The sequence below is a fragment of the Xyrauchen texanus genome, chromosome 15, assembly GCF_025860055.1.
Source record: "Xyrauchen texanus isolate HMW12.3.18 chromosome 15, RBS_HiC_50CHRs, whole genome shotgun sequence".
Classification (NCBI taxonomy): domain Eukaryota; kingdom Metazoa; phylum Chordata; class Actinopteri; order Cypriniformes; family Catostomidae; genus Xyrauchen; species Xyrauchen texanus.
The window spans coordinates 2,828,665-3,878,664 of NC_068290.1; the positions used below are offsets into that span (position 1 = coordinate 2,828,665).

The window sequence follows — 1,050,000 nt, forward strand, 5'->3', positions numbered from 1 at the left end:
TATGCAAGCTCGATTTTGCATGTTGTTGCAATCCAAAATGTGTCAAAATGCAACACATAGCACAATGCAAGTGCGCGTTGAATTCTCAACGTTGCCACAAGGGGTGCTAAAGCGGACATAAGTGTGAACCGATCACTTCTATGGTGAGATTTCTCTTTCAAGTCAGCTACGGTCTGTTATCAGTAATGCCACAACACACGTTTAGCATGGTCAACCAGACCGCGCGTTGGGCAAACGCTCGAATCTGCGTGCACGTACTTGCATAAAGTATATTTCTGGCCTAAGCCTAAAAACTAGTAATAAAGACATATGCACGTTGCCCGGGGCCAAGAAATAAATTCAACAACTTTAATCACTTGTATCCCCTTGTTAAGCAGATTTGTTTTTTTTCTGGGGTAAAAAAGTGATTACGAAAATGAAGTTAAGGTTTAACCTCCTAAATTGCCTGTATTGAATGGACCTTTCTGTCCACCGGCCCTTTTCTATCACTGCAGGCTGAAATATTATATGTAGTTGATTCTTAGAAGGCTGCGTGTAGGTCAGATTACGTCTTCTTTACATGCACAGCATTTATTAAATTAGTATTTCACGTCAGAGGCTTTTTTATTGGAGAGCATTTCCATATGACGAGCATTTGTTACGGCCGCAATAAGAGAGTATAGATTGCACTCCCAATGCAAACTTTATATGCATAGAATAATAAGGCCTTGTGCTTCTGGGTTCTGAAAGTTACAGTATGTTTTCACTGTGCAATGAACTGCTTCATCACAAATGATTCAGGAAAATTGGATTCTTCATGATATGTCAACCTTTAGCTCCAAACTCAATAGCTCTCGATGGATATGCTGGACACAGGAAGCCTTCTGAAGAGGCTCTTTGGTGACTCTCATGAAATCAAAAACATGTCCAGCTCACATTGCACCCAGAAATCTAAAGGAAAAGTAAATAGTTTAATTTAATTCATTAATGTAAAGCATTAAGAAAATGAAGCCTATTTTGAAGCATTAATATGTTTTGCATTGTGACTATTTTCATGACAATTGAGCACATTTCCCCAGTAAAATCTTTGAATCCCTGTATTTTATGCACTATTTACATTAACATTTATGCATTTGGCAGACGCTTTTATCCAAAGCGACTTACAGTGCACTTATTGTTACCATCACCAATCAGTGATCTACAGGATTTTGACGTCACATTTAGTATTGGCTCGGCTCGCTTCAGTCGAGTCGAGTTGTACCGTGCAGTGGAAAAGGCCCAATAGTAACGACTTTCTACTCGAGGATCTTGATAGAAATGTAGTGGAGTGAAAAGTACGATATTTGTCTTTCAAATTTAGTGAAGTTAAAGTCACAAGACACAAAAAATTATATTCAAGTAAAGTACACATACTCAAAAAGTGTACTTAAGTACAGTACTCAAGTAAATTTATTTAGTTACTGTTCACCTCCGAGTGTGACTGACTGAACTGAGTGTAGTTTCTCCATCTGGAACACATGACGGCCGGTACTTCTTTTCTGTGTTTACGGACATGACACAATGACGTAAGGATGGACATCTTAAAGGGGTCATGACATGAGAAACCAAATTTGCCTTGATCTTTTGGTATATAAGAGGTCTTTGTATCATTAAAACGTCCTGCAAGTTTAATATTTTAAGACGTCCTCCCCATTCTAAACGAATCATTTATTTAATCAAGCTCAAAATACAGCTCGTTCTGGATTCATGGTTAGAAGTGACATGACGGTTAGAAGTGACAGACAGCGTTTGCATATGACCGCCTCCAGCACAAGATAACTACGCTTTAAGCGCAAGACAACTACGCTCATTTCGTATCGCCGTGCGCCTCACAAGTGTTCAGTCGATGGACAGCGAGCTCTGACAGAGACTACTTGTGCACAGGAAAATTACGATGCCACACAGATGTGCTGTTCCTGGCTGTGGTCAAACAAAACCTCTGAATAAGCTGCCGAAAGATCCAGACGTCAGGGAAAAATGGATGCAGTTTATTTTTTGCGGACGTCCCAGTCACGGCAGTGTTAACTTAAGCGTTTGTTGTGTACATTTTAAGGATGACTGTTTTGAGAACAAATCTCAATATGATGCTGGCTTTGCCAGAAAACTGTTGCTCAAAGATAAGTCCGTGCCGACTATTCTGGGAACAACGACGACGCAAACTGTAAGTAATCTATTTTAAACTTTAAACTACTTTTTAAAGCGCAATTTCATTCATTATGAATAATCACAGTGTTTTTACTTAGTTTACTTGCATATTGTTCTGGCTGGGGGCGTCAATAATTGATACATAGGCACTGACGTTAGCCAATCATAACAGTGGGCGTTAACACTGAAGTCTTAAATGGAAAACGCCCCCAAAACAGACTGTTTGAATCAGAGGATGAGAAACAGGGTGGGAAAAGGTCATAAATCACTAGATTTTAAAAGTTTTTCTTAAAAAAAAATATATATTAATACTATAATTGCACCTAAGGGAACATAATAATACAATAAAAAAACCCATGTCATGATCCCTTTAAGCTAGCGATTTTGCACCAAATCCGACCCGACACCTCAAAATACACGTTGAATCAGGATAAGGTAAGAACATCGTTTTGAAAACTGATTATTTATGTACTCAATCAATAATGACAATTTGTTAATTTTTAACCAAAAAATATATTTTATATATATGTGGTGAGTTATGCGTGGATGCCACGGAGAATAGCGTGAAGCCTCCACATGTCACAGCGGTAACATGCTCAACGAGCCACGTGATCAGACGCAACTGAGATTCGTCCTCCGCCACCCGGATTGAGTCACTACGCCACCACGAGGACTTAGAGCACATTGGGAATTGGGCATTCCAAATTGGGGAAAAAAAATTCCTAATAAGAAAATGCATTAATACAATTCCATTGTTGTGCTGTTGCCATATGGCAACAAAACCTTTTCCCGCCAATTTTATTTGTTACTGTTCATGTCTGAGTCTAGAGAGTAGGTTGTAACCACTATAGAAAATGTTTAATGCTTTTCAGAGTGACATTGGCATGCTTTAATAATTGGATTTGTATCTAAAAACCTACAGTAAGTGCATGATAACTACTAGGCTACTATTTAATATATTTGGCAACTTCCCAGCTCCATTGTTTGTCATACTCATATTCTGATATTGTCGATAATCTTTGACAAGGCCCATTTATGTGTTAATTATGTGCCTTAGTACAAAACCTCTTAAAGGGTACATATCATGGAAAACAAGACTTCAAAGTACAATCCAGGTGTATTTTAACACTCCCAATGCAAAACTCCATATATTCATAAATTCTGGGTGCAAATAGAGGGAAAATATACCCCCCTATTGATGAGGGTGTGAACTATACTGGTATGATAACAAGGCCTTAACCACCATAGACATTGAAATTTGCCATATTTCATGAGTTTCATCCGATCATTTGCGTATCTGACTACCTCAATGTGTGGTTTTCAATGATCACAAAACATTTGAGCCACCGTTTACACCTGCACTGTCTACTTTTGATTGGATCACCCAACACTGTTGATAATACCAGGTGTAAATGGGGCCAACTAGACTTCACAAAGCCCATTAATGGACACCCAACCCCTCGTCTACAGTTTGACGTTTGTCTAGTTACCCTGCCTCAAAGTCTCCGGCAATCCACTCACTCACATTTATCATGTTTGAATGACAATAGAAGCACACCGAGACAGTTAAGTCTCCACCTCATAATTTGGAGTTGATTTAGGGGTGTTATGGGTAAAAAGTGTCCCTTGTGACCTGCCTGTGCCCCATGTGAATTTTAAACCCCCCCACGCCCATCATACATCAACTGCATAATGGCACTCAAGACTATGGTAAAGAGATATATGCTACCTCTGCCAGTGTGTTTGTCTCTGTTGAATTTTATTGTGGTGACTTTTCTTTCACCCTGTTTTTCTTACTAATGAGCCTCGGCATTCAGTCCTGCCTCTTATCTCTAGAGCCAGAGGGGTCTATTGTCTGGGATGATAAATAATGCAGGAGTTCGTCTGTGATGGACGTCCTGAGCCTTTTGTAGTTCTAAATCGGACCTTTTTTAGTAATTGGGCTGGTCAGACTGGGTGGGACAGACACATTCTTAACTATATGCAGATGCTTTTAATTAACGGCAGAAGTTTTATCAACTACACGCAAAAACGTTCTTTTCACATTTATTGCAGGGTCAATGACATTTTTAGGGATAGTTCACCAAGAAATGCGTTGCCTCCGAGTATCCATACTTCCCTACTATATAGTATGCCAAAAACAGTATGCCAATGGAGTAGTATGACTGAATCCTCAGTATTCATAAAAGGGTAAATGAGAAATACCCGTATGACCTACTATTTTTGGCGAGATTCTGAAGCGTGGATTCGCTGGACACTTTACGATCACCAACATCCCACGTATGAAGTATGTTCAAAAACTATTCATTCTACTCAATCTAGTGCATACTAGATACTAGGGGTCAGGTGGTAGAGCGGGTCGGCCACTAATTGCAGGGTTCGAATCCCGGCCCACACGACTCCACATGCTGAAGTGTCCTTGGGCAAGACACTGAACCCCAAGTTGCTCCCAATGGCAGGCTAGCACCTTACATAGCAGCTCTGCCGCCATTGGTGTGTGTGTGTGTGTGTGTGTGTGTGTGTGTGTGTGTGTGTGTGTGTGTGTGTGTGTGTGTGTGTGTGTGTGTGTGTGTGTGTGTGTGTGTGTGTGTTTGAATGGGTGAATGAGTCACAGTGTAAAGCGCTTTGAATACTGTTAAGGTTAAAAAGGCACTATATAAGTGCAGACCATTTAGATGTCAGCCAATAGTTCATTATACCGATAATGAAGGTGATGGAAAATGCCGATAGTGGATTAATCGGTCGATAGTTTTTCAAATCTATTTATAAAATGTTAAAAAAAAGTTCTTAGTCATTTCTTACTATGAAGGGCACAGACATAGATGCTACAAGAGTCGAGTTGCAGTTTATTGTTCAACCAAAATCCCAATAATATCCAGAAAATATTCAGATTTGCCATATAATGTGGGACTTTTAACCATAAACAAGCTCTTATTTAGAAATGATGAAAAAGTTTTTTTCGAAAATTAAGCTTTTTATAGCCTACATATTCACCAGATGAAGGATTTTGTATATACGTTTCCCCAAGATTAGCTTTTTTTTTCATTGTTATTCGCAAGATATGAAGTTGGAGATACAATGCATTTGCTGACGGGAACATTTTTTGCATTTTACTTTTCATGCCCTCAATTCAATGAAGTACACTTGATTATCTAATAATAACAATAAATAAATAAATATGCATTGAAGTGCGGATAAAAGCAGTTTTTGCGAGAAAGCAGTGTTCTGGTATACATGTACTGTATAAGCGGCGTACTCTTTACTCCCGTATACATGCAGCTCGGTCAAATAAGCAGCTTTCTCCACAGCAACGTAATTTCCCCATGACGCTTGCAAATGGTCTGCACTTATATAGTGCCTCTTTTAACATTAGTGTTTGCCAAAGCTCTTTACACTGCATCCCATTCACCCATTCACACACACACTTATACACCAATGGCAGGAGAGCTGCTATGCAAGGTGCTAGCCTGCCATTGGGAGCAACTTGGGGTTCAGTGTCTTGCCCAAGGACACTTCGGCATGTGGAGTCGTGTGGGCCGGGATTCGACAACCCTGCGATTAGTGGCCGACCCACTCTACCACCTGAGCCACAGCCACCCATTGTGTAAATAACAAACATGGTATCCAAGGAAGATTTCTCTATTTTATTCTCTGTCACTTCGCTTTATTTTGCAGATTCCATTGTTGCCGTGTTTGTTTCCAACCTGCAGCGAAATTGCGCTTCAATAGTCGGATTTCTCTAAGTAAAACTTCAGGATTCCCTTGAGGGACCGTCGATATTTATAAATGAGTATAGCACATAAGCAGCTTTCTCCGGGAGAAACCTAGATGTGTTGAACTGCTTTCACTTAATCCCTTAAACGGTGTAAGAAAATCTGCATTCTCGTTTACTTGGCATTTCAGAACACTGCTTCTTAAGAGCATGTAAACGTGGCAGTGGTGGCTCAGTGGTTGAGGCTCAGGGTTACTGACCAGAAGGTCTGGGGTTCAAGCCCCAGCATCACCAAGATGCCACTGTTGGGCCCTTGAGCAAGGCACTTAACTCCAGGTTGCTCTGGGGGATTGTCCCTGTAATAAGTGCACTGTAAGTCTCTTTGGATAAAAGTGTTGCCAAATGCATAAATGTAAATGTAATTGGTCTGTGATTGTTTTTATTTCACCTCTAGAGGCCGCTGTTATACGGTAGAACCAAGCCTTTCTATCTAGAGTATCCTCGAACGCCGGCCACAGAGGAATAAAACTAACTATCTGCATCGATTTTTGCCGATAACCGATAGTCCCATAAAGCAATCATCAAAATCGTCAAAACCAAAATATATCGGTCTTCCTCTAATGCATACCTAAAGAATGTACAGTTTTACCAGCCGAGAAGTGTGTCCTTCACCAAGTACAGTACATACTCTGACAGTACACAATTTAGGAAGGAGGGTCACTCACCCTCATGCTGTTCCATGTGACCTTCTTTCATTGGGTGAACACTAAAGCAAATGTTAGGCAGAATGTTAGTCTTTAAGTCTCCATTCAATTGAATTCAGCCTGATCTTAAATCAAAAGCAGATTTGTTTTTAAATATTATTAATATGGAAAATGTATAATATTTAATACATATACATTCAAAATGGGTTAAGATTTGTAAACTTCATTACGTGGACGCGTCCCATTTGGGGGGTTTTCTTACATTGCGTGAAGTCTTCAGTAGACAGAGCTTAGATACAGCTAGACAGAAAACATCTGGTTTCTTTTTGACCTTGTTGGACGGCTGGTTTCTGCTCTCCTGCAGGCAAACAGGCTGCTAACCAGCTTCATTGAGGCGCATAGAAATACCAACATGAAAGTCAGTGAGATCAGAGAAGGTGGGATTAGCTGGGGTTAATTACAAGCCACTGAGTTTAGGAAAGTCCGGCTGTTATTTCCAGCACAGTTCTCACAAGAGAGAGAGGGTCAGAGCCAAAGTTGCATGTCACTAATTCGCCTCTTTAGAGAACATTGAGGGTAATTGTAGAGGAGCAAATGGTTTTGGTGATGGTGTGAACGTGTGAAACAACTGTACGTAGAACCATTACAGTTCAACTCTGAGTAGCTGTGGATTGGTGTTTTTGTGTTTTTTGTGGTTTTGATATAATAAATGGTATTTCAATTGAAAATAATTGTAGTAATAAAAATGTTTTTGAGGTAAACTATCATCAGTGTAAACGTTACTGTGCATAGAACTTTCCAGCATTTTAATTTAATTTAATTTCGTTTAATTTAAGCTACGGATGGGAGACCTCCTTGGGAAAACTATGGTTGCTGCTGGAAGTGGTATTAGGGAGGCCAGCAGGGGGTCCTCACCCTGAGGTCAGTGTGGGTCCTAATGCCCCAGTATAGTGATGGGTACACTATACTGTAAAAATCACCTTCTTTCGGATGAGACGTTAAACTGAGGTCCTGACTTAGGGTTAGGGTTACCACTTCTCGTAAAGAGTAGGGGTATAACACTGGTGTACTGGCCAAATTCCCCCCATTGGCCCCTATCTATCATGGCCTCCTTCTAATCTCCATCCCTGTGTAGGAAATTTGGTTGATGTAGATGTATACGGTGAGGGTTAAAGTGCACGCGTACCTCCACCATTACATGTAGGAACAGTATGTGTGAGCTAGGAATTAAATGAAACTGTCCTTTTTAATTTAAGCTACCATTCTGCTATTTATAGCCCTGTTTCCAGCTTACATATGTTGGCCTTGCATTCAAATACTTGTCACACTGGTTTTGGAAAGATCTATATTACTGTGGCAGTGCATCTAGAAACCAATAATTGCCTTCGGTGCAGAGAGATGCATTTAATAATGGGCTATTCCAAAACGTACTACTGTGTGATTCCATGCGCACCATTGTGCGATAACAGAATAGCCTACTGCTTGATGTTTATATATGCAGCTCACACTGTATTAAATATGGTGTGAGCTGTTAGACATTGTATTAGATAGGAGTGCTGTTGGCATAGTGGGCTAAAGCGCAGAACTTGTAAGCAGGAGGTTGCTGGTTCGAGCCCCACAGACACCACCATTGTGTCCTTGAGTAAGACACTTAACTCCAGGTTGCTCTGGGGGGATTGTCTCCATAATAAGGGCTCTGTAAGTCGCTTTGGATAAAAGCGTCTACCAAATGCATAAATGTAAATGTAAAATACGGACTAATGGGCATGTGCAATATACTGTATGTGTAATTTTCCGAAATTATTTGTGATGATTTTGCTGGCCATATAAAATGAAGTGTTGTTGGGAAATGTATATTTGTGAATATTGAGATGATTTTAATGCACTTTTCATTTGGTAATTATGTTTCCAGAAGAAGTTTCCTATTTATTTAATGAAAAACAGCGTATTTTTTACCGTATTTTAGTTCTTGAAACATTTTGAATCTACTTGGCAACATTGGCTGTTTGGTTGAAATGACTGCTCCTCTGATACAAAAACAAAATAACTTTTTAAGCCATTTCAGAGCAAATACATAAATATATATATATTTAATATAGTAATTGCTTTAGCTTTATCACCCAGTCCTACTTGCGTCACAAGGAACGTTCACTGAGTTTGGACACTCCAGACCCCTTGTTGCTCACCTCATTGTGAAAGTCCCTAAATCCACTTCCATCTCAAGCTCATCACCTGTTCAGAATTCTTTCCCAGAACTTTCCCAAACAATGGCTGCTTTCCCGGACTGTCTGACATCTGGAAAATATTGCAGTTCCCCTTTTGAAAGGGATTTATTGCAGAAGGCTTCAGAGGGGGTGGAAGTGCATGCGAGTTGCTGTACTTGTAAGATTCAAAGTCATGTTGAATAAGTGCATGAGGTCCCTCTCTTTTTTATTTTCAAGTATTCGAGTCTAAATGTTAAAGTAGAGATGGCGATATGAACATCTTCTCTTGCCGCCAACCATGCAGTCAAAACTGTTTAAATCTAAAATTCTTGCTTTACAATAATATTCCTTGTGTTTTTATGTTGTCCTCATATTCTGTTAAATGCAGGTATCGATTCAGACTTCTCGCTTTGGTTTTATTCTGATTCACAAGCTCGTAATGTGATTACGATTCCAATAAAATGTTATACAAATTTTGATTCAAGTATATTTCAATTACAATGTCCATTTTGCTAACATAGGAAAGAAATGATCTCTCAGCTAATGCTATAATTGTACAGGGAACATTCTACCTTGGTACATTATGCAAATATTAATACAAATAATTAACAACTGTGCCTAATCAATGCGGTTCAATTGCTATTTATTTAACAGATACAATCATTTACACAACCAGCACTGAAGTTAACTTTAAAGTAAAGGGCTTGATCTTGCATTTTATAAGAATTAGTTCCGGTATATTCAAATGAAGATTGCTAATAATCAGAAAATCAATATATTTTCCCAGTCCTAAACAATGGTTACACCACATTACATACAGTGAATAGTCCTGCAGTTTTATAAGAAATGTGTGTGTTTTTAGAGGCTGATTTCAGGATTTTTTAAATATGGACGCATTATTTATTGAAGCCCTCAAGAAATGCAAATGTGGCGTATGGGTTAAGCTAATGCTTATAGAGCAAGGCCATTACTGTTGCAGTCTGAATGCACATGGACATGTTGCCCTTAATAGACTTTCTAAATATGTAAAATCCCACATGCTTACAGCCTGACATTTTAACTTGAATCCAGAGTTCACAGTATGTGTGGCATGTATTTGACACTAAATGCACAGAATTGGTGCAGGACGGCATCTGTATGAGTAAACCGTTATTTAGGACTTAGTCTATGGGCAAGCTCAGTCCATGCATGAGGTAATGGCACTGAGACGTGAATTTCTGCCAACACATAAAATGCTACAGGGACCTCTATCTTTGCGGCCATATGGCCTACATCTTGGGAGTTGGGCTCTCCCTTGAGAAATGCTAGAAACTTAACTGAGTTTACCTTTTTTGTTTTCACAGGGTTGTAGATATAGAGGAAAAAGGACAGGACAGGACGTCTTTCAAAATCTGAAGTGCCCCGGTGCCAGCAGTATAGGTCAGCCCAACCGGAACACCGCAGAACAATAGAGACCCAACCCATAGAATGTCCTAGAGACGGCTATCAAAAAGCAAATAATCAAGCTCATTAGCTGCCTTCCTCCAAGACAACATCCCTGAAAGGATTAACAGAAAAAGGAAGTTAGAAGGAGTGAAACAAGAGTGGGGAAAAGGAGAAACTTTTTCAGAGTGAATGCTGACTGCCATTTCTGCTGCTTTGTGGTGAGGAGAATATCTCATTTGGGAGTGATTTTGGATTGTGGGAAAAGGATTAACCTATGCCCTGCCCGTTTATTCAAATGCCTCTATAAATGAATAAATATTCCATGGAGATATTGATTTGTCCCTTTTCTAAAAGTGTCTAACAAAGAGACAAATTATAGCAAAGCCCAGCAGCCAACTCTCTCACTGAAACTTCTCAGACTGATACCTCAATCTTGGAATGCCTCAAAAACTATAAATGGATCCCTAAAAGTCCCCAACGTCTATATCCTGCGAGTATTCTGAGATAAATCAGAACTTGAAGCTGTATAAGACTAGTAATTTCCCAAAGGATTGCTTTCACCAAGGCCTCTCTTGTATTTTGTTGTTGGCCAAGGAAACTGCTGCCATTCTGTTTGGATGCATTTTCCCAGAATTCCAAAATGAAGCCATTAACCCCAATTGGTTCACCCTCTCCACTGCGGCTCCTCAACAAGGGGCCAGATTACCTGCGTAGGCAAATGGATGCAGGAAGCAGGGGTCACTCCATCAGTGCAGTGGAGCGTCTTGAAGCCGACAAGGCGAAATATGTCAAGAGTCAACAGGTCATCAATACCAAGCAAGAGCCCGTGTTGGTGCCCTGTGCCACCCCTCCACCCTTGCCCCGTCGTAACTTCACAGTGTCTAGTCCCTCAACTCCCGTTCTACCTCACCGAAGACCCTCTGTCCCTTTCTCTTCACTGGTTTTCTCAAAAGAGGAGAATGAGGATGACTCCAAGAAGGAGAACTGTCAAAACGTGACTGTTGTAGAAACACACAATCGCAATAATGCAACTAAGCCGCCCGCACCGTCCCATAGAACCCCAACCACTACGCCATTAGTCGCCCCACACAGTGCGCCAATAATGCGTAGGAGCAATGGCAAACGCATGCTGCGTCCAGACTCCCTGGTCATATATAGACAGAAAAAAGAATGCAAGAGTCCCAGCAGTTGTGGCAGAAATGTCAACATGGAGGCCAAGGGCTACAGTTTTGTAAGAAGACTCTTCCAAAGTTCTATGCGTGAGAAGAGCAATGGGAGTGACTCAGCTCACAAAATGGTGATAAATGAGGAAAAGGGGTCCTCCTCTCGAGATGGGGACTCTCGAATGTCCTGGTCCAATGACAAAGACACTGTTGATGGGGGAAATGGGACCAGGAGATCGAGTAGGTCTGAACGCGAGGACTCAATGGCGGAGCCTCACAATGACAACACTGGATTTGTGGAGAAGCAATCGAAGAACAGTATGATGAACTGTGTACGAAACAGTGTGGGTAACTGTAATAATAATGATATGGACCCATGGAAGCCTGTTCTACCTCGAATGCGGTCCGATTTGAAACATTCCAAGTCAGACGTACAACTTCGCTGCTCGCTAGCAATGTCCGAGCAAGAGCGGTTCTTCGGCTTCTGTGGATTGGACCTTGATATGGTGGAAAGGCTTGGACCAGAGAAATTTCTAGCAGGTACCAGTTCAGTTGACACACTCTCACTTCTATTGAGGAGCGTTGGAGGTGGAGGAGGCTCGGAGCCCAGTGAGTTTTCTCGACACTCCGGTGAAGGGCTGTTCCAGGAGGAGCTAACAGAGCAGATCCCGACAGGTGTGTCCATTATCGAGAGAAATGCGCGTGTTATTAAGTGGCTCTATGGTTGCAGGAATGCAGCCCAGGAAGGCCCCAAAGAGTCCACTGTTTGATTACCCTGGTAACAAAAACAAAGCAAGACTTTTATTTTGGACTATTGCCTGGAGCAGTGTTCCAATACGACACTCATGACAGATTATGTTGTATTTATTTAATGTGGAAGATTTGTAGTTAAGAGATTTATTCAGCTTTTCACAGCCAGCACAAGCTAATTTTCTCCCGTTTAAGGTGAAGTGTGTAAATCCAAACAGAATTGCAAAAATTATTTCCTAAACACGCCACCTACTACCATTGGCCAAACAGATAGCCAGCCCCAAACTCACTCTATTGGTTGAGCCAATCTTGCGGTGTCGGGCTGGTCAAGATGCTCAAACAAACTTTTGAAAACAAAATGCTTTTTTATAGCGCCATAGAGTCACAGTGTCAACAGTTTTCAGGGGAGTCAACCTACTAGCATACTTAATAGTGTCTTAAAAAATTACACACTTCACAGATCAGTCATAGATAAAGCTTCATTACATACACTGTCTTTGTAGTGATGTAATTTCCTGTTTTCAGTATATAGAAAAACACATATAAGACCGTCCTATTACTTTTGTTCAGAAACATGTGTTATTTACTAAACACAACTTAAGAACATCTCAGTCGATGAATAATTTAAACCTGAAAACCACTAAGCTTTTCTGTGGGGCTGCAAAACTGATGCATAAGTACTAAATGAACCATGTGTACCTCATTTCCCGACTGTCCCAGTTTAGTTTGTGTGTTGGCTTTTTTTCCTTAAACGCGGGCGTTGGAACAAACACACAAAGCACCCCTGTGGGGATATTAATGCACTGAATTGAAAAAAGAAAGAGAGATGGAAAGAGAGAGAGAGAGCGCGCTGTATACTGTACAAAACACTAACACTGAGTGAATGCAAATGAGTATGCATGGGGTTAAGAGCAACCTAAAGGACTTTAATTTGATTTGTCTTAAGCCAAAGATATGACTGTATACTGCTGTACACTGGCTCTGTTCCAAACCTCAGTGAGCTGTCTCACTGTTTACTGTCTATAGACAGCTGTATGCTAAAGCAGCATCCTAACTGAAATGGACCATCAGTAGGATGTCAATTGAAACACTCTACTGTACATAGGCAGCAAGAAACTGTTATTAATCACTCAGGAACGCCACACTAGAGACTAGATACAAAAGAGTCTGACATTAGCTTAGCTTAGCAACATTAGCATGTTGCTAAGCTAACAACTTGAGAGTCTAATAAAAGCAAAGAAATAAGTGACTCACAAATACTGGGTGAAATAGTCTGCTGTTAATTAGATGGGCTTATTTTTCACTAATACTTTCCAGTTCTGAGTAAGCTATATCTTTAAATCTTGGATTGCATTTTGTACCGAGCTAGTCAAAATAATTTGGGATAGCCTTGGGCGTGATATTAGATGCAAAGATGCCTTAGATCTTGGTCCCACATGTGGTGTCTTCGCAACATAACATAACTTCACTGGCAACAGTTTAGAACAACCTTTGCGTCTAAAAATGTCTACATGCACCCTAGGCAGTCGGCTTATTAGCGATTGGAACAGAGCCACTGTTTTGTCCCTCGTGGAAATTCTCAGTTTCATTCCCATATTTAATACCTACATAAATGGCCTTTATCTTAATTATTGTGATGATAAATAATGGTCGTTTGCACGTTTGTCCTGAGGAAACTCCTTTGGCGACACATTCTTCCATATGCACTTGATAATAACACTTCTGTGATTCATTCACCAAATTAATCAGCTTTGCAAATTAGGGGACATAATGGCAGACAGAAACTCCCGATGTAGGAAACGGTGATCTGTTCCCAAACCCAAGGAGACCTTTGAGAGTTCCTCCCAAGTAAACTCATGAATCAGTCACTGATTCCCTTTTGTCGTAATGAATCCTGCCTGATTGGAGGTGTTAATAAGTCTCTATGATCCCACTGATAAGGAGGGAAGCAGAGGTCCAGTGTGGTATGTGCAGGCCAGACTGAGGCTGCAGACAAAGATGTACAAATGCGATACGCAATCTTTCCATTGGAAATTCCTGAACCTGTTTTGTGTGTTGTGTTTTGTGTGTGTGTGGCTCATCCCCAATGTCAAAGAAGCGTCAAGTCTTCCTAAGCACCCGAAATGTCTTTCTTGTATGTTTACAATCCTGTTATAAATGTTTCTATAGAGAAGACATTTAGATTTCAATCCAAAGAGATATTGTACAGAAAATCCAAATAAAGTCACATTTCTGAAAGACTGTAACCTTGTGTGTGTATATGTGTGTGTGTGTGTGTTGTCATTTTAGCTTATTTGGTTCTGTTAGATAACAGCCAGGGTTCCCATAGTCACGAAAAACCTGGAAAAATCAGGGAATTTTAAAATGGTGATTTCCAGGCCTGGAAACGTCATAGAAATGAACAAAAATGTCTACTAGTGGGTTTATATTCAACTGTGTAATATACCAAAACAACCATAATGGTTTCTCATTTCTGTCACACTTTAATAAGTTATGTAAATGTATTGATCCAAAGGTGTAGGAACATTATTGATGGTGTACATGGAAATAAAATGATTGCACTATATCATTCTTCAATGCTGTTCACAATTCTGTAAAGTCAGACATACATGCTAGCACAGATCTTATAATTACACAGGTGTCAGTCCTGCGCACCTTTTCTTGTCGTAAATGTTGTTATAACAACACATACACGGTTGCTAAATAACTTTGGGCTAAAGGGAAACATCTACATAATGTCCAACAGCTCCTCGTGTGCTGGTTGGTAACAGATGAGTCACACGGCAGTAAAATCCTGGGATTTGATTGACTTATTCAAGCACACTTAAGCAGGGTTGAGAAAAAGTCTGAATTTAAAGGGAAAGTTAACACAAAAATGTAAATTGTCATTATTTACCTCCCCTCATGTTTGAGAAAGAATGCAAAAATGCTACCGTAAAAAAGCATTATTTGATTAACAATTTGTTACATTAAGATTTACAAGACGTAATTGTACGGTAAAATATTGTACAAATTATTTGTTTAGATGTAAAAATGTTTCCTTATAATTAACAGTAAAAATGTATATTATGTTTAACAAGAGAATACAGTGATTCACAATAAATCTTAAAGTGACGAGCAGACTTTTATAGTTCCAGAAGGTTTGTATAATTTAATAATATAAACAGTTGTGAACCGTAAAATATACGAGTATCAAAATGACATTTCGTGAAGCCTGAAACACGGTCAACTTATTTATTTATTTGCATACAGTGTTTCTCTGTAAGTTTTACAGGTTTGTTGTGATCAATTATGTCTATTAATTCCCTGAATATTTTTCCACCAAGTCAAGTCAAGTGGTTTGGTCCATTATATAAAATGTATTTATTAAATATGATTAAAAGATATAAATATTTATATAAATAACAATATATATACATATACTGTGTGTGTGTGTGTGTGTGTGTGTGTGTGTGTGTGTGTGTGTGTGTGTGTGTGTGTGTGTGTGTGTGTGTGTGTGTGTGATTTATTATATGTTTATATAGCTAATCAACCATTGATTAACCCTGTAATGTCGTGTGTATCAAATATAAATCACAAAGTTTCACTCTTTGTCCAAGCTGATGAGCCAAACAACCTGTAGTATGTAGGTTTCTCATGTATATGGCACCACCTAGTGGTTATTTTTGGGGGAAAAATTAAATTTTTATATTGATCTATTTAAAATGGTGGCAGACTGACAAGATAAGTTACAACTTATGTTGGGATAAATTATGATTTTTTTAACAAAGTAAAAGTGACTGTAATGATTATATTGTTACTGATATTTTAAAATGAGTATTTGCTGAATAAGCAACTTGTGCTTGGTTAAAACATTGTATATTATTTTATTGAAAACCACCTTTGAAATCCATGTATAAAATATGATACAACAGGATTTTGAGTAATCTCTCTCAAAATAGATATATTTAAAGTGTGAACTAATATTTCTGTGTATTTTCATTTAGGCAGCCTGCTATGTCAAGATCTCATTATTTTACATTACAAGCCATTATGATGTCATCTTACCATACAAGCCATTATGATGTCATCTTACCATAAAAGCCATTATGATGTCATCTTACCATACAAGCTATTATGATGTCATATTACCATACAGGCCATTATGATGTCATCTTACCATACAAGCTATTATGATGTCATCTTACCATACAAGCCATTATGATGTCATCTTACCATACAAGCCATTATGATGTCATCTTACCATACAAGCTATTATGATGTCATATTACCATACAGGCCATTATGATGTCATCTTACATACAAGCCATTATGATGTCATCTTACCATACAAGCCATTATGATGTCATATTACCATAAAAGCTATTATGATGTCATCTTACCATACAAGCTATTATGATGTCATATTACCATACAGGCCATTATGATGTCATCTTACCATACAAGCTATTATGATGTCATCTTACCATACAAGCCATTATGATGTCATCTTACCATACAAGCCATTATGATGTCATCTTACCATACAAGCTATTATGATGTCATATTACCATACAGGCCATTATGATGTCATCTTACATACAAGCTATTATGATGTCATCTTACCATACAAGCCATTATGATGTCATCTTACCATACAAGCCATTATGATGTCATCTTACCATACAAGCTATTATGATGTCATATTACCATACAAGCTATTATGATGTCATATTACCATACAAGCTATTATGATGTCATATTACCATACAGGCCATTATGATGTCATCTTACCATACAAGCTATTATGATGTCATCTTACCATACAAGCCATTATGATGTCATCTTACCATACAAGCCATTATGATGTCATCTTACCATACAAGCTATTATGATGTCATATTACCATAAAAGCTATTATGATGTCATCTTACCATACAAGCTATTATGATGTCATCTTACCATACAAGCTAATATGATGTCATCTTACCATACAGGCCATTATGATGTCATCTTACCATACAAGCTATTATGATGTCATCTTACCATGCAGGCCATTATGATGTCATCTTACCATAAAAGCTATTATGATGTCATCTTACCATACAAGCTATTATGATGTCATCTTACCATGCAGGCCATTATGATGTCATATTGCCATACAAGATATTATGATGTCATCTTATCGTACAAGCCATTATGATGTCATCTTACCATACAAGCTATTATGATGTCATCTTATCGTACAAGCCATTATGATGTCATCTTACCGTACAAGCTATTATGATGTCATCTTATCATACAAGCTATTATGATGTCATCTTACCATACAAGCCATTATGATGTCATCTTACCATACAAGCTATCATGATGTCATCTTACCATACAAGCCATTATGATGTCATCTTACCATACAAGCCATTATGATGTCATCATACCATACCATACAAGCTATTATGATGTCATCTTACCATACAAGCCATTATGATGTCATCTTACCATACAAGCCATTATGATGTCATCATACCATACCATACAAGCTATTATGATGTCATCTTACCATACAAGCTATTATGATGTCATCTTACCATACAAGCTATTATGATGTCATCATACCATACCATACAAGCTATTATGATGTCATCTTACCATACAAGCCATTATGATGTCATCATACCATACCATACAAGCTATTATGATGTCATCTTACCATACAAGCCATTATGATGTCATCTTACCATACAAGCCATTATGATGTCATCATACCATACCATACAAGCTATTATGATGTCATCTTACCATACAAGCTATTATGATGTCATCTTACCATACAAGCTATTATGATGTCATCTTACCATACAAGCCATTATGATGTAATCTTACCATACAAGCCATTATAATGTCATCTTACCAAAGTTTTACAATTTCCCTTTTTTAAATGCCAATAAAGTGTTTGGTGCATAAAATACATATGATTAAAAAAAAAAAACATTTATTGAATAAAGAATATTTTATTCATTTTGTAGTTGATGTGATACATTTCAATACATATTTATAGGCCAAGGAGAGGAAGCTGTCATGGCTAAACTCACAAAGTTGGTATCTCTGAAAAGCAGTAATTTTAATCTATTTGAATTTAATTCCATTTTAAATCTACTTCTTAAATTCTAAATTACAATTCTGCATCAAGAGATTCAGAAATTGGAATTTAGACTCAATTCAATTCTGAATGACAACCGGCCCTTGTTTCAAGTGCCTGTTATTCTTAAAGTATTTACACAACATGTAAGCACTTGAGTCTGATGTATCAGGCCTCATTCGAAACTAACAAAAAGAACTATAAGCCCCTGTTTTGCCTCGGTGGTCAGGTTACCCTCTTCCTCCCCCACTTCACCCTTTCCACTCTTCCTTCACTACATACACATATGTGAATGAAAAAGCAGCCCCTCTTCCTGACTCTCAAACCCTGCGGCTCGGCCTGCTGTGACATCCTGTTTTTGGTTCTATTCGTATTTTTTTCACACGTTTGGTTATCAAACAGCTCCACTCCTCCCTTGGCCTCTCCCACGCAAACAGACAGCACCATCGCGCAGCTGGTCAGGAGGGCACTGAGGGAGTAGACATGTTTGCAGTCTTGATCTCTGTCCTGCCCAACTTTATCTTGAAGGAGTGTATTTGAATACTTGACGCATAACATATCTGTTGACTTTTATTTTTATCAATATTAAAATTTTGGTTAAAGTTGACATGAAGCTTTTGCTTGTTTCTAATGAGAGTCTACGGGGGTAATATGTGTTTGAGTAGTTTAATGCTTGTTTTATTCCTGGTTACAAATGACCGGCCCACTATGATTGATAATAAATCACTCATATTGCATACGTATATTATCCCAAGATATTGCATTAGATCATTTTGTCAACTTCTTTTTTTAGTAATTATGACAGGTTTTGTACCTTTTTTGTTTTACATATTTAAAAAAATATTCGAAAAACACTTAACCCAACATATAAAGAAACACTTAAAAAACTTTAAGTAGGATGTTTGAAAAATATCAATAATGTGTTGCAATGACTGTAAAAACACAACTTCACTGTCTGAGGAGTAACAAAGACCACCACACATCTGAATTCTGTCTGAAAAGGCCTTTTGGGTTTGCAAAGACGGAGTGTGCCAAGATTTCCTCTGTCATAGTGCCACGTTGAAATAAAGACATTCTGTTCATACTTGCCCTCGTGCACTGTGGAGGCATGCGCATCAGGCCCGGCCGGCCTCATCAAGTGTGGCAAATCTGGCCTAATTCTTCTGGGCTAGCAGCTCCAATATGCCAGGCAGTGCCACGCAAGCTTAAGAGATGCGAGTATGAGTCAGGAAGAATAACAGGACAGAACGATCTGATAAACATTACAGGGATGTGAAAACAAGGAGAACTTGTTATGGAGGAGTACTATAATAAAACCAAAGTGGTGATCAATGAATAGTTCTATTGCAGTTTGGAGAAGGAAGCACGGTGAATGAAATAACAATGCTAAAGAGAGTACAGACATAAAACAGGAAGAAATATAGACAAGCAGCTGCATAATGGTACTGCCAAAAAGTAATTTTGCCCTCCTAAGTTCTCAGGTTTATAACCTGAATAAATTATATTGTTGTCTGTCTCTGTGTGTTAGTAAAGAGAACGAAATGTAGAAACTTTAGGATGTAATTTATGATGTACAGACATTAACAGCAAATGGACAGTTGCCATGAATTCTCACAGCTATCCAACATGCGAAACTATTACTATTGCTCAGTGGGTATCACTGTCGCCTCACAGCAAGAAGGTCCTGGGATCAAGTCCTGGCTCAACTGGGCCTTTCTGCGTGGAGTTTGTATGTTCTCCACGTGTTTGGTTGGGTTTCCCCCACTGTCCAAAAAGACATGCAGGGTAAGTGTGGCAGGGTGGAGGGTGGGTCATGATCATACACACCCGGTCCCGTATCAGGCTAATCAAGCCTCCGAGAGGGATAAAGGCCGACTGCGGAGGATTGTGCGATGAGAGAGAGATCGTTTACGGACATGTCCGTCATGTGTGTGTTTGTCTGTTAAGTTTAACATTAAAATATTATTTATATTGTGAAGCCGGTTCTTGCCAGTTCTCCGATACGGCGTAGCTTGTTCCTCGGCCACTCCTCCACCCTCTAACGGACGACAGCCGCGCCTCTCCGGGCGGATCGGAAGCAGACCTCCAGCCCCTGGTTGACGGAACGCCCTGCCGCGTTCTTGGGGAACAGAAGGGGTCTCCCCCGCCCCTGGCAGCGGTTCTCCCGCTCCAGGCGGTCGGCAGCAAGCCCCTCCCCGCTCGCGGTCGGCGGTCTCAGACCCTGCCGCGTTTCAGCGGCTGGTAGGGGACTCCTCCGCCCCTGGCAGCGGCCCTGACCACTCCAGGCTTCCAGGCGGCCGGGCACCTCGTCCCCCGGCAGATGGCCGCGGCTGCTCCATTGGGGTGAACGGTAGTGGCGAGAACTCTACTACGGCGTATCCCTCCTCCTTCCCGGATTTTGGCACCAGTGTAAAGCAGGTCAATGGGAAGGAGGAGGCGAGAACCGACAATATAAATAATAGTTTTAATGATAAACTTAACAGACAAACACACACATGACGGACATGTCCGTAAACTATCTCTCTCTCTCTCTCTCCCGCACAATCCTCCACAGTCGGCCTTTATCCCTCTCGGAGGCTTGATTTGCCTGATAAGGGACCGGGTGTGTATGATCTCGACCCGGCCCCGCCCTCCGCCCTGCCACAGTAACTTAATTGGAGATGTTAAATTGCCTGTAGGTGTGAGTGTGAATGTGTATGGCTAGAGTGTTGCCCTGTGATGGTGTGACCACCTGTCCAGGGTGTTTCTGCCTAGGTAAAAAGTGTTAGGGACTTGTCCTAACCCTCCCACCCGCTTCAATAAATGTGCTTTTCTTGTCGAATTTGCTTTTAAAACACTATTAGTTTGTAATTGGATTACACCTGCAACACTGCTCATCAACCACATAGCAACACCCTAGCATTGTGTTGACATATTTTGCATGCGCTAGCACCACTCACATTTTCTTAAGAAAATGTCAAATCTAGCAATGTCCCAAAAATGTCCCTTTTATCACGCTTTAAAGTGGTCAGAGTTTGCTTAAAGTGTTCATATATAAGCCAAAATTCTAGCTGAACACTCTCGAACTGCATGAAGTGAAACAACAACACCCTTAAACTTACAGAAAATGGAGATTAGCCGTTGCATCATATTCAAATATACACTTCTATACAATCGAGTATAGATTTTGACCTAAAATGTTCAAGTTAATGTGTAAGTAATTTATCAATATGAAAACAAGGTCTTGAAATCATGGAAGCTTCACATTTGCGCTAAAGCTTCAAAGCGTACTTAAGTGTGCTCTGGAAACCTAACACTGTTGGGGTGATGAGGGGGGTTTCTAGGAGGGTCTGTTTCGGTGCTTCACAAAACCCATCCTGGTGCTGGAAAAGATCTGATGGCAGCAGAAGGTCATAAATCAGAGGACAGCTCTTTTCACTTCAGTCTCTCAGGCGTAACCTCCCTTCTGTGGTGTCAGAGAGAGCGAGGGCTCCTTAAACTGATCTGCGGGAACCTGCAATGTGAATTACGACTATTTTTAATGACCTTCTGACATCAGGAGAGACCTGAGAATGAAGGTCAAAATGTGTTTGCAAGACAATGACAGGAAGAACTTGTATTTTACGCCTTTTAGTGTTTACTGGTTCCATTTTAAGACTTGTAGCGTTACTTTTGTAGCATGATTTTTGGACTGAAATTTGATGATAGATAAACAAATTTCCAAAGCTGCCACTGGCGATCTGGATTATTAATTTGACTAAAGGCTCGGTCACATTTACCTTTGCACAGTGAAACTCTGTGGGCGATGAAGGCGTGCATGGGTGGAAGTGACGCACATGTGAAACCAGCCAAAAAACGCAGCATTTACACTTTATACTCTGAGAGAGTGAAGTTATAAAGAAAATTATCGCTAAAATAATTTCCTCATCCATTGTGAATATTCAGAATACCGATGAAGAGGTCACAGAGGTCACAGCCAAACCAAGCAACTTCCTCACTACCATTATTTAACCAATTTGTTTGACTATTTTATCTTTTTTATTGTAATTCCCATTTTTCTCAATGGAGATTCTGATTAGGATCTCATTCTCTTATGGTAAAAAATAATCACTACAATAATGTTTTATTTAGTTTATATCATCATGAATTTGACCCTCCTATTGGGTTCAGAACCTGCATTCACCTTGAAATCAGTTTTGAATTCAAGCTTATAAATCATTCATATCCCGATGAGTTTCATCTAAAGTCAAGTATACAACATTAATACTTCTCTACAATCGGCCGCTATCACACTTCCACGTTACGAGAGCGGAAGCTTAAGCTTAGTAGAGTAAAACAACTTCGCTGCAGTCTGTTTCAATGACAATGCCCACAGCAAAACCCCAAAAGGGAGCAGAGTCGAGTCATACCATGGAAAAGCCCCATATGTGTCCCAGTGAGAGACAAAAAAGTGTGTGAGAGATGGTGATGTCCAGTTCGTAAATGAATCGTTCTTTTGAACTGGTTCTTTTTTAGTGAGCGTGTTGAACCAGTTCACCAAATTGGACTGAATCTTTTGAAACAATTCACTTCTCGAGTCAACACTGATCCACAAGTTATCTCTCGGACGTGCCTGACACTCCGATAACCTGGAGTAACATGATCCTAGAACTAGTCATACCTGCTTTTCCTAAACCTTCTTTGCAATGAACTGCTCAAACTAGTTCACAAATCGGACAGTTCTTGAGTTGACAGTACAACGAGTCGCTTTCACAATGAATTCCTGGATGAGTCGTCGCTGTGCTCTTGGAGGAATTTTGGAAGGTCGGCCACTTCTGGGAAGGTTCACTACTGTGCCAAGTGTTCTCCATTTGGAGATAATGACTCTCACTGTGGTTCTTTGGTGTTCCAGAGACTTTGAAATATCTTTGTAACCCTTCCCATACTGATGTATTTCAATCACCTGTTTCCTCATCATTTCTGGAATTTCTTTCGACCTTGGCATAGTGTGCTACTATGCCACGAGTGGTGGTGTAGTGGTCTAAACCACATAACTGGTAAACTGGTAATCAGAATGTTGCTGGTTCGATCCCCACAGCCACCATCATTGTGTCCTTGAGTAAGGCACGTTGCTCCGGGGGGATTGTCCCTGTAATAAGTGCACTGTAAGTCGCTTTGGATAAAAGCGTCTGCCAAATGCATAAATGTAAATGTAATGTAAATGTTACTGGGTGAGACCTTTTGGCGAACTTCATGCAGCTGAACAAGTTGTATTTAGGTGTTGATGTGATTGAACAGGGCTGTCAGTAACCAGGTCTGGGTGTGTCTAGTCCAGCTGAACCCCATTATGAATGCAGTTTCAAAGATTTGGGGATTTAGTTGCTATGGGGGCAAATACTTTTTCACACAGGCCCAGTTGGTATTGGACTTTTTTTTGCTTCAATAAATAACATTATCATTTAAAAACATAATTATTTTGTGTTTACTCCGATTGTCTTTGTTTTATATTAGATTTTGTTTTAATTTTTGAAACAATTCAGTGTGAGATTCACACGAGCAAACTGTATGTCATCCGAAGACAAAGTCACAAAGTTGGGTTTCCATACTAAAAACTGTGGAATATAACAATTCTAGAACATTCATTATATGAATGCTTAACACATATAATAACATTTTCATGGTTTAGTATTGTTGAAAACGTAAAGTGCACTGAACTCTGTCTAAACACGGCCTCGCTGTTGCCCTGATGTTACTCCTGGTTTGCCACAGTGTAATTTGACCACTTGAGTCTCTAAAACGCACGACCCCCGACCAACAGGTTCATATGCCTGCTTTCATAAATCGCTTATTTTTCACAACCTGGATTATTGATTTACACAAAACATGAAACACGATTATATAATGGATTTATTTGTCATGGAATCAACTTGTCAATAAGTACTTATAAGCAAACTTGGCCTTGTGTTGAGACATGAGGCATCAAATTACTCACAAAATACTTTTACCCCAAGAATGTCAGGGTGGGGCTCATTGCTTTCCTCTACACCAGATTTACACAACTTGAGCAATAACACAAGCAAAACACTCGCTAACCAAATGGTAATGTGGTTATGGCATTTGTTGGTCCTTTTGGTGTTTGTAGCACAAACTTTAGCTTATGTTTATGGTATGGATACTGTATGTGAAGCATGCTACAGCAGTGTTGGTAACACTTGTAGAACTAATCCACAGATTTGACGGGCTTATCCGGCACGGTCATAAATTAACCTGGGCTTCGGGCAAAAATGCAGCAGAAAGTGATAATGTATATCTGTTATCTAACATATGATATATGTAATATTACACAACTCAAAAAACAGCAAGTCAAAAAAGAGCTGAAGAATATATTACATTATACTAGCTGATTATTTAAATTGTGTTCTAGCAGTGCAGTAATTAGTTTGGCTAAACAAAGTCAACTTACTGTTATTCTATAGACAGGGTTTAGTGTTTTCTAAAATCCTCCCAGGAGTAGATACATTCAATCTTTTAATTATAAATGCTGGAGTGGAGAAACCATCCATCCATCCATCCATCCATCGTCAACCGCTTATCCTGTGTACAGGGTCGCGGGGGGCTGGAGCCTATCCCAGCTAACATTGGGCGAAAGGTGGGGACACCCTGGACAGGTCGCCAGTCCATCGCAGGGCCACACATAGACAGACATACACTCACACTCGGAGTGGAGAAACCAATAAAGATAAACATCACAAAATACCTGATTACTGACAGCCCTGTTCAATCACATCAACACATAAATACAACTTGTTCAGCTGCATGAAGTTCGCCAAAAGGTCTCACCCAGTAGCATTTGCATTACATTTACATTTATGCATTTGGCAGATGCTTTTATCCAAAGTGACTTACAGTGCACTTATTACAGGGACAATCCCCCCGGAGCAACCTGGAGTTAAGTGCCTTACTCAAGGACACAATGGTGGTGGCTGTGGGGTTCGAACCAACGACCTTCTGATTACCAGTTTACCAGTTATGTGCTTTAGACCACTACACCACCACTCGTGGCATAGTGCCACACTATGCCAAGGTCAAACAGGTGATTGAAATACATCAGTATGGGAAGGGTTACAAAGATATTTCAAAGTCTCTGGAACACCAAAGAACCACAGTGAGAGTCATTATCTCCAAATGGAGAACACTTGGCACAGTAGTGAACCTTCCCAGAAGTGGCCGACCTTCCAAAATTCCTCCAAGAGCACAGCGACGACTCATCCAGGAATTCATTGTGAAAGCGACTCGTTGTACTGTCAACTCAAGAACTGTCTGATTTGTGAACTAGTTTGAGCAGTTCATTGCAAAGAAGGTTTAGGAAAAGCAGGTATGACTAGTTCTAGGATCATGTTACTCCAGGTTATCGGAGTGTCAGGCACGTCCGAGAGATAACTTGTGGATCAGTGTTGACTCGAGAAGTGAATTGTTTCAAAAGATTCAGTCCAATTTGGTGAACTGGTTCAACACGCTCACTAAAAAAGAACCAGTTCAAAAGAACGATTCATTTACGAACTGGACATCACCATCTCTCACACACTTTTTTGTCTCTCACTGGGACACATATGGGGCTTTTCCATGGTATGACTCGACTCTGCTCCCTTTTGGGGGTTTTGCTGTGGGCATTGTCATTGAAACAGACTGCAGCGGAAGTTGTTTTACTCTACTAAGCGAAGCTTCCGCTCTGCGAACGTGGAAGTGTGATAGCGGCCGATTGTAGAGAAGTATTAATGTTGTATACTTGACTTTAGATGAAACTCATCGGGATATGAATGATTTATAAGCTTGAGTTCAAAACTGATTTCAAGGTGAATGCAGGTTCTGAACCCAATAGGAGGGTCAAATTCATGATGATATAAACTAAATAAAACATTATTGTAGTGATTATTTTTTACCATAAGAGAATGAGATCCTAATCAGAATCTCCATTGAGAAAAATGGGAATTACAATAAAAAAGATAAAATAGTCAAACAAATTGGTTAAATAATGGTAGTGAGAATGTACATTGTACAAATGCAAACAATCTTAATGGCCATAAAAACAAGCCTTATTTTTTACATAAAGGTACTAAATATGACCTAGATATGTTTTCATGGGATTCACCCATGTGCCAGTCAGCAGGCATCTAGATGGAAAAGTGCTCTTAGACACTGACCTCAAAAGAGGGACAGTTTGAAGAGCTTGATTATAAAGTACTAGTTTGTGCAGAGATGGGCAGCCCATCTAATTTACTGTTGCTCACCATTTTCTCTGTAATTGGGGATGCATCAAAAGAGCCGTTCCCACACATCTCTAGAATGGATTTTTCTCCTGGGATCAGGTAAGTCCAAGGGAACTTCTGGAATGGTTAGGGCAGATGGACAGTAGATAGGGGGTATTAGCGCATGTAGATTCAAGAACTGGAAAAAGTCCATATGCTTTCCATGGGAAAAGACCATCTGTGTTTGTGTGTGTGTGCGTGTGTGTGCATGTATGTGTGTGTGCATATGTGCACATGCGTATCCTTGCCTGCACTCAAAACGCTCCAATGAGAGAAGTCCCATCAAAGGCCTATAAGGGGTGTGACCTTGCCACAGTTTTTGGGGCAAGCTGTTCTGTATTTAATCCTGGCCAGCGTGAACCTGAGGGATACGTCCTTCCACCACAGCGCCAAGCTTCAAACAAACCCCCTGATGGCAGTGAAAAAGGCCAACGAAAAACAATCTGGACTCTACAGATACATCATGGATTCCCATTTGAGCCATGACAAATTCCATTTTACCATTCATATGTGACAGCTACAGTAGGATCCAACAGGTGACTGGTGTCTTAAAGGGATAGTTCACCCCAAAATGACATTTTTGTCATCATTTACACACTGTCACGTCACCTGACCTAACACAAAAGAGATGAGCTTCTGTTTTCCATTCAAAAGCACCATAATAGCAGTCCATACGATTGGTCTGTTATATCAGTCTTCTAATATCACTTGCTTTGTGTGAGGAAAAGACTACATTTTAAGTCCCTATTCAATTAAAATCCCTCTGCAGCAGCGCTCAAATCTCATGCATGCTTGCGAAACCTGTCAAGAAAATGTCCTGGTCCTATTTTGCTCCTAAATCAAAATAAATTATTTAGAAATTATATTTTGCATGTAGAAAATGAAGCCTATGTTTTGGGGGACATTGTGATATGACATGAGCAGCAATGTTACTATACAATAGCTCATCATAAAATACATTTGTCACCATTTACTTACCCTCCTTATTCCAAACAAGTACAACATTTGTATATAAGTGAAACACAAGATTGAGGAATGAGAGGATCTTAATTCTTACCTGATCCAAAAGCATATAAAAGCCCCATAAAAGTCAGACTGATCTCACAACTGTAGGTTGACTTCTCTTTAGCTACAATCGGTCTGTGCTTACTGAAATTTAAAACACAGCCCCCAGTGGCCAAAGCTGTAAGTGTTGTTGGGCGTATAGGAATCTGTGAGCTCCATTTTGTGGGTGTAGTGTCCACAGAGGGGCGCCAAAAGAGAGTTCTAAAGTGAGTTGTTTTCAGCTGTACAGGCTGTAACACAGTGAAGAGGAATGAACTCAAACCCCAAACCTAAACCTAACCATCAGTGCCGTAAAAATGTATTGTTAGAGGGGAAAATGCAACTTCCGAATCGCTGATCGTCACCGATTATGCGCATGTGATTACTAACTCAGATCTCCCATGCTGCTGATGCAACGCACTTCCAGTCACGCCACAAGGGAAGGCAAACATGGTAAGCCTATGCCAAATTGTCTGATGGGAGATGCCGCTTGTCAGCGAGTCGGAATAATGTGGCTGATCCTAGGGTGCTGTAACTCTTGGAAACAACATGTTTCCTGCGTGACCAAAATTGAATAACTTGTTGTGGTGATGGGGGCATGGCCAAACGATAGTGGATAGCGAGGCCACGAGAGGAAGAATGGTAAGGATTGACACCTGTGGGAAATTATCTCTAACAGCTGTTTGTGTTTGCATAAGAGCTGAGAGGGATATAAAAGGCCAGTCCAGTCTGCCGGATGGGGGGGGGGAGAGAGACGCACGAAGCTCTGTGTGTGCTAAAAACAAACAGTGATGAAAAGTGTGTAGAAATAAAGACTCGTTTATCCAGCTCCCACTTCCTCCATTTACAAGAGAGCTAAGAACATGTCACAGTTGTCCATATCACTTGTGCGCTATATTTCAAGATTGCGTTCCAAAATGTAAGTGTTAATTAACTAAAATCTTCCTCTTCATCCGTTCAAATCTGGCATTGATGTGAGCACATCTTCGTTTACATTAGCGCAGTGAGCGCACCTGACACCACATAAGGATAAAAAGGCGGAGAAAAAGAAATCACTCAAATTAGTACTTCTTTTCTTCTGTCATTGCAGCAAATTTAAAAGTGAGAAGATTGAGAACCGAGCAGTCTTCCCACACTTTGAGAACCACTGTGTTAGATTAATGAAAATTGTGGTTAAAATCCCATCCCCAGGTAGGGAATGAGGTTTTGCCCCAAGTGAAGGAGTTCAAGTACCTCGTGGTCTTGTTCACGAGTGAGGGGACAATGGAGCGGGAGGTTGGCCGGAGAATCGGGGCAGCGGGGGCGGTATTGCACTCGCTCTATCGCACCGTTGTCACGAAAAGAGAGCTGAGCCGAAAGGCAAAGCTCTCGATCTACCGGTCAATTTTTGTTCCTACCCTCACCTATGGTCATGAAGGTTGGGTCATGACCGAAAGAACTAGGTCGCGAGTACAAGCGGCCGAAATGGGCTTCCTCAGAAGGGTGGCGGGCTTCTCCCTTAGAGATAGGGTGAGGAGCTCAGTCATCCGTGAGGAGCTCGGAGTAGAGCCGCTGCTCCTTTGCGTTGAAAGGAGTCAGCTGAGGTGGTTTGGGCATCTGGTAAGGATGCCCCCTGGCCGCCTCCCTAGGGAGGTGTTTCAGGCACGTCCAGCTGGGAGGAGGCCTCGGGGAAGACCCAGGATTAGGTGGAGAGATTACATCTCCACACTGGCCTGGGAACGCCTCGGGGTCCCCCAGTCAGAGTTGGTTAATGTGGCTCGGGATAGGGAAGTTTGGGGCCCCCTGCTGGAGCAGCTGCCCCCGCGACCCGACTTCGGATAAGCGGTTGAAGATGGATGGATGGATGGATGGTGGTTAAAATGAGCTTGTGAAAATAATGTCACAATGCACAAAAACTCTAAAAACGCAACCACAGATTAGATTTGAGAGGTATGACAAGTTTTTGGGAAAGCTAGAGTTGATATGCTTCTGTGGGAAAGCATTTAGCCTCCTCGTTAGTGCGCCTGCCTCCAATGCTGGAGACCCTGGTTCAAATCCCTCTCGGAGTGGGTCAAGCAGGACTGGTTACAGTGGTGCCGTGACCCGGATGGGAGTGTGGTTTAGGGGGGTGAGTGTAACATGAGCCAGCTGGTACGTGATAGCTGTGTGGTATGTGTAAACCTCACTCCCCTGGCCTCAAGAGGTGCAATAGCAACTGACACTAGAGGCTGTAGCCTTTAGCTTCCTCGTTAGCATGCCCGCCTCTCATGCAAGAGACTCCGGTTCAAATCCCGCTCTGAGCGGGTCAAGCAGGACTGGTTACACATAGACGCAGACAAACTGAGCTGCGCGTGGAAATAAACAGAAGTATGCTATGGGCTTAACAGGTCATCAACATGAGGTTTTCAATGGGCAATATCTATAATTATAGAGTAGGATGCCGATATGTCGATAACACCATTTATTAGTGACAAGTGAAATGTACATAAAGTTGTGATGTCAATCATCTCAAAATGGCCAAATATTGGCTGATTAAGATTATCGGCCTCACTGATATATCACTCTTTCACTAATAAAAGTTAACAAAAAATATTTGAAAACAGGTAATGTGCACTATCCACTGACAAATAAAGGTTGTTCGTAGACATGGTATCTTTGAGTTCATGTCACCCCATTTAAAGACTTTTATAGCATTTTCTACAAACATGCTATAAAATATATAAATGTACATATTTAATGTCTTTAAAAATGACATGTAGTGTAATGTGATGTGATTGTGATTCATGTAGGACTGAAGTTCAACTGGACTTCAGTCTGAACACCAACTGGAGTGGTGGTGACGTAGTAGGCTAAAGCACTGAACTGGTAATCAGAAGGTCGCTGGTTCGATCCCCACAGCCACCACCATTGTGTCCTTGAGCAAGACACTTAACTCCAGGTTGCTCCGGGGGGATTGTCTCTGTAATAAGTGCACTGAAAGTCACTTTGGATAAAAGCATAATCATATTTTAAATAAAATGGTTTCACTTCTTACTTTAAGAAATAATAATATAAGATTATTCAGCACAACTCATGCCAACTTGTCTTTTTTCAAGGGTTACAGCTTTTAATGAGACATGACAGCTACAATGCATCACATTTTTGACTTGAAGCCCCAGGAAAAATGTCAAAACGACTTTGAACTCAGTAATTGAAAACATGTTCATCATAGAAGAGGCGTATTCAAGTAACTGTTTTGTGTGATGTATTTTTCATTAGATGTGAATCGGTGGATCGGTCGATACAGATAAATTCCAAATGGCCAAAAATCTGCCTTTTAATCAGCCTGATGAATTAGACTATAACGACTGAATTTCCACCAGTAGATCCCAAACACACGGCCTGATAGCTCAAACCAGAAATAGAGACAAGGGAGCCTTCATCCAGAGGAATATTATGAGGGAATCAAGATGCAACTCTGTTTTAATGACTTGTTGCTGACAGGCTGGACAGGAGGGGAATGTTTGAGCCTGGGCAGATCAGGGAAGGTGAAGAGAAGCAGATAGCCGAGATCTTCCCACTGTTTAACACAGAACTCAACGAAGTACCAGGCAGCAGCAAGTACAGAGTACATCAACATAAAGACGTCATCTTTAACTCTCGACACCAGCGAGACCAATGTCTACGTTTGAGTTTGAACTGGACCTTCGAGCAGCGAAAAGATATTGAAAGTGTTTTCTCTGCCCTTGTAAAATTCGATAAGCATGCTCATTTTACCATCACAATAACTCATGATTATAAGGTTAGAGCTTTGAGATATTGCTTAAATGTAATGTAAATATTATTTATTAGGACTACATTGATATAATACATTGAATATTATATTTTACGATACAGTTGTAATATATTTCTGTATTCAATTTCAGGTGTCTCATTAAATAGAGCTTTTATTTTGGCATTAAACCGAACAGATGCTCATGCTGTTTGTTTGTTTTTGATGAACAAACAAACCTCCTGCTTCTTACCTCCGGATAAGCAGTTCGCTATATGGCTTAATGTGCTTATTAAACCGCAAACAGCTGCAATTTTATTAAATAAATATATAGTGTGCATGTGTTGCCCACTTTACAGTAAATGAGAGCTCTGTTCGCTGTCATCTGCTATTAGAGATCTGCACGTGCCTTAAAATGAAACCAGTACCAGAGACCATGTGGGCGACTCTATCCCGGGAGTCTCCCATATTTCACACAGATCTCCCGCCCCCTCCCGTTTTGTAATTTCTCCTGGGAAACTCATTTTTGTGGCCAAAACCACATTATATGAATAATCACATCAATATATTATTCCAAGGTGGTCCAGTTGCCAGATCTTGTATGAAACGCATCCTACTCACACAATTGACACATCATACAAATTTCAACCCATTTGTGACCTCAACCTGGCAACCTACAACCCAGTTGCGCTGTTGATATCTGCGCAGGTAGTAGGCGCGGGACGTTTAATCAAGCAGCACTGGTAGATGGGTGGAGAAGACTCAGCTGGTGCTCCGGTGAAAAAAACTAAATATACATGTAAATCTAACAACATCTGGATGGGAGAATTTAACGTCATATCTCTCAAACCTATGTATATCGACAATGGCCACGCCTTTTGTGAAGTGTGTCGCACTGATTTTAATATCGGACACGGTGGGAAAAACGTAGCACATGAAATCACAACGGCACAATTTGTGGAGGATATAAATTGTATTTAGCGACATTTATAACAGTAAACATACACAGTTTTAACAAGGCACAGCAGCCCCTCAGTACACTAGAGCAGAAGGGAAAATCATCGTTTATTTGCTGAAACTTCACTTGGTGCAGAACAATGCGGAATAATATTAAACAATGCAACAGTTCCCTCTATGCAGCCTGAAGTTGTTCAGAGCATTAAATCTTTGTGACAATTGTGCTAAAAACAATCTAGACGCAGTGCAAATAATTACATTTAAAATTTAACGGTGTTAAACTGCGCGAGACGCTGTGCAAATGGCAAAGACATTCTTCCAGCATGTGTTTACATAGGAAAACAGACGCTCGCAAAAGCACTTTCAGTGTGAACAGCCCCTAACTGTGAGTGAGACCGCACGCATAAAACAAGTTCGGTAAGCCTGTTTATTTTTTCATTAATTACAAATGACCCGAACCCGAAGTCCTACTTCAAAAACTGGCCCGATCCCGGCCTGAAACCTGTCAGGTTCTCGTGTCCCGTCGGGCTCGGGTCGGGTTGCAGCTATGCACACAGTGAGCACATGGGGCATGAGCAGCCAACTTCACCCATTCACTTTGAAGCGTACAGCACATGCAGACTCTCCTTAATTAATTCTCATTATTTTGTGCTTCAATCATCACACTAGCACCTATCGTTATTTTTATTTGATTAATTGTGCATTTATAAATTCATTTTATCCCAAATGTCAAAGTTTTGTAGTCAATTCCATTTTATGACTCGATTATGTGATTCCATCCGTGTTTTCTGCATCTCATCTGCCAAGTTGTTCAAAAGTGTTTGATTTGCCCCTTTGGTCATATCTTATCACATCTGAAAGACCTCATACATCAATATTCATATTCATTGGAAATGCACAAATGGCTAAATCAGTATCGATTTGTGAATGAGTGTCATGGGAAAACAGTCCATGTCACGAATCCATTCACTTACCTTTAAGAGTCATCATGAATGTGTTAAATGTGTTACGTTCCACGCCAGTCTAGGGTTGGGGCGGAGTAACAAAATTAAAAAAGGTTTGAGGTTCCCCTTCCCCCATCCCCCATCCCAGCACTCAATGATCACTCGAGTTTAAAATCCCAAACAAAGTATTTAATCAAAACAAGAAAAGGAAGTCAAAAAGGCTTCAGGAGGGGGCAAAGGCCAAAACTTAAATATCCGTTGGGGATTGAAAACTAACTTACCTAACAAAGAAAGTGCAAATAAACAACATTAACTTCCCTACCTCCCTCACTAACCAAAACACAGGAGAAAACATAAAAGGTTGAACAAAAATGGCACCCACCTCCCTACAGCTCCCACACTTAACTAGCATTTCAGAGGGGCAGTGGTGGCTCAGCGGTTACTGACCAGAAAGTTGGGGGTTCAATCCCCACCACCGCCTTTGACCCTTGACCCAATCTGCTCCAGGGGAGCCATAACATGGCTGACCCTGCACTCTGACCCCAGCTGGGATATGTGAAAACAAATACATTTCACTGTATATATGCAAAACTGTATGTATGATGTGTGATTCTGCCTGATTGTATTCAGGTTTCTATACAATACTATATTTCTATACAACATTTACACAATGATTAAGCTTAACTTCAACAACAATTACCTCAATAACTGCTAACATTTGTTCTCCATAGTACTTCTCAGTAAATGCATTTGGGTCTGTCTCAACATGGGAAACCACACCTGGCCTCAGGCCAGAAAGGGAGAAAGGAAATGAATATATACGAGTGTTTGTGTGGCACTTTTCAGATTTTCTTCCAGCTTTACCTCCACCGGTGAGTCGCGGGCCCCTCTCAGACAACCCAAATCACCCACAGATGCTGCCAGGCATGTCTGTCGACAGAGGAGGGTGGCTTTATGTGTGAATGTCTACGGTCTGTGCGCTCTGTGCGTTCAGCGCCGCGTCTATGAAGTGACCGGGTGAAGCACGGCTGATGCACACTCTCGTCGCTCGTCGCTCGTGCGTGTTTGCTGCAGCTAAATTATAACGTGATGGCTCGCGATGTAGTGAATCATAATATATGTGTCACGTTCACTGCGTGTATTTTATCATGAAGAAAATCGGTGATACGCAGCACTATAAAGAACAGAAAGTTTGTTTTGTGTGAGTTAAAGATGGATCGAAGTGAGAGAGTGTACTCATATGAGGCTTTTCCACTGCACGGTACAACTCGACTAAACTCGATTCTGCTCGCTTTTTTGGGGGGTTTTCCACTGTGGATGGTACCTTTTTTAGTACCACCTCGGTCGAGGTTCCAAGCAAGCCGAGCCGATACTAAATGTGACGTCAAAACCCTGCAGATCACTGATTGGTCAGTGAGAATCATCACTACCGGCGTCACTGGATTTCTAACACGCGACATGCTAGTTTTAAAGTTAGCAACAGCGATAGCCGTATCATTTGTTCACGTGACTTTCAAATTGTAAAAAGAAATGGCTGTGCGCAAAACCACGCCGTGGTCAATAATCGAGGTGTAGACGGTCCACTCGTTAGCGATGAGCGAAACGAAAAAGTCTCTCAGGAAGTGTCTCAGCTGTTGGCCGCACACGGACCCACCAACAGTGTCGGGAAAAGTACAAAAAACTTAAGTGACTGCAGAACCATCAAGGAAAAGTGGAAGTGGTTCGACCAAATGGATGCTAACTAAACAATGAGCAACAACTGAGCAATGGGAGAGAGAGTGCCCTGGACTGGCGTTGATCCACAATGGAGGATGGTACGTTTTGTTACGTTAACTCTATATGTTAACTCTATACGCTGCATTAAAGCTTCACTTTATTTAGTTGATCAGCTTCTGGAAGCTTCTAAAACAACCAGACCAATTTAACTGTTACACATGTGTAAAATCACCATGCAACAACTGCTTTATGCAGCACAATGAGCTAGCAGCTAACAGCTAGCGGTCTTGTTATTGTTTTGGTCCGTTTGTGTTATGTTTAAGATGATGTTACGGCAGTAGAGGCGGCGCAACTATGAGGATCAGCCTATAATCACACGCACGTTGAGGCGGCACTAAACTGCAGTGGAAATGCTCCAAAGCTCAGAAAAGTAAAGCGAGTCGAGTCGAGGCGAGTCGAACCGCAACGTGCGGTGGAAAAGTGCCATTAGCACATTATACACTGGAACAAAAATGTTTTGGCTTGTTTTCCAGAATAATATCTAAAACTACTTTTAAACCATGTACGTTTATTATTATTTTAAGAGCTATTCTGCGCAAGAATGTTTGCACATTTATCATTGCTCTACACAATCACAAAAGTGACCGATTATGGTTTCAAAATGGCAAATTTCTCCAAAAGGTGTGGAGTTTGATCATTTTCCATAGCACACCTGACAGTGGTGTTTTAACGTCACATTGTTTACGTATGCAGATATACAGCTGTACGAATGCACATGCTGTCATTAAGTATCCCCTCTCACATCTGTAGTCTTGGAAAATGTGATTCATCCTTGTGAATTGATTCGTTCAGACGGATGATGTAAATATACAGATAAAGATTCAGTGATTCATTCCCTGGGCATTTGTTTAGTCTTCTTTTGCAGCAGATCAAAATAGAATAGAAATTAGGGTATATAGTTTATTGTTGTTATTATTATTATTATTTAATTTAACGTTTTAGTTGTAAGTCTATTTAGTCAATTTAAATGTCATCAGAGCTGTATATTCATTCAAACATCCTCATTGTTTTGTGCCAAATGCTGCTCCAGTTTAATAGCATGTTATTATCATTGGTTATAATTATTGCCCTTTAAATAGCATCAGAGTAGTTAGTCATTCTTTGTTTGTGCCTTGTAGTGTTGCTGCTTGTTTTCAGGAGAGTATCATGACTGTAAAATACACTACGGTTCAAAAGCAGTCAAATATATGGTCTTAAAGCCCTTCCATAAAACATTCTGCTAGCAGCTAGGCATGTTTGATGGTGTTTTCCCGCTTCTTTCTAATGCAATTACGTTTCAAAGTGATTTTGATTGTGTTATGGTGATTTTTTTATTATTATTATGAATTGTGTGTATTTAAAATGGAAGTATTTTGAGCATCATTTTGTCCCTTGACATCAACCTGCCCCAGGTACAGCAGATGAAAATTAGCCATCGGCCAAGTCTGGCACATTTACATCAGTGAGGTGTTTGATTAATGTATATTGTCCCTGACAAATAAATGAAATCAGAATTGTTCTTTATAACATAACTTTATTGTGCCTTAATATAACAGGACAACTCATTCACCAACACAGCAAATCTCTGAACAAAAAGAGCGAGAATGATACAATGTAACAACAGAATCAGACACAAAGCACCTTTCAGTCACTGTGCATATACACTTATATTCACATCAGGTCTTTATGAGTTTAACCAGACACATGGAAAGAAATTAACAAAACAATTTGTAAGGAACCAGACACATATTCTGTAAACTTCCACCCCACAAAATGTGATCAACTGCATTTCTATATTTATAATACATAAAAAGTATTGCATGTGATGTACACTATTAAAAAGCTATTATTCATCTAATTACTTCTCTTAAAGGGATAGCTCACCCAAAAATGCTCTCATCATTTACTCTCCCTCATGCCATCCCAGATGTGTATGACTTTGTTTCTTCTGCTGAACACAAACAAAGTTAGAATTTTTAGAAGAATATCTCAGCTCTTTAGGTCCATACAATGCAAGTGAATGGTGACCAGAACTTTTAAGTTTCAAAAAGCACATAAAATAATCCAAACACCATATATCTCTACTTTCACTTTCACATCCTGAAATTTAAAAAGGAGATTTATAGTTAAAAAGGATTGAAATATGCATCTGTTTCTGTTTAAGCTCCAAAAAGCACATAAAGGCAGTATAAAAGTAATCCTAACACCTCCAGTGGTTCAAGCCATGTCTTCAGAAGCAATATGATAGGTGTGGGTGAGAAACACATTCATATTTAAGTCCTTTTTTACTATAAATCTCTACTTTCACTTTCACATTCTGAAATTTAAAGTGGAGATTTATAGTTAAAAAGGATTGAAATATGCATCTATTTCTGTTTAAGCTACAAAAAGCACATAAAGGCAGTATAAAAGTAATCCTAACATCTCCAGTGGTTCAATCCATGTCTTCAGAAGCAATATGATAGGTGTGGGTGAGAAACACATCCATATTAAAGTCCTTTTTTTACTATAAATCTCTACTTTCACTTTCACATGCTGAAATTTAAAGTGGAAATTTATAGTTAAAAAGGATTGAAATATGCATCTATTTCTGTTTAAGCTCCAAAAAGCACATAAAGGTGGCATAAAATAATCCGTACACCTACAGTGGTACAATCCATGCCTTCAGAAGCAATATGATAGGTGTGGGTGAGAAACACGTCCATATTTAAGTCCTTTTTTACTATAAATCTCTACTTTCACTTTCACATTCTGAAATTTAAAGTGGAGATTTATAGTTAAAAGGGATTTAAATATGCATCTGTTTCTGTTTAAGCTCCAAAAAGCACATAAAGGCAGTATAAAAGTAATCCTAACACCTCCAGTGGTTCAATCCATGCCTTCAGAAGCAATATGATAGGTGTGGGTGAGAAACACATTCATATTTAAGTCCTTTTTTACTATAAATCTCTATTTTCACTTTCACATTCTGAAAGTTAAAGTGGAGATTTATAGTTCAAAATTATTAAAATATGCAGCTTTTTCTCACCCAAAGTGATTGCTTCGCTTCAGAAGACATGGATTAAACCACTGGAGTCATTTGGATTCCTTTTATGCCACTTTTATTAGATTTTTGGAGCTTGAAAGTAATGGTCACCATTCACATGCATTGTATGGACCTACAGAGCTGAAATATTCTTCTAAAAATCTTTGCTTGTGTTCAGCAAAAGAATGAAAGTCTAAACATCTGGGATGGCATGAGGGTGTGTAAATGATTATAAATAATTTTATATAAACTATCCCTTTAAGGGGATCTCTTTCCACTCGTTTTTCTCTGAGGTCAGAACATTCAATTCTTTTCAAGGGATTGATTTATGCCCGTTTCTATTGATGTCATTATTCTGAAAATAACTTGTGCATAAATGGTCGATATTTTAAAAAGAAAGCTACTTTAACACAAGCACTTAACCTTCATAGTGTTGAATGAACCTTTAAATTCATCTTTATGTCTCTTAACATAAGGCTCATATCAAGCACTGTGGCTAACTCTTCTCTAGTTCTCTAGTACCCTTTTGCCCTCCCCTTCTTTACGAGTTGGCTAGTTGCTCTTGGCCATGCTTTTGGTCTTCAGCTCAGCCAGTTTACTAGTGACAAAGTTCCACTTGAAAGTGGGTGCGTCTTCACTGCCTCCTCCCAGTGTTGAATACTTGGAGAAGTTGTTGCCTATGCTGCTTCCTCCACCCTCACTCACATCACCCTCCTGCCCGGTCTGATACTCCACGTCTCCTGCACTCTCTCTGCTCTCGTTCCCCATCTCCTGGTTGCTGTCGCCTTCTCCCTCCATTGTGGAGGTGGCCTCTGCTTCCGCTTGCTTCATCGCGGCAGCTTGGTGCCACTTTGTCGAAAAACTATCCCAGAATCCAGTGTTGTGTTTGTTGAGTCTTGGAGGCTCCTCAGGCTTCACTGCCAATGGACTGTAAACAGACATTAAATCATTCAGATACAACTCTATAATGGACTTTTATTCACTTACACACAAATAAAGAAAAATGTCTCATCTAAAATTGTTTTATCAGGCTACCACGGACGTCTGTAAGGTTTACCGTCGCTTCACATGGGATAAGCGATGTCTGTATGAATCACAGAGATGAGAGTGTCGACTGCATTTACACACTGCTGTCACGCGTAACTGACCCATCAGAAAATGTATGCTATTCAGCTGTGCTGAGTAATTATGAAGTATTAAAGTGGTCGTGACATGAGGATTCTAACTTTCCTTGATCTTTTGACATATAAGAGGTCATTGTACTATAAAAGCATTGAAATATGTTTGGAATTCTTGGAACGTGTGACATCACAAGGAACAAATACATCTGCATATGCAACACCTATTTTTCCATCACTGCACCCTTGGACCCGCTCACTGGTTCTCAGTCAGTCACACAGTTGAAGTGGAGACAGACGAGGCCTGTCACAGACGCATATCTCAGGCTGCTTTTAAAAGATGCGGTGTTAAGTTACAACCCTGAAGAGGAGAAGCGGTGGTGGCGGTGGTCCTAGTGGTGGCGCTGTTACTCGCCTCAATCCGGGTGGCGGAGGACAAGTCTCAGTTGTCTCCGCTTCTGAGACCGTCAATCGGCACATCTTATCACGTGACTCGTTGTGCATGACACCGCGGAGACTCACAGCATGTGGAGGCTCATGCTACTCGCCACGATCCACACACAACTCACCACACGCCCCATTGAGAGAACCACTAATCACCACCACGAGGAGGTTACCCCATGTGACTCTACCCTCCCTAGCAACCGGGCCAATTTGGTTGCTTAGGAGACCTATCTGGAGTCACTCAGCACACCCTGGATACAAACCCATGACTCCAGGTGTGGTAGTCAGCACCAATACTCACTGAGATACTCAGGCCCCCAATATATTGAGTGTTATTATGTGTTGGATGTGGTTTATGTGTAACCCCTGAAATGTAGTTTTCTAATGTTGTTGAGTTGGTTCATTCTCTTCCGATTGAGCTTCCAATATGGCTCTATTTGAGAGGCTGCACAATGTTAACCAATCAGAACAGTGGGCATTGAAGTTTTAAGGAGGCGCTTATACCAAAACCGAGCATTTCAGATAGAGGGCCAGAGACAGGGTGGAAAATGATCATATATGACAAAATTATGATAAAAAAAAAAAACAATTATGTGCTTTTTGGAGCTTCAAAGTTCTGGCCACCATTCACTTGCATTATATGGAAAAACAGAGCTGAGATATTCTTTCAAAAATCTTCATTTGTGTTCTGCAGAAGAAAGAAAGTCATGCACATCTGGGATGGCATGAATGAGTAAATGATGAGGGAATTTTCATTTTTGGGTGAACTGTCCTTTTAAATTGGAAATCTGACTTCAAGTGCCTATTTGTTGCACCTTTGCAAGGATGAAGTTGGACTTTTTCTATGTTGAATGGAACGCAGAATAATACTCACTGATCAGCTGCAGGCTGGTTCTCGGCCTCCAAAAGTTGGTGCTCGTCATCTTTGTTGAAGAGGGTTGAAACGCTCTTCCAGCCTTTCGCCCCGGCTCCCTGCATCTGAGGAGGAATAATATGCACAGAGACGCACTGCTGGATCTGTCTCACACTGACAAATAATCTGTCTGTATATATATATATATATACATCTTTTACAGTGAAAGATGCTTACTCTCCTGGCCAGCTGTGACATTGCACTGGGTTCTTCATCGGACTGGATAGGTGTCAAATCTTCGGCTATTTCACAGACCTTCAGAGACAAACATTAATAGACAAATGATGTTCAACTTTTGGAGGAGACAGATACAACCCCAGACTACATACAACTCCAGCTGACCAACATTAACATTTTGTCTCCCTCTTGGGGTCTTTAGTGATACTACATCAAAATCCTTCCCATGAGAATGTCAACAGGGTATGTGTGTGTATCTGACTCAAGCTCAATTTAATACTATTATATGCATAATATCTTTAATACATTATATACAATTCAAATAATGATGTCACATACATATGTATGTTAAGCGATACTCTTATAGTTCTCAACTGAATGTTTGTAATGTTGTTATTTCCAAGTGGCTTTGGATAAAAGCTGGTCTGTTAAAGGAATATTCCGGGTTCAGTACAACTTAAGCTCAAACGACACCATTTCTGGCATGATTTTGATTCCCACACAAGCTTCTTAAAAAAAAATTAAAAAAGAAAAAAATCTAAGTTACAGGTGCTTACAATGGAAGTCAATGGGGCCAATTTTTGGAGGGTTTAAAAGCAGAAATGTGAAGCTTACTATTTTATAAAAGCACTTGCATTAATTCTTCAGTTAAACTCATGTATTACTTGAGCTGTAATGTTGTTTAAATCATTTTTACAATCATTTTAGGGTTTAGGGTTTGTTGATATTACATCGTCATGGCTCTGAAGTTGTCAAATTGGATATAACATTACACAGATGCGGTTCGTAAGTGATTTTATCACACTAAAATCATGATAACACATACTGTTGTGGTGTTTACATAAGTTTTACAAGGTTTGCGTATTGGCCCCATTCACTTCCAATGTAAGTGTCTCGCTGAAACCCTGATTTTTGCTTTTTTAAAGAAAAGTATGGGCAAGTCCAAATATAATTTGTGGTAATCAGCATTATGGTACACAATCGACTGCTGTCGATTGAGCTCAACTTGTACTGAACCCGGAATATTCCTTCAAGCCGATAAATGTACATGTAATACAATAAATGAAATTTTAATTTAAAAGTATTAAATGAGCTTGGAGCAACTCGAGGAATAGTCACAGTATTCATTCACCACAAAGTCAAACTAAGTGACCCATAGTAGCGGTTCTAGCTTGTTTGGTGCCCTGGGTGAAACCCGCTTCAACATGCCTCCAAAGGGGAGGGGGGGGGACACGCCCCGCAATAAATGCCGCCCCGGGTAGCTGCCCATGTCACCCATGCCCATGCCTACAACCGCCCTTGAAGCTACCACTACCACTCCTTTATTTGCAGTCTTTTGGCAACATATGATGTTATAGCAGGTTGTGGAAACTATGCAAGCTCGCTGGTAAAAGAGAAGCCAAACAAACAGGCGAGAAATGTGGGGAATCTGCCAACAAGCTGAACACACCCTGATGGTAATATCTGCCTCGAATCAATCACTGGAATGTCATCCTACCGTAGAGTCGAGATCCAGTTACAGGGCCATTGAAAATTGGGTCAAATTCCCACTTAAAACAACACTGAAAATATGCATCCTGAAACTCTTTGATAAACATCAGAGTTTATAGTCATAGTCTTTAAAGGAACAGAAGCAACTTTCCTTTGTTTAGAATTGATGTTAATGTGTCTCACTCAATGCACTTAAAACGTTTATTAAAAAAAGTTTTTTATGACATTATTTAATAAGTAAAGTTGTATCTCTTCTGAATAGTACTGAATGCATGTGATCACATGCTCATGGGCCAATGGAATGTCTTCAGGTGTTTCTTTGATAATCCGACCATTTTCACGAGAATCAAATGAGATCTTGCTGCATAAGCTGAAATTCCTACATGCTTTTTAGGTTTTTATTTAATTAAGTTCTTATTGGATAATGAATATTGAGTCATTTTGTATCAGACCCTTACTTATATTGTGTTCAAATAAAGTATTGCTACTGTACAGTAACAGGAAATCCCACAGTGGGAGCTATGAGAGTTTTGAAACACTTAATTGTCATCCTGTTGGTTAACATACTCCTCCTATTGTGAGCTGTAGGACTTCTACAAAGTTCTAGAATTTTCCAATTGTATCATTTTTCAAATTGGTTCCGAATATTGTACTGCATTAAATCTTTGTCTCAACTGATATTTCAATCATAAAATTGTTTATTAGTAGTATTGTGTTTATAATTACAATAAGCTGATTCATGCAGAGTTTTAAAGGTTATTTACTGATGTGTTGGAACAGCTGACATGCAGTATACCTTTCTGCTCATTTTTATTATCATAATTATTATCCATGCAGCTTTCATGAGATTATAAAGGTAAAAGGGTGGTTAAAATGATGAAGAACTTCAAATAAGTGGTGACCAGTTGCACAATATTGACCTTCCTTATTTCCATTTTTAGCTACAATTTTGATGTTGATTTTTAAAAAAGCTCATGAACATGTTATGCACCAACTATACCCCCATGTTGAACCAGTACAGTACAAGATTTGGTAGATTTACCTCTTCCACTGGCTCTTCCTCCATGTCTGGATTGAGAGTCTTCATCACTTTACTCTTATAGACTTTCCACAGCGGATTCATGACTGACACCTTCAAAAATCCTCAGACACGTCAAACAATCATAAAAAAAGACTCTTAAGCCACAAGCAACGATCTCCTGGCGTTAGTTTGGATCGCAAAACCTTCAACAATATTCCTGTTCCATCCGTAAACATGCACAAAATACAGATCATCCAATATGATGAAGATTAAAGTTTCTTCATTGTCTTTTGACTGTCTCTTTGTATACGAGAAAAACTCTGGAAGTCTGCTTGTGTAGTCCTTGATTTCAGAGTCAATGAGATGAAAGAGACAAATGCATAGTGACACGGTTCAGAAGCCCAGCATCGGTTACCTGGAAACAGGTATGAGTTTCCTACTGAATATTTCAGGCTTCGCCAATAGATAGAGACTTCATTGTTAGTTGATTTAAGCAGAGCAGACCGTGTAACATTAACCCCAAACTACATATATACATGGCAGGTTTCAGTGGCCAATAAGTCACTGAAGATTTATGATAGTGCCCATTTTTTTATATATTGTACAATGTATGCTATAATTATTGTAATGATAAAACAACAACAGGTGTCTCGTTCTGACAGTTAAATAAATTGAAGCCCATTTTAGGACCATTAAAGGACTATTCCATGTTCAATAAAAGTTAAGCACATTCGACATCATTTGTGGCATAATGTTGATTACCTCAAAATTAATTTCGACTCATCCCTCCTGTTCTTAAAAAAAAAGCAAAAATCTGGGTTCAACTAGCCACTTTTCCACTATTGGGCCAGTGTGAGCCGGGGCTATCAACAGGTCAGCTGTGGTCAATAGCCCCGGACCTTGAGCAGCATGACCAAAATTGATCTGCGTTCCCACCACCGGGCCAATAACTCTGCAGTGTGCCAACGTCACACACACCGCCTATTTCACAAGCATGAGGGAAGTTCAAGCTGAGGTTTCATGTTATCTAGAGTTCATATAGAATGTAAACAGCAAGATAAGTAAATGTTGGCAACTCACTGACTTCAACTGCTATGATGTCCCGAGTGGTCCCTTGACTAACAGCGGGACAATGTTCCAGCGCACCGTCTATGAAAGTTCACCTATGTGCACCGCTTTGTTCACTGTGCATTTTAACAGATTTGCACTGTGCCGACATTTTTTTCCCAAACCTGTACAGTTGTGCGCTGGATACACAACCTGGGAACTTCAATGAAACTCCGCCTTTGACACTGAACCTGCCTCAATCCATGGCTGGCCTTGTTTGTCCCAAGAGTAATCAGTGGCCTAAAGGCCATTGGCCGTTGGCCCCCAGAAAGCCCCAAGGAAGCTTAATGAAGCCTTGGAAGAGTCATTTGGCACGATATTGGAAACGTGTGGCTAGCTTAAAGGGTTAGTTCACCCAAAAATTAAAATTATCCCATCATTTACTCACCCTCAAGCCATCTTAGCTGTATATGACTTCCTTCGTTCAGCCAAACACAATCAGAGTTATGTTAAAAAATATCCTGCTCTTCTGAGCTTTATAATGGGAGTGAATGGTACCTTAGATTTTGAAGCCCAAAAAGCACATCCATCCATCAAAAAAGTAATCCATACGGCTCAAGGGGGTTAATAAAGGCCTTCTGAAGCAAAGCGATACATTTTTGTAAGAAAAATATCCATATTTATAACTTTATAACCTATAATCCCTGGCTTCGGTAACGGCCGTTTTTTGATGGATGGATGCGCTTTTTTGGGCTTCAAAATGTAAGGTACCATTCACTCCCATTATAAAGCTTGGAAGAGCCAGGATACTTTTTAATATAACTAGGTGAACTAACCCTTTAACTTGCATTGAACCTGGAATATTCCTTAAAGACTTGTTGCAGGATAACATTATTTTCATGACATTTCATTAAAAAACTAAATTCATTCTCTTGACTGTAATGTAAAAACAAATATTATTAAAATTGTAAAGTATTCATGCATCATGGTAGTATTTGTACTGCCTTCAATTTACATTTATAAGTATTTTTTGTATTTCAGCATTGTAGTAATGGGGATCTAATGAGAATCACACATAAAAAACTAGATGGGTACATTTCCTGAAGAAAATGTGAGTGGTGCTTGCCATGGCGAAACTCGTCAAACAGCATGTTGTAACTTGAAAAGAGCAAAAATCACGGTCGTAAATAAATCAACCCAGAAGTCTGTACGATTCTCTGGTGCAGAAATATGCGATTTGTTACTTGGTCGCTAGGGTAAGCCCATGTGGTTGCTATGCAGTTACCATAGGTGATACTAATGACATGGCTCCTTTCCATCCTGATTGAAATAAGTCAACCCGGAAGTCTGTAGTGTTTTCTGGTGCAGAGATATGTGATTTGTTACTCGGTTGCTAGGGTAACCCCATCTGGTTGCTAGGCAGTTACCATAGTGATACTAATCAAGTCTCCTTGCCATCCTGATTGAAATAAATCAACCCAGAAGTCTCTCTGATTTTCTGGTGCAGAGATATAGTTACTTGCTACACGGTTGCTAGGGTACTCTGTTTAGTTGCTAGGGAGTGGCTTGGCAGCTGCCAATCATGAATCTCCAAAGGCTGCTTGTCAGTATGAATGATATAAACCAACTCCCATGCCTCTGTGACATTCAGAATGGAAGATATCCCTCTATGGATTTTGGTTGCTAAGGTGCTCGACAATGGTTGCTAGGGAGGGGCTAGGAAGTGTTGAGGTGATGCATGATTGGCTGTTTGCTGTCCCAGAGTCAAACGAGACCACCCTTGTGTTTCTATGACACTTCTATCCGGAGATATCCCTTTGATCTCTTTCATTAGAAGTCTATGGGACTTGTTGCTAAGGTGCTCTTAAATGGTTGCTAGGGCGTGGCTTGATAGCTTCACAATGATCCTGAGAGACTGATTGGTCGTCTGAGTAAAATGAGCCCACCCCCTTGTCTCTATGACACTGTGATCCAGAGCTATGTTCAATACAAATCCCTATGCCATTTCATTTCATGGGCCGTCCTACACCATTATAAGTCAATTGGGGCATTTTTGGGCAGCTCCTGGCCCCCAGAGGTGCAACATTTACCCCATATTGAGGTATGCTCTTACAGAGCCTGCCAGCCTCTTCAAATGTGGCAAATCACACGTTTCTACGAAATCCTCGCTCGGAGCTGTGACGCGTCAAAGTTTGTCTCAATGTTAAGTCTATGGGATTTTTCGGCCGCTTTTTTGCCCCTGGGGCAAATACCGTACTCCGATCGCTTATAAAAGTCATAGCACACGTGTCCTCAATAGGCCGTTCGATTTGACACCTCATTCGTGGGTCTACGCCAAACGGTGCGGGACGAGTTAGGTGCCGAAGTTTTGTTACGGAGATATAAAATAAAAAATAAAAATAACTAGATAGGTACATTTCCTGAAGAAAATGTGAGTGGTGCTTGCCGTGGCAAAACTCGTGAAATAGCATGCTTGAAAAGAACAAAAATTATGGTCATAAATAAATCAACCCAGAAGTCTCTACGTTTTTCTGATGCAGAGATATGTGATTTGTTACTCGGTTGCTAGGGTAAACCCATCTGGTTGCTAGGCAGTTACCATAGTGATAGTAATGAAGTCTCCTTGCCATCCTTATTGAAATAAGTCAACCCGGAAGTCTGTACTATTTTCTGGTGCAGAGATATGTGATTTGTTACTCGGTTGCTAGGGTAACCCCATGTGGTTGCTAGGCAGTTACCATAGTGATACTTATCAAGTCTCCTTGCTATCCAGAGTAAAATCAGTCAACCAGGAAGTCTCTACGATGTTCTGATCCAGAGATATGTGATTTGTTATTTGGTTGCTAGGGTAACCCCTCCTTGTTGCTAGGAAGTTACCATAGTGATACTTATGAAGTGTCCTTGCCATCCTGAGTGAAATAAACCAACCCAGAAGTCTCTACGCTTTTCTGATGCAGAGATATGTGATTTGTTAATTGGTTGCTAGGGTAACCCCATCTGGTTGCTAGGCAGTTACCATATTGATACTAATGAAGTGTCCTTGCCATCCTGGTTGAAATAAATCAACCCGGAAGTCTGTACTCTTTTCTGGTGCCGAGATCTGTGATTTGTTTCTCGGTTGCTAGGGTAACCCCATCTGGTTGCTAGGCAGTTACCATAGTGATAGTAATCAAGTGTCCTTGCGATCCTGAGTGAAATAAATCAACCCGGAAGTCAGTACTATTTTCTGGTGCAGAGATATGTGATTTGTTACTCGGTTGCTAGGGTAACCCCATCTGGTTGCTAGGCAGTTACCATAGTGATAGTAATCAAGTGTCCTTGCCATCCTGATTGAAATAAGTCAACCCAGAAGTATGTACGTTTTTCTGATGCAGAGATATGTGATTTGTTACTCGGTTGCTAGGGTAACCCCATGTGGTTGCTAGGCAGTTACCATATTGATACTAATGAAGTGTCCTTGCCATCCTGGTTGAAATAAATCAACCTGGAAGTCTGTACTCTTTTCTGGTGCCGAGATATGTGATGTGTTTCTCGGTTGCTAGGGTAACCCCATCTGGTTGCTAGGCAGTTACCATAGTGATAGTAATCAAGTGTCCTTGCCATCCTGAGTGAAATAAATCAACCCGGAAGTCAGTACTATTTTGTGGTGCAGAGATATGTGATTTGTTACTCGGTTGCTAGGGTAACCCCATCTGGTTGCTAGGCAGTAATCATAGTGATAGTAATCAAGTGTCCTTGCCATCCTGATTGAAATAAGTCAACCCGGAAGTCTCTACGTTTTTCTGATGCAGAGATATGTGATTTGTTATTTGGTTGCTAGGGTAACCCCATCTGGTTGCTAGGCAGTTACCATAGTGATAGTAATCAAGTGTCCTTGCCATCCTGATTGAAATAAGTCAACCCAGAAGTATCTACGTTTTTCTGATGCAGAGATATGTGATTTGTTACTCGGTTGCTAGGGTAACCCCATGTGGTTGCTAGGCAGTTACCATATTGATACTAATGAAGTGTCCTTGCCATCCTGGTTGAAATAAATCAACCTGGAAGTCTGTACTCTTTTCTGGTGCCGAGATATGTGATGTGTTTCTCGGTTGCTAGGGTAACCCCATCTGGTTGCTAGGCAGTTACCATAGTGATAGTAATCAAGTGTCCTTGCCATCCTGAGTGAAATAAATCAACCCGGAAGTCAGTACTATTTTCTGGTGCAGAGATATGTGATTTGTTACTCGGTTGCTAGGGTAACCCCATGTGGTTGCTAGGCAGTAATCATAGTGATAGTAATCAAGTGTCCTTGCCATCCTGATTGAAATAAGTCAACCCGGAAGTCTCTACGTTTTTCTGATGCAGAGATATGTGATTTGTTACTCGGTTGCTAGGGTAACCCCATCTGGTTGCTAGGCAGTTACCATAGTGATAGTAATGAAGTGTCCTTGCCATCCTGAGTGAAATAAATCAACCCGGAAGTCAGTACTATTTTCTGGTGCAGAGATATGTGATTTGTTACTCGGTTGCTAGGGTAACCCCATCTGGTTGCTAGGCAGTAATCATAGTGATAGTAATCAAGTGTCCTTGCCATCCTGATTGAAATAAGTCAACCCGGAAGTCTCTACGTTTTTCTGATGCAGAGATATGTGATTTGTTACTCGGTTGCTAGGGTAACCCCATCTGGTTGCTAGGCAGTTACCTTAGTGATACTAATGAAGTGTCCTTGCCATCCTGATTGAAATAAATCAACCCAGAAGTTTCTCTGATTTTCTGGTGCAGAGATATAGTTACTGCTAAAGGGTTGCTAGGGTACTCTGTTTAGTTGCTAGGGAGTGGCTTGGCAGCTGCCAATCATTAATCTCCAACGGCTGCTTGTCAGTATGAATGATATAAACCAACTCCCATGCCTCTGTGACATTCAGAATGGAAGATATCCTCTATGGATTTTGGTTGCTAAGGTGCTCGACAATGGTTGCTAGGGAGGGGCTAGGAAGTGTTGAGGTGATTCATGATTGGCTGTTTGCTGCCCCGAGTGAAACGAGACCACCCTTGTGTTTCTATGAAACTTCTATCCGGAGATATCCCTTTGATGTCTTTCATTAGAAGTGTATGGGACTTGTTGCTAAGGTGCTCTAAATTGTTGCTAGGGCGTGGCTTGATAGATTCAAAATGATCCTGAGATACTGATTGGTCGTCTGAGTAAAATGAGCCCGCCCCATTGTCTCTATGACACTGTGATCCAGAGCTATGTTGAATACAAATCCCAATGCCATTTCATTTCATGGGCCGTCCTACACCATTGTAAGTCAATTGGGGCATTTTTGGGCAGCTCCTGCCCCCAGGGGTGCAACTTTTACCCCATTTTGAGGTATGCTCTTACAGAGCCTGCCAGCCTCTTCAAATGTGGCAAATCACACGTTTCTGCGAAATCCTCGCTCGGAGCTGTGACGCGTCAAAGTTTGTCGCAATGTTAAGTCTATGGGATTTTTCGGCCGCTTTTTTGCCCCTGGGGCAATTACCGTACCCCCGATCGCTTATAAAAGTCATAGCACACGTGTCCTCAATAGGCCGTTCGATTTGACACCTCATTCGTGGGTCTACGCCAAACGGTGCGGGACGAGTTAGGTGCCGAAGTTTTGTACGGAGATAGAATAATAAAAAGTATAAAAATAAAAATAAGTATGTGAGATTACAATAGTGATGCTTTGCAAGCACCACTAACTAGATGGGGACATTTCCTGAAGAAAATGTGAGTGGTGCTTGCCGTGGCGAAACTCGTCAAACAGCATGTTGTAACTTGAAAAGAACAAAAATTACGGTCATAAATAAATCAACCCAGAAGTCTGTACGATTTTCTGGTGCAGAAATATGTGATTTGTTACTCGGTTGCTAGGGTAAGCCCGTGTGGTTGCTATGCAGTTACCAAGGTAATACAATACATGGCTCCTTTCCATCCTGAGTGAAATAAGTCAACCCGGAAGTCTGTAGTGTTTTGTGGTGCAGAGATATGTGATTTGTTACTCGGTTGCTAGGGTAACCCCATCGTGGTTGCTAGGCAGTTTCCATAGTGATACTAATGAAGTCTCCTTGCCATCCTGGTTGAAATAAATCAACCCAGAAGTCTGTACGATTTTGTGGTGCAGAAATATGTGATTTGTTACTCGGTTGCTAGGGTACTATGTGTAGTTGCTAGGGAGTGGCTTGGCAGCTGCCAATCATGAAATCTCCAAAGGCTGCTTGTCAGTATGAATGATATAAACCAACTCCCATGCCTCTGTGACATTCAGAATGGAAGATATCCCTCTATGGATTTTGGTTGCTAAGGTGCTCGACAATGGTTGCTAGGGAGGGGCTAGGAAGTGTTGAGGTGATTCATGATTGGCTGTTTGCTGCCCCGAGTCAAACGAGACCACCCTTGTGTTTCTATGACACTTCTATCCGGAGATATCCCTGTGATCTCTTTCATTAGAAGTCTATGGGACTTGTTGCTAAGGTGCTCTAAATGGTTGCTAGGGCGTGGCTTGATAGCTTCACAATGATCCTGAGAGACTGATTGGTCATCTGAGTAAAATGAGGCCAGGCCCCTTGTCTCTATGACACTGTGATCCAGAGCTATGTTTAATACAAATCCCTATGCCTTTCATTTCATGGGCCGTCCTACACCATTATAAGTCAATTGGGGCATTTTTGGGCAGCTCCTGCCCCCCAGGGGTGCAACTTTTACCCCATATTGAGGTATGCTCTTACAGAGCCTGCCAGCCTCTTCAAATGTGGCAAATCACACGTTTCTACGAAATCCTCGCTTGGAGCTGTGACGCGTCAAAGTTTGTCTCAATGTTAAGTCTATGGGATTTTTCGGCTGCTTTTTTGCCCCTGGGGCAAATACCGTACTCCGATCGCTTATAAAAGTCATAGCACACGTGTCCTCAATAGGCCGTTCGATTTGATACCTCATTCGTGGGTCTACGCCAAACGGTGCGGGACGAGTTAGGTGCCGAAGTTTTGTATAGAGAGATAATGAAATAATAATAAACTAGATAGGTACATTTCCTGAAGAAAATGTGAGTGGTGCTTGCCGTGGCAAAACTCGTGAAATAGCATGCTTGAAAAGAACAAAAATTATGGTCATAAATAAATCAACCCAGAAGTCTCTACGTTTTTCTGATGCAGAGATATGTGATTTGTTACTCGGTTGCTAGGGTAAACCCATCTGGTTGCTAGGCAGTTACCATAGTGATAGTAATGAAGTCTCCTTGCCATCCTTATTGAAATAAGTCAACCCGGAAGTCTGTACTATTTTCTGGTGCAGAGATATGTGATTTGTTACTCGGTTGCTAGGGTAACCCCATGTGGTTGCTAGGCAGTTACCATAGTGATACTTATCAAGTCTCCTTGCTATCCAGAGTAAAATCAGTCAACCAGGAAGTCTCTACGATGTTCTGATCCAGAGATATGTGATTTGTTATTTGGTTGCTAGGGTAACCCCTCCTTGTTGCTAGGAAGTTACCATAGTGATACTTATGAAGTGTCCTTGCCATCCTGAGTGAAATAAACCAACCCAGAAGTCTCTACGTTTTTCTGATGCAGAGATATGTGATTTGTTAATTGGTTGCTAGGGTAACCCCATCTGGTTGCTAGGCAGTTACCATATTGATACTAATGAAGTGTCCTTGCCATCCTGGTTGAAATAAATCAACCCGGAAGTCTGTACTCTTTTCTGGTGCCGAGATCTGTGATTTGTTTCTCGGTTGCTAGGGTAACCCCATCTGGTTGCTAGGCAGTTACCATAGTGATAGTAATCAAGTGTCCTTGCGATCCTGAGTGAAATAAATCAACCCGGAAGTCAGTACTATTTTCTGGTGCAGAGATATGTGATTTGTTACTCGGTTGCTAGGGTAACCCCATCTGGTTGCTAGGCAGTTACCATAGTGATAGTAATCAAGTGTCCTTGCCATCCTGATTGAAATAAGTCAACCCAGAAGTATGTACGTTTTTCTGATGCAGAGATATGTGATTTGTTACTCGGTTGCTAGGGTAACCCCATGTGGTTGCTAGGCAGTTACCATATTGATACTAATGAAGTGTCCTTGCCATCCTGGTTGAAATAAATCAACCTGGAAGTCTGTACTCTTTTCTGGTGCCGAGATATGTGATGTGTTTCTCGGTTGCTAGGGTAACCCCATCTGGTTGCTAGGCAGTTACCATAGTGATAGTAATCAAGTGTCCTTGCCATCCTGAGTGAAATAAATCAACCCGGAAGTCAGTACTATTTTGTGGTGCAGAGATATGTGATTTGTTACTCGGTTGCTAGGGTAACCCCATCTGGTTGCTAGGCAGTAATCATAGTGATAGTAATCAAGTGTCCTTGCCATCCTGATTGAAATAAGTCAACCCGGAAGTCTCTACGTTTTTCTGATGCAGAGATATGTGATTTGTTATTTGGTTGCTAGGGTAACCCCATCTGGTTGCTAGGCAGTTACCATAGTGATAGTAATCAAGTGTCCTTGCCATCCTGATTGAAATAAGTCAACCCAGAAGTATCTACGTTTTTCTGATGCAGAGATATGTGATTTGTTACTCGGTTGCTAGGGTAACCCCATGTGGTTGCTAGGCAGTTACCATATTGATACTAATGAAGTGTCCTTGCCATCCTGGTTGAAATAAATCAACCTGGAAGTCTGTACTCTTTTCTGGTGCCGAGATATGTGATGTGTTTCTCGGTTGCTAGGGTAACCCCATCTGGTTGCTAGGCAGTTACCATAGTGATAGTAATCAAGTGTCCTTGCCATCCTGAGTGAAATAAATCAACCCGGAAGTCAGTACTATTTTCTGGTGCAGAGATATGTGATTTGTTACTCGGTTGCTAGGGTAACCCCATGTGGTTGCTAGGCAGTAATCATAGTGATAGTAATCAAGTGTCCTTGCCATCCTGATTGAAATAAGTCAACCCGGAAGTCTCTACGCTTTTCTGATGCAGAGATATGTGATTTGTTACTCGGTTGCTAGGGTAACCCCATCTGGTTGCTAGGCAGTTACCATAGTGATAGTAATGAAGTGTCCTTGCCATCCTGAGTGAAATAAATCAACCCGGAAGTCAGTACTATTTTCTGGTGCAGAGATATGTGATTTGTTACTCGGTTGCTAGGGTAACCCCATCTGGTTGCTAGGCAGTAATCATAGTGATAGTAATCAAGTGTCCTTGCCATCCTGATTGAAATAAGTCAACCCGGAAGTCTCTACGTTTTTCTGATGCAGAGATATGTGATTTGTTACTCGGTTGCTAGGGTAACCCCATCTGGTTGCTAGGCAGTTACCTTAGTGATACTAATGAAGTGTCCTTGCCATCCTGATTGAAATAAATCAACCCAGAAGTTTCTCTGATTTTCTGGTGCAGAGATATAGTTACTGCTAAAGGGTTGCTAGGGTACTCTGTTTAGTTGCTAGGGAGTGGCTTGGCAGCTGCCAATCATTAATCTCCAACGGCTGCTTGTCAGTATGAATGATATAAACCAACTCCCATGCCTCTGTGACATTCAGAATGGAAGATATCCTCTATGGATTTTGGTTGCTAAGGTGCTCGACAATGGTTGCTAGGGAGGGGCTAGGAAGTGTTGAGGTGATTCATGATTGGCTGTTTGCTGCCCCGAGTGAAACGAGACCACCCTTGTGTTTCTATGAAACTTCTATCCGGAGATATCCCTTTGATGTCTTTCATTAGAAGTGTATGGGACTTGTTGCTAAGGTGCTCTAAATTGTTGCTAGGGCGTGGCTTGATAGATTCAAAATGATCCTGAGATACTGATTGGTCGTCTGAGTAAAATGAGCCCGCCCCATTGTCTCTATGACACTGTGATCCAGAGCTATGTTGAATACAAATCCCAATGCCATTTCATTTCATGGGCCGTCCTACACCATTGTAAGTCAATTGGGGCATTTTTGGGCAGCTCCTGCCCCCAGGGGTGCAACTTTTACCCCATTTTGAGGTATGCTCTTACAGAGCCTGCCAGCCTCTTCAAATGTGGCAAATCACACGTTTCTGCGAAATCCTCGCTCGGAGCTGTGACGCGTCAAAGTTTGTCGCAATGTTAAGTCTATGGGATTTTTCGGCCGCTTTTTTGCCCCTGGGGCAATTACCGTACCCCGATCGCTTATAAAAGTCATAGCACACGTGTCCTCAATAGGCCGTTCGATTTGACACCTCATTCGTGGGTCTACGCCAAACGGTGCGGGACGAGTTAGGTGCCGAAGTTTTGTACGGAGATAGAATAATAAAAAGTATAAAAATAAAAATAAGTATGTGAGATTACAATAGTGATGCTTTGCAAGCACCACTAATAATAAGTATGTGAGATTACAATAGTGATGCTTTGCAAGCACCACTAATAATAAGTATGTGAGATTACAATAGTGATGCTTTGCAAGCACCACTAATTATGGGGAAAAATATATTATAATAATATATTATAAAAAATATATAATAAAAATACGTAAAAAAAATATGGAATTAAAATACATAATATATAATTATAAAAAATATCTGGGCACATTAAAGGAATTTGGGATGCTTCTAATCCTATAAAAACAGGCTTTGTTTTCTTTATGCAAAACTATAATATTTTTGCATTGTTATAATGAGAATCTAATGAGAATTACCATTACAAATAATGGGGGTAAATATATAAATATACTATTAAAAAGTATAATAAAAATATAAATAAAAATGGGAATAAAAATACATAATATATAAACACTACAGGAATTTAGGATGGCTTTTGACGTAAAAAATATATATTTTTATAATGCAAAAAATAAATCTTAGTAATCCAATAAAAACATGCTTTGTTTTCTTTATGCAAAAAAAATATTTCGTATTTTTTTTTATGATTTTGCGATGAACTGTGAACCTGGAGATTGTCTTATTGGCCACAATTGTGGTAAAAATGAGGAGTGTTTAAAGTTGACTCTCAACCTCCATGTGTTTGTAGAGAAAGGGGTCAGTACCCTTGGCTTTCATAATTACCATACGGGCCTGTGCGCTGTCAGTTATAGAATCCAGCTAACCAAATGATAATGTTTGTTGTGTAATTTCACCTGACACATGGGTTTCCTGTAGCTTGTTTCTTGTTAACCTGATCTGCAGTGGGCAGGGCAATAAATGGAGACAGATATCATCAAATATGTATGATTTAGAGGTGTCACTTACCTTTGGAACATCTATGATAGCTCTGCTGATAACTGTACACCGGACGGCTTGATTTATAGATCGGTTTACCATGAATGGATATATGGCCTTTACATTTATTAACACATAATGTCTGTGACATACAGTTGCCCCAAAATGTATTTGGGCACTTAAATGTCAGAATATCATTGCACCAGATAATAAATATCAAAGGAAACGTGATCTGCACTCAAAAACTTTAGGAACGTTTCTAAGAGCGAACTTCATTTTATTATCCATTTTTGCCCATTGACTTATAATCATCTGGTGTGGCATTGATTTTTCATTTCAATCCATACAACCAAACCAAAAGTGTGTTTGTGTGATCCTTCTTTAAGATAAAAACAATTGCTTTGATATTTTATTATTTAATGCATCATCATATTTATGCATTTATATGACTGAAATGCTTTTCGGGGCCTCTGTATGCATAACTTTGTACTTTTACAGTCTTAAACCATTTCAAGGCCTTAATGTGAATTCAACGTTTTCTTTAAATGCATAATAATTATTTTTTAGCAGGTTCTATGTTATATGAGTTGGAAAGACTGTATTATAGAGAGACTGGAGAGATGTGCAGTGCACCTGTAGACCTGGCAGATCTCAGAGAACACACACTGTTGATCTGCTGCATTGAGTTTCACTGGTTTCCATTATTTAGAAGGTTCTGGCACAGTTATTCATGCCTAGGAACCAAATCCTCCTTCTGTTGCAACCAGATCAACCAATCACGACAACAGCCCAAGAATTACATACGTCACTATGACATGACAAATTAGGTTGAACATCCAGTAATCCAGTGTCTGTCTGTCTGTCTGTCTGTCTGTCTGTAAATCTATCTATCTATCTATCTATCTATCTATCTATCTATCTATCTATCTATCTATCTATCTATCTATCTATCTATCTATCTATCTATCTATCTATCTGTCTGTCTGTCTGTCTGTCTGTCTGTCTGTCTGTCTTTCCATCATCCATCCATCCATCTATCTATCTATCTATCTATCTATCTATCTATCTATCTATCTATCTATCTATCTATCTATCTATCTATCTATCTATCTGTCTGTCTGTCTGTCTGTCTGTCTGTCTGTCTTTCCATCATCCATCCATCCATCTATCTATCTATCTATCTATCTATCTATCTATCTATCTATCTATCTATCTATCTATCTATCTATCTTTGCATCCATCCACCCACCCATCCATCCATCCATCCATCTATCTATCTATCTATCTATCTATCTATCTATCTATCTATCTATCTATCTATCTATCTATCTATCTGTCTGTCTGTCTGTCTGTCTGTCTGTCTGTCTGTCTGTCTGTCTTTCCATCATCCATCCATCCATCTATCTATCTATCTATCTATCTATCTATCTATCTATCTATCTATCTATCTATCTATCTATCTATCTATCTATCTATCTTTGCATCCATCCACCCACCCATCCATCCATCCATCTATCTATCTATCTATCTATCTATCTATCTATCTATCTATCTATCTATCTATCTATCTATCTATCTATCTATCTATCTATCTATCTATCTATCTATCTATCTGTCTGTCTGTCTGTCTGTCTGTCTGTCTGTCTGTCTTTCCATCATCCATCCATCCATCTATCTATCTATCTATCTATCTATCTATCTATCTATCTATCTATCTATCTATCTATCTATCTATCTATCTATCTATCTTTGCATCCATCCACCCACCCATCCATCCATCCATCCATCTATCTATCTATCTATCTATCTATCTATCTATCTATCTATCTATCTATCTATCTATCTATCTATCTATCTATCTATCTATCTATCTATCTGTCTGTCTGTCTATCTATCTATCTATCTATCTATCTATCATCCATCCAACTATCTATCTATCTATCTATCCGTCCATCCATCTTGTCCATCCATCCGTCCGTCCGTCCGTCCGTCTGTAAATCTATCTATCTGTCTATCCATCTATCTATCTATCTGTCTGTCTGTCTGTCTGTCTGTCTGTCTGTCTGTCTGTTCGTCTGTCCGTCCATCTACAGTGGCAAAGAAAAGTATGTGAACCCTTTGGAATTAGCTGGTTTTCTGCATTGCAGTTTTTTAATTGGTTTGTTGCAATTTTCACAAGCAAGTGGTACATTTTCAAAACTCTTAGTACAAAACATTAAACTGATCACAATTGTTACACCGCCAATCATTCTTTCAAAACTTGATCTAATGCTTTCATTCTAGTTGCACATATTTTCATTCCACATAATCATTTTTTCAAATTTCAAGATCATCGTGATATGTAAAGAGTAAATTTGGTTTAATCACCACAACACAACAGTAAGATCTTCTTTCAACTTAAAACTTTTAACAATCAGTTCATTCAGTAGCAAACAATACAAGGTACACGTTTCAAATCCGGTCTGTGCTGAATGAATGTTACTTTACTGTAAAAATGTATACACAGCCATCACAATGTATGTTACACTTACCTTCCAACAAACTGACAAAAGCAATATAAAAAAAATACATGTTTATACAACATGATCAAAGAACACATCAAAAGTAGTTTACAGTTTTTACAACAATACTGTGGTTGCATTGTGGGAAAAAAAAACAACAACAAAAAATAACTATAAATGGAGATTTGAAATACACAAAATATTAATTAACATCAAGCCAGTCTTCAATATTTGTCCATAAATTTTCATCAACATTACAGTCAACGTCCTCATTGTTCAGGCACCGTGGGAAAAACCTTCTGGCATGGCAAATCCAGGCTTGACATTGCTCTGCAGTTATATCATTGCAAGCTTCATCCATGGCTTGAAGAAGGGTGGCATTCATACACCTTCCATCTCTATGTAGAGAAGAATTCCTCAATTGGGTTGAGCAAAGGGGAGTATGGGAGAAGATAGAGGGGCATGAACTGAGGATGCACCTGAAACCATTATCGAACCAGTTCTGCATGCAATTTTGAGAGTAAAACAGTATACTGCCAATATTTTACTACTATAAATGACATAAAACTGTGACAATTACATGTTGTCACATGTGAATAATTACTGTAGCATACTTACCGGTTTTCTTGGAAAAAAGTTCTGATGATAGAGCTGACAGTTGACCTTTGAAAGTTAGGCTGAACTAACATGGCAGCCTCTGTTAGTTCAGTACGCTGTCTTCTGCCTACATTTCTCTGAAGACCACCTCTTTGTTGAGGAGCACCACCACCTCTTAGTCTAGGCCCATGGCCATATCTTTATTGAGGAGCACCACCACCTCTTTGTCTAGGCCCATGACCACCTCTTTGTTGAGGAGCACCACCACCTCTTAGTCTAGGCCCATGGCCCCCTCTTTGTTGAGAAACACCACCACCTCTTTGTCTAGGCCCATGACCACCTCTTTGCTGAGGAGCACCACCACCTCTTAGTCTAGGCCCATGGCCACCTCTTTGTTGAGGAGCACCACCAACTCTTAGTCTAGGCCCATGGCCATATCTTTATTGAGGAGCACCACCACCTCTTAGTCTAGGCCCATGGCCATATCTTTATTGAGGAGCACCACCACCACCTCTTAGTCTAGGCCCATCGCCACTTCTTTGTTGAGGAGCACCACCACCTCTTAGTCTAGGCCCATGGCCACCTCTTTGTTGAGGAGCACCACCACCTCTTTGTCTAGGCCCATGGCCACCTCTTTGTTGAGGAGCACCACCACCTCTTAGTCTAGGCCCATGACCACCTCTTTGTTGAGGAGCACCACCACCTCTTTGTCTAGGCCCATGGCCATCTCTTTGTTGAGGAGCACCACCACCTCTTAGTCTAGGCCCATGGCCACTTCTTTGTTGAGGAGCACCACCACCTCTTAGTCTAGGCCCATGACCACCTCTTTGTTGAGGAGCACCACCACCTCTTTGTCTAGGCCCATGGCCATATCTTTATTGAGGAGCACCACCACCTCTTAGTCTAGACCCATGGCCACTTCTTTGTTGAGGAGCACCACCACCTCTTAGTCTAGGCCCATGACCACCTCTTTGTTGAGGAGCACCACCACCTCTTTGTCTAGGCCCATGACCATCTCTTTGTTGAGGAGCACCACCACCTCGTTGTCTAGGCCCATGGCCATCTCTTTGTTGAGGAGCACCACCACCTCTTAGTCTAGGCCCATGGCCATATCTTTATTGAGGAGCACCACCACCTCTTAGTCTAGGCCCATGGCCACCTCTTTGTTGAGGAGCACCACCACCTCTTTGTCTAGGCCCATGGCCACCTCTTTGTTGAGGAGCACCACCACCTCTTAGTCTAGGCCCATGACCACCTCTTTGTTGAGGAGCACCACCACCTCTTTGTCTAGGCCCATGGCCATCTCTTTGTTGAGGAGCACCACCACCTCTTAGTCTAGGCCCATGGCCACTTCTTTGTTGAGGAGCACCACCACCTCTTAGTCTAGGCCCATGGCCACCTCTTTGTTGAGGAGCACCACCACCTCTTAGTCTAGGCCCATGGCCACCTCTTTGTTGAGGAGCACCACCACCTCTTTTATGCAAGTTTCCTCTCTCTAAATGTCTATCCTGCTCCATGTTTGAACATTTCAAATTCTTACACACAGTTCTACTTATATGGTATCTAATTGTGATCATCAGGTGAAAGTAATTAGTAATATTTGGGATTATTATAATTGGTCTTTCTTGACAGAAATCTCTTATAGTAATTTGTAATTTACAAATTATCAGACAACAATCAGACCAGTTGAAAATCTATGGACATAATAAATGATTCATTGATTAAACATTAAGATCAGTTGAATTAAATGATAGACAAATGTATGATAAGAGATGCAAATCAAATGTTTGATATTGATAAGATTATGAAAGGCAGTTACTGTGAATGAATAGTTGATAGAGATGAAACACATATTATGTGTAGTGAAAAGGATACTTTTGTGATTTTATGTTTTGTACTAACACAGTTGGAAAAAGTGTATTTTTGATGATCTGTTGTGAGATTAGTACTGAGTTTTGAAAATGTACCACTTGCTTGTAAAAAATAAATAAATACAAATTTTGAAAATGTATATTTACAAAAGAAATGGCTCCCATTTACAATTATTGACACCATGTATTAAAGTATCAGTTTCACCTCATGATGTTGCTTGAGAGATTGAATAGAGTTTGCTGAGTTGGAATATAGACAAAGGATTTCACATTTTGTGGTCACTACTACAGTAACTCCCATACTTTCTATTGTGTTTTGTCATAGTTTCAATTACTTTACTATTATTCTAAAATGTGTGAAACACTTAACGGTACTAATGAAGAATGAGTAGGTGTGTCCAAACTTTTCATTGGAGGTGTTACACACAGACAATGTTTCATTGAAAGGATTTAAAGTGGCTTATAGTACATGCAGCAACATGATGTCATAAGATTTACATATATCAAAAGAATCTGGTTTGACAGCTGTGACATCACAACAAGCCCGTTTGAACTTGACCGTAAATGTTTACTGTAATGTGCATGTCAGAGTTTATCATTTGCATTTAAAAGTTTAATAAGTAACTAAAATATCAACTTCTGAGTTTGCAGATGACAATACACAATCAATTTGTAATCCTAAAAAGAATGTGTGGGTCAAAAAATGACTTTTTTCACATGGTCATCTTCCATCAGATATTCTAGAATTCCCCAATAAGGTTGTCTTTGATCATGTGAACTAGTTGTTTAATTTTAAAAGAGCGTTTGCATTAACACCTTAAGATTGCATATGTGGGTCAAAATAGATGTATGTATTTTTCTATCTATTTAATAGCATATACCGTTTTAAATATCATGCTTCAGATCAGATTTATATTTAGGAAGAAAATAAAAAGCAAGCTGTCTTTTAAACAGATGCTTTTATCAATCTACTGAGAAGCTATTACAGTGGCAGGTTTTTGCCCAAAAGTGCGTTCTAGGGAAGGAAAAGTTAGCTATGTGTTTTAGAGCTAAAAGCAGGGTTCCCACGGCCATTGATAAAGTAGAAATAATAAAGTAATGCTATTTAATAAAAATGCATTTTCTAGTTATTTTGCTCAGCTAAAGAAAATGCTCTTTGTTAGTGCAATGTCTATAAAATTATTTTTAAAAATCTTATCCATTAAGTGTCTAGAAAAGTCATTGAAATTCAAAAGGTGCAGGAACCCTGAAGGAGGCATGTGAAATAACCTGCAACCTTTCTACAGAAAGTTGTGGTTTGCTGAGTCAAATGTTGAAGTGTTGCTGCAATACTCGCTGCAGATGAAATACAGCGCAACACCCAGATAACACATCACAACTGTCAAGCACGGTGGTGACAACACCTAAATTTACTCTCAGAATACAGAATACAGTCACTCCCAAGATGAGTCACAACTATTTGTTTCATTTCAATTCATTGATATCAACTTTATTTAAACAGGAAAGTCACTTAACAACACGATTTGTATTTACAATGACAGCCGGTCTTAGCTGCTGTTAAAAGAGATTACACTTGAGTAAATTAGAAGTCTTTCATATAGTGGAAAAAATTATATTCAAAAAAATATTATTTATATATATATATATGTTGATTTTTTTAAATGTAGAGGCTTGCATAACAGATCAACTGCACTGAAAAACATTACTAATAATATTTACTTTTTTATTTGTACTATTTAATGGTATAAAATTAAGTTAAATCTACTTAATGTCATGTCATAATATTAATTAAAGTGAGTAGCGTAATAAATTAAACTTTCAAAATACATACTAACATGAATTTCATTTAAGTTTAAATTTAAATTTAAAAAGGTTCCCATATGGCATCACATAGAACTTAGAAAGATTCTATTATGGAACCATATTGAGCTTAAAGAGGTTCCCTATGACATCATATGGTACTTTAAAAGATTCTATTATGGAACCATATGGGACTTAAAGAGGTTCTAATAATATGTACTTGCATGTTTTTGCACACAGGTTTCCTAACTAAATTTGAATGGTATAAAATTAATTTAAATCTACTTAATATCATGTTATAATATTAATTAAAGTGAGTATCCTAATAAATTTAACTTTCAAAATACATACTTACATTAATTTCATTTAGTACAATTTTAATTAACATTTTATTGGAACATTTCACATATTAAACTGTCTTTATAATCTATTTATATACTCATATTTAATCATTGACCACATAATATACAGAAACCTTCCACAGGGAAGGTTAAAGCATGTTTTGTAGTCTATAACATCACATTGCATTACAGGGAACAGACAGACACAAATATGATGATGGTAACAAATTAAAAGGTCACTATTTTTTTTTATCATAAACAGGTAGTTTTGGTTCGAAAATAAACTTCTGACCTCACAAAACGAGAATTTACCAAACTAGAAAATTGTGTAAATAAACTTGCAAACAGTGAAATCATGCAAACTTATTAATTAGTCAAGCCCAGTGCATGATGGGAAACCCAGCTTCAAAAAGTTCAGTAAAATATACTCATTTTAATTACCGTTGAAATTTACTCAAATTAACGAATAAATTGACAAGGTTTTCTACTTAAGATTCATGATGTTGTATTGTAAATATAACAAACAATCAAAAATAATATTTACTTACTGTATAAGCTAGAGCTTTAATTTTTACATGTTTTAATTTAAGTTCAAATGTAGAATTTACTTAATATTTTCAAGTTTGTGCTTAAACTAACTTATTTAATGTACAAAGTACTCACCGGTAATCTTTTCTGTTATATTTACTCAACCACAAATTAACTTTTTTCAGTGTTTGACAAACATTTTTACAGTGCAATGAGAAAATATTAACTTTGTCAAATGCCAATAGAATTTTCATGTATTATGCATATCCTCTTTGGGATTTGTTTATTGAACTATTATTGGTTACTGCAATAATGTTAATGTATTGATTTATTTGATATTGATTTAGAGAAACATTTGTATTTATGCATATGTAACAATAATGTTTATGTTTCAAAAATGGTCAAAGTTATGGTCCATAAGCATTGGCTCGACACTCTTTAAAACTTTAACGGGTTGTTGACTTGCCTGTATGGATCTTTGGATAATAAAAAGTTCATGATGAATATCTGTTCTTCTGATAAATGTTTTAATAGCTGGTTTCTTAACCCGTAAAGCTCTGAAGGTTTTTAAAGATGTCCAGTTTCAGTGACATGCACAAAATTTATGATTTATAACTCTAAAAATAATAATAATAAAATTGGGTCAATTGTTTGGTTTTATTTTAAAGAAACTTATCACATTTTTGAGTTATATTGATTATTATTAATTATGAGAATCTCAGCCTAAGAAACTGATGAAAAATCAAATAAAGAACTTTTTTTTCTTTTTTTTCATAGTTTTCTGATTTGAAATTATATATCTCTGGCTGTAAATAAGGTAGCATTACTAAAATAATTCATCCTAGTGTCCAAAAATGTCTCCAAGTATCAAAAAGCCTCTCCAAACAAATAAAATATAATAATTGTACATAAGAACTAATTACACATGCAAATACAATAATTACTAAAGGTATGCTTTCTTTTGAAAGCATGCAGACATGAGTAATGAGATCTCATTCAGTTCCATTCTGTGTCATTTGAGCCATCACTGAGTCTGTGTGATGTACTTGGCGCCATCTCCTGGTGGCCATGTGTAACTACAGTGAACGATCCTCTCTGCCCATATTTGGATGACTTTCACCTCTGGTTGCAGTGATTTGAATCCCAGTACAATTGCTTTAGCGTTCTGTGATTCTGCACAACGTACTACATCATTTTCACTGAAGTCATCTGATCCTGGAAAGCTAACGTATTTTTAGCCAGATAGCAGCACGTTATGTGATGTGTGCACATTGTGCTTTGTGTGGATCATCTAATGATCTATGCATCTGGTTACTTTGTAATGGTTGATAATGGAAGGTGATATTTTATGTTCTGTTTATTGATCGTGAAGTTATTAGTGAAAACGCAGCTTATAAGCAACACCTGTTTACATGCTACAAGTATGTCAAAGACATACACATAGCTATTACTTGCTATATTACTTGATGTTTGTATTCTACTCTTTGAGAGCAGTTTTGGTCCTAATGCTGACATGCATTGGAAATTAAAACAATACCTATTTTGTGTTAATCAAGAGTGTAGTTATTAATGTTTTGATCATTATTTTTTTCTCGGCAGGCCAATAAGGGTTAATGCACCAGTATGGTCTGAAGAGTTCAAGAATAAAATGTTATTTATAGGATTTTGGAAAGGTTCTCCTGTGGCATCAGGCTGGAACCCATTTTGCTTCTAAGTGGACTGTTAGTGTGATTAGTGAAGATAAACCAGACTATCAAGAACCATCTTGAACTGTATAACAATGATCCACTCAATTTGAGTTTTCAGGTGTTCCAAAAGTATAAAAGTATCAATATAGGCTATTATAAAAGAAACATACGTTTAATTAGAGGGGAAATTGTTACTTTTTAAGAAAATAAAAAGTTTTGGCCATTTTCTGTTGATGTACAGAATGTTCATGTGGCAATTTGTCCTCAAAACTCACTTTTTTGGAGCTATTTTATGTCACAGTTAGGAAACTGTTCCACAGAAAATTAAACATGTGCTTGCTTCATTCTTCCAGGGCTGGGTTTGGATTGGGCTGGGCATTTTAGGGCGAGGCCATCGAGTATTTAAATGAAACCCATGACAGACACACCTCATTCCCTTTCGGCACACAAGGACATTTTTGTCTCTACTGAGTAATTCAAGGTAACGTTTATATTTAAATCCCTACAGTATGTTTCTCTATGCAGTTTAGACTGTATCCTGCACAGAAATATACTTTATTGATCAACTAGAACTATTGATCGAAGACATTTAGATCCCACTTGTGTTTACTTACTGTATGTATTATGGACCATGTATACTGTTTGTACATAATCTCTATATGTCTCTCTCTCTCTCTCTCTCTCTCTCTCTCTCTCTCTCTCCTGCTATTGTTAGCTTGTGAAAATGGAGTCTTTGGCTGCTGCAAACACACAATTCTCCCTCAACCTGTTTAAGAAGATCAGTGGAGGAAACGCATCAGGAAATGTCTTCTACTCTCCTCTCAGCATCTCCTCCGCTCTGGCCATGGTGGCGCTTGGAACAGCAGGAAATACACAAGCTCAAATCTTAAAGGTGATGTCCCTTATTTACACTTTTTAAGGGGACTTTTTCTTTCAGTTAATGTGCCTTGACCACATACACCCCAACCTGACTTTTGAAAGATGTTAAAGGGATCATATCGTACCATTTTTAACTACTTAAGGTTTTCCCTGAGGTCCAGTTATAGTCTTAGAAAAGTCTTTTGCCCCAAAAAACAGTCCTAAATGTACTTTTCCATCCTCTCGCTTTGATTGTTGTTGTGCCTTTAAGTCTTCTACAGTATGTTAACGTCCAGTTTGTCTGAGAAATGAGCAACAGCTCTTTGCTGCACTTCCACACAAGATGTGATTTGCTGTCAGGGTTAAAATAGATCTATAAATTGAATATAAATCTTCAATAAGAGTCTCTTTGAAAAGCCACGAGACAGATTCATGAAAACAGTCTGTGCTGAAGTGACTGCCACTCAAAAGATCAGACGGAAATTATACAGGATCTTTTCTAAAACAAAAAAACAACAGAAAAAGCAAAAATTTTGTTATTTTAAAGTTTTGCTCCTATTCGTTTTTCTGGCGTTTAAGGCCAATTTACACTTGTGTGTCAAACCTACAGCTTAGGCTACGCGTAGCTAAGGTGGTCATGGCATAGATTGGTCCCATTTGGGTAACACTTTATTTTAGGGATCAGAAATTAGACAGTAATTAATTACTAATAATTGGATTTGTAAGAGACTAGTTGACCATTGTTTGCTGAGTTATTACCCTTGAATAATAGCCTCGCCCTCTTTACATTAGTTTTTTCCTAACAATTAATTTATTATATACCAATAGCTAGTAAGGTGCAAAATACATCCTTTATAGGTTCTCATTACATTGTGTGAATGTGCAGCATATACTGTAAGTATAAAATAAATATAGAAGGCTTAGTGTCATAGCTACAAAAAGCATCTTCTTTGCGCATAGTGTTAGATGCTATTTGCACCCCTTTAAATACTTTAATTAAATACTACCATACAGTATAGGGGTAATGGGTAACCAGAGACCATGCATGAGGAGGACAAAAGAAGTAGCATATTTCAAAAATTATTTTAAAATCTGTCTATCGTGTTACATTGTATTTGGGCGCGTTTTAATCGGGAGCATCTGCTGTTTTTATTTTCTGTTTATATTTCATGAAGTTAAAATCGAAAACAGAAAAAAGCTTCATGTATGCTTATTATTATTAAGGTTAAATAAATTAATAGTTAATCCTATTGCCTATATGCATTGTAAAGTCCAGCTTCTAAGCTTTAAAAAAACATTTTGTGTTGATCAAGCATGTAGTTATTAATTGATGCCTTTAGGAATAACATGGTCAGACCTGTGATCAAATGTATTTACTTGATGTCACAAACTTTCAGAAAGTTCGGAAAAGTGTGGTGGTGGTGGCGTAGTGGGCTAAAGCACATAACTGTTAAGCAGGAGGTTGCTGGTTTGATCCCCACAGCCACCACAATTGTGTCCTTGAGCAAGTCACTTAACTCCAGGTTGCTCCGGGGGGATTGTCCCTGTAATAAGTGCATATTCGCTTTGGATAAAAGCGTCTGCCAAATGCATAAAAATGTAAAAAGTTGTTTTTGCAGCATAGTTTCAATAATGCTCTTTTTGACTGGTGAGGAAGTTTTGAGTTCTGAAACTTACAGTAGGCCTTTGTTTTCATAGGACAATTTGATCAGTATGATAATTCACTCTGTGTGGCCATCGTGTGTTTATTTTCCTGTAAAACTGAGCCCTTTTTGGACCTGTTCAGGCATGGCTTTTCATGACCTCATATTGAAGTTGAGTCAATTGCAGGGTAGGACACAGGAAAAGATGCTTTCATTCTGGGTTGGACCTTTTAGGTTGTTAAGGATTCACAGTTATGACAAAGGCCTACACAGGTATGAGAATACAGGCACGCCCACTGCACATACTTGAGAAAGCATGTTAATCATTTACAACATTCAGATGAAGTTCAACAACGTGTTTTTGATGGACTGTTCATAAAATTGTTCCTTTGGTCCCGGCCAATCTTGTGTACTTGGTTCAATTATTTAAAGGGGAATATTAGTAGTGTATTTGCGATAGATGTTTGGGTTATGAGACTAAGATTTCTATCAAAACTATGCTATATAGGTCCTGGGCATTCTCAATCCTGTCAAACCTGGCACCACGACTCCAGCTCCTGGACCATCAATGCAACAACAGGCCCAGAAACCTCAGTTACCTGCCGGCATCAAGATGCAGGGTTGCGTCCCAATGGTACAGTTTGAACATATGCATGACACACTAATCTAAAGACATCCATAGCAATAACAGTGTTTGGTGTATTTGCTTACAGATCAAGAATGAGTATTTTGCCTTGTGTCTTGCTTTTGTAGATTTCTACATATCTCAATCTGATTGTGTTTGATTATGTTGATTCAAACAGAAACCTCCAATTCAACCTCAGCCGTCACCTGAACACAAAACTGAGGATAACCCTCATTCAGCCTTTAACAAACTCATGAGTGAGCTGAACAAACCGGGAGTCCCGTACAAGTTGAGCCTTGTTAATCGCCTCTATGGAGAGCAGTCTTACCAGTTTGTTGAAGTAAGGCCAATTTATTCACTGAGAAACAAATATTTCTATGCTTGCCCATGTCAATAAAAGGTTCTGGAAATTTTCGCAGCACTAATATGACTTTTATCTCGACTGATATGTTATTTCATAGAAATTCCTTAGTGACACAAAAAAATACTACCAGGCTGGACTGGAGAAGGTGGACTTTAAAAATAATGCATCGGCTGCACGTGTCAACGTCAACAACTGGGTGGAGAAAAACACACAAGGTTAAAAAACAAGCTTGAACCTTTGTTGAATTTTAATGTTACTCTCATTTTTAAAACATAAAGGTTGTTTGCAATGCCTTTGCAGGCCATTTTACTATGTAGGGTTCTTCAGATTTATGGTTCTTTAGAGGTTTAATACAGTTCTGGATTATAACCAAAAGTTTTTCAGAACAGGTTTTTGGTTGTATCATCCATTATAAGAGAAAGTGCACTAGTACATAGGGGGTTTCTAAAGAACCATAGAACCTAAAAATGTTCTCCAGTGGCATCATAGGAACTTAAGAAGGTTCTCATATGGAACCATATGGAAGTTTAAAAGGTTATATTATAGAACCATGTGAGACTTAAAAAGGTTCCCATATGGCATCATATATAACTTAAAATATTCTATTATGGAACCATATGAGATTTAAAGAGGTTCCCCTTATGCATCATATGAGACTTTAAAAGATTATATTATGGAACCATATGTGACTTAAAAAGGTTCTCATATGGCATCATATATAACTTACAAAGATTCTATTATGGAACCATATGGAACTTAAAGAGGTTCCCGAAGAGCATCATATGGGACTTTAAAAGATTCTATTATGGAACCATATGGAACTTAATGAGGTTCCCCTATGACATCATATGGGACTTAAAAGATTATATTATGGAACCATATGGGACTTAAAGTGGTTCCCCTATGACACCATATGGGACTTAAAAAGTTCCCATATGGCATCATATATAACTTAAAAAGATTCTATTATGGAACCATATGGAACTTCAAGAGGTTCCAGAATGGCATCATATGGGACTTTAAATGATTCTATTATGGCATCATTTGGAACTTAAAAAGTTCCATTATGGAACTATATGGAACTTAAAAATGTTCCCCTATGGCATCAAATAGAACTTAAATGTATAGTTGACCCAAAAATAAATTCCTTTCATCATTTAATCACCCTCATGCATCCCAGATGTGTATGACTTTCTTCACGTGAGACTGAATATGAACAAAGATTTTTAGAAGAATATCTCAGCTCTGTAGCTTCAAACAATGCAAGTAAATTGGGTCCAAAACTTTGAAGCTACAAAAAGCACATAAAGGTAACATAAAAGTAATCCATATAACTCCTGCGGTTAAATGAGTGTCTTCTGAAGCAATATGATGGGTGTGGGTGAGAAACAGATACAATTTGAAGTCCTTTTTTACAATAAATCTCCACTTTCACTTCCACATTCTTCTTCTTTTGTTTTTGACTATTCGCATAAATGGTGCATATCGCCACCTACTGGGCAGGGATGAGAATTCATAGTACAGAACGACTAAATATTGATCTGATTCTCACCCACACCCATCATATCGCTTCTGAGGACATGCATTTAATCGCTTGAGTCGTTTGGATTATTTTTATGCTGCTTTTATATGCTTTTTGGTCCTTCAAAGTTCAGACCACCATTCAGTTGCATTTTATGGACCTTATGGACATTTTATGAGATATTCTTATAAAAATCTTCCTTTGTGTTCAGCAAATCTGGGATGGCATGAGATGAGTAAATGATGAGAGAATTTAAATTTTTGGGTAAACTATTGCTATAAAAGATTCTATTGTGGAACCATGTGGAACAGTTCTCCTGTGGCATCGGGCTGTGAATCCCTTTTTTAGAACCTTTATTCTTTGTATATTCAAATTGGGATATTATAAGTTTAGTTTTATTTTGGCCCAACAAAAAAAATACAGTGTTTGTTACTAATAAAATATGCTATATTTTTTATTTGACTTGTAGTACAATTAATGTCCATTTGTATGATAGGGAAGATCAAGAACTTGCTACCAGACGGGTCCGTCGACGGAAGGACCAAAATGGTTTTGGTGAATGCCATCTACTTCAAAGGCAACTGGATGCTACAATTCAAAAAGGACTCCACTAAGGAGCTGCCGTTTAAACTGACCAAGGTGAGATTCCATGTTCTTGTTGTTTTGAAAGTGATTGTTCTGCAACACTCATCATATATGCATGATGGGCTGTTTTACTGTATGTTTGCATTGATGGTTGGCAGGCTCTGACAAAGCCAGCCCAGATGATGCATCAGACGGACCGGTTTCCTTTGGCCATCATCCCAGAGGTCAACTGTCAGGTCCTGGAGCTCCCATATGTTGGGAAGAGTCTAAGTATGCTGATCATCCTTCCAAATCAGATAGAAGATAACACCACTGGCCTTCAAAAGGTGAGACAAGTGCTTTTTTAACCTTAGTGGTTTTCAAAGCGTTTTACACTGTGACTCATTCACCCATTCACACTCACACTCATACACCAATGATGGCAGAGCTGCCTGCCATTGGGAGCAACTTGGGGTTCAGAGTCTTGCCCAAGGACACTTCAGCATGTGGAGTCGTGTGGGCCGGGAATCCAACCGCCAACCCTGCGATTAGTGGCTGAACCACTCACCCCACAGTCGGTGTCTCATTTCTCAGAATTTAAATTTTTGGCTGAATTATTCCTTTAACGTGTCTCTTTTTCAGTTGGAGGGAGCAATAACCTACGAGAAGCTCATGGACTGGACCAAACCTGAACGGATGGACGAACAGAAGGTTCAGATCGCTCTTCCCAAATTCAAGATGGAGGAGACCTATGACATGAAGACTCTTCTGGTCAGCATGGGGATGGTGGATGCATTTGACGCGCAGAAGGCAAACTTTTCAGGCATGTCTCCCAACAACGATCTGGTGCTGACAAAGGTGATTCATAAATCCTTTGTTGAAGTGAACGAGGAAGGCACAGAAGCAGCTGCAGCCACTGCCGCCATTGTGGCGACGCGCAGTTTAGTAGAGCCACCGCCGACCTTTATTGCAGATCACCCCTTCCTGTTCTTCATCCGACACAATCCCACCAAGAGCATTCTCTTCTACGGACGCTTCTGCTCTCCTTGAGATCCTTCAACCCTTGAGATCCTACTAGCATGTTTAGTTGCTGATGGTTGTCCTTCGGATTGAGTTACGGTAGAAAGATCATTCTAGATTATAGGTTACTATTAGGGAATGCATACTGCATCTCTGGTGTTTTCTCTACTAAATAAACTTGTATTAAATGAATCCGGAGCAAAATTGTCTGTTTGTATTTACTGTAAACATAATAAAAACATTTATAAGTCTGTCAAGACTGGCCTAAAGAGTCATACTTTCAGATATAGATACTTTATTGTAATGGTTAATCTTTTTTTCATACAGAAAATGGCTTTCAAACACAAATCAACCCTGTAAAATATCCACTAGATCAAAAAGTGTGATATAACTAGCCCTGGTCTCCTCTTTAGACACTTAAATCACATTTTAAATGTCTGAATATCTTTTAAGCTTGGGACCGACACCTTTTTCACGCACCGATAATCAGAAAAGGTTCCTGATGCTAATCCATCTATATGTTCTTTCATGTCAAGGCTACTGCAGTAAGTACTGTAAATGTTATATCACCCTCTTGTGGTCTCCCAAAGCTATTACGCCAGACTACATTAAACAAAAGGCCAACTGACAAAGCAAACAAATTAGGCTTCTGATTTAAATGTCGGCTAACGGTAATATTCTGATGCCTCAAAAACATGTTGCTGATCAATAATCGATGTATCAATATTTTATTGGAACACATTTTTATTTTAGTCTTTGCATTACATAATTATTATTATAATATCATATGAAACCAAGTAGCATCTGCAAACAAATGATGCTATGTATGTTTTCAGAATTAATTTTAATTAATTATAGAGCCGTTTTTGCTCAATGACTTTAAACTTTTTGGTGTCGCGGTGATTTTGGGTGGATGTATGAGCTGAAGTTCCTCTCAGGTTCATATAGTTGTAGTTCAGTCTAACTGATATTTTTTATTTGTATTTTTTTTTTTGCATATAACCTTTGACAATACATGTTATTCCAAAGTATCTTTATAAAAATATAAAAAAATTGAAAATGTAAAAAAAAAAAATAACTAGCGTTTCGATCTTGCATGAAAGTTTTTTTCGCTCTTTATTATTATTAATATTATTATTATTTTAGGTTGCTTTCATATTTTCTTATCAATGACACTATTTTTTAAAGGTGCATTCAATAACGTTTCTCTTTGTTATCTTGGATGCAGCATCATTTAATATCAATAGTTTTCAGTGTCTGATGTCATTGTAGAAATGTAGTATTCACAGTCAGCCATGATGACTTTAATCAATGAGTGAAAGTGTCCAATAACAGGACGGTTACTGAGATTAAGTGAGTAGTACTCAGCTGGTCATGTGACTCCAACATGGCTGCCCCCATGTGCGGACCCTCTCCATGTAGAATAAAGGTTGCTGATATGACTGGAGTCTTCATTTTAATGTGACATGATTTTCTGCATATATTGCACATTTACAATTCATGTCTTTGGGACATTAGCCTTTTTTAATGAGGAACAAACGACTGAGTGCATCTTTAATTTTAAGTCTTGGTACTGAAACATAAGCAATGTCCATTCACAGCTTCACCACCAGAAGGCGACAGAGCTCTTTTCTCAAGAGGTCCACCGCGGGCCTGTTTGTCTCCACGTGACGTAGAACAAAATGTACAGAAAGTGTTCTTCTTCTGTTGGAAACACACACGTGTCACATGCTGAGACTTTGTCTTCATGTATGTGTCTGCCACTGATACTGTTGAGGGTGCAGTTCTGGTTTTGCCTTAGCTACAACCTCCAGACACCATAGTGCATTCCTTCCCCTTTATTTTGCTGTTGCTCTTTTATGTCAAGCAACTATTTTGGGCATGCTGTAGGTCAAGAGATCATCAATGAAGGGATATTAATGATTAAAGCAGGGTTAAAACACTTGTGTTAATGTATACACCCTATATGGGCAGTACTCTAAGAGTACTCTTGTGTTTAATGCACTTGAGGCAGATAGAGGTCTTGGTCACCTATGGATTGACAACAGACAAAGAACAGTATGTGCACAAAGTAAGGTGGGGGTAAGATGCCCCATATAAAAGCAGTGATGAATTGTAGCATGTTTAGGATGATAATGCATCATCCGATATTTTATTAGGGCAAATAAATGGAAATAGTTTGATTTAGTTGCTACAGCATAGAATAAATGAATCATGCAAAGAGGCCGCCCCAAATGTCAATGTTTAATTTTCTGCTGTACTACCTGTATAAGTTATGGCAAATAATAAAGATATTTGAAACGTAACTTTACGAGTCAAGAAATAGTCTAGAACTCCTATGTCATGGTATTACCATTAACTATTTTAATGGCATGTTTCTTCTTCTTCTGCTTCTTCTTCTTCTTCTTCTTTTTTCTCAATAGAGCCACTTTGACAATGTGCATGCCATACCATAACAATAGCACTTCCCCAAGGTTACACATAGTTGGAACTGAATCAGCACGTGTCTGTTTTTAGGACTGTGACAAGACAAAACTCCATAAGATGTGGATTAATGGAGAAACCAACCAAACTCACTGTGGGGGCCAGTTCCCCTCTGACTAAACCGCATGAATATAATGCCAATATTACTTATGTATAGTACAAGTCATTGTTTAAAATTATTAAACAATGTCTTAATGGTAAAAGTGTTAATGGTCAGTGTTTAAACAAAGATTTTGTATGAACTGTAAGATTAATGACTAATTGAAGTTCATCCTAGATTAACTGCAGAAGTTCACATTGATGCATTGTCCTTGTTAATTGGCTGATGAATGCTTTTGTTGGCGATTAATTGTTAGTCTATGTATGCCATTGTAAGAGTGTTAGTCCATTATTAGACCAAGGTGATGCAGGCAGAGATCAGTGAGGTGTTCAACCTGCCTTTAATTTCGGCGAGGTCTATCCTAAGTCCAAGGTTCAGGCAGTGGCATATGATGTATCTCGTGTCTTATGGTTGGAGTTGGCATCGGTTCATCCTCTGAAGTCCATCATAAAAGACTGAAGTGATGTTTGGCTGGCACCTGCTGATATTAGTCATCAATGCTCAAAGACACGAAGCAGTGGAGTCCAAAATGAAGCATGAATGGAGCTGATTCCAGCCAGTTCTGGTGACCTCAGGATATATATATATATATATATATATATATACAGCCATGGCCAAAAGTATTGGAAGTGACATAAATTTCAGTATTTGTAGATTAGCGTTTCACATGTTTCTGTGGTATACTGGAAAACAATGAGAAGCTTTTCATGAGTTTTAAAGGCTTTTATTGGCAAAAACATTCAATATATGCAAAGAGTCAATATTTACAGTTTTGACCCTTGTTCTTCACAACCTCTGCAATTCGCTCTGGAATGCTGGATATCATGGCGATCCATTCTTGCCTTATTAGTGCTTCTGAGTTGATCACAATATGTGTGCTTCTGCTTGTCCACTCACCATTTGAGGATTGACCACAGGTTCTCTATGGGATTAAGATCCGGGGAGTTGCCTGGCCACGGATCCAACATTTCAATGTAATGATCTCCGAGCCACTTCATTATCACTCTTGCCTTGTGACATGGCGCTCCATCATGCTGGTAAATGCACGGATCATCACCAAATTGCTCCTGAATCTTTGGGAGAAGTTGCTTTTGCAGGACGTTTTGATACCATTCTTTATTCATGGCAGTGATTTTGGGCAGAATTGTGAGAGAGCCCACTCCCTGTGATGAAAAGCAACCCCACACATGGATGGTCTCAGGATGCTTCACTGTTGGCACGACACAGGACTCATGGTAGCGATCACCTTTTCTTCTCCAGACTATCGATTTTCCAGATGTCCCAAACAGTCGGAAAGGGGCTTCATCAGAGAAATATCTTTGCACCAGTCTTCTGTCCAATCCTTGTACTTCCTGCAGAATTTCAGTCTGTCGTTGATGTTTTTCTAGGAGAGAAGTGGCTTCTTTGCTGCCCTTCTTGACACCAGACCATTGTCCAAAAGTCTTCACCTACATGTGCACCAGGCAGTTGTTGGTAAAGAATGTTCTCTCTCAAATAGCACTTCACAAAAACTATAAGACCCTGGGATATTGAAGGAAAATTCAGGTTTCAATAAAAGTTAAGCTAAGTCAGCAATTGTGGCATAATGTTGATTACAACATAAAATAATTTTGACTCATCCCTCCTTTTCTCTATAAAAAAGCAATAAATCGAGGTTACAGTGAGGCACTTATAATAGAAGTGAATGGGGCCCATTTTTTGGAGGGTTTAAAGACAGAAATGAGAAGCTTATAATACTATTGTATGCTTACTTCCTCATTGAAGTTGGCTTATGATTTCGACTTTTTATCGAGAAACACTTAAAGCTTCTGAAATGTGATGTTTTTTGGACATATATGCCATGCAAGTAAATAATCACAAACAATTCAAGCTACGCATGTTAAACTTTGTACATTGTCATGTTCATGAATATGTCAGACCACCATTTGTGATGTAATGCAAGTACACATTGCATTCTCAGTGCTGCCACAAGGGGCACTATAGTGTACATTGTATTTTGGCTTCGCTATACGCAACACATAATTTAAATTGATCCCACTGATCTCAGTTCAGGAGACTCTGGGCTGTTAGTAAACGGTTAAACTTTCGGCATAAGGAGTCATGTGACATAAAAACATGACGTTGATCACAGCGGAGTTTTTCTTTGGGATTATTTTTTATAATTTGAGCAATTTATAGCAAAACAAAAAGCTGTTAAACACAATGGCCACGTATGTGGACTTTATGCTCAGTTTCAGTTGAAATATCCTATATTGACTGTGCATTATCACAATGAGAATTAATGGATGCATCCAAAAGATGGAAAACATTGCTTTCAGAGGCTTTATATGGAGTTAGGATGAAAATAAGGTGCATTTCAAACTGTTCTGAGACCAGTGCAGACAGACAGCACACTGGAGGTTAAGTCATTCACTATATAGGGAGCAAGGGAGCATCCTATAGCTCTCTATAACTGTTCTGAGACCAGTGCAGACAGACAGCACACTGGAGTTTAAGTCATGCGCTAAATAGGGATCAAGGGAGCATCCTATAGCTCTCTATAACTGTTCTGAGACCAGTGCAGACAGACAGCACACTGGAGGTTAAGTCATGCACTAAATAGGGATCAAGGGAGCATCCTATAGCTCTCCTATAACTGTTCTGAGACCAGTGCAGACAGATAGCACACTGGAGGTTAAGTCATGCACTATATAGGGAGCAAGGGAGCATCCTATAGCTCTCCTATAACTGTTCTGAGACCAGTGCAGACAGACAGCACACTGGAGGTTAAGTCATGCACTAAATAGGGATCAAGGGAGCATCCTATAGCTCTCTATAACTGTTCTGAGACCAGTGCAGACAGACAGCACACTGGAGTTTAAGTCATGCGCTAAATAGGGATCAAGGGAGCATCCTATAACTCTCCTATAACTGTTCTGAGACCAGTGCAGACAGACAGCACACTGGAGGTTAAGTCATGCACTATATAGGGAGCAAGTGAGCATCCTATAGCTCTCCTATAACTGTTCTGAGACCAGTGCAGACAGACAGCACACTGGAGGTTAAGTCATGCACTAAATAGGGAGTAAGGGAGCATCCTATAGCTCTCCTATAACTGTTCTGAGACCAGTGCAGACAGACAGCACACTGGAGGTTAAGTCATGCACTATATAGGGAGCAAGTGAGCATCCTATAGCTCTCCTATAACTGTTCTGAGACCAGTGCAGACAGACAGCACACTGGAGGTTAAGTCATGCACTACATAGGGAGCATCCTATAGCTCTCCATGCAGCTAAGTGCATTCAATCCAAACTTGATATTTAAAGTTCAGTTTCAGGCTGAAGATCATGTTTGCATCACTCAACATGTTTGGCAGACATGGGCAAAAAATATTGTTTTGCATGTTTATTAGGTGCAACTAGTTACAAATCAAAAAGGGAAGTGGAAAATGCACACAACAGTCAAGCTCGGGTCTAAGGAGGATATTGCCAAATTACCATGTATTGCATTTGGGATGTGAATTTAGTATTTTATCCAATATATTAACAAATATATAAAGGGGACATGGAAATGACTGCATAATGATAGGATGCATAGGATGCATGGGCTAAAGCACATAACTGTTAAACTGGTAATCAGAAGGTCGCTGGTTTGATCCCCACAGCCACCACCATTGTGTCCTTGAGCAAGGCACTTAACTTCAGGTTGCTCCAGGGGGATTGTCCCTTGGATAAAAGCGTCTGCCAAATGCATACAATGATTCACATTCATTTGGTGCCTAACTCAACTTCTGTCTTTGAATTCAGTCCAGGAAAGTGGTGAAGTTCTCGTTACTGCATCCACATTCCAAAACCTGCTGTTTACTAGACACAAATTCCATTAATCACACCTCTAAATTTAGTATCACTACAGGGCAGGTCATATAACATACAAAACAAAGAGGTATTCTTATTAACAGCCAAGACTGACCTGAGGAGAATCTTGCATCGTTGTTATGGAATTTATATCATGTTGCTTGTTTACAGCGGTAAGCCAGCGTACTGTCAATGTCAGTTGAAAACTAGACCATCCCATTTCCTTTTTTGAAGGTCTTACACAAGCACCTTTTCACCTTTCACCTCCATGTAACATATGTTTATCTGACACCCACTCAGGGTGGACTGGTCATCGGGAGAACCGCTGTGTCGGCTGCAATAAGCTCAAATGAGCCGCCGCGTTAGCGAACACTCTACCCCCTACAACCAGTTGGGCCAGTTGCTATGTAAAATCCCGGGGTGATTTCTCTTCCCAGTCCAGCCCTGCACCCACTGTAAGAGGCTCGGTGGTCTCGACCGCTCATCACGACACTGAGGCATGTACCAACATACCCTAAATAACTCTACTCCCCCTAAACCTATAGGCTACACAAGAACATTTCTATGATATATCGCCACATTGCCATCAATAAAGCCATCTTTGTGTGGACTGTAAGGAACACAGTGATCCTGCAAAATGGCCCCAGCGATCGTCCCGCAGAATTTCAAGGAATTTCTCAGATGTTTAAGAGAAGTTTTGTTTCATTAAGTAAAATGGGTGTAGTTTCAGAGCAATGACAACACACACAAATGCTTCTTCAGTGATGGAGAAACTTCTACAACTTCCAAAGAACTTTTGAAATGTGAACGTGTTGGAAGTACTGCTAAAATACTTGAGTGCAATTTAATATTAGTTGAACTGTAACTGGAATACACAATGCAATTCTGACGTATCTTCTACCACACTTGAAGGGCATTTTTATTATAATATTGAAAGCATTAGCATATATGGGTACATGTTTTATTTCGGGCACTTTTTGCCCTGTGGACCTGAAGTCTTCTTAAAAACTTTTTTCATTCTCATGCAAACGAAATGTGTCTACTAAAAATGAATGTGTCTACTAAAAATCTCAAATTCTGTATTGCACTCAAAAAACAATTTTTGTTGCTTGTTCAATTTCCTTAATTAAAACAAACTAAAGCCACACAATCCTAGAACATTTTGTCACAGCTTGTTCTCTATCTGTCACTCACTCGAAGTTGTGTCGATGAGTTGACACTAGGGGTTCACTCTTGTGAGCTGTTTGGAAGGAAACCCCCAGCTTGGGGCTTATATGGCCCCCAGCCAGGGCTGGACTGGTAATCTGGCATACCGGGAATTTTCCCGGTGGGCCGATGTACTTTTGGGCTGATCATGGGCGGACTGGCCATCGGGAGAACCGAGCGGGCCGGTGGGGCAAAACGTTCCGACTGGGCCGCGATAAGCAACAATGAGTCGGCGCGTTATGCAGAACGGACCACAAAATGGCACAGCGATATGCACTATTGCAAGCAGCACTCCTTTTACACCCGTATGTCCGGGGGAGTGGCATGCAAATTCCACACGCCAATTCTCATTGGCCTTTTCTCAAAGAACAGGGATGTCTGGGCTCCCAAGAAGTGAACCCCTAGTGTCAACTCATCGACACAACGTCTCGTTCCCTTCATCGGGGAATGGAGGTTACATCAGTAACCATGACGATTTCATTGTGTTCAATCCATTGTAAAATGAAAGTTTGCTTAATAAAATTGAGTTGGGACTACAGGAATAAAATTATTCAGCCCCTTTACAAAATTATTCAGCCCCTTTACTTTCAGTGCAGCAAACTCTCTCCAGAAGTTCAGTGAGGATCTCTGAATGATCCAATGTTGACCTAAATGACTAATGATGATAAATAGAATCCACCTGTGTGTAATCAAGTCTCCGTATAAATGCACCTGCTCTGTGATAGTCTCAGAGGTCTGTTTAAAGCACAGAGTGCATCATGAAGAACAAGGAACACACCAGGCAGGTCCGAGATACTGTTGTGGGGAAGTTTAAAGCCGGATTTGGATACAGAAAGATTTCCCAAGCTTTAAACATCCCAAGGAGCACTGTGCAAGCGATAATATTGAAATGGAAGGAGTATCAGACCACTGCAAATCTACCAAGACCTGGCCGTCCCTCTAAACTTTCAGCTCATACAAGGAGAAGACTGATCAGAGATGCAGCCAAGAGGCCCATGATCACTCTGGATGAACTGCAGAGATCTACAGCTGAGGTGGGAGACTCTGTCCATAGGACAACAATCAGTCGTATACTGCACAAATCTGGCCTTTATGGAAGAGTGGCAAGAAGAAAGCCATTTCTTAAAGATATCCATAAAAAGTGTTGTTTAAAGTTTGCCACAAGCCACCTGGGAGACACACCAATCATGTGGAAGAAGGTGCTCTGGTCAGATGAAACCAAAATCGAACGTTTTGGCAACAATGCAAAACGTTATGTGTGGCGTAAAAGCAACACAGCTCATCACCCTGAACACACCATCCCCACTGTCAAACATGGTGGTGGCAGCATCATGGTTTGGGCCTGCTTTTCTTCAGCAGGGACAGGGAAGATGATTAAAATTGATGGGAAGATGGATGGAGCCAAATACAGGACCATTCTGGAAGAAAACCTGATGGAGTCTGCCAAAGACCTGAGACTGGGACGGAGATTTGTCTTCCAACAAGACAATGATCCAAAACATAAAGCAAAATCTACAATGGAATGGTTCACAAATAAACATATCCAGGTGTTAGAGTGGCCAAGTCAAAGTCCAGACCTGAATCCAATTGAGAATCTGTGGAAAGAACTGAAAACTGCTGTTCACAAACGCTCTCCATCCAACCTCACTGAGCTCGAGCTGTTTTGCAAGGAGGAATGGGCAAAAATTTCAGTCTCTCAATGTGCCAAACTGATAGAGACATACCCCAAGCGACTTACAGCTGTAATCGTAGCAAAAGGTGGCGCTACAAAGTATTAACTTAAGGGGGCTGAATAATTTTGCACGCCCAATTTTTCAGTTTTTTATTTGTTAAAAAAGTTTGAAATATCCAATAAATTTCGTTCCACTTCATGATTGTGTCCCACTTGTTGTTGATTCTTCACAAAATTAATTACAGTTTTATATCTTTATGTTTGAAGCCTGAAATGTGGCAAAAGGTCGAAAAGTTCAAGGGGGCCGAATACTTTCGCAAGGCACTGTATTTACAAAAAATAAAAGAGATTTATTTGAGTTACTTTGACATGGCTAATGTTGTTGGATTTACCCAATTCAGCAAGGTTCTTTCCTCACAAAGTGTTTGTGTTGAGATTACTCATTTCAAACACATGGATCACTGTCCACAATTGAATCAAGTTCAGCCAAATTGTTATTTGTGAGTGTGTGTTTCTACAACAATAGACCTTTATCGAAGGGGAATTGATGGCTGGTGTTATGACAAGCAGGCGGAGGCAGACGGGGAGTGAGGATCTAAGTGCGGATTTATTATTAATCAAAGTGAAAACAAACAACACTGGAACAAATGAAACATCCACGGGGAACTGAAACTAAAACATCAAAGGAACACGGACTGGATGAACACGGCAGGATGAACATGGCAAAACAGGCAACAGAGCAAACATCAGAACATGGGCAGAACATCAAAACATCAGAACCTTCCGAAACAATGAACGACAAGAGAATGGAGGAACAGCGGGGTTTAAATACACAGAGACATGATGATAACGAACGACAATCAGGTGAGAACAATGACACAGTGATGAGGGTCGGGAATCATGATAACTGGAATCAGTGACGGCGACCAGTAGAAACACGGGGCAGACAACCAGGGATTGTAACAGCCGGAAGTGTTCGTCAAAAATCTCTAAAGCAGTGTACCGTGTCTTCCGGTGGTTGCTGTCACCGTTAACATGGCGACTGGTTATCGCTAGTCAACTTCGCTTTCAACTCTCCCGAAAGTTGGGCAACAAGATGTGGTGCGAAACAGGAAGTGCGATAATGGTCTATTAAAGCTTGATTGAAAATTATGCCCTTTAACATTTTCTGCTCACAAGTAATATTTACCGTGATTTTTCTTCGCTTTCTTCAAACGTCACGTCACATGTCTCATGCTCTTCATTGACACTTTTGTCCACTTGGTTATCTATTGAAAAAGATTTATAAGATTGATTTTCAAAGTTCAATACTGAAAGTAAGTCTGCGACAAGACAATATGTATATATTGAACAGAGCAATATGTATATAAAATACATTTCTGATGAAGGCCTGGTTAAAAGTGTCTTTGTAAGTTTTTATATGTCCTTATACAACAAAATGAAGAAAAAAAACCAAGTTGAAATCTGTTTGTTTTAATTGAAATGAACTCCTGGGACATGAAAGGGCCCCTGGTTGAAGAAACGCCCATATACTTCAGATTTGTACTTTCAGTTTTTAAAATGCACTTTGGTGCAACAAATTATGTAATGATTACTGTATGTAACATACTTTACAACGATTGAAATTTACTTGCATATATACTTTAGGTTTATATTTATAGTTAAGTGTTTGGCAGATGAGTTCATGTAAAGCGATTGGCAGTACATTTAAGGTTTGCATTTTATTACCTATGAATCAAACCCACGATCTTACTTCTGTAGGCACCACACTCTGTCCTGAGACCTTGACTACAGAATGCACTTCAGTGCAACTAAGCATGCAATTATAAAACTACTACACTTGAAATGCATTTTTATTATTATCTTGGATGTACTAGCACAGTGTGTCCCAACCATGTTCCTGGATTACCCCCAAGGTAATTAGAATGAGCAGAATTATGTCCCGTGTTAGGGGTTCTCCAGGAACAGGGTTGGGAAACTCTGTACTAGCATATATACATCAGTTCTACCAAAAACAATGTAATTGCACGGTTGTATCAATAGTTAAAGCTTCCTAAAGAAACTTTACACAACTCCAGTGTTGTGTTTCTTCTCCTAAAAGCTGGTTCTGTTTGCATTACCCCCACCTTTGTCTCTGCCCCTCAAGATAACTGGTTCAAACTGGCTGTAGAGCAGTAGCTCGGCTGGTTTTCCTGCATGTTTCCATTTATGTCTTACTCAAAGGCCTCCAGTGAATTAAACGGCAGCTCAAACGCTCTCAAACAACCATTACAAACACACACATACCCGTTCATACATATCGGATGTGGCACGATGGATGATATACGGTTGTTGTTGTAGCTGTTTTGAAGAAGAAACCCTTTGCCACTTGTGTAGAGCTGAGCTGCGACAAAAATAGCCCCTAGGGTTTCAGTGCATTTTTGTATTGAAGAATGCAACACTAACATGGTAATGTTGTTGTCTGCAACATAACAACACACTTCTTACGGCAGATTCACACATACTCCGAGGGTGTAAGCGAGGCGTGAGCAGCGCGTTTTCGTTTTGGCACCCATGTTAACAGATTACAGCCTTCACGTAGCAAGCGTGAGCAGAAAGGTGACACGTCCCAGAAGCGTCCCAGACACGGCAGTGAGCGGATAGTTTCAACGGCAAGCCTATTTTTGCCACACGGCTCACGGTGAACTCGGCGGCTCTGGGTGCAGTAGAAAATGTAAATGAATGGGAGAAACTGGAATGCCTGCCTTACTGGTAAAAGAGACATTCCCCTTTTAGATAAAGACATCGCCTGTCAATAAACTCAATATGGTGCATGCGTATTAGCTGATCCAGACTGAAAAAAGCGCTTTTTAGTGTAATCTGAGGTAATACAGCACAATTTATGAAACTATTGTTGTCTGACTTTACTGCAGATTTTAAATATGTACTTTGATCATAATCATGACCACCAGTTTTGGAAATTTCAGTCTTTCCCCATTCAAGTAGATTGGAGCTGTATTTTATGCCGCTCGCTTACAAAGAAATTAGCTGCCCAGCCTGCCCGAGAGCATTCCAAAAATGACCGCAGAGTGGACTGACTTACCTTGAAAGGGGCTTTAAAATATGGTACAAATCACAACCAAGTACGCTGATAAACTATAGCAAGTGAGTGCCCGCTGTTGCCGTAGGAACCTAGGAACGAGACGTGGCCAATGTGAAAGTCTAAACACGATGTGTTGCTCACGCCTCGCTCACGGAGTATCATCGTTAAGGTGACAAATAACTGATGGCGGATGATGCCGGAGAGTGTTTGACTGGTTTAACTGCAGCATTTGATACAGTTGATCATTCAGTTTTAATTGGTACATTAAAGAGATGGGTGGGAATATCTGGGGTGGCTTCAGACTGGTTTGTTTCCTACTTGACGAATAGGACGTTTGTAGTGTCTGTTGGAGATGAGAGGTTCTCCTCTTCAAAAGTTCATTGTGGTGTTCCGCAAGGAACGCTGTTAGGGCCAGTTTTGTTTTCTCTGTATAAGTCACCGCCTGGTTCTGTGATTCGTAAACACATCATTACTTTTCATTGCTAAGTAGATGACCAACAGTTATATTTGTGTTTAATCCCAATGATCTGATTCATTTAAATGTTCTTCAAGAGTGTATCGTAGATATGAACAATTTAATTTGAACTTCAGTTAAATACTGACGAAACTGAGGCTGTCATAATTGGTCATGGTTCTAAAAAGAATTCTAAAAAAATGTGGGCATCTATTTTGACACATTTAAATTTTGAATATCACGTCAGGAAGTTAGTTTAGTCTTCCTTTGATCAGTTAAGGTGAGACAGGTTCTGAGTTTAAGGGATACAGAGAAGCTTATTCATGCTTTTATTTAGTCTCACCTTCATTGTTGTAATCCCTGTTTTCAGTGTTAAATCAACACACTTTAGCGTGGCTACAATCAATGCTAAATGCTGCAGCTAGACTTTTGACACAAACTAGGTCTTTTTAATCATATTACTCCAGTTTTAGCTTCTTTGCATTGACTACCAGTTCAGTTTAGGGTTGATTTTAAGATTTGATTAATTGCATATATGGCATTACATGGTTAGCGTCAGATTATTAACACCTTCTGAAATAGTTAGACCTATTAGATCTTCTTGTCTTGAACTGTTGGCTGTTCCAAAATCCAGATACAAAACAAAAGGTGATCGAGAGCGTTTGAAGGCCCCACCCTGCCCTGGGATATTAGATCTTCCGAACCTGTGTCTGTAACATACTGTATATAAACTATCTATAGGGAAGAGCAGATAAGGAATCAAATAGTGCTTGACAAGTGTGTTTCCATTATAATATAAGACTGATTCATGCACATTTTATGTAACTCTGTCATGTGACCTGACCGAGCCAAACAAACACAGCACACATGCCACATTCAGCTGTTTTCACCACGAGAAAGATATGTTTAGAATAACATACTAAAATACTACTACTTCTGCTGTATATACTATATGCACATTATGCAAATTTAACCTACTATATTTTCCAAAATGTGCTGTTCACTGCACATAATATAAACTGAATTTCCATTTTCAGTGTGACGAATGAATCAAAAGTATTTTAAAATGTCTAGAAGCCACAAAATTGGATTGAAAATGCAAAGTAAACATTTTTATTTTCATTATGCCAACTAGACGCCATATGCTGAATTAAACATGTCCTTTAATGAGGTCATGTGACAACAATGTACCATACTACTGTTTGGAAATGTTTATATTTCATTATATGCTATAGTGCAAAGTATACAGTAAGTAGCTAGCTTGTATTCATTTCCGCTAATGTTTGTAAACACTGCTACATTTGGCAGTCTTGCCGTGTCAAACACATGTTGGCTGTGTCTCTGCACAGCAGTACATGTATTCACCCAAACCGCTCCGATGTCTTCAGCACCTGTTCTCGTTCACATGCACGTCCAAAATAATCCAGCAGTCACATGTCAATCATTATGATTATGATTTTTGAGGAGTTGCTCTGGGGTGTTGTCTGCACATGTTTTCGGTAGCCCAATTTGATTGTTGCTGTAATTATGTTGCCAGTCAATTCCTTTAAGGGGCGAATTCACTGAACAGTTGTGCCAATTTTGAGTGCATTGTTTCAGTGCAAAAACCTGCAACATATCGGTTAATCCAGTTTAACCAGGTGCTGTGGATATTTAAAGGTACACTCAGTGGTTTAGTTCCTCATTAATATAGTTTTGTTCCTTATGAAATCAACTGAATTTATGAAACATTATATATTAAATAATGTCCACTCACATGAGATGAAGACTCCAGTCATATCAGTAGCTGCTTATAAAAGCTGTTTTATTCTACATGGACAGGGTCACCTCATGGGGGCAGCCATATTACAGTCACATGACCAGCTGAGTACTTCTCACTTAATCTTAGTTACCGTTCTTTGGCATCTGCAACTAAACAATGATGCGGCATCCATCTTTTCAGCACAAACACGCCTTCTATCTATGCAAAGCAGGCTTATTATAGATTGTGCAATAAATGACAAAAGTCAGCGTTATTTGTCTGATGCAATGAACCCTGTGCTGTTACCATTAGGGATGAGAATTGTAAGGAATTTGATGATTACGGCTTCATTTCCAATTCTTTACATTTATGCATTTTGGCAGACGCTTTTATCCAAAGCGACTTACAGTGAACTTATTACAGGGACAATCCCCCCGGAGCAACCTGGAGTTAAGTGCCTTGCTCAAGGGCCCAACAGTGGCATCTTGGTGGTGCTGGGGCTTGAACCCCCAACCTTCTGGTCAGTAACCCTGAGCCTCAACCACTGAGCCACCACTGCTCTTTAAGGTTCTGTTAATGGTTAATAAATATTTGAATATGCATTCTTTGTGTGTTTAAATATATGCTGATCTCATGTTCTATGAGCTGTGCTAGCTGCTCCAGGGCAAAGCTGTTATGCCTTCACAAATGACACAATACTTGACAGTTTTGGCACAGCTCTGGTAGAAATATGTCCATAAAACATTGTTAAAAAGCATGCATTATAAAGAAATCCAATAAATATGGTTTCAAAGGTCAACATATCATACTAACAGATGGGAGAGGGTAACTTGCAATCAACATTTGGTTGCGATTAAATGAAGCTCAAGATTTGGAAAGATAAAAATGAAACCATAATGACAAGATTATGTTGCGGGCTTCATTCTTGTTTTCTTGAATCATCATTTCAACTTCTATTTTTTGCAACTGGTCCCAAAGGCTATTTATAACCTTTCCCAAACAGAATTCTCCAAAATGGCTACACTCATATAGCTAAGAATATTTCTCTGGCTGTATCAGACAGATATCTTGCCTTGAAAGGGCATTTACCTAAATAACACACTCTCAAGGGCGTCGTTTATGGGTGGGACATGACAAAATTAGGTACCGGCTTATGAATTTAATTTTGAAAGCAAAATCGACCGGTAGAAGTGAAATGCGTGCAAGCAAACAACTGACGAGTGTTGGGATTCCCAAAAACATTGCGACTTCTTTACGGTCATTTTAACTAACGTTGGTGGATTTCCCGAAGCACTAAGTAAAACGTTAACAGCACATAAGTAAGTGCATTACAACAAATCCTCATGCTGTCCATTAAGTGCAACTTAAACATATCTTTCTGGCATCTTTTGCAGTTTATCAGAGGCAATGGGAAATGTAATAAGTTGTATTCATATATTTTAATCATTGGAAATCCATTGTAAACTATTTCAGAGGATATGACAAAAACAGATTAATTAAGAAGACATTAAGTGAGCAATGCAGTTTAAAACTTAATAAATATGCTTTAATAAATAAATAAAATATGGTTAACAGAGGAGATTAGAGCGAGAGTGTACAATGAGAGATTTCCTCTCTTTCTCTCTCTTCATACTCCTCCTCTTCTTTCTTCCTCCAGTGGCTGGTACAAATTGGCTCGTCTATAGTTATTTTACAAGGCAGTAACAAATTGCATGATGCAGAATGGCAGTTAGGCTACAAGTACACAGTACCTTCAACTAATCAGATGATCTGTTCATTTTTAGACAAGTGTATGAGTAGTTCAGTACTCATGCCCATCATTTTAATCCTGTTCTGTGTGCATTTGTTCAGTTTCCAGCCAAAACCTTGATTCACAGCACGTACATTCACGTTACATGTATTTATTTATTGCACCACTTTCATTAATCTCTGTGATTCAGCCTCAATACATGTGAAACTCCATCTTACTAAAGCCATCATTATTTCTTTAATTAAAATCTGTAATAGTTAGTCAATGGTCGTGATTATACACACCCGGTCCCTTATCAGGCTAATTAAGCCTCTGAGAGGGATAAAGGCCGATTGCGGACGGTGGTGCGATGAGAGAGAGATCGTTTACGGACATGCCTGTCATGTGTGTGTTTTTTGGGGGTTTTTTGCCGGTATAAAATATTTTAATGATTAACTTAAACAAAAGACAAAAACACATGAAGTACACCCCCTCCTCCTCTTTCCCTGGGGGAGTGCATGCCCTAAGCCCCTTCTGCCCTTCTGCTAGTTATCCCCGTCTACCTGGAAATATAAAAAATTTTAAAAAATGTACTTCCTGTAACAGTGAAGTACCCCCCAAAAAAGCACAGTCAAATTTAAACGAGAGGGAAAAGGCCTCGAAAAAAAACACTTACTCGCCAGTTCTCCGATATGCCGTAGCTTGTTCCTCGGCCACTCCTCCACCCGCTAACGGACGACAGCCATGCCTCTTTGGGCAGATCGGAGGCAGCCCCTGCCTGAAGGAACGCCCCACCGCATTCTCGGGGAACAGAAGGGGTCTCCCCCGCTTCAGGTGTTCGGCAGCGAGCCCCTCCCCACTCACGGTCGGCGGTCTCAGACCCCGCCGCGTTTCAGCGGCCGGTAGGGTACTCCTCCGCCCCTGGCAGTGGCCCTGACCACTCCAGGCTGTTGGTTAGGAGCCCCTTCTCCCCTCGCGGCTGCTCCGTTGGGGTGGACGGTAGTGGCGAGAACTCTACTACGGCGTGTCCCTCCTCCTTCCCGTGTTTTGGCACCAGTGTAAAGCAGTTCAATGGAAAGTAGAAGTCGAGAACCGGCTTGTCAATATAAATAATATTTTAATGATAAACTTAAACAAAAGACAAAAACACACACATGACGGACATGTCCGTAAACGATCTCTCTCTCGTCGCACCACCGTCCACAATCAGCCTTTATCCCTCTCGGAGGATTGATTAGCCTGATAAGGGACCGGGTGTGTATAATCACAACCCGGCCCCGCCCTCCGCCCTGTCACAGTTAGGTAATACATTTCTGTGCCTCGACAAGGTTACAAACAACTTCCATGTTTGTCAGTATTTCCACAATATTTTCATGTTGAGAAGGCAAACTCTGGAATTATTTGCCAAAGTGATCAGCACCTTTGGACTGGACAGCTCCCGTAATGTAGCACTTAAGTTTATAACAAGTGATCTATGTGCTGGTTTGCGAAGCATGCGTTACTCCATCGTAAAATAACAAGCAACGTTAGTTAAGATGATTGTTCAAGCTTAATTGCCATGTTATCGGGAAACCCAGCCATTGCTCGTTATTTTACAATGGAGTAACGCTTAATATGTTGATGCTGGAAGCTTATATGCAGGTCCATGCGGTTCTGTTTCAATATAATTTAAGATTCAATTTTGCAGTTAAGCTGATTTAACAGAACACATCAGGAACACGCTTGCTCTAGCCTTTGTTCAAATTTGGATCCATATGTGCTTGGATCCATATGTGGTTAGGGAGGCCAGCAGGGGATGCTCACCCTATGGTCTGTGTGGGTCCTAATGCCCCAGTATAGTGATGAGGACACTATACTGTAAAAAAGCACCTTCTTTCGGATGAGATGTTAAACTGAGGTCTTGACTCTCTGTGGTCATTAAAAATCCCAGGATACTTCTCGTAAAAAGTAGGGGTGTAACCCCGGTGTCCTGGCCAAATTCCCCCCATTGGCCCCTATCTATCATGGCCTCACATTAATCTCCATCCCTGAATTGGCTACATCACTCTACTCTCTCCTCTCCACCAATAGCTGGTGTGTGGTGGGTGTACTATGGCTGCCGTCACATCATCCAGGGGGATGCTGCACACTGGTGGTGGTTGAGGAGATTCCCACTATACTATGTAAAAAGCGATTTGAGTGCCTAGAAAAGCGCTATATAAATGTAGGGAATTATTATTATTATTATATGAGTACTGCCGTATGTTTGTTTAAATAAAAACAAACAATGAATCCATGTATTTATTCACTGACTGAAAAAATCTACTGACAGTGTTAAAAGTACAGTTCATGTTATCAAATTAATAATAGACATTTTTATGCTTGAATAGTTTGGGTCAATTGTTTCAAATCAGAACAATGTGAAATGACCATTAAAAACCATAAGTACATTTTTATGGCCAGAAACACATGCCTCTGCATGAGTCAGGAATATGGTCAGTGGGAGCAGTGATAAGACACATCTAATGAAAGACACGGATGATAGATTAGCGAATCCTAACAGCGGAGGGACACACAGAGTGGGTTTTGTTGTGGTCCAGACAGAGCATCAGATTCCAGTCACAACACTCCTGCTCATGGGCATCGGCTAAGTGCATGTGACAGACTGGCACGTGAATGAGCTCAGCTTTGACTCAGCTATATGTACCCATGTGAAATTCCTCATGAATGTGCATGTGTGCTGGTGCGATAAGAATAGAGATAAGCAATCATGTATGACTGGGTGTGGTTTGCATATACATGATCAAATGTACCTTAAGATTTTATGGATGCAGGTAAACTGATCTGGATGTTTAGACTACACTGGGTGTTATGTGGCAACCCAAGGCAATACCAAAGTTGTTGGGTCGTACAAAAGCAAACAAAAACATCCTTAAAATCAAACAAAGAAAATGCATAAATACTACCATGAACTGCATTAGCGTCAACATGACTCACACTAAGTTGCAAATTGACCAATTTCGGATTCTAGTGTTCATGTTCCCGGCAGCCAATAATTCACTGCACAAAACACATTGTGGTCGACACGAACCATGTTCATCATCATTGAAATGGTCACATTTAATATAGTTGGGTCAGGTGCGGAGCCAGGGGTTTTTCCAAAAGGGTGGCCAGGCAGGGGCAAGCGATCAATCTGTCGTGGCACAGAAATGTTCGAGACTGTGGGGTGTTGAGTGGATACAATGACACCCGGGACAGAGAGGTTTGGCACATATTGGTGTGTGTACATGTTAGGTTTTAACATTTGTACAGAGATGATTTCACCTCTAAAGAACTAAATTGTGCCAAAAAATTACCCAAAGAATGACTAAAACAGCAATTGCGAGTGGGGTGGCCAGGCTTCGGTCCATGGCCACCCCTGGCCACCCCCTAGCTCCGCCACTGAGTTGGGGTCATAAATAAAGATACCTTTATGCAAATTGACTCAAGTAAAAGTATTAAAGTAACTCATTTTAAATGTATACAAATTTTAAATGTAGCCTACATGTAAATTGCATCATTGTTTATTCATAATATTCATGGAACATTGTTTAAATGTAACGGTAAGCACATTTAATTGACAAACTGCAAATATTACTCAAATGAACAGTTGCCAGAAAAGGCGGGAGATTTTAGCAGATGTTCAGGCACATAACTTAATCAGCATTTCACAACATTATCACTCTTTAAACACCCAAAAATGTCACGCACAGCCAACTTTGACAACAAAAGACATGGGAAGCATTCTTCTTTATTTTAAGCATATATATTTTGTCTATCCTCTTAACTATATATGGGTGTGTTTATGAAATAATAGTGGCTGTGAGGTAAAGAAAACAACAACAAGACAATTGCTACATGAGCTGTACAGACCCACAGAGTGCATCATGGGAACTTCTGTAGGTTTAATTCATATTTCAGGCAAAGTCCTTCATGTATGAAGCTCTCATACGTAATCGGATACATGAATATAGACTTACAACAGTCTTACAATGTTTACATATCACAACGTGTTCATTATAAAAATAATTTTCCTTCAATTTTACATTAACCATCATCAAAATATTTTAAAACATAAAAGGCCACTGTTAACTCATATTAAGTCATGTTTTGTCCCTTCTATATAAAAAGCCGTTTTTGTAAAGCAACCGTGTGCATTACGCTGTCGCCAACGTGATCCCCGTCTCTTTGTTTCTGTGGCTCGAAACTGTAACGACATCATGATGCATCACCGGACAGCCAATGAGGCAACTGTGTTTGGGTTCATGTCCTAAGCTTACATATCAAAACAGCCCAAGCTGTATTTTTTTGGCAAATTTGCCCAGTGATCAGAGAGGCGGCGAGAGGAGGAGCTAACGGTGAAATGCAGAATAGCACGTTTCATGCAATGCAGACCTAGCTTGTCACAGGGCATCCCATCTGCCCTGAGCATTCATGCAAAGATTAAGAGCACATCCACTTCCCCGCCCCAACAGCACTGGCGCAATACCTGCAACTGCCTCTTGCTTGGTAATGGAAAGAAAGGGTTTGAAATGAACAATAAATTAATTACAGTGTCATCTGAAGGCAGTTTGTTTGCAAAACTATGATTAGCACTATATAGCAAAAAAGCATGCTGGTAAGAAACATCCCAATGTCCTTCACATGCCTCACAGGCTCAACAAATTATACACATCAAAACACTTCTGATTCAATAATAGCCAATAGTTAAATTGGGATTTTTAATGAGGGGGAGCCCTAACAGAAGTAGAATGAAGTGATTAGCAGTGATGTTTTGTTGTTGTTTTTGAATCTGAGGTGCCGTAACGCTGTTTCGGACCATTCGGCCCAAAATTAACCTAAGATAATATAGTCCAGTTTTGCAGAACATCAAGTTTCTCTAATAAACCTCACTCCAATCTTATCAGGTGTTCCAACACTTTACAGCTGTTCAACATGCTATTTGCACATCTGCTCTCTGATAAAAGGCGACATGTTACATTGATAAAATGCAAGAAAACAAGCAGATAGAACAGCAGAGTAAGGCCAGAAACATACGCAAATACGCAACGCTTGTATATATTTAACGTGCGTTTTAACGTTACAATGAAAACAGCAGTCCTTCTTCTCAGGGGGAGGATTACCTTTAAATGTCTGTGCCGTTAAACTGGATTATTATCCATTTAGCTAGCTATAAACACGTTTGTATTATCAAACTCGCTAAGGAACCATTTTCAAACGGTTCCTGCGCCATACTAGCTGACTAGAAAGAGAAAATTGACTGTAAAAGACTAATGCCAGCAATAGCACTCCTTACGAAAACATTGAGATATTAATAGTACTTGCATTGTGTTACCAATGTCAATCACATTTCAGCATTCAACAATATGTTAAATTGAGCTAGCATATCTAGAAGTATCTGCATTTACGCTAATAGCCATAGCATTCCTTGTAGCATGGCGGAGAATGCAACACGTTCTTGCATTACTTTTTGAATTGCATTGTGACACATTTCGAAAGCATCGATGCGCTCAATAGAGCTAGCGCAGCTATCTGGGTTTATGCTAATGCCTGCTATAGCATTCCTTGTAGCATGGCGGAGAATGCAACACGTTCTTGCGTTATGTTTTGAATTACATTGTGACACATTTCGAAAGCATCAATGCGCTCAATAGAGCTAGCGTAGCTATCTGGGTTTATGCTAATGCTCGCTATAGCATTCCTTGTAGCATGGCGGAGAATGCAACACGTTCTTGAGTTATGTTTTGAATTGCATTGTGACACATTTCGAAAGCATCGATGCACTCAATAGAGCTAGCATAGCTATCTGGGTTTATGCTAATGCCTGCTATAGCATTCCTTGTGGCAATGCTGAGAATGCAACACATACTGGCATTACGTTATTAATTGCAGTGACAAATTTCGGAAGGCAACAATGGGCTCAATTCCCAATTTCCCACAAATTCGCCACTGATCATTTTCACATGCAAATGAGCTTTGCGGCAAACGTGACAAATTGTATGCAGCAAATTGTACATTGTTGCCAAAGGATCGCTACTACCGCCGAAAAGCTGCAAACTTCTGGTAAATAAATGCAGTGAATCAAAAGCTAATTTGTATGAGAAAATAAAAAGGGGCAAATTTGCAACTAGTTTAGATTTTTTTCTAAGGGTAGAGCTAGTGTAGGTAGGCACATTTGTGCTTATGTTAATGCCTGCTATAGCATCCTTTGTGGCAATGCGGCGAATGCAAAACATACTGGCAATATGTTATGAATTGCATGGTGACGCATTTTGGAATGCAACAATGCGTTTAATAGAGCTAGCTTAGCTAGGCATATCGTGTTTATGCTCAAGTCTGCTATAGCATCCTTTGCGGCAATGATGAGAATGCACACGTACTGAAGTGCAAAAATACGTAGATCTTTTGTAGCTAGAAGTGTCAGCGGTCACATACTTGCGAATGCTCGAGTATGTTTCTGGCCTAAAATGCTCAGCTTTTCAGAAGGCAAGACACACCTCAAGTTAAACGGTATGCAAAATACTCATTGTGTGGGTATGTTCAGATTGTTAACTATGTCACGCATCAAGCTCAGAACAACAGGCAGCTGGTTGACAAATATCTTATGCCAAGAGAGGAAGTTGTTGCCTGAAGCTATGCCCACATCCTGTTCGACAGCACGCTTCTGTGGAAAGGAAAGCCTTTTATATGGTTTCGGCGCAGGCCTCAGATGTCCGTCTACAAATCTGCAGGATTGACATTTTATCAGCAATTTCCGAGAGAGCTATTCAGTCCCCAAAAGGTTTCATAATATAACATTCTTTAACCTTCTGTAGTCTTCCGGTTCATAACTTTGATCTTGTTCAAAATATTCACAGCTTTATTTGATCAGTTTTTTAAAAAATACAACATACATTCATCATAATCACATTATCATAAAAAAGAATTAGAAACAATGTTATGGATTGGTTTCACAAAAAACACAGCTTCAAACTCATGCAATTGCACACAGAGAAAGTAGGCATGAACGTCTAATGGGTATTGTTGGGTTATTCACCATTTGTCAGGACAATCAACAAGATGTTACGAAGACATTTACTCAAGTTAAGACAAGAACAGGTCCCTTTAACATTAGTTACTCTGCATAGTATTGCAATATTTCCAAAGTGTCTAACACATAAATACTCAACAAGTGTACTATTGTAGAACTAAATGTTGTCAGGGCTCTGTGAATTCTTCTTCAATAGCAAGACATCTTTATGGGGTAAATCTCCAATATAACCAGTTTTACTGTCCTACAAAGTGTAGTGGGCCTGCTTTGAATAGTTGCTTGGTACATCTCAAACACAGAGGTCCTTCCCTTTAAAATGTATTATGGCTCATTGTAGTGCTCCCCCAAGTTGTGCATCTTATTATGCACTGGTAGAGACCAAGTTTTTCCCTGTAAATTTACAGCAAAATTGACTCTCTGGTGCATGTACCATGGCAACTATCAAGATTCAGGCCACACCTGTAGGAGAAGCCAACAAGCCAAGACGAGGAATCATTTAACCATCTCCAGACCCCATTGAGTGCTACAATAAAGCAAGTGAACCCTTAACAGAAGCCCCAAACTCGCTTCCCTGTGGTGTGTGATCCTTGAAAATCCAGTGTCTAAATGATATAGAAAGGGTGTAGTGTGATATTGGATGCATATGGTAATCTCGGTAATTCCAACTTCCATCTCCAATTTGGATACGTCTTCTCCGGATACCAACAAACCGGAGCTAGGTGCATCTTCACAGGGCAGGCGCTTGGTGCACCTTTTCCGTCATCTGCTTGGCACTGTAGTAGGACATGCCAAGGCCCATGATGGCCAGCATCATGGCGATTTGGTTGACGGAGCGGTCGTGTGTTGGGGCCTGCACCTCACCTGCTACCTGCCTCTGTAGAGAGAGATCAAAAGTGAAGGTCAACACATGCTCAAGCTACAACGTGCAAGAAGACCAAAGCAAAAACTTGAAAGGTTGTACGGTCATCTGACTTCCTTTCAAAGACCAGTGTTCCACCATCTGCCCAGGCATGTGGGTTAAACATGATCATGAAATATTTATTGCCAATAAAGCAATTTTCAAACAGTAGGAACAATGTTCTGGTTGTTGGTATTCATAAGCAGACTACAGTTTGAAAGCCAACAAGGATTGCTGGAATTGCTTAAAGAGCCTTTAACAGGAAGTGAAAGATTACGACATTATCAGATATAATTATATTTAAGAGGCTATTGAGAAATTAGGGGGTCTATCAAAACAGCACATATATGTTTTGTGATCGGATCCCTCAACTTATATTTAGCGCTGATCTCTTTTACGCTCAGCACGATACAATTACGCTCCGATGGAGTTGAACAAATGATGCCACACCCAGTTTTGACTAACAGAAACCAATTTCAAGAAGGTGTCAAGAACATTACGTTAATGCGCTTTTTAGCAAACATCATTAAACCTAGAAGGTTTATACGGGTCTAAGAATAGTAAGATGATAAACCTACTTAAGATTAAAAAGATTAAAAGAATTAATCTCCAATCATTAGGTCAATCGTAGAGTATGGCGAGGACATTGTAACATCTTAAGCAAACCAAAATTCTATGTCAATATGTCATTTTTGGGGAAGCCACTTTAAATTATGAGTAGCTTGTGGCCTGACAATCTACAGTTTTTAAGTAGATAAACTATAGTTAGCATTTAGTAGGCGATAAAGCCGCGTCCGCAATACTTTGTGACATTAAAAACAGCCATTGTGCCGCAATGTAACTGCTTGTTGGAAAAAGTAGCCCATTGATGAAAACTAAAATCTACACTTTTATTTTTTTTGCATTGTTGTGAAAAGTTACGTTAATAGTGTTGCTACTTTTAGGTAGTTACTCCGCAATGCTTGTTAATATAAACAATTAATGACGGATTAAGAAATGTTTGCCTCCTTGCTACCATTCCCCACTATGGCTTTCATGCTATTTTTCTATGAGAATCACATCCAGATGATGGGAGTTGAATCCAAGCTGGCATTTTCCATGTGTATACAAGCCTTCATTCAACCCATCATGGTCATTGTTCTTATAATTAGGGTTCAGTCACTTTTAGCCAACAGGAATTCAGTGGGCAGCCGTGATATGGCTTTGGGATTAAGCTGGATGGCACCAGTCTGATCTTTCCAAGGGACAATTACACATCCCACACTAAATAGCATTTCTTCCTCCTAGTAAAAGACGTTAAACAAGAAACACATTTTAAATAAGCAATCAAAAAATGTCGCATATTGAACCAAACAAAAACATACCTGCAGGAGACGGAAGTATCCAGGGGTCAGTCTGCCCAGCCTGATGATCATTGCGGCAGTTTTTGCACACAAAGAGGCTGAATTAACCTCCTGGGGAGTTAGTCTGACAACCTGCAGACGAAGAGGACAAGTCAATAAAGCAACCAAACAGAATGCAAATACTGTGCAAGTTTAACATCCAAAATCCATTTTGAATCCAAACATTGAGCGTCTAATGCATCAATGGTCCACTTTTATTCCTTCCGACTGAAAATTCCAACACGGTGTTCAAGAAGAGCGAGAAAACCTCAGCAGGAGGTGAAATGGACCCCATGAGATTTAAAAAATGAAAACAGACTATTTCGTTTAGCTATAAACCGGACATGCTGATGCAAGAGGAAAGGAACACTTCTAGCCATAGGCAACATCCCCAAACAAGTCCAGTTGACTCCGGTTTCAGTGAATCAAGTCAGGGTGACCGTAATCTGTTGTCTGATAATAAATACTGTGCTGGTTTGAACCAGATCTTCAGTTTGAAACTCACCCAAAACCTGCAAGCCATTGTTACTCACAAATGTGCTACAAAACAACGGTCAAAACCCATTGGACCCTTCATTAACTCTGACGATAATCGGTCATAACGACTTTGGTACTTAAACTACATCTATAAATATGTGAGAAAGCCGCGAATAGTACAACATCCTCTACAACTACATAAAACATACTAGGAGTACGGCAATCACTTGGAAATGGGTAAGGAGTGTTTTAGGTAATGGTAGACGCATGTTTGGGATGCATCTACCAACCTGGCTGCAATTGTGCTCTTTCCCAGGAAAAGGAAAGATTCAGTTGATGGTGCTGGAAAAAAAGTTGATGGAAAAAAACAAGCAGTCCAAACAACCAGTGAGACCTCACCCGTCAAAGGTAGAGTACAAAAAGAAACTAGTGCGTTTCTAACAAGCAAAGCTGGACTAAAAAGATGGGAGAACTCTGCCAGCCAGACTCTGAACAGCATGTGCGAATGAAGAGACTTGTTCAGGGGAAGTTTTAACTGGAGCTCCACCCTTTTATAAAACCTGAGCTCTTGCGACCAGATTGGCAGATTGTCTCTCACTCTCTCTCTCTCTCTCTCTCTCTCTCTCTCTCTCTCTACCACACACAGCTGTCAAAATGAATCATGTTTGAGCCAGAGAGAGCATGTACACGCCCATCTCGCAAACCACCACAACACTATGAAACAGAGGCCCAGAGGACTTTTAAAATATAATTTTCTCACCTATTCAACCACAAAAATCTGGAGAAACGAGATTGAAAGATTGTTAAAGGAGTGTGTAATAAAACAGAATGCACAACGTGCCTTTTATGAAAGCATATGGTTTGCATATCTCTCAATCAGCAAAAATGAAGATGCAAGACACTGCGATGGGGCAAGATTGTCCCACGTTATCCTCCCTCCAAGTGAGGACATCGGCGTGAACGCATTCACCCATCATTAAGCTTCTACATCTCTGGCCACATGGCCATGTGTGTTGTGTTTTTGTTATATAAGGCTATTCCACTTCGCTGGGCTGAATTACAGAAAGCAACACTGCATATTTTCCAAAGAATGATGTAACGAAGGTCATCTTGAGTCAGAATGACCCAATTCCATGGATCTCAACCAGGGGGACCTCACTAAGCTTCCATGGTGGCCACAAGGTCTTACATAGTTTATATTTAAATCATTGAAATACCACTAAAAATCAAGATATAGTGCAGATAACTTCTGTAGCATCAAGAACAGATCAGTTTTGTTTTCTTTCCTTAAAGAATGATCAATCTTGAGATAAGTTGCAATTAAATAGTCTACTATATTGACATTTAAAAAAATGCCTCAAAACAAACACGGTCATCATTTCAGCAGAAGTACAACTGGGAATTTTCTATCTGTGAAGGAGGTGTATGAGCATTGGCTTTGATGAAGGGGGGACCTTAGTGTTACAGAAGTTCAAAAGGAAAATTTGGGGTTTAATACAAGTTAAGATCAATCAACAGCATTTGTGGCATAATACTGATTACCACGTGTTTATCTTGACTTCGGGGTTACAGTGAGGCACTTACAATGGAAGCGAATGGGGTCAATCTGTAAACGTAAACTCACCGTTTCAAAAGTATAGACACAAGACAAACAACTTGATTTTAGTATAATAAAATCACTTTAACCTTTTCTGTGTAAGGTTATAGCCAAATGTACAACTTCGTTGCCATGACGATGTAATGTCAACAAACCCCAAAGGCCCAGATGTACTTCGATTTCTCATGAAGAACAAACAAGTATGATGTCATTTAGAGCAAAATCTGGCCATAAAGATGGTTTTTGCATTCGTTTCAGTGGCTCGGAACAGCTCGCCTTGGCGAACTTTTAGAAAGGTTCGAACCAGCTGCTTAACATCTGCTTACTGCCAATAGGTCATGTCATCAGTAGGTGACCTGATGCTCCACCAGCTACTTGGTTTACGTTTTTCAGACACTATTCAACGAACACACCTGCGTGCAAGAACATGTCATGCGATTTGTTTTGGTTTAATTGGTCCACAAAAGGAATCAATGCGAGATCAAATTCATAAATGCTTAACTGAAATAAAGAGAATCCCTGAGGCTGGTCTTGCCAAAACTTGCCATAAAAATCCAGCCAAGTGGTAGAATAAAGTTTTTAACTCTTAATTTTTTTTACTAAAAACCATAAAGGTGAAGATCCTGTAACCTGTCAAGAATATACTTTTCATTTTTCACCCCCAAATCAAAAGGAATTATATTTTGCTCAAAGGAAATGTGACTTTTTTTTCCATGGCAATCACTTTATTGACATTTCCCCCAAATTCTCAATACTGTAATGCAAACAAAATCTCATTGGCATAGTGTAATGTGTGCTGCCATCCATGTTGATTTTTCAAAGTATCTCTCAATTAATTATATTAATATACATTGATTGTGCTTAATTGACATAAAATTATCAATCTCAATGGCCTCTTGGGCAGTCACGGTTATGAATTTGACTGACGATTAATTGTCAAAAAAAGAAAAGAGAAAAAAAAAGAAAAATAAATCTACAACTTTAGAATAATGTTTTCGATATCAAATGTTTTCTAAATACTTAAAATGTGTATTTTTTGGTCAACATTAGTTTTGTTCAATTTTACATTTACATTGTTGTTTTCAGGAACTCATAATTCTAATAATAAATATATACAATTGATATTATATTTATGTGCAATAGTAAAATGTTTCTGTCCTTATTTCTTCACTTTCACTTGCTCGATTAAACCCACAAGCACTTTATTTCTCATGAATTTAAGCCTTTGAGATTTCGATTCATGATTTTATCACTCCACAGAAATAAAAAAAGCTGTATCTCATCCTCAGTTTCATTTACCACGCAAACACTGCGTGTGTGTGTGAATCCGCTTTGATCAGGAACATTTGCCATTACACGATCATTTAAAGTGAAGCCGGATCACTTTGCGTTCACTATCAGAGTTTATATTTTTGTTCATTCAAATTTTCGCGGGAGTTTGGAGCGAGCGTTTTTATAGCATCAAATAACTAAAAACAAACTTATTTTGAAAACAAACACTTGAAATGACATCAACGTGATAGATTCTTTCATTTACTGTAGTTTCTATCTTTGGAAAAAAGATATGTGAAGTATAATTTAATGGTTTAGTTGGTCTCACCTCCCGTTGAATAACATGGGGAGGCGGGGTTTATGACCTATACTAGGACCAGTCACCGGGGAGCGATCGAGACATTTTGGCTTCACTTTTGAGGGCTTGTGCGGCACACTTGGTTCAGACGAAAGGCGGCGAGAGAGTCATAATTCGCTCTGGCTGCCCTGCCAACAACGCAATGGAAGATTCGTGGACGCTCTGACGTATTTGAAATAGGCGGCAACGTTCGTTGAGAATGCTTTGTTTTGTGAACTATATTTAAAGGGGCCACAAAATATCCAGACATGTCACAAGTAGCGTATATCCTCATTAAATATTTTTATATAATATTATAAAAACCATAATATCCACTTTATCAACTCACCTGGCACACAAACAATTTCAGACACCTTTGTCCACGTATAGTTTTTTAAATTTTATTTATATCCCTGTAAGCAAACAGGGACAGATCAAATATTACGGGAAAACCCACCACGGCAATAATCAGTTTCTCCTCCATTTTGTCTTCGGAACAACTTTTTGGTGGGAACCAAATTTTACACTGTTGTGTTCTCTAGACTTCGCTAGAGCGGGGCACTTCTATAATCCAATAGGTTGCCGCCGAACCTCATCAAAGCTCATTACTATAATTTTGGCAGCACTTGAACTTTCTTCTGATGCCCACACCGCCCAAGACTCGCCGCCGAGAGACGCTGGCTGTCATAGAAAATGAATGACTTCCGGTCGATTTGACGCTCGACGCCTCTGGTCTGAACGCACCATGAGGTGCAGCTCAGTAACTCTCGAAGTTAAACTGAACGACATAAATTAAATGGTGTTCATGGCGTTTATATATTCACTTAAATTTCCATTTGGGCATTACAATGTGAATTTATTCAATGTGAAATGCATTTATCTCAATATATGGTTATTTGTTAACCCCGATTATTTATGTAATAATTGTAACAGTCCTAATGGTCCCAAATAGGCTAAATTACTTTATACAAAATTGAATTTTTGGGGTAAAATATAATCTGAACATTCACCACACACACACACACACACACACACACACACACACACACACACACACACACACACACACACACACACACACATTGTGTTTCCATGTTTTATGGGGACTTTCCATAGACATAATGGTTTTTATACTGTACAAACTTTATATTCTATCCCCTAAACCTAACCCTACCCCTAAACCTAACCCTCACAGAAAACTTTCTGCATTTTTACATTTTCAAAAAACATAATTTAGTATGATTTATAAGCTGTTTTCCTCATGGGGACCGACAAAATGTCCCCACAAGGTCTAAAATTTTGGGTTTTACTATCCTTATGGGGACATTTGGTCCCCACAAAGTGATAAATACACGCACGCACGCACGCACACAGATCTATAATACAAAGCAGGAAAAAAAAAATCCTCCACACACACACAAAATCACTTTAACAGGAATATGTAGTTAATACAAATCCAGAATGTCAGTATGTCGTTCTCTGGCAAAATCAAGGTTAATCGAGAGACCGAATGCATTTTACCAAATTGCAGCACAACCACCTCTTTCACCCTTTAACAAAACCCCTCAATTAAAAATCCCCTCCCCCACCATCATTGCCCATTCTATAACTCCACCCTCTGCCCGTCTTTAATCCGGTCTGGTGGTCTGCCATCATCAAATGGCACTGAAGCAGATGTTCACAGTAGCCCTCGATTTACATTCGCTTGGGTTTCGGTAATAAGATAAGACTGCACTAAATGACATCATGCGATTGATTCCCAGCTTTAAGCAGCATTCCCATTACTACTACTACTACTACATCTTGTGTCATGTGTGGATGGGGAAGCACATGGCATGTGCATGGCATGTGGATTGGTTTCACCAACAATTGATATCGCTGCAGACTCTTCATAGCTGCTGCTGTCATGTTCAAACACTGTATATAACATAAAAATTCACTCATTTAGCATTTCCATAATGTGTGTGTGCAATCTCCACAAATGCTACCAAGCATTTGCCAGTTATGTGGGACTTTAAGTTGAAATATCAATACATTTGGAAATCCATATGCATGCATGGACTTCCCTGAACAGTTTTAGTTTGGTTTGTACATCAAAAGTTCAGTTAATATGAGAGCTGGATTAAATCAGCAAGTTTGTTGTAATAAAGGAATGTTCCTGGTTCAATGCAAGTTAAGATCGATCAACAGCATTTTTGGCATAATTTTGATTACCACAAATGTATTGAATTGGCCCTCCTTTTCCTTTAAAACAAATGCAAAAATCAAGGTTAAAGTGGGGCACTTACAATGGAAGTGAGCCAATCTGTAAACGTTAAAATACTCACCATTTCAAAAGTATGAACAAGGGGTCTATATTGGTAAGAAACGTGTACCCACCTTTTAACTTGTGTAAAACAATTTGAGACCTTTCCCTCAAAATCCAATCACATAAATTCACAGGAGAAGCATTTGAGAATGTGAATAGCAAGATGCCCTATCTGACCATTTGTGATTGGACCTCCCGAGAAGTTAATGTTAATGCTAAAACCAGGTATAAAATAAAAAAAAGCCAAGATGACCAACATGTGGTGATCACCACTGATGGCACCAAAAGTCTGGCTATTTAGCCCCCTCTAGCTCAAGAGTTCTGAATAACAATAGTCTCAACCAAACTGCTAATTGCCACATTCATGCTACTGCATTAATGACAAGAGAGGAATGTAGCTAAGCACAATTATCTATGCATGAGATGCTTGATCAAATGGACCACATTTGAGAACACAATGTTCCTCCCAGAAGGTCGAGAACCAAAAGGTTAAACCTGAATTGCAAGACAGAATAATGCATTCATGATATTACAGTTTACTAATAATAAAGTGTGACCAATGTGCACAAGTTTCTACATAAGCCATTAAAAAACTAAAATCACAATTTTCAGACCCACATGCATCCTCGTCACTATAGAAGAAAAGATTGGACTTAAATTTGAGTGCAAGTTTAAGGAGTTCCAATATTCTCCAATTTGAAAATGTGACTTTTGAAAGATTTGTGATGGATTTATTAGACCATGTAGAAGCAGATGCTTGCAAATGAAACAAAGTTATGTTTCTTCCCACCATGAGCGCACACACACACCAGTGTTATAAGCAATTCCATGCATTTCACAATGACAACATCCATCAGAAATCTCTACCCAATCTCAATCTCTACTAATGCAGTGCAATGCGTGTTTTGTCTGTAAACAAAGATAAAATAACAATATGTTAAATATCTTTAGGTCAAACGGTCAACACACGCCATTAAAACTGCATTTAAACAATTATATTATGCTAATTATCCTCCATACAGTCTAGAGAAACTATGTAATATTACTGTATTGTTTTTCCAGGATTGCGTAGTTTAACTAGCAAATCAATTCAGCAATTATTTAATTGCCAATTGTTATGTAATTGTAATGCAACTATGGCCAACAGTCTAATTTAGTGTATTCAAAAAGATACACATTATGATTTCATAAAGAGCAGATCGTATGATTTGCATAATACAAAAATGACAAATCTTCCCCTAAATCTGTAAATTACTTACAATTAATTCAAGATTAAAACATCTTTGAGAAAAATCAATAAATAAAGAACACATAAAACTCAACAAATGAAACATTCACTTTTAAAAGTACATTTTAAGCACGTTTTTATTTTAAATGTTTTGTGTTATACCAATGACTAGACTTATTTAACAGGCATTATCAAGTTAATAATTGGTGCGCCTATTGAAATGTTGTAGAATTGGTCACATTTGGTGCAAATTTACCAACTTCACATATCAATTACCAAACATCAGGTGTGTTTAATAATGACTTATTTTGGCCATTCATCGACAACAACAACAACAACCAACAAAAGTAATTGTTAAAGTTTTAAAAACGGGTTTCTAGATCGAATCTGTATTTGCGCAGATTTTGGCGCCAATTGCGCAAACGTCGCTGCGGCTATATTAATTGCGTATTGCTTACCTGAAGACGACCGTTCGGGTGAGGGGAAAGTATGCCAAGAGAACTAAAAGGACACGATGTTCCTACACGTTATATAGGAGGCCAAGTCAGCCTATAGATTGAATTAGGGGGTGGGGCCGAAAGTGCATGTGGACGTGCAGACCCTCCGTGTGTTTACAACACATCATACACGTTTCTCTCGTCCCCAACAAACATCGTTTTGTTCTTTTTTGAAGGGAATTCCAATTCCGACGTATTTTTAACGTTTGCTTACCTCCAATTCGTCTATAAGTATGTTTTTGATCTCAATTAGAAGTTCAGCAGATGTCTTTGAGACGTTTATGATTTATAATGCGTGTAAATATGATCTTTTTATGATGTTTGGCAGATGAAAAGACCTAAAAATAGAGATCTTGGAGAGTGTGCTGTTTATAGGCTTGGTTTACTCATCGTCTTATCATGAAACAATCTCTTACATAGGCAAATTTAGCTTATCTTTGCAGGTAAATAGCAATCATTGTGGATGTCAGCAAGACTGAGAAAAGACCGAAAAAGTTTATGTAGTGACATTCACTTTTTGAGTCTCAAAACTGCTCTAAAGTGTTTTTTACAGCATAAACAATTGATGTTTTGTTGATGTACTGGGATTGCAGTCTCTGAATCCCAGTACAGGCCAACCAACAAGTTCAGTCTGTCCTGGTTTTGTACATAAGAGTGCTTTATTCTAAGTGGGAAAACTGCGAGACAACATCAATATTGCTTTTGGGATTCAATGAAGGATCATAAACACCTTGTTTAATGTGTTTGCAAGTAGGTTTCACCTTATAAGGTCAAATCAGTCTGTGCTAGTGTAAAATATTCTTGTACTCTCTCTACAAGAAATTCCTGTTTTACAACTTTTAAGGGGGTATTTTGAAGGGTCATCTCACATTTCCCAAAATTGCTCAAAAACCCAAACAACTGGCCTCTAAAATGTTGATTTGTGGCATCACCATCATAGTCGCCATTTAAGGAATGTTTTCCTTTTCCAAAGAACACATTTCCACTCCTTCAGTGAGAAACTGTAAAAACAGGTTTTTATTGACTTGAGACTGATAGGTTTATTCTATGCAATATATAGGCCTAACTGTCCATGAGAAATATGGCGAACAGAGCCCGATTTTAGGTAACAAATGATGCCACCTGCCGGTCAGTGAATGAATTAGTTGCAACTCGTTCCTTATTACACAACAGTGGCCTCTAGTGGAAAACAAACGTAACTGCACCAATTTTCTTTTTTGTTTGGTTAGTAGACCACAATTAAAGCAAACTTTTGTATTAGGTAACATACATTATATATTGTTTTTAATCTTTCCATCTACTTGGTCATTTTTGAAAACTGAATTTACATTCTTTGTCCGATCACATTATTACTTACAGGATTACAACTCACCTTGCAATACATTTTAACCTGAGAAATCCGTGTAATAACATGACGATAACATTTTTAATGCATTGACAATTGTTTTTTAATTTCCTCTTTTGCAATCCCAGCTACCTAATTTGATTGCAACTCTTAGCATATATACACACATGCACTTTACAATTCTCCACCTTAAATTGCCATTGCAAAACTAGCATTAGATTTTCATGAACTGGTTTGAATAAATACTAATTTTAATCTCAAGTCAGTAGGCCAATTATAAGTATTTTTCTACATGCAAGAAGGTGACAAGGCTGTCATTTTTCTGGACAGTTTTTTTTTATTCAAAACCATTTAAAACGAAGCGCTTTGCACAGTCACTGAATATCCTTCCACTGTTTCAGAACATAACTTAAATAAAAAAAAAAAAAAAAAGACAAATTCTAACACACCTCTATGAAATTTTAAGTTCACATTGTCAATTTATTCATCATTTATGAAATTTTTTTTTTTTATCTTTTTGTGACAATTTCATTGTAACATTCTTTAAAAAAAAAAAAAAGTAAAAATTAAAACAGTATTTGTAAGATTAAATGCTAACAACATGGTGAAAACCCTCCTCACAACATTTTAGAAACACTCTTAAGCTGCCTTTTGAGAATGTTTTGGTGTTTAAAATCCAAAGAAAAAGAAAGAAATACACAAGCTAAGGACAAAATTGGTGCATTTTACCATTTTAAACACCGATTTAACGAATGTGGAAACCATATTTGGCAAGATAAAGACGGCTTGATTCTAAAAATGGGATACGAATGGACATGAATGAAACATAGTAACTCGTGTCAAATCAATCAATACATCAAAAAGCAAGTCAACTATAAATGTTATTCTTAATATAAAACTTGGTAAAAAATAGTTATTTCAAACTGTACAGTCACCAAGTACATAGATGGATCAGACACACATCAGCTTTTCATTTGGCATCAGCAGCAGCGTCAACCTTTTGTGCCTAAAATGATGGGATAAATAAGAACAGTCAGTAAATGAAAGACAGAATAACTAAAGGGAAATCCGTAAAGTCATCTTCTACTGTCCCAAGCCATTTTAGTCATATCTAATTCAAAGTTTGATGCGCTGTACATCCATGGCTATAAAATGTTTTAGACATGGTAGTTGCCATTATCTTTTCCTTTAACTCACATCTGTGTTGATTGTGGTGTTGGAGGCTTAAAACTAAGATGTGGTACAAACCTGGTCTGCCTTGGCATCTCCATTTTCAGCAGGGTTACCCTTCTTCCCCTTGGCGGGCTTCTGTGTGACCAGTGACAATAAAAATTAGGACGATTCTAACAACAGACATGTAACCGAAGACTGATGTTTAGGATGCATTAACAGGAGGTCAATGCCCAAAGTTCTCCATCAGAACAGAATGACTCAAATATCTTGTCAAATCTATATGAACAACCAATAATGCAAATATGTTCATCCTTACCTTAGGCGCAGCTTTTTTGGCCTTTGGTTCTGCTTTAGGGGGAGCTGGTTTCTGTAAACCAATTTCGATATAAATTAGACAAAAATAACTTCAGATTTAAAGACAATTTCCCATTCATTTCTATCGCATTGATTGATACTTACAGCAGACAACCGTGCAGAGCGTCTTGTTGGCTGCAATGGAAAAAATATATATATTTCATGATTATAACCAGAGCAAATGATCTATGGGAACATACATAGCCATACGAGCATAATGACAAAATAATAATATTAGTACATTAAGACACTGGGCCTCATTTATGAAACACGAGCAGTAAATTCTTACATTGAATATAATTTTTCCAAACGTGTTTCATAAACAAAAAGATGTAAAAAATAAGTACAAATTAGTAGTAATAATAAATTAAATAAAAAAAGACAAACCTCCTCTTTGCCTTTGGCGGCTTTGTCACCATCAGCCTAGATAAATACATTTAAAAAAAAATTAGAAAAATATACAAAAGTGTTACAGAAATGTAATATTTTCAAAAGAATCGAAACACTTCGCGGACACAGTTACAGGACATTGCGTCACGAATGATAAACCGCCATTGTTTGTCATAACGGATAAGCGCGTTCTGTTTTTGTGGTGAGTTCCCGCGCGTTTTCAAATTTCAAATTCAAATCCGGGCAAACACGGCTTCCTTTTGTTTGGCTGCATCACTACGCGCCTTTTAAACGAGCGATGGGCGATTATGGCGTTGCAGCGCCAAAGTTATTTTATTTTCGTCTCGGAACCTTTGGGAGGCATTTAAAAAGGCGTTGAGACACTAAAATGAACTATAAACCAAATATAAGCCGTCCAAAAACGTTTAACAAGAAAGACACCGTCTTCTGCCACTAAAGACAGGTGCTGTAAAGATGGCAGCTTGACGTTTCGAGAAGGCGCATTAACAGGAATAGCCACAGCGGAGCAATAAATCACATAAATGCTTTTAAATACCGAAAATACACATGATATCAGATTAGCGTTGCACAAAAGTCAAATAAAGCAGAAATAACCGCGAATTGTGACCGCACTATTTTTCCCACCAACTTAAAAACACACACACGGATCAGGAAAAACGGCAATACTGTAATAAATTCGAAGGTATTGATTCCATGTAGACTAGTATAAGAGTTGAAAGACCATGAAAAGCGGTGTATGACCTGTAAATTCCCTCCTTTTGAATTATCTAGTAATTTGACGGATTAAACAGGATGTGGAGTAACTATAAAAGAATAGAGCATTATTAGCCTTTTTCACACGCTCCACTGATTTTATTTCAGCAGAAAAAGACGTTATATTTATATTAAAAGATATTGCAATGTGTCCTTACCTTTCTTTTGGGCATCTTGACTCCAAAAAAATTAGCAAAAAAATGCTACGATCAAAATATTTGTGTAAATAACGTGCTGGTGAGCGACGACGCCGTGCACGCCTCTCTACGGTTCGCGTAAAAATACAATAACGGCTGTATATGTTTTACTAAGTTTTTATATTGAAATTTAAGATAGAAACCGGTTGAAACCAGATTCGGCGTATACGGCTCAGGGATTGGCTGCGAAGACGATCACGTGTCACTGGGCGTCGCTTATCTCTTAAAGCAACAATGACAAAATCCTCCGGTCAGATTTCAAAAAGCAGACGGATGCTCGTCCTAGTCTTTGTAAAATGGACGCCTCCTATTGGCTAGAACGGAATTAAAGCGGGAATTTAATTTTTAAAAAGAATTTTTAACACTTAAGTTCACACTACAAGACTCACATTTTACAATAAAAGTAAAGTCATCAAAACCACAAAATAACACACATGGAAGTATATTATGGAGGTCGAAATTTATTCATAAATAAATACAGAAATACATGTATAAGTAAAGAAATCCACAAATTTGTCATTAAATAATATATAAATAATTAAATGTGCGAGTGGATATACAAATAATTAAGTAAATACATAAAAAATGTGCAAATATACAATATACATTTCTGTATTTATTTTTTCTTCATGCACCATGCTAATGAGAGGATGTCAATCAAACATCAGCAGTGTTGGGTAAGTTACTCTAAAAAATTAATTCATTACTAACTACTCTTTACATCTTCTTTACTCTGAAAAAAAGTAATTACTCTGTCTGAAAAGTAATTGTGTTACTTATTGCTAATTACTTTCTAAAACCCTTAAGCTGTGTTCACACTGCCAGCGACGCACAGCGACAAAACAACCTCATCTCATTCATTTTCAATGAGAACTGACGACTTCCAGCAACACGAGCGACAGCGACCATTGGCGACCGGATGTGAGTGTGACCAGTGACGCGACAAAGATGAGAAATGCAACTTTATGCAAATGAAGAGCGACTTTCGGGAGCGACATCCAATATGAAAGATGGTAGAGCTCATGTGATCCTAATATTTTAATAATAATATTAATTGTACAGAAACAGTGCTGTTTAGACTCTCCATACGCACCACTAGCGACCTAACAGCCGCTGGCGACTTGTAGTGACAAAGTAGCTGGCAGTGTGAACACAGCTTTATCAACATTGACCAGATGAAAAATACAAGGACAGACATGAAATTTTAATTCTTTCAAACAAATCATATAAAATCAAATAAATTATTAATGAACTGCCCAAACAATTTAAGGGGGCAGCGTCAAATTAGAAAACATAAATTTTAACATTCAATGTTAAATTTCGATTCTAAATTCATTATTGTTTTATATAGAATTGTTATATAGTCTATACAGTATTTAATGCAATTACATTAGAAGTAACTGTAATTAAATTGAGAGTAATCCCTTCACTTTTTTCAATAAAAAAGTAATTTTATTACAGTACTTAATTACTTAGTAATTACCCACCACTGTCTGTAAATACGTAAATAAATCCACAAATTTGTCTGTAAATAAATAATTAAATGTGCGAGTGGATATACAAATAATAAAATACATAAATAAATAAATGTGCCAAATAATACAATATAAATATGCATTTCTGTATTTATTTTTCTTCATGCAACATGCTAATGCGAGGATGTCAATCAAACATCAGTAGGCGGACTTTATGACACCGTTGGCTGATCATTGTAAAAGTGCTTCGCTTGAATATGACATTAATAAGGACAATACCGACTTTTCACAACCAATAAATTAATAAATGAAACTATTCGCTGCCTCGCAGAGCAACTCTGCTATCGACATTCTCCTCATCATAGTGAAACTGCAAACTCCCGCCAAAAAACATTGCACCTGGTATGGGTCGTTTGACTGCTGACATCCTCTCATTAGCATGTTGCATGAAGGAAAAATAAATGCAGAACAGCACACAGAAATAAATGTGTTATTAAAGAAATATGGAATAAAATCAACTTTTTTGTTTTGTTTTATATTGTATTTTTGCATTGATTGGAGCATTTATTTGTATGTCTCCTCGCACATTTAAATAATTATATATTTATTTATGCATGAATATGCAGATTTAATTTATGTATTTATTTATTTTTGCAGGTTTTGTCCTGTATAGTAAATGAACCATTAAGTGACCAAAATATCTCTTATATTTATCTTATTTTACAGCTCTGCAAACTTTATAAGGTACATCCTGGAATGCTTTTTAAACAGTACTGAAGGAGTTCCAATGTATGCTGAACACTTGTTGGGTGTTTTTCCTGTAATATTCACTCCAATTTATTCATTAAAAACATTTCTTTTAAAATTAAAGTAGCCCAATGTATACTCAATTAACAACATTTGTGATTTAATGTTGATTACCACCAAATTTAATTTCCATGTATATCTCCTTTTCTTTAAAAAATAAAAATAGAAAATTGAGATTACAGTGACAATGGAAGTCAATGGAGCCAATTTGTGGAGGGTTTAAAGTCAGAAATGGGTGCTTTTAAACTTATAATTTCATTATGACACTTAAATTAATTCTTCTGTTAAAACGCATGTATTATTTGAGCTGTAAAGTTGTTAAAATCATCGTTTTCACAGTCGTTTTAGGGTTTATAGCATTACGTCATTATGTCAACAGTTGTAAAATTTGTAACTTACAATCAGGAAACAACTAGAAATTCTCAAAAATACAAAAATGTTCAGGAATCTGATCAGAACTCACTCTCAAATTAAAATAATTGAGATAAATGTATAAATTGACATAAATATATTTATTAGTTTTACATTTTATTTTCTTTGTAAGGAATGGAATTGTTAGCCAGATGTGACCAATATGAAATCATTATGTACAGCGTTTCCACGGTAACTAAAATAACTTGGACATGTCAGGGAATTTCAGAACTGCGTTTTGGAAATCATGTTATTAAAATTAATCATGGAAAATACTATAGTTGAATATGGATTCTCTAGTTATGCTCTGCTCTAAAATATTTAATTAGCTAGATATTGCTCGAGTAAAACATGCTCACAAGCCTTAGTGATTTGTAAATCATTGTCAAGTCAGACAGGTTTATAAATCAGTCTGAATTTGAATTGTTTTTAAAACGGGTATCCAATACTGACAAACGACTGGAAACGTCATGAACATTCATAGGTCAAAAAGTGAGGGAACCCTGTTTAGATCTCTGCAAAAACACAAAGACACAGTGCAATAAAACAAATTTCACCCATTGCATTTTCTGGCATTTCTAGTTTACAAAGGCAGCCCCTGCTATCAATCAAAATGAATTAAATGTAAAATTTGTAATCCACTGCTAGAGGACATATTTCCAAGATAAACATACAGTACACATGTAACCACAACCCCATAAAACGGGGTGAAACATCTTTCCATATCTAAATTATTTACAGATTGCTAAAAATATATAAGTTCAAATCTAAGCAATGACAGCCTGGCTGCTTAAATCGTTGATGAAAGTGTCTCTCTTGTGCTGAAGGGCATTGAGAAAGCAGCGAACCCTCTCTTCCCGACTGGCAATGTAGTTTAACAGCATTGTCTCTTGACTCTGGGCATCCATGGGTTTTCCATTTCCATGATGGTGAAGGAGTTCAGTCACACAGGTGCGATCTGCTTCCATCTGCTGTAGCACTTGGTCTTCTTTGTGTAGATCCCGAGCTTTCTACAACACACATTTACATATGGCACTTATACATTGAATACAAATTCCAGTTTTTAATAAATGCATGCTTTAACATATTTTTAAGTTTAAGTTTAAATAAGCTTGTGAAGATCCTAAATGTTAAAAGTGTGGTATCAGGAAACCATTTATGCAATATTTTTAGCTAACACATATGAAAACATAAAGTGCTATGAAAAAGTATTTGCCCCCATCCTGATTTCTTCTGTTTTTGTATGTATCTCACACTAGGCAATTGGAGTAAACACAAAATACAGTTTTAAATGATAATGTTAGTGAAACAAAACATTTTCCAATACCAACTAGGCCTGAATGAAAAAGTATTTGCCCCCTTAGTAACTAAATCCCCAAATGAAACTCAATTCATAATGGGGTTCAGCTGGACTAGACACACCCAGACCTGATTACTGACAGCCCTGTTCAATCACATCAACACCTAAATACAACTTGTTCAGCTGCATGAAGTTGGCTAAAAGGTCTCACCAAGTAGCACACTATGCCAGGGTGGAAAGAAATTCCAGAAATGATGAGGAAAAAGGTGATTTGGAAGGGTTACAAAGATAGAAGAAGTCTCTGGGACTCCAAAGAACCACAATGGAGAAAACTTGGCACAGTAGTGAACCTTCCCAGAAGTGGCCGACCTTCCAAAATTCCTCCAAGAGCACAGCGACGACTCATCCAGAAAGTCATAAAAAAAGCCAAAAACAACATCCAAAGAACTGCAGGTCTCTCTCGCATCAATGAAGGTCACTGTTCATGACTCCACTATCAGAAAGACACGGGGCAAAAATGCCACACATGGAAGAGTGGCGAGGAGAAACCACTGCTAACCCAGAAGAACATTAAGGCTTGTCTGAATTTTGCCAAAACACACTTTGATGACCCTCAAAGCTTTTGGGAGAATGTTCTGTGGACTGATGAGTAGAAAGTGGAACTGTTTGGAAGACGGGTCCCGTTACATCTGGCGTAAATCAAACACAGAATCCCACAAAAAAATCATCATCCCTACGGTCAAGCATGGTGATGGTGTCGGGATGCTTTGCTGCTTCAGGGCAATAATTGAGGCAAACATGAATTCTGTTCTCTACCAGAAAATCCTAAAGGAGAACGTCCCGTCATCAGTCCGTGAGTTGAAGCTCAAGCGCAGCTGGTTTATACAGCAAGAAAATGATCCAAAGCACAGGAGTAAGTCCATCTCTGAATGACTCAAACGAAGCAAAATTAAAGTTTTGGCCTAGTCAAGTCCTGACTTGAACCCGATTGAGATGTTGAGGCAGGACCTGAAATGGGCAGTTCATCCTCATAAACCCTCCAATGTGACTGAAATAAAGCAGTTTTGTGAAGATGAGTGGGCCAAAAATCCCCCACAGCGTTGTGAAAGACTGATCTCCAGTTGTCAGAAGTGTTTTTGTTCAGTTGTTGCTGCTAAAGGTGACACAACCAGCTATTACATTTAAGGGGGAAGTTAGTTTTTCACATGGGTGTTGGATAATTTTTTTTCTTCAATAATTTTTTTTTTTAATTCTCTCTCTTTCATATATATATATATATACACACACACACACACACACAGACAGTATCTCACAAAAGTGAGTACACTCCTCACATTTATGTAAATATTTGATTATATCTTTTCATGTGACAACACTCAAGAATTGACACTTTGCTACAATGTAAAGTAGTGAGTGTACAGCTTGTATAACAGTGTAAATTTGCTGTCCCCTCAAAATAACTCAACACACAGCCATTAATGTCTAAACCGCTGGCAACAAAAGTGAGTACACCCCTAAGTGAAAATGTCCAAATTGGGCCCAAAGTGTCAATATTTTGTGTGGCCACCATTATTTTCCAGCACTGCTTTAACCCTCTTGGGCATGGAGTTCACCAGAGCTTCACAGGTTGCCACTGGAGTCCTCTTCCACTCCTCCATGATGACATCATGGAGCTGGTGGACGTTAGAGACCTTGTGCTCCTCCACCTTCCACTTGAGGATGCCCCACAGATGCTCAATAGGGTTTAGGTCTGGAGACATACTTGGCCAGTCCATCACCTTCACCCTCAGCTTCTTTAGCAACATGCTGGAATTCTGCCCTGCGACCCAGTCTCCGAAGGGAGGGGATCATGCTCTGCTTCAGTATGTCACAGTACATGTTGGCATTCATGGTTCCCTCAATGAACTGTAGCACCCCAGTGCCGGCAGCACTCATGCAGCCCCAGACCATGACACTCCCACCACCATGCTTGACTGTAGGCAAGACACACTTGTTTATGTACTCCTCACCTGGTTGCCGCCACACACGCTTGACACCATCTGAACCAAATAAGTTTATCTTGGTCTCATCGGACCACAGGACATGGTTCCAGTAATCAATGTCCTTAGTCTGCTTGTGTTCAGCAAACTGTTTGTAGGCTTTCTTGTGCATCATCTTTAGAAGAGGCTTCCTTCTGGGACGACAGCCATGCAGACCGATTTGATGCAGTGAGCGGTGTATGGTCTGAGCACTGACAGGCTGACCCCCCCACCCCTTCAACCTCTGCAGCAATGCTGGCAGCACTCATTCGTCTATTTCCCAAAGACAACCTCTGGATATGACGCTGAGCACGTGCACTCAACTTCTTAGGTCAACCATGGCGAGGCATGTTCTGAGTGGAACCTGTCCTGTTAAACCGCTGTATGGTCTTGGCCACTGTGCTGTAGCTCAGTGTCAGGGTCTTGGCAATCTTCTTATAGCCTAGGCCATCTTTATGAAGAGCAACAATTCTTTTATTCAGATCCTCAGAGAGTTCTTTTCCATGAGGTGCCATGTTGAACTTCCAGTGACCAGTATGAGGGAGTGTGAGAGTGATGACACCGAATTTAACACACCTGAGACCATGGAACACTAACGAGTCACATGACACCGGGGAGGGAAAATGGCTAATTGGGCCCAATTTGGACATTTTCACTTAGGGGTGTACTCACTTTTGTTGCCAGCGGTTTAGACATTAATGGCTGTGTGTTGAGTTATTTTGAGGGGACAGCAAATTTACACTGTTATACAAGCTGTACACTCACTACTTTACACAGTAGCAAAGTGTCATTTCTTCTATAGTGTCATATCTATAGTTAAATATGGATTCTCTAGTTATGCTCTGCTCTAAAATATTTAATTAGCTAGATATTGCTCGAGTAAAACATGCTCACAAGCCATAGTGATGTCTGATTTGTAACTAAATCATTGTCAAGTCAGACAGGTTTATAAATCAGTTTTTGTTTTTAACACAAATATCAATGTTCCTTGACATTATTTGTCTTAAATTCCATAGAATTAAGATTTTGAGTGTTAATAACTCTATTAAGTACAAAATTGTGGTTACAGGGAATACCCATAATGCCTTGCACATTGAATTATTTAATTATGCTTCATTGGTCAAAGAGAACATACGGGGGTATTTAAATAGTTGTAATTCATAGAGGTTTTAGCTATAATTATTATTATTATTATTATGTTGTTTTATGTTATTTTGTTAGAAGTTGGATTGTGTGATGTCACTATTAGGGTGTCTCTGCATCTCTATGGAGAAATACATTTATTTAATGATTGACCTAGAATCAGTTATATTATTCTTTATTTAAGCTGTTATTTTATGACCCAAATTTGAGTCCATTCAATTACAATTATTAAGTAGAAACAACAACATCTAAATGGCAAATCTGAGTTAAGTCTACTTGTACATACCGGTAGTCATATTAACTTACATAGTATGTAAGTTAATTATTGTTACAAAGTTCATTATTTATGAACACCAAGTGAACTTAATTACACATAGTTTGGAGATTTACTTGATTCAATTGAGTGGAACAATTTTACTCAATTGAGTTAAGTCAACTTATTAGGGTTTTCAGAGTATACCTGGAGAGATTGAGAACTCAACTGGTACTGCAGAATGGCATCACACAGATTCCAGAAGGAATATTCTGGCCACAGGATAGACTGGAACACCAGACACGAATATGAGGTCTGTGGAGTTTAAAATAATTCAGAGAAAAAAAAATTACTTTTACTGCTTCAGTGCAGGGGTAAGGTACATACTAAACACTATGTGCACTGCATATAATGATCCATAAGACTGGTGAAAGAGCTTAACTGCCGTTAGTGTTGTTTTGTAACAGGAATGTTCCAGGTTAAATACTAGTAAAGCCTAGTCGACAACATTTGTGGCATAATGTTGATTACCACACAAAAATACATTTTGACATCCCAAACCTTATTTGTTTTTAAATTATTTTCAATACCCGGAATACAGGGTTTAGTTTTCATGACGATCAGGTTGTACTATTAGATTCACTTTATACAGAAAAGATTAGCAAGAGATTTTATCACACTAAAATCATGTTAACATGTATATTGTTTCCATCTTGTGGCTATACTTTTGAAATCAGGGTTCGTACAGATGCTTCAAAGTTAAATTCAAGGACTTTTCAAGCACGTTTTTGTTTGATTTTAAGGATTATGCTCGAGATGTCATTAAAACTAATTCTTTATTTGTTCATTTTCAATTAAATATTTCATTCATTCCGTTAATTTATTTGTATAAAACCACTTATTACAAGTACAGCATGCATATCTCAATGTGCATCTTTAAATGCCAACTATGATTCATTCATGATGAAATTGATGTGCAGTTGTAGTGTGCTCCCTTAAAACCCACTTCGCTTTCCAACAAAGGAGAATAAGTCTGTAATCAATAGTGCATATGACTCATGTGCTCTTCCATGTTTTCTAAAGTCACACAGATTTATGTGAGGAACTGACCGAAATTACGAATGGGTCATCCTCAAAGAATTTTGACTTTCCAACTTACAAAGTATTGAAATGTTCAGTTCAGTTTTTGCCTCATAGAAGTGGTGTACCAGTTGAAGGGGACAAGGATTTTTTTCAGGCAATTTACAATTTCAAATATATTAAAAAAAAACTTGCAAAGCAGAGTCAAGCCATTTCACATCATTAAACGTTAGGTTATAGAATGACACCTTTTATTTATTTTTTTGCTATTTGAAAGCTTTTATGACTAAAAAAGTCAAGGGACATGTTTGTCAACATATTTTGATATTGACCCAAATGTTGTCAGAAATTGTTAAAAATTGTAAAATAAAGAGGGACAAGTCTAAATTATTTTTAGTGGCAGTTAACATTATGCCGCAAATGCTATTCATTGAGCTTAACTTGAATTGAACCCCGAATATTCCTTTAATCTGCATTCTGGGAAATACTAAAAACAACACTATACACCGATTATCCACATCATTAAAACCACCTGCCTAATATAGTGTAGATCCCCCTTGAGCCGCCAAAACAGCACTTAACCGCATCTCAGAACAGCATACGGAGATGATATTCTTCTCATCACAATTGTACAGAGTGGTTATCTGAGTTACTGTAGACTTTGTCAGTTCGAACTAGTCTGGCCATTCTCTGTTGACCTCTCTCATCAACCAGGTGTTGTCTGTCCACAGAACTGCCGCTCACTGGATGCTTTTTTGTTTTTGGCATCATTCTGAGTAAATTCTAGAGACTGTTGTGTGTGAAAATCCCAGAAATACTCAAACCAGCCCACCTGGCACCAACCAAACGAGGGGGAGCTACACAATGTTAGGCAGGTGGTTTTAATGATGTGGATAGTCGGTGTATATTTGCCAAGCCAATAACAGGATGGAGTGTATTGTTTTCATTAGTGGCCATTATTACTGTTATTTAAGGTCTGACAGCTAGTTAAAGATCCACATTCATTGTGCTTCAGCGGTCAAATATTAATTGGATTATTACCTTGCAAATCAAGCTATGAATGCCAGTACAACTAAAATGCTGAATGTTAATGAAAGTGCCGTTTATGTAAGGCAAGAAATAGATCTGGACTTGAATGGTCATCTCCTTTACCTGCCACAGCAGGAAGTCACTAAGACGCACTTCTCCAGATGTACGGATGAGCAGATCAGGGTTTGGGGAGTTACTGCTGTACAGACACTGACTGAGGAGCCCTTCAGACACATCACTGATGAAACACACAGAAGCAAGCAAGTTTACAGGTAACTGAAATTAAACAGCTATTATTAGGGACAGAAGCTTTCTTTGCAAAAAGTAGGTTACATTAGTTTAAACTTTATTTTTATTAAACAGAGTATCAATAAAATGCAGCTAGCATCTAACCAGAAGTGCAAAGACTAATATAGTCTATATTAAATATAAATTGGCACATGTGGTACAAATGCCAGCATAGTGCAAGTGATCATGCTTCAGAATAGTAAAAAGTGTGTGCATAATAAAAGTGAGGACATGTAGAAATTCAACATTTACCTGGATTTTATTAAGCCCTGCTCTACTCCCCATGCCATTTCCTTGACTGCATTTGCAATTTCATGTCTCGATGTGTACGCAAAACACACATTTAGAAAACACCTGCAAAACAAGTTACGTTCTAGTTATTTCAAGACGTAAAAACAGTAAAAATCTAGTTTAAAACTTCAAGAATCTTTAACAATTCGGCACATTGGTATAAAGCGATGATTTATAGATTAAAAAGTATTTAAATATTGATCTTTTTCGCAGTAAAAGCGATCATTTCGCTTTTAGAAGACATTAATTTAACCACTGGACACATATGGATGACGTTTATGCTGACTGTCTGATCTTTTTGGAGATTCAAAGGTCTGATCACCATCCACATGAGGACTTTAGGATTTTAAAGACCTACTGAGCGAAGACATTTTTCTATTTTTCTTCAAATTTGTTCTGATGAAGAAAGTCATACACACCTGGGATGGCATGAGGGCGAGTAAATGATGAGAGAATTTTCAGTTTTGGGTGAACTATCCCTTTAATGGCCACATAAAAGCACATTAAAATCATGTATATCATGAATGATCAATATATTGCCCTGCCCCAATTCGTAAAGTACTGTGGGAGCATCATAACATTATATCTTATACCACTAGTGGTTTTAAAGAAAATGTATACTGTACAATAGAAGTATCAGTAAAGTTTTCCTGCCATAAGACTTGCAGAAAAGCCAAGCATGCATTGCTTACTTGTTGTGAGCTCTAGTAGACACCACAGCTTTGGCAATAAGTTGCTGCAGGTCTTCCGGCAGCAGAGTCAGATCTCCCAGCACCCGAATACACACACCATGCTTCTCGAGATTCTCTCTAGCAATGACGACAAAATGACTCACATTTGAGAGATTTCCACTTTAAATGAACAGAAGAACATGCTTTGTGCAAGAGTAACTCACTTCTCCGTCAACAGGCGGCTGAACTTCTGTCTGGCCAGCTCTATCAGACCATCCACCTCTTCTCTAGAACGCTTGAAGTTCTCAATGCTGAACGCGTAAACGGTGACCTCATGGATGCCCAGGTTTAGACACCAACGAAGTGTCTATGAGAATAAACAGAATACATCTGTGTTGCGGAGAATAGACTGTATCCAGCAATAGAAATGCCTAATACAGTTGAAGTCAGACGTTTACATACACCTTAGTCAATTACATTTAAACTCATTTAATGGTAGAAAACTTGGGTCAGTTTGGATCACTACTTTATTTTAAGAATGTGAAATGTCAGAATAATAGTAGAGAGAATTATACATTTCAGCTTTTATTTCTTTCATCACATTCCCAGTGGGTCAGAAGTTTACTTACACTTTGTTAGTGTTTGGTAGCATTGCCTTTAAACTGTTTAACTTGGGTCAAATATTTTGGGTGTCCTTCCACAAGCTTCTCACAATAAATTGCTGGAGATTTGTCCCATTCCTCCAGACAGAACTGGTGTAACTGAGTCACGTTTGTAGGCCTCATTGCTCACACGCTTTTTCAGTTCTGGATTGGGATTGAGGTCAGGACTTTGTGATGGCCATTTTGCCAACTTTGGAAGTATGCTTGGGGTCATTGTCCATTTAGAAAACACATTTACGACCGAGCTTTAACTTCATAGCTGATGTCTTGAGATGTTGCTTCAATATATCCACATAATTCTCCTTCCTCATGATGCCATCTATTTAGTGAAGTGCACCAGTCCCTCCTGCGTTAAAGCACCCCCACAACATGATGCTGACACCCCCATGCTTCACAGTTGGGATGGTGTTCTTCAGCTTGCAAGCCTCACCCTTTTTCCTCCAAACATAACGATGGTCATTATGGCCAAATGGTTACATTTTTGTTTCATCAGACCAGAGAACATTTCTCCAAAATGTTAGATCTTTGTCCCCATGTGCACTTGCAAACTGTAGTCTGGCTTCTTTATGGTGATTTTGGAGCAGTGGCTTCTTCCTTGCCGGGCAGCCTTTCAGGTTATGTCGATTTAGGACTCATTTTGCTGTGGATATAGATACTTGTCTACCTGTTTCATCCAGCATCGTCACATGATCCTTTGCTGTTGTTCTGGGATTGATTTGCACTTTTTGCACCAAACTACGTTCATCTCTAGAAGACAGAATGAGTCTCCTTCCTGAGCGGTATGATGTCTGCATGATCACATGGTGTTAATACTTGCGTACTTTTTTGTACAGATCAACGTGGTACCTTCAGGCAATTGAAAATTGCTCCCAAGGATGAACCAGACTTGTGGAGGTCCACAATTTATAATAACAGCTTGACATCACTTTCTGGAATTTTCCAAGCTGCTTAAAGGCGCAATTAACTTGGTGTATGTAAACTTCTGACCCACTGGAATTGTGATATAGTCAATTAAAAGTGAAACAATCAGTCTGTAAACAATTTTTGAAAATGTACTTGTGTCATGCACAAAGTAGATATCCCAAACGACTTGCCAAAACTATAGTTTGCTAATATTAAATGGTTAAAAAATGAGTTTTAATAACTTCAACCTAAGTATATGTAAACTGCATTTGCCACTAGGGCTTTGTTTACAACTGGTGATATATGGATGACATAACCAGGTGTACACAGGCCAAGAGGCCTTTAAATATACCTCTGCCAGTTTGTCAAAGCCCTGAGTGTGACCCTCCTTCCGTTCCACGTGCTTCTTTTGAGCGTAACGTCTGTTACCATCCATGATAAATGCAACATGTTTGGGCATCGGCCCTGCCTAAGATACAGAGTTAAAACACATTGATTATAGCATTGGATGAATATTTCAGCTCATCATTCAGAGCCACTGTATGATCATATGAATCTCACCTTTAGGATGTTGGCAGTAAGCCTTTCAATAAGTCTTAGTTCTGTCTCTCGAATCCACGACATGACAGCTATTCCTGTTCAAATAAAAAGAGTTACAGTCACTATAGTTAATTGTCCTGCAATTTTATAAATATAAATGAATTGTAGAGATTTCTGGGGATCTTTTGGAGATCTTTGGAATTAATAAATGTAAACAATTATATTAATTAGTGAACAAATTGTTTTATTTTTAGATATTTTACACTATTGGACTATTGTACTGAAATTGTCACAAAGAGCAATATCTAGGCAATAAAATATTGTAGAACATAGTGAAACTAGACAAAATATCCATTACATGTATTTCCATGAAGATTTTACTGATGCCCATGACATTTCCAGGCCTGGAAATCACAATCTGACAATCCCGTGACATTTCAATGTCCATACTTTAAATATCTATCTACCTATCTATCTATCTATCTACTCTTAAACTTCTCAATTTCTTTAGACTTCCCTTGATTTAAATCATGAATAGGAAAATGCATTGTAGACAACAAACGAACTATAACGATCTTGCGTTCTTAAAATAGCATGTCAATACTAGTACATGCATTAAACGGAGGCTTTCATTCAAACAAGTCAACAATGTTGTTAATTAAACAGTTAATTCTCTGATCTCCAAGAAATCATAAAGCTCCAACTCACAGCCTGTAGTATGACGTCTTTTTCCTCTGCCAGGACGTGACGTCATATAAACGCGTCAGCAAAAACAAAATAATTCGATTTAAAACGGTAACCACAAATTAAACTGTAATTTTTCGTAAAGTATTGCCTGAGTTATAAATATTAATAATTAATCATAATTATAATAATACAATTAATAATTCTAACGCTTTTATTCTAAATTAAATAGTTTGTTTTTTTCTCTCTGTTTAGATTATGATAGTATTAAAAATATGATAAATATCTTTTTATGTTATTTTTATTTTTATTTAATTTGTACATATTTTAGTTTGAAAGAAGGGTAAAACAATCAAATCCATGCATAGGCATTTAAGTAGCTTAATGTTGACAGCATGCTAAAAAGTTTCTAAGTTTTAATGTGACGTTCATATAACCTGTTAGTTTTAAGGAAACAAAAATTCTTAGTTTTATTTTATTTTAAATTAAATAGTTTGTTTATTTCACTCTGTTTAGATTATGATAGTATTAAAAATATATATATATTTTGTATTATTTAATGTTTTATTTTTTTTAATATTTTAGTCTGAAAGAAGGGTAAAACAATACAATTTATACATATGTATTTAAGTATCTTAATGATGACAGCATGCTAAAAAATTTTACGTTTAATGTGACCATATAACCTGTTAGTTTTAAGAAAAATGTAATCCCTGGGACATAAAAATGCACGTAATCGAAGGAACACCCAGATCGGAAAAGTATCAGACAGTAGCACTAAATTACAATTCAACAATAGGCAAAGTCTATTCTGTGGACATAAAAAGTACTCCATTTTTAAATTTCACAAAGTCACACAAGAAAGTCATAGTTTACATCTGAAGATGAATTGTTGTACTATTATAGACACTTTACTATTCCATAATCTCACTGGAGCTGAGAAGGTGTCATATTTAAAAGCTATAAAATGATAAATAATTTTCATGGCTGTTGTTTACTATATCATATCAATGCCCATGTTCTCATTTGAACTATGCCCGGGAATGTATTTCTACATGCTTATCTAAAGAAAATAGTTTTCTTCCTCCACTTTTCTCCCCAATTTGGAATTCCCAATGTGCTCTAGGTCCTCGTGGTGGCGTAGTGACTCGCCTCAATCTGGGTGGCGGAGGACGAATCTCAGTTGCCTCCGTGTCTGAGACCGTCAATCCGCACATCTTATCACGTGGCTTGTTGAGCGTGTTACCGTGGAGACCTAGTGCATGTGAAAGCTTCACGCTATTCTCCGCGGCATCCACGCGCAACTCACTACGCGCCCCACCGAGAGTGAGAACCACATTATAGCGACCACGACGAGGTAAACCCATGTAACGCTAACCACCCTAGCAACCGGGCCAATTTGGTTGCTTAGGAGACCTGGCTAGAGTCACTCAGCACACCCTGGATTCAAACTGGCAACTCCAGGGGTGGTAGTCAGCGTCAGTACTCGTTGAGCTACCCATAGATTTTTTATTGGACGAGAGGTTTGTTCTTCATCAAATGCATGATATACTCTGACTGTGTGCAATCTTTTTGTCTATGTGGGAGGTTCTTGGCCAAGTTAAACTGGAATACAGTCCTATGCAAGACTAGACAAAACCATCAGTTGCTGGTCTTCCTCTTCTTCTTGTTCCTTCGATGCGTCCCATCATAACGTCCTTCTCCGGTGAGTGATCTGTTCGTACGATGTGTCCAAAGTAGGCAAGTCGTAGTTTGGTGATCCTTGCTTCGAGAGACATGTCCGGTTTGATTTGCTCCAATATAGATTGCAGCTTCATTACCTCAGGTAAAATGGGCCAAAAAAGAGATTTAAGTAAAAAATTGTAGAATGCCTTTCAGACAGATGCAACACTCTTGAAATAGCTAAACTATTGAGGTGGGACCACCGGACAATCAAACGTTTTGTCTGGGGCGCAAATAACGCATGGAGAAGAAAAGGTGCAAATGAACTACAAAAGACTTGAGAAGAATTAAACATGAAGCTACCAGGAACCCATTATCCTCCAGTGCTACCATATTCCAGACCTGCAACCGACCTGGAGTGTCCAGAAGTACAAGGTGCCAACTGCTCAGAGACATGGGCAAGGACAAGAATGCTAAAACATGACCACCACTGAATATATTCACAAGTTGAAGCATCAAGATTGGGCAAAGAAATACCTGAAGACAGATTTTTCAAAGGTTTTATGGACAGATGAAATGAGAGTGACTCTTGATGGACCAGATGGACGGGCCAGTGGCTGGATCACTAATGGGCACGGGGAACCACTTCGAGTCAGGTGCCAGCAAGGTGGAGGAGGGGTTCTGGTGTGGGCTGCTATCATTAAGAATGAGGTAGTTGGACCTTTTCGAGTTGAAGATGGACTGAAACTCAACTCTCAAACCTACTGCCAGTTTCTGGAAAGTACTTTCTTCAAGCAGTGGTACAGGAGGAAGTCCTCAAGAAGAGTCCTTCAAGAAGTTCATGATCTTTATGCAGGACAATCCATCACATGCATCGCAGTACTCCACTGCTTGTCTAGCCAGCAAGGGCCTCAAAAATGCCCAAATAATGACTTCCTCACCTGACTTAAGTCCTATTGAGTACTTGTGGTCCCTTCTCAAACGTGAGATTTACAGTGAGGGAAGGGACTGCTTCAGTGATTGTGAACTCAATGGATAGAAGGATCATAGCTATTGAAAAGAAGGGTGGCTATATTGGTCACTGACATTTTTTGAAAGGCCAAAAATATTATTTAATTGTTATTTTTTGTTACTTATATGTTGCACTTACTCAAAAAATTGAGAATAAACAATTGTGAGTGGTGGTGGCGTAGCGGGCTAAAGCACATAACTGGTAATCAGAAGGTTGCTGGTTCGACCCCCGCAGCCACCACCATTGTGTCCTTGAGCAAGACACTTAATCCAGGTTGCTCCGGGGGGATTGTCCCTGTAATAAGTGCACTGTAAGTCACTTTGGATAAAAGCATCTGCCAAATGCATAAATGTAAATGTAATTGAGTTGGGAGAAATTATGTTTGTAATTTAGTTGCCTAATAATTGTGCATGCAGTGTATGTGGGGCAATCTAACACAAAGTCATCCTAAAAAAGCTATGATAGTGTAAAATCGTAAAGTAGCTATTTTAATGACAATTAGAAAAGAATGCAATTATTTCATCGGCCACTTATCAAACAGATCATGTTACAAATGATAACATGATAAATACATTGAACGTGTTCAAGTTTGTTCATTGCTTGTGCACTTGTTCGAACATCAATTATTCTTTAAACAATGAATATATAAATATACTGTATATACAATCCAGTGATTGACAGGCATTTAAATGAATAAAACTAGAGTCATTAATGACAATAATCAAATAAAATGACATTTTATTTGCCTATTAATAAAGTGTGCTTTAAAACTGTTCAAGTAAGGCTATTGTACATTGATATTTTGATGCATTTGCAGAATTTACACACTCAATTGTTTTTTATTTTAGCCTATTTTTAAGATTTATTATTCAAGATTACTCAATTAAATTAAGTTTAATTAAGTTACTCAATTAAGTTTTTTAATCGAGAAGTTTCGTTTATGTTGTTTTTATGACAAAATATCTCATTATTACAAGAAAAGATGCTTTTTTTATGACATAATTGAGAAAAAATTGCATTGTAGTATCTTATACTGTAGAGTATAGAATATTATATATTTTTTTACATTATATCTTTATAGCAGAAATATTAATTATATGGTAGTATGCTGTTCTGGACTTATAGGATATATAGGAAAAGCAAATATGACAACTGTAGTCCCGCCTTAAGGTTAACCCTTATGCACTGTTGCATAAGTTTTGTCTATATTACCATATATTTTGTTTCGTCAATAAAACTGGTTTCCTTTATCTGACGGGTACGAGACTTGGTGATTTTTCGTCCATTTCATATCTGAACACACACACAAAGATCAGTTGATTTGATCATTCTAAGTGGTAGAAGTTACACTTGTACTGTTCCCGGTCAAAAGTGACCGACACAGGAAATGAATGGGAAACAATAAAAATCTGATTTTTTTTTCATAATTAATTATATAAAATCTAAAAAACAGCCACAATGCCGAAAAGGAGTGAGACTACCAAACATCAAGAGTGCAAAACACACACACACACACACACACACACGCACACGTAAACTTGTTTTTATGTCATTGTGGTGACTCTACATAGACTTCCATGCATTTTATGGATTTTATACAGATCTAATGATAATTTCTATCCCCTAACCCTCACAGAAATCTTTTTGCATTTTTACATTTTCAAAAAAACGTAGTTTAGTATGTATAATAAGCCATTTTCTCGTGGCCTCACTGGCTGGGCCCCACAAGGTAGGGAACTCAGGTTTTACTATCCTTATGGACACACACACACACACACACACACACACACACACACACACACACACCACACACACACACACACACACACAAAGCCTAACTGGTCAGACTATAAAACAAAACAATTATTTTTAAATTTGTCAAAAAAAAAATAAAACAATCAGCCACAATGCAGAACACACAAACACACACCAAAAGGAATTGGTGAGACCATAACACATCTACAATGCTGAACACACACACACAAACACACACACACAGACAGACAGATCAAAGACATAAAGATCAAAGAGAACGTTTACACTCTTTGTAACACCATGTTCAAGGTTGACTGTAATAGTAATATGGCATTATTGCAAAAACTGACAAAAATTATACAAAAAAAAAAGAAGAAAAAAAAGCTAAACTTTGACAAAAGTAGTCTTTGATCATGTTTTAATATATATCTAAATGCAGAACTTGACAAATCAAATAAGTAGCTCTCTGCAGCTACCTAGTGTTTATACTTGGAATTTCATCTGGATAAAAGAATATATATATATATATATATATATATATATATATATATATATATATATATATATATATATAAAGAAAACTAATAATAAGGTCTATATATACCCAAAAACCCAACTCAAAATGCACAACTCTATTCCTTTTACACGACTGATGTCATAGCAATTAAAACAAATTACACTCTTAATGTTTTCGGTCACTTTTGACCGGGAACAACTGTAATTTGGGATTCAATAATGAACCAGGCATACATTTACATTTATGCATTTGGCAGACGCTTTTATCCAAGGCGACTTACAGTGCACTTATTACAGGGACAATCCCCCCGGAGCAACCTGGAGTTAAGTGCCTTGCTCAAGGACACAATGGTGGTGGCTGTGGGGCTCGAACCAGCAACCTTCTGATTACCAGTTTACCAGTTATGTGCTTTAGACCACTACACCACCACCACTCCAAGGCATAAGGGTGAAAGAGCCAGAGTGTAATCTTGGCCAACAGTTTTGAAGATTTTGGTCTTTCCCCATTAAAGAAACTCAGGGTTGGGAGGGTTACTTTTAAAATGTATTCCACTACAGATTACATGCTTTAAAATGTCATTTGTAACGTATTGTGTTAAATTACTTAAGGACAGTATCATAATCTGAATACTTTGGATTACTTCTTCAGCACTGGTAGATTTGTTTACTTTTGTTGACTATAAAATGTAATAACAAGTGGCTGATAACATGTTCATCTATAAAGGATTAGAAATAGCATTTTAGCTTAGCATTAAGCTAAATGTTCACATTAGGGCTGTGTCTGAAAACTGGACTTCGGAGGCTATATATGGAGGTAGGATGAAAATAAGATGCCTTTCAAACTGTTCTGACAGCAGTCAGGATCGTATCGTATCATTTATACAGATAAATGTTAACTTTACTGAACAGACTACATATAAAATGAAACAAATGACAATAAAATGCTAAATCAATCTCATCAGTAACCATGTACTTTTTGAATTAACTCCATTCTGATTACTTATGATTTAAATAGTAACTGTTTTGGAATACAGTTACTAATATTTTCCCCCGTTACATGTATCACGTTACTCCCCAACCCTGACTACTTTAAAGTTACTTTAATCCTGAATTGATTTTGGAAGTGCCCAGTAGAGGGCGAACCCAAAACAGGCCACCAACGGTCAAGAATTTCATCAGTGGGAGGCGGAGAAGAAGAAGCAGGGCTCTCGGTTTTTGGGGGGTGACGGGCGGGTCGACCGTTTTTCATCCGCTGGAGAGTCCTGCTTGAACGGTGAGCAGGAGACACAACACACCGCCGCGGAGCAGCCCGACCCACGCCTCAACAGAATCACACCGACGCGTGCCGTCCAAGCTCGGACGGACAGAGCCTGGAGGAAGGGTCATCGCAGGTCGCTTTACGAATCGGAACCGAGGAGCTTTTGTCCCTCTCCAGATCCTGCGGGACTGGGGGCTTTCAGCAGGGGCGGCGGACACGATCCCGCACGCCCAGGGAAGGAGGCTGGAAGTCGGGGACGCTTCCAGCCAGCAGGACCGGGGGCGCCGTGGCGACTGAGCGCTCGGGCTGTGGTGAACCCTTTGCGGCTAAGTGGATGGGATGGAGCCGGGACCATCAAGCGCTGATGGTTCGGATCTTTACATTGTTTTTGCTGTGATTTCGTCTCAGAATGTGGCTGTTTTTGTGTGCGAAGCTTGTGGAATGTTTATACGTGTCATTTTAGAATGATACAATGTTTCCCCTTAATGTTGATATGATACATTGTATCATTCTGTAATGATACATTGTAACATTTCATACAGATACATGGGTGAAACTTTTCTATCCTCTAGGTCAGTGGTTCTCAACCTTTTTGACTCCAAGGCCCCCCATTTTCGGACAAAATATTTGAAGGCCCCCCCATGTAGGCTATTAGATATTAATATTATAAGATATTTCCTAAAACTTGTGATTCCAAAAATGTCTAGAACTGTATATTCTTCGTTAAAAGCAAGGTGCCGAAGGGAGTTATTGTACATTTTTTAGCATTTTCAGTGAGTTGAATTATAATAATTATAGTAAGGCCATATTTTAAATAATTTTAAGAGATCTTGAGGCCCCTATGGAAGAGTGCTGTGGCTCCTTAATGGCTCCCGACCCTCTGGTTGAAAACCACTGCTCTAGGGCAAAATTTTTAAACATTCCTGTTTTTAAAACATATTATAATGGCTTTACATTATTTATTGCATGTTTAAATATGGTCTCCTCATTTTAAATTTGCCAGAATTTCACTCCATTGGGCTTATCCCCAGACTTTTTAACTTGCAATCTGTTATAAATATATAATAATATATTTAATAATGTTTAATAAGTAACTAAATTTAGTACTTAAGCATTCAAAAACGGTTCAAACTAAAACGTTGTGTTTCGTCCAAGGCTTATCCTAGGTTTGTGTGTATGAAACATGTCATTACGATCACACACAATATCAAAAATCCAATTGAAATGGTTGATTAAGGCCATGATCAGATCTTTATTCCACTGCATGTGAACAATTCTTGAACGTAGATGAAAGTTAATACAAGTTTCATTTTTCAACATATCAAGTAGTCAAACGTGTCCTCGATTGAAGAATTACCCATTTGTTTTACTTATATATTACCATATATTAACTCAGAATGGGAGACGTGTTTCACAGAAGCTGTGAGACCGTCCCAGGTCAGGGGGTCGTGGGAAGACAAGTGGTTGAATCCCGCCTTTAGCAGGCGCAGCTGGCCAGGGCGCAGCAGACGAAGGTGACCCCAGGGGTCTTTATTGATCCTGGTAAAATGTGGTTCAGTCCAATATTACGAATGCAACCTCGAGTAACGTAGTAGAATTACACAAGACTATGAGGCTTATGAGCAGATAAATGAACAAGTATTAGGAGGGATAAAAGCTGCCTGGCAGCTGTAAATGGTGTGTCTGTTTCTTGGGAATCTGATTTGGAATATCAGGGATTATTGGTAATTGTGATGTCCAAGCCTAGAAAATTGATACAGATTTCCCGATTCTGATTCACAAGCGCTCTCGATTCGATCCCTATTTCGATTGGATTTATATCAGTTCACATGGGTATATTTATGGGTGTACAACGTCCATTTTGCTTACAAATTAGATCAATTTTCTCTTAACTTATGCTCTTAATTGTAAAGGGACATCCTTCTGGATATCGTTTGGAAATATACGTTTTTTAAATGAATATTTTCATTCGTTTTACATCATATTGGTCACATTTTTGCAAATACAATTGTTCAAATTTGTTGTATTCCATCAATAAATGTCTTGAAATTGCATATATATATATTTTTGTTTACATGCATAATCTGAACTATTTACAAGTATTTATATTGATATGTAGAACATGTGCTGAATCAGTACTGTCTCTTTAAGACGACCAGCATCAGTCAGTGAGTGCATATTAACGAGAGAACATGCACGCTTTTTTCCATGTTATGTGTGATTAGAATTATATGGTTTTTTTTTATTGATTTTAATGAACCACTGACTGACACTGAGCATGTTTACATGTATTCTGATTGTGCTTATTAAGCCAACGTGTGTGCTAATATAAACGCAATAAACAGCGTTCCCAAAGGTCATAAATGGTTTAAGAATAAACTGGTCGAAACGGGTAGATTTTTGGAGATTTAGCGTGGCATGTAAGCCTTTACCGGTGTTTTCACCGGCTTATCCAATGTGTGCACGTGTTGAGTGCATGTCTCTTAACGGCCTGCCATTGGGAGCAACTTGGGGTTCAGTGTCTTGCCCAAGGACACTTCGGCATGTGGAGTCGTGTGGGCCGGGAATCGAACCGCCAACCCTGCGATTAGTGGCCGACCCGCTCTACCACCTGGGCCACAGGCTTCCCAGACTTTACTATAAACATGCAGTTTTTCGCCACTGTACTACTCAAACTACTTTACTTAACAAACTACTTTACAAGCCTGTGGCTAAAATCAGAATTGTTTTGTCGAAATGTAGTCTCTCATGCAAATAACTTACTCGCATTTTAGAGGGTTGTGCATTGACTAAACGGTCAATCTTGGGGTTTTACTATCGATAGCAAGAGTGTTCAAATGGAGATCACGATGCATCTGAAAATCTATATGTTTAACCAGTCCTGCTAAATAGCCATAACTAAAGCTGAAGTGTGTTTTTTTATATTTAATTGCTTTCTCGTATTGCAGCTGAATATGCAGAGACAACTATTAATAGCCATTTTTAGGTTTATTTCCGAAATTGGAAGCACTTTGACTCTGTAGCACCATCAAAACATTGCTCTGTTTTTTTGAGCCTCCCGACCAGCCCCACACATATTTAGGAAACTTAATGGCCAAATAAAAAGCGCATTGAAAAGCAGTATTGGGCAAGGATCGGGTTTGAAACTAGCTTACTAGCACGATCTTTAGGAAACATTGACCGATTAAAAAGCAACATAAAATTAATGCGATATTCACGAATATCAGTGTTGCTTTTGAATACTCTTAAGCACCTTCACTTTTTATCGCCCTGCCCTAACGGAGAGCCACTTATTGTTTACATGGTTGCTTGAAATCTGGCTCCATTTCTTGCCATCTGCTGCAGCTTTTGGATGACGCGTGCACTTGCGCTGGGATTGAAGCACGCATACACAGCAACAGAGAATTTGCAAATCCATCAAGACTTATCAGAGTCTCCTTGTATATTTCTTCAGCGTAACAAGTGTATGAATGTTCTCCCGAGTGCCTGTAGCCCTTAAATTATACCGAGCTATAAAGTGAGCCTTATAGAATAAGATTGATGACCTTGTCACGGTCTAATGTTGAGGTGCAAGCTGACACTATAGGATGAATAAGTCCAAGGTCCAGCTCTCACTGGGTCCCCTTATCTCCATGACAATGTGTGTTGCTCTGCTGTTGCCATGGTGAGGCTGGGAATGTTTTGGGGCCCCCGTGTTTGTGTGTGCTGATGTGGAGGCGTGGGGGTCTTTCTCCCTCCATCTCCTCCTGTTTGGGAAGGAGGGCAGCTGGGGTCTTTGTTATGATAGAGGGGCGTGTTCCTCATGGCCAGAGAGGTGAAGGGCGTCACCACAGACTAGAGTTGTGGCTCACAACTGGTTTTACATTGGACGCTAAGTGGCATCCCAACAAAATAGCAAAATTGTTTATTGTACCAAAGTAAACAAATTGTAAAGTGTCTTATTTCTATCCCTCTAGAGGAACCAAACGCAATAGCAAATTAATGGATTTCAAACAGTGATTTTAAAACACTCCCTCCCTCTTTCATTGGTCAGAAAACAGATAATCCCGCCCCCATCTCGTGCTTTTGGCTGAGCCAATGTTGCTGTGCCGGGCTGGTTCAGATACTCAAACAAACAGAGGAATATTTTGAAAATGTTTAGGGGAAGTGACCCAGTTAAGCCCACCCAAATCTAAGTTTTACATGTTTTACAAGTCCTTATGTAGTGTAAGTGTTAACAGCCACCCAATAAAGTGAGTATTAAATCAAAGATTAATCTCTCATCTAAACACTCGTGTTATGTTTTGTCATTAACGGACACAATTAAGTTACTTTATTTAATTAGGCTAATATTGAACATGTGTACCATTTAAGCCCACATGTGTCTGTAATAAGCCCACTATGCTTATTAAAATGTAAATGCTTCACATTTTACTAAATAAACACTTCAATTTAGTTTTTATGTTTAGACCTCAAAAATCAAAACCAGTAAATACAAAAAAAAAAATATATCATAATATATACCTGTGTATATATATATATATATATATATATATATATATATATATATATATATATATATATAAAAAAAATAAAATATATATATATATATATATATATATATATATATATATATATATACACACACACACACACACACACACACACACACACACACACACACAATATTGAGCATGTTTGTTATTGGTGTTTAAACACATGCAATTATTATCCTGCTTCTAAGCTATGAGCACTGAAAGGCACTGTTCCTTATAAGCCCACATAATTACAGACAGTGCACTAAATCTTGCTTGAGCTTTTTAAATATTTTCATTTAATTTGGTTACATTGGGGCGTCAAGTGAAAGCAAATTTTGTTTATCTAGAAACAGATCCTCCATAGTGATAGTGACAACAGAACACAACACAGCTGCACACAAAACAGAGAACAGAACTTACTAAACATGTCTGAAGAGATTGTAGTCAAATTGATGCATTTCTATGCCCAGCCTTGGTTTTTTTTTTTGGCACCGGTGCAAAAACCTTCCAGAAAAACAAGGCTGAGCATGGAAATGCATCAATTTGACTACAATCTCTTCAGACATGTTTAGTAAGTTCTGTTCTCTGTTTTGTGTGCAGCTGTGTTGTGTTCTGTTGTCACTATCGCTTGAACGGCCCAATGACACGAGGGGGCTGCGTGAACACTTGCTCTCGTGCCCGATCATGAACGTGCTCAGGAGATCAATGGTCAGTGAACATTTACACTAAATAATACAGTTGAAGTCAGAAGTTTACATACACTTAGGTTGAAGTCATTAAAACACATTTTTTTAATCACTCCACATATTTAATATTAGCAAACTATAGTTTTGGCAAGTCGTTTAGGACATCTACTTTGTGCATGACAAACAGTCGTTCCATCAGTTGTTAACAGACAGACAAACACTTTTAATTGACTATATCAGAATTCCAGTGGATCAGAAGTTTACATTAAGTTATCTGTATAAGTATAAATACCATGGGACCATAAAGACATCATACCGCTCAGGAAGGAGACGCATTCTGTCTTCTAGAGATGAACGAAAAGTGCAAATCAATCCCAGAACAACAGCAAAGGATCATGTGACGATGCTGCAGGAAACAGGTTGACAAGTATCTATATCCACAGCAAAATGAGTCCTAAATCGACATAACCTGAAAGGCTGCCCAGCAAGGAAGAAGCCAATGCTCCAAAACCACCATAATAAAGCCAGACTACAGTTTGCAAGTGCACATGGGGACAAAGATCTTGTCCTCTGGTCTGATGAAACAAAAATTGAACTGTTTGGCCATAATGACCATCGTTATGCTTGGAGGAAAAAGGGTGAGGCTTGCAACCCGAAGAACACCATCCCAACTGTGAATCATGGGGGTGTCAGCATCATGTTGTGGGGGTGCTTTAACGCAGGAGGGACTGGTGCACTTCACTAAATAGATGGCATCATGAGGAAGGACAATTATGTGGATATATTGAAGCAACATCTCAAGACATCAGCCAGGAAGTTAAAGCTTGGTCGTAAATGGGTCTTCCAAATGGACAATGACCCCAAGCATACCTCCAAAGTTGGCAAAATGGCTTAATGACAACAACGTCAAGGTATTGGAGTGGCCAACATAAAGCACTGACCTCAATCTGAGTTTGAGCAAGGAGGCCTACAATCCTGACTCAGTTCCACCAGTTCTGTCTGGAGGAATGGGACAAATCTCCAGCAATTTAATTGTGAGAAGCTTGTGGAAGGACACCCAAAATATTTGACCCAAGTTACACAGTTTAAATGCAATGCTACCAAATACTAACAAAGTGTAAGTAAACTTCTGACCCACTGGGAATGTGATGAATGAAATAAATAATTCTCTCTACTATTAATCTGACATTTCACATTCTTAAAATAAAGTAGTGATCCTAAGTGGCAATTTAAATATATTTGGCTAAAGTGTATGTACATTTCTGACTTCAACTGTATATTAGATTTTGTTTTGTTTCTAACCAAACCTTATCGTATGCTTTCATAACAATCATGAGTCTCATGGAATAATTTATTAGACTTATTAGACATGACTTACACTGCACATAAATAACTAATATTGGCATTATATTCATGCAGTTATCCAGAGGGGAACTGGCCCCCACAGTGAGTCTGGTTTCTCCCAAGGTTTCTCCATTAATCAACATCTTGTGCCGTTTTGTGTTGCCACAGTCGCCTTCTGCTGCTCACTGGGGTTATAAATACAATTATTATTTAATTGCTTATTTTAATACATAATTTACAATCATATTTAATCAAACCACACAATGATCACGAAGACTTTATAGATATTACAGTTTCATTCAGATTTTCATTTTTGGGTGAACTATCCCTGTAATCCATGAACTATTGTTTTGATTTGGTTATTGTTTGTAGCAGCACTAGTTTTGAGTTACGTGTCACTTTAAACTAGACTTCTGGCCCATCTCCCTACTTTCTGTTTTCATTCCAAGGCCTTCCACCCCCTACTCGTTCTGGTCACTATTCTCTTTGTTCCTTTTTCCTTTTGTCCCATGTCAATACACACTCCTGTCACCATATCTCTACACACATAATCCCTCAAACCCCCAATTCTCTCTTCTTTCAACATCTCCCGCTCTTATAACCTTGCCCGGATTGCCAATGCTAGTATCTGCTTTGTGACCTCTCTCCCTCCATCCCTCCCTCGCTCCCTCATCCATATCTCTCTCTCTCTCTCTCTCTCTCTCTCCACTCTCTCTCTCTCTCTCCCCTACCCTCCATCTCTCCATCTCTCTCTCCCTCCATCCCTCCCTCTCTCCCTCCATCTCTCTCTCTCCCTCCATCTCTCTCACCCTCCCTCCCTCATCTCTCTCTCTCCCTCCATCTCTCTCTCACCCTCCCTCATCTCTCTCTCTCCCTCCATCTCTCTCTCACCCTCCCTCCATCTCTCTCTCCCTCTCTCCCTCCATCTCTCTCTCCCTCTCTCCCTCCATCTCTCTCTCTCTCTCTCCCTCCATCTCTCTCTCTCTCTCACCCTCCATCTCTCGCTCTCTCACCCGCCCTCTCTCCCTCCATCTCTCTCTCTCTCACCCTCCCTCCCTCTCTCTCTCTCTCTCCCTCTCTCCCTCCATCTCTCCCTCTCTCCCTCCATCTCTCTCTCTCTCTCTCACCCTCCATCTCTATCTCTCTCACCCTCCCTCTCTCCCTCCATCTCTCTCTCTCTCACCCTCCATCTCTATCTCTCTCACCCTCCATCTCTATCTCTCTCACCCTCCCTCTCTCCCTCCATCTCTCTCTCTCTCTCTCTCTCTCTCCCTCCCTCTCTCTCTCACTCTCTCTCTCTCCCTCCATCTCTCTCTCTCTCACCTTCCCTCTCTCCCTCCATCGCTCTCTCTCTTCCTGTCTCTCTCTCTCTCACTTATTCTATGTCTCTCTTTCATTCAATTGTAAATACATTTTTAATGACTTTTTTGTGATTTGTTTTCTCTTATAATATTGCCAAACACACAAAATAAAAAGCAATGCCATAAATAAATAATATGACATTATTGACAACAAAAAATGTGCAATATATGAAATGCAGTCAAATAAAAATATAATAAAATTAGGGATGTTTTTGCCCAATTCTGATATTGACAAAAAAATAACTTTCGGCCAATAGCGATATTTTGCCATTTATTTACCTTATTTAGTCATCAGATCACTGTATTATGCTTTAAGAAATGCACAAAGAGGTACAAAACCTATTTTATTTCATTTTTATTATTTTGCACAAATGTTAAAAAAAAATTCATATCAGCGTTTTCATTCTTATGACTGATATGCAAATGGTTTTAATAATTTGCTGATAAATATTGGTGGCTGATACAGCTGTGCATTTAACACTGAACCTCTAATTAGACATGAATGAACATTAAGAACAAATTATTATCAAAGCAGTGATTGCTTTCTGAGGTTTTGTCCTTCACCAGTAAAATGTACATTTGATATTTCTTCTGCTAAACTGAACAAAACGATCTCTCTGTCTCCTCAGTGCCCGTGGGGCCATACCCCCCACCCCTGCAGCAGGTGTTCCAGGCACCCCGCAGGCCTGGCATGGGCACTGTTGGCAAACCCATCAAGTTGCTTGCCAATTACTTTGAAGTGGAGATCCCGAAAATGGACGTTTTCCACTATGAAGTGGACATCAAACCTGAAAAATGTCCTCGCCGGGTCAACAGGTAATGGGCCCCGTCACCTCCAAGTTTTACATTCGTTCAGTTTGTCCTCAACATGTTTGGTAGATGGTATCAGAATAATAACACATTCAATTTAACAGAAGTGTACAAACATACATGTGCATGCATGTTCATTTGAACAGATCTCAGTTCAAAGAGTAAATGATAAAATGGACTAATTTCTTGGTTAATTAAATACAGTTATAGTGAATTGTGGTTTTATTAGCTACAGTATATCCATGGCACAATTGCAAGGCTTGCTATGGCGAGGGCTGAAATATTTCAGTTTCCACAATTACGTGAAGTATGACCTAGAAAGCTTCTTAAACAGCTCTCCCCTAATAAGGTATTAGGATAAATTGAAGTTACAGTAGAAGTATACAGAGACAGGGTCAGAACAGAAAGTGTGAGTACTGTTCATCTTCTAACTCTATTTCAGTAAGATGTAGCCGCGAGATCCAAAGCAATGGCCAATGGCAAGAACGCACTCTGTGTGAATGCCCCCAGATGTTACTTTTGCATGCAATGCACTCATAGTTGTTTTTAAGATATGTTCATATAAGGTTAGATGGTTTAGATTTGGTCTAGGATGATATTCTGTTATATAATTCCCTCCAGGATCCTGCCCAGATTTTGATAAAACATCAATGTTTCAATGTTTCAGTGTCATATCACGTGGGGCACCTTTTATTTGTATTTATTCATTCAATCTATTATTTGTTTTTTTTGTAATTCATTTAAGATTTATTTATTTAGATACTAATGTTAATATTTTTTTTTTTTCAGATATTTTTTTTGTTTTTTTGTTATTTAGTTGATTTAATTATGTATTTGTATTTATTATTTCAGTCCTTTTTTATTTTTATTTTGTTATTAAATTAATTATTTAATTATTTTCATTCATTCATATTTCCCTCCAGGAAATACATGAAAATATTTCTGCCTTGATTTTGTCTCAGTATCAAATCACATGGGTCTCCTTTTATTATTTATTTATTTATCCAGTCCATAAGTTTCTTATCTATTTTTTTATTTAGTTATTTATTTATTAATTATTTTTTATTTTATTTATTAATTTATTTACTATTTTTTAGGCTTTTATTTATTTATGTAATCCTTTATTTTCATTATTTATTTATCCAGTCCATAATTTGCTTATTTATTTTTTATTTAGTTAATTATTTTTTATTTTATTTATTAATTGATTTACTATTTTTTAGGCATTTATGTATTATTATTTATTTATGTAATCCTTTTATTTTTATTATTTATTTAAAAATAATTTCATAATTTTTATTCCTTAATTTTTTTCCCTCCAGGAAATACATGAAAAACTATTTCTGCCTGTATTCTGATAAAACATCTATGTCTAAATCATGTATAAAATCACTATTTTATATTTTATTTTTAATTCTAAATGGTTTTTTATTTATTTATTTATTCATTCAGTCCATCATTTGTTAATTTATGGACTGAATTATTATTATTATTATTATTATTTTTATTTAGTTTATTATTTATTGATAAAAAAAAAAATTCATTTAATTTGTTTAGGTGTATAGTTGTTGATTTAATAATTTGTATTTATTCTTTAGTCTCCTTTTATTATTTATGAATACAGTGCATCATTTAATTATAATTTTTCTAAATAATTTGTATTTATTTATTTTGTTAGCTAGATATTAATACAATTATTTTTTCATTTATTTATTTCGTATTTGTTTATTTATTAATTCAGTCCTTTATTGTATTATTTGTTTAGTTATTAATTTAACAATTTCATTATTTTAATTCATTCATTTATTGATTTGTCATTTATGCTTTTTTGTTATTATTTATTTACTTTTACGTTTTACGAGGTATTTAGTTATTTATTTAATCAACTTTTTATTATGCATTTATTTATTTATTTTGTTGTTGTTAGTTATTTAATATTTAGTTATTGACTATATTTATTTATTCCTTCACAGAGAGGTTGTGGAGTACATGGTCCAACATTTCAAACCACAGCTCTTCGGTGACCGAAAGCCAGTTTATGATGGGAAGAAGAATATCTACACTGTTTTAGCTTTACCGATAGGCAGCGAAAAGGTACGTAAAGTAGTTACTTGCTAAGTTGCTGGGTTGCCGTATTACTTTTAAATATCTCTCCGTCTTCTTAAAGGGACAGTTCACCCAAAAATGAAAATTCTGTCATCATTTACTCACTCACTTTCTTCCTTCCGTGAAACATAAAAGGGAAAAAAGTTAGTCATATGGGTTTGGAGCAACATGAGGGCGAGTAAATGAGATAAATGAGAATTGTATTTGTATTTTTGGGTGAGCTATCCCTTTAATGGTTACTTGTCTGCTCTCCAGTTCTCATTTTAGATGTCTCATTATTTGTTGTAGGTGGACTTTGAAGTGACCATCCCTGGCGAAGGGAAAGATCGCATCTTTAAAGTGTCTATTCGTTGGCTGGCCAAGGTGTCGTGGAGGCTGCTGCAGGAGACGCTGGTCAGTGGACGTCTCCAGGTCCCTCTGGACTCTGTTCAAGCCCTCGATGTGGCCATGAGACACCTGGCCTCCATGAGGTACGCTGGAAGTGGACTTAGAGGTTACACAAACCATCTGACCATAATATAAAGTGACCAAATGAACTTGCTACCAACAAAACTCTGAATATCTAACTGGAGGGTTTTATCCTAATGCCTAAAATGTGTTTTCTTCTTCTGGTTTTTGAGCTTGGATGTCTATCCGATGTGACCATCCGTCTTTTCCATCTGCAGATACACTCCAGTCGGACGCTCCTTCTTTTCTCCTCCTGAAGGCTACTATCATCCTCTGGGTGGAGGCAGAGAGGTGTGGTTCGGCTTTCACCAGTCTGTTCGGCCGGCCATGTGGAAGATGATGCTCAACATTGACGGTATCATTTATCTTACATAAATATGAATGTGATGTATATAGCCCATGTCATATATCAAATGAAAGCACTCGCTCTCGGGAATGTAATGGTGTAGTTTATTTATTTTTTCTAACACCACAGTTAAATATTTATCATAAGAATCACAAAGTAAAATATGACCTCTTTAAGACAATAAATACAAACGTCTCATGTCTGCCCTTATCACTGCTTCTGTGAGCCCCAAATGGCCACAAACTCTATATCAACTCTTACCTTAGATTGTTTGCTTTAAAATGAGCCATTGGTCACTTGTCTGTGAGCTTGTTTTGGTAAATAATCCAATGTTATATCTCAGAAGAAAAGAAGAACAAAATAGCAGTCCAGTGTTGAAGAAACCGTTCAACTTGTTCATCTAAAAGTTCCTTATTTGTATCCACATTTTATCCTGAATGTGAAAGTGTTCCATGATTCGATTGTCATTTTTAAGGTATCACATTTGTAAATATCGTCAGAAAACATGCCGATACTTCACAGAGTTCAGATGACCATTTTTTTATAGGCAGTGCATCACCTCAGTGTGTACACGACATGAAGCGATGGTCAGAGGTTAGTTATGTTTATATAATTAATTATTGAGTTGTTATGACAACCAACAACTGCACAAGTTGAGCCCGAAATTCATTTTTACACCAAGTGAAACATAAATAGTTGTTCTCTACTGGATCGCTCGTTTTGGTAGTTTTTACTTGTTCTTTCAAGACCAGAAATAGAAAACAGGCCATTAGAATCATCATGGCGCCACCTAGTGGCTGCTCAGGAAAACTGTGGATAGACCTTTTCAATAATGTAAACAATAACAATAACAATGGATTTGGAATTCTACTGCTCCTGGTTTACAAGAAACCCCATAAAGGAATATTCTGGGTTCATTACAATTAAGCTCAATTAACAGCATTTGTGGCATCATTTTGATCTTGCTTTTTGAGCAGTGGTGGCTCAGGGGTGGCTCAGAGGGGCAGTGGTGGCTCAGAGGGGCAGTGGTGGCTCTGGGGGGCAGTGGTGGCTCAGGGGGCCAGTGGTGGCTCAGGGGGCAGCTCAGAGGGGCAGTGGTGGCTCAGGGGGGCAGTGGTGGCTCAGAGGGGCAGTGGTGGCTCAGGGGCAGCTCAGAGGGGCAGTGGTGGCTCAGGGGCAGTGGTGGCTCAGAGGGGCAGTGGTGGCTCAGAGGGGCAGTGGTGGCTCAGAGGGGCAGTGGTGGCTCAGAGGGGCAGTGGTGGCTCAGAGGGGCAGTGGTGGCTCAGGGGGCAGTGGTGGCTCAGAGGGGCAGTGGTGGCTCAGAGGGGCAGTGGTGGCTCAGAGGGGCAGTAGTGGCTCAGAGGGGCAGTGGTGGCTCAGGGGGGCAGTGGTGGCTCAGAGGGGCAGTAGTGGCTCAGAGGGGCAGTGGTGGCTCAGGGGGGCAGTGGTGGCTCAGGGGGCAGTGGTGGCTCAGAGGGGCAGTGGTGGCTCAGGGGGGCAGTGGTGGCTCAGAGGGGCAGTGGTGGCTCAGAGGGGCAGTGATGGCTCAGCGGTTGAGGCTCTGGGTTACTGACCAGAAGGTTGGGGGTTCAAGCCCCAGCACTGCCAAGATGCCACTGTTGGGCCCTTGTGCAAAGCCCTTGACCCTACCTGCTCCAGGGGTGCTGTTTCATGGCTGACCCTGTGCTCTGACTCCAGATATGTGAAAAAAATATACATTTCACTGTATATATGCATGTATGTAAATGTATGTATAATATGTGACCACAATAAAGGCGGCAGCTTCTTCTAAAAAAAGCACAATTTGGGATCACATTGCAATGGTAATGAAAAGGGTCAAAACTTAAAAATACTCACTTTTTGAAAATCTGTATGACAACTAATAATCATTATTGCAACTATTTGTGTGAAAACTAATCGTCAGCCAAATGTAATAATCGGGGCAGCCCTACTAGCCAGCCAGACTCTGCCTATCAAACGTAGTTAGTTGATGAAAATCTTTAGTTTTTTGAAAATCGAAACACTTAAATTTCCGTTAGTTCTAGGACTCCAGCGAGCATTCAGCCTCCTAAAAACAGTCAAAATTGTAATCTTGACATGTCATGACAATCTTGTTAGCATTACGGCCGCATGTCACAATGAATGAAACGCCTCCAGCGAATGTGTTTGACAACTAACCAAAACTAATGAATATCTTTGAAACATTCTTTATAAACGTTGATCTTCAAAACTCTCCATCCTTTCTGTTTCCAGTCTCTGCAACAGCCTTTTACAAAGCCCAGCCTGTCATCGAGTTCATGTGTGAAGTTCTGGACATCCGCAACATTGACGAGCAGCCGAAGACACTCACTGACTCGCAAAGAGTCCGATTCACCAAGGAGATCAAAGGTGGGACTATTCTTTTTGCACAAACCTGCACATGATGTCGTCCCGCACAATTGTGACAGTTGAGGAGAGATTTGATATTACATTTCTAAGCAATTGGACTTAAACAGACAGACTCTCATTGAAGATTCGGAACAATATCTAGGAACCAGATTATTGGCTGATAGTGGATTTTGCCGATACCGATAACTAAGGTCAATAACTGATTAGTCGTCCAGTCGTTTTTAACATTTATTTATGGAATAATAATAAAAAAGTCTTAGTCTTTCCTTACTATGAAGGGCACAGACATTGAGGCTAAATAAGTTTGTGCAACACGTATCCCAATAATATCCAGAGAAATTACGTTTTGGTTCATTACGTGGGACTTTTAACTATTTTAACTACTTTTAACACACACGAGGGACATGCCCGTAACTCTCTCTCTCGAACCATCGTCACCGGCCGCCTTTATCCCTCGCCTATTTTTGTTGTTGTTTTTGTCTTCCCCTCCTGTCTCCTCCCAGGGTGAGGAAGGTGGGGATGACCACGCGGGACGCAAGATACACCCCGCCCCAGGGATGTGGGGTGGGGTGTGGGGGGTGTACGTCATGCCGGTGGCACCCCGGCCTGAGATAACGCCGGGAGGAGTGTGGAGCTGAGGGGGGCGGGGCCGGGTCGGAATATCGCGCACCAATCGGCCTGATGAGGTTTGAGAGAGAGAGAATTACGGGCATGTCCGTTGTGTGTGTTTGTTTAATATTTGTCTATTTTAAATTATGATTTATGTTGACAAGCCGGTTCTCGCCTCCTCCTTGCCCATCCTTGACCGTGTTACAAAATGAGTTCAAAACACTTTGGTACTCTTATTTTGAAATGACAGAGACTTGGTTTGTTTACAATGCTGTATATGCAAGTATTTACAAAAGGAAGCTTTTTTTTGTTTTCGTTAACCGATTAAAAGCAACTATCAGCACCGATTAATCTGTAAAACCGATATATCGGTCTACTTCTAGACCAGATATCAAATTACTTTGGATGTTAAAATGTTCTCAAAACTTGTAAACGAAGTCTGTGATGCGGCGTGTTTGTTTGTGGGCTAGTTATGTCGTTAAAATAGTCAGTTGCATCATATCGCATTATATAATCAATCAAATTTGTTTTTGAAACTTTAAACAGTTAAGACATTATCCTGACCTCCGATCACTGACGTACTTGTTCCTGGTTTGAGGGGCTTGTGAACCGCCTGTTCTTTTGTGGACCCTCACAAAACGGTTCCAGATTGGCCTTATTATTTTGACCCAAAGCCCTGATAGTGTTTAACAATGTTTGTTTGCGTGTTTTGTTCTGTTGTTTTTGGACAGGCCTGAAGGTGGAAGTTACGCACTGTGGTCAAATGAAAAGGAAGTACCGCGTCTGCAACGTCACGCGCCGCCCTGCTAGTCACCAAACGTGAGTATCGTGCTGCGTAACCTTATGTGAAGTCTTCAGAATGAATTGTCCATCCATCCATCCATCCATCTTCAACCGCTTATCCGAAGTCGGGTCGCGGGGGCAGCAGCTCCAGCAGGGGGCCCCAAACTTCCCTATCCCGAGCCACATTAACCAGCTCTGACTGGGGGACCCCGAGGCGTACTCTCTCCACCTAATCCTGGGTCTTCCTCGAGGCCTCCTCCCAGCTGGACGTGCCTGAAACACCTCCCTAGGGAGGCGGCCAGGGGGCATCCTTACCAGATGCCCAAACCACCTCAACTGGCTCATTTCGATGCAAAAGAGCAGCGGCTCTACTCCGAGCTCCTCATGGATGACTGAGCTCCTCACCCTATCTCTAAGGGAGAAGCCCGCCACCCTTCTGAGGAAGCCCATTTCGGCCGCTTGTACTCGAGACCTAGTTCTTTCGGTCATGACCCAGCCTTCATGACCATAGGTGAGGGTAGGAACAAAAATTGACCGGTAGATCGAGAGCTTTGCCTTTCGGCTCAGCTCTCTTTTCGTGACAACGGTGCGATAGAGCGAGTGCAATACCGCCCCCGCTGCCCCGATTCTCCGGCCAACCTCCCGCTCCATTGTCCCCTCACTCGTGAACAAGACCCCGAGGTACTTGAACTCCTTCACTTGGGGCAATACCTCCTTCCCTACCTGGAGTACGCACTCCATCGGTTTGAATTGTGTAGTTTTCTAATAGGCGTTTCACATTTGACAATATACAATAAAAACAACAACAACAAATGTGTATGAACAGCCCCTAGTGGTCTTAAAACCCATCGTTAAAAGTGATACAAACCGTCTCTCAGAATGTGAAATGTTGCTAAAACCAGGATTTAAAGTGACGTCAACCTACGATTTAAAAATAAAATGATAAAAATGAAATTTTATAAAGATTTAATTAATATCTCCGTCCATCCTTTAATACAATAGTAGCTTGTTTGCACTAAAGAACCCATAAACGTCAAGCAGACGTCAAGATTTATCATCGAAAAATGACATTGACCAAATGACCAATACCTATCGTATGCCTTCAGAAGACTTGGAATATGATGTACTTTTATGATGTTTTTGGGCCCTTTTTTATGTTTTAAAGTAGGGATGTGTAAAAGTAGTCGACTAATTGAGTACTCATTCATTGCATTTTAATTTAAGAGTTATTCGGTTATTTAATCGGTTATTTGTTTTATAAGGGTTAGAGTACTCAACTTCAAAATGACTATATAATGCCCGTCCCAACTGTCATGTTCACTGTTGTCTTTTGTTTTTGTGCTTTTATGTTGAAGTTTAGTTCCTGTTTGGTTTTTGTAGTCCTTTGTAGTTTCATTTTATGATTGGTTTCCCCCTGATTAGTTCTCATTACCTGATTGTTTCCCCCAGGTGTTCCTCATTCCCTTGTTTGTTCCTTTTTGTATTTAAGCCCTTAGTTTTTTTGTTGGTTCTATTTGTTGGTTCTTTTGTTGGTTCTTGTTACTATTCTCTGTGCCAGGTTTCCTTTGTTTTTCTTTATCTTGAGTTTTCACTTATAAAAGCTGCACTTAGATCCACATTCTCTGCCTGCCTTCGTCACACCAACTTTAAAATGAGTCACTATCTGGGTCAGGTTTGGGTGCCAAATTGCCACTGAATGTTACAAAAAGCGCCCATTATGGGTTGTTTTATTTGTAACATTCTAACCTTCTATTCTAGGCCTTGTATATGCATAATATTGTTTATTAGAAATAATTATTATGTTAACTTTTAACTATAGTGTAAAATAGGTGAATGGGCCATTTTTACATTGTGTATCTTGTCTCCAGGTTTCCTCTCCAGCTTGAGAGCGGGCAGACTGTAGAATGTACAGTGGCTCAATACTTTAAACAGAAGTACAACCTGCAGCTCAAATACCCCCACCTGCCCTGCCTACAGGTGGGACAGGAGCAGAAGCACACTTACTTGCCCCTGGAGGTGAGTGCTGTCACTTACACTTCACTGATGGCAGTAGACGAGTTTCTCTGCTCTTACATTTGCCCGCTGGTGTTCTCGTAGGTGTGTAATATTGTAGCAGGACAGCGGTGCATCAAGAAACTTACAGATAATCAAACATCCACCATGATCAAAGCCACGGCGCGCTCGGCACCAGACAGACAGGAGGAGATCAGCAGACTGGTGAGTGTGGATTAAGAGCAACTAATGAATTTGCTCTTTAAAATAAAACAAAACAGCTGCGTTTGTAGATTGAAAAGGTTTAATGTAAGAAACAACACTATTGACAATTTGTTTTTTCTTGTTTTAAGCACATGTATAACCAAATGTAGTGAGGTTTATGATTAGAACAAGAAATAAAACTACTTGCCCATGAGGTTTGAAAAATAAACTTAATTCAATATCCTCTCTGAAAAGTGTTGATATTTTATGCTTTTTTGCCTCTCAAAAATGTATTGTTTTTAAGGAGTGTACATGTTTATATATACATTGAGGAAAATAAGTATTTGAACACCCTGCTATTTTGCAAGTTCTCCCACTTAGAAATCATGGAGGGGTCTGAAATTGTCATCGTAGGTGCATGTCCACTGTGAGAGACATAATCTAAAAAAAAAAATCCAGAAATCACAATGTATGATTTTTTTTTAACTATTTATTTGTATGATACAGCTGCAAATAAGTATTTGAACCCCTGAGAAAATCAATGTTAATATTTGGTACAGTAGCCTTTGTTTGCAATTACAGAGGTCAAACGTTTCCTGTAGTTTTTCACCAGGTTTGCACACACTGCAGGAGGGATTTTGGCCCACTCCTCCACACAGATCTTCTCTAGATCAGTCAGGTTTCTGGGCTGTCGCTGAGAAACATGGAGTTTGAGCTCCCTCCAAAGATTCTCTATTGGGTTTAGGTCTGGAGACTGGCTAGGCCACGCCAGAACCTTGATATGCTTCTTACAGAGCCACTCCTTGGTTATCCTGGCTGTGTGCTTCGGGTCATTGTCATGTTGGAAGACCAGCCTCGACCCATCTTCAATGCTCTAACTGAGGGAAGGAGGTTGTTCCCCAAAATCTTGCAATACATGGCCCCGGTCATCCTCTCCTTAATACAGTGCAGTCGCCCTGTCCCATGTGCAGAAAAACACCCCCAAAGCATGATGCTACCACCCCCATGCTTCACAGTAGGGATGGTGTTCTTGGGATGGTACTCATCATTCTTCTTCCTCCAAACACGGTTAGTGGAATTATGACCAAAAAGTTCTATTTTGGTCTCATCTGACCACATGACTTTCTCCCATGACTCCTCTGGATCATCCAAATGGTCATTGGCAAACTTAAGACGGGCCTTGACATGTGCTGGTTTAAGCAGGGGAACCTTCCGTGCCATGCATGACTTCAAACCATGACGTCTTAGTGTATTACCAACAGTAACCTTGGAAACGGTGGTCCCAGCTCTTTTCAGGTCATTGACCAGCTCCTCCCGTGTAGTTCTGGGCTGATTTTTCACCTTTCTTAGGATCATCGAGACCCCACGAGGTGAGATCTTGCATGGAGCCCCAGTCCGAGGGAGATTGACAGTCATGTTTAGCTTCTTCCATTTTCTAATGATTGCTCCAACAGTGGACCTTTTTTCACCAAGCTGCTTGGCAATTTCCCTGTAGCCCTTTCCAGCCTTGTGGAGGTGTACAATTTTGTCTAGTGTCTTTGGACAGCTCTTTGGTCTTGGCCATGTTAGTAGTTGGATTCTTACTGATTGTATAGGGTGGACAGGTGTCTTTATGCAGCTAACGACCTCAAACAGGTGCATCTAATTTAGGATAATAAATGGAGTGGAGGTGGACATTTTAAAGGCAGACTAACAGGTCTTTGAGGGTCAGAATTCTAGCTGATAGACAGGTGTTCAAATACTTATTTGCAGCTGTATCATACAAATAAATAGTTAAAGAATCATACATTGTGATTTCTGGATTTTTTTTTTTAGATTATGTCTTTCACAGTGGACATGCACCTACGATGACAATTTCAGACCCCTCCATGATTTCTAAGTGGGAGAACTTGCAAAATAGCAGGGTGTTCAAATACTTATTTTCCTCACTGTATATACACACTGGTGGCCAAAAGTTTGGAATAATGTACAGATTTTGCTCTTATGGGAAGAAATTGGTACTTTGATTCAACTGATCACAATGTATCAGTCAGGACATTAATAACATGAAAAATTACTATTAAAATCTGAAAATAATGTTCAGAACTTCTTAAACTACTTCAAAGAAAAATCCTCCACATGCAGCAATGACCGCTTTGCAGATCCTTGTTTTTCCAGCTGTTAGTTTGTCCAGATACTCAGGTGACCTTTCACCCCACACTTCCTGTAGCACTTGACCTTTCACCCCACACTTCCTGTAGCACTTGACCTTTCACCCCACACTTCCTGTAGCACTTGACCTTTCACCCCACACTTCCTGTAGCACTTGCCATAGATGTGACTGTCTTGTCGGGCACTTCTCACACATCTTACAGTCTAGCTGCTCCCACAAAAGCTCAATGGGGTTAAGATCCGTAACACTCTTTTCCAATTATCTGTTGTCCAATGTTTGTGTTTCTTTGCCCACTCAAACCTTTTCTTTTTGTTTTTCTGTTTCAAAAATGTCTTTTTCTTTGCAATTCTTCCCATAAGGCCTCCAGAGTCTTCTCTTTACTGTTGTACATGAAACTGGTGTTGAGCGGGTAGAATTCAATGAAGCTGTCAGCGGAGGACATGTGAGGCACCTATTTCTCAAACTAGAGACTCTGATGTACTTATCCTCTTGTTTAGTTGTACATCTGGTCTTCCACATCTCTTTCTGTCCTTGTTAGAGACAGTTGTGCTTTGTCTTTGAAGACTGTAGTTACACCTTTTGTATTAGATCTTCAGTTTTGTTGACTATTTCAAGCATTGTATCGCCTTCATTCCTCAAAACAATGATTGACTGAGTTTCTAGAGAAAGCCGTTTCTTTTGTCATTTTTGACCTAATATTGACCTTAAGACATGCCAGTCTATTGCATACTGTGGCAACTCTAAAACAAACACAACAACAATGTTAAGCTTCATTTAATGAACCAAATATATTTCAGCTGTGTTTGATATAATGGCAAGTGATTTTCTTGTACCAATTTAGCATGATTACTCAAGGAGAGTGAGTGAGTGAGTGAGTGAGTGAGTGAGTGAGTGAGTGAGTGAGTGAGTGAGTGAGTGAGTGAGATACAGATTTTTAAAAAAAAATATTTTTTAGGTTTATGATCAAAATAAAAGCTTTACCAATGAGGCATGAAAATAAACTCCCCAATTTAAAATGCTCAATTCCCACTACTTAGTAGGTCCTCATGGTGGTGTGGTTACTCTCCTCAATCCGGGTGGTGGAGGACGAGTCTCGGTGTTCTCCGCTTCTGAGACCGTCAATCTGCGCATCTGATCACGTGACTCGTTATGCATGACACCGCGGAGACTCACAGCATGTGGAGGCTCATGCTACTCTCCACGATCCACACGCCCCATTGAGAGCGAGAACCACTAATCACCACCACGAGGAGGTTACCTCATGTGACTACCCTCCCTAGCAACCGGGCCAATGTGGTTGCTTAGGAGACCTGGCTGGAGTCACTCTGCATGCCCTGGATTCAAACTCACGTCTCCAGGGGTGGTCGCAGGGTCGTTTCAGACCATTCTGGCGCCCTAGGCAAGGTCCCTATTGCTGCCCCTGATGGGGGGAGGCGGGCGGTGTTTGGGGTGCTTTGCAGTGGCCTCCTCCATGGTGCCCCCCCCAGCAGGTGTCACCCTAGTGGGGGCGCCAGTTCACCTAGATTGCCTGTGCCTAGAAACGGCCCTGGGTGGTATTCAGCGTCAATATTCGGCCCCTCATGAAAAATAAACTTAATGCAAAATATTGTTTACGTCTAATTTTTACTACAAAACAAGATAAAAAATGATTAAGAACATTATTTTTGACGTTTTTGATTAAAACAAGGAAAAAACTATTTCAAAATATTCTCTGAAAATAAGTCTTGATATCTTGTGCATTTTGCCTCTCAAAATTTTATTTTTATTTTCATTTATATACACTGATATAACAATACATACAGTTAAACACAGCAATACCTACATATATATTGTTTACTAAAACATTTTAATACATTAAAAACACCATGTGGAGACTTCCTGTGGTTCTGCTACTGAAATTTAAACCTCATTTGCAATTAAATCCTATCAATGGTCCTTCGTAGATTTGTGGTCATGCCACAGACTTCTGCTTTTTCCCCATCACGGCACTCGAAAATGACAGATGACATCATCAGCTTCCATGAATCTTGTTAGCACGAGCATGAGTTGGCATCACAATTCCCCTGGTGATGTCATCATGGGTCATCAACTGTAGCAGTAATGAACATAATAGGGCTGTTGTCATAGTGATTCATTTGTTCAGTTCTATTCTTACATCCTATGTTGTGTCTCTACAGTTTCCTCCCAAAACAAGACAAATAAAGGAACATGAATTAATTAGAGGATGATTTAGGTTTGCATTCAAATACTAATGTAAATCTAATTTGAGGTCTGTATTTAAGAGATCAGTAATAAACCAATATATTGTCCAGACCATTTAAACGGCTGATATTTGGTTATTTTGAGATGATATAAAAAAGATATATATATTTTGTCATAATATTAAATATCAATATTTTTATGAAATGTGCCTGTGACAAGGAGGAGGGCGGGGCCGGGTCATGACCATGCACGCCTGGCCCCCAATCTGGCTAATCAGCCGAGGAGAGGGATAAGTGCAGTGGAACGTGGCAGTTCGGGAGAGAGAGAGCCACATGCAGCTGCCATGTGTGCGTTTATGTTTTTGTGTCTTTTCAGGTCTCCCTCCACCATCACTATAATGAGAGACTCCGGTGACGAGTCTTACCGCTGCACTTATCCCTCCCCTCAGCTGATTAACCCGATTGGGGGCCGGGCGTGCATGGTCACGACCCGGCCCCGCCCTCCTCCTTGTCACAGGCACATTTTGTTCAGGTCATACTGTATAGAGTAAGCGAATAAGAGAAAACGTGCTCCCTGAATAATTTCACACGGGTTTGCTACACTACACACTGTACATAAACATCCAACGCATAGTTTGGTTTTGGCATAAGACTTGAATCTATAAGAGTCATAAACAGGTTTTTGTGTTTCCCCCAGATGAAGAATGCAAATTTTAATCTTGACCCGTACATTCAAGAGTTTGGTATCAAGGTGAAGGACGACATGGCAGAGGTGACGGGGAGAGTTCTGCCTGCGCCGATCCTGCAGTACGGTGGTCGGGTAAGATCGTATCCAATCATCATCTTTACACCTCCTCACACATCATCCTGTGCTCTACGTGAACCTGATCTCCATCAAAGCTCCTCTGAGATCAGCAGTACCTTGTCAAATATGTGAGAGTGGAGTTATTTTTCTTTGTTCTGTAACACTGTGTCTACAGGACGTTTGCTTAACTTCTGATCATTACATCAAATGCCAGATCATATTAATTATATAAAAGATTCTGAGCAAGTCAAGCTTGTAGTGCCACATGTTTTCTCCAGGGGGCAGTAAGCGACACTTCAGCTGTATTGGCAATGCGCAGCTTATACAGAGAACAAACCACACTTCTAGCACACTCGACTCTGCTCCCTTTACATTTCTGAGCTTGCTTTTGCACTGCTATTTAGTGCCGCCTCAACGTGGGTGGGATTATAGGCTGATCGTCATAGCTGCACAACATTACACAAACATTACTGACCATAATAAATGTGGTTCAAGCAAAATGTGACACACACGCACACAAGTTGTCACAGTATTATTTCCTCAATATAACAAGAATAGAAGTCAATAGATACAAATGTGAACGTGTGTGTCTTTCTCTCTCTCTCTCTGTGTGTGTGTGTGTGTGTGTGTGTGTGTGTGTGTGTGTGTGTGTGTGTGTGTGTGTGTGTGTGTGTGTGTGTGTGTGTGTGTGTGTGTGTGTGTGTGTGTGTGTGTGTGTTCAATATTATTACCTCAATATAACAAGAATAGAAGTCAATGGATGCAAATGTGAACGTGTGTGTGTGTGTGGTCAATATTATTACCTCAATATAATAATAATAAGAGTAGAAGTCAATGGGAACACGTGTGTGTCTGTCTCTCTCTCTCTGTGTGTGTGTGGTCAATATTATTACCTCAATATAATAAGAATAGAAGTCAATGGATACAAATGTGAACACGTGTGTGTGTGTGTGTCTGTCTCTCTCTCTCTCTCTCTGTCTGTGTGTGTGTGGTCAATATTATTACCTCAATATAACAAGAATAGAAGTCAATGGATACAAATGTGAACATGTGTGTGTGTGTGTGTGTGTGTCTCTCTCTCTCTCTCTCTCTCTCTCTGTGTGTCTCTCTCTCTCTGTGTGTGTGTCTTTCTCTCTCTCTCTCTCTGTGTGTGCGCGCGTTGTCAATATTATTACCTCAATATAATAATAAGAGTAGAAGTCAATGGGAACACGTGTGTGTGTGTGTGTGTGTGTGTGTGTTATATTAGCTCAATAGAAAGTCAATGGGAACAAATGTGTGTAACACAAACATACATAAATACACACTGTACATACATATATTCTAATGTAAATTTGGAGCATTTACTGTAAATAAAATTAGTACATTTTACATTTGTAAATTAATGAAAGGTTATTGGGGAGAAAATGTTTTACATTGTGACTGTTGTGCTGTTATTTAACAATCCGGGTCAAATTGACCCAGTGAGACCAACAGTGGGACAGTCCTTGCAACATGTCCCACCCAACTTTCTTTTTTTAGTAGAGCACTGGTCAAGCCATTTCATGGGATCTTTCAATTATCTTTCTAACTATATGTTGTAGCAATACTTGCATAATATTAATGATAAAATAACAAGTCAAGTTTTATTGCAATGGATTTCTGTTGAAAATAAAGAGATATATTAAGTTATTCATGAATTTTACAGTTGCTAAAGTTTAGCTTAACGGTCTGTGTTAGTTGCTGTCTTCAATGCTCCTAGTCTAGACAACAAGTGTAACATGTGATTTGTCTTATTTCTAAATTCTCGCTCTTTCTCTGTCGCCAACAGAATCGTGCCATTGCGACTCCCAACCAGGGTGTGTGGGACATGAGGGGAAAACAGTTTTATAATGGGATTGAGATCAAAGTTTGGGCCATCGCCTGCTTCGCCCCGCAGAAACAGTGTCGAGAAGAGGTGCTCAAGTAAGGACGGTCAAATTTATTCCAGATTAAAAGAGTCAGAAGTATTTGATGCATTTCAGTGGTGATGTGAGCGATCTCGTCCTCAGAAACTTCACAGACCAGCTGCGTAAGATCTCAAAGGACGCTGGGATGCCCATCCAGGGCCAGCCATGTTTCTGTAAGTATGCACAGGGAGCAGACAGCGTGGAGCCCATGTTCAGACATTTGAAGAACACTTACTCTGGCCTTCAGCTCATCATCGTTATTCTGCCCGGAAAAACACCCGTCTATGGTGAGATCTGATTCTGACGTCACACAGAGTGACACGCTCCTTCAAACACATTTGTTTGTCTTTTTGGTATGTGTGTGTGAATGTGTGTTGTGTTTGTGCAGCGGAAGTGAAGCGTGTTGGAGACACTCTTCTTGGAATGGCCACTCAGTGTGTGCAGGTGAAAAACGTGGTAAAAACGTCCCCTCAGACGCTCTCTAACCTCTGCCTCAAAATCAACGTCAAACTGGGCGGCATCAATAACATCCTGGTGCCACATCAACGGTGAGACGCTCGAGGATATTTCTCTGGATGTGTTCATGCGGATCTTTGAGGACTGAAAATGAACTCTTTGGTTCTCAGGAAACATGAACACTTTTTTTTAACGTGTTCACAGGTCTGCAGTTTTCCAGCAGCCAGTGATCTTCCTGGGAGCCGATGTTACTCACCCTCCAGCTGGTGATGGAAAGAAACCCTCCATTACTGCTGTGAGTATGCCAGCTTTACTTCTAGACTCTCAATTTGGTATATTGAATGAGATATTTATTAGTCAAGCAGCGATAGGTCACAAATGATCGCTTAACAACCGACTGGTAGATTAGTGAGGTTGACTAGTTTATCTACCGGTACATCATATATACACTCACCTAAAGGATTATTAGGAACACATACTAATACTGTGTTTGACCCCCTTTCGCCTTCAGAACTGCCTTAATTCTACGTGGCATTGATTCAACAAGGTGCTGAAAGCATTCTTTAGAAATGTTGGCCCATATTGATAGGATAGCATCTTGCAGTTGATGGAGATTTGTGGGATGCACATCCAGGGCACGAAGCTCCCGTTCCACCACATCCCAAAGATGCTCTATTGGGTTGAGATCTGGTGACTGTGGGGGCCATTTTAGTACAGTGAACTCTTTGTCATGTTCAAGAAACCAATTTGAAATGATTCGAGCTTTGTGACATGGTGCATTATCCTGCTGGAAGTAGCCATCAGAGGATGGGTACATGGTGGCCATAAAGGGATGGACATGGTCAGAAACAATGCTCAGGTAGGCCGTGGCATTTAAACGATGCCCAATTGGCACTAAGGGGCCTAAAGTGTGCCAAGAAAACAACCCCCACACCATTACACCACCACCACCAGCCTGCACAGTGGTAACAAGGCATGATGGATCCATGTTCTCATTCTGTTTACGCCAAATTCTGACTCTACCATCTGAATGTCTCAACAGAAATCGAGACTCATCAGACCAGGCAACATTTTTCCAGTCTTCAACTGTCCAATTTTGGTGAGCTCTTGCAAATTGTAGCCTCTTTTTCCTATTTGTAGTGGAGATGAGTGGTACCGGTGGGGTCATCTGCTGTTGTAGCCCATCCGCCTCAAGGTTGTGCGTGTTGTGGCTTCACAAATGCTTTGCTGCATACCTCGGTTGTAACGAGTGGTTATTTCAGGCAAAGTTGCTCTTCTATCAGCTTGAATCAGTCGGCCCATTCTCCTCTGACCTCTAGCATCAACAAGGCATTTTCAGCCCACAGGACTGCCGCATACTGGATGTTTTTCCCTTTTCACACCATTCTTTGTAAACCCTAGAAATGGGTGTGCGTGAAAATCCCAGTAACTGAGCAGATTGTGAAATACTCAGACCGCCCGTCTGGCACCAACAACCATGCCACGCTCAAAATTGCTTAAATCACCTTTCTTTCCCATTCTGACATTCAGTTTGGAGTTCAGGAGATTGTCTTGACCAGGACCACACCCCTAAATGCATTGAAGCAACTGCCATGTGATTGGTTGATTAGATAATTGCATTAATGAGAAATTGAACAGGTGTTCCTAATAATCCTTTAGGTGAGTGTGTATATATATATTATAGTGTAGGGTTACCACATTGGGCCTGTAAAATTCCTGGACACCTGATCAATGACCAAATACCATTTGCTGGCCAACATACAAGAAATAAGACATTTTATTTATGATTGTTTACTCTTGTTAGATATGTAAATTACTGCATATACAGTATAGCATATAATGAAATAACAATAACAGCAACATTCTCCAAAAAAATATTTTAGCCTATTTTTATGAAATGCATTTCAATGAGGCCTGGGTAGCTCAGCGAGTATTGACGCTGACTATCGAACTGAGTCGCAAGATCGTTTCCAGGGCGTGCTGAGTGACTCCAGCCAGGTCTCCTAAGCAACCAAATTGGCCCGGTTGCTATGGAGGGTAGAGTCACATGGGGTAACCGCCTCGTGGTCACTATGTGTGGTTCTCGCTCTCGGCGGGTCGCGTGGTAAGCTGTGCATGCAGTCTGATACGTTGATGTGCGGTTGTTACTGAAAAATATCAGACCACTAGATGGCGCCATTTGACCGATCAGAAACAAGTATTCCAGAGAGCCATGTAATAAATTACATTAATCAACTTTACTCATATTATTATGACTTTATTATAACTTTTATATTAACTTGCAGGTAAACTTGAACATTTATGGTGCGTTCACATACAACGCAAAGAAAATGTTCACCTTGCATTGCTCGCGTGAATTTGACCGCTGGATTATACATTGTGTTTAAACTCGCATTCGCGTGAGTAAAGCGAACCCGCGAGTATTCCCCGTTCTCTTCCGGAAAAGGACAGGAGGAGGGGCTTCTACGACTTGGTTCATTAAAGTACAACCAATAGCTGGAATCAAGTAGTCACGCATATTTTCAAAACTTACCAGGTAGTCCAACTTCCTCGCTCACTTTCCTCCAAGCGATGTCTTTATTCGTCCGGTCTCTTTACATGTATGACGTGTCATCCAAGTCCGGGTGACCACACACACACCGCTACAACAATTTATTTAGAAATCCTTCCAGATTTCTTCTACTACCATGTCAGTACGTCAGTGACATCTGGACAATCTCACTGCTGACAGGCTTTCGCGGATTTTATTACGCAAATGAAGCAATTTCGCGATTTCGAGTCGCGCCATTTGCTTTATTCGCATCTATACATTGACTTTGTATGTAATCGCGCCGAGTGAAACGCTCGCTTCGCATTGTATGTGAACGCACCGTAACACTGTGCATGAGCCGGAATAGCATACAGAGAATGTAAGAGAATGTGAAGTAAATAGTTAAAATGTTAAAAGTACTCCAACTTTCAAAAAGGCGTCTTGAGCTCCCTGAATACTGTTCCATCTGTTCCTTTATTTCAATTGATTTATTTGTGACATAGCTACTGTATGTTTATACACTGAATCCTTCAACATTTGTGCTTTTTTGTGTTGATATAAAAAGCTTGAACATAGGTAGTGTAGATGGTTAAGTCAAGCAGATAGTATTGTTGAATGTAACGCTCTTAAATTGGCCTGTCATTAATGTATTATATAACAAGGGCGGTAAAATGAACTTATATAAACGTAACACAATTCTCAATAATCCAACCTGAGCCAAAGGGCACTTAATTCTGGTCTTATTCTGAAAGCCGTAATTACTACCCCACTGCTCTTTGACTGTAAGTGCCGCCCAGTTTGATGTTCTTAACTGGTTGTAGAACAGTACAGTGATTGAAAGGGTGTATGTTCTGGAGGTGGGCAGGACAGGATGAGAGCTTTGAAAGGGAGAATGGCTCGCTGATGACTCACGGACGAGAAGGAAATGATGTCACCTTGTAGCTCGTACTCTTTCTGCGGTTACAAAGCGATGGTGACAAAGGGCCAAAGAGTCACTGCGAAGGGAACTGAGACCGGTTAGAGAGTGCTTGATGATGTGGAGGGTGTGGCGACGAGACTTTTCTTTGGGGAACATGATGTAAACTGCTGACTGTAACTGGTTTCGCTGTGGAGGTTTTTTTGCAAGGGCAGCAGATCTATGTAACTTCACCACAGGCTTTCTACAGCTGCTTTGTATTTTTTCATTTCTTTGATTTTATGTTGTTTTCCCCCACTTTGTTTACATGGAAAACTATAGAAGCCCTGAACTGCAAGGTGAACAAGTTTTTTTCCGGGTGATTTTTTTTTTTATTTTATTTTTTTCTCTGAAATTCTCTGATTCTGAGAAAAATTCTGAGAAAACATCTTTTTATTTTTTTTTAGAGAAATAAAATGTTTATATAAAAAAACAAATCATTCAGTCTCTTATTACACCGCTAATAACCAAATAAATAAATACAGTGACACAAAACATTGATTTGCATTAAAATGATGTCATTATGTGAGAAGAAAGAAATCGCTGGTCAGCTGAAATCCCTCTCCGCTTTGAGTTCTGTTGGTGTTTATTTTATTATTATTATTGAACATCTGACCGCTCATGATCCAGTTTATTACAAGAATACTTGCCAAATAAATAAATGTGCATGAAACATTGATTTGAGGTGAAATAATTTTATTAGCTTACTTGTAGAGATCGCACACTGATCCAAGAAGTGTGAAAGCACGTTCTGATACATTGATGTGCGGTTGTTACTGATAAATATCTGACCACTAGATGGCGCCATTGACCGATCAAAATCAAGTATTCCAGAGAGCCATGTAATAAATTAGATTAATCAGCTATAATCCACCTAATATAATGACTTTATTATAACTTCTATTATAATTTACGGGTAAACAAATGAAATTACGCTAATGTAAACTCTGTTTTCTTTCCTCTGGCAATTTTTTTTCTATGAAATATTCTTTCAGATTTTTATTGGATTTTTAGTTTTTTGCTCTAAAAAATTTTTTTTTTTTTTTTTCCTCAAGAGGCAACAAGAGGCATAAATTCTTGTTAACTAATAATTATCATTTGGTGGCCACCAGATGCCACTACCAGTAAGCATAAAATGCTAATTATGAAAATTCTCATGTATTGCCTATTGGGGGGAAAAAAAATTCAGATTTATTTATTTTTTTTTTTTCAGAGACAATAACGATTTAAAATGAAAAAAAATCAGGGAGAAGAGAAAAAAATTCTGAGAGAAAAGAAAAATTCTGATTTATTTATTTTTTTATTTTTTTATTTTTTTTCAGAGAAAATAAACATGATTAAAGTCCTTTTTTAGAGAATTTTTTTTTTATATAGAAAAAATACAAATTTCAGCTAAAAATACATTTTCAGAAAGAAAAAAACTTTTTATAGGAAGGCAGCAAGGCACCTGAAATTGAATTTTTTTTTGTACATGAACGTGTCTTTTTTTTCCCCTCATTGTTACAAAGCGCAACAGTCTGGTTACGAAAGTAAAAAAAATCCCATTTATTTCCATAAAATTTATTTTTAACGATAATTTATAAACCTTTAAAGACAGACCTATTGTGAGCTCTGAGGTTGTTAATCGATTATTTCTTATTATTAATCCATTAACTTCTGGTGAAGAACTACATTTCCCATGATTCTGAAGCGAACCGTAATACCAAAGTGCATCAAAAGAGCTCTGGAGCGACCACCCACTCCCATGATGCACTGTGAATGATGCAATCAAGTTGCACTATCGTTAACCCCTTTCTTCATTTCTGCAGGTGGTGGGCAGTATGGACGCTCATCCCAGCAGGTACTGTGCTACTGTGCGAGTGCAGCGGCCCAGACAGGAGATTATTGAAGATCTCTCATACATGGTTCGAGAACTGCTCATCCAGTTCTACAAGTCAACTCGCTTCAAACCCACACGGATCATCTTCTACCGGGATGGGGTACCAGAAGGACAGTTACCACAAGTAATGCCCCACTGGCTTTTATTTGCTTTTAGATTTTAAAATGTGGTTTTCAATCTGTATAATTGATGCTTCTACTTTACGACAGAGTTCTTAATATTTGCTGAAAGGTTCAAATTAAGTTTCTTGCTGTACAACATAGAAGACACAAGAGTCAGCAATTAAATATATTATGTATTGGTTTGTTGTTGTTGTTTGACAGCAGGGCTTGGTGATATAAATGGAATATTCAGTAAATATTCACAATATGCGCTTTTTTATTTTACTGATTCATCAATTCACTTGTTTCGTTGCTAAATTTTTTTCGATACTTTTTTTAATTTTGAAATGTACATTTTTATGTGTGTGTGTGTGTGTGTGTGTGTGTTACACATTTTTTTATGTACATTTGAAAATTAAAAAAATATCTAAAAAATATATATATATATATATATAAAAATACCAACTGTACCTTGGTAAATATTTTTTTTACATTGATATGTTTAAAAAACAAAAATGTTTTAAATAAAAATAATTGTATAAAATAAAGTGTTTATTTAGTGAAAACCCTGTTTTGATTATTTTTAACTAGATTTTTTATGTATTTTACATCTTTTATTTTTTGTTACGTTTACTTTTATTTTTTGTTATACGTTTTGTTGAAAAGAATGATAAAAAAAAAATATTTTATATATATATATATATATGTGTCATTTCAGAGTGAAAACATCAATGTTGCATATCAAAACGCTAAATGAAATCTCCATCACCCAGACCATTTTTTTATTGTTATCAGAGATAATCCTCAAGTTATATTAAAAAGCATTTACAAGACAGTTTATGTGACCTCTGTGTGTTCAGATCCTGCACTATGAGCTGTTGGCCATCAGGGACGCTTGCATCAAACTGGAGAAAGACTACCAGCCTGGCATCACATACATAGTCGTGCAAAAACGCCACCACACACGTCTCTTCTGTGCCGACAAGTCTGAAAGAGTGAGTTTCTGGAAAACAACACTTTTAAAGGTGTCATTCGGGAGAGGGGGTTATTCTGATATCTGTGACTTTGTTCAGATTGGGAAGAGTGGGAACATTCCTGCAGGAACGACGGTTGACACCAGCATCACGCATCCATTCGAGTTTGATTTCTACCTGTGCAGTCATGCAGGCATTCAGGTAAGACATACAGGAGAAGAGGATACAGAGAAGTACAAATCTGGGAGTGAAATTAGGTCCTGGTCCTCATTTATGCATTTAAGGGTTGATTATCGTCATATTGCATATTTAATGCATTTTTTAAATAAAAAGTGTCATTTTACGCCTCTCTAGATTTGATTGTCATTGATGTGGTGTTTCTTTTGGTTTGATCTTCTGTTGTCCTCATTTCAGGGCACCAGCCGACCCTCTCACTACTACGTCCTGTGGGACGACAATCGCTTTACGGCTGACGAGCTGCAGATTTTAACCTACCAGCTGTGCCACACATACGTGCGCTGTACCCGCTCCGTATCCATTCCAGCACCAGCCTACTATGCCAGGCTCGTGGCCTTCCGAGCACGCTACCATCTGGTGGATAAAGAACATGACAGGTGTGTGTATTTATATTGTTTATCCATTCGTTTCATTAAAGACAACATAAAACTGCGTTTGCAATACTGTACGTTGCACTCGCGATGTGAAGGATATTCTAAATAGCTAGCATTGCCGTTAGCATTGCCATTGCATTTGTCCATTGCTTGTATCCTTTGCCGATGCATTGTGATGAGCACACGTACCAAAACCATGTTAACATGCTCATTGTTTACGTCTAGTTGCTCTACTTTTTAAACAATGAGTATTTGAACGTTTTCATATTGGCCCCATTTACTTCCATTGTAAGATTTGTGATTTTTTTTTTTTTTTTTTTAAAAGGCGATACGAGTTGAAATACATTTTTGTGATAATCAACATTATGCCACAAATGCTGTTGATTGAGCTTAACTTGTATTGAACCTTGAAAATTACTTTAATATGCTGCCGTAGGGGCTGTTCAGTCCAATTTCAATAATTTTTCTATGCACTAGACGGATGTCTTTGACCACTGCGGAGCATCTCGCTGTTATTCTGCATGTCATGCAATAAATAGAACAGAACGGCGGTGTCTCGAGATTAGTTTTTTAAAATTGTATCCCTTTCCAGGCCCGCGAGGAAAAAAAGAATCATAAAAATATTGATAACTACAGTCTTGACCAACACAATATAGGTATGTTTGAAAGTTTAGGACAGGTTTTGTTCAAGGTATTTGAAGTACTTGAATTTGGCTTTTTCAAATTGAAGTTCTGGAAATCCTTTTAAAATAGCCATTTTTACCAAGAGGTGCTTAAAAAGTTCTTGAATGATAGAAAATCGCAAAATACGTTGCATAAATCATTTAATAAATTCAATGTATTTATTTATTTTCGTAAAAACACGACGACAGACCACTATCACTGGCACTGTCATCTGTCACATGTTACTGTTGGCAGCGCTGTTCAGAATGGGCCAATCACAATCAGTTACTGGAGGATTTAAAAAAAATCATTATAATAATATAGATACTGCTGTGGCAATGTGAATCCTTGCAACTATCAGTTTTAATACAAAATTACTCCAAAGTTCGAAATAAATTATGAGATCAATGGAGGATTCCGTTTTGTGAGCCTTCTAGCGCCCCCTTGTGTAAAGAAAGCTTTGTGTCTCAAAATAAATGGTAAATGGTCTGCACTTATATAGCGCTTTTTTAACCTTAACGGTATTCAAAGCGATTTTGAATACCGTTAAGCAACTTGGGGTTCAGTGTCTTGCCCAAGGACACTTTGGCATGTGTAGCCGTGTGGGCCGGGAATCGAACCGCCAACTCTGCGATTAGTGGCCGACCAGCTCTACCACCTGAGCCACAGCCGCCCTGGTTATATTTATTTAATAGGTCATTTCTGACAACTTTTTTAGTCATGAAAAAGCTTTCAAATAGCGTCATTCTATAACCTAACCTTTAATGATGTGAAATGGCTTGACATGTAACGTTATTTATGCGTTTTATTTTGTAGTTGTTTTTAATACAAGCATTAGTGCCGAATAAGTGTGCAAAAAAGAAAATTAACTGTTTAATTTAAAAAGAATGTTTGAATTAATGGTATTGCTGTTATCAATGTTTAAAACCTTTTTGAAAACCTTTTATGTTTTAACATTTACAAAAAGTACAAAACGTTGTTGAAATTAATTAAGGTCAAAGTTCAGAGGCTGCTTAAATATGCATATAGGGATTTTTCCCAGCATGTTAAAAAGTGATTCACATTTTATCTAATATTTACATAATTAGTGTTAATAATGAATGTAAAAATGTTTACCCTTAACATTTATTGGCAAAAACTGAACTGAACATTTCAATACTTTGTAAGTTGGAAAGTCAAAATTCTTTGAGGATGACCCATTCGTAATTTCGGTCAGTTCCTCACATAAATCTGTGTGACTTTAGAAAACATGGAAGAGCACATGAGTCATATGCACTATTGATTACAGACTTATTCTCCTTTGTTGGAAAGCGAAGTGTGTTTTAAGGGAGCACACTACAACTGCACATCAATTTCATCATGAATGAATCATAGTTGGCATTTAAAGATGCACATTGAGATATGCTGTACTTGTAATAAGTGGTTTTATACAAATAAATTAACTGAATGAATAAAATATTTAATTTAAAATGAACAAATAAAGAATTAGTTTTAATGACATCTCGAGCATAATCCTTGAAAACAAATAAAACGTGCTTGAAAAGTCCTTGAATTTAACTTTGAAGCATCTGTATGAACCCTGTTAGAAGCTCTACTTTCCAATTCATTTCGTATTATGACCAAAACAGAACAAATGCTTTGAAATTTGCAGACATCAGAAGTGATCTGTTTTGATACATCAAACAGATTAAATATCCATGTGTCGTATGTTGTTGGAAAGCTCTCAAAGAGTAGAATACAACCAGCCTATTTGTTTTACTCAGACAAAAATATAGCGAGTAACAGCTAAGTATATGTCTTTGACAATTATGTTGGCGTTGCTTATATGTCGTGTTTTCGCTTATAACTTTACAAAATAAAAACGGAAATTAAAATATGACATACCATTACTTGGAAGAGGTGATTATCATTCAAACGAGTCCTCACACAAGATAATCAGACGTATAGATCATTAGATAATCCACATGAAGCACAATGTTACATATGACCACCAGGAGATGGCGCCAAATACACGACACAGACTCAATGATGCCTCAAATGACACAGAATGAATCTCATTCTGTGAAATCTCATGACTAAAATCATGACTGCATGCTATGCAAACCTTTAGTCATTGTTGTGTTTGCATGTGTAATCAGTTCTTATGTACAATTATTATGTTTTATTTGTTTGGACACATGGAGATTTTCAACTTTTGATTTGTCGTATCAACATAACATGTTGACATGATTGGCAACCAATCAAATGCCGTTTTTCAGAGCCATGTTATTTACACCCAGAGATATATAATGTCAAGTTTGAAAAATAATAAGAAAATGTTTTGTGATTTTTCTGCAGTTTCTTAGGCTGAAAGTCTCAGAATGTATCATAATCTATATCATTAAAACATTGGAAACGTTTTCTTAACAGTGATACCACTGTTGACCCTTGACCCTCCTTGTTTGAGTTATAAGCCTTTAATTTTGGGTATGACACTGAAATAGGAAATCTTTAAAAACACCTTCAGAGCTTAAATGGTTAAGTTCATTTTAACTTGATATGGCGGCTAAACAAATGTGGTGTTCTGGCGCGAGATGCTGAAAAACAGTAAGACGTTGTCCGGCTAGCACATGTTTACATCGAAAAACCATTTAAAAACTGAATGCAAAAATCCATCCTGTGTGAACGGCCCTTTAGCAGCCAGTAATGTAATAACTACTATTAATGTTATACATTTTCCATACAATTTTTATTATTTTTTTATTAACCCAGCCAATAATGTAAGAACATATTACATTATGGGCAAAAAGTTATGTTATTGGTTCAGAAATGTTATTACATTATTGCTAGTTATTACATTATTGAACTATTACATTTAAGAATGGAAAATGTATTGCGTTATTGACAGTTATTAACGGTAGTTATTACATTATTGGCTTCTACAGGCCCCTTGGAAGGCAGCTGGCCATGTATACAGCTGACAGAAAGGCAGCACACTGTGTAGTAAAGTACGCTATCCTACAGTTTTTAAACCAATCTTTCTCTTGTATCTCCATCTGTAGCGGAGAAGGCAGCCACGTCTCTGGGCAGAGTAATGGTCGGGACCCCCAAGCGCTGGCTAAAGCCGTGCAGATTCACCACGACACCCTTAGGACCATGTACTTTGCCTGAGCCAGTTTCTTTGCCACCCCTCACCGGGCACCCCCTCGAGCCAGTACACTGGGTGCTACCAGTTCACCTGGGCGGAAGTGAATATGGAGTTACACACTATGTTTTGTTTAATCTGGCTGAACTATGCTCTTTTTTTTATTTTTTTTATTTAATGATGTATTATTGTGTACTACCTTCACACTCCTACATGTAAGTATGTATGCAATACGGAGGGAAAGAATGCAGATGTATCTGTTGTTTTGTATGCCACTACAAAGCTGCCTCTTAAAGGGATAGTTCACCTAAAAATGAAGATTCTTTCACCCTCGTGTTGTTACCACTTTCTGCCGAACATCCCCTTTTGTGTTCCACGGCCAAAAGATAGTCATGCAGATTTGGAACGACATGAGGGTGAGTCAATGATGACAAGTTTCATTTTTGGGTGAACTATCCCTTTAACATGCCCGTTTGTTCGGGCACTTGATGCAGAAGCCCCGAATAGAGGAATTGTTTTACTTCTCGCATTTTGCATTATTTTTTATTGTTATTGCGATTGATTTTTAAGTTTTATTTTTGTGAATATATGGTACATTAGCACTTAGTTTTAGTTTAGACACCATGCGGCAAGCATTAATGTATCGTCCGTGAAGCCGTACACCGACAGATGCACAAACGAAGCGCAGACGGCGATCGACTGTAGCATGCCACAGACACGGGTGTCTCTCTGGCGCTGTTGCGGCGGAGTCACGAGTGTAGCCAGTCGTATTTAGACTCCTCGTTAGTTAAAGAGTGGTCGCATAACTATAGATGACCACGGGGTGCGTTAAGTGCACTTGCATCAGCATAACATCGAAACCAGCATTATGCACCAGCCATATGTGATGCCAACCGTATAAAAGGGCCCTCGTCTTTTAAGATGTTTCCTCTACGCTCTTCTAGAATGGGGTGATTTGCTAGTATCATCACACAGACTTTCTGTGCTCATAAATCTTCCTGCACTTAAAGGAATAGCGAAAAATGAAAAGTTTGTCATCATTTACTCAACCATTTTATTTTCTTTATTCGGTAACACTTTTCAGTAAGGTTCTGTTAGTTAACATGAATTATTGCTTTAGGTGTAATGAACTAACAGTGAACAATTTGTTTGGTAATGTTAATGAAGCAGTACATAATGCATTAGCTAGTGTTAACATATACAACGTTTTATTTAAAAAATGTATTCGTGTATTTTAAATGAACATTTAAGCAAGATTAATAAGCACTAAACAAGTATTGTTCATGTTAACTAGTGCGGTTAAATGAATGTTAAGTGTCACCCTTTAGATGTTAGGCAGAACGTTTAAGATGCTCTTATAAATACTATAAAAGTGAAGGATGCTTTATACTGGCAAGCTCCAAAGTGGACTAAACACAATAAAAGTAGCTGTATTCCAAGACTTCTGAAGACATATGATAGCTTTATGTGAGGAACAATATCTCTTTGCGCTTGTTTTCAGATAGAAAATTGTGCCTTTGATGCATCGCGCCAGGTTTGATGTCATTCACGGTGGACGCCGTTGTTTTTTAGGATGATCCGGACACATTTAAAGGCATTTGTGGCCCCCCTTTGATCCTTACACTAAGGCACTAATGGAAGTGAATGGGGCCAGTCCATATACATTATAATACACACTATTTCAAATTTTATGGTGCATTTTTGGACCCTGATAATAAAAAAAATCACCATCCACTTTTAGTCACTCACCAAAAACAAAAATCCTCTGCTGATTTATTGACCTTTAAGCCATCCCAGACCCAGATGTGTATGTCTTTCCTTCTTCAGCAGAACCGAAGTGAAGATTTTTATAAGCAGATTTCAGCTCTTTTGGTCCATACAATGTGAGCAAACGGGTGTCATCATGCTGCTGGCTGTTTGACGGTCCAAAAGTCATATTTAGGCAGCGTAAAAGTAACCCACACAACCCCAGTCGATCAGTTAATGTCTTCTGAAGTGTGTGTGTGTGTGTGTGTGTGTGTGTGTGTGTGTGTGTGTGTGTGTGTGTGTGTGTGTGTGTGTGTGTGTGTGTGTGTGTGTGTGTGTGTGTGTGTGTGTGTGTGTGTGTGTGTGTGTGTGTGTGTGTGTGTGTGTGTGTGTGTGTGTGTGTGTGTGTGTGTGTGTGTGTGTGTGTGTGTGTGTGTGTGTGTGTGTGTGTGTGTGTGTGTGTGTGTGTGTTTTTTACCCAAACCTTCAGTTCTGCTGAAGAAGGAAAGACATGCACATCTGGGATGGCGTAAAGGTGAGCAAATCATTAGAGAAGTGTCATTTTTGGGTGAACTAACCCTTTAAGCTCAGACATTCTGCCTAACATCTTTTGCGTTTCACGCAAGAAAGACAATAATATGCGCTTGCAACGGCATGGGGGAGGAGGCTGTAAAAGATGACAAAATGTTCATTTCAGGGTGACTATTCCTTTAAACCGATTCTTCCACTGACCTCTGTAATCAAAGCAATACAAGGTCACCGAGAGCAGCTAGAGAAACATATGGCACATTCGAGCTGCTATAGGAGGTTGAGATGCACACGTTACGATATCCATTTGCATCTACCAAGAAATCAAATAATGCCGGATATCTTTATGTATATAGCTACCCACAACCTTCCTACACATGGGCTTGTGAAGGCTTTGCTTTCATAATGGACCACCGACAACCCACATCACTCCTACCCATACGTAGTCCTGCGTTGTTTGGAAAGGTCTTGCCAGTAACACTGCCACATTCCCTGCCCGCCTCACAAGCACCTTTTACCCCTCGCCTCATTTCTGTTGATGCAGCAAGCACGTTGGGCAGGCAGGAAAATGCCTTTTCCACAGGTTGGGGGTACATTATGCCATGTAATCATGTCATATGGTGGATGTATGCATTGCATGTTTAAACTGATCTTGTTGTAACTGGAGCCTCTCTGTATACGCGTTAAGATTGTGTCCTTATACATTTGATGCCATACATTTCCCGTTCTGTCTTATTTACTCACCTTTATGTCGTTCCAAAACCGGTATGCTGATATTTTATTCATCAAACACAACTGGGAATTTTGAAGTGTCTTCACGCAGCTCTTTTCCATACAACGGCAGTTCGTAGTGATATCAAAAGAAAACATTAAAAGCACCATGAGAGTATTTCATAAGAATCGTGCGCTATTTTCCAAGTCTTCTGAAGTTATACAATATCCTAACCCAAGCCTTCAAAAAGGCATGTTGGTGCATCATGCCAGAATCCCAAAATGCCACTCCGTCTCGCATGCGGCATGCCAGTTCAAATGTGCAGAATGGAGGATATTTGAGAACTAGATGGGAAGATTATCAGTGAATAACTTTTTAAGTTGCGGTCTTCACACAAAGCCATCATTTGGCTTCAGCAGACTAGTGCACTAGACTGCTTTTATGGTACTTTATTGGTTTTATTCAGCATACAGGTTTTGTACAACATAAGAGTGAGTTTATAATGATAGAAGGTTCAAATCGCTTGAACGACTCCTTTTAATGAAACCTTTTGCAATGTAGAGTGGCAAAGGTTCTCCACAAGGCGGCAATGTTGATGCCTCAACTTAGCCTCAAAGCGCCTGAAAATGGTGTGTTGTAATTCATAGGAATTTTAAGACGTAATGGTTTAACATGTTTTCTTTTGACTTATGTTTATGAAATGTATACAAAGACATGTCTTTATATATTAGGTTTTAGCAATCCCAACAAGCTGATTTTTATTGATTTCCCCACTGTATATTGATCCGGTCTTTCCTAGACAAAATATTCTGATGCAGTACTTGACTCTCTAAAGCCACGGGGCACCACATGGGTGAAGAACATGGAGGTGCAAAGTGGCGTAATTGGAGAGTGAACTTCACCCGACCTCACTGTTGAAGCAATATTAAGCCACTGATAAAGAACTGTCCTTGTCATAGCACTTCCCAATAGATTCAGTGAATGAACACATAAGCAAGTCGTTTTGGCTCTGTATGTTATAGTGAGGACTTTGTTCGGAACGGTTATTTTTTAAAGAAAATTAAACTTGTTTTTTATTAAATATTGTGTTCAGTCATGTTTTTGTGGTTCATGGATGGGTGCTTGTTTGGTCATTGAAACGTACAGCTGCTTTTTATAATGAAATCCCATTTAATTGCAGTCACATTTTCAAAGATTCTTGCAGTGTTTTGGCCATATCCTCGGTTCAATTCATGTAACAAATCTAACAATTCATTCTGTTAAAGTATGAGTGTCACTGTTATTAGTAAATGCTCTCGTTATGATTCTTAGATACTGTGTGGCTCACCAATGATAAATGTATACTATAGCAGTGGGTTTGCAGAATGGGTTAAAGCCATAATTAGTGTCGTTGATTTTCAAATTCAAGAAATAGATGGATGAATAAATGAATGGATGAAAATATTAAAATAGATGGATATATTATAGATAGATTAGATGGATATAGATGTATGTTAGAGACAGATAGATATAGATCGATATATGATAGATAGTTAGAGATAGATATATGATAGATATATGATAGAGATATGATAGATAGATAGATAGATAGATAGATAGATATACATCGATATGTGATAGATTGATATATGATAGATAGATATAGATAGATACAGATAGATATATAGATGGATAGATAGATATAGATATAGATAGATATAAATATAGATTGATATATGATAGATATATAGATTGATATATGATAGATAGATACAGATAGATATAGATAGATATAAATATAGATCGATATATGATAGATATATAGATTGATATATGATAGATAGATATCGATATATAGAGAGTTATAGATAGAGAGAGATAGATATAAATATAGATCGATATATGATAGATAGATATCGATATATATGATAGATAGATATATAGATAGTTATAGATAGATAGATAGATATAGATTGGTATATGATAGATAGATCTAGATATATAGATCGAAATATGGTAGATAGATAGATAGATATATGATAGATATAGATATACAGTGAGGAAAATAAGTATTTGAACACCCTGCTATTTTGCAAGTTCTCCCACTTAGAAATCATGGAGGGTCTGAAATTGTCATCGTGAGGTGCATGTCCACTGTGAGAGACATAATCTAAAAAAAAAATCCAGAAATCACAATGTATGATTTTTTAACTATTTATTTGTATGATACAGCTGCAAATAAGTATTTGAACACCTGAGAAAATCAGTGTTAATATTTGGTACAGTAGCCTTTGTTTGCAATTACAGAGGTCAAACGCTTTGCATCACACTGCAGGAGGGATTTTGGCCCACTCCTCCACACAGATCTTCTCTAGATCAGTCAGGTTTCTGGGCTGTCGCTGAGAAACACGGAGTTTGAGCTCCCTCCAAAGATTCTCTATTGGGTTTAGGTCTGGAGACTGGCTAGGCCACGCCAGAACCTTGATATGCTTCTTACAGAGCCACTCCTTGGTTATCCTGGCTGTGTGCTTCGGTCATTGTCATGTTGGAAGCCCCAGCCTCGACCCATCTTCAATGCTCTAACTGAGGGAAGGAGGTTGTTCCCCAAAATCTCGCAATACATGGCCCCGGTCATCCTCTCCTTAATACAGTGCAGTCAGCCCTGTCCCATGTGCAGAAAAACACCCCAAAGCATGATGCTACCACCCCATGCTTCACAGTAGGGATGGTGTTCTTGGGATGGTACTCATCATTCTTCTTCCTCCAAACACGGTCAGTGGAATTATGACCAAAAAGTTCTATTTTGGTCTCATCTGACCACATGACTTTCTCCCATGACTCCTCTGGATCATCCAAATGGTCATTGGCAAACTTAAGACGGGCCTTGACATGTGCTGGTTTAAGCAGGGGAACCTTCCGTGCCATGCATGATTTCAAACCGTGGACGTCTTAGTGTATTACCAACAGTAACCTTGGAAGCGGTGGTCCCAGCTCTTTTCAGGTCATTGACCAGCTCCTTCCGTGTAGTTCGGGGCTGATTTCTCACCTTTCTTAGGATCATTGAGACCCCACGAGGTGAGATCTTGCACGGAGCCCCAGTCCGAGGGAGATTGACAGTCATGTTTAGCTTCTTCCATTTTCTAACGATTGCTCCAACAGTGGACCTTTTTTCACCAAGCTGCTTGGCAATTTCCCGTAGCCCTTTCCAGCCTTGTGGAGGTGTACAATCTTGTCTCTAGTGTCTTTGGCCAGCTCTTTGGTCTTGGCCATGTTAGTAGTTGATTCTTACTGATTGTATGGGGTGGACAGGTGTCTTTATGCAGCTAACTGCCTCAAACAGGTGCATCTAATTTAGGATAATAAATGGAGTGGAGGTTGGACATTTTAAAGGCAGACTAACAGGTCTTTGAGGGTCAGAATTCTAGCTGATAGACAGGTGTTCAAATACTTATTTGCAGCTGTATCATACAAATAAATAGTTAAAAAATCATACATTGTGATTTCTGGATTTTTTTTTTAGATTATGTCTCTCACAGTGGACATGCACCTATGATGACAATTTCAGACCCCTCCATGATTTCTAAGTGGGAGAACTTGCAAAATAGCAGGGTGTTCAAATACTTATTTTCCTCACTGTAGATCGATATAAATATAGATCGATATATGATAGATAGATATAGATAGATAGATATAGATTGGTATATGATAGATAGATCTAAATATATAGATCGATATATGATAGATATATATAGATAGATATAAATCGAAATATTATAGATAGATATATGATAGATAGATATAGATATATAGATTGATATATGATAGATATATATAGATATATAGATAGTTATAGATAGATATAGATATATGATAGCTAGATAGAAATAACTATCTGAAACTATCACAAGCCTTTCAACATTTAATCATGCATAATATTAATTATTTCTATCAATAATAAATTTTTGATTAGATAAAATGCTACATTATGATATGAGAAATATAATTACTTCTAGTAATAGTGCTAATTTTTGATATCAGTTCTTACAGTTGCACTAGTAAAAACATTAATTCTTCATGTAAAATGTTATCACTTACAGAAATACAAATTCTTATATAAAAAATTATAACTACTCATAAAACGTTAACTCTTGATATTTGTAATTGCATTTTCACTATTAGAATGTAATAAATACCCATTTATTAATTCAAAACGCAATGACAGATTTGTAAAATGTATTTTTTAACTAGCTGAAATTCCAGTTTCACATATCAGCAATAATTGCTAGTAAAAATGATTTTTTTTATATCAGTAATTTGATTGTAACTAATATGAATTCCTTTTAAGGTATAATTAATTACTCTCCAATTTATTGATCTCTGAAATCCATATTCAGATAACTTTAATACTAAATCTGACATGCTGAAATGCATTTACAGATATCAAAAATGTGAAATATTCTTAGGTGTAATTTAGTTGATGTTGGGAATAGATATTTGAACCTAGTAATAATGTAATTATTATAAATAATGTTTCCTCCGCGTCTGAGACGTCAATCCGCACATCTTATCATGTGGCTTATTGAGCCCGTTACCACGGAGACTTAGTGCATGTGGAGGCTTCATGCTATTCTCCGCGGCATCCACTCAAAACTCACCACACGCCCCACTGAGAGTGAGAACCACATTATAGCGACCACCAGTGGTGCAAAAAGTGGGTATGCGCTATATGCGGCGCATAGGGCCACCGCACCATGGGGGCGCCAAAGCGATGGTTAAGCTATATAAGTTTTATACATTTATATAAAAGTTATATAAGTTAAATATAAAAAAGTTATATAAATATTAGAGGACTAACAGGCTAGAGTAGGTGCCGGTGCCCTCATAAGATTCCATCATAGAATTTATTTTGACAGAAGGGTAATATCGTGACGCGAGCGCTGAGTGAGTAGCAGGAGTGAGTTGTCGTTAAAACTCAAAGATGGATAAAGCAAAAAAAGCTGTCGGGGGCTAAAAACAGAAAAAGAAAGAGGGAAAAGGAGATTGCATGTCAAGGGATGCGACAGCAGCTTAATAAGTGGATGGTGAAAGGCAACAGGTAGGATTTGAAGTGTGACGTCTGTGCTTGGAAGCTTGCAAATATTCATGTTAACAGACTACCTAGCGTTTGCTAAGACTGGGAATGTAGCAGCCAGAATATGTAGCTAGCTAGCTTAGAATATGCAAAACCGAGGTTGCTGAGCTGAAAACTGAAAAATATAAGGAAGCATGTACGATAAATGACAAGAATCTGGAAAACAACTAATGCAATATCTCTGGTTTACCATGGAATCATGCATAGATTTGCTAGCAAACTTGGAGGCTTACAAATATTAATGTTAACAGACTGGCAAGTGTTTGCTAACGTCATGCAAAATAATGTTGCTGATATTTACATTTAGATTTTGGTTAAACCCTATGGTAGGGTCACATCTCTCTCTCTCTTTAAAAATCTGTGATATGTGTGTGTGTGTATATATATATATATATATATATATATATATATATATATATATATATATAGCACATACCTTTAAAGGAGAGAGAGATGTGACCCTGTAATTTAAAATCCAAAATGTTAATGTAATTTCAACAGCAGCACAACCTTACTGCATAATAGTTGTCTTATATGATGCCATCACTTGGCTGATTTAAGAATTGAATTTAGGCTGCTTTATTTAACAGTGAGTTCATTTCTTTCAGGTGTGAGGATGGTGGATCAGGAAAGACAGGGGAAGGCAACAGGTAGTTCTAACATTAGGTGGAAGTGTAGAGGGAGCCACTTGATGCCAACAGATTAATTTATTACTATTATTGATATGGAAAAAGTAATGAGGAAAATCTATTACATAATGTTTGTTTGACAATGTCTTAGTGGAGAAGAACACAGGCAAGGGGTAAAAGAGACAGATATGATGTCGGCGATGGCATCAAGTATAGAGGAGACCAGTGATGACATCAGGTAGGAGTTATATTAGTTAGACTACACAAAACTAAATGTCCTGTATATATACCGTAGGCCCACAGTGGCTGTCTGATATACTTTCAAATAAACCTTTATTATTTGAAGCCCATACATGATGATGTCCGGCAAACTTATTTATTTATGTGTGGGGTGTGGGTATGGGGTAGAGGGGTATGCAGCGCCAAAATTGTTGCTGCATACCCCTCTAACACTGGGTAGTTGCACCCCTGGCGACCACGAGGAGTTTACCCCATGTGACTCTATTCTCCATAGCAACCAAGCCAACCGGTTGCTTAGGAGACCCGGCTAAGCATGCCCTGGATTCAAGCTCGTGACTCCAGGGGTGGTAGTCAGCGTCTTTACTTGATGAGCTAACCAGACCCCATTAGCTGAATTTTACTTTTAATTATTCACAGGATATGAATTTTGATATCAACAATTACATTTTTCACTAGTTTCTAATTCCTACTAGTAAAAACTGTAATGATTAATATCTGTAATTGCATTTTCACTAGTAAAATTTCACAACAATCTCATTCACTCCCATTCAAAACTCAATTAAAGATATCACAAATATATTTCTTAGTAGTACCTGATATCAACAGTTGAAATACAACTAGTGAAAATGGTCATTTTTAATGAAAATATGTAAATATGTTTCAACATTTTAGATGCGCTATTTCAGATATCAATAAATTGGAGAGTAATTAAATATATCTATAAAGGCTTTCCTAGTAGTCAAGAGCATTTTTACTAGTTGCAATTTAATTTTTGATATCAAGAATGAACATTTGCGCTAGTAACAATTTGACTATTGATATAAAAAAAAGTTGTGCATTGCTGATGTGTGAAATTTATATATAAGATATAAGAAATATATTTTCAATATCTGTAATTGTGTTTTGAACAGGAGTGAATGAGAGATCATTGTGAAAATCCAATTACAGAAATCAAGAATTACAGTTTTTACTAGTCTAAATTCTATTTTTGATGTCAAGAATATGTATTTCTGTGAGAGATGACTTCATTTTTATATAATTTTTTTCTCCCAATTTGGAATGCCCAATTCCCACTACTTTGTAGGTCCTCGTGGTGGCGCGGTTACTCGCCTCAATCCGGGTGTCGGAGGACAAGTCTCAGTTGCCTCCGCTTCTGAAACCGTCAATCCGCGCATCTGATCACGTGACTCATTGTGCATGACACCACGGAGACTCACAGCATGTGGAGGCTCATGCTACTCTCCACGATCCACACACAACTCACCACACGCCCCATTGAGATCGAGAACCACTAATCACCACCATGAGGAGGTTACCCCATGTGCCTCTACCCTCCCTAGTAACTTGGACAATTTGGTTGCTTAGGAGACCTGCTGGAGTCACTCAGCACACCCTGATTTCGAACACATGACTCAAGAGGTGGTAGTCAGCATCAGTACTCGCTGAGATACTCCGCCCCTTTGATATCAAGTATTAACCATTTTACTAGTGCAAATTTAATTCCTGATATCAAGAATTACCATTGTCTCTAGTAGAAATTACATTCCTGATATCAAGAATTACCATTGTCTCTAGTAGAAATTACATTCCTGATATCAAGAATTACCATTGTCTCTAGTAGAAATTACATTCCTGATATCAAGAATTACCATTGTCTCTAGTAGAAATTACATTCCTGATATCAAGAATTAGCATTTCTGCGAGTAATGACGTCATTTTGATATAACCAATGAACGTTTTCCCTAGCGCAGCATCTGTACTGATATCAAAGTTTTTACATTTTACTAGGAGTAATTTTGATGTATTTTAACTAGTGATTCTATGCATCTATAATTCATATCCTGCATGTGATTAAAAGTTGATTCGGCATGCCTTATGAAAGTTAATACATTGTTCTCATTAGTTTATGATGTTGATGATGATGAATAACAGCCTGGAAGCTGACTCAAAAGACGCCCCGCCTCCAGTTTCTCTTGCAACCAATCAGCGCACGGTACTGGCGGCGGTCCGTGCGTCGCGCTCGCGGAGGATCTGACGCTCCATATTTAGCTCGAGTGAGTTTCACGGAGGTTCAGACAGGCAGGAAAAACCCTGAGAGATAGAGAGCGAGTTCACCTCCGACTTATTTACCTCACAGCGGGCGATAAACTAAGTGAAACAAGCAATTTAGAAAGCCACGGATTTAACGGGTGGGCGGGGAATTTCAGTGCAAAGAAGACGTCGTTTTATGGATTTTTTCCCTGTCAGATGGGAATGTAGCTTAGCTGGTTAGCCTGGTCACTAGCAGTAGCGGGCTAGCGCTCCGTGGAGGCGACAAAAGTGAACTTTCTCACGTTATAACGACATAAAACCTCAATGTTCGCCTCAGATTTTCCAAAGACGCGTTTGTAAAGACCGTTGCAAGACTCGCCGTCACAGAAATACCGATTCGGGACTGTTTCCGAGGGGAATTTCTCGCTTTAGCTGGATGATTAGCTGGCCGGCACGTCTGTCAACCAAACCTAAAATCCGGACGGGATAGTTTGATTTACACACCTGCCCTTCGGGTCTTGAACGGCCTCCTTTGGTATACGAGCTTCTAGGAAGGTGGTTTCAGGTGGGATTCGAACCAACAACTAGTGGGGAGACACTCGTTTCGGTTCTGAACCGGTTCGAGGGCACTTTTCCCCCCTTCCCCAAGCACATTAAGAGTCTTCTGAAGTTTGTGTACTGCGAGCCGGGGACGGAACCGGACAGAGACCTCATGAATGGAAATCGGAACTACAGGTGTGTATTCTGTTGGGTTTCTCACGCACATCTGGCGATGCTTTTAACTTCAACTTTGATTAGTTAAGCTTCTTTCTTGATTAGTGTTTTTGTAGTTTAAGTTCACGAAAGCTGGGCTAGGATATGGACACCCTAGCAACCAACCAGAACACATTAACAACCACCTATCAACACTTGCAACCTCATGCTAACGCCCTAGTAACCACCCAGAAAACCCTTGCAACCAGATGTCTACACCCTAGCAACCACCCAGAAAACCCTTGAGACCACCTATTAATGCCCTAGCAACCACCCAGAAAACCCTTTCAACCATATGTCTACACACTAGCAACGACTTAGAACACCCAGAGCACCCTAGAAGCCACCTACCAATACCCTATTTACCACCTAGCAACCACCCAGAAAACCCTAGCAACCACCTTAAATACTCTTGCATCCACCCAGAAGACCCTAGTAACCAACCAGAACACCCTAGCAACCACCTATCAATACCTCTGGCAACTACTCTGAAAACAATTGCTACCACCTGTCAATGCCCTAGCAACCTTTGCTAACGTATATACAGGTGTCTTTTCTGTTCTAAACGGCATATTTGCAAGCTACAGGTGTAATGCATCACATTAACTATAAATGTTCCAATAAAGAGTCCAGATACTTTTTGTATTTATTTTTGAATATTATATATATTGTTAAATCATTTCAAACTTCTTTATGTGAGATGTTTGTCAAAGTATTCTTGTGTCAGGGTTCCCACGGTCATACCAGACCTGGAAATTGTACATGTACTCTACCCTCCCTAGCCAACCGGTTGCTAAGGAGACCTGGCTGGAGTCACTCGAACTCACAACTCCAGGGGTGGTAGTCAGCGTCAATACATACTGAGCTACCCAGGCCCCCCCATTTGAAATCTTTTTGACTCATGTTTGTGCTTCTTCGTAGGGTGGTTTAGGTCAAAGCAATTATCTCATCGTGCCTCATCATGGGCATCAGACCACGGCAAAATTCTGTTGTTTTCAAGTTGAGTCATTCTGTGATTTAGAAGAAGCGCTAGTAAGAAATGATGGGATGTGGTTTGCCTATAATTGAATATAAGCATAGAGCTGGTAGTTAGTTAGAATTAGGTCAAGAAGCTTTTTCAGCGAGGAGGTTAGTGACCTCTCATAGCCACACTGACCTTAAGGTCATAAGTTCATTACTGGTAGGGGCCAGCATCACTGTCATTTCCCATTCTTAAGTGCATTCCCTAAAGAATTCCCTCCCTTAAAATTTTTGCTGGTGGTGGTGTACTTCTGTGTTGACTAAGGTGTTGGCATTTCTGTTTTCTTGTCACCTCTGTTCTCTGGAATACCCCATTTGAAGGGGCTTCGTGATTTGTGAATTTTGTAAATTGGATTTTCCCTTAAAATAAAATGATTAGTTCCATTAAAACTGTGCTGATGATGGACAAATAAGAGAGATATATTTTAGGTATTTGGACATATTTTAATTTAAAATATTATTTTAATTATTTCAAATTGTATGCGTTTATATTTGACTGTCATTCATACGTTTTTGTAGCCTGAAAAGGAAATCATATACCCTTATGTTATTATATAACCCAAGCTAAATGTGTATAAATGACTTTTGAGGTGTGCAAGAAGCACACATACAGAGTATTTATGGTAATTAAGTCATATTCATGAAATACCTAAAACAGGCAATTATTTGTTTGACAATTAATTGTCAGAAAATTTCACAATCGTGACCCCTAATTTTCATTATTAGGTTCCTACCTTGTGAATTGTTTTGATAAAAATGTGTATGAAATTTCAAAAAGTGACAGCTTATATCATTATTAAAAATGCGATTTCATGACATCATATAAATTGATAGAATGTGAAATTTGTACATTTTTAAAAAGCTAAAATATGATTAAAATCATAAAGCAAAATATATATAAAAAAATTACAATATACTATATTATGTGAATGTATATATGTATATATATATATATATATATATATATATATATATATATATATAGCCAGAATATAAATATGTCTCTAATTTTACTTAATATATATTTTAGTTACATGAAATGGTAAAATGGTGTAAAAGCGCTTTACACTGTGACTCATTAACCCATTCACACACACATTCATACACCAATGGTGGCAGAGCTGCTATGTAAGGTGCTAGCCTGCCATTGGGAGCAACTTGGGGTTCAGTGTCTTGCCCAAGGGCACTTCGGCATGTGGAGTCATGTGGGCCGGGAATCGAACCGCCAACCCTGCGATTAGTGGCCGACCCGCTCCACCACCTGAACCAAATTTACTAGCCAATGACGATACTTTCTCCAACATGATTGTAGAGGGTTGATTCAGTGTTCAAAACACGTTAAGCTCATTCGTCAGCATTTGTGGCATTATGTTTATAACCACAAAAAATAATTTGGACTCGTTTTTGGGGCCAATTTTTGGAGGGTTGTAACAGAAATGTGAAGCTTATAATTTTTATAAAATAAATGAATTCTATTAAAAGTCATGTGTTATTTGAGCAGTAAAGTTGTTTAAATCATAATATTTGTTCTCCCCAATTTTGGAATGCCCAGTTCCCACTACTTACTAGATCCTCGTAGTGGTGCGGTTACTCACCTCAATCCAAGCTATTTTTCTGTTTTCTGTACAGCCATTCTCTGAGACTGTCATTTCATTATTTTAATCATGCTGGTCTATTGTGGTTTTTGATTTATCTTCAAATAAACCAATCAAATTGTGTTTGTCGCTCACTTTACATGCCTAAGTGGGCATTTCTGGGGCAGAATCAACTGCTTTTATGCCATTAAAAGTCTGGCTACATGATGATAACATTCTTTTGATAACAAAGTGGCCAGTGACCCTTAAAGAAACCAAACCGTTGTGCTTTCACTTGGTCGGATGCTTAATATGGCATGGTTAGAGATGTTAATAAAACCTGATTTTTCTGTCATCGAATCAAGGAGGGCCACCGCAGAGGGAAATCCCCCTGTTGGTTTTCATTTTGAGGTAATGCTACAGGTGGGTGGGTACAGACAAAATTATGTAATGTTCCTGCACAGGTTGCACAAACTGTCTGTGGGACCTAACGAGAACACAACACAATGATTACAAAAATGTATGATCAAAGTGTCCAGTTTTTCCTCAATTTGCTCCGCTGTGCCACACTATGTGCCATTTTGACTTTTAATGACTTTTGGCAGTACCAAAGCAGGGGAGGAGTGACATTCTTTGCACACTCTTCCTCTCATTCCATGATGTTTTAACAATATCGACCCCCTTCCATCGCCCATAAGCAGATGGCATACTATGGCTTGATTCTATGGAGAGTGCAGTTAGCCTGAAACTAGCATTGTGGATGGAGGTGTCACTGCCTTTCATGGCAGTGACACCTGGATAATGAAAGTTTTTCACGGGACTCTAGTAATGGTGATAAGTTAGTTTTGGGTCAGTCAGTGGTAAGCATAGGTAAATGTATTAAATGGAGCTTAGTACTACTACTACAGTCTTATTGTTAGCTGAAAGCATCTAGGGCTTTGTCTATACAATCAAATATCGATATTGTGATACTTTTAATCACGATATTGTATTGATATTTTAGATCCATGTATTGAGGTATTTGTATTCAACTATTTGTGTATTCATGTCCTGTCCAGCATGTCAGTAAAAAAGCAGGTTGCCTAAATTAGAGGTAGACCAATATACCGGTTTTGCCTATTAATCGGTGCCAATTGTTGGTTTTGTGGAACTATTGGTTATTTGTAAAAATCTATGTCGATAATTGCCGTTAGTATTTCATCTTTTCAAAATAAGCGTCACCGGTGTGTTTCAGGCTTGTTTATATTTCAAAGCCCTGCTTTATGTGCAATCTTCCTTTTTTTTTCTAGTTGTTATTAGGATTTTGGTTGAGCACAAATTCCATCTGGGATTTGATTAATTTTGGAATATTTTTGTCTTTGCCTGCCAAGTAAAGAAATAATAATTTTGACTTTCTATAAATAGAAAGGTTGAAAAATATTGTTACAGTAATCTATACCTACTCAAATAAGCATAAATAAACACACAAATGCAATACTGTAACAAAAACATTGTAATTTATTTCCAAAATGCAGTATTTCTGAACACTTGTGTTTCGTATGTAACACTTTTCATACACAACAGGAGAAAATCAGGAAAAACATTCAGTAACCGGTTTTCTGTACAAAAATAAAAAATGAAAGTGGCTCATTCTTTCAAAACTCCAAATACAAAAAGACAAAAACACATGCAATATGTAAGAAAGAAATGATATTAGGCTGTATACTTCCTTCTATTTTGGTCTGGCCACAGCACCTCATCTACATCACAAATTATGCTCTCCCTGGCTAAACCGCATGAGTGACGTATCCAGCTGCCGAAAGCCCCCACATCAAATTCACCACATGCATCCTCCATTGCCAGGAGAAGAGGTATGCGTCTGAGGGGATGGTGGTCATACACCTTCCATCGCCATGCAGAAAAAAACCCTTCAATTGGGTTTAGGAATGGGGTATATGGTGGGAGATATAGAACAATAAATTGTGGGCCGTCAATGAACGCGGACCAGAGCAGCCTGGTGGAAATTCACATTGTCCCAGATGACAACATACCTGGAATGCTCTGGTCCACCCCTCTGCTCGAATGGAATGAGGATGCCATCAAGTTTGTCCAGGAATGTGATGAGAAGGGTGGTGTTGCAGAGACCAAGGTTGGCATGGTGATGGAAGATGCCTTGCTGGCTAATGGCTGTGCACATGGTGATATTCCCTCCACGCTGTCCATGGACATTCACAATGGCATGGTGGTCAATAATGTTCTGTCCCCTTCTTTTGGCTAGGTTGAAGCCAGCCTCATCAATGTAAATATAAATTTAGTAGACTCATGAACAGAGATGTTAACCAGCTCCAATGATTCCTTCAAGTCTTTATCTGTCACTCTAGGTTTTTTTTTCTTACCTCATAGATCATTCTGCGGGGTGCCCTTTGAGTCATCTTGGCTGGACAGCCACTTCTAGGGAGAGTAGCCACAGTACTGAATCGTCTCCATTTATTGACAGTTTGTCTAACTGTGGACAGATGAATATCTAAGCTCTTCAAAATAGATTATCCAGCTTTATGTAAAGCAACAATTCTTCTAAACAAGGTCTTCTGAGATCTCTTTTTTTTTTATTTGTGAGTCATGGTCCACGTAAACAGATGCTTCTAGTGAATATCTCAAAATGTTTGAGTGATTTATTTGTCAAAGTAGCTCTAACCCACACCTCCAATATTGTTTTATTAATTGGATGCCAGGTTTGCCAACTCCTGACTCTAATTAGCTTATGTTGTCGTCGTCATTAGCCTAGGGGTTCACAAACTTTTTCCAACCTACACTGTGAATGTTTGATGTATTCAATATGTACAAGAACAATATAATAATTTGTGATGGTTAAAACTAGGGCTACACAATTAATCAAAATAAAATCAAAACCGCAATCTAACCTTGTGCAATTATTACATTTTAAAGGGCCGCGATTGAATTCAATAAATAAATAGTCTGCTCCCTTCAAAGTATATTTGTGCTGCTCTTGTCCAGTCTATATTAAATTAGAGCATTGTTACAGTGTTTTCAGAGCGGTTCTGTGCTCCACACAGAACCGCTCTGAAAACACTGTAACAATGCTTTTACACTAAACTGGCGCGTCCTGCGTGAAGCGTTTTTATTATTATCTGCGGTAGCAGCATCTCCGTCTCCGCAAGGCACAGGTATCATAATAATAATGCAGAATACAAGATGGGGAGTGGTGGTGGTGTAGTGGGCTAAAGCACACAACTGTTAATCAGAAGGTCGCTGGTTCGATCCCCACAGCCACCACCATTGTGTCCTTGAGCAAGGCACTTAACTCCAGGTTGCTCCGGGGGGAGTGTCCCTGTAATAAGGGCTTTGTAAGTCGCTTTGGATAAAAGCGTCTGCCAAATGCATAAATGTAAGATTGGGTATAATTCAAACATCTTTATTAAATGATTTCTGAGCAAACAGCATTAACAGTAACACCTGTAGAGTCCAGAAACATCTCTTCCTCCATTCTCCATTTGTTTACCTCACGAGAGAGTGTGTCGCCTTATTACACTCCCCACGGAAACAAGTGAAAGTGGAACAATATTACCAACATCCAACAAAATGAAAAAGGAACATGCATATAATAAATCTATATCATATATTTAGTTACTAAAATATAATGCGTTGCTAAATTAAATATAATGAATACAAATAATTAAATGAAATGGTGACAAACTAACCAAAATTTTCACTTTAAATGTAATTACACCAGTGGGTTATCTGTTCAGTTTGTCTTTAAGCCTCATTCTTTAGGACTGTCTTATATACAGTAAAGGATAGTTTGTGTAGGCCTACTAGTTTTTAAGGCCTAGAATGTCGATGTTCCCCACCCCTGAGTACTCGACGAGTACTTGCGTTTTGGGCATTTTGTCAACTCATCTTCATAAGTGTAAACATGACTTCTATCTCATATACTTTTGTATCGCAAAACTAGTAAAGTCACACTCTTTAGGAAAACAAAGGTCAAATAAAAAGCACTCCTTACATATTTATGATGTTGCTTAATTTTAAACCATCAACAAAATCATCATGAAAATATTGTAAAAATATCTTGAATATCAAATGTATTCAAATTGACAACTTATGTAAATGAACTGATTATATGTATTTTAATATGATAATTTAATATAAAATGGCACAGTATTTTTTTTTTTTTTTTTATATATGTTTAGAAAAATATGCCATCACAAATGTAAAAAAATGCCCCTGAAAATTACATTCAGGGGGGCAATTATTGACCCTTTAAGGAAAAGTTGATTTCTGACACTGGTGTGATAAATTCTGTAGAAAATGGTGGAAGAGGAAGGAAGTTTTAGGACCCTCTGGAGTGGGATGTCGGCCTGGGGAATGTTTTCATGGCAGTTACATATGGGGGCTTAGCAATCTCTCTGTCAATGGGGCCCTCCATGGCTTTTAGTGCCTGTTTTTTCTTTGAAGGTTAGTGGGGGAAGGCAAAAAAGGAATTTCGACCAGAAAATAACCCTGAAAGTAGACCTATGGGGTTATGAGACAGAGCTTGACCAAGACAAGGCAACAGATTACCCCATTCTAAACTAGTTGAGACAACCTTTCTGATTTCTGTTTGCAACTGCCCTGTTTGTGCATAAAAGTTTTTGTTTTTCTTTCTTTCTGTGCTGTTAGCATATTGGGTCTGCTCGCAACACAGTGCACCATTTACCCAGCTTAGGTGGAATCTTAACCCAGAATGCATCTTATTAATGCAGTCTTGCTGTGGTCAGTTCAGGATGTTCCTCGGCCATTTACTTTGCCAAATTCTGGCCACCAGTATTACTACCCTCTATATACTTGCAAAAGACTGATCCTTGTTTTGCCAACCTCCATATTCCTTCAGAATGGTGTACTTGGTATGGGATGCAAACTACACCCCTGTCAACTAAAATCACCTTTTCTGAAATTGTTTGATAACATTTTCTACATTTTCCGTATTAAAATCATTTGATAGGGTTACTTAAAGCTTAAACACACCCTGTGATTTTCGTGATGTGGAAAATGCGGACAAAATCCAGTCCAAAAAATGGAAATTACAGTTGGGATATGTCCTAGTATGATTATTAAACTAGGAAAGACTTTAATTTAGGCCTAAATAAATATAGTCTACATGTTCTGCTCACTTGAATATATAGCATCAAGAACATCATTAGGGCTCTGTAAAAAATCTCGATTTTTTCCAATGCATCGAATTCTTCATTTGAACGATCTCAATATTGATTCTTAAATCCAAAGATCGATCTTTCACTCTGTGGCAACCCCCTACAATGCAATTGAATCACTCACATGTGCAACCAAATCTCACGCTATGTGATTTAAACATTTCTACCATTAGCCACTGGCTTGTAAATGTTCAGTTTTCACTCACCAGTTATTGATAAGTGTTGTGGAGAAGTTTTTGTAGTATTTTATGGGTTAATAATCACACTGATCGTTAGATCTCCGTTTTCTGTCAAGAGAAATAATCGAGTACTCGTTCCGCACCAACTATTAAAAATACTGCAAAAAAATCGTAAATTGATTGAGTTAATGCTTATTGTTCATTTCATTTTTTCCCCCCAAAAAACGCAGAGTTTGTTGAAGTTAGCTTATTTTGAAACCGTGCATTTAAAAATGTATTTAAAATGTTTTTTGTGGGTTAGCGTATTCGACTACAAAATCACTTCATATTCATTATAAATGTTCTAATTTTTTATTCATTTGTATGACACCATTTAGGGTAATATTATACAAAGTATAACAATATAAATGTACAAATAATTGCAAGTATAAAGTTTGCTAGATTTACGCTGCTACTAATGACACAAACAAATTATCACAGTATGTGAAAAGGGTTCATTTGGAAAACAAAACATAGATTTTAATGTGCATTTTATTTTCCCTTTAAAACAGTTAGGAATACATTGATCCTTCTGAGGATTCAACTTTCCTCTGGAGATTGCCTTTTGGTGGCTGCAACTGTAAATGCGCAATGACACATGCGCTCCAGGTTCCCATCAGCCTTCCTTCACTCGGAGCGTCTGAACCCTGTGCTGTGACTGACACCATTATGTCCTGCCATTGAGCACTCGTCCTGTTCCCACAACCCAAACCTCTATGGATTAGGTGCACAACAGCTGGTGTGTGTGTGTGTGTGTGTGTGTGTGTGTGTGTGTGTGTGTGTGTGTGTGTGTGTGTGTGTGTGTGTGTGTGTGTGTGTGTGTGTGTGTGTGTGCGCGCTAGAGAGGTAGAGGGAGCTCAGAATACAGTAGTGCATTTTTCAGTGGATGTCTGGAAAAAGAGCAGATTGGCTGGTCAGTAGTAAGTGTAGTTAGTTGTGAATTTCTCTTTGCTTGATTATGGGTCTCCTATAGGTCTGTGAGATATGGAAGATATATTTTCACGATATTATTATAAAAAAAGTTTGCAATATCCGATAACATCGTCAACTCCACTGCCGAGGGATCGGTGAATATTTTTTGCACACACTTCTCTTCCACGCGTCATTTTTGCTTAATATTTAATTCAATTATTGAAACACAAAAAAAAAACTTCAAAGATATTTCTAAATTCATGTTGCATTTCAAACAAGCCGAAAAAGCAATTAAAAGCATTCCAATTCACTCAGTTGCACAGGACGCATACACACAAGTTACAAGGTTTTTGATGTAAGTGACGTTTATGAGTTTGTAGGTATGAAACTGGTTTAACTGTGCAAACTGAATTAGAAGTTATTTTGCAATTTCTCTGTATGCATCTTTGAGGAGGTCTCAAGAGGTTATTCAAGCTCTCAAACCACAAAAAGACATACTTGTAACTGATAATACATTGAGTTGGCTATATGAAAGATACATAAACACAATAAATCATCCACTAATGGCTCGAGTTAATAGTGTTTGTCCCATAATGATGTGGGTTGAATTTAATGGAAAACTTTGAGTTACGCTCCATTGCACTGCAGATTTTTGAGCAACCTCGAGAGAGAACAAGCCCACGGTGAGTGCTTACCTTCGTAGAAAATAATTCAGAATTTTAGTGCGGCATGCACTCCGTCTGATATGTCCGATGTGCGAAACCCTTCCCTTTTAATTTGCACTGCCAGTCGCACTTCAGCAAAGTTTTGTTGGGAAATATGTTTGAAAACATAATGACTATTGTTCAATGGGTAGCTTTATTTACACTCACCTAAAGGATTATTAGGAACACCTGTTCAATTTCTCATTAATGCAATTATCTAATCAACCAATCACATGGCAGTTGCATTAGGGGTGTGGTCCTGGTCAAGACAATCTCCTGAACTCCAAACTGAATGTCAGAATGGGAAAGAAAGGTGATTTAAGCAATTTTGAGCGTGGCATGGTTGTTGGTGCCAGACGGGCCGGTCTGAGTATTTCACAATCTGCTCAGTTACTGGGATTTTCACGCACAACCATTTCTAGGGTTTACAAAGAATGGTGTGAAAAGGGAAAAACATCCAGTATGCGGCAGTCCTGTGGGCGAAAATGCCTTGTTGATGCTAGAGGTCAGAGGAGAATGGGCCGACTGATTCAAGCTGATAGAAGAGCAACTTTGCCTGAAATAACCACTCGTTACAACCGAGGTATGCAGCAAAGCATTTGTGAAGCCACAACACGCACAACCTTGAGGCGGATGGGCTACAACAGCAGAAGACCCCACCGGGTACCACTCATCTCCACTACAAATAGGAAAAAGAGGCTACAATTTGCAAGAGCTCACCAAAATTGGACAGTTGAAGACTGGAAAAATGTTGCCTGGTCTGATGAGTCTCGATTTCTGTTGTGACATTCAGATGGTAGAGTCAGAATTTGGCGTAAACAGAATGAGAACATGGATCCATCATGCCTTGTTACCACTGTGCAGGCTGGTGGTGGTGGTGTAATGGTGTGGGGGATGTTTCCTTGGCACACTTTAGGCCCCTTAGTGCCAATTGGGCATCGTTTAAATGCCACGGCCTACCTGAGCATTGTTTCTGACCATGTCCATCCCTTTATGGCCACCATGTACCCATCCTCTGATGGCTACTTCCAGCAGGATAATGCACCATGTCACAAAGCTCGAATCATTTCAAATTGGTTTCTTGAACATGACAATGAGTTCACTGTACTAAAATGGCCCCCACAGTCACCAGATCTCAACCCAATAGAGCATCTTTGGGATGTGGTGGAACAGGAGCTCGTGCCCTGGATGTGCATCCCACAAATCTCCATCAACTGCAAGATGCTATCCTATCAATATGGGCCAACATTTCTAAAGAATGCTTTCAGCACCTTGTTGAATCAATGCCACGTAGAATTAAGGCAGTTCTGAAGGCGAAAGGGGGTCAAACACAGTATTAGTATGTGTTCCTAATAATCCTTTAGGTGAGTGTATATCTGAAAACTCCAGATATATAGCGATAATCATCGGGAAAATCTTCCGATAATCGATCGACAACAGGTGGAAAATTACCAATACAAATTAAGATCTAAAGACAAAATTTTAAACATAATAATTAAAATATGAATAAACCATTACCTCTGAAAAGTTCAACACAACCCACATAATTTCTACTTTCATAAAATGGCTACAACAGTTTATTTAATGATTGGTGGAATAAAAAAACACCAGCTTTCCTATTATGTAATAACCGTGATTATTTAGAGATTGGAATACTCAACCACTGAGCTCTGAGCACCCAATTGTCAACAGACATAGAAAGGAAGTCCCGCCTTACAGTTAAAAGAACCAGTCACCTTTTAGATACAGACATCATCTGTCAATCAACTTTAGAATGCACAGGCCTGGAAAATTGTGTTTTTTTTTAGCATAATATGAGGTAAAGAATCACAATTTATGATACCAGTATTGTCATATGTTAATGTTGACTTGAAATGTGTTCTTTGATCGTAATCATGACCAACCATTTTTGAGATTTTGGTCTTTCTCCATTCAAGTAGATAGGAGCTGCACTGGTGTGACCGTAAATAGTTTCCTAAGAGTGTTCCAAAGATGGCCGACAGTGGACTGACTTGCTAGAAAGACTTTGTTGTAAGCCTAATAAATTCCCTAGTGCTCCCTAATTAAAATAATTATGGGTTCAATACAAGTTAAGCTCAATTGACAGCATTTGTGACCATGTTGATTACAACAAAAATGTATTTCAGTTCACCCCTTATTTTCTTTAAAAAAACAAAAATCTGTGTTATAGTGAGGTATTTACAATGGAAGTCAATGGGGCCAGTTAGTAAACATTAAAGTACTTGTTGTTTCACAGGTATAGCCATAAGATGCTAACTTCATCGCCATGACAACGTAACTGAGTAAAGGACCATAAAACTTTTGATTTAAACAACTTTACAGCTCAATTAATACACAAGTATTAACACAAGTGCTTCACTAGAATTATAAGCTTCACATTTCAAACTTTTAACCATCCAAAAATTGGCCCAATTTACTTTCATTATACTGCAAGTGCCTCACTGTAACCTCGACTTTTGCATTATTTGAAGAAAAGGATGGACGAGGCAAAATAGTTTGTCTCAATCAACATTGCCACAAATGCTGTCGATTTAGCTTAACTTAACAAACCCGGAATATTCCTTCTAATGCTCATATTGAATTTGTGAAAATGAAATGGAATTTCAGTTTCAACGTGTTTTTGTATTATTTTATGATTTCATCACTTTCATCTTTGTTTCTTAAACTGCGCTTTCCCTAAGTACATCGTGAGGTTGTTTACACCACGGGTCTGTTGAATGCTTGATTCTGAATGGTTGACGGATGTTCTAAGGTGTGCAATTATTTTTCAAGTAAATGTCTGTTTCTCTCATTTACACACACACACACACACACACACAAAACCTTCTTACTCCAATGCCGAAAAGCAGCACATCCTCCATTGCTAGTTCTAAAGTGACTTTTTCGAACTAGCAATGAAGGCTTGAGCTGTGATACACTTGATCAATACAACAGTTTCTATATTACCTGAAATATTTGTGATAAACACTAGGGATGCACCGAAACTTCGGCCGCCGAAAATCTTCGGCCGAAAATGGCACTTTCGGCACTTTCGGTTTTCGGCCGAAAGAGAAAAAAGGCCGAAAATATGAGCCGAAAATATATACCTCCTCGCCCCGCCCCTCAGTGCTCAGATTTCACTCTGGATCGATCTAGCCCTTATCACAGCGCTACCAAACAAAGGCCGATCATGTCAGCGGTGTGGAAATTCTTCAAAGTTTCTGATAAGGACATCACATTTGCGATCTGCAGTGTTTATTCAGCAGAACTTTCACGATATATATATATATATATATAACACACACACACAGAGTACAGCAAGAGATTCTACAGGAAAATGTCACAACTAGCGCAGCTACACCACAACTTGAGACGTATTTATCTGAACTATGCCATAAGCGACAATCCCCTTGACTACGGGCGCATAAACAAACACTGCTTTCCTTTGCTTGCGCGGATTGCGCTCAGGTATTTATCTGCCCAAGCACCAGAACAGAGAGTGAGAGACTGTTCAGTGCAGCATCTCATGTTCTTGATGAGCTTTCAGACAGGAGAGACTGTCAGAAAGTTTAGCAACTTTTGTTCTTGAAGAGAAACCTGTCACTTGTACTTAAATAGAAAGCGGTCCAATATGATGTGTAAAGCAATTACATTACACTTGTTCTTCACTTGAGGATACATCTGTCGTTTACAGTTGCCTTTGGATTTAGTTCAATTACTGCTGTTTTGCACAATAATGTTCACTTAAAGTGTGCATACGTTTACATAAACAGAATAGAGCACTGATCTATATATATAATTATATATTATAGTTATAGATCAGTGGAATAGAGGCCCTCTGCCATTCTGTGTTCTGCCTTTTTGTTTTAATTAAAATTACTGTTGCATATTTAAACTTTTTGAAAGATGCTAGCTAAGTTCATTACTTGACTGTTGTTTTGCATATAATAGTTTTCTAAAACTTTACATTATTTGGATAATTGTTAATAAAATCTGTAAAATTAGATTTTTACAGAACTGAAAGAATAATATTTAATATAGTTTTAATATATTTTTTGTCCAATTTTGGTGTTACTTTCAATAAAAGTGTGATTTATTTTATTGGTTTGTAGTTTTTCAATTCAGATTAATAAATTTTTATTGATTAATTATTTTTTTTTAAATAGGTAAAAATTTCGGTTTCGGTTTTCGGCCAAGTGCATCCTGGATTTTCGGTTTCGGCCCAGAATTTTCATTTCGGTGCATCCCTAATAAACACCCTCACGCTCCCCCTACCCCTCTCTTAAGCTCTCTCACACATGGACACATACATTATACGCATTATGCACACACTCCCGAGCTAAAAACAGAGCCGTCATCTCAGTACACACCTGCATCTCAGTGGGGTTGAAAACAGTTATTAAGAATTACGTCGGAAACAATAATGCCGACATTCGCTGCTGCTGCTGCTGAGAAATGCTTTGTTACGTGTTGGCGATTTTGAAGCGATGTTACTTCTGACAAGAGCTGCGACAAAAAAGGTAATCCCAGAAGTGATCTCTCTCAGTTTCTGAGCTTGTCTATTTCGATCCCTCAAAAACAAATTCACGCACAAACGCACAACCTTATTGCTCCAGTAAGTGCTCCAGTTAAGCAACACAAGCCTCGCTGTCCTCCGTTGCTAGTTCTAAAGTGACTGACAACCACATGATGTACAGCAGAATTATGTGCCAATTTCAGATAAGTAAATCATTCACTTGTTGTTGTGTTGTATTGACGAGACGGTAATAAAATCTGCTTCTTACTTTACCGAGATCATGACGATACAGTCTTTCTTGTCTCCATGTAAACCTCATAGGTGTTCATATGTTCCTGCATAACCTCCAATGATACCTTTTATTTGTTTATTTCCAAAGGCGTTGTTTCATAAGCCATGCTGAATGTGAGATCTGCTTGTCTGTTTACTATGCACCGCTATGAACGTGAGAACGCTCTCTGACAAGACTGGAGAGAAAAATTTGTTTATTATTTTGCCAAGATAAAACGAGATGCCATTTTAATGCAAAGAAAGTTGGAGCAGCATTTTCCCGGCACCCTTCTCCTCTGCAGGTTGTGTAAAGTTTGTGGAGGACTGTCCTGTCAGCTCCTGATTTAATTAATTCTGCCTGTGCAACAGTGTGTGATAACTGAGAAAATGTGATAAACGGTGAAACGATATGCGCTCAAAACCAATGAGTTTATGAAAATCGTAATTTAAGGGTTAGTAAACCCCAGAATTTGAATTATCCCATAATTTACTCACCCTCGAGCCATCCTAGGTGTATATGACTTTCTACTTTCAGCCAAACACAATCAGAGTTATATTAAAAATATCCTGCTCTTCCAAACTTTATAATGGGAGTGAATGGTACCTTAGATTTTTTTAAGCCCAAAAAAGCACATCCGTCCGTAAAAAAAATTCATACGTCTATAGGGGGTTAATAAAGGCCTTCTGAAGTGAAGCAGTGCATTTTTGTAAGAAAAATATCCATATTTATAACTTTTATAAACCATAATCACTGGGTTCCGGTAATGGACATGCGCGTGCTCTCAAGAGAATCTAGTACCGGCGTATGAAGTAGACGTAGTGTAAGCTCAGGTGAGAAGTGACGAATACAAATTTTTCATATTTCATCACTCTCATTTTCGCTTTAGTGACATATTATTATAAGGTATTTTTCTGGCTGTGTTTTCGTCTGGAGAGGAGGTTAAACCTGGAAAATGTTTTATGCTATTCAAAACATTTTGGCAGTGAAAATGCACACAACTGGCCTCTTTAATCCATAATGCTTTTAATATTTTGATTAGTATCTAAAAACGTAAGTGCATGATAATTATTGTGCTAATGTTTAATATATTTGGTGACTTCCCAACTCCATGGTTTTGTTACTTCCCAATATTGCAAACACCCAGTCACTGCTGTTGCTATAGAGAACCCGCAGCTTTTTCTGGTGTGAATGAGTTCTTGCATTAATGATTCAGAATACTACCTGCAATAGAGCAGTCCAGCTTTCTGAATGATGAATTATTGTTAATCACTCATACAGTCTTGCCCTTTAGGTAAACTTTAGGCTATATAACATGTCCTTCATGTTTTATTTTATTGGTATCCTCCTAAAATGACCGGCTGCACCTAAAAGTATGCAGATGGCATAATCTCAGCCTCTCCAGTCATGGTCTCTTCTTGCCCTTATTAGTCCCTGTTTATGGGTCACCTGAGGACAGCCATGATTTTGCCAGCAGTAAGGAGTAGTGTAATCTTTGTCACACATCTCCTAGACTATTGCTTTCTGTGCTGTTATGTGCTATAGATTTTTGTGTTAATTTGCATGCATGCATAAAAAGGGCATCAAGCCCTTGATTTTGACATGCCAAAAGCAGACTGTCTCTGCCTTCATATTTGCAGGCATTTTCATGACAGGATGTTGAAATTTCCGACACACCCTTGCGATCAAAACATAATGTCCTGAGATCTGTTGGTGAACAGTGACTAGTGATAGACTGATATATCGGCCAAGATGATTAATCTGCCAATATTTGGTTGTTTTGAGATTATTATCAACATGTTATCAATGCTGAAAACCATTTCTGCTTGGCCAAATAACAGAAGTGACCACATTTCATGCTATGTGACAAAAAATTTGCCACTGGCTGGAAAATTCAGATTTCACTCCACTGATTGAGTAGTGTAGTGGCCAAGTTCAGGACTGAGAACCTTTCGTTGCATGTTGAGAGTATAAGTTTGACTTTTCACGTGTAATGTGTGTCCAAAGACAAGATTCACGCAACAAAAAGGATATTAAAAGAGACATTATGCGGTCAGTTGATCAAAAACAACAAAATAGAAATATTTATTTCTAATCACACACAGCATGGATGTAGAAAATATGTGCACCTCCACTCTCAATAATATCCGCTCAACCAAAACACTTCTTTCTTACACACACTGAACTGCCTCTATATTTAAAGTGACAGTACTGTTTTAGTACTTGTTCTGGATATCAGTGTAAATACTTAATGGTACACATTATGCATGTAATCAATACACATAACATAATAATGGATATGCAATCATTTTTGCTGAGGTGAAATCGGCTGGTCTTTCTTACTGTCATTTTAGTCCGCTTTCAGCAACTTCGATTTAAAGACCGCAGGTTGTCAGAAATCGGCCACAGAAAAGTGCTGCATGACTTAAAGCACATCGTTGGATAACTAAAGTCTTTTCTTTTCCCAAAAAAATCTAGCATGTTTTATTAAAGAGACAGTGGCAAGGAAATGAACACAGTGTCAATGTTGCCATATGGCTACACTGTGCGGTAGAGGGTATAATTATTATATCGTCAGCTCTAGTCTGTCAATAGGAAATATACATTTAAGATTCCCAAACATTCCTTTTGAGAATAGAAGACCAGGGAGCCCTGCAACATATAACTTCATATGTGTAGCAAGTTGTATCTCACGATGATGTCACAGTGACGTCATTTTATTGTGTATACAAAGTAGAAGTATGCCAAATATCATGCGAACGCCTTTATGCATGTTTAAGAGATGAGCAATCAAACATGGTTGCCCTGTTTTTTGGGGGCTACCCTGTATAATACTATATATAAACTTACTACTATATACACTGACTGGCCACAACATTAAAACCACCTGCCTAATATTTTGTAGGTCCCCATTGTGCTGCCAAAACAGCGCCAACCAGCATCTCAGAATAGCATTCTGACACACTATTCTTCTCACCACGGTTATTTGAGTTATCGTAGACTTTGTCAGTTCAAACCAGTCTGACCATTCTCTGTTGACCTCTCTCATTAACAAGGTGTTTCCATCTGCAGAATTGCCGCTCACTGGATGCTTTTTGTTTTTGGCATCATTAGGAGTAAATTCTAGAGACTGTTGTGTGTGAAAATCCCAGAAATACTCAAACCAGCCCGTCTGACACCAACATTCATGCCACACTCCAAATCACTGAGATCTTATTTTTCCCCATTCTAATGGTTGATGTGCACAGTAACTGAAGCTCCTGACCTGCATCTGCTTGATGATTGGCTGATCAGAAAAATTAGCGTTACCGCTTTGAACTGTTTTATACAAATACTATATTGTCAAAAGAGTGGTATTGTTACTTTTTTTTTTAATAATTGTTTTATTATTGACAATGCCGAAGATCCAGTACATTTGATACACCTGTCGAATGGTCGACCACTATCAAATGACGTCCATTCACTATCAGTGACATCCATTGGGCATCAAAACCCACTGCAGTTACAATTTCATATGCCAGCTCTATTCTGATCTGTACACATTTCATTCTCTGCTTCTCTCCCTCTTTTATCTGAGTGGCCTTGGTGCTTGACTACGTTTCCCTCTCTACGGAAATGACAAGTGAGCGAGTTTAGTGTACGTATGCTTGAGAGTGGGTGGCTGTGAGAATCAGTAAGCTCTGCACTGAGACCAGAGTCAGGGAAGTGTGGTTTAATGACTCATTCGAAGAGTACAGTGTGTGGTTTCATATGCTGAGGATTAAAAGCAGCATCCTCGAGCTTTGCTGTCTCAATGTACACCCCCTCCATGCTCGGCTCAGAACATTCCCAAGAGCCCTGTCACTCCCTCAAGCCTGGGTCTGAATCTAAATGTCACCGGGAGAGGGTGCATGTCGGTGAGTCTGTGTTCGGCATAAAATCAAATCGTTATCCATCTACTTGAGGCACGGTGATTTCCATGACAAAGGCTCGTGCTGGGGCAGAGTTGTGTGGAGTTTCAGACCCCCCTGTTCGTCTGGCGACATGTGAAAGACTGGGGTCCTCTCGCAGTGGTCACTGTGTCTGTTTTAATAGGCCCACCAAGTGAAAAAGGAAAGCAGTTATAGAGTGCAACTGTGAGCACCTGCTTTTAAGCAGCCTGGATATTCTTTTAATTCATTTTATCCATAGGAGGGTGTTTCTAGAATGTCTAAAATGTAAAATCATTATCAAAATAAAACATTTTCACTGTCATTATTTGATTAATTTGTTTTCTAACAATGTCCAACTGTTTATGTACTATACTATGGATGGGAATTTTTAGTTATTTTGTAGTCGAGTACTCTTAACACATAAAAAATTAGTAATCGATTACTTGAAATTATAATTTAATTTCAGCCTTCAACTTCTAAACTATTTTTCTTATGAAAATGAGCACTATGCATAAATAACAGGATCTAGATAAAAACAACACTCGCACATAGAAACATACATTCTTCTGAACAAGTCTTCTAAAGCGATACATCAACTTTAAATAATGGAAACATTTTATTTTTGGGTGATCGAACAGAAAGGTTCAATGTGCCAATGGGAAGCAAGGGCACAAAAAAAAACCAGATTGCAATATTTTCGAGTAGTATTAATCGAATACTTGTGCACAAGGGCCAGTGGTAGCTCAGCGGTTAAGGCTCTGGGTTACTGACCGAAAGGTCGGGGGTTCAAGCCCTAGCACCGCCAAGATACCACTGTTTGGCCCTTGAGCAAGGCACTTGACCCTATCTGCTCCAGGGGCGCTGCTCCAGGGGTTCATGGCTGACCCTGTGCTCTGACCCCAGCTTAGTTGGGATATGCAAAAACAACTGCATTTCATTGGCTCTGTACCTGTACTCTGCACAATGACGATAAAGTTGAATCTTAATCTTCTAGTATGTACATGCTTCACAGGAGTTTCTTTTGAAAGTCACATAAATTCCCCATCACAGTGTCATGAGACATTTACATGAGATTTTAAATCGTATTATTCTATCTGTTTTAACGTCAAAAGGTAAACTGGCATGCGCGCAATACTTGCGCCAGGGGTGTGAATCTTTGGGTTGAAATTATTCTTAGGTTTTCAATTCGATTCAAAAAATTATTTGCCAATTCATAATGATTCGATAGGGAAAGTGACCCAATTAAGCCCACCCAAATCTAAGTAATTGTTAACAGCCTTCCAATAAAATGAGTATTAAATCAAAGATTAATCTCTCATCTAAACACTCATGTTATGTTTTATAATAAACGGACAAAATTAATTGACTTTATTATTCAAACGTGAGAAGTCCAGAGTGGGTTTTTAATAAGCTCACTTTGCATTGAAAATTGTAAATGCTTCACATTTTACTAAATAAAAACCAAAATTAGTATAATTTTTTTGTAGATTTGGCCTCAAACATCATAACCAGTTAATTAAATATTTCATTTCAGAATCTGGCTGTCAATGCTACATAAAATTATAAGGACAAGGAGTTCAGTTTAACACAATTTATTAATTCCCTGAGATCCCCGAACTTGTGAACAAATCAAAATATTAAAGTAACATCATTGACTACATTCAGTTACCTCAAGGCCTCAAATACAAATAAATAAAAGAGAAAAGGAGTCTCAACTAGATGACGTAAATGTTTTGTGCACGCCAAGTCCCAAACTAAACAATGATCGTAGTCAAGTAGCACTATTTAAATAACTCATCTACATACGTAAATAATCTAATATTTATAAATGTTTAAATATTCTACACTGTTTTGCCGATTCGTGATTCATTCTTTTCTTTTTTTTATAATTTTAAATCGATAATTGACCAACACTAATGATTCTCAATTCCAAAAAGCACAGTTAATCCAAATAAAATCGTGATATGTCCTAGTGTAATTATTAATCCACAAAAGGCTGCAGTTTACTTAAATATACAGTCTGCATGTGCTGCACATTTCATTGTGGATGTATAAAGCTGGCCCCATGATTGGTCGTCAAACATGCAGAGAAATGTTAATATCTCTTTTACACCAAAATAAATGATATCCATCCATCGTCAACCGCTTATCCTGTGTACAGGGTCGCGGGGGGCTGGAGCCTATCCCAGCTAACATTGGGCGAAAGGCGGGGGACACCCTGGACAGGTCGCCAGTCCATCGCAGGGATAAATGATATCATGATAATAATTAATAATAATAATAATGCATCAATAATAATTACATTTTAAGCAATATATCCCAAGCAAGAGTGCTGTTGTACTGAAAAGTTTTTATCAATGCTTGCATTAATATCATATATTTGCTTTGACGGTTTATCAGTTATCGCCATGATAAATTTCACTATAAAGGAAGTGAATTGGATTTTTTACTTCCTCAACTGATACTTTTGCACTCCATTAAGCACGGGAGCTAATGGCTCAGTCTTAGTCTTGCCCAGTTCTATGAATGATCCTTGTTTTTCTAGCTCTTTTTATTAATTTTTTTATAAAGATGACTGTACTAGCTTCAACTTGGACAGAGGGCGTCCTATTCCGCAAAGGTTATGAGTCAAACCTGGATGAGTCACTTTCAGCCTGACATTCGTTTAGCACAGAAAGATCTCAGAGGCCATTTGCTGGGTAATGATGGGCTGAACCTTGCGTAAATCTTTGCGGTCTCGTTATTAGAATCTTGATAGAGGATGTTGGCTTATCACATTAGGTTCTAGTGTGTAGGGCTCCAGACTGCAACTAAAATGGTCGCAAATGCGACCAAAAATAATTGATTGCGACAATAGTTTAAAATCTAGTCACCTTTAGCGACAGCCATGTTGTGTGCGTTCATATGCGGTTTCATCAGATATCATCTTGTGAGTTATTGGATACATCTTTAGAGTGTGCAACACCTGCCTCACGCCACTTTACACCTGTTCTGTTGTGATGACGAGCTCGCTGCACCACACACAACAACAAACCCAGCGAGAGTCATGAACAAATTACTCTTTTGAACCTGGTCTTTTTCATAAATCTCCCAAAAAGAACTGAGGGTTTGAACTCAAGAGTTTAGGTTAGCAGTTTGAATCAGATTCACTTTTTCAGGGAATCAGCCATCAGTGAGTTCACAACTGGGAGCTCAGACATTTATAAAAAGGGTCTCATGTGTATTTTGGGCTTCTTTATAATTAAAAGTCCCCTATTGTGCACCACTTTTTTTCTACTGGTAGTTATTGATTGGGATTGGAGTAGCACAATAAACTGCATCTGGGATTTAATTTTCTCTCTTGTTGTCTCACTCTGTGTCTGGGCCATGCGGTAACAGAAAAGAAAGATTAAGGCAATATTGTAAAATGATTTAAGTTTTTATATATATATATATATATATATATATATATATATATATATATTAGGGCTGATAAAGTCACGTGGAGGAGGAGTTGGGAAGCGTGTCATTGTTTAAAATTTGTATTATTTTGTATTCTTTTGGAATGTTTTGGTTTGTGAATGGCGCTTTGTCTTTACTCTATGCAAGTTTCTCTTGTAAATGACGATGCGCTTCCTGCCTCCTCCACGTGATGCGTGATCTTACCAACAAGCTTACGTCATCCCTCTCATGAGCATGCATCACAGATGTACAGAAGTGAACATTTGTAGTTAATTAATATAAGTATTGTTTTGTTTCTCAAAATAATCAATGCATTCAGAAGAACTTTATTTGTCGACCTGAAGTCCTGTGGATTATTTTGATGCACCCTAAATGTGCATTTTGGACCGTCAGAAAATGGAGTACATTCACTTGCATTGAGGAGGCCTAAAATTAAATCCTATAAGTCTTCATTTCTGTTATGATGAAGAAAACAATACATCTTGGATGGCCTTAGGGTGAGTAAATTATCAGCAAATGCTCATTTTTGGGTGAACTATTCCTTTAAGTACTGCAGTGCATCTCCTCCTCATGGACTGCACCAGATTTGCCAGTTCTTGCTGTGAGATGTTACCCCACTCTTCCACCAAGGCACTTGCAAGTTCCTGGACATTTCTGAAGGGAATGGCCCTAGCCCTCACCCTCCGATCCAACAGGTCCCAGATGTACTCAATGGGATTGAGATCTGGGCTCTTAGCTAGCCATGGCAGAACACTGACATTCCTGTCTCGCAAGGAATCACGCACAGAACGAGCAGTATGGCTGGTGGCATTGTCATGCTGGAGGGTCATGTCAGGATAAGCCTGCAGGAAGGGCACCACATGAGAGAGGAGGATGTCTTCCCTGTAACGCACAGCATTGAGATCAGTCCGATGATGTGGTGACACACCGCCCTAGAAAATGACAGACCATCCACCTCCAAATTGATCCCACACCAGAGTACAGGCCTCGGTGAAACGCTCATTTCTTCGACAATAACCGCGAGTCTGACCATCACCCCTGGTGAGACAAAACCACGACTCTTCAGTGAATAGCACATTTTGCCAGTCCTGTCTGGTCCAGCGAAGGTGGGTTTGTGCCCATAGATGCACCGATCCTGTGCAGTTTACGTGTGGTCTGCCACTGTGAGGAAGATCAGCTGTCCTTCCTGTCTCCCTGTAACGCTGTCTTAGGCGTCTTGCAGTACGGACGGACATTGCAATGTATTGCCCTGGCAACATCTGCAGTCCTCGTGCCTCCATGCAGCATGCCTAATGCATGTTCACGCAGATGAGCAGGGACCCTGGGCATCTTCTTTTGGTGTTAATTCAAAGTCAGAGTCAGTAGAAAAGTCTCTTTAGTGTCCTAAGTTTTTATAACTGTGATCTTAATTGTCTACTGTCTGTAAGCTGTTAGTGTCTTAATGACCGTTCCACAGGTGCATGTTTATTGTTCATTGAACAAGCATGGAAAACATTGATTAAACCCTTTAAAATAAAGATTTGTTAAAATGAAGTTATTTGGATTATTACAAAATTATCTTTTAAATACAGTTTTATATACTGTTTATTAAACCTTTTGATTAATGGGTTATCAGTTGTCTTTTCTTCTGCTTTCTATCTTGTTTCTGAACAGCAATCTAAATTGAGCAAATCTGTGATTTGGTGACTAAAAACAGCCATTTGGCTCCATGTTTCATTTTAGGAGCCAATTGTTCCTAACCCATTTTTTTAGAGCCCTGGGATGTAATTTCTGCAGCACCAAATGGAATTACAAAAAGTTTTTGTTTCCAATCAGGTTTACAGAGAGTCTCTTTTTGCCACTGCATCATGGCATGTCATGTTAAAAGTAGGTCAGCTTTTAAAAATGTGTCTCTAGACAATCTGTAATCTGTGCTCTGTTCCATTCAATCCATTGCGCTCATGTCTGAAGGCCTCAACATTTGATTAATTGAGTTGCACCATCACCTCGTTTGTTTGTTTTTTTTTCTATTCCTCCTCCGCAAAGTTGCTAACACAATTTTTTTGATCTCTTCAGAAAACCCAAGAGTGGAAGTTTTCTTCTGATGTAAAACTGCTAGTGCAGTGGGCATTTTGATGTCAAGAAATAATTTACCGCAATTACTGTTAATCACAAACATGTAGTTAATGTTACATTTTTAGCATTTTTCTTAGTAGGCCTATGTTAGCCGGTAGTACACATGCTGCACACAACTTCAGACTTTGCTGTCTATTTATTTCCTTTTCCACCCAAATGGTGCTAATGCTCGGGATGGGAAATGGCTAATTTGTCTTAAAACTGGCCTGCATTTCAACATAAATATACAATGCATCAGTCTTTGTTTACAACTTATAACTTAATTAAGGACAACATTTTTGGTGGTGAAAATGACACCACAAATGTGGGACAGCCTTATTTAAAAAACAACTAAATTATTAAATAATTTTCACACTATAAATATTGAAATGGTTTCTGCACATTTCATTCTTTGTTTAGATTATCATAGTTTATATATGTAATCATTTGTAATATAATAATAATAATAATAATAATAATAATAATAACAATAAATAATAGTTTTTCATAATTTGATATTGAAAAGGCGGCACAAACAACTTTGGGGTGTGCTGAAGCAGGTTTGGTGTCAATGATGTCAAACCTAATGTGACAAGTCAAATATGATTGGACATCAACACCGTGTCTATATAAACAGTATCTAACAATTTGTCTTTCTTTTTTTTTTGGTTTCTCTCGCTTCAGGAGCCGTTGGGGCCCAGTCCCTGTTCTCCGTGCCGCGGAGACCTGGCTATGGCACCATGGGGAAGCCCATCAAGCTGCTGGCCAACTGCTTTCAGGTCGAGATCCCCAAGATGGACGTGTACCTGTATGAGGTCGACATCAAGCCTGAGAAGTGTCCCCGCCGAGTGAATAGGTAAGGCTGTGCAGGAGAATTGCTTGAAGCTTGTGACTGACTCCTTTTACACTCCTTATAATGGCCGTTGTCTCTACAGGGAGGTTGTGGACTCCATGGTACAGCATTTTAAGGTCACCATCTTTGGGGATCGAAGGCCAGTTTATGATGGAAAGAGAAGTCTCTACACAGCCAACCCATTACCTGTGGCACCCACTGGCGTAAGCAAACACTAGCTCTTTTACAAAATGTTTTGAGCTAGGATACTGACTAAGAAAGGAAGAAATGCAGCTCACTGGGGTTTCAAGTTTACAGTTTCATTAAAGTATTTAATTTTGAACTGTTAATGCACCCATTTTCCATTCTGCTTTTGTTCTTCGTTCCTCTGCATCACTCGTTATGTGTCGACAGGTGGACCTGGATGTTACGCTGCCAGGTGAGGGGGGCAAAGACCGACCCTTTAAGGTCAGCATTAAATTTGTATCCCTGGTGAGCTGGCACCTGTTGCACGAGGTACTAACTGGTCGCAGTATGCCGGAGCCGCTGGAGCTGGACAAGCCAATCAGCACTAACCCAGTTCATGCTGTGGATGTGGTACTACGACACCTACCATCAATGAAGTGAGTTCTGGTGCAGCCATTATATCTCAAGATAATTCACACACTGATAAACTTAAGCCTGCGATTGAACAAAAGATATTTGTATATGTCAGAAGTTATCTAAAATTAGCTACATGCATTACATGCATGCTTTCAAACACTGTTTGACCGCAAAAGGCTGGGATTTAATTCTATAAATCTGAAATCTGCATGTTTTGTGCGCTTCACAGTGAATAAACACTGTTCTCTGTCATTTATTACACATGCAGCATGCTTAATGCTCAAGATGCTTGTTACTGTACAAGTGGCTGGCTTCACACATACATTTTGAAACGTGCAGCACACATAGACTGTATATTTATTTCATTACATTACAGCTTTTTGTGCTTTAATCTAGTGGATATTTCACAAATTTTTATTTGATTAATTGTGCATTCATACGTTCATTTTTTCCCCAAATAAGTAAAATACTGATACACATATTATTTACAGTATATGCGTCAGTATAACAAAAATAGTACATTTTACATTTATTCATTTGGCAGAGGCTTTTATCCAAAGCGACTTACAAAAGAGCAACACATCATAAGCGATTCATCTTAAGGAGACAGTGGTATGAAAAGTGCTGCATTACAAAGTTTCACTAGCATCAGAATAGTATCCAAGACAGATTAGAGAGCAACAAGAATATATATATATATATATAAGCAGCTGTATATATATATGAGTGAATGGATACGTGCTCATGGAAAAGATGTGTTTTTAGCCATTTTTTGAAGACACAGAGTGAGTCAGCTTCAGGGATTGAGTTGGGAAGGTCATTCCACCAACGAGGTACAGTGAAAGCGAAAGTCCGGAAAGTGTTTCGATGCCGCTTTGTGTTGGTACAACAAGGTGCCGCTAATTAGCTGACCACATGCTTCTGGTGGGAACGTAGCTCTGCAGAAATTATTTTAGGTATGCTGGAGCAGACCCAGTGACTGTTCTGTATGCAACATCAGAGCCTTCAATTTGATACGTGCATCAACCTGCAGCCAGTGGAGAGAGACAAAGAGTGGTGTAACATGTGCTCTCTTTAGTTCATTAAAGACCAGACGTGCTGCTGCATTCTGGATCATTTGCAGAGGTCTAATTGCGCATGCAGGGAGGCCTGCAATTGAGCGTTACTGTAGTCCAGTCTAGTTATGACAAGTGACTGAATAAGAACTTCTGTGGCATGTTCAGAGAGGAAGGTTCTTATCTTCCTGATGTTGATGAGTGTAAATCTACATGATTGTGCTTTTTTGAGATGTGGTCTGTGAAATTGAGCTGGTTATTGATTGTTACCCCTAGACTGTTTTGGAAGGCGTTACTGTAGTTGAACCCAGCTAAACGGTGATGTTGTGTTCAACAGCAGGGCTTACTGGAAAGACGAGGAGCTCAGTCTTCGCTGGGTTAAGTTGCAGGTGGTGTGCCTTCATCCAGGCCAAGATTTCTGCCAAACAGGCCGAGTATAGTAATAAAACACTATTTATTTACATTAATTTGAACTAAAACATTTTAATGTAGGCAACATGCCACACAGAGGATTCTGTAAAACATATTATGTGATGTAAATGAATCATTGAATTAGACAGTTTGGACTGATTTACTAAAATCAATCAAACGTACCAACTCAAGAGTTGCAAAACTAGATTTTGAATCTAGTCTGAAGAAATGCTCTTTAGGAAACTTTGCCTAATTAAGAAAAATTATGATTTTTTTTTTTTTGCTGGCCATGAAATCTCAAACAAAACATTCTCAATATATTGTGACTATTTGATACATCACCTATTAAATTCTTTGAACCCATTTTGTGTGCTAATTTCTCTGCTCTCTGTGCTTTTTCTCTCAGATACACACCCGTGGGGCGTTCATTCTTTTCTGCCCCGGAGGGCTATGACCATCCTCTGGGTGGAGGCAGAGAGGTGTGGTTCGGCTTTCACCAGTCTGTTCGGCCAGCCATGTGGAAGATGATGCTCAACATTGATGGTGAGTGTTCTTCACTGAGTTTCTTGACATCCTCAAAGGTTTGTAGGGCACAACAACAAGGATTTTTTGTTCTGCTTGTCTTTGTTTGGACTTTGAGACTAGTAAATCTTCTTTCTTGCCCTGGTGAGATTTTCACTGGCCTTACAACATATTTTTAAATGAAACTTAAATTCAGTGTTTATGTGGCAGGGCGGGACCGGGTGTGTAGGATCACGACCCGGCCCCGCCCTGCCACATTTTATTTGAACATTTAAGATTTTAAAGAGACAAAGACACATTTACAATAAATAACTTGTTGGTGTATTTTCCGACTTTTAAAAATAAGTTTAAACTTAAAAACATTTTAAGGATGTATATATAATTTAACCATTTACATTTTTTTTATTTTACATTTGTTTACGACATATTTTTAAATCAAGCATAATCAGCAAAAAATATATTTTTACAAGAGACAAGGCATAACTACGGAGCACCTAAGAGGACAGAGCGGGATTTTATTTATTTTTTCTGAAATAGTTTTGTGTGCCATCGCAAAAAGTTTTGCATTTCCTCAAAATTGTTTGCATTCCCTCAGAATAAGTTTTACGTTCCCATGCAGTAGTTTGCGTTCCCTCGCAATAGTTTTGTGTTCCCTAGCAATAAGTATTGCATTACCTGGCAATAGTTCACATTCCCTTGCAATAAGTTTTGCATGCCCTTGAAATAAATGTTTTACTAAAATAACCATATTTTAACCTTATTGTTAGTAAAACCATAGTACAAATACAGGAAAGCAAAAACTATGGTAATCATTATTTTGCACTGATTTTGATAGTAAAACTATAGTAACCACAAAATTAACCATGGTTAATCTATAGTAAAACCATTGTGACTATATGGATACAGGATATTTTTATATATATATATATATATTTATTATTATTATTATTATTAACCAATAAAAAGCATGGTTTACACAAACAAAATGGTTTCATAGTTAATACAATATTACTATAGTAAATCCATGGATTCCTAACCCTAAAAAAGCCTGCGATTTTCAGAAAATCCAAAATGGACAAATTCTTATTGGGCGGAGCTAAGGACTGAGAGTATGAAAGTTGTTCGGCTTGATGAGAACTGTATGTACCGATTTTGGTGACAGTAGGTGAAAATGGGTGTGCTACAGAGCCCTCCTTACGTGCCCATTTTCAAGGGGGCGCTATAGAGTAACTTTGCCCATCGCTAATGGCCGACGACTCTGATGTGTGTGCTAAATTTCAAGAGATTTCACGCATGTTCAGTACCCCAAAAGTAACGAAAACTTTGAAAAGAATTCAAATATAGCTGCAAGCAGCGATGATGGGCCCAAGTACCATTGGTCCATTTCCACTTGGTGGCTTTCAGAAAACAATGCACGATGGACACAGCAACAACTCAACACTAATGTAAACTTTGACCCTAATCTTGCAGTGTGTAATAGATATATGCCACCATTCCAGTTTGACTACAATCATGTAATTTAATCTGATGCCATGACAACTTTATTAAAGCTATCAAGCATCCCTTCAAAATTTTCCATCAGCAGTGTCTTAACAATTTTAAAGTGATTTGGGTAAATGTAAGAGGACTATTTCAAAGTCTGGTGTAAGTGCCACACTTCCTGCTCCCAATTGTTGGCACTATGACCGTGACCCACAATCGCCACGTCCATGTGATTGGCCCCCAGGAAAAAACATACAACTCAATTTTCATCTAAATCACACAATCATGCAGAAGATATGAGACACTTCCTGTTTCCCTATTTAGCCATTAAATTACTGCATCACCATGACAACACCATTCGATATTTAAAAATCTGTTTGCAAATTAGAATCTTCGATGTCTTGGCATAATGTTGTCTAAATGGAGACAGTCTCATGAATCACCTAGGAGGAGTATTTTAAAGTTCAGTGAATTCAGAGTATCTGTCTGTCTATCTGTCGACCAATTGTTAATTTGAAATGTTTTGCTATCTGATTAATTGTTGCTATAATTTAATATAATTATTTATTGAAAAAGTATGTAGATCTAAAGATTATATTGTAATGAAGTCATTTACCATTTTTATTTATCCTTAAAATGGCTTTAAATTAAATTAACAAATTTATTTCAAGGCTTTAGGTGTTAAAATAGTTTTAGTAGATTATAATATGAGCACAGATGTCATTTAGACTTTTAATTTCGTTGCAATTCTGTGGCAATAGTTTTCACTTTCTTTTAGGGGCAGTGGTGGCTCAGTGGTTGAGGCTCAGGGTTACCGACCAGAAGGTCGGGGGTTCACGGCCCCAGCACCACCAAGATGCCACTGTTGGGCCCTTGAGCAAGGCCCTTAACCCTATCTGCTCCAGGGGTGCCGTATCATGGCTGACCCTGCACTCTGACCCCAGCTTAGCTGGGATATGTGAAAACTATTACATTTCACTGTATATATGCAAAAACAACTGTGTGTATAATGTGTGATCAAAATAAAGGATTCTATTCTATTATTGTTGCATTTTTTTCTCTTCTCTTGACTGTCAAAATTAATGAAGTACATTAACTTTGAGTCTGCATTTGTTATTCATGCAACTGTTGAATTAGCCTCTAATGTTGGGCAAATGAGGGCATTAATTAGGTTAGAATACTGTATGTCCGCCCATAGAATAATTACTAAAAGCAATAATTAACAACTGGTTACCAACAAACAACTATTGATCCACACCGTAGCCACAATGTCAGCATGATGGACTAGCACCATTCCAAAGTTGCTTTGTTGCAACATTTACATTTACATGTATGCATTTGGCAGATGCTTTTATCCAAAGCGACTTACAGTGCACTTATTACAGAGACAATCCCCCCAGAGCAACCTGGAGTTAAGTGCCTTGCTCAAGGGCCCAACAGTGAGCCACCACTGCCCCAGGAATTTCACTTTTCCGTTTGTCACAACGTAATCAGTTACATTGCCACGACGAAAGTTTGGTTATCCATTTACGGTGCAGTTTGGAAATGGCCATGTAATGGCCACATGAGATTACAAAATGACTGAATTTGCTGTGGCTTTTATTAATTTATTCATTTTAAATAAATCGATTTTTTTTTTATGTTAGTTTAAACAGTTGTAATGTATTTATATAAGAAGAATAATCGCAGGAAACTATGTACCATGCACATTTTGCCCACTCTGTTAAATCTTGTGCGCTGGTTGCCATGACATCTGCTTTGTATGGACATGTGTTTAAGGCGGGCTGAATGCATAGATTTTAGGATGACGTGTCAAGTTATAAATAGTTCAAGTTTAAAAAATGTGTTGTAGCCTGTGTTCTTTCCCATTACTTTGGGTTCTGTTTAGCTGTTTTGAGCGCAAGTACATGCTTCTCTACGGGCACACAAACAGAATTGATGGCATAAAAGCACCATTTGCCCGATTAGAAAATTGACAGCCAACCTCCAGCTATCCTTATTGTGCAGCCCCGGTGGTGGTGGAAATGCTCTAGATGTCAGCATGGTGTTTGCACAGAGTGTGAGAACTGTTCACACTGTTGCCGTGGGGATAAAGGGCAAGCCTCGATGACTCAAACATGGCGAGTAGGCTGGTGGGTGTTTGTTTGATTGAGGAGGGGGCGTTAAAGGAGCGTCTTTTTCTCACTTTCAAGTTTCACCCTTTGTGTCTTTCTGTCTGTGTTTTCCCGCTATCTCAAACTCCCACAAGTCATTTCGTTGATTTGCCTTCTCCTCCCCCACCCCAATAAAGGGCAGGGAAAAGTCTAGCCGTCTGAAAGCAGCTCGTCTTTTCACTTGCTCATTGTACGACTAATAATGGGGAGAATGTGCTCAGAAAGAGCACGAAAGCATGCAAGCATTTGCAATCGGACCAGCTTTCATTTCACACCATAACTGGATATTTTTTTTTTAACCATTTCAGTTTATAGAATTTACATTGAAAAAAAAAACAACAAAAAAAACATATTTAGGGCAAATGCATGCTGCTTTCGAAATATACTTTACACATCCAAAACAAGCTGAGAACATAAATCAAGCTTCAGGCTGCACCAAACTTACTTTATAGAAGTGTTACTGATATCTATACAGTATATGTGCATGCAGATTTCCTCAACCTTTCTCTTTTGAATAGTGTAACAATACAAAACAAAGCAAAAAAAATGGCAAAATTGTATCACATGATCAGGGTTGGGAGGGTTTCTTTTAAAATGTATTCCACTACAGATTTCAGAATACATGTTGTGAAATGTAATTTGTAACATATTGTGTGAGGTTACTCCTCGTCAGTAATGTAGTCTAAATACTTTGGATTACTACTTCAGAACTGGCACATTTTTCACTTGTTTATTTTACTATAAAAGTGAAAAACGTGAAGTAAAATCTGCCTGTACAGGAAAACTAAATGGATTTATAGAAAACTTCATGCTTCAAAAAAGCCAAAATATATAATGCAATGTAGCTTCTCAAGTAATTTTTTAAAGGATATATTAGATTTTTTTACAGGAATAAAATATATAAAAAATAATCTTATTTCAATCTAAACTTGACACTTATTTCATGTGTCTCACAGTAACTTCGATTTTAGCTTTTTTATAGAAAAGGTGGGATGAGTCGAAATAACTTTTTGTGGGAATCAACATCATGCCACAAGTGCTGTCGATTGAGTTTAACTTGTAATGATCCCCAAATACAAAATAAATGGTAAAAGTGAGTGCCAGTAATAGATTTTTTTCTTTGTTTAACTCAAAATATCAATGTTTCTGTTGTCTTGCAGTATCAGCCACAGCTTTCTACAAAGCACAGCCAGTGATTCAGTTCATGTGTGAGGTACTGGACATCCACAATATTGACGAGCAGCCTCGACCCCTCACAGACTCCCATCGAGTCAAATTCACCAAAGAAATCAAAGGTACGTGTGTAAGAGGATAGTTTTGTGTTTTTGTGTATGTGGTTGTGCCTCTCTGATTGGCTGGTTTCTGTGCAGGTCTGAAAGTGGAGGTGACGCACTGTGGAACCATGCGGAGGAAGTACCGTGTCTGCAATGTGACCCGCCGCCCTGCCAGCCACCAAACGTGAGTCAAACCGTCTGAGGTGGTGGAAAGTGAAGCTCATTATGTCAAAATATGCAGTATTGAGTGTGGATAGCAGTCACTTGGTTTTAAGAAGATTTTTGAATAATTGCACCAGTCATTTTGGTATTTTTGAGGGAATAGTTGACACAGAAGTGAAATATCTGTCATCATTTGCTCACCCTTATGTTGTTCCTAACCCATATGATTTTTTTCCTCTGATACACAAAAGGAGATGTTGGGCAGTTTAATTAATTGAATAACATCGACATCTTAAAAATAAAAAGTTATTTAGCATTTTACAGGGTTTGGAGCTTGAAGTACTTGAATTTGACTTTTTCAAATGTAAGTTCTGGAAATCCTTTTGAAAATAGCAGTTTTTACCAAAAGGTGTTTAAAATGTTCTTGAATGACCGAAAATCGTAAAATACGTTGCTTAAATCCTTTAAGTTAAATGCATTTATTTTTGGAAAAACACGACAGCAGACCACTAAACCACTGCTGAAGCAGCGCATAGACCAGAGTTTCTCAACCTTTTTTATGCCACAGCACACTTTTTACATCTAAAAAATTCTACGGTACACCACTATCCCACGTTGGCTAACCATCGTCAATATTTTTCCTTTTCAAGAACTTGTCTTAGTAGCGTAATGTTTGAAATTCGGCAAAGGCAAAATAAACACACACCGTGCTTGCGTTAGACTTTCTCATCGTCTGTCATTTTGACGGACATGTTTGTAAAAATTCCTTCATAATCTATTACCCATCATTTTAATTTTCATATTTTAAAGATAACACATTTAATAGCTTATTTTCTTTCACATTTTCATTTTAAATCACGAACTCACAGGACGAGCATATAGCAGATTATACATTTATTTATTTTTGAAGAGAACAGATGAACAACAGACACATTTACATTTATGCATTTGGCAGATGCTTTTATCCAAAGTGACTTACATTCACTTATTACAGGGACAGTCCCACCGGAGCAACCTGTAGTTAAGTGCCTTGCTCAATGACATGATGGTGGTGGCTGTGGGGATCGAACCGGCGACCTTCTGCTTAACAGTATAGTGCTTTAGCCCACTACGTCACCACCACTCCACAGACACGCAGCAGATGAATGTTTTTTCTGCCGCTGTGACATCGGAGGCTACTAAAATATGAACAACACAATATTACAAAAAACAAATACGATTAAAATATGAACAAAACACATATAAAATTAACAGAACTCATTCGACAACTCAAACCTTCCTCCTGGTCTGCATCTACGGGTGCTCGCCTGTGCGTAATCAAGGGAGACTAATGCTGAGGTAATTGTCATTAGATTTTGTGTCTTTGCCTCGGACAGACGACTTATCGTGGCAGTTTTAATTCGGTTCTGGAGGCTGAACCCAGTGTCAACCAATATTTCTTGTTGCTTAGTACTCTCAAAGACATTTAGTGAAGCAAAAACATATGTGTGAAACACATATACTTCATAGACTTGTATTCTGCAGCACTGACGTGAGTCATGTGATGACCCTTTACTTGTATAAATATCACTCACTTCATAGACTTCAATGTGTTCTGCAGCACTGACGCGAGTCATGTGATGACCCTTTACTCATATAAATATCACTCACTTCATAAACTTCAATGTATTCTGCAGCGCTGACGCGAGTCATGTGATGACCCTTTACTTGTATAAATATCACTCACTTCATAGACTTCAATGTATTCTGCAGCGCTGACGCGAGTCATGTGATGACCCTTTACTTGTATAAATATCACTCACTTCATAGACTTCAATGTATTCTGCAGCACTGACGTGAGTCATGTGATGACCCTTTACTTGTATAAATATCACTCACTTCATAGACTTCAATGTATTCTGCAGCGCTGACGTGAGTCATGTGATGACCCTTTACTCGTATAAATATCACTCACTTCATAGACTTCAATGTATTCTGCAGCACTGACGTGAGTCATGTGATGACCCTTTACTTGTATAAATATCACTCACTTCATAGACTTCAATGTATTCTGCAGCGCTGACGTGAGTCATGTGATGACCCTTTACTCGTATAAATATCACTCACTTCATAGACTTCAATGTGTTCTGCAGCACTGACGCGAGTCAAGTGTTCTTAGATTTGAATGCAGATCAATGGAGGATTCAGTTTTGTGAGCCGTCTAGCGCCCCTTGTGTAAAAGCTTTGTGTCTCACAAAATAGGTTATTTCTGAAAAATTAAATAAAAAATGTGTTGACAAACATGTCCCTTGACTTTTTTAGTCATGAAAAAGCTTTCAAATAGCGAAAAAATAAAAGGTGTCATTCTATAACCTAACTTTTAATGATGTGAAATGGCTTGACTCTGCTTTGCAAGTTTTTTACAATTTGAAATTGTAAATTGCCTGAAAAAGAAAATCGTTGTCCTCTTCAACTGGTACACCACTTCTATGACATGTTAAGTTAATTATGTGTTTATTTTGTACTTGTTTTTAATACAAGCATTAGTGCCGAACAAGTGTGCAATAAAGCTAAACAAAATTATTATTATTTTTAATTTAAAAAGAATGTCTGTCCCTTGATTTAAAAAAAATAAATAAAAATGTTGGCATTGGTTTGATTTTCCTGCTTCGTTACTGTTCTGATGCATCTGCTTGCTGCTCCATGCTTTTCTCCCTTGCTTTTGCATTTTAATCTCTAATTTTCATAACAGAAGTTCAGCAAAGTGCTCAAACCCCCACCCACTCTACAACCAGTTACTTTTGGGACTGATATTTTACTTAAAAACATTTTTTTTTTATAAAAGCGGTCTACCAGCCTCCTACAACTGGCAGTTTGCATTCCTGAAATGGGACAACACAGCTGTCTTCAGACAGACAAGAAAGAAAATGCCTCCTTTCAGATCAAACTCTACTTGCCGCAAAAACTGCCATAGACCTCTACAAAAACAATCACAGTTCTTGAAACGAAACTACTTGCAGTATTGCCAACCTTTGACGGAATACACAGGAGAGCATCACCGTGGACCTCCTCAGCCTACAGCCGGTGATTCCTGTGAATCAAATGTTCCTCGACAGGCTATATACTGAGCTTAGAAAACCCAGCAAAACAGATGGCAAAAGTGACTAATGAAAGTGAGAGCAAAAACCAATGGCAAAAACAGGGAGCTAAACCCAAAGTTACTCGACATATCAGACAGTCACAATCATTGCATATTGCAGCATTGGCATCTTACACTCCAGTTATGACTCGACTAACCAATACTGGTATTCTGTCACCCTGGTACGTCTTGAAAATAGATTTGATCCATTACTGAATATGGAGGAAGAAACCCCACATTTATCAGGCTTATATTACCTAACAGCTAACACTACAGCTGGCAGGCGCTCAAGGTCGAGCAGGCATTCAGTTGAAACCACAGCCGAGCCCAGCACTCTGATAGTGGGGGGGACTCCATTATACTCCATAAGACTGTGAATTGAGTTATTATACATGTGGGGGAAAATTACATTCATAAAGAGCAGTCAGAACTCCTTAAGAGGGAATTCAATTAACTCTTTGAAACACTTGTGAGATTGAAAGTTCAGTTGTTCATCAGTGGACCACTCCCAGCCCAAGGAACAAATGTTTTCTCGGTTAAGTCTAAACACTTAGCTGCACAAAACCTGCAACATGAGAGGACTGAACTACATTGATAATTTCAATCTTTACTGGAGTCAAAGAGAACTGAGAAACAAACTTGGTGCAAAAGTGCTAAAGGAAAATATCTACTTCTCCCTCTGCGACGTGCACAATTCAACTCAACCTGGATGGCACACAAACACCACCGTAGTGTCTGGATGACCACAGGATTGCACTTCAGCACCTGGATGGACATTTGATCAACAGATCCCACAATAACACAGCAAAGACACAACAACATGGGGCTGAGCCCCACACCCAGAGCATAATACAGTCAGACTGTGATGACTTAAAACTGCTCCAAGAGACAGGACCCAAGGACGATTTCCAGGAAAAAAGCCAAGGGAACCAAGATAACAACAACATACATCAGCCTCCAGAACACCAGAGCCACAGTCTCTATCACAACACAACACCTCCCTCTTGTCAACATCCCCACTCCTGAGCTTCTCTGAGAAAATGGAGGAACAAGTGTATGCTGGTAGAAAGCTCTCCCCATTCATTGCTGCGAGCCCCCAGATACAAACCTAAAAACAGCAGGCCCCTCTACCACAAAAATCTGCAGGCCTAGATCAACCTCCCTGTGAGAGAGCTCTCCAGCCACTGCCACAACGCAAGGGTACATCTCGTCCGTCTTCTGCTCTCGATGAACAACAAACAACTGATGGCTCTAATTGAGGTTTATCAGGTCCCCGCTACGGTAGCAGCAACACTCACAATTTTTACAGAACGCTGTGCCAGTATCTTTTTCAATATCTGTTATGTTGAGTGATGGGGTGACTAAGGCTTTCTCAATACGAATGGCAAACCAATCTAATCTGTTGCATATTAGTTGAAAATCCAACATTAATGTGGGGCCAAAAACAGATTCTGTCAAGTTAGCCTATCTAAACATCCGCTCACTAAAGAACTAGTCATTTCTAGTTAATGAACTCATCACCACAAATAACCTGGACTTTGTTTCCAAATGAGACTTGGTTAGATAACAGCTGCAGTGCAACAGCCCTCAATGAATCAGCCCCTCCAAACTTTACTTTTATGAGTGTCTGCAGAGATGTTAGGTGAGGTGGAGGATTAGCTGCAATATTTAAAGATGTCTTTCAATGCAAGCAAGTTCCACTTGGTGATTACTTGACCTTTTGAAAATCTTGAGTATTGTACTAAAAGGTGCTCCATGCATTCTATTAATAATTATTTATATGCATCCAAAATATTCTCCTGTCGTTTGTTGATGATTTTACAGAACTGTTATTAACAACCTCTGAATTTGACTTTTGTTATTGCTGGGGATTTCAACATTCATATAAATAGTCCTGAACACAACACTGCCAAAGAACTCAAAATGGTTTTAAACACTTTTGATCTGATTCAACCTGTAGATGGACCCACACACAATCACGGACATCTTGATCCGCTTATTAGCAAGGGTCTGAACATTTCATCCACTATTATGGGGTGACTGTGACTCAGGTGGTAGAGTGGGTTGACCACTAATCGCAGGGTTGGCAGTTCGATTCCTGGCCCACATGACTCCTCAAGCCGAAGTGTCCATGGGCCAGACACTGAACCCCAAATTGCTCCCAATGGCAGGCTAGAGCCTTGCATGGCAGCTCTGGTGTCGTGTGGGTGTGGGTGGGTGGGAGGTTGAATTAGTCATAGTGTAAAGTACATACAAGTACAGACCATTTATTATTAAGGACATTGCACTATCTGACCATTTCTGTATTTTCTTTGAAATATTGATTTCTCCTGCCACTGAAGTTAGATCTGTCTCTGTCAAAAACAGGTACATAAATGAGAACACTAGTGTGCAATTTATCAAGGTTATATATCTTTGAAAACGAGTACATCCGCAGACTGTATTTATGATCTCCTTGATAACTTCAACTCAAAAGTTAAAAATGCTATTGATGGCATTGCTCCTGTAAAGATCCATATGATCACTGGCACCTTGGAGATACACAACAGCAGTGAAAAACATGAAAAGAAAATGCAAGAAAGCAGAAGGAATGTGGTGGAAAGCATAACTAAGTCCATAATATTACCCATAAAGACATGCTTTCAATTTGGAATTAGGCACAGCAAGGCAGACCTTCTTCTCAGACATTATTAACAACACCTGCACTCTTTTTGCTACTTTAGAGAGACTAACAAACCTCCCCAACACAGGTTGCCTGTGAATTGCTCTCTGACAGAAAATACAAGTTTGCATCTTTTTTCATGATGAAGATCAGTGATATTAGAATGGAGATCAGCTCGTCCTCATGTTGCACTGAGGTCAGACAGCACCCATCACCAAAACTTCAGAAATTAGTCACTATGTCTGATTTTGAGGAAATTGATGGCAAAACCCAGGAAGAAATAGTACAGCATCTTAAGTTCAATCTGCTGTCTTGACGCACTCCCCACAACATTTTTCAAAAATGTGTTTAACTCTCTGGAAAAAGATCTGTTAGAAATAGTAAATGGTTCACTCCTTTCGGGCACATTTCTGAAGTCTCTGAAACTGCAGTCAATCCCCTTCTTAAAAAGAGCAATCTAGATAACTCAATATTGAGTTACAATACAGTCTGAAACTACAGATCACTTTCAAATCTTCCTTTCATAGGCAAAATCATTGAAAAGTTTGTTTTCAATCAGCTGAACAAATTCGTAATCTCGAATGGCTACTTACAGTCTGGTTTCCGACTGCACCATAGTAGAGATGGCACTCATAAATATCCTAAAGGATATTCGGCTAAATACTCATTCAGGCAAACTATTAGTGCTGGTATTATTAGATCTCAGTGCTGGTATGGGGTTACTATGTGAACATTGGCAATTATGAATGAGTGGAAATCCATGATGTGCAGAGTCCCAAAAGGCTCAATTCTGGCACTGCTCATGTTCAACCTGTATATGCTCCCACTAGGCCAAATTATGAAAAAGAAACAAATTACATACCATAGCTATGCAGACCATTCCCATATCTATCTAGCTCTATCTCCAAATGACTACAGCCCCATAGACTCGCGGTGCCAGTGCATTGATGAAATTAACGGTTGGATGTTCCAAAACTTCCTTCAGTTAATCAATGACAATACAGAGGCCATTGTATTTGGCAACAAAGGCACAATTCCAAAGGTGAACACATACCTTGACTCATAGGGCCTAAAGACAAAGCAAGCAAGAAATGTTGGCGTCATTTTGAAGTCAGACCTTCGTTTCAGTAGTCACATCAAGGCAATAATGAAATCAGTCTACTATCATCTAAAAAATATAGCCAGAATTAGATGTTATGTATCCAGTCAAGACTTGCATTCATCACCAAGAGGGTAGACTACTGCAATGGACTCCTAAACGGCCTTCCCAAAAAGACCATTAGACACCTGCAGCTCATTTTGAGGATTACCAGGATTCTCACCCGAACCAAAAACAATGAGCATATTACTCCAGTCCTCCGGTCTTTACACTGGCTTCCAGTTACATTTTAAAGTCCTATTACTCGTTTATAAATCGCTGAATAGCCTAGGACCTAAATACATTTCAGATATTCTTGTTGAATATAAACTTAACAGACCTCTCCAATCATTAGGATCAAGGCAGTTAGACACACAGAGGGCTCACTCATAACAAGGTGAGACAGCCTTTAGCTTTTATGCCACCTGCAGCTGGAACCAGCTTCCAGAAGAGGTTAGATATGCCCCGACAGTAGCCACATTCAAATCCACACTGAAAACACTTGTGCATTTTCTGACTGAAGATTGTGCTGCACTTATTGATTTCACTGAATCATTTTGCTTTTGGCTTTTTCATTTTAATTATTAACTATTTATTTTATTTGTATATAACTTTTTCTCAATGTGTGTTTTTATTTCATGTTCTTAATTGGTTTTTATTTTTTTTAATGCATCTTGTATTTTCTTTTCAAATTTATATGTAATGCACTTTGAATTGCTATTGTGTGTATAATGTACTATATAAATAAACTTGCCTTATGTTAAAACTTTTTATTTATTTGTATTATTTTTAAGGTCAAAGTTCAGAGGCTGCTTAAATATGCATATAGTGATTTTTCCCAGCATGTTAAAAAGTTATTCACATTTTATCTAAAATTTTCACACAACAATGTTTGGTGTTGTAACCCATTTAACCCTCATTACTATTATCTTAGTGTAACTTACGTTTACATTTATGCTTTTGGCAGATGCTTTTATCCAAAGTGACTTACAGTGCACTTATTACAGGGACAATCCCCCCAGAGCAACTTGGATTAAGTGTCTTGCTCAAGGACACAATGGTGGTGGCTGTGGGGATTGAACCAGCAACCTTCTGATTACCAGTGATGTGCTTTAGTCCACTACGCCGCCACCACTCCAACTTGCTTTGTTCAGAAACAAAATTAAATGATAAAAGACAGAACAACATCCAAGTTGTCCATTATGAATAAAAATGAATGTCAAAATGTTACAAAATGTTTACCCTTAACATTTATAGGCAAAAACTGAACTGAACATTTCAATAATTTTTAAGTTGGAAAGTCAAAATTCTTTGAGGATGACCCATTCGTAATTTCGGTCAGTTCCTCACATAAATCTGTGTGACTTTAGAAAACATGGAAGAGCACATGAGTCATATGCACTATTGATTACAGACTTATTCTCCTTTGTTGGAAAGCGAAGTGTGTTTTAAGGGAGCACACTACAACTGCACATCAATTTCATCATGAATGAATCATAGTTGGCATTTAAAGATGCACATTGAGATATGCTGTACTTGTAATAAGTGGTTTTATACAAATAAATTGAAATGAATGAATGAAATATTTAATTGAAAATGAACAAATAAAGAATTAGACATCTCCTTGCATAATCCTTGAAAACAAATAAAAACGTGCTTGAAAAGTCCTTGAATTTAACTTTGAAGCATCTGTATGAACCCTGATTTTAATTCAGTTAATTTCATTGCCAGTCCGATCAAATAAGTTATTGAAGAGATGTTACAAAATGTGACCGATATGACCTCTATACATAATGAATACTGCAAAAAGTAGAATGGTAGTGTGCTTTTCCCAAACATAACTCATATTTTTACCTCCTTGGACACGAGTGATTCAGCTCTGCTCTTTGCTGTCCTCTAGTGGTGGTTTGATTTACACTTTTGATTCCACGCAGGTTCCCCTTGCAGTTGGAGAACGGTCAAACTGTAGAACGAACTGTAGCTCAGTATTTCAGAGAAAAGTACAACCTGCAGCTCAAATACCCCCACCTGCCCTGCCTACAGGTGGGACAGGAGCAGAAGCACACTTACTTGCCCCTGGAGGTGAGTGCTGTCACTTACACTTCACTGATGGCAGTAGACGAGTTTCTCTGCTCTTACATTTGCCCGCTGGTGTTCTCGTAGGTGTGTAATATTGTAGCAGGACAGCGGTGCATCAAGAAACTTACAGATAATCAAACATCCACCATGATCAAAGCCACGGCGCGCTCGGCACCAGACAGACAGGAGGAGATCAGCAGACTGGTGAGTGTGTCTTATTCCACTTCCTAGCTCCCTGTGATGTGAATTAGGAATTGGTCCGGATGGTCGACTAATTGTCTACCAACTGAATCCAATCCTTATCCATCTCAAATTCCTGTGGGATCCTAAGAAAGGTTTTAAATTGTGAACAAAAATCTCACTGCACAAGCATGTCTGGCCATACTTTTCTATAAACATTTAAATATTTATTAAAGAGTTTTGAGCCTGAGTCAAACCAATCAGCTCAGAAATGAATCACCATATCACAATCATTTTATTTTAAACAAAAAGTGTCTGTTTTGAAACACACTATTTATAAGAGAATGAATGAACAACCATTCAAATAATACAATCGAAAGCAACGATAAAATATAAATCTGTTAACTATCAGTGAAGACATGCTGGAGAAGATTGGATTTATATTACCATTGTACTAAAGCCAAAAGAAATGATTAATATATTATATAAAAAAAGATTATGTTAGAGTAATGTGCTCTTTTGTACGGTCAGTATATAATAACTTGTCCTATAGAAGGTTTTAATTAAATTTAGTTTGAATTCACATGGTATCTTAAAGTTAACATTCTGTTGAATTCAGAAGGTTCCAGATGCTGATTATGCAAAGAGTACAAATTATGCATATAAACAATGTAACTAAATGTATATATGCAATACAATATCTGCAATTTGTCATGTATTATATTAAGACATCATTTAAAAATGTGTGCATTTTTAAAAATCTAAAATGTGATCAAAATGATAAACTAATTATACATAAAATGTATAATTTCATAATGTACGTAGTTAGAAAGTACCATGTATAATTTACAGCATTAGCTGAGAGAGAATTTCTTTAATATGTCAGCGGACACGTAACTGATATGAATCGATATCGAATCGAAAACTGATGTGTATCAAAATCGAATCAGGAAATCTGTATCAATACCCAGCCCCATTTTCACTATTACAGTAATGTTTAGAGGTGCACCAAAACTACAGATAAATATTTGTACTTTGTAATGGTTTCATGTTTCAGAGTATGAATACTTTAACATAATAACAGGGTTGCACATGTTGTGCAAGGTGCTTCTAAGACAAGTTTGAAAACATGAGAAACATTTTGGTGTTATAACCAGGGACTAAAAATGAAACGTCAGTATTTGTTTTTGTTCTGGTTCAGAAGTTCCACAGCCTCCTTTCCAAAATGGTTATTGGCTAGTACAGAATAAAATAACTGTTAATAATGTTCTTTTTTAAAATGACTGCGCTCGGTCCTAAGGGTGAGTGAAATACCAGTTGCAGTGTTGCCAGATCTTTTAACAGAAACAAGCAGCCTGGTCTGGAAAAACAAGCCCAAAATAAGCCACTTGCTTCACCAAAATAAGTGAAAATATATCAGTAATAATATCAGCATGATAAAATCAAGTTTTCACTCGATTCAACAATTTAAAATAACTTTTTTTCCATTTTCGGTTATGTTCTGCAAAAACAGAACGTTGTTCCCATTTTTGTTCCTTGAAACATATTTAGTCCCTGGTCCATTTAACTGATGATTTTTTTTAAAGATAAAAAACAGCAAGAAAAGAAGGAGAACCATTTGAAAGTAGCAAATGATTGTTCATTTCATTCACCTTCACGTGATATATGCATCTTTTCTCTCGCTCCGCATTCTTGTGTTTGAGGCAAGCGCAAAAGATCGACTTCATCAGAATTGGATGGTGGTTGTTCTCCTTAACACAATAACTTATGTGTAAAGAAGACACTGGAAAAAGGAATAGGAGTTATTGTCTGTCATTTTTACCTAGCCCAGCAACACAGTTTAAAGCAATAAAACAAATGTAAATCTCAGTCAGGCTCAAAGCAACAAACCCAGAACAATCAATCAATACTAATGCCAGATTGACCACTAAATAAATGAGTAAATTAATAATAACGTATAAATGCATGAATAACGTATCATATTTGTACGTTTTATCTTAGGTTACTTTTAAAAGGTAAGCTACACCCAGGAAGAACGGTCCTGAATAGTGACTTTTAATTACTGACTATGCTAATATTGTTTATATTAAGATATCAAATACATATAGAAATGTATATGTATAAAAAAACACTCCGATACCTAAAACTAGGTACTAATGCATAGATGTATTGACCGCCAATATTTATCGGCCATTTATTGACCAAATTAAAACCGTTTGCAAATCGGTTGTAACACATTGAGTGATCAAGTGGCGCCCTCTAGTGGCCATGGGTGGCATTTTCCATTATCCCTTACTACACAATAAACCTTAAAAGGGTGTTTTATTCCTTTTGGTAACTTTTTAATTTTTCATGATGTGGTTGATATTTCCATGAAATATGCATAATATGATTTTGTTGAATATTGTTCTATTATACACTCACCTAAAGGATTATTAGGAACACCTGTTCAATTTCTCATTAATGCAATTATCTAATCAACCAATCACATGGCAGTTGCTTCAATGCATTTAGGGGTGTGGTCCTGGTCAAGACAATCTCCTGAACTCCAAACTGAATGTCAGAATGGGAAAGAAAGGTGATTTAAGCAATTTTGAGTGTGGCATGGTTGTTGGTGCCAGACGGGCGGTCTGAGTATTTCACAATCTGCTCAGTTACTGGGATTTTCACGCACAACCATTTCTAGGGTTTACAAAGAATGGTGTGAAAAGGAAAAACATCCAGTATGCGGCAGTCCTGTGGGCTGAAAATGCCTTGTTGATGCTAGAGGTCAGAGGAGAATGGGCCGACTGATTCAAGCTGATAGAAGAGCAACTTTGCCTGAAATAACCACTCGTTACAACCGAGGTATGCAGCAAAGCATTTGTGAAGCCACAACACGCACAACCTTGAGGCGGATGGGCTACAACAGCAGATGACCCCACCGGTACCACTCATCTCCACTACAAATAGGAAAAAGAGGCTACAATTTGCAAGAGCTCACCAAAATTGGACAGTTGAAGACTGGAAAAATGTTGCCTGGTCTGATGAGTCTCGATTTCTGTTGAGACATTCAGATGGTAGAGTCAGAATTTGGCGTAAACAGAATGAGAACATGGATCCATCATGCCTTGTTACCACTGTGCAGGCTGGTGGTGGTAGTGTAATGGTGTGGGGGATGTTTTTTGGCACACTTTAGGCCCCTTAGTGCCAATTGGGCATCGTTTAAATGCCACGGCCTACCTGAGCATTGTTTCTGACCATGTCCATCCCTTTATGGCCACCATGTACCCATCCTCTGATGGCTACTTCCAGCAGGATAATGCACCATGTCACAAAGCTTGAATCATTTCAAATTGGTTTCTTGAACATGACAATGAGTTCACTGTACTAAAATGGCCCCCACAGTCACCAGATCTAAACCCAATAGAGCATCTTTGGGATGTGGTGGAACGGGAGCTTCGTGCCCTGGATGTGCATCCCACAAATCTCCATCAACTACAAGATGCTATCCTATCAATATGGGCCAACATTTCTAAAGAATGCTTTCAGCACCTTGTTGAATCAATGCCACGTAGAATTAAGGCAGTTCTGAAAGCGAAAGGGGGTCAAACACAGTATTAGTATGTGTTCCTAATAATCCTTTAGGTGAGTGTATACTGTATGTTAGATGCGAGTTCTGTTGTTTTGTTCTGTTGTTGAGTTAAAGTTATTTTTAATATCGGTTCATCCCTGTTACTAGGTACTTATATCTAGGATATATGGTGAAATTAAATGTATTTGTATAGCACTTTTTACACACACAATTGTTCTGGAGTGGTGGTGGAGTAGTGGTCTAAGCACATAACTGGTAATCTGGTAATCAGAAGGTCGCTGGTTCAATCCCCACAGCCACTACCATTGTGTCCTTGAGCAAGGCACTTAACTCCAGGTTGCTCCGGGGGGATTGTCCCTGTAATAAGTGCACTGTAAGTCACTTTGGATAAAAGCGTCTGCCAAATGCATAAATGTAAATGTTCCAAAGCAGCTTTACAGAACATGAGGCTTTGCAACCTCCATTGAGCAATCTAAAGGTTGCAGAAACAAATTGAAATTGCAAAAATGTATGCTGATTTGTTTTTTCTTACTGTTAAAAACAAACGCCATTATTAGAATAAAATACTTATGATAAAGGTCATGATTCCAACAAGTCTGCATCGCAGGAGATTTATGCAATTTTTGTAAAAAACTAAATTGACATTTTGAAGTCATGAAAATTCCCACAGATGACTTCGTCTTGCCATGGCTAATTTCATATAATTTCTGATGTATCGAGAGAGAAATTATATTCTAGCATCTTATTTTGTGAGAGTTTTGGTCCAATAATTACAGGTACAATTAGGTACAATTAGTACCTTTTGTTTTGTTAGAATTGAGCAGAAGTACATTTTTAGTCATCCGGTCCTTGATTTCATTGATGCACTGCTAACTTGGAAAATTGGTAAATTTCCTCTGGTCTCGAGTATTGTCTGCTTAACAGTGAAAACTATTTATGGTTTCTGAAAATGTTTTGCAGTGGAAGCATATACAAGGAGATCAATCTGAAAATTTGTGGGCAGAACTGAAAAAGCGTGTGTGAGCAAGGAGGCCTACAAACGTGACTCGGTTACACCAGTTCAGTCTGGAGGAATGGGCCAAAATTCCAGCAACTTATTGTGAGAAGTTTGCCAGACAGACATTGCCAGTGCTACCAAATACTAATAAATTTTATGTAAACTTCTGACCAACTAGGAAAGTGGTGAAAGATATAAAAGCTGAAATTAATCATTCTTTCTACTATTATTCTGAAAAACTGTGTTTAAATGTATTTGGCCAAGGTGTATGTAAACTTCTGACTAGAAGTTGACTGAATATTTTAGGTCTGGGACAAGGCTTAAATGGTATAATCTATACATTAAAATCATTGGAAAATTATCAAAGACATGATTTAAAAAATTCAGTCAGATTTAATGAAACCTTCATATAACAAAGAAAACATTTTGTTCATTTGAACAAAAATCAACCCATTGGACATGAAACACCCTTGTGTAGAACGTGTCATAAAACAGGTGTTGGTCTTTTTGTGTGCAGGTGCGCAGTGCTAATTATGAAGCAGACCCGTTTGTACAGGAGTTCCAATTTAAGGTGCGAGACGAGATGGCCCACGTGACAGGGCGTGTGTTACCTGCGCCCATGTTGCAGTACGGGGGCAGGGTGAGCTCAGAGCACTTTATGGTACCCTTCCTTCAATCACCCACATCTCTCTGTGTCTGTTTGTCTGTCTGAATGGCCGCTGTCCTGGAGGAACTAACAGCCCCTAACCACTGCGTGCGTGTGCGTGTGTGTGTGTGTGTGTGTGTGTGTGTGTGTGTGTTGAATAACTACCAATAATTAAGCTTGTAGTGATTTGATTATATATGTTTTTATGTAGTGTTTGCATTGCTCTAATAGATTAATAGAATTGAAGCGATATTTGTTTTTATCTTTGCTGTAGTCTTCTATTTTGGTGTCAAAGATTTGTGGTAGCACTGTACAATAAGGATTTATATACTTGTAAGATCCACTGTTACCATACAGCTCAGTAATTAACACTGTAATGGTATTTTCATTGTTAGAATTATTGTTCATTGTTAGTTCGTGTTATTGCATGCATTACCTAATGTTTGCGTTTATAACAATGTTGTAAAGTATTACCAGTTTGGTGTTAGTGTGATTAGTATTATAGATTAATAATACAAAAAAAACCTTGCACTGCCGTTACAGAATCGCACTGTGGCCACACCCAGTCATGGCGTCTGGGACATGCGAGGGAAACAATTCCATACTGGAGTGGAGATCAAGATGTGGGCCATCGCCTGCTTCGCCACACAGAGACAGTGCAGAGAAGAGATACTCAAGTAAGATTACATCTATAGGGGCAGCTGTGGCTCAGGTGGTAGAGCGGGTCAGCCACTAATCGCAGGGTTGGTGGTTCAAATCCCGGCCCACGTGAGTCCACATGCTGAAGTGTCCTTGTGCAAGACACTGAACCCGAAGTTGCTCCCAATAGCACCTTACATAGCAGCTCTGCCGCCATTGGTGTATGAATGTGTGTGTGAATGGGTGAATGAGACGCAGTGTAAAGCGCTTTGAATCCCGTTAAGGCTTAAAAAGGTGCTATATAAGTGCAGACCATTTACCATTACGTAATATAGCACCTTTTTATGTGAATTAATTTTTTCTCAAGGTCACAATGGTTTTGCCAATTAGGACGTGTTATTGGATCAAGATCTTTTGTTGGTCCAGGAATAACATTCCTTTCATAGAATTATAGTCCTAACCGTAATCATAACCTACCCCTACCATTAGAAGGAAATTATAGCTTTAACCCTAACGCTAAACCACACTTTAACATTAACACTAAATCTTAACCTAAAATCGTATCGGGTGATAGAAAGGATGTTTATCCAGGAACATGCACTACTTGGCCTAATCACATTCACCTTTTTCCAAATTCGAGGAACCATCGTTTGGAATAAACAGCCATTGTAGCCAAGTTGATGCCAGAAAATTGTCAAAATATGAATAACTACAGTCTTGACCAATGCAAAATGGGTATCAGTTGAAAGCTTAGAAGCTCTACATTCCAATGCATGTAGGCATTATGACCAAAACTGAACAAGTGCTTTGAACTTTGCTGATAAATCAGAAGTGTTCCATTTTGATAATCTATGAAAATATTTGCACTGTACGTATTATTGTAATCTGTAAAGACATCAAACTCATCAAATAGCCATGTGTCTTATGTTGTTGGAAAGCTTTCCAAGAGTAGAATACAACCAGCATATATATTTTACTCACAGACAAAAATTAAGGAAGTAAAAGCCAAGTACATGTCTTTTGACATTTATGTTTCAAGCGAACATGTGTTGCTTATAAGCCACGTTTTTCCTTTAACTTCACAAAAATAAAAAGAACATACAATTTCACATATCATTACTTGGAGGAGGTTATTATCTTTCAAACGAGCCCACACACAAGGTAATTGGTTGTATAGATAATTATATGTGCACACAGCATCTGGCTATCTGGCAATCTGGATGAAAACATCTTAGCTCTCCTGGATCAGATGACGTCATCCTAAATGATGTAGCATCTTGGAACGCTAAACGAATTGGGTTCAGATCAGTGCAAAAATCATCCATATTGGAGCAGAGAGACACGTGATTGATGACTTACATGTGGCCACCAGGAGATGTCGCCAAGTACACTCCACAGACCCAATGATGACTCAAATGACACAGAATGAAACTCATTCTGTGAAATCTCATTACTAAAATCATGTCTGCATGCTCTGCATACCTTTAGTCATTGTTGTGTTTGCATGTGTAATTATTTCTTATGTACAATTATTATGTTTTATTTGTTTGGAGAGGCTTTTGAAGATGTTTTTTAATGCATTACCTCCCACCCCCAAAATTGTCATTATAATGTGTTTTTTTTTGTGTGTGTGTGTTGAGGATCATGGGAATTGCAATGCTGTTTCTCATTACTACTTAAAAGTATGAACTTTACACCAGTGTAGTACATACTTTTCATACTTGTATGCAAATTGATATTCATTCTTGGGTTCTCCTTACAGGGGTTTCACAGACCAGCTGCGCAAGATCTCAAAGGACGCTGGGATGCCCATCCAGGGCCAGCCATGTTTCTGTAAGTATGCACAGGGAGCAGACAGCGTGGAGCCCATGTTCAGACATTTGAAGAACACTTACTCTGGCCTTCAGCTCATCATCGTTATTCTGCCCGGAAAAACACCCGTCTATGGTGAGATCTGATTCTGACGTCACACAGAGTGACACGCTCCTTCAAACACATTTGTTTGTCTTTTTGGTATGTGTGTGTGAATGTGTGTTGTGTTTGTGCAGCGGAAGTGAAGCGTGTTGGAGACACTCTTCTTGGAATGGCCACTCAGTGTGTGCAGGTGAAAAACGTGGTAAAAACGTCCCCTCAGACGCTCTCTAACCTCTGCCTCAAAATCAACGTCAAACTGGGCGGCATCAATAACATCCTGGTGCCACATCAACGGTGAGCTGATGGAGAGAAATTAAAAATAATAAGAAAAAGAAATCTGAGGGTTTCTGTAATCACCTTAAATGTTCATAAAGGAATAATTGAGTTAATATAGTGTTTTTTTCTCTCTCTCTCTCTCTCTCTCTCTCTCTCTCTCTCTCTCTCTCTCTCTCTCTCAGACCATCAGTGTTCCAGCAGCCAGTCATATTTCTGGGTGCAGATGTCACTCATCCACCTGCAGGAGACGGGAAGAAGCCTTCCATAGCAGCGGTCAGTTCAGCTCAATTTAGCTCCCATTCCTTTCTGTTATGGTAACGAATATGGGAATTGTAAATAATTTCAGCAAAAGTACTTAAAGAATAATTAGTCCTAATGCTTGGTTCTTTTATTGTAATATTTTTTTTAAATTGCTCCTTTATTATTAGGACAAAGTTATGTTTTGAGTGTGTATCATTAACTACACATTGTCATATAAACACCCAGTCATTTAATGAGGCTTAAGTACGCACAAAACTGTAAGAGATGACAATTTTTTTATTTATTTATGTGTATTAGGTGGTGGGGAGTATGGATGCTCATCCGAGCAGGTACTGTGCCACAGTTCGTGTCCAGAGGCCCAGACAGGAAGTAATTCAGGATTTGGCCTCTATGGTGCGAGAATTACTCATCCAGTTCTACAAGTCCACTCGCTACAAACCCACCAGAATCATCTTCTACAGGGACGGCGTGTCAGAGGGACAGTTTAGACAGGTGTGGAACAGCAGGCACACATCGCATCTCTCCCAGATTGCCAGTCACTAGATATTTGACAGTTAAATACTTTACTTGGTGGTCGACCAATATATTTATATTTGTACTCATAGGTGTTGTACTACGAGTTGCTGGCCATTCGAGAAGCTTGTATCAGTCTTGAGAAGGAGTACCAGCCCGGCATCACGTACATAGTGGTGCAGAAACGCCACCATACACGACTCTTCTGTGCCGATCGCAATGAGAGGGTGAGCTATTTTTCTCTGGACTTTCATCTTGTTAAATTGTCTGTAGAGGGGGGCCTGGGTAGCTCCGTGAGTAAAGACGCTGACTACCTGTGCTGAGTGTATCCAGCCAGGTCTCCTAAGCAACCAAATTGGCCCCGTTGCTAGGGAGGGTAGAGTCACATGGGATAACCTCCTCGTGGTTGCTATATTGTGGTTCTCGCTCTCGGTGGGGCACGTGGTGAGTTGTGCCTGGATGCTGCGCAGAATAGCGTGAAGCCTCCACATGTCTCTGCGGTAACCTGCTCAACAAACCGCATGATACAATGTGCAGATTGACATCTCAGAAGCAGAGGCAACTGAGATTCGTCCTCCGCCACCTGGATTGAGGCAAGTCACCATGTCATCATGAGGACTTGGAGCACTTTGGGAATTGGGCATTCCAATTATGAGGGGGAAAAAATGTCTGTAGAGAATCACTAGAGATAAGAGAGGCCATTGTACTATGAACATTTCTGTAAGTTTCATAACTCAGAACGTCTCAGTCCAAAAAGAGCATTTATTGAAACTAAGCTACAAAAACTGCCTATTTAATTAAATAATTTAAAGATTTTTTCCTTTGCGTCGAAAGGAGTCGGTTTAGGTGGTTTGGGCATCCCTAGGGAGGTGTTTCAGGCACGTCCAGCTGGGAGGAGGCCTCAGGGAAGACCCAGGATTAGGTGGAGAGATTACATCTCCACACTGGCCTGGGAACACCTCGGGGTCCCCCAGTCAGAGCTGGTTAATGTGGCTCGGGATTGGGAAGTTTGGGGCCCCCAGCTGGAGCTGCTGCCCCAACGACCAGACTAAGGATAAGCGGTTGAAGATGGATGAATGGATGGAATTTAAAGATTCAGAGCGGGTGGAAAATGATCTTGGAAAGCTAGGTTATGTCTGTTTTTGGTGCAGAAGACTTGTAACATTATAAGTAAACCTCGGGGTGTGATATGATCTCTTTCATTTCATTCATTTATTTGAGGGTGCATTTCTCAATACTGATAGTATTTTCTATCATCAAGGTTGTAAGGGAATAAAACATTAAGAGCTATTTGAAGGAGCAAGAGCAATGATTTCTCAGCAATAACCTCACTCACCTTTAAATTTAAAATAAGAATCAAAGACAGAGGTTTTCTTTCATATGTGGACCTGGTCTGAATAATTTATTCTCAGAAGTTTGGAATGCCTGTTATCTTCTAAATCGGCACCACACAAAAAAAAAAAAATGTTTGTTGAACATTTATTAGAACCATTTTGTTGTTAAATATGTTCTTTAACACCAAAGTTTGTTAAATGGCTCTCTTGTTTATTTCCTGCACAGGTGGGTCGTAGTGGAAACATTCCTGCTGGTACAACGGTTGACACCGATATCACACACCCCTATGAGTTTGACTTTTACCTCTGCAGTCATGCTGGAATACAGGTATATACGACACACTAAAATTCCCACACAGTTCTTATGGCCTGAAAGACACCTTTAACCTCCCCTTTAAGCTGTCTAATAGTCTGGTGTTGTGTTAAATGGCTTTAGAAAGTTCTGTGAAGCAAAGAACTGTTATATAATTCAATACAGTCATGAAGTGAACTGGAACTTCAAATCTGAGCGTTAAGGCCTAAACATACTCTATGCAAGTAAGTGAATGCAGATGCAAGCGCTTGGCCACCGTATTGCCAACCCGCAGTCTTGTTGAACATGCTTCACCACCTTACCGTGGCGTGAACAAATCTCAGTACTTATGGGGATGATAGTTACATTTAAACGTCTGCGCCAAACTGGATTTGTTCTTATTCATTAAGTTGCTGTAAATATAATGACTTTAACTTAACACATTTCAGAATGCAACAACACATGAAATCAAGCTTGCATTGCGAGTTGCATCTGCTTTCACATACTTGGGTATAGTATGTTTTAGCCCTAAGATGCTGAATCTCACGAAACCTGTCCCGATCATTTATGACCCTGAAATCAAAAAAAGAAATGCAAAATTGTTTTGCATAAAAATTAAGCCTATTTTAGGAATATTAACTCTTTCCCCGCTAAACACGGAATTTTCCGGGTTTCCGTGTTATACGGTAAGGAAGACCCCTCCGCATGTTTTGAAAGAGTACGCAACTCTTTGATCAAAGAAACAGACTGCGATCGTCTCAAACATGAAGAAGTGGAGTATTGAGAAGATCAAAATATCAGACATAAACATGCCTTTTTATCAGCTTTTTGTCTGAAATGTTGTTTTTTGACAAAACCTACCTCTGTTCAAGTCGCAATAAAAAAAGAACAAATGAAGATAAAATAAAATCGTTTTTTTTGCCTAAAAGCAGAGGCCCAGATCTTTATTGTGATATATAGCATCTTCATATATTCATGGAAGAAAATATTCTGCGGGCCATTAAAATTTAGCGAAAATCGTCAAAAACCCTGGCGGTGGCTGGCAACTTTTTTTTAAAAACGCTGGCGGGGAAAGAGTTAAATGAATATTCCAGACTCAATATAAGTTAAGATCAATCGACAACATTGATTGGCAATATGATGATTAACACAAACTAATTGTGACTGGTTACAGTGAGGCACTTACAATGGAATTGAATGGGGTCAGTCCATTGACTGTTTCAAAAGTATAGCCACAAGATGTAAACAATATGTGCGTTAACATGATTTTAGTTTGATTAAAATCACTTAATGACCTTTTCTTATTAAATTTACAACTTTGCCATGACTATGTAACCCTGTAAACCTTAAAACGACCATAAAAAATGACGATTTAACAATTTTACACCTCAAATAATACATGAGTTTAACAGAAGAATGAATGTAAATGCTTTTAGAAAATTATAAGTATCACATTTCTGTTTTTAAATCCTCCAAAAATTGGTCCCCATTGACTTCCATTGTAAGAACCCCACTGTATCCTCCATTTTTTGTTTTAAAGAAAAGGAGGTAGTCTAAGTTATTTTTTGTGATAATCAACATAATAGCACAAATGCTGTCGATTGAGCTTAAATTGTATTGAACCCGTATTGAAATAGTATTCCTTTTAAGATCATCATTGTGATTATGTTCATGACAGTTTAGTACACTTTCCCTCCAGTTCTATTGAATTAAATTGTAAACATTGTACCCACAATATTTGAAAACCAGTGAAATATCAGTGGAATATTAAAATGGTATTTTTCAAGCCTGAAAAAGCCCTAGGAATTAATAAAATCTTAAATGTCATGGAAATTTCTATAGTGAATATATTTAATTCGTTATGTGCAGACATGAACAGTAGGGGTGTAACGGCTCAAATTTCTCACGGTTCAGTTTGTGTCACAGTTTCAGGGTCACTGTTTCGGTACGGTCCGTTATTTGTCATGTTCAGAAAAACATATATTACTGCCAAATCCAAAGTAAGAGTAATCCATTTGTAACAAACACTTCAACAGGTTTGCCCTGAATATAAATCATAGTTTTACAGTAACCAAAGTTTAACTATGGTATTTGTAGAAAAAACATAGTAGCCACAAAATCAACATGATTTATGGTCATATTTACAATGTATAATATAATCGTGGTTACTATATGGAAACTGCAGTAGTACTGTTGTAAATCCATGATTTCTGCAAAGAAAACCATGGTGACGGCAGTCATGGTTACTACAATATTACTATAGTAAAACCATAGTTAATTTTTGTTAGGGTCTTTAACTAAAGTAATCAACATTTTAACTTCATACCTGCACTACTACGCTACATGCATCGACATAAAATGCATTTCAAACTACTGCACATATATTCAATATTCGGAAGCTGTACATCACCATAGAAGGAACTTTGCTATTAAAATGGATACGAGGAATGTTGTGACGTGGCTCGAGTGTTTTAATTATACACGGAAATCACACATCTTCATCAGTGGAGTAAGGAAACTTATCGTTGGCAATGAACACCCCAATGACATTAGTTTTTAAGCAGCCACTCAGTGCTAATTCGGAAAGGCATAAAACAATAACTAAAGGGAGTGTGTGCAGTTTCGGCTCATCTGCGGCTCAACTGCGGCTCTGTGCACACCGCGTGCTATCTTCCCCCGGGGATTTCCACGTAATTACCAGCATGCAGCACTCGCGCCGAGCAATGTCTGCAAACCATGTCTGTTTTGTAAAGGTTTTATGACCATCGCTGTTGTAATTGACTGCAAAAAGAAAATGTTTCTAAACTATATAACGCAGGGGGCTTCTCTATCAGCGGTTTGCTTTCTCCACTTGCCATTTTCAGCTACACACAATGCTTGCAGAACAGTGATGTCATCAAGCTGACCCACGTGAAACAGGCGGAGCGTATTCATCTACAGATCCATTCAGGTGCATTAGCGGACTGTGTGTGTCTATTTGACGCTTTATTTTCTTCACAAAGCCTTGTGCTCCAGATGCGTCAATAAACTTGAGGTGAACCGATCCGTGAGTTTTTACAGAGAACCATTTACACCCCTAATCAACTGATATTTAAAATATATAGAAATATGTTTTCATGAGATTCAACCACAAACATCCTGGCAATGTTAAGACCTAATCAAACCAAAGTTGTTTAGTGTGCTATGCATCGCTTGTTTAAGACAGTGGTTCCCAAAGCATAATTTCTGAGTTCAACATGAGTTTGACTTCTTTTTCCTCCTTTCTCCTGTCAGGGCACCAGCCGACCCTCTCACTACCACGTCCTGTGGGATGATAACTGCTTCACTGCTGACGAGTTCCAGCTGCTCACTTACCAGTTGTGCCACACATATGTGCGCTGTACTCGCTCCGTCTCCATCCCTGCACCAGCATACTATGCCCACCTGGTGGCCTTCCGTGCCCGCTACCATTTAGTGGACAAAGAACACGACAGGTGTGTTTCAGCATTGCTGTCATTTAGGGCTGGGTGAATATAGATGAAAATCATCTTAAAATCGTAATATTTTTCACCGTTTTACAATATTCTACATAAATATATCTTCATTTTTATATAATTTGCATAAAAGGGTCATTTCATTTGAATCACAGAAACCATCGTCATTGTAACAAATTAGATTCAAAACTTCAAACTTTAATTTTTTTATATTTTTAATCTGTTACATTTTAAGTGAAATGCCGTGAAAATATATTTCATATTCTTGAAGCATGTTTTTACATAATGAAACACAAGGAAGAATGATATTTAATATTTTTATTTATTTGCACCGATACAGTACATGGTAATAAACAACAATATATACCAACATATATTTTAACTTAAAGCTGCACTATGTAATGTTGTGCTCTCTAGCGACACCTGTGGTTGAAATGTAAAACTGCAAGCAATGGGCAGAAGAACACTTTACGTCAGTCGTGTTTCGGCGCTGCTCTTCTGGCGGATGAATCTCATGATTTAAGGTTATCTGGACATCGCCTTTGTGTGATCATGACTGGAGATATTCAGAGCCGGAGTCATAATGTGCTATTTTCATGTTGATATTATGTTAAACGATTAAACATTTATAACTGAAATATTACTTTAAAAAACACTCTTATTTACATATTTTGAATGAATGAATTTGACACTTATAGTGCTTTTCTGTCACTATAATTAAAGCACTTTTACATGGAGAACAGGGGACTCAATCACCACCAGTTACCAGTATATTTTAATATGAATATTCAAGTGTTTTATCTACTGTTAATGTCTACACTTATTAATTTAAGAGGTGAAACTCGTGTTATGGCTGATACGAGTTCAATAGAAGACTTAATTTTTTGTTATATTATATTGTGCAGCCTCAGTTTATAATGCAATTGAACTGTAATACTACAATAGTATGTCTATGCAATGCACACAATAACACAATAACACTGTAAACTAAAAACATAAAACAAGGATTCAATAATTATGGGGAAAAAAACTATACATTATTAAACATGAAAATAATATGATTAAAACGATATTACAAGAGGTCAATTTCAGAAGTCATACATAAACATGTCACAGTAAATTTGCCAGACAACTTCGATACATCTCGACTCATACAAGCATGACAACCATTATAAGCTTCTACAACACTACCATACAACATATCCAAGCATTATAGCATGTAAACAACTTCACCAAACATATAACAGATAAACATCCATCCAGACTGCTGCGATGCTGTCCTGAACTGTGAGTGTGACTGACTGAACTGTACATAGTTTCTTCAGCCGTAACACGTGACGGCCTGTACTTCTTTTCTGTGTTTACGGACATGACACATGACACATTCACAATGAATGAGGATGAAGATCATAAGCCAACCAATTCGGCCTCAAAACCGACCCGACAGCTCAAAATGCAAATACTTTTTATAGGCTTATTGTAGTGAAGTGTGGGGTAAGGTAAGAACATCATTTTGAATACTGATTGTTTATGTAATTAATCAATAATGGCAATCTGTTTATTTTTAACCCAAAAATTTGATATCGTGCAGCTTTAAAACTTTTATTATAAGAAAAATGTCACATGAAGGTTTCCGTGAATATTTTTGAGTGATGATGCAAACAAATTGGTTCATTGAACTATTAACAATTTGAACTGATTCACAGAAATATATCAAATTTACCAACTCTATGCCATTTCAAGTACTGAAATTTGTTTAAACTAGAGAACTAAAATACCTGTCATATTCGCAAGTCACAAAACAAGGACCGTGAAACTATTCTATTATCGCACTCTTTAAGAAGCATTATAAAGAAAAATAAATTGCATTAAAATAAATGACATTTAGGATGATGCTTGGTTTTCTATCACCAGCAATCATTGTGACTACTGTATATCTGCTGTCGTTTAGAGTTTCTTTAACAGAATGTCTCCCTTTTATTTCTCAGCGCTGAGGGTAGCCACGTCTCCGGGCAGAGTAATGGCCGGGATCCCCAGGTGCTCGCCAAAGCTGTGCAGATTCACCATGACACCCTGAGGACCATGTACTTTGCCTGAGCCAGCCCACGTTAACCCCATATTCAACCAGTCATGCACTCAAACCCAACAACCACATACACGGTCACATCTCCCTCAAGTCTGTGCGTCCTGAAGGGTCGGTCTCTGTGGTGATGGAAGTACCGCCCACCCCGCCCAGAAAATCTGGACCTGACACTGTGCAGCAGGAAAAGACAGGGCCTGCACGCTGGCCTTAGGAAGCAGACCTGCTTTAATTCCTCATGTGGACCTCAGAACTGTTATGCAATATAAAACCAACCGACTGCAGCCGTTCTGTCTTTTCCACTCCAAACCCTCAACAACAACCAAATGGGAAGCCAGTCTATGTCCCCTCTCCTATTCCTGTCTGTAGACGTTTTGTTATATTACTTTCCCTGCCTGTTACGCCTCGTACCTCAATGTTTTCTAACAGCACTTTTCCCCTGTTATCCTCCCCTTTCTCCAAGATGAACGGAATTTGAACGGAAGCAGATAGAAAGTTTTGGGAACGCCTGCTGTCCGGCCCCTCGCTACAAATGGCACTCTACTAGCGTTTTATCAATGTACTCCCGTTCTCAATTATTTTTTTAGCCAATGGTGACTTAACGAAGTGTTCAAGTGTCAGTTGTGAAGAACCAATTGTGTGTTAGAATTTTAAAACCGAAAAACAAGCATTTATTGTATAAGAGAAGTGCCATTTTATGGGCGTATCGCACTCTGCCGGGGGCAAAAAACTTTGATCCTTTTATTTTAAAGCAACTTAACGATTTTGCTCTCCGTAATATCTATCTGGGGTGGCCCTTAAAAACGTCTGTGAGCTTTCATGTACTACAACGTTAAGTGATCATGTTCTAAAATATGCTTTTATTTGTGTTCAAAAAGTTATTTTTTTAAACACCTGGATTCCCTCCAATATTCATTTTTTTCAACACATTTCCCTTCTGCACTTTCTCAGTTTTAAATGTGTTATACATGATATGACCGATCACATTGTTGCTATCATAGTTTAGTGCAATAATTCATTAGCAGAATGAGAATACCTCCTGTAGCGGTAGCGTGCGATTTAAGGAAGTTACGGCAACAGAAATCAAGTGATTGTGGTTGGTTTTTAAGATGGAGGTGTGTATGTTTGGCACTTTTATAGTTAGACTTTTATTTGATGAAAGTAGAGCGTGCGTTTCTTGAAGATTGACCATGGATGAGAAAACAAGTGCCTGCTTCTAGAAATGGTTGATGTGGGAAGTCCAAAATAACGAGCGCAGCTCATTTAGTCTGAGGGCCAAGGGCACAGTTGCAAGCACATTCAACAGTACGGCCTTAATTAAATCTCTTCAAATGTGAGCCAGAGCAGTTTTGCTGGTTCAATCGTACACTTGCGTTCAACTTGTGTTTTCGTCACAATTTTCAACGCCCAGCCTATTCAAAGGATTCGCAATCAAAGGATTGTATTTGTCAAAGTAAGACTGCATGAGCCATGCTTCAGTTGGCAGCTCTGGCACATGTTCACGGAGAAGCTCGGACAGCACCTGATGTGTGCTTTATCACTGGAGGGCCACAAGAGGTCAGTATAGTATTTTACTTGAAGAGTGTGTCTTGGTGCAGTGAGCACGAGTGCCTTTCTGTCTCCGTGCCCCATCTGAAGCATGTCCAGCTGTGTAACGACAGTAAACTGCACTAAACAATGCGTAACGCGTGGTGCTACTAGGTGTGTGGATGCCAAACATCTGTCAGTATAAGAAGTAATCTTGATGATGTGTCGTGATTTAATTTTTGTATAGTTCTAACTTCGTAATTACTAATGCTTGCTTCTTATTCTGGAAAAGAGTCTCTTTCGACGGAATAGTTCAGTCATCATTTTTACGAGTTTCTTTCTGAAACACTTGTGATTATTATTCCAAGTCTTCAGAAGTCAGACGACAGCTTTGTGTGACTAAAAAAAAAAAATGTAAGTAGTTTTTTCCCAAACAATCTTACCCTCCGCTTTGGCTTTCAAATCTTATTTGCAATTCTGCATATTCAAATATAAAAACAATTGGTCACATGAGAAGCATTTGCGTTCAGTATTATTGACGTCAAACCTGCTCAGATGGTCAGATTATCTTTTTTTACGCACCATAGTTAAATACGCGCAAGCAACCGAGGGGAAGGTTTCAGGAAATAACTTAATTTTGTCACTCAAAGCAATGATATGGCTTCCATGGAGGAAAAGCAAATTGTACGTGTTTAGAATGACATGAGGGTGAGTAAATAATCACCCAATTTCATTCATGTTTGAACTACACTTTTGAAGGTGCAACAAAGTTTTGCCTCAATACATTTTATTTGAATATCATCGTAAGGATTGAGCGTCTTTTTAATGCCGTTGTAAAAGATGTCCATAGTGTTCGCTTGAATAATTTACTTGGCCTGTAGCTGCTTCCGTTATCCATATAAATGGTTTCGTATAACCAAAATACTCTAGAATCTCCACAAACACAGACAATGTTTGTCTCTTATTTTCGTCCTTAAGGGAGGGTCTTATTTTAAGGGACTAAATACACAACACAAGTTCAAAGTAGAAAGTGCCTTTTCTCTTGATGGTGCTGAATTATCTGAAACTGAGTGATCAAAGAGCATATTAGTCTTATTCTTACCTGAAGGTGTGCACAGATTGAACACATTTTTATCTCGATCAGTAGGCTCATGATGGCGCCTGTTTATTTAGATATTACAAAGATGATATATATGCCAAGTATATGAACGAAGGGTTGAGCTCTGAATCTTACTGTTTTACGAGTCCGGACCAATGGAAGCATTTATATAGGGGAATGTGCCATCTTAAGACAACTCATATGATATAGCCTGATCCTAGAGAGGAAAGCCTAGTATAGCACTTTAAAGACTGCCACCCAAACAAAGTCACAGTGCTTTGCTCTCCTTTTTTACCCCTATAAGCCCCTTTTCATGTACTCCAGCAAAAGACGGTCTTTAGTGCTTGAAATCATTGCTGAGGGAGACTTGAACAAGATTAGCAAGATTAATAGAGTTTTGAAGCTTTACGCAGTGCACAATTGATGTCTTATAGACTTCACTATGCCCTTTTAGTGTTATTTTTTAGTGGCTGGTCACTTTCTCTGAATGTACAATGGCCCATATTAACTTCAATACATACAGTATATGTTTTATAAACATTTAAGACTCAGATTTACTCCCATGGCTTGTATTTGTCACATGGGTGCCCTTTGGTCCAGGAGGATATACCTCGATGAGAGATCTCAAAAACACTGCACCTCACTTACCTTGGTATGCTGCAAATATATAGTGAAATAAAATAGGGGTGAATCTCACAAAACCTGTTGAGAACATGTCCTGGTCATATTTTACGCCAAAATCAAAGAAGGGAAATAAGAAATTAAGTTTTGCTTAAGGAAAAGGAAAACTATTTTGACATTAATGTCATGGCAATAAAATACCAACTTCTCATAACTAAAAGAAATCTAAATCTTTTTATTCAAGAAAGAAAAAAGTATACATCATGGTAGTATTTGTTGCAATTGATTAGTAGTAAGGAATAGTAAGTGATTTAAAATGAAAATATAATTGTATAAATTGTAGAGTACAACAAAAAGTATACTATATAAACTATTATAATATAACAAATGACTATATTAGAGTAATTCTAATCACTATTAAGAATAATGTGAATTAAGAAAAACTAAACGTACGAACGCATTGCAAATTATGAAAAAACTAAAAAGTAAAACGCCCAGACACATTACAGTAATGAGAAACAACAATAAGAATAATGCGAATTAAAGAAAAACAAAACTGTAAAATGTCCGGAGAATTGACATTTAAGAATAATGTGAATTAAGGAAAAATTTTACATTAAAATGTCTGGACGCAGTACAGTAATGAGAATCAACGTTAAGAATAATGCGACTTATGGAAAGAAAACTGAACATTAAAACGTCTGGACGCAGTACAGTAATTAGAATCGACGTTAAGAATAATGCGACTTACGAAAAAAACCTGAACATTAAAACATCTGGACGCAGTACAGTAATGAGAATCGACGTTAAGAATAATGCGACTTACGAAAAAAACCTGAACATTAAAACATCTGGACGCAGTACAGTAATGAGAATCGACGTTAAGAATAATGCGACTTACGGAAAAAACCTGAACATTAAAACGTCTGGACGCAGTACAGTAATGAGAATTGACGTTAAGAATAATGCGACTTACGGAAAAAACCTGAACATTAAAACGTCTGGACGCAGTACAGTAATGAGAATCGATGTTAAGAATAATGCGACTTACGGGAAAAAAAACCTGAAAATTAAAACGTCTGGATGCAGTACAGTAATGAGAATCGACATTAAGAATAATGCGACTTACGGAAAAAACCTGAACATTAAAACGTCTGGTACAGTAATGAGAATCGACGTTAAGAATAATGCGACTTACGGAAAAAACCTGAACATTAAAACGTTCGGACGCAGTACAGTAATGAGAATCGACGTTAAGAATAATGCGACTTATGGAAAAAACCTGAACATTAAAATGTTTGGGCGCAGTACAGTAATGAGAATCGACGTTAAGAATAATGCGACTTATGGAAAAAACCTGAACATTAAAACGTCTGGTACAGTAATGAGAATCGATGTTAAGAATAATGCGACTTACGGAAAAAAACTGAACATTAAAACGTCTGGACGCAGTACAGTAATGAGAATCGATGTTAAGAATAATGCGACTTACGGAAAAAACCTGAACATTAAAACGTCTGGTACAGTAATGAGAATCGACGTTAAGAATAATGCGACTTACGGAAAAAAACTGAACATTAAAACGTCTGGACGCAGTACAGTAATGAGAATCGATGTTAAGAATAATGCGACTTACGGAAAACAACTGAACATTAAAACGTCTGGTACAGTAATGAGAATCGATGTTAAGAATAATGTGACTTACGGAAAAAGCCTGAACATTAAAACGTCTGGACGCAGTACAGTAATGAGAATCGACGTTAAGAATAATGCGACTTACGGAAAAAACCTGAACATTAAAACATCTGGTACAGTAATGAGAATCGACGTTAAGAATAATGCGACACATGGAAAAAACCTGAACATTAAAACATCTGGACGCAGTACAGTAATGAGAATCGACGTTAAGAATAATGCGACTTACGGAAAAAACCTGAACATTAAAACGTCTGGACGCAGTACAGTAATGAGAATCGACGTTAAGAATAATGCGACTTACGGAAAAAAACCTGAACATTAAAACATCTGGACGCAGTACAGTAATGAGAATCGACGTTAAGAATAATGCGACTTACGGAAAAAACCTGAACATTAAAACGTCTGGACGCAGTACAGTAATGAGAATCGACGTTAAGAATAATGCGACTTACGGAAAAAACCTGAACATTAAAACGTCTGGACGCAGTACAGTAATGAGAATCGACGTTAAGAATAATGCGACTTATGGAAAAAACCTGAACATTAAAACGTCTGGACGCAGTACAGTAATGAGAATCGACGTTAAGAATAATGCGACTTATGGAAAAAACCTGAACATTAAAACGTCTGGACACAGTACAGTAATGAGAATCGATGTTAAGAATAATGCGACACACGGAAAAAAACTGAACATTAAAACGTTCGGACGCAGTACAGTAATGAGAATCGACGTTAAGAATAATGCGACTTACGGAAAAAACCTGAACATTAAAACGTCTGGACACAGTACAGTAATGAGAATCGACGTTAAGAATAATGCGACTTACGGAAAAAACTGAACATTAAAACGTCTGGACGCAGTACAGTAATGAGAATTGACGTTAAGAATAATGCGACTTACGAAAAAAACTGAACATTAAAACGTCTGGACGCAGTACAGTAATGAGAATCGACGTTAAGAATAATGCGACTTACGAAAAAAACTGAACATTAAAACGTCTGGACGCAGTACAGTAATGAGAATCGACGTTAAGAATAATGCGACTTACGAAAAAAACTGAACATTAAAACGTCTGGACGCAGTACAGTAATGACAATTGACGTTAAGAATAATGCGACTTACGAAAAAAACTGAACATTAAAACGTCTGGACGCAGTACAGTAATGAGAATTGACGTTAAGAATAATGCGACTTACCGAAAAAACCTGAACATTAAAACATCTGGACGCAGTACAGTAATGAGAATCGACGTTAAGAATAATGCGACACATGGAAAAAAACTGAACATTAAAACGTCTGGACGCAGTACAGTAATGAGAATCGATGTTAAGAATAATGCGACTTACGGAAAAAACCTGAACATTAAAACGTCTGGTACAGTAATGAGAATCGACGTTAAGAATAATGCGACTTACGGAAAAAACTGAACATTAAAACGTCTGGACGCAGTACAGTAATGAGAATCGATGTTAAGAATAATGCGACTTCACGGAAAACAACTGAACATTAAAACGCCTGGCAGTACAGTAATGAGAATCGACGTTAAGAATAATGCGACTTACGGAAAAAACCTGAACATTAAAACGTCTGGACGCAAGTACAGTAATGAGAATCGACGTTAAGAATAATGCGACTTCACGGAAAAAAACCTGAACATTAAAACCTCTGGACGCAGTACAGTAATGAGAATCGATGTTAAGAATAATGCGACTTACGGAAAAAAACCTGAACATTAAAACGTTCGGACGCAGTACAGTAATGAGAATCGACGTTAAGAATAATGCGACTTACGGAAAAAAACCTGAACATTAAAACGTCTGGACGCAGTACAGTAATGAGAATCGATGTTAAGAATAATGCGACTTACGGAAAAAACCTGAACATTAAAACGTCTGGTACAGTAATGAGAATCGACGTTAAGAATAATGCGACTTACGGAAAAAACCTGAACATTAAAACGTCTGGACGCAGTACAGTAATGAGAATCGACGTTAAGAATAATGCGACTTACGGAAAAAAACCTGAACATTAAAACCTCTGGACGCAGTACAGTAATGAGAATCGATGTTAAGAATAATGCGACTTACGGAAAAAACCTGAACATTAAAACGTTCGGACGCAGTACAGTAATGAGAATCGACGCTAAGAATAATGCGACTTCACGGAAAAAACCTGAACATTAAAAACGTCTGGACGCAGTACAGTAATGAGAATCGACGTTAAGAATAATGCGACTTACGGAAAAAACCTGAACATTAAAACATCTGGCGCAGTACAGTAATGAGAATCGACGTTAAGAATAATGCGACTTACGGAAAAAAACCTGAACATTAAAACGTCTGGACGCAGTACAGTAATGAGAATCGACGTTAAGAATAATGCGACTTACGGAAAAAACCTGAACATTAAAACGTCTGGACGCAGTACAGTAATGAGAATCGACGTTAAGAATAATGCAAATTACAGTAATACTGAACCTCCAAACCGCATTGCGAATTAAGGCAAAACTGAACAGTTAATCGTCCGGACTCATTACAGTAATGAGAATTGCTTGATTGTCATAAAAATAATGTCTCAATGCAAAAAACAGTTATGGGCTTAAACAAAATCGTCTTGGGCAAAATTTTAATTTCTTTCTAATTTTCTTTTGATATTGGTGTGAAATGTGACCTGGGCGTGCTTTTGTGAGATTCACCAAAATATTACTTGTCTAATATAAATGCTTGACTAATGCCTGACAATATCTTTAACAATTTTAGAGTAAGAAGTCTAATGTTAAGAAAATAATAGTTGTTTTTAAATCGTAACACTTATTGTTTCTCTTCTCTATTGAGCCAACTTTTATTTTGTTGTCCTATTTAAATGTTTTTTTTTTCCTTTAATATATTGGAAATATATATGGGAAATATTTAATGGTGTATTTATTGAGGGACTGCTTAAAGTGGCTGGAGTCTCCGCATTGTTGTCCAGAGTTACGGGGGTCGAGTTCAGGGGTTTCTGGGTGTGGATGCCTGCCTCTCATCGCCAACCAACCCTCGACTTCCTCTCACACACAAGCACAACCACAGAGTGGGCAGGGGTGGCACAACCCGAAAGGGATGTTTGGATCTTTGACTAATTGTCTTTAGAGATCATCTACCATTTGACATCCAAAACTCATTCTTCAGCTCTCCAGCAAAGAGGCTCGACGCATCCTACTCGTTGCATCTCATCTCTTTAAGGGAGGGACAACCCCACTGACATGGTTGTTCTTTTATTCCAAAAAAAATAAATAAATAAGCTGACGTTTTTCATCTACAGCTGCTAAACTCTTAGCCATACAAGTTTCCCCAACTTGTGGGTGAACAAGAAGGGTGTTTTTTTTATTTAATTTTTTTTATGTGTCCGGTGCTTTTTAAAAAGTTAACAAGCAGATAATGGTATTTGTCCTTCGTCATTTGCTTTGAGTTCAATTGTCTGCGTGCCAGAGCCTTTGGAAGAGAGGGGGTCCCATTCCACTCTGATTTATATATATATATATATATGTGCCTCCGCCTTAACTGTTTTCTTTTGTTTTCATATTCAACTTGAAATATGTATCAAACGCCTTAGTTGTGCATAGAGAAGCATACTAACTCCCTTGTGGCATCTTGGTACTCTTTTTAAACCACTAATTGTTCGATGATTATAAGTCCAGATGTGTGCAAATGTAATCGCTTCCAGTCCGGTAAGAGCAGGGCAATACGTCTGTACGCGAGAGACCCGTGTCTGTATTTGAAATCGTTGTGTTGTCACTTTCCAGGAGGACATAGGCATCGAGCTCCTGTGAAGTTGCACCAAAATCAGTGACAGAATGCACGTCGATTCCTAAAAATGTTTACAAAACGGTTTACTGAAATGTCAAGCTCCAGCATTCCAAAAATGGACTGTGAACCATAAAACGCAAACGAATGGTGAGTCTGTCAATTCTCCATTTCTGTCGCTAAGATGAATGGTGAGCGAATACCTTTCATGTCTTTTCGTACTGGAAGACGACTTCCATTGTGTTATTTTTGCCGTCTTTGATGCATGTGAAAGAGCCAAAGTACAGCCGTTCCTGTCTCATGTTATCCGAGCGGTATCTCGTCTCTAACCAGGAGCTCTGTGGCTCTGTCCTCCCTTCTCTCCGTGTTTGCAAAGAGTCTCTCCAATGTACCAAGGGATCTTTCTTTTTACCTTGAAATGTCTTTCTTTGTTTAATACTCTTTGTAGATTAATGGCATTTTAGTGTTGCTTTGCTTCAGTTTGGAGTGTATCTTTCACTAATACTTGCAATAAAAAGCTTTGCTTTTGAAACACGGACTTGGTATTGGTGCTTTTGTACATGTCTTGCTGGGCCATTTCAGACCATTCTGGCATCCTTGGTGAGATCCCTATTGGCGCCCCCATTGGGGTGGGTCAATGGCGATGGCAGAGGCCTCCTCTTTGGGGACTGCCTAGTTCACCTATGCCTAGGTTGCATAACAGACGATTACATGTCATGTTTGTTCTCTAGACATGATTTATAATAACTTTTGCGTAAATCCCACACAGAAATATGAGTTTACCTGCCATCCAGCCATTTAGAAATGTACCTATATTCTTTGACAAGTGTTTTCTGATACTTCCTGCAGTTCCATTGAACATGGATTGGATCTGTTGAACACATGACAGGCCAACATTTTAAGAGAGCCATAATGAAAGATAAAAAGAAACAATATATGCATTTAAAGTTTTTAGAAAGCGTGTTACTAATACATTTTAAAAAATTGACCATCGTTTTTTTCATGCTTATGATCGATCATTGGCCGATAAATATTTACAGCCAATATATTGATGCATCCCTACTATTTACAATTTGTCCTTTCCTGTCTACACCATACATGAGCGGCGCACCGACAGTGGACGGATGGCCCAATCTGTTTCTGATGCACTGCAGAGCAACTCCAACCCAGGCCTGGTTCCAGATCAAAATCTCTGAGGATGTTTCTGAATTTAGTAGGGGTGCTCTAGTAGTTAAAGTGAAGACTCAATAAAGCACCCATGTTGATCAATTGAGGTTGATTTTATTGTCCATTTGAGGGTGTTTGGCGTACTCCTCTTGACAGCGAACGAATATGAATGCGTTTGACCCATGCCCACTACAACAGCTTTAATATGATAGTTTTGTAGGGGTTTTATTTTTTGTTTCAATTTGTTTATTTTCTTTTGTTTCACTTAAAACGTGTACATTTTAGTTTGTACATTTTTGCTGGCCATCTGCTGCCAATCCTTCAACAGATGGCACTCTTTTGCAGCAGTCTCCACCCAAAACTTCTTGCATCACCTCACAAAAGACTGAAGCCGAGTTCAGAATGGCATGCTACCCCACTACTCTGCCATATCTGTCTATGGCAGAAATAGTAAGAGTAGTATGGATATTATGCCATACCGAACTCGGCATGAGTTTGGACACGCTGCATCTGGCATGGTCAGTGGACCCCAGAATACCGTGGTTTCTGTGTCCAGTTCTGTACCTCTGATTAACTGAACACATACTTCCGGTGGTGTTTGTAAGGGCTTTGACTCTGGAACAATATCATAAGATTAATGCACCACTGGGACTGTTTGACATTTAACGCTGTTCCAGTTGGCAATAATCTATTGTGTAGTTAGAAAGCACCTCTGAATGCACCACTGCTTCCATCTATAGAACATATGTCAACAGTAACACGTGTTGTTTTAAACAGGATGAGAACTGACACGAGTACGGTACAAGGATAGAGAGAGAGAGAGAGAGAGAGAGAGATGTATGAGAAATAATCGTACAGAGATAGGATTGTAAAATTAGTTAAACTAACAATGAACAATAAAATTTGAGCACTTCAGCTTGGTTAATGTTAAATCAACATTTAGCATGTACTAATGTATTTTTAGGTTGTATATGTCAACATTAGTTAATGCATTATAAATTAATAATAGTTAATAATCTTTCTAAATTAAGGAAGATTGTTAGAAGATCGTTAGTTCATGATATCTAAAAGCATTTGACTAATGTTAACAAATCTATTCTTGACTACATCAACTTCGGATACTAGTGTAATGCTAGTGTACTTTAGTAGTTTGGGCTAATAAATATGCTCATCAAGAAATATGAAAATGCCCAGTAAGTCTAATATAATACAATGACCCATAATGCATATGCTTACACATGCAAGGAATATGTCTTGGTGATGGGAGCTCCAGTGCACAAGAAATAATAGTATAAATCATAAAAAGAGAATACAAAATAAAATTTAATAGAAAATATAGTGTATATATAGAGTACACAATAAGACGAAATATATAATTTTTTTACATTTATGCATTTGGCAGACGCTTTTATCCAAAGTGACTTACAGTGCACTTATTACAGGGACAATCCCCCCGGAGCAACCTGGAGTTAAGTGTCTTACTCAAGGACACAATGGTGGTGGCTGTGGGGCTCGAACCAGCAACCTTCTGATTACCAGTTTACCAGTACTGTGGTTTAGACCACTACACCACCACATATATATATAATATATATATATATATATATATTAAACACAGTGCAAATACAAATCTGTTATATACAGTGCAAGGGAATGTAATGCAGAAGAGGTAGGATGTGTTGGATGATATAAAAAGACTAAGCTGTGAATTGCACAATTATCGCTCAATGAGGCAGTTTTACCTGTTCATGAGATGGATACAGTGCTAAGAGAAAAAAGAAAGTTCACAATGTGTCTTCATACGGTTCTCTCAGTCTCTCCCTTCTGTTGCTCTGATACCTGCATCTCCTGCAAAGGGCAAAACAGGTGGAAATTAAAAGAACAAAATGCATGAAACCCAAACGCATCACATGATATGCACATTTTCTTGTAAATCAATTCGATGAGAGCATGTGCTAAGAATAGAGAAGTGCTTAAAATATTGATTGTTCTGCAGACTTATCTCACTGTTAATGCAGCGACCGTAGGTCAAACGTTTTGCTACTGAAGTCGGTCTGTGCTTACTGAAATTCAAACCACTGCACCAATTGGCCGAATCTGGAATATGGTGTTGTTAAACATATGGGCATGAGTGAGCTCCAGTTTAGGGCCACAGGGTGGCGCCAAAAGAGTTTTATTTTTAGTTGTAAATGGTGTAATACAGTCAATAGGCCTGCGTATTTTATTAACCCCACTTCCTAAACCTAACCTTAAGTGGATTCATTAAAATCACTTAAAATTGTTAATTAAAGCTGAAACACTTTAGCAGCAACACAAAAGCATTAAATACAACAAACAAATCAACTGAAAATATTCATCTGGAACACCTGCTATGACTTTCTCTTTTTCACCGCTCATGAGTTTGCATCCCTGTACTTCCATTCAAATACATGCAAATGCAGGAGAGCAGAAACACAAGTTTCTCTTTTGCTGTGCACCATACAGTGAGTGGGAAAAAGTATTTGATCCCCTGCTGATATTGTACATTTGCCCACTGACAAACAAATGATCAGTCTTTTAATGGTAGGTTAATTTGAACAGTGAGAGACAGAATAACAACAAATAAATCCAGAAACACGCATGTCAAAAATGTTATAAATTGAATTGCATCTGCAAAACATGACTTGGTACTTGGTGGCAAATCCCTTGTTGGCAATCAGAGGTCAGACGTTTCTTGTAGTTGGCCACCAGGTTTACACACATCTCAGGAGGGATTTTGTCCCACTCCTCTTTGCAGATCTTCTCCAAATCATTAAGGTTTCAAGGCTGACTCCAACCTTCAGCTCCCTCCACATATTTTCTATGGGATTAAGGTCTGGAGACTGGCTAGGCCACTCCAGGACCTTAATGTGCTGCTGCTTCAGCCACTCCTTTGTTGCCTTGGCCTTGTGTTTTGGGTCATTGTCTTGCTGGAATACCCATCCACGACCCATTTTCAATGCCCTGGCTGATGGAAGCAGGTTCTCACCCAAGATTTGACGGTACATGGCCCCGTCCATCGTCCCTTTGATGCGGTGAAGTTGTCCTGTCCCCTTAGCAGAAAAACACCCCCAAAGCATAATGTTAACACCTTCATGTTTGGCAGTGGGGATGGTGTTCTTGTGGTCATAGGCAGCATTCCTCCTCCTCCAAACACGGCGAGTTGAGTTGATGCCAAAGAGCTCGATTTTGGTCTCATCTGACCACAACACTTTCACCCAGTTCTCCTCTGAATCATTCAGATGTTCATTGGAAAACTTCAGACGGGCCTGCACATGTGCTTTGAGCAGCGGGACCTTGCGGGCGCTGCAAGATTTCAGTCCTTCATGGCGTAGTGTGTTACCAATTGTTTTCTTGGTGACTATGGTCCCAGCTGCCTTGAGATCATGGACAAGATCCTCCCGTGTAGTTCTGGGCTGATTCCTCACCGTTCTCACGATCATTGCAACTCCACGTGGTGAGATCTTGCATGGAGCCCCAGACCGAGGGAGATTGACCGTTCTTTTGCGTTTCTTCCATTTGCGAATAATCGCACCAACTGTTGTCACCTCACCAAGCTGCTTGGCGATGGTCTTGTAGCCCATTCCAGCCTTGTGTAGATCTACAATCTTGTCCCGAACATCCTTGGACAGCTCTTAGGTCTTGGCCATGGTGGACAGTTTGGAATCTGATTGATTGATTGCTTCTGTGAACAGGTGTCTTTTATACAGGTAACAAACTGAGATTAGGAGCACTCCCTTTAAGAGTGTGTCCTAATCTCAGCTCGTTACCTGTATAAAAGACACCTTGGAGCCAGAAATCTCTGATTGAGAGGGGGTTGAATACTTATTTCCCTCATTAAAGTGCAATTCAATTTATACAATTTTTGACATGGATTTTTTTGTTGTTATTTTGTCTCTCACTGTTCAAATTAACCTACCATTAAAATTATAGACTGATCATTTCTTTGTCAGTGGGCAAACGTACAAAATCAGCAGGGGATCAAATACTTTTTCCCCTCACTGTAGTTCAAGATTATTGAACTTTGATGTGCATATTCTTCTAGCTAAAAGACATTTGACCACCAGAGGACCTAAACATCACATATTGACCGTTTGGCTGAAAAGCAAACATGGTAGAAACTCTCATTTTGCAGGTTTAAGGGAAGCTGGATGGTTTGCAACATTACTGGAGTAACATTAATGAAGTGTGTAATTCTGCGCCACTAGTGTCACCAAACGTAATTGGAAAAACAATTGTTTCCCGAACACTTCTCAAATCTTTCACTGTTCAAATTAAAGGTAGACCGATATATCGGTGCTGATAGTTGCCAATAATTGATATTTTTATGTTCCTCTGGCCGGCGCTGGAAGATTCTACATTTAGGATGTCTCTAGAGGTGAAATAAGAACAGTCGCGGAGGGGTTCGCTGTATCTAATTCTTTCCCGATCACAAAATTCATCCATATTTTTTCTCATTTCAATGCATATTTTGTCATTTTGATTAGATAATAAAGTGCTCTAAACTGAAGTGAGGGCATGCAAAGAAAAATACTACTATATAGAAATGTCCCCCGTGGGCACATACATCGTGTCTCCGACTTCATATCTTGTGAATAATACTAAAAAACCAAATCTGATGAAATGTATAAATACAAAACCCTTCATCTGGTGTTTATATAGGCTATAAAAGCTTAATTTGGTGAATACTTAAATATAGAGGATTGTAATGGAGCCAAGTCTCCGTCATTTCGAAATGAGAATCCCCAGTGTGTTTTGGGCTTGTTTACAGTTATAAGTCCTTCATTATGCAACATGTCTTCGTTTTATTTTGGTTATTATTGAGATTTTGGATGAACAATGAACTGCATCTGGGATTTTAACCTCTCTAAGTCTGTGCCCATCATAGTAAGGAAAGATTAAGATTTGTTTTTTAACCATCTTTAAATAGATTTAAAAAAAAAAAACGATCAGCCGAACAATCTGTTATCGGCCGATTATCGGAAACCTGCAAAATATAATTTTTGACCCCAAGTTCAGATCCCACTCCAAACTGAAACCTCTAGTTGAGTCACTCACAAATATATAAATAGATTTTAAAAACTATCGGCCGATTAATCTGTTATCGGTATCTGCAAAATATACTTTTTGACCCCAAGTTCAGATCCCACTCCAAACTGTAAGCGACACACATCACCTTTTATTACTTGTACATTATCATTTATTCAAAACAGAAGCCCTAGACTGGAGCATACTGACGTATCTTAATCCCCATATTTTATTGCAGGATCTAAATTGGTCTAGTCTATTGTGACCACACCTTAAAAAAACAATGTCGTTTTCAGCCTCTTATCATTGCTTTGAAAACTTTTGAACCATATTGGGTATTCTTTAGAGAGCAATCGATGCAAATTAGCAAACGGCTTGCTTTCAGTTTGAAAATAGTTTCTCTTTGTTGATGGTTTTAGATGACCGACAGTGACTGAGATGAGATATTTACTTTTGGTGTGGCCTTATTCCATTGAATGTGAGTTAAAGGTGTTCCAGTTTCAAAGTAAGTTGAGCTCTATTAACAGCATTTGTAGCGTGTAGAATGTAAGTACATGTGGCCAGACAATAAACATAAAAATACTCACGGTTTTAAATTTAACATGGGACAAGTCAAAACCTTTTTGCCACAAATGCTGTTTATAGAGCTTAAATTGTGTTATTAATTTACCTCCATAGTTGAAACGCCAAACATGTGACCACAAGCAGCAGCGGCGGCAGTAATAAACACATAAGAACAGCAGTGGTGGCTCTATTTTTCCTCGGGCATGGCTCTAAAACAAACAAACTCACACGCACACCCATATTAATGTGGCTGTCATTAAACACATTTTAGGCAATTCATCAGCTTCTCAAGCAGTAACAGCTGTTATGTGTATTAAGCCTAACGAACAGTAATAATTAACTTTTCCTAAAATGAATGACATATCACTTACATAATTCAGATACAACATGTTTTGTAAACGTCACAACCCCTTTATAGCCTCATAAAACAGGCAAACGTTAGACTTGAGAATGTATAAAATATCAAGAAAATGTCCTGCTCCTATTTTAATCCAAAAGCAAAAGAAACTAATAAGGAACTTTATTTTGCATTTATGGAAAATTAAGCCAATTTTGAGGGCCTTTAACATTTGTTTTGTGAGATTCACAGATGTGTGCACAATTTCCCTCCCAACTCATCACAGCAATGCAAAAAAGATGGCCGTAATGATATAGGATATAAGGTCTCATTACCTTAACATGACAAAAATAATGTAAATTATTTATTCATTATACTCCTACCTTGGGGCAGATGTTGGTGGCAAAACATGCCCTCGTAACTAATTCTTTAACGTGATATAGTTCTTAATATTATATTATTGTTCTAGTTATACATATTTTTTCAAGTTGATGTTAATGTAATACTTAGGTTAAGAGGTAATAAATTCTCAGTCTTGAGATTTTGTTCAACTGAATTGATTAAATTAACACATTTAACATAAACAGATGAGACTATTTGCCCTCAAATTTTTAAATTGCCCTCATAAAAGTAAAAAATGACCTTTGAAATCAAATCCAGAGCCAAATATTGCTCAATGTACACTGTAAAAAAATGCCCATAATTTAAATATTAAAAATGTAAAAATACTACAGTAAAAAGAGATGGTTAATGGGTTGTAAAAATTATTATATATTTAACAAGACAATATTGTAATTTTATGTAATATGTCATTTTAAAAATATTTTGTTTTTTGGAAATAAAAATAGAATTTTACAAAATAATTAATGCTAAAAATTAACAAGTGAATACATGAACTTTTTACTTGTGAAAAACAATAATTAGGCATTCCCAGAAGTCCATGCTCGTTATTTGGAGTAATAAATAAATCCTGTTCTGTTTGGGGTCTGAAGGTTCGCACTGCCCCAACAAACACAATCTAAAGTTGAATTTAACCGCTGGAATTACTATGTTGTTAAACATAACATTTGTCATTTTTACACTGCCCCAACAAACGACAAAAGAGTTGACACATTTCAGGGCAAACTACCCTGAGACGCCAAGTCTCAAAAACATACTTGGATGCACAAGAAAAAAATAGAAGAACATGTTTTATTTCAACGGCCTCTATGTATACATGTGCTTTTGTTTTGTTCCCAATCATGCCAACTATATCTAAGAAAATGTTTGGTTGATACGACAAAGCAATCTAAGGTTATAGCATTACAAAATGATTTATCCTAATGTCCAAAAACATCTACATTCTCCAAACAAATAAAACATAATAATTGTACATTAGTAATAATTACACATGCAAACACAACAATGACTAAAGGTTTGTATAGCATGCAGACATGATTTTAGTAATAAGATTTCACAGAATGAGTTTCATTCTGTGCCATTTGAGTCATCAGTGAGTCTGTGGCATGTATTTGGCGCCATCTCCTGGTGGTCATATGTAACATTGTGCTTCACATGGATTATCTAATGATCGATGCATCCGATTACCTTGTGTGTGGACTCATTTTAAAGATAATCACCTCCTCTATGTGATATTTTCTGTTCCGTTTATGCTGCATGACAGAAGCAAAAAAGCAGCATATAAGCATCACCAACATAATTGTCAAAGACACATACATAGCAATTACTCGCTATATTTTTGTCTGTGATTAAAACAAATAGGCTGGTTGTATTCTACTCTTTAAGAGCTTTCCAATATAATTTAACACATGGATTGTTTATATTATTGCAATCAGTACAAACATGTGCATTTAAATAAATGTAAATATTTAAATAAATGATCAAAACAGCACATGCAGCACATTTAAAGCACTTTGATTTGGTCAGAATGTCTACATGCATTGGAAAGCAGAGCTTCTAAACTTTCAAACAATACCAATTTTCTGTTTGTCAAGAATGTAGTTATTAATATTTTGATGATAATTTTTTTTAATCGAAGCTTAAAGGGTTAAGCAGCAGCCAGTTGCAACTAACCCCATATTACAAAATATATTTTAAGTGAAATAAAATGACAAATGAATTACTTAAGCTAGAACATGAGAATGCATTTGAACACTGTGGCAGGGCGGAGGGCGGGGCCGGGTCGTGATTATACACTCCCGGTCCCATATCAGGCTAATTAAGCCTCCGAGAGGGATACAGGCTGATTGCGGACGGTGGTGCGACGAGAGAGAGAGATCGTTGACGGACATGTCCGTCATGTCTGTGAGTTAAAATATTGTTTATATCACCAGGCCGATTTCTCGCCTCCTACTTTCCATTGAACTGCTTTACAAACACACTTCAAGGTGTATGTTGCAACCGGGTCCAGATGCTTCCCTTTAACAAATCTCAAAAGAATATAACGATGAAAATACATTTTTAAAGATGCTCAAAGAGCCATTTTAGCTGATGAAATGTTTAAGGGCTAACCCTAAAATGTCCTGATATTTCCAGGTTACACCTTACCTGATTGTCCCGCTCTATTACCACCCCTTCTGGTATGAAACACACTCTCAATATCAGTTTTTAAACTTTTATTTCCTTTGAACACCAGTGTCAAAATATGATTTCATAGCAGCCTGACAGAAGAACAACTGAGGAAGAAATGTAACAATCTTTCACAAAATACACACTTCTTTTAAAACTTTAACTTATGTTGTAAACCCAAAAAATGAAAATCAACAAAAAAAAATTAAAAATTCTCAAAACCAAAGATTTTAAGTAGATCACTGTCCAGGCCTTTCTAATAAACGTTCAAGAAGATAAAGTAAAACCAAAGAGGATCACTGCAATGTGCACCAGCATAAATATAGAAATAAATAACCATCACAATAATATATATATATATTTTAAATATTTACAAGTACAAATAAAAGTTGAAATAAAATCAAATCTGCTCTGTGAGTGTAACATGAGGACTCAAACAGTATTAGCCGGCTCCACACCTGTAGGTACGTACTTAGGCTGTCTTCTCATCTTCATGATAATTACACTGAAATAAAAAGGTTTATGTAAGAATAACTGTAAGCAGTTAAATAGACGATATCTCTATATTTTCACAATTTGATGATATTCAATATATATATATTTTGATATACATTTATTTTCTGAAAAGGCTCGAAAGTATTAGTTCACCAAAACATTTATTCACCCTCATGTTGTTACAAAACCATTTGACTTTCTTCCGTGGAACACAAAAAGAGATGTTAGGAAAAATGTCAATGGATTAGTTCATCCAAAAATGTAAATTCAGTCATTGTTTACTCACCCCATGTATTGTTATAACACTATTTGACTTTCTTTCTTTTCTGAACACAAAGGGAGAAATTGTGAAAAATGTTGTGCTCAGTGATGTCATACAATGGCAGTTTATGGTGACCACCTCTTCAAGCTTCAAAAGAACACAAAAGTATAATTCAGAAGTCTAATTAATTATTCATGAGACTCGTGATTGACCACTGTGGGAGGCGCTTAGATGAGCATTTAAATATGAGGATGCTACATGTAAAACCTTAAATAATGTGACATTAAAATGTGTTATCAATGATTTTATGCCTCAGTCTAAGAGTATAATTCACATGAGATTGGTAAAACAAGCTGTTTTAACCACTTGATGATTTTAAGTAATATATATATGCAGCAGAAAATGTTTAATTTGTCTTGTTTACATACTGCATTCATGACGCCAATGCACTAACACGCTATATTCGGTCATAATATCGCCTATTACACTCCGTTATTGTAATTTATGATGACTCTGATACAACTGCAAATATGGGTGTATAAATGTGTAATAATGTGCAAGTTATTATGGAGTGGTGGTGTAGTAGTGGGCTAAAGCACTGAGCTGGTAATCAGAAGGTTGCTGGTTCGATCCCCACAGCCACCACCATTGTGTCCTTGAGTAAGACACTAAACTCTAGGTTGCTCCGGGGGGATTGTCCCTGTCCCTTTGGATAAAAGCGTCTGGCAAATGCATAAATAAAATAAAAAATAAATCAATAAAATTACAGACAAAAGAATGATGACCGGAATCTCTTTGGGCAGATGTGTGAATGGCATTCGCTGCAGATGGCACATGAATGAATGGGCACTTGAGAGTATTTGAGTATAATTGATTCCTTTTGTGGACTAATTAAACAAAAACAAAAATTGCATGACATGTTCTTGCAAGCAGGTGTGTTCACGTTGAATAATGACTGAAAAACGTAAACCAAGTAGTACTACCAGTTTTGTCTTTGATTTAGTATAGCTGGGCCTTAAAGCTAAACATTCTGCCACATATAGCATATAGTCATATAGTTTTAAGCAACATAAGGGTGAGTAAATGACAGACTTTAGATGTTTTGGCGAACTATCCCTTATCATCTTCCTAGTGTTCTTTCAGAGAATTTTATTGAATCATTTATAGGCACTTACAAATGAACTTGTGCCATTTTTGCTACATCAGAGCCACTTTTAAAACATCCGTCTCATTGCTTTCAAGATCGTGAAACTAGTCTATTAATGCACATAGTAATGCAATGCACGTAGTCAAATGCAAAGTGCATTCAAAAGATTTCAATACTGAAAATGTTATATAGCCAGCAAAAGCATTGTGAATAATAAGAGTTCAATAGAACAGGATTGAGGTCTTACCATATTACAAAAAGCAATGCTAACACAACGCACGCTGCAATCAGTCCCTTATAACATGGCCAAGAGCAGGGAGAAGTCGGAGTTTCTGAGGACACACACACAATGCACAGCAGTCACAAACAACCTGTCGGCACGCTGAATGACATTATTCAAATCAAAATAGGAGAAATATGTTCCTAATGAGCCATTGCTGTCACACTGTAAAGCAGCATCCTGACTGAAACGGAACATCTTAAGAGACCGATTTAGAGCAATCTACACAGACAGCGTTTCATACAGTATCACACAAATGAGAGACACAATTGGGCCGTTGACAAACAAGGTTATCTCGGATGATAAAAATGAGAAATCTTTTAAAGTAGAGTTCATAGAAATGTAATATTTGTGTCCATTTTGGTTTCATACATTTTGGAAAAACATTTATAGGATTTTCAACCAACAATGACTTATAATCCGGAGACCAAAGCGTGACTTCTGGTTCAATTTGGTAACGACGTAGGCTACCCACGTGACGATGCTTTCAAAACAGAAGTGGGAAAAATGGAGGTGCATCATCTCCAAATAAGCGCCTTTGCCAGTCGCGGTGCAGAACTCCTCCGTCGCTGAGTTTTTCTTGTGTGACGGAGGAGTTCTGCACCGCGACTGGCAAAGGCGCTTACTTGGAGATGATGCACCTCCATTTCTTCGGTCCAATGAGACTTTCTTGATACCGCATGCTAGTTGATGTTCTGTTGCAGGTTACAACTCCCATTGAAACTTCCCGTACCCCGTTTCTTGCTCTCTCATTGGCTGTAGGCCAACGCTGCAGTTGTATTCAGTCAAAACATATTTCACATTGTACGATTTGGAGTCGCAGACAGGTCCAGATATTTAACATGCTCGAGATCTCGCTGACATCGGCGACGCGTCGGCGTTTCTCTCAAATCGCGTCTGTGATAATTCATACATAGCGTTCGTCGCTCACAGGAGCGAGCTACGATTTCAGGCTTTTGTCGGTGAGCTTCACAAAACTGTCGGCGAGTGAAAATCGGGCCTAAAATAGAGTATTGGTAAACTCTGCATAAGCTGCATAGAGAGTGAATGACTTAAACTTCAGTTTGCTGTCTGTCTGCACTGGTCTCAGAACAGTCTGAAATGCACCTTATTTTTATCCGAACTCCATTTAAAGCCTCTGAAAGACACATTTTATAGCTTTTGGGTGAACGCATTGATATTCAATGTGATAATGCGCAGAATATATATTATTTCGAAGGACAAAAATGCACTGAAGTCCACATTAGTGGACATTGTGTTTAGTAGATTGGCGTTTTACGATAAATCGTTAAAATTTAAAGAAATGGCATATCGGATGAAACTAGAGAATCTAATCGTTTGACTCAAACAGGTTTCAGAGTAAAAACGTAATTAGGTTTCTTACCAGATGTAGTTTTGTTTCCGCTTCTCCCAAAGAGCAAAATATCAAATATCTGTCTGTCTGTCTGTCACTATAGGTAGGGCGTTAAATGTACTTAACAATCATAAAAATCCTAATGGTCCTAAAGACGCAATCGCAGATGCAATTGCTTCCTTTTCTATTGATTTCATGGTGCAATTTCACCAGGACATATTCGTGACATTTTAAAATACCTTTTGAGGTTTCAAAATGTGTAGTCACTGTTCCAAGACTGCTGTGGGTGATGCAGGTGTAGTTCTCTCCTTTGACCAGTGAGATGTTTAGTCTTCTGCCATTTTCTAACAGGGCTGTTTGACTGGTTACCCCAACGCCATCTACAAGCCACTCGAACTGAGGGGTATCCCACTGCGCAACGTCATTTGTATCCACAAAACACTCCAACAGGTTTGCAATGGACGCCTTTAGAGGTTGCTCTAAAACAACAGCAGGACATGTGTGGGCTGTTTATGCATCTCCATGAACATATTTATTTTGCTCATCGTCACAAAAATCAACCCTAATGTAAAGCAGAGGACATACAGTTTGGCGGTCATTATATACATTATATACCAATCAAGAATTCCAGAGAGTTGTGCAATATGACATCATAAAGCTGCAGACATAAGAATGAGTATAATGTATTTAAATGGAGTTTGGCATGCAGATCTGCTAATCTAGTTTTCTGAAATCTTCATTGTGAGCAAACGTTAAACTGAGCTATAGTTATATAGTTTTGCATGCACTGGAAATATGCAAAGAATCATGTAAAGGTCAGAATTTGCATCATTTCATGAAACACAGCCTTACATACCCATCATTCGGACTTCTATGGAGTTGTGCTGCTGGTCTCCATTACTGTCTGTTACTGTAACCTTGTAGGTGCCAAAGTCACCTCTCGAAATATTAATTATCCGTAGAAGTGCATTATCCTTCTCCAAAGATATCCTTTTGTCATGAATGGTCCCTGATATTCGGACATTCTCCTTTTCTCTCTGGCGGTCCCACGTCACCATGTCTATATTATCTTCAGGGTTCTTCTGAAATATGGCCTCCAAAACCAGGGTTTTTCCAAGCGCCACGTAGAGGGGCCGGCCGGTTTTAAAATGTACTGATATTCTTCCATGAACAAACACTGGCACTGTTGACAATGAGTAAAATATGGATTCATTTCTGGATAGTTGATAAATGGAAAACTAAACTATAGGGCTATATATTTGAAACGGTGAGTATTTTAAAGGTTAAGGATTGGCCTCATTCACTCCCATTGTAAGTGCGTCACTGTAACCCAAACTTTTTTTTTTCTAAGAATAGGCGGGACAGGTTCAAATGAATTGTTGTGGTAATCGTCATGCCAAAAATGCTGTCGATTGAGCTTAACTTAATGTGGAAAATTCCTTTAACTTCCTGTTGGGGTACTTATAAGCAGCATTATAGCATGGCTCTCGATTCTGATTGGTCAACGGCGCCATCTTGCAGTCTGATATTGCTCTGTAACAACCGCAGCTCCATGTATCAGACCATCTCTACTGCTTCTGGGATCACTGTGTGAGCTCGACAAGCAAGCGAATTAAATAATTTCAACTCTAATCAATGTTTCATGTGCCTTATTTGGCAAGTAGTCTTATAATATAGGGCTGGGCAATATGACGATGTAATAAGATATCGATGCCAATTGCGAACAGATGATGATTGACAATATGAGGAAATGGCAAAACCATGGATCTGGGAAGTCGCCAGGTATATTAAACAGTGACCAGGGTGTAAAATCACAGTCCGCATGCTCCTTGTCCAAACGTATTTAATGCGCGGGTAATTTTGCTCATCTAACCACAATAGGCGGGCGACCTGTCTCGGAGTGACACATGACAAAAAATGCTGTTGTCACAAAGACTTGCACTTAAAGACACTTTTTAAAATATTTTAAAGAACAGACAAAATAGGGGTCTGGGTAGCTCAGCGAGTATTGACGCTGACTACCACACCTGGAGTCGTGAGTTTTAATCCAGGGCGTGTTGAGTGACTCCAGCCAGGTCTCCTAAGCAACCAAATTGGCCCGGTTGCTAGGGAGGGTAGAGTCACATGGGGTAACCTCCTCGTGGTCGCGATTAGTGGTTCTCGCTATCAATGGGCCGCGTGGTTTTGGCAGAAATATTTTGGGCACACAAGGGAATTTATTTTGATTAAAAATATATATATTTTAATGTTTAAGAACAAAATCTGTTCTTTGCTGTCCAGCCAAATGGTGGATATAGAATAGAAGAAATTATTTTTTTTCTTTGAAGACAATAAAATGACATGTGATATCAACTGGCCATCATTTATAAAGGTTTTAGGCTTCAGGAGTCAATAACATCAGATAACTCACCCATGAACAGAATCCACACCAGCCTCCATAATCCCATCACACCTGACAGTTTAGAGAAAATGAAGGAGAAAATATGATACATACGTATTCTCTCTTTTTCTCTCTCTCTCTGGATTGTTTACTTATAGCTAACTGGTTCAACAAGACACTTAACTTTTGTTTGTTATCTCTCTCTCTCTCTCTCTCTCTCTCTCTCTATATATATATATATATATATATATATATATATATATATATATATATATATATATAATATGCACACTTACTTTGAATTTTGAGAGTTAAATACTGTGTCCTTTGTTCGTGATGAGTTCTTGTTAATAAGCGACTAGTGATGAGCTGGCTCGCATGTCAGAAGAGCCGAATCTATTTATAAAAATATTTAAATAAAAAAACAAAGATATGTATAATCAAAAGATTTAAGTGAATAAAATGAACTAATTCAAAGAACGAAAAAATAAATAAAATAATATAGGCTTAAACGCTCAAGCGCGGTCTTTGCTCAGACTCACCTGTTGTTCCTGTCAATCAGACACGCAGTGTCAACCAATGAACCAAAGATGCGTGAGGGAGGGCGGAGCCAATTTATTAAATCGTTCAGGTTGCAATGCAAATGTTCAATGGTATTCTTTTTCATAACAAACCAATTTATTTTTAAATATATTGCGGTAAAGGTAGAGTATTATTTCATTTAATAATGTAATTATAATTGTTTTAACACCAATTATGTTAAACTATCGCAACATAGGCGGAGCGTGTGTAAGGCTGGGGAAGGCTGGCCACGGACTTGAGACTAGCAATATACAATTCGAGAGTGAAAATGTATCCCTCAAAAGCAGCCTGCCTGCTACTACTAGTTGCTTTTATAGAGAAAAGCTGCCCATAATTGCTGGTCTAGGATCAGTTTCCTCCACTCCAAAACCAAACGATAAGCGCGGCTGAGCTGGCTCAGCTGTGGTCTGTGGAAAGCGTAAATTGCATGCGGTGCGCACGCGCAGAGATAATTCATGTATATGCCGGATTTTTTTCTTTCGATAAACAATTTTTAAATAAATGAAAGCAATATAATTCATAAATTACAATGTTTTTATTAAATTGTGATCACTTTAAATACAAATTCATTCATTTAAAAAAAAAATGTTAATGACGTAACCGCACTCGCCTAAAACCGCGGGTTTATGCTTTAGAGAAAAAAAAAAAAAAGTGATTTAGGCTATAGGCTAATTTTGAGCTGGCATCCAATTTAGTTGACATAATGGACATAAGAACATTTTTCAAGAAGAAGACTTTAAGCTGCAACGATCTAAACAACAGCCCTTACCCATCCAATTCAAGTGTGCAAATATCTGACAAAAACTTAGAAGAAAGCTCATCTTCACAGATATCAACAGATACAGCCGGTGAGTCTGGCTGCATCAGGCCTTGTGAACGGATCTTTGACTGTGTTACCAATAAAAGCAGCACACCTGTGGATTTGGGCACAAAGGAAACTGGACCATCACAACCCTACTTGCCCGAATACCCCAAAACATTGTTCGGTAAGCAGAACCGGTCATTTTCGTCCGATTACTATAAGGCATATTCATTCATTGAATACAGCAAAGAGGCAGACGCGATTTTCTGCTTCCCATGTAGATTGTGTCAGTCCCGGTTTTCCACCCAGACCATGGGAATAGCAAAGAGTGTGGATGCAGTGCTAAAATGTGACCCAGAAGGCGCGCAGTTTCTTTTAAATAAATATGCGACCACCCTCTCTATCAACCCTAAATTGGCATGTATGAGATGAAGTTACTGAAACTGAACTCACGTCACACATCTCCTGGCTTCGTTAAGGAGGCACTCTCGACTGGATTTTATCCAAACTTCGAAAAACTTTTCAAGTTGGCTCTAACATTACCGGTGGGGACCGCAACATGCGAGAGATCTTTTTCAGCTATGCGACGCGTAAAGAATTGGATGCGTTCAACAATGGGACAGGAGAGACTTTCATCCTTGAGTCTGCTGCATATTGAGAGTGACATAACCACAAAACTAAATAACGAGGACATCATCAACGCATATGATGCCAGGTCTAAACGCAGGATTTTGCTGCATTAGGTAAGGCAGTGTTTATTTATATTGGCTGATTATTATTTAGTACTGATTGCTTTTTGCTAAAACATTTTTTTGCTAACAGTTTGTAAACGTAGTCGCGTTAATAACAAATTAGTTAACGGGAGCGTTTATACTGGGACGTTTAAGTTGTTGCTAGGCGACACGTTGATTAAAACCTACAAAAATCGATTTAAATGCATCAAGGGGAAGCGCACATCTTAGCCTTGCCCTGGAGTTGGTTCACCCTCCGCCTATGTATCGCAAACTGTTTGACTTAATAAAAAAAAAATACAAAACAAATATATTTTTAAAGAGCCGTTTGGGAGCCAAAAGTGAATGTATAAAGGAAGAGGGGGTCATAAATATGTCCCACTGTAAAAAAAAAAAATACATCTGGCAGCTGTGGTTGCCAGAATAATTATGTAAAAAATACAGTTAAAATGTAAACCACTTTACAGAACAACCTGTACATTTTACTGTTTAAAATGGTTGTAATTTACATGCTGACACTGTAAAAAAATAAATAAAATTCTGTTAAATTTACAGTATAAAAAAATGTAAAAATCTGTTGTTTACTCTATGAGGTATTTGTTAATCACCAAAGTAATTACAGAAGGGCTCATGATGTCATGAAGTTCACCAATAGTGGCTCTTCCAGGAGCAATCACCATTGTATAGAGGGTATGTTCCCTGCATTTATAGGGTCCTATGTTAATATTTCACTATGACAGGGTGGACATGTTAAGCTTGACAGTATCCAACTACAAACACAATATGATGAAAATTAGGAAATATATGTGTAGATACTTACTGTACATGCAGCAGTTGATTTAAGAAAGACAAAGTGGTGGTAGTGGTGATGTCACTGATTACATCAGCCGGTTTCTTTTAAGGGCAGTTATCCCATAATGACAGGGTGGACAGCAATTTCAGGGACACATGCAAAATGTTTAATAGTATTATGAAAATAGAATACAGATGACTTGTTACACTCATTGAAGTTAGCAGAGCAGCGTGTGGGACATGCCAATATCACAAACACCCAACCAAAGAAAATGGTATTAAATGAGGGGAACATATTACAAGAGACTTATCATTGTACTGATATGTGTGTGTCGATGTTTAGCCATTTATAATAAACCTCAGAATTTCATTATTTTGCAAATATGTTCATGATGACTGAGTGATTTTGATGAGGACACCAAAGGCACTTTAAACTGATACTGACCCCTTCAGGTAGATGCCAGTAAGTTTGAGAAGTTGCGTGCCCTTTTACTAGCAACACAGTGGGTGTGAAAACTCTGGACTCATCATTGAAGATTATGGACAATATTATACTTTTATAGCATTATTATGGTAAACTGCAATCTTACAAAATTTTGGGAGAACCCACACATTTCATTCCAAAAATCCTTTAGCATGTCCTTAATTGGCAGTGCGATTTATCATTATTAATATTTAGTTTTATTGTTATTTTTTTAGTTGTATTATTTATATATGATTGTATTACTATTAACCATGTTTGACGCCGCATGGTGAGGACTTTTATTTAAAAACATTTTTGTAAAGTGGGCGTGGCTTAGCGTGGAATTAGTTGGAGAGCTCGGATGTGATTTATACGTAATAAGGAATACATCTTATTAAAAATCAATTGATACAACGGGGATCTTTTTGATTTTTTACGCTATAAGCCATAATTATTTTATTTTATATTATTTTCCTCATTAATGCCGATGTACCTGCCGAACATCACGTGAGGTGATCTGTCCAGTGTTCAGGTGAATCAGGAAGTAAACACACCGTGTCACGAACCCAAACACGGGTTTTAAAACATTTAAAGAAGATGCGAACTAAACGAAGACTGCTAAGTGAGTGTGAATTACAGTTTCATAATTGTTTTACTGTTAAGCTTTATGTTGTTTATGCTGTTTAATGGCAGGTTTTCGTTGTCAATAAGTGTCTGTACAGAAATGTACTTTAAAAAACCTACGATGAAAAAGCTAAAATGAATACCTCTGCTAAAAGTTGCTTCTGTAAACTTTTAGAAGTACACTTTTTAGCCTACCTCAAAGCTGAAGTCTAAAAATTCTGTAGACTTTAGTCTCTTTTTTAAAATATTTTATTTGTCGTTCTGATAATTTTTTGTTGTTGGAAGAAACAAAAACATACATTTTATTTCTTTATTTTATATATATATATATATATATATATATATATATATATATATATATATATATATATATATATACATATATATACATATATATATATGTGTGTGTGTGTGTATGTGTATGTGTATGTGTCAATGTCAATGTACACCTGCGTCAGACATACTTGTGTAGCGTCTCGGTGTTGCATCATATACATAAACTTTTAGGTCTCTGTGTCAAGTTAAATATAATTTAATACTCAATCTTTAAACACATCTTGAGATACATTAGTTTGGATTTATGCACCATAAAGTGTTTTGAACGCAAGAACTTAACGTATGTTTGTGCTGCTGAAGTGTTTTCTTCACTGTATAAACTGTGTGTTGCTCATACAGCTGAAGTTTCACTTACTGCCCTCTGGAGTAAACAGGTGGTACTACAGGCTTTCATTTATTAGGAATCTTCCATTTTACGGTCCGCGTAAATTTTTTAACGCGTTATTTTTTATAAAATGAATCGCACTGAATGAACGTGTTAGGGCTGTCGATTAACACACACACACACACACACACACACACACAGATGCATACATACATGTACATTCATGTGTATACATTCATATATATACATTCGTGTGTGTGTGTGTGTGTGTGTGTGTGTGTGTGTGTGTAATATATATATATATGATTGTACATTTGAATATGCATTTGCTATAGTACACTTGCTTATAGATTACTTCAAAGCTGAAAACATGAACTAAAATCACAAAACTCAAACATTTTGATTTCATTTGGTTTTTAAGTCTGATACTCATTTTGATCATTTTTTGGGGAAACATTCACTGGAGTAAAAAGTGTAACAACTAGCCCCAATAATATTGAATATGTGATAGAATGAAACACCTGAAAATTAACATGACATTTTTTTGATCAGGCCCTCCAGATTGACATGAACATACTGGTGCATCCTGTTGTCATTTTTGCTTTGACAGGTGAGTTTGGTCTCCTCTATTCACACAAGTAATAGTTCAAACTGCTAAAAATAAATAGAATAGAATAATGAGACAAAAGAATGGGAAAACATCACTTGGTGCAAGGCGTATTTCAAAGGTGAAAAGTGCATGTAGATTGTTTTACACCCATTCAAGTTCCTCCAGTTTACCTGCATTCTGTATGTGTATTGTATTGTTATTTTAATTCTGGTTTCTATTTTAAGTTCTTTCAATGTTACATGCATCATTAGCATGTCTTGTCATACCACACCCATTAAAATTAACATTCTTTCAGACACTTAAATCATGCTTAAAAATGTCTGAATGCCATCGTATAAGATAGAAAAATAACAAACTAAGAAGCATTTAAGAAGAAAGATAGCACAAGCGTACTTTTCAAGCAAAACATTATTTGGACACTTTCTGGTTGTCAAAATGTTAGTGGAACATGATTGTGAATGCCAGGACACCATACATCAATTAAAAATCACCAGAATATCTCTAGCATCATTAGTTTACAGAATCCACTTGCTTTGATATTTTGTAATCATAATGCAATTACATTTCAGACCTTTTGAACTCTGACCCAAGCGTCCAAATTCTAAAGCCGCTGTTGTTGAATACTCTTCTCCATCAGGTCTGCCTTTGGTCGCTGTGTGTCTGGAGCCAGTTTCAATTCAGTTTGAGAAAACACCAGTACTGGTGGCATCCAGGCAAGATGCCATCTTTACAGTGCAGACCGTGTCTGACACATCCCTCATCAGATGGACCAATGCCGTACCGACAACACTGGCGATGTGGGCGAATGGACAGCCTGTTCTAATATCAGTCCCAGAGTACCAGGGCAGGATCTCTGTCACAGCCACTCAGCTGAAGATCACTAACAGTCAGCTCCGTGATTCTGGAAACTACACCGTCTCAGTGGAACCGTCTCCTGCCACTGGACTCGGTGTCAATACCCGTTCGGTGCAGCTCAAGGTGTTTGGTGAGTCCGAAAAATTCTACATTTGTTGCTTTCAATGCTACTAAAGGTGCATAACTACTTTACCCCCAGAAAATAAAACGTCTGTTAATTATTTACTCATATTCACATTATAGAGAGCAAGAGTGCAAGATGAGTCAATAATATTTATCCCAGAGAAAGATGCTGCATTTTTAAAATGCATCTGCTAAAAGTTACGTTTGTAAACTATTAGGAGTACACTTGCACATAGATGACCTCAAAGCTAAAGTATAATTGTTTTTTTTTGTAATATTTTATTTGTCATTTTGATAATTTTTTTTGGAAGAAACAAAAACAAGATTTTTTTTTGGTGCATTTTTTTTTTTTACATGTATATACGCTATATATATATATATATATATATATATATATATATATATATATATATATATATTTAAGCAATATCACACTCATAATCGTGCTATATGTCCCTATATCAGCACTGCTGTGATTCGAGTGCCGTAGCTAATCACAGCAGTGCTGATATAGGGACATATAGCATGATTGTGAGTGTGATATTGCTTATCTACAACAGTTCAATGAACAAGTACATTTAAAAAAATTATTAAAAACCGAGTACGGTCATAAAAACACATTTGTGCATGGAAATACTTTCTTACGCAACGAATCAGAATCTGCTGTTGCTGTTTCAAACCAAATGATGCGTCCAAGCCTCTGTTAGTAATTCAAAAAGTTAACTTCAGAAATAGTATCACGGCTTGTGCTGTTTCTAAAAAGTTATTGGATAAACAAGGATGGATTGATGGGTGTGTGTGTGTGTGTGAGAGAGAGAGAGAGAGAGAGAGAGAGAGAGATGGAGCATGTGCGATCACCTGTTGCCACTCCCAATAAGAGATGCTGTCAGCTTTCTGAGGTTTCTCAGTGGAAAATAGACGTCCAAGCGGGGGTATTCCTCTCAATTTCGCGGTAGCCGGTGCACAAGAGTCAATCACTATAGAAACAGCGATGTCCTCCACCATTTTAAACAGTATGTATCCAATGTGGAAACTCCGATAAAAGGTAAGCACTTGAGTTCTGTAATAAATCAGTCTGTTGTGTCTCTCAGCATGAGCCTTAATCCTGAAGTTGTCCATTTAAAGACATTTAAAGCTATTTCCTAGATTTGGTAATTTAGTAGTAAAACGGATTCACTTCACGTCACCAACTGGCTCATATTACACACAAAAATGATCTTTTGCCACCACCTGCTGGCTAACAAAGATAATTTCAAAAATAGAGACAGGAACTCCTAACACATATATACTGCTCTTACACTTCAGTTTAGAACGGCAGGAACACAAGCGGAGTGATACACACACACACACACACACACACACACACAGTGAAGCATCCGAGTGCTGATGATGTCACACCGTCAGTGCTCATGGAACGTCTCTCGTCCAATCAGATTCGAGGACCGGAACTAACTGTGGTATGTGTATATATATATATTAGTGCTGTCAGTCGATTAGTCGTATAATTTTTTTCAAACCAGTCTGGCCATACTCTGTTGAGCTCTCTCATCAAGTTTCCATTCACAGAACTGTCGCTCACTGGATGTTTTTTGTTTTTGGCACTATTCAGTGTAAATTCTAGAGACAGTTGTGTGTGAAAATCCCAGGAGATCTTAAAGAGAACTTAAAAAAGTTTGTAAATTATAAATGCATCTGCTAAAATAAATGAATAAATATAATTTTACTTTTGTAAACTCTTAGTAGTACTCTTGCAGATGACCTAAAAGCTAATGTCTAAAAATTCTTCAGAGCTTAGATTGGTTGTTTTGGTGGAACACATTTTTAAAAAAAATATATATATATAAAAAAAAATATATATATATATATTAGGGCTGTCGATTTAACGTGTTAATTCAGTGCGATTAATTTGATAAAAAATAACCCGTTAAAAATAATTAATGCAATTAATCGCCTCCGGACCGTAATATGGAAGATTCCTGAGAAATGCAAGCTTGTAGTACCACCTGTTTACTCCAGAGGGCAGTAAGTGAAATTTCAGCTGTACAGGTGAAACTCGAAAAATTTGAATATCGTGCAAAAGTTCATTAATTTCAGTAATTCAACTTAAAAGGTGAAACGAATATATTATATAGACTCATGACAAGCAAAGTAAGATATTTCAAGCCTTTATTTGATATAATTTTGATGATTATGGCTTACAGCTTATGAAAACCCCAAATTCAGAATCTCAGAAAATTAGAATATTGTGAAAAGGTTCAGTATTGTAGGCTCAAAGTGTCACACTCTAATCAGCTAAACACCTGCAAAGGGTTCCTGAGCCTTTAAATGGTCTCTCAGTCTGGTTCAGTTGAATTCACAATCATGGGGAAGACTGCTGACCTGACAGTTGTGCAGAAAACCATCATTGACACCCTCCACAAGGAGGGAAAGCCTCAAAAGGTAATTGCAAAAGAAGTTGGATGTTCTCAAAGTGCTGTATCAAAGCACATTAATAGAAAGTTAAGTGGAAGGGAAAAGTGTGGAAGAAAAAGGTGCACAAGCAGCAGGGATGACCGTAGCCTGGAGAGGATTGTCAGGAAAAGGCCATTCAAATGTGTGGGGAGCTTCACAAGGAGTGGACTGAGGCTGGAGTTACTGCATCAAGAGCCACCACACACAGACGGGTCCTGGACATGGGCTTCAAATGTCAAACGTCTTACCTGGGCTAAAGAAAAAAAGAACTGGTCTGTTGCTCAGTGGTCCAAAGTCCTCTTTTCTGATGAGAGCAAATTTTGCATCTCATTTGGAAACCAAGGTCCCAGAGTCTGGAGGAAGAATGGAGAGGCACACAATCCAAGATGCTTGAAGTCCAGTGTGAAGTTTCCACAGTCTGTGTTGGTTTGGGGAGCCATGTCATCGGCTGGTGTTGGTCCACTGTGCTTTATTAAGTCCAGAGTCAACGCAGCCGTCTACCGGGACATTTTAGAGCACTTCATGCTTCCTTCAGCAGACAAGCTTTATGGAGATGCTGAGTTCATTTTCCAGCAGGACTTGGCACCTGCCCACACTGCCAAAAGTACCAAAACCTGGTTCAATGACCATGGTATTACTGTGCTTGATTGGCCAGCAAACTCGCCTGACCTGAACCCCATAGAGAATCTATGGGGCATTGCTAAGAGAAAGATGAGAGACATGAGACCAAACAATGCAGAAGAGCTGAAGGCCGCTATTGAAGCATCTTGGTCTTCCATAACACCTCAGCAGTGCCACAGGCTGATAGCATCCATGCCACGCCGCATTGAGGCAGTAATTAATGCAAAAGGGCCCAAACCAAGTACTGAGTACATATGCATGATTATACTTTTCAGAGGGCCGACATTTCTGTATTTAAAATCCTTTTTTTATTGATTTCATGTAATATTCTAATTTTCTGAGATTCTGAATTTGGGGTTTTCATAAGCTGTAAGCCATAATCATCAAAATTATATCAAATAAAGGCTTGAAATATCTTACTTTGCTTGTAATGAGTCTATATAATATATTAGTTTCACCTTTTAAGTTGAATTACTGAAATTAATGAACTTTTGCACGATATTCTAATTTTTCGAGTTTCACCTGTATGAGCAACGCACAGTTTATTATAGTGAAGAAACACTTCAGCAGCAGAACAACACAAACATGCGTTATGTTCTTAAATTCAAAACACTTGAAGGAGCGCAAATGTTTAAATATTGAGTATTAAACTATATTTAACTTGACACAGAGACCTAAACATTTTATGTTTATGATGCAACGCACATGAGACGCTACACAAGTATGTCTGACGCAGGTGTAGATTGAAGGGTCTTTAATGTTTAAAGATAACCATGTATCATTATTTCATAATTATATATTCAATTATTGTTATATGAGGGGCTTTCTCAGCAAATATTTGTAAATGTGATTAATCACGATTAATGAATCGGGACACTGTGTAATTAATTAGATAAAAAATGTTAATCGATTGACAGCCCTAATATATATTAGGGCTATTTTGTAGTTAGTTGCGATTAATCACAGATTTCCAAACTGTTGATAATTGACATATATATATATATATATATATATTCTGTACATATTGTTTTGTGTGTGTGTTATTTATTATTTGATGTTTATTTGATGTTAATTAATGCCCCTGACTGAGAAATCTTTTTTTTTTTTTTTTTTTTACGGTTTTCCTGAAAAACATTGGAAATTTTAATATGCATTTGCTAAAATAAATAAATAAATAAATCTGCTAAAGTTACTTTAGTAAACTTTTAGAAGTACTCTTGCTTATAGAACAAACAAAAAAGTGTTTTACCAGGAATAATTGAAAATGTAAAAATATGAGTAATGCATCAAGGTGTCTGGCTTTTGTTTTCAATGTTTAGATGCTGTGGAAGGAGTGAGTGTGTCTCTGCCCACTCTTCCTTTGGAGGGTGGGAATGTGTCTTTGCGTTGCAGCTGGAGTATGGGCACAGAGGTCAGTGTGGTTTGGGGTAAAGGAGGCACTGCCTTGTCCTCGGACACCCGCATTACCATCCGCGCTGGATCTTTGATCATCAACCCAGCCAGGAGAGATGATGCAGGAGAGTACACCTGCACTGTCAGCAACTCCGTCAGTGCTCAGACAGCCAAAGCCAGCCTCAGCGTGTACTGTGAGTCATTAAAACTGTTAATGAGACTTGATGCTTTAAGTCCTCGTGGTGGCGTAGTGAGCAAGACATTCGTGTGGAGGCATCACACCATCCACCACAGCACCCATGCACAACTCGCCACACGCCCACCGAGAGCGAACCACATTATAGCGACCACAAGGAGTTTTATACAGTATGATGAGCCTTTCAAGTTTCTGATGAGCTATAAGGTTGAATTTATAATCTGTAATGTTGTTGGCTCTTTAGATGGTCCAGATGCCCCTCAGTTGACTAAGACTTCATCTGAGTGTGTTGGTGGTGGAGATGCCACCATCGGGCAGACGGTTCGTCTCACCTGCACGTCCACCTCTTTACCTCCTGCCTCGTTCTCATGGGAACTGAACGGCCAGCCAGTGACCGCCGGCCAATCGGGGAGTGGCGTGCTGAGTCTGCAGATCTTCTCGACCAATCAGAGTGGCAGTTATGTGTGCACAGCAAAGAATGACATCACAGGGGGCACATCAAAGCAGCAGATAAACGTGGCCATTGTGGGTGAGTTAAAGGCTCTCTATGGTGCTTCTGTGACGGATTCTCATGTCAGCTCATTTTGTGGCCTGACATTCATTTTCTTGACCATAGAGGGAGTAATCAACCCCGGATTGATAAATTCAAGTGTCAACACAGTGGAAGGAGTCATAATTTTCATCCGCCTACAATGCTTTTTTCTTTGGCTGGATACTTTCTCCCATTTTCTAGCTTTATTAGTGATGTTTCTGTGCAGTTATTTATATATTTGCCCAGTTTGTATTTATTTGTTCTACTAATAGTGGTGCTTGCAGTGGCAAAACTAGCAAAACCATGTCCTAACCAGATGCTATGTGCTAAGATTCCAGCAAAATGTGTCTGTCTACAGTGAACGTGAGTCACATCCGATCAGAACATATTAGATGTTTAATGTACTGTAATGCGGAACGGGATTCTGGACCCATGAGAGGTCACAGTTGGCGGGCCTACCCGGTGAAATGCCACACAAACTGGCCAAAACTAGCATCAATTGAGCGCAACAGTGCCTGCCCTCTTTTCTAGCCATCTTTGTTCTGGAAGTACTTTTCCTATTCATTTCTTCCATAGGGATTTCATAAAAATCCTGCATGTTAGATCAGGCCCCGCCCACGACTGGTGACTGACTCCACCCTGTTATCATAGATCCTCCCCTGAGAGATCTACACGCAGATACAGTGAGAAGAATAATGTCTCGGCTTCGTAAGTGTCATACGTGTTCTATTGTTGGCTGTAAAAGTGAACATAAGATTCTGCATGAACTTCCGGCATCAGAGCCACTGAAGATGCAGTGGGTCATCCGTGAAACGGGCCGAATGGGCCGCGATAATACATATTAATGAACATTTTCACAAATGTAAATATGTCAGATTATAGCCTTAGGCTAATTTCCATCTGCAGACCCTCTGGCAGGTTGATGTTACACACAGAAATTAATAAATACATACCAATACACTATACACAGACTATATACAGAGAAACAAGGACAAGAGCAGTGATCACAACTTGTTAGAACAGACAGTAACAACAAGAGTGGACAACAAAAGACATATAGAAAATTGAAAGCATCGACTATATTGCACAAACCACAATTTTGCACATATCCTGACTAACCTGATATTGCACATATTACACCATATTGCACTGACCCGCATTACACTGACCCCTGTTGCACAACCCATATTATACTGACTCTTATTGCACAACCCATATCACACTGATAATTGTATCCGTTTTTGTAATGCACTAACTCTGTTTTACATCTGATATCTAATGATTAACTAAACATGATCACATGTTTGTGTGTCCCTCAGCCACACTTTTAAACGACTCCTAAAGGTAGGAAGACTTGTGCTTTCCCTCATTAACAATGGAATACTATTCCAGAAGCTCACTCCCTGATATGACAGGACGTTCTGTGAAAAGGCGGTCCGCCTAAATGCCAAGTCGCAATCACCTCTCATAGTGGCTCTAGTCACTCGAGACCCGGCAACACTACTAGATTTTTGTTTAATATAATCACTCAATGGTGGAGGCGTCAGACCATGTATAACCTTATAGATTAGACAGGCTGATTTAAATAATTTGAAATTAGCAAAATTTAAAAGCTTATATTTACCTAAAATTTGACAATAGTGATATGACAAAGGTTTCTTGGCTAATATTTTCATTGCTCTTTTGTAGCAAAATTAGCCATCATGTTATGCAGAACGGACCACAAAATGCTGCCGCGATATGCAGAGAAGGACCCCCCAACACACTCAACTTTTGGGCAAGTTGCTATGTAAAATCCCGGGCTGATTACTCTTCCCAGTCCAGCCCTGCTTGAACCAATAGGCGACCACCTAGAAACCATTTTTAAATGCCCTAGAAATAACTCCAAACATCATATCAACAATATAGCAACATTCTAACAACATCGTGGGGGCTGTTCAGACTAATTGTGTGTTCTTGCACTAAAAAAGCATGACTCAAGGCATTTGCAACCCAAACGAAAAACTTCTGAGCAATTTCTCGCCACGATCAATCAAAACAATAGATCCCTAATGAGCTGTTCTCACCTGGAGCGAACATTCGCACTGAATCAAGCACCAGCTCAAAGGTGCATTGAGCCACCTACCGTACCAGGTTAAAATTGCTTGTCGGTTAGCGCCACCTATTATAAAAGCATGAATGTGCTAACGGCAAACTTTCACTTCACTTTCTATGGGAAAGAGCCATCCGTCGGCGAATAGCTTCTCATAATCCGTCGCGTTTGGGGTGAAAAGGCCTTTATGTGTGCATTGCAATGCAAATAACAGAATGCAGGTGTCTTTAGACGCTCTTTTAAAAGTTTATGATCTTTTTTACCTTGGAAAATAAAAACAGCTGGACAAATGGTCACAATGGCCAAAGACTTTCATATAGCGCATGTTTACATAGAAAAACTGTAAAAATGTAAAAAGAGCGCAGATGGACACAAAAACTCATTTGGTGTGAATATCTAAAATCAGTGTGCTAAAAACCACCCAAAACACCTTAACTACCACCAGTACTGCCGCTCCCTATACTCATACTATGCAGTCTGCGTAGGGCACCAACTCCCTAGGGGGGCACCATCTTATCCTAGGCAGGCACCAGGAAGTCCACTGGCTGCCCTTACTCGCACGTTATACGTTATTCAAGGACCCGAAAGCAGTTGCAGAACACAGACGTTCGCTTCACGCTCATATCATGCGATGGGCATCAATTTGGCCAGCGGCAGCCCTGACAACCACATAGCAGGGCCCTGGCAACCACCTAGAAAACCTAAGTTGGTTTGTTGTCATTTTCTCTTAAGTTATTTTCCACAGGCAAGCACCACAACACTTTCTTTAGTTGTACAAATCTAGTTATTATTAACTGACTGTTCTGCTTTCCTCCCCCTTGCCCCATCTCCCTCTCTCACCTGCTTCAAAGGTACCTGTCTCAGTGTTGGCGCAGTGGCAGGGATCGTTGTAGCCTGTGTTGTTGCACTTATCATAATTATCATTGTTATTATTGTTCTCCTGCGACAAAGAAACGGTACAGCATCTCCATCTTAAAAATTTAGTTTTGCTTTATAATGCTAAAGAGTCTAAACTGATATACTCATATGATCATATTTGCAGTTGATCGGAGACTCAAAGATGCCATTGGACTTCAGAAGACAAACCAGAATGATGGCCCCACAGTAAGACACGATCTGCACCACTTTCTCCATTCTTATATTGTGCTCTGTGCAATCTGTAACCGATAAATGAACGCAAGGAAAAATCATATTAAATTATTGACGTTTATATACACCAATATGGTAAATTGCCTGCACTTATGTAGCGCTTTTTTAACCTTAGCGGTTTTAAAAGCGCGTTACACTGTGAACTCATTCACCCATTCACACACACACACGCACTCACACACCAATGTTGGCAGAGCTGCCATGCAAGGCGCTAGCCTGCCATTTGGAGAAACTTGGGGTTCAGTGTCTTGCCCAATGCATGTGGAGTCATGTGGGCCAGGAATCGAACCGTGAACCCAGCGATTAGTGGCCGACCTGCTCCACCACCTGAGCCACAGCCACCATTATGAGAAAACGTAGTAATAAACAGGGATATTTACCTACGTAGATTGTTATTAAAACATTTTAATATACATAAAGTTCCATGTGGAGAGTGACAACATAAATGAATCACTGAATCAGCATTTTGAATCAATTTATTGAAATGGACAGTTTGAACTGATTCACTTAAATGAACCAAGTTGACCAACTTTAAGACCATTTTTGGTTCTTAAGTTTAAATCAGAAACACCATTAAAGCATCGTTTGTAATGCTTTCACACTTGCGAGGCACAAGACAAGGAAGGATCACCAAACTAGGCTAATGACACCGTCTTTTAGGGAATGTAATGGCCAAATAAAAAGCACATTAAAATCAATGTTGTTTAATTTTATTGCTAGCAACTTCATTGTGATTATATTAATCATCCAGTTATAATTTCTTGTTCAATTCACAGTAATGCCTCTTTTTATAGGTTCTTCCTCCACAGAATGCCAACACTGCCTATAGAGATCTTGCCAATGGAAACCACCCTGATCCAACATTACACAACTCACTCCCACAAAACCAGCAGAACTTCACCACTCTTCCTAATATCAATGACCGGAACAGACCAGGCAACTTCAGCCCACAGCTACATAATGGCCATCTGAACACAAACGCATTTCAACACAACTTCAGTGCACCCCCAGACAATGGGCATACAAACAACAACAATTCATATCCAAACAATGACCTTCAGACCTCCAGGTCGTTCCCACATCCTGGCCAACAAAATCCTAATATTCTCATTCAAACGGGTAACTCTCAGCCTGGTGCGCTTGCCCCGACAGTTCATGTAAACCTTAACACACTGCCACGTACTGACCAGTTCAACAGTGCACAACCTCAAACGGTGCATGTCAACCTGAACACGTATCCTCAAGAACCAAACCAGCCAAACCCAGCGATCCAGCAACACAATGACCAGAGAGAAAGTGCGCTACGGCTTCAAAACGGCAATGACAACCATCAAAATTTATCTCAGACTGGCTTGTTAAACTCAGACCCTTTGAATTTAGGTAATCAAATGCAGACTGTGCTTAATAATCCATTGACCAATAGATCTCAGCCCAATCAACACCCTAGCAACCACACCAATGATAACCGCAGAGCCGCCTACATGCGATCATCAACAGAAGAGCAAACACGACGTTCTAACCCAACTCAGGCCAACAACCTTTTCATCGACCCCTCGTTAGGCACCAGCACGAATCCCAGTCAAATGCCTTGGGACCGTTTGCAGGCAACGCCAGCGTACCCCAACCGTCCAGACGTCAACTCTGAAAGCAGTGGATCCACAGAACGGCGGCCTCGATCGCCGCGACCAGATGCACGGAGGGGCCGCTCTGGTCCAAGACCCAGGGAAACCAAAGCTGCTGGTGAGTTGACCCAGGCTGCTTCTGTTCCCCAAGGAAGAGACCTCCAAAGACAGACTCTCAACGTAGTGCTGAATAACTCTCAAATGGGCCCGACTGTGCAGAGACAAGCGGCCCAACAGATCACGCCAAGGGCACAAGCCCAATCCCAAAGCCAGACTGCTCCTAGGCATGCTATACCTCAAACCCAAACCCCTCGGACTCAGAATCCAATCCATACAGGTCTACCTCTAGGAACAACCATACCTCACCCCACTGAAGAGCACAACCAACCTCGGATACACAAAAGCGATCCACTGACGCAAGCGGGCGTTAGACCAGACCACATGCAGCCCACAGTACCGCCATCCATTCCTCTTACTGAAGAAGCCCTTCGCCAACACACCATCCAGATAGAAAACCCTTTCGCCAACCGAATTCAACAGACTCAAGCTGCCTTGCAGAAACCTGTAGCTCAGTCCAGACCTTCTCAACCCATTCAGCAGCTCAATCAAACAGCACCAGAGGCCACCAACTCCACCTCCAGTGCTAGAGCCAGCCGAGTTCCAGTCGATGCCAAGGGAACGCATGCAGCAGGCACGCACCCTCCAGCCTGTGATCAGTCGGCCCGTTAATGTGATGCAAAGACACAGGTCTCCGGACAAGCACAAACAGACTAGAGTGTGGCATACGAGCCCACAACAATTGCCAGTAATTCATCCCATGCATGGACACCCAACGCACGTGAGACAGGTAAATTGTGGATATTTGTACAGAGCATATTTTGCCTTTTCACATGAGTTTACTAACTTTAGTATTATTCGAAAGTGTTGTTGATGATGATAATAATAATAATAAAGAATGAGTTTGTGTGTCCAAACGTTTGAATGCTCATGTGTATTGTCCAGTTAACTGGCTGCACTTCGAAAGGTCAGAAGCAAACTGGACTCAAATTTGAAATTGTTTTCAAATCGAGTGCCACGTTACAACGCCTTAGCTGTAGCCTTTGGTTTACTCAGAGTTCATTGCATTGGGCAACGCTGACGTAAGTCATGTGAAAGGGACTTTTAGACCAGATTTATATCAAATAAAATATTTTGTTCTTTCTTCACTCCCGCAGGCCAACAGAGGCAGACCCAGACGCTGAGAAAATGCAATACTCTTGTGCAACACTATTTGCACTGCAAAAGAAAAGTTCTTACAAAAGCACAATGTCTCTCTGGTGGAAAGAAACAAATGTTCAGCCTTTCCTCGGGCCGTTCCTTTATTGTGCTCTATTATTTATTGGGCCCTAGGCAGAAGGGACCCCCCCAGAAACACCCCAGATATAAAATTTGTACAGCAAGCTTGTATCATGGGGCCCCTTTAAGGGGGTTCTGGACGTGTCATTGCAGTGTCTTGTACCATCAATTAATTTAATGGGGTTTTATGTTGTCGTTGCTGTGTTCAACTGTAATCAGCCATCTTTAAGGGGGGCCCCCTTCCAGCTCGGGGCCCCAGGTAATTGCCTGGTTTGCTTACCCAGTTGCAACATCTCTGCTGTTATGTAGACATGTGAAAGCTGTGGCTGTTGAATGGGCGGTAGTGTGAATGTCATCTATCGGAACAATGCTGCTCTGGAATATTTTTTGCACTCAAGTGTCTGAAAATAAAACACAATGCCATGTTTTTCCACAAACAGGCAGATTTGAACAAAATCCAAATAAATTAGGATGGCTGGCAGAGCTCGACTACTAAATGATAAATAATGGAGTGACACTGTTTGTCCTTTCACAACTATTTATTCCACTCCATGCTCACAGCTGCTTCTTGTAACACTGCTCAATTAGTGCGATTCGCTACGGTGCTTTTGTGGATGGATTGCACATTTGAGTATGAAGGAGACCAACCAAACCGACATTTAATTAATTAAGCACTTTTATTTTTATGTTAATGATGTGGAAAATGCTAATGACTTAAAGTAAAATTGGTTCTTGAAAGGCCTAGCAAGAAATAATCTAATAAGAGAGAGACTGGTGAATATTTCTCAGGGAAGGTTTATTTTTGAAAGTCAATTTATGTTTAGACACAAACCTTAAAGTCTTGATTACGAATAAAGTTATTGAACATTACCACCGTCGTTGCCCAGAAAAAAAAAGATACAGTTCTTTGAACAGGGAGGGGCATGTTGTCACCATATGGGATAAGTTGTCACAATGGAAACCTGCCATTAAATAGTCTATTATAGACTTTTCAGCAGAACTGAAACACTAAAACAACACTGATAAAATTACATTAAAAAAAACTATTTGAAAACTTTTTCTTTATAAATGAGACTACTTGCCCCAATCTGGCATATATGAAAAAAAAACACTGTTTTACCAAAAATATATTTTTAAGACAACTATGTGTTTGAAAGAAGAGACGTTTATGTAATTGGACTTTTTACTGAAAAACTCTTGTGACAACTTCCCCATGTGACAACTTGCCCCGGCTTGCCCTATAATGATAAAAAGCAAATGATTTGATGTCGCCTACATGCAGAGTTGGGGAGTAACGGAACACATGTAACAGGATTACGTATTTAAAATAAAAGTAACTGTATTCCACTACAGTTACAATTTAAATAGATGGTATTTAGAATACAGTTACATTCAAAAAGTATTTTGTTTACTGAAGTGATTGATACTGAAGTGCATTTTATTGTCATTTGTTTCATTACATTTTTAGTCTGCTTTGTTGGAATATAAATGATGTGTGTTCGAACAGCCGTGAGACACTTTCTTGTGTTCTCATACGAGCAGACAGAGGGCGCTTTCACGCGGTTATGAGTGAAAAGTTGGATATGATGTTATACGATCAGAAGATGATGTCATCATTTATACTCTGTGGGATTTTGAAGAAAGTTTGGAGTGTCAAAAATAGTTAAATATCTAAAAACCCTTAAAACAAGATAAATTAACTGTTTTATAAGATGTTTAGGGTTTTTTTTCAGAGCATTTATTTGTAATATACTGTAAGGGTATTTTGTCTTACTGTACTGTACTTTTTTATAGTCAAAACAAGTGAAAAAATCTGCCAGTGCTGAAGAAGTAATCCAAAGTATTTCGATTACATTACTGATTTTGTGTAATATAATGGATTACATTACAAATTACATTTTTCAGCATGCATTCTGCAACCTGTAGTGGGATATATTTCAAAAGTAACCCTCACAAACCTGCCTACATGTAATTTTTTTAGAGGACACACAGGAGGTTGTAAGAAATAAATTCTTACATATTTTACTTTTGCATTTCTTTGTTGTTCATCATTACATTTTTCATACAATGTTTCCTGTTTTCATACAATCGGAGTTTTTTTAAATCAAATTTAAGACATTTTAAGACCTTTTTTTTAAACCTGAACAAATAAAATGAATACCATATCCCCATACCAAAACAAACCCACACAATCTCAAAATAAAAAAAATCATGTATCACATACTCGAGCAGGAACACACATTCAACATGGCCTTAACATTTATATTTACATTTATGCATTTGGCAGATGCTTTTATCCAAAGAGACTTACAGTGCCCTTATTACAGGGACAATCCCCCCGGAGCAACCTGGAGTTAAGTGCCTTACTCAAGGACACAATGGTCGTGGCTGTATGGATCAAACCAGCAACCTTCTGATTACCAGTTATGTGCTTTAGCCCGCTACGCCACCACCACGCCTTAACATTGCTTATCAGTAAAAACAGGGTAGCTCTATCAAAGTCTTCCTAGCAAGTCAGTTCACTGTCAGGAGGTTATTTCCAGTCATACCAGTGCAGCTCATGTTTACTTGAATGAGGAAAGACTGGAAACGGTTGGTCAAGATTACAATCTGATTCAGATGCTTTGTTCTGCCTTCCTCGCAGTCACTCTTCGATCAGGAGATGAATTCACTGGTGGGAAGAAATACATGGACACAGAATGTCACAAGCAGTTCTTCAATTTATTAAAAGCAAGCAAGGGGTTTATATGGTTCTTGTCACACAAGGCTGGTTACAAACCCCACCTCGATCTTTCTCAATCCTCCGTATATGGGGTTGTTTCCTCTCGCTTACATTTTTTTACAGATAAGCATCGAGGTCATATTGTTCCATTCGAGGTTTCTCACATTGCCCACTTTTTCATCAAAGAGACAAGTGCCTCAGATTGCTATTCAAAAATCACATTCTGTTTACCTTACATACGATCTTTTACTCATTACCATCATATTCCTCCCAATGTGTCCCATAACCATCTCTATCAGCATCTTCAAGGTTTTTTAGAGCTTAATTAGCATTCAAAGCGTTATCAATAGGAACTGACTAATGCTTTAGCACATGGAATTACACGACAAATCAGTAATGCTATAACAATTCAAATGACTCCTATAGGTATTAAAGCATTCAATACATTTACCATGTTAATAAGTCATTGAAATCAGCTGCAGTTTCTATCGCTGTCAAATCCGCCCCCGGCCTGACGTACACCCCCCACCTTTCCCTGGGGGAGGGCGTGCTTTAAGCCTTGTCTGCCGGCAGGTCATCCCCATCTACCTGGACGAGGGAGGGGACAAGGGGAGGGAAACAGAAATAATTAAAATGGGGGGGTAACCTGTAACAGTGTAGTACCCCCCCCCCAAAAAAACACTACAATTTAAATGAGAGGGAAAAGGCCAACGCAGAGCGGCAGTGAGAGAGAGCGAGGAGAGAGAGAGATGAAAAAAAAAAACCTACTCGCCGGTTCTCCGATACACCGTCGCATGGTCCTTGATCACTTCTCCACCCTCTCAGGCGGACGACAGCCACTCGTACTCACGACCCCCGGTGGTCAGAACGGCCCTCCGCGTTCTCGGCGACTTGTGGGGACACTCCTCAGACCCTGGCAGCGGCCCTACCGCTCCAGGCGGTCGGGGGAACACTTCCCTCCTCCCCTCGCGGATGGCAGTCTTCCTCCGACCCCTCCGCGTTTCTGGGGGATGGCAGGGCTCTCCTCCACCCCTGGCAGCGGCTCCATCGCTCCAGGCGGTCGGGGAGTCCAGTCCCCACTCGCCTCGCGGACGGCGGCCATTCACCGCGTCCGGGGGGTCGGTCTGCTCCCTCCCCCATTGGATGGCAGCGCCGCTACCCTGGGTGGATGGCAGTGTCGAGGACTCCGCAACGGGCATCCCTCCTCCTTCCCGGGCTTCAGCACCAGTGTAAAGGAGTCAATGGAAAGGAGGAGGCGAGAACCGGCTTTTCAATATAAATAATATTTTAATGAGAAACCTAAAAAACAAACACACATGACGGACATGTCCGTAAACTACCTCTCTCTCATCGCACCAACGTCTGCCATCGGCCTTTATCCCTCTCGGAGGCTTAATTAGCCTGATAAGGGTCCGGGTGTGTTTAATCACAACCTGGCCCCGCCCTCCACCCTCTCACATAGTTCTTGGCATACTGCATCAATCGTTGTTTAATGTCGAATTTATGAATGATATCAGTTAATATCTAGTCATTTCAACTTCTTTCTGTATTACTGCAACACCCACTTGTGGGAACAGTGCTCTGAATAATTTCTCTATTCCTGTCCATAATCTGTGTTCTCTTGGTGTGATATTGGGTTTACTTGAACTACTACTACTTCTGTTTGTTGTTTTCTCAATAGCTCACTTAATTCTACCATGACACATCTACCTATCCACAATTCCGGCAGAGCAGTGTACCAGTGTAGCGGATGCAGAAACATCCGGTCTGCATGCAGTGGAAACCTGTATTCTCCATATAAGCATGTGTCATGTTCAAAAGTGCCCTGAACCAAAATAGATGTTAAAATAGCTTCATACCCAGACCGTCATGTTGTGTGGAAATATTGTGCATAATAACACCTACCTGGTGAGTTGTGTGCACAGTCAGAGGATGTGAAAGCACAACTCGTTCTGCATCCTGTACCATCATCCCTGTTGCAGCCACTGCACGCAGACAACCAGAGAAGCCCTTTGCAACCTAATCCAGAATTTTAGATAAACACGCCACCGGGCAGTAAGAACCCCCGTGCTCCTGGGCAAGAATTGCAGCAGCAGTCCCCCCAACCTCGTGCACGTACAGATGGAAAGGTTTGCTGTAGTCGGGAATTGAAAAGGCATTACTTCAGATGTTTAAAAGCCAAGTCCATTGTTCAGTTTGCACAATTGTCTTGATTGGATCTGCAGACATGCATACAGTCCCTTTGTTATCACATATTCAAGGTATTCAACCTTTTGTTTGACCCACTGTAGTTTCAATTAGCAATCGATTATTTTCTTCAATCCTCTGATGTTTCAGCAGTAACTATGATGTTGTCAGCATACTGCAACTGGCAGTTTCACATCCTGTAATGTACAGTGCACAGCAGCTGAGAAGATACATATATACATATACACCTATACACATATATATAGATATATACATATACATACTTTGTACATGCAGTATATTTCTTCTTTCTCCTTTTTTATGGTGTTGTAAATTGTGTTTTTTACATCTAATTGATATATTATATATATAATCGTTTGTCCCATTTTGTTCAAACAACAAAAATGTCTCTTGTTTTGGTTTTTGGTATGAACAATTCTCTGATTTCATCAAAGTTCATTCCTATCATGAAGAATGAATGTGGCAGTGAAACTCCTGCTGACTGTTAGTGGAATCCGCACTTCATCCACAGGACTGGCCCTTTTAACAGTCTTCAACAACAACGATCCTCACCTCTCGTGAGATCTTACCGCGTCTTTTACGAATTATTGTTCTGCGACTAGTGACACACCCGCAGTTGTGTCACAGATGGATCATGAGAATCGTTTTATAACAATATTTAATAGACATCTCACAGACAGGCAGATAAATTATACAAATATCTTACCTGTCCGGAGATATCCCACTTCTGACACCAAATCTGTTAGTAAAATACGATTTGGAGCTTTATTCTGCCTTCCTTGCAGTCACTCTTCGATCAGGAGATGAATTCACTGGTGGGAAGAAATACATGGACACAGAATGTCAAAAGCAGTTCTTCAATTTATTAAAAGCAAGCAAGGGGTTTATGGTTCTTGTCACACAAGGCTGGTTACAACCCCCACCTTGAACAACAAGGTCACATTGTTCCATCTGAGGCCTATTTCAGCAGACAAATATGATAATATTGGTATCTTGTGATTCTTTACCTCATACTGTATAATGCTAAAACAAAATTTTCCCAGCTTGTATAGCTAATGCGCATGCACGTTCTAGTGTTGACTGACAGGTGATGTCTGTATCTAAATGTCTGGCTTTTTTACCTTTAAGGCGGGACTTCCTTTCTACATCCGTTGGGCATTCAGAGCTCCAAGGTTGAGCGTTTCAGTTTCTCCCATTCATTTTAATAGAAGTGGCCCATCTCTGCTAAATAATCTCTGGCTACATGCAAGTTTTAAATACTCAAGACATGTTTTCCACACTTTAAAATCGGTTTATTTACCATTATATAAATACACACAAATTAGAGGTTGATATTGAATTTCACTGATATGATAATGTGTTGAAAGAAAAGAAGTTCATCTGCCAATAGTTTTTAAAATTGGTAGCCTGTATCAAACGTAATAACTTAATAATCAACCATGGAAAAACCCATATCAATTCACAACTATTATGAATATTGGTGATGTGGGGGAGGGGGGCATTACGCCCTCAATGTCTATGGTGGTTATGGCCCTACTGTGAAGGATGCAGCGTATGCATTTATTCAATTAAATTGCATTGTTTTATTTATTCATTCAAATTTCTCCCCCCAATTTGGAATGCCCAATTCCCAATGTGCTCCAAGTCCTCGTGGTGGCGTAGTGACTCGCCTCAATCTGGGTGGCGGAGGACGAATCTCAGTTGCCTCCGCGTCTGAGACCGTCAATCCACTCATTTTATCACATGGCTTGTTTAGCGCGTTACTGCGGAGACCTAGCGCAAGTGGAGGCTTCACGCTATTCTCTGCGGCATCCACACACAACTCACTACACGCCCTACCAAGAACGAGAACCACATTATAGCGACCACGAGGAGGTTACCCCATGTGACTCTACCCTCCCTAGCAACCGGGCCAATTTGGTTGCAAACTCTCGACTCCAGGTGTGGTTGTAGTCCTTTGAAGGTTGATAATCACATTAGGTCATATCAAGATTCCTTTCTCTCCACTTCCAAATTTAAGACATCTTTAAATGATAATTAAAGGGGTCATGACATGAGAAACCAAATTTGCCTTGATCTTTTGGTATATAAGAGGTCTTTGTATCATTAAAACGTCCTGCAAGTTTAATATTTTAAGACGTCCTCCCCATTCTAAACGAATCATTTATTTAATCAAGCTCAAAATACAGCTCGTTCTGGATTCATGGTTAGAAGTGACGGTCGGTTAAGTGCGGTTAGAAGTGGCGTAACAGCGTTTGCATATGACCGCCTCCAGCACAAGATAACTACGCTTTAAGCGCCAAGACAACTACGCTCATTTCAGTATCGCCGTCGCCTCACAAGTGTTCAGTCGATGGACAGCGAGCTCTGACAGAGACTACTTGTGCACAGGAAAATACGATGCCACACAGATGTGCTGTTCCTGGCTGTGGTCAAACAAAACCTCTGAATAAGCTGCCGAAAGATCCAGGCGTCAGGGAAAAATGGATGCAGTTTATTTTTTGCGGACGTTCCAGTCACGGCAGTGTTAACTTAAGCGTTTGTTCTGTACATTTTAAGGATGACTGTTTTGAGAACAAATCTCAATATGATGCTTTCTTTGCCAGAAAACTGTTGCTCAAAGATAAGTCCGTGCCGACTATTCTGGGAACAACGACGACGCAAACTGTAAGTAATCTATTTTAAACTTTAAACTACTTTTTAAAGCGCAATTTCATTCATTATGAATAATCACAGTGTTTTTACTTAGTTTACTTGCATATTGTTCTGGCTGGGGCGTCAATAATTGATACATAGGCACTGACGTTAGCCAATCATAACAGTGGGCGTTAACACTGAAGTCTTAAATGGAAAACGCCCCCAAAACAGACTGTTTGAATCAGAGGATGAGAAACAGGGTGGGAAAAGGTCATAAATCACTAGATTTTAAAAGTTTTTCTTAAAAAAAAATATATTAATACTATAATTGCACCTAAGGGAACATAATAATACAATAAAAAAAACCATGTCATGACCCCTTTAAGACTTTTGTTGTATCATTTAAGATATTTAATATTTTTTATGACCTTACATTTTGGAAAACTCTTTTTAAGACTTTTTAAAGGTGCTATATGTAAAATTTTTCATGTAATATTCACCTTTTTTTTGCCAATGTGTGAACGGCTTGTAACGCAACTTAAAAATGAGCCCTTCCTGGACTTCCTAGGTTGCCTATTGAAGCTTGAATGAATGGAATCCAGCAAACGTCTGGCTCCCAGCACAACACCGACTTCTACACAAACTCAGAATAAGACCAAAAAAATTATCTTCTGAATCCCATCGGGCTAAGGGGTAGTAATGTGATCGTGGTCGAGCGAAAACTAGAGTGAACATCGGCAGGGCATTTGATTCCTGGAAGGACCTTCGTTCGGTTTTGGGGGATCAAAACAGTCCCTGAATTGGCGTTCTTCTTATTGGACCGGTAAATTTACATAACTGCAAAGCATGTGAAATATAGTGCCATAAGGATTGATCCGTGTCATTTTAGCTAACTTGATCATGCCCGCTAACGCTGAAAAATTGGAAGCTACCTTGCTTTGTAACTTTCAAATACTTTAAACGATCTTCTCTTTATACTAAAAGTCAATTTTACATACGGATATCGTAAAAAATGCATTCAATGTATCATGCAAAGAAAAGTGATAACTTCAAACTAGTCTTGAATAGTCAGACTGATATCCACACTTTGTTTTAGCCCTGTTCCAGCACTGGAGTGTCAAATATAATATACAGTCTCAAAGTTTGTAGTAAAAACAATCATAACCGTGTCGTTTTAATTATGCTACCTCATCTGTCAGCATGATGCCGGTGGATCACGTTCAGTCTCTTTGTACGTTAAGTCATTGATTTGGTCGATGCTCGCGTCTCTATGGAGTGTGTGCACGAGCACCAGGCAGCTGCAGTTCACTTCACGGCCACAGGTGTCACTAATAACAAGGGTTTCTGAATCTTACGTACTGCACCTTTAAGGATCCGTGGGAACCCTGTAATGTTGAAGGAATCATCCAAAATGTAAAATTCTATCATTTATTCACCTTCAGGTTGTTTTAAACCCATATGACTTTCTTTCATCCAAGGAACACTCAAATGTTAGCCTCATTCACTTTCATTGTATTTTTAATTTTTTAATGAAAGTCAATGGTGACTGAGGCTGTCAATCTTTAACATTGTGCCTAGCTATATCTCCATTGGTGTTCCATGGAAAAAAAACGGAATTCATATGGGTTTGGAACAAGATGAGGGTGAGTTAATGACAGAGGTTTATTTTTGGGCGAACTATCCCTTTAAACACTGCACTTTTGGGAACTTTTCAATCTGACATTCTGTAATAGTAACACCATTTGACATTTTATACCGTCCAAATGCAAAGGTCTTTGTGAAGTGTCATTAGTTATATACTGTATTTAAAAACTAAAATAGGTTGCACAAAAGATGGCACAAGTTGGGGCCAGATAAGTTAGTGTGAATTAAGGGTTCTGAAGGGAACTTCCACGTTAACCACAAAGTAAAAAATGACTAAAGCATCACTGAAACTAACAGTGCAAACCCAAGAGGAGAAGAAACATGCCACTTTTAACAAGAACCCATCTAGTACTTGCAAGCATGGGTTCCTTTCAAAAATGTGCATGCATTTAAAGAGATGCATCCAAAACATTAGGCTCACATTGTATGTTTTTGTACCATGGAACACAAAATAATATAGGCAGAATTACAGCATCTGTCACCATTTACTTTCATTGCATATTTTCCATGCAATGCAAGTGAATGGTGGTTGACGCTAATATATTCTTCGTAATTACCATTTGTGTTCCACTGAATAAAGAAATTCAGACAGTGTGAGGGTAAATAAATACAGAATTTAAAAAAAGAAATGGGGAAATATAGGGAAAAAGTGTTGCTTCCTGTTTTGTAACCATAGCAACAATAGCAAAATGACATCATTAATAAAAGCTCTAAATAGTGGCGTGGCAAAGTCACTTGTGGGTCTCTGGTACTGGACTGAATTATTAAGGTACGAAATAATTCTCTGTGTTCTCTGGGCTAAAAAGCTTAAAATTGTGTTATATTATCCTCAGAAAAGTCATGTTCTCTGATTTATTTAGAAATATATGTTAAATATCGGATCATATGCATTTTTGATGTTTATACATAACAAATGGGTAATCATAGCTTGTTAGAAGGAAATGTTTCATTAAGTTTACATATCTAACATGTTGCTGGTGCATACGTTAACTCTTATCTTGAACGCAGAGGATTATTACACACTGTTGCACTGAAAGTATTTTTGGTAGTTAAATCAGTCATTTCCACTTCAAATCCTTTTCACATTGTTTAATTGTCAACTTGTTTTCATCCAAGATGACCATTTGCATTTGAGCAATTTAAGGATGCATGCACAGGTGTGGTGCTGGTAAACTAACTGCATTAACATTTGCAGGCAACCCTCCCAGATTCTTTGTAAGTAATATGTTTTTGTAATGTGTGATGCAGCAAATTTACAGTGGATACCATTAAATGGACCATGTAAGTCTGCGGATCTAAAATCTAACATATTGTACAAGTGTTAATAACATATATCATAAATGGTAATATTACCGTTTTTTTTAAGATATTCTGCCATTTAAATAATATATAAATAATAATAAAAAATAGCTTTTTTTTGCCTTACGCTAATGATACTACTGGGAAAAACATGGCTTCGTTTTCTTTATTTTTGATTTGGGGGTGAACTAATACCTAGATACTAATTGATGCATTTCTGTGCTCAGCCTTATTTTTTTTTTTACATTTTTGGACCAGTGCCAGTTCACAGTGGACGGAGTTATCCGTGCGATGCCGAAAATTGAAAACAAGTGATCGATTGAATGTACCATCACTCGATACTGCAAGTTAGGACAAAAACTCCTTTTTATCACGTGTCATTTGCTGTCAGGTTAGAAAACGTGTGACTGTGGCTACCTGTAGCCTCTTCTATATTTCTGTCTGATTTCCGAGTACTCCATTAAAAAGAAAATAAGGCTGGGCATAGAAATGCATCAATTCTTCAACTACAAACTCTTCAGACATGTTTAAGTTCTGTTCTCTGTTTTGTGTGCAGCTGTGTTTTGTTCTGTTGTCACTATCGCTGTGGCAGACCTGCTTTTTAGATAAACAAAACAAGTTTTCGCTTGAACGCCCCAATGTCACAAGGGGGCTGTTCTCTGTCTTCCTTTTTTTTTTGTTTTCTTCATGATAATGAGGCTAAAATGCTTAAAATTGTGTTATGTTATCCTCAGAAAAGTCATGTTCTCTGATACATTTAGAAATATATGTTAAATATAGGCTCATATGCATTTTTGACATTTATACATAACTTTGCATATTATATATTTACAGGCTGATTTTCTGGGTTGTCAGTGTGACAGATTTGCTGACCACAAATGGGTAATCATAGCTTGTTAGAAGGAAATGTTTCATTAAGTTTACATATCTAACATGTTGCTGGTGCATACGTTAACTCTTATCTTGAACGCAGAGGATTATTTCACACTGTTGCACTGAAAGTATTTTTGGGTAGTTAAATCAGTCATTTCCACTTCAAATCCTTTTCACATTGTTTAATTGTCAACCTGTTTTCATCCAAGATGACCATTTGCATTTGAGCAATTTAAGGATGCATGCACAGGTGTGGTGCTGGTAAACTAACTGCATTAACATTTGCAGGCAACCCTCCCAGATTCTTTGTAAGTAATATGTTTTTGTAATATGTGATGCAGCAAATTTACAGTAGATACCATTAAATGGACCATGTAAGTCTGCGGATCTAAAATCTAACATATTGTACAAGTGTTAATAACATATATCATAAATGGTAATATTACCGTTTTTTTAAGATATTCTGCCATTTAAATAATATATAAATAATAATAAAAAATAGCTTTTTTTGCCTTATGCTAATGATACTACTGGGAAAAACATGGCTTCGTTTTCTTTATTTTTGATTTGGGGGCGAACTAATACCTAGATACTAATTGATGCATTTCTGTGCTCAGCCTTATTTTTATTTTTTTATTGTTTTTGGACCAGTGCCAGTTCACAGTGGACGGAGTTATCCGTGCGATGCCGAAAATAGAAAACAAGTGATCGATTGAATGTACCATCACTCGATACTGCAAGTTAGGACAAAAACTCTAATTACCATTGAAAATATACCTTTTATCATGTGTCATTTGCTGTCAGGTTAGAACAACGTGTGACTGTGGCTACCTGTAGCCTCTTCTATATTTCTGTCTGATTTCCGAGTACTCCATTAAAAAGAAAATAAGGCTGGGCATAGAAATGCATCAATTCTTCAACTACAAACTCTTCAGACATGTTTAAGTTCTGTTCTCTGTTTTGTGTGCAGCTGTGTTTTGTTCTGTTGTCACTATCGCTGTGGCAGACCTGCTTTTTAGATAAACAAAACAAGTTTTCGCTTGAACGCCCCAATGTCACAAGGGGGCTGTTCTCTGTCTTCCTTTTTTTTTTTGTTTTCTTCATGATAATGAGGCTAAAATGCTTAAAATTGTGTTATGTTATCCTCAGAAAAGTCATGTTCTCTGATATATTTAGAAATATATGTTAAATATCGGATCATATGCATTTTTGACATTTATACATAACTTTGCATATTATATATTTTCAGGCTGATTTTCTGGGTTGTCAGTGTGACAGATTTGCTGACCACAAATGGGTAATCATAGCTTGTTAGAAGGAAATGTTTCATTAAGTTTACATATCTAACATGTTGCTGGTGCATACGTTAACTCTTATCTTGAACGCAGAGGATTATTTCACACTGTTGCACTGAAAGTATTTTTGGGTAGTTAAATCAGTCATTTCCACTTCAAATCCTTTTCACATTGTTTAATTGTCAACTTGTTTTCATCCAAGATGACCATTTGCATTTGAGCAATTTAAGGATGCATGCACAGGTGTGGTGCTGGTAAACTAACTGCATTAACATTTGCAGGCAACCCTCCCAGATTCTTTGTCAGTAATATGTTTTTGTAATATGTGATGCAGCAAATTTACAGTAGATACCATTAAATGGACCATGTAAGTCTGCAGATTTAAAATCTAACATATTGTACAAGTGTTAATAACATATATCATAAATGGTAATATTACCGTTTTTTTAAGATATTCTGCCATTTAAATAATATATAAATAATAATAAAAAATAGCTTTTTTTGCCTTATGCTAATGATACTACTGGGAAAAACATGGCTTCGTTTTCTTTATTTTTGATTTGGGGGCGAACTAATACCTAGATACTAATTGATGCATTTCTGTGCTCAGCCTTATTTTTTTTTTTTTACGTTTTTGGACCAGTGCCAGTTCACAGTGGACGGAGTTATCCGTGCGATGCCGAAAATAGAAAACAAGTGATCGATTGAATGTACCATCACTCGATACTGCAAGTTAGGACAAAAACTCCCTTTTATCACGTGTCATTTGCTGTCAGGTTAGAAAACGTGTGACTGTGGCTACCTGTAGCCTCTTCTATATTTCTGTCTGATTTCCGAGTACTCCATTAAAAAGAAAATAAGGCTGGGCATAGAAATGCATCAATTCTTCAACTACAAACTCTTCAGACATGTTTAAGTTCTGTTCTCTGTTTTGTGTGCAGCTGTGTTGTGTTCTGTTGTCACTATCGCTGTGGCAGACCTGCTTTTTAGATAAACAAAACAAGTTTTCGCTTGAACGCCCCAATGTCACAAGGGGGCTGTTCTCTGTCTTCCTTTTTTTTTTGTTTTCTTCATGATAATGAGGCTAAAATGCTTAAAATTGTGTTATGTTATCCTCAGAAAAGTCATGTTCTCTGATACATTTAGAAATATATGTTAAATATCGGATCATATGCATTTTTGACATTTATACATAACTTTGCATATTATATATTTACAGGCTGATTTTCTGGGTTGTCAGTGTGACAGATTTGCTGACCACAAATGGGTAATCATAGCTTGTTAGAAGGAAATGTTTCATTAAGTTTACATATCTAACATGTTGCTGGTGCATACGTTAACTCTTATCTTGAACGCAGAGGATTATTACACACTGTTGCACTGAAAGTATTTTTGGTAGTTAAATCAGTCATTTCCACTTAATTGTCAACATTGTTTTCATCCAAGATGACCATTTGCATTTGAGCAATTTAAGGATGCATGCACAGGTGTGGTGCTGGTAAACTAACTGCATTAACATTTGCAGGCAACCCTCCCAGATTCTTTGTAAGTAATATGTTTTTGTAATATGTGATGCAGCAAATTTACAGTAGATACCATTAAATGGACCATGTAAGTCTGCAGATTTAAAATCTAAAATATTGTACAAGTTTTAATAACATATATCATAAATGGTAATATTACCGTTTTTTTTTTTAAGATATTCTGCCATTTATATAATATATAAATAATAATAAAAAATAGCTTTTTTTGCCTTACGCTAATGATACTACTGGGAAAAACATGGCTTAGTTTTCTTTAAGCAAAATATAATATATTATTTTTGATTTGGGGGTGAACTAATACCTAGATACTATAGAAAGTATAGCATGACTCTGTTGCCTCGTGACACTTTATATCCGTCTCATAGACCCAAAATACATTGAAAGTCTAGAAATGAATACTCTGAAAATGTCACCATAACCACAGAAACCTTGTCGCTGTATCACATCTATCTGCATGGGTGTTTTGTCAGTAATAACATATGATAGCGTAAGATTCCTTTATGCATTTCCTTAGATGCATTATCTATTTATTACCTAATTCTAAACGTACTTCAAGTCCTGAAAACAATTTTTTGGCTTAGTCAGTCCCACATATTGAACTGCGGTTTTTTAGTGCCACTATGTGTGATTCTTTACTTCCCTAAAGATCTTGTTTGTGGTCAAGATACTAGTAAATAAGATACTATAATTATCTTCCATCCATCCATTCATCTTCAACCGCTTATCCGAAGTCGGGTCGTGGGGCAGCAGCTCTAGCAGGGGGCCCCAAACATCCCTATCCCGAGCCACATTAACCAGCTCTGACTGGGGGACCCCGAGGTGTTCCCAGGCCAGTGTGGAGATGTAATCTCTCCACCTAATCCTGTGTCTTCCCCGAGGCCTCCTCCCAGCTGGACGTGCCTGAAACACCTCCCTAGGTAGGCGGCCAGGGGACATCCTTACCAGATGCCCAAACCACCTCAACTGACTCCTTTCGACGCAAAGGATCAGCTGCTCTACTCCGAGCTCCTCACGGATGACTGAGCTCCTCATCCTATCTCTAAGGGAGAAGCCCGCCACCCTTCTGAGGAAGCCCATTTCAGCCGCTTGCACTCGTGACCTAGTTCTTTCGGTCATGACCCAGCCTTCATGACCATAGGTGAGGGTAGGAACAAAAATTGACCGGTAGATCGAGAGCTTTGCCTTCCGGCTCAGCTCTCTTTTCGTGACAACGGTGCGATAGAGCGAGTGAAATACCGCCCCCGATGTCCCGATTCTCCGGCCAACCTCCCGCTCCATTGTCCCCTCACTCGTGAACAAGACCCCGAGGTACTTGAACTCCTTCACTAGGGGCAATACCTCCTTACCTACCTGGAGTACTCCATCGGTTTCCTGCTCCATAATTATCTTATACTATAAAATATATTTCACTATAAAAACAAACTGTAAGTTTCAGATCACAAAACTTCCTCTCCAGTCCAAAAAGAGCATTTAGTTTTGTAAAACGACTTGTTTTGAAATTGGCTACATTGACCCCCATTTCCACCTGGTATTAAGATGTGGTCAGGTGAGACTCATCGCTGTTTACACCTGGTCACTTAATTGCATCTCCTGTGACCACTTGTGTTCAAATTTGGAGGGGTGGGTCTCTGCATCATAACAACATACATCAATCACTCTGTCAGCGTGTTACTGCATGATATTAAAGAGTAAAAAAGTCAGAAAAGACAAAGAAAGCGTGAAAAATAACGGTGCACCGTTTCTCCCAGATGCTGTCGAAATTGAATCTAAGCACAAATGCAACATTGTGGATTTTAGTGGATTACCTGTATGGAAAGAGCTTCTTCACTGCTGCCGGGACGCTTACAGGATGGATTAGCGTTCACACCTCAAATGTTATGTGGTCACATGCGTTTTTGACCACATTCGTATCTCAAAACCTTTTAGACCCCGTTTAGACCTGTATTTAGGGCTGACCACATGTGATCGGATCACCCAAAAGGCATCTTAATACCAGGTGGAGGTCATTGAAACCTTCCTTTTACTGTTTACTGTTACTTTCAACCAACAAAAGTAATGTTGTGCTCCTGGTTGTGAAGAAACTGAATCTCTGCATAGCTTTCTGAAGGATCCTAACATTAGGAATGAGTGACTTATTCAAACAAAGTCCCTGAACGCATCAATGTGTGATGATACATTTTATTCGGATTCTTTTGGGAACTATTATGATTCAGATTTTCAAGGAAACTTATATTTAATGATGTTGCAATGCCAACTATACTGGACACAACAGTAATGCCAATAACAAATTTAAAGTGATAGTTCACCCAAAAATGGAAATTCAGTCATTGATTACTCACCCCTGTGTTGTTATAACTCTAGATGACTTTCTGTCTTTTTCTGAACACAAAGAGAGAAATTGTGAAAAATATATTTGCTCAGTGATGTCATACAATGGCAGTTTATGGTGACCACATCTTCAAGCTTCAAAAGAACACAAAAGTATCATTCAGAAGTCTAATTAATTATTCATGAGACTCATGATTGTTATGAAAGTATACAATAAGGTTTGGTGAGAAACAAACTGAAATCTAATGTATTATTTAGTGAAAATGTTCATTGACCGTTGATCTCCTGTGTGTGTTCATGATCGGGCACATGCAGCCCCCTCGTAACATTGGGGCGTTCAAGCGAAAACTCGTTTGTTTATCTAAAAGCAATAGTGACATCATAACACAACACAACACAGCAGCACACAAAACAGAGAACAGAACTTACTAAACATGTCTGAAGAGTTTGTAGTCAAATAATTGATGCATTTCTATGCCCAGCCTTATCTTTTTTTTTTTAAATGTTTTTGGACCAGTGCCAGTTCACAGTGGACGGAGTTATCCGTGCGATGCCGAAAATAGAAAACAAGTGATCGATTGAATGTACTATCACTCGTTACTTTAAGTTAGGACTAAAAATCGAATTACCATTGAAAATATACCTTTTATCACGTGTCATTTGCTGTCAGGTTAGAACAACGTGTGACTGTGGCTACCTGTAGCCTCTATATTTCTGTTTGATTTCCGAGTACTCCGTTAAAAAGAAAATAAGGCTGGGCATAGAAGTGCATAAAATGCCCCTACTACCTGATAGGTATCACTCAAATATAGAGTTGGTAAAAAAGAACCAGTTTTTATTCAGAACCGGTTAAATTTAAAATATAAATATCTGAATCATATGATTTTCGATTCCATGAATTTGCATTACTCCACTGATGCAAATGAAGCACTGTACTAAAATAGTCTGACAGCATAGAATCAAATAGAGTAATTCCCCCACATTGGAAAAACAAATAAATAATTGCTTATATTTGTACTTATTTTTGGGTGAGGTAAATGCCTTATTTTGGTCTTGTTTTCTAGACCAGGGGCCGGTTGCATAAACATAGCCATTAACTAAAGACTGCATCTAACAATTAGTTTGACTAGCTAAAGACGCCATAGAAAGCCTGTTGCATAAGCTCACAGTTGTCTTTAGTAAGACAGTCTAATTTGCATTGCATTGTGGGAAAAATAAGACACTGAACAGCTTAAAAAAAATGGCCGACAGTGGACGCTCAATACATTTTTTTATTCGCTGAGAATATTTGCTTATTAGAAGACTATAATGCTTCAAAATGTATTTTAATGAACACATTTAGTGATTTAACCCAAATAATTAAAAACACATTTTGTTTCCATTTTTGAAGTCAAAGTCTTCAACCAAGTCTCAACTCAAGCCCCTTTCAGCCCCACTGGCTCAGCTGACAGTTATTTTCAATGGCAAAATGGAATGTAAACAAAAGTTAGCCTGAGGTGTGCTGTCTTACATTTTGGTCTTTTAATTAGACTGATCTAAGTTTTTATGCAACTGACTGAAAAAATTAAGACCAACATTTTAGACGACTAACTAGTAAGACTAGTCTAAAACAGTTTTATGCAATCGGCCCCTGGTCGCTTGTTTCTCTTGTGAGATCTGGTAACACAGCAACTGTTATATCACCCACCATTGACATTTTAAAAATGTTATTAACCATTCTTTTTTTCATTTTAACTGGTTCCAATTTGGAACACCGGAATGAAAAATGTTTCTGCTCAGAATGAACCAAAATGAAAAACATTGTTTTTTGTTCCAGCATGACCAGTGTAGCCCAATTGCCAAACTAATGTCGGTGATGAGTCAGTTCTTTTAAATCTAGAATTTTACTTGAAAAACAGACAAAAAAGCATTCTGTCTGTGGACTATTTTGCATATCTGGATTTGTTGACATGTTTTTTGGAGGCTATGGCTCAGGTGGTAGATCGGATCGGCTACCAATCACAAGGTTGGTGGTTCAATTCCCAGCCCACATGACTACACATGCCGAAGTGTCCTTGGGCAAGACACTGAACCCCAAGTTGCTCCCAATGGCAGGGCATGGCAGCTCTGTCGCCATTGGTGTGTGAATGTGAGTGTGGATGGGTGATTGGGACACAGTGTAAAGTGCTTTGGTAACCTCTAAGGTTAATAAAAAGCACTATATAAGTGTAGACCATTTACCATTTGAAAACACCTACAACACTTTTAATCTGTACAAGATGTGAAACTTAACATTAAAATAGTTGTCTCTCTTTACAGGGTTTTATATTTGGTATAAACTGTGAAAATGGTGTGGACAGTGAGCCACAGATACCTGGTGTTATCTGTGTATGGATTAACATTGGTCACAGGCCTTCCTACCAACATCCTGGCTTTCTACACCTTTTGCCAGAAGATTCGCCAGAGGTCAACCCCCATAGATGTCCTGCTACTCAGCTTAAATATTTCTGACCTGATCTTCCTCTTTGTCCTCCCATTCCGTATGGTAGAGGCGGCCAATATGAAATGGACACTGCCATACTTTCTCTGCCCACTATATGGTTTCATCTTCTACACTACTATCCACAACAGCACCTTACACCTGATGGCCATCAGCGTGGACCGTTACCTGGGCGTAGCCTTTCCTATAAGATACAAGCTAAATCGTAATCCCCAAAAGGCAGTTATAGCCAGTATTGGATTCTGGGTGGTATCCATGGCGCACTGCAGTATCATCTATTTCATGCAATATCACCAACATTTAAACCCCAACTTCACAGATCCATCCAAGCGGAACTCTTGTTATGAAGAATTCAGCCCCGAACAGCTCAAAATCCTCCTGCCGTTCCGTCTGGAGCTCTTCGTTGTGCTCTTCTGCATGCCTTTCCTCATCTGCTGCTTCTGCTACATTAAGTGCATCCAAATTCTCTTCAATCTACCCAACATCAGCTCTAAGAAACGGATAAGGGCCATCGGGGTGGCATTGGCCACTCTTCTGGTCTTCATTATCTGTTTCATGCCCTTCAGCATATCGCATGTGGTGGGATATGCAGGCAACTACAGCCCTGAGTGGCGAGTGGATGCTCTACTTATCAGTACATTTAATGCCTCTCTCGACCCGTTCATATTCTACTTCTCTTCCTCAGCACTCAGAGAGATTTTAAAGAATGTCTTGCAGAAGCTGGTCAAGCGGCTAATCCTGCCCTGCTGTAGCTTGGCTTTCTACTGCCCCCTATTGAATCGTGGGAAAACAGAGGAGAGAACGCAGAGCTCTAACGAAAGCTTCCGCTAACATCTCAAGCCAATTTTGATTGCTTTGATTGACCTGCTGAGTGCCATTTTCGCATTTCTTTCTGTTGACTTTTTATTCTCAGTCAAGCATTATTAATGCCAGTCATGCTAGTCCAAATACAGTAAATGTCATTCTGATATGCCACTGACCAATGCTAAATGGTTAGTAATTGGACAGCCGAGGAGCAGCTAAAAATGGTTCCAAAGGAAAATCGAGCAGACACAAATTAATTGCAAAATGATTTCACCTAAAGGCTGGATTACACATACCAACTTTGAGACAAATTTTTGCCTAGATTTTTACTCTGGCCGAGTCAGTGTTTGTCGGAGGATGTCGTCTCTAGTCTGCAGATTTTGGGCCAGCTGGAGTTGACAGATTTAGCTGAAAATCTCATATTATGTGATGGGTAGACTATGATTTCTTACCCTCAGACAATAGCTGCTATTCCACCATTGGGCGGAACAGGTCTTGTTACGTAACCATGCAGTTACGAACCCATCTTGGCTTGTTGACGAGGTTAAAGTTTCGATTAGAATGGACTGACTCAGCAAGTGACCAATTGGTGAGTCGCCCTGTCACTAATGGCCTTCCACAAGCACAGTACTCTGGTAAGCTAATCATGCTGAGAAATTTGGGTTTGTAATTGTACTATATCGTACTGAAATGGAAATGGAGCGCTCGGACCGATGGTGGAAAAGCACTATATGATTCTATTTAGTAGGAGAAATCTCGTAGTGTACTGTATAAAGCTCCACGACTCAAACCTGAAATCATAGTGAGCAGCCAGTCGAGCACATGGGGCCATGAAGCTCAAGAAATAGAGTTAGCGAACAAGCGCTAACTAGCCAACTTTTAACACCACTCAATCCCAACTCGTCTCTAGACCCAAGACTTGACTGTCAGTTAGTGTATTATCCTCAGTGGTTTGGTATGTGATGCCCAGTGTCCATTTGTAGCCATTTACAAAGTCTGAAAGTGTGATAACAAGTATTTCTAGAATCAGCTCAGATTGTAAAAGTTGTGTAGTGCAATCCAGCCTTAATTATTTGCAAAGATGACAGAAAAACCTCCACTTTCACTCACAATGTATTAATCTAACAAGAGCAAAGAATTCAGATACTGGAAAACAGACCCTTGTTTAAGACCACAAACCAGGACCAAGATCCAGACCGAGAGACCAAATAACAAGACCCAGCTCAAGGCCACCTTGAAAGGTCTCAAGACAAAGACACACAATCAATCAAGCACATATTTATTGCAAAGCAATTCCGCCAAACACTTTGCGAAGGTGTCAGAAAACCTTCACCTGCAGCAGCACTATTTTATTCGCACAATTAATTGAAGAGTGCAATTAGACCAGTTTAAGTTCTTTAACTGTATCTCTCATTTAAGCTACAATGTTTTCAAACAGCATTTCTATTAATACAATTAATAAAACAAAGTTTTGGCGCAACCTTATTTAACATTTCTTTGTTACTTTTACTTCTTATTCAATAAAGGAAACTCATTCTAATCTCTAAATGTGCATCCATTCTTTGTTTCACCATACTATACATATCAGCTGCTTATTTAGGTTATTTATATATCAATATGTTGTTTAATATCTCTTTGGTTATGTCACGGTTCATTGCGATGTGTCTATCGATGTGTCTGTGTCTAGTGCAGTGGTTAAACCAGGCGGCCCAAGAGAATCAGATTTTCTCCATGCCAGAGAAGCAGGCCCAGATATGAGATTAGAGAGCCATCTCAAGACGACCCAAACCTCTGCTCACACTAAGCCTGAGGTAAGTATACATCATCCTTACTAACTCCACTATGTGTTTCTTAGCAAAGGTAACTCTGCACCAAGGACGTGGCCACCAAGCTCGCTTTTACTCTGATGCTGAGGCAACCAGCAGTGGAAGCCGCAAGCCAGACCTCGGCAAGGACCTCTCCTCAGACAAAGGTGTGTTTCGAACCAGAGTTCACTGGTCTTCTAGAAGCATCCATTATGCTTCTCGTCTGCTAGTGTGGAAGCACGCATTCATGTGGAGCGTCCATGATATCAGTCTGGATCAAGCACATACCTCACGACTGACGTGAATTATGAATGTTTTGTAACGATTAGAGACATTATTAAATGACAAATGGGTCCTGTGGATCTTTTACTCTCAACATGCTGTGAAAGGATCTCGCTGCTGAATACTTCACCACTGTTCTACACAATTACTGGTGAGTGAAATGTAAACATTTACCAGCCAGTTGCCAAATATACATTTTAGTCACATAGCTGCAAAATTTGGTTGCAATTTTGAGATATTTTCTCTCATTGCAGTTGAGGGTTGCACGCAGAATAACAGATCAATCTTGGTATTTAAGAATCGATATCGAGATCATTCAAATGATATTCGCGATGCGTTAGATAATCGATAATTTTACCCACCCGTATTGCCAAAAGTCATGCATTTTGGCCGAAATAAAGTCCCATTTTGAAGTGGAAATTGTTTCGTTTTTGTGTGATATTTTGAGTCAATTTAAATGCTTAATATAATTTCTATCGGGAAGACACGCAGGCTTGAGTGAAGTTTAAGATGCCATTTATTTGATAAATGTAAAACAGGAAGTAATGTCTCTCTCTTTGGCGTAGGCCCCGTCCGGCAATCCGAGGGAGTTGTACCCGGAACCGTCATGTCCTGCCGGAGATAGGAGACAGGGGCGAGGAGCCTACCCCCATGCGGGACAGGGCTCAATGGGTGGTGGTGAGGTGGAGGAGGTTGCCTTGTTAGCACACCGAAAAAGCAATGTGATAGATTGTGAGCAGACTTATAAAGCAATGGCTTATATGCGATTGGCTAGGAGTTACCCTGCTAATGATGTGATGATGTACACCTGCTATTCTTCCCGCTAGAACTACGCTGCGCTTCCATTTCCATTTAATTTTCGGGTCAGTGACAAATAAGGTTGTCTGAGGTAAAAAAAAAAAAAAAAAAAAGTATCAAAATCTAGTTTAAAACATGTGTCAAGTTTGTAGAAATTACATTTTGTGTCCAATTTGGTTTCATAATTATTATAATTTTTTTTTACATTGATAACATTTACTTCAAATAAATAGATTTAATAACTTAAAAAAATGTCTTGTAGTGGAACCATCAAATAAAAGCGGTGAAAACACTTTCCTAGCACCTTGAGTACATGAGAGAGAACATAAATTAATCATTAATTTCAATAAAGATTTAAATATATATATATATATATATATATATATATTTTTTTTTTAAATATCATGACATTTTAAGTAAAACATATGAAGATGTCTTCTCAGGGTTACACCACATGACCTGAACAAAATGTATTTTCATAAAAATGTCAAAATACTGGATATTTTTGTCTTATATTGCGCTCAGTCATGAGGGTCTAAAGGGGTCCTCTCTGTTTTATGGTTTTTGTCAACATATTTAAATGGCGACTTACATGTTGGTTACACTACGTGACTTTGATTTGGTGGACAAAAAAAATTATATATATATATATATATATATATATATATATATATATAAATCATATTTTAAAACAATTGTTTCCCTGCAATTTTTTTTAAAGAAAAGTTTATAAAATATTTTTCATCACTACCCATGGCAACATTTATTTTTTCAAGAATTTCAGCTTTTAATATGACTTGTCTGTGGATGGTTATACCACATTAAAATTATTTTTACTTTAATCCCCAGAAAACATTTCAAAATGACTTTGAACTCAGATATTGCAAATTTGCTCATCATATAATATGTTTTCAAGTAGCCTCACTGTTTTGAGCGAATTGCATTTTTTATGGATTTTTGAACAAGTTAATTGATATGGACAATTTACTATCATATTACAGCGGTGTTATCATGTATCAGCATTACTGTATATTGTCCTATCAGTCATCCTGCTCTCTAGATATCAGTATCGATCCTTTGTCTTTAAATGCTTTCCATCATGCATGAGAGTTTACTAGATAGTGAGCCTAAGCACTGATTACAGTATAATGTTGCGGCAAATGCTGGTTCTGTTTTAGTGGCTATATTATGTTTACTTACAGAATCTATTAACAGCTCATCTATTTTTTTCCTGCAGGAGCATCATGTGCAACAACACAAACTGATTTGCATTGTGAGTCCCACACCACATTCCTTGAGTTTTCTTTACATGTCTACATTTCTGACATTAGTTGCATTCTTTTGCAGGGCATTTCTCTTTTATTGCAACATGCCTGCAAAGTTTTTTTTCTCACTTTCTATAGTTTGCTTTTTTGCGATATCTGGCTAATTCCCACATTACCTCTTCAGCAAGGAATACTCATTCGGGTATACTTTCACTGCGTGTTGAGACTAAAAGATGTTCCGTGTGTGTCCAAAGACAAGATTCACGCAACCGATTTGTCATTGAATAATATCTCTATTAAAAACCTTTCTGTTCTTTACAGTCAGTTGTTGATCAAAAACAACAACAACAAAAAATAGCACAGATGAGATGAAGACATTCGAGTCTCTCTCGTTAACATGCACTCATTTAAAGATACCATTTAAAGAAATACTGTATTTTATTAAAGAGACGGTACTTGTTTTAACACATGTTCAACAAATCAATGTTAATATGTGTAATTAGTACAAATTATGCAATTAAACAATAAACATATATAAAATATAAAATATCCATTCATCCATCTTCAACTGCTTATCCTAAGTGGGGTCACGGGGGCAGCAGCTCCAGCAAAGGGCCCCAAACTTCCCTATCCCGAGCCACATATAATCTCTCCACCTAGTCCTGGGTCTTCCCCGAGGCCTCCTCCCAGCTGGACAACCTGAAACACCTCCGTAGGGAGGCAGCCAGGGTGCATCCTTACCAGATGCCCAAACCACCTCAGCTGACTCCTTTCCACGCAAAGGAGCAGCGGCTCTACTCCGAGCTCCTCACGGATGACTGAGCTCCTCACCCTATCTCTAAGGGAGAAGCCCGCCACCCTTCTGAGGAAGCCCATTTCGGCCGCTTGTACTCGAGACCTAGTTCTTTCGGTCATGACCAGCCTTCATGACCATAGGTGAGGGTAGGAACAAAAATTGACCGGTAGATCGAGAGCTTTGCCTTCCGGCTCAGCTCTCTTTTCATGACGGTGCGATAGAGCGAGTGCAATACCGCCCCTGCTGCCCCGATTCTCCGGCCAACCTCCCGCTCCATTGTCCCCTCACTCGTGAACAAGACCCCGAGGTACTTGAACTCCTTCACTTGGGGCAATACCTCCTTACCTACCTGGAGTACGCACTCCATCGGTTTCCTAAATATAAAATATGCAATATAATATTATTATTATTATTGATTAAATGCACTGATTTAAAAAGCTAAAATGTGGCCAAAGTGATTGAATAAAATATAAAATATAATTCGTCAAATTAATAATTTCAGAATGGGGGCCTGGGTAGCTCAGCGAGTATTGACTCTGACTACCAAACCTTGATCGACTCCAGCCAGGTCTCCTAAGCAACCAAATTGGCCCGGTTGCTAGGGAGGGTAGAGTCACATGGGGTAACCTCCCCGTGGTCGCTATAATGTGATTCTCGCTCTCGGTGGGGCACGTGGTGAGTTGTGCGTGGATGCTGGAGAGAATAGAGTGAAGCCTCCATACGGGTTACGTATTCGTGGTAACGTGCTCAACAAGCCACGTGATAAGATGTGTGGATTGACGATCTCAGATGTGGAGGCAACTGAGATTCGTCCTCGGCCTCCCGGATTGAGGCACTACGTCACCACAAGGACTTAGAACGCATTGGGAATTGGGCATTCCAAACTGGGGAGAAAATAAATAATAATAATTATTATTATTTCATAATGTACCAAGTTAGAAGGTCCCCTGTATATTTAACAGCATTAGCTGGGAGAGAATTAATTTCATATGTAAAAAAGGGACAATATAAATAAAATATACCCATATGAACCCATATTGAAAGTCAGAATCAAACCGAGAGCTTGTGAATCGGAATCAAATCAGGAAATCTGTATCAATACCCAACCCTATTCACAACAAACGTATAGCATTAAAAATGCGTTAAGAATATAAGGTCTACGTTTTGTTTACTTGGCTTAGGAATATGTTTAAGAAAATAAGAATAATACTTATAATTATTATTAATAAGGTAGGGGTAGACTGGCTATATGCTATGAATTTTTTATCATTCAGTACCTAAAATTAGATGCATCATAACCTTTAACTTGCTAAGCAGTAATTTTCAGAACTAGCAAGTGAGCAGAATTGTTTTTTTAAGAAGCTTCAACTATTCTCGATATCACACCTAGGCTCCACTTCCTGTAGCATTCATTTCTGTAGAAGATCATATCCTGTTTTTGTCTGTAATCTTCACTTCAATGGTAGTACTGTTAAGAACAAGTATTATACTTAGATGCTAATAAATTATGATCATTCATGTGAACATTTGTTTTTGCATCTCAGAATTGTCCCGGAAACAAAGCTCTGAGGTTCTTTCCAGGAAACATTCTGCAACCGTACTCTAACATTACATTAATGATCAGCCTACAAGCCATGTCATGCAACATTTAGCCTAATTATTTTCACAATTAATATAAAAGTTTTGCTGGCACATGTTGGCCTATTTATTCATTACTATACCACAATACTTAAAGGAATATTCCGGGTTCAAAACAAGTTAAGCTCTGGGTGGGGCTTTCTGGGATGGTCCTAAAATGGTTCAGGTCATACTTAGAAGGGAGAGGTTATTATGTGAGTATAGGAGACCATAAGTCTGAGTGGACGTCCATGACATGCGGAGTCCCTCAAGGCTCAATTCTTGCGCCACTCCTATTCAACCTGTATATGCTCCCAATGAGCCAAATAATGAGAAAGAATCAAATTGCTTACCACAGCTATGCAGACGACACACAGATCTACTTAGCCCTATCACCTAACGATTACAGCCCCATTGACTCCCTGTGCCAATGCATTGATGAAGTTAACATTTGGATGTGCCAAAACTTTCTTCAGTTAAACAAAGACAAAACAGAAGTCATTGTGTTTGGAAACAAAGATGACGTTCTCAAGGTGAATGCATACCTTGACGCTAGGGGTCAAACAACTAAAAATCAAGTCAGGAATCTTGGTGTGTCTCTACAGTCAGACCTTAGTTTCAGTAGTCATGTCAAAGCAATAACTAAATCAGCATACTATCACCTGAAAAATATTGCAAGAATTAGATGCTTTGTTTCCAGTCAAGACCTAGAGAAACTTGTGCATGCCTTCATCACCAGCAGGGTGGATTATTGTAATGGACTCCTCACTGGCCTTCCCAAAAGACCATAAGACAGTTGCAGCTCATACAGAACGCTGCTGCCAGGATTCTGAGCAGAACCAGAAAATATGAACATATCACACCAGTCCTCAGGTCTTTACACTGGCTCCCAGTTACATTTAGGATTGATTTTAAAGTATTATTACTGGTATATAAATCACTCAATGGGCTAGGACCTCAATATATTGCAGATATGCTCACTGAATATAAACCCAACAGATCACTCAGATCATTAGGATCACATCAGCTAGAAATACCAAGGGTTCACTCTAAGCAAGGAGAGTCTGCTTTTAGCTTTTATGCCAGCCGCAGCTGGAACCAGCTTCCAGAAGAGATCAGATGTGCTCCTACAGTAGTCACATTCAAATCCAGACTCAAAACACATCTGTTTAGCTGTGCATTTACTGAATGAGCACTGTGCCACTGTGTGTCCGACTGTTTGTACTGTATTTTATTTTATTTTATTCTAAACTGTTTCAATTATTCTTATTTTTTTATTCTTATTTTAATCTCTTCTATGTAAAGCACTTTGAATTACCATTGTGTATGAAATGTGCTATATAAATAAACTTGCCTTGCCTTGCCTTGCCTTGCCTAAGCTCAATCGACAGCAGTTGTGAAATAATGTTGATTATCCCAAAAATGAATGTCGACTTGTCCTTCCTACAATCTACCTACAGTGAGGCACTTACAATGGAAGTGATTGGGGGCCAATTTGTGAACTTTAAAATACTCACTTTTTCAAAAGTATAGCAACAAGACATAAACAAATATATGTGTTAACAAGATTTTAGTGTGATAAAATGTGTAAAGTTACACCCAAATTTACAACTTTGTTGCCATAACAATGTAATGTCTACAAACCCTAAAACCCAAAATGGCAATTGTGACAGGGCATCCAGTTCCTTATCAAGCTAATCAAGCCTCCGAGAGGGATAAAGGTCGACTGCGGACGGTGGTGCGACAGAGAGAGAACGTTTACGGGCAGCTGACCTTCATGTGTTTATGTGTGTGTCTTTTTGGTTCAGTTTATCATTAAAGTATTATTTATATTTTCAAGCTGGTTCTCGCCTACTCCTTTCCATTGAACTCCTTTACAGCAATTTAAACACATTTGCAGCTAAAGTAATACATTAGTTTTAACATAAGAATTAATTTAAGTGCTTTTATAAATATATATATATATATACACGCTTCACATTTCTGCCTTAAAACCCTCCAAAAATTGGCCCCATTCATTTCCATTGTAAGTGTCTCACTGTAACTCAGATTTGTGCTGTTTTTAAAGAAAAGGTGGGACAATTCGAAATGTATTTTTGTGGTAATCAACATTAGATTCAAAGAGAACACAATCATCTAAATACCTCTAAATGACATTCACTGAATTAAAGGGGAAAAAATACTTTTTATTAAGTTTAATTCAGGAAATGAAATTTTGTTATCAAGTGTTTTTGTCTTGTTTTCCATTTAAAATTGTCTAAAAATACATAGATACATTTGCTTATAAACAACATATAAGATATTTTGTCTTGCTTTCACAGAATGTATCTTAGATATAAGTGTATTTTGTATATACGTTTTTTAAAAAGTGTATTTTTTCACTTGGATATACTTCTGTGAGTGCAGTAAAGATACTTACATATATATTCAAGATTTATTCTCTGAAAGCAAGACTTAATATCTTATATGCTGCTTATCAGGTGAATGCATTTTCTTTTAAAGGATTTGTTTTATATTTTAAAATATTTGTATTTTTTATATTATATTCAATTTTCTGAGATTTTTTTTTTCTTCTGCAGTATAGCTGCAAAAGTAAATGTACGTTGTTTTAAAAGATTTTTGGATATTTATATTGGAAAACAAATTTTGTTGCATTGTATAATGGGGCGAAGACTTTCTTGCCTTTATGTTCACTTCAATCCATTATTAATAAAGCTGTATTTCCCCTTCTGTCACTCACTCAACATTGTGTCGATGTAATGACACTAGGGGTCGCACCTGTGAGCTCGAGACATCTCTGATCTTTGAAAAAAGGCCAATGAAAATGGCGACATGGTGGCATTGGACACACCGCATGCTTGTCACCATCTGTTCAGCCCTTGGTCCAACCTAGCATTCCTATGGGCAGGAGTTCCCCTAGGCCAGGTCTTCAGGCACGTTGTGGTTATGACAGATGCCTCCAAGCATGGCTGGGGTGCCGTGTGCAATGGGCATGTAGCCACCAGCCCTTGGACTGGTCCGGGACTGCGTTGGCACATCAACTGCCTTGAGTTGCTGGCAGTATTCCTTGTCCTGCAGAGGCTTTTGCCATTGATCTGGGGCAAGCACCTGTTGGTCCGGACGGACAACAAAGCGACGGTTGCATACAACGACCGGCAAAGTGGCCTACGTGCTCGTCAAATGTCGCAACTCAACCGCTGTCTCCTCCTCTGGAGTCAGCAGTGACTCAAGTCATTGCGAACCACTCATATCACGGGCAACCTCAACATAGCGGACGTGCTGTCGCAGCAGGTCAAGCTCAGGGAAGAGTGTAGACTCCACCCTCTGGTGGTCCAGCTCATTTGGAGTCGATTCGGCAAGGCTCAGGTAGACTTGTTCGCCTCCCGAGAGACCTCCCACTGCCCGCTCTGGTATGCCCAAACGAAGGCTCCCCTCGGGGCAGACGCAATGGCCCAAGGGGCTACATAAGTATGCATTTCCCCTAGTGAGCCTTCTTGCAAAGGTGCTGTGCAAGGTCAGGGAGGACGAGAAACAACTCACTCTAGTGGCCCCCTATTGGCCCACTCGGACTTGGTTCTTGGATCTCGTACTCCTCGCGACAGCCCCTCCCTGGTGAATTCCCCAGAGGAAAGACCTTCTTTCTCAGAGACAGGGCACGCTCTGGCATCCGCACCCAGATCTCTGGAACCTCCACATCTGGCCCCTAGATGGGATGCGGAAGATCTAGCTGATCTACCACCTGCCGCCGTAGACACGATCAACCAAGCCGGAGCCCCTTCTACCAGGCAACTTTACGCCCTGAAGTGGTGCTTGTTCATGAATTGGTGCTCTTCCCGGGCTGAAGACCCACAGAGGTGCACAGTTAGGTCAGTGCTCTCATCCCTGCAGGAGAGGTTGGAGGGGAGGCTGTCCCCCTCCACCTTGAAGGTGTATATAGCTGTTATCGCGGCCAACCATGACGCAGTAGACGGCAAGTCTTTGGGTAAGCAAAACTTAGTTATCAGGTTCCTAAAGAGGCGCCCGGAGGTTGAATCCCTCCCGGCCAAGCCTGTTCCCCTCCTGGGATCTCTCATTGGTCCTCTCGGACCTTCAGAGACACCCCCCTTTCGAGGATCAGTTGAACTAGAATCTATCGAACTCAAGGCCCTCTCCCTGAAGACGGCTCTCCTGATCGTGCTCGCCTCCATCAAGAGGGCCGGGGACCTGCAAGCATTCTCTGTCAGTGGCACCTGCCTAGAGTTCGGTCCGGCAGACACTCATGTGATCCTAAGACCACGACCGGGCTACGTGCCCAAGGTTCCTATGACTCCCTTCAGGGACCAGGTAGTGAACCTGCAAGCAAAGCTGCCCCGGGAGGAGGCAGGCCCAGCCCTTTGTTGCTGTGTCTGGTACGTGCTTTGCATATCTATTTGGACCGCATGCAGAGCTCTAGACGTTCTGAGCAGCTCTTTGTCTGCCTTGGTGGACAGCGGAAAGGGAACGCTGTGTCCAAACAGAGGCCTTCCCACTGGGTAGTTGACACCATTACATTGGCTTATCACACCCAGGCCATGCCCCTCCCCTTGTGGAGCAGAGCACACTCGACAAGAAGTGTTGCGTCCTGGTGGGCACTGGCCAGAGGCACCTCCCTAGCAGACATATGCAGAGCAGTGGGTTGGGCAACACCCAATACCTTTACGAGATTTTACAATCTCAGGGTTGAGTCGGTTTCGTCTCGTGTTTTCTCAGGTCCGAGCCAGTAGAACTCAGTAACGCACTGATGGACTGACCGGGTGGACCACTTGCACCTAGCGCCCTTTCCCTCAGCTGAGGTAAAGCCGTGTGCTTTTTCTCCCAGGAGATCCCACTCACTCGGCTCCCTGGATGACTCCTCCCTAGCCCTCGGGTCCGCAATTCAGCGGAGGAATTCGCCGACCCAATCCACTGTGGGTACTCAATCTACCCTGTACTGGAATAGGTGCTCCACAGATCAGGGCTCCTACATGGACTTCCCCCCTGTGTGTATTTTCCACGGTACAGTCTCCTTAAGAGTGGACCCGCGTCTCCCTTGGGCAGTTCCCACTGCCCCCCGGTCACCGTGTCTGTAGCAACTCTACCACCGCGCCACTTCCCACATGTGACCTAAAAGCCCATGTGGTGTATTTCACCACTTTTACCTCCCCCTCTCTGGGCAGGTGTGGTCTCCGCAGGGTCTTTTTCCCCTGAAAGAATAGGAAACTGGGTAAGACCCCTTCCCACAATGCGTGTAAGGGCCCCAGCCGTTTTGCTCTATGTGAGAAACATAGAGAGAAAAGAGGCCTGGCTAGTCTCGGCCCATTCCCAGGTTGGCAAACGTCGCCTTGTTCCCCTGTCTAGGGTAACTAAAAGGGTTCCGACGACTTTATGGGGCATTGGGGAAGGGTACGTGCAATCTGATACAGCTGGTTGTTTTGGCACGTCAAGTACCTGCCCGCTCCTGTGTCAGCAGTAAACGTACACGTCTCAGTGCATGGCGTGATTTAAATTGGACCCCTAGTGTCGCTTCTTCGACACAACGTCGAAGTGAGCGACAGACGGGGAATGTCTAGGTTATGTATGTAACCTCCATTCCCTGATGGAGGGAACGTGACATTGTGTCCTCCCAGCCACGTCGCTAAGCCGAGCCACTGTTCTGGCCAGACCATTTCCGGCTCCTCAGAAAAATCCTGAATGAAACAGATGCATTTCCCCGCCTTTATACCCATATGTCCAGGGGCGGGACGTGCAAATTCTGTCCGCCAACTTCTCATTTGCATTTTTTAATAGATCAGAGGTATATTCGTCGCTCAAGAGAGACCCCTTGTGCGCTTCTTCGACACAACGTCTCGTTCCCTCCATCAGGGAACGGAGGTTACATACGTAACCTAGACGTTTCATATGATGTCATGCTGCCTTAAATGAGATCAAATGACTATTCGACAACTAAAAATTTCATACTGTAAAATCACAGTGAAAACATCAAGCTGTAAAATCATAATGAAAATATCATGCTGTAAAATTATAATGAAAACATATAATGAAGTTTAACTATGAGTTTACAGTAATCATAATGAATACATCATACTGTAAAATCATAATGAACGCATTCTCCTATAAGTGGGCTCACTTGGACAAACACCACGCATCATTCACTGACGCTTGTGGATCGATTACTCGGTCAACACGGGTTATCTCTACCTTCCGCCCTCCAACCAGCTTTTTTTATGAACCGGCATTATCTCTGAATCACTCTCAGAGTCAGTGTCAGATGAACTGTCAAGAGACCAAGTGACATCACTATCTGAACCTGCTCCTCCATCAGACTCAGCATTGTGAAGGCATTGAAGCAAGGCTAAAGACTCTGTGGCAGTCAGTCTCTTTCTTGTTGCTAAGTTTTAGCTTAGCAATAGCATATAAAAACAATTATAAAAAATGGTTGCTAGGCAACAGTGACGCAGAAACGATACACCCGCTATAATGAGTATAGTCAATATTACCGGTAAGGCCATTCAAGGTAGAAATACTCAGAACTGTTTTGTGTTTTGTAATTTTAATAAAATAACAATGTTTGAATAAATTATACACACATTCAAGAAAAGTCAGGGTCCTATGGTTATTTGGGTTTTATTGCAAAGTTATTACATTGCAAAATTGAAAAACAGTCAAAATGACTGCCTTGGTAGTTCTAGTGTTAACACTTAGTATAATAATTTTAAACCGTGACTTGTGCTGCACACAAATAAGTAATATTGGCATTATATTCATGCTGGTTTGTCAGAGGGGAACTGGCCCCAACAGTGACTTAACCACAAGCAGGGCTGGACTGGGAAGAGAAATCAGCCTGGGATTTTACATAGCAACTGGGCCCAAATTTGTTGAGGGGAGGAGGGGTTTGGTGTTTACCGTCCTTTTCTGCATATCGCGGCGGTGTTTTGTGGTCCGTTCTGCATAAGGCGGCGGCTCTTTTCATGGTCGACCCACAGGCCTGCTCGGTTCTCCTGATGGCCAGTCCTTCCCCTGATCGGCCCCAAAGTGCGTCGGCACACCAGGAAAATGCTCGGTATGCCACATTACCAGTCCAGCCCTGACAATAAGGTTATTTTTCTCCATTAATCAACATCTTATGGAGTTTTGTGTTGCCACAGTCACCTTCGGCTTGCTCACTGGGATTCTAAATACAATTATTATTTAATTACTTATTTTAATACATACTTGTTGTTTTATCGTATTTAATCAAACTACACAATGATCACTTTATAGACTATATAGATATTACAGTTTCATTTTCTGTTAATGCCTAAACTTCTGTAAAGCTGCTTTGAAACGATGCCTGTTGTGAAAGGCGCTATACAAAAAAAAGACTTGACTGAATGATTTGCATGCACAAGATTTGAGAAAGCGAATTGCAAGCATAAACATTTACTGCATGTGCACAGAACGTTTTGTAAAAGTGTAAATCAAGTTGCAAGCATAAGTAAAAATATTAGCAATAGTTTAATGATTTGCATGTATTTGTTAATATTTCAGTTTAATATTTAAGAGGAGAGATACCCAGAACAATGAGATCAGAATAAACTGGTCATAGAAAACCTTATTTGATTGGCTTGCAGAAGCAGGTAGAGCCACCTTTTCCCGCACACTTGCAAAACTCTTTTCAGTGAGAAATTTGTGCCAAAAGTGTGAGCGCAACAGGGAAGACGGAACAGTGTATACCGGATTATTTCTGGAAAATATTTATGCCACAAACACAAATCATTTCCATGTTTGCAGAAGTTTATTTTACACATACAAACTGATTCTACACGGTCAATCCGTTTTGCTGTTCATGACACCCTTTCTTTGCTTGCATATCGCTGACTGCAGGTTTGCAATATTTTTGGCCATGTTTAGGCGCACAAACGGTGCCAAAAGTGTAAGTGCGGAAAAACGGATGTCAGAAGAATACACACCAAATGTACTTTGTGTTACTGTAATACACAATTACAGATTCACAACACATGAATTGCACTTATGCAAAGTATTGCTAATATTTATTTCTTACACTTGCAACTTCATTTACACCTTTACGAAACATTCTGTGCGCATGGAACTTATTTTTACAATTGCAGTTTAATTGACGCTTTCTCAAATCTTACTCAGTGCATGCAAATCATTTAGGCACTATTTTACCTTCATAGAAATATTACAATGCATCACAGTACTACAATATAATTCAGCACTGTATGTAGATACTTAAGTGAATTGTTCCAAATGAACACTGAAATAAACACAATGTAGCATTTTTAAAACGTGAAGTGTAATGACTAATTAACTTATTCAGCTGTACTATAAAGGCTAACAAAACTAAACAAAAACTTTTCTGTTACACTTTCCAATATAGGTTTTCAATTAGATGTCATATCTTTCAAAAGTTACGTGTTATAATATCATCTCGCATCTTTTACTCATTCATTTGTAAAGTTTATCTGATCACTATAATGCGTTGAGGTCTGCAAACCCTCATTTCTCCATTATATGTGCTACTGTACTGATGTCACACTGTTGTCAATGAAATGGGCAGAGTTCTGGGAATGTAGTTTTACCTCAGTGGAACATTCCACTGAGTTTATCTAGTATGCCTAAAGTCCTCAAGCGGGATTTATTTATTTATTTACAAAACCTATAAGTATATGCTGATTCTAAAAACTTTCTACCTGACTATATAGATCTCTCTCTATATAAATGCTAGTTTTTATTGGCCACAAGATGGTACCATATATTAGTCTAAGTGAATAAAAAGTGGTGAGCATCCGCCAAGAATAACCACCATATCAAATTCTAAATCAGGTGGCTCAAAAAAGATCAGGGCTTTTGCTGGGAAATTATTTTCATTGAAAGGAAAACCACAAACACGCTTTAACAATTCAGAGTTCATTGCCATGTGTTATCTACTACAGTACGCATCACTACCCTGACAGCACATGTTCATGAACCAGACGTCTATTTAATGTGTGTTTACATCTGGAAGACTTGTTTTTTTAACTTGCGTTTTTTGCTTGTCTGCAATGCGTCTATAAGAGGTTTTCTCTCGGATGTCAATAAGACGTTCAGCAGATGTCACTGAGATGTTTATGACTTGATGATGTTTGTAAATCTGATCTTTTTAAGATGTTTAGCAGATGTTTATTAGAACGTGATTCTTTCCAGATGAAACGCTCTGGAGATGTGCGTTGCTGGTTGTCACTAAGCTGTTCTTAGTATATTGTGGGGTTGTGACTTTTTCTAGGTCTGATTGCTTATCCAAATTGCTCACTTCTCTAGTCATTCGATTTGAGGTATCATTGATGTCTTTAGCAAAAACAATGCAGTTTAATAGTTTATTGAAATCCCTTTCAGGAAAGACCTTATTCACAGTAGTGCCATATTTGATTTGATTTTGAGTTCCCCCCATTCCCCCCATTCGGAATGCCAAATTCCCAATGCGCTCTAAGTCCTCTTGGTCTGAGGCTGTCAACCCGTGCATCTTATCACGTGGCTTGTTGAGCACATTACCACGGAGACATAGCGCATGTGGAGGCTTCACACCATCCATCGCAGCATCCACGCTCAACTCACCAAGCGCCCCTCCGAGAACAAACCACATTATAGCGACTACGAGGAAGTTACCCCACGTGACTCTACCCACCCTAGCAACTGAGCCAGTTTGGCTGCTTAGGAGACCTGGCTGGAGTCACTCAGCATGCCCTGGGATTCGAACTAGCAAACTCCAGTGGTGGTAGCCAGCACCTTTTACCACTGAGCTACCCAGGCACCCCATATTTGATTTTTGATGTGAATGAAAACGAGGCTGTGAAGAATTGACATGCACCGTATAATGCTGTATAAAGCTCCTAGATCACATCTAATATTCCACAACTCGTGTTTTAGGGGCGGCTGTGGCTCAGGTGGTGGAGCGGGTCGGCTGCTAATCCCAGGATTGGTGGTTCGAATCCTGGCCCACATGACTCCACATGCCGAAGTGTCCTTGGGCAAGACACTGAACCCCGAGTTGCTCCCAATGGCAGACTAGCACCTTGAATGGAAGCTCTGCTGTCATTGGTGTATGAGTTTTTTGTATTTTTTCTATGTTTCCTCAGCAGTACTACCCATTGAAGATACTGTTATTCTATCACTCAAAGCCTCATTGTCATTCCCTTCAAAAATGTAAGATGGTGCTCATGTGAATAAGGTAAATAGACTTAGCAAACAACACAAAACATACCGGCATGATGCAACACTGATTGGCGTTGCGCAGCACTGGTGTTGTATGGATGAGTATGGTTCTCTAATAGGCTTTACTTATGGACAATCACTGAATCAATCAATAGTCCTATTGGATTGAATGAAAATGCCAGTCACATCTGTTTTGATAAACTTTTCCTAGCTCATTCACGGCGCTCACAGACAGCAGATTTGAAAGTAATTACAGGGTGAGATAGAGAACAGGGCAGTATAATTATCACTTAGATTCATCTTTCAGCACATGGTACAGATTATATGTGCTAAAATGTCAGGGGAGGCGGGGCGGTTTGACACAGTCTCTGATTAAATGGCAGGAAGCGATTCATTGTGACATGATTAACCCATCACCTGTGCCTTCACCTCACCTAATTCATGTTTGAAGAGGCTCTCAGTGGCCTTTTCCTAGTCAACACTTGACTTGGTTTGTTACGTGTCTTATCACTAGGGACGGTTCAACCGAAATCAGTACACCCATGTTGTTCCAAACCCGTATGACTTTCTTTTTTCAATTGAGATGTTAGGCAGAATGTGAGAAATGAGAGTTGTAGTATGGAGCCGTATGAATTACTTCATTGATACTTTTACGGTGCGTTGTAGTCATGTGTTCTGTTGATTATAAACACATTTCTCCATTACAGGAACATCGAAAAACATGTTAAAAAGAAAGTGCAAATTGTGGGACTTTACTATGTGTGAAACATTGCTTTGTACAGTGTTGTACAATCCAAAATTTCCTTCAATTCTACAAACTCGAGTTGTGTAAAAGAGGACGTGTGTGAGGCAATTGTCCCACCGCTTCTCAAAACACTGTGAAGTCAGCTCTGTTTGGCAGTTGCCTTGGAGAAATGCCTAGACAAGAACTTTAGACACCTTTTTTAATTTAGATAACACTTTAAAATTGGAGCTTCATTAACATTAGTTACTTTTACACCATTTACTAATCTTGGTTAATGTTCATTTCTACATCTACTAATATATTTTTGGAGGCGTTGCAAAAAAGCGAGACGAATTGCCGACAATGAGCTATTGTGTTTTTTATAAATTAACATGAACTAAAATATAGAAATGGTGTTAAAAATGATTGTGCATTGTTACAGTAGTTCATGATACCTAATGCTTATACTAATGTAAACAGTGAGAACCTTATTGTAAAGTGTTCCCGTAATTTATTAGGGGGCCAAATATGTCGAGATTTAGAATCTATTTACATTTGTGCATTTGGCAGATGCTTTTATCCAAAATGACTTACAGTGCCCTTATTACAGATACAATCCCCCCGGAACAACCTGGAGTTAAGTGCCTTGCTCAAGGACACAATGGTGGTGACTGTGGGGATCGAACCAAGCAACATTCTGCTTACCAGTTCAGTGCTTTAGTCCACTACGCCACCACCACTCTATTTGATCTTGAGTACTAAATTTAATCACATAATTCGTCCTGCATTGTTGTGTTATAAATGATTGTTGAGGAGAGGTTTTCTATTACATTTCAAAGCAGGGGCTGAAAACGTTCCAAGTAACAAAAACCGGCGTAACCTTAAAAGGGAACAGAGTCCATTTTAATTGTTCCAGAGTGAAAACGTTATTATTTAAATGCTGGTAACCGGTTTATAAACGGTTAACTTCATCTCTGATAGTTTTGTTTTCACGAAACCAAAGCCTACATGGTTTATAACGGTACATTTTCAGAATTACACCACTTTCTGTTTCCCAAAAATGAGGCTTCTTTATTTTTAGTATAACACGATAATCATGATAAGCATCTACACATATGTGATGAGGAGGAGGGCGGGGCCGAGACATGACAAAGCACGGCTGGTCCCCAAATGGGCTAATCAGCTGAGGAGAGGGAAAAAGGCAGCCAGATGTGGCAGTTTGGGAGAGAGAGAGCCACACACACCTTCTGTGTGTGCGTTTGTGTTTTATGTTTTTTGTCTTTATGTTTTAATTTGACATTTAATATTACATGGACTGTTTCCTCCTCGTCAGGGCTGGACTGGTAATCTGGCATACCGGGCATTTTCCCGGTGGGCTGACGCACTTTGGGGACGATCAGGGGCGGACTGGCCATCGGGAGAACTGAGCCGGCCGGTGGGTCAGCCGTGAAACAGGCCGAATGGGCCAGAATAAGCAAAAATGAGCCACCGCCGCATTATGTAGAACGGACCATGAAACGGCACCACGATATGCAGAAAAGGATATTGGGCCAGTTGCTATGTAAAATCCCGGGACGATTTCTCTTCCCAGTCCAGCCCTGGTCTGGTATACATGCACAGTTAATCCAGATACAAGAAAAAGATATTGAGGTAAAACCTACTTTTCTCAGTTGTTTCCAAGTCTTCACTGAATTATTGTTATTATTATGATGCATTAATACAGATTTGATGCTGCCAGGTTCTGACCGAGAAGCAGCTCTGTTATTAAAACTAATAATTGAAATAAAATAATTAAATTATTAATACATCTTTAAAATAAAAGAATTTGGCTCACATAAGATGCCATTTAGTACAAACACGCCCATGCCTATTAATTGAGATTAGTCAGCCAGATGCTGACTAGATACTTTTGGGGATACATTTAATATTAAGGATACATTTATTGAAAAGACATTGTTTTATATAGGCTTCTGCATACTTTGCTTGTTATGATTTCTATGCTAATAATTTTTAAACATTGTTTAATAGCTTATCATCACTTATTTTGGTCGTGTTTTTCCAGACAAGGTCCTTTTTTTTCTTGAGAGATCTGGTAACACTGCAACTGGCACATCAACTTCCCTTACATTTTTTTGCTGATGCTTTTATCCACAGTGACTTACAGTGCATTTATTACAGGGACAATCCCCCCGGAGCAACCTGGAGTTAAGTGTCTTGCTCAAGGACACAATGGTGGTGGCTGTGGGGATCAAACCAGCGACCTTCTGATTACCAGTTATGTGCTTTAGTGCACTACGCCACCTCCACTCCCTTAGCACAGAGAACTGTCATTTTAAAAATAAAATGTTATTTAATTTCATTGTAACCGGTTACCAAATTTCATTTTTAGTCCCCGTTTCATTTACATTTACATTTATGCATTTGGCAGACGCTTTTATCCAAAGTGACTTACAGTGCACTTATTACAGGGACAATCCCCCTGGAGCAACCTGGAGTTAAGTGCCTTGCTCAAGGACACAATGGTGGTGGCTGTGGGGCTTGAACCAGTGTCCTTCTTATTATCAGATTACAAGTTATGTGATTAGACCACTACACCACCACCACTCCGTACAAAGCAAACAGACATACGATTTTCACCTGGCAGACGATTTGCCACTGTGGCATTCAACAACAACCCATCTACTGTAGCTGGACACATTCCTGTGAAATAATTGTCAGATTCTTATGAAAATAAAATGCTGTCTGGAAAATATTTGTACATTTAAATAAATAAATAAATAAAAGATAATCAATATTGTAAAACCGTTTGCTGAAATTGTGTTGTGTAAAACAGGAAGTACTCTGTAGCATCTGTCCTGTTTAGTCATACTGTAAGTATGTCACAGTGACCTCATTAAAAGAAGCATTATATGGGAGTCAAAGTAACACTGTCTAACCGAGTAACCGAGTCTGCGCTTCTGGACTGACCTTTTAACGTATGTAATATTTCTTGCTTCTTCTTCCATTATCTTCTGTTTAGTTTGTGAATATAACACTTCAATAGTTTGCTTCATTTTAATGTCTTTACAAGTTTAAAAATGTCTGTTTTGGACTTGCAAAATGACATTCATATTCTCTGTTTTATAGGCTACAGAAGCGTAATAGTTTTTTGAATGTGTGTTGAAAATTCCCATTATATAAGCTCAAAAGTGTGTTTGACATACAGTATATCTAGATCACTACTAACACTGGTTAATGTGTACTGTTTTTATTGTTGGAGGAATCATGACTTGCCTCTTGAAAAGAAAGCATTTCTGTAATTATTTTAATAATCTGTTCAAAGAATCGATAATATTTTTTTTTAAATAAACTGTTCAAAGGTATGTTAATCGCAAAGAGGTCTAATACAGCTGGGGAGAGTCTCACTTATCTTTATGGCATTTGCATGGCCAGAGTCCGAAATGCAAAGTGACAGATCACTCTATATTATAAACCATTGCAGCAAACAGGGGAAAACAAGAATCCATTTCGGTTAAGAAATGTTAAAAACACTGTTAGGAGCCCTCCAAAAAAGTCACTGGGAAAACATATATATATATACAGCCGTGGGCAAAAGTATTGGCAGTGACATAAATGTTGTGATTAGCAGTTTTCTGCTTCAGTTGTTGTGGTGTTGATTCACGTGGTTTCTAGATTATTGTGCAGAGTGATCAGATGCATTTTAAATAATTGCAAAAAGCTTCATTGGCCAAAAAAAACGAACTTTATCACAAAAACCCAAATTTCACAGTTTTTTGGTCCTGGCAAAAAATGACCAGCTAACATAATTTCACTAATCATATCAGCAGCACCTGGAAAAGTGTGAACGAGTAATAGTCGGGTGAAATTACTTATTTATAGATTATAAGACTGATTGATATAAAAGGAGGGAAAAAGTGCTTCCAATCATTGTGTTCTTGTTCGCAATGGTTACCTCTAAAGAAAGACGTGCAGCCATCATGGATTTGCATCAAGATGGCCTCACATGAAAGGATATTGCTGGAAAGAATATTGCACCTGAAAGAACCATTTACCGGATCATCAAGAACTTCAAGGAGAGAGGTTCAACCGCAGTGAAGAAGGCTTCAGGACGTCCCAGAGTGTCCAGCAAGCGCCAGGACCGTCTCCTCCTGAGGAGTCAGCTACCGAATCGTCACCACCAGTGCAGAGCTCAATATTGGCAGCAGGTTAGTGTGAGTGCATCTGCACACGGTGAGGCGAAGACTTTTGGATAATGGTCTGGTGTCAAGAAGGGCAGCAAAGAAGCCACTTCTCTCCAAGAAAAACATCAAGGACAGGTGCAAAGTTATTTTTCTCTGATGAAGCCCTCTTCCGACTGTTTGGGACATCTGGAAAATTGAAAGTACGGAGAAGAAAAGGTGAACGCTACCATGAGTCCTGTGTCGTGCCAAGAGTGAAGCAACCTGAGAGCATCCATGTGTGGGGTTGCTTTTCATCACAGGGAGTGGGCTCGCTCACAATCCTGCACAAAAACACTGCCATGAATAAAGAATGGTATCAAAACCTCCTGAAGAGCAAATTCTCCCAAAGATCCAGGAGCAATTTGGTAATGATCCGTGCATTTCCAGCATGATGCAGCACCATGTCCATTTACATATACATTTATGCATTTGGCAGATGCTTTTATCCAAAGCGACTTACAGTTTATTACAGGGACAATCCCCCTGGAGGAATTTTGGATCCGTGGCCATGCAACAATCCCCTCGGAGCAACCTGGAGTTAAGTGCCTTGCTCAAGGACACAATGGTGTCGAACCAGCGACCTTCTGATTACCAGTTATGTGCTTTAGCCCACTACCCCACCACCACTCCCATAGAGAACTTGTGGTCAATCCTCAAAAGGCGAGTGGACAAGCAGAAGCCCACAAATTGCCTTTAAAACTCATGAAATGCTTATCATTGTTTTCCAGTATACCATAGAAATATGTGACACAATAATCTACAAATACTGAAGCAGCAAACTATGCAAAACACAAAATTTATGTCACTGCCAATACCACGGCCACGGCTGTACTATAATGATTTTTGTGTGTGAAAGTATGATTTTTGTATTGTACTGCATGCAAAAAAAAGATTATTTCAGCAGAAAAAAAAATATATATATATATTTAATGGCCATTAATCAGGGGCATAGGAATGATCTTCACAATATGACCATTTTAGATCATTATTGAGAATATGTGAAAAGAATATATGATTTTTTTTTCAAGAAAATGTTTTACAGTATTTTTAAGAATATAAGATATCATATGAAAGGAAGCATTTCAACTGAGCTTTTTACAGAACTTTCATAATTAGAACTAAAATGTTGAAACCATGTATTTTCACATTACACAAAATAAATACAATATAATTAAATGACTGTCAAACATTAAAAAATGGGTCCAGTCAGCCAGAACCCAAGAATCAAATCACACAAAAAACATTCCTCAATGTCAGCGTCAAATATGATCTTATCTGAACAATTACAGAAGCTTGTCTCGCCTTTCTGTCTACACTGTTGATTTGGTCACTGATCTTTTTTTTATTTGTTCTAAAATACAGCGCTGGAACAAATTGAGGCCACTGCAAAATAATCAGTTTCTCAAAATGCCGTAGAATATTGCAAAATGGCTAGCATAAATTACAACGCCTTAAAGAATGTTAGTGTTAGTTAATTTATGAATTCCCACTACAATGCTTTTACATTTATATTTACACATTTGGTAGACGCTTTTATCCAAAGTGACTTACAGTGCACTTATTACAGGGACAATCCCCCCGGAGCAACCTGGAGTTAAGTGCCTTACTCAAGGACACAATGGTGGTGACTGTTGGGATCAAACCAGCAACCTTCTGCATAACAGTTATGTGCTTTAGCCCATTACGCCACCACCACTCCGCCACTTTGTTAGTCTTGTTAGCAGGTTTAAGTTGGGCTCCCAATCTGAATGGCTGAAAAGTGCCCAAAAGCCCCTCTAAAACCACCAAACAGACCAACCTGACCAGGCTGGGAGACCAGCTAAGACCAACACATAAGCTTAGGCTTTTTCAGCAGGCGTTAAAAGAAGACACATTCACCAAACATCTGAATGAGAATTAATTTGTCCAGCAATAACTCATAAGTCGAATAAACTTACACTGATTCTAATTTACAATTCCATTACCATTCACCATGTCATTTGCTGATTATTATTATTATTATTATTATGACTGTGCAACAACATCATATAACTCTAGAGGTTCCATGATTCATTTCGAGTGTTGTTTTAACTATTGACTATTTGACCCCTAAACCAGACAGACTGCATAGGCTATAGCTCCATATGTTCAACACACCATGACTAAATGTATGGGGCTTGGCTTAGTCAGCCCCATACATTTTGGAGTGTTTATTGTCATTAATCAAAAATAGCATTATTTACAACTTTAATCATCAAAGCCAACTCTGTTAGACCCAACAACCTCTCATCTGTAATTCACACTGATCACTTCCTTTTATGTCTGTATGATGTCTGTTGACATTTATTTGGGCTATTTGTATTAGTTATTGACGATTTCCCAATTGAATGTGGTTCGGATTCACAAGCTCTCAGTTAGATTTGATTCCAATTTCAACTGCATTTCAATGACTTCTTCAACAAGAAACTCTTCAATAATTAAACTCTTCATACTTATGGAAAAGTGAGGCTCTTTGGATTCACAAGAGCATGTGTTGCTGTAGCTTGAGGGCCATCAAAAATGGCCTGTTATTTGAGTAGCATCTCTTATCTCAACGGCAGTGAACAAACAAACATTTTTGTACTATTGGTGGCATTTCAAGTGTTTTTAAGTGTTGGTATGAGTAGTTGTAAATGTATCTATTGCATTTCTTGGAGTGTGGTTAAGTTCCATGCTTAAAAAAACAGCTCAAGTCTGCTTTCACACTAGCATGTTTGGTGCACATCCGGGTTCGTTTGATGTCAAAGTTTAAGTTGTTTGGTTGATGTGAACACTGTTTTCTGAACTCAAGTGCACACCCGTGAACTGCACCTGAATGGTCCAAATAGGCCAGAGATATATCCAAATAAGGGCAGAATCTCTAAAAGAGGGCAGGGCTGGAGGTCACTTCCACTCACAGTTAAGTTTAGGGGCTCCCTATATCTTTGCAGGCGGTTTGGAGCTCTTGCCCCGTTTCGGAGCTCTACCTGCAGCAATATCCTTCTTGAGTGGTCTGGGGTATGGTTCACTGCTGATAATGGTCAATGGTCTGCACTTATATAGCACCTTTTTTAACCTAAGAGGTTACCAAAGCACTTTACACTGTGTCCCATTCACACACTAATGGTGGCAGCAGGCGCCATTGGGAGCAACTTGGGGTTCAGTGTCTTGCCCAAGGACACTTGTGGAGTCATGGCATGTGGAGTCATGTGGGCCGGAATCGAACCACCTCCCTGCGATTAGCAGCCGACCCGCTCTACCACCTGAGCCACAGCCACCCCTTGATGAACGCAATCCGTCCTATACTGTGTATGTAAACCGCAATTGATGATGTAGAGTATATTTTGTGCTTTTGCATAGTTGCGATTATTATTTCTCATACCGGCTTGTCTCCAAATAAATCACCTTCAGAGAGCAGCTCACATTCTTCACACCACTTTCATGCCCACAGCAGACAAATGATAACTTTCTTCACATCATTGCACATTCAATGCATCTGAGGCAGACATACGCAAGTGCCATTCTGTGCATGTAATGTTTTGGTAGTGAATCCAAAGGGTAATAATTAGAACAGTCAGAATGAACGCAGAAATGCAAAAAAGTTCTATGCATTCGCATCCATTTTTCTTTATCGAAATTAAGGCATTTTCAGTTAATGCAGCATAAACCAAAATAAATACTGGTTGGAAAGCAGAACATTGTAATGTGTCCACCCGAAGTCATTTAATTGACACACACACACACACACACACACACACACACACACACACACACACACACACACACACACACACACACACACACACACACACACACACACACACACACACACACACACACACAAACACACACACACAGCAGTGATTCAGTGCCAATGATAAAGTGCTGGGGTGAGAAGCCCTTAATGCTATTTGTTGTACAAAAAAAGCCTTGATGGAATATGTGACAGAAATCAAGTAATTTTCAGCCTAAGTACGGAGAATTTTAATAACCACAGAAGCACGGCGAGTATTGTAACTATCACCAAAATGCAAAATGAGACGTTTTTGGCTGAAAGCGTGGAGTTCAAAGTGGCACATGATGCTGGCGCTGACAGCCAGAAACAAATCAAGAACAATTGCTCTAACAAAGCGGATAGCCACAGTCTACTGGCAGATTAATATTGTGGGGGATGAGAATTCAAGAGTTTTAATGCCCATTGCAATGAAAATGCAGCCTATGTGGGGACGAGCTATTTAAATTAGTCAAACTTCCAAACGTTTGATGTGAATTGAATTGGTGCTATTTTAGAGCATTTCTATCTTTATACTGTAGCTTTGTTTGGAAAATGTTAATGAAGCATTATATTGCTACATATTGTTTTCTTTTACTTTTATAAAAACAAAATCAATGCATTTTGACAGGAAGTATATTTAGTCAAATTTCAGCACTTTCAAAACCTGCGATTATTCGGGATTAACTACAGAAAAATTATGCGATTGATCGCGATTCAAATTTTTAACCGACGGACAAAAATAACAGTGCAACTGACGTCTTCCCCTCCTGAGTCATTACCTACTGTGGTTACTGTAGTAAACAGCTGCCATGAGTTCTCACATTGATGATGTAATCGTATAGTGGTCGGCAACCTATGGCACACGTGCAAGCATTGGCACGCAGAGGGGTAATCATTGACACGCCAGCAACGGCGAGAGAGTAGAAGACTATTTTATTCATATGAAATTCAGCACCTGTATTCTAATCTACATCTTGATGTAATCATTCCTCATGATCACGCATCGTGTTTTTATCAGCTGAATGGGAGGCCAAACACAAAGTTAAAATGCATCTAAAACCAGCATCCAAAACACAACAAATGCTGCTCTTTTCAGTAGGATTTAAAAAAGGTTAAATTTAACATTTAATTCTTGTCTTTAGTAATGATCTCTGTCTCCTTTTGCAGGGTTGTATACTTGGCAAAAACTGTGACAATGGTGTTGACTGTGGCCCTCAGTAACCTGGTGTTAGCGGTGTTTGGATTTACTCTGATCACTGGCCTTCCAGCCAACATCCTGGCTTTCTACACCTTCTTCAAGAAGGTTCGCCAGCGGCCCACCCCCATAGATGTCCTGTTGCTCAGTTTAACTATTTCGGACCTGATCTTCCTCTTCTTCCTGCCATTTCGTATGGTGGAGGCGGCAAACATGAAATGGACACTGCCGTACTTCCTCTGCCCGCTGTCGGGTTTCATCTTCTACGCCACAATCTACAACAGCACCTTCCATCTGACGGCCATCAGCGTGGAGCGCTACCTGGGCGTGGCTTTCCCCATAAAATACAAGCTAAAACGCAAACCCCTGAATGCAGTGATAGCCAGCGTTATATTCTGGGTGGTATCCATGGCGCACTGCAGTATCGTCTATATCATGCAATACCATAATAATTCTAACCCCAACTTCACAGATCCATCCCAGCGGAATACTTGTTATGATGAATTCAGCCCCGAACAACTCAAAATCCTCTTGCCGGTACGCTTGGAGCTTTTCGCAGTGCTGTTCTGCGCGCCTTTCCTCATCAGCTGCTTCTGCTACATCAAGTTCATTCATATCCTCTCCAATCTACCCAACCTCAACCACAAGAAGCGACTCAGGGCAATTGGGATGGCACTGGGAACGCTTCTGGTCTTCATTATCTGTTTCTTGCCCTACAATGTGTCGCATGTGGTGGGATATGTGGGCAATTACAGCCCTGACTGGCGAGTGTATGCGCTGCTCACCAGCACGTTTAACGCATGTCTTGACCCATTCATATTTTACTTCTCCTCCTCAGCACTCAGAGGGACTTTCAGGAACGTCTTGCGAGAAATGGTCAGGCGGCTGACCCTGCCCTGCTGTCGTTTTGGTCTCTACTGCCCCCTGTTGAACTGTGTGAATTCAGACGAGAAAACTCCGAGCTCAACTGACAGCACCCTCTAAGGCCGCAAACATATTTAACGCAAGTACGCAAATGCTTGGACAATGCATTGCAAGTGTGCCATTCAGTTGAGCATTCTTATGGCACACTCATTTATTGCTCTGGTGGGAACAACCCTATACCTTAAAATGTCTGTGCCATTAAACCAAATTCTGAAGTGACATGGCGATAGTACCACAGAGATTGAAGAAATATTCAACAAATTAGGATTGAAGTGTCAACTGGGAAATCAAAGGGAATGTGTTTAATTTCTTCAGCACAAATGGCACCAAACAGAATGTAAAAAATAATGACTGTTTTCGGAACACTCCCCCATCTGCCATTGTTCACCCTGCAGAGTGCAATTCCAATTGGTGCCACTAGTAGCATAGAAATCGCACACTTATCCTTTGTCACATTTTTTTAATTTTTTGTGCATTTTTCTTGTATTCTCATGTTGTTTGGGCATGCTTGTAATTTCACATATTTATATGGAGCGATGCATGTCTCCTGTGTTTTGTGATTCTACCTCTTTGGCTAATGGCTGGACCAACAAGCGGGTCTGAGTTTGACTGATTAGCTTCATTTTCACACTGAATGTCTTGTAAATATTGCACTTTGTTTTTGCAAATGTTCTTTCCAGTTTAGTTTAGTTTTTGTACCTGTTTTTTTTGTTGGCACTTTGAATGATTTGGACGTTTAATTTTTTTATTGCCATTATTGTGTTTTAAGAAGTGTGTATTGCTTTTTAAGAAATTAATTATTTTTAATATACTAGTTTATACCAGTAAATGTGTTTTGAAATGTAAATATGCACACTTAATTTCTGCAAAAATAGATAAGCTTACTTGGAGCTGTAGCTTAGTAATTAGCGAACATGTTCCACTTCAGTTTGAGAAGTGTTGCTCATGCTGGAGACAGGCTGGCTAGAACATGACCCATGTCCTGTATAAAATAACATAAGCTGGCTTAATTTGTGAAATGATGTATTATTTTTTCATTTGTGGGTGCAGTAAAGGTGCTGTAAGCGATGTTAGCCATTTTACTAACTATTTCCAGCCTTGCCACTGAATTAGGCTAATGTCCTCTCTCAAAAATAACAACCCTTAGCAAAAAATGCACCAATCCGTGCTTGGTACGGATTAGCATGCTACCATACTATTACTATTTCTGCCATATCTTATATTGCAGAAAGAGTAAAAGTAGTATAGTAGTAGGCCTTTGATGTTCTGAACACGGCACCGATGTTGAGAGATTTTAGCCGTATTGGCTAAAACACGTAGCCCCTCATTTTCTGAAACAGTTTTTCCTTTGCAACGGGGTGCGTTCTCTCAAAATAGCTGTGGTACATTCACTCCAAATGAAACATGGTGTTACTATCGTAAATAGGGCTTGACATTAAAACCGCCCACCTGCCAAATGCGTGTAGAACTCGGCAGTGGCGAGTAACTGTGTCAATCTTACTAGCCACTTTGGCGGGTGACGTTTTCAGGGTTTTCCCTGCATTGAACATTATGTGAATGTCAGGTCGCAGAAGAAAATGAAATTATATACACCTTGCGTTCAGTGCTTTAAAGCTGGATTTCCATCACAAACCCACTCGTGTGAGTGAACTGCTCTGCACGATCCTAAGCATGGGTGTCAAATGGGTTTTCGTCATTATCCACGCATTATCATTATACACGCTCCAGAGATAGCGCAGAGCTGATCAAATGCTAGATTAAACCAGGCTTCCCTCAATATTGTGGTGTAGATAACAAAATTTATGCAACCCATTCGAAATTTGATACAGATTATTCTACATTACAGCGGTTTGAAGGAAGTCAAACAGTTTAAAGAGCTAGACGGCCTTGACCCATTTAACAGCAATGATGAGGACAAGGGGGAAACAACACTGTGGCATGTGCAGTACAAACATAAATTCCAATACTTTTCAATCTAAACATCACCCATTTTTTTACATGACTTGGCTAATATTTTAGTGTTAGCATCAGGCATTAGAAGTCTGAGCAAAGAGAAACACTGTTTTACAATACATTTAATTTCAAATCAGCTTAACAGAGAAGCTGTTTGTTTGAAAAAAATAAGACATTTAAAAAAATTCAGTTTCTTATAACTATGTCTGTGTACAAATTAATTCAGTTTTTACTTCAAAGTGTAAGAGTAAGAGTGGCGTAGTGGGCTAAATCACATAACTGTTAATCAGAAGGTTGCTGGTTCAATCCCCACAACCACCACCATTGTGTCCTTGAGTAAGGCACTTAACTCCAGGTTGCTCCGGGGGGATTGTCCCTGAAATAAGTGCATTGTAAGTCGCTTTGGATAAAAGCATCTGCCAAATGCATAAATGTAAATAAATGTAATAGACAGTGATATGAATTACGTGTGCTTTCAAGATTCAAGTGTTCTATGTCCAAAATCACTCACCTTATATACACTTTACTACATAGTGCATTATATGGGTTGTCAGCCATGTGTTTTTATATGTATTTTTAATCTTCATGACTTTCTATAGGCCTCTTCCATATGGAACATATGACATAGTGCTGTTTTATACACATAATGTATACAACAGATGTACTCTAACTCATTTTCATTCATCCTCATTCTCTAATAAAAAATGGCTAAATAAATAAGTAAATAGTATTACAACCCCAATTCCGAAAAAGTTGGGACAGTATGAAAAATGCTAATAAAAACAAAAAGGAGTGATTTGTAAATTATAATCAGCTTTTACTATATTGAAAGCTCTACGACTAGACATTATATGATGTTTTTTTATGCACAATAATTTCAGATGATTGCAACACGCTCCAAAAGTTGGGACAGTCGAGTGTTTACCACTGAAACATCACCATTTCTTCTTATAACACTTATTAAGCATTCAGGCACTGACGACACAAGTTTGTTAAGTTTAAAAAGTGGAATTTCCCCCATTCATCCATTATGCAGGTCTTCAGCTGCACAACTGTACGGGTTCTTCATTGCAAGGTTAAAAAAGGCGCTATATAAGTGCAGAGCATTTACCATAGAGCGCAACAGTCTAGATCCGAAAAAAACAATTGCATACTGGTTTGCAAGACATGAGGGCGAGTACTGCATAATAAATAATTTTCCTTTTGGGCGGCGCTATTTCTACGGTGTGAAACACGGTGTTGTTATGTGTGGCGTGCATCATACGTCATTGCGAAAGGGCTGACTTTCCAACTTTCCATAGATGGGAGTTTAGTTCTGAAACATTGGTTTTTTCCATGACTATCTGAATGTCGACGGTGGAAAATAGGGATTCATTCATGGCTTTATCAGCTGTTGAAAACACATTAAAGCCAGAAAGAGGGCTGTATAGGGATTGCTTTGAATGCTTAGAGCTTTGATGGGGAGTGTAAAAGTGGAGGAAAAGCACCGGGATAGACTGATCCATCACACTCCCTGTCTCTCCTTTGAATGCAAACGCACACCCATTGACTATTAAGACATCTCCCACATACACTTAAGGAGTATAAATCCAGATAAGAGTGTCCCATCTACACCATTTGACTTTCTTACATGCACAGAGCTGCACACATTAATGTCCGGATATTGTCATATATACAGATACTGCAGAAGGATGAGCTAGTGCTTATTTAATCATTTTCCCTTATCATTGCTCAATATTGAAAATGGAAGGTAAACAGACGTCGCGGAAGTCATCAGTGGACAAACCCCAGTCGCTACTGAAAAGAGAGTGAATCAGTATAACACAACATATGTGGTCTACAGTGTGTCACAGTAAGGTGCATCAAAAAGTGTATTAAAGATGACAGTGGTAAAAGAGTTCTACTATTGCTTGTTTTTCACTTTGTTTCTTCTGAATTTTTTTTGAATCTATTTGTCATCAGTTTAGACATAGAAAGCGACTACCATATATCCTGACTTCCTGTTGATGTATTTCAGTAATAAATGCTATTTCTGGGTTTCAGTGTGCCATCAACAGGCCCAGACAGAATCTTCATCTTTGGATTTTCTGTGCTGATTTTGGGTGACAGTCTGCCGTATTCTGTTGAATGCCATGGATTTAAACTTAGTAAAATGTGTTAAACTGAGCTGAGCGTTCTGAACCTATTGGTAGCTTAATCATCATCACAGTAATCAAAATATTTAAATAAGGAGTAGGGCATGTGGAGAACTATTATAGAGGGGGTGGCTGTGGCTCAGGTGGCTCAGGTGGCAGAGGGGGTTGGCCATTAATCACAGGGTTGGTGGTTCGATTCCCGGCCCACATGACTCCACATGCCGAAGTGTCCTTGGGCAAGACACTGAACCCCAAGTTGCTCCCAATGGCAGGCTAGCACCTTGCATGGCAGCTCTGCCATTATTGGTGTGTGAGTGTGTGTGAGTGAATGGGTGAATGAGTCACAGTGTAAAGTGCTTTGGTAACCACTAATGTTAAAAAACCATTTAACATATAGCGCAACAGTCTGGTGCCGAAATTTTTATTGGGCAATTGATTTTTTACTATTAAATTCAGACCTGCCCTGAGCTCAAGGTTGTTAATCGATGTTATATGATTCTGTTGAAGACATCATGAAAAAAAATAAACACTTTTAATAGAGAAATTCCTAGTAAAAAACTACACAATCCATGATCCTAAGGGGGAAAATCCAACCAATCAGAGAATTGCGGCAAACAGCGACCGCACACTCATGATGCACTGTGAATAACGCAACTCTCCCTACACTCTCAAACTACTTGTTTGCAATATATTGCTTGTATTCTTATAAGCAACACATTTAAATCAATAGCGTTGTATATTTCCATAGTTTTTAATCCAATTGCATCATTCACAATGCGTCATGGGATTGTAGTTCATTCCTCGTTAAAGACGTTAAATACATGGTCCTGTACCTTTGTCTTAATGTCTGATTTTCAAATACTTTTTTTGCTTTATAATAAAGTTTTTAATGTTGTGATTCACCTCCGAGCTGACTGGTTTGTTTCATGGCTTGCAACCCTTTTATGAAGTAATTTATGTAATCCCTATGAAAAATACTTCCGGAACCAAGTATTGGTAAACGAGTAAACGGAGTATTTTGAAAACGCTCCCATTACCGCATCTTTTGGAAAACGATGATCTCAGAAAATGGAAAACTGAGTTTTCAAATGGAAATATATTAGTATGAATGTGGCTTGAGGCCACGTCCACACTAATATGTTTGTGTTTGAAAACACATTCATTTAGCAACATTTAGGGCTGAAACATACTCTACATAAGTATGTGAACGCAGACGCATCTTGCATCGCAAGCTCAGTTTCACGCGGCATTACGTACTGAAATGAGTCACACCGCAATTCATATTCCAGCGCAAGTGTGCGTTGCATTCTCATAGTTGCCACAAGGGGTGCTATATTAAGATTAGTGTGAGCTGTTTCTGTGGTGAGCTTTTTTTCAATTCAACTACTGTCATGGTGGATCAACAATTTGAAGAGAATATTGCTCAGTAAGTAAGTTAAAATAAATGGAAGCGGAGCGTAGTTCTAGCGGGAAGACCAGCAGCTGTACATCATCACATCATTAGCTGGGTAACTCCTAGCCAATCGCATGTAAGCCAATGCTTTATAAGTCCGCTCACAATCTATCACATTGCTATTTCGGTGTGCTAACACTGCAACCTCCACCTCCCCACCACCACCAGTTGAGCCCTGTCCCGCAGGGGGGTAGGCTCCTCGCCCCTGCCTCCTATCTCCGGCAGGACATGACGGTTCTGGGCACAACTCCCTCGGACTGCCGGATGGGGCCTACGCCAAAGAGAGAGACATCACCTCCCGTTTTACATCTATCAAATAAATGGCATCTCAAACTTCACTCAAGCCTGCGTGTCTTCCCGATAGAAATATATTTATAGCAACTTACCAGAATAATAACATCCATTTTAATGGCCCAGACTTTTGAAGGTAACTCTGTTGTCCTCTTGAGTACTGCACAGCAAAATATTTATAAAAATGATTTCTTACTGAGAGTTTTTGTCTTGATTTCTGTAGACATGGCCTTGGTTTTACTCCCCAACGTTGTGTAGAATTTTATAAATGATGGACGTTCCAATTCATTCAGTTCAGAGGGTACAGATTCCGTGTATTCCTGGTCATCACATGAAACCATTATATAGAATCTAGTTATTGTTTTACAGTCCAACAGAGCTATCTTATGACTACACAGTCAGGCCTGTTTGTTAAGTGTTATTGACGTACCACTTTACACTTACCATTTATCAATGTGACTATCAAAGTTTTACTTCATGTTTCTGTATCTCAACTGGTACAGCCATGCCATGGCAATGCCAAGGTCATGGTCTTGATTCCCAACAACCACGCTCTTAAAATGTATAACATGAATTAAAAGCATCTATCAAAATGCTTGAATGTAATCACTTTTGTTAATGGGATTTTAAGAATTGAAACAACTCTCACCAGGGTTCCTTCTCACGATGAATGTATGGAATGAAGCAACCATGCAAAAGAGTGATTTTCACCTGTGCTTTTCCATCTACATCATCACCTTCATCACCGGCTTCCCAGCCAACATCCTGGCCTTCTACACATTCAGCCGCAAGGCTTTGAAGAAGCCGACCTCATCGACATCCTCCTCCTCAACCTCACCCTCTCAGATCTGCTCTTCCTCATCTTCTTATCCTTTAAGATGCAAGAAGTGGCCAATGATATTGTCTGGAGTATAACATATGACCTGTGTCCTCTATCTGGCTTTGTGTTCGACATGACTACCTACAACAGCACATTCTTCCTGACCGCCATGAGCATGGACCACTACCTTGGAGTGGCCTTCCCCATCCAAAACTTCTTGAGGAGAAGACCCATCAATGCCATGCTGGCCAGGATCTTCATTTGGATGTTTTCTGTCCTGCATCTGAGCATCATCTACACCATGTCCTACTACAACCATCCGAAATGGGACAATGGAGCATCTGCTTTGACAGATTCACGATGCTCTGCTACCAGTATGTCTAGAGCAATGTGTGGTTACTCTCGAGGCTGCCAAATATTGGCCAATGGAGGAGTTTGAGAGCACTTGGTCTGACTGTGGGAACACTTTTGGTGTTTGCACTCTGTTTTGGACACTAAAACGTCTCCCATGTGGTTGGCTTCATAACCAAGCAAAGCCCAGGTTGGAGGGACAAAGCCCTGCTTCTCAGCATATTCAATGCCTGCTTGGACCCGCTTATCATTTACTTCACTTCTGTAGCTGTGAGGAATGTTAGGGCGCAATGACTAGGGCCATTTGGAGCAGATGTTGGTGCCATTGCCCACGAATCCCCTGGATTCTCAAGAAGGAACCTCCTGAAACGGAGAAACCACAAGAGATTGACACACTTTGAAAGACAATGACTTTGTTGCAGTTTTACATGAATGCATGATTTATTGCAGCTCAATAAACATTGTAATACTTCCTGGTAAGATGAGGAAGAGGGCATGTTATTATCTTGGAATCGTGAGACTGAATTGGGCATCAACAAAAAGTGGATAAACTTTGTTTGATGACATTTATTGGAGTGTTTATTCAACCAGAATTAAAACCAAAGTCAGAGCTCATTGCAACAACATTGCACCCCACCACTGACTTCCCTCAATACAAACAGAAGGGAGTATGAGGGCATCGATCACTAAAGCAGCCACATTCACCAGCACTATGTGGGTCAACAGAAGAACCTCATTCAATTTAAAAGGTTTTCACTTCTGAGAACAATTGTTGGTTGGGAAATTACAATGTGGTTTGTCGGTTTGTGTACGTGTAAGTCTGCAGGATCTAAGTGTATTATTTCTTAATTTTAGAGAAAAGGAAGTGATGAAACATCAGTAAACCACAGAACACTGAAGATGAAGGAAATGATTGAAAAAGACAAAGAGCTTGCATTAACTTGTTTGCAGTTTTAACTTAAATGGAGAGAGTAACCAATGGAAGACATAGGGAGACATTATTGGTGCAGAAATGACACATTTCACTTTCAAATGCATTATTTATATGACTATATAAAATAATGTTTTTTGCAACCTCCACCACCCCACACCACCTCCACAAAGTGGAGTGGTGGTGGCGTAGTGGGCTAAAGCACTGAGCTGGAAAGCAGAAGGTTGCTGGTTCGATCCCCACAGACACCACCCTTGTGTCCTTGAGCAAGGCACTTAACTCCAGGTTGCTCCGGGGATTGTCCCTGTAATAAGTGCACTGTAAGTCGCTTTGGATAAAAGTGTCTGCCAAATGCATAAATGTAAATGTAATATAAACAAATACGCAATATTATTGCACTTTGATGAAAACCATGTTTTTCAAAGCTGTATAAGATAATGTGTCATTATATAACATGTGCAATATAATAATATCAGTGGACCGTGCCATAGCCTATATGTTTCTTAATTGTATAATTATGGTGCCTTTCTTATTCTACCAGGAAGACTCGCAGACTTGAGTGAAATTTAAGATGACATTTATTTGATGAATATGAAACAGAAAAGTAATGTCTCTCTTTGGCATAAGAGAGACATTTGAGATTTTTTTTTTTTTTTTTTTTAAAGCCTTTTTGATGTGGCTTCATTAATTATTTTTAAATAATTGTATTTTTTTAATCTTTAACAGATTTTATTTTTTTTATTTTTTAAGCCTTTTTGACGTGGCTTCATCAATTATTTTTTTAATAATGATACTTTTTTAATCTGTAACAGATTACTATATATTTTTTTAAGTTTTGAGTTTTTTTTTTTTTTGTTGTAGCTTCATTCGTTTTTTTTTAACAATTATATTTTTGGACAATTGAACTTTTTTAATCGAACATATTTGTATTTAAAAAAAGTTTAAAGAACTTTGTCTGTCATGGCTTCATCAATAATTTTTAAGAATGTTACTTTTTTTATCTGTAACAGGTTTATTTGTATTTTTTTTTAAACTCTTGAGAACGTTTTTTGTCGTGGCTTCAGTTATTTTTCAATAATGATATTTTAAACAATGATACATTTTTAAATGTATCATTAATGTAAAAATAAGTGGCAAAGCCACAACAAAATAAATAAATAAATAATAATAATTCGTTTTTAATCAAGACTTAAAATCTGACCATTTCTGTTTATGCGATCATGAGTCAAACTTCCTTCCATCATAGTCTTTATGATAACAGTCTCCAAAGCTGTAACATTAAAATCTATAATGTATAAATTTGACTGTTTTACTCTTGTCCCACACCCAGATTTCCATCTTAAAATATAAAAATACATCATTAAAATATTATATTTTTAAAACTATGATAAACAAATAAATATACATAACAAATTTCAATATTTACTGTGAAAATTATTTATTATTATTATTTATTTTTTACAAAATCAAAAACTTCTTGCCATGTGTTATTTATAAAAAAAAAATCAAAATGTAGCATATTGTTTATAAAGGAGACAACAATTTACAGTAAGTGAAGAGCATGCTTATTTAGGATAGGCCAGCATAGCCTCGAGTCTCTTTTTGTGTTACACTAAAGAAAAAATAGGAACAACATGAGGGTGAGAAAATCAATTTTTTCCTCAAAAGCAGAAGATAATCATGAAGCTGTTTGAGGAAATAAATTGTGTAAATATAAAACTTAAAAGACATTCTGAGAACAGAAGGAAATAATATCATCTTATAAATATAGTTGTAGTTTAGTCCATATAAATATACAGTAGACGGACTATAAATATAGAGGCAACACTTTACAATGAGGTTCCATTCGTTAACATTAGTTAATGCTTTAGTTCATTGTTAGTTCATAGTGCATTAACTAATGTTAACATATACAACTAGTAAATGTTGAAATTAATATTAAAGGAATATTCCAGGTTAAGCGCAATCGACAGCATTTGTGGCATAAAGTTGATTACCTCATAAATGTATTTCGACTCGTCCGTTCTTTTTTTTAACCCCTTAAACTCTGGTGCATTTTTGGGATGCTGCCTGCAATTTTTCACACCCAAATTTAAAAGCTGACCATTCACACATACTGTGGACTAGTTGCAAAAAATGTGTCTAATTTTTCAAACCGAAGGTGACTGTGGCAACACAAAACTGCATAAGATGTTGATTAATGGGGAAAAATAACCACAGACTCACTGTGGGGGCCAGTTCCCCTCTGGATAACATCATGAATATAATGCCATTATTAGTTATTTATGTGCAGTGTAAGTCATGGTTTAAAATGAGTAAATTTAAGTAAGTGTTAATGGTCAGTGTTTAAACATAGATTTTGTATGAACTGTAAGATTAATGACTAATGACTATGAAGTCCATCCTGGTTCACTCTACCTCACTTTGAAAGTTTTTATTTTGTACCACTAGATGGCAGCAAGTATACATTTTTTTCCTCTATCACATTCCATCACAATATACAGATGTGAAATGTAGGTGGCGCTCTAATGCATTTTGGCCCTCACAGATGTGCTCGTCCATAGACATTCAATCTAATTTTCAGTTCAAGCACCACCCTCATTGTTTCATTGAATATCTCGGCCTCTGAGTGGACTACAAGCTCAATCTAAGTGTCATTAACTCTTTCCCCGCCAAACACGGAATTTTCCGGGTTTCCGTGTTTTAGGTGTTATACGGTAAGGAAGACCCCTGAGCATGTTTTGAAAGAGTACGCAACTCTTTGATCAAAGAAACAGACTGCGATCGTCTCAAACATGAAGAAGTGGAGTATTGAGAAGCTCAAAATATCAGACATAAACATGCCTTTTCTCAGCTTTTTGTCTGAAATGTTGTTTTTGACAAAACCTACCTCTGTTCAAGTCGCAATAAAAAAGAACAAATGAAGATAAAATAAAATCGTTTTTTTGCCTAAAAGCAGAGGCTCAGATCTTTATTGTGATATATAGCATCTTCATATATTCATGGAAGAAAATATTCTGCGGGCCATTAAAATTTAGCGAAAATCGTCAAAAACCCTGGCGGTGGCTGGCAACTTTTTTTTAAAAACGCTGGCGGGGAAAGAGTTAAAAAGCTCACAAACTCCCCATTTTATCATCAATAGCAGAAAATATATTTTCTGATGATTTGTTTTGCATGCTTTTCCTTCTGGATGGAGTATTTTGTACTTCATACAAATGAATCTGTGAATCTTTTACTTTCAATCAGTTCATTAACATGAACAGTCCGAATGAACCGATTCACTATAATGAATGGGACATCCCAACACTACATTTACAAACGAATCTGTGAATCTTTTACTTTCAATCGGTTCATTAACATGAACAGTCCGAATGAACCGATTCACTATAATGAATGGGACATCCCAACACTACATTTACAAACAAATCTGTGAATCTTTTACTTTCAATCGGTTCATTAACATGAACAGTCCGAATGAACCGATTCACTATAATGAATGGGACATCCCAACACTACATTTACAAATTAATCTGTGAATCTTTTACGTTCAGTCGGTTCATTAACATGAACAGTCCGAATGAACCAATTCACTATAATGAATGGGACATCCCAACACTACATTTACAAATGAATCTGTGAATCTTTTACTTTCAATCGGTTCATTAACGTGAACAGTCCGAATGAACCGATTCACTATAATGAATGGGACATCCCAACACTACATTTACAAATGAATCTGTGAATCTTTTACTTTCAATCGGTTCATTAACATGAACAGTCCGAATGAACCGATTCACTATAATGAATGGGACATCCCAACACTACATTTACAAATGAATCTGTGAATCTTTTACTTTCAATCGGTTCATTAACATGAACAGTCCGAATGAACCGATTCACTATAATGAATGGGACATCCCAACACTACATTTACAAACGAATCTGTGAATCTTTTACTTTCAATCGGTTCATTAACATGAACAGTCCGAATGAACCGATTCACTATAATGAATGGGACATCCCAACACTACATTTACAAACGAATCTGTGAATCTTTTACTTTCAATCGGTTCATTAACATGAACAGTCCGAATGAACCGATTCACTATAATGAATGGGACATCCCAACACTACATTTACAAACGAATCTGTGAATCTTTTACTTTCAATCGGTTCATTAACATGAACAGTCCGAATGAACCGATTCACTATAATGAATGGGACATCCCAACACTACATTTACAAACGAATCTGTGAATCTTTTACTTTCAATCGGTTCATTAACATGAACAGTCCGAATGAACCGATTCACTATAATGAATGGGACATCCCAACACTACATTTACAAACGAATCTGTGAATCTTTTACTTTCAATCGGTTCATTAACATGAACAGTCCGAATGAACCGATTCACTATAATGAATGGGACATCCCAACACTACATTTACAAACGAATCTGTGAATCTTTTACTTTCAATCGGTTCATTAACATGAACAGTCCGAATGAACCGATTCACTATAATGAATAGGACATCCCAACACTACATTTACAAACGAATCTGTGAATCTTTTACTTTCAATCGGTTCATTAACATGAACAGTCCGAATGAACCGATTCACTATAATGAATGGGACATCCCAACACTACATTTACAAATTAATCTGTGAATCTTTTACGTTCAGTCGGTTCATTAACATGAACAGTCCGAATGAACCGATTCACTATAATGAATGGGACATCCCAACACTACATTTACAAATGAATCTGTGAATCTTTTACTTTCAATCGGTTCATTAACATGAACAGTCCGAATGAACCGATTCACTATAATGAATGGGACATCCCAACACTACATTTACAAATGAATCTGTGAATCTTTTACTTTCAATCGGTTCATTAACATGAACAGTCCGAATGAACCGATTCACTATAATGAATGGGACATCCCAACACTACATTTACAAACGAATCTGTGAATCTTTTACTTTCAATCGGTTCATTAACATGAACAGTCCGAATGAACCGATTCACTATAATGAATGGGACATCCCAACACTACATTTACAAACGAATCTGTGAATCTTTTACTTTCAATCGGTTCATTAACATGAACAGTCCGAATGAACCGATTCACTATAATGAATGGGACATCCCAACACTACATTTACAAACGAATCTGTGAATCTTTTACTTTCAATCGGTTCATTAACATGAACAGTCCGAATGAACCGATTCACTATAATGAATGGGACATCCCAACACTACATTTACAAACGAATCTGTGAATCTTTTACTTTCAATCGGTTCATTAACATGAACAGTCCGAATGAACCGATTCACTATAATGAATGGGACATCCCAACACTACATTTACAAACGAATCTGTGAATCTTTTACTTTCAATCGGTTCATTAACATGAACAGTCCGAATGAACCGATTCACTATAATGAATGGGACATCCCAACACTACATTTACAAACGAATCTGTGAATCTTTTACTTTCAATCGGTTCATTAACATGAACAGTCCGAATGAACCGATTCACTATAATGAATGGGACATCCCAACACTACATTTACAAACGAATCTGTGAATCTTTTACTTTCAATCGGTTCATTAACATGAACAGTCCGAATGAACCGATTCACTATAATGAATGGGACATCCCAACACTACATTTACAAATTAATCTGTGAATCTTTTACGTTCAGTCGGTTTATTAACATGAACAGTCCGAATGAACCAATTCACTATAATGAATGGGACATCCCAACACTACATTTACAAATGAATCTGTGAATCTTTTACTTTCAATCGGTTCATTAACGTGAACAGTCCGAATGAACCAATTCACTATAATGAATGGGACATCCCAACACTACATTTACAAATGAATCTGTGAATCTTTTACTTTCAATCGGTTCATTAACATGAACAGTCCGAATGAACCGATTCACTATAATGAATGGGACATCCCAACACTACATTTACAAATGAATCTGTGAATCTTTTACTTTCAATCGGTTCATTAACATGAACAGTCCGAATGAACCGATTCACTATAATGAATGGGACATCCCAACACTACATTTACAAACGAATCTGTGAATCTTTTACTTTCAATCGGTTCATTAACATGAACAGTCCGAATGAACCGATTCACTATAATGAATGGGACATCCCAACACTACATTTACAAACGAATCTGTGAATCTTTTACTTTCAATCGGTTCATTAACATGAACAGTCCGAATGAACCGATTCACTATAATGAATGGGACATCCCAACACTACATTTACAAACGAATCTGTGAATCTTTTACTTTCAATCGGTTCATTAACATGAACAGTCCGAATGAACCGATTCACTATAATGAATGGGACATCCCAACACTACATTTACAAATTAATCTGTGAATCTTTTACGTTCAGTCGGTTCATTAACATGAACAGTCCGAATGAACCAATTCACTATAATGAATGGGACATCCCAACACTACATTTACAAATGAATTTGTGAATCTTTTACTTTCAATTGGTTCATTAACGTGAACAGTCCGAATGAACAGATTCACTATAATGAATGGGACATCCCAACACTACATTTACAAATGAATCTGTGAATCTTTTACGTTCAGTCGGTTCATTAACATGAACAGTCCGAATGAACCAATTCACTATAATGAATGGGACATCCCAACACTACATTTACAAATGAATCTGTGAATCTTTTACTTTCAATCGGTTCATTAACGTGAACAGTCCGAATGAACCAATTCACTATAATGAATGGGACATCCCAACACTACATTTACAAACAAATCTGTGAATCTTTTACTTTCAATCGGTTCATTAACATGAACAGTCCGAATGAACCGATTCACTATAATGAATGGGACATCCCAACACTACATTTACAAACGAATCTGTGAATCTTTTACTTTCAATCGGTTCATTAACATGAACAGTCCGAATGAACCGATTCACTATAATGAATGGGACATCCCAACACTACATTTACAAATGAATCTGTGAATCTTTTACGTTCAATAGGTTCATTAACATGAACAGTCCGAATGAACCGATTCACTATAATGAATGGGACATCCCAACACTACATTTACAAACGAATCTGTGAATCTTTTACTTTCAATCGGTTCATTAACATGAACAGTCCGAATGAACCGATTCACTATAATGAATGGGACATCCCAACACTACATTTACAAATTAATCTGTGAATCTTTTACGTTCAGTCGGTTTATTAACATGAACAGTCCGAATGAACCAATTCACTATAATGAATGGGACATCCCAACACTACATTTACAAATGAATCTGTGAATCTTTTACTTTCAATCGGTTCATTAACATGAACAGTCCGAATGAACCAATTCACTATAATGAATGGGACATCCCAACACTACATTTACAAACGAATCTGTGAATCTTTTACTTTCAATCGGTTCATTAACATGAACAGTCCGAATGAACCAATTCACTATAATGAATGGGACATCCCAACACTACATTTACAAATTAATCTGTGAATCTTTTACGTTCAGTCGGTTCATTAACATGAACAGTCCGAATGAACCAATTCACTATAATGAATGGGACATCCCAACACTACATTTACAAATGAATTTGTGAATCTTTTACTTTCAATCGGTTCATTAACGTGAACAGTCCGAATGAACAGATTCACTATAATGAATGGGACATCCCAACACTACATTTACAAATGAATCTGTGAATCTTTTACTTTCAATCGGTTCATTAACGTGAACAGTCCGAATGAACCAATTCACTATAATGAATGGGACATCCCAACACTACATTTACAAATGAATCTGTGAATCTTTTACTTTCAATCGGTTCATTAACGTGAACAGTCCGAATGAACCAATTCACTATAATGAATGGGACATCCCAACACTACATTTACAAACAAATCTGTGAATCTTTTACTTTCAATCGGTTCATTAACATGAACAGTCCGAATGAACCGATTCACTATAATGAATGGGACATCCCAACACTACATTTACAAACGAATCTGTGAATCTTTTACTTTCAATCGGTTCATTAACATGAACAGTCCGAATGAACCGATTCACTATAATGAATGGGACATCCCAACACTACATTTACAAATTAATCTGTGAATCTTTTACGTTCAGTCGGTTCATTAACATGAACAGTCCGAATGAACCAATTCACTATAATGAATGGGACATCCCAACACTACATTTACAAATGAATTTGTGAATCTTTTACTTTCAATCGGTTCATTAACGTGAACAGTCCGAATGAACAGATTCACTATAATGAATGGGACATCCCAACACTACATTTACAAATGAATCTGTGAATCTTTTACGTTCAGTCGGTTCATTAACATGAACAGTCCGAATGAACCAATTCACTATAATGAATGGGACATCCCAACACTACATTTACAAATGAATCTGTGAATCTTTTACTTTCAATCGGTTCATTAACGTGAACAGTCCGAATGAACCAATTCACTATAATGAATGGGACATCCCAACACTACATTTACAAACAAATCTGTGAATCTTTTACTTTCAATCGGTTCATTAACATGAACAGTCCGAATGAACCGATTCACTATAATGAATGGGACATCCCAACACTACATTTACAAACGAATCTGTGAATCTTTTACTTTCAATCGGTTCATTAACATGAACAGTCCGAATGAACCGATTCACTATAATGAATGGGACATCCCAACACTACATTTACAAATGAATCTGTGAATCTTTTACGTTCAATAGGTTCATTAACATGAACAGTCCGAATGAACCGATTCACTATAATGAATGGGACATCCCAACACTACATTTACAAACAAATCTTTGAATATTTTATTTTCAATCGGTTCATTAACATGAACAGTCCAAATGAACCAATTCACTATAATGAATGGGACATCCCAACACTACATTTACAAACAAATCTTTGAACCGATTCACTATAATGAATGGGACATCACAACTCTACATTTACAAACGAATCTTTGAATCTTTTACTTTCAATCGGTTCATTAACAGGAACAGTCCATATGAACCAATTCACTATAATGAATGGGACATCCCAACACTACATTTACAAACAAATCTTTGAACCGATTCACTATAATGAATGGGACATCACAACTCTACATTTACAAACGAATCTGTGAATCTTTTACTTTCAATCGGTTCATTAACAGGAACAGTCCATATGAACCAATTCACTATAATGAATGGGACATCCCAACTCTACATTTCTCAACCATGAAAAACCGTCAATTTCATGGTTTCACTTTCAGTCATCATACATTTCTCTTTTGGGGCTTTTTAAAGACAGCCCTTTCTCCTAATAGTTAGGTCAGTGGAAAGTGACAAGTTATTATGGAAATTATTGTGAATTGACACAATATCACAGGACATGACAGAAGTCAAACTTCAAGTTGCGTCATGTTGTGTAAACGGTAAATGTCTTTTGCAGAACTGGACTCACTCATGGGTTGCTGAGTCAGTTTGATTTAATAACAGTTTCTAACAGTCCTTGTTCATTCAGGAAAAGCAGGCCAGTATTTCTGTTGTGTGCGGTTGTGTTTCAGTTCCCCTCTTGGGTCAAATTTGAATATTTTGTGGACTTATCCCTGGTTTCTAATGTTCAAAATAAAGAAAGCAAAAGGTATATTTTATTTTTGTTTGATTAAAGTTCAGTATTTCTATTCATGCAAAACACATTTTCAGTAGATATCAGGGTCATTTCTGAGCATACTGAGGCCATATTAACTTAAAGGTTTAATTCACCCAAAAATGAAAATCCTCATGATTTACTTACCGTTAAGCCATGAGAAGTGTATGACTTTCCTTCTTCAGCAGAACCGAAGTGAAGATTTCAGCTCTGTCCATACAATCAGGGCTGTAACTACAACATACTTTGAGAGGGACAAGTTCCCCCCAATAATCAGATATGGACAGATTTTATTATTAAGTAATAATTTTAAATGTCAGGTTTGGGATCATAAAATTAGCCACTAGATAAAGGAGTAGTTCACCTAAAAATGGAAAATGTACTTTTACTCACTCATTTACTCACCCAAGCAGCTCTATTCCATAGAATAACAGTTTATAGTGAGCAGGAGCTGTTGAGCTTCAAAAAGGACTAATACTATAAATCATTATTAAAGGTTCACATTTTACATTTACATTTATTCATTTGGCAGAATGAGGAAAACATAAGCGAATCATCTTAAGGAGACAGTGGTACGAAAAAGTGCCAGATTGCAAAGTTTCACTAGCATCAGAATAATATTCAACACAGGTTAAAGTGCAACAAGAATGACTGGTTAAATGCTCATGGAAAAGATGTGTTTTTAGCCATTGTTTGAAGACAGAGTGAGTCAGCTTCAGGGATTGAGTTGGGAAGGTCCTATCCACCAAGAGGTACAGTGAAACCAAAATCCAGGGAAGTGTTTTGGTGCCTCTTTGTGTTGGTACAAGGCGACATTCCTTAGCCGACCGTAGGCTTCTGGTGGGAGTGTAGCTCTGCAGAAATTATTTTAGGTATGTTGGAGCAGACCCAGTGACTGTTCTGTAAGCAGCATCGGAGCCTTGAATTTGATACGTGCATCAACCGGCAGCCAGTGGAGAGATTACAAGGAGTGGTGTAACATGTGCTCTCTTTGGTTCATTAAAGACCAGACGTACTGATGCATTCTGGATCATTTGCAGAGATCTAGTTGCACATGCAGGAAGGCCTGCAATGAGACCATTACAGTAGTCCAGTCTAGAGATGACAAGTGAAACAGGAAAGTTGTGGCATGTTCAGAGAGGAAGAGTCTTATCTTCCTAATATTGTAGAGTGTAAATCTACATGATCTTGCAGTCTTTGAGATGTGGTCTGTGAAATGTAGTTTGTTATCGATGGTTTAGGTTCAGTATAAAGACATCATAACAGTAGTCCATTTGACAAGTGCACTATATTCCAAGCTTTCTGGTGCCAAACAACAGCTTTGTGTTGTGTGCACTACTTTATGGTATATTAATAATGATGTTCTTTCTCTTTGGACCTTGACAGCAGTGGCCAATCTGAACTGTTTTTGTATGGAAAAGAGCAAATATTGTGTTACGATTCTACTGGGAGGAAACAACGATGAGGGACAACTTAAGAGTACATCATTTTGTGTATTTTCTTTTTGCTTTTACAGATATATCAGTGATTAAAAGAAATTCAAATTATATTCATCTTTGAGACAGCACAAAAAAGCAAGCAACACAGATACAGTTAAGACATGGTTACGGCCTTGCATGCAATGCAAGGGAATGGATGCCACAAGGCTGCTGGCTGTTTGACCATCCAAAAGTCACATTTAGGCAACATAAAAGTAATCCACACAATCCACTCCATCAATTAATGTCTTCTGATTACAGCTGTGTGACCACAAGATCATGTGGTCTGATGAGTCCAGATTTACCCTATTCCAAAGCGATGGCCGTAGCAGGGTAAGAAGGGAAGCGCATGATGCACCGGTCATGCATAGTGCCCACTGTACAAGTCTCTGGAGACGGTGTTATGATCTGGGGTTGCTTCAATTGGTCAGATCGAGGCTCAGAAATGTTACGTGGCAACAAAATTAAGTCAGATGACTACCTGAATGCACTGAATGACCAGGTGATGCCATCAATGGAATTTTTCTTCTCTGACGGCACGGGCATATTCCAGGACGACAATGCCAAGATTCATCAGGCTCAAATTGTGAAAGAGTGTTTCAGGAAGCACGAGGAATCATCTTTATACACCACAGAGTTCTGACCTTAACCCCATTGAAAGTCTTTGGGATGTGCTTGAAAAGACTTTACAGAGTGGTTCGACTCTCCCGTCAAGATCTCCAGTAAAAGATCTCGTAACTCTGGATGGAAATAAATGTTGTTGTGACGTTGCATAAGGTTGTCGAAACAATGACATGACGAATGCATGCCGTCATCAAAGCTAAAGACAGTCCAATGAAATATTAAAGTATGCAACTTGTTTTTTTGGCCAGACAGTGTAATACCAAGCTATAGAAATTCAGTTTTTGTTTTGTCAAATTTTTCATTATGTTTCCAGGAGTGTTGATTATTCATGTTTTTGAGATGTAACAGATATTACAGAGGACATTAGCATAATTAATTATTTTTCAACGTAATGTCCAGCATCATCCAATCACTGCCAACCATGTTAAAATAAAATGATACATTATAAATGGTGAATCTATGTACTGATTATCATCGTCCCATGTGTGTCAAACATGTTGAGTGATCCAAACATCATCTGCAGCCTGAAACTGAACTTATGATCAGATTTTAGGAGTGAACGCACTTAACTGCATAGAGAGCTATAGGATGCTCCCTTGCTCCCTATTTAGTGAATGACTTAACCTCCAGTGTGCTGTCTGTCTGCGCTGGTCTCAGAACAGTTATAGGATGCTCCCTTGCTCCCTATTTAGTGAATGACTTAACCTCCAGTGTGCTGTCTGTCTGCGCTGGTCTCAGAACAGTTATAGGAGAGCTATAGGATGCTCCCTTGCTCCCTATTTAGTGAATGACTTAACCTCCAGTGTGCTGTCTGTCTGCACTGGTCTCAGAACAGTTTGAAAGACAGTTCAGAGTCTCCTGAACTGAGATCAGGGGGTTTCAATGAATATAAATCATGCATTGCATAAAGCCAAAATACAACGTCCACACATTTGTATACATGGTAGCATGAGGCTATATTTATTAAAAAGACCTTTGTGGGCCCCCTGGTGGCTTGGGGGCCCTGAGAGTCCACTTATACTGCTTTTACCTAGAATCTGCCCTGATATTGTCAATACATTGTCAATTTTGGCTGCTCAGAAAAAGTGTAAGACATTGCTCCCATTATGATCAACAAAGCAGACTGGAACCGTCTCCTAATTTAAATTGTGATTCAAAAAGAACAGTTTTATGTGACGCACAGACGAAGAGACTCAGTGAATGAGCATGGACACGAACGAATCATTTAGAAGAAACCGATTCACTAACATTAATAGGACTTCACAATCCTAAAGATGCTGTAAGTGACTCAGTGAATCACAGGTTCATTTACATGAACTGTCTGAATGAAGTGATTCACTTAAATTATTAGGACTTCCCAATGCTACAAGGACGCTTTAGGTGAGTGAACGTGCTTGTTTACTCAACTTACCGTTCAGTACATCATGACAAAAGGAGATTCTACGCGTTGTTAAAAAGTTGCTCGTTACTGCACACGCAACACTATTATGCACATAGCTGAACTACTGTGACGCTAGCAAAAAAATGTAGTCAAGTTAGTAGCGCCAAAGTGCAAGAACGCAGTTTTAAGATTTAGTCACGTTCAGGTGTTTGGCCTTCAATCTTTGCACCCCAGGAGATAGCAAATGTCACAACAAGCTAAATTTCACAGAATCAGACACATTTTCTTTAACGAGCCATTCACCGGATGTTTCCTAGTCTGAAGAGTGCAAGTAGAAAATGCCAGTGTCTGTTTCTTCTCAATAATCATGTGTAAACTGAGATGCATTCATTAAAAGTTTTAGAAATTGTGTTACTGTTCAACCAAGAGACTGAATATGTGGCCCCCCCGTGATAGCGTTGTTAGGGGTATAACAGTTATGACCCAGACCAGATATGAAGAAAGAAAACCAGGAGTCAAGAAGTTCAATTAAAGAATCCAAAATTTACTGAAGAATAGTTTGCAGTGAAATTGGTACAGCCAGCGGCAAAGTCTCACGAGGAGATCGAAAGCTAACTCATACCTTACACAAAATTTTACATCAATTATACCATTTGCAAGGACGTATATTCTATTATTTAACTCCTGATTGGCTAACAGAGCATAAAGTCACAACATATAGATAGCTATAGCACCATCAACATTAATCAGCGCAATTGTCATCCTGGCCCGAGATTTACATCTGAAGTGACCTCGCAGATGGTCTCGGGCGTCTTCGAGTCTGCCTGCTGTGTCTCCCTGGGTTCAAAACCTGGGTAGAAGGTCAATACGCACACACGAATCACTGACAAACAACAGTGTTTCTCTGCGCACAAGGGAACCAGAGCACACATTTATCAGGTCATTTTAACCAAAACAGTGAGATAAGAAATATTCACCCCTCAGACAAAGGAGAGGAAAGAAATAATAAGAGAAAATTTACACTTCTACTTATTCAAGTGCTATTACATAGGATTTTAAATCATATAATTAGTCATGGACAGGTAAAAATCAACCACAGAATACATCTGGAACATATGTTTAACCCCCCTCATCTCAAGCTTATTCCCAAGACGACCTTCAAGTCAGCCTCTATGCAGAACAGAGAGAGAGGCTTCAAGGAATGTGCATGAAATCAAAAATTAACTCTTAACACACATATGATTCAGCGTATATTTCAGTTATGCATAAGAAAAATAAAATTGATTATGTGATCATGCATATAGTTAATTCATCATTTTATTAAAGAAGTTAAGCAACAGAATATAGATAGATATTGATATAAAAGGATATATATATGTATTGATATATCTGAAGAGACAAGGGATTTCGACCCTCACCCTTCAGCGTAAAATGCAATATGTGTGAGATTTAAAATTACGTCTTACCAATGTAGCATAAGCCTTGAGAGTGACACCACATTACACTTACACGATATGCATCTTTACATTTTGCCATTTGTGCCCAACAGGTATAATATTTAAGCAAAAACACACCGGAGATCATCATGTATATTTTGGTTATTGGATGGATATTTTTGACAAATTAAATGCGCACAGTACAGCCCATAACATTACTGGAGATATTTGTGTCAAATGAAGTGCTGCACAACAGAATCACAGATGTGAGATATTGCCTTGCGATTATTCATTTATTACATTTATTTGCAGCAAACATTTCATTATGATACAGTTGTAATATATTGTTGTCTTTATTTCGCCATTTCACACGTCCATTTAAATCAAGCTTTTCTTTTTTTGCGTTTCTGTATGTTTTTGACAGTAGTTCCTCACCTCTGGACAGAGCCGTAACTAATGGGGTCCACAGGTCCAGGGGGGCCCACAACACATTTTAAACTGTATTTTTTATTTGAAAGGGGCCCAGAGCAATATTCAGTCAGGGGGCCCATAATTCCATGCTATGGCCCTGCCACCGGATAAACAGTATGCTACATGGAGTGATTATTAAACCCCAAAATGCTGTGATATAATGAAATAAATATACAGTATGGGTTAAGGGTGTAACGGTTTATCGTGGTGATGGGGCATTTTTTTTTTTTAGCATCTGTTCTATACAAAAAGCTTACATTATGCTGGCATACAAATGGAAATCGCTTCATTGCACAGATGGAGCTCTAAAATACGATTGCACATTTGCAGTCACAGGTGTTGTACGATGAGTTAGGGTAAGGCTGAAAGTGTGAAAACTGAAACCGAAACCAGGAGTGGGAGCGGGAGAGAGACGCGCACTTTCCACTTATCTGCTCTGGCACTATCATTAAGTGTCTGTAAACGTTCATTTTCTCTGGTGCAGTGTCATATCATCTACTATATAATGCTGAATGTTATGTATAATCATTGGAGTAGAATTGGGTTAAACACTAACCCTAATGCTAATTCTGAATGCTTGATATGATACGGTGTATGAAACTTTACAACTCCCCAATTTGGACCGCCTCAAAGTTCAAACCAAATCTGCGCCATTGTATAGAATAATGCTATGGTAGAATATAATCCTAATGTATGATTTAAGTACATAAGCATGCACTTACATTAAATATTTATTTTGAAAATAATATCTAGATGATATTTATTTCCATTTGGTGTCATCGTTGCCCTGTTCTAGTCCCAGTACATCTCTGATGGATCATTTAGCACTTTTAAGAAAAATTTTTTTAACTACATTTTAAAGAAAAGGAACTGTTTTGCATATGTCTTTTCTTGACCTTTCTTGATTCGGGATTAAAGAATCATGAACCGAACCAAATCGTGATATTAGTGAACTGTTATACCCTAGTATGTGTATCCTGTTTATGAACTGCCGGCTTCAAACATTCATTTTGAAGCGTGCAGCACATGCAGATTACATAAAATGCATTAAATTGCAGCAAACAGTCAAACAGTTACATTATACTACAATATTTTCCAGGACATTTGGGTATTTTACATCACTTTCCATGACTGAAAAACTGCATTGCAAAATTCCAGGTTTTCCAGGATGTGTGGGAACCCTGGTGATGCTTTCCAGATGTAAAACATCTTGGAAATATACGTGTGCTTTCTGGAACACTACAGAAAAGGTTAACGTCACTTCTTTTAGCTCCCTGATAACACACATACATCACATGTAATGTAAGTACACCATGTGTGTGTGTGTTTAAATCTGGAAGACGTATGCTTTAGGTTATTTTCTCATCTTTAATGCGCCTATAAGATATTTCCTCTCGGATGTCAATAAGACATTCAGCAGATGTCTTTCAGATGTTTATAATTTCCCAGATGGCACCCAAACATCTCTGAGATGTCCGTTTTAGATCTTTTCATCTGGAAAGCATCACAACCTAATAAACATCTGCTAAACATCTTAAAAAGATCAGATTTACAAACGTTCGAAATCACAAATGTCTCAGTGACATCCGCTGAACGTCTTATTGACATCCAAGAGAAAACGTCTAATAGACATATTGCAGATGAGCAAATAACCAGATGATGTGATGAAATGGTAGTCTGGGTGACGAACATGTGCTATCGGGGTTAGAGTGTTTGTAAATCTGATCGTTTTAAGATGTTTAGCAGATGTTAATTAGATTGTGATGCTTTCCAGATGAAAAGATCTAAATCAGACATCTCGGAGATGTACGTGTGCTATCTGGGCTACTATTCAACACTGTCAGACGGCACACTGACAGCAAATCCACAGTCCTGTGTGAATTGTAAGTGCAGCGTAGATCTAGCGGGAAGACTAGCAGCTGTACATCATTGCACCATTAGAGGGGTAACTCCAAGCCAATCACATGTAAGCCATTGCTTTATAAGTCTGCTCACAATCTATCACATTGCTGTTTTAGTGTGCTAATACGGCAACCTCCTCCACCCCACCACCACCTGTTGAGTCCCGTCCTCCACGGGGGTAGGCTCCTCGCCCCTGCCTCCTATCTCCGGCAGGATATGACGGTTCCGAGTACAACTTCTTCGGACTGCCAGACGGGGCTTACGCCAAAGAGAGACATTACTTTATTGTATTACATTCATCATATAAATGTCATCATAAATTTCACTCAAGTCTGCGAGTCCTGATAGAAATATATCGCTTGTAAAATTGTCAAGACAGGCCCCCATTAGGCATCCCAGCTCATCATGTAAAATAAAACAGCCTTTTCTAGGCTAGGCTATTAATATGACTGGATTCTTCATCTAATTTGCATGTAACCCTACATGATTTTAAACATATTTTTCAAAAAGTTCTATTCATTTCTTTTTAATGAGGAAAATATTACTATGTGAACCTTTGAGGTTACGGAGGCCCTGAGGTATGTCTGCAGAAAGAGGAGTTTTGTTGTTTGTCTAGACATTGCACATACTTTTCAAGGAAAATCTAGAAAAAGTAAGGCTTCTTTGAGTTTTTATTAAGTTAAACTTTATGAGGAAATTTATTTGAACATATATGTTGTATTTAATGTAATAAACATTAAAGGGCAAAAGCCTTTGAACATAAATGGTCAATTTTTACGCTCATGCAATATAATTTTTTTAACGGCTGCTCTGGAGACAAAAATAGATCACAGGAAGCACACAGCAGAAGCTGTAGAAGACTCATGTGCTCGTACATATAAACTCAACTCTACTTTAAGAGAACAACAACAACAAAAAAGATATTAAAAGACAGAAAGTTCAAAGTGAAGCAAACCACAACAAGGAGAATAAAATCAATCTGACATTTTCCTTTGAAGGGCACAGCAGTTCTTACAAAGAGCTAATAAATGTTTTTTTAAGCATGACATTGAGGTTGTGTCCTACTAGCCGTCTCGAAGCTACTCGATTGTGGTAGGAGTTGACATTTACTGGCTGCTTTTGCACAATGTTTGCTCTCTTCTTCACGTCTTATTAGGGGGGTGACAGACAAAACCAACTTGGTTTCGCGACAAGTCATAATAGCACTATGAGACGGTGACATTGTAATAAAATGTCTGAGTTGGCTCGTACAAAAACGTATGACTTACTTCCATAGAGAAAAATAAACCAACAAACTATGTTAGAACGATTACCGCTGACTCTAAACTACCCAAGCATAAAGTCTGACCCCTTTCCCAAACCCTAACCATGATTTTAGTTGGAAGTTATCTTTTGTGTACAACGGAAGAAAGAAAACAGGGTTTGATCGAGACGAGGGAAGCATATAACAGGTTACTGACATACATCAGTCATTTCTATTGCATAAATAAACATGAAATGGGTAATAAAATATATTCACTGACATTTAATTTCCTTAAAGTAAAGTCAAATTACTAGAGTTGTCATTAGACTATGTTGGACAAAAACACAACCTTCTCTGAAGTTGTATATTTCTTCACGTGCAGAAGAGAAGCTTGCAGAAATAAGAACAGGATCACTGTGGGAACACAAACAACTGTAATATACTGAGATTGGATACATGGTCTTTCATAAGTTTACCTGTGAATGTGCACATTTGAGTATTTGTTCTTTCAGGGGTTGCCATGTCCATGCACGACTTCCAAGAGAAAGGTTTTAACTGTTGTGTAAGTATTTGCGATATGTGGCTGAGTTAAGGATTTGGATCAGATCTGAGCAGGAGAATGGCTTCTCGTGCTCATTGGTCAAAGACAAGAGAGTCCACTTCAATGACTGAATGATAATTTCAAACAAGTTGGATGTTGTTGGAGAGTCAACAGTGCTCAGCAGTGGCTTGGGACATTTTAAACCAGTGAGCATGATTTAGATTCATAAATGACTATGTAAATGAAGTTTACTGCTTAAAATCAGCTGAAAAGAGCCGTTTAAACAGGAAATGTTATTGCGTTCAAAAACTAACATGATCACATGGGAAATTAACATGCTGTTCGAAATGCTAATGTACCCTGAAATCGACCAAATTCGACCAAAAAGTGCCTTCCCCAATCAGACATTTTTGCATCAATTCAAATGAGTTCATCTTTCCCTGTGTTGCTACTATTATCGGAGTCACCGGTTCTGTTCCAATGGAAACCAGGAAGTAATTGTGTTCCCATCTCAGGGGTACCATTTTTGCTCTAAAATGATATTTTTACTTAACTGATGGTTAAGTGTAGGGTTGGGGTTTGGGTTAGAGAGTGGGGTTAATAAAATGTCTATTCCTGTTCACTGTATTACATCATTTACATTGTAAATACTCAATAATTTATATATATATATATATATTCCATATGATAACATCCACATACATTTTTGACAATGTCTCAAGATCTCAGCAGTTTTCTCGGGCCTATCCCAAGACATCTAATGTTTTCTTTATTTAATATATGCCATGAAATATAATAATAAGGTATGCCAATGTTACAGTCAAGCACATTTTTATAAAACTATATTTTTTGTTTGTGTTTAAAGGGATAGTTCACCCAAAAATTTACTCATCCATATACACACACACACACACACACACACACACACACGTTGTGTTTCCATGTTTTATGGGGACTTTCCATAGACATATTGGTTTTTATACTGTACAAACTTTATATTCTATCCCCTAAACCTAACCCTACCCCTAAACCTAACCCTCACAGAAAACATTCTGCATTTTTACATTTTCAAAAAACATAATTTAGTATGATTTATAAGCTGTTTTCCTCATGGGGACCGACAAAATGTCCCCACAAGGTCAAAAATTTCGGGTTTTACTATCCTTATGGGAACATTTGGTCCCCACAAAGTGATAAAACACACACACACACACACACACACACATATAAAATCTGCCATACCAGAAATGTGACTTACTTTCTTCAGCAGAACACAAATGAAGATATTTAGAAAGATATCTCAGCGCTGTAGGTCCATACAATACAAGTGAATTGTGACCAGAAAGAAACTTTAAAAAATCCATATGACTCCAGTGTTTAAATCCATATCTACAAAAGTGATATGATAGGTGTGGGTGAGAAACAGAACAAGCTTTAAGTCCTTTTTTACACCACGTGTAAAAACCTTCAGAGTGGAGATAAAGAGTAAAAAAATGACTTATCTGTTTCTCACCCACACCTGCTGTATTGCTTCTGAAGATATATATTTAAGCACTGGAGTCTATTAGATTACTTCTATGTTTCCTTTATATGATTTTTGGAAAAATGTCATACACATCTGTGATGGCATGAGGGTGAGTAAATGATGAGAGAATTTTTGGGTGAACTATCCCTTTAACAATATTGATGATAAAATGTATATATTAATTGTTTGCATTATGTTAATGAGAATTTAGGCCGACAGTGTGCTAAATTGTCATCAAAATGTGATGATGCAAAAAATCTCATTAGTCCTAAAATCATTTAATTTTCTTTTTGCAAAATATAATTTATGTTATAAATAAAAGATGTTTTATTACAACACATTACAAAGTGCATAATAACAATTCAAATTAATGAACAGATAAATAGAAAATGATATTCATTGCATACAGTAAATATTTGTGCATCATATGAAACATTCAGAAAAACATTAACCCTTTCAGAAAATTACAATTCTTACCTGTCCATCTGAAATCCGTCTGCTTTCCTCACCCTGAAAAGAATTCATCACTTCTATGGACACCTTTAACATCCTCACTGACTCCATATATGACTTATGGGATATATTTCATGTTTTCTAAATCCATACAAACGTTTTGTGTGAGTAACAGACCAAAATTGCACATGTTGTCAGCCACTGACTGTGTCAGTTTTAGTCCTGCAGGGGGCGCTTGACGCTATCAAAACCAAATCCTCCAAGCATCTGCATTTAAATATCAGAATGTTTTATATCATAACTGAAAAGTAATTTTTTTAAGTAGTACAATGAAGAAAGGAACCTCAGTTTTTGTCTGATTATGACAGACTCACCGTCATGCGATATCAAGGTATCTCATCCTAAATCATTTTCAGCATTGGAGGGGACAAATCAGCATCTTCCCAGTATTCCACCCAAATCTAAGGCACTGCAAAAGATTACTTAAAATGTTTTCTTTTTGGCATAATTCATTCAGTGACTATTTTACAATCACTAACAGTATCTTATGTAGTTTCGCTCAGTCTTGCAAAAAAAAAAAAATAATAATAATTTGGGATGTGTTTTGCACTGGAACTGATCGGTCCTTGTGTGTGTTGAGGGTGGTGTGGTGCAGAAATGTGTGGTATTTTTGTATTAAAGTGTAATCTATGTTTTCACATTTTTATTTTAACTTTTAATGTTTTTGTTTTTTTTATAAGCCCCCAAAAACCTGTCTGAAGTGGGGTTGAAAATAGGATCCTTGTTGGAAATGTAATAAAAGCATTTAATAATGTATGATGCGTGATAATATGTATTATTGAAGTAGTATATCAAAAGTGCAGATCCCTGATGTACAACTAAAAATGCAATTCACTTTCAAACATCACTTTCAGCTTCGGCCACTGGGAGCAGTGATCTGAATTTCGGTATACACGGACCAATTTCTGCAGCAGAACTTTCAACATCGTGTCGCCGAATTCAATGTGATCCATCTGTCAAAAACACCTAGTTGCAATGTATCAGAATGGAACAGAAGCATGCATTTTCAAAAGTTGATTTAGCGTTAATAAAAACATTGACTAAGTGTTATAAATGCCACACTATTGGTGCAAGATGCTGGAAAACAGCAAGACGTACTGGAACAGTCAGAGACGTACATCAACGTCATGTTTGCATCGTCCAACAATTAAAAATAAATAGTGCCGTGGAACACAAGGACGCACCTTGCAATAACGTATCTTCTGTTTAGGAAAGTTTTGCAGCTATACATCAAAGCACAAAGATCTTTAAATAGCTGTTCTTCCTACAACATATCGTGATGAGTCAGAAGACAAGTGAAGAAGGAAAAAAAAAACGCCGTAGTGTTATGTTAAAAACAAAATTCATTTTTATTTTTCTCCTTCCATTTAAGTTCTTTACTTTTTTCTCCTCCTTATGGATTAAAAAAGGTACACACACCTAAAAAGAAATGACAGAAAAACTGTAAAACATATTACTTCAAAGAAACATCACATCACATCACAGAATGTGTCGTTGTGGAAGACGACGTTCTGTTCTTTCCACTGTTGTTCAATTGCGTCGTTGATTTCTTGAAGATAGTCAACAGTTACGGGGGATAAAATCCATTTGTCTGAAACAGAATCACAAACCTTCGTATCTGCCGTAAGAAGGCCAGAGAATGTACACAGACATACACACACTCACACACACACATAAACAGCTATTTTACAGAGATACTGAAGTGGAGGTCTGGGATACATAACCCTGATGAGGTGCTTGGATCAGGGGGTGGAGGAAAGGAGAAGAGACGGGGAATAAAAGGGAAGGGCAAAACATGCAAAAAAGCATGTTATTAATCACTTTTTTATTATTTGTTTTCAAGTAAATATATGGAAACATCCCTAAAGATTCATTTACTAAGAGAAAAATGGCATACAATTAAAAAGAATATATCTTGAATTAAGTTATGTTTTTAAGCATAAACATCACTAAAGTTTGTTGGATTTATGCTTAAAAACAAGAAAATGAAGGGAAAACTGCCAATGGGGTAAGAAAAATTAACTTTATTCAAGATATAATATCTGTCAACAAGTCTAAATATCATACGCAATTTTGCTTCTCAAGTAAATTTGTGTTGTTTTAAGGACGTTTCGATATTTGCACTTGATAACAAGACTTTTTTGCAGTTCTGCGACAGGGAGATGGCACAACTGATTTACAAACTTACTCAAAAACAAACTGTCGCTGGGTAATGATGTATTTACCATCATGACTGACAGTGCAGACTTCACTTTGCGAGAAAAAACAGCATGCATTGTTGACATTCAGCACGACTCGGAATGAAATGCTTATTGAAATTCACCGCAGTGGGTCACACACCCACTGGTTTCGCAGGAACTAGCCCTGTAATGTTTCCATGATGGTTATGTGGTGTTAGGACAAAGGAAATAGTGTTAATTATGCACTTTAATAATTAGTGAGTTCTTGTTCAAACAAATGCAAATGACTGACATAAAAACAGACGCAATTACAACGCATGCATCTAACTATCTATCTATCTATCGGACTGTCTGTCTCTCTATCTGTCTGTCTGTCTCTCTATCTGTCTGTCTGTCCATCTGTCTGTCTGTAAATCTATCTGTCTGTCTGTCTATCTATCTATCTGTCTGTCTCTCTATCTGTCTGTCTGTCTCTCTATCTGTCTGTCTGTCTCTGTCTGTCTATCTATCTGTCTGTCTGTCTCTCTGTCTGTCTGTCTCTCTGTCTATCTATCTGTCTGTCTGTCTCTATCTGTCTGTCTATCTCTCTGTCTGTCTCTCTATCTGTCTGTCTGTCTATCTATCTATCGGTCTGTCTGTCTGTCTCTCTGTCTATCTATCTGTCTATCTCTCTGTCTGTCTGTCTATCTATCTGTCTGTCTGTCTCTGTCTGTCTGTCTGTCTCTCTATCTCTCTGTCTATCTGTCTCTCTGTCTATCTATCTGTCTATCTCTCTGTCTGTCTATCTCTCTGTCTGTCTGTCTCTCTATCTGTCTGTCTGTCTCTATCTGTCTGTCTCTATCTATCAGTCTGTCTGTCTATCTATCTGTCTGTCTATCTCTCTGTCTGTCTGTCTGTCTATCTATCGATCTATCTATCTATCATCTGTCTGTCTGTCTGTCTATCTATCTATATGAAATGCCTGTCTGCTTTCCTCACCCTGAAAAAATTCATCACTTCTATGGATATAACATCCTCACTGACTCCATATATGAATTATGTGATATATTTCATGTTTTCTAAATCCATGCAAAAGTTTTGTGTGAGACCTACAGACCAGAATTGCACATGTTGTTAGCCACTGACTGTCTTATGAGACACAAAGTTTTTTTCCTGCAGGGGGCGCTTGACGCTCTGAAAACCAAATCCTCCACGCATCTGCATTTAAATCTCAGAATTTTTTTATATCGGAACTGGATAGTTATTTTTAATAAAAACTGATAATTGTAAGCGTGAATGGAAATCCGTTTCAGCATTATCTATCAAAGCATTTTTTTAAATCCTCATCCAGTATTAATAATCAACTGTGATTGGCCCATCCTGGCCAGCGCTGAAAAAAATAACAGGTACCAGGTGACACCGCCGTAAGAGAGGAACCTCTGATTATGTTCTTGTTTGAATTTAATATTTGAATTTAGGTAATAATATCATTTTTGTTTTTAATGTTTTATAAGCACCCAAAAACCTTTCTGAATCAGTGTTGAAAATAGGATCCTTGTTGGAAATGAACAGACAATACAAATTAAGGATTTAACTTGATAATATGTATTATTGAAGTAGTATTGCTTGTCAGTTGACCATGTTGTTGAACTGCATGTGTATGTATATTTTTATAGTTAATAGAATCTTTAAAACACATTGCATTAGTCGTGCATAGATTACCCGGAGGAAATTGAGTAAGGGGTGAACAATGTGTGGAATTGTATTCTGGCACTTTGGTAGAAATAAGAAAAATTGTTGTCTGTCTATCTAACTATCTGTCTATCGTCCTACTAACGTATCTAACTACCTAACTATCTACTATTGAAAATCATGCATCACAATGTCAGGCATCATCAAATGTACTTCAAGCCAAAATATCTGCCTTTGGCTGCTTTAACTCAATAGTCTCTCTAGCGGGCGATCACACAGGACATAACGTTGTGTTCAAACACCGTAAAGACGGAAAGCAACTGAACTGAACTTGGGAGCATTAGTGTCTCGAGATACATTTTACACTAGCTCGATTTCATGCATCATTCTCAAATATATCAGTTTGTAACTCATAACACAATGCAAGCGTATTTTAAACTATAGCAGACATTAGTGTAATAAATGTAGGCTTCTTTTTCAGGCCATTGCATTGATCTCACTACGGAAGAAAAAATAAAAAGGTAATTCTGACTTGAAATCTCGCAAATGCCACGCCATTTCTTGTATTTGTGACTTTATCTCAAGCAATTGCAACTTTATTTCTCATAATTCATGCAATTATAAGAAATAAAGTCACAATTGCTAGAAATAAAGCCTCAATTACAACATATAGTCACAATTGCGAGATATAATGTAACAATTAAAAATAAGTTGAATTTACGATTGAAACAATTACGGGAAATAGTCACAATGAAAAATTTTTGTTTTGCAATCGCTACATAGTCACAATTACAAGAAACATATTTGCAGTTTGCTACAATTACAGGAAAGTCACAACTTCATAACATAGCTTAACAAATGTGAGATATAAGTCACAATTACGAGAAATAAAGTTGCAATTGCTACGTATAAAGTCACAATTATGAGAAAGTTGTAATTGCAAGATACATCATAAGAATTGCTAGATCTAAAGTCACAATTTCGAGAAAAAAACACAATTGCGAGATATAATTTAACAATTGCGATATCTAAAGTTGCATTTACGATAATTGTATTTCACAATTATGAGTAAAAGGCACAATTACAATAAATAAAATCACAATTACGAGATCAAAAGTTGCGTTTATGAAAGTTACAACTACGAGAACATTTAATTATATAAATAAAGTCATATAAAGTCACGATTACAATAACATAGCAATTGCTAGATCTAAAGTCGCAATTACGAGAAAAAAATCACTATTGAGAGATATAATTAAACAATTACGTGATCTACAGTTGCAATTACGAAAGTCACAACTATGAGAAATAAAGTCGGAACTACAAGAAATTAAGTTATATAAAGTCAAAATTACAAGAAAGTCACAATTGTGAGATATAACCAAGCAATTCCTAGATCTAAAGTCACAATTACAAGAAACACATTTGCAATTGTGAAATCTAAAGTTGCATTTATATATAATTGTATTTCACAATTATGAGAAAAAGGCACAATTACAATAAATAGTCACAATTGCGAAAAACAACAGCAATTTTGAGATATAAAGTCATACTTATGAGAAATAAAGTCACAATTGCTAAATATAAAGTCACTATTATGGGAAATTAGCAATTGCGAAATATAACTTCGCAATTGTGAGATATAAAAGTCACACTTACAAGAGATAAAGTCACAATTGCTACATACTGTATAAAGTCAAAATGACGAGAAATAAAGTTGCAATTGCTACATATAAAGTCACAATTACGAGAAAGTCACAATTGCAAGATACAACATTACAATTGCGAGATCTAAAGTTGCATTTACGAAAGTCACAACTACGAGAAATAAAGTCGTAACTATAAGAAATGAAGTCATATAAAGTCACAATTATATGAAAGTCACAATTGTGAAATATAACCAAGCAAATGCTAGATCTACAGTTGCAATTACGAGAGTCACAATTACAAAAAAAGATTGTCGCTATCATTACATATAGTCACAAGTACAAGTCGCAATTGAGAAATAACATAGCAATTATGAGAAATAAATTCGTAATTATAAGAAATAAAATCATATCAAGTCACAATTACAAGAAAGTCACAATTGTGAGATATAAAATAGCAATTGCTAAATATAAAGTTGCATTTAAGATAATTGTATTTCACAATTATGAGAAAAAGGCACAATTACAAAAAAAAATCACAATTATGAAAAATACATTTGCAATTGCTACATATAAAGTCACAATTGCGAAATATAACAGCAATTTTGCGATATAGTTGCAATTATGAGGAATAGTCACAATTACAAAAAAATCACAATTGCGAGATATAACGTAACAATTGCGAGATCTAAAGTTTCGTTTATGAAAGTCACAACTACGAGAAGATTTAATTATATAAATAAAGTCATACAAAGTCACAATTACAAGAAAGTCGCAATTGTGAGTTATAACATAGCAATTGCTAGATCTAAAGTCGCAATTACGAGAAAAAAATCACTATTGAGAGATATAAGTTAACAATTACGAGATCTTAAGTTGTATTTACGAAAGTCACAACTACGAGAAATAAAGCCGTAACTATAATAAATTAAGTCATAAAAATTCACAATTATATGAAAGTCACAATTACGAAATATAAAGTCACAATTACGAGAAAGTCCCAATTGCCAGACATAAAGTTGCAATTATGTGAAATAAAGTCAACATTTTGAGAAATAAAGTCAGAATTACCTTTTTGTTTCATAAATTAGATTTTCTTTTACAATGGGATCAAGGCACCATATGTTGAATAGAACAGCTAGCTACCTAAATATCACATCAGGTTCAATGGCATGGGCATTTGATGTTAACTATTACTTTTATAAATACTATTATAAATGCGCTGCATTTCCCATATTTAGCAGCATATAATCTTGTGATATAACTGATACATACCAATAATGAGGATCTGTATCTTATAACTCATATTCTATTTGTCAGCTATATCTGATTATGACTATATCTAACATTTGCCCACAATCTATTTTCTATTTCTACATGCAAACTGTCAGTGTAGTGTTTCAAGACACACAGTATCAATAGGCACTGACATTTTAAAAGTAAATTCTCTCTGTACATATTTAATTTGTATGTAGGCTATTGCATTAATTATGCAATATGGACATAATGAAAAAAAAATACATGCAATACCAAAAGCAACTGAAGAGATGTTGAAAAAGAACTGGTGGCTGGTAAAATAGCTTAATCAAACATTCTTTTCATTATCATTTTATTTGCACTAATTGTACTCAGATAGCTTAAAGGCTATGGATAAATACTTTTGTGCTCTTGTAAATGAATGATCATGTCCAATGAAAAGTAGCTCGAGGAAGCAGAGATGTTGCAGAGTGATTTGTTAGCGCCCACTAGTGGCGCACTTACTGCATTAACATTATATAAAGACTCAGGACTTTACTGTTGTTTGTTCACATTTAATGGGATCTAATCAGGGACACATCCACTTTGAATTAGATTTAAGATCCATAGGATTGAGCTTCACGTGAATAAAAACATTCAATTCACTGTTGTGCTGTTTTCATGAATTTCCTCCCAGTTTATTCCGTCTACCCCTCGCTGAGAGCTCCGTCTCTAATCACAGAAACCATTTCAAACCTGCTCGAGTTCATGTGTCCCAAAACCCCGTCCCTCCTCCACACCAGACCTCTAGCTCAGTCCCCTCTCAGTCTGAATCTCGGAGCGGGAATCATGAGGGGAGAATGATCCCATCCCATAACACACCAACAGCGCTCCATCACATCACATCAATATTCAGACAACCAACAAATCTCCACCCAAAACAAACATTTACATGCGTTATACCCACATCGAGAATTGCGACGACATTTCATACACATTTTGTTTTTGTTTTTGTTTGTTTGTTTACTTATATTTGAGGAGAACACGTGTACACAGAGATGGATTGGTGATGCTAACATGAATATGACTAGATAAAAAGTGAGATCAAAAGTTGAAGGGACCCCCTTACCTGCATTTGTGCTTAAAATATAATCCATATATGTACACAAAAACTATATGACACGAGTCGCAACTAAAAATGCATGAATGTCATTGCATTAGAGTGTCATGCTCAAGCTCTGTAACATCTCTGAGCCATTTTTGTCTACTTGGACTTTTAATCAAGTTTTGTCAAAGTGTTCAAATGCCTATTTTCTTCATTTGATTACTATGTATCTCTTGTTTTATCATTTAAAATCCTGTGAAATGTTTTGCACGAGGACTCTTGGTTTGATGTTGTATTTATTGCAAAGACGTGTACACATTTTCATGTTTGTCTTAAGGGTCTAAATACATTTTGGGGTCAATGTACCAATGTATGTACTTCCGGACAACATTTTGAACATGTTGTACTTGCCACTAAACAGTACGTGATTTTTGAACATCGAGGAGCAATTGCACAGGACAACCGGAGGAGAACTTTTCTAAAGCCAAATTATTGCATTCAAACTATGATTTGTAATATGTGTCTTGCAGTGTGTAAAATCTCCCATAATCCGGGCACATTGTACAAATACTCCCCATTTTGTGGATTCATTTAGCTTTGTAATAATGGCAAAGTGCCCATTAGAGTTTGTAAATTGGACTTTAACTAGGTTTAAATTTAATTTGGGTGTTATTGCTGGTTGAAATTAAATAATGAGACTCACTGGCAGCAACTATACATTATCGTGTTATAGTATGTACAGCATTAGCATTGGAAACGGAACGGTCAGAAACGCTGCACTCATGGCAGGGTCATTGTGAACAGATGCATAAACCACAGCAGCCACAGTGCGTTAAGATGCACGCTGCTGCGTTACGTCAAAGCCTCTTTACTGTGTGCTCTTAAGTGGAGGTTAATTAGCCTGTCGGGGATTGGACTCCACATCGGGCTTAAGACTCGAATCAAAGGCACAGCTGTCCTTGAAGAGGGATCTGTCAGCGCCAGGACTGAGCTTGATTTATGAGCTCTGCCGCTCCCCAGATGGGGGACAGAGAAAATATGATGGTCCGCTTGCTTAGCGAGTCACAGTTGCAGGCTAATTACATCTTTATTTCCCGCTAATCTGATTCTCTTTCGGCTGCTCACAGAATCTAATGCTGTGTTCCATTCACTCGGAAAGTCAGAATTCCCAACTTTCAACAGAATAGCACTTTAAGTGGAAAACTAGTGTGGAAATAAGCAAGTCAAAATTGGGTGTTTGACTAGCATTGTGTAGCACTGCAATTTGGTTTCTTCGTTGATGATACGACACCTGCAAAGCTAACGATAGCGTTGCAGACCGTTTTGTTTCCTCATGAGGCATCACCTTCTGCACATTGTGAATGCCTTTTTAATTGAGTTCCAACCATAAAGTACGAATATCCGACTTGGAATGGAACGCAGCATAAGACCAAGAGGTTGGCATGTAATTGCGGAATATTTTGGGTTTGGTCACCGAACCAGAAATTGGCGTTACATCATTATGGCAGAATACATTACAGTCATAAACAGCTTTGATACATACACATTTTAAATTATATTGGGCGCACACACACTAGAGTTTACTCTGTGTCAGAGAATGTGGCTAAAGCACTGATTTCAACAGGGATGGTGTGTCGCAAAGACGTAGAGGCAAAACGCAAGGGTTTGTGAAAGCGATGCTCCATCATGCAACCAAAACGTTTGCTGCAACACCATCTGATGTAAGCATCCATTGACCAATGAGACCTTCAGACAGGCGGGTCCGGTTGTGCTTCTGGAAATCCATCCAGTTCTTTCCACACCCTCAAAACAGATCGTATGCATTTCTATCCATCCAACGCTCCACCATAGCTTTCTCTAGTACATACCTGCAAACTCCTCAGAGTAAAAAAGGTGACAGTATCGCCGGGGGGGTAACGATAAGCCTAGCTAACGTTACAGGGATATTCCACCATTTGGGGAATTAAGCTCATTTTCCACCTCCCCTCGAGTAAAACAATAGTTTTTGTACCGTTTTGGAAACCATTCATACCACTTTTAGCATAGCTTAACGTAATTTATAGGTATGACGACAATACTAGGGGTGGAACGGTACACAGAAGTCACGGTTCGGTTCATACCTTGGTTCAGACATCACGGTTCGGTACGATTTCGGTACAATGGAGTGAAAAGCAAAACAAAAATATAGATAGCATTTTTATCATTTTCTTAAGCCTTGAATTTTTTAAATGAGTTTTATTAATAAAGGCTTAGAACCAGTTTATTTGTAGTGCACTGACAATAGTTTTATTGGGCGGCAGTGGTGGCTCAGCGGTTAAGGCTCTGGGTTACTGATCAGAAGGTCGTGGGTTCAAGCCCCAACACCACCAAGACACCACTGTTGGGCCCTTGAGCAAGGCCCTTGAACCTATCTGCTCCAGGGGCGCCGTATCATGGCTGACCCTGCACTCTGACCCCAGCTTAGATGGGATATGTGAAAAATAAATAATTTCACCATGTATATGCAGAAAATGTATGTATAATGTGTGACAATTGGTCAAATTAAATTAATTAAATTAAATTACAATTAGTTTATTAATAAAAATTAATAAAAAGACCTTGAGATATGTTTGGTAATTGTACCTGAATGAATTTAAAATTAATTTGCTATATTTCAGATAAATATATTTGTTTTCCTTAATTTTAATTAACCCTAACTTTATTCTCATCTGAATTATAAATAATTGATTTCCGTATAATATAATATTACCATTAAAAACACATTTGATTTTCTTTTTTAAGCAACGTAGAATGTGTAACTTAAAAATAAACAGATTAGTGCTCTGAGGACAAGAAATGAAAACCAATGCGATATGATGAATGTCCAAAAGATAGAACCCACAGACTGTTTTGAAATGGGGTTGGATAAATGTTTTGCTTTTAAAACTGTGTGTGTTTTTGGTTGGGTGACAGTTGTAGGTTACAGTTTGACAAGAGTTTAGAGTGTGACAAAAGCACAATGTTGTATATGATTGCGAGTGTACACAAATAAGTAAACACTTTGCAGTTTGAATGATGTCCTGTATTAACAAAATGATGGAGTATGTTTTTGTTTCCAATGTTCGAACGCGCCCGCGCGCCTCTCTCTCACTCACTCACTCACACACACACACACACACACACACACACACACACACACACACACACACACACACACACACACACACACACACCACACCACACCACACCACACCACACACACACACACACACACACTACAGCATTACAATCTTGACATCGCAGCCTGTTTATTATGCTGCGTTAACACCAAACGTGAATAGAGCTAAATTTATCGCTATCTATTGTTTTATTATTTTTTTTTCCCTTGTATTCTCTGTGCAAATTCGTGCACCGAACCGTGACACCCGTACAGTTTCGGTTCAATACGAATAACTTACATGTACCGTTCCACCCATAGACAATACAATATTATTGTAAATTACATCACATAAAAAGCGGTAGCTAACGTTACTTGAAACAAGCAAACAAATAGCTTTTGTTTTTGCTCCAAAAAGCTTGACTTACCTCGAATTTCACATACGATTCCTACACGTTATGAGTTTCCATCAGACTCGCGTGGTTGACGCTGTGTGCTTCAAGATTCAAGTGCTAAGATTCCGATTGGCCAAGAGAAAAAGTGCTAAGATTCCGATTGGCTCAGAGAAATGTCAGTTATAAGAATTATCCAATAATGTTTCTCAATTCTAGCCTCCATGGCATGCAGATGAAGGGCGGGCAGCATACCCCCCCCCTCCCCCATAAAAAAAAACTCTCCGGTTCTACGCGATTCACCTAAATGACCCAATTGACCAAGAAAACGGCGATTTTCGCCGAAAAGCGACAAGTTTGCAGGTATGCTAGTGTGTAAGCGCTCTTACATTTCTTCGATTTCTATTTTTGAGGCCAAAGTATACTTCGGTTTTCCGCCAGCCTAGTTTTTCTAGATACACGGACAGTCAATACGCATCGTTGGCACATGCGCCAACCTTTAACTGAACTAAAGAGTATCAAATAGCAATCATGGCGATTATGTCGAGTGCGTCCAGATAGGCTCACGGTCAAAAATGTGTACTATGCTCGCGGAAAAATGAAGCATACAGACAGGTCGACTCTGCCAAATCACTTCCATTTTTTAAAAGTTTATCATGGTAAAACAGAGCACGTCACTTGAAAAACTTTAGCTGTCAATGAATGTGATTTTAGTACAAAATATTTTCACACACATGGCTTGAGATCAGCTCTGTCATTTTTTTCTCACATGGAATTACTATCATATTAATTTAAATACGTATTAACATTGTCGTCATCATCATTAATATCGTCATTATTAACACCAAAAAAGTAATACAGTTAACCTTGCAGATTAAAATGTACACAGAGCAGGGGTTAAAACGGGGGTCGGTGCAGGAAGTGAGGTCACAAGAGGGACATTTCTAACCGGTACATGCTATCCACAAGCAACAAGTTGATGATTTGCTTCAGGGCCGGAGACACCAGAAACGTTTGCTGCTTTCAAGTCTTCTTGGAAACTTCGTACTTAAGAGTTTGATGTGATGATTGGAATAAAATAGACGTGTTGAGCTATTTATTTATTTTTTAAATTCCTGACAAAAACAGGAAGCTTTTTTTAGCAATAGTGCAAAAAATAAAGAGCAAAAAATGTGCATTAGGTTTGCAATTTATGCATTATATTGTCTCATAAACCGGCAAAACTTGTTGTATTTCTGGCTACTTTAACACGCTGTTCTTCATTAACAGCACACACAATGCACACAAACTAAACTGTATAGCCATATATCACAATTACAATAAATTTGTACGATCAATGCTGATTCGCTTCAGCAATTCGTTTTTAATTGACTTGCCACCAACATGGTAAGTTTTGGCTTAAAGTATATACAGAGATACCAACTGGTATTTACGATATTGTGGTGGCATTCAGTTAATTGACACGCCCCCAACTTTGAAATAGAAATCAAAGTTTCCAAAGTGTGCATTCACCAATTAGTTTCCGCAATGAAGCATTTATTGACATGCCCCCAACTCTGAAAGTTGGGGCTTAAAGTATATCCAATGTTTTCGAAGTGGTCATTACGACAATATGGTGCCATTCATGTGCACTCACCAAATAGTTTTCACAACTATTATTTAATTTACATGCCCTCAACTCGTAAAGTTGCATTTGAAAGAGAATCCAATGTTTTCGAAGTGGTCATTACGACATTATGGTGCCCTTATGTGCATTCACTAATTCGTTTATGCAATGATTAGTTCATTGACATGCCCCAACACGTAAAGTTAAGGGCTTAAGAGAAATCCAATGTTTTCGAAGTGGTAATTATGACATTATGGTGCGGTTTATGTGCGTTCACCAATTAGTTTCCACAATGATTCTTTTATTTACATGTCCCATAACTCTGAAAGTTGGGGCTTAAAGAAAATCCAACAGTTCCGAAGTGGCAATTACGACATTATCGTGACGTTCATGTGCATTCACCAATTAGTTTCCACAACGATACTTTTATTGGCACGCCCCCATGTCACAAAGTCCTGGGTTAAAATTCCAAGTTCCCTACTGGAAATTACAACATTGTGATGGTGTATGAGCGCTCATCTCATAAATACGATCATTCTAACGTGACTTGAAGGCAGCAATATTCTCCAAGCCAAAAAGGCTGAAACAGGCTGATGGGAAATGTTGTTTTTAATCACTGGAAAGAGGGGCGTCTACACTGCATATATATTTACACTGAGGGTGAAGGACCGACGCTCTGTGTGATGAACCACTAGACAGACTGAGGATAGAATGAGGGCTGGACAAGAGTCAGATGCTTGCATTCGGTCAAGACCCCAAAATGAAGCAAACAAGGTGCCAAGATGGATGCCCATTCCTCTAACCCTTGCTAGAAAGGATGTGGTTTGACATTATTCATAGTAGCTACATATGTCAGAATGTACTACCATTCATTCAGATCTCTGCATTCAGATCCGAGGTTCAACGGCCAATAGGCCCGCTGGTGAACTGCCATGAACCTCTTCTAGAGGGTCACCTGATCTTGAGCACTGTAACCATCGTTGTCAATACCATTACATTCACGGATTTACAACCCACATGAAACAACAGCATGTCCAGCACGCACATCAAGACACAACGAGCCGTTCACAAACTTTTCACACGTTACTCAGAATATACTTGTCGTTCAAATCAATTGCATCACAAATCAGGTTTGGATGTTAAAGGTGACCAGCGTTGAACACTGCAGGGGGTATGAAGCAGTGATATACGATCGGGCGTGAAGAAGAGAGGAAATAGGACGAGAAGGTATGACCAAGGTGATGTAGCGATGGCTCCTGGATTAATGCATAATTTCATTTTGTTCACAGTGATGGGTTCGTATTTAAAGACTCCTTCCAAGGTGGGAAAGTTTTAGACCTTCATCAGAACAGAAACGGGGAGGCAGAACCAGAGGGCGACTCCTGATAAACGGGCGTGCAGAGACACCCCTCCGCCATACACTGCCCCGGGCCCTGAAAGAGTGAAGAGAACAGAGGAGAAGAGGTGAAAATGTGGCTTTGACATCACAGGTAAAAATGTCATTTTAAAATAAATACAAATAAAAAAGTAATTTCAAACAGTAATAATAATTTGCAGCATTAATAATGTTTTAGGAGTGTTTTGGATCAGTTTATTGCATCGGAGGTGAAGACAATGAGGTTTTTTGGCGCCCCATCGAGAATGAACCACATTATAGTGATCACGAGGAGGTTACCCCATGTGACTCTACCCTCCCTAGCAACCGGGCCAGTTTGGTTGCTTAGGAGACCTGGCTGGAGTCACTCAGCACACCCTGGATTCAAACTCAAAACTCCAGAGGTGATAGTCAGCGTCTTTACTCGCTGAGCTACCCCAGGTTTTTTACCAAAACAAATTTACAAGATGACATATTGTCCATACCTCATTTGCACAGGGACTCAATAGTGGATTGGTGAATCATTTTGAAATTGGTTCATTTAAATGAATCATTCAAATGAACCGATTCATTTAAATTAATCAGACTTCCCAATGGCTCATTTGAGCAAGATTGGGCATATTTAGGCAACGGGTTTGCTTCAGTTAGCTATATGTGACAAAAATAGCGATAGTTTTGTAAAAAATGTCAACAACTTTTACCACAGCACTCTATTTGATATATTCCATACTTTTAGTTTGTTAATAGAATCCTTTATTTGGTCACACATTATACACACAGTTTTTTTTGCATATATACAGTGAAATTTATTAGTTTTTCACATATCCCAGCTAAGCTGGGGTCAGAGTGCAGGGTCAGCCATGATACAGCACCCCTGGATAGGGTTAAGGGCCTTGCTCAAGGGCCCAACAGTGGCATCTTGGTGGTGCTGGGGCTTGAACCCCTGACCTTCTGGTCAGTAACCCTGAGCCTCAACCACTGAGCCACCACTGCCCCTGTAATCAATGCTGTACGGTGATTTCATCAAAACACTGAATTAAGATCTAAAGGTCTAAAGTGTTCTCTGAAGAATGAAGCACGGTGTCCGAGATGTGCACAACACAATCAAATTAGCAAAACAAAATACAGCAGAAATGAAGCCATAACACAAGTTATTTTGTTGTTTTGTATCATATTAATTTTATCATGTTGTGACTTAATTTCATTGTGTTGTGGCTTATTTCTGTTGCGTTTTCAGCTTTTATTTGCATTGCTAATTTGTTTGTGTTGTGCACCCCTCTGCCACCATAATGAAGTAAAAGCTAAAGGTAGTAGGACGTTTGATGGAAAGATAATAGTCCATGGCCACGTGACAGAGGCAGAACAAGGGAAAATGTATGGAACGGATGGCTGGTGACTCATCATGGAAAAACTCACGGAGATAATGGAAGAAAAAATGAGAAAAGATAGAAGTGGAAAGGAGCGAGAGAGACGGAGGACTCGCTCACAATGGTAATGTGTGAGGGAAGAACAAGAATCATTCACTGGAGACTGAAATGTTGAAGAGCGGAGGGAGAGAAGAGGGAACAGATGACTTCCTGCGGTCACAGGACACAAGTCAAGTCATTTTTAATTGTATAGCGCTTTTCAAAACACATAGTATTAAAGAAGCTTTACAGAAAATGAAACCGTGATATCTATAAAGTCTTCAATTGATCATTGCGTGGTTTGATTAAATACGATTGTAAATTATGTATAAAAATAAATTATTAAATAACAATTGTATTTATAACACCAGTGAGCAGCTGAAGGCGACTGTGGCAAGACAAAACTCCATAAGATGTTGATTAATGGAGAAAAATAACCTTGAGAAACCAGACTCACTGTGGGGGCCAGTTCCCCTCTGGATAACATCATGAATATAATGCCATTATTAGTTATTTATGTGCAGCGCAGGTCATGGTTTAAGATTAGACAGTGTTTCAACAAAATATATTTTTTTTCAAATGTAATAATAACAACAGAGCGGGAAGTGCAGGAGGACAAACGAGGAGAGAGTGCTGCACCAACATAATGCACAGATTAGAAATGAAGAATTAAACCGAACAGACTGTAAGAAACTGCAGGAGTTGCGGGAGGAAGGAGGGATTACAGACCAACAGAAAAATAATGGAAGATGGGATTGACATGGATTTGGCATGTAAAGCACATGTGGGTATTTGATATTAAAATGTTGACATGATCTAGTCCATCTAAAACGATTTTAAAAATTTGCTTATTTTATTATATTCATTATGCATTCTAACCCTATTAATTTAGAAAGTGCATGAAATATTTGAGCTTGTAAATTGTATATTTGTATATAAGAGAATTTCAAATTCATCCACACCGCATGACCAGTTCAACTGAACTTGTGAAACAAATGGTTATTAAATATGGTGAAAATAAATAAATAAATAAAAATAAATGTAAGGGTTACCAACATTTTTGCCACACAAAAAGCATTTGAGCACTGTTTTGTCATCCAAAGCACTTGAGCATGTTGAACCTTTTACTCACAAAATTTAACACAATTCATAATTTTTTTTGGTTCGCCAAACTTCGCAGTATTTATCTTGTAAAACAAACAAACAAAGGATCTCGATTAGGGTGTCAGCATCAAACGGCATTTAGACAGATCAATTTGACATCATACAATCAAACTATTTTAAACAGTTTAATTATTATTTATTTAATATGCATTATGATCTCATAGCCTACTAATTGAGAAACTACATTTCCTTGTACATTGTATATTTGTGAGTTACTTTTATATTACTTGTGAATTCTTAGTTCTTTTCAACTAATAATGCTTAATGTGAAACCGTCAGATATAAATAAATAATCTCTGTCGTCTTTTGCCCTTGCTACAGTATATAGATCACCTGGGCCATATTCTGATTTCCTTGGTGAACACCTTGATGTAATAACAGAAAATATAAATATTTCATTTAAATCCCAATGTTTTCATGCAAATATTTGTTGGTTAATATTGCTGTTTAATGTATTTCTTTATTGGTGCATATTAAAGAAAATGACTAAATATTCCTTAAATTTTGTGAAACACATATATACAGTACACACACACACACACACACACACGTTGTGTTTCCATGTTTTATGGGGACTTTCCATAGACATAATGGTTTTTATACTGTACAAACTTTATATTCTATCCCCTAAACCTAACCCTACCCCTAAACCTAACCCTGACAGAAAACTTTCTGCATTTTTACATTTTCAAAAAACATAATTTAGTATGATTTATAAGCTGTTTTCCTCATGGGGACCCACAAAATGTCCCCACAAGGTCAAAACAATTTGGGTTTTACTATCCTTATGAGGACATTTGGTCCCCACAAAGTGATAAACACACGCACACACGCACGCACCTATTTTACATCTTGAATTAAACAAAGCATTTAAAATGGAAGAGGTCACATATATAGTAAAAATAATGAATATGTGAAATATTTAGATATTTTTCTATATCTGGGTTGTCTATAGTAGTACGTAGTTTTGCATTTCCTGAAATATGCCGAAAAAAAGTTTTGTTTATGACAATTTTCCACTCTGTCCAGTGAGTAAGACTGCAACTAATGTGAGATAAAAGCATTACACCAGCAGAAACCCTTTCTGTGCTAGACAGCACTATGCTCCATCACTCCAGTATAATATTCCAGTGTAGCCACATATCGTCTCTCTTTCCATAAATACAGGGTTCACCATGACCTGTTCCATCCTCCTGCCTTGACTCACCCCAGGAAGTTTTGCTAGCTAAGAGCTCTTTATTAAATGTTGTATTCAGCAAACTTTTCTACAGAGAGCTCTGCTGTCACTTCCCTTAGTTTGGTCCAAAGCCTGGTCAGCCTTTATCTCGGAAGTTATGATTACGGAGTTAACTTTGTGCTGCTTTTGTTTTGTAACAGTGCCATATGATATGTTGCCTTTAGGACTAGCAAGAGCATCAGCCTAAAAAGAGAGTGATCGCCTAGTTGAGTCATATTACTTACACATTTTTTGCTTGTGGAAAAAAAGGCAAATCAATCAATTAAATGTAATTTTTTGTTAAAGCAATTAAAAAAATAGACATTTTTTCAGGCGCCAAAAGTGGATGGTGATTTATACTGCCAAGCTTAAACGAAAATCATTTTTTGTTTGGGTAAACTATTCCTTTAAGGAATATTCCAGGTTAAGCTTACTTAACTGCAACTGTGGCACAATGTTGAATACCACAAACATTATTGCACAAATCTGTGTTACAGTGAGGCACTTATAATGGAAGTGAATGGAGTCCAATTTCATAAACGTTAAAATACTCTGTATTGTCTGTAAAGTTCTATACATTTTACAACCTTGCTGCCATGATAATGAAACACCTTAAACTCTTTAATCCGGGTCATTTTGTAGTTGGCCACATTCACCAGGGATGGATTACTGACCGGGCCAATGGGGCCAGTGCCCAGGGGCCCTTAACTACCAGGGGTTCCTTGACTACCAGGGGTCCCTTGACTACCAGGGGCTCCATGACTACCAGGGGTTCCTTGACTTCCAGGGGGCCCTTGACTACCAGGGGCTCCATGACTATCAGGGGTTCCACGACTACCAGGGGTTCCTTGACTACCATGGGGCCCTTGACTACCAGGGGCTCCATGACTACCAGGGGTTCCTTGACTTCCAGGGGGCCCTTGACTTCCAGGGGGCCCTTGACTACCAGGGGCTCCATGACTACCAGGGGTTCCACGACTACCAGGGGTTCCTTGACTACCATGGGGCCCTTGACTACCAGGGGTTCCACGACTACCAGGGGGCCCTTGACTATCAGGGGGCCCTTGACTATCAGGGGGCCCTTGACTACCAGGGGGCCCTTGACTACCAGGGGCTCCTTGACTACCAGGGGTTCCTTGACTACCAGGGGGCCCTTGACTACCAGGGGTTCCTTGACTACCAGGGGTTCCTTGACTATCAGGGACCCTTGACTACCAGGGATCACCGATCACAGATCATGCATCCTTAAAGCCCAAGGACCCCCCCAGGTCATAATATGTGCCTGCCATTCACTTCAATTGTAAGTACACTGTAAAAAAACCAACTTGCAAATTGTTAACTCAATTAAAAAATTTAAGTCAAGTGGACACATTGTTTAGCTAAATGTTGAGTTTACATATAAAAACAAGTTAACTGAATGTTTACTGCTATTTCGTCGAATAGATATAAACAAGTTGAGAAAACTTAATATTTTGATTTCTTCATTCGAGCGATTAACGTCACGTCTTTGCGCATGCGCAGTATGCGTTGCTGTAATATGCGCGGGGTTTACCGCTTCAACCACGTTGTCAGAGGGTGTGGATGTCGCCTTGTCAAGGAAAGTGTTCTTTTCTAACTAGCTTTAATATAGAAAATAAGTTAAATACATTACACAGTTTAAAATACAATTTTATGCTCCTAAAATAATACATTCATACTAAACCACGTGTTGAAAAAGTGAGCTGGCTAGTTAGCGAGCTTCGTATTTCAGTCACCCAGCTAGAATTTGAAAGGTAGGCCTATGTATTAAAAATGTATGGTTAGAAATATGGTTAAAATGTTTATGTTGGATTAACGAGTATACAATTAACAGTAATTATATAGTATAGTTTTTATTTTGCGTGTTATTTTGATCTTCTTCTTTCAAATACCGTCATATCGGTGCATATATATATAAAAAATGCTGCATCTATTCAACGACCAGCAAAGTTTATGATGACATTGTTCGCACGAAGAAACACGCATTAATGAGAAAATAAACTGCAGGACGTGCTTTATGTTAAAAAGAGCGAAAAATAATTGTCTGAAATAAGAGCAAACAGTTGGGAGAAAATCGAATGCGTATTTGTCTGGATCTGTGCAAAAGGTCTTAAAGTGACAGCAGCCTCAAACCTGCTGATGTCTATGCCGTTAATGTAAAAAAATACAAAGAGAACACGCACTGCTCTTGACTGAATAACTTTAGTAGCTTTAATAAGAATACATTTATTTCATATGGTGAAAATTATGCAGTATTTTATTTTAACATGGTTTAATTTAAGTATTATTTCTTACTTTAATGCTACTGATAAATAGAGCTACTGTCAAAAAAACTTAAAATACTGTTTATCTCATTTGTATATTTCTGATATTGTGTTTCTACTATAGTTTTTTATTTGCATTTTATTATTTTTAATAGTGAAGATAAAATCATATAAAAATAACTGTATCATGAAATATATTGTTATCGTGAAATAAGATTTTAGTCATTCGACCCACCCCAGCCTTCAATATGTGATATTACAATGTTTTTATATTTGTACTCCTGAAAGTAAAAAAAATATACCTTGATATATCATAAAACCGCCAGAATCATAAAAAAACGTGATGCAGTATTAACACTGGTTGTAGAATTAATAGTTTGCCAGCACCTCAGGTTAATCAGTAACGGAACTCATTTAACTTGTTGAATTGCATTTTTTATATATATTATATATTTGAAATGTAAAACAAATGTAAGTATCATAGTATTTATTTTTTATGTTTCAAATATTTAATGTCAATATTTTGTAGAAATCTAACATTGCTAATTTTTAAACTTATTTGTTCTTTTCTTAGGTTTGGAATGCAGTGTAAACTTTGCAAATTTAACCACAGTAGCCGAGCAGTCCTCCTGAAACACTACAGATTACATCACTATCAAGGGCGATCCTGGCAGCTGCCTTGTTTGTACACTGACTGCATATGCACTTTTAAAACAGAAGGTGCGTTAAAATCACATCTTACAAGAGCACACAAACAGACTGTTGCCGTTACAGAACACTTTTATTTTTCATGCGATTTGTGTGATTCTAAAGATCTTTGTCAGCCATCCCAGTTTTTAAACCATATCAGAAATCATGTGAAGAAACATGACACTATCAAATGCCCTTTTAAGGATTGTGAGTTGACAACCAATGTCCTTACAACTTTTAGTAGTCACATATCTCGTAAACATAAGTCTCGAGGATTTAAAGATTTTAGCTCTTCTGTTACATTTCAAACGGAGGATTTAGAAAGCGATGAAGTGGCATGGTCTGAAGACATAGGAGATCCTATGCCTGATCCACAGTCAGATGTTACAGAGAGCACTGTTCCTGTAACTCCTTCTGGACCTGAAACAAACACTTATTCAGAGTCTGTGGACTATGTAGGACTAGAGCGCAAACTTGCATCATTGATCCTTTATATGCAGACAATTTTGCATGTTTCAAAAAGTGCAACTCAGGAGATAATAAGTTGGACCAGAGATATTGTTTCATTCTCCAGGTATACAGCAAAACAATCAATCAGGGATATTTTAAGCAAATATGAAAGCCACATTGATGAGTCTTTAAGAGAAGAGGTTGCTGAATTGATATCAGCTGAAGTGCTCAAAACAAATCCTGTTTTTACAGCGACTGCAAAGAAGGGCACACTCTCAACAGAATATAGAAGGAATGCATATTTTAAAGAGCATTTTCAAATAATTGATCCTGTTGAGTATCGTTTTGATAGGCTACACCAAAATACTTTTGTCTATGTCTCAGTGTTGAGAGTTCTTAAAGTTTTACTCAACAGAGCAGATGTCTTGGAAAGAGCTGTTTTTGTTGAGGAGGAGTTACCAGGACAGTATAAATGTACTCGAAGTGGGCAGTATTACAAAGAAAACCAACTTTTAGGTGTTCAAAGTGACTGCATTTCGTTGGGTCTCTACATTGACGATTTTGAGGTTTGCAATCCCCTGGGCACTTCAAAAAAGATACACAAGATCACGGCTGTTTATTGGGTGCTTCTAAATTTGCCTGCCAAATTCCGATCTACACTTCCCGCAATACAACTTGCACTACTTGGAAAAAGCTGTGATATAAAACAGTTTGGCTATGACAAATTTTTTGATCCACTGTTAAAGGACATGAAAGATCTAGAGCAGCAAGGTGTGTTTGTTGAAGCTCTGAAAACACATCTTAAAGGAACAGTGTATTGTGTATGTGCTGACAATCTGGGGGCTCACGGTCTTGCTGGCTTTCAAGAAAGCTTTCAAGCTGAGAACCTGTGTAGATTTTGCCAAGTCAGCAAATACGACATACAGACTCAAGACGCTAGTTGTTTTCAGCTTCGAACCATTGAACAGCACAACTCCATTACAGATGAACTGAGAGACCACCATGAGCTTCAGAGCAGACTTGGTGTAAAAAAAGAATGTGTCCTCAGTAAGCACCTTTCTTTCTTTCACCCAATAACTGGGTTCCCACCAGATGTTCTACATGACATGTTGAGGGGATTGTTCCATTTGAGTTATCAATTTGCTTGAAAGAACTCATCACAAAGGGACAGTTTACTCTTCATACGCTAAACCATTGCATTAAATCCTTTCCTTACAAGGACTCAGACAGAGTAAACAGACCACAAGTAATTTCCCAGTCAAGCTTTTTAAAGAAAACCATAGGTGGGAATGGGCACGAGAACTGGGCATTGCTACGCATATTACCATTAATGATTGGTAACCTTGTACCCGATTCTGAGCCTGCTTGGGAAATTTTGATGGACTTGAGGGAGATAGCGGAGTTGGTCATGTCAGACCAGTTCTCAGAAGCAACCCTGTGCTTTTTAGAACGGAAAATTTTAGAACACAGACAGCTTCACAAAGAAACGTTCCCAAACCTGAAATTGCGACCAAAACATCACTATGTGGAGCACTACCCACACTTGATTCGCTGCTTTGGGCCTTTAGTCGAGCTTTGGACAATCAGATTTGAGGCCAAGCACAGCTATTTTAAAAGTGTGCTGAATGATGCCCATAATTTTAAAAATATCCTACTTACCTTGGCAACTAAGCATCAGCTTATGATGGCCCATTATCTAAATGGTCCAAGTCTCTTTTCATCACCCTTGTCCGTGCAGAAGGTCAAAACAGTAAGAACATGTATGTTAAGTCAAGAGACTGCAGTTAGAAGAGTACCCACACAAAGAAGTGTTGTTGCTTGCGGCTGATGTACAAGTGCATGGAATTCACTTCAGTGAAGGCATGATTTTGTCCTCAGGTCAGTGCAGTGGCTTGCCTGAATTTTTCAGAATTATCAGTGTACTTGTGAATGCTAACAAGGTGACCTTCCTTTGCAAAAGGCTTCTTGCATGGTACATTGAACACTATAGGTGTTATGAGGTTTCTGAAACAAGTGAAATTGAAATACTTGAGGCAGAGGACCTGAATGATCACCATCCTCTCACATCGTATGCAGTTCATGGAAAGAACATGATTGCACTGAAAAGGTTCCTTCTCCATTAAAATTGGTTCATTCTTATTTGAACTTTTAGGTGAGGAAGGATTTGTCATGGGTTAAAGGGGTAGTACACACCAAAATATAACTTTTTCACAAGTTGATCATCCTCATGTCATTCTAAACCTGTATGACTGCCTTATGCGGACAATAAAAGCAGATGTTTTTAAGGGATATCACAGTAATTTGGAACATCATGAAGCTTAGAAAATTGAAGGTTTTTGGGTGAACTGTCCCTTTAAATCATCTTTAACATGTTGGCACATACTTTAAGCTTTGCCTCCTACTTGATGTACTCTGATCTTTGATCTTACAGAATATGCGACTACGTGTTGTGTTGGCCCCTGATAATATCAGGAGGTTGGATATTTTGGAAAATCTCACTTCAGTTGAACACTTGAAAATAATTCTCCAAGAAAGGCTTGAAATTAAGGATGACTTTCTGATTCAATTTGAGGATCCTGAGTTTGGAAATGAACTCTGTAACTTGACTAATATAACAGAACTTCCACCAGATAGAGCAGTGCTGAAGATTCTACAAAAAGAACCTGAAGAATCAGATTTAGAGACCATTTCCTCTTTAGACACTGCCAGTATGTCCTCCCCATCAAACAGCTCAAACCAGAGTTCCTCATCTGTGACAGTCAGGCAGCGTGAGAATTCACATTGGCCCTCTGCTTTCTTGATTCCTGAGTTTGCCTATGATGTAGAACTACGTCTTAACAAAGGGAATGAGAATTTTAAAGAAAATGGAATGCTGCTGACGTTACCGAGAGAAATGAAAATGGACATCTTGGATGGCATAGCTCAAGCAATTTTTTCATTCAAAGCATATCCAAACAACCAAGAGTTGGAGTCAGTGGCTACTGCATTGATTGAGAAGCATCCTTGTCTTAGGGATCCAGGCTCAGGAACAGGCTATCACAGCTGGACTATGAGCATCAAATATAAGATTGGGAACTACCGCCAGAAACTACGATCGGCTGGTTGCTCAGAAGTCACTGTAAACCGGAAAAGAGCGAAGGAGGATTCCAGACGTTTGAAGAAAGCAAAGAGATGTGAGGTGAATTTCCTCCCAGACAACCCAGTTGGGCAGACACATTATTCTTTACAAAAGGAAAGAGATGCACTACAGGAGGAAATGAAAAAGAAACATCCCAACATGACATTTGTTGACTCCAAAATGGAACTGACATTTTCACTGAGAAGGAAGGAGATAGTTGATGAAGAACCCCTTGTGGCTGATGTCCTAAAACAGTGGCCAGCATTGTTTTTGGAAGATCAGGTAAGATCAGGTCTTTTTTAAGGCTCATCTCAATTTACTTGTCTGTACTTAATTATTACTGTTAACTATGTTTTATTTTAAGGTCTGTGCTGAGTTTTACAGAATCACACAAACCAACCTGAAGAGCACCTTTTTCTCTCATTTGGATGAGTACACATCAAAAATTATCAAGTTATACAGAGCTCGAAGTGGAGCATTTGGAGATGACATGAAGTCCCTCCTAGAACAACTTGATAATCAAGTAATTATTTTGCATAAATCTCTGGTTAAAGGGTGAATAGTGCCATCTCTACCTTAAGCTTCTGTATGTACCATGTTTCTGGTTGGATTTAACTTGTATATAACTTGGTCCATATTTGTTCTGTGTCTTTCAGACCACCGATGTGCTTGCCCATAGAAAGGCTACAACTCTCAGAGGTCAACCTTTTTTTATGAGAGAAAAGTCTGGAAACTTCCTGAAGACTTGCCTGGTAAGAAGATGTGTGTTACCTGTATGTACACTCATACCAGACATTAAATAATTTCCATTGAACAGTTTGATAGATTGAGTTGCTTTGCCTGAATCCATCAGGAGATGACTGTTTGGTCTGTTATAAAACTAGTGTTTAACTCTTTTATCAGCCAAGAGGCAGACATAGTCAGGGGATGAGTAAAAATGAGCAATGATTTATTGAATAATCTTAGTTGTGTCTTTATCAGTGATCAGTCTGTCTTCGTCTGATCAGCACAAATTCAACACGTTATTGTAAAAAATCAAAGGAAATGGAAAATCACTGCTTCGCAACATTGGCGTGTGACATTGAAAATCTCGAGATGGAGACATTCACTTAAATCTCCAACCTGTGACTACAACACACAACAAAAATTAAACAGTAATATAATTAGAGCAAAGTGTAAGTAAAATTAACATAAAATTAAAGAAAAAACAATATATATGAATATAGAAGACAAGCAAGAAATGAAAAACAAATGTACAGTATCTCACAAAAGTGAGTACACCCCTCACATTTTTGTCAATATTTGATTATATCTTTTCATGTGACAACACTGAAGAAATTGACACTTTGCTACTATGTAAAGTAGTGAGTGTACAGCTTGTATAACAGTGTAAATTTGCTGTCCCTTCAAAATAACTCAACACACAGCCATTAATGTCTAAACCGCTGGCAACAAAAGTGAGTACACCCCTAAGTGAAAATGTCCAAATTGGGCCCAAGGTGTCAATATTTTGTGTGGCCACCATTATTTTCCAGCACTGCTTTAACCCTCTTGGGCATGGAGTTCACCAGAGCTTCACAGGTTGCCACTGGAGTCCTCTTCCACTCCTCCATGACGACATCACGGAGCTGGTGGATGTTAGGGAAAATGGCTAATTGGGCCCAATTTGGACATTTTCACTTAAGGGTGTACTCACTTTTGTTGTCAGCAGCTTAGACATTAATGACTGTGTGTTGAGTTATTTTGAGGGGACAGCAAATTTACACTGTTATACAAGCTGTACACTCACTACTTTACGTTGCAGCAAAGTGTCATTTCTTCAGTGTTGTCACATGAAAGATATAATCAAATATTGACAAAAATGTGAGGGGTGTACTCACTTTGTGAGATACTTTATGTTTGCTATCCTGAAGCTACACACACAGGCTGCTATTTAATACTCAAATTAAATCTGATCTTTGACTGATTGATTTTATTCTGCATTTTACTGCAGGACACAGAGCCAGAGGACATCCATGCCAAAGGGGTGAAGATGGGGATCTTAACAATCATTGAAGATGATGTCTCCACCTTCCACTCAAACCCAAATATAAGGTGCCTAGCTGTTGTACTAGAGGAGCAGATTGTGTTGGATGATGTACAAGACCTTCCCACTGCTGTTGCTCTCCTCTTTGGCTTAATTTATGCACTCAACATGGACTACCCTAAAGATCTAAAATACACTTTTGAAACCATTCAAAAAGTGTTTATGTGCCTTGACCCCCAGTGCTCAGCAAGGGTCCAATCCTTCAAAAACAAGTTGTTGAAGTAGCTGCAATTTGTAATTCCAGTCATTCCTGTTGTTTCATTGGATGCATCTGTGGCAGTACAACATATGCAAAAAATATATATAAAAGGAAAGTTTTTGTTGTTTTAATAGTTTAAATAATTTGCTTATTGATCCAGCACATGTTTGTTGCGTTATGAATGTGCCAAAAGTAACTGATGGATCAAGTTGAGAGGATATACGGTTCTTTGTGACTTTTGGTTTAGGACTTTGGAGTATTGTTTATTGCAGCAGCATTTTAAGATTATTATTTTTACAGCACTCTGGCATTTTAAGAAAATGTTTGTTACTCCAGCTCTTTAAGAACATTTGTGTTGTAAATGTTCTTACATGTAACATACTAAAAGCAGTATATGAGGATTTTTTTCCCATCTAGATAAGTAGAGTGAAGCAGAACTGCATCACATTTTGTTCCTTTTAAATGTGCCATTTTGCAGAAAGCCAATAAATGCATTCTGTAATGATGACAAAATCTTGTTTTTGTTGCATTTTCAGTATGGTTTGTACTCCATGCATTTGTATTCTTAAATGATGTGAGGAGCATACACAAATCTGGGTGAGATTTAAGATTTAAAACTATAAATTAAAAGGTAAAAAGGTAGTTGAATCAACTTAAAAAATTAAAGCAACTGGCTGCAAAGCTTTTTGAGTTTACTGAACTTTAGGACTATGTAGTTGTGCCAACTCATTTTTTAAAGTTAGACTGGTAGTTCACTCAACCTCTTATTCCTCTTTCAACAAACTCATAGTGTATATTTAGATGTACTTATTGAGGAAGGTAGACTTAACTTAAACCGGTAGTTTTAGTGAACTTTCATATAAAATTTAGCACAACTTCAACCACTGAAGTTGAATAAACTCAAAAATGCTTTGCAGCCAGTTGCTTTATTTTTTTAAGTTAACTCAACTTTTTATTTTTTACAGTGTACCTTATAAAACTTATAAAATAGTAACTAAAATAATTTGCACTAAATTACCATGGGAATGACAGAACGGACATACTTGCAACACTTATTGGTTATTTACGCTCTGTGCAATTAATTTGGCAACACACAACATCTCGAAAACATTTAGGCGTTTTGTTTACTGATTAAACGAGAACGAGTATTTAGGAGCTAAATCAATAAATCTATGTGGTACATACAATTCAGCAAAGTGAGATGCTTTAATTACAATCGTCACATCTAGTTGTTTTTATATACCTTTGTTAATCTGCAGCTGTTAAAAGAAGTTCCTGTTGCCTGCAGACGGCAATGTACTTATAACCTGCCTTCTTCATAACAGTTCTCCTATCTGGAAATCTCCCAGCATTACGGAAATGATTAAAAAAAGCACTAATAGTGTGTTCACATAGGATGCATTCTTGCATCACAAACAGCTAGAGAGCACAATGAAATTCAACAGAAGACGTGTAAAATAGATGTAATAATTCCTGTGAACAACTCTGATGTAGTGAAGAACAAATATGACATTTCTGAAACTCTAAAAATCCATCATCAAAGTACAATTAATTACATGCTCTAATGCTGCAAAGAGTAACATAAACCATTTCAATATTTCTTGTGTGAAAATTATTTCTATAAATTTTGCCCCTAATAAAGTTTTTTAAAAGTTAGTGCACTTGTTAACCAAGTGGACAATGAAGAGCATGCTTGAGATGAAATATGAGACAAGTGATCTTTAAAGAAAATAAAGAAAAATCAAAAGTAAATATCACTTACGAGCAGACTTTTTTTTTTTTGCCAAATTATACTAAACGTATGAAAATATGTATTTAGGATACATACAATGCTAGCTATGAAATTAGACATTAAAACATTACAATTGTCATTTCTAGAAGCATGATTTTCACCACAGATTTCTATTAAACACAATACAGAATTTGAGATGTGCTGGAAATAACACTGTGGTTGGAAGATTTAACTTTTTTGAATTCCAGTGCTAAAAGTGCCCAAAGTTAAAGAAACACCAGGATCAGCAATTATGGGATGTTTTGGACAAAAATGGCATCAAAAATGCCCTCTGGGGGCAAAAAATGCACTTGAAATGAAATCTCAAGTCTTTTAATTGGTACATCTGATATAATGTTTAATATTCAATTATAGTCCTAGTTATACATATTATGGCATAAATATGAATTAATTAGGGATGCACCGAAATGCAAATTTTGGGCCGATTTGAAACCGAATTTAAACTATAGGCCAATAAGTATATCGGTATTTTGCAACTTAGCTTATTTTGTCATCAGATCACTGTTTTACTTAAGAGTGCATATCAAATTTACAGAGAAGCACAAAAGCTGTTTCACGGTTCTAACAAAAATAATTTCCAATGAACATTGGATCTGTAGAACACAATGAAAGATAAATACAAGATAAAAAGATACAAAAAAATGGCTATTTATGATAACATGATGATTGATATGAAAAAAGTTATTTTGTACTTCTTAAACATTTTTGCACTTTTATTTTTGCAGTTTAAATCAAAGCCTTTTAAGGATTATCAATGTGAAAAGCCATATAGTGATTTCAATCTTAATGCAATCAATCGTGCAGCATTAATGGATACCATACTGATATCTCAGAAGTCAAAGTTTGCTGGTTTCAAAGCCTTTTGGATGGTTTCCCTCATCATGAATAAGTAAGTGCCGCTTTCACAACTGTCATGTTCAATTGTGGCATTTCTTCCACTTTAATGTGAAAACGAGAAAGAACAAAAGTTTAATATTACATATTCTTAGGAGAGCCAACTTTCCTCCATATTATTAGTTCTGGAGTTTTTACAAAGTGTTTTACTAATTAATTATAAATAAACCATCATTTATTCATATCAGCATTTTTATTCATGCTTTTTACCGAACACGAAAATGTCATCATAATGTGGATAACATACTTTTAAGTCTTGATTTTCCAAGATGGGGGCGTGTCATTTAAAGAATCATGGCATAAGCAAATTGATATGGGTTATACATTTTTTTCCCAATTTGGCATGCCCAGTTCCTAATGCGCTCTAAGACCCCATGGTGTTGTAGAGACTCGCCTCAATCCGGGTGGCGGAGGATGAATCTCAGTTGCCTCCGCGTCTGAGATCGTCAATCCGCGCATCTTATCACGTGGCTTGTTGAGCGCGTTACCACGGAGACCGAGCGCACGTGGAAGCTTCACGCTATTCTCCGCGGCATCCACGCACAACTCACCACGTAACCCACCGAGAGTGATCCACATTATAGTGACCAGGTGGAGATTGCCCCACATGACTCTACCCTCCCTAGCAACCGGGCCAATTGGTTGCTTAGGAAGCCTGACTGGAGTCACTCAGCACACCCTGGATTCGAACTTGCAACTCCAGGTTTGGTAGTCAGCGTCTTTACTCGCTGACCTACCCAGGCCCCAATATGGGTTATAATTAAGCTTTACATAATTGTGAATGTTGGCTATACAATTCAGTTTGTACGCATTTTATACAGTTGATGAAGAATAGCGTAAACAATACTACTACTTTATCAGGTTTGTGAAGTGACAGGCAAAACTACAATTCCCATTCTCTGTGGCTGGCTGCATAAGAACAATAGAAATACAGGATAAAGCATTAATTACACACATAACACACATCTTTTGTTCTTCACTGTTGCACAAAGACTAGAAAGCTTTCAGTGTTGGTCGATAAGTCAAAAAAGAGGCAAAGGAAATCGAAATCCCCCACAAATCAGTTTATGCACATCACATCGTAATTACACCTTCCGAGCTCATAATTAAGAACTTCACACAAGGATTTAATGAAGGAAGCAATAGTGAACATGTTACTTTGGCCCACGTGCATCATAGTTGTAAACTTTTCAAAATACTCCACATCGCAATTTGGCATAAATAAGAGTTTATTCCACTTATCCATTATTAATAAGGGGGGAAACGATGCAATTTGGTGAGTGCAATATACTATCTGCATTTAAGAACCATCAATGGATTCATTGCTATTATCTGTCTCTGGCAAAGCTTGCTGAAAACAAGCCTCGGGCACCAAGAATTGCACACTCGCATATTTAGTACATTGGAAAGTCACTTCCTGGAGGGTGTTATCCTTCACTGTATGCCTTTATAGATTTATTAATGTTTCAGAAGTACATAGCAAAGTGCTCTCAGAGTTTTAGTGCAAAGCATATACTTACTGAAGAGTAGCATGCTAGCGTTGGAAGCCCCAAGACGGTTGGAGGCGAAACAGGTGTAGTTGCCAAAGTGTTTTTCTGTGACGTTGGTGAAAAGCAGCAGGGAGCGTGTTTTCTCATTTTTAATCTTTAGCGAGTTATCGCTCTCTACCGGCCTGAGAAAAAAGTCATATGAAAAATCACACGTTAGAGAAGGCGACTTCTCATGTAAACCGCTATGTGCCATTTCCTATAGTTTACATTTACATACAACATTGGCATTAAATCGTTTACTTTATAGAATAAGTTATTTTACCATTTACTTGCCCAAACTCATATGGCTTTCTTTCTTTCATGCAACACAAAAAGAAGATGTCAGGCAGAATGTTATTCTCATTGACTTTCATCGCATCTTTTTGTCCATACAATCAAAGTGAATGGTGTCCATTTCTAATCAGTAAAGCAATCTGAATACTTTGGGTTATTTCTTCAGCACTGGCAGATTTTTTATTACTTGTTTTGACTTTAAAATGGGAATAACAAGTGACAAAATCGGACAGCACAGTAAAAAAAAAGCTAATTAAATAAAAAACGAATAATAATATCATATGCAGTGTTGTTTCTGATTTTTTAAATAACATTTTAATACATTTATTAAATGTATAAAAATTTCATAAAAGTACATTTATCGTGTTTTAAAGTATTTTTTTATATATATTTTTTTACAGGTAAACAAAGCCAAATTTATCCTTAATAATATCACTAATAAATTCCCAAATATCAAGATAAAAATTATTATCTGACATAATAAAAATACATTTACATTAAAAATAAATGGTCTGAAAAAAGCCTAAATATATTAAGCAATGTTGCTCCTTTAAAAAAAAAAGTTAATTAAAATTTTTATTAATTTATTACATTAATTTGTATTTAAAAAAAATACAGTTATCTTTTTTTTTATGATTTTGAGATATTTTTACAGAAAATCAATACAGAAATTCTCATTAAGAATATGAATATGATACATCTTTGCCCTAATTTCAAAAGGTCTTGTTAATTAAAAAATTATATATATATATATGATATAACATTTAGATCTGAAATGGAAAATGTACACAAGTTTTTCTGCTGCTCCAAACTTACTAAGAAACCCCACAGAGTGCATCCAACAACATTTTATTTTATTTTATGTGGATTCTGTTTATAGAATTAGGCAGAATATATATTATATGTACTTTTCTATACAATGGTAAAGGCTACATTGGTAAGCATTTCTCATTAAACATCATTTATTCTTGTATAAACACACAAACTGCCTACAAAATGCAAAATACTGTTTTTAAATGTAACTTTTTACTGATTACAAATCATTTAAATTGTAACTAATGCAATTCAGTTGCAAATATGTCATATTTTAAATACATATTTAAATAAATATTTTAATTTACCGCTGTTACATGTAATCTGTTACTTCCCAACCCTGATGGTGACTGAGGATTACATTCTGCAAAGCATCTCTATTTGTGTTCCACAATTTAAAGAAAGTCGAATGTGTTAGGAACAATTTGAGGGTGAGTAAATTATTTTTGGGTGAACTATCCCTTTAAAGTAACCTTACCGTCGGTCATCCCGGTACCATTCGAAGGACGCAGTGGGCACAGCCATTGCTTCACACCGTAAAATGGCAGTTTTCCCCAGCTGTGCGGGCATGTTTTTCACATCTGTAATTATTGGCGGATCTAAAGGCGTGGGGTGTAAAAAAACAAACAAACAAACAAACAAATTATACTTTAGTCAAAGTATGGGTACTATGCAAAAACTATACTCAAAAGATAAACTAAAAACATACTTAAGTGAATGTATAAAATACGTTTATTTTATGTTTCGTGGAAAAATAACATCTAACAGTTTTGGAAAGACACAAGGGTGAGTAAATAATGACAGAGTTTTCATTTCAAACAAAATGTTCCTTTAATGGGGTACAGTTACTCGAGTAATTTAGACTCCTGTAGAGACGAGAGGAGAAGATGAAATGATAAAGGGTTCGTTTAATTCTATAGACAGCCAATTGAAATCCAATTTATAGTTCCATTACAGCACCATCGAGTGTTTAGAAATGATCTCATTAAGATGTCAAAGTGTGTTTCTGACAGCAGCAGTGCAATTACAGTTGACCGTGACTTTGACGCGACGAGTGTCTGGTGGCGCAACGTTGTTATTGGTAACACACTCAAAATCCTCTGCTTGATGCCGCTTGATTTCTGTGATGTCCAGAAATTCCCCTTCGCTCATGAGGCCATCTGCAAAGACAGAGGAGGTGAAAGGTGATTAAATACACACTGTCAGTGGTTGCGTTAACTACAAATGTCATCATTTAAGGCAGGCAAACAAAGAATAAGGTACTGTATCTGGTCTGTAGCGCAACAGTGCCCAGACATTTTTTGTCTCCTTGATTCCGGAAGTGCTTTTCCCATTCATGTTGTCCATAGGGAATTCATAAAATCCATATTAAAGTGTTCTAAGCCATGAACCAAACCAGCCAGCTTCAAGGTGAATCACAACATTAAAAACTTAGATTTTAATAAAAAAAGTATTTCAAAATCTGCCAAAAAAACAAATACGAAAGGTACAAGACTGTGTACTTTACGTTGTGGAGCGGAGGGGGGCGGGGCCGGAATATCGCGCGCCCTGTCCCCTTTATCCCCCGCGAGGGATAAAGGCGGCCGGTGCCATCTGCCGGGTGACGGAGTAGCCCGACCGCCCGGATGCGGGGCAAGTGGGGACTGGATACCCCGACCGCCTGGAGCGAGGGAGTCGCTGCCGGGGGGCGGAGGAGTGCCCTGCCGTCCCCAGAGACGCGGAGGGGATGAGGGAGACCGCCGTCCACGAGGGGAGGAGGGAACAAACTCCACGACCGCCCGGAGCGGTAGGGCCGCTGCGCGAGGGATAAAGGCGGCCGGTGACGATGGTTCAAGAGAGGGTCCCCGTGCGAGGGATAAAGGCGGCCGGTGACGATGGTTCGTGAGAGGGCCCCCCGCGCGAGGGATAAAGGCGGCCGGTGACGATGGTTCGTGAGAGGGCCCCCCGCGCGAGGGATAAAGGTGGCCGGTGATGATGGTTCGAGAGAGAGAGAGAATTACGGGCATGTCCGTCATGTGTGTGTTTATGTTTGTGTGTTTTGGTTTTGAGTTTAATTAAATTATGATTTATATTGACAAGCCGGTTCTCGCCTCCTCCTTTCCATTGATCCCTTTACATACGTCTATAGAATTGTCAGAGACATACATTTTTTTTTTTACATAAAACTGTTTTTAGTACCATTAGACAAACTATAAAAACAAATAGTAAAAAAAAGAAATATGCACATGTTTATGTATCATACTGAACTAATATTTTGAGCACAAACGCATCATGGACGCCGTCTTATACCAACAATTAAAAATATCACAGATTAGTAAATGTAAACATGCACTGGTGTCTATTTACCATGGTAAATGGTCTGCACTTATATAGCGCTTTTTTAACCTTAGCGGTTTTCAAAGCACTTTACACTGTGACTCATTCACCCATTCACCCATTCATACTCACACTCATACACCAATGGCGGCAGAGCTGCCATGCAAGGCGCTAGCCTGCCATTGGGAGCAACTTGGGGTTCAGTGTCTTGTCCAAGGACACTTCGGCATGTGAAGTCGTGTGGGCCGGGATTCAAACCACCAAACCTGCGATTAGTGGCCGACCCGCTCTACCAACTGAGCCACAGCCGCACCATGCTTTGGACTATGTACGTGCATTTATATCGGCTCATATAAGTGTGGATTGGTTGTGAACCATCAATACGATTCAAGCTTTGCAAAGGAACTGTTATTGAAGGATGGGGCAGTTAAAAATACTTGGACCCGATCGCAAAACTGCAAGTAAACCACTCCATTCATGACTATTTCAAATGTCATGACTGTTAACAGGTGTGCTTGGGTGAACAGTTATATATATTCGGATGCAATGTGTTGGATGTGCGTTATGTGTAAACCCTAAAATTTAGTTTTATAATGTTGTGGAGCTTGTTCATTCCCTTCCGATTGAGTTTCAAATATGGCTGTATTCGAGGGGCTGCACAATGTTAACCAATCATAACAGTGGCCGTTTTCAATGTTTTAAGGAAGCGCTCCGAACCGAATGTTTCAGACAGAGGGCAAGAGACAGGGTGGAATATGATCATACCATATATTACTAAGTTATTCTATAACTTTTCTGAGAAAAAAAATAGAAAAAAAGAGCATTTCATGACCCATTTAATTATACAAACAGTACTGCCGCTCTCTATATGCATACTACGCTGTCTGTGTAGTGCACCAACTCCCTAGGGGGGCACCATCTTACCCTAGGAGGGCACCAGAAAGTCCACCGGCTGCCCTTACTCGCACATTATACGTTATTCAAGGACCCAAAAGCAGTTGCGCAACACAGATGATCACTTTGAGCTCATATCACACAAACAAAATATCAAGCATTACCAGTGATGTGTGTAATCCAATTACAAAGTAACTAGTTACTGTAATCTAATTACTTTTTAAGTCATAAAAAGTAGTGTAATGCATTGCCGTGTGATTGTAAAGGAGAAATGTGTGGTGCTGAAATATAGACATTATTTTGAAATTGAGTGGAAAAGTGATTTAGAAAGTAACTTAAAGGTAAAGTAATTAGTAATGTGATTACTTTTTCAATTAAGATATTAGTCAAGTAATCTGCTTACAATTTTAGGTACATAATTTGTAGAGGATTACTATTTTTTAGTAACTTAGCACACTTTACCAAACAATGTGATGGGAACTTGAAGTTTGTTATAAAAGCATTGACTTTTGTCTTTTCAATATTACAACTTGCACTTGTCAGTAATGCACGATAGTTCTTTAAATCTCCAGTGACGTAAATATAGTGATTGTTTGCAGTGCTGCCTCTGTGCAGAATGTCATAAGAGAGTATAATAGTGTATATAGAGTAGAATAATAGAGTAGAAAGCAGGGGAGCTGGAAGGATTTTTCCACATTGTCATGTTAAACATTTTATCTGAAGTGACTCTCAGTTTGGGTACTACAGGGACTGTCTCCCTGGAGAAGCCTGCTGTAGAATGTCTCGCTGAGGGGCACAGATTGGTGATGCGGGAATTCGGCACAATTTTTGTTCACAGATGACCCCATTTGGGCTGTGAACCACTACACTACACCTACTCCTGTGTGACTACTGTGGATGATTAAAAAGAACCAAATGGTGAACTTTAGCATTTTCACCCAGTACAAATAGATTTTTTGAACAGTACAGAGATGCTTAGACGACAAGAATTTATGACATCATACTGTTATTCTAAAGTCTTTGTGTAGGGTTTTACCAAAATACCTAAACCAAGACTAAAATTATGAATTGTATCTCATCCTACAGCTTTCAAGCTACATCCACTAAATTTGGCACAGACCTTCAGACTGTTCTGACTTGCATTGCTTTATCTTTTCTAACCGATCGGAATAACGGTTTTTACACAGCGGATGATCAAATATCCAAAAAATCCCATTGATTTACACTGATAGAATGATCAAACGGGCCAACGGAATGCTTGTTAATTCAAACTCCAAATGTGAATAAATTCAAATATAAACAAGTACACAGAAGGCCTGCCATATCATGACTCCTAGCATCTATCTAGCAAGTCAGTCCAGTGTGGGCCATCTCTGGAATGCTTGCGGGAGGCTATTACCAATCATGCCTGTGCAGCTCTAATCTACTTGAACGGGGAAAGACCAAAAACAGCTGGTCATGATTACGATCAAAGAACATATTTCAAATCAGCTATAAAATCTGACAATACTGGTATCATACATTTTGATTCTTTACCTTATATTATGTTAAAAACCATGAATTTCCCGCCGTGTATAGCTGATGTGCATGCACATTCTCGAGATGGTTCATAGGCGATGTCTGTATCTTAAATGTGACTGGCTCTTTTATCTGTAAGGTGGGACTTTCTACATCCGCGTTCCGATTTCTCCCATTCATTTCCCCCTTTCTCCCCAATTTGGCATGCCTAATTCCCACTGTTTACTAGGTCCTCATGGTGGCGTGGTTACTCACCTCAATCCGGGTGGCGGAGAACAAGTCTCACTTGCCTCCGCTTCTGAGATAGTCAATCAGTGCATCTTATCACAGCACGTGGAGGCTCATTCTATTCTCCGTGATCCACGCACGACTCACCACACGCCCCAATGAGAGCAAAAACCACTAATCGCGACCACGCAGAGATTACCCCATGTGACTCTACCCTCCCTAGCAACTGAGCCAATTTGGTTGCCCCTGGTTTAGGAGACCTGGCTGGAGTCACTCAGCACACCCTGGATTCGAACTCGTGACTCCAGGGGTGGTAGTAAGCGTCAATACTCACTGAGCGACCCAGGCCCCCTTTCTATCACTCATTTTAAGTGGTGAATAATCTCTATTTTTGGTTACTATATAACATCAAAGACTATCTAGCAGAGACGGGCAACTTCTATTAAAATGAATGGGAGAAATTGGAATGCCCAACCGTCAATGGATGTAGAAAGGAAGTCCCGCCTTGCAGTTAAAAGAACCAATCACCTTTTAGATTTTCAGTTTCCAGTGCTGATTTGAAATATGTTCTTTGATCATAATCTTGACCCATCCTTTTTGAGATTTCGGTCTTTCTCCATTCAAGTAGACAGGAGCTGATCTTGTAGGCTGCTTGACTACATAAAAATAGCTTTCCGAGAGCGTAACAAAGATAGCCGTCAGTGGAACGACTTGCTAGAAAGACTTTGACAAAATACATCTATCTATCTTTCTGAACGTTTTATCTGTCAGTCTGTCTTTGTTAAACTTTCATATAAAGTCTTGAAAAAGTTTACCTATCTAGTTTATTCTGAAACAGCTTTGTATTCCCTTACAAAAAGTTTAACATTCCCTTGCAATACGTTGCGTATTTCCATGCAATTATTTTGGGTTCCCTCACAATACAGTTATCCATTAAAAAACACTTTATTTAACTATGGTTTTACTTCAGTACCCATTGAACTATTGTAGTTGTAGCAAAACAATAGTAACCACAAAGTGTACTATGGTTTTACTACAGTAACTATATTTGAACTATGCAACTAATGCAGGAAAACCAAAACTATGGTAGTAAAAATTGTAATTATTCTGCCAAAGCTTTATTTACATGCAGTGAGTGAGCTGCACATTTAAGATGCTTCTTTCCCTTTAGCGAAACCAAATCTTTAGATATGGAGGATATGGGTGGATTTGCAGCTGTGTGATGAAAGTGGCTGTTATTAGTACAACAATGACAGCAGGAACAAATCTGTGTTGCCTTTGTTAGCTATCTGCTTTCAAGATAGAATACTTTGTTCTTTTTCACCTATCATAGTGAAACTGCAGAATAGCACACAAAAATCTCAGTGTCAACCAGAATAATCCACTTCTGTCTTGCATCAGCCAATCAAGCGACAGAAAATACAAAGGCAATCTCACACCTTTTAATTCAAACCATGAGGACTTTGTCACAATTTCGGTGCCTTTTCTAATTGAAGATTATTGCTGGGGATTATTAGCGCAGCTATTGAACTGGAGCAGATTCAGACGCCACTCCACAGAGCTCACAGTGGGGTGTACAGCGACGTTTTCACTCATTGCATTAACAAAATAAATACCGTTCCCTGTGACATCTTCGTCAGGCACGTCTGAGCACCCATTTTAAACTGCTAGGGGGAAATTATAATCTTATTCTGACACAAAGGTCTTACAGGAGACTGGTGTGTCTCACGAGGTTCAAGTCGAGGCTGATGCTGACTACGTAGATTGTATTTATTTCTCACAGTTGTGAGAAACATGTTCCCATGTGGCCATATGCAGTTTTCATCCAGGAAATATCAGAAAAATGAAACAATGAGCAAGATAACAGCTGGTAAGTTTTGTGAACTCTTTTGGAAAGCTAGATGGAATCGGCCGGGGCATCTGCTGGTTAAAAATCAAAGATACGGAGAAAACTACATTTAAATCGTAGGTCTTAGGTTGCCCCCTAAAGGCTGGGGTGTACTTTGTTTTTCCAAGTGCCGTTCAGTGTTAATTTACACACAGTTTTAGCCCTCATTTTTGTCTTGTGATAAAATATATTTTAAATGTAGTAAATATTTCATCATGTCACAGTCATTCATTTTAGTCCATTTTACTTAACGCTTTAAGCTCTGAGGGTGTATTTAAAGATTTCGTGTTTAAGTGGCATCTCCAAAAGGCTTATAACTTTTCCTATGTTTAAATGATATAGTTTATGATGCATTCTGACGCTCTCTGAATGAGCGTTTCTAAAAAAAAAATTAACACAAATTATATATATATATATACATTTTATATTTACTTATTTTTGTGATTTGACATTATATATCTCTGGGTGTAAATAAGGTGCCTCCAAAAACTGCTTTTGTTTTGTTCCCAATCATGTCAACTGTATCTGAGAAAAATTTTGTGTTTACACAAAAATTTACAAATATAATTCATCCATGTGTCCAAAAACGTCTCCAGGAGTTCAAAAGCCTCTCCAAACACACAATGTAAAACATTATATTTGTAGAACTAATTACACATGCAAACACAACAATGACTAAAGGTTTGCATAGCACGTAAACATGATTTTAATAAAGAGATTTCACAGAATAAGTTTCATTCTGTGCCATTCGAGTCATCATTGAATCTGTGTCTTGTATTTGGCGCCATCTCCTGGTGGCAATATGTAACATTGTGCTTCATGTGGATTATCTAATGATCTATGCATCTGATTATCTTGTGTGTGGGCTCGTTTGAAAGATAATAACCTCTTGTAATATATAATAACTACTTACAATTATTTACACATGCTAATCAAACATAATATATTAAAGGGGTCATATAATGCCATTTTTGTACAAGTTAATATGAATCTTTAGGGTCTAAATGAAAACTTTGTAATATACTTTTATTAAAAATTCTCATTAGTATTTTAAGAAAACACTAATTTTACCTGTTCAAAAACTGCTCTGTTTTCAGCACGCCGTTTCAGAGCATATGACTTTAAATGATAATGAGCTTTGGTCACCCCGCCCCTCCGTTCTGGAGTTATTCTCCGTATAACTGTTTTTTTTTACATTACTTCTTAATCAGTAACATACAAGTAAACCAGGTGTAACTTAGTGTTACCATGTTAACTGTAACACCTGCGTACACAGTTTTTAATAACACAATAACCATAACGCGTTGTTCATTATAAACATGGGATTATGAATTATATTGAGAACGTCGTAACATTATGGAAAACATGCCGTAATGTACCCTGAGTGTAAACATTAGCCACATTCATTGTGAAGCGTGCAAGCGATTTGCAAAGATTAATATAAAGGTTAATAAAACGTACACTTATTTCTTCTGGAGGTGCAGAGGGAATATAAATAGTTGGTACCGAATCTTTTTTCAGCAGCAGCTTCATAGCAAAACCAGCTTTATACTGACCCTCGTTTATAAAGCAGTCTGGTGAAAAATGATTTGTGCAAACATGAACGCATTGACGTTGCTCGTGGGGAATATTCCCATCGTAAACAAAACTCAGCCACTGCGTCTTCAGCGGTTAAGATTTAGGAACATCAAAATGACTGCTGTGTTCGTTACACCGAAGAACAGAACACCACAATCGCTTAGGCGCCATTCTGCTCCAGTGTATCAACAATGATGACGGACTATGATTGACAGCTCGCTCACGAGCGAGGGCGGGTCTGTGTTGAAACACTGCTGTCAATCAACAATCCTGGGAGGGGCGCCCGACCGTGTGACGTCACACGGTCGAACGGCTCGATTTGAGGCAGGGGAAAATATATAAGGAGATTAAAACAAAAACACTGGATGGATTTTTATCATAATAGGATGGTTGTGTACCGGCACAGCCAACACACATTTCAGTACAATCAACTTGAAAAAGTGCATGTACCATTATATGACCCCTTTAAAGACTAATATATTTAATTTGTAATATATTACTGGCCTGTCCTGAAAAAACGAAGCTGCTGAAATTATAGCGTAAAATAAATACAGTCTACTGAAGTATTAGCTATTTTATAGAAGTTACTCTGTAGTGAATTCCTCACGTTTAACCAATTTAGAAAACTACGCTACATGTAGTGCATTTTTAAGAAACGGCGTATTCACAATGCAAGTTACGCATTCTGACTATCGGTTAACTTAGTTCACCTGTTCATTGGCTTCATTGTCTGTGCAGATGTAAATTGTAAAATTAAGTTTATGTTGTTGATGTATCTTTATATAACTTACAGGGCTGTGCAAAGACATTTTGAAGGGCAGTTGCCCAAACCATGAGAAAAGACCCCCCCCCCCATATTATTATGTAAGTTGTAAAATATTTATACATCATAGTAGCAAGTGTTTTACTGCCTTTAATGTACTGGATGCTACTACAGTAATAAGAAACTCCATTGAGATGATTAAACTGTCTAAAATGCAATACAGCAATGATAACTTGATTTTGGGGGGCAGAATGTGACCTGGATGACCATATAAGCATTATGCTGGTTATATAAAATGCATGCAGTATGTGTACTCTGTGTACAGGTTTGGTTGCCCCTGGAATCATCTTTCATCCTGACAGGGTTATAACTACATTCTTGAAAGTGTGAATAATTCTGTTGCCAAGTACAGAAAAAGATCCCTCTATACAAGATATCTTCTGCTGTCACCTTGAATGGCATTTTAACAAGCTTTCTTGCCTGAGTGTGTATAGTGCCTTAGTGCATGCACTAATATGAGCATGCATGTCTGTCAGTTTTGAGGGTTTGGATGTCCTCTTTACAAAGAAGACACATTAGTTTCAATTAGTTTTGTAAGATATGTTTTGTTGACATTTGTAGGGAAAACGCTCATGGCACTTAAACACTATTTTTCGATTCTCTTGGAAGACTTTTTAGACATTTAAATTTAAATAACGGATAATACAATTTGTTTTGGTCACGAATGACTTGTTGTTGAACAAATCTATTGAACGAATGATTCAATAGAGGTAAACTGATCGCCACCTACTGGCGTAATCATATAACTGTCCGATGGAGTCACTGAATGAATCAATAAATAAATCTTGTGAACAGAATCACTCCACACTATCACGCTACACTACATCTAGTAGTTCACCCATTTAATCACCCTCATGCCATCCCAGATGTGTATGACTTTCTTTCTTCTGCAGAACACAAACAAAGACTTTTAGAAGAATATCTCAGCTCTGTAGGCCCATACAAAGCTATTGAATAGTGGCTAGAACTTTGAAGCTCCATAAAGCATATAAAGGTAGCCTAAAAGTAAACCAAATGACTCCAGTGGTTTAATCCATGTCTTCTGACACGATATGATAGGTGTTGGTGAAAACGTGGATGACATGGATTAAACCACTGGAGTTGTATGGATTACTTTTATGCTGCCTTTATGTGCTTTTCGGACCTTAAAGGTTCTGGCCAACATTCACTTGCATTGTATGGACCTACAAAATCTTCATTTGTCTTCAGCAGAAGAAAGAAAAAGTCATAAACATCTGGGATGACATGAGGGTGAGTAAATAATGAGAGAATTTACATTTTTGGGTGAACCATTCCTTAAACACATACTGGACAGGATGTTTGTGGATGAGCAATCTAATAAATGAAAACAACCAATCTGACAAATGATTAACGCATGTTTCAATCATTGTAGATGTGCCTGTACAAATGTGATTCACTCAAGATGGAGAGGGCGTGTCAACTGTCACTGTGGGCGGAGTGATAGTGGACAGGTATGAGATTGTCATGTCATCTCGCCCTATTTAGCTCTCTACAGTGTGATGTACATGTCCAGATGGCTCACTCTTTCTTCCGGTGGAGTCCACACGCCCCGCTTTTCTCGCCTTGCTGCTGGAGTCCAATAACTCCACTGCAGTGACTCGCACTGAATAATAATGTGGCTCTTTCTCTCTCTTTACGCCCCTCTCCGTTTTCTGTCTTGGCAGTGGCTTATGGGGTGCAGTGGGAGTGCTGTGAGGGGGAAACATACCAAGAGATCTGCAGGGAAGGACCACCATAGGGGTGGGCTTTACGAGTCGTTTTAGATAAATCCAGACAGGGTGGAGCCGCTGACTGTAGATCATCCTGTTTATTACATGGATACTTACAGTATAAATAATTAAATGGCCACAGAATACTGACTGGCATTGAAATTGTTATTATGTGAGATTATAGAGATAGTGGAGGCTCCAGAAAGAGCTACATATTGCATCAGAATTATGTTAGTGTTTATATTGCAAACATGCTCATCTGACTGCTCATTATAACAGGACTACTTTCAACTTAAATGGACAAGAAATGTCAATTTAATGTATTTTTATTAGCTTACTTGAAAAGATCGGAGTGGAATTTGGAAAGATGACTCACAATTGCCGGATGACTGGTAAAATGTCACTTTATCCCTGGATGTGTGGACGTCATTCAGAAATATCTGACCGATAGATGACGCGATTGACCAATCAGAATCGAGTGCTCCAGAGAGCCATATGACCCTATAGTTTCGTAGGAGTTATAGTTTCAACATAATAATAATATAAATTTTAGTAAACACTAGAAAATATTTCTGTTGTAATTACCCCGTCAAGCTTTTATTTTGAATCAAACTTTTATTTTGATGTGAAGTCGGTCATTTCTCACTTTTGGATAAGAAGTGGGTTATATAATTATCACCAAAAAACAAAAAAGCACAAAAATCTGTGAATGGGGGCCAATCCATAAACTTTAAAATACTCACAAAGTATAGCCACAAGACGTAAACAATATGAGTGTTATCATGTTTTTAGTGTGATAAAATCGCTTTCAGTTTCTATGTAAAGTTACAGACAATTTTACAATTACGTTGCCATGGCGACGTAATGTCAACAAACCCTACAACCCTAAAACGACTTTAGAAATGACGATTTAAGGACTTTACACCTCAAATAATGAACAGAAGAATTAATGTTAGTGCTTTTATAAAATTAAAAGCTTCACATTTCTGCCTTTAAAACCTCCAGAAATGGTCCCCATTCACTTCCATAAGTACCTTTCTGTAACTTTTGGGTTAATTTCAGAGGACTTAATGATCAATTGAAAAATAAATGATGGTAAATGATGTTCCCCACCATCCTGTAATAATTTTGTGAATAGATTTAATGAAAAATTCACTCCCGTTAGGTATTTCATTACGACCACTCAAAATTAATGCAGCTAATATCGGCGAGGATGAAAGTAATAAATAGTATGTTAATGATAACCACGATTATTAATATTGCGGCAGGCCTGATAACGGTGACAAAGTATGTCTGGTGTGAACGGCTCTCTTGAGGTCATTCCACAGCATCTCTATTGGGTTAAGGTCTGGGCTCTGACTGGGACACTCCAAAATGTGGATTTCTTCGTCTTAGGGTCATTGACCTGCTGCTTCACTCAACTTCTTCTGAGCTTCAGCTGCACACAGCCACCCTGACATTATCCTGTAGGATATCTTGATAAATTTGGGAATTAATTTCCCCCTTGATGATGGCCAGCGTTCCAGGCCCAGGGCCATTGTACTTCACCGGGTAGGGTTGATGTTTTCATGTTGTTATGCGGTGCTGTGTGATCTTCCCAAACAATTTAACCATAGTTTCATCAGTCCACACCAGTAGCTTTCTGGAATGTCAAGGTGGTTTTTGGCAAACTTCAAGCATGCAGCAATGTTTTTGTTAGAAAGCAACAACTTCCTTCATAGTGTCCTGCCATGAACACCACACCTGTTTAATGTTTCCTGTAGAGTAGACTCATGAACAGAGATGTTAACCAGTTCCAGTGATTCCTTCAAGTCTTTATCTGTCACTCTAGGGTTATTTTTGTCCTCATTGAGCATTCTGTATTGTTCCCTTTGAGTCATCTTGACTGGACGGCCACTTCTAGTGAGGGTACCCATAGTACTAAATCATCTCCATTTATAGACAGTTTGTCTAAATATAAGACAGAATATCTAAACTCTTCAAGAAAACTTTATAACCCTTTCAAGCTTTATGCAGAGCAAAAATTCATGATTGTAGGTCTTCTGAGATCTCCTTTTTTGGGAGTCATGGTCCACGTCAGCAGATGATGCTTGTGAATAGCAAACTCGAAATGTATGAGTGCTTTTTATAAGTCAAAGTAGCTCTAACCCACACCTCCAATCTCGTTTCATTAATTGGATGCCAGGTTTGCCAACTCCTGACTCCTGACTTGCTGATGTCATTAGCCAAGTTCACATACTTTTTATTGCCAATGTATACTGCATATTATGCCATTAGCAGTGCATTATTATTACATTCTAAACGTGGCTAAAGATGTGTTACTGTATGTTTGAATGGAATACTTGCTTCCTAAATTGATATTACACAGTATACAGTCTACTATTTAAAAAAATAATAGGTGATAAAGTAGGCATCATTCCATGATAAAATTATGATTTTGATTCAGATTCACAAATCGATTGGTGAACTGAATCATTCAGACCGGATTTTAAATCTTATTTGACTGATTCAAAAGAATCAATTTGATAAAAAGATTTGACTCAAATGATTCATTTCTGGAATTGGACATCACCATCACCATGGCTGGACTGGTAATCTAGCATACTGGGCATTTTCCCAATGGGCCGACGCACTTTGGGGCCGATCAGGGCTGGACTGGCCATTGGGAGAACCGATCAGGCCGGTGGGTCAGCCGCAAAACGTGCCGAATGTGCCGCGATAAGCTCAAATGAGCTGCCGCGTTATGCAGCAAAGGACAGCGAAGACCCAAGTTTTGGGCCAGTTGACATGTAAAATCCCAGGCTGATTTCTCTTCCCAGTCCAGCCTTAACCATCACCACATTTAGGCGTTATGAACGGTACTGGTGAAACGTATTGGAGAAAAAGCCTGACTTTTCTCCTTAAAATGTTGTAAAAGTTAGTCAACAGAAATATTTTATTTGAGTAAAGTATAATTATTCAAAAATGTACTTAAGTATTTTTAATTTGTTTAATTTTGTGTAAAAATGTCTAAAACATTTGGCATTTGTAATTACTTCCAGCTCATTGGTTCAGTGTGCTCTGTTCTATTCTGCACTTTGTATTAGGTAATCTGGCCAATGGATGCAGAACATTTCAAGTATTCACTATATATATATGTGGAGCAGAGGGGGGCGGGGCCGGGCTAGAATGTCGCACGCCCGGTCCCCAATCGGCCTGATGGGGCGCACGAGGGATTAAGGTGGCCGGTGACGACGGTTCGAGAGAGAGAGAATTAGGGGCATGTCCGTCATGCGTGTGTTTATGTTTGTGCTTTTGTTTTGAGTTTATTTAAATTATTATTTATTTTGACAAGCCGGTTCTCGCCTCCTCCTTGCCCATCTTAACCCCCTTACATTTCTCCCCCGGACGGGCGCTTGACCACGCCTCATCTACCACAATATACTATATATGTCCGCCCGACTGACCGAAGAGAAAACCAAAATTTTTCGAGTGGGCCAGCCACAAAACGGGTCAGAACGGGACAGAATGGGCTGCAATAAGATGAAGCAGGCCGCCACGATATGCAGAAAACGACAGCAACACCCCCCCCCCCCCTCCCCCAATACCCCGTTCAACAGCTTTTGGCCGGTTCCTATATAAAATCCAGGGCCGATATAATGCATACATTTTATGACTAGTATGTTAGTACGCTATTCTGAACATAGCAATGGAAAGGCAACTCACATTTAAAGTCCTTCCAGTTCACGGTCGGCTCCGGTCTGCCCACGGCCAGGCAAAACAGGTTCACATCTTCGCCTTCGTTTACCGATTTATCCTGCGAGATGTTCACTATCCGGGCTGGCACTGCAAAAACAGAAGTTGTCAAGCATTTTGATTAATAAAAACACTGAATATATTCTAGATGATGTGACGTCAAAATCCAAATTCGTTTTGAAAAGAGGTCTAATGCATATGCCCCGACACCAGCGAGACGGATTGTTTGTTGTGGGTTTTATAAATGACTTTAATAAGCTCTTTCGGTCTAAATTCCCAAAGCAGAGGGCAATGCATAATGATGGTCCTTGAATTTAAATGGCCCAAGAGCAGAGCTTTAATGAAGATGGCCACAAAATCAGCCTACGAGGCATTCTTAAGCAGTCCATTTTCCAGTTTTTAAATACTTCTGACGATAAAGTAAAGACTGGACCCATAGCGGACTCATTCCTGTTGGTGGAGTGACTGGGGGGTGTAATTATTTTCTCTCATATCGCACTAAGACTAAAATTGAGGGCACAATGGTATCTAGCAAATATGGTCATCTGTCTGCAAAGCACCACGGCGCAGATAAAAGGCTGTGTTTGGTAAGATGGTTCTGGCCCACCAGTTGGCCAACAACCTGACTGGGATGCATTCTACAAATGCAAGATTCAATCCCGCCGCAGAATCCAATCATTCCATACTTGAACTCCGAGAGGTCGCTGGTAGAATGCCTGATAAAAAACGTATTGCATTATCATAATATCTTTTTAGCTTATCAGAAAATTATTTTCTTTTTATTTAGATTACATGCATAATGTAACTTCTGTAATATTTCACTTGATTTGATCTTGTTTTCATTAAACAACTGAAAAATTATTGATATACTAAAACCATAAAATACTCTTGAACTTCCTTCCATTACTTTTTTGTTTTATAATTTGACTAAATTGGGTATTTCTAAAAATGTATTGGGTAATTACACGAATAATTGTTGTGACTGCATACAGTAACTTGTGTAGGGTATATGTTAGGCTAGCACGTTAATCAATTACTGTAGCTGCTTGTTAAATAGTATGCTATCAGCAAGTTACATGCAAATTTAGTGTGCTAACTGCTTTTTGGGACTTTTAGTTGGTCAGGCTGGGAGTCCAGCATAAACCAGGAATTTAAAAGACATTAACTGTCATATATTGTTTTAGTTAGTGAAATTGCCTTCCTTTTTATTGCATTGCTACGGAGCCTCTTAGAGGACAGGTCTAAAAAAAAAATCTGGTATTACTATGGAAACTATGATTTTACTATAGATTTATCATGGTTAAAATATGGTTACTTTAGGAAAACAATGGTAAATTTATTGTGAGAGCCACAAAACTATTGCAAAGGAACTTGAAACTTATTGTGAGGGGACGCAAAACTATTGCGATGTAAACCAAAAACTGTATTGCGAGAGAATGCAAAAATTATTGAGAGGACACATGAAATGTATTGCTAGGGCATGCAAAATGTATTGCGATGGCATGCAAAACTAGCTAAGGAATGTAAAACAACTGCAAGAGAACTCAAAAATATACTGCAAGAGAAAGCAAAAGTTATTAAAAGGAAATGCAAAACTTCATGCGAGGGAACACAAAACTATTGCGAGGGCACGGAAAACTACTGCAAGGTCACGGAAAACTATTGCAAGGGTACACAAAACTATTGCGAGGGCGCGGAAAACTAATGCAAGGGTACACAAAACTATTGCGAGGGCGCGGAAAACTAATGCGAGGGCACTGAAAACTAATGCGAGGGCACGGAAAACTATTGCGAGGGTGCTGAAAACTATTGCGAGGGCACAGAAAACTATTGCGAGGGCGATGAAAACTATTGCGAGGGCGCTGAAAACTATTGCGAGGGCACAGAAAACTATTGCGAGGGCGCTAAAAACTGTTGCGAGGGCACGGAAACCTATTGCGAGGGCACGGAAACCTATTGCGAGGGCGCGGAAAAGTATTGCGAGGGTGCGGAAAAGTATTGCGAGGGCACGGAAACCTATTGCGAGGGCACGGAAACCTATTGCGAGGGCACGGAAACCTATTGCGAGGGTGCGGAAAAGTATTGCGAGGGCACGGAAACTATTGCAAGGGCACAGAAAACTATTGCGAGGGCACAGAAAACTATTGCGAGGGTGCGGAAAACTATTGCAAGAGAACACAAAAATATTGCGAGGGCGTGGAAAAATATTGCGAGGGCGTGGAAAACTATTGCGAGGGCACGGAAAAGGGCGCGGAAAACTATTGCGAGGGCACTGAAACTATTGCAAGGAACACAAAACTATTGCGAGGACACAGAAAACTATTGGCAAGGGCACAGAAAACTATTGCGAGGGAAAAATATTTTAGAAAGAAAATTCCCACCGTGCCCTCTAAGGGGCTCTGTTCATTGCAATACTAGAAACTTATTTTACATAATGTAATTTCTTTAACATTTCACTTAATATGGTTCTTGTTTTCCTGAAACAATTCAGAACCTGATTTTCTGTTATATGATTGAATGAGAACAGGGTTTTAACATTTCTAACACTGACGAGATTACACAGAGAATTTGTGTGACTCTATAGTAAGTTGTTTAGGGGATAAGCAAGGCTAGCAGGCTAATCAGTTGGCTGCTTGCTACAATACAAAGCTAATAAGCAAGCTTTATGCAAAGTATGCTAACTGGTTAGCTTGTCATCGAACAGAAAAACGGAATGAGGAGAAATGTGTTCTTTTGACTTCATAGATTTGGTTATAATATGTAATATAATAGGACATGGGTAATATAACTATGCAAAAAAAATTGTTTCAACCAGATTTGTAGCTAGTCTGTTGGCTGGTTTTGAAGGGGGTTTGGGCACTTTTCAGTTGGTCAGGCTTGAATACCAGTTAAATCTCGCTTTTTTCAGCAGACAATTGAAAAGACATTAACTGTCATTTTTAGTTAAGACAACATACATCAAAGCGATTTTGTAGGATTTCACCGAATGGAGAACCATTAAAAGTTTGTTCAGCCAATAGAATTGCTTTTACGTCCAAGGATCGGATTATGTGTGGGATAGTGTTGTACAACACCAGCAAAGTAATGTTCTTTGGAATAGTTTTCACATTGATATTTTAAATCTTGTATGGCTGCAGGAAAATGCACTGTGCAATGGCGCAATATACACAACAATTGACAGCAATATACACAACAATTGACAGCCAGAGGGTTTGATGTGGGGTTGTGGTAAAGGGGTGGGATGACTGCAATCCATCAACACAGCTGTCTGGAGACAATAAATCACGTCAGTAAAGATCACAAGAACTCTTACTCATTTTGCTCTTGTCGTGACAATTGGCACGGCCCATGCCACACTCTGCACTGTCGGTCAACCAAAAGGTCCTCTAGAAATTGACTAAGCATAAACACCACCTTGTGCTCCTTTTCAAACCTTTTCAAATAAATAAATGGACATGAAACATTGATTTAAGTTGAAATTATTTAAGAGGTCCCACAATGATCCGAGAAGTAAGAAAAGATGACATATATAGCCTTTAATTCTCATTGGAACGGCGCTTTCCTCCACCCAAACTAGAGGCTTATACTTTGGAAAACGATGACGTTAGGAAACTGTAATTCGATTTGGATTAGTGTGGATGTGCATTAAGTAAGTGATGACAGAATTTTCAGTTTTACATGAACTATTTCTATTTTCACTAAAGGCATCAAACCTCAGATCAACAGATCAAGTACCAGACTGTCAGGACAGACTTACCGTGGACGATGAGGTAGACGTGGGATGTACGTGGCTGGTTTCTGGCTTGGAAACTGCATGTGTAGGGTCCCTCATCCGCCACCATCACGCTCTCAATCTGAATGGAGAATTCACTGTTGTTGTTGTTCACCAGAGACACACGGGGGTCTAGAGACCACTTATCGGTGCCCGTAAACAAGATGTTGGATCGGTTCAACCACGCCTTATGTGTGACCTCTTCATCTATCTTGCATCTGAGAATGATGGCAGATTGAAAAAAAACAAATCAAGTTTGTGGCTAACAGAATCGACTCAGTATATAGAGAAGTCGATAACTGTGACGTCACTGTTGTCAAGTTTGCCAGTGTAGCGGCATCAAATCTTTATAAGATACTCAAGAGTTTTATTTGAGACACAGAAGCAATTTAAAATGTATCATTTTATCTGTGAAATAATCTGTATTTGGGCGATTCCACGGCTTGCACTTCTTGAAAATTGAACTTAACTTTCTGTAAAATATTAACATTTAATGTAAGAACGCATGCATTTAAACATTCAGTGCTAATGTGCCTAAAGTGTTTTAAGCATAATGTAAATTATAGGTTTACAAACGAATGCAAAAATAATATATATTTAAGTTCTTTAATGTTTTTATTTTAAGATAAATTGTATTCCCAGAGTTATGGAGCCACTGTATACACAGACAGTATATTCATATACACACACAGTATATATATATATATATATATATATATATATATATATTATACAAACACAGTATATATATATATACACACACAGTATATATATATATACACACACAGTATATATATATATACACAAACACAGTATATATATATACACACACAGTATATATATATATATACACACACAGTATATATATATATATATATATATATACACAAACACAGTATATATATATATACACACACAGTATATATATATATTTTGTATGCTCGGCCCAGTGCAACCAAAAATCTCAGAAACCAAATATTTCAGAACACTGGCCGCAGATTCGTTGATTCCAAAAATCATGTTTCTCACTCAGTATTTTGCTCTCCATCAAATATAAACTAACATGATGCTGGAATCACTGTACAGATTCAAACAAATGGTATTATTAGATCAAACTGCACAATAAAAAAAATTAAATAAAAAATAACCGAGGTAGGAGATTCGAACTCGGCAATCAATAATATGACCAGCTGACACACAGCACATTTTCGATTCGAAGTTACTGTGTTTGTGTGTATGTATATATATATATATATATATATATATATATATATATATATATATATATATATATATATATATATATACATATATACACACACACAAAGGCTTTCTCCTTCACTTTGCACGCGTGCATTGTTGCCCCTGAGCGCTTCGACAGCGCAGACACACATACACACTGTGTATATTAAAAGAGTTATTTTCCTTAAAAGAGTAAAAGAGCAAACACAGCGGCGTTGAACGTCCTTTTCAGGACGCGTCTTTCTGAAGATGCCTTTCCGCCCCTGTGTAGTTTTTGGAGGCGGTGATTTCTCCCCACCTCTGACGGTCATAAAAACCGCCTGGCGTACCTGGGTTGCGAAACACGCAGGCAGCGTTTTTTATGAATGGTCTATGTTTTCAGTACGAAAACATAGCCATGACAGCATTGCGGTCGTAGGCTTTCTCTTGTAGTGAGAGAGAGCCGCTTCAGCCGCCCCCCGCGCCTCGCCTCCTTCCCACGGGATTGAGGCAGGCGCCGCGGGCGATGAAAACGATCTGGGGTCAATGACGGGCTGCGTTTCGCCGGGTGAACCCCCTTGAAACCCCCCGCCTCCCCGGCACGCTTGCTGTTTTCCGTCCGGGCTCGGGATGAGCATGCTCTCCAATGGGTTATGTTTTCAGCCTGAGAACATAGCTGCAGCAGCGTTGCGATCTCTGCTTTCTTGTGAGGAAGAAAGCCACTTCAGCCGCCCTCCGCTCCTCGCCTCCTTCCTACGGGATTGACGCAGGCGCCGCGAGCGATGAAGATGATCCCGGGATAATGGCGGGCTGCGTTTCGCCGGGTAAAAACCGCTCGAAACCCCCCCCCCCTGCACGCTTGCTTGCTCCCCTCACGAGCTCGGGATAAGCGCGGTCCGCCTAACGGCCGGCCGCCCGGTCCCTGGAGCTCCCGGACATTGGATGACGACATCACCGCTGCATCGGAGAGCGTCACAGCGGCATCGGATGCGGATAACTCGCCTGGGCCGCCACCTACGGGTCTGCTTGCCCAGTCTGAGCCTGACGCACGGAGATCCGCTATGCTTCCCCGGGCTTGATGATTCACGGGCTGGTGCGCCGCCCACAGCCGCGCCCCCCGTTCCTTCCCGGACGTGCACGACGAGCTGAGCGAGCCAAGCTTCCTCGCTCCTCCGCTCTCACTACCCTCGGCGGTAGAACGGTCCCAGACCGCTCCCCCCCTGCATGCCATGGCCCCTCCCTGCAAGTCCACCGGGCCAAGGCACTTCAAGATTTGCACTTGGGTAGTCCTGTTCTTGACGTGCTGCAGGAACTGCACTCGGACAGGCGATGTCCACCCTCGTGGTCCAGAAACATAACAAATGGACTGGATCTGGTCGTAGTACAGGAGGTAGACAAAGCACGCTTTCTCAAAACTCTCCAGTCTCCCAGCTCCATTCGGCGACACCACCTGACGACTCCACCCAGCAGTCCTCAGTGGTGAAGAAACAGACGGAGGCCAGGTCACACGTCCTGCCCCGCCGCAAACCTGCCGCCAGGGGCCATGCCCTGTCTGCTCGCCGAGGGCGTCCTCCTGCGGCTTTCAAGGAAGAAAGGAAGTGGTGCTCCGCCTCAACGAACGAGAGCGGGCCTAGCTCTCAGCCCCGCGTTGAGCTCCCCGCAGAAAGAGGACGCCCCCTCGTCTCACGGACCCCCTCGAGGACCCGGAAGGCTCCCAGGCGCTCCTGAGACGACCGACCCAGAGACCGAGACGTTAGCTCCGGAGGTGGTAAGACCTCTCCGTTCCCCGGTGGAGGGCCGGGAGGAGAATCCTTTGTTTTTACATTTTCCACATTCTCAATAATAGAGCTATTTCCTTTGCCTCTGGGTCACCTGGCCCGCAAATGCCGTTCTCACGGCAATCTGCTTTCAGATTACGACAGTCCCGGTACACCGGACGCGGCGATCCCGCCTTCCGCCTGCCCACGACTGTCCCCCGGCCGGCCGGTTCAGACGAGTCCAGAGGACGCCAGCATCAGACCTCCTCCTCAGTCACGAACCCGCCCCCTGCCGGGTGCGCGGAGCAAGGTAAGTGCTTTGAGTCTATTCTCAGCACCTCAGCCTCAGGCCGCAACGAAGCCGCCCGACGCTGCATTACCTGTTCCGCCCCGCTGCGAGGCCCCGCCGGGTACGTCCAAAATACTCGTCCCTTTGGTGCCCCTAGCGTAGAGCTGGGAAGCGTGGCTTTCGCTTCCCAACGCATCACGCTGGCTGCACCGGACCATTCGACTCGGTTACGCAATTCAGTTTGCCCGGCTCCCGCCCCCCTTCAGGGGCGTCCGCGGAAATCACGACCCTCTTAGCCAAGGGCGCGGTAGAGCCCGTCCCTCCAACCGAAATGAGGAAGGGTTTCTACAGCCCTTACTTCATTGTACCCAAGAAAGGCGGCGGCTTACGACCAATCCTGGACTTGCGAGTTTTCAATCGGGCCTTGTTAAAACTCCCGTTCAAAATGCTCACGCAGAGAAATATTCTGGCTGGCGTTCAGCATCTAGATTGGTTCGCAGCGGTAGACCTGAAGGACGCGTACTTCCACGTCTCAATTCTGCCACGACACCGACCCTTCTTACGGTTCGCGTTCGACGGCCAGGCGTTCCAGTACAAAGTCCTCCCCTTCGGCCTGTCTCTGTCCCCTCGCGTCTTTACGAAAGTCGCAGAGGCGGCCCTTGCCCCGCTACGAGTAGCCGGCATCCGCATTTCTCAACTACCTCGACGACTGGCTCATCCTAGCACACTCTCGAGAGTTACTATGCACACACAGAGACCAGGTGCTCCGGCACCTCAGCCGCTTGGGGCTTCAGGTCAACTGGGAAAAGAGCAAGCTCACTCCGGTTCAGAGCATCTCTTTTCTCGGGTTGGAGTTAGACTCAGTCTCAATGACAGCACGTCTCACGAGCGAGCGTGCTCAGTCGGTGCTGGACTGCCTCGCTTCCTTCAAGCCAGGCACAGTGGTCCCTCTAAAACTTTTCCAGAGGCTCCTGGGGCATATGGCGTCCTCCGCGGCGGTCGCGCCGCTGGGGTTGATGCATGTGAGACCACTCCAGCACTGGCTCCAGACTCGAGTCCCGAGACAAGCATGGCACCACGGCACGCATCGGGTAAGGATCACCCCCGCCTGCCTCAAAACACTCCGACCCTGGACAGACCTCTGCTTTCTACGGGCAGGAGTGCCCCTGCAGCAGGTGTCCCGACGCGTCCTGGTCACAACCGACGCCTCCCGGTCCGGGTGGGGTGCCGTGTGCAGCGGGCACGCAGCAGCGGGCCGTTGGAAAGGGGCCCCGCTGCGTTGGCACATCAATTGCCTGGAGTTGTTGACCGTCCTTCTTTCTCTCAGGAAGTTCCTCCCGTTAGTTCGGGACAAACATGTCCTCGTGAGATCGGACAGCACCACAGTGGGGGCGTACATAAATCGCCAAGGCGGCGTACGCTCCCACCACATGTCACAACTCGCCCGCCGTCTCCTCCTATGGAGCCAGCAGCGACTCAAGTCGCTGCGCGCCACTCACATCCCCGGCAAGCTCAACGTCGTAGCGGACGCGCTATCACGACAACGCCTGCCCGGCGGGGAGTGGAGGCTTCACCCCCAGTCGGTCCAGCTGATTTGGGAACGGTTCGGCAAGGCCCAGGTAGACCTGTTTGCCTCCCAGGAAACCTCCCACTGCCCGCTCTGGTACGCCCTAACAGAGGCTCCCCTCGGGACAGACGCGCTGGCACACAGCTGGCCCTCGGGGCTGCGCAAGTACGCATTTCCCCCAGTGAGCCTTCTTGCACCGGTGCTGTGCAAGGTCAGGGAGGACGAGGAGCAAGTCACGTTAGTGGCCCCCTACTGGCCCACTCGGACTTGGTTCTCGGAACTCAGGCTTCTCGCGACAGCTCCTCCCTGGCGAATTCCCCTGAGAAAGGACCTCCTCTCTCAGGGACGGGGCACGCTCTGGCACCCGCGCCCAGACCTCTGGAACCTCCACGTCTGGTCCCTGGACGGGACGCGGAAGAGCTAGCCGGCTTACCGGCGACCGTTGTGAATACAATCAACCAAGCCAGAGCCCCTTCTACCAGGCACCTTCACGCCCTAAAGTGGCGCTTGTTCGCAGATTGGTGTTCTTCCCGAACTGAAGACCCGCAGAGATGCGCTATCAAGTCAGTGCTCCTGTTCCTACAGGAGAGGCTGGACAGGAGGCTGTCCCCGTCCACCCTCAAGGTGTATGTTGCCGCCATTGCCGCCCACCACGATCCTGTAGACGGCAAGTCTTTGGGCAAGCACGACCTGATCCTCAGGTTCCTGAGAGGCGCCCGGAGGTTGAATCCCTCCCGGCCAGGCCTAGTTCCCTCCTGGGATCTCTCGGTAGTCTTGGCAGGACTCCAGAGACCTCCCTTCGAGCCGCTTGAATCAATTGGACTCAGGGCCCTCTCTCTTAAGACGGCCCTGCTGATCGCGCTCGCCTCCATCAAGAGGGTCGGGGACCTGCAAGCGTTCTCTGTCAGCGACACTTGCCTGGAGTTCGGTCCGGCAGATACGTCTGTGATCCTAAGACCGCGACCGGGCTATGTGCCCAAGGTTCCTACCACACCATTCCGAGATCAGGTAGTGAACCTGCAAGCGCTGCCCCGGGAGGAGGCAGACCCAGCCCTTTCGTTGCTGTGTCCAGTGCGCGCCCTGCGCATTTACCTGGACCGCACACAGAGCACCAGACGCTCTGAGCAGCTCTTTGTCTGCTTTGGGGGATGGCAGAAAGGGAATGCCGTCTCCAAACAGAGGCTCGCCCACTGGGTTGTCGACGCCATCACACTGGCTTATCACACCCAGGCCGTGCCCCTACCCTTGCGGGTCCGAGCTCACTCAACAAGGGGTGTTGCGTCCTCGTGGGCACTGGCAAGGGCACCTCCCTAGCAGACATCTGTAGAGCCGCGGGTTGGGCAACACCCAACACCTTCGCGAGGTTTTACAACCTCCGCGTTGAGTCGGTTGCGTCTCGTGTTTTCTCAGGTCCGAGCCCGTAGAACTCGGTAACACGTAGACCGACCGGCCGGGTGGATCGCTTGCGCCCAGCGCCCTTTTCCTGACGTCAAGGTAAAGTAGTGCGCCTTCTTCCCAGGGCGCCCCACTCCGAGTCGGGCCCCTGGTCGATTCCTCCCTAGCCCTCCGGGTCCGCGGTTCAGCGGAGGAACTCGCCGACCCAAGCCACTGCGGGTACCCTGATGGCTACCCTGTACTGGTATAGGTGCTCCACAGGTAAGGCCTCCTGCTCGGACTCCCCCTGTGTGTAATTCCACGGTTCTGTCCCCTTACGAGCGGACCCCCGTGTCTCCCTTAGGCAGTTACAGCTGCCCCGGTCGCCGTGCTGTAGCAACTCCCCCCTTTCGAGGCTGGATCTACCACCGCACCATACTTTCCACACGAGCCCTAAGACGGCCGTGTGACGTGTCTACCACTTTTCCTCCCCAAGAAAAAGGGCAGGTGTGGTCTCCGCAGGGTCTGGGTAAGACCCCTTCCCTATATGCGTGTAAGGGCCCCGGCCGTGATTGCTCTATGCGAGAAACATAGAGAGAAAAGAGGCCCAGCCAGGCTGGCCCATTCCCGTGTTGGCAAACATCGCCTTGTTCCCCTCCCAGGGTAACTAGAAGGATTCCGATGTTCTTATGGGGCATTGGGGAAGGGTACGTGCAGCCAGGTACAGACGATGCACGGCACTGGATGAAATCCCTGCCCGACTCTGTATCGGCGGTTCACGTACACGGTTCAGCGCATGGCAAGATTGGAATGGGTCCCCTAGTGTCGCTTCTCCGACACAACGTGGAGAGAGCGACAGAAGGGGAACATTTGGTTACGTATGTAACCTCCGTTCTCCGTTGTGTCTTTCCTCCGCCATGTCGCTGAACCGAGCCACTGTTGTGGCCGGACCATTTCCGGCTCCTCAGAAAAAAAGAACTCCCGTATTTGCCCCGCTTAAATACCCGTATGTCCGGGGGCGGGGTATGCAAATACTGACTGCCAACTCCCATTGGCCCTTTTCAATAGATCAGAGGTGAATATCGGCGCTCAAGAGAGACCCCTAGTGTCGCTTCTCCGACACAACGTGTCGTTCCCTCCCTCGGGGAATGGAGGTTACATGCGTAACCAAACGATTTCATTGCTCTGCTCTCGTCATTATATGGAGAACAAATGACACAGTTAAGGTGTAAGTATCACTCACATTCATGTCAGCGTTGACTTTAAGCATATCAAATTGTGATATCACTTCAAACTCCCAGTGTAGGTGTGTGGAATAATAATATGGTGTTTTTGAGTGAATAAACACCCGACAGACGGTTCAAAAGTTACACTGCTGTCTGGCAGTCATTTCTGCTTCGAAAATGACAAACAAGAAACTAGAAAGAGTAAAATTAATATTTAAAAAATGCACCCTAAACTAAATGCCTCTGACAGGTGTGTACGATATAACGGCATACCTTTTGACGGGAGAAATGTGTCAGCTAGTAGAGATATGGCTACACATTTATACCACAGTAGATATACTGTAGCAGTGGGAATAGCATTCTACCATACTCTAATTAGTATAGTATATAGTAGAGTATGTATACTGTGCATAGTATTTTCCATATGCTAAGAATACCTGGATGACCACTACATCTACATCAGCCAAAATATGCAGTACTACGCAGCTGAAATAGGCTAATATTAGTTGTGATTTTAAATATCTCTTTCTTGAGACATTCTGTTTTTAATTGCCACAAGTTAAATAAATAGATCACCTAAAACATCAGTCATCATTTACTCACCCTAAAGTTTTTCGAAACTATTCAGGAGTTATTTGTCACTGAATGTCCAAGTTGCTCCTTCTCACACAATGAAAGTGAATGGTGACCACAGCTGTCAAGCTTGATTTTCAGTGAATACCATCTTAAATTTCAGTCTGTTTCTTACACAAAAGTTATCATGTGACTTCTGAAGACTTGGAATAAAGTGATATCACTTCAAATTCAGGCTGTGCAATTCCTGAATTTCCTAATCGATTCCTATTCCGGTGTTACAGTTCAACTGGTTCTCAAGTTAACTGGTGGCCTTCATCCATTTTGCACCAGATGTGAACGACCGGCCACTGATTCGAAAATTCCAATTGCTTTTGACTCTTAATTAATTGCAAACAGTGGCCATTAATTTGTTCAATGTGCACGAAATATTTGTATTGGTACTTCTGGAAGTGTCACGCTTGCAGATTGGCTCTAAATGCTGTAAAGATCAATCCATAATAACGTACAATAAACTGGCTTTCAATACTGTCGTCATGGTAACATAGGCTAACGATTGGGGTCATGTGACACTACAATTTTGCATTAATGCCAATTTTATCATCAAAAAGTGTTTCCAAACCATTTTTTCGTGACATTTGATGTATCGAGCTTATGCGCTTGAGTTAAACAGAAAAATACTGTGTCGACATTTTAGCGATAATGTGCGTTCCCATCAGCTTTATTTTGATGCGCTAAAACTTTTTCCGCAAAAAATCCTTGGATGGAAATGTAGTTAATGTCGCCGTCTAGTAACTCAAATCGAAAATGTGCTGTGTGTCGCGCTGGTCATATTATTGATTGCCGAGTTTGAATTCAACCTTATTTTTTATTTTATTTTTTTTATTGTGCAGTTTGATTTAATAATACCATTTGTTTGAATCTGTACAGTGATTCCAGCATCATGTAGTAAGTTTATATTTAATGGAGAGCAAAATACTGAGTGAGAAACATGACTTTTTGGAATCAACGAATCTGTGGCCGGTGTTCTGAAATATTTGGTTTCTGAGATTTTCGGTTGCACTGGGCCGAGCGTACATGAACATTCAAGAGTTTCCGGTTTCATGTTAAAGCGACACTAAAAATATCAGTGCATGCACAATCTATTGATGAACGGTTAATCCACAATGCAATATAAACCATACTTTTTCATCTTATACTTAATGATTTATTTGATCGAATGAATGACAAATGATCAATGAATCGATTTCCCTGAGCGGAGGCGACTCTCGATTCCCAATGCTTTGGAATCGAAGAATCAATTCTTTTTGTAATAGACTCTCAGCCTTACTTAACCAGTGTATTTTCTTATTTTTTTCGTGTGGCACATGTGTGCAGGTGCGAAAAGAAGGATTCACCTCAAAATGACGCTTTCTCCTTCCAGCACGGTAATGTTGTCAGGCACATGGCTGAACTCCGTTGCCTGAGCGCTGATGGGCCCTGCCAAAGAAAACGAGATGGTGAGCATACAGACAGCAGTTTATCCAACAACAGAAGGCCCACTCGCTCCCCAAGTCCCTCAGGTGGCACGGCGGGTGCTGAGTACCGCATTGATCCTGGCCAGGCAGGATTTGTGTTTGTGCTTTTTGCTTAGTAAGTGTGAGGACAGAATAATACGAGTGCATTCGACAGCGTTGAGCCGTCTGTGCTGACCGTTGGTGGGTTTGAATAATGATTGGGTTCTGCCCCGCGTGCTGTCAGGCCGTGCACTCATCGAACAGACCCGATAATGAGCCAGGGAAAGAGGATTCGCGCAGAGGCGGCGAAGCGTGAAATGAAGGGACAGCCGCTGCAATGGCAAGGATACAGACGCACAATCTCACTTACAAACACACACATACTTGTATACAAAAACAAATGGGTGTTTCTTCACCTACAGGTCAGGGTAGAGTTGCACCAGCCGTTTGTAAGCTCAATTTTGTCTTGAGTGCTATTATACTGCATTAATGTAACTATGTGCTACAGATTTCACTAGTTCAAGATCTTATTTAACTCTAATGTTCACCTTCTCCAATTACAATGTTTGGTTCCTAGCAGTGACACTTCTGACTCATTATTTGTAGTCAATAAACAAAAAAACGTCTCTGTTATACTCTTACACATCACGTATTTAGGATACATACAATTTGAACTATAAATGAACCTTAGCAAGACAAAGGAGTCAGTCATTGCACCTTCAAATGTCATTTCCACCACAAATGTTAGCGAACTAAAAATGTAATTTCATAGGTGGCGGAAATGACATTCAATTGCACATTTGAAGACAAATAAAGTCCTCAAGGCAAACAGTTCCCATAGTTGACAAAACACCCATACACAAGTGTTTTCATATACACAAATAAAACTTCACCCAAAATCATATCGGAATATGAATTGACAGACATGCACTACTGTGACATCACAGGTGGCACCACATGAAATGAAGGGGACAAATTCCGTTTTATTTTTTCAAATGGCATTCTTGTTCTTATCTTTTCAGTGTTTGTGAAATATGCTCCAATTTCCCCTGCAAACAGAGATTAGTGCACCCCGAGCGTGCTATCGGAGCAGAGGCCTCACTCTCGCTGTGGTTCCATTGCAAGACACGTCAACACTGCCAAATGCCAGCGTGGCACTAGCGCTGAGCTCCGTCTGCAAGTACTGCTCATCATCAGCCCCATGATAGCCAGTACTGCCCTTAATATCTGCTGGCCAATATTTGGTTCTCCTGCCTGCGAGGTTTAATATACGAGAAACCATTGAAGTCAAGAGGCACCCGGAGGTTTTTGAATTTAATGCAGAGACGCCAGTAAACCGACAAATTGCCAAGGGTGAATCAGGAGTTTTGCTTTTGAAAAGCCATTTTATTTAAATACAATATCAAAATTATTTCAAAATTCAGTTTAGTTTGACCTAGTTTTAAAATGTATTCATAATTTATACTTAGCTTTTATTACATGGGCACATTTCAATTTATATCAGTGGATGTTTTAGCAATTGTATTTAACCCTCCTGTTGTGTTCGTGTGTGCTAACACATTTTGTGTTCCCGGTAAATATGACCAGCCGACTAAGATTGTTAATAAATCTCTTATATTGCATATATTATCACAAGATATTGCATTAGATCTTTTTAGTAACTATGACCAAAGAAATGTGCACTTATTTTTTTTTTACATATTTTAATATATATATATATATATATATATATATATATATATATATATATATATACACTCACCTAAAGGATCATTAGGAACACCTGTTCAATTTCTCATTAATGCAATTATCTAATCAACCAATCACATGGCAGTTGCTTCAATGCATTTAGGGGTGTGGTCCTGGTCAAGACAATCTCCTGAACTCCAAACTGAATGTCAGAATGGGAAAGAAAGGTGATTTAAGCAATTTTGAGCGTGGCATGGTTGTTGGTGCCAGACGGGCCGGTCTGAGTATTTCACAATCTGCTCAGTTACTGGGATTTTCATGCACAACCATTTCTAGGGTTTACAAAGAATGGTGTGAAAAGGAAAAACATCCAGTATGCGGCAGTCCTGTGGGCGAAAATGCCTTGTTGATGCTAGAGGTCAGAGGAGAATGGGCCGACTGATTCAAGCTGATAGAAGAGCAACTTTGCCTGAAATAACCACTCGTTACAACCGAGGTATGCAGCAAAGCATTTGTGAAGCCACAACATGCACAACCTTGAGGCGGATGGGCTACAACAGCAGATGACCCCACCGGGTACCACTCATCTCCACTACAAATAGGAAAAAGAGGCTACAATTTGCAAGAGCTCACCAAAATTGGACAGTTGAAGACTGGAAAAATGTTGCCTGGTCTGATGAGTCTCGATTTCTGTTGAGACATTCAGATGGTAGAGTCAGAATTTGGCGTAAACAGAATGAGAACATGGATCCATCATGCCTTGTTACCACTGTGCAGGCTGGTGGTGGTGGTGTAATGGTATGGGGGATGTTTTCTTGGCACACTTTAGGCCCCTTAGTGCCAATTGGGCATCGTTTAAATGCCACGGCCTACCTGAGCATTGTATCTGACCATGTCCATCCCTTTATGGCTACCATGTACCCATCCACTGATGGCTACTTCCAGCAGGATAATGCACCATGTCACAAAGCTCAAATCATTTCAAATTGGTTTCTTGAACATGACAATGAGTTCACTGTACTAAAATGGCCCCCACAGTCACCAGATCTCAACCCAATAGAGCATCTTTGGGATGTGGTGGAACGGGAGCTTCGTGCCCTGGATGTGCATCCCACAAATCTCCATCAACTGCAAGATGCTATCCTATCAATATGGGCCAACATTTCTAAAGAATGCTTTCAGCACCTTGTTGAATCAATGCCACGTAGAATTAAGGCAGTTCTGAAGGCGAAAGGGGGTCAAACACAGTATTAGTATGTGTTCCTAATAATCCTTTAGGTGAGTGTACATATATATATATATATATATATATATATTAGGATATAATTCATTTAATTAAGCTTATTGGCTAGTGTGGGACAAAAACTAAAAATAATAATAATTTTGAAATAAATTAAATACCACCTGCATGATCTAGAAATTAGAACTGTTTTGTTCTCATAGTTTGCAAATTTGTTATCACCACAATTATATTCAGAGTTGGTAAAATCATAAAGAAGATGAGACAGTCATGTGTTATATATCGTTGAAAAGGTCTCAATTAGTAAAATGCAATGAGTAAATGTGTTTCACTCAGAGGTCAAACTGCAGTGAGATTTAGTGAATGAAATTCCCACAGACACACATAAATATAATAAACAGGAGTGTCTTTTTGTCGCATTTTTCCTTATTACTTCCTGAAACATACATTATGTAGGCAGACTATCCCGATTCAAACGAGCCCAAACACAACATAATATGATAAGTAGATCTTGAAATATTCCTCAAAGAGTGTACACGGAATGATGATACACAAAAGGACGCTCAACACACGTTGTGTGTGCGAGTGTGTTTGTGCATGTGCATATGTCTGAGGACTCTGTGTGTGCAAACAAACATCCATAAATGTGCTCATGGGATGCTTCTGAACACTTAATATTTCTGTATTTTGTAGTCTAATCCATTCATTTCCAGTGACCGGTCATTCATTCAAATGTCATGAAAATGGGCCACTTTTTTTTTCAGATACCATATGTGAACAAAGTAAAACAACTGTATTAAAAAAAATGTTTTCCCCACTATTGGCACCGCACAGCTCTGAAACAGAACTATTTCTGTTTACGAAGATGTTTTTGAATCAATAAGGTTTCATGTAATATTCAAATTGTACTTTTAGCCTACCATAACGCTCTGCTTTTTAAATTTGAGCGTGAGGCATGGCAGAGGCGCACAAAGTTGCACTGAGTAATGATAAGAAGCGTGGGCTTCATTGTCATGCGTGACGTGCCATCATACACAAATTGCATAAAGCTGCTTTGCATTTTCCACTGAAATGACCAGCAATGACACTGCCAAATTAAGTTTTCCTTACTTGCGGCACACAAGGGCATGGGCTGATTTGAATCAGAGTAATTGCTTAATCATCTTCATTATTTTCAAAGACAGGTGCTTCTACATAATCTGTGTATGCACATGTGCATGCATATTTCAAACGGACAAGGAAAGGAGTTAACCAGTAAAAGATAGGAGCTAGAGTGTGAGATTGTTTGGGATAGCATACTTATTACTCACAGTAGATGATTCTGCAGTATGTATACTCTGCTTAGTGTGCACATTTCCTGCATGCATGGATAACCTGCTACTAATTTTATCAAAATATGCATACAATGTATATTTAGGGCTAATGCATTCTGGATCACTACTTACTGAATACTGTGCCGTATACACTGTATATAGCATGCAATTTGTATTAAAAATGTGATACAATAGTCAAGGGCATGGGCTGATTTGAATCAGAGTAATTGCTTAATCATCTTCATTATTTTCAAAGACAGGTGCTTCTACATTCTGTGTATGCACATGTGCATGCATATTTCAAACGGACAAGGAAAGGAGCTAACCAGTAAAGGATAGGAGCTAACCAGTAAAAGATAGGAGCTAACCAGTAAAGGGTAGGAGCTAACCAGTAAATGATAGGAGCTAACCAGTAAATGATAGGAGCTAACCAGTAAAAGATAGGAGCTAACCAGTAAAGGATAGGAGCTAACCAGTAAAGGGTAGGAGCTAACCAGTAAAGGGTAGGAGCTAACCAGTAAATGATAGGAGCTAACCAGTAAAGGGTAGGAGCTAACCAGTAAAGGATAGGAGCTAACCAGTAAAGGATAGGAGCTAACCAGTAAATGATAGGAGCTAACCAGTAAAGGATAGGAGCTAACCAGTAAAGGGTAGGAGCTAACCAGTAAAGGGTAGGAGCTAACCAGTAAATGATAGGAGCTAACCAGTAAAAGATAGGAGCTAACCAGTAAAGGGTAGGAGCTAACCAGTAAATGATAGGAGCTAACCAGTAAAGGATAGGAGCTAACCAGTAAAGGGTAGGAGCTAACAAGTAAATGATAGGAGCTAACCAGTAAAGGGTAGGAGCTAACCAGTAAATGATAGGAGCTAACCAGTAAAGGGTAGGAGCTAACCAGTAAAGGATAGGAGCTAACCAGTAAAGGGTAGGAGCTAACAAGTAAATGATAGGAGCTAACCAGTAAAAGATAGGAGCTAACCAGTAAAGGATAGGAGCTAACCAGTAAAGGGTAGGAGCTAACAAGTAAATGGTAGGAGCTAACCAGTAAAAGATAGGAGCTAACCAGTAAAGGGTATGAGCTAACCAGTAAATGATAGGAGCTAACCAGTAAAGGATAGGAGCTAACCAGTAAAGGATATGAACTAACCAGTAAAGGTTAGGAGCTAACCAGTAAAGGGTAGGAGCTAACCAGTAAAGGGTAGGAGCTAACCAGTAAAGGATATGAACTAACCAGTAAAGGGTAGGAGCTAACCAGTAAAGGGTAGGAGCTAACCAGTAAAGGATATGAACTAACCAGTAAAGGTTAGGAGCTAACCAGTAAAGGATAGGAGCTAACCAGTAAAGGATATGAACTAACCAGTAAAGGTTAGGAGCTAACCAGTAAAGGGTAGGAGCTAACCGGTAAAGGGTAGGAGCTAACCAGTAAAGGATATGAACTAACCAGTAAAGGTTAGGAGCTAACCAGTAAAGGGTAGGAGCTAACCGGTAAAGGGTAGGAGCTAACCAGTAAAGGATATGAACTAACCAGTAAAGGATAGGAACTAACCAGTAAAGGGTAGAGAGTGTTTATGGGCAGCTGTACGTCCTATGTGTGTGTTTGTATCTTTTGGTTTATTTCTTCATTTATATTGTCAAGCCGGTTCTCACCTCCTCCTTACCGTTAACCCGCTTTACACTGGTGCCGAAGACCCGGGAAGGAGGAGGGATACGTCATAGTGGAGTTCTCACCACTACCATCCACCCTAATGGAGCAGCTGCGGGCGACTTCCGGGGGACGGTGGAGGAAGCGGAGGAATTGGCCGCTGACAGCGAGGGGAGAAGGGGCTCCTAGCTGACCGCCTGTAGCGGTCAGGGCCGCTGCCAGGGGCAGAGGAGAATCCTTTTGTTCCCAGAGAACGTGGCGGGGTGTTCCGTCCGCCAGGGGCTGGAGGACTGCCTCCGATCCACCTGGGGAGGCACGGCTGTCGTCCACTAGAGGGTGGAGGAGTAGCCGAGGACCAAGCTACGGCGTATCAGAGAACCAGCGAGAAAGTGTTTTTTTTCTTTGTCTCTCGCTCCCACTGCCGCTCCACGTTGGCCATTTCCCTCTCTTTTAAATTGTACTGTTTTTTTTGGGGGGGGGGTACTGCACTGTTACAGGGAGTACTCCCCTATTTTTCATTATTGTTTCCCTCCTCGTGTCCCCTCCCAGATTCAGGAAGGCAAGGATGACCTGCTGTACGTGATGCCACGGAGAGAACGAGGGAGGAATGTGACAGGGCGGAGGGCCGCGCCAGGTCATGATTTTACACACCCGGCCCCTTATCAGGCTAATCAAGCCTCCGAGATGGATAAAGGCCGACTGCGGATGATGGTGCGACAGAGAGAGAGCATTTACGGGCAGCTGTCCGTCATATGTGTGTTTGTGTCTTTTGGTTTATTTCTTCATTAAACTATTATATATATCGTCAAGCCGGTTCTCTGCTCCTCCTTACCCTTATCCCGCTTTACAGCTCCTCCATAATGCAATGAAATTGAAACAACCTTCCATTTGTAGTGTGACGAACAAACTGGAATTCTTAAAACTGCCGATTTTGTTTACTCATTACTTGATTAGAATCATTACAAAGTTGAGTTAATAATGCTAAATATTAATACAATTATTTCTAACATGCAAACCAGACACCACTCACAATAATGTGTGTGAAAATACTGTACTTTACCTCTGTTTGAAACGTTTATCACTGCATGCATGCTTTCACACACACAGCACAGTAAGCTGTTAGCACCATGCTAATATTCCATTCCAGACGTTACCACAGCATCCCTGAAATACTGTTGACTTAAAGTACATTAGAAACAGTTGCTTTGCACATCAGATCAGTCAGGATTCAGGACAAATTTTAAAAGCGAGGGTTGCATAATTGTTCTTGATGTATGAAACAACCTTGTAGACATCCTGACGCATATTGGCACTGCTCTATGAATCTTACAAGAAATGTACAGTTTTGTGCTTAATTCAGTTACTGACGCTCACACTCGCATACAATCTTTTCCTCATTTTCAGCACTTGAATACTCTGCATCAACAGATGATATGTGCACATGTGCTAAAACCCCAATGCATTATGAAGAGGTCATAAAACAGAGGGGGTTATTCCCTTTTCAATTCCTGTCTTTGCTGCTCAATTGGCACCTCAGATTTTAATACCGTTCACCAGGCAGCTCACACACACACACACACACACACACACAGTCACGGGCATGCATGCACGCACGCACGCAGGCACACACACACACACACACACACACACACTCACACACACATAGTCACACGCACAGTCACACACACGCAGTCTCACACGCATGCACCCACAGTCACACACACACACACACAGTCACACGCACGCAGTCACACACACACACGCACAGTCACACACGCAGTCACGTACACACACACACACACACATGCAGTCACACACAAACACATACACACAGTCTAACACGCACACAGTTACACACACAAACGTGGACACGCAGTCACACGGGCGCACAGTCACACACTCACATACGCACAGTCTCACACACACACGCACAGTCACACACTCACATACGCACAGTCACACACACACACGCAGTCACACACTCACACACGCAGTCACACACGCACAGACACACACACACACACACACACACACACACACACACACACACGATTATTATGAGTTTCATGCATTTTTGCAGTGTTGTGCAAACCACAAAGATCATTTTCCAGGGTGTTCACTGCAGAAATGGGAGTGTACACTAGGTTGCAGCTGTGTACAGTATGCATACTAGGCTTAAAGAAAATGTAGGGATAGTAAGGAATCTACCAGAGCAGCTAAGTGAGTCAATGATGCTTTTTTTTCTTCTTCTTCTTTATTTTTTTGCCCGAATCTATTAAGTTATTCCAAAATACATAAACAATTTCCACAAAACAATTATTTGAAAATAATCTGTCCATGAATAGTCTAGAATAATCTTTTATTTAAATATTTAATTATTCCTTTTTAAAAAATAGGCAGTAAAATAATTTTATATTATTAAAATGTTATTAATATTTGAAAAGCGTTATGTCCACCAAGTCGAAATCAGGTGGTGCAACCCAAGAATAAACAGCATGGAAATAGGCCATTCGGTTGTGAAAAAAAAAAAATACAAATAAAAATAAAAATAGAGGACCCTCTTAGACCCTCATGACTGTTAAAAAAAAAAATAAAATACACTGATTAATTAATAAATAAAATATACATACATTGCTGTGAAAAAGTATTTCTTATCCTGATTTTTTCTACTTTTGTGTATTTTTAATATTACATTGTTTTAGATCTTCAAACAAGATACAACAAAACAAATGCAACCAGCGTAAACACAAAATACAGTTTTTAATATATATATATATATTTATTGAAGCAAAAAGGTGATCCAACACCAATATCACCCATGTGAAAAACGAACTGCCCCCTTAAATGTAATAGCTGGTTGTGTCACCTTTAGTAGCAACAACAACCAAAAGCTGCCAACAACTGGAGATCAGTCTTTCACAACGCTGTGGGGGATTTTTGGCCCACTCATCTTCACAAAACTGCTTTATTTCAGTCACATTGGAGGGTTTATGAGGATGAACTGCCCATTTCAGGTCCTGCCTCAACATCTCAATCGGGTTCAAGTCAGGACTTGACTAGGCCAAAACTTTAATTTAGCTTCTTTTGAGCATTTCAGAGATGAACTTACTCCTGTGCTGCGCTTGAGCTTCAACTCACGGACTGATGACCGGATGTTCTCCTTTAGGATTTTCTGGTAGAGAACAGAATTCATGTTTGCCTCAATTATTGCCCTGAAGCAGCAAAGCATCCCGACACCATCACCATGCTTGACCGTAGGGATGATGATTTTTTGTGGGATTCTGTGTTTGATTTACGCCAGATGTAACTGGACCCGTCTTCCAAACAGTTCCACTTTCTACTCATCAGTCCACAGAACATTCTCCCAAAAGCTTCTGGGAAGGTTCACTACTGTGCCAAGTTTTCTCCATTTGGAGATAATGATTCTCATTGTGATCTTTTTATCCCTTCCCATACTGATGTATTTCATTCACCTTTTTCCTAATTTCTGGAATTTCTTTCCACCCTGGCATAGTGTGCTACTGGGTGAGCCCTTTTAGCCAACTTCATGCAGCTGAACAAGTTGTATTTATGTGTTGATGTGATTGAACAGGGCTGTCAGTAATCAGGTCTGGGTGTGTCTAGTCCAGCTGAACCCCATTATGAATTGAGTTTCAAAGATTTAGGGATTTAGTAACTTAGGGGGTGAATAATTTTTCAAACATGCCCAGTTGGAATTGGATAACTTTTTTTGCTTCAATAAATAACATTATCATTTAAAAACTGTATTTTGTGTTTACTCGATTGCCTCTGTTTTATGTTACGTTTTGAAACAATGTATTGATATACACACAAAAACAGAAGAAATCATATATATATATATATATATATATATATATATATATATATATATATATATATATACACACACAGGTATATAGTTGTTGATTTGCTCAAAGAGAAAGAAAAATTCGAGACACTTCACAAACTGTTTCAGGACAAGTTGACTGACAGTTTTATCATGTAATGAGTGGTGAATAGATTAGAAGGTATCGAGTGTAAAAAATAGTTTAACGGTTAAAACATGTTATCATTTGGAACAATATTAACTATATGCCACTGTCACGCATACTGAATATACTTGTATGTATGTATATTTGTTTGTATGTATATTATTGTGTCTTATTGCCATGTATATCTACTTGTGTTATATTTGCTAAAGACCCTGCATGTTACTAATTAAACGTGATGAAATGTGAATGCTCCAAGAGTGAAAGCAATAAAACACAGATCTCACCCAACATCTTCAGTCTGACCCATTATTAGACACTTTAATATGGCTACAGACAGATGAGGCTTTTAAAAATAGCACAGCGATTATGATTTTGTTTTTGGTATTCGAAGGCACATAATGCACTACAAGTCACAGCAATAGCGTTAATATTATTAATATTTGGCAAAGAAAAACACATATGGTCTGTAAAGTTGTTTATTAGGTGATACAAAGGCAAAGATGGCACGATATATATTATATTAAAGATATAAGAGTGCTCATGTGAGATTAAATGCAAAACCAAAACAATGCAGAAATATGGGCACACTCACCGTTAACATAAGTTTAGCTTTGTCACATTTTCAGCGATTCAGCACAAATGTTCGCTCCAGATGAGAATGGCTCATTAGGAATTTTTTGTTTACATTTACATTTATGCATTTGGCAGACGCTTTTATCCTAAGCGACTTACAGTGCACTGATTACAGGGACAATCCCCCAGAGCAACCTGGAGTTAAGTGTCTTACTCAAGGACACAATGGTGGTGACTGTGGGGATCGAACCAGCGACCTTCTGCTTACCAGTTATGTCCTTTAGCCCACTACGCCACCAACACTTTGATTCAAAATGTTTATCACGGCGAGAAATCACGCAGAAAATGTGCGTTTGATGATCAAAGGCTTGTAGTCTGCATTTTTAGCTGATGGAAGTGATGTTTCAAAAGCAGGCAATGTGTTGCCGCTAGCTTTAGCATGCTAGCCAAACTCAGTCGAACAATTGTATCGCAAATTACGCAAATCTTCACACACGGGGAAACATTCAACTCACATTTGTAAGGTGCAGTCTACAAAGAGGTTTCGCTACTTGCTACATTAACCATTAATTGCAATTGTTTTGTCCAGGTAACTCCGCCCCTTCCGCTGACCGCTACATACGGTAAACCACGTATGCTGAGTGCATGAACTGTCCAACCTTCCACACTTCCTTATTTTGGTTAAAGAAGTATAGTATCATCTGCGCACAGTGTTGGGAAGGATACCTTCAAAAGTATTCCGCTACAGATTACAGATTACATGCTATAAAATGTAATTTGTAACATACTCTGTTAGATGACTCAAGGTCAGTAACGTAATCGAAATACTTTGGATTACTTATTTAAGATATTTTCACTTGTAAATGTAGAAAAATGTTAATAAAAGTAAGAAAATATACTTCACTGTAAAAATACATTCTCTGAAAAAGAAAAAGCCTTGATATCTTATGTAGTTTTGCTACTTGAGTAAAGGGTTTTTAGATATTTTACAGGAAAACAATATTTAAATTATCATTAAAAATAAAACTTTTGCAGTACATCTTTGGCCTAATATCAAAGGTCGAAGCGCCTGATAACAGATGCATGTAAAAGGCAAGAAATAGCATTTTAGCTTAGCATAAAGCTAAATGTTCACATGACAATTTACACAAGGTTAAATATTTTATTGCTCCAAACTTCAAAACCCCACAGATTGAACACAACAACATCCTTTTCTGATCGTATGTGGATTCTGTTCATATAATGAGGCAGAAAATATATTATTTGTGGCTTTCTATACAATACCCTAACCGCATCGACAAGGCATGTAATCGTGTATTTATTGGATTTATGTTTCATCTGCCAAGCGTTTCAAACTATTTGTTAAGCTGTTGAAACATGATGTAACTCCTCTATTAATCTCCCAATGGAAAGTTCCTCAATTACGTCATATCCACCTTTTTACTCACGACAGTGTGAACTTGCACGAATGCAACAAATCATAAGAAAGTGTTTCACCACTGTTCAAACGTTCACCGGCCTTAAAACAGATGTACTGTGTTTGCTGTGCTTGTGCAATGCAAGCCTTCGGGGTTGATTCATTTAGACCTGTGGGACTTTAATTCAAACATGATTTGTATCCCCTTGACTTGTACATGCTCTCGTTTGTAATTGCACTTGCTTCTGGCTCACGGTTATTAACAAGAGCACTCTGGAGTTTGACGGCAGAGACCCTCATTTTCTTTGCACTGCACATCAATACATTTCTAGGCCTTGGGTTTAAAGATATGGTGGAGTTAAGGGGTCATGCCATATTGTTTTGTTATTTTTTCCCCCATAATGTCAATCATTGATGAACACATATCAGTTGCACACTTGTAGATGGAATGGTTTGGGAGAGGCAGATGGACAACATTTTGGAAGGAGAAACAGTTGTGAGGGTGGAAACGGAAGAGGGGGTTTGTGGATTGAGGCGAGAAGTGGCGCGGCATGCTGCAACCAAATATATATTTACAGAGGCACTTCCTGCCCACACCTTGATGAAGAAGAGAGGCGGCCTAAGAATTATCAGATGGTTGAAGCCCGAGGCTGCAGAGGATTAAACATTAACTGGCACTATGATGCTTTTTTTCCATGCCTGATCCCATTAACTCTGGCTGGGCTGCGTGAAGCCACTGTATACACCTCACTCAGCGCTCTCCTGCTCCAGGTTTTATTCCTGCCCTTCTGCCACCTGTCACATCCATACCGCCATGGCACCACTGACTTCAAGCACCTGCTCACCAGATGGATTACTCCTGTTTTGCACTTACTGTAGAGACTGACAGCGAGGATTATTTTTTTTTGATCACGGTCATGATTTTTTGTCATTTGGCAAAAATGTATTTTAAATCTAGTCAATATTTCATAATTTAGTATTTATTAACTTTTCTACATTTTTCAGGCACATAATGTGCATATTTAATGATAAAAATATGTATCAAATTCTAACAGGGCAAACTTTAACCAAATATTCCAATATTTTGAAAGATTTATTAAAATAATTTCAACATATGGCATATCAAACATATTCGTATTGACGATGCAAGTTATGCATTTTGACTAGCACATAATTTTAAGGCTATGTCCACAATAATCAGTATAAATTTACATAACAGTGGACACTGCATGATGGGTGCATCACTTCATGTGCTTCCCTTCTTTGGAATAGGATATATCTGGACTCATCAGACCAAACAGGCCCGTAGACGGGGAGTTTGGGTAGTTTGAATTTAAGTCTTTTTAGTTTTGTTTTTTTGCACTCATTAATATCATCCTTACCTACAGGAGTTACATAAGCAGCAACTGACGTTATGCACTCATAGCAAAATGTACGAGCAAGGTAAAGTTAGTTTGACGTTCGACATTCACTTTCGCAGATGTAAGGGACCGTCTAAAAACTCCACTCACTACGCTAAAACATAGGAGATGTCCACTCATTCGTTCAATTCACGTGCAAGTTATACATGGGGAAAAAATGAATACAAATGTGAAATATATTTTCACATTCAGAATGTTCTTATAACTTCCCAGAGGACAGACAGACATACTACAGGTGATATTATTACAGTATGATCAATTATATAAATACAGTAATCAATTATTCTAGAAAAATATTCACTAAAATTCACCTAATGTTTTCCAATTTTAAAGGCTGTATTTATTTATTTAATAATTTTTTTTTTAAGAATTTGAGTGATTAAGTAGTAACTCCTATCCTCTAAAATGTATAACTGTACTTATTTAATTGATGATACTGTAATAATATCGCTTGTAGTATGTCTGTCTGTCCTCGGGGAAGTTATAAGAACTTTCTGAATGTGAAACGTATCGGTTACCTAACGTAACCTCGGTTCTCTCTAGATGAGGGAACGAGTATTGCGTAAGCTAGCTTACGCTACGGGAAAGATTCATCTTTTCTGAGAATATTGAAGCCAAAAAATTATCCTTAATTTTTGTATCCATTGTCAACGCAGTGCGGCAGCTGCAGACCTTGAGCGGGCTAGCTAGCGAGCTCATAGGTTGCTCTGTGGCAACTGCTGCAGCCTATAGACGAGCTTGGGCGAACTCGCATCCAATGAGAGGCGTCCCACGCTCACTGCATCAAAGCCCGCCAAAATGGGCGTGACTAGAGTGCATATAAGCGTAGTTCGTAGGCTGGAACCCTGGTTTTCATTGACTGAAGCGAAAAGTCGCCGTGGCGCGAGCACGGCCGGCTACGCAATACTCGTTCCCTCATCTAGAGAGAACCGAGGTTACGTTAGGTAACCGATACGTTCTCTTACGAGAGGTTCTCTCAGTATTGCGTAAGCTAGCTTACGCTACGGGAACCCATTGTCAACGCCGCGGCGCCAAGCATCCACTGTATGAGCCCCAGGGAATTAAGGGGGACCCGGGGAGCCCTTATGAGTGGGGAAATAATATTTGGCCGGCAAGAATGCGGGTCATTGATTGTGTAATACATAAGCACATAGTGGGAAGGGAACGACAGAGCGGCGGTGCCGGTCTGTGTGGAATGTGTCCCATCAGTGCAGCTCACCAGCGGAGCTGTAGCGTAGTAAACCGCTAGTAGTTTTGCCTGCAGAGCGGGCACTTCCATATTGTAAAATCTGACAAAGGTGGAGGGGGAAGTCCATCCCGCTGCCACACATATGTCGTGAATGGAAATCCCGCTGGACCATGCCCACGAGGATGCCATGCCTCTAGTGGAGTGAGCCCTAATGCCCAACGGGCATGGCAGGTCTTTTGACGCGTATGCAGCAGCAATAGCTTCCACTATCCATCTAGATAGTGTCTGTTTCGAGGCGGCGAGACCTTTGGTGCGCCCTCCGAACGAAACGAAAAGCTGCTCGGAGCGCCTGAAAGCAGCGGAGCGCGCAGTATACAATCTCAGTGCTCTGACCGGGCAAAGGAGATTGGCGCCGCGTCGCTATCCGGTGCTGGCAGCCCGATAGGGAAATGACCTGTGCTCTGAAAGGAGTACCGATCACCTTGGGAACATAGCCGTGTCTAGGCTTTAAAATTACCTTGGAGTCACTTGGTCCAAACTCAAGACACGCAGCGCTGACAGACAGCGCGTGAAGGTCTCCCACACGCTTGACTGATGACAGGGCAGTCAGAAAAACGGTTTTGAGTGAAAGGTATTTCAAATCCACGGATTGAAGTGGTTCGAAGGGGGGCTTTCATAGTTTCGAGAACTATAGAAAGATCCCAGATAGGAACCGATGGGGGCGCTGGGGTTCATCCTTCTAGCTCCCTGAGGAAGCGGATGACCAGCTCGCTTTTACCCCATGACTGGCCGTGCAGGGGTTCAGCGAACGCCGCAACGGCCGCCACATACACTTTGAGCGCGGATGGGATCTGCCCTTATCCAGCAGCTCTTGTAGAAATACGAGCAGCTGACGTACACCCCACATGTCCGCGGGTCCAGGTCTCTGTCGGTGCACCATTTTGAGAACACAGACCATTTTGACACATAGAGTCTTCTCGTGGAAGGGGCTCTAGAGTGTATGATGGTGTTTATTACTCCTTCTGGCAGAGCTGACGGGTAGTCGCTGATCACCCACGCATGCAGCTCCAGCGCTCTGGGTGGGGATGCCAGATTGTGCCGCGAGCTTGAGAGAGGAGATCTGCTCTCACTGGGATGGGCCACGGCGCTGTCAGTGACAGCTGCGTAAGCTCCGGGAACCATGTCTGATTCTCCCAACGCTGGGCTATGAGGAGCACCAAGTGACGCTGCTTCCTGATCCTCTGCATTACCTGTGGCAATAGCGAGACGGGAGGGAAGGCGTAAAGCAGGCGCCTGGGCCAGTCCTGGGCCAGCTGCCCTCGCTGAGAAAAATATTGGGCAGTGAGAGTTCTCTTTGGACGCAAAGAGGTCTATCTCTGCTCTGCCGAATAGGTGCCATAACGCCTGGACTGTTTGAGCTGCAGGGACCATTCCCTGGGGGAATATTGTCTCTGGACAGTCTGTCCGGGCCGCCGCTCAGGTGGCCTGGCACGCAGCGCCGCCCTCAGCGAGCGCAGGTGGCACTGGGACCAACTCAGTATGCGCTTTGTCAGATGGAAGAGGTTCCTGGATCTGACACCGCCCTGACGGTTTAGGTAGGATACCACAGATCTGTTGTCCGAACGGACCAGGACGCGGTGACCCTGAATGACCGGGAGAAAGCGCACGAGCCGTACTCGACCGCTATCATTTCCAGACAATTTATGTGAAGGAGCTTTTCCTGAACTGACCATAGGCCGAAAACCGGAGAGCCCTCGCGAGACCGCGCTCCAACCCGTGTTGGACGCCGCCTGTCGAGATGACTTTTCGGCGAGATACAGCTCCCATTGTCACTCCCCGCTGATACCATTCGGCCACTGTCCAGGGCTGCAGAGCTGATATGCAGGTCTGAGTCACCTTGATGGGCTGGCGGCCTGTGGCCCAAGCCCGGCGAGACGCCGGGTGTTTAGCCAATGCTGAAGCAGGCGCATGTGCAGTAAACCCAGCTGAAGTACTGCTGCGGCTGAGGCCATGTAACCTAGCACTCTCTGGAATTTCTTCAGAGGCGTGAGGCTGTTCATCTGAAAAGATGCGGCTAGTCGCTGAACACGGCGCGCGCGCTGTGTAGATAAGCCACTGCCACGGAGTCTAGTTCTATTCCCAGGAAGGAAATGGTCTGACTGGGCTGTAGTGAGCTCTTGGTCCAATTGACTGCAAGACCCAAACTGTTCAGATGGCTGAGGAGAACTGTTCTGTGAGACAGAAGCTCCATATGTGACTGAGCCATAATCAGCCAGTCGTCCAAATAGTTCAGAATTCGCAAACCCTGACTCCGCAGGGGTGCGAGCCCCGCATCCATGCACTTCGTGAAAGTACGGGTGCTAAGGACAGGCCGAACGGAAGGACGGTGTATTGATAAACCTGGCCGCCGAGGCTGAATCTCAAGAATGGCCTGTGACGGGATTTATCTGAATCTGAAAGTATGCATCTTTCAGATCGAGAGAGATAAACCAGTCCCCCTGGCGCGTATGCGCGAGGAGTTTCCTGATTGTAAGCATTTTGAACGGTCTTTTTGCAAGCACCTTGTTCAAAACCCTGAGATCTAATATTGGTCTGAGGCCGCCGTCTTTCTTGGGAACAAGAAAATAACGGCTGTAAAACCCTGACTCGCTCAGCGAAGGCGGCACTTTCTCTATAGAAGGTTTGCTATTTCTGAACGAAGCATGCAGGTTGCTTCCGTGTTCACAATAGTTTCGAGCCACGCTCTGAAGCGGGGAGGGCGGCGATCGAACTGTAGCAAATAGCCCTGTTTTATTGTGCTTAACACCCCTTTGGATATCCTGGGATAGCTTCCCACGCTTTGAAGCGTAATGCTAGAGGGTGAATGGCCAAATCGCCCTGATTGCCGCACACAGCGCGCTGAACAGAATGTGTGAGCGCGCTTACTGTGCTTATGCATGACTGCTCGCAGACAGCAGGGACAGGCTGTTCTGTGAGTGACTTCCCGATTGAGGTGAATGGGGAAAGAGTCACATCTGTTAAGTGATGCGCGAGCATAGTCACGGGCACGGGACTTACATACAGAGAAGTGTTTGCTGGCCGTGTGACAGAGCGGCCAGAGAAGGGGCGCGCGCACGTATTCGTGTTCGCGTTTATTGACTCTAACACTCGAGCGGGCTGTGTCCGCTTTATGTGAGTGGGCTCTGATAGGAACACGGGAAGTGTAATGCTTGTGTGTAGGGGTGAACACTGGATTGTGGGCACATTTTCTACACATAAGGCACGTTTGCTCTTTACAAGATTTCTTTGGGTCGCCGTGAAAACGGCGTTTTAGTGCAGGCAAGCGGGCAGTATCACCGGCTTGTTGGCTGCTGAATCCACCACTGCAGTAGCCTGAGAGAAGGGGACTGACAGAGGGCGAAGCTTTGACGGCTGTCCGGCTGCGGCGGGACTGAGCCGTCGTTTTCTCAACAAAGCTAGGAGGACTTCGGTTGCTCAGGTTTCAACGCAATCTTAGGCCGAGGCCCGCGGGGGGGCGGCGGTCTGCGGCGGCTGTCTGAGCGCGACCTAGGGCGGCCGCCCTGTCGACGCTGAAAAGTCTGGCTTTGCTGAGCTGGGCGCTGTGAAGAGGCTCGTGCAGGAGGCTGGTCACGTGGGCGGCCTGCAGAGGAGCTAGCGCGACGAGGCAGGAAGAGATTCATGGCTTGGGTGGCTTTCTAGACTTCCGTGAAACGGTCAACAATGCCACTCACCGTGGAACCGAAGAGACCGGACGGAGAGAGCGGCGCATTGTCCGACGCGCTCCTTAGATCTGAAACAGCCTCTGGGTGTCCGCCTTTCTCATCCCATTCTCGAAGGAGGTCCGCTTGGAGGATCTGTAAGACGGCCATGGAATGCAGAGCAGATGCGGCTTGGCCGGCGGTGGCATAGGCGCGGCCAACACAGGCGGAAGTAGTTCTGCAGGCCTAGATGGGAGCACCGGTTTAGACCGCCATCTCGCGGAGGGCGGGCAAAGGTGTGCTGCTACCGAATCCTCTGGATTTCTGGGCCGAGGAGGAGGCTTGGGAGCCTGACCACTCCTCGCTGTCCGAAGCCATGATGGAACAGCAACCCTTATCCTCTGCCTCGTCATCCCAGATGGCAGCAGTGCGGCTTCCAGTTCAGAGATGCAAAGAGCTTCGCTGAAGAGATGAAAATCAGGGTTCCAGCCTACGAACTACGCTTATATGCACTCTAGCCACGCCCATTTTGGCGGGCTTTGATGCAGTAAGCGCGCGGACGCCTCTCATTGGATGCGAGTTCGCCCAAGTTCGTCTATAGGCTGCAGCAGTTGCCGCAGAGCAACCAATGAGCTCGCTAGCTAGCCCGCTCAAGGTCTGCAGTTGCTGCACTGCGTTGACAAATGATACAAAATTAAGGATAATTTTTTGGCTTCAATATCTCAGAAAAGATGAATCTTTCCCGTAGCGTAAGCTAGCTTACGCAATACGAGAGAACCTCTCGTAAGAGAACCATTATCGTAATGATGCTTTTCTTACGTCATGTCTTTGCTATCGTTGATTTAAAGAGAAAAAAAAGAAAAAAAAAAAAGAAAAAAAAACCCTTAGTCGAGTCAGTAATTTCGGATGTTTCAGCAGGGTTGTGAAGTGATCTTGAGGTTCCTTAAACAAGTATGCAAAATAGTTTGCAGCAGTTCATTGTTGGAATTTGTTCAAGCAGATCATTAATTCCACTTAGTTCGCATTGCGTATTGACTTAGCTGGTGTCGTGAGATACAGATTTGGCTTCGTTTGCAAACAGATTAAGGGAATTTGTACCTCATTTTGCATACACTTTTGTATTGATTACACCTGCAATAAGATGCATATAGACCTCACTGCGCAGTAAACATTGATCAAACACTAGTGGTTAAGTGCTTCCTGGCAATATCACACTTAAAGGGATAGTTCACATTCTGTCATTATTCACTCATGTCATTTCAAACCTATATGCTGTTATTTGCCTGTGAAACACAAAAGGAGAGATTTCTAAAAATCTTTATGCAGCTCTTTTCAATACAACGACAGTTTACATTTACATGTATGCATTTGTCAGATGCTTTTATCCAAAGCGACTTACAGTGCACTTATTACAGGGACAATCCCCCAGAGCAACCTGGAGTTAAGTGCCTTGCTCAAGGACACAATGGTGGTGGCTGTGGGGCTTGAACCAGCAACCTTCTGATTACCAGTTATGCGCTTTAGTCCACAACGCCACCCACCACTCACTATAGTTTATAAGTGACAATGACTGTCAAGCTACAAAAGGACAACATGATGCCTTAAAAATGAAGTCTTTCATAATTTACTCACCCTCATGCCATCCCAGATGTGTATGACATTCTTTTTAGAAGAATATTTCAGCTCTGTAGGTCCACATAGAGCAAGTGAATGGTGACTGAAACGTTAAAGCTCCAAAAAGCATAAAGGTAGCATAAAAGTAATCCATACAACTACAGTGGTTAAATCCATGTCTTCTCAAAATATAACACATTTTTTACTGTACATCTAGCCATCGCAGCCTCTAGGCACAATCTTAATTTCAAACTCGATTACACTTCCTAGTGCCTGACACATGTGCAGAGGACTAGATGGTATTATACGAAGTGTAATCGAGCTTGAAAATTATGATCGCCAATGAGACCGCTGTGTTTTTTGGAGCTTCAAAGTTTTGGTCACCATTCACTTGCATTGAATGGACCTACTGATTATGTGTTCAGCAGAAGACAGACAGTCATACACATCTGTGTACACATTTTCTGGGAATTGGCATGGATCAAAAGCAATTTTCTTGATATCGTATTATGGTGTGTTTTTCCATACACCGCCATTGCTTCCTCCCGCTGATGCTCACAAATGAAGACGTTGCAAGGAAAAAGTGATGTCACTGAAACGGGTCAATAACACCATCGTACTGCTCAATTCTCCAGATATAGTTCTTTCTCCAAGTATCCGTCAATTTTAAGCTCCACCACAAGGCGAAGAGACCACATCGGTTCGATAAAGTCAAGCAGAGATCTTTACCATTGAACATTATAGATCTGCCAACTAAGCAAAAAGGGTCCTAAGTCCATGTCCCGTTAGACCTGTCAGTTTTTAGCCCCATTCCTTTCTTAGATAAAAGCTCAAACCCCAAAGCTATCCAAGATCAATACAGAAATTAAACTGTTACTTACCCCACTGAAAATCTCACAAGCTTTGGCCAGAAGACAAGGCCCCGTGGTACTGTGCAAATGTATCCCTGCTTGCGGTTTATTTGACGGATTTGTCAAAGAGGGTTTGAGTCTCTTTCAAAGAGCAGGCATTAACGCTCCGTCGTCACGTCTGTGTGATTGAAGGTGCTTCCTGAAAAGAAAGCTAACCCGTCAAGGCGATCCGCCTGAATAAAAAATGGAGCAGACAAAATGGCCAAAAGAGTTTTTGAAATTCAACTTTCTCCGAACGTTGGAAAAAGCAAAGTGCTGAAAACACTACGGCAATCTGAATTTTGAGGAAAATTGAGGTTCTTCCTCGTGTTGGTGTTTAGATCTCATTTGGCTTTTTGTACGCATAATGCTTGTGATGCATCACAATGGAACAAGCTTATTATTGCCTTATGAACATAATGTGCTGAGTGGTTCTCCATAATTGAAACTTTTGCTGTTTATTCCCACTAATTTTGGCCAGAGAAAAATAGCCACCACTCAAGTTGATTTTGTAAGGTAAGGCTTTGCACAACCAACGGTAAGGTCATGGGTTCAACTCCAAGGGAACACGGATACTGCCGAAATATTTACTGTATGTGACATTGGAAGTTGTTTTTGAAAGCACCTGCCAAGTGCAGAAATGTAAGGTACAGTCAACATGAAATGCTATTTACTTCCTTAAACTGATATAACGGGACATGATTTTATCAATTGTTAGTTTGTTTTTTATTTGGAATTACGTGCACCAAAGAGTCATGCACAATAAAACTGGGCATGTTCATAACGGGAGTAAACAAGTCTGATCTCATGAAAAAAACAAAACGTGACTGTGGCGAAATTCTTGCAAAGTGATATTTTGTGGTTCATTACACGTATCCAGGGCTGGACTGGTAATCTGGCATACCTGGCATTTCCGCGGTGGGATGACGCACTTTGGGGCCAATCAGGGGCGTACTGGCCATCGGGAGAACCGAGGGGTCTGGTGGATTGGCCATGATAAGCTAAAATGAGCCGCCGCATTATGCAGAACAGACCACAAAACGGTGTTGCGATATGCAGAAAAGGACAGCGAACACCTCGCTCTACAACTCTTGACTTTTTGGCCAGTTGCTATGTAAAATCCCGGGACGATTTCTCTTCCCAGTCCAGCACTGCACGCATCACGGAAGTTCTGAAGTCCACTGGGTGGTGCTAAAATGTTCTCCCAAACGGAAGATGTTTTTATGGTTAATGCTCTATCAAGTTTTAAATCAACAAATCCAACCTCCCAACCCTAAACCTTAAACCTAAACCTAACCGATATGGTCAGAAAAAGCAAATGTGAGATGAAAAACACAACCACCTCATTTTGTGGCACTTCTATGACACTTTTGGCTCACGTGTCAACTCGCGTGCTCTTTAGGACTCGTATCCTGACCCTTTACATTGCAAGTGTAACGCTCCATCAGTTGAGCTACGGCACAATTTGATCGTGCTTGAACAAGCTTGTAAATGTTTAAATGTATCGCTTTACTACGTTAAAAGTGTTTCGATATCGTAAGATTGCATTGTGTGAGGAACAGGGCAAAATGCAAGTGTTTATGAACTGATAATTTGCCGTTTTACTCGTGATGTGGGTGTAAAATAAGTATAATAAAAGTTGTTGTTTTTGTAGCGCCGCTAGTGTTAATTTCTCTATGAAACTGCCGCGATATGTACAACGGGCCACGTAACTCTGAGACTGTGTAGAAGTAAAAAAGGTCAATTTCACATTGACTTTAAAAGTCACATGCTCTGTTCTTACTAACAACACTTCCTGCTTCACCTCAACTAACCAAATACGCCATATATATATATATATATATACGCTGTAACTGTCACTTCGGGTGTTCTGTTACTATCTTCACACTGACATTGATAAATTAAACTTTCTTTCAAAATTATCAATCTGACACTGATGCCGAGCAAAGCTCCTTCTGAATGCATGCTGCATCGCAGCAGTCAGGGCTGGTGTGCAGTGCCATGTCACAGAGGAGAGAATGAGGGTGGAAGCTCGCTGCTCCGGGCATCTGGCAAGGAGCGAGGAGACCTGTTCCTTAAGGAGGCGAAGAGTGGAAATACAAGAGGGCTGGCAAGGGAGGGGCGATGGGGAGGTTATGCAAGGCTGTTACCCATGAGTTTGTTCTGTCAGGATAATTCTGCACTGGTGCTAAGAACAAAACCCACATTGCTCCAGGGAGAAGAAATAAACCTGCTTAGGAGAAAGAGAGCCCCAGGGTTTGTGGGAGGGGCGGAGAGCATGGGGCGTTCAGCAACGGCATGCTGTTAGGTTTTACTTACAGAGATGGATAGATGTGTTTGGAATAGTATGCTTGAATGTACACCGGTGTATCACAATCGTGGGGAAACAATCTCTAATTACATGCTTGAATGTTGATTATTGGTTCACATGCGTCCAAGACAGGCACTGGTTATGACATAAAAGCAATGTTAAGACATCGTAGGACCTGGCTGTCTTAAATGCTTACATTTTTTATTTAACTTCTAAAAACTAAATCAAGATGTCAGGATCTTGACAAGTATTGCATTTTAAATACAAATATAGCTGCAAGCAGCAATTATGGGGCCAAGTACAACAATGGCAAACTTTTGGACTGTTCATCGTTCACTCGTTCATCCAACGTGAATTTTCTTGATAATAAATATGATCGTGCCTGGTAACATGTGCATATAAAATGGCTAGCATTTTAGCTTGGCATAAAACTTACAATTTACACAAGGTTTATTTATATTTCTTCTGCTCCAAACTTCTCTGTCTGCTCGTTTGAATGTAACGCATCATAAGAAAGTGTTTCACCGCTGTTCAAATGCACGTTGGATCACATCATCTATATGTATAAATGTTTTCCATCTGAAAAGACTAAATATTAAATGAAACAAATGACAATAAAATGCAAAGTAATCTCTTCAGTAATCAAAATACTTTTTGAATGTAACGGTATTCTAATTACCAATTATTTCAATTGTAACTGTAGTGTAATACTGTTACTTATATTTCGAAATTTAAATATGTAACTCCGTTAAATGTTACTCCCAAACCCTGTCAATACACTATGGTGTTCAAGAGATATAGCCTCAGATACTTTTTGGCATCTTGCCATTAAATTCATTAATGTGTAATGCGAGAACTGTTTGGTCTATCTATCAAAAAGCTTTTTGTCATGAATGTCTCTTAGATTAAAATTTGGTGAAAATTTGACTAACATTCTAGGAGGAGTTAGAAAAAGTAGGTTTTATTTTAAATAAAAAATGGAGGACAGGAAGTATGGCCGACAATGGCAAATTAATTATTGACTTACTCCGCATGACCCAAGGAAGCTAACGACACAAGTCTCATGACAATAGTTCAAATTGATCAGAAGTTATATATCTTTCGACCACTAGGTGGAGCTGTCACCAAACTTTTTGAGTACCTTCAGGACATTGCCCAAATAACACACACCAAATTTCCTAATGATAAACCAAAGCATTTGTAATCTACAGTAAATTAAGACAAAAACTTAAAATGACCAATGCCCAATATGGCGGATATAGGAAAGTTGGGTATCAAACAACTCTGTATGCCCCAAAGTATCTGAAAAGACCATCCTCATAATGTTAGGCCAAACTATTCAGAAGTTCTAAGCAAAAATATAAATTTTTCAGATCTCCTGACCACTAGATGGTGTTGTGCCGAAACTGTGCAGGTACCCTCAAGTCATGATGGCTATACCAAGTTTAGTTTCAACATGCCAAAGCATTGCGAAGATGAAGCCTCACGTCCATTTTGCTGTGCTCGCCGTCAAATTCATTGAAGCGTTATATGAGAACGGTTTGGTCTTTTATGATAAATCTCTGAGTCCAGATTTCGAACCAATCAGACATACGGTCCATATTTATGTAAAATCTGGACAGTAAAGAAAAGTAGTTTTTTTCTGAATATTTGAAATGTCGGAAAATCGATTAGACGGAGCTAAAATTTAGTTTCTAGGCCTTATGGTTTGAAAGCTATAGGCGGAAACATAATTGCAACTTTGAACTGTTGGTGGCACTAGATGGTTTGAGTGAGAGAACCCAAATCTTAATCAGTTACATTTGAGATTGGTGCCAAATTTCATAACTCGTATGTATGGTTCTATGGGCTACCGCAGACTGTCAGAAGAATCAGAAGAAGAAGACTAACAGATACAATTAGTGCTTGCCCCTTAATAAGCATGACATTTCCATGTCCAATATCCTTTCACGAGTGGTTTAGATGATTTGAACCCTGATCATGTCATATGCAGCAGAACAAACATCTTGAAACGAATATTTATGTTAATGTTTGACTTTGATCTTTGACATCTCTCCATTAAACAGAAAATGTGCCACTCTAAAACCCCTCCTGAGCTCCGCAAGAGCTTCTTGGCTCCATTCCACATGACACAAACAACCACAACTTCTTGTTGTGGTTGTTTGCTTTTGCCTTCTGCTGGTTTTGTTTTGCACGGATGAAACGAAACTCTTGGCGTTGGGACAGCAGCTCAGTAACACAAACGCACGGTTCCCTCGACGACTGTGTTAGCTGAAGCAGTCGTTCTCATATGAGCTGGCACAATCCATTTGGCCGGGTGGCCCTCGTAAGACACCAAACAAGAGGCGGCATACTTTTGTCTTTTGCTGTAGAGGCGAAGGCGCATTAAGGGCCAGCAATCGATGGAGAGCAATTTAAGCTGCTCTCAGAGCCTGGTTTAGTGTGGTTTTGCAATTGGGAGATCACAGTGCTCACTGCCTCTGTCTTTCGGACAAGTGGCGTATCAGTGTCTTGCAGACTAGCCACAGATTCAATGAGAATCTGAGTGTTTTTGCTGGCAAGCGATGATGTCATTTTGCCGTGGGTCTGTGCATCAGGCTGTGAATGAAATGCGTAAATCTATTAAAATGTTAAAAAGGCAAGACTCAAAAATGAATAATGAATTTTGTACAATTGTGTGCTGGCTGTGAAAATAAATGCTTAAAGCTGCTGTGTGTCAGTTTTTCAATATTAAAATACTTCTTCCTAAAATAGGGTGACTTCCTAATTTAAATAATTTTAACATAAATTATATTTTTTTTATTAATACTGACTTATGTCACGGCAGTCGTAGACTCGTAGCCAATCATAAATTCTCTCTACCTGTCAATCATTTTGTACATTTGGATTAACTAATATCTGGTTGGCCTACATGTATTTGGAGGGCGGACGTGCTGTTAGCAGAACCGCTGAAATCATTTACAGAATATTTAAAGGGATGTTCAATACAAGTTAAGCACAATCGACAGCATTTTTTGGCATAATGGTCAACTACCACAAAAACATTTCTAAAAAAAGAAGCAAAATTCATTGTTACAATAAGGCACTTAATATGGAAGTGAATAGGGCCACTCCATACGCTTTTTAGTGTGATAAAATAGGGGTGGGTAAAAATATTGATTTTTCCAATGCATTGCGATCTTCATTTGAACGCTCTTGATATCGATTCTTAAATCCCAAGATCGATCTTTTACTCTATGCTCAACCCTCTACAACAATGAGAGAAAATCACTCACATTTGCAACCAAATTTCATGCTAAAAAGTTATGAATTTGGCGACTGGCTGTACCACAATTACCAGTAATTGTGTAGTATAGTGGTGGAGTATTCAGCAGCCAGATCCTTTCACTGTGTTTTGAGAGCAAAAGTTGCTCAGTGTAATGTGTGTTTCCAAAGACGAGATTCACGTGACCCATTTGTCATTTAATTTTGTCTATTTTAATAGTTTCTATTGTTTACAGTCAGTTGTAGATCAAAATCAACAAAAAAACATTTAATTCCAATCATGCATGGCACAGATAAGATAAAGCCATTTGAGTCTCTCTCATTAACATGCGCTCATCTACAGATGCCGTTTACAGAAATGCCGGTTTTCTTAAAGAGACAGTACCGATTTTAGAACGTGTTCAAACAAATAATTAGCCGCATTTCCAGTATCGGGCCAAATGAGGGTGTGCTAGTGCGTGCCAGTTGTGTTCCCACTGTCACTTCCGGGGCTCCATCATGGCTTTCTCGGTGTCTACAGCCAATGGTCTTTGGCCTGCCAATTACTCTTGGGCCAACCGGAGATTGAGATTGGTTCAAGGTCAAAGGCAGAGTTTCGTCAAACTTCCCAGGTAATGTATCCCGCGCACAATGGTACCGTCACATATTCCCTGTTATCTTTTATGTTGAAGTTCTTGTTTAGTTCCTGTTTCCTGTTAGGTTTTTGGAGTTCTTCGGAGTTTCTTTTTATGATTGGTTTTCCCCTGATTATTTCTCATTCCCTGATTGTTTCCCCAGGTGTTCCTTGTTTTCCATTGTGTATTTAAGCCCTTGTTTCCCCCAGTCTATTTGTCAGTTCTTGCATGTTTTGTTATGCTCTGTGCTAGGTTCCCTGTGTTTTTCTTTACTCTGAGTTTTCTTGTTTATTTTAATAAAGCTGCACTTAGATCCTCATTCTTTGCCTGCCTCGTCACAGGTACAGGTTCGGAAAAAGGTATTTAAAAATGTGGGCACAGTATAAATCCGTCCAATCCCCCAATGGATAATGTGGTGCCCAAAGAAATTAATTTCCATGGTTCGGTGAACTTCCATAGACTGTGTGCTTGGACGTAGTCCCACTGTTACTGGAGAGACCAGTCGGGACGTTATGGCAGTTACAGTCGGTGAGTTGTCAGCGCTAATTTATCTTGCTGTTTACATTCGATATAAACTCAATATATTCTAGATAACTACATAAAATAAAACCTCAGCTTGAGCTTCCCTCTTGCTTGTAAAATAGGCGGGGTGTGTGATGTTGGCACCGCAGCGGTGCATTAAGGCAGATTTTTGGGCAATGCTGCAGAGTTATTGACCCGATGGTGGGAACGCAGATCGATTATAGTCTAGCGGCTCGAGGTCTGAGGCTATTGGCCCCAACTGGCCAGCTGATAGCCCTGGCTTGCACTGGTCTGGTAGTGGAAAAGTGGCTAATGTAGATAATAAATTATGCAATTAAACAATAAACATATAAGAACAAATTATATATGAAATATAATATCTTATTAATTGATTGAATACATGGATTTATTCAGTTTAAAAAAACAAAATGTGACCAAAATGAAAAACAAAACATAAAATATAGATTATACAATTTATATTTTCGTAATGTGCCTACTGTAGTTAGAAGGTCCCATGTATAGTTAATAGGATTAGCTGGGAGAGAATTTAGTTCAAATGTAAACAAAATAGACATTATATCGAATTGGGAAATCTATATAAATACCCAGCCTAAAATGAGGGATTTACCTGGGTTAAGGCATTTACCATATTACAGGGTTTACGGGCATTATACCGCCAGGACAACAAAGTTGGAATATTGTAAATAAACCTACACAGAAAAGGTTAGTAAGCGATTTAATCATGCTAAAATCATGTTTGCGTAAAGTTTACGTCTTGTGGTTATACTTTTGAAACAGTAAATGTTACCGTTTATAGACTGGCCATATTCACTTCCATTGTAAGTGCCTCATTTTTTTGGTGGTGCTGGTGGTAAAACCCATTTTTCCACACATGCTGTCGATTGAGCTGAACTTGCATTGAACCCAGAACAGTTCTTTTAAGGTTCATTTCAGTCAGTGAAAATATACTTGCAGACCTAAGTTTATGAGCCAAAAGCATGACTAATATTAAGAAACTTTTCAGAGTCTTAAATCAAATCTCTCTCAAATGTTCCACTTCCAAATCTATTCTCGACTATTTTAGGTGAGAATTTGCTCAAAACGAGAGCTTGCAAACTCATCACTGCCACTTGATTTATGAGAACGTAATCTTTGCACTTAAAATTTGCATAAAGACGTCAAACTCTTTTGATGAGAATTTCTTTTCTCGTTAAGAGAAGACAATTGTAAAGCAAAGTCATTGCACTCAAGTGACATCTTCAAGGCGACAATGAGGAAGTTTGTATGAAGTTTCTAAACCTCATCCATCATTCTAATTGGAGAGACAGTAAATAAAGTTTTGGAGGAAGAATTGAAGAAAATAACTAAAGAAAATAAAGTCCAAATAAACTACGCTTTATTTGTTTAAATCTCAAATCCAATATCAGGCTAATTTCTATGTCTACATGAAATCTTCGCTTACTTGAGATTGCTTTCAGAGCCACAACATACCACCAGAGTGGTTTTAAAAATAAATTATCAACACACAATGTGATTTTATTTTAGTTTTGGCTCGAGGCAGACCATTTAATTTGACCGTTCTGTCACAAATCATTCGGTCCTCCTTCAGAAATATCTCCACAGATTTACCGGAGGTCGGATTAACTTGCCATCTGACGCTTCCAATTAAATTCTGATATTACGAGCCCAAGGGCTGCCTGTGGGCGATTCATCAATTCTTAAGTCCGACATGTCGCCCTCAAACTAAAATTTGCTCGACTTTGGCGAGGACCATGTCCAAGCCAACCCTCATGTTGGAATGTTAATAGCTGCTGTTGAGGTCTGTGGGAAAATGGGACTATTCCTGTTCTTCCTTCTCTCTAGTGATGGGAAGTCTGATTCATTCCAGCGACTCAGTTCTTTCTAACAGTTTGCACAAATAGATGCAGCTGTTCTTTCAAACCATCACATGATTGATCACATTGTGTTCCTTGACTTTTCAATGTCCTCCTGGAAAGTTCCCATTTTCTGACTTTGAGTTTGGAATGTCCTCAATGTTCCACTCAGGGCTTTTACTGCAACACGATCACACAGGAATTCTGCATGGTTTTTCACATTATGCCGACTCTTCTCCTAACAGACAATGAGCCTGTTTACATGCACGCCAATTTGCTGATAATTCATAAAAATTGGCTAATATAAAAAAATCAGACAAAGCAAGAAAACCGTGATTTGCGTATATTGGATAATCCTTTAAGAATGCCAGTAAATGTGTTTACACACAACACGAAAACTGGGTAATGGGCGAAAATCTACCCGGGCTGATCAGTTTGTTCTTAAGCCGTTTATGAACTTAAACCGATAAAGGAAAGCCTTTTAACGCGTTTACATGACCACACACACTGTTGGCTTATTAAGCATAATTGGTGTAAGCGAGCATGTAAACGTGCTAATTTTGCATCGGCTCAAGTGTATTTACCCTCCCTTGAGGTGCGACCGTAAGCGCAAAGCGTCTGCAGCATGAGAGACCAGATTTGGATCCCACGTTGAAACCAGGAAGTAATTGCATTCACATAATCAGTGACGAATGTGATTTAGAGTTTGCATTTTTTTCCCCTTACACTACATTTTTACTCCACTGATGTTTAGGATTGGGGGTTTGGGTTGGGGTGTACGGTTGTACAGTTTATAAAATATGCATTTATGTATTAAAGCCTGTACAGCCAAAAACAACTCGTTTTCCATCTCACTTTTGGTGCCCCTCCATGGATATTTCACACAGAAAATGGTGCTCACGCCCAAAAACACTTACTGGTTTGACCACTGGGGGCATTGTTTCAAATTTCGGTAAGCACAGACCGATTTTAGCTAAAGCAAAGTCAACCATCGGTTTCCAATTAGTCTCTCTGTTTAATGTATGTGAAATATAACTATGACAAATATTGATTAGGTCATGGACATGTTGCCTACTTTATAGATTTGCACGTAAAGCAACAAATACCAAAATATTATGCATGGAAATATAAATAAAAAAAAATCCTTTTTGCTGTCATAATTCAGCAATATAGCAACATATAAGCAATTTAAAACCTACATATAATTTGCATTTACCAAAAAAACAATACTGAAATTAATTTAAAAACCTTTTGGCTGAAATTTGTTAAAACCAACTCTTTTTGCATGCGTGTTGATAAAACTGTCCAGCAATCAATATTTGTTTTGCCCCATCAGTGAAATCCTCAGTACACTCCAGATACTCTTAGTATTATAGTTTCTCTGTTAGTTACATGGCAGATGTGTCCAGAATAGTCTTTGCTTTTGGTTCATTGAGTCACTTCACTCAAAAAATATTTTTGCCTTTTTTTTTATTTTTTTTTTAAGATTTACATATTTCAATTTTATAACAAAATTCTATCAAATTAAATTGGGTAGTCTTTAACTAAATAAAATGCATAAAATTAGATTGGAATAATAATCACATTTAGTTAAAGATTAAATATGCTAAATTACTGCAATACATATGAACTAAAGTATATGATGTCAATAGGACTTCTATTTTCTACAAAGATCAAATTATAAGTGACTATTACAAATTCAAAATGTTTATAATAAACTCAAAAGATGTTCTTCGCTGACCAGCCTAAAAAGATCCACTCAAAAGAACGATTCAATCACAAGTCAGACACCACTACTTCTCCCAACTACCAGGCACACCTGATCTTCCGACGTTAATTCCCCGGCTTATCTGAGCACAAAAGTTTGACAGGCCCCCCCAAAAAGAGCACAACAGTAGAAGACGAGAGAAAGACAGGCCTAACGTAAAAACACAGAGAGACCCTCTGGGCTAGAGATAAAGACAGACAGGAACTGCCTGACGGAGATTTTGTAGCGATGTGTCACACAAATCCAGATCTTTAGTGTGTCTGTGACAGACTCAAAGACAGCACTGTAGATACGCCACACAGATCTCACTTTAACTGCTCCTGTCTTGCTGTCTCATCTTCCTCCTCAGGTCCTCCCCCTTCTGATCCCTACAGAGACATTGTCTCCTCTCCTTTAGACCCTGAATGAATATTGTGCATTTTGTAGCGACAGTAGCACAGGCAATCGTCAAATCAGAGAAAGTGGTATGACACTTTTCATAAATATATACAGTTCTCATTACTTTTTTAAAACATTAGACGCACAAATCCCATTTTTTTTTTGTAATCGTTTATCTAAGGCCAAGTCCACACTAATATGTTTTTGATTGAAAACGCATGAATTTCACTATGCTTTGGCCTTCCGTCCCCACAGAGACATTGTTTTTGTCCAGCTGAAAACGCTGTATACGTGTTGTAGTGTGGACAGGAAAGATGGAGATATTCGAAAACGATGACGTATTTGTTATCATGTGACGAAGTCCTATGATACATTCAACCCAAACCAGTCAAGATGGCGGCCCATGTTGTTCAAGATAAATGTTACTTTGTACAAATTTCATATTGCATTCCTTCAAAAGCATTGGGAAATTGGTAATACATTCTATGAAGCCCATATTTATAATGCATTAGTAATGTCTCATAATACATCTTCTAATATGTTATATCTTCTCATAAATGGTTGTAACCACAATTATAATACATTATAATAATTACCAATTCATAGTTATACTTTAGAGTGTAATGCAGTAAAACACAAGCAACTTCCAATTTGATCTGCATAAGTTATAATATATTATATGTAGTTGTGATGTATGTAATGGTATGCTTTAAGTAAATGTCTTATAAACATCCATAAGGTATTTTTAAGTGGTTGTAAGATAGTATAAGTCATGCTAGAAGTTACATACATTACACATGAACAAAATACAAAATGACACACATTCAGAGTAAATTTTTAGATACTACAAACACTTTTAAAGCAACAAGGATCACATATACAGAAATTCTCTCTCGAGGTAAAAAAAAAACAGGTACGTTGATCACACATCGAAACACACCCAAGAATAAAAAAACTAAAATAAATAGAATTGAGCTTATTCTATACTGGACTCTTCAATAAATTTTAATGTTTGTGCATTTCATTTTGAGACTCATTTTATAAATAACTTCTATTATATAAGTTTGACTTGTAATGTTAATGTATGTTACAAGTTTATGTTATGGCTGTTTATATGAAGATATTTCTTTTGTAACTTTACTTAAAGCAGACAAAGAACACATAATATGATCATGTCATAAAGTCTTTACTATACACTATACAGTACTTATACAAATAACTTTATTAACTTCTGCTGCATTAATATTGAATGTTGCTTGTGTTATAATGCATTATAATCTAAAGTAGAACTATGAATGGAGGACGTCTTATAATGTATTACAACTGTAGCAATAATTATTTGTGAGAAGTTATAACTTATTTTAAGATGTATTATGAGATGCATTATGAATGCAGTATAATGCCTTTACAATGCATTATAAATATGGGCTTCGTAGAAAGTGTTACCGGGAAATTTGCTGGGAATTGCCGTCCAGTGGCGAAAAATGAGAGATAATTGCATTTCAGACTGTACATGGAATGGGGATTTTTGCACAGTATGTTTCAGTGTGGACGAGAAGCTTTTGGAAAACTTTTGAAAACAGCAGTTTGAACAGAAAGCTTTTTTTATCTGGATTAATGTGGACATAGACCACGAGAGGTGTCAGCTGTGTGAGAGCACTTCTGGTGTAGTGGTCTAAGCGCCATAACTGGTAATCTGGTAATCAGAAGGATGCTGGTTCGAGCCCCACAGCCACCTCCATTGTGTCCTTGAGTAAGGCACTTAACTCCAGGTTGCTCCGGGGGATTGTCCCTGTAATAAGTGCACTGTAAGTCGCTTTGGATAAAAGCGTCTGCCAAATGCATAAATGTAAATGTACTATATATTTTTTAGATTATAGATCTGCTTTAAGTGTCTGTTGGATTTATTGTTTACAAATCATTAGTCGTCAACGGCATTTGGGCCCTACAATAAGGGCGACGTTGTTGTGCAATACCTTTTGCGGAAAGTCGACAACTTTTATGCAATTTGAATTATTTTCTCAATTACTCGATTAATCGTCAGAATAATCACTAGATTACTCCATTATCAAAATAATCGATTGTGACAGCCCTACTTGAAATGGTAACACCCAGGAAGTGCCGTTACTTGGACACTTCTCAAATGATTGACACAGTCTTATGACAACTAGTAAAAGTTTGTACTAGATGGTGAAATTGTAAGATATTTTACAACTTGGTCATACAAAATGGTAAGAGTTTATTCAGATAAACAACAACTAATCAACAAACTTTCATATCGATAAAAAAGGCATAAAATGTTATCTAGCTTCCTATCCAACACATTATTTTAAGAAAGGAAATGTTTGTGAACACGCACTTCACTCATCTCGCTCCAAACCCAACGTCTTGTTTTGTTTCTTCTGTGGTACAATGTTAAAATCATGGTTAGGTTAAGGTTTGGATTTGGGTTAAATTTAGGATAAATCCAAACTTGATTTACAATTAAAATGTTTTTATGTTTATGCACTAGAGGTCAACCGATTCTGTGCAATCAAAACCTAAATAAGAAAGATTAAAATTCAGATTTGGTGCATAACATGGGACTTTCAACTTTAAATAAGTCAGAAATTAAAGGGGACTCTTATTTTGAAATGATAGAGATTGGCTACCTTATTGCTTTACAAGGATCTACCAAAATTAAGCTTTTTATAGCCTATATATTCACCAGATGAAGTTTATTGATGAGGAATAAAAAAATTTGGGAAAAAAGATTAATAGATTTAGTCAAAAGTCAACTAGTGACAACGATTAATCGGCAAAACCGCTATTGCTATAATGCTCACAAATCAGAGTTTTAGACTTTCTTGAGACGCGTTTCATATTTTGGTAAAAGGGTTGCAAATTGCAAACCTCATATAAAAAAGATGGAAAATAAAACATCCCATATAATATTTTGTTGACCTGACCTTTTTTAGACCCTATTTCGTACCCTATTTGTGGGAAGTGCGGTAAATAGAAGGCTTCTGCCAGTGCTGGTCTTTCAAACCTCGGTCCAAACTGCTCACCAAAGTCAAATTGACCGTTCTGCAATTCCATTATCCTACACACGCTTCCATCAGCCTGTCCCTCAGGACCATTTTCTGCCCTTTGTCAAGCTTTGGCATTCCCTCTTACCCATTCTTACCTTTTATCCTGTTACTCTAGTTAATTGCAAAGTGCTGTTCATCTCTCTCCTGTCTAAAAACAGGCTTCCCAGCGGATGTCCCTGAGTTAAAGGGACCATCAAGTGCTTCTTTTTACACCACTGGCTTTATTTCTCTCTCTTGCTCTCTACCTCAATTTTTCATATTCATCTCAAAGCACAATTCCAAAATGTCATGCTTCTTTGCATCTGCTGCTGGCTTTAAACTCAGTTAAATGAGTCTGGGTGGGTGTGGTTTTAGCCTCAGATGGCACACCAATGGACCGCCTACAGTCCTTAACTGCCTCAAGATGCATATTGCACACAAAACTGGAAGCGATTATGAAACTCAACCTTCTTGATTAACCTCCAATCATACTGACTGACAGCAACGTCACTTGTTTTTGTAGCTTGTAGTTTCAATGCCATATTTGTGTGTTCGATTTCCAGAAAAGGGAAAATACATACTGATCTAATCACTGGATTTGTCTATGTTTACCAGGTTAGTGGCATTGAAAGACCTTCAGGGGCAAATTTGCTAAACAGTTGCGCCACTTTTGCACATGGTCTTATTCACTGACCACCCGCAATCTAGTTTAACAAGGGACAATCTGCACTGAAACTGCGGTGCACCTTGATTATTTAAATGAAGTCCTTTTCATTCCTTTCCATGCAAACATGCCTCCTTTCTGTGTAAATTATAGATTGCACTTCATTCACAAAAATTATTTTTGACCTTGTTTCGACCTGGTATTAAGATGCATTTTGGGTGATCCGATCACATGTGGTCAGCCCTAAATACAGGTCTAAATGGGGGCTAAAATGTTTTGTTATCGGATCACAATAACCACATACGAATGTGGTCAAAAACGCATGTGACCACATAACATTTGAGGTATAAACGCTAATCCATTCTGTAAGTGTCCCGGCAGCAATGAAGTGACACCCCTCACCTGTCAATCAGCTGTGCTAAAACAACAGTTTAAACTTTGTCGTTTACGAGTGGCTTTAAGGAAATAACCGTCCGATCGGAAATCTTTAAAAAGCGGATACATACACGATCACGAGAGCTTCTCAGATCTTCTTCAGTGTGTCTGATATCAACACAGATGCCAATCACAAACACCTGAAGCTCTTTCCATACAGGTAATCCACTAAAATAACGGATAATTCTGCTTGACATGTTGCATTTGTGCTTCGATTAAATTTCAACCGCATCTGGGAGAAACTTTTCTGACGTGGTTGCACATAAATACAGGTCTAAATGGGGGTCTAAACTCACTGACTTAGTGATTGACTAACACTAACCCTACCATGTAACAGAGACCCTCCCGTCCAAATCTGAACAAGTGGTAACAGGAGGCGCATTCAAGCGACCAGGTGTAAAATTGATGTGTCTCACCTAACCAGGGCTGGACTGATAATCTGGCATACCGGGCATTTTCCTGGGTGGCCAATGCACTTTGGGGCCGTTCAGGGGCGGACTGGCCATCAGGAGAACTGAGCGGGCTGATGGGTCGGCCGTGAAACATGCCGGACACGCCCCCACGCTAAACAACTTTTGCCTCCGTAGAGTTCAGTAGCGATATTGTGGGCGCTAATTGTCCACTTTCATTATGCTGAAAACAGCGACTGAAACATTCTTCAAAATATATCGTATTTGTATTCAGGGAAAGAAAAATCCGAGGCTTGAAACGACATCAGGGTCAGTAAATATTAGCACAATTGTAATTATGGGATGAACTTGTCCTTTAAGAGAACGAACAAGCATCATTGCAGCATTTGTGGTTTTTTGCCAATCTGCATTTTGTAAATTATTGATCAGGCCCTGAAAGACCCGATTAAAGTCTCAACACGTCTTCACACTCCTCGTCTAGTGCTCTTTCTCTGTCTTCTATATATTTTTTCATGAGTCTCATATATAAATTACTTATTTCCTACGAAATTCTCTCTGCTTTTAATCCTGTTGTCTCTTTCAAATTGAAAGTGGTCTTCATGTACCATTAGAAGCAGATAGGCTTTTATTTTTTGACTCATCTAGTCTTCTTCATGTACCACTGCATATCACAGCATTTTTTTTTCTTTAAATAATGGCGTACAGTTGCTTGTCAATAGCACTCTACCTGTCTGAGATGGCTGCAGTTTTTTTTTCATGACAACATAATCCTGCACGGCACTGTCTGTGATTTATGAAGCCGAGCTAAAGCGATGCTGCAGTAGCTCTCTCTCTCGCTCACTCGCTCTGGAGAAGCATATACACACTGATGTGTACTTGGTGTGGGCAAACCTGTATATGGGGCAAAGGGAGGACCATGTCATCTGATTCCTCTATGGAGCCATTGCACCAAAGCGCTGCAGTGCCCATAAGTCACATGGACGTGTGTATGCACATATTGTAAACGCGTGCATGCACTGCAGTACCTAAATTCATTATAAACCAGTCACCCTGTAACACAGTTGAAGGATGGGAAAGGAGGAGGCGAGAACCGGCTTGTCAACATAAACTATATTTTAATGAGAAACTTAAACTCAAAAACACATAAACAAACACACATGACGGACATGTCCGTAATTCTCTCTCTCTCGAACCATCGTCACCGGCCGCCTTTATCCCTCGGCGCCTCATCAGGCTGATTGGGGACCGGGCGCTGATATTCCGACCGCCCCGCCCCCTCCGCTCCACACTCCTCCCGGCATTATCTCAGGCCGGGGTGCCACCGGCATGACGTACACCCCCCATCCCTGGGGCGGGGTGTATCTTGCGTCCCGCGTGGTCAGCCCCGCCTTCCTCGCCCTGGGAGGAGACAGGAGGGGAAGACAACAACAACAAAACAAAATAGGTGCGGGAAAAGGCCAACACGGTGCGACAGGGAGAGAGAGAGGAGAGAGAGAAAAAGCTCACTCACCGGTTCTCTGATGTACCGTCGCGTGGTCCTCGAACACTCCTCCACACTCAGGCGGACGACAGCCGCTCCAACACCGGGCGAACCGGAGTGAAACCGCCGACTCCCAGAGGGCAGAACGCGCCTCCGCTTTTCTGGCGGCAAATGGGGACACTCCTCCGCCCCTGGCAGCGGCTCTACCGCCCGGGCGGTCGGAGAGTTTCTTCCTCCTCCCCTCGCGGACGGCGGTCTTCCCTCGACCCCTCCGCGTCTCTGGGGACGGCAGGGCACTCCTCCGCCCCGGCAGCGGCTCCTCGCTCCAGGCGGTCGGGGTATCCAGTCTCCACTTGCCCCGCGGACGACGGCCGTACCCCGCATCCGGGCGGTCGGGCTACTCCGTCACCCGGCAGATGGCAGCGGCGCCCCTGGGTGGACGGCAGTGTCGAGGACTCTGCGACAGGCATCCCTCCTCCTTCCCGGTTTCAGCACCAATGTAACACAGTTGAAGGATGGGCAAGGAGGAGGCGAGAACCGGCTTGTCAACATAAATTATATTTTAATGAGAAACTTAAACTCAATAACACATAAACAAACACACATGACGGACATGTCCATAATTCTCTCTCTCTCGAACCATCGTCACCGGCCGCCTTTATCCCTCGCGCGCCTCATCAGGCTGATTGGGGAATGGGCGCGCGATATTCCGACCGGCCCCGCCCCCCTCCGCTCCACACACCCATACATAGTTACACACCAGCATGCAAATGTCTCTGGGTTCGTTCACACAGAACGTATTCTTGCATTTAAAAAAATGCAATACAGCTGTTCATATAGGATGTTAATTTTTTAATTGTTGGTCTATGCATACATGTGCTAGACGGACATTTTTGACAGTTCAATGACTTGTTACTATACCTAAATCTTTGCAAATTGATTTTTATTTTGCTATCAACTGATAGAGCATTGCACTTGCGATGCATAGGAGCGGGGTACGAGTACTGATGAGCTTGCGAGTCTACACGTGAGCTGAAAGTGCCATTTGAAGCACCACAAAATGATGTGGTTGTTTTTCACTCACTTTTGCTTTTATGACAATATCAGTTAGGTTTAGGGTAGGGAGGTCTGTTTTGTGGATTTAAAACTCAACAGAGTATCAACCTTAAACACCGCATCTGTTAAGGAGAACATTTAACTCTCTTTTAGCGACACCAAGTGGCAGTAGCGGTTCTAGCTTGTTTAGCTCTCTGGGTGAAACATGCTTCAACATGCCCCGATTTCAAAGTTGCTGACCGATGAAAGTTGCAGCCTCATGCCACCCCCCCCACACAAGATACTGCCAACACAGGAAAGAAAATAACATGTTTAATGTTTTAATCTGCGTAAAGCTGCATTTCTCTTTGATCAGACCCTTAATTGTTAATTGTCGTCGCAAAGCCATAATGTTCAAATGCTTTACAAACACTCTAAAGTTGTGTCTGTAAATAACTAAAGACTTTTTGAGGAGGAAAGAGTCAAATTGCCTGCAATTAAATTTTAATAAGGGGATAATTTCCTTTTCCTAAAGTCGTAACATGAAAAAGGAGAGACAGACCGAGCGAGTTAATGAGAAGATAAAGAATAATGCCAATGATGGATTGAACCTCTAAATCAGGCCGATCACAAATCAGCACATCCCATTAAAATTCGATCAATCAATTTATGCTACACAAACCTGCAGTGCCTGAACATTCACACCTAGAACAGAGCGACATCTTTGACTAGCGACCTGTACACATGTTTATTTCCAACCTGGAGATCCGAGATGCACGTATGTCAGTGGTGAGAGTTTCTTAAAAATAATTAGCTGCAATTCATTCTGTCACAGTGAACTCATTGACTCAACGGCTCTCAGACAATAATCAATTGCCATGTAAAATCCCGGGCCGATTTCTCTTCCCAGTCCAGCCTTGCCTACAAGCCATACAAACCATAAGTTTCAGCTGCATCAAATCATCTAGCTATCCTCAAAGTCATCATGGCAAACGCCCATCCCAGCAGCGGGTTTTGGTCAGCCCTATCTTCGAATCACTTCAGTTGTCTTTGTACCACTGTTGCACGGCACGAAGCTATGCACTCAAATCACCTTGACATCTGTGCATACAGTGGGCACATCTCGGGAGAAGGTAGATACGTGTTCATGTCATCCCGTCTCGCTTGGCCATTACTATTATTACTCTGTGCCCCGGCAGAATGGAGCACGGTGGTGCGTAAAGTGAAAATGTCATGGGAGACAGCCAAGGGAGTCCCGCTCAGGCCCGAGTTCGTCCTTTAGTATGGAGTGTGACGGCGAGAGACCTGCACTCATGAATAAGACATGCCCGTCTGGGCCGCGGGGACTCGTGCTGTCCATTTGCCATTTGCACGCTTGGCCAAAGCCAAGGGAGAGGTGAAGGGGGAAGAGAATACAGTGTGCCGAAGAAGTTTGAGAGCGCGGGCCGGAGGGAACCAATGATTCTGAATGGAGAGTTTGATTAAATACTTTTGCAGTCAAGCATTAACTGCTATACTTTTCTGGACAAAAAGTTTATCATGAGGACTGGGACAAAACAGGCTACAAAATAGGAATTAGGAATTCATTTGGATTTAATCATTTAAATATGTTCTACAGATTTATTCATTTGCGTTTGGTTGAAACACCCTGAAGTGTGTTTTCATTACCTATGAGTCAACACAGTCAGAGAAAAAAATATGTGCTGGCATGTCAAATAATTATTGTAAATATTGACAATTCTAGCTTTCAACTTTGATTAAGAATGAATTGAGAATACAGCATGGTTAAGAACTGACTGTCAGCTCCATCTATTCAAGATAATATAATGGGGTTGACAGCTCAATGTTTTGTCAGAGTAACCATATTTATGCATATCTCAAATGCAAATTTATTTAAATTAAAAGCCACTTTGTTTTTTTCTGCTTTAACTGGACTAGCTAGTAATGCTGTGGTCATGATCACACACAAATCACACACACGCACAAACACACACGCAAACACACACAAACACGCGCGCACGTACACAAATGCATGCAAACTCACGCACAAGCACACACACCCAAACACATGCGCACACACAAACAAACACGCGCACGCACACACACAATGCGCAGATAGCAGTCCAAAGTTACCATGATTTTTTACTTCAAGAATTTCCAAGTGACATTGATGAGATTGCAGGTTAGTGAAACTGTGCAATCTGAACGATTAGACATGGCGATGTATATTATGCAATTTCGCTAAGTAGCCATGAATAGGTCTTTCATTCAAGCTGTCAAACCACACAAAGACATACTTGTTACTGATAATACATTTTGTTGGCTTTATGAAAGATACATAAACACAATATATCATCCAGTTATACTAGAGTAAATAATCTTTGTCCTTTTGATAATGATTTGGGTTGAATTTAATGGAACACTGAGCGACTTCATAATGTTGACGCTGAGCGTTGGCAGTGTGTTCGTACCTTTTGTAGAAAATAATATAGTTTGCCAGATGCGTTTGGTGTGCGACCCCCTTTAATTGTACACACACACACACATTAGATCTGACAGAACTAATGCGTTAACGCGTGATTAAAGTTTAACGCTTTAATTTTTCTTTATTGCGATAAACGCATTTACCGTTAATACAGCATAAACACTGGTGTGAAGGGTGGAACCTTTGCAATGTGTCCACCAGAGTCATTACCCTGACGCACATGCCAGAAACAGACACACAACAGTGCCAGAACACTTGTACCAGCCTACAAGCTTAGCATAAATAGCATAACTATGACAGCGATATGTCGTAACATGCTAGTTGACTATTATGATCTTATTTGTATAACCACAGAAGCACACAAAATCTTAACTATCACCAAAATGCAGAATGAGACGTTTTTGTCTGCAATCGCTCTTCATGGTGAGTTCAAAGCTGCACTCGACGCTGGTATTGATGCTCTGACGTGAATCATGAACGCAGCTTCACGATTGCTGTAACAAAGTGGATAGCCACAGTCTACAAGCTGATTAATATTGTGATGGATGGGAGTTTAAAAGATGTAATGCCCATTGCAATGAATATGCAACCTATGTGGTGACTAGTTCTTTAAATGTGTCACTTGATGTGACTTGAATGTGAATTGAAATAGGTGCTACTGTAGTGCATTTCTATCTTTATACTGTGGAAGGTTTGTTTGGATAATTTTAGTGCGGTTATCCATCCAAGTTATCGTAGACTTTGTCAGTTCAAACCAGTCTGGCCATTCTCTATTGACCTCTCTCATCAACAAGACATTTCCATCCACAGAACTGCCACTCACTGGATGTTTTTTGTTTTTTGTAAATTCTAGAGACTGTTGTGTGTGAAAATCCCAGAAATACTCAAACCAGCTCCTCTGACCAACATGGTCTGAGCACAGGCTACTGAGTGATAATGTAAAGTCATAGCTTTCAATGAAGCTGTACATTTGTATTAAGAATATTCTAGTGGTCATCTGATTAAATTCAAAGTGGAAATTATGCTATCTTCAAAACTATAGGCAGGTAAAATCAGAATAAGTATCGGAATAAGAATCATTTGATTTCAAACCATTGACGCAACACTTCTAGTGAAATCTACATTAGTAAAGGAAACACACAGTATTTTAAATGGAGCAGGAAGAGCCAATTCCTACCCAGCGTGTGTTGTGTGGTTGCGCCGTCTGGATATTTTCTTGTCTTTATGTTGCTCTGTGCTCAGATATTGACATTTTGCAATGATGTGAAATAATGGGCGACAGCTTATGGTCACAGCATTTATAAATTCAATAGGCTACTGAGAAAAAAAAAAACAATCATTACAATTTGCCTGTTGGGGGTTCATTGGAAAACATACAGTAGGAGATCAGACATTATGCGAGTATTTCTGCTCAAAATGAGAGCGTAGAATTGGTTAATGATCGCACCGACACACGAGTCCGATACCCTTGAGGGGGGGTCATTCTAGCATCAATCCGTCTTCCCGTGCTCTTAACTTTCTTCTCCAGTTTGTCGTTTTTGTCAGAAGATGGCATGAAGAAATCAATAGGTAACAGACAGTGAATAAGTTGTTTTTAAAGTGTTACCGAGTGAACTTTTACTTCAAAGAAAGTTCTGAAATGAGTTGGAAGGACAGGATGTTTGGTGCTAACTTTGATGCTTAGGCAGCGGGACGCGTATCGTTAGATTGGGGTTAGGAGTCACAGGCGTGATGCAGAGCGGATTACAGGTCAAAAAACAAGATTGATACACAGTTACAAATGAAGGAGGCTTTTTTCTAAACCCCTTTGTGTTTTGAGAGGATGAACGTCAGCCACAGAGGACACAGACCACCCACAGTCTGTTTATCATCATGTGGCAGAAATCATCGATTGGCTACTTCCAGGATTTGGAGGGTGCACCAGTCTGTTTAGAAACAAAGTTGTTTTTAAACAGTTTCATATAATGAGTTCTGTACTTTTGGGGAAGAGCTAGTCACTGGATTGGCCAAATACTAGGTTAGTGGCATCTAATCTTTGAAAGATTTAATGACAATACTGTATTATTCACAATTACACTGAAAAACGACTGTGACTAGTATTTACTTAAATGAGTTAATACATTTAGTGAAATTTAAATCGCCATTTTATTGGAATATTTTGAACTTTCTTTAGAAACGCGTTTAATCATGTACCACATGACTTATGCTAGCCTACCACGGGAAGCATAAGCATGCTATGTAGTCTACTGGACAACATCAACTTGCAACACTAACAACAATAACTTGCAAATAGTGAAATCATGCAAGCTCATTGTTTACTCAAATTAGCGAATAAATATCATAAGGTTTTCTACTTAAGATTGATACATTGGAACAATCAATCATGAATGATATTTACTTATAAGCAGGAATGTTTGAATTGAGTAAAAACTAAGAATTTACTTAATATTTTTAAGTTCCCGCCAAAACTAATTTATTCAATGAAGAAAGTGCTTTCTTGCTATATTTCCTTCACGACAAAATCTTTTGTGTGCGTGCGTGCGCGTGTGTCAGTAGAGCCTGTGTTGCCTTATTGAACTCAAAGCAGATCAAATATGGAGAGAAGACCTTCAGGATTAGGGCTGCACAATTAATCAAATACATAATCCTTATTACAATTACATCTGCCTACAGTAGGTCTAACGTATTCATGTTGCATCAAAATTTTCAATACAATTTTCAATTTATCTTTAGGCACTGTCTTAATGCAACGTGCCCTATTTTAAGTGCGCTAGCGCTAAGCCTTAAGTCATGCATGCAAAGTCAATGGGCATGGTTAGAATGTTTTGGTATTTTCGTGCAAGCATGTGCTAAGTCTAGACGCAAGTGGGTTTGTGAAATTGCTCGCACAAAGCGCTTGAGGGCTGGATCAAGTGCAATTGAATTCTGGGGTTCTTCTCCGGTTATTGCATCATCTGAGTCCTATTATATAGTCCATTCCCTGTCAAGCCCCAGCAATATCAACAAAGACAGCACATCCATAAGAAGTTGGTAGTATAAATGGAGAGGTGGTGGCATAGTAGGCTAAAGCACATAACTGTTAAGCAGAAGGTTGCTGGTTCGATCCCCACAGCCACCACCATTGTGTCCTTGAGTAAGGCACTTAACTCCAGGTTGCTCCGGGGGGATTGTCCCTGTAATAATTGCACTGTAAGTCGCTTTGGATAAAAGCATCTGCCAAATGCATAAATTTAAATGGACTGTATGCAATGAATTAGAAGAATAGACAATGATGTTATTTTGTGCTTTAACTGCGTCCTTGTTGAATGTTTAGAATTTCTATGAGAGTCAAACACTCCTTTTATACACATAGAAAATGTGGTTCTCGTCAGGATTTGGATGTATGCTCCGTTAAACTATAGAGAATGTAAGTATTATTAATCCTTTTCACAATCACAAATCATGGCTAGTATTACCAGTGATTGTATCGAAACACACTTCACTTCTACCAGTCGATTTTGATTTAAAAAATTTAAATTAATTTATTGAAACATAGAAGTAAAAACCAAACACAATGGTATTTTCTATTATATATATATATATACTATCTCAGTAGTGGTGAGGATTACAGAGTGCACGTCAAGTTATATTTCATCACAAGAAACGCTGCCAAAACCTGACTTCACTCGAATCTAGTATGTCTTCATGATTGACGTCTCAGTGTCTGAAAACCTACAGGCAATGAAGCACCTTTAGGGGAGCTTTCAATTAGGAACGTGATGTAGCAGAGGAGAGGAAAGAGGAAACGCAACTCTGACCTGCAGGCAGCACGACACATTTAGCAAAGCATTATCCATCTACACAAAGCCAAATAAACAGGTATAGAGTTACAAACATGCACGGTTACAAGTTAAGAGTTACAAAGTCAAGTAAGCCAAGCGGGTGAAATGTGTCTCTTCTTTCCTAGCATTTCTCGTCACCTCGTGAACCGCCTGATTAGGTGTGTAAACACACAAATCTGTCGGGAGGGAGTCGCAGGAGATCCGTTGACACATTAAAGAGCGACACATTAAAGTTGTTTGTACGTTTTTCTTGAGTTAAAAACACTTTTTGGATTTAAGTGTTTGGGGATCACCATTGATATGTCAATCGTCCCACATGGGTGCAGGGTCCGCGTCACATATATTTGATTTGGCACAATTTTTACGCCAGATGCCCTTCCTGACGCAGCCCCCAGTGGCTGGGGGACTCTCACTCACACATGCGGGGCAATTAGAGTCTCCAATTCGGGTGAAATGTGTATACCTGGTAAACTTGGTAAAAGACGCCTGGGTGTTTCTTCATATTCGAGCACTTTTAGTACTAGTTCCAGCACATCTCTCATTCTTACGGAACAGGATTAGGGCCAAGCAATAATAAAAAAATAAAACCATCTCGAGATTAAAGTCATTATAATGCGAGATTAAACTCGTTAAATTTCGAGAAAAAAGTCGAAATGCAATCTTGAGAATAAACTCATTAAATATCGAGAATAAAGTCATTATAATGCGAGATTAAACTTACACAACGACTTTAATCTCGAGATGGCTTTATTTTTTTTTATTATTGCTTGGCCCTAATCCTCTTCCGTACATTCAGTATTGAGTTTAATAGAATACATTTTTTTTGTCTCATATTTCATCAGAAGCACCGACACTTTTGTCCACTTGGTTAACGAGTACACTAACTTTTTAAAAAACTTTATTTGGGCAAAAGTTTTGGTGTGGTGGAAATTACGCCACAACCGTGGAACAGTTGTCATTTTTGAAGGACTGAAAGAAATCATTTTCACACAAAAAAATATTGAAATGGTTTGTTAATTTCAGTATTTGTTTAGATTGTCATAGTTTTAAACAATGGATTGTTGTATTTTTTATTATAGTTTTTTATATTAAAAGTCTGGGTCTGGGACAAGGCTTAACCTATAAATAATACAGTACATAAAAGGGATTTAAAAAGTACCAAAAATAAATTATGAATGCCAGGTAAAACATTTCCAAGAAAGTTTTAATGTCTACCTCTGAGGACATGAAATTGTCCAACGTTGAAGCAACACCCATTAGCCTTATCTTTTATTACATTGGGGGAAAAAATAGAGATTTTGAATGAGATGAGTAATTATTGAAAGAATTTGCATTTTTGGGTGAATGCTTCATTAAAAATAAAACGGCTAAATAATTCCTATAAATATAATGAAAATATAAATAATGCAAAATACAGTTTAATGGCCTGCAATACAAATGTATGCCCATAAATGTACTCTGATCACACACCATTGGCAGCAGTTAATTTTAGATCTTGATTACTAGTGATATAGGGAACGGATTGAGACATACTCCACAATTTCAAGAGTAATGGGCTTCTAAAATACTAGTGGAGCACCACCTTAATTAAAGCCATGAACAACTGCTTAGAAAGCAGGGAGAAGATACCAGAGGGGATTGAGCATATGGAAGGGATGACAGGGGAAAAAGGCTAGTGTGATAATTGTAATTGTGTTTGGGAACAAAACGGGAAGGCCATGAAGCGCAAGACAGACACAGGAGAGAGACAATCAGGCTGGGCTCTGTGAGATGCTGGACTGTGCCGGGTTTGGTAATTGGAGGTGATGGCAGCAGGGCTGCTGAGTGTCGAAAGTGTCGGAAAAGAAAAGGTAGGTGGTGGGTCCAGGCGCTTTAGAGGAGATACTCAACACTGATGTTGGTAATTGGTTGGCAGGTGGTTGGCAAGGGGGGAAGAAGCAAAATAAGGTATGGGATTTATTCTGTTTTTCAGAATTTCCAGGAAGCAAGACCCTAGAGGAAAATGTTAATTGAATTGCTCAGAGGTTGCTCTTTCTTGTCCCAGAGGAATTAATGGAGATATCAGTTGTTTCATTGAAGTATCAGCTGATCAGATGTTTCCCAAAATTCCTTTGGAGAAATAAGAATAGATACAAATAAGCCAGTTATTGACATACAGAACGAATATAGAGCTTTAATTCTAAAATGGATAACACTTAGGTTATGAATATTTCATGAGGAATATTTGAGTTCATTTTCACTTTGACTTTTGATTGCAGAATTTGGTATCTTGCCAAACGTTCAATATAGAGCACAATAGTCTGGTTCTAGAAGTAAAAAAGTTATTATTAACAATAACTTATAACCTTTAAAGACCGTGAGTGCAGAGGTTGTTAATGGTATATGCGTCTGTTGAAGCCATCAGTCCACATTATTACAACTACAAAATTCTATTTAATAGTGACATTTCTGGTGAATTACTATGCACCAATCAGAGAATCACGGCCAACAAAGTGTGGCAAAACAAAAAAAGCCTTGCCGTTTCAGAGATGTTCTGACCAAGTCGTCTGGCCATAACAATTTGGCCCTTGTCAAAGTCGCTCAGGTCTTTACTCCTGCCCATTTCTCCTGCATTCAACACGTTGACTACGAGAACTGCTTGTTCGCTTACCATCTAATCTACCCAGACCTTGACATGTCGCATTGATGATCAACGTTATTCACTTCACCTGTGATTGGTCATAATGTTATGGCTCATCCGTGTATAGCTGTATGTACTGCATGTATCTCAATTCTTTGCATTCAAATCAAAATGTATTGTTTCTACACTTATAATTAACAGCTTTAAATCAATATTTAAAAATGTTTAATTTGTCATTCACAATTTCATGGGTTTGTAGTTCATTCATTATTAAAGACATTAATTAAACAGTCTTGCACCTTTTGTCTTATTATTTGTCATTTTTTTTGCTTCAAATCAAAGTTCGTAATGTTGTGATTCAGCTCTGAGTTTGTTGGTTTGGTTCATGGCATAGAACTCTTATGAAGGATTTGATGAATTCCCGATGGAAAAACCAACTGTGAAAAATAATTCCAAAACCAAGACTAAAGCAAACATCTTCATGTATTCTCTATATAATATAATTTCTGTCTAGAACAAACAATTGAGATGTTATATAGAGATCTTCCTCAAGCAGATTTGTTAGGTTCTGCAGAATCTCCGGGAACCAAGACGGGACATAGAGAAGCTACAGGACACAAATAGATTTAATAAGGGACAGAGAAAGGCAGAGAGACGGAAAGAATGATATTGGACTTTGGAAAAGGAGAAGTGGAGAGGTTCACAAGACAAGAGGAGGCCAGTAATGAGACATGGAGAGGCAGAGGAAGTGAGGGTGGCAGAGGACGACAGCAGCAAATAGAAAAACACAGGGAGGGGAGCAACACTGACTCTTGAGGGATTACAGAAGATGTGGCAGAAGAAAAAAAAAAAAGAAAAAGCTCAATTAAAGGAACTGGGTCAGAGGAAACATGAGGGGGGTTTTGAAGTGTTGAGTGCAGAATTTCAAAGCTCTGTGCATTGGTCCTTATGAAAGAGATGTATAAAGATGTGTGACCTTCTGTAGGCTGCCTGATTGTGGTACTCTGGACAAGTACACTGAGAAGTCTGTAATACAGGGTGCAAATGGGCTGAGTGGGACACTCAAAGGAATAGTTCACCCAAAATACTGTCATCATTTATCCATTTACTCCAATCCCGTATGACTTTCTTTTAAGATTTGTACATATTTCTGAAAAAAAAGTAAATGCAATTACTATTAATAGGGCTTTCAAGCTTAAAATAATTACACAAAAGAACCATAAAAGTAGTCCATATGACTCGCTCTACAGTATGTTCTGAAGTTATACGATAGCTTTGTGTGAGAAGCAGACCGAAATTTAGAGTGGTTAACCGTTTTGACCAGATCATTCAGTCAGTGAGTTGAACTCCAGGATCAGATACATTGAAAAGATACAAAATAATGATTAGTTCACAAATCGGACATTGATACACAGGGCAGGATCCAAGGCCGCATTTACCATTGGGCCGGGGGCCTCCGACCTGTAGGGGGCCTCCAAGACCCCACTAACTGTGTGGCCTCATCCTGTTTTTTTTTTTTTTTTTCTTAAATTAAAATAAAATTAATGAGTTTGTGTGTGTGTGTGTGTGTGTGTGTGTGTGTGTGTGTGTGTGTGTGTGTTAACAATTTATTTGCACACAAAAAAGTATCCTGATCAGTTTTTTGGCTGTGTCTGATGATGACAGTGAGTGAGTCAGATTACCGCGGAAACTGTTGTTAGCAGCAAGACCGGCGGTAGAAGATAGTGAGAAAAAACAAACAACATGGATAAAAATCGGTGGAGCAGTGGAGCCACAAAACGGAAAACTAAAAGGGAGAAGGATAGCAGAGAGGATTTAATTAGGAGAAATATTCCAACCATCTCCACTTTTTTCAAAAGTCGGCTCGACGCAAATAAAGAGCCTGGCGGCGCCTGCGGTGATGCTAGCGAAGAGACGTTTTGCACAACAACCAGCCTTGCTATTTCATTTGAACCTGAGCATCAGCACCAGCATGACAAGACAGAGAACCACAGCCCAGCTGGAGTGACAGACACCTGTTCAAGTGCCCCCCCACCACCACATTCTCTGACTCCGCTTGAGACCGAAACCGAAGCAGGTGCTTCGGAAGCTGCTGAAGGCGGCAGAGACCCGGTGGTGACGGGTAGATTAACGTACATTACCAGTTTGACAGCCTCAAAATATAGGTCTATCTATTACTTTTCCCCCTTATTAAAAACCCTGATTATTATAGCTGCCCGGATCGGAACCGAAGCCTTCCGAACCTGCGTGCCCCAACCTAAATCAATATTTTTTCTGATTTAGCTAGAGTCCAGCACCCGCATTATGATAAGTTGCTTTTTAAATCATGTAACATTGTTGTATTAATGTTGACTGTTCATTTTTATGACCAAATATGCGGTCTAGGCTTATCAATGCATATTATGTGGGAGTCATTCTCTAGTTCAGGGTACTTTCACGTAATATTTCACATAATATTTTAAAAGTAGCCTATATCTTTCATCTTTTTCCGTCAGTTCACAGCAGAGAAGTATCGCTTTGTTGTTTTTAATATTTTTAGAACCTTCCGCTGCTTAACCCTCTGGGGTCGACGGACGCGCCATTACAGCGGAAACAACATTAAATTCTCCGTCATTTTGGGGCATACAGATAAGTGTAAGACATCATTAGAGACTATAAATGGTCTACTTTTATTTGTGTACACTCACAATAACAAAACCTTGTTTTGTAAAATAAAGAAAATAAAAAGGGTGAGCTATCAGACGTCTCTGTCTCCACGAGCGTATTTCAGAAAATTTCTGGGAGGGGGCCTCCAAGATTTTGTTCTGCTTTCTAAATACGTGCCTGGCAGGATCTAGGGGGGTGCTGGGCTGGGCTATCCCTAGCCCTGCCACACCCCCAAACGCAAGTGAAGCAAAGGGTCGAATTGCATCATTATCGGGATAACCCTAACACTTACCAAATCTGAAGACATGTGCATGTGCCATTATTAAAATCTCAACCCTGATCTTCCTCACATTCTCGTCACCTCGTGAACCGTCTGATTAGGTGTGTAAACACCAATCTTTTGGGAGGGAGCTGCAGGAGATCCGTTGACACATTAAAGAGCGACACATTAAAGTTGTGTGTACGTTTTTTGGATTTAAGTGTTTGGGGATCACCATTGATATGTCAATCATGTGCGCTGGGGTGTTGGGATCGGAGGATGAGGAAAAAGGTGGAAGAGAGACCAAAAAGAAGCAAGCAGTTTCTGATGTCTCTCGCTCGTTCTACCTCCTCCTGAGACACGGGAATTGAGAATTAATGGGTTGGAATAGAAGGATGGAAATTTAGACAAGAATTGCTAACATTAAAGGGAGTGAGAAACTTGGAACTTAATTAATTCTTACAAAACTTTGAGATAAAAGACAAGACGGGAGAAGTTTCATCAACATTTATCGATCAATCAATCATGTTTAAACCAACCCATGTTGACCAAAGTGCTTTACACAAGAGAAATCAATAGCAGACTCATACAAATATCATGTATACTCAATAACAACAAAATTTAATGGAGTTACACAGTACTATACTGATCTTCAAATGAGACTAAAAACATCAGTTTTGGCAATGGAATGTTTTAAAGGAATAATGGAATAGTTTTCCCAAAAAATGAAATGTCTGTCATAATTTTCTGCACACAACTCACGTCAAACCATACCTGTCAACATTCACACCGATCTCCCGCCCCCCTCCCGTTTTGTAATTTCTCCCGGGAAACTCCCGTAATTTCTGTGGCTCAAACATCGTTATATGAATAATCACATCAATATATTATTCCTGTTTGTCCAGTTTCCAGATCTTGTATAAAACACATCCTACTCACACGATCGACACATCATACAAATTTCAACCCATTTGTGACCTCAACCTGGCAACCTACAACCCAGTTGCGCTGTTGATATCTGCGCAGGTAGTAGACGCGGGAAGTTGAATCAAGCATCACTGGTAGATGGGATGAGAAGTCTCAGGTGGTGCTCCGGCAAAAAAACCAAAATATGCATGTAAATATAACAACCGCTGGATGGAAGAATTGAATTTAACATCTCGAAGAAATATCAAGAATGGCCACGACTTTTGCAAAGTGTGTCGCACTGATTATAATATCGGACACAGTGGGAAAAATGACATTACTCGGCACATTAAATCACAACGCCACAATTTGTATGTATTTAGGCTCTGCCATCTAGCACCAGCGCCCCCCCGCCTCCCGGATTTTGTTACCCGAATGTTGTCAGGTCTGCGCCAAACACTTATGACTTTCTTACTCCTGTACGACACAAAAGGTGAATTTAAGAATATCCTGCCTGCACTTTTTTTATACAACATCCATTACTCGTGTGTTATATTTAAAGTTTTCTGAAACGGGGAACATCTACAGCAAGTACCGACCAAAAAAGCTCAAGTGTCAACATTTAGCCACATTTAATGCACTTTTTCTGCACCTCGGTTGTAGTCGCGTTATATTTTTTCCTTGTCATCAAATAAATGCATTATCTGAGTGAATGAACATGTTCTGACTCCTGAATAAACCTATTTTCATATCTTTGGAAAGCTGCTTAAGGTCCTCTTTTATTCTCATTTGAGTCAATATTTTGATCAACACAGTCTCGTGACAACTTGTAATAATTTGTATGAACTGGCTTGATTTTCCTATTAAAATCGTGGTTATGTTTAGGTCTAAATCATAATAACATTTTTCATTGGTTACTTTTGTAGTACGTGTTTTTGTACGAACCAACAAGTACATTTTTTTACCATTTTGCCATCTCGTAATGGTCTCGTGCACAATTCATTGTGCATGGTTTGCTAAATGTTTTTATTTTCATTAAAACATAACTTGCTCTGCATCTGAAACAACTTTCCTTTTCAGCTGAGAACACCAAGGCTAAGTTTCAACCAACCCTGAGTTTGTGGTTTACAGCCCCAGAGGAAAACTGTTTTGCTCTGGATATCACTCACTTATACCGCGGACACCACATTTCCGCAAATCGGAATCACTGAATCCAATCATAAAAATGGCATTAGCTATAAAATACGGTATGTCACGGAACTTATGTTTGAATGCGTAATTAATCAAATTAAAATAACGATATGTCCTAGTGTGATGATTAAACCACAAAAGGCAGAGATTTAATTAAACAAATATAATCTGCATGTGCGGTGTGCTTCAAAATGAATGCTTGAAGCCGGCCGCTCATACACAGTCATGAGCATCATGCAGGGATGTACAGTGCAACCATTTTGCTCACATAAAGAACATGTCAAATTTTACTCTCACATGTCTACTTTGCTATTGCGAAATCTCAAACACTCGCACTTTAGTGCATGACCATTGACACGTTTTCAGGATCTACTGTAGGTAATGTTCCCTTTGTGTGGCCACACACAAGAACCACAACTTTAGGTGCTGCATGCAAAAAACAAGGGCAGCAGAAACTGAGAGGCGATCAATTAAAATACAAGACATTCTGTTTGCCCGCAAGACTGTATCTAGATGCTTGACTTACAGAGAACGAGCTTAAAGATGGTGAGCTTTTTATTCAGAAAGACTGGATTCAGCAAGAATACACCTTGCCCTGGGCGAACCAGTTAGCGGGGGCAAAATGCCACCCCGGATGGCTGCCTATGTTGCCCATACATACTGCAAATAAGCCACTGGCTATTCATATTAGTGGTCGACAGATAAGGGGTTTTCAGTGGTCTATTCTCAAACCAGTGCAATGCATGTCAGTAAAATGGCAGACAATTAGAAAACAGTATTCTGTGGTGTGTTAGAGTTTTAGAAATGGCTATCATTTATCTTTTGAGCTTTTTAGGGTTTAATAATCAAACTGAGCTACATAGTGAACTGCTTATCCAGAGTTGAGGAACTACAGTCAAAACCACAAAGAAACGCAAAATAAAAGACCTCTCGTGTGTTTTTTCTTAAATATGGGTACAATAAATGTCCCGAATCACTGTCACGTTACTGAAAAATGTAGGATAGTTTGTAGCATAGCTACTTTTAGTTAACGACTCCACAACAGGTGCATATAAACACGGTCATTGTTGAGATTCCTTCTGAAACTCAAAGCGGGACACTTCAGCAAAAGCGGTCCAGGAGAGACAATTGAGGTATTAAAGGGATCTCATTGGTAGTTCTTGTACAGCAAAGTGCAGGCATATCTGAAGCAGTGTAAAGATGTAGGATAAAGTCAACAGGAGTCTGTGTTTGTGATCCACTGACCTGCACGGAGCCCTGAAGCCATGGAGCGGTTTACTTTAGGAGTAAATGTTTTTGTACCAATCAGCACCCCAGAGTAGACCCATGCAAACATGGGAGGGGGGCAGTTTGATGACTCTGCTTGTCCACACCTGCCCTCGTCCACACCCCGCTTATTATCGCCCACCCACTGTGCCCGCTCCCCTGGAGTCCGCTCACACTTCCTGTCAGATCCAAGTTTTCAGCTCCAGAAACCGGAGCTTGTTGCCATGGCAACAGCCACAGTAGGGAGAGGGGGAAAAAATCTGCCGCATTGCTGGACTTGGCATGAGCGCCAAGTGTATGTAAGTACGCCTGTGTTTACATGCTTAAGTATAAATCAGAACACACTTGTAACGACTGGACCATATTGTCTAATAATGGAAATGCCAATGCCATTGGCTCATTTGTAGGTGCACAGGTGTACAGTAGGTGCATGGTTTTAAGTTTAAATATATATACTGCTGTACATTCTCAAGTATGGACCTTTGTCAGAGGATTCACCATATTTATTTTGATGCCAATGAAAATGAGACTGTGAGGGATAGTTCATTCAGTGTGTCATATGATCTTCAACACAGCAAAAAAAGTTTTCTTAAATGAGTATTTTGACTTGTTTTTCAGTAACACCCTTAAACAAGAGAAATGTACTTGAGAAGCAAAACTGTTTAAGATAATGGTGTGCTTTGGACACTTTTCACAATGTAGATTTCTAGAAAATAAAGTCTTGTTACAAATGTTTCCCAATACTTACTGATTTATTTCATTTGTCTACCAACAATGTATGTGTGTGTACAGTGTATGATGTCATGCATTTTCCCACCACAGTGTCATTTCCTGCACATCTCAAATTCTGTATTGTGTTTAATCAAATTTGGCATGCTTTTGAAATAAAATGTCCAACTCCTTTGTCTTGCAAATTGTAACTTAATAGCTTATGCATCATAAATACACAAACAATATTTTAACACTTTCTGCAACATTATTAGGGGCAAAAATATTTTAATTGTTGAAAAATTGATAGAAATAATTTTCACACAATACATCTCTTTGTTTAGATGATCCTTGTTTGAAACATGTAATGATTTGTAGCAAATCCTTAAAGGGTTATTTCACCCAAAAATGAAAATTATCCCATAATTTACTATTATTGCTTTCTTCTTTCAGCCAAACACAATGGGAGTTATATAAAAAATATCCTGCTCTTCCAAGCTTTATAATGGGAGTGAATGGTACCTTAGATTTTGAAGCCTAAAAAGCACATCCATCCATCATAGAAGTAATTCATACAGCTCCATAGGGTGAATAAAGGCCTTCTGAAGCGAAGCGGTGCATTTTTGTAAGAAAAATATCCATATTTATAACTTTATAATCTATAATCACTGGCTTCCGTTAACGGCCCTCCACACATTCACGAGAGAGTCGAGTTCGGCGTATGACGTAGGCGTAGCGTAAGCTCCGGTGAGAAGTGATGAATAGCTTGCCCTGACATGCCCATCGCTTTGGATTAGGATAAATCTGGACTCGGACCACATGACCCATTTCCAGTGCTCCACAGTCCAATCCTTATGCTGACTAGAACATTTCTTGAAGTGTAGAAAACTAATTTTCTGGAGTTTTTGTATATAAGAAATTGTGTTGGAAAGATTTTTGTTTCAATATTATTAATCAACATCAGTACACAACATTACAACCAGCTGTACCGACTCCGCATCTACAGTATACAGCCTCATTTTCACATGTGTTGATCATGCCAAATTAAATATGGGATCATCCCTGACTAAGGTCCATAATGTAAATGAGTGAGTCGTGAAATTCGCTAGCAGTAAATCCAGTACCTGTGCACAATCAAACCACGTCAATAAATGCCCTCACACCCAAGCAACGTCCCATTAGAAAAGACTCAATTTTAGAATGGTCAATTGACCATCTGCTTGTGAGGGTATATGGGTGCAAACAGATGGGCAAAGTTTGGCCTCTAATTCCAACTAGGCCTTTGCAGTGATGAGACATGCATTTTAAAACATGCAAAAAATGGGTCTTAGGTATGATCCTATAGGATCACAGACAACAGTAAAACAATACTAAATGTAAATACAACCCATGCATTGTTAGCATAGCTAAATTAAGAGACTTATCAATTTTTAAAAGGAAGTAGAAGATGTTTCTGTGATCAACAAAGTTGTTAATCAATGGTATATGCTTCTGTTAAACTAATCAGTCCACATTAGCAATGTTTCCACTGTCGGGCAAAATGAGGGCGTGCTAATGCTTGCCAGGGCCAGTTGCGTTCCCACTATCACTTCTGGGGCTTCATCGTGCCTCCTCGTGGCTTTCTCAGTGTCAATGGCCTTTGGCCCACCGTTTAACCTTGGGCCAAACAAGGACAACCGGAGATTGAGGTGGAGTTTCACCGAACTTCCCAGGTTGTGTATCCAGGATACAACAGTACAGGTTCGGGATCAAAATAAATAAAATATAACGCGGGCACAGTACAAATCCGTTAAAACACCCAATGGACAAAGCGGTGCCCAAAGAAATTACTTTCCATGATTCTGTGAAATTTCATAGATGGTGTGCTGGAACACTGTCCCGCTGTTACTCAAGAGACCACTCGGGACGTCATGGAAGTTGCAGTCAGTAAGTTGTCAATGCTAACTTATCTTGCTGTTTGCATTCGATATAATCTCAATATTCTAGATAAATAGAAAACATGAAACCTCAGCTTGAGCAATGGGCGGGGTGTGTGACAATAGCTGAAGAATTATTGGTCTGATGGTGGGAATGCAGAGCGATCCGGAAGGGAAAAGATCCACCAATCAGAGAACTGAGGTGCACAATGTGCACCAAAAGAGCACTGCAGTGACCTCCCACTCCCATTAATTGACACACTGTGAATGTTGCAATCGAATCACACTCTCAAACTACTTATTTGCAAGTATCTAAATATTTTCTAATAAAATTCAAAGGTATTGTTATAATCAACAAGTTTATATGAACTGTTTTATATTTGTCCATCGTTTTTAATCCGATTACACTATTCATAGTGCTTCATGGGATTGTAGTTCACTCCCTCATGAAAGACGAAAATGAACATTCTTTTACCTTTGTCTTTTTATGTGATTTTTTTTTATTTTTTTTATACAAATTAGTTTGTAATGTTGTAATTCACCTCAGAAATGGTTGATTTGGTTCATGGCTAAGAACTCTTTTATGAAGGACTTTATGAAATCCCTCTGGAATTAAAAAAAAAAAAACGAATGGGGAAAACACTTCTGGAACCAAGAACAAAAAAACAAAGTGACCAAAAAAAACTGAAACGCATTCCAAACTACTAACACTCAGTTTGACTTGAATTGGGCATTGTGTATTTGTGCCCAATAGCACAAACATAACTTAGCATTGCTCTTCTGCAATACGCCTATTTTTAGGGGTCCAAGCACAGAAGGTGCAGGAACCCTATTGTATTTGTTCCAATTTTTGTATTGTTTTTATTTTTATTTTTGTATTTTTTTCTGCCCTAAAAGTGTCTGGGCATCAGAGACCATAAATCATAGAGATTCCAAACTTGGCAGGATGGTTCCAAATCACCCCCACTACTCAGGCATAAAGACACACATTCTTCAGACACTAGTTGGCGCTATTGCTAACAAAACAAAAAATAATCAAACTTTGGGCCATAAATCTTGAACCGTAAGACCTAGAAACAAAATATTTTTTCCTCAGACACCTTGCATCATGCTGAAGAGATTTATCCCCTGACAGAATTTTGCTCTGCCCCTTCGTTTTCCCGCTATTTTGGATTGTTTGAAAAAAAATTTGAAACAGACTTATCCTAGGCCATTTGCCCGATCAGAACCAAACCAGTGCAGAATGATTCCCAATATGAAAAGTTAAAGGAATTTTGAAATTCTGATTTACCGTCAAAACGTATGCCAAAACGTTCGCAGTGGGCGTGTCCATTTTACTAAAATGGTTATAACTTTTAAACGGATTGAGGTATTATCACCACATTTGGTAAACTTATGTATGGGCTTATGCTGAGGTCACACAAAAATATTGCACACCTTTGCCTGTTGGCGCTATAATAATTAAAAACAATTTAATGGCTCCAACTATGGAACCGTTGTTCCAATTGACTTGAAATTTTGCATGCATTGTCTTTGTCCAAGGTGCCACCAAGGTTTATGAGCACAGTCACATATCTTTAAAAATGTGGCTGCCATCTACCAATCAGATTTCAGCAGCTTTTATATAGGGTTAAATAAGGCTGATCTGAACTAAACTTGGTATGCCCATTTGTCTCTTGGCCCAAGAGGTATGTGCAAAATTTTACAAAGATTGGCCACCTGGAGGTGCTATTGCATTTTACGTGCATGTAAATTGTTGTATATTCCGCTGTGTTTAAAAAAAGAAACACGTTATTCAGACCATGATGTAAACCTTCTCATTCTAAACAACTTTGCCTTAAGCAACATTGGTTTGAAACATAACGTTCAGTAAATACTTTAAATTACTTTAAAAGATTACTTTTTCTAACTAGTCGTAGGCCGTTCGCCCAATTGGAACCAAACCAGTGCAGAAACATTCTTTGGAGTCCCAAAATGAAAAGTTAACAAAGTCATCAAACAGTATGTCAAAACGTTTATAATGGTGCGGCCACTTTTACTAAAATAGTTATAACTCTTGAACAGATTGAGATATTATCACCAAATTTGGTACATTTATGTATGAGGTCATTTTGAGGACACAAATAATATGCACCTCTGGCTCTTGATGGCGCGCTATAATGGTTAAAAACAAAAATGTCTCTAACTATGACAGTTGGTCTGATTGACTTGAAATTTTGCATGCAGTTTATTTGTCCAAGGTGTCATCAAGGTCTATGAGGACAGTTGCATATTTTGAAAAACATGGCTGCCATCAACCAATCAGCTTTCAGCAGATTTTACAGTCAATTTGTATAATGTGGCATCTACTGGATCATTTCTGTCAATTCTGAATATTTTGGTTATTTCTTCACAAGTGCTTGGACCCTGATGATTGCCACTTGTGGCTGTATTTCTTTTTGTAGTCATGTCACAAACACATTACAGTTGTGACTGACACCGTTCTCCAAAGCATTTCTCTCTGGCAATCATATATTACAGATTCTCTTCTGCCCGTTTATCCATCCCACTGATGTCTGAATGTTGAAATGGTGATAATTTATTTGTCTGCCTTGTTTCCTTAAAAAAAGAAAAAGAATAAACCGCCAGGCAGAATTCATCTGGAATTTAATTGAGTAGGTCAGAGGCTTTGGGAAGCATTATTAAGGATGAAACAACACAAAGCCAGTATCTGTGGTTCAGTGCAGAGTAACAGCTTTAAAGGGATCGGTACGCTTGTTATGCTCATCCTTTACTCTCTGTTCGTTGGACATCTAAACTGTCTGTCAAAACAATTTCCAATGGCTTTCAATGGAGAAAGATGCTTTTATTGCTCCATAATGGTGTAGTTATGGCATCTACTAGCATGAGCAAAAGTGACCATGCTAAGAAACCTAATCTTGACCCCTTGGCGTAGACATTTTTTTCATCGTTTGTAACTTCCAGTTTAGACCTAATGTGAGACAAGAGTCTGTCTCTAATGTGACTGTCAGTATGTTTATTTTTATGCACATACAATATTTTGATAAGAAGTTTAGAACAAGTTTAAGGAGGGAAAACGGACACATTGATCTCAATTTATCCTCTGATGTTTGACTGCCTTTACCTGTCACTGTTTATCCTTATCAGTCCCTGGTCACTTTAAATGAGATGTTTAGTCTTTAAATAGAAAGCTTGCCAAGGGACTAGATGATGGATTTTTATTTTCAGCAACTTGCCACTAATCTGAATATGAAGACGTTCGATTAAAATGGCCTTTTAAAGTGCAGACATCTTTGCCGATGAAAGCGGGGCAAAGCGCTACGCAACATAGATGTCACTGGCTGTACAAATTAGTCGATGATGCATCCTGATGATAAATAATGTAACTGTCAATATGATAAACGACCGTGGTGATGCGGACAGAAGCGGGCTTTTTTATGTCGAAAATCAAGCATGACGCAGACATAACAAGTCCATCTTCTGCAAATATCACCAGTGACAAATTCGATCATGGCGGCAGAATGCATAAATCTGCCAGGAGTCGGAAAGCAGTTTAATGGTTTGACTGGTTAGTAATAATGTCATTGGTGTTGTGTTCTGATCAGTATAATAATATAAACCACAAAGATGCTTTCAATGCATTTGTTACAGCATCATGACTGCAATATTAAGTGAGAAGGCTGAATGCACAAGTGCATGATGTGTTGCCTCGGCCTCATGGGGCGGCAAATGCTAATACGAGACAAAAAGGGGTCCTCCACAAGGGGTGATTTATGGCTCAAAGCCAAATCCTCCATTAGGCCCCATTCAAACTTTCTGTCTTATTGGAATCATAGAGTGAAATCTACAAGTCTATACTGAAAATCGTAAAACTCATAATTACAGTACAAGCTCCAATTTGACCATTGTGACATCATGTAAAGAACCAATATGTCAGCGGCTTTAACAGTTAAAAGGTAATGAACACACATTTCTGATTGATATGCCATTTTAATATGCCATCGTAACCTTTTCTCACTAAAAATATCGAAGCGGGGGCCTGGGTAGCTCAAAGAGTATTGACGCTGACTATCACCCCTGGAGTCACATGTTTGAATCCAGGGCGTGCTGAGTGACTCCAGCCAGGTCTCCTAAGCAACCAAATTGAGGGAGGATAGAGTCACATGGGGTAACCACCTCGTGGTCTTGATTAGTGGTTCTCGCTCTCAATGGGGCGTGTGGTGAGTTGTGTGTGTGGATCGTGGAGAGTAGCATGAGCCTCCACATGCTGTGAGTCTCTGCGGTGTCATGCACAACGAGTCACGTGATTAGATGCGTGGATTGACGGTCTCAGAAGTGGAGGAAACTGAGATGTCCTCCGCCACCTGGATTGGGTGAGTAACCGCACCACCACAAGGAGACACGAAGTAGTGGGAATAGGGCATTCCAAATTGGGAGAAAAAAAATTACATGTATATATATATATATATATATCGAAACATCCTTTGAACAAGAAATAATTAATTGAGAAGCAGAATGGCATAGGATATTAAGTCTTGTTATTGGTGAAATCTTACAAAGTTAGGAGCGATTCATGCTTAAAACAAGGAAAGAAACTATTTGTCAAAGGGGTAAGAACAATAAACTTGTTTTCCTTTTGAATCTAGGTTTTTTCCCCCCTTACCCCCTAGGCAAATACAGTAGTTTATTCATGTTATAAGCATGAACTTTCTAGATTTAGCTGAAAACAAGATACATTTATGACTTATATTTCTGTTATTTTGCTTAGCCTATGCTACTCTTTTAAAAATTGTAACTACAGCACAAGTTACTACGAGTATTATCGAATGTCTATTTAAACAGATATTACTACATGATGGTATAATTTAATTGGAGGATATTTGAGTTAATTTTAATCATTGTGATTCTTTGTTTTACACGTAGTTCGAGTTGTTGACAGAAGAAAAGATATTGCGCTATATCTGTTGCTAAGAAGGAGAAGAATGAGACGCATTTGCGTAAAAAAATCATATATGATGGCATTTTGCAAATTTTGGGACCATAATCATACTTTTTTGTTTTTCTTGACCCTGTAATTTAGTAACTGTAGAACACATTAACAGAAATTATGCGTATATGATGAAATTATTACAGTTTCTTGTCAATCTATGTCTATTTTAATGTGAACAATGCACTGCCACTTTAATTCAGTGCGGTGCAGCACAGCAAAAATAGACTCGGTGCGGAAACCATCGCTGCACTGCTGTATAAGCAAACGGATCGACGGACTGCATCCGCGTGCAGTGTAAAAGCTCTAACCTGTTAACATGGGTACGGAAAAAAATACGCACCGCATACGCACCGCAAACGGAGCATGTGTGAAACGGGCATAAGACGCTACATATGTGAGAAAAAAAAAAACATTTTACGAGAGCGGGGTTTAATAGCGTTCGCTCGGCTGTAAATCAAAAAGGCGAAACAATGTGACCTTACAAACAGTGATGTAGCGTTGATTCCTGGTACACTGCTACTGTGTAACGCTACTGGAAAATGTATTTAGCAGCATCACTGCTTTTCGTTTTAGTGGGTGTTTCTTCAACTTTGGGCTAAGGTATGTACCAGGGGTTGATTTGTAAAATGTATTTCTTTTTTTTATACGACAGACACTTTTTTGCCATGCATTCATCACTTATTTTTAGTAGTTTTAAAACGCCTTTTATGTTAAGATTTAACCCAGACTTTCAATATTAAACTGTGAATATCCATTTTAAAAATGCCAACTATCACATGTTTAAAAATTTAACTTCCTGACTTTTCCATTTCCGTATTTGGCAGATGCTTTTATTCAAAATGACTTAAAGGAACAATCCCCCGGAGCAACCTGGAGTTAAGTGCCTTGCTCAAGGACACAATGGTGGTGGCTGTGGGGATCGAACAAGCAACCTTCTGATTAACAGTTCTGTGCTTTAGCCCACTACACCACCTCCATTCTAGAGCAAATTGTTTTCCTAAAAATGTATGCCCACACATGTGGACAGTGGGACTAAGTTGAGAAATTTTAAATAATACCAAGATATAGAAAGTATTTGCCAGCATCATCCAATCACTGCCAACCATGTTAAAATAAAATGATACATTATAAATGTTGAATCTATGTACTGATGATCATCGTCCCATGTGTGTCAAACATGTTGAGTGATCCAAACATCATCTGCAGCTGAAACTGAACTTATGATCAGATTTTAGGAGACTTAACTGCATAGAGAGCTATAGGATGCTCCCTTGCTCCCTATTTAGTGAACGACTTAACCTCCAGTTGTGCTGTCTGTCTGCACTGGTCTTTAAGAAGCCACAACTTGATCCTGGAGAACTTGCTAATTATAGACTGATTTCAAATCTCCCGTTTATGTCAAAAATACTAGAAAAGGTAGTATCCTCCCAAATATGTTCATTTCTACAGAGAAATAGTATATATGAAGAATTTCAATCAGGATTTAGGCCTCATCACAGTACAGAGACTGCACTTATCAGAGTTACACATGACTCTTATCATCTGATCGCGGCTGCATTTCTCTTCTAGTGCTTTTAGATCTTAGTGCTGCATTCGACACGATAGATCACAACATTCTCTTGAATAGGCTGGAGAATTATGTTGGAATTTGTGGAGTGGCATTAGCATGGTTTAGGTCATATTTAGCAGACCGCTACCACTTTGTCTATTTAAATGAGGAATTGTCAAACCAAACAAAAGTAAAGTATGGAGTGCCACAGGGATCAGTTTTAGGGCCTCTGCTTTTCTCCATGTATATGCTTCCCCTGGGAGATATTATCAGGAATCGTGGAATAAGTTTCCACTGCTATGCTGACGATACACAACTTTATATTTCTTCAAAACCTGATGAGATTTCACAATTCTCAAAATTAGCAGAGTGTATCAATGAAATAAAAGATTGGATGGCCAGAAATTTCCTTCTACTCAATTCTGACAAAACAGAGGTTCTAATTTTTGGACCAAAAAACTCTAAAAATAAGCCACTAAAATATAATTTGACTCTAGATGGATGTACTGTTACATCATCTTCAACAGCGAAGAACTTAGGTGTTATATTTGATACCAATCTGTCCTTTGAAAATCAAATTACAAATGTTTGTAGAACAGCATTCTTCCACCTAAGAAATATTGCTAAATTAAGGCATATGCTCTCGGTCGCTGATGCCGAAAAACTAATTCATGCGTTCATGACCTCAAGACTAGATTATTGTAATGCATTACTGGGAGGATGTCCAGCAAGATCAATAAATAAACTTCAATTGGTTCAAAATGCAGCAGCCAGAGTGCTGACGAGAACCAAGAAATATGATCATATTAGCCCCATTTTATCATCGTTACATTGGCTACCTGTTAAATTCCGTATTGATTTTAAAATTCTGTTAACTACGTACAAAGCTTTGAATGGTCTCCGCAGTACTTAAGTGATCTTCTAACACTCTATATTCCAACACGTTCATTAAGATCGCAAAATTCTGGCCTATTAATAGTTCCTAGAATATCAAAATCCACTAAAGGAGGAAGATCCTTTTCATATTTGGCTCCTAAACTATGGAATAGTCTCCCAAACACTGTTCGAGATGCAGACACACTCTCTCAGTTTAAGTCTAGACTAAAGACTCATCTATTTAGCCAGGCATACACCTAATTTATCCCACAATTAGGCTGCTTTAGTTGGGTCTGCCGGAACCAGAAACATTGAGCATGATCTCTAGCTCTGCAATAAATTCAATGGCATCTACGCTTACATCTTTTTATTTGTTTCCCTGTCTCAACCTCGGGACTCCTACCCTGAGGTCACCAGAACCGGCTGGATCCAGCACCATTCCTGCTTCATGTTGGACTCCACTGCTACATGTCGCTGAATGATGATGACTAAATGCAGCCAGTGCCAGCCAAACATCACTTCAATCTATTATGACGGACTTCAGAGGATGAAATTATGCCAACTCCAACCTGCATCACCTCGGTCTATTTATGGACTACGATCCTGAAATGAAATGCTTAGACTAACAATTGCCAACAAAAGCCTTCATCAGCCAATTAACAAGGACAATTGCATCTGTGAACTTCTGCAATTAATCAAGATGGACTTCAAAGACTTTGGTCATTAATCTTACAGTTCAAACACAATCTATGTTTAATCAATGACCCTTATCACTTAGTTTAATAATTTTAAACCATGATTTTACCTATACATAATTAATATTTACATTACATTCATAATGTTAGCCAGAGGGGAACTGGCCCCCACAGTGAGTCTGGTTTCTCCCAAGGTTATTTTTCTCCATTAATCAACATCTTCTGGAGTTTTGTGTTCCTTGCCACAGTCGCCTACAGCTTGCTCACTGGGGTTATTAATACAATTATCATTTAATTATTTATAAACACTATTAAAATTTGTATTTTATCTAAATTACACAATGATGATTAATCGACTTTATAGACATTACAGTTCTTATCGTCTGTTAATGCTAATATTCTGTAAAGCTGCTTTGAAACGATGTGTGTTGTGAAAGGTGCTATACAAATAAAATTCACTTGACTTGACTTGGTCTCAGAACAGTTATAGAGAGATATAGGATGCTCCCTTGCTCCCTATATAGTGAATGACTTAACCTCCAGTGTGCTGTCTGTCTGTACTGGTCTCAGAACAGTTATAGAGAGATATAGGATGCTCCCTTGCTCCCTATATAGTGAACGACTTAACCTCCAGTGTGCTGTCTGTCTGCACTGGTCTCAGAACAGTTATAGAGAGCTATAGGATGCTCACTTGCTCCCTATTTAGTGAACGACTTAACCTCCAGTGTGCTGTCTGTCTGCACAGTTTGAAATGCACCTTATTTTCATCTTAACTCCATATAAAGCCTCTGAAAGACACATTTTTCAGCTTTTGGATGCATCCATTAATTCTCAATGTACACTTTAGTGTGCATTGTGTTTATCAGTGTGGCGTTTCGTGATAAATCGCAAACATTTTTAAAATGCCATACCAGATGAAACTAGAGACTCTAATCTTGTGACCTAAACATATTTCAATGTAAACACGTATGTTTCTTACCAGTTTTGTTGCTGTTTTTTCCCCAAAGACAAACTCCGCTGTGATCGGCGCCATGTTGTTTTGTCACAAGCATCGATAGTTTAACCCTTTATTGACAGCACAGAGTCTCCTGAACTGAGATCAGTCGGTTTAAATGAATTTAAATTATGCATTGCGCATAACGAATAAAAAATACAGCATTCATCCATGTGAATATGGGGGTCACGAATGAGGATAATAGTTAGTGTACTTGTTAACCAAGTGGACAAAAGTGTCAGTGAAGAGCATGCTTGAGATGACATATGAAATATGAGAAGTGATGCTTGAAGAAAACAAATAAAAACCAAGATAAATATCATAATAATTATACCAAAATTCTGACATTTTCAGACTCAAATTATTATGCTCATAATATCATATGTAATGGGTGTTTTTGTTGTTGTTTTCTTCTTCTTTGGATTGCATAACAGTTTTCACAAGTGGTCTCAGACTTTTGCAACCCACTTTATTTTCCCGATGTGTTTGTCCTATTCTTCACCGCCCTTCTTTTATTTTAATCAGTGAGGATCGGCCGGCCTGTCTTAGGTAATCAACATCAGGGTCCGTGAACTGCTTTTAATTGAATGGAATCCTCATTGTCATGCATGAACGTGCGCTCTGCTCCTCTCGTCTCTCTACCCTATACAGCTCTCTTCCCCTAATACGAGTCCTCTTGTGGCCCACAATCGCCTGTCCAGGCTTTCCCACAGATTCAGGAAGAAAACAGGCCTTGTTTGGAGTAGAGAAGAAGATTGAAACATACCAAGGGATCAGGGTTTGGCTGGTAAGCAAGGTTAGTAGTTCAGCCCCACTGGTAGACGCTGTAACTATATGTTATGGTGGTAAAAAGTATCTTCTTTCATTTGACGGCCATTCAAAAGAAACTGTATTCTGGCAAATGGTCTGCACTTATATAGCGCCTTTTTAAGCCTTAACAGTATTCAAAGCGCTTTACACTGTGACTCATTCACCCATTCACACACACATTCATACACCATGTACAGTACATGTAAGGTGCTAGCCTGCCATTGGGAGCAACTTGGGGTTCAGTGTCTTGCCCAAGGACACTTTGGCATGTGGAGTTGTGTGGGCCGGGATTCGAACCACCAATCCTGCGATTAGTGGCCAACCCGCTCTACCAACTGAGCCACAGCTGCCCATAAAGGCAAGAAACATTGGTTTGCACAAAACATGTACTGCAGTGTAAAGTGCCAAATTAAGTTATAGCCGATATTGTGTCTCTTAAGGCCAAAGAATACTTCCGTTTTGAGCACGACGTAACAGCACCCAAAAAACAAAGTACACCATAGCCTTTGAGTCTTTGAGGGCCCGTTCATGCCATATTCGTTTTGGCTTGCATCTACACTATTTTTCAGTTGTTTTTCAATGTATACATGCGTTAGAAGTACGTCTTTGATGGTTGCACTGTCCATCACCCTAAAGCAGCTTTTAGCTTTTTTCTTTATGCTGTGTCAGGTTAAAAATAATGTCAATGTTTTTAAAAACACATCTTAAGACACCTGCATTCACTTGTGCTCCATCTAGCTTTTTAGACTTTTAGGTTCAATGCCGTTTTACTCATGATTTGTGTGAAAGTGAATACAAATCATTGTGGTTATAGCGCCTTTGCGATACGAACAATGAGCCAAGTAACAATCATTTTGCACAATAGTAACTTGAGTCTATGCAACTAGGTAGGACATCACAGCTCAAGATAGCTTTCTTCAGGCATTATAAACTGCTTTGGGATATAAAGCCTCTTGGCAGGCAACAGGAATGGCATTAGACAAGGCAAGGCAAGCAAACAGTTACATTACAATGATTCAAATTGAGTTAATTGTATTTGTATAATTCCTAAACAAGTCTGTCTGTTAAATCTCACTAAACTACCAGTGCACTTATTTGCCCTTTCATAAACAGATGTTAGAATGATCCGCTGTGCTTAAGATCAGGAGAAAGGATAGCGGAGATAAACGGGGCACCGAGATGAGACGAAGAATATGTACACTTCAACAGAAAGGGATATGATTGAGCATGCATTCCAATTGCTGCCCTGGTTGCATCGACAACATAGGCATCAGTATGAATAATGCAACATAAAAGAGAGTGACATGCATCGCCTCCACTTGCATCCACTTAGTGTGACCCATTTATCATTGATGGGGTTGCACAAGCTTCTAATTAATTCTCGCACAGTGCCTAACTAATGGGAACACTGAACTCATCTCCTCTGAAAAATTACACCTCTGACCCCTCCATACCAAGGTCATACTCATGCCATTGCATCTAGCGGATCCGCAAAATGGTTTGGAGGCATGGGAGTCACTTTGTATTAAAACGTGTTCGGTAATGTAAACAGAAATGTTGAGATGTAATACTAACAAGAAATATTTAAAATTCGACTATATTAAAGCTCACTAATCCAATGTTAGAAAATGTGTCACACCAACCACGTTAAAGGGCCAGTCCCCCCCAAAAATACAATTCTGTAATCATTTACTCAACCTCATTTTGTTCTATTATCACATAATATACAGTAAATTATACACCTAAACATCATTTTTCCTGCCATTTAGAATTTTCTAAAATACCAACTTTATCGAATTACTCCTTGGCCTTTTGTCCAATTCGCCAAATAATTTACATACATCATCTAGGGACCCTCATGACTGAAATGGTTTGAAGAATTTTGATTATGTGGCCCAGATTCACTCATTGAACTTTATCTTCTGAAGTCAAAGTCCAAACATAACACAACTTGGTATACCTTGACAACAGAACATTTTGAGGTTGCATGCCAAATTTCGTCCTAACAACTAAAAATATCTGTTCTATATCCGCAACCATTTTAATGAAGAAGTTGACGTTTGGCATGCATCTTCTTTGTAAAAAATGCAAACATATTAAAATATCAATCAGATCAACAAAATAGGCTGCCAACAGCTAATCAGTATTCAGTAACCAACTAATTCAAATAATTCCACCATTTTGAATATTTGGAAAATTTGACTTTTTCAAACTCATCCTTGGCCAGCTGTCCGATTCGCATGAAATGTAACGTGTAACAACTAGAGACTGTCCCGACAAAAAGTTGATCAAAGTACAGCATTTTAATTAATTCAGTCCTTCAGAAGCGATTAGTCAATATATTTGAAGGCGTGCCCCATAATTACTAACAGTATCTTGTGAGTGCAATGTAGAAACATATCAAAATTGGGTTCACATGGACAATCGGATATTCTGAGGACAAATACCAAATTTGGTCAATTTCTGATGCTAGGGGGCACTATAAATGAAGACAATCTCAAAACTGTTAACATTTTCAACCGATATAACTAAATCTAGAGCAACAGCAGGATTTGCATTTTCTCTTTTCATCTTGAAAAGTCATTTTATAGTTTGCACACAGTGTGTTGGAAACATTCCACCTTAGATTCCGGCTATGCTCAGAACACAACATACAACCGGGGGCGAGCCATGGCAACCGTCCACCCACTGCATCTCAGAGGACCACCATTAGAAAAATACATTTTTCATTTTTTTGGCCAATTTTCACCTGGGTGCTTCACAAAACTGTAATCATTCCCCAGACCCACTCTGCCCCTCTCAAACGCCCCCCATGTGACAGCTGCAGCTCAGAGACGCATCTGGAGAAGCCCAGGTGAGCCCTCATCAACCCCCGGTCCAACGCACACCGAAAGAAACAGCATGACCAAAAGCAGGAGCCTCATCCTTTATGGCTCATAAATCTTCTTTGAGAGCATCAGCATTGGGTTATTGATCTGAGAAAGACAAACACACCCCTCTGAGCTCCATTCTCTCCCATTGGTAATGTGGCATGTCGTGAACTAGCACGCCGAGGCAAATCCCTCTGTGCGTTTCGGCTCCAATGTAGTATAGTGCTCATATAGTGCTCCTAAAGCTCGGCGGATGCCTAGCCAACCAAAGGCGTAGATTTGGCATGAACATTGGGGGGATTAAAGTGTGAAGATTTTACATGTTTCTATTGATCATTGTATAGATATTGAGGGGTTGTACTTGCTTGTTTTGATTATTGGGGGTTACCCCCATCCACCCCTAGAATCTACGCCACTGTTGCCAACTGAGGCAAAATTCCAAGTTTTTGGGGTAAAATCTTCAGAATGGATTTAAATGTGATCAAATGTGTTGCTGAGACTACCACAGTCATATTGGTAACTGAAAGCATAATCAAATTTAGCCATAACATTTAATAAAGGAACAGCAAAGGAAGAGGGATGTTTAGAACTTTGTGAATAATTGACTTTCCTATTCGGAGTTCTGTGGGTGCAGATTCCCACAGGTCATGTTTTGATTCCCAGAGAATGCACATACTTAACTATCGTTTTAATACACTAGGTCACTTTTAAGAAACTTGTCTGCCAAATCCATAAATGTTATTTTTACCATTTAAAGGAACATTCAAAGTTCAACACAAGTTTAGCTCAATCGACAGCATTTTCGATAGCCTAAAGATGTGATTTTAGTGTGGTAAAATCACTTGCCAACCTTATCTTTGTAAAGTTATGTTCAATATTACAACTTCATTGCCATGACAACGTAATGGCATAAACCATGTAACCTGGTAAATGCATTTTTATAACACTAAAATCATGTTAACAATAGGGATGTGCAAAACTTCCAATTTTCATAATAAACTAGTCGGTTGTTTGAACGATTAGTTGACTAGTGGTATGCATAATTAGGCTCCATTATGTTCACATGACCTCGATCAGACATGTTTCAGAGGTATGTAGAGATGCCAAGCCCTGCACTTCGACATCCTAACTATATTCACCCAATTATAAGACTAAATAACTATCCAAAAAACATTAAAGTAAGAAATAAGAACTGAAGAACGGCACAAAACCTCCCTAAATGTCACCAAAAAAACCACCAATAAAAATATTAACGTTAGTAGTCGAACCCACTAATAGACTAGTCAATTGTTGGATGACTAGTTTAGTCAACCACCATAATACATCCCTAGATAACACATACTGTATCATGTTTATGTTAGCCCTGCCATGTACGTGCTCTTTGTCTGTTTTGTGTTTGTGTCTGGATTCAGCCACTTCGGTTGGCTCAGTTTATTCACTCTGTGGCTGAGTGCAGGCACTTGTGTTTTGTCTCGTGCTGTGTGAATGCACATTGGTTTGTGTTTTCTCTTTCCCTTGTGCATTCGTGTCTGCCTTCAGTGATAACCCCATGTGGTGTTGGGGGCGTGGTTAAGCGCCGGCTAGTGAAAGGAGAGTGAGATCAGTAGATGAGAACAGTAAGGATCATCCTCTGGCAATGACTGTCTCTAACAGATGTTTGTCATTGCAGTGAGAGTGGAGACGGGTTTTAAGAGCGAGCCAGATGCCAGTGAGAGGAGAGAGCTACCCACCCACGCGCGCACACACACACACACACACACACACACACACACACGCACAGAGCGTGTGCTGACAGTCCGCTGAAAAGTGAGTTTTGTTGAGTTGAAAAATAAAATGACCTTTTTTAGATGACTTTTGCCATCTCCTGCTTCCTCCTTGCACCCCATCACAAACTTTGCTACACCTCACTTTTGCCTTGTTATCTGTCTGATTATTAGTTTATATGTTTCACCTATTAGTTCATCAGTTCGACCTGACTTTGGATTAGCGGTTGAAGATGGATGGATGGATGTTTCACCTGCCCTCCTCATTATCTCCTTGTTTTCTCCTCTATTTAAGCTCCTCTCGTGTTCTGTCCTGTGCCTGATTGTTTTGTGTCCTTGCTACTCGTTTGGTTTAGCTCTGGTCCCTGATTCGTCCAGTTTTTTTCAGTTTCTCTGTTTTGATTCATGTACCTCCATTGTGAGTTTTTGGTTTGTATTTTGTTTATTTTTATAAAAAAGCCCATTGAATTGCCTCCTGTGTTTGGGTCCTTCCCTCATCACAATCCTGACAGTTTAGGTCTTGTGGCTATACTTTTTAACCCTTCTATTGCGTTCGGGTCATTTTTGACCCTGGAGTGGTAGATCATTTTTAAATACTTTAAATCTGGTTTACACACACGCACACACGCACGCACACGCACGCATTATATTTGTCAGTTTACAAGCCAAAAATATAAATATTTTTACATGTATGAACAATTAAGAACCTATTAATGACTTACAATATAGTTGAAAACCATCGGGTAATGAATGATGTTTAAGTTTGAATTCAACCAGGTCAAAATTTACCCGTGAATGCAAAAGGTGTATGCAGATTCTGAACGCAATAGGAGGGTTAAACAGTGTGTTTTTTAATGTTTATGGACTAGCTCCATTCACTTCCATTGTTCATTTAAATGTTGTATTTAAGCAATATTACAGTCACAATCATGCGATATGGCCCTATATCAGCACTGCTGTGATTACCTATGGCACTCCTGCAGCCGAATCACAGCAGTGCTGATGTAGGGCCATATCGCACTCTTGCTCGTGTGATATTGCTTAAGTAAACATCCATAACATAAAGTTGTAACATACATGTAATGAAGTTCAAGGAATGTATGGGAAAGGAGGAAGCTGGGACCGGCTTGACAAATTCTATATATTATTTCTACCCCATAATATAAAACAACTTCACATGCTGCTTCCCCACAGCTACACCGAAACACACACACACACACACACACACACACACACACACACACACACACACACACACACACAACTGTTGGTCTACCTATCATTATGAAGACTTTCCATAGACATAATGGTTTTTGTACTGTACAAACTATATATTCTATCCCCTAAACCCAACACATCCCCTAAACCCAACACAACCCCTAAACCCAACACATCCCCTAAACCCAACACAACCCCTAAACCCAACACATCTCCAAAACCCAACACATCCCCTAAACCCAACACATCTCCTAAACCCAACACAACCCCTAAACCCAACACATCCCCTAAACCCAACACATCCCCTAAACCCAACACAACCCCTAAACCCAACACATCTCCTAAACCCAACACAACCCCTAAACCCAACACATCCCCTAAACCCAACACATCCCCTAAACCCAACACAACCCCTAAACCCAACACAACCCCTAAACCCAACACAACCCCTAAACCCAACACATCTCCTAAACCCAGCACAGCCCTAAGCCCAACATCCCTAAACCCAACACAACCCCTAAACCCAACACAGCCCCTAAACCCAACACATCCCCTAAGCCCAACACACCCCTAAACCCAACACACCCCTAAACCCAACACATCCCTAAACCCAACACAACCCCTAAACCCAACACATCCCCTAAACCCAACACACCCCTAAACCCAACACAACCCCTAAACCCAACACATCCCCTAAACCCAACACAACCCCTAAACCCAACACATCCCCTAAACCCAACACATCCCCTAAACCCAACACAACCCTAAACCCAACACACCCCTAAACCCAACACATCCCCTAAACCCAACACAACCCCTAAACCCAACACATCTCCTAAACCCAACACAACCCCTAAACCCAACACATCTCCTAAACCCAACACATCCCCTAAACCCAACACAACCCCTAAACCCAACACAACCCCTAAACCCAACACATCTCCTAAACCCAACACAACCCCTAAACCCAACACAACCCCTAAACCCAACACAACCCCTAAACCTAACCCTCACAAAACAAAGTTCTGCATTTTTACATTTTCAATAAAACATCGTTTAATATGTTTTTTAAGCTATTTCAATTATGGGGACACTAGAAATGTCCTCATAAACCACATTTATAGCATAATACCCTTGTAATTACCAGTTTGTAACCTAAAACAAGTCCTCATAAACCACTTATACCTGCCCAAAAACACACACACACGTGTCTCTCTGTCGCTGTCTCCTCTCTCTAAATACTCCCGCCGCCCCTCACTGGAACGCGAGACCACTTATCTTCCCGGACTCATTCTGCCCAGATGCCGCTCGGCCCGCCCCGCTCTCCACAATACAATACATTACAAGTCAAACTTATACAATGGAAGTTATTTATAGAATTAGTCTCTAAATAAGATGCGCAAACGTTAAAGTTTATTGAATAAATCCAGTATAGAATCAGAATAGTTTTTTTTTGTGGTTACAATTATTTGTGTGATAATATGTTATAACATATTTTAAGATGTATTATGAGAAGCATTATAAATATGGGCTTCATAGAAAGTGTTACTGAAATTTTTTGATATTTGGACAAATAAGCACTAATGAATCATGCACAATAAGTTCAGGGATGAGAATTATGTATGGCTGGATCTTTGTTTTCTACCATTCTTGCTGCAAAAATAAGCTTAAACCAGCCTAAGATGGTTTGGTGGTCTTAGCTGACAGTTGGCTGGTTTTAGAGGTGTTTTCAGCTGGTATGATGGGAGACCAAACTTTTTTCAGTAGGGATTCAATTTGACTCTGTGCGTCACTGTGAATCACTGAAAATGGTTTTTGTTTTTGTTAAACTCCAGCTTTGCATCTCTGCAAGTCACTCACAGTCAAGACAGAGCAAGTGTGTGACCAGGCAGGGCTTTTTCTCTTATCTATATTTCTAATGAGATGCCTTGTAGTGTTAAGTCAGTGTGCAGAAGTAGCGTGGGATCAGTCAACAAGCAAGTGCAAATCAGCAGAGGTGTCAGGCAGGTTAAGTGCAACACAGTCCAGTCTATCTCTCCCATCAAGAGTCACAAATCTTTAGACATTCACAAAGATTAAATCAAAGCATCTGTTCCACTAAGCAGTCAGAGCCGTTCACGACTCGCAAATTTGACGGCCCTATCAGTGTTGCCGATGATGTGCCCTTTAAATTCCCAAAGGGCCAGCAAAAGTCTACACCTGACAAAAAGAAATCTGACAGCTCATTTTTTGCCATACATAACTGTAATACTATACTTAATTGAATATATATTCGCTAATGTATTTTAATAATCTCGTCAAAATCAACAATGTCATTCACAATTTTGCTTATCAAATTAATTTAGCTTCTTTTAAAGGGATAGTGCACCTAAAAATGTAACTTCTGTTACCATATACTCGCCGACATGAGGGTGAGTAAATTATGACAGAATTGTCATTTTTATGTGAACGATCCCTTAATGATTTTTCATATATTTTGCCTAAAAAATAAGACAAAAATATGGATTTAAAGAGTTTTGCCGTTAATGTAGTTCAGCCTTGTGCTATGCATATTTAAAAGTCATTGTGATTTTATTTAGCACAGACACAATCTATAATAAAGTCATTGACAAATAAAGGTTGTTCGAGATTATATAAATGAGAAAGAAATCTTTTCAAAATCTAGCTTAAAAAAACATGCACGTTTGTAGAAATGTAATTTTATATCCATTTTGGCTTAATACATTTTTCAAAAACATTTCTAGCATTTTCCCAAAAAACAAAACAAAACAAAAAACTTTTTAATGGCTTAAAAAAATTCAAGTGGTGTAACCATTACGTAAAAGTTCTTAAAATACTTTCCTTGCGGACAACTAAATCATTAATTAAAAAAACATGTTTTTCAAGGTTGTTTTGAGTCACGAATATCAAGAAGTTTTCTCTTTGATCTGAACAAGACGTGCCTTTTCATACAAATGTATTTTTTTAAAAACTTCACACACAGTCGTGAGGGTCTAAAAGGGTTTTATCGGTTTATTTTTCTCCACATGACAATAAAATTGCTACTTGTCAGGGTTGGGAGGGTTACTTTTGAAATGTATTCCACTACAGATTACAAAATACATGCTGTAAAATGTAATCTATAACATATTCCGTTAGATTCCTCAAGGTCAGTAATGTATTCTAAATACTTTGGATTACGTCTTTAGTACTGGTAGATATTTTTCACTTGTTTCGACTATAAAAACTCCTCCAGTACAGTAAGACAAAATACACATGTTAAAAATACATTCTCTGAAAAACCCAAATATCTTCTGCAGTGTTGTTTCTAAAACAAGATCAATCTAATTTATCTTGTTTTAAAGATTTTTAGATATTTTTACAGGAAAACAATACAAAAATTATTATCAAGAATACGATGTTTGCCCTAATATCAAACGTCGTATTAGAAAAATTTAAATTATGATCCAACGGGATTCTTCTTGATAATAAATAAGATCGTGTCTGGTAACATGTGCGTGTAAAATGGCTAGAAATAGCATTTTAGCTTAGCATAAAGCTAACAATTTACACAAGGTTTATTTCTATTTCTTCTGCTCCAAACTTACTTCAAACGTACTTCTCTGTCTGCTCGTATGAATGTAACACATCATAAGAAAGTGTTTCACCGCTGTTCAAATGCACTTTGGATCACATCATTTATATGTATAAATGTTTTCCATCTGAAAGGACTAAATATTAAAAGAAAGAAATGACAATAAAATGCAAAGTAATCTCTTCAGTAATCAAAATACTTTTTGAATGTAACTGTATTCTAATTACCAATGATTTAAATTGTAACTGTAGTGGAATACAGTTACTTATATTTTGTATTTTAAATACGTAATTCCGTTACATGTATTCCGCTACTCCCCAAACCTGTATGTTAGGTACACCATCTGACTTTGATTTTAGTTGGGCAAAAGTTTTTCAAATGTTCATATATATATATGTATACATTTTTAAATAATAATACAGGATTATTCCAAACTACTTATGGCAAAAAACAAACAAACAAACAAAAAAAAATTCCCAAGAATTCCAGATTTAAATTTGATTTTATTTAAAAATAAATAAATAAATAAATAAAAAACACAAAAAATGACTTATTTTAACAAAGAAATTTAAAACATGTTCATCATATTAGAGGTGTAGTCAAGTTATTGTTTTATGTATTTTTTAATAATAATAATAATAATAATAAAAATATAAGATAACATCATTGACACACAGTAGATTGCGCCATATTTACAAAAGTCAGTGTTAATCGCATGACACAATTAACATTGCACTATTACTGCCCGCGGAAAGCAGCCGGTAAACGGAATTTTGTGCAGGATTGGGATGTTACTTTTAAAAAGTATTCTGCTACAGATTACAGAATACATATTTTAAAACTGAAATTGTAACGTTTTCCTTTAGATTACTTAAAGCCAGTAACGTAATCTAAATACTTTGGATTACTCGTGCAGCACTGGCAGATTACTTTCACTTGTTTTGACTATAAACGAGTCAATAAAGTAAGAAAATACTTTACTGTAAAAATACATTCTCTGAAAAAATAGGTAAAATATCTAATGCAGTTTTGCTTCTCAAGTAAATGTATAGTTTTTAGGATTTTTAGATTTTTACAGAAAAACAATATTTAAATTCTCATTAAGAATAACAATTTTGCATTAATGTCAAAGGTCTTACTAGAGAAAGAAAGTTATGCTCTAACATACATTTTCTTCATAGAATTTATTATAAAATATGAATATAATCGTGCCGGCTTTAGATGCATGCAAAGGCAAGAAATAGCATTTTAGCACGCACAACGACATTCTTTTCTGATTCTAGATTCTGACCATTTAATGAGGCACACGTAGCTTTCTATATGATGTGAAAGGCTACATTGGTTAGCATTTCCAGTAAAAATACCCTAACAACGTAATCTCATCAGTAATCAAAATTCTTTTTTTAATGTAACCGTATTCTGATTACCAACCATTTAAATTGTAACTGTAGTGGAATACAGTTACTAATATTTAGTATTTTAAATATGTAATCCCGTTACATGCATTCCGCTACTCCACAACACTGCATTTCTGTATAATGGCGTTAAAACCATGAGTATATCCAGTCGTACAGTGCAGTCGATGGCACTTTTTGCATTTTAAAGCGCCAACTCGTGTTTCTGTATCACAGTGGTGGAGTGGTGCAGTATAGTTCAGTAAAGTGTTCCAGATCATGGTAGTCTGCTGTATTTTACACAATCTAACACTCAGAACCGGCTTGCAAGATTGGACCATTGTGGCATGCAAATTGTGTTAAGCACTCCTTGTTTGGGGCGTGCTTGCGCGGTTACCTGATTTGCATAATTTCTTTAATGACTCCGGTGCTAAAACAAGACAGACAGCAAACACACAACACTATCAGCGGGCACATTTTATTATCAGTGATTTCTCCAATTTCTTTCGTCATGTGTGCACTGCCTTTGTTTGCTCTCAGCACGTGGTTGCCGTTAGCGGATCCTGGGGAGAAAAGCTTGATTAGATTACGCCGTTAGTCTTGTAAGCAATCTCCAAAGTGCCGGGCTACTCTGTTATTTGGTAGTTTGTTCATAACCGTACTTAGCCTGCATCTAAATTGGTATCCTGATGATTGGGCATAATTCGGAAAGGGATTCTGATGCCCATGTGGATGCTCTGCCCTCCAAACCCTTCTAATTAAATACAGGTGTGGCCGTTTCCTCCGAGACCGACCACCACTCACTCCGTCTCCCTCTTTCACAGGTCTTAATAACTCAATTCGACTTCTTATTCGGATAATCATTGCAACCAGATGTTTTTTTCTCCATCCTGTCTTAATGAGTTGCTAATTAAACGCTACCCAAAAGGAGCTCACCCCTGGAGAAACACAAGAGCTTAAATCCGCACACTCGCCCTATCTACCATCAGCCCTCATCACAGTGAGCGATGGCGGGCACCTCTGAGGTGGGCTTTACCCAGCATCACCCAAGGGGAAAGTGCCATCTTGATGTAATCAGCTGGTTTACTCTCCGTCAGTCCCGAGTGCTTTTTTGTTCGTCGTTGCTTCCTTTCTAGAGTGCTAGTGATGGGAAAAGTGGGAAATAACAACATAAGCAACATGTTTTCCTCTCAAAAGAGAGTATAAATGCTTCTCAAATGACTTTAAATGTAGTGGTAGTGGATTACATCGTGCGTTTAAGTGTTGAGAAGTCTTGCGTATAGGCAGACGTGAAGTCTGGTCCACTTTGCAACTTATTTTTAAGATCCGCCCACTTTAACAGAAACTATTTGACTGACGTGCAAAGCGACCAACCACTGTTCATTTAGATTTTATGTACTGTTTCAAGGCAGGTTTATCTGAAAAAAAAAATGATAAAAATGTTGCAAAAAATGTGTTCAAATGATGGTGCGACAGTCTCCGGCGAGGGTTGTCAAGAAAACATAAGAAGAAGAAGAAGAAGAAGAAGAAAGAGCGAAATGTGTCTAGACTGTTTTTATTTCTTTCACAGACATAACTCAGAAAATAAAGCGTGATGTAAAGTTTCTATAACTCCAAAAGCAAAACCCATGTTGGCTTTGATTCCCAAGAAACACACACACTGATACAATGTGTACTTCAATGCACAAATGAATGAATGTAAATGTATTCAACAGTTCTGCTTGTGAACATGAAACTGTAAAAAAAAAAAATCTTTATTTAATGGAAAAATGCTACAATTAAAAACTGTTCATTGGTTCAGTAGTTATGTAGTACGGAGAAAATAATATAGAATTTACCACGACAATTCATGCACTGTAATTTTACAGTAACTTATAGTTCAAATTACAGTGAAAAACAACAATTGCTTGTTTACAGAATTTTTATTTAACAAGACAAATGTCATTTTTTCAGTAAAATATATCAAATATATTTTTTTAGAAGTTAAAAGTTAAATGTACCTTCTAGTTAATGGTGAAAAGGTACTTTTATATCATGTTAAAAAAAGACAATAAATGTAATTTTACAGTAAAATTTTATAAAACAAATTTTTTAACAGTAACTAAAATGTAAATTATACTCATTTATTTAAGAATACATGTCATTTTTCAGCAATAGTGTATATATATATATATATTCTTTTTTTAAGTAAAAAGTATGATTTATTCTATGTTTAACAGTAAACTTTTTTGTTACATTTAACAAGACAATACATGTAATTTTACAGTAAAATATTCTGAAAACTATGATTGACATTTTAGTTTACAGTGAAAATGTATGTTTTTTGTTTTTTAAAGGTACAGTGCAAAACAATAATTTCCAGAACATTTTATACAATACATTGTCTGGTTAAATAACATATTTAAATATATATATATATATGTGTGTGTTTTTAGAAGTAAAATGTATGATTTAACTTATAGGTAAGAGTAAAAATGTGTAATGTGTTTAACAAGACAATTCATGTTGTTGTTTTTACAGTAAACTATTGTTAAAATTAGGGTAGAAAATAAAACATAACTGGGTGTTTCCAGAATATTTTATTTATTTAATTTATTGATATTTTTTAGAAGTAAAACATGTGATTTACCTTGTAGTTAACTGTGAAAATGTATATTATGTTTACCAAGACAATTATTTTTTTATTTTTTATTTTTTGTAAACTAAATTTGTGAAAAACAAGAATTGTCCGTTCCATGAAATCCCTGCGTGACCCATCATATTAGAATAGATTTAATTGAAATATTTATGTTTGTTGTCATTTTTGATATCAGTTATGCATGTGTACATTGGGGTGTTATATGTTAAATTTTATATTGTTAATGTTTATCGCATTATTTTAATGTCCTGGCACCGTGCACCCTCTATTAATATTTATAGGTCATTTAAATCATCATGTTATTATAGTGGTTAACGGTACATTTAAAAAGTGCAAGGCCAATTTTTGTACTTCCATTTGGTTGGTATATTAACATTATATCATTTAATGAAATACGATAGTAAACTTTAAAATTCGCAGGCACCTGAAACAAAGATAATTATTATTATTATTTTAATTTATTTGACAGTTTTCTTGCTACTAAGTGCCTCAAACTAAGCCCTGAATGTTTTAAATATTTGATAACACTAAACTGGAAAGAGTTAATCCCAAATCCTGGCAAATCCAGAGACTGATTGCTCCACAAAGAAGGAACTGGAGATTTCAGCCAGTGCAACCAGCTTTTGTCCCATATGCATCAGACAGTGAGTGCACAAACTATGTGCATGCCGTTTGAAGCAAGGTGGAATATTTACGCTTTATGACATCAAAGCACGCTGGCTTGTTAATGTTACTGATATGCATCGGTCTGTTCACAGTGACATGATGACAGCAGCTTACTGACCCAGAAACACCAGAGTCCCGCGGACAGACTACAAGGCTGATCTACAGAGCGTGCTTTAATTAGCTTACTGCACTTTATTAGCACGCCTTCATGGAGATAAAGAGCCACAGGGGCGGAGCAGGACATTTACTAACCAGCTGAATTTAAGAGAGAGGGCTGATAAAAGTGCCAGTTGATTTTACAGACCATGTTCCCTATTGTTCCTCTCCAAGATGTTGAGAATATGAGGATTAACGGTTTAAGGATTTACTGTAACATGCACAGAGAGTACATCTCCTTTCAAGTGTAAGGAGATGTACACTGAAAACCCTAATGAGTTGACTTTAAGTAAACTTAAACTTGTTCCCTCAATCGAATTGAGCAAGTCTCCAAAACATGCCATTTAGTCCATTAAAGGAATATTTTGGGAATTTTTGGAGGGTTTAAAGGCAGAAATGTGAAGCTTATATCGGTTCCCACCTCCTTGCCCATTCTTTAACTGTTAAAGTGGTGCCGAAACCTAGGAGCGAGGAGGGAGGCGCTGTCGTGGAGTCCTTGCCACTGCTGTCCATCAGAGGGAGCAGCTGGGGACGGAGGGGTTGATGTCGGCCGCCGAGAGCCGGAGGAACTGTTGCCATCTGCCGAGAAGTGGAGGAGCGGTTCCATCCACCAGGGGTCCGAGGGCTTGCTGCCATCCACCAGAGGGCGGAGGAGCGGTTGAAGACCGGGCGACCATGTGTCCGGGGAACCATTTTTTCTCTCTCTCCTCTCTCTCTCTCTCTCTCTCTCTCTCTGAGTGTCTCCCGCTTGCCCTTTCCCTCTCCCCACGCCTCCCCTCGTCTCTCCCCCAGGCTCCCAGGAGGCGGGTGGACCACCAGCTGACAAAACAGCCAAAAGGTCTCCCCTCCAGAGATGGGGGAGTAAGTCCGTCTGTGGCCTGCGCCCTGGCCTGAATCGGGCGGGGGAGGAGTGTGACAAGGAAGAGGGCATGGCAGGGCCGTGAGGTTGCTCAGTTGGCACTGAATTAGAGGATCAGCGGGAGAGCGAGATAAAGGGGGGACGGAGGCACCAGTTCGAGACAGAGAAACGCACGTGCATGTATGTGTGTTTGTCGTATGTTCTATGTTGTTTTAAGTTCATTTATATAATTAAACTTTACGTTGACTGTTCAGCCGGTTCCCGCCATTACACTGCTTTTGTTTTGTTCCCAATCATGTGTTGATACATCAAGGCAATCAAAAGTTATAGTATTACAAAGATGATTTATCCTAATGTCCAAAAGCCTCTCCAAACAAATAAAACATAATAATTGTAGAACTAATTACACATGCAAATACAACAATGACTAAGGGTGTGTTCACGCTTGAAGTTCGGTTCTCTTGGTCCAGAACAAAAATGAAAGTGATACATTTAGTCCTGGTTCGTTTAGCGTTCACACTGGCATTTTTAACACCGAATCTAACGATACAAAACCAAAGGCATCAAGGAAAAGTCACGACCAGCTTTTATGACGTATATTGTTTTGACTGAACTTACTGAACATCCAAAACAATGCTGGTGAAATGCGCTCGTTGGATGTATATATGGTGGTATTTTTACCAGCTGAGAACAAACGAAGAGTTAATAAAATGTGTAAAGGAGTCAAAACAGCACCAGGAATTCCTCCGTTGCACACACAAACGAAGATATTCTGCAAGGACGGCTGACGGGCGGTTCTGACGCCTGTCCCGAACTGTAATGGGCAACATAGCTCCTATAACGAGAGAAACCACGTATGCTTGAAGTCAGTATTAGGCAAATTACTTCCTGTTTTTGGTCCGTTTAGACGTCTTTGGTCCACGTTGCATTTATATATCAATCGAACCGCACCAGAGTTCGTTGGAAGCGGACCGAGACCCACTTTTCAGGCAGTCTTGGTCCTCTTGTTTAGTGCACAACAAGGTTCGGATGGCAGCGTTCACACTTGTTCAAATGAACCGCACTAACACAGCGATCGCACCATAGTTTATTCAAACAAAACCTGCCAAGTGTGAACACACCCTAAAGGTATGAATAGCATGCAGAGATGATTTTAGGAATGAGATTTCACAGAATGAGTTTCATTCTGTGTCATTTGAGTCATCATTGAGTCTGTGTCACGTACTTGGCGCCATCTCCTGGTGGACATATGTAACATTGTGCTTCATGTGGATTATCTAATGATCTATACATCTGATTATCTTGTGTGTGGGCTTGTTTGAAAGATAATCACCTACTCTAAATAATGGTATGTAATAATGTTTTGTTACTAATAATTATTAATAATGTTGGAGCTTTCCAATGACGTATGACACATGGCTATTTATTGAGATGTATGTTTTTACTGATTGCTACAATGTGTACAGTGTCATTTAAAAAAATGAAATCATCAAAACGGGACACTTCTGATTCGTCTGCAAATTTAAAAGCACTTGTTTAGTTTTGGTCATACTGCCTGCATGCATTGGAAAGTAGAGCTTCTAAGCTTTCAAACGAGACCTATTTTGTGTTGGTCAAGACTGTAGTTGTTAAAATTTTGACAATTGTTTTTTTTCCTCGCTGGATCGCTTAAAGGGTTAAATCGTCAATTTAACAGTTGTTTTAGGATTCTATAGGATTATAGTTGAAAAATGGGTATAATTTACACAGACAAGGATAGTAAGTGATTTTATCACCATATAAACACGCATGTTATTTACGTTTTGTGGCTATACTTTGAAAACAGTGAGTATTTTAACGTTTACAGTTTGGCCCCATTGACTTCCATAGTAAGTGCCTCACTGTAACCCAGATTTTTGCTTGTTTTAAAGGAAAGGTGGGACGAGTTGAAATACATTTTGTGGTGATCAATACAAGTTAAACTCAATCGACAATAATATTGAACATGGATTATTCCTTTAACTTGGTGTTTATATATAGTAGAATGCGCTTCGCTTTTTAAGTACCTAAGGTAACTTGATGCAAGTAAGTCATTCGTTCAGGAATCTGACTACACGGGATGCTCCGTATGTTTGGTGCTGTAATTTCGAAAGTACCGGCTCAAACGAGTCATTCTTTAGTGAGTCGGACTTCACTGGTCATGCTATATGTTTCACAGGAATCTATGCTATGTAAAGATGGTGCGAAAAGTATAAAGGCAGCAGAGCGTTGGGATTTATATAGAGTTGATGGTTCGTAGAACAGACAATACTTGATCGTAGAGATGTGCGAGTGTTGACAGTAGAGTTGGACAATTCCACAGGGCATGCTCATCCATTCTTTTCTTACTTCCTACGATTCTCTCTCTCTCTCTCTCTCTGTGTGAGTGATTGGAAGTGTGGAGTGTAAGCCACTCTCAGTGCCACACATCAGAGCTAATTAAACTCAGTGATCTGTGAACCAGACCCCACTGCAAACCAGCATCAGCGCTCCATGGACTCAGTGAGGCATTCCACAAAATAGAAAGCTATTCCCATGAGCTGGATTTCTGTATACACTGTAAAAAATCTTTCATCAGGTAATCTAAAAAATGCATCATGTGGTAGCACTGAAATTAACTGGTTTTATTCACGTCATTCAAGACGAAACAATAGTTTGTTTGACAAAGTCATTGACATTCTCAAAATGGCCAAATAGCATCTACATTATATTGTCAGCCTAGCCAATATATTAGCCTATCACTAATAGTGTAAAAGCGAAAAGCCCTAGGTACTACCGTGTATCCCAGAAGATCTAATTTACTCAATCATTTTGCGCCCTCGTCACAATTCGCCATTCTTTTAACCTTTCTGTAACGCTCCCCACCAATCCTGAAATGATTCGGAGCTAGCTAGTTTGTTGATTCTTTTATTTCCCAGTAGACTCCTTTGAGTAGCTTCAGTTTTGCACATCTTGTTATGGAGCGATATATTCCCAGTCAATTAGACAACACAATGCACACTGCTCAACGGAAAACTACAGATTTACAGCTAATTTGCAGCCGTGTACTGCTATTTGCAGACGTGCTGTCATTACAAAAAGAAGCCCCAGAGAAGCCGAGGCATCTGAATTGAGCTTATATAACAGACTGCTCGTTGTGAACAACCCAAGTGTGCGTGGGTGCTCGGCTTATAGTCAAGTGCAAACATTTTGGCCTTGAGAGAGGCATCTGCCAGTGATGAGGCGTTATTTACGCCTCCGCCGTTCCCCGCGCAGGCAGGCAGCCAGAACGCCTCAGAACGTTGGTTGGTTGAGAGCGTGACTTGTCAGGCATTATTCCATCTGTCCACCCAATGATTCCCCCACATATCTTATGGAAACCTCTCGAGTCCAGCATTGTCACCATCCACTGTTGAATGCATAAAAAAGACCAACCACTTTGTTTATGTCGTTCTGGCTTCTGATGTCCGCTTTGTGAACAAATTGTTCTTTTTCAGCCAGTTCTTTTCAACGAACCGGTTTGCAAATCTGACGGAATGATTAGTCTGCAGCGTTTCTAGAACGATCAACTCTATGAACGATCAATTATGTGCTAAATAAAATCTGAAACACAAATTTACCCAAACATGAGAGGCATGGATTACATCAGAAGAATGTAAAAGATTTAATACACCAATATAAGACAGCAAATACAGCAAATAAATCAAATTATTTGAAGAAAGAGCCTACATAGAAACATTTATGCATAATTTACATTTATTTAAACTGACTGATCTCAGTTCAGAACACTTAAAACGCATGAGTCATGTGACAAAACAACACGGTGCTGACCACAGCAGTTTAGGAGAAACACCAACAAAACTGCATCCGGTAAGAAACCTAATTAAGTTTATACACGTTTGAGTCGAAAGATTAGAGTCTCTAGTTTCATCCAATATGCCATTTTTAAAATTTTTGTGATATATCGCTAAACACAATGTACACTAATGTGTACTTTAGCAAATGTTTTCCTTACAAATCCAATATCTATTGTGCATTATCACATTGAGAATCAAATTATGCATCCAACAATCTGGATAATGTTGCTTTTAGAGGCTTTATTTGCAGTTAGGATGAAAATAAGGTGCATTTCGAACTGTTCTGAGTCCAGTGCAGACAGACAGCACACTGGAGGTTAAGTCATTCACTAATAGGGAGCAAGGGAGCATCCTATAGCTCTCTATAACTGTTCTGAGACCAGTGCAGACAGACAGCACACTGGAGGTTAAGTCATTCACTAAATAGAGAGCAAGGGAGCATCCTATAGCTCTCCTATAACTGTTCTGAGACCAGTGCAGACAGACAGCACACTGGAGGTTAAGTCATTCACTAATAGGGAGCAAGGGAGCATCCTATAGCTCTCCTATAACTGTTCTGAGTCCAGTGCAGACAGACAGCACACTGGAGGTTAAGTCATTCACTAATAGGGAGCAAGGGAGCATCCTATAGCTCTCCTATAACTGTTCTGAGACCAGTGCAGACAGACAGCACACTGGAGGTTAAGTCATTCACTAATAGGGAGCAAGGGAGCATCCTATAGCTCTCCTATAACTGTTCTGAGACCAGTGCAGACAGACAGCACACTGGAGGTTAAGTCATGCACTAAATAGAGAGCAAGGGAGCATCCTATAGCTCTCCTATAACTGTTCTGAGACCAGTGCAGACAGACAGCACACTGGAGGTTAAGTCATTCACTAATAGGGAGCAAGGGTGCACCCTTTAGCTCTCTATGCAGTTAAGTACGTTCACTCCTAAAATCTGATCTAAAGTTCAGTTTCAGGCTGCAGATGATGTTTGGATCACTCAACATGTTTGACACACATGGGACGATGATAATCAGTACATAGATTCACCATTTATAATGTATAGTTTAATTTTAACATGGTTGGCAGTGATTGGATGATGCTGGACATTAGGACTGAAATGATTAGTCGAAGTAATCAACAATGTCGACAATAAAAAATTGGCAACAAAAATATTAGTTGTCGAATAGTCATTTGATCTCATTTAACGTAACATGAGATCATATGAAACTCTAATGATGACGAATTGAGAGGAGAACAGCAGCTCATGCCTGACTGAGGAGAGGAAGAAAACACATGTCCAGATGCACTCTAAACTTTCCAAACCACAAAATATAATGGATTTATAATGGAATAAATGCAAAATAAGGAAATACAGAAGCACTGTCATCGTGAAATAAAACAGAGCCGGATCTGGCATTCCACTTAAGCAAAAGCTGCATGTCAGAGCGTCTAAAAAGCAAACAACCTGGCATTATATCTTTAGTGCGTCCTTTATTAAAGTTCAAATAATAAAGAAGTGCATCATAAACAAACGAAAAACATGGCATTTCTCTGTGCGGTCAGCACCACATCTATGAGTCTTGTGAAGGGGGAGAGTTTGAAACTGCACCCGACTGACGCACCCCCTGGCGGGGGGGATGCCCGTCCCTCGTGCGCTTTTGCTGTAGCCAAATTAGTAACGTGACTGATTGCAATGTATTGAATCATAATATACTGTATGTGTCATGTGTGTGTATCTTATTGTGAAGTAAATCAGCGATACACAGCTCTTTTAAGAAGATAAAGTTGTTTTTGTGAGATAATCGAAGATGGATCGAAGTGAAAATAAAGGTGAATAATGGGTCTTAGCCCATTATACACTGCAACAGTCTTATTTGGCTTGTTTTCCAAAAATAATATCTAAAAGCTCCTTTAAAACAATGTACATTTACATTAGTAGCTATACTGCAGAAGATCAAATTGTTGTATTGGAGAATGTTGAATACAATATTTAATATTTTAAAATATCTAAATATCTAACAGCCTACATAAAACAAGATACATTTACCAGAGAAGCAACATATAAGATATTTAGACTTGCTTTTAGAGAATATGTTGGAATGGAAAACAAGACAAAAACTCTTGATTACAATAGGTTTTTTTGGCAGTGAATGTTTACTGATTTAAACTTAATTGAAAAATATATATTTTCCTTGGAATTCCGTGAATGTTCACACTATGTTCACACTGCAGACAAATCAGATCTTTTCAGGCAGACTGTCCGCACTATTAATTACAAGTGATCAAATCAGATTTACGCATTCAGACATAACCAACCTATCTGCATGGGTTGCTATGGTAACGACGTAGGCGTACCCACGTGATGATGCTTTCAAAAAAGATGCGGGAAAAATGGAGGTGCATCGTCTCGCTCTCCAAATAAGTGCTCTGTCCAGTCGCGGTGCATAAGTCCTCCGTCACACAAGAAAAACTCAACGACGGAGGGGACGTGATGATCCGTGCTGCAGTCACCGATTTTTGACGTCATCGTTGTGTGTCACGTTAAGAGTGACGCAAAAGACCATTTGAAATCCGAATGGAGAAGCCAGAGCATCTGGTGTGAGACACGTCTGAAAAAAATCTGATTTCAATCGCATTTGAAACCACCTCCCGATGTGGTCTGAATCAGATTCGGAAAAATCTGATTTCATGTGTTCTTTGCTGTCCAGACTATCATGTTAAATAAACATTAAAATACTCACAGTTTCAAATGTATATCCACAAGATGTAAAGATTATATTTGTTAACATGATTTTTGTGTGATCAAATCATTTACTAATCTTTTCTGTTCAACTTTGTTGTCATGATTGTCAGAGGTGAGAGTAGGAGTGTGGACCCAATTGCAGGAATGAGGTAAATAAAATATTTATCGCAACAAACAATCAAAAACAGAACAAAAATTCATGAGGGAGTCAAAGACTGAACCGGGTAAAAAAAAGCAAAACTACACAAAAACAAAAAAATCTCATGGGGGAGAAAACAACAGGAGAAAGAAAACTGGCAGGAATTAAAAATAAATGACTGACTGACCAAAAGACAGGAACAAACAGGATACAGGACTTGACCACCAACTAAAGTTCACAAGACAACACAAGAGGGAAGAGGGCACAATATATAGAGGAACACACATTAGGTGCAGGTGGAGGCAATCAACATAAAAAGGACTAGATTGACAAGGTGGTGTGGTTAGGGGAACGAGGCGGAGTAGGGAGAGCACTTGGCAGGCACATACAGCCAAGTGCTCACAAAACGAAACAGAGACAAACCCAGAACAGTCCAGTAGGGGTCGTGACAGTACCACGGGGACCTTGAAAGACTTGTCGACAGCCTTAGGGAACTGGATGGACTAGTTTACTACAGGTAAACACTGGCAGTACTGAGGAACAACCTCTATCGTCATGGGCACTGGCAGTGACAGGGGAACAACCTTCGAGGGAGTGAGGACAGGCAGTGACGGGGGAACAACCTCCGAGGTTGGGAGGACAGGCAGTGACGGGGAACAACCTCCGTTGTTGGGAGGACAGGCAGTGACGGGGAACAACCTCCGTTGTTGGGAGGACAGGCAGTGACGGGGAACAACCTCCGTGGTTGGGAGGACAGGCAGTGACGGGGAACAACCTCCGTTGTTGGGAGGACAGGCAGTGACGGGGAACAACCTCCGTGGTTGGGAGGACAGGCAGTGACTGGGAACAACCTCCGTGGTTGGGAGGACAGGCAGTGACGGGGGAACAACCTCCATTGTTGGGAGGACAGGCAGTGACGGGGGAACAACCTCTGTTGTTGGGAGGACAGGCAGTGACGGGGGAACAACCTCTGTTGTTGGGAGGACAGGCAGTGATGGGAGAACAGCCTCCGTGTCCTTGAGCGCTGGGAGCAGCAGGAGAACGGCCTCTGTGGCCGAGGGTACTGGCAGCGGCAGGGGAACGACCTCCTTGGCCGGGAGCACTTGTAGCGACTGAGGAACGGCCTCCGTTTCCGGGAGTAGCAGCAGGGGAGTGGCAGAGAGAATGGACTCCACCTCCTGGCAGTCAGCAGTGGGAATGGCTGCTGCCTCCTGACGGTTGGCAGCCGGAACGGAAGTAGGAGTCCATCCCCTTATCCGAGTAGTAGGGAGATCGGCTGCTGAGTTACCCATCGGTGAGGGGGTATCACTGTCCTTGGGCTGGGACAAAATGAGGGAAACTCCCGAAGCACTGGCTGAGATAAAAAAATAAAATCCTTTTGAAGCTCTAGTTTAACTGTCTCACAAAGACTTTCCTTCTCACCCGCAACTGGAATGCAGGACTTGATGGGCTCTGTCAGACCCACCACAAAAAGTTCAATGAGACAGGCCTGGTTATAGCCCAAACCCAAGAACAAAGCTAAAAACTCCAGTGCATACTCCCTCACCGCCTGGTATCCCTGGCGGAGATAAAAAATCCTTGCGGAGGGAACTTGATGCACAGAGGAGCGGGGTTTAGAAAAAAAAAACGAATTCCTGCTGGGTCCAAATCAAAATATATAGGGGAACACACATTAGGTACAGGTGGAGGCAATCAACATAGCAAGGACTAGATTAACAAGCAAGTGTGGTTAGGGGAACAAGGCGGAGCAGGGAGGGCACATGGTTGGCAAACACGCACAGTCAAGTGCTCACAAAACAAACAGAGACAAACACAGAACAGTCCAGCAGGGGTCGTGACTAGTGGTTTTTTAAAATGGCCGATGCCGATATCTCTAAAAATAATTCTAAACTCATATTTAGCCTTTCAACTTCATTCCCTCCTCCATTCAAGTAGATAGGAGTTGCACTTTCATGACTGGAAATAGTCTCCCGAGAGCGTACCAAACATGGCCGACAGTGGACTGACTTGCTAGAAAGACTTTGGCCGCACTCCAGCGAGCAGCAGCAATCGCATGACAGTTTAAATGGCCTGGATCGCCTGCTTAGATTGTGAACATTGACCATTATGATTTGTGAATAAGAGGAACATTTGATCCTGAAGTTTTGATTCTGGCTGATGGAATATGCGCTTCAGAGGAAGATATTAGATGAGCGCTCGACAGGAAGAAAACGCTGGATTTTTGTGAGGTTCGTTTATTACATCTGCTTAAACGAGATATGCACATATTTGCAGACGGTATATAATAGAAGTTTTATATGCACATATCTCGTTTAAACAGATATAATAAATCAGCCTCACAAAACTTCAGCAGATCCAGCATAATGTGGAGGTTGAAGTTTTGTGAGGTTGCTTTATTATATCTGTTTAAACGAGATATGTGCATATTTGGTATATGATATTAGTTTTATTGATATTTACCTTTTTATCATTAGACAAGACAGTTCAAAGTTACAGGGAACTTTTGAGGAGAGAGAGGGAGAATGAAACAGACGAGCACTTTAAGATTATGAGCTCAAATGTGTCTGTCTAAACTCTGATATGAGAACCATTTAAATGAGACTGTGCTACACACCGGTCTATTATTGTAGTAACACGATGGCATGCAACAATAAAACTAACATGTCATTTACAAGCACGCGATTCTCGGCGCACTCAAGAAACAAATCGACCAAATGGGAAAATTATTCGACCGATGCGATAATTAAAAAAGTCAGCCTTGGCGATATATCGGTCGCCCACTAGTCGTGAAAATTATAATGTAATCTGTAATTTGGTAAACACCGTAACATCATTAAATCCCTGATTTTACTACACAAAAATCATGCTAAAATGCATATTATTTACATCTTGTGTCTATACTTTTGAAACAGTGAGTATTTTAGCATTTACATATTGGCCCCATTCACTTCCATTGTAAATGTCCATTTAAAATGTCATGGGACGCCTGGGAAGATGTGATGAGAATGTAAAAGAACAGATGAATCATTGTCTTTTTAACCAGTTCACAGAAAACAAAATGTTCGACTGAACCGTTTTGCAGAAAATAGTCAATCACATTTCCTGACGCTAATTCTGGCGTGGGAAGGGAATCTTTCATCTATTTACTGCACCAGTTCTGGTTCCATAAGACCCAACCTCGTCTTGGCAGATCTGCCTCAGTATGCCAGCGTGAGCGAGTGAAGTCTGAGCCAAGCAAAAGTGGATTTAGTTTTTAACCTGATGATGAAACATTTCATCAGAAAGAGTAAGTAATTGGTCCGTGTCTTAAAGGACTGGGATACGCTCACACCCACTGCCCATTTACCTTTCCAAGCCTTTCCAAGCCTGAGCTTTAAAAGACTGTCAGACTCTATAAATCTTCTCCCATCAATTTTGTCCCCAGCTACAAGAGATGATAGAAGAAATGCTGAAGCTGTTCAGTCATGACGTCAATTTGTAGGCCGACCCAGAAGGCTAATTTCCCATGAATTCCCTTGGGAATATCCAATGGGTTTTTAGAAAAGTTTTGTTTTCTAATAATGAATAAATTAAGTCTGTGGTTAAACATTACTTGAAGAGACTTTTACATTTTGTTCTACATCAATTACGCACATACCTCAAATGTGAATTTTAAAGCCAATGCATGCTTTAAAAAGGTAGGTTGCTAAAAACTACAACGGTTGAACTCATGTCTACGGCTGTATGACTATCAAAATAAAAACAACATTGCAATGACCTAGTGTGATTATTAAAATGCAAGGGCTGAGATTTAATACTATAAATAGATGCATGTGCTGCCTGCTGCATTTATGTTCACAATTCTGTTCTGTCAATAGTGTATTACACATATTTTGTGCAAAAGTAGCTCAGTGACACCAACGTTTTGTGGATAGGAGAGGGGATGAGAGCATTTCACCAAATTTGAAATGAAGATTGCATTAAAAGGTTTGTCAAATCAACTAAAACTGAAACTCAAAGGTCTTCCTTTAGTTTTACGCCACCGGACCGCATACTATTGTAATATTGTAAAGTATTATTATTATTATTATTATTATTATTATTATACAATAGTAATATATATTTGTACAATTTACAAACTTAACAATAGCAACAACAATAATAGTAATATTATTATTATTATCATACAATAGTAATGTATTTCTGTAACAATTTCCTACTTAATAATAATAATATAAAAATAATAATAATATTATTATTATTATATATATTAATATTATCATTACTAATATTATTATAAAATAGTAATATATTTCTGTAACTATTTCCTACTTAATAATAATAATATTAATAGTAATTATATAATACTACTACTAATAATATTTATAACAATAATAATATAATTATTATACATTATTATTATTATTATCATTACTATTATTATTATTATTATTATTATACAATAGTAATATATTTCTGTAACAATTTCCTACTTAATAATAATAATAATAATAGTAATCATATAATACTACTACTAATAATAGTTATAACAATAATAATATAATTATTATATATATTATTATCATTACTATTATTATTATTATTATACAATAGTAATATATTTCTGTACAATTTCCTACTTAATAATAATAATAATAGTAATTATATAATACTACTACTAATAATAGTTATAACAATAATAATATAATTATTATATATATTATTATCATTAATATTATTATTATACAATAGTTATATATTTTTTTAACAATTTTTCACTAAATAATAATACAAATTATATTATAGTAATAATAATAATAACAATAATATCACTATTGTTAATATATTATTATTATTATTATTATTATTATACAATAGTAATATATTTCTATTTATAAACTTAATATTAATAGTAATTCAATAATATTATTAATAATAATAATAAAGTTCTAAAAAATAATTGTTTGCTGAGACACTGTCACAAAAGCATGTACAGAGTGGACGGGTGCAATGTGAAAGCAAAGAAGACTGTCCCGTGTGTTTAATGCTTTATTTATTTGTTTACTTGTTTTTGCTTGAGTTTGGTTCTTTTTAAGAGTTTTTTTAAACTTGTTAGTAACTTATGTTTTATGGGGCTTTTGACTATGAAATGTATGTTTAAATGAGGGAATCTCTTCAATGTTACTCATAAATCAAATCTGCAATTCTAAAAACCCATTGAAAATTTCCAAAAGGAACCCATGAGTTCAAAATGCTAATTATCTTCTGGCTTAAAGGACTACAAACTGAACAGCTTTATATGGATGTGGAAATACGACAAACCGGCAAAGAGAGCATGCCGTTATTCATACCACCCTATCTGCTTAAATGAGATGCTAATCACTGTTACGCTGTTGATGGGCCAAACCGTTTACTGTTTTGATTATGCTGCCACTCGTAATTGATTAATTACTGTAGTTGAGCTAATTGAAAGTCACCTTTCTCTCCTGGTGCTGTGGTTGGATATTACGGACCAGCTGAGGGTTTCAGTTGATAAAGGTTTGGTATGCAAACTCATGTTGGAGTGGTGGTGCTGTAGTGGGCTAAAGCACATAACTGTTAATCAGAAGGTTGCTGGTTCGATCCCCACAGCCACCACCATTGTGTCCTTGAGCAAGGCACTTAACTCCAGGTTGCTCCGGGGGGATTGTCCCTGTAATAAGTGCACTGTAAGTCGCTTTGGATAAAAGTGTCTGCAAAAATGTATAAATGTAAATGTAATGTGCAGTGTCTTTATTTATTGTTATGTTCTCAGCCTTTCCGTTCGGACTGGATTCTACAGTCGCAACTAAGTAACAGCCAAAACACACTTTCTGCCTGAGTGCGATGCAACTAATAAACCAGTTAATTTATTAGAGTCTCAATTACGGCTGTAATGGGTGACATGGCCAGTCATTTGTTGCACATAACTGGTAATCTGGTAATCAGAAGGACACTGGTTCGAACCCCACAGCCACCACCATTGTGTCCTTGAGCAAGGCACTTAACTCCAGGTTGCTCCGGGGGGATTGTCCCTGAAATAAGTGCACTGTAAGTCGCTTTGGATAAAAGCATCAGCCAAATGCATAAATGTAAATGTAAATGAAAGCATGCATTGTTTGTCCGGCAGCTATCGGTGATTTATTTGTTCTAACTATGCAGAATCTGGAGCTTTACAAAGCATATGTAACTAATAACTACTCATTACTGTTTTTATTTATTTGCTTGTAAAAAAACTTGAACTTGAAAATAATAATGATAATTCAGATCAACTGGTCATGTTAGGATCAATGATGGATTATGATTTAAATAGCAATTTGAAAACTCTTAAAATAATGCAGATTTAAACAAAAACATGGAATTTAATTAGTGTATTTTTTTCACACCAAAGAAAGTTAGAGCTGCGTTAGTCATAACAACCAGAGTTATTATTATTAAAAATTGTATTTAGTTTCTATTTCTATTTAGTTTCTATTAATTACATTTAATGTAATTAATTACATAAATGTAAAGTGTTTAATTCATTTAATAAATGGTAATAATAAAACATATAATAATGCCCATAAAATGAAATACAACAACATAAAATAAAAACAGAAAAGATCAGACACCATTAAAAAAAATATATACTTATGTCCTCCTGTTGTGTCCAGGTGTAACATACTTCCCTAAAGCCAAGATGTGGCTCAGTTGGTAGAGCAGGTTGGCCACTAATCGCAGGGTTGGTGGTTCGAATCCTGGCCCTCACGACTCCACAATAGCTCTGCTGCCATTGGTGTATGAATGTGTGTGTGAATGGGTGAATAAGTCACAGTGTAAAGTGCTTTAAATACCATTAAGGTTAAAAAGGCGCTATATAAGTGCAGACCATTTACCATATATATATATATATAGACTATAAAATGCGAGACTATAAATACTTTTGGTAAATATTAAAAAAATAGAGCATTGTAATTGAGCCAACTCTCTGTGGCCAAATGGCATGTGAGAACATTTAGGGCATTTCTGTCACATTTTCACTTATTTCTTCATGGAAAAATGTGCACATGCAAAAAAAGTAACACATTAACAGTTAAAATGGTAATGCTGGTTCATTTGAACAGTTATCAGCTAATTCTATATAGTACACTCGGTTCTGTGCTGTTTGTTGCTCCTGTGACATCTGCTGAATTCTAAACACACACATATACATATATATACACACACACACACACACACACACACACACACATATACCAGTGGGGATTTCTTTAAGACTGCAAGGGAAGCTCAGCTTCCCCTATAATGTCAAAAAAATAATGGTCAAATATGTACTATTGTGTAAACAATTTATTGACTAAAAATGCGTTAGAACACGTTCATCTCGAAGTCGAGTTCGTTCAGAATCAGCTACATTACATATAGCAGGTCGGCTGACTCGATTTACTTCTCATACATTCCCGTAGCGTCAGTGCATTTCCCTGTTGAAGCCGAGCGTCCATTGACTTCAATGGGGCTGCTCTGAACAGTTTTTTCAGTGCTCTGAAAATAGACGGTCATTGGATAAATGCTGCGATTATGTCCGCCCACGGACGCTCAGCGTCTCTGGGGGTGAATGAGGGTGGGCTGGCCCGGACTCGGGCTTCAGCGTGATGATTGGAGGATCTGTCGAAAGACTGCATCTCCTTTTGATTGACAGCTGAATCTGTACTATAAGAAGTCACTGAAGCTATTTCGGCTCAGTCCCATCGCGGATTTCTCAAGTGTAGTCGAAAGACAAACTGCTGCAACCTATTTCTTTATATTTGTTTGGCGAAATTGCTAGTCAATTTGCATAATACATTTCACACAATTATACACCACATTCCTTGTTTCAGTTTTACCAAGTTTAATATATTTTGTTTTAGAGCGTTCGTTCGTTAGTTCGTTCGTTCATTCATTCATTCATACAGTAGGCTAGGCTAGCGTCAGTACGGGTGAAACTGCGTACGATGGCAGACGGTGCTAATATTGTCGACCTGATTTTGGCGAAGCCATTTGAAAGTCTTCCTTACGAGGAAAAAATTTGAATTAAACAGCAGGGCAGATCAACACCTAAGATTATATATTATATTATTATAATGTAGGCCGAAAATGAGCTTCCCCTCTTTGAAAGACCAGCAGCCGCCACTGACATATACATATATATATATACACACACACACACACACACACACACACACACACACACACACACACACACACCGTAATCCTCTCAAACAGTAACCTAGTTCCCGACCGAGCACTATCAAGCCACCGGGAGCGCCCTCAAACACGCAGTAATGGAAATACTCCATACATTAAAGATAATATGCGATGGCATCCATTACCGGCAGATCTTCTGAACTGACGATTTTCTTTCACCTCATACCTGCTCCAGAAGTTCAAGTTCCTGTCATAAAAACACTAATGGTCATTTTCTGGGTTGCATTTCCTCTTTTTGTAGTTCCGTATGTATGTTTGATGATTCATTTATGTCGATAGAGGAGAAATACTGATCAGTGGTATGAAAAGTGCTCTGAATACAGACTTTCTGCTCAGATGGAGAGCCGATCTGACCTGAATACACAATCAGCAACTGAGAGAAATCAATGCATGATATCAGACTGATTAAAATGGATACTCATCCTTCATTCACTCATTTACCCTCGTGTTGTTGGGACACAAAAGGACTGAAGAACTTTAACTGGGTTTGAAATTACATTAGGGTGAGTAAAGGATGACAGAAGTTTCCTTTTTGGGTGAACTATCCATTTAAGCACCCCAACATATATCCGATGAAATGCCTGTGGTAAATCCTCCGGTTTTAGACAGCTCTGTTTTGGGACCAGTGCAAAATCCCACTGAACTTGAGCTGTAATCCCCCCCATCACTCCGCCTGCTCTTCAGACAGTGAGGAGAATGGGGGAGGAGGCATGGAAAATGAGGATGAAAGAGAAGAGAATATGAGGCAGATAAAACAAGCCAAAGATACGAAGACACATGAAGTGGTTAAAATGGAGAGCTATAAGCAAAATGGCCAGAGATGCAAAGCAATAAAATGTTTTTTTTTTTCAAAGTTGGAGTGCCTACAACTTCAGAAGTGTTAAAAATATATGAACATCCTTTCAGATTCTTGCTCAGAGCTAACTTTCCTTTTAGTGATTTCATTTTTATGGCTCTATATGGTTCAGTCCCAAAGATATAAGGCTGTCAATGTTGCTCTGTGTGTAAACTGTTAAATTTGACCCATTTTCAATTGTCGAAAAGCAAAAGTGGGTCACATGGTATGAAGCTAATTTTTCTTGTCCAACAAAACAAAGATCTGTAGTACAAATAAGCTTAAAACTAAGAGTCATTTGTTCAGCAATCAGACTACACTGGTCACGCTGTATGTTTCGCGCCATAGATTCAAAAGAACTGACTCATATGAGTCATTTGTTCAGCAATCGGACTACACTGGTCACGCTGTATGTTTCGCGCCATAGATTCAAAAGAATTGACTCATATGAGTCATTTGTCCAGCAATCGGACTACACTGGTCACGCTGTATGTTTCGCGCCATAGATTCAAAAGAACTGACTCATATGAGTCATTTGTCCAGCAATCGGACTACACTGGTCACGCTGTATGTTTCGCGCCATAGATTCAAAAGAACTGACTCATATGAGTCATTTGTTCAGCAATCGGACTTCACTGGTCACGCTGTATGTTTCGCGCCATAGATTCAAAAGAATTGACTCATATGAGTCATTTGTTCAGCAATCGGACTACACTGGTCGCGCTGTATGTTTCGCGCCATAGATTCAAAAGAATTGACTCATATGAGTCATTTGTTCAGCAATCGGACTACACTGGTCGCGCTGTATGTTTCAGCATGCCATAGATTCAAAAGAATTGACTCATATGAGTCATTTGTTCAGCAATCGGACTACACTGGTCGCGCTGTATGTTTCGCGCCATAGATTCAAAAGAATTGACTCATATGAGTCATTTGTTCAGCAATCGGACTTCACTGGTCACGCTGTATGTTTCGCGCCATAGATTCAAAAGAATTGACTCATATGAGTCATTTGTTCAGCAATTGGACTTCACTGGTCACGCTGTATGTTTCACACCATAGATTCAAAAGAATTGACTCATAAGAGTCATTTGTTCAGCAATCGGACTACACTGGTCACGCCGTATGTTTCATGCCATAGATTATTATTCAAATAATATTTTAGAGCGCTTCAAGGAAATCGACTTCATGCTGTTGTGTCAACGTGACTCGGTGCGGCAGAAGTTAACTCTTTAAATGACAGTCTAGAGTCTTGTGAACAGTATTCAGTCTGTTTTTATTCATTTAAATGATGCATTGCGTATAGCTAAGCCAAAATACAACGTCCACACATGTGGACGTGGGGTCACACAAGGTTATTTGTGTTGTTTTATAAAGTTTGGAGTGCCTATACCTCCAGAAGTCTTGAAAATCGAAATTTTCCACATAAATAGCATGAATTGGGTGATTATGGGACTGTCTGTAACCTCCTGTTGGGTGTGGTCAATTGAATTCAAATTCACACTCATGAATTTAAAGGCAGCCAGAACTCTTGTATTCTGACTTTTGACCGTCCCTGCTAGATAAGAATGGCCTGGAGGGCAGAGCAGAAAAACAAACTGCATAATTTCTGACCTCATGTTTTTCCAAACAGAAAAAAATATTAAGAGATGGCGAGGAGAGAGAGAGGGATGAAGGCACTTTTTTTTTCCTTTCACTCCCTCCATTTATTTGCACAGTCAGCAGGTTTGGCTTTAGATTGCAGGGAGTCAATCGATGCAGCTTTCTATAGCCCGAATACCCTCATACATCTCTGACACTGTGATAGTGTGTTGATGGACCAGAGAGAGAGAGAGAGAGAGAGAGAGAGAGAGAGAGAGAGAGAGAGAGAGGAGAGAGAGAGGAGGGAGAGAGAGAGAGAGAGAGAGAGAGAGAGAGAGAGAGAGAGAGAGAGAGGGGAGAGAGAGAGAGAGGGAGAGAGAGAGGAGAGAGAGAGGGGGGAAAGGGAGAGAGAGAGAGGAGAGACAGAGAGAGAGAGAGAGAGGAGAGAGAGAGGAGAGAGAGGAGAGAGAGAGAGAGAGGGAGAGAGAGAGGGAGAGAGAGAGAGACTTACACTACACTACTTATGCATCACAAAAGTCTAGTTTTGAGATTAAAGGTAAATCACAATAATAATAATCATCTTAATTTATTCACAACAGCTTAATCATTAAACATAAAGACAGCTCAGTAAGAAAAGATCCATTGCTTTAAATAATGAAGCCAAATATAAGGAGTCTAAGGAGAGAAGTTGTTTTTCAAAGACTTTAAAGTCACACTGTAAAAGTTCCAGCATCTCATTCACAAACCACCCGAAATCAGCTTAATCATGAAGTCATTGTCATTCTTTGTCGGAACAGAAATGCCTGATTTCTGTGCATATTAGGCTTATTATAGATTGCGCTGTATTGACATAAGTCAGACTGCAGTTAACATCACTAGCCCTTTACAATTTCAATGATTCCTGTTCCAATTCCTGCTTATGAATCCGGTTCCTTGACATTTCCATTAGTGAGTATTTTAGTACTTTTGAGGGAAATAAATGCAATTCTTTCTGATTTTATTGTCCACAGCTGCTTGTTTCCAAATGATGTGCGAGATATTGTTTGTTCCTTTTTTTATACCATATACCACAAATTCAACAAAACTCATAATGTGCATCTTTAACTACATATTGTCATTTCAACAACCATCCAGTAATTGCTCTGATTTGAGGCTCATGAGCCTCAAGGACACATACAGCAACCATTCTTGGTTCATTTCGAGTCGAACATGATGAAATGAATAACTTTAAATTTGTTAGGTTTTTCTTCTCTGACATGAACCGGATGATCAGAGTAATTCATTTGGGATGTAGCACTGTATGTGTTGCAGTATAGTTTCAAAAGAACTGACTTATATGAGTCATTTGTTCGGTAATCAGATACACTGGTCACGCTGTATGTTTCGCACCATAGATTCAAAAGAACTGACTCATAAGAGTCATTTGTTCGGGAATCAGATACACTGGTCACGCTGTATGTTTCGCGCCATAGATTCAAAAGAACTGACTCATAAGAGTCATTTGTTCGGGAATCAGATACACTGGTCACGCTGTATGTTTCGCGCCATAGATTCAAAAGAACTGACTCATAAGAGTCATTTGTTCGGGAATCAGATACACTGGTCACGCTGTATGTTTCGCGCCATCGATTCAAAAGAACTGACTCATAAGAGTCATTTGTTCAGGAATCGGACTACACTGGTCGCGCTTTATGTTTCGCAGTATAGATTAAAATGAACAAGCTAGTAAGATTAATTTGTGTGGGAATCTTACTTTACAAGTTGCGCTGTATGTTTCGCATCACAGATTTAAAAGAACTGACTCATAAGAGTCATTTGTTCGGGAATCAGACTATACTGGTCGCACTGTATATTTCGTGCTGTCGATTGAAAAGAACTGACTCATAAGAATCATTTGTTTGGGAATCGAAATTCACTGATCACGCTGTTGATTCAAAAGAACCGGCTCATCAGACTAATTTGTTCGGGAACCAGACTACACTGGTAATGCTGTACGTTTCGCCCCATAGATTCAAACAAACTAATAAAAGTAATTTGTTCGGGAATCGGACTACACTGGTTGTGCTGTATGATTCGCACTGTAGATTGAAAAGAACCAGCTCATAAGAGTCATTTGTTTGATGTGATGAGTACGGCAGTCAATTCATGCTGTTTGTTTCGCACTGTTGATTTAACAGTGATGTTGCAGTGCTGCTGAATGGTAACACAGGAAACACCATCAGAGTATTTTAGCACGGTGTTGCATCTGCATCGGTGGAAAAATGCACGTTCAAAAACTTTCGGTTTCAGTTAAATATTCTCAGTGCCCAAGCCTATAAATGATGCTTTCAGAGGGTGCAATCCATTTTTAACCACTGTAGAATTCAGCACCATGGACAGCTCTTCCAATGAAAACTCAATTTGAACTCAAACATTCAGATGATCAAGACATGAGCTTTCGTGGGGATACCATGAAAGATACGTGGATCTCTAAAGAGTAATGAAAAATGTATTTGTACCTGCGACTTCGTTTAATTTAGTTAATAATGCATGAGTGATTTGAAGAAGAAGAAAAAAAAAATCACTCTCTGTCACTGAACCTTTTGTGAAATATAATGTATAAAAGACCTGCTGGACTGGCTGTATCTTTAGACAGCTTAACGGTTGCACATGCTTCTGCAGTCTTGGGAGAGCAAAAGCAGGGAAGGACATGCCAAAAACTGTGAGATGAACCTGAGGTAAAATGAGAGTGTCATAGATGCCCTTGAGCAAGGTACACACACCGCTCTACTCAGGCGGGACTAAAGCGCTAATATGCACTCTATGAAAAATGTAAGTGCCGTAAATCGCCTTCGATTAGGCGACCTGCTGAGTGAATAAATGACAGAATAAAACAATGAGTCTCCATGGGTGATGGCAGTAGGGAACGCTGTGTAACTCAAGAGCTGTTGCGATCTTCCTCAACATGCCACTGGCGGCCTCCTGGACTCAAGCCATGTCCAGGTGCACCAGATTTCACGCTTGTTACAGACTTTAATGTGTTGAACCCGAGCTAATTTAAAGCCATGATAACCCCTCATTACCCCTTCTAATATCTTATGATTTGGCTGGCAATTTCCTTGAGGGCCCAAACCAGAGCTGAACCTCAAATGAGTCAAATAGTGTAACTGTGGCATCATACATCAGTGGATCTCTGAGGGTGGGTTGCAGGCATAGACTGTAAAAAAAGATGGACGACGCCCCTTCGCTCTTTTCCATTGGTGAGAACTGAAGCCGCCAGTGTCCCGATATGGCGCTGACATCTTGGGACTTGAGTCTGCGCAGTTGCGATTTCGGGACCAGACCTGCGCAGTAGTGAGCAGGAAGTAAAGCCGCGAAATCAAGGCCCCGCCCTCACTCTCGCTGAATCAATCGCAAGCACACGCCCCTGCACTTTTGACTTTTGACGGTGTGAAATAATTAATTATAGAAATTTAGATATTACATTTAAAGCTCCAATCTCCTCAGTCCTCCGAAGATCCCGAAAAAAGTCAGTTGGTGCTTCAGTGACTACTTCACTCAGAGAACCTGTCAATCACAGCTGTCAATCATGATGTCACAGCACCGTTTTTATAGCATCAAATAACTAAAAACAAACTTATTTTGAAAACAAACACTTGAAATGACATCAACGTGATAGAAACGAAAGTAAATGACAGAAACTATCTTTGGAAAAAAGATATGTGAAGTGTAATTTAATGGTTTAGTTGGTCTCACGTCCCGTTGAATAACATGGGGAGGCGGGGTTTATGACCTATACTAGGACCAGTCACCGGGGGGCGATCGAGACGTTTTGGCTTCACTTTTGAGGGCTTGTGCGGCACACTTGGTTGCAGGTATGTTCTGATAGGGTTGAAGACAGCAGGGGAAAACAAGCAAAAGTAGAGGTCCAAAAAATAATGTTAGAAAGGTTGCAGCATCATTATTTAATTTTTACACAGAGATTGGTAAGTCTGTAACTAAAAACATTTGACTTCAGCACCCCTTGCTGCAGGATAAGTCACTGGTGTGAGTCCAAAAATGGGGAAAAAACACTTTCTGCATTGTTTATCCAAAGTTGTAGTAGCTTTAACTCCAAAAGTATTAAATATATCTTAATATCCTTTCCGTTTCTAGTTAAGAACAAACTTTCCTTTTGGTATGTTCATATTTAGGACCTTAAATGGTTAAATCCCAGTGTAAGGGGTTTCAGATGGGCAAGGAGGAGGCGAGAACCGGCTTGTCAATATAAATAATGTTTAATTAAACTCAAAACAAAAAGCACAAACATAAACACACACATGACGGACACGCCCGTAATTCTCTCTCTCTCTCTGCGACATTCCAGCCCGGCCCCGCCCCCCTCCGCTCCACACCCAGATACATGGGGCTCAACTGCAACCCATTTTCAATGGCCGAAAAAAAAAAAGAAAAAGTGGGTCACATGGTTGGCTGAAATTTTGGATGATGTCATAAATTTTTTTATTAAATATACACATAAAAAAATTTTAAATCCAAAATACTAAATGCCATAGATGACTACTTATGGAGTAATGCATCACTTTGTAGAGGGGTTCAAAATGACAGTTTTCAACTATGATTTTGGAGCAAAACTACAGGTAAAAAAAACAACCTTAGAAAGATGGCAGCATCTTTATTTAATTTTTCCATGGAGATTGGTAGATCTATTACTGAAATCAGTTGACTTCAGCACCCCTTGTTGCATTCAATGCCAATGGTGTGAGTCCAGAAATGGGGGAAATAACAAACAAACGTTTTTGTGTTCGTTTTTCCAAAAGTTGGCGTGCCTACAACTCCAGAAGATTTAAAGGTATCTCAACATCCTTTCAGATTCTGGTTCAGAACAAACTTTCCTTTTTGTATCTTCAGTTTTAAGGCCCTATATGGTAAAATCCCAGAGATATTATGCTCTCAATGTGGCTCCATTCAAACGTTTTTAACCCATTTTCAATGGTCAAAACCCAAATGTTGGTCACATTGTATGAAGCAACTTGTCCAACAAAACAAAGGTCTTAAGTACAAATAATGTTGAAACTAGAAATGTAACTTTATTCATTCACATAAAAACAATATGGCTCTTCAGTTAGAGCAATACATATATTTAATGTGTGGATATTACTTGAATGAACATGTAAAGCTCTTCTGCATTTGTACTGCATCTCATATTATTCTTTTGCTCTCTTTTTTGCCTAGACATTTTTGCTGGAAATCATGACAAAAATACTGAATAAGAAAATGATTAATTGTACAGTTGGGTCACTATTTGATGTCCAAAGTAAAATCTGGGTCCTGAAGCAAAACCAGTTGAGAAGCAGAGCTATATTTCATGCAACGGCATGTCAATGAACAATGTGTGTCATGCCCTCTCTGTCCCTCTGAGACTCATGTTGAGCCTCAACCTCATCTGTAAAGGGCCAAAAGGAAGTCACCGAGGACAAGGAGACCATTACGAAGACATGAGAATAAAAAATACACGTGGTATGACTGGGAATATCACAGCGTGGCAGTGCGGATATGAATTGCGTTGTGTTAAAAGTGGGTCAGGTTCTGCGGCTAGCGTTCACCTTGAGGCGCTGTAAGATTCCAAACATTCAAGCCAACCCCCCACCAGCAGCCTCGGGCTGTTCGTTAACAACCGAGGCAAGCCTGCTAATATATTATTCAATACGCATATTAAATGAGTATACTTGCAAACCAAGGGTGCTTTCTCAGAGGAGGCATGGATGAGAAAATAATCAATTACAAAAATAAAATAATAATACATTTAAGTCATCCTTCTTTACACAAATGCACTTTACAAATGTCTGTGCACTAAGAAGTACTTATTAGTATCTAATGTGCCATATGGCTAACAGAGACACCGGTTATGATTTCCCTTTTACTGTATAAGATGCATTAAGACTCAATTTAAATAATGAAATAAAAACAATGATACTTTAATCACAGATGAGTTAAGTTTACTTGTAACTAGTTAAAGTTACTCCAAAAATGTACTTGAGCCAAATAAGTATGTTTACTTAAAAACTAAACAGATTTTTCATTGTGGGTTCAATTCAAGTTCAACAGCATTTGTGTCAATGTTACGAAAAAAAAAAAATAATAATAGTTTTGACCTTCATTTAATAAAATAAAAGTTACAGTGAGACACTTGCTATGGAAGTGAATGGGGAAAATGCATAAACATGAACATACACAAAAGTATAGTCACGAGGTGTAAATAATATGCATGTTAGCATGTTTTGGGTGTGATAAAATCAGGAATTTACCAGCATAACAACACCTACCAGATTACAGGGTTTACTGGCATTACATCACCATGACGATGAAATTGTAATATTGGACATAACGTTACACAGATAAGACTACTAAACAATGTTATCACACTAAAAATCATGTTACACTTAGAATGTTTACATTGAACTTCTGTTTACAGACTGGCCCCATTCACTTCCATTGTAAGTGTTTTACTGTAAACTATTGTTTTGTTTATTTCAATGCACGAGGGACGAGTCAAGATATTTTGTAATTATTTTTCGTGATAATCAACATTATGCCACAAATGCTGTCAATGGAGCTTAACTTGTATTGAACCCAGAAAACTCCTTTAATAATAATAATAATAATAATAATAATAAATAATTAAATACAAAATACACAAGCTTTTTTAGTGTATTATTTTAGCTGTTATTATATACAGCCAAGTAAAACAACATATTTAAAAACACATTTGAAGATACTTTGATGTGACTTTTGTTTAATAAATAGTAAATGTTAATATAAACATACAAAAACTTTAGTATTGATTAAGGATGCACCAATGTGAACATTTCTGGCCGATACCGATATTTTTCCACTTACCTCATTTTGTCATCAGATCACTGTTTTGCTCAGGAATTATGTTTTTAAAATTTACAAAAAGGTACAAAATTTTTATTCAAACAACAAACTATTTCCATTGAACATGGTTTGGATCTGTTGAATACATGACAGGCCAACATTTTAAAAATAACTAAATATGATAACATGTCTGTTTTTGCAGTTCATAACAACAGAACTCACATTTTATATGCATGTACTGTATATGATAGAACATCACAAATTCATATTATGCATATGTTGGAAAATTTCACAGAAATTTCAACCACATCATGGAAAAATAAAGTTAACAAAAGGAACAAAACACCCTTTTAAGTTCTATTGTGATATAATGGATAATGGTAAAATGCCATCCAGACCGCTAGAGGGTGCCGCTTGCTTACACAATGCTGAATTAAATGGAGCATTTTATGTTTTTTAGACCATATTGTAATTTAAATCTTAACTCAATCAATCGTGCAGCCTTATTGGATACACCCTAATGTCTCAGAAGTCAAAGTTTGCTGGGTTCGAAGCGTTTTGGAGGGTTTTACCTCATCATGTATCGGTAAGTGCTGCTTTCACAACTGTCACATCTGTAACTATGTTTTTTCCACATTAATGTGAGAAAGAAAAATAATGAAAATTAAATAGTCCATGCTATGAGATCCAGCCCTTCTACCCTTTATTTCTGGATTGTACATTTGAATTCACAAAGTGTAATGATTTACACTAATAAATTCACACACTCACCTAAAGGATTATTAGGAACACCATACTAATACTGTGTTTGACCCCCTTTCGCCTTCAGAACTGCCTTAATTCTACGTGGCATTGATTCAACAAGGTGCTGAAAGCATTCTTTAGAAATGTTGGCCCATATTGATAGGATAGCATCTTGCAGTTGATGGAGATTTGTGGGATGCACATCCAGGGCACGAAGCTCCCGTTCCACCACATCCCAAAGATGCTCTATTGGGTTGAGATCTGGTGACTGTGGGGGCCATTTTAGTACAGTGAACTCATTGTCATGTTCAAGAAACCAATTTGAAATGATTCGAGCTTTGTGACATGGTGCATTATCCTGCTGGAAGTAGCCATCAGAGGATGGGTACATGGTGGCCATAAAGGGATGGACATGGTCAGAAACAATGCTCAGGTAGGCCGTGGCATTTAAACGATGCCCAATTGGCATTAAGGGGCCTAAAGTGTGCCAAGAAAACATCCCCACACCATTACACCACCACCACCAGCCTGCACAGTGGTAACAAGGCATGATGGATCCATGTTCTCATTCTGTTTATGCCAAATTCTGACTCTACCATCTGAATGTCTCAACAGAAATCGAGACTCATCAGACCAGGCAACATTTTTCCAGTCTTCAACTGTCCAATTTTGGTGAGCTCTTGCAAATTGTAGCCTCTTGTTCCTATTTGTAGTGGAGATGAGTGGTACCGGTGGGGTCTTCTGCTGTTGTAGCCCATCCGCCTCAAGGTTGTGCGTGTTGTGGCTTCACAAATGCTTTGCTGCATACCTCGGTTGTAACGAGTGGTTATTTCAGGCAAAGTTGCTCTTCTATCAGCTTGAATCAGTCGGCCCATTCTCCTCTGACCTCTAGCATCAACAAGGCATTTTCAGCCCACAGGACTGCCGCATACTGGATGTTTTTCCTTTTCACACCATTCTTTGTAAACTCTAGAAATGGTTGTGCGTGAAAATCCCAGTAACTGAGCAGATTGTGAAATACTCAGACCGGCCCGTCTGGCACCAACAACCATGCCACGCTCAAAATTGCTTAAATCACCTTTCTTTCCCATTCTGACATTCAGTTTGGAGTTCAGGAGATTGTCTTGACCAGGACCACACCCCTAAATGCATTGAAGCAACTGCCATGTGATTGGTTGATTAGATAATTGCATTAATGAGAAATTCAACAGGTGTTCCTAATAATCCTTTAGGTGAGTGTATATTCATTTATAAATTAACCATCGGTTTTTATATCTTTGTTTTCATGCTTAAAAAACTATTTGCCGATGGTTTTAATTTGGTCAATAATTGGCCGATACATCGGTCATCCCTAGTATTGATTGCTTGTAAAGGATGAATGATAAATGGTGTTTTATGCCTTTAGGGAAATATAACATGAACTTAAATTAGACTAAAAAACCCAAAATGCATCTTTATTTCAGAAGTCCACCCAACGTCAATGTTAAAAACCCATCTGATGTTCAATGTTGCATTTATGTTGCATGATGTTTTGTGAAGAGAGAATTTGAGGCGTCCCTCGACAGTTTTATTGTGTGGAATTTGATCAAAGCTTTTTAGAAGTAACATCACTCCTCTTTAATTCCCAAGTCATTTGTAGGCCACTCACTGTCTGCTTCCTAATGACGACGCTCTTATTTGTAGTCGTTTCAGCAAACTCAGTGACCTACTTGCAGGGGTCATGCACAAAATGAACAAGACAAGCATCTTTGAAGATTATGATAATAGATTCGAGGGCAGAAATCTGGATTGTCTTGAAATTCACTCGCACGCAGCCTCATCTCATTACCCTCGCAGTTCATATCAAAAGCGTGCTAAAAATACACAGTAGAAACTTTAGCATTGGATATTTCTGTGCATAATATCCTTCGTAAAGCTTGTTTTTTTGGCTACAGATAAAGAGCAGATTGTCCTCATCTTTGAAATGCAGACAGAATAACATTGAGGGAACAACCTGTGCCAAATAATTTCACAGAATTCCTGAAGAACAATGCTGCCATGGATCTAGACACGCTGATGCATTGGATGGAAAATTATATATATATATATTTATATATTTTTTTGCAGCATGCAAGTGATCTGAGAGGCCCGATGGGGACTGGACAAACTGCAGGGGGTTTCATGCAATTCGAGAGTTTTTCTGCGAGCAGTCGAGACGTGCATTCAAAAGGGTGTTTACAACTAACAAACTGGAATGTCACGTTTATAGTGCTGTTCCCGTGCAGTTCCAGACAGACACTCTATTTATTTTTTTCCCCTCAATAAAAAGCTGAAAGAAATTCCCAGCTTGTCTGTAAGGGAAAAAGAAACAAGTTGTGAATATTTTACGAGCATTTATTTGAGTGCCGCCGTTGTGTGTAGAAGCTAGCTAATGCCGAGGTGGTCTAACAGAGGGCTGCGACCAAAATAAATAAAACACTTTCATTAGGAAACACACTGTATGGTCCTTGATCCGATGGAAATTATCGCTGAGTGGGAAGTTTTAAACTCACTGTTGCCTTATCATCGCACTTAAACATTTAACGCCTTATTGTTTCCTGTCACTGCAGTCAAAACTGCATAAAATGAAGACAAATAACGTATCAGTGCTCTTGACAATTTATCCTCTTGAAAACATTTTGTTCTATTTTTTCTATGGAATACAAAAGAAGAGTTGATTAAGAATTTTTAAGCAGCACTTTTCCATACAACAACAGTTCATAGTTTTTGAATAAAAGTAGTGCATACAACTCATACGATGTGACAGCTTTGTGGAGGAAAAGATCCACTATTGAGTGAAAATGTAATTGATTGAAAGCTGAAATGTGACAACTATACTGTAATTAAGCCATTCATAGGATAATTTCATCAAAAACTATCCACTGCCTCTTTGACGCTATAAAACTTTTAGTTTTGAGTGGCCCATCCAGCCCAACTGCAACACTGACTAGACCAAAGGCTTGAGTTAGGGGTGGGACTGCAAAAGCTGTTTGAAAACAATCTTTATTTTTGCAACTCTAGTGGCGCAGAAATCACACACTTCAGCTTCAAAAAAGCGCTTTTCACATGTCATTTTGTTAGACCAAAATATCTAACATTAATCCATCTATCCATCCATCAATCATCCATCCATCCATCTGACAGTCTACAGTTTCCATTAATCCATCTATCCATCCATCCATCAATCATACATCCATCCATCTGACAGTCTACAGTTTCCATTAATCCATCTATCCATCCATCCATCAATCATACATCCATCCATTTGACAGTCTACAGTTTCCATTAATCCATCTATCCATCCATCAATCATCCATCCATCTGACAGTCTACAGTTTCCATTAATCCATCTATCCATCCATCAATCATCCATCCATCTGACAGTCTACAGTTTCCATTAATCCATCTATCCATCCATCAATCATACATCCATCCATCTGACAGTCTACAGTTTCCATTAATCCATCTATCCATCCATCAATCATCCATCCATCTGACAGTCTACAGTTTCCATTAATCCATCTATCCATCCATCAATCATCCATCCATCTGACAGTCTACAGTTTCCATTAATCCATCTATCCATCCATCAATCATACATCCATCCATCTGACAGTCTACAGTATCCATCCATCCATCTGACAGTCTACAGTTTCCATTAATCCATCTATCCATCCATCAATCATACATCCATCCATCTGACAGTCTACAGTATCCATCCATCCGACAGTCTACAGTTTCCATTAATCCATCTATCCATCCATCAATCATACATCCATCTGACAGTCTACAGTATCCATCCATCCATCCATCCATCCATCCGACAGTCTACAGTTTCCATTAATCCATCTATCCATCCATCAATCATACATCCATCCATCTGACAGTCTACAGTTTCCATTAATCCATCTATCCATCCATCAATCATACATCCATCCATCTGACAGTCTACAGTATCCATCCATCCATCCATCTGACAGTCTACAGTATCCATCCATCCGACAGTCTACAGTTTCCATTAATCCATCTATCCATCCATCCATCAATCATACATCCATCTGACAGTCTACAGTATCCATTCATCCATCTGACAGTCTACAGTATCCATCCATCCATCCATCCGACAGTCTACAGTTTCCATTAATCCATCTATCCATCCATCAATCATACATCCATCCATCTGACAGTCTACAGTATCCATCCATCCGACAGTCTACAGTTTCCATTAATCCATCTGACAGTCTACAGTATCCATTCATCCATCTGACAGTCTACAGTATCCATCCATCCATCCATCTGACAGTCTACAGTTTCCATTCATCCATCAATCCATCCATCCATCTGTCTATCTATCCGACAGTTCATCTTAATATCTATCTGACAATCTACAGTATCCATCCATCCATTTATCCAATCCATCATCCATCTATCTATCTATCTGATGGTTTATCTTTCTATCTTTCTGACAGTCTACAGTATCCATACATCCATCCATCCATATATCCAATCCATCATCCATCAATCTATCTGACGGTTTATCTCACACAATTTTCATTCTCAAGTAAATGAATCATGTTTTAAGGCAATTTAAACAAGACAAAAAAAAAGTCAAACTTGTGCTGCAGTGGGTTCTAATGCTCTTTAAGGTCTGTTGTCAGTGTGGCATCAGTGGACTGCAGAATAGATGAGCCTCCAGCATATGAAGATATTTACAGTTCCCAGAGTCAGGCAGGTAGGTGTCTGCATTGTGCAGGAGAGCCTGAGCTCACCTCTGAGGGGGCGTAAAGTGCCCAGGTGCTGTGAAGCGTGAGGCTTGAGCACCCAGCGGAAGATTAAAGGCGGGTGTAAAAGCCATCAAACCTAACCCAGCTCTGGTCTATGTCCGGGGGCTGAGCATAGACAGAGCTGTCAGAAAAGATGAGCCACATCACAGCGATGCTGCCTTTGAACGGTTACGCCATCACAGTGCGCAGCCACAGCAAAGCACTGGTCCGAAAATTATGCGAATACTCAACCAATGTTCCCTCAAATTTTTGATCTTGCTGAGAAAAACCTGGTCAAACCTAATAGAACTCATTCTTTTTAAGAAATCTCTAGCCTTTTCCAAGCATTTTTGAATCTGAGTTTGCCTTTTGTGCAGATGTTCAATTTGTCTGTGATGACCTTAGATAGAACATTGTCCTAAACTCCCCAAGAGACACCTCGACAGGGAATTTTCAAAAAGACTTACTGTACTTAAAGACATTCAAGCTGAGAAACGCTGAGCTTCTTCAAGGATACGGATCCCAGATACTGCTAATGATGTCCTGTGGGATACGGCATTACCAGAACATCACATCTTGATCCTTGGGGAACCCTATTCACTATTGTTTTCTGGCCGCAGATAACATACGGTAATCATGCTCTCATAATGGCATTCATTTCAAGATAAGGTTACTAATGTAAGATGGCTATCTCAGGCTTTACTGTGAACAGTTTCTTTTTGAATGTGTGAATTAATTTGGCACATGGACCAAAATAAACTGGGCCGCAAATCAAAAGTCTTGGTACACAAGACTATCCTGCTCCTTATTTGTGAAACAGTTAATCTGTTAATTCTTCTCAAAAATGTCATACAAAAAAAGGAAGTGACAAATAATCATGGCCTCTTTATTGCAGTCTGAGTTGTTGTCTTTAAGCAGCATAAATTAAATCTCAAAACACAGATGGCTGCTTCTCATGTTTACATTAACAGCCAATTAAATACATTAGCATCTTCGGGATGCAACATGAAAGTTTGCCTTGAATGGAATTTACTGATACTTTACTGACAAATCACAAATATTTCAAAACTGCCTTTAGCAAAGAAATATCCTAAATGAGATCTCTTAAATATATCAATTACTTTTACAAATTGGGGTTCGGGGACCCTCAGGGGGCAGCATTTTTGTTCCTGTTAGAGGTATACCGATAACCAAGGTGTTGGGAAAGGCAGATAACAGATTAATTGGGTGATAGTTTTTAAAATGTATCTATAAAATGCCCCCAAAAATCTCTCTTTCTTTCTTTACTGTGGCAGGCAAAGAGAAAGAGTCCAAAATGAAGAAAATCCCAGATCCAATTTGTTCAACCGAAATTCCAATAATAACTAGAAAAAAATGAAAATTGTGTTTTATAACGTGGGACTTTTAAGTATAAACAAGCCTGAAACACATCGAGGACTCTTAATTTGAAATGATGAAAAACTATCGGCAACATAGTCAAAAACGCAACAATCGGCACCGATTAATCGGTAAAACCGATACATTGGGCTAACTCTAATAACGGTTTCATTCAGGTTTCTGAGGATTAAAGATAATAGACACCATATCAACAAAGTACATTTTTTCCATTTATTATTCTGAATCATTGCTACTGACTTAACTACTATGACAATATAAAAGCTTTGTGTTTTATCACACATTTCCTCACGTATATACCCAATTAAGTGAGCTTTTATACATAGCTGCCCGTAAGGGGATCATCATATCTGGAGGTCATTGGCATCAAAACATTTGAAAAACCCTTTGGCACACTGCAAGTCTCGATTACCAGTAAAGCAGGCAAGACAAAGAACAACAGATTCTGTAAAGATCCACGTATTGACTGGTGCTTTGGAGTGCATCCTGGAGTATTATACCACAGCTGTGGCGAGGCTCCAGGCAGCTGTCGGAGCAGAACTCCCCTGAGACGGGAATCCCGACTGCTCTACTGCCTCAGACAATCATGAGAGCCCAGCGATGGGACTCAACGCAATGAGGAGAGACACGTGACAAACAGAGCACTACAAATCGGGGTATTTTTTTTTTGGCCATTAGTGTCTCCACCTTTTAACACTTAAAGGTGTTCATTTTGTGTTAATATATTTTGTGTTCCCGGTCAAAGATGTCCAGCCCACTAAGATTGTTTATAAATCTCTCATATTGCATATATTATCATGATATATTGAATTAGATCTTTTTATAAACTTCTTTTTTTAGTAATTATGACAGGTTTTTTGGTTAAAAAAATTTAATTAAATTATTGATAGAAGGATTCATTGAACTGAGCTCATACCGACCGGGCTAGCGGTAGGGAATCCCTGCGGAAAATATATATATATAATAATAATAATAATAATAGTGTATGAAATTCTCAGACACTCATAAATATAATAAACAAGAGTGTATTTTTGTCATGTTTTTCCTTATTCCTTCCTGAAACACAGACTATGACATATCGTAATTTACAGCAGACTATCCCGATTCAAATGAGCCCAAACACAACATAATATTATGAGTAGATCTTGAAATATTCCTCAAAGAGTGTACATGGTGTGTGTGTTTGTGTGTGTTTGTGCACATGTCCGAGGATTTTGTGTGCTCATCTAAAAGATTGTGATGCTTCTGAACACTTAATATTTCTGTATTTTACTAATTACTAATCCATTCATTTCAAATGGCTGGTCAATTTTGACCGGGAACACAACAGGTGTAACAAACTGAAATAAAACCAACGAAAATGGTCCAAGTCCATATACTGATCATTTTGCTCTTCCTCAAAGCTTGATTATTCAAAACTTCTTAAAACAAATACTAATAATAAATAGATAGGTAAAGTTTGACGAGACAATTCACAGTTGGAGTTTGAATTAACGAGCATTCCATTGGAACATTCAAACATTCTGTCAATGTAAGTCAATGGGATTCTTTGGATATTTGATCATCTGCTGTGCGAAAACCGTTATTCCTATCAGATAGAAACAAGCGTGCCGCGCAAGCCCTCAAAAGTGCAGCCAAAACCTCTCGATCGCCCCCCGGTGACTGGTCCTAGTATAGGTCATAAACCCCGCCTCCCCATGTTATTCAACGGGACGTGAGACCAACTAAACAATTAAATTACACTTCACATATCTTTTTTCCAAAGATAGTTTCTGTCATTTACTGTCGTTTCTATCACGTTGATGTCATTTCAAGTGTTTGTTTTCAAAATACGTTTGTTTTTAGTTATTTGATGCTATAAAAACGGTACAGTGACATCATGATTGACAGCTGTGATTGACAGGTTCTCTGAGCGAAGCAGACACTGAAGCACCAACTGACTTTTTTGGGGATCTTCGCGGGACTGAGGAGATTGGAGCTTTAAATTTAATATCTAAATTTCTATAATTCATTATTTCAATTATTTTTTGCGATTGATTCAGCGAGAGTGAGGGCGGGGCCTTGATTTTGCGGCTTTACTTCCTGCTCACTACTGCGCAGGTCTGGTCCCGAAATCGCAACTGCGCAGAGTCAAGTCCAAAGATGTCAGCGCCATATCGGGACACTGGCGGCTTCAGTTCTCACCAATGGAAAAGAGCGAAGGGGCGTCGTCCATCTTTTTTACATGTCTATGGATAGAAAAGATAAAGCAACGCTAGACAGAACTGCGCCAAATTTAATGGATGTAGCATGAAAGATGTAGGAGGATTTTGGAAAAACCCTACACAAAGTCTGTAGAATAACAGTATAACTGTTGCTATTATATCTATTATCATTTTCTTTTGCTTCTTTTTTTAAATGCAAGTCTGTCAAAGTATTTGATATTTTGCTTTGCAGATTCACATTACTGCACAATGTAAATGGTTTCTTTAAAACAAGAGCAGATAATAATACCTTGTGGGGCTCCATTTTCGCAAGTGCGCTGTGCTTAAAATAGGGCCCGTGATGTCATACTTCATTCCAGCAAACATAGCAAAAATAAGCATTCAATTTACCAGTTTATAAGCACGTGTACTGAAAATAACAATTCAAATCTCTGAAGGCTCTGTAAAGCTCACCTCAATGTGCAATAGTAGGCTAACCGAGAGGTTAAGAAACCCCATCAGAAGACGAGAAAAATGTCCTTAACCTCCAAATTATTTTAGCAAAAATCACTCAGAAAAGCCTCTGTACATTACATTTTGCCATACCGATCTTAAGATTTATATTGAAACCCTTTTTTGAATCTCATTTGAGGATGGAAACACAATGTGGTCTGAATGTCACCGTCTCCTTGGACTAATCAATGGAGGCGATCAGATAGCTCACACCTGAGGGATGCTCCAGTGGCGTGGTACGGCAGGGGTGGGCCGAGGACTGAACCGCCTGGACGCTTTGTGATTAGCTTGAGCGTTGCATCCTCACCTTTGCATTGTCCGAGGTGCAATCAATGGCTTGCTTTTCATTGCAAGCGGTTGCTAAGCAGAGTTTGTCTTCAGGCCACCTGTGTTTTTATAATCCTCTGTAATGCAAGGAGATGTACAGAAAAGATAAACATAGCTTACTGCAGGTGACACGCATTCAACCCAGGAAATGAACTGGTTGCATAACACCACTGAAATAGTTTGCTTACTATTTTCTAAGGCAGTATTTCTATTCTGACTGCGTGTTAGCTTCGCTAAAGGTTAGCTACTCAGTGTTTTGTGTGTGGAATCTTTAAATTCTTTACAATTTCCAAACCTTACAGAGTTCAGTTTAACGCATTTTGCCATGTTTAAATCCATTCCGTATTTCTCTTTAAACCTAAAATCAGTAGCAAGTATGATTCCGTAAAAAAGAGCATGTTCCGTCCTGGCCCAGTAACGAGCCATCTTTTCTTCAAAGCACTTCATAAATGCTAGAACACAGCATGAAATGTTAATACTCTGTGCAAAGCCATGAATAAATTAAGCATGGTGTGATTATTGTTAATGAAACAAGAGAGGAATATTTAATCGGAATTCTTACATATCAGGTTAAGAATTTGGTCAGCATTGTGGCCATTATCTCAAACCTTTTAATTGGTGAATTATAAAACCCATATATGAAAGAAAACTCACAAATGAGATCTTGTTAAAATCTCAAATCCTTCTAGACAGCGATAAGATTAAAAGGAGAGCAAATGGAGATTTTGCTTAAAGGGATATTTCACTTAAAAATGAAAATTCAGTCATTGTTTACTCACATCTGTGTTGTTATAACCCTATATAACTTTTTATTTTTCTTAACACAAAGTGAGAAATTGTGAAAATAAAACAACAATTGTGCTCAGTGATGTCATACAATGGCCGTTTATGGTGACCACCTCTTCAAGCTTCAAAAGTACACAAAAGTATAATTCAGAAGTCTAATTAATTATTCATGAGACTCATGATTGTTATAAAGGCATGCGATAAGGTTTGGTGAGAAACAAACTGAAATCTAATGTATTATTTAGTGAAAATGTTCACTGATTGTTGATCTCTTGTGCGCGTTCATGATGGGGCATGTGAGCAACAGTTGACACAGCCCCCTCGCAACATTGGGGCGTTCAAGCGAAAACTTGTTTGTTTATCTAAAAGCAGGTCTGCAACAGTGATAGTGACAAGAGAACACAACACAGCTGCATAAAAAACAGACAGAACTTACTGAACATGTATGAAGAGTTTGTAGTCGAAGAATTGATGCATTTCTATGCCCAGCTTTATTTTAATTTTTTTTGTTTTTGGACCGGTGCAATTTCACAGCGGATGGAGTTACTTGCGTGATGCCGAAAATAGAAAACAAGTGAACGATAGAATGTCACTGCTCACTGCTGTTTAGGACAAAAACCTTTTATCTCATGTAGTTTGCTGTGAGGTTAGGATGACAGCTGCACCTCCTGGGTGGATCGGAGGCAATTTTCCAGCCCCTGGAGGACGGAACGCCCCGCCGCATTCTCAGGACACAGAAGGGGGTCTCCCCTGCCCCTGGCAGCGGTTCTCCTGCTCCCCACTCGCGGTCTTCATGACCCTGCCACATTTAGCGTCTGGTAGGGGTCTCCAGCCGCCACTGGCAGTGGCCCTGACCGCTCCAGGCGGTCGGTTAAGAGCTCCTCGGCGGCCATTCGTACGCTCTCAGGCGGCCAGGCTCCTCCATCCCCCAGCAGATGGCTATGACTGCTCCGTTGGGGTGGATGGTAGTGGTGAGGACTACGGCGCATCCCTCCTCCTTCCCGGGTTTCGGCACAGTGTAAAGGGATTAATGGAAAGGAGGAGGCGAGAACCGGGTTGATGGAGTGGTGGTGGCGTAGTGGCTAAAGCACAGGGCTGTTAATCAGAAGGTCACAGGTTCTAACCCCATGGCCACCACCATTGTGTCCTTGAGTAAGACACTTAACTCCAGGTTGCTCCGGGGGGATTGTCCCTGTAATAAGTGCACTGTAAGTCGCTTTGGATAAAAGCGTCTGCCAAATGCATAAATGTAAATGTAAATGATATAAATAATATTTAAATTATAATCTGAACCAAAAAAGACAGACACATGTGTCGGACAGCTGTCAGTAAATCTCTCTCTCTCTCTCTCTCTCTCGCACTGCCATCTTCGATCGGCTTTTATCCCTCTCGAGGGCTAATTATCCTGATTAGTGGCCAGAATCACGACCCGGCCCAGCCCTCTGCCCTGCCACACTCACCAAACATTATTGTATTCATTCATAACAATCATGAGTCTCATGGAATAATTTATTAGACTTCTGAATTATATTTTTGCATATATTGAAGCTTGAAGAGGTGGTCACCACAAACTCCATGAATTTTTTTTTTTTTTTTTACAATTTCTCCCTTTGTGTTAAGATTAAGAAAGAAAGTCATATAGTGTTTTAACAACACAGGGGTGAGTAAACTATGACTGAATTTTCATTTTTGGGTGAACTAATCCTTTAAGTATCCTGCTTCTAAGATATTTCTCTTAAAAAATAAGACCCCAGTAATCTCTTCTACGTACAGTGCATTCAGACACCTTCATTTTCTTTTCATATTTTGTTATGTTGCAGCCTTACACTAAATGTTTTAAATTATATTTTTGTTCACATCAATCTACACTCCAATCCTCAAAATGACAAAGCAAAAAAACAGATTTTTGATCACTTTGCAAATCTATTATAATGAAAAAACTTAAATATCACATTGACATTAGTATTAAGACCCTTTGCTATGACCCTTGACATTTAGCTCAGGTGCATCCCATTTCTCCGAATCATCTTTGAAATGTTTCATCACTTTGATTGGAGTCCACCTGTGGCAAATTCAATTGATCGGACATGATGTGGAAAGGCGCACACCAGTCTATATAAGGTCTCACAGCTACAAATGCATATCAGAGCAAAAAGCCATGAGGTCAAAGGGACTGCCTGCAGAGCTCAGAGATGGGATTGTGTTGAGGCACAGATCTGGGGAAGGCTACAACATTTTTCGGTTGCATTGAAGGTTCCCAAGAACACAGTGGCCTCCAAAATTCTTAAATGGAAGTTTGGAACAACCAGGACTCTTCCTAGAGCTGGCCGCCCGGCCAAACTGAGTAATCGGGGGTGAAGGGCCTTGATGAGAGAGGTGACCAAGAACACGATGGTCACTCTGGTTGAGCTCCAGAGATCATGTGTGGAGATGGGAGAAACTCGCGGAAGGACGACCATCACTGCAACACTCCACCGGTTTGGGCTTTATGGCAGAGTGACCAGACGGAAACCTCTCCTCAGTGCAAGACACATTTAAAAGCACTTAAAGGACTCTCAGACTGTGAGAAACAAGATTCTCTGGTCTGATGAAACGAAGATTGAACTGCTTGGCATCAATTCCAAGCGTCATGTCTGGAGGAAACCAGACACCGCTCATAACCTGCGCTATACCTTCCCACGGTGAAGCATGGTGGTAGTAGCATCATGCAGTGGGGGTGTTTTTCAGTGGCAAGGACTGGGGACTGGTCAGGGATGAAGGAAAGCTGAATGCAGCAAAATACAGAGAAATCCTTAATGAAAACCTGGTCCAGAGCACCCAGGACCTCAGACTGGGCCGAAGATTCACCTACCAACAGGACAATAACCATAAGCACTCAGCCAAGACAATGCAATGTCCTTGTGAATGTCCTTGAGTGGCCCAGCCAGAGCCTGGACTAGAACCAAATCGAACATCTCTGGGGAGACCTGAAAATGGCTGTCCAACAACAGTTCCCATCCAACCTGACAGAGCTTGAGAGGATCTGTAGAGAAGAATGGCAGAAAATCCCAAAATCCAGGTGTTCAAAGCTTGTCGCATCATACCCAAAAATACTTGAGGCTTTAATCGCTGCCAAAGGTGCTTCAACTAAGTACTGAGTTAAGGCTTTGAATACTTGTGATATATACGTTTTTTCCTTTGAATAAATTTGCAAAGTTATCAAAAATAAGTTTTTTTGCTTTGTCATTATAGGAAATGCCACAATAACAACAATTCCTCTGGGTCAGCATATTTTATCGTTAGGTCATGACCCCAAGTAACATGCAAAAAGCGACAGACTTCATTCATGAAAATGACTGTGTCTATCCACATAAACACACGATGTAATAACCAAAGGTCATGAACCAGGGCTGCGACATGCTAGTCATTTCTCAAGCGAGGTTCATTTGACACGGGGCTCTGATTTATTCTAGACCCCTGCCAAGAGCTGACACGGTACACCTGCATGTCTTGTGCTGGACAAACGACTTGTCATCCAATAGAAAGAGACTAGTCCACATCATCTTTCTCCGCATCTGCAGCATTGTTAATGTTAAACCAGCCTATTGTGTTTTTCTGGTCTTAGCTGGTTTAGTTGGTGTCTCAGTCTGGCCAAGCTGTTGTTTAGCAAGTCAGCCAGCTGGTCTCCCAGTCTGATCAGCTGATAAGTGCCCAAAACCCCTCTAAAACCATCAAACTAGATCAGCCAAACCACTGGAAACTGTGTTTTGTTACCTTGTTGGTGACCAGCAAACAAGCCTAGTCTGTTTTAAGATGTTTTTCAGCATGGCAGTGACATAATCATACGTTGATCGATGGCCAAAACGATAAGAAAGTATATTTTTACTTGACTTTTAAATCATTTAGGGAATATTCCTTCACCCTTCGCCCCATTCACGTCCTTTGTAAGTGCCTCACTGTCTCCTAAATTGTAGCTTTTTCTTCAAATTTCAAGCAAAAATGACTATATCGTTAGAAAGTATCACGGAGCACTTTCTTAGGAACACCTGTACACCTACTTATTCATGCGATTATCTAATCAGCCAACTGTGTTGCAGCAGTGCAGTGCATAAAATCATGCAGATGCAGGTCAGGAGCTTCAGTTAATGTTCACATCAACCATCAGAATGGGGAAAAAATCTGATCTCAGTGATTTCGAGCGTGGTATGATTGATGGTGTCAGATGGGCTGGTTTGAGTGTTTCTGGGATTTTCATGCACAACAGTCTCCTCAGAATGGTGCCAAAAACAAAAAACATCCAGTGAGCGGCAGTTCTGTGGACGGAAATGCCTTGTTGATGCGAGAGGTCAACAGAGAATGGACTAGTACTGACCTTGAGGCAGATGGGTTATAGCAGCAGAAAACCGCGTTGGGCACTTTATTAGGACAATAGTGTTCCTTATGAAGTGCTCAGTGAGTGTATATATATATATATATATATATATATATATAGGATATATACCATTGCTATGATATGAATTTTCTCATACCGTGTGATATAAGATTTTGGTCATACTGCTCACCACTAACATGCTATACAGTATGTATCTGTTTAGGGCATGTGAGTATTTTCAGTCACTATAATTGAGCCATTTATTTTGTTGGAGGGGTAACGTTTTGTTATGTTGTGTTGTGTTCATGCTAATGACTGGAGGGGGGAAGGTCGGTGACTCATATGTTTAACAGCACTGTCAACATCCTCTCATTTTAAAGCCCCCACTTTCTCCATCTCTCCTCTCTAACACTATCTCTCGATTGTCCCTTCCCCCGCTCAATCAACACAGGTCAGCAGTAATGTACAAGTCAAGCCAGGCTTCTCCAAGTGTCTCTCTCATTCACATGCTCTGTAGTCAGGGCTGGACTGGTAATCTGGCATACCGGGCATTTTCCCAGTGGGCCGACGCACTTTGGGGCCGATCATGGACGGACTGGCCATCGGGAGAACCGAGCAGGCCGGTGGGTCGGCCACGAAACCGGCCGAATGGCCCGCGATAAGCTGAAATGAGCCGCCTCGTTATGCAGAGCGAACCACAAAACAGCGCCACGATATGAAGGACAGCGAACACCCCCCCATCAACTTTCAGAGGCACTCTAAACAGCATTCAGCGGTGAGTTTAATAATGCTCATTATCATTCCAATCACATGTAATTATGTAAATTGCTGTAGAGTGTGGTCAAATCTACAGATGTAAACAATTATCTCAGCAGTTGTGATGGTCAGATTTGGTCATACGCACATCCAAGTCAACAAAAAAGACAAATCGATGATTATTCCCCTGCTTAAGGTGTTAAACGGCCATGTCAATGTCTCATGGTCAGTTTTGCTCATAAAAAGTGATAACGTGAAGCGCCACTGAACCTGCATACATATCCTGAGTATACTCTTAATCCTGAACATCATCAAATCAGGTTTTTCTCTGTTTACCAATAACTATGTGTACATCCAAGGTTTTTTTGGGGTGTAGAGCATAGAAAAGTTCACCGATATAGCTGATGGAAACGCAAATTATCGCTAAAATTTCACAAGTGTCAACATAATATTTTTCCGTTTAACTCTAGCGCATTAACTCTATGTCGATATTTCAAATGTTGCGAAAAACTGGTTTGAAAACACTTTTTGTTGATAAAATTGTCATTAACGCAAACATAAAGTGTCACATGACATAATTTACCCCAATCGTTAGCCTGTAAAAGTTGCTGGACAAATATGTGGGACATAATGCAGTTGTGATGGGAATTCTTTAGATTACATGCTTGTTTAATATAACCTATTGAATATCAGGAATGCACCATATATAAACCCTGATATTACACCGCATTTATTGCCCTTTAATAGCTGAGCACACATCATCTACACATCGATTGATGGTCCTTATACTAAGACCGAAAATTTCCCCCAATACTTGGTGCAGGTTGCCAGCTTGAACAGGACCATGACGATTCGCTTTCGGGTCAGAACCGGTGCCAACCTGCAATGGACACAACATCAGGACCAATATTACAGTCCTATCAGAAGGGCAACAGCTCCCTTTTGATTGCAATTGTCGATAATAAAACAGTGTGAAAGTGGATGGAAACTAGGTTAATGATTATCTGTACAAATAACTGGCTCCTGTGTTTCCCCTCACTGAATGGGAGGTACCGAGAAAAAGGAGGAATAGACCTTTTCTCTCTTTTTTCCAAAAAGAAAATTAAATGTATTCTTTTTTATTTTATCCCCAATTTGGAATGCCCAAATCCCACTACTTAGTAGGTCCTCGTGGTGGTGCGGTTACCCGCTTCAATCCGGGTGGTGGAGGACAAGTCTCAGTTGCCTCCGTTTCCGAGACCGTCAATCCGCGCATCTGATCACGTGACTCGCTGTGCATGACACCGCGGAGACTCACAGCATGTGGAGGCAAATGCTACTCTCCACGATCCACACACAACTCACCACACGCCCCCATTGAGATCGAGAACCCCTAATCACCATGGGTTACCCCATGTGCCTCCCTAGCAACCGGGCCAATTTGGTTGCTTAGGAGACTACCAAATTTTTTGGTAGACAAAGTTGTGAACTACATTGAATCTATATAAATCAGAAAATATTTGTAAATATTAGGGCTGTCAGAATTAACGCGTTAAGGCATGCAATTAAGAAAGTTAGACTTTGTAGGAGGCTGGGTAGCTCAGTGAGTATTGACGCTGACTACCACCCTTGGAGTGGAGACAGGTCTCCTAAGCAACCAAATTGGCCTGGTTGCTAGGGAGGGTAGAGTCACATGGGGTAACCTCCTCGTGGCTGCTATAATGTGGTTCTCGCTCTCGGTGGGGCGCGTGGTGAGTTGTGCATGGATGCCGCGATGGATGGCGTGAAGCCTACACACACGCTAGGTCACCGTGGTGACGTGCTCAACAAGCCATGTGATAAATGCGTGGGTTGACGGTTTCAGACACGGAGGCAAATGAGATTCATCCTCCACCACCAGGATTGAAACGTGTCACTACGACACCACGAGGACTTAGAACACATTGGGAATTGGGCATTCCAAATTGGGTATGAAAAAAAAAGATGCAATGAAAGTGAATGGGGACTGAGCTAACATTCTGCCTCTTGCATATTGATTCCATTGAGATTTGAGAGCTATACTGAAAAATAAAAGAGCTGCGTGATGATTCTTTAAAATTAAATGATTCAATTTAATAGTAAACGACGACAAAACCTTCATTTTTGGATGAACTATCCCTTTAAAGAACATTTCCATTAGGTTAACAGAACTTTCTCTGTATTTTTGCCTCTTTCCGTCTCACCTCTCTGCCTCTATGTCCCTTTATCTCTTCTGCACCCACCCACGCTATACTAATAATACAGCAAGCAGGTGTTCAAGACAGCAGTCATTCTCTGCCTTTCTATGGAACAGCATGAAGTCTGAGATGGGCACACAAATCGCGGTGCCCACAGTGCGAGAGCTAACTAATCCTTAGAGTTATTACACCACTGTTGATGTGTCGTACGTGTCTCTTAATTAAAAAATACAGTAAAGAACCCAGGAAACCTGGTCCGGAACGCACACACCTCCCCTGATAATGTCTGCAGAGAGTGCATCTATTAGCGTCTGCCCTGCTGTTTTAAAGTGTTGTTGGTTATGAGTATGAACGAGATGTCGTATTAGTGGTGAAACAGATTTAATTAAGCATGACGAATGAAGTGTTGTAGCACTTCATGCAAAGACAGAGCAAGACGGATTAGAAAGTCATGCTGCTGGGGGGGATTACAGGACTGACACTTCAGGCTGTTCGTTTTTAAAGGGATAGTCCATGCAAAAATGAACATTCTGTGATATTTTACTTAACCTTACTCTGTTCCACTTTCACTGTTCCGCAATGAAAGTGAGGCTAATGTTCTGCCTAACATCTCCTGTGCTCCACGGAAGATTGGAAGAATTATGCACATCAATTTAAACGCATACCTCTGGTCTTTAGAGACACGGGACCTCATTAAACACCCTGTACAAAGAGTGGGCTCACACCTCTTTAGTATTCCTCAATCTCTCTCTTATAAATAGCATCACACACACTCACACACACGCGCACACGCCACACACACACACACACACACACACACACACAGCCAAAATGAAAATAACAGCAAAAATAATAATAATAAATCAATTTAGAATGGATTAAATAATGGTCTCTAATGTCCCTTACCTAGTGACTTTTTTTTTTGCACTTCCATAAATTACATTTTAATGATTATTTCATATCTATTTATGTTTACTATCACAGGACATCTATTTCTTTGTTTATTACAAGACAAATGAGTACTACATTCATGCAAATAAACACTATATGTACAGGGTGTTTAATGAGGTCCCGTGTCTCTAAAGACCAGAGGTATGCGTTTAAATTGATTCTGATTCTGATTCTGATTCTGATTCTGATTCTGATTCTATATCACGTTGATATTCTGTGCAAAAATGAATTATGAAATGAATTAACAAAAACAGTAAATGCTCAGTATTTCATACACGTGTACTCGTACATATTATACATGCTGTTTCTTACTCGAGGTGGCGCTGATGCTTCAGTGATTGATTTACATTTGACATTGCAATTTGATGAAGAAACAACATTGAAGTAAACTATAGCAAGTTTAACACATGCATGATATATGACTTGTCATTTGGGTGTACTCCGGGCTGGACTGGTAATCTGGCATACCGGGCATTTTCCCGGTGGGCCAACACACTTTGTGGCCGATCAGGGGCGGAATGAACATCGGGAGAACCGAGCAGGCCGGTGGGTTGGCCGTGAAACGTGCTGAATGGGCCGTCGCGTTATGCAGAACGGACCACAAAACGGCGCCGCGATATGCAGAAATGGACAGCGAACCCACCCCACACAACAAGTTTTGGGCCAGTTGCCATGTAAAATCCCGGGCCAATTTCTCTTCCCAGTCCAGCCCTGGGTATACTAGAGAAATGATGTGAATTGTGCATCTGTTTAGACTCAATAAGTGCCTGAGAATATACTTGCGTGTAGTTAATGTGTAGATTATGTATAGCTCAATATGTTAGTTATACAGCCAGTTGCGTCTTGTGAAATTTCAGTGTGAAAAAAAAAATCCTGATCTATATTTTTTGCGTCATCTCTTTGATGTATCAATCAAAATATATTCTATGATATTATTTTATAATTGTTTCCCTCTGCAGTTTCCCTCTGAAAACATAGCAAGTCAGACATGCACATTCATCTGTTCCTCACATTCATCTCAAAATATCATCAAGTGTCTTTCTTCAAGCGTGTAGCTTTGTGTCTAATGCCATTTCTTGTCGTATGTCACTCCGAGACGACTTACAGGTCGCCCGCCATAGATGAGTGTGGCATGGGGGGGCATGGTCATGTGTCGGTCTGCAGGAGAGGGAGAGTGGTAAGGCTCGCCATCTGGGTTGCGGGTACTCTTACCACCTGTCTCCAATTCTAGTGATGGCGGAGGGAGACCTGAAAAGGCACGCCAGAGCGTCAGTGTGGGAGTGACCGGAAAGCACAATATCCCGGACTAAGAGAGAGTCATTCATTTTATGTTATCGATGGTTACCATCGATTGTGTGCTTGAAACAAACAATAAAAAGAGACTGACCTTGAACCTGCTTCGTTGTCTCCTGACTCCTTCATTGCCCAGGAACGTAATATATCACAATGAGCAAAATTAGCGGCTAATGCGCACTAAACAACTGCATTTGGCGGGGGTGCGGGGTGCTTATTTCATAACCTAGAAATATCACTTGCAAGTAGAATATTTCTATTGAGCATTCTTTCCAATTAAGCTGTAATTTTGCAAAATTACACCCCCCAAAAATATTTTTTTTTGTGTATTAAGGATACATTGGAGACAGTGGTACAAAAAGTGCCATATTACAAATTTTCACTAACATCAGAATCGTATTCAAGTCAGATTAAAGTGCAACAAGAATTTTTTACATTTTTTTTTAGTAACTGGTTAAGTGCTCATGGAAAAGATGTTTTTTTTAGCCATTTTTAGAAGACAGAGTGAGTCAGCTTCATGGATGGAGTTGGGAAGGTCATTACACCAATGTGGTATGATGAAACTGAAAGTCCGGGAAAGTGTTTTGGTTCCTCTTTGTGTTGGTACAACAAGGCGACGTTCCTTAGCCGACCGCAGGCTTCTGGCGGAAACATAGCTCTGCAGAAATGATTTTAGGTATGCTGGAGCAGACCCAGTGACTGTTCTGTATGCAGCATCAGAGCCTTGAATTTGATACGTGCATCAACCGGCAGCCAGTGGAGAGAGACAAAGAGTGGTGTAACATGTGCTCTCTTTAGTTCATTAAAGACCAGACGTGCTGCTGCATTCTGGATCATTTGCAGGGGTCTAATTGCACATGCAGGAAGGCCTGCAATGAGAGCATTACAGTAGTCCAGTCTAGATATGACAAGTGACTGAACAAGAAGTTAAAAATGACACTGGAGGGAATTTTCAAGATTAAGATTTAAGAAACCCCAGTTAAGATTTGATATATAAAACAAATCAGCCTGTAATGAACTCAATGTGCATTTTTTTGTAGAGCAAGTGCTGGCAAAATCATAATATCACAGAAATAACACTTTTTGTATTAGAAAATAAGTTGCAGAGTATAAGTGTGGACGTTGTACTGCTAGCAGTTGGCGATGGATTGAATTTGTTTTGCATGCTCGCGGTCTGCATTGCGTTTGGAAACAGATAGAGTTCAACTGGCTTCCGAGACCTGCTAAAGATGTTTAAAAACATCAAATGAAAAATTGAAGGACAGAGGGAAAAGTGTAAACAACACTTTCAATATCGAAGGTCAGCCAACAAATAAACAAAACTTTGGACAGATTCTCAAGCTGCATTTAAACTGCAGGGCCTAATGCACAGATACGATCTGTTTACAATCAGTTTAGACATGAACACAATCAGCAAGAACCTGGCAATGCAATATAATATCGATATCTGGGTCTCAATATGGTACTATTAAACTTCTTTATTGCATTGCTAAATAAAACAGCAATGGCTATGAGGGAAGGTTATTGTAATAATATGCCATTTTTGGTTGAACTTTAAACTAAGTGTCCAAATACAATTTTTGGGCCACTGTACTCTCTCCATGAAACATGTAACACGATCCGATCTGTGCCAGATGTCTGTGTTGACAGTGCAAATGCAGCTTTAGTATTCAGCACAAGCTTTTTCAACGTTCAGCATTCTCCCGCCGGCTCACAGGGGCTTGCAAATAAAGCATCTCGTTATTGATCCAAACCATGTTCCGTCTTTATCATCTGCCGCCCAATCAGATGGCTGCTGCTGCTATGAAGGGGCCACTGTCATAGCGCTACATAAATACTTAGGCCCATTTGTGCCGGCAATGGATAAATGGATGTGAAATCATACCATAAAAAAGGCAGCATGGCATGGCAGGGAATTTCACTGGGAGCTCATTAGGAAAACACGTTTTCTGCGCTGGAATGGAGAGGCGTGCTGATTACATTTTTCCTGCGTGTTATTTTCACGGATGACATTTAATCTCAAGCATTTGGGGTAGTGCTGCTTTTCGTTTAATGCCTCTCTCTTTGTCAAGTGTTAGGTGAGAGCAGAACCGAATGTTATATGTAAATTATATGCTGATAATTTTCAACCTTATGTTGGTTTTTATTTGATTTTTGTTCCAATCAGAAACTGCCATTGAGCTTGTTTTAATGCACGATTTAAAAGCAAATAAGCATACAACATTTAAGGTCATGTTAAAGCAGTTTTCCTTTATGGGGGCAAGGTCATGAACAGTTTAGGCAAAAATCGATCGGCACATGTGCGTTTTAGGCCACTACACCGATTACATGGTGCATGTAAACACTTTAACGGGCTTATCCAACTGTGGTGCACAAGCCTGTTTTGAAGTCAAAAGCAGAGATGAATGTGATTAATTCAAGTCTAATGCAAAAGAGGTGTTCTTGTGTTGTTGGATTTTTTTAAATAAGCTGATTTTTGGTGGATATCAGTGTATTTATGTGCATGCAAACGCACTCATTGTAACTATATAGATTAAAACTGTTTAATGCACGAATAATAAAATCTAGTTAAAATAATAAAGGTTAATTTCCACAGTTTTTCACTAAATTAACACATAAAGGAAGAATTATATATGCATGTATTATATATCATATATGGAGTGGTGGCGGTGTAGTGGTCTAAACCACATAACCGGTAAACTGGTAATCAGAAGGTCGCTGGTTCGATCCCAACAGCCACCACCATTGTGTCCTTGAGCAAGGCACTTAACTCCAGGTTGCTCCGGGGGGATTGTCCCTGTAATAAGTGCACTGTAAGTCGCTTTGGATAAAAGCGTCTGCCAAATGCAGAAATGTAAATATCACAACAAACAGTAGGCTAATAGATAGCGATATGTACCTAAATAGTCTATTTTTTAAAACAAACAAAATAATAATAATACAGTACATATAAAAATTGGCAAATTCTACAAGTATTTCTAAAGGATCATACAAACTAAACATTAAAACAGAGTTTTGAACCAATTCACTGAAATGGACCGTTTGAATTAAATTGAACTCTTAAGCCGTTTAAATTAGATATGTTTAAGGATGCATCGGCTACCGATATTTTTCAGTCAATTATTGCCCAAATTAAAACCATCGGCATATCGGTTAGAAGCATTAATTAAAAACAAAACAAAAAACTGATATGAAAAACCGATGGTTGATTCATAATTAAACACACTTTGTAAAAACTCTGAATTCAAATGCACAGTCCAAAAATAACAATAGCCGCAATATATAGAAGGTTTGGCACGCCTTAGAACATAATATATAATAGTAATATAATTTTTTTTCGCATCCTCACGTTAATGCGTAAAAAACGGCATAAATGGACGTGACGGTTGTGAAAGCGGCACTTACCTTATTAGGAAAACCATTCAAAATGCTTTCAAAGCAAACTTTGACTTCTGAGATATCTGTAATTATGTATATTGGAAATTATTTAGTCAGTGTTTATTTAGTCAATTATTAAAACAGTGATCTGATGACAAAATAAATAAAGTGGTAAAATATCGGTATGGTTAAAGGCATGTAGTTTATTATATTCGGCATCAGTATCGGCCAAATAGTTTTTTATATCAGTGCATCTAGCCCTACTTTTGAGTACAGCACAAAGAGTATATATATATATATGTGTAAAGTTCCTACAAGGCTAAGACACATTAACAAGCTGGTCAGCATTGCTGAAGTCTTCAGTCAGAGAGAGATTATTGAGTTTGTTACTGTAGGCCTGTGGTAGATGGATTACATTTGTTGGGCAATACAGGGCGTGATCAAAGCCCCGTCCTGCAGATCGGGCGGATGGAGAGCAGTGGGGTCTCCCGACACAAGCGTGACCGGTGGCGCTGATGGGCTAATACACATCCACCTGGATGCCAGCACATATCAGAGAGTGTGAGGGAGATCAGAGCGTGTCTGCTGCAGGACAATATCAGATACACTCCCCCTATCAGACCTGCAACAGAGCGAGTCATGAGCGTGGGTGAGTGTTGGAGTGGTTTGCTCTCTCTTCTTTCCTTCTCTTGACAGTGAGGTAAGTTTCAAACATTAACAAACATACCTGCAGCTACCCGCAGGTTATGTAAATGAACCAGGCTTTTATATTTCCCTTTGTGCACGTGTGACCTTGAACACAAGTTTTAAAAAGCTTATTTTATTGAACTGAGTACTCGGAAAGCAAACAGAAAGATAGAAGAGGCTACAGGTAAACGACACAAGATAAAAGGTACATTTTCTATGGATATCAGAGTTTTTGTCCTAACCAGCAGTGACGAGCGCCCGGTACATTCTATCGACCATTGATTTCTATTTTCTGCATCGCATGCATGTCTCCATCCACTGTTTAGAAGGGTCCAAAAATGTAAAAAATAAAAATAATAAATAAAATAGCACTGTCAATCTTTTTTTAAGCATATTAATTATACGGTGTCCCGATTAATTTATCGCATGTAATCGCATATGCAAATATTTGCTGAGAAAGCCCCTTATTTAACAATAATTCAATATATAATGATGAAATAATTATACAGTCATCTTTAAATATTAAAACATTTATTTATATATATATATAATACAAAATATTCGGATAATTAAAATGCATTACTTTCTAGTAGCAGAAGAGTTCATCATTGATAAGATACAAAAAGCAGCTTTAGAATACAATGTATTGTTTATTACCATATTATTGATCATAAGTCAATCATTGACACACAGTTCACAACAATCCATTACACAAGTCAATTTGTCAATCAGCTGGAGATTTATTATGAGGGCTTGTTTAAGGACCCGTCAATTTACACCTGCGTCAGACATGCTTGTGTAGCGTTTCGGGTGCGTTTAGGTCACTGTGTCAAGTTAAATATAGATTCATACTCAATCTTTAAACACATCCGAATTAAGGGATCTCAAGATTTGTGCTCCATCAACTGTTTTGAACGCAAGAACGTAACGCATGTTTGTGTTGTGTGTCTTCTGAAGTGTTTTCTTCACTGTATAAACTGCACTTTGCCATACAGCCGAAGTTTCACTTACTGCCCTCTGGAGTAAACAGGTGGTACTACAAGCTTGCATTACTCAGGAATCTTCCTGTGGCAGGAAATTCATGAAAATATTATGCCACAAATTCAATCAGGCTAATCAATCCTCCACAGTCGGCCTTTATCCCTCTCGGAGGCTTGATTAGCCTGATAAGGGACTGGGTGTGTATGATCATGACCCGGCCCCGCCCTCCGCCCTGACACACTTCCTTATTACGGTCCAGGGGCATTACGATTAATTGTGTAATTTTTTTAACGCATTATTTTTAATTAAATTAATCGCACTTTTAAAAATAGATTATTCGAGACTTAATTTTATTAGGGCTGTTGATTTAAAATCGAATAATCTATTTTTAAAAGTGCACTCAGTAAAGTTAGTTCATGTTGTGCTTAAAACAAGAAAACACGAATTAACATAATTTCTAGATATATTCTCTGAAAAATAATCTTCAAAAAATATTCCGGGTTAAGCTCAATCGACAGCATTTGTTGCATAATGTTGATTACCACAAAAAATTATTTGAACTTGTCCCAAAAATGGAGGTTACGGTGAGACACTTACAATGGAAGTCAATGGGGCCAATTTTTGGAGGGTTTAAAGTCAGAAATGTGAAGCTTATCATTTTACAAAAGCACTTACATTAATTCTTCTGTTAAAACTTGGGCATTATTTGAGCTGTAAAGTTGTTTAAATCTGCATTTTTACAGTCATTTTATTGTTGACATTACATCGTCATGGCAACAACGTTGTAAAATTGGCAATAACTTTACACAGAAATGTTAGTAAGTGAAATCATGTTCACATACTGTATATTGTTGGTCTTGTGGCTATTTTAACGTTTACGGATTGGCCCCATTCACTTTCATTGTAAACGCCTCGCTGGAACACATTTAGCTGCTTTTTAGGAATGAAAAGTCTTTTGTGGGTGTGTGTGTGTGTGTGCATATATGTGTGTGTGTGTGTGTGCATATACCGTGTGTGTGTGTGTGTGTGTGTGTGTGTGTGTGTGTGTGTGTGTGTGTATCAATATTATGCCACAAATGCTAACGATAAAGCTTAACTTGAATTGAACATGAAATATTCCTTTAATACATTATGGACATTTGAATCTTGGATAATCTTTTTTTAAAGGCACACTAGGTAATATTCATATTTATGTTGCTGTGGCACAATGGCGTAGATACAGCATCACGCAAAAACTGAAGTTCTGTAACTGATGTCATTATAAAAAATTCTGCATTCGCAGTCAGCGATGATTAAAATATTTTGCGAGTGAAAGTGTCCAATTACTGGGGATTATTAAAATAAAGGAAGTAATATGCGGCGTGTCGTGTGGCAACATGGCAGCGCTCAAAACCATATGTAGAATAAAGGCGCTTTTTCTCAAAGACGGATATAACTCGTGTCTTCATAAGTGGTCACATGACACACATTTGAGCTGCATGGTAATACCAGGTATAAACGATTGTGTCTTGCCTGACCACTTGTGATCAGATCACCCCGGATGAAGGTTAATAACAAGTGTAAACGGGGCCATAATTTACCAACGCAAATGCACAATCTTCCGCCAGTTAGAGGCTCGTGAATATGCAACACGTTGTAAACTCTGAGCTTCTTATTAGGGTCCTCGAGGACAACAGATGCTTGGCAAGCACTTGCCCTGAATGGAGCTTGTGTGATGTGCTTCCAAATGGCATTGAGAGGAAGACATGGCCGCCTAAACAAGCAGCGCTCTGGCAGCGTTTACGGATCGTGCAGTGGTAGGAATGATACAGGGATAAGAGATAGTTGAGTAGTTGCTCTCACTGTCCAACATAGTCTCATTAGAATTCATACAAGATGGCAAAATCGTAAGATATGAAAGGAACAATCAACAAAGGCATAACATTTTAGCTAGCCTCCTAATCAAACACTTTTTTTTTAAGACGTCAGTGAACAAATTTGGTTACCGATTCCATATTTCTGCAACATATTGATGTACTGTATGTCAATGACCCGTATAAAGCTTCCCTTGTATTACTTCACACCCTGTTTCGGGTTTGGGTAAGGGGTTAAGACTTTGTGGTTAGGCTAATGTTTGGGTTTGGGGTTAAAGGAATATTCCGGGTTCAATGGACCTGTTTCATGTGATGTCACCGTATGACCGCACCGCCATGTTTGTGACCAAAATTCCAAAATTGCCAAAATTTAATATTTCTTTCAATTAAGTGTCATCTTTGGCTTCATTTCGCCAATACCAAACAGTTGATTGGGGTAGAGTGGGGATAAAAACACTTGTGGGTCTTTGCTCATTTATTCAGACATTTCAGTTATCTGTACACGTGTCAATTTATATTTGTAACATCATCAATTCGGATACAATTAAACTGGATATGCACACAGGACTATGTTATTCATAACACCCAGACTGTATAAAGGTATGTTATAAATGTAACATGTTGTAATAAATACACATTTGGAATGCTGACAACATCTGACAACGTCAATCCATGCATCTGATCACGTGGCTTGTTGAGCACGTTACCGCGGAGACCTAGTGCATATGGAGGCTTCACGCTATTCTCCGCGGCATCCATGCACAACTCACCACGCGCCCCACTGAGAGCGAGGAGGCTAAAGGCTACTGCCTCTAGCGTCAGTTGCTAGTGCGCCTCTTGAGGCCAGGGGCATGAGGATTACACACTTCACAGCTACCTACGTGCTGGCTCCTGTTACACTCATCCCCCCTAAACCTCACTCCTATCCGGCTCATGGCACCATTGTAACTGGTCCTGCTTGACCCGGTCCGAGCGGGATTCGAACCGGCATTGCCGACATGGAAGGCAGGCACGCTAACGAGAAGCCTAAAGGTTACAGCCTCTAGCGACAATCGCTAGTGCACCTCTTGAGGCCAGGTGTGAGGTTTACATACTGCACAGCTACCTACGTGCTGGCTCCTGTTACACTCACCCCCCCAAACGGGTCATGGCACCATTGTAACTGGTCCTGCTCGACCTGGTCGGAGCGGGATTCGAACCGGCATCGTCGACATGGAAGGCAGGCGCGCTAACGATGTGGCTAAAGGCTACAGCCTCTAGCGTTAGTTGCTAGTGTGCCTCTTGAGGCCAGGGGAGTGAGGATTACACACTGCACAACTATCTAAAAGCACACCAGCTGGATACCATTACACTTGCAATCAAATATTTCACTTTGAAAAGCACACAGTTCATTTGATCCTTAAGTCTACAGTTGTTGCCCAGAATAAGCTGCAATGTGGATAATCAACAAAACTCTGTAAACAGACACAATTCTCTAAAAATTGTAACTCTGATTCACACTTCACTGGCTCTCTTTCTGCATCATGTTTAGATCTCGTTGTGTGAAGACAGCGAGGGAGCTGGGAGTCTTTGAAGAATGAAGTAGGTCACCTTTTTTTTAAAACCGCAGTCCTTGAATTAGGAAGGTTGTCGGAGTGTTTGCTCCCCGTGGCTCCTTAAAAAACTAGAAATAACCCAAACAGCCCTCCACATTTATCAGGATGACACGTCTCTGTTGCCGTATGATTTCGGAGGGTGGACACAATAAATCTCGGCGGATTTGGAGGTTGGTCCACAGGGCTCTCCTATGCTTTCTCCTGCAGCTTGTTCCATCCCTGTTACCAAATCATGCCTGATGCACCTGCAACCCTTGAGCAAGGAGTGATTACACCTTATAACCTGGAAATTGAACTTTAGCGCTCAGCACCTGCTCTGGATGGAAGCCACACACAAACAACAGCAATCTTGAAAGTAAGGACTTAAAATCCTGAATTAGGGGCATGACCTTACACTCTGAGAACAAAAAGACTTAAAATGCGTAATTGCTGCGTGACTAGTGTCACCAAATGGAACTACAATTGGTTTGTATTCTCACACGTTTCCTCTAGATTTTCAGAAGAGATCACAACAAGCACATTTACATTTTATTGCAAGAAAACTGGTAAAAGCCAGAAACATACGGTACTTGCGTATGCTAATGCAAATGCAAGCATGCTTAGCATGAGTACTTGCGTTACTGTGGCGGTAACTAACCTCAGTACTCAAGATAGAGTTGGGTGTGTGGTATGACCAAAACCTTTTATCAAGGTACATTTTATGATATAGTTATTTTTGCCTGGATATTCAGCCAAACAGAATGGATTATATTTTAAATAATTATCTGGCAATGCCTTTTATCATTTTTTATTTTTAAGAATTTATAAATGAAAGGTAGTTCATCTCATGTTATTTTTTTCCTGTTTTTATTTGGAACTTGATGGACACTGTAAAGGGGTTCAATGGGAAGGAGGCGGCGAGAACCGGCTTGGCAATATAAATAATATTTTAATGAATAAATTAAACCAAAAGACAAACACACATACACGACAGACATGTCCGTAAACTATCTCTCTCTCGTCGCACCACCGTTCGCAATCGGTCTTTATCCCTCTCGGAGGCTTAATTAGCCTGATAAGGGACCGGGTGTGTATAATCACGACCCGGCCCCGCCCTCCGCCCTGTCACAGACACCAAACAAAAGATTATTCATAACAAATGAAAAGTCTGGCATCATTGCAAAAACAGCTTTACTGTATGTTATGTAACACTTATACACATTGTAAATGAATACAATGGATAGATCCAATTCCAATTCAAATTGAATGAGCCACATATTTATGTTTCTTAAAGGGACAGTTCACCCAAAAATGAAAATTCAGTCATTGTGTACTCACCCCTGTGTTATAACACTATATGAATTTCTTTATATTAACACAAAGGCAGAAATTGTGAAAATAAAATTGTGCTCAGTGATGTCATACAATGGCAGTTTATGGTGACCACCTCTTCAAGCTTCAAAAGAACACAAAAGTATAATTCAGAAGTCTAATTAATTATTCATGAGACTCATGATTGTTGTGAAAGAATCCGATAAGGTTTGGTGAGACAAACACAGCGGCACACAAAACAGAGAACAGAAATTACTAAACATGTCTGAAGTGTTTGTACTCGAAGAGTTGATGCATTTCTATGCCCAGCCTTATTTTTTTGAACAGAGTATTTGGAAATCAAATATAGAAGAAGCTACAGGCAGCCACAGCCACACCGTGTCCTAACCTGACACGCGATAAAGGGTATATTTTCTATGCTAGGAGTTTTTGTCCTAACCAGCAGTGACAAGCGACTGTACATTCTATCGATCGCTTGATTTCTATTTTTGGCACAGGTAACTCAATCTGCTGTGAACTGGCATGGGTCCAAAAACACATGCCAGTTTTAAAAAAAATACAAATAAAAATAAGGCTGGGCATAGAAATGCATCGCGAGGGGTCTGCGTCAACTGTTACTCTCGTGGCTGAACGTGCACATGAGATCAATGGCCAGTGAACAATTTCACTAAATACTACATTAGATTTCAGTTTGTTTCTCACCAAACCTAATATTTATTAAAAAAATACAGATTGCTAAATTTCTAAATTGTTTCAAACTGTGATGTTATAAACAAACAATGAATTAAACATTGACCATTTCAATATTTATTCTGGTAAAATAAAATTCTAACTTTATTAGATTTGTTTTATTTTTTTTTAATAATTTTTCTGTATTATTATTTTGACCCTAATAAAAGTTTTTTCAAAAGTTAGTGTATTTGTTAACCAAGTGGACATGCTTGAACTGAAATATGAGACAAGTGATTTTTATTTTGGCCGTCCAATTTAAGCTATTTAATTATGCAAAAAGTGTCAAATATATTATTTAATTGTATGTATAATTAGGATATATAAAATATTACCCTGAAAAGACAAAGTTGCTGGCCATTATATTTCCAAAACATTTAAAATGTCATTTTCACCACAGAATTTAAACACAACACAATATGAGATGGGAATTTATATATAGCTACATATAGCTACACAGACTGTTTGGCAAACCAATAGCAGATCATTATTTTTGCAATTTTGTTTGGCGACATTATAGCTCATATAGACACTCTCAAACATGGGCAAAGCACGACAAATGCTGAAATTTCTTATTCGCTTACGCTTCACTGCTAAATAGCGGGTAGTCAGCGGCCGGCTGGCACATCTGAAACTCTCGCATGGTGTTCGCTTTCAAAAGATGATGTTAATATGACAAAGAATGACATTTTAGTTCATCTTAGGACAAAGAAAATATGGTTTCGAGAAAAACGGACAGAGAAATGTTGAGAGGTGAGGCGGGATGATGGGAGAGAGAGAGAGAGAGACATAAAGCCCCACACTTTCCTCCTTATTTACACGTAGCTGCAGCGATGACAGGTAATTTGGCCAAATTCTCCACAGACCTTGCAGAAGACGGAAAGGGGATAAAAAGGAGTGTTGGGGGGGAGTGAGGCACAGTGGAGGCGATGGTGGAAATGTGCCGAAGAGGACGTGTGCCGACTGCCTGATGTGTCTAGCTACAGGAGAAATAGAAGCAAATGGGTTTCCAGATTTCAATCTACAGTAGTGGTGTGTGTGTGTGTGTGTGTGTGTGTGTGTGTGTGTGTGTGTGCGTGCGTGCGTGCGTGCGAGAGACAGTTGAGCTGTTGTCAGATTCGGACAATTTTATTTATAAAAAGCACAGAAAATATGCAAGAAGCATATTCTCCCGGATATGGAAGGAAAGGAAGGAAGGTCATGACCCAAAAATGGGTCACAAGTCTGTTCTGATAGGGTTAAAAGGAGATGGCAGTTGACATCAAAGGCCATGTCTCTAATCAAACACTACGGTATTTTGGCACAAATTTATCAGGTAATTCTTAATATGGCTCATAACTAGGGCTGGGCGAAGTATCGAAAATTCACGATATAATTGCTGTGATTTTACTGGCAATTTCAAATTAAGCAATACTGTCATTAGACTAATTTCACCATCCTTCAGGGCTGCGTAATTAATACAAATATCATCAAAATCACTATAAGATCATATGTAAACTGCTGGAATTGAATCAAATTAATGCATGGTATGTGTGTGCTTCAGCGTGTACTGGTGGCGCTCTGTTCTGTGTGCATGCACGGTGCTGATGATCGTCTCAGAGCTGCTCACGTGAGTTATAAAAGCATGCATTTCACCGTACTTGTAATGAGGAACATTGTAAACTATCAAATACAAGAACGGTTGCAATGGAACTGTAGCGTGATTCGCGTGAATGTGAAAGCAACCAGTGTTGCCAACTTAGCGACATTGACGTGAATGAGCTGCGCATGTGCAAATGCCGTTGTCAAGGACCAATCACGAATCTGTATTGTTTGCACCCCTTTAGTTTTACATTTAAAGACTTTAATTTGACCCTATTTACTTTTATTCTATTCTAATACAGTTAATAATGGCCATAAATGAAATACAACAGTATAAAATAAAAAAAAAAAAAGATCAGACGCCATTAAAAAATATTTTTTATACTTCACACTTTTCAGTCCTGCTGTGGTCAGGTGTAGCCTACTTCCCTAAAGATCACATTTTTATGACAAACTCTCCTTGGGCTCTTTTTTGTTCTTGTCACATAATATTTAGTGTGGATAATATGTGAATAAAGACTCAGGGCTTGTTTCTCCCCTCACCTGGGTTCATGCTCATTGTATTTTCTGACTTTTTTGCCATTGACTTGCAAGTGCAGCTTCACAGGTCACAGAGGTCCAAGGCACTTAACTCCAGGTTGCTCCGGGGGGGATTGTCCCTGTAATAAGTGCACTGTAAGTCATAAAAGCGTCTGCCATATGCATAAATGTAAATGTAAAATGTAAGTGAGCTGTAATAAGCTCTCAGTAGATGACGGTAATTCACTATTTTTGTTTGTGATCTGTCGTTACAAAAGAAGATGACGCTGCCTGATTCTGATCAGCAGACAGAAATATGCTGCCAGATCGTCGGACTATAAGTTTGGCTTCTTCACAATAAGGAAGGCTATTAGTTATAATCTGACCAACATGAGGTAGCGTTTGGTCGCGCTACACCACTACTTGCTGGAAAAAGTAGTTCGCTACTGGAAAAGCTTCTCTGTTTTAAAAGCAGCTGAGCTACTGTCAAGCTACTAAAAAATGTAGTTAAGTTACTAGCGTTGCTACATGTAGTTAGCTACTCCCTAACACTGTAAATAATGCTTTCTATAACTATATAATGTTGCATATTGGTGCATGCAAATAAAAATGATTTAATATAAATCTTCTTTGTGTTCATTTAGTGAAAAACTGCAAAACATGCCATCATTATTTAAAACATTTTTTTTTTCTTTTTTTGCTTTAACAAGGTTTAATGTTTAAAGATTTTTTAATCTACTTGACTACAATGGCTGTTTGTTTAAAACTAATAATATATATATATTATATGTTTGGAATAATTTACAGATTTTGCTGTTTCGGAAGGAAATTGGTACTTTAATTCACCAAAGTGGCATTCAACTGATCACATAGTATAGTCAGGGATGTAAAAAACAGCACCTTCACTATTTGAAAAAAACCATTTGTAAAGGTATTAATGGAGAGGAGGAGGCAAGAACCGGTTTGAGAATATAACTAATATTTTAATAAGAAACTTAAACAAAAAGACAAACACACAAAGGTCTCATCTCTCTCTCTTTCACACTGCCGTCTTCGGTCGGCATTTATCCCTCTCTGAGGCTTAATTAGCCTGATTAGGGGCCGGGTGTGCGGAATCACAACCCCCATTTCCAGCAGCAATCACTCCGACACCTTATCCTGGAGTAATCATGATAAATTGATAATTTGGTACAAAAAAATAACAAAAAAATAAAACAAATTTGCTTTATTAAATCAAAAGATATTTGGTTCATTAATGAAGCTTAACATTGTCTTTGTGTTTGGTTTTGAGTTGCCACAGTATGCAATAGACTGGCATGTCTTAAGGTCAATATTGGGTCAAAAATGAAAAAACAAAAAAAACAGCTTTTCCTAGAAACTCATCAGTCAATCATTGTTTTGAGGAATGAAGGCAATACAATGCTTGAAATTGCCAAAAAAACTGAAGATTTCATAGAAAGGTGTCACTACAGTCTTCAAAGACAAAGCACAACTGTCTCTAACAAGGACAGAAAGAGATGTGGAAGACCAGATGTGCAACTAAACAAGAGGATAAGTACATCAGAGTCTCTAGTTTGAGAAATAGGTGCCTCACATGTCCTCCGCTGACAGCTTCATTGAATTCTACCCGCTCAACACCAGTTTCATGTACAACAGTAAAGAGAAGACTCAGGAGGACTTATGGGAAGAATTGCAAAGAAAAAGCCACTTTTGAAACAGAAAAACAAAAAGAAAAGGTTTGAGTGGGCAAAGAAACACAAACATTGGACAACAGATAATTGGAAAAGAGTGTTACGGATCTTAACCCCATTGAGCTTTTGTGAGATCAGCTAGACTGTAAGGTGCGTGAGAAGTGCCCGACAAGACAGCCAACTTTAAAATCACATTCAGAGCAAATACTTATCGAGATGTACTGTATATTGAATATCGTCAATAGACTAAAAAAAAAAATACATATATATAAAAATAGTTTTTGCCATATTGCCCAGCCCTACTCATACTAATGCAATATCTGGCCAAGTGTTTGTTCCATATATTAGGCTGGTAAATCGCACTTTAGCTATTGTTTATGCATTTACAAAAGTGTAAATTCTCCTACTTAGCTTGTTTAATTTTTAATAAGTTTGCTTTTTATTTATTTTTTTGCAGCTCTTTGTAATATTCAAGCAAAAGAGTGTAATACCTGCACCGCTAACTGCAATAAAATTATAATATAATGAGCAGAGATTAAAAACAACACATTTTATATTTTGGTTCGTGCTGAGCAGAAACTGTATTTATTTTTTAATATTTAGAAAATCTACTACAATAAACCCTTTGGTCTTTGGTTTCTTTCTGGATCAATTGAAAGGGACTTTGTTCCCAGTTTCGGTAATGTTCTGCACAAAAAGTTGTTTGTATCCATCTGGCATGTGTCTGCTGTGGTTAGGGCAGCGATATCCTGCTGCAATATATTTATAGAATATAAATCTCACACTGCAGTCGACCGCCTGTCAGAAATCTCAGCCAATTAGATTGGAGTTGTTAATAGGGCGCTGGTTGGTTTTCTGTGGAGGCGTGATGACTTTATTCCTCTTGTCTCTATAGCAGACCAGAGACATGTGAGATGAGAGACAGGCCTGAGGCTAGTGCTGTTAGTGTGCACACTAATGTAACTTCAGACTCGCAACTCCACTGAACTGGCGACTGTCCTAAAACGACCTTTTAAACATCCAGAGCATCTCTAGAGACGTTTCTCACAAGCAACATCAAAACAGAGGGTCTGAAAAAACAACAACAAAAAAAGAACAATGATGTAAGAAACCTGCATTTACATGATTTGAAATGATCAGACAAAATAACATCTTATCGACTGACATGCTATAGCTAGTAAACAGTGTTTCAACATGCATTCAGTAGACATTCAGTTGCCTGTATATAGATCTTTTTAATAGATCTTATTAATGACCTTTTAAAGAACTGATGTTCTTAACAATAATGTACAGTAAGTAGGTCATTAATAGAGATCTATAAACAGGCTACTAAAAGTCTACTGAATTTTTGTTGAAACACGGTTTACTAGCTATAGCAAGTCAGCTGATAAGCTGTTATTTTGCTGATGTTATACAGACTATTGATAGTCTACTGAATGTTTGTTGAAACACTGTTTACTAGCTATAGCAAGTCAGTCGGTAAGCTGTTATTTTGCAGCTGTTATACAGGCTATTGTTAGTCTACTGAATGTTTGTTGGAACACTGTTTACTAGCTATAGCAAGTCAGTCGATAAGCTGTTGTTTTGCTGCTGTTATACAGGCTATTGTTAGTCTACTGAATATTTGTTGGAACACTGTTTACTAGCTATAGCAAGTCAGTCGATAAGCTGTTATTTTGCAGCTGTTATACAGGCTATTGTTAGTCTACTGAATGTTTGTTGGAACACTGTTTACTAGCTATAGCAAGTCAGTCGATAAGCTGTTGTTTTGCTGCTGTTATACAGGCTATTGTTAGTCTACTGAATGTTTGTTGAAACACTGTTTACTAGCTATAGCAAGTCAGTCGATAAGCTGTTGTTTTGCTGCTGTTATACAGGCTTTTGTTAGTCTACTGAATATTTGTTGAAACACTGTTTACTAGCTATAGCAAGTCAGTCGATAAGCTGTTATCTTGCTGCTGTTATACAGGCTTTTGTTTGTCTATTGAATGTTTGTTGAAACACTGTTTACTAGCTATAGCAAGTCAGTCGATAAGCTGTTGTTTTGCTGCTGTTATACAGGCTTTTGTTAGTCTACTGAATATTTGTTGAAACACTGTTTACTAGCTATAGCAAGTCAGTCGATAAGCTGTTGTTTTGCTGCTGTTATACAGGCTATTGTTAGTCTACTGAATATTTGTTGAAACACTGTTTACTAGCTATAGCAAGTCAGTCGATAAGCTGTTGTTTTGCTGCTGTTATACAGGCTATTGTTAGTCTACTGAATATTTGTTGAAACACTGTTTACTAGCTATAGCAAGTCAGTCGATAAGCTGTTATTTTCCTGCTGTTATACAGGCTATTGATCGTCTAATGAATGTTTGTTGAAACACTGTTCACTAACTATAGCAAGCCAGTTGATAAGTCACTTATAGTCAGTTAAATATATACTTGGGACCATCCAAATGAAGTGTTACAAATGTTTTTTTGCATTATTTTACTGAAAAGATAAATAAATAAATATATATATCTCGTGTTTTGGTTGTTGCTATATATATATATATATATATACATACACATACACACATATATACATACACACACACACCCACACACATGTTGTGTTTCCATGTTTTATGGGGACTTTCCATAGACATAATGGTTTTTATACTGTACAAACTTTATATTCTATCCCCTAAACCTAACCCTACCCCTAAACCTAACCCTCACAGAAAACTTTCTGCATTTTTACATTTTCAAAAAACATAATTTAGTATGATTTATAAGCTGTTTTCCTCATGGGGACCGACAAATGTCCCCACAAGGTCAAAAATTTCAGGTTTTACTATCCTTATGAGGACATTTGGTCCCCACAAAGTGATAAATACACACACACACACACACACACACACACACACTCACACTCACACACACACACACACACACACACACACACACACATGTAGCCAAAAGTTTGGAATAATGTGCAGGTTTTGCTGTTATGGAACGAAATTGTGATCAGTTGAATGTCACTTTGGTGAATAAATGTACAGTCAGGACATTAATAATGTGAAAAATTACTATTAAAATCTGAAATAAATGTTCATAACTTCTTAAACTACTTCAAAGACATTCATATCATTTAACAATTTGATTTAATTGCATGTATTCTTCGGAAATAAGTAGAATGGTATATAAATTATATAGTTAGGGTTACTATTTCCACATATTTTTTTACTTTTCCTTCTGTCTGCAACTCTATTAGAATAGACCTGTGAACCATTTTTGTGTTGCGACCCACCAGTAGAGTAGCACTCTTCTATCTCACTGATACACATGTGTGGCTACACACTTTATTTTGTGCAAAACACACACATCTACTGACACAGTTTCGGTGCCCCTTTTTTTATGTACCTCCATTTGCACTCCAAAAACTCCATGCCGTGCAGCGCTGCCAGCTCTTCTCTCGGCCTCACCGTGACCAATGTGGCCTGGGAGAGGCGGAAAGAGAGTTGAAAGATATGTAGGCAAAGAAAAATGCATAAGGTGCTTGTGAAGAGACAAAAAAACAAACATATGGTTCATTCCTGTTATGCCGTACATTTTCATGTTCATATGATACATGTTAGTAGATTGGGGGGATATTAAAATAACACATTTTAAAGATGGAAAAACTATTAGCTGGTTTATTGCATCACAATGTCATAATTAAAGAAATATTCCAGGTTCAATACAAGTTTAGCTCAATAGACAGCATATGTGAAATTTAAAAAAAAAAACAACAAAAATGTGTGTTCCAGTGAGGCACTTACAGTATAATGGAAGTCAATGGGGGCCAATGCGTAAACATTAAAATACTCACTGTTTCAAATGTGTAGCCACAAGAAGTAAATAATATGAGTGTTTAAATGATTTTATTGTGGTAAAATCACTTACTAACCTTTTCTGAGTAAAGTTAAAACCATATTTTACAACTACACTGCCATTGTAACGTTACACCATAACCACTACAACCTTAAACCGTAAAAATTAAGATTTAAACAGCTTTACAGCTCATTTAATACATGAGGTTTCACAGAAGAATTAATGTAAGTGCTTTTATAAATGATAAGCTTCACATTTCTGCCTTTAAACCCTCCAAAAATTGTCCCCATTGACTTTCATTGTCGTTATTCTAGATCACGCAGCCTTAAAGCCCAGGGCACCCCCGGGCAGTCAAGGGCCACCTGGTTGTCAAGGGCACCTGGGCACTGGCCCCATTGGCCCGGTTGATAATCTGTCCCTGTCAATCACTATGGCCAAATTAAGTGAACATGTGGTGTTAAATCGATGCCATTTTTGCCATTTTGCTGATTATGACATATTCAAGGCGTTTCATTTTTTTCCTTTCTCTAAACAACTGGTGATTTAAAAGAGCCGGTTCCTTCCATTTTTGAGGGAAAACCACAGTGCAAACTTCAGTGCGTTTATTAACAATGCATTTGATCAATTCTGTAACGTTTTAGTGGTATTAATCCATTTGCCTTGTTCTAAAACATTCCTTTCTGTGGATAATAATATCAAAATTTCAAAAGATAAAAATAAAAACCACTTTAAAATCGACACCCTCATGTAAGCTAACGGTTTAACATTTTACATTTGACAGATGCTTTTATCCAAAGCGACTTACAGAGCACTTATTACAGGGTCAATCCCCCCCGGAGCAGCCTGGAGTTAAGTGCCTTGCTCAAGGACACAATGGTGGTGGCTTTGGGGATCAAACCAGCAACCTTCTGCTTACCAGCTCAGTGCTTTAATCCACTACGCCACCACCATTCCACATCAAACATGACCGCTAATCCCTCATCGAGCAGTAGCTCTTGGAAAACCTCAGCTCTGTATTTCCATCCTGTTGTAATTGTATAAATAAACAAGTTATAATGAATATTAAATATACATTTAAGTGCCTGAGCTTGACCAGAGCATATTTCTGAAAGTCCGCTCTTGGCTCTCTGGTCTGCCCAGCGATGGTAAAGATGATTTGATCAGGGATGACGACAAATGAAAAACGACTGTGATAAAACATAATCAGAGACACTGAGAGCGGATCACCTCCTCTGCTTCAGTGAAGTATGCAATTGTGCTGTAGTATTCTACAGCCGGCCTGCAACAAAACACAAAGCAGTCGTAACCGAGTGTAAGCCATGGCAGAGAGCGAACAATATGGATTTGTACTTTAGTAGGCCAATTATAGGCAGTCAAAGAAGTAGACGAGAAAAGAGATGTTTAATGGCAGAAAAGGGAGTTGTTATCATTGGGGTGGCTTTGCGAAAATGAACTCTTTTGTCGATGTTTTCGCCCAGTTAGATGCCATTGTTTATTGCTATCATATGTGGAATCATTCGTACACTGGGGCTTTTGAGATTTAGTGTTTGCATTTAGAAGAGTCTTGCTTTTAACAGTCTAGATCATTTAAATTCTGTTATGTAAGGTTCACATGAGCACTGCATAACAAGTCCATGGAAATGTGGTTAATGCTACATGCTTAAAAAAAAAAGCTAGTTTTACCGATTTAGTTAAAAAGTTCTGTTTTTATTCTTGGTAATGGAAACTTTGCTTGTGATTGACTTGTGCTACTTTAAGTCTAGTTTACTCTAGTTTTGCATCGCCAGACTTTTGACTTTTTGCATAAAGTTTGGCCCACATTGAAAAATATTCTGGCCATTTGACACTTATTGTGACCAATCACATTTTGTTTTAGCTGTCCTTTAGGGATGGGCTCATGTGAAATGGTTGATACAACAGCATTAAACTGAATAAAACTGGTTAATGCTAAATGCTTTAAAACACATTAATTCAACTACATTTACGCCTTTCATCCACACAAAAAAAGCTTTTTCCTCAACCGAAAATTTAAAGGTTTCGAAACCACTCTCCATTATTGCTTACTTTGGAAAACGATGACGTTACAAAACTTAAAATCGAGTTTTCAAACGATGTGGATGAGTCTATTTTACTCTCATATTGCATAGCCAGACTTTCTACTTCTGGCATAAAGTTTGATCCACATTGAAGAATATTCTGGCCAAGATTCGCCCACATCCGATTGACACAAAGTGATCAATCGCATTTTGTTTTAGTTGTCATTTAGGGGTGGGTTTATCTGAAATGGTTGATTCTATAATAAGAAAACCCAAATTGAAAAAATAATTGCACCAGAGATGTACCCAAACAATTACACAGGAAACGCCAATCAAACTCAAAATAAATAAATAACGATTATTTTACAAAGCAAAACAAAGTGGAAAATGCAGATCTGCTTGTGATTACTTAATTTACTTGCTAATTTAGTGCCTCAAACAAAAACGGTGTCTATTTCTTCCTCAAAAGCAATCACTGAACCAGCCTGGTACCTTGTTAACACAACTTTTTTCAAAGACTGGAAAGGAACCAGTCTGATCTCACATAAAAATCAGCCAGTGTGTGCCGATTTTCCTTTAGCTGAAATCGATATACGTTGACTGAATTTGAAAACACTGCCTCCAGTGGCTAAAGCGGTAAGTGTTTCAGAGCATACAACACAACAAAGCGTGACATCCATTTATATCCAGGAGAGTTTGCCAGAAGCCAGTTGTTTTCAGCTGAACAGGGTGTAAAACATAGAAGAGGAATGTTTATTTTATTCAATATACACCCCAACTAAAACCCAAATCTAACCATAACCAATAGTTGAGACAAAATTCAATGTTAGGGATAAAAATGCAACCTCCTTATCACGCTTGCGATTGTTTATACAAACAGGATTACTTCCTCGTTTGAATGGGGATTGAACTGTTAACAGCAACGCGCTAACAATCGTGCCAAGAGGGAAAGTCCCAATCCTAGGGTACCTGTGATCAGGTTGAAGAAACTGGTGATTTTCAGCTGGTATATGCAATATCTGCTATCTGAGGCAGAGACTATCTTTACACCAACTGATTAACTAGTTTTGTCAGTTCAGCTGACTTACAACAGAGAAAACCACTTGAGTTAGCTCATATTACTCCTACGCCACCTTCGCACAATTGCACACCATTTTCAGACTCCCCTAGCAATTGGCAACTCTAAATGCTGCAGATTTTATTTATTTCTATAGGAAAGTCATCTGGAAATAAGTACAATATACATTAGCCCTTCAACTGGACCGAACATTCACTCACATCTCAAATATTGTAGGCGGTTAACCAGAGGCATCAAACATTAGGCGATTAGCCGTCTTTGCCGCCAACATGTGGAATAATTGGCTCTGCTGTACAGGATGCCATTAACCTACAGAATGTTATTCTTAACCAAAGCTAACAAATGCATGCAAACAGCCAAGGATGGCAAGAGAAGAAAAAAAGACCAAGAAAATCAATTTTCATGAATATTGGATTTCATTATAGAAACCCAAGTGATTGCACTTTAATGACCCAAAATCCACACAAATGAATTTTTAAGCAGCGGCTGGTCCTGTGATACGTCTGGAGGGGTGGGGAGAGAAAGCAAGGAAAGGAATCACAGCGGAGGTCCTGGGAGGATTTACAATATGCATCTGAAAAAGAGGACGAACTTTGGTCCAGTCCAAAAGATATGAGACCCACCACGGTCTGGTGCTGAAGTCCAATGTTGGGGAAGCTACTTCGAAAATGTAGTGTGTTAAGCTAAACTTACTCATAATTTCAAATAGTACTACTATAGTCAAGCTGCCCTTTTGAGAAAGTAGTTAGCTTCATGTGACAAGGAGGGCGTGGCTGGGCCGTAAGGATGGACACCTGGTGCCGAATTCCCCCATTCAGCTGGGAGAGGGATAAAGAGGAGCCAGAGACACCCGTTAGAGAGAGATGCATGCAGCCGATGAACGTGTGTATTCTGCGTTGTGCTGGGAAGGCCAACAGTGTGATCAACACACAGAGCTCTGTGTGTGTGTGTGTGTGTGTGTGTGTGTGTGTGTGTGTGTGTGTGTGTGTGTGTGTGTGTGTGTGTGTGTGCTGAAAAGCCGTTATGTTGTGTCCAAGTGAAAGTGTGTCCAATTAAAGCCTTCCGTGAACTGTTAACCCGGCCCCCGCCTCCACCTTCGTAGGGAAGGCAGAGATATGTCATGCTTCATTACAAGCTACTAACAAAAACTAACTGCATTGAAGCAAGTTAAGGGGACAATATCTTCTAAGATACATAACTCAGAGTGCGTATCAATCAACTCCCTATTTCAGTAGTCAGGGCACTGATCCACTGAGTCGGCCATTACTAGGGCTGTCTGAATCGTAAAAGTGTTCCAGTGCACTGAAACTTTTGCTCTCTAACATGTCCCACAATGCACTGTAAAAACCAGGGAGCGTCGTTGCTCACTTTGTTTCCTTACAGGAAACGTCGTCATGTCTTCTGAAGTCTTTCAAGTCGTTAGAAGACGAGCACAACTGTAAAACTATAAAGTCAAAGCTTTATTTCATCTTTTAAAGAGATGCTATTTATATAATGTCTTTCATCCATAATGACATCCATCCATCTTCAACCGCTTATCCGAAGTCGGGTCACGGGGGCAGCTGCTCCAGCAGGGGGCCCCAAACTTCCCTATCCCGAGCCACATTAACCTGCTCTGACTGGGGGACCCCGAGGCGTTCCCAGGCCAGTGTGGAGATTTAATCTCTCCACCTAATCCTGGGTCTTCCCTGAGGCCTCCTCCCAGCTGGACGTGCCTGAAACACCTCCCATGGAAGGCGGCCAGGGGGCATCCTTACCAGATGCCCAAACCACCTCAACTGACTCCTTTCGACGCAAAGGAGCAGCGGCTCTACTCCGAGCTCCTCACGGATGACTGAGCTCCTCACCCTATCTCTAAGGGAGAAGCCCACCACCCTTCTGAGGAAGCCCATTTCGGCCGCTTGTACTCGCGACCTAGTTCTTTCGGTCATGACCCAGCCTTCATAGGTGAGGGTAGGAACAAAAATTGACCGGTAGATAGAGAGCTTTGCCTTTCGACTCAGCTCTCTTTTCGTGACAACGGTGCGATAGAGCGAGTGCAATACCGCCCCCGCTGCCCCGATTCTCTGGACAACCTCCCGCTCCATTGTCCCCTCACTCGTGAACAAGACCCCGAGGTACTTGAACTCCTTCACTTGGGGCAATACCTCCTTCCCTACCCGGAGTACGCACTCCATCGGTTTCCTGCTGAGGAAACATTTTGTAGAGCTCTTAGAAAAAGTTTAAAAACACACTTTATATTTTTATTGCTTTATTTATGTCATTTATCTTTTATAACAACACTGTACTTTTTAATATCTACTACGAAATTGCACAATTGAGTCATTTATACAGCGATGATGTTGATAAATACCAGCTGTGTTTTAATGCACAAGCTTGTTACCGTGTCGCAGGTCAATTACAGAGTCATAAGTGTCCCAATGTTTAGTGGATGAACACCCTTGCCAGTGCCTGAATTTGTGTTCATGATATACTGACTCACAAAATAGGGTGCTAGGAAGCAGACTGGGACACACTCTCAGATTATATCATTTATCAAGTTAATTTGTTGCGGCCAGGTTACTCGTGAATGTGAAGAAGATGGACCACGATTCCCTAATATTGGCCTTTCTTCATTGGCTGCCAGTCCAGTTCAGGATAAATATAAGGTCCGTCTATACGTTTTTAAAGCTGTGCATGGAATGGCTCCTGCTTGTTTCTGATCTTATCACTTCTTACTGGTCTTCTAGATCGTTAAGATCAGCTTACACGTCACTTTTTGCTATTCCATCGCCACACTTAAAGCTCAAAGGTGATCAAGCATGTTCTGTTGCAGGTGGATTGGTTAGTGTGATGTGCTTTTATGTGTTTTATTGTTTTATGTTGTTATGCTATTTTTCCCTGATTGTTCAGCACTTTGGTCTACAAGTGCTTTATAAATAAATAAATTAAATGAATGATATGAAAATAAAGTAAAATTTATATTTATTAATATTTTTCTGGCTCAAAACAATAAGATTTTTTTCCCTTTTCTTTTTGAAACCAGAACATTTTACACTACACAACTAAAATGTACTATCTGGTCTCATTGAATCACATTACTATACCTACATACTGTATTTCTTGGGGAAATGACCACTAGAGGCGCTACAACAGTGACTTTTATTCACTTACACAAAAATCTCAGGCAAACTGGCAGATTATTAGTTTAAATAATTAAATAAATTAGTTAATAATAAAGGCAATATGATGCAGTGAGGGCAGCTGAGAAGATCATCGGGTCTCTCTTCCCTCCATCAAAGACATTTACATCAAACACTGTATCCGCAAAGCAACCAGCATTGTGGACGACCCCACACATCCCTCACACAAACTCCTCACCCTCCTGCGGTCTGGCAAGAGGTACCGAAGCATTCGGGCCCTCACGGCCAGACTGTGTAACAGCTTCTTCCCCCAAGCCATCAGACTCTTCAATACTCAGAGACTGGACTGGACTATATCATAGTATGTTATGTTTACATTTGGCATTTTTAGAAAGTGTCATCTTTTTGCACTACTCGGATTACAAATGTGTACTGTCTCTGTCTCCCACTGTGCCCATTGTCCTGTTCCTTTTAGTCATTTATTGTACTGTCCCGTACTTTTTTGCACTTTATGTAGGTATGTTATTTAGTCTGTGTAGTCTCATGTGTGTTTGTCCTATGTTGTTTTTATGTAGCACCATGGTCCTGGAGGAACGTTGTCCAGTTTCACTGTGTACTGTACTAACTGTATATGGTTGAACGACAATCAAAACCACTTGACTTGAGTAAGATTATTAAATGTTCTCAATTTGGAAGGCCTAATTGCCAAGTCCTCGTGATGGTCCTCATGGCGGAGGACGAATCTCTGTTGCCTCCGCTGAGACTACCAATACGTGCATCTCATCACGTGGCTTGTTGAGCGCGTTACCGTGGGGAGGCTTCACGCTGTTCTCGGCAGCATCCACGCACAACTCACCACGGTTTTTTAAATCAGTTTCTGCTTGATATCGGCCTCAATAAAGCTCATTTTGGTATTTTTGGAGGGCGGGTTTTGGAAAGAAGGGTGTGGCTAATCCAACGGCTCAGTTAGTGGAAATTCTAGAATGGCTAAAATCGCTTACGGCACCTTTTAGCTAAAAGATGAGCTACTAACGTTACCACACAACAAATGGCTAACAGTGTCAAAAAACAACACCAGCATAAATAAACAATAAACAGCAAAAAATTAACCTATAACACTAACCGTATAATTTATTAATGTTGCAATGCATGCTAAGAACACGCAAATCATCAAAATTGTTTAACAGGAAAATGTTCGTTCAGACAACTTTCTTAGGCTAGTTGGGACAATATTTGGGGGAGTATTGATGGTAGAGGTAGACCGATATATCGGGTTTACAGATTAATCGGTGTATCTACAAAAATCTATGCTGATAGTTGTCAATAGTTTTTTTATTTTTTTATGGACACGTGAGCCGAAAGTGACATAGAAGAACCACAAAATGACTTTTTTATCTCACATTTGCTTTTAATGACAATATCGGTTAGGTTTAAGGTTTAGCGCATTTAAAAGTCGATAGACTGTTAATCTTAAAAACCTCAACAACAACAAAAATCGTACTCGCTTTTAGCGCCATACAGTGGACATTTTGACTTCAGAACTGCCGTGGTACGAGTTAGGAGCCAGATATTATAATTTTGCCATAATGTCTCCACAGTTACGTAACTTTCAAGACATCAGGCTCCTTCTTTGGCTAGTTCTCCATAAAAATCATCAACACATCCTTAAAACAAGATGAATCGGCATTATAATCAAATTTGCATTTTTAATAGTTTACGCCTAAAAGGGTTATGGTTAGGTTTCTGCCAGTGCGCCAAAACAAACTACACTTATATTCAAGATCTTGTTTTAAGGATGTTTATATATTCTCCCAAGAAAATGAGACTCAATAAGAATGTTTTTGCACTGCACCCGTTTGTGAATACAGCCGTCAATACCAAACACTGACTGTAACATACCCCATGTTTACACCCTTTAGGAAGTCAACCTAAAAATGGCTTGCATATTGCTGTTTTGCCACATTAAACTGGAATAGGGGAAAAATTATTCACATCACCTTTAAGCAAACACCTCCAATCAGTTATTCTAGTACCATCACTGATTAGCATGTAGGTCTGTTTCCATTAATAATTCTCCTTCATGTAGAGCCATCACAAGTGCTGACTTTGTCATCTGTAATTTGCAAACGTCGTTTCGATTTTGACAGCATCTTTTGTTGGAGTGGGCCGTATGTTCATTATGTATTAAAGGTGAGGGTGGATGTTAGTGACCCGACCAACAGTGTGACCTCAGTACCTGCCTTCGAAAGTACTCCTCTCATGTCAAATTCAAACACATCTCACAGGCTTTGCAATACTGGCGGTATTAATATACGTGTCATTCTCATTAACCTCTATGTGAAGGGGATGTCGTTTGGAGACAGACAGCTCTTATTACATGGTCAGATGTGAGGATAAGGTTCTCGTCGCCTACAGAACATCGCCACATCAGTAACCCTCCCAGAAGACTCCAGAATGCAGCCACCAGAAACCAATAGAACATGCCGAAACATACTCTACGTAAGTGAACGGAGATGCTTCTAACAATGCAAACTTGATTTTTTACATTGCTGCTTTCTAAAAGGTTTCAGACCACAATTTATAGCACAATGCAAGTACATGTTGCAGTCTCAACGTTGCCGAAATGGGCACTATAGCGGATGTTAGCCTGAACTGAATATTCTCTTTTACGCCAAGTACTGTCATGATGGAGCAACAGTTTTAAGAGATAATTGCTGAGCAATAAGTAAAAATCATTATCAGCCTTATCCAGCCATATTTTGGCAAAAAGCACAGAGGATGCTACAGGCAGCCAGTCACATCGTCACAACCTAACCTGACGGCAAAGGACATGCGATAAAAGGTATCTTTCCTATGTTCATTTAATATTTAAATTTTTTGTCCTAACCAGCAGTGAAGAGTACCGGTACATTCTATCGATCGCTTGTTTTCTATTTTCGGCATTGCGTGGATAACTCCGTCCACTGTGAACTGTCACGGGTCCAAAAACCTTTTTTAAAAAAAGGCTGGGCATAGAAGTGCATCAATTCTTCGACTTCAAACTAGGAAGTTCTGTTCTCTGTTTTGTGTGCAGATGTGTTGTGTTATGATGTCACTATTGCTGTGGAGGACCTGTTATTAAATTAACAAATTAATATCTGCTTGAACGCCCCAATGTCTCGAGGGGACTGGGTGAACTGTTGCTCTCGTGCCCTATCATGAACGCACACAGGAGATCAAAGGTCAGTGAACAGTTTTACTAAATTTCTTACAAAACCTCATCATATGCTTTCAAAACAATCATGAGTCTCATGGAATAATTGATTAGACTTCTGAATTATACTTTTGTGTTCTTTTGAAGCTTGAAGAGGTGGTCACCATAAACTGCCATTGTGACATCACTGAGCACAACATTTTCTGTTCAGAATAAGAAAGTCATATAGACTTATAACAACACAGTGGTGAGTAAACAATGACTGAATTTTCATTTTTGGGTGAACTATCACTTTAAGTCTTACGTAATATGATGTTTTTTGCAGTGGTGCCAGATTTATCATTCAAATGTAATGAATCTTTTATTTTTTTTTACCATAAACTCTTGGTTATTTTATTTAAAAATGTATCATTTGGGTACATTTTGATAATTTCCTAAATATTTGTATATAAATGTATATTTATTTATTATAATTTTTTTACACATTCTATACACCATAATTGTCATAAAATATAACTCATAGTCTGAGGACTTGGGTTAAGTTTGAATGAACGCTCGGAGCACTAAATGTGTTTGATTGCAGTTGGATGCCACAATGGTACGCAGGTGGGAGACAGTCAGGCTGCAAAAGCAACCCGAGGCGCCATGTTTACCCGACCAGACTGTAGACACACAAACACATCAAATCACCCAATAGAGGGCTATCAAAACATCTCAGGCCAACTGGTGCAACCTCGCAATTTAATAAATGTGCAGTCGCCCTGCAATGAGGCATAACATTAGCGCCGAGTGCCCAGCACGGCAACTCCTTGAGTGCATTACACAACACTGATGCCACTCGTATATGACACTAACTTGGGTGCGAAAGTGCTTTGACTCTGGCATAATGAAGAGCGCAGGGATAAAACCTCAGACGCCACCGTGATTAAAGCTGCCACACCAGCAAACACGGAGACCGCGAGAATGGTCCGAGTAAGCACACTTATCACTCCAGCGATCCACTTTAGGAGCCCATCATGGTATTGCCATGGCCCGAGCAATGAAAGGGAGATTTGGTATTAATGAACCACTAGTCAGTTTCTGATACACATTTGAAAACTTACACATGCATTGGCAAATACTGACAATCAAATCAACAAACAAATTTGTAATGAAAAGTTTGATGTAGAAAATAGATGAAAGGTCCCATTAAAAGTGACTTTTGGCAAACTGGGTAACACTTTACAATAATGTTGTACTTGTTAACATTAGTAAATGCATTATGTATCATGAACTTACAATGAACAATATTTTAAAGCATTTATTAATCTTGGTTTATGTTTATTTATAAAGATACAATTGTTCATTATTAGTTCATGTTAGTTCATAATGCATTAACTAATGTAACCCTTATTGTGTTCGGGTCATTTTTGACCCGGGAGAGGTCGATTATCATTTTTAAATGCAATATATCTTTAGTATGGGAACCAAAAGTTGTGACATGGTCAAGACTATCATAATACACATAATATATTTTTTTTCAGATGTTTTTTTTTTTTTCCATAAAATTGTTTAAGACCTTTTTGTTTTGTTTTTTTGTTTAGAAAAACCAAATAATACATATTTTGCATTCACGGGTCAGTTTTGACCTAGGGATCAATTGTAGCTTTAGACATGATATTATTTAGATTTTTTGGTACGTTTATGAATTATATTTGACTTATAAAGACTTCACTGACGTTTTGCCTCTTTCCCAAACTGTCTCACACACTTTTTTGTGTGAGACAAAACATGCACACAGTCTAAATAGAGCTTGAAAGAGGAAATAATCCATATTTTTATTCTGTAGCCGTCTGATGCAGAACAGCAGTACATAAAATAGATTTTACATAAAAACATAGTAAATAAGTATTAATGTTGTATACTTGAGTTGTGCGGTTGTTTTGATGATGTTTAGTTGAAAAAAAAAATACGTTGATTTCATAAATTGTTATTGAGCAGTTATGAGTAACAGGAAACTCATTCAAATTTCTAATAATTCTCACATTCGATGTTAATATAAATTGTATATTATGCTATATTTAGACATTTGTCAGTTAACATGCCACAAATATCAGTCCTTTAACATGTATGAACAGTTATGAACTTATTAATGAGATTCTGAATGCAATAGTAGGGTTAAACTTGTATTGCTTTATGTTGAAATGAACATTAATCAATATTAATAACGGCTGTAAAAGCATCGTTTATTGTTAGTTTATGTGAACTGATTACCTTAGTTAACATGAACTAACAATGATCAATACAGCCCTTATTAAAGTTGGCTAATTTTAATTTCAACATATAATAATGCATATTTTTTACATTTGAATGTTCTATATGTTGACATTAGTTACAAAATTAACATGAAAAAAGATACATAAAATACAATAAAAATAATACAGTCCATTGATTGTTCACATTGACCGAATTAATTTACTAATGTTGAGGAATAGTACCATTTAATAACATCAGTTTATGTATTACGTATAACAGTATTTTTTGACAGCATTTATTAATCTTAGTTAATGGTCCATTGTTCATTGTTAGTTCATAATGCATTAACTAATATATAATTTTCAACTTTAAAAATGTAATAACATTTCATTTTACAAAATGTATATGTTGAAATTAACATTAACCAACATAAAAAAAAAAATGGTGTAAAAATATTGTTTATCCGTTGCCGCAATGGCACTATAGCGGATGTTAGTCTGAACTGAATTATCTCTTTTAAGCAACAGTTTTAAGAGAATATTGCTGAACAATAAGTTAAAATAATTATCAGCCTTATCCAGCCTTATTTGTTTTTTAACTGAGTACTCTGAAATCAAACAAAAAACAGAGAGCATGCTACAGGCAGCCAGTCATATCGTCACATCCTAACATGACGGCAAACGACATGCGATAAAAGGTATCTTTCCTATGTTCATTTCCTAAGTTGATTTTTTGTCCTAACCAGCGGTGAAGAGTACCGGTACGTTCTATCGATCGCTTGTTTTCTATTTTCGGCATTGCGTGAATAACTCCGTCCACTGTGAACTGTCACGGGTCCAAAAATCTTTAAAAAAAAAGGCTGGGCATAGAAGTGCATCAATTCTTCAACTTCAAACTCTTCAGACGTGTCTAGTAAGTTCTGTTCTCTGTTTTGTGAGCAGATGTGTTGTGTTATGATGTCACTATTGCTGTGGAGGACCTGTTATTAAATTAACAAATTAATATCTGCTTGAACGCCCCAATGTCTCGAGGGGACCCTATCATGAACGCACACAGGAGATCAACGGTCAGTGAACATTTACACTAAATAATATATTAGATTGCATAAAACCTCATCTTATGCTTTCATAACAATCATGAGATGACATTGATAGTTCAGGTTCACAAATGTAGTTAACCTAAGCTAACAAATGGCTCAATGTATAGTGTTACCAAAAATATAGTAAACTTCATACAATCCAACTCATTAATCATCAAATGATTTATGAAATATTATCGATCATTCCAAGCTTTGTGGCGATAAAATAAGGAATCGATACAATCTCCAGATTTACAATGTACAGATTTCAATAATTTAAAGAGAAGAACAATGATAACAACGGTCGGCCACAACTTTATAAATGGTGACCACAAATGACCGATTATCTCTGAGTACTAAAAGAAAACAATATGTATTAGAGCTGCACGGTTAATCAAAAAATAATCAAGATTACAATTACAGCTGCCTCAATTAACCCATCAACACTTTAGTTGACTGTCTAGCCGCTGTCTTGATTTACTGATGTATAAAGCAGCAATAAAGTCATTCATGAACAAGTTCTCAGCTTGTTTTGGATGTGTTGACTACACAAAGAACGTGGCATCAGATGCCCCACACAAAGATAAGAATTTGATTCTATTAATCAAAATGACTGAATTGCATTATCAAGGGAAGTAATCGACCATTATGAGTTTTGTCATCATCATGCAGCCCTCATATGGATTTAAATTCACAACCTGTTGTTATGTTTGTTTTGAAGCAGCATTTGAAATCCCAGCCAGGAAGCAGCAGGACTTTCTGGCATTCGAATGCACGGTTTGAACAATGCCAGTAAACAAACTACATCCATTTGCGTTGAGACGTCTGCGTATTAAAGCTAGACACATCTAAAGCTAGTTTTGGCGGTTCGGACCAGATAGCAAAATAGCAAAAATCAAGGTTACAGTGAGACACTTACAATGGAAGTGAATGGGGGCCCATTTTTGGAGGGTTTAAAGGCAGAAATGTGAAGCTATTTTATAGATTTTATAAAAGCATTTACATTAATTCTTCTGTTAATCTCTTCAACAGGATATACGGTAAATTGGAATATAAACCTGCTTATCGACACATGAAGTAACATTAAATAATGAAGTGAACGACTCGCTCATCCTTTGAAAATGCAACATACTGAATCCAGATGATTTAACGGTTTCTACAGCTATACTTTGGGGTCTGGTTTCCTTGTATAGTAATTACCATTTGGATGTAAATGTGGTTCCCCTCCTCATGTAAATGAGATTTCATGACAATCAAGTTTGCAATTATTCTCAGTGGCTCATTCCCGATAACCATTTTGTAATTTATGGCCGTCATGAAAGGAAATAGTCAATGTAGAACCAAATCACTATTTCCCATAAAAATACAAATAAAACTCTTAATTAGTATCTTTTGTCTTCTCCGTAGAAAAATATCCAAGCAAACTAAAAACAAGATACAAAAGCAGTATTTTTCACACCGTTGGCAAATAGTGTTTTTTGTTTTATTTTAAGCATAAAACAAACCTTTATAATGTCTACTTTAAAGGTGAATTAAATGCACTCAAAAAAATGTTTTACTGATTGTTCAGTTTACTTAATTACATTTACATTCATGCATTTGGCAGATGCTTTTATCTAAAGTGACTTACAGTGCACTTATTACAGGGACAATCCCCCCAGAGCAACCTGGATTAAGTGTCTTGCTCAAGGACACAATGGTGGTGGCTGTGGGGATCGAACCAGCAACCTTCTGATTACCAGTTATGTGCTTTAGCCCACTACGCCACCACCACTCCAATTATAAATCAACACAATTCTAACATTTTGTGGCACATTGATTTCATTGCATTCTATCCATTTAAATTAGTGAAATGAAGTTGGGACTACAGGAATACTTTTTGTGGTGTTAATGTAGCATTGATGAAACTAGCCAGGGCGTTTACATTTTCCAGTATGCTTTCTTGTTCCTAGACTATCAAAATCCACAAAGAGACATAGAACCTTTTCCTATTTGGCTCCTAAACAATGGAATAATCTCCCTAACACTGTTCGGGATGCAGACACACTCCCTCAGTTTAAGTCTGTGTGACGCTTTTGTTCTACCCACACTGTACGGGACTCGAACCTAGTTCTCCGGCGTGGGAGGCGGGTGCTCTAACAAGGAGGCTAAAGGCTACAGCCTCTAGCGTCAGTCGCTAGAGCACCTCTTGAGGTCAGGAGAGTGAGGTTTATACACTGCACAGCTATCTACCAGCTAGTAAATTGAATGGCATCTACGCTAATATTATTATATTTGTTTCCATGTCTCAACCTTGGGATTCATATCAGAACCCGGCCGGATCCAGCTCCATTCCTGCTTGGTGTCAGACTGGGACTGCTACATGTTGCTGAGTGATGATAAACCACACCCAGTGCCAGCCAAACATCACTTCAGTCTATTATGATGGACTTCAGAGGATGAACTGATGCCAACTCCAACCATAAGACACGGGATACATCATATGCCACTGCCTGAACCTTGGACTTAGGATAGACCTCGCCGAATTTACCGGCCGGTTGAACGGCGATGCACCTCACTGATCTCTGCCTGCATCACCTTGGTCTAATGATGGACTACACTCTTACAATGGAATACATAGACTAACAATTAATCGCCAACAAAAGCATTCATCAGCCAATTAACAAGGACAATGCATCAATGTGAACTTCTGCAGTTAATCCAGGATGAACTTCAAAGACATTAGTCTTACAGTTCATACAAAATGGGGATCGAACCAGCAACCTTCTGCTTACCAGTTCAGTGGTTTAGCCCACTACGCCACCACCACTCCACTTCACTAGTTAGTACATAAAGAAATAAGAGATTTATGGGAGTTATTGTTGAGTTATCATTGACACAACTACTTTAGTTGGGTTTACCCAATTCAGCTAGGATCTTCTACACAGTGTGATGAGATTACATAGATATTTTAAGTTAAGAAAACAAATGTAATACATGTAGAACCAAGTTCAGCCAAAGAGCTATTTTTGACTGCACTTTAAAAATGGTAAGTCATCTGATTTTATTATTTTCTTGTTTTTTTGGGAACTTAATGGACACCAACAAGCCAATAAAAACTGGGGTAATGCATCCTGTAAAGTCTTATCTTAGACAATTCAATGTAACTTGTTTTAAGGATGTGTAGATATTGCCATAAATATGGATTCAATTTGCATTTTACCGCAGCAGAAACTCTGTTGCTAAGAAAGAACAACATGCACTTGCTGTTACGTCAATTTTGTTTATGCGCTGTAGACGTGGGAAGTGTGCAACAGGCCTGGAATCATCAGTGGTAGCTGAAACACTATGGATTGAATCTCTATTTTTACTGCAGAGTGCTTCATAATGTCATTGTGTCAATGTAAGCTAAGCGTGATGGATCAGGCCTCCGTCTCTCAACACTACCCGATAGAATCGATACATATATCAGATGTCTGAATTAAGAGACCTGCGGTAAACAGATCGATTTTCATTGAGGGTTTTGATGGGCAATGTAGAGACAGAATAGAAATGAAACAGAAAATTCAATATGGCCTCTGTGTTATAATTAGGAGTGGGCGGCATGACCAAAATCAAAGACATTGGTATGACTGATGGTGTGAATATTTTTTATCACAATATTTCTGCTGGAAATTCAATGAAAAGTGATCTGTATTTATATTAATGAATGCATTTGGTGATGCCTCTTTTTAGATAAAAAAGGGAATTAAATACTTAAATACTCATTTTGTTTGGAATTTGATGGATATAAGATTATTCATAACAAATGAGTGAAAAGTCTTCAGAGCAAAAACAGCTTCACATTATGTAACAATTGAGTTAAAAACAAAAGATTCATATAATGAAATGCATATTTCTGATTGGATGAGCAACATTTGAAGCTGTTGGGGCATGATGTCACAAAGCCCTGGTCATAATTATGCAAATAAACCTCAAATCTCAGTAAAAGCTGAAATCTGTCTCTGCAAATATTTTAAGCGCATTGTATCCACTGCATCATTGACTTGTCAGCAAAATTGTGACTGCATCATGATAGCTTTTCTCAACATTAGGCAGCTAATTGGCCTTTGTAAAGTTCTCATTATTGGCTAATGGATGTGAATGTGTGTGGCTCATACAAAAGGTCATGAGAGAGCGAGTGTCTGCTAGTTATTGTAGCTTTGAGTTGGTGTAGCTGTCAAACATCAGGACAGTGTTCTTGAGGAACACTTTCTATTCATATTTTATAGCAATTCATTTTATTTGACAAAACATATTCCACATAAAAATAATTTTATATTTGATATAAAATAATTTAAAAAAGATTTGACTTCTAAAGATTTTTCTTTTTTCATTTTGCCATTATTTAATTGACAATTAACATTTATTACCGTAATGCATCCAAATGTTTTGCGAGGTATTTTATTTATTTATTTATTTATTTTTGTCATTACTGCAGTGCAATATAGAAATTTTTAGTGGAGGTCAGCCGATGGATTTTGCCTATATCAAAATGTGAGGTGTTGAAAAAGGCCAATAATAATGATTTATAAACATTTTCTTGGTCTTTCCTTACCATGACAGGCACAGACTCAGAGGCTACAACAGTACAAAATAAATAAAATCCCAGATATAGTTTATTGTTGGACAAAAATCCCAATAATAATCAGACAAAAATGAATATTTGGTGCATAATGTGGGACTTTTACCTATAAACAAGCCTGAAACTCACCGGGGGACTCTTATTTTGAAATGGCGGAGAATTTGCTCTGGTAAATGCTCTGGATTTAATTATTCACCAAATTAAGCTTTTTATAACCTATATATTCACTGGGGGTTTGTATATGCAGTATTTACTTTACCAAATGAGGTTTAATATTATTCACAAGATATGAAGTTCGAGACGAGATGTATATGTTGAAGGGACGCGTTTCAAAATAGTCAAATTTTTCTTTGCATGCCATTGCTTCAATTTAGATACTTGATTATCGAATCAAAATAACAAAATATGCATTGAAGTGTGGATAAAAATGTTAACTAAAACAATTAGTCGACATTATCGACATCGAATGAGGTTTTGCCCCAAGTGAAGGAGTTCAAGTACCTCGGGGTCTTGTTCACGAGTGAGGGGACAATGGAGTGGGAGGTTGGCCGGAGAATCGGGGCAGCAGGGGCGGTATTGCACTCGCTCTATCACACCGTTGTCACGAAAAGAGAGCTGAGCCGAAAGGCAAAGCTCTCGATCTACCGGTCAATTTTCGTTCCTACCCTCACCTATGGTCATGAAGGCTGGGTCATGACCGAAAGAACTAGGTCACGAGTGCAAGCGGCTGAAATGGGCTTCCTCAGAAGGGTGGTGGGCTTCTCCCTTAGAGATAGGGTGAGGAGCTCAGTCATCCGTTAGGAGCTCGGTGTAGAGCCGCTGACCCTTTGCATCGAAAGGAGTCAGTTGAGGTGGTTTGGGCATCTGGTAAGGATGCCCCCTGGCCGCCTCCCTAGGGAGGTTATTCAGGCACGTCCAGCTGGGAGGAGGCCTCGGGGAAGACCCAGGATTAGGTGGAGAGATTACATCTCCACACTGGCCTGGGAACACCTCGGGGTCCCCCAGTCAGAGCTGGTTAATGTGGCTCGGGATAGGGAAGTTTGGGGCCCCCTGCTAGAGCAGCTGCCCCCGTGACCCGACTTCGGATAAGCGGTTAAAGATGGATGGGTGGATGGATATCGACATCGAAAAAAATTGTCAACAAAAATGTTTGTTGTCGAATAGTCGTTTGATCGCATTTAACGTAACATGAGATCTCGTTAAACTCTAACGATGATGCCCGAGAGCAGCACTGCAGTTCGCGCCTGATGTTTATAACCAGCTTCAGGTGAAGTAGATCACAAAGTACAAGGGAATTATTCAAAAATAAAAAATAAGTAAATACAGAAGCACTCTCGTTGTGGAATAAGCGGTTGCATTTAATGCATTATAGCTTTATTAAAGTTCAAATAATACGGAAGCAGATCATGTAAATAACTACAAACTCCGAAAGTGGCATTTCTCTGTGCAGTCAACGCCTCTTCTATGAGTTGCACGAATGTCCCGATGTAAGGGGGAGAGACTGAAACCGCACCCGTCTGAGGCACACTCTGTCACGGGGACGCTCATCCCTCAAGCGCGCACGCTTAATGCAGCTAGATTATAACGTGATTGCTCACGACTTATTGTATCATAATATGCGTCACTGTGCATTTCTTATCGTGACGAATATTGGCAATACGCAGCTTTATTAATAATGGGTTGAAGTGAACATAAAAGTCTTCACCCAATCACATTTTAGATTTGTTTTTGTTTTGGCTTGTTTTCAAATAGAAATATTTATAACTCTTCTAACACAATGCACATTTAATTTAGCAGCTTTACTGCAAAAAACATTTTATCTGATAATTTTTAATATAATTTTAAAAATACAAATATGTTTGATACATTTAGAGGTATTTTTAAAAGATGATTGTGTTCTCTTTATTGTTAGTAACCACATTTAATACAACTTTTTAAGTTGGACACAAGCAGAATAATTTAAGAGCTAATGATTAATCGGTGCAATAATCGTTAGATTAATCGATTATCAAAATAATTGTTAGATGCTGCTCTAATCAAAAGGCAAAATTATAGAGAAAAGAAAAATAAAGTAATACATTTATTTTTTATTTATGCGTATTAAAGTCAGTTCATCAAATACTACAATTCGAATACTATATACTGCAGACAGATAGATAATTAATGATTCAGTATAATGTTCAGTATCAGTATATCACTTTAAAGTAATGAAACTTGTCATTAAATGTCAATATAAGATTGGAATAATGTACAGATTTTGTTGTAAAAAAAAAAAAAGTCATAACATCTTAAAATACTTCAAAGAGTTCTCATCAAAAAATCCTCCACATGCAGCAATGACAGCTTTGCAGATCCTTGTTATTCTAGCTGTTAGTTTGTCCAGATACTCCTTTCACCCCACACTTCCTGTAGCACTTGACCTTTCACCCCACACTTCCTGTAGCACTTGCCATAGATGTGACTGTCTTGTCACACACTTCTCACACATCTTACAGTCTAGCTGATCCCACAAAAGCTCAATGGGGTTAAGATCCGTAACACTCTTTTCCAATTATCTGTTGTCCAATGTTTGTGTTTCTTTGCCCACTCGAAACTTTTCTTTTTGTTTTTCTGTTTCAAAAGTGGCTTTTTCTTTGCAATTCTTCCCATAAGTCCTCCTGAGTCTTCTCTTTACTGTTGTACATGAAACTGGTGTTGAGCGGGTAGAATTCAATGAAGCTGTCAGCGGAGGACATGTGAGGCGTCTATTTCTCAAACTAGAGACTCTGATGTACTTATCCTCTTGTTTAGTTGCACATCTGGTCTTCCACATCTCTTTCTGTCCTTGTTAGAGCCAGTTGTTCTTTGTCTATGAAGACTGTAGTTACACCTTTCTACGAAATCTTCAGTTTTATGGGCAATTTCAAGCATTGTATCGCCTTCATTCCTCATAACAATGATTGACTGATGAGTTTCTAGAGAAAGCTGTTTCTTTTTGCCATTTTTGACCTAATATTGACCTTAAGACATGCCAGTCTATTGCACACTGTGGCAACTCAAAAACAAACACAAAAACAATGTTAAGCTTCATTTAACACACCTTGTACCAAATTAGCAGTTTAGCATGATTACTCAAGAATAAGGTGTTGGAGTGATGGATGCTGTCTAGATTTGATGAAAAATGACTTTTGTCAAATAGTGAAGGTGTTGTTTTTTACATCAGTAATGTCCTGACTGTACTTTGTGATCAGTTGAACGCCACTTTGGTGAATTAAATGACCAATTTCCTTCCGAAACAGCAAAATCTGTAAATTAATCCAAACATTTGGCCTGTGTGTGTGTGTGTGTGTGTGTGTGTGTGTGTGTATGTGTGTGTATATATATATATATATATATATTTATTTTTTCGTGGGGTACATATTCTGACAGGTTTTGTGAGATTCACCTAATGTCAAAAATGGTCCAATTCTAATAAATATAGAATTATATACTGTAATTATTAAGAATTGATTATGCAAATCACAGAAATAAAGTAGCAAATAATTAACTAATTGGAGGGTGCAATTTAAACAATTAATTTTAAATTGTGAAAAGTTGTGTGCACAGGCAGGACTCCAAATACAGTGCAGCACTTGGGGCGGTTTCATTGGGAAATCAAAGAAAATTTCATTAACCATGAATATCTCGCTCACACAAACAGGACATAATGCAACAGAATTCATTAAGATATTAATTAAACGCTGAAGAATTGCCCTTTTGGTTAATGTTATTCAAATTGAACATTTGTGAAAGGCACGTGACATGAATTTGCACAGTCATGCACCAAACATCTTCCCATTACAGAGCTCGGAGACGTCAGACTTTCTAAACTGACACCAGAGACGTTATGCTTTGCACTGCTAAAGACGCCCTTCACATATCCTCGGTCTTGGCTTCATCTTGTCATGTTTATAAGGAATTTCATCGGCACCAGTTGATAATGAACACGAGACACTGACAGAGAAATATCCCCAAACACCACATTAGTGGCACGATAACACACTGCCGTCTAACTGCGAACCAAATTAGGGTAATACAGGCGCTCAATCAAGTCGTGAGATCTCGTCCTCTCTCACAATTTAAGAGCATGTCACACTGCCGCCCCAAAACAAATTCCTCCACGTCTCTCAGCTTCTTTAACAGAATAAATAAACACGGTGCACGCCTTTAAAATTGATCCCATTTGGGCAAAATTCCCCAATTCACATGAACAAAAGCTGTAAGGTGCAAGTGTGACAAAGGCAAAGTCTTTTAGCAGGTTTTCGTGGGCTAATCCTCAAAATCTGAGCCTGAGTCAGTCTTTATTATCTGAATATAATGTTAAAGGAACAGTTCACCTTAAACGTCTGTCATTATTTACACACCTTTAAGTTGTTTCAAACCCATTTGTTTAACTAAATAAGCATTCTGATTAATCTTCATACCGCTTTTTTCCTCTAAACGAAATGGTGGACATGCATGTAAAGCTCTATAAAATTAAAATAAAATAAAAACAAAACACCATAAAAGATTTCCATAGAATTATAATAATTAGAATTATTTTCTCCCAATTTGTAATGCCCAATTCCCACACTACCAGGGCTGTGAATGGTAATCTGGCATACCGGGCATTTTCCCGGTGGGGCGACGCACTTTTGGGCCGATCAGGGGAGGACTGGCCATCGGGAGAACCAAGGGATCCAGTGGGTCGGCCGCGAAACGGGCCCAATGGGCCACGATAAGCTAAAAAGGTGCCGTGATATGCCGAAAAGGACAGCGAACACCCCACCCCCTGCTCAACAAATTTTGGACCAGTTGCCATGTAAAATCCCAGGCCGATTTCTCTTCCCAATCCATTCCTGCCCACTACTTAGTAGGTCCTCGTGGTGGCGTGGTACTCAGCTCAATCCGGGTGGCGGAGGACAAGTCTCAGTTGCCTCCAGTTCCGAGACCGTCAATCCGCGCATCTTATCACGTGACTCGTTGTGCATGACACCGCAGAGACTCACAGCATGTGGAGGCTCATGCTACTCTCCACGAACCACGCACAACTTACCACATGCCCCCATTGAGATCGAGAACCACTAATCACGGCCACGAGGTGGTTACCCCGTGTGACTCTACCCTCCCTAGCAACTGGGCCAATTTGGTTGCTTAGGAGACCTGGCTGAGCCAAAACTTGTTGAGGGGGGTGGGGCGGTGTTCGCTGTCCTTTTATGCATATCGCGGCACCACTTTTTGGTCCGTTCTGTATAACGTGGCGGCCCAATATAGCTTATCGCCAGTCGTCCCCTAATCCGCCCCAAAGTGCGCCGGCCCACCGGGAAAATGCCCGGTATGCCAGATTACCTGTCCAGGTATGACAGTATAAATCTAGCCAAGGTTAACCTTGAAAACGATTGAAAAAAAAAGCATGCGTGGATGCAAAAACAGCCCCTCGTTCACATGACACAGCACTTGCTGAAGTTTCTCAAATTTACCTCTCAAAAAAACAGCCTTTTGTTGATTGTAGGTAAATTTCCACTGTTTGACCAACTCAAAATAGTTATTCATCGCAAACTGGGCATCACTAGTTCTTTTAAACAGCCAATAGAAATATGGGACACACTTTATGACAATTTATGAAATATTCTGAGAGTAAAAGTTTCTCAGGTCAGTCGGAGCGCTCATGGTACGCACAGTGCGCACGGCTGTACAGCTAAAGGCGCCACTGATCGATTTGTGCATTCAAATATATTTGTAATATATTCGGCGATATTTTACATTGTAAAGTTGTAAATACATCGAAAATGTTCCGTTTTAGAAGCTTTCAAATGTCCATATTGTACGTTTCAGTGTCAATACAAACGTACAAACATGCACGTTTATATGTTACAAATTTCAACGTATAAATAGCTATAAATATTCATGAGATCAGGCTGGCTATACGATGGCTTTGTGTGAGGAACAGACTGAAACTGAAGTCAATTATGCACTATATTTGGCAATATCAGACGTTTTGAAGCATTTCGACATTTTCGATTTGTCTTGTATTCCAGTAAAAAGTTTTAAACATCTTTAAAACAACATACATTTAAGTGAGATGCAAAATGACATAAGATCTTAAAATAAATTGAGTGAACTTTATTCTTAAAAAAGGGAAAAAGACAAAAAAAATCTGCCAATGCGTTAAGTACAATTTTATTGTTTTTCATTTTTAATTATGTTTCTTTTCTTACTCCACTGGCAAAATGTTTTTTTTTTTTTTTTTTCTGGTTTGAAGCATAAACCTCTACATTTTTGCCAGATTTCTCTGAAAACAAGACATAACATCCTGTGCCAATTTGCTTGCCAAGTAAATGTATCTTGTTTCAAGGATGATCACATTTTTACTGGACAAAAAGACAAAAACAATATTGAGAAGGAAAATGATTTTTTGCAGTGTAGCTGGATTCAGTAATCCAATGGCATACATTTCTTACCCTATTGACATATATGTTTTTCTTCTTTTTTAATGCATAAATCCAACAACATTTGATGGTTTATGCATACAGCAAGAAAAAAAAACATTTGCCATACAAGTAACCTTAATTCAGGATATACTCTCTAAATACAAGTCCTATTATCAATTTTGCTTCTCAAATTAATTTGACTCGTTTTAAGGATGATCAGATATTTTTACTGGCAAACAAGACAAAAATATGGACAAACCCCCTCCATTGGCAGGCAGTTGTCAAAGCCTCTACCACAGTCAGTTCATCCACATGCAGCTTTCGACTTCTGTCGAGAAACTAGAAAGTTCAACATGGTAAATAAGAGATTTGTGTCGAAGATTTGAGTCCCAACTTCATATCTGACAGCTGGCAGCGATGAACCTTGCTGCATTGCGTTGAAGGAGGGCAAGAGACACAGACAAATATAAATAAAGCAGAGAGAGACAAGAGAGAAAAAAAATTCAGATCAATAAATATTTTAACAGCTGCGCCCCTGAAAGGCTTTTCCTCAAGCCAAGATTGTCTATGAAGGGAAATGGAACAGTGCAGTTACTAAAAGAAAGAACAACACGTGGGCAGGTGGAAACATTTCCACAACCGCCATCTCAAAGTGAACGAGGGATGCAAGAGGGCAAACATGGAATGGACAGAGTGGAGAGAGGCTTTGTAAACAAAAACTGATTACGAGAACAGACAGATGGCAAGTGGGGGGCGGAGGTGGTGAAAAGTGGCAAAGACTGGCAACAGACTGAGTGCAAGATTGATTGATCTAGAAGTAAAATCATTACGGCGAATTACAGATGGGCGGTATGACAGTATACACTGTAGAAATGTGTCTGGTCGAGATTTTACATTTACATATACATTTATGCATTTAGCAGACACTTTTATCCAAAGTGCAGTTATTACAGGGACAATCCCCCCGGATCAACCTGGAGTTAAGTGCCTTGCTCAAGGACACAATGGTGGTGGCTGTGGGGATCAAACCAGCAACCTTCTGCTTAACAGTTATGTGCTTTAGCCCACTACGCCACCACCACTCTATTTGCTCTGCCGTTTGGACCGCAGTAGATATTTAGTAGGACTGCTTTATGTTATTTATAGGAGAGAGCATTTTAACGTTTGCATTACATAATCAACTACATTGACAGGCTTGTACGAGTGTCAAATTGCGTGGTAGCTCAACGAAAATTCCTTTAGCGGAATACATTCATTTCAACGGGAATCCGTGCAATTGCACAAAGAATTTCCCCTAGCAGATTTCACCTGGAGTTCAAATTTGGTGAACTTTGACTAATTTGCCGCACTGTTGTTTGTTTTGGCAGTGACCTCTGTGTGGATGGTGCTTCATACACAGAGACACTGAATATTCACAATGGACAAGGAAATCTTATAAAGTATATATCTTATAAAATATAAAGTGCAGCATTAAAAAGAGGCAGCTTGGCAAGTCGTTTTTTTGCTGGTTTCATTTGCGTTCAACGTCGTCTTCGCCTGCAGAATTCCGCCATGTGAAGGTACACTCACCTAAAGGATTATTAGGAACACCATACTAATACTGTGTTTGACCCACTTTCGCCTTCAGAACTGCCTTAATTCTACGTGGCATTGATTCAACAAGGTGCTGAAAGCATTATTTAGAAATGTTGGCCCATATTGATAGGATAGCATCTTGCAGTTGATGGAGATTTGTGGGATGCACATCCAGGGCACGAAGCTCCCATTCCACCACATCCCAAAGATGCTCTATTGGGTTGAGATCTGGTGACTGTGGGGGCCATTTTAGTACAGTGAACTCATTGTCATGTTCAAGAAACCAATTTGAAATGATTCGAGCTTTGTGACATGGTGCATTATCCTGCTGGAAGTAGCCATCAGAGGATGGGTACATGGTGGCCATAAAGGGATGGACATGGTCAGAAACAATGCTCAGGTAGGCCGTGGCATTTAAACGATGCCCAATTGGCACTAAGGGGCCTAAAGTGTGCCAAGAAAACAACCCCCACACCATTACACCACCACCACCAGCCTGCACAGTGGTAACAAGGCATGATGGATCCATGTTCTCATTCTGTTTACGCCAAATTCTGACTCTACCATCTGAATGTCTCAACAGAAATCGAGACTCATCAGACCAGGCAACATTTTTACAGTCTTCAACTGTCCAATTTTGGTGAGCTCTTGCAAATTGTAGCCTCTTTTTCCTATTTGTAGTGGAGATGAGTGGTACCCGGTGGGGTCTTCTGCTGTTGTAGCCCATCCGCCTCAAGGTTGTGCGTGTTGTGGCTTCACAAATGCTTTGCTGCATACCTCGGTTGTAACGAGTGGTTATTTCAGGCAAAGTTGCTCTTCTATCAGCTTGAGTCAGTCGGCCCATTCTCCTCTGACCTCTAGCATCAACAAGGCATTTTCAGCCCACAGGACTGCCGCATACTGGATGTTTTTCCTTTTCACACCATTCTTTGTAAACCCTAGAAATGGTTGTGCGTGAAAATCCCAGTAACTGAGCAGATTGTGAAATACTCAGACCGGCCCGTCTGGCACCAACAACCATGCCACACTCAAAATTGCTTAAATCACCTTTCTTTCCCATTCTGACATTCAGTTTGGAGTTCAGGAGATTGTCTTGACCAGGACCACACCCCTAAATGCATTGAAGCAACTGCCATGTGATTGGTTGATTAGATAATTGCATTAATGAGAAATTGAACAGGTGTTCCTAATAATCCTTTAGGTGAGTGTATGTGCCTTAAAGGGATAGTTCACCCAAAAATGGAAATTAATTTAGGACAATTCTCGAGTAGATTTGACAAAATAGTTTATTGTGTAAATGGTATTGAGAGTAGGTTTGGTGTTGGCGGACTAGATCTGCATACGCACGCGATAAGCTATAATGAGCCGCCATGTTATGCAGAATGGACCACAAAACAGCGCCGCGATATGCAGAAAAGGATAGCGAACACCGCCCCACCCCCCTCAACAACTTTTGGCTCAGCCAGGTCTCCTAAGCAACCAAATTGGCCCTGTTGCTAGGGAGGGTAGAGTCACATGGGGTAACCACCCGGTGGTCGCGATTGGTGGTTGTCACTCTCACTGGGGCGTGTGGTAAGTTGTGCGTGGATCGCGGAGAGTAGCATGAGCCTTCACATGCTGTGAGTCTCCGTGGTGTCATGCACAGCAAGTCCCCCCCCACTCATCAACTTTTGGGACATTTGCTATGTAAAATCCTAAGCCGATTTCTCTTCCCAGTCCAGCCCTAGCTAGATGGATGTCTTTCGACAACTGCGCCAGGTTTCGTTTCATGTCGATACACTGCTGCGGTTGAGATATGCTGCTACTGCTGAACACAACAGTTAAACCCCAAAATAGCGTTATTGAATAAAGATGAACACAAGCCTGAGGAGAAAATGCCCCCCTGCCCAACAGAACTAGCCACCAGACACTTGGGCTACAGTGACGTGGATATTAGACACATGAAGCTAGCAGTATAGCCCTATTGTGTGCACTAAAAATGTGTACCCAAATTTGTTTAAATCTAATGACCTAAAGACTGTATAATACAGGATATACACTACGTGACCTAATTAGCAGTGTGTGCAAGGCATTTTTTTTAAAGCCCCTAAATCCAAGCAGACTGGGTCCTGCCGATATCCCGGTTCCGACATTTATACGAGCTACTATTGGCGCCCCCCTCCTTTGCTCCCTCTGCACGTTTACTCATGAGTCAAGACTCCAATCCAAGATTTCCCAGCAAGTAGGTGTGATGTAACGTCTAAGATACATGCTGCTGAAAACCGACATTCAATCCATTATATTAGTTAGCCGACAAGGTAACTCTGGGGGCAGAAGTGATCTTGCTCTGGCTTTGAAGAGTGCTGGTGTATGCTTCTGCATATGGAGTCCCTTGAGAAGACATATTGCTTCACTGCAGGTGAATATGACTCGTCATAGGTTATTCATCAACCATTAGGAAGAGAGGGTCATAAAAGGAGGCCGAGTTCTGGTCTCAGATCCGAAGACATGTGGAGAGAGGGCAGAACTGTGTAAGTTTGGGTTAGGCAATGGGTGATCCTTATTAAATTACAGGAGAAGTAAATAAGTGATATTTGAATTTATTCATCTTTTGTAGATGCTACAGTTGCGGCACCTGAACAGCACGTTGTGCTCAGCAGGCCGAGTAGATGACAACCATAATGAATTATCATTGGAAACCACTGATTATGAATTAAGAGGTGTACGACACGGGGATTATCCTTCGGGAATATCCTATATTTAATATCTGATACTGAACGGTAGGTGCGATTATGCGATACAGCCACAGACCCAGTTGGATACTGGTATGAACTTCTTGCTAAGCGGTATGTCTTCAAAGCTTATAATACCTGTCGTGCATGAGTGACCCTAGATGATACATACCGATTTATGCAAACCGAAAGTATGCCTAGCAAAAATGCAGACAGGAGGATGATGCACATGCAAATAAAGTCATCATATGTCAGTGTACAAGCATATGCATCGTACATAATTCAGTATTTTTCAGTTTTGCTGTCTGTGTCCAACTTCTTAGAGGGACAAGTGCCGTTCAGCCACACGAGATGGAGCAATAACAGGTCTGTGATGCCCTTAGATGTCCGGGGCTGCACGCGCACCACAATGGGTGGATCAGCGTGTGTCTACCCTGCGCCGGGAGGCGCGGGTAACCCGCTGAACCCCACTCGTGATCGGGACTGGGGATTGCAACTATTTCCCATCAACGAGGAATTCCCAGTAAGCGCGGGTCATAAGCTTGCGTTGATTAAGTCCTTGCCCTTTGTACACACCGCCCGTTGCTACTACCAATTGGATGGTTTACTGAGGTAATCGGAGCGGCCCCGCCAGGGCTCCTCGCGGCCCTTGGCGGAGCGCCAAGAAGACGATCAAACTTGACTATCTAGAGGAAGTAAAAGTTGTAACAAGGCGACATTTTTCACATTTTTGTCCCACTCCATCCCTGATGGATAACTTTACTCTTTAATGATGGGCACTTTTTGATACGTTTTGAACTGTTTCGCACATGTCCTGAAAGTAATAATAATAATACATTTAAACGTAACTTTTCATGATTCGGGCTTTGTTCAAAATTATTGTGAGAGTATAGAATCATGAATTCAGCAATGTAAATCAAACCAAATCCTTTTGGACTTTATCATATCAGTAATACAGAAATACAATTACATTTTGTATCCGATTAATCGGTTTATCGTAGAAATAATCGAAGATTAATCGATTATCAAAATAATCGTTAGTTGCAGCCCTAGATGTAATGTCACATTGTTTTCTCGCTTGAGACATCCAGGATGAGCACACAAACGCCCCATTGTAAGTAAATGAACATATACAGATCTAAACCAAAACCAACAAAGCTTCTGTACAGCGCCGCTCTTCCGGGAGTGTCGCACGTGCGTCTGTTCTCGTGTGAACATACCAACGCGATTATGTCACACACGCGTATTGCTGCTCACCAGAAGTGATGATTTATAGTTAATATGACTTAAATATTGATCTTTTTTGCAGCAAAACTGATCGTTTGCTTTAGAAGACATTAATTTAACTAGTGGAGTCGTATAGATGACGTTTATGCTAACTGTCTGATGAAGCTACAAAAAGAAAGGTCTGATCACCATTCACTTGCATTATAAGGACCTACTGAGCTTGTATATTTTTCTATTTTTCTTCAAATGTGTTTTGATGGAGAAATAAAGTCATACACACCTGGGATGGCATGAGGGTGAGTAAATGATGAACTAACCCTTAACGCAATTACTCAAGTGGCTTCTTGCGGTTATAATTTGGTGTAACAGCAATACGATTATAGACAAAGTCACTTTTAAAAATAAATACACCCTTTTTTTTCCCTAACTTACACAGTTATACGTTTAGTTATCCTGTTGATACGCAATCCCCCCGCACATGGTAGTGACGTCACTCTGCTTACATTTACCATCTATAAATGTTGACATTGTGTGGAGTGGTGGTGGTGTAGTGGTCTAATGCACATAACTGGTAAACTGGTAATCAGAAGGTTGCTGGTTCAATCCCCACAGCCACCTCCATTGTGTCCTTGAGCAAGGCACTTAACTCCAGGTTGCTCCGGGAGATTGTCCCTGTAATAAGTGCACTGTAAGTCGCTTTGGATAAAAGTGTCTGCCAAATGTGTAAATGTAAATGTAAAAGTAAATATCCGATCTTTGTTTCACGATAGCAATGCTCCAGAAACAGCAATTTAGTTATTTGTGCCAGGAGTACAAATAAAAACATGCAATATCAAAACGGGACTTCATACCTTTATTATGAAAACTCGATCACCAGATGAATCCAGTTCAACACACTTGAGTCAATCGTCCATGAGAAGCGTTCATTTAAAAACATCCAATAGCACGTTTTGTCCATAAAAGTGATAAATCTGAAAAATATTGATATATTCTCCATTGTTTACATGAGATCTCACCTGAAAGAATTACCCTTCGTCATCGTTCTTCAACAAACTGCAATCTGAGCAGCATTCATGTTGTAAAACTGTATATGATCTTATATATTAGAGTCTCATAAACAAAACCAGCCGTCGCCAAAGTCTATTTAAAAAAATGTGGCGTAGTTTTATTCATAATAGCCAAGCAGTGCAGTCATATTTTGTGTCGTCTTGAATGGTGGAGCCTTAATTTTACTCTGCACTCTTCCAGAGATTTAGCTGCAGGAACCTCATTTATTGTTCGATCATCTTCAGATTTGAAACGTAACTTCTTTAGACTTGTGGCTTTGAGAACATTGTATTTCTGGGTTGTCTTGGCACTTTTAGTATTGTTTTTTTAGATAATTAAAACATGTTCAGCACAAAATATTTCCATTACTATAAACTTCAGCTTCTCTAACTTTAAAAAAATAACAACATATATTAATTCTGAAACTTGAGAAATAAAGCCCAAAGTGTCTTCTTTCAAAAGATAATACATTTGTGTCCATACTCCAAAGGGTCCCGTAAATACAACCATTTACAACCAAGTCATTTTCATGGCTTGTGCTCAAAAAGGGGGTGCGTATCAACATGTTAACTTTAGTTTAACTATTCTTACGTAAAGTGTATATGTTATATTGTTAAAAAGTGGTTTTATTATTATTTTGTTCAAATATTCTTATTTTACGTCTCTAAAAACTATAAATATGTGGACTAAAGCACATAACTTGTAATCAGAAGGTTGCTGGTTCGATCCCCACAGCCACCACCATTGTGTCCTTGAGTAAGGCACTTAACTCCAGGTTGCTCCGGGGGGGATTGTCCATGTAATAAGTGCACTGTAATTCGCTTTGGATAAAAGCGTCAGCCAAATGCATAAAATTTAAATATGTGAAAACATTAATGCATATTAAAAATGTATGTATACATGTTAAAAAACGATTATATCAATACTTATGAGATCAGGCTGGGTTAGTTGCATTTTATTATTAGCATTTAGCACTGTTTTCCACCTGTAGTTCATGACCCTTTCAGAACAGACGTGTGGACATTTTTGGGTTACAACGACCAACCGGTTGAGCTCCTGATGTAGAATATAAAGCTATGAGTGGTTTTGCAGTACATAATCTAAAGGTCAGTGTTGCGAGTTGGCTGCATTATTAAGGATCCGGGCAATATGCTGTATCCCTCTTGTTACAACGTCATTCCAGTTAGACCTTCCACTAATAAGCTGGCTCTTATATGTGTTACCGTGGTAATGAGTGGATTTTAGCTTGGCTATGCCTTGCTTATAAAAACGCAGCCCTTATCTCCTTGGTGTGTTCCATGAAAAAAAGACTCAATTTGAGGTTACAGAGAGATCAGAATCTTATCAGCGCCACACCATTATATGTGACGACAACAGACATGTCAATTGCATCAGCACAGATCGACATATGGCATTAGCTAGAAGCTACAGGCGTTGTTAAATTCCAGTAGGGAAAGTCACCAATAAAGGTTACAACCACAGTTTTTGCCATTCTTGTTATTGTTTTGTTTTGCCACTAATTAGATATTGCAGCTGTGAATGTGCAGATGTGATTTTCAAGCAATCAGAAAATGATCTTAAATGATGTCATTATTTATTCACCCTCATGTCCTTCCTGTACGCTGTTATATCTGTGTGGAACACAAAAGGGGAATTTTAGAAGAATCTTCACGGAGCTGTTTTCCATACAAGGACAGATCTGTCATTATTATTATTTTCAGCCAATAACAGCTTTAATTTCATTCTGCTCCTCACACATACCTACGGTATGGCACCAGAAAACTTTAAATATATAGTTGTATGGACTACTTTTATGATATTTAATGGTGTTTTTTTTTAGCTTGACAGATGTGGTCACGGTGTTATTTTAAGGTAAAAAGTTGCATGAATATTCTTAAAGAAGTAGTTCAGCCAAAAACGAACTCACCCCTGTGTTGTTACCAGTGTCTGAAAATTTTGTAGAATGTATGCATTTCTATGCCCAGCCTTGTTTTTTTTTTTAAAGGAGTACTCGAAATCCAACAGAAGCATAGAGGCTACAGATTTCCACAGTCAACATGCAATAAAAGCCGATCTATTTTCGGCATCCCGCAGGTAGCTCCATTCCCTGTGAACTCCGGTCCAAAAAAATAAGGCTGGGCATAGAAATGCATAAATTCTTTGACTACAAATTCTTCAGACATGTTTAGTAAGTTCTGTTCTCTGTTTTGTGTGCAGCTGTATTGTGCTTTGTTGTTGCTATTGCTGTGGATTAGTGTTGTCAAAAGTACTGTTACTTCGGCACCAAGTCGGAACTAAAATAATAAGATGTAACAATATCAGTATTTCTACAGTACCGGTAGTACAGACTTAATTCGGAACACGCACACTGTCTTAATGACACACGACTGCTTTCAAATGCTCACACGCTTATTTTAGCACGTGCTCGGTTTCTCCTTTTACATTGAAATGCACAAATAATCAATTTAATATTGTGATATGTCCTATTGTGTTTATTAAACCATGAAATGCTGCAATCTTAGTCTGTAGGAACTGCATGAGCTTTAAATGAATGTGTGAAGCAGACCGCTCATACACTGGAAAATCCACAGACGATGAGAATCATTCATGATGTATGAGATGACAGAGCAGAGCACTAATCCACTCTGAAGCATTATTTTTAAATAATTTATACAGTTAAATCACAGCATTTGCACTTTGGCGATCACACTGGGCCATATACGATCTGATTATCCGGAGAAGTTAAACTTACATCAAAAACACACGTCAAAATAAATGCACGATTCATAATAAAAGTTAAACGCCTGAAACTGAAGAAATTGCAACAGAAATACATATTATATTAAATTACAATAGTATATTATAACTGTATAGTAAAATGTAAAATAATAATTATAATAATAAAAAAGAATTATTAATAATGATTGTAAAAATAATAAAGATTAAGCAGTATATCACAAGCAAGAGTGCTTTTGTACTGAATAAATGTTTGTTAAAAAAATGCTATAGTATATTGATAAGTAATTGTTCTATTATTCTACTTGTTAAAAGTTTTTAAAAGTTTAAGGAAAAAAATATTAAACACCATTTTGATAATTAAATTGAACTTTAAAACAAAAACAAAAAAATTTATTAAAAAAAAGAAATTTGGATAAAAAATAAAACAAACAAACACGTGTTAGAAACACTTGAAAGAAACATGCATATAACATTTTAATTGATTATTTACATTGAAATTGATCTTTAAATAGGCTAAAGGATTGTGTTCAATAGCATATTATCATATTAGCCATTTTTCCCTATTGTATCAAAATTAGTATCCGTGAAATTTCACTGGTATTTGTACCCAATTCTGAAATATTGGTACCGTGACAACTACTGTGGAGGACCTGTTTTTAAGTTTTCGCTTGAACGCCCCAATGTCGCGAGGGGGCGACATGAACTGTTGCTCTCGTTGCCCTATTATGAATGCGCACAGGAGATCAACAGTCAGTGAACAGTTTAATAATACATTATATTTCTGTTTGTTTCTCACCAAACCTTATCGTACGCTTTCATGACAATCAAGAGTCTCATGGAATAATTTATTAGACTTCTGAATTATACTTTTGTTTTTTTTTTTAAGTTTGAAAAGGTGGTCTCCATAAACTGCCGTTGTATGACATCACTGAACACAACATTTAATCACAATTACTCCCTTTGTGTTCAGAAAAAGACAGAAAGTCATATAGGTTTATAACAACAAAGAGGCGGATGAACAGTGACTGAATTTTCATTTTTGAGTGAACTATCCCTTTAAGAATACAAATTTGGAGTTCCACAGTAAAAACAAATAACAACGTATGGGTTGGAAACGGCATGATGGTGATTACATAATGACATAACTATTCCTTTAAGTACTAATAAGTCTTCTAAGAACCATTTAGCAACTAAAGAACCATTTACAAACCAAACTATACGAACTAAACACAAAATGGCTCTTTATAAAGATCAAAGAGAAATCTAGCAAAAGAAAATCAAGACAAAACTATCAAAAATAAACTTGTTTTCCATTTAAATCAAATGTTATTTTCTTACGCATTGGCAAATAAACACTACTAAATTGTATTTGTTTTTATTTTTTTTAAAAACACAATACATGTAATTTTGCTTCTCAAATAAATATATCTCGTTTTAAAAAAAATGTCGATACTTTAACAGGAAAACAAAACAAAATACTTAGTAAGAAATTTTTTTTTTTTTTGTGTGTGTGTTTTTTTTTTTTTAAAGTAAACAAATGGGTTTGGAATGACATAACCGTTCCTCTAGCAACTTATAAATCTCCAAAGAACTGTCATGTTCTCTGTTGTCTTTTGTTTTTGTGCTTTTATTTTGAAGTTTAGTTCCTGTTTCCTGTTTGGTTTTTGTAGTCCTTTGTAGTTTCATTTTATGATTGGTTTTCCCCTGATTAGTTCTCCTTCCCTGATTATTTCCCCAGGCCCCCTGACCCAGTCCCTGTCCTGTGGCCTCCTCCCAGGCCTCCTGACCCGGTCCCTGTCCTGTGGCCTCCTCCCAGGCCCCCTGACCTGGTTCCCGACCTGTGGCCTCCTCCCAGGCCTCCTGACCCTGTCTCTATCATGTGGCCTCCTCCCAGGCCCCCTGACCCGGTCCCTGTCCTGTGGCCTCCTCCCAGGCCTCCTGACCCGGTCCCTGTCCTGTGGCCTCCTCCCAGGCCTCCTGACCCGGTCCCTGTCCTGTGGCCTCCTCCCAGGCCTCCTGACCCTGTTCCAGTCCTGTGGCCTCCTCCCAGGCCTCCTGACCCTGTTCCAGTCCTGTGGCCTCCTCCCAGGCCTCCTGACCCGGTCCCTGTCCTGTGGCCTCCTCCCAGGCCTCCTGACCCTGTCTCTATCATGTGGCCTCCTCCCAGGCCCCCTGACCCGGTCCCTGTCCTGTGGCCTCCTCCCAGGCCCCCTGACCCAGTCCCTGTCCTGTGGCCGCCTCCAGAGCCTCCCTCAGCTCCGCCTCCTGAGCCTTCCTCAGCTCCACCTCCCGAGCCTTCCCGGGCTCCTCCTCTAGAGCCTCCTATGGTGCATGTTTTGGATGCTCTGTGCCAGGTCTCCCTTGTTTTGCTTTCTTCTGAGTTTTTCTTTTGTTTTTGAATAAACTGCTGCATATAGATCCCCATTCTCCACCTGCTTCGTCACAAGAACCATTTAGCAACTGTTCCCAACGAAAAATGGCGCTTTGTTGAACCATTGAAAAACGTTGCGAATTTGGGTTCTTTATCAATAGTCGTAACGCATAGCAGTAGAAGCAGCTAAAGGAAACATAGTTCAGTCCTCACACCCTGCTGTTATGAAATCCCCATAATTTGTATTTTATTATAGGTCTGCTATGGCATAACAACTCCGTATTAAAAATTACAGCCATTAACTTTGTGCACTGAGGGACTCACTGTATGGTCTGCAGCATGCACACAGACACGGTCTAATGACTACTTTCAGTGTGGCGTAACAGTACAAACTAGCTCACAGACACACATGTGCCTATTACGAGGTACGGGTGGCATTAGTGTCTAAGCCTTTGCCATTGATTTGGCCGAGCACCTTGTCTGCCATAATGAGGACAGGGAAAGTGCAAGGACCCTTGTTCCTACAGCTACCTCAGGACAAAGAGTTCACTCTAATCTCGGTTCTGTCTCCATCTACGCTCACACATTCACCAAATGGCTCTCTCCGCACAGCACTGACTACATCTCAAAGACCCTAATTACATTCTTTCAATGTTTCTTCATCAATACTATTTCTATTAAAGATCTCACTGTATGTTTACAGAGTGGTATGAATATAAATTAGGGCCGTCAATGGATTACAAATGTAATGTAACTGAATCAGTTACATGATATGGTGATTCTTCTTCTTTCGGCTGCCCCCGTAGGGTCGCAACAGCGGACCATTCGTTATCCGCATATTTGACTCGTCACAGGTTTTACGCCGGATGCCCTCCCTGATGCAACCCAAAGTGGCTGGGGGACTCTACATGATATGGTGATAATTAATAAGATTAATTGCAAATAATCACATATATCATACGCATCAATCAAGTTTGTCAATCTGTCAGATGTAGACACACTATTCTGTTTTTGTTTGCTAACATCATCGTTTTCGAAATGCTTCATTTTGGTGAAGGAAAACTAATTTCTTGTGTGTACGAGGCCTTATGGTTCACATTGAACACGTCTGTGCATTGCATCTGTGCTATCTTTTCAGAGAGTGGCATGAGTGGCGTGTTTTTAAGATGCCATTTCAAATTAAAAGTAGCTACACCACGGGTCTGATGAATGCTTGATTCTGATTGGTTGACAGACATTCTAAGGTGTGCAACTGTTTTCCAGTAAACGCACAACTATGAAGTAGTTCCGGTTCTTAACCGCATAACAGTTCCATATCACTTCGCCAAATTTAAATATTCAAATTTTATTACAATTTCAGATGAAAGGCACCCTTGCGCTCGCTCTCTTTCACTTTTGCCCTCTTCTCATCCACAACCACACACACACACACACACACACACACACACACACACACGCACACATACGCACACACATAGATGCTCGAGTCGTGACTAACAAACAGAGCCTTGATGTAAACTAGCAAAATAAAAGTTTCTATATAATACAAAACCACTTTTAATATTTATGGAAAGCACACTCGCTCTCCCCCTCTCATTCTCTCTCTCACCCACACACAGACACACACTTTTTTCCCCACTTACATACTAGCGAGTCTGACACATAGCGATGTCAACAAACCCCCACAACAGTTGTGTAGCAACGGTAAAGCTATATACAAGAATGGCGACACTGAGATGCATACTTAAACTAAATGTTTCTGCTGACGAGGTGCCGCAAACACAGATAATCCAACACGCAATCTCTCTGCTTTCTCTCGCTTTCGCTCACGCTCACACACACGCGCGCTCACGCTCACACACACACACACACACACACGCAACACACATAATCCAACATGCAATTTCTCTGCTTTCTCTTGCCTTCGCTCACGCTCACAAACACGCTCACACGCACCCGCTCACATACACACTGCGCTATCTTTTCATAAAGTGCCATGATTGGCGGGTTTTTAAGATACCATTTCAAGTTAAAAGTAGTTCAACTTTTTTTTTTTTTTCAGTAGTTAAATGTTCTGTTCAGAGGCTCAAAAACAGTTTGCGGCACATGGTGACGTATGGGTCAGGGGGCAATTAGGCTTTAATTTGATCACATAATGTTTTTCATAATTATTTGCACTACATTTACATTTATTCATTTGGCAGATGCTTTTATCCAAAGTAACTTACAAAAGAGGAACACATAAGCGAATCATCTTAAGGAGACAGTGGTACGAAAAGCTCTGTATTACAAAGTTTCACTAGCATCAGAATAGTATTCAAGACAGAATAAAGTGCAACAAGAATTGTTTTTATTTTTATTTAGTGACTGGTTAAATGCTCATAGAAAAGATGTGTTTTTAACCATTTTTTGTAGACAGAGAGTGAGTCAGCTTCACGGATGGAGTTGGGAAGGTCATTCCACCAACGTGGTACAGGAAAGTGTTTTGGTGCCTCTTTGTGTTGCTACAACAAGGCGCCATTCATTATCCGACCACAGGCTTCTGGTGGGAACGTAGCTCTGCAGAAATAATTTTAAGTATGCTGGAGCAGACCCAGTGACTGTTCTGTATGCAGCATCAGAGCCTTCAATTTAATACGTGCATCAACCGGCAGCCAGTGGAGAGATTACAAACAGTGGTGTACCATGTGCTCTCTTTAGTTCATTAAAGACCAGACGTACTGATGCATTCTGGATCATTTGCAGGGGTCCAATTGCACATGCATGAAGGCCTGCAATGAGAGCGTTACAGTAGTCCAGTCTAGTTATGACTAAAGTGACTAAACAAGCAGTTGTGTAGCATGTTCAGAGCGGAAGGGTCTTAACTTCCTGGTATTGTAGAATATAAATCTACGCATTGATTTAACAGACCAAATATAAACTTTTTTTCTGAATTACAGCAAGCACTTTAATATTGCAGGTGGCACAAATAAGAGTAAAAGAGTTTCATACCTCTGCTTGCACTTAGCATGCGGACACGTATTTATGCCACACATGGCTGCTCGTGTGACAAGAATATTTTTGAGTGCAGCAGACGCCGTGTGAGCGTGACTCTAACCCCACTTAATTCTGCCTCTACATCCTCTCTGATGCCACTTGAATGATCTCTCCTCTGCTATGTTAAATAAAACATGGGGCTTTTTTCATTATTATTAGAGTGAGGCCATTTCTTTCCGGACATATTCATGTGTGAGGCGGGCATGGGGTTGAGCTGGGAATTGGAGAAGGGCAAGGGAGGGAAGAGAGATGATAATTAAACATGGTCGGAGAAGCTATCCTACACTACTGGAAACCCATTTCATTTCCATGTCTCTTAGGTTCATTGTAATGATGATAATTTTCATAATGTAGACAGCATGCAGTAATTATTATTTATTGCAGCTGATCTAAATGCCTGTACAATATTTCTGGTTGAAGGATTTCTATAAAGCCAAAGGTGAATAAAAGGGATGGATCACCTTAAATGGAAATTTCTTTCATCATTTACTCGCATCCACATCGTTATAAACCTGTATGACTTTCAATGTACTGTGGGACACAAATGGAGAAATTTTGAGTAATGTACATGGCCCTAGTTTCCATATAATGACAGTGAATTTGGTCTATTCCAGAGACAAAACAATTTGCCGTAGTGTAATATCAATAGCACTGTGTATCGCCTGGAATACACAAATAGTTTAATATAAATATCAATACATGGATCTAAAATATCGATACAATATCATATATATCAAAAGTATCACAATATATTGATATTTGATTGTATCGACACAGCCCTAAATATCATGTTGACTACTTCTATGTGTATTCTCCTTGTTAGAGCACCCACCTCCCACGCCGGAGACCTAGGTTCGAGTCCCGTACGGAGCGGGTAGAACAAGAGCGTCACATTGGTGCCGTGACCCGGATGGGAGTGAGGTTTAGGGGGGTGAGTGTAACGGGAGCCAGCTGGTAGATAACTGTGCAGTGTGTAAAAACCTCCCTCTCAAGAGGTGCACTAGCGACTGACACTAGAGGCTGTAGCCTTTAGCCAACTTGTTAGAGCACCCACCGAACAAGAGCGTCACATATGGAGATTTCTTTGTCATTTTTTTGGAGCTTGACAGTCGTAGACATGAACTATGAACTGTCGCGGTGTAAAAAAAAGAGCTGCATTATGATTTATTGGAAAATTTTCTTTTGTGTTACACAGAATATAACATAATATTATAACTAGAGATGACAAAATTAATGCATAAATGCATGCAGTTCATTTAAAATATTTAACATGTTAATTAGTCTTAAATCGCAAATAACACATTTTCCGTTAATACAGCATAAACCAGCATAAACACTGGTTAGAAGGGCGGAACCTTTGCGATGTGTCCGCTCGGAGACATTACACTGACGCACATTTCACAACACATTATCAAATTATAGATAAAGGAGCTCTTAACACTATTTTATGTACATAACAAGCTAGATGGGACGCATTTTTCAGCGTATGTAAGGTCCATTTTAATTACCATAGAAGCACGCCAAGTCTTAACAAATACCAAAAACACAGAATGAGACATTTTTGTTTGCAAGCGCTTTTCATGTGGAGTTTAAAGCGACAGATGCTGGCATTGATGCGAATCATGAACGCAGCTTCACGATTGCTGTAAAAAAGCGGATCGCCACAGTCTACCGGCAGATTAATATTGTGGGGGATTTGAATTTAAGATATACTGTACAATACATATTGCAAGGAATATGCAACATTTATTATACAGTGAGGAAAATAAGTATTTGAACACCCTGCTATTTTGCAAGTTCTCCCACTTGGAAATCATGGAGGGGTCTGAAATTGTCATCGTAGGTGCATGTCCACTGTGAGAGACATAATCTAAAAAAAAAATCCAGAAATCACAATGTATGATTTTTTAACTATTTATTTGTATGATACAGCTGCAAATAAGTATTTGAACACCTATCTAGCAGCTAGAATTCTGACCCTCAAAGACCTGTTAGTCTGCCTTTAAAATGTCCACCTCCACTCCATTTATTATCCTAAATTAGATGCACCTGTTTGAGGTCGTTAGCTGCATAAACACACCTGTCCACCCCATACAATCAGTAAGAATCCAACTACTAACATGGCCAAGACCAAAGAGCTGTCCAAAGACACTAGAGACAAAATTGTACACCTCCACAAGGCTGGAAAGGGCTACGGGGAAATTGCCAAGCAGCTTGGTGAAAAAAGGTCCACTGTTGGAGCAATCATTAGAAAATGGAAGAAGCTAAACATGACTGTCAATCTCCCTCGGACTGGGGCTCCGTGCAAGATCTCACCTCGTGGGGTCTCAATGATCCTAAGAAAGGGGAGAAATCAGCCCAGAACTACACGGGAGGAGCTGGTCAATGACCTGAAAAGAGCTGGGACCACCGTTTCCAAGGTTACTGTTGGTAATACACTAAGACGTCATGGTTTGAAATCATGCATGGCACGGAAGGTTCCCCTGCTTAAACCAGCACATGTCAAGGCCCGTCTTAAGTTTGCCAATGACCATTTGGATGATCCAGAGGAGTCATGGGAGAAAGTCATGTGGTCAGATGAGACCAAAATAGAACTTTTTGGTCATAATTCCACTAACCGTGTTTGGAGGAAGAAGAATGATGAGTACCATCCCAAGAACACCATCCCTACTGTGAAGCATGGGGGTGGTAGCATCATGCTTTGGGGGTGTTTTTCTGCACATGGGACAGGGCGACTGCACTGTATTAAGGAGAGGATGACCGGGGCCATGTATTGTGAGATTTTGGGGAACAACCTCCTTCCCTCAGTTAGAGCATTGAAGATGGGTCGAGGCTGGGGCTTCCAACATGACAATGACCCGAAGCACACAGCCAGGATAACCAAAGAGTGGCTCTGTAAGAAGCATATCAAGGTTATGGCGTGGCCTAGCCAGTCTCCAGACCTAAACCCAATAGAGAATCTTTGGAGGGAGCTCAAACTCCATGTTTCTCAGCGACAGCCCAGAAACCTGACTGATCTAGAGAAGATCTGTGTGGAGGAGTGGGCCAAAATCCCTCCTGCAGTGTGTGTGCAAACCTGGTGAAAAACTACAGGAAACGTTTGACCTCTGTAATTGCAAACAAAGGCTACTGTACCAAATATTAACATTGATTTTCTCAGGTGTTCAAATACTTATTTGCAGCTGTATCATACAAATAAATAGTTAAAAAATCATACATTGTGATTTCTGGATTTTTTTTTTAGATTATGTCTCTCACAGTGGACATGCACCTACGATGACAATTTCAGACCCCTCCATGATTTCCAAGTGGGAGAACTTGCAAAATAGCAGGGTGTTCAAATACTTATTTTCCTCACTGTATTTTAACCAAAATTAGTCAACCTTCCCACTTTGGGAAATGTTTAATGTTACTTGAATTGGTGCTATTTTAGTGCATTTCTATCTTTATACTGTGGATGGCTTTGTTTGTAAAATGTTAATAAAGCATTATATTGTTACATATTGTTTTGTTTTCTTTCACAAGTAGTAAGTAAATGCATTTTGACAGGAAAATAATTATATTTAGATTCAAATTTAAGCACTTTTAATGTGCAATTAATCTGGATTGACCACGAAAAATTACGTGATTAATTGCTAATAAAAATGTTATTATAACATAATAGTACGGATATTATTAAAGTAACATAATGTTTCATATTTTATTATATTTTTGCATGATGGAGCTTGACATTAACTTTCATTTCTAAAAAAAGTTGCCAATATATTCTTCGATTTTCTCCATTTGTTTGGCAAGATATCCATATGGATTTCACGATTTGATTTGATCCTGATTCACAAGTTCTTAATTCAATTCTGATTCGTTTTTGGTACTCTCAAAAAATATTTTAGGAATATTTTTATATTTACGCATTTCAATTTCATAACAAATGTTTATCAAATTGAAATGTGTAATCTTTAACACAATTAAATTAAAATTTTTGCATTTTATTAATTTAATTTAGTTTAATATTGCCCAATTCAATTTGATCAATTTATGAAATTGAAATGTGCAAATCTGAAAAATATTCAGATATAATTTTTTCACCTTTTCACGTATCGATAATCATAAACATTTTATTTTTGATATATATATATATATATATATATATTGGCATTTTTCATATTTAAATAGGGCTCCTCGTTGAAAATAGTCTTTGTCTCATCAAACATATTTATTTTCTATGAAGGTATGGAAACATATGACACACCTATGACTCCCAGCTACTCGGAGGCAGCTTAAAATTCTGCAGCACCACGGTGAGAAACTGACATAGAATTCGACCCAAACCATTATCAAAGGACAAACATTATTCACTCTAGCCATCAATGGATTATATATATGATGTAAATGTATCTTTTATATAGCCTACACAATGCATTTTCATAAAAGTATGTCTTTTTGTGGTTTGAAAGCTTGAATGAAACCTCTTCAAGGCTACATACAGAGAAATTGCATAATAAACATCACTAATCATTCAGTTTCCACAGTTACACCAGTTTCATACACTAACCTGCAAACACATCAACGTCAGTTGTTCATTTGCTGTACAAAAACCTTTGTAACTTTTGTGTATGGTGACTAGATTTGTGTATAGTGATCCCTTTGCCTTGTCCTACCAGTGACATGGCTTCAATAAATTTTATATCACCCCCTTGTGGTCTCCCAACGCTATTACGCCAGACTACATAAACGAAAGACCATTTGACAGTCAATCGGAAAGCACACAAATTAGGCTTCTAATTTAAATGTCGGCTAATGTTAATATATCAATCACTTAAAATGTTACAGGGAATCTTCTAACTTGGTCCATTGTGAAAATATTGCTTTATATATAAGCAACAGGGCCCAAACCACGCAAACTAGTCATGGGATTTTAAGAATCAATTAAGGAATTAATCGGGAAAATCAATATTTTTTACTGGAAGAAAAAATGTCAAATGGAATGACATGGGTGAGTAAATGATGACAGAGTTTTCATTTTTGGGTGAGCTATCCCTAACCCAATGTCCTTACCTCCAGCTATGACACCAGCGGTTGTGATCACAGTTCAAGTGACAAGCTCTGTCATCTTTCATTTATCAAAGGCATGTCACATAATGGTCAACACTTTGGTGAAAATTTTTAGAAATCCTCTACAGCTTGCTTAATATTTCAAAATGTCCAGATTACAAAAACACCACAATCGGTTACTACGGTTTCCAACAGGTGTAACAAGCACACGCCCAACCTCGGACTTGAATCCCAGTGCCTCGTCGTCCGACTAGTGAATCAGCCCACCCCAGCACTGCGATAACATCAACAGTTCCTTCTCACCAGTCATGCAGGCCAGGTTTGATGGACTACGAGCTGACAACAAGACAAGAAATTTAGAAAAGCAACCAATAGGCTCCAGAAACTCACAGAGACCGTTTGCGGGCCAGGCTTGGAGAGCTTCGCATTGTAGTTCAGAAAGAGAGCCAGTTTGGAAAGACGTGGCATCTGTTTTTGGTGGCAGTGGATGGATCTCATAGCTTTTTCTCTGCCTGTCAACAGTCTTGGTCCAAGAGGGAGGGAAATGAGCAAATATGGATCATAAACATTGACCCACCTACCGCAGCTGTGAGAATCGGTTATGATGTACTGAACGACAGGTGTACCTGCTCTCTGCTGCCTGTCAACACATGATTTCAGGTTTTCTGTTGAAGTTTCGTCAATAATGTTGACACTGAAATCACACTGATTTGAGTGGCTGGGAACAGTTACATTTTGGTGATATTTGGAGGCTAAATTTAATTGAAAATCTATAACTGTAACTTAATGGGATAGTTCACTCAAATTCTGTCATTAGGTGAATTTCAGCCTCCGTCACCATTGACTTTCACTGTATGGAAAAAAAGATGAAAGCAAATTGTGACTATTCCACCAAACGTTCCGGCTAACATTCTGCCAAACATCTCTTTTTGTGTTCTACGGGAAGACAGTCATATGGACTTGGAACGACAAATTCATATTTTGATGGTACCGTTTGCAACATACTTGCGAATACATCTGCAGCAGGCCATCATTAGTGCCGTTTAGGGATGGACGATCCCACTTATTTTCTGATACCAAGCACTAGCCACTGTGGCTCAGGTGGTAGAGCGGGTCGGCTGCTAATCGCAGGGTTGGTGGTTCGATTCTCGACCCACATGCCGAAGTGTCCTTGGGCAAGACACTGAACCCCAAGTTGCTCCCAATGGCAGGCTAGCGCCTTGCATGGCAGCTCTGCCGTCATTGGTGTGCGTGTGTGTGAATGGGTGAATGTGACCCGGTTAAATTAGGTTAAAAAGGCACTATATAAGTGCAGACCATTTACCATCACTATCCGGCCAATACCGATTCCTCCATTGAATAGTTTTTTGTTTCATTTTAATTTCTGATGATAAAATAGGCCAGTTTAGCCATTTAACAGCGAGCCTGTTTACATGCAAACCAATATGCTGATAATATCCAAAAGTCAGCTTGAATGCACGAAACCCGTATTTACATGAGATTTGAAATAGTCGCTTTATTCTCTGCTTTTGACGTCAAACCGTGAGGAGGCAAAACCACGTGCGCGCATTAGATAAGCCGATAAGAACACCGGATAAGGTGTTTACATGCAATGCAGGACTGACGTAATGGGCAAACACCAACCTGTGTTGACCTATTTATTCTTAAGCTGTTTTTGACCTTACAACAATAAATGAAAGCCATTTATTGCATTTACATTACCACACACGTTGCCGCTTATTACGTATAATAAGCGTTTACATGCACTTGCACGTTCTTGCGCTGGTCAACACGTGTAGATTTTTGCCCATTCCACCGATTTTGTGTGGCATGTAAACACCTTTACCGGTGTTCTCACCGGCTTTTCCAATGCATGCGGGTGTTCTGCGCATGACTCTTCGCGGTTTGACGTCAAAATAACGCGATTATTGCAAATCACATGTAAACACGGTTTTCTCGCCAAGTCAGGGAGTTATCAGCATATTGGTGTGGATGTAAACGTAACAACTACAGAACATTTTCAATATTTTAACAGATTTATTTGGATTAAATGTATAATGAACGAGCGCTGTAACTGCGCTCTGCAACTGCTGGTGTCTTTCACCATTTCTGTGCGTTTAAATGAGTAGAAGGAGAAACAGATCCAATCATACAGATCCAATCATCATTAAATCATTGTTTTTATGGTCGTTTTGGGATTTTAAGGTTTACGGGTTTATGTCGTCATGGCAACAAAAATGTAAAATCGGCTATAACTTTACACAGGTTAAAACTTGTTAGCACACATATTGTTCACATCTTGTGGCTATAATTTTTAAAACGTGAGTATTTTAATGTTTACAAATTGGTCCCATTGACTTTCATTGTAAGTGTCTCAATGTAAACCAGATTTTTTTATTTTAATTTTATTTATTTTTAAAAAGGGACAAGTGGAAATTCATTTTTGTGGTGATCAACATCATCAGGGCTGGACTGGGAAGAGAAATCGGCCCGGGATTTTACCAAGCAACTGGCCCAAAAGTAGGTGGTTTGGGGGGGGTGGGGGTTTACTGTCCTTTTCTGCATATCGCAGAGCCGTTTTGTGGTCAGTTCTGCATAACTCGGCAGCTCATTTTACCATATCATGGACAATTCGGCCCATTCCGTTGCCAACCCACCAGTCTGCTCGGTACTCCCGATGGCCAGTCCGCCCCTGAATGGCCCCAAAGTACGTCGGCCCACCGGGAAAATGCCCGGTATGCCAGATTACCAGTCCAGCCCAGAACATCATGCAACAGTTGCTGTCAATTGAGCTAAGATTGAATTGAACCTGGAATATTCCTTTAATATCGATATGTTATTTCATTTTTATTTTTTTTATAAGGAGTATCAATCCTCTTGATACAATACCAGTATCGGATGTGCCGTTTTGTACATGTAAAGTTTTGGGGGTAAAGCCAAAAAGACAAATTCTTCAATAACAGTAGAATTGGCATCTTCTCCTTTGAACCAAGCAATCAAAACATGTGATAAATGCCTTATTGTATTGTAGTGTAATTAGCATTCACTGCACAAACTAAATGTCTTACCAAAATATCCACAAACAAAACAAATGTCTCTCTCCAGTCCGAATGACATTTAAAAAGATATCGATTCGTGACTTAAGTTAGAATTATAACTGATGCAGGGCACAATTTGCATCTCTAAAATTTTTAATTTTCTGTCTGAGCAAACTAGGTTAGTCAAGGCCATATTTTATTTGATTACATAAATGCCATTAAGCAGCCTCTGTGTTTTTAAAACAGTTGTAGTGGGTCAAGGGGAAATGGTAATGCCATGCTGTACTGATGTGAAGGTCATGTGACCTGCTCAAGGGTACAAAAGCAGGGCAGATAACCAGCTGCCCAGACGCTACTGCATTTAACCATATAAATGACACAACCAACTACACTTGCATGAATACATAGTGAGGTAGTTGATTTAAAACATGATATAGCAAAAGCATATAGTGTGCAGTATTATTGCCGCTCAGCCCTTGTATTAAATAAATGTACAAATGAAAATACGAAGAAATAAATTTTTTTATAAAATGATCTTGTCCGTGCAAAAAAAATCTCTGGGATTCATCTGTTCTTAGTCTGAAAACCAAACAAACCGTGGATCTTTTTTTTTTTGTTTTTTGGTTAGCATGGTCAAAATATTTTATTTATTAGAAGCTTACTCATTATTGGTAATCTAAAATATATTTTCTTAGTCTGGAGGTCACAGAAAATAAACTAAGATTTTGCTTTTTAAACTTTAAGCGCACCTAATGGCAGAGAAAGCGGGAAAATGTCCAGCTGAACCGGGTGTAAATGATGTGGTCAGCCAGCTTAATCAATTTCCCTGGTGCTGGATTGTGACCGTTATAAAAACCATAATGAGTTTGAGACAGATTTTCCCCTGAGCAAACATCACCAGCTCTGTTGAGTCTGTGGGAGTTATGAGCTCTCTGGGCGTCTCGTTCAACCATCCCACCAACCAAAACACAAGCCGACACAAAATTAAACAATTCTGCTCCCTCACACAATGTTGCATGTCCTTCAACAGATCCACCTTGTATGATTTGTAAACTTAATCATACATTGATCTGAACATCAGCAGCACTGTCCTACACTAATGGAAATGATTAACAGGTGATTTGGTTATGTAAACCTTAAGGCCAAAACATACTTTACACAAGTATACAGACGTGAATTCTTGGATAACGCATTTCAAGTGCACGGTCCTGTTGTATATCCTTAACACATGCAACTTGCATTGCTGTAGCGGTAACAAACTACAGTACTCAAGGGGGTAATAGGAGTACGATCAAAAACATAGTCTACGCAAACACATATGCTTGGCTAACGCATTTCAAGTTTTACGGTCCTGTCGTACATGCGCTCCTGCATTGCTGTGACGATACCAACCTACAGGACTCAAGGGGGCGATAGAGTACAGTCAGAAACATACTCCACGCAAATGCAAATGCTTGGCCAACGTATTTCAAGTGTGTGGTCCTGCCGTACTTGCATAACACGTTTACTTGCATTGCTGTAGCGGTAACAAACTACAGTATTCAAGGGGGCGGTCTGAAACATCCTATACACAAATACGCAAACGCTACATAGAGTATGTTCAGAAACTCCTACGGTCAGAAAAATACAAATTGCTTTTGCGTTGCAGTGACAGTAAAAACTACAGGACTCAAGGGGGCGATAGAGTACAGTCAGAAACATAATCTACGCAAACGTACATGCTTAACATGCACTCCTGCATTGCTGTGACGATACCAAACTACAGGACTCAAGGGGGCGATAGAGTACAGTCAGAAACATACTCCACACAAATGCAAATGCTTGGCCAACGCATTTCAAGTGTGAGGTCCTGCCGTACTTACATAACACGTTTTCTTGCATTGCTGTAGCGGTAACAAACTACAGTATTCAAGGAGATGGTCTGAACATACTTACAAGAAGTAAATGTAGGTCTGCCACAACATACTCTGCATGCTTGACATCAAGTATCGATCTGCATACTAACAGTCGCAAGCGTAAGAGCATGTTCAGAAACATACTCTACGCAAAGGCAAATGCTTGGCCAACGCATTTCAAGTGCGTGGTCCTGTCGTCCATACTTAACGTGTGCTCTTCCGTTGCAGTGAAGGTAAAAACTACAGGACTCAAGGGGGCGATAGAGTATGGTCAGAACATACTCTACACAAATGCGAATGCTTTGCTAACATGTTTCAAGTGTGCGGTCCTGTCATACATACTTAACGTGTGCTCTTGCGTTGTTGTGACGTAAAAAACTCCAGTACACAAGGGGGCGATAGAGTACGTTCAAAACATTCTCTACGCAAATGCTTGGCTAATGCATTTCAGGCTAATACCAGAATACAAAGCACAGGCTTCTATCTACCCAAGCTCGATACTGTAACATCGTCCTTCGAGTGAGCCTCAGTCACCAATCACTTTTATTCTATGGGAAAATAATGGAATGAAAGTGATTGGTGAATGAGGATAACATTCTGCTAAACATCTTCTTTTGTCTTCCACAGAAGAAAGAACATCATAGGAGTATGAGGGTGAAGAAAGCGTTGCATTCACGTACTTGTCAAGAATGTGTTTCGGGCATACAAGGTGGCATTAATATACGTATACTGAAACGTGTTTTGGTGCACACAAGGGGCAAACTAGATGCTCCTGAGTTCCTCCTCAGTGCTCTGGCGTATGTGTGAAAAAAAGATTCCCTGCAGGGTAAGAAAGATTAAATTTGTGTTCATCGTGGTAAAGGGTTTGAAAAGTGGAATCAAACATCATTTCAAAGCAGGTTTTTCTCTCTTCACAGCACACCAAATGCTATTATTCCCTGACTGATGCCCCAGTGTTCTCTGACAAATCAATAATACAACAATAGTAGACTACTCCGAATCCATACGAATCATCCAGATATGTCTGGTTTTCATCAGTTCTCTGAGATTAACCATTTCGCCAAGCACAACCGTCCTAGAAAAGCATTCAGATAGAGTTAGGAGTACTCAGACATATCCAACTAATTCCTAATTCATCCATCAACAATTAGGCCAATATTAGTGCCAAAATTGCAGCAATACATCATATTCACTCTGTGGGTTTTATCATGAGATTTATATAATTGCTCACGCCAGTTTCACATTTAGTTTTAGAAATGTACGGAAGCGTTTTGCATCATCCACCCTCGAGGAGAATCACACTTTCAACAGTGCGAAGTAAACACGTGTTGAGATAGACCGATCACTTAGACAGAGATTTTTTTAACCGATATTCACATTTTCTACCTAGTCAATAATGGGTTTTTGAATATCGGCTCTACTGATAAATGCCATCTGGTGGGTTTCTACAGAACAGCACCCAACAATGATATTACAACACTGTGCATACAACAGGGAACAGGTGTTCCCAGGTAAATTAATTAAATAGTATGTTTTGGTTGCATAAAGTATTCAACTTTTGATGTAATTATTATAATGTACATTTTAATAATTAATAAAAATGTGTTTTAAATATTTAATATTTTATATATTAATAAAAATGATTCTTATCATGCAGCATTTTAAGCTAAATTAACAAACAACAACAACAATTACATATAAACATAATAATTATTTTTAAACAATAATAATAATGTTATAGTAATAAAAATGGTAGTTAATACAGAAAATAAACGATTGACATGTAGCATTTTAAGCTAAATCAATAATAATAATTTAAATTACATAATAAATACAAATAATTTAAATTACGTAAAAAAATAACAGAAATGTAGCAATTTAAGCTACATTTACGATAATAGTAATACAATTTAAATTAAATAATAAAAATACGTATTTTATAAATATTTAAAATATTAAAAATACTTTTTATTAAATAACATACTTGACGTAGCATTTTAAGATAAATTACTGCAACTATTGTTATTGTTGTTTATGACGTCATATACATTATATTGTTAACGTCTAGTGATTATTCCCTTACTGCGATAAAAAGCCAAAATACAATAATTAAAAATCGGTTATGCATGTCTGATATGATATATATATATATATATATATATATATATATATATATATATATATATATATATATATATATATATATATATATATACAAATAATCTATCGGTCATTAAAAAAACAATATCGGTCGATCTCTACGTGCATACATAGACTTCTTACACACAGAGAGAAGAAAAGGCGAGGAAAGCAGTCTTGATGTTTTTTTTTGTTTGTTTTTTTCTCTCCAAGTGTTGATATGCAGCACTCGTATGTTGTAGAACGCACTTGTCTCTATGATTTGATTCTCATCACACACACACACACACACACACACACACACACACAAGCGCGCGCACGCCGAGAACACAACAAACCCCTTGCGTGGACACACACGCGTGATTCATTGGCAGGTAGACCCCCAGAACCGCATTAGTATTCCAGTCCAGGTCCGAGCAAAAGAATAAGGCAAGATCTACTGTGCATGATGTGCCCCGTGTAGAGGAACGCTTGAGGAATGCCAACTTACCTTGCCACAGCAATGCCAACAGCCAAGCTGCGAGTGCGTGTCGCAACATTGCGCAACTCATGTTTCGAGTTTCCCTCACTGTCCTTGCAGCAACAGTCCGTTGTGATCTTTTTAAGGAGATTAAAACGCATAAACAGTCGTTCGCCCTTTTTTTTTATCCTTTTCAATTAAACGTCCGCAGTCCACAATCTTCCAAGTGTGTCAAAAGTGAACCGATTCTCCCAAGTGACCCTTCGCGAGGAGACCGAACACAATCTGTTGGCGTTTGGAGTGCCAAAGGACACATAAATAATTCCTTCACGCAAAAATAAATTAATACAAAAAAAAAAAAAAAATACTAGTATTTTCCCACTCAGGATTTAGATGCAAGACAAAGCAATCCAAAGAGGAGGAAAAGACTTCAGGGAAGATGATAAAGAGTGTTGTGGAGGTTTTTGAGGGATGTTCTGGTCTGACGCGTCGCGTTATCACTGTGCATAGTTAAAGGGGCTTGAGAGAGCGAAGCCCGAAAGAAACCGGTGATTGACAGCTCAAGGAGAAATGCCCTCCACCAATCAGCGGGACACAAGGAAGGGGGCGGGAACGCTTCGGCCAATCACGAGCGCACAGAGGGGCGGAGAGAACAAGAGCGCTATGATAAATCTGAGGTGATTTATAGCACACTCAGGCTCTGTCCCAATATCCCCACTTGCGGTTTTGTTCTTGCCTACTTATCCAATTTTCTTACGTATTTCCGGTGTATGATCACTAGTGTGCAAGTACACGTGAAGACTACGAGTGTGTGGAGGACTTTTGATTGCACGTCGAGACTTAAAGATGTTGGTGCGACAGATGTTTTTGTATTTTTACTCAGCTGAAGACTGATTATTGTTGGTAGTGTTGACTGTTGTAGTCTACTTAAAATAATAAATAACTGAAACTTTTACCCATCTTTTCATTTATTAATGCACTACTGGTTGTTGGAAGTGTGTTGTCCTATAGAAAATATGTAAGTACATTTTTATCATGTTTTTATTGTTTGAAAATAATTGTAAAAGTTAATTATTTTATTATATATTCAATTATTTGCATATTAAAATATGTTTAACTGTAAAATTGCATTGTCCATAATTACATACAACAAATAAAAAGCATTACAACATGTATTTTACATACATAAAGATGAGAAAGAAACCATGGTAGTAGTTAATCATTTTAACATTTTAAAAACAACATTTACTAGACTGTATTATATGTCACATTGGCTGATAAATGACCAAAATCACCAGCAGTATAAGGCAAGAACAAACAAAATTATGTGATTATTTGGTGTGAAGAATAACAAATATAAATATACACATAAATTAACTTTTGTAATTATGATGCTGCTATTAAGTCATCCCAAACACTTTATATAATGTTGAATATATTCATTTATACTAAAATAAATATATGCTTCACGTACATTTCACTGTTTCACTTATGTTGAAAAGAAAATATACACTGATGCTCGGGTAGGATGGGTGTGGCTCCTGATCGTGATGAACTCTGGGATGCAGTTAGCCTATTCCGCTAGTGTGAATTTAGTGCGGGTTAAGTGCACTGAGCTTTGGCCTGTTTTAGACATGGGACAGTCTCGAGCACTTACTGCCTGTCGCGTGCACGCCCACTCAAGTGGCCATGACCGCGAGTGTGGGTATTGGGACAGGGCCTCAGTGTACTGCAGTATTGGAGGGGAAGGAGTATTTGGCAAGCACATTAGTGGTTAATAGCTCTCTGTTTAGAGAGCACTACTGTGTAGTATATTTTCATCTTAATAGTATAATAAATATTAAACTCACAAGTTTAAAGAGGGAAATCACATTTGAGTTTATCACTTTGCTTTATAATGACATAACAATTAAGTGAACATAGGAGTGCATTTTAAGTAACGTGACTAGTTTTGAGCAGAAATTGTCATTTTTTGTTGTGGCAAATGGATGGGGGAAATTTTTAAATGCATAATAATAACAAGACAATTACAATTAAATAATAAAAATGCATATTTAAGAAAAATTTGTCAAAAATATTAACATTTTTAACAATAACATGCTTGACATGTAGCATTTTAAAAACTACTGCAACTACTATTGTTGTTGTTGTTGTTGTTGTTGTTGTTGTTTATGACAGCATATACATAATACATATTCTGTTTATATGGAAACATTCACTGGATTATTCATTGGGTTGAAAAACAACAATAAAATAAAACAAAATTACAATTTGTGTCTTGGAGTTAAACTTTTATAAATGAGGAGAAAATTACTGAGTTCACCTTTAAGTTAATTTCTAAATCAATTTTCCCAGAAAAGTTTTTTTTTCCACATATAATTAATTGTCGCACACCCTTCAGTTGCAGAAACACATTCATATTTTAAATGTATCATATTACTTTAACACAAGTAATGAACTTAAAAGTAATTACTTTCATTGAAAGTCGGTAACTGTAATCTGATTACAAGGCTTTAAAATGTAATTACATTTTTTGACTAAAAGTAATCAGATTGCAGTAACTAATTACTTGTAATCGGGCGCACCCAACACTGCTAAAGTCACACCTTAAGGAAAATGTGAATTTTTTTTCTGGTTGCAAAATGCATCAAGATAAAAAAAAACATATATTAGGGCTGTCAATCGCAATTTTTCGCGTGTTGCTCATAAAGCTGAAATTTCACTTACTGCCCTCTGGAGTAAACAGGTGGTACTACAAGCTTGCATTTCTGAGGACTCTTCCTTATTATGGTGCGATAACGCGTTATTTTTTGTCAAATTAATCGCACTGAATTAACGTGTTAAATCGACAGCCCTAATATATATATATATAAAGAAAAATGTTGCTTGGATTAAAATGTATTAAAAAAAGATGCTGGATAAAGCGATATACACACACAAAATAATTATAATAATAACAAAATTCCATCAAATTTAATTGCATTATCTTTAATAAAAGAAAACTAAATGTTTTAGTTTTATTAATTTAATTTAGTTAAACATTACACCGTTCAATTTTGATGGAATTTTGTAATAAAATTGGAATGCATAAATATTAAAAATAGGCCAAAATATGTGTTTAAGTTTTTAGGAAAGATTTGTTAACTTCGGCAAACACTGAACTGTTGAGGGAGCAAAATGTCTTATTTTTCTTTTGAGTATAACAAATGAAGATAATGCGTATTCTAAATTAATTCAGAAGAGGGTGCTCCGTTTCCTATTCATTTCAATCACATTTGGCTTTTTCGTAACATCTCAAGTATTCTAAAAAATGAATCAATCTCAATCGTAGTGATTGGATTAGTCAACGTGAGCCTATGTTAAACATGCCTAAAAAAATCTGTTCTTTTGAGGGGCCTTTAGCTTCTGCAACAAGGGGTCTTTTTTTACCCCAAACACTTTCCTTTTACTTATCGACCTTTTATTGAAAAATGGAAAATGACAATTAATTATTTTGTCCAATAAATGTGATCATTTCAACGATTCTCATTAGCTACATAAGCTTGCATTATTTAATAAAATGTTAGATCAAGGTACCTCAAAATCAAACTTTAGACATTTGCATGTGATGCACTTTAAAACTAAAGATTTTTACAGTGACAAACAGGTGTTCAGGAAAGTATTGTTGCAGTTTTACAACAATTTTAACCCGAGGGGCGTTCAGCCCCATTGCACACTTGTTTTTTACAAATAAGTGCTATGACAAAAGTACAAGTTTCACATTTCTGCTCTATAAACCTCGAGAATTCTGCCTCATTGCATTGTAAGTGCTGTACAGAAACCACAAATTAGCTTATATTCTGTGTCAGAAGACATTATGCCACAAAGAAACTCAAATTAAACCTGGAAATTCACGTCAAAAAATGGCCAAACTGACCTGAATTCCCCCTGCACAGTGTGTATATCCACGACGTCTCCTTAAGAGATAATAGCTTGTGCTGTGCAGGCTTGTTGATCGAGACCTTTAATAATAAAATGGAATAACATTCGACTTCTAATTCAGATGTAAGATCTGATTTATTGAAAGTGTTAAGAGCTGTGCTGTTCTTCAGAAGCGTGGGTCTCGTCGTAGCACAATAGAGCGGCAGTATGTTCATTCGGCAATCTGTCAGAGAAATCAATTGTGAAATGGTGCAGAAATCTTATGTGCTTTCCCAAAGATTGAAATCATTTGTAGTCCTATTACGTTGCATTTATCACACATTAATGGTCCGTATAGCATCATTTAATGCGATCTTGTGTTAAATGACAGACTTCAAAAAGTTGCACAGAGTATTATTGAGTATTCATGCAGCAGTCATTGAAACAGCTCTCGTTCATGTCTAATTAAAATCATTCATTGGGATTGTCTTTGCTTCCATTTGTTTGTGTACCTTCCGAACGAGATGTCACTTGTTTGCTCTTTCTGTTTGCTTTTTGATGTAATTCTCAGAGAGAGAGAGAACATTTCAATAGAGCAGCCTTAGCATGATTTGCATTTCAAGATTGCTATCTGAAAGCTGGTGTCCTTCGTCCTTTCAATGTTGTTTGCGACTGCTTGAGACATTTTCAAATGCATTCACTTCTTTTGATCAGTGTCAAGAATTTTGACTGTCTCTGTGACCTGCTTAGGTTCATCATTGTCATCTTTCTGTTGCAATTCCCTTACTCCTACAATACTCCTCCAAGAGCAGAGAGTGCCATGAAAGTTCTCAAACGCTGTGCCTGAATCCAAAACTGAATCCAGACTGACTTCTAAGACACCGTAACTTATCGTCATATGCTCAAAAACAAACGTGTGCTTTAGAGATAACCAAACAAATATATATGGTCAAAACTGAATCATAAGTTTATGAAGGATACATCTATGCTCTCTTTATATATCAACCAGATGAAAGTATCTTAGTAAACAGGATTGTTTTCAGACATTGGATTTGACCTGTGTCTAAATGCCTTTCTGCCTTTGAATGCTTCCTGAATTGTTGGGTTCGGATACCGCCATTCACAATATTCCTTTGCATGTGCGCAGCCAAACACGTCTGCATTTACATTTACGCATTTGGCAGACGCTTTTATCCAAAGCGTCTTACAGATCACTTATTACAGGGACAATTCCCCCAGAGCAACCTGGAGTTAAGTGCCTTGCTCAAGGACACAATGGTGGTGGCTGTGGGGATCGAACCAGCGACCTTCTGATTACCAGTTATGTGCTTTAGCCCATTACGCCACCACCACTTCTGATGTCGCTATTGCGCAGGCAAGTCGAGGCCATCCTGGTTCATGGGTTCTTACAGCTCTGGTGGTTTTGAAGGACCTGACCAAAACACAAATGAGAGAGAACATTACTCACTGTCCTCAGGCGAGACGGGATAGTTGTAGTGGTCGTAAAGTTGCCACGAGTGACTGGATGCTTGAGTAATATATATATATATATATATATATATATATATATATATATATATATATATATATATATATATATATATATATATTTATTATTTGTTTAAAGGTTTTTTTAAGGTAAGCTGCTTTTCCCTGAAAAAATATTTCAAGGAATATTCTGGGTTCAGTAAATGTGAAGCTCAATTAACAGTATGTATGGCAAAAGACAATTTGACTTGCCCCTTGTTTACTAAAACAAAGTGGTAACATTGAGCTAGTTTACGTGCACGTTCTTGCACACGTGACAGTTCCTTTATCGGTGTGAGGTCATAAAGAGTGTACGAATAAAACGGTCGGCATGGGTAGATTGTTGCCCACTACACCAATTTAGCGCATGCGTAAACACCTTTTCCAGTTTATTCGCTGACTTATCCAGTGTGCGCACGTGTTGAGTGCATGTCTCTTCAGGTTTTGACATCAAAAGCATAGAATAACACAATTATTTTAAATCTCATTTAAACACAGATTTCTTTCTTTGTCAGATTTTTTAAATAAGAACATTTTTGGGAATAATCAGCATATTGGTGTGCATGTAAACATGCTAATTGAGGTAAATGGAAGTTAAAAGGGCTAGTCAATAAATGCTAAAATACAATAGTACAAGTACACTGTAGGTACAAGATGTAAACATTACACCAGTTAACATGATATTACTGTCATAAAAATGCATAGAAACCTTGTCATGTTTAAATGTGTTTTTGTTCAAGTTTTGTTTTCATGCCTTTTATTTTGAAATGAGTTTACTTCCTGTACCTGTTTCTGGTCATGAGTTCTTGTCATGTGATTTCCTGTTCCACTCATTTGTTCCGGTCATGTGAGTATCTGGTTTGTGGTATGTGTCTTGTAATCTTAATATCGGTTCTGTTTATATAATTGGATCTTGTTTATTACTCTTGTTATCATATTCATTTGTTTAGTCTCGTCATTGGTTGTCTATGTCATGTCCATGTATTTAAGCCCTTACGTTTGCCATTGTCTCTTTTTGAGTATTGTTGGTATAATGTTGTTTGAAACAGCCAAGTCAAGTCATTTATGTATGTTTTGTATTGAATTCACATTTGGATGCCAGCACTGTAAATAAAACTGCACTTGAAACTCAATATCGTCATCTTCCTAAAATAATGTCCTAAGTCATTTTTGGACAAAAATGATTTGTTTTTCCTAAATCATCCCCTCATGATGCTGGCCACCTCTGGAAAAATTTCTGAAAAACCTGAAAAATGACGTAAGACATTATTTTAGGAAGGTGACGATATGGCAGTGGTGAGGATGATGACACTGATGACCAACTTGGGACACCCGGGCAGAGAAATGATGACAGCGATGACAGGGTAAGAAAGCCAAAGTTGAGTAGTTCCAAGATCCACAAAGCAATAATCCAACCGAAAAGAGCAAACAGGACAAGACCAACTGACTGACCTGCAAGACTGAGATGCTAACACAAATTAACAATCTAGCACTAGACACAAACATGAGGGTATACAGTATATAGACAAGCTTAACAAGATGCAAGTGACGATAATCAGCTGGTGAACAGAGCAAATGAGTGAACCCATGGAAACGCTAATCGTGCCGTTCATGCGGCAAAAGGAAACACATAACGGAAAAACAGCCTCACGCAGACACACAGGAAAAGACAGGCAGACCCAACCTCCCCATCCTCCCGAAGGTCCACCACGATGCCGATGAAACTCATCAATGAGGGCAGGATCCAGGATGTCACGAGCCAGATTCCAGCTTCTCCCCAAATAGATGGGGAGGCAGAGGAACGGGAGTATTGAGGTGAAGAGGGGAACGAACAACATGTTTGATTTTTGACATGAAAAACAGAATGGATTCTCTTCATAAATTGGCAAAACCCCAGCAATAATGGCATTGGACCGCCTTGCGAGTATCTGGAGTTGTTCAATCAATAACAGCCTTAACCTTAGCAGGGTCAAATCGGATTCCGTCAGGCGAAAGGATGAACCCCAGGAACGAAACCGACTGTGTGTAAAAATCACACTTCTATGCCTTGATGAACAAATTATTCTCCAGCAGTCACTGAAGCACTCGCCTGACATACTGGACATGGTCATTGAGATTACTAGAAAAAAAGAAAAATATCGTCAAGATAAATTAAAACTAATTGGGAAGTTGGAAGACAGCCGGGGAGTTGGAAAGGCCGAAAGGCATAACAAGATATTCAAAGTGCCCAGTAAGTGTGTTAAAGGCCGTCCTCCATTCGTCCTCCTCTCTTATCTGGACCAAGTGGTAAGCGTTACGTAAGTCCAACTTCGTGAAGACGGTGGCCCCCTGCAAGAGTTCAAAGGCCGATGATATCAACAGTAAATGGTAACGATTCTTCACCGTTATGTCATTCAGCCCCTGATAATCTACACAGGGACTTAAGGAGCCATCCATCTTATCAACAAAGAAGAACCCCGCCCTGGCCGGAGAGGAAGAGGGACAAATTATACCTGCTGCCAGAAAATCACTGATGTAATTCTCCATGGCCTCCCTCTCCGGAGCAGAGAGCAAATAGAGACGACCTTGAGGCAGAGAAGTGCCAGGTAGTAGATAAATCGCAGTGTCATACGGGCGGTGCAGCAGTAGAGACGCAGCCCAGTACTTGCTGAACACAGTCCTCAGATCGTGGTAGACCTCGGGTACCACAGTAAGGTCTGCTGGTTCCTGCTGAGACACAGAACAAGGCAAGATTGGGAAGAGAGCAATCTGAGACAAGACATGGAGATAAGCAAAACGAGCTCCAAGACAACACAGAACTGTCTGCTCAGTTTAAATGAGGGCTGTGAGCTACCAGCCACAGATGTCCCAAAACCACTGGAGCTGAGGGTGATCAGGTGACCAAAAAGTCTTGCTTCTGGGGGATATATGCAGAGGGGTAACGCTCACCAGTAACCCCTTATCTACTGGTGAGCTGGGTCTTTTACCATACAGAAGGAAGCAGTGTGACCCGGTCATCCACAGTAAAGACGCAAACCATTGTAAACACCTGTAATCTACTTTGGAAGATAGCTGAGCTCTCCCAGCCTGAATGGGTTCCTCCTCTGACATGGGTTCTGATGGGCTGGCCAGTGATGGAGAACAGGCAGACAAGATAGGGACCTCCCTAGATGGAGCAGCTCTGCAATATTTCCGTTGAACTACAAGGCAATTATCCACCCTGATGACCAAATCAACTAGATTATTGAGGCATTTGGGGAAGTCCAGATCATGAATCTCGACTCCTGCTCGGAAAGCCCATTCAGGAACTGGTCCCAATATGCCTGCTGGTTCCATCCGCAAAATGCAGCAAGAGTGCGAAATTCAGTAGAGTAGTCCGACACTGACCTGTCGCCATGATGAAGTTCCGAAAGCACTCTCGCTGCCTCCGTGCCCGTGGCACTGATATCCATTATCCCAAACCGCTATTCCCCATTCACAAGCCCGGCCGGAGAGAAGTGTAATGACATAAGCTACTTTGGCATTCTCAGTGGGAAAAGATGATGGTTGGAGAGCAAAAACCAGAGAGCTTTGTGACAGGAATGATCGACAAGTTTTGTTCTCATCGGAGTATGGTGCTGCTGGGTTCAGCCAAAAAAGTTGTAATATTGGTTATAACTTTACACAGATAAGGTTAGTAAACAATTTTATTGCCTTAACATATATAATGTTTATGTCTGTGACTGTGTATTTTAACGCTAATGGACTGGCCCCATTCACTTCCGTCATAAGTGTCTTCATGCTGGTTTTACTTTTTGTTTTTTAATAAAGGAGGGAATGAGTCTAAATACAATTTTGTGCAAATCAACATTATTCCACAAATTGAGCTATACTTGTATTGAACCCGGAATAATCCTTTAAAGTGCTTTCTTTTAAATCAAGTGCAAATTCACTATCTAGGCCTAAAAAAAAAGATTCCTACCTTTGGTATGCCCGCTGGAATTAAATTACTGATGCAATTTTTATTTGAATTATTTTTGTGAATTTGATAGGACCATTAAGTCTGACAGAACCGCAGGATCAGTGGGCACAAACCATGACGCAATCTTTCCTCGGGAGACATTCTTTAGCAAAAGGATGCTCTGCAGTGTTCAAAGTTGTGCTCCAGGGCCAATAGTGTGTGTGTGTGCGTGCCAATAAGAGTTTATGGCAGTGCCACAGAGAGAGAGAGAGAGAGAGAGAGAGAGAGAGAGAGAGAGAGAGAGAGAGAGAGAAAGGCATCTCCAGGCTATTTAGTATGGAAATGTATGGAGATGTCATTGCTGCTTTCTATCTGTGTTAACACATGCCTAAGGATTTCCGCATTAATTGGCATGACACAAGCGGCAGACATTCACTTGTATTCACTGTCCTTTAGATAGACCCAAATAGAGAGGGTTGGGGGTCACTGAAATAAAGAAAGAGTCTATCTATCTACTCACCCTCATGCCATCCCATGTGTGTATGACTTTCTTTCTTCAGCAGAACACATTTAAAGAAAGGTAGAAAAATGTCTTTGCTCAGTAGGTCCTTAAAATGCAAGTGGATAGTGATCCAACCTTTGAAGCTCCAATAAGAACAGACAGTCAGCATAAACGTCATCCATACAACTGCAGTGGTTAGATTAATGTCTTCTAATGTGAAACGACAATTTAACTTTTAACTATAAATCATTCACTTTAGTTCAGCAGCCATATGCTCATTCACGAGAGGCCAGAGTTCACATGGTCTGTCGTATGTCATATTCGCATTGGCATGTTCGGACGTAATCTCAAGTTTTTATCTCGGTTGAGACATCCAGGATGAGCACACAAACACCCAATTGTGAGTAAACAAACAGATACAAATCTAAACCAAATCCAACTAAGCTTCTGTACAGCGTTCCTCCTACTCAGTTGTAAACAGCGCTGCTCTACCGAGTGTGTCGCACGTGCGTCTGTTCTCACATGAACATAACATTAAAATTATGTCACACATGCGTACTGCTGCTGATATGATATATAGTTTTATGTTTTTATTTACTAAATAAAGTTTTATATTTTGTAAAATATGATAATTTTCCACCTTGTTTCTGGCCCTCTGTCTGAAACACACGGTTATGGCCCAAGCACCTCCTTTAAACTCCGAGACTATCTAGCAGAGACGGGGCGTGAATGGGAGGAAATGGGAACGCTCAAAGGTCAAGGGATGTAGAAAAGGAAGTCCCGCCTTACAGGTAAAAGAGCCCATCATCTTTTAGATACAGATATCTCCTGTCAATCAACTCGACAATGCACTAGTTATACAAGCCGGGAATTTTCGTTGTTGTTGTTGTTGTTGTTGTTGCGTAATCTGAGGTAAATAAACACAATTTATGATTCCAGTATTGTCAGATTTTACTGCCAATTTGAAATATGTAAATGGCCACTCTTATGATTGGTTAACATCGTGTAAACTCGAATATAGGCACATTTGAAACTCAGTCGGAAAAGAATGAAAAAGCACCACAACATTATAAAACTAAATTTTAGGGTTTACACATAACGGACATCCATCACATTGCATTTGAATATATTAAACTGTTTACCCAAGCACAACTGTTAACACTCATAAACTATCAAACAGTCATGACATCTGAAACATTTATGAATTAAACTGGATTCATTTTTCAATAACAGTTTCTTTGCAAAGCTTGAATCATATTATGACTGGTTCACAAGAAATCCATGATGAGAAGGAAAAAACCCCCACACATAAATAGTCCAAAGCACGGTGAAATAAGATGCACACACAGACAGTATCATCTTATCATCTGTTGAAAAACACATCAAAATGGTTAAAGACCATTGCACAGATTGGTGGAAGAACGAGTGTAGGACGTGTTTGTGCTCAAAACAGCACGAGTAGCTCAGCTGAATAAAATAGAATAGCTTTTCCTTTTCAGAGTTGTAACTTGACACCATGTATTTTAAAGCTGTGCAATATACATGACAATCGTCAAAGAAGTCTGTCTAGTGCATGTTTATATACACAAATAATTAAAAATAGTCCAGATGGGTCCCCTTTGATGTTGAAGAACAGTTAGTAGGCCACATTAGGCCTGTTTTTCCTGCTCTCTCTCTCGCTCTCTCTGTTTACAAACTGAGTGCCAGTAGGCGGGGTCAAGGGTGCAGTGATTTAAAGTAGGTATTGATGTTGTTGCTGTAGAGGCGGTCACAAATTAATAACCCCCTAGTGACTTTGGGGAGTCGTGGAATTAGAGAACAAGGTGTTATTGCAGCTTGGTTTCAACAAATACTTTAATTGCTTTGGGGATTAAGTTTAGAGTTCTGAAATTTAAAGTATGTTTTTATAATTGAATGACCTCTTATACGTCACAATATCAAGGACAATATGATTCCTCATGACAAATCAATCTCAAACATTTTGATTAGATCAGTCAATGTGAGCCCACTTTGAATATTTGTCTTTACAAATCTATTCTTTTTATGGGGCCCTTTAGCAACAAGGGTGCTCTCTACCCCAAATACTATTCCTATTGAAAAATGTTTGATTTACTCACCTTTGTGGGATTCTCATTCACTACGTAACTACATTTAAAAAAATATTAAAAATTACCTCATTTAAAAGACCATTAAAAATGATGCATTGGAATTTTTTGGAGTGTAAAGTGACAAACCAAGTGTGCCACACAAGCCCTCAAAAGTGAAGCCAAAACGTCTCGATCGCCCCCCGGTGACTGGTCCTAGTATAGGTCATAAACCCCGCCTCCCCATGTTATTCAACGGGACGTGAGACCAACTAAACCATTAAATTACATTTCACATATCTTTTTTCCAAAGATAGTTTCTGTCATTTACTGTCGTTTCTATCACGTTGATGTCATTTCAAGTGTTTGTTTTCAAAATAAGTTTGTTTTTATTTATTTGATGCTATAAAAACGGTGCTGTGACATCATGATTGACAGCTGTGATTGACAGGTTCTCTGAGTGAAGTAGTCACTGAAGCACCAACTGACTTTTTTTCGGGATCTTCGGAGGACTGAGGAGATTGGAGCTTTAAATTTAATATCTAAATTTCTATAATTAATTATTTCACACTGTCATAAGTCAAAAGTCAAAAGTGCAGGGGCGTGTGCTCGCGATTGATTCAGCGAGAGTGAGGGCGGGGCCTTGATTTCACGGCTTTACTTCCTGCTCATTACTGCGCAGGTCTGGTCCCGAAATCGCAACTGCGCAGACTCAAGTCCCAAGATGTCAGCGCCATATCAGGACACTGGCGGCTTCAGTTCTCACCAATGGAAAAGAGCGAAGGGGCGTCGTCCATCTTTTTTTACAGTCTATGTGACAAACAGATCAAAAGTACCTTTTATCCGAGGGCCTCAAAGTTCACAATGACACACCAAGTTTTGTTTCAAAACAACAAAGCATTCGTTTATTGAATCTGTCACGGTCCCGTCACTCTGTCAGTCTGGGTTTTGGTCTGACAGGACCAAATTCGTCCGGCATTATCGTCCCATGTCTGTCTTGAGTTTCGTTTGTCTGTCTCGCCTCGTGTGGCGTTTGCCTTGCGATGTACGCTCAGGTTTCGTTTAGTGTGAGAATGCGTGGCATTGCTTTGTTTGCCATTGCTACACATTCTCTCGTTTTGTTTGATGGTTGGCATGAGTGTATATTGCCTCATTGTCTTGGCGATGTACGCTCATGCCATTCGGATGTTTTGTTGTCTTGTGAGAGCACGTGGATTTGTTTTGATTCTGTATCGCCACGTGTCTCTATCTTACATCATACCCCGCCTCCTTGTTTGCCCATTATAAGTTCATAAATCACACCTGACCTGTCTTGTTAACCTTTTGATTTCTCTCCCTATTTTAGTCTATTCATGTTTGCTGTCCAGTGCCAGTTCATCTTGTTTCCAGTCTTGTGTGTTCCTAGTCGGTCTTGTTTGTTGGTCTTGTTCATGTTTATCAGCCCTGTTCCTATTTGGTCTGGTCGGTCCTGATTCCCCATTACCCTCTGCCCCAGCCCTGGATTATTTGTTGTCCCATACGGGATCGTTTATGTTTGTTTTCTCCCTTGTGGGTGTTTTGGTTTATTTTTGATTCATTTTAGTATTTTAATAAACTCCTTGTTTTTTAATCTCTGTGCTTGGATCCTGTGCCTCTGTCATTCTCTGCATTCCTGACAGAAACAAAGGGGTTACTGAATCAACATTTGACTCACTTGCTGAACTGAAGTTATCATTACTTTCAGGAATGAAAAAAGAGCTAAAGAGTACAGAAGTTAAAGGAGACCTTGGGTCCCTCTGGTATCACCCATTAAAACCTTAAAACAGTGTGCGAATGAGCATCCAAAGAGAGTTGACTAGTTGGTAGCTTATAGGAACCGATAGAACATATTCCAAGCACAGAGTCGTGTTTTGAAATGTGGAGCCTTTCTTTTCCTTTAAATGAATTCTCTCTCCAAACTCCATGAAGTAAACAACCCACAGCCATCGAGGGAGGGGGAGGAGGAGGAGGAGGAGGAGGAGGAGGAGGGGTTTTTATTACAGAGAGGAACAATTTATTCACTTTTAATCTTCAGTTTCAAAGTTTGCACCCTTCGTACGGTTAGCACTGCCACAATTGAATACGCCGTACTTTGTGTTCACAGTTGCTTTGGTTGTTTGTTTTTCTTTCCCCGTAAACATTTCATGCCTGTAAATCACCTTGAAATTGAAACATTTTAAACAAATCAACAGAAAGCATTCTGCGGAGAGCTGATGGTTTAAAGTCAACCTTTTTACTTTCTTAAAAGTAAAGTTTCCTTGTCTTATTGTGTGCAATGTGTCAAACTTCATAAGGTCAAATTATATTATATATTTTGTTAAGGTTTAGTAGCAATGTCAGGTAACAAAACATTACTAATGACATTAATTGTCTCCTAGCCAATCACATGTAAGCCGTTGCTTTATAAGTCTGCTCACAATCTATCACATTGCTGTTTCAGTGTGCTAACATGGCAACCTCCTCCACCCCCAACACCACCTGTTGAGTCCCGTCCTGCACGGGGGTAGGCTCCTCGCCCCTGACTCCTATCTCCATTAGGATATGATGGTTCTGAGTACAACTTCTTTGGACCGCCATTCTACTTACGCCAAAGAGAGACATTACTTTTCTGTTTTATATTCATAAAATTCCTGATAGAAATGGACTTACATTTTACATTTCCATTGACATTTATTGAACATCGGTAACTGTAATATCGGATAACAAGAATTTAAAATATGGTGCATTGCACTACTTTTTGACAAACAATACAATAAAAATGTAATAATATTTCAGTAATTATTGCTTTGAAATCAGATTGCACCCAACACTTATGGTGTAAATACACCATTCACATCCCAAAAACCAACTTTCTTCTTTCACGGTCATTCAAAAGTAGCCTTGTATTCTGATTTATTCATTTTATTTTGCAAGCAACATAAAATTTGCATTGCTCGCGACGTTTCACGTTGACTTCTAGAGGTAACGGGAGAAATGAATTGTTGTGGGTGAGTAGCTTTCAGGCATCAAATGGCAAAAATAAACTGCATTTATGTCTTTTTGTCCCGTTGCTATTTGTCAATGCTTCATTTTAATTAATTAACCTGCAGAGGAGCATGTACTTAATTCTGTCCCTCCCCAAGGGCAGCGTAAATTATTGATATTGAATATGTGATTGAAAAAGCCGTTGGAGATTCACCTTTTAAGATGAAAAGTACAGCTCAGAGTAAGCAGCCTTGAAGATGGATCAAAGCCCAGGCATTAATAATTGTTGGAATTTAATCATGTCTTCGGCTCTCTCACTCACTGGCTTTTTCCCAATTTTTTTTTTCTCTGTACCTTTTTTATTTATATTTTTAATCTACCATCTCATCAAACGCTTAACTGCATTGTTATGCATTGTTTTTTTTCCGTCTTGCAACGTCTTGTGTTCATTAGGTAAGTTGCATTTTGGCCAGTCTACAAAAAGGGTGTCATTTGTAAGAATGAACAGTCGATGCCAAACTATAGTATGTTTTATTATTGACGTTTTTCTAAACACACACACACACACACACATGTTGTGTTTCCATGTTTTATGGGGACTTTCCATAGACATAATGGTTTTTATATTGTACAAACTTTATATTCTATCCCCTAACCCTAACCCTACCCCTAAACCTAACCCTCACAGAAAACATTCTGCATTTTTACATTTTCAAAAAACATGATTTAGTGTGATTTATAAGCTGTTTTCCTCATGGGGACCGACAAACTGTCCCAACAAGGTCAAACATTTCGGGTTTTACTATCCTTATGGGAACATTTGGTCCCCACAAAGTGACAAATACACGCTCACACACACACACACACACACACACACACACACACACACACACACACACACACAGTATTTTATATGTTTTATTTTTCTTATATGTTTTATTTTTCTAGGAAACATGTTTGTAAGTGTTAATAAATTGTCATTTGCAAACCAAAGCAAATTGATTGATTTGAATAAAATATATTATTTTATATTTTATTATTATTATTTAGTTATTTTTTGTGGTGAAGTAAATGTGGCAGAAAAGATTTAAGTACTTTCTACAATTAATAATTAAAGCTGAAAATATTAAGTAAATTCTACATTTGCAAAAATGTATCATATTTTAATTGAAATATGAATTTTAATTGAAATGCTTAATTTATTCATTTTAATCAATATTATGTCATTTAGTTTAGTACATTTTACTTATATTTAATCCTTAAAATTTACTAGTAATTTTTTTAGTGCAGGTTATGCTTCAACCCTGTTACCATGATATCTGTCCCCAGTAATGACATGTTTCATAAACTAAATAAAACTGTTTCATAATGAGATCATCATCCATTGAAAATGTAAATTCTTAAAAAACAAGTTAAAGTTAAAAGAGACCATCTTCAAATGTCAACCCTGTTACCATGATGTTGTATTGTAACAACTGATAATTGAAGTGAGTGTGTGTGTGTGTGTGTGTGTGTGTGTGTGTGTGTGTGTGTGTGTGTGTGTGAGCGTGTATTTATCACTTTGTGGGGACCAAATGTCCTCATAAGGATAGTAAAACCCGAAATGTTTGCCCTTGTGGGGACATTTTGTCGGTCCCCATGAGGAAAACAGCTTATAAATCATACTAAATTATGTTTTTTGAAAATGTAAAAATGCAGAAAGTTTTCTGTGAGGGTTAGGTTTAGGGGTAGGGTTAGGTTTAGGGGATAGAATATAAAGTTTGTACAGTATAAAAACCATTATGTCTATGGAAAGTCCCCATAAAACATGGAAACACAACTGTGTGTGTGTGTGTGTGTGTGTGTGTGTGTGTGTGTGTGTGTGTGCGTGTATTTATCACTTTGTGGGGACCAAATGTCCCCATAAGGATAGTAAAACCCGAAATTTTTGACCTTGTGGGGACATTTTGTCGGTCCCCATGAGGAAAACAGCTTATAAATCATACTAAATTATGTTTTTTGAAAATGCAAAAATGCAGAAAGTTTTCTGTGAGGGTTAGGTTTAGGGGTAGGGTTAGGTTTAGGGGATAGAATATAAAGTTTGTACAGTATAAAAACCATTGTGTGTGTGTGTGTGTGTGTGTGTGTGTGTGTGTGTGTGAGCGTGTGAGCGTGTATTTATCACTTTGTGGGGACCAAATGTCCTCATAAGGATAGTAAAACCCGAAATGTTTGCCCTTGTGGGGACATTTTGTCGGTCCCCATGAGGAAAACAGCTTATAAATCATACTAAATTATGTTTTTTGAAAATGTAAAAATGCAGAAAGTTTTCTGTGAGGGTTAGGTTTAGGGGTAGGGTTAGGTTTAGGGGATAGAATATAAAGTTTGTACAGTATAAAAACCATTATGTCTATGGAAAGTCCCCATAAAACATGGAAACACAACTGTGTGTGTGTGTGTGTGTGTGTGTGTGTGTGTGTGTGTGAGCGTGTATTTATCACTTTGTGGGGACCAAATGTCCCCATAAGGATAGTAAAACCCGAAATTTTTGACCTTGTGGGGACATTTTGTCGGTCCCCATGAGGAAAACAGCTTATAAATCATACTAAATTATGTTTTTTGAAAATGCAAAAATGCAGAAAGTTTTCTGTGAGGGTTAGGTTTAGGGGTAGGGTTAGGTTTAGGGGATAGAATATAAAGTTTGTACAGTATAAAAACCATTGTGTGTGTGTGTGTGTGTGTGTGTGTGTGTGTGTGTGTGTGTGTGTGTGTGTGTGTGTGTGTGTGTGTGTGTGTGTGTGTGTGTGTGTGTGTGTGTGTGTGTGTGTGTGTGTGTGTGTGTGTGTGTGTGTGTGTGTGTGTGTGTGTGTGTGTGTGTGTGTGTGTGTGTGTGTGTGTAATATCAGTGGGAGCGGTAGTGCAGCAGTTAGCGTGCAGCGCTATGAACCTGGCGACCCGAGTTCGATTCCTGCTCATGGCCAACACCAGTGACGATTATCTGAACCGGTCCTGGGCCTCCCCTAGGTCGACTCAGCCTAATATGAGTACCTGGTGCGGTGTGTAAAACATCGCCACTGGGGAGACAAAAGCGATCGGGTGTGGTGCTGGCCACACACCCTCTTGTGTACCGTTCCGGCCTTCATAGGTGCTCGCTAACAGCACTTGCCCCTACAGTCTGTTCAGGCTAAATGGGGGATTTTTGTCTTTGTAGTAATATCAGCATTACATATCTAAATAGCACCTTGTAGTTTTCTACCTTGAGCAAAAGAGTTGTAATGTCAAATTAAAAGTAAAACTGTCAACACTGTTATTGTCAAGACCGTTACCTTTCTAAAGGCATATAATATCCTTACATATATTCAAATCCATTATCTTGAGATGGCACGCCTACATTTTTTAACACTTCAACACATTAATCTGACATAATGTTTAAAGTCTTGCAGAAATGTACCTATCATAAGGCCCTGTTTCATAGAATGATCCATTTGTCATTTTGATGATGTCCCTCTGTGGGTCATCGGTTTCAAAATATGGTAAGCTTACTTGCATGATTTGAAAAAGTGCTGGAAAGTTTTCAAATTGGATTCGACGGATGAAATGTGCTGACATGCCTTACTGTTATCTACTACAGTGGAACAAAATTTCCTTCCCAATGCTGCACTTTAATCTACACATGCTATGAAGCCCTATTGATTCTGACTGAGCCATGAGAAGCCATTCAGATACTGTTCATGTGTGTGTCAGAAAAGTCAATTTAATGGAATTGTTCACCCAAAAGTATATTTATGCCTTCTTAACCTGTATGCTCTTTCTCCATTCACTAAAAAGCTGATAAGCTCCAAAAAAGGACATAAAACGGCAAATAAACACCATAAAATTAGTCCATATGTGTGCCGCCGATGCCTCTATCAAAGGCAGAACTTCCATTTGTACAGACGCCATATTGAGCATTTCAATTTCTCTTTTCTGCAAGTGCTCCATCTCCTCTTTATAAAGTCTCTGGCTCTGCCTATGTGATTGCATTGTAAGGCGGTACTTGCCGGAATATCATCTTTGCTCAAAGCACCTAGGTCAGTTTATCAGATCTGTCTCAGGAAGACATCAATCAGACCACTAACCTGTCAGAACATGAAGACAGGAGATATTTCCTTGAAGTCTCAACCAATAAGAATCCTGCGGACCAAAGGCCAGCTGCTAAACAGCTCCTGGATAGCAATGAAGAGTGGTAGAGTTTGAGAGTAACGGTGCACATTTACAGATGATTTCAAGCAAGTCATTGAGCTTTTCTAGGGTTTGCACTGACTAGTCAACAAGTTCTACCACTAGTCAATGCTTTGGGTCAGTGTTGACAAGACAATGCTTCACTGGATTGTGGTTTAGTACTTTTATGACGGACTTTATGAAATCCCTATGGAAGAAAATAATTCAGTCTAGTTTATTTGCACGTTCCAAACATGGGAATATTAAAAGGATCCGTCGTTCTCTGGAGGATCGTTTGTTCTCTGGAAAGTGTTGTGTTCACAAAGCACATTCCAAGCAAACTGCACGGAGGACTTCAAAGGTGATCTTCGTTCATTTGAATCGCTCCGAGACCCCTCAAACAGAAATGTCGTCCAGAGGCTGATAAAAACTAGAAGCGAATATAAGGTCGGTTCATCTAGACAAAAAATCTAGACAGTAGCTTGAAAAAAACTGTTGGTACAAGTTGGTCATTTCATCAAGGAGACAGTAATAGTTCAATGGAAAGGAGGAGGCGAGAACCAGCTTAACAATATAAATAATATTTTAATAATAAACTTAAGCAAAAAAGACAAACACACACAGGTGTCGGGCAGCTGCCCATAACACTCTCTCTGATGCACTGCCGTCTCCAGTCGCCATTATCCCTCTTGGGCTTAATCGGCCTAATTAACGGCCTGCCTTCCACCTTGCCACATTCCTCTCTTGTTCTTTCAGGCCGGGGAGACCCCGGCATGACGTACATCCCCACCCCTCTTTTCCGGTGTGCCCTTCTGGCCCCGTCAGCCGACAGGTCATCCCTGTCTTCCTGGATCTGGGAGGGGACAAGCAAAGGGAAACAACAATAATAACAAACAAAAAAAAAACTCGGTACTTACACACTGTAACAGTGATAATACCAACCAAAAACTCAATAACACTTAAAAAGAGAGGGAAAGGCCAATGCGGAGCGGCAGCGGGAGAGAGAGAGAAAAAAAATATTATTTACTCGCCAGTTCTCTGATAAGCCGTCGCTTGGTCCTCGGTCACTCCTCCACCCTCTAGTGGAAGACAGCAGCACCTCCACAGGTGGATTGGAGGCAGTCCTCCGGCCCACCAAGTTTTCGGTGGACAGAAGGGGTCTCCCCCACCCCTAGCAGCGGCCCTCCCACTCCAGGTAGTCAGCCAGGAACTCCTACCCGCTCGTAGTCGGTGGTTCTCTGACCCCGCCACATTTTAGCGGCTGGTAGGGGTCTCCCCCACCCCTGGCAGCGGTCCTCCTGCTCCAGGCGGTCGGCCAGGAGCCCCTCCCCACTCGCGGTGGACGGTTCTCTGACCCGCCACATTTTAGCAGCTGGTAGGGGTCTTCTCGGCCCCTGGCAATGGTCCTGACTGCTCCAGGCGGTCGGCTAGTAGCCCCTCCACCCCTAGCGGTCAGCGGCTGTTCCTCCTCTCTCAGTTGGCTGGACTTCTCCATCCCCCGACGGATGGCCGCGGCTGCTCCGTTGGGGTTGATGGTCGTGCCGAGGACTCTACTACGGCACATCCCTCCTCCTTCCCGGGTGCCGGCATCAGTGTAACACAGTTCAATGGAAAGGAGGAGGCAAGAACTGGCTTGACAATATAAATAATGTTTTAATAATAAACTTAAAGCAAAAAAGACAAACACACACAGGTGTCGGGGCAGCTGCCCGTAATACACTCTCTGTCGCACTGCAGTCTCCGGTTGCCTTTATCCCTCTCAGGCTTAATCAGCATAATTAGGGGCCGGGTTTGTGGAATCACTGCCCCCGCCCTGCCATAGAGACATTTAAATTAGGTAAACATTGACTCACCTACTAGTTGACTAACAAATTTACTAGTTTTGCAAGTGGTAATTTGAACACTGCTTTTGCTCCAAGTGTTTATACAAAGAGAGGAAGAAGATGGCGAGACAGTCTGAATGAGTGAACGGCGAAGAGGAAGTGACAGATTAGAGAGATAAAGATAAATGTAGGCGTGGTGAAGACGGTGGCGTTTACAATATGAAATGACACAATCAATTCCGGCTGAAATAACCTTGATGGATTTGGGGGCTGCAACAAAGAAAAGCAATATCAAGAGGGCTGCATAAGAGAGAACAAGCATGCAATGGCATACGTTGTGGTGTAGGACGAAAAGGAAGTTGTGAAGACTTTGAGTTGTATGGTGAATGGCAGATGAAATCAATAACATGATGATGAGAAAGAGAAAGCATTTTCCGAGAGAGAATTCCAGTGATACTGAACAGTCATCAGATAAATTGCTACAAATATCGCTAATTTTTTTTAATTCAACATAACACATCCAAACAACATCTAGGACAATGTTTTTGTCGATATTCAACATAATTGTTACTCTTTTTTTTTTATCCTGTCACAGCGGAGTCTGAGAGAAGCTAATCACAGGATAACCTCTGCAGAAGAGGATATTCATGTTGGAATTGTCAAGCAACAGCAACTAAAAAGGAAACACTCCTAGGAAAAGAGAGGTAAAGACATATTTTAAGCAGTCAGTGTCAGTGATCTTCGCTTCAAGAGCAGACGGTGCTGAATCATTTCTCTTTGTAAGGAGCAGCATAGAAAGCCGTTTTGGACACAACTGGATATTTTTTTAAGCAACAAAGCCAGTAAAAATTGTCTTTTATCCCCCTATTTGGGCTTATTTATCCATTTTCATATATTTAATACACTCACTAAGTGTAACATCAAAAATAAAAAAAAGACATTTTCTTCAGTTGATTGTTTACGTTCCAAAATCGACTATGGCTAGTGCAACAGCTTGGCCCCGCCCCTTTTTTTACCCTCAGAAGAGCTCTGAACACTCCAGACAGCTCCATACACAGAAGCAGATCAAGGAAAAGCCTTAGGCCTAGTCCACACCAATACCTGTTCATTTGAAAACGCATCTTTTTCTCTCCATTTGGCCTTCCGTCCACACCGAGATGGCGTTTTTATCCACTAAAATTTAGCTTTTTCAAAATGCACTCCAAAGTGGATCCATTTGAAAATGCCGTTTTCGCGATGTAGAAAAGGAAGCTTTGGAAAACTATGACACATTTATAGTCATGTGATCTATCCAACCAAAACAATCAAGATGGCGGCCTGTGTTACATCGGCGCTGTTGTGCCTGATACTCACTTTGATAGCGTTGTTAAAAAATACATGTCACTTTGTACAACCTTCACATAGCGTTCCTTCAAAGGTGAAGGGAAGTTTACTCGGAATTGGTGTCCGGCGACGGAACACGAGAACAATTGCGTTTCAGACCGTATATGCAGTGGGGATTTTCCGCATGCTCAGTGACACGATTTAAGCATTTTCATACTTTTCAGTGTGGACGAGCAACTTTTGGAAAGCGCTTGAAAAAGTTAGTGTGGACGGAGAGCGTTTTGAAACGTAAACATTGTTTTCAAATGTATCTGGATTAATGTAGACGTAGCCTTAAACACTGTTTGCTGACCATGATCACAGCGTCATAACCAACCTGCTCTTTTACACTGAAAACAGCCCTTTATGGCACATCGCTTTCGGCCAACACTTCACCTTTACCACGAAAAGATCAGATCTTATTATTTGAAGATACCAAAAAAAATTTTGAAGCAAGAAGTTTGAATTCGAACCTGTATCAAAATGGCACTATCATGGTCCAGGGATCAGAGCCTGCTCTCAAAGTTTTCATAGAAGATTATGAACAAATAAAAAGATCCCGTTCGAGATGGCAACAAAGACTTGAATATTAATGCCTCTCCCACTCAAGTAATCCAAAAGAAGATTATGACTGTAGCGACTATAATTCCATCCGTGAATACCGTTAAATGTGGAACTCTGTGCACTTCTTCCAAACGTTCATCTCGCCCATCATGAAGATATGACGGCCTCATCATATGTATAACCACGTCATAACTGTACTTTTACTGCAGTATTTTCCCACCATCTGTGTTCGCTACTTTCCTGTCCCGATTAAATTTTTATGTATCAACATGATTGGCTAGAGAGAGTCTCGTGACTCCCATCCAATCAAATCACACATAAAAAAATTGAAAGGCAGCTGTAGATCTGGCGCCAACTGTGGAGAATGCCTCAAACACAGTTTTCAGCTGAACATAACCTGGAACGGCTTTATACTGTATATAAACTCACATGACATATAAATATATATTTATAAGTACACACATTATAGACAAACTTATCCATGAAATCGTTTAAAATCAGTTAAAATAGTAAAAACTGAAAATTCATTTATTTGGCTTGAAATCAAATCAATCCTACCCAGGGTAAACTTTACCTCATGACTCTCCCTATTACCCAGAGGAACGCTTTCTAAAGTTACAGACTGATATCTTACACTTCCAGTCCAGAGGAAGTATCCTCATATGTGGAGATTTTAATGGAAAGACTGGGAGGGAAATTGATTATGTAAATATTGTCAATAACGGTCACATACACTGTGCAACATATCAATTATCATGCCAAGAACACATATGATAGTTTAGTGAACACAAATGGAAATGTTAAAGCTCTGTAAATGTTTGGGGTTATACATAATTAATGGCAGAACCAGGGGGCCAGTGTGGTCGATTATTCAATAACAGATATTGATCCAAACTTTATTAGTGCTATTACAGTCAGACCTCAACTCCCCATTTCTGATCACTGCCAAACAGTGCATTACTTGAAGCAACCACGGGAAAAGACCAACAGTCCTCCCCTTAAATCTGAAAAACTGTTTCCTTTGAAACCAAAACTCAAATGAAACCAATCCAACCTTGAACAATTCAAAGAAAACATGAAAAATTTTATTATATTAAAAATGCTGGATTTTATGTCCACTGATTTCACCCCAGACATTATTGGAATAAATTTAGCAACAAACAACCTTAGTAATATATTTGAAACATTAGCTTCTTTAACATAAAAAAAAAAACTAAACAAACAAATATATATATATAAAGAAAATAACTAAGAAGGCTTTCTGACAATTTCTAATCGCTGTAATTTTCTGCATATTGCGGCGCCGTTTTGTTGTCCGTTATGCATAACACGGAGGCTAATTTTAGTTTATTGCGGCCCATTCGGCACGCGACCCACCGGCCCGATCGGTTCTCCCGATGGCCATTCTGCCCCTGAATGGCCCCAAGGTGCGTCGGCCCACCGGGAAAATGCCGGGTATGCCAGATTACCAGTTTATTATACAATACAATATAAGCAAACAGTAAATGTGCAATCAAAATGAGAAATCACAGAACAGTATTCTTCCAGCAGGTACGTGGAGTGAGACAGGGATACATTTTGAGTCCAACCATATTTGATTTTTTTTTTTATTTTTTATTTAAAATCTTTATTTCGAACATGGAAAAGAAAGTATATAAAAATATAAAACAATGTTTAAAAACATAAGAGAACAAAACAAAACAAATGAGCAGCAAAATATATATATATATATATATATATACTTCTTTCCTGTTGACATACTTCTATTACATGTGCGAAAAGGAGTAGGAAGAAGTAAAACTTATATACTCCTACCCCCTTAATTCTTACAGTCATTCAATTTACAATTTTTATATTATTATTATCATATTGTTCTATACATCCATACACGTACACATATACACATATAAATACATACACATACACACATCCATACACATGCATACCCACATACACATCATTGTGACCACTGACAAGTATTTATTTCTCTAACCTCAACTTTGTACTTATTCAAGCAGCATAAAAAAAAATAAAATAAAAAAAAACAACCAAAAATAACAAACCAAACAAACAAAGAAAATCAACATAAACAATGGAGCACTCCTACAGTGCTTCTTGATACCTCTTGAAAATAATTTCTCTATACATTTTTTTAAATAGGAATATGTTTGAGCATTGCTTTAGTTTATCATTTAGTTTATTCCACAATTTAACCCCACAAATTGATAAACATAATCTTTTCCTTGTTGTTCTAAATCTATTATTCTTACAATTTCCCCTTCCTCTTAAATTGTACTCTCCCTCCCTCTCAGAAAACATCTTTTGTATATTCCCAGGCAATAGACTATTTCTTGCTTTGAACATGAACACTGCAATTTGGTATTCGATTAGATCTTGAATTTTTAACAATTTAGACTGCAAAAATAATAAATTTGTGTGATCACAAATCCAACGTTGTGAAAGATTCTCATGACTCTTTTTTGCATTATAACTAGTGGCTGTAGTGAATATTGATAAGTGCTTCCCCAAACCTCTACACAATAATTCAAATAAGGTAACAATAATGAACAGTACAAAATGCGAAGTGATTTAAGCTCCAGTATGTGCTTAGCTCTTGCTAGGACTGCAGTAGTTTTGGACAGTTTGGTTTTGATGTATTTTATGTGAGGCTTCCAGCAAATCTTCTCATCTATGATCACTCCAAGGAATTTATTTTCATGTACTCTTTCTATTTTAACACCCTCTATCTGTATCTGTGCTTGATGATTTGACTTACTATCTCCGAATACCATGAATTTAGTTTTACTCAAATTTATTGATAACCTATTTATGTCAAACCATTGTTTTATTTTCTTGAATTCTGAAGTGATTAATTCCAAGAGTTGCTGTAAGCTGTCCCCTGAACCAAATATGTTTGTATCATCAGCAAATAATACAAAATTCAATACTTCAGATACTTTACAAATATCATTGATGTACAATAAAAACAACTTTGGTCCCAACACTGACCCCTGGGGGACACCACAAGTCATGCCCAGACATTCAGACGAATAATCTCCCATCTTCACAAATTGTTGTCTGTCTCTTAGATAACTACTTACCCAGTTTAGAACTACCCCCCTGATCCCAATTCGTTCCAGTTTCCTGATTAATATTTCATGATTTATTGTATCAAATGCTTTTTTTAAATCAATAAATACCCCAACTGCATATTTCTTTTTGTCTGTAGAGTTTGTGATTTCTTCAATGAGTTCCATTAGTGCTAGTGATGTTGAACTATTTTTTCTAAATCCATATTGGCTGTCAGTGAGTAGTTTATTTGTATCGATGAACATCAGATTGAAGAGGAACAATGCGGTTTTCGTCCTGGCCGTGGAACGACGGACCAGATCTTTACTCTCGCAAGGATCCTGGAGGGGGCCTGGGAGTATGCCCATCCGGTCTACATGTGTTTTGTGGATCTGGAGAAGGCGTATGACCGGGTCCCCGGAGAGACTGTGGGAGGTGCTGCGGAGTACGGGGTGGGGGGTCCCTTCTTAGGGCGATCCAATCCCTGTACGTCCAAAGCGAGAGCTGTGTCCGGGTCCTCGGCACAAAGTCGAGTTCATTCCATGTGGGGGTTGGTCTCCGCCAAGGCTGCGCTTTGTCACCAATCCTGTTTGTGATATTCATGGACAGGATATCGAGGCGTAGTCGGGGTGGGGAAGGTGTGCGGTTCGGTGGGCTGGGGATCTCATCGCTGCTTTTTGCAGATGATGTTGTCTTCATCATCGGTCCGTGACCTTCAGCTCTCACTGGATCGCTTAGCAGTCGAGTGTGAAGCAGCTGGGATGAGGATTAGCACCTCTAAATCTGAGGCCATGGTTCTCAGCAGGAAACCGATGGAGTGCGTACTCCAGGTAGGGAATGAGGTTTTGCCCCAAGTGAAGGAGTTCAAGTACCTCGGGGTCTTGTTCACGAGTGAGGGGACAATGGAGCGGGAGGTTGGCCGGAGAGTCGGGGCAGCAGGGGCGGTATTGCACTCGCTCTATCGCACCGTTGTCACGAAAAGAGAGCTGAGCCGAAAGGCAAAGCTCTCGATCTACCGGTCAATTTTTGTTCCTACCCTCACCTATGGTCATGAAGGTTGGGTCATGACCAAAAGAACTAGGTCGTGAGTACAAGCGGCCGAAATGGGCTTCCTCAGAAGGGTGGCGGGCTTCTCCCTTAGAGATAGGGTGAGGAGCTCAGTCATCCGTGAGGAGCTCGGAGTAGAGCCGCTGCTCCTTTGCGTTGAAAGGAGTCAGTTGATGTGGTTTGGGCATCTGGTAAGGGTGCCCCCTGGCCGCCTCCCTAGGGAGGTTTTTCAGGCACGTCCAGCTGGAAGGAGGCCTCGGGGAAGACCCAGGACTAGGTGGAGAGATTACATCTCCACACTGGCCTGGGAACGCCTCGGGGTCGCCCAGTCAGAGCTGGTTAATGTGGCTCGGGATAGGGAAGTTTGGGGCCCCCTGCTGGAGCAGCTGCCCCCGCGACCCGACTTCGGATAAGCGGTTGAAGATGGATGGATGGATGGATGGAATATCTCTAATCTGTTGTTAAATAGTTTTTCTAAAATTTTAGAAAATTGTGGCAGTAGAGAGACAGGCCTGTAATTTGTGAAGTGGTGTTTATTTCCAGTTTTGTATAGAGGCATGACTTTTGCTATTTTCATTTTTGTTGGAAAGTGACTGGTTAGAAATGATAAATTGCAGATAGTCGTTAGTGGTTTGGCGATCCCCTCTATTACTTTTTGTATAATTTTTATGTCTATTCCATCATGATCAGTGGATGGTTTGTTTTTACATCCTTTAACAATATCTATTATTTCTTTTTCATCAACTGCTGTCAGAAATATTGAACTGGGATTTCTTTCTATTAAGTTATTATGTCTACTTTCTAATGTTTGTGGAACTGGGATTTGTTTAGCTAAGTTTGGTCCCACGTTTGCAAAAAAATTATTGAAATCATTAACCACATCCTCCATGTTATTGATATTTTTATCATTATCAATAAAGTAATGGGGATAAGTAGCCTGTCTAGTATTATTTTTAATAATATTATTTAAAATGTTCCACATACCTTTAATATTGTTTTTATTCTTATCTAATAGTTTTGTGTAATATTCTTTCTTACAAGTTCTCATAATACTGGTTAACTTATTCTTATATTTCTTATATCTATTTTCGGTCTCTATAGTTCTGTGTTTTATGAATTCTCTATAAAGTGTATTTTTCTTTTTACAGGCGTTTTGTAATCCCTTGGAAATCCACGGTCTATCATTTTGTTTTTGTTTCCTACTATATATTTTAATTGGGCAATTTTTATCATATAATAATTTAAATATAGTTAGGAATTCTTCATATGCTTTGTCAACATCTTTTTCATTATTAATAAACTCCCAGTCTTGTACTAGCAGATCAGCTTTAAATGCCTCCATTGTTTCTTCTGTTCTGACCCTTTTGGAAATTGGTTTATTCCCATGTCTGTTTAAAGTGTAGTTACTGTCATACACTATAAAAATTGTTATGTGGTCACTGATATCGTTTATCAGTAATCCACTCACTATATTGTTTTGTATACTATTTGTAAATATATTATCTCTTAGTGTTGCACAATGAGAAGTTATTCTGCTTGGTCTGGTAATTTGTGGATAGAGGCCTAGACTAAACACGGTGTTGATAAAATCCTCAAGTCAAGTCTCAAGTCTCATTTATTTATATAGCCCCTTCAACTACAATGTAGACCAAAGGGCTGTACATCTAAAAACAAGAAAAAACATACATACAATATGCAATGACAAAGTCAAGAATTAAAACAAACAGAATACAAATACGTTTTCACACGAATTTTAAAAACATCAACTGACGGTGCAGTTCTAATATCAGGGGGAAGAGCATTCCACAGTCTAGGGCCAGCGACTGAAAAAGCTCGATCTCCTTTAGTTTTAAGTCGAGTTCTTGGAACAAAGAGCAGTAGACAATTAAAAGACCTTTGAGATCTACTAGAGTTCATTAGCACCAAATCCTTGATATATTCGGGGCCAATTCGTGAACAGCTTTATAAACATATAACAAAATCTTATACTGTATCCGATATTTCACAGGGAGCCAATGAAGCCTTTTCAAAACAGGAGTAATATGCTCCCTCTTCTTAATACCAGCAATCAGCCTCGCTGCAGCGTTTTGAACCAACTGCAATCTTGAGATAAGAGATTGACTAATTCCTACATATAAAGCATTGCAGTAGTCCAAACGTGTGGAGATAAATGCGTGAATCACTGTCTCCAAATCAGGAACAGACAAAAAATGTGAATTTTAGCAATAGTCCTTAACTGATAAAAACAATTTTTTACCACATTTTTAACCTGATAGTCAAACATAAGAGCAGAGTCAAAAATTACACCTAGATTTCTTATTTTAGGCTGCACATATGTTTCCCATATACCTAGAAAATCGGTTAAACCGCTGTCAGCCTTCTTCGTCCCTAAAACCATGACTTCAGACTTGCTGGCATTTAACTGTAAGCAGTTTTGCTGTAACCAATTAGTCACCTCCTGTAAACAAGCAACCAGGGGCGTAGCACCAAATTTTGGGCCCTGGGTACAAACCATCTTGCTGGGCCCCCGTACCAAATATGTATGTATAGAAAACTGACTTCTAAGGGGCCCCCCTGCCTCGGGCCCTGGGTACTCGGTACCCTTTACCCCCCCAGTCCGACGCCCCTGCAAGCAACCAAGGATAAATTAGGGCTTGATCCTCCAGCTCCAATCGGTAAATAAATCTGAATATCATCGGCATATAGGTGATAAAATATACCATATTTCCTGAATATTTGACCTAGAGGCAGCAAAAACAGAGAAAAAAGAATAGGTCCCAAAATTGAACCTTGAGGTACTCCACAATCCAGAGAAACTGACCCTGAGGAAAAATCCCCAACCCTAACAGAAATTGAACGCCCCCTTAAATATGAGGAAAACCAATTTAAAACCGTCCCTCTCAGCCCTACAACGTGTTCCAAACGATTAATAAGAAAATCCTCAGTCATTTTATGATTATTTGGGTTTAATAAATCGATATTGAAGTCCCCACAGATGAACATGACTTTTTGGCTAGTTTTTGTAAATGTCTCTTCTATCCAGTCCTTAAATATGTCAATATTCGAACCTGGTGACCTGTATATGCAACTTACAATAATATTTTTCTTTTTTTCCATACATATTTCTATTGTGACACATTCCAGCAAATTATCCACCACCATTGACATTTTTTCCACCACCTTATAATTTAAATCCTTGTCCACATACAGTGTCACACCACCCCTGCTCTTATTTACTCTGTTAATAGAAGACATTTCATATCCTTCAATTTCAAAATCTGATCCCTTTTCACTATTTATCCAAGTTTCTGTTATTGCAATTATGTTAAAGTGCTGTTTCAATTGATTTAGATAGTGTTTTATGCTGTGAAAGTTGGCATACAGACTTCTGCTGTTAAAGTGGATAATGGATAATTGCTGTTCGGTCTTGATTGAACTGTTAAACTGTTCATCAGTGTAATAATGGCAGTTATTGTTGATGTTAGCAAAGAAGTTGTTCACAGGATCAATGTCATTTTCCATGTCTTGTGAGTGATGTTCAGTGTACTGAAAGGTGTTTAGTTCTAAGTGCTCGTATTCAACCACCCTTTGTATTGAGTGACTATCTCCGTTATGTGTGTGCGTTTTATTTCGTGACATAGTGAGATTAAAATTTATCATCAACATATCATTGGCCTACCTGTTTATGTATTAATGTTAGCTGGCGTTGGTTGTTTTCTATTTAACATCTATATAAATGATTTTGCAGCAGCTCTGGAGCAGTCCAGTATCCCTGGCCTCGCTCAACATGACACTGCCTTCAAATTCATAAATCAAAAAAGATTTAGTCCTGCTGTCTCCCACAGCAGAGGATCTTCAGGAGAGCTCCTCCAGCACAGCACCAGCACAGTTATTTGGGCATTGAGATCGGTGCATCTGGGGGTTTCGCTCTGGCCGTAAAAGCATCGAGGGAAAAGGCTCGGAGGGCATTTTAAGCAATTGAATTGCGATTTGGCCATATGAAATTAAATCAATTAAAGCATGGATTAAATTATGCAACTCAATCATTAAAGCAGTTATGTTATATGGATGTGACATTTTGGGGAACAGTTTAAAATTTTCAAAATTGGGATAAAACTGCAGTAGAAAATTCTGTTGGAATTTGCAATATTTTGGGGGTAAACAGGAGGCACTTCCAATACCGGCTGCAGTACTGAATTAGGAGTGTAACCCCTAAACTTTGAAATACAGAAGAGATCTGTTCAATTCTGGCATCCCCCTCCACCAGTCAATAAAATATAAAGCCCTCCTCGCCAATGAGATCCCACCAGCTTCCCATCCTCCAAATACACTGGCTCTTAAACTTTAGTTAATGAAACTCAACCCATGATCGACTCCAGGTACAACCCTAAAATCATTACTAAAAACATTGAGAAAAATCTCAAATATACTCACGATAAAACATCAAAAACTCAATTTGACCACCAAAGCAAACTGCAATGTTATACAGCCCTAAATAGAACCAAAAATGGGCAAACTACATTTCAACTTGTAGGTCCCCATCGTGCCACCAAAACAGCACTGACCCATCGAGACATGGACTCCAAAAGACCTCTGAAGGTGTCCTGTTGTATCTGGTACCAAGACGTAAGCAGCAGATCCTTTAAGTCCTGTAAGTTGCGAGGTGGGGCCTCCATGGATCGGACTTGTTGGTCCAGCACATCCCATAGATGCTCAATCAGATTGAGATCTGGGGAATTTGGAGGCCAAGTCAACACCTCGAACCCTTTGTCATGTTGCTCAAACCATTCCCGAACAATTTTTGCAGTGTGGCAGGGCGCATTATCCTGCTGAAAGAAGCCACTGCCATCAGGGAATAACGTTGCCATGAAGGGGTGTACGTGGTCTGCAGAAATCTTTCGGTAGTTGGTACGTGTTAAAGTAACATCCACATGAAAGCCAGGGCCCAACGCTACCCAGCAGAACATTGCCCAGAGTCTTCTCATAGTGCGTCCTGCTGACATCTCTTCCCCAGGTAAACAATGCACATGCACCCGGCCATCCACATGATCTAAAAAAAAATGTAATTTATAAGACCAGGCCACCTTCTTCCATTTTTCCATGAACCTGTTGATGCCAACATGCCCATTGTAGGAGTTTTCGGCAGTGGACACGGGGTCAGCATGAGCACTCTGACTGGTCTATGGCTATGCAGCCCCAAAAACAGCACGCTGCGATGAAGTGTGTGTTCTGACATCTTTCTATCATGGCCAGGATTACGTTTTTCAGCTACTGCCTTTGCTCCCCACATGCATCAATGAGCCTTGGGTGCCCATGACCCTGTCGCCAGTTCACTGGTTGTCCTTCCTTGGACCACTTGGACCACGTTTGGTTGGTACTAACCACTGCATACTGGGAACACCCCACAAGACCTGCCGTTTTAGAGATGCTCTGACCCAGTCATCTAGCCATCACAATTTGTCCCTTGTCAAAGTCGCTCAGATCCTTACGCTTGCCCATTTTTCCTGCTTCCAACACATGAAATTCAAGAACAGACTGTTCACTTGCTGCCTAATATATATCCCACCCCTTAACAGGTGCCACTGTAACGAGATAATCGATGTTATTCACTTCACCTATCAGTGGCTTTAATGTTGTGGCTGATCAGTGTATATCTTTTTATTATATATAATCATTCTTAGGATTTAAATGTTAAAATTTTCATTACTACCAATTGTTGAATTTATTTTTGAATTATAATTTTTTTTAAACAGTTTGTATTTACATGAGCTTAAAATGCTTTGGCAATACTATACTCCAATTGTCAAGCCAATAAAGCTGAACTGAACTGATCTGAAAGCAAAAGAGGAGAAAAGAAGGAGAGGGACAGGAGCGACTGCAAAGCAATTTTACAAACAACACTAAGAATTTTGCTGATGTCTTTCCTACTCAAAAAGCAATTTTCACCTCCATGACGTCTGTATGACATTAACATATGTGGAAATAACAAACAACAATTATTTTTTAATGTTATCAATGCTTCGCTCATTCGCAGTAGTGTGTTTTGTATGGGTGGTTGCCAAGGTGTTGCTATGCAGTTGCTAGGGTGTTCTTGGTGGTTGCTTGGGTGTTGCTTTGCAGATACTAGGGTATTGAATTACAGTTGCTGCTGTGGGTGGTTGCCAGGGTGTTGCTATGCAGTTGCTGGGGTGTTGTGGGTAGTTGCTAAAGCATTGATAAGCAGTTGCTAGGGTGTTCTTGGTGGTTGCTAGGATGTTGCTTTGCAGTGGGTGTTGTGGGTGGGACGTTTCATTCACTAGGGTTTTGATTTACAGTTGTTAGGGTGTTGTGGGTAGCTGCCAGGATTTTGCTTTGCAGTTGCTAGGGTGTTGTGGGAGGTTGCCAGGATTTTGCTTTGCAGTTGCTAGGGTGTTGTGGGTGGTTGCCAGGATTTTGCTTTGCAGTTGCTAGGGTGTTATGTGGGGTTGACAGGGTGTTGCTATGCAGTTGCTAGGGTTCTCTGGGTGTTTAACAGGATTTTGTTGACAGGATTTGCTATAGCTTTGTGGCTGGTTGCTAGGGTGTTGTTATGCAGTTGCTAGAGTGTTGTGAGTGTTTGCTTGGGTGTTGTGGGTGGTTAACAGAATGTTTTCTGAGTGGAATTTAGCATTCTGCTATGCATTGACTAGAGTTCTGATGGTTGCTAAGGTGTCTCATTAGTAGAATGCTTTAGATAAAATACTTCAGATATCCTTAAATATATTCAAATACATTAACATGAGATGGCACCCTGCAATTTTTTTACATTTCAACACATTAATCTGACAAAGTTTAAAATCTTGCAAAAATTTACTTTAAACCATCCTATCAAACTGTCATAAGCCCACGTTTCATAGAACGATCCATTTGTCATTTTGATGATGCACCTCTGTGGGATCTCGGTTACAATATATAAATGATTAAATGTAAATGTGTTTCTGGATGGCTGTTTACCAGTTCAAAAAAGCCCACCCCCAAGTATGCAATTCTAGTATCTAGATATGGCTCGGGTCCTTCCTTGCTTGCGTTGTTATAAGCACTTGAGTTCAAATATGGTACTTGTGTTGAGTATGTTTCGGGCCGTTTGTTCAGGTGTTTGTTTAAATCCCTGCTGAAAAAAAACCCCATCTTAGACCAGAGGTGGTTGCTGGTCTTAGCTGATTTAAGATGGTTTGCCTAACTGACCAAGCTGGCATTCAGGCTGTATAGCTGGTCAGCAAGCTTTTTTGCCTAGTTTGACCAGTGAACAAAATCACCCAAGACCGACTGGAAGAACAGCTAAAAGCAGGAAAAGCAGCTTAGGATGGTTTAAGCTGTCACCGCCACAATAGTAATAGTGATGCTTGCCTCTGCAAACAGTAATAATAATAATTAGTAGGAAATAGTTTGAAACTCAGTGCGAGATCTTTCTCTAGCCGTGAAATTGCACATGTCTCCCAGTTCTGTCTTACTTCAGGCACAAATGAAGGTCACTCAACTCATTAACTTCATAGCGAGGTCTGGCTCACCCCCAGCCAGTCTCACTATCAACATCACTCACTGCAGCCCAATCACACCACTGCATTGTTATATACATAGAGAGAGAGAGAGAGAGAGAGAGAGAGAGAGAGAGAGAGAGAGAGAGAGAGAGAGAGAGAGAGAGAGAGAGAGAGAGATCGACACCAGAGAAGACAGGTGAGGATACAATGGGAATGAAGAGATTCGACAAAGACAATCAAAAAAATTTATTGGCGGAGATGAGAGACGAAAATAACAAAAATCTCTCTTCAGTGTCTCAATAGATTCTCCTAAACATCAGTGAGATTAAGTGGATGGACGATCAAAAAAGTTGAAGCCATTTTTCTTATTTGAAGTTACTGTTTTGCCTTTGTAAGCCAGTATTATTATTGGCATTGTAATAATTTATATAAATGTGTGATACTCATTATATGAAAACTATAACAATGTGTCACCCTGTTGTATAATCACACATTGGAAAATGGTGAATTTGTGGTAAACCAAGTTTACATGGACCGATTTATTCAGACTCAAGCTAAGCATTGGGAAGAAACCATTCTCCAGGAAAAGTTTCTATAAAACTGAAAATAATATGTAGATTAAACAGAAGAGCTTGAGGTGAAACATGCACATCAGGTGCTCTGCTGAATAATGAAACAGGTTCTGGATGGAAAAGTGAGTCCCAGAAAAAGTGATTTGAGGACTGTCCCTGCTGGATGCAATCGTCCATCACAGTCAGCGCATATTGTTTTTTTTTGTTTGTTTTCTCAGAGATGCAGCGTGCTGTTTGGGTGGCCTTGGAGAGGAAAAAAAGCATAGCCAGTGAAAAATATTCTCTGGCTGTTTGAATGCAGCATTAATAATGGAGTAAAGAAAAACCTTGCGAGTGAAAGGCAGAATAAATATATTACACCAACAACCATTTTATTACTGGCAAGTTTACTTTATGACTTGACCATTGATTTCGTCAAATTTCAAAAAAACGTTTGCATGATTAAGTGTTCGATTTTGGATCATGTCTTGCATGCCATGTCACATTGTCAGTGCAGCCATTGTTTTGTCATTTATTTTGAAAGTAAATACAGTAAATCGTTTTCCCACTACAATGGAAAATCAATAAAACCTTGTATTGATGTTTCCAAAGATTAATCAAAACATTACAAACTCTGACTTAATAGTATTTGAAAATAAGGGGGGTTGGAACCGAGAACAAGTCCTTACTCCAAACCGGTTCCATTTTATTCTTAAAATACTGGTGCGGATGTAAAACTGCACTAAAATATTAAATGATGTGATTCCTGAACAAATGACTCTTATAAGTAAGACTTTGAACCAAGAGCGTGAAACACACAGCATGGCCAGTGTAGTCTGATTCACAAATGAATGACTCTAATGAGCTAGTTCTTTTGAATCTATGGTGAAAGCAATACATTGTGGCCAATGTAAAACAAAAAAAACAAAAAGACGGTCAGTATAGACCGATTCCCGAATAATGACTCTTATGAGACGATTCTTTTGAATCTATAGTGGAAAAACAAAAGACGGTCAGTATAGACCGATTCCCAAATAATGACTCTTATGAGACGATTCTTTTGAATCTATAGTGAAAAACAAAAGACGTCAGTATAGACCGATTCCCAAATAATGACTCTTATGAGACGATTCTTTTGAATCTATAGTGAAAAACAAAAGACATCAGTATAGACCGATTCCCAAATAATTACTCTTATGAGACGATTCTTTTGAATCTATAGTGAAAAACAACAGACGGTCAGTATAGACCGATTCCCAAATAATGACTCTTATGAGACGATTCTTTTGAATCTATAGTGAAAAACAAAAGACGGTCAGTATAGACCGATTCCCAAATAATGACTCTTATGAGACGATTCTTTTGAATCTATAGTGAAAAACAAAAGACGGTCAGTATAGACCGATTCTCAAATAATGACTCTTATGAGACAATTCTTTTGAATCTATAGTGAAAAACAAAAGACGATCAGTATAGACCGATTCCCGAATAATGACTCTTATGAGACGATTCTTTTGAATCTATAGTGGAAAAACAAAAGACGGTCAGTATAGACCGATTCCCAAATAATGACTCTTATGAGACGATTCTTTTGAATCTATAGTGAAAAACAAAAGACGTCAGTATAGACCGATTCCCAAATAATTACTCTTATGAGACGATTCTTTTGAATCTATAGTGAAAAACAAAAGACGGTCAGTATAGACCGATTCCCAAATAATGACTCTTATGAGACAATTCTTTTGAATCTATAGTGGAAAAACAAAAGACGGTCAGTATAGACCGATTCCCAAATAGTGACTCTTATGAGACGATTCTTTTGAATCTATAGTGGAAAAACAAAAGACGGTCAGTATAGACCGATTCCCAAATAGTGACTCTTATGAGACGATTCTTTTGAATCTATAGTGGAAAAACAAAAGACGGTCAGTATAGACCGATTCCCAAATAATGACTCTTATGAGACGATTCTTTTGAATCTATAGTGAAAAACAAAAGACGATCAGTATAGACCGATTCCCGAATAATGACTCTTATGAGACGATTCTTTTGAATCTATAGTGGAAAAACAAAAAACGGTCAGTATAGACCGATTCCCAAATAATGATACTTATGAGACGATTCTTTTGAATCTATAGTGGAAAAACAAAAGACGGTCAGTATAGACCGATTCCCAAATAATGACTCTTATGAGACGATTCTTTTGAATCTATAGTGAAAAACAAAAGACATCAGTATAGACCGATTCCCAAATAATGACTCTTATGAGACGATTCTTTTGAATCTATAGTGAAAAACAAAAGACGGTCAGTATAGACCGATTCCCAAATAATGACTCTTATGAGACGATTCTTTTGAATCTACAGCACAACCAGTGTAGCATGTTTCCCAAATAATGACTCCTATGAGACGATTCTTTTGAATCTATAGTGAAAAACAACGGACGGTCAGTATAGACCGATTCCCAAATAATGACTCTTATGAGACGATTCTTTTGAATCTATAGTGGAAAAACAAAACACGGTCAGTATAGACCGATTCCCGAATAATGACTCTTATGAGACGATTCTTTTGAATCTATAGTGAAAAACAACAGACGGTCAGTATAGACCGATTCCCAAATAATGACTCTTATGAGACGATTCTTTTGAATCTATAGTGAAAAACAAAAGACGGTCAGTATAGACCGATTCCCAAATAATGACTCTTATGAGACGATTATTTTGAATCTACAGCACAACCAGTGTAGCACTTTTACCAAATAAATGACTCCTATGAGCTGGTACTTATTCATTTGGGAGTTGGACTACACTGGCCAAGCTATAGATTTATGACTCTTATGAGCCAGTTCTTTTGAATCTACAGTACAGCACAAAACATACAGCGTGATCAGCGTAATCTGATTCTAACACAAATGAGCCGGTTCTTGTAAGTGAATCAAAAACACATCTGTGAGGGAAGTTAAATCCGACTAAGCTATTATTTAACTACCCCCACCCTTCATAAATTGCTTGCTGCTTTGCCAACACTAATGCACACATACTTGATTTCGCAGCTTTTAAAGCGTTTAGTCATGCGATCAGTATTAGCACTATCGTTCTGTGATCGTTGGTGTCATCAAGTTAGTTCAATTTATGTATTGATCCGTCCCATTCCCTTTCACCCCATCACCCATCCATTTGCACCTCTACTCCCTGTTAATCTCCAAACAGACATGTTCTGCTGGACATTAATTAAACATGTCCCGGCTGCATCACATTTCCATCAAGAGCTCCAGGTCAATGCCCGCCCAATCGAAGTCTTTAGTGCCGATTCAGGTCTGGCCTAAAGCATCTAAAGTGCCAATCAATGGCATGTCATCTTCTCCAACTCTCTTTTGAGCTTCTAATCTCTGTCACTCACCCGGTTTATCTCTCTCTCTCCTCTCAATAGTGGTTCATTTGTTAATCTGCAACACACCACAAAGACCACAGTCTGAGTTCGAGTTACTTTCTAACGGCAGCCTGCTGGCCTAATAGAGGTGCTCTGTTGAGGTTAAGAGTTTTAATGTGTAGTTTTAGAGCATGAATTTTGCTTCAGAAGCAAACAAACATGTTTACACAGCAGGAGTTGTTGTTCAGCTGAGCAAGCCTTCGCCACCACAAGTGTAGACCTAATGAAGTTGGTAATATTCCAGATTTTCATTGAAACTACCAGCATATGATTATTAATTGAGCAAAAATCAACAGCTTGTCACCAGATAACATCTGGAAGCATCTGAAAGAATTATTATTATTATTTTATTGATAAAATACTTTTATATATTTTTTTAATCTACAGTCTTGTTATGAATGGCTACTGTGCAATGACAGGAACATTGTTTTGAAAATGTATGGAAGCCAAAATCTGCCAAATGAAAAAAAAAAAAAGCTTTGTTGAGTCACAATTATTAAAGACATATTTATGCGATAAAAAGTAATAATTATTAGCAAAACATTTTTTTTTTTAGATATTAATGATAATATTTCATAAGTCATAATTATGAAATAAAAAAAATAATGATTGTATTTAGTCATCATTTTAATATTTCAAAAAATATTATATTCAAAGTCATCATTTTAGATAAAATTATAATTTAAAAAACAATTATGATGAGATTGTCCTAATTTCAAAATAACTAAAAATGCATAATTAGATACAAATGAAGGTTATTGAGATATAAGAAATGATTGGATTCATCTATACATTTAAAATGAAATCATAATTATTGTATACAAAGTAAACATTTTGAGATAAAATCTAAATGATTAGATTTAAATATATTTTCAGATAAAATAATAATTAGTAGATTTAAAGATGTAATATTAAGATCAAAGAATGATTACATTTAAAGTCATAATTTTAAGATATAAAGGTCATAATTATTAGATTTAAAGTTATTCTTTTTTTCCTCCTCAATTTGGTACGCCCAATTCCCAACGCGCTCCAAGTCCTTGTGGTGGCGTAGTGACTCGCCTCAATCCGGGTGGCGGAGGACGCCTCCACGTCTGAGACCGTCACTCTGCATATCTTATCACATGGCTTGTTTAGTGCGTTACCACGGAGACACAGCACCTGTGGAAGCTTCACGCTATTCTCTGCGGCATCCATGCAACTCACCATGCACCCCATGAGAGCGAGAACCACATTATAGTGACCATGAGGAGGTTACCCCATGTGACTCTACCCTCCCTAGCAACCGGCCAGTTTAGTAGCTTAGGAGACCTGACTGGAGACACTCAGCACGCCCTGGATTCCAACTAGCGACTCCTGGGCTGGTAGCTAGCGTCACACAAATAGGAGACGTTCACGCAGAATGTTATCCTCAGTCATCATTTGAAGAACAATAGATAAGGTAACTGAGGCTCTTAACATCCTTTTGTGCTCTGTGGAAGAAAAGTCATCCGACATGAGGGTGAGTAAAGTTAAAATGGTTATTTTTGGGGCAACTATTCCTTTAAAGAATGAGTTCAGCTAGAATAAACAAGCTTATTTATTTCCCTCCTATTTTTATTTTTTTGCAGTTGAGATTGAATCTTTAGGTGATTTATAGTTGGTTTGGAGTGGATAACTTGAGCAGATAAACACCATAAACAACACTGGGGGAGCTGATCAATGTAAATTGGTGTGCGAATGGATGCATTGACCTCTACGTGTCCTTGAAGAGAGCGGAGGGCTTAGGCCTGCTGTTATTGGCTTTTTCACACAAATCCCCACTATCGTAGAATTTGGCCTGTTTCTCTACTCACAGTGAAAGCACCATGCCTCTGGCCTGTCGTGGAGTCCAAGTGCACATAGACTCAAATTTCATGAATGGTGCAGTGTGCAACAGAGAGATTGTGAGAGTCAGTTTAAGGGGCCAAAGCTGAGAGTATCGCTGGGTGACTGACAAGGTCAAGGCCTTATTTACCATTGAGAAACTTTAGCTGTGCTGTAAGAGTGAATAGGAAAAAGGGATAATGACATTAAAGGAATAATACACCCAGAAATGTTGTCATTATTTAGTCACCATCTTGTTATTCCAAACACTTATCACTTTCTTCGTTCTGTGGAAAACAAATGTGATTTATTACTATTATAGCAAAGACCAGGGCTAGTTGTCACCCTTTTTATCAGCATAGGTTTAGTTTTAGTCTTGGCTACAAAAAAAAGCTATTGAATGTTTTCACCATTGTAGCCCAGCATAAAGGATATTCAGTGAGCACACATTGACCTTTTTGGGGGACTTTATTGTAGCCTTTTGTTGATATGGGGGCATGATATTGCACTATATGGGGTAAGTTGTCACATTGGAACCTGCTATAAAACCATTGGAGTAGGTTTCATATGAACATTGGGGGAACATTTTATTAAAAAATAAAATACACAGTATTTATATATATATGTGTTTTGGCCAACAAATACTGGTATCCATCATTTGTTTACATTTATAACATTTAGAAAACACGAGACAACCTGCCCCAATAAAACTGTGACAACATGCCCGACCCGATTGTCATGAAAAATTCCTTTGTTCTAATAACAGATTATTGATTAAAATCTGCTTTTATAATATAGTTGACTCATGCCTGAATGTATGTTAGTATGGTTTGAGTATATTTAAAATGTAAGCTAAAGTTATGCATGGAGTGCCACAGGGATCAGTTTTAGGGCCCCTGCTTTTCTCCTTATGTACAGTATGCTTCCCGTGGGGAAAATGTGTAGGAACCATGGATTTAGTTTTCACTGTTATGTCAGCGATACCCAATTTTATATGGTAAATGGTCTGCACTTATATAGCGCCTTTTTAAGGCTTAACGGTATTGAAAGCGCTTTACACTGTGACTCATTCACCCATTCACACACACATTCATACACCAATGGCAGCAGAGCTGCTATGTAAGGTGCTAGCCTGCCATTAGGAGCAACTTGGGGTTCAGTGTCTTGCCCAAGGACACTTCGGCATGTGGAGATGTGTGGGCTGGGATTCGAACCACCAACCCTGCGATTAGTGGCCAACCTGCTCTACCAACTGAGCCACAACCACCCCTATATTTACTGTAGCAAGTGTTTACTTGCTTTCCCCAAGAAATATAACAAAAATATGATAGCGAACATTTACTTTGGATTGAATATTTTGTTTTGAATTGACAGAAATTATTCTAACTTAAGAGGGTTTTGAACTAGGTATTTAAAACCAACAAACAAAACCTATGCAATGAAAAACACACATTTGTGTAATTGGACCGTTACTAGGGTATACTGCTGGGGACTGTGTCTGTCAAGCTCCAAAATGACACAAAAAGCAGCGTAAAAGATGCATAAACAATGTGAATGTGTATTAACATGCAAGTATTTTTTGTCTGCCATCCACTGAAAAGATTGTTACTCCATACTGTCTGCCTTCGACTGTTTTCCTTATTTATTGTAGCCTAGTTTTCCCTCTCTGCATTGCTTGAAAAAGAGAGCCATAAAAACATCCCTTCAGGCAATTCAAGTACCTTGAAAACCCATATGGCCAAAATCTGACATGTAGGAAATGACCTGAGCATCTAAGCAGCACCCTGAAGGCATCATCTGCACCTGTAGCTGGCATACAGCTGGCACCATGCACTGGATAAACCTCAGAGTGAACCCAATCTGTCCAGTTACCCAATTAAGGCACGAATTGTGTTCAGCACATTGTAAGCCTCTTCTGAGGAGCAGCGGCCGCCAGTTGGAGTCAAGCTATAGCTAACATGCCAGCTTGTGTCTCAGTAGCTTAGCGTGAGCTTTGTCACAGACCTGTTTTTCCACATATAAGTCCTCATGAGCTCATCTCAGAGGAATTTTACTCTCTGGGTTGTCATTGCTCCTGGTTCAGTGCTAACATTATGATTCATTTCTCATCCGTGCTGGCCGTGTGATCAGTGGGAGATGTGGTAACCAGTGTTTGTGCAGCTAGCTTGAAACTGTAGCTTGCCAAGATACTAGTTGGCCATATTTTAAAGTAGTCAAACAATAATACCCCACAAAGGCAAAACACAGTAACTACATTACAATATTGTCTATTTTCGAGTTATAACTGTAATTAAGTTTCTTAGACTATGATCTGTCCTGTGACAGACGGGTTTAGCTCAAGCTTAGTAGGGCAACACACCATTCCCAAAAAGTATTCAGGTGTGATTTTGGCCCATTCTTCTAAACATATTGTCTTTAAATCTTGAAGATTCCTCGGGGCCCTCTTGTAGCTCCTTCCACAAATGTTCAATTGGATTCAAATCAGGCGATTGACTGGGCCATTCTAACACCTTGATTTTTTTTCTCTGAAACCAATCGAGAATTTCCTTTGCTGTATGCTTTGGATCGTTGTCCTGCTGGAAGGTCCACCCACATCTCATCTTCATCATCCTGGTGGAAATCAGCACATTCTTCTCAAGAATCTCCCGGTAAAGGGCTCCATTCATCGTTCCTTCAATTATATGAAGTCTACCAGTACCATGAGATAAAAAACAGCCCCACACTAGGATGCTTCCACCTCCAAACTTCACCCTAAATACACTATACCAACAGTGATGTGCAGTGCCATCTCTTCTCCAAACATGGTGTGTAGTATGCTCAATTTTGCTCTCATCTGACCAGACTACACTCTCCCAGTATTTCATAGGCTTGTCCAAATGAGTTGTAGCAAACTTTAAACGAGCTTTGACATGCCTCTTCTTTAGTAATGGGCGTGCATAGAGGCCATGGCGGTGAACTGCATTGCCTATAGTTTACTCTGTGACGATGGTATCTGCGGCCTCCAAGTGTTTCTGGAGCTCTTTCCGATTGGTCCTTGGCTCTTTGGCTACTCTTCTGACTATTCTTGTGACTCCCTGGTCAGAAATCTTGCGATGAGCTCCTGTGCATTGCAGGTTGATGACGGAGTGATATTGCTTCCACTTGCGGATAATGGCCCCAATGGTGCTTACTGGAAGATTCAGATGTTTTCAAATACGTCTGTATCCATATGATCAATATGGATCAATATGTTTCGCAACAAAAGTTGGGTTGCGAAGGTCTTTGGAGAGCTCTTTGCTTTTACCCATCATGAGATGTTTCGTGTGTGACACCTTGGTAATGAAAAGCCTTTTTATAGACAATCAATTTACTAACCCAGCTGATATTCATTTGCACAGATAGGAGGTATAATTACTTTATAACTACTTACGGATTTCAGCTGGTTCCTTGCCTTACCTTGCCGAACTGCTTTTTCTTAGCATCTTCAATACTTTATTCCTGTGTCATTCCACTTTATTACACATAATTTATTTATGGATGTTAATGTTGTGAATTCTTTACATTTGCAGATTTCTTGAGTTAATACTGATGTCTGGTGAACATTTCATGTGAATAGCCTCATTCAAAATATATTTACTGCAAAAAATGTTGATGCGATGGATGGACGGACGCAATGTTTTCCTAGCGTCAGAATAGCATTCAAAACAGATTTTGTGACTGGTTAAGTGCTCTTGGAAAATATGTGTTTTAGCTGTTTTTTGAAGACAGAGAGTGAGTCAGCTTCACGGATGAAGTTGGGAAGGTCATTCCACCAACGTGGTACAGTGAAACCGAAATCCAGGAAAGAGTTTTGGTGCCTCTGTGTTGGTACAAGGCGACGTTCCTTAGCCGACCACAGGCTTCTGGTGGGCGTGTAGATCTGCATAAATGTTTTTAGGTATGCTGGAGCAGACCCAGTGACTGTTCTGTATGCAGCATCAGGGCCATGAATTTAATACGTGCATCAACCAGCAGCCAGTGGAGAGAGACAAAGAGTGGTGTACCATGTGCTCTCTTTAGTTCATTAAAGACCAGACGTGCTGATGCATTCTGGATCATTTGCAGAGGTCTAATAGCACATGCAGGAAGGCCTGCAATGAGAGCGTTACAGTAGTCCAGTCTAGTTATGACAAGTGACTGAACAAGCAGTTGTGTGGCATGTTCAGAGGAAAGGTCTTATTTTCCTGATATTGTAGAGTGTAAATCTACATGATCTTGCAGTCTTTGAGAAGTGTTCTGTGAAATTGAGCTTGTTATCGATGGTTACTCCTAGATTTCTGACCGTTTTGGAAGGCGATACTGTAGTTGAACCCAGCTGCACGGTAATAATTAATGTCTTCAGAAGCGATCCAGTTGGTTTTTGGTGAGAACAGACCAAGATATAACTCTTTTTCACTGTACATCTTGTCATTGCAGTCTCCAGGCACGATCATGATTTCAAGCTCGATTACACTTCGTGTAAAACTAAACAAGATGGCGCTATAGGAAGTGAAATCGAGCTTGAAATCATGACCGCCAAGGAAACTACAGTCAAGACATACAGTGAAAAAGTCTATTCTCAACCAAAACCAACTGGATCGCGTCAGAAGACATGGATTAAACCACTGATGGATTATGTTTATGTTGACTTGATCTGCTTTTTGGAGCTTAAAAGTTTTGATCACCATTCACTTGCATCGTACGGACCTACAGAGCCGAATTATTCTTCTAAAAATCTGGGATGGCATGAGAGTGAGTAAATGATGAGAATTTATATTTTTGGGTGAACCGGGCCTTTAAAATCAAAATGTCATGTGGTGTAAATGTGGTGTAATTAGTCAAGTTCACTGTCATTTGAATTTAAACCATTTAAAAATCAAGGCACCATGAAGAGGCTATTTAAGCGCAGCAGTTTAACTTCTCGCACTTGACATGGAAATGTGAACCAGCACGAGCAGAGCAATAAACAGGCAGTCATTTTTGATCATCTTTAGACCTACTGTATGTATTGTGCCATTTAGGCTTATGTGCTGCTATTTTGAGTTGCATTAAACGTGAATAACCAAACAAGATGACTAGCACATACATTAAAATCTACTTAGTGTGTGGAGATTAGCAACAAGTTTTATAGATTATATATTTTGAAATAAGGCTTGCATAATAAAACCTCAGTGTCTCTGATACAGAAAAGCTGCCCCCCTCTGAGAGATAATAGAAAGCTCCCACACGAGGCATTTGGAACGATTCGACTGATGAACTTGTGCACAAACAGCAGGTAAAATCAAAGTGCGAACTGTCAATTATTGTACGTTGGGCTCACTGATCGGAATAAAGTTAGATTTGAAGCCAGCATTGAAGCCTGCTTTGTTGCTTTTGTACCTTGATGTAAAGAACATCAAGCCTTACTTTTTTTTTTTTTCACCAAAAACTTTTGGTGCTTTTAACAAAAGATCTAGGGGCTTCATCCCTATCAGCCAGGGCCTAGCTATGCCGCTGACACAAACCTTAACACCTATCTATTAATGATCATAGCTCAGAAGTAAAGCGAGTGAGCGAGCCACGTGCACTTAGTATTCTCCTCAAAGCTCTTCCCCTGTAGCCCCGCGACACGTTCTGCCCTCCGGCGAAAGAGAATAAGAGAGAAAATGAAGCATCTGACACGCTGAACGGGGTGAGTCGGGGTCGCAGCCGGCGAGAGAAGCGAGGCGGCTCCCCAGAGGACGATGTCCCTCAATCGCTCTCAGAAGGTCAAACGTGCTCACATCGCATGTATTGTTGCATTGCTGATTAGCAAGTGGCCTTGCATGTGTTTGTTTTTGTATCAGAGTGATCACATTGTGAATTTGGCATCAGTAGGTCAAAAGTTATGCTGTTTAAATCGGTCTGTGCTTACCAAATTCGAAACACTGTGGAAAAACATCAAAACTCAAGTGACCGAAGCTGGAAATGTTTTGGAACGTATGGGCACCCGTGAGCATTATGGGTGAAATGTCCACAGAGTTGCACCAAAAGCTAGTTGTATATGATGTGCTACAGTCAACAGGAATGCATATTTTATGCATTTCCCATGTGATCATGTTGTCCACTACAGATGACTAATTACTTCTCTAAAAATGTAATCATTACTAATCACTTTAAAGTTGCTTTTTATATCCCATTCACCCTCATGTTGACAAAAATGACTCTTGCGTGGAACGCAAACAAAGATGTTAGGCAGAATGTTAGCCTCAGTCACCATTCACTTTCATTGCATCTTTTTTTCCATACAATGCAAGTGAATGGTGACTGAGACTGACAAGCCTCCTTTTGTTTTCTACGGAAAGAGAGTCACACAGGTTTGGAATTACATGATGGCGAGGACAATGGCAGGATTTTCATTTTGAAACATTGCTGAAACATCTTTGCCTTGCCAGTTTTGTCATCCTTGAATTGATCAAAAGCTCCCAAAGCCATTGCGACTATATAGCTTCATCTTTAGGTTGTTGACTATATAGCTTCATCTTTAGTTGTAGACAACTCATGTCTTATTGGGCAAAGGTGCTCGCTCGCTGTAACAGCAGTGTGTTCAGTAAGCCTGAATAAGCTTTTAGTGATCTCAGTATAATGAGCTCTAATCTGATTCACTCCCTCTTTGTGTACATTTAATGCATTACAAATTGCTTGAGGGCTGGCTATTATTCAAATTTCTTGACTTACAGGCATCGTTTTAGGTGCTATTATAGATATATAAACCATTTCTGATTGGAAAGAATAAAATCACAAATCTCTCCATGTTGTTTTTTACCAAGACAGAAATGCATGGAGACTTTTACTAAAAGAAAAACACTGCAGTAACAAAGCTTCTTGTGACAAAGCAACAATGTATCAAGATATAAGGGAAAGGAGGAGGCGAGAACCGGCTTGACAATATAAATAATAGTTTAATGAAAAACTTAAACAAAAGCCACGAACATAAACACATGACGGTCAGCTGCCTGTAAGCGATCTCTCTCTGACACCACCATCCGCAGACGGCCTTTATCTCTCTCAGAGGCTTATTTAGCCTGATAAGGGGCCGGGTGTGCAGAATCCCCACACGGCCCCGCCCACCGCCCTGTCACATTCCTCCCTCGTTCTCTCAGGCCGGGAAGCTCCCGGGATGATGTACATGGGGGAGGGCGTGCCCTAAGCCCCATCTGCCGGCAGGTCATCCCCGCCTTCCTGAATCTGGGAGGGGACAGGGGGAGGGAAACAGAAATAATTAATTCAAATAGGGGGGGTACTTCCCGTAACAGTGTAGTCCCCCCAAAAAAGGGAAAAAAGGCCAACGCAGAGTGGCAGTGAGAGTGGGAGAGGAAAGAGAGAGATGGGGAAAAAAATAAAAAATACTTACTCGATGGTTCTCCAATACGCCGTAGCTTGGTCCTCGGCCACTCCTCTACCCTCTAGTGGAGGACAGCCGTGCCTCCCCGGGCTGATCGGAGGCAGTCCTCCAGCCCCTGGCAGACGGAACACCACACGGTGTTCTCGGGGAACAGAAGGCGTCTCCCCCGCCCCTGGCAACAGTTCTCCCGCTCCAGGCGGTCGGCAGCGAGCCCCTCCCCACTCGCGGTTGGCAGTCTCAGACCCCGCCGCGTTTCAGCAGCTGGCAGGGGAATCCTCCGCCCCAGGCAGCAGCTCTAACCCCCTCCAGGCGGTTGGTTAGGAGCCCATTCTCTCGTGGTCGGCGGCCGTTCCTCCGTCCCCGGCAGACGGCTGTTCCATTAAGGGGGATGGTAGTCGCGAGAACTCTACTACGGCGTATGTTACTGCACATGTTGGGCTTTTCGTGCTATCCTCTTCTGAATGCTGTCGGAAGAACATTGATAATTAGTTAATCTAATATGTGGTTTATCTTAATGGACTCAAGCTTATTAAGGTTGTGGATGAGCTCATGAAGCGCTTTTAGCTTGACAGTCTCTGATCACACTTAGAGGTTGTAGAGACACTCAGAATAATGCAACACTAAATTAAAATGAACCACAGACCTTTAGAGATGCAACAACATATCTTTTAAATACAGTATCTTGGAAAATAGATTAGCAAGTTAACCATTGGGTCCAGTGGTCTCTACGATCAACTTAAGATTGCAATGCTTTTTGTAAACACAGCCCAGGATGATGGTCAATGGATAGTGCACATTTTCAAATATTGTTTGTGAATTTTGCATAAAATAAATGCTTATTTTGTCCATTTTGTTTATCCTTTTTACAATCATTAAATGCATATTCCAGGTTCAATACAAGTAAGCTCAATTGAAAGCATTTGTAGCATAATGTTGATAACCACAAAAAATACTTTTGACTCATCACTCCTTTTCTTTACATAAGCAGAAATCTGGGTTATAGTGAGACACTTACAATGAAAGTGAATGGGGCCAATCTGTAAACTTTAAAATACTCACTGTTTTAAAAGTATAGTCACAAGACTTAAACAATATGCGTGTTAATAAGATTTTAGTGGGATAAGATCGCTTACAAAGCCTTTCTGTGTAGTAAAATCCAGTATACAGCTTTGTTGCCATGATGACGTAATGCAGTAAACCCTGAAATCCTGCAAAAATGACAATTTACAACTTTACAGTTAAAATAATACACAAGTTTTAACAGAATAATTAATGTAAGTGTTTTCCTAAAATTAGCTTCACATTTCTGCCTTTAAACCCTCCAAAAATTTTCGCCATTCACTTCCATTGCAATTGCCTCACTGTAACCTTGATTTTAACCTTGAAGCTAACGATTGAGCTTAACTTGAATTGAACTCAGAATAGTCCTTTAAATTATATTAGCCTATTTATTGGCATTATATTGATTATCGCACACATTGTTCTTTAGATAGTGCTATCTGCATATCAGCCATTAAAAACTCTTATCAGTCAACCAGCAATCCAGAACATTCTTTAAAAACAGGCTTTGTTCTGTTGGTCGTTTTCTGTTCTGACAGTTTGGTGAACGAAAATCAAATCATATCAGGTATTTCCCATATGCTTGTGAAGCTTGCCAACTGCGCTGACAGGGCTGCCTGATCCATCAAACCGACGTACCGCTTGGCAGTGTATGTGATATGTCTTTTCAGCATTTGACATTGATCTGAGATGGTGAATTTTAAAACTCTTCTGTTTCTTCCTCATCTTACCGCTCTCCCCTACCTCTACAACTGCCTTCACTCTCTACCCATCATGATACTGCTAACAGATGATGCTTAAAGTGGGGGGTCCAGCATCTCAGCCTCACCCCCCTTCAGCTAGGCATATGTCTGTTTCCACACCTCTATAGCCACACTCTGCACTTCCTTTATAAATCCACCAAACCCCCAAACAAAAAACCCTCTCCCTCTTGGGCTCTGCTCCAAGACCTAGTGAGCTGCCTTGCTGCATACTGCCTACAAAGGCAGCTGCATCCTAAGCTGCCATTCAGACCATGGGCGGACAGTACACTTATCCCCCTCACCACCAAATTTGTCTCCCACACTTTTCCACTAGACATAAGCGTTTAGGTTTGTGTATTTCGTACAGCAAATGTGTAAATGCAGATGTCAAAATTCAATGGTCAAGATAGCTGCACAACCACGTACATCTAAATGATCATTAGATATAATACTGTACATTAAAGGGATAGTTCACCCAATATTGAATATATCTCAGAACTGTAGGTCCATACAGAAGCTGGGCTTCCAAGCGGGATAAACAATGATTGACAGACAAATTTACAATGAGCAATCAGATGCCCATTTGAAATTGTATTTATTTTAACTCTATGTTAAGTTAGAAGTATGTATTCCCGTTGTCCGCAACCCAGTCAGAAGAGACCCGAGTCCCATCTTTGGTTTGTGACCCACCAGTTGAGAACCACTTGCATGCTTCTGCACGTGGACAGCAAGCAGTAAATGGAATTTGCTTTTGAAATTCACTATCAGTGAGTGCAATTCAGTCTTAGTAAATTCCCCCCCACAACTTTCCTGGCCAGTTTGAGAATTCTGCTTCCATCTGCTCCTCGGTCCACATCATCCTTCATTTAAGAGAGGCGAGCCAGGGGCTTGTAGTGTTTCTAAAGAGGCGTGCAGCGAAGATAGATGGAAACGGTTCAGGGATCGCCCCTATAGCGGGAGCTAGTGAACACGAATATATTGTATATGGAGTCCACAGCATCATTCCGAGGTAGAAACCAGTGAACACAGAGGAGGCAACAAACTCACACACATACACATATACATCAAAGAAATATAGAACAGGATTCAGTACTTCCACACTGAAATTTCATGAGATGCAACACATTGAGCTTCACATAATACATAAGCCACAGATATGTCTAAATAGATCTCACTCTCATGTTGTTACAAACACAAATTACTTTCTTTGTTCTGTGGAAAAGGTCCCTAACATTCTACCGAACATCTCTTTTGGAGTTTCATTCCACAGAAGAAAGTTTTACTAGTGAACAGCAGCATGGCAATATAGCTATACCGGCACCAAACCAGCATAAACCAGCATGATAATTCATGGTCTAAGCTAGACCTTTCAGCATGGAGAAAAAAAATATGTCAATCTCTCCAACAAGCTTGTGCTTAATTGCAGTTGCCCTTTATAAATCCACTGCAGAATTATCAATATCTGCTGTCTTTTCTTGCACCTCAATACAGTTGAGATGTACACAGTCACGCTCTGAGGCTCCAGTGGTCAGGTATGGTCTCAGGGTTAATGGTCCTTGTCCTCCTCTCCCATCTCACTCCCTCCCAGAATCCCTCCCTCCTATGGAACGGCTCCAATCACATGACCTCTGACACGCTGGGCCAACACCTGCATATCACAGACACATTCATTCTGCTGCACAGATGCATCATTCTTTCAGATTTCAGATTGTGATTGAAGTAGGTATAGTTTTTTATTATTATTATATTATATCATTCCTACTATTTAGTACATTAACATGTCCCCATCAAACATGTATATGTCTGAATATACTTTAATGGAAACTCTAATTGGAAATTAATTTATATGCCCAATATCACTTTCCGTGTATGCCCGGAGTCATTATAATGACACACACTTCGCTTCACAACACACAACACTAAGTGGCGGTGACGTCACCACGATGCTTGTGCCAGGCTATGTGCACATTGAGGCCACGTAAAGTGTCGAAAGCCCTCTGGCAGGAGGTCATGGGGCAGACCCAGATGCCATGGGTCAACTGACTGAGATGACCGGCTGATGGACCACCTGTGCCCCCTACTTTGGCAACTTGCTGTGCTTTAGCCATCCGGCCTCCACTCTTTTTTGTGAGCTGCTCATCCGCCCACCCTTGTTGTTGGAGGGCAATTGCCTCCAACTGCCCAGTAGCGTCCTTCACGAGCCTCCTCCACAGAGGCCGATTTTGACACCGTTGGTACCAGTCAGCAGCAAGTCCACTCATCTCCACATCCTCCTGTACCACATCACTCCATCTCCTCTCCAGCCCAAAGATAATGCTGCTCAACTGATTCAGAGTGAGATCTCCACTGCTAAACTGAAGCCAGTCATGAGCAAACTCTCCACAACTGCTCTATCACCAATTGGAAGCTGGTGGGGTGGAGTGTCCGATGGCACATAGTACCCAGGCAGGTGCTTAGTTTTGGTGGGGCTGATGGTAAGGCCCCACCTCTTAGTGGCAAGCTCCAGATTCAGCAGCAGCACCACCAACTCCTGCTCTGAATGAGCAGCAATTACCAAATCATCTGTGTACATAACATGGTTGAGCAAAAGGTTGACCACATTCAGGCATCGATCAGCCTCCAATTGTATCTGTACCAGATGGAAATTCCTCCGTCAGGATCAGGGACTCCGAAAGCACGAAGAACAACCCAGAGCCCAGGCCTACTGATGGTATCATAGGCCTTGACCAGGTCAATAAAGCAGAGATGTAGATGCATTTTGGCATCCATGCAGGAACGGCCTTTCCTGAAACTGCGTTGGGGCTCCGGAAGCCAACAACACACACACACACTTACACAAACAAGAGCCCTTCTAACAAGGGAGCCTATAAGCTTGGCATAAAATAGCACAACACTGTGGTCCCATAGACATTCTATGGGCGGTACTGTCGTAACACGCTAGTTGAACGTTATGCCGCCTTTTCACTGCATCCAGCAAACTATGGACGCTATTAATTTCCAATGGAGAGTCATGTGGGGGGCTGCGTGGAGTTCCAACCATCTTCGGATGCAATTACATATTTCAACTTGTACGACTAGACCGTAAGCAAATGCCCAACCGGAAGTGATGTATTCATGCAAAACTATCTGCGCTAAGCCAGAAATATCAACAGATTTTGTGTTATCTTTTGCGTTGCAAATATAACACAAAAGCTTTTATAATTACAGTAAATGTGTGATTATATGTGAACAAGTGTGTCGATTTGGCTTGAACGTTGGGGTGGTTGCATCGTGAAGCATTTAGATGTTTCCATTGATCACGGTATTAATACCTAATAATTTCATTGAATTCATCCATCTGCTTAACAAAATCACACACATTCATGTCATTCTGAGGTAAACCGCTGGTAGCTTCTCCCTCAATGAACAAAATCAATTGCGAGCAAATTAACGGTTCATCACGAGTGCCAGTAGGGAAAGAAATACGACAGTCAGATGTGAATGTCTGTGACAGTGAAAAGGCGGCTTTACGCCCTCTGCTATGATAGAGTTGTGGAAGTTGTTATCTCAGTAAATAAAAGAATCTCTGACAGCGCTTCCCTGTCAGTGATCAAATGATGGAGAAAGGAGCTCTAAGCGCTTTTTGATTTACAAAACAAGTCTAAATGGGACTTGTGATAGAAATCAAGTATTTTTCAGCCTATTTAATGTGCGTTTATATTACCAGAGATGCACACCAAATCTTTACTATCACCAAAATGCAGAATGAGACGTGTTTGTTTGCAAGAGCTTTTTGTGGCGAATTTAAAGTCTTTATTGCAAGTCAGTCCACTGTCGGCCATCTTTGGAATGCTCTCAGGAAACTATTTCCAGTCATGCCAGTGCAGCTCCTATCTACTTGAACAGGGGGACACCAAAACCTCAAATCAGTTGGTCAAGATTACTATCAAAGAACATATTTCAAATCAGCAATAAGATCTGACAATACCGGTATCATAATTTGTAATTCTTTACCTCAAATTACATTAAAAATCTCAGTATTCCCAGCTTTTATAGCTAATGCACATGTGCATTCTAGAGTTGATTGGTGATGTCTGTATCTAAAAAGGGATTGGCTCTTTTGAATGTAAGGTGGGACTTCCTTTCTACATCCGTTGACCGTTGGGAGTTCAGAGCTCCGTGGTTGAGCGTTCCAATTTCTCCCATTTATTTGAAGAGAAGGGGCCCGTCTCTGCTAAATAATCTCTGGTTCAAATCTGCTCACGACACTGGCATTTACGCTCTGATGCGAATCATGAACGCAGCTTCACGATTGCTGTAACAAAGCAGATAGCCACAGTCTACAAGCAGATTTATATTGTGGAGGATGAGAGTTTATATAATGCCCATTGCAATGAATATGCAACCTAAGTAGGGACAATTAGTCAAACTCCCACTTAAACTTAGAAAACGTTTAATGTTACTTGAACTGGTGCTATTTTGGTGCATTTCTGTCTTTATACTGTAGTTGGCTTTGGTTGGGATATGTTAATAAAGCATTATACTAAAGGTACCATTGTCTCTGATTGTATTCACAGATACCAGATATATATATATATATATATATATATATGACTGAACTTACTTACTGTAGTAAACGCTGCACGAGCTGTAAAGGCACAGCCCTCTTCCGGAAAGGGGGCGGGGAGGCAGCAGCTCATTTGCATTTAAAGAGACACACACGAAAACATCGTGTTTTTAATTCCCCCCGAATAGAGGCATTTATAACAAGGTATAATACATGATCCGTGGGGTATTTTGAACTGAAAATTCAGACACATTCTGGGGACACCTGAGACTTACAGTATATTACATCTTGTAAAAAGGGGCATAATAGGTCTCCTTTAAACAACTTTACAGTTCAAATAATAAAATATGAATAAACATTTTAATAGGAAAATTAAGCAATTGGAAGAGGACGACCGATTGTGGATTTTGCCGCTACCGATAACCAAGGTTATGGAAAAGGCTGATAACCGATTAATAGTTATATATATATCTATATATATATATATATATATATATATATATATATATATATACTGTATATACATATATGATTTCACCAGATGAGGTTTATCATTGAGGGATAAAAATGGAGGAATAAAAAAATTAACTATCGGAAAATATCGGCATAGATTTTTGCCAATAACCGATAGTTGCTTTTTGGAACTAAAATCTATGCCGATATTTTCCGATAGTTATTTTTTTATTCCTCCTTTTTTTATCCCGCACCGATTAATCTGTAAATATACTAATAATTAGTATTTGTAGTAAATTATCATTAATTACACTTAAAACAATCACTAATTTACTGCACAATTTTGCCTCTCTTATGCATATTCTTTGATTCATTATGCCTTCATCCTTCCTTCTCTCTGCATCCTTCCCTTCCTAAATGTTTTTTATTGGTGCCGCGTTCGTTGTATCACCAACACATTTCTCATGGTTCACACGTGTCATTGCTTTCAATTTTATATAGAATCTGTCATGCAGAAACATAACAGGACATAAATATTTATTCTTCTGCCCCCATCACTGCTGCCTCAAACTCCATCTGTTCCACGTACTTTCTGATTCCGCCAAGATTCTCTCTCTCTCTCCTCTTGATTTTTATTTTTCTAAACTTACATTTTACATCTCTGGCTATCTGACTCCCCCACCCATCTTGGATGAGTCTGAGTTTTCACTCGAGAAAATGACTGAAAAAAAAAACCCCTTTGCTTTCAAGAAAAGCACTTGTGAGCGATTGATCAACAAAATCAAAGAGCAAAATCACCTTTAATGAAAAATGAATTCACAACATGCTGTCTTTCAGCTGCCAGTACGACAGATTGAGTTAAAAGTCAGATATAGAATACTAAAGTGGAGAATAAAGAGCAAGATAAAACACATACCAGACAAAAATGCACGCTTGGATTTATTTGTTTTCAAAGGATTTGTCACGTTGTCTTTGTAGGTTTCTTTTGGTTGCCTGATGATAATTCTGTACCTGCAGGATGGTGTGATTATTTCATTATTTGCTCTCAGAGAAACATTTATTGCATTGTCATCTGCAGTCATTGCAATATAAGTAAACATGACAAGCAGCATGAAGTGCAATCTAAGCTGAAAACCAAAAATCACACTTTTACTTTACACAGATCGGTGCAATTGTTGTGAAGATTATTATTTCTAATTTCCCTCCATAACAACTTGAGATAAAGTGTCTAGTTAAGCCATTCTTTTCAGCAGGAGGGCACAGTGGTAATATGAAATGAATCTACGGTTTGAACCTATAGAAAACTGCATGACTGTGGTGACATTTTTGCAAAATTGCATTGTGTGGTTATTACACATTGTGGAATTTCAGAGATGAAATGCCCATTGAGTAGTGCTAAAAACAAGTGAAATGTTCTCCCAAACAAAGAGTTTAAAACTCCCTTAATCGCTAAGTAACTCCACCAAGATGTAAAACAAGCATGCAGTGGCAGTTAATTAGCTTGAACCATTAGCCACAACTTTCTTTGAGAAAAAGCGATCGGCCTGTTATCTTAATACCAAGAGCGGTTGTAACAAGGTGTGGAGCTAGAGGTGGGCTTATTTTAGCCACAGATGTTTCAGAAAAGAGACAAATGGTTCATAGGGGTGCACTTGTCTTGGTGAGATTTGGTAGAATATTGAAATTAACGATTGAAAAAAATAGTTGTAAAACAGCCTCAGCCTGCATAAGCACTTCAACAGCAAGATGTGGCTGCTTCAGGTATGCGTAACTACCATATAATCTATTTGTCCCTAAACAGCCCTTTAAATGTTAAGAGACCACTACAGATTTAATCTTTCTATTATAAAATTTTTGTGAAATAAGGGAAGAAAAGCTAAAGACGTTCTGACTAGTCCTCGTGCAGCCACAGTCTTCCCAAAACACAAACACATGCACACACACAAAACACACACACGCACAAACACACACTCACACAAACAAACACACACGCAAAAACACACACACACACTCAACTCAACTACATTTTTGTGAAATAAAAAAAAATTAACTTTTTTCTAAGGAAGAAAAGCTAGAGACGTTTCTGACTAGTCCTCGTGCAGCCACAGTCTTCCCAAAACACGCACACACGCACACAAAGCACACACACGCACAAACAAACACACTCACACAAACACGCACGCACACACACTCACACAACACTCACACAAACACGCATGCACACACAAACACACATGCACACAAACACACACGGACACACATATGCACACACAAACACACATGCGCACACACAAACAAACACATAGGCATACACAGACAAACACACACAAACACACATGCACAAAAACACACACACGCACACACACACGATTAAATGAACGCTCCGTATGAAGGTAAAATAGTGCCTAAATGATTTGCATGCACTGAGTAAGATCTGAGAAAGCGTCAATTAAACTGCAATTGTAAAAATAAGTTCCATGCGCACAGAATGTTTCGTAAAGGTGTAAATCAAGTTGCAAGTGTAAGAAATAAATATTAGCAATACTTTGCATAAGTGCAATTCATGTGTTGTGAATCTGTAATTGTGTATTACAGTAACACAAAGTAAATTTGGTGTGTATTCTTCTTACATCCCTTTTTCCGCACTTACTGTACACTTTTGGCACCGTTTGTGCGCCTAAACATGGCCAAAAATATTGCAAACCTGCAGTCAGCGATATGCAAGCAAAGAAAGGGTGTCATGAACAGCAAAACGGATTGACCGTGTAGAATCAGTTTGTATGTGTAAAATAAACTTCTGCAAACATGGAAATGATTTGTGTTTGTGGCATAAATATTTTCCAGAAATAATCCGGTATACACTGTTCCGTCTTCCCTGTTGCGCTCACACTTTTGGCACAAATTTCTCACTGAAAAGAGTTTTGCAAGTGCAAGGCGGGTCAACCTGCTTCTAGTAGCCAATCAATCATCTTGGAATGTCTGATGTTCTCACATTGTGGTTATGCATGATTGTTGATGAATATGATATCATTTGTGGTTGTTCTGTAGGCAGGTTATATGAATAACAGCTTGGTGTCATGGCTCTGGATTTGTAAGTTTAAAACATATAGCCGATGTGTTCAATGGGTTTGATTCAAAATGATAATAGCATAGAGCATAATTATTAAGGAGGATTGCGGATGATTGTGTGCAGTGGTGGAATAAAGCAGTTGGTATGTCTGAATCCAACTCATTTTATGCTAAGGCATACTTTTTATGTTTTGTATTCTTTAACAAACAATATTGAAAGACTCTTTGACGATGAATCTTTTAAACATATTTAAAAGTGTATCTAGTGTATGAAGATGCATACATGGCTGTCTGTGGGATAAGCCCCGGATGTCCACTGAACCTAGAACTGCCCCTGGTCGTAACATGGCATTTCTCTTGTGTAGTCTGTGTCTGAGAGTCCGGGAAAGCTTAAACCAGCAATAGTTTCTGGGCGAGGCACATACAGCCGGCTCTGTTTAAATGAGAACGCTTCCCTTGTGCAACGGTACCCAGAGGAGTCTGATGTGGTTCAGACGAAATCTTAATCAGCATACGCCGACGGTGAGCGAATCCCTCCCTCCCTCCGCCTGATGCTTTCCACGCACAACGTGACATAATTCTGATTATGGAAATGGAGGCATGGGCCACCAGGTACTTGCATAATGTCTGGAAGTAAATAATCTTTCCTCAGACAGAACTATAAATGTTTCAAAGTGACAGGCCTGGAATTTATGAGGGCGGAATGCTTGGCGGAGAATGGATGCTTGTGTACGTGCGTATGTGCACGCAAAACTCATTTGCATGTTGGTTGCTCATTTGTGAATATTCGTGTTTAGCTAATGTTCTCCTGTGCACATTAAACAAGCTCTGTGGCAAAACCTAGTGAGCTGCCTTGCTGTATACTGTCTACATAGTCGGCTGCCTTCTAAGTTACGCCTTTTGACTGAAATGAGTACCTCATAAGTGACTGATCTGGAATGAATCTACATGTAGGCAACAACAATGTGCGCTATGAAAAACAGTTCTCCTCATGTGGCAGACTCATGTACAATGAATTGATTTAATAATATTTAGGGGCCTTTCAGTCATAGTGTATTCTTGCACTAAAAAAAAGCTAGATGCAGAACAACAAATTGAACAGAATTCAAGTGTTTACAGAAACATTTGTAAAAGATTAAATCCTTTAACTTCACATAGTGTCTCACCATCAAGGTAGAATACATTTTTATATATAAAAACATTCAGCAAGTTTCAGAACTCAAAACTTCCTCCTCACTGCAAAAAGAGCATTTGTTGAAACCAAGCTGCAAAAACGACTCATTCTCTACTTCCTACACATTGTGATGTCACAATGACATTCTGTCAATCTGATCGCCTCCACAACAACACATCAACGCTAACCTTACCTTTAATCACTTCTGTAGCCCGCCTAGCAACTGTGAGCAGTGAGATGGCAAGGAGAGTGCAGGTCAGTCAAGAGCTGAGAGCCAATCAAAACAGTGGGCGTGTACTGTCAAGTCTTAAAGGAGAAGCAGCATCAAAACCGAGTGTTTCTGACAGAGGGTCAGAATGAGGGTGGAAAATGATAACATTTTATATATATACGACTGTACTAATATTTATTGCTGTCGATTTAACATGTTAATTCAGTGTGATTAATTATATAACTCGTTAAAAAGTTAATGCAATTAATCATGTCCCCGGACCGTAATAAGGAAGATTCCTGAGCAACTCACGCTTCAAGTACCGCCTGTTTCTCCAGGGGGCAGTAAGCGAAACTTCAGCTGTATAGGCAACGAGCAGCTAATACAGAGAACAAACAACCCTTCAGCAGACAGCACAACACGTGAATGCTTTCAAAACACAGCTTGAAGGAGCGCAAATACGAACTTAGGTACCCCAAGATGTGTTTTTCTAATTACTAAACTACGATTAACTTGACACAGCTGACCTAAAAATCGTATGTTTATGATACGATGCAACCAAAGTGAGACGCTCCAAAAGCATCCATCTGACGCAGGTGTTCATTGACGGGTCCTTAGACAAGCCCTCATAATAAATCTCGATCCAAACTGGATCGCCCAGTTAGTCAAGGGCCCCTGGGCACTGGCCCAATTGGCCCGGTCAGTAATCCATCCCTGACTGTAGGGTGTCCCATTTGACATTTTAGCGATCCAAGGGGTGCTCGTGAGCGCCCCTTTGCACCCTCAACACGCCCGTCGGCTGAGCCTGCATCAGTGCGGGCTCCACAGCGCACTGCTACACAACAGTCACCGCTTCTGATCCTCTCGACCAATCACAGAGGACTGGAGTTCCCGAGCTGGAGGAAAAAACATGGCGGACATCAATCATGTATTAAAAAAATATGGAATTACTCCTATTCAGTTTATTGAATAGTTTTTCTTGGGGAAGTTTTACGTTCATACAATTAAGTAACATAACATTAAACCTTTGCTATTGTTGTTTCAAAAAGGATTTTAGAATATTACGAGTCCCTAAAGTATCAAGACAGGAGAGAATACTTTAATGCACATGGCTGTAGCTTGTAAAATGAATTATATTTATTGACATGGCAACATTTGGTCTAAGAGTGATATTTATACCTGCAGAAGTGTGGCGATGTGTATTTTGTAACTTTTTTTGTGGATGTATGGCAGTATGTTCTTTCTATACATTTGACTGTGTTCTAAGCACCTGCCTGTAACCATCCATGTCTGAATCATATTTTATTGGTTCTCTAAAGATTAATATTATGGGGTTTTGTTGCTGTACCTACATGTGCACTTTGTTTTTCAGAGGTTCTTTAGTAAGTGATGTGTCGCTTGAAATTATTTAATTAAAAACAAATATTCAGTAGTGAGTTCAAAGTGGGCCCTGCGATGGACTGGCGACCTGTCCAGGGTGTCCCCCGCCTTTCGCCCAATGTTAGCTGGGATAGGCTCCAGCCCCCCGCGACCCTGTACACAGGATAAGCGGTTGACGATGGATGGATGGATGGATGGAGTTCAAAGTGTGTTCCTTTACCCTATCTATGACACTATCACATAGTGTCTCACCATCAAGGTAGAATACATTTTTATAAACACATTTGTGAAACTTAAAGGGATCATGACATGAGGAATCAAATTTTCCTTGATCTTTGCACACGTAAGAGATCATTATACTATAAAAACATTCAGCAAGTTTCAGAACTCAAAACTTCCTCCTCACTGAAAAAAAAGAGCATTTGTTGAAACCAAGCTGCAAAAGCGACTCATTCTCTACTTCCTACACATTGTGATGTCACAATGACATTCTGTCAATCTGATCGCCTCCACAACAACATGACTTTTCCAAATAATAATTTGTAAAACTGATTGTATTTAAAAAACATTAAATCTGATCTTGAAGTCTGTCCCAAATGAACACTTTTACCACTCATGCACCCACATGGACTTGCTGACTAATGCCCCGTTGGTCTACATTAGCATACGTCATCAAAATCTGCAATCAGAGGAAGACTGCATGGGCAGAGTGTGCCATTTGGGACAGTGCCGAGATTTAGATAGAATTCTTATATTTACGGTGCATCATCACATTGAGAATAAATGGGTTCATCCAAAAACTGGAAAACATTGCTTTCAGAGGGTTTATATGGAGTTAGGATGAAAATAAGCTGCATTTCAAACTGTTCTGAGGCCAGTTCAGACAGACAGCACACTGGAGGTTAAGTTATTCACTACATAGGGAGCAAGGAAGCATCCTATAGCTCTCTATGCAGCTGAGAGCATTAAATCTAAACGTCCTATCAAAAGTTATATGTTTGGATCACTCAACATGTTTGACACACATGGGACAATGATAATCAGTACATAGATTCAGAATTTATAATGTATAATTTTATTTTAACATGGTTGGCAGTGATTGGACGATGCTGGACATTACGTTGAATCAGAATTAATTATGCTAATTTCTGATGTAACGTCTGTATCATGAATAACCAACACTTCTGGAAACATAATAAACAATTTGATTAAACAAATGAGACTTTCAATAGCTTGGTATTATTTTAAATTTCACAACTTAGTCCCGCTGTCCACATATGTGGACATACATTTTTCGGAAAATTGCTCCTGAAAAAATAAATAAATATATAAATATTTTTGCATGTTTATTAGATGCTACTAGATACTAATCAAAAAGGGAAATGGAAAAAGCACACAGCAGTCACGCTCGGGTCTGAAACCAAGAGCGTCCAAGTCAAGTGATGCAACCGTGAGATTAAAAAAAGCATTTTTTTAAATGAAAATACGTTCCATACAAAGTAATGATAATAATTTGCGTTATCAATAAAAAAAATTATATTACATTAATTTTAAAAGTAACATTCTCCAACTCTGTTTCACCAGACTCGCACTTGGTATGAATTGTCAAATATAGTAACTAAAAATTTTAAAATTGTATGTACATGCCAATTTTTTTAATTTTTAGTCATTCAAAATGTTAATTAGTGGTGTGCGTGTGCTCTGTGCATGCGTCAAGCATGAGTAAGTGTAATTGAGCTTCAGATCACTGTTGTGTCAAGGAGACTGCAGATGTCAAGGTTTATAGTGAAAAATGAATTATATGCAAAAAACAAAAATGTATGTATAATGTTGGACCATAATAAACGCTTCTTCTAAACATACCCAAAATTGAAATTCTTTTTTTTTTCCACATATCCATGATATGTCAGCCATGAAACAGCACCCCTGGAGCAGGTAGGGTCAAGGGCTTTGCTCAAGGGCCCATCAGTGGCATCTTGGCAGTGCTGGGGCTTGAACCCCCAACCTTCTGGTCAGTAACCCAGAGCCTTAACCACTGAGCCACCACTGCCCCCACTGTTATGTTACTATCCATGCTTCAGAAGGCATGGATTAAACCACTGGAGTCATATGGAATACTTTTATGATAATCGTATGTCCTTTTTTGGGGCTTGGAAGTTTTGGACCTATTGACTTGTATTTTATGTAAAATCAGACATCATCTCTCCTTAAAATAAATATAATAAATATTTGTGTGTGCTCTGCAGAAGAAAGAAAGTCATAAGAGTTTGAAAAGGTATCATTTTTGGGTAAACTAGCATTCAGGAAAATTTGTCCTAATATCTTCAATTATGCGCCATATAAGAAACAAAATCAACCAGTTCTTGGTTCCCAACCCTACTGGCAACCAGTAATGTATTCTCCACAGGGTGTTGTTTCACACAGCAGTATCAAGGACAAACAAGTCAATATCTGGTGAAATTAGCCATCCATGATTAAAAGAAGTGGCTTATTTATCCTGTCCAACTTACCAGCATTTCCTCAAGATTCTGTGCCGTCTTTCCCCTCACGGCTTCTGCAGTCCCGCCCCTGCTGTGCAAAGGCCTCGCGGCTGGCTGACCTTGGGTGGCGGTGGATCACAGACAGACAGCTCAGAGTAGAAGATCCATCCATCTTTCAAACAGCTGCCAGCTTTTCTAAAAAGGCAGGGAAACGATCCTTCACCAGGAGCCTTCCCAGTGCGCCCGGCCCATGTGGCGTAATCGCTCAAATTACCCGAGGTCTCTGGACCATGGCTGGACCTTTATTGTGAACGCATGGCAGGCATTACGATGGGAGACGTTAGGAATTGGACGATTATGCTTCTACTTAATGATAGTGGTTCCCTAATGATTATTTTTGTAATTTTGAGGAAGAAAAAATGGACAATGATTGAGACACAGTACTTATTCTATAAACTACCCTCAGAAGTCTATGGGCACTTTTCACATTTGCAGGTTTTGGTAAAATACAGCAGGGTAAACTAGGAGACTACAACAAATCACATTTTTGGCTACTCATTTGCTCCAAAAGCAAAAGAAGAAAATTGACTAATACGCAGAGGCGTCGTGCCCATTGAGACCGAGTGGGCACGTGCCCCCATAGATTTTTGAGACAAAAGGATTTTAATGGATTATTTGAAATTCAAAAAACATGTTTGCACATTTAATGTTTACATTTAATGATTATTTCATGTAAAAAAGTAAAATCTTTATTAACATATCTAAAGTTTGTTTGTCCAATCGAGTCACATGTTCCTCTTTAGGCGGCGTCCCGTGGCTGCTTCAGAGATTGCACTCATGGGAAGTTCCAGCACTAAAGGAAAATTCAGTGTTGTGGTAATAAAAACAAATTAAAAGCTTAACTTCAGTGCAGTTAATGTTTGCAAACTACATCTGATCTCTGTCGAACAGTCAATCAGTTTTTAGTTTATTGTCTATGTTTCTGTTTAATCGATCGCTGTTCATTTCCTTTAGTGCTGAAATGCATGTGAAAGGTTATGTGGCATCTTTACACTGTGCATACTTTACTTTTCAGTCATAAAAACTTTAAGGAACAAAAGTGTATACACAAAAGAGGTGGCAAGATTGAAAAAGAGACATAGAACCGCTTGAAGACGTCAGACACTCAAAAGATTAGCATAAAAGCGGAGAAAATAGAGCGTTGTTGATTACGACAGTCAGAAGAGAGAAAAATGCAGAATTGACATCACTACTTACATCTCATTGCAGAAGCGTTGCAAGCGTTTTGTATATACACTCACCTAAAGGATTATTAGGAACACCATACTAATACTGTGTTTGACACCCTTTCGCCTTCAGAACTGCCTTAATTCTACGTGGCATTGATTCAACAAGGTGCTGAAAGCATTCTTTACAAATGTTGGCCCATATTGATAGGATAGCATCTTGCATTTGATGGAGATTTGTGGGATGCACATCCAGGGCACGAAGCTCCCGTTCCACCACATCCCAGATCTCAACCCAATAGAGCATCTTTGACTGTGGGGGCCATTTTAGTACAGTGAACTCATTGTCATGTTCAGGAAACCAATTTGAAATGATTCGAGCTTTGTGACATGGTGCATTATCCTGCTGGAAGTAGCCATCAGAGGATGGGTACATGGTGGCCATAAAGGGATGGACATGGTCAGAAACAATGCTCAGGTAGGCCGTGGCATTTAAACGATGCCCAATTGGCACTAAGGGGCCTAAAGTGTGCCAAGAAAACATCCCCCACACCATTACACCACCACCACCAGCCTGCACAGTGGTAACAAGGCATGATGGATCCATGTTCTCATTCTGTTTACGCCAAATTCTGACTCTACCATCTGAATGTCTCAACAGAAATCGAGACTCATCAGACCAGGCAACATTTTTCCAGTCTTCAACTGTCCAATTTTGGTGAGCCCTTGCAAATTGTAGCCTCTTTTTCCTATTTGTAGTGGAGATGAGTGGTACCCGGTGGGGTCTTCTGCTGTTGTAGCCCATCCGCCTCAAGGTTGTGCGTGTTGTGGCTTCACAAATGCTTTGCTGCATACCTCGGTTGTAACGAGTGGTTATTTCAGGCAAAGTTGCTCTTCTATCAGCTTGAATCAGTCGGCCCATTCTTCTCTGACCTCTAGCATCAACGAGGCATTTTCAGCCCACAGGACTGCCGCATACTGGATGTTTTCCCTTTTCACACCATTCTTTGTAAACCCTAGAAATGGTTGTGCGTGAAAATCCCAGTAACTGAGCAGATTGTGAAATACTCAGACCGGCCCGTCTGGCACCAACAACCATGCCACGCTCAAAATTGCTTAAATCACCTTTCTTTCCCATTCTGACATTCAGTTTGGAGTTCAGGAGATTGTCTTGACCAGGACCACACCCCTAAATGCATTGAAGCAACTGTCATGTGATTGGTTGATTAGATAATTGCATTAATGAGAAATTGAACAGGTGTTCCTAATAATCCTTTAGGTGAGTGTATATATATATATAGGCATAAAATATAATTCATGCCAAACTTTAGATGCAGTGCACTGAGCTCTGTGGAACAAAGGAACTGGCAAGCTAACATGATGTAAATGGTCTGCATTTATATAGAGCTTTTGTTTTAACCTTAGAGGTTACCAAAGCACTTTACACTGTGTCTCAATCACCCATTCACACACACACACTCATACACCTGCCATTGGGAGCAACTTGGGGTTCAGTGTCTTGCCCAAGGACACTTTGGCATGTGGAGTCGTGTGGGCCGGGAATCGAACCGCCAACCCTGCAATTAGTGGCCGACCCGCTCTACCACCTGAGCCACAGCCGCCCCACACACATGTAATAGTTAGTAGTAATAGATGCCTCACATAACTGGACGTTGTTGATGAAGCGTATTTAATTTTTAAAGCACAGATTCTATATGTTGCAATCCTTTTTTTGCCCTTGATATTGTTTCCTTATATTCAATATGTATATGTATTCCTTACCTTTGGTATCATTTTGGCATTCTTGAATGTGCAATCTTCACACTTGGTCCTACTCTAATGGATGTTGATTAGTTGGTTGCCTGAGTGGTTGAATATGGAGCATGGCAAAGCAGATTTGAAAATCAAATGAATCAGTTTATTGGAGCAATGAAGCATTTTTTAATTTACAACTCTGATCTTTGGTTTTAGAAGGTATAAAGTCTTTCAAAGTCAGAGGGCTCGAGTCCAAGTCAAGTCGCAAGTCACTGTTGTCAAAGTCTAAGTCGAGTCGCAAGTCATCAAATTTGTGACTCGAGTCCAAGTCAAGGCCAATTCATGCAACACGAGTCCGCAACCCTGCAAACCACACTTACTAAGAGCAGACAACACAAGAAGAACACGTGCTTGATGGAGCGCAAATCTGAAGCCAGGGATTTCAAGACGTGTTTTTCTAAGTTTCAAACACTGTATCTTGACACAGCAACCTAAAAATTGTATGTTTATGACGCAAGACAACCGAGATGCTTTAAAAGCATCCATCTGATGCAGGTGTACACTGACGCCTTAAACAAGCCCTTATAATACATTTTGGACTGGAAATGGGGTGATGAATTGCAAAATGGATTGCTATGGACTGTAGGCCAATGATAGGTTTCTGTTAAACACTATATTACATTCTAAAGCCACTTTTTGTATTGTCTTTTTTAATGCTTCACTTGTATGCCAAATAATGTAATGCATTTTAATTATCTGTATTATTATTTTTATATATATATATATAAGTTGACTGATGACTTCAGCAGAAGCATATACCATTGATTACGACCTCTGAGATCACGGTAGATCTGTCTTTAAAGGCTCATTAGTTATCATAGATAATCAATTCCCCTATGGAAAAATTTATGGGATTTTCACTTCTGGAACCAGACAGTTGCACTCTATGCAGAAAAATGCTTTTGACTGCATAATGATGTAGTTACGTCATCTACCAACAGGGGCTAACTGGCTCACGCTAACCAGAATACAAATTGGTTCTTGATTCCCAACCTATTTGCGTGTTGCGTTTACACATTAATCCACACTCCTACACAATAAGACCTCAGTGGTTTTATTTACATTGTTCCTTCAATAATTTTTATTCATTCAGGTGTTATTGTAGTCAAGCTGCCAGTTCTTAATTTCTTGATAAGACCCATTTCTTCGACTTTTTCCAGTTTAAACTCTTCACCTGCGCACTATTGAGTCGCTTTCAGCGTGTTCCCCACATTTCCTTATTTCTTTTATTCTTCGGTACTAGTCTCATCCTCCATCTGAGATATACACCTCTCTATGCAAAAACAGAATGATAAGACACAGCACTCTAGGGCCGTTTTGTCCAACGTGGTAATCAGTTTGCAAATCATTGCTGTGTGAGAGGAAAATGCTACCAAGCTGTTCAGATCACTCTGCCTTAATCTAAGAGCCGCCTGGAACAGTATGGGCCATGGAGCATGCCATTTAGAGTGGATTTGAGGGACTCTAAAAGCCATAGAGAGAGAGCGACACGTATATCTTTGAAAATGAAGCACCTCATAAAGCCTTTCTGAGCTTGAATGATGACAGAATACAAAATGCTCTGAGCAAAGCTTCCCTTTATGGCGACTACAGCATCGTGCCTTGCATTGTGTTCAAGACGAGAGTATTCTACGCATATGGCTGACATCGAAAAGGATCACAGAGGAGGAAATGCATGGCATTCACGGTGAAAGGCTTTTGACCCGAGCTGTTGAATAATGAAGGGCAGGGAAACTGTTTTTTGACAATTGTTCTCTCCTTCACCCTTTTCTATTTGAAAAATATCAGATGTTTTGTTTACTTAAAGCCCATGGTGCAGGTTTTTTTTTTATTATTTTTGGCAATTTTCTAGTTGGTAATAAACATTTAAACAGTTATCCATTGTATTTGATGTTGTAGGGTACTACAAAAAAGAAATATAATACGGAAAAGTAGGTGATATGTTAGCTTTTAGCTACAGCTTAGCGATTATTCTTATTTCTCCCACAATGCATTCCATGACGTCACATGAGGTACTCGCTGACTGTTGGACGACAGAAGAAAGCCCATGGCCCATCTTACAATTGAGGGAGAGTGAGACGAGGAGTAGCTAACTAGTGAAATAGTGACAGTGACAGATTTATAAGTAAGTAGATAGATAGATAGATAGATAGATAGATAGATAGATAGATAGATAGATAGATAGATAGATAGATAGATAGATAGATAGATAGATAGATAGATAGAATAGCATAGCATAGATAGAATAGCATAGATAGTGAGAGATAGCATAGCATAACAGATAGCTTAGAGATAGATAAAGAGTAGATCATAAATAACGTTAGTCAAAATGGTTTATTACTGTGTTTGTGGCAGGTGCAAGAACTCCAGCAAAACTGGACATAGGGTCCATTCCTTCCCCAAGGACAAAGGGATCTTCCGAAGCTGGGTGCAGTTTGTGAAGATTAGGCGGGCAGATTTTTCAGCTAGCTCTGTCACCGCCTACTCGAGAATATGCAGCGCGCATTTCAAAGAGGAGGATTACCACTCAGGGGATGCTAAAATGGTCTCACTTGGATTAAAGAGTGAGAGGAGTGCTAAATTACTTCCTACCGCCGTGCCGTCTGTGAACGTAAACCTCTCTGCTTGCCCCGTCCCGAGGTCGAGAGACACCGTCTGCATAGCGAGAAATTGCCACGGTAAGCATCATGCTAACGTTAATGTTTACAAGCTGCGTGTTAGCTAGCTCTGTGTGTATTTTGTATACCGTGTTCCCTTTGACACAGCCTCCACTAACTTACAAGCACGATCACTCTGACATTAGAAGAGCATATTTCGTGATTCACGAATAAAAATTAGAATAATAACAAAATTGCCCTGAAGTAAAAGTCCATATCATCATGAAAGCTTTATGGCTGTGCCATAGGTTATTGTTTCCACTGGGAAACTAACGTTAGTTGTAGCACACACGTCCCATTTCAGTGATGGACTTATGAAATGACTGGGAATATTTACTTATCTTCTTGGAATTTCAAAGATGATAAGTAAATAATTCTCAGTACTTCCAAGTTGAAAATAAATGATTAAATGTTTCCATGTACTCCTGCAATGTGCTTGTACACCCAATGTGCCAAAGTATTCATAGTATACCCACCTCTTATTTCACCACTACACTCATTTGCATTTTGCTGACCCTTTTTCATATTTGTTTTCGCAAGATGTTGACAGACGCCTCACAGCAGGAGACTGTGGACAGTGTAGACACTGTGGAGAGTGTCGATACTGGGGATCAGCCCTTGCCCTCCTCCACTTCTGACGCTGGGACACAGTGTTCTTTGAAGCCCCCCCGATGGTCTCACGGTAAAACTTGGGTATTTTAAGGGGTAGTTATTAGATATAGTCTCTAAAACATTGCCAGTATCTATGCAATCAGAACATTTCCATACACATTGATTAAATTAATACATAGCCTACACCAAAAACATACCAGTTTAGATTTGCCATGATTGTCTCATGTTTGGGTATGTTTACTGCCTCTCCACAGCTGTGCAGGTTAACCTGAAGCCCAAGATGGTCAGCGTGGGCACACAGACATCATTCGGCACACAAACCTCCACTCCCTTGCTAGTCCTGAACAGACAGATGAAGATGATGATAATGCCTCTGTCATCAGTGACTTATCGTGGGTGCCCGAAGAGCCGATGCATGAGGAGGACTTGTTTGATGAGGAGCCACCTTACACGTGTGATCCCCATCACACGTGAGATAGTTTAAAACCAACATAGACCATTTTGAATGCTCATTTTTGTGTACTGTAGCTTTGGTAGTTTGAATGCCCCCCAACAACAATTTTTTGTTCTTGTAGTGGCATTGACAAATTCATTGTTTGCCAAGAGGAGCTGATGGGCCTTTTTGTCATCTGTCCGGCCTGTTGTGAGAGGTCAGTTAGTAGCATCGTGCAGCAGGAAGGAACTTTTCTTAAGATCAAGCAGGTACGGTTTTGTTTACGCAGCAGGCCATCTGATTAGAAAATCAGAATATCTAATTACAATCTGATAGCTCTGACTGTCTTGCCAGTTAATTTAATTTACAATGTATGTACCAGGCTGGCTTTAGTCTATTGGTTTGTGATGGCATCATATTTGAGTGTTATACTGTATTGGTCATGTGTGTTTCATTGAAAACATGAAACCTTTGACCAGTAATGTACAGTACCTAATCTATATTGAATCCTGATATACTGTTTATTACCCTTTTTTTTTTTCTTCTTCTTTTTTTTTTACATATCTAGGTCTGTGCATCATGTGGCTACCACCGTTTCTGGCAAAACCAGCCAATGCTCCACAGGAACATGCCGACCTGCAACCTCCTGTTAAGCGGGGCCATTCATTTCACTGGATGTTTGGCCACCCAGACATTAAGAATGTTGACTCTGTTTGGCCTGCAGTGCATCAGTGCGAGCAGTTACTTTCGCCATCAGCGCCGCTACACCATCCCTGTAATCGTTCAGGCCTGGCAAAACGATCAAGCTGAAGAATTTTAGTGACCTACGGGCAATGGATGGCGGGCTAGTTCTTGCTGGTGACTGCAGGTAAACCAGTGTGAGAGCTCATAGACCAGTTGCACATTTTGATTTTTTTATTTGTTATCATGTAGGGTGGCTTTAGTTGCCATTTGCAGATGACATGGTGGATTGTCTTTACAGACCTTGGTTATTAAAAACTTGAAACCTAATTCAAATTTGTAATTAATTCCAGGTCAGATTCTCCTGGGCACTGCGCGAAGTATGGATCCTACTCTCTGATCGAGGATAGAGTGAACAAGGTGGTGGATGTTCAGCTTGTTCAGGTAAACCTGATGTTATTAGACAAAGAAATGAACTCTGCAATTTAGTAAACTGATTGTATATTAATATAACATCTTTCCACTAGTACAACGATGCTTAGAGCTTTGTGTATTGCCTAACTAGAGTACAGTGTATCGTAATGCTTGGACCAGCAACACGTCGGTTCATTCACGCTGCCTCCAACAACACCAGCATTTTACACTTACACTGTTATGTCATGTTGCAGAGCTCAGAGGTCCCCAACAGCTCATGGTGTGAGCTTGAAGGGCTCAAGCGCAGTGTTGGCCTGCTGAGGGGAAAGGACCTGCATATAGCAACGCTGATCACGGACCGTCATCGCCAGGTATTTACAATAAAAATGCAGTATAGAATGTAAACATCTGAATTGCACTGAAGCTGGATGTTTGTGGTTTGCTGATACACGGAGGGCCACACAGGTCAATCATCCACAAAAGTTTGTTTATTTCTCCTTAGGTTGCCAAATGGGTGAGAGAGGAGCTGAGCCCTGAAGGGACACGGCATTATTTTGATGTGTGGCACATTGCCAAATGTATGTATCCATTGTTGGAACCTTGAAGCAGTTTTTGTTAGTGCATATCAATTAATACCATTTGTTCTAAAACAGGTCTGGGGAAGGCATTGGATGCAGCTTCAAAAGAGTGTGACCAACTACAGCTGTGGAGGCCTGCTATAGTGAATCACCTCTATTGGACTGCAGCCTCAACCCCAGACGGCAACCCAGCAGTCATGGAGGCTAAATGGAAAAGTTTAGTCAACCACATCCAGGACATCCATGACCATGACACCCCTGCTTTCTCCAGTTGTGCCCATGGCCCTCTAGACGGGGATCAGCGCAACAAAGAGTGGCTGGACCCAGGTACAGTACACACAGCATGTGGTATTATGTACGCTCTACAGTTTTGTTGTATTTGCTGTCTGAGTGCTTTGACATGTGACCTATGATGATTAAATTATTTTTTCATTCCCTGGCAATCTCATAACATTCTGTTTACTGTTTATGTTTGCTATAATTCATATGCAGGACCATTTCATGTGTTTCCATTAAAAAAGAATTTTTGTCTGAATCTATCTTGTCTATTTATACGTTTTCCATCTGTGTGTCTGTCTGCCTCCCTGTCTTGGTCTTTGCAGGCTCATTGGCAGCAGTAAAGTTGGAGAACATAATCACGAGGACTGCCTTACTGAAAGATGTTCGACAGCTGTCTCCACAGCATCAGACATTCTCCCTTGAGGCTTACCACTCCCTCATCTTGCACTTCGCACCCAAGCACACAGGGTTTTCATACGTTGGGATGTATCTATACGAGGTCAGTGCTATCCAAGGAATAATACAGCCAATTATTATGCCTTTTATAGTAATAATAGTACCTATTATCATGCCTATTGTAGTAAAAAAAATCTCAAATGTGTTATTTTGTAGGCTTCTCTTAGCGGCGCTGCATTACAATCACAATGCCAACCGCGAGACAGCATGGAAAAGTGATGGGACGGAGAAGTACTGCGTGCGGTATCCGCGCTTCAGAAAAGGTGCCCATGTGGTGCGTCCCATCAAAGAGGCAGCCTCATATGGTAAGCAGTGTCATGCAGTTCTATCATATTTTGAGATGGCTCACGAGACATCTGTGATCAGTGGCAATGATCTTTATTCAGTATTATTATTATTATATCTGCAGGTTATGCAACATCATTGATGAAGGCCCTTCAGGAAAGCTACACCCATTCACCTGCAGCTCTTCGAGAGGTTAGCGCTAATTTGTCCTCCGATGCACCGCCCCCATCGCTAAATCCTTCGAACAGGTTCCTAAGGAGGAGGCCGTCAGCCTCTTCCTAGCCCGGCAGTCACGCTACAAGAGAACCTAAATTCACATTATTATTATTTTTTTTTTCCACAGACAAGTCCAATGATTTAGTTGTAAGTATTTATTTTAGTTGTTATTTATCTTCTTTCCTTCTGTCCCTGTCATCTCATTTGGTGGTGGTTTCCTGTATTCTGCATGTTTTGTGTGTTGTTGCTTTGGTTTTACTTTGCACTAAATCATTACTTTTTTCGTCTTTGTAAGTGGCATTAATTGTCGCTGTACCCCATTCAAGGGGTCCTGCATGCTGCATGTCTGCTCCTCTGTCTGTTATTTGCATGAAATTTGTTTTATGTAATTCAAAATAATTTATCAATCATTTTACCTGTGCCTTGTCAACCTCTGTGTGCGGTGTTGTCTGGGTTCACTGTGTGTCAGCTTGATATGCTTTTGCATGTATCACTGCATATGCATTCATGAAAGAGTGTGTGTGACTGTGTGTGAGTAAGTGAGTGTGAGTGAGTGCGAGAACCATCAGTTGACCCTCAGGTAAGACCACACTTTTGCAGGCAAAAGAAACAATGTGCAAAGGTTTCAGGTTTAGCCCTTCATCAGTGGGCTTTTTTTTATATAGATTTGTTTACTTGCAACCTGTGTCTTTGTTCAGTAATCCTTGTCCTTGTTCAGTAAATGTTTAGTAACCCTTACAAGCAATGCCAATAAACTGTTTTTTCTTATTAAAATTCATGTGTTCTGTGTACTTTATAACATTTTAAGGGCAATTGAGCGATCACAACAGAATAAACAATTATTTTTATTCATTCTCATCCAAACGAGGCCATTGAAAGCCCTGATAGGTTTGGTCACCACTTTGGAAGTTTTGTCTGATGGTTGAAACCACACAAGAGGGTAGAGGCTTCCTTATACTCCTCCCTAAAACTCCATAAGCCCAGCGTATAGCCTGCCTGTACGCAGTGTACCGGTATTGCCTAGGAATAAGTAGGAAAGATTCTTAAGTTTTAAACTCTGTAAGTAGGTTGGAAACGTCATTTGAAGCCTGTCTCTTATGCATGTTTGTGCATGCAACACATCTCCTGTCACCTATTGCTGTTGTTCAAAGGACTCAGTGTAAAAACATTGGTAAAGTAAACATAAACCATGAACATACTCGTGCGTGCTGGCTTGAAGGGGACCATGATCCTGTCTGAAGTGTGAATATGCTATTTGTAGCACAAACGGATTCAGGCAGCATGCCTCAAATCCAGGATGCTGCGTTAGGCGCGTTACATCTGCTGGCCGCGGGGTGAGATCCTCGACCAGCGACCAAAACGCGCTCACCTCCCTACAACACAAGCTCTCCACCACAGTTTCCATGGGACGACACCGCCCACACAGACACCTGCCAAACACAGCGACACAGACATAACTACTCACTCACTCCCTCTCCCGGTAAGCCTGACGGTGTCAGTGACAATCAATCACGAGGAAAACTAGTTGGCACTATCAACAATAATCACACTGACGGCGTCGGCTACGGCGAAACAACATTTTCACCGGAGAAAGAGGTAAAAGCTTAGAAATAAAGCATAAAAGTTATTGTATGCACTGCTGTTCATAGACTACTAGCTCCAGCGGTCATTGCTGCGTTTCTAAATGATAGCAACTCACCAGGACACTACACCAACTCTCCATTCATTCTCCTCTGACCATGCAGTTATTTGTCTTTGACAGCCATCTGCTCTCGGTATTTCCTCATTCGCCCTCTCACGTCTAAACGGTTCGAAATTGTATGGCTGTGGGCCATCATAAATGTTAACTGTGGGTCTTGCCACCTCTTCCTCATCCCAGTTAGAAGCCATAGTAGTCAGTGCTAGTCTGCTAGAATTAGTTCAAGAAAGCCCTAGCTGAGAACGGCTGAGGCTACATTCCGCCGCGTCTACCTCATGTGACGTCATCGCCGAATCGCGTAAAAAATAACCGTTTCTAACCAAAAACTACAAAAACTGGACTTTAACACCATTTTGGAGACATTTCTAACTTTATATACATATCTTGACTGCTTTATCTACCCATTAATCGACAGTGGTGTTTAACCTGCACCATGGGCTTTAAGAGGTGTTGAAGTCATTTAAATACGCAGATCTTTTCTAATTAGTTTTTTTAGATTTGATTAGAATTAGTGTGGTTCCCTACAATCCAAGCAACCTCTTTTATGAATATCAATGTAGAAATAAACTTAGAAAAGTATACTTATGAAGTGGTATTGTCAGCCTGCAATTGTTGATCAAATTGGGAAATATACCCAGAGATATATGGGAATTAAAATAGGAAGCTAAAACAGAACACAATAACATTCACATATTAAAGGAATAGTTTAACCCAAAATGAGTCATTATTCACTCACCTTCATCACTCGTCTCCATCAGACCGATCCCACTGTGAATTCAGAGACAGTAGGTCGAAAGTTTTGTCGCTGAAATCGGTCTATGCTTACTGAAGTTTGAAACACTGCCCCAGTGGCCAAAGTTAGAAATATTGTTGATATGAAACGTCCCCAGGGTGGCACAAAAAGCGACAGGAATGCATTTTTTATTAATCCTACGCTTACACCCTAGCCCAAACCCAAACCCCAACCTTAAACCTCACCGTCAGTGGAGTAAAAGCGTAATTTTAGAGTGAAAATACAACCTCCGAATTGCACTTGCCATTGTTTATTTGAACGTGATTACTTCCTGGTTTCAATGGAGAGATTATTTGCGCTACACACAATTAGTAGCACCACAGCGAAATGTGAAAATATTGGAGGACTGCACATGCATTAAAGGTGCACTCACTAAATCTTGTACTTACACTGACACCTAGTGGCTTGGATGCAACATCATTTAAATTCAATAGTTTTCAGTTTCAGATGTTATTGTTGAAATGTACTATTCACAGTCAGCCGTGATGACTTTAATCAATGAGTGAAAGTGTCCAATAACAGGACTGTTACTGAGATTAAGTGAGCAGTATTCGGCTGGTCATGTGACTCCAACATGGCAGCCCCCGTGTGCGGACCCTCTCCATGTAGAATAAATCTGCTTTTATAAGGTTACTGATATGACTGGAGTCTTCATTTTAATGTGTCATGATTTTCTACATATACTGCAAAATGACAATTCATGTCATTAGGAGTTAAACTTTTTTAATGAAGAAATTACTGAGTGCTCCTTTAAGAGGAATTTCATACCCGAGACCATGTGGCCTGACCCAACCTAATGAATAACGTACATTTTTTTAACTTGTTGCGTAGGCAACATTTTCAACATGTAACACACTGTCATGGTGTCCAATATGGCGATCCAGTGCGAGATGTAGTTCAGTGGTCAAAGATGTCCACCCAGCCTCTATTTATAAAGACAAACAATTAAAAAAGAGTTCGGAAGAACACAATAACATGTTTGTTGTGAACAGCCCCTACTCATCTGTCTGACCGTCTGTGAGTGAGAGCATGTGCACGAAACAAGTTATGTTAAAATTGCAAAAATATATTAAAGAAATGTAGATTATACAGTATTTTATATATATTCAACACTGCAAAATTGTCAGTTTCTCTGGATTTACTATTTATAGGTGTGTGTTTAAGTAAATGTAACATTTTAGTTTTATTCTATAGAGTACAGACAACATTTCTCCCAAATTCCATATAAAAATATTATCATTTAGACCAATTATTTGCAGACATACTGGACAAAATAACACAAAAGATGCCGTGTTTTCAGACCTGGAATAAGGCAAAGAAAACAAGTTCATATACATTTTTAAAGAACACAATACTAATGTTTAGAGTTCAGAGATCAATATTTGGTGGAATAACCCTGATGATAGTTTTCATACATCTTGGCATGCTCTCTGCCAGTCTTTCACATGGGTGACTTTATGCCACTCCTGGCGCAAAACTCCAAGCAGCTCGGCCATCCATCTTCCTCTTGATCACATTCCAGAGATTTTCAATGGGGTTCAGGTCTGGAGATTGGGCTGGCAATGACAGAGTCTTGATCCGGTGGTCCTCCATCCACACCTTGACCTGGCTGTGTGGCATGGAGCATTATCCTGCTGGAAAAACAATCCTCAAAGTTGGGGAACACTGTCAGAGCAGAAGGAAACAAGTTTTCTTCCAGGATAACCTTGTACGTGGCTTGATTCATGCATCCTTCATAAAGACGGATCTGTCCAATTCCAGCCTTTCTGAAGCACCCCAGATCATCACCGATCCTCCACCTGGTCATCTAATGATTAGACGGAGACCAGGAGAGCCCTATATATATATACATTAGGGCAAAACTGACCAGTATCAGGTCCCGTCAGGCTTGTGATGAGTAGCTGACCTCTAAAACACCTCTGGTATAGATTGATGCAGATATAACTGATGGGGGATGGCACTTGTCGACAGTATGAGGTCGATTTCAGGGTACACAAATATTATTAAGTAGAATGTGGATTTCCAGTGTGTTCATATTAACCACATCTGTCAAGCTCCAAAAAGGACAAAAACGCCACAGAAGTACCATGGCGTCTCTCCAACTTGGTGTACATCTTTCCATACTGCGACCGCTCTCCATTGACGCTGAGCACTTAGAGGTGAAGTCTTCATCCGGGGCCTGAGAGACCCCACAGACACAGATGTCGGAAGACAGAGTTGGCAGCTGCAGACAATGTGCAGCTCTTGTATGATGAAGTGGGCCGGACAGGTGGAGGGAGCCGGGCTTGCTCACCTATAAAACGTCAGTTCTCCTGGGAACTGACTCAGCGCACAGCCGCATATGTAATTCCACCAAGGAGCCATTTGTTTAGATGTCTCTCCACCTCTGCATGGAAATAACTCAAAGAGGCTCCAGTGAGACATTGGGAAAGGGTGCTTTGAGCTCATCCAAGGGCCCACTCAGCAAAAGCAGGATTGTGAAATTGCTTTGTAAATTGCTGAATTTCAACTGAGGTAGCAAACAAGATGCAGAACTATCATTTGAAACTAAACAAGTATGTATTTCACTGCAAAAAAAAATCACTTATGGAGTATTTTTGTGTAGTTTTCCAATAAAAATATCCGAACAGCCTTTCAACATGACTCATTTACTTGAGAAGCAAAATGACATTACAATTTGAAGGCTGGAATTAAGTTTATTTGCCAATAGGGAAACCTTATAACGTAATATCTTGTGTAATTTTATTGTGCATGTACTGATGATGATACACTGCTTTGAAAGCTCACATTACAACCCACAAATACACAGGACATTTGGTTCATTATTTTAATTAAATGTTTCTAAATTCATGCATAAATAAATGCAGAGCTGTTTATATTTGGTGTTGCATTTATTGTGAAAATTACTTTCATACAGAGAAATGTCAATTCTTGCATAAGATATTAAGTTTCTTTTTCTAACCCAATTCAAATAGTCAAATAGTTTTTTTTAATTATTATTATTTTTCATGCAAAGCCTGACATATGAAATTATGAATAATTGTCAGAAATTTTTCATCACTAATTTTGACATGAATCTGTTTTTATTACCATTATAAAAACTAATATATATATATATATATATATATATATATATATATATATATATATATATATATATATATATAAAATCTACAGTGGTAAATTTAGACTCTCTGGGCTTTTCAGAGTTTGACCATGACAACATTCTCTCCATCTTTAAATATGGACTGAAATGTATCACATTTGAAAAACAATATGAATAAAAATTGTCTTTTTTTTTCAATAAACATTTTTTATCATATGTATTTTATGCACTAAACTCTATATTGACATTTAAAAAGGAAATGCTGGGTCTCAGGAACTTATAGTAAGATGACATCATAATAATATAATGAAAAACAATGAGATTTCTATAATGATATAATTTGTTTGTGGTGGGCATGAATGTAATGTAATGGTGACTGAGAGATGAACCTAAACATGGATTTCAAAGAGGGGTTTCAATAAAATAATATACAACATTTTAACCAAGCACAAGTGGCTTATATTTAGCAAAAACCCATTTTAAAATATCAGTAACAATATGATCATTATACACTTTTAATTTATTAAAATAAGCTGTCATTTATCCCAACATAACTGTCATTTTAAATAGATCGATATAAACATTGAAACCACTTTTTTCACAAATAGCCACTAGATGGTGCTATGAACATGTGAAATTACATACTATAGGTTGTTTGGCTCGTCAGCTTGAACAGAGAGTGAAACTGGAGCCATCAAATATCATATTTGATAAAAACAGCATTATAGGGTTAAGTATAGACCTTACAAAACGTTGTACATTTTCTCTGAAAACAAGACTTAATGTGTATTTTTGCTACTCAAGTAAATGTGTCTTGTTTTAAGGATATCTAGATATTGTTACTTGAAAAAAGTTCAAAATGTTCAGAAATGTTTTTATTATTATTATTATTATTCATTTTGGAGCATTCAAATGCAGAATGAAATTCATAAATCTGTTGTTTTTAAGTGTAGTTTTGAATAATATAATACATTTTTCTGTATGAATTACCTATAAAGATGTTACCGTACAGTCAATAAATGGGGTATTTCTTGAAACATTAAATGTTGTTAATAATTATATAGAAATGTTGGGTAGCACATTTCAATAGGGTTCTGTTTGTTACCAGCAGTGCATGAATTAGATATCATGAACTAACAATGAACAACAATTATTAACAGCATTAATTAATGGTTCATTTTAATTGATCAAAATACTATTTGTTATTGTTAGCTCATAATGCAACTATTGTTATCATTCAACTTGAAATAAAAAAATAAGTATTAGTACATGCCCCATGTGCTGATCGTTGTTAGTCATAATGTTTTATTAGTAATAATAGCACTTTTCAAAGCAGCTTTACAGAAAATGTGCTGTAATATCTGTAATGTCTTAAAGTCCTCGATGAGCAGTTTAAATGAAAAACGTGACTGAAATGCTTTAAAAATAGTTATTGTTAGTTCATGTTGTGAAACTAATATAGATAGCTAATTTTAACTTTTACAACATTATTGTAAATTCTTACCTAATTTATTTAATTACATTTAATAGATGTTTTTTTTATCAGTTTTTACAGCTATTACAGCTTCCGTTTCTGTTATAGCATAATCTTTTCTGTAAAGTTGCTTTGAAATGATGTGTATTGTGAGAAGCACTATAATTATTTTATTTTTTTAATAAAATGACTATTGAACCAGATTAGCTGTAATTTTACGGGCCATGGAATAACACTTTATTTGCATGCTCTTTTTTACCACAAAGTCCTCAAAATTGAGCGAAACAACATGAAAACTGCTTACATTATTAACTGTACAACTAATTACAGTACTTACTGCATTACTTTCTTACAGAGTATATATGTCTAATTTTCCAGTTAAATGATCTAAAATTACAGGAGAAGCAGGTTAGCATAAGATAATAAGTTTTGTTGTCAAAGAAATCTAACAAAATTGAGTAATGTTAACCGTACGTTAATGACAATATTTGACAATGGGGTAAGAAAAATAAACTACCTTTAAATTAACGTTTTTTTCTTACCTTATTGCCATTTTTTTTCATGTTAGAAGCATAAATCTTAAAAAAGTTTGATAGATTTCTCTGAAAACTATACAAAATATCTTATGTAATTTTCCTTCTCTAGTAAATTTATCTCGCTTAGATATTTGAACTGTAAAACAAGACAAAAATACTTTGTAACCGTGCGTTCACACCAGAAGCGGCGAGAGCATCAAAATTTGCTCTGGCTGCCCTGCCTTCAACGCTCGAAGACGCTCGTGGACGCTCTGACGTAGTTGAAATAGGCGGCAACGTTTGTTCAGAATGCTTTGTTTTGTGAACTATATTTAAAGGGCCGCAATTTAAACAACCAGACATGTCGACCATTTACTTTTTGCCGACCTATCACAAGTAGCGTATATACTCATGAACTCTTTAAAATGTGAAAATAAGAAATCGATCGATGGCAGAAAGTAATTAAAATTATAGTTGTTTGTTATCAAAATAAAATACATTTGTAATAATAACTGTGGTCTTGGTTGTTTTATATCCCTGAAAGCAAACAGGGACAGATCATATATTACTGGGAAACCCGCCATGGCAATAATTAGTTTCTCCTCCATTTTATCTTCAGAACTAATGTTTGGTGGGAACCAAAGTTTACACTGTTGTGTTCTCTAGACTTCGCTAGAGCGGAGCACTTCTATATTCCAATAGGTTGCCGCCGAACCGTGTCACAGCTCATTACCACAATGTTGACTGCACTTGAACTTTCATCTGACGCCCACACCGCCCAAGACATCTCGCTGCCGAGAGACGCTGGCTGTCATTGAAAATGAATGACTTCGATTTGACGCTCTCGCCGCCTCTGGTGTGAATGCACAGTAAGGAATGTATTTTTTGCAGAGCACATCTGAAATACCTGTTGTGTGACTGTTCTGTAAATTCCAATACAGAGCAACTGTCCCCGCCCACTTTTTCAGCCATCTTGGTTCCAGAAGTATTTTCCCCATTCATTTCTTCCATAGACTTTTTATAAAATCCTTCATAAAAGTGTTGTAAGCCATGAACCAAACCAACCAGATCAGAGGAGAATCACAACATCACAAACTTTTCTCGTGGAAGGGGCTCTAGCGTGTATGATAGTGTTTATTACTCCTTCTGGCAAAGCGACGGGTAGTCGTTGATCATCCACGCGTGCAGCGCCCAGCGCTGTGGGTGGGGATGCCAGATCGTGCCGCGAGCTTGAGAGAGGAGATCTGCTCTCACTGGAATGGGCCACAGGGCTGTCAGTGACAGCTGCGTAAGCTCCGGGAACCATGTGTGATTCTCCCAGCGCGGGGCTATGAGGAGCACCGAGTGACGCGTTTCCCTGATCCTCTGCATTACCTGTGGCAATAGCGAGACGGGAGGGAAGGTGTAAAGCGGGCGGTTGGGCCAGTCCTGGGCCAGCACGTCCTCGCTTTTCGAGAAAAATACTGGGCAGTGAGAGTTCTCTTCTGACGCAAAGAGGCCGCTCTGCTCTGCCGAATAATCTCCATAACTTCTGGACTGTTTGAGCGTGCAGGGACCATTCCCCTGGTGAAATATTGTCTCTGGACAGTCTGTCTGGGCCGTCGTTCAGGTGGCCTGGCACGGGCGTCGCCCTCAGCGAGCGCAGGTGGCACTGGGACCAACTCAGTATGCGTTTTGTCAGATGGAAGAGGTTCCTGGATCTGACACCGCCCTGACGGTTTAGATAGGATACCACAGATCTGTTGTCCGAACGGACCAGGACGTGGTGACCCTGAATGACCAGGAGGAAGTGCACGAGCGCGTACTCGACCGCTATCATTTCCAGACAATTTATGTGAAGGAGCTTTTCCTGAACTGACCATAGGCCAAAAACCGGAGAGCCCTCGCAGACCGCGCCCCAACCCGTGTTGGACGCGTCTGTCGAGATGACTTTTCGGCGAGATACAGCTCCCATCGTCACTCCCCGCTGATACCATTCGGCCACTGCCCAGGGCTGCAGAGCTGAGATACAGGTCTGAGTCACTCTGATCGGCTGGCGGCCCGTGGCCCAAGCCCGGCGAGACGCGCGGGTGTTTAGCCAATGCTGAAGCAGGCGCATGCACAGTAAACCCAGCTGAAGTACTGCTGCGGCTGAGGCCATGTAACCTAGCATTCTCTGAAATTTTTTCAGAGACGTGAGGCTGTTCATCTGAAAGGACGCGGCTAGTCGCGCGCGCTGTGTAGATAAGCGAGCCGTCATCGCCATGGACTCTAGTTCTATTCCAAGGAAGGAAATTGCCTGACTGGGCTGTAGTGAGCTCTTGGTCCAATTGACTGCAAGACCCAAACTGTTCAGATGACTGAGGAGAACTGTCCTGTGAGACAGAAGCTCCGTATGTGACTGTGCCAAAATCAGCCAATCGTCCAAATAGTTCAGAATTCGCAAGCCCTGACTCCGCAGGGGTGCGAGCGCTGCATCCATGCACTTCGTGAAAGTACGGGTGCTAAAGACAGGCCGAACGGAAGGACGGTGTATTGATAAACCTGGCCGTCGAGGCGAATCTCAAGAATGGCCTGTGACGGGATTTATCTGAATCTGAAAGTAGGCATCTTTCAGATCGAGAGAAATAAACCAGTCCCCTGGCGCACATGCGCGAGGAGTTTCCTGATTGTAAGCATTTTGAACGGTCTTTTTGCGAGCACCTTGTTCAAAACCCTGAGATCTAATATTGGTCTGAGGCCGCCGTCTTTCTTGGGGACAAGAAAATAACGGCTGTAAAACCCCGACTCGCTCAGAGAAGGTGGCACTCTCTCTATGGCCCTTTTGCACAGAAGGTTTGCTATTTCTGAACGAAGCATGCAGGCTGCTTCCGTGTTCACAGTAGTTTCGAGCCAGCTCTGAAGCGGGGAGGGCGGCGATCGAACTGTAGCAAATAGCCCTGTTTTATTGTGCTTAACACCCATTTGGATATCCCTGGGATAGCTTTCCACGCTTTGAAGCGTAACGCTAGAGGGTGAATGGCCAAGTCGCCCTGATTGCCGCACACAGCGTGCTGAACAGAATGTGTGAGCGCGCTTACTGTGCTTATGCATGACTGCTCGCAGACAGCAGGGACAGGCTGTTCTGTGAGTGACTTCCCGATTGAGGTGAATGGGGAAATAGTCACATCTGTGAAGTGATGCGCGAGCATAGTCACGGGCATGGGACTTACATACAGAGAGGTGTTTGCTGGCCGTGTGACAGAGCGGGCAGAGAAGGGGCGCGCACACGGATTCGTGGGCGCGTTTATTGACTCTAACACTCGAGCTGGCTGTGCCCACTTTATGTGAGTGGGCTCTGATGAAGAGCCCACAGCTTCCAGCTGTGAAGAGGCTCGTGCAGGAGGCTGGTCACGTGGGCGGCCTGCAGAGGAGCTAGCGTGACGAGGCAGGAAGAGATTCATGGCTTGGGTGGCTTTCTGGACTTCCGAGAAACGGTCAACAATGCCACTCACCGCGGAACCGAAGAGACCGGACGGAGAGAGCGGCGCGTTGAGGAACGTGGAGCGTTCAGCTTCTCCCATGTCGGCTAGCGTTAGCCCTAGGTGTCTCTCGGTCACAGTCAGTGCGGCCATGCACTTCCCTAGGGCTTGAGCTGCAGCTTTGGTGGCGCGAAGGACAAGATCCGTCGCGCTCCTTAGATCTGAAACAGCCTCTTAGGCGCGCATAGGCGCGCATAGGCACGGCCAACACAGGCGGAAGTAGTTCTGCAGGCCTTAGACGGGAGCACTGGCTTAGACCGCCATCTCGCGGAGGGCGGGCAAAGGTGTGCTGCTACCGAATCCTCGACCAGGGGGATGGAAGAGTAGCCCCTCTCGGTGGTGCCGTCCACCGAAGCGAGAGAGGTGGAGACATGGGATCGGTTCCTGGCCGAGAGAGGAGCGTTCCACGATTTAGAGAGCTCGGCGTGGAGTTCCGGCAGGAAGGGAGACGGCTCTGAAGAAAGCAGCCGTCGAGTCTGTTGGGAGCCTGCTCAGAGGGCAGTGACCACTGGAGCCTGAGGCGGTCGACGGCCTGTGTGAGGAGGCGCGTTAGTTCTTCCTCGACTCCGGCGCGGGTCCTGCTGGATTCCTGGGCCGAGGAGGAGGCTTGGGAGCCTGACCACTCCTCGCTGTCCGAAGCCATGATGAAACAGCAGCCCTTATCCTCTGCCTCGTCGCCGAGATGGCAACAGTGCGGCCGCTCGGCGGAAACTGCGCGTCCCGGGGGGGTGGGGAGGGTGAAAGCGAGGCTCGAGGGAGAGGCTCCGGCGAGGTAGGCGCTTCTAACACCGGTTCCGGCAGCCTTTGTGAGCGGCGCTTCTTTATGCGCGGCGAAACGAAAGGCAGCGCGGCGGCTTCGGTTTTGAGTGCTTCGAGTCGAGCCCGCAGGGTCGACATCGGAAGCTCCTCGCAGAGGTCGCATCCGCCGTCAGCGAGGGCGAGCTCTGCATGTTCCAGTCCCAGGCAGAGAGCGCAGATGAGGTGGCGGTCTCCGGCGCTGAGAGGGGCGCGGCATGAGGCGCAGGTGGTGCGAGGCATCTTTAAAAAGACGCTCGTTGCTCTTTTTGTGAAGTTCGCTGAGGAACTAGCTTGCTCTAAAAAGGATACGTCTCCGGATGGCGTAGCTCGCAGGATGGCTGAAGGTGGCGAAGACGGCCGGCTTCTTCGAGCGCTGTCCAAGCTTGCTAGATGCCCCTCGAACGGCGACGCGGCTTCTGCAGTTCAGAGATGCGAAGAGCCCCGATAGATGAAAATCGGGGTTCCAGCCTACGAACTTACGCTTATATGCACTCTAGCCACGCCCATTCTGGCGGGCTTTGATACAGTGACGGCGCGGGCGCCTGTTATTGGACGTAAGTTCACTCAAGTTCGTCTATAGGCTGCAGCAGTTGCCGCAGAGCAACCAATGAGCTCGCTAGCTAGCCCGCTCAAGGTATGCAGCTGCTGCACTGCGTTGACAATGGATACAAAATTAAGGATAATTTTTTGGCTTCAATATCTCAGAAAAGATGAATCTTTCCCGTAGCGTAAGCTAGCTTACGCAATACGAGAGAACCTCTCGTAAGAGAACTATTAATTTCAGGCTGTTGTTGATAAGCATGGAAACATTTTACATTTATTGCAAAATATTCCGATATGTACAAATATACACAGTAAGTGGTTTAAGGTGAAGGAAGACCAACTCGAATACATCATTCACAGTGCGTCATGGGAGTGGGCGGTCACTACAGTGCATGTTTTCGTGGGTTTCGTTGGCTGCCGTTCTCTGATTGGTGGATCTATCTCTGCTGTGCCATGGGTAATGTAGTTGTTTACCATGAATTCCGCTTTAAACGATGATGTTGAAATAACATTAAAGGTTCATAAGTTATCATTGAAAATCAATCAAAAAAATCAATAAATGAATGGGATTTTTACTTCCAGAACCAGACTCTTGTGTTCTATTCAACATCCAGGGGGGCGTGGCCAATTCAATCCAGCCAAATGTTGAATTACGAATTTTGCCCAACCCTGCAGCAAACAGACACATTCTGGCATTTATGCAAATCTTCAAATGGCCGATGGTGTGCTGATTCATCAAGTTTGTCACGGTGAAGAACTGTTCAGGGAGTAAAGCCCGGATCACCTTGCAGATGTCCCACAGAGACAATGATGGCAGGCAAAGATTGCTTAATGCACTGTGCTGTTCTGCTGCCATTATGGCATGGCTTTAAAGACAGAGGCAGATGCTCTTTACAAAGCCTTGAACAAATCAGAGGAGTATTGCATAAGCGAATACAGAGGCCAGTTTACAAATGATCACGTAGGATTGAGCGAATACACAAAGCACAGACAGAGACTGTAATTAGGACAGCTCTCCTGTAAGTATAGAGGTGGATGCATGCTATTCATTTTTTAAATTCGGGTAAATCCAATTACAATCTGTGCAGTGTTCACTCAAAAAAAGGATTTTTAGAATTCTAGAACATTTTGATTTCATTGCGTTCTATCTATTTAAATAAGTCAAATGGAAGTTTACTTACTGTTTACTTAAAGTTGGGACTACATGAACACTGTTTGTGGTGTTAATGTAGCATTGATGAATATGCAGTGGATTTCCATTTCCCAGCATTCTTTATACGGGACACGATAGGGAGGGTAAATGTTAAAATGAAGTGTTATTTATGTGTTTTTGTGCAAGATGAATATAAAGGGTTATACTTGATAGCGTTTAATGTTTTGTTATGTTGAGAAACAATTGAAGAGTTTCTGTCATGTTGAAGTTTTAAAGGTTACCATTATGGTGAAGAGTGGAGCTTGTGGACAGGTTGATAGCATACAAAAAATAAATTACACACTTCGTTGAGGAAATGCTGTGCTAATCAAAGCTTACTTACTAAACTACACTCTGTTGTGCTTCAAATTAGCATGTATTTAGCATGCTAACATTTACTTTCACTAGACAGTACCAGAGGTAGGATCTGTGGTGATTCAATAACAGGACTTTATTTAGTAAATGTCAAACTTTTATTAACATCAACTAACAACCACATGAGGTAGCACGTAACTCTACCAGATCAACTCACACACAGCTCTACTCACTCTACTCTTTTTCCTTCACATTGACGAACATGCGCCACAAAGTCCACGTATAGTGACTGTGTTTGTGTGTTTTAATTACAAAAGTCTCTATCTTTCTGTGGGTTTAGCAATTCGACTGGTCAACTGGTTGTTCTTCTTGCTCTAGAATGTCTGGGCCATTACTAGGGGTATTGGTCACAGGTACATCCTGACCAGGTGGTTCTACCTGTACAGGTGTCTTTTGTACCAGCACAGATGTTGATTAATTGTCACTGTCTGTGGCCATTAAGTGATGTTGATTTTGACAAAGCACTCCAGTATCGGATTATATAAGGTAAGACCGTGGTGTGTCGCATTTTCTGAGGACGGTATCAGACTTTTCCACCCTAATTCATCCTTAACAGCAACTGTAGTTCCTGGTGAAAGTTCAGGCAATGTTCTGACACTGTTCAGGGGCAGTGGTGGCTCAGCGTTTAAGGCTCTAGGTTACTGACCAGAAGGTTGGGGGTTCAAGCCCCAGCACCGCCAAGATGCCACTGTTGGGACCTTGAGCAAGGCCCTTGACCCTATCTGCTCCAGGGGGGCCGTATCACGGCTGACCCTGCACTCTGACCCCAGCTTAGCTGGGATATGTGAAAATAAATACATTTCACTGTATATATGCAAAGATTTATGTATAATGTGTGACCAAAATAAAAGGCTTCTATAGGCTTCATTTTGCTGTAGTACTTTCTATAGCTCTGTTTGGCATTTTCATCCCTTTCACACTTTCCTAAGATCATGCCATGCTGGTTGCAGGTGTGACTCCAATGTGGGAACTGTAGTCCTAATTTGTCTGCCCTTCATGAGTTGTGCAGGACACCAGCAGCTTGAAGAGGTGTGGCTCTGTAGCTCATCAAAGCTGTGAATGGATCAGACTATTTCTCCATTCTACTGGGCATAATCGTGACTCGAAGTAATGTGCTGAAAATCACAATATCTTGCAAAGTCTTTGAAAGCACATCCACTGAACTGTAATAAGAACAATTGGACAGCCCCATCACGCAAACATGTTCTTTAGACATGCATGTGTTGTTTCACCTGACAGGATCTAAAGGTGAGCTATGTCTATGTATATAGAAAAATAGTCTACTGCTTCTAAGTAATGCTGCATGTTCACTTCGCAGATTTCAACTGCAACTCTCTCCCAAGGACGTTCTGGTAATGGAGTGGGTCTTTCCTTTGAGTAGGTTCTTGAAAGTCCATGCAACTATTAACTAAATGATGAATATCCTTACCTATGCCAGGCCACAACACATGCATTCTGGCTCTTTCCCTTTCACTATGCCTTGGTGACCATTGTGCAACCTATGAAGTATGTCAGGCCACATGTTTGGGGAATTACAATTTTATCATCTAACAGCACTAGATTCTGAGAAGTTGATAAGTTGATAAGTGATGCACTGTAAAATGATTTCACAGCTTTAGGGACGTTGGATGGCCAGCCAATATTCACAAACTGTCTCAGCATCTGTAGCATAGGATCCATCTCTGTTGTACTTTTACAATTTCCAGCTTTGTGATAGAAATCGGCTATGAACCGTTGACTGCTTCCTCTTAAGCGTCCACTGCACGAATTCGGAAGCCTCTGAAAAAATAGCTGTCTGAGGGTGTCGTGAAATCATGTCAGCAACTACAATCTGTTTATACTGTGCAAATGGATTGTAGTGCATCATACGCAGTAACAGTCTTTGGCATCTCAGTGGAACTGAATCAAGGTCTTTGGCATTGATTAATGGCATCAATGGTTTTTGAGCACTTTGTAAGAGAAAACTTTCCAGTCCATACAAAACTCTTGAAAATATCTCACAGGCCCGCACAGCTGCTAGGCACACCTTTTCAATTTTGGTGTACCTTTTCTCAGCATCAGTCAGCACCCTAGAGTACTAGGCGACCGATATCAGCTGTCTGCCATGGTTCTGCAGCAACAACCCCCCACCTTACTGAATGCCTCTTCTTGCGCAGCACCACAGCACCAGATTGTGTCTTGTCTCAGCAACTAATTGAGTGATCTAGTTACCACTGAGAGATGAGGGACAAACCTGCCTAGGCAAAGGATCATTCTTAGCATTCTTCTTAGGTCTGAGATGTTATGTGGCTTTTCAAGGTTATTAATGGCCTCAACTTTGGCTATGTCTGGGCATATGCCATCTTTGTCTATGACATGTCCTAAGTACCTGAGCTGATGCTGATGCAGATGCAGTAGACACTTCTTTGAATTTAGCTGGAGACCCAACCAGCCAATGGCTTCCAGAGCTCTTTGCAGTTGCCGCTCGTGTTCCTCAAGGGTGTTGCTATGTACCAGGATGTCATCCATGAAGACTGCAACCCCATCCAGGTCTTTGAGGATTAAAGACATTTCCCACTGGAAAATCTCATGTGCACTGGTGATGCCAAAGGGTAGCCTGCGGAAGAAATATCTTCCAAAAGGTGTAATACAAGTTGTTAATTTGGCACAGTCTTTATCCAGTGGCAACTGCCAGAAGCTACTAGCTGCATCAAGAAGTGATAAAACCTGAGCATGTGCTGGTTTTGGAAGGATATAATCGATTGTTGGCAGCACATATTTCTCTCTCTTCACTCCTTTATTGAGTTGTTTAAGATCAACGCAAATTCTAATCTGCCCCATCTTCTTTGGAAAGGCCACCATAGGAGCATACCACTCCATAGGCTCAGGAATGTCCTCTATAACATTGCATTGTTCCATCCTCTCTAATTCTGCTTTCACCTTTGGGAGCAAGGGCACGGATACCCGTCTCACAATGGGCACACTGTATAGGTTTTGTCTTTACTAGTCCCAGGTCAGAAGAAAGAGTGGGCTGGAGCTCTTCCAGCCTCTTAATAAACCCATTGCAACTGCTGCGTCATGGCCAAGGATATTATTTAAATAGGGACCAGTCAACACAAATGCTTTAAACCAAATTGCCTATCCTTGAAGGTAGTCATAGCTGTAAACTCTCCTCTGTAGTTCAATGTACCTCCTGGGCTCTCAAGTTTCACACTGACAATAGTGAGTTGTGGCTTATGCTAGAGTTGGTGTACTCGAGTTCCGACTCGGACTCGAGTCTGAGTCACTAGTCCAATTTTAATGGATTGGATTTGTCACGGTCTCATGCATTTCGGACTTGGGATTTTTTTTGTAAATTCAGCCGAGTCCATGGCATTTGTTATGCAATGAAAAACAAACAAACAAATAAATAACGTAACAAAGGGTGACCATACGTCCTCTTTTCCCGAGACATGTCCTCTTTTTCAGACCCTGAAAAAAGGGTCCGGCTGCAATTGCCTCTAAATGATTTGGCTTTGTGTTCATATCGATGTGCTCTCTACAGTTAGTACTATCATACATTCTGAGTATTTGATACTGTGCATCAGTTTTCACACGTATATGTCCTTAAGTGTGATTATTCTGGCTGAGAGCAGCAGCGCACACTTTTTCAAAGTACTCTCTCTCTCTCTCTCTCTCTCTCTCTCTCTCTCTCTCTCTCTCTCTCTCTCTCTCTCTCTCGCGCATGCTGTATGTGTGTGCGGGAAAGAGATTGCCCGCCACACGTGCTCTGCCGCTCTCATCCAAAAATATAACTAACGTAAGTACACTTTAAAAAGTATCTTCCCCAACTCAGCAATTTATTAAACAGAACACACGTTTTATCAGACTACGCAAAGCCATTTCTAACTGAAAATGACGAAGACTATATCGAGACAAAATCAAATATACTGCATATCAGGGACATTTAAACTAATATGATGGATGAAATAGCCCATGATGGAAACAGTCCGAAAATACAATGAAGAACACAAGTGAGGGGAGAAGTCTCTATTCACCTGTTATTCATACTAAATATAATGTGAAAAGAACGAAACACCAGCTCAAGGAGAATATAATAAATTGAAAATTGAAATAATAAAAACTCTGTTTGTAATGACTAATGGTGCGTTCACATACAACGCGAAGTGAGCGTTTCACGCAGCACAATTACATACAAAGTCAATGCAAAGATTCGAATAGATGCAAATTCAAAGGTACGACTTTAGATTCTAAATCGTTTAATTCGCGCAAGTTAACATTTTTCAACTCGAGCAAAAAATCTGCATGACGCATTGTCGCGAAAGCCTATCAGCATTGAGATTGTCCGGATGTCTCTGACGTACTGACATAGTAGCAGTAGAAATCTTAATTAAACAATTGTTGTAGCATGTGTGGGCACCCGGAATTGTATGACACAACGTCATACATGTACAGGGACCGGACAAAAAAGACATCGCTTGGAGGAAAGTGAGCGAGGAAGTTGGAATACCTGGTAAGTTCTGAAAATATGCGTGTCTACTTGATTCAAGCTATTGGTTGTACTTTACTATGAACCAAATCGTATAAGCTTGTTTAAAGACTCGGATTGACTCTGACTAGACTAAGGTGGACTCGAACCCAACACTAGCTTATGCTTCAAAATTGAAAAGGTTTTGTCAGAAATGACATGTGTCAGCGTCAGTATCAATTTTAAAGTCTATGTCTGTGCATTCAATTAGAAGTGTGACTGTCCATGCACAATTTTTATCAGTAATTTGAGTTAACTCGCCTAGGAAGTTTGCTACAATGCTGCCTTCTGATGGTTTGCTAACATCATGGGCTTCTCGAGTTCTACAAACAGCAGCAAGTGACCTCTCTTTCTGCATTTGTGACACTCAACACCTTTTGCTGGACACATTTCCCCTTTTCCATGATTCCTTCCACATCTTTTACACCTCCACTCAAAAGTCTGCTCAGACTGGTTTCGTTTCGTGCCACGGTACTGTCTTCCTCTTTCATTATAATGACGCTTCTGCCTAGCACCTGCCACTTCGCTGATCTGTGCGCTGACGTTAGCTGCCTGTTCGCTGACATGTCCTCAGACTTGTTCAAATTGCCTCACGAGCTCTACGGCGTTACTGAGTGTAAAATCAGGCATTAATTGGAGCCTGTCGTGGATACAAGATAGTTAGGTCATTTCAAACAACAATCCAGTGCTGGGCGGAAGCAACGATTAATGATTTAACAAAATTAAAAACGTTTTAATTATTCTTTTGTTTCTTGGTATCATTCATCCTTGAATATGTAATCTTCAAACTCGGTCCTACCCTCGTGGAAGTTGATTGGTTGGCTGTCTGCAGTGTTGGGGAGTAACAGAATACATGTAACGTAGGATTGCATATTTAAAATACTTAATATTAGTAACTGTATTCCACTATGTTTACAATTGAAATCATTGGTAATCAGAATACAGTTACATTCAAAACGTATTTTGATTACTGAAGAGATTACTTTGTCTTGTTATACAATTTGTTTCATTTAATATTTAGTTTATTCAGTTGGAAAACATTTACATTTTACATTTATGCATTTGGCAGATGCTTTTATCCAAAGTGACTTACAGTGCATTTATTACAGGGACAATCCCTCCGGAGCAACCTGGAGTTAAGTGCCTTGCTCAAGGACACAATGGTGGTGGCTGTGGGGATCGAACCAGCGACCTTCTGATTACCAGTTATGTGCTTTAGCCCATTATGCCACCACCACTCCAGAACATTTATTCATATAAATGATGTGATCCGAGGAGCTTTTGAATAAAAGTGAAACACTTTCTTATGATTTGTTTCATTCATGCAAGTTCACACTGTCGTGAGTAAAAAGGTGGATATGACGCCATTGAGGAACTTTCCATTGGGAGATTAATAGAGGGAGTTACATCATGTTTCAACAGCTTAACAAACAGTTTAAAACGCTTGGCAGAGGAAACATAAATCCAATAAATACAAGATTACATGCCTTGTCAATGTTTTTTATGCGGTTAGGGTATTTTTACAAAAATGCTAACCAATGTAATCTTTAACATCATATAGAAAGCCACAAATAATATATTTTCTGCCTCATTATATGAACAGAATCTACATACGATCAGAAAAAGATGTGGTTTTGTACAATCTGTGGGCTTTTGAAGTTTGATGCATCAGAAATAGTTAACCTGGTGTAAATGGTCATGTTAACATTTAGCTTTATGCTAAGCTAAAATGCCATTTCTTGCCTTTATAGGCATCTGTTACCCGGCGTGATTATATTTTATAATGAATTCAGGTTAGAGCATAGCTTGTTTTCTCTAGCAAGACCTTTGACATTAGAGCAAAGATGTGCTGCAAAGGTTTTAATCTTAATGAGAAATTAAAGTGTAAAAATCTGCCGGTGCTGAAGAAGTAATCCAAAGTATTTTGATTATGTTACTGACCTTGAGTAATCTAACGGAATATGTTACAAATTAAATTTTACAGCATGTAATCTGTAATCTGCAACGGAAAACTTTTCAAAAGTAAAATCTACACAAATCAAGAGTTCAAGGTAAATTGTGATTGGTTGAATGTGGAGCATGGAAAAACAGAAATGAAAATCAATTGAATAGTTTGAAATGTATTGATTGGGGAAATGAATCGTTGATTTGCGGCACAGTTTTAAATGTACAACTCTGATCTTTGGTTTTAGAAGGTAAAAATCTTTGCAATTCAGCGTGCTCGAGTACAAGTCAAGTCGCAAGTCATGGTTGACTTGAGTCGCAAGTCTTCTTTGATTTATATTGAGTCCAAGTCATGCAATTTGAGTCCACAACCCTTTGTTGGGTTTACTAAATTCAACCACATTCTATCTACGCAAAGTGTTTGTGTTGATATTACATAGTAATTTTAAGATTGTTTGGTTAAAAATGAACAATTTGCCATTATTGATTAAGTACATAAACAACCAGTGTTCAAAATAATGTTTTCACCTTACTCCGATTCAGTAAGCCTATAAAAATGATTTGTATTTTGATCTGGCCGATTTGGCTCAAAATCGCTGGCTTATGATGTACAGCCTTGCGCCTTAACGTCATGTCCGGGAACATAGGAAAGAAGTACCAGTCTCGTTCCAGTGTAAACAGTAGAAGGCGGTAATGCACTGTTTTAGTTTGCAAGTAGCTGTTAAAAAGAAGAAAGAAACTACATTTCAGTCAATCACACTCACAGTTCAGGACAGCATTGCAGCAGTCTGGATGGATGTTTATCTGTTATCCGTTTTGCGAAGTTGTTTACCTGCTATAATGCTTGGATATGTTGTCTGGTAATGTTGTTGAAGCTAATATTGCTTGTGTGAATCTTACTTGTGTGTTAACCGATCTACGTTGTCAGGTGAAGTTACAGTGACATGTTTACTAATATTTATGACTTCTGAAATTGACGTCATGTAACGGTTCTTTTGCATTTTTGAGCATATTTTCATGTTTAATAAAGTATATTTTATCCCCATAATTATTGAATCCTTGTTTTATGTTTTTAGTTTACGGTGTCATTGTGTGCATTGCATAGACATACTATTGTAGTAGTATGGTTCACTTGCATTATCATCTGAGGCTGTACAATATAATATAACAAAGAACGTCTTCTATTGAACTCGTATCAGCCATAACACCAGTTTAACCTCTTGAGTTGATAAGTGTAGTACAATACAAACATTAACAGTAGATAAAACACTTGAATATTCATATTAAAATATACTGGTAACTGGTGGTGATTGAGTCCCCTGTTCTCCATGTAAAAGTGCTTTAATTATAGTGACAGAAAAGCACTATAAGTGTAAAATTCATTCATTCAAAATATGTGAATACGAGTGTTGTTTATCTTCATCAAAGCAAGTAATAGTTCAGTTTTATATCTTTAATCGTTTAACATAATATCAACATGAAAATAGCACATTATGACTCCGGCTCTGAATATCTCCAGTCATGATCACACAAAGGCGATGTCCAGATAACCTTAAATCATGAAATTCATCCGCCAGAAGAGCAGTGCCGAAACACGACTGACGTAAAGTGTTCTTCTGCCCATTGCTTGCAGTTTTAAGTTTCAACCACAGATGTCACTAAATGGTAAATTATCTGCACTTATATAGCGCTTTTTTAACCTTAGCGGTATTCAAAGTGCTTTATATTGTGACTCATTCACCCATTCACACACACACTCACACACCAATGACGGCAGAGCTGCTATGTAAGCCGCTAGTCTGCCATTGGGGCAACTTGGGGTTCAGTGTCTTGCCCAAGGACACTTTGGCATGTGGAGTCATGCAGGCCAGGAATCAAACCGCCAACCCTGCTATTAGTGGCCAACCCGCCCCACCACCTGAGCCACAATCGCCCACTACAGAGCACAATTTAAGTAATCAAACTCATGGCACCACTGTCCACGATTGACTCTAGTACAACCAAAGAGCTATTTTTTGAGTGTGTACAAACAAACCAGTTGTTAATGAGCTTTTTTCTGGACTATGCAACTCACAAAGAATGATCTCATATGAGATTTCTTAGTATCTCAATTGTTTCTCATAGACAGCAATGAGATATAAAATATCAAATAAAGAGCAAATGAAGACTCACCCGAGAAACAGACCTGCAGTAGTCTCACATGTCTCTTTTAGGGTTTCAGAGGACAACAATCTCTCAAACTGTGCTCAAGGTTTTGAACAACTTTTGGAGCTCATGCCAGCTCGAGTGCATGCTGTCTTGAAAGCAAAATGGGGACTTTCCAAATACTGAGAAACCCATGTGACTGTTATAATGATAATATCATTTAAAATTATTATTGTAATTTTTTTAATTATTATATTATAAAAGAGTTCAAAATAGAAGCATTTCCATCAATGGACTGAGACTTTTGCATCACACTGTAGTTTCAATTGAACTTGTTCTAATCTTCCCAATTCAATCTTTCTTTCCAAAGGAGGATGTCTAAAACATCTAGTCTTTCCCCCCCCTGTGCATTCGGAACAGCTTCTATAATGCATTTTCCAGGAGACAAATGCATAGACAAATTTTGTTTTTCTTTTTTGCTCTCTTGTACTGGAATGAAAGAGCAGGCCAAGCAGACAGCTGGACGGGAGAGAGCGTGTATGTGCGCACAAGAGAAGGAGAATATATGAGCTCTGGTTTTTTTCGCATCCCTTTGAAACCTGCCGGTGAGTTATTTGTGCAGGATCCGTCTGCTGCAGCATTTGCCTATTGAAGTCACTTAGTCAGCAAGAACAAAGCAGCACTGTGACTCACTAATAATACACCATTTTGCCCTTCTGTGTTACTTTAAAATCACCTGCGCTGCATCCCATAGCTATCATCAACATGTGCATATGGAGCATGAACTCTTCAAGGTATAGCTCAACCAAAAATGAAAATCATTTACTCACCCTCATGTCATTCCAAACAGGATTTTCTTTCTTCTGTGGAACACAAAAGCTGATGTTTTGCAGAATGTCCAAGTTGCTCTTTTCCATTTAACAAAAAAGAAAATAAAAAAACTGGTAATTTTAAAAATGGTAAATCATTCTAGATTTGGCATTTAATTGGAGAAAAATGTGGATATGCCTGTCAGTACAAGACGAGTCATCAGTCTTGAAAGACTGTACATTTTAAGTGAGTTTAACTTGGTGATTCTGGTGAAACCTGTCATAAAAATGTCCTGACAATATATATATATATATATATATATATATATATATATATATATATATATATATATATATATTAGGGCTGTCAATCAATAAAACAATTTAAGAGAATTGATTACATTGTATGCCGATTAATTAATCGAATTTATCATATACAGAAATATTTGCTGGGAAAGCCCCTCAAATAACAATAATTAAATATATAATGATTAAATAATTATAAATAATATCTGTATATATATATATATATATATATATTTACACTGGGGCCAAAAGTTTTGAATAATGTACAGATTTTGCTGTTTTGGAAGGAAATTGGTCATTTAATTCACCAAAGTGGCATTCAATTGATCACAAAGTACAGTCAGGACATTACTGATGTAAATAACAACACCATCACTATTTCACAAAAAGTCATTTTTGATAAAAATCTAGACAGCAGCATCACTCCAACACCTTATCCTTGAGTAATCATGCTAAATTGCTAATTTAGTACTAGAAAATCACTTGCCATTATATCAAACACAGCTGAAAGATATTTGGTTCATTAAATGAAGCTTAACATTGTTGTTGTGTTTTTTTTAGAGTTGCCACAGTATGCAATAGACTGGCATGTCTTAAGGTCAATATTGGGTCAAAAATGGCACAAAAGAAACAGTTTCTCTAGAAACTCATCAGTCAATCATTGTTTTGAGGAATACAATGCTTAAAAACCCTGAAGATTTCATACAAAAGGTGTCACTACAGTCTTCAAAGACAAAGAACAACTGTCTCTAACAGAAAGAGATGTGGAAGACCAGATGTGCAACTAAACAAGAGGATAAGTACATCAGAGTCTCTAGTTTGAGAAATAGACGCCTCACATGTCCTCCGCTGACAGCTTCATTGAATTCTACCCGCTCAACACCAGTTTCATGTACAACAGTAAAGAGAAGACTCAGGAGGACTTATGGGAAGAATTGCAAAGAAAAAGTCACTTTTGAAACAGAAAAACAAAAAGAAAAGGTTCGAGTGGGCAAAGAAACACAGACATTGGACAACAGATAATTGGAAAAGAGTGTTACGGATCTTAACCCCATTGAGCTTTTGTGGGATCAGTTAGACTGTAAGGTGTGTGAGAAGTGCCACATCTATGGCAAGTGCTACAGGAAGTGTGGGGTGAAAGGTCAAGTGCTACAGGAAGTGTGGGGTGAAAGGTCACCTGAGTATCTGGACAAACTGACCGCTAGAATAACAAGGATCTGCAAAGCTGTCATTGCTGCACATGGAGGATTTTTGGATGAGAACTCTTTGAAGTAGTTTAAGAAGTTCTGAACATTATTTTCAGATTGTAATAGTCATTTTTCACATTATTAATGTCCTGACGATACGTTGTGATCAGTTGATTGCCACTATGGTGAATAAAAGTACCAATTTCTTTCCATAAGAGCAAAATCTGGACATTTTTACAAACATTTGGCTGCCAGTGTGTGTGTGTGTGTGTGAGTGTGTGTGCGTGTGAGTGTGTGTGCGTGTGTGTGTGTGTGAGTGTGTGTGTGTGTGTGTGTGTGTGTGTGTGTGTGTGTGTGTGTGAGCGTGTATTTATCACTTTGTGGGTACCAAATGTCCCCATAAGGATAGTAAAACCCGAAATTTTTGACCTTGTGGGGACATTTTGTCGGTCCCCATGAGGAAAACAGCTTATAAATCATACTAAATTATATTTTTTGAAAATGTAAAAATGCAGAAAGTTTTCTGTGAGGTTTAGGTTTAGGGGTAGGGTTAGGTTTAGGGGATAGAATATAAAGTTTGTACAGTATAAAAACCATTATGTCTATGGAAAGTCCCCATAAAACATGGAAACACAACGTGTGTGTGTGTGTGTATTAAAAAAGAATAATACAGAAACTTAAAATGCAATAAAATGCAAGTGAAGCATTAAAAAAGACAATACAAAAGTGGATTTAGAACACAACACATTGTTTATTTCCATATTATTAAACATAAGCCTATCACTGGCCTACAATTTACAGCAATCCATTTTGAAATTAAATTCGTCAATCAGTCTGAGATTTATTATAAGGGCTTGTCTAAGGACCTGTTAATGTACACCTGCATCAGACGGACGCCAAGTGTCTCTGTTTGCGCTGCATCATAAACATACTGTTTTTAAGTTGCTTTGCCAAGTTAAACGAAGTTTAAAACTTAGTAGATTTGATTTCCGTCAAGCTGTGTTTGTACGCAAGAACGTTTTCTAATCTTGTGTTGACACCTCTTGGTAAGTGTGGTTTGTTCTCTGTATATGCTGTGCGTTGTCTATACAGCGAGTTCTTCTTACTACCCCTGGAGAAAACAGGTGGTACTCAGTGCTTGAATTGTTTACACCGATAGCCACAACATTAAAACCACCTGTCTATTATTGTGTAGGTCCCCCTCGTGCCACCATAACAGCGTCAACCCGCATCACAGAACAGCATTCAGAGATGAGATTCTTCTCATCACAATTGTACAGAGCGGTTATCTGAGTTACCATAGACTTTGTCCGCTCAAACCAGTCTGGCCATTCTCTGTTGACCTCTCATCAACAAGATATTTCTGTCCACAGAGCTGCCGCTCACTGGATGTTTTTTGTTTTTGGCACCATTTGGAGTCAATTGTAAAGACTGTTGTGTGTGAAAAGCCCAGAAATACTCAAACCAGCCCACCTGGCACTAACAATCATACCATGCTCCAAATTACTGAGAGCAAAATTGTTCCCCATTCTGATGGTTGATGTGAACATTAACTGAAGCTTCTGACCCATGTCTGCATGATTTTATGCACTGCACTGCTGCCACACGATTGGCTGATTAGATAATAGCATGGCATGATTGTTGCATACACAATGATGATTTAAGGTATGCATAGCATGGAGACGTGATTTTAGTCATCATATTTCACAGAATGAGTTTCATTCTGTGTCATTTGTGTCATCATTGAGTCTGTGTCATGTATTTGGCGCCATCTCCTGGTGGCCACATGTAACACTGTGCTTCATGTGGATTATCTAATGATCTGAGCATCTGATTACCTTCTGTGTTGGCTCGTTTGAAAGATAAATACCTCCTCTAAGTAATTTTATGTTAATATTCTAAAGCACATATATGTTAATCAGAAGGTCACTGGTTCTAGCCCCATAGCCACCACCATTGTGTCCTTGAGTAAGACACTTAACTCCAGGTTGCTCCGGGGGATTGTCCCTGTAATAAGGGCACTGTAAGTTGCTTTGGATAAAAGCGTCTGCCAAATGCATAAATGTAAATGTAAAAACACAGCATATAAGCAACACAAATATAATTGTCAAAGACATATACTTAGCTATTACTTGCTATATTTTTGTCTATGAGTAAAACAAATAGGCTGGTTGTATTCTACTCTTTGAGAGCTTTCCAAGAACATATGACACACAGCTATTTGATGAGATTGATGTTTTTACTGATTACAGTAAAATGTACAGTGCACATTTTTTTTTTATTAATTATCAAAATGGAACACTTCTGATTTGTCAGCAAATTTCAAAGCACTTGTTCAGTTTTGGTCATAATGCCTACATGCATTGGAAAATAGAGCTTCTAAACCTTCAAACAATACCTATTTTGTGTTGGTCAAGATTGTAGTTATTAATTACCGTCGGGCCCATCTGAGCTTAAAGTGTTTGGAATGTAAATGCAACCTGTGTGGGGACTAGTTCTTTTAATTAGTCAAACTCCCACTTAAGTGACTTGATTTGGTGCTATTTTAGTGCATTTCTATCTTTATACTGTGGAAGGTTTGTTTGGAAAACGTTAATAAAGCATTATATTGTTACATGTTGTTTTGTTTTCTTTCCTAAGAAGGAAATAAATGCATTTTGACAGAGAAAGAAGTATATTTAGAGTCGAATTTCAGCACTATCAAAATCTTCAATTAATCATGAACTATGAGCAATTATGCGATTAAAATTTTGAATCGACTGACAGCACTAATACATATATATTGCAAAAGAAAAATTACCATTATGACACATTATATATATATATATATATATATATATATATATATATATATATATATATATATACATTGACATTATTTTCAGGAAATAATTGTAAACATATGGATCACCCAGTTCTCATTACCGTAGCGCTTCTGAACATTTCACTTTTACCACTGATTTCAATGATGATTCTCAATTTGTTTTTAGATAAAAAACATATTTTTTTTTATTTGATTTAAATCGGTGAAATTAAACGCAGAACCAAAGGAGTATTGCTATGATGTATAAATACCTTACAATTGAAATAATACATAAATCTTTAATTTTTTTGCATTGCGGTGATGAGAATTGGGGGAAAAATGTCCATGACTGTAATGAAAATAATTTCACAATGTAAAAAATCTTAATGGCCCTAAAAATTCTATAACTTCCGAAGCCATACGACCCAAATTTCACTCATTATTCAATGAAAATCTTCTCATTTGCCCTTACACATGCTGCTTCAAGACATGTCACGCCAGGTTTGAGTTTGATTAATTTACTGTTACTGTTATGGTGCTTTTTTAACATTTGGAGCTTGACTGGTGTGATATATCAATGAAACATTACATTTTGTCTTCTATGCACAAAAGGAAGTTAAAAGGGTTTGGAACAACATGAAAGTGTGTACCAAATAAATTTTCATGTTTGGCTAATCAAACTTTTAAATATGGCCAATGAACGTTACACAACCATGCACTCAATAAGCAGAAAACCACAGTTGAGAGAGTAACTGAAACTGAAAATACAGATGAAACGCTTGTGACCAATTATATAACTCTGGATATGGCAATGCTTACATTTGCATTTGTTTGCAATGATCTCCAGTGTGCATAAAATCAATTTCCAACTGAATTATGCATGCTAAACTCATGAAGTGAAAAACTAACTGAAGGACTAAATTCGTAACAGTTCATATATTCGGTTTTACACACAGTTATTTGACGAGAGAGCAATGTAGTCTTTGGTTGTTGCAAAATACTTAAAGGTGATATATGTCATTATTTCAATGTTATAAAATACATTCTTCTTCCCCAGCTTGATATTCAGAGATAAATATAAGTAAATCAATTCATAAGTTGATTTCCCTGAAAAGTAAACACTGTGGTTCTGTGGTGCTATCAAAACATTGCTCTGTTTGTTTGAGCATCCTGACCAATCCCGACAGAGCAACACTGTCTCAACCAATGACGGGGGATTAGGGCGGGACTATCCGTTTGTCCAACCAATGGGGGAGTCTTTGTGAAACATTATTCTTGCAATACAATTAGGTGACGCTAGTGGTGCAGAAATGGCACACTACACCTTTAAGTGAATGTACCACCAATATTGGAAAGTGGCTAGAAAGAGAGATATTAATTTATTTTGAACGCTCTTCTGCATAAACCCATTTTCTATATCAGTATTTTGTCTTATGTTTTAAGATACAAACTTATTTTAGGCAAAAAGTCTGTTAATCTGTTTTTCCTTACATCATCGTTTTTCCAAGTATACGGTAATAAAGAGTGTTTCTTTCTAAAACAAGCAAGCAGGGACTGTTGTATAGGGCTGGAGTATCATTGCTATGGTTTTGCTGGCGATATAAATGTAAGCAATATTGAGAATATCACAATGATTTTTAATGCACTTTTTACTTTGCTGCATCATTTTCTAAAGAGAACATAATTAGATGAATTTCTCAATTTTCAGAGCTGCACAATTAATAAAAATAACATCAAAATATATTATTAAACAAACAAAAGCTATGATTAAATTAAAAGAACATCCTGAATGGTTTGTGCACGCTTCAGAGTGAACGGGTGACAAGACGTTCTTCTAGTGTTAAAATTACTGCCTGGATCTGACCTCAGAGAATATATCTTGAATTAAGTTTTTATTCTTTTTTCATCAGCATTTTTTTTTAAACATAAACCTTACTAAATTTTGCATTTTTGGGATGCCGACCACAATTGATCACACTCTAATTAAATGCAAAAAAAAATAAAAAATGTCCACATTTTTTAGAAAACTGCCCAAATAAAAAAAGAGTCTAATAAATCATTAATAATATTGTATGTTTATAATCTTATGATAATTTCATTTATTTATTTTGTAAACATGTAATTGTGGTTCTGTTCACTAGGTGGCAGAAAGCACAAAATTATTTTTTCTCTACAGATGTGAAATGTAGGTGGCGCTCTAATGCATTTTAGACCTCACAGATGTGCTCGTCCATAGACATTCAGTCTAATGTTCAGTTCAAGCTCCACCCTTGTTGTTTCATTGAATATCTCGGCCTCTGAGTGGACTATAAGCTCAATCTAGGTGTCATTAGAAAGCTGAGATCCTCCTTTTTGCAATGAAATACAATCGTATAATTTTATCATCAATAGTCAAAAACATATTTTATGATGATTTGTTTTGCATGTTCCTTCTGGATGCATATTTTGTTCTGGACGTACACTCACCTAAAGGATTATTAGGAACACCTGTTCAATTTCTCATTAATGCAATTGTCTAATCAACCAATCACATGGAAGTTGCTTCAATGCATTTAGGGGTGTGGTCCTGGTCAAGACAATCTCCTGAACTCCAAACTGAATGTCAGAATGGGAAAGAAAGGTGATTTAAGCAATTTTGAGTGTGGCATGGTTGTTGGTGCCAGACGGGCCGGTCTGAGTATTTCACAATCTGCTCAGTTACTGGGATTTTCACGCACAACCATTTCTAGGGTTTACAAAGAATGGTGTGAAAAGGGAAAAACATCCAGTATGCGGCAGTCCTGTGGGCGAAAATGCCTTGTTGATGCTAGAGGTCAGAGGAGAATGGGCCGACTGATTCAAGCTGATTGAAGAGCAACTTTGCCTGAAATAACCACTCCTTACAACCGAGGTATGCAGCAAAGCATTTGTGAAGCCACAACACGCACAACCTTGAGGCGGATGGGCTACAACAGCAGAAGACCCCACCGGGTACCACTCATCTCCACTACAAATAGGAAAAAGAGGCTACAATTTGCAAGAGCTCACCAAAATTGGACAGTTGAAGACTGGAAAATTGTTGCCTGGTCTGATGAGTCTCGATTTCTGTTGAGACATTCAGATGGTAGAGTCAGAATTTGGTGTAAACAGAATGAGAACATGGATCCATCATGCCTTGTTACCACTGTGCAGGCTGGTGGTGGTGGTGTAATGGTGTGGGGGATGTTTTCTTGGCACACTTTAGGCCCCTTAGTGCCAATTGGGCATCGTTTAAATGCCACGGCCTACCTGAGCATTGTTTCTGACCATGTCCATCCCTTTATGGCCACCATGTACCCATCCTCTGATGGCTACTTCCAGCAGGATAATGCACCATTTCAAATTGGTTTCTTGAACATGACAATGAGTTCACTGTACTAAAATGGCCCCCACAGTCACCAGATCTCAACCCAATAGAGCATCTTTGGGATGTGGTGGAACGGGAGCTTCGTGCCCTGGATGTGCATCCCACAAATCTCCATCAACTGCAAGATGCTATCCTATCAATATGGGCCAACATTTCTAAAGAATGCTTTCAGCACCTTGTTGAATCAATGCCACGTAGAATTAAGGCAGTTCTGAAGGCGAAAGGGGGTCAAACACAGTATTAGTATGGTGTTCCTAATAATCCTTTAGGTGAGTGTATAAGATATAATATTGGATTATTCAGCCAAGAAAGCTCACAAGTAAACAATGGGTCATGTTTTAGAAAACTGCCTAAGGTAAAAGCAATATAAAGTTTTTGGCTACTTCGGGCTTACAGCAGCAGTTATCGGAGCATAAAAGAGACGTTTGTATTTTATATCTTACAGAAATCATATTTTACTTTGTGATTCTTTTGAAAATCTTTCAAACTGTGGTATAAGGGCAACAAAATTAACTATTCAGTTACATTTCTGAGAATAAGAGCTTTCATTTGATTTTTTTGTTATGTTAAGTAACAAATGCAAAAGTGATGGTTATCTCTGAAAAAATTCAGATTATAAGCTTTCAAATGAAACCTAATATGCTTGACTTGTTTATACGGCGACTTTAACGTTTAAAGCGCAAATTTTTTGCGACCCGCCGGTGGGTCCATAGAGTTTTTAACTTAATTCATACGTTCTCTGAAAATAATTCTGTATATCTTGTGGCATATTGCTTTTTAAGTAAATATATGAAACTTGACAAAATAAAAATGGTTAAGAAAAGTTTTTTTTTTTGTAGTTGGATGCACTCAAAGAAGGGCCTTGATGTAACATAGTCAAATAATAAAAAATATGTATAGTAAAAAATTTTTAGTGCTGCTCTCAATTTATGGCTATCTAACACATGCATATGCTAAATTATGCATGAGAGACCAACTCATATATCTTAATCTCTGCACTGTTATGTGGTTTTGTGGATGCAGCCACTATCACCGCCTCTGAGTGCTCTGAGTGGCTAGCATATGGAAATCTCCAAGCGAATGCAGATGCATTAAAGGCAGATGGTGGAGTGGAAGAAATTACTATAGACAATATTACCTGTTGCAATACAAAGTCACGAGACAGCACCCACAAAAAATATCACACAGTTGATATCTCAAATATGCAGAGCTGCTGGAAAGTTCCAGTTGTTGAAGTCGAAATAAGTCGAAATAAGACTTTACATACCAATGAAACTGCTAAAGAGTCCCGGGTCTTAAAAGGATTCCCCCCATGATTTACTCACCCTCATGTTGTTCGGAAATACTTCTTTTCTGCAGAACACAAATGGAGAATTGTGAAGGATTTTCAAGCAGCTCTTTCCCATAGTGATAACGGCTACCAGAATGTATATTTACAAATATGCATTTGTCATGCACTTATCCAAAGCAACTTATAATACATTCGAGGTATAAATTTAACCTGTTTATGTTCCCTGTGAATCAAACCCATGACCTTGAAGTAGCGTGCACATGTGAAAGTAGTAAATATGAAATGCATTACACTGTCAGAATATTTAATCATTAAGCATGTGAATTTTAATATGAAAACCAAACGAAAAATGAAAAGGAGAGAGAGCGCACCACCATTCCTTTGTGCTAATTAAAACTAATGACTCCAATTGCTGGCATAACAAAGAGCCAGGCGGCATGTTTGCATTGGTGGTTTGCCTTGATTAAACTCTTCATCCATTCTGCTTAGGAATTTCGAGAATATTGAATAATGCAAGGTGAGATGAGTTCAGTATGAATAACAGAAAGTATTCGATGAAAAGGCTGTTGAGAGGGTGTTTTAGGAAACAACAGTATTGAAGCTTTGTACATACACATCGGCTACTAGAGAGACAATTTTCCACCATGCAGAACCGTGCAGATTTGAACCGATCTGGGACCGTTGACACAGTTACGTTGGTTTTTTCCACTGTTAATGTCCATACTGTATATATTGAGTAAAGCACAGAGTTTAAAAGCGTAACTGTTTTTGCTTGTAACTTCATGAAACACAGAATATAGGAACAGTAGATGCTCCTGATTAAAACGAGCCCAAATACAATGTGATATGATGCATAGATCTTAAAATAATCTGGAAGAAAGGGTTAGGATTAGGTTAAACCTAACCCTAACTCTAACCCTAAAACTGGCAGCTGTTGTTGCCAGAATACTTGTGTAACAAATACAGTAAAAATGAAAATAACTTTATTGAACAGAACAACCTGAAAACATGAGCATGCTGGTACTGTTAAAAAAAACAACCAAAAAAAATGTTACATTTACATTAAAAACTTTATATTAACCTTCTGAAACTGTAAAAATATGCTTTCTACTTTATAAGGTTGTGGAGCGGAGGGGGGGGCGGGGCCGGGTCAGAATATCGCGCACCCAGTCCCCAATCGGCCTGATGAGACGTGCGAGGGATAAAGGTGGCCGGTGACGATGGTTCGAGAGAGAGAGAATTACGGGCATGTCCGTCGTGTGTGTGTTTGTACTTTTGGTTTAAGTTTAATTAAATTATGATTTATATTGACAATCCGGTTCTCGCCTCCTCTTTGCCCATCCTGAACTGTGTTACATTGGTGCCAAAACCCAGGAAGGAGGAGGGATGCCCGTCGTAGAGTCCTCGACACTGCCGTCCACCCAGGGGAGCGCCGCTGCCATCTGCCGGGTGACGGAGTAGCCCGACCGCCCGGATGCGGGGAACGGCCGGCGTCCGCGGGGCAAGTGGGGACTGGATACCCCGACCGCCTGGAGTGAGGGAGCCGCTGCCGGGGGCGGAGGAGTGCCCTGCCGTCCCCAGAGACGCGGAGGGGTCGAGGGAGACAACCGTCTGCGAGGGGGGCGGGGCCGGGTCGGAATATCGCGCGCCCAGTCCCCAATCGGCCTGATAAGGTGCGCGAGGGATAAAGGTGGCCGGTGACGATGGTTCGAGAGAGAGAATTACGGGCATGTCCGTCATGTGTGTGTGTGTTTGTGCTTTTGGTTTAAGTTTAATTAAATTATCATTTATGTTGACAAGCCGGTTCTCGCCTCCTCCTTGCCCATCCTGAACTGTGTTACAAAGGTATTGCTAATCACAATAACAAAATTACAGAAGGGCACATGATGACATGAAGTTCACCAATAATGTCTCTTCCAGGAACAATGACCAATAAACATGTACAGACACACAAACATTAACACATATGTAATTAAAATAAATGCAATTAACTATAAACTACATTAAATATAAAACAGAAACTGTTATTAACTGATATTAAAAATGAGAAGAAATATAACTATTCCCATATAATATAATGAAATATGAACGCCCGATTATTGTTTTTACTGTAATTTTAACAATAATTTACGGTAAAAAGTACATATATTCTCTTGTTAAACAATGTACATTTTTACCATTAACTATACAAAAAAAATCACTTTTTTATCTATTTATTGTAAAAACTACTGTATTGTTTTTAAATATATATTTTAAAACTTTACTGTATATTTTTACAGTTAATATTCCTTAATCAATAAACGTTTTATAAGAACTCAATATTTTAAAGCAAAAAGCTAATGGCGATCTACATCAATTGTGAGCTGAATACTGCATTTAATAGTAATTAAGGGATTGTTCACCAAAAAATGACTCACCCTCATGCCATCCCTGATGTGACTTTCTTTCTTCTGCTGAACACAAACAAATATTTTTAGAAGAATATTTCAGCTCTGTATGGTGAATCCATGTCTTCTTAAGCGATATGATATGTGTGAGTGAGAAACAGATCAATATTTCAGTCCTGTTTGAAGACATGGATTCACCACTGGAGTTATATGGATTACTTTTATGCTGCCTTTATATGCTTTTTGAACCTTCAAAGTTCTGGCCACATTTCACTTGCATTGTATGCACCTACAAAAGTGGTTTATTATTGGGTGAACTGTCCCTTTAAAGATGGGTGGCGCCATCTTACATGTTACATGTGAGGGATAGACTTAAGTCTTTTTTTTGTGTGTGTGTGTGTGTGTTGTCTTGTTGTTTAAAGTGTTTTGGATTGTTCCGCTGAGGAAACATAGAAAAAAAAAACATCTTCCCCAAAATTTATGTGGAGAAATTTGTGGAAAATTGATAGCTTTATACAGTGCATGCCTATGAGAACAAGTCTATGAGAACACCCCAAATCAGTCACCTATGAGGTTCCTTTTCAGTTAGGACGATGCCTTAGAAGGGAGCAAGGCAGCTCTCTATAGGTTTTGGAACAGAGCTTATGAAATGGTCTTTGTGATGTATGTTATTTTTGGTATTTAGCTCCCCCTAGAGGTCAAGCAGTAACTGACCACAAGCAACACAATGACTCAATGTTATTCGAATGTGTGTTCAGAGTCATTTTATTAAAAATATCAAAAGCTTTTCTTTCCTAAACAATCAATGATTCAGAATGTCTATGTACAGCAGGTATAAATACATGTAGAAAATACATTCAATCATGAAAGCAAACTTCTTCATCTACAAGACTTGGCGACCTCTTGTTATATATTTCAGTGGCCATACATTTACAAAGTAGTACGCAAAAGAGTTATACCCGTTTTGATGCATTTACACAACATGGCTTTCCTCGTTTCAGTCCGTAGACAGGGGAAATCATTTCAGTAGGGTTTTTGAAGGCAATGTCCCATGGCAGCTATTATCCCTTTTATGTCATCAAAATCTGCAGCAGTATCCACATCCTTTATTGTGACAACAATTGCAGCAATATCTGCACAAGGAAAGATGACTTTGGCGTTTGGTCCTGAAGAGTGCCTATTGGTAGAAAATAGACAATTTTGTCAAAAGGAGGTGTGGGTAACATTCTGCCTATCTACGTATGTGCTCGACAGAAGAACATACAGAGCCATACGGGTTTGGAACAACATGAGGGTGAGTAAACAATGACAGAATTTTCATATTTGGGTGAACTATCCCGTTTTAATTACATTATATTTTATTATGTAGCGACATTTTTATAAAAGCGACAGGGCACTCAAAAGACCTCTCATACCTTACTGCTAAATGTACAAATATTTAGCTTTTTAAAAATCTGTAACTGGTTGCATACCAGAGGATTTGTTTGTTCCAGTGACGTTTCTGTCATGAACTGGTTCTCTTGTTTGGCTTCAGTCTCCAAATGATGCTCATCGTGCAACTGCCAATTAGACATAAAAGGTAAGACTTTATAACAGGCAATAACTGTTCAGTCATTAACAAAACATGAAAACATATTAAGACAAGTTTGATGACATTTCTAGCCATTTTAAAGGTATTTTTTATTTAATTTTATGCAGTATAGCTATTAATGCATTCAAAGTCTCTTATAATAGACTACTCCATAAGCTCTGCACTTATTGCAATGCATAAACTCACCTGTGTGACTGGAACAGCAGCCGTTTGGAGGAGGCAAACACATGCAATGAGGACTGCAGCAGCAAGAGTGACGTATGTGCACTTCATTTTCTCTTCAGTAATACCGCTCGGTTCTTCTCTGTATGTGTCTGGTGGAAGATGCGTCAGTATGCACTAAAATAATATCTGCCGAAAAGATACTTCTCCCTTCAAAGTGACGTTTTAAGAGTCTATTTCTGTTTCTTCTGCTCACTTATGGCAGGCAGTGTTCTCATATTTATATTGAGATCAGAGCGCGTCAGTCTGCTCCCCTTTGACCTGCCCTCAACTCTTCCAGTCATCTCTTACACAACACTGGAAACTCTGAGCAACACCAGAGATTACACCAAATTACACCAAAAGCCCGCAGTGGAGCAGTAGATTAATAAACCAAACCAATTAAACAACTAACTAACTTACTACAGAAAGTAGATAAATATAGCTAATAACTTTCATAAATAACATTACTGTTAATGCTAACACTTTGCAATAGAGTTACATTTGTTAGCATTAGCAAATGCATTAAGTATCACAAACTAACAATAAAAAATACATTTTTATTGATGTTAATTTATAAAACTATACTTGTTCATTGTTAGTTCATAATGCAATAACTAATGTAAACATATTCATCTAATTTAGCATTTTAACAAAAACAAAATTATAATAAGGTTGCATTTGTTAAAATTAGTAAATAAATTAGGTATCAGGAACTAACAATAAATATATATATATTTTTTTAATCTTTGTTTGTTAATACGAATACTAATGATTATTCATAGTGCATTAACTAATGATAACATATACAACTTTAGATTTTCAAAAAGTGTTAGCATGTTCACAATTTACATGAACAAGATGAAAAATGCTCAATGCTATAAAAGTATTGTTTTTTGTTAGTTCATGATTTACAGTGTACATTACCTCTTATTTTAAAGTGTTAACACATTTATTAATCTTGGTTAATATTCATTTTGACCGATACTAACATATATTTTATATGTAAACATTAGTCAATGCACTATGAACTTATGCAAACTAACAGTGAACAAAGATGAATAAATACTGTAAATCATATATAGTGTTCATTGTTAGTTCATGCTAACTAATGCAATGTAAACAAATACAACCTAATTGTAAAGTGTTACCATTAACATAAACAAAGCTTGAAAAAAAAATACAAATATCAACAATTGCATTTTGGTGGTAAATGTGCATAATTGTTAATAGTGTTAATAATGTTAATTTCAACATATACAATGTACTGGTATATGTTAACATCAGATAATGCATTATGAACCAGCGTTAACCTACTATGATTGTGCATGCTTTTTTGTTTTACCTAGATTCATAAATGCTGTTAAAAATATTGTTAATTGTTAGTTTATAATACCTAATGCACTGAGGACCCCTAAAATGATCCCCCTGTGATGGACACCCTTCCTAAAATATACAAGCCACTATATCTTTTATCACTATATCTAAACAAATGTATATGTATGTGTGATGACATAATTTTTCTGTGTAAGAAATCCAGGAATCGCAATGTTCGATTTACATGTCTTATAACCCCCAGTGAGCACGCTAAAGGCGACCGTTTTGAGGAGAAACAATCAGTCAATATTATCAAATTAACACAGCTAATCTCAAGATTTCCGACCAGTCTTAAAAATAAGAATAAAATGGCAATAAATGTCAAATATGACACACACACAAAAAAAAAAATATATATATATATATATATATATATATATATATATATATATATATATATTGATATTTTTAATGAATGGAAACGTGGGGTAGTGTAACAAATAAACTAACATCTTAATAGTGATTATCATTAGATTTTCATTACTATTTTTTTTATTATATTACTATAATACAATCATTTTATTTAAATAAGCATTAAAGGCAGTACATCAAATGCAACCATGATTTATAAATAGTGATTTAAATAATATGTGATTTTATTTTACAGGATGATTGATTCGAAATCGGACTTTTTTCAGTGTTATGCTATATTTACAGTAAACGCAGTCTTTCTCAAGAGTTTAGTGACACATGCGCATGTTTGTTAGAATGAGACGCCAGTGCTATCAGCTGAAATCTTCTGCTCAAACACACACAGGCTCCAGTGCGACAGCTACAGTCAACCTGACAGGCGCCACAGCACCTCAATCCCGGGGCCGATGACCCCTCTGTCTTCTTGTCCCTCACCTAGAAGCATCTTGGCTCTGTTTCCATCTGTCAAGAATTCATTCACTCACTTGCAGAAACATTGTATTCACGACCAAAACATGACAATCGCTGTCTTGCCTTCACAAGAAAATCGTTTTTTGAGTCAGTCAGAAGTTTAGAAGTATGTTCTATAAAAGCAGGTAAAAACTGTTGCTCTAGACCACATAACAAGACAGGGATGAAAACAAACCAAATAAACATATCCGGCCGAAAGATGATGTTTTGGAACATTGTAGCTGGATTCTTGCTGGTCTAAGCTGCTAGAACCACAACTTCCATTTTATCTGACAAGCTCAATTCATAACTTTTGGTAACACTTTCTATGAAGTCCATATTTATAATGCATTTTAAAGACATTACATTTGCAATAACAGTGTGTCATAATGCACTTATTATATGTTATAACTAGGGCTGTCAATCGATTAAAATTTTTAATCGAATGAATATCATGGTGTCCCGATTAATTAATCACGATTAATCGCATATACAAATATTTGCTGAGAAAGCCCCTCACATAACAATAACTCAATATATAATGATTATACATATTTATATCAATATATAATTATACATAGTTATATTTAAATATATATAAAAAATATATATATATATATAGGCTATATAAATAAAAAAAATTCATATAATTAAAATGCTTTATATTCTTGTAGCAGAAGAGTTCATCATTGATAAGATACAAAAAGCAGCTTTAGAATACAATGTATTATTTACTACCATATTATTGATCATAAGTCAATCATTGGCGCAATCCATTTCACAAGTCAATTTGTCAATCAGTTGGAGATTTATTATGAGGGCTTGTTTAAGGACCTGTCAATTTATACCTGCGTCAGACATTTTTTTATTTTATTTGTATTAATGCTTACAAAACTTTTACATATAGAGCAAATATGTATATTAAAATAAACAACAACAAAAAGGAAAATAAATAAATAAACAGTTTAATAAAAATATCAAATTGTTTACATATTTCAATACACTTTACAGCTTTCTTGTTACTCAAATTTGAAAATGTGCTTAGGTGTTCCTGAACCTCTGAATTAAAAATTAAAACTAATGGTTTATAACCACCATACTTACATTTATGAATGCTAACATTAATCAAATAATATTCCTTATGAAGAGACGTGTCATAGCTAAAACATAAAGGAATAAAACATTTTCAAAACAAAATTGAAAGCTGGGAATGATATAATCTCTAACAATCTTGCAGAACTCCAAAATAAATGACAAAATGTACAGAATATATCGACATCACAATTAAATCTCTCTACAAGAAAATAATTAGTGGTGTAGTAATTATAAATAAGTTTGAAGGAAATTTCTTTGATTTTATTCGTGATTAAATATTTATGGGTAACTTCCAAATTTTTGTGTAGTGACTCGGGTGCGTTGCATCATAAAAATAAAATGTTTAGGTCACTGTGTCAAGTTAAATATAGATTAATACTCAATCTTTAAACACATCTTGAGATCTCTTAGTTCGCATTTGCGCTCCATCAAGTGTTTTGAACGCAAGAACGTAACACATGTTTGTTGTTCTGCTGCTGAAGTGTTTTCCTCACTGTATAAACTGCGCGTTCCCCATCCAGCTGAAGTTTCACTTACTGCCCTCTGGAGTAAACAGGTGGTACTACAAGCTTGCATTTCTCAGGAATCTTCCTTATTACGGTCTGGGGGAAGTGCGATTTATGTGTTAATATTTTTAACATGTTATTTTTGGTAAAATTAATTAGTAGACTTTGTCAGTTCGAACCATTCTGGCCATTCTCTGTTGTCCTCTCTCATCAACAAGGCATTTCCATCCACAGAACTGCCACTCACTGGACACACAGCCAATCGTGTGGCATTAGTGCATAGAATCGTGCAGATACGGGTCAGGAGCTTCAGTCAATGTTCACATCAACCATCAGAATGGGGAACTATTTGATCTCAGTGATTTCGACCGTGGCATGATTGTTGGGTCCAGATGGGCTGGTTTGACAAAGGGTTATTGGCAGATCCCCTTAACTCCAATCTCCCGAGTGAAAACTGTGTTTTTCACACTGTTCGGCTTACACCCATCCGTGACCCTTCCGTTCGGTTTGTTCGTTGCCCCTGCCACATTCCAGCGTCTCATGGACAAAATTCTCAGACCACATACAGCATGTGCTGCCACTGTATCTAGATGATATCATCGTTTACAGTAATTATTTACAGTGGCACATGCAACATCCTGAGATCTCTGCAGCAGGCGGGCTCACGACCAACCTGAAGAAATGCGCGATTGGGTGGGTGGAAGTGCAGTATCTGGGGTTCCACTTGGGACATGAGCAGGTGTGTTCCCAAATGAACAAAACCACAGCGATCATGGCCTGCCCAGCGCCCAAACCAAAAAGAAGGTGAGACAGTTTCTGGGGCTTTCTGGCTACTACCGAAGGTTTGTGCCTAGTTGCCTGATGTCACCAGCCCCCTGACTGATCTCACTCGAAAGGGGGCCCCCGATCCGGTCCAGTAGACGGAGTCATGCCAACGGTCTTTTCTAAAGGTGAAATCTGCACTTTGTGGGGGGCTGCTCTTACATGCTCCAAACTTCTTTCTCCCCTTTATTTTGCAGACGGATGCATCGGATAGAGGGCTGGGGACAGTACTCTCGCAGGAGGTGGAGGATCGACCGGGTACCAATGTGTGGATCACCCGCTGGTACCTGGCACTTGAGTCGTTCAAATTTGAAGTGATCCACAGATCGGGGGCACAGATGGCTGACTGACTTTCTCACTGCTCCCCAAGTTCTATGACACCATCAATGGATTTTGTCTTCCCTGACAGCATGGGCATATTCCAGGACGACAATGCCAAGATTCATCTGGCTCAAATTGTGAAAGTGTGGTTCGGGGAGAAGGAGGAATCATCTTCACACACCACAGCGTCCTGACCTTAACCCCGTTGAGTCTTTGGGATGTGCTGGAGAAGACTTTACAGAGTGGTTCGACTCTCCAGTCATCAAAACAAGATCTTGGCCAAAAACTGATGCAACTCTGGATGGAAATAAATGTTACCACAGGTGAAGCTGCGAACACACTGCCAGCGACATCACGTGAGACAGCGACACCATCCCATTCATTTTCAATGAGAGCTGGCGACTTCCAGCAACACGAGCTGCCGCGACCGTTGGCGACCAGATGTCCGCGTGTCCAGCGACGCGACAAAGTTGAGACAAGTTTAACTTTATTCAAATGAAGAGCGACTCACGGGAGCGACAGCCAATACGAGAGAAGACGGTAGAACTCACGTGATCCTTCTCTCGCTCTCAGCTCCTGCAGTAATGGAAAGATCAGGGGACCCACTCTCTTCCGCCAGCCAGACTTCATACAGCTGCAGCTCCTGCACCAGCCGGTGGTACTCGCCGTGCTGACTCCGAGATTGAATAGTTTTGTGCACCCAGACAGACCAGCGTTTGCGTTTTCGCCGCAGATAAACAGCCGCTATGGCAAAGAGCACGCCTTGTTTCTCGTTCATCATTGATATAAAGCATTTTCCAAAATCTCCAAAATTTTTGTTTTTAGCGGCAAGAAAACTGATTCGCTGTCAACAGCAATGGAATGGCATCCATGAATGTCATTTATAAACGTTACTAAACAACCAGTAGTGGGAACACCCACTAGCGACCTGCAGCGACAATGTCGCTGGCAGTGTGAACGCAGCTTGAGGTGTCTTCAGCCAGGGTTCCCACCCTTTTTGACCAATCAATTTCCATTACTTTTACACAAAAGTACACAACTTCGTCCTACTGTCCACATATTGTATGCGGATATACATTTTAGGGAAATTATTTGGTCTAAAAAATTATTATTTTTTTGCATGTTTCTTAGGGGCTACTAGTTACTAATCAAAAAGGGGAGTCACGCTCAGGTCTCAGGAGGTTAAGAACAATTGACTGACAAATTGGGCATCACTATGGCTTGTGAGCATGTTTTACTCGTCCCAAGGACAATATTTAGCTCTTGGTGTATTTTCCATTATCGATTTTCAAATGCTTCAAACCAAAGATCGAAATGTAGCAAATCATGTCTAAGCTTGTTAGTCTGATTTATTCCTTTTTTAAAGTATTTTTCCACATTAAATTCCCACTGCTTTTGTTCTGATCTGTTATTTATGAGTTTACACTTCTTATAATGATGGACATAAGCCTTTTTCGTACAGTATACTGAAAAGTAATTTACAGTTATTTACATAGACAAATGCACTCATCCAAATAATTTGTTTGCTATTGACCTTTTCGCATTTATTCTTGCATATTGCATAACGAACAGTTAAAAGAAATTAAATTAAAAAAATGTAATTAAAAAAATTACTCGGTGGTCCATGCGTGAATGTCCACTTCATCGTATACAGCTCCAGGAAGCATATCTCCACCCGTTCCAAATCACTTGGCTGCTCGCTAATGTGAAACGTGGCGAGCTCTTTTGTTGGAAACAGATAGGCAAACGAAACCGTGCAGTGCTTGAAGATGAGTTAAGAGGTGTTGAGGAATAGAGGCATGGGCTTGCATGAATAAATAAAAAAGACAAGCACCCTGGCTGTAATCACCCTACACAAAACCCGCTAGCTGATAGCGTGAGCCACAGACACACAGCCAGCAAACAATGGTTTCTGCTGAAACGCTATTATGGCACTGTAAAAACTATTCTGGTGAACATAAAAGAGACAGGAGAGTGAACAGCCGAGTTCACCGCTGGTCTGACATCAGAGATGTTGAAGCGTACAATAAAGTCCTTCAACAAGAACAGTGAGATGTAGCGAGGTGTTCTAAGGCTACCGGCGGCCCTAAATGTTTAAATATCTTTGTTATGTGTGGAACAGATAGCTTTCGAGAACAAAACGTTGCACTTGAACACAAGAAGTGAGTTTTAATGTCTCAAATCAAACATAATTTTACATTGAATTACATAAAAGACTTACAAAGTTCAACACAGCGCTTAAAGTCTTCAAAAACAACGTAATACATTTACAAGGTTGCTAAGTTGTTCTGATTGATTACTAGACAGTTGTTAGGATGATAAAGTGGTTGCTAAGGTGTTCTGACTGAAAACTAGATGTTTGTTAGGCTGTTTAAGTGACTGCTTAGGTGTTCTGAGTGATGACTAGACAAATGCTAGGGTGTTTCAGCAGTTGCTGAGTTGTGAATTCTGATTGATGACTAGATGGTTGCTAGGGTGTTAAAATGATTGCTAAGGTGTTCTGACTGATAACTAGATGGTTGCAATGATGTTTAAACAGTTGCTAAGGTGTTCTGGGTGATGACTAGACAGTTGCTAAGGTGTTCTGACTAATAACTAGATGGTTGCTAGGATGTTTAAGCAGTTGCTAAGGTGTTCTGAGTGATGATTAGACTGTTGTTAGGGTGTTTATAAGCGGTTGCTAATGTGTTTTGAGTGATCACTAGATGGTTGCTAGGGTGTTTAAGTGGTTGCTTAGGTGTTTATAAGCTGTTGCTAAGGTTTTCTGAGATTATTTATTTGTTCAGGAACAGTTCACAATATACAGTATGTATTGTAACAGTATTAGCTTAAAGCAAAATTTCAACTGTAGTCCTTGGGTCAATCTAGTGATTACTAGATGGTTGCTACAGTGTTCAAACAGTTACTAATGTGTTCTGAGTGATTACAAGATGGTTGCTAGGATGTTTAAACGGTTGCTAGGGTGTTTATAAGCGGTTGCTAAGGTTTTCTGAGTAATAACTAGACGGTTGCTAGGGTGCTAAAGTGGTTGCTAAGGTTTTCTGAGTGATTACTTGACGGTTGCTAGGGTGTTTAAGAGGTTGCTAATGGATTCTGAGTGCTGAGTAGCTGGTTGATAGGATGTTTAAGCAATTGCTAAGATATTCTGAGTGATTACTAGATGCTTGCTTCAGTGTTAAAACAGCTACTAAGGTGTTCTGAGTGTTGACTAGATGGTTGCTAGGGTATTTATGTGGTTGCTAAGGTGTTCTGACTAATTACTAGATGGTTGATATGGAGTTTATAAGTGGTTGCTAAGGTTTTCTGAGTGATTAATAGACAGATGCTAGGGTATTTATGTGGTTGCTAAGGTGTTCTGACTAATTACTAGATGGTTGATATGGAGTTTATAAGTGGTAGTTAAGGTTTTCTGAGTGATTAATAGACAGTTGCTTGGGTGTTTATAAGCAGTTGCTAAGGCATTGTATGATTACTTGATGGTTGCTAGGGTTTTTAAGCTGTTGCTTAGGTGTTCTGAGTGATGACTAGATGGTTGCTAGGATGTTTAAGCAGTTTCTAAGGTATTCTGAGAGATGACAAGACAGTTGCTGTGGTTGCTAAGCTGTTCTGAGTGATTATTACATGGTTGCTACAGTGTTACAACAGATACTAAAGTGTACGGAGCTATGACTAGGCGGTTGCTAGGGTATTTATAAGAGGTTGCTAAGGTATTTTGAGTGATTACTAGATAGTTACTTACTACAGTATTAAAACAGTTACTAAGATGTTCTGGACATGACTAGACAGTTGCTAGGCTGTTTAAGATTTTGCTTCTCTATTTTGATTGATTACTAGACAGTAGATATGTTGTTTAAAGCATTGATCTGAGTGATTATAAGATGGTTACTATGGTGTATAATATGCTGTTGCTAAAGTGTTCTGAGTGATAACTAGATGGTTGCTAGGGTGTTTATAAGTGGTTTCTAAAGTGTTCTGAGTGATTACTAGACAGTTGTTAGGATGTTTAAAAGCAGTTGCTAAGGCACTGAGTGATTACTAGATGGTTGCTAGGGTGCTTAAGTGGTTGCTAAGGTGTTCTTAGTGAATACAAGATGGTTTCAAGGGTGTTAAAGCGGTTGCTAAGGTTAAAAAATTAACACAAATTTATATAATAACAGTTGGCTTTAGAATTAAAGCGATAGCTCTCAAAAAATTAACTATCCCTTTAAAGCATCTTCCAGGAAGCTTGCAAACAAATGTGTCAACAAATGTGCAAACAAAGGTATTTTGCAGAATTCTTTTGACTGTAAACATGCAAGGCGACAGTAATGGGTCCATAGGTCACGCCTGTCAAACAGAGCAAGGGACAAACTGATGCCGGACTGTGTGTGTGTTTGACTGGCGACTGACAGATGGGCCAAAAGAGAAAACAGGGCAGAACCAGGCTAGAAAGTCAACGTTAAGGAGTGATCACTACAAAATAAATAAAAAATAAAAAAAGGCCAAACATGAGGAATGAGGCGAGTGCAACAACTTTTCCAATAGCCTTGGTTCTGAAGCATTTTTCATATTCAATTTAAAAATTCTTCAATAATTCAAGTTCTAAGCCTTGAACCAAAACAACCAACCCTGAGATGAATCACAACATTGCTTTGATTCGAAACAAAACTTTGCAAATGCAGAAACTTTCATTTGAAGCAAAAAGGTATTTGTGTAGTTGTGAAGTTGTGGTGTGACATGCTATACTCCATCTACAACTATTTAAACACCATGTTAACATTCTTTAATAACTGTGCATGCAGTTTTCGTGAGCTCATATGACTTAAGTGACTACATGGAATATTTGTACTCATGTAAAACCATTTAAAATTTAAATTCTGTAAATTGTTCAAAAATTACAACTGTGCCACAGATGTGCCATCAGTTCCACCACACCAAACAATTGTGTCCCTAATAAAGTGTTTTCAAAAGTGAAGAGCAGTGAAGAGCATACTTAAAATAAAATATGAGACAAGTGTTGTTTGAATAAAACAAAGTAAATATCACTTGTGTGCAGAATTCCCTAACCCATTCATAATGCTTCATGGAAGTGGGCAGTCGTTGCAGAGCTCTTTTGGTATGATTCCCAGTTTAAACCTCCCATGGTATTCGGTCATTTTTGACCGAAATACATTTTCCTAATTTAATAAAAATTATTTCCTTTATCTGAGCAGTACAAGACTGAGTGACTTTTTCTCCATTTGCCATCTGAACATACAGAACTATAGATTCTATCCCCTAACACTAAACCTACGCCTAAACCTAACCCTCACCAAAAAATAAACATAATTTAGTATGTGTTTTTTAAAGCAATTTAAATTATGGGGAAACTAGAAATGTTCTCATGAACCCCATTTATGGCATAATAGTCTTGTATTTACCAGTTTGCAACCTAAAAGGTACTTTAAAGTACAAAATGTTTACTCTGATTCTTTGGTTTTATACTCTAATTGAATTTTCAGAATTTTGCATTTCATTTCCGTTTCTTGATGTTCATTTTCTTGACATTATCATGCATTTATATGCATGATAATGTATCCCTGAGGTACTGGGATATCATGCATCCCTGAGGTACTGGGTTACCTCAGGGATCAGTGCTTGGGCCACTTCTCTTCTCCATATACACAACATCACTGGGACCCATCATCCAGTCACATGGTTTCTCTTACCACTGCTACGCTGATGACACGCAACTCTACTCGTCTTTCCAGCCCAACAACACCACAGTGACCGCTCGTATCGCTGCCTGTCTGGCAGACATCTCAGCCTGGATGAAGGAACACCACCTGCAACTCAACCCAGCCAAGACCGAACTTCTTGTCTTTCCAGCCAACCCTGCTGTTGAACACAACATCACCGTGCAGCTGGGTCCAACTACAGTTTCACCTTCCAAAACGGTCAGAAATCTAGGGGTAACCATTGATGATGAGATAAATTTCACAGACCACATTTCAAAGACTGCAAGATCATGTAGATTTACACTCTACAATATCAGGAAGATAAGACCCTTCCTCTCTGTACATGCCACACAACTGCTACTGTAACTCTCTATTGCAGGCCTTCCTGCATGTGCTATTAGACCTCTCCAAATGATCCAGAATGCATCAGTACGTCTGGTCTTTAATGAACTAAAGAGAGCACGTTACACCACTCTTTGTCTCGCTCCACTGGCTGCCGGTTGATGCACGTACTAAATTCAAGGCCCTGATGCTGGCATACAAAACAGTCACTGGATCTGCTCCAACATACCTAAAAACATTTATGCAGAGCTACGCTCCCACCAGAAACCTGCGGTCGGCTAAGGAACGTCGCCTTGTCGTACCAAAACAAAGAGGCACCAAAACACTTTCCCGAACTCTCAGTTTCATCATACCACGGTGGTGGAATAACCTTCCCAACTCAATCCGGGAAGCTGACTCACTCTCTATCTTCAAAAAACGGCTAAAAACACATATTTTCCAAAAGCCCTTAAGCTACTAAAAATAATAATAATAATAATAATATTTACATTTCTTGTTGCACTTAAATCTGTTTTGAATGCTCTTCTGATGATAGTAAAACTTTGTAATATGGCACTTTTCGTACCACCGTCTCCTTAAGATGATTCGCTGATGTTTTCCTCTTTTGTAAGTCGCTTTGGATAAAAGTGTCTGCCAAATGAATAAATGTAAATGTAAATTTAATTTGAGTTATGTAACTTGTATATTTGAAATAAACACTGCATAACTGCATAAACTGACACTTCAAATACATTTAAAAATGCTAAACTTTGACAAATAATAGTTTGATAATGACTAAATATACATCCAAATGCATATCTTGTGATAAAATATAAAATTAGGTAACAAAAATCCATCAGACTACACAATAGGCGGCTACAGCATCTACTGGCTGTTACTGGCATGACATGATTTTCAAGTCATGTTATTTATATTTTGTTCATCAGATGGCAGAAATCTGCCTCCAATTTATGCCACATTCTCATATTTTCTTCATGTTTCAACTTATAGAAGTGTAAGTTTAGAAATGTTATATGTATGTGCAAATGAATCGTAACATTTTGAAATTTCCATGTAAATAAGATTAAAATAGCATGAAATCCTAAAAGAAATGCATAAATGTATTGTTCTTACTTCATCATCATCATCATCATCGTCAAAAAAGTGGCACATCTGACCCTTCCAGTCAAAAATAGCCACGAATACCAAAACTAGGAGCTTTCATTTTTCAATAGCATTGGAGGGTTAAATCACGAGTAGCTTGTAGTTTGGAAAAGACAGGTTTGAAGGTAACTTCCCCAAAACTGCTTGAGGTCTTTTCCAAACCAAGGTGTGAACAATGATACATCTCGTAGAATGCCATAATGAATAAAACACCTCAAGAGACTTTGAAATGCTCGAGAATAAATTATGTTTGAAACAAAACAAGACATTAGGAAAACATTTGCTCCGTTTTCGTGAACAATCTGATAAAATCGTCCCAGCTGTGAGTCAAACCTAATTTAAAGAGACAATAGAGACAGTTATGAATTGAGAGCGATAGAGTGAGCTGCAGATGTCCCTAGAAACTCTTCAGAACTATTATCTCTAAGGTTATTTGTATTAGACTGGCCTGCGATTGAAATATGGGAGACAATGCATCAGTCACATGAAGGAAGAAGAAGAAAAAGTACTCTCTGATTTGAAGAGTATAGTTGGTCCCACTTTATATTGTGTCTTTAACTACTATGTACTAACATTGACCTTGTGCGACCCCCGCGTACACATGCGTGGACGATGTATTTTGGATTTGCTATAAGCAACACCAATTGTATTTAAACTGACTGATCTCAGTTTAGGAGACTCTGTGCTGTCAGTAAAGTGTTACATTTTGATGCACGGAGTCATGTGACAAAAGAACATTTTAACGATTTATGGCACGCTGTTAAATTTGTCCACATTTGTGGACTGTATGCTCAGTTTCAGTTCAAATATCCAATATTTACTGTGCATTATCACATTGAAAAATAATGGTTGCATCCTAAAGCTGGAAAATGTTGCATTCAGCGGCTTTAAATGGAGTTAGGGTGAAAATAAGTTGTATTTCGAACTGTTCTGAGACCAGTGAAGACAGACAGCAGATGCTTTTATCCAAAGTGACTTACAGTGCAATTATTACAGGGACAATCCCCCCCAGAGCAACCTGGAGTTAAGTGCCTTACTCAAGGACACAATGGTGGTGGCCATGGGGTTCGAACCAACGACCTGATTAACAGCCCTGTGCTGCCACCACCACTCTATCACTCAACATGTTTGACACACATGGGACAATGATAATCAGTACATAGATTCAGTATTTATAATGCATAATTTTATTTGAACTTGGTTGGCAGTGATTGGATAATGCTGAACATTACTTTGAATCAGAATTAATTATGCTAATTAATTTCTGATTTAATGTCTGTAACGACTCAAAAACATATATGTACATAATAAGTACATTGTAGCAAATGCTTAAGTACATACTAGTTAAAAACACCAAATGTAAAGTGGGTCCAAAATAAAGTTAGCGACTGCTGTCAAACGTTAAAAAAGATATTGAGATTTTTTTCTGTTGCTATATAGCCGAGCTACAGAGAGTACTATATAAATTAATTCTTCTATTTTTTTTTATTTGAAAACCCCTGATTCGCCATTCTTCACGTTTATCATTTTTACCATTAGAATGCTGATACATAGTCATAACGCATAATCCAATTATGTTCAAATATATATTTAAATAACTTTTGGAGCAATGAAACATGCTTAATGTTAATCAATGTTAATGAAGGAACATTCACAGGACATTACTTTGAAAATAAGTTTATTGGGAAACTGTGAAAGTTACGCAGAGTGCAGTTTTTGTCTCTCTGTGGACAACCTTTTCAGCAGTTTACAATCATATTAAAATTCTAGCAATTATTAATATAGTTTTTTTGGTTATCTGTAAGGCCACTAAGGTCAACACTGCAGATAAAGTGTTTTTAAAGCAAAATCAATTACAAGATAATGCACCAAAGCTGAAGGCATCGCAACATTCTGGTTAAGTTATTTTTAGTAGGTGTGACATTAATCATGCAAAAAATTAGGGGTCCATATAAAACAACAGAAGTTGTAGTCAGTACTGTATATACCGCATACAGACTATGGATTTGGTTATTATGGAAAAAGTTCAACACAATAACAACAAATATATATTATCATCATAACAATTCAGAGATGGAACAAATTCAACACAGCTTTGAGAATATTTTCTCATTTGCTTCTTAAATTAGGTGATGCTTTTCCCAACGGTCTTCTGAAGGCGATCGGAGATAAGAAGCTAATAATCCCTCCCAGACAGAGCTCATTTACTGCATCAGAGAATCTTTTGAGCTGGGCAGCATGCAAAGGTGCTTTTGTTCCAATTTTAATTCATTTCACTGGAACCAATATTGACATTTCCAAAATGACCTTCTAAAACATAAACAAAACCAGATTTTCTCCGGAAGAATTTTAAATTAAACAAGGCCTTGAACAAACAAGTAATGCATGTAATTCTTACAAGTAAGAAACACATTGCATAAGAAATTAAGACTTGTTTTTAAAGAGTATAGCTTAAATTAAATTTGTGTATTTCTTTTTTTACTATATTGGCATATTGGCTTTTCTTGTTTAAAGGAAAAATATAACAAATGGTTTTCTAACAAAAACACTACACTAATTTTTGTGTGTAATAAGAGCCAGTTGGTGATGTAAAGTGAATCCGTTACTCTTTGTTTACATAGAACTGCTCTTCATGATCGCTCGTATTACTACTAAATTACCAAAGCTAGAAAATGGCTTTAAACTGACAACTTCAGGATTAAGGCTCATGCTGAGAGACACAGACTGATTTATTACAGAACTCAAGTGCTTACCTTTTATCAGAGTTTCCACATTGGATACATACTGTTTAAAATGGTGGAGGACATCACTGTTTCTATAGTGAATGACTATTGCGCACCGGCTACCGCGAAATAGAGAGGAATACCCCCGCTTGGACGTCTATTTTCCACTGAGAAAGCTGACAGCTTCTCTGATTGGGTGTGGCAACAGGTGATTGCACATGCTCCATATCTCTCTCTCTCTCTCTCTCTCTCTCTCTCTCTCTCACACACACACACACACACACACACATATCCAGCCATCTATCCTTGTTTATCCAATAACTTGTTAGAAACAGCACAAGCCGTGATACTATTTCTGAATTGACAGTTTTGAATTACTAATGAAGGCTTGGACGCATCATTTGTTTTGAACCAGCAACGGCAGGTTCTGATCCACCACGTAATAAAGTATTTCCATGACTGTACTCAGTTTTTCCTCATTTTGTAAAATGTACTTGTTCATTGAACTGTTGTACATAAGCAATATCACACTTGCAATCATGCTATATATACAATATCACACTTGCAATCATGCTATAAATACAATATCACACTCGCAATCATGCTATAAATACAATATCACACTCGCAATCATGCTATAAATACAATATCACACTCGCAATCATGTTATATATACAATATCACACTCGCAATCATGCTATATATACAATATCACACTCTCAATCATGCTATAAATACAATATCACACTCGCAATCATGCTATATATAAAATATCACACTCGCATTCATGCTATACAATATCACACTCGCAATCATGCTATATATACAATATCGCAATCATGCTATATATAAAATATCACACTCGCAATCATGCTATATATACAATATCGCAATCATGCTATAAATACAATATCACACTCGCAATCATGCTATAAATACAATATCACACTCGCAATCATGTTATATATACAATATCACACTCGCAATCATGCTATAAATACAATATCACACTCGCAATCATGCTATATATAAAATATCACACTCGCATTCATGCTATACAATATCACACTCGCAATCATGCTATATATACAATATCACACTCGCAATCATGCTATATATAAAATATCGCAATCATGCTATATATAAAATATCACACTCGCAATCATGCTATATATACAATATCACACTCGCAATCATGCTATATATACACAATATTACACTTGCAATCATGCTATATATACACAATATTACACTTGCAATCATGCTATATATACAATATCACACTCGCAATCATGCTATATGGCCCTATATCAGCACTGCTGTGATTACCTACAGCACTCCTGCGGCTGAATCACAGCAGTGCTGGTGTAGGGCCATATAGCACTCTTGCTCATGTAATATTGCTTAAAAAAATAAATGTATAATAATAATAATATATATATTCATTATAAACATTTATTCAAGGTGTATTGTTAAATAACATCTTATCTTACACAATAGTGCCTAAAGTAAATTAGTTTAAAGGATGTTTAATTAAAATCTGGAAAACAATACAAAGGTATTGATTAAAATGTTTACATTTTTTGCAGTGCAAGTTTATTTCACAGTTTAGTCCTTGTGTTAGGCGAGAACAGAGAACAGAATCATAGGTTGGTGTCTGCTCTGATCATATCTTCTTGACCTTTCAGATCATATACAGAGTATGTGGCTTCACTATATCAGAAATACGACTATCAGGAGTGTCCAGTCACTGAGAGAGAGAGAGCTCCTGACTCAGTTAGCACTCTTAAAGCTCAAGACAGAATATTGCATCATCTGTCATGTGGCCCAGTCCAGACACTGAAGAGCCTTTTATCATCTGAAATGACAAATTTCATTGTGCTGGTGCAGTCTCAGTGCCGTTCTGCTCTAGCTGAGCTTGAACAAGAGCATTCACACTCTTCAGCTCTTCAAACTCAATCCAACCACAGAAAACACCTATTATTACAGCTAAAGATCTGGATCTACTTAAACATGTTTATTAATAGATGTGAAATATTAATTATGAGATCTGAAAATCTAGGACAGTTGAAATACTAGAAATGTCAACCTATCTGGAGTACAAAGTTTATTATTAGGCCATAAGATTTAGAAGAAAATATTTAAATGTATGTCCTTATGATTTGGAATGTGACAGGGCGGAGGGCGGGGCCAGGTCGTGATTCCGCACACCCGCCCCAAATCAGGCTAATCAATTGGCCTAATCAGAGAGGGATAAAGGCCAACTGGAAGCTGCAGTGGGATGGAGAGAGAGAGAGATTTACAGACAGCTGTCCGACACTTGTGTGTGTTTGTCTTTTTTGGTTTGGTTTTACATTAAACTATTATTTATATTGTCAAGCCGGTTCTCGCCTCCTCCTTTCCATTAATCCCTTTACACTGGTGCCGAAACCCAGGAAGGAGGAGGGATGCGCTGTAGTAGAGTCCTCACCACTACCATCCACCCCAACGGAGCAGCCGCGGCCATCTGCCGGGGGACGGAAGAGTTGGGAAGAAATTGCCAATTCTCTTGGACAGTCAGGTAAGCAAATAGTTCGATTTTACTTTTTCAAATTGTAACCAATGAAATATATGATGCCTTGAGGCGATTAAAAACATACACATCATATTCTGAAATGTTTAACATATAATCATGTTTGTTTTCGTATGTCGTATCACTTCTCATGTGTACTCTGTTGTGAAACGTAATTTGGAGTCCAGGCAGAGTCATCGGGGATTCGTCAATAGTGAAATGTCTTGTAATGTGTTCACCCCTGTCGCGGATTCGTCGTGTAATTTGAAAACGCAACGACTTATATGAGAAGACAAACAGTTGTGTAATATGAATGGCACCGCGATCTGACCTCTTTGAAAGTCGTGTAGTTTGTAGCAGCCATAAGAAACCAGCCTAATTATGAGCTACAGGGCTTCTATAAGACCGACTAGTGGTGGTGGCGTAGTGGGCTAAAGCACATAACTGTTAATCAGAAGGTTGCTGGTTCGATCCCCACAGCCACCACCATTGTGTCCTTGAGCAAGACACTTAACTCCAGGTTGCTCCGGGGGGATTGTCCCTGTAATAAGTGCACTGTAAGTCGCTTTGGATAAAAGCGTCTGCCAAATGCATAAATGTAAATGATTAGTCGACTTGACCTTCAGGCATTCCACTGACATGTTACATTTTAAAATATTTTGTTTTACACATCACTATTGTCAACGGTAAATAAGATTTAAAAGTATTATTACAGCATGGTAATAATGTCAAATCGTCATTTATAAAAAAAACATTTGTCATAATGTAAGATGTCTGTGCTTCTCACCCCTCCAACCTTGGTACTGTCTAAATTGCAATCTGGGATGATTTTTGAGAGTGTCACAATCCAGTTGATTTTGTCTCACTGTTGCCTTTCAACTCCACACGGACAATATAAAGGAGATTAAAACAGAGACCAAAAGCTAAATCTGGGCCATAAGATTTATTATTACAGCAAATGTTTAGCCTATCAATACTCTACTGGCAGAAGTATTTCCAGTGCCCACTGACATAAATGTTTTAGTATCAACATCTTTGGGGTCGGCAAAGATGCCCTGTACCATGGCTGAATTGGTAATCTGGCATACCGGGTATTTTCCCGGTGGGCCGATGCACTTTGGGGCCGATCAGGGGCGGACTGGCCATCTGGAGAACCGGGCCAGCCGCAAAACCGGCCACGATAAGCTGAAGCGAGCCGTTGTGTTTATGCAGAATGGGCCACAAAACAGTGCCGCGATATGCAGAAGGGGGCCAGAGACAGTGGCTTGGCTGTCACCACAGAGTAAAGACACATATTACATAAGAGATTCCACATACCTTCATTATGCTGTGCCCTTCTCTCATCTCTAGGGGTGCATGGACCATCCATTTTCCTACAGTAGTAATGAGAAATGAAATAAAATGCATGTGAGCATTATTTCATACATCACTTCATAATCTCACTGATTTAACATCTGTAACCTTTTATTTAAGCAGATGTGATACTAGAAGCTGCATTATTCTTACGAGAGCACCCTTTTGAAGCAGAGGCAATAATATATTTGTATACTTATAATTTTAATAATAATATAATATTAAATAATAATAATAATGTTGATAATAATTGGTAAAGCCTATGTTACTCATTTAGGGGTACAGCTTCAGTAATTTAGGTCATTCATTTTTATGAGTCTTGATTTGTTAACATTTTTCTGAGCATTAAATACCAGGCAGACAGTCTGCACTGACCTTGGTACCTAGCCTAGCACTCTCTACAGCTCAACAGATGTACTTAATTAAATAGCAATGTTTTCCTTTGTATCTGTGATCTGTGTCTTGCTCGGTTGGGAAGGAGGAAGCGAGGGCAAGTCTTTATTAATCGCGCTATTCAGCTTTACACACACACACACGGTCTTGATTTCCAGCCTACTGACACACACTCGGATTCTTGCGTCTCTCTCGCTCTCCCTCTTCGGCAGACTAGACTGCCCTCTTATCCCTCTCCAGGTCTCACTGTAACACAGAACATCTGTTAGAGATAATTTCCCACAGGTGTCAATCCTTACCATTCTTCCTCTCCAGGCCTCGCTCTCCACAGACGTCGCTCGGCCACGCCCACATCACCACAGTGTCATTAAAAAGTGTACACAGCCCACTTACATAATAAGACGTATTTCATAATTTTTGTGTTCTGGCCACGCAGCCTTTTAATGAGTGCTTTTATGCCCCCTCACATATGTGCGATGTAACAGTTACACATAAAACATTTTCACAACTTGTCATCCTTTTCTCTTTATTTTAGCCACTTTAACGGTGTTTCCTTTCATAATCTTTAAATACTGTATAGCCCTCTATTTTTAAAACATATTTACAATGATCAGACTGTGGTGGCACCGTCTAATTTGTCCTGCCAGTTTCATAATGAACTGAAAATATTGTTACACTTCTCATAATAACATAAAAGATCTCTAACGTTATGTTTTGTGCCATTGCTTTGGCAAAGCACCCCCCCACCCTAGAAGGTCCGAGGTCCACCACCACAGTCTCACAAAGTCCTGTGGGAAACACTGATGTTATATACACCAATGAGCCAAAACATTATGACCAGCCTCCTAATATACTGTTGGTCCTCCTCCTTGAACACTTCATCATGTTCCTCAAACCATTCTCAGACAATGTGTGCAGCGTGGCAGGGTGCATTTTCCTGCTGAAAGAGGCCACTGCCATCAGGGAATACCATTGCCATGAAGGGGTGTACCTGGCCTGCAACAATGTTTAAGTAGGTGGCATGTATCAAATTGGCATCCACATGAATGGCAGGGCACAGTGTTTCCCAGCAGAACACTGGCTTGTCATCTTCCCACAGTGCATCTTGGTGCCATTACTTCCCCAGGTAAACTGTGCACACGTACATGGCTGTCCACATGATTTAAAAGAAAATGGGACTCATCTGACCAGACGACCTTATTCCACTGTTCCAAAGTCCTGTTCTGATACTCGCACATTGTAGACATGGTCAGTGGTGAACAGGAGTCACCATGGGCACTCTGACTGGTCTACAGCTATGCAGCCCCATATGCAGCAGGGTGCAATGCACTGTGTGTTGTGACACATTCCTCCTGTAGCCATCATTTAACTTTTCTGTGACTTGTGCCACTGTAGACCTTCTGTCGGTTCGGACCAGACAGGATAGCCTTCGTTTCCCTTGCACATCGATGTGCCTTGGGCGCCCAACACCCCGTTGCAGGATTGTGGTTGGTCCCTCATCTGACCACTGTCAATAGGTACTCACCACTGCTGACCAGGAGCACCCCACAAGCCTTGCCGTTTCGGAGATGCTCTGCACCAGTCGTCTGGCCATTACAATTTGGCCCTTGTCCAAGTCACTCAGGTCTTTACTCATGCCCATTTCTCCTGCATTCAACACGTTGATTACGAGAAACTCATTGTTTGTTTACCATCTAATCAACACAGACCTTGACATGTGGCATTGTTAGGAGATGATCAACATTATTTACATCACCTGTCATAATGTTTTGGCTCATAAGTGCACATACACCGATATATAAATAAATACATAAAATAATTTATGTGAAATACATATTTTTGTTTATTATTATGGATCATGGTTTTTTCGACCTTTATTTATCTCAGACAGCTCAGTCCAGATATACTAATCAAATCTGCTTGTGTGTTTGAAGAACAGAATTAGCTAGAGAGTCCATAACCATTAGAGGATCTGATATAAGTCAGATGTATTAACCTTTAAACAATGTACATAGAATAGGCCCCTGAACAAAACTAAATAAAAACAAATCTGAAGAGAAGAGAAAACCAAACAAAACTAAAAATCAAGCAAACCCCAAAACAAACCTAAACCAAACAAACAAATAACAAAGGCCCAAATTAAAGCCAAAATCAAAAGCCCAAGCAAAAGAAGAAAAAAAATGCTAAATACGCAAAAATAAAACAAACAAAAACACAAAATAAAAGCCCAAGCTACAGACAAAACAACAAATCAAAACAAACCAAAACAATATACAAAACAAAATAAAAACTGAAACAAAGCCAAACAAAACAAACAACCAAAGCAAAATAAAATGTTTATGAAATTAACTATTAATGGCAAATTCAAACGTTAGTATAATTAATTTTTAATTTGAAAAAAAATAAAGCTAAAAAAATAAAGTCAGTGCCTGTGTTTTTCAATCTCTTTTTAATGAATGTCAGATGAAACTTCTGGCAAATTGGTGAAACTTCAGGGAACGCTGACAAGTCTCACCATTTATTTATTGGGGGGAAACGAACAAAAAACAAACAAACATTTAATTTGAAATTGTTTGGCCAGTTTACAGTCTAACCTCCCCTACTTTCCATTCTAAAATTGACTGAAAGCTTGTCAATGTGTTATTATTTTTATTTGCAAGTTTATAGTGAACTTTGAGTAAATATTGTTTAAAATAAGTGTTAATTTCAGCAATTTTGTATACATCTGATTTACTGTCATTAAATTGTTCAATATATATAAATGGTATTCTATCGGCCCCATTGAAAAACACAAATTAGTTGATCACTGGTCAGTATGACAAGCTTAGCCCCTGTCTATGCAAAGTTTAACAAATTTAAAGCTAGAATTAAAGTGGAATGACAGATTTCTGCATAAAGTCTCTCTGCCCTTTCCCTGCTGTTCTCTGGGGTGTCTCGGCATCGTCTGTGTTCATTACATTATAAATTACAGAACTGCAAACCAGCTGCCCTGTGTGAAGAGGCCCGGCTTTATAACACAACTGTTCTCCGCGTGCAGTCTTCCCTCAGGTGCACTTTAATTAAGTCACGATACCGCAGCGACGCGTCTGTCACACCTCAGAGGGCAGAGTACACAACTCCAGGGTAAAATGTCTCTCCAGGTGCCACAGAGGAAGTGAAATATGCTTTATCTGTGTTAAAGCAAAACAAAGAGTTTTAAAGCGTTGGATTTTTATTTTCTTATTTACCCTACAGGATGTTCAAGTCTTCTGTCTCTTTAAGTAGTGGTGGTGTAGTGGTCTAAGCACATAACTGGTAATCTGGTAATCAGAAGGTTGCTGGTTCGATCCCCACAGTCGCCACCATTGTGTCCTTGAGCAAGGCACTTAACTCCAGGTTGTTCCAGGCGGATTGTCCCTGTAATAAGGGCTCTGTAAGTTGCTTTGGATAAAAGCATCTGCCAAATGCATAAATGTAAATGTAAATGAAAAGCATGGATATGGGATGTTCTTAGGCACGATGTGAAGTGAAGTGGCTTAACAATTTATCACATAATTATTATCAGGCAATATTCTATATCTACTTGTGTAGTATTCAGTTGATTGTACGCCATTATTCCATTCTACAATGTGAAACCTAACCCATACTTTCTGACTGCAGGGGTCTTTAACCCAGGGTTTAATAATGACATAAAATTGGGTTATCCAATGTAAAATAAATCAACATTCCAGAAACTTACATTTTGTTCATTCTTTTTTCTGAAGAAAGATAAACATAAATGTTGATGAAAGCCAAATTATTAACCGCCCTTCATCAATATTTACTAAGAAATCCATTATTTTGTAGAGGGGTTCAAAATGACAATTTTCGCCTATGAGTTTGGTGCAAAACTACAAGTCAAAAAAATTAACTTAGAAATGTGGCAGCATCATTATTTTATTTTCCACAGAGATTGGTAGGTTTATTACTAAAATCAGGGGGGGAGGGGTCAAAGGCCCATGTGCGCTCATACATTTCAAAAACAACATTTTAAGCTGGGTACCTCTGGTTAAGTTGACACAGGATCAGGCCCGCTGTCGGGGGGGGTCAAAGGGTACAGATCAAGGTCAAGACAATCTCCTGAACTCCAAACTGAATGTCAGAATGGGAAAGAAAGGTGATTTAAGCAATTTTGAGCGTGGCATGGTTGTTGGTGCCAGACGGGCCGGTCTGAGTATTTCACAATCTGCTCAGTTACTGGGATTTTCACGCACAACCATTTCTAGGGTTTACAAAGAATGGTGTGAAAAGGGAAAAACATCCAGTATGCGGCAGTCCTGTGGGCGAAAATGCCTTGTTGATGGTAGAGGTCAGAGGAGAATGGGCCGACTCATTCAAGCTGATAGAAGAGCAACTTTGCCTGAAATAACCACTCGTTACAACCGAGGTATGCAGCAAAGCATTTGTGAAGCCACAACACGCACAACCTTGAGGCGGATGGGCTACAACAGCAGAAGACCCCACCGGGTACCACTCATCTCCACTACAAATAGGAAAAAGAGGCTACAATTTGCAAGAGCTCACCAAAATTGGACAGTTGAAGACTGGAAAAATGTTGCCTGGTCTGATGAGTCTCGATTTCTGTTGAGACATTCAGATGGTAGAGTCAGAATTTGGCGTAAACAGAATGAGAACATGGATCCATCATGCCTTGTTACCACTGTGCAGGCTGGTGGTGGTGGTGTAAAGGTGTGGGGGATGTTTTCTTGGCACACTTTAGGCCCCTTAGTGCCAATTGGGCATCGTTTAAATGCCACGGCCTACCTGAGCATTGTTTCTGACCATGTCCATCCCTTTATGGCCACCATGTACCCATCCTCTGATGGCTACTTCCAGCAGGATAATGCACCATGTCACAAAGCTCGAATCATTTCAAATTGGTTTCTTGAACATGACAATGAGTTCACTGTACTAAAATGGCCCCCACAGTCACCAGATCTCAACCCAATAGAGCATCTTTGGGATGTGGTGGAACGGAGCTTCGTGCCCTGGATGTGCATCCCACAAATCTCCATCAACTGCAAGATGCTATCCTATCAATATGGGCCAACATTTCTAAAGAATGCTTTCAGCACCTTGTTGAATCAATGCCACGTAGAATTAAGGCAGTTCTGAAGGCTGAAAGGGGTCAAACACAGAATTAGTATGGTGTTCCTAATAATCCTTTAGGTGAGTGTATATACAGTGAGGAAAATAAGTATTTGAACACCCTGCTATTTTGCAAGTTCTCCCACTTAGAAATCATGGAGGGGTCTGAAATTGTCATCATAGGTGCATGTCCACTGTGAGAGACATAATCTAAAAAAAAAAATCCAGAAATCACAATGTATGATTCTTTAACTATTTATTTGTATGATACAGCTGCAAATAAGTATTTGAACACCTGTCTATCAGCTAGAATTCTGACCCTCAAAGACCTGTTAGTCTGCCTTTAAAATGTCCACCTCCACTCCATTTATTATCCTAAATTAGATGCACCTGTTTGAGGTCGTTAGCTGCATAAAGACACCTGTCCACCCCATACAATCAGTAAGAATCCAACTACTAACATGGCCAAGACCAAAGAGCTGTCCAAAGACACTAGAGACAAAATTGTACACCTCCACAAGGCTGGAAAGGGCTACAGGGAAATCGCCAAGCAGCTTGGTGAAAAAAGGTCCACTGTTGGAGCAATCATTAGAAAATGGAAGAAGCTAAACATGACTGTCAATCTCCCTCGGACTGGGGCTCCGTGCAAGATCTCACCTCGTGGGGTCTCAATGATCCTAAGAAAGGTGAGAAATCAGCCCAGAACTACAGGGAGGAGCTGGTCAATGACCTGAAAAGAGCTGGGACCACCGCTTCCAAGGTTACTGTTGGTAATACACTAAGACGCCACGGTTTGAAATCATGCATGGCACGGAAGTTTCCCTGCTTAAACCAGCACATGTCAAGGCCCGCCTTAAGTTTGCCAATGACCATTTGGATGATCCAGAGGAGTCATGGGAGAAAGTCATGTGGTCAGATGAGACCTTTTGGTCATAATTCCACTAACCGTGTTTGGAGGAAGAAGAATGATGAGTACCATCCCAAGAACACCATCCCTACTGTGAAGCATGGGGGTGGTAGCATCATGCTTTGGGGGTGTTTTTCTGCACATGGGACAGGGCTGACTGCACTGTATTAAGGAGAGGATGACCGGGGCCATGTATTGCGAGATTTTGGGGAACAACCTCCTTCCCTCAGTTAGAGCATTGAAGATGGGTCGAGGCTGGGGCTTCCAACATGACAATGACCAAGCACACAGCCAGGATAACCAAAGAGTGGCTCTGTAAGAAGCATATCAAGGTTATGGCGTGGCCTAGCCAGTCTCCAGACCTAAACCCAATAGAGAATCTTTGGAGGGAGCTCAAACTCCGTGTTTCTCAGCGACAGCCCAGAAACCTGACTGATCTAGAGAAGATCTGTGTGGAGGAGTGGGCCAAAATCCCTCCTGCAGTGTGTGCAAACCTGGTGAAAAACTACAGGAAACGTTTGACCTCTGTAATTGCAAACAAAGGCTACTGTACCAAATATTAACATTGATTTTCTCAGGTGTTCAAATACTTATTTGCAGCTGTATCATACAAATAAATAGTTAAAAAATCATACATTGTGACTTCTGGATTTTTTTTTTTTAGATTATGTCTCTCACAGTGGACATGCACCTACGATGACAATTTCAGACCCCTCCATGATTTCTAAGTGGGAGAACTTGCAAAATAGCAGGGTGTTCAAATACTTATTTTCCTCACTGTATATATTCACATGATAAATACATACATTTTCATCATTAAAACACATTTCAACTTGTCATCTGATTCTGATCCCCCATCCCCCGCTGCTATTGTGAAAATGGTTCAGTCGAAACATCTGGCCAATCAGATGAAGAACACACATCATGTGCATTGTACAAAGCCGGGACTGACTAGAGAGTCAAAATGCCTCACCAAAGGCTAAAATCAGGGGCACAAAAAAGAAAAGAGAGCAAAATGTGAGCAAAAGTGAACGGAAGAAGCAGAGAGGCGATGGCCACATTTCTTGCCAAGCATGAAGCACTAGGTATGACAGGCGAAGCTGAACGTGGCAAAAGCGAGGAGCTAGTGTAGACTAGCAAATAAAACTGCAGCTAGCTAGCTTAACCTATAAATAACACAAGCACGTTCACTTAACTTGATAAGATATCAATATAAGAGATAGATATAAATGCCCAAATAAGTAGGGATGGGTACCAAAACCCGGTATTAAACAGGCGCTGGTGCTAAATTATTACAGACCGTAGTATTGATAAGCTCAGACATTACGGTTCTTTTTAACATTTTGGTGTAATTTATAATCACGCTGCTGCTACTCTGTTTCGGAGCTGCACTACACACACACACACACACACACACACACAGAAAGAGATCCCAACAAATGCTATGGCACTATTTAGGCAGCAAAGACGGTGACAGGTCCACCTGCACTTGACCCACAATTGACCTCAAAAACACCCCCTTGATGACAGCCTTCCCTGCTTTCTTCACATCCATTGGATACAATTATTTTATTGCCATTTTAGATTTGTTTCCAGTGAGATATTGAGTTTATTTAGTACCTTTGCTGTTGTAAACATTACTGTTGCTACTCTAGAAACAAAATAATATATTTTATATCAATGATTTAATAATTGATAAAAAAAAAATAAATAAAAACGATAAGGAGCATCGATCAGAGTAATAGTATTTATAAAATCCTAACGATACCCAGCCATACTTATAAGGCAATTATAATGCAACCTGCTGGAATTACTAAAGCTTGCAATTAGCTCATTTTTAGGCCTGAAGTCAGCAAGAAAATAATGGTGAATGGACTGCACTTATATAGCACCTTTTTAAGCCTTGGTATTCAAAGCACTTTACACTCATACACCAATGGCAGCAGAGATGCTATGTAAGGTGCTAGCCTGCCATTGGGAGCAACTTGGGGTTCAGTGTCTTGCCCAAGGACAAGGACACTTCAGCATGTAGAGTTGTGTGGGCCGGGATTCAAACCACCAACCCTGCGATTAGTGGCCGACCCGCTCTACCAACTGAGCCACAGCCGCCCCATGCAGAGCAGGTCCACCGAGGGAGAGACTAGCATCCCTAGTGAGTGAGGGTGGGTGGGTGGTGGTGGAGTGGGTGTAGATGAGGGCAGTGCCGATGGTAGGTGTTGCTGTTTTTTTTTTTTTTTTTTTTTAAATAAATAAAAAAAATAATTAAGTGTAAGAAATGCTTTTTATTAGAATATTATTTTTTCATATTCAGTGGCAATGAGCATGTACAAGCTGCGTACAAGCACGCCGCACAGTCAAAGTCTGTCGCAATTTGGAAAATTAAATGCACCAAAGGTTGTTCAGTTATGTGCCAAAAAGTACTAAATGAAAAAACTCAGACATGTGATTTTTCAGCAGGATATAACTTTAGCCTAGTAACTTTAGCCTAATTTTGGAGGTTGAGGATGTTGCAACCGCAGCAACACATGAACATCCTTTACACAAAAGTTCTGCTTTTTCTGTATTAAAAAGGAAATAATCAAACAAAAAAGATGGAAAACCTCAAAAGACATGTGATTTTTCAGCAGGATAACCCTTTAGCCTAATAAGAGTTTGAGGATGTTGCAGTCGAACCAACGCATGAACATCCTTTACACAAAAGTTCTGTATTTATGGTATAAAAACCTCAAAGAAAACATCAAATCACACTCTCCCATCAATTATGACTGAATCCAAGCACATGATCCTGTGAGAGTCCTGTTTTTCTACGGATTAGCTTCTGTGATGGTGGGATCCCAAGGTTAAACGGAGAGCAAGGCACAAAGAAAGTTCAAAGGTGCAGCACAGAGCCTGTAGCCTCTCTCTCCCTGGCTCAAAAGACAGACCCCTGAAAATGAGCTATAAAGGAAAATGTATCTGCTCATTCAATGTGCTTCCCTCATTATAATCATGTTCATTGTTCAAAACAAGTTAAGCTTGATGGATAACATTCATGTTGTCAGTTATGACAGAATGTTCAAGTTTTCAATTTCAAGTTGTCCCTCAGTTTGTAAAAGCAAGCAAAAACCTTTGTATCAGTTGTGCACTTACAATGAAAGTCTATGGGGCAAGGTATTCCGAAGGTTTAAAAGCAGAAATGTAAAGCTTGTATATTTGTTAAAGCACTTTAATACATTTCGGCTTTCAAAAATTTTTTTTTTAGCTTTAAAGTTATTTATATCATCCTTTTAGTAGTGAGACTACTTTTCTACTGGGATGAACAGACTCTTTCTGGTATCACTATGAGTACAACATTTACAAACTAAAGAATGAGTCGAATGTATTTGATGAGTTCAAGCTTTTCATGTTGTTTTTACTTGTTTTAAACCTGGAACATTTCTTTAAAAATGTACAGCTCATGTTTCAGATAAATGTCACAATCCTAAAATCTATTTTTGCCCCCAACAAAAAAACATGAATCCTGTTTGGTATCCCTGTTTACCTCTTACAGAGAATACGGATGTGTGCATGGAACAATAGTTTAGCAGAATGTAATATATCTGGGGGAGTCATCATTACGTAGAAATGACCTAAATGAGAGAGAGAGAGAGAGAGAGAGAGAGAGAGAGAGAGAGAAGATAAATGCTGTATTGCTCCTTATACTAGAATCAAAAAACTATGGAGTGGTGGTGGCATAGTGGACTAAAGCGCATAACTGGTAATCAGAAGGTTGCTGGTTCATTTGATGATGCATTTGGCAGACGCTTTTATCCAAAGTGACTTACAGTGCACTTATTACAGGGACAATCCCCCCGGAGCAACCTGGAGTTAAGGGCCTTGCTCAAGGACACAATGGTGGTGGCTGTGGGGTTTGAACCAGCAACCTTCTGATTACCAGTTATGTGCTTTAGCCCACTACACCACCACCACTTTTATTTTAACAAGCCTTCATCATTTATTTTTGTTACTTTTCAAATAGATTTTACTGTTTTACCCAGAATTTCAATATTAAACTATGAAAAACAATGAAATCAAAGGTAAAATTTCAAGGTAAATTTCACATTTTCGTTGGGCATCATTTCCAATCAAGCTGTAATTTTGACAAATTATGCAACAAGTGTGAAAATATTATTTATTTGTGTGTATTTAGGATACATAAAATGCTAGCTATGAAATTAATCTCAGCAAGACAAAGGAGTTTCAAAAAACATTAAAAACAAATAATTTCCATTAATGTCATTTCCACCACAGATTTCTATTAAACACAATACAGAATTTGAGATGTGCTGGAAATGACACTAGGGTACATTTTCATGACTTTCAGAAAAACAATTACAAAACTGACTGAATAAATCTCCTGTGATGCATGTACATAAACTGTTGAACATTGTTAGTAGACAAATTTAATAAACTAGTGAAATTCTTTTTAATGGGATTTACTTTCTAGAAATTCACAGAGCTAAAAGTGCCTGAAGTTGAAGAAACATCCAAGATATAGTATAGTTCACAAAATTGTAATGTTTGTGAAAGTTTGAGAAATAGACACCTCACATGTCCTCCGCTGACAGCTTCATTGAATTCTACCCGCTCAACACCAGTTTCATGTGCAACAGTAAAGAGAAGAAACAGGAGGACTTATGGGAAGAATTGCAAAGAAAAAGACACTTTTGAAACAGAAAAAAAAAAGAAAAGGTTTGAGTGGGCAAAGAAACACAAACATTGGACAACAGATAATTGGAAAAGAGTGTTACGGATCTGAAACCCATTGAGCTTTTGTGGGATCAGTTAGACTGTAAGGTGCGTGAGAAGTGCCCGACAAGACAGACACATCTATGGCAAGTGCTACAGGAAGTGTGGGGTGAAAGGTCACCTAAGTATCTGAACAAACCGACAGCTAGAATAACAAGGATCTGCAAAGCTGTCATTGTTTTTGATGTGTAGTTAAAGAAGAACCGATGCAGTGCATTTCTTAAACAACCATTTCGGAAGATTTATCCAGACCCTGTGGTCGTGGAAAAGATGTTACTGTGTTTCAGAAGGGGAAAATTATTGGCCTGCATCAAGCAAAGAAAATAACTAAGGAGATTTCTGAATCACCGGAAATGTGTTAAGAACTGTCCAACGCATTATTCAAACCTGGAAGGATAGCGGTGAACAGTCAGCTTTGGGGAAGAAATGTGTGGTCAGAAAATAATCTTGTATGATTGTCATCGAAGATCACTATAAAAGCTCGCTGAAGTCACATCGTAACAAAATCGACAGTAGAACTCACGACTATGTTTAATAGGTAAAGTAAGAGCATTTCCACACACACAATGTGACGAGAACTTACAGGACTGGGACTGTGTGGTAACAAGAAAGCTGTCTCTACAGCATTAATCAGCATAGAAGGAAATATTTCCCAGAGCTGCGCCGGAAGTAAGAGCGCCCCCTGAGGCAAAACGTGGAAGTGGCCTTGCATAGGGTCCATTAATCAGGTCGTGGCTCTGCAACGTAATGTGGCAATAAAATGAAGTCAGCTGACTACCTGAATGTATTGAATGACCAGGTCATCCCATCAATGTATTTTTTATTCTCTGATGGCACGAGCATATTCCGGGACGACAATGACAAAATTGATCGGGCTCAAATTGTGAAAGAGTGATTCAGGGACCACGAGGAATCATTTTCACACATGAATTGGTCACCACAGAGTCCTGACCTTAACCCCATGGAAAGTCTTTGGTTATTTTTAAGCATTGAATATTTCGTTTGGAAACATTTCTCAACTCATTTCATTATTAAAAATTAAACAATAAATATTTACCTTCCAAATTTCATTTCCAAAATATTCAGTTCATTTAAAAAAAAAAAAAAAACATCTAGGTTCAACTGTAGATTTTGCTTAACAGATTTTGCTTCCTCAAATTCAGTGTTTCAAATTCGGGTGGAAATTCAAACTTCCACATCCGGGAACTTCAGGAAAAGCAGCAGAGTACCGAGGCACAATCTCAAAAAGCTGTTCGTTCTCACCAATAGGTGGTGCAATATCATCGGGTGTTGACTGCTGAAGACCAAAGCTACAGGTAGAGATAACAGCAGTGTACGTTTTGATAGTTTATTTTTCTAAATTGTTCATGGGTAGAAAATAGATACATATTTGATTTGCACATGTGGGTGGGAATGAAACACACCCGCGTCATCATCTGTTCCTCAATGCCATGCAACAGAATAATTATCCACCACTGCTCAACTTTTAATGCAACTACATATTATCTCGCTCTCATTAAGCAACCGACTAAGGAATGCCATTCTTCTGCGTAGGGATGGGTTCTGCAACCTATGTATGCCAGAGAAATATTAGTTGTCTGTTTTAGAAATAGCCTATTGATGTTTTAGAAATAGCCTAAGTCTTAGACACACAGCCTGTTTTATTTAGCTGTAAGCTATTACAATCTCTATCAAAATGTGTGGTGAAGCTGCGCACAACGTGATCCACTGGACCGGGCAGAGCGGATGCATTGACGTTGTAGTGAAGTGCAGAGCAGTATGTGGAATGCATTGGCTTTTTAAAATGTTTATAGAAAGATTCTCGATACATTGTCCAGGTTATTACATAGCTTAGATGTTTGAAGCACTGATTGCTGTTTAGGTAGGCATCACGTATAATGTAGTAGGGTGACCAGTCCCAAATTGGAAACTCTTTTGGCTCATTTCACTTATTTGTCCATGGCTGGGTTTCCCAAGGCACTAAATAGGACGTTAGTAGTACTTAATCTAGTAAATTTAAAACTACGTAAATTAAAGAGAGGAGTACCGCCACTCCCTACAAGCAGACTACGCAGTCTGCATAGGGCACCAACTCCCTAGGGGGAAACCATCTTTATAATTACTACTATTGATGTCTGTCAATTACATTTCTGATTTAAAAAATCCTCAACTGTGTAGAAGTCCTTGGTTTTTTGGAGTTATTTACTTCAGCAATGGACATTCATATTCATATTCATATTCAGGAAACGCAAATAAATAAATAAAAGCGAAGAAAGTTTCCAGTATCAATGAACACAGTGGAGGCCATATAGTCCTGCCAATGACATTCATTTAATATAACTCACCTTGTTATTGCAGAGCGCCAAAAAGAAGACATGTGGAACCTTTAGGGCCCTTTAGGGACATTCACCAATCGAAGGGTCTGCTATTTCCTCCTAAAGGTGATAAAGCTGACAGAAATGTGGTGCTGTACAACGCGTGGTGCTGGTGAGAGCACCCTTGGGTGTCTGAAAGGAAGAGGAGACGATGAGAAACGTCTTTCTCTGAATTTTTCAGCTTTCTCTGAATTTATTTGATCTATTCATCCATTTATAAATCTATTTTCTGCATTATTATTAATTATTATTATTAATATTAATCTTGGATGGGTTTTCCGAAGCACTAAGTAGGACGTTAGTAGCACTTAAGTAGTACTTAATCTCTAAGTCGCATTTCCCAAAAGCATCGTTATATAAGTAGTTAATAAAAACGTTCGTAAATTAACGCTGTTGGTATTTTATATTAGTTAAGAAGTATGGATATTCGGATGCAATGATGGTTTCTAGTCCCATGCGAACCAGGAAGTAATTGCATTTCAGAGGTTGCATTTTCAGTCTAAAATTACATAATATTGTGTTATTGTTTTCAAATGAAGTGCTTTTATACAGTACCATAGAGCACAATCTAAAATACAACATAGGAGTTATTGTTGTCAAAAAATATTGCTGCATAACAGCATCACAGATGTGAGATATTGCTTAAATACAGTACATTACAATTACTATTGATTTATTATTATTATTACTATTAATAGTAGTAGTAGTAGTAGTGTTACAGTGAATATTACATAGCTATTGTCACGATTCCCTTGTTGTCTGCCCTGGGTTTCACTTGTCATTCTTAAATGTCCTACACTTCCCAGAATCCACCTGCCATCACCACTGCCATTATGTTCATTGTACTCACCTGTGTCTAATTCAGTCATCACTCCCTGGTTATTTAAGCCCTGCTTTTTGTTCACTCCTTGTCGTTCGTTGAATGTTTGTGAATGTTGTCAAGCCTGATCTGTGTTTCCCTGCCTGAGTTCTTAGTTTATGTTTGTTTCCCCATCGAGGGTTTTTCCTAAGTCTTGTGTTTATTTCCCCATTGAGGGTTTTTCCATTTGTTCCCGTATTTTCCGTGGACCTGCCTTGTTTGTTTTGTTATCAATAAAAGTTGAACTGCATTTGGAACCGCATCTCCTCGTCTGCCTTTGCTGCCTCATTCATAACAGAACGAACGACCAACTATGGATCTAGCAGGGTTCCTCATGGAGCTGACACAGGCGGACTTGACTGTCCGGGAGTTCTCCTACTTTTTCACCAACGTGGCCAGTTGCACCGGCTGGGATGACCACACTCTGAAGGTGGCGTACCGGTTCGGTGTTCCCAAACACCGGTGGTGGGAACTCCCGGAGACTGCACCTGGCGGGAGTACGTGGGACTCATCTTGGAGGAGTTTGCTGCCGGGGAACCACCTCTCCAGATCCCAGCTCCCGCCTCTGGGCTTTCCTCTCCAGCCACGGTGAGTGAGCCAACCCCCACGCCTGCCGTGGTCAATGAACTAGCGCTGCTAACTTCATCCGCCCGGAGGAGGAGGAGGAGAAGAAAGGCCTCTGCTCTCCAGCCTCCGCTAACCACGGCCAACCAGCCAATGCCTGCAGCCTCCGATGTCAGTGAGCCAGCGCCTGTAGCCTCCGATGTCAGTGAGCCAGCGCCTGTAGCCTCGACCGTCCCTGAGCCAGCGCCTGTAGCCTCGACCGTCCCTGAGCCAGCGCCTGTAGCCTCGACCGTCCCTGAGCCAGCGCCTGTAGCCTCGACCGTCCAAGAGCCAGTACTCCCCGAGCTTTCCAGAGCTCCGCCTCCCGAGCTTTCCAGAGCCTTCCAGGGCTCCGCCTCTCGAGCCTTCCAGGGCTTCGCTTCTGGAGCGTCCTACGGTGCCACCTCCGTCGGCTCCGCTTCCAGAGCCTTCCTGGTCTCCGCCTCTAGAGCCTCCTATGGCGCCTACTTCCACGCCTCCGCCTGCAACGGCTCCACCTCCCACGGTTCGGCCTCCTGAACCTGTCCTTGCCCTGTGGCCGCCTTCCAGGCCTCCTGAACCTGTCCTTGCCCTGTGGCCAGCTCCCAGGCCTCCTGACCCTGTTCTTGCCCGGTGGCCAGCTCCCAGACCACCTGACCCTCTTCCCGTCCTGTGGCCTCCTCCCAGTTTCCCCAAACCTGTCCTTGCCCTGTGGCCAGCTCCCAGGCCTCCTGAACCTATCCTTGCCCGGTGGCCAGCTCCCAGACCACCTGAACCTGTCCTTACCCTTTGTGCCTCCTTGGACTTCCTGTCTGCTCCCTGTGCCTCCTTGGACTGCCTGTCTGCTCCCTGTGCCTCCTTGGACTGCCTGTCTGCCCTTTGTGCCCCTTGGACTGCCTGTTTTCCCCTTGTACTCCCTTTGTCTGTCTGTTTGCCCCTTGTGCTCCTCTGCTCTGTCTGTTTGCTCTGGTCTGTCTGTTTGCGTCTGGAAGCCGCTCCTTTAGGGGGCTATGTCACGATTCCCTTGTTGTCTGCCCTGGGTTTCACTTGTCATTGTTAAATGTACTACACTTCCCAGAATCCACCTGCCATCACCACTGCCATTTTGTTCATTGTTCTCACCTGTGTCTAATTCAGTCATCACTCCCTGGTTATTTAAGCCCTGCTTTTTGTTCACTCCTTGCCGTTCGTTGAATGTTTGTGAATGTTGTCAAGCCTGATCTGTGTTTCCCTGCCTGAGTTCTTAGTTTGTTTATTTCCCCATCGAGGGTTTTTCATTTGTTCCCGTATTTTCTGTGGACCTGCCTTGTTTGTTTTGTTATCAATAAAAGTTGAACTGCATTTGGAACCGCATCTCCTCGTCTGCCTTTGCTGCCTCATTCATAACAGCTATGCAGCTCTATCATACTTTTTTCCATTTTAATTGAGCTTTTATTTTGACGGAAGCTTTTATTTTGGAGTGTTTTTAATGGTAGCTAGCAGGTCGCTACATGACCCAATTTGATAAATAAATATGTTGCCTGTATGTGCCTCTCACTATAAAGTGAAGATGGTGATTTCCATGTACGAGCCAAGGAGCTCTAAATGGTTTGAGCAGGTAAAAAGGCTCCACACTTTCACTTTGAATCGTGCAGCACATACACACTATATATTTATCTCTTTACATTGCAGCCTTTGTGGTTTAATTATTACTCTAGGATATTACTTGATTTTATTTTGTGAACTGAATGATTATGAAATAGGGCAGCACGATTTGGACAAAAAGTCATATTGCGATTATTTAAAAAAAATATTGCAATTGCGATTTAAACTGCGATTATGACGGTAATATTTTCCACATGTTCAACTGCAAAAAGGCTGCTGAGGACTTCACACTTGAGCCCTCTTAAAAAGAACCAAACTGAGACCTTTTTTCAGTTCAACCACAAACAAATAAATACATAAACAGTGAAACAAAGTGTTCTTCATATCCAAATGTTACCATCCACCGTGTACCCGTTTTTATCCATTTTGTGACAGGATCTCAGTCCACTAATCATCAACATTAGTTTTTGAAACACAGTCAACTTGAATATTAGGGGTGCTCCAATCAGACTTTTAACATCTGATACTGATCTCCAATTTTCTTTTCATCTCATCAATCGATGCTGATCATTTAACTGTTTATCAGCAACTGTCAAAACTGATTATATGTAAACTTTCTGCTCAATGTCACTGATAACTAAATTTCCCTCTCAGTAAAACCATAGTTGTTGTCTAGTTTTTGCTGTCAGTAAATAATTCAGTATACACAAATTATAATTTTAAAATATAAATGTTACTCTTTATTCTAGGCCTTAAAAACTAGTAGGCTTATACAAACTATCCTTTACTGTATATGAGATAGTCCTAAAGTATGAGGCTTAGAGTCATTCCACGAAACCGGTACGATTTGGACTTACAAATTTTTGGATTTTTTACCAATATATATTACTTTTCTGAACACACCACAACATAAATGACATATTTAACTTCCAGAAAAACATATTTTCCCACCTCAGGCATCAAATCCCTATTATTATTGGTTATTATTTTAAGATATGGGCACTATTAGTCTTCAACCCCGTTATGGACAATATATGAGCTCTTTGAATGTGATTATAAAATGTATTTGTAATGAAATCAACATTTTCCTATTAATCAGATGTCCCTCACACTAATTTAGTAATTGCAACTATAAAAGTTACATCAAATCTCACACTTTTGCTATACTAAAGCCTGAAATGGGCACTTTTTGTGACAGCAACCTCATCATTTTTATCAAAGATGTGGCTAAACTTCAGAATTTGAACTAAAATCGGTATTCTTATGATTGCTCTAAACATTCTAGACTAAGTTCAACAAGCATTAAATTACTTTTTCATAAACGTAAAAATATAATTAATAAAAACGTACATGTGACAGGGTTGAGACTAGGGTAACGGAGTTGAAGATGGTAACGGGGTTGAAGAGACAAATACAGCTTAACATATAAATAGTTCTTTTTTACTCAAATTGACTGTAATATTTTCTATAAACACTGTATTTCATTATGTAACAAAGAAATACAACAAATATAAATTGCAATTGAACGGAGTTTTATTAACCCAACTGCAGGAAAACAATAACATAGTATACATTAGAACTGACTGAATAGGTCCTCAAAATAAAACATATAAATTTTGCTTTTTTGATGTCTGTGTGTGAGCTTGTGTTTGTGTTTGTGCATGTACGCGTGGCATTCAAAGTCTGGCCCACACCTCTTTCAAGATCTCCACATGGCGCTTTGTCACAGGCTTTGGGGGTGGAATGATTTCAAGGACGTCATCAAACAGGTACCAGAGGATATCATCCCGAGCCGGCCAGAAGAATCGGTTTGGCCCAACACGATGCATACATTTCACTTGGACATGCGTTTCATCTGTGCTAAGGATGATGCCTGGATACAGCTCTTGATCATATCTGAGCATGCACCACTGCCCAAGCAGCTCTGGACTTCCCCACTGGATTTCCTTTTCTGGCTGTGGCTGTGGATTCCGTTCACTGGCTGGCTGTGGCACAGGCACAGCAGTTGGTACCTTCCAGCCAAAACTGAAACACTGTGTGTTGAAGCACTTGCAGTTAAACTGCTTCTGTGTTGTGCACATGCAGCTGACATCACGGTGTATCAGTTCTCCTGGAGCCAGAGTAATCACCTGGTGGATTCTCATTGTTCCCGGGACTGCTGGTATTTGCTGCGGCATTTTCTCCATTGCACTCTCAACATCCTCACTCTTCACAAAGAACAGTTTCACTGTTGTGTTTGTCTCGGTCAAGGCCTTGAACAGCTCGTGTGCATCCGGGATATCACGTCCCTTTGCCACCATCATGTCAGCGGTTCTTTTTAAGGCTCCCCCGACGCCATCCGGGGCTCCTTTACCGTGACTAGCCTCAAAAAAATTCCAAGAGCCAGCCTTGAATCCTCTTCTGTCTAATTCTGTGCTAAAAAGGAAGAAGTTGCCTCGTTGCTTATACTGAGTACAGGGGCCATCACTAAAAAAGTGCAGCACAGACACTTGTGGATGTGTGGCCTGAAGGTAATCCAGCACTGGATTGAGGTGTTGCCAAATTGCTGGAGGGCCTTTATGTCTGCAGGGGGAGATGGTGCTGAAGCACACAGGCTCTGGTTTTCCACCAACATACAACACCCCTGTATGCAAAGTGGCCTGCTGGTGTGAAGCCCCAAAGTGGACTGCTTGGATCTGGGAGCTGTATTTGCAGCTGTAATTTTCTGAAAAGTCAATATGTATCAAGGCCTCTTCCCCTGACATGTTCCTCTTCAGTTCGCGGGAGAAGGCATACTGCTGCTTGATATTGAAGTGATGCTGTTTGAACCGCTGTATGTAGGTGTGGAACAGTTCAGTGAGGTTCTCCTGTGTCCCCTCCACAGATTTCTTGATGGTGACCTTGACAGTTGACCTCTCTTCTCCCTCTTTCTTTTTATCCATCTCTTTATCTTCTGTTACCCACTGGGTGAAAGACACTTTGTTCATACTGTTATATGTACTGGAAATTGGGACACTCTTGTCTTTGCAGTGTACACACTCTCCGTACATACAGCTCTTGTTGGAAGAGTTGCAGCACACCTTCTCTACCAAGTTTTCAAGATTGTTAGTCTCAATAAGTTTTAGCTGATTGAGCTTCTCAGCCACAAAGCTCAGATTTTCATGCAACTTACACATGCATGTGTCTCGTTCTGAGATTGTTGGATTAACAACCCAAAAAGGTCGAAGGTGGCAAAACAGAGAATATGAGATCTTTTCATCAGAGTTCTCTGATAAAAATCTTCTGTGAAGATTCTTTTGTGTATCCACCAGGAACCTTTTCTGCATCTTAACTTTGTTCCTTGTGAGTGTTTGTTTGGTCCCTGTTGTGATCCTACTGACTTCATCTCTTACATAGAACATCTTCACTCTGTTCTTGAATTCATCAGTGAACCTGTTGGTCTTCTTCCTTTCAAAGTTAAGACTCTCCTTATGCTGCCAACGCTTACTCGAAAAGCCAAGGGAATCCTCAGCAAATCTCTGTAACCTGTATTTTTTGACAATTCTCCCTGTTGTCACTTTTGCAATTAGTTGTCTTTCCCTTTCTTTGGTGGTCTGCTGATACTTGTTACTGATGTCTTTAATTAGTGATTGGTGATACAGCAACGTCTTCCTGATTCTGGGGTTTACGGGGCAATTTGTAGTTAGCTCATTCACCTTTGACTGTGGTGAATCGGAATGCTTCTTTACACGTTGACACCTCTTTTTGTATTTTTCTTTCTGTTTTCTTTGTTTGTCCAGTCTTTCCTGAAGTTGTTCTATTTTCTTCTTCAGCCTGTTTCTTTCTTTTCTTACGTTTTTCTTCCCCTCCGCATGTTGCCTACAAACACATTCAATAAATTAGTCAATTAATGATGAGAAAAGGATATGTGATAACAGGGGAAAGAACACAATGAAAAGGATGAAAGAAATCAGGGCTCTGTAGAAGGGTAAAAATATATCAGGTTGATGGCTGCCAAAACAGCGAGCAGCAATCAACCGGATGGTTTTTCAGTCAGTAAACCTATCACATGCAACCTAAACAGCAAATAGTAGGCTACTTTTATTAACTACACTTTGAATTTTCTAACACTTTCTAACACTCAGCCTAGTCATTTTCTAAAACTCTTAACTGCTCACTGTTGCTCTACCTTGAAGATCCTGTCCGTTGATGGGGCATGATCTGGGGGATGATCTCTGGCGCATGATCTGGACTTTGTGGAGGAGTGGTTACGTTTCTCAGTGCTTCTCTCCTCTCCTTGCTTCTTTTGTAAGCTGCTCTCCACTTTCTACGCTTCAGCCGCTGTTGGCTTTTACTTAACTCATTGATACCTTTCTTTTTTCCTGTCTCTACATTTTTTCTCCATCTCTGGCGTTCATTTTGCAGATATTTCTCGCTTTTTTCAGGATCAGCTTTTAGCCGTGCACGATACTGCCTCTGCCTTTCTGCCGCTGTTGTCGGTGCCATCACAGACTCATAAATGTCTGTAGATGTTTAATTTGATATTATTAAATCAAACATTCTTTCAGAGCAATTTACTTAACACTGAGATATGAAAATATAGGCAGTAATATAATAATTCATTTAAATTACTGGATAACTTAAGAACCAAAGTGTTAAAAACACAACTCCATCACAATCTCACAACCCCGTTATGATCAAAGAAGTAACGGGGTTGAGTGTGACGGGGTTGTGATTTTTTGCTCAAAATGGCCACTGCTCTACATGTAGTGAATAAAAGGAGAGCACATGGCATGCATGATATTAAGGAATTGTGTATATTGTTGAAATAACAAAGATAAGTTTCACAAGTAATAGTTTTCTATCTTTATTTGATGTAACGGGGCTGAGTCGTTGAGCTTGACAACCACAATATCACAATATATAAATAAGTTATAAGTATAAAAGAAGGTGGTAACTTGCCTGTGTCTGCATTGAATGTTGTTCAGAAGACTTCTATGATGTCACTTCCTGTTATTGATGCCACATAAGGATCAGTCCATTCTTTTTATGGGAGGAGAATGATGTGCGTAACGGGGTTGAGGGGTTACTGAGGTACGGGACTAAATAATGTGATTTTAATGAAAAATCATGAACTTACTTTAAAAAAAACATTAACAGCAAAAAAGCACAGATAGATATTTATGGGAATGGCAATATGTATGGACTTTATTCTAATTTTATTGTTCATATCCCAAGTACACTTTCATAGAAGGCCATGAGGGACATGACAAAATAGGTGGTGTCAACTGAAAAAAGAAGATAATTTCTAATATAAAGATAAAATGTATGTCATGTTTTCAAACTTTATTAAAGGAGACATTTCAATTGATACAAAAAACTTTTTAAAATAGATTTTGGTGACCCAATAGATAAAATACACTTAAAAAGGTCAGAGGGACTCAAATCATACCGGTTTCGTGGAATGACTCCTTAATGTCAAACTCAAGTTGAACCGATAGCCCATTGGTGTATTTACATTTAAAGTGAAAATTTTGGTTAGTTTGTCACCATTTAATTTAATTATTTTTTCATTATTTTATTATATTTAATTTAGCAATGCATTATATTATAGTAACTAAATATTTGATATAGATTTATTATATGTATGTTCCTTCCTTTTCTTTGTGTTGGATGTTGGTGATATTAGTTCCGCTTTCACTTGTTTCCGCGGGGAGTGTATTAAGACGACACGCTCTCTCGTGAGAGATAAACAAATGACAGGAGACTGAAGAGATGTTTCTGGACTCTACAGGTGTTACTGTTAATGCTGTTTGCTCAGCAATCATTTAATAAAGATGTTTGAATTATACCTCTTGTATTCTGCGTTATAATTATGATACCTGTGCCTTGCGGAGACGGAGATGCTGCTACCGCAGATAATAATAAAAAACGCTTCACGCAGGACGCGCCAGTTTAGTGTAAATAAAGCGTTTAGCGCACGTAATAAAACAAGCATGAGCGGGAGTTGTGGAGCACAGAACTGCTCTGAAAACACCGTAACAATGCTCTGAGCATTTTTACGAGGACGAGTACATCAGCGCAGTATCGGATCTGATTCCGATACCAGCAATGTAGCGGGACATCGCTAAAAATGACATTTTTACTTCTGTGATGGTTAGGTTTTGGGTTGGGTTAAGACATATGTTTAATAAAATATGGATTCCTGTTGACTGTATTACATCATTTACAACTTAAAAGACAACTGTGGACATTCCACCCAGAAAGTGGAGCATACAGTATGTTCAATAACACTTCCAGTTTTAGCCACTGGGGGCAGTGATTAGAATTTTGTCAAGCACAGACCGATTTTCATAGCAGAACTACTTCAATCTACTAACGCCTAATTCACAGTGAGGTCAGTCCAGTCAGGATGTCTTTTATGATTAGTATTTGGAGAATGACTGTCTAATAAAATTGCTAGTAAATTATCTTCCCTTTCCATGAATGTACCCGATCATGTTAAAAATTCGCTATTTTTAACCGAGATCGTCCAGCCACACTGCCAATTTCGAGGTGCACAGAGAGTGACAGAGCTGATTGGTGTCTATGTGAAGTCGAGGTGCTGCCAGAGGATGTTTTCACCTGGACCATCAATGGAAGCGAAGTTCTCCCACCAAACATCTCATGCATGGGACATATAGCAGGAGCTAACGGGACCACTGCAAGCCCAACCGAATGTGTCATGTGAAGCATCAAATTATGTGGGACGAGTCAGGCACCAGATGTTGTTTATCAACCCCTAGAATTTAAGTAAATGTAAGCATCTTGACATAAATATATGAAGATCCATTTACCAACATACTGAAATGGATATTTTGCCCAAATGAATGAAACACAAAAGGAGATGCTTCATAATGTCTCCATTTGTGTTCCACAGAAGAAAGTCAAAGAGGTTTGCTGTATATAGTGTTCAAAATAATACTTCAATGAACTGGAACTATTTTCAATCTATGTATCTGACACAGAATAAGTGCTCATATATTTATAAATGAAATCTAGTACAGCTATTTTAGTCAAATGGACGTGTTTCTTTGTTGCTTAAGACGTTTAGCCACTCATCTAATACATGACATCAGCTGTGAATCCTCAATATAAATCTTATCACACTGTAACATCATTGGAGTCACATAGAGGGTCTCTTCCAAAACCTGCCTCACTATTTATTTCAATAGAGTTTGACATTAGCATATTGCTAAGCTAACAACATGATACTTGATTAAGTACAAAACTACACAAACCAAAAATACTGGTTAAAACAGTCACAATTGAATTCGATTGAACCATTTATCCATTGTATTAATGCTTATTGCCTTCTTCCATTATTACACATGCATCTTAGTGTGTATGACATCACACAGACATTGTGGAACCTGAGAGGTATGCACAGTTAAACATTCACTTTTAAGCAAATGAAAAGCATCAATGTGGTTTAAATGTTCCATGTAAAACCTGCTTAGCAAACAATTGCCAATACAGGTGTGTTTATTACTGATAGTGATCCTTCCTGTTGCTAATCATACACCTGCAAAACAAATGCTATCGCTATTTGGTTGCAATGAGACTTTACGATACCGGAGATACAAATAACACACATTATGGGTAGCAATAATCAGTTGTCTAATATTCTAAATTATTTTTATTGATGTGTTTCTGTAATAGATTTATTATAAGTGTATATTGATGTGTTTATGTAATGAATTTATTATAAGTGTATTAAAATATTTCTAAAAGAGGCTTTTAAGGGGCTGTTCATACCGTTTAACAAAGGACACTATTTGATAATGAGTGGTGGTGGCGTAGTGGGCTAAAGCACATAACTGGTAATCAGAAGGTTGCTGGTTCGATCCCCACAGCCGCCACCACCATTGTGTCCTTGAGCAAGGCCCTTAACTCCAGGTTGCTCCGGGGGGATTGTCCCTGTAATAAGTGCACTGTAAGTCGCTTTGGATAAACGTGTCTGCCAAATGCATAAATGTAAATGTAATGAGGACATTTAGTAATTTGTGTGCTGTATCTCTGAAGTATAGCTACTGCAAAATTTCAGTCCTCAAGTTCATGGTAAGCTAGCCCAAAAGTGTTTGGGCAAAAATGTGTCTGTTGCAAGCTTACTTTAAGTCTGAACACACAATTTTGAAAAATATATTTTTGCATGTAATTTTGTTTGGGGTTCCTGTAGCTCGACTAGTAGAGCATGGCACTAGTAATGCCAAGAATCATGGGTTCGAACTCACACAAACTGATCAAATGTACATTGAATGCACTATAAGTCTCTTTGGATAAAAGTATCTGCCAAATGCATACAATGTAAATATCAATGCAATAAACTATGCTTCCTGAATTCAAACACCACTGAAGTTTTGCATTTTAGTTAAACTTTAGCTCTGTCTTCTATTGTATACAATTACACTGGTGTGTTACTCAACCCTGCCAAACCCAAACATGTAACCTCACATGTGCAAATGTCCTCTACTTACAATAAAAAAGCTCAATGTGTCCATTTCTCAAGGAACATATTATAACATATTCCATCCAGACAAAATCTTAGAAGACCTTCAGAAGCACACAGGAAACTGTGGTAAGTACGGGCTATTGCAGATTGGTTTTCATGACTTATTGATTGAGTAGTTTCAAACAAATGTACAATAGCCTCAAAAAGTATTTAAAAATGTAATTGACACTTTTAAAATGTATATATACCATTGCATTAGATTTAACTTTAATATGAAACTAACGGAAACTAACTATATATATTAATTATATGGATGGATGGATATTATAGGCTATATATTAATGGAATCACATTCATACATGTTTAAGTGTGGCTTAAATTTCCAAATAAATATCAGGGGTCACAATAGCTATTAATAAGTGTTAGGTAAATATATATATATAATAATAATAATAAAAAGAGTAGGTATAAATATGGAGATTACTCTACAGTTTTGTGTAAGAGTGTAATTTATGTGTCACTATTGTCACCAAACGGTATGGATGGGAAGATCGATCATACTAAACTAGTCATTTTTTTTACTACTAAGAAAGTTATTGCGTTTCATAAGAATTAAAGGGTTAGTTCACCCTCATGCCATCCCATGTGTGTATGACTTTCTTTCTTCAGCAGAACACATTTGAAGAAAAATAGAAAAATGTCTTAGCTCGGTAGGATATAAGAACAGACAGTCAGCATAAACGTCATCCATATGACTCCAGTGGTTAAATTAATATCTTCCAAAGCAAAATGATCACTTTTCAATAGTTAAGTACTTTTTAACTATAAAGTATTGCTTCCAGTGCGTAGGTGTGTGTGACGTAATCGCGTTGTTATGTTCATGTGAGAACACACGCATGTGCCCACTCGGAAGAGCAGCGATGTTTACAACTGATTTGCACTGTTGAGTCAATCTGTGGAAATTTTGAAGGTCTGACGGGGTGGAGCTGAAACTCACGCGCTGCTTCCGGCATGCGACTTGTGAAACAGTTGTCACACTTTACTTGTAAGCACCAAGGAATAAATATGAACTGGATAAACTGTTCATTTTTCTCTATTTGTTTGTAGATTAATTAAGAGTGGAAATCGATGAAAAATACATATGCAAACAGGTGATTGAGAATGAAAGGATGAAAAATATTTATTTATTTGGCATGTTAGGCCAGCAGAAAAGGCTTTGCTTGCCTTGTGAATTCGCCACTGCCAATGCGAATAGGTCACTTGAGAGACCAAGTGAACTCTGCCCTCTTGTGAATGCGATTTATAGTTAAAAAGTACTATTTATATTTGACACTGGAGTCATATGGATGATGTTTATGCTGATTGTCTGTTCTTTTTGGAGATTCAAAGGTCGGATCACCATCCACTTGCATATATTTCTACCAATGTGTTCTGCTGAAGAAAGAATGTAATACACATACTACTACTACTATTGTTATTATTATTATTACTAGTATTACTACTACTACAACTATTATTATTATTACTATGATTGTTTTTGATACCTATCTATCACTGAGTTTATATTTTTTCAATTTTCAATTTAAAAGTACTTTATTGGCATGATTGTGTTTACATACAATATTGCCAAAGCATTATTGTATGTATATATCTGTTATACCTATATCTTTTTTCTCTCTCTCCACAACATCACCAGAAAAATTGTATTAATACTAATGATTACTATTATATCACTCTAAATTAACCTATTCCTTAAACTTATCACAGTACCTGTATACACTACATCTATGTATACAGTATATATATGTGTCATTGGTCTCTTAATTGTATAAGCTGCTATTAGAATATTTATTTTTGGGTGAACTAGCCCTTTAAAGTGGAAAAAAAATTACTTTGTAATCAAATAGGTGCATATGAATGGATCTATGTTTCTTTACGGTCATCTTAACGCACTCATGGACACAAGCAGTCACAGCACTGTTCTAATATCAAATTAATTAAATTAAAAGTGTTAAAGATTAAATATTTTCTGTGTTTGTTTGGGCCTGGGTAGCTCAGCGAGTATTGATGATGACTACCACACCTGGAGTTGCGAGTTCGAATTCAGGGCGTCCTGAGTGACTCCAGCCAGGTCTCCTAAGCAACCAAATTGGCCCGGTTGCTAGGGAGGGTAGAGTCACATGGGGTAACCTCCACGTGGTCACTATAATGTGGTTCTCGCTTTCGGTGGGGCGCCCGGTGAGTTGTGCGTGGATGCCGTGCAGAAGCGCTACATGTCCACGGTAATGCGCTCAACAAGCCACGTGATAAGATGCGTGGATTGACGGCCTCAGACGGGGAGGCAACCGAGATCCATTCTCCGCCAACCGGATTGATGCCACTACGCCACCACGAGGACTAAGAGCGCATTGGGAATTGGACATTCCAAATTGGGCAGAAAAGGGTAGGGGAAAAAAGTTATATTTCTGTTAAAAAATTATAAACAAACATGCAGTTTAGGTCTATAAGAAATTAGTTTTAAATATAATGTTAAATGGTATCAACATTGGTATCGATATCGGCAATCTTGTCCTTGATAGTACTTGTTATGGGTTTGAAAAGAAATCTCCCATCCCTAAAGGTACTTCTAACTGAATTGCAAAAATAATTATTGTTTTTAAACTGCTTTCCCCAAAAAATCCCCCTATACGCTATTGGTCAAACAAACAGATAATCCCGCCCCCCCAAACTGACACCATTTATTGCTGTGTCGGGCTGGTCGGAACATTCAAACAAATAGTGTTTACTCAACCAACAAATGGCTTACTTGTAGTTGTCGCTGCGTTTTAAGCTGGAATATGAGAAAGTATTTAAAGCTTTAGCCCCACCAAACAGAACTGCAACAGCTTTTTTGAACACGCCCCATGTCTTCCGCTGATTGAACAAACAGATAATCCCTCCCATAACGCTGCCATTGGTTGGGTCAGTGTTGTTGTGTAGGGCTGGATGGCTGGCTCAAAACAAAGATACATTGTTATAGTGCCACAAAGACATAGTGTTTAGAGTTTTTGATCAAATTAACTTACAAATGGCTTACATATCTTGTTACTTGTCTTTGCATTTTAAGCTGGAAAAGGGGAAAGTATTTTAAGATTTAAAAGTTTCACACTTCAACATCAAGGTCTTGAGAAACATAAGCTGCCTGATACTGTAAATGTCAATCTCACTTTCATTTTTTGCAGAGTCCCTTTGTTTACGAAATGATACACAACTGGGTCATTCTGTCTGTCTACATCTTCACGTTTTTGATCGGCCTTCCAGCCAATATTCTGGCCATGTGCACCTTCGTTAAGAAGCTTGGCAACAAACCAGGTCTGAATGACATCCTACTCTTCAACCTAACGGCTTCAGATCTGGTCTTCCTGCTTTTTCTTCCCTTCAAGATGTATGAAGCGGCATCTTATATGAAGTGGAACTTACCGCAAACCTTGTGTTCCATTGCCTCCTTCGTCTTTTTTACCACGATTTACACCAGCTCTCTGTTACTCATGGCTATCGCCGTGGATCGATATTTAGCAGTCAAGTTTCCTTTCAAATACAGACAGTTGCGAAGGCCATTGTATGCTGTGGTGATCAGTGTCTTTATCTGGCTATTTTGTGGTGCACACTGCAGCATCGTATTCATCATAGTCTTCATGCCTGATCTGAACAACACCAAAACCGTCTGCTATGAGGAATTCAGCGAGGAACAGAAACGGATTTTGTTGCCAGTGCGGCTTGAATTTTTTGTCGTGCTCTATGTGGTGCCGCTCTTAGTTTGCATCTTTTGTTATGTGAACTGTGTCTACATCCTGTATACCAGGCCTCACATCACTAAAAAGAAAAAGCAAAGGGCCTCCGGCATGGCATTGTGCACTTTGTGTATCTTTCTAATGTGTTTTCTACCGTACAACGCCTCCCATATGGTGGGTTACTGTAGCAACAACAGCCCGCCTTGGAGATACTATACGCTTTTGTTGAGCACTCTAAACACCTGTTTGGATCCATTAATTTTCTATTTCTCTTCGTCAACTTTCCGGGATAATGCCAAGATTTCTTTCTTGAAGAAGTTCTTTGTTAGACACAAGAAAGCTGAAATTGTGCAAACAGAGATGAAATCTGAAAGTCCAAGAGATGACACAAAATTAAACAGATAAGATGATTTTTGGAGTGGGAAGCTCCATTTCCTAACAATTTCCATGTAAATATTGCACTGTAGGTACTGTAAATAGCATGCAATTATTATGCCATTATTAAGGTGATGTGACTCCAAAATTCAAGCCTGATCTCATTTAAATGATGTAAATATTGCAAAATTTTTCATTACACGTCTCGTGGCAGTTCCAAGTTGAAATGTCCACTATCTGGCGCTAAAAGGGAGTTAAAAGTTCTTCCAAACAGATTACGTTTTTAAGGTTATTGCTCAATCAAGTTTTAAATCAACCAAACCAACCTCCCCTAAACCTTAATCTCGAGCGACTCAGTTCAGTTCAGGAGAATCTGGGCTGTCAATAAAGGGTTAAACTTTCAATGCACAGAATCATGTGACAAAACAACATAGCGCCGATCACAGCAGAGTTTGTCTTTGGGAGAAACGCCAACAAAACTACATCTGGTAAGAAATCTCATTACGGTTTTACATTGAAACCTGTTTGAGTCAAAGCGTTAGATTCTCTAGTTCCATCCGAAATGCCACACTGCTAAACACAATGTACACTAATATGTACTTTAGCGTATTTTTCCCTTAGTAGTCCAATATTTACTGTGCATTATCATATTGAGAATTAATGGATCCATCCAAAAGCTGAAAACATTTTGCTTTCAGAGGCTTTATGGAGATAGGATAAAAAAAGGTGCTTTTCTAACTGTTCTGAGACCAGTGCTGATCTCCTGGAATTTTCATGCGCAACAGTCTAAAGTGTATAGAGACTGGTGCAAAAAAACAAAAAACACCCAATGAGCGGCTGTTCTGTGGACAAAAACGCCTTGTTGATGAGAGAGGTCAACGGAGAATGGCCAGACTGGTTTGAGCTGACAGAAAGGCTGTGGTAACTCAGATAACCCCTCTGTACAACTGTAGGGAGCAGATAGCATCTCAGAATGCACAACATGTCGAACCTTGAGGCGGATGGGCTACAACAGCAGAAGACCACGTTGGGTTCCACTTCTGTCGGCCAAGAACATTTCTCAGCAGAAATCCAGATTTGTCAGACCAGGCAATGTTTTTACAATCGTCTACTGTCCAGTTTTGGTGAGCCTGTGCCCACTGCAGCTTCAGTTTCCTATTCTAAACTGACAGTGGTACCCGGAGGGGTCGTCTACTGCTGTAGCCCATCCGCCTTAATGTTCGACATGTTGTATGTTCAGAAATGCTTTTCTGCATAGCACGATTGTAACACAAGTTTATTTGGGTAACTGTCACCTTCCTGTCAGCTTAGACCAGTCTGGCCATTCTCTGTTGACCTCTGTCATTAACAAGCCGTTACCGTGCGCAGAACTGCCACTCGCTGGATGCTTTTTGTTTTTCGCACCATTCTCATTACACTCTAGAAACTGTTTTGCGTGAAAATCCCAGGAGATCAGCAGTTACAGAAATACTCAAACCAACCCGTCTGGCACCAACAATCATGCCACGCGCCAAATCACTGAGATCATATTTTTCCCCTTTTTAATGGTTGATGTGAATATTAACTGAAGCTCCTGACCCATATCTGCATGATTTTATACATTACACTGCTGCACGCGATTGGCGCTTGATGGCAGAGGCAGGCTAAATACATACAAATTGTGCCGTTTGATTTAATGTGCTGAGTAACGTCATTTTCCCCAATATGTCCGAAATTACAATCAGTGCGACACACTTTGCAAAAGGCGTGGGCATTGTCGATATGACTTCGAGATATGAAATTAAATTCTTCTGTCCAGCTGTTGTTAAATGACGTGTATATTTTGTTTTTTTATGATCACGACCCGGCCCCGCCCTCCGCCCTGCCACATTCATATAACAAGGTTTGGGCCATACAAATTACGGGACTTTCCCGGGATAAAAAACAAAGTGGGAGGGGGTCAGGAGATGGGTGTGAAATACCGGAGACTCCCGGGAAAAATGGGAGTGTTGACAGGTATGGGTAAAAGTGTTCAGATGTCATAAGAAAACATTGTGTGAGGGTTTGTGTGAAATAGAATAAATGCATTGTTTTAGTGCCTCTAGTGGTCATTTTACCAGGAAACTGCTGCGATACGAACAATCAGTAAAAATGTAGGTATAGCAACTTGATTCTGTGAGACCAGGTTGCAAAATTCAATGCTTGTCTTGACCTTGAAATGTCCTTTTGTAGTTATTTCTGTTACAACTAAATGTTTATCTCATGTAAAATCTCATTATCTCAGAAAATAAACAGAATGACATCAACTGACAAGAGAATGGTCTGAAATTTTATTGGAGATTTTGTATCTTTTTCTGTATTGTGGGCTAATTAGCACTTCATCTTAAATTCATATCAGGGTTGGATTCGAATTGATGCTAAACAAATGCTGCTACAAGGTACAGAAAGACCTGCATCTTCGGATTTTCATTCGAGTTAAGAACCAGATATCCAGACATCATATATATATACAATTCATGTTTAGGCACTTCAGTGTTCGTTTCTTTTTCATTTTAGCGAGGGCCGGCCATTCTTCGGCATTCGTGCATCCTGTAGGCACACATGTAAAATATACCTGCAAAAACAAAATTGTTTCATGAGATCAACATTATAATATAGTGACATAATAGTCACTTTAGGCATCTTTACAGTGCAAAAGGCAGCACCAAAGCTATATCTGATGTGGCACATTTAGAGACAGTTCAGACAGAACGTGTTCTTTGCCCTTAAAAAAGCTAGATGCAGACAACGAACATAATGCACTTTTAACAGTGACTTGACATGGTGTATAAAAAGATTGGCACTCCTATGCGAGACACTGAAAAATAAAACAGTGAGATGTGGCGTAAAGATGTCCATCTAGCGCATGTTTACATAGAACAACTTTTGAAAAAAGAGCATGGATGAATGAGCAAAAATGCATTCATTGCGAACAGCCCCTTTCACTGTTTAAAGTGGAACAGAGGTGGCATTAATGCAGGAATCATTAATGCAGGAAGCAATGAATTGCATTCTCAAATGTTAAACATGAACTACTTAACTCAACACACCATTTTAACTTGCTGGTTTTTTAACGTCTTGCGCAGAAATGACGTTCAACAGAACTTCAACTGTGAAAAACGTGCCTCGCGACATCTGTTTTGTTCTATTCGGGGCACTGTCTAGCTTTTTTTTTACTGGTCTTCAGATGTTTTTCAAAGTTGAACCACTTTTAACTGAACACACCATTTAAAAATGCAGAGTTCATAACGTAAGATACTGAAAAAACAATGTAACAGATGTGCACAAACACTGAAAGGTAATGTAAGAACGCATCCTGTGTGAACGGCCCCAATGCTTTTTGAGAGACATGCTTTATCTATCTTTACAGACCTGCAAAAAAGGTCATGAGTATAGCAACCCAGCCCAGTATGTAGGACCAGGAGAAACGCCAATCGCCAAAACGTTTTCCTAGGAAGTTCACCGTCACACCGGTGTAGATCGCCATGGCGAGCAGCACAAAGAGTGCTGGAGGAGACACAGATGAGATAAGATTTGTCAAAAGAATTTCTTGAGGTATTTCTGGCAAAAGTTACATTTACGTGTTAAGTTTCTTCTTGTGTTTCTTACCTGATTTCTGTAAGTGTTTGTTAGCGTACATGGTTTGCTCAATACTGTAGGTCACTTAAGTGGAAAGACTTACTGGAAACAAAAAACATGATGCCTGCTGCAAAGGAACGGTTGAACCGCTCAAAGGCGGAAAAGTGCGCGAAGGAGAGGATGCCTGCGATGATTCCCGTGAAACAAGACATCGCAGAGAGGATCATGAAGGCACGGGTTGCGTTCCAATAAGCTGGAATGAGAAAGAAAGAAAAATAATTGGCAGTTCCCACAAAACTTCACTACTCATTTGCATTAGATGTCGACTGACATATTGGTTTTGCCGATCAGTTGGTACCGATAGCTTCTTTTGGAGTTATTGATTATCAACAGAAATGAACACTTCTAAAAGCACATAAAGGCTAAAAGTAATCCATATGACTCCAGTAGTTAAATCAATGTTTCCTGAAGCGATATGATAGGTGTGGGTGAGAAACAGATCAATATTTAAGTAAAGTTTGGCTAAAAAATATATATATATATATTCCCAGTAGGGGGCGTATGCATGAAGAACGTGAAAGTTAAAGTGGAGAGCAGGGAGGAGAATTTATAGTAAAAATGTACTAAAATATTGATTTATTTCTCACCCATACCTATCGTATCACTTCTGAAGACATGGATTAAACATCTGGAGTCATATGGATTACTTTTATGCTAATTTATATGATTTGTGGAGTTTCCAAATTTTGGCACCTTGCATTCACTTGCATTGTTCGGACCAAAAGAGCTGAGATATTCTACTAAAAATCTTAATTTATGTTCTGTAAGATAAAGAAAGTTATGCAAATCCGAGATGGCATAAGTGTGAGTAAATAATGAGAGAATTTTCATTTTCTGGTGAACTAATTCTTTAAGTCTTCATTGACCATATTCATCCATATTTACATTATATTCTCACTTTAATGCATATTTGATTATTTTGATCAGATAATCATCAGCGTTCTAAATTGATGTGAGGGCATGCACAGAAAAGCAACATAAGCCTATACATCACATCTCCTAATTCATATCTGGTGAGTGTAAATATATATGAAATCCCTTCATCTGGTGAATATATTGGCTTTGCATACAAATATGTATGATGCACTAACATTGATGAACTTTTATTTATGTAACCATCATTAATGATTAGAAAAAAGTGTTTTAATAATACCGAATTAGCGGAATACAGGACATTTAATTTAATTTAATTTAATTAATTTAATTTAATTAATTTAATTTAATTTGACCAATTGTCACACATTATACATACATTTCTGCATATACATGGTGAAATTATTTATTTTTCACATATCCCATCTAAGCTGGGGTCAGAGTGCAGGGTCAGCCATGATACGGCGCCCCTGGAGCAGATAGGTTCAAGGGCCTTGCTCAAGGGCCCAACAGTGGTGTCTTGGTGGTGTTGGGGCTTGAACCCACGACCTTCTGATCAGTAACCCAGAGCCTTAACCGCTGAGCCACCACTGCTTATGACAATTGATCGCTGATGATTTAGTCAAGTCATTTTTATTTGTATGGCGCTTTTCACAACACACATCGGTTCAATTAAGCTTTACAGAAAAACATGCAGACAAGGAAACTGTAATATCTATAAAGTCTTAGAGTTTGATTAAATATGATTGTAAATTATGTATACAAATAAATAATTTAATAGTAATTGTATTTCGAACACCAGTGAGCAAGCCGAAGGTGACTAGCAAGGAACACAAAACTCCATAAGATGTTGATTAATGAAGAAAAATATCCTTGGGAGAAACCAGACTCACTGTGGGGGCCAGTTCCCCTCTGGCAAACCAGCATGAATATAATGTTGGCAATACATTTATAGTCTATGTATTCCATTATAAGAGTGTAGTCCATGAATAGACAAAGGTGATGCAGCCAGAGATCAATGAGGTGCATCGCAGTTCAACAGGCAGGTCATTTCAATGAGGTCTATCCTAAATCCAATATTCATGGATTGGCATATGAAGTATCCTATGTCTTATGGTTGGAGTTGGCATCAGTTCATCCTCTGAAGTCCATCATAATAGACTGAAGTGATGTCTGGCTGGCACTGGCTGAATTTAATCATCATAACACAGGGACATATAGCAGTGGAGTCTGACACCAAGCAGAAACGTAGCTGGCTCTGTTAACCTCAGGATATGAACCCCGAGGTTGAGACAGGGAAACAAATAGAATATTGGTATAGATGAATTCCATTTATTGCTGAGTTATAGATCATGATAAATGTTTCTGGTTCTAGCAGAGCTAACTAAAGCAGCCTAATTGTGATAAATTAGTTGTATGTATGGCTGAATAGATGAGTCTTTAGTCTAGATTTAAACTGAGGGAGTGTGTCTGCATCTCGAACAGTGTTTGGGAGACTATTCCAAAGTTTAGGAGCCAAATAGGAAAATGATCTACTTCCTTTTGTGGATTTTGATAGTCTATGAACTATTAACAGGTCAGAATTTTGCGATCATAATGAATTTGATAGAATATAGCATGACAGAAGGTCACTTACTGTATGTATGGTGGAGCTAGACCTTTCAAAGCTTTGTACGTAGTAAACAAAATGTTCAATTTAATACGAAATTTAACAGGTAGCCAATGTAACAACTATAAAAGTGTGCTAATATGATCATATATCTTTTTGAGCATTTTGAACCAATTTAAGTTTATTTATTGAACTTGCAGTAAATCCTCCCAGTAATGCGTTACAATAATCTAGTCTTGAGGCCATGGACGCATGAATTCGTTTTTTGTGATCAGCAACAGAGAGCATGTTTTGTAACTTAGCAATATTTCTGAGGTGGAAGAATGCTGTTCTGCAAATATGGGAAATTAGATTTTCAAAGGACAGATTGGTATCAAATATAAGTTATTCGCTGTATAAGATGATGTAACTGTACATCCATTGAGAGTCAAAGTGTATCAAGAGAATCAAAAATCAAGAGTCATATTATATTTTAGCAGCTTATTTTTTAGGTCTTTGGTCCAATAAATAGTACCTCTGTTTTGTCAGAATTGAGTAGAAGAACATTTCTGGCCATCCAGTCTTTGATTTCATTGATACACTCAGCTAATTTTGAAAATTGTGAAATTTCATCAGGTTTCGAATAAATATAAAGTTGGGTATCATCGGCATAACAGTGGAAACAGGGAAGAATATATAAGGAGAAAAGCAGAGGCCCCTAAAACAGATACCTGTGGCACTCCAAACGTAACTTTTGTTTGATCTGACAATTCCACGTTTACACATTCAAAGTGGTAGCGGCCTGCTTAATAGGACTATGCTAATGCAAGTCCAAAAATGCCAACATAATTCTCAAGCCTATTTAAGAGAATGGCATGATCTATTGTGCTGAATGCAGCACTAAGATCTAAAAGCACTAGAAGAGAAATGCAGCCGCTATCAGTTAATAAGAGCAAGACATTTGTAACTGATAAGTGCAATCTCTGTACTGTGATGTGGCCGAAATCCTGACTGAAATTGTTCATATATACTATTTACATACTTGGGAAGAAACTACATTTTCTAGTATTTTTGGCATTAACAGGAAATGTGAAATCTGTCTATAATTAGCTAATTCTTCAGGAACACTCTGTGGCTTCTTAATAAGTGTCTTGATAACTACCATTTTAAAGTTTCTTTGGACATGTCCTAAGGATAGCGAGGAGTTAATAATATTAAGAAGATGTTCTGAGATTACACGGAATACCTCTTTTAAGAGCTTAGTTGGTATTGGATCTAACATACACCTTGTGACTTTTGATGTTTCGATACGTTTTGTTAGCTCTTCATGACCTATGACAGTGAAGTAACATTAGTTGATCGCAGCATAAAAGAAATGAGGTAATGATTTGAGATGTCATCACTCTGCAGCAGAATTTCTATAGTATCAACATCAACTCAATATGACAGAATTAAATCTAGCGTATGATTATGGCGATGAGTTGGTCCTGTCACATTTTGTCTGACTCCAATAGAGTTAAGAATACACATAAATGCTAATCCCAATGTGTCATTTTCATTGTATATGTGAATCAGTCATCAAGAATTAAAACTCTATCCACAGTAACTCCTGGATCTGATAGAAATTAGCAAATTTACCAAGGAAATCAGAATATGTCCCGGATGATCTATATACTGTAGCAAAGGCAAAAGACAACAAGAGTTTTTTATTTGATGGTGTCACTTTAAGCATTATTAGTTCAAAAGACTTAATCTTATATCCTGTCCTCTGTGTCACACCAAAAACTTCACTGTAAATTGCAGCAACACCTCCTCATCGACCCTTCAGACGAGGCTCCTGTTTATAACAACAGCCTGGGTGAATAGATTCATTTATTCTAATATATTCATCCGGTTTAATCCATGTTTCATTAGAGCACATCCAAACCGTGATCTGTAATAATTGTATTTACAATTCGTGCTTTGATTGAAAGAGATCTTATGTTTAGTAGTCCTACCTTCACTGTTTATGATGTTTATCTTAATTTATATATATATATATATATATATATATATATATATATATATATATATATATATATATATATATACATTTTTTTCCTTGTTTAATTTTGTTCTAAATTATTTAGTGAGGGGTTTGTGTTTGGTAGTTCAGGGAATAGAGACATTCTCTATGAGATAGAGGTGATCTAGGTGATCCAGTCTCTATGTGTTGTAGTTTATGTGACCTGTGTGACATCTCAAGGCAGCTAGCAGACTTTCGGATTAGCCAGTGTGGCTGCTCCCTGACCTGGGCCCCAGTTCGTCAAATACTATAGCTAAGACCATGAGCCAAATTATAGAGAGGAGAGCAGCACCTTCCCTGAAGGGATGGAGTCTGTCTCTCTTTAGCAGGTCATGTCTACCCCAAAAACTCTTCCAGGGAGGGTGCCAGAGCATATTACAATGTCTAATATCATTTTTGCAAGTTCACATACCTCTTTAACATTATCTCTAGTGATCTCTGGTTGTTGAAGCACGACATTGTTAGTGCAGACATAAATAACAATTTTAGAAAATATGCGTTTAGCATTATCCTGCACATGTAAATTTGATCTGATATCAGATGCCCAAGCCCCCGAAATACATTAATCAATCGTTGCTGGAGTCTCTATTTCCATGTTCCTTACGACAGAATCTCCTATAACAAGGGTGCTTTCAACATGATTTTCAGTGGGTGCATTACTAGGTGGGTTGAATCTATTGGAAACCCTAACAGGAATGGGAGAGTGGTGTCGCTTTGCTGAGAAAGTATGCTGCTGACATAACTCAAACACCTTGCTGCCAGGGCTCTACAGCCAGAACCAAAGTGTGTGTATTGCTCGCTGTTCTACCCGCATCCAAAACAATATCTACTGGTTTCTCTTTTTCACTAGAGTTCGGATATGTATGTCTCTAACTCATTAAACTTCTCCATCAGTCTGACTGATTCCTTATATTTATCACATGTAAATCCCTCACTGCTGACAGAAGAAGCTATAGTAAACATGTACCATGCAATGTAGGAAGCAATAACATGAGTGGATGCCATGACTTACCACAATTGTTTGTTGTTGTTATGGTTATTCTTGAGCGGTGAGGGTTTGAGATTGATGTGAATCCCTCACGCAATAGTTTGGTGTTGTTGTGGTGGTCCCTAACCAGCAGAGGTTTGAGATTGATGCAAAAATCCACGTAAAATACAGAGGAGAAAATGAATGCACGCAGTCAAATTGCAAGTGGGGGGAAAAAGAAAAAAGAAAAGAAAACGGGTGCACGCTGTAATATGCATGCAGTTGAAACTAGAAAAGTGCGAAAAAAACAAGGCACGTGGTAAAATGGCGAAGGATAAAATGATGAAAGTAGAAGAATAAGCAATGCTAAGCAGGCTAGCAAGCTACAAACAAACACAGACTTGTGCAGCCGGAACAGGAAGCCAGTCTGGTCCACTTGGTCACTTCATTCGTTCATCTACTTTTGATGAATTACTGCTCATACAGTATTTATTAGCCTTTATGACAATGTTTACTTCATAGTCATTATATTGTACATTGTAGATGATTGTAAGTGTGCATTTTGTATGCCTTATCGGTTTGTGAAAGCAGGTGAGTGCAAAGACCTTTCAAAATAAGAGTACCCGGTGTAATTTGCGCTTGTTTATTGTTAAAAGTCCTGCATTATCCACCAAATCTTTAATTAAATGTATTTAATTTTATTTATTTCAATTTTTAAAAAACTACTGCCGTTTAATCGTTTCACCACCTTAGTTATCTGCAATATTCAACAGCAGTGAACCTTTGATTTGCATAAGGGTATTAACTGTTTTATAGCAGGTTTATGGATATCTTCACTAAAATGTCTTTACCTTTAAGGCAAAATAGTCTCTAAAATGGAATAAGGCACCGTTAAATTGTCTTATGTAACCATAGAAAATCCACAGACACACACAGGCAACTATGGACAACAACTATGTCACATACTTACCAATACTGTCAGTCTGCGTGTAGCATTTGCCAGACATACAGTATCTCCACAGGCCCTGATGAGCGAAGCTGCCAGACAGTCTATACTGCATCCAGTAGTCCGTCGCCGTGGAGACCACCAACAAGATGTTGCCCACGATGGCACAGAACAAACCGCCTCCCATAAAGCTGTACATCCTGATTGACACTGTAGTGGTGGCAAAGCTAAACACGCTACACAGATTAGACCCATTTCAGTCAATTAGAAACATCTGTAGCAATTATTTAGGTCCCGCTTTATATTAGGTGTCTTTAACTACTATGTACTAACATTAAAATATATGCAATACAATGAATCCATTGTGCAACTGTAATGGGAGCCAGCTGGTAGATAGCTGTATCCTTTAGCCTCCTTGTTAGCGCACCCGCCTCCCACGCCGGAGATGTCGATTCGAGTCCCGTTCGGAGCGGGGTGAGCAGGACCGGTTACAATGGTGCCGTGACCCGGATGGGAGTGAGGTTTAGGGGGTGAGTGTAACGGGAGCCAGCTGGTAGATAGCTGTGCAGTATGTAAATTGTATCAAATGCTCAAGTACTAAGTAACTATATAAAGTGTGTCCATTAGTTATACACAATATTTACATTGTTTGAAAGGCAGCATTGTTTTAAAATTCCTCAAACATTTTAGTCAGGTTTAGTCCTAAATCCCCAACCCTAAGTATTAAAAATCAGCAAATTAATTCAGCCCGAATCGCTTAATGTAAATATTCCATTCAAAGGTCCTCAGAATGCATTTGTGCATAAATTGCACTTAAAACAATTTTATGTAAATTGTCACATTCAATTCAATGGGCAATTTATATGAGAATGGATTTTTTAACAGTTTACAGAAATTCGCTCATATTGTGTTGCATGAATAAGGCCCAAACTTCAGTTTTTGTAAGCATGTTTAACATGTTTTATAAAATAAATTAAGAAATAAAATAATCACTGCATTTGCAAAAGAATAGCAGGTTGGTGGCATCAAATATTTGAAGATATTCAGTAAATTGGATATCCACGGGCAGAACTTCTATACATATATTTCGCATTGTTTTCTTGTTCAATTCAGTTTTATTTGTATAGCACTTATTACAACACATATTGCTCCAAAATATTGTAAGTTACTTCTGTGAAATTATCTGTACTTGTTTTCTGTACATGTAATTGCTCATGGAGATTGCCACGACATTACTGAAATGTTTTTTTCCATGCTGGTCTTTTATTATGGTACAATACAACTTGTAAAGTGCTGGGTAGTAACGGATTACATGTAATCTGAATTAAATAATCAGATTACACAAATCAAGTCTTGTATCGTTGTATTTTGTATGAATCGTTACCTTGGTCATCCTCATATCACGGGAGAAAATGGCATATGTTTTTATTTATTGCCAAGGCACTTTTAGGTAAATTACCCCCTTATGTTTCTAATCTTTTAACCTATTGTACAAATAGCTAATGCACAAGATCTTCAACTCAAATTCTGCTGAAAGTGAAAAATGCTTTTTCTTTTTATGCTCCTTGGGCATGGAATGCATTGCAAAATGGGATCAATTTAAATATACTTCCCCCTATGAGCACTTTTAAAGATCTTTTACAAACTGTTTTACAGGAAACTTGTAGTTGTTTTTATTGACCTGATTGTATATATCGACTATATGTTTTTTGTTTTCTTTGTGTATTTGCAGTATTTATCTTTTGAACTTTATTGGGAAACTGATATGTGCTGCCGTCTTGACCAGGACTCCCCGAAAGAAGAGATTGTATTATCTCAATGGGACATTCCTGGTTAAATAAAGAATATAAATAAATAAATAAATATTTAAATAAGTCATTGGATTAAACTGCATTTTAAAATACCCGTAATCAGACTGCAGTTGCTTTTTATGGATTGCATTATTACATGTTAATTAGGCAACGGCAGTAAACTCTAAACAGCCTACCTACGATATGCATTCAGTAACACTTCGAGTGTTTTTGAAAGAGAGGGAGATGGTTAAGAAATTGCACACAGACTTAATACTGAAGATGGAGCGGTCTAAATCAGCATTTGACCACTGTACAAAGATTATTTCACTTTTAAGGCAACAAAAACATCCCTGTGCAATGTTAACTCTGCCTTCCAAAGCAGGGACTAAAAATGGTTCAAGGAACGAAGACAAAAAATGAAAACAAATTAAATTTTTAGCAGAACGTGGTGATTTTAAATTGCTCCGGAGTGAAAAATGTATTTGTAAATGCTTATAGCCAGTTATAACCAGTACATTTTTTAATTGTTGCCTGAAATAATTAAACATGTGCTTTGATCCTTAAGGAAACTGCTGCATCACATGATTCATTGTCTAATTGCCCATTGTGGATGAAGACCTTTTGGACAACTATGAATATTTACTACATATACATGCACAGCTAATCCAGATACAAGGAAAACATTATTAGGGGTAAAAAGTACTTTTCTCCATTGTTTCCAGAGCTCCGAGTTTGTTAAGCGATTGTATATGCTTCTGTTAAACCATCAGTTCGTGTTATTTCAACACCCTGAAACTACTTGGATGTTTGTATATTTTGGGATATTTTACAATAAACGTAAATGTGGCATGGGCGGAGGGCGGGGCCGGGTCGTAATCATACACACCCGGTCCCGTATTAGGCTAATTAAGCCTCCGTGAGGGATAAAGGTCGACTGCAGGGTGTCGTGCGGGAGAGAGAGATCGTTAGCGGACATGTCCGTCATGTGTATTTATGTTGTCTTTTAAGTTTATCATTAAACTATTATTTATATCGCCAAGCCGGTTCTCGCCTCCTCCTTTCCATTGATCCCTTTACAGTAAACTCTATGGTTTCGTTACGTATAGATTACAGAATTATTTACTTATTAGACTAGATTATCCTTCTTAAATGCAAGTTACATTATATAAAGTAATCTGAAAGTAATCTGATTAGATTACCCCAAAAATGTAATCTGCGATATTTACGTAACTGATTGGCATTTTTGTCATGTAATTAGTAATCTGATTATAATTCAGAAGTAAACTACCCCGCACTGAATGCAATGCATCTCATATAATCCCGCCCCTAAACGGCACATAAAACAAAGAAACTGAGGTCTGGCTACGCGGTTACCACGCAAGATGTCTTTATATTCATACATGATATTTGCATTCTCAATTGAGATTCTTCTTATTTCGTACATCTATATCCATGGTGAATCGTGCATGCAATTATATGTAATAAATAAGACTAATCTCAATTTATATCAACTTCTGCACAGCACAATGACTTTGTGTTGATTCTTAAACAGAAGCTACACAGACAGATGCACGCTGAGTAACAACAGCAAACGGCAAAGCAAATCTGATGCAGCGTATCATTTATAATCCTAAACGTACCTTAAACTTTAACACTATTCTACTGCTGCCTTGCACAGGTAGTTCCTTCCAGAGATGCAAATCAGGTGTGTATTTATTGATCACTGTATGTTCTGTTCTTCACGTAGTCAAAATGACTTCACAGGATGTACGTGTGTATGCAGCGTCCTTTGTTTTTACGGTACACTTCAGAGTTTACACAAACAAAAACTGTCACCCAGCTTTTATTTCCCAGGATTATCTCAGAAATCATTGTGTTATGCAATGCAAAAACAGCACAACATGTGAACAAAAGAGCTGCACCGTCAACTGTACACATGCAAAATGATGCAAAGGAAAAAAAACATAATTTCACAGTGATCACGGCTATCAAGCTTCGAAAAGACCAACATTTGTTGTTGTTTTTCCTCTATGATGCATCTCTCAAATCTTATCCATTTTGCATATACAAACAGGTGCATCATGTTTGGTAACGATACAAGAAGAACCCATGGCATTTGGCGTCAATAATGTCAATATTTTTCAGTCACTAGCAACTTAGATTTCTGTCTGTTCCTCAAGCTATCGCATGACATTAACTTGTTGAATATAGCGCACAGGTTGTTTGAACTACTCTTATGGTGGTTTTTGTCCTTTTGGAGCTTGAAAAATGTCACTATGAACTGCTGGATGGAAAAGAGCTGTGTAAAGATTCTCCCAAGTTTCTCGATTTGTGGAAAGATCCACAGGAAAGATAACAGTATATGCATTTGGAACGATATGAGGGTGAAGAAATAATGACAGAATTCTTGTCCCTTTCACCACCATTATGATTATCAGGAAAGCCACAAGCAATGCAATGAAAATGACTTTTAACATTAGAGATTAAATCTGATTCAAGAAATGAAATAAGCGCCCACTTTCAACTTCCAAAGCCCTTGTTCAATATCATGAAACTTTTAGTCATTTTGTATTGACCAGCACAACATACGCTGAGATATACTGAAATTCACTTTGATTTTTAAAATCAAACTTTTCACTGAAATTGTTATGCTGCTAATTTGCAATGAAAAAAAAACCTAAAAAAGTTTGGATGGTGTTATATATAACTAAAACTTCAAACCATCACAAACTTGAATTTGTCAGGTGTGCGAATGATTCTTACCTGAGGCCTTCAGGATTAATAAACCTGCTTAAGTATTAACCTTCCCAGAGGGAAAGAGAGAGAGAGAGAGAGTGAGTGAGAGAGAGAGAGTGGGAGCCGGCAGCGAGCGCAACCTCAAAGAGGACCCGCTGAGCCAAATTCCAAAAAGTTATCCCCTCCGCTTTTCTGTTGATGGTGGCAAAATCCTTTAAAACGCCACACAGAACAAATGCACTTGAGCTTGCCGGTGCCCGGGGCACGTGACCACTGCGCACCGGGTCCACGGTCAGGGTTTGGAGGGGGAAGGGGACCATAGACACATTTTTGTTGTTGTTGTATTGGGCATTCTGGAACTGTGGATGTGCAGATTCTTGCAGTACTGCTGCAGTCAATACAACATGCTGAAGCGCACACTTTCTTTCAGCTGTGGTGTGCTGGGCCTGAGTGTGTACATGGTGACATACTATAAGTGGACAGACACACACACACACACACACACACACACACACACACACTCCTATCCTTATGAGGACTCTCCATAGACATATTTATTTTATACTGATCAAACTATATATTCTGTCCCGTAAACCTAACCATCACAGAAACCCCTTTGGCATTTTTATATAAAAAAACAAAACAATGTTTAGTAAGTTTTTTTAAGCTATTTGAATTATGAGGGCACTAGGGGAGTCCACATAAACCACATTTATAGCATAATACCCTCATAATTACTAGTGTCTAAACACATGTCCTCGTATAACACAAAAAGCAACTCACATACACACACACACACACACACACACACACACTTATGCTCTTGTTTCATTAACATCACTACTGTTATGATGAGCAAAAAGTTCATGCTTCTGCAGTAGATGTAAAATGGTATGCAAATAAAAAGTATTATTAGCATAGTGTATTATTTTTGTCTTGATGGAAATAAGTTTGGAAGGAAAACGTTTAGAAGAAACCAAATTTAAATGGAAGGAAATAAGAAAGGAAGGAAATTATAAGGAAAGGAAATAAAAAGGAAGCTTATAAGTACATTAGAAAGAAGGGAGTTTAGAAGAGAAGACAATTAGAAGGAAGAAAGGAAGGAAAGAAGTTTAGAAAGAAGGAAGGAAAGAAGCAAAAACATTAGAAAGAAAATGAGTTAATTAGGTAGGAAGTTTAGAAGGAAGTTTGGAAGAAAAGACAATTAGAAGGAAGGAAAGAAAGAAGTTTAGAAGAAAAAAATAGAAGGAAGGAAGTTTAGAAGCAAATATGTTTAGAAGGAAGGAAGGACAAAAAAGGAAGTTTTAAAGAAAATACATTTAGAATGAAGAAAAGAAAGTAGAAAGGAATTTAGTCTAAGGAGAGACGTTTGGAAGGAAGGAAGTTTATAAAGAAGGAAGGAAAGAAATATGTTTAGAAGGAAGTTTGGAAGGAAGGAAGGAAGGAAAGAAATATGTTTAGAAGGAAGGAAGGAAGTTTATAAAAAAGGAAGGAAATGAATGCGATTAGAAGGAAGCAAGGAAGGAAGTTTGGAAGGAAGTTAGGAAGGAAGGAATGAAGGAGGGAAATATGATTAGAAGGAAGGAAGGAAGTTTGGAAGGAAGGAAGTAAGGAAAGAAAGACAGAAATATGTTTAGAAGGAAGTCTGGAAGGAAGTTTGGAAGGAAGGAAGGAAAGAAAGAAATATGTTTAGGATGAAGTTTGGTAGGAAAGAAGTTTGGAAGAAAAGACAATTAGAAAGGAAGGAACTTTAGAAGGAAATATGTTTAGAAAGAAGGAAGGAAAGAAATATGTTTAGAAGGAAGTTTGGAAGGAAGGAAGGAAGGAAGGAAAGAAATATGTTTAGAAGGAAGGAAGGAAGGAATTTTATAAAAAAGGAAGGAAATGAATACGATTAGAAGGAAGCAAGGAAGGAAGTTTGGAAGGAAGTTATAAAGGAAGGAATGAAGGAGGGAAATATGATTAGAAGGAAGGAAGGAAGTTTGGAAGGAAGGAAGTAAGGAAAGAAAGAAAGACAGAAATATGTTTAGAAGGAAGTCTGGAAGGAAGTTTGGAAGGAAGGAAGGAAGGAAAGAAAGAAATATGTTTAGAATGAAGTTTGGTAGGAAAGAAGTTTGGAAGAAAAGACAATTAGAAAGGAAGGAACTTTAGAAGGAAATACGTTTAGAAAGAAGGAAGGAAAGAAATATGTTTAGAAGGAAGTTTGAAACGAAGGAAATTTAGAAAGAAGGAAGTAAAGAAATATGATTAGAAGGAAGGAAGGAAGGAAGGAAGGGAGAAAGTTTAGAAGGAAATGCTTTTAGAAAGAAGGAAAGAAATATGTTTAGAAGGAAGTTTGGAAGGAAAGAAGTTAAGAAGGAAAAACATTAGAAAGAAAAGGAGTTAATAAGGAAGGAAGTTTAGAAGGAAATATGTTTAGAAGGAAGGAAGGAAGGACAAAAAAGGAAGTTTTAAAGAAAATACATTTAGAATGAAGAAAGAAAGTAGAAAGGAATTTAGTCTAAGGAGAGAAGTTTGCAAGGAAGGAAGGAAAGAAAGAAATATGTTTAGAAGGAAGTTTTGAAGGAAGGAAGTTTGGAAGGAAGGACGGAAGGAAGGACAGAAAGAAAGAAATATGTTTAGAAGGAAGTTTGGAAGGAAGGAAGTTTGGAAGGAAGGAAGTTGAAGGAAGGAAAGAAAGAAAGAAATATGTTTAGAAGGAAGTTTGGAAGGAAGGAAGTTTGGAAGGAAGGAAGGAAGGAAAGAAATATGATTAGAAGGAAGGAAGGAAAGAAAGAAATATGTTTAGAAGGAAGTTTGGAAAGAAGGAAGGAAGGAAGGAAAGAAAGAAATATGTTTAGAAGGAAGTTTGGAAGGAAGGAAGTTTGGAAGGAAGGAAGGAAGGAAAGAAATATGATTAGAAGGAAGGAAGGAAAGAAAGAAATATGTTTAGAAGGAAGTTTGGAAAGAAGGAAGGAAGGAAGGAAAGAAAGAAATATGATTAGAAGGAAAGAAGGAAGGAAGGAAGGAAGGAAGGAAGGAAATAAATATGTTAAGAAGGAAGGAAGTTTATAAAAAAGGAAGGAAATAAATACGATTAGAAGGAAGGAAGGAAAGAAAGAAAGACAGAAATATGTTTAGAAGGAAGTCTGGAAGGAAGGAAGGACAGAAAGAAAGAAATATGTTTAGAATGAAGTTAGGAAGGAAAGAATGTTGGGAAGGAAAATGCTTAAATTGATAAATGACGCCTCAAACATGAATTCGGTAAAAATGGGTTAACATATAAACCCATTACTTTATTTAGAATAAATAACAGAAACATTGTTTATTAGGTCCAATAAGTCAAAATAACTGGTCTTAGACTGGTCGGAAAAACATCCCCACCCCAAAACTCACATTATTGTTTGAGTCAGTGCTGTTATGGTCAGCCAGTCGCCATAAAGGTCTCAAACCAAATAATCGCAATTCCTTTGAAACCCCAGAAATTGCACACTTCACCTTTAAATAAATGTTCATATAGGTCAGCATCACACAGTGGTGGCCATTCTCATACGGGAGTGCACAGAAGGCAATGGACCCGACTGCTCAAACTGCACCATGTGGAAAAAAACATGGTAGAAAGTCAGTAAACACAAAACAGGAGAATGATTATAGGATAAACTTGAGTTGGGTAAAGGTACCTGTTGGAGTCTGTACTCAGGTGGTGGTTTGAGTCCTCTTAACATTTTATGAGGGTTTGCCAGACTAGTCGGAGAGACAACAACCTGAGGAGAGAAAAAGGAAACTTCAGAAATGTCAGATAAGATGAAGAACAGGCTACAAAAACATTTCTTCTTTTACCTTCTCCACGGCTTTTGATACGGGATACCTGGGGTTTCCATCTGTTGAGGAACAGAATCATCACTTTATTTCCCCTTCAAATATTCTAATTCACTGACATTTTATTTTATATAATCAATAGATTCACATTATTTTGTTATTGTTTATTTTGTTGTATATTTTTGAAAACTGGAATATTGACAACAATATGGTGGACATATTGTGGTGCTACATGACAAAATGAAAACCTGTTTTGATGACTGCGTTCAGTTTTTGATATTTTCGAGAAAAATGTCTATTAAATATAATCTATTAATTACTAGTGTAAAGTAGAATTATTAAATAGCTGTGCTAGTTTCATGTCTCTCGTTTTACTCCACTCTTTGTTTTTAAATAATTTGTACTCAAGTAAATATTTTATGTCCATTTATTTAGGGTAGGGCTGTCGATTTAACTAATTCAGTGTGATTAATTTGACAAAAAATAACGCGTTAAAAAGATTTACGCAATTAATCACACCATAATAAGGAAGAGTCCTGAGAAATGCAAGCTTGTAGTACCACCTGTTTACTCCAGAGGGCAGTAATTGAAATTTCAGCTGTATGAGCAACACACAGTTTATACAGTGAAGAAAACAACCCACAACACAAACATGCGTTACGTTCTTGCGTTCAAAACACTTGCAGGAGCGCAAATGCGAACGAAGAGATCTCAAGATGTGTTTAAAGATTGAGTATTAAACTATATTTAACTTGACACAGAGACCTAAAAGTTTATGTATATGATGCAACGCACCCGAGTCGCTACACAAGCATGCCTGACGCAGGTGTACATTGACGGGTCATTAAACAAGCCCTCATAATAAATTGCTGTGAACTGTATGACAATGATTGACTTATGATGAATAATATGGTAATAAACAATACATTGTATTCTAAAGCCGCTTTTTATATTGTCTTATCAATGATGAACTCTTCTGCCATAAGAATGTAATGCATTTTAATTATCTGAATATTTTTTATTATATATATATATATCATTTTTAAATATTTAAAGATAACTATGTATAATTATATATTGATATAAATATGTATAATCATTATATATTGAATTATTGCTACATGAGGGGCTTTCTCAGCAAATATTTGTATATGCGATTAATCGCAATTAATTAATCGGGACACCGTGTCATTCATTTGATTAAAAAAAATTATCGATTGACAGCCCTAATTTAGGGTGATTGCTGTGGCAGTATTACACAATTCAATAATGATAAAAATGAGGCTCACGTTTCTGGAATTAAATAAATGCTTACTTTACACCATATTTACAAAAAAGAAATCACTTTAAAATATTCACAGTTAAATATAACATTAAACATATAACAGATATTGTGCATTACTCACTGACAATTTTCATTGCCAATGCCGATCTCAGAATGGTCAATTATCAGCCAGGCCGATAAGTATTGCTTTATTACTACAATATTTATTTTTCTGTAAGTAAAAATCTAATAACAGTTTGGGCAAACACTCACCACGTTTACTACAGTAAATCACACCCAGCAAAAAGAGCAGGACAAAAATACAGCAGGGGATTCCAGCAGCAATACCAGCAATAGCAGCTCCACTGAGTCCAGTACCTTACAAACACACACACAGCATTAGTACAGACCATTTCAAGGACTATTTGTTGGTGACATCATTGTTCCATGAACATTTCCTGCTTGTCAAAACAGAGACTGTTTAGCAGAGATAGACAACTTCTATGAAAATGAATGGGAGATATTGGAACGCCCAATGGCAGCCGACGGTCAACCCGCCTTACAGGTAAAATAGCCAATCACCTTTTCGAAGTGGTTGAAAGTAACGGATTACAACTACTCTCGTTACAGTCCTTGAGTACATTTTTCTACTTTTTTAAGTATTTGGAAGTATTCAACTTCGCTACGGTTATTTTTCAACACAATTACCAAGTGCAAAATTTTTGGGAAGAAGAAATCAGCAAGTTATAAGCGCTAAATCTGTTTATAAATTAAAGTGCGATGTGTGCGGCATGACAGAAGCCCGCAGGGCACAGCAACACGAGCACAGCCCCTTGCATAAACTGCCGCCGATGTCCTCTCTTCTCTAGCTTCTCCAAAATGTTCTGCCCTGTCACTATACAAGAACTGTAATACTGTGGTTTTCTACATTTTTCATTTTATTCTGGAAAGGAGCCGTTCATTCAGGTACGAGGGAACCGTCTGAACACATTTATCCACTGATCGAACTTGGCAATGTTTAACTGTGTCAAACGTTAACACAATGTCATTTAGGAGTTGATAACAGCTTCCTTAATAATCTCATTCCATATCTGGACAATCACAGCAACATCATAGAGGATAAATATCCTCCTCTGTTATATTGCATTATATTAGTTTTGTACAGCTTGTTAACTTAATAGCCAAAGTACTTGGACAAAAAAACACATTCACTGAAAGTAAATAGTGACTCAGGCAAACATTCTGTTTATTATCTCCTTATTGTGTTGCATGGAAGAAAGAAAGTCATATGGGTTTAGAACAACATGATGGTGAATGATGACAGAATTTCCATTATTAATAATAATAATAATTCTATAATACATGTTCAATGTGTATTATGTAATGGAATATAGGGGTGTACACGTCTATTATGTAATCTGTGAAAGTAACGAGTTACTCACTACTTGAGTACTCTATTAATTGGATACTTTCTTACTCAAGTAATTATTTATGTTAGTACTTTTACTTCTACTTGAGTAATAATTTTTTGAAGTAATTGTACTTTTACTTGAGTACAGTTTTTGGCAACTCTACCCACCTCTATCTGTCCTACTTCCTCCTCATTATCTCACTGTGATTGGACAGGACAATTTTTGACTTTTGAACGTTACAGTAATAACGTCAGTGTGCAAAGAACTCTTTCATCTCAAAATATGACCCCCAAGATATTATTCAGATTCAAGTTCAACCTGGCCCAATCCTGTGTTGCTCTGACTGTTGTCCTACAGTTCTGCCTGCTTTAGGGAGGATCCTGAAGTAGTATGTGGATTTCGGGTCGAGTCCAGAGATGTTTGTCGTCCTGGAAGTGGCGGGCATCATTTGGATGGTGCGGAACTCTGACGCGACATTGAGAGGCCGGGGGCTGAAGAGGGCGGGACCCTTCAACAGGATATCAAAGCCTTGAAAAGTACAATAAACTCTTTAAAATAAGTTGGAAGCAACCACGTGGTTTATATTAACATACTGTATATAACACTTGAATGAAAGCAACCTGTGTTGATTTGGATGTATGTACAGTACCTGTAATAACAGAGGTAGGAGGTACTTCCCATTTTAAAGTCACTTCTGTATGATAGTTACTCAGGAAAACACCTGAACCTGAGATCTGAGGGCCTTAAATAAGGAATGAATAATAATATAAAATGTATGTTCTTGGTCCAGTAAAAGTTCAGCGCAATCGACAGTATTTGTAGCATAATGTTTTTAGCATTTGTACCACAGAAAATACTTTTCAACTCATCCCTCGTTTGTTTACAAATAAAAATAAATGTGTATTTAAAAATGTATGAGCTGGCCCCATTGACTTCCATTGTAAATGCCTTACTGTAAACACGGTTTAAATAAATGATGAATGAAAGGAATAGTTTCTTTTGTAATCAACATTGTCACAAATGCTGTGATTGAGTTTAACTTGTTTTAAACCAGGAATATTCCTTCACAGGAAAAAGCATGAATCTAAACAAGAACTTAAAGGAATAGTTCACCCTAAAAATGTATATTCTGTCATTACTTCAGCCTGATCTCATGAACATTATGTGACTGTGGCAACATTTTTGCAAAACTAAATGATGTGCTCCATTACAGGTTTTTCTGCAGTTTCCTGAAATGTCCAGTGGGGGGCGCCAAAAGCCACTGAAAAATTCGTAATCAGACAAGGTGTTTAAGGTGATTATTAGATGAGGGTTTTAATGAGTAAACATTACCTCACCAACCTAAAACGTACCAATAGTGTCCTAAAAGCAAATGAGAGGTAAACAAAACAACTTACCCTAAACCAACACATAATCCTAACCGTTAGAGTTCAAAAATCAAATGCGACATGAAAAGCACATTTGCTGAAGTAAACATGTCTTTTTGTGATGCTTCTATGACACTTTTGTCTCACATGTCAGCTTGCATGCTTGTCTAGACTCAAACCATGGTCTTACATTTACATTTACATTTACATTTATGCATTTGGCAGACGCTTTTATCCAAAGCGACTTACAGGGACAATCCCCCCGAAGCAACCTGGAGTTAAGTGCCTTGCTCAAGGACACAATGGTGGTGGCTGTGGGGATCAAACCAGCGACCTTCTGATTAACAGCTTACCAGTTATGTGCTTTAGACCACTACACCACCACCACCACTCCGTCTTCAGAGTCCAACACTCTCAGGTGAGCAACCGTGGGAGTAAATCACATCAGAATAAGTGTGTAAATGTAGGTGAGTCTGTAATACAAGCATTAAAATGTACAATTTTTTTAAATGATGCGTTAGAGTAAAAGTGTTTCGATATCATAGCATAGCAGTGTGTAAGTAGTAGAGTGAAAAAGAAGTGTTAATAAAGTGATAATCAGCCGTTGTGCTTGTGATAAAATGCACAGCTGATGTGGCACCTCTAGTGTTAATTTCACCAGGAAACTGCAGCAAAACGTTGAACGCTGCACATAAAAATTAGTCTGCAAAAATGTAGTTACTGTAACATTCATTCTATGAAACTAGGTTCCATTATTTACATATCATTGTATTATTATTTTTTCTTCAGTGGAACACAAAAGGAAAGTTTTTAAAGAATGTTCATGCTGCTCTTTTCCCATACAACAAATGTTTATAGTGATCATATCTGTCAAGTTCCAAAATGGGGGAAGAAAAAGAAAAAACGTCAAATAGTCCATCCGACTCATGCACTAGTCTTCAAGTCTTCTGTAGCCACACAATAGCTTTGTGTGAGGAACAAACTGATGTTTATGTATAAATTCTTGTATGGAAAAGAAGTCAAAAATGAAAGTTTAGAAAGTCTCCTTTTGTGTTCCACAGAAAGAAATAACAGACAAGTGCGAGTAAATATTGGCAGAATATTTGTTCCTTTAATAATGCATTAAAACTAGCAGTTAGCGGTTGTGGCCTAGCGGTTAGCATGTGCGATATATGGCACTCATGCAAGTTCATAATTGTTTTCTACATCATATGCTTCAATAAAAGTGGCAAAAACGCTAAAAACAGCACATTATTACGATCGATAAACTGACGGAGATATTAACGGATGGCTAAAACGCTATTGTTCCATACCGAGAAGTTTAGCATCCATGTTTCTGTTGCCGAGAGGGTTGATGGCAGTGCAGGTGTAGGTGTTGAGATCTGCAGAACTGGCGTTAAAGTCATTTATGAAGAGTTCAACTGTGTTTGTACTAATCTGGTATTTGGGCCCATTTTCCAGTCTGTGCCCATCTTTGAACCAGTGCGTGATGGCTTCAGGCGTGGCCTCAGAATAACAGTGGATCACAACAGTGGTGTTTTCATCCTGGCTCATGTTGGTGAAAATTACTGGTTGAAAATCTAAAGGAGCACCTGCAACATGAATTTAATAACAATTTAATGACATAAAGAAACCTAGTGAGCAGGTTAGGTTAGGTTAGGGTAAGATTGGTTAGGTTAGGTTTAGAGGGAGGCACTTACAATGGAGGCAAATGGGGCCAATGTTTGGACTGTTTAAATGTGAAGGTTAGGTTAGGTTAGGTTAGGTTAGGTTAGGTTAGGTTAGGTTAGGGTTTAGTCCGGTTAGGTTAAGTTAAGTTACAGTGAGGCACTTACAATAGAAGTGAATGGGGACAATTTTTGGACTGTTTAAAGGCAGAAATGTGAAGGTTAGGGTTAGGGTAAGGTTACATTAGTTTAGGTTAGGTCAGTTTAGGTTAGGTTAAGTCAGGTTAGGTTAAAGTTACAGTGAGGCACTTACAATGGAGGTGAATGGGGCCAATTTTGGGACTGTTTAAAGACAGAAATGTGAAGGTTAGGTTAGGGTTTAGTCAGGTTAGGTTAAGTTAGGTTAGGTTACAGTGAGGCACTTACAATAGAAGTGAATGGGGACAATTTGTGGACTATTTAAAGGCAGAAATGTGAAGGTTAGGGTAAGGTTACATTAGGTTAGGTTAGGTTATGTTAGGTTAGGGTTTAGTCAGGTTAGGTTAAGTTAAGTTAGGTTAGGTTACAGTGAGGCACTTACAATAGAAGTGAATGGGGACAATTTTTGGACTGTTTAAAGACAGAAATGTGAAGGTTAGGTTAGGGTTTAGTCAGGTTAGGTTAAGTTAGGTTAGGTTACAGTGAGGCACTTACAATGGAAGTGAATGGGGACAATTTTTGGACTGTTTAAAGACAGAAATGTGAAGGTTAGTTTAGGTTAGGGTTTAGTCCGGTTAGGTTAAGTTAAGTTACAGTGAGGCACTTACAATAGAAGTGAATGGGGACAATTTTTGGACTGTTTAAAGGCAGAAATGTGAAGGTTAGGGTAAGGTTACATTAGGTTAGGTTAGGTTATGTTAGGTTAGGGTTTAGACAGGTTAGGTTAAGTTAAGTTAGGTTAGGTTACAGTGAGGCACTTACAATAGAAGTGAATGGGGACAACTTTTGGACTGTTTAAAGGCAGAAATGTGAAGGGTAGATTAGGTTAGGTTAGGGTTTAGTCAGGTTAAGTTAAGTTAGGTTAGGTTACAGTGAGGCACTTACAATGGAAGTGAATGGGGAAAATGTTTGGACTGTTTAATGGCAGAAATGTGATGCTCATAATTATATAAACACACTTGCATTAATTCTTCTGTTAAATCTTTTGCATTATTTTAGCTGTGAAGTTGTTTATATTGTTGTTTTTACAGTCGTTTTAGGGTGTACAGCTTTACGTCGTCATGGCAAAAAAGTCTGAAATTGTATATTACTTAACACAGAAAAGGTTAGCAAGCAATTTTATGCCACTAAAATCATGTTAGTAATCATATTGTTTGCATCTTATGGCTATACTCTTGAAACAATGCATATTTAAATGTTTAAGGAATGGCTCCATTCACTTCCATTGTAAGCGCAACAATATAAACCAGATTTGTATTTTTGTTTAAGAAAAGGAAGATTATACAACCCCAATTCTGAAAAAGTTGGGACAGTATGAAAAATGCTAATGAAAATAAAAAAGATTGATTTGTAAATTATAATCACCCTTCGCTATATTGAAATCGCTACAACTATACATTATATGATGTTTTATCTTGTGAATGTAATTTAAAAAAAAATAAAACATTTCAAATCAGAAGATTGCAACACGCTCCAAAAAAGTCACCATTTCTTCTAATAACACTTATTGAGCATTCAGGCACTGACGACACCAGTTTGTTAAGTTTAAAAAGTGGAATTTTCCCCATCCATCCGTTATGCAGGTCTTCAACTGCACAATTGAATGGGGTCTTCATTGCCGGATGGTGTGCTTCATAATGCGCCACACATTCTCAATTGGAGATGATCAGGATTGCAGGCAGGCCAATCTAGCACCCACACTCTGCTTATTTGGCCAGTATTTGGCTTGAAGTTGTCCTGTTGAAAATTCCGGGTCGTCCATTGAAAAGGTGGTGCTGGATGGCAGTACATGCTGCTCCAAAATTTGTACATATCTGTCTGCATTCATGGTGTTCTCACAGATGTGCGAGTTACCCATACCATGGGCACTGACACACCCTTGGCCCATACAGACACTGGCTTTTGAACCTGATGATGATAACAGCTTGGATGGTCCTTTTCCTCTTTGGCCCAGAAACTAGCCCAGAAACCAGCGCTTCTGGACAGTGATGATGTATGGCTTCTCCTTTACATAGTAAAGTCTTAACTTGCATCTGTAGATGCAGCGGTGAGTGGTGTTGACTAACAAAGGTTTATTAAAGTAATCCCAAACCCATGTTCATGATATCCATCACAGATGAATGATGTTTTTTAACACAGTGATGTCTGAGGCATCAGAGATTCTCAATTGGAGATGGGAGGATCTATGATAATAGGGTGGAGTCCGTCACCAGTCTAGAGATCTAGAGATTTAACTAGATTCCTTTAATCTTTTAACAGTATTGTACAATCCTTCCAAAGTGCTGGAGTATTTGCTGAACCATCTGTTGGCAAATTGACCAGTCTCGAATGATCTTTGATCTTGAAGGACTAGGCTGTTTTTGGAGGCTCCTTATATACTATAACACGATTGCCTCACCTGCATAACATCTCCTGTTTCACATCGCCTTGTAGTGCAATCAATATAGCAATGGGTGAATATAATTTACAAATCACTCCTTTTTGTTTTTATTTGCCTTTTTCATACCATCCCAACTTTTTCGGAATTGGGGTTGTACCTTTAACTATCACTAACATTCACTATAACTACTAACATTTTGCCAAGAAATTTAAGAGAAGCCAAGCAGAAATTATTAGTAAGAGAATTAATATTATTCTAAATGTTGTATTCAGAGTATCACTTACATGGAATAACACTGCATTGTGTGTGAATTAGAGGATGTTCAGCATTGCAGATGATTTTTTGCCCATTTAAACTCTGACTATCCCTTATAGTGACACTGAAATTGCCCTCTCCTGTGCCATTTGTGCTCAAGCTGGGGAAAGACACCTGTGCTTTTGGAGCGCCACCTGGCCACACACAGAGGAACTGCAGCTCTATGTTTCCACTCACAGCATGTACTGAGCACAACGGCTCACCACTTGGAGACTCTGTAGAAATGAAAATGAGTTGATGATGAAACTATTAGAATTCAAGACACAAATAAAAACATCTCTATTGATTAGTTCTGATTGGACGAGCAGTGTTACAGTGATTTCACCACTGTGAATGGATGCTCTTAGGCCTAAAACCCCCTTAACCATGTTATATCCTGTGGTTTTCCCACGGATTATGGGGTTTTAGGTTAAGAACACCCCTTACTTGCGTTAAAATCACTGTGGTCTTTAAACATGGTGGTTCTCAACTGTCGCTAGCAGGGGAAAACAATGCTACATAATAAAATGCTCACCATAAAATTGTGCATAGTTAGGATAGAATAACTTATAGACATATCAACTTTTAAAAGGGAGAAGAAATATCTTTTATAGTTGAAAAAAAGCAGCGCGTCCAAACAAACTTGATATTTTGCCCCAAATTAATCTGTTACTTCGTAGAAGACAGCCAAATTAGACAGATGTCAACATGGTAATCATTTTATTTGTATGGCGCTTTTCACAACACACATCGCTTCAAAGCAGCTTTACAGAAAAAAATGCATTAACTCAAAATGAAACTGTAATATCTATAAAGTCTTAATGAATTAATGAATAATGCCTTTGAAGTTCATCCTGGATTATCTGCAGAAGTTCAACATAGATGCAATTGTACTTGTTAGTTGGCTGATGAAGGCTTTTGTTGGCAATTAATTGAGTAATCAGATTACTTTCCAGATACTTCATCAATTACATTACTTTTAAGTTACTCTTCATTCATTGCCGCACACACTTCAGCTGTCACAGAAACGCAAACAGACATACAATTGACCATTTGAATTCATATATTACATGCATTATAATGCATAAATAATAGAATATGTAAACCAAGTATTGTACTTAAAAGCAATCACCTTAACTGAAAGCCAGTCACTGTGTTGAGGCAGGTGAGGAATGATAAACAAAATAACTCTGTAACTCCTCACCCTAACCCTTAACCCTAACCCTTAACCCTAAACCTCAAACCTTAACCCTAACCCTTAACCCTAAACCTCAAACCTTAACCCTAAACCTAATCCTAACCCTAACCCTCAAACTTTAACCCTAACCCTTAAACCTTAACCCTAACCCTTAACAATTAACCCTAACCCTTAAACCTTAACCCTCAAACCTTAACCCTAACCCTAACCCTTAACCCTAACCCTTAACCCTAACCCTCAAACCTTAACAATTAACCCTAACACTCAAACCTTAACTCCTAACCCTAACCCTTAACCCTAATCCTTAACCCTAACCCTTAACCCTAACCCTTAACCCTAATCGTTAACCCTAACCCTTAACCCTAATCCTAACCCTTAACCCTAATCCTAACCATCAAACCTTAACCCTTAACTCTAATCCTAACCCTTAACCCTAATCCTAACCATCAAACCTTAACCCTAACCCTAATCCTAACCCTTAACCCTAATCCTAACCATCAAACCTTAACCCTTAACCCTAATCCTAACCCTTAACCCTAATCCTAACCATCAAACCTTAACCCTTAACCCTAACCCTTAACCCTTAACCCTAATCCTAACCCTAACCCTTAACCCCTAACCCTTAACCCCTAATCCAGGGAACCAGGCACAGAACATGAGAACACATGTGAAGACTGACTAAGAGACCAGGGGAAACAAGGGCTTAAATACACAAGGGCAAACAAGGGAACGAGGAACACCTGGAGAATACAATCAGGGGGAAAATCAATCATAAAAAGAAACTACAAAGGACTACAAATCTAACAGGAAACAGGAACGGGGAAGCAGACAAGGATTTCAAAATAAAAGTCTATGCACAGAAACAGGGAACTCGTGACAGTAACTGTAATCTGATGATTACAAGACTTTAAAATGCAATGTATTACACTACTTTTTTTGACTAAAAAGTAATTAGATTACAGTAACTAAATACTTAGTAATCAGATCACACCCAACGCTGGTGGTGAATTACTTTGAAAACCCTCTCCATTACCAGTATACTTGTAACCGAAAACAGACACTATAAACCCGAATGTTGTCAATACTGGAAAAATCAAGTTGTCTTAATGAAACAGTACTTGAAATGTCAAGTTTTGGATTCACAGCTCTATGTTCTTTGGACTTCATATTTCTTAATATGACATAATATTTGAAGTGTTAATAACTCAAACTATTGAGTACAAAATTGAGGCTATGGGGAATACACATAATGCCTTGAGCTTTTATTTAATTATTTAAATAAAAGGAGGAATTATTTAATTATGTTTCATTGGTCAAAGGGAATGCATAGAAGTTGAAGCTCTTTTGCAGTATTAATTATGGTGTTTTGTTGCAAATGGTTGTTTTGAAAAAAGATGTTTTGTGTGATGTCACCAAGTCAGTTCTCCTTGTGCATGTGCATCTGAAGTAGGTGTCTATGCATTTCCATGGAGAAATACGTTTATTTAATGACTGGCCTAGAACCAGTTATAATCTTCTTTATTTAAGCTGTTTTTTATTACCTAAATTTGAGTCCATTCAATTAAAATTATTAAGTAGAAACAACAACATTTAAATAGCAAATCTGATTTAAGTCTACTTGCATCTAGGTACATTAACTTAAATAGTTAAGTTCATTATATATGATCAACAAGTGAAGTTTTGGAGACTCAATTCAATTGATGTAATGAGTTTCCTCAATCAACTGAGTAAAGTCAACTTACTTGTGGATGTGGCCTTAGAAACCAAAATTGTCAATTTTCTTATTCGGTTAATACTTTTGCACATTAATTGGCCTATGCAGTTCACAGTAATATTAATACATTTCAATCTTTGATTATAAGGACATTTTTGTTTCCTTTTGTACGATAAACAATCGGTTGGTCAAATGTTCTTGTATTGGGTCACCTCATGATTTCCAATGTAAAAACAGGCCCTTAAGCAAAAGTAGTTGAGAACTACTGATTTATCCAAGATAATATTTACATACACAACATCCAAACATGCTGATATAGCTATACTTGGCTCTAAATTCAACTTGCAAAAAAGCATTTCAATTGCATAGTCCTACCATAGATATTTATAGTGATGTTTCTCTCGAGCTCTGCACCAGTCCTTGTGTTCTTCAGTGTGCAAGTGTAAATGCCACTCTGACTTGTCTTTACATCGGTCAGATTGACGGTTCCTGCTGAAGATGTTGGAATGGACAGGCCGCTGAAAAGCCATGTGGCGGAGGGAGGCGGTACACCATCGCCTTCACAGGAGAGGAAAACAGACTCGCCCGAAACAAAGACTGCTTTTGTGGGGCTCACCTTGAGAACAGGCCTATCTGGTCCATCTAAGGGCAGCCGAAGGGAGAGGAAATGAAATGGGTTATTGTTAGGGAAAATAAAGGCCTTTTGATAGCAAACGGCTTAGGTAACAAGACGCACAGGTGATTTAAACATCAACGTAGACGTTTTTTGGAATAAGAGCTTTAGAAGTATGAGGTAGAGCTGTATTTTTACAGTATGTCAACATTAGAAAGCTGCAGAAATAGCTAGTGCTAGTTTCATGTCACTTATATGACTCCTTGTATTTTTCATACACACTAAAACAAATCCAACTCACATCAGTGTTTCATGTGCTTGTATGTCAAAGGCATAATTGTAAATATACTTACACAGCACTGTAATGTTCCTGTGACGTGTCTCAGTGCTGAACGGGTTTGTAAGGACCGCAGTGTAGCGGCCTGTGTCATTTCTGCTGGGTTTATTTATTGTGAGGTTCTTCCCATTGATGAAATAATGAGGTCCATTTTCCAACTGGATCCCATTAAAGAACCACCGCACTTCTTTGGCCTCCCCTGGGATTGTGCTGGAATACAAGGTGAACGCACGTTCACCTTCAATGGCCTCATCTGGATCAGTATGCACGGATACATTCTTGATGATATCTATTGAAAAAGAAAAACAAATAGTCTGTTTTCCTTGAACTTATTCACAGAAATGAATCGAACTATTTTTAGACTGCTGCAGACGTTTAAAGCATGTCTAAATGCTCACAAGAAAGTATCATTAATATTGTCAAAGGATCATTAAACTCAGTTTTAAGAAAATGTGATGTCCCAGTAAAACATGCACAAAACGTTATTGCAATATTTGTTGTTATGCGGCTTAACTTTATATCACCAATATATAGCCTATAAAGTAACACTTTAATTAATTACATTAACAAATAGTTATAAATATTATTTTTAAGATATAAAGCCTTGATCCCACCACAGAATAAAACAATGAAATAAAAAAGGTCATTCTGACTTTATAACTCGCAATTCAGAATTTATTTATAACTCGCAATTCTGAGACATAAAGTAAATTGCGTGATAAAAACTTGCAATTACGAGGTATAAAGTCACATTTGTGAGCTATTTGTTCAGAGATATCCTGAAAAACGTTGTTTTGTGGTAAAGTAAATAAAGCAGAAAAGATTAAGTACTTTCTACATTAAATACATTTAATCGTGAACGTGAAAATTTGAAGTTAATTCTACATTTGTACTCAATACTTGAGCTTATGAGTAAATATTATTTATGATTGTTTATTATCATTTCAATGCATTTTCATGTATCGGTCCAAAAGTAGAAAACCTTGTCATATTTAATTGCTAATCTGAATCAATTTCAAACTTTTCTAAGCTTGAATAATTAATGAGCTTATAATTAATGGTTTCACTGTTTGCAAGTTTTATTTACACCGATTTTGTTGTTACATTTGGTAACTTCATTTTTGTGAAGCCTAAAGTTCATTTTTACCCATTCATGATAGAAAAAAAAGATCTGTTGATTGTTACCCTCATCGTGTTTTGGGAACCAAGTGTTGAGGTCTGTATGTGCAGCTCACTCACTTTAATCACTATTATGTGGGGCGGCTGTGGCTCAGGTGGTAGAGCGGGTCGGCCACTAATCGCAGGGTTGGCGGTTTGATTCCCGGCCCACACGACTCCACATGCTGAAGTGTCCTTGGGCAAGACACTGAACCCAATGGCAGACTAGCACCTTGCATGGCAGCTCTGCCATCATTGGTGTATGAATGGGTGAATGAGTCACAGTTTAAAGCGCTTTGAATACCGCTAAGATTAAAAAGGTGCTATATAAGTGCAGATAATTTATCATTTATGTCAAGAAGTGGATTATCTCAATTTTATAGCATTAAACTTTATTTAGAAAAGCTGTGTGCAAAAACTTGGGAAATAAATGTTTTTTAATGCATAAAGTCGAAATTCTGAGATATAGAGTTGCAATTATGGGAAATAAAGTTAAATAAAAAAATGTAATATTATTATTATTGCATTTACAAACAACAAACAATTAGAATGGCATAGGGAATAAACAGAGAGAGAGAGAGAGAGAAAAAAATATGTATATATAGATATAATTTATAATATTTGTATAATACGTTAACATAAACGTATAAAGGTATACAAATTTGTCGGTAGAATCACGTGGAAGCCCCTTACATGACTGTTTTCAAACAAGTTTCCCGAATGCTCCTCATCTGCCATTGGTCGGTCATACTCACCATAAACAAAGAGGTAAAACTTAGCACTGACTCTTCCCTTTCCAATCTTAATCATTTCCACAGTATATGTGCCATTATAACCAAGAGACACGTTTCGAAAGGTAAGCGATCCATTTTGTTCAGCCGTTAACACATTGGTGTAGTTTGCAGCATAATCTGAGGTAGAGCTGATGCCAACGGTCCACGAGGCGACAGGCAGGCTTCCCATGAACCACGTCACCACCGGCTGAGATGCACCACTATGAGATACTTCAAGTGTCACACTAGTGCCCACAAGAGCTTCAACTGATACAGGACCCGTGGGTGAGAGGATCAGATAACATAAATGACCTACAGTATGACAGGACAAAACACAACGAGAGTAATTTACCAAGTAATAACAACAACATAACATAGTTACAAATCGGGTTGTTTGTAATTTAGCAGAGACTTTTTTATCCAAAGCAACTTACTGTGCAAAGGCAAAACACAGTAACTGGTCAAAACGGAGTTAAGATCGAAACCATGTCTTTTCAATACATTTTAAAAAGCTGGAACAAAATATTTACTAAAAAGTACACTTGATTACTCGCTCACAGTAGCACATCCTGCTGGTATACTACGTCTAATGTCAAAACAAAAAGGCAATGCCTTTATTTAGCATCAGGACTACTGTAAATACATGTACTACGTTCCACTAAACATCGTAATCACAACTTTCTAACATCGACAAACAAAAATAGATCTTATATTTGTCCTGATAAGTGGCTGATAATGATGCATTTATCTGATTTCATTCAAAAGCACACTTCATTGCATAATTTGCCATTTTAAAAATATATTTAATTTACCATTGGATGTCATGCTGTTGTTTATGCAGTATGAGTATACATGAGTATACAAATGTTTGTAAAAATTACTAAAAATTCGAGCATTGATCTCCAGATCAGGTACTTATAAAGCTGACATTTATCAAAACGCATGTACAAAATGCTCAGATAGTGTCACATTTTCAATATATATTCAAGACAATTGGAAAATAATAAAATATAATATATTTAGATTTTTTATTGTTCACAAATCGAAAAGATAATGCAACAGATCAGGACAAACCCAGAACAGGATTCGTTACATTCACTCTGAATTTTCACGAGATGCAACTGGTTGTCAAACACATATTGAGCCACACATAACACATAATCTATACCTTAGTTACACATACACATATGTATTTTCTCACAGTCTAAATAGATGAACAACTTACATTATTTCACTAGTACACCCAAATGAAAATAGTCATATCATACTGCTCATGAGTTAAACTTGCTATAGTTTGCTTCCATGTTGTTTCTACGTCATGTCTACTAATGTCAAATTTAAATCAAATCAATCACTGAAGCATCAGCGGCACCTTGAGTAAGAAATAGCAAGTAGAGTATGTATGTGTACATGCATATGGGATCCTGATATATCACCATTGTTTATAATTGATTGTTGCACAGAAAGTAAGCACGATATAGTGTTTATTTGTATGAATATAGTACAAATTTCTCTTGTAATACATGAATTAATCATAAAGAAATATATAATTTATGGAAATGCAGAAATAAAAACGACATACCTCGGGACTCTATACACTTTTGGTTCTTAAACCATTATAATAAAAAACACATTTGCGATTTTGTCATTTTGTGTGTGCATGTGTGCACGCTATTTATAAGAGACGGATTGAGGAATACTGAAGAGGTGTGACCACAACTCCAAAAAATGGATGAGGTACAGAGGGTGAAATGAGGTCCCAGGTCTCTAAAGACACGAGGTATTCGTTAAAGGGTTAATAATAATAATAAACAAGAAAACCTGTTTCGTATGTGATTTTTAAAAGACCTCTCTAAATATTAGTCTTATTTCTTGCTTTATTAAAGTGAGAGATGGCATTTGACACCTTCCCCCAAAGCGAGACGAATAGCCCAAAAGATCTTTGGTATATAATATGATCTTATGACATATAAAATAAGAGTTCCCCTTACCTGTAATGAAGAACAAAAGAACACAAATCAAACCAAACAGCATCCGCATGTCGAAAAACTCAAAATATATACAATTCTTCAACACCTTTAGGTCAGTCAGACTTTTATTTAGGACGATGATTCGGAAAATGTCATAATATTCCACTCCATGTTCACAGTTAGGAAGTCCTTGTGCTCTTCAGCTCCTTGAACTGAGTTTGCTGAGGAGTGTTTTTAAACTCCTCCTCTCTGCCCACAGGTGTGCCTCACCTGCGCAACACCAGCCAATGAGATGAATCTCTGACAATAAGATGAACATAAAAACATCTATTCTGTTCCTATATACCTTTTCATTATAACTGTTTCTTCATAAACCTATAAAGCACTGCATGAGAACAGAATAAGCTGATGTCTAAGACAGGGCATGACTTAGCACACATTGTAATAATAATAATAATAATAATAATAATTAATTAATTAATTATAAAAATGTTATTTGAACCATTTAATGTTAATTTTCGATTCAGTGTCTATTCAAGTTTGCAAAATATTAGTTTTCAAGTTTAAAAGATTGTTCAGAGCACTCCTGAAACAGCAAGAGACAGCGATGAAACGTGGTATCCGTTACTTTTCTCAGCGCTGGTCTGGACGGAACAATCGCAGTCGTTTGTGATTACTGGAAACACGTTTTCAAAACTCAATTTCACAGAGATTAATTCACGATTAATTTCTTTTAATTGATAGATTTAAATAATTATACGTTGTCCTGCACACAAGCAAAGAGTTTAAAAAGAGATTTTAATTTGCTCTCTGTGGCATCAAGCGCCCCCTGGAGGAAGAAATGTTTGTTATGATTTAATCCCACGTGATCTTAATGCAGACAAATTGTTAAAAACGTCATTATAAAAGGCACCAAAATTAAGCACTTCAATATATCCAAGGCAAAGGATTGGCATTGTTTTTTTTTTACATATACTTTTGACATTTCTAAAACTATTTTAAACAGCATTTTGCAGATACTTTTAAATGTATTGACTAAATTGATTAATGGGAGACTGCATGGAATTTGGGTACTTTTGAAAATGTATTCGGCACACAACAGGACCATTTAAACTTTGTGAAGTTTTAATCTAGTGCAGGCAAATATTGTGAAAAACAAAAAGAAATGATGACCAGTGTACCCTGACTATTGATCCAAACCATAGAGGACCCTTGCTGGCCCTCGTCACAGGGCCTGGGACAACATTCCCAGTTTTCCCCCTCTAAAGACAGCCCTGCCCACAGGTGTCCAGTCTTTTAAGCTTATTTGGTTGCCAGGAATGCACAGTTTGTGGCTACGTTCAAAGTGCTGACATAGAGACTAGAGTGGCTTTGAAACTTGAAACGACACAGACAGAGAAGCAAGATGAGAGATAAAGAACCATGAGAAGAGACCCTGTGAAATCATCAGGGCTGAACCCGCATGGACTTTTATTTTCCCAGCTCTGTGTTTACCAGTAAACCAAACTGGTGGCTCATGAGAACGGTCTGGACGCCTCCATGTTTCCACATCTTTTTCCCGCACAACCGGTTAGACAAGTGCAGAAACTGAGAAATATTACAAACAAACAAATGACATAACCCACAATGTCCCCCACCGGATTAGTATTTACAGGGTTTATGAGTAACGGAACACATGTAACGGAATTACGTATTTAAAATATAAGTAACAGTATTCCATTACAGTTACAATTTAAATCATTGGTAATTAGAATACAGTTACATTCAAAAAAGTATTTTGATTACTGAAGAGATTACTTTGTATTTTATTGTCATTTGTTTCATTTAATATTTAGTGCTTTCAGATAGAAAACATTTATACATATAAATGATGAGATCCAAAGAGTGTTTGAACAGCGGTGAAACACTTTCTTATGATGTGTTACATTCATACGAGCAGACAGAGAAGTACGTTTGAAGTAAGTTTGGAGCAGAAGAAATAGAAATAAACCTTGTTTAAATTGTTAGCTTTATGCTAAGCTAAAATGCTATTTCTAGCCATTTTACATGCATGTTACCAGACACGATCATATTTATTATCAAGAAAATTCACGTTGGATCATAATTTAAATTTTTCTAGTAAGACCTTCGATATTAGGACAAACATCATATTCTTGATCATTTTTGTATTGCTTTCCTGTAAACATAGCTTAAAAATCCTTAAAACAAGATCAGTTTGATTTATAATAAGATATTTGGGTTTTTCAGTGAATGTATTTTTAATTTCAAAAACAGTCAAAACAAGTGAAAAACATCTACCAGTGCTGAAGAAGTAATCCAAAGTATTTAGAGTACATTACTGACCTTGAGTAATCTAACGTAATATGTTACAAATTACATTTTACAGCATGTATTCTGTGATCTGTAGTGGAATACATTTCAAAAGTAACCCTCACAACCCTGAGTATTTATCCACATTCATTTTTTTTTAGACATTGCAAAAATAATAATGTCCTGTTTTCAAGCAAGTTACCCAATCACTCCTACCGCCTCTTCCACCCGATCTTCTATCTGTGTTTCTTTTGTTTACAAAGTTCAGTGCTGTCACAGAGACACCTTCTCAAGACACCTATTTCAGTGTCACCATAGGACGTTATGTGTATGGAGGACCAAATCTGACAATGTATACATATATTTGCATGTGAATGGAGTGGTGGTAGCGTAGTGGGCTAAAGCACATAACTGTTAATCAGAAGGTTGCTGGTTCGATCCCCACAGCCACCACCATTGTGTCCTTGAGCAAGGCACTTAACTCCAGGTTGCTCCGGAGGGATTGTCCCTGTAATAATTGCACTGTAAGTCGCTTTGGATAAACACATCTGCCAAATGCAAATTAATGTAAAAAGAAAGTGTACATAGAAATACATTTATTTTTTAACGTCACATAAATGAGTATTTATACTTTTATTACCTTATGTATTGTTTTAAATATATACTGTAAACAAGTATTCAAAAAAATTCATGGCTAACAATCCCTTTAAGGTTAGCTAACAGCTAAATTAATGAGACTCACAAGAAATAATGATATGAAAAAGACCTTTTTATTGTCATCGAATGATACTGTACAATCACAACTCTTTCAGAAGCGCAAAGTGTATTTGATCATGCTGAGAGACAGTCCGGTCAAACATGACGCTTTATTTTAAACAATATAACCTGAAAGAGAGCCACTACACCGTGTGCTTACTCAAAGTGCTCTGATAACTGATTTCATTACACAACCAATGACAGCAAGCTCATATAAGGTCCATCCAGGTCAAGTGAGGTCCAAATGTCTTGAGTGAACATATAATTATATAATGGCTTAATAAACAGCGTCTTTGTTAATGCACTGAGTTTTTTCCCTACATGACTCTGTAGACTGTAAAATACACAGAAAACCTGGTAAAGCCATACTGGGACAGATGAGGTTATAAAAGTACAGTGTCTCTCAGCATCAGTACAAACATAATGTACTCAAAACACATGGGAGCAAGAACTACATGGGTCTAGTCAGGATTTTGTGACGACTTGACTTTACTGGCCTCAAAGTTTGTTCAATGTTTTGTTCCATGACCAATGATTAAAAACCTGTAGATGTTGGAGAAAAATGACAAAGCTAGTATTCATACAGTGAGTATTAAAAAGCAATCATAAAGACTAAAGGCTGTTAATAATGCAGACATATTTTCAGAACATAGTGCAAAACATAATGACAAAGAAATGCTATTATATTTCATTACATTTGTCAATAGCGTGATGCAAATTTTTTGACCAGATCAATTAAGCATTACAAAAATACATTAGGAATAGGGCTGGGTATCGACATCATGATTCAATGCATTGCGATACATCCCAATATCATGAGTCGATGCATCGTGATACATCCCAATATCATGATTCGATATATCGCGATACATCACAACATCATGATTCGATATATCGCAATACATCACAACATCATGGTTCGATATATCGCAATACATCCCAATATCATGATTCGATGCATCGCGATACATCCCAACATCATGATTCGATGCATCGTGATACATCCCAATATCATGATTCGATGCATCGCGATACATCCCAACATCATGATTCGATGCATCACGATACATCCCAATATCATGATTCGATATATTGCGATACATCACAACATCATGATTCGATGCATCACGATACATCCCAATATCATGATTCGATATATCGCGATACATCCCAACATCATGATTCGATGCATCACGATACATCCCAATATCATGATTCGATATATTGCGATACATCACAACATCATGATTCGATGCATCGCGATACATCCCAACATCATGATTCGATGCATCGCGATACATCCCAACATCATGATTCGATGCATCGCGATACATCCCAATATCATGATTCGATGCATCGCGATACATCCCAACATCATGATTCGATGCATCGCGATACATCCCAACATCATGATTCGATGCATCGCGATACATCCCAACATCATGATTCGATATATCGCGATACATCACAACATCATGGTTCGATATATCGCGATACATCACAACATCATGATTCGATATATCGCGATACATCACTACATCATGATTCGATGCATCGCGATACATCCCAACATCATGATTCGATGCATCGCGATACATCCCGATATCATGATTCGATGCATCGCGATACATCCCGATATCATGATTCGATATATCGCGATACATCCCGATATCATGATTCGATATATCGCGATACATCCCGATATCATGATTCGATATATCGCGATACATCCCGATTTCATGATGCGATATATCGCGATACATCCCGATATCATGATTTGATATATCGCGATACATCCCGATATCATGATTCGATATATCGCGATACATCCCGATTTCATGATGCGATATATCGCGATACATCCCGATATCATGATTCGATATATCACGACACACGTCTTTTAAAAGATTTCTAATTTTAATCATCTTGGAAAACCTTATTTCTCAACGACCCATTTACATTACATTATTTTCCTTGAGGTTCTCTAGGTTAGTACCATTATTTAATTTTTCATTATTTTCCAACCTCTCTCTGTCAATGCTGTTTTTTTTTTGCTGCTGTCCCTTTAAGAGTTTTATGTAAACATCACATTCACATGTTAATATGATTGTGGCAGGGAGGTGGGCAGGGCCGTGTCATGATGCTGCACACCCGCCCCCTAATCAGGCTAATCAAGCCCTGGAGAGGGATAAAGGCGACCAGAGGCAGCTGTTCCCAGGAGATATTGATATGGGGCAGCTGCCCGGCATGTGTTTGTGTTTGTCTTTTAGTTTAAGTTTGTTATTAAACTATTATTTATATTTTTAAGCCATGTCACCTCCTCCTTTCCATTGAACTTCGTTACAATGATAAATATTGCTTTGCTGTGCTCATATACTCGTTGTGGGTCTGCGTTCGGCTTCAATATCTCGTTCTTATGAACAGACCAAAATTGTGAAATAATGACATTGTAATGGTGCGTTCACATACAACGTAAAGCGAGCATTTCGCACGGTGCAATTACATATAAAGTCAATGCAAAGATGCGACTAGATGCGAATAGATGGGAATTTGTGGCGGGCGGCGCAAACGAAGTGAATGGTGCGACTCGAACACATGAAATCGCTACATTCGCGTGACACGTTGTCGTAAATTCACATGACACGTTGTCGAAAAAGCCTATCAGCATTGAGATTGTCCAGATGTCACTGACGTACTGACGTAGTAGCAGAATAAATTGGGAAAAATGGATGAAAAAATTGTTGTAGCGGTGTGTGGGCACCCGGAATTGTATGACACAACGTCATACATGTACAGAGACCGCACGAAAAAAGACATCGCTTGGAGGAAAGTAAGCGAGGAATTTGGAATACCTGGTAAGTTCTGAAAATATGCGCGTCTACTTGATCCAGATTGGTTGTACTTTACTATGAAACAAGTCGTAGAAGTCGCTCCTCCTTTCCTTTTCCGGAAGAGAAGGGGGAATACTCGTGGGTTCCCGTAACTTGTGCGAACGCGAGTGTGGCAGGGAGGAGGGTGGGGCCGGGTCGTGATCCTACACACCCGGTCCGTATTAGGCTAATCAAGCCTCCGTGAGGGATAAAGGTCGACTGCAGTGGAACGTGCGGGAGAGAGATCATTTACGGAGGCTTGATTAGCCTAATACGGGACCAAGTGTGTAGGATCACGACACACCATAAGTGAACTATTCCTTTCATACTAATCTTCTTACCTTCACTGTTAGTCTGTAGCGCCCCTCCAGCATCTACTTCCTCTATACTCTTCCTGCCTCTTTCAGTTTGCCCACCAGACCATCCACTGTCTCCACTTTAACTCCAGCTTGTCTCTGAGGAGGTTCATCCACACGAAGCACCTCCAACCGGGACGCCATATCGACTCCCAGGTCTCCAGGCTTCACGTTTGCAATTTTCTTCTTCTTAGCTTTCTATAGAAGCACAAAAAGAGTGACATCATAGTTGTTTCCCTGACAGTGTGTTACAAATAAGGAGCTACATACAAACCCTTTATTTGGTCACTTTTGCACTCCTCCAGCATGTAAAAGTAATCCTTATGTAAATATATCATAGCGCGATGTCACTGTACCATTATATTAGGCAATGTGGCGTATCTGGGCGTGTTTAGACGAAGGTCAGCGGTCACCACAGCTGGCATTTTGATCTTTATGGTCTCCAGTCCACCATCAACTTCTCTCACCACCTTCAGCTTGTCTCCCTCTATGGCCACCTCAGATGCAAATGTTCCCTAAAAACAAATGAATGATTATTAATCAATCTAGATTTTAATTTGGGGGCAGCGAATACCCTTAAATCACTCCAGAAAACAAAAAAGTGTGACAGAACAGGCATAGCAAAGCGTAATTGGGCTCAAAAGATTTGACCAGCTCATTGGAAATTGAATTTTGTTTCAACTAATTTCTGTAAAACAACAACATTAATAATTATAAATCAATATGTGGCAGGGCGGAGGGCGGGGCCGGGTCGTGATCATACACACCCGGTCCCGTATTAGGCTAATCAAGCCTCTAAGGTATAAAGGTCGACCGCAGAGTATCATGCGGGAGAGAGAGATCGTTAGCGGACATGTCCGTCATGTGTGTGTTTGTGTCTTCTTTTCAAGTCTGCATAGGCCAGGAGGTTTGTTGCCAGCAGTTGTTGAGCCGCGAGCTGGGCTTCCCCGGACAATAGAGGGACAAGGCGAGCTGCCCATTGGTCATGTGGCCAGCCCCAAATTTCAGCGGTGCGTTCAAAGAGGTCGAGAAAGGCCTCTGGATCGTCCGCCGCCCCCATCTTCTGTAACGCAGGCGGGGGCAGAGAGGCGCGGGGGTCCGGGGTCGCGGCTGTGGCTGGAGCGGCCTCCTGGCTGATGAGACTCCGGATCGCATGCCGGTCCTCTGCTTGAGCCCGCATGATCTCGAAGAACCGACGATCTTGGTCCTGCCGGAGCTCAAGCAGGGACTGTTGGTGGCTCTGATGCAACGCAGCGAGGGACTGGAGGACCTCCGCCAGCTGGGAGGACTCTATGGGGCGATTTCCTTCCATAACTTGGAAAATCTTGATTCCCGGGTTTCGGCACCAGTGTAAAGGGATCAATGGAAAGGAGGAGGCGAGAACCGGCTTGATAATATAAATAATAGTTTAATGATAAACTTAAAAGAAGACACAAACACACACATGACGGACATGTCCGCTAACGATCTCTCTCTCCCGCACGATACTCTGCAGTCGACCTTTATACCTCAGAGGCTTGATTAGCCTAATACGGGACCGGGTGTGTATGATCACGACCCGGCCCCGCCCTCCGCCCTGCCACACAATACTATATTACAATAATATGATATTTACGTGGACTGGGTTTAAGTCAATCAAAATCCAGATAACTGACCTGTGGCCAGTCCAACAGAGCTGCTGTCATCTGCCCAGTTTGATTGCAGTCATCATCTATGGCCTGCATGAGCAACATTACCATGACAAGTATTTATTTCACTGAAAGAACCTTTGACGAATATTTATTTGACTTTATATAAAAATGTATTTGAAAATATTTCAGCTTGACTTTCGGCTACCTGTTTACCCAGCATGATCAGATCTGCTTCCTCTTTCTTGGCCAGGGCAGCCAGAATCTTGGAGATCTGCAGGGGACCAAGCGTCTCGTAGTCTTTTCCGGTCACTTCCACGTGTATGCCGCGGTCTGCTCCCATGGCCAGAGCCGTCCGGATCGTCTCCTACAATACACACATTTCTACAATGCTGCATTTACTTTTTATAAAATTCCGTAAAAAATTCCCAGATTCTGTGGTTTCGGTTTTAATTTTTCTGGGTTCCATGTTTTATATTTTAATTACATTTTATCATCAAAATGGCGTATAATGAAATTAATTCATAAAACTTTAATTCAAATAAAATATAATAATTAAATTATTATTATTGTTGTTGTTGTTATTATAAATACTAATTTTTTATATTTAAAATACATATTTAATTTTAAATTGTTGCTAGTATTATTATTATTATTATTACTACTACTATGTTGAATATCATATTACAGTAGTAATATATTTATGTCATAATGTCTTTAGTTTCACGCATCCATCTGAATCTAGCTTTTATTTTGGCGGAAACTGAGTGAAGAAGACTTATTGATTCAGAGGTGTGCAGCACATGTAGACTATATATTATATATTTTATTAAATCGCATTATTTTGCAGTTTAATAATCATAGTTGGCATATTCGTATTTTATTAACTCTCAAATTGTCATTAATTTCATCCCAAAATTTTCAAATTCCATGAAATTCTACATTTTCACTCTAAATTCAATTTATGACTGACTTTTATCTATCTCGTTAGTGTTTACTGCATCACGGAAATCATAGGACCTTAGAAGTTAATTTAATTTAAAATCCTGTTTACTAGTAAATGACGAGTGAAAACTGAACAGTATTAATGATCACAGATCAATCTACTAAAGGTCGACCGATAGTGGATTTTGCTGATAAGATAACTGTCTGTCTTGTCACTGAAGTCGTAGCATTTTCAAATTACACGAGGAATCGGCAACAGGGGTGAACACATTACAAAACATTTCACTATTGACGAATCGCCAACGACTCTGCCTGGACTCCAAATTACATTTCACAACAGAGTACATGTGAGAAGTGATACGAGATACGAAAACAAATGCATGATCATATGTTATGCTTTTCAGAATATGATGTGTATGTTTTTAACCATATATTTTATTGGTTACAATATGAAAAAGTAGCTCCTACTGAAAAATCGACCTATTTGCTGACCTGACTGTCCAAGAGAATTGGCAATTTCTCTCCAACTCTTCTCTTTCTCCAGCCGGTTATGGGACAGTTCAGATAAAACATCAAATCTGGTGCTCCTGCCAATGATCCACACATTTTTCCTCCTTTTCTTCGGTCCAATGTGACTTTCTCGATACCGCAGTCTGTTGCAGGGTCATCAGGACTCCCACTGAAACTTCCTGTGCACCGTTTCTTGCTCTCTCATTGGCTGTAGATCAACTCTGCAGTTGTATTCAGTCAAAACACATTTCACATTGCACGATTTGGAGTCGCAGACAGGTCCATATATTTAACATTCTAGATATCTCGCTGAGATCGGCGACACGTTGGTGATTCTCTCAGATTGTGTCTTTGATAGTTCATACATTGCGATCGTTGCTTATGGGAGCAAGCTCTGATTTGCCTACAATTTCGTGCTTTTGTCGGTGATCGCCACAAAACTGTCGGCGAGCAAAATTGTGCTTAAAATCTCGGCATTAGGTGGTGGAAAAATGTGTAGTCTTTCCTTATTATTAAGTGTACAAACACAGAGGCTACAAGATCTAGATGCAGTTTATTTGATGGACTTTTAATCATAAACAAGCCCGAAACACACTGGGGACTCTTATATTGAAATGGAGACTTGGCTCCTTTACAATACTCTATATTTAAGTATTTACCTAATTAAGCCTTATTTATAGCCTAATATATATATATATATATATATATATATATATACATATATATATATATATATATATATATGTCACCAGATTAGGCTTATATTATATATATATATAAATATTTATATAATAAAATAATAAATATCTTATTATTATTCACAAGATATGAAGTTGGAGACATGATGTATTTGCTAAATGAGGCATATTTCCATACAACCACAAATTCACAATATATATTTTTTTGCATGCCCTCGCTTCAATTTAGAACACATGATTATCTCATCAAAATATTCACTGAAGTGAGGATAAAAATATGGATTAACATTGTCAATGATGAAAGATTTAGATACAGCAAATCCAAAAGCCTGTCTGCAACTAACATCGATGTTTTGCAGATAACCGACAGTTTCAAAAAAGCAACTATTGGTGCAGATTAATTGGTAAAACCGATATATCGGTCTACCTCTATTATCTAAAACATACACCTAAAAAACAAGTTAAGCAATTAATTCAACAACAGAGCTGAACTGGTACCATGTTGTGGATTTAAAACATTAAAACGAAAAGGTTCAATGTCACGAGGGCCGTATATCAAGTGGCATCTTGCAATCATATAAAAATTATAAAATAAATGGTTCTGAGTTTCTACTTTAAATTTTGATTGGATCAGCCTCGTTTGAATCCGATTTATTAAATGTTATTCCCTTTAATTATATTGCTGTTGCTGCGGTTTTATAAACAGAAAAAAGCAATGGGAGGAGTGAAATGTCTGAGTGAAATGCATCCTTTGAATACCAGTTGCACAACTGTTTCTTACCTGTACCTGTTGAGGACCACAGCTCACAGCCACAACCTCCATCACAAGCTTCTTCTCCTTGAGTTTGACGGCCTCCTCCACTGCAATCTCACAGAAGGGGTTCATCGAATGCTTGACGCCATCTGTGACCACTCCTGTGTGATCCGGCTTTACTCGGATCTGAGATGGGCATCATTACTTTCACCATTACTTTAATGATTATCTGAGTTCAACATAAAAACGTAAGAATAAAACCATTATTTGTTCTTAAATGATTATAGCTTGCTACTGTATGTCTTTAAAGGTCACTGTATTACTTTAGAGACAAACGATTTCTCTCTTAGTCGGATGTTACATGTCAAACCTCCATTAACCTGTATGCATACCAAAGGTGGGATGGAGGACACAGACAGATTCAGATACCAGGCTGTGTCATAGTCCAAAGCATACAGACAACACAAAGTGATCAGTCTGTGACCCCAGCGACGACACCATGTGAAGATATAAGAGCTAATGGATCACATCCGAGCCTCCAAAATGTACTAACAAACAGAAGCCTGTAAACTGTGACAATAATCAGCGCACCGTCTGTTTAAACTGAGTTGAATGGCACAGACTGTTTGGATGAGCTGTTAAGACCATTATAATGATAACAGTGTTTTGATAACCAGTCAGATCAATATGACCTCATAATCGCTCAATCAGTGAGCCACATAACAACAACTCACTCCTTGACCTCTGGTTGCTTGATTCTTGGATAACTGATGTGAAATATTTTAGGGACTTTGAAATGCTCAGCATTAGGACTCCATCTAAACCTATTTTAAAACAACATTATGCTAATTCTACTATTATTATGCATTCACATAATACAGAATAGTAAAAGACCAAATATATCAAACTAGCCAGAGTTTTGCCTCCAGATCACATCCTCATATCTGAACACATGCATTCATATTTCTTTTAGATAATTACACCTGGACAGGTGAGTTCATGTGATTTTTGCAGTCTTGAGAGTGAGGACAGATCTCATTATTGATCTTGAAATCATTAATGCAAAATATTTGATCTATTTATAGATGACTTTGATTATATAAATCAACAAGATTTATATATAACACTGACCTTGATCTAAAAGTTCAGTTCACGTGTTTACTCTAGTTATATAACAATGCTGGCCATGTTATGATTAGTTCAATGCAACTGCATATTATTAAATAAAAAAATTTAAAAAATTTAAAAAAAACATTTGCAAGACGTTAATAAAAGACAAACTCATGTGTACCTTGACAGCATAGTCAATAACCCGTTTAACTCCGACCAGAACACGAGAGCTCATCGTGAACGCTCAGCTTTCTGCTGGAGAACCACCGGAACGAAAGGTTTTCAGCAGAAGAACAGAGCCGGAGTGGTATTGGTGCGACACCATATGGGGCGGGGTTTACAAACTACGCCCATTCCCTGGGCCAATAGAATCGTCCAGATCAGTGAGCTGTCAATCAAACGCCGGGCCTTGACCAATCGTTTACTCCGGGTGCTCATACAACTGCGATCGGACTGAACGGATGGTAAAAGTCGCTCCTTTTATTAGTAGGTAAAGGCCGTGTGTTTGTTGTGACTAAACGCAGCGGTTTAGAGCATACTACTATTAAATTACATTATTATAAAAAGTGACTGAAGAAAAACGCTTTCAGAAACCACGAACTGAACATTTGCATTGCAAAAATTATTACTGTTTCGGAGCTCTCGATAAAAATGTCTGTTAGTGCTCCCAATGCTAACTAACATCGTCTATGTAAATAAAACCAAAGTTCCTTTTAGTTTTTTGGGGAACCAATTCCCAACGTTCTTGGAACGTTCTTTTTAAGTTATGTTTTTTAAAACCATATACTAACGTTCCCAGAATGTTGAAGGGAGGTTTTTGTTTGACAACCTTAAAATAAAGTTAAAACGTTTTCTATTGGTTATATTTTTATTTTATTTGTATAACCAAAGGCCAACCTTCCCAGAAAGTTGCTATGAGGTTTTTATGGGGCAACCTAAAGAGAACTTCAACAGAACATTATCTAATGTTTATGTGGATAGACGGTTTTCCAGTAGGGGTAAAATCTTTCCATGCCACCACCACAAGCAGTTCTCGACCTGCCACCGCCGACACTTATTTCATTAATATCTTTCAGGGAGTGGGATTTATTTTTTATTTTTTTGCATACCATTCCATTAAAAATAAATCGCTTACTGCACCTTTATTGATGGGGACTGCATAGCAGGAATCACCCTGTCCACAGTTTTCAAGATCAACCACTTGGCGGCGCCATGATGATTCTAATTGCCTGTTTTCTACGGCTGGTCACGAGACGTCAAGTAAAAACTGCCAAAACGAGCGGTCAAGAGGAGAACAACAACCAATTAAGTGTTTCTGGAGTAAAAATGAATTTCAGACGCAATTTGTGCCTTTGTTGGCTGTATTAACAACTCAGAATAATGAATGATATCAACGTAACTATCCTCTGACCATAGTTTAATATCACACACACTGTCTATAAAAAAAGGTAAACTCGACTTTGTGAAGTATCGTCATGTTTTTTTTACATACATTTTTTAAATGTAATATCTCAAACATTACACAAACCGCATTACACAAAGACTATACGCAAATGCGAGTGTAAACTTACGCCGGAAATTTAAAACAGTCGAATCGTGGAACACTTCCACATTCAGGAAAAGGGTGGACAGATGAAGTTACTGTTTACAAACAAACGCTCCGCCCCGTCACTTCCGGGTTCTTTTGGTACCCCAGAAAAGAGCTGGTTTCTATGGGTGCTTTGCTCAAATTGTGATGAAACTGCTCAAAAAGTGCTGTTTGTGGATATTAACGTTTTTTTTTTTTTTAACAGACTACTATCACAAATTATGTATATGCATTTATTTTGAAATCAGTAGCTTAAATAATATTGTTCAATCGAAAACGGCTGTTATTAAGTTTTGATATGGCATACTAGGATGCCATTCTATATGTAAATTATGACAGTGATGGAATAATCTGTATTACCTGTATCAGAATAAGTAGTAAATACATCTGTATAATGTATTGTATTTAATATGTATTATTTGTATGATGCATGGGTGGCTGCCAGGACCACTAATACAATCACTGTTAATACTAGCCATGATTTTTGTGTTGGCAGATGAAAATGATTAATGAAACTTATTTTATCTTACATTTAACGGAGTGCGCATCCAAATCCTAAATCACATTTTCCATGCTTATAAAAGGAGTGGACATCCATAACACTCTTTTCCCATTATCTGTTGTCCAATGTCTGTGTTTCTTTGCCCACTCGAACCTTTTCTTTTTGTTTTTCAAAATCATTAAAGTGATTTTCTTGTACCAAATTAGCAGTTTAGCATGATTACTCAAGGATAAGGTGTTGGAGTGATGGCTGCTGTCTAGATTTGATCAAAAATGACTTTTTTCAAATAGTGATGATGCTGTTTATTTACATCAGTAATGTCCTGACTGTACTTCTGTGATCAGTTGAATGCCAATTTGGTGAATTAAATTAAATCAATTTCCTTCCGAAACAGCAAAATCTGTAAATTATTCCAAACTTTTGGCCGCCATTGTATATATAAACTCAGCAAAAAAAGAAACTTCCTCACTTTCTTTCAGCTAATTTAACATGTGTAAACATTTGTATGAACTTATAAAGAATCAACAACTAAGACATAAACTGAACAAGTTTCACAGACTTGTGACTAACAGGAATGGACTAGACTGCACCAGATTTGCCAGTTCTTGCTGTGAGATGTTACCCCACTCTTCCATCAAGGCACTTGCATGTTCCTGTACATTTCTGGGGGGAATGGCCCTAGCCCTCACACTCCAATCCAACAGGTCCCAGATGTGCTCAATGGGATTGAGATTCGGGCTCTTCGCTGGCCATGGCAGAACACTGACATTCCTGTCTTGCAGGAAATCACACACAGAACGAGCAGTATGGCAGGTGGCATTGTCATGATGGAGGGTCATGCCAGGATGAGCCTGCAGGAAGGGCACCACATGAGAGAGGAGGATGTCTTCCCTGTAACACACAGCATTGAGATTGTCTGCAATGACAACAAGCTCAGTCTGATGATACTGTGACACACCGCCCCAGACCATGACAGACCCTCCACCTCCAAATCGATCCCGCTCCAGAGCACAGGCCTCGGTGTAACGCTCATTCCTTTGACGATAAACACACGTCCGACCATCACCACTGTTGAGACAAAACCGTGACTCATCAGTGAAGAGCACTTTTTGTCAGTCCTGTCTGGTCCAGTGAAGGTGGGTTTGTGCCCATAGGTGATGTTTTTGCCGGTGATGTCTGGTAAGGACCTGCCTTACAACAGGCCTACAAGACCTCAGTCCAGCCTCACTCAGTCTATTGCGGACAGTCTGAGCACTGATGGATGGATTGTGCATTCCTGGTGTAACTCGGGCAGTTGTGGCCATCCTGTACCTGTACCGCAGGTGTGATATTTAGATGTACTAATCCTGTGCAGGTATTGTCACACGTGGTCTGCCACTGCGAGGATGATCAGCTGTCCTTCCTGTCTCAGTCGTCTCACAGTACGGACATTGCAATTTATTGCCCTGGCCACATCTGCAGTCCTCATGCCTCCATCCAGCATGCCTAAGGCATGTTCACGCAGATGAGCAGGAACCCTGGGCATCTTTCATTTGGTGTTTTTAGTCAGTAGAAAGGTCTCTTTAGTGTCCTAAGTTTTTAATAAGCTGTTGGTGTCTTAACGACCGTTCAACAGGTGCATGTTTATCACTGGGCCACTGAGTCACCGGGCTCTATCAGTTCAGGGTGTATTCTCCTGTGTTAAAATATGTGAATAAATGTATATAAGAATTTGAGAAAAGGAGTGTGGATCATCTTATTATATATAGAATTATTTTATAAAATTATGTACATTATATTTGTAATTAATTTACATTTTTATTTTTATTACATTATAAAAATAAATATACATGTCAAATATTTTTGTTTACGTAATATTAAATTTTTTATTTATTATATATGAATTTATTTAAGTGAAATAAATCATTTTGATTTTAAATACATTTAATTTAATTATCTAATTTAATTTAAATATATTTGATTGTTGTTGGGCTATTTATTTTTTATATGCGTCAACACGTATGTCTTTTGTTGTGACTTTCGTGTGTAAAATAAATGTTCACAAGAGAGAAATTCATCCAGGAGTATGTTGTGGAGTGTCTCCATGGTAACTGCAGACGCCTCAACGTCGCGTCGTCTCATTGGTTACAGGTGTGTGTTCGCATTCCAATGTGCAACTTGATTCGAGCTTCTCTGTTTTGACTTCTCAAAATACACAGAAATATCTGCCGACCTTGAATTTAAACCATGCGAATATATTCCGTGGAATGCTTCCGATTCATTCAGGTGAGAAGATACATTTCACAACATTTAAAGCCATGAAGAAGCGGTCCTGAAGCATTTTTAAAATATGTAGACACTTAAACCACTTACAAATGTATGAATGCCATTGCATTACATAACATTTCATAATAATAAGTGGCCTTTGTGATGCATTTGATTTTAAAGAAAGATAGCACAAGCACACTTCCAAGCAAAACTTGTCACAAAATGAAATGTATTATGTTTAAAATGATAACACAATATATATAATATTGTGACACTTTTTGTGGTTGTTAGTGGAACATGTCTATGGTTAATATGCTGACATACACCTGTGTGAGGGGAATTGGCATCATACATCCATTAAAAATCTCCAAGATACTAGTAGATTAAAAGCAGAGAAAATGTATTATAGGCGGACCACTTCTATTAAAATGAATGGGAGAAATTGGAACGCCTGACGGCAGCCATTGGTCAGCGGATGTAGAAAAGAAGTCCCGCCTTACAGGTAAATTAACCAATCACCTTTTAGATACAGATATCGCCTATCAATCAACTTGAGATCGCGCATGCGCATTAGTTATTAAAGCCGGAATAATTGCGTTTTTAGCGTATAAATAAATATGATGCAAAGGAGCACAATTTATTATACCAGTGTTGTCAGATTTTATTGATGATTTGAAATATGTTCTTTGATCATAATTTTGACCTACCGTTTTTTAGATTTGGGTCTTTCTCCATTCAAGTAGATTGGTGCTGCACTTTCATGACTGGATGGTCAACAGTGGGCTTACTTGCTTGAGAGACTTTGTTAAAAGTCCAAATGGTTCAGAAAGTGATGTTAGCTCTGAGAAAAGCTCAAGCACCATTTTAAATATTATGTTAGTGGGGCCACTGTATGTGCATGTTTTAAAAGTCTATTTATTTGTATATATTATTAAGCAATACGCTCATTAGAAGTTTTCCTTAGTGAATGATGTTGTTGTTTGAAGAAGGAGAGGGCTGAAAATGATCTTTAATAAGGATTTTAAAAAGTATTTCTCATCTGATTGATCAGCAGAAATGTGAGTGATGAAGATTGTGTTAAAATGCCTCTTCAAGACAGAAAGTCTAGAGGACCGATTAAATCCCATCAAAAACCCAAAGACGCCAATCGAAACCCAAAGTAAGCAGATTTATGAATGTCTTTTTTTTAATCATTTATTATGTGATAAATTATGGGCTAATTATAATTATTTGTTTTTAGGGAGCTTCTTGATCTAAAGAGGCTTCTATCTCTGATCACAGCTCCTTTATCCAAAAAACAGGTAAAGAAAAAAATCATAGTTTTTTGTTGTAAAATCATTGTAATAATACATGAAAACTATTGTAATACAAATCATAATAATTTCTCACAATACTATTGTGAGGAATAGAAATTCAGTACTGTCACATAAAAAAAGGAATTTAATTATTTCAACACAAAACAGCAATAATTACATAATTAATTTGGACTAATTAATTATTCATTAGAAATATTTCTCTAAGTTCAATACTTGTATAACAATTAACACAGCCATTTTTTTATTTTGACATATAGCACCCAAAAAAGTGATTCACATAGTTTTTAGATAACCTGATAACAATAAATGTTCAACGTAACCATTTTTATCTACTGATTGTACTGAGTTGAGCTGAATATCTTTGAATTTCAATCCATTTTAGTTCTGCTTCCTTAAAGTGAGATTCTCTCATTGTTTAATCACCCTCATGTCACCTGAGATGTGTGACTTTCTTTCTTCTGCAGAACCCAAATTAAGATTTTTAGAAGAATATCTTAGCTCTGTAGGCCCATACAATGCAAGTGAATGGTGACCAGACCTTTGAAGCTCCAAATGTCACATAAAAGCAGCATAAAAGTAATCTTTATGACTCCAGTGGAGTCTTCAGAAGTGATATGATAGGTATGGATGAGAAACAGATCAATATTTAAGTGCTTTTTACTATTGATCTCCACTTTCACTTTCGCTTTCATATTTTGAAAGTGAAAGTGAAAGTGGAGATTTATGGTACATATTGATCTGTTTCTCAGCCACACTTATCATATTGCTTCTGAAGATATGGATTGAACCACTGGAATCTTATGGATTACTTTATGTGCTTTTTGGACCTTCAAATTTCTGGTCACCATTCACCATACATGTATTGTATGGACATACAGAGCTGAGATATTCTTCTAAAAATCTTAATTTGTGTTCTGCAGAAGAAAGAAACTCACACATCTGGGATTTCATGAGGGTGAGTAAATGATGAATGTTCATTTTGGTGTGAACTGTCCCTTTAAATTCAAAATCTAAGTACAATTCTGCATCTTCCGCTCTGAATGGCATTATTTGCACTAAATAACATGTCTGATTAATTCCTGCTCACCATCTCAGGTTTCAGCAGTAAGTCAGTCTAAAGGACTGAAATCTCGGATCTCCTCAAATGTTCCCAACCGGAAAATCGGTCCAAGCACTGAAGCGTCTGAGCTGGAGAACTTCAGGTGCACAGCATGGATTGTACTCTGGTTACCTGGGTTTACTCATGCTCTGTTGGATTTGTTTTAACCAATGTTCATGGTGTTAACAGCGTGGCCTACAGAAACCAAAGATGTTTTAGCGACCAGCCACATCACAAACTCTTCCTGGACATCTTCACTGCCTTGATGGATAACAGACTCGGATGCAGGTCTGTATGCTTACCTGTTATGATGATGTCATCTCATGAGTTTATAGATCACTTCAAACAAGTCTCTTTTGATTTCAGTGAATGGTTGGAAAATTCATCATCAGACAACGTTTTAAGAGTTCTGAATTGCTTGAGATTGTTGATCAGAGATTCAAGTCATCAAGTAGGACCCTAAAATTATTATATTGTTCGGTTTTGTTCTATTTCAAGTGATAGCTCACCCAAAAATGCAAATTCAGTCATTGTTTACTCATCCCTGAGTTGTTATAACCCTATATGACCTTCTATCCTTTTCTTAACACAAAGGGAGAAATTGTGAAAAAAAAAAAAATTATATTGTGATGTCATACAATGGCAGTTTATGGTGACCACCTCTTCAAGCTTCAAACAAACACAAAAGTATCATTCAGAAGTCTAATAAATTATTCCACGAGACTCTTGATTGTTATGAAAGAATATGAAAATGTTTGGTGGCAAACAAACCGAAATCTAATGTATAATTTAGAGAAACTGCGTCTGAGCGCGTTCATGATAGAGCAACAGTTCACGCAGCCCCCTCGAGGCTTTGGGGCGTTCAAACAGAAACGTATTTGTTTTATCTAAAAGCAGATCCTCCACAGCGATAGTGACAAGAGAACACAACACAGCTGCACACAAAACAGAGAACAGAACTTACTAAACACGTCTGAAGAGTTTGTAGTCGAAGAATTTATGCATTTCTATGCCCAGCCTTATTTTTCTAAACTGGAGTCCTCAATCAAAGAGAGAGATGGAGTAGGTCTGTGTGCTTACCTGTTATGATGGAATGGGAATGTCTGATGGAATGGAATGGAATGGAATGTGTGTCTCTTCTTCTCCATTCTGAAACGGTGAGTATCAAGCTGGGTACACACTGCCAGCGACATCGCGCGCAACAGCGACTCCATCGCATTCATTTTCAATGAGAGCACAGCGACTTCCGGCAACACGAGCTGTCGCGACCGTTGGCGACTAGATGTGAGCGTGTCCAGCGACGCGACAAAGTTGAGACAAGTTCAACTTTATTCAAATGAAGAGCGAACAACAGAAGCGACAGCCAATAGGAGAGAAGATGGGAGAGCTCACGTGATCCTTTCTCTCTCTCTCTCAGCTCCTGCAGTAACGGAAAGATGGATGAAAGGCTAATTCTTGCTGTTAGCAATGTTCCAGTGCTCTATGATATGGATATGGTATAATCCAGCCACAGCTCTTGCACCAGCCGGTGGTACTCGCCGTGCTGACTCCGAGATTTAATGGTTTTGTGGACCCAGACAGACCGGCGTTTGCGTTTTCGCCACAGATAAACAGCCGCTATGGCAAAGAGCACGCCTTATTTCTCATTCATCTTTGATATAAAGCATTTTATGTACTGATTCCATTTATATTTAGTCTTTTCCCTCCAAAATGTTTGCTTTTAGCGCCAAGAAAAGCGATTTGCTGTCAAGAGCAATGGAATGACATCCGTGAATGTCATTTATAAACGTTACTAGGCAACCAGTAGTGGGAACGCCCACTAGCGACTTCATAGCCAGCCACTGGCGACCTGCAGTGACAAAGTCGCTGGTAGTGTGTAAGCAGCTTTAGAGAAAACATTCCGTAGGTGTAGCATTCTCTGGCAAAATCAAGTAGCTTTTAATCGACTCATGAGATTCTGGCTTTAACATACTGTTATGAGAACATTTTTGGACCGGTACCACTTCACAGTAGACAGAGTTATTTGTGCAATGCCAAAAATAGAAAATAAGCGATCGATAGAATGTACCGTCGCTCATCACGGCTGGATAAAAACTCTGATTAACATAGGAAAGATACCTTTCATCGCACGTCGTTTGCCGTCAAGTTAGGACATGGTGTAGCTGCGGCTGCCTGTAGCCTCCTTTATGTTTCTGTACTCCATTCAGTAAAATAAGGCTGGGCATAGAAATGCATCAATTCTTCGACTAAAAACTCTTCATACATGTTTAGTAAGTTCTGTTCTCTGATTTGTGTGCAGCTGTGTTGTGTTCTGTTGTCACAATCGCTGTGGCGGACCTGTTTTTAAGTTTTCACTTGAACGCCCCAATGTCACGAGGGGACTGTGTGAACTGTTGCTTTCGTGCCCTATCATGAATGCACACAGGAGATCAATGGTCAGTGAACATTTTCACTAAATAATTCATTCGATTTCAGTTTGTTTCTCACCAAACCTTATCGTATGCCTTCATAACAATCATGAGTCTTTATTAGACTTCTGGATGATACTTTTGTGTTCTTTTGAAGCTTTAAGAGGTGGTCACCATAATCTGCCGTTGTATGACATCACTGAGCACAATTCTTTTCACAATTTCTCCCTTTGTGTTCAGAAAAATAAAGAAAGTCTTATAGTGTTATAACAACACAGCGGTGAGTAAACAATGACTGTATTTTCATTAGATGTTTGAACAACTTTAGAGGACAAACATGATGTCCAAATGTTTTTCTGCATGCTCTTTTAGAAAGTCTTCTTTGAACTCCAAGGCGCTGGGCAACTTGCGAAGGTAAAGATTTTCAAAATTTTCACATGCTGAAAATAAACATTAGCTTGAGGAAATTCATTGTGTTTTTCTCATTTGATGTACATCAAGTACATGGAGTCGGTTGCGACCAATTATCTAGAATGCAGAGAAGACACACTTCAAATCGAGCAGCTGGTTGCCATGACATGTGAGACAACATCCTGCAATGTACTTGCCTTTTCCATGCATTTTGGAAATAAACCGGAAGAAGACCAATGTGATTGATATTGTATTCCCCTCTATTTTCTTTCTCTATGCAGATATGATTCAGAAATTGTCTTCAGTCGATGAACAAAGGCAGTGGATTATTAATTGTGGGGCACACAAGGTTTGTGTTTCATAGAGGAAATATTTTGAAGAATGTCATGTATTTTTACAATCCATATCATGCTTTAACCTCCTGAGACCCCTACATGACTGTTAAGTGCATTTTCCATTCCCCTTTTTGATTATTAACTAGCAGCGCCTTAAAAACATGCAAAAGAAAAAAAAAAATTTTTTGGGACCAAATAGTTTTCCTAAAAATGCATGCCCACATATGTGGACAGTGGTGCTAAGTTACAAAATATTAAATAATACCAAGCTATAGAAAGTTCGATTTGTTTAAATTAAATTGTTTATTGTGTTTCCAGAAGTGTTGATTATTTATGTTTTTCAGACATTACAGACATTATATCAGAAATTAGCATAATTAATTCTGATGCAAATTAATGTCCAGCATCGTCCAATCACTGCCAACCATGTTAAAATAAAATGATACATTATAAATGGTGAATCTATGTACTGATGATCATTGTCCCATGTGTGTCAAACATGTTGAGTGATCCAAACATCATCTGCAGCTGAAACTGAACTTTTGATCAGAGTGAATGCACTTGACTGCATAGAGAGCTGTAGGATGCTCCCTTGCTCCCTGTTTAGTGAATGATTTGACCTCCAGTGTGCTGTCTTTCTGCACTGGTCTCAGAACAGTTCGAAATGTATGCACTCATAGAGTGATAATACACTAGTAAATTGGATATTTTAACTGAAACTGAGCATACACGAATGTGTTCATTGCGTTTAACAGCGTGCCGTTTTGGGATAAATTGCTACAATTTTTAAAATGGTATATCGGATGAAACTAAAGACTCTAATTTTTGGACTCAAACAGGTTTCAATATTTTGTTTTGTGGTTGGCGCCATGTTGTTTTGCCTCATGACTCCGTGTATCTAAATTTGAACCCTTTCCTGACAGCATAGAGTCTCCTGAACTGAGATCAGTTGGTTTAAATAAAATGAAATTATGTTTTGTGTATAGTAAAGCCAAAATACAACATCCACGCATTTGAACGTGGGGTCTCACAAGGTTAAACAGCAGATTGTAGTTTATTGTTTATTAGTAGTATTAGGGATATTCCTGTTACGATTAGAGATTTGAACAAACCCTAAGTATTAAACTTCGGTGCATACCACCCCTCACAAAGTTTGTGCAGCAGCAACTTAGCAACCTCATAGCAACACACTAGTTTAACCACTTCAAACACCCTAGCAACCACATACTGTAGCAACACAATAAAAACCATGAGATCACCCTAGCAACCACCTAGCAAAACACTAAAACCACGCTGAACATCCTAGCAACCACACAGCAACATACTAAAGACTACTCCGAACACTCTAGCAACCACATAGCAATGCACCCAAAAACATTTCAACACATTAGTAAAACCACCTAGCAACACACTAATAACCCCTCAGTAACCACCTACCAATGCCCTAGCTACCACCTACCTGTAGAAGACCCTAGGAACCACATAGCAATGTTAAGCAGCACACTAAAAGCCATTTGAACACCCTAGCAACCAAATAGAAACACTTACAACCACTCTGAAAGACCTAGCAACCCCATAGTAATGCACTTAAAATATTTAAACACCTTAGCAACCACCTAGCAACATGCTAACAACCATTCTAAACACTATTAACCATATACCAATGCTCCAGCAAACATGTACCCGTAGAACACATTGGAAACTACATAGCAACACCCTAGCAACTACTTAGAAACTTCCTGGCAACCACCCACAACACCGTAGCATCATGGTGGCGAGTTTTGGCAAGCACTACTCAAATTTTGTTTGGAAAATGTAAATATCTTGTTGTATTTATCACATAGACTCTTGTGCGGCTGCTGTCCACGCGGGACAGTAGTGTGGTGTTAGGAGCGCTCCTGGCTCTCACAACACTTGCTGAAAGGTACTTTTACATCAAAGTGATACAAATATATAGTGATTACATTAGCTTCTTTGGCTTTTGTCCATAATTCCACTTCTTGTTTAGTCAAGAATGCAAAGAGAATATCGGGGAGCTGTCCGTGGTGGAGCATCTTCTAGTGGTATTGCAAGAATATGACATGTTATCCAAAAGGTACACAACTATTTTTTTTTTCAACTAGGAATTTTCTCTGTGTGTCAATGAATGCTGTAAAAACACCCGCTAAATGCGGGTAAAAATTGGCAGTGGCGGGCAACTCCATCACTCTTACCAGCAACTTTGGCAGGTGACCTTTTCAGAGTTATTCCTGCATTGAAAATTATTATGAATGTCAGGCGACTCAGAACCACTGGCGAAGCAAATTTAATGCATCTGTGCAGGGCGAATAAAGTGTGCGAACCGCCTCAGCACACATTATGCCGGGTGTCCTCTGGCTCGTGGTGAGCGAAGGGAAGCAAACGTTTTCCATTCAATCCAATGGGAGCAGAGCTCCACGCTCGCGAGGTAGATTGTCAATTGAATTAATTTAAAACTGTGGACACACCAGTGGACACGTACGGTCAGTGTGCTCCAGAGCGTGATTCAGTCGTGCTCAGTGTTATGTAAGTTAATCTAAAAATATTATTAACTACTAATTACATTTTCTACAGTGTAATTAGATTACTGTACTAATTACCTTGTCACGGCCCATTCGGCCCGTTTCTCATCCGACCCACACTGGTGTTCGGTTCTCCCGACGGCCAGTCCGTCCCTGAATGGCCCCAAAGTGCATCAGCCCACCGGGAAAATGCCCGGTATGCCAGATTACCAGTCCAGCCCTGGTTTTTACAGAAAAATGTAAACGGAGTGGTTTTGTGGTGCACAGAAATATTCCTTTGTTTATTTTCTTATTTTAGCATTTCAACCAACTTCTTGGGTGAGACTGTATGTCTGTTTGGGGAGAGTGTTCAGGAAACCTGTTTGAAAATTAGACACTAGTGGCACTGAAATGACACACTTCACCTTTAAATCTTGATTAAAAACATGTCCATGTATGTTAACTCCTCCTGTATTTCTCCATCATGCATTTGTATGTTTGTTTTCTCAGGTTGAGTGCAGAGCTGTTGCGGTTGCTGTGTTGCGTTCAGCGCGTCAGAGAGCAGCTGCGTCAGTGTGACGGGGTGCCTGTGTTGCTCAGTCTCCTGCACGCTGAACACATCAAGCTGCTGTGGAGCGCCGTGTGGGTCCTCGTGCAGCTGTGTCAGGATTCAGAGTCCAGCGCTGAGATCCGAGCATGGGGGGGCGTGCAACAACTGCTGCGCGTCTTGCATGGGTACGTCTCAATGCAGTCTGTTCACATGGATTATGCTGGCTTGACAAAGCAACATATGTTATTGTTAATGCTGTCAATCGATTAAAAACTGTAATCAAATGGATTACATGATATGCTGATTAACTAATTAAACTAATCACAATGTTTACAAATTGAAAACATCAATATTTGCTGAGGAAAAGCCCCCAAATGAAGAAAAATCAAAGATATTACATTGTTGTGGCAGATGACTAATGCATTAACCCTTTAAGCTCTGAAGGTCTTTTTAAAGATTTCCTGATTCATTGGCATACCCAAAATTAAAGGCTATACAAAACAAACAACAACAAAAAAAAGGTGTTTGGTATTGTTGTAAAGAAAACTTTTCACATTTTTTAATGATATAGATTATGATAAATTCTGAGACTCTCAGCCTAAGAAACTGCTGAAAAAATTCAAATTAAGCCAAAATGTTACCTTTTTTTTCTTATTTTTCTAATTTGTCATTATATATCTCTGGGTGTAAATAAGGTGACTCTGAAAAACTGCTTTTGTTTAGTTTCCAATCATGTCAACTGTATCTGAGAAAAATATTTTGTTTCACAAAATTTGTTTTGATACGACAAAGAAAAAAAAAAGCTTCTCCAAACAAATAAAACATAATTACTGTACATAAAATCTAATTACACATGCAAAGACAACAATGACTAAAAGTTTGCATAGCATGTAGACATGATTTAAAAAATTTGATTTCACAGAGTGAGTTTCATTCTGTGCCATTCGAGTCATCATTGAGGCTGTGTCATGTATTTGGCGCCATCACCTGGTGGCCACATGTAACACTGTGTGTAACGTTTGAATAACGAGGCTGACGAGGAGATGCGGATCCAAACACAGTTTGAGTTTATTTAATCAGAAAACACAAAATGAACAAAAGAACAACCCACGAGGGGGAAAAGAAACATAAACTAGTTAAGGTAACCACGGTAGAGACAAACAGGGAACAAGGGAGAGAAGCACACATCAGGCTAACATCAAACAACGATCGACAAAGACTGAACAAAGACACGGGGTATAAATACACAAACATGGGAAAAGGGGCCAATGAAAGAACAGAACTCAAACAAGATAACAAGGTGATTAACAGAAACCAAAGGCAAATTAACAAGGGCAGGTGTAAACAATGAACAGTGAACACGAACGCTAACAGAGGACTGTGGAGTTAAATAAGGGACTAAAGTGAAAACTAAGAAATACCAAAAGTGACAAAATTACAAACAAAGGGCAACAGAGGGACAAGACAGGGTAACCATTACACTGTGCTTCATGTGGATTATCTAAAGATCTAGGCATCCGATTACCTTGTGTGTGGACTCGTTTGAAAGATAATCACCTAAGTAATATGTGATTTTTTTATGTTCTGTTTATGGTTCATAAAGTGAAAACGCGACATATAAGCAACACCAGCAAAATGGTCAAAGACTCGCTATATTTTTGTCTATGAGTAAAACAAATAGGCTGCTTGTATTCTACTCGAGAGTTTTCGAACAACTTATGACACATGGCTATTTGATAAGTTTGATGATTTGACTGATTGCAGTAATATGTACAGTGCAATTTTCTTTTATAAATGATAAAATCAGAACACTTCTGATTTGTCAGCAAATTTCAAAGCACTTGTTCAGTTGTGGTCATAATGCCTATATGCATTGGAAAGTAGAGCTTCTAAACTTTCAAACAATACCTATTTTGTTTCGGTCAAGACTGTAGTTATTTATATATTGATGATAATAATTCCATCCGAGCCTGAAGGGTTAAATAGACATTACAAATAGTGGCTTTAGAAGTCAATATGTTGTTTAGCCTATCACTGGCATACAGTCCAAAGCAATCCATTTCGCAATTTAATTTGTCGATCTGTCCCGTGGTACACTTGGTACGCATTTTCACACCTGGCTCGTTTGGAGCATTTGAACAGCTCACTTATATTCTGACCAATGGGGGGACAGTTTGCTCACACGAGCCTTTCATTACACAGTTTTGGTCTGTTTTGAAATGTTGCCTTGTGAAAGTGAACTGAGCCAAGGAGAATAGCAACATTGTAAAAATTTTAGCCCCTGTTTTGGAATAAATATTATGAGTGAAATGTCTGAAAACGCCCTTTATACTGAACAGTGCCGGTAATGATCGGGCGGGGCATCAGAAGTTTCCAGAGGAGCTTGAGGCAAACAGAGTGGGGCAGTAGATCCCCCCTTAATTGTTGATCACTGTACACATGCAGATTGATGACTCACAGGTTTCAGCACCTCGCAAAAAGGAGAACAGCTGCTTTCTCTCAAGGAATACATGAATTATGACTGACTGTGAATAGCAAATTGTTTACAATGACTTCAGTAACTGGGAACTTCTGTTTTTGCATGATGCATGCATCTACGCTGCTAGGTGTCAGCACAACATACTGTACATGCAAATACTACTCAGTGCACCTTTAAATATGTGATTTATTCATTGTAATGAACATGTTGACAGCCTTTATTTGAAGTCGTGCAACATTTTCTCTCCAGTGAGCACGTGTATGTGTCCGATCGCTCCACCGTAGACACTCTCTCCAGTGCTAACGCAGCAGGCAGAATACACAGACGGCACGTGTTAGCGGAGGTGAGCCCTCAAGAGACTGCAGAGAACACCATGAATCTACAGGCAGGTGTGAAGAGAGATCATTTGTATTAAAATGAAATAGATTAACACTGAACGCACGGTTTAAAGGAATATTCCGTGTTCAATACAAGTTAAGATCACTCAACCCAAATAAATGTATTTTACTCGTCCCTCCTTTTCTTTTTTTTCTTTTATCCCCTTTTTCTCCCCAATTTGGAACGCCCAATTCCCACTACTTAGTAGGTCCTCGTGGTGGCGCGTTTACTCACCTCAATCCGGGTGGCGGAGGACAGGTCTCAGTTACCTCCGCTTCTGAGACTGTCAATCTGTGCATCTTATCACGTGGTCATTGTGCATGACGCTGCGGAGACTCACAGCATGTGGAGGCTCATGCTACTCTCCGCAATCTCTCTCTGAATCAACAGGTTCCCTTGCCGTCTGGAAGCCATCTCCTCAAAAGCTGCCACTTTACCCAACTCGATGCACCACTTACAAAATGTGGGTGCATCAGTTGACTTCCATCCCCTAAGGAATATCTGTCTACCAATCATCATGCTGGTTAGGACCCAGCTCTTCATGTATTTGTCTCCTATAGTCAGGACCCCCTCCATCACCCAAAATACACAGTCTGGGGCTAAATGAAAACTGAGTGTCCAATACATCACACACAAAAAGGTTGGATCCTCAACCAAAATTCCTGAATCTTAAAACAACCCTAAAAAACATGGGTTGTGTCCCCGTCTTCCGACTGGCGATTATTCCTTTTTTTAAAGAAAAGGAGGGACTAGTTTTACACTATGCTTTACACTAGTTTTACATTATGCACAAATGCTGTCGATTGAGCTTAACTTATATTAAACCTGGAATATTCTTTGAATCCCTGTCCCTGTTCCCAGCATGCTGTGCTGCGATCACTGAGCTTGTTTTGGATGACACAACAGCACGTAACGTAGTGCAGGTAGCACACTTATTCTCACTCGTTATACACGTTCTATTTCCTCTTGAATCCCACTGAGGGTTTCATGCTTTCATTTGGTTTTAGGAGAATGGTGTGTATGTAATCAGCAAACTGATATTGCCACAAAGCTTTAACGGACCTCAGGCAAGATCTCTACAGGTATGTCACTCTGGTGAATACATGCAAAAGTGATTTACAACTTTAAAACGGTTTATATGAAATATATTAATCGCTTTTTCATTTTTTGCTTATTTTCTAAAGTGTTACGCTTTCAGGGCTCTACGTTTCCTTTTTAGTATGGAACGCAATAGACATCATTTTAAAAGGTATCCGTATTTTTTCCATTTTCTTTCAATTTGTTTTATTTAGAAATTAAAAATTGTTATTCATGCATTTATTACAATTATAAAGGAATATTTCTAATATCATAATACAAATGATATCTTTGAATGGAGTCCACACGCATTTTTATAGCAATGTTTGTTTGTTTGTTTGTTTGTTTGTTTCAGACTGTTTACCCTAGAGGTGTTTGAGATGTTTATTGATGTTGGACATTATGTAAGAGATATTGCTGCGTATGAACCACTGCAGGAAAAAATCGCCCTCTTTTCAGTAAGATACTGATGATGTTTGTAGACTTACCCTGACTTAGATCTTTTGACTTGAACATGTAAATATAATGGCAGAATCTTTATTTTTGGGCAAACTATTCCTATAGCTCTGCACTAAGAAATAGCTTTTCATTTAGAGGACAAATGTCAAACCTCTTGAAATGTTTACACTATGAGTTGGTTTATCTGTAGGAGGAAGAGTTGGATGTTCTCAGGGAAAACATAGAGACGGTGAATCAGAATCGCCCTCCGCTGAGAGTTATCAACGGTTATGCGGTTTTGGATCATCTGGGTAGTGGTGCTTTCGGCAGCGTCTTTAAGGTGAAGCTGATTTATTCCTGTAGATATTATCCCACATTATTAGTTGACAGTTAAATGGACTCATTCACGGTCATTTTTGTTGCACAGGTCCGTAAGCAGAGCGGGCAGAACTATCTTGCACTGAAGGAGGTTAACTTTCATAATCCTGCCTTTGGCAAAGACAAGTGCTCAAGAGACAGAAGTGTGGAGAAGATTGTTTCTGAGCTGACCATCATTAAAGAACAGGTTCAAAAACAGAGAACTGGAGTAAAATCACTTTAACTCAAAACTTTGAGTGGTTTACTGCTATAATAAAATGGTGCAACAACAATACGATAGAATATACCTATGTTTATTTAGATTTTATAGTATAAATGTAATAGTATTCATTGGAATACATCATTATTTCCACCAAGTAATACAGTTCATTAGCCTAACTGTAGGCTGATTACAGTTGCCAATCATGCAATGCATTAATATAGAAAGTGCAGTCACAGGATTATCAGCATTTGAAATGGCTTCATTGGTCCTAAAAATAGAGTGTTTTATAATTATTTTCAAAAACTTTTGAATTTCTTTCAGATGTCACACCCAAACATTGTAAAATACTTCAAAACATTTTTAGAAAGTAAGTATCATTTTGTGACCTCTGTTCTCATATATAAATATTATTTCGAGTTGACTATACAGTGGTGTTCAAAAGTCTGAGAGGACTGGTTAAAATGCTTCTATTTTTACTTTTTCTTGTTTAATGCAAAATGTTTAATTGGAAATTAATTTATTAACTGAGTGAAAAGTTGATCTGAAAAATGTAAGAATTGTGCTTTGTCACAAATTTACTTAGTGAACTAGAAATAGTGCGAAATCATGCATATTTATTCTTCGTTTTACATCACTAAAATGGACAAATAAAAATAAATAAAAAAAAGGTAAATGTATTTGTATTTCCTAAAAACGATTTATTTCCAGGTTTAAATGGAAAAACTCTCACACTAAAAAAATATAGATATTTTGTGGTGAAATAAACAGCAGAAAAGATTTTCGACATTGAATATTTAAAGCGTGAACAAGTGATAGTTCACCCAAAAATGAAAATTCAGTCATTGTTTACTCACTCCTGTGTTGTTATAACCATATATTTATCTTTATTTCTTTTTCTGAACACAAAGAGAGAAATTGTGAAAAAAAAAAAGCAAAAATTGTGCTCAGTGATGTCATACAATGGCCGTTTATTGTGACCACCTCATCAAGCTTCAAAAGAACACAAAAGTATCATTCAGAATTCTAATAAATGATTCCATGAGACTCATGATTGTTATGAAAGCATACCATGAGGTTTGGTGAGAATTAAACTGAAATCTAATGTATTATTTAGTGAAAATGTTCATTGACCGTTGATCTCCTGATAGGACACGAGAGCAACAGTTCACGCAGAACCATCTCGGCATTGGGGCGCTCGAGCGAAAACTTGTTTGTTTATCTAAAAACAGGTCCACCACAGCGATAGTGACAACATAACACAACACAGCTGCACACAAAACAGAGAACAGAGCTTACTAAACATGTCTGAAGAGTTTGTAGTCAAAGAATTGATGCATTTCTATGCCCAGCCTTCTTTTTCAGAGTATTCAGAATATTACACAATTTCTCTCTTTGTGTTAAGAAAAGGAATGAAAGTCATATTGTATTTTAACCACACAGTTGTGAGTAAACAATGACTGAATTTTCATTTTTGACTGAACTAATCCTTTAAGTAAAATCAACATTTATACTCAATTCAAACATGTAAAAAGTAAATAATATTCATGATTGTTTGTTATTTTTACAGTGTGTCATGTGTCAGTCCTAAAGTAGAAATTATAGTTATTTTATTTACCTATTGATTCAAATTAGAAAATAAATATAAGTACATTTTACTTAAGCTGGTGTTCCCAGCATGCACTAAGCTTGAATAATTAATGAGCTTGGATGGTTTCATTCTTTGCAAGTTTATTTACACCGTTTTTATTGTTGATGTTGTTGTTACATTTGGTTAATTCTTGTTTTGTGCAGTCTGAATATCATTTTATGCTCAAAATTACCAATTCATGATCAAAATATTATCTTTTGATTGTTACTGTCATCGTGTTTTGCGCACAAAAAGTTCAGGTCTGCGTGAGTAGCTCTATATCAGGTTTCTGTCACCTGTAATGTAAGGTGATGTTGTCTAATAGACTACACAGCATGCATTAAGCTTACCAGCCCATTCATATGTCATACATGATTGATTATGTGTTTATAAGGAAAGTTAAAAATAACAACTAATAACTTGTTTTGTTCGGTCTCAGCTGATAAACTGTACATTGTGATGGAACTGATAGAAGGAGCTCCACTGGCGGACCATTTCAACTCTCTCAAAGAGAAACAGCAGACGTTCACTGAGGAGAGAGTGTGGAACATCTTCATACAGGTGAAGAACTGACCTGCTGCAGACTTTATCTGAACAAGAAGCAAAAAGACAGTGAAAAGAGAATAATCTCGCTTGATATTGAACCCTTCACAGATATGTCTGGCGTTGAGATACTTACACAAGGTGAAACGGATCCTCCATCGAGATCTCACTCCCAATAATATCATGCTCGGAGAGAGAGATAAAGTCACCATCAGTGAGTTGACATGATCTTTTATGTCTTATGTCAATTTTTACACACGTCATATTATTAATAAAGTTGTACATGGGTGTTTTCTCAACTTGCCAATTTCATTCGGGCAACTTTTTCTTTTTGTTACATTAAAATTAAATTGGAAAAATTTGACCAGGCCATAGATTTGATAGTTTTTGCCTTGTTCCTGACATTTAAATAAAAATACATTATAAAAATACAAATTAGTCATGTTTAAAACTAGGATAATCTAAACAAATTTCAATAATTTTTTGTGAAAATTATTTCTATAAATTTTCCGCAATCTATGACTGTCCCACAGTTGTGGCATAATTTTCATCACACCAAATAATTTTTGGCTGTGGGCCGGCTGTGGCACAGGTGGTAGAGCGGGTCGGCTGTGGCACAGGTGGTAGAGCGGGTCGGCCACTAATCGCAGGGTTGGCGGTTTGATTCCCAACCCATATGACTCCACATGCCGAAGTGTCCTTGGGCAAGACACTGAACCCCAAGTTGCTCCCAATGGCAGGCTAGCACCTTACATAGCAGCTCTGCCATCATTGGTGAATGAATGGGTGAATGAGTCACAGTGTAAAGCGCTTTGAATACCGCTAAGGTTAAAAAGGCACTATATAAGTGCAGACCATTTACCATTTTGCCCCTAAAATTTTTTTTTCAAAAGTGGACAGAAGTGTCAGTGAAAAGCATACGTGAGATGAAATATGAGACAAAACAAAGAAAAATCAAGGGAAATATCACTTGTGAGCAGACTATTTCCATTGGGCGTCATTTCCAATCAAGCTGTCATTTTCCAAATTATGCAAAACATGTGTGAAAATATCATTTAATTTTGTGTATTAAAGATACATAAAGTGTTAGCAATGAAATTGGCCTTGGCAAGACAAAGAAGTCGTGGAATTATATTTTATAAACATTAAAAATGTCATTTCCATCAGCGTCATTTACAGCACAGAATACTTTTAATCACAATACAGAATTTGAGATGTGCTGGAAATGACACTGTGCTGGGAATTTTCATGACTTTCAGGAAAACAAAATAAAAAATGACATAAATCTCCTGTCCTATGATGCATGTACATACACTGTTGGGCATTGCTAGTAGACACATTAAATAAACAAGAGTGCCTGATGTTGAAGAAACACCCACATGCCCTTCTAAAAAGACTATATAAAATGTATAGTTCCTCTGACTGTCAATTCTGATTGGATGGGTTGTGTTTGAAGCTGTTTAAAATGCTGATTAACGTACACCTGTGACTGCACAATCTATATTAATGTGCCAAGTTACTATGTTTCTTAGCAGAAATTCATACTCAAGCTAGTCTTTTCATACAGTGGAAAGAAAAAGTGTGTAAACCCTTTGGAATTACCTGCATTTATATATAAATTTGTCTTAAATCTGGTTTACATAGTTATATTTATTGTACAAAGTTACAATAATAAACAAACACACTTTTTTTTTAACTAATAACACAAGTTATTGTATTGTTTTTATACATATTGAATACATCATTCAAACATTCACAATGATTCTAATGGCTAGTGGCTAATTAGAGTCAGGAGTTGGCAATCCTGGCATCCAAATTAATGAAACTAGATTGGAGGTGTGTGTTAGAGCTACTTTGACTTATGAAAAGCACTCAAACATTAAGTTTGCTATTCACAAGAAGCATCTGTTGATGTGGAACATGCCTCACAAAAAAGAGATTTCAGAAGACCTACGATCAAGAATGGTTGCATTGCATAAAAGTGGGAAGGGTTGCAAAGTTATCTCGAAGAGCTTAGATATATATCTGTCCACAGTTAGACAAATTGTCTATAAATGGAGATGATTTAGTACTATGGGTACTCTCGCTAGAAGTGGCCATCCTGTCAAGATGACTCAAAGGGCACCCCGCAGAATGCTCAATGAGGTATAAAAGAACCCTAGAGAGACAGATAAAGACTTGAAGAAATCATTGGATCTGGTTAACATTTCTGTTCATGAGTCTACTATACAGAAAACATTAAACAGGTGTGGTGTTCATGGCAGGACACTATGAAGGAAGCCGCTGCTTTTCAACAAAAACATTGCTGCGTGCTTGAAGTTTGCCAAAGACCATTTTTACACTCTTAACCCAACAGAGATGCTGCGGAATGACCTCAAGAGAGCCGTTCACACCAGATATCCCAAGAATATGTCTGAACTGAAGCAGTTCTGTTAGGAAGAATGCTCCAAAATTCCTATCGGAAATGTATGGTTGAGTTAATTGCTGCCAAAGCAGGATCAACCAGTTAATACATCCAAGGGTTCACTTACATTTTCCACAACACTGTGTATGTTTAATGGGATGTGTTCAATAAAGACATGAAATAATATAATTGTTTGTGTGCTGTCAGCTTAAGCACATTGTGTTTGTCTACATTTGTGACTTTGATGAATATGAGATCACATTTTATGACCAATTAATGCAGAAAACCAGCTAATTCCAAAGGGTTCACATACTTTTTCTTGACACCGTACATGTATAAAAAACGTAATAACCAAGATTATCTTTTATTCCAGCTGACTTTGGTCTTGCAAAACAGAAACAGGAGAACAGTAAGCTGACGTCAGTCGTTGGAACAATACTGTATTGCTGGTGTGTCCCGAAATCAAATTTTACTTAGACATTCTGAATACCTGCCAAGACCTGGTGAACATTTGTTGGAGTTTGAGGTGAAGTGTTTGAGCATATGTGTTTATTGTGTGTGTGTGTGTGTGTGTGTGTGTGTGTGTGTGTCAGTCCAGAGATTGTGAAAAATGAGCCGTACGGTGAGAAGGCAGATGTTTGGGCTGCAGGCTGTATCCTCTATCAGTTGGTAACTCTGACACCTCCGTTCTACAGTGCAAACATGCTGTCGCTCGCTACCAAGGTGACTGATCTTTAGTTTATATAGAAATAAATCTATAGAGGCATTGCTTTGTTTCCTATTTATTTTTATAAGAGACATTTTTCATATAGCCTTAAAATCAAACATTGAAATGTAATAATATTACCATAAATATAACCATGAACACACAACAAGCTACATTTCAAAAGTAGCCTGCTCCATTTTAAGCTTCTTCATATATATTTTTTCAATATATGAATGTGACGAGGAGGAGGGCGGGGCCGTGTGTGGATGTTTTCTCTCTCTCTCTCTCTCTCTCTCACTGTCACTCTGCCTTGCCCTTTCCCTCTCCTCGTCCCCCTCCCCAGCTCTAGAGAGGCAGGGAAAAGCCTGCCAGAATGCCTTGATGTACGTCATGCTTGGGGTTCCCTGCCTGTGCGTAGTCACAGCTAAGCCCAATCGGGCTAACCAGCCGAGGAGAGGGATAAGTGCAGCGGGACGTGGCAGTTCGAGAGAGAGAGAGCCACATGTAGCTGCCATGTGTGTTTGTGTTGTGTCTTTTTGTTGAAATGAAATATTATTTTGACTGTTCAGCAGGTTCCCGCCTCCTCCTTTCCCAACCTTAACCTTGTTACGATGAAATATCAAAAATATTCAGCTGTGATTTTTTTAGATCGTGGAAGCGGTCTACGAGCCAATAGAAGACAAAGGCTTCTCTCAAAGGGTAACAGACATGATTGAATGGTAAGATTTTATTTTTATTTCCAGAAAAGTTCCCACTTACAAGTTCAGAAAATGTTAAGAAAAGTGATTTTGGTCAGAATACTATGAATGTTTTGGGCAGTTTCATATTTACACTCACCTAAAGGATTATTAGGAACACCTGTTGAATTTCTCATTAATGCAATTATCTAATCAACCAATCACATGGCAGTTGCTTCAATGCATTTAGGGGTGTGGTCCTGGTCAAGACAATCTCCTGAACTCCAAACTGAATGTCAGAATGGGAAAGAAAGGTGATTTAAGCAATTTTGAGTGTGGCATGGTTGTTGGTGCCAGACGGGCCGGTCTGAGTATTTCACAATCTGCTCAGTTACTGGGATTTTCACGCACAACCATTTCTAGGGTTTACAAAGAATGGTGTGAAAAGGAAAAACATCCAGTATCGCGGCAGTTCTGTGGGCTGAAAATGCCTTGTTGATGCTAGAGGTCAGAGGAGAATGGGCCAACTCATTCAAGCTGATAGAAGAGCAACTTTGCCTGAAATAACCACTCGTTACAACCGAGGTATGCAGCAAAGCATTTGTGAAGCCACAACACGCACAACCTTGAGGCGGATGGGCTACAACAGCAGAAGACCCCACCGGGTACCACTCATCTCCACTACAAATAGGAAAAAGAGGCTACAATTTGCAAGAGCTCACCAAAATTGGACAGTTGAAGACTGGAAAAATGTTGCCTGGTCTGATGAGTCTCGATTTCTGTTGAGACATTCAGATGGTAGAGTCAGAATTTGGTGTAAACAGAATGAGAACATGGATCCATCATGCCTTGTTACCACTGTGCAGGCTGGTGGTGGTGGTGTAATGGTGTGGGGGATGTTTTCTTGGCACACTTTAGGCCCCTTAGTGCCAATTGGGCATCGTTTAAATGCCACGGCCTACCTGAGCATTGTTTCTGACCATGTCCATCCCTTTATGGCCACCATGTACCCATCCTCTGATGGCTACTTCCAGCAGGATAATGCACCATGTCACAAAGCTCGAATCATTTCAAATTGGTTTCTTGAACATGACAATGAGTTCACTGTACTAAAATGGCCCCCACAGTCACCAGATCTCAACCCAATAGAGCATCTTTGGGATGTGGTGGAACGGGAGCTTCGTGCCCTGGATGTGCATCCCACAAATCTCCATCAACTGCAAGATGCTATCCTATCAATATGGGCCAACATTTCTAAAGAATGCTTTCAGCACCTTGTTGAATCAATGCTACGTAGAATTAAGGCAGTTCTGAAGGCGAAAGGGGGTCAAACACAGTATTAGTATGGTGTTCCTAATAATCCTTTAGGTGAGTGTATGTACACTTCCCGACATACACAGAGAGCTTTCTTAGCGCTAGTACAATGCCTGTCGCCTCAAAAAATGGCAAAACAATTAGTATTTTCGCACATTTTCATCGTAATTCTTCATCAACAGTTCACAAAATGCATTAAAACTAGGGCTTACTGTAATTGAGTTAATTACATGGTGTGCCTATTAATTAATCATAGTTAATCGCATATAAAAATATTTGCTGAGAAAGGCCCATAAATAACAATAATTCAATATATGATTAAGTTATATAATCATATCACATTTATATAGTAAATATAAAATATATTATAAATATAACAATTGAGATCTATTAAATGCAAAACATTATTGTGGCAGAGGAGTTAAACATTGATAAAACAGAACAAAAAATATACGTTATATAAAAAGAAGACGATATATTGTTTATTTCAGGGCTGGACTGGTAATCTGGCATACCGGGCATTTTCCCGTGCGGGCTGGTGGGTCGGCCGCGAAACATACCGAATGGGCCGCGATAAGCTAAAATGAGCCGCCGCGTTATGCAGAATGGACCTCAAAGTAGTGCCGTGATATGCAGAAAAGGACAACCCCCACAGTTGCCATATAAATTCCCGGGCGATTTCTCTTCCCAGTCCAGTCCTGGTTTATTTCCATATTATTGAACATACAGTCCACAGCAATCCATTTTGCAATTGAATTTGTCAATCTGTTCGAGATAGATTTATTACATAAGGGCTTTTTAAGGATGCTTCGATATACACATGGGTCAGACGGATTTTTTTTAGAGCATCTTACTTTGATTACGTTGTGTCATCAACACAGTGTTTTAGGTCGCTTGTCAAGGTAAATGTAGTTTGAAACTTAAAAAACACATCCTGAGATCCCTGCAGTCGGAATTACGATCCGTCCATCTCTGTTTGAACGCATTAATACTTTTTCATCTTGTGCTGTCACTAGTGTCAATCAAGTGTGATTTGCTCTCTGTCTGTACAGAGTTTCGCTCACTGCCCCCTGCTGAAAACAGGTGGTACTTCAAACTTGAATTGCTCCGATGGTATTATGGTCTGGGGACATGATTAATTGCATTTTAATGCATTATTTTTTAATGTAATTTATCGCACCGCATTAATGCATAAAATTCACAGCCCTAATACAAACTAAATTGTAGTCAACATTCTCAATTAAAACTTAAAGCTGAAGTATGTTACTTTTTTCTGTGTTAAAATACTTTCTTCTATCGCAGCTTAATATGCAGAGACAACTATAAGTAAGCCATTCATAGTAGACAGAGTGGTGTTCACATCCAAACCAACTAATTATTTCCACTGGATAGATGCTAAGTGGTACTTTGGGGTAGTTTTTGCTATGTAAGGTGCTAGCCTGCCATTGGGAGCAACTTGGGGTTCAGTGTCTTGCCCAAGGACTCTTCGGCATGTGGAGTCGTGTGGGCTGGGAATCAAACCACCAACCCTGCGATTAGTGGCCGACCCGCTCTACCAACTGAGCCACAGCCGCCCCAAATATAAATTATATTTATATTGGAAGTTCCATTCATAATGTTTCCCCCTTTTACCCACTATAACATTTGACACCGGTGTTGGTCCTTGTATATGGTAAAACCGGTAACACTGTACACCGTGGCAACCCTAATTCATAGATACATTTTCTAAAAAACTGTAAACACTGTCTCTGTTTTGAGCCACCCTCTTATGTATGAGTTGGGGGCGGGACTGCCTCTTTGTTTGACCGATGGCAGATGGGGGCGTATTCAGAAAGCTGTTTTGAAAACAATGTTTTCACAGAAATTACATACTTCAGCTTTAATATTGACCAATACCAATCATTGAGATTTTCACTGGTAATTATAATGTGTGCTCATCTCATTATTATGATCATTCTGATTGGACTTTAAGGCCGTATTAGATGTACACTGGTGGCCAAAAGTTTGTAATAATGTCCAGATTTTGCTCTAATGGAAGGAAATTGGTACTTTTATTCACCAAAGTGACATTCAACTGATCACAATGTACAGTCAGGACATTTATAATGTGAATAATTACTATTACAATCTGAAATAAATGTTCAGAACTTCTTAAAATACTTGAAAGAGTTCTCATCAAAAAATCCTCCATGTGCAGCAATGACAGCTTTGCAGATCTTTGGCATTCTAGCTGTCAGTTTGTCCAGATACTCAGGTGACCTTTCACCCCACACTTCCTGTAGCACTTTCTATAGATGTGACTGTGTTGTCGGGCACTTCTCACACACCTTACAGTCTAGCTGATCTCACAAAAGCTCAATGGGATTAAGATCCGTAACACTCTTTTCCAATTATCTGTTGTCCAATGTCTGTGTTTCTTTGCCCACTCGAACCTTTTATGTTTCAAAAGTGGCTTTTTTTTGCAATTCTTCCCATAAGTCCTGCACCCCTGTTTCTTCTCTTTACTGTTGTACATGAAACTGGTGTTGAGCGGGTAGAATTCAGTGAAGCTGTCAGCGGAGGACATGTGAGGCGTCTATTTCTCAAACTAGAGACTCTGATGTACTTATCCTCTTGTTTAGTTGCACATCTGGTCTTCCACATCTCTTTCTGTCCTTGTTAGAGACAGTTGTTCTTTGTCTTTGAAGACTGTAGTGACACCTTTCTATGAAATCTTCAGTTTTGTTGACTATTTCAAGCATTGTATCGCCTTCATTCCTCAAAACAATGATTGACTGATGAGTTTCTAGAGAAACTGTTTCTTTTTTGCCATTTTTTACCTAATATTGACCTTAAGACATGCCAGTCTATTGCATACTGTGGAAACTAAAAAACAAACTCAAAGACAAAGTTAAGCTTCATTTAATGAACCAAATATCTTTCAGCTGTGTTTGATATAATGGCAAGTGATTTTCTAGTACCATATTAGCAATTTAGCATGATTACTCAAGGATAAGGTGTTGGAGTGATGCTGCTGTCTAGATTTTATCAAAAATTACATTTTTCAAATAGTGATGGTGCTGTTTTTTACATCAATAATGTCCTGACTGTACTTTGTGATCAGTTGAATGCCACTTTGGTGAATTAAAGTACCGATTTCCTTCCAAAACAGCAAAATCTGTCCATTATTACAAACCTTTGGCCACCAGTGTACATTGATGTTCTTCTCTACATGTTCTCATTGGCTTTCAGGTGCTTGACTCCAAATGCAGACATGCGTCCGGACATCATTGAGGTCAGTGCTAGAATTTCTGACATCATGATGAAGTTTGTGGACAGTCTCTGTGCATCCTATAATTCACTGGAGAGAAGGGCGGAGAGAGACAGGAAGAGAGCGCAGAAGTACTTCCTGGAGAGAAACAAGACCAGCATGTACAGTCCACAACAGGTTAGCTCAGAAGATCTCTGGATGTTTTCACCTTTGAAACTGATGCATAATACGCAGAGATAAGTAAGACATTTGAGGTTTGGGTGGAGTTTGAGAAACCTCTTACCTGGTTTTCTCTTTCCAAAGTGATACAGGCTGAATGTTGTTCTTGTTTCAGAGTGCAGGCCTGAAAGAACAAGATCGTCAAGATGGACCACAGAGTTTTGAATCTTCTGCATCTGTTTTAGCAAGTGGAAAGGAACAACAACAAAGCGAAGGTTACACATAATCAATGAACCATAATCTCTGCTCTGGTGATATTTATAGTAACATCAAGATGCTGATTTTAAGACTGAATGCAGCCCCTGCATGTCAATACGTCAACCTTCTCTACTTTGATATTTAGGTGGCCTGCATAGCTCACTGACTACCACCCCTGGAGTCGTAAGTTCAAATCCAGGGTGTGCTGAATCTCCAGCCAGGTCTCCTAAGCAACCAAAATTGGCCTGGTTGCTAGGGAGGGTAGAGTCACATGGGGTAACCACCTCGTGGTCGCGATTAGTGGTTCTTGCTCTCAATGGGGCGTGTGGTAAGTTGTGCGTGGATCGCGGAGAGTAGCATGATCCTCCACATGCTGCGAGTCTCCGTGGTGTCATGCACAGCGAGTCACGTGATAAGATGCGCTGATTGACGGTCTCGGAAACGGAGGCAACTGAGACTTGTCCTCTACCACCAGGATTGTAGTGAGTAACTGCACCAACAAGAGGACCTACTAAGTAGTGGGAATTGGGCATTCCAAATTGGGAGAGAAGGGGATTAAAAAAGATAACCTTCTCTACTTTGAAAGGATCCATCAGTCCTTCAATTATATGTGTTGTGGGTGGAAACGCTGAATTTGCTGAATTTACTCTATTGCTTGTTTCCTTTCTTTAAAATGTGTAGAAATGGCCCAGTGCAGTGGAAAGTATTCTGATGAGCTAAACCCAGTCAGGTGAGTTTATCCACACAGTGGCCTTGCTTTTACAGAATTGGCTTGGATTTTATGTAGAAGCAGTAAAAGTGGAACTTTTTTGTGTTTGGCAGTGGGGATTTTCAAAAGGCAAAAACACGACCAGGTATTTATGATATTTCTGAGAATGCCTTAAATCTGTACTTGCAATTTTGTAACGTGTAACTCGTGTTTTCACTCGCTCACAGCATCGGCAGGTATTTGTTTATCTCAGAGAAAAGTTAGACAAATCGTTGATCCGAACCAAAGACTTCTTGAACTTCTGCATAAGATTATATTTATAACTCAGGTGAGATACAGATAATAAGTTTTGTTTTTAAACTTCCTCAACATGATATCAGAATTGACCCTCATGTTTCTGTGTGACAGGGTGGAGGGCGGGGATTATACACACTGCTAATCGTGATTATACACACCCGGTCCCTTAATTAGCCTGATAAGGTGTGCATAATCACGACCCGGCCCCGCCCTCCACCCCGTCACATTCTGCTCATACTGTGCTCAATTAATTGCAATGCTCATTTCTTGTTGTTCAATTCAATCTGAATTTAGAGTCAGAAGTATCCATTTTATAACTGTAATTTAAGAAATTTTTCAGAATGGTTGATTTTCTTGCATTTTTAGCCCATCTTTCATGTTTTTAGCTTCCACCAGCTCCCCAAAACAACTTCAAGCAGCGGGCGATAGAGCGCTTTAAGAAACCGCTGTTCACTTACGGCAGTGATCCATATAATCTGAAGGTGGAACTCAATAAGGTACTTTATCTGTTTTAATGCAATAAGTTAAATCATGCATAGAAACTCGGCACACAGCTTTTATTATGTTTCTTATAAGCATGAGCACACCTTATATATACAGTCCAGGGCAGCGTTTCCCAAAAGCATTGTAATCCTTAGTAGATAATTAAAAACCATTGGCGCTATTGGTCTCTACGATCAACTTAAGCTTGCAATGCTTTTGGGAAATGCAGCCCTGGACATTCAATTGGAATTGGAATTTTATGACACACAACATAAATAATTAAATCCTTATTTTGGCTATACAAAGTTATAGTAAATACTATTTAAAACAATTATTATTCTTCTGAGACCAACATTTCTGACTGTAGCTCCTACAGCTTTCACGCAACATCCACCCAATTTGGGACAAACCTTCAGACTGTTCTGATTCGGGTTAATATATCTTTTCTAACTAATCGGATATATAGTTTTCGCAGCACGAGCGATACAATTTCGGATAAATCCTATAAACTTACATTGAATGAATGTGCAGCCGAGCAATAAAGACCCACATAAACCTACACAAGGCCTTTAAATACAGAGTGGTGGTGGCGTAGTTGGCTAAAGCACAGAACTTGTAAGCAGAAGGTTGCTGGTTCGATCCCCACAGCCACCACCATTGTGTCCTTGAGCAAGGCACTTAACTCCAGGTTGCTCCGGGGGGATTGTCCCTGTAATAAGTGCACTTTTATCCAAATCTGGATAAAAGCATCTGCCAAATGCATAAATGCAAAATGTATCAAAAATAATGTATATATATATGCCAGTAATAACTTCTATGTGCAATACCCCATATATTATGTGTATGATATTATATATATATAATATTCATTCTCCAATGAGTCTGTGAGGGTTGAAATTCTAATTCAAATTACAGTTGTACATCCCGTTTGCTAACTCAAGTTCAATTAAGGAATTGAAGTGAAATTTAAATGGCATTGGCACACAGTCCGGACTGATTGGCAAAAAGGAATTTTGAATCTTTTTAGGCAAATCAATGGAGTAAAAAAAAGACATAATGACTCCATCTAGTGGTAACTGGTCAATTTCAGTGGAAAATGTATTCATTGTACTTTGAGCTGAATAATGTTGTTCGGACTTCAAACTTTGTCTTGGCAGGTCCTTCAAGGCAGTCAGGAGCTGGTGGAGATGACGTCAGCAAGCAGAGAGTGGTGGTCCATGATCCAGTCTCTAAGTTCAGACCCGCCATCTTCTGAAAGCCGTGGTAGATAAAGTCAATTTACCTAGATACATTTGACAGCATTAGAAACCCTGCTGAGCTCTTCTCATTGATTTGTAGGTGAATCAGGATACTCCAGTCTTCAAGATGGACTCACTTATGAGGACATACAGGTGATATTTTATAGAATGCATGTCTTACTGATTCTTCTGTACTGAAAACATTTGTGTTAAGAACGGTCTAGTGATCATATTTGATGAACGTTAAAGTGGAAATGATGCTGCTTTCAAAACTAATGACAGATAAAGTTGGTATCTTCTGACCTCTGAACCTGTCTGTCTTCAACATTTCAGACTATTGTGGAGGAAGTGCTTGAAGAGAATGGCTATTATAACACAACTCTGGGCAGGTAGTCTTCAAAAACACGTCTGTAAAAATGAAACTGTTTTCTGTCGAATTTTCTGTCCTCACCAGTCATTGACTGTCTGTGTGAGATGCAGGGGCGAGCTGGGTTCAGCTGTTGGGACGAGAAGAATTCAAACCCTGTGAGCTCCAGCAGCGCATCAGTGATTGATTGACACCTGTCACCTGCCTCCCAACAGACTTCAGCCTTTCAGGTCAACATGACACATGCAAAGATGACATGAACTTAATCACAGTATGAGTGTCAATCTGGGAATATTCCAGTAAATCAGATGCATCTGAAGAGCACATGCAGTGAGATGTGAAATATATCAAATTAAAAATATCAGTGTGTAAGCTATATTCAGTAGTTAATGGGATTTATTTACCTCATTTATGTGCACTTTGACGTATGAAAATTTCCCGGTTGACAGAAAATATATAAAATAAAATAATTTTAAATATATTTTATTTGTAATCTGCAAAAGCAATAAAATAAAATTAATTATAACAAAATATATATATATATATATATATATATATATATATATATTATTCTGTGTATTTGTTTGTCTCAATATCAATATCCTTAAAATATCAAATAAATTTTCTGAACTGTGTATCATAATATATCTTAAACCAAGCTTATTTTTAGCCCTTTTGTCAAATTTATTTCTAGTTTTAAGCATAAATAAAAAATGTAAAAATAATATTTTAAGTAAACTCAAAATGAATTTATCTTGTTTTTAGGAGCTTTTATCTGTATTATTATTATAGTTGTTGTTATTTTGCCTTGTAAATTAATACTACTCTTCCTACAACTGTAGTGTACAGTATATGTACTGTATTCAGTATGCACATTTTCTGTATGCACAAAACAATGCGCTTTACTTTCCATTTCCAGTGTGAAGAATGAACCAAAAGTAATATAAACCACATTCTTTAACGTCTCATCCTTGAATATCATTGGACTGCCCAAATCTAAAGTAGGCCCTATTATATCCAAGATGATAACTGGCCTTCTTTTTCTGTACTATTGGTATTAAATGCATCATGTGTCCTATTTCACTTACAAGTGGTTAAACAAAGGCAGTGCAATAAACAGACATTATATGTATAGTGCAAACATATTAGACATAGAATTAGAGACATGAAAACAAATGGAAAGTAATTATTTATTGATTTACTTTATATCGGTAGATTTCAACTATACATACTTTAGAAGATTAATAGAACATTATTTTAGAAACAAAGACATGAACACCAAATTTTAACAAAGGAATATTACTGTATCTCTTACTAATATATGTATTACTGAGTAAATGCCCATATAGTCAAGCTGTTTCCATATGCATAGAATAAACCAGGAGCAGTGTATCCCAAAAAAACTGGGATTTTAACATCGTTTCCCTGCTCTGATAAAACACGCAAGAAAAAAAGTTCTTTATGTCCATGTGGCAAAGAGTTGTAAGGCAATCCTAATACACCAGTACAAACCATAAATACAATTCCATCTCTTTCAAATTGTGCACGAAACATACTTTGTCAACGTTGCTTCCGAACGCATATTGGAAGACATACAACATCTAAAAAAAATGTAAAACATTGTCCTCTACTCATTTAAAGTGACACCGCTCACAAATGACAGCTGATAGGCAGATCCGTTCTTCCGGTGCACCGCCATTATGGTGTTGTGGTCGAGAATGCACGTGCAAACCTGCGGTTTGTGATTGCTACCTCCGAACACATCGTGCAAAAGCATCACACCTGTCGTACAGGTTAAAACGATGCTAACATGCATCAAGACTGCTAGTCAATGCTAGCAACAGACAAACATTCAGAAAACAATGACATCACATCATATATATTTATATATACATTTACAACACATAATCAGTCTTTTAAAGACGACATCTCAGTCTATTAAACAGGATACAACATGAAGCTGCTCTTATGAATAGCAATGCATTAGCAGCTATTGCACATAATATTCCAAGCTCTGCTTGAAAATATTGGAGTCTATCTAATGTTAACAATAGTGTGATCTTAAATTTGGCAAGAAAACAGAGTGGTTCCACAAATAAAACAATATCTAATACAATTTTAACCATTTGAATGCCTGCTTTAGCAGTACAGCTAAGACTACAGTTTCAGTATGCAGTAGTCAAAGGGTCTTTATTCATAAAAAAAAAAAAAAAATGGTGCGTTATTTCAACACTTCAAGCCTTATGAGTTAAAAAAAAGCATGTTAAATACATTCAAGAGTAAAATGTTCAACCCACGTTGGTCAGACAGAAAGTAGAGGAAGCACATGTTGGTTTAAGGTTGGATTTCGAAGGCTAGCAGCTCCTCTGAGTGCATGTTATTTAGCGAGCGCAGTTCAGGCAGCTTTAGCAGCAGCTTGGTAAAGATGGTCGAGTCACTCGAGTGGTTCTCCATGATCAGGTTCCTCAAAGCTCTGATAAGAGTGTCCTGCAAGACCTCCACAGCGTTTATGTTCTCAATGGCTGTCCGGTCTGCAAAGGCAAACAAAATATTTTTTAGTCAAACTCAAAGATGCGCTTTATTACTGTTTAAATGTCTCATATTTGTTTCAATAAACTGCCATTCTAACCGAAACGGCAACTTTGTATGAGCTCAAACTGTACATGAACACAAAAACACCAAAGTGATAGCGGTGGCGGCTCTAATTTCATATGGAAAGCTGTTCCACAGCCTCGGACCCGCAACAAAAAAAAGACTTGATCCCCTTTGAGTTTTCAGTGTGACTGAGGAATAATAACTTGTTTGCCGATCTTAATGATCTAGAAGACTGGTGAAAAGCGATGAGGTCAGAAACATAAACAGGAGCCATTCCATGCACCGCTTTAAAAACATACAGCAGGACCTTATATTTTATCCTGAACTGGACCGGCAGCCACTGAAGCGAGGCCAGTATTTGAGAAATATGGTCCCTGTCCGCCACATTCTGAACTAACTGCAGCCACAAAATCTAGAACGATGCAAGAAACATCTAAGAACAATGCAAAATCTAAACGAGAAGAAATAAAATCATGTATGATCTTCTCTAAATCCTTAGCTAAGAGAACTGGTTTAAGTTTAGCAATGGATCTAAGATGAAAAAAACAGCTCTTATCCACAGCATTGATTTACTTATCAAATTTAAGATAGGGGTCAAAAACAACCCCCAAATTGCTTATTTGTTTGTGCAAATAAGCTGATCATGGACTATATCCACACAACCTCCAGCGGGCCCAAAAATCATAATCTCGGTCTTTCCCTCATTTAACTGGAGGAGGTTGTGAGCCATCGTTTTTAACCTCCTTCAAGCAAGACAAAAGTGACTTAAAAATACAATTATTACCTGGTTTCAAAGGGAGATAAATGTGTGTATCATCAGCGTAAAAGTGGTAAGAAATACCACATTTAAAAAAATAAATAAAAATCAATCCCAGAGCAAGCATATACAAAGGAAATTACATGGGTCCTATAACAGATCCCTGAGGGACCCCACAAGTAATAGGTGGTGAGGATGACGAAAAGTCACCAAACCTCACTGAAAATTATCGCTCTCAAGATCAGAGAACCATTTTAGGACTGTCCCGCGAATCCCAGCCACCTGCGATAAGCGAATTATAAGAATCGCATGGTCTATTTTGTCATATGCTGCACTCAGGTCCAATAAAATTAAGGCAGCATAATTACCCGAATCTCTGATTAAGAGAAGGTCATTCACAACTCTTTAATTAGGCAGACTCTGTGCTGTGACCCGCCCTAAAACCTGATTGAAATTTATCTAAAACATAATTTCTCCCTAAAGAACTACTTTTTCTAAAATTTTAGATAAAGGTATCGTAGAAATAGGCCGATAGTTCTTCAACTCTAAAGGGTCTAAACTTGGCTTCTTAAGAAGCGACTGAACCACCGCTTGCTTAAGCATAGTGAAACACTCCCAGTATAGAGACTGCTATTAATCACGGAAGTAATACTAGGACTAATAACATCAACCATCTCCCTGAGCAGACGTGAGGGTACAGCATCACATAAACAAGAAGTGGGCTTCCAGCAAACAAAACTATCTTTAACATATAATGGAGAAACAGGGTCAAACTGGTCAAAAATCTTACTATTACTAGTTGTCACCACAGAATCGATAACTTGTGCAGGAAAAACAGATCTAATCTCATACATTTTTTCCACAAAATATTTCAGGAACATTTTGCATGTATGTGAGGAGGACCTATCTTAAACCGGACCTATCAGCCATATTGAATAATCTGTTTATGGTTGAACAGAACTCTAGGGGCCTTACAATTTCCATTTTAGATGGACATTTTTTTTAAACTTAGATTTAGTTTTTTCTATAAGTGGAACATTATGCCAGCATAATTTGGCTGCCTGTGACTAGGAACAGCCTTTGCATTGGGAGCATGCCTATGATGCCTTAAAATGTTGCCTAGGTTGGCAGCTCGCATTGTCTTACCTGCAGACACCAGAACCACAGCGGTGAAGAGACTCATCTCCTCCTCGTTAAGTTGCAGGGTGGTCAGTTTCTCACTGAACTCAAACATACAGTTGAGCAGCTCTCCAGCACCCAAAGAGTGCAATAAGTCCATGTTGTACTTCCTGCCGCTGAGGAAGCTCACAGTCCGCTCTTTCACATCAAACAAAGACACAAACCGCACCATCAACACCTGCACAGATGAAAGAGAGGAGGAAACATGAGTCTAGTGAACAGCCTTTCCTATCCGAAATTTAAGAAGCACAGCAATTAACAGAGGTAATCAAGACACCGTAAATGACTGCAAACATTGACTATTCTTATCTGAAAAATGGACCCTTTGATAAGGGTAATATTTTTTTAGGTGGGGCCAAGCAAAGGGTCAGTTGTTGGTAGGCTTTACAAATGTTTTCATGTCAGGACTTGTGTTGCATTACCTCAAATGTTCCAGCCTTCAGAAGGTTGACTTGGTCATTTTGGGAGAGATCCTGAAAGCCGGGGATCCGCTTTGCAAACTCCACGACTTCTCTGACAGCAGGGATGAAACCTCTGGAAAACTCCTCCCAGATTTCATGACCGGGCTTGCAGGGGTCCACGAAGGGAGAAAAATTCATGGGACATACCTGAGAGACAACAGTACATACAAAGGTGGTGAAAACTACAATTTAAAAAGATACACATGCATACCTATTCAGCATTGCTTAGTGGAACAAGATGGCAGACAAGAAATTCAACAATTAAAAATGAACACAGTAGACAGCAAAGCAGCTTACTTTGTTTTGAAACAGAGCCAGTAACTCTTACACTAAGGTATATTGCAACTGATGCATATTCCTTCATATTCGGGTGTACTATCCCTTTAGGACTAAAACAGAAAAAGGTCACTTACCAGATGCCCTCTGTTTCCTCCTCTTTGGAGTTCGTTGATGCTGTTCCCGTTGTATGCGTGGTAAGGAAAGTTTTCTTGCACACCTCCACTAAGGTTTCGACTGCACTGTTGGGTCGCTTGGTACTCAGTAACATATTCCCTGTAAGATGCAGTTGTGACTTGCAGGCCGTTCTCACAGTCGGAGCGTCGCTGGATGTCGACGACACCACTTCCATTCAAACATTGCATCCAGCATTCTCGCTGTTGCTTCTCGTCCTTGATACTACAGCTCAGGGTTTCTGAGCTGGCAGGTGAGACTGAACTGATGTACGTGAACAGGTCCTCACTCCGAACAGCTCTGTTGCTCACTGCATCTTCCTCGCCACTGTCCGACGAACAGGAGGACGCAGAACTCATGGATGTATCCATGGGAATGACTGATTCGGAGTCCCGGCAAGGATCCGAAGAGGACTGCGGTGAATCCGGCGGCGATGATGAGGAAAAGCTGGAGTCACTCTGGTTGGTCTCGATAGCGCACGGTGTGACCTGTGTGCTGTGAAGCATACACTGGAGTTGATTGTTGTTCATCATGCTGTCCATGGTCGACTGCATCTCCAGAAGCATGCGCTGTTTTTCCCGTTTGGGGATGCGTCCGAATCGAACAGCTGAAAAATATTGTGTTTATTAAGAACTACGGCAACCTCAAAATGCTTCCCTAAAATTAGAGTTCTGTTATTGTTTACTTGCATTATTTAATGTCACTCCAAACCTGTATGATACAAAAGATGTTAGACTGAATGACAGCATCAGTCGCCATCATTTTGCCCAACATCTCCTTTTGTGTTGCACGGAAGAAAGTCATACAGGTTTGGAACAACATAGGGTATGTAAGGCCACATCCACACCACCAAAATACTAAATAAGTGATTAACAAGGTGACCGATGGTTCCCAACCCTAGTGTCAAGCTCACAAGCTTAAGCACATCAGGAAGTTGAATCGTGAAGGACCAAACTCACCATCTCTTGACATCCCGACTGATAAACACTTCCTGAAGCGGCACTGCTGGCAGCGATTACGGTTAATTCGCACAATAGTGCAGCTCTCCATTTTCAGACATTTCTTGTACTGAATATTCTGTTGGATGCTTCTTCTGAAGAAACCCTATAAAACATGAATCAATGGAATTATACCTTGGCATATATCATACCTGGAGATGAAAACTGGGCGAGGAAGGGTTTTCTTACCTTGCAACCTTCGCAGGCATGCACACCATAGTGGAAGCCCGAGGCCACGTCTCCACACACCTTACACAGTAGCACCATTCCACTGAGCTCTGGAAAATAAACATCATTTATGGGTTAGGCCATTTGGATTAATGATTGATCAATATTGGTACCAAATATTCAACATGATCACAAGGGAAATTGCTATTTTGCTTCCGAATGTTCATGTACCCTGATTCAACCCTATTCAACTGAATTACGGACAAGCCCCAACCCCCCAACGCATTTTGCTCAATGCACTCTAGACACGGGTTCTGATCCTGTACAAACTAGGAAGTAATTGCGTTCACATAAACAATGATGGGCACGATTAAGCTCTAAAATGACATATTTACTCCACTGACAGTTATGTTTAAGGTTGGGGTTTAAGTTAGGCCATAGGGTTAATCAAATATGCAACTCTGTTGACTGTATTACATCATTTACAACTAAAAATAAAACTCTCTTTAGGTGCCACCATGTGGACATTTTATCCAGTAACTGAAACTCACCCTGGTTAGACAAAAAGATGTTGCTAGTGTACAAAAAACTTTAGAATTGACACTCACTTGTGATGCTGCTCTTGCCGGAAAGTGTCGTCCCGGTCTTGTCAGAGGTATAGCTGCGCGGGTGAGAGTGCTTGGAGAGTTGTCCAACGGTGAGCAGGTCTGTATTACGGCTCGGATTGATGAGCAGAGGCGGAGAGGATGAAGGGGAGCGGCTGTTTGAGCTGTCACTCATGCATGACTCAGGGCTGGGGGCGGACCTTGCGGAGCAAACGTACGCTATGACGCCTCCTTGGAAATAAGTAAAAGAGGAATTTGTGAAAATGTAGACTTTGGCAAAGAACGTTAGAGGAATTATTCACTAATTTATTTGAATTTCACCATTTATATTACAGGCTATTTATGAAAATAAATGTATTAATTCTTGATGGAAAGACATTATCTTCTGACCCCTTGTTTTATCTGCTGGTCTGATTTTTAATCTTCAAGTCTGAGAATTTCAGCACAACCTTATGAATCATCATAACCCTAATCATCATAACCCTAAACTAACCAAACCCTATCACCAATACTTGAGATGCAATGAAGCAGGACAAAGTGCATCATGATACAGTCTGACCTGCTTCATTGCATCTCAAGTATTCTCATGCCAACTGGTGTGCTCCAATCGTTGGTCATCAGCATCATACAAGTATGTCCTGCAAATAAGCTTGCATGAGGAAATTAGAAATAAAAGTGCTTAAAAATGGCCTTTTGTTGTCGTGAAATGAGTGACTAATAATACAGACTAATTACAGAAAAAAGTTCCAAGATATTGCAATGGGTTTTACATATGTACCTTGAATACTATATAAATACTGTGGTACATATCAAACAATACCACGGTATTGCCATCTGAAACATCACACTGTACCATGGTACTGCCAAAGAGCTTTTTTCCATGCATTTATAGTTTTACACCATTATAGTAACTTACAATTAGTGCATACATTGATTTATTCTACATTAACTACACAAAACTGCTGAAAATCTCTTTTATTGTGCCTTTACCAAAATGGTAGAAATAGATATTTAAACGCTTAAAACGCTTTTTAAATGGCTCAAAAAGCGTGCAGTACTTGCTATTTGAGTATGAGGTTAATGCACATTTGTATTTGGATATGTTTTATTGCATATTATTTTGATTTGGAGGAAGTATCGTAATAAAAAACTTAAAGGGAAAACAAAGATTTATTTAAAAATGACTACTATTATTTTTACACATACATCCCCTTCTTTCTTTCTTTTTTTAATGTAGGTTACTTAACCAGGAATAACCATCAGTTTCTCAGACCCACCCACACGTGGAACTAGCATGTTTAGTACGGTACAGAATCTAGGTCACTACATATGTACAGCTGCCCTCACGTTTTACTGCAGCGAGTCTGAAGCCTGGGCAGTGTGCTAAATTATGCAAACTCCTCGTTTACACCCCGCCCGTACAGCGTCGACCAATCAGAACGCAGCACATGACTTCTAGTACACACATGCACATGGCTAGGCAACGCGAGACATGTGAGGTCGCCAGTTCTAGTACTCGGCGTACTAACCGCTCGTGACGTCAAGGGCACTCCTAACCTACTTACACACTGCGCTGCAGCTGTGTTGTGCAAACCATTGAAAATATGTCATTTCATGCGCCATATGCAAAGATGTTAAAAACAGCATTTTAATTAACTAAAAATATATATATATATATATTTATTATCGCATACTTTCAACGCGTATGCTCTGTTTGGGGACTAAAAGAGCCCGAGTGCTTTAAATACATACATACATACATACATACATACATACATACATACATACATATATATATATATATATATATAAATGGGTTAACTTTTCCTAATCTGATGAGAACTGACACATTTATTCAACTTGTTAACAGCGATCAAACGTCCTCCTTGGGAAATGTTACATTACTTATGTTTAAAATAAATCTATAGGGATAAACATGTTTAAATGCAATGTATTTTCACATTTCACAAAAGTAATGTTTTGTGATCAGCTTTAAGCTTCAATAATGGGTCTTAAATGGACTTTAATTTGGTCAGAGGAACACATTAACTAGAGTAAATAATATAGTTTCACACATACATCATTGGGTAAATCAGATCTGGATCAGAACACAATTCTTCAAATAAAAGGAGTCTGTATATCTACATTGAACACATAAAAATGGTAAAATAATCATTTGTTTTTAATCAGATGCCTTACCTTGTTTTGCTGCGTCCATATTTGAACTCTTCAGAATTGCAAATAGATCCTGATATTTACAGTTCACCCAGTAACAATAATTCCAGGTTGACAGCTTTATGTGTAACTCGCAGTTCTAGAGCAGCTCAGAGGCAACAATGTAACAATGTATCCTCAGATCACTGAATGTATCACTGAATGTATTATTCCGTCAGACTCGCGCGCTTGTTCAGCTAGAACTGAATGTTCTTCTCCGTCTGTTTCTGTCTCTATGAGCGGGCTGGACTCATTTTATTAACCTAGTGACACACTTTCAGCGCTTCAGAGGCGGAGTCAAAGCAAGAGCTCGTGTCTCTACTGTCTCACTGCTGCAACGTGAGTCCGACGGTTTTGGGAACATCGTGTAGCTCATTACTCCGCCACACGCAGCCAAAATAGCAACAAACGCCAGCGGAGGATAATAGGGGGAGGAAACCTCATGAAAAGAGAGAACATTTCACGGAATTTGGGCGATCACTCCTACGAAATCAGATTAGACATGATACATTATAGAACTTAGGTACTTGTAGGTTTTAGCTGAATTATATATATATATATATATATATATATATATATATATATATATATATATATATACACATACGTACAGTACTATTCATATCATTATTTTTGAAGACATCCTCACTATGCAACATTTTCACAAGTGCATAAAAGCTTTGCACAGTACTGTATGTATGCATGTATGTATATATTTCAATATTTTCCCCTCAACTTCATGAGGTGCATCCTAGGATGTGTACTGAACACTTGTTGGATGCTTTTCCTTCAACTTATCAATTGAAACTTTATTTTAAAAAGACATTTTAGCTTTGTTAAAAAAAAAGTAACATTTATATTTGTCAACAAAACACATTTTAAGCATTTAAGCTTAAGCCTTGCATAAAACTGTTTTAGACTAGTCTTACTAGTTAGTCGTCTAAAATGTTGGTCTTAATTTTTTCAGTCAGTTGCATAAAAACTTAGATCAGTCAAATTAAAAAACCAAAATGTAAGACAGCACACCTCAGGCTAACTTTTGTTTACATTCCATTTTGCCATTGAAAATAACTGTCAGCTGAGCCAGTGGGGCTGAAAGGGGCTTGAGTTGAGACTTGGTTGAAGACTTTGACTTCAAAAATGGAAACAAAATGTTGTGTTTTTAATTATTTGGGTTAAATCACTAAATGTGTTCATTAAAATACATTTTGAGACATTGTAGTCCTCTAATAAGCAAATATTCTCAGCGAATAAAAAATGTATTGAGCGTCCACTGTTGGCCATTTTTTTTAAGCTGTTCAGTGTCTTATTTTTCCCACAATGCAATGCAAATTAGACTGTCTTACTAAAGACAACTGTGAGCTTGTTTTATGCAACAGGCTTTCTATGGCGTCTTTAGCTAGTCAAACTAATTGTTAGATGCAGTCTTTAGTTAATGGCTATGTTTATGCAACCGGCCCCAGCAGCTTTAAAAGAAAATATTTTATATGGAACATACTTTATTTCAGAGTTGAGCACACTGTTGCAACAACCCCCTAAATTAAAAAAAAAACTCTTAAGACATTTTCACTAAGGTTTTCTTTACTTAAAGGAGCTATGAGCGATTTAAGCCGTTCTACAATTTCCACAAGCTGAGCCAATGGATTAGCCACGCCCCCTCTTTCCAAAACGCCACACTCCAAAGATACCAAATGAGCTTTTGAGATGACACGAGCAGAAATGGCTGTCAAAAACAACAGCACCCTAAACTGACAACTGTTATGAGCAACATGCCATAAAAATGGCATTAAGCCTCAATAATTTGCTGCAACTACAACACAAACGCACAAAATGATTGACAGGCAGAAATCGTCATTGTCCACGGCCTGCGGACACATTTTTGTTTGCTTAGAGTCTAGAGCGGTCACAGAGACCAGTGAGATAGCTCATCGACACTTGTTGAATTCATATGTTTTAGGAAGTAGTAAAATGTGTTGCATTAGATTTTACCTGAAAAGTGTAAACACTGTGGCTCTGTCGCACTTTCCAAATTGCTCTGTTTGTTTGAGCGGCCACAGAAGGGGAAGATTCATTCATATTTATGAGGAAAGCTCTAGCTGACTTGTTAGGGTTAGGTTATAGTTTTCTGAGGAATATTACTGAATCGTCTAATCAGGTATCGTTAAACTACTTTCCAGAAAAAATTGTGAGCAGCCCCAGAACCCCTCCACCAGGGGAAGCCTTCAAGGTTAGCAAAACAAAGTGTAACATGGCGGTATATTTGTAAGGAGACCAGAGGTCATTCTTTTTGAATGGGTGTCAATGGAGGAGATGCTTCAGTATGCTGAATAAACTCACTTCATCATGCTACTCTTCAACATGCTTTACATGAATCAATCCCTTTAAAGTGAACTATACACTCAACTAAAGGATTATTAGGAACACCATACTAATACTGTGTTTGACCCCCTTTCGCCTTCAGAACTGCCTTAATTCTACGTGGCATTGATTCAACAAGGTGCTGAAAGCATTCTTTAGAAATGTTGGCCCATATTGATAGGATAGCATCTTGCAGTTGATGGAGATTTGTGGGATGCACATCCAGGGCACGAAGCTCCCGTTCCACCACATCCCAAAGATGCTCTATTGGGTTGAGATCTGGTGACTGTGGGGGCCATTTTAGTACAGTGAACTCATTGTCATGTTCAAGAAACCAATTTGAAATGATTCGAGCTTTGTGACATGGTGCATTATCCTGCTGGAAGTAGCCATCAGAGGATGGGTACATGGTGGCCATAAAGGGATGGACATGGTCAGAAACAATGCTCAGGTAGGCCGTGGCATTTAAACGATGCCCAATTGGCACTAAGGGGCCTAAAGTGTGCCAAGAAAACATCCCCCACACCATTACACCACCACCACCAGCCTGCACAGTGGTAACAAGGCATGATGGATCCATGTTCTCATTCTGTTTACGCCAAATTCTGACTCTACCATCTGAATGTCTCAACAGAAATTGAGACTCATCAGACCAGGCAACATTTTTCCAGTCTTCAACTGTCCAATTTTGGTGAGCTCTTGCAAATTGTAGCCTCTTTTTCCTATTTGTAGTGGAGATGAGTGGTACCCGGTTGGGTCTTCTGCTGTTGTAGCCCATCCGTCTCAAGGTTGTGCGTGTTGTGGCTTCACAAATGCTTTGCTGCATACCTCGGTTGTAACGAGTGGTTATTTCAGGCAAAGTTGCTCTTCTATCAGCTTGAATGAGTCGGCCCATTCTCCTCTGACCTCTAGCATCAACAAGGCATTTTCAGCCCACAGGACTGCCGCATACTGGATGTTTTTCCCTTTTCACACCATTCTTTGTAAACCCTAGAAATGGTTGTGCGTGAAAATCCCAGTAACTGAGCAGATTGTGAAATACTCAGACCGGCCCGTCTGGCACCAACAACCATGCCACGCTCAAAATTGCTTAAATCACCTTTCTTTCCCATTCTGACATTCAGTTTGGAGTTCAGGAGATTGTCTTGACCAGGACCACACCCCTAAATGCATTGAAGCAACTGCCATGTGATTGGTTGATTAGATAATTGCATTAATGAGAAATTGAACAGGTGTTCCTAATAATCCTTTAGGTGAGTGTATTTGGAGTTTACTACGATAAAATTCAGGTCAGTTTACAGCTCTCCCCATTGATTTGTATGATATCCTCAAAAAGTGATTTACTGTAGTAGTAACATTTGAAAGTTTTGGGTAGTAGAAAAGGCATTACTAGGGCGATTGGACTGCAAAGTGTCTGCAGTTAAAGAATGGCCCACATAATAACTGTTGCCATAAATATGATTTGGCTATTTTCAAGGCAGTAAGATTACTTATACGTGACTCTAGCAATGTTTTTATGGGGTCAAATAAAATAATGTGCAACACTGACATTTTCCAGTAATTAGGTCTCCACAGCAGAGAACTCTGGGACAACAAAAGGGGTGTGGTTAAATGTACCAGGTGAAATACCAAAATAGCCATATAGTTTAATAGGTCTATCACATTGAAACCACAATCTATGAATCATTAACCAGATCATCATCTCTCACTTAGTTACTTAACATATTTAATTGAAGTCTCTCAGATTGCTGGACTTGAACCTTAGGTTTAAATATTCTTCTCTTTTAATTCTTTTAGTATGGTTATATATATATATATATATGAATAGTGCGCAAATGGAGCACCTTTGAGATGGTGAGTGTAACTGAAGCTGTTGATATTCCTTACCAAACACAGTCAGCAGTCAACTACTGACATCTAGTGGAATTACTAGCCACATACAAAGACAAGAAAAAGTATGTGAACCCTTTGGATTTAGCTGGTTTTCTGCATTAATGTATAGACAAACACAATGTGCTTAAGCTGACAACACAAACAATTATAACCGTTCATGTTTTTATTGAACACATCCCATGAAACACTTCACATTGCTGTGGAAAAAGTAATTTAACCCTTGGATGTATTAACTGGTTGATCCTGCTTTGGCAGCAATAACTTCAAACAAGCATTTCCGGATTAGACCTGCACAACGTTCAGGAGATGTTTTGGAGCATTCTTCCTAAAAGAAGTGCTCCAGCTCAGCCATATTCTTAGGATGTCTGGTGTGAACGGCTCTCTTGACATCATTCCACAGCATCTCTATTGGGTTAAGGCCTGCGCTCTGACTGGGACACTCCAGAAGGTGGATTTTCTTTTTTTGAAGCCGTTCTGTAGTGGATTTACTTATATGTTTAGGGTCATTGTCCTGCTGCATCACTCAACTTCTACTGAGCTTCAGCTGGAACACAGACACCCTGACATTATCCTGTAGGATATCCTGATAAACTTGGGAATTCATTTTTCACTCAATGATGGCAAGTGGTCCAGGCCAAGAAGCAGCAAAGCAGCTCCAAATCATGATGCTCCCTACACCACACTTCACCGCTGGAATGATGTTTTTATGTTGGTATGCGGTGCACTTTTTTTTTTTTCACAATACGTAGTGCTGCGCGTTCTTCCCAAACAAATCAACCTAAGTTTCATCAATCCACAAAAATGTTCCCAGGAGCATCGTGGACTGTCAAGGTGGTCTTTGGCAAACTTCAAGCAGGCACTCAGCAAAGTTTTTGTTGGAAAGCAGCTACATCCTTCAGGACACCATACCTATATCATGTTTTTCATATAGTAGACTCATGAACAGAGATATTAACCAATTGCAGTGATTCCTTCAAGTCTTTATCTGTCTCTCTAGGGTACTTTTTACCTCATCGAGCATTCTGTGTGGTGCCCTTTGAGTCATCTTGGCTGGACGGCCACTTCTAGTGAGAGTACCTATAGTACTAAATCAGCTCTTCATTTATAGACAATTTGTCTAACTGTGGACAGATGAATATCTAAACTCTTCAATATAACTTTGCAACTCTTTCCAGCTTTATGCAAAGCAACCATTCTTGATCGTAGGTCTTCTGATCATAGGTCTTCTTTTTGGGAGGCATGGTCCAAGTAAGCAGATGCTTCTTGTGAATAGCAAACTCAAAATGTTTGAGTGCTTTTTACAAGTCAAAGTAGCTCTAACCCACACCTCCAATCTCTTTTCATTAATTGGATGCCAGGTTTGCCAACTCTAGTTAGCTTGTGTTGACATCATTAGCCAAGGGGTTCACATACTTTTTCCAACCTACACAGTGAATGTTTGAATGATGTATTCAATATGTACAAGGACATTAATTATTGTAACTTGGATGAAAATACAAACCACACTTTAAGGCAAATTTATACATAAATGCAGGTTATTGCGAAGGGTTCACGCACCACATACAACCATCCTTACATCAGTGATTCAGTGTGTTGTTTGAACCGGAATAAGGTGTACATGACATGATATTGTTTATAAGTATGTCCTGTGGAATTTATTGTATCATGTGAAATATGAATAACTAACTGATAAAATATCAAATGGACAGTTTCCACAAGCATCTCATCTCTGTGAATGGGATATAGTGACATCATTTACCAGCTAACAAACACAATTTGGCCCAAGCAGAAATCAGACAATGCAAAGTGGGTTATTGTTCAGTAAAGCAATGAGCCCTTTCAACACTTAATTAAATGCAGGATATTAATCATATAAATCTAAAATTACATTTTCAGTAATTACATTTGCATTAGATAGAAAAATGTCATCACTTGCAGAACACATATTCTTGATATCAAAAATCGAATTTAAACTAGTAAAAACAAATTCTTCATATCTGTACAATTTCACAATGATCTCTCAACCTCAATTACAGATATAACATTACATTTCTAACTAGTTGAAATCAATAACTAAATTGCAAATGTTTCAGTAATTTGGTTTTCACTACTGTTTATACAATGTTAATTGCAGATATCTCTAATGTGACTGTTACTAATAAGAAAGCCTTTTTAGATATATTTATCTACTCTCCAGTTTATTGATATCTGAAATCCCTTTCCAGATATCTCAAATACCACATTTAACATGTTGAAATACATTTAAAAATATAACAATTCAATCGTTGATATCAGGAATGTATATTTGTACTAGTAACAATGTAATTAATGCTATAAAAATGATTGTTTTACTAGTAAGAATTTTGTAGCTGATTTGTGTACTCACATTTCAACTAGTCAGAAATTAACTGTAGATATCTGTAATCTTGCATTTTGAATGGGAGTGAATGAGAGATCAATGTGCAGTTCTACTAGTGCAAATGCAATTACAGATATCAAGAATTGCCATTTTCACTAGTAGAAATGACATACATTCCTGATATCAAGAAATAGCATTTTAGTGAGTGAAAAATGTATTGTTGATATCAGCAATTCCTATCCTGCAAATTATTCAAAGTCAAAAGGGCTTGCCATCAGGGCTGGACTGGCAATCTGGGCATTTTCGCGGTGGGCCGACACACTTTGATGAGGGGTGGACTGGCCATCGAGAGAACAGAGCGGCTGGTGGTTTGGCCGCGAAATGTGCTGAATGGGCCGCGATAATGAAAAATGAGCCACGTGTTATGCAGAATGGACCAAAAATGGCGCCGCGATATGCAGAGAAGGACAGCGAACACCCCCCCTTTTTTAGTAAATAAAATATATATTTTTCCTATAACAAATAAACGTTCCTCAAACACTTGAATTACAACTAGAGAAAATGCCAATTCCTGATGTCTGGAAATGGATTTCATATATCAAGAAACTGGAGAGTAATTAAAGTTATATTAAAAGTCTTTTTCACTAGTTACTAGATATCAGTATTTTATGTCAGGAATGAAATGGACATTTGCACTAGAAACAATGTAATAATCGATATGAAAAAATATAATTTTTACTAGTAAGAAGTGCACCGCTTATTGGCTACATTTTAACATTTTCAACTAGTAATACATTAATTATAGAACCCTTTAATTGCATGAAATAAATATGTATTTTACTAGCTGAAATTACATTTTCGGTATCAAGAATTGGTATTCCTGCAAGTAATGACACTGTTAACATTTTTACTAGTGCAAAACAATTTTGCACTTACATTAATAGTAACCCCATGTCTGATATCATGAATGAGCATTTTAATTAGTAAAAATGTAAATGATGGTACCGATATCTATAATTCATATCCAGTGATTAAAAGCCAAAAGGGCTTGTGATAGAGGCCGTGCATTATAGTGATTTTAAGTTTGCGGCAACAACAAAATTGGACTTGAACATAAGACAATTTATACAGTAAATGACAATTCAGCCACAGTGTTTATTTATGGTGTTTTTCCATGAAGCAAGTGCACAACAGTCCATTCTGGCCAGAGGTGGCATGTATCAATATGTACTCATTATATATATATATATATATTTTTTTTAATTTTAATTTTTTTTTAATTCACAAGCAAGTCTATTTTCAAGTGGCTGCCATGACTTTGAGTTTAAAAAATATAAACAAAACCAGGTGGGCCGAGATTAGAGTTTGATGGATGCAATCTGTCATCCTGATACATGCACATAACTTTACTGACGTCTAACAAAAGGAGTGGAAACGAAAAGAAATACCGGAATATGGTGATGAAAAAAAAGTTATTTATAAGTTGTACTTGTTCCTGATGCCACTTAAAAAGAAAGGATATACATACATTAAGTTGAAGGACAATAATAATAATAATAATAACAATAACAACAACAACAACAACAACAACAGTATTCCTTTTCTCCTAAGGTAATTCAAACATTCAGATAATTGAAAAATAAAGTCCCAATCTATTCTTTGTATAAAAAGAAGCTTTCAAGTCAACAAGGAACAAAAAGGACAGTCGTCTTCACAGAAATGGCTACAGAAAGTTGAAGGAAGAAGGGCCAGATGTATTGTTGCACTTGGTGAGTGTGCTTTAAGCAAATGGGGAGAGGTAGAGAGGCACGGAAGGGGCGGGACGGAGGGGATATAGTGTGTGTATAATGTGGTAATACTGTAAGGGTGATTTATGTGGCATATCTCTTCGTCCACTGTTTGGCTATTCTGTCATGTTCCGTTCTGTTGGTCAAGTACTGTGTGGCGATGCTCCCAACCAGAGGATCAGCTGCAGACACAAGAACATCAGCACATTAATGAGCCAGATAATCTAGCGCACAAATACCAACCACATTTTTCTATGTAAGGAGTAAATGACGTGGTAATTTAAAGGTGAAGTGTCATTTTGTGCCACTAGAGTAAACAAACACATTCCCAGACTTAAATGTGTTGTTTTGTTCACACTTTTTCCTACCTAAATGATGATGAAAGCCAAATGATTAAATGCCATGGATCAATATTTACAAAGTAATCCATTATAGTGTAGAGTGGGCGCTCAAAATGACAATTTTCACCTATGATTTTGGGGCAAAACTAAAGGTAAAAAAAAAAAAACCTTAGCATAATTTTAATTTTACACACAGATAAGTAGGTCTATTACCAAAATCGGTTGACTTCAGCACCCCTTGTTAGATTACAAGCCAATGGTGCGAGTCCAAAAATGGGGAAAAAGCCCTTTTTTGTGTTGTTTTTCCATAAGTTGGAGTGCCTATATCTCCAGAAGTATTAAAGATATATTAATATCCTTTTAGATTCTGGTTCAAAACAAATATTTATTTTTGTATTTTCATTTTAAAGGCCCTATATGGTTAAATCCCAGAGATATGGGGCTCTCAATGTGGCTTCGTGTGTAAATTTGGCCGGTTTTCAATGGGCGAATCCAAACGAGTCACATGGTATGAAGCTAGGATTTCTTGGCCAACAAAACAAAGTTCTCGAGTACAATTAATGTTGAAACTAGAAACATACCTTTACTTATTCACATAAAAAACAACATCAAAATCTCCATTTTCAAGAGCCTTGGTTGTATTAACAAAAGTTATTCCAGTTTTCTGAAAGATTATGAAACTATAATTTATTTCTTCCTCTAGATAGAATATCGAAGCCTGATTAATCGAGCAAAGAAAGGCCAGAGACCTTTATAAACACAATAACTTCAGTGGAGATATTTGCTTTTGTGTGTGTGCGGATCAGTTTTCTGGGGATAAAGTTTTCCTTGACACTAAAGGACATATCCACACTAAACCATTTTGTCAGAAAACACAACATAATTTTCCAAATATGCATGAAGGGAGTTTTAAGTGAAGGAAAATGCCATTCTAGTATGGATGAGGGGCGTAAACATAGCAAAAATCAATGCGCTTTCAAACAAAAACACATTAGTGTGGATGAGGCCTTACAGACTGTGATTATTATCAACCCAAGTCCAGATTCACCACAACACTTGTTGTAAAATATCACAGAACTGTATGGAGGACGAGGACTGCCGTTATTAAAAATAAATGCAAATAAATGAAAAAAGTACATAAAAATACATAAATGTTAAAATCTGACATACAAAAGCATTTCTAATTTTATTTCCTTATTTATGTATAACTGTATTAATTTATTTCCACATGTATTTATTCCCTTAATTATTTATTTCTACATTTATGTATTTTTACAAATATTTATTTATGATCATATTTCCATATTTATAAATTTCGACATTTATTGATTTCTACATTTCTTTTTCCGTATGGTAATGAGGGGGGTGTGCTTTATCCCTGAGGAATATCAGTCAAAATCATAGACTGTAAAAAAAGATGGACGACGCCCCTTCGCTCTTTTCCATTGGTGAGAACTGAAGCCGCCAGTGTCCCGATATGGCGCTGACATCTTGGGACTTGAGTCTGCGCAGTTGCGATTTCGGGACCAGACCTGCACAGTAGTGAGCAGGAAGTAAAGTCGTGAAATCCAGGCCCCGCCCTCACTCTCGCTGAATCAATCGCAAGCACACGCCCCTGCACTTTTGACTTTTGACTGTGTGAAATAATGAATTATAGAAATTTAGATATTAAATTTAAAGCTCCAATCTCCTCAGTCCTCCGAAGATCCCGAAAAAAGTCAGTTGGTGCTTCAGTGACTACTTCGCTCAGAGAACCTGTCAATCACAGCTGTCAATCATGATGTCACAGCACCGTTTTTATAGCATCAAATAACTAAAAACAAATGTATTTTGAAAACAAACACTTGAAATTACATCAACGTGATAGAAACGACAGCAAATGACAGAAACTATCTTTGGAAAAAAGATATGTGAAGTGTAATTTAATTGTTTATTTGGTCTCACGTACCATTGAATAACATGGGGAGGCGGGGTTTATGACCTATACTAGGACCAGTCACCGGGGGGCGAACGAGACGTTTTGGCTGCACTTTTGAGGGCTTGTGTGGCACACTTGGTCGAAATCCAGAGGGGAGCTTAGAGGCCACAGTGACGTCTTGTGGTTGACAAAATTAAATACAATTGAAACATGTCACAGATGGTTGTGGGCGTGCATTAAGAGAGTGTAAAATGTCCCTAGCTGTGAGTTGAGCGAGTTTAATGGGAAATTAATATCTGTAATATCTCAAAATCTTATATCACTACTGTTTAACAAAATGTATATCTCTGTACAGACTCTTTTACACTATGTAACAATTTTTTTTTTGGGTTGTAAGTGTTATTTCCTAATTGCTTATGCCTCAAAATTATAGTAAATGGCTATTATTCCCCACAAACTTTGCTTTTGTGACCAGGACAGTGATATTTTGAAACTAACCCATTTCCAATGAGAAAACAGGCAAATGTGTGTCTTTTTTTAAAGTAAAAAAAGAAACCAACATATGAATCCAAATTAACATGACCACAAAAGGTTTAGAAGTGATCATGTTCTCTTGGTAGCGGCGTTCAAAGTCCAGTATATCCTGATGGAAGCGCTCGCCTTGCTCCTCCGAGCACGCTCCCACGTTCTCCTTGAAATTATCATAATTATACATTTTGTTAAACAGTAGTGATATAAGATTTTGAGATATTACAGATATTAATTTCCCATTAAACTCGCTCAACTCACAGCCAGGTACATTTTACACTCGCTTAATGCACGCCCACACCCATCTGTGACATCTGTTTTAATTGTATTTAATTTTGTCAACCACAAGATGTCACTGTGGCCTCTAAACTACCCTCTGGAGCACTCAGAGTTCGACTGCTATGCCTCAGGGATAAAGCACACCCCCTCATTACCATACGGACAAAGAAATGTAGAAATAAATAAATGTGGAAATGTACAAATATGGAAATATGATCATGAATAAATAAATGTAGAAATAAATTAATGCAATTAAACATAAGTATAAATGATTATGCATGGCAGATTTTAACATTTATTTATGTTTTTATATGCACAATTCTTTCTTTTTTTTAATATTTGTTTGCAAATATATTTTTAATAATGGCAGTCTTCGTCCTCCATAGAACTGCAACTACAAGAAAACCCGGTGGTGTATACTAAATGTAACTAAATGCTCAGGTGGTGGAGTGGGTCGGCCGCTAATCGCAGGGTTGGCGGTTCGATTCACGGCCCACATGACTCCACATGCTGAAGTGTCCTTGGGCAAGACACTGAACCCCAAGTTGCTCCCAATGGCAGGCTAGCACCTTACATAGCAGCTCTGCCACCATTGGTGTATGAATGTGTGTTAATGGGTGAATGAGTCACAGTGTAAAGCGCTTTGGTAACATCTAAGGTTAAAAAAGGCGCTATATAAGTGCAGATCATTTACCATTGTACCAGAAAACGTTAATGCAATTACATTTTAATTTGAAGCTGAAGGTTTTGAGTCTCACCTGGGTTACAGTCTGTGAGTAGAGAGCAGATGGACAGCAGCACCTTTGAGATGGTGAGCGCTGGACTCCAGTTGTCCTTCAGAATGTCCAGACAGATCACACCCTGACTGTTGATGTTACAGTGGTAGATCCTCGTTCGAAAGGTTACCTGGAAAAACATACCAAATTCATTGGAAGACTAAAAGGAAGATTTTCTTTTTTCCATCGGATTGCTAGAGACTCGTCTTTCTTAAAGTGTTTTTATGGTTGATTTACAAACCTTTTAAGTAGGCTAGGACGGGACTAGATCAGCACCATCTTTTGCTAAGGCATAAATGTGCAAGTGGCGAGTATTCATGTTGCTTTTAGTGTAAAGAGGCCATTTGTCAGCAATTTGTCCCACCTTTTCAAGTTGCGTTCGATATGAAATTGCTTTGAGGATTAGGTTTAGCTGTATGTAATCAGCATCTATTTGGAAAACTGCATCAAGCACCAACACAACACCTGCAAATAAACTACTATGAACAGGTACAATTCATTCTTAGAGAATTCCCCAAGTCTTCATTTCTTTATTTATTTGTCAGGCCCAGATAGAGGACATAACTATGGATGGGTATTGACACCGATCTTAATTTTGATACAATTTGATAAATTATTATTCATTTGGGTATATTTCTGTTATAATATTCACTCTGAGGTGACAACGCTCTTTACTCACACTCATATTAAAAACACACATTATAACACCATTAAAAGAACAGAATGAAACCGTTATGGTGAATTAGGTAAATAAAGGCTTTAACAGCGTTCATTATATTAATATCTAACAGCTGAGTGTGCAGTGAGGAGACCGGTATAACAACAGCACCACCCACGGCTGGACTAGTAATCTGGCATACCGGGCATTTTCCCGGTGGGCCGACCGCACTTTGGGGCTGATCAGGGGCGGACTGGTCATCGGGAGAACCGAGCGGGCCGGTGGGTCGGCCGCGAAACGTGCCAAGCTAAAACGCGCCGCCGCGTTATGCAGAACGGACCACAAAATGCCGCCAGTGATATGTAGAAAAGGACAGCGAACCCCCCTGATGCTCAACAAAATGTGGGCCAGTTGCTACGTAAAAGCCGGGGCCAATTTCTCTTCCCAGTCCAGCCCTGGCGCCACCTACTGTACAGGGGTGAAATCGTTTTTAATTTCATGTTTTTATGGACTCTGTTGCTGTGTCTCATTTGGAAGGATGCATCCTCCGGAGGTCGCGTTTGTCGGCCGCATTCGTCATCGAAGCTGTCTTGTTTCATTTTAAAAAAAATATATTTTTTTTTTATTGGGAATGCAAAAAAGGTTAACAATTGTATAAATGTAAGTGCATATACAGAAAAGGGATTGACAATGGATAAAAAAAATAAGAAAGACAAAAAAGACAGCCTTGATGGATGTATGCGGCCGACAAATGCGACCTCCGGAGGACGCAGCCTTCCAAACGTGACGCAGCCTGTGTGAATAGACCTTCCGTCTGAGGCTCGTCTCGCGGAATCACCACGGATTTGGAGTGAACAGACCTTTAAGTTAATTTTCTCCTTAAAAATACCCATGATCAAAAAAACAATCTGCTGATCGTCACCACGTTTTCTAAGTAGATATGATATCATTTTGTAAGAAGTTACTAAATGTACAAAATGTTTAGGTTGAATTCACTCACTCGCTCACTTGATCAATACTGTCCATTAAGATATACTTGCGAAAAATAAAAAGTACATTTTACGCAAAAAAAAAAAATTATGCCAAATAATTCAACTAATTTGAAATTCTCAGTCTGACAAATTGGATTATAGTTTATAACTTTAAAATCAATATCAACTTATATTCTGGTAAGGATGCCCCCTGGATGCCGCCTCAGGGCTCCCCCAGTCAGAGCTGGTTATTGTGGCTCGGGATAGGGAAGTTTGGGGCCCCCTGCTGGAGCTGCTGCCCCCGCGACCCCACTTCAGATAAGCGGTTGAAGATGGATGGATGAACTTATATTATAAGCCATTATCTGTATAACTAGGCCTAGAATTGATTGGTTAAAAACTATATCAGATGTTTAAAAACAAACAATAGTTTCGTTCACATCAAAGACGTTTTTGCGTCTGTTTGCACTATTTAAAAAAAAAGGTTTTATATGCAAACATGCACTACTTGGACATCTTTGTCCGCTGCACCGCATCTTTAAGACGCATTTAAGAGTTTAAAATCACTTTTAAAAGTGTGTCTTGAGACACCTGCACTCTGTTCCATTCATCGCACAGCGTCTCACTTCTTTTTATAGCAAGAATATGTTTGTTCAGAACAGCCCTTTAAAGGGGCATTGTTTTGCCACCAATTTCAGGGGCATTTTTTTCACTTTTGGTCCCCATTAATTTATGTCCCTGCCTAACATGCAGGAGGCTTGCATCTGAACGAGCTACAGGAAGAATAAAAAAGCATCAAGTTCTGCGTGTGGGAGACATCTGTGTAAGTGCCCAGGGCTTTCAGGGCAAACCTTTAATGGACCCTGACATTCCATGCCTGAGATTCATGACAGTTTAATTGCCACTAGAACTTCCTCCATCCTGCCTCCCTACAAACCCACAAGAGCTGGAAGAACAAAAGCATTATATGATATAATGTGGCCCTCGTGCAAACAACCATCTTATTTTACAAGGGGTTTAAGAGAGCGATTGAAAGTGCTGTAACAGGACAATGGAAGACACAAGGGGCCCCAGGGCCACATGCCACTGAGACATGCTGTGGTGTCTGCTGCTGTCAGCATGGGTCCTGTCGGTGGGGGGCTGGGAAGAGAGACAGCGAGAACTGTCCCTTGAGGCACAAAGAGAGAACAAGAGGCCCTATGATCAGACTAGTGCACCCTCCATTACCAAAGAATTCTCTCACACTAGAAAATCACCGGGATAACACAAATAAGCCAAACAACCAATTTCACTAAAGTCTCACCCTGTACTGTCAGAAGTCTGTCACACTCACTGATCAAGAATGGAAAAGGGGTGATGACGACTCCTGATTCTGAAAAGACTATTACACCTGGCATTAACATGCATTTCAGTGATAAGATCGTAATTGGATGGCCAACATAATGCCGACATTAAAATATATATATATATATATGAAAATAAAATAAAAAAATGTAATCAACCAAATTCGAAAATAAAATGGCCAAATGTGACTAATTTAAAAACACATCTATGTGTCAGATATTATCATTTTTTGCACTTACCTTGGGGGGTTTAAACGGGTAGTCAGGTGTAAAGGCGATGTCGAGGAAAAAGACCCCACCTTCATACACAGACCCCGGCGGTCCTAAAATAGTCGACCTCCATTCATAGATGTTATCTCCTTTGGGACCAGCACTGTTGATGAAACAAATAAGAGATATGAGAAGAGGAACAGCAAGTGACCAGTCATTACAGGAAGATGAATCATCATTAATTCATGAATGAAAAGCCAAGAGGGAACAAGACATTAGAAGACATTGGTGCCAACGGAAAAACTCATCAGCCTCATGGCATATCGTGGCAAACAGTATTTTATTTACTCATTTTATATTAAAATAAAATCAAAGTTTGATCTAGGAAGCTTCCTCCTCAGCCGGGCTGTTACGGTTGCAAATATTTACCCAAAATACCATACAAAAAAAACAAAAGAATTGTTTGCAAAGGCTTTCAAATTTCGACCTGTTATTGCACCAATAGCCTTTCGTGCGACGCTGCGTCCACGTGCATGGACGTCATATTTTGGCTTTGCCATACGCAACGTTTACAGGAACATTTTTCCCAATTCTGATGGTTGATGTGAACATTAACTGAAGCTCCTGACCCATATCTGCATGATTTTATGCACTGCACTGCAGCCACACAATTGGCTAATTATATAATCGTTGGTGCCAGATGGGCTGGTTTGAGTATTTCTGGGATTTCACACACAACTGTCTCTAGAATTTACTCCAAATGGTGCCAAAAACAAAAAACATCCAGTGAGCGGCAGTTCTGTGAATGGAAACTTGTTGATGAGAGAGGTCAACAGAGTATGGCCAGACTGGTTTGAACTGATAAAGTTTACGGTACTGCCGTCCACCCAGGGGAGCACCGCTGCCATCCACCGGGGGAGGGAGTAGACCGACTGCCCGGACGCGGTGAACGGCCTCCGTCCGCGAGGCGAGTGGGGACTGGACTCCCCGACCGCCTGGAGCAGTAGGGCCGCTGCCAGGGGCGGAGGAGTGTCCCCACGAGTTGCCGAGAACGCGGAGGGGTGTTCTTTCCACCGGCGGTCAAGAGTCTGACTGAGAGGGTGGAGGAATGATCGAGGACCCATGCGACGGTGTATCGGAGAACCGGCGAGTAGGTTTTTTTTCCCTCATCTCTCTTTCTCTCACTGCCACTCGGCGTTGGCCTTTTCCCTCTCGTTTAAATTGTACAGTGTTTTTTTTGGGGGGTACAACACTGTCACAGGAAGTACCCCCCCATTTTTATTATTTCTGTTTCCCTCCCCTTGTCCCCTCCCTCGGTAGATGGGGATGACCTGCCTGCAGACCAGGCTTAAAGCACGCCCTCCCCCAGGGAGGGGGTAAATGTGCGTAAAAAATAATTTTTCTAGCCAATTCCTTCATTTTCTACAAGTTAATATATATATATATATATTTTGTATATTGAGAGAATCACTCTAGGAAATTATATGAAATCACGCATTAATAAAATATCAATGCAAGGATTTCAAGCACTGATGCAATATTGTGAGAATTTTTTTTTACTGATTTTATCTGCTTGTTTTAGCCATCGGCAATATTTCTGCATAAAAAGGCAAAGATTTAGTTAAATGACTGTAAAAATGTTTACTGTGTGTTCAACACTGATTACAGATGGCACAAATATATTGTTATTTTTATCTTAAGCCTACAGATTGTATGCATATTGAATATTTAGCTATTATGCACTAGATAATTTATTGGTGAGGCCGAATCCAAAAAAATAAAAAAAAATAAAATCTCCCAAATGGTGTCGCACTTTATGAGAAAAGCCTTACATAAAACAAAACGTTGTATGACCCTGTTGGGACTGAACATGTCTTGCAGTGTAAATGTGGCCTTTTTATCCAGAATTCGCAACAATATGACACACTGCTTCACAAGACACCTTAACACTGCACTTTCAGGTTAAATTCATTCAGAAACACGAAGGATCCTTTTAAAGGCAAACTAGATACTTAAAACATAGAATCAGTAATTGGCATTTATCTTACAAAGGCGTTTCTATTCCTCTAGCTGACAGTGACATTATTAATGCATAAGTGTAAATTCACTCCAACATCTGCTAAAATGTTGTTGACAGCCTAGACAAACATGGTAGCATACTTGCAATGGTTTGTCCAAAGGGTCGTCACATCTGCTAGATTCCCCTGATGTGTGTCATATTTAAGATTTATGGGCCGATCGGTCTATTGCTGTATCTGTGCCAGAAACACAGACTGGGATGACACTCGGCTCTGAAAGCCCATGATGATACACAATCATTAGATTTGTTCTCGGTTTAACAGCAGCGGACACACAAACACACAAACACACTTCAGTATGCACTGGTGTACTGGAGTGTGGTATGTCAAGGGGCTCCCCCCGCCCCCCCATTATGCCTACTGCTTACATTAAAAGACCACATCCACAGCAATACATTTTCGATTGAAAACTCTTCCCCATTTCCAAACATCATCATTTCCCAAAGTATGCAGTAAAGTGTTCTTAAAATGATGTTTTCAGTGGAGGAAAAAAAACACCAGTCCAGTGTTGATGGGGCGCATAAACAGGGAAATCAATTCGTTTTCAAAACAAAAACATATTAGTATGGACGTGGCCTAAGAGCATGCAACAAAATGTAGTAATGTAGTAAGCGTAATAAATGTGTAAATATAAAAGATATTTCAAGGGGCTCCTAACGGCTATTTAGGGATTTGGTAAAAACCTGTGCAAAGCCCTGCCCCATAAACCTAATGTTTTTTTACACATTACTTTTGATATAGTAGCACTTAAAAGTTATATGTTGAATTCAGTGACAACAGCTTGTATCATCATTTTAAGTGCAATTTCATGACATCATATAAATTGATAGAATGTGAAATAAAACTAAAATGTGATATGTATATATATATATCTCATACACACACACAATGGTGGCCAAATGTTTGTAATAATGTCCAGATTTTGCTCTAATGGAAGGAAATTGGTACTTTTATTCACCAAAGAGGCATTCAACTGATCACCATGTACAGTCAGGACATTTATAATGTGAATAATTACTATTACAATCTGAAATAAATGTTCAGAACTTCTTAAACTACTTCAAAGAGTTCTCATCAAAAAATCCTCCGTGTGCAGCAATGACAGCTTTGCAGATCCTTGTTATTCCAGCTGTCAGTTTGTCCAGATACTCAGGTGACCTTTCACCCCACACTTCCTGTAGCACTTGCCATAGATGTGACTGTCTTGTCGGGCACTTCTCACGCACCTTACAGTCTAGCTGATCCCACAAAAGCTCAATGGGGTTAAGATCAGTAACACTCTTTTCCAATGATCTGTTGTCCAATGTTTGTGTTTCTTTGCCTACTCGAACCTTTTCTTTAGTGGCTTTCAAAAGTGGCTTTTTCTTTGCAATTCTTCCCATAAGTCCTCCTGAGTCTTCTCTTTACTGTTGTACATGAAACTGGTGTTGAGCGGGTAGAATTCAATGAAGCTGTCAGCGGAGGACATGTGAGGCGTCTATTTCTCAAACTAGAGATTCTGATGTACTTATCCTCTTGTTTAGTTGCACATCTGGTCTTCCACATCTCTTTCTGTCCTTGTTAGAGACAGTTGTTCTTTGTCTTTGAAGACTGTAGTGACACCCTTCAGTTTTTTTTGGCAATTTCAAGCATTGTATCGCCTTCATTCCTCATAACAATGATTGACTGATGAGTTTCTAGAGAAAGCTGTTTCTTTTTTGCCATTTTTGACCCAATATTGACCTTAAGACATGCCAGTCTATTGCATACTGTGGCAACTCAAAAACAAACACAAAAGACAAAGTTAAGCTTCATTTAACAAACCAAATATCTTTCAACTAGTTTTGATATAATGGCAAGTGATATTCTAGCACCATATTAGCAATATATCATGATTAGTGTTGGCTAAGGTGTCGGAGTGATGGATGCTGTCTAGATTTGATCAAAAATGACATTTTTCAAATAGTGATGGTGCTGTTTTTTACATCAGTAATGTCCTGACTGTACTTTGTGATCAGTTGAATGCCACTTTGGTGAATTAAAGTAACAATTTCCTTCCGAAACAGCAAAATCTGTAAATTATTCCAAACTTTTGTCCACCAGTGTGTATAGATGTGATATATAAATAAATGCTATATACAGTATAAGTGAAGATGCCCCTTCTTGATTTGCTTTTTAAGTTGCATTATGCTTACATTTCATCAAAAGTTTGGTGAGTAAAACCTTCTAGCCAATTCCGATTGTTTCTCCGACGTGTCCAGAGGTTTGTGATGGTGTATTTATTAATTCCATAAATTGCATTGTGGAGTGGGATTTTGATCAGTGGTTAAGTAGCTTACACGGAGTGCCTTTTCAAACTCAAACCCATATGAAAACCAAAAGAAATGCCATCACTGACAACCGACTCAATGAGATACAGTTACCGTGCCAACCGCATCCACTGCCAAACTTATTCTGTCGAGATCTCACTTCCACCCAAGCCAATACACTATTGCTGCTCTTTTCCCAAACAAATGTTCATCCAACACAGAGGAAAAAATAAATACATTTGTAAATCACAACCTACTTATTTCTGAATCCACATAACAGAAACAGCGGAGCAGTACGACAACAAATACAGGTGCAATGAAAGAAATGTATGTAAATACCGTTTATACCATGGTAGTTATACTTGGATTGGCCAGTATTGCATAAATGATTTACACATGAGTGACGAAGAAACACAGGAGTGACCTCCTACTATACCAGGGATTTTCATGGCATTGTAGTTTATTCCCTCATTAAAGACATTAATCACACAGTCTTTGTTTTTTTGTCCGATCTTCAAATAATCTTTGCTTCTAATCAATGCTTTTAACATTGTGATTCACATCGGAGCTGGTTGGTTTGGTTCATGGCGTACAACATTTTTTATGAAGGATTTTAAGAATTCCCTTTGGAAAAACTGAATGGGAAAAAATACTTCCGGACATCTGACAGAAAATAAATGTACAGGCACTGTTGTGAATAACTAGAATATTGTTATGTATAGTGATACCATGATATAAAATTACTCATGCCCTGATGTACAATTTTGGTCATACCTCCCACTCCAAACCTAAAATGGTAGAGGTACAAGCATTTGAATAAAGCTCTTCAAAGTGTGATGTTCTTGCACACAGAAAAAGATCTTAATATTAATCATGCGATAAAAAGAACGTCTAAGGACTGACGTCACTCTGTGCAAAAAAACAAGAGGGACCGCCAAAAACTAAATGAACAATTTCCTTTAAAGTGCATTAAAATAAAAAACCAAATCATATCACTTGTGCATGGAAATCTCATCTTTGCTAGGACAACCAGTGAGCTTTTGGAAAGAAAATAATGCAGTTAAATTGGAACAGAAAATTAATAATCTCTAAAGGGAAATCAGTCCAAAATCTCTTTCCATGCGGCTCTTTCAAGCTTTAAAGACTAGATAAAACAAGTCACCTCTGAATACAAGCTGCAATCATATGTCAATTAAGGCTTGTAAGGACAGAACTCTTTCTCTGCAGGCACATACGGACCACTTAATTTAGCACTGAATATAAACGACTCACTATAATCCAGTGTAATAAGTCGGTGATACATTCTTTTCATTGACACCGGGCTCTACAGTGTAAGCATTTCACTCGCATTTCACGTCAAAATTACTACGTGTGAATGTGGAAAATTATTTGTCCGCAACGGTTCGAGTGATCTGAATTTATGAACTTGTATATAACTTCTATAGTACCATCAGAATAAAAAAACTCCCTAACGCATATAACATTATATACACGTGCATGCAGAGACCGAAAGAGAGTGAAGCAGCATAGGCAGTTAATCACGTAAAGAAGATTTAAGTGGAGTTTCTTGCTTTTTTTAATCCGTCTAAATAATAGACATATTACATATACAAACAATTACAAAACGGCATATACGAACACAAAAACATGCATCTTCAATTAAGAAAGTGAGGTATTTTATGTGTGCTATAGTACGTCATAGGAACTTATCACTTGAATGATAACATTAACAAGCATTGTTGCAGCATACACCGATAAGACAAACATTATGACTACCTGCCTAATATGTTGTTGATCCTCCGCGTGCCGCCAAAACAGTGCCGACCGCCGAGGCATGGACTCTACAAGACCCCTGAAAGTGCCCTGTGGAATCTGGCACCAAGACATTATCAGTGAGGTGGAACCGCCGTGGATCGGACTCGTTGGTCCTGCACATCCCACAGATGCTCAATCGGATTGAGATCTGGGGAATTTGGAGGGCAGAGCAACACATTGAACTATGTTCCTCAAACCATTCCAGAACAATGTGTATGGTGTGGCAGGGCTCATTATCCTGCTGAAAGAGGCCATTGCCATGAAGGGGTGTACCTGGTAGGCAACGATGTATAGGTAAGTGGCACGTGTCATATTGACGTCCACATAAATTGCTGGACCCAGGGTTTCCCAGCAGAACATTGCTTAGAGCATCACACTCACTCCACTGGCTTCCCACAGTGCATCCTGGTGCCATCACTTCCCCAGCTAACGGCACACACGTACATGGCTGTCCACATGATGTAAAAGAAAATGGGACTCATCGGACCAGGTGACCTTCTTTCACCGCTCCAAGGTCCAGATCCGATGCTCGGGTGCCTATTGTAGGTGCTTTCGATAGTGGACAGGAGTCACCATGGGCACTGTTACCGGTCTGCAGCTACGCAGCCCCATACGCAGCAGGGTGCAATGCACTGTGTGTTGTGACACATTCCTTCTGCAACCATCATTGCAATTTTCTGTGACTTGAGACACAGTAGACATTCTGTCGGTTTGGACCAGATGGTATAGCCTTAGTTGCCCTGGTGCATCGATGAAACTTGGGCGCCCAACACCCTTTCGCCAGTTTGTGGTTTGTCCCTCATCGGACCACTGTCGGTAGGACCTGAACACTGCTGACCGGGAGCACCCCACAAGCCTTGCCATTTCAGAGATGCTCTGACCCAGTCGTCTGGCCATAACAATTTGTCCTTTGTCAAAGTCACTCAGGTCTTTTCACAAGTTGACTACAAGAACTAATTGTTCGCTTACCATCCAATCATTTTACATTTATGGATTTGGCGGACACTTTTATCCAAGGCGACTTACAGTGCACATATTACAGGGACAATCCCCCCGGAGCAACCTGGAGTTAAGTGTCTTGCTCAAGGACACAATGGTGGTGGCTGTGGGGATCGAACCAGCAACCTTCTGAGTAACAGTTATGTACTTTAGCCCACTATTTGGGACGTTTACGCATTCAAACAAACACTCTTTTCACTTGAATAGCCTAAAGTTGAATTGTTTGCTACAACAAACATACCATCATCCGGTTTGCTTTTGAACCTCTGCTTTACAGAGCCTCCAACTGCTGCAAAAAGAAAATGCTACGTAATGAAAATGTGTGATTAATAATGTGTGGGGTGAAGGCAGGTTTGCGTGATCTGTCAATGTGCAAAACTAATTAGCAAACACACACACACTCTGCCACAGGGTCCAAGCGGAACTAAAAATAAGCTGCAGGCAGAGTCGTAATCAACTATAACTTAGTGCAGATTTTAAATGAACAGAAATGTTTGCAGACAACAAATGTTATTAAATATGTCCCTCGTTTACAGTAACACCCCAATCGATAAAAACAGACAATGCTGTGCTAGAGTACTTTTTTGTTTGTTTTGTTCTGTTGAAAACAGCAGGTACATTTTTGGGCCTTTCAATCTCCAAAATAGCCAACAAAAGCACGTATACAAAGAGTGTGCTATACAAAGTCATATGGACTAGGTGACACTTTCTATGAAGCCCATATAAACAATGCAAGGCTTGACTTTAAGGATTGTCATGTACTTGGACGACAAGTAAATTGGTCATTCACTTCACAATTCGATTTTTTTCACCTTTTCAGAAGCAATATTCTCATCAAAATTCTTATTCAGTCACTTCATTTCCAGCAACACGTGATACAATCATGTACCAACTTCCATTTACATTGATTTTCTTGGCAAATCAAATACTTAAGCATGTCATTAAAAGGATAGCTTCACCCAGAAATTAACAAAATAACATTCAGTGTAAATGTTGAGATTTTACGAAAAACTATTTTAAAAGCTACAAGGTTCAAATATATAAGAAACTCGCTCTCGGTCTCTCTTGGAAAAAAAAAAAAGGATTTTGATCACATGAAGCCAATCTTCTTGGGTGTAAACACAAAAAATAATCTAATTGATTCTATATTGGACTCTATTCAATAAACTTTAAAGTTTGTGCATTTTATTTGGAGACTAATTTTATAAATAACTTCAATTATATACACACGTTTGACTTGTATTGTATGTTACAAGTATGTGTTTATAAGAAGATATTGCATTTGGTAACTTAAAGCAGACAAAGAGCACTTATAATATGATCATGTCAAAGTCTTTTGACGGTTTAAACTATACAGCACTTATACAATGAACTTTATTAACTTCTGCCACGTTAAAATTGGAAGTTGCTTGTGTTGTAATGCATTATACTCTTAATAATTACCTGTTCATAGTTATACCTTAATGTATTATAATTGTGGTTACAATTATTTATGAGAAGTAATATAAGGTGTATTATGAGACATGAATTCAGTATAATGCATTATAAATATTAGCGTCATAGAAACCAAAAGATTTAATTACAAGGGAAAAAAAGCAGTTGGGATTATTTTCAAAAATTCATTGTGTTCCATTGAAGATAGATATAGGTCTGGAACAACACGAAGGTGAGAGAATGATGACAAAATGTTCTTTTTTTGGGTGAACAATCCTTTTAAATAGATTTTATTTTGTGTGTATATGCAGCAACTCTCTAAAGAAACATTACTTGCTTTATTTTACCATTCCAGTTCATCTCTGTGCAGAACTCTTGTGTAATTGTGTATTTATTCAGGCAATATCTTCTATTATGCAGAGCAGGAGCAGTGTTTATAGGAAGAGGAACTTAATTTTCTTTGACCGTGAAATCTCCTGGTACCAATTACAGCTGCAGTGCGGAGTCGAGACGGTCTTTTCATTCGCCTTGTATTTTCACAGATGATGTGGGTTCTTTTAATAACACCATCCAATAGCTCATCTCATGTACAAATGTCACGATTATATTAGTGTTGAAACAAGAACTTAAGAGTGAAATATTTGCTCTATCAGGACCCAAGTGAATATTGTATTGCAAGGAATTTGTTGATATTATGTTGATATAAATAGAATCTTCCATGTTAACTTTATTTTTATTCCGCCTGGCTGTGAAATTCTATTTCAGAATGTACCAAGATGAAACCGTTTTAGCGTAGCGGTTGTTCTTTTAATCTGATGCTCAAGTGAATATTAGAAATGCCATGGGGTCGATATTACATTTTAAATATTAAAATTAGAGAATTTAGGAGTTACGCTACATGCCAAAATTCTAGCAAATCTGCCTTAAGCCACCCGAACAGTCAAACTCAAATGATAGCCTTGGGCCGTTCATGAATAATGCATCACAGATAATTATAATAATAAACAGGCTTTGCACCGTGTGCATGAGTGATATTACCTCTGAAGCATAAAAATACACTCAGCCATGTACGAGGAGCAAATTGACTTTAATTCTTTCTGAATTAAAACATCACTAAAAGGCCTTTAAACTCAAGAATATGGTAGCTATTTAGCTCTGATGTTTAAAAGAGACAATTGGATTATAAATGTAAACCGAAATAAAAGGAACAAGGAAAGGATTGCTTTCAAAGAAAAGATCAGTCTATAAACCTGAGAGAGCTTCTTAGCTCACACAGGTAACAGATACCCAAAGAAACGATCATTCACCTCTTCACATTTTTAACACATCCACATCCTGAGTTACAATTGTTACTGTTAAAACGTTTTTTCTTATTTGTCATTATATATCTCTGGGTGTAAATAAGGTGGCTCTGAAAAAACTGCTTTTGTTTTATTCCCAATCATGTCAACTGTATATGTGTGTGTATATGTTGATACGTCAAAGCAATCAAAAGTTGTACCATTACAAATTATTTTTATCATCCTGTCCAAAAACGTGTCTGTGTCTCCAAACAAATAAAACATAACAATTGTAGAAATAATTACACATGCAAACACAACAATGACTAAAGCTATGCCTAGCATGCACACATGATTTTAGTAATGAGATTTCACAGAATGGGTTTCATTCTGTGCCATTAGAGTCATCATTGAGTCGGTGTCGTGTATTTGGCGCCATCTCATGGTGGCCACATGTAACACTGTGCTTCATGTGGATTATCTAATGATCTAGAAGTCTGATTACCTTGCGTGTGGACTCATTAGATTGATAAATCACCGCCTGGTATGGTATATGATGTTTTATGGTATGTGATATTTTATGTTCCGTTTATTTTTCGTTAAGTTCTAATCAAAAATGTGGCATATAAGCAACACCAACAATGTCAAAGACATATACTTGACTATTACCGTAATTTCCGGACTATAAGCCGCAACTTTTTTCCCACGCTTTGAACCTCACGGCTTATACAATGACGCGGCTAATATATTGATTTTTCCCGCTTTCAAATTTTATAAAAAAAAAAAATAAAAAAAAAACATTCTGTGACGTGCTCAGTTTTTTGCGCGTGAAGCTTTCATTAGACCAATGAAATTGCCGAACGGGTTAAGGTCAAAACAACTTTTTTTGTTTACTGTTTAGATTAAATCGAAGGCTCAAACTTCCCATCATTCTGATTACGGTAGTAATTTTGTCACCCTCACCATGGCAAAGACATGGAGAAACGCATATGTTGCAGCTTTCAAGTTGAAGGCGATTGATCTGGCTGCTGCACGGGAGCTTGGTCTTAATGAGTCGATGATAAGACGTTGGAAACAGCAGCGTGAGGAATTGACTCAGTGCAAAAAGACAACTAAATCTGAGGCTATTCAACTCCGACACCGAAGGAGATGACTTCAGTGGTTTCAGTGCACAAGAGGAGGAAGATAGTGACCAATGACTTTCTTGGTAGGCTACTGTTTACTGCAAATGTTTTATTACAAGCCGTGTGTGGCAGCGGGGCGTGGTCAAGCCCGTCTGGGAGAGAAAAGCTGTAGGCGCTTACACCTGCGCTAGATTATGTCTAACACCGGTGTCTAATTTCAAGTGCCCTGCTTCATGTGTCCTTCTTGGGAAAACTGTCACACGGGCACGTGACAGTTTTCAGCAGGGCACTTGACGTTCCAGGTAAGGCTTTTAATGGCTACAGCAATGTTTACAATCAATTTTATAAAGTTTCTCAATTCTTCTATGCGCCAACACTAGACTGACGTGTGTCACTCTCTCAGCTCTGTGGCTGCTGCCTTTTTATGCCGCTCTCCCCATGCTTACTGAAATTAGACACCGGTGTTAGACATAATTTAGCTCAGGTGTAAGCGCCCTTACCGCTTTTCTCTCCCGGACGGGTGCTTGACCACGCCCCCGCTGCCACACCGTGTTTCGTTAAAGCCTGTGTAAAGTTCATTTGTTTCAATGTACCGGTAGGCACCTGCGGCTTATAGACAGGTGCGGCTTATTTATGTTCAAAATAATATTTTATTTAAAAATCAGTGGGTGCGGCTTATATTCAGGTGCGCTCAATAGTCCGGAAATTACGGTACTCGCTATATTTTTGTCTGAGTAAAACACTCTTTGAGAGCTTTCTAACAACATATAACACATGGCTATTTGACAAGTTTGATATTTTTAATGATTGGAATAATATGTATTTTAATAAATTATCAAATTGGAACACTTTGTATGCAAATTTCAAAGCATTTGTTCAGTTTTAGTCATAATGCCTACATACATTGGAAAGTAGAGCTTTTAAGTTTTCAAATGATACCAATTTTGTTTTGGTCAAGACTGTATTTATTAATATTTTGACAATTATTTGTATTTCTTAAATGGTTAAGTTTGATTAAATATGAGCAATGGGGGGACAACCAAATCGCCTTTATTTGGGGGCCTTTTTTAGTAAATACTGATATATTCTATGAATTAATCGGCAAATCATTAAAACTGATGGGATTAAAATTGATAGCCCTATTAACAATAAATTATCAACAATTTCTATTGCATAATATTTAAATAATCTGAAAAATAATATTTATAACTCCTTACATTTATAATTATGTTATAGCATACTTTTCCTGCCTTAAAGACAAAGTATTGACAAAAAAATCCAGATCAAACGAAATAATCGGCAGATCAGGTCATTAATTCGATAACATTAACTGCCCTAAATAAGCTCTAGCCAAATCAGTTAGACATTCACAACCTGAAACGGATCAGATGTCTAACATTGCTCAGATTAGCCAGTGTCAGATACAAAATGTGACAAGAAACAGTATGGAGAAATGGGGCTTTTCCACTGCACGGTACAGCTCAAGTCGACTCTGCTTTTTGGGGGTTTTCCATTGTGGATAGTACCTGATACTTTTTTTAGTACCACCTCTGTGGATACTAAATGTGACGTCAAAACCCTGTAGATCACTGATTGGTCAGAGAGAATAGTCACTACCGGCGTCACTGGATTTGCGACACGGGACATCAACCCGCTAGTTTTAAAGTTAGCTACAGCGATGTGTCTGAGCTGCTGACCGCACACAGCTACCACCGGACCTGCCAACAGTGTAGGGAAAAGTGACTACAGAACCATCAAGGACTACAACAGCCGGAGTGGTTCAAGCAGAAGAAAGTGGTTCGACCAAATGGACGCTATATCTATGGCAATAAACCTGCGAGCAATGGGAGGGAGAGTGTCCTGGACTCGGCGTTGTTGGGGTCCACAATGGAGGATGGTACGTTGTTGCGTTAACTCTATATTCGGCTTGAAAGCTTCACTTTATTTAGTTGACCAGCTACTGGAAGCTTCCAAAACAACCAGGCTAGTTTAACTGTGACACTTTTGTAAAATCACCATGCAACAACTGCTTTATGCAGCACAATGAGCTAGTAGCTAACAGTTAGCGGTCATGTTATTGTTTTGTGTCGCGTTTAAGATGACGTCACGGCAGTAGAGACGGCGCAACTATGACGATCAGCCTATAATCCCACCCACGTTGAGGCGGCACTAAACAGCAGTGGAAAATCAAGCTCAGAAAAGTAAAGAGAGTAGTCGAACCGCTTACGTGCAGTGGAAAAGTGACAAAATGGTACAGTGTTGTGTAAGCACTGACAAAATTAGTTAAAGATACTTATCCATATTAGAGTGCCAAAACTTGTATTTTGGTGTAAAATAATAAATAATAAAAAAAAATTAAAAAAAAGGTAGGCCATGCTATACAGAAATCAAGATGAAAATAAAGCACTACTGTTGTGAAGCCTTTCATGTGCAAATGTCTTCTTTTTTTTTTTTTTTTTTGGAACAATAGATGGTGTTGGGATAAACATTGCACAATGTGTTAAATAATAAACACCTCTACCACAGTTATGCAAACATGCCCAAAAGATGTGGCGTTTGGATAACACTTTCTGTAAGTAAACAGGCACCTAATGAAATATTTTAAGGGTCATGCAGCGAATGCTGCTGTTCTGAAGATCACAGAGGCAAATCCCTCCTTCCTGTTTGTTCGTGAGTTATAACATGATCTGGGTAAGTAGCGCAGCAGGATATGGCATACATTTCCTGCCTTAAAGACAAAGTATTGACAAAGAATCCAGATCAAATGACATTCTGCTTTTCCCAATGCTCAATACTGGGAATAAAAACAGGACCTGAACACATAGGTACAAATGTCTCCACAAATTGGGTGTAAAAATAGGGCCTGAAACTCTTTAAAAACACATTAACAGGGTCCCACACTCATGGAAAACATGCACATAATAATCTTAAAATTATTGTGATGATTCCAATATATAAAAGAACCATAAAAACACAATTTAAGTAGTTAATATGACTCGTGCATGTTATTCAAAGCCACTTGAAGATGTGCGATAGCTCCATGTATCACAAAAGGCTGTGTTTAATAAGTAAATATATAAAATGCACGTGCAGCTACATATAACTATTATAATCTATTATTATTGGTTTACAAATTATAATATTTAAATTGAATGGGTTCCAATGGCTTTTTACGCAAAACACAAAGACAATGTTTAATAAGTTGTACATTATGCCTATGGTAGCCTTACTCTATTCATGCTTAACCCTTTAAACTCCGAGGGTGTTTTAAAAGATTTCCGGTTTCCGTGGCATACCCAAATTAAAGGCTTATTACTCCAAAAAAAAAAAAAAAAAAAAGGAGAGGTCAAGTGATTGGTATCATTTTAAATAATTTTTCACATTTTATATGATATAAATTATGATAAATTGTGAATCTCAGCCTATGAAACTGCTGAAAAAAAACAAAAAAAAACAAAGCAATTTTCTTATTTTTCTGATTTTACATTAAATACATTAAGGTGTAAATAAGGTGGCTCCAAAAAATTGCTTTTGTTTTGTTCCCAATCATGTCAACTGTATCTGAGAAAGATTTTGTGTCGATACGACAAAGCATAAAAACATAATTACGTAAATAACTATTACAATAAATTGAATATTAATTCAGCGGATAATGCCAAAATTAAACATTAAATTGTGTAGTATGATTTGAATTTTTGTCGACAGTTATAATAATGACTTACATTTTTTATAGCTCTTTTCTACGCACTCAAAGCGCTCCACATAGTATAGGGGGAACCTCCTCAACCACCAGCAGCGACGGCAGCCATAGTGCACCAGAACGCTCACCACACACCAGCTATTGGTGGAGAGGAACGTAGAATGATGTAGCCAATTCAGGGATGGAGATAATTAGGAGGCCATGATAGGGGATAGATAGGGGCCAATGGAGGGAAATTGGCCAGGACACCAGGGTTATACTCCTACTCTTTACGAGAAGTGCCCTGGGATTTGAGTGCGGCTGTGGCTCAGGTGGTAGAGCGGGTCGGCTGCTAATCGCAGGGTTGGTGGTTCGATTCCCGGCACTCATGACTCCACATTCCGAAGTGTCCTTGGGCAAGACACTGAACCCCAAGTTGCTCCCAATGGCAGGCTAGTGCCTTGCCACATGGCAGCTCTGCCACAATTGGTGTGGGTGGGGGGGTGGGTGTGTGAGAACCATCCATGCAAGGTTAATTTTATAAAAGATAAGTTTACCTAACATTTCTACATAGATTTACAACACATGTGACACCTACGCTAATGGTTTCTTTATCCCGTTTGATTTCCTGGGTTTAAGATGGAGGCTTTGCACATTGATGATCAAGACGATTTCTCAGAGTCCGCCCTGCCCCTCCCCCCTCATGAATATTCATATCCTCCCTGCTGCAGCTAATGGTCAGAAGGTGAAAAATGACTCGTGCCAATTCCCCGAGGATCGTAATGCTAATCAACAGCCAGCGCCATTCCAAGGAAAGAGAGCTGACATTCTGATTGGCTGCTGATGCGGCACCTTACAGAGGAGAAATGTAAAAATGGAGAAACAGTCGCATGCACTGCAGGTGTTCAGCTAGAGGTAGATGCAACGGAGCAAGGTATCAGGGTGGACAGTATTTTAGCTAACGCTTATCACTATGTAGTAAGCATAAGCCTCTAGAGTTTACCACAGGTAAGGTGTTTTCTTAAGGCTAGGTATACTTTGTGTAGTTGATTTTTTTTTTTAACCAAAATCCCAATAATAATCAGAAAAAGAAGATTAGGTGCATAATGTGGGACTTTTAACACTAAATAAGCCTGAAACACATCGGGGACTCTTATTTTGAAATGATGGCGACTTGGCTCTGTTGCTATGCTCTATTTATAATATTTACAAAATTAAGCTTATTATAGCCTATATATTATTATTAAAGATGTATGAAGTTGGAGACACAATGTATGTGCAGACGAGGGACATTTCCATGTAGTCGCATTTTTCTTTGCATGCCCTCGCTTGAATAAAAAATACAAATAATTATCAGAGGAACACAGAGGAATAAAAAACAAACAAAACGGAGGCAAAAATGTATTTTTAAATAATAGGCAGATTTTTGCTGATCACCAATAATTAAAAAAGCAAACATTGGCTCCGTTAAAATATGCATTTTATATTATTTCTTTTTGATTTTCTCCCCAATTTTGCATGCCCAATTCCCAATGCACTCCAAGTCCTCATGGTGGTGTAGTGACTCGCCTCAATTCGGGTTACGGAGGACAAATCTCAGTTGCCTCTGCGTCGGAGACAGTCAATCTGCGTATCTTATCACGTGGCTTGTTGAGTGTGTTACCGCGGAGGCTTCACGCTATTCTCCGCGGCATCCACACACAACTCACCACACACCCCACCGAGAGCGTGAACCACATTATAGCGACCACAAGGAGGTTACCCCATGTGACTACCTTCCCTAGCAACCGGGCCAATTTGGTTGCTTAGGAGACCTGGCTGGAGTCACTCAGCACGCCCTGGATTTGATCTCGCGACTCCAGGGGTGGCAGAGAGCATCAATACTCTGAGCTACCCAGACCCCAAAATATTATATTTTTTAATATTGACAGAAATAAGCTTTTCAGAGCCTATTTTACTATTATTATTATTAACAAATATATATATATATGACACAATGTATGTGCTGGCGAGGGACATTTTCATGTAGTCGCATTTCTCTCATGCATGCCCTCGCTTCAATAAAAAAAACGTAATTAGGAGGAACACAGAGGAATAACAATAATAAAAAAAATATTGGCACCAATTTATCTTTAAAAACCAATATATCAGACTATTTCTAGTATAAACAGTATAGCTGAAACACTACTGGTTAACACATTTGTCCTGTTGCATGGTTACGGTTATGCTGCACTGCCCTAACAATGCATAAAACGAAGATCACCATGAACCATCCGACCGTACATCACATCAGTCTGGGTTTAGCCAACCGGTGAGATTCTGGTTTGGTTGCTTCGACTCTGGCGGCGTAATTAACTTCATATAAAATCGCAGCTGGTTTCACGACAGCCTACTGACCACATAAAACAGCTGGAATAAAGCGAAACAGAATTTATTCCTAGACCTCAGCATCCAGTCTCAAACAGTGCCTCTTGTTTTCTTTGTTGACGAAATCCTACTACTGTCGCTTCAGTATACAGACACAAAAACTGCCTGTGCACAAATATCGAAAGAACACCCACAGCTCTCGTGTGCAGGTGGCATAAACTCAAAATCAATTTGGAGACACTAATTGATATGAAAAGGGTTGAAAAGAAAGCTCTGAACACAAAACACACAACTCAATTATTTCTACAGCCTTCTAGTGAATGTCTTACACAGTAACAATGATCATATATATATATATATATATATATATATATATATATATATATATATATATATATATATATATATATATATATATATATATATATACACACACACACACACATACACATACTGTATTACACTGGTATCTTGTTCATCAGTCATCTGGATGGAAAGGATGGCATGTTTTGCCCGGGTAAACACTTAATCTAGTTATCCAACTTTGTTTGCAATTTATTCTCAATAGAGGTGTCATTTAAGCTTATGTGAGGCCCTTCATGATTGCTCTGAAATTTCTTGTGGGCAATTATTTTTTGATACAAACATGAGGGCAAACAATGACAGTGTCAGTTCCAGTTATGTGCTTTATCAAGTCTAGCTTTTTCTCTACGGCCCCTGGGGAGCCCCAGTCACTCACCCCCACTGCAGCACATGTGGCGGCTCTCTTCTCAATCGCCTGCCTGACAGCCTCATCAACACACAATAACCATTATCCTCTCTCTGCCATCATCCACACCACCCACCCCTCGCCATCTCTCAACAGAAACCGGCACAAAAAAGCAGCGCGTTTAGAAACATGCGCTTACCTGCAGTTCGGTGGAGGGTCGAGTGTGATTTCTGCAAGTTCCTTTTGAATCCTGCAATGGAAAAATCATTTATGAGTTCATTCAATACAAATCATTCATTCACCAAGGCCTCAGTTACACTGCAGCTGAACATATTCGTCGCTCATCTTTAAACACATTCTGTCCTATGGATGGGAATTTAACGATTCTGATTCCTTTTAACAATTCCAAAGCATTTACATTCATTCTTCTGTTAAAACTGCATTACTGAGCTAAACTTTTTTTAAATCATAATTTTTATGGTCATTATAGGCTTTACAGGGTTATGTCGTCATGGCAACGAAGTTGAAAAATTGGATATAACTTTATACAGAAAAGGTTGAGTTTTTAAATCACACTAAAACTCCCCCATCTATCTTGTGGCTATACTTTGAAACAGTGAGTATTTTAACGTTTACGGATTAGCCCCATTCACTTCCATTGCAAGTGTCTCACTGCAACACAGATTTGGTGGTTTTGTTTTTTTAAGAAAAGGACGGAAAGGTCAAAATGAATTTTTTTGGTAATCAACACAAATTCAAAAAATGCAAGAAAAATGCACGTTTGCGAAAACACGGTTTCTGAATTTAACTCCCAATAAATGTGTAGTTAAAACAAAATTTACATGCACTCTTTGAGGTGTGTACGGAAAAAAAAAAAAGAGTTGTTAAAGGGTTAGATCTAGGGATGTCGAAAATATCTATATATATATATCGATTATTGATCGGCGTGTTATTTTTTATATATATTACAATTAGCCATCATTTATATTAGAAGCCTAATTTGCATGCTTTCCAATTCACGCTGTTGGCTTCTGTTCAACAATCTGGCGTAATAACGTTGGGAAACCACAAGAGGGTGATATAACATTTACTGAAGCCGGTCACAATCACAGACACACACAGATGCACAAACACACACACACACACACAGAGATGCACACACGCACGCACGCGCGCGCACGTACGCACACAACGAGCTGATGTGGTGCAGCCGATGGCAGTTCAAAGTTGAAGGTTTTTGTACTTCAAGAATAAAGTGATGTTGAGGAGTTTACAGGTGAGTGTAGATCACAAAACAACAAACTTGTAACTGAACATACATTGTGTACATCCAGTGATGGCTAGAGTACATAATATTTATCCTTTGATAATGATTTGGGTCGAATTTAATGGGAACCTATAGCGGTTTGAGCTTACCTTCCTAGAAAATAATAGTTTCAAATTTTTGAACGTGCCACGTCGTCTGCCAAATATGTCTGGTATCCCTTTAAGTTACCATGCCGCTCACACTTTACCAAAGTTGTGTTGAGGAGTATATTTGAAAAGATAAAAGCAGCCCTGTTTCTGAATTTCTTTTTTGGAAAATACCATCGATAATCAAGCATCAATCCCAAACCTAGTTAGCTCACAAAAATTATTTCGTCATTTACTCATTTCGCGTCCTTACAAACTTGTATGACTTTCTTCTGTGTAAAACAAGAGACATTTTTAATAACGTGGATGCTGCTCTTTTCCATACAATGTACGTGAATCGTGACTGAGCTGTCAATCACTATTGTCCTCCGAATCTCCTTTGTGTCCCAAGAGAAGAACGTCATACAGGTTTGAGTGAGAGTAAATGACAGAACTGTTATTTTTCAATCAACTCTCTCATTAGGACACTTCTGCATGTCATACACACACAGGACGGCAATTTAGATGATTCACTCCTAATAGTCTCTCTTTGATAACGATTACATTTTACAATTTTCAAAATGCACATTCAGGATCCATCTGTTGCAACATTTCAAGTCTTAACAATGCTGGCATCTCTTGCGAGTGATACCTGTTGCTTTCTCAAATGCCAAAGCGAGCGAAGGCGTGTGAAATCAGGCGGTTTTTCATTTCCATTATAAAGTGACTCACACACACACACAGAGAGAGAGAGAGAGAGAGAGAGAGAGAGAGAGAGACTCTGATGATACCTGTTATTTAGCCACATGTTTCCTTTGACAGTCAGCTACGACAGGAAACCATGCATAAACAAAACATCGACCTAGAGTAGCAGGTTACTCAGATGCAAGCTACAATAAAAGCTAAAGTCGTTCAGACTGTAAGTTTATTTATGATGCTTACCATTGAAGTCATTATCCAATTGTGGTTCTGGTTAAAATAAGGCTTGGGATTCAAGAACTGGTTCATATTCAGAACTGTCTCAGTGGGGGTTTTTGTTTTCTAAAAAATACAAAAACGAGTTATTGTCATGACTATTAGCACGTCTTGTTTTCTGGCATGTGGTAGTGAATCGTTTCTAGGATTAAAAAGACATTGTGATATGTGTCACACGTGACATGCCTCAAAGACAAACTAAATCCAAAGTATGTGTTTAAGAGAGACAAAGACAGCAAAGCTGCTGAACATTAAATGTCACCTTTTTGTTTGCAATTTTATACAATTTATGAATTCTCTAAAAATTCTCAGTTCTACTAAAAGCATTAAACAGACATTAAACAGACTTCTAAGGGTAGTGAATGCATTAAAGGAATATTCTGGGTTCAATCGACAGCATTTGTGGCATAATGTTGATTACCAAAAATACAAATAAATTCTCATGCTTACATTTACGCATTTGGCAGACGCTTTTATCCAAAGCGTCTTACAGAGCCCTTATTACAGGGACAACCCCGGAGCAACCTGGAGTTAAGTGCCTTGCTCAAGGACACAATGGTGGTGGCTGTGGGGATCGAACCAGCGTCCTTCTGATTACCAGATTACCAGTTATGTGCTTAGACCACTACACCACCACCACCACTCCAGTGGCTTACAGTGCACTTACATTGGGGCCAGTTCATGGACCTGGAACATTACTTTAAGAATTGACTTAATGTCCATTCTTCCTTCCGAACAGGGCCATTAAAGGAACAGTTTAATCAGAATCACTAAATTCCTTTAATCCACTTGATTATATTTATATTGGTGCCCAACACATCAATGTTTTTTTTCTATTCCAAAACAGGAACTAACAGCTTTGATGTTGACGATCTAATCCGGTCACCTGAGGCTTCTAGTATTGCGTAATGCACGGAAAACCCTCAAGTTTGAATGTCTGGATCTTGATACGTATTAACAGAGGAAACAGGGTGCTGCAGTCACTGTTATAAAAGGCACCAAAGCTTTGCTCAATGCACGGATTGCATAATTCAATCGTACTGCAGCCAGGCCTTCAGAAAACCTCCAACATTGGCAGCGAGGGCTGTTTCACAGCACGCAGAACAACAGAAGCGCAGTGAAGCGCGCTACAATCACCAGCTCCAATCAACTGAGAGCAGTTCACCTTCTATCTTTACAGGTAATAAAGAGATCCTTCAAGTGTAAACGCATCCAATGCATTACAACATCTTATTTGAGTTTGGATTGAAGTTGAAAGTTTTGATGGAGCGGTTTACAAAAAATGGTCGCAGGTCTGTTCTGATCAGGTTACATGTAAATAATAAACTGCAACTAAGCATATAATTATGGATACGCTTCCCAACTTTTAAAATGGAGAAGATGCTTCTCACAGCTTTTGTTGTTGACATAAAAATGCAGTGTGTCCAATCAAACTCTACGCTATTTTGATGCAAATTTGTCACATGTCAACATGGACAGGATGCATGACATGCTCTCATCGTCAAATATGCCATGAACAAAACTCCTCAAGGTAAATGAAAACACATCCTAGACTACATTAAATACTGGTTCACTTGCAGCAAGGATACACACGTACTGTGCCAACCACACTGCGTGTTGAGAGGTTAATATTTAGCTGCCAAGAGCATGAAACCATCATGAGACAGTTGAAAATAAATTTGGTAGATTTTCTGGTTCAGCTCATGTTATAAATGTTCCATATTATTGCGCTAAGGCAGTTTAAATAGAAATGCACCAATGTTCCTGCAAATTATTGACTAAATTAAAACCATCAACATAGTGGTAAGAAGCATGAAAACGCTGATATGAAAAACCAATGGTTAATTTATAATTAATTAGTATTACACTATAACACAATTAAATGCACAACTAATTACAGCCACAATATGTAGAAGGGTTGGCATTCTAATAAAATGTACCATTTAATTTTCTCAAGTTATTGGGGTGGCTGTGGCTCAGGTGGTGGAGCGGGTCGGCCACTAATCGCAGGGTTGGTGGTTCAATTGACGGCCCACCCGACTCCACATGCCGAAGTGTCCTTGGGCAAGACACTGAACACCAAGTTGCTCCCAATGGCAGGCTAGCGCCTTGCATAGCAGCTCTGCCACCATTGATGTGCGTGTGTGTGTGCGTGAATGGGTGAATGAGTCACAGTGTAAAGCATTTTGAAAACCGCGAAGGTTAAAAAAAAAAGCACAATATAAGTGCAGACCATTTACCATGTTGTGAAATATAGCATGTAGAGGGAACTATTCAAAATGCTTTAAAACCTGATATATCAGTATGATATCCATTGGTGTCCTTGTACATTGCAATGAAGCTCCTTTGTCAGTAAAGTACTAATTATTACAAATAATATTTTATCTATGTTATCTCCTCTACAAAATATTTCAATCCAAGCAAAAATTCAGCTCCTCATATTTGACCATATATGCATTTGCTTTGATTCTGAAGTAAATTTTGCATAACTGTGATATAGATGATACTCATTCTTCACATTTCTACCAGTATATCGCCCAATGTAAAATCTGGGTCCTGCAGCAAAACCAGTTGAGAACCACTGACGTAGACCAGCTTTGCTTAACGCAAAATTACAGAAAGTTACCTCTTGGCACTGGTGGAGAGTTTGGCGGCGGTTTTACTGGAGATCTTGGTCTCCTTCTTCTTGGGCGCAACCAGATCGCGCTCCTGCTGAGGAGGTGCCGTCTCCCGCTGCTCGATATCTGAACTCCCTCCACTTGTGCTGGGGCTATCGTCTGGTCTCTGCACCTCACTGGACATCTTGGCCCTGGAAAGACAGGATTTTACACGATTACACTAGCAGACTCTCGGCTGAAGTCATTGGCTGTCTTGATTACAGCTGTGCTGCGTATAGAAGTGACAAATGAAAAAGCGATTTTAAAACAAATAATGCATCAATACAACGCAAGCAGCAGATTACGAGTGCGTTTTTTGTCCGGTTATGCTTATAGGCAAACAATGTTTGTGGTCATGTAAATATCTTAAATGGTTTTCCTTACTGTCATAACACACTAGTTGACTGTTACAAGACCATTCTGGCCATTGAGGCTGTAATCTTAGTATTAGAAGATCTCTGGCTGGAACGGATGCTTCCAGTGTAAACAGCTTCATTGATCAGGGTATGGACATAAATGTTGCAAGCAAAAACTAGGAAGATTTTTGCCCATTTACCCTGATTTTGCATTGCATGTAAACACCTTTACTGGCATTTTAAATGTGCACAAGTCTTGCGTGCATGACTGTTTACATTTTAACGTCAAAAGCAAAATAGTTTTTTCTTACGCTGTCAGAATTTTCGAATATGCTGATTGTTTTGGTGTAAATGCACTCAATGACTGCCTGAACACTTTTGTTCCATAATACTAAGTTGTTGATTTTTAAGGGCCAAAATCAAGATGCAATTGAGCGCAACACTCAGGTTCCCGAATTAAAAATCCCATTCATTTTTAAAGACAGCTTCCTACTGTGAGCTCAGAGGTTGTTCATCCATGATATATGCATCAGTCAGCGTTATTTCAATTTCATTGTTTAAAAAATAGTGTTTCACAGTGGTATTCCTGGTAAACAACTACACTACCCGTGGTACAGCAACGAAAGATCCACCAATCAGAAAACTACGGCCAAGCAAGCCTGCGTAAAAAGCCCAGAAAATACCGCCCACTCCCATGTCGCACTCCGAGTGATGCGTTACAGTTAGTCTTCCTTCACCCTCAAACTACTTATGTATTTGCATATATCTGAATATTTTGCAGTAAACGTAAAATATATAGTTTCTGTACTTATAGCCAACAACCTAAAATCAATAGTTTTATATATTTCCATTGTTTTTTATCCAATTACATCATTCGCAATGCTTCATGGGATTGTAGTTCATGCCCTCGAGAAAGATAACAAGTATACATCCTAGTACCTTGGTTTTTATCCAATATTCAAATACTTTTTCTGGTTGGTTTGGTTCATGGTTTAGAACTATTTAATGAAGGATTTTTTGAAAAGTAATTGGGAAAAATTAATGGGAAAAATACTTACGTAACTGACATGGTGGAAAAAGTGGGCGGGCACTTTTGCGCTCTACTGATATAACAATACGGTTCATTCTCTTGCATGAAAAAAAATAGCATCTCTCTTTTCCCCATTAAATGGTACCTATAAGAACCTATAAGTTGCCGTTTCAAACCCATGATGAAATCAAAATTGACGCCTGCTTCCTTTCGTAATGCACGTTCCAGTGCATGTCCAAGAGTCCAAGAGACTTCTGTGCATGTTATATCCCATATCATGAACTTTATCAAAATGTAACACCCTGTCTACATTGGACGTGAGCGGCGCATCACGTTGTGCAAAAGCGAAACTGATCACATTGTAATCAATGAAGCGGTCTACATTGAAGTCATCCGTTGCATTGCATTGCATAGGACCGACAATAAACATATATCCAGTTCTACTGCTGACATTCTGCAGAGCTACTTGAGCCACTCCATCATCCTGTCCGTCTGAAATAAAAGGATTTTCCTTACTAAATGTCACACGTTTAAATGTGTTTTCCAACGGACACACCCGGTGTTGACAGGGCGTAAGAACTTGCTCCACCTCTGAAACGACTTGCCACCATTCAGGAACTCCTGTTTTTCACAACGCAATAAATCCTCAATGGATAAAATCAAGTCCCACGCTAGATTCGGTCTTGTTAAATATATCCCATTTCACTCCGACACACCATCAGACCATGTTCATAAAATATGTTGACAGTTAAATTAGGAGCATGTCGACAACGCCGCCACACTTTTCATTCAAGAAGAATTTAAGGCATGCATTTCCTGTGCGCCACAGGAGGTACACTGATATGAAATAGTACTCTTATGTTCTCCCAGACATTTGATCACAGTTAGATCTTGATTTAGACGTTTATCTAATCTCGGAGGGTGACAGTGCTCTTTTCAAACGATCGTGAGGAATTGTCTCTGATGTTATCAGAAGATGTGGCGGCATGGAAAACCCTCTCATCACAGGCTTTAAAAGCCACATGAGTCCAGCTAATAAATACCTATGGAACTTCACACTCAGCTCAGCACTTAAACGGAGATAAAAGAAATGTTCCTCGAGTTGCCGAGCAGGGTGTTCACTGGATAAACTTGCAGTTAGGTCACCTTTTTAAGATTGCAGGTCTCATATGATCACAGATACACCAAAGTGAAAGCATTAACCCTTCTGAAGAGTGCATTTTTATGGGTCAACTCGTTTTGCGATAATGTGGGAAATGAATCATAAAACATTTAAATTGCAGCTTGCATGAAGTCAGGCCAAAGAGGTAATGGCTCAAAGCAGAGTTCAAATGCATTCAGTGTTTTTAAGTGTTAGACACAATCCTGCTGGCAGTTCTGCTGGTGTTATCTCCTTTTAAATAGAGGATAGTGGCTCATTCCAGCCACTGATAAATCACCTCAACGTGCGAGTTTCAGATTCTGTTTAGCCACATTTAGTCCCTGGTTCACTTATTCAGGGGTAGTGTGTCCTAGTGCTTAAAAATATGGGTTGGTGACTTAAAAGGAATAGTTCGCCGAAATAGTTCGCTGACTGCCGAAAATCATGATCATGATATCCCAGATGCGTAAGACTTGCTTTCTTCTGCTGAACACAAATGAAGATTTTTTTTTTTTTAAAATATCTCAGTTTTTTTAGGTCCATACAATGGAAGTGAATGGTGACCAAAAAGTTTAAGCTCCAAAAAAGCACATAAAGGCAGCATAAAAGAAATACATATGACTCCAGTGGTTCAATCCATGTCTTCTGAAGTGATCCAATCGGTTTTTGGTTGAGAACAGACCAAAATATTCTCCTTTCTCACTGTACATCTGTGTGATCGAGCTTGAGATCATGATCGCCAAGAACACTTCAGATGTCAAGATTTATAGTGAAGCATTTTATATATTTTGGTCTGTTCTCTCTCAAAATGGATTGCATCGTTTCAGAAGACATGGATTAAACCACTGGAGTCATATGCATTCATTTTATGCTGACTTTGTGTGCTTTTTTTCAGAGCTTCCAAGTTTTGTTCACCATTCACTTGCATTGTATGGACCTACAGAGCTGAGATATTCTTCTAAAAATCTTCGTTTGTTTGAAGAAGGAAAGTCAAACACATATGGGACGGCACGAGGGTGAGTGAATGAGAGAAATTTCATTTTTCGGTGAACTTTTTAGAACATTTAAAAGGTTGTAAGTTAGGCTGCCCAAGAGATACTGTACTTATTATAAGTGGCCTTGGGTAAAATTGCATACTAAATTACAAATAAGTGACTTTTGCCCTCCAATGTGCATATAGAAGTACAGTTAAAGTTGTGTAGATTTTACCATTTTAAATAAATTAGGCATCTTTTTGGGCCGTATTTCACCATTCCAAGTATACATAAGTAGCCTACCTCTTTTGGGTATATAATAGAATCCCAAAGTACATATTTGCTCTAAAAGGAACAATAATATACCCTAAAAGGACACCATAAAAGTACTATTAAATTGGTTTGCATCATTTTAAGTAAACAAAAGTAACCTTTTGTGGTATATATATACCACAAACCACAATGTCAATGGTTTGTACCATTTGTATTGTTTTGGGTACACCACAGTGAACGGATGTGCTGTTTTGGGTCATATATAGTGTTCCAAAGTGCATATTTGTTGTATAAGAACAATTTTGTACTTAAAAGGGTACCGATACAGGTTTGTGCCATTTTAAGTACACAGATATGGCTCTTTGGTGTATATATTTTACCCCAAAGTACATATTTACTACATCAAAGGGTTCCACCACAATGTCAATGGTTTGTGCCATTTTGAGAACATAGAGGCACATTTGTGGAGTAAATACTTGTTGTCAAAAGTGCATATTTGCTCTATAGCAACCATCCAGAAGCGTGCCACTACAATACACAGAGGTATCTTATTTGTATACATCATATTATGGAGGGTATTTTAATGAAATCACTGAAGCACCTGGATCCAGTGCTGTCAGATTGCGCTGTAAACGCAAAAAATTGTCCTGCTGCCGCAGCTGCACACGCGATGCGCTTATAGACGAGCGTCTATTTATGCGGGAGGCCGCGAGCGCTTCGCAATCCCGCAGAAAATATGCGGATAAAACGCACCCGTCGAGGCGCGTCGAGCTTCAACTGTTATTTTGGTCCAAAGCCAGGGAAAAACACGTGAGGATAAACATCACACAATCATTCACCCACGATGAGCAAACTGGCTCGGCACAAAGGACAGGGCTCGTCCCGCACATCCCCGCACACAGATGAACAAAAACAACCTCTTTCTTGGGATTTTTAGCGACTTCTCACGCACACGCGAAGGTATTTACCTGCCGAGCGGCCGTCGATGAAGAGTCCCGATACGCTTTTCTTGGATGATACTTTGTAGCCAGAGTCGGGCCGTCCGCTCGTTCTCGTCTCCTCGATATTTAACTGAAGGCAGCAGAAAAAAAAGCGATTACACAAACTGAAGCAGCCGGACCGCCTCTGCGCGCGCTCACGCTCTGGCTGTGATCGCGCAGCGCGTTCGCGGCAGCGCGCGCGTGTGTGTGTGTGTGTGTGTGTGTGTGTGTGAAATGATTTGCTAAACATGTGAGGGCAGATTTTAATCACATTTCCTCTCAAATATACTGAAGCCGCTTCAAAATGTGACCTGTGAAGGAGTAAAAAAAAAATTGTAATTAAAAGGCTGGTTTATAAATGGGCCAAAAGATTGAATTAAAATACAAAACTGGTTTGCATTAGCCCAAACTGTCAACGATCGTAAACAAAATGAAAGAAAGTCTCTTAATGCTTTTTACACGGTTTAAAAGACAGGCATGGGGGCACGAGATTGTTTCTGGTTGTAGTTGTGATTTAGTTTCATCTCAGTGAGTCTTTTGATTCAATTCATTTCTAGAAATTACATTAGCATCCCATTAGGTAGCGGAAAATTAGCGGTTTTGTGTTACGAGTGATTTATTGATTCAAATGATTCGTAAAAAACAGTGTTGGGTAAATTACTCTAAAAAAAGTAATTAATTACTAACTACTAATTACATCTTCTACAGTGTAATTAGATTACTGTACTATTTACTCTACTCTGTCACATTACTTATTACTAATTCCTTTCTAAAACCCTTATCAACCTCAACCAGATAAAAATACAAGGATAGACATGAAACTGTTCACTTAATTATTTCAAATAAAAAATATAAAATAAAATTAATTATTCATGAACTTAGAATTTAAGGGGGCAGCGTTACATTTTAAAACAGACATTTTAACATTAAAGTTAAAGGTAAAACTATTGTTTTATATAGAATTGTTCAGTCAGGGGGGCCTGGGTAGCATAGCGAGTAAAGATGCCGACTACCACCCCTGGAGCTACAAGTTCGAATCCAGTGTGCGTTGAGTGACTCTAGGTCTCCTAAGCAACCAAATTGTCCCGGTGGGTAGAGTCACATGGGGTAACCTCCTCGTGGTCGCTATAATTTGGTTCTTGCTCTCGTGGGGCGCATGTTGAGTTGTGCGTGGATGCCGCAGAGAATTGCGTGAAGCCTCCACATGCACTAGGTCTCCACGGTAACGCACTTAACAAGCTACGTGATAACATTTACATTTATTCATTTGGCAGACGCTTTTATCCAAAGCGACTTACAAAAGAGGAGGAACATCAGTGAATCATCTTAGGGAGACAGTGGTACAAAAAGTGCCATATTACAAAGTTTCACTATCATCATAATAGTATACAAAACAGATTTAAGTGCAACAAGAAATGTAAATAATTATTATTATTTTTATTATTATTTGTAAAAAAATTTTAGTGACCGGTTAAGTGCTTTTGGAAAAGATGTGTTTTTAGCCGTTTTTTGAAGATAGAGAGTGATAAGATGCGTGGATTGATGTTCTCAGACGCGGAGGCAACTGAGATTCATCCTCCGCCTCCCGGATTGAGGCGAGTCACTACGCCACCATGAGGACTTAGAGTGCATTGGGAATTGGGCATTCCAAATTACATTGCATTGCATTGCACCCAACATTGTTGTGATTCAAACAATGCAAGTCAACAAAAACTTAAAAAATTAAGAATTACAATTTGAGTAAAAAGTTGATTTTGTACGAATTTCTTATTATTTGGTATATGCACGTTTTTCTTACTGCCACAAGATTTTACCCCCTCTCAGGTTTGTGCAAAACCTATTGATCATGTTATCCAGCATGATTTGAGAACGTCCCAGAGACCATCTTGTGTGCTTCTGTGCAAGCAAATCTAACAGTTAAAGGGATAGTTCACCAAACTTAAAGACTGACTTTCTTCTGCTGAACACAAACAAAGATTTTTAGAGGAATATCTCAGCTCTGTAGGTCCATACAATGCAAGTGAACATTAACCCAAACTTCAAAACTTCAAAAAGCACATAAAGGCAGCATAAAAGTAATCCATATGACTCCAGTGGTTTAATCCATGTATCTGAAGCAATCTAATCGGTTGTGGGTGAGAACAAACCAAAATGTAACCCATTTTCTTTACTGTATATCTTGCCATTGCTAGGCATGATCATGATTTCAAACTCGATTACTCTTCCTTGTGCTTGATGCATGCACAGAGCAATAGATGGCCCTAGGAAGTGTAATCGAGCTTAAAATCATGATCGTCAAAGAGACATCCAAGATTTATGGAGTTATATTTTGGTCTGTCCTCACACAAAACTGGAGCCTGATGGATTACTTTTATGCGCTTTTTGTAGCTTTTTGGTCACCATTCACTAGCATTGTATGGACCTACAGAGCTGAGATATTCCTCTAAAAATCTTCAGTAGAAGAAAGGTGGGATGGCATGAGGGTGAGTAAATGATGAGAGTTTGAATTTTTGGGTGAACTGTCTCTTTAAATATTTCTTCCTCAGTTTACAGCATCACTGTCTTTCAAAACGCTTTATTTACAGCATTGTTTATTATAAAAATTATAACAAATACAATGCGGCGGTAGACTATGACCACTCAGTTATACAAACTATTTTGGCAAACAACAAAATATAATGAATTATGCAATTTTGTATCATTTTATACACTGCCTGTATTGCTACTGTTTGCATATTTCATGGATTCATATTCCATTAGAGACTATTATATTAATTCTAACCAATTTAACAACAGATTAGTCAATGCTGTCATTTTGTGACTGGATTACTGCTGTTGAAATTAACATACACACACACACTGTATATGTTTGTATGCTTTGCATAAATTGAATATGTGCCAGCCTGAGGCGGATGGCTTCCGCAGCTGACTGGTTCCTCTGAAGGTTTCTTCCTCATATTAGGAAGTTTTTCCTTGTCACGGTTGCCTTTTGCTTGCACACTGTGTGGTTTATTTAGCACTAGTCATAGTAAAGCTGCTTTGGATCAACATGTTGTGGAAAGCCCCTATACAAATACATTTTAAAAGCCTGGATTTCCAAACAATTGCATAGTAATGACCACCAGTTTGTGAAATCACTAATTTACAGTATCCTTTTTTCTCTCTAGCCCCATGAGGGCTGTTGAGTAATAAAATTGTGTATCGCTTTGATGCTGTCTGGCTTTGTCTTTTCAGGGGCGGCCATCAGATCAGCATGATAATATGGCTGGCAGGCGGCGAAGGGCAGCCAGAGACTGTGTGTCTGTGAGAATGGAGGAGGCTTCAGTGTCAGTACTTCCTCTCTCACACCCCGTCAGGGCTGAAGGTCAGGGCCAGACTCTGCCGAGTGCCTTTGTCATGGTAATAGAGGGTGTAAACACTACCCGCAGCGACTCCCCTCTTGCTCCCCCTCCTTCTGTCCCCCTATCGTTTGTCACAAGTGGGTCTCCCCCACTGCAAACATATACCCCAAAAAGACATCTCATTGCACTTTATATTCTACAAATCTTTGCTGTTATAGTGGTAACCTTTTGGGATGCATAATTGTTCTTCTAAATAAAGAAACCAATACCTACATGGGCTATATAGCTCCGCTGTATGAATTGCCGATATGATGGTAGAAGAAATGTTTCAAAATGTTGCAATGCCGTTTATATCGTAGATATGTTCATGCAGCTATCAAGGTGGGTCGAACTGCTTTACGTTACTAACAGTACATCATTACAATGCGAAGGGGTGTTTACTTTCTTTTAAATTCCCAATTTTGGAATGCCCAATTCCCTCTACTTACTAAGTCCTCATGGTGGTGCGGTTACTAACTCCAGTCCGGGTGGTGGAGGACAAGTCTCAGTTGCCTCCACTTCTGAGACCGTTAATCAGCGCATCTTATCATGTGGCTCGCTCTGGATGACGCCGCGGAGACTCACAGCATGTGGAGGCTCATGCTACTCTCCGTGATCCACGAACAACTTACCACACGCCCCATTGAGAGCGAGAACCACTAATTGTGACCACGAGGTGGTTATCCCATGTGACTCTACCCTCCCTAGCAACCGGGACAATTTGGTTGCTTAGGAGACCTGGCTGGAGTCACTCAGCATGCCCTGAATTCGAACTCGCGACTCCAGGGGTGGTAGTTAATAGTTTGCAGTTGTGCAATTTGGGTGCAATGAGGTGTGCATATATCAACTGTTTTACTAACACTTTGAAAACAGCTCATGGAATCATATCTATTTGTTTTATAGAATTAAATGTAGTCTTTTTAATCTTTGGTTTTTAATTCCAGTGTTGCCATAAAGCTGTTTTTGCACTGATGCTAAAATGTGTAATTTCAGGCATATCATTAATTTGTTATAAACAGTTTTGGGTAACTTACTCAAAATAAGTTATCCAAAGCAAATTACTAACTACTTGTCTAAAAATGTAATCAGATTACTTCACAGATTGCTTTATCTAAAAGTAATCACATTACTCATTATTTTACTTTTAAGTTACCTTCTAACTTAGTTAGAAAGTTACCTGGAGTGGTGGTGGTGTAGTGGTCTAAACCACATAACTGGCAATCAGAAGGTCGCTGGTTCGATCCCCACAGCCACCACCATTGTGTCCTTGAGCAAGACACTTAAATCCAGGTTGCTCCGGGGGGATTGTCCCTGTAATAAGGGCACTGTAAGTCGCTTTGGATAAAAGCGTCTGCCAAATGCATAAATGTAAATGTTCTATCTCACTATCCTTGAAAAGTGTTTTGTTTTCCACTCATATTCAAAGTGGCTATATTTCCTCGTTCATTTGTCGCACTCCCTTCAGCTGCCACAGAAATGCTGACAGATGTACATATGAATTCGTATTAGCACAAGTAATGTACTTAAAAGGAATTACTTGAATTGAAAGTCAGTAATTGTAATCGGATTACTAGAATTTAAAATGTAATGTGCTACACTATTTATTTTACTTAAAAGTAATTCGATTACAGTAACTAAGTACTTTGTAATCGGATACATCCAACACTGGTTATGAATAATTGACTCATTTGTTTCGCATCCATCAAACTCCAAACACCTTTTTTGAACGAAATTGCCATCAGGGCCGGCGCTGGCCAAATTGATGCCCTACGCAGAGTTCGGGGAGTTGGGTGATATGATCACATGATATGAGCGAGAAGCGATCATCTGTTTTCCGTGACTGCTTCCCAGTCCTTGAATAACATATATCATGCGCGTAAGGGCAGCGGTGGACATTCTGGTGCCCTCCTAGGGTAAGATGGTGCCCCCCTAGGAAGTTGGTAGTCTGTTTATAGAGAGCGGCGGTACTGCATGCCATTACTCAGATATCAAATTCATCCTATTGTGAGATACCATTTTGGTCATAATGCAAGAATGAAATTTATGGTGTTGTTATTGACTGACAATTGTTCTGCTGTAGTGCTCAAATATCAATTACGCTAACACACTAAAGATGTGTCGTGTCAGACTTGCTGTTCGCGATGCAAAACGTAACTAGTTCTAACATGTCTTGTAAGCAATTAATGATGCGGCAAATTTGAATATGTGTGTGAATTATGTGGAGGGGATAATATTTATTACATAATAAGTTGATGACATGATGCAAAACGTATTAGATCTATTAAGTTATTCAAATGTACATCACTTTTTTATTATTATTTATTTAAAATGCACTAATAAGCAGAATATAAAAGCTGTTGTGAAATCAATCAAAATCGGGTGGTACAGCCAACATGCAGGTTGCATTTATGTTGTCATTTCAGGAGAAAATCATAAATGTAATATCATTTAATTTTAACATAATATAACAATTTCTTTAATATCAAATATTTTTTTAATTGTTATGAAAAGGCCCATTTTGTTCAGTTCAAATGGAGTAACCCTCTATAAAAACTGCTTGTTATTCCTGACTCATTTTCACCTTAATATCTGTTTGCAAACCTTGAAAAATTATTGATTATTGATTATGTTGTGTACACTCACATGTATTCAAGGTGCAAGGTAAGTATTTTAATGCCTTTTAATTGGTTGACGTTTTAAAAGCCGTTAAATCGATGAATGTTTTTCAAAAATGTATGAAGCTATGGACAAACATACACTCACCTAAAGGATTATTAGGAACACCATACTAATACTGTGTTTGACCCCCTTTCGCCTTCAGAACTGCCTTAATTCTACGTGGCATTGATTCAACAAGGTGCTGAAAGCATTCTTTAGAAATGTTGGCCCATATTGATAGGATAGCATCTTGCAGTTGATGGAGATTTGTGGGATGCACATCCAGGGCACGAAGCTCCCGTTCCACCACATCCCAAAGATGCTCTATTGGGTTGAGATCTGGTGACTGTGGGGGCCATTTTAGTACAGTGAACTCATTGTCATGTTCAAGAAACCAATTTGAAATGATTCGAGCTTTGTGACATGGTGTATTATCCTGCTGGAAGTAGCCATCAGAGGATGGGTACATGGTGGCCATAAAGGGATGGACATGGTCAGAAACAATGCTCAGGTAGGCCGTGGCATTTAAACGATGCCCAATTGGCACTAAGGGGCCTAAAGTGTGCCAAGAAAACATCCCCCACACCATTACACTACCACCACCAGCCTGCACAGTGGTAACAAGGCATGATGGATCCATGTTCTCATTCTGTTTACGCCAAATTCTGACTCTACCATCTGAATGTCTCAACAGAAATCGAGACTCATCAGACCAGGCAACATTTTTCCAGTCTTCAACTGTCCAATTTTGGTGAGCTCTTGCAAATTGTAGCCTCTTTTTCCTATTTGTAGTGGAGATGAGTGGTACCCGGTGGGGTCTTCTGCTGTTGTAGCCCATCCGCCTCAAGGTTGTGCGTGTTGTGGCTTCACAAATAGATAATTGCATTAATGAGAAATTGAACAGGTGTTCCTAATAATCCTTTAGGTGAGTGTATATTCAGTTTTGGGGAAAGTGAAACTCATTGGACTGTTTAGCTTCATCAACACCATTGATTCAGTGATACCTGCCAAACTATGAGATTTTATACAGACATACATTTTTTTGTGATGAAGGCTTCAAATCGGTGCTGCTGGACATCGGGGGTGAGAACAGGACGTGTTAAACTCTTGTAGTTTGAAAATGGCCCCTAACAGCCATTTGCTGTTTGCAAACCCCCAGTTATTCACTCACAAATGGATTTTTGCTTTAATGGATAACGTCTTTTATTCCTCTCAAAGTCATGCGCAAAGATTGATATGTATTTTTTACAGGCTCCCTCAACCACGAAAAGAAACCTCAAAACAAAAAACACCCATGCTTCTATTAAAACATACCGAAGAATGAATTTCATGCGGCTTATGTGTTCAGTCATGTACAAAGAGACCTGTATTAAGGAAGTCTCCTGGGGCATTTTGAGGGTAATGTGCACATTTGAGATGGTTCTAGAACCAACGTACAACAGAAAACGCCTGCCTTTCACAACACTGGGGCTTTACAGTGTAAAAACACAATGTTTACTTTGTCTGATGACTGAACAAAGCCATAAAGAGTATGTTAATGAGTATTAAAATAATCTTGAAGGGTTTTGTTTGTGATCAGTGGCCAGTGACATATACCTGAGTCAGTGTTTTTTGGAATAACAAATACGCCTGTTCAGGAACATTATTGTGAAAGTAGGTATGCTGGTGTTAACATGGTACCATGTCCAAAAATAGCATGATATTACCATAGTGCATCATGTCCAAAAACATGGCATTATCATGGTACTATATGCCAAAAACCATTATATTACCATGGGACATGTAAAAACATTATCAACATGGTACATGTCCTAAAAACATGGTGGTAAAATGGCACCATATGCCAAAAACTATGGTATTACTGCTGTGCATTAAAAAGGGAAAAAAACATGCCATTTACATGGTACCCTGTTTGGAAAATAAAATACAAAATCATAGTATTACCATGCTATCTTTCCAAAAATATGATCTACCACGGTCTAAAAACATAGTATCACTGTGGTACATGTATAGAAAAACATGGTATTACCATGGTAAATGCCAAAACCATAGTATTATTAATGTTCATGTTCAAATAACATGGTGGTAAAATGGTACCATATACAGTACATAAAAATAAAGAAATAATTAAAGAAATAAATACAAATCATGGCATTTCATGGCATTTACTGTACATAGTACCCCGTTTAAACAAAAACATAGTATTACCATGGTACATCTCTTTAGGGAAGCATGGTATTACCATGGAACATGTCCAAAAACATGGTGTTACCATGGTGCATGTACAAAGCATAGTATTACCATAGTGCATCTCTATAGGGACATTCTCATGGTACATTTCCAAAAAAGAAATCATGGCATTTCCATAGCACCCTATTAAAAAAAAAAAAAACATCATTGTATTCCCATGGTACATGTCCAAACACATGGTATTACCATGGTACATGTCCAAACACATGGTATTACCATGGTATGCCATGGTATATCTCGTAGGAGCATGGTATTACCGTGTAATGCAATGTCCAAAAACATGGTATTACCATGGTACATGTTCAAACACATGGTGTTACCATGGTACATGTCCAAAAACATGGTATTAACATGGTACATGTCCAAAAACATGGTGTTACCATAGTACATGTCCAAAAACATGGTATTAACATGGTACATGTCCAAAAACATGGTGTTACCATGGTACATGTCCAAAAACATGGTATTAACATGGTACATGTCCAAAAACATGGTGTTACCATGGTACATGTCCAAAAACATGGTATTAACATGGTACATGTCCAAAAACATGGTGTTACCATGGTACATGTCCAAAAACATGGTGTTACCATGGTACATGTCCAAAAACATGGTATTAACATGGTACATGTCCAAAAACATGGTATTAACATGGTACATGTCCAAAAACATGGTGTAACCATGGTACATGTCCAAAAACATGGTGTTACCATGGTACATGTCCAAAAACATGGTGTTACCATGGTACATGTCCAAACACATGGTATTACCATGGTACATGTCCAAACACATGGTATTACCATGGTACATGTCCAAACACATGGTATTACCATGGTACATGGTATCGCCATGGTATATCTCGTTAGGGAGGCATGGTATTACCGTGGTAAATGCCAAAATGTTTTTCCATAGCTTTAACATTGCATATGTCCAAAAACATGTTATTACCATGGTACATGTTCAAAAACATGGTGTTACCATGGTACATGTCCAAAAACATGGTGTTAACATGGTACATGTCCAAAAACATGGTGTTACCATGGTACATGTCCAAAAACATGGTATTAACATGGTACATGTCCAAAAACATGGTGTTACCATGGTACATGTCCAAAAACATGGTATTAACATGGTACATGTCCAAAAACATGGTGTTACCATGGTACATGTCCAAAAACATGGTATTAACATGGTACATGTCCAAAAACATGGTATTAACATGGTACATGTCAAAAAACATGGTATTTACTTAAATAAATAGTATATTGTCTTTATTAATGTAATGATAGTTTTTGTAAATGTATTCACTAGAACAAAAGTTTAATGGCACTATAGATGATATGTAAATCATCAGATGTATATGACTGGATTAATTTTATGGTCTATACAGTAAATCTAATGTAAATGCTTTAATCATATGTGATTTGAACACAAGATGGTGCTCTGACACTGTCATTGCCTGTGTTCTCTCATAAAATGTTTAGACAGCCTAGTTGAGCCAACACACACTCTGAAGGTCTGCCCCGTGTCAGTGTGTTACACACCCTTCTGCCACTGTGATGACAACACTGTCAGTGTGATGTCACCTCTGCTCCGGGAGGTGAAGACGGCTTGAAGATTATGTGTACTGCAGGAATGTGCGTGCACACACACACACACACACACACACACAAACACACTCTCTTTCTCTCACACACACAGACACACACACACACACACACAACACACTCTCTCTCTCTCACACACACACACACACACACACACACACACACACACACACACACAAACACACTCTCTCTCTCTCTCACACACACACACTCTCTCTCTCTCACACACACACACACACACACACACACACACACACACACACACACACACAAACACACTCTTTTTGAATTGTTTGTTTGAATCAAAAATATGTATTTTTCTTAATATTTTAGCCTTATTGTAGTAAAATAACTTTAAAACATGATACATTTACCTGGGATACAAAATTGCGTAAGATTTGTTTTATCTTTTTTTTTTTAAGTAACAAGTAAAACACTAAAGACAATTTGCCAATGGGGGATAAGAAAAATAAACTTATTTAAAACAAAATAAAAGAAAATATGCAATTTTAGTAAATTAATCAGTTTTATTTTAGGGGCATGATGTAAAGCCTTCAGTTTAAAGTTGCCTCCATAATAAATTATATTAATTAAAATGTAAAACAGCGTGACTCTGAGCTTTTTTTGTACTTCAGTCATGAAAGTGGATCTGATTTAGGATTGTTCATGAAAAGCCTCTTGAGTGAAGTTGCTATTTTATCCAAAGCAGAAGTTTTGTTTGCTTTGAAATTGCTTATATGTTCTGTTGGTGTGATGCAGCATCTAATCGGCTGCTCCCGGCTGCTCTGATGAGTGTGAAATAAATATATCATTCCAATTGAATCTTTTTTTAATCTTTTTAATTTTGACGTATGGGTTGATGGTTGACAGCTCCTGTGTTGTAGGCAAATTTGCATTATGTGAATTCAAACACTTGGCTACTTACAAATGTAAATCCAATACTTTTGTAGTGAAAGTAAAAATAAAATTTATCAAGACTACTCGTTTTGTCCTCTGGTTGAGCACATCTCTGAGAGCTAAAATCCGTTAGAGCACCACCTACATTTCAGATCGGCATTTTGTGGAGGAAGGTGATGAAGGAAAAGTTCCTTTTCTAGTACTTGCTGCAATCTATTGGAATAAAATAAGACAATTTAGGGGGGTTTCTGATAACATTTAGACCAAATTTGGCCAATTAGTCCACAGTATGTGTAAATTGTGAGCTTTTAAATTTGAGTGTGAAAAACTGCAGGCGTCAGCCCAAAAATACTCCAGAGTTGATGAGGTTAAAAGGTTTTTGGTAGTTCAATCGAAAGGAGGAGGCGAGAATCGGCTTGACAATATAAATAATATTTTTAATAAAGAACTAAAACCAAAAGACACAAACACACACACACATAGGACGGCTCCAGGCGGTTGGCAGTGAGCCCCTCCAAGCTCGCGGTCAGCGGTCTCAGACCCCGCCACGTTTCAGCGGCTGGTAGGGGTCTCCTCCGCCCCTGGCAGCGGCCCTGACTGCACCAGGCGGTCGGTTAGGAGCCCCCTTCAGCCCTTGTGGTTGGCTGCTGTTCCTCCGCTTCCAGGCGCCCGGGCTCCTCCGTCCCCCCGGAAGATGGCCGTGGCTGCACAATTGGGGTAGATGGTAGCGGCGAGAACTCCACTACGGCATATCCCTCCTCCTTCCTGGGTTTGGGCACCAGTGTAAAGCAGTTCAATAGAAAGGAGGAGGCGAGAACCGGCTTGACAATATAAATAATATTTTTAACAAAGTACTAAAACCAAAAGACACAAAAACACACATAGGACGGTCAGCTGCCCATAAACGTTCTCTCTCTGTTGTACCACCATCCACAGTCGGCCTTTATCCCTCTCTGAGGCTTGATTAGCCTAATAAGGGACCGGGTGTGTAAAATCACGACCCAGCCCCAACCTCCGCCCTCACAGAAACTTAAAATCTAGGATTTGTATTGCAGTAGATAGCAAAATATCAAACCAGGTGGCATCTGAACACAAATGATGCCAGAGCTTTTCTAAGAACTAACTACCTGAGCCATTATTGCTCAATGACTTTATACTCAAATACTTTTTGGGGCTACTATATCATTGGTTTGTCATATAAAAGGGGAGAGGGCTTCAATTTGATGCTTATCCAGCAGAGAGCAGTAGCAGTATTGGAGCCAATCGTCACGAGTTTCCTGAAGTGTATTAAAACTGAAACACTTCTAAAATGTAATTATTTGCCTCTGTTTGACCTTTTAGATTGAAGTAATTAGTAGAGCTCCTGCTATAATCCATCTGTCTTGCCTGTTGAATTCGAATATATAACCAAAGTGCCCCAACCGGAAATACATTTGGAATACAAAGGAAATGTAATAAAAAACTAGATGATATCTTTTTATGAAGAAAATGTGAGTGGTTTCTGCCCATGCAAAAGTGGCCTCCACATTGCCAGGGTATTGTGGGTGGTTGGCAAGGTGTTCCTATGCGGTGCTCAATGTGTTTTGCGTGTTTATTTACGCTAGGCTTGGCTGACTTCTTAAATGGTTGAATCGAAGCTCAAGAACCACAAAAGCACAGCCTATTTATATTTTCAAGGCTTTTGTGAGTGGCAACTTATCGGCAACAGTTATTTTCTTCTCCACCAAGGGAACAGCTCAGTACACCATAAGCAGGCCTGTGGTCAAGTGAAAAATAGATTTTCAAAAAGAATGGAGGCATTTATTTTGCAGTCTAGTACAGTTCCAATAATGTGAGAACGGTTTGCTGATGGGGTCAAGACAGTTTTACACCAGAGCAAGCTGCAGTCTGCTGACATTTTACTGCAGTATTTATCGATGTTGCAAAAAGCTCATTCTCATTTAACATGTTTCCACAAATTAAATCCGTGGTATAGCATTGCATCGTATAGGTGGAGAAAAGACCCAGTGAGTATGAAACCATTTTAAGGCAACATTGGTGTACTCCTGATGCAACGATTGTTCCAAAAAAGCACATGAATTAATTTCCTTTGCATTGCAGAGCTCATATTTTATTATATAGTTTGCAATATTTCTATTAGGCCCTGACCTCCATTACTGTATTGATTAGATGACTCATGGTATCCAACTTGCATAGCATAGCTTATCTTATATGTAAAGCACTTTAGTTTTACGTTTGTTATAAGCAATGCCAGACATTTGTGTGTGCAGTTTTTCCAACAAAGAGACTTGAGAGTGCTTAATAGAAATAAATAATTAAAAATCTCTGCATCAGTGGGTTTCAAGTGCTTAAACAGTGTTTCAGCTTCTTTGAAGTACCATGAATAACAATTTAAGATAGGGATCTTAAAGTTTAGAGGGCCAGTTGTCGGGATATGGTCTCTTTATGGGGTTCACTATAAGACATGAAAAATACAATGTCTGATGAACTTAATTAGTTTAACTGGGGTAAACTAGAGCTAACCATCTTAGACAATACATTTCCATTTCCACTTTGCTTACTCTGTGATCCATTCAACCAAAAAAATCAAGATGGCGGCCCATGTTGTTGTGGCATTGTTGTGCCTGATATTTGAATTGATAGCTTTGTTTAAGATAAATGTTACTTTTTACAACCTTCACAATGCATTCCTTCAAAGGCGACGGGAAGTTTAGCATGAGGACAATTATATATCAGTCCGTACATGGAACGGCGATTTTTTGCACATGCTGTAAGGGGATATAAGAGTTTTTATGCGTTTCAGTGTAGAAAACAATTGATAATGTCAGTGTGGATGGACAGTGTTTCGAAAACGCTATTTTCAAATATATCTGAATTAATTTGGACATAACCTAAAACTAGGGCCTTATGAAATCCATTTTATTTTTAACATACCATTGCATTATTTTTTTATCAAAATAAGTGCTTGTACACTGATCCTCACAGCACAATCCAAAAAAGGCCGACTGGAAGCTGCAGTGAGAGAGAGAGAGATTTACGGACAGCTGTCTGACAAATTTGTGTGTTTGTCTTTTTGGTTCAGTTTATAATAAAAAAATTATTTATATCGTCAAGCCAGTTCTTGCCTCCTCCTTTCCAGTAATATCTTTACACTGGTGCTGAAACCCGTGAAGGAGGAGGGATGCGCCATAGTAAAGTCCTCGCCACTACCATCCACCCCAACGGAGCAGCCGCGGCCATCCGCCGGAGGACGGAGGAAATCGGCTGCCTGGAAGCGGAAGAACGGCTATCGACTGCGAGGGGAGGAGGGGCTCCCAACCAACCGCCTGGAGCGGTTACTGCTGCCAGGGGCGGGAGAGACCCCTACCGTCCACCAAAAATGCGGCGGGGCGTTCCATCTGCCAGGGGCTGGAGGAATGCCTCCGATCTGCCCGGGGAGGAGTGGCTGTCGTCCATTAGAAGGTGGAGGGGATGAAACTCTTGCTTTTGAGATATTGCTTAAATATGATTATTATTGATATTACCACTACTGCTTTATTGAATATTCGTTTTTCTATCCAGAAGTAATATATTTCTGTCCCATTTTTCAAATTTGACGTATCTAGTTAAATTGAGCTTTTATTTTGACATTTTGCCGGAAAGCCAGATGTTTTTGACGACTTCACTTCTCACCTCCGGAAAAGCAGTTTGCTTTATGGCTTTAGGGCTTATATGCTTATTAAACCACAGAAGGCTATGATGTAATTACAAACCCCATTTCCAGCAAAGTTGGGACATTTTGTAAAATGCAATAAAAACAAGAATCTGTGATTTGTTCATTCTCTTGAACCCTTATTTAACTGACAAAAGTACAAAAGTATCCAACAAAGGCTCAGAATTTGCAAGCAAAGATGGGTCGTGGCTCACCAATTTGTGCCAAACTTTTTTGTTAAACAGTTAAAAATGTGTATTTCTCAATACAAGATTGCAAAGAATGTAGGTGTTTCACCATCTACCGTACATAATATTGTGTGAAAAGATTCAGAGAAATCTCAGTCCGTGTAGGGCAAGGCCAGAAACCACTGTTGAATGTGTGTGACCTTCGAACCCTTTGGCATTGACTTACGTCACTGCATGAGAAACCATCATGCTACTCTGTTAAATAATGGGCTCGGGAGTACTTTGGAAAACAGTTGTCACTTAACACAGTCCACCGCTGCGTCAATAAATGCAACTTGAAACTCTATTACGCAAGGAGAAAGCCACACATCAATGCTATGCAGAAATGCCACCGAGTTTTCTGGGCCCGAGCTCATCTCAGATGGTCTGACAGACAGTGGAAATGTGTGCTGTGGTCAGATGAGTCCATGTTTCAGCTTGGTTTTGGGAAAATGGACGTTGAGTTCTCTGTGCCAAAAACGAAAGGGACCATCCAGACTTTTATCAGTGAAAGGTGCAAAAGCCAACATCTGTCATGGTACAGGGGTGCATCAGTGCCAACGGCATGAGTGACTTGGATATGTGTGAATGTACCATAGATGCGGAGGTGTATAATGAGATTTTAGAGAGACATATGCTGCCATCCAGATGATTATTTTCCAGAGAAGTCCATGGTTATTTTAGCATAACAATGCCAGGCCTAATTCTGCATGTGTTACAACAGCGTGGCTTCGTAGACACAGAGTGCGTGCTTGACTGGCCTGTCTGCAGTCCAGATCTGTCTCCTTTTGAAAATGTATGGCACATCAAGAAAAGGAGAATCGGACAAAGACAACCACGGACTGTTGAGCAGCTGATTCTTGTATCAAGCAAGAATGGGCCAGAATTCTGCAACAACTAATATCCTCAGTACCCAAATGATTAAAAGGTGTAATTAAAAGAAAAGCTGATGTAACACAGTGCCCCTGTCCCACCATTATTTTTTAAATTCTAAATTAGTTTATATTTACATAATACAATTAAGTTGGTCAGTGAAAACCCTGGAAATCTTTTCCTTGTACTTTTGTCAGTTAAATAAAGTTTCAAAAGAATTAACAAATCACAGATTCTTGTTTTTATTTTACAAATGTCACAACTTTTCTGGAAATGGGGTTTATATATAAATATATAGTCTGCATGTGCTGCACACTTCACAGTGAATAAAGTGATCTGCTCTTTGTCATTTATACGCACACAGAGCACATGTGATGTTAATGATGCCATTAGCATATAAGCAGCGGCTTCTCACATTCAATTGCTGTTAAAGCTCATGCAGACTGTATATTTGTTTAATTAAGTCCCAGCCTTTTGTAGTTAAATCATCAGACTAGGTCTAGGACATACCCCAATTTCAGTTTGATTTATTGTGCATGTGTACATTCATTTTATCCCAAATATGTAAAATTCTGTGACATACCGCATTTTTTTGTTAATTAAGGTTTTTTATGACTGTGAAAAGCAGTTCAATGGAAAGGAGGCGAGAACCGGCTTGACAGTATAAATGAAAAATAGTTAAATGAAGAAAAAGACACAAACACACACATAGGACAGACAGCTGTCCATAAACATTCTCTCTCTGTCGCACCACCATCCGCAGTCGGCTTGGAGGGTTGATTAGCCTGATAAGGGACTGGGTGTGTAAAATCACGACCCAGCCCCGCCCTCCACCTTGTCACATTCCTCCCTCGTTCTCTCAGGCCGGGGAGCCCGCGGCATGACGTACACCCCCCCACCCACTGCCAGCAGGTCATCCCTGCCTTCCTGAATCTGGGAGGGGACGGGGGAGGGAAACAATAATGAAAAATAGGGGGGTACTCCCTGTAACAGTACAGTACCCCCCAACCAAAAAAACTGTAAAATTTTAAAAGAGAGGGAAAAGGCCAACACAGAGCTGCAGTGGTTCTCACACTCCAGACGGTCGGTAGTGATCCCCTTCCACGCTCGCGATTGCCGGTCTCAGACCCTTCCGCATTTCAGCAGCTGGTAGGGGACTCCTCCGCTCCTCCCTCCGGCTCCAGGCGGTCGGTTAGGGGCCACTTCTCCCCTCAAGGTCGGTGGCCGTTCCTCTGCTTCCAGGTGGCTGGGCTACGTTGGGGTGGATGGTAGTGGCTAGAATTCTACATGGCCTTTATTCCTCTTGGAGGCTTGATTAGCCTGATAAGTAAAATCACAACCCGGCCCCGGCCCTGTGACTGGATTTCACGATTCCGTTGATGTTTTGCGCATCGTGGAAATCACAGGGCCCTGCCAAAGGTGAGCAAACTATCTTAGGCTGGTTGAATATGGTTTCTGTTTCTATTTCTGTTTGTTTTTTCCGGAAAGTTTAGCACAGAAATTAGTGTTGGTCTAACCAAATCTAAAAAATCTTTTTTTTTTTAAACAAGTCTAAACGAATTTCCCAACTGTCTGATATTCAATCTAATATCCCTATCTTGCAGCACATAGAGGACATCTTTCTACATCAGTAGAGTGGATCAGGTTTGTTTTCAGAGACAGACGGATAACACATTGGGAGATAAAGTAGATGATAGCTTTGGCGATGGTGCTCTTTACTCTAGCTAAATGGCTTGGAGAGCACTGTGGAACTTCAAAGACACATTTATCTGGCTCAGACAGGGTCTTGCGGCTGTAAATAATTAATGCATATGTCTGTATGAGTTTTTGAATTTGTTCTGTGGCGACGATTGCAGTCATTGGCCCTTTACATGCCTCTGGGGAGAATCTCGATGAATGTTCATCACACCCTGATATAAATTTTACATTTGAGCGTCATCCACTCTACATTAATGTTTGTTTTCAATCACTGTGTGTAATCAGGGCCCATTAGCAAAAGGGCCATAATTAGTACATATACAAATATCTCATGAACTGTGTGTTTTTAGTGTATAACAATCTTTCTGTTCATCGTAATAGACTAGCCTGGCTATTCAAGACAAATTGCATGCAAATGTGCTGTTTTTGTAAGTGGAGCTGCCCTTTAGCTGGTCAGGACATTTTATGAGGTCTTTTGTCTTTATTACCTTGTCAAACATATTGCAGTCAGGTTCATAAATCAAATTTTTATATTAAGAGTTTTCTCCTCTAGTGTGTTAAATGAGTAGCAGTCAGTTAATGCAGTCCATAAATTAGCATCATTAGACTCTAGCAAGATTAGTGAAATTATATTGTATAAATAAAAAGATTTGTTGCCATGTTTGGTAATTATAATCTTACAAATTAATTTCATTTTTGTCTAAGAGCATTTGCTCTTGCAATTAATTCAGGGTGTATTTACAGCAAGAAACTCATTTCTTATCCAGTAAATGAGCAAGCATGAGGTTTTCAATCTGAGATTTTTAGAACAACTTTGCCAATTTCTCCTTATTGACTTCTGCAGTAACTATTGTGTTTGCTTTACCCCAAGTTCAACTCCATTTCCTCTGCGAAACTGTAGACAGCTTTTCCAAATTCTGTGCCAAGTTTAGATGTCGGGGGTTTAAGATGAATTAAGAGAATCTTTTGCACCCAGAAGAGTTTAGGCCGAGTCCTAAGAGATCCGGGCCTGCAGGGTCAGCTAATCTAGTCCTGGCAGGACTCTCCCCAAATCTAGATTGCCAAAGGGTAGGAACAGAGATTGCTCTGAGATTCGGCAGTTGTTTGGTTTCATTTCTGTATAGAGCATTCGCTCTTGATAATAATCAAGAATAGTTAACAAAAAGTCCCATGAAGATGCATATTTCTCTGTAGGGTTCTTGGTGTGGTGATATTGTTCTTTGGGGATTAGGAAAATTCATCATATGGTACTTAAAAGATTCTCTGATGGCATCATATGGAACTTAAAGAGAGTCTCCTTTGGCTTTAAAGAAAGGTTCTCTTATAGCATTGTATGGAACTTGAAAAAGTTATCATAGGGCATTATATGGAACTTAAAGAGAGTCGCCAATGGCATTACATAATATCTCTCCTATGATCATATGTAACTTAAAAAGGTTCTCCTATGGCATCATATGGAACTTAAAGAGAGTCTCCTTTGGCTTTATAGAAAGGTTTAATTTAATTTAATTTAATTTAATTTCTTAAAAGGGACAATACATATTAATGAACATTTTCACAAATGTAAATATGTCAGATTATAGCCTTAGGCTAATTTCCATCTGCAGACCCTCTGGCAGGTTGATGTTACACACAGAAATTAATAAATACATACCAATACACTATACACAGACTATATACAGAGAAACAAGGACAAGAGCAGTGATCACAACATGTTAGAACAGACAGTAACAACAAGAGTGGACAACAAAAGACATACAGAAAATTGGAAAGCATCGACTATATTGCACAAACCACAATTTTGCACATATCCTGACTAACCTGATATTGCACTGACCCATATTACACCATATTGCACTGACCCGCATTACACTGACCCCTGTTGCACAACCCATATTATACTGACTCTTATTGCACAACCCATATCACACTGATAATTGTATCCGTTTTTGTAATGCACTAACTCTGTTTTACATCTGATATCTAATGATTAACTAAACATGATCACATGTTTGTGTGTCCCTCAGCCACACTTTTAAACGACTCCTAAAGGTAGGAAGACTTGTGCTTTCCCTCATTAACAGTGGAATACTATTCCAGAAGCTCACTCCCTGATATGACAGGACGTTCTGTGAAAAGGCGGTCCGCCTAAATGCCAAGTCACAATCACCTCTCATAGTGGCTCTAGTCACTCGAGACCCGGCAACACTACTAGATTTTTGTTTAATATAATCACTCAATGGTGGAGGCGCCAGACCATGTATAACCTTATAGATTAGACAGGCTGATTTAAATAATTTGAAATTAGCAAAATTTAAAAGCTTATATTTACCTAAAATTTGACAATAGTGATATGACAAAGGTTTCTTGTCTAATATTTTCATTGCTCTTTTGTAGCATACTTCGATTGGCCCAATAGCAGCATGACTTGTATAGGACCAACTTGTGATACAGTACTCAATATGAGCCAGTATCATAGAGTGCAGGAATGTAATCGCTGCTGTATCCGTTAATGATGTCTAAAGTTCCTTATATTAACATTTACAGTTTTCACAATTTTTTTAACGTGTTTTTTAAAGGATAATTTAGAGTCTATCAGCACTCCCAAATACTTAAATTCCTCAACATTAATTAATTCTTGTCCACCCAAGCGAACTTTTACTGTGGCCACGGTTGTTTTAGGTTTACTAAAAAACATTGATACAGTCTTTTTAACATTAAGGCACAGGCATGAATCATTCAGCCATCTTTGTAAGTCATTTAAGGCCAATGAAAGCTGATGGGCTGCATCATCAGCACTTTTGGCTTGTGTAAAAATTACCGTATCGTCTGCATACATAATCGTGTCCACATTTTTGCACACACTGGGCAAATTATTTACATAAAGTGAAAATAACAGGGGACCTAAAATTGATCCCTGAGGGACACCTTGCGTATAGTGAAGATAGGGTGACTTACTATTCTTTATTTGCACGCATTGTTTTCTATCTGATAGATAAGACTGTATCCATTGAACAGTTTGATTGCTAAAGTTAAATGTTAACAGTCTAGACAAGAGCTTAAGATGATTCACAGTATCAAACGCACGCTTAAAGTCAACAAAAACAGCCGCAACATAACTGTTTTTTTCTAAATAAGACTTCACCTTCTCAACCAAAACACAGACAGCCGTTTCAGTTGAGTGGTTCTCTTATAGCATTGTATGGAACTTGAAAAAGTTATCATAGGGCATTATATGGAACTTAAAGAGAGTCGCCAATGGCATTACATAATATCTCTCCTATGATCATATGTAACTTAAAAAGGTTCTACAATGGCACCATATGTAACTTGTAAACTTTCTCCTATGGCATCATATGGAACTTGAATTGTTGTCTGAGGGCATTATATGGAACTTAAGGTGTATCCTATGGCATTATATAAAGGTTATCCTATGGCATCATATGTAAACTAAAAAAAGTCTCCAAAATTATTATATAAAACTTCTCCTATATGCCACCAAATGGAACTCAAAGAGAGTCTCATATGGCATTAAATAAAAAGGTTCTCCTATTGTATCATATGGAACTTTAAAATGATTTCCTAGGGCATTATATGAAACATCACATCTAAAAAATTTGAAAAGCTTCTCCTATGGCAAAAAGTTCATCATATGGCATTATAGATGTAATTGTTCTACTATGACATCATATGGAACTTACCTTTAACATTATATAAAGGTTATGTTGAGGCATCAAATAATGGTTCGCCTATAGCATCACATGGAGCTAAAAACGTCCATTATGGACTCAGGCTGTAAATTCTTTTTGATTCTAACTGGAATCTTTATTTTTGAGAGTGTTTTTTCAGCAGGATTATATTAGATATAGGAAGACAGAAAGTGCACTGACAGCATCAATGGGCCTCATCATGTCTATCATCACAGATTGAGATCTGTCTGAGCTTGACCTTGAGGTAATCTAGAGCTGATAGATGCATTGGAGATACATTCTTGCCTGTACTCTTTATTTCCCAAGGTGAGAGGAGTGTTGGTCAGACAACCTCACCCTTGAGTCATGCAGATGTTTTGTGAGAATGAAAGGGAAAAGAAAAGCTGAGCTTTGTGTGTGGCAGATTCAGTGCAATCATCTTAGAGGAAAAGACAGTTATTCTTGTCCCTAAAGCTTTTGATTGGGTTCTGCAGATAGCAGTGGGTGACAGGAGGATAGATTATCTGTTCCAGAGCCCATCTAAGAGACATTCTCTTCCTCTGGCCGATTGTGGAGTGTACAGCTAATTGACCTCAGAGCATCTGTACTCTTAAAGGAAGGACAGTTTGCGAGAATGCTTAGAGCTCTGCATAGTGGGAATACACAATGAAAAAATAATTGATTTGTACCTTAACTGCATTTCTAAATAACAGCCTTAAGTGCAAATCCTCTGCTTATTTATTTTTAAAGATATCAATTAAATGAGACTTTCAATCAATTCAAGGATACTTTTGTTTTAAATGTTCTATTTTTTTGCAATATTCATTAAGCAGACAGTTTTATCCAAAGCAACCAACATACATTTATTACAAGGGCAGGCCTCAAATGCCAAGGTCTCTTATGGCATCATATGGAATATAAAAAGGTTCTCCTGTGACATCATATACAGAAGTAACAAAAGTTCTTGTATGACATCATATGAAGAACCTGAGGATGGAGTGATATTATAATTTAAGCCTATATATATATATACACTCACCTAAAGGATTATTAGGAACACCTGTTCAATTTCTCATTAATGCAATTATCTAATCAACCAATCACATGGCAGTTGCTTCAATGCATTTAGGGGTGTGGTCCTGGTCAAGACAATCTCCTGAACTCCAAACTGAATGTCAGAATGGGAAAGAAAGGTGATTTAAGCAATTTTGAGCGTGGCATGGTTGTTGGTGCCAGACGGGCCGGTCTGAGTATTTCACAATCTGCTCAGTTACTGGGATTTTCACGCACAACCATTTCTAGGGTTTACAAAGAATGGTGTGAAAAGGGAAAAACATCCAGTATGCGGCAGTCCTGTGGGCTGAAAATGCCTTGTTGATGCTAGAGGTCAGAGGAGAATGGGCCGACTGATTCAAGCTGATAGAAGAGCAACTTTGCCTGAAATAACCACTCGTTACAACCGAGGTATGCAGCAAAGCATTTGTGAAGCCACAACATGCACAACCTGGAGGCGGATGGGCTACAACAGCAGAAGACCCCACCGGGTACCACTCATCTCCACTACAAATAGGAAAAAGAGGCTACAATTTGCAAGAGCTCACCAAAATTGGACAGTTGAAGACTGGAAAAATGTTGCCTGGTCTGATGAGTCTCGATTTCTGTTGAGACATTCAGATGGTAGAGTCAGAATTTGGCGTAAACAGAATGAGAACATGGATCCATCATGCCTTGTTACCACTGTGCAGGCTGGTGGTGGTGGTGTAATGGTGTGGGGATGTTTTCTTGGCACACTTTAGGCCCCTTAGTGCCAATTGGGCATCGTTTAAATGCCACGGCCTACCTGAGCATTGTTTCTGACCATGTCCATCCCTTTATGGCCACCATGTACCCATCCTCTGATGGCTACTTCCAGCAGGATAATGCACCATGTCACAAAGCTTGAATCATTTCAAATTGGTTTCTTGAACATGACAATGAGTTCACTGTACTAAAATGGCCCCCACAGTCACCAGATCTCAACCCAATAGAGCATCTTTGAGATGTGGTGGAACGGGAGCTTCGTGCCCTGGATGTGCATCCCACAAATCTCCATCAACTGCAAGATGCTATCCTATCAATATGGGCCAACATTTCTAAAGAATGCTTTCAGCACCTTGTTGAATCAATGCCACGTAGAATTAAGGCAGTTCTGAAGGCGAAAGGGGGTCAAACACAGTATTAGTATGGTGTTCCTAATAATCCTTTAGGTGAGTGTATATATGCATTTGTTCATGGAGGAAACTGTGGAAGAATGTATGTTAACCATAAGCATGAGGAATATGATGCTCTATCCATCTGAGTTTTCCCAAATCATCATAATTGTTTCGGTTTGGCTTAACATAATTTACCAGACTCATAGAAAATAATCCGTCTTTATTAGGGATGGTTGGATCCATATAAAAAGACATGCAGAGAAGACAAATAGTCTAGATAAAGTGTCTTATTCCTGATCTCTTTTTGGGAAGGTATGAACATCTGTGCTCAATTCTTCCATCTCTGGAATATTTTCCTTTTACGCTTTCAGTAAATGACTAATGTCCCATTCCCACTTTTTCACCTATAAAATCAGCTCTTAAATTATAAACAGTATTTTGACTTGGCTGACATGGTCCCGTATAGCTCCCACCTGTAGGAAAGAAAAATCACAAATGAGATCTCTTTAATATTTCAGTTGTTCTTCCTAGACTGCAATGAGATTAAAATCAATGTGAAACTTTATTTGCAATCCATATTACCTCTGTAATGTGTTGTATTTCCAGGGAAAAACTGATATTTAATGAGAAAAATATGAAAAAAGAAATGGAAGAGAAAGACTTACATTTGCGCTCAAACACCCACAGATAGAAAAATAGCAGTACAATAAGACAAAATATACTTAAAAATACATTCTCTGAAAAAGGCCTAAATATTGTGTGCAGTGTAGCTTCTAAAACAAGAAAAATTCAACTGATTTTGTTACATTTTTACAGAAAAACAATCCAAAAATTCTCATCAAGAATAAGATTAAGATCAAAGGTCTTACTAGAGAAAGAAAAATGATGATCTAACGTGGGTTTTTGGATATGATTGTGCCTGTTAACAGGTTAAAATGGCTTGAAATAGCATTTTAGCTTAGCATAAAGCTAAATGTTCACATGAGAATTTACACAAGGTTTACTTCTGCTACAAATTTACTTAAAATTTAATTTTCTGTCTGTTTGTATGAATGTAACACATCTTAAGAAAGTGTTTCAATGTTGTTCAAACGCTTCTTCGATCAAATCATTTATATGGATAAATGATTTCCAAGTGAATAAACGAAATATTAAACGAAACAAAAGACAATAAAATGCAAAGTTATCTCTTCAGTAATCAAAATAATTTTTGAATGTAACTGTATTCTAATTAATTGTTACTGGAGTGGAATACAGTTACTAATATTTAATTTTTTAAATACGTAATCCCGTTACATGTATTCCGTTACTCTATGTAGAGCGGAGGAGGGCGGGCCGGGCTGGAGCAATGCATGCCTGGTCCCCAATCAGCCTGATGGGTGCGCGCAAGGGATAAAGGCGGCCTTTATCTATTATTAAACTATTAATTATATTGCCAAGCCGGTTCTCGCCTCCTCCTTTCCATTAATCCCTTTACACTGGTGCCAAAATCCGGAAAGGAAGAGGGATGCCCGTCGAGAAGTCCTCGACACTGCCATCCACCTAGGGGAGTGCCGCTGCCATCCGCCGGGGGACAGTGTAGCCCGACCGCCCAGACGTGGAGAACAGTCGCCATCGGCATGGCGAAGTGGGACTGGAATCCCACTTTTTTTGATTTTCCTTTATGTTTTTAATATCACTTTAGCTTTTTAAAAATGTACAAATTTCACATTTTATCCATTTATATGACATCATGAAATCGCATTTTTAATAATGATATAAGCTGTTGTCACTGTTTGAAATTTCATGCACATTTTTAACAAAACAATTCCCAAGGTAGGAACCTAATAATGAAAATTAGGGGTCACGATTGTGAAATTTGGCAGACAATTAATGGTCAAACAAATAATTGCGATTATGACGATTAATTGCCTGTTTTAGGTGTTTCACGAATATGACGATTAATTACCATACAAACTCACTAAGTCATTTATACAGATTTAAATAAGGGTATGATTTCCTTTTCAGGCTTCAAAAACATATCAAATATAGACAGTCAAATATAAAAGCATAAATAAATATTTTAATTATCAAAATATGTCTCTCAAGAGAGCTGCTCTTGGGACGTCCGCAGCGACAGTTACGCGAGCAAACAAGGTTTGAACATCAACCGTAACAAAATCAAATTGAAGTTCACGGCTTTTTAATACTTCGGTGTACAAATATGAATTCTGCTTATTGATCAACGTAGGTAAATGTCATATTATGCGAGTACGCGTCACTTTACGGAGAGTTTACGAATACTAGTTAAGACTTGCCTTAAGAACAGGTGGTGCAACCAAATTAAGCACCGACTTAGTTACAACTAACTAGTAGTTACGAAGCCCTTAGTGTGAACTTTATACCCCAACTTAAGTAAGACCTTATGCACAGCTATTTACTCAACCTCGGGAAATGTGATAACATGCTCACACATTTCCCGATGAGACCCATAGGAATACAGAATGTTTGGGAATACCAAGATGGCGGCACAGTAGCTTCACTGTTGTGACGTCATGAGCAATTTTGACAAAATGTATAGTTACTGCATTTTCCCTTTGCAGGTCAGTATCAGTTTCATAAGTCTATACTCATACACTGTCTCATTTGTGTTTTTTTTAATGTTTTACTACTTCAGTAAAACACAAATAGGAGCTCCGTTAAGTCTCCTGAACTATGAAAGAACAACCTCTGTGCAATAGCATTTTCATCTGGGCAACCCTGAGGCGGCATTTTCCTCTTGATCCATTTACACAGACCGGTGTTTACCGAAGCAATTCAGGTTAAGTGCTTTTGTTCAAGAGTGCAGCTGCCCTATTCACACCTGGGAAAAGATGGTAATGCAGTCAGGGTCTCCTTGCCAAACTATGGATGTCAAATTCTCTATATGCTATCAGTGAGCCCTGTTTGAATGAAACTCTTATGGCAAATGCCGCCGTTTGGAAAGCCAGAGTTTCAGAGATGAAGTCTCTTCTCACCCCCTCCTGCCTAGTAGCACCAAAGACAGTGGAGGTAATTGCATATTGATAGCAGAGCCATAATTAAGGATGATGAGCTTAGTGGCAATGCTATCTGCACAGGATCCCATCCAAAATTGGGGTGTGATTATGCCAAAGGCCTTCATTGAGTCTGGCAGCCATTTATCAGGCTCTTTCACTTAAATCTGCCGCATCATTTAATTCGGTCTGACAGCGACTGCATTGAATGAAACGCCAGGTTGAGTGGTCAATAGTTTAGAAATTGACTTGTGAGATGAAGTCAGACAACGGCCTGTTATTGATTACAGAAATCAGTATATTAGCTATTGACAAAATGTCGCTTGAGGGTCCAGCTGGCTCACAAAGAGAATTACGACATGGTCAAAAGTACGTGTGACACCTGAACAACACATTCCCACCACAAGGCCAGAAACATGCTGTACTTTCCACAAATATGCACGTGTACCCAGATGTGAGCACTTGACCAAAGCATTACTAATGCATGATCTGGTTTAACATGCTTAACGTGCATTTTTGCAATACTGTTGTGGTAACAAACCTCAGTACTCAAGGGAGCAATGGAGTTATCTTCAGCATTCTGTGCCATTAAACTGGGTGTGTTATTATTCAGGTAAATTGCTGTAAATATAAAGGCTGTTAATTTAATGCGTTAATTTAGTGGATTAATTATATGAAAAATCATGCTTTGATTGACAGCCCTAATAAATATTTTGACTTTTACTAACTTGCTCAGCAATTTCATCTTCAAATTGTTGCTCTACTATGATATTAGTTGTCTTGAAAGAGAAAACACGTCGTAAAAGCCGACAGTTTACACTAATATCAGCTATAGCGCCCCTTGTGGCAATGTTGAGAATGCCACGATAACTTGGGTTATGCTATGATTTGCGTTGTGTATTGATTTATGAACTGACACATTTTGGAAAGCAACTATACACAAAATTGAGCTTGTGTAGTTAGAACCGTCTGCATTCACTTTTTTTGCTGGTATTAGCGTGTTTGTAGTGGTTTTTAGGCACTTTTTAGCTGGTCAAGCTGGGAGATAGGGTTGCCCCTGTCCAGGATTTTACAGGATCATCCTGATTTTTGTGTCTGTCCTGGAAAAATTTGATTCCATTCCAGGATGTGAAATGTCCCTGAATTTCAGTATTTTCCCAACGCTTTCACATATATGAACCCTTGTTTATAAGCACACTATGCACTCTTGCACTCTTATCTTAATCATAAGAAAGTTAAATTGATTTAGTGACTTGTTTTTTTCGGATGATTGCGATTTTTTTCAGATTTACATATTTTAATTTCATAACATTTCTCCATCAAATTGAATATTTGTGATCTTTAACTAAATTAAATTAGTATAATTTTAAATATCTATATAATATGTTATATAATAATATAATATAAGATTTTTTTTACATTGAATATTGAATTCAATTCGATTGAAGACTTTATTTCTAATCTACAACATAAAACTAACTAACACACAGACAAACATAAACAGGTTGGTGAGTGAGCTGTAACAGAAGGTGAATGGAAGTGATCTGTACAAAGAAAATTGAACTTTATGAATCTATAGACCATGTCCTGGACCATCGATTGATTTAGTGACCTGTTTTTTTTTCAGATTTACGCATTTTAGTTTCATAACATTTCTCCATCAAATAGAATTTTGTGATCTTTAACTAAATTAAATTAGTAAAATTTAAAATATCTATATAATATGATATATAATAATTAGGGCTGTCAATCGATTAAAATTTTTTAATCGAATTAATTACATCGTGTCCCGATTAATTAATCGCGATTAATCGCATATACAAATATTTGCTGTGAAAGCCCCTCATGTAGCAATAATTAAATATATAATGATGAAATAAGCATACATAGTTAACTTTAAATATTAAAATTATATATATATATATATATATATATATATATATATATATATATATATATATATATATATATATATAAATATAAATTATCAGATAATTAAAATGCATTATATTCTTGTAGCAGAAGAGTTAATCATTGATAATACAATATAAAAGTGGCTTTAGAATACAATGTATTATTTATTACCATATTATTGATCATAAGTCAATCATTGGCACATAGTTCACAGCAATCCATTACACAAGTCAATTTGTCAATCAGTTTGAGATTCATTATGAGGGTTTGTTTAGGTTAAGTTATCAAATCTGTGAAAACCAAATAAAACGTCTTTATAAAGCAAAGAAAAACTAGTTAAAATAGAGGTACATACAAACAAACAAACTTTTCATCACAGCATTACAGAAGGAGCAAAGTGGATCTATTTCAGGGAGCATGTTTCTTAAATAAAGATTGACGGGGTAAAAATGGTGTAACAGTTTAAAGGACACCTCCTTAACCTCGTTGGTAATAAAGTATGTATGAGTTAAAGACTGTACGACCTGCGTCAGACATGCTTGTGTCTCGTCTCGGGTGTGTTGCGTCATAAAAATAAAATGTTTAGGTCACTGTTTCAAGTTAAATATAGTTTAATACTCAATAGTGCCCTTAAAGGCCATCGCATCCCGACCCCACCCTCCTCCGCTCTACAGTTATATTACTTCCTCTATCGTATTTGCGCTCCATCAAGTGTTTTGAACACAAGACATTTTTTTCTTCACTGTATAAACTGTGTGTTGCTCATACAGCTGAAATTTCAATTACTGCCCTCTGGAGTAAACAGGTGGTACTACAAGCTTGCATTTCTCAGTTAAGCATTGCGATTAAAGTGCGTTAATTTTTTTAACACGTTAATTTTTGTCAAATTAATCGCACGTTATTAACGCGTTAAATCGACATCCCTAATAATAATATAATATAAGATTTGTTTTTACATAATTTGGTTAAAGATTTCTCAATTCAATTAGATGGAAATTTGTTTTGAAATTGAAATGCGTAAATCTTGAAATGTGTGCTTTAAATCTTGAAAATGAATTTTATTAAATGTTTATATACATTTATTTAAATTACTTTGGTTTAAATGTAAAGTTTTTAATATATTTTTTATATATACTTTATACATACATATTTATACATTATAAGACATTGCATATCCATAAACTGCTTAGGGCTAGAATAAGTAAATAATATGTTAAACCTGTACACACACACACGCACACACACATACACACACACACACACACACACAATATATATATATATATTTTTTTTTATACATTTAAATTTCACAACAAAATTCCATGAAATTGAATTGAGAAATATAAAAAAAAATAATAAAGTTGATTTAATTTGGTTAAAAATTACACAGTTCAATTTGATGGAATTTGGCTATGAATGTTATATGAATTGATGTTATAGTTTGAATTATATGCAATATATGCCGTCATTTCCATATCAAACAAGAGGTAGCCTAAACAATCAAAAAAATAATATATTTTATTTATTGTACGATGGCCAGCGATACGTTTTTCGGTCATTGATCAGGTGTCCAGGAATTTTACAGGACCAAGGTGGCAACCCTACTGGGAGACCAGATGAAGACCAGTTAAAACCAGCTAAATCCATCTCAGGCTCATTCAAGCAGTTTTTCAGGAGGCTATGCACCTGCTAGACAAAGGTGTAGCTCTACTTCCGTCCGTGTAAGGTGTTTGTTTTGTTTTCCTTTCCTTTCTTGTTGTGCTTTTGTAAAAAAAAAAAAAACAAAGCGTATGTTGATGCTTTGATTAGATATATCTCATCTGGTGTGTATCAAGTAATGTGTGTGTGTATTTGTGAGCCTGCAGGGGACAGAGCTTTGTGAGAGTGATGGTCCGTGTCTACAGGACTGCAGTGAGGACAGTGCCAGTGTCAGCGTGACTGATGGCTGGAGCTTTGAGATGGGACTGTGTTGAGGTAGTGGAGCGTGTAATGAACGCTAACTCACTCACCACTGTTCTCTCTTCTCCTTGCACCTCTGTACCATTCTCCTGGGCCAGGTACATCCTGTGAATCCTGTATAAGTATCTGGGTGGTTTTTAATGAGCTGTGGTTTGGGCTGGGTGGTATGACGCTATATACCATGCAGTGGTAGAAGTGTCAAGAGATTTTCTACATTGTTTATCATTGTACATATATTTGGGTGGCTATCAGTGGCCAGGACTGCTTTGCGTTATTTACATGTGAAGAAACATGGAGTTATGTAAATATACAAAGCAGGGCATGTCCCAAACAAGCCAAGAAAGTTAAAGTGGATTTTAGTTGTTCATAGTTATTATGCATCATCACAGTCAGTGGCGGATTTAGGCATGGCATCTTGCATTAAAACAAGCAAACCTGTTGGTTGTTGCTTTGGATATTAATGTCAATCAGGCCCGGTTTACAACTGGTATTAAGATGCATTTTGTGCGATCCACATGGACAGACTGAAGCTGCTCGTAATATGCATCTTTTCTGACCACTTGTCTTCGGATTTTAAAGGGGCGGTCTCTGATTTCATGACGACATACATCAATGATTACGTCAGTGTAAATGCTGTTAGATAATTAGTAAAAAAAGTAAAAACATGATGTTTACATTTATGCATTTGGCAGACGCTTTTATCCAAAGTGACTTACAGAGCCCTTATTACAGGGACAATCCCCCCGGAGCAACCTGGAGTTAAGTGCCTTGCTCAAGGACACAATGGTGGTGGCTGTGGGGCTCGAACCAGCATCCTTCTGATTACCAGATTACCAGTTATGTGCTTAGACCACTACACCACCACCACTCCACTTTTTAGATCAGAATGCTGTTATTTTAGTGGAGTACCTCTATTAACTGAGCTTCAGACATGCAGGCTTCTCATCTGTGTCACAATATATTGATATCAGGCACATTGAAACAGTTTTTTTCTTTTAAAAACGCACGTTAATGGCAATTTTTAAAGGAATAGTCCAGGCTCAATGAAAGTTAAGCGCAATTGACAGCATTTGTGGCAGATTGCTGATCTTTTAAAAATCAATTGACGAGATTATTTATCTAAATATACCACAGTCAAGTTCTCTTTGAATACAAACAAGACTTTATTTCTAATCTACAACATAAAACTAACTAACACACAGACAAACATAAACAGGTTGGTGAGTGAGCTGTAACAGAAGGTGAATGGAAGTGATCTGTACTAAGAAACTTGAACTTTATAAAATCTATAGACCATGTCCTGGACCATCGATACTTCATTTAGTATACCTCAATTTGCAATAGGGTTACCCATAGTATTTAAATAAACATCAGCACTCTCTAGCAAAAGTCTGGAGATGTACTTGTGTTTATGTTTCTTTGCATTGCTTTGGCTCTTTGGCTGGGTCAGTAGGAAGCTCTTGTTGATCCTTAGATTTTTTTTTACCTCTGTTAAGATCGTGGATGCCAGGTGTTCAGTGCTGGAATGAACATACGGTGCTTTGAAGTCAGGCCTCCCAGAAGGGAAACTCGCAAATCTCCATCACTTGTGTGAGTCGTAGCGCAGAGACGAGAACACTGTTCTGAACTTCACGTTCCAAGGTTTCCTGTGCAGAACTTGGGCAGAGCAGTGCCGAAGAGAAGAGAGGAAGAAGCAAGAGTGCGGAGAAATAGAACAAGGAGTTCATCCTAGGATGAGAGGTTTTGTTGAGTTGAGTTTGGCCGCACTCCAAAGGTGTTTTGAGACAATCAAATGTGTCTTTTGCTGGGTCACATGATTATTTCTGTCCTTTCCTCAAGACAGTTTATTTATGGCCCATTGTGGTTCGATTCCTGGCCTACATGACTCCACATGCCGAAGTGTCCTTGGGCAAGACACTAAACCTCAAGTTGCTCCCAGTGGCAAGCTAGTACCTTGCTAGCGGGTGGGTGGAGCGTGCCTTGCGTCCCGTCTGCTGGCTGGTCATGCCCACCTTCCTCGACCTGGGAGGAGACAGGAGGGGGAAAAAAAACTAAATAGGTGAGGGAAAGGCCAACACATGATGCACCGTCGCGTGGTCCCCGATCACTCTTCCACACTCTCAGGTGGATGACAACCGCTTCTCCCGGGCAGACCGGAGTCAAACCTCCAACCCCCAGTGGACAGAACGTCTGCATTCAAGGCAACCTGTGGGGTCACTCCTCTGCGTCCGGGTGGTCGGGCTATTCCGTCACCCAGCGGATGGCAGAGGCGCTCCCCTGGGTGGACGGCCAGTGTCGAGGACTCTGCGACGGGCATCCCTCCTCCTTCCCAGGTTTCGGCTCCAGTATAAGGGGGTTAAAGGGAAAAGAGGAGGCGAGAACTGGCTTTACAATATAAATAATATTGAATTAAATAAAGACACATACAAACACATACAGGGCAGCAGCCGTAATTCTCTCTCTCTCGAACCATCAGGCTGATTGGGGACCGGGCATGTGTCGTTCCAGCCCGACCCCACCCTCCTCCGCTCTACAGTTATATTACTTCCTCTATTGCTCTCCTTGTCTCCTCTAGTGTGCCCTTGTGACCAGTGATGCGGTGGGCTTACTTTGACACTTCCATGCTGGTGGGTGTAAGCGATGATTTTGGTTGGCCTTCGGTCACAGATGGCTCCCATATGCTTGAACACACCTTTATCTTCTGTGATGGATATCTACCTCCCTACACACACTAGTGCCCTCTTCTTTGCATATTCACTCGGTATGTTCATGCCTTTAAAAATGCACACACACTTACTTTGTTTATAGGCTGGTACGTTTCATGAGAGTCCTTGCTGCATTGACAAGTTTGTGTGATAAATAGTGGAGTGCTTCCCATTATGGGTGTTCTGTGAGTGCATGTTTTAAATACAGCATGTGTCAAGTCAAAAGGTTCCTCCATTCATCTGTAGTTGATGACTGACCTGCGAAATGTTGCATGGGGAAAAATTGTGCCAAGGAGGCAGATACTGTATTATGAGCAAGAAAATATATGAAGTGATATGAAAAGAGAAAAAATGGTGTTCTGCAGAGTGTTGTGGCGTAACTAACTAAACTCAGAGTAAACCTTCCCCCTCAAAATGTATATTCTCATAATTTACTTTCACTCATTTTATTCCAAACCTGTATGACTTTCTAAAGTGGAACACCTCCGGGTCGCTCTTTTATTTACATTTATGCATTTGGCCAAAAGCAACTTACTTTGCACTTATTAAAGGGACAATCCCCCCCAGAGCAACCTGGAGTTAAGTGCCTTGCTCAAGGACACAATGGTGGTGGCTGTGGGGATCGAACCAGTGACCTTCTGATTACCAGTTATGTGCTTTAGCCCACTACGCCACCACCAATCCACATTTATGTAATGAGTGTTTATAAGAAGATATTTATATTAAAACAACTCTGACTTCCTTAACAATTTATATGAATTCACTCACCCTCACGCAATTGTTTCATACTCAACAGATTTATACAAAATAATCAGTTCACACAGAGATCGTGGTCTTCTTTAGTATTCACTAGGTTTATCACAAGAGCAGGCAACAGCAAAGGAAACTATGCCACAATGAGCATGTTTTCTATGCTATTAGTTTCAAGTATATATTTAGCATAAGTGACTGCACCAAGGAGATGGACATAGAGTCACAAAAAATTTGTTTATTTTGCACAAGGCAATAAATCATTTTAATTCTTTTGGTGTTATTGGAATACACCATAGATATGCTTTATGGGTGATTTGCTTTAGTTATTTTGTTTATCCTATTCACCTGCAGTGCCCTGTCAAATGTATGCAAATTAGCGCATTTTAATTAGTTAACGGCAAATTTGCATATCAATGTGGCGAATGTGATGGAGTTATTAGACATGAACTTGACAAAGTCTCATCTCCCGACCTGATATTTAGATTTTTTATTGAATAAATGATTTGTTTGAAAGGGAAGCTGTGCGCAAACAGGAATATGTATATATACCCAGAAAAAAGGGCACTTTCTCTCGAGGAAGAATAAGGGCAGGTGCTCAAGCCCCCTTTGCTGTCTATGTGTGCACGTGCCTGCTATTAACTTTATTAGCTTCTGCTGCGTTCAAATTAATAACCATATATCACGCTTCTGCACGAGACACTGTAAACACATTGACACTTGGCGCAAGTTTCCGTAGTAAAACAACTAAAAAACACAAAATGCGTTCGGTGTGAACAGCCCCTGAGACAACTTCACACAGGCCACTGAATTTCAAAGGGGCCTGATTTTGCTCACTGGCCACCAGTTGAATAGGCCTGCTCTAAAGTATAACTATTAATAGGGGAAGTCTTATAATGTATTACAACAGTAGTTATAATAATTTATAAGAAGATATAACTCATTATAAGGTGTATTATGAGACATTATGAATGCAGTATAATGCATATATAACCACTTTACAATGCATTATAAACATGGGCTTCATAGAAAGTGTTACCAAATATTTTTTTCTTTAATGGTCCTTTTTTGTCATTTAAAGTTATTTAAAGGAATATTCCAGGTCAAATACAAGTAAAGCTCAATTAACAGCATTTAAGGCATAATTTTTGACTTGTCACTCTGTTTATAAAAAAGAATCCACTAATAGAGTAAAGCTCTTAATTAGCCTGGAATTGAATGGGGTCAGTCCATATGATAAAATACACATAGTTTCAAAAGTATAGCCGCAAGACGTAAACAAGATACACGTTAATATGAAATCGCTTAGTAACTTTATTTATGTGAAATTTGACAAGCAACTGTTTCAAAGTGGCTTCCCCAACACTGGTTCTGCAAAACGATTTAGAGGAAGACTTCGGGAAGGCTTCATACCAGAATAACAACTTACTGCCGTTTCTGATGCTAGAGAGAACATGAGCACATTGTTTAAAAATGGAAAGAATGAGCATGGTGCATTTACAAGGTCTCACGCATATAGTGAAGACGAACATCTGGAACCTGTTTGTGCCACGTCTCTTCTTGCTTATTCTTAATGTATATAATATTGTCTTTGGTTCAACACATGCCTCATGGAACTTGACTAATGAAAGCTACTTATGTAAGCTTAATACAGACCAGAGCGCTATCAGGCTTCAGTTTTGTGGTTAGTTAAGATGATTGTGGGGTTTGAGTTTTTCCCAGTAGGCTTATGTTGTCTTTTCAGAGAGGTTTGCGGCCGTTAACTCTCTGCTAATGTTTTACTCTGATCCTAACCAGGTATAATGCAATAGAGCAACAAACATAAATCCTATTTCTTTTATGTTAATCTCAGTTTTTGTTAGCTGGTTGCTTGGTGTCTATTTCTATTACATTGCACGGGAAAGTCACCCATTATAAAATCATGCACTGCACAGCTGTATGTTAACCCTTTAAGATCGGAGGGTGCCGGTGGGCCAGCGAGAATACAATTTAATCATCAATATATTAATAACAGTGTTAACTAACACAAAATAAAGTTTAGAAGCTCTACTTTCCAATGCATGTATTATAACCAAACCTAAACAAGCGCTTTGAAATTTGCAGACAAATCAGAAAATTGCACTGTACATATTATTGCAATCAGTAAAAACATCAAACAGCCATGTGTCATATATTGTTGGAAAGCTCTCGAAGAGTAGATTAGTTTTACCCACAGCCAAAAATATAGTTATATCTAAGTAAATGTCTTTGACAATTATGTTGCTGCATTTTCACTTATAACTTCACGAAAAATGCACATACAATATCACATACCACTACTTACAGGAGGTGATTTTCTTACAAATTAGTCCACATAGAAGGTAATCGGATGCATAGATCATTAGATAATCCACATGAAGCACAATGTTTCATATGGCCACCAGGAGATGGCGCCAAATACATGATACAGACTCAATGATGACTCAAATGACACAGAATGAAACTCATTCTGTGAAATCTCATTACTAAAATCATGACTGCATTCTAGGCATAGCTTTAGTCATTGTTGTGTTTGCATGTGTAATTACTGTAGATCTTATGTACAATTATTATGTTTTATTTGTTTGAAGGGTCTTTTGGACACTATAATGAATAATATTTGTAATGCTATAACTTTTGATTGCTTTGTCGTATCAACACTAATGTTTTCTTAGATACAGTTGACATGATTGGGAACAAAAAAGCAGGTTTTCGAAGCTTTACACCCAGAGATATATAATGCCAAATAACACAAAATAAGAAGTTTACAATGGAAGTGAATGGGGCCAAAAACTACTAAAACCCTACAATGACTGTAAAAACGACTATTTAAGCAAATTTACAGCTCAAATAATGCACACGTTTTAACATGAGACTTCATGTAAGTGCTTTTATAAAATTATAAGCTTCGCATTTCTGCCTTGAAACCCTCCAAATATTGGCCCCATTCACTTCCACTGCAAGTTCATTTACCTCAAGCAGGGCCATTTCTAGGCATATTCACCTAGGGCTGCCGCAACGGCAAGTATATATGCCTGCATGTTTCTATGTAACTCATTGAAGACGGATGGTCCAAATTTGATCACTGTATTTCACACTTTGTAGGATGTCATGTCACTTAATAAATGTTTCAAAAAAGGATTAAAAACAACAATATAGTGAAAGTGTCATCAGGAGTAGCTTCAGGCAGCATTATCTCCATGACAGAAAATCTCAGGGTGATCTTTAGACAAATGACTCTGCTTTCCCCCCTGATCTGAAGTCTTCTATGAGATTTATGTGATCCCTGCAGGAGGGCTGCGAGCTCCAACATGATGAAGTAATTGCTCCTCTCCGAGCCTGCTGCCTAGTGTCGACTCATATAATCATATAAATATTATATGTGCTGCATTATCTTTATGCATTTTATTGCCACGTTCAGCACATGGCATATGAAATGTGCTGCTTTTACCTATCCCAAAAAATGTTGTAGGGGTTATTTCTGTTTTGTAGCACCTACTGAAATCTGTAACTTTAAAAAATTAACATGCTCACCCAAAAATACAAATTCGGTCATAAGTTGCTCTCCCTCATGTTGTTCCGTACTCACACAACTTCCTTTCTTCGGTGGAAAACAAAAGATGATGTTAGGCAGAATGTTAGCCTCAGTCACCATTCACTTTCATTGCATCTTTTTTCCATACAATGAAAGTGAATGGTGACTTAGACAAATATTTTGCCTAGCATCTCCTTTCGTGTTCCTAAGTGTTTGAAACTAAATAAGGCTGAACGAATAATGGCATAGTTGTCATTTTAGGGTGAACTCTCTCTTTAATTGTAGAACCTATGACTTCCTCTGTAAAAATATAGATTTTCCAATGAATCACGCTCTTGATTTGAATAATACTGATTCTTTAAATGAAAGATTGATTTTGTAATCCGATTACAAAGTAATTAATGTAATCTAATTACTTTAGTCGAAAAAGTAGTGTAATGCATTACATTTTAGATTCCTGTAGTCAGATTACAGGTACTGACTTTCCATCCATCTTCAACCGCTTATCCGAAGTCGGGTCGCGGGGGCAGCAGCACCAGCAGGGGGCCCCAAACTTCCCTATCCTGAGCCACATTAACCAGCTCTGACTGGGGGACCCCGAGGCGTTCCCAGGCCAGTGTGGAGATGCAATCTCTCCACCTAATCCTGGGTCTTCCCCGAGGCCTCCTCCCAGCTGGACGTGCCTGAAACGTCTCCCTAGAGTGGCGCCCATGGGAGCATCCTTACCAGATGCCCAAACCACCTCAACTGGCTCCTTTCGACTCAAAGGAGCAGCGGCTCTACTCCGAGCTCCTCACGGATGACTGAGCTCCTCACCCTATCTCTAAGGGAGAAGCCCGCCACCCTTCTGAGGAAATAATGCTATTTATATATATATATATTTATTTATTATATATATATATATATATTACATTACATTATTGTGGCAGAGGAGTTATGCATTGATAAGACAATAAAACAAGTGGCTTTAGAATCCAATGTATTGTTAATTTTTATATTACTGAACAAATCCAATCATTGGCCTACAGTTCACAGCAATTCATTTTGTCAATCAATTTGAGATTCATTAAGATTTATTAAGGGCTTGTCTAAGGACCCATCAATGTACACCTGCATCAGTCGGATGCTTTTGGAGCATCTCACTTACATTTACATTTATGCATTTGACAGACGCTTTTATCTAAAGTGACTTACAGTGCACTTATTACAGGGACAATCCCCCCGGAGCAACCTGGAGTTAAGTGCCTTGCTCAAGGACACAATGGTGGTGGCTGTGGGGATCGAACCAGCAAGCTTCTGATTAACAGTTATGTGCTTTAGCCCACTACACCACCACCAATTCGGTTGCATCGTATCATAAACATAGTTTTAGGTCAGCTGTGTCAAGATAAACTTACTTTAATACTTAGAAAAACACATCTAGAGATCTCTAAGTTTGTATTTGCACTCTATCAAGCAGTGTTTTGAAGGGTTGGTATGTTTTCTGTATAAGCTGTGTGTTGCCTATACAGCTGAAGTTTTGCTTACTGCCCCCTGGAGAAAAAAGGTGGTACTTCAAGCTTGAATTGCATGGGAATCTTTCTAATTACGGTCCGGGGACATTATTTTTTTAACGCATTATTTTTTATATAATTAATCGCACTGAATTAACGCATTAAATTGACAGCCCTAGTCTTAATATATATGATAAAATATTAAATTAACTTTTTTAAAACAGAAATTTACAAAGAAAACAAAACCCTAAAAGTGCTCCTACATCTTAATAACCTCACTGGTAATGTTAGCTAAAATCAAAGGGCATTGACAATGTTCCTCCATGGACTAGTAGCTTGGCACGAAATCAGATCCTTTATTTAATTGGACAGTTTTGAATTTCTCTTCTTCTTGAATGAGGCTTATAAAACTAGCCCAAGCATGTAGCAGTGTCCCTACAGCTCAGCGTTGGGTGAGAGAGAGAGGGCAAGCATGCATCAGGCATACTTACACACCAGGAAACCTTTAACTCACCGTCCCTATTGTTCAGGAAATGTCAGGTGCAACCAAGTAGAATGAGAATGGAATGAGATAACAAGGCCGAAAGATAACGCACAACAGAGGGCGATCCAGGGTCACAGCACTTTGTTTTACTGGATCTTTAACACTCAGGACAATGGCTCGGCCATGATATTGTGCTCAAAGCAACAGTACTATGTTATGCTGCAGGTCTTTCTGAAAAATTATGCCCTTAAACATCAAATGAACCTCAGAAATGTGAGGCATTTTTCTTCCCTGTGCATGCTTGCATGTTTTTGCTTGCCTTCATGGTTTTACAGCATATGTTTGATCATATTTATTATGTTGTGTGTGGTTGTGTGTGTGTGTGGGTGGGTGGGGTTGGTTGGTTTACGAGGACATCTTTTTAGGTTACAAACTGGTAATTACAAGGGTATTATGCTATAAATGTGGTTTATGAGGACATTTCTAGTGTCCCCATAATTCAAATCACTTTGAATCACAAGTTTTTTATGAGGGTTAGGTTTAGGGGTATGGTTAGGGGATAGAATCTATATAGTTCATACAGTATAAGATCATTTACATTTACATTTATTCATTTGGCAGATGCTTTTATCCAAAGCGACTTACAAAAGAGGAAAAACATCAGCGAATCATCTTAGGGAGACAGTGGTATGAAAAGTGCCATATTACAAAGTTTCACTATCATCAGAATAGTATACAAAACAGATTTAAGTGCAACAAGAAATGTAAATAATATATTTTTTTTTTTTTGTTTTAGTGACCGGATAAGTGCTTTTGGAAAAGATGTGTTTTTGGCCATTTTTTGAAGATAGAGAGTGAGTTAGCTTCCCGGATTGAGTTGGGAAGGTTATTCTACCACCGTGGTATGATGAAACTGAAAGTCCGGGAAAGTGTTTTGGTACGACAAGGCGACGTTCCTTAGCCGACCGCAGGCTTCTGGTGGGAACGTAGCTCTGCATAAATGTTTTTAGGTATGCTGGAGTAGACCCAGTGACTGTTTTGTATGCTAGCATCAGAGCCTTGAATTTACTACGTGCATCAACCGGCAGCCAGTGGAGAGAGACAAAGAGTGGTGTAATGTATGCTGCATTCTGGATCATTTGGAGAGGTCTAATTGCACATGCAGGAAGGCCTGCAATGAGAGCATTACAGTAGTCCAGTCTAGTTATGACAAGTGACTGAACAAGCAGTTGTGTGGCATGTACAGAGAGGAAGGGTCTTATTTTCCTGATATTGTAGAGTGTAAATCTACATGATCTTGCAGTCTTTGAAATGTGGTCTGTGAAATTTATCTCATCATCAATGGTTACCTCTAGATTTCTGACCGTTTTGGAAGGTGAAACTGTAGTTGGACCCAGCTGCACGGTGATGTTGTGTTCAACAGCAGGGTTGGCTGGAAAGACAAGGAGTTCGGTCTTGGCTGGGTTGAGTTGAAGGTGGTGTTCCTTCATCCAGGCCGAGATGTCTGCCAGACAGGCAGCGATTTGAGCGGTCACTGTGGTGTCGTTGGGCTGGAAAGACAAGTAGAGTTGCGTGTCATCAGTGTAGCAGTGGTAAGAGAAACCATGTGACTGGATGATGGGTCCCAGTGATGTTGTGTATATGGAGAAGAGAAGTGGCCCAAGCACTGATCCCTGAGGTACCCCAGTAAGTATCTGATGTGGCTTGGATACCTCCCCTCTCCAGGCTACCTCAAAGGACCTTTCTGAGAGATAAGATTTGAACCAGTCAAGAACAGTTCCAGTGATACCGAGTTTAGAGAGGGTGGAGAGTAGGATCTGATGGTTGACTGTGTCAAAGGCAGCAGAAAGGTCCAGCAGAATCAGAACAGATGATCTGGATTCAGCTTTCGCCTGTCTCAGCGACTCAGTGACAGACAGCAGGGCAGTCTCAGTGGAGTGTCCACTTTTGAAGCCTGACTGATTGTCATCCAGCAGCTTGTTCTAGATCAGCTGGATCATTATGTCTATGGACAGTCTTCATAAGGATAGCCGCACCAACATATGTGTGCAGCATGCGTGTGTGCACGTGTATGTGTTTTGAAATCTTTAAGAAATTTCTTATTAAGAAATCTATCATTTCCATTGTAGATGACATCTGTAGTCATGGAGTCTCTGCATAATGCATAAACAGCACTCTAAGTCATTGAAGAACATGGGGAAGGCAAGTGTTGATTTTAGTAAAGAATAATGTTCTTCAAGTAGTCAGAAATTTTTTTTAAATGTTAACTGAGATAAAGGTGGCATTAACACTGTTAAACAGCCGGATCCCCCAAGACAGAATCTTATTGAATGCACATTAACAACAAAAATGTTTTTTTTTTTTTTTGCAACTAATTTGGGCCATTTTCTAATTCTGAAAGGTCTAATTCTGTATCAGGTCATCTGACCTACATCTAAACACTCATATCCAATTCTCATCTTATTTCAGGATTTTTTCATCCAATTTACAAATCTATTCCTGGAAAATTGCAAAATAGAAATGAAAAATTCTAATGAAAGTTGTAGCCACTTTGTTGGGATGCCTCTGTGGTTCTTTTATTAAATGTAATAAATGACTTGTGATTTTGAGACTGTGCATACAAAACTGTCTGCCGGGTAGAGATAAAGGGCACATTTACACTGTTGACCAGTTTAGATTTTTTTTTACTGGCTTGTTGCATGCATAGCATCCAATTTGGGCCACTTTAATCCAATTCATATCTGACATATGATCATCTCACTACCTCTAAACATTCGTATTTGATTCAGGATTTTTCATCATTACACATGTTTCTATCCAAGTTGCGAATTTAGTTGGATTTTCATCCAGAAACATTTGGTGAATAAAGCACCATTTTCATTCCATGTGTTCAAGAGTACAAGATTGTCATTTTCCAGGGACATTAATGCAAGATAGAAATGAAAATGGAAGTTGTAGCCATTGTGGAAGCCTGTGTGGTTCTTTTATTAATTTTAATAAATTGCTTGCGGTTTTGAGAGTGTGTGGAAAAAATAATATTCGATTCTCCTCTTATTTCAGTATTTTTCATCATTAGTCAAGTTTCCATCCAAGTTGCGAATTGGTGAAAAATCGGAATATTGCAACAACAAAGTGCGAATAAAGCAGCGCTTCCATTCCATGTGTGGAGTGGTGGTGGCGTAGTGGGCTAAAGCACAGAACTGGTAAGCAGAAGGTTGCCGATTCAACCGGGCGGCTGTGGCTCAGGTGGTAGAGCGTGTTGGCCACTAATCTCAGGGTTGGCAGTTCGATTCCTGGACGACTCCACATGCTGAAGTGTCCTTGGGTAAGACACTGAACCCCAAGTTGCTCCCAATTACAGGCTAATGCCTTGCATGGCAGCTCTGCCATCATGTGTGTGTGAATGTGTGAATGAGTCACAGTTTAAAGCGATTTGAAAACCGCTAATGTTAAAAAAGCGCTATATAAGTGCATACCATTTACCATTCAATCCCTACAGCCACCACCATTGTGTCCTTGAGTAAGACACTTAACTCCAGGTTGCTCCGGGGGGATTGTCCCTGTAATAAGTGCACTGTAAGTCGCTTTGGATAAAAGCGTCTGCCAAATGCATAAATGTAAATGTAAAATGTGTCCAAAAGAACAAAATAGACTCAAAATAGGAAGTGGAAGCCACTGTGGCTCTTTTAATAAATGTTATAAATTGCTTTAATCACAAAAATAGAAATAAAAAACTTTAAAAGTAAAAAATGGAAATTGTGCAGAGATAAAGGTCGAATTTACAATGTTAACCAATTGATATTTTTTCACTGTCGTCTGACATAGATCGGATGGTGTTGCATGCATGTAAACAGATTTCTTTTTTTGCATCTAAATTTGGCCACTTTCTAAATCTGACTAAATCTCACTCCTAAACTGACATATGGTCATCTTATAACATCTTAACCCTTGCATCCAATTCTCCCCTAAATGTAGGATTTTTTTTTCATATTTCCATCCCATGTGTTCGAGAGGGCAAAATCAACACCCCTGGGAAAATTGGTACAAATAAAAAAATTTAACGGAGGTTGCAGCCACGTGGGAAGCCACTGTTTTATTAATTGTAAAAATGTATTGCAGTTTAGAGCGCACCAAAATGCTCTGGCGAACTTCATGTTTGCTAGTCAAGTATTTAAGGCCAATTTCTTTTATGGAAATTACATTTTGGACATTTTGGCCACAAAAAATGTGAGAAAGTAAAAAAAAGAAATAAAAAAAAAGTTAATGGGTGGAGGAGATAAAGGCCACATTTACACTCTTAACCAGTTTCATGTTTTTTTTTTTCCACCAACATCTGACACGTAAAAATATTGATTTTATTTTCCAGCCAAATTGGGCGCTTTCTAAATCTGATACATATCTGACATCTGGTCATCTGTCAACAGGACAACATATAAACACAATGTTAACATATTAAATTTAATAAACATAAATCAGGTATCTATCCAATTTGAAAAATCTGAATATCATGAAAACATTTTCGCATAAAGTAGCATTTCCATGTCATGTGTTCAAGGGAACAAAATCGTCAGATTCGAGGACATTAGCACAAAACAGAAAGTTGTAGCCACTTTTACTCTTTTATTAGATGTGATAAATTGCTTGCCGTTTTGAGAGTGCACAAAGCGCAAATATTTTGTGCATGTTTCATGCACATCATGGTGTTTCCATCTACTTTTCATGCAATATCCCAAAATTAGCATTAAAATACCTGAATAGAAACCTATTTATTTACAATATATGCTTCATAGACTTCCATTCCATGGAAATTCCTACATGTAAATCATAAAGGGGGAACACAATTGGCAAATGAGAATTTAGAGCGAGAGCAATTCATATTGCAATTCAAAAGATTATCAAAACTGATAGCGTGACGCTGCACTGTCTGGCAGGGGAATAATGTAAACACAGTCAGTTATGTGGTGGTGGCGGCGTAGTGGTTAAAGCACAGGGCTGTTAATCAGAAGGTCAGAGGTTCTAACCCCACATCCACCACCATTGTGTCCTTGAGCAAGGCCCTTAACTCCAGGTTGCTCCGGGGGGATTGTCCCTGTAATAAGTGCACTGTAAGTCGCTTTGGATAAAAGCGTCTGCCAAATGCATAAATGTAAATGTTATGTCTAAAGTGAATATAAACAGACAAAACAAAAAAAAATTGGATATGTGTCAAGACATTACAGTAGATCTGTGCATTAGGCCTTGTAATGTAAATGCAGCCAAATTTACAAGATTTGACTGTTGTTTCCAAAGTTACTTACAAATAAACAACATACCATTATATCACCTTGGCAATATAATGGGGTGCAATGGTGCTGCTTACCAATAATGCTGGAGGTGAAGGGTGTTCTTTTTCAATCAGGAAAACTAAATAAAGTTAATCTCCCTTGTTCCTATCAGTTTACCCAAACAGAAGTTGCTCTTGCTTGATAATTTATTTGGGCTTACTGAACCAAGGAAATTCAAGGACTTAGAGTCTACAGCGAGAGCCAAGGCCTTAATTAGAAAAGGATGATGGGAGGGAATGAAAAGATGGAGCCTTGGAAGGCAAAGATTTGCACTTGGATCAAAGGGTAGATGAGGGATGACAAATATCAGAGAACCAAAGGCTGCTGGAATTCTATCTAACCCTTGGGTGCAGTTTACTTGCGTAGGGGTGTGCAGAAAGAAAGAAATAGTTCATAAAAAAAAAAAAAAAAAAATGTAAAATTAAAAAACGTCATTATTTACTGACTCTCGTGTCGTTCCAAAACCCAATGCAACTCAAGAAGAATTTTATAAGCGCATTTACTTGCCATACAACGATCAGGGACTGTCAATCTCCATAAAAAGGACAAAAAACACAATTTAAACATGATTAAAGCTGTTCATTTGACTCATGTGGTGTATTCCATGTCTTCTGAAGCCAGACGATAGCTTAGTGTGAGGAACAGTTAGAAATGTACTGCTTGATCTCATGAAAATTATGTGATGTGGCAACATTTTGCGAAACGATTCTTGGTTCATTACACACATCACGGCAGTTCCGAGGTGAAAATGAGTTCAAATGTTCTTCCAAACACAAGAGGTTTTTAAACTCGTGCAACCCCATGTCCACATGTGTGGATGTTGTATTTTTACTTCACTATATGCAATGCATCATTTAAATGAATTTAAACCGACTGAATACTGTTCAAAACACTCTAGACTGCATTTAAGGGTTAAACCCGCACCGAGTCACGTGTCACAACAACGTGGCGTTAATTTCCTTGAGGTGCTTCTATGGGCGCAGGGCCTCTGGAAAGCATAAAAGTGCCTCTGGAAAGCAACCTCTTTACATTTTTTCATCGAAACCTGTTTGGGTGTAAAGAATAGCATCTGTAGTTTATTTAGTTTGCCGTCTCACTTGAAAAATGTATGAATTTTTCATCTGTCTGTCTGTAACCGGTACTGCTCGCCCCACTCCGTACGGGACTTGAAACGGCGTCTCCGGCGTGGGAGACATCAGTCCCTAGTGCACCACTTGAGGTCAGGAGAGTGAGCTTTAAACACTGCACAACTATCTACCAGCTGGCTCCCGTTACACTCACCCCCCTAAACCTCACTCCAATCCGGGTCATGGCACCAATGTAACCGGTTCTGCCCCCCCCCCCGTACGGGACTTGAAACGGCATCTCCAGCATGGGAGGCGGGTACGCCAACAAGGAGGCTAAAGGCTACAGCCCCTAGCATCAGTCGCAAGTGCACCACTTGAGATCAGGAGAGTGAGGTTTACACACAGCACAGCTATCTACCAGCTGGCTCCCGTTACACGTGCACTGACAAACATGATGTGGATTTTTGGACATTATTCCTTCAAAAGTTGAAAAAACATTTCACTTTGAGAACCAATGGGTTCATCCAAAAGCTGGAAAATTGTGCTTTCCAAGGCTTTATTGACCTGTGTCAGTGATGTCACTTTTCCCCGCAGAAACCCATAACACGCTATCAAGAAAAACCTAAAAAAATGCTTTCGATCCATGTCAAGTTCCAAGTAAAGTAGTACTGCCAAATTTGACTTTTGCAGACATTTAAAGGAGCTATATGTACGATTGACAACGCGCGCTTGAAATGGGTACTGCAGTCCAAATTCAAAATATTGGAGAGAAGTCTGCCCCGCCCCAGACTCGAAGCTCATGCGAGTTGCCAAAATGTTGACATGCAAATTAGCCAACTCAGCATCCGTTTTAAAGGATTTCTGGGCTTTAAGCTGTCTCCATCTTCCAATGACATATCCAATATGTATCCTTGTTTTACTATGCCTCTAGTCATGGTGGTTTTTAGATGGATGGCGAAGCTTTTTAGGTCAGGTGGAATCTGTTATATCTGATTCAGTTCGTTTACTGGCTTCCATGGCTGCAGCACGGTGTTATCTGCCTGCAAACTAGTTCAAATCTGGCAACCCGGCGGTGTCGAAATACTGTTGGAGAGTGGGCAGTGGGTGGGATCGCACAGGCCAAAATATAAACAGAAATTCCGGCCCTGAATGGAAACTTTAAAGTAGAATATACTGGCTGTAGCATTGTTATCGTAGAAGCCAGTATTTCAACTTAGCATGTTTCCTAATTCTCTAATGACATATTCTGGTCACTTTTATTACATATAGCACCTTTAAATATATTTTATCCACGAGCTCCTCCACCTCCTGGCAAACCGCTCCAGTACCACCAGATCAATAGTCTCCTCTACATCGCTGTCCTCCTTCGGTGGCGAGGACTTTCTGACGGCGCGTCTTCCTTCAATCCCATGTTTCGGCACCAGTGTGGTAGACAAACCTCATGTTCATTGGAAAGGAGTAAGCGGGAACCGGGTTATCAACCAAAAAGACTTTCAATTAAACACAACACAACATAAAACTACTTTTCAGCATAACACAACATGTACGTACAGCGGTTGTGTGTCTCTCTCTCTCTCGAACTGGCGTCTCCTGCTCCTCCTTATCTCTCTCTCTGATTGGGGCAACTTGGTGCCAGGCATCCATCATCACGGATCGGCTGTGCCCTCCTCCTCGTCACAATTACATTTTGGCTCAGGTAATTAAACAGCAATATTACCTTTTCATGATTTATAAATTGAAAAAAAAGGTTGCCTGCTTATCCAACAGTGCAGCACACTGAAGGCAAATGGAATTTTGGTCACAATCATGTTGCCACGGTCATACAGTGACGTCACACTAACAGGTTAATGTGTAGTTAGGATGAAAATATGGTACATTGCGAACTGTTCTGAGACCAGTGCAGATAGACAGTACACTGGATGTTAAGTCATTTACTAAATAGGGAGCAAGGAAACATACTATAGCTCTCTATTGGCACTTTTCCACTTGACTCAACTCTACTCGCTTTACTTTTCTGAGCTTGCTTTTCCACTGCTGTTTAGTCCCGCCTCAACATGGGTGGGATTATAGGCTGATTGTCATAGTTGCGCCGCCTCTACTGCCGTGACATCATCTTAAACGTGACACAAAACAATAAACAATAACACAACCGCTAACTGTTAGCTATAGCTCATTGTGCTGCATAAAGCAGTTGTTGTATGGTGATTTTACACAAGTGTAACAGTTAAATTGGCCTGGTTGTTTTAGAAGCAAGCTTTCCAGTAGCTAGTCAACTAAATAAAGTGAAGCTTTCAAGCAGAGTCTAGAGTTAACATAACAAAACTTACCATCCTCCATCATGGACTCCAGCCGTGGTTGAGTCCAAGGCATTCTCCCTCCAATTGCTCGCCGGTCTAGATAGCGTCCATTTGGTTGAACCACTTCCACTTTTCCTTGATGGTTCTGTAGTCACTTTTAAGATTTTGTTTTTACTTTTCCCTACACCTGAAGCCTGGTTGAAGTTATTCAATTAGATTGGTAATATTATTTTCTAATATTTTATTTATTGTTTTCCCCTAATTGTATGTATAATATTATTTTGATTGAAAAGAAAGAAAAATGTATGATTATGTGTTATGTTAAAAGTACTTGCCATTGTTAAGAGTTGTGATTGGGTGAAAGGCTGGGGGGGGGGCGGAAGGGAGGAAAAAAAAGAAGATCCGGAAGGAAGAAGTGAGGTCAAAAAGATAGAACGTGCCTGAGTGTTAAATTGAGAAAAAAAAATACCATCCTATGACGGTTGTCCATAAGAGAACTGATTTAATGTTGGTATAACGTTGTTTGAACGTGAGGGGATAGAAATTTCCCCTTTGATAGTCAAATGACCGAGTAGCGCACGTATTCTCAAGAAACCGTGCTATTCACATGTGAGAGACTAGCGAGGTCGCGTTGGTGGAAAAGCCGGCTCGAACTAACATTGGTAAGACAGCAGTTTATTTTGTTTGCTCATTGAGTGAAGCGGCAATCTGTTTTATGCCTCAACGAACCCCAGCATCGTATCAGGCCTGCAACAGGGTATTTATTTTGTGTGTGGCAATTTTGAACACTGACACCCGGGTGGTTTGATTACTTTTGTGGGATGTTTATGTGAACAGTAACCTTTGTATTGAGACAACAAAGATTCGTTGGACTTGAGTATTAATCAACACATTAATGTTTCCTTGGTGATATTTGGGACAGTTGTGTATTTACTGTCCATCTTATTATCTGTTATTGAAAAAGCACCTGAGTGATATATTATTCTCTATAGGGAATATTAATACGGTGTTGTATTTGTGAATTTTGAGTTTGAAAGGAGGAAAGATCCTTTTATTGTAAAACTTTAAAGGGTTAACTTTTATTTTCAATTGCTATTTGAATTTTATTCTTTTATTTGAGTAAACTACTAAAAGTTTCTATTTCACTTACAAGAGTTTGTGGTTATTTTAGTCTGTTACTAAGCACACCAATATTGAGATAGGTTGAAACAAAGTTAATAATATTCAGGGACTATTTAGAGAGATCTAACAATAAACTAACCCAGGGCCCCTCCCGCTTAAATCTCAGGGAGAGGGCGCTACATAAATGGAGGCACCGCTGGGATCCTTTTTTTCCCTGATATTGTTTAGCTTTAAAAGAAAAACACAAAATGCAGCAGTTTAGAGAAGAGCTTAGGGGCTGGTGCAGGGGAGAGGCATTGAACGAAGACCATGCGTTAATGGTTATTGTACCTGAAGATTTGGATATAGCGCAGATTGAAGAGACAATGCAGACAATCAAGTGTCTGGGCCGTGTAAGAGTAAGAGGTAGGATGTTCAGAGATAATCTCAAGTGTTTCCTTGTTCTCTGTGAGAGTAAAGAGAAAATTGATCCAAAATTAATACCACCTGAAGTCTATTCAGGGACTATTTAGAGAGATCTAACAATAAACTAACCCAGGGCCCCTCCCGCTTAAATCTCAGGGAGAGGGCGCTACACACCGTTGGTAGGTCCGGTGGTAGCCGTGTGTGGCCAACAGCTGAGACACTTCCTGATAGACTTTTTCGTTTTGCGTCGATTCGTTCGTCGCTAAAGAGAGGAACGTCTGAACATCGTTTATTGACCACGCCGTGGTTTGGCGCACAGCCCTTTATTTTTACAATTCGAAAGCTGCGTGAACAAATGATACTGTTATCGCTGTAACTAACTTTAAAACTAGCGGGTTGATGTCCTGTGTTGGAAATCCCGTTGACGCTGGTAATGAAGATTCTCTCAGTGACCAATCAGTGATCTGCAGAGTTTTGACATCACATTTAGTATTGGCTCGGCTCACTTGGAACCTTGACTGAGGTGGTATTATAAAAGTACCAGGTACTATCCACAGTGGAATACCCCCCAAAATTGAGGAGAGTCCAGTGGAAAAGCCCCATATGCAGCTAAGTGCAATCACTCCTAAAATACAACCAAAAATTCAGTTTCAGGCAGCAGATGATGTTTGGATCACTCAGCATGTTTGACAGACATGGGACAATGGAAATCAGAATATAGATTCAGAATTTATAATGTATCATTTTATTTTAACATGGTTGGCAGTGATTGGATGATGCTGGACATTACTTTGAATCAGAATTAATTATGCTACTTTCTGATCTAATGTCTGTAACGTCTCACAAATATAAATAACCAACACTCCCGCTGTCCACATATGTGGACTTACATTTTTAGGAAAACTATTTACAATTTTTTTGGCATGTTTATTAGGTGCTACTTGTTACAAATCAAAAAGGAAAATGGAAAATGCACTCAGCAGTCACACTCAGGAGGTTAAGGTTAATGCTCTTTTGAGTTTTAAATCAACAAAACCGACCTCCCTACCTTTAACCCTCAACCTAATCCTAACCAGTAGTGTCAGAAAAAGCTAATGTGAGATAATTATTATTAAATGTTTTCATTTTGTGTTGCTTCTATGACACTTTTGGCTCACGTGTCGACTTGAATGCTCTTCGCAAGTGCAACGCTCAGTTGATATACCGCGCAATTCGATTGCGCACGGACAAGGTTATAATGTAGCTGGTTATGTAATGCAAATGTTAAAATGTATCGTCTTACAAGTCATGCGCTATAGCAAAAGTATTCAGATGTCATAAGAAAGCATGGTGTGAGGAAAAGGGCGAATATGAAAATCTGCCGTTTTACTTGTGATTTTTGTGAAAGTGAATAAAATGAATTGTTGTTTAAGTGCCGCTAGTGTTCATTTGCCCATCAGTTTGATCTACATCTAAATCTTGTTTTATTGTTTCCCCTTTGTGTGCTGGAGAATTTCATCTATAATTATCAGTTCATCTCCAGTTTCTGTGGAGCAAATCTGCATATTTATTTGCTTATTTCCTCCCTCTGTTGACAGTTGTTCTCTTGTTGACATCTCAGACCAACAGAAGCTATGCTGAATTCTCAATGTGGTACACAAAAAGCAGGAAATCAGCCTTTTCCTGATTTGAAACATGCAAGCTCCTCTTGGCTATTGGGAAAGAATCCCAACTCCTTTAAGGCAGGACTTCTGATGGTTCACACACTGCCTCCCACAAATTAATTGTGCATTGCTCAAGTGCTGGAGGACCCAGGCATTGGATGTAGACAAACCTCTGTAGATTTGCCAGAAATGTGACAGCCGATAAAGAACCATTTTTTGAGACTTGTTTATTTTGACAAATGGCATTTTGGACGGGTTTGTGAAATGACTCATTAACTGGATCCTGCTGCCTAATTTGCTTTCGCCTCGTCTTCATGGCTAAAAGTGTAAGCGGATATTGGTGGCCCTGGAGTGGGCTTGCACTAAACTTGGTGCAAGTTTTAACAAAGGGTCCTGAGGAAAATGCATTCACCTCTGGTTTTTGGGCTTTGTAAAAAGAGTTATTGAAATGTTTTTCATTGGTTGTCTTGACATTGGGCCCCAGCTATATGTGATAGACTGTTGGGGAAGAGAGACTAAATTTAGCCAACAGCTTAAACAAGTCCATATGAACACAAGACATCTGGTCCAAGACGTTGATGTAAACCGTGTGATTCTAGTTCCTAACCCTAAAGAAGTTTTTTTCTTGACTTATTTTGTTCACATCAAGAAACTGAACATATACACAGTGATCGGAGGAATCTTTAGCAAATGTATGGTGAATATGATAGTATTTGTGTGTTTCTTGAAAATGGCCATTTTGGCCCTCTGAAACTTTAGAAAAGAAACTCTCTTTAACTCACTTTTCATTCTCTCACTCTCTAGAGTTTTTTTTTATTTGTCTACAATGTCTTACAGGAAAATGCTGTCATTTTTGTCATTTTTCTGAGCCAACAAATTTAATTGGTACCATTTCTCAAATGATCATTCATTCTGTCGTGAAAAAAAATGGCATTTTTAGGATAAAACGAGAGACTCCTTTGTCTTTCTAAGGCTATTTTCATAGCTGGGCTTTTCTTCAACTTTGAGCAATGTCCCAGGGGTTCATTTTTAAATATTATATATATATATATATATATATATATATATATATATATATAATATATTCAGATAATTAAAATGCTTTACATTCTTGTGGCAGAAGAGTTCATCATTAATAAGACAAAAAGTGGCTTTAGAATACAATGTATAGTTTACTACCATATTATTGATCATAAGTCAATCATTGGCGCAATCCATTTAACAAGTGAATTTGTCAATCAGTTGGAGATTTATTATGAGGGCTTGTTTAAGGACCCGTCAATTTCAACAAGCGTCATACATGCTTGTGTAGCGTCTCGGTTGCGTTGCGTCATAAACATAATTTTTTTTAGGTCACTGTGTCAAGTTAAATATAGTTTAATACTTAGAACACATCTTGAGATCTCAGAATTTGTGCTCCTTCAAGTGTTTTGAACACAAGAACGTAACGCATGTTTGTGCTGTTCTGCCTACTGAAGTGTTTTCTTCACTGTATAAACTGCGCTTTGCCACACAGCTGAAATTTCAATTACTGCCCTCTGGAGTAAACAGGTGGTACTACAAGCTTGCATTTCTCAGGAATCTTCCTTATTATGGTCCAGGGGCATTGCAATTAATTGCATACATTTTTTTAAACGCGTTATTTTTAATACAATTAATCGCACTGAATTAAAACTGACTTGGAAAAATTTGATCAGGCCTTCATCATTTACTTTTGATTCTTTTCAAATGCCTTGACTGTTTTCCTATTTTGCCTTTTTCCCAGAGTCAGACTTTTGATAATAATCTATGAAATTCCATTTTAAAATACAAATTATTACATTTTTAAATCTGATTATTTAAAGAAAGAGTGAAATAAACACAAAAACCTTTAGTACTTATTGTGTGAAATTTATAATTTACTAATATATATATTTAATTTTTCAGTTTCTGCTTGGTAACAAACTACAATATTAAATAAAACATTTGTGATATATATATAGAATTTTAAATGTTTAAAATATATATACTGTATACTGTCTATTTTTATAGAATACATTTTGAAATTGTTTGTTTATTTCACTCTTTGTTTAGAAGATCTTTTCAAAATTTCTAAAATAAATCCTTTATATGATGGTTTTTTACATTTTCAAAGAATGGGTCTTGGAAAAGGGTAACACAATAAAATGCATAAAAGCATCAATTAAATAAAAAAGTTTACATTTAAGTAGCAACAATACATTAAGACACAGTATTTAATATAACAAAAATAAAAAGTTGAATTCTAAAAGTTTAATACATAAAAGTACCTGAATAGAAACCCCTAGTTATAATGTTGAGACCTTGCTTTTATGTTAAAACAAATGAAATATACTGACATGGTTTGATAAATGCTGTAATTGTTCATAAACTCCTTTCCGATCACATTACATCCAGAAGGTCTAATTGCATGACTTGTTTAGTTTTTAGAGGCCTCTTAAGGTGAACATGAGACTTTTTAAAACGCTAAGAGCATAATTACCCAGAACGAACAAATGTCGACAGAAAATTAATGAACTACAGCCAACTGTTTCAAAGTTGGACTAGTTACAAAATGTTTTTTGGGCAGAGTTGTGTATTAAGTCAGTGAAATGCTCTCTATCTGAGAAAGAAATGTTGAATTTCTTGGACAGGGTTACGGATTACACTGCACTGTTTGTGTGTGTGTGTGTGTGTGTGTGTGTGTGTGTGTGTGTGTGTGTGTGTTTATGTCAATATCAGGCATCAGCTGGCACTTTGGCGGTCCCATTGTTGTTTCCTGTAAAAACTGATTTCTCAACTCACTCTCCAAAGAAACAGACCACACCAGAGGTTTGTAGCTTCTGCATTACAGTGCCAGAAAACAACTAAACAGAACTGTAAAATGTTAATGAGGTTATAAATTGTTTTTGAGCAGTTCACACAATATTTGTCTCTAATGACGCTGGGAATTTCAAATATATATTGATTCTGTTGTCCTCGTAATATAATAAAACACCAAATATTATGTAAGCAGCACATTGCATTTGTTAAAGAGCTTTTTGAAGTTTTAGTGCTATAGTTACAGTCTGCAAGGAGGCTCCGCCCACTCGAGGGGTAGAGCAAAGCATTGTTACTGTAGTTATTAATTTCTATGAGAAAAACAGGAAGAATTATCTGATAAATTTGGTGTGGTTGGTTTTCCACAAAGCCAAACAACTCAGAACTGATTTTTTTGTCACCCTCCAATGCTCAAAAAAAGAGCATTTTGGCTGCAATCTGTTGAGCCATACTGCAGTTTCTTAAATGGTAAATGGTCTACAGTTATATAGCGCCTTTTTAACCTTAGCGGTTTTCAAAGCTACTTACACTGTGACTCATTCACCCACTTACACACCAATGATGGCAAGGCTGCCTTGTAAGGCACTAGCCTGCCATTGGGAGCAACTTGGGGTTCAGTGTCTTGCCCAAGGACACTTCGGCATGTGGAGTCATGTGGGCCGGGAATCGACGCCAAACCAGAGATTAGTGGCCAACCATCTCAGCCACCTGAGCCACAGCTCAGTAGCAGCAGAACAACATGTATTACACAGTAAAAACATTGTATTGTATGTATTTTAATGTTAGTACATAGTAGTTAAAGACTGCAAATATAAAGTGGTACAGCAGCACTCCACTCCGAATATGTCAAGTTTTCAGGTATCTACTATTGTACTATTAAACTATAGAACAGTCTTTCATCATGTTTCATCACATTTCGTCATGTAGCCAAATATATTGGATATTTCTCTTCTTTTACCTCATAAGAATGCATGAGTAACTATGGTCGAATCGCTGCCTGTCTGGCAGACATCTCGGCCTGGATGAAGGAACACCACCTTCAACTCAACCCAGCCAAGACCGAACTCCTTGTCTTTCCAGCCAACCCTGCTGTTGAACACAACATCACCGTGCAGCAGTATTGCCTTTCAAAACAGTCAGAAATCTAGGGGTAACCATTGATAACAAGCTAAATTTCACAGACCACATTTCAAAGACTGCAAGATTATGTAGATTTACACTCTACAATATCAGGAAAATAAGACCCTTCCTCTCTGAACATGCCACACAACTGCTTGTTCAGTCACTTGTCATAACTAGACTGGACTACTGTAACGCTCTCATTGCAGGCCTTCATGCATGTGCAATTAGATCTCTGCAAATGATCCAGAATGCAGCAGCACGTCTGGTCTTTAATGAACCAAAGAGAGCACATGTTACACCACTCCTTGTAATCTCTCCACTGGCTGCCGGTTGATGCACGTATTAAATTGAAGGCTCAGATGCTGGCATACAAAACAGTCACTGGGTCTGCTCTAGCATACCTAAAATAATTTATGCAGATCTACACGCCAACCAGAAACCTGCGGTCGGCTAAGGAACGTCGCCTTGTTGTACCAACACAAATAGGCACCAAAACACTTTCCCGAACTCTCAGTTTCATCATACCACTTGGTGGAATGACCTTCCCAACTCAATCCGTGAAGCTGACTCACTCTCTATCTTCAAAAAACGGCTAAAAACACATCTTTTCCAAGAGCACTTAACCAGTCATTCTTGTTGTACTTAAATCTGTTTTGAATGCTCTTCTGATGCTAGTGAAACTTTGTAGTATGGCACTTTTCATACAAATGTCTCCTTAAGATGATTTGCTTATGTTTTCCTCTTTCGTAAGTCGCTTTGGATAAAAGTGTCTGCCAAATGAATAAATGTAATGTAAATGTAACAGGGCCCGCTTTCCCCCACGCTAAAGCAAAACCTGCCCCTATAGGCTAAGATAGCAGAATTCCATGTGCATGCAACTTTTAAATTCATGGGTAGATTATGAATCGGATCTCTCTTATATTCATTTCCTGGGTCACATTGTCATTTAAGTCATGACAAATCACAAAAAGATTTTAATGTTAATGTCGGTGTGACATATTGATAAGATATTGGTCTTGGCAGACTAGATATGTAAGCCCAGCGTAGTTCTAGCGTGAAGACTAGCAGCTGCACATCATCGCACCATTAGCTAGGTAACTCCTAGCCAATCACATGTAAGCCATTGCTTTATAAGTCTGCTCACAATCTATCACATTGCTGTTTCAGTGTGCTAACACTGCAACCTCCACCACCCCGTCACCACCTGTTGAGTCCCGTTCTGCACGGGGGTAGGCTCCTCGCCCCTGCCTCCTATCTCCGGCAGGATATGACGGTTCCGAGTACAACTTCTTCAGACCGCAAGACGGGGCCTACGCCAAAGAGAGACATTAATTTCCTGTTTTATATTCACCAAATAAATGTCATCTTAAATTTCACTCAAGTCTACGAGTCTTCCTGATAGAACTGCTGCGCAGCTGCTGCAGAGCAAGTACAGAGACTTGCTACTGCTAGAACATACACATTATAAAAACACAAGACATGCTGCATCAAGCATGTATGACATGCTGCAGCACAATTAGACATAAATAAAATCCCCATGTAGCAGATCTAGACCAGCGGAGCTGGGGAGGTGGAGGGTTTCAGAGAAAAATCTTGCAATGCACGGCAGTAAAACCGACTTGCAAACTGATCAAAATTAAATGACAATTGACTACCTGATTACACAATAAAGGACCTATTAGCTTACGCTGTGTGAGCCGATTTGCTTGACATATCACAGGTAAGCGAGCTGATTGGCTAACAGACAAGTTGAAAGAACCCATCAGCTTATGCCATTAAGAGTATAATGCCTGAACTTAGTCATTTATCAGTGATTTTTCTCTGTCAATGTTAAAAAACAACAACATCCAAAACCAGCCATGGCACGTGCATTTTAAGTCTAGGCCTTCAGTGCGGTTCATGCCATTATGAAAAAACTGTTTCACAATGGATAAGTCACCGTATGCCATATCATACATTACATGGCAGTACACTAATAATGCCCAAACTGATTTTTGGCAGCAATCTGTTGAGCAATAATGCAGTTTCTTAAATGGTAAATGGTCTGCACTTATATAGCACCTTTTTAACCTTAGCGGTATTCAAAGAGCTTACACTGTGACTCATTCACCCATTCACACACCAATGATGGCAGAGCTGCCATGCAAGGCTCTAGCCTGCCATTGGGAGCAACTTGGGGTTCAGTGTCTTGCCCAAGGACACGTTGGCATGTGGAGTCATGTGGGCCTGTAATTGAACCACCAACCCTGCGATTAGCGGCCGACCCGCTCTACCACCTGAGCCATAGCCACCCCTAACATGTACAGTTATTCTGGTGCATCGTGATCTTGATATTGATCCTTAAATCCTTCGATCAATTCAAGTAAAGCACATGCACATGCAACTACAATACGAAACTAGCATCCGCCATTTGATACGCTTTAAACGGATTTGCACAGTGCAGTTGAAGCCTGGTTTTCACGTGAGTGCGGCACGAGACATCACAGAAGCTCGCCCAAGTGATTCGCTCTGCCTTAAATTTATCATGATTTTACAGTTGTGATAGAAACGTTGGCATTTTGACAAAATAGGTGTTAATTACATTTTGTTTGAATTCACATAGTACATTAAAGTACAAATTCACTGTCAAATTCAAAAGGTCCCAGATGCTAAGATTATGCAAATAGTACAAATGATGCATGTAAAGAATAAGCATGTAACAAAATACATATGCAATATAATATATGCAATTTATCATATATTATATTATGACATCATATTTATTGATTTAAAAAAAAAAATCTAAAATGTGACCAAAATGATGAAAAACTACTGATGAAATACATTTTTTAAAATGAGCCATTTCATAATGTACGAAGTTAGAAGGTCACCTGTATAATTTACATAATGTACCCATATGAATTGATATTGTCTCGAATTGCGAAATCTGTTTCAACACCCAGCCCTACCCATAACTGAAGACTTTATCGCCTCTGTCATACATGCTGCCACGTAAATTAAAGGAAAATCCTTGGGTTGCCTTTATTGGTAAATGCACCACATGTGCTGTTTACACATGAAACTACTTGCCATCTTTTTCCATTTTGCTTCCATTCACACATCAGCACAAAATGCCGTTAAACTATGTGACGTTGTTTGCCGGAATGATCTCAACATGGCTGTGCCAGAAATGTGGCCTTTCAGCTTGAAAACAGGGTATGATTTTGTAACATATGCGGTCGGTAATGTTGCTGGTTTTTTTTGGCTAATGTTTACATTTATGCACCTGCTCCAGACTCAGCAACACCATGTGCGATGACTTTAAATGAGACTGTTGAACGACAGAGAACAAAATGCTGCCACTAGCACCCGAAAGCCGAGACGCTATCTGTGGCTGAAATAAATACATATTTCGCCACACAGGTCTGCATGAAGAACGTGGGTTCATCAGAGAATACATGGGAAGTTGTTAACTGTTTTATTCATCTGCTCAGTTAAAGAAAAGTGCTCTAGTTTCACTATCTGACCAGTTTGTTGACATTTTTCTTCCCAGTCACCGGTGTAAAACGGAGCAATTGCGTCATCTGTGTCAGAACACTCTTATGTCAGCGTGCCCTGACCTCGTACGAACTGAAACCGGTAATCTTATGGCTCTGTTCACACATCCCATCAGTATGGAAAGTTATGGGTAATGATACAACTTCACATTAAGGAAAATTGCCAGAGTAAAATTGACCATTTACGATCTTTAAAGATTTAATCACCATCCACTTTCCTTGTATGAAAAACAGATGGTCAGATTTTTTGGCTTACATCTTTATTTTTCATAGAAGAATGAAAATAGTATGGGATTTAAACAAAATGAGGGTGAGTAAAATATGGTTTTTGGGTGAACTATTCCTTTCAAATGAGTCTCCTGAGGAAGTTGGGAAATACTACAAATAATTAAATTGTGTCACCTGGTCTAAAACGAAATATTCTTCTGCTGATTTCTTATTTGTTTTGTGCTTTAAATCATACAAAAGCTTCATTGGTTTCATCTCTACCTCACCGTTCTCTTGTGTACTCTCTCATTTCATTGTATCAATGGAAAAAAGATGTATTTCTCTAGCAGCGTGTGACCGTTTGCTAAAAGTGTGTGTGTGTGTGTGTGTGTGTGTGTCATCACTCAAGGGTCTTCTATTCAGCACTCTAACTGGTAATCACATGTGCTCATGTCTTTGTCTGCCTAATAAACATCTTGCTGGAATTCCTCAAGGACGCACTTCCCCATGTATCCCACCCAACGTGATGACCATTTCTCAGCTGTCATCCACCCAGCATCCCGTGCAACTAATGTCCTTTCAGTCTTCCCTCCATTCACTGCGTTAGGCTAGTGGAATGAAACTGCAAACGATAGGGGATGGAATCATACGGTATTTAGCCATTCTGGCTCAGATTATCCACTTAACAGTTCTAGTGCCTTAATGGTAAATGGTCTGCACTTATATAGTGCCTTTTTAACCTTAACGGTATTCAAAGCACTTTACACTGTGACACATTCACCCATTCATACATCAAATTCATAGAATGTAAGGTGCTAGCCTGCCATTGGGAGCAACTTGGGGTTCAGTGTCTTGCCCAAGGACACTTCGGCATGTGGAGTCATGTGGGCCGGGATTCGAACCACCAATCCTGGGATTAGTGGCCAACCCGCTCTACCAACTGAGCCACAGCCGCCCCTTATTGATCCTTAATTGGTCCTTAATTGGTCCTTACAATACTTAACAAATATACTAAGCAATACTACCTTTTAGTAATACGTTTTAGTGTTATTTACGACTTTTTCAGTTGTTTTGGTAGCCATTTTCCCAATTCATTTGGGAAAAAATCCTTAATCCTCATGATCTGATTGAATCCTTAATAAAATAATTCTAAACCAAACCAACCAGCTCTGATGTGAATCACAACATTACAAACATTACAAAAGCAAAAAACGTTTGTTTTTATAAATATTGAATACACCATTCAAACATTCACAGAGTAGGTTAGAAAAAGTAAGTGAATAACTATATAGGATAATGACATCAAAAAAAGCTCAGTAGAGTCAAGAGTTGGCAAACCTGGCATTCAAAGAATGCAGTGTTTCCCAATCCTGGTCATGGAGTCAAGTCACCACTTATTTGACAGACCCAATTCTGCTCATGGAGCCTCTACTAACAATCTAATGAGATGAATCAGGTGTGCTAAATAAGGGAGACAAGAAAAAGTTGGTGTATTGGGGGTATTTCAGGACCAGTATTGGGAAACACTAAAATAATGAAACGAGATTGGAGGTGTGGGTTCGAGCTACTTTGACTTATAAAAAGCACTCAAACATTTTGAGTTTGCTATTCACAAGAAGCATCTGCTGACGTGGAACATGCCTAGCAAAAAAGAGTTCTCAGAAGAACTACCAACAAGAATTGTTTTCTTGGAAATGGTAAAGTTTTCTTGAAGAGTTTAGATATTCATCTGTCCACAGTTGAAGAGCTGATTTAGTACTGTGGATACTCTCCCTAGAAGTGCTGTCCAGCTAAGATAACTGAAAAGGGCACCCCGCAGAATGCTCAATGAGGTAAACAAGAAACGTAGAGTGACAGCTAAAGACTTGAAGGAATCATTGGAACTGGTTAACATCTCTGTTCAACAATCTACAGAAAACAAACAGAATTGTTTGTGTGTTGTTATCTTAAGAACACTGTGTTTGTATATACTTGTGATTTTGACCAATTAATAGACAAAAACCAGCTAATTCCAAGGGGTTCACATACTTTTTCTTGCCGCTGCACAATCACTTGAAGTATTGAAAATCATGTCATCAAATTAAAAACTATGGAACAATATAAAACTATTGACTTGAAGTTGTTGATTACAAGTATAGAAACAATATATTTAAATTGTATTGCTAAATATTCAGATATTAAGACAAATATAAGCACTTTGAGAGTTTGGGGAGACCGACTTGATTAAAAAGTAATTCACAGTTGCGTCATTCATCATTTCCTTTATGATCATGGGTAATAAGGGTTGGGAGGGTTACTTTTGAAATGTATTCCACTACAGATTACCGAATACATGCTGTAAAATGTAATTTGTAATGTATTCCATTAGATTACTCAAGGTCAGTAATGTACTCTAAATACTTTGGATTACTTCTTCAGCACTGGTAGATTTTTCCACTTGTTTTGACTATAAAAACTCTGCCAGTACAGTAAGACTTTGTTATTTTGAAGCTTGATGAGCTGGTCACCATAAACTACCATTGTATGAAACCACCGAGCAAACATTTTATTTCACAATTTCTCCCTTTGTGTTCAGAAAAATAAAGAAAGTCATATGGGGTTATAACAACACAGGGGTGAGTAAACAATGACTGAACTTTCATTTTTGGGTGAACTATCACTTTAAGCTAATTCGCAGTCTCTCGCTGAGCGATGGCTAACTTTAGCTCTTAATTTCAACTCTGTTAATTTAAAATTAAGTTGATGTAAATTGGTGTTATAAGTTTAAACGTGTCAAATTTACCCATAACTGTATACAAGGGTTACAGGTTATCATTAAAAATAAGGCGATTATTACTTCCGACACGAGACAGTTGTGCACTATTAAAGTACTTTATATTGTAACAAAACTCTGTTCTGAATGTGTATCTTTTAACTACACGTATATCACGTCATATGAACAACCCATTAGTATTTACAACAATTTAAGTCTCATGGTCCTTAAATATACACAACACAGTAACATTTCGAGTTTTACATGACGAAAATAATAACTCGCAGTTTAGTTAATAAGTCAATAAACAATTTAATCAGGACATTCGATGGATTCAAACTCATGTGCTTTTATCTTTTTGACAGATTGGAACTTTTTGCAGGCAACATCATAAAGCAAAGTTTCATCTTTATAATAGTCATGGTTCTGTAACCGTGACAGTAGCTGGGGAGGATTCCATCATCAATCATAGGTTCAGTGGCTTCTTGTGGATTTATTGGACTTTCAGTGTCAAAGGTTGACGATGTGCACATTCTTTCCCAGCATTAACGGCTGTATGACAGCAGTTTGAAAATGCTAAATAACCTTGAGCATTTGAGCTTCGTAGAGTTCAGCTAAATTTATGGACACAAGGATATCCTGTGGAAGATCTTTTGACGCTGGAACTGCATCAAGAATTTAGCGATGGTTCCTGAAAAACACAATTAACCCTCGTGGTGTAACTATGGTTTGTGTTGATATTGCTTGAGGGATAGTTCATCCAAAAATGAAAATTTTGCATTGCATACTGACACTCATGTTGTTTTTGAAACCTGTATGATTTACTTTATTCCATGGAGCACAAAAGGAGAATTTTTGAGGGAAATCGTGGCTTGCTTTTTTCCATCTAGTGAAGAAGGATTTTACTGCTTGTTCAGTTGAGTTAATTAACATGAGACAAAGCTAACACAATTATGAACATTTTATCTTACTCAATGGCATTGCGTGCAAACACTTTAAAGGCATAATGAAAATTCTGTTAGTCAACCCTCATGTTGTTCCAAGCCTGCTTCATTTTCTTTCTTCCGTAGAACACAAAAAGATGTTAAGCAGAATGTTAGCCTCAGTCACCATTCACTTTCATGTCTTATATATTTTTTCATACATTGAGAATAAATAGTGACTGAGGCTAACATTTCTTTCTTTTTTATTTGTATTTTTTTAACAATCCCTTTAAATTTGTTAAAGTTAATTTAAGTCATTTGCTTTGGGATCACAATAATACATCATTTTGACCACATCCATCCATCCATCCATCTTCAACCACTTATCCGAAGTCGGGTCGTGGGGGCAGCTGCTCCAGCAGGGGGCCCCAAACTTCCCTATCCCGAGCCACATTAACCAGCTCTGACTGGGGGACCCGAGGTGTTCCCAGGCCAGTGTGGAGATGTAATCTCTCCACCTAGTCCTGAGTCTTCCCCAAGGCCTCCTCCCAGCTGGACGTGCCTGAAACACCTCCCTAGGGAGGCGCACAGGAGGCATCCTTACCAGATGCCCAAACCACCTCAACTGACCACATCCGGATGTACAAAAATCTAGATCCAGTTGTGTATGCAAGTGACCTAAGTTAAAATCCATCTTAATAGTCCTTCTAATTTTTATAGTGACAAGGCATAACTATATTATTTTTTGCTACAAAAAATAAACAAATAATAATACTGTCAAACAGTCAAATTCTGCCTCAAATGCTGTCGATTAAGCTTAACTTGTATTGAACAGAATATTTTTTAGAAAGTTAAAAATTATATTTGTTAGAGAAAGAAGTCTTAAATTGTCAAATATTTAACTGTGTGTTCCTCAATTTTATAAGTTCATGTAATATTTTTTAATTTTAGAGTGTTCCACTGAAGAAAGATTGTGATATGAGTTTGGAATGACATGAGAGTGAGTAAATTATGACAGAATGTTAATTTTAGGTGAACTGTTTCTTTAATGGATCTGAAAGACCAGCATGTTATGAGAGTACATAAATCCATTCCAAAGCTCAATATCAGTGCTGATGACACTCAGGCAGTCCCTTCTGTGCTGTTTGCCATCTAAGTATGTGATATAATGGTCACCTTGTATTCCATGTGGTTTTAAGAACAAAATAGTCTGAAATGAACTTGCCCTTAAATTGCAGATTGAAGAGGTGGGTGGCTTTAGACTAATCAGAAATGCACAAGAATCACTTCGCAGTGCAGCATGCGTTCATGTGGGCCATGCAGTATCTTTTAAAAAATGAATATGCTTGAATTGTAATTTAATGAAGTATTTCTATGAAAAGCCAGAATTATGGTCAGGTCAAGCTCACACACTTTATTAATATATAATGTAATAAATTACACAATTGGGAGAAAATTAACTGAGTTGAAATTAAGTGCTTAAGTTAGCCATCGCTCAGTGAGAGACTGAGAATTAGCTTAAAGGGATAGTTCACCCAAAAATGAAAATTCAGTCATGTTTACTCACCCCATTATTGTTGTAACCCTATATGACTTTCTTACTTTTTCTTAACACAAAGGGAGAAATTGTGAAAAGAAATTGTGTTCAGTGATGTCATACAATGGCAGTTTATGGTGACCACCTCTTCAAGCTTCAAACGAACGCAAAAGTATCATTCAGAAGTTTAATAAATTATTACGTGAGACTCATGATTGTTGTGAGTATGAAAGAATACGATATAAGGTTTGGCGAGAAACAAATCAAAATCTACTGAATTATTTAGTGAAAATGTTAACTGAACGTTGATCTCATGTGCGCGCTGATGATCGGGCACGAGAGCAACAGTTCATGCAGCCCCCTCGTGACATGGTGCATTCAAGAGAAAACTTGTTTGTTTATCTAAAAGCAGATCCTCCACAGTGATAGTGACAACATAACACAACACAGCTGCACACAAAACAGAAAACAGAGCTTATTAAACAAGCCTGAAGAGTTTGTAGTTTCATGCATTTCTATGCCCAGCCTTATTTATTTATTTTTTACGTTTTTGGACCTGTGCTATTGTTCACAGTGGACGGAGTTATCCTTGCGATGCCGAAAATACAAAACAAGTGATCGAATGAATTTACAGTCGCTCATCACATATGATATCATGAATTATACTTTTGTGTTCTTTTGTAACGATCCGTCTGAGCACAAACAGCAGGTAAAAGTGCAAACTGTAAATTAATGCAAGTTGGGCACTCTGATCGGATTTGAAGCCAGAATTGTAGCCTGCCTTGTTGCTTTTATCACAAATTTTGTTTTGGGGCTGTTGACAAGAGATCCGTGGCTTTAGCTCTACCAGCCAGGGCCTAGCTATACTGCTGATAATGGCTCATAGGATTTACTGGCATTGCATCGTAATGCCGTAAAATGTTAAATGTTCTTAAAAAGAACAAACTAATAAAACAATGTAAACGCCTATAATTCTCAAACAACCTTATAGACTAAAGAGAAAAAATGTGTCTTCAATCTAGACTTAAATATGGGCAATGAGGAAGAAGACCTAACAACAAATGGGAGTTCATTCCACAACCTGGGGGCCGCAACCACAAACGCCCGATCACCTTTGGCTTTCAAACGGGAATGAGGAACAGAGAGGAGCAACTGATTTGATAATCAAGAAGAGACATAGGTGCAGAATGTTGTTGAAGTAAATCAGCAATGTACTGAGGGGCTAAACCATGCAAGGCCTTATAAACATACAGCAGAACCTTGAATTTAACTCTGCAGATAACTGGATGCCAATGTAGGGAAGCGAGAACAGGGGTAATATGCGCTCTTTTCTTGGTACCCGTTAGAAGTCTAGCTGATGCATTTTGGACTACTTGCAGACTTGAAAAAGAAGATTGAGACAGACACACATATAAGACATTCCAGTAATCCAGCCGGGATGTAATAAGAGCATGAATCACTATTTCCAAGTCCTTCTGTGAGAGAAACTGTTTTAATTTAGCAATGAACCTTAGATGAATAAAAGCTTCCTTTAACAACAGCATTTATCAGCTTAGTCAGAATCAAAGATGACACCCAAGTTAACTCTATTGTGCATGGTTAAATACAAAGTACCCAACTGATTTTCAATGTCAGCGATACGTAATGAAGAGCCAAAAGCAATGACATCGGTTTTATCCTCATTAAGCATGAGGAAGTTTTCAGACATCTATAATTTAACTTCCTCAAGACAGGAGATGAGATTACTGATGGAACAACAATCATTAGACCTGACAGGAAGGTAAAATTGTGTGTCATCAGCATAACAATGATAGGCTACACTGTACTTCTGAAAGATAGAGCCTAAAGGAAGCATATAAAGAGAAAAAAGCAGAGGACCCAACATGGAGACTTGTGGAACGCCACGTGTTCTTTCCTTAAGATATGAGGAAAACCAGTTTAATGCAACTCCCTGGATGCCAACCACCTTCTCAAGACTGGAGTGATCGATTGTATCAAATGCTGCACTGAGGCCTAGAAGGATTAAAATGGCCCCGTTGCCAGAATCTAGGAAGACTGTAAATGAAATATCACACTACAATCACGTTAACATATATAACTGCGCTATATAGAACTGGCAGCAGATGCTCAACAACGAGGATGGAAAGCGAAAGTCCATCCGGCTGAAGTGGGATGCAGAGGTTTTGTGGCTTTTTCTACCATCAGACTGCTGAAAGACCTTGGCATCCGTGGACAAGCTCTGTGACAAACAATTAGATCAGTCTCTGAAGCGGCCGAAAGAAGCAGCCAGTGGATATGGATTAAAAGGAAGGACCCTTGTTGGGCTCAAAGAGCATCAACATGACCCACTCACTAATCCCCCCACCCTATAACCCACTTGAGAACCCAGGTCACAACCCTCCATGAGGAGGCTGAAGGTATGCGGTCAGCCTTATGCTTGACTCAGGGAAGAGGACGCCTCCTGCCTTGCATAGTCCTAATTTTCATGATTGGGCATGGGACATAAGCTCAGGTTTGATCACCCTGTAGCTGGCCACCTTTGATGAGGGTGTCTAGTGTTGAAAGGCCGAAACACCCCCTGATTCAAAGGTACATTACTGATGATGTGTCCCGAAATTTACATCTTTCCCATGACTGAGGTACAGCTCCCACGCCACTCTCAACATCAAGGCAAACCTCATGTGCATACCATCCATTGGCACAATGGACAGTTTACCATCACGTCCCGTGTTTATGATTCTTCTATAATGTTAACATCTTGTGGCTAGACATTTGGTCTCATACTCTTCCAATGTAAGTGCCTCACTGTAGCTGCGATTTCTGTTTTTTTTTTTTTTTATATATAAATAAATAAAAAGTCAAATATTTTTTATTTGACATTTTTCTTTTTTTTATCAACATAATTCCACAAATGCTGTCGATTGAGCTTAACTTGTATTGAACCCGGAATATTACTTTAATTGAGATATTGTGATTAAAGAACCAAATAATATGATTTCTGTCTGAGTTTAATATATTATCCAATATATTATGACATATGATGGAGACATGATAATGTATTGCATATAACAGGAAAGACCTGTATGGTTCCTCTTCAGTATCGTGCTTAAAGCTCTCTGCGATTCAGGCTCTCCCCTGGCTGTGTTTATCCACAGGCTTCTATTAATCTGACTCATGCAAACATCTTTCCTCTCTCTCTCTTTCACTCGCTCCCAGGAAATGTGATTACAGACAATGTTTTGGTCCCTGCAGGAGTTTCGCAAGGCCGTGTTATTTCCTGCAGCATGGACATTATCAGCCAGACAAACTCTGCAAACACTGTTCCTGTCGATATCTGCATCCCACAGCCACCTTTGTCATTTTAATTTTCTCTCTGCTGAATCAGCTGCACAGTTTATTTGCGGTTGTATGTTTTCACCAAGCCTGACTCGTTTTAAGCTCACGTATATCAAATCCATATTGACCCGCCGTGCTGAAGACTTAAGAAGCTCTGGCAGAAATCGAAGGCCTCCTACAGCAAGATCGGCTTCAGCTGTACTTTCCGATCCGTCACCACGCGGCTCTACTGATTCGTGTTTACAAACCTCACCACCTGCCAAACCCCCAATTAACGTCTGATTGGCTAAACTCAAGTAGCAAAACAGTATGGAAGGAAAGATAGAAATAAGAGCCTGATGGTGCTCAGAACTGTTTTAGATGATTGAATTTGTTGTATTACTGTCCAATTCGTTTTGCATTACCGTCTACACTAATAAGTCAAACGGTGAGATGATGAATATCGATGTCGTCAGCACACACTTTTTTATTTGACTTGACTGTAATTTATAGTGTTACATTTTGGTGATTGAGCTATGTGAATTAGTAAAGCAATACAAATACATTAATGTATCATACTACATTTACCATTTTACATTTATGCATTTGGCAGATGCTTTTATCCAAAGCGACTTACAGAGCCCTTATTATTACAGGGACAATCCCCCTGGAGCAACCTGGAGTTAAGTGCCTTACTCAAGGACACAATGGAAGTGGCTGTGGGGTTCAAACCAGTGTCTTTCTGATTAACAGTTTACCAGTTATGTGCTTAGACCACTACACCACCACTCCACCACTTTGGTTCTGTTTTCAAAATGTAGTGTACTGCCTATGTAGACAAGTTAAGTAATTGTTATTTGTATAGCGCTTTTCACAACACACATAACTTCAAAGCAGCTTTACAGAAAATCATGCATTAACAGAAAATGAAACTGTAATATCTGTAAAGTCTCAGTCATCATTGTGTAGTCTGATTAAACATGATTTATTTATGTATAAAAATAAGTATTGAATAATAAGTGTATTTTGAACCCCAGTGAGCAGCTGAAGGCGACTGTGGCAAGGAACACAAAACTCCACAAGATGTTGATTAATGGGGAAAAATAACCTTGGGAGAAACCAGACTCACTGTGGGGGCCAGTTCCCCTCTGGCTAACATCATGAATATAATGCCAATATTACTCATGTATATTGTAAGTCATGGTTTAAATTAGTATACTAAGTAAGTGTTAAGGGTCAGTGTTTAAACATAGATTTTGTATGAACTGTAAGATTAATGAATAATGTCTTTGAAGTTCATCCTGGATTAACTGCAGAAGTTCACATTGATGCATTCTCCTTGTTAATTGGCTGATGAAGGCTTTTGTTGGCGATTAATTGTTAGTGTATGTATTCCATTGTAAGAGTGTAGTCCATTATTAGACCAAGGTGATGCAGGCAGAGATCAGTGAGGTGCTTCGCAGTTCCACAGGCTGGCCATTTTGGTGAGGTATATCCTAAACCCAAGGTTCAGGCAGTGACATATGAAGTATCCCATGTCTTATGTTTGAAGTTGGCATCAGTTCATCTGCTGATTTTATGCATTTTAAGGCTTCATAAATGTGCTCCCAACTCGAAGACTTTTTCAAGAGGTAGGTTTCCCAGCTTCCATGGTCAATAAGTTGGAACAGTGTGAAATTCAAGCTTCAAGCTTGAAATTATCTGATGGTTGGAAAGAGTGCAACCACTCCAAATTCTGTAGGGGAGTTGATTTTTAACGATAACTTAACAATACCTTATAAACGTATAAACCTTTAAAGATAAACCTACTGTGAGTTACCGAGGTTGTTGATCAATGGTATATGCCTTTTTTTAAGGCATCAGTCAGCATTATTTCAACTTCATAGAAAAAATAATCCACCAATCAGATGAACACTGCAATAAATCTTGGCAGCGATCGCCCACTTCCATTATCTACAGTGAAAGACACAATCAAGTATTTATTTGACACATCGATGTATTTGAATATATCTGAATATTTAGCAATACTTGTAAAATATATTGTGACATAATCTTTTTTTATTATCTTCCCTGAGGTCCACTGATAATTTTAGTAAAGTTTTTTTTGCACTAAAACAGCCATAATTTATTAATATATGATCATTTTCCACCTTTTTTTTTAACCCAATGTCTGAAACTCTCAGTTTTGGCCTGAGCGCCTCCTTAAAACTTTAACGTAAACACCCACTGTTATGATTGGTTAACATCGCACAGCCATATTTGAAAATCAATCGGAAGAGAATGAACAGCTCCACAACATTATAAAACTAAATTTCAGGGTTTACACATAACGCACACTGTAAGCACAGCAGTGCCATTAACTATCAAACAGTCATGAAATTTTAAATATATGAATGAAACTATTTACTCATGCTTTTTTGATGTCAGATTTCTGAAACTTGGGAATTAAAGCCCAAAGTGTCTTCCTTCAAAAGATACTACAACTGTGTCCATACTCCAAAGGGTCCCGTAAATACAACCATTTAAGTTCAGGTATGTCATTTTCATGGTTTGTGCTCAAAAAGGGGTGCGTATCAACAGGTTAAAGGCTATTTTACATAAAATTATCATTTTAAAATTAAGATTGTAAAGGAATATTGCGGGTTCAATACAAGTTAAGCTGAATAAACAGCCTTTGTGGCATGTTGATTACCACAAAAAATTATTTTAACTCGTCCATCCATTTCTTTAATGCTTTTTCAAATATTTCCTTTCATGTAGTGTGCTGTTTGTGAATGTAAAAGAGTCTGCAAAGTTTCAAAAATCAAAGTGTTATTGACTCCCAAAATAATGAATAATTCCAGACTTACTTCCTGTTCTAACCTATGTAATTTGGTAACAAAAAACCCACCTCTTGTCTTCATATTCTGCTCGTGAACAGCTTTGACCCGCCTTCAAACACTACACTGATCGGTAGACCAATCACAACAGACTGGGACATCTGACTTCAATCAGAGCAGAGTATGCTCTCTGAAAGGCGGAGTATAGAATGAACGCTTTAGAACGGATCATTGAACGAGTCGTTTTTGACACTGGGAAAAAAAAAAGGTAATGCTGCAATTTAAATTATGAGCAAATTAAAGTGTTTTTTTGACCTTGGATGCATGTAAATATATTGTATGAGACCTTTAAACAAAAATTAGGCACGTTTAAAAACAATAATAGGTGCTTTTAAAAAAAATCGAAAATCTGTGTTACAGTGAGGCACTTACAATTGAAGTCAATGGGGGCCAATTTTTGGAGAGTTTAAAGGCAGAATGTGAATCTTCTAATTTTATAAAAGCACTTACATTAATTATTCTGTTAAAACTTGTGTATTATTTGCACTGTAAAGTTGTTTAAATGGTGGTTTCAACAGTCATTTTAGGGTTTATAGCATTAGGCTACATCATCATGACAATGAAGTTTAACACAGAAAAGGTTAGCAAATTATTTTATCACAGGAAAATCATGTGAACATGCATAATGTTTATGTCTTGTGGCTAAACTTTTGAAACAGTGAGTATTTTAATGTTTACAGATTGGCCCCATTGACTTCCATTGTAAGTGCCTCACTGTAACACAGATTTTTGCCTTTTTTACAGAAAAAGAGGGACAAGTCCAAATTATTTTTATGGTAATCAACATAATGCCACAAATGCTGTCGATTGATCTTAACTTGTGTTGAACATGGAATATTGCATTCATTTGACACCCAGTGATCACCCAATGATTCAACCTCCGCGAATCAATGTTACTTTTATAACTGTGAACCAATCAGATGAATCTGGGGGCGGGATTAACATCAAGGGTATTGAGTGTGTTCATTAGCAACAGTGTGTGAAAGTTAAAGCGCCTATAAATGCACATTTTGCTCAATTCCATTACGCTCCATCTAGTTTTTAACACAAGAACACATTTTGTATGAATGGCTCCTTTATACTGCCAGGGGTATTTCACTCAAAAATGACAATTCGGTCATCATTTACTCACCCTAATGTTGTTTCCAACCTGTATGGCTTTCTTTCTTCCATGGAACACATAAAAGATTAAACAGAATGTTAGCCTCAGTCACCATTCACATTCATTGTATGGAAATATGCAGTGAAAGTGAATGTTGACCGAGGCTACATTCTCATTTAGCATCGCTTTAGTGTGTATGGAAGTCAGGATTTACAAGAACAAAGCAGAAGTTCACAATATAAAAGTTCAACTCAATTCTCTGAAACAGAGAATGCACTGAAATATCTTTACATTAGGCTCTGCTGTTGCCGAAAGGGATTATTTTTCCATTTGACATCTGGTGCGGCCCCTGAGTGAACATGCTTGCGATGATGTCAGGCCAGCATAAGAATGAAATTTTCAGCTGTTCAGGCTGGGAACCCGTTCTGTAGAATTTCTTTTTCCCTGTGTCCTGAGAATTCGCCATGAAAGGAAACTAGATGTTTCTATTTTCTGAAGAGAATGTGAGTGGTGTTTGCCTGTGCAAAAGTTGCTAAGGTTTTCTGTGCATATGGTTTTAGCACATTGTATATCAGCTTATAGGAGGTTTTCTAGGTGGTTGGTGCTTCAGTCAAATGAGCCCACCATTGCGGTTTGATTTGATTGATCACAGTTTATTAAATATAGATTTTGCTATCACTTTAATAAAATCTTTCTTGTGGCTGATGTTGAAAAGGAAATGCTTCTCTGAGCCCAAATAAATAACTACCTTGTTTCAGCACATACCACTTTTTACACACAGCAAAATCTTATTAAAAAATAAGGCATGAGAGAGTACCAGCATGAGACCGAAAAAGATTGTTATAGTGTGTTTAATATATGTTTTGTTTGCACAATGAGGATATATGAGCAGAGGGGGCACACAAAGAAAGGTGCTCCATATCGCAGTAGTTACCTCACTGCAAATATGCTTTTAATAAAAGGGGTTTATTTACATTTAGTCATCGAGCAGACACTTTTATCCAAAGTGACTTACAAATGAGACACATAGCAAACAATTTGTCATACACCATTTAACAACATCTGCATTAAAGGACTGCCAAGCTCTCACAGTGGCTGGAGTAGTAAAGATGCTACCACAGAGGAAAGAGACGGACAATCTTTTTATTTTTTGTACATTAAGTGCTGGTTAAGTGCAGTTAGTGTTATTTTGGTTAAGTGCTTGTTTACAACAGATGTGTTTTCAGCTGGTACTTGAATGTTGAGAAGTTAACAGCAGATTGTGTGGAGGCTGGAGGTTCATTCCACCACAGAGAAGCAGAGAGAGTGAATGATCATGAAATAGATTTTGAGCCTCATTGTGATGGGACCACCAGGCGTCGCTCGTTCATAGTCCGTAGAGAGCGAGATGGAGCATAGACCTGAAGAAGTGAATTGAAGTAAGAGGTTGCGGTTCCAGTTGCTGTCCTGAAAGCCAGAGTCAAATCCTTGAATTTGATGCTAGTGGCTACAGGTAGCCAGTGGAGTGAAATCAAGAGTGGGTGACATGAGCCCTTTTTGGCTGATTGAAGACCAGCATTCTGGACCATCTGCAGTAGCTTAATTGTGTTAGCTGGAAGGCCAGCCAACAGAGCATTGCAGTAGTCCAGTCTTGAAATGACCAGAGCTTGGACCAGGAACAGTGTAGCATATTTGAAGACTGTGCGGTTGATGAGATGTGAGCAGTGAAATTAAGTTGGTAAGATGAATAAGTGAGGTTGTGGTCAACAGATGGGTTGGTTGGTATCACAAGGATTTCTGTCTTGGCAAGGTTGAGCTGAAGGTGTCGTTCCTTCATCCAGGCTGAAATGTCAGAGTGTAAAGCAGAGATACTAGCTGAGACATTCGGGTCATCAGGCTGGAACGACAGGAAGATCTGCATATCATCTGCGTAGCAGTGGTAGGAAAAGCCACGTGCCTCAATGTCTGGTCCGAGTGATGTTGTGTACATCGAGAAGATGAGGGGTCCAAGCACTGATCCTTGAGGAACCACAGTGATCAGCTGGTGTGTCTTGTACATCTATCCTCTCCAGGAGACCTTGAAAGATCTTCCATTGAGAGATGACTCAAACCATCCAAGCGCAGTTCCTGTGATGCCCAGGCCAGAGAAGGTGGACAGGAGGATAATGTGGTTCACTGTGTCAAAGGCAGCAGACAAGTCAAGGAGGATGAGGACGGATGATTTGGAGTTATCTCTCGCCAGTCGCAGGGTTTCAGCTACTGACAAGCAGGCAGTTCCATGGGAATACTGGACTCATTCATTTTTTTTTCCATCAATGAAAGTGAATGGTGACTTAGGCTAACATTTTGCCTAACATCTCCTTTTGTGTTATAAGTGTTAGTAAATGATGACATTTTTTGATAATCAACTACTTGTTTACAATGCCTTGCATTGCTTCATGTGTGACTTCTTTAAAGGTGAAAGGCATATTCATCTCTTGAACTGGTTCTGTAGGCTTCCATTGAGCCCTCATGCCTGCCATTATAGCCCACAGTCACAATGAACAACAGCCGTTTAAATGCATATGCTTGTTTGAACTTATATATTGTTTTATAGACTGACGTGCTGCATGGAATGACAAACAGGTTGTTGTGTTAGTGCTGCAGATTTATTCACGGAGGGCGATTTTCTGCTGATGGAACCATGATGTTATTTAATTTGTATATGAACATTGATTTTTTTTTTATGGTGTGTGTGTGTGTGTGTGTGTTCTTGTAGAGGATGTTACTAAAGGTTAGTGAGGCTCAAACGTTATCAGCAAGTATACATTTTTTCCTAGATATTTCTCCTACAGTTCTGTAGAACAATACAGTTCTGTAGGAGAAAGATATAGACCCAAATGAGACAATATTTGACATAAAATAATATGTAGCTAAACATTTATTGTGGATCGCATAGCTAAGATCACTTGGTCTTCAAATTATTTGATGAGACATTTTGGAGTTTACACTGAAATCTTTGACTTTTGAATGCAGACTGTGGCATCTTGATAATTCTGAACACAGTTTGAGACATTTTGTGATCTCTTCTGAAACTCTTATTTTTTCAGGTTAAGACGGTCTAGTTGGTCTCCAAACTAGTGTTTAGCTAATTAAGATGGTTTGCCAGATGGTCTCCCATTCTGAACAGCTGACATGTGCCCAATTACCCTTTAAAAACATCAAAACAGACCAGCTCTATCTTCCTAAGGTAGTTTGTTGGTCTTTGTTGGTTTAAAATGGTGTTGTTCGTCTCAAAACTGGTTTTTAGGTGGTTAAGCTGATCAGCCAGTAAGCCTGCCAGCTGACAAGTACCCAAATCCCCTTTAAAACAATCAAAACAGACCAGCCTTATTGGCATAAGGTGGTTTGTTGGTCTTTATTGGTTTAAGATGTTCAAGTTGGTTTCCAAACTGGTGTTTAGCTTGTAAAACTGGTCGGCCAGTTTGTCTCTCAGCCTGAAAATCTGACAAGAGCCCAAAATCCCTTTAAAAGTCATCAAAACAGACCAGCCATATTGGCCTAAGGGGGTTTGTTGGTCTTTGTTGATTTAAAATGGTCTCCAAACTGGTGTTTAGTTGGTTTAGCTGGTAGGCCAGTTGGTCTCCAAGCTGTGAAGTGCCCAAAACTACTTTAAAACCATCTAAATAGACCAGCCTTATTGGCCTATGTTGGTTTGTTGGTATTTGCTGGTTTAAGACGGTCTAGTTGGTCTCCAAACTGGTGTTAAGCTGGTCGGTCAGTTGGTCTTCAAGCCTGAAATGCTAACAAGTGCCCAAAACATCCTTAAAACCATCAAAGTTGATCAACCTAACCTAAGGAGGTTTGTTGGTCTTTGCTGGTTTAAGACATCTATTTGGTCTCCAAACTGATGTTAAACTGGTCGGCCAGTTAGTTTCCCAGCCTGAACAGCTGACAAGTGCCCATAACCATTTTAAAACCATCAAAATAGACCAACTTCTGGTCAGACTAGGAAGCTAGTTTGAGCTGTTTTTCAGCAGAAATATTGCACTATTGGACATAACTCGGTCTCTGCATATAATAGTTGCACGTTATCATCCTCATCCTGTTCTTTTGAGTTACCCAGATCGCCTCTTCTCTCTTTCAGATACTGGTTAGAGCTTTCAAAACATATGCAACCTCCTACAACCTGACTGTTGATCAGATAATGGCGTAACTAATGAAAAGCGTCATGAAAGTGACAAAATGATTAATGAAATTTCCCATGCTGCACTTGCATGTGGTTCACCATGGATTCCCTTGGGCACAGCTTCTGTTAAACGCAATTCATCGTGACAAATAATGCAGTATCGCTGCAGTGACACGTCAGAGTTAAGGTTAAAAAACACATTTGCCAGCTCGGATGAGTGGAGGCTCTGCAGCTATAGATATGGAACAAATGCATTTACACAGAGTAGGTAGGAGGCAGGACGCAAGAGGCGCGAGAAGGATTGGGAATTCGGGATTAATTGAAAACATCTGTGCGATGATGCAAAATATCTACAGTCTCCTAGCTGCACACACTCAAAATGCACAGCCCGTAGAGACATACTTTATTGAATTTTTTTTGCTGATTTGTGTTTTGTTTTTGTCTCTCTTGAACTCTATGAGTGGAGGAGACTGCTTTACCATCTATTTGTTTCTGCATATGTGTTTGTTTTGTTGTTCGAAAGCAAAGCCTCTGATTTGTAGGCGATATGTGTGTGGCAGCTTTGGAACGGTCAGTTCCTCCTGACCTTCAGAAGAATTACAGTGAACCAATCAAGGAAAGATCTGAGAGCAAGCCAAGAGGGAGGACGAGGGTCAAGTGTATGTGTGATTTTGTGTCTGTGATGACATACTCTCTTGAGAACCACACACACACACTTAACTTAGATAGATAAAGGAGGACACACCATAGACTACTATTATTTTTATATAAAGCTAACTATAATTATTACAGACAAAATCTTTGGAAAACAACCACCCAGAACACCCTAGCAACTGTTTAGCAATGCTCTAATAACAACTCAAAGTACCTGAGCAACAGCATAGAAACACCCTGGTACCCACCCAAAACACATTGAGAACACCTTAACAACCACACAAAACACCTTCTAATCCACATCACCCTAGCAACTGCATAGCAATGCTCTAATAACCACTCATATCAATTTAGCAACAGCATAGCAAAACCCTAGTAACAACCCACAACATACCGAGGACACCTTAGCAACCACCCAGAACACCCTAGCAACTGCATAGGAGTGCTCTAATAACCACTCATAACTCTTTAGCAACAGCATAGCAACACCCTAGTAACCACCTACAACACACTGAGAACACTTAAGCAACCCCATAGCAATGCCCTGGCAGCCATTCAGAACACCATAGAAACCACCAATCAACACTCTTTTAGCCACCTAGAAGCATCCTAACAAGAATCCAGAACACCTTGGACCTAACAACACCACAGCAACCACCCAGAACACCCTAGCAAATGCGTTGCAAGGCTCTTATAACCACTCAAAATACCTTAGCAACAGAAAAGAAACACCCTGGTAACCACCCATAACACACTGATAACACTTAAGCATCCCCGTAGCAATGCTATGGAACCATACACAACACCTTTGAAACCACAAATCAATACACTATTAGGGTTGTGCCGATGGACGATATCATCGTCCATCGTGATGGCTGACCAACATCACGATGTAGAGCCACCATCGTGATGCCACGCCCCCTTTTGCGAGTCTTGCTAGTGTGACTCACTAATCCTAGTCTCTTCTATAGTTAACCTAAAAACTTTGCAGGGATTGCTCTGTAAATTAAATTGAGAATATAACTAATGCATATATGCTATTTTAAATACTGTAGTATATGCCAGAGACCAGTGGCGGCTGCTGGTCTTTCAAAGAGGGGAAGCTCATTTTCGGCCTACATTATAAACTTATTTACCCTATTTTTTGCACTAAATCAGTCTTAGGTGTTGATCTGCCCTGCTGTTTAATTCTAATTTTTTCCTCGTAAGGAAGACTTTCAAATGGCTTCGCCAAAATCAGGTCGACAATATTAGCACCGTCTGCCATCGTGCGCAGTTTCACCCGTACGACGCTAGCCTAGCCTACTGTATGAATGAATGAATGAACGAACGAACGAACGAACGCTCTAAAACAAAATATATTAAACTTGGTAAAACTGAAACAAGGAATGTGGTGTATAATTGTGTGAAATGTATTATGCAAATTGACTAGCAATTTCGCCAAACAAATATAAAGAAATAGGTTGCAGCAGTTTGTCTTTCGACTACACTTGAGAAATCCGCGATGGGACTGAGCGCGAAATAGCTTCAGTGACTTCTTATAGTACAGATTCGCTGTCAATCAAAAGGAGATGCACGTGTTCTAACGCATTTTTAGTCAATAAATTGTTTACACAATAGTACATATTTGACCATTATTTTTTTGACATTATAGGGGAAGCTGAGCTTCCCTTGCAGTCTTAAAGAAATCCCCACTGCCAGAGACGTGACGTGTTAGTCTGTGAAAATACCGTGTCAGGCAGGCTACACAAATATTGATCTTGACATTGTTAGCTTCTTGTCTTTTTTTTACATGTCTTACACTGTACATTTAGATTTAAATATTTTATGTTGTAGGCTACAAGAAAATAGCCTTTATTAATTAATTATTAGTAGTTGTAGTGTCTCAGAAAATCTTGCTCATTGTCACATAGCTCTTGTATACACTGAAGCTGCAGTTTAAGATAAACCCAGACCAGCTGAGCGTCAAATAACATTTGTCTGGTTAATACTTTTAAAGAAACATTTCCTTGGCCATAAATCCATAATGTCAAATCAAATGAAAGAAACAAGGTGAATATGAATAACACACATTTATTAAAACATAGAAGAACAACAGGAAAACGGAACAACACTCAGACCGAAACTTCGGCATTAACATTTCACTTATAATTAGCAGCACAATTAACTTCAGCACAGGCTACAAAATAAATTATGCTATTGAAATATTGTAAAGTGGTCATATGAACTACACAAATGAACGTTTAAAAAATAATATGCAAAATCGAATAGCTCCGCAACGGATGGCGCAAAATGCGTAAAGAAGTCTAATATCTTTCACCATAGACCATGTTTATATTTCGATGTTTCTGGCCAGAAATACCAACATATTCACTTGATCTGGTTTTAATAAGCTGCGGATTGGAGTAACTACACTACCCGCTGTGCTGAAGACCCGCTCTGATGGAGTACTGGTAGCACATATGCACAGATATTTTCGTGCTAATCTTGCCATGAACGGAAACCTTTTGTCGTTCGGGTCAGCGGGTCTTCTTCCCCATCAATGGCCATTTCCTGCAGGTACATGGTCATTCGACCTTTTGCTCATCAGTGAGTAAAATAACGAAATTATAGTTTTTAAGTGGAAAATAGTATTTATGTAAAGAGATATATTAAAATAAAAAGTGCACAACTCTTCTTAAGAGCAAGCTAAAAAAAAAAATGCTTCACGTGTCATGCAACCTGCTGATAAAGCGCAGACGAGTCATTAGTTGGGTTAGTAAAATAACGAAATTATAATTTTTCATATAATTTTTGAAAATTATATGAAATTATATAATCCCGCCCCGCCCCACCCCACCGACGATATCATCGTCCATCGCAATGTTTTACTGTCAACATCGTCAACTGCCAATTTAGGGGACATCGCCCAACCCTACTAGCAACACCTTAACAAAACCCAGATCACCTTGGAAAGCACCTAGCAACACTGCAGCAACCACCCACAACACCCTAGCAACTGCAAAGTAATGCTCTAATAACCACTCTAAACACCTTAGCAACAGCATAGCAATACCTTAGTAACATCCACAACACACTGAGAACACCTTAGCAACAGCATAGCAACACCCTGGTAACCACCCTCAACACAGGACAGGCAAGCAGGAGCCACTTGTGCTTTTAGGGGGCACAGTTTTAACATTTATTTTAAACTACTTTCAGGATTATTTCAAGTAATTTTTTACCATGTCATGAATAACTGCAATCTCTAGAAGTAAGCTAATAAAACTATTTAAAATCAAATGAATGTTTAATTTTGTATTGTAGTGTGATAACACATTTTTAGCATCTAAACACATCTAGGCACTTTTCTGCATCAGTAAACTACATGACACACATACGCATATGTAGAAAGGACAAGACAGGGGGCAGTGATGCAGTCCAGTAAGGCTCTTTATTTATTTGCCTTTTGATGTCTGTGTGGGCCTCTCCAATTAAATCAACATGTAACACAAACTTCAACAGCAGCTACACACACTCTTCAGCTTCACAACAATAGTACACAAGACACGCTGGTCACTTATGTCATTCCCTCTCCCCGTTCGGCGGTTGTGTGGCTGTTTATATGCCTCTCTCCCCACGCTCACTGGAATTAGAGACAGATGTTAGATATAATTTAGCTCAGGTGCAAGCACCCTTACCGCTTTCTCTCTCCGGATGGGCGCTTGACCACGCCCCCGCCGCCACAGTATATAACAAACCAAACATATCCACAAATCAACTTCTGAAAATGTGTTAATGATAATCTTCGCTTTTAGCTTTTATTCATAAAAGCTGTATTCTGCGATTTTTGTGTTTCCTTGCAAACACATCAACACATTCTTCAAGACTCTATTTATTTGCACACTTGGATTCAATATTCAAAACACCCAAGTTGCTCAATCTCTCATCTGCCGTAGTAGATCTCAGATGTGTCTTCACCAGTTTTAGAGTGGAGACGCTCCTTTCACAAGAAGCTGTACTGATTGGAATTGCAACACTGATTTTGCAAAGTTTAAAGTGCTAAAAAAAACTCACTATTAGTTTCCATGTATGCTGCCAGCTCCACTGTACTTGAGGGTCTCTGCATACCTTGTTTTATATTCCTGTCTAAAATCCTTCTGCACTGATGTATTTCATGCCCCAAATCCTCTATTTGTTTCATACAGATTACATTGCAGGAGAATATTTGTTTTAAATTTGAATTGTTTTATTTAAAAGTAGACATTTTAAGCTTTCTTTAGACATATGTTTCATGTATGTGTGATAAGTATTCGCGGAGCTTCAGTTCATTTTTGTGACGTTCAAACGGTGCATTGCACCCAAAATTGTTTGCCGTGATCCCATTCCAAATTTAGGGGATTTTCACTGCCACCACAGGACAACTGCATTGCACCCAAAATTGTTTGCCGTGATCCCATTCCAAATTTAGGGGGGATTTTTATTACTGCCACCCACAGGACAAACTGCGGATTGCACCCAAAATTGTTTGGCGTGATCCCGTTCCAAATTTAGGGGGGATTTTAATTACTGCCAACCACAGGACAAACTACGCATTGCACCCAAAATTGTTTGGCTTAAATCCGTTCCAAATTTAGGATGGATTTTCATTATTGCCACCCACAGGACAAACTGTGCATTGCACCCAAAATTGTTTGTATTATACCATTCCAAATTTAGGGGGGCCAAGCTTGTTGACAGGGTGGCACCGATCAATACACTATAAATCACCTAGCAACACTCTAACAAGCATCCATACACCCTAGCAACCACATAGCAATATGCTAGAAACCCCTCAGAGCATCTAAGCAACTGTATAGCAATATATCGGCAACAACACAGAATACATTTAGAAACCACCTGGCAAAACACCCAAAACAATTTCCACTTAGCAATGCCCTAACCACCACCAGAACACCCTAGCAACTGTATAGCGATGGTCTAGCATCATGATATTGATTTTTGCGCAGTCAATCACCACTCACATTTTCTTGCCCGATAAATAAATAAAGCAAACTAGATGTAAAAATCTAGTAGACTTTATTCATGATAATGAATCATTTTAACTTTAATAATGTCCCCATTTCACTGGAGACAGAACGAGCATGTGAGAGGTGAGGTGAGGGAGGAGGTGAAAGAAAAAAGAGAGATAAGGAGAGTGAGAGAGAGAGAGAGAGAGAGAGCAAGAGAGAGAGTGAGCGCTGAGGAACACTCAGACAGAACAAATAAGCAGCTGCTGCTCGACTCCCACCACAGATGCTGATATCGGCACCGCGGAGAGACCTCGTTCAACGAGGATTCAGATTACAGCTGGAGAGAATCACATCTCACGGAGCCACAGCTGACGATAAGAGGACAGAGCTGAGAGCTGCAAGAGAGAGGGACAGACAGAGAGAGAGAGAGAGAGAGAGAGAGATAGAGAGAGAGTTCTTCTAAAGTAGGATCTCTCTAGGGGCCAGTTGAAACAGACCACAAACACTCATAGAGCCACCAAGACATCGCAAGAAAACAATACGGACCACTGTGGTGTGGAAGCTCGCGTGGTCACAGTTCCCCCCTCAAACCACAGATGAGACCCTGCTGAGATCATGGATTCACTCTTGAAGGAAGCGGTGTATGGGGACGCCACAGGTCTGGATGTGTGAGGACCATGGAGAGCATGTATATTGGTAAGTGCAAGCTGTAATCTAAAAAAGGGGATTGATGTTCTACTCACTTCCCAAATCAGTGCAGTGCTGTTGGTTTTCAGTCAGACACCTTGTCAACTATTACCACGGCGTGAGTGCTGTTTGAAAGTCTGTGGATGTGTTTTGTAGACTCGCTGTCTTGGTTTCATGGTGGGGATTTCTTACTGAGAGCGTTTCAGAGCGGAGAGAGAGCAGGGCTGTGGTTTGCCGCGAAAGAGCTCTGGAAAAATGGAAAGGATTAGAAGATTTTGGGAAATGTGTGTCACAGCTTGTTTATCTGTAATGATGTTTCTTGGTGCCATTTCATTAGGAATGTACTGTGGGAAAGGACATTTTAAAAAGCCATTGAACAGAAAATGCATTGGGGATAGTTGATGACATGCATTTTTTTAAAAAGTAAAAAGTGCATATTTTTTTAATGGAAATATTTTTTATGTATTTTCTCTTTTTATTTTAAGGAATGTTCTGGGTTTAAAACATTGTAAGCTCAGTTATTTGGAATAATGTTGATTACCACAACAAATAAATAATAATTTTACAGTAATACACTTACAATAGAAGTGAATGGGGTCTGTCAGTAAAAAAATCAAATATAAACCTTTTAAAAAATATAGCCACAAGACAAACATTATATGTGTTAAAATTATTTTAGTGTGATAATATCAGGGATTTAGTGGCGTTTGAGTGAGTTCCAGATTATAGTGTTTATGACATTATGTCTTCATGACAACAAAGTTTTAATATTGACTATAACTTTACACAAGCAGTTTGATCACACTAAAATCATGTTAACATGTTTATTGTTTACGTCTTGTGTATCTACGTTTGTAACAGTGTGTATTTGAATGACTGTGGCTGCACCTCCATTGTAAGTTTCATAATCTATAAGCGCAATTTGATGTTTTGTTTTACATAGTCAAATAATAAACGTCAAATAGTTTAAATAGACGTGTTGAAAATCGCCAGTTGAGCTTAACTTGTATTGAACACAGAACACTCTAAATAGCTAGTCATGTGATTTGCCATGAATTTTTTTATTTATTTGAATGTAATTTTTTTACAAAAATTACAAATATTTCATGTAGTCTCTTGGCGTGAATTACAATAATAAACAAATGAGAAAATGTGGTTAAAAATCCTTTTAGATGGAGTATATCATGTCACACTGCTATCGTTGTTTGACCTTTATTTTTTTGCATTGAATTAGCTTTTTTTGCATAAGTTGCATTTTGCGATGCATGAAAATCTGTTATAATTATCAAAGCTACACTGAACATGCATGACTGTCAATTAGTTGATATACGCCTTTTATTGTCGTGCTGCATAGCTACACCAGCTGCCTTTTCCCCCTGTCTGTCTAAAATATTCTAATTGATTTACAAATAGAAATAATATCTATTAAATATTTTTTACTATGAACTTTATGTGTTATATATTTAAAAAAAATTGTTATCATATAGCAAACTTTTATAGAGTCGAATCTCCAGTGTGCATCGCATAAAAAGCACTGTTTGTGTGATGCTTCCTATGTAGGCTGTAAAGAGCAAGTCAGCTTACTACGCTGTGGAACATATCCAGGTTATTATGTCAACTATATGAATGCAATGCAAACACTGAACATGTTCATACACATACAGTATAATGCTCCAGGGCAGGAAACTTTATTTATTCAGTGCTGGTTGAGCAGTCACATACGGCTGCTGGTTTGGATCATATCTGTGTTGATTCTTGTCTGTAAATGGTCTATTAGCTGACATGATTTATTTAAAAGGTATTAATGTTAGAAATGTGTCTGTTTGACCTCTGTGCCTTTAGCCCAGGGTAGCTCTTGTTTTGATGTGGCTGATGACAGCACAAACTGCAGTGTTGTTAACCCCAGATCTTTTATTTATTTGTTTAATGACCTCAGATTGTAGAGCACACAGGTAGTGTTTCCTGACCACTGCTAGTAAGGTTTTACTAAATATCTAAAAACAACATAAAATAATCTTTTCTAGTTCTCACACAATTCTATCTCATGATATCTAAACACTTTTACTATAGTGCATGTAAGCCGATGCATGTTGACATTTGCATTACATTCCCAACTACATTTACAAGCTTGTTCAAATGGGATCAAATTGCGCGGTAGCTCAACTGATAGAGCGCTGCACTTGTGATCGCAAAGGATCAGGGTACGAGTCCTTAAGAGCACATGAGTTGACATGTGAACCGAAAGTGTCATAGAAGCACCACAATATGACGTTGTTGCTTCAGCAATTGTGGTTTTCAAAGTCAAAGTATACTTTATTGTCCCCAAGGGGAAATTTGGAGTGGACTCCATGTTGCTACATGTCATTAAACATTAAAATTACCCATAGAAAACACACAAACACAATAAAATACATTCAATCAATGTGAACTGCTATTACAAATTCGCACTGATACAGGCACAAATGAGTTCTTAAATCTATTTAATTTACAATGTGGCACTTTTTATCTTCTTCCAGAAGGAAGCAATTCATTTACCTGGCTAAGTATGCACTCATTCATCCTTAAAGCGTTTTTTCTTTGGATATTTCAGTTATCATGCATTGGGACCTAACGCGCCTCCAGAAACGTTTAACATGCTCAGGGTTGCCAGGTTTTCATCTCACATTTCCCTTTTCTGACACTAGCAGTTAGGTTTAGGTTTAAGGTTTTAGTGTAGGGAGGTTTTGTTGATTTAAAACTCGATAGAGCATTAACCTTAAAACATCAACTGTTGGGATATTTCACGTCAGAACTGCCGCATTATGTGTAATGAACAACGTAATATCATTTAGCAAAAAAGTCACATCATTTTCATAAGATATGGCAGATTTTTTTTTATGTAATCAGTCCCAATATTCATTGGATATTTCAGTTATCTTGTATTGGGACCTAACACACCTCCTCAAATGTTTAACATGCTCAGGGTTGCCAGATATGAGATGCAGACCCCAATCAGAGATTTCTTCTTGCGCAAATTAGAAATATTCTGGCGAATATTTTAATTATTTTGTACAATCTGGCAACCGTGCATGGGAGTGCCCTCTGTCTATCTCTTGCTTTCCTTTTTGAACAAACTTTAGCGATCTCTCGTGCAATATTTGTCTGCTCAAGGACAAGTGTGATACTGTGTATTCATTCTTGAGGCTGCTTGTGCTGTTTGGTGCTTATAAAGAGAATCATTGACACTCGAGCAAAAGCTAGCGAGAGACGAATATGTATTTATTATTTGTGTAAAGTCCCTCGCAACTGTAGGAACCATTTATTATAGTCATGCAGCCTGTTTTATTCAGTTGTGTGCTGAATGGAAAGCCAAACCATTGGCGGACAAACTATTGGCGATCAAACTATTGGCGATGGAGTGGCGTAACGGGCTAAAGCACATAACTGTTAATCAGAAGGTCGCTGGTTCGATCCCCACAGCCACCACAATTGTGTCCTTGAGCAAGGCACTTAACTCCACGTTGTTCCGGGGGGATTGTCCCTGTAATAAATGCACTGTAAGTGACTTTGGATAACAGCGTCTGCCAAATGCTTAAATGTAAATGTTTTGAGAATAAAATAATAAACTGGCCCTCATTGCGACAAACATTAAAAGTTCTATAATTTTAGATTCTTTTTATTTTTATTAAAACAGATCCCTGATGTAGAGACTGTTAAATTGAATAATATATTACCAGGGAAGTAAAATAATTTTTATTCGGTTTTTAATGCCTGCTAGAGAAGTATCTACCTTTGTAGAGCACTACAAAACTTTAGGCAATTGCAGAATAGTCCCATTAGTCACAGATACACTTCAGAAAATTGAGTAGCCTAATATTTCTGGGCTTAAAAGATATAAGAACCAAATCAATGAGGAACATTGTTTCTTAAAAGGAGTGCAATGTGGCCCCCTATGCACTACTTATGCCCGATGTGGCACCTGTACCAAAATTGTTGCCCACCTCTAAATGGTTCTTCATCTCGTCAAATGCATTAACAATTTTAAATTACATTTTGAAAGGAATGAACTCTCGGTTTCTTTGCATTGTGTGTCTTGAGTGTCCTTTGAGTTTTTTAGTCAGATATACAAAGAGACATGTGGAGAAAGCAGTCTGGATCAAGTCTAGGAGAATCCAAGCGATGTGCAAACACAGCGGCTGATGTCCATTAATTATTTACGTGCCTTCTTTGTCCTCCAGACATCATCTTATTTTCTCTCAATCAGCACTGCTGCGAGCAGCACGAGTTGTTTTAAGAAAACGGGCACATCTGAGGAGATATGGAGATGGAAATACAGTTTCTCTGGCACACATATACCCACTTCTGTCCTCGCAGTTGTTTTTTTGTGATAGCTGCAGCAGAGATAGAAGCGGTTAGCTGTGTGTTTAAGCTATGTTTAATGGACCTCATGGGTGTTGATGGAGTGAAAAGCATCAAAGTTCATTCTTGGACTTATTTACAGTAACTCTGAAAAGTCAAGCACACTTAAAAATATCTTTGCATTAGATATGTAACGCTGTCACTGACAATGACAAAGACCATGACGTGTGATGAACCCAAGTGCAGCTAACTTGACATTATCTTGACTAAACTTGACATGGACATCTAACAAAGTTACACTCACAAACAATGTTACATTAACAATACCTGACAATGGCAAACATGAGGCTTAAATACACGGACAAGGGAGAAACATGACAATGATAACCAATGACAAGACAGAACTGATAACAAGGTTACAAGACAATAAACCAATGAAAACAAGACACATGAACATGGAGGGAAACATGAAATCACATGACCTGGGGATCAAATGACAAGATCACATAACAAGGAAACAGGAACAAACATGGCATGGAACAAAACCCTGACATATCCCCCCATCAAGGGGTAGCTTGACTCCCCAAAAAAAACACAAGTTCAAAAGGGAGCTGGGGGTGGGGGTTATGGCAATACGTGGCAGGACATGGAAACACGGTGAAACAAGGTGTGGGGCATGGTCTGGTGAAACCATAGCATGGAGCATGAGACCAGGGCGGAGCCCGTGGGGGGTGGAGCCATGAGAGGCTCGAGGGGCAGAGTCATGGAAGGCAGAGCCGTGAGAGGCTCGAGTGGTGAAACCATGGAGAACTGGATACCCGGAGAGTAGCCAAAGACTCGAAGGAGCACGGCAGAGCTAGAATCACATGACAAGGAAACAGGAACAAACATGACATGGAACAAAACACATACAACCCTGACAAGATAACAACATATCAAACAAAGAGGTTTTATTAAGCTAATGTTTTCTTCTCATTTGCTATCTTAAGTTAACTTTAAGCTATTTGTAGCTTAACCAATGTGGTTTGAGGCAGCACTATCTGATTGGTCAGCCAATAGAAGAAGTTACACACTTTCCTTTAATTCTTTACACATCATGGCAATGCTACACCTTTATGGTTGGGAAATATCTAATAGGAATATCTAATCACACACACACACACACACACACACACACACACACACACACACACACACACACACACACACACACACACACAATGTTGTGTTTCCATGTTTTATGGGGACTTTCCATAGACATAATGGTTTTTATACTGTACAAACTTTATATTCTATCCCCTAAACCTAACCCTACCCCTAAACCTAACCCTCACAGAAAACTTTCTGCATTTTTACATTTTCAAAAAACATAATTTAGTGTGATTTATAAGCTGTTTTCCTCATGGGGACCGACAAAATGTCCCCACAAGGTCAAACATTTCGGGTTTTACTATCCTTATGGGGACATTTGGTCCCCACAAAGTGATAAATACACGCACACACACACACACACACACACACACACACACACACACACACACACACACACACACACACACACACACACACACACACACACACACACACACACACACACACACACACACACACACACACACACACACACACACACACACACACACACACACACACACACACACACACACACACACACACACACACACACACACACACACACACACACACACACACACACACACACACACACACACACACACACACACACACACACACACACACACACACACACACACACACACACACACACACACACACGGGCGGCACGGTGGTGCAGCGGTTAGCACTGTCGCCTCACAGCAAGAAGGTTGTGGGTTCAAACCCTGGTTGCCCCGGCCTTTCTATGTGGAGTTTGCATGTTCTCCCCGTGTCTGCGTGGGTTCTCTCCGGGTACTCTGGCTTCCTCCCACCATCCAAAAGACATGCAGGCTAGGTTAATTGGTGTCCCCAAAAAAGGTGTGGATGTGGATGTGAGTGTATGTCTGTCTATGTGTGGCCCTGCGATGGACTGGTGACCTGTCCAGGGTGTCCCCCGCCTTTCGCCCAATGTTAGCTGGGATAGGCTCCAGCCCCCCGCGACCCTGTACACAGGATAAGCGGTTGATGATGGATGGATATATATATATACAGTATGTTTAAGTGCATAAGTGTACAGGTACATTTTGGGCTGCTGTACAATCTCATCTTCTCTTAACCAGTCTTTCTCCTGGTCCCTTGCAGAAGGTCTTAGATACTTTCTTAGAAGCACGAGGGGTTTCTTTAAATACTTGAGTTATGGAGCTGGTCTGAAAATATAGCTGAAAATAAGCTATATTTAAAACAAAAGCAGCGTAATGACTAACTGCAGGGCAGAGAAGATTGGATATTTTCCACATGTTTGTTCTTTGCAATAGAAAACAGAACTGTAAAAGAAAACCACACGCTTGCTCATGCAACAGGCACTGTGTCAAAAAGCCTTGTAACTATTACAAGGCTTTTAATCTAATCAATTGAACAAGTCCTGTTGCTTTAAAAACAAAACAAAAAAACCCAGACAAAATCACCACCAAGATGCCACTGTTGGGCCCTTGAGCAAGGCACTTAACTCCAGGTTGCTCCGGGGGGATTATCCCTGTAATAAGTGCTCTATAAGTCACTTTGGATAAAAGCGTCTGCCAAATGCAGAAATGTCAAATATCTGGATTTCATAAAATCCTTATTGAAAGAGTTCTAAGCCATGAATCAAACGATCGAGCTCTGAAGTAAATCACAACATTACAAACTTTGATTTGAAGCAAATATGTATTCGAAAATCGGTCAAAGGTACAAAACTGTACTTAATGTCTTTAATGAGGGAATAAACTACAATCCCATGAAGAACTGCGAATTATGGAACGCTGGAAAATGATAAAACTACTGATTTAAATTGTTTGGTAATAAGTATAAAAAAACTAGTTGAATGCAATATATTAAGATACATATACAAATGTACAAGTCGTTTGAGAATGGGAGTGGACGGTTTCTGCAAAGTTTTTTTGGTGCACTTTGTGTGCTGCAACTCTGATTGGTGGATCCCTTTAGGACCATGGGTAATGGGGTTCTACACGAGGGTTTCCACTATTAAACACAAATTTTAAAAATGTTGATAACACGGACTGACGGCTTCAACAGAAGCAAATAACATCATTTAACAACCTTGGAGCTCATGGAAGGTTTGTCTTTAAAAGGAAAAATGTATTTAATTTTTACTTCCGGAATCAGACTGATGCACTCTATTGCATTTTGCATTTTGTGGCTTATTTCCATTGGGTTGTTTTTTTTTTTCCATTGTATTGGAGCTTAATTTCACTGTATTGTGTCTTATTTCCATTGTCCTTTTTTTCCAATGTGTTATGGCGTTGTGTCGTTAAAAGTTTATATTTTCACCTTTTAGGAGTACAATAGCATATAGATGAGCTCAGGGCTAACAGACAAAGCTGAAAGCTTTAAATGCAAATTACATGTTTCCAGCATTTATGTTTTGGTTGTTTGGTTGAAATGGTATTTTTTTCCAGAAAGATGTTTTCTTGAATCTTGTTTCAAACCTCATAATACTTTTAAAATTGTCCCCGAGGACATAAAACACAGATGCTTTGCTCTGAAGTAGACCTCCTAGTTAGTGCCGGAGAATGGTTAATTCTCCGCCACAGTTCCTGCTGTCACTCAGTTTGCGGTTTTTCTTGCATATTTTGTTCTGTTTTCTTGTTCATTGCCTGGCTCAGTGACAGCATTCTTCTAGCCTGATGTCATGTGTCATGTCAGAGTCAAGTCATGGACGTGAAGGCCTGGAGATGACATGCTTTGTTGAGGGAGAACGAAGACGTGCTTGCACTTGCACAAAGGCATGTGGCGTATTAAACCAAGGCTGTATCAAGGGAGTGTTTCTTTATTATTCTCTTTTTTATTTTCCTCCTCCAAAGACCTGAAGGACTAGAATAATTAGTAACGGTGTGTTTTGCAATCCATTTGAACGTGATGCACAGAAAACTATCCCTTTGGAAAGAAAAAAAGTGAATTTTCTAGTCCACAATGAGAATAAAGTGAGAAGACTCAATACAAGGAGAGAAAACAAATGTAGTTTATTTTGGCTATGGCAGACGTAACTACGGTGGCTGAAAAGTGCACAACACAACCAAATAAGCAAAGCAAATTAAAGCTAAAAGCACAAAAGAAATTAGACAGAACGCAGCAAAATAATCCGAAAACGTATCTTTTTTAAATCGTGTGGCAGTCTGACTGTGCATGAGAGATCATGAGAGCTACTTGTCCCACTGAAAGTCACTATAAGAGTTCCCCAGTCAACCAGTCACAAGAGAACATTAACCGGCGAGCTAAGCATTTCCCCTGAATGCTTTGCTGTCAGAGCGAATGCTACAGCCTGTATACAGCCCATTTTTCATGGCCCAGGAAAACTTATAAGAGCTGATGGTACGCAAGAATAGCCGCAGGTACTGTGGCGTAATTTTGGCATTATTGCCCGTTAAAGGTTCGAGCAAATGTTGATGAAATTATGTGCATTAAGAGTTCTGATAGCAACCCAACCAGGTATTGGCCAGAGCACATACAAGTACGGCGTTTAACAATTCATTTTGTGATAAATTTGTTGTGTTGTGTCTTATTAATTTTGTCTTGTGGATTTATTAAGTTGTTTTGTGGCTTATTTCCATTGTGCTGTTGTTTTTCCATTTTGTGGTGTCTTAATTCGTTTTGTTGTGGCTTATTTCAGTTGGGTTGTGGCTTATTTCCATTCTTTTCTGGCTTATTTCCAATAGGTTGGGTTTTTTCTGTTGTGTGGGAGCTTAATTTTGTTTGTGTTGTAGCTTATTTCCTTTGGGTTGTTGGTTTTCCATTGTGTCGTGGCTTAATTTGGTTGTGTTGTTGGTTTTCCATTGTGTTGTGGCTTATTTTCGTTGTGCTCTGGCTTTTTTTCATTGGGTTGTGGTTTTTCCATTGAATTGGAGCTTAATTTTGTTGTGTGTCTTATTTATGTTGTGCTTTGGTTTCTCCATTGTGTTGTGGCTTAATTTGGTTGTGTTGTTGGTTTTCCATTGTGTTATGGCTTAATTTGGTTGTGTTGTTGGTTTTCCATTGTGTTATGGCTTAATTTGGTTGTGTTATGGCTTAATTTGGTTGTGTTGTTGGTTTTCCATTGTGTTGTTGGTTTTCCATTGTGTCGTGGCTTAATTGGGTTGTGTTGTTGGTTTTCCATTGTGTTATGGCTTAATTTGGTTGTGTTGTTGGTTTTCCATTGTGTTATGGCTTAATTTGGTTGTGTTATGGCTTAATTTGGTTGTGTTATGGCTTAATTTGGTTGTGTTGTTGGTTTTCCATTGTGTTGTGGCTTAATTTGGTTGTGTTATGGCTTAATTTGGTTGTGTTATGGCTTAATTTGGTTGTGTTGTTGGTTTTCCATTGTGTTGTGGCTTAATTTGGTTGTGTTGTTGGTTTTCCATTGTGTCGTGGCTTAATTTGGTTGTTGTTGGTTTTCCATTGTGTCGTGGCTTAATTTGGTTGTGTTGTTGGTTTTCATTGTGTTGTGGCTTATTTTCGTTGAGCTCTGGCTTTTTTTCATTGGATTGGGGTTTTTCCATTGAATTGGAGCTTAATTTTGTTGTGTTGTGGCTTAATTGCATTGTGTTGTTGCTTATTTATGTTGTGTTTTCAGTTTTTATTTGCTTTGCTAATTTGGTTGGGTTGTTCACCCCTTGACCACTGTACCTAACCCCATGTGAAAGAAAAATCACAAATGAGGGCTGGGTTTCCTGATAACGTTGTAACTTAAGCTTTAACGATCATCTTAACTAACGTCGCTCCTTATTTTACCATGGAGTAATGGCTGTGTCCCAAACCAGCTTGCAGATCGCTCATTATAAAATAGAAATTAAGTGCTTCATTATGGGAGCTGTCCAATCCAAAGGTGCTGATCACTTTGGACAGTATGTCCTGGAGTTTGTCTTCTCAAAATGAAAATAGTGGACAAGCCGATTTGAACCAGCCATTGGAGGAAGAAAGAAGAGGAGGAGAAAGAGAGAGAGAGAGGGAATCTCTCATTGCACACTGTCGCCCTAAACTAATCTGTTAACGTTATTATGGCATATGTATTTAAGTTTTAAACTATGTCGTCTTTGTATTCCCATTACAATTATGCTTATCAATGTAGGCTAATATAACCTATATGACCTATCACATCGAATGCACAGAAATTATTTCAACACTTTTATTTATCCTCTGTTTACAATGGATTTCCAATGATCAAAATACCATATTTATGCAATTTATTAAATAAATTGTGTTTAAAATAAACTGAGAAATATGCCAGAAATATATGTTTAAGTTGCACTTAATGAACTTAAGAGTGGTTCAAAGCTTTCGTTAATTTATGAACGTTTTTACGAACTACTTAGACAATGATGTTTTTGAGAAACGAGCCTTAGAGATTAAGTACTACTTAAATGCTGCTATCGTTCGACTTAGTGTTTCGGGTAACCCAGTGGAGATCTGTTCAATATCTTAATTGTTTATCCTAGACAGCAATGAGATCAAATGAGATTAATTAGAGCACAAATGGAGTCCCCTGCTTCTCAGATGTCTCAGAAGTCTCACATACAGTATGTTTCTTAGAGTTTAGAAAAGAGCAGTGATGTCTCAAGACTGCGCTCGGTTTTGCAGAGATACCAAAGTCTGCGAGAGTTTTCAATATGAAGTCAAACATTTCTCATAAAGTTCTCCTGAGACCAAATTATCTGCGCTATGCTGTCCACGTTATTTTTATAGCTCTATATTCCTACAGGGTGCCAAAAATGGTCAATTGTAGGGAAAACATCTGATAATTAAATTAAATGCAAATGAGAACCTCCCATTAAGTCTTCTTAGGTTTGAAAGAGCAACCTCTGGGCAATCCCATTCCCCCCTTTATTTTAATTTCTTCTCTGGCCTTCTTTATCTTCATTTGGAGATGGAAAGCATTTTCTTTCTCATTGGTGTTAGTAATGTAATGTGTTTTTAAAAATCTGCCTTTCCAATCCCTCCTACACAAACTCATTCTGTAATAAAACAAGCCATCTACTTTTGTTTTCCGCCACTGGTTTATGTCTTTCCCGCTAGGCCCTAGAGTTCTTGCCTACTGCTATTACAGATAACAGCCAATACAGTCTCTATCTGATACTAAGCATATTGCACAAGTATTAATATGACTGAGGGAGTATGTTAAATGGTGAATGGCACAGCAGACTGTTTTGGTTTTGAGGAAACATGTTACGAGAATCATGATGTGTATTTCATTGTTGATAGTATCTAGATTGTTGGCAGCGATCTGGCAAAGTGTGTGGCAAAGCACTGAGGCATAGAAAAGAAAATGAAATGTTCTGAATCATCACGTCTTGCTTGAAATGATCTCATGAACTCCACTCACGAACTTTGTCTAGATCATTATCCTTGTTGATCCAGGAACAACAGTGCAATCAATTGGATTTTAGGGTTTCAGGGTTGAACAACATTCTTATCAACCTTTATAAGGATTTTAGAGATGCTTATCCTACCAGTTAGTTCTGGTCCAGTAATGTGATTAGAGAAGAGCGCTGATACTTTGTACAACAGTGATGATAATAATTGCAACAATCTGTAATTGATTTGATTACGATATGTTGCCGTTAGGTCTGTGTACACTGCGTCATTCGTTTTTTAACATTATGATGAAATCGTTTTTTCATTTGGAAAAAATGTGCACAGATGGATCACATGAAAACCAGTAATGTGTTCATCTCAAAACTCAACTGCGTAATATATCTCTCTCTCTTTCTCCTCGTCTTCAGGTAATGCGTGTCAGAGTGGACTGATGCCAGCGCTGGTTCGAGCTCCTCTGCCCGCTGTACCGCCCTCACTGGGCATGAAACACTTCTTCCCCTTCGCTCTGGACAGCAGCTCCGCACTCAGCTTCATTCCCAGCTTCAGCACTGTGAGTCTCACACTCACAAACACACACTCACAGCCTAGAGGTGCTAATGAGCCTCTCTGTGTTGTTTAGCTGGTGGTTACACATACCGTACATGGTGGTTTGAAGAGGGTGTCGTTTGTGATAATTGTCATTCGAGGGGCTATTCTGGGGCTATAACGGTTTGCGCTGCATTCTGGTTATGTAAAAGCAGCTGTTGCCGTGGCTAGTTTGGGTTATGAACACGGGTTATGATGTTTCGGAGGAACATCAGAGGCAAAGTTGATACTTAAATACTTACAGTTCAGCCAAAAATGCTGCCATCATTTACTCATCCTCATGTTGTTCCAAACCTGTATGACTTACTTTATAATGTATAACTCAAAAGTACAAATTCTAATTAATATCTTGGAAAATCTTGATGTCCGTTGCACGTACATGAGCACTATGAGTAGGGTTGCCAACCGAGCCTTGAAATACGGGATCATCACGTATTTAAAGATGAAATTATGCCATCAGTGCATCCTTATTTAGCTTTAAAAAGTTTTAGATGTGGATTTTCAGTGAAAAATGACTTACAATAATGGTTTGTTTCTCATATAAACCTATCTTAGGCATTTAGAAGACTTGGAATATGACACACGAGCCGCAAGGGCTACTTTAACCTCTTGCAACCCTGCGTCCACATGCTTTGTATTTAGGCTTCGCTATACGCAATGCATAATTTAATTTAATTTAAACCGACTGATCTCAGTTTAGAAGACTCTGTGCTGTCAGTAAAGGGTTAAACTCATGTGACAAAACAACAAATGCCAACAAAATTACATCTGGAAAGAAACCCAATAACTTTTTTACATTGAAACCTGTTTGAGTCAAAAGATAAGAGTCTCAGTTTCATCCGATAAGGCCATTTTTAAAACTTGAGCGATTTATTGAAAACGGCATGCTGTTAATCACAACGACCACATTCATGCATGCTCAGTTTCAGTTTAATGGCCTATATTCACTGCATATTATCATATTGAGAATTAATGGATGCAGCCAAACACTGTAAAATGTTGCTTTGAGAGGCTTTATATCGAGTTAGGATGAAAACGTGTGTATAAAAGACACATTTGTATCTAAAAAAACATTTTTGTCTTGTTTACCATGTTTAAATACTGTATGTCAAAAATGTCTTAAAAATATATTATTAAAAAACTAATCATAGTAATAAAAAATAAACTTGTTTTAAGTTTAAATCTCGTTAAATTGTATTAGTTTTGTTTGAAAAGAAGTTTTAACATCTCATGTCATTTTAATCCGTTCGTTTCATATTCAATCAGGAATAAAAAAATTGGAAAAACAAAAAAGTATTAATTCACAAAACCAATATTAAAAAACAAATAATTACTTTTTTCCCGTAATTTTGATTTAATGCTCAAATTAAAAGTAGGAAATTGGAAAAATAGCCATGGGACACTGTGCGTTTGGATTATTTGATTTCACTAACAAATGGCTTGAATATTTGATTCGCACATATGGGTGGACCTGAAAGCCCCTTTCTTCTGATTGGTCAACCTGCACCGTCGTCTTCTCAATGCTGTGTGACACAATAAATGTTCTCTGCTGTTTAATTGTTCAGATGAATTCGTCTCTGTTAATATGAAATTCTTTACCATTTATTCTCCAAAACTCGCCATGTTTACTGCAGCTGAGCATCTCTCTCATCAAGTAGTCAGACGCAGTGCCTACACACAACTGTAAAATGTTCACTGAATGCAGACAGGGTTACATCTTCATGCGATTCAGCATTAGGACAGTTATTGCCACGTGAAGCAATCGATAAGAGCGACACACACGCACGCACGCACGCACACACACACACACAGACACACACACACACACACAGACACACACACACGCACGCACACACACACACACACACACACACACAGACACAGACACACACAGACAGACACACACAGACAGACACACACACAGACACACACATATACATGCACGCACACAGACACACAGACACACACATATACACACACACAGGAACACACACGTGCACATGCATACACACACACATATACACACAAACACACACATATACACAAACACTTACACACACACATATACACAAACACTTACACACACACATATACACACACACACATATATACACACATACACACACACACATATACACACACACACATACACATACACACATACACAAACACACACACACATATACACACACACACATATATACACATACACACACACACACATATACACACACACACACACATACACATACACACACACACACACACACACACACACACACACACACACATTATTAAGATGGTTATTAAGATTAATCCCTCTTCCAGTTCTCCTTCTTCGTGCCACACAACTTGTTTTATTCATGGTACAAGTGGTATCATGTAGTGCAGGTGACATTCACAGTTAGGGTGACCAGACGTCACTTTAAAACCCAGGACAATCACTTACCGCGTCACGATGGACACCATTTGTCCTAATAATTAGTCTAAGACAGCTATAGTTTGAATGCTTTAAATAAGCCTTTTAAAATTACAGTGTGGTTAGTGCATTTTTAAAATGAGAAATCATCATTTCAATACAAGATTATTGAAAGAATCGGTTTAATTTCATTTGTTCATAATCCAGTGCAATGAGCAAGGCAAGACACGGTTTTAACGTGGGGTGCATCCAAGACAGATGGGCATTCATGCCAGTGAATTATAACAGCTACAACTGTAAATATCAAATGATAAATAATAATAATAACAAATAAATTGGAAGATATTATTGCATTTAATATTTAATATAAGACGATAAGTATTTATGGCAGTGAAGTGTGCTAATTTCAACCACAGATCATTCCCACATCCATGTTTTTGTATGGGAATATGGGTGGCCTTTCCCTACTGATTCGTATACATGCAGCAGTTTTGTATGCCTATAATTATCAAACAAATGTGAAGGCTATGTGTAGTCTGCCGGCTGGTCAGGAGGGGAAAAACAACAACAAAAAAACAATATAGGCGAGGGAAATGCCTACACGGAGCAACAGAGAGAGGAGAGAGAAGAAGCTCACTCAACGGTTCTCTGATGTCGCGTGGTCCCCGATCACTCTTCCACACTCTCAGGCGGACGACAGCCGCTCCTCCCCGGGCAGACCGGAGTCAAACCTCCGACCCCCAGCGGACAGAACGCCTCTCTGCTTTTCTGGCAGCATATGGGGACACTCCTCCGCCCCTGGCAACGACTCCATCACTCCAGGTTGGTCAGGGAGCCATCCCTCTTCGCCTCAGGGATGGTGGCCGTTCCCCGCATCCAGGCGGTCGGGCTACTCTGTCCCTCGGCATCTATTTTGAAAGCATTGTCACTTGGGTACGCCTACGTCATTACCATAGCAACCCATGCAGATAGGTTGGTTATGTCTGAACACGCAAATCTGATTTGATCACTTGTAATTATTAGTGCGGACAGTCTGCCTGAAAAGATCTGATTTGAGAAAAAATGCAGTCTGAACATAGCCTAAATACCAGGTGGAAAATAGGGTCATAAACATGGCATATCTTCTGCTTGGCTGTTGTTGTTCACGCACCGTAATATTTGGATTTCAGTGTGGAAATGCCTTGCTGCTTGAAACTTCCGCCTGGTTAGTAAAACATTCAGACATAGTTATGACTCTCTAGGTCATACTACGATAAATTAGTGCTACTAGGTTTTATCAGCATGGCTTGTCCTGGCCCATATAGTGGTCTGGCTTGATATGTGAATTCTTAAATGTCAGAGAACAGTTTTTGGAGGTGAGCCTCAGGTGGATGGAGAATCAGAGCAGATTAAGAGTATCTGATGTAGATTCAAAGGAACAGTTAAGCGATGCTTTATAGAGCCTATCAGATGAGAAAAGTAGTAGTCGATGTCTGTGAGGTCATCCAAGGGCAGATACATCAGCGAGCCAGAAGATAGTATCATGGCATACTGAGAGCAAAGTGGAGAGGAATATGAAGAGCTGATTGGATTCTCCTTCAAATGGCTTTGCTTAAAGGAATAGTTTCTTCAAAAAGGAGAAACTCCAGGTTGCTCCGGGGGGGGGGTGGATTGTCCCTGTAATAAGTGCACTGTAAGTCGCTTTGGATAAAAGCGTCTGCCAAATGCATAAATGTAAATGTCAAGCTTTGAAAAGGACAAAAAAACACCATTGATGAATAATAAAAGTAGTTCATATGACTTGTGCACTATATTCCAAGTCTTCCAAAACCATATGATATGGAAGCAGATTAAAGAATGAGTGACGTGTTTAAAAAATGGTGGATCAACGTCATTGACGCCAAAACGGGATTGGTTCTCACCTGTGTATTGAAATTCTGTACGCAAATGTGGGCTTGACGTGATCTTTCAGGGAGGGCAAGATTATCAGTGAATAATTTCTGTCTCTGTTCCTCACATAAAGCTATCCTATGGCTTCAGAAGACTCGAAATATATACCTCAAGTCATATGGACTCATTCTATGATACTTTTATGGTGTTTTTATCCTCTTTTGCTGGAGTTTGACAGATTTGTTCCCTATGAATTGTTGTTTTATGGCAAGAGCTGCAGAAAACTTCTTTAAAAATGTCTCCATTTGAGCACTATGGACTTAATAACAGCCTGCGGGTTAACGACGATACTTTAAAGGCTGTAAATAATGGGCAAGCTCTGGGTGTGTCGAGAAAAGAGACAACAGTGAATGAATGAGGCTGAACAGTTTTCAGTTAGGGCTTTTCTTCTTCCCTTGAAAATACCATTCATCTCGAATGAAGCCCACATTTGTCTCTGAGAAACAATACAAACTCTATTTCCCCTGTAGAGCAGTTAGAATCGTACGCTATTGATTTCTCCCTGAGCTGTGCCACGGAAAATTGCTCTGGAGTGGAACTCTGGGAGTGACACGTGAACATCAACGGTGACTGCTTGTCTGGCCGTAACTTAACCTGTCTATTAGATGAGCACTACGGAATGGGAATAAGTAGGGATGGGACGATATGGTTATCTTAACTTTCAGTTCAATATACTATATGAGGTTCATAATTCTATATATAATCTTGATTCGATATAATAACATTTAAATAACAAAATACTGGCGAAAAAATACACAATATAAATGCTTAAAGTTTATATAATAAGAGTTGCTCATATACCTTTCTCTATAAGAAAAGATCACAAACAAATAAGCTTTCAAAAATAGTGAGATGCAGTCAGGCTGATCAGGTGCAGAACATCAACAGAACTGTCCTGAAAAAGTGTGTGAAAGTGTATATTTGTATTTTTAAATCTTTATTATAATCATATTTTAACTGTAAAAACATACAAAAATTCTTCGTTCTATTAATTCATATTATATCATCAAATTGTATATGGAGTGGTGGTGGCATAGTGGGCTAAAGCACTGAACTTGTAAGCAGAAGGTTGCTGGTTTGATCCCCAGAGCCACCACCATTGTGTCCTTGAGCAAGACACTTAACTCCAGGTTGCTCCGGGGGGATTGTCCCTGTAATAAGTGCACTGTAAGTCGCTTTGGATAAAAGGGTCTGCCAAATGCATAAATGTAAATGTTGTATATATAATAATGATATGAGCCATCACTGTTTGAAATAATGTGTACAATTTACAAATAATAACATTTGAGTTTACATTAATTTGTAAGAGAAACGCAAAAAGGTTACTGTCACTTTAAGAGTTTCAACGTGCATTTCACAGTGTTTCACATTAACAAGAATCTCTCGGTCTCTTTAGCGCATCCATGCTGCATGTATGTTTGTTTTAACTTTTTTATCTGACTGTAAAGAACAGAAAGGATATTAAAACACATTATTCAATGATTAAGGAGTATGCCTCATCTTTGATGGACACACATTACACGGAGGACACAGTCAGCTTTAATCTCATGCACTTTCCATCAAAACAAGGTGATTTTCCAGGTATTCCAATAAGCCACTTGTTAGCGAGGGTTCGAGCAGACAAAGTGATGTCATCACAGCTGCCACCTAGTATTTGCGAGGCTATGTTTCGCACAGTCATGCACATGCCAATTTCTTTGTTTTTACATTTTCGTGCGGTGCACGCGTAGTGCTTCAATCTGATTGGATGAATTTGAGGAAAGAGGCGGGGCAGATGTGCCTTTGCCTTTGATGCACAGTGTAACTACTGCAAATAATGTTTAAAGGCCAATGTTTTCAGTGTGAAATTACCTGTTGAAGCTCCTCAGTTGTTCTTGTTTTGAAAAACAAGTAAGCCTATTTATCCACTACCTTCTGTGCACTGAATAAAAAGGTCTAAGCGTGAAGCATTTAGATGTTTCCATTGATCATGGTATAAATAATGGGGGGTAGTACGCGGATATCTAAGCCCTTGACCTAATGTTACGGTACGTTTCATCTTCTCTCACGCTGAATAAAAATACTGTGAAAAATGCAAACCAAAATATTGTAGAATATCGATGAAGTATTGTGAGGTAAAATATCGCAATTACATGAAATATGGATTTTTTCCACCACCTCTAATTAATTAATAAAAAAACGAGCATTCCTCTTAATTGGACTTTGTTGGTTTGCGTAACAAATGTTGAACTTCCTGCTTTATCATAGGGCCATAGAAGTAGTGAGAAGTAAAGGGACATTAATACTGGTAAAGAAAATTAAAAATAAAATAGCATGCCTTGGTTTCAGCGTGTTCATCATTAAATGAAAACTCTTGCAGTGCAGCTGCGCGGACAATCTGTACAGACATCCTTAGAAATGAGCTTGTTCTGTGTTTGCATTTTGTTCTAATATAAATAATTGTGTGTTGGCCGATGTAATGCCGCAGTTTGAGTGGCATTCAATCTTCTTACTGAAATATTAATGTGAAAAATGCAATAAAATATCTTGGTGTTGCACTATTGACACACACCTCTATTGAATGCACACCCACTCAACATTTGTTTTTCCTTTATTGCGTTTGACTTTCGAATGTGCTAACATGAACAGGGTGTGTGTGAGAGCTAGGTGGGGTGAGCGTCTTTTAGTTTTCTCATTGTTTTGGGCTGCGGCGTAGTAAACAGTCACATCCAGCTGTGGCGGTTTCTTATTCCAAGCTTTTTGTCATTCCCACGGTGATGGTTTGGTCCCTGGTGTTGTGAAAGCGGCCTCTCCCTGCTGGAATGCACTGATAATTCCCTGGAGCGAGTACAGATTTTTACGCCGATGCTTTTTGCCAGGTCGTCTGTGCAGCTTTGTAATACACTGTAATACATTCTGATTAAAACAATTTGTGCATTGAAGATGCAGCATCGTTGGGGGAAAAAACAGATACATATCTGCGCCTGGAGGGTTTAGCTTGCTGAATTGCAATTTCTTTCAAATTCTCTCATATTCCATGAGCTGTGTTTTTCCGTACACGTGAAGCATTTTTTTAAGCATTTTTTTAAGCATTTGAGTCATTTGTATTATTGTTTTCAGTGACCTATGAATAAAAAAGGTACACCACTCCTTGTGACAGACGGGTAATGACAGTTGCATCTTTCAGTGTCACCACATTGTGATGTCACAAAAGATCACATTCAACTGTTTAGAGCATACATTCACTTTAATGACATTGATGCCGTTATTCTTACAAATTGTAATAAACAATTTTATGGGGATTATTTAGTTTTTTTTCCCCTTGAACAAACAGCATAGGTCATTTCATTACTCGCAGCATCATATCAAGATGAAACGCCACCTGTATATATATATATATATATATATATATATATATATATATATATATATATATATATATATATATATACACATTTTATTTATTTTAATTTATATCAAATGTTATTTACTCACCCAAATTTTTTTTACATACATTTGATGCTTGCCATGTTGTGTGTACTACATAGCAGCCTCAATATTATTATTGCTACAATTAGATTTAACCTTATTAAGTTGATTTTCCTAATAAGATCATCAGGTGACTGGCAAGTAGGGTCGGGTATTGATACAGATTTCCCGATTCGATTCCGATACACAGACTTTCAATCCGAAATAGATTCATATGGGAATATTTCAGTTATAATGTCCCTTTTGCTTGTATATGAAATACATTCTCTCTCAGCTAATGCTGTTAATTATACAGGGGACTTTCTAACTAGGCAAAATACAAAAACATTTATTTTACTAATTATATTTCATATAATTTTGGTCTCAGTTTAGCTTTTAAAAATGAACAAATCAATGTATTTAATCAATAAATATGATATTATATTGCATACACTATTTTTTGTTACATGTTTATTCTTTAATAACATTATTTGTACCATATTTACAGGTATTTACAATGATTTGTTCAAGACGTGTTAAAAAACAGTTCTGTCTCTTAGAGCATCTGGAAATTAGCGCATGTTAATGAGAGAGACTCAATCAGCTTTATCTCATCTGTCCTACGCGTGATTAGAATTAAATTGTATTTGATCAGCAACTGACTGTAGAAAACAGAACGGGTATTAAAAGAGACATTATTCAATGACAAATGGGTCATGTTGATCTCGTCTTTGGATACACATTATACGGAACAACTTTTACTCTCAATACGCTGTGAAACGATCTCGCTGCTGAATACTCCACCACTATTCTAGTCAACTAGTGAGTGAAATCTAAACATTTACCAGCCAGTTGCCAAATATAAACATTTTAGTCACATGGCGAAAAATTTGGTTGTTAATGAGAGCGATTTTCTCTCACTGTAGTGGAGGGTTACGTATAGAGTAAAAGATCAATCTTGGGATTTAATAGTGAATATCGACATCATGTTGGCACAATATTTGAAGGGTGAAGACATCTGTGCTGTCAAGCAAACTCTACTCCTGTTACACTTCACAAGGAGAAATTAGTAATGAAAGGCACACCCGCTATTTACACTCTCCAGAGAACCTTACTTGAGTCTTCAAACACAAGCTTTGCACTGATTATTATGAGTTCAGCGTGAGTTTCAAGAGCTCTATTTAAAAGAATAGCCTGAGGCCATGCTTGCCTTTGCAAAGGAGTTAACACATGCTGATGTAATGTAGTCACCCCTGTTCACATCCCTCCGCTGTTTTACATGCACTTATACATGATATACAACCAGAGCTCTCGTTCCTTAAGGGTCAACTAAAGTTTTCCGACTCTTTACGATGGTTTTGCATCACTAAGAACTGAATTGTTAATTCTACCTGAATGTTGTCATAAACATATATTAGGTAGTTCCAGAAACAATAGGGTGATTCTATAGTGAAACCTGTTTAGAATGTGTACTGGTCCTGTTTTACTCTCAAATAAAAAAAATACAAAAATAAAATAAATAATAATAATAACTATTATAAAATTTTGCTTTTAGAAAATGAAGCCTGTTTTTAGAGCCATCAAGATTTTTTACTATCGTGTCTTTATTTTCATGACAGTTACGCAGATTTTACGCTCCAATTCTAATTACCATAATATGAAAAAGAGGGTCGTTTTTATGTTTTATTTAAATTGTGTAGTATTTAAACATCATAGCTGTCACCCCTTCATGTCACCATCCCTTCGTGTTCACAGACTATTAGTTTGACATTTTCATGGACATTTATGTTGTAGTTTATCCCCACAGTACAATTCTAAGCAGGCACTGTCATCATCACATTCACTTGTTTCCATTCAGTGTTCCCAGCTGTTCATTGTGTTGTCATTTCACATGTCTGTACATCCCTTGTATTTCATCATTCAGGGTCTAGACTATAGACTAGACCCTGAATAGACTATTAGACTATTCTCGTCTATATTAGCATTTATATTTGTCTCATTGTTTTATTTATACTTGTACCTATCATCTTCCTAGTTCCTAGTTATAGTTTGTGTATGTATGTATATATATATATATATATATATATATATATATATATATATATATATATATATATATATATATATATATATATATATATATATATATATTTGTCGGTGATTCTTCATTTAACTCTGCATTTGGGTTCAAACTGCATCCCTCTCCATGTTCATGTGTGACAGAAGACTAGACCCAAAGATGAACCCAGCAGGGGAACTACTTTGCCTCAACCAGGGAGATTGTACAATTGAAGAATATGTTATGGACTTTTGTGCTCTGCTGTAAAAAGTGAATTTTAACGGTGTAGCACTTAAGCACTGTTTTCAGGCTGGGTTGGAAGAACCAGTTAATTCTCTAATGCCATCTGGAAGAATTGTATGGGACCGCCAACAATATATTGACTTGTCTTTGTTTAAGTGGGTCAGCCTACGCTCATGCAGTAGAGTGATGGAGGAGGACTACACTCATGCTGTGGAGTATACCATTATGCCTGCCACGATCAACGAGCCAATGCCCACACCTGCCAAGTTCAACAAGCTAATTCATGAAGCCTCGTCCATCCCAGAGCTGGCGTTGCACGCCTCACCCATCCCAGAACCAGCTTTCATGCCTGCTCCAGCCCTAGAGGAATTTTTGGGGGGCTACTCTGGTTCCGGTGGTCTCCAAGCTCCCTTCAAAGGAGACCATTTTCTCCCCAGCCACAGTGGTCCTGGAGATCTCCTTCATCAAGCCTCCCATGGCTACGCATTCCGAGCCTCCCACAGCAGTGCTCACAGCAGTCCGGAAGAGGAGAAGAAGGGCCTCCCCAGTCGCTGCCAGTGCTCATGGCCACGGAGGTCAGCCCCTGTCACTGCCAGTGTCAACGGACATGAAGGCCATTCCCCAGTCACTGCCTGTACTCACGACCACAGAGGTCGTTCCCCAGTCACTGTCAGTGTTCACGACCACGGAGGTAATTTCCCCGTCACTGCCAGTGCACACAGCCATGGAGGCCGTTACTGCCTCATTGCCTGTGTTCACGACTATGGAGGTTGTTTCCCCGTCACTGCTAGTGCCCAATGCCATGGAGGTCGTTCCCCTGACACTGCCCGTGTTTACAACCACAGAGGTTGTTTCCAAGTTGCTGCCAGTGCCCCTGACCACAGTGCCTCTGAGTCTTCCATGACACCACCCAGTCTTCCAGAGACTCCTCCTCCAGCGGTTCTGTCCGCTTCTCCTGAGATTCCTCTTCCAGCAGCTCTGTCCATCTCTTCTGAAACTTTTCCTCCAGTGGTTCTGCCCGCTCTTTCTCCCAAGACTCCATCCGCCTCTTCTGATACTCCTCCTCCAATGTCTCCTGAGCCTCCTACTGCTCCAACCACTGCGGCTCCGTCTCCAGAGACTCAATTCCCTGAGTCTGCTGCGGCTCCTCCCACTCTGCTTCCTGCAGTGCTTTCTCCTGAGCCACCTACTGCTCCAACCCCTGTTGCTCCACCTCTAGAGACTAAATTCCCTAAAACTCCTACGGTTCTGCCCGCTCTGCCTCCAGCTCCACCTCCTGAGTCTCAAATCCCTGATCCTCCAACAATTCCAACCACTCTTCCTCCAGCTCCTCCTGATACTCAAATCCCTGCTGTACATGCGGCTCAACCCGCTCCACCTCTGGCTCCTCCTCCTGAGACTCAAATCCCTGCGGCTCTGCCTGCTCCACCTCCAATTCCACTTTCTGAGACTCCAATCCCTGCTCCAACTGCGGCTCTCCCCACTCCGCCTCCAGCTCCTCCTCCTGAGTTTCAAGTCCCTGGTCCACCTCCTGAGACTCAACACTGTGAACCAACTGTGACTCCACCCCCTGGGTCTTCACCACCCGTGGCTCTACCCTCTGTGGCTCCTCCCCCCTTAACCCCTCCCAGTTCCATTCTGCTGTCCTGATCCTCAGCCAGTTACATTCCTGGAGCCACCTCCCAAACCTCCAGACCCCATACCCTTCCTGGAGCCACCTCCCAAACCTCCAGACCCCGTACCCTTCCTGGAGCCACCTCCCAAACCTCCAGACCCCATACCCTTCCTGGAGCCACCTCCCAAACCTCCGGACCCTGCTCCCTTCCAGGAGACACCTTCCTGGGTATTGGACCATAAGCCTGCTCCTCCCCAGTCACCTGTTTGTCCGCCTGCTCCGCCTTGGGCTTACAACTATCTGTCTTTAGTTATCAAAAGTAATCAGTTTAGATTGCCTAATAAGTGTAATGCTAAAGATTATGTTACTATTCTAGTAGTGTAATTTGTAAACAGTTCCAGATTACATTTCAGAAGTAATCTAACCAATACTGTCTACATATCAGGGAATGAATGGGCATAATAAATCAAAATAAATTAGGTAATTATTTATTTTGTTGCAAAACTTGTTTTAGACCAAAGGAATTCCTCTGTTGTGTGACTGTGTTGAATGCCTTTCAATTATAATTCAGTAAATTCCTTCCTTCCTTTCTGCCTTTTCTGTTAAATTCATGCTCATGCATTAAAAAGGAGCCCATAGTTGAATTTAGATTTTTGCCCCACTCTGTGCTTTACACTGGAAGCGGAATCGAAGAATTATACTTTCATTAAATGTTCTTTTACAGTAGCTTGGGAAATGTAATTCATTCTCCAGCCTAATTTAATGTCTTAGAAACGTCATGTACTATAATTGTTGTACAAATCAAGTGGACGGGATAAAAGGAAAGCATTAAAAGGAGAGAAAATTTAGAGCATTTGTGATGCATGTTTAGCATTGCATTTACAGCTACCTTTAATTATTTAGCAAACGCTTCTGTCGAATATGAGTTATTACAAATGAGGAAAAACACAAGCTGTTTATCACACAGGAAGCAATAATATTAGAAGTTACGCAATACTGAATTTAAGGGTAAACCAGAGTAGAGATTTTTTATTTTTTTTTGCCATACGGCAACAGTTTATAGTGACTACATCTGTGAAAAAAGTGAGTACATTTTAATTTTTCCTAAATCTCCTTTCCTAAAGTTGTAGTGATTTCAGCAGATCGGATGGACTTTAGAAACTCCATACACCACAGCGGGACAGAGAGAGTGAAGGTCCAGTTTCTAGTAAGTGGCTTTTACCTTGTTGTGACGGTAGCACCAGTCCTAACTCACTGACCACAGAGGACGAAAGACTGCATAAATCTCTGTGTGATCTTATTCACTGATCTCTCTTTTAATGACATGATCAATCGTGTTCACATGCAAGGACAAATAGCCATCAGAAGATGAATGTACCTCATTCATGGATCTCATTATGGAATTCACAACCCCTTTCCATGAGGAACACTTGAGTGAACGTGAACGATCCTTCACTTTGAATAGAATTCCAAGTAGTTGCAAGATACAGCCAGTTTGCATCAGGGCTGAGCTATATATTGCATAATATTCATGATATATTTGCAATGACTTTTCTGCCAGTATGATATAAGGCAACATTGTGAATATTGTGATGATTTTATGTGCTTTTATTTGGCTATTAAGTTTCCCAAAGATCGTGTCATCACAGTAGTTTTGCAATCCCTCCTTGCCTGGTATGAGTATGAAAGCAGTAAAACAGATTAGACATTTTAAAAGTGACTCTTATTTACATTTTAGTTGAATAAAAAAAACAGCATTACAGTTGGTAAGCTTGATTAGTTTCTGTGAATCAGTTCAATCTGTCAGTTTCAATGATTGGAATCATGGATGATGGAGCCCAGCCATAGTTGGTACAGCCAGTTTCAAACTATTTAAAAAGTTGTTTAGAGAGTCTGAAGGCATCGATGAACTTTTAAATGTTCGATGCAGCCTTTTGTCTCCTAAAATGTTTTCTAAATCTAAACAGCTCTATTGTTGTTGGTGTGTTGAGACCTGTGTAGGAGGCCCTTTTGCAGAATCTGTGATTATAGTTCATAAGTTCAGTGAAAACCCCACTCGCAGAAGAGAATCGAGATAGAATGGAGAGATGAGTGGGCAAGAGCTTTTCATAACACACATAAACAGCTGCAGGAAGCTTGACTCCAGGCTAGATATTCTGAAAATAGACCCTCATCCACCTGTGGAGGTTATTGAACTGCTTTAACACATAGCTGTTAGATCATTTCTTTAACTGAGGAACCAACCACACTTTCTTGACACTGACCAACCATATTTTCTTGACACTAACCAACCACACTTTCATAACACTAACCAACCACACTTTCTTGATACTAACCAACCACACTTTCTTGATACTAACCAACCACACTTTCTTGACACTAACCAACCATATTTTCTTGACACTATGCAACCACACTTTCATGACACTAACCAACCACATTTTCTTGACACTAACCAATCACATTTTCTTGACACTATCTAACCACACTTTCTTGACACTAACCAACCACACTTTCTTGACACTAACAACCACATTTTCTTGATACTAACCAACCACATTTTCTTGACACTATCTAACCACACTTTCTTGACACTAACCAACCACACTTTCTTGACACTAACCAACCACACTTTCTTGACACTAACCAACCACACTTTCTTGACACTAACCAACCACATTTTCTTGACACTATCTAACCACACTTTCTTGACACTAACCAACCACACATTCTTGACACTGACCAACCACACTTTCTTGACACTAACCAACCATATTGTCTTGACACTATCCAACCACACTTTCATGACACTAACCAACCACATTTTCTTGACACTAACCAATCACATTTTCTTGACACTATCTAACCACACTTTCTTGACACTATCTAACCACACTTTCTTGACACTAACCAACCACACTTTCTTGACACTAACCAACCACACTTTCTTGACACTAACCAACCACACTTTCTTGACACTAACCAACCACATTTTCTTGACACTATCTAACCACACTTTCTTGACACTAACCAACCACACATTCTTGACACTGACCAACCACACTTTCTTGACACTAACCAACCATATTGTCTTGACACTATCCAACCACACTTTCATGACACTAACCAACCACATTTTCTTGACACTAACCAATCACATTTTCTTGACACTATCTAACCACACTTTCTTGACACTATCTAACCACACTTTCTTGACACTAACCAACCACACTTTCTTGACACTAACCAACCACATTTTCTTGATACTAACCAACCACACTTTCTTGACACTAACCAATCACATTTTCTTGACACTATCTAACCACACTTTCTTGACACTGACACTATCCAACCACACTTTCTTGACACTAACCAACCACATTTTCTTGACACTAACCAACCACATTTTCTTGATACTAACCAACCACATTTTCTTGACACTATCTAACCACACTTTCTAGACACTAACCAACCACACTTTCTTGACACTAACCAACCACATTTTCTTGACACTATCTAACCACACTTTCTTGACACTGACACTATCCAACCACACTTTCTTGACACTAACCAACCACATTTTCTTGACACTAACCAACCACACTTTCTTGACACTAACCAACCACACTTTCTTGACACTAACCAACCACATTTTGTTGACACTAACCAACCACATTTTCTTGACACTATCTAACCACACTTTCTTGACACTAACCAACCACACTTTCTTGACACTAACCAACCACACTTTCATGACACTAACCAACCACACTTTCATGACACTAACCAACCACATTTTCTTGACACTATCCAACCACACTTTCTTGACACTAACCAACCACATTTTCTTGACACTAACCAACCACATTTTCTTGACACTATCTAACCACACTTTCTTGACACTGACCAACCACACTTTCATGACACTAACCAACCACACTTTCTTGACACTAACCAACCACACTTTCATGACACTAACCAACCATATTTTCTTGACACTAACCAACCACATTTTCTTGACACTATCCAACCACACTTTCTTGACACTAACCAACCACATTTTCTTGACACTAACCAACCACATTGTCTTGACACTATCCAACCACACTTTCTTGACACTAACCAACCACACTTTCGTGATACTAACCAACCACACTTTCTTGACACTAACCAACCACACTTCCTTGACACTAACCAACCACACTTTCTTGACACTATCCAACCACACTTTCTTGACACTAACCAACCACACTTTCTTGACACTAACCAACCACATTTTCTTGACACTAACCAACCACACTTTCATGACACTAACCAACCACACTTTCTTGACACTAACCAACCACATTTTCTTGACACTATCCAACCACACTTTCTTGACACTAACCAACCACATTTTCTTGACACTAACCAACCACATTTTCTTGACACTATCTAACCACACTTTCTTGACACTAACCAACCACACTTTCTTGACACTAACCAACCACACTTTCTTGATACTAACCAACCACACTTTCTTGACACTAACCAACCACACTTTCTTGACACTAACCAACCACACTTTCTTGACACTAACAACCACACTTTCTTGACACTATCCAACCACACTTTCTTGACACTAACCAACCACACTTTCTTGATACTAACCAACCACATTTTCTTGATACTAACCAACCACACTTTCTTGACACTATCCAACCACACTTTCTTGACACTAACCAGCCATATTTTCTAGTCAATAACCAACCACACTTTCTTGACACTAACTAACCACACTTTCTTGATACTAACCAACCACACTTTCTTGACACTAACCAACCACACTTTCTTGATACTAACCAACCACATTTTCTTGACACTATCCAACCACACTTTCTTGACACTATCCAACCACACTTTCTTGACACTAACCAGCCATATTTTCTAGTCAATAACCAACCACACTTTCTTGACACTAACCAACCACACTTTCTTGACACTAACCAACCACACTTTCTTGACACTATCCAACCACACTTTCTTGACACTAACCAACCACACTTTCTTGATACTAACCAACCACATTTTCTTGATTCTAACCAACCACACTTTCTTGACACTATCCAACCACACTTTCTTGACACTAACCAGCCATATTTTCTAGTCAATAACCAACCACACTTTCTTGATACTAACCAACCACACTTTCTTGACACTAACCAGCCATATTTTCTAGTCAATAACCAACCACACTTTCTTGACACTAGCATCAGCACATGATGAGAATGCGTTCTTGCTTTCAAACACAGTTGGATAGAGCGCAAGTCAAAATGCAGAGCTCTCGAGACTTGTTTTTCTATGTTTCAAAATATGTTTAACTTGACAGTGCGACCTAACAATGCTGCTTATGATGTGATGCAACCAATCTGGTGCATGTGTACATTCTGTAGATGCATCATTAAATAAGACCTTATAATAAACCTCGGACAGATTGAAGAATGCAATTGCAAAATGGATTGCTGTTGACTGTAGGCTTACGTTCAATAATATGAAAATAAACCATATATTGCCTTCCAAAGCCATTTTTGTGTTGTCTTATCAATGCTTAATTCCTCTGCCACAATAATGTAATGCATTTTAATTATCTAAATTATTAGATTTATATTATATATTATATTTATAATAATTTAAATATGACTATTTATAATTATTTAATCATTATACAGTATATTGAATTACTGTTATTTATTAAACATGTATACATGTATGATTAATTGCAATTTATATCTTGTAATTAATTTGATTAAAATTATTCGACTGATAGCCCTAGATTTAACCCATCATTAACTCTATTTGGCTAGCTGTGTTCTCCTCAGTCATTCATTCCAGGGATGTGTACGAACAGGAGAAATATCACCAAATGAACACCTTAGCAGAACAAAAACATCCTGCATGGTCTCATTAACATTACATGACCGTAGCAACTTTTTTGCAAATTGAAATAATGTGCCTTATTACACGTTTTGCTGTTTTTTCCCAGTGAAATGTCGCGGTCTTCAAAGTCCAAACACTCTATCAGGTGAGCTACTGCAGAAGTTAATCACTCTTGAATAAGTTTGTAAATGTAGGTGAGTCTGTAATACAAGCGTTCATTTTTTTAAATGATGTATTAGAGTAAATGTGTTTCAATATCATTACATAGCAGTGTGTGAGTAATAGATCAAAAAACAAGTGTTTATAAAGTCATAATCAGCCGTTGTGCTCGTGATATGTGTGAATTCGTGTCTTACTAAAAGAAAGCTGTTTTCCTAGTAAGTATAAATTAGCTGTAATTCAATAAAGTAGCAATTCTACATGCCATGCATCACCACAAAGTCCACTTTGCAGCTTATTCTCGCCAAGAACTGCCCATTTAAACATGAAGAGATTGTTTGATCGACATATAAAGTGACTAACCACTGACCAAGACATCAATATGAATGGAGAAATATGAATTAGATTGGACCACAATAACAGACCAAAGGAAAAACTCATTAAAAATGGCGAAAATCACTTCAAATTACAAGTGAAAGAGCCCACTCCCAAGTATTCTGATATCTAAATATATGAGTTAATGTGATTTGTCCAAGTTAGGTTTAGAGTAATCAGATTTAAGAGTTTAGGGTTAATGTTAGGCTTAGGGCTAGCCATCAACCCATCATTTCCATTTAATTTGAAAGGTAGGTTATAGTTGGGGTTAGGGATATAGGGTTAGGACTATGTTGATCCAGGAGCATATCTTACTTGGCAAAATCTCAGCCCCTAGCGAGACCGTTCTTATGTCCATCTGTGCTGTTTTTCCATTGGTTTTCTATGCAAACTTTTGTTCTTTGACCGTTATACCACATCTTGCTGTTTTTGCAGTATCTGGTGCATAAGTGCAGTGTTTTTAAGATGCAGTTTATGTGTATGTGGACGTGTTTTTTGCATCCTGTGCTGTTTTAAAAAACAAATTGTATCTATGCAAACATCGCTAGATGGACATATTTGACTGCCACAATGATCAAATACGTCAGTCTAGCACATTTATATATACACAAATATATTTTTTTAAAACAGCACAGATGGATGCAAAAATGCAACCAAATCCCTAAGTCAACGTTTTTTTAGATGCCGTGTCAATTTAAAAAGAACATCAACATGTTTGGTTTGCATTTGGTGTAAGCGGACCCTCGTGTACTTAGTTATGTGCTAAAAGTTTAATACTTAGGATTAGGGGTTTTGAAAAACCCTTAATCCCCAATCGCAATAGTGATGCTTGAAAGCACCCCTTATCCCTTACAATTCCCATCCCTAAGCTTGACAGTTTAGCTATTTTAAATTGTAGTGGCTGGTAGCTTGGCAAGCTCCAGTTTCAGAGTAGCTTCATCAATACGAGTCAGCAGAGTTTATCAGCACCTCCTGTATCACAGCAATACAGGCAGAGGCACAGAAAGAGAGGTAAAACGCATGATTATTGTGTAATGAAAGGGTTTGGTGTGTGTGTGTGTGTGTGTGTGTGTCATCAGCTCTATTCAGAACATTGTTTTTTGTTTCAAGAAGAGGTGGAAGAAAAGTATCACAATAGAGCCTTCTTGCAATGATCACTTTACCCATCAGCCTCTTCTCTCTGTATGCTGTAAATGTTTTTTTCAGTTTAAGATATGATGCAGTTTATTCTGCAGAGCTGTTGTTTTTCCTGCAACCACATCTTGTCCTCTTTCACATTAGGGACATGTATTCTGTTGTGAACACAGATATTACAGGGACAATCCCCCCGGAGCAACCTGGAGTTAAGTGCCTTACTCAAGGACACAATGGTGGTGGCTGTGGGGATTGAACCAGCAACCTTCTGATGACCAGTTCTGTGCTTTAGACCACTACGTCACCACCACTCCAGTATTATGTTATTCATTAAAAATGCAATTCACACAAAACAGTTTCTTGAATGCACATTTATTATGATGAACATGAGTTTAAGCCCTAGAAAAATGATAAAAATGACTTTAAAGATGAAGTGGTGTAAGAAGTGGTGTAACTGCTCGAAATATAGATATAAAAAAAGTATACAAATAAATAAAACAGTCAATAGTAAGTAAATAGTCTCAATAAAAGCTTTTGAAAGTGCAGAATAATCTTTTATTATATATATATATATATATATATATATATATATATATATATATATATATATATATATATATATATATATAAAAATATTCAAATGGTGAAACCAACATGCAGATAGTCCCTTATGACTGTATGAAGTTAAAAAAATATCAGATATTTGGTCATTTAGTATTTTATTTTGTTAAGGTCAAATGGAGTAACCCTAAGAAAACTTCTTGACATTCAAAAATGTATATGTGTAAAAAAATAAATAAAAAAACAATACATGTAAAAATATGTTTGAAGACTTTTTTAAAATAAATTATTAAGTTGTGTACACTTGCGTGTATTCAAGGTGTAAAGAAAGCATTTTAACCCCTTAAACTCTGGTGCATTTCAGGCTGCCGCCCGCAAGTTTTCGCACTAAAATTTAAAAGCCCACCATTCACACATACTGTGGACTAATTGCAAAAATTTCATAAATGAAATTGTATGTATTTATAATCTTATGATAAACCTAGAAATGTTTTTTTAGAAAAAAAAAACTTTTGTTTTTTGTTGTCCTAAATTTGTAAAAATGTAATTCTGGTTCTCTTCACTCTACCGCACTTTGAAAAGTCTCATTTTATTCCACTAGGTGGCAGAAAGCATTACAAAAAAATATTTTTTCTCTATCACATTCCATAACAATATACAGATCTGAAATGTAGGTGGCGCTGTCACGCATTTTAGCCTTCACAGACGTGCTCGTCCATTGACATTCAGTCTAATTTTCAGTTCAAGCACCACCCTCATTGATTCATTGAATATCTCGGCCTCTGAGTGGACTACAAGCTCAATCTAGGTGTTATTAGAAAACTGAGATCCTCATCTTTGCGATGCTATATACCATTTTATCATCAATAGCCAAAAACATATTTTTTTATGATTTGTTTTGCATGTTTTTCCTTCTGGATGGCATATTTTGATCTGGACATCTACAATATAACATTGAATGTTCACAGACAAGTAAACAATGGGTCATTTTTTAGAGAACTTTCTAAGATAAGCACAGATAAAAAAATATGTTCATATTTTCATTTGTCTTTCTTTTGAAAATCTGAATGTAAGAGCTTTCATTTGATATATGACTTGTCCATTTAGGTGCTGTGTGAAGGACTTTTATTTTGATATGAATATTTCTATCCCATTACCTCTAGGGGGTGCTAATTTTCAACGAGAATGTTTTGATTTGTTAATTTCAGTAAATGTTTTAAAGCCATCATTTTTTCTGTAGTAAAGCAAAACATTTTTGAAGAAAACATTAATTTAAAAAATGAATGAAATCAACATTGACACAAAGATTACATTATAATGATTTTGATGCGCGTGTTTTTAACTAGATTTTTAAAAGATCTCTCCTATTTTTATCACCTCAGACATCCTTATTTGTCAATGAGCCTTGTAGAGTGTAAGTGTCTAAACAAAGTTCATGAAAAGTGTCTCGTTTACTAGGAACTACAAGGAGGCACTGTAAAAAGCAAAACCAAAATGTCCAGCATTGTGGATTTACCCGTATAGATTGTGTTTTGGATGATGGTACCAAGTATATGCTGCCGATTTGCTGGGTTCCCCAGCAGGCTTCTTTAGTAGCTTAACCAGCAAGACTTAGTCAACAAGCTTCACATAAATGACCATGCATGTTTGACCAGCACTTATTTGATGGCTGAAACAGCACCAAACAAGCCTGAACCAGCATGGGTCTAAAGCTAGTCTTTTCTGCTGGGATTGCTAAGGATAATGAACCATCCCAGGAATAATTTCACCCTAGACATTGTTCTGTTTTATTCTGTGCCTTCTAACGTTCCACCTTTGAAAGGCCTGATTTATATTTATACATCTCATTTAATTTCAATTCTCTTTCGCTACAACCCTCTGGCACACGCCATAACTCATCATTACGTGTGCACTAAGTCAGATAAACAGTTCAATATTTAATTTGTATCCTCAAGATTTGTTTTGGTGCTATCTAGGTCTCATGGGTAGATGAGTCACCCTCCCACTCTTACACTAGTACACTTCCATGAACGACTCATTGGGCTAATGCTACATGGGTTTATCAACACGGGCTAGAACACACTGTTCATCATCCTGGCCCGACCTGGCCTCCTCATTTCAATCTGAATTGCAAATTTCGCCTGTAAAAATCAATAGATGCACGGTTTGTGATTCACGCGTGGGAGTGTAATTGGGAATAACATAAGGGCTGGAATTGCTTCTGAGAGCAAATTTATCCCACTTTAGCTAATAGTAAGCAAGGCTGCCTTTGGAGCTGGATTCACTCTTCAAAATGTAGTCTACATTTTCCCTCTTGCTTTTTTTTTTTTGGACAAAATAAACTCTTTCTAGCTTTCACTGAACTGTTTACCACCAAGGCAACTATCTTGGAAGGCCCGTCCAATAGCTGCATTCATAAACAACAATCAAACGAAGCTGTTTAATTTGTTATGTTCTGAACCCGCTACAATGCTCACTGATATTCTGAGAATAGCTTATCTTAACATTTAGTCCAGAAAACAACTTCTGTCAGTATTTTCTCACATTTTGGTAAATATAGAAACAACAAACTGCTGTTGTAGCCCATCCGCCTCAAGGTTTGACGTGTTGTGCATTCTGATGTTATTCTAAGTTATCGTAGTCTATCTGTCAGCTTGGATCAGTCTGGCCATTCTCCGTTGACCTCTCTCATCAACACGGCGTTCCTGTCCACAGAAATGTAAGCGCAGCGTAGTTGTAGCGGGAAGACTTGCAGCTGTACATCATCGCACCATTAGCTGGGTAATTCCCAGCCAATCACATGTAAGCCGTTGCTTTATAAGTCTGCTCACAATCTATCACATTGCTGTTTCAGTGTGCTAACATGGCAACCTCCTCCACCCCCAACACCACCTGTTGAGTCCCGTCCTGCACGGGGGTAGGCTCCTCGCCCCTGCCTCCTATCTCCGGCAGGATATGACGGTTCCGAGTACAACTTCTTCGGACCGCTAGGCAGGGCTTACGCCAAAGAGAGACTTTACTTTATCAATAGAAACGTGAACATATTAATTTTATAATAATTCTTTTTTTGTGTTTCCACTGACTTGAGAGCCAAACGATGATGTAACTGACTATGTTACATAACCTGTCTACAAACTAACAAACAAACAAACAAACAAACAAACAAACATAGAGTCTTACGTTGTAGTTTGGAGAACATATGTTAACAAAGTAATTCGTAACTGGTTCCTGATTTGAGACCGGAAGGTTAGGGTGCAGAGTATATTTGAATGAATTAGCATTATTTATAATATGTAATAAATAATGATCATAAATCTAAAGTTAAATTCTGCAGAACAGTTTAAACACTGTTGCTCTGTGCCGATTAATTTTTTTGAGGATCCTGATCCGTTGGCCAATGGCGTGAGTTTGTGGTGGGACTATCAATTTGACCAATGGAAGACGGTGGTAGTTTTTGGGAAACTTGTTTGAAAATAATCATTTTTGCAGTTTGGGCTCAGACCCACTTCACCTTTAAAGGAATAGTTTACCCAAAATTTTAAATTTGGGTTTTTGAACCTTCTAAGATGCTTCAGTTGAACTTCATAGTAGATTGAAACCAGTGTGGCTCCCTGAGGTTAATCGGTCCCGGCACAGTGTTTATCTTTCCATCCCTGATGTCATCTGTTATTGTCAATGAGAAACAGGGTTTGCTAAACGAGCCCACCACAAATGTGTTTAAAAAAGTGAGGTCATCACAAAACACAGATGGTTTCTCTTTCATTTTCTTTCTGTCTCTTTAGTGCTCATTTTCTGCATTGTTTGCACGTTATCAGCTGCTGCTGATTCAAAAAGCATATAAAGGCAGCATAAAAGTAATCCATAAGACTCCAGTGGTTTAATCCATGTCTTCAGGAGTGATATGATAGATATAGGGGAGAAAACTACTTATTTTTGCCCAAAGAAAAGAAGAATTTGAAAGTGAAAGTGGAGATTTATAGTAAAACACAGCTGCTGATTCCACTGCAAAAAGCATATTCTTAATTTGTGTTTTTTTCTCTTGCTTTCCAGTAACAATATCTAAACATACTTAAAACAAGATGGTTTATTCAATGACAGATCAATCAAATTTCATAAACATCCTCAGAAATTTTTGACTTTCCTAATAATTTTTTTTAGGAAATATAAACCTAAATGATGTTGAAAGCCAATATATTAAGGTTCAAAAAGCACATAAAAGGCAGCATAAAAGTAATCAATAAGATTCCAGTGGTTAAATCCATGTCTTCAGAAGAGATATAATAGTTATAGGGGATTGAGGCATGGGGGTGTGGTCATGTGTTGGTCTGCGGGAGAGAGGCTCGTCACCTGGTTCACAATGATCTTTACTGTAACACCTGTCTCTTGTTATAGTGATGGTAGAGGGAGACTTAAGAGTCACGCCACAGCATCAGAGGGGAGAAACCAGAGAGCACCGCAGCCAGAGTGTGCAGGTCTTTATTATATTAATGTTTATTTATAATGACGGTTACCGTCGTTTCTAGCAGAGGAAAAAATCGTGAATAAAAAACTGACCTTGGACTTGCTTCATTGTCTCCTGACTGCTCCATTGCCCGAACTAAAGTCTTTGTTACAGTGGTGCTGAAACTCAGCTTTGGAGGAGAAAAGCTGTAAAAAAAATGTTTTAGTTCACCACAGGGAGAAAACGACCTATTTTTGCCAAAAAAAAAAAAAAAAAAAAGACGAATTTGAAAGTGAAAGTGGAGATATATAGTAAAAAGGACCTAAATATTGACCTGTTTCTCTCCCACACTTATCATATTTGATACTGAAGACATGGATTACACCACTGGAGTCATACTTTTATGCTGCCTTTATGTGCTTTTTGGACCTTTAAAATTCTGGCCATCATTCACTTGCATTGTAAGGACCTACAGAGCTGAGGTATTCCTCTAAATATCTTCATTTGCGTTCAGCAGAAGAAAGAAAGTCATGCACATCTGGGATGGCATGATGGTGAGTTACATTTACATGAGAAGCTAATTTGATTGATCTTGCACTGTTTTAAGCATTTAACCTATTATTTAAAAAGAAGGAAAAAAAAAATTATCAATGGGGTGAAAAATAAATAAATACATTTTTTTTTTATACAAAATATGTTCTCTGAAAACAAGTCTTATCTGAAGCTTGTTTTTATGCTTCAAATGTATTTTGTTTTAAGGATGTTTAGCTGAGAAATAAAACTGAGAAATACTGATTAATACAATTATTTTTACAGTGGCTGGTTATTCTCAACAAATTGCACGATCCTTCTGTTTTTACATGTCATCTCCTTTTATTTGCCATCTGTTAGATTTATGCTGCAGTTATGTTATGTAACATTTTTTCAAATACGTTGTCCAAGAATTTTCCATGCTCATTTCAGAGACGTATGCACATGTGGTACCAATATGACAGGGGTAGGTACGAAGCAAGATTGACATCAAACCATAACTTCTGGTTGGCTACATCTGATTGGTCTGATTTTATCTAATGGATAAAAGCGTATTAGGTTTCTAAACTGCATATCACTTGTCGTGCTTAAAGTGATTTTCAAAATATATATTTATGACTTCATAATATGCAGCTGGTTGAGAAAGAGGACTCCGATTTTGTGCTTGTGTAACTTTGCCGGATTGGCTGACATCAGGTACTTTCTGCTGACTTTACTGAGGCAGTGTGTTAGTCTCAGTCACCATTCACTTTTATTGCATCTTTTTTCAATACAATGAAAGGCTGAATAGTGAGGCTAATATTCTGTCTAACATCTCCTTTTGTGTTCCATGGAAGAATGTCATACAGATTTTGAAAACTGTTTGTGTGAGTAAATGATGATGCAATTGTCATTTTATTTTGTGTTTCTGGAGGTTGTGTTTTATCATAGTGTCAGGCGGGTAACGATGTTGGCATACGGCATGCTGCGGTGGTAAATGCTCTAATAAAATCTGTTCTGTCTCTCTTTCAGATGGATCCTGTCCAGAAAGCCGTTTTACATCATACGTTCGGCGTTCCTATTGCTTCTAAAAGGAGAGCTGTCGCATGCAGTATGTGCCATCTGAGGTTTAACTCACAAGTGAGTGTCCTCTGAAGAATTACGATAGATTTGTGTGAAGAACAGCCCATAATGTAAGTCATTATTCCCTGGAAAAACCTGCCCTCCACCAAAACTCTCAAATCTCATTTGCATTTGTGTACAGATTCAAAAAATGGCGTGTTTCTTTGCCACTCTGGGTTTGATCCCAAACAACATTGGTTGTTGTGCATATTGTAAATGAACACAATTTCATACATGCCAAATGGAGAATGACATTTGAGGGTCTGCAGTGGAAGGGAAGATCTTCAGTGAATTCTGACTTTAAAAGGAGAACTTCCACCAGTGTGGCACGATTTCATCAGAGCTATTTAATCCAAATAGGATTATTTAAAAACAGCATTTCCCGTATCCTCTCTATTAGGGCGTCCATTTATGCTGTCACTGTCTTATTGTGAGCTGTAATATTAAAGGGGTCATGACATGAGAAACCAAATTTGCCTTGATCTTTTGGTATATAAGAGGTCTTTGTATCATTAAAACGTCCTGCAAGTTTAATATTTTAAGACGTCCTCCCCATTCTAAACGAATCATTTATTTAATCAAGCTCAAAATACAGCTCGTTCTGGATTCATGGTTAGAAGTGACGTAACAGCGTTTGCATATGACCGCCTCCAGCACAAGATAACTACGCTTTAAGCGCAAGACAACTACGCTCATTTCGTATCGCCGTGCGCCTCACAAGTGTTCAGTCGATGGACAGCGAGCTCTGACAGAGACTACTTGTGCACAGGAAAATTACGATGCCACACAGATGTGCTGTTCCTGGCTGTGGTCAAACAAAACCTCTGAATAAGCTGCCGAAAGATCCAGACGTCAGGGAAAAATGGATGCAGTTTATTTTTTGCGGACGTCCCAGTCACGGCAGTGTTAACTTAAGCCATACCTGTCAACATTTGGTTTTCAAAATCCGGGAGATTTTTTTTGGGGGGGGGTTGTTATGAGCCTACCTCTTCATGCTGTAAGAGGTAGGCTCATGCTGTTAAGTGTACTGCACGTGTTAAGTGTATTATTTACATTGCAATACCCATAAATGAAAACATAACTTAATTTATTAATATTTCTTAATTTTTTTATTTGTCATTTTATTACAACAAAACATCACAGTTTTTAACACTGGTACAAACACATAACACTGTGGTACAAACTAATTTAACACATTTATTTACAGTTCATTCCTTGAGCATCAATTACTGTCTCTCTTTTGTAAACATAAGTACAGTATGTTTTGTAAACATGAATATTGTGCTCACTTTTTTTTTGAAGTGTTGTAATTGTATGTGGCAGATTTTGCTGCTCTCAGTGCCCTCTTGGACGGAGTGTATTTTGAAACCAAACCGGTGTGGTTTATTTTGCAGGATAGGAGAGAGCAAAGAGTGCTGTTATTCATGCTCATGCGATTTTCTGTAACTCTCTGTCTGTCCTTTCGTGATGAAGGATGAGATCGCCTGTGTGCCCTTACTTGCTCTTCTGCGCGATGGTGCCGCTGTGTTTTAATGTGCTGGCTAATGTCATTTTTCCCGCCGTGGCCTACATTAAAATCAATGCGACATACCTTACAAAAAGCGTGGAGGTTGTCTATATGACTGGGTAAGATGCACGTACATTGTTGCGTCCAACATTGTTGAAATTTACAATTGTACTTCAGTTTCTTTGCGGGGACACCGCCTTCACCTGCCATCATGTCTATCGGATTCGGCTCGCTTTCGGGTTAAACTTTCCGCGACTGCGCAACTGGGTTATACTAGGTTGCCAGGTTGAGGTGACAAATGGGTTGAAATTGTAAATGGTGTGTGGATTGTGTGAATATAATGCATTTAATACAATCTGGCAACTTATCAACATTAGACAAACATATTGGTCCGATTAATAATAATAATCGGCGATTATTCATAAAGGAGTTTGGGCCATGCAAATTACGGGAGTTTCCCGGGAGAAATAACAAACCGGGAGGGGTCCGGGAGATAGGGCTAAAAAACGGGAGAAACCCGGGAAAAACGGGAGTGTTGACAGGTATGACTTAAGCGTTTGTTCTGTACATTTTAAGGATGACTGTTTTGAGAACAAATCTCAATATGATGCTGGCTTTGCCAGAAAACTGTTGCTCAAAGATAAGTCCGTGCAGACTATTCTGGGAACAACGACGACGCAAACTGTAAGTAATCTATTTTAAACTTTAAACTACTTTTTAAAGCGCAATTTCATTCATTATGAATAATCACAGTGTTTTTACTTAGTTTACTTGCATATTGTTCTGGCTGGAGGCGTCAATAATTGATACATAGGCACTGACGTTAGCCAATCATAACAGTGGGCGTTAACACTGAAGTCTTAAATGGAATACGCCCCCAAAACAGACTGTTTGAATCAGAGGATGAGAAACAGGGTGGGAAAAGGTCATAAATCACTAGATTTTAAAAGTTTTTCTTAAAAAAAATATATTAATACTATAATTGCACCTAAGGGAACATAATAATACAATAAAGAAAACCATGTCATGACCCCTTTAACAGGACTGAGGTCTATCAAACAATAATCACAGCTCATTATAGGCATCAGTCAGGATTTTGGGCAGGTGACCTATCTGGGAGATTTTCAAAAAGAAGAGGACTTCTAGAGAGTTACAGTCAGGAGTCTAGCCAGACGATCCGGCGACTTTGGAAACTGAAATTTGGTTATCGTACACCACAGGTCTAATTAAATGTGAGGCACTTGTGTAACGAGGTAACCTGGGCAAGGAGGAGGCAGGAACCGGCTAAACAGTCGACGTTAAGTTTAATGATAAACATGAAACAAACATAAACAGACACACATGCAACGTAGCCGCACGCGTCGCTCGCTCTCTCTCAAACTGGCACCTCCAGCTAGTCTTTATCCCCCTCCCACTGACTAGCCCAATTCAGGGTGAGTGATTCAAGGCATTTGAATTGAATACAAATGAGTCAATGACAAATAATTAGATTCGAGATGATAAAAAGGTCCAATCTTTTAGAAATCTAGTTTAAAATGCATGTGCCTTAGAAGTTCTTTGAAATTTAAGCTTTGTATTCATGTTGATTTCATTAATGTTTTTTTTTTTTAAAAATCACAGAGTGATCAGATGCATTTTAAATAATTGCAAAAAGCTTCATTGGCCAAAAAATTTTACTTTATCACAAAAACCCACATTTCACTGTTTTTAGGTCCTGGCACAAAATGACCAGGTAACATTATTTCACTAAATATATCAGCAGCACCTGGGAAAGTGTGAACGAGTACTAGTCAGGTGAAATCACTCGATCATTCTGATTGGATTATAAGAGCAGACTGATTACTATAAAAGGAGGGAAGAAGTGCTTCCAATCATTGTGTTCTTGTTAGCAATGGTTACCTCTAAAGAAAGACGTGCAGCCATCATCGCTTTGCATCAAGATGGCCTCACATGAAAGGAAATTGCTGCAAAGAATATTGCACCTGAAAGAACCATTTACCGGATCATCAAGAACTTCAAGGAGAGAGGTTCAACTGCAGTGAAAAGGCTTCAGGACGTCCCAGAGTGTCCAGCAAGCACCAGGACCATCTCCTCCTGAGGAGTCAGTTATGGAATCGTGTCGCCACCAGTGCAGAACTTGCTCAATATTGGCAGCAGGTTGGTGTGAGTGTATCTGCACGCACAGTGAGGTGAAGACTTTTGGACGATGGCCTGGTGTCAAGAAGGGCAGCAAAGAAGCCACTAAAACATCAAGGATAGACTGAAATTCTGCAGGAAGTACAAGGATTGGACAGCAGAAGACTGGTGCAAAGATATTTTCTCTGATGAAGCCCCCTTCTGACTGTTTGGGACATCAGGAAAATTGATAGTCCGGAGAAGAAAAGGTGAACGCTACCATGAGTCCTGTGTTGTGCCAACAGTGAAGCATACTGAGACCATCCAGGTGTGGGGTTGCTTTTCATCACAGGGAGTGGGCTCTCTCACAATTCTGCCCAAAACACTGCCATTAATAAAGAATGGTATCAAAACGTCCTGCAAGAGCAACTTCTCCCAACGACCCAGGAGCAATTTGGTGATGATCCGTGCATTTTCCAGCATGATGGAGTACCACGTCACAAGGCAAGAGTGATAATGAAGTGGCTCGGAGATCATTACATTGAAATTTTGGATCCGTGGCCAGGCAACTCCCCGGATCTTAATCCCATAGAGAATCTGTGGTCAATCCTCAAAAGGCGAGTGGACAAGCAGAAGCCCACAAATTGTGATCAAATCCGAGCACTAATAAGGCAAGAATGGATCACCTTCAGTCATGATTTAGCCCAGAAGCTGATATCCAGCATGCCAGAGTGAATTGCAGAGGTTATGAATAACGAGGGTTAACACTGTAACCTTTAGGGTGCAGAGTATATTTGAATGAATTAGCATTATTTATAATATGTAATAAATATCGATCATAATTCTAAAGTTAAATTCTGCAGAACAGTTTAAATCAGGTGGCCAATGGCGTGAGTTTGTGGTGGGACTATCAATTTGACCAATGGAAGACGGTGGTAGTTTTTGGGAAACTTTTTTGAAAATAATCATTTTTGCAGTTTGGGCTCAGACCCATTGGTTAACATTGACTCTTTGCATAAATTGAATGTTTTTGCCAATAAAAGCCTTTAAAACTCACAAAATGCTTATCATTGTTTTCCAGTATACAATAGAAACATGTGAAACAATAATCTACAAACACAAAACACAAAATGTATGTCACTGCCACTACTTTTGGCCAGGGCTGTATATATATATATATATATACTGTATATACATTTAAAGAATTTTGGTTTTGTTTTGTACAATCTTTGGACAGTTACACCACCTTTTTTAAATTTATTTTTTAAAGATTTTATTAGTTTTTTTGTTTGTTTGTTTGTTTGTTTTGTTCAATCTCTGGACAGTTACCACCACCTAAACATTTTTCTTTCTTTATTTATTTATTTATTTATTTTTTTTACAATTTCTGGACAATCTCAATTTCAACACCTAGACCTTTTTAACTGTACCTTACATTTTAAATTAATCCATTTCAAATGTAATTAAATATGATCAAAATATAAATATACTTTTTTAATGATATATGAATATTTTTCAGAAACTGAATTTTTTTTTTTATCTTAGTAGAGCATTATTATAATTTTTTTTTTTATTTGTATGAATATCATTTTTAATGTATTTTTGAATAATTAAAGTAATAGTTTTTAGATGCTAGGCAGAATGTTGGTATCACTCACCATTCACTTTTATTGCATCTTTTTTCCATACAATGAAAGCAAATGAGGTCTAAGGCTTCAACTTTTTCTGTGTTCTATGGAATAAAGTCAGTCATGTGGGTTTGGAACAACACAAGGGTGAGTAAATGATGACATAATTCTCATTTTAGGTGAACTATCCCTTTAATACATCCCTAAAAAAAAGAAAAATGTCCTGTCATTGATCAAAATGCAGTCCATAATAGCAGGGGGAAAGAAACCTAGTTGATTCTTGAAGTGCTTTGCTCTTTGCCTGCCAAATACAGCAACAGTGTCTCTAATTTGCTTCTCTGATATTTGATTGATAGCATCATTTAACTAAGTCCCATTGCAGGTGCCCATCTTACTTAAATGCTCACTTGGCAACAACGGACTTCCTCCCCGCATGAGCATCAGCTCTCGGCCGTCACCGTGGCGGCTCTTCCATGTCACGACTTTAATGAATGGTTGATTACGGCACAGATTACACATGACATTTATCTGTGTCACTGCTTTCTCCCCTGCGATTGGTTGTGCTGGAAGGTGTCGAGAAACAGCCCATTTATCTCACCGTTCAAGCCATTTTCATAAAAATATCCCGCTCAAATGATGTGTTACTTACAAACACCAGCGATATAAATCTATATGATCCATGCACCGGCACTGCTACTTGTACAAAAACAATATATCACAGGCAACATCGTTGTGGACACTTTTTGCTTTTCATAAAGGTGTATCTCATGAAATAAGTTGTTAGCTGGGTCCAAATTAACAAGCGTCAAATGAGTGTAAAAATTGGCTTTGGCTATTAAATGAAATGGCTCCTTGCCAGCGACTAGAAGATAGCCTGACCTTCACTGATCTAAGTGACACTAGTGATTCAATTGAGAAGCTTTCAAACAAAACATCAGTCGAAACTTGCACGAAACGACCACTGGATTTATCATCAGAAGTTCGTCTAGGAAGCCTTAATTGTTTTTTTCTCTTAATAAAAATAGGCCAAAAATACAGTTTCATGGCTGGTAAGAAACATTTAGAGCATTTTCACAATTCACCCATCAGTGTCTAGCATTGGCCCATGTGTGTAATCCATGCTTGCCTCGCTTTTGATGGAGTAGGCGATGACTACCTTATTTATTCACTGGAGTATTTGAGCGTCTCTTGATAGTACCCTCACAGCTGCGGTCAATGTCAGACAGCCATCCATGAATTAGCGTTGAGGTAAACAAGGGCAGCTGAAGGACGTTGCATATTACCCGGTCCCACTGAGTCATAATATATATAGGTTGAAGACGAATGCAAATAGCTCAGTGTGTTTGAAACGTCCTACATTGTGCCCACGCTTAATAAAAAATGTATTTCATTCAAAGTCAGCCATCATGAGCTGGAACTGAAACCTCATGCACTGAAGACTTTGAGAGGATTTTTCTTACTCTGTCAAACTCTTTATTCCTTGATTTTACTCTGAAAAAGGCTCTGATACAAAACCTAGTGAGCTGCCTTGCTGTCTACTGCCTGCATAGGTAGCACCCCACCTGAAATGAAGCATCTTAAAGGGATATAAATGAAAATTTGGCCAGCATTTACTCACCCTCACCCTTACTTCTTCCCTCCATGGAACACAAAAGAAGATTTTAGAGCCTCAGTCACCTTCATTTTCATTGCATTCACTTTCATGTTTCCATACGGTGGCAAGAAAAAGTATGTGAACCCGTTGGAATTAGCTGGTTTTCTGCATTAATTGGTCATAAAATGTGATCTCATCTTCATCAAAGTCACAAGCACAATGTGTTTAAGCTGACAACACACACATAATAATATTTCATATCTTTATTGAACACGTCCCATTAAACATTAACTGTGGAAAAAGTAAGTGAACCTTGGATGTATTAACTGGTTGATCCTGCTTTGGCAGCTGTAACCTCAACCAAGTGTTTCCGATAGCTGCGGATTAGACCTGCACAACGTTCAGAAGGAGTTTTGGAGCATTTTTCCTAACATAACTGCTCCAGCTCAGCCATATTCTTAGGATGTCTGGTGTGAACGTCTCTCTTGAGGTCATTCCACAGCATCTCTATTGGGTTAAGGTCTGCGCTCTGACTGGGACACTCCAGAAGGTGGATTGTCTTTTTTTGAAGCCATTCTGTAGTGATTTTTTGTCGATGTTTAGGGTCCTGCTGCATCACTCAACTTCTACTGAGCTTCAGCTGACACAAGGCCACCCTGACATTATCCTGTAGGATATCCTGATAAACTTGGGAATTAATTTTTCACTCGATGATGGCAAGTGGTCCAGGCCAAGAAGCAGCAAAGCAGCTCCAAATCATGATGCTCCCTCCACCACACTTCACCTCTGGAATGATGTTTTCATGTTGGTATGTGGTGCACTTTTTATGCCGTACGTATGCCGTGTGTTCATCCCAAACGATTCAACCTTAGTTTCATCAGTCCACAAAACATGAAGTGTCAAGGTGGTCTTTAGAAAACTTAGCAATGTTTTTGTTGGAAAGCAGCGGTTTCCTTCATGGTGTCCTGCCATGGACACCATGACTGTATCATGTTTTTCATATAGTAGACTCATGAACAGAGATGTTAACCATTTTCAATGATTTCTTCAAGTCTTTATCTGTCACTCTAGGGTTCTTTTATACTCCATTGAGCACTCTGTGGTGTGCTCTTTGAGTCATCTTGGCCGAACAGCATATTTTGAGTTACATTTTAACAAGACCTCAGAATTCAATTGTACTTGACCCAGCCCATTAGCGCCTTGGGTGTGCGATTTCACCAAACCCACTTGGCATCTAGACTTAAGAAAATAATACAACTTAATTGCCATGCCAACTGACTTTGCACATATGACTCTTAATATAAGGCCCTTTATCTCTAAATAGATGCAATGACTGAATGAAAGTGAATGGTGACTGAGACTAACCTACTGCCCAACATCTCATTTTTGTGTTCCACAGAAAAAAGAAAGTAAAATGGGTTTGGAACAATTTTTGGGGAACTCTCCCTTTAACCACACAGATGGGGGTGGGGGTGCGCCCAGTGGTTTGATGTCGACAAAATGTGACCGTGTCACATTGCAGTCCAGCTTGTTTGTGAATGGCTCAGAGCTCCTTTACCCCTGTCTGTCTTCTAACACCTGGTCTGGGCTGGCCCTCTCCACGGGTTGGCCCGTTCTCTGTTTTCTAGAGCCAGGCAGTGGCCCACTACAAAGGCACCAAACATGCCAAGAAGCTCAAATACTTGGATGCCCCGAAATGCCTCAAACAGAAGAGTTCTCTGGTTAGCAAGGAAAATACCAACAAGGAGCCACCCGAAGGCCACTCGGTGGCCAGCAACACTGACGGAAAAGGTAAGAGAATATTATTTTTAGTTCTAAAGGTAAGCATCACTATAATTGGGGCTCATACTCAGGGTTAGGCATTAGAATAAACTTTGGTGCGTGACTCATCCCGCACCATTTGCGCTACAGACAATGATACCTCAAATCATGTGGCTTATCTACTAAAATAATAGCACACCTCTTTAAAAAGAAAAAAAGACAATAAAGCTGTCAAAAAACCCCATAAACTTGCATTGAACTGAGCCATATCTAGAATCAAATTCAACAAATTTGACATGGTCATTCCAGCTCTGTCACAAAGATCTCTCTATGTACTGAAAACAGCAAAGACGCTCCAAGAATCAGGTCATAATTTGCATCATAGGCGCTGTTGCTGTTTCGTACAATAATGTTGTTGATACTACACCATTATCTCTGCAGTACAGAACTGCCAAGTTAATTTGCTCGGATGGAAAATCAGCATGAAGCCCATTTTAGAATTTAGCTTTCATTACAGAGTTCCATCGGTCATGGAAAACCCAAAAAATATCAGAGACGTTTTAAACGGTGTTTTCAAGGGCTGTAAAAGTCATGGAAATTGAGTCATTGACAAATAAGGTTGCCCAGGATAATACAAATTAATAATAATATAATAAATAGATATTTAAAAAGATATGTAATCTTTGTGCCTTGTTAGTTTCATAGTTAAAAAAATAAATAAATAAATGAATGAATTGAAAATCAAGTGCATCTTAAGTGCACACTTAATAATCAATAAACATATTTTTCATTTTCATAATTTTTTTTTTTTTACAAATATCAAGTTTTCTTGAACTGAACAATATATGCCTTTTAAAAAAATAAAATAATAAATAAATAAATAAATATATATATATATATATATATATATATATATATATATATATATATATATATATATATATATATATATATATATACAGGGTTCGAATTATGATTTCATCTTTGTGGGGGTCTCTTAAAAAAAACAAAAAGTAGCCTATAAGCAGGCGTGGTGTGTGTGATAAATAATTGCTTAACACTGCACTTGACTCTTTTGATTTCAATGTTTATTAATACAGGAGTAGAGAAACGAGTAGACTGTCCTCTGATGATGTTTTTTGTTTTTTTGAAATAAACCCGAATTTTGCCAAAGTTGTACCTGATGTTGGTAGCAGTCTTTTTATTTTTGGTGGCATGGTTGCTGGTTCTGAACTTTACACTATTTCTAAAATATTCTAACTGATCCCCCAGCGTGAGTTATTCTATGTGACCGTTATTTAGAACCTGTCACTTTAATGTTTCCATGGTGACGCATCATTGCTTGTCACGTTACACAGCGCAACCACAACACAGCGCTGAATGAATGATGATCTGCTTTTATGTCATTTTTCCTTTTTTATACAAAATATTCACAAATGTATTAGCTATAACATGAAACACTGATATTCCGATTGTCAAATATGTGCAAGTGGATGTGTTTTGTTGTTTAAACGCCTTTATAACGATCGCGTTAAGTTAGTTGAGCTGTATGTGCGATGGGCGGCGCCATGTTATTTTACAACGCGTCAATTCCTCAACTTCTCACGCAATACATGAAAGTAAGTGGCCGGTGAACTGGGAGAAGAATAGAGTAAAATGTAAAGCTACTTACACAATGTGTTTCTGATATGAAAACGTGTCTTATTGTAACGTAACGTTAATGGAAAGGATTATTATTGCCGCTTCCCTAGACATCAGTGTGTATTTTACAAACTCAAAATATTTTTTGCTAGTACTTATGTGTATTTAAATGTCTGAAACCTAAAATAAACATTATGTGGTTGAAAACACAGAACAGTTGATCTGTCTATGGTTGTGATACATGACAGCAGCACTGAGCGCGTCTGTCTCTGGCTCAGCGCCAGCCAAAGCGCGAAAGCACGTTTGAATTTAGCAGTTGATCACGTGATGCACTGACCGTTCTAATCACACCGGTGTTGATCGATCATACGTGCAAAAGGGTTAACATAAACATTGAAGGAATATATTGAAGGAAAAAATGCTTTATTTGTAATTTAAAATAATGGTGCTGATGATTTTTAGAGACCCCCACAGGTGTATGATTTTACTGCTTTCATGGGAGCTCATCCTCTCTCTATGGGAGCTCAGCTCCCACTAGCTCCCACGTAATTCGAACCATATATATATATATATATATATATATATATATATATATATATATATATATATATATATGAAATAAGTCTTATGTTACAGTTAGGACTGTCGAATTTAATGTAATTCAGTGTGATTAATTATATTAAAAATAATGCGTTCAAAACAATTAACGTGGTTAATCATGTCCCCGGACAATAATAAGGAATATAATAATAAGGAAAATTATTAAAAACAAATTACTTTTGTGTTTGACTTGGGGCGGCTGTAGCTCAGGTGGTGGAGTGGGTTGTCCGCTAATCGCAGGGTTGGTGGTTCGATTCCCGGCCCACATGACTCCACATGCCGAAGTGTCCTTGGGCAAGACACTGAACCCCAAGTTGCTCCCAATGGCAGGCTAGCACCTTGCATGGCAGCTCTGCCGTCATTAGTGTGTGAATGGGTGAACGATACGCAGTGTAAAGCACTTTGAGTACCGCTAAGGTTAAAAAAGGTGCTATATAAGTGTAGACCATTTTGACAGAAGAACAACATGAGGGTGGGAAAATAATTACAGAATTTGAACGATTTCTTTGCATTTGTGCTGCCTTCCTTACAGAAACAATCCACCAACTCTACAAGACTAAATAAAATGCTATTTGTTTTGTCTTGTACTTGGATGTTGACACCACACAGATAAACACAAACAGATGTGCTAACGTCAGCAGTTTGCGTTCTCTGTACACCCTGAATCCAGCAAAACACAATTCTAGTACTAGTATTTGTTCTTCACAGCACTTTGTATCTCTAGAATGAAAATGCACGGATTGGTGGCCTGCTTCTGCTGTTATTGGAAAAATATCTGAGCCAGTATTGTTTGCATTAATAACTCCTATGAATAACGAAGGGTATCGTGATCTGGTAGAGTACATGAGCGTGCGAGAGACCTCCAGATACCTCCGATAAATCGTGCGAAATCATACTGAATGCAGCATGACACCTGAGCACTTCTCTCCTTTTCTCAGAGTTTGCAGTGAGCTGGGCGTTTGTTTGTCAAAATGCCACTCGGTAATGAATATTAATGTGCATAGATGTCAGAGAGATGAATAGTGGGAGCGTCTGAACGCTGTATTATCTGGAGTTTATTTGCCGCATGTAATGAAAAGTAGAGGCTCACGCGCTAATAGGGCAGCTTCAGAGAGCAGATAGTTGCAATGCATGTTTGTGGTGTCTTACTAGTCTGACATAAAACGATTAGACACAATCTGTGCATACCAATGTGCTGTAGAAATGGAACGAGAAAACCAACTTTAGTAATTTGTTGGCTTGTGTATTGTCTCTAAATGTTCGGTCACACTAGACTGTAAGTATGTGACATTAAAGACCACACAGTGTCTTACAAGGCTTTTTAACCAGTTTAAAGGGACCGTTGACCCCAAAATAAAAATTGGCATCATTTACTCACCCTCATGTTCAGTGTTAATTTATGGATTTATATATATATATATATATATATATATAAAAGAAATGTCCCTTTTTCAGGACAACATTTTTCCAAATAACTTTACAGATCTTTATTGTAAATGGTTTAAACAATGTTTTCCATGCTTGATCAATGAACCATAAACAATTAATGAACATGCGCCTGTGGAACGGTCGTTAAGACACTAACAGCTCACAGATGGTTGGCAATTAAGGTCACAGTTATAAAAACTTAGGACACTTAGGACACCTTTCTACTGACTCTGAAAAACCCCAAAAGAAAGATGCCTAGGGTCCTTGATCATCTGTGTGAACGTGCATAATGCATGCTGCATGGAGGCATGAGGACTGCAGATGTGGCCAGGGCAATAAATTGTAATGTCCGTACTGTGAGACGCTTAAGACAGCGCTACAGGGAGACCGGAAGGACAGCTGATCGTCCTTGCAGTGGCAGACCACATGTAACAACACCTGCACAGGATCGGTACATCTGAATATCACACCTGCGGGACAGGTACAGGATGGCATAAACAACTGCCCGAGTTACACCAGAAATGTACAATCCCTCCATCAGTGCTCAGACTGTCCGCACAATAGAGAGGCTGAACTGAGGGCTTGTAGGACTGTTGTAAGGCAGGTCCTTACCAGACAACACCGCAACAACGTCACCTATAGGCACAAACGCACCTTTGCTGGAGCAGACAGAAGTGGCGAAAAGTGCTCTTCTCTGACGAGTCGCGGTTTTGTCTCAACAGTGGTGGTGGTCAGACTCGCGTTTATCGCCGAAGGACTGAGCATTACACCGAGGCCTGTACTCTGGTGTGGGATCAATTTGGAGGTGGAGGGTCCATCATGGTCTGGGGCGGTGTGTCACAGTATCATCAGACTGAGCTTGTTGTCATTGCAGGCAATCTCAATGCTGTGTGTTACAGGGAAGACATCCTCCTCCCTCATGTGGTCCCCTTCCTGCAGGCTCATCCTGACATGACCCTCCATCATGACAATGCCACCAGCCATACTCCTCGTGATTTCCTGCAAGACAGGAATGTCAGTGTTCTGCCATGGCCAGCGAAGAGCCCGGATCTCAATCCCATTGAGCACATCTGGGACCTGTTGGATCGGAGGGTGAGGGCAAGGGCCATTCCCCCCAGAAATGTCCGGGAACTTGCAAGTGCCTTGATGGAAGAGTGGGGTAACATCTCACAGCAAGAACTGGCAAATCTGGTGCAGTCCATGAGGAGGAGAAGCACTGCAGTCCTTAATGCAGCTGGTGGCCACACCAGATACTGACTGTTACTTCTGATTTTGTCTCAACAACAGACATTTCCATCACTAATTTTGCTGATGAGACAGCTTATAACAGCTCATGTTGTTCCAAACCTCTGACTTACTTTGGTGGAACACAAAACATCTCGTTAGGCAGAATCTTCAATCTCAGTCACCATTCATTGGTCATTTTTCTATATAGTGAATGTGAATCTTGTTGTATTCCACAGCATAAAGAAACGTATATGGGTTTGGAACAATATGAGGGTGAGTAAATGATGAATTTTAATTTTGGGTGAACTATACCTTTTAACCAGCTTCACCATAGAGGCCATGCTAGTCCACCAGCTACACTAGCACCAACCCAGCATAAACCAGCCACCAATAAACAAAATAGAAACAAAGGAAGAAATGATGAGAGCTGAAAATGACATGTAATCGATGAGACAGCAGTGTTTGAACCACCGAGCTGTGAGAGTCACCCAAATGGAGATCTACTGAGGGAGAATGTGGCCATGGTGCTTTGATGTGATGCCCAAGATTGGCAGAGGGCAGAGAGTTTTTGTGCAGATAAGAAGATGAGTCAGCAGCATTCTGTGTGTGTGTGTGTGTGTGTGTGTGTGTGTGTGTGACAGAGATGTCTCCAACTCTGTTCCAGTCCAGTGCGGCAGGAAATGTACCCTGATATTAGCTATTAAAGAGCAGATTGTCAGGGGAGGAATGCCAGCTCACACAGCTATACAATGGAGGCAGAGAGCAGCAGTCAGGGAAAGAGATGAGAGAGCAAGAGAGAGTGAAAAAGAAGACTTAAGGCCCTTTCACGTGACTCGTTTCCAGGGTAAGAGAATGGAAGGGGGGCTCTGTGGCCTCCGACTCCCTGGTGATTCCAAAGCTTTAGGATGTGTGGCCCAAGACTACCAAAGGAAGCTGGACACCAGGGCGCATACAATGTAAGCTAAGGAATTTTAGGAGAAACATCTGAGATATGTTGGTTGAAACATAACTAATATTATGTATGAAGTTTTCTGATCTTGAAAGAGCAAGAAAGCAATTTTGTCTTTTTCTCTGGGAAGAGAGAGAGAGAGAGAGAGAGAGAGAGAGAGAGAGGTACAAGCTGTGGATTGTTCTGTCATCAGCAAACCTGGCATCCTTTTCCAGCATCTTTACTGTCTATTATTGCACTCAGCTATTCACCCCGCACTGAGCTGGAAAGATCCCTTACGCAAACACGCACATTTCGGTCTGGCAAACCTGATGACACTGCAACAAAAAAAACTTTTTTTCTGTAAACTACAATGTCAGTACTAGAATTTTCGATTAATGGCTCATTTTCAAAAAAGACTATGTCTTCGAATGGCATTCAAAGAGAACCATTTATCTATGTAATGGAGAAACAGATTGAAATGTCATTTTTACAGCACACTATTATCTATTAAAATAACAAGGGGCCTTATTTAACAATTGGGGCCTTATTTTCACAAAAAGCAAGGAAGAAAAAAAGGAATGAACGAAGGAAGGAAGGAAGGAATGAATAAAGGAACGTTGAAGGAATGAGGAAGGGCATTATCATGTAATTTTGTTGTCAAGTACTTTAACTATGTCGGAGCTCATCTTTCTGTCTCTTAAAGATGACCACATGTATATTCACATCAGCGATTAAGGTAATTATCTGGTTAAGACTTTATTCCCAAAAAAATTATAATGCTCCATAACGGTTTAAATTCTCCATTCATCTAAGGAAGGGATGAAAGGAAGGAAGGAAAGAAGGAACAAAGAAACTAAGGAAGGATGGAGCAAAGAAAGGTATGAAGAGATGAAAGCAAGGAAGGAAGAAAAATGAAAGAAAAGGAGGAAGGATGACGAACGGAAAGAATGAAAGGAAGGAATGAGGAAAAGAAGGAAGACAGAAAGGAAGTAAGGAAGGAGCAGAAAAAGGAAGGAAAGAAGGAAGAGACAAAAGGAGTAAGGAAGGAAAGGAGGAAAGAAAGAAGGAAGACAGGGAGGACGGGAAAAAAGAAAGGAAGAAAAGAAGGAAAAAAGAAAGGAAGGAACGAAAGAAGTGAGGAAGGAAGTAAATGAGGATGGAAAAAATAAAGAAAAAAGGACAAAGGAAGGAGGAAAATAAGAAACAAAGAAAAGGAAGGAAGGAGCAAAGAAAGGAAGGAAGAAAAGGAGGAAGGAAGGGAGAAAGACAGAGAAGAAGGGACAAAATAAAGGAAAAAAGAAAGAACAAAGAAAAGTAAGCAAGGAAGGAAGGAAGGATGGATGAACTTAAGGAGGAAGAACAAAAGGAAAGAATGAATGAGGAATAGAAGGAAGACAGGAAGGAAGGGATGAAAGTTCGGAAAGATGGAAGACAGGGAGGAAGTTACAAAAGAAAGGAAGTAAAGGAGCAAAGGAAGTAAGGAAGGAAGGAAGAAAGAAAAGTAAGGAAGGATGGAGCAAAGAAGTAAGGAAGGAAGGAAGTGATGAAAGCAAGGAAGAAAGAGGAAGGAAGAAAAGGAGGAAGGGAGAAAGACAAAGAAGGGACAAAAGAAAGGAAGAAAGAACAAAGAAAAGTAAGCAAGGAAGAAAGGAAGGATGGATGAACTAAAGGAGGAAGGACAAAAGGACGAAGGGAATAGGAAAAGAAGGAAGACAGGAAGTAAGAGATGAAAGCAATGAAGGAAAATGGAAGAAATGGAGGAAGAAAGGAAAGAATGAATGAGGAATAGAAGGAAGACAGGAAGGAAGGGATGAAAGTTAGGAAAGAAGGAAGACAGGGATGAAGTAACAAAAGAAAGGAAGAAAAGGAGCAAAGGAAGGAAGGAAGGAAAGAAAGAATGAAAGGAATGAATAAGGAAAAGAAGACAGGAAGGAAGTGATGAAAGGAAGGGAGGAAAGAAAGAAAGAAAGAAAGAAAGAAGGAAGACAGGGATGAAGGGACAAAAGAACGGAAGAAAAGGAGCAAAGAAAAGTAAGCAAATGAAGGAAGGAAGGAAGGAAGGAAGAAAGAAAAGGAAGGAAGGACGGAGCAAAGAAAGGAAGTAAAAGATGAAAGTAATGAAGTAAAATGGAAGAAAAGGAGGAAGGAAGTGATGAAAGGAAGGAAGAGACAAAAGGAAGGGAGGAAGGAAAGAAAGGAAGACAGGGAGGAAGGGACAAAAGAAAGGAAGAAAAGGAGCAAAGAAAAGTAAGCAAATGAAGGAAGGAAGGGAGGAAGGAACAAAGAAAAGTAAGGAAGGACGGAGCAAAGAAAGGAAGTAAAAGATGAAAGCAATGAAGGAAGTAAAATGGAAGAAAAGGAGGAAGGAAGGAAGGAAGGAGGAGATGGAAGAAAGGAAGGAAAGAAGAAACTATGAAAAGTAAGGAATGAAGGATGAAGAAAATGAAAGAAGAGACAAAAGAAAGGAAGGAATAAAGGAAGAAAGGAAATTTAGGAAGGGACGAACAAACGAAAAAAGAAAGGAAGGAAAAACTAATGAAATAAAGAACAAAAGAAACAGAAAGAAAGAAAGGAATGCATAGACGGATGGACGTCCCGCCATTAGCTATATCTATCGTACAAAGTATGAAGAATTTCTAGATGAGATATTTGACGCAATTAATAACAGAAACAGATGACTGACAGGAGCACGTGGCCCTCGGGGACTGATTTCACAAGTCAGTGTGATTCATAATGGGGCGTAATCACGATAATTAGAGTGCTTAATCCAGCATCATGGTGAAAATGTAATCAGAACTCAAGGGAACTTACTGATTAGTCTGTCTAATAACGAGGGTGGAAGGATCCTTACTGCCCTGTAATTAAAGAGCAGAGATTGGCAGCGCGCTCGGGCATGTCAGCGAGGCCTGGAGCAGATGAGAGCAGGAGAGAGTGATAGAATGATGCCTTTGAAGGAGCAGGTCTGGCTTTTTACTCAGATTATGGTCCTACTGGGCCCCGGGGCCCCAACCTCTTTGGAGACCCCTCTTGTCATTTTGACCGATACACTAATAAGGAATTGTACTCGGTAAAAGCGCTGTTTATTTAAATGCGCTGTGAATGTTTCATGCGTCAGGCAAATAGCACAGATTTCTTTCTTAATTAAGCATCTATATTTTGTGAATCTAGTGATCTTAATTTACATAGAAAAGAGCAATGTTTGCACAAAAATGAATGACAATGACTTAATTGAAATACACAAGACGCAGAGCACTTTCAGTCCCAGAGAGGCCGATAAAGGGCGTGCAACACATACATTGAGGTCCGCAGTGCAGGCAGGCAACAAACGAGCAGGGCTGCATTGCATACAGCCCATTTACACTACCAAATTCTCATGAATGGGCTGTCTTCATTTATATCGCTGTTCCTTGACAGGAAATGCAATGCATAAAATCATGCAGGTATGGGTCAAGATATTCAGAGGTCTGAGGAGAATGGCCAGACTGGTCCAAGCTAACAGTAAAGTGACATTAACCCAAATAAGCACACGTTACAATAGTGCTATGCCGAAAAGCATTTCTGAACATGCAACATGTCGAACATTGAGGCGGATGGACTACAGCAGTAGAAGACCCCTTCGGGTGAAAATCCAAGGAGATCAGCAGTTACAGAAATACTCAAACCAGCCCATCTGGCACCAACAATCACGCCACGGTCCAAATCACTGAGATCACATTTTATTCAGCTTTTTAATGGTTGATGTGAACATTAACTGAAGCTCCTTACCCGTATCTGGATGATTTTTTACATAACACTGCTGCCACGCAATTTGCTGATTAGATTTTCGCATGAATATGTAGATGCACAGGTGTACCTAATAAAGGTGCCATTGAGCGTATAGTGTCAAATCACTGCAGACCTCTTATCGTGAAGCAGTCACGGTCCCCTTTTACCCTGGCCATAATTCATTCTTGCTCATGGGGTTATTTTATGTAATTGTGTACTGTAGACTACAGTCACCTTATAATATCTAAAGCACCTTGATAGTTGATTGATAACAGCCATTATGGCCATGAATTAGGGGCAATTGATCTCTCTCTCTCATCTTCTTTTACAGTGTCTCTCTGTCTCATTCTCATTCCTTTGGCAGACGGGTCTATGCACAAGGGCACATAGATTTCTACTTCACTGACAGGCAATCAAAGTAGCATGAACCCTCACAAATGAACCTTTAATGACTTCTTTTCAGACCCAAAAACTGTACAAATTGATGCATAGTGTTGGGAAGTAACTAATTAAAATTTGTGAAGTTATTTATTTAAAGGAAAAGTTCACACAAAAGTGTGCATGGAGAATAATTTCACGATCCTTCAGGGCTGCACAATTAATTAAAATACACCAATAATGGTGATATGGTCATATGTGATTATTAAACTGCAAAACGTTGTGATTAAATACAGTACCGGCGCTCCCTATAAGCAGACTATGCAGTCTGCGTAGGGCACCAACCTCCTAGGGGGGCACCATCTTACCCTAGGAGGGCACCAGAAAGTCCACCGGCTGCCCTTACTCGCACGTTATACGTTATTCAAGGACCCGAAAGCAGTTGCGGAACACAGACACAGAACATATCATGCAAATATGAATATAAATATAATATAATATAATACATAAATATAAAAGTGCATATCAATGAAAATTATTAAATATTATTCTCACTTGTATCTATCCATGAAAACAACAAAAACATAATTTTTCATTATAATAAAATAAATTTGTATTTAATGCCTGTATGCCTTTGTTATATAGAATCTACTTGGCTACAATGGCTTTTTTGAAGTAATTATATATATATATAAAAAAAAACTTTGGAGCCAATTCAGAGCAACCACACAATTATCGAGATATATATTGTATACACTGGTGATGAGCCAAAACATTATGACCACCCGGACATTGCTCCATCTCCTAACAAGGCCACATGTCAAGGTCTGGGCAGATTAGATGGGAAGCGAACAATCAGTTCTCGTAGCCAACATGCTGAATGCAGGAGAAATGGGCAGGAGTAAAGACCTGAGCAACTTTGACAAGGGCCAAATTGTTATGGCCAGACGACTGGTTCAGGGCATCTCCGAAACGGTAAGGCTTGTGGGGTGCTCCCGGTCAGCAGTGGTGAGTACCTACCGACAGTGGTCCGATGAGGGACAAACCACAAACTGGTGACAGGGTGTTAGGTGCCCAAGGCTCGTCAATGCACGAGGGCAACAAAGGCTATCCCATCTGGTCCGAACCGACAGAAGGTCTACTGTGGCACAAATCACAGGCCCCTGTCCACCATCGAAAGAACCTACAATGGGCATGCGATTGTTGGACCTTGACATTGGAGCAGTGAAAAAGGCTGTCTAGTCTGATGAGTCCCATTTTCTTTTACATCATGTGGACAGCCGTGTACGTGTGCAGTGTTTACCTTGGGAAGTGATGGCACCAGGATGCACTGTGGGTGGACATCCCGGTGGAGGGTGTGTGATGCTCTGAGCAATGTTCTGCTGGGAAACCCTGGGTCCGGCCATTCATGTGGACATCAATTTGACACGTGCCACCTACCTAAACATAGTTGCAGGTCAGGTACACCCCTTCATGGTAATAGTGTTCCCTCATGGCAATGGCCTCTTTCAGCAGGATAACGCAGCATGCCACACTGCACACATTGCTCGGGAATGGGTTTGAGGAACATGATGAAGAGTTCAAGGTGTTGCCCTGGCCTCCAAGTTCCCGAGATCTCAATCCGATTGAGCATCTTTGGCTCCACCTCGCTATTTACAGGACTTGAAGGATCTGCTGCTAATGTCTTGGTGTCAGATACCACAGGATACCTTCAGGGGTCTTGTTGAGTCCATGCTTCAGCAGGTTGGCACTGATTTAGCGTCACGTGGAGGACCAAACGAATATTAGGCAGGTGGTCATAATGTTTTGGATCACCCATGTATCTACAATAGGCTGAAAAATCTCAAGATATAATTTGTGTAGCCATAGCGCCCAGACCTAGAATGATTTTTTTTTTTCAAGAGTAAGCTTGACTATCTACTTTTAAACTGTTGCTTCACAAAATACCCACATAAAGTGGACTGTAGCTGTGCCAAACCTCCTGTGGAGAGAGTTTGGTTTGGTGGTTTGTGATGTTGGCTTCCTGTTGGTAGATGAAATTGAGGCTAACGATCAGGTCAGCACTGCCGCTCACTCACTCATCTCATTTACTCCTTATCTCTCGTTCAAGGTGAATCTGCCCATAAACAGCTAATGACTTTGTGGGCTTTTTGACACTGGCGGTAATTTGATTAATGGCCAGTAGAGCTGTGTTGAATAGCCTCTTCATTGAGTGAATAAAGCTGAGAAATCGTGCAGGATGGAAAATATTCACAGAGCAGTTATGTCAATTGCTCTGTTCACATTATATATTTTTATCTGCATTTTAGTCTTTTTCTAAAGAAGGTTTAGCGCATTTAGAGCTATCATTTTGAATCAATAAAGTCAACATGAAATGTCTTTCCCAACACTTTGTATTTCCGTAATCTGACATATTTTGGAGTGAAACAGAGAAAATGGTAACAATGTACAATAAGGTGGTATTTGTTCAAATTAGATAACTACATTAACATGAACTAACGATGAACAAGAATTTTACAGCATTTCTACTGTTCATTTGTACACATACATACATTTTTAAAAGTGAAATGTGGTGGACGTTAACATTAGTTAAAAGGATAGTTCACCCTCATGCCATCCCAGACGTGTCTTTCTTACTTCTGCTGAACATAAAAAAAGATTTAAAAAAAGTCTAAGCTCTGTAAGTCCATACAATGCAATTAAATGGTGTCCAGAACTTTGAAGCTCCAAAAAATCACATAAAGGCAGCATACAAGTAATCCATAAGACTCCAGTGGTTTAATCCACGTCTTCAGAAGCGATGGAAAAGGCGTGGGTGAGAAACAGATCCATATTTCAATCTGTTTTTACTATAAATCTCCACTTTCACTTTTAGAATGTGAAAGTAAAAGTGGAGATTTATAGAGGAAAATGACTTAAATATTCTTTCTGAAAGCATGGATTAAACCAGTTTATGTATTACTATTATGCTGCCTTAATGTGCTTTTTGGAGCTTCAAAGTCTTGAAACATCTGGGATGGCATGAGGGCACAGGTGCAGATCCCGCTGAGCAACCACAGATAAGGCCGTACACCCACGGAAAAGCATGAGATATTTCCCATTCATTTTCTCCATTGGCATTTAAACCAGAAAGCTCTATTATGAATTAACAACATTAAAACATTTGATTTGAAGCAAATAATTACAAAAAAAATCGCTGTTCCTGTTTTGCAAGTATGATGTTAAAGTGCACAATCTTGTCTTTGTGGTTGAAAAGCACCAGCAGTTGTAGTGACTGGGGGTTTATTTTTCATTAGACCCAAACCCTCATCCTTAAAGTTTTAAATAGAGAACTTTGGTGTCTCTGGTTGAGTTCCTGCCTCTCAGTTACTGTGGTCAAACTTGACAGAAGTGTCCACTGCAGATTTTATAGAAACTGGAGCGTAAATGAATTCTCTGTGTGCCGAGGCGTCATGGTCAATGATGCTTCTCTGGTGGGAGAGAAATGGCTCCATTTGCCATCGCCGTTGTCGCCTCAGTCCAGGGCTCAATAAGCTAATCTTCTCCAGCCAGCTGGTGAGCCTTTTTAACACTAATGCAGGACTCTGGACCATTACATCCAAACTTGCTCCAAAAAGTCTTGTTTTGCTTTTCCAACCAATGGGCAGTGATGGGAAGTGATTCAACTTCAGAACATGTTGATTGTCAACCACAGGTGCTCATACTACATATACATGTTTTATTTTCTCTTCAGTTAATGTGAGGTTAAGACGTTGTTTTTTTTTTTAACCCTGTTACTACAATTTGTGACATTTTTGTATAAACCTTTACATTCTAAAATGGGTGCTTTATTGTTTTGTAGTAATAAACATTAATTAAATAAATATAAAAAATATAAATAAATAACAATCAAATTAAAAGACAATATATGTGTGTGTGTGTGTGTGTGTGTGTGTGTGTGTGTGCTTTTATTATTTACTATTAATCAAAAAGAAAAAATAATATAATAAATAGTATAATATATTTTAATATATACATTGTTGTGATTTATATGTATTTATAAGTTGTATAATTATATTATATAAATTTGTATTATATATATATATATATATATATATATTATTTATACATTTTAACAAAAGGTATAGTTTTCAATATATACATTCATTTTAATTTATACGTAATATATATATATATATATATATATATAGAATTTATTAATATATATATATAATTAGAGCTATATAATTGTAATATTATGTTTTAATAAATTTTATTTATACAACAAAAATTCCGAAAAAGTATGAAAAATGTGAATAAAACAAATAGGAGTAATTTGTAAATTATATTCACCCATTGCTATATTGAAAACATTACAACTATACATTATATGATGTTTTTCCTTGTGGGAATTTCATAGTTTTTTGAAAATGTACAGTCATTTTAAATCAGATGATTGCAACACGCTCCAAAAAAGTTGAGACAGGGGTAAATTAAGACTAATAACTGTTTGATGAGTTGAAATAACAAGGCGATGTGAAACAGGAGATGTTATACAGGTGAGGCAGTCGTGTTATAGTATATAAGGAGCCTCCAAAAACAGTCGAGTCCTTCAAGAGCAAGGATCATTCGAGACTGCCAACAGGTGCTTCAGCAAATATTCCAGCTCTTTGGGAACAATGTTCCCCAAAGACAAAATGGAAGGATTTGGGGCATTTCACCCTCCACAGTGCACAATATAGTTAAAAGATTCAAGGAATCTGGTCAAATCTTGGGTTTAAAGGTCAAAACGAAAACCATTTCTGAATGCGCCTAATCTCTGATCCCTCAGACATCACTGTGTTAAATAACATCATTCATCTGTGATGGATATCATGAACATGGGTTTGGGATTACTTTAGTAAACATTTGTTAGTCAAGACCACTCACCGCTGCATCCACAGATGGAAGTTAAGACTTTACTATGTAAAGGAGAAGCCGTACATCATCACTGTCCAGAAGCGCCGCAGACTTCTCTGGTCTCGGTCTCATGTTAGATGGAAAGTAGAGCAGTTCGATGAGTGCACATTTCAAATAGTTTCTGGGCCAAAGAGGAAAAGGACCATCCAAGCTGTTATCATCATCAGGTTCAAAAGCCAGTGTCTGTATGGGCCAGGGGTGTGTCAGTGCCCATGGTATGGGTAACTCGCACATCTGTGAGAACACCATGAATGCAGACAGATACGTACAAATTTTGGAGCAGCATGTACTGCCATCCAGCAAATTACTGTACATTTTCGAAAAACAAATAAATTCACAAGGAAAAACATCATATAATGTATAGTTGTAGTGCTTTAAATATAGAAAAGTGTGAATGTAGATTAATAATCCCTCCTTTTAGTTTTTTTTATAATTTTCATCCTGTCCAAACTTTTACGGAATTTGGGTTGTATTACAATTATACAAACACACACACACACACACACACACACATATATATATACACTCACCTAAAGGATTATTAGGAACACCATACTAATACTGTGTTTGACCCCCTTTCGCCTTCAGAACTGCCTTAATTCTACGTGGCATTGATTCAACAAGGTGCTGAAAGCATTCTTTAGAAATGTTGGCCCATATTGATAGGATAGCATCTTGCAGTTGATGGAGATTTGTGGGATGCACATCCAGGGCACGAAGCTCCCGTTCCACCACATCCCAAAGATGCTCTAATGGGTTGAGATCTGGTGACTGTGGGGGCCATTTTAGTACAGTGAACTCATTGTCATGTTCAAGAAACCAATTTGAAATGATTCGAGCTTTGTGACATGGTGCATTATCCTGCTGGAAGTAGCCATCAGAGGATGGGTACATGGTGGCCATAAAGGGATGGACATGGTCAGAAACAATGCTCAGGTAGGCCGTGGCATTTAAATGATGCCCAATTGGCACTAAGGGGCCTAAAGTGTGCCAAGAAAACATCTCCCACACCATTACACCACCACCACCAGCCTGCACAGTGGTAACAAGGCATGATGGATCCATGTTCTCATTCTGTTTACGCCAAATTCTGACTCTACCATCTGAATGTCTCAACAGAAATCAAGACTCATCAGACCAGGCAACATTTTTCCAGTCTTCAACTGTCCAATTTTGGTGAGCTCTTGCAAATTGCAGCCTCTTTTTCCTATTTGTAGTGGAGATGAGTGGTACCCGGTGGGGTCTTCTGCTGTTGTAGCCCATCCGCCTCAAGGTTGTGCGTGTTGTGGCTTCACAAATGCTTTGCTGCATACCTCGGTTGTAACGAGTGGTTATTTCAGGCAAAGTTGCTCTTCTATCAGCTTGAATCAGTCAGCCCATTCTCCTCTGACCTGTAGCATCAACAAGGCATTTTCACCCACAGGACTGCCGCATACTGGATGTTTTTCCCTTTTCACACCATTCTTTGTAAACCCTAGAAATGGTTGTGCGTGAAAATCCCAGTAACTGAGCAGATTGTGAAATACTCAGACCGGCCCGTCTGGCACAAACAACCATGCCACGCTCAAAATTGCTTAAATCACCTTTCTTTCCCATTCTGACATTCAGTTTGGAGTTCAGGAGATTGTCTTGACCAGGACCACACCCCTAAATGCATTGAAGCAACTGCCATGTGATTGGTTGATTAGATAATTGCATTAATGAGAAATTGAACAGGTGTTCCTAATAATCCTTTAGGTGAGTGTATATACACACACACACACATAAATATATATATATATACACACACACACACACATATATATATACACGCACACACACACACACACATATATATATATATACACACACACACACACACGCAAATATATATACACACACACATGTATATATATACATACTCACACACACATAAATATATATTTATTTTAATTGTTACAGTAGATACAGCTGAGAATGTCTGAGTTGTGCAAAGTGTGCTGCATTTATGGCCAGATACGCTGCTGCAAGGCAGGTGATAAGAGTCGCGATAGCGTCCGTTCCTCTTTTCTGTTGATCCAGCAGCACCGGTCAGAAGAGGAGCTCTGGGATAAATAAGAGACTCTACTTAATGGTTGACCAAAATAGAAAGACATAATTCAGCATCGATCGAGCCCCTACCAACTAAAATGAAGAGAGCGTGTCCCGTCTCTCTGTTATTACAGTACAAAGAGTCCAAACTCCTCAGACATTGATCAGAGCACCCTGCCAAGACCAGACCTCATCTCGGGACAATCACAGGCTGTTTATCTTAATCTGTGTAATTAATCCTCATGTCAGCTGCATCAGGTAATATCGAACTCAATATCTGACACACAAAGAAGAGAACGTTTGCAGAAAAACTTGCAGAATGGGAGCGTCCAGTTGATGGAATAATTAATTTATGTGTCATTTACAATGGTGCTAAAGGACCCTTAAGAGGTCAACAAGTCATTATGACATCAGTAGCTTTTGTACTCATTTGTGCCTGCTTATTCATCCACCAATACTCAACCATAGAAGATGTATAGTGCATGTAGTCTGACTTGTACTGTATTTGTTCTGCAATAGTGTTATTGTGAGTCCAAGAGGTGCTTGAACGTTCTTCCTCTACAGGTGGAATTCCTGGAGAGATTGTGGCCCCTTCATCTCCGTCTTCTCCCCTGATGTCAGGCCCTGTCACGGGCCCCACTGAAGCAGAGTCTACCTCAGTATCAGGAGGGGAGGATGGCCCCTCCTTCACAGCCAACACGCCTCCGCCGATGGAGCCCGAATTCGAGCTGAATTCAGAGACAGAGGAGGAGAAATCTTTACGACTGCTCTACTGCTCCCTCTGTAAGGTGGCCGTGAACTCGGCATCACAGCTGGAGGCTCACAACAGTGGTGAGGAACATCTCTGCATGAGCGTCTTGTATTCAGAATGTCCAGATTTACCTTGATCAATATCACTGATCCTTATTACAACAATACAATATTAGGAGAGACTGTGAGTATACTGTGTTACAGAGATAAGGAATATAAGTTTAATGCAAAATATTCAGATATGTACAAATACAGAAGTAGTTTAAGGGTGAAGGGAGACAGACTCAATTACATCATTCACAGAGCGGGAGTGGGCGGTCGCACCGAGGCACATATATCGGGTTATGTTGGCTGCGGTTCTCTGATTGGTCAATCTTTCTCTGCTGTACCATGGGTAGTGTAGCTCTTTACCATGAATTATTCTATCAAACATGATTTAGAAACAATGAAGTTGAAATTACGTGGATGGATGGCTTCAACGGAAGCATATACCATCGATGAGCAACCTTGTAGCTCACGGTAGGTCTGTCTTTAAAGTTATTGTTGGCTTTAATTGAATAGGCTTCGTTGACCATAAATGGGCTTTCCTTTGAAAGTGCCAGATGATTGACAGGCAGAGAGTGCTTTAAACTTCTTCCGACTGGCTAAACATAGAATCTGACAGTGGCCCGCCATCACATTTTTGTTTGCTGTTTATAGAGTCCAGTGCTGTAGACAGACAGGCGCGATATTTCAGGACACCTTATTCAATTGTGTCAGGCAATAGTGCATTTTCTGTGTGTCATTACACTAAAAATGTGCTTACGGCACCTTCAATAATTTACACAAAAAATAACTGAGAAGTAAGATGTAGCAGCCCTAAAGATCAGATATACAGTCTACTAGTGTTCATAGTTTTGTTTTCTCTGGCAACAGTGAATCATTAAGGTGATAAATGTTATGATCCTGCCATGCTTGGTTCCTCAGGCACCAAGCACAAGACCATGCTGGAAGCACGGAGTGGGCACGGCTCCATCAAATCCTTCCCCAGGCCAGGCGTCAAAAGCAAGCTAACTACACCCACTAAAGCAGACATGGGCTTGCAGAACAAGATATTCCACTGTGAAATCTGCGACGTGCACGTCAATTCAGAGACACAGCTCAAACAGGTACGGGCTTAACATACTCCAACAAATTACTCTTATGAGCCAGTTCTTTTGAATCTGCAGAGCGAAACACACAGCGCAACCAGTGTAGTCTGATTCCCGAACAAATGACTCTTACGAGTTAGTTGTTTTTAATCTACAGTGTAAAAAACAGCACGACCAGTGTAGTCTGATTCCCAAACAAATGACTCTTCCGAGCCAATTCTTTTGAATCTACAGGGCGAAACAAACAGTATGACCAGTATATTCCTATTCCCAAATAAATTAATCTTATGAGTCTGTTCCTTTGAATCTGCAGCGCAAAACACACACCCTGAGCAGTGTAATCAGATTCCTGAACAAATTACTCTTATCAGTCAGTTGCTTTGAATCTACAGTGTGAAACACAAAATGACCAGTGTAGTCCGATACCCCAACAAATTACTCTTTTGAGTCTGATGGTTTTTAATCTACATCACGACTAGTGTAGTCCAATTCCAGAACAAATTACTCTTCCGAGACAGTTCTTTTGAATCTAGAGCGCGAAACACACAACGTGACCAGTGTAGTCTGATTCCTGATCAAATGACTCTTACGAACCAGTTGTTTTGAATCTACAGGGCGAAACACACAGCTCAACCAGTGTACTTTGATTCCCGAACAAATGACTCTTACGAGTCAGTTCTTTTGAATCTACAGCATGAAACATAGCGCGACAAGTGTAATCCGATTCCCAAACAAAGGACTCTTACGAGTCAGTTCTTTTGAATCTACAGCATGAAACATAGCGCGACAAGTGTAATCCGATTCCCAAACAAAGGACTCTTACGAGTCAGTTCTTTTGAATCTACAGGGCGAAACAGACAGCGCAACCAGTGTAGTCTGATTCCCTTACAAATGACTCTAATGAGTCGGTTATTATATATAGTGTGAAACACATAGCGTGACCAAATCAACTTACACGACGTAAAAACATTTTTTTTTATTTTAATGCTTCAATATATTTTGATCAACTTCAAACAACTTTAATGTAACGTTTGTGAAATAAATATTGCAATTGGATTTTTAATTTGGACTAAAAGTTTATCTATCTGCACAGAGAAAATGAATGGATTGAACATTTTTATACAGCTGTAAAGTATGTCAGAGGAATCTGTCAATTCATGAAATCTCTCTCACATTCTGCATTTGTATCATCAGCATATCAGCAGCAGACGCCACAAAGACAGAGCCGCAGGAAAACCAGCCAAACCCAAGTACAGTCCGTACACCAAAACACAACGAGGACCCACCAAACACACAGTAAGTCGCTGCTGCGTGTCATTTCTGTGCAACTAGTTGCAACAAATTTAATTGCAATCTTTTTGTTTGAGTGGCTTGACTGGGCCAGACATAACAACATTGGCTCAACCAATGGCATGAGTTTGGGATGGAGTTACCTGTTTGGTCGACCAATGGCAGTGGCAGTGTATGAAACTTGTTTGAAAACAGTCATCATTTTTGCAATTCTGTTTGTGCCACTAGTGCAGAAATAACATAACGCTGAAATAACAAGGTCCACACAGCTTTAATGGTGTCCGTTCAAATGTTTCAAATTCAGATATTAAATGGTAGATTAATATCTACCATTTAATATCTAATATCATGTTTCTTAAAAGTATTTCACATATTCACACTGCTTTTACCTTCCCTAATGTGACATATGTACAAGTAAAACAAAACATTTAGTGGGGAATAATGGAGGGCGGGACTTGGTTTTATCCAGTGACGTTAGGGTTGGGAACTAAGAAACAGCTCTTTTTAAAAAAAACATCGGAACCGAATGATTTTCATGACTATTCTTTCTGTTAACAGGTCTCAAATGTGCAGTCTTCCGCCTATGGGATCAGGACACTGTGCTAAATACAGTGTTTCCTGCGCTATTATTTAGCGTCATCGCAACATCACTACACTACGTATGGCGCAACCAGTGTAGTCTGATTCCGGAACAAATGACTCTTATTAGCCAGATCATTTGAATCTATGCCGCAAAACACATCGCCATTTACATTTATGCATTTGGCAGACGCTTTTATCCAAAGCGACTTACAGTGCAATTATTACAGGGACAATCCCCCCAGAACAACCTGGAGTTAAGTGCCTTGCTCAAGGACACAATGGTGGTGGCTGTGGGGTTAGAACCTGTGACCTTCTGATTAACAGCCCTGTGCTTTAACCACTACGCCACCACCACTACACTAGTTTAGTCTGGCTCCCAAATGAATGATTCTTATGAGCTAGTTCTTTTGAATCTACAGCGTGAAATTATCAGCATGACCAGTGTTGTCTGATATCTGAACAAATGATTCTTATGAGTCGGTTCTTTATATCTATGCTGCAAAACACATCACCACTACACCAGTGTAGTCCGACTCCTGAACAAATGACTCTTATGAGTCGGTTCTTTTGAATATATGCTGCAAAACACATCACCACTACACCAGTGTAGTCCGACTCCTGAACAAATGATTCTTATGAGTCGGTTCTTTTGAATATATGCTGCAAAACACATCACCACTACACCAGTGTAGTCCGACTCCTGAACAAATGACTCTTATGAGTCGGTTCTTTTGAATCTATGCCACAAAACACCACCACTACACCAGTGTAGTCTGATTCTGGAACAAATGACTCTTGGTTTACACCAGTGTAGTCTAAAAATGGTTCTTTTTAGACTACACTGCAAAACGTACTACGCTGCCTCCTGAATGAATGACTCTTATGAGCTGGTTCTTTCTAAAAAATGCTAAACTACTGAAACTCAAAATTAAAAATGATAAAAAGTTATACAGTATATTCACCGTTATACTTCTCTTTAATTTCCAACCTATATAAACTACTGGTAGTGTTGAACTCGGTTTAGTCTCAAAATCAACATATTGTAGTCATCTTTAACTAATCTATTTTAAATATTGACCTGAAACTATTGGATGTGACTAAAGGATGTACTCTTTCTTTGTGTACCACCTGTCCTCTACCCAGCAGGTGAAGATGCCAACAGTTAAAGAGCTGTGCCCACCACTCACAACCAGGATAATGTCCTCTCACCTGGCAGCTGTCGCTGCGGCAGCCGCTGCTGTTGGCTCCGCCTTTCCGTTGCGTGCCTGCCATAACCCCGCCCTCTTTCAGACTCAGTCCCTCCCTGCCGCGCTGCTCCGTACCGCCCCTGGGCCAATCAGGACTGCTCACACACCTGTAATGTTTGCCCCTTATTGACCTTTGAACGATGATTTCTGGCGGACCTCATGTGCTTGGATCATCGCCGCCACCCCTATCACCTCACGACAGGCACACTGGCCACATCTAATGCGTGATATCGCAATAATTTAAAATGAAGCCTGGTAACTATGCATTGCTGTTTTCATGTGACACACTGATGTTAAGCTATAAATGTTCTGGTCAATATTTGGTGAGTTCAGGAATGATTTGTGGACCGACAGATAAGGGTGAGCATCATTTAGAATTTAGTGCTCTCTTTCATTTCATGAGTTGGAATTGGAATTGATTTGGCGACGCCCCACAGGATGTTAAATTTGACCATTACACCATTCATTTGGACTAATCATGCCTATTTACTTGCTGATATGTAGAATGCATTATTTAATCAGCTGTTGAGCAAGTTCAATATTTATTTTAGAATATTTAGTAAATTAAATATATTATGCACATTTTAAAGCTGAATTGTGTATCTTCTGTTAAAATACTTTGTCCTAGTCCCTCCTTAATATACAGAGAGAACTATAAGTAAGCCATTCGTAATTCCAACAAGTAATCAGTCTTTTAGCGCTACGAAATTTCCTGTTTGTTGTGAGTGATCCGTCAAGCCCAACAATACAACATTGACTCAACCAATGGCACGGGTTGAGGGCGGGACTATCTGTTTGCGCTATCTACAGAAGACAGGGAAAAAGCTATTTGGATAGCTGTTTGCAAACAATGATTTCATTTTGCAATTCCGTTCAGTGGCGTAGAAACTTCACATTTCAGCTTTAATAATGTTTTAAAAAGAAAATAATAGTATTTAAAGCTAGGGTGTGTGATCCAGAATGGCTAGCAGTTAGCAAGCTAGCTTTGAAAGCATAGAGCCCGCCCTGGCTTCAGAGGTCTCTCCAAAGCCACGCCTCCTCTATCACACGTGAAAACACGCACACACACACACACACACACACACACACACACACACACACACACACACACACACACACACACACACACACACACACACACACACACAGAGCAGAGTCTAAGCCCCAGATGTTTTTTTCGTTGTAGAAGTTTCTAACACGGTCTTTCTTGTCTTGTTTCCTGAATTTTGGTATGCAAATATAGATTGACAGACAGGAAAGACATCCTATCAGTACATTCGGACCGAATGCAATGATTGGTCGTAATTGTTTTTAGCCCTGTCCCTTCCACAGAAGATATATATATATATATATTTTTTTTTTGATACCACTTAAATTATTGATTGCTATCAGTATGTGAAGAAAATTTCAACCAGTATAAAAAAAAAAAAATTCTGGAAAAGATCGCACACCCTAGCTTTAACAAAAAAAATTAAAATGTTAAATAAATTATAGCAAAATTAAGTGTTCTTTCACCATGCTCCTTAAAAATTTTTTAAATAAAATTATATATATATATATACACACACAATATATAAAATAAAATAAAAAAATGTAGATGTGTCATTTCAAACATTTATTGTTAAGGGGAGGTACTACAGGTGAATAGGCAAAAACAATTCCATTAATATATGCAAATTAAGTGTTATCTCATTAAAAATGCACCAATTTGCATATTATGTAAAACACAATATTGACATGGTAGAAGAAGTCAAAACTTTTATGTTTGTTTTAATGTGATCAATAACTACAAATAAGTAGTTGGTAATCTTCAGAGGCTTTTGCCAAAATATTGTTCTCTCAGTTAATTATGTTAAAATACACTTGGCTCATGTTAAAAAACAACATGTTAATGCCTATTTATCTTGTATATAATACCACATGTCAAGGAAAATGACACAAGATATCTAAAAATCCCTCTGAACATGTCTAGCTATTCCAAGCAGGAAGCAGTTTGTACAATTATGTGGCTTTACCTATTATGGGATATGAGTTGTGAAGCTCGGCATGTGTGTAAAATGTCATTTTGAGAAAATCACCGTTAAAACATTTAGAAGGGTTTTCCACAAACCAAACGAATTATATTGTACAATTTAATTTACAATTCAAAGGTTACATATAACATATAAATAAAACATTGCATATAGTTCTGTATAAGGTTTCCAAAGTCAGAAATGAATAATTATATCATTCTGTATTTATCACCGACTATTTATAGTTGTTTTTGGTAATAATTGTGAGCATGTTATGAAAGTTTACAAGTTGTAGGAGCAAAAAATAAAAAGAAATATCAAAATTGACAAACTGAACAAAAATCATTATTTTTGCCTGTAGTACCTGGCCTTAATACCGTCTAATGTTTCTGGAAATATCCCATATTTTGTGTTTTTGAACGCATGTTTACAGCTAATTGATTCCGAGTAATGCAATGCATTATTAGCTACATATACAGCTGTTCATTTCTTTAATTCATTCATTTCAAATGACATCATGCACACGTAATTCAAATCAAATCTGTCAATTTTGAATTCTCAATTGGACTCTGAATGTCGCTCATCTCTGACTGAGTGATGCCGTTTATGGGGGAAATGGAACGTTGTGTTTCTTTGCAGTTTTGCACTTTAAGTCCTTTCAGTTGTAGATCTGTTGTGCTTTCCAGCTGTTTGTGTGCTGTACCCGTCTTTGTGTGCGTTTGCAGGATGTCGTGGAAAATAAGTGAGTGTTTCTCCAAAGTAGAATTCTACTGATTCATGTCAAAGCAAGGTTAAAAAATAAAGTGGGATGTTTGCAAAGTAGATGAATATGTAAATTTGTAGGAGTGTGTGTGTGTGTGTGTGTGTGTGTGTGTGTGTGTGTGTGAGTTAACAGGCTTTTCACCTAAAACTGTCCCTGAAAAATCTAATGAATATACAATTAGTTCCAGGGGCCAAAAAGCTTGTCTGTTACTTCTCGCAATGTGGAAAAGATAAACAATTTCAAATAAAGACTCCTGCTTTGTAAACCAGCTTGTTTGAAATATTAATTAAATTATGCACAAATACAGAGACACACATATTCACACATAGCATTTTTTTTAGGATGAAAGATTTAAAGAAATAGTTCACCCAAATATTTTGCACGGTGGATGGTGTTTATTTGACTTTAAAGCGCCAAAACGGCGGGAAAAAAAAATCTAATCTCATTTGTGGGATCTCGAGACTCATTTTTTTATTGCATTTTTAACAGTTGCAATAGGTCAAGTGCAGGGGTTAAATTTGGACTTTGGATGTGGCTGGTGATTCTGTTGCCTGAGACGAGATATTTATGACTATTTCTTTCAAATTAGGCATTGATGTTTTTTAATTGCAAGTTAAAACCTAGATTCTGTCACAGTGTCCTTTGGTTTGGTTTGTTCATTAAATAACGATAACTGGATTGTGATTGTTCTGTAACTGACAGTCCCTCAGCCACTGGGGGTTGCGTCAGGAAGGGCATCCGGCGTAAAACCTGTGCCAAGTCAAATATGCAGATCACGGATGGTCTGCTTTGGTGACCCCTGACGGGAGCAGCCGAAAGTAGAAGAAGATTGTGATTTTTCTGTACTCTATCAAGGACGTGACCTTCCTCTTAAACTTAACACACTGACTCCTACATACAGATGTTCACCATTAGCGTTTGAGAGACAGTAAGACAACGCCAAGCATTTCGTTCTGCTAGCATTACTGTTTGTCTGGCTTCAGTGCTCAGCCGTCAGTTTTCAGCACGGATTTACGCAAGAGAATTCCAGAAAGTTCAAGAGAAGGTCCGCTGAGAGAGGACGCCGTTCTCAGGCCCCGCTTCGACTGAATTATGAGCTTTTGACAAATGTGACTCATACAGGGATGTCAGAAAGTGAAATTGATGGCAGTGGCGTTTCGTAAAGCATATATGACCAAAGTCTTGTTTAAAAACAACGTTTACTTTGGCATTTCAAACGCACTTTTGTTTTAGTTGAAAAGAGGTACAATTATCGATTTGTGTTATTAGTGACTTCACGTATGACTCACTTTTACCGCGTCAAAGACCAAAACAAGGAACGTTGAGAATTGGTGTGCCCAATCCATTAAAAGGGATAGAACATCCAAAAATGGAAATGTTGTCATCATTTACTCACCCTCATGCCATTCCAATCCTGCATTTTCCATCTTCAATGAAACACAAAAAGAGATATTAGGCAGAATGTCCAAGCTCCTCTTAT

General features: G+C 39.0%; 24 protein-coding genes, 1 long non-coding RNA gene and 1 pseudogene across 35 annotated transcripts in view; 13 read left to right on the forward strand and 13 right to left on the reverse strand.

Annotated features, from left to right (window-relative positions):
* The window catches only part of LOC127655753 (protein FAM110B-like), a 24,344-nt gene extending 9,994 nt beyond the window's left edge, over window positions 1-14,350 (forward strand). Inside the window, exon 2 of the mRNA XM_052143725.1 lies at window positions 10,127-14,350. Coding sequence (XP_051999685.1) covers window positions 10,849-12,141 — 1,293 coding nt within the window. The 5' untranslated portion in view covers window positions 10,127-10,848 and the 3' untranslated portion in view covers window positions 12,142-14,350. The remainder of the gene's footprint in view (window positions 1-10,126) is intronic.
* Window positions 14,351-38,510: 24,160 nt separating this feature from the next.
* Window positions 38,511-43,224, reverse strand: LOC127655769 (uncharacterized protein C1orf232-like). The gene is made up of 4 exons (XM_052143745.1): window positions 43,144-43,224; window positions 40,611-40,688; window positions 40,395-40,498; window positions 38,511-38,886 (listed from the first exon to the last, which is right to left on the reverse strand). Exons 1-4 carry the CDS (start codon window positions 43,222-43,224, stop codon window positions 38,511-38,513), a joined length of 639 nt encoding a protein of 212 aa, XP_051999705.1.
* Window positions 43,225-65,083: 21,859 nt separating this feature from the next.
* On the forward strand, window positions 65,084-71,500 carry LOC127655751 (leukocyte elastase inhibitor-like). The gene is made up of 8 exons (XM_052143723.1): window positions 65,084-65,134; window positions 65,369-65,545; window positions 67,663-67,788; window positions 67,958-68,119; window positions 68,241-68,358; window positions 70,162-70,304; window positions 70,409-70,576; window positions 70,872-71,500. Exons 2-8 carry the CDS (start codon window positions 65,378-65,380, stop codon window positions 71,277-71,279), a joined length of 1,293 nt encoding a protein of 430 aa, XP_051999683.1. The 5' UTR covers window positions 65,084-65,134; window positions 65,369-65,377; the 3' UTR covers window positions 71,280-71,500.
* Window positions 71,501-91,111: 19,611 nt separating this feature from the next.
* On the reverse strand, window positions 91,112-97,878 carry LOC127655774 (uncharacterized). Its single transcript, XR_007972075.1, has 3 exons — window positions 97,646-97,878; window positions 96,861-96,971; window positions 91,112-95,472 (listed from the first exon to the last, which is right to left on the reverse strand). It is a non-coding gene; the product is annotated as an uncharacterized LOC127655774 (long non-coding RNA).
* An 8,378-nt stretch (window positions 97,879-106,256) lies between these two features.
* On the reverse strand, window positions 106,257-109,005 carry LOC127656071 (non-histone chromosomal protein HMG-17-like). Its single transcript, XM_052144232.1, has 6 exons — window positions 108,789-109,005; window positions 107,854-107,889; window positions 107,572-107,601; window positions 107,429-107,479; window positions 107,188-107,247; window positions 106,257-106,945 (listed from the first exon to the last, which is right to left on the reverse strand). Exons 1-6 carry the CDS (start codon window positions 108,801-108,803, stop codon window positions 106,910-106,912), a joined length of 228 nt encoding a protein of 75 aa, XP_052000192.1. The 5' UTR covers window positions 108,804-109,005; the 3' UTR covers window positions 106,257-106,909.
* Window positions 109,006-111,649: 2,644 nt separating this feature from the next.
* On the reverse strand, window positions 111,650-122,430 carry LOC127656243 (dehydrodolichyl diphosphate synthase complex subunit Dhdds-like). 3 transcript variants are annotated; one of them, XM_052144459.1, is made up of 9 exons: window positions 122,407-122,430; window positions 121,720-121,793; window positions 121,511-121,627; window positions 119,818-119,960; window positions 119,615-119,731; window positions 118,884-118,985; window positions 118,467-118,581; window positions 116,442-116,549; window positions 111,650-112,530 (listed from the first exon to the last, which is right to left on the reverse strand). In XM_052144459.1, exons 2-9 carry the CDS (start codon window positions 121,780-121,782, stop codon window positions 112,288-112,290), a joined length of 1,008 nt encoding a protein of 335 aa, XP_052000419.1. In that variant the 5' UTR covers window positions 121,783-121,793; window positions 122,407-122,430; the 3' UTR covers window positions 111,650-112,287. The 3 variants fall into 3 exon arrangements, with proteins under 3 accessions (XP_052000419.1, XP_052000420.1, XP_052000421.1); XM_052144460.1 differs by lacking the exon at window positions 122,407-122,430 and adding an exon at window positions 122,057-122,141; XM_052144461.1 differs by having other exon boundaries at window positions 112,323-112,530; window positions 116,464-116,549.
* Window positions 122,431-128,525: 6,095 nt separating this feature from the next.
* On the forward strand, window positions 128,526-168,583 carry LOC127655707 (protein argonaute-1). Its single transcript, XM_052143652.1, has 19 exons — window positions 128,526-128,952; window positions 137,123-137,309; window positions 139,277-139,397; window positions 139,698-139,879; window positions 140,075-140,211; window positions 142,456-142,590; window positions 143,931-144,018; window positions 145,851-145,998; window positions 146,080-146,199; window positions 151,229-151,351; window positions 153,147-153,280; window positions 153,367-153,551; window positions 153,653-153,812; window positions 153,925-154,015; window positions 159,014-159,208; window positions 160,046-160,180; window positions 160,259-160,360; window positions 160,574-160,773; window positions 164,475-168,583. Exons 1-19 carry the CDS (start codon window positions 128,925-128,927, stop codon window positions 164,581-164,583), a joined length of 2,580 nt encoding a protein of 859 aa, XP_051999612.1. The 5' UTR covers window positions 128,526-128,924; the 3' UTR covers window positions 164,584-168,583.
* A 7,030-nt stretch (window positions 168,584-175,613) lies between these two features.
* LOC127655708 (protein argonaute-3-like) lies at window positions 175,614-234,096 on the forward strand. The gene is made up of 19 exons (XM_052143653.1): window positions 175,614-176,288; window positions 200,838-201,009; window positions 201,089-201,209; window positions 201,400-201,608; window positions 203,461-203,597; window positions 208,372-208,506; window positions 208,582-208,669; window positions 217,500-217,647; window positions 217,729-217,848; window positions 222,913-223,035; window positions 223,585-223,718; window positions 225,443-225,627; window positions 225,729-225,888; window positions 226,053-226,143; window positions 226,429-226,623; window positions 226,737-226,871; window positions 228,205-228,306; window positions 231,544-231,743; window positions 233,732-234,096. The coding sequence occupies exons 1-19, from the start codon at window positions 176,270-176,272 to the stop codon at window positions 233,838-233,840; spliced, it is 2,583 nt and encodes an 860-aa protein (XP_051999613.1). The 5' UTR covers window positions 175,614-176,269; the 3' UTR covers window positions 233,841-234,096.
* Window positions 234,097-236,368: 2,272 nt separating this feature from the next.
* On the reverse strand, window positions 236,369-243,083 carry LOC127656125 (uncharacterized). The gene is made up of 8 exons (XM_052144307.1): window positions 241,168-243,083; window positions 240,571-240,790; window positions 239,975-240,124; window positions 239,080-239,154; window positions 238,860-239,003; window positions 238,428-238,640; window positions 238,122-238,277; window positions 236,369-236,416 (listed from the first exon to the last, which is right to left on the reverse strand). Exons 1-8 carry the CDS (start codon window positions 241,173-241,175, stop codon window positions 236,369-236,371), a joined length of 1,014 nt encoding a protein of 337 aa, XP_052000267.1. The 5' UTR covers window positions 241,176-243,083.
* Window positions 243,084-252,289: 9,206 nt separating this feature from the next.
* On the reverse strand, window positions 252,290-258,779 carry LOC127656429 (uncharacterized). Its single transcript, XM_052144753.1, has 7 exons — window positions 258,694-258,779; window positions 258,448-258,547; window positions 258,182-258,223; window positions 256,628-256,954; window positions 256,011-256,250; window positions 254,385-254,469; window positions 252,290-252,738 (listed from the first exon to the last, which is right to left on the reverse strand). Exons 3-7 carry the CDS (start codon window positions 258,216-258,218, stop codon window positions 252,666-252,668), a joined length of 762 nt encoding a protein of 253 aa, XP_052000713.1. The 5' UTR covers window positions 258,219-258,223; window positions 258,448-258,547; window positions 258,694-258,779; the 3' UTR covers window positions 252,290-252,665.
* Window positions 258,780-261,882: 3,103 nt separating this feature from the next.
* Window positions 261,883-277,773, forward strand: si:dkeyp-97a10.3 (bromodomain-containing protein DDB_G0280777). The gene is made up of 9 exons (XM_052143357.1): window positions 261,883-262,143; window positions 263,359-263,416; window positions 264,054-264,401; window positions 268,786-269,052; window positions 269,299-269,583; window positions 272,530-272,634; window positions 272,721-272,782; window positions 273,622-275,296; window positions 275,664-277,773. Exons 2-8 carry the CDS (start codon window positions 263,374-263,376, stop codon window positions 275,176-275,178), a joined length of 2,667 nt encoding a protein of 888 aa, XP_051999317.1. The 5' UTR covers window positions 261,883-262,143; window positions 263,359-263,373; the 3' UTR covers window positions 275,179-275,296; window positions 275,664-277,773.
* A 16,887-nt stretch (window positions 277,774-294,660) lies between these two features.
* Window positions 294,661-295,644, forward strand: LOC127656422 (free fatty acid receptor 2-like). Its single transcript, XM_052144747.1, has one exon. It carries the CDS (start codon window positions 294,661-294,663, stop codon window positions 295,642-295,644), a length of 984 nt encoding a protein of 327 aa, XP_052000707.1.
* A 20,340-nt stretch (window positions 295,645-315,984) lies between these two features.
* On the forward strand, window positions 315,985-842,006 carry LOC127655440 (free fatty acid receptor 3-like). Of its 4 annotated transcripts, none has more exons than XR_007972043.1 (3): window positions 315,985-316,067; window positions 322,252-325,449; window positions 841,911-842,006. XR_007972043.1 is itself a non-coding variant. In XM_052143264.1 (2 exons), the coding sequence occupies exon 2, from the start codon at window positions 322,280-322,282 to the stop codon at window positions 323,261-323,263; it is 984 nt and encodes a 327-aa protein (XP_051999224.1). In that variant the 5' UTR covers window positions 315,985-316,067; window positions 322,252-322,279; the 3' UTR covers window positions 323,264-325,607. The 4 variants fall into 4 exon arrangements, 1 of the variants encoding a protein (XP_051999224.1); XR_007972044.1 differs by lacking the exon at window positions 841,911-842,006 and adding an exon at window positions 801,729-801,800; XR_007972042.1 differs by lacking the exon at window positions 841,911-842,006 and adding an exon at window positions 505,900-506,327.
* On the forward strand, window positions 329,726-330,500 carry LOC127656126 (free fatty acid receptor 3-like; annotated as a pseudogene).
* LOC127655438 (sterile alpha motif domain-containing protein 3-like) lies at window positions 363,611-379,391 on the forward strand. The gene is made up of 7 exons (XM_052143262.1): window positions 363,611-363,700; window positions 366,233-366,433; window positions 372,961-373,106; window positions 375,958-376,926; window positions 377,009-377,167; window positions 377,301-377,396; window positions 378,638-379,391. Exons 4-7 carry the CDS (start codon window positions 375,961-375,963, stop codon window positions 378,953-378,955), a joined length of 1,539 nt encoding a protein of 512 aa, XP_051999222.1. The 5' UTR covers window positions 363,611-363,700; window positions 366,233-366,433; window positions 372,961-373,106; window positions 375,958-375,960; the 3' UTR covers window positions 378,956-379,391.
* Window positions 363,666-607,799, reverse strand: LOC127655439 (igLON family member 5-like). Its single transcript, XM_052143263.1, has 8 exons — window positions 607,339-607,799; window positions 412,138-412,219; window positions 402,719-402,951; window positions 398,932-399,051; window positions 385,280-385,411; window positions 384,730-384,850; window positions 383,136-383,287; window positions 363,666-366,376 (listed from the first exon to the last, which is right to left on the reverse strand). Exons 1-8 carry the CDS (start codon window positions 607,397-607,399, stop codon window positions 366,276-366,278), a joined length of 1,002 nt encoding a protein of 333 aa, XP_051999223.1. The 5' UTR covers window positions 607,400-607,799; the 3' UTR covers window positions 363,666-366,275.
* LOC127655443 (uncharacterized) lies at window positions 676,951-680,448 on the forward strand. Of its 2 annotated transcripts, XM_052143266.1 has the most exons (10): window positions 676,951-677,077; window positions 677,377-677,676; window positions 677,843-677,933; window positions 678,158-678,274; window positions 678,406-678,481; window positions 678,557-678,808; window positions 679,084-679,259; window positions 679,373-679,521; window positions 679,626-679,693; window positions 679,845-680,447. In XM_052143266.1, the coding sequence occupies exons 2-8, from the start codon at window positions 677,642-677,644 to the stop codon at window positions 679,433-679,435; spliced, it is 810 nt and encodes a 269-aa protein (XP_051999226.1). In that variant the 5' UTR covers window positions 676,951-677,077; window positions 677,377-677,641; the 3' UTR covers window positions 679,436-679,521; window positions 679,626-679,693; window positions 679,845-680,447. The 2 variants fall into 2 exon arrangements, with proteins under 2 accessions (XP_051999226.1, XP_051999227.1); XM_052143267.1 differs by lacking the exon at window positions 679,626-679,693 and having other exon boundaries at window positions 679,845-680,448.
* Window positions 715,272-716,523, reverse strand: LOC127655446 (hepcidin-1-like). The gene is made up of 3 exons (XM_052143273.1): window positions 716,254-716,523; window positions 715,949-716,035; window positions 715,272-715,653 (listed from the first exon to the last, which is right to left on the reverse strand). The coding sequence occupies exons 1-3, from the start codon at window positions 716,338-716,340 to the stop codon at window positions 715,555-715,557; spliced, it is 273 nt and encodes a 90-aa protein (XP_051999233.1). The 5' UTR covers window positions 716,341-716,523; the 3' UTR covers window positions 715,272-715,554.
* Window positions 760,073-765,028, forward strand: si:ch211-231m23.4 (free fatty acid receptor 3). Its single transcript, XM_052143265.1, has 2 exons — window positions 760,073-760,206; window positions 763,302-765,028. Exon 2 carries the CDS (start codon window positions 763,320-763,322, stop codon window positions 764,253-764,255), a length of 936 nt encoding a protein of 311 aa, XP_051999225.1. The 5' UTR covers window positions 760,073-760,206; window positions 763,302-763,319; the 3' UTR covers window positions 764,256-765,028.
* Window positions 766,518-779,044, reverse strand: lim2.5 (lens intrinsic membrane protein 2.5). Of its 2 annotated transcripts, none has more exons than XM_052143272.1 (5): window positions 778,878-779,044; window positions 774,346-774,548; window positions 767,926-768,075; window positions 767,616-767,750; window positions 766,518-766,818 (listed from the first exon to the last, which is right to left on the reverse strand). In XM_052143272.1, the coding sequence occupies exons 2-5, from the start codon at window positions 774,518-774,520 to the stop codon at window positions 766,757-766,759; spliced, it is 522 nt and encodes a 173-aa protein (XP_051999232.1). In that variant the 5' UTR covers window positions 774,521-774,548; window positions 778,878-779,044; the 3' UTR covers window positions 766,518-766,756. The 2 variants fall into 2 exon arrangements, with proteins under 2 accessions (XP_051999232.1, XP_051999231.1); XM_052143271.1 differs by having other exon boundaries at window positions 774,346-774,557.
* On the reverse strand, window positions 782,159-799,177 carry vsig10l (V-set and immunoglobulin domain containing 10 like). The gene is made up of 12 exons (XM_052143261.1): window positions 799,015-799,177; window positions 797,006-797,335; window positions 795,109-795,381; window positions 794,518-794,784; window positions 791,221-791,466; window positions 788,005-788,283; window positions 785,974-786,066; window positions 785,643-785,852; window positions 784,186-784,290; window positions 782,670-782,710; window positions 782,510-782,593; window positions 782,159-782,419 (listed from the first exon to the last, which is right to left on the reverse strand). The coding sequence occupies exons 1-12, from the start codon at window positions 799,061-799,063 to the stop codon at window positions 782,357-782,359; spliced, it is 2,040 nt and encodes a 679-aa protein (XP_051999221.1). The 5' UTR covers window positions 799,064-799,177; the 3' UTR covers window positions 782,159-782,356.
* Window positions 802,067-812,531, reverse strand: etfb (electron transfer flavoprotein subunit beta). Of its 2 annotated transcripts, none has more exons than XM_052143270.1 (7): window positions 812,502-812,531; window positions 809,848-810,006; window positions 807,122-807,280; window positions 806,941-807,003; window positions 805,642-805,800; window positions 805,271-805,483; window positions 802,067-802,602 (listed from the first exon to the last, which is right to left on the reverse strand). In XM_052143270.1, exons 2-6 carry the CDS (start codon window positions 809,950-809,952, stop codon window positions 805,313-805,315), a joined length of 657 nt encoding a protein of 218 aa, XP_051999230.1. In that variant the 5' UTR covers window positions 809,953-810,006; window positions 812,502-812,531; the 3' UTR covers window positions 802,067-802,602; window positions 805,271-805,312. The 2 variants fall into 2 exon arrangements, with proteins under 2 accessions (XP_051999230.1, XP_051999229.1); XM_052143269.1 differs by lacking the exon at window positions 812,502-812,531 and adding an exon at window positions 811,112-811,207.
* Window positions 815,159-843,208, forward strand: nek10 (NIMA-related kinase 10). The gene is made up of 36 exons (XM_052143260.1): window positions 815,159-815,285; window positions 815,677-815,769; window positions 816,322-816,426; window positions 816,508-816,568; window positions 817,679-817,785; window positions 817,872-817,970; window positions 818,049-818,133; window positions 820,463-820,504; window positions 820,592-820,670; window positions 820,783-820,850; window positions 822,681-822,760; window positions 822,845-822,931; window positions 823,866-824,090; window positions 826,634-826,773; window positions 827,624-827,685; window positions 827,770-827,844; window positions 827,947-828,011; window positions 828,195-828,297; window positions 828,489-828,617; window positions 828,705-828,842; window positions 829,179-829,224; window positions 830,924-831,045; window positions 831,139-831,241; window positions 833,805-833,880; window positions 834,025-834,154; window positions 834,786-834,856; window positions 839,360-839,555; window positions 839,713-839,812; window positions 840,477-840,525; window positions 840,618-840,649; window positions 840,732-840,832; window positions 841,188-841,298; window positions 842,442-842,547; window positions 842,623-842,675; window positions 842,856-842,911; window positions 843,003-843,208. The coding sequence occupies exons 3-36, from the start codon at window positions 816,350-816,352 to the stop codon at window positions 843,049-843,051; spliced, it is 3,123 nt and encodes a 1,040-aa protein (XP_051999220.1). The 5' UTR covers window positions 815,159-815,285; window positions 815,677-815,769; window positions 816,322-816,349; the 3' UTR covers window positions 843,052-843,208.
* A 1,862-nt stretch (window positions 843,209-845,070) lies between these two features.
* Window positions 845,071-852,567, reverse strand: nr1d2a (nuclear receptor subfamily 1, group D, member 2a). Its single transcript, XM_052143975.1, has 8 exons — window positions 852,302-852,567; window positions 850,106-850,333; window positions 849,519-849,607; window positions 849,291-849,435; window positions 848,295-848,938; window positions 847,843-848,028; window positions 847,388-847,598; window positions 845,071-845,420 (listed from the first exon to the last, which is right to left on the reverse strand). Exons 1-8 carry the CDS (start codon window positions 852,318-852,320, stop codon window positions 845,224-845,226), a joined length of 1,719 nt encoding a protein of 572 aa, XP_051999935.1. The 5' UTR covers window positions 852,321-852,567; the 3' UTR covers window positions 845,071-845,223.
* Window positions 852,568-860,061: 7,494 nt separating this feature from the next.
* LOC127656458 (ubiquitin-conjugating enzyme E2 E2) lies at window positions 860,062-895,436 on the reverse strand. Its single transcript, XM_052144798.1, has 6 exons — window positions 895,277-895,436; window positions 890,504-890,686; window positions 885,710-885,760; window positions 867,768-867,900; window positions 864,538-864,685; window positions 860,062-860,895 (listed from the first exon to the last, which is right to left on the reverse strand). Exons 2-6 carry the CDS (start codon window positions 890,677-890,679, stop codon window positions 860,798-860,800), a joined length of 606 nt encoding a protein of 201 aa, XP_052000758.1. The 5' UTR covers window positions 890,680-890,686; window positions 895,277-895,436; the 3' UTR covers window positions 860,062-860,797.
* An 80,954-nt stretch (window positions 895,437-976,390) lies between these two features.
* On the forward strand, window positions 976,391-1,047,631 carry LOC127655955 (zinc finger protein 385D-like). Of its 3 annotated transcripts, none has more exons than XM_052144054.1 (8): window positions 976,391-976,858; window positions 989,056-989,198; window positions 1,015,074-1,015,181; window positions 1,023,636-1,023,798; window positions 1,041,311-1,041,577; window positions 1,042,463-1,042,644; window positions 1,043,821-1,043,922; window positions 1,045,645-1,047,631. In XM_052144054.1, exons 1-8 carry the CDS (start codon window positions 976,840-976,842, stop codon window positions 1,045,873-1,045,875), a joined length of 1,215 nt encoding a protein of 404 aa, XP_052000014.1. In that variant the 5' UTR covers window positions 976,391-976,839; the 3' UTR covers window positions 1,045,876-1,047,631. The 3 variants fall into 3 exon arrangements, with proteins under 3 accessions (XP_052000014.1, XP_052000015.1, XP_052000012.1); XM_052144052.1 differs by having other exon boundaries at window positions 976,393-976,858; window positions 1,045,642-1,047,631; XM_052144055.1 differs by lacking the exon at window positions 1,015,074-1,015,181 and having other exon boundaries at window positions 1,045,642-1,047,631.
* The last annotated feature ends 2,369 nt before the right edge of the window (window positions 1,047,632-1,050,000 follow it).

Coding starts and splice junctions, on each gene's coding strand:
- nr1d2a (XM_052143975.1), bottom strand. Junction 848,029..848,294: donor GAGGAAACAGAGGGCATCTG/GTAAGTGACCTT, acceptor GTTGTCTCTCAG/GTATGTCCCATGAATTTTTC. Junction 847,599..847,842: donor TGAAGGCTGGAACATTTGAG/GTAATGCAACAC, acceptor TCATCTGTGCAG/GTGTTGATGGTGCGGTTTGT.
- LOC127655438 (XM_052143262.1), top strand. CDS start 375,961: ATGCGACTACGTGTTGTGTTGGCCCCTGATAATATCAGGAGGTTGGAT. Junction 377,168..377,300: donor TAGAACAACTTGATAATCAA/GTAATTATTTTG, acceptor TGTGTCTTTCAG/ACCACCGATGTGCTTGCCCA. Junction 377,397..378,637: donor ACTTCCTGAAGACTTGCCTG/GTAAGAAGATGT, acceptor ATTTTACTGCAG/GACACAGAGCCAGAGGACAT.
- LOC127656422 (XM_052144747.1), top strand. CDS start 294,661: ATGGTGTGGACAGTGAGCCACAGATACCTGGTGTTATCTGTGTATGGA.
- si:dkeyp-97a10.3 (XM_052143357.1), top strand. CDS start 263,374: ATGAACATACTGGTGCATCCTGTTGTCATTTTTGCTTTGACAG. Junction 269,053..269,298: donor AGCCAGCCTCAGCGTGTACT/GTGAGTCATTAA, acceptor TTGGCTCTTTAG/ATGGTCCAGATGCCCCTCAG. Junction 272,635..272,720: donor TCTCCTGCGACAAAGAAACG/GTACAGCATCTC, acceptor TCATATTTGCAG/TTGATCGGAGACTCAAAGAT.
- LOC127656243 (XM_052144459.1), bottom strand. CDS start 121,782: ATGTCGTGGATTCGAGAGACAGAACTAAGACTTATTGAAAGGCTTACT. Junction 118,582..118,883: donor CAGGGCTTAATAAAATCCAG/GTAAATGTTGAA, acceptor GTGTTTCATCAG/TGATGTGTCTGAAGGGCTCC. Junction 116,550..118,466: donor GTGACTTCCTGCTGTGGCAG/GTAAAGGAGATG, acceptor TAAACTCCACAG/ACCTCATATTCGTGTCTGGT.
- LOC127655751 (XM_052143723.1), top strand. CDS start 65,378: ATGGAGTCTTTGGCTGCTGCAAACACACAATTCTCCCTCAACCTGTTT. Junction 65,546..67,662: donor CACAAGCTCAAATCTTAAAG/GTGATGTCCCTT, acceptor TATGCTATATAG/GTCCTGGGCATTCTCAATCC. Junction 68,359..70,161: donor GGTGGAGAAAAACACACAAG/GTTAAAAAACAA, acceptor TTTGTATGATAG/GGAAGATCAAGAACTTGCTA.
- LOC127655708 (XM_052143653.1), top strand. Junction 201,609..203,460: donor CGACACCTACCATCAATGAA/GTGAGTTCTGGT, acceptor TTTTTCTCTCAG/ATACACACCCGTGGGGCGTT. Junction 228,307..231,543: donor GCAGTCATGCTGGAATACAG/GTATATACGACA, acceptor TTCTCCTGTCAG/GGCACCAGCCGACCCTCTCA.
- etfb (XM_052143269.1), bottom strand. CDS start 811,165: ATGAGCTCTCGTGTTCTGGTCGGAGTTAAACGGGTTATTGACTATGCT. Junction 810,007..811,111: donor TTATTGACTATGCTGTCAAG/GTACACATGAGT, acceptor TGCCCATCTCAG/ATCCGAGTAAAGCCGGATCA. Junction 805,801..806,940: donor CTCTGTTGGACTGGCCACAG/GTCAGTTATCTG, acceptor ATTTGTTTTTAG/GGAACATTTGCATCTGAGGT.
- LOC127656458 (XM_052144798.1), bottom strand. CDS start 890,679: ATGTCCAGTGAGGTGCAGAGACCAGACGATAGCCCCAGCACAAGTGGA. Junction 867,901..885,709: donor GACCCTCCACCGAACTGCAG/GTAAGCGCATGT, acceptor TTTCATCAACAG/TGCTGGTCCCAAAGGAGATA. Junction 864,686..867,767: donor ACCCGTTTAAACCCCCCAAG/GTAAGTGCAAAA, acceptor ATGTTTTTCCAG/GTAACCTTTCGAACGAGGAT.
- nek10 (XM_052143260.1), top strand. CDS start 816,350: ATGCCTCTTCAAGACAGAAAGTCTAGAGGACCGATTAAATCCCATCAA. Junction 824,091..826,633: donor CTGCTGCGCGTCTTGCATGG/GTACGTCTCAAT, acceptor TTTTCTCTCCAG/TGAGCACGTGTATGTGTCCG. Junction 826,774..827,623: donor CACCATGAATCTACAGGCAG/GTGTGAAGAGAG, acceptor CCCTGTTCCCAG/CATGCTGTGCTGCGATCACT.
- LOC127656125 (XM_052144307.1), bottom strand. Junction 239,004..239,079: donor CCAGATGTTTTAATGTTCAG/GTTTTTTTCCGT, acceptor TTTAATGTTCAG/GTTTTTTCCGTAAGTCGCAT. Junction 236,417..238,121: donor ATTTTCAGGTTTTTTTTCCC/GTAAGTCGCATT, acceptor TTGATCACTCAG/TTTCAGATAATTCAGCACCA.
- vsig10l (XM_052143261.1), bottom strand. CDS start 799,063: ATGCGGATGCTGTTTGGTTTGATTTGTGTTCTTTTGTTCTTCATTACA. Junction 797,336..799,014: donor TCTTTTGTTCTTCATTACAG/GTAAGGGGAACT, acceptor GTCATACTGTAG/GTCATTTATGTTATCTGATC. Junction 794,785..795,108: donor CAGGAACATTACAGTGCTGT/GTAAGTATATTT, acceptor GGCTGCCCTTAG/ATGGACCAGATAGGCCTGTT.
- LOC127656071 (XM_052144232.1), bottom strand. Junction 107,602..107,853: donor CCGCCAAAGGCAAAGAGGAG/GTTTGTCTTTTT, acceptor TTTCCATTGCAG/CCAACAAGACGCTCTGCACG. Junction 106,946..107,187: donor GAGATGCCAAGGCAGACCAG/GTTTGTACCACA, acceptor CCATCATTTTAG/GCACAAAAGGTTGACGCTGC.
- LOC127655707 (XM_052143652.1), top strand. CDS start 128,925: ATGGAGCCGGGACCATCAAGCGCTGATG. Junction 139,880..140,074: donor AGACACCTGGCCTCCATGAG/GTACGCTGGAAG, acceptor TTCCATCTGCAG/ATACACTCCAGTCGGACGCT. Junction 153,281..153,366: donor TGTCGAGAAGAGGTGCTCAA/GTAAGGACGGTC, acceptor TCTCGTCCTCAG/AAACTTCACAGACCAGCTGC.
- LOC127655439 (XM_052143263.1), bottom strand. CDS start 607,399: ATGAGTTGCGCAATGTTGCGACACGCACTCGCAGCTTGGCTGTTGGCA. Junction 412,220..607,338: donor GTTGGCATTGCTGTGGCAAG/GTAAGTTGGCAT, acceptor TTTCTTTGGCAG/GGCCCATCAGCGCTCAGGCA. Junction 384,851..385,279: donor CGTCAAAGTCACGGTCAACT/GTAATTGCACTG, acceptor CCACGCCTTTAG/ATCCGCCAATAATTACAGAT.
- LOC127655955 (XM_052144052.1), top strand. Junction 1,023,799..1,041,310: donor CAGCAACACTGACGGAAAAG/GTAAGAGAATAT, acceptor CTTCCTCTACAG/GTGGAATTCCTGGAGAGATT. Junction 1,042,645..1,043,820: donor CAGAGACACAGCTCAAACAG/GTACGGGCTTAA, acceptor TTGTATCATCAG/CATATCAGCAGCAGACGCCA.
- LOC127655440 (XM_052143264.1), top strand. CDS start 322,280: ATGGTGTTGACTGTGGCCCTCAGTAACCTGGTGTTAGCGGTGTTTGGA.
- LOC127655446 (XM_052143273.1), bottom strand. CDS start 716,340: ATGAAGTGCACATACGTCACTCTTGCTGCTGCAGTCCTCATTGCATGT. Junction 716,036..716,253: donor CTGCTGTTCCAGTCACACAG/GTGAGTTTATGC, acceptor TCTAATTGGCAG/TTGCACGATGAGCATCATTT. Junction 715,654..715,948: donor TGGAACAAACAAATCCTCTG/GTATGCAACCAG, acceptor TTCTACCAATAG/GCACTCTTCAGGACCAAACG.
- LOC127655443 (XM_052143267.1), top strand. CDS start 677,642: ATGGATGGCGGGCTAGTTCTTGCTGGTGACTGCAG. Junction 678,809..679,083: donor CAAAGAGTGGCTGGACCCAG/GTACAGTACACA, acceptor TGGTCTTTGCAG/GCTCATTGGCAGCAGTAAAG. Junction 679,260..679,372: donor TTGGGATGTATCTATACGAG/GTCAGTGCTATC, acceptor GTTATTTTGTAG/GCTTCTCTTAGCGGCGCTGC.
- LOC127656429 (XM_052144753.1), bottom strand. CDS start 258,218: ATGGGATTATGGAGGCTGGTGTGGATTCTGTTCATGG. Junction 256,955..258,181: donor GGTGTGGATTCTGTTCATGG/GTGAGTTATCTG, acceptor CATTGTCAACAG/TGCCAGTGTTTGTTCATGGA. Junction 252,739..254,384: donor GCATTGCTTTTTGTAATATG/GTAAGACCTCAA, acceptor TTTTTATTTCAG/TGTAATTATCATGAAGATGA.
- LOC127655769 (XM_052143745.1), bottom strand. CDS start 43,224: ATGAATCCGCTGTGGAAAGTCTATAAGAGTAAAGTGATGAAGACTCTC. Junction 40,689..43,143: donor AGGAAGAGCCAGTGGAAGAG/GTAAATCTACCA, acceptor TTGTCTCTGAAG/GTCTGTGAAATAGCCGAAGA. Junction 40,499..40,610: donor TGTCACAGCTGGCCAGGAGA/GTAAGCATCTTT, acceptor ATTCCTCCTCAG/ATGCAGGGAGCCGGGGCGAA.
- si:ch211-231m23.4 (XM_052143265.1), top strand. CDS start 763,320: ATGATACACAACTGGGTCATTCTGTCTGTCTACATCTTCACGTTTTTG.
- lim2.5 (XM_052143272.1), bottom strand. CDS start 774,520: ATGTACAGCTTTATGGGAGGCGGTTTGTTCTGTGCCATCGTGGGCAAC. Junction 768,076..774,345: donor CACGCAGACTGACAGTATTG/GTAAGTATGTGA, acceptor TTCTCATTCCAG/CTTATTGGAACGCAACCCGT. Junction 766,819..767,615: donor ACTCATGACCTTTTTTGCAG/GTCTGTAAAGAT, acceptor TTGTTTTTGCAG/GTATATTTTACATGTGTGCC.